General features: G+C 47.5%; 1 protein-coding gene, 2 long non-coding RNA genes and 2 pseudogenes across 4 annotated transcripts; 2 read left to right on the top strand and 3 right to left on the bottom strand.

The window, feature by feature from the left end:
- Window positions 1-28804: 28804 nt before the first annotated feature.
- LOC146859529 (uncharacterized) lies at window positions 28805-32490 on the bottom strand. The gene is made up of 2 exons (XR_014979782.1): window positions 29984-32490; window positions 28805-29273 (listed from the first exon to the last, which is right to left on the bottom strand). It is a non-coding gene; the product is annotated as an uncharacterized LOC146859529 (long non-coding RNA).
- Window positions 32491-200459: 167969 nt separating this feature from the next.
- On the top strand, window positions 200460-201892 carry LOC146859528 (proliferation-associated protein 2G4 pseudogene; annotated as a pseudogene).
- A 22002-nt stretch (window positions 201893-223894) lies between these two features.
- On the bottom strand, window positions 223895-915998 carry LOC146859526 (CD5 antigen-like). Of its 2 annotated transcripts, XM_085650237.1 has the most exons (7): window positions 915931-915998; window positions 854828-855197; window positions 770478-770795; window positions 692673-692987; window positions 561466-561786; window positions 513059-513091; window positions 223895-224680 (listed from the first exon to the last, which is right to left on the bottom strand). In XM_085650237.1, the coding sequence occupies exons 3-7, from the start codon at window positions 770689-770691 to the stop codon at window positions 224157-224159; spliced, it is 1407 nt and encodes a 468-aa protein (XP_085506363.1). In that variant the 5' UTR covers window positions 770692-770795; window positions 854828-855197; window positions 915931-915998; the 3' UTR covers window positions 223895-224156. The 2 variants fall into 2 exon arrangements, with proteins under 2 accessions (XP_085506363.1, XP_085506362.1); XM_085650236.1 differs by lacking the exon at window positions 854828-855197 and having other exon boundaries at window positions 915931-915993.
- On the top strand, window positions 459385-460380 carry LOC146859527 (uncharacterized; annotated as a pseudogene).
- A 168858-nt stretch (window positions 915999-1084856) lies between the features above and the next one.
- LOC146859525 (uncharacterized) lies at window positions 1084857-1086846 on the bottom strand. The gene is made up of 3 exons (XR_014979781.1): window positions 1086726-1086846; window positions 1086521-1086627; window positions 1084857-1085865 (listed from the first exon to the last, which is right to left on the bottom strand). It is a non-coding gene; the product is annotated as an uncharacterized LOC146859525 (long non-coding RNA).
- Between the last annotated feature and the right edge of the window lie 66587 nt (window positions 1086847-1153433).

The raw sequence follows: 1153433 nt of genomic DNA, 5'->3' as shown, positions 1-1153433 counted from the left end.
TGGTACTGTAGACCACATGCATCCAACTTCCGATGACAAGGAATGCAACACAACTACCGCACCTAAAGCAAGATCTCTCCACATGTAGGATCAGTACATGTCACCAGATATCCTAAAGCACATGACACCTATACATGTATAACATAAACAATGGCATGAAAAGTTTATTCTGAAATGGAAATTATCTATTTAAAGTTACAGTGACTGAACTATGTACAAGTCTGAAGGCCTTTGACCAGTCCATATATTTACATTTAAGGTGGGATTTGACAAGCAGGTCTGCCAACAAACTTGCCTATTAAACACTGCCTGTGATTACCTCCTCAGGAGGGTAGGCAAGCTAGGCACCTCAAGGTTTCCATATGGGAGGGACCAACTAGGGTTTGGCAGGAAATATATTTACGTTTTTTTTGGCAGAGGGAGAGTGAGATGTGGGAGGCGGGGTTTGGGTTTGGGTGGGGTGGACTTTGCCTTGGAAGGGACCTTCTTCTTCCTGGGGACTGGATTTTCTCCTTCTCTTTCTGTGGGCGGGTTTTTAAGTGGTGGGTCTGTTTGTGTTACTATATGGGATTGGGATGCTAAAGGCAGGCCTGGGTGGGGGCGTGGAAGGGAAGTTTCCAACAGGACAAAGTCCAACACACAAGAGGAAATGGGCTTGGGCGGAAGGTCTGTGATGTGGGTGCATGTGTGTTGGGTGGGGGATGGTGGTGGAGATGGCTGTCTGGGTTCATGTGTGGTGGGTTGCGGACAGGGGTGGGGATGGCTGTTGTGTGCTATATGTGTCTGTCTGAGTGCATACATGGACAGGTATGTGTGTGCTTTGGACAAGTACAGGCATAGGTGTTTGGATTGGGGATGGGTAAGAAGAAGGATGTGTGGGTGAAGGCTGGGGTGGGTATAATGCTGCTGTTGTTGAGGAGGCCAGAGCCTGATGTCATCCCTGTAGGGTACATATAACACTATGACTGCCACCCAGGTAGGCAGCCATCTGAGCATGTTAGCTGTCCAGACCCTGAATAAAATTCAAAAGTGCAGTCTGTCCAACAGAGATGTGTTTCAGGAGGTCAATGGCTACCTTAACAAGGGCAGCTGGGGGCACAGGCGCAGGGACAGAGGTGTGTGGAGATGAGGGGACACCTCTCCTCTTGAGAGGGCAGGCCAAGAACTGGTTCGTAAGCGGCAGGGGGCCAGTGGCCACCACCAGGGAGTAGCCACTGGACCCCAACTCAAAGGATGTGGACATGTCATCTGTGTCCCCTGTGGCACTCCCATTACCCTCTTATCACTGGGTCCGTCTGTATCAGAGTCCCGAACAGACCCACTTGGGCCTGCTGCTTTCTCAGAATCCAGGGTCCTCTCTCCTCCACTTGACTGGGTGGATACTGAAATGACAAGAGAACTTGGTTGGATGCAACATAGTTGACAGACAGGAGGTAAACCTAAGCAAACATTTAACAAACCTACTTGCATGTATCCTTAGATCTACTTGAACAGAGTCATTGGCAACATGCCTATCTGGAGCACCTGCATGTAGGGCCCATGAGTCAGAACAATGCACAGTCTGCCACAGGTTACCTTTATCTAAATCATTTTGAATAAAGTTTGTGAGGCTTACTTCAGGTAACGCCTTCAAACTCCATAATAAGCAATATGTACAATGTTACTTCAACTAGCATGGACATACGTACCACTGTATACATACACAATCCTAAGCGAATGAATGTGCTGATTTTTAAGGGTGGGCAACAAATTCCGTTCCGCACACAGTGTAGGAGAGTAGGATCTGCTTCACATGGGTACCCCCACTTTTTGCTGGTGTTTCACTGTTTTTCGACTTTAGTCTGGCTTTGGCCCTGCTAATCAGGACCACAGCCTAGCTGCTTCCTCTCTAAAATGGTTTCCATGTACATTAGGTACATATCTAATTGGATTCTGGAGTGCCTTATAAGCCCCTATTATATGGTATACTATGTACCTAGGGCATAGGTACCTCAGAGGCCTACCAGGGGCTGCAGCATGTATTATGCCACCCCTGGGAAGCACTCCAAAATGACACCACAGGTCTGCTACTGCAATCTGGGTAAGGGTGTGCTTACACCCCTTACTGTGGTATAGGCTACCTATATCACTACCTTATACAGACACATATAAACCTATAAGTCACTCCTATGGCAGGCCTTGACAATCCTGAAGGCAGAGTGCTTGGTTTTATGTGAGAGGGTGCCCAAGCATGACCTGAGACCCTCTGCAGCATTTGGAAATACTTCCTTATGGCTGCTCTGTGATACAGCCATACCATATACTCTTAAGTGGATTATAACCTCGCGGTAAATGCCAACTTTGGAATGGCTGCATCAAAACATGTCGTGTTTGGTGTCAAACGCTTTTGAATACTACCCCCCCCCCGCCAGTCCTGGCGGCGGGGGTAGCATTCCACCCTTCTAGAGGGAGAGACATGTTCACACTGGTTTAACCCGGTTAAAACCTTTCAAAGCCCTGGCATCACAAAATGGATGCCACTGCCACAGACATGGTTCTGGCCTCCTGCTGCTGGGGAAAAATCCGGCAGGGGAGGCCTGGACAATAGGTTTCCTGTCACAGGGAGGTGTAACCACCTCCCCAGACAGGCTGATGTGTATTGGGGCAGTGTGGGTGCATTCAGTGAATGCTTTTGAGACACTGCCTGGGGCACACAAGGTGTCCCTGTGCATAGCCCGGTTCAAACAGGTTGCAGGGGCACAGAGCCCCTGCTCTGTGTGAAACTGGACAAAGGGGAAGGGGTGTAACCACCCCCACCCCAGGCCCACCCATAGGTGGAGCCTTAGAGGTAGTCCATCCGCTAAACTTAGTATAAGTATAGGAATCCCTTCCCTAGGACTTTAGATTACCCTGGACGAACCTCTGAAACATATATCCTGGACCTTCGACTTTCTATCACGACTAGAAGATGGAAGAAATCTCCCCTGGGGTCAATGAGTGACTCCCCTGCTTGGCAGGCACCAAAGAAGCAACTGACTGGTCTACATTACTGAAGCTCCCGCTAGACACCGAAGTCTCTGCATCACCAGAGATAAATTTCAAGCCTTCTCAGAGGCTACCCTGAGTCCACAGCAAAGCTGAGGCCCGTGGCTATCTTGGGTAACGTGGAACCATGACCCCTGGATACCGTAAACTTTTGCAGCAACAGCACCTTCATGGTCATCCTCTAAGTTGTGCTTTGGGCTCCTAGTAGCCCCAGCCTTGAACACCTCCTGCACTGAAGATTGTTGGCCTCCACTCTAAGAGTGACCCGTGGGTCAGCTCCAAGTGCGACCGCTTGAGGCACCTTCGCGATCACTAGCCTGTTGGGTAGCAGGTCTCCATGAAGGCAAATCCACTTCTACTTGTACTTTTCTGGTTGCTCCAGACTTGTGCTTACTTACCCTTGCTGGGTGAGTCCATCAGACCTTGCTTGTCTGCACCGCAGTCCTTTCTCTGATTTCCTGGGACTTGCCGTTGCCAAGGCTTGTTGGGTCCTTTCTGGTCGCTGACACTGCAGCACTCAACAGACTTCATGGGACACCCCGGCCAACCCGCCTGACATACACCGCCGCCACCCTCATCGCACTCAACACCGGCCGAATCCCAGGATGCTACCAAGCCACCCCACGACGCTCCCACGGACCCTTCAGCTGCCACGCCTGCAAGTTCACCTGCATCCGGACCTGCCCGGCACCAGCACCTGCCAAGCCGAACACCAGCAGCTACCACCTCAAGTGCATCCTGCTCAACACCCGCTCCGTCCGCAGACACGCCATCGAACTCTGGAACCTCCTAGACACCAGAGCCCCTGACGTCGCCTTCCTCACGGAGACCTGGATGAACGCCTCTTCAGCGCCCGACATCGCCATCGCCATCCCAGAGGGCTACAAGATCACCCGGAGGGACCGCACCGCCAACCAGATGGGAGGAGGCATCGCCATCATCCACAGGAACACCATCCGTATCACGACTAGCACCGACAACACCCTAACCACCGCCGAACACCTGCATTTCCAGATCCACACCGACCCGAAGACCACCCTCAGAGGCACCCTGATCTACCGACCCCCGGGACCACGCACTCAATTCAGCGAGGACATCGCCGACTTCGTCAGCCCGCATGCCCTCCCCTCCGCTGACTACATCCTCCTGGGGGACCTCAACTTCCACCTGGAGAACAACAACGACCGCAACACCAGCACCCTGCTCGACAACCTCGCCAACCTTGGACTCAAGCAACTGGTGAGCACCCCCACCCACCTCGCCGGACACACACTAGACGCCGTCTTCTCATCCAGCAAAGACATCGCCTTCAGCCACGCCACAGAACTCCACTGGACGGACCACAGCTGCGTCCACTTCACCTTCGAAAGAACGACGATCCACCACCACCAGCAACAGGTTGCCCGTAGAAGCTGGAACAAGATCACCGTCGACCAGCTCGCCGCCTCCCTGAGCCAGCACCCTCCTGCCAGCTCAGCGAACCCCAGCCAGGCCGCCGAAAACCTCACGAAGTGGATCAGCAACTGCGCGGACGAACTCGCCCCTCTGAGGACCCCGCCCAGCAGACCCGGCAGCAAGAAAGCCCCATGGTTCACCGACGAACTCAAGAGCTCCAAGAAGAACTGCCGAGCCCTCGAGAAAGTCTGGAGAAAGGAACCTACACCGGACAACATGACCACCCTCAAGCTCGCCACCCGGAAGCACCACCAACTGATCCGCGCCGCCAAGAAAACTGCATTCAAGGACCGGCTGGACGACAACGCACACAACTGCAAGGAACTCTTCAACATCGTGAAAGAGCTCTCCAACCCTAACGCCGGAAACAACGACATCACCCCTTCGCAAGACCTCTGCAACTCCCTCGCCTCCTACTTGCACAACAAGATCGCGGACATACACAACAGCTTCAGCACTCAACTGACGCACGCCACGACCACAGCAACGCCGCCCACCACCACCCTCCGAACCTGGACTCCGATCAGCACCGAAGACACCGTCCGCATGATGAACTCCGTCCACTCCGGATCTCCGACCGACCCCTGCCCTCACCACATCTTCAACAAGGCCGACGCTGTCATCGCACCCCACCTGCGGGACATTATCAACACCTCCTTCAACACCGCCACCTTCCCCAAGAGCTGGAAGCACGCCGAACTCAGCGCTCTACTCAAGAAACCTACAGCAGACCCCACCGAACTCAAGAATTACCGCCCCATCTCGCTACTCCCGTTTCCAGCCAAAGTCATCGAGAAGACCGTCAACAAACAGCTGGCCGCCTTCCTCGAGACGAACGGATCCCTCGACCCCTCACAGTCCGGCTTCCGAGCCAACCACAGCACCAAGACCGTCCTCATCGCCGCCACCGACGACATCCGAGCCCTGATGGACAACGGAGAAACAGCGGCCCTCATCCTCTTAGACCTCTCCGCGGCCTTCGACACTGTCTGCCACCGCACCCTAGTGCAGCGCCTCAGCAATGTCGGAATCCAGGAGAAGGCACTGGAATGGATCGTCTCCTTCCTCGACAGAAGAACACAGAGAGTCCACCTACCACCGTACAAGTCAGAGGCCACCGAAGTCATCTGCGGCGTCCCTCAAGGATCCTCGCTGAGCCCTACCCTCTTCAACGTCTACATGAGCCCCCTCGCGGCCATCGCACGCCAACACAACCTCAACATAATCTCCTACGCCGACGACACCCAGCTGATCCTCTCCCTGACCAACGACCCCGCCACCGCCAGAGCCAACCTGCACGAAGGGATGAAGGATGTAGCCGAGTGGATGACGACCAGCCGCCTGAAACTGAACTCAGACAAGACGGAGGTCCTCATCCTGGGCTCCTCGCCCACCGCCTGGGATGACTCCTGGTGGCCCCCCGCCCTGGGCACCGCACCCAAACCGACGAACCACGCACGCAACCTGGGCTTCATCCTGGACTCCTCCCTCTCCATGACCAGACAAGTCAACGCCGTCTCCTCGTCGTGCTTCAACATCCTGCGCATGCTACGGAAGATCTTCTGGTGGATCCCCACGGAGACCAGGAAGACCGTCACCCAGGCCCTCGTCACCAGCCGACTGGACTACGGCAACGCCCTCTACGCCGGAACCACCGCCAAGCTCCAGAAGAGACTCCAGCGGATCCAGAACACCTCAGCCAGACTCATCCTCGACATCCCACGAAACAGCCACATCTCCGGACACCTGAGAGACCTGCATTGGCTCCCCGTCAACAAAAGAATCACCTTCCGTCTCCTCACCCACGCACACAAAGCCCTACATGATCAAGGCCCGAGCTACCTCAACAACCGAATCAACTTCTACGCTCCCAAACGCCACCTCCGATCAGCCAGCCACGCCCTCGCCGCCGTCCCACGCATCCGTAGAGCGACAACAGGAGGAAGGTCCTTCTCCTACCTGGCCGCCAAGACCTGGAACTCCCTCCCGGCCGACCTGCGCCTGACCCAAGACCACCTCTCCTTCAGGAAGAAGCTCAAGACCTGGCTGTTCGAGCAGTAACAGCACCCCCCCCCCCTCCCCCCCTTAGCGCCTTGAGACCCTACGGGTGAGTAGTGCGCTCTATAAATGTCTTTGATTGATTGATTGATTGATTGACACCTTGAATCCAACTCGTGGACTTTGTCAACAACTCCTGGACATCGTGGCTGAAGAGTCAAGACACTCGACAACTCACCTGAAGCCCCCGACATCTGTGGGCATTGGTACATCCTGCCCTATGTCACTGGCAAGTGACCCAGACTCTGTCCCCTCTGCTTTCAGGTTCCTTACATCCTAGATCCAGGCTTTTATCTCTCCGGACACTTCTCCTCTTCTCGGCAGCAGCAGTTCTTTGCAGGCTTCCATTGGAATCGACGACGCGCCCCGACACCAAAAGACACCTATGCACCCGGCTTCCCTGGGTGAGGTAACTCAAGTACTCCGGTACTCTCGAGGGTGCTAGCCCTAGAACTGTGTTTGGTCCTAGTTCGATTAGAAGTGTCTCTAATCTTTAAAATTCCAACTGCGACATTCCCCATAGAAAGTAATAGGAACCCGCGGTTGTGTTTCCACACTGCATACGGCTCCCGTGGGTCCCCGACGTCCCTACCTTGGGTGGTTCCTTGGGGTCCCAGCGATTCTAGCGGTGATAGGCACCTTGCCTATCTCAGTTGTGGTTCGTATACCACTATTTTAGTATATGGTTTGGTACGCCCCTAGGGCCCAAACGTGTATTTGTGCTTTTACTGATGCTTAAACACTTTTAACTGAAGTACTTCGAACTCCAGTCTCATAAAGAGACTAGAGGGGTGTGATTTATCTTAAATACATATATTTTGAATATATACCTGGTGTGGTTGTCTTTTCTTTTTATCATTCAAGAAATTATAGACTGGTAAAACAAGCTGCTTTACATTCCTTCAAGACTTAGCCTGAAGGCTGCTCTCAATAGCTACCTCTAGGACTACTTTCACATAAGGTTGTCTTTAACCTATCACCATAAGGGGTTGTTTGGACTGATACAAGGTGCCCACTAGAACTAGTGGACAGCATATATCAGGAAACCTTCTCACACGCGGAACTTGCAAAATTTCGGCATTTTCGCATTCTGCGCTGAACTCAAAAATTTCGAAAATTCCGCGATCCACGGCGGAAAGGAAATTTGCAGGGCAGGATTCATTCTGTCACAATGCTCCTGTCACTAAACCTCAACAGGAAGCACTTACAGATATAAATAAAGCAGGTGCCCGAGTTGAAGCTCAAATTCTAGAACGTATTAATCTGCCATTCGTGAGCGTGGTGGCGGCTAAGCAGATGTCAGTTCTCCCCATTTCCACTCTGAAATGTTAGCTGTAATCCTTGACGGTGGTCTTTGCATCCTTGATTAACTCGAGCGCAATCCTCGTGTAAATCATGTGACAAGGCGGTTCCTTCTCCTTGTCTGCCTCAGAGACCCTGCTCTGATCCTTTATAAACAAGAGGCATGTGAACTGGCCTAGAAGCCCCACCCGTTTGGCCCCACACACACTAGCGGTGTGCAACGTCTTCCCACTCTTTCCCCACTATGATGGACCGCTCACTCAAAGCACCCCGGCGCCCATCCGCACGGTGGCAAAGTTACAGGCACACATGGTCACTGGAGACAACTCTTCTGGCCCTTTACGCAGCTGTAGTGTAGGAAACGGACTATGCATTTACCCAACGACGTAGCACTTACTGATTAGCCAGGAGAAAGTACTCCAGTTGAGTAGAGGTATTGCACAAAACGGTGGCATCTTCTTGGATAAACAAGCAGGGAAAGATTCATTCTGGCACGATGCTCCTGTCACAAAAATTAAACCTCATCAGGAAGCACTTACAGATAAAAATAAAGCAGGTGCCCGAGTTGAAGCTCAAATTCAGTAACGCATTAATCAGCCGAAAATCTCTGTGACCCACGCACATGTTTCCATACACCCCTGTCTCTGAAGTGACCTGACATGTTTGCTCATCACCAGGCACATTTGGAATAGTGAAGTACATAGATGGAAGCATATGTACAGGCAGGGAATCTGTTGGCTTCAATTGTGTATATAATAACAGAACAAGGGCACGTTGCAAAAGCCAAGCAGCCCTACACATGAAGATGCTCAGATACAGGGTTTACCTTGGCTCACGTTGCAACTAGTTTTGTCCGATATTTCCTGTAAGAAAGAATATGCGGCCAGGATATATCCGGCATTAGCAGAAAAGTACTCACCCACTCCCAGCTAATGTTGGGCACTCAACTGCCCATCTAGCTCTGGGTAGGCCACCACCAGGATATGGCCTTTCAGGGGACTCATGGTGCGGTGTGCGCCCCTACTGCATGGTGATGCTTGAGATGGGCGTTGACCTGGATGGATACAACAGTGAAAGCGATTGGGTGGTCAAGCAAGACAGTGTACAACTATGTAGCTATCATGGTTGTGATAGTGATCTGACGTGTCCACGTGGCACCGGGGTGTGCTTTTATCTGTGGATTGCTTTGATGGCCATGCACATAGACATGGGTACATCTCCAACCTTTCAATCTAATGTAATGATGGATATTTGGCAGTTTGGCACATATCTGCCTTGTTAAGGCCCTTTTAGTCCACATAACCACATGCATGGTGCTGATTTTGCATGCCACTGACTTTGGATATGGTGCAAGTTTTACTATTGGTGTGTAGTGTGTGCAGCTGTGGTACAGATACTCAACATCCCACACAGTCCTGACATTGATGATGCTGTCAACACCTAACTTATGTGTTAGTACTTAAAATGTTATACTAACGGGCATGTGTTAGGCAAGAGACATGTTGATTGACAGACTGCTGTCCTGCGACCATCATTCAAATCCGTCTTGCTCCTCTGGCGAGCCTTAGAGCTGGCCATACAGGGGAAGGACCTCTACAGCTAGGATTTCAAGCTCCTCCATAGTGAAGGCAGGGGCCCTCCCACCTCTTTGGATTGGCATTTTGCTCCCAGAGGTGACACACAGCAGCTGATGGCTAATAGGTATTGACAACAGTAATGTAAGAAGGCAAGTGTGTTTGAATTGAAACCATGGAGTACTTGAATGGCACAGACATGGTCAAGCGCGTATACGCACACAGCCATTGGACCACTGCAGTCACAATCCCCAACCTTATCCTATGGGAGAGACCACCGTGGAATCCACCGCCAGATGCACTATCATCAACCGCTGGCAGTAGAAGGCTCCAGTTGTCATTTTTGCCATGTAAAGCTGCCGCCATGTTAGCGGTTATGTGAAGTGTATCCCAAATAGCACTTCATTTCTTTTTTTTGATGTGCGACGCTAAATGGTCTGCAACATCACAGCAACATGTGCTCGATGAGGCCTTTACAATGTGTAGGCAGTAAACACATCATGTCCCCAGCAAATTGGCTTCTGTGTACACCTGTCTTGTGCACATCTGTCAGATGTCGGCTGCAATATGTGGCAGAACTTGTGCACGGATACATGTAATTGACGGACGTGTATTGACTTGGATATGAAGCTGCACAGACTTAGGTTACATGCCTGTGAATGTCAGCTTGTGAATCACTGGTGGTTCAATTAAGTCAAACTGTCATGATGTCACATGTTTTGTCCTTCTTGTAGCTACAACTGTACTGTCACAGGACATTTCTCTCACAGCTTACATATATGTAGGGCAGCTACCTCACATCACTATACATGTTGCTTCTGTCTCTCACCTAGGTACCCTAGGAGAAGGAGATGTCAGCGCTTTTCCGGCCATTCTCAGACCAACAGACCATGCAGGATTGGCACGTCATTCATCGGCAGTCAAAAATGGACCTGACTAGTCAGCTGAATCCAGACTTTTTACAGGACCTCAACAACCCACACAATATCCCAGCACTTGTTAATGTCATGGCTGTCTTGCTTTTTTTCGCCACGGGTTCTTTACAATTCACTGTTGCCACATTTGGTGAGATGTCACACACAATGTTCAGCAATATCCTTGCAGAAGTGCTAGCAGCTTTGTTCAAACATGTAGGCAGCCATATCCAGTTTCCAAACGTGAGGATTTGGCCACTGCGAAGGGGGAAATCTTTGGCTTGGTCACATCCCAAATGTTAGTGGACCCATTGATGGCACACATATAGGCTTGGTCCCACCAGGGGTGGGAGGCAAACTCCGCTCCACCGGTGGAGTTTGCAAAGTTTGCGAAGTTTAGCAAAACTCTGTCACCTGCCGGTGGAGCGTAGTTTACTGGCGTGCTCAGCGCGAATCACCTCTAATTTGGTGCTCAGAGTCTGCTTCTCTCCTCTGTCACCTGAGAACCATCGGCGACCCCCACATGCCACCCAAATAGACCCTCCGCGATGCAAATTCAGCATGGATATAGGGCTCACCCTGCTGTGAGTGGGAGGGATATTATTGAGTTAGGCAGAGAAGCAATTTAGTCAGAGGTACTCCCACATTAGTACCACTAACAATCCTATCTAACTTTAGGGGGTGAAGTACCTGTCATCCTTCTCAACGCTCATCCCGAATCCGATCCCAGGCTCAGAATCATTTCCTGCTCCTCTGAATCTCCGTTCAGCTCCAGTAACCACGAGCATGGACATGGAATGCAGACTCAGGAATGGGTCATCATAGTGGAGTGAGAATCATGTAAATAGAGAGTGGTCAAGTACAGCTTTCACAGCAGCGAAAAAACTTAAATATATTTCCTGCAATGTTGCCTACTTAGGTGGTGGGTAGGTGTAGGGTAGGGGTGAATTACGGGTATGGGTAGGAGTAGGAAGGGCAAGTCCTTTCCCTCTTTCAATGTTCCTGTGGGCACCAGTCAGTCCCTGCGCCTACGGTAATGACATTGATGGAGCAGGGTTTTTTCTTTAAAACCGAAAACCTGTTTCATTTTCGCATGTTATAACTAAAAGTACTACTGATTAATTATTAATTATTAAAAGTTTGTCAAGTGTTGTCTAACCAACCTTATTAACAAGAGAATTACATGTGGGAACGCTATTGCATGGCTGAAATAATAAGTGAACTAAGTTGGTGAGCAAAACTGACAGAAATCGATGTTGCTTAAGTGATGTTATTGTGTTTGCGCTTATAATTAATATGCATTAATGGCTTTTGATGTCGCAAATGGCTAGATAAATACACACACATAAGGGTATTAGCTGGGGAATAACACTGTATAATCATTTCCGTGCAGTAATTTTGTTTTATGTTTATTTTCACTTAAGTTGTCAAGTGTGGCCTACCACAAGATGGCTACCACCCGCAGCCTGCATTCGAGTAGATGGAAATTTTACAAAATGCTTCGTTCTGTCTGTGACCTTGCACCTCCGATGAACTGAAAAGCCATGAGCATGATGACAAGTCCAGGAAATCTGCCAAGTGCCCCTGGAAGATGGAGATGTTGCAATTTTGAAATATTGACTTCATGAACTTATAGTGATCCCACCATTTGATACAAATTCACCCAGTAGAGACATCCGTAGATGTATCGAATTAGTCATGAAAATTCAATTTTTCCTATTCATTATTTGGGACAATCTATGTGCGAGAAAATCTCGTACAATATCAAAAATGTACCAAGATGACATTATTTCCGCCATTCATCCGTTCTGAACAAAGAATTGTAACTTTATAGAATGTAAGTTTTAGTATAAATAATAGTAGGCTAGAGAGGTCTAGTGCCACTTCTTCCCGAGCTGATGATCCGAGGTCCCTATGCTGACGGAGAGGACGATGACTCTACATGACGGCAGGAAACTTTAATTCTTCTACAGAGGACCGGTTCTGACTTAGGATCTGACTTTTAGACAGAATAGGTAAATATGAGAGAAATGAATTTGCATTTAATTGGCTTTTCTTATAATATTAGATAAATGAACATTCTGTTTGAATCTCTGTCTCGGGTGGTTGTTTCTGGTCATGTTTATTGAATTTATTTGTGTATTCTTTGAAATGTTTTTCGCTAGATTTAAAAGCAACTAGCTGGTCGCATTGACCTCAAAGTACAGGCAGATCGGATAGGTATTAAAAGGTGTGTTTCCCTTTATACATGGCATGGATAAGAGTGGTAGGATGACTGTTGGTGTAATGGGCCCCACCAGCGTGTGATGTGTGTGTGCGTGTGCGACTGAGAGATCACTCCGTCCGTGAAAGCAGAGGGGATTCGGAAGCTCTGATCTGCACCAACATCAGTAAACAAGCTGTCTCCGTGGCAGCAGCAAGCTGAGCTGGACGACCAAAGTGGAGTCTGGAGAGCCGAGGTGCCAGGCCGGCGAGGGAACAGGTAAGATGAGGGAAGCAAACAAAAAATGGAATATTGGAGGATGCAGGGGCACAGTCTTCTCTTTAAAAAGTGTACATACATTGTACAACTGAATCATTCAGATAGATACCCTTTACCAGCCATGGGGTGGCCGAACAATATACTCCAACAGCTCGCTGAACTCTGCAGAATTTTATGGAGTTTTTCAGCAACTCTGTGGAATTTCATGGAGTGGAACTCGGCAGGCTCCACCCACCAAGAGGTCCCACCACACGACTGTGAACAGGTGTACAGAAATAGGAAGCACTATCATTCAACGAACATGCAAGTTGTCTGCCTGGCAGATTTGTACATCTCCCACGTCTGTGCTAAGTTCTCAGGATCAGCACAGAATGGCTTCGTACTGCAGAACAGCAGAATTCCACAACTGATGTCACATCTCCGACTGGAGAAGCATGGCTTGTAGGTAAGTGTGAAGTCCTTCAGCTCTGTCTTGTAAAACGTGAAGTAAGGTATTCTGAGTCCATGAGATTACATGTTGGACTTCTATCTTTGTCACATCTAGATGACTCAGTGTATCCCACTGCTCATGACTTTTGACCCCGCTTAGAAATCCCACAATGCCTGGGGAAGTCCACTTCCAAGAGGCCCATAGCAGGACACATTAGCCAATGGAGCGGGCTTTTAGGCTCCTGAAAGACAGATTCCAATGCTTGGACAAAAGTGGTGGATCCCTCATCTACTCACCACGGAATGTGTGTCAGATCACAGTGGCCGGTTGCATACTGCACAACATTGCCCTATGACGCATCACCCCTCTCCTTGATGAGGAGGCAGGCTGCGGAGCACCAGCAGGTGGGACCTCGGAATGCCAAGTGGAGACAATGAAAGTGATGGAGATGAAGGTGAAGATTCCCAACAGTACCTGATCCAGAACTACTTCTTCCAATAGCAGGTATGTTGTGAGATGTGATGATGGGACAAAAAGAGCACTGATGTGATGATGTGACGAGATACATCCAGTGTGTAGTGAGTGTGACTATGTGGGTTATGGGACACATGGCAGATTGTGTATTTTATTGAGGTATCCATCAAAGCACTTGGTACTATTGTGTTGTGCTGGGTTGACCATCATTGCTAAATGTGCATTCAGTCAATGGTATGCATGCTGTACTGATGTCTCTGTGTTGTTCAGTTTTAGGTGTCTGCAGCATGTCGTTTTCACTTAGACATTTCAGAGTTGTGACTTCAGTATGTATGTGGTGCAGTTAAGATGCATGAAGTAGACATGGACTAATCCTGGGAGCAGAGTCTCCTAGAGGCTGGCAGTACAAATCTGCTACCAAGACGGCAGGAACAGCAGTTGGATGTCTGGACCCTGACTTCTTATGTACATCTATTTCCAGGTATTTTGGTTGCTCAGGTATATGTGTGCTAACATGTGACATTACAAGTGTTGGTGTTATGGCAAAAGCATGCCATCCTGCCTTTTCTATAAATGATTCGTCATTATCTATGACCTAGATGAAGCAGTTGCTGTGCTTCCGCATTGTTGGCTGGGGGTGCTTGTGAGAAATCACTGATATTGTTTTTTGTGATTCCACCTTATGCTGCGTACAGTGGATTAAAGAGAGCCTGTGGTCCAAGAATGTGGTCCTGACATGTGACTGTGACAACCAGTGTATGTAATTGTATAACCGGGAGCATCTGTCCTTCATTTGAAAGACCTGGCCACCTTCCACCTTCATTTAGTCATGGCAGATATTCTAATGACAGGCAGACATCCCTTGTCTGCAATTGTGTAGACTGTAGCATTTGTCTCTTATTTAACAGACCTGGCCAACATCCACCTTCCTCCAGGAGTGACATGTATTTTAAGGGCAGGCAGACATCCCTTGCCTGTAATTGTATAGCCTGGTGTATCTGTCCTTCATTTGCAAGACCTGGCCATCTTCCTCCGTCCTCCAGAGGTGGCAGATATTCTATGGGCCGGCAGACATCCCTTGTCTGTAATTGTATTGCCTGGAACATCTGTCTATCATGTACAAGAGCTGCCTCCTTCGATATTACTCCAGAGGTGGCAGATATTATATGGGCAGGAAGAAATCCCTTTTCTGTAATTGCATAGACTGGAGCATCTATCCTTCATTTGCAAGACCGGCCACCTTCCGCATTCCTCCAGAGGTGACAGTTATTCTATGGGCAGGCAGACATACCACATCTGTAATTGTATAGCCTGCAAATGTTGCTCTTTATTTGCAAGACATAGCTACCTTCCACCATCCTCCAGAGGTGGGAGATATTCTAATGGCAGGCAGACATCCCCTGTCTGTAATTGTATAGCCCTTAGCATCTGTCCTTCATTTGCAAGACCTGGCAACCTTCCACCTTCCTCGGGTAGTGGCATATATTCTATGGGCAGGAAGACACCCCTTGTCTGTAATTGTATAGACTGGAATATCGAGCCTTCATTTGCAATACCTAACACCATCCATCTTTCTCCAAAGGTGGTAGATATTCTATGGGCAGGAGGACAACTCTTGTCTGTAATTGTATATCCTGGAGCATCTATCCTTCATTTGCAAGACCTGACCACATTCCGCATTGCTCCAGAGGTGGTAGATTTTCTGATTGCAGGCAGATATCTCTTATTTGTAATTTTATATCCCGGAGCATCTGTCCAATAATTGCAAGGCATGGCCACCTTCCGCCTTCCTCCTGGATTGGCAGATATTCTATGGGCTGGCAGACAACCCTTATCTGTAATTGTATAGATTAGAGCATCTGTCCTTTATTCGAATTACATCACCGTACTCCACCTTCCTCCTTCCTCCAGAGGTGTCAGATCCTATAATGGCTGGCGGAAATCCCTAGTGTGTAATTGTACAGCCTGGAGCATTTGTCCTTCATTTACAAGACATGGCCACCTTCTGCATTCCTCCAGAGGAGGCAGATATTCTATGGGCAGACAGACATCCCATGTCTGTAATTGTATAGCCTGGAATATATGTCCTTCATTTTCAAGACATGGCCACTTTCCTCCTTCCACCTTCCACCACTGGTGGCAGACATTCTTTGGGCAGGCAGACATTCCTTGCCTTTCATTTATATCCTGGTCATCTGTCCTTCATTTGCAAGACCTGGCCACCTTCCACCTAACTCAAGAGTTGGCAGATATTCTATGGGCAGGCAGACATACCTTAGCTGTAATTTTAAAGCCTGAAGCATCTGTCCCTCACATACCAGACCTGGCCACTTTCCTCCACAGGTGACAGGTATTCCAAAGGCAGGCAGACATCCCTTGCCTGTAATTGTATAGCTTAGAGCATCTGTCCTTCAGTTGAAAGAAATGGCCGCATTCCTCAATCCACCGCCCTCTAGAGATGGCAGATTTTCTAATGGCAGGCAGACATCCCTTGTCTGTAATTGTGTAGCATGGAACGTCTGTCCCTCTTTTACCAGACCTGGCACCTTCCACCTACCTCCAGAGTTAACAGATATTCTACGGACAGGCAGACTTCCCTTGTCTGCAATTGTATAACCTGAAGCATCTGTCCGTCATTTACAACACCTGGCCATCTTCCTCCTTCCTCCAGAGGTGTCATATATTTTATGGGCAGGCAGACATCCCTTTTCTGTAATTGTATTGCCTAGAACATCTGTACTTCATTTACAAGACCTGCCACCATCCATCTTTCTCCAGAGATGGCAGATATAATATTGGTAGGAAGACATCCCTTGTCTGTATGTGTATAGCCTGGAGGATCAGTCCTTCATTTGCAAATCCTGGTCACCTTCCACCTTCCTCCACAGGTGGCAGGTATTCTAATAGCAGGCAGGCATCCCTTGTCTGTAATTGTAAAGCATGCAGCATCTGTCCTCCATTTGCAAGACCTGTCCACCTTCCACCTTCCGCCAGGAGTGACATGTATTCTATGGACAGGGAGACATCCCTTGTCTGTAATTGTATAGCATAGAACATCTGTCTTTTATTTGCAAGACATGGCCACATTCACTTTCCTCCAGAGGTAATGTTGCAGGGATTCTTCTCATGCACAGAACTATGCGCAGGAAAACAAGACCTCAATGAATTGTGGTGTACCAAAAAACACACCTCAGTACCCAGAACCCCTATCAGACTAGCATCAGTGTCTCATTCATTCTCCCTATCATCTCGAAGCTCCAATGAATAGACAACCCAGAACAAGCGACTTAGAGTACTCTCAGGAATGGTGGGAATCAGAAACACCTTTTCGTTATTATTATCATATCAGTCCACAACAAAAGTAATCAGAGACACTGTAAAGTTTAAAATGTTTATTTTCAACTACGTGCCCTAAGGAGCAGTACTTTGGCTAACGTAAGCAGACAAATGATTAAAAAAAAAACATCAGCATTGTTACAATACCATAGAAAACGAAGGGAGAAATAATATTACAAATGATTGTGGAAAACGATCACCCTCACTTCGCTAGTAAGCTAGTTTTATGAAACTAATAGAAGGTCTCTAGGCTTGAATGGGGAACCCCATACCGTAAATATCAGCTTTGGTCAATCACATCACACGATCAGCTCTGCTCTGTGTCTGGAAAAGGTTTTCTCCAAGTGTCTGAATCATGCATGAAAATGCCATATTAAAGGCAACCAAATTTAAGATATTTTCAGCTGTGTGAGTGTTATAGCTAGAGCGTGGGCCGATCAACCTGAATTCAAAAGCATACATTGTTATTTGACCTTGACGGCTTCTGCACACAGTGTTCAGACTAAGGTCGCAGTGCACATCTAGGGATGCGAACAACAGACCGTTCTCATGTGAAGAAAAAGCAAGCAAGCAGTTTTTCTTGTAATAACAGCTACCTGCAGTGTCGTGTGCAAAAGCAGCAAAGTGGCAAGATGGTGTTTTACATCTAAGGTGCTTATGCTAACATAGCAATGTGTGTACATAGAAGCCCTTCTCCACTACACCCTCCCTTGATCGGACCACAAAAAAAATAGAGAAGCAATGTAGGAACACAGAGTTCAAGTTCGATTGAGACAGAACCAAGTTCATGTATTGTCAATCCATATAATGGTAGTGACAGTTCGAAAAATGTATTGGGAAAAGGAAAAAAACTGAAACATCTCTCAGGGGCATGACACATCCCAATGTGGAGTAAAAAGAAAAAGAAAAAATCTGGATTAGGACGTGCGGAAGATGGACAACTGCCAATTTAATCCATCAACATGTAGGCAAGAGGAAGTCATTATAATGTTCTGTAAAAGATTCAGCCATCCAGTCAGGTAAAGTAAATGAACAGACATGTTCTTTGATAACCGGAGCCTCTAGCACAATCAGAGGACAACTTGCGTGTTCTTCAAGATAACTTCTTGCCATGAAGTCATATGCTGCCGCATATATATCCCAATTCCCTAGGACTCCATGTGCCGCTTCACAGACCATAATCCCGATGCCAGAACAGTCCAACTCATGAGCCACCAAGGGACTCATTAGTCGATCATAACCCGGGGCAGGAGACACCGTGTTCAAGAGGCACAAATCCAGAGCCCATTCAAATGGGCAATCTAGGCAATGGAAAACAGGTTGCAGGCAAGTAAAGTAAGAGAACCGGAAGGATAATCCATAAACTACGCTTAAAGTGGCCAGTGGTAATGTTCCATAGTATTCAATAAGGGTGGGCGTAGTTCGCGAAGTAGCACTTCGCGAAGCTACGCAAAGTGAAGTTCGCACTACGCGAGCTACGCGTAGCACTTCGCGAACTGCGTAGTAACATGTTCGCACTGTGCAAGATGTTGTTTTCAATGATTGCACAGTGCAGACAAGCAACCGGCACTGTGCAATCATTGAAAATGGCATCTTGCACAGTGCGAGCTGTAGTTTTCTGCTGCTCGAGTAGATATTTACTCGAGCGGCAGCTTTCTCAACGCGAACTGGTAGTTTCTCATCGCGAGCAGTCGCGAGCATACGCGACCCCTCGCAATGAGAAACCTGACCTCCTCGCGTTGGGAATCTCGCCGGGAGGTTTATTTTCCATGCTCGCGATCGCGAACAAGGAAAAAGTCTCGCTGGGATGTCATTTTGCTTGCTCGCGGTCGCCAACTTGACGTTGAGGACCGCGAACAAGCAAAAAATGACCGCAGCACTACGCAGCACTACGCTACGCGTGTTCGCACTGTGCTACGTGCAGTTCGCGTAGTGCGAAGTAGCGCGAACTTCGCAAACTACGCGAGCGTAGCGTAGTGCTTCGCCCAGGCCTAGTATTCAAGCATCCGGTTGGGCAGCTGAAACAGCCGCGGCGGGTTGTCATGTGATACAGATCGTGCAGCCATTGCGGAGCAAACAAACCAACAGGAGCACACCAGCAGTCAGGGCGAAAATCAACGGTAGCCCACCGAAGACGCTGGAAAAAATAGAATGAAAAAATGCCGGTATCACACCAAATATTGTTTGGAAGAAGGTCACGAAGCCGAAGCCCACAACTTTGAAAATATGCACCAAGCCAGTTGTTGACGAGGCATTGAATATAGTATGAATCAGAGCACAGAAATGAAGGGGGAGATCAGTATTTAAAAGCGTATGCACCTCGGTGCGGGTGTTTGCCATGTGAAGGACGAATGTTTCACAGGAGGAAGTCAGACCGACTTCTTTTTGAGACAATAGAGCCCTTATTCTGAGTCAGTTACAATGCACGGAATCCCCACTAGCATCCCGCAGCATGCCTCATTATTTAAAAGCAAATAGCTTCTGTTAGCTAATAATGTAAAAGTGGGTATAATTGCTGGCACAGGATTTCCCTTTAGAATGAAAGCTAAATTTGGTGCCTGAACGTTGCAGGCGCCATGAAATTGGATGTTCCTACAGACTACTGAGTGATCAGGTGTGGAAGTACATTCTTCTCCTTTTAAATAAACTTCTTTACCCTCTCTCATGCACCTGTATGTAAATAGGAGCGACCAACTTCATGCAGGAAGGCAGTACCCAACGGTTCATATCTGCCTAGGGCATAATGTTTCATACATGAACTGAACTTAAACAATGGAAATGGCAAGGTGATTAAACCGTGGATAAGCCAAACAGCTGAGTTTGATTCGGCCACTGAGAAAGGTAAAGGTTCCAACTTTTCAATATGCAGTAATGAGTAAATTGCATCTTTCATGGACATAAACTGTTGTTTTGCAGTCAGATTAAATGGCAGGTGTAAAGATGATGTACTCAGGTAGTCCCAGGGAACTTTTCCAGCCTTCAATGTTTGTAAAGTCCAAGCAAACTGCATTATAGAACGCAATTGATTTTGACCATGGTATAAAAAGACATGTCATCCTGTACAATATCCACAACAGATGAAACTATATTATCTAATGTGTAAATTCTGGAAGAAAGGGTGTTAAAGCTATTATCGATGACAGCTAGCACTTTTTCCAAATTTGCTTGATCAATAGCCCTTAATCTGGAAGCAGCTTCAATTTGAGATCATTTCCAAACTTCGTTATAAACAGCATACACCCATCTTTTGGACCTGCCGCCCACAGGACCCCTGACAAAATCATTCAAATCTACTCATTTAATTTCGATAAATGAAGTTTAACAGATGCCAAGGTGGAATGTTGCAGCCAGTTCCCACATAACTTCCCGACATAATAGGTAGTAACAGAATGGGAAGATTCAAATCAGGGGTCCACTCTAACCTGTGTATAGCCAGGGTATAGACCCAGAAAACGATGTTGACAGGAATTTGAGCTCTTCTGCCATATCAACAACCCTTCAGGGTCTAGGTTGGAAATGTTGAAGGATTTATTAGTAATGAATGACTGCAAAGCATTAAGGGACAGATCTGTGTGATTATTCCATTTCGGATAAGCGCCCAGATCAGGAATATAGGGGAAATTCATCTTTTTAGAAGTAGCCAATCCAAAGCAGGTGGTTTGAAAAATGGTGGAATTCAAAAACAACATGTGGTTTTGGATAAGGCAAGCACAATGTAGAGGTTCTGTTCCTTGTACCTGCCACGCTTTCAAACCCCAAACAGATTTAAGATCAATGGTATCTTTCCACAGCTCATAGCCCCCTATAACCAATTCATTCATAAAGGACTTGGAATACAATAATTTAGTGTGGGTCAGTCTACCTTTGGAAGCTGACTCAGCAGCCACTTTAAAATAAAAGGCTTCAGGTTCAGAAACACTGAAACCAGTAAAATATGTACATTTATTCACTAGAGATTTGGAGCTGCCTTCAATGGGCGCAGGGCAATGTTCCCATTGTGTATAATTGACAACATTTCTAAATGTATTCGCTTTATGCAGGAATTGATTGCCATAGTGTTGGTAGCAAAACAACTCCCCATAATTAGCCGTGTCAAAATACAAATCTTCATCAAATCTGCATCAAAAGCAGCATAATATTTCAAATCAGAAAAAAGAGCCTCTACGGCCTGGTCATCCCAATCAGAGCGGATGTTTTGTTTAACAACATCCCGCACAGAAACACGAAGTACATTGTGGACATTAATCACCTCTGTGGGACCATGAATTTGAAATTTAACAGCATCCCAGACAATCCCATCTGACACAGGCCAGGCAGTAATATTCACAAAAGTCTGGTCCCTCTTCATGATGTGAGATGAGGAGTGGGGAGCCAAAGTTCCATCAATTAATCTAATTGTAGATCTTTCGATGAGATAGTGTCCATTCACTAGACGAAAAAATACAACTACAAATCCAATAGACATAAACAAAAAACAGTTATGAGCACCAGCCAAATGTAAGTCCAAGGGGGAATTAAAAAATATCTTTTAAACCAAAGAGCAAAAATAGAAATTTTTGATGGGGCATTGGAAGTCAAAGAGTTAGTGTCAAATGAAAAATGTGACTGATCAACTGCACTTGAATGTGAACCAGGCAACGACACATCTGTGGGATCAGTATACTCAGTATCTTCAAGTGGACCACCAGGCGGTGGAGGCAATAAAGGAGTAGTAACTGTATGCATCTCGATGGCAATGTCAGGTCTGTTGGTAGGTGCCGGAGCCAAAACAGAATTTCTCAGCATTGCTGGACAAGAGACCGCTGGAGTCATACTAAGAAGAATAGGCTACTCGCTGTAGTTTGCCATTGTCAATGGAGATGTACCTGTTATCCTTGCGACCAGGAAGTGGAAGTAAAATGACTGTTCTTGTACCCTGCACGCCAAGCACTGGTACTGGAGCACGATAAGAGGGGCCAAACTCTTTCTTGTTCTTTACCTTCTCACGGACCAGGTTACCAGCTCGAGGTAGTCAGCCAACTACCGGAATCTGAAGCGCAGCATCAGTTGTGGGGGGCACGTTTTCCTTTGCAAGACTGTCTCCTGTCTCTTGTAAATTCTGTAATACAGCACAGTGATCATCTATGTCAAAGGGTGCGGCTGACACCGCCATGTCTAGACCGTCAAGGTCCGGGACAAACATCTTTATGCCAAAGAGCATTTCGTATGGGGTCCGCCCACCAGGGGACCTTCTAGGGCAATTATTAAGTGCACGTTGAACGCTATTTAGATGGGCCAACCAGTTCCTGCCAGTATCTAAAACTCTAGCTGTTAGGGATTGCTTTAAGTCACGGTTCATTCGCTCCACAACACTATTGCTCTCTGGATGGTATGGAGACGAAAATTTGACTTGGACCCCCAAAGATCTCATGGCTTCTTTGTACGCCTTAGAGGCGAACACAGGACCTTGGTCAGAATGAAGGGTACCACATCCAAAAATTCCCACAATGACACGCAAATCCCTGATGACAGTTCGAGCATCAGCACTCCGTTGTGGCCAGACCCAAAGAAACTGTGTGCACGAATCCACTGCAACCAAGATCTACTTATACGCAGTATCAGAGGAGAAAGGAATGCAGTGATCTAAATAAACACACCCAAGTGGTTTATTAGATATGTACAACTGTGTTTGAGGTGGGCGCACAGCAGTGGAAGGTTTTATCTGCTGGCAGATGTCACAATTAAGAACATAAGTACGAGTCTGTTTATACAATCCGTGCTACCAGTAACGTTGTTGTTAGAGAGTAACAGTCGCTGAAACGCTGGCATGGGCTGAAGCCATACCTTCGTGAGCTGCTGTTATCAAAGAAAGTCTGCAGTCCGAGTTGGGAATCAGTCTGTCACCAACGTTGTTAATTCTCACATAGGGAACTTTATCAGGACTTAAATGATAAGAATATTTAGAAGGGAAACTTCTAGGGTAATCACTTACCTTCTCTGTTGCAGCAATAGCTGCCAAGATGACGTCATCAATCTTACTTTTGGATCTTGTAACTGCTGCTGCTAGATATGTTTAAGGCGTTGGAACTAATCTATATCAACAGTAAATGGAAGGACAACTTCAATTATTTCTTCACAAGGAGGTACACTCTCTGGATTTAATCATATATTGATCAATACCATTGACAGAAAACACGTTTGATTTAAACACCCACTTTTTTACGTATTCACATGTAAAAAATAATAATACAGACACTTTTTATGTTTCACTATACATATACATACAAAAAATAATAAATCCAAAGAAATTATAAGTCACCAAACACTACAAAGGAGGAACATAACCTCTATTCCTTATTTCCCTGCTAGGGATTGTGGATGCTCACACTTTTTTATAGGAGCATTCAATTTTTTCAGAAAACCCTAATACAAAGTACTATGAGGAAATAACTCTATCCCCTGAACAATTGAATTAGTACTTCTTAATCTATTTACACATCATTTTAATTTGTAAGGGGCTTCCTCAATTCCTAAAGTCGACGCGTTTCAACCCAACTTGCTTTGGGCCTCATCAAGACTAGAGTATATAAGGAATAAACCTGGGTACTGCAGGGGCACAGGGCTCATGCTCCTATGCCCACATCACTGGCATAGGGCACCCAGCTAGAAGGGTGGCTGATGTATGCCAGGGCAGTGTAGGTGGTGGGCATGGCACACAGGGATGTGTGCCATGTCGACTCTTTGTTTTGTCTTGTAGCCAGACACTGTGTGTGTGTGTTAGGGTTCAGGGCCTCTAACGGTGGCAAAATGAGTGCTGCAGCCCTTAGAGGCCTTTCCTGGTCACAAGGCCCTGGGTACATAGGGTACCATTTACCAGGGGCTGACATGTGGCCAGGGTTTGTCAATTTGGGTTTGAGGTTTTTAGGGAAGGAACATAGGCCCTGGGCACCTGATTGGCAGGAGCCCAGGGCACACTCAGTAAAAGTACATTCACCAATTCAGTAAAAAGTGGGGGCATACCATGCAAGAAAGATGGCACTTTCTCACACGTGTACCTTAGGCAAGGTATATATCGTCAGAAGGCGTGGGTGTTCGGAATTGAGGTATTCAAACTCCTTTTCTGAGAGGAAGCCGACCTCCTTCCCCTCTTCCGTGCTCAATATTATCTTTCTTCGGACTCCATCTGTAGGGTCGCTATTGGCAGTGGTGTAACTTATACCATCTCGGAGTTGCGAGTATATTTCCGTTTGATAGTCCTGGGTGGTCTGCACCACAATTGCTCCCCCCTTGTATGCCGGTTTGATTACAATGTTTTTATTCTCCTTCAACGTGTTCAGTGATTCACGTTCCCCTTTCATGATGTTATATTTCACATAGCTTATGGTTGAACATGCTCACATGACATCTCGAAGGACCACACTCTCAAAGGTTAAGATCTTGTGTGGCATCATGTGTGCCGGCGGCATGAAGGTCGATGGTGGTCACATTCCAGTGTTCAATGTGGAGGATATCGGCAGTGAATGTCTGAAGAAATGTCTTTAACGAACTTTCCTGAAAAAGTGGTGTAGTTCTGATTTCACATTAAAGCGTTTGGGATGCGATGTTGGTACAAATGAAAGTCCCTTGCTGAGGATGCTGGTTTCGTTAGCAGATAATGAGTGGGAGGATAGGTTGCTGATAGGGCTTTCCTGTTGGTTTATCATCTGTATGTTCTCCTCCAGATGAGTTACCATCTCTATGTTCTCCGGGTGTTGATTTCCCTGTGATTCTCTGGTTGGAAGCGGACTTATTTGGAGTTTTGTCCTTCTCGACGTCCCATTTCCCAATTCTGCTGGTTCTGTCCTCCGCGTCCACCTCTGTTCCAGTTGTATCCTCAACCCCTGGGGGGTCTCCAGTGGGTATCCTCTAAAAAAGGTTGACCGACTGTTTGATGGCAGTGTGGTGGTTGGTACCATGAATCCTGGTATTGATGGCTGCTGCTGGGGCCTGCTTGCTCACTGTCACTGCTGGTGCTATATGATGAATCAGAGAAATTAGTGAACCTACGGTTGCCTCTATAGCCTCCTCTGCCTCTGTAGAAAAAACGACCTTGATTATTTTGTTTGAAGTAATCTTCCTGTAGGTAAGGGTATGTTATCTTTTTGTCATAGTAGCGGACGTCTTTAGCGAGTTTATCAAGTTTCTTCGCATGAGTATTGATGTCGAATTCCTTAATGGTCTTTTCTAGTAGCTCAAGTGCTTCCTTTGCTTTGGCCTGGGAAGAGTCACCATTTATTTCTCTTTTGAGGTCACTGATTGCTTTCATCAATTTCTCCACTTACTCAAGTGCTGTTTTCACTCCCAACACCATCCAATGGCGTGAACAATTGTTTGCCACAAAACTTAACCCTTCCTTGAATTTGGGGTAGTCTATGAAGATTGCAGGTTCATTACGGACCTGTAAGCCCGTTGGTATGATGTTCGCTTGGAGATATTTGGTTAAGAGATGTCCGTGGAGGCGAGTTCGGATAAGTTTTTTCTCTAGGCGCTCTAGTTTATTTATTTTCTCATTTAAAGAGAAATCAATGTTGGGAGTATTGGATGATAGAAAAGATGCCCCAGATTCACCTTGTACTAATCTGGTGATGCATTCCTCGGTGTAAGAGAGTGTTTCCCTATCTGACATGGTATGTCTCACTAATTTAAAGTAAAGAACGGAACCCTCGCAAGTGTGCACTTGCTCTGAGAGTGTTGAGTTTCAATGGGGTGTCCCACACATGACAGTAATCTCCTTTCTTTTTTAAACATACACAATTTCACACGCTCCCAAAACAACCTCTTTCCCAACTACCCTTAAACAGCAAACCTTCAGGATCTTTCATATCATCCCTTGACGTCTGCCAGCACCTTTCTGATTGGACAGCCATATTTGAGCCCCCTAGCAACATCAAGCTGCTGCACGCGCACCACGCTGTCATTACCTTTTAAGCGTGAGCTTTGGCAACCGCATGCATCTCTGAGCCCATCGGCCGTGTAGGAGGTAAGCGCTTCATAAGCAATCTTCAACAACTATCTTTGACATGCTTTATGCAAGGTGATACGCGCCGATGTGAAAATACTTGATAAGGGATTTATTTTTGATACCCACAGCAACAGTGATGTTTTGATTAGGCACGCTTAGTGCCCCTTGATGTCTCACTCTCAGCACTAATGAATTTATTAACCCCATCACTTAATTCTTGGCAGCCACCGCCCGGAGCCTATTAGCGGTACGCGAGTCACACGCTCCTACAGCGGCACGCACCAATTGCCGATTTTTCATATTAATAAGGGCCCGCGTTTAGCAGACGCCACTGTGATCGTGTCGACAACAGGCGTTTCTTCTTTCTTGATACGCTTTTAATGATCTTCGTCACCATTTCTTTTCCCAAATAATTTTTTAACACATAGATAGTGCCCCTCAGATGTGTTTTATTAAGTTCTCGATGGTATATTAAATGGTCATAGGGATGCGTAGGCAACCAACTTGCACTACCTCGAGTTAGGCACCAGTGTTTTCACAGGAACACGAGGAGCACCCATGACATCCCCTGCCGGCACGAGTGAGGCACTCCCGTTTTTAATCTGTTTCACTGTACTCGCTGAGTTGTTTGTTGTTCAGCCCATTTTGGTGTGTATTTCCTCCGTGTATCAGATTGTAAGCGGATTAAGTTCCTCATGACATCACCTGCAGGCCCGAGCTCACGAGTGAGGCACTCCCTTTCTTAATCTGTTTCACTGTACTCGCTGAGTTGTTAATTGATGAGCCCTTTTGGTCTGTGTTTCCTCCATGTATCAGATTGCAAATGGATTAAGTTCCTTGGTTATCTTCTGTCTGATGCTCGCCTGTTCTATTTCCTCCGTGAACAAGATCTAATGTGGATTAACAGGCACATGCATCAAATAGAAAAATTGCGAGTTCCTAATTGCGATTTTTATGGAGTCGCAAATAAAGACTCACAAAACGCGATGCACCAAAAAACTTGCGAGGAAATAAAGAATCGCTATAAATCGCAAATATAATAGCGATTCCGGCAATTGCGAACTCGCTAATAGCGATTTCGCTATTTGCGAAATCGCATTTATCGAAGTCGCATTTTGTTGCATCCTGATGACATCACAACCAGGAAGTGAGCAGCTCCAGCCTCATTTCCAGTGTACAGTCTCAGGGAGAGGAGGGAGCTGGCTCTGGGAGCTGAACAGGAGTGGGACAGAGACATTAGAAAAACTTCCTCAACCAAATGGAAGCCTCACAAACAGCAGAGGAGAGCCAAACAGGCAGGAAGCGCAAAATAAAGTTTGCAGAAAAAGAAATTGACACCCTCATTGAGGGAGTAGTCCACAGCCATGATAAGCTGTTTGGAAAGGCATCATTAAAAGTGGCAGAGCAGGAGAAAAGGAAAATCTGGCTCCGGACCTAAAACAGGGTCAATGCCATTGGGGTGACACACCGCACCATTGAAGAGCTGAAAAAACGATGGTACGACTTGCGCAGTCGGGCTAAGGTGCGCATTGCTGACCGGCTCAAGGAGGCAAAAAAGACAGGAGGGGGAACACCAACAGACACTGGGAACACTCCCATGGAGGAATTGGTGGAATCCACTATCCAGCCAGAAGCTGTTGTAGGTGTGACCCAGCTTGACACGTTGTGAGGATCGGTATGGCGGGGGGAGTGGTTCGCCTAGTATATCAACACAGGGACCCACTGATGAGGTAATGAATCGGATTTTTATTAGCTCAATAAGCGTCCTTCTGTTAAGATTCTGTATGCGGTCTGTTGCTCCAGGGGTCAATGTCCGGTTTGGGTTCCTCTGTAGGGATCGTCTCTCCGTCCGGTTCTGCCGTAGGGACCGTCTCCGCCTCCTCCGTCCGTGACCCAGGGAAGAGATACAGAGGGATACAAAGGTGAGTAGGGTTGTAGGGACCAAGGGCGCTTTGAGGGGAAAAGGGGTTGTGAGGGATCACCGGGGACTACCACCAACTCGTGCGACTCGTGCAACTCAGGTGAGGTAAGGAGGTGAACGTAGGCAGAGAAGGCTGGAAGGGTTGAGCGTGGTTGACCCACAGAAAAAAAGAATCCTCAACACTCCCCGTACTCCCGTGACCTCCCTCGTTCTCATTCACTTCGACCCTCCCCGTACTTGTGACAGACTCAAGATACGATCACGTACCTTTCCCAGCCACGCTCCTCCAGGAACGTGGCGGGGCGAGTAGCGTATCCGTTGGCCTCCTGGCTCCGTCGGCGCCGTCTCTCGGATTCCGCACTCTCCTTCAGTCGTCTCTCCTTCTCCACTGCTCACTCGATCCTGCTCCGTCTCCTTCTCTCGGCTCTCCTCACGTCCTCCGGCTTTCGCGCCCTTCTTCTCTTCCGGGTTCGTTTTACCAGGTCCCGAGCTCTCTGATTGGATGACGTGGTCTGTCGTATAGACAGTCGGCTCCTCCCCACGGGGTTCTCTGGTGGAATTAAAGGGCCCGTACCAGTCCTGTGGCCAAGGCGTAAAGGAACAATCAGCCCTCCGTTCAGGTTGGGTGTCAGAAGCCGTGCCCCCAGTGGTGCCCCCGTGACACACGTCAGGAGCAGCAAACACATCTGAAGGTAAGATGAATGCATGTTACCATTATCCCAAAATTTAAAGGTAGAACATGACCACAGTACAGCCCAAGTGCACACTTTGAACATCCAGTACACAATGTATTCATTAGGGGAGGCGCATTATGGGAGATGTAGTCAGGTCAAGCAGTTACAATGACAAATCTCAGAGGAACAACCCAAAATAGTTTAATAGATTATAAATTCATTAACAAAGTCAAAAATGTATTACTGTGACATTTTGATCACAGACATTAAATAATGCAGTTTTGCACTGTTTCACCTCACAGATGCTCAACGTGTAGAAGCTGTGGATAGCGATTCCCCAGACATGCAGGACACCAGCGCAGGTGAACATATGGACACACCCGTGGTGCAAATAAATCCATCACGTGCCACAAACTCACGCAGGGCAACTGTCCCATCCCTAGTCACCATGGAGTGTGATGATGAGCCTGATGCAACACCAGGTGCCAGCCATGGACAGCCCACTTCCATCCAACAACCACAACCACAGGTCCCCAGAACCAATATCAGAGTCCGGCGTAGAAGAGGAAGAGCACTCAGGACACAGCAGCAGGAACAACCAATTGATGTCTGGGGTGGTCTTGAGGGACAGATGCTCCGTATGCAGCGCCTGCAGACAAAAAACACACGTGCAGTGCAATTCCAAATAGGCAAGATGGCAAGCAACATAGCAGTACTATCTGAAAGTGTGCAGCAACTGAGCAAGGTGATGCAGGAGGGAAATGTATCCCCGAAGAGACAGCATCGTCAACTAATGCTGCACCTGAAAATGTTTGCGAAATCAAACAATAGGCTGGCCACGACAACTGCACTGCTGGCACGTAGGTCTGTGACCATGCAAACTGAAATGTGCCATTGGAGCGGGGATGTGGCTAAAGCACTGGACCAGGTGACCAATGCAGTAGAATTGCTTAATGCTTCCACAATTGCGGCAAACATTTCCACGCCGGAAGAGGGTAGTGAGGGTGCCTCAAGCCTAAGTAGTTTGCCAATTCCAGTCGGCACTGCAGGAAGACGCAACACACGCAGCAGTACCCCCGCCGCTTCCAACATTGGGGCTGACCATGCTGGCTCTGACAAGCGTCTGTGTGTTCGTGGTAGAAAGCGCTAGACTGGCATGTACAAGTACATTCCACTATGGTGACGTAACCATTGTTGGGATCTGACTTTTTACTGAAATACAAGTACATTTTCAGTTGCAAACCTCTTATGTCCATTACACTGGTAAGATTAAAAGTGTGCTTCAACACTCATGACATTTTTATTTAATTAAAGATTACTTTGATTGCAATATAATGTTTCTGTGTCATCATTACTCACCTCAGAAATAATTTTGTGTGATGTCCAATCTTCTCCTACGACCTTCTGCTGCGTTTGCCCCTTGTGCTGCATGGTGGTGTGGCACTTGCTGGTTCCCATCCTCCGAATCGCTGTCAGACATCTCGATTTCTATTCCTCCCTTTGTCGCAATATTGTGCAGCAATGCATATGCTGCTACTATCTTGCAGCATTGTTCAGGGTTGTACTGCAGTGCTCCACCGGTCTTTTGGAGACATCTGAATCGGATCTTCAGCAGGCCAAATGTGCGCTCTATGATGTTCCTTGTAGAGATATGTGCTGCATTGTACCTCTGTTGATTGGCAGTTGTGGGATTGAGGTAAGGCGTCATGAGGTAATTACGCAAGGCGTATTCGCTGTCACCTACATGTAAGGAAGGAAAGGGTCAGTGGCAGTTTGACATTGACATATGTACAATGACTGTGAGAAACAATTACACATATTTACCAAGCAGATGTCCCTCTCCAAATTCTCCCCTGACAAGACGGGTGTGTATGCCACTTTGCCTGAAAATATAAGAACCATGTGCACTCTCGGGAAATTGCGCAACTATGTCAGTGATGATGTTTTTGGCATTGCAAACAACCTGAAAATTGAGGGAATGGTAACTTTTCCTATTTCTATATAAATATTCCTGTGCTGCAGGGGGACATATTGCCACGTGGGTGCAATCAATACAACCCAAAACATGTGGGAAGCGAGCTATCTGGTAGGGAACTTGATGTGAGACCCGATCAAGGCCATCATGCTTTGAATATTCTTGAAAGTGCGCTTTGTGACACACCTCCCGCTACAGCAATGACCCCCTGAAAACTGCCTGATGCCAGTAGGTGTAGGCAACATAGGACCTGCACATGCGTTGGGATAGCATTGGTCCTACGTGTCTGTCGTTGCAGAATGGGGTCCAATTGATTGATTAGATCATGGATCATTGCTGCATTGAGCCTATACTTATCGTATATCTCATCCTCTTGCTGTCCTAGCAAAGTTATGCGGACTCTGAAAATGCGCTCATTTATTCGCCTCCGTCTCTGTCCGGCAGCCTGCAGCCTCATCCTCCTCGCCATCAGGTAAATCCCTGCCATTGTGAAAAGTCCTAGCTCATTCTGGCTGTGTTTAAATGGGTTTTATTTGGTTTTCAGCTGTCTCTGATTAGCACACATGATTACCACCTGGTTGGGATCCTTCTTATTTAGCTCTCGCAAAATTTTGATTTCCATGGAAATCGCAATTTGCGATTTTTTATGCATACATTTTGCGATTCTTTGTTTGCGTATCGCAATTTGGAAGACGCTACTACCGAATCGCAATTTTAATCGCAGATTTTTTGCGAATCCTTATTTTTGCGAAAAGTTGGGTTTTCGCAAATATACAGTTGATGCATTTCTACACGGTATTTTGCGATCGCAAACGGCCAATTTTTGCGATTTGCACCGTTTGCGATCGCAAAAAGGTTTGATGCATGTGCCTGTAAATCCCTAACTGCGATTGATTTATCCTCAGCAGTTCCTTTTCCAGAGTAAGCGTTACATTGAGTGTCATATCTGAACTTAATGGAGCTTGAGATTAGGATCATTGAATGTACTCACATGTGTTTTCCCTCTGACTTTAACAGCTACGTATGAGCCATTCGCGTTCTTGAACGTACAGCACCGTCACACAGCTGTTACCCCAAGTAGGTAATATTTACCATACAAAACATTTTTAAGTGCCAATCCCCTTCTATTTAAAGTTTTGTCTCCCACACACACCTTTCGATTATTCACAGGTGCTCTTCATGACCTTGTCCTGATGAAGACCCCACCGTGAGGACTAATCTACCCTCTACCACAGGGGTCGAAACGTAGACAGCCCAAACTTCAACACAAACTCTAAAGACAAATTTGTAAAATAATCATGTTCATTAGAGTTATGTATTTATCCAGGAACAATTGACCTGTGTTAGGCCGGAAAGGTCCTATACTATGTACAAATGATGTATATATGTCACAATATACTTTCCTTGTCCTTCACTCACATATCCAGCACCCTCTACCCACTTCTCTTCCCTTTTTCCTAAATCACCAAGAGCACTGTAAATATTTTGCATCACAATGTACTGGCGCAACTGCGTTGCCACAAATTAAATGCTTTGAATTTGAATCGCATTTGAATGCCCTTGGAAATACTATTAAATTTGATTAAGGCATCAAGCAACTATAAAGTATTGATTGCGCTTTTCTATTTTTGTTTGTTCGTAAGAAATTATTACCACAACCATTGCTTATTGTACTGAGATGTTCCAGTTAACACGTTATTTGAGCTGCTGTTTGTCCTGTGCCACAATAATGACTCCAGAGCTTCACTAGCTGAGAAAGTAAACTCCAGTATCTGTGTGAGTCTAATGTACCTTCCAACGACGCAAGAAACTGTCCCGGACCGTACAGCATCCTATGTACATTTCAAGAGCTGAGATCAGATGCTGCGAACACCTCAACTCCATGGACTTGAATCATGAGAATATCTTGGAATGTGTTCATTGCAGCTGCTGCCTCTTGCTTGATTTACATTGGTTATGAGCACGAGACCCGTGGACTGATGTAGGACATGTCTGAAGTCCTTTATCTAGAGCTCTATAGAAGGGAGTGAGTTCTCCATGCGAGGAGGAGACCCTCTTCCCATCTGATGAAGGTGAATCTATTTTAGACTGACTAGAACCTTACTGAGTTCTTGGCTGTACTTTGAGTGATTATAATCCTTATTGGTTTAACATTGATAGCCCAGCTTATGCATTTCTATATTTAATTTACTGAGTAAACCTTAAAACGAAGATCCTCGTCTGTCGTCATTTATCTGAAATGCTTTGCTCTTCCCTTCTGCGCCTTCACTTGTCGCTTTACTAAGAAAGGCGGGTCCAGCAGGGAGCACCAGTGTCTGTAAGGGACTACACTCCTCCAGATCTTGTGTCAGCGTGTTCAGGAGGGCGAACCAATGAATGGGTTCACACGCTATCAATTGCAAACTCAACATACTAGCAAACATTCGCGTTCAGGAGGGCGAACCAATGTATGGGTTCACTTCACACGCTGACAATAGCAAACTCAACATACTAGCCAACATTCGCGTTCAGGAGAGCGAACCAATGTATGGGTTCACACTCTGACAATAGCAAACTCAACATACTAGCAAACATTTACGATCAGGAGGGCGAACCAATGTATGGGTTCACACGCTAACAATAGCAAACTCAACATACTAGCCAACATTCGCGTTCAGGAGGGTGAACCAATGTATGGGTTCACACGCTGACAATAGCAAACTCAACATACTAGCAAACATTCACTTTCAGGAGGGCGAACCAATGTATGGGTTCACATGCTGACAATAGCAAACTCAACATACTAGCAAACATTCGCGTTCAGGAGGGCGAACCAATGTATGGGTTCACACGCTGACAATAGCAAACTCAACATACTAGCAAACATTCGCTTTCAGGAGGGCGAACCAATGTATGGGTTCACATGCTGACAATAGCAAACTCAACATACTAGCCAACATTCGTTTTCAGGAGGGTGAACCAATGTATGGGTTCACACGCTGACAATAGCAAGCTCAACATACTAGCAAACATTCGCGTTCAGGAGGGCGAACCAATGTATGGGTTCACACGCTGACAATAGCAAACTCAACATACTAGCAAACATTCACTTTCAGGAGGGCGAACCAATGTATGGGTTCACACGCTGACAATAGCAAACTCAACATACTAGCAAACATTCGCGTTCAGGAGGGCGAACCAATGTATGGGTTCACAGGCTGACAATAGCAAACTCAACATACTAGCAAACATTTTAGCCATATGACAGACTATCGCGATCACTGATCTTCTGCATAAAGATCAGAGTGGCTTCACGCCAGATCGATCAACCTAACACAACATTTGTAGACTTTGCAATCCAATAACAGGGCCCGACCAACTTCAGGAACACTTGGTAATACTGCAAACTGACTTCAGTAAGAAGCATCCACCAGTCTCTCCTGATACCTGTTTTCACTATTGAAAACTTTAGGCTTTGGGCCTATATACCTTGCATACATCAAGCTCCTATATACCTTACCATGATCCCGTGTCAAAGTTGGGGGATCACTTTCTTGCTCTTTCCCACTTCTGAGAGGTACAAGGCAGGGATGTCCACTATGGCTCTTTTTATTGGCATTGGCTGTGGAGCTCTGAGCACACCAGATCAGGACAAATATGCATATAAAGGGCTTTGTATGGTTGGAGGCCCCTGAGGACAAGTTTCCTTTTATGTAGACGACCTCCTCCTAGATGTGGAAGAACGGGACCAGCCTGGACCGGTAATAATGGAGACTCAGGGCACCTTTGGAGATTACTCTGGACTTAGAATTCATTGAAGCCAAACATGGCTCTTCCCACTGGGGCTGGGAACCAACAAAGACTGGGGCTTGAATCCCGGATTGTTCCTTGCAGTAGGTGTTTGGATGAAGCCTCACTTCTTAAATAGGAGGTTTCCTTATTTAGGGGACCTTCCATTATGTGGTCACTGGAATGATGGCCGGAGACACTAGGAGGGCCTCCAACCCTGAAGGAAGGTACCAGCAACCCAGGGGTACAGGGGGGTCATTGTTTCACCTTGTCAGATTCGACTAATGCATATGAAAATACATCCTTTGCTACCTGAGGAGAGAGCAACGTCAGTAGTCTTTGTGGGAATTGTATCCAAATTAGAGGACTGCAACTCACAGTCTTCAGCATTCGCAAAGAAAGCAATTCTGAGCCTTCAACAGATCCAAACTGTGGCCATCAGAGATCTGCTTAATCTGCCCACAGTTTGCAGCACAGCAGAGAATGTTCAATTCTTACAGTGTTTTCTGGAGCAGAAACAGATTCAGTTTACAGTTCTCCACTTCTGTCACAGAGCATGATGAGGTAAGGGGCCAGGAGAAGGTCAGATGAGATTGCTCTAATCATAACTTCTGTTCACCAGGGAGAGAACCTGGCAATGATTCTGAGCGTTCATCATGTGAGGCAGGATGGTAAATCCTTTTCATACTTTGTATTGAAATTATGGACTTCATATGTAGCCACCTCCATGCTGAAGAGAATCACAACAGATTCCATGAGGTGCTAGCAACGCGCCTGTTCATCTAACATGCCTTTATTGATAGCTGCTGCACCATATAAATGCTCATTCATTCACTCATTTATTCAATAGGGTCATAAATTGTTCAAGATAAACTCAGGGGCAGATTTACAATAAAGTGACGCATCTGTGAAGATGCGTCACTTTCTCTGCACCACTTTGAGAAACCCTTGCGCCACTATGGATGCGCCATATTTATAATACGGCGCACCATGGCGCAAGGATTCACAGATGCGTCAGAAATTCTGACGCATCTGTTGACGCAAAAGTCACGCATTGCTGGAGTTGTGTCGCAAGCACGACGCAACTACAGCAATGCAGGGAGATGCCTATCCTCATTGTGCTGCGTCACTCCTTACGCCTGCTTCAAGCAGGCGCAAGAATTTGACGCAGTGGCGTCCTAAAAGTGGAGCAGTGAAATATTGTAGATTTCACTGCGTCACTTCTACGAGGCTTTTTTGCGTAGGAACGCCCACCCTGCATACATTATACCTGACGCAGGTATAATGTGACGCAGGGCTTTACAACGTGACTCATCTCCCTAGATGCGTCACATAGTAAATGGCCGCATTTTTACGCTGCTGCTGCCTCACAAAAAGTGACGCAACTGCGGCGCAAAAATGACAAAAGGGGCTTGTAAATCTGCCCCTCAGTCTCTAGAGAGGGGCATGGAGGGGATTGTTTTGGCCGTCCTACTAGTCACTAGGTATATCAGCGGAGTTAGTCCCATGGAGAAAAAGTGGCATTTTTCTTGTTGTCTGTAAAAGATATTAGCTATGGCCCACCTCTAAATACAAGTTTGGGGAACAGGCACATCTGCAAGTTTATGGTGGTTGTCCCGCTTCCACTAAAGACTAAGGGGCATATAAGCAACAACCGGCGATAATTATCGCTAAGCGCACTTAGCGCTAGGATAATTATCGCCCGCTAGTGTGGATTTTTATCGCTGAGATAGCGTGCTATTAGCAACGCTTATCTCAAAAGCGATAAAAATCCCAGCGCTAACTGCCAAACGTGTGATTATCACTGGAAACCAGCGATAATCCCACGAAGTTTGGCGATTGCTTGCTGATAGGGCCTCACATACTTAGCCATGATATCCACCTTCCATAGGATATCATGGCTAAGTAAGTTTCAAAGCCGGCGTAAGGAAAGTAGCGATAACAGTGGTTATCGCTACTTTTCCTGTCGCTATGCTGCTTTGCGTGAGGCTTGATGATAGGAGAAATGTCGCTTAGCAACATTTCTCCCGTTATCCTGGGGAGGAACGCCCACTTTGCATCTCATTAGAGATGCAAAGATGGGCGTTAAGGGAAATGGAGATAAGGCAAGGTTTCACGCGATAGCGTGACCTTGCAGATAAGGCGATAAAATTATCGCCGCTTTTTGTCCGAAAACGGACGAAAAAGCGGCGAGAATTTTTGAAATATGGAGGAAAAAAAACAAAAAGAACACTATCACTATTATCATTAATAAAAAGCATTTCTGTGCACGAATCCCAGCCAAAATTCAATAACTTCACTTGTGAGTTTGGCACTTTCTGCCACAAGAGGAGGATCTCAGATTTCAAAACAAGATTTGGTCAAATATCTCACCTTCACTGTGCAAAATACCTCTGTGTGATTACCTCCATTTGTTTACTGATGGTTTTGGTTTTTAGACTCTGTGCTCTGGCACTCTGCTAAAAAGGCTCCAGGGCATGTGCTCTGACCCTTGAACCATGCTGACATTGGCTATGCTCCTATTTGGAATGTTTAACTTGCCTATAAGTCCCTAGTATATGAGACAAAGTGTACCCAGGGCTTGTAAGACAAATGTCACTTGTGGACTACAGCACGCATTGTGCCACCACTATAGTGAAATGCAAAGCACAGCCGGTCACCGGTAACCTGGCTGAACAGGTTTAAATTCCAAATTCAACCTGTTGAACTAACTCCTTTTGATGGGCCTAACTCTCCTTATGAACAGAAATAAGCCACCCCTAAGTAGGTCTTAATTAGGCAGAGTGCATGGAATTTAAAAAGACGATGTGTAAAGGTTTAATGCAAAATATATTTTTCAAGTGACAAACCCCCAAAAGCTACTTTCATTGTAGCAGGGTGAGCTATTCTATAAGAAACCATTGGGATATTGTAAGGTAAATTAAGTTATCTCAGCCTAGGAAACAACTTCGAAGTTCATTCTTGAACTTTCAAAAATGTTTCGTTCAAATCTAATTCAGTGGTAAAGTTTGGCGTTTACAAAATAATTTACAAAAGATGTTTTCCTAAAGTCAACTTCAACCTGCCTAAATCTATTAGAAGGTCATTTGCATCACCCAGGAGCTGAGTAGCTCTTTGGTGACGTGTGAATTGTTCTCAGAACTGAGACAAAGGCATTGGGAGTGGGGATGTGTTTTGTTCCTTTGACAGGATGGCTATCTTGCCAGTGCCCATGAACATAATTATCTTCAAAGAGGTCTACCCTGTCACAGGTAGATGTAGCTTACTCCTGGACCTGCCACCTCTGTTGTCCTGTTAGCCAGGCAGTCATGAATCCCAGTGGGAGAGGAGCCGATCCCAGAACCAGCTTTGAGTGACCACAAACAGACCCCAAGAGCTCTGCACAGGGTAAGACAGGTTCTGCTATGTTGGGTTTATGAAGAGAGGGGCACTGTAGAAGTGTGTGCAGTAGGGCACACTGGAACGGCTTCCAAAGTGGAATGAGGCACTCCTTGCACCCTCTTCAGAACACTACTGGACCTGTGGACGGCAGAAGAAGGACTGCAACTGCTGAAATGACCTGTGAGGAGAACTCTGAGGGCTGGACCAGCTCACATTTGGACCCAGTAAAAAGACATGGTCTCCAAGGATCAGTTGGCTTACCTCCTGTTGAGCTACAGGGACTCAAAATCTGCAAGGAGTCCACTTTGCTGAAAGTGTCCAGGCTAACACTTTCAAGTGGACCAGCCCTGGATGGACACTGAAGGTGGATTCTATTGGTGTGCATTTTGACCCCAAAGTACTGTTCTTGAGGTACAAGAACCCTTGGCTGGTGTCACAATGTAGTCTTCTTGCATACATCAAAAACCTAGAACTTCAAAACTTTTTTTCAGAATTTATGATAGTTGCCAAAAGTACCACGAGGGTGCATCACCAGTGGGCCTGACTTAGCAGTTGTTTCCTCTACGGCCTTCTTTGCTGCAGTGAATCTCACTCAGTGTGTCCGACACATAATAGCTTCTAACAACTTATATCCAAGCATTGCCCTGCTGAGGAAATCCGACTTCCAGAAAAAAGTTTAATGCAGAAGGTAGAAATCTTCACTAGGTCTGACAAAGAGCACCATCCTATTTGCCTGAACGGCTTCATGGTTGTGAATTACGGACTTTTTTCGCTCTGAGATTTTCCAAACGACTTTTACAGCTTCACCAAGACCTCATCCTTCATCAACGCATCACCGATGAGCTTGCCTTCAGATCCAGTCTGCAGCCTTTCCCCACTGAGGACCCAACCTTCTTCAAAATGTTTGAAGTCCGAAGGTAATCCTTTCACTGTGACCAACCTGGTCCTCGCATCTGACCCACACTCAATCGCGTTCAGCCTCAACCCTTAGCCGTGACATGGTCGATCAAAAACTGCTGTCCACTCTTGATGCTTTGTCAGTTTTGAGGATATTTGTATTTAAAACTTTGAAAATTCATATTTCCATTGTCTTTATTGGATTTTTGTCATATTTAAATCCTTTTGTTTATTAAAGTATTTGTATAAATTGGATGTGATTTGATTGTGTTTTTTGCTTTTTAATTGTTTTGGTATTTCAAATTGCTTAACACATTTTCCTAAGTTAAACCTTTCTGATCTGTACCAGAGAGAAAGATACTTTTATTTGACTTTATTAAAATCATGAAAGGGTGGAACAAACCGCCATGATCTGTACAATGCAACACAATTAATCTAGATTCAAATTACAATAACACTATTCTACATGATGTAATTGATTCTAAGGACCTCCTGCATGGGAGTGCTTGGGCTATTAGAAAAACAAAATACTGGGGTGAACTCAACAAGTCTGCGGGTAGAATGCAGTTCATCTGTTATTCTTTTCTTGTTGTTTTGCCGCTAAGTTAAAAAATGTATTGCTTCACAAGACAGTTGAACAGAGGGACCACCAAGACATTTTATGACTACCGCTCTGCAGGTCCTTGTTTGTTCTCTCATAATTGGCCGTAAGAGGATCTTCCTCATGTTTTGTCGAACCGGACAGATGCACAGTAGGTGCAATATTGACTCTTCTTCATTGCCACAAAGGTGGCAAGCCGTAGTCGACCAGGTCCGTTCTGTACCATTGCTACAGGGGTTGAGGTGAGGTTTAAATTACTGAGACCTTTAGTGACTGAAGAGGAATAGTGCCATTATTACTTGTGGTGGACCACCCCCCACTCTAATAATCCTCATTCTCACACTCATGAAGTAGAGTTATCTGTATCCTGACTCCTATATCGCCATGCTGTATCTCCCCTTGCTATGACAGTGCCTCTTGTCTGTGATCCCCAAAAATCTGCGTCACCATGAAGGTTTCTATATCCCAATTTCTTTCCATATATGAAATGAACAAGCATTTGTTAAGCGCAGGGCTACCCAAGGGCATCCCAGTGCTGAGAGCGGCAAGTAGTGGGAAGCTAGCCGGTTTAGGGGAATAGCCAGGTTTTTAACAATTTACGGAAGGCGAGATGGTTGGGTTTCTTTTGTACACAAAGAGGGAGGGTGTTCCACAGCTTGGCTGTGTTGTAGAACAGATGTTATGTTATGTTAGAACTATATTTCTTGAGCGCACGGCTACCCAGAACGGGTGTCCCGGCGCTTTGGCAGAGAGTCCTGAACACAACCAAGAAAAACCCAGCGGCAGAAACACTGTAGGCCCACTGGTTAGGCGGAGAAGAGGAGCGTCTTGAGCTCCTTTCTAAAGGCCAGAAGATTGTTAGCCTTGCGGAGTGACAGAGGGAGCTCATTCCACAAACTGGCCGCCATAAACTGGAAAGACCGGCCTCCCATCCGCACGCGTTTGATCACTGGTACCTCCACTTTAGCCAGGTCAGCCGATCTCAAACTCCTCCGGGGAACGTAGAGAGCAATCCGCTTCCTGAGGTAAGCTGGGCCAATGCAGTGGAGGGCTTTAAACGCCAACGTGAGGACCTTGAAACTAATTCTGCTAGGGACCCCCACTTCTTGCTTTCGTAATCCTCGGAACAGTAGCAAGGTGCAGATCATCTGAGCAGAGGCATCTGTTAGCATGGTAGGGCCGAGCAATAGAGTGATTGATGGCTGGAAATGAACTCTCTCCCTGATAGGGAGCCAGTCAAGAGACTTCAGAGTGGGTTTTGTTGATTGATATTTCGGGACATCCATAAGGATTCTGGCTGCCCAATTTTGTACAGTCTGAAGTTTTGAAAGGGTTTCACATGGGGCCCCTAAGTAAAGGGCATTCCCATAGTCAAGATGCGCCAAAATAAGAGCCTGGACGATAAGTTTCCTTGCTCATGAAGGAAATAGGGGAAGGACTTTACGAAGCATCTGTAGGATGCCATATCATGAGGCTGCCACATTACGTGCCTGGACCTTGAAAGTAAAATCATGGTCAAGCCAGATACCCAGGCTTTTTATCTAGGTCCTGGGAGTCGAGGCTGGGCCCAGAGCAGCCGGCCACATTGTATTCAGGTCAGAGGGGGACCGATTCCCAAGAATCATGATTTCAGTTTTTTCCTCGTTCAATTTCAGGAAGGAGTCATTCATCCATTTGGCTACCTCTTCCAAGCATGGACTAAGGCTGGAAGGAGAGTTATCAGCATGGTTGAGGCCCACCACAAGTTGCGTGTCGTCTGCATAGGTCACTATGTTAACCTCAAATGGAAGCACAATTCCGCTAACGGGCGCATATAAATGTTAAATAGGTGGAACTCAGGGATGATCACTGAGGCACTCCGCAGCCGAGTGGCACCTGTTTTGAGGCTACATCAGCCTCGAAGACCTGGAAAGATGTATCGCCCAGGAAGGATTGTAGTCATGCTAGTGCAGCCACGGGCACTCCCAATTTTCTGAGTCTATGGACCAGGATTTGGTAGTTGACCGCGTTGAAGGCTGCACTGAATTCGAAGAGAAAGACCACAGTGGTACCTCCGGCATTCAGGATTTTTTTAGACTCTTGAACAACTGAGAGCAGGGCCGTTTCTGTTCCTTGAAGAGGACGGAATCCTATCTGCGAAAGATGAAGGAGACTATGCGTCTCTAGGAAGGTGGACAGTACAGAATTAACTTATTTCTCTGCTATTTTGCTGATCTCTGGAAGTGAAATGGGACGATAATTTCCCATGGAGTCCAGGTCAAGGCTGTTTTTCTTTAAGAGTGCCTTCATCATGGCTTCTTTCCAAGGTGGAGGAACCACTCCGGAAGCAAGTGAGGCATTGATCAGCTCCAGAATTATAGTGGAAACGGTGCCTGCAACTTGTTTTAAGATTTTCAGAGGTGCCGGGTCTTTGGGAAACCCGCTTTTCACCTGGGATGAAATACTACCAAATGTCTCACGGTCCAAATAAGGTTCAGTACTGTTAGGACTAATATCCAGTATTTGGGTCTCTGTCAGAGAAAAAGAGGTATAGATAGTTTGAATTTTGTTAAGAAAAAAGTCTGCTAGTTTGTCACAGCGTGAGCCTGAAGTGTCGGAGATCATTGGGGGAATGGGGATTTTGAGCAGTGACTTTGCAAAGCGAAAGAGCTTGCGCTCAAAATTAGCTGCCAACGAGATTTTGTCATCATAGTACGCAGCCTGGGCTGATTTAATTTCCACTTTGTATAGTTTGATAGCGTCCCTATATTTCAATTTTTTGTCGGGGGACAAGTCCTTCCTCCAAATTCTTTCGAGCTTCTTACAAGTTTTTTTTAAGGCCCGAAGGGGCATATTATCAATTCCTGATGATAACTGCTTGTTATCGACGTATTATCAACATGTCGGTAACAGGGGATAGTGTCAGGGAACGGCGTAGAAAACTCCTGCTATCTTCTTAGCGATGGCGATAGGTATTTAGGCGATACCTAGTGATCGCCACGTAAGCGACTCGAAAGGTGCCGCTAACACGGCGATAAACCCATGATATTATGCCCCCAATTGATATCTTCAAGAGGATCGGACGTTACATCATTTCTTTTCCAGTTGTGAGTACTCTTTATGAGCATTGAGCCAGGGTCAATTCCGAACCTATAAGTCAAAGGTGTCAATAATTAATATATCGTGGAAGATCATATGGTATAAGACTGCATCGAATGGTTTAGTCATTTTGGCAATAGATGCAAGATGTCTGGTTGACATTTAAAACCTCCATATGCAATTCCACTATATTGTTTTTCTCTTTGCAGTGGATGTCCAGAGAGGGTTGGAGGAGTGTGCTGCTCCCATGAGAATTCCTGACAGTAACCGAGAGCCAATAGGAATGCTTGGAGACTGCGTCATTCTCCAGGGGGCAGAGAGGCCTGACGTTGGGGTACAGTGTGAGGTACAGTAACGCCTGTGGAAGATGACTGAAGGGCTTGGTTAGGCAGAAGAAGCGTGTTGCGCGGTCGTGCATGGGAAGAGACGTTCTCATAGTGAGGCTTGTGGTGAGGAGAGTGAAGCAGGTGCATTAAGTAAACAAGCATTCGAAAGTGAACAAGTGGGCTTCTGCATGATAGCTATTGTGTGACCGAATGAATGAATATTGATACAAAATGCCAAAAGAAAGAGCATGTTTATTGGAGCAGTGACACTGCACAGCGGTGCATTTTCTCGGTGAAAGCGTGAGCAGCACCACGGGAAGTAAGTTCCATGCAGAAGAGATGAACATAGGTACAGTTCTTTGTAACATAAGTATTTGTAAAGCGCACGTTCACGCAAATAACAGATGTTTATTGTTACACAACTCGATGGTACTCTTTTTATCGACCTCTGAAGGATGCAACGCTGAGTTGTTTGCCGGGATGTGAACCTGTGACCGTGATGTCAAATACAGGCCCCTACAGTGGACTCATAAGTCCACTAAGCCACCAGACCCGGCAGTATGGACCCTCCGAGTGCATTCACCCTGCGACATAGAATCGCAGTTCACCTCAGCTGTTCCTGTGTCACAGCAAAATCTTGGCAGATTCCTTATTTTTCACAAATAAGTGGAGTAATGGACTGTGGGGTGACTGCATATGAAATGCAAAAGTATCTGCAGATTAAGACAACTCCAGGGCCACAATAAGTGATAGCTTCCCACGCAAGCAGATCTTTCCTTCAAGGCAATACGAGGTGCGAGGCAGCTTTAGGAAAGCCTGTAGCTACTTATCTCTCTAGCTTACAGTACATGAGTTGTGTGCATGCCTGTGCTATAAACCAAATAAGTCATTGTGTCTTTTAGTTGTATGTGGGAAGGGCCCTCGAGAGAATGTGCCAATCAGTCTTATCCCCAGGTGACAGCGTTAGCAGCCGTGTGTCCATAACCTATATGACCTTTAGTAAATAAGTCATGAGGCTCAGGTTCTTAGGCAAAACCATAGACTCCCGCTGGAGTATGATGATGTGCACCATGGGGAACTTTGAGGCCCATTTTGGAAGCTTTAGAGCAGAGGTCTTCAAACTTTTGGATGCCGAGACCCCCCTGTCAAAATTTTCAGGTGTGAGGACCCCCTCCTGACAAAAATGTCTAAACTTGTAGGCAGGGCTACTGGAATTATGAGGTAGATGAGGACCAAATTACACGACAGGTTTGACTAAATTGTGTGGGAAGAAAATGTAAATAATATTATGTGATGCAGCGTATTTTGGGATAGCATTGCTTCATTATTTTGACATTTTTTACACACAGTAACACTGAGGAAAGATTTCACCAAATCAGTACCAGTTTATAACCAAAATACAGCAATTAACATCAGAAAGATGTCAAGTCAACATTTGTGAAGGGCCTTCCACTCCGCAGAAATACGTGCTGCCACATTGGAAGGTCACCTGGCCCTGGCCATGAGCAGCAGTGTACCTTAAAACCCTGGCGGTCTTGTGCAGAGTTAAGCAGTTTACCCATGCTGCTTTCCTCTCACCCCCTCCCTTCCATCCCTCTCTTCTCTCTCGTCTCCCAACCCAGGATCCCTCTCTCACTTTGCAGGCCATTTTCTTTCACCCCTTTTTACAACTTCTGAACTCTCCCCATGCAACCTCTCACTTCACCTTTAATCACCCCTTGCCTTTCTGTATTTTCACTGTCCTTATCTCTAACAGACTCCCGCATTTATCTCATCGTCTCTTTGGCCCCATCACCTCTCGTGCCCCGCAGCACTTCTCATTCACCTCAAGTCTCTCCATTCAAATTTGTGTCTATTTGTATCTTACACCTCTCCAGTCCCCCCATTAATCTTTCACACCTCCCCTTTGTTCTTCCACAGCTTCTTGAACCAACGTCCCTCTCCCCTGTTACCTCAGCACCAGTGCCTAATTTGAGCAGGTGGTTTCTGGTGCGCTGCACTGGCACCTAACTGTGCGCACTGGCACTATGACCATCTGCCACATGGTGGCTCTGTCTGTGTAATTTAGAGATGAGCATAACAGCTGTTTATTAATTCAATACACATTAAAAACGATAAACTCCTGACACCCATGCCGTTCTCATAGCTTTGGGGGCTTGAAATAGTCTGAGTAGTCACACGTGTACAAGTGTTATGGTTGGTAGTTGCATAGGTATTGTCATTGGCCACGCAGGCCAGGCAATGGGTGGGTGGTTAAAGTTGCAGTGACCGACTGGTGAGGGCCCTGGAACATGTTTTATTACAAATGAATCACTGCTCAGCACCCACCCCAGTACTCCCTCTCTTCCCCTATCGCTGCTGTCCCTCACCCATGTGGCATCAAATTATCTTTCTAGGTCACAGATCATCTCTCAGCTTACTTCTCTCAAAGTTTAACAGTAGCCCTCACCTTTTGCTCACACTCACTTCTTGAGTGTCCGCACTTCCCTTCGGCACTTCACATTTCTCCTCATCCCTGACGTCTTCACTCGAATTCTCTCACTCCTTTGCCGTCCTCTCTCATCCTCTCATCTCTCCTCATGGAGCACACGGGTAGGACCGGTATGCTCCTCTCGGCCTGTACCACAATGCTTATTGTTCCCTAATTCAGGAAGGCATGAATTGTCTGTCTCACTTTTTTGGTGCAGGCCGCGCAGTTATGGAACTTGCACCCTCCTTTGATTTGCTCCACTTGCTCCTTGCCTGACTTTTGCGTTGCAGTTGAGTCACTTTTTTGACGCAACAGTGACGCAAACAATGCGGCCTATTTACAACGTGACGCATCTAGGGAGATGCGTCACGTTGTAAAGCCCTGCGTCACATTATACCTGCGCCAGGAATAATGTATGCAGGGTGGGTGTTTCCACGCAGGAAGGACTCGTAAAAGTGGCTCAGTGAAATCTACAAGATTTCACTGCACCACTTTTAGGACACCACTGCGTCAAAACCTTACGCCTGCTTCAAGCAGGCGTAAGTAGTGACGCAGTGTAGTGAGAATAGGCCTCAGCACGCATTGCTACAGTTGCATCGTGCTCCATCAATGTGTGACTTTTCCGCCAACAGATGCGTCAGAATTTCTGACGCATCTGTCAATCCTTGCGCCATAGTGCGCCGTATTGTAAATACAGCGCATCTATGGTGGCGCAAGGGTTTCTAAGGGTGGCGCAGGGAAAGTGACGCATCTGTACAGATCCTCAGTGCTTTAGAAATTTTTACAACTCCAGCACATCCACAGGACCAAATTCTCACGAGTTGGAGTGCTGAGATGCAATGGGACTTGTACATAATGTTTTTATAAGATGAATTATTCGTATAATAGAAATTGGCAAAAGTGGAAAACACTTTGTGTACAGAAAAAAACCTTTTAAGATATATGAAGCCCAGGGAATTAGATGAAAGGTGGAATATTAGTGCTTTACAAATGCACATATAAATTGTTTCATTAAGGGACAACTTGCTTATGTGCTGTTTTCAGCCCAGCAGTATCAATAAACACCATGTAAAATAAGTGTTACTGCACACGATCCCGGCTGAAACAGCCCTCTCTTTAATGACCTCAGATAAAGGAAAATCTGTGCAATCCCTCCGTGATTTGCTCACGAGACTTGAAGTCTGTATGAACATTTATTCACTTATTTGTACAGCGCTTTTCCACCCTTCCGTCACTTCTGAGCGCTAGAGCGTTAAACGATTTTTTGTTCTTGGTTAATTTCATTTGTTGTTGAACTGTGACATTCTTAACTTCCTGGAGTTTTATTCACAGCTGAGTTTCGTAGAACTGTTTAAATGTAAGGAATAGGCAGAGTGGCAGCCCAGGGGGTACTGGAACAAGAAAGAAAACGAATTCTCAGTAAGCTGTTTACAAAGGCATGTAAATATACAAATGGTCTTTAACGACCTGTCAAAAACTCGGGCGTGTCGGAGATAAGACTCCAGACACTGCCCAGCCGAGCCCACAGCTACAGCAGCCCGGGCTAAGACACACAACGTGAGGAGGGGGGCTGTAGCCCTTGTGGTTCCATGGGCCTGGGCAGAAGTGTGACTGGGAATGCGCGACCCCCTTTGTATCACTTCACGCCCCCCTGAGGGTCATGCCCCACAGTTTGAAGACCCCTGCTTTAGAGCCGAGCATGGCAGGTGTTGTTGTTTGGTGTCTACAACACGACAATCCTTTGCTGGGGGTCGGTGTGGGGGGATAGGAGGCTGCGGCCTGAGGAGCCTGGAAGGTGGACATGCGAGATACAACAGTAGGCTGTATGAGAATCTCATGAAGGTACTTGTGAGCCACTTAATGAGGTTGATGGTAAAATCTTCATGTGGAGAAAGTCATCCATGAAATTTAATAGGAGACAGGCTAGGATTAATTGGCTTTTGCACAGTTGAAATCCAACTTCAAAGGAGAGCCCGATCGGCCTTTTAACAGCTCTAAAATGTTAAAACATTTCCCTGCTTTTATCTCCAATTGCGTAAATCTGATTGTGTTATCTGTAGTTCTCTTTTATTTGATTCCTGGCAAATATATCTAAATGAATGTTTAAAGTCGGGTCATGTCTCCATTCTGTGGCCTTCCTGGATTGTTGGCTTTGGCAAGGAAGAGAGCGGCATATTATCAAGGACTGGCGATACCTATCGCCAACGCCAGTTAGCGCTAGTATTTTTATCGCCGTCTAACCCTGAAAACTATCACCATGTTAGTGGCGTATTACCAAGCCGTTGCTACATGGCGATAGTACCAGGGAACGGCGGTGAAAACTGCTGCTAACATGAGCGCTATGGGGATAGGAAATCCTGCGTTAACCGACAATCCCTAGCGATAGGCCCATTATTGGCAGTAAAGTGCCGCTAACGCGGCAATAAATACCAGATAACATGCCCCCTTGTGAACATAGTCAGTGCACTTGCACGCCAGGGACCACCGCTGGGAATTAAGGACCTGCGCCAGTCGAAGGAGGGACACCCCTGTGAACTGGAAGAGGCGACGCGTGGTCAATAATTCATGATTGGCATGTCATTGTATTGCATGTTGGGGGCAGGGCACTGCAGTGAGGGGTGCTAGCGTGGGCGCGTGAGTGCCCATTGTAGCCTCTAGTGTGCGTGGGCCACACCAATAGAAGCATACACAAACAACCACAACATGCACTCGTGAACACGCAAATGACACAAGAGCACACACACATCACCGCACACACACACTCATACAAGACAGGAGCATGCCTACTCGCACATGTGCAGCACAAGAGCACACACACACATAACATCATTTTGTCACACACATACAAGACAGAAGTATGCATACTCACAAAACCAGAGTACAGTAATATATACACACCTAAATACATCCACACACATGCACTCATAGAAGACATAAGCACGTATAATACACAGCACAGGAACACGCAAACCCTAACATTGACAGTAGCATGGTAAACACACTCAGGCCCAAAAAAAAATAGGCATGTACATACAAACAGGTGCACAGGTATGTGCAGTCATTCCCTCACTCTAACATCCAGGCCAGATTGATGCGCATACACACAATACATGCATGCATGCCGACACTGCACCAGAAGGGCTCACAAAAAGCACAGGTACACACACCCCAGCACAGATTAAGGTGCACACCGAAGGTGGTAACACTCACTAAAACACTAGCCCGCACATGCAGTTCATCGAGTCACAGAGTCAAATATACACATGCACCGAACAAACACAAGCAAACCAGAGAGGTACCCTGCATGCCATCCTTGGGGCTGCCACCTTTGGTCCTTGTCACACCCATGCCCCGGGAGCTCGTCTCGTTCACTACACTAATTTACGGTGGAAAAAGTAGCCACCCCAGGGCTGATGTTCGTGTGTTGGCTATTTTTGTTTGTTTTATTGGTGATTCCTATCCCTTTGGAGAAGGTGAAGAGAAGCTGTGCGCCACTTCCTGTGTGGGAAAGGAATGAGGGTGGAGTCTCCGGTAGTAGGTGCAGTTCCTTGGCTTCTGACGTGGACATGGTTCACGGCGATGTTGCACATACCTGCCTCTCTGCGCGAACTGCAGGAGATGGATGCATAAATCATGCCCTACGCCAGCCAGAGATTGCCATAGGAACGCCAGGCCTCCGGGAGCGGGTGCCTCTAACCCCACCCACCTCAGAGGGCTGACCTGTGCATCTACCCACAGGGCCGACCAACGGATGGGGGAGGGAGCACCCCCGGCCAGTCCACTGATGGCCATGCAGCACCGACAGCCCTATCAGGGCCAGATCGTTTCAGTTGTAACACGAACAGATCATGTTCAAAAACGGTCACATCATTTAGAACCTACAGCCCGGGACCGACGTGGCAACGGAGGCAGTCTTTTCATTACAGGGCATGCTCATTTTGAGGCTGTGGCAGCGGAAATGCCGATGAGAGGGCGGGCGTCGGCCCTTGCATGGGCATGATTCACGATCTCGATTGCCTAAGCTTGCACTCAACACGTTTAGGGGTATGTCTCAGCAGCACTGCAGAGTCCCTGGGGCAGGCTTGTTGGTGCCCCTCTCCTGGGCTACCCTCCCAGGCTGGCCAGTGCCACCTCAAAGACTACAGTGCAGGCTCTCTGGTGCCCCCAAACACGGCAGCCTCTCCAGACCACCATGTGTCCCATCATGAACTACACACCTACGTTCACGTGCACCTCCCACCTCGCCTTCCCCCCAGGGGATCAAGCGCAATGTACCCTCCCAGGTTACACGATGCCCCCTCATGGGATACCTACACAGGTTGACCTGTGACCCCTGGAGGACTGAATACGGAGGCTCTGCAGTGCCCTTCTTGGGGGTTCCTTTCCCAGCCATCGCTGGGCCGACCTCAACATCTGCACCTCCCTAGGTGCTCTTGGACAAGCCGTCCAGGCTTCAAAGTGTGCCCCTCATGGCCTTCAGGATTCCCAGTTCTACCCTCATGTGATGCCCTTCATGCCCCCAGGTTCCACCCATAATGGCTGTTCCCCAGGGTGCCCTCCTCATGGACGGACCTTCCAGGTTGCCCTCGTCATGGGCTGCCTTCCCAGGTTTCCGGGTGCCCTATAAAGGGCCGGCCTTGAAGGATGCCCGGTGGTCTCTCGTGGGCTCACTACCCAGGTGCTCAGATGGGCTGACCTCCAGGGTTTACAGGTACCCTCCCTGGTTGCCCAGTGCTCTCTCACGGACCTCCTTTTCAGAGTGCTCTGCCTCCTCAAGGACAGCAATGCAAGGCACCTGTTTCCCTCCCACCCATGATCTCCCATCCACCCCTCAAGGGCCCCCCGTCCTAGGCTCCCAGAGGGCCCTTATGAGCTCCCTTCCCTGAATGCCTGGTGTTGCTTCCGCACCCCCCTTCTAGGGGTTTCCTTCCAGGCTGAACTGTGCACATGCTCTTACTGCCTGCCTCTGTGCCCCTCGGGACAGACTTGCCCCTTTCATACTGGCTGGTGCTTCTTCATAATGCCCTTCCATGCTCAAGGCTGCCTGACATCAAGCCGTTCACCCAGGCCAACCCCCCGCCTTCCCTTATCAAAGGTTTCCATCTCACCACCTCATAGTCAGCCCTGAAGGACCGCCCAGTGCACACACCCTTCATGGATGGCCAACTCAACACTGGAGGACACTCGACGGCACCTGTCCCTTATCACCCAGACTAACCGCAGAGTCACCCGATGCCCTCCCACCTGGCTGCCCTCTCAGCTGTCCAGCCCCCCCCAGCACTTCTCAATGCCGGCCGCTGTGCGCCCATGCACAGCGGGCGTACCACTCATGTGCCAAAGGCCATACGAAGTGCGACGCATGCCATGACATTGCATTCCATTCCAATGCGTACTAATACTAGGAACATTGCAACAGTAGAGTAGGTAAGGCATAGTGAAGACATAAATATCACTGTTCCCACTTCAGTGAGTGCAACCCAAAACTTACCTTTGCACCCCAAACCTGACCATGTACCCTGGAATTACTTTTTGAGCCACCAAAACACACCCAAAATTCATATTTGACCCCAAAATTCAACCCAATTTTTCATATTTGACCCCAAAATTCAACCCCATTTTTGATAATTTACCCCAAAAAACACCCAATTTTTCATATTTTACCCCCAAAACACCCCATTTTCATATTTTATCGCCATAAAAATGCAAATGTTCAAATTTTACCCCAAAACCAATACACACATGAGTAACTTTAATCACCCCATTACTGACCTGCAATGCGTTGTGATCAAATACGATGTTAAAGCACCTGTGTTGTCGGAATTGCATTGTTAACGATGTACTACCAGCTTTGTAATAGTCGTCTCCCTTGCCAAAGGCAACCCATAGGCTACGACGTTTGCGTCCATCTGCCCCTGGACCATGCTCAGCACCAAGGAGCATTCCTCTTGGACACTCCACCGCTACAACGCCAGCACCCTCGTCGCCATCAACAATGGACACCACCTCACCTGTCAGGACCAACCTCTGCTCCATGCCGGACATCGCCTTCACCGTCACTGTTGGCTGCAGTATCACCCGCAAGGAGCACCCAACCGTCAAGGAGGAGGTATTGACTGACATTGCACTCTAATGTACCAAGGGTGACCATGGACCATGTCAACTCCCAGATGCGGCACCCTCATGTGTAGGCACCCAGGGCCATGGCCCCCCATTCTCAAATGCCATTGTAGACCTCATTGCACCCCAGGGTCTCTCATCCACTAACAACATCCGACTCTGTGTACTCAAGTTCCACCTGGACAACCCCAGTGACCAGAGCACCACCCCCTCCTTTGGAGGCTCACCAACATCAGAAGCAAGCAGCAAGTCACCTCAACAGGCCACATAGCAGCACACACAGTCGGGCACATCACCTCCGCCAGCGGGTACTTCAACTACAGCGACAACACCAGACTCTCCTGGACCGACCATCATTGGTAACATCACATCTTCACCTTGCCCACCGGACGCCACCGCCATCATCGCACCCCCTCGCAGCTGGATCAAGCCCACCCTAAGAACGTCTCGTTAACTCCCTCCGCACCAACACTCCACCAATGCTTCCAAACGATGACACCGCAGCGCGCAACCACCACCAATGGATTTCCAACAGCGCCGACATTAGGGCACCACTCCTGAACAGCACTGCGTCAGTACCTTCCGCCTGCCTAATGGCAGGCGTGAGGGTGAGGCAGTGCCACAGGGAAAGGCTGGCCCCATACATTGCTGGAGTTGCATCATGGTTGTGACACGACTGCAGCAATGCTTGACTTTAGCACCAGAAGATACATCAGGATTCCTGACGTATCTTTCATTACTTTGCATCGTGGAGCACTGTCCAGTGTTTTACAACGCATCCATGTTGTTGCAAGAAGCGCGTAGTGAGAAGTGTTGCAACGCTGTCTTGTCGCAGCGCAGTTTTCATGAATGTGGCACAGGAATGCGCACTATCTTATTTATTGTGTACATTCCTGCACTGTAGTTTTGTCACAGGGCAGCGCTGCAACATTGCTTGCAGCGCAGGCCAGAGCCAAAACCTGCAGAGATATGGGCCCAAGTTTTATCACCATTTTTAAGACCAGCTATTTTCTGGTCTTAAGTAACTGGCTCTAACTGCAGTTAGAGCCAGTTTTTTGGATCTTCAGAATTTCAAGGAGCCCCTTGATAATATGGAGTAGTGGTGTTTGCATGCCTTTGTGCACGGGAACGCCTACTTTGCTTGTCATTAGTGATAAAAATCACTAACATGCTTTGAGAAAAAAAAATGGGCCGCTATCGCCCCAAAACGCATGCTAAGGCCTGTTAGCTGCAGCTTGCTAATAGGGCGATAACATTTTTGCCGCTTTAACGGCAAAACATTGCAGCTAAAGCGCAGATAGGCCCTTGATAAAATGCCCCTTTGTATCCATTTATTAAAGTTCTCATTAGCTGTTACAGCATCAGAATTGGGCGCAGGATTTGATTTTTCTAGTTCTAAAATCAATTGTTCTATTGAAAGTTTGGACCAGGGACGTGACCTTATGCTGATAGGTTTAGTGTAGGACACTGCAGAGTTGGGGGTCCAAAGACCTTGGATGAGAAAATTGTCGGACCATGGTACAGGGATGGGGTTCCCTCCTGCAGGGTCTTCCAGAATGGAGAAAATAGAGTCCAACAAGTGCCCTTTTGTATGAGTAGGATTGGCAACTTTTTGCAGAAAATGATAGGCTGCGAGTTCATTTGTGATCTCCGCTGAGGGATCATTGAAATGGAGAATAAAGTCTCGCAATAAAGTAAAATTAGCGGAGGTGCGGGCTAAGTTGGCGACCAGGTCGGGCATGGATTATCCACATTGGCCCAAGGACCCGGGAGGTTGGTAAATTAGGATACCTGACAGGGTGAGCATAGGTGTAAAACCTATGGTGAAAGCAAGGTTCGCACAGTCTGGTAAAGGGCTTCCAGCTATACGACAGATGAGGTGTTTTTTATGAATAATAACTATCCCATCACCTTTCCCTGAAGTCCGATCAAGCCTCTGGATGGAATAGCCCAAGGGAAGAGCCTGGAGAAGATCGGGTTCCGACCCTGGGTTGAGCCAGGTTTCAGTCAAGAACAGAACCTCCGACTCTTCTTCTTCCAAAAGAATACAGATTTCCACCATTTCCACCGCATGCTTTGGCTGTGACCTGCAATTAAGCAGGAACATTTTATGAATTAACGTGTGGGGCCCAAGACAGGTTAAAGGGGCATTGCATACACTCAGTAGAACTGGTGGCAGGATGAATGGAGTTTTGGCAGTTCCCGTGGTGGCCCATTTAAGTGAAGCAGCTCTTCTGCTTTGTAATCCAACCGTTTGGAAATGATAGATGCAGGGCTTCTAGCCCCTGGTCCCGGCCATACGCAGACGGGCGCAGACGGGCGTGGACGGGCGCGGACGGGCTTGCCTTTAGCGTGCCTTCGGCGCGCCAGCGGCTGGTCCGCTGCGCGTCCGTTGCAGCATTTCCCTTAAATGAGAATTCAGCCCCCGGAAGTGAGGATCTGATGGGAGGGGCCATGTCCCACCGCAACAATCGGCTGTTAAAGCAGCGGCGGACCAGGGACCGGTTTCTGAAAAGTGCGCGGGCTGGGGTAAAAAGGTGACTAAGTTAAAATGCCCTGACAGCGAGGCTTGAATTATTGAAAGTCATTTAAAATAGTGCAATACAATTGTTAAAAACTGGTGCTTAAATCAAGGTACTGGTTTCAAAGTTTGACACACGCTGCTGCATATAGACTCAGAAAATGGCCAGACCCACAGTCAACAAAAATGCTAACAAATTATTAAAGACAGGGGTGTCTTGGCTGAAACAAAAAAGGTAATTAAGTGTTCTAGACTGCTATAAATATAATAGTTGATTACAGCGGATGTATGAAATCTGTAATTTTTAAATGTTCATTATTATTGTGAAAGGAGTTTGTGGCACAAGGCCACCTTGAAACTACACTACACCCATCTACTTGTTATGAACAGTTTGTCTCCATCCTCATTATCCGAAGCAACCTACAAGGATGAGAGGACATGATCCACATCTACCTCTGTGGCCTCAGACCAGTTAGGTAGGACACAGTCTGCTCCACATGGTGTCTGGTGAAGGGGAGAGGGACTGATGCCAGCTTTCTCTCCTTTGGAATGTTCTTCTTTCAGCCACTGTGTTGGCAGTACAATGTAGGATGAAAGCTTGTAAACTATAAGCTCGGTAGCTGATGCCTCTAGTAGTAAGGATATAGCCAGTTCAACAATGAAGACGAGTGGGGATGCGCTTGTTCTTGGGTGACACTTTCCCCTCTGGAATTGTGGACAATAGTGGCTTTATATATCAATCAATCAATCAAGGCATTTGTATAGCGCGCTACTCACCCGGAGGGTCTCAAGGCGCTAGGGGAGGGGGGGTCCGCTACTGCTCGAACAGCCAGGTCTTGAGTTGCTTCCTGAAGGCGAGGTGGTCTTGGGTCAGGCGGAGGTGGGTGGGGAGGGAGTTCCACATCTTGGCGGCCAGGTAGGAGAAGGATCTTCCTCCCGTTGTGGCTCTTTGGATGTGGGGGACGGCGGCGAGGACGTGACTGGTCGATCGGAGCTGGCGTGTGGGAGTGTAGAAGTTGAGGCGGTCGTTGAGGTATCTTGGGCCTTGGTTGTGGAGGGCTTTGTGTGCATGGGTGAGGAGTCGGAACGTGATTCTCTTGTTGACGGGGAGCCAGTCAACAAGATATAAGTATAAGTACTTATGGGCTATGTTAGAGAACAGGAGGTTTCATTTGGTGTTAAGAGGCACCTAAAACTATACAGCCCTGCAAAATACTCCTGTCTGGGTCAGATCACACAACGTTTTTGATTTCTGTTAAACATGTGGAGGATGGTAGGGCAAAGCTTGCTACATATATATTCTTCCACCACATTATAAAAGTAGATTTCTGAAGGAAGTAATATGTTTCTAGATTATTTGTGCATATTTATTATGTTTTGTTGTTGTAATGGGTGCCTTCTGTTGTTTTTGTGTGATTTGTAATAGTGTTGTATTATTGACTGTAGTGCCACATTGGGTTTGACTGGTTTTTGATGCTCCCTTTTACTTTTTGCAGTGTTTGCTTTGTGCTTTATTATTGTGTATATGCTCTATAATTACTAGGCCTGGGCGTAGTTCGCGAATACGCAAAGTGAAGTTCGCACTACGCGAGCTACGCGTAGCACTTCGCGAACTGCGTAGTACCTTGTTCGCACTGTGCCAGATGTCGTTTTCAATGATTGCACAGTGCGGACAAGCAACCGGCACTGTGCAATCATCGAAAATGGCATCTTGCACAGTGCGAGCTGTAGTTTTCTGCTGCTCGAGTAGATTTTTACTCGAGCTTCAGCTTTCTCTACGCGAAATGGTAGTTTCTCATCGCGAGGGGCGCGAGCATACGCGACCACTCGCAATGAGAAACCTGACCTCCTCGCGTAGGGAATCTCGCCGGGAGGTTTATTTTCCATGCTCGCGATCGCCAACTTGAAGTTGCTGATCGCGAACAAGGAAAAAGTCTCGCCGGGATGTCATTTTGCTTGCTCGCGGTCGCCAACTTGACGTTGAGGACCGCGAGCAAGCAGAAAATGACCGCAGCACTACGCAACACTACGCTACGCGTGTTCGCACTGTGCTACGTGCAGTTCGCGTAGTGCGAAGTAGCGCGAACTTCGCAAACTACGCGAGCGTAGCGTAGTGCTTTGCCCAGGCTTAATAATTACTCTATAGATATCATCAAATGCTGCTACACATGTAGCCAACAATTGCACATTCTCTTTTTTTTCCAGTGGAATACAAATATTCACCAATTTCTAAGGTGATACAATGCCCACAGTCCATCTCCTCAACTTTGTAAGACACCAGGGAGCCCAGTGCTGTGGGATGGCACAAAACATGATTGGCACTATTTGTGGTCCTTGATGGTTAGTGAAGAAAGTTCTTGGTGCAAACAGTTTTTCCTTTGTATTATCAAAGCAGCTTCCTGGAGGTTTTATTATGTGACATATTTGTTTGTGGCATTTTGTTGTGGTGATGATATGTTAAATCATCTTTTTGTGCTGTTGGGGTTTTGTGCTGTTTTATTGCAGTGTGATGTTGTACTGTAGTTGTTTTGTTATATTTGACCTGTTCTGGTGCATCCTATTATGCTTTAATTGTCATCTGAAATTACTTTGTACATGTTATTGCTTATGTTCTGTTGTTTACTTTAGATATGCCAACAAATACTGCTACATTTCCATCTAAAAGCGGCAAATGCCTTTAAAGTTGCAGTGACAATTAACCATGTACCCTGTTTCTGGTGCTAAACGGCGCTGGTCCGGCTCCAGTACTTAAGACAAGCTTTCAGCCCAAAACTGTGGCAAAGACTGTGGAATAAATCAGCGCTTGCGGTGCTCAGTTTGGGATGTGCCTCATAAAGTGAACACTGGACTTGATAAATTAAAATTGTCATAGTATTGTGCTGACTGGTGGCCTACGTTCAAGAGCTCCAGAAGAGAGCCAGAGTTTAGCGTAAATCTTTATAGAGTTTAAACATGTGGATATCTAGGTCATTGGCCATCAAAGAATTACAAGATTAGTGAGATAATCATACATAGGAAATCACTATTAAATCACTAATGAGTTCAACAATAATCCTAAATAAGGCTAGCATGGTGTGTTGTATGCCGAGACCCTTGCCCCCACTAACCTCCATCTCCTTCAACCCCCAACTTCAGAAGTTACAGCACCCCCCAACTCATCACCAAGTTGTAGTCACCGGAAGTACAGTTCTAAGATTCCCCCTACAAAAGACAATCAAAAATGCCCACGGCTCTCCAACAGGGGTGAAACACTGACAGATGCACCCCACAGAGCGCGCTCTGTACACGCCTCTCTTTTGCCTTGTAGGCAAGGTGAGTAGAGTTCATGTTACGAATGAGCTGGCTTATCATATAGATGGGCCTGAGCCTTTGATGCCACTGAAAGAGTGGGGGGCAGGTTGCACTTTTACAAATAAAAGTGGTCAGTTTGGCAACCCCTATACATTGCAATATAATTTGCCATTCCTGTTTCCGCAGTATCCGTAAATCACCCCATTGCAAGCCCAGTAGCAACGTTTCTACTGTGAAAGGTATGTGAAACCCCAAGATGTCCCTGAGCCTGTGTGCCACTTGTTCCCAGAATGGCCGAACCATAGGGACGGGCCCACCAAACGTGCAGTGCCTCTCGAAGTGGCCCACGTCCCATCCAGTACCTCCGGACACGATGCAATACATGTAGTGAAGTCGGGGCGGTGTGTAACCCCGCCCAAACCATATATTCTAATGTTTTCCGTGCACAGGACCGAGGCATAAAAAGAGTGACTATCCCTTCTATACCTACTCATTTGTTAGCTGGTGTCTGTTTCCCCAGGGCTCATATCCTTTCCTTGTTGTATTTCCAGGTAGCAGGTAAATCCTTCACTAAAAGCAGCCTTAGAGACCAGGAACTATATCCACAAGCATGGGGAATAGGTAGTCAAAAGCCGGTTTGTGCCCGAGGGGCCACAGTATGGCTGACGGGGCTGGTGAGCCAATGCTGAGGCTGAGCAGAACGAAGTTGCTCATCTCCAGAGGCCACAGTTGATCTTATGCTGAAGGAAGGTCTTGGGGCTGTTGGAAAAGCATTTCCTTTTCTACGGGGGCAGATGGCTGATGGATGATATATTCATTGACACCATATCTATATCTTTCTTTACCTTTTTTTCACACAACCTTAAGATTTGGGCATACATTTCTCACTTTCTCTTTTCTGTTTTGATCATGAAAGTTACTGATGATGACAACGTGAGCCAACTGGTGGGTACCAACCAGTAGCTCCTTCGGTGATGCTTACGTGAGGTACTTTCTGACCTCTCAAACCTTTTTTCTTCTCTATTTTTGATGTTAGTCTGTGTGTAGTGGGTTGACAAACTTTAAATGTTTAGAACGCAGAACACTCGGATTTGGGCATGGCTGTTAAATAAGCGGAGCCTGACCTGGGGCTAGATAGAGTGCAAAACTGGCCCTTTTCTTGAAATATAAATCACATTGAAAGTTTGTAGTGTTCTAAGTATTCAGGTCATTTGTGTATGGGTAGTTTATTTTATACCTGGACGCCTTTTCAAAGGACTGAAGAAGAGCTAAAGTTAATGGGAGAGATGTGTCATCTGCATATAGTGAGATTTTAAATTCCTGTGCCTCGAAAGTGCTTCCAGTCTTCCGAATCGGATTGTTGTTTAAAACAAGCCAATGGTTTTATAAAGAGAGTGAAAAGATACCCCTGTCTGGTGCCCCTGAGGAGCACTAATGGCACAAAGGTCTGTCCAATCCAAGAGAGTCTCACTTTCAGCTGTGAACACTTGAAGAAGCTCATTATCAAAAGGATGACCCAAAATCCATCTTCAATAGAGCGAGACGTAGAAAAGACCAGTCCACCTGGTTGAATTCCTTTTCAGAATCGAGAGACAAAATGACTAATGGGACTTTCTTAAAGTAGAATTTCTCAACAGGGTGGACTGAATCTCAAAAATATCATGAGTCTAGCATGCCTGAATTAAACCACTCTGATCTGGATGTACCAAGGATGGGAGCATATGTATGAGGGGGGTAGCTAGAATGTTAGTATACAATTTAGAAATTATATTAAACAACACAATGGGGCAATAGGATGGGCAGAGCTTAGTGTTATTGCCCGCCTTCGAGGACTGCCATAAGTGCTTCCTCCGTAGTAGACCTAATTAAGTCCAATGCAACAAAATGATTGGAGAGGGAGGCTAGTTTTGGAACCAATTGTATGCAGATATTTTACACAATTGAGACGTGAGCCTGTCTAGTCCAAGGTCCTTTGCTAATTTTAAGGATTCTCTCGGCTGGTTGTAGTTCCCTAGAACCCCTACCCGACTAGCATCAGTGCCTCATTCGTTCTCCGTACTATATCGAAGCTACCAATGATTAGACAACCTAGAACAAGCGACTTAGAATACTCTCAGGAATGGTGGGAATCAAGAACACCTTTTCGTTATTAGTCTCATATCAGTCCACAATGTGAGTAATCAGGGACATGGAAATGTTTAAAATGTTTATTTTTAACTACGTGCTCTAAGATTAGAAATAATACCATCAACATTGTTACAATTCCATAAAACAAAAAGGGAGAAATCATATTATAATGATAATGGAAACAGGTCCTATAATACCTTGTGTACCACCCTCCCCTGGCCAATAAGCTAGTTTTATAATAATACTAGAAGGTCTCTAGGCTTGAATGGGGTACCCCATACCTCCAAGATCAACTTAGGTGAATCACATCACAGGATCAGCACTGCTCTCTGTGTCTGGAAAGGTTTTCTCCAAGAGTGCCAGCATCATGCATGCAATGCAATATTAAAGGCACCCAACTTTCAGATATTTGCAGCTGTGTGCTTGTTGTGTCTAGAGCGTGGGCCGATCAAGCTGAATTCAACAGCATACATTGTTATTTGACCTTGGCGGTTTCTGCACACAGTGTTCAGTCTAAGATTGCGGTTCACGTCTAGAGATGTGAAAAACAGACCGTTCTCATGTGAAGAAAAAGAAAGCAAGCAGTTTTACTTATAATAACAGCTACCTGTAGTGTCGTGTACAGAAGCAGCAAAGTGGCAAGATGGTGTTAACATCTAAAACGCATATGCTAACATAGCAATGTGTGCAGGCAAAACCCTGTCTCCACTACAAATCCTTCTGATGTCCACTGCCTGCTTCTGCCCATGATGGTGTTGCTCAAAAGAACATAGTTGAATCGAGACTGTGGCAAGTGTGCATGAAATTAGAATGTATAGCCTGGAATGGAGAGGAGCAGCTTACGCCACACATCTCTTAGACCAAGATTTGTTAGGGCATGCGTTCAGATGCTTCAACAAAGCCCCTGTCTGGGACGGCCCCCTTCTCTATTCTTGGGCAGATTCCAAGTAGCATTCCAGTCTCCCGCCAGGATTATGTCTCCAGTGTAGCCTTCAACAGGTCTACCAGGAACTGCGGAAAATAAGCATCCTGGTCCGTATTAGGGCTTCGCATTTCTTAAAATGTGATTTCCTATAGGAAATCACAATTTAGGAAGTGCAAATCATTTCCTATTTCGCCGATAGGTGGGCATGCACTGGTATTTCCTATCTGCAGTTCCCTCAGAGCGATTCCTAATCTGCAGGAATCGATATTAGGGAATCACACATTGTGTACATATCCTTTTGCATTTCTTAAATAGCGATTCCTATGGAGTTGCTATTTAGGAAATGCAAATGGGAACCTTAGTACATCCGACCATTTGAATCAAATCCACGTGTCGTAAATGCAAATGAGTGTCAAAAGTTGATGTGTTAAAGGGAAGGCAACTTTAGTTAAGAACCATGTACATGTAAATTGACACTATTTCCTTCCAGGTCTAACTCAAGAACATGACAGTCCCAGAGCCTGAGTGAGCATCCTGTGAGGCGGAAGGTTGTCCTATGATTGCTTGTCCTCTGGCTCTCTCTTCACACATGTAAGAGCCAAGCTGGGTCAAGGCACGGTGTGATGGGGAAAAAGGACCGCAGCAGCTGGCTCTCCCACCAGCAAAAAGCGAATGTCTGGTAGGCAGGAGCCAACCTGACTGCGCAGGCTTAGAAACCCACGCAAACTTTTGAGGAAGCATGCGAGTGCCCTATAAGTGCAGTAGGAGCACCCACTAGAGGCCTAAAAGGGAGTGGCCACACTAACTCGTTGCTCTGGGTGAGAGGAGTTGGGCTAATGGCTGGGGCGGTCGACCTCAAATCTGGGGAACTTGGTTCAAGTCTCGGCAATGACGCTGAATGTCCTGTGATTTGGGCAAATCACTTAATCTCCCCGTACCTAACAAAAATGAATGTGTCCTCATGTAATGCAACTGGTGCTATGTAAAGTGCTCTGATACCCGATTCGGGTCAAGTTTGTGCTATATAAAACTCTATAAAGAATACATTTTAAAAATCTGCTTTTTTATTAAGCAGCTCTCCTTGTTGTATTAGGAACTCAGAGGAATATTGTTGCTTTACAGGTTATGGCTTGCTGTTGCACAAACGGTTCAAGCTGCCTCCAGCAAAGGATCACCAGGGTAAATTAAGGGCCTCATTTATATTTTGGGGGATGGGTTACGCCCTCAGAATTGTGAGCGATATTCCATCCACCGACATATAAATTCCATTATATTCCATTGGGTTTATATTTTGGCAGATGGGATATCCAACAGCATACTGATGGAGTAACCTGTCCACCGACATATAAACCAGGCCCTTAATGGATTACTTGACCTTTGTGACTGTTTTTGCTGTACGCTGCAGGGAAAGTGGTTTATTATAGGGTGCGGTTTATGTCACCACACCATGTAATTACTCACTACTTGTGGTGGGTTCAGTGAGACTCATTTGTGAAACCTAATCTCAACCCAGTCTCATGTTGATGCCCCACTTGTGAGAGTTTGCCCGAGGGCTAACTGCAATTTTCTAACTTTGCAGACTCATAGGGGGTGTTACCTTTAGGTGGGAGCACCCAGTAATGGATTAATGCTCACTTCTGACATGTGCTGTGTCCTGCACATCATGAACTCAGAGCTTGGAACACAGCTTCTCAGGTTCTGTGGTGAATAATTCGGGTACCAATAAACTAAGTAATAGTAAACAACACCTAGAATTAGAGACTGTATGGGATGAAGCATTATATAAGTGCTTTAAACTAGGGGTGGGCGGAATTTGCGGAATTGCGTTACGCAAATCTCCGCGAAACGGTAAAAAATCTCCGCGAACACGCAGAAATTCCGCGAACACGCGGAATTGCTTGTTCGCGATGCTTTTTTCCTGTTCACAATTGCTGTTTGCGTGCTCGGGGAGAAATATCTCGCGAACATGCATTTTGAGATCGCGAACAAGCAAAAATTTCGCGAAATCGCGGAAAGCAGACTTTTTAGCAATTTCGCGTTCTCCGCGGAACGCGAAATTACGCAAATTCCGCAAATTCCGCGAGCGGAACGGAATTTACCGCCCAGGCCTACTTTAAACAAAGGAATTATTAATGGATGCCAAACCCATAATCAGCTCAACCCAATTTAGGGGCATATTCACTTCATTATCGGCACTTCATCGCAGCTAAAGTTGTGATAAATTTACCCCCCCATTCACAAGCTGGTGCTAACAGCCCATATCACCAGTTTACCTGTGATAGCAGCCGCAAAAAACATCGCCACAGAGGACCCCCGCAACTATCCCTAATGAGATGCAGAGTGGGCGTTCCCATGCCAAAAGCCACGACAACATCACACCTCAACATTCTCAACAACTAGACAGATCGGCGATAAAAACACAAAACAGGCGATAAGCCGCATTAGCACCAGGAATTCCACACCCGCTCTGACCTGTTGTAAAGTCAGACGGCAGCCAGCACCACAAAAGAGAGACCATTTCAGGGCCACATCGGAAGGGCAACAGATGCCATGGAGCCACCCATCATGTAGCCCGGACACCCAAGAGGGCCACAACACCCACTCACACCACCCCAGGACCACAACCCACACCCAGAACACCCCCGTGAACCACCACAGACGCAGCGCTGACAAAGACAGCAGATGTAGGAGAGTAGGATCTGCTTCACATGGGTACCCCCACTTTTTGCTGGTGTTTCACTGTTTTTCGATCTTAGTCTGGCTGTGGCCCTGCTAATCAGGACCACAGCCTAGCTGCTTCCTCTCTAAAATGGTTTGCATGTACATTAGGTACATATCTAATTGGATTATGGAGTGCCTTATAAGCCCCTAGTATATGGTATACTATTTACCTAGGGCATAGGTACCTCAGAGGCCTACCAGGGGCTGCAGCATGTATTATGCCACCCCTGGGAAGCACTCCAAAATGGCACCACAGGTCTGCTACTGCAGACTGGGTAAGGGTTTATGAATACAAATTTATGCAAGCCGCAAATTCCCCTAAAGAAATTTTTAAAATTGCTAGGACCCTCACTAAACTTCCTAAAAAAATCTCCTAGATTGGTTGACCCTATCGCACATTGTAATACGCTAGCAGACTTTTTCTATAATAAAATTCAAATAATCTATTAGGCTTTCTCACCCTCTTATACCATGAGTGCCACGACTAGCTCAGTGGAACTCATGGTAAAATCCTTCCCTCTTTTAGAACAATTCCCCCATGTTGACCTCCCCGGTTAAGGTCCATTATGGCTCATATAAGATCCGGCTCCCCACTGACTCTGCCCCCCACCCAAGCACTTACCCTGGTGTCTGATACTATCGGCCAGATAATGCTGAATCTGCTTAACTCTTCCATCTCCACTGGGACAGTCCCTTCGGCACGGAAAGGAGCTATAGTGAAAGCTTTACTGAAAAAACCTAATCTGGACCGGGACACCCTGGCCAATTATCGCCCCATCTCCCTACTACCGTGGACAAGCAAGATATTAGAAAGGCATGTGAACAACACCTTGGTATCCTTCCTAGAAGACAATGGTATACTACATCCTTCCCAGACTGGGTTTCGCCCGCAAATGGGTACTTCTAGCAGTAACTGAGAAATCAAAAGGATCCTAGACCAAGGGGGAAATGCCGCTATTATCCTCCTTGACCTCAGCGCTGCATTTGATACAGTCAATCACGCCACACTATGCAATAGACTCATGAGTGTGGGTGTGTCGGGTATGGCAGCTCAGTGGCTGCGATCCTTTCTTACTGGCTGCTCTTTGAGGGTTTTCGAGGGAGACACTGTATCCACCCAGTATCCCCTCCATTGTGGGGTCCCTCAAGGCTCCGCTCTGAGCCCCACCCTAGTCAACATATATTTGAAACCTCTGGCAGAAATTGTCCATCCATTTGGCATAAAAATTGTTTCATACGCAGATGATACTCAGCTCGTGGTAGCTCTTAACAATCTGAAAGGATCATCTAACACCTTAGCGAGCTGTTTACAAGAGGTTGCCAAGTGGATGGATCAATCATGCCTTAAATTGAATGGGGATAAGACGGAGCTTATGTTGCTGGGCAACTCTCCTGTTTTTGACCCGATATCCCTATGGCCAGTCTGCCTAGGCCCTGCTCCTATACCCAAAGATCAAATCAAGAGCCTTGGCATCTGGATTGATCAGTCACTCTCATTCAGTTATCAGGCAACTAAACTCTCGTTCATTTGTTTTGGACTTTTGAGAATGCTCTATAAGGTTCTTCCCCTTCTGCCCCCCCCTGCCAGAAGAATTATGGTCCAGGCATTGATACTTTCCCGGACGGACTATGGAAATGCTCTCTACTTAGGAGCACCCCAGTACACCATCAATAGACTCCAGGTAATTCAGAATTGTGCGGCTCTCAGACTTCTTCAGATCCCGCGGTGGAAGTCTGCAAAACAAGCACTAGAAAGCCTGCACTGGTTACCTATTAAGCAAAGGATTCAGTTTAAGGCTATGTGTCTTTCTCACGAGGCCTTCTGGAAGAAGGGTCCGGTTATTCTTCAGTCACTCATCACGACTTACCACCCAAAAAGAGATCTTCGCTCATCCGAATCTTTCCTTGCATTTAAACCCAGAATTAAAAAAAACAGATGCGGTGGTCGTTCTTTTTCTTATAATGGTGCCATAAGATGGAATGCCCTCCCTCTTCAACTACGCAAGGAACCCAACCTTGTTTCTTTCCACAGGCTCCTGAAAACCTGGCTGTTCTAAGTCCTCTCCTGCCTCTGTTACTCTGTCCCTTCGTCCACAGCGCTGGGAGGCATACGGGTAGCCAATGCGCTTTACAAATCCCATTTCAATTCAATTTCAATTCAATTCTATGGCAGGCCTTGACAATCCTGAAGGCAGAGTGCTTGGTTTTGTGTGAGAGGGTGCCCAAGCATGAGCTGAGCCCCTATGCAGATTTCAGAAACACTTCTTTATGGCTGTTCTGTGATACAGCCTCACCATATACTCTTAAGTGCATTATAACCTCGCAGTAAATGCTAACTTTAGAATGGCTGCATCAAAACATGTCGTGCTTGGTGTCAAACACTTTGGAAAACTACCCCCCGCCAATTCTGGCAGTGGGGGTAGCATTCCACCCTCCTAGATGGGAGAGACATGTTCACACTTGCTAAACCCGGTAGGACTTTCATGAGCCCTGGCATCACAAAATGGATGCCTCTGCCACAGACACAGGTCTGGCCTCCTGCTGCTGACCGAAACTCAGGCAGGAGAGGCCTGGACAATAGGTTTCCTGTCGAGGGGAGGTGTAACCACCTCCCCAGACAGGCTGATGTGTATTGGGCCTGGGCGGGAGCACTCTCTGGTGCTTTGAAGTCCTGCACTGGGGGTACACTTGGTGTCCCTGTGTATATTCCAGTTCAAACCAGTTGCAGGGGCTGCCTGACCCTGCTCTGGTGCGAAACTGGACAAAGGAAATGGGTGTAACCACCCCTCTTTCCAAGCCCACCCATGGGCGGGGCCTTAGAGTTAGTCCATCCCCTAAACTTACTATAAGTATAGGAATCCAGTTACTAGGACATTAGATTACCTTGGACAAAACTCTGCAACATATACCCTGGACCTTCGACTTTCTATCACGACTAGAAGATGGAAGAAATCTCCCTTGGGGTCAAGGAGTGACTCCCCTGCTTGACAGGCACCAAAGAAGCAACTGACCAGTCTACATCGCTGAAGCTCCCACCGGACGTCGAAGTGTTTGAATCATCAGAGGTGGATTTCCAGACTTCCCCGAGGCTACCCTGAGCCCCAGCAAATCTGAGGCTCATTGCTATCGTGGGTGACGTGGAACCGTGACCCCTGGACACAATAATCTTCTGCAGCAACACTATCTTCCTGGACGTCCTCGAAGTTGTGCTTTGGGCTCTAAGTAGTCCCAGCCTTGAGCACCTCCTGCACCTAAGATAGTTGGCCTTCACTCCACGAGTGACCCGTGGGCCAGCTTCAAGTGCGACAGCTTGAGGCTCCTTCGCGATCACTAGCCTGTTGGCTAGCAGGTCACCACAAAGGCAACTCTTTTTCTGCTTGAGCATTCCTGGTTGCTCCAGACGTGCCCTTACTTACCCTTGCTGGGTGAGTCCCTCAGACCTTGCTGGTCTGCACCGCAGTACTTTCTCTGAATTCCAGTGACTTGCCGTTGCCAATGCTTGTTGGGTCCATTCTGGTCATCGACACCGCAGCACTTGACAGACTTCGTGGGACAGCTCGAATCTGGCTCATGGACTTTGTCGATGCCTCCTGGAACTCGTGGCTGAAGAGCCAAGACACCCATCAACTCACCTGAAGCACCCGACATCTGTGGGCATTGGTCCATCCTGCCCTAGGTCACTGGCAAGTGACCCAGACTCTGTCCCCTCTGCTTTCAGGTTCCTTACATCCTAGATCCAGGCTTAGATCTCTCCAAACACTTCTCTTCTTCACGGCAGCAGCAGTTCTTTGCAGGCTTCCATTGGAATCGATGACGTGACCCGACACCAAAAGATACCTATGCACCCGGCTTCCCTGGGTGAGGTAACTCGAGTACTTCGGTGCTCTCTTGGGTGCTAGCCCTAGAACTACCTAAGTCCCAAAGGGTTTGGTCCTGACTCGATTAGAAGTGTCCCTAATCTTTACATTTCCAACCGCGACATTGTCCATAGAAGATAACGGGTGGTTCCTTGGGGTCCCAGCGATTCTAGAGGCAATAGGCCTAGTGTCTATTCCAGTTGTGGTTCTTATACCACTTTTTAGTTCTCGCCTGACCCAGCGCATGCGCTGGTCTGGCGAGACTTATTGAGAGGGCTCCAAAAAGTGCTACCAGGCCAGCCTAGAGCTACAGTGCATGTGCGCGGGCGCGCGCGCCGCTTTTACCGCAATTACTTTCACTTTCGCGGCCGTTGTTTGATCGCGATTACTTTCACTTTCCCGCCCACACGGCGACTTCTTTTTCTTGCTAATCGCGGCACCCGCGCTTTACTTTTAACATTAAAAGTAAAGCACCGATGCCGCGATTAGAAAGAAAAAAATGCTACCGCCAGCCACAGCTTTAACAGGTTTCCTGTAAGTGTGATCTGGCTGTACCCATGTATAATGGCCCCTTATTGTTGTGGGATAACTGTGCTTGTAGATTTGCTATATAGTAACTACTTTGTTGTAAAAACAAACTCATTGCACAGTCACCGAGTAATAGCTCACCTTCCATTGCATTAACATATTTACAGCTGCATTGACTACAGTTAGTGCGTCACTGTCCATGCATGTCTTTGTCTCGCTGAAACGCACGTGTGAACAATGTCTTAGGCAGGTTAGTGCGAAAATGGAAAAGCAGTCTGCAGAGTTTGAAAATGTTTTCAAGTACATGTCATGCCAGGTGGAATCATGAGTCTGGGTATTTAGTGCATTCGGCTGCCTTTCTTTAACACCTGCGACCATATGATGCGTTGCAGCAATCGCACCAAAACTAATGTTCGTTGCATTGTGCAATATGAAAACCAAACGTCCTCTAGGTTCTTTTGTTTTTTTGCTTGTGAATGTATTGCTTGTTGAGTTGGTTTGAGAGCATGTTAAGCTGCAGCCCTTCACTCAAGTGCAGTATCCCTCACAATCCCCTCCAGTGTAAAACCAGTACTTTTGCCTTTCGACTGCTTGTACATTCAGTCCTTGGCCTCTCTACTGAGGCACTCAATATGGGGGAAATTTTTGTCCATTGTGGTGGAGTTTAGGTTTGAAATATGCATAGTGCCAAGGGGACGAACCCATCTGACTTTGGATACTACAAACATGGTTCTCCTAGCTCTCAGGTGTGTGTAGATCTTAATAAAAGCTTACCAGCCTCTCTAGCCACAAATACTGTGTATAAATTCTATAGAACAATTATAGATGGCTGCATGAATGTCCCATGACATACTGTTTCACAGCATGACACATTTATAATAACTGTTCAGAACTCACGTTTTTAATCCTCACTGATGAGTGAGAGCAGAATAACTCAGGTTGTGAATACTTCATACCTCTGAGGTGGCACCCCCCAGTTTTGGCTGCCTGAAGCCACCAGTGTTATAATATGAGCTCTCTGATGTAACAACTTCTCCTCCTGGCAGTGCAAATTGCAGATGTCCGTTCCACTGAGGTAGATGGTAGAGACAAATAGGGAGGCCTATAAATTCATCATATGTGACCTACTATGCTGGGTGGTAACGGTCCATGCTTGTACTCTTAATTTGATCTATGTTTTGTGATACAATGAATTCTATTGCACTGTATTGTGTATCTTGTATGTCACAATGTTTATGCATCCTTTATCATATGGTAATTCAAATGCCGATAACCTTTTAGAACAGAAAGGGAGGCCTATACTTAATAGAGTATGCAGTGGGATTTTCATGCGAGGATACCCAATCCGGGCACTTATTTGTAACAAAGGCCTCCTTTCCAACAACTCTGTAGCTTATAATATCCTAATGCTTCAGCAGTCAATGACAAACAATGTGTTACTCTCTGCTTTTATTGGCAGATGCTGCTTAAAACTATTTAAATTCTGATTACACTATGAAATTGTAAACATATCTGAAACTATCTGGTGTAAACATTAAGAATTATCCAAATTGTGTCACAATTAAACAAAAATAGCATTTCCTTGCCCTTGCCCCAATTGTCTCATTATCCCTGCCCTGCAGCAGTTCATATTTTTTCCATCAGGTAAACCACAAAAATTTGGGCCACCTGAATCTCGAGCTGCAGACTTTAAGATTTCTTTGCTGCTGCTGTGCCTTGGCTGAAACCTTACACTTGATAGCCAGGTTAAATGGAATGCAGTTTCATATTGCAATAACCTTTGCTATGGAATGGTTGTGAAATTAGACTGAATCAGTCCAATTATTTTCCCAAAATTATTTAACCTGAAAAATCGTATGGCACTGAAGAGTACACTTGGCTTTACCACGCCCTCTAGGTAGGTCTGAGCTTTTAAAAGCTCTTTTCTAGTCTTATAAAGACTTTTAGGTACATCTAGGCTAAACATGTATGTCACCATTTGGGGTGCATCTGCGGTTAAAATCTACTGTGACACCTCACCTATTGATCATTTTTGCTTTTAACTATGGAAAAAGATCATGCAGCACTTTAAATACTCTTGAAATATCACCAGTCCTAAAAATATGCATAAGTGACAAGTCAAATAGGCATAATTTCTAATTACGCCCTTTTGGCTGGTGCTATCATCCCATAATGTTTGTGTAAGTTACCAGATCTTTAGCTGCCACAAAACACTTAACCATAGTATGGTCCTCCAGAATAATGTCAAGAAACACAACCAACCACAACCAACCACACAACCACACACACACAAATAACCACACACACACACACACACAACACACAACCACAAACAGTTTTTTGGGCTGTCAGCATAAATACGCTGTCACCAAACACGATGAACATCTCGGGAAAGTTTGGGAAGTCACCCCAAACTTTGAAACCACTTGCTGTTGCAGTGTGTGTGCTGTACACATTGCAATACCTTGACACAGCAGACTGTTGCAAGGAATGCTTTGAGCCTCGGAGGCTGACAGACTTCAGCCTGTGCATTAGTTCAGCCAGACTTGGCGCTGCATGTAAACAGGGTGCCCACTTTCCAGCATGAAGTGAGACATTGTGATCGGGGCTGGAGATGCTATTTAGCAATCTGCTTAGAAGATTCATTTATGCATTAAACATAAAGGAGCACTGGCAACGCTGATAAAATGGATTTCATTTTGATTAGTGACTAAAACTTTAAAAAACCCTTCAGTACTGAAACAAGTGCAATAGGTCTTGCATTTGCAAAAGTTTAAGCTATTAGCATTCTTCATGACAATGCCTTTTTATCTATTTTATAAAACAAACACATAAATAAATGCCATTATCATTTACAATGCCAATAGCTAGTGTTGCATTATTATTAGCAATGCTAACTGCTCACACTTTTATAATGCAAGACCTATTGCATTGCAAATGCTTGTTTGGTATATGGTTGGTACGCCCCTAGGGCCCAAATGTGTATTTGTGCTATTACTGATGATTGCTATCTTGTAAACTAAGTACTTTAAACTCCAGTCTCATAAAGAGACTAGAGGGGTGTGTTTTTCTTAAATACATATATTTTGAATATATACCTGGTGGACAGCATATATCAGGCCACCTTCTCACATTGGTGGCAACGGTGGGATTCCAGCATGCTATTGTTTTTACCAGATAATCCCAATTGAATTGATCAACTGAAAACCACTAAAGGTACCTGAGGCACATATAATATCAAGTTTAGCTACAGTAAGTTCTATTGAACTTAGTGTTGTGTGTTAAGGGATAGCACACCCTTTCTACAACTCAAGAGAGTTTAGTAGGCCACACTACTGTAGGTAGTGCAATACACCACACCACATTAGTAATGTCTAACCAGCCAGGAACCACTGAGTACCTACCTGGAACCAGTAAGCTGCTTCCCTATAAATATGCGGATCTCTCCTTTGCTCAGCTTAGGGCCTTATGTTCCATTAGGAAGCTGAAGACAGGCAAAAGTCAATCCACCCAGCATCTCATAAAGATACTGAAACTGGATGATATCACAGGGAGGAGAAGCAGTGAAACCTGCTGACTGCTGATATTGTATCTCTTTACTCACCTTCAATTGTCTCCTTTCTAGAGGTGGTCAATGTACTCAATATCTGCTCCCTTCTCTCCCACTGGCCACGGGTGGTGCTGATGAGATATTGAATCTCTTTACTGACCTTTGAGTGTCTCCCTTCTAGAAGTGGTCACTGTACTCAATATCTCTTCCCTTCTCTCCCACCTGCCACAGGTGGTGCCGATGAGATATTGAATCTCTTTACTGACCTTTGAATGTCTCCTTTCTAGAAGTGGTCACTGTACCCAATATCTGTTCCCTTCTCTCCCACTGGCCACAGGTGGTGCCGATGAGATCCGCTTGGTCAATGCTGGTGATGCCTGCAATGGGAGAGTGGAGGTCAGGCATGGGAAGCGATGGGGGACGGTCTGCGATTCTCACTGGGATATGAAGGACTCTTAGGTGGTCTGTAGAGATCTTGGATGTGGATCAGCTTTAAGAGCACTAAGTGGCAATGAAGTGTTTGGAGCAGGATCGAACCGAGTGTGGCTGAGTCGGATTCGATGCACAGGAGCAGAGGCGTCCTTCTTCGACTGTCCTCATGAAGCGTGGGGACATAATGCCTGTCACATCAGAAGTGATGCTGGAGTGCAAAGAGGAACAAATAAGTTATGAAAGCTAACATCATGAAAGGTACAAATGTAGTAATGTTGCGGTTGCTGAAGGATTGGACAGCGGTAATTGGGTACGGTGGGTCTGTGATGATCACTCATCTGCAAGTCTATCACGTGGGGATTAACAACAATAAGGGTATCCCAGAGTGTGATGCAGGATGACTCATTGACAGTGCCAGACAATCACAGTGCCTGTGTCTCTCTTCCACACTGTAGCATCATGGTAAGGAATTAACATAGAATAGAAATGTCAACACTTCTACTGGACCTTGCCTCAGAGTAGTCAGCAGAGCTTCCAGAGCTTCCGGAATCAATAAACATCTACCTTCAATCAGGTATTGGCTACTTTTGGTGAAACTCATAAGTCTCGGAAAGAAGGTTTGGGGCCCTGAAAGATCAGCCCTGGGCATCCGTGCTTCCCGTGATTTGGGCTGGTGATGGTCGGAGCAATAGGGAAGTTAAGAAACAGACCGCGGTGAGGAGAACGTAGAGAGTTGTGACGGTATTTTATGTAACTGGGTTATAATTTTTAGGGTTTTTTTCATTTCCTTGTTTAAATGTATTTTATTTAAAATCTGGTTTATATAATGGCTGAGGAAGTTGAGAGCCTTTACAAGCTACAGTTTTTATAGACCTACGTCCATGTGGTGTGTACCTTCTACTTATGGACTGAATAAACTACATCAAACTCAACTCGGCTACGTCTACTATGTCTCCTGAACACGTGGGGTCAGCCCATCACATGTTTTTGTTTCTTTTTTGTCCAGGATGGTTTATTGTAGATATCTAGATGAGCCCCACCAGGAGCAGCCAGCATGCTGCTCCGCCCCATCACAACTGTGGCTTCTTGACAGACACCCAACATTCCGTAGTGCATCATCATTGGAACATTCTACTGGCAAGGCATGCGGTGGAAATGGCATACACAAGAATGCATAGTAAACTAGAATACTACAGTCCATTTATAAGGGTTTTCTAGGACCGTACGTAACTTCAATTATGCCAGAGTAATTGGAATAATTATTGTACACCAGGGCACGTAATTTGGTGGAAAACAATCCTACACTGAGAGCGCATTTATCGAGCACGGCTGACCACTTGGGCTCTGTTAGACCTGGCACCTTGGCGTGAGTTTCCCTTCCACTTTTTGATGGTGTGCCTCTATTGTTTTGCTGGTGTTGTCCGCTCAGGGCACTGCGCCACGGCTAATCCGTGCCGCAGTGCAAGTGCTCCCTAGGTAAAGTGTACCTGAAATTGATGTTCATGATTGGTTTATTGGATTCACTGTCAGTCCCCAGTAAAGTGCACCAGGGGTGCCAGGGCTTGTGAATGCCAATGCTGCTGGTGGGCTTGCAGCGCTGGTTGCGCCACCCACAGAAAGCGGCCGTGTAAAATGTGTCTAGGGTCTGCCACCGCCGACCCTGTGCGCGGTCTGGGACCGTCGCGCTGACTGCGCAAGTGCCCCCACTTGCCAGTCCCTAAACCTTCCCTTACCTACATATTATCCACCCCTCTGGTAGGCCCAAGGGCAGGGTGCATTGTAGGCATAAGGTAGGACCTGCCCTGATGTGTGTGGCATGTCTTAGTAGTGAATTACAGCCATTCTCGTTCTTCACTATTGAAGGCTACCGGCTCTCCATAGGCCAGAATGGGCTGCTGGGATCACGCCAACGCTGTGACCCCAGTGGACTCATAGAGCATGGTAGAATTTCAAGTTTAGTATGCCTGAACTCAGAATATTAAAATACTTCTTGTAGTCAAGTTTATTTTAATATCCTGGGTTTGTAAATACTACTTTTAGAAAGTTAGTATTTACTGACCTGGCCATTTCAGTCCGCCTCTGCTGTGTGTGTGTGTTCTGCCTAGCAACAGTAAGGAGCAGGGTTGGGGAATCCCCAGAGACAGGTTGGCTGCCAGGTGGTGGGTAGAGAGATGACACCAGGATGGGTGGGAGGAATACACCTTGACTCTTGAATAGACCTGTGCTCTGCCACCACAAAGCCGGCGCCGCCCCCTGTGGAGCGGCTGATGTCTCTGCCCTGCTACTGAAAGGAAAGAGCAGGGTCACCATAACAAAGTGCTCCAGAACTGGACTGAGCCAGGCCCAGGCCCCCTGGCGCTAAAGAACAAAAGAATCACGGTATAAAAGTAGGAGCCTGGCTCCTAAGAAATCAGAATCCTGTTTTACCACAAAGAACCTCTGCCCGACTAGAAGGAGAAGGAGACGCTGGAGGAGCTGGCCTGCTGCTTGCCTTGCTGAGAAAGGAGAGGAAGAGACTACTGAAAAGACTTTGCTGCTTTGTGCTTTAAACATTCTCCAAGGGCTTGATCTGAGCTTGCCCCCTGAACTGAACCCCAGGACCAGTGGGTTCTCTGTGCTTTTGCTCGTCCTCCGATTCGAGCCGTGTGTGCATCCCGCTGGAAAGAGACTGCGACCCTCAACGCCCCTCCTAGGGTCTTGACACTCAGGAGCTCGCCTGCCGCAACCCCGTGAGAGCCCCGCTCCGTCCGGAGCCGCTCTCTGTCCCCGGGCTAGGCCGCCTGCACCCCTGTCACCGCCTGCAACTGGAGCGCGCTGAACGCGCTATCACCCCTCCCGCCGGAAACCGTCCGACGACTGTGATCTACGCCGGGTCATCCAGCTGCACTGATTGTGCCCTGTGACCCCGCTTCGCTATCCCCGGACATCTCAGGCCGCGCCGCCCCCGCTGTGGAGACCCCCCTGCACCGCCGTGCTGAGGGTCGCTGGCCGCGCCTGCCTACCTGCCCACACCCGCTGATCGAGGACCCAAGACCACTTCCCAAGCTGAGAGTCGCACCGACCTGTGCCGACTCTCCACGTCACGAAAGAAGTTCCAGTATCGGGCTCGGGGCCCGCAACGCCTTATTTCCCCGTTCGCAGGAGCCGATCTCTGTGAGTACTGGAACCACAAGTAACATTTGCTAGAGACTACAAAGTATCCATTTGAAACTACGAACAAAGAACATTTGCCTGCTTTATAACCTGGTGGCATAGCGAAAACGTTATTGGTCTTGTGATCAGTCTGCTGAGATATATATACCTATTTTTACATAAAGAAGCATATTTTTCTACATACCCAAGTCTGGTGTCCGTTTCTGGGGGGGATTGATGTATTTACTGTGTGTTTGATTGTAAGTGCTTAACCAACAACGCCTGAGGAATCGCCTTGGCTGCTCACGCCACGCACCTAGAGGGTGAGCAAGGGTCATTCAAAAGGGGTTATCCTGCGCCCTGACGTAGAGGAGAGGGTTCCTGCTTGACACAAGGGCAACCTTGCACCAACCAGAGACCCCCAAGTCTAACATTGTTGGCAGCGGCTGGGATTTCGGATTTGCATTTATAATTGACGTACAGTGAATTATTAATCACCAGATAGTGAGAGCAGACCAAGTAACGCAGCCACAGGTTTTCATTTGGAACTTTGTTGAGATATCTGCCATTACTGCAACCATGCCTGGCTCACTCTCTGCTGGAAGAGCACTCTCTGTGATTTCTGGAATGGATGAGGTGGATTGGGAGAGACTGGAAGGTTACACAGCGGAGCAATTGAAAGGCTACAGTGTAAAATTCAGAGTTCCCCATGCTGGATTCAGGAAGAAGAACCAGTACACCAGGGCGTTGAGAGCCTGGAAGGAGTCAAGAGACCCACGGAATGCGGGGGACATCGTTCCACCCGACAACCTTGAGGAGCCCAGCAGAGTCCGGTCGCCAGAGGAGCTGGCAGACAGGGCAGCCGACAGGGCGCATGCAATGGAGATGGCAAAGTTGGCAGGACAAATGGAAATGGAAAAGCAGAAGTTGGCCCTGGAGGCACAACAACGCCAAATGGATCATGATATAAGATTGAAGGAGTTGGAGCTGAAGGCGAAAAGTTTGGACACCGCTCCCTCTGGTGGCAGCACTCCACCGGTGTGTCAGGTGCCCCACAATGCTTACCTCTGCCTGTGGAGCAAGTCCGCAGAGACGACAGGAGCGCCCACCCCTGTACCCACCTGACCCGTGTGGACAGTAGAACCCAGCAAGGATGAGATGGACGCAGGGAAGGGAGCCAGAATGAAAGCAGGGGGTTGAGGTGAAGGGTGTCTCGGAGCCAACTGAAAGACAAAGAGACCCAGATCAGTGAAGGACCCAACTCCCGCGTTGCAAGATACGCCAAACACACACAGAAAAGCCCTGTTCCCAACCTAGAACTCACCAGTGGCTGCAACTATTGAACCCTGAATACAGCTTCAAGGAAGGTTCAGTTGTGACGAGATGGCAGCGTTAGGCTCTCAAGAACTAAAGGAATAGCGCTCCTGCGCGTCAGTTCCACGTGTCTGGGCTTAACAAAATACTGGCATCCCTGGAAAGCAAATAGTGGAAACCCAAGGAGAACGAACAAGAACAAAATAACCCTAAGCGCTCCTGCGCGGATTTACCAAAATCATCTTCAAGCGCGTCAGCGCGGACAAGATGCAAATGAACCATAAAACGCTCCTGCGCTTTCAAGATCAACCAACCCTAAGCGCTCCTGCGCGGATCTAACAAAATCATCAAAAGGCGCTCTTGCGCGGTCAAAATCAATAACTCTAAGCGCTCCTGCGCGGATCTAACAAAATCATCAAAAGGCGCTCTTGCGCGGTCAAAATCAATAACTCTAAGCGCTCCTGCGCGGATCTAACAAAATCATCAAAAGGCGCTCCTGCGCGGTCAAAATCAATAACCTCTAAGCGCTCCTGCGCGGATCTACTTCTGATCACCCATAACGCAGCCGCGTTACGGTGACTCCACCAGAATTGAACGAAAGTACCTTATTGTTTCCCAGAGGGATTACGAAGACCACAGCGGGGCTCCAGTCCGGAAGGCACAGCCCGCTTCCAAGGTCTTCCGTGCAGCAGAAACAGCGTCTCGTGTCGTTCAGCACATCTAGCGAAATCCGAAGCACAGAGCCGGCGGGAAACGCGGTGTTTAAGCGTTTCCCCCGGAAGTGCTTCCGTGAACTGCTATGCTTGTCTAAAGACTAGACCGTGACTCATCTCCCAGCCGGAAGTGAGTCTCTCGGCCGTTTCTGTGTGTGGTAGCGGGGAAGCGGGGGAGCGGGGAAAACGGCAGGCGCCGTGAACATGACAGTACCCCCCCCCCAAAACAGGTCCCCCCTCAACCCCGCCAGAACCTTAAATGGGGGATACAGGACGAGGACTGAGCGGATGGCTCAGATGAAAGGCACGAACCAGTATGGGAGCATGGCGAACATGGGACAATGGCTCCCAAGAACGCTCGTTCGGCCCGTACCCCTTCCAGTCAACCAGGTAGAAGAGCTTACCCTTAGTACGACGAGAACCCAGAATGGCCTTGACCTCATACTCGACATGGTCCTCCACCACCACCGGAGAAGGAGGAGAGGGAAGAGAGTCACCAGAACGGACCGGTTGCAGCAGCGAGACATGGAAGACCGGGTGAATCTTCATGTGTGGAGGGAGTGAGAGTCTTACAGCCACGGGATTAACCACCCGCTCGACCTCAAACGGACCCACAAAACGGGGCAACAGTTTCTTGGGACCGTGCACATTGAGGTGCCGAATGGACAGCCACACCCGATCACCCACACCGTACTTGGGCTCCTTCTGTCTGTGTGCATCGGCCTGAGCTTTGTAGGTGTCCTTAGCCTTGGCCAATTCAAAACGGGCTTGTTGCCAGATGCGGCGCAAGGATTCGTGATATGACCGGACTGTGGGTAACCTGCTGTCGGGGGGACCCTCCCATGCGGAGGTGCGGGGATGACGGCCATGAAGACAAAAGAAAGGAGACATTCCAATGGCCGAATGTTTACTGTTGTTATAGGCGTACTCCGCCATCCATAACACCTCGGACCATTCCTTTTCAACCATAAGCAGTAAACAACGGAGGTACTGCTCCATGGTGTGGTTGGTTCTTTCGGCCTGACCGTCGGTCTGAGGGTGGTACGCCGAGGACAGGCGCACGTCCAGTTCGAGGATCCTGCATACTTCCTTCCAGAAGCGGGAGATGAATTGCGATCCCCGGTCCGTGATCACCACCGATGGAACTCCATGGAGGCGAACCACATCGTGTACAAAGATCAAAGCCAGTTCCGCAGCCGTGGGTAGTTTCACCAAAGGCACGAAATGAGCCATCTTGGAGAGATGATCCACTATGGTGAGAATGGTGGTGTGCCCCGTCTTGGTGAGAGGGAGTTCCACCACGAAGTCCATGGAAATGGTGTGCCACGGATACGGTGGCACCGGGATGGGACGTAGAAGACCCCTAGGAGGCTCGGATTTGTTCTTCCCTAAGAGACAGATGGTGCAGCTCGCCACATAGTTCTTGGTATCCGTCACCAGCGATGGCCACCAAAACTGTCGTTGTACGAGCTCAAGCGTCTTGTGGTACCCCGGATGGCCGGATAGAACATGGTCATGGCACAGGCAGACTGCCTTTTGCTGACTGGTCAACCCCGGTAAATACAATTGTTGTCCATGGAACAGCAACCCATCTACGCACGTTACCCCTCCTTGTCCGTCCGCCAGAACCTCCAGGTCGGACTGCTTCGTGTCTTTTTGTACCTGAAGCATGAAGTCTGAGGATGCTACAACGCCCTGGAAGCGTGTCTCAGCGATGATGGGGACAGGCTCGGTGTTTTCTGCCTCCTCGTCGGATTCTCCTAGCCGTGATAGGGCATCGGCCTTGGCGTTGTCCTTCCCAGGTCGAAATGTGATCACGAAATTGTATTCATTAAAGAATAGAGTCCATCGAAGCTGTCGGGCGGTAAGGGCACGGGCTGACCTCAGGAATTGGAGATTCCTGTGGTCCGTGTAGATGGTAACCGTGTGCTTAGCGTCTTTCAGGAAGTGGCGCCATTCCTCGAATGCGGTCTTGATAGCGAGAAGTTCTCTGTCAGACACGGTGTAGTTGCGTTCGGCTGGTTGCAGTTTCTTGGAGTAGAAAGCCACCGGATGCAGCTGTCCTGTGCTAGTACTCCTTTGAGATAACACCCCTCCAATGGCGTGTTCAGATGCGTCTGCCTCTACAATGAAGGGCTGTTCTGTGTCTGGGTGCACCAGGACCGGGGCTATGGTAAAACGCCTCTTTAGTTCCTGAAAAGCGTCGTCTGCTGTCTGATTCCACTCAAACCGTACTCCTTTCCGCAACAAGCGGGTGATAGGAGCTACCATCCCGGAGAATCCGGTGATGAATCTCCGGTAGTAGTTGGCAAACCCCAGGAACCGTTGAACCCCTTTTACGGACTCCGGAGGAGGCCAGGACAGAATGGCGTCCACCTTCTTGCTGTCCATTTGTATGCCTGCCGGAGTGATGATGTGACCCAGAAACTCCACCGAGGTAACGTGAAAAACGCTCTTTTCCAGTTTCACGTACAAGCGATGTTTACTCAGCTGTCGTAGGATGGAACGCACATGCTGCACGTGTTCGGTGATGGATTGCGAATATATCAAGATGTCGTCTATGTAGACGATACAGAAGACGTCTAGGTAGTCCCGTAACACCTCGTCTATAAAGAACTGAAACGCCGCGGGGGCGTTACAGAGTCCGAAAGGCATGACCTGGTATTCGAACAGACCGAATTTCGTCCGAAAGGCGGTCTTCCATTCGTCACCCTTTCGGACTCTGACGAGATGGTAAGCCCCACGGAGGTCGAGCTTGGTGTATACGGAGGCGTTCTTTACCTGATCCAGAAGGTTGGTGATTAACGGCAGGGGGTAACGGTTTTTTACGGTGATGGCGTTCATAGCTCGAAAGTCTATGCAGGTCCTCAGATCACCTTCCTTCTTAGATACGAAGAAAAGAGGAGAGGAAACCGGAGACCTGGAATGACGTATAAAGCTGTTGTCCAGATACTCATCCAAATAGGAGCGAAGGTGGATGTTCTCCTTTTCCGTGAGCGAATAAATTCTGCTACAAGGCAAGGTGGAGCCTGGAACGAGGTCTATACGGCAGTCGAACGACCGATGCGGTGGCAAGGTGTTAGCCCCCTTCTTGTCGAACACCTCGGCTAGGTCCTGGTAGTCCTCTGGTATGGCTGGTGTAGTTACCTGGGAGACTATCCCCATTCCTCGGAGAGGAAGCGATTGTGCTTGTATAGCATGACTCCCCAGGAGATCGTCCTTCGCATAACAGGTTTCACTGCAGTATTCCGAATTCAGGTGTACTATTCTCGACACCCAGTCGATATGGGGATTGTGTTTCACCAACCATGGTAATCCCAATATCACCTTGAATTGAGGGGCATCGATAACATCAAAGCTGATTGATTCGGCGTGGTGATTAACAAAAGACATGATCAGGCTCTCTGTTTGATGCCGGATAGGACCGGAGGTGAGATCCGTACCATCAACAGCCTTGACGGTTTCAGGTTGGTCTTTTGGCACTGTAGCCATGCCCAGGGCACAGGAAAAAGCAGTATCGATAAAACTGCCTGTAGCACCGGAGTCTAACATAGCTGTCACCTGCCAGGTCCTGCCCGCCTGGTTCCGTAAGGACACTTCCATTCCTACGTGGTGACTGCCGTCAAAAACCGCAGGGATCGCCAAGGTGCAAGTCGAAGAACCCAGAGGACGGATCCCCTTGTCTACTGGGTGTTTTCGTTTCCCGCCTTGTCCGTCTTGGTGATGGGCAATGCGAAAGGTCTTCTGCCCCGGGGTTTCGTTGGCTTCACCGGGCATTCTCTAACGAAGTGGCCGCTTTTCCCGCAGTACAGGCATTGATTCTGCCTCCTTCGCCTTTCCCTTTCTTGACTTGTTAAGGGCCCTCTGATGCCCCCGATCTGCATTGGTTCGGTTGTCTCGCCTTGGGAAGCGGAAGCAGGGTCCTCTCTGGCTTTTTCTACACTTTTGTCCCCGAAGGATAAGAAACGGTTTTCACTGCCTTTCCCTTTCTCGGTCCTTCGTTCCTGTAATCGGAAATTCATTTTCACCACTAGATCGATGAAAGGACCTATCTCCTCCGGTGGGTTGGGTAATTGCGCTATGAGATCCTTCAGATCATCGCGCAATCCTCGATAGAACACAGACACCTTTTTGTCTTCAGGCCAATGGGATTCGATAACAAGCCTGCTGAACGTGGTGATATAATGAAGGAGGTCCTGGCTGCCTTGCTTGAGGTTGAGCAGCTCGTTGTCCGCTGCTTGCACAAAGGTGTGACGAGCGAACATACGCCGCATGGACTCCTGAAAGGTGGGCAAGTGGTGTAGCATGGGATCGTCGTTTTCTACCAACGCAATAGACCACTGGGCGGCGTCTCCGCCCATGTAGGACAGGATGTAAGCCACCTTGGCTGCGTCGTCAGGAAAAGCCGTGTGTCTGGCCATGAAATGCAGGTGGCATTGGTGCATGAAAATACCATACTTGGTACTGTCCCCATAGAAGCGTTCAGGTGGTGCCAACTGGACTGAATGAGGGGCGATGACTTGGATGGCTGTATTCGGAGTGGTGGCAGCGGAGGACCCCCCAAAGGTAAAAATAGGTTGTCTCAAAAGACCCTCCTGACTGACCCTGGGGCTCGGGTTGGTTCCCCAAGGACTGGTGACTCCAGCTGACATCTGGCCCTGTAGGGCGGTTATGTCATGGCGCAGACTGTGGTTCTCTGCCTGCATGGCAGCCAGCATGACTGCGATGTCTTGTAAGGTAACCTCCGGGTCGCCCATGTCGTCTAGGTGGACTGATAAACGTGGGCTTCGGATTCTGTCAGGTGCCCCACAATGCTTACCTCTGCCTGTGGAGCAAGTCCGCAGAGACGACAGGAGCGCCCACCCCTGTACCCACCTGACCCGTGTGGACAGTAGAACCCAGCAAGGATGAGATGGACGCAGGGAAGGGAGCCAGAATGAAAGCAGGGGGTTGAGGTGAAGGGTGTCTCGGAGCCAACTGAAAGACAAAGAGACCCAGATCAGTGAAGGACCCAACTCCCGCGTTGCAAGATACGCCAAACACACACAGAAAAGCCCTGTTCCCAACCTAGAACTCACCAGTGGCTGCAACTATTGAACCCTGAATACAGCTTCAAGGAAGGTTCAGTTGTGACGAGATGGCAGCGTTAGGCTCTCAAGAACTAAAGGAATAGCGCTCCTGCGCGTCAGTTCCACGTGTCTGGGCTTAACAAAATACTGGCATCCCTGGAAAGCAAATAGTGGAAACCCAAGGAGAACGAACAAGAACAAAATAACCCTAAGCGCTCCTGCGCGGATTTACCAAAATCATCTTCAAGCGCGTCAGCGCGGACAAGATGCAAATGAACCATAAAACGCTCCTGCGCTTTCAAGATCAACCAACCCTAAGCGCTCCTGCGCGGATCTAACAAAATCATCAAAAGGCGCTCTTGCGCGGTCAAAATCAATAACTCTAAGCGCTCCTGCGCGGATCTAACAAAATCATCAAAAGGCGCTCTTGCGCGGTCAAAATCAATAACTCTAAGCGCTCCTGCGCGGATCTAACAAAATCATCAAAAGGCGCTCCTGCGCGGTCAAAATCAATAACCTCTAAGCGCTCCTGCGCGGATCTACTTCTGATCACCCATAACGCAGCCGCGTTACGGTGACTCCACCAGAATTGAACGAAAGTACCTTATTGTTTCCCAGAGGGATTACGAAGACCACAGCGGGGCTCCAGTCCGGAAGGCACAGCCCGCTTCCAAGGTCTTCCGTGCAGCAGAAACAGCGTCTCGTGTCGTTCAGCACATCTAGCGAAATCCGAAGCACAGAGCCGGCGGGAAACGCGGTGTTTAAGCGTTTCCCCCGGAAGTGCTTCCGTGAACTGCTATGCTTGTCTAAAGACTAGACCGTGACTCATCTCCCAGCCGGAAGTGAGTCTCTCGGCCGTTTCTGTGTGTGGTAGCGGGGAAGCGGGGGAGCGGGGAAAACGGCAGGCGCCGTGAACATGACACGGTGCAGGTAGAGTCCAAGGTGTACATCCCCAAAGATGTAGTAAAGGAGTATTTTAGAAAGGATGACATAGGGCAGTGGTTTAGAGCCTACGAGGTGGCCATGTCTTCACACCGGGTCCCTGAGAAAGACTGGGGAGCGGGGTTGTGGGGAAGGTTCCTTGCTGAAGGGCGTGACACACTGTTAGATTTACCCTTAGATCTCCAAGCCTCATACCCCCATATGAAGGAAGCTTTAATGACCAGGTATGGGTTAACTCCTGAGCTATATAGACAGAGGTTCAGGGAGACTAAGAAGATCCCTGAGAGTACGTATGTGGAGTATGTAACCTTTTTCTGCAGAGCACTGGATGGTTGGGTGAAGGGTAGCAAAGTGAATGATTATCAAGGGCTGCTTGATTTAATTGCATGGGAGCACTTGTCCAGTCAATGTTTTCCTGAGCTGCGCCAGCACCTGATTGATAGCAAGCTGTCCAACCCGAGGAAGCTTGCTGAGGAGGCGGACCGCTGGCTCAGCACCAGGGTCCACAAGGGTCAAGTGGGAGACTCCGCCAAAGGTGGGCAGGGTCCCCAGCAGAAGAGTGGGGGGACAGGGGTAAACAGAAAGGGTTCCAAAAAGGCCCCCAAAGTAATCCCCAAGGGAACCAGCAGAAGGGTTCTCAGCCTCCCCCACCCCCGCAGCAGAACGGGGCCCCGACAGGTAGACCTGTTCCAAAGGGGCCCTTCAATTGTTATAAGTGTGGTGACCCGGGTCACATTGCCTCTGATCCTAAGTGTCGCCTGTTTGGTAAGACCGCACCCACTGGTGCTCCACCCCGGCAAGTAGCTAATATTAACTTTGGGGAGGAGGTAGCAGTCCAGGAGGGTGGGGGTCCCGGGCAGATGACCCTAGTCTCGCTAGGAGACAGTGAGATGGTCCCTGAAACCTACTTGCCCTCTAACACTAAGAAATATGGGCAAGTAGTGACCATCAATGGAAAGAAGGTTGAGGCTCTTAGAGATACAGGAGCCAGCGTGACCTCGGTGAGGCAACACCTGGTGTCTCAAGAGCAAATTGTACCCAATTCCTACTGTAGGGTTGTCAATGCTGACAACATAGAGAGTCGTTGTCCAATGACTCAAGTTCCCTTTGAGTGGGGGGAGGTCTCTGGTACTCTACAAGTCGCTGTGAGAACTGACATGCCTGTAGACTGTCTGCTAGGGAACGACCTGGAGAGCTCCCCTTGGGAAAAGGTGGAGAAGACCACGCATCTGAGGATGGTGGGTCTGCCCGACTGGGCGTGCGTGACCACCCGGTCCATGGCAGCCAGTAGGGGTGTTGAGAGGGTCCTGGAGCCTGAGGGAGAGGTCCAGGAACCGGCCTTAGGGAGAAGGCGCAGGAGGCGCGGGAAACCGGCCCCCGAAGTTCCCACGGCCCAGGAGGAAGCAGACCCTGAGGGGGATGCTCTGGAGCCTACCGGGGAACAGATTGCCGAACTGGGAGACCTGCCTGAGCTGACCCATTGGCAGCAAGAAGGAGGCCCCTCCAGGGAGGAATTCTGCAGGGAGCAGAAAGAATGCCCTTCTCTCGTGGGTATGCGGCAGCAGGCTGCAGACCAGGCCAATGGTGTTCAGGCCAAAACACACTACGTGTACTGGGAGAGTGACCTCCTGTATTCCGAGCCTAAGGCTGCTGAACCTGGGTCAGCCCGTGTGCTGGTGGTACCCCAGAAGTTCAGAACCTTCCTACTGGGGCTGGCTCATGATGTGCCGTTAGCAGGACATTTGGGGATGGACAAGACCTATGACAGGCTTGTCACCCACTTTTACTGGCCCCAAATGCACAAGAATTCAGATTCCTACTGCAGAACCTGTCAGACTTGCCAGGCAAGTGGTAAGAGCGGAGGGAAGCACAAGGCTCCTCTGCAACCTTTCCCTGTGGTCGGTACGCCATTCCAGCGAGTGGGTATTGATATTGTGGGGCCTCTGGACCCCAAGACAGCCCCGGGCAACAGGTTCATCCTGGTCTTGGTGGACCATGCCACCCGGTACCCTGAAGCCATCCCTCTGAGGACAGTGACGGCCCCCGTGGTGGGACTGGCACTGATGGGAATTTTCTCCCGAGTGGGATTCCCTCTAGAGCGACAGGGGGACCAATTTCATATCCACATATATGAAATCCCTGTGGAAGGAGTGTGGGGTAACTTACAAGTTCACCACTCCTTACCACCCCCAAGGAAATGGGTTGGTTGAGAGATTCAACCGAACCCTCAAAGGCATGATCATGGGCCTGGACGGTCCAATGAGGCGTAAGTGGGACGTCCTCTTGCCATGCCTGCTCTTCGCTTACCGAGAGGTGCCACAGAAGTCTCTAGGATTCAGCCCCTTTGAGCTTCTGTATGGTCACCCGGTAAGAGGACCTCTGAGTTTGGTAAAGGAAGGCTGGGAGCAATCTCCCAGGAAACCTCCCCAGAATGTATACAGTTACATGCTGGCCTTCCGAAACCAGACTCGGCGTTTCAGGCAACTTGCTGAGGCAAATCTGGAAGCCAGCCAGGAGGAGATGAAGCGGTGGTACGACCGGAATGCCACTCTGGTAGAGCTGTGGTAAATAAAATACCGGACTGAATTTCATACGGAATCTTAAAATAAAGTAAAATAGCTCAAAATAACAAGAGGCAGAATCCGTGGTATAAGAGGTTTTCTAAATGGGCTTTATTCCATTCAAAATGGCCGACTCGAGTCGCGGCCTTCAGGTTCCGTCACCACGAGGGTTCAGGAAGTGAAGTACAATACTTTATTGATAGACATGTATTTTTATAATAAGTGCATTACAATGAAACGAATGTAGAAGGCGTAACATTTGATAAGAAGAGTGACAAAATAGGCACGTAATCGAAACTAGGCGTAATAAGGAATAAAAGAAACATGATTGGTTAGGATTATCAGACATAGGTGGATCTATAAGATAATACTTGGCATAGATGCGCGCGCAGCAGCATGACGTGTAATTGACGTGCAACTAGGGGTGAAGGGGACTTGACATTTAGCTCTACATGTGGAGACGAGAAGTCTGGGGGGTCAAGTCAACCTAATCCCAAATCATATCTAACATCCTATGTTTAAAGAACTATGTTATCCACAAGGAAGGACTCTCGGACAGAATCTAGTCTATACTGACTGTGTGCGTGTACAAGCGTCTAAGTGTCTATATGAGATGCAAGGGGCAGAAACTTTCCATGGCAACAGGGCTATGAATTACTTGCATGAAGACAGAGAAGCCTGGCCTTTTGCTTGGTAACTGGAAGAATGTTTACTTAAACTACTAGGCAGGAATGCATCGGCTGAGGGGGAAGCAGATAATTCGAAGGTGAAATACAACTTCTTGGCAGGCAGGCGAAAACTGGCCGAGGCAGGCACCGTTAGCTGCACAGGGAGTAGGACAAAGTTCATGGATACAGATGCGAGCTCAAGCTGAAGCTGTCAAAGACAGAGAGCAGGGAAAGGCTTTGAGGACAGAATCGGGCCTACTTGCCTGAACTGTAAAAATGGAGTAACTTAGCCATATAAAGTCGGTGGCCTTTCATACTTAGGAATCGAATATCCAGCCCATCGATGGCGGATCTGACAGAGAACATGTCGACGGTAGACACACATATGTTTGCGTCTTAGAAACTGGAACAGGAGGGAACATACATGTACTTGTAACATGCATATAGAACCGTTGGGGTCCAAGATAGGGGACATAACTGATCAGGAAAATCCACATTTCCACATTCCCTCCTTGTCCCCTTCTTGCCCTTCAAGAGACATCAATCTTCATTATTCCATCGATTTGCTCATGGAGCATCATTTCTTCTTCCTTCTTCTTCCGGCATTCTGAACGAGAACTGTGATATGGAATGCATGATGTGGCACACAGACCACAAATCGCTGGTCCACATTGCAGGCATAAACAACAACTGAAAAGCATAAGAAGGCCAATACCTAGGAAGGATAAAACTCTCCATCCCCAGGCTGATATCACACTCCAAAACCACCCGGACCACGTCCAAGTGCCTGGATTCTCGTGTATCTGGCTTACAATCTTATGAAGGCGTGTTATAGCTTTATATACAGATGGCGAATTTTCTGGTATGAATATGCAGCAGCTGGATCCGATGACCCTGCAAGCTCCGCCCCTATCGGCCAGGATGACGTCAAGGACAAGACGATTCTGGAGAACAACAATTCTCATCGCTGATTGTTCCTCTGTCAGATTGCCTAGGGCGGCTATAGTCTCGTTTACTACAGCTTCAAGAGTCTTGGTGAGTCTACGTATCAGCTTACTATTTGATATTGTACCTATATAGGGAAAGATGCCTTTATTGAAATCTACATACTTGTCCCATGCCGTCTCAGTATAATCGACAACTGGGAGATCTCTACGCTCTCTTTTGTGTACTAAATGAACATTTCGATAATAATCAGGAGGAGCTAGGAAAACAGGTGGCAAAAGGAATGCTATGTAACAGGTACCATCCCAATCTAGAGGCAGACGCATATATGCCGTCTGACCACATATAAAGTAAGAATGGCGAGAGGCTCTAAATGAAGATTTACCTTGATCACTATATTCTACGGTAGTAACGCATTGGCTATGGCCCATATGTATGGAACCAACTTTTCTTACACATAATTCACCCTTAACTGGAAATACTGACATAGTGGGCAGAATTAGTTCAACTTCGGATTTGACTTTCAAAATCATAAGATTAGGCGTAAAATTACCTAATTTATACACTTCATTTTCTAAATCAGTTCCTGTTCTACTGGGGTGACCCTCCTTATTAGGGTGACAGACTTTGAATAAAACTAGATTCAGATTTCCCCATATCCAGTGTTGTTGATAAACTGCTGTGTCTGGGTCTATGGAATTTAATAAACTAAACCATGCTCCACAGGAGCCATTGTGTGTGAACGGATGTGGAAAGAAAGGCAGAACTCCTTTGTTATTCTGATAAGGAGGGAGTCGGCCACACACCCAACAATTGGTGGCTTTACTAGTCTGATGGGAATGATGTAACATACTAATGAATGTGTTATTGCGCAGCGCAAGTCTATAGGACAACTCATGTGGGGGTAGGTCACTAAAAGAATGTTCATCAGTTATATTGAAAGCACGTTTAGAAACAGGATAATACATATGCAACAATATACTTGCAGTAACTATTAAAAACTCAAGGAAAACAAAATTAATAAAGTCACAATACAGTGGTTACGCAGTAATTTACAATAAGCATGTCGTTTCATTATGATTCTGGACTCTACGTGATTCAGATCTAAGGGATACATGTCGGGACAGATTCAACCGCTTCACCTTGGAGAGGACTTAAACAATCAAATCGTCCGACAGCTTGGATCTGGACCTGAGTTTCTGCTTATAGAGTTCGGTGCTACTGGCCTCAGCCAAGGGTAGCTTTGAGTCAATGGGGGAAGACACACGGGAAGTACTGTTTGTGTCAGGAGGAAGTCCATGAAATTTCTTTACATGGCTGGAATGCACCCATCCTTTTCTTCCTTCGATCTTCACAGCTGTTCTGGTCGTCAGCAGGACCAACTTAGGAAGCCTCCACCTTGGCTCCAGTTGGGTTTTCCGATCAAAATTTCTGATGAGAACATAATCACCGGGAATTACATCATGAGGTTTCACCTCGGTGTTGTCGGGAAAAGCTGCGACTACCTGTGAACGACAAGATTGTAGTGCAGACATCAAGGAAGCCAGGTAATCTGTCAGCATATTACAGTCAACATCAGTTATTTTACGGGGTATAGGCGTCCCCCACATATTCGGTGGTCTACCAAAGATCACTTCATAAGGGGATAGCCCTGTTCGAGAGTGTGCTACCATTCTCATGTAGAATAGCGCAACTGGTAAGGCTACTATCCAGTCCACACCTTTTTCCTGACATATTTTAGACAATCTGATTTTTAAAAGTTGATTATGTCGTTCCACGAGACCTGCTGCCTCGGGGTGTCGGACACAGTGGAATTTCCACTGATATCCTAACAAAAGTGAGACATGTTTCATTAATTCGGATGAGAAAGGCTGGCCGTTATCTGAATATACAACACGTGGTAAACCGTACCGTGGGAAGAATTCTCGAACTAGCTGCTTGGCAGTAGTCGGGGCAGTGTAATCTGATACGGGATACGCCTCTGTCCAACGGGAGAGAGCGCAGACAACTACGAGAACATATTTGAATCCTCGACAACGTTCCATCTGAATATAATCCATCTGGAGGACTTCAAAAGGATGGTCAGGAGGCTGAAATCCACCCTGCTCTACGGGAACACTCTTTCCTGGATTAAACTGACAACATATCATACAGGTACGAACTTTTTGTTTAGCTGCTGCTCGTAAATGTTTGTTGAACCAAATGTGCTGAATGCTGTCTAGCATAGCCTTCTCTCCTAAATGTGCTGGACTGTGAACTGTAGCTATAATGGCTTGAACCATGGAATCAGGGAGAAACCATACAGATTTCTCCTTCGTCATCCATCCTTGATCTGTCTGGATCCCTCCTAGTTCAGTCCACTTCTTTATTTCTTCTGCTGTGGCATGTGTCTGTATGTCAATTACGTCAAGTGTGGGATCCTTAATTGTCATACACTGTGTTGGTGTCTGAACTATTGGCTTTGTCATGTCTAATGTGCGATTCTGAGCAGTCTGTTTAGCTGTTCTGTCAGCTAAATCATTGCCTTGAGAAATGGTATCAGTAACCTTCGTGTGTGCTTTACATTTCATAATCGATATAGCAGTGGGTAGATGTATTGCGTCTAACAAAGCATGAATGAGGGGTCCGTGCTGAATGTGGGCACCATGGGAGGTTAAATAACCTCTCTCTCGCCACAGCACGCCGAAGTCGTGTACAACTCCGAATGCATAACGTGAGTCAGTGTATACATTAACTTTCTTATTTGTGGCTTGAATACAGGCTTGTGTTAGAGCAATAAGTTCTGCTGCTTGGGCTGACAAAGTATCTATACAACTTGTCTCAATAACTTCAGTGTCTGTTGTGACTGCATACGCGGCCACTAAGTCTCCTGTACTTGCTCTCATGCACGATCCGTCTACATACAACGTCAGGTCTGGATCTAACAACGGAACGTCTGTCAAGTCTTGTCTAGGTTTCGTCTTTATTTCAATGATTTCAACACAATCATGAGCTAGTGGGTCTGTTCCAATTACAGGTAATAGTGTAGCAGGATTCAATGTATTACACCGTCGGATCTCTATGTGTGGTTGAAACAATGTCAGTTCATAACCGGTAAGTCTTGCTATGGTCAAGTGTTGTGTTTGTGTTCGGTTCACAAGAACCTCTACTGCATGTGGTACTTGTACTGTCAATGGGTGTCCTAATACTATGGCATCGCTTTGTCTGATTGCTAAAGCTGTCGCTGCCACTGATTTCAGGCATGCAGGCAAAGCCTGAGCTACGGGATCTAATGTACTGGAAAAATAAGCACATGGCTTGCGTGATCCTGCTTGATCCTGAGTGAGTACTGACAAGGCAGTACCTTCGCGTTCTGTAACAAAGAGTGTAAAATGTTTGCTATAACATGGTGTTGCTAAAACAGGTGCTTGACATAAAGCTTCCTTTAGGCTTTCAAAAGCTTGTGTATGTTCCTGAGTCCAAGGGAGAACAGTCGATGTGGCTGCCTCCTGTGTGGTTAACTGAATGAGTGGTTTTGCTAGAAATGCGTACTGAGGGATCCACTGCCTACAATATGAAGTGAGGCCTATGAAAGCTCGCACCTCCTTTTGTGTCTGGGGTATTGACATGTTAGCAATTAACTGGATGCGATCTGGTGTAAGCTGCCTTCCCTCCTTGGACAGCGAGTGACCAAGATAAATAACTCGCTGAACACAGAATTGCAGCTTAGAAGGGGACACCTTGTGCCCCTTGTCGGCTAGGAAATGTAAAACTGTCAGAGAAGCCTTTTCACATTCTGGCTCGCTTCTCGCGGTGATCAGCAGATCATCGACATATTGAAGCAGTGCAGTATTGACTGGCATGTGGATACTGTCAAGTTCTCGTTTCAGTGCTTGGCTGTAGATGCTGGGGCTTTCTGTGAATCCTTGGGGAGCGCGTGAGAATTTAAAGCTGCGCCCATTTAAACTGAATCCGAACAAGTATTGGCTTTCCGGATCTATTGGGACGCTGAAAAAGGCATTCTTGAGATCAATTACAGTAAAGAATGTTGCTTCGGAATCAATTGCTGTTAACAATGATGATATATCAGGGACCACAGGAAATTGTGGTACAATACACTTGTTTAGTTCACGCAAATCAATAACCAATCGGTATACTGGTGGAGCAGTAGGATCAGTTCGTTTAAGAATCGGAATTATCGGTGAATTACATATATTGGAGTCTGTTTCTACAACTACTCCCTGGGCAATTAGCTCATCAATGATTTTCAACAAAGCCACTACAGCATCATGCGGTAACTTGTATTGTCGCATTCGTGGTAGTACCACTCCTGCTTTCAATGTGACTCGATAGGGTGTAATGTTCATGCAGCCAACATCCGTAGGGCCTTGTGCCCATAGATGTACTGGTAAAGTCTGTAGTCGGGGATCCATGTCTCTAGACACATAGTGACCTTTAAAATCACGCAAAAACAACCTTACTCCTTCCGGAGAACAACATATTATGGCTCCTAGTGCTTTCAGAGTTTTAATTCCTAACAGATTTTCTGGGCATGATTTAGTAAGCAATAAATCTGTAGTTCGTGTCAAAGGTCCTATCGTAAGTGGTAGAGGCTGTGATACTTCATTAACAATAGGTTTTCCTGAAAAACCAAGGGAAACATTTTGAGAGCCTGAGAGGGGTGCCCCTGGAACTTCACTACGTTTTATGGTTGTTCGACTTGCCCCTGTATCGAGTAAGAATTTTCTATCTTGACCTAATAATTCACTATGTACATAAGGTCCTTCTTGATCTACAGGAATCTCGATAAGCGGTAAGTCAACTTCCCTCTCTAGGCTGGTTCATGCGTAACGCTGATACTCAGGGTATTCATACTGTGCAGTCTGATACATTTGTCGTGTTGTGGTTTGTGTGGCAGTAGCAGGCAACGGTGGTGCAGCTGGCACAAACTGTATGGGTTGCTGTGAGGCTGGCATGGACTGTTGCTGAACTGGCATGGACTGTCCATGCTGCATAGCTCCTTGTTCATTCTGATCTTGTCTAACTAATCGTGGTCTCTCCTTTGCAATACCTGTAGCTATATTACGTTTCAGGACTGGACAATCGTGTACATAATGGCCTAGTTGTTTACAGTAATTGCAGGTTCCTTTTACAGGAACTGCAGAATCACCAGAATGTGTCACACCCTTTTTGTGACCATCTGCTGGTACTGTCTGAGAAACTAGCATTTTCATTTTTGTATCCTTCATGCGTCTATGCTCGTGTTCTTGTTCATCCCTAATTCTATTGTGATGATACTGTAACATTTGTAGCATTTGCGACGGAGTGTTACTTTGCCAGGTACTCTCGAATTTCAATATTCTATTCTTCACTGGGGGCAATGCATTTTCCACTAATTTTGTCACAAATAGATGTGGATATGAGTCACTACTTGCCTTTATACCACTATTTATACCAAAACATTTTTCAAATCGAGCATAATAATCGCTTGTGTCTTCATCTTGCTTTTGTTTGCAGGCTGTGATTGCACCCCAATCTTCCTTTTTTGTAGTTAATAAACGTGGCAGTACCTGTACTAGTAAACCTGGTAACAGTTTAACTTTATCCCCGAGCCCCGAACCTGCAGTTCGGCCCCTTTCTTCCTCTGCTAATGCTGTCCAGTCTATCTTTTGGTCTCCTACTTCCCACTCTTTTTCTTTCAGTTTTTCATAAATGCCAGCAGGCAAAAGCACCTTTAATATCGTCATAATATCAGGAAAGGTGTACTCTCCCATCAGTAACATGTCTTTAATTTCTCGGTGGAAACCCGCTGGGTCCTTGTCGTGACTAGGTACTACTTTCTTCATTTCTAATAATTCCATTTTTGATATGGGTGTGTAAACAAATACACGGTGAAACTCATTGTCTTCGCCTTTTATTGGGTGCACTTCTCGTAAAGGATTTTGTCTATCCATATAGTACGGTGCTCTTTCTCTGCGGGGCAGGGAGAGAGAATCTGGATTTACAAAAAGGACATATTGTTTACGTGACACTAATATTTCTTTAATTAGCTTGTTACTAGAACCTCTCCATCTGTTTGTGAGTAGTTCCGTTAATATATCAGGTAAAGGACCAGGGTCAGCATGTTGGCACTTATATAATATGAGGAGTTGCTGAATCATATAGATTCCAGCTAAGCGTTGTTCATCTGTACTGAGATTAAAAAACGTGTGTGCTACGGTCTCATCACCGTATTTTTCAGGACTGTCAATCCAGTGAACGGCTGATCTGGCTAATTCTTGCTCATCCATGGAATCGAGGAGGTGGTAACCCCTTCGTTCTCGTAGTATTTTATCTGCGGCTTGAAACAAATGTTCAGGAGATTTCAGATTTATTACAGGCGTCGGATACGTTCTGCTATTATTTGGGCATACAGAATGTATTGGATCAGGAAAACATCTAGCATTATCACAGGATCTTCCTCTGCCTACATAGGCTATGGTCTCTGACTGTCTTGCGGAATTCCCTGATTCGGACACTTCATCTTGCTCAAACTCGTCTGTTCCCGATCTTTCTTCATGAATACGCTCTATTTCTTTACGGATTTTTCGGCACATGGCTATTATACAATTTTGTTTATCGTGTCTCCCTTCTGATATATTCTGACTCCATCTTGTAAGAATAAGCATTGCATTCGGGTCTACCCCCGGACGATCTTGATTTCTGATCACACAGTTTATGAGGAAACGTAACAGTTCCCCCTGTATCTCTACTTTCTGGAATTCCATAGCTCTGTTAATACATCCTGGATCTCGTCCTGTTTGAACAAAATGATATATGTTATCTAGATGCGTAGTCATCCCTGGTAACCTCGCTAAATACTCTGCGGCTCGCCTGATACGTAATGATGCCAGGACCATTTCGTCCTCTTTACCGACCACGGGGTCATATCTACAATTTACAAGGAGTTCCTTAAGCGTACGTTCACTTACGAATTTTGGTGTACGTGAATGTGCTGACTCTTGAAAGACAAGTTTATTTATTCTAGGTGGTGTAAAAGTACTGCTAGCACCTCCCGTGGCCCTATCTGGGGCGTCGGGTGTGAATGGGTTCGTTGAACGTGACACAGCAACTATGGGTGTCGATACCCCTGTAGAGTCGACTGCGGAGACAGATGCGGAAACAGATGTGCTTGCCGAAGCTTGTGTCGGGACTTGCTGTTGCACGGGGACAGATACCTGATCCTGACGTTGAACCCCTCCGCCAGACGGTCTATGTGGTGCGGCGTTAGCATACTCGGGAGCTGCGTCGTCTAGATATGAGGAAAGAAAAACATCTTCTGCGGTTCTGGGATGCCCTTTTGGATGTACCTTAATTGGAAATAATGGGGGTGGCAAGTCTTTTGGTATTTCTGTAACAGCTTTAGGTAGTCCTTCGGCTAGAAGGGGATACATACCATTCATAAGAGCATTTCTTTGTCTATTTACTTGTTCTGATTTCACTCGGATACCTTCCTCAATTAATAGATTTTCTTGAACTTTATTTGAACTTTCTTTACTCCTCTCTTCTTGTCTACGTGCTTTTTCTGTTCGTCTATGAGATTCTTTACGCCATAACTCAACAGCGTCTTTCTGTGACTGTCTGACCTTTCTTTTCCATAACTCTTCCTCCACTTTCATGATGCATTCTGCATCCCAGGTTCCCGCTACGGGCCACCTTTGACTTTCCGGCAATCCCTTGGTATAATCTACCCATAGATCAAGAAACAATATGGCATCTAAGCCATGTTTATGGTACATAAAATGCCCTGGAGTGTCCCTAGGAGGAATAGGAACTGCTTCTTCAAGCACCCCTTTTCTGGTAGTAATCTGTCTTAACTTCGAGAAGAGCGGCATATTTACAACTGATCTGATACTTACTCTTGAATTTTCTTAATACGACAAACACAATAAATGAACAGTGAACAATGAACAGTCATTCATACTACAATATTTTGAACACTTTAAACATTAAACATTAAACATTTTAACAATGATCGACAATGATGACAGTCTGCCTAACTAATCACCACGCTGAATTCTTGACAATAACTGAATACTTCGGAATACTTGATATACTGCTAAACAGTACATATACACTGCTAAACAGTGCAGACCGGATTTGTGTACCCAAATCCGTCTTGACCGGCACAACCTATGTGCGCGTCAACACGCCTCCCCGGCGATGGTACTCACCGAGTAGCTCCTTGAAACGAAAGGCCTCAGAGAATGGACAGGACTCGATGACTGCGGACAGCGGACCTTCTGGACATCGGGATTTCGGAAAACCTGGTGGGCCTCTGTATACCTCGGATCTTGCTCTCTCAGCTAGGCTCTGGTCGGGATACTTCGCACTTCTCACCGCCTCGTCTGGGTTGATCGCAGCCTCAGTCGCCCCCGCTTGACCGGAGGGAGCTTACAGGAAATCCTGCTGGTACGCGTTTATGGTCCGTCCAGCTGTGGCAGGAGACCGGGCCTGCAACGCACCGCCGGCGCGTGAGATGAGAAAGTGTCCCTGTTCGGGCGCCATTATGTGGTAAATAAAATACCGGACTGAATTTCATACGGAATCTTAAAATAAAGTAAAATAGCTCAAAATAACAAGAGGCAGAATCCGTGGTATAAGAGGTTTTCTAAATGGGCTTTATTCCATTCAAAATGGCCGACTCGAGTCGCGGCCTTCAGGTTCCGTCACCACGAGGGTTCAGGAAGTGAAGTACAATACTTTATTGATAGACATGTATTTTTATAATAAGTGCATTACAATGAAACGAATGTAGAAGGCGTAACATTTGATAAGAAGAGTGACAAAATAGGCACGTAATCGAAACTAGGCGTAATAAGGAATAAAAGAAACATGATTGGTTAGGATTATCAGACATAGGTGGATCTATAAGATAATACTTGGCATAGATGCGCGCGCAGCAGCATGACGTGTAATTGACGTGCAACTAGGGGTGAAGGGGACTTGACATTTAGCTCTACATGTGGAGACGAGAAGTCTGGGGGGTCAAGTCAACCTAATCCCAAATCATATCTAACATCCTATGTTTAAAGAACTATGTTATCCACAAGGAAGGACTCTCGGACAGAATCTAGTCTATACTGACTGTGTGCGTGTACAAGCGTCTAAGTGTCTATATGAGATGCAAGGGGCAGAAACTTTCCATGGCAACAGGGCTATGAATTACTTGCATGAAGACAGAGAAGCCTGGCCTTTTGCTTGGTAACTGGAAGAATGTTTACTTAAACTACTAGGCAGGAATGCATCGGCTGAGGGGGAAGCAGATAATTCGAAGGTGAAATACAACTTCTTGGCAGGCAGGCGAAAACTGGCCGAGGCAGGCACCGTTAGCTGCACAGGGAGTAGGACAAAGTTCATGGATACAGATGCGAGCTCAAGCTGAAGCTGTCAAAGACAGAGAGCAGGGAAAGGCTTTGAGGACAGAATCGGGCCTACTTGCCTGAACTGTAAAAATGGAGTAACTTAGCCATATAAAGTCGGTGGCCTTTCATACTTAGGAATCGAATATCCAGCCCATCGATGGCGGATCTGACAGAGAACATGTCGACGGTAGACACACATATGTTTGCGTCTTAGAAACTGGAACTGGAGGGAACATACATGTACTTGTAACATGCATATAGAACCGTTGGGGTCCAAGATAGGGGACATAACTGATCAGGAAAATCCACATTTCCACAGAGCTTCAACCTGGACAAAAGGTGTGGGTCTTGGCCCCAGTGGAGCCTTGTGCACTTCAGGATAAGTGGACAGGTCCATTTGAGGTTGTGGAGCGCAAAAGTTGTATCACCTACTTGGTGGACATGCAGTCTCCCAGGAACCCTTTGAGGGTCCTACATGTTAACCGCCTTAAGCCCCACTTAGAGAGGACCGAAGTGGGCATGCTGCTGGCCACTGATGATGGAATGGAAGAGGAGACCGAGCCTCTACCTGACCTCTTAGTGGCCTCTGAGAAAGATGGGTCAGTGGATGGAGTTAACCTCTCACCCACCCTGACGCCCGAACAACAGGAAGATTGCCGCCACTTGCTGGGGCAGTTTTCCGATAGGTTCTCCCTGGTTCCTGGTGTCACAGATTGGTGCGTCCATGATGTGGACACAGGAGACAGCTTACCCGTGAAGCACAAGGCTTACAGGGTAACTGACAGGGTCAGAGCTTGCATCAAGGAGGAGGTCTCCAAAATGCTTGCGCTAGGGGTGGTTGAGTCCTCCAGCAGTCCTTGGTCCAGCCCCGTGGTCTTGGTCCCCAAAGCTGCTGCGCCGGGAGCCACACCTGAACTCCGGTTCTGTGTGGACTACAGAGGACTCAATTCAGTAACGAAGACGGACGCGCACCCCATCCCCAGAGCTGATGAGCTCATTGATCGGCTGGGGGCTGCCCGGTTCCTCAGCACGTTTGATTTAACGTCTGGGTACTGGCAGATCGCCTTGACCGATGGGGCCAAAGAGAGGTCAGCATTCTCTACACCAGATGGGCACTTCCAGTTCCGAGTCATGCCATTTGGGATGAAGAATGCCCCTGCCACCTTTCAGAGGTTGGTCAACCAGGTACTGGTTGGGCTGGATGCGTTCAGTGCCGCCTACCTGGATGACATCGCAGTGTTCAGTGCCACCTGGCCCGAACACCTGCGCCACCTCTGGGAAGTGTTGATGGCTCTGCGCCGAGCAGGCCTCACGATCAAGGCAAGGAAGTGCCAGATCGGGCAGGGTTCCGTGGTGTACTTGGGACACCAAGTGGGGAGTGGCAAGGTGGCACCCTTGCAACCCAAAATTGAGACCATCCTGGCTTGGGAACCCCCCAAGACGCAGACCGCAGTGAGGGCCTTCCTGGGGCTCACTGGGTACTACAGGAGGTTTGTCAAGGGCTATGGAACGATTGTTGCCCCCTTGACAGAGCTGACTTCCAAGAAGCAGCCCAGGAACGTGATTTGGACTGACACCTGTCAGAAAGCTTTCGACACCCTGAAGACTGCCATGTGCACGGCGCCCGTGCTCTTGGCCCCTGACTTCTCCAAGGAATTCCTAGTGCAGACAGACGCTTCAGAGCATGGTGTAGGGGCTGTTCTCTCACAGATGACTGAGGAGGGCTGGGACCAACCCGTAGCCGTTATCAGTAGGAGGTTACTTCCACGGGAAAGTAGGTGGAGTGCAATTGAGCGAGAAGCATTTGCTGTGGTCTGGGCGCTGAAGAAGCTAAGACCCTACTTGTTTGGGTCTCACTTCCGGGTTCAGACGGACCACAGGCCCCTCAGATGGTTGATGCAAATGAGGGGTGAGAACCCGAAGCTGTTGAGGTGGTCCATCTCCCTACAGGGTATGGACTTTACGGTGGAACACCGTCCTGGTACAGATCACGCCAACGCTGACGGTCTGTCCAGGTATTTCCGCCTTAGTGACGAGGAACCCCCTGGGCAAGGGTAGTTCTCCCCACATTTCAGCTGGAGGGGACACGTGTTAGACCTGGCACCTTGGCGTGAGTTTCCCTTCCACTTTTTGATGGTGTGCCTCGATTGTTTTGCTGGTGTTGTCCGCTCAGGGCACTGCGCCACGGCTAATCCGTGCCGCAGTGCAAATGCTCCCTAGGTAAAGTGTACCTGAAATTGATGTTCATGATTGGTTTATTGGATTCACTGTCAGTCCCCAGTAAAGTGCACCAGGGGTGCCAGGGCTTGCGAATGCCAATGCTGCTGGTGGGCTTGCAGCGCTGGTTGCGCCACCCACAGAAAGCGGCCGTGTAAAATGTGTCTAGGGTCTGCCACCGCCGACCCTGTGCGCGGTCTGGGACCGTCGCGCTGACTGCGCAAGTGCCCCCACTTGCCAGTCCCTAAACCTTCCCTTACCTACATATTAGCCACCCCTCTGGTAGGCCCAAGGGCAGGGTGCATTGTAGGCATAAGGTAGGACCTGCCCTGATGTGTGTGGCATGTCTTAGTAGTGAATTACAGCCATTCTCGTTCTTCACTATTGAAGGCTACCGGCTCTCCATAGGCCAGAATGGGCTGCTGGGATCACGCCAACGCTGTGACCCCAGTGGACTCATAGAGCATGGTAGAATGTCAAGTTTAGTATGCCTGAACTCAGAATATTAAAATACTTCTTGTAGTCAAGTTTATTTTAATATCCTGGGTTTGTAAATACTACTTTTAGAAAGTTAGTATTTACTGACCTGGCCATTTCAGTCCGCCTCTGCTGTGTGTGTGTGTTCTGCCTAGCAACAGTAAGGAGCAGGGTTGGGGAATCCCCAGAGACAGGTTGGCTGCCAGGTGGTGGGTAGAGAGATGACACCAGGATGGGTGGGAGGAGTACACCTTGACTCTTGAATAGACCTGTGCTCTGCCACCACAAAGCCGGCGCCGCCCCCTGTGGAGCGGCTGATGTCTCTGCCCTGCTACTGAAAGGAAAGAGCAGGGTCACCATAACAAAGTGCTCCAGAACTGGACTGAGCCAGGCCCAGGCCCCCTGGCGCTAAAGAACAAAAGAATCACGGTATAAAAGTAGGAGCCTGGCTCCTAAGAAATCAGAATCCTGTTTTACCACAAAGAACCTCTGCCCGACTAGAAGGAGAAGGAGACGCTGGAGGAGCTGGCCTGCTGCTTGCCTTGCTGAGAAAGGAGAGGAAGAGACTACTGAAAAGACTTTGCTGCTTTGTGCTTTAAACATTTTCCAAGGGCTTGATCTGAGCTTGCCCCCTGAACTGAACCCCAGGACCAGTGGGTTCTCTGTGCTTTTGCTCGTCCTCCGATTCGAGCCGTGTGTGCATCCCGCTGGAAAGAGACTGCGCCCCTCAACGCCCCTCCTAGGGTCGTGACACTCAGGAGCTCGCCTGCCGCAACCCCGTGAGAGCCCCGCTCCGTCCGGAGCCGCTCTCTGTCCCCGGGCTAGGCCGCCTGCACCCCTGTCACCGCCTGCAACTGGAGTGCGCTGAACGCGCTATCACCCCTCCCGCCGGAAACCGTCCGACGACTGTGATCTACGCCGGGTCATCCAGCTGCACTGACTGTGCCCTGTGACCCCGCTTCGCTATCCCCGGACATCTCAGGCCGCGCCGCCCCCGCTGTGGAGACCCCCCTGCACCGCCGTGCTGAGGGTCGCTGGCCGCGCCTGCCTACCTGCCCACACCCGCTGATCGAGGACCCAAGACCACTTCCCAAGCTGAGAGTCGCACCGACCTGTGCCGACTCTCCACGTCACGAAAGAAGTTCCAGTATCGGGCTCGGGGCCCGCAACGCCTTATTTCCCCGTTCGCAGGAGCCGATCTCTGTGAGTACTGAAACCACAAGTAACATTTGCGAGAGACTACAAAGTATCCATTTGAAACTACGAACAAAGAACATTTGCCTGCTTTATAACCTGGTGGCATAGCGAAAATTTTATTGGTCTTGTGATCAGTCTGCTGAGATATATATACCTATTTTTACATAAAGAAGCGTATTTTTCTACATACCCAAGTCTGGTGTCCGTTTCTGGGGGGGATTGATGTATTTACTGTGTGTGTGATTGTAAGTGCTTAACCAACAACGCCTGAGGAATCGCCTTGGCTGCTCACGCCACGCACCTAGAGGGTGAGCAAGGGTCATTCAAAAGGGGTTATCCTGTGCCCTGACGTAGAGGAGAGGGTTCCTGCTTGACACAAGGGCAACCTTGCGCCAACCAGAGACCCCCAAGTCTAACAGGCTCGTTCTTCATATTCGACTGCATATAGCTCTCTTTAGAAATACGAAATACATCCTCACATCCATTCTAGATGCAAGGGTGTATGTTGCTCTAATAAAATAATGCTAAAAACAGGAGCAAGTCTGGGAAATCCTACTATAAGAGCACATTTAGTGAGTGGCTGCCAGCGCTCACTATTCATGTTCTGTTGCATTTAGCACAGAAAATCCCCCCTAACATCCAAAATGGACACAAAGGGGCTTTTTGTGGCAGGAAATAGTGCTAAGTGTTGTATCACTCATCGTGCGCAATTACGCGTAATCTCATTGAATTCCTAGGTCATTCTTTTTGATTCCGCCACTCAGAGGTACGGGAGTTACGCCGACCCATGTTTTTATAATTCTAGAGGCCTAAGTCCCAGCTCCCACTGACTTTCGACTTGTCTAAGGCCTTTCTCTGGCTGTCTGCTGAGAGTCCCTAACATGCTGGTCTCTCCCTCTCTGTCTACCCTCACTCCTCTCTCACTCACTCCTTCACACTCTCACTTTTACTTGTACTTTGCCTTTTTTGTTCTTTGGTGTTTGCCATCTGTGTCTGTTTGTCATCTGTGCCCATTTGTCTTTTCTGCTTCAGCTCTTGTCCTCTTTTGTGCTTCTTCTGCTTGAGTGTCCATTTGTCCTTGGTGCCTGTTTTATTGCTTAGCCCAGCATTTGCAGCCATTTTTAGGTCTCGCCTGACCCAGCGCATGCGCTGGTCTGGCGAGACTTTTTGTGAGGGCTCCAAAAAGTGCTACCAGGCCAGCCTAGAGCTACAGTGCATGTATGCGGGCGCGCGCCGTGCTTGATCGCGATAACTTTCGCGGCCGCACTGCCGCTTTGATGTGCTTGTTTCGTCTCGCCTGACCCAGCGCATGCGCTGGTCTGGCGAGACTTATTGAGAGGGCTCCAAAAAGTGCTACCAGGCCAGCCTAGAGCTACAGTGCATGTGCGCGGGCGACGTGCTTTACCGCGATTACTTTCGGTTTCGCGGCCGCACGCCCGCTTTGATGTTTGATCGTGATCACGATCACTTTCACTTTCGCGGCTGCACGGCTGCTTTGCATAGCCAATAGGTCTCGCTTTTGGGACCTTATAAGTATTTAGTTATGCAATCGTTGCATGGCTAAACACTTAATAGGTCCCAAAGGCGAGACCTTTTGGCTATGCCAATGCTTGTTGATACTGCAGCTTGTCTGAAATTTTCCAGCACGTTTTCTCAGTGCAGTGGCGCAACCTTCTCGCCCAGAGGCCACAAGGTCGAATTCATCCTGGGAGTACGTCAAATTTTGGCGACTGCCAACAAAATCTTTTGAAAAACTTCACAGGTTTTCGGTTCTTCCGAAACGAATTATGTTTGGTGTTATGAGAGTGAGGGAGAGAGATGGGTAGGCCTTCTTCAGCTGTTAGCGCATATTGCAGTGAGCGATAACATTCTGCTCTATGCACTGACAAAGTTAATAGACTGGTAGTTATAGACAACATATTGGCTTTGTCAACACTTGTTTTTTACATTTTTTACAAAATGTCAAAAATGAGGATTTCTTTAAACCAGTACTTTAGTCTTGCTGACCTGTAGAGGAAACAGAAGAGTGTTTAACTCGCTGAGCCATCCGAAAGGCTAGTTTGTTGTGGATGCGTGCACTAGGTCGCCTCCCTTTGGTTTCAGTGCTGACCTTTTGTTGATGTTTCCATTCTCCGCACAACCCCCTCAAGAGAACAGGAGACTTCTCAGGAGGCCCTCCCCACTCGAAGGCCTGCCCTGGAAATAGCCTCATTTCCCAAGCATTTGTGAGCGTCTGTGCATATCTGACCCAGACAGCGCCCTTTTTTGCTGCAACAGCTTATCTGGTGCTAAATTAAACTGAATGTTGATGTTGTATAGTGAATTATGAACCTTGAAATTGAAATACCGACAGTTGTTTGTCGTAGAGCCAAGTGCTGGCTTCCATGGTGCAGCAGGTGCAGCGACACCGGAACACAGAGGCCTGAGGAGCCAGCTGAACCAGCTTCTTGCAGCATTTCCCTGTTCAGAGGAGACCCAGGGGTCCAATTCCTTCCCTGCTCGAAGTCTCAAGAGACGCCGCCTGCGCCCGAGCGCAGATAAGAGTAGAGACTGCAGGGAGTAAATCCCGCCGAAGGGATGAAAGGCTGGTTTGTTGTGGATGCGTGCCTTTGGTTTCAGTGCTGACCATTGGTTGATAAGAGTAGAGACTGCAGGGAAGTAAACCCCGCCGAAGGGATGAAAGGCGGGTTTGTTGTGGATGCGTGCATTTGGTTTCAGTACTGACCATTGGTTGATAAGAGTAAAGACTGCAGGGAAGTAAATCCCGCCGAAGGGATGAAAGGCTGGTTTGTTGTGGATGCGTGCCTTTGGTTTCAGTGCTGACCATTGGTTGATAAGAGTAGAGACTGCAGGGAAGTAAATCCCGCCGAAGGGATGAAAGGCTGGTTTGTTGTGGATGCGTGCCTTTGGTTTCAGTGCTGACCATTGGTTGATAAGAGTAGAGACTGCAGGGAAGTAAATCCCGCCGAAGGGATGAAAGGCTGGTTTGTTGTGGATGCGTGCCTTTGGTTTCAGTGCTGACCATTGGTTGATAAGAGTAGAGACTGCAGGGAGTAAATCCCGCCGAAGGGATGAAAGGCTGGTTTGTTGTGGATGCGTGCCTTTGGTTTCAGTGCTGACCATTGGTTGATAAGTGTAGAGACTGCAGGGAGTAAACCCCGCCGAAGGGATGAAAGGCTGGTTTGTTGTGGATGCGTGCCTTTGGTTTCAGTGCTGACCATTGGTTGATAAGAGTAGAGACTGCAGGAAGTAAACCCCGCCGAAGGGATGAAAGGCTGGTTTGTTGTGGATGCGTGCCTTTGGTTTCAGTGCTGACCATTGGTTGATAAGAGTAGAGACTGCAGGAAGTAAACCCCGCCGAAGGGATGAAAGGCTGGTTTGTTGTGGATGCGTGCCTTTGGTTTCAGTGCTGACCATTGGTTGATAAGAGTAGAGACTGCAGGGAAGTAAACCCCGCCGAAGGGATGAAAGGCTGGTTTGTTGTGGATGCGTGCCTTTGGTTTCAGTGCTGACCATTGGTTGATAAGAGTAGAGACTGCAGGGAGTAAACCCCGCCGAAGGGATGAAAGGCTGGTTTGTTGTTGATGCGTGCCTTTGGTTTCAGTGCTGACCATTGGTTGATAAGAGTAAAGACTGCAGGGAGTAAACCCCACCGAAGGGATGAAAGGCTGGTTTGTTGTGGATGCGTGCCTTTGGTTTCAGTGCTGACCATTGGTTGATAAGAGTAGAGACTGCAGGGAGTAAATCCCGCCGAAGGGATGAAAGGCTGGTTTGTTGTGGATGCGTGCCTTTGGTTTCAGTGCTGACCATTGGTTGATAAGAGTAGAGACTGCAGGAAGTAAACCCCGCCGAAGGGATGAAAGGCTGGTTTGTTGTGGATGCGTGCCTTTGGTTTCAGTGCTGACCATTGGTTGATAAGAGTAGAGACTGCAGGGAAGTAAATCCCGCCGAAGGGATGAAAGGCTGGTTTGTTGTGGATGCGTGCCTTTGGTTTCAGTGCTGACCATTGGTTGATAAGAGTAGAGACTGCAGGGAAGTAAACCCCGCTGAAGGGATGAAAGGCTGGTTTGTTGTGGATGCGTGCCTTTGGTTTCAGTGCTGACCATTGGTTGATAAGAGTAGAGACTGCAGGGAGTAAACCCCGCCGAAGGGATGAAAGGCTGGTTTGTTGTGGATGCGTGCCTTTGGTTTCAGTGCTGACCATTGGTTGATAAGAGTAGAGACTGCAGGGAAGTAAATCCCGCCGAAGGGATGAAAGGCTGGTTTGTTGTGGATGCGTGCCTTTGGTTTCAGTGCTGACCATTGGTTGATAAGAGTAAAGACTGCAGGGAAGTAAACCCCGCCGAAGGGATGAAAGGCTGGTTTGTTGTGGATGCGTGCCTTTGGTTTCAGTGCTGACCATTGGTTGATAAGAGTAGAGACTGCAGGGAAGTAAATCCCGCCGAAGAGATGAAAGGCTGGTTTGTTGTGGATGCATGCCTTTGGTTTCAGTGCTGACCATTGGTTGATAAGAGTAGAGACTGCAGGGAAGTAAACCCCGCCGAAGGGATGAAAGGCTGGTTTGTTGTGGATGCGTGCCTTTGGTTTCAGTGCTGACCATTGGTTGATAAGAGTAGAGACTGCAGGGAAGTAAACCCCGCCGAAGGGATGAAAGGCGGGTTTGTTGTGGATGCGTGCCTTTGGTTTCAGTGCTGACCATTGGTTGATAAGAGTAGAGACTGCAGGGAGTAAACTCCGCCGAAGGGATGAAAGGCTGGTTTGTTGTGGATGCGTGCCTTTGGTTTCAGTGCTGACCATTGGTTGATAAGAGTAGAGACTGCAGGAAGTAAACCCCGCCGAAGGGATGAAAGGCTGGTTTGTTGTGGATGCGTGCCTTTGGTTTCAGTGCTGACCATTGGTTGATAAGAGTAGAGACTGCAGGGAGTAAACCCCGCCGAAGGGATGAAAGGCTGGTTTGTTGTGGATGCGTGCCTTTGGTTTCAGTGCTGACTATTGGTTGATAAGAGTAGAGACTGCAGGGAGTAAATCCCGCCGAAGGGATGAAAGGCTGGTTTGTTGTGGATGCGTGCCTTTGGTTTCAGTGCTGACCATTGGTTGATAAGAGTAGAGACTGCAGGGAAGTAAATCCCGCCGAAGGGATGAAAGGCTGGTTTGTTGTGGATGCGTGCCTTTGGTTTCAGTGCTGACCATTGGTTGATAAGAGTAAAGACTGCAGGGAGTAAATCCCGCCGAAGGGATGAAAGGCTGGTTTGTTGTGGATGCGTGCCTTTGGTTTCAGTGCTGACCATTGGTTGATAAGAGTAAAGACTGCAGGGAAGTAAACCCCGCCAAAGGGATGAAAGGCTGGTTTGTTGTGGATGCGTGCCTTTGGTTTCAGTGCTGACCATTGGTTGATAAGAGTAAAGACTGCAGGGAGTAAATCCCGCCGAAGGGATGAAAGGCTGGTTTGTTGTGGATGCGTGCCTTTGGTTTCAGTGCTGACCATTGGTTGATAAGAGTAAAGACTGCAGGGAGTAAATCCCGCCGAAGGGATGAAAGGCTGGTTTGTTGTGGATGCGCGCCTTTGGTTTCAGTGCTGACCATTGGTTGATAAGAGTAAAGACTGCAGGGAAGTAAACCCCGCCGAAGGGATGAAAGGCGGGTTTGTTGTGGATGCGTGCCTTTGGTTTCAGTGCTGACCATTGGTTGATAAGAGTAAAGACTGCAGGGAAGTAAACCCCGCCAAAGGGATGAAAGGCTGGTTTGTTGTGGATGCGTGCCTTTGGTTTCAGTGCTGACCATTGGTTGATAAGAGTAAAGACTGCAGGGAGTAAATCCCGCCGAAGGGATGAAAGGCTGGTTTGTTGTGGATGCGTGCCTTTGGTTTCAGTGCTGACCATTGGTTGATAAGAGTAAAGACTGCAGGGAGTAAATCCCGCCGAAGGGATGAAAGGCTGGTTTGTTGTGGATGCGCGCCTTTGGTTTCAGTGCTGACCATTGGTTGATAAGAGTAAAGACTGCAGGGAAGTAAACCCCGCCGAAGGGATGAAAGGCGGGTTTGTTGTGGATGCGTGCCTTTGGTTTCAGTGCTGACCATTGGTTGATAAGAGTAAAGACTGCAGGGAAGTAAACCCCGCCGAAGGGATGAAAGGCTGGTTTGTTGTGGATGCGTGCCTTTGGTTTCAGTGCTGACCATTGGTTGATAAGAGTAAAGACTGCAGGGAAGTAAACCCCGCCGAAGGGATGAAAGGCGGGTTTGTTGTGGATGCGTGCCTTTGGTTTCAGTGCTGACCATTGGTTGATAAGAGTAGAGACTGCAGGGAGTAAACCCCGCCGAAGGGATGAAAGGCTGGTTTGTTGTGGATGCGTGCCTTTGGTTTCAGTGCTGACCATTGGTTGATAAGAGTAGAGACTGCAGGGAAGTAAATCCCGCCGAAGGGATGAAAGGCTGGTTTGTTGTGGATGCGTGCCTTTGGTTTCAGTGCTGACCATTGGTTGATAAGAGTAGAGACTGCAGGGAGTAAACCCCGCCGAAGGGATGAAAGGCTGGTTTGTTGTGGATGCGTGCCTTTGGTTTCAGTGCTGACCATTGGTTGATAAGAGTAAAGACTGCAGGGAGTAAACCCCGCCGAAGGGATGAAAGGCTGGTTTGTTGTGGATGCGTGCCTTTGGTTTCAGTGCTGACCATTGGTTGATAAGAGTAGAGACTGCAGGGAAGTAAACCCCGCCGAAGGGATGAAAGGCGGGTTTGTTGTGGATGCGTGCCTTTGGTTTCAGTGCTGACCATTGGTTGATAAGAGTAGAGACTGCAGGGAGTAAACCCCGCCGAAGGGATGAAAGGCTGGTTTGTTGTGGATGCGTGCCTTTGGTTTCAGTGCTGACCATTGGTTGATAAGAGTAGAGACTGCAGGGAAGTAAACCCCGCCGAAGGGATGAAAGGCTGGTTTGTTGAGGATGCGTGCCTTTGGTTTCAGTGCTGACCATTGGTTGATAAGAGTAGAGACTGCAGGGAGTAAATCCCGCCGAAGGGATGAAAGGCTGGTTTGTTGTGGATGCGTGCCTTTGGTTTCAGTGCTGACCATTGGTTGATAAGAGTAAAGACTGCAGGGAAATGACTCCGTCCTCCATTTTGGACAATAAGCTGTGACGGCAGATCCCGCCGAAGGGATGAAAGCCAATGGGAACGGGGTTTACATGTGCAAAACCACACGTTCTTTCAATGAAGGCGTGTTGTATTTTCTTATCTGAAGTTTGGTAAAGACATTTAAGTGCTACAATCTGGAGGTGCTGAATCCAGACTTCATTGTAAACGTGTATTCTGCTTGTTTAGTGAGGAAGTCAGCCACTGAGTTGGGGGCATATTTACAACGTGGCGATAAAAAGTTATCGCCGCGTTTTCAGCCGAAAAGCGGCGATAATTCTATCGCCTAATTAGCAAGGCCACGCTAACGCGTGAAACCTTGCTTTAGCGTCAGGATTCCTAACGCCCAGCTTTGCATCTCTAATGAGATGCAAAGTGGGCGTTCCTGACCTAACATGACAGGAGAAATGTCGCTAAGCGACATTTCTCCTATCATCAAGCCCCACGCTATGAAGCATAGCATCAGGAAAAGTAGCGAAAACCCCTGTTATCGCTACTTTCCTTACGCCTGCTTCAGGACTGACTTAGCCATGATATCCCATGGAAGGTGGATATCATGGCTAAGTTTGTGAGTCCCTATCAGCAAGCTAACACCACATTGCGTGAGATTATAGCTGGGCTTCCAGTGATAATCTCACGTTAGGCAGTTAGCGTGAGGATTTTTATCGCTGAGGAGATAAGCGTTGCTAATAGCACACTATCTCAGCGATAAAAATCCATGTTACCCAGCGATAACTATCCTCACGCTAAGAGCGCTGAGCGATAATTATCGCCGGGGGTTGCTGATATGCCCCTTGGTAGTTTGAAGAGACGTCCTTTGTAGTAGATAGCATTAGTTAGAAGTTCTGTATTTTCTGTCTAGAGCACCCTTCTACAACTGATGGGGTTTGATGATCCGCAGTTTGGAAATATTGTGCTGGACGGATTTATATAGCTCACATGTTGTCATCTGTATATCCTCCTAGACCGTCCTCTCCTGATTTCGCGGAGTCCGTCACAGACCAGAGTTTGTTTAGGTTTTTGAGGTGTAACATAATTTGTGAATTTATGGTGCTGCTATCGTTTATAACAATGGTGTTTTAATATGTATGTTGGCTTATCAAATTTAGAGTGGGCGGCTAGGCGATATCGGAGTTACATGCTTAGCCGTTTTACCCGATATGTGGTAATATGTGTGGGCTATCTGAAGGTAGAGGTGGTATTGAACTTCAGGTAGTAATGAAGAGGGATTCTCCCTGAAGGCTTGCACAGAGGGAGTCTGTAAGGGAGTGCGTTGCAGAGTCCGGGGTCAGGTGGAGGTAGTAATGAAGAGGGATTCTCTCTGAAGTCTCGCACAGAGGGAGCCTGTAAGGGAGTGCGCTGCAGAGTCCAGGGTCAGGTGGAGGTAGTAATGAAGAGGGATTCTCCTTGAAGACTCGCACAGAGGGAGCCTATAAGGGAGTGCGCTGCAGAGTCCGGGGTCCGGTGGAGGTAGTAATGAAGAGGGATTCTCCCTGAAGGCTCGCACAGAGGGAGCCTGTAAGGGAGTGCGCTGCAGAGTCCAGGGTCAGGTGGAGGTAGTAAGGAAGAGGGATTCTCCCTGAAGACTTGAACAGCTGGAGCCTGTAAGGGAGTGCGCTGCAGAGTCAGGGGTCAGGTGGAGGTAGTAATGAAGAGGGATTCTCCCTGAAGGCTCGCACAGAGGGAGCCTGTAAGGGAGTGCGTTGCATATTCCGGGGTCAGGTCTAGGTCGTAATGAAGAGGGATTCTCCCTGATGCTCACACAGAGGGAGCCTGCAAGGGAGTGAGCTGCAGAGTCAGGGGTCAGGTGGAGGTAGTAATGAAGAGGGATTCTCCCTGAAGGCTCGCACAGAGGGAGCCTGTAAGGGAGTGCGCTGCAGAGTCCGGGGTAAGGTGGAGGTAGTAATGAAGAGGGATTCTCCCTGAAGGCTCGCACAGAGGGAGCCTGTGAGGGAGTGCGTTGCAGAGTCTGGGGTCCGGTGGAGGTAGTAATGAAGAAGGATTCTCCCTGAGGCTCACACAGAGGGAGCCTGTAAGGGAGTGCGCTGCGGAGTCCGGGGTCAGGTGGAGGTAGTAATGAAGAGGGTTTCTCTCTGAAGGCTTGCACAGAGGGAGCCTGTGAGGGAGTGCGCTGCAGAGTCCGGGGTCAGGTGGAGGTAGTAATGAAGAGGGATTCTCCCTGAGGCTCGCACAGAGGGAGCCTGTAAGGGAGTGCGTTGCAGACTCCGGGGTCAGGTGGAGGTAGTAATGAATAGCGATTCTCCCTGAAGGCTTGCACAGAGGAAGCCTGTAAGGGAGTGCGCTGCAGAGTCCAGGGTCAGGTGGAGGTAGTAATGAAGAGGGATTCTCCCTGAAGACTCGCACAGCGGGAGCCTGTAAGGGAGTGCGCTGCAGAGTCCGGGGTCAGGTGGAGGTAGTAATGAAGAGGGATTCTCCCTGAAGGCTGGCACAGAGGGAGCCTGCAGAGTCCTGGGTCAGGTGGAGGTAGTAATGAAGAGGGTTTCTCCCTGTAGGCTGGCACAGAGGGAGCCCGAGAAGTGTCACTTGCCTGATACTGCCACCTCAGAAACCTCCTCTTCCCATCAAAGGAACATTACATGGGAAAAACACTTTTTGAGAGTGATAATATTTAGAAAGAGATTTGGAAAAGTGTGTGTTTTACTGGGCCTTGTAAGACTAAGAAGAGATAAAGGAGGGCCCTGAAGCAGGCCTGCCCAGACATATATGCGACAAATCGAGCTCGCAGTGGCCTACTCCCTGGATTGAAGTGCCTGCAGCACCGGCCAATGACCAAGATGATGATGAAGATCAACAAGGTGGCCCACACACCACTGCCAATGCTGCTGGAATTGCCCGAAGGGACAGGATAATAAACAATTATTTCACTTGAGCACATCACATTGTGACTGAGAAAAACAAATACATGTATATGGAAAATTGCCTCAAGAACTGTTTGTGACAATAAACAAACTCAACACACATACCCTGTCTGCAAGTTACTTTCCTGCATCAGTATATCACTATGAAATGTTACCATTGTACAATAATTGCAAGTAAGAGTCCAAAATGACAATCCTGGTGTGTATGTTTCAGCATCACAGAGAGTTAACAGGGTGTCAATCGTGCACAACTTGACTATACAAGGAGTAAAATCTGGCACACAATTCATCAATGGTTGTGTCAAATAGCATGCAAAGCATGATTCACAGGTTGTACTTATCATTAAAAATGGAAGCTTCATGTGTTTGTAAGTGCCAAATAATGAATTTCACGGTTAATTCTGTGTTAAAGTTTCTGGACAAATCTGAAAATTGGGCATGGAATGTTGATCAAATCTGAGAAGTGGGTGTTGAATGGGGCTCAATTCGGAAAAATGGGTCCTAAAATGGGTGAAAATGTTAAATTTGGGTGTGAAATGGTGCCAAGCATGAAAATATATCTCTGCATGCAACCAAGACATTGAATGAGCCACCAGCAGAGCTCACATGCACACCATCTCTGGACACCTTCAGGAAGACCGTCAAGACCGGTCTCTACTTTGAACAAATCAGCTCATTGGCAGTATGACCCAACAGACAAGATGAACTATCTGACCATCTCCCTGCATCCCGTGGTGGACAAAGTCACTGAGAGACACATAAACACCCAGATGACTGGCTACATTGAAGAGAACTCCATCATGGAAAACTCCCAGTCTTGTTTGGGTATCAATGCTTAAATATGCATGCCACTTGACCTGTGTCACATTGTGGACAACACATCCTACTACACCTCTATGCAGCCACAAACACCCTCTCACACACCACACACCACATGCCAGACACCACCACAGGGGGATACAAGGAAAAGCCCTCTCCTGGAGTACAACATGGAGCGTCACTAACACACACGTTTTGCAATATGCACATGTCCCCACTCACTGCCATTGCTAGACAGCACGGGGTAAGCATATCATCCCACACAGACAACACACAGCACATCCTCACCATCAAGAACAATGCAGAAGACACAAAAGCCAGCTCCCAGGAATGAATGTCGGAACTAGCAGATTGGATGTCACACCTCGGAATAAAGATCAACTGTGAGAAGACTGACCTCCTCATCTCTGCTCCATCCACATCCGCATGGGACAACCTCTGGTGGTTGACAGCCCTTGTGAGCCCGCCCTCACTGACAGAGCATGCACGCAAGTTTGGCATCATCCCAAGTACAACATCATCCTGCCCAGCAAGATCTACTCCATTGCATGCTACAGCTGCCTACAGACCGAACCTAATCCATCACAACGTATAAACCCAGGAAGTATAACAATTGGCCAAAACACACTCATCCACAGCAGACTGGACTACTGCAACAAAATCTAGGCAGGGAGATACAAAACGCCACTACACAAGTTATAACACAGCATGAAAGCGGCAGACACACCTGTCTTCAGAAACCCACATCCCAAACACAAGAGGCAACACATACAGAACATCCAATGTAGCGCCAACAAGGAGAAAGTAAGCCGCTAACTACTCACACACACATTCAATTCACTACACATCATCAGCCACAAAGACATCCACAACAGGGTCAACCTCAACATCCTCAAGAGGAACAGCTGCTCTTTCAACCTTGCCCTTGCAGACTCGACCGGGATCGGCAAATCACAAGGCAGAGGGAGAGCTGCCCCCTATGCCTCAAGCAAAGCCATGGATAAGATGAAAGTCAAATTCACACAATCTCACACCCAGCATGCTAACATGCGGAACAACAAGACATGTCTATTTGGATGAGTTGGAGCTGCACTCCTACTCCCCCACAGCGCTTTGGGAGCCGCACGTGTGAGTAGGGCACATTATGCCCACCCTTATTGTCGGATTTATATGCACACATACTCATCACCTACAGACCACCCCAGGGAAGAACTACCCTTACAATTCACATCCCTTTTTGAAATGAATGTCTGTGAAATTACACAAAGATGTGGGGATGAGTAATGTCACATGCCATTTTGGGTGTTGACTGTCTTGGAACATAAAAGGTAGTCTGTGTATACCCCTGAGGATGTGTTGGCTATGGAACAACAATTCCCATTCTCTTGTGTGCAGTGGGATACACAGTACCTGGGCCTACAACTTGCCCCGACTCTTGCCTGTACTGAAGTACTGGGTATTTTAAGCCGAGCGGTGCAGGGGAACACACCCTATGACTTCGGGGTTCTTCCTGTTTCAGACCTACAGAAACACAGAGTCTTCTGGGTGAAGTCAAAGATCAGTTTATTGGCTGCAGACCAATTACAGGTATCCTAGAAGTACAACAGCGTGTATGTTCTCAGGAGACTGCTGAAAATCACAGAAACGGGCTTCTTCTTAAATACAGAATATCCTGCTTCTGGCATACATTCCTAGTTTTATGATATGGTCATTCACCTGTATACATTACAAACGAAAAGGCAGAGTCATGATGACCATCCCACATTCCAGTTAAGCCAGCCCGTAATTATTTACCCAGCAAGGCTCAGATCCCACATCAGATATCGATAGGCCCCAATAAACATGAGCATCTCCTGTTTTGGGAAACAAGCCATAAAGCAGGAACAGTCAGGTGTGAAAGAGATTAGCTGGAGGCTTGTGTAGGATGAAAAGACTTTATGGTGTGTCAAGCCCTGATGCTAATCACAGGTGGCCAGAGGACGGGGAACTCGTGAGACCAGTTTGACCTGGGGCGGCGGAGCCAAGCTGCCCAGGTCACAGAAAAGTCAAAGAAAGGCACATGTGCTCTAAAAGGCCCGTTTTCGCTTCATGTTATATAGCCTATGTGAGGGCAACCATAAGATGGCCACCGCTACAAAATGGAACCCACGTAGTGATGTGAAATAGCGTATACACAGTGCATTCATAGCTAAAACGTTACAAAAAGCACTTGTACATACCGCATTAACCATTCGCGGTTCACTATTACCGGGATAGATAGGGGTAGGGCCCTGCCTCCTACGCGGTCCCAAATTCTAAAGTACGACAGACCCTCCTTTTGCCCTTACATAGGCAATAACTATACTCATTTCAATCCGAGTCTAGGTCAATATTCACGAAGTCATGGAGATGTTGCTGTAGCATCATCCTATTACTTAGCTCGTCCCTCGATACAGGTTTCCTTACACATAATGTAGCACAGAGGCCACATATCGCAGGAGCACACTGTACGCACAGACAGAACAGGAAAAGGATGGCTAAGATCATTCCAATGACCATCAGAACTTTCCAACCCCAGGCAGATATCAGTTCCCAGAACCACCCCACCAGTGACCAATCTCCTTTATCCACGTGTATGGACTCAGATATTTTATGTAGTTTGGAGATGGCTTGATAAACTGTTGGAGCGTTGTCTGGTATGAAAATGCAACAACTGGATTGGATAACATTACATACCCCACCATGGTCTGCAAGTATGACGTCTAGAACCATGCGGTTCTGCAAAGTCATGAGGCGATCCGCTTGGAGCTCAGCTGTCAAATTACCAAGGGCACCAGCCGTAACATTAACAGTGGATTCAACCACACGAGTCAGCTGTCTCAGGTTCCTACTATTGACCATAGGTCCCCAAAACGGCAGGAAACCCAAAAAGAAATCTCCCGCTTCCTGACCGGCAGTATCCTCCTTACTAATCACGCCTCTCACAACTCTGGTCTTGTGATAGTCGGAGGCGGCAGTAAATGTTGGCGGTAGCAGATTTGCAATATAACATGTGCCCGAGAAGTCAGGGGGCAACCATGTATATGCTCGATCATTGCAGATAAAATATGTACCCTTGGCAGCCAAAAACGCAGGGGAAAACTGTGACGGAAAAGTGTACGTTTCAGTACAGTCACTTCTTCCCAGTTGAGCTCTAGGATTCTGACCATTACCTTGCAAACAGAACCGACCTATGTGGGGTACGACCCAGATTGGGGATGAGATTTTCCGCTGTCTTTCACCTAGACTGATACTATACCCAGTCGCGTTCCACCCTACATAAGCTCTCAGCTCTTCTTTGGGAATGGATGAGTATGCATCGATATCTCTGCTCATATCGGCAACTCCTTTAATTAAAGCTTTATTATTGGTGCTAGGTCTGATGGAACGCGGTTGTCGCGGGGAGTAGGCATCTAGTGCATAGAGAAACATGGTCTGGAATGCCCATGACGATCCATTGTAACTATACCGCAGCACCAGATAGGGAATACCCTTATTAATGGTATGTGGCATTAAACCACACACCCAACAATTGGTTGTATTCATGACTAGTTGGTGCTGGTGCAGGAGCTGAATAAACAAGTTGTTTACAAATTCAGACCGTCTAGCTTGTTCATGTTCAGGCAGAGGGTGAAAAGAGTGTGAGGAGATAGTAGGAGGAGGTATAGGCTGTCCAGTGGGTGCAATGGGCTCTTGAGAGGAGAAGAATACAAATCCTACAGTAAACACTACCATACTACATAATACGAACAGGCATAAAAATACAAAACGTTTGCTCTTCATTATTTTACACATTCTTGTTTTAAAGTTCATTTCCTCAGTGAGTCTCTCCATCTTAAAAAACTCCATCCTCTAATTGTGCCGCTCGCGGCGGGTGAGTATCTTCTGCTAAGGAGTACGCCTGTCAGTCCAGGGAACGCCCTAGACCAACCAGAACCGTTGACCTAACGTCTTCGGCCTGTACCCCAAAGTCTTGGCACCGCGACCCTGCGGCTGAACCCGGATGGTGGTTCGAAAAACAAAAAATCAAGAAAGTCCTTCAGATGGGAGAGCTCTGGTTATCAAAAATAAAAAGGTAAAAGAAAAAGAATATTTATTTGTCCATAGGCCTTGTTCTTAGATTGTAATGGAGACGGCCAGGTACTGTTTGATCTTGGAACAAGAGTCCAGGCTCTGTGGTGTCCAATCGAATTGACGGTGGCACAGCTTCTTGCAAAATATCGTCACTCTCCTGTGCTGAAGTTGTGCCTTTTATGCGTGCATCACTGAACGGCACAAAACGAGGTACAGTGTCTGTTTCAGAGTCAGCGATACCCTCCTGGACCCACTGGTCATACGGCAGAGGCAAAGGGATCCTCTTCACATGGGCGCCGTGGATCCAGTTCCTTTTCCCCTTTACTCGAACAGCTGATCTTGTAGACAGTAGCACGAGATGAGGGCCAATCCAGCGGTGCTCATCATTGGTTTTCCGCTGGAAGTTTTTGATGAGCACCCGCGTGCCAGGGTCAATGGGGTGTCCTGGAGCCTCAGAGGCCGGGGGGAAAGTATCGTGCACCTGTTGGTGTAAAACACGCAGTTTAACCATCAAATCATACAAGTAATCAAGCAGTACTGGGTGTTCGATTTCACTGAATTTCGTCGGTCTTGGCACACCCCATACATTGGCCGGGCGGCCAAAAACGACCTCGTAGGGACTAAGTCCCACCCGTGAATGCACGGTAATTCTGGTGGACAGGAGTGCTAAAGGCAGAGCATTAGGCCATTTAAGACCTGAGCTTGCTTGTATTTTGGCCAGTTTGAGTTTTAGAGCGCCATTGTAGCGCTCCACTAATCCAGCTGATTGGGGGTGATTTGCAGCGTGAAATTTCTGCCTTATACCTAGTCCCTCACACACATTCTTCATCACTTGGCCCACAAACTCACTCCCATTATCACTCCACATCATTCTTGGCATTCCAAACCTAGGGAAAAATTCCTTCACAAGGGCTTTGGCTGTGGATAGAGCAGTGTTATCTTTTAGAGGATAGGCCTCTATACATTTTGAGAAAGCGCAAACAACCACCAATACATATTTCAGGTTGTTGCACCTTTCCATGTGGATAAAATCTAGCTGCAAAACTTCAAATGGATATGATGGAGGCGCAAAATGACCAGCTGGAGTTGGGGTTCCCCTACCAGGGTTGTACTTCAAGCATACCATACAATTCTTGACCACATTCTCTGCACACTTAGGAATTCCAGCATTCTGCCATACTGGAGCCAACAACTTACAGATTCCTTTCGTACTGATATGTGCCATTCCATGTGCCATAGTAACCACTGGAAGCACATATGCATCAGGTAACAACCATCGCCTATGTTCTGACAAATCAATCCAACAACCATTCTCATCCAACTTACCCATACTTTCTCTCCACTTGCTTAACTCTTTCTCTGTGGCTTCGGCTTGAAGGGACTTTACACTCTCTATTGTGTTTTCACACATTCCCATATCACCAACCCATCTGGCAGGGCCTGCAACATACATTCGAGTCTTTACATCTTTTGCTGTTTCTTTCGCGACTTCATCAGCAAACGCATTACCACGACCAACATCATCAGTGATTTTCTTGTGCGCACTGCATTTCATAATCGCAACTTGTAACGGTAGGGTCAGTGACTCAAGGAGATCATTCACCAACTTGCCATTCTGAATCTTAGCTCCATGCGGTCAGGAACCCACGTTCCTTCCATAATCGCCCAAAACTATGAGCCACGCCAAAGGCGTACTGGCTATCCGTATATATGTTCACTTTCATTCCTTCAGACAACACGCATGCTCTCGTAAGGGCAATCAATTCTGCTGCTTGAGCCGAATTTTGTGGCACACGCGCAGTTTCCACAATCGTGTGCAAAGTCGTGATAGCATATGCAGCAGTCATATCACCATTTGGAAGCTTGAAACACGAACCATCCACCCATAAAGTACCATCACACTCCGTCAGGGGAGTATCTTTAAGATCTACTCTTCCTTTCGTCTCTTCTTCTGTTCTGTACAGACAATCATGTTGCTCTATCTCATCTAGGTCTGCTGGAATTGGTAATAGTGTAGCTGGATTCAACGTGTTGCATCTCTTTATGTGTATATGATTTGCTAACAGTGTCAGCTCATAACCAGATAATCGCGCACTAGTTAAGTGTTGTGTCTTGGTCCTGTTTAACAATGTGTCCACAGCATGTGGAACCATAACAATCAATGTGTTATCCATCACTAGGCCAGCAGACTGTCGAATAGACATAGCTGCGGCGGCTGTGGCTCTCAGACAACTTGGCAATGCCCTCGCTACCGGATCCAAGGTTGACGAAAAATATGCGCATGGACGCGGTCTGTCGCCAAAAGGCTGTGTTAACACTGATAATGCGCAACCATCTTTCTCATGAACATACAATGTAAAAGGCTTGCTGTAGTCAGGAATACCCAACACAGGAGCTGAACACAATGCATTACGCAATTCCAAAAAACTTTTCTGGCACTCTTCAGACCATGGGATAGGATTCGGTGTGTCTTTGCATGTTAATGCTAACAAAGGTTTTGCCAACAAGGAAAAATTGGGAATCCAATGCCTACAGTATGAAGTAATGCCTAAGAAAGCACGGACTTCTCTCTGTGTTCTTGGCACACTCAACTGTGCAATGGCTTGAATTCTTTCTGGGGTCAGTTTCCTTCCCTCCTTCGATAAGAGATGACCTAAGTAGGTCACTTCTTGTCGACAATATTGCAGCTTTGAGAGAGATACTTTGTGATGGAAGGCAGACAAATGACGCAACAATGACAAGGTAGCGTTTTTGCAAATCTTTTCGGTATCCGCGGCGATTAGTAAATCGTCGACGTACTGAATGAGGATGGCGCCACTGGGTAAAACCAGTGCATCAAGCTGTGCTTTTAAAGCCTGACTGTATATTGATGGACTTTCACAGTAGCCCTGGGGAGCGCGTTTAAAGCGGAAGCTGCGACCTCCTAAACTAAAGACAAAAATTTCTCTGCTCTCCTCTGCAATTGGGATGCTAAAGAAAGCATTCTTTAGATCGATTACTGAGAACCATGCAGCGGAGGCTGGAATCATGGTTAACAAGGCAGTTATATCAGGGACAACTGGAAACTGTGGTACAACAATCTTATTAACCTCTCTAAGATCAATCACAAATCTGTAAACAGGTGGCTGTGAAGGGTCCGTTCGTTTTAAGACAGGTAACACAGGACTATTGCAAACGTTGCCTCTTGTCTCTTCAATTACACCCTTTTTAATCAAATCACCGACAATTGCTAACAATGCTTTCTGACCTTCATTGGAGATCTTGTACTGGGGAATACGTGGCAATCTGACATTGGCTTTTAAAGTGACCACGTATGGCGGTATTTCCAAAAGACCCACATCATTGGGACCAGTAGCCCAAAGGACATCCGGAAGGGATGACAATTCAGGTGGCATTGCATTTTTAGACAAATACATTGGGGAAATCACTTTCTTGCCTAATGTAAGTTGTACTCCTGAGGGAGAACAATATAGCGTTGCATGCAATCTTTTTAGCAAATATAAGCCTAGCAAATTTTCACCACAACCTGTTGTTAGGATGAGGGCTGCTTTTAGCTCACAAGGTCCAACAGAAAGTGACATAGGACTAGAAATCGGGTTCCTAACTGGGGCACCAGAAAAACCTACTGAGACATTCATTTCGCCAGACAAAGGCGCGCCAGGGAGTTTTAAATGCATGATTGAACTCTTTGCAGCACCAGTATCCAGCAGAAAGGGCTCCGTTACATTTGCTGTAGTTACTTTAACATAAGGTCCGCTCTGATCCACTGGCACTGAAACAACTCCCTCTCTCTGTCTACGGCGGTCCTAGTAATCATCATCTTCTACATTGTCGTCTTCTGCATAATAATCATTATTGTAGTACTGAGCTGTATTGCCAGTCGCATTGGCTTGCTGATCAAAGCTATTTATGGTATTTTGAGGCGGAAGAGGACGCGCGTTCTGGGGAGCATTTCCACGCCCTCTGCCTCTAGGAGCTTGCTGACCACCTCTACCTCTTGCGCCATACGCATTACTGTTACACTGCATTAATTTAGGGCAACTATATTTAAAATGACCTTCCTCTTTGCAATATGAACATTGGTTGGGACCTACAGGGATTCGTGGTTGATAATACCCGTTCATTTGCTGATTATTCTGAAACTGTTGGGGCTGCTGATACATACCTTGTGTTTGCCTATAATTACCCTGTCCTCCACGTGGTGGATAAGCCTGCTGCAAGAGGACCTTTGTTTTTAGTTCTTCTGTTTTCTTATCTGTTCTATCCTTCTCATCTTTGTCTCTATTCTCATAATACTGTGCAGTAGCCAGTATTTGCGCTGAAGAGGAAACAACCCAAGAACTTTCTGAGTCTTTTAATTTCTTACACAACTCGGGAAGTAGATTCTGCACAAATTTATCAACAAATAACCGTTGGCCACCTTCAGTGCTCATGTCTTGACCACTGTGGTCGATAAACGTTTCTTCAAACCTGGTGAAGAAATCGGACACTGTCTCATCTTTCTTCTGCTTACATGCGGATAGTTTATCCCAATTTACGTGCATCGCAGGCATTATAGTTTTCATGTAGGTAATAATTCGACCAGGGAGCTCTGCTACCAAAGGCTCAGGTTTTGCACCACCAACTTGTCTAGCGTCTGCAGCAACGATATTAGCCCATGTACCCCCTAGCTCTGCAGCATGATCCGTATTACGGATGGATCCCCATAAAGGCTGCGGGACCACATTCCCAAACAGCATATCTATGTCAGCCAGATTCATGACACATGATTCTGCAGTTTGGGATAACTCCTTATAATATCCTGTAGGGTTCTTACGGGGATCAGGCAATGTCTGTATAAGCGCTATTACTTCAGATCGTTTCCAAGGGACATGCACCCAAACACGCTGAAAATGTGCTGGGACAGCTGGATTAGCATTCAAATCAGCAGGTCTCCACACTGGAGGAACCTCACGCATCGGATATTGGCGCGCTTTTACCTTCTTCCCCACAGGGAAATCTTGTGTAAACAACGGCTGTTGACAATCATCATTCCTCAAGGATAATAAGATTGCAACTGCTCTATTGACATCGGGGCCCACAATCGTACCTTTTCCAAAATCGAATCTCACTTGACACAACTCCTGCGGGCTTGGATCTCTACCATGATCATCCAATTCTTCACAGAGAATTTCACACATTTTCTCGAACACATACCTCTGTTTCGGGGCATCCCATTGATGAAACACGTCAACAACTGATTCCACATCATAGCATGAAGGGAAACCAATCCACCTACGCGCCAGATGATCTAACACCTCTTTCTCGTCAGAATCAGGCAGCTGACTGCGCAATTGCTTACGCTGTAAGGCAGGAGTCGCACCAGATGACCCAAAGAGAGGCGACATTAGACTAGTAACTACATTAGCTGGTCGTTGTCGTGCTGAAGGAGAAGTTGAGGCAAAAACGGGGGGATAGACAGAGGGAAGAAAAACAGATTCAGATGCAGGTACCTGGGTAGTGTAAGAAGGAGCGCCAGGGGAAGCCGCTGGCGTGCTAGGCAAAGTCGCAAAAAGCGCGGGGGTAACAGGTAGCAAAACTGGCGGCCCTTGAGAGGGCTGCACTGCAGGGATAGGAGCCAGCTGAGGAGGAGCTGGCGGCTGCGGGAAGACTTGCGGCATATTTACTGGAGGCTGCGCATTCACAAGCTGTGGAGGTGCGGTGGCATTTTGAGCATACGGGGGTGGCGAACTTAATAAATGGGAAATTAGGGAATCTTTCTCATTCTCTTTTGTCTCATCTTGCACAAGGGGTGACAAACAGGGTAACATTTATCAATCCCTAGTTTGCGCTGTCTATGTAACTGTTCCTTCATTTGTTCCTCCTCATTATCTTTAAATTGCACAGCTGCTTGCATTACTGACATACCTCTCTCTCTCTTATTTCTTTTCGCTAGCTTAATTTCCTTCTGTTTGGCTTCCTTTCGAAATAGGCGGAAAGAATCAAACATCGCCGGCCGGGCTTTCTTTTTAAACAATTTAACTTCCAAATTATCTAAGATATCTGTATCGAAACTACCATTTTGGGGCCATTTTAAAACACCGTCCTTTCTGGTGTATCGGATCCATATTTCATTATATGCAGTGGGGCCCACGCCATGTTTTACATAAAGCTCATAAGTTGGAGTTCCAATTGGAGGAACCGGACATGAATCCTCTAACTGGAAATCCCTTCCACAACCAAAACAAAACAATCTACAAAATACACTAGAACCAGGCATCTTCGCTCACTAGTCTAGTTTCAAACGTCAAAGGATTATCGAATACGATAGTCTCGTGAATACACGAGTCCTCTGGCTTTGGGACTTGCAAGCACCAAATCAAAATGATCCCGAAGGATACCAAATTCAAACTAGGAGACGCTCCACTTATACTTAACTGAATATTGATGATCGATGGCGTCACCAGAAGACTCTCTCGATTGTTTCGCTCTACCAAAAAATCGTCAAGGGTCCAAAACAGGGCGATTAATCAGGGCAGCAGTCCTTCGTAGCCGTCGGGACGCGGAGAACCTCGCAGAAAAGACTGGGTGAAGTCAAAGATCAGTTTATTGGCTGCAGACCAATTACAGGTATCCTAGAAGTACAACAGCGTTTATGTTCTCAGGAGACTGCTGAAAATCACAGAAACGGGCTTCTTCTTAAATACAGAATATCCTGCTTCTGGCATACATTCCTAGTTTTATGATATGGTCATTCACCTGTATACATTACAAATGAAAAGGCAGAGTCATGATGACCATCCCACATTCCAGTTAAGCAAGCCCGTAATTATTTACCCAGCAAGGCTCAGATCCCACATCAGATATCGATAGGCCCCAATAAACACGAGCATCTCCTGTTTTGGGAAACAAGCCATAAAACAGGAACAGACAGGTGAGAAAGAGATTAGCTGGAGGCTTGTGTGGGATAAAAAGACTTTATGGGGTGTCAAGCCCTGATGCTAATCACAGGTGGCCGTAGGACGGGGAGCTCGTGAGACCGGACTGACCTGGGGCAGCGGAGCCAAGCTGCCCAGGTCACAGAGAGGTCAAAGAAAGGCACATGTGCTCTAAAAGGCCCGTTTTCGCTTCATGCTATATAGCCTATGTGAGGGCAACCATAAGATGGCCACCGCTACAAAATGGAACCCACGTAGTGATGTGAAATAGCGTATACACAGTGCATTCATAGCTAAAACGTTACAAAAAGCACTTGTACATACCGCATTAACCATTCGCGGTTCACTATTACCGGGATAGATAGGGGTAGGGCCCTGCCTCCTACGCGGTCCCAAATTCTAAAGTACGACAGTACAGCGAAGCTCAAATATCCAACACTGTTGGATGAGACAGATAAGGCACTGGACGCCGGCTCAAAACTGAGCCTCACATGGTTTCGAGGCATAGCGAGAGGGTAAATGTTGAGTCTTCCACGCATTTCCAAAGTATGTCAATTTGGACACATGGTGCACTCACACAATTGCAAGCTATCATAACTAAGTCTGTCAGGGAGGGCAAACGGACTTGCCTCCCACATGTGCAGCTTACATGGCCGAAAATTAAAGGCTGCCTGGGATTGCCCCTCATTGGTGGCTACTAACAAGCCACATGCCTCTGATATATAGTTGAATGGAATAGGCTGCTATGGGAGAAGCAATGGAACTTCATGGCCCAGTCTGTGGTGGGCAAAAACATCTGAATCTAACTGTGGCTAGCCCATAAGTACTGGCCCTGGGGCTTGTACTCTTTGCCGGTTAGGGCGCCCACACACAAGGTCTTGGACAGGCTGGCAGTATGGAAGGGGTGGGCCTCTTTCCCCTGGATCAGGAATCAGCGATATTCTATTGCTGGCAAAAACAGGGCTGCAAGAGCATAGGGTCTATCTTTGATCTAGAAGGGCTTGTGCCATGTCTGCAGCCCATACAGGATTATGATTTTCCCATTGCTTTTGTGTATTCATACTGCCAAATAACACACTGGGTCACGGGACTCGACGTTGGTTACGTCACATGCAAAGTGGTCAGCGCGTAAGGAGGACAAACATTCCCTCATATCTGAGCTGTACGAAATGCTCATCACCACTCTGAGTGGTCAGTGCACAAAAGTGCAGGTTTTGATGGATATGTAGCTGCCGAGGCCAACATGAGCCAATGAATGGGAACGTATCCTGTATTGCGCACACCACACTGTGCACAGTGTAGCGGGGGCTGGAACCCCTACAAGGTTTGCTCTCATTGTTGTCACATATCTGTGCAACTACATGTCTGGTATAACAGCCAGCCAGATTGCTGCTGTCAGGGATGCAGGATGACTGGTACCCTTGTGCACTTACTCTGGCATTGTCCAAAATTGTAGAGATATTGCGGTTAGTCCTTAGATAACATAGATACAGCGCGCAACATAGCAATGCCCGGCACACCGGAGCACACTCTCCTTGGCCTCTCACATCCGAAGGCCTTCTCACTAACATCCCTCAGGGCTAGGCAAATAGTCACAGCTTTGCTGGTGGACAGGCCGGTTATCCTAGCACAGTGGGGGACAATGGCAGTTCCAGGGCTCCTGTTCTGGTTACAATGTCTAAGGAACCTATTAGCTCTTGAGCCCCTGTCTCGGGCTGCAGAGGGAAGGGTGAGAGAGTTTGTCCACTCCGTGTTTCCCCTTTGTGACTTCATTGTCGAGAGATATGAGGGAAGTCACATGCCCAAAATACTTGCAGGTCTGACGCATACCAAAGATGGGGCAATCATCCTCCGCCGGTCACACAGTGGAGTGACGAGGGGGCTCCTTTACACACATATTGTGTATGCTTACTCTCATCTAGGTAGGCTGAAATTGGGGTTGTGGGAGGCTTATTGGGGAGGGGTGTCTTTTTGCCCTTTTTTATGATTGTTCCACTTCTCTGTTTTACATGGTTATTCTTTGGAAAATGGAAGACGCTCCTAGTGGCTTCTTTGCTCTTCCGGTATGCGTCCGGCCTCCGGGTGGCGGCTTAAACGCTGTGTAAATGCACACAATGCGTGCACGTCCGACATCCGGATGTAGCGCGCAAGCTTGGTTGCCAACATTAGCCTGCCTTCCTATAAAAATAGGTAACACTCAAATGGAATCGGCCGTCATTGTGCAAACCTATCTTCACATTCTATTATTGTGCAGTGACCAGAGTATTGGCCTGAATGTCCATTATTGGCATATAAATTCCAGGATGTGAGATCCTCATCGCAAACACGACGATATATCTCCTGCGCATTTAAAGGCACATGGTTGGACACACTCCCCAAAACGGTATCAGCATCAGGCCAGTAGCAGCCTCTTAGCATGAAGAAACCCATTGAAAGCTATGAAACATGCCGCATACACATTACAGTAAGCATATTGACATTAGCGGGTCCTTAGTGTGCAGATTCTGGTCGCATGTATGCTGCATGATTATATTAGCTGCCCCTTAGAGTGCAGATTTTGATTGCTTTTCATTAAACTGTATGCATACACATTACAGTAAGCATATTGACATTAGCGGGTCCTTGGAGTGCAGATTCTGGTCGCATGTATGCTGCATGATTCCATTAGCTGCCCCTTAGCGTGCAGATTTGCGATTCCTTAAATGCTTACGCCAAATTAATGAAACCCAAAAATAGCGAGTCATCATTAGTGCGATGCGAAAAAGGCTCATACATCCAGTTTTGAGATTGTGTATTTGCAAACGCTGTTTTCTTGCGAATCGCAGTGTTTGTGAATACAAAATCGCTTGATACATATGTCCCAATGTCGTACTTTAGAATTTGGGACCGCGTAGGAGGCAGGGCCCTACCCCTGTCTATCCCGGTATTAGTGAACCGCGAATGGTTAATGCGGTATGTACAAGTGCTTTGTGTAACGTTTTAGCTATGAATGCACTGTGTATACGCTATTATATATCACTACGTGGGTTCCATCTTAGAGCGGTGGCCATCTTATGGTTGCCCTCACATAGGCTACATATCATGAAGCAAATACGGGCCTTTTAGAGCACATGTGCTTTCCTTTGACTTTTCTGTGACCTGGGCAGCTTGACTCCGCTGCCCCAGGTCAAACTGGTCTCACAAGCTCCCCGTCCTCCGGCCACCTGTGATTAGCATCAGGGCTTGACACACCATAAAGTCTTTTCATCCTACACGAGCCTCCAGCTAATCTCTTTCACACCTGACTGTTCCTGCTTTATGGCTTGTTTCCCAAAGAGGAGATGCTCATGTTTATTGGGGCCTATCGATATCTGATGTGGGATCTGAGCCTTGCTGGTTAAATAATTGCGGGCTGGCCTAACTGGAATGTGGGATGGTCATCATGACTCTGCCTTTTTGTTTGAAATGTATACATTTGAATGACCATGCCATAAAACAAGGAATGTATGCCTGAAGCAGGATATTTTGTATTTAAGGAGAAGCCCGTTTCTGTGATTTTTAGCAGTCTCCTGAGAACATACACGCTGTTGTACTTCTAGGATACCTGTAATTGGTCTGCAGCCAATAAACTGATCTTTTACTTCACCCAGAAGACTCTGTGTTTCTGTTGGTCTGAAACAGGAAGAACCCAAAGTCATAGGGTGTGTTCCCCTGCACCGCTGGGCTTAAAATTCCCAGTACTTCAGTTGGCGCCCAACTCGGCGCGATTTCAGCGGTACCGGTCCAAGCCAGAGGTTTGTGAGGAGCTTCGTGTGGAAATTCTGGAGGAAGGCCGCCACTTCATCGACCCCTGCATGTCGACGTGGTCCGAAAGTCTTTTCTGCGAGGTTCTCCACGTCCCGACGGCTACGAAGGACTGCTGCCCTGATTAATCGCCCTGTTTTGGACCCTTGACGATTTTGGTAGAGTGAAACAACCGAGAGAGTCTTCTGGTGACGCCGTTGATCATCAATATTCAGTTAAGTATAAGTAGAGCGTCTCCCAGTTTGAATTTGGTATCCTTCGGGATAATTTTGATTTGGAGTTTGCAAACCCCAAAGCCAGAGGACTCGTGTATTCACGAGACTATCGTAATCGATAATCCTTTGAAGTTGGGAACTAGACTAGTGAGCGAAGATGCCTGGTGCTAGTGTATTTGGTAATTGGTTTTGTTTAAGTTGTAGAAGGGTTTTCCAGTTAGAGGATTCATGTCCGGTTCCTCCAATTGGAACTCCAACTTATGAGCTTTATGTAAAACATGGCGTGGGCCCCACTGCATATAATGAAGTATGGATCCGATACACCAGAAGGGACGGTGTTTTAAAATGGCCCCAAAATGGTAGTTTCGATACAGATATCTTAGATAATTTGGAGGTTAAATTGTTTAAAAAGAAAGCCCGGCCGGCGATGTTTGATTCTTTCCGCATATGGCGAAAGGAAGCCAAACAGAAGGAAATTAAGCTAGCAAAGAGGAATAAGAGAGAAAGAGGTATGTCAGTGATGCAAGCAGCTGTGCAATTTAAAGATAATGAGGAGGAACAAATGAAGGAACAGTTACATAGACAGCGCAAACTAGGGATTGATAAATGTTACCCTGTTTTGTCACCCCTTGTGCAAGATGAGACAAAAGAGAAAGAGAAAGATTCCCTAATGTCCCATTTGCTAAGTTCGCCACCCCCATATGCGCAAAATGCCACAGCACCTCCACAGCTTGTAAATGCGCAGCCTCCAGTAAATGTGCCGCAAGCCTTCCCACAGCCGCCAGCTCCTCCTCAGCTGGCTCCTATCCCTGTAGTGCAGCCCTCTCAAGGGTCGCCAGTTTTGTTACCTGTTACCCCCGCGCTTCCTGCGACTTTGCCTAGCACGCCAGCGGTTTCCGCTGGCGCTCCTTCTTACACTACCCAGGTACCTGTATCTGAATCTGTTTTTCTTCCCTCTGTCTATCCCCCCGTTTTCGCCTCAACTTCTCCTTCAGCACGACAACGACTAGCTAATGTAGTTACTAGTTTAATGTCGCCTCTCTTTGGGTCATCTAGTGCGACTCCTGGCTTACAGCGTAAGCAATTACACAGTCAGCTGCCTGGTCCCGACGAGAAAGAGGTGTTAGATCATCTGACGCGTAGGTGGATTGGTTTCCCTTTTCTTTATAATGTGGAATCAGTTGTTACCGTTTTCACCAATGGGATGCCCCAACACAGAGGTATGTCTTTGACAAAATGTGTGAATTCCTCTGTGAGGAATTGGAGGATAATGGTGCAAACCAAACCCACAGGAATTGTGTCGAGTGCGATTTGATTTTGAAAAAGGTACAATTGTGGGTCCCAATGTAGATAAAGCAGTTGCGACTTTACTGTCCTTCAGAAATGGCGATTGTCAGCAATCATTGTTCGAACAGGAACTCCCTGTGGGGAAAAAGGTAAAAGCGCGCCAATATCCGATGCGTGAGGTTCCTCCAGTATGGAGACCTGCTGATTTAAATGCTAATCCAGCTGTCCCAGCTCATTTTCAGCGTGTTTGGGTACATGTTCCATGGAAGCGATCTGAGGTCTTAGCGCTTAAACAGACATTGCCTGACCCCCGTAAAAACCCTACCGGTTATTATAAGGAGTTATCACAAACTGCAGAATCATGTGTAATGAATTTGGCTGACATAGATATGTTGTTTGGGAATGTTGTTCCACAGCCTTTATGGGGATCCATTCGTAATGTAGATCACGCTGCAGAATTGGGTAACACATGGGCTAATATCATTGCTGCAGATGCTGGCCAAGTTGGTGGCGCGAAACCTGATCCTTTGGTAGCAGAACTCCCTGGTCGAATTATTACCTACATGAAAACTATAATGCCTGCGATGCGCGTAAATTGGGATAAACTATCCGCATGTAAGCAGAAGAAAGATGAGACAGTGTCCGATTTCTTTACCAGGTTTGAAGAAACGTTTATCGACCACAGTGGTCAAGACATGAGCACTGAAGGTGGCCAACGGTTATTTGTTGATAAATTTGTGCAGAATCTACTTCCCGAGTTGTGTAAGAAATTAAAAGACTCAGAAAGTTCTTGGGCTGTTTCCTCTTCAGCACAAATACTGGCTACTGCACAGTATTATGAAAATAGAGACAAAGATGAGAAGGATAGAACAGATAAGAAAACGAAAGAACTGAAAACCAAGGTCCTCTTGCAGCAGGCTTATCCACCACGTGGAGGACAGAATAATTATAGGCAAACACAAGGTATCTATGAGCAGCCCCAACAATTTCAGAATAATCAGCAAATGAATGGGTATTATCAACCACGAATCCCTGTAGGTCCCAACCAATGTTCATATTGCAAAGAGGAAGGTCATTTTAAATATAGTTGCCCTAAATTGATGCAGCGTAACAGTAATGCGTATGGCGCAAGAGGTGGAGGTGGTCAGCAAGCTCCTAGAGGCAGAGGGCGTGGAAATGCTCCCCAGAACGCGCGTCCTCTTCCGCCTCAAAATACCATAAATAGCTTTGATCAGCAAGCCAATGCGTCTGGTAATACAGCTCAGTACTACAATAATGATTATTACGCAGAAGATGACAATGTAGAAGATAATGATTACTAGGACAGCCGTAGACAGAGAGAGGGAGTTGTTTCAGTGCCAGTGGATCAGAGCGGACCCTATGTTAAAGTAACTACAGCAAATGTAACGGAGCCCTTTTTGCTAGACACTTGTGCTGCAAAGAGTTCAATCATGCATTCAAAACTCCCTGGCGCGCCTTTGTCTGGCGAAATAAATGTCTCAGTAGGTTTTTCCGGTGCCCCACTTAGGAACCCGATTTCTAGTCCTATGTCACTTTCTGTTGGACCTTGTGAGCTAAAAGCACCCCTCACCCTAACAACAGGTTGTGGTGAAAATTTGCTAGGATTAGATTTGCTAAAAAGATTGCATGCAACGCTATATTGTTCTCCCTCAGGAGTACAACTTACATTAGGCAAGAAAGTGATTTCCCCGATGTATTTGTCTAAAAATGCAATGCCACCTGAATTGTCATCCCTTCCGGATGTCCTTTGGGCTACTGGTCCCAATGATGTGGGTCTTTTGGAAATACCGCCATACGTGGTCACTTTAAAAGCCAATGTCAGATTGCCATGTATTCCCCAGTACAAGATCTCCAATGAAGGTCAGAAAGCATTCTTAGCAATTGTCAGTGATTTGATTAAAAAGGGTGTAATTGAAGAGACAAGAGGCAACGTTTGCAATAGTCCTGTTTTACCTGTCTTAAAACGAACGGACCCTTCACAGCCACCTGTTTACAGATTTGTGATTGATCTTAGAGAGGTTAATAAGATTGTTGTGCCACAGTTTCCAGTTGTCCCTGATATAACTGCCTTGTTAACCATGATTCCAGCCTCCGCTGCATGGTTCTCAGTGATCGATTTAAAGAATGCCTTCTTTAGCATCCCAATTGCAGAGGAGAGCAGAGACATTTTTGGTTTTAGTTTAGGAGGCCGAAGCTTCCGCTTTAAACGCGCTCCCCAGGGCTAGTGTAAAAGCCCATCAATATACAGTCAGGCTTTAAAAGCGCAGCTTGATGCACTTGTTTTACCTAGTGGCGCTATCCTTATTCAGTATGTTGACGATTTACTAATCGCCGCGGATACTGAAAAGATTTGCAAACACGCTACCTTGTCATTGTTGCGTCATTTGTCTGCCTTCCATCACAAAGTGTCTCTCTCAAAGCTGCAATATTATCGACAAGAAGTGACCTACTTAGGTCATCTCTTATCGAAGGAGGGAAGGAAACTGACCCCAGAAAGAATTCAAGCCATTGCACAGTTGAGTGTGCCAAGAACACAGAGAGAAGTGCGTGCTTTCTTGGGCATTACTTCATACTGTAGGCATTGGATTCCTAATTTTTCCTTGTTGGCAAAACCTTTGTTAGCATTAACATGCAAAGACACACCGAATCCTATTCCATGGTCTGAAGAGTGTCAGAAAAGTTTTTTGGAATTGCGCAATGCATTGTGTTCAGCTCCTTTGTTGGGTACCCCTGTGACTGGGGGTGAGTGTTTTGCCATTGTGCAACATTCCGTCCATCATCTTGTGTGTTTTGCTGTTCACCCTATGTGGGAAGGGTATGCCCAGACGTGGGTCCCGTGCTCACTACGCCACTGGAGTCAAGCTATCCTGGCTGATGACGGCTGATAGCCAGAAACCGGTCCTAGGATGCTTGATTCCGGTCCAGGGAAGACATGGCTTGGCAGTTCGGGCTGGACTGTTCCCATGAGGCACAGGGTCAAGACTGATTTGCATATGGCCATGTCTGAACTGGGGTGGTGTGGTGAGCAAAATAACGATGGATTAAACCCAGATCTGTGACTGGGGGTGAGTGTTTTGCCATTGTGCAACATTCCGTCCATCATCTTGTGTGTTTTGCTGTTCACCCTATGTGGGAAGGGTATGCCCAGACGTGGGTCCCGTGCTCACTACGCCACTGGAGTCAAGCTATCCTGGCTGATGACGGCTGATAGCCAGAAACCGGTCCTAGGATGCTTGATTCCGGTCCAGGGAAGACATGGCTTGGCAGTTCGGGCTGGACTGTTCCCATGAGGCACAGGGTCAAGACTGATTTGCATATGGCCATGTCTGAACTGGGGTGGTGTGGTGAGCAAAATAACGATGGATTAAACCCAGATCTGTGACTGGGGGTGAGTGTTTTGCCATTGTGCAACATTCCGTCCATCATCTTGTGTGTTTTGGGTACCCCTGACTACAGCAAGCCTTTTACATTGTATGTTCATGAGAAAGATGGTTGCGCATTATCAGTGTTAACACAGCCTTTTGGCGACAGACCACGTCCATGCGCATATTTTTCGTCAACCTTGGACCCGGTAGCGAGGGCATTGCCAAGTTGTCTGAGAGCCACAGCCGCTGCAGCTATGTCTATTCGACAGTCTGCTGGCCTAGTGATGGATCATACATTGATTGTTATGGTTCCACATGCTGTGGACACATTGTTAAACAGGACCAAGACACAACACTTAACTAGTGCGCGATTATCTGGTTATGAGCTGACACTGTTAGCAAATCATATACACATAAAGAGATGCAACACGTTGAATCCAGCTACACTATTACCAATCCCAGCAGACCTAGATGAGATTGAGCAACATGATTGTCTGTTCAGAACGGAAGAAGAGACGAAAGGAAGAGTAGATCTTAAAGATACTCCCCTGACTGAGTGTGATGGTACTTTATGGGTGGATGGTTCGTGTTTCAAGCTTCCAAATGGTGATAAGACTGCTGCATATGCTATCACGACTTTGCACACGATTGTGGAAACTGCACGTGTGCCACAAAATTCGGCTCAAGCAGCAGAATTGATTGCCCTTACGAGAGCATGCGTGTTGTCTGAAGGAATGAAAGTGAACATATATACGGATAGCCAGTACGCCTTTAGCGTGGCTCATAGTTTTGGGCGATTGTGGAAGGAACGTGGGTTCCTGACTTCGCATGGAGCTAAGATTCAGAATGGCAAGTTGGTGAATGATCTTCTTGAGTCACTGACCCTACCGTTACAAGTTGCGATTATGAAATGCAGTGCGCACAAGAAAATCACTGATGATGTTGGTCGTGGTAATGCGTTTGCTGATGAAGTCGCGAAAGAAACAGCAAAAGATGTGAAGACTCGAATGTATGTTGCAGGCCCTGCCAGATGGGTTGGTGATGTTGGAATGTGTGAAAACACAATAGAGAGTGTAAAGTCCTTCAAGCTGAAGCCACAGAGAAAGAGTTGAGCAAGTGGAGAGAAAGTATGGGTAAGTTGGATGAGAATGGTTGTTGGATTGATCTGTCAGAACATAGGCGATGGTTGTTACCTGATGCATATGTGCTTCCAGTGGTTACTATGGCACATGGAATGGCACATATCAGTACGAAAGGAATCTGTAAGTTGTTGGCTCCAGTATGGCAGAATGCTGGAATTCCCAAGTGTGCAGAGAATGTGGTCAAGAATTGCATGGTATGCTTGAAGTACAACCCTGGTAGGGGAACCCCAACTCCAGCTGGTCATTTTGCGCCTCCATCATATCCATTTGAAGTTTTGCAGCTAGATTTTATCCACATGGAAAGATGCAACAACCTGAAATATGTATTGGTGGTTGTTTGCGCTTTCTCAAAATGGATAGAGGCCTATCCCCTAAAAGACAACACTGCTCTATCCACAGCCAAAGCCCTTGTGAAGGATTTTTTCCCTAGGTTTGGAATGCCAAGAATGGTGTGGAGTGATAATAGGAGTGAGTTTGTGGGCCAAGTGATGAAGAATGTGTGTGAGGGAGTAGGGATAAAGCAGAAATTCCACGCTGCAAATCACCCCCAATCAGCTGGATTAGTAGAGCGCTACAATGGCGCTCTAAAACTCAAGCTGGCCAAAATCCAAGCGAGCTCAGGTCTTAAATGGCCTGACGCTCTGCCTCTAGCACTCCTGTCCACCAGAATGACCGTGCATTCACGAGTGGGACTTAGTCCCTACGAGGTCGTTTTTGGCCGCCCGGCCAATGTATGGTGTGTGCCAAGACCAACAAAATTCAGTGAAATCGAACATCCAGTACTGCTTGATTACTTGTATGAATTGACGGCTAAATTACGTGTTTTACACCAACAGGTGTACGATACTCTTCCCTAGGCCTCTGAGGCTCCAGGACACCCTATCGACCCTGGCACGTGGGTCTTGGTGAAAAATTTTCAGCGCAAAAGCAACGATGAGCCTCGTTGGATCGGCCCTCATCTCGTACTTCTATCTACAAGATCAGCTGTTCGAGTAAAGGGGAAGAAGAACTGGATCCACGACGCCCACGTGAAAAGGATCCCTTTGCCTCTGCCGTATGACCAGTGGGTCCAGGAGGGTATCGCAGACTCTGAAACAGACACTGTACCTCGTTTTGTGCCGTTCAGTGATGCACGCATAAAAGGCACAACTTCAGCACAGGAAAGTGACGATATTTTGCAAGAAGCTGTGCCACCGTCAATTCGATTGGACACTACAGAGCCTGAACTCTTGTTTCAAGATCAGACAGTACCTGGCCGTTTTCATTATAATCTAAGACCAAGGCCTATGGACAAATAAATATTCTTTTTCCTTATCCTTTTTATTTTTTGATACCATAGCTCTCCCATCTGAAGGACTTTCTTGATTTTTGTTTTTCGAACCACCATCCGGGTTCTGCCGCAGGGTCGCGGTGCCAAGACTTTGGGGTACAGGCCAAAGACGTTAGGTCGACGGTTCTGGTTGGTCTAGGGCGTTCCCTGGACTGACAGGCGTACTCCTTAGCAGAAGATACTCACCCGCCGCGAGCGGCACGATTAGAGGATGGAGTTTTTCAAGATGGAGAGACCCGCTGAGGAAATGAACTTTCAAGCAAAAATGTGTAAAATAATGAAGAGCAAACGTTTTGTATTTTTATGCCTGTTTTTATTGTGTAGTATGATAGTGTTTACTGTAGGATTTGTATTCCTCTCCTCTCCTCTCAAGAGCCCATTGCACCCACTGTACAGCCTATACCTCCCCCTACTGTCTCCTCACATTCTTTTCACCCTCTGCCTGAACATGAACAAGCTAGACGGTCTGAATTTGTAAACAACTCGTTTATTCAGCTCCTGCACCAGCACCAACTAGTCATGAATACAACCAATTGCTGGGTGTGTGGTTTAATGCCACATACCATTAATAAGGGTATTCCCTATCTAGTGCTGCCGTTTAGTTACAATGGATCGTCATGGGCATTCCAGACCATGTTACTCTTTGCACTAGATGCGTACTCCCCGCGACAACCGCGTTCCATCAGACCTAGCACCAATAACAAAGCTTTAATGAAAGGAGTTGCCGATATGAGCAGAGATATCGACGCATACTCATCTATTCCCAAAGAAGAGTTGAGAGCTTATGTAGGTTGGAACGCGACGGGGTATAGTATTAGTCTGGGTGAAAGACAGCGAAAAATCTCATCCCCAATCTGGGTCGTACCCCACATAGGTCGGTTCTGTTTGCAAGGTAATGGTCAGAATCCTAGAGCTCAACTGGGAAGAAGTGACTGTACTGAAACGTACACTTTTCCGTCACAGTTTTCCCCTGCGTTTTTGGCTGCCAAGGGTACATATTTTATCTGCAATGACCGAGCATATACATGGTTGCCCCCTGATTTCTCGGGGGCACGTTATATTGCAAACCTGCTACCGCCAACATTTACTGCCGCCTCTGACTATCACAAGACCAGAGTTGTGAGGGGCGTGATTAGTAAGGAGGATACTGCCGGTCAGGAAGCGGGAGACTTCTTTTTGGGTTTCCTGCCATTTTGGGGACCTATGGTCAATAGTAGGAACCTGAGACAACTGACTCGTGTGGTTGAATCCACTGTTAATGTTACGGCTGGTGCCCTTGGTAATTTGACAGCTGAGCTCCAAGCGGATCGCCTCATGACTTTGCAGAACCGCATGGTTCTAGACGTCATACTTGCAGACCGCGGTGGGGTATGTAAGGTTATCCAATCTAGTTGTTGCATTTTCATACCAGACAACGCTCCAACAGTTTATCAAGCCATCTCCAAACTACATAAAATATCTGAGTCCATACACGTGGATAAAGGAGATTGGTCACTGGTGGGGTGGTTCTGGGAACTGATATCTGCCTGGGGTTGGAAAGTTCTGATGGTCATTGGAATGATCTTAGCCATCCTTTTCCTGTTCTGTCTGTGCATACAGTGTGCTCCTGCGATATGTGGCCTCTGTGCTACATTATGTGTAAGGAAACCTGTATCGAGGGACGAGCTAAGTAATAGGATGATGCTACAGCAACATCTCCATGACTTCATGAATATTGACCTAGACTCGGATTGATGTGAGTATAGTTATTGCCTATGTAAGGGCAAAAGGAGGGTCTGTCGTACTTTAGAATTTGGGACCGCTGTCTATCCCGGTATTAGCGAACCGCGAATGGTTAATGCGGTATGTACAAGTGCTTTGTGTAACGTTTTAGCTATGAATGCACTGTGTATACGTTATTATACATCACTACGTGGGTTCCATCTTAGAGCGGTGGCCATCTTATGGTTGCCCTCACATAGGCTACATATCATGAAGCAAATACGGGCCTTTTAGAGCACATGTGCTTTCCTTTGACTTTTCTGTGACCTGGGCAGCTTGGCTCCGCTGCCTCAGGTCAGTCCGGTCTCACAAGCTCCCCGTCCTTCGGCCACCTGTGATTAGCATCAGGGCTTGACACACCATAAAGTCTTTTCATCCTACACGAGCCTCCAGCTAATCTCTTTCACACCTGACTGTTCCTGCTTTATGGCTTGTTTTCCAAACAGGAGATGTTCATGTTTATTGGGGCCTATCGATATCTGATGTGGGATCTGAGCCTTGCTGGGTAAATAATTGCGGGCTGGCCTAACTGGAATGTGGGATGGTCATCATGACTCTGCCTTTTCGTTTAAAATGTATACATTTGAATGACCATGCCATAAAACAAGGAATGTATGCCTGAAGCAGGATATTTTGTATTTAAGGAGAAGCCCGTTTCTGTGATTTTTAGCAGTCTCCTGAGAACATACACGCTGTTGTACTTCTAGGATACCTGTAATTGGTCTGCAGCCAATAAACTGATGTTTGACTTCACCCAGAAGACTCTGGTGCCGATCACGATCCTGTAAAAACCGGGTACGAACCGTCGGACGGAGCATATTCTCCGTCCGACGCGTACCCGGTCGTCAAAATTTACAAACAAGGAATTACGATTCGCACGGAACACCATTTCCGTACGATTCGTAAAAAAGCCCGACCGAACAAAATAAACCTACCAATGCGATCCGGGAAAGGGCCGACCTGACGTCGGGACGCTCGCAGCCTGCCATTCACGAACCAGGAATCACGATTCGCACCGACGTCATCCCGCACGGTGAATATTTTCCGGCTGCCAAAAACTGCCGGGAAATCAGGACGACGCGAACAAGGACCACCAGTACGCGACGGACAGACAGGACGCCGCGAACAAGGAGGACCAGTACACGACAGGACGACGCGAACAAGGAGTACCAGTACGCGACGGACAGACAGCACGACGTGAACAAGGAGGACCAGTACGCGACAGGACGACGCGAACAAGGAGGACCAGTACGCGACGGACAGACATGGACCCGAACCAACGTGTCATCCCGGCCCTCATAGCAGTCCACCTCCTCTACAGGTTCCGACGCAGACGCCGCAGAAGGTCAGAACAACTAAGGGAGGGGGGAAAGTGGGGGGGGTGGGGGTGGCAGGACCATGGCAGGCCACAAAACCCCCACCAAAGTCACACACCACACATGCCCAGGACATACCTGACACCCATGCCCTGGTCACTACGAGGGGGTGGGGGCGTGTCCAGCGAAGCCAGCGACCGCCACAACGGAAGTCCGTCACCACGCGAACCGGCAACACAACCAGACCGGTACGTCCCGTACCCACGCCTCAAGAGCGTGGGTACGAGACGTACGACGCCCACACCCACGTCACCCCAACAATGGCGGGACGGATCGTACCCACGTGGCAAAGGCCTGGGTACGGCCCGCACAAGCATCACATAGCATGGGGACGGATATGTACGGACCCTACCCCAACCCGTGTACATATGGAGCGTACACCCACCCCACCAGTGTAAGTACGACTCGTACCCTCACCCGCGGACGTACGGACCGCACCCCCACCCCAACATTGTAAGTACGACTCGTACCCTCACCCGCGGACGTACGGACCGTACCCCCACCACACCAGTGTAAGTACGACTCGTACCCTCACCCGCGTATGCATGGAGCCTACCCCCACCCCAACAGTATAAGTACGACTCGTACCCTCACCCGCGTATGCATGGAGCCTACCCCCACCCCAACAGTGTAAGTACGACTCGTACCCTCACCCGCGTATGCATGGAGCCTACCCCCACCCCAACATTGTAAGTACGACTCGTACCCTCACCCGCGGACGTACGGACCGTACCCCCACCCCAACATTGTAAGTACGACTCGTACCCTCACCCGCGTATGCATGGAGCCTACCCCCACCCCAACAGTGTAAGTACGACTCGTACCCTCACCCGCGTATGCATGGAGCCAACCCCCACCCCAATAGTGTAAGTACGACTCGTACCCTCACCCGCGTATGCATGGAGCCTACCCCCACCCCAACATTGTAAGTACGACTCGTACCCTCACCCGCGGACGTACGGACCGTACCCCCACCCCAACATTGTAAGTACGACTCGTACCCTCACCCGCGTATGCATGGAGCCTACCCCCACCCCAACAGTGTAAGTACGACTCGTACCCTCACCCGCGTATGCATGGAGCCAACCCCCACCCCAACAGTGTAAGTACGACTCGTACCCTCACCCGCGGACGTACGGACCGTACCCCCACCCCAACATTGTAAGTACGACTCGTACCCTCACCCGCGTATGCATGGAGCCTACCCCCACCCCAACAGTGTAAGTACGACTCGTACCCTCACCCGCGTATGCATGGAGCCAACCCCCACCCCAACAGTGTAAGTACGACTCATACCCTCACCCGCGTATGCATGGAGCCTAACCCCACCCCAACATTGTAAGTATGACTCGTACCCTCACCCGCGGACGTACGGACCGTACCCCCACCCCAACATTGTAAGTACGACTCGTACCCTCACCCGCGTATGCATGGAGCCTACCCCCACCCCAACAGTGTAAGTACGACTCGTACCCTCACCCGCGTATGCATGGAGCCAACCCCCACCCCAACAGTGTAAGTACGACTCGTACCCTCACCCGCGGACGTACGGACCGTACCCCCACCCCAACATTGTAAGTACGACTCGTACCCTCACCCGCGTATGCATGGAGCCTACCCCCACCGTGTATTTTCCAAGCGTACATATCCAGAAATAGTAGGTGTGTGTGCAGAGTCCTCCCAGCAGTGCCCTGAGACAGGAGGGGTGTGTGCCTATCACTCCCAGCAGTGCCCTGAGACAGGAGGGGTGGGTGTGGAGTCCTCCCAGCAGTGCCCTGAGACAGGAGGGGTGTGTGCCTATCACTCCCAGCAGTGCCCTGAGACAGGAGGGGTGTGTGCCTATCACTCCCAGCAGTGCCCTGAGACAGGAGGGGTGTGTGCCTATCACTCCCAGCAGTGCCCTGAGACAGGAGGGGTGGGTGTGGAGTCCTCACAGCAGTGCCCTGAGACAGGAGGGGTGGGTGCCTATCACTAACAGCAGTGCCCTGAGACAGGAGGGGTGCAACACATGTGTGTGAGGCTGGAAGTACACACATGCATACTGCCTACAAGGGAAAATGTCCCCATGAACTCATGTCAACAGACTCCACACACAAGTACAGTGATCACCAAGGATGCCACGAATGTTGCAGGTGGAGACATGGCCCTGCATGCATGGCCAAAGTAGAAGGGCTCCGTCACACACACAGCTCATGTAGACACAGCTCTGCGCTAAACATTGGGAACACCCTGCAGGGAAGATATCAGGGTACACAGAGGAAGGAATACACCCTGGGACAATTGCACCATGCATCAACTGCTTACATGAACAAAGAAACTTAGCTAACACCTTGTGATGGCACACAGATCCCATGGTCCCCCAAATGAGCAGCACACTACTACATATCCCACACACCCAACACATAAACACCACCCAAAACCATGTAGCAGCCCCACCAACACCAATACCAGCATAGCAGTAGTGTTATAATGAAAAAAAAATTAAGCTTTATTCAGCATGAGCACAATGTCCGTGGATCGCAGGCAGTTCAATATTCACAAAGCCCATAGGGCAGTCAATGAGTCTCAGCTGGATGGGGGACACAGTGGGATGCGTGTCCCCTACCTTGCCTGCACAGTTACATGCCATCGTCTTCCACAGGGGTGAGGGCATCATGGGGAAGGAAGCAACAGGCACCGCAGGGACATCAGGGCAAAGGGGAGGCGTTGTGGGTGCAGGGATGGAGGACTCCACCACAGGGGGTGGGGCAGGGCCAAAGGCGGAGGCCAGGATGGCACTACACACCTTTGCAAGGTCCTCCAGGGATTTCCCTGCACCCGAAGGATCCACAGGCCCCAAGGAGGGGGGGGGTCAGAGGGATGGGTCGCAGCGCCACCGGGGGAGGGTGTAGACAGGGGGGGAGAATCAACCACCCTGACCGAGGACTTCCTTGACCGCTTGCGTGGTGGTGTCACTGTGGGGCTCAGGGACAGAGCGGCCATGAAGGAGTCCTTGGGGGAGATGTGGCCAGGAGAGCTGAGGGGAGGGGATTTGGAGGGAGTGGACTGGGTGGAATGCGGACTCCCACTATGGCTGCGTGTCACACGTTTGCCCCCCGACCCAGTGGGTGTGCCTACCTCACCCTGTGTGTGCGTGTCAGGAGGAGTGCGGTGGACCTTCCCTGCTGGTGTGGTGCCTATGTCTGTTGATGTGGGTGCATGCCGACGTCTGGGTGTACGTGGGACAGGCATGGAAGTGGGAAGTGTGGATGGGGCAGGGGTAGGTGGGGGGAGGTCGCGCTGCAGGAGACCCACTGCTGCAGTCAGTGTGGAGTCTATGGACCTCAGCAAGTTGCGTTGGTCAGCCTGCGATGAATGAATGCCCTCCAAGTATGCCTCGATGTTGGTGAGGGTTTGGCCGTGGGCATGGAGGACATTAAGGATCGCAGCCTGACCAACCTGCAGTTGCCGCTGGATGTCCACAGACTCAGCATTGGCGGCAGCAGTGGAGACAGGGGCAGGGGGTGCGGTGCCTGGCATGAAGGAGACATGCGGTGACCGGGCACGCTGGGAAGGGACACGAGCAAGTGGGAGGCGGCTGATGGGAACTGAGGGGGCGGTGCGAGGTGTTGTTCCGCTGTCAGCTGCTGGTGCAGCCACCGCCCACTCGGAGACATCCTCCTCGGACCTGTCAGCTTCGTATTCTGACGTGCCAGTCGACAGGTCCTCGGCCGCACTATCCTCCACCTCTGTCCCACTCGATGTGCCAGCCCTGATGTCACGGCTGGCACTGGTGCTCGGTCCCTCCGCCTTGTCTGTGTCCATGTCTCCCTCTGTGTCCCCCGACGATGCTGTGGGCAGGGTGGAGAGACAGAAATTAATCAGACACCTGTACACATCTGTCACATGAGTCCAATCTACATAGGTAACATTGCATAGCCTGAAAAGGAAGATCACTAACATCTACTAAACAAGGTACCGATGTAGGGCATGAAACACACAGTTGGTTGAGCCACCATGCCACTGAAATACCATGGAGAGCATGAGACAATAGCTAAAGACAGGAAACGGAGTCTGACATAGCACCCAGGCCCTTGGGACAATCCAGCACTGCATCTGCACCACACAGCGTTGGCGAAAATACCGATGACCAGGGACCATATCCATGAACTTGAGACACATGCTGCATAGGTAATGCTGAAAACATGCCCAACATGACTCGGTCACTGCACCTTGCGTGTGTGTCCAGACAAACATCACACACTGGCCAGACCCAGCAAGTAGAAATCAGGATTTGACATATAGGCTTTGCCCGCCCCAGCCACCCCCTACACGAGGCAAATAGTTGAGACACAGGTGGCACCAACATCTCATAGTCTGGGTGATAAACACAGGGGCAGGCAAAATGCAAGATTGGACGCCAAACAGCCAAGGTGCGCCTGTACAAATAATGAGGTACCAGTGCCCATCCTCAGATGAGTATAACAAGACACACAGGCACTAGCAACTGTGAGTATGAAGAAGGACATTCAGGTCAGGCTGCACAGTGGACACCTGTACAAAATAGCACGTCTATATACATGGTGCCAGGGGACCATGGCACAGAGCACAACCTACGCTGTAGACACTGAGAGTGTCCACGTTCATGATGACACATACAACACCGATGAAAAGGTGCCCCAGGGGACAGTAGTGGCCACGCAACTCCATGCTCCTGAATGGTAATGACTGCAACACACGCCACCATCCCTGCACTATGCGTATCGCACACTCATGCACATCATGTCACAGGCCACTACATAGGACATGCGCGCTGTAAGGCATGACACATGAGAGACCAACTCCCATGTCTGGACTCAGCATCAGTGCCAACTGACATGGAACCCACATGCAGTGAACTTGACAGGGCACAGCCAAGGTCCCAAAACCTGTTACACACCACCCCCACACATGATGCTACAGGCATAGGTCTCGTGGACAAAGCGCCAGCCTACATTACCTTGTGAAGGAGTGACTACACACAGACCAGGGAACACATTGCAAGGAGGGGAAGGGTAGCAGGGGCGCAGCGCTATACTGGGGCAAACTGGATCTGCACAGCACCTTTAAACCCTGGCAGTGAATTCATGCTACTGTGCCCTTACAAATGCCGGTGACAAACAACAAACACACATGTACCTACCCCCTTCCGGCTGCTGCTTCACCTGTAAGCGCCTATCCAAGTCTGGAAAGACCACCGGCAGCACACGCCTGTGGAGGTGGTTCAGATGGCGGCGGCCGCGGTTCTTGTGGCTCACAGGTGAGTCCCCCAGCAGGACCCGTGCAATCCTCCGCGTCCAGCACCGGATATCCTGCCAGCGTTTCCTCACCTGGGACATGCTCCGCCTCCGACCATCCACACCCCTCACGGCACTGACGGCGGTCAGCCAGATCTGCTCCTTGGCAGTGACACCACATCAATACACCAGCCACATGTCACAGAGAGACATTTGATAACAAATTAGCTGGTAACAACAAGGCATGTCATGCAGCCAACGCATTGCACCTTTGTCATAGGGACATGATCCTCTTTTGAGGGAAAAAGCAGTACGTGCCATAGTGGGTACACAGGTAGAATGATGGCAATGTGACAATCAATTATCAAGGCTCACACTGTGCATCACACCCACCCCTCCTGTCTCAGGGCACTGCTGTGAGGACTCCACACCCACCCCTCCTGTCTCAGGGCACTGCTGGTAGTGATAGGCACCCACCCCTCCTGTCTCAGGGCACTGCTGGGAGGACTCCACACCCACCCCTCCTGTCTCAGGGCACTGCTGTTAGTGATAGGCACTCACCCCTCCTGTCTCAGGGCACTGCTGGTAGTGATAGGCACCCACCCCTCCTGTCTCAGGGCACTGCTGTTAGTGATAGGCACACACCCCTCCTGTCTCAGGGCACTGCTGGTAGTGATAGGAACCCACCCCTCCTGTGTCTGGGCACTGCTGGGAGGACTCCACACCCACCCCTCCTGTCTCAGGGCACTGCTGGTAGTGATAGGCACCCACCCCTCCTGTCTCAGGGCACTGCTGTTAGTGATAGGCACACACCCCTCCTGTCTCAGGGCACTGCTGGTAGTGATAGGCACCCACCCCTCCTGTCTCAGGGCACTGCTGGGAGGACTCCACACCCACCCCTCCTGTCTCAGGGCACTGCTGGTAGTGATAGGCACACACCCCTCCTGTCTCAGGGCACTGCTGGGAGACATCAGGCATCCCCCCCCCTGGGACCCCCCCAACAGTACATGGCATGTGTGTCACACCAGGACACAATGCCAGAAGTCACAGTCACAACATAGGGACAGTCTGTGCCAGTGGCCTATGCACTCACCTGATACCCTGGTCGCCCATACAGCATGGGGTACTGTGGGAGGATCACATCCAGCAATGCCATGTTCTCCTCCAGGGTGAATGGCTGTGACCTCTCCACAGCCCTTGACATGGTTCCAGGGAATCAGTAGCAGCAGCTGGGTCGACGAATTCAAAGATGTGCAGGCAAGTACTCCCTCATGGGACCTGGCTGCCTTATATGTGCCTTTCTGCCCTGTCTCATGCACAGGAGTACAGAGTGATTGGTCACTCACATTTGCATCCTTCAAACCTAGCAGTCTGTGTGTACTCTATCGGTTTCATTCTCCTGCATGATGTCAGCTCCACAAACACATTGCAACAAAGTATTTTAATTCCAACTGACTACTGCTGTTCACCTTCCAGAAGAAATTCGAATTTTGAACTTGGTCTCCATGACAACCAGCATGCATGTAGGCCTTAATACTTGTCCCTCATGTGTCACGATGGCTACACATACGGCAGCACTCCCATAGTGATATGGGAACGTACACAGGCCCTCTTCGCAGCAGTACAGCGGTTTTCACACATCACAGTGGTGACAGGCGGCACACAGGTAGGGATAGGGCGGACATAATTGTCCATGGATGGAAATACTTGTCCATGGATGGACATACTTGTCCATGAATGGACATACTCGTCCATTAATTGACATCAAGGCATCGTCTGTGCATTACTACATGTGTGGGGCACAGGTGTGACGGCCTGTGATGTGGAACATTACTCCTGAGTGGAGAAGGCACCAGATGTATGATGAGATGTCTACAGATGTACTGTGTGATGGTGCAATGTGTGGCAGGCATGGCCTTGACTCCTTTGACATGTGTGCATGTCGTACTGCACACTTTGGGTGAGCGTCACTGGCATGGCACGGACACCAACACACGGAAGTGTCCCCTGATGCCCGGTACAGGGGTTATGACACCTGACTTGTCACTACCCACGGTGCACAATGTGACTATGTCATGTATGTGTGGGGGCTTCCCATCAGGTTGATGTTGGAGCACCCTCAAAAGCTGCAGCCGTTGCAGCAACCAACATGTGTCTGTGTGTAGATTGTCATTGCACACTGTTCCGCACACCATGTCACATGTGGTATCGGATGTGAGGTGCACATGTATGCATGGGACACGGAGTAGCGTGACAAGGACATGTCAGCATCCTCACAAGGTATGTGTGGTGTGTCATGACATGTGCACCTTCATGGCAAGGTGTGTGGGCTGGCCTAGTGTAATGTCATGTGACCTGTGGCTCCAGTGTTCCGCTACCAATCTCTGCAATCGGCATCCTACTGCTGCTGATGTGTGGGCGTATGTCACTCCTGTGTTGCGTCTGGCTGTTCACTTGCACTGGGACACAGCTATTCCCATGGCGTGGCATGGGGAGGTTCTCAATCTCCATGTGTAGCTGGGTCTTTGAAGGAGTGTCACCTTGCATCCATACGTGTCCTGGCCATGTAGCACATACCTGACTCCCTATGTAGCATGTGTGTATTGACAGATTAACATGTGCTCAGTACACATGAGTTGTTGTCGTAGTGCACTCACTCTTCCTTGTCACTTCAAATTACTGCAGAGCGCCGCCTCTTGCCCGAAGAATTCCAGACTTGGCTGCCATGCAGGAGAATGACAGCATCCGGCTCTACCGCTTCACCCAACCGTTGATTCTGGAGTTGACGGCGAGACTGGCACCACACCTGCAACCGCAGCACAGGTATCACACAGCACTGACACCCCAGCTGAAGGTAATGGCTGCCCTACACTTTCTTGCCACGGGTAACTTTCAAAATACCATAGCTCATGTTGGTGGCATGTCCCAGAGCACGTTCAGTGGTGTGCTGCATGATTTCTTAGAGGCCATGTTGATTCACCTGGATGACTTCATCAAGTTCCCAACCCCTGAACAGATGACTGAGGTCAAGCGTGGATTCTATGCCCTGGGAGGGATGCCCCATGTCATTGGGTCCATAGATGGGACATATGTAGCTTTGGTACCACCACACGCACGGGAGGTGGCGTACCGCAATCGGAAGCACTACCACTCCATCAATGCCCTTGTGGTGTGTCTGTCCAACATGGTGATTTCACATGTCTGTGCTCGTTTTCCAGGATCAGCACACGATGCCTACATCATGAGGTGTAGCGGGATGCCTGATATGATGATGCAGCTGCGCAACGAACGGGCATGTGTTGTTGGTGGGTACAGTCTGTCTGTCCTGTATTCAGTATAGCCTACCAGCACGACCGCATCACCACTTCTAACGATGACCATGTGCTTTCCATGTAGGGGACGCTGGCTATCCCAACATGCCGTGGCTGCTCACACCTCTCCGCAACCCCATCACGCCGGCCCAGCTCCGCTACAACACCGCCCATGGCCGGACAAGGCGAGTGATAGAGAGGACGTTTGGCATGCTGAAGAGCCGATTCAGGTGCCTCCACAAGACCGGCGGTGCACTCCCATATGCCCCGGCGAAGGTCTGCAAGATCTTCATGGTCTGCTGCATGCTGCACAACATGGCAGTTGAAAGAGCAGTGCCACTCATCCTGAATCAACATGACGAGGACCATCCACCCGTGGAGGACGAAGGGCTTGGCAATGGGGCTAGTGATGTGGAGGATGTGGAGCCGCAAGAGGACATCCGGACTTGGCTCATACGCGACTTCTTTGCATAGTGGTGAGTACCAGTGTCTGAGTGTGCACGCATTGGTCCCCGTGTGGCATGCGTTGTGATGTGTGTCTCCACCTGCATGTATGGCACGTGAGTCAGAGGTGTGTGTGGGTGTGTCACTGGAGTGATGGTGCCAGTGATGGTTGTACTTCCTCAGTCATAATTGTGACCTAGCATGTTGTCATCCATACATGTGTCGAGTAAATGCACATGCAAGTGGCTGTGCTTTTTGTGGCTGACTTCTTGTTTGTCTCTCTTCCCCAGGTACCTGCGCATGCCGTCTGCTGGTTGCATTGTTGTGGCACTGCTATTCCTCATGGACATGACATCGTGGGCTGACTCAGCGTTACAGGCACGGACACGTTTGGAAGTCTCCATGGGGTAAGGGATGCATCTGGGGTGTATTGGGTGTGGCAGTTGTTCACGATGTGTGCACACTGCCCCTGTCGGTGTTTGGTTCCTCTGCAGCCATGTTGCATCCCCATGGGACACGACATGCAGCTGTGTACACCTGAATAGATGGTCTGCCTGGTTGACAGTCATCAGTGATGGGATAGGGGATTGTGATGATGGCATCAATGTGTGTGACACTGCCCTCGGACACATTCGGTTAGCATTGGCTTGACATGGTGTGGGACTTCGACATCCGCGGATCTATGGTGTATGGCAGGCTCTCCGTGTGCAGCTGTGGGTATTTAGCTGTTAGCCGACGCTTGTGTGCCAGTTCCATGGCGAACACGCATCTGTGTTGCTGAAGGGGGGTGCCAGTGTTGGACCCACATGTTACTCCACATGATGTGTTCATGTGTACTTCGAGTTGCCTCTGCAATCCCGAATACATGACTAATAAAGGTGTCCCTATGCCTCCAAGGTGCCTCTTCTCAGTCAATGCTGGTGTGTTGCCACGGTGCATCCTGCTTGTCTGGCATGGTATTCCCTGATTGTGGCTATGTGTCAATGTGTCGAGTGGCAAGATGCAAGCTGTGTGTGTGGGCTGAGACTGTGTATTGGGCATGATGTCCATGACTGTGTGGGTATTGTGACATGTGCCATCCCCATGCATCCAACGTTGGCCAGGCCCCCATTCTCTGCATCCACCGGACTCAAGCTTGCAGGGCATGTTTCTGCCACCTGTCTACACATACCTGGGTGCCCCCCAGGACACTGGACTGGATCCCTGACCTCTGCGCATGACTGTTGCTGTACTCAAGGTTGTTCGGTAACCCCCTCAGCTGGTTGGGCCCATCACGGGTGTGTATGGTGCTCCATGTCTGTCTTGCCTAATACACTGTGACCCATGTGTCCTGTGCCAGACTCAGGCCCCAGGGTGTGGGTGGTTGAAGACAAAAGATGACTCAGGCATGTTTTGACTTTACAAGACACATGTTAGGTAATAATGCTACCAGCAGGCATCTACTCTTCATAGTGTGATTTATTATTGGGGGGGGGGGGACAACAAAGTGAGTGTCTTTCCGGGAATTTGGAATCCAAAGTTCAGTAGGGGAGTTGGTGTCCTTGCCATTGGATGTCCTCAGAGTCCATGCCACAGTCTTTGTCAACATTGGTCAGCCAGTGACCAGCAGGGCCATGTGGCAGAGAATGTCTCTTGATGCTGTGATGCTGTTGCTCCAGTGGGCCAGGTGCCAGGCCAGGTGTCCTGGGAGATGGTGATGTAGCGCCGACCCTCACGGTCCTTTCCGTGGATGACCCGGCCTCCTGCGGGGAACCTCAGCAGCAGGCCGTGACGACATCTGGGATGCTCCGTCGGATGTTTCCTCCTCCTCCTCCTGATCCCTCCCTGTGGGTGGTGATGTTCTCCGCCTTCTGGCACAGGGAGGGTCGGCCATGTTGTCGGCCATCCGACGGAGTGTAGCGTGAATCCCCTGGAATGCCGTCACTTGCTCAGCCTGTCTGTCCACCATCCTCCGTTGGTGTACCAGTAGACAGGCATGTAGCTCCGCATGTTGCTGGGCCTGCTGGGTCTTTATCTCATCGAGGCTCCCCTTGATCTCATTGAGGGTGGACACAACCTGGGCCATGCCCGTGGTGTCCTGCCGGTATGAGTCCAGGATGTTACGGACATGGGAAAATACCGGATCCCCAGCCAACTGGTCAGGCTCGCGCCTCCGCCGTCCTCCACTCCCACCACCCCTGCCCACTTGCGCCTGGCCTGCCCTTGTGGACACATCGGGTCTCCGGGACCCCTGAGGGGTGGCATTGGCGTTGTCGCCTGTCTCCTCCTGGGTGCCCGGGACACCGTGTCCCTCCTGGCCAGCCTGGCTCCCTCCCTCTCTGTCCCCCTCTCCCTCCCTCTCTGTCCCCCTCTCCCTCCCTCTCTGTCCCCCTCTCCCTCTCTCTCTGTCCCCCTCTCCCTCCCTCTGTGTGTCAGCCTCCTCCCTCTGTCCGTCTCCCTGTGTCTCCCTCCCTCTCTGTCCCCCTCTCCCTCCCTCTCTGTCCCCCTCTCCCTCCCTCTGTGTGTCACCCTCTGTCACCTCAGCCCAGCTTCCTGGGCACACACTGTTAGCAGATCTTTGAATGGCCCTTGGCTTGTTGCTGTGAGTTTGTTTCTGATCTCCAGACACCTATTGGGTGTAGTGTGTGTCTCTGGGCTGCTGCTGTGGTGGTGTGTGCTGCCACTTTTTCACAGTGTTGGCTGTTCATTAGCTGCTGTCATGTGCAAGAACGTGCCGTCACCCCCATGTGTTGATGCAAGGCGTCCGCCATTTGCTGGCAAGTCATTCCTGTGTTGGGACACACTGTTTGTCTGGCTGTGGCCTAGGCCATATGGGCAGAGGGCATTGTTGTCTGCTTCTGAGTTGCACTATGTGATTTTTGGGGCCCAGCCTCCCGCCATCCGGGTTACCGTGTCATGTGTTGGTGTCTTCTGTGGCCTGTGACTTGACATTGTCCAGCTGGGTGCATGGGGCATGGTGGCAGCAGTGGCATGTGCGTGCTCATGGAGTGTGGTTGAGTCATGCGATGGCTTGTGGTGGTTGCGTGCCTGTTAGTGATTTTGGTTGTGGATGCCGTTCCCCCCATGTGAGGTGCGTTGTTTGTGTACTCACCCGGGTCTCGGAGTCCTTCTAATCCTTCGACTGCCTCCACCGGCAGTATGGCCATCACCCTCTCCTCCCAGGGCTGGTACTGTACGGGTCTGCGGGAGGGCCCTCCTCTGGTGGCGTTGGCCTGGTCGTGTTCTTCCTGCCTCTTGGCTCTGACCCTCCTCCGCAGATCGTACCACCTGTTCTGGCATTCCTGCCTGGTCCTTCTGGTGTCCGCAACAGCATTCACAGCATCGACGATGGTCTGCCACATGGCTGGTTTTGCTGCCAGGCTGGTGTTTCTGACCAATGTTCCAAAGATCTGTGGCTCGACTCTGAGGATTTGATCAACAAGGACCTCCAACTCTCGGTTACTGAACTTTGGATTCTTGGTAGTGGGCATGGTGAGGGGTGTGGGTGGGGATGGTGGGGGGGGTGTGTGGATGTGGGGGGGGGTGTGTGGATGGTTGTGGGTGTGTGTGTGTGAATGTGATGAGGGGGTGTTTGTGAGGGTGGTTGTGTGAAGGTGTGCAAGTGTAAGGTGTGGTGTAGCTTGTAGTATGGTTCTGTGGTGTCTGGCAGCAGTGAGTCTGTTGCAAAGGCTCATGGTTTGTGTGTGTGGGCCCTTTTTATTGGTCCATTGGTGGGTGTGGCAGTGTTTGAAGTTTGGGTGGGTGTGTTATAAGTAGTGGTGGTGTTTTGGGCCTCTGTTTGTCTTTGGCAGTTGCAGGTCAGTGAAGGTGTATTTGTTGTGTTTGTTGGCCATGTTTAGTGGCTTTGTGCCATTCGAATGGTGTATTCTTGTGTTGTTTTGTTTTGTCCTGGTTGTGTACGTGCGTTTTGAGTGTGTGTACGGTGTGTACATGGGCCATTTGGTTGTACGGTGCTGTCCTTGTGTGTGGGTTGGTACGACTCGTACATGCGGTTGTGATGTTGGGGCCTGGGGTGCGCTCCATACTTAGGAGGTTGTGTTGGGGGTAGGACCGGAACGTACTGGGGTGTACATAGACGGTGGTGCGACACGTACTGGGGTGGGGGTAGGACTCGAACGTACTGGGGTGTACATAGACGGTGGTACGACACGTACAGGGGTGGGGGTACGACTCGAACGTACAGGGGTGGGGGTAGGACTCAAACGTACTGGGGTGTACATAGACGGTGGTGCGACACGTACTGGGGTGGGGGTAGGACTCGAACGTACTGGGGTGTACATAGACGGTGGTACGACACGTACAGGGGTGGGGGTACGACTCGAACGTACAGGGGTGGGGGTAGGACTCGAACGTACTGGGGTGTACATAGACGGTGGTGCGACACGTACTGGGGTGGGGGTACGACTCGAACGTACAGGGGTGGGGGTACGACTCGAACGTACAGGGGTGGGGGTACGACTCGAACGTACTGGGGTGTACATAGACGGTGGTACGACACGTACTGGGGTGGGGGTACGACTGGAACGTACTGGGGTGTGGGTACACGGGGGTGTGACACTTACAGGGGTGGGGGTACGACTGGAACGTACTGGGGTGTACTTAGACGGTGGTACGACACGTACTGGGGTGGGGGTACGACTGGAACGTACTGGGGTGTGGGTACACGGGGGTGTGACACGTACAGGGGTGGGGGTACGACTCAAACGTACTGGGGTGGGGGTACGACTCGAACGTACAGGGGTGGGGGTATGACTCGAACGTACTGGGGTGTACATAGACGGTGGTACGACACGTACTGGGGTGGGGGTACGACTCGAACGTACAGGGGTGGGGGTAGGACTCGAACGTACTGGGGTGTGGGTACACTGTTGTGCGACACGTACAGGGGTGGGGGTACGACTCGAACGTACTGGGGTGTACATAGACGGTGGTACGACACGTACTGGGGTGGGGGTACGACTCGAACGTACTGGGGTGTACATAGACGGTGGTGCGACACATACAGGGGTGGGGGTAGGACTCAAACGTACTGGGGTGTACATAGACGGTGGTGCGACACATACAGGGGTGGGGGTAGGACTCGAACGTACTGGGGTGTACATAGACGGTGGTACGACACGTACTGGGGTGGGGGTACGACTCGAACGTACTGGGGTGTACATAGACGGTGGTGCGACACGTACAGGGGTGGGGGTAGTACTCGAACGTACTGGGGTGTACATAGACGGTGGTACGACACGTACTGGGGTGGGGGTACGACTCGAACGTACAGGGGTGGGGGTACAACTCGAACGTACTGGGGTGTAGGTACACGGGGGTATGACACGTACAGGGGTGGGGGTACGACTGGAACATACTGGGGTGTGGGTACACGGTGGTGCGACACGTACAGGGGGGGTAGGACTCGAACGTACTGGGGTGTACCTAGACGGGTGGGGGTGTACATACACGGGGGGTACGTGTCGGACGTACGGGGGCTGGGGGGAGTGTTGGGCGCGTATGCGGGCACATGTCTCCATGGTTGCTATGGGAGTTCGGTGCGGACGGTGTTTTTTCCATACGGTTGTAACCTCGGACGCACGGGATGGATCGTGATTCCTCGGTCGGACTTGAGTTTTCACGTTTGTAAGGTAAATCGTCCGAGGACGTGTCGGACACATTTTCCGACCCGAGGACGTGTGGGGAATGATTCCCAATGCGGTTCGTATGGACTTTTTACCATGCGAATCGTGATTGCCAGTTCGTACGGCACTTGTACGATTCGTACGGTAAAAAGACCGGATACAAGTCGCACGGGGTAATTTTTTACCGGATCGTGATCGGCACCTCTGTGTTTCTGTAGGTCTGAAACAGGAAGAACCCGAAGTCATAGGGTGTGTTCCCCTGCACCGCTGGGCTTAAAATTCCCAGTACTTCACCAAGGTGTTTTAATGCTGTCCCAAGACCGTGATACTGTAACAACGTGGTTAATGCAATGCAACTTGCGATAAATATTTGCGCATGATGTCCTTGACCTTAGATTTACATGACACACTCTTCCCACTACAGTGTGTGCAACAGTACGGAAGGTGTTGGAATAGTCTAGAAAAATACACATTATTGATGTGCGCCATGCAGTGCAAGGTGGAGTGACGATTGGCGTTGCAATGACCGCGTAGAGTAACTGTGCCACTGGCAATACCACATAGGAATGGACAGCCGCGGTGTCAAACATCCCAAAAAACACATGCCTTATATGAGCGAATACTCAGCAGGAAGGGTTGCAGGGGCATGGTGGTGTTTGCATGTTGAAGTATATCAAGGGGTATGTCTGTCGAAGAGCATTGTTCAGAGTTAGTGCTTGGAGATGGGGAGCAACGTTGCCTGCCAGAGGTGTAGCGGAAGTGTGCCACAGGCCATATCTGCAAGGTAGGAAAAGGAGCAGACTCACAATCAGGTCCCTCTGGGGCGGAGAACATGGCATAGGCCAGCTGGTTGGATCGTCGGGTCCCTTGATGTGCCATGGAAATAGAGTTCGATGTTAAGGTATGTTTGCCCAGTGTTGTGGATGGCTGTGTGATCCTGGGTGCTCATCTTGAATGTGACTCTCGCTTTGATGTGGAGACAGTGGAGTGTGCGCAGGTGGTGGGAGGTGTGACAGGGTCCTGGCAGTGTGATGATCAGTCCTGTGGTTGCATTTGAAATGTCCTGCAGCTTGCGGTTGTGGTTCATGTTAAATATCTCATGGACAGTGTTGCTGTAGTAGGGTGAGCTATTGCACAGGGCATGAGTGAGTGTCTATGTGTGTCTGAGTAGGAGTCATTTGAGTGTCTGACATAGGAGGCAGAGTGTGTGGAAGTACGATGATGAGACCAGATAGATCTTGCGATTATCTTGGACATCGGAGTCCATGATGGATTACATGTCGCATGCTTGGGCCGTGTTGGGGTTTGTGTCCCACATGCCGTGTGAGGAGCCAGTGTAATTATATGCGTGGATGTTTTGGTGCATGATGGGTACTTTTCGTTTGTTTTTGCACACTTGTATGCAGCTCTTTGACATTCATCTAGGAAGCTCTGCCATGGATTTGCAATACTTTTGTTTGCTCTAGTTGTGTGGGCTGGATGTGTCGAGGAGGAGTTGGCAGTCATATGCCTATGATACAGTGTTCAGTCCATAGCTAATCACGATTGTGGCGTGCGGAGACATGTAGATGTGAAAGATTGTAGGGCTGAATGAGGATCTCTGGGGGACTCCACGGCTGGTTGCTGGAGGCTTCAAGACAAAAGAGGGGTGTCTGACCCACACGTATGTACATTGAGGAAGGAGCAGATCCAGTTGAGGGCCTTGTCTTGGATCCCTTTATTGTGGAGTCTGCATATTGGTGGCCTTTGTGAGACACTGCTGAAAGCCGCTGCGATTGGTCAAGGATGATGAGTAAAATGGTTTATTTGCGCTCCGTGTGGATGAGGTGCCTTGATATTGGGTGAAATAACTCAGATGTGCATCTCGGCCAGCAGTTTTATTTTGGCTGTGCAGCCTCTGCTTCCACATGTTTGTGTGTGGATGCCATTCAAAGTAGGCCCAGTCATGTCGCCAACATGAAGTCAACACCACAGGGATGTAGCATTGTTTGTCACTGTAACAACTCACATGGTGAATATGCCACGTTTGCTGGGGTTTTATAACAACACATATTTGCGTTTGTCCTCTCACAGATGGACGCCAACCGATCACCCAGGGGGACATTGACGGTTTCCGGGACCCACACGCCACTGGTGAGTAGTGACAAGAAATATTGGCATGTTGCGTGGTCATGAGTGTCTGTGCCAAATACAGCACGTTGTTGATTAGCAGTATGGATGTGTATCGCTTCTCAATTGCCTATGATGTGCAGAGGTATTCAGCCTTTCCGTACTGTGTCTAATATGGTAGTGTAAAGGAGTACAATGCATCTCATTCAGAGTTGTGAGTTTGTCCATCAACAGTTATTGATACACGTGTCAATGTATGTGCCTATTTCCGAGCTAATAATGCTGCCAACTAGGCATTTACACTGCAGTTGTGTTGGCAATAGGCCACTAGCATTTACTCCCATGTTCATTTGCGCAGCCTAAGCAAGATGGCACACTTACATGTGGTTGACATCGTCCAAGGGGCGTGCAGTGGGTGTAGCGTCGTGCACAATGAGGCAGTGCTATTATGTCCGTACAAGGTCAGACATCTTGGCACAGTGATACCTAAGGTATGCTGCATAGCACAGAAGCAGAAGTGGCAGCGTGTAGCTCAGATCCAATATTGTCAATGGTGTGTTACACAAACACATTCCATAGATGTGTACGTCAATTGAGAATTGATATTTGTGCACTGCAATGGTGTTGACAGGCTATGTCCGTGTAGACATACCAGGCTGGAATCAGGATCATGTGTACCAACTCATCTGACACAATTGGTGATATCACTTAACACACATTTCATAGCCATGCATTAGCTCTGCATCATTTTATGTCACATAGATGAGCTAATCAGGACTGCGGCAACAAGATCTGTGTGTACACATTAGCCATAACAATTACTCAATCCTAATGACCCCAGGGTGCCATCACAATGTGTAATCCATTGTAACAGTTTGCGTAGTTGAAGCATGCGTGCTCATCTCTACTATGGAGTGCGATTGGGGGTTACAACACATGCATGACTGGCAGTTGTGGGTCAATGATGTATCCCCCTTGCAGTGGATGACTATCACTAATTGCATAGTAATGGTGGAGTGAGTAAGTGCTTAAGTCCGCATTCATACCCTAAACATGTTTCCATGTGTGCGGCATGATACTGCACACAGTTCCTGGGGGACACACATGGCTGCACATGTGCATTTTAATTCTGATGCAGCTGTCTGTCACAGGCTGGGAGAGGGTTGAGCTGTGCACGTAGGGGTTATGCCTCCCGAATGAAGTCAATTGTACAGGTCACACACAGCCCAGTTGTCCAAAGGTGCTATGTTTGTAGCGTATCCTTAGCTTTCAGTTGTGTCAGTGCATGTCCCATGCCATGCACTGTCATGTCAGTCTCAACAGCATGTAGTTATTTAATCATGCGTAGACATTGTGTTTAACAGGTCAGTCCTTGACTTAACATGTTGTTTTCCACTTGTGATACAGATATCATGTTGTACGGTTACATAGTGTAGGGGAAAGAAAACTGACATAGATTTTTATTCTCTCTCAGACAACATGACACCTGAGGAACAGCACCGGTTCCAGGTCGCCAAGGACCGGTACCTCCATGTGCGGAAGGTATACAAGGGTTACCCGTTGATGGCACGGAGGTACCGGGCTGAGAGGAGGGCAGGAACCTGGCCGTTGCTGCCAGAATGTATCGCCACTGGCCGCGGCTCTACACCATCCACCTCAGATGTCGTTGTGGGTTCCCGAGATGTCGATCCCCTGCTGCCACACCCGTACCAGTGCCAGGCCAGCATGCACGGGCACCAGCCCCCGCACCAGCACCGGCACCAGCCCCCGCAACAGCACCAGCACCAGCACCGGCACCAGTACCGGCCCCCATGGACCCTGGAGTGGCACAGATAATGAGGATTCTCCAGGGCCACACTACCCTCCTACAGGACCTCCGCCATGAGTTCCTCTACTTGAACAGGCAGATCCACAAGATCAGGGCCCACCTCGGACTGCCCTGAACACTGCCCCAGTTCTCACCCCCCCTCTTCTCCCTTCCCACACTGTCCCCCTTTTATTATTATGTTGTGTGATGTCCTACTTGTATGTGTTGTTTAGCATAGTTTTAGTGTAGGCTTAGTTAGGGTTAGTTTTAGAGTGGTTTTACTAATTGTATTTTATAGGATTTGGGGATAGGTTTCATTTATCTGTGGGTGGGGGGTTGATGTATTTATTCTTTTTCTGTGTTTGTAAATAGTTAGTTAGATAGTTTTAGGTAGAATTCATATTTGTACGTAGGTTAGGGCTAGAGTTAGGGAAATAGATTAGTGTAGCTTATCATTTTATATATATAGATATGTCTTTGTTTAATAAATCTTGTTAACCATAGATTCCTGCTTGCACTTATATCATGACTGATGCGGGGAGTGGGTCTTGCCCCATCGTGTGCAAATCAAACCATCTTTGGAGTAATCATTGTGTGTGTAACTATGGTCGTGACCTGTCACTCAGCAGGATGGATTGAGCCCAGATACCTTAGATGTGAGCACAATGACCTTACATGTCTGATAGATTAGCAATTATGGTTTACGGCCTACTCTGGTGACAGTTCATTGTGACCTCCAACATCTCACATGTTCCTGGCCATGGCCAATCGATCTCCATTCCATGCATGCTGTTGGTCATTTGTGGGTCCATTGTTGATGTCACATGGCACAACAGTGTCAGTGAGTCACATGAGTGATATGAGTCTGAGTAATGAGTTTGGAATAGAGGTCACTCACAGGTGTCTTGGAGTATTAGCACTGTCCGGAATACAGACTTAACTTCTAGTTTCTTGCTTTTGTGACACACTTACTCATTACAGTAATGCCTTGGGACCTGATGTTGGTTTGCAGATACACAGTTGTGCTGCACACAAGTGGTGACATGCTGCATTGCTCCCTGTACCAACAGTGCCATAGCCACTCATCCCAGCTGTTACTATCGCATTGGCTCATAGTGATGACACCCTTGTAATCTTGCCACTGATGCAGACTATATGCTGAGAGCAGTTCAAATGACATCCGTGGACACATTGGCCAATATGTGTGCACTTCATGGCAGTGCTCAGAAGTAGCTTTTGCATAGGTTTTGCACAGGTAGGAGCTGACTGACTCAATGCACTTTGGAATCAGTAAGTATTGTGGACTCAACTTCAGTGTGGCTTAGTTTGTAGTTCCATATATGTATGTTAGACCTGTGCCCTTGGGTCTCCTCAGCAATGTGAATCTGTTGTGAACACCTAGAGATGTGACATGCAATGTGCTACATCACAACAATCTTTGGCCAACACGTCCCGTGTTTGGCTATATGCCAGGAGATTATGCTTTGCTATCATTCTTTGCGACACTACTTGTGTCCTGCAACAGACTTGTACATGTTATCACAGATGCATATTGTTAGAAAGTGGCTAGGTATATACTGTCCCCAAATAGGTACGGTGTGCACAGAGTCCACAGTCACCAGAGTTTGTGCAGAGGTTAAAGCTAGATATGACCTTACTTTATGAAGTGTCACCTTGGTTAAGCAGTAAGGCAGTATCAGAGGACAGTGTAAAGCCTTTGTTGTACACACTCAGTCAGCAAGTGGTCTCACACACTCAATAACTGAACTCAAGGCCACTGTTTTTGATAGAAAAACATATGGTTGTTTTATTTTGTAACCAACAATAGGTATCAACAGATACTTACTCAGATTGCGAGGCTTTAGTTACATACTTTGGCAATGTGCCATTGACTTTGGTAGGTAATGGTTACAAGTTGTTGCAATAGGCAACACAAAATCAAACACAATAATATATTGAGCTCAATGTGAGTTTGAAGTGATTTGCTAATGATTACTTCCAGGATAACTTTTGTAAGTCATGGCCTGGATCCTATATTCAGTCCTGAGCAAGGTCTTGGAAACATGTGAGTATATCCGTTGTAGTTGCTTGTGTGATTTTCCTGAAATAATTTGCAATTACTAAACTTGACCCTAAGAAGAAATTTGACAGAGTAACTGCCAATGATTTCCTATGGAAGAAAATAGTGTGATTGGTAAGTACGGTTGTGAGTGGTTTTCAGGGTCAGTGCTGGGCAACAAGATCCAGCATTGGGATCTCTCCGAATAGCAGTTGAGTTGTTCCATTTCTGTTAGTTGATTGTTTTTAAGCTAAACCTTTAACTTTTAGAATCAGAGCATCCAGGCGGCTGCAGCAAAATTGGCACTATCCCGAGGGCGAAGATCCTCTACTACCCTCGCTTTGGCCGATTTACACTGTTACCTATACACCAGAGGATCCTTTTTAAATCCTTATGCACGGTCTTTAAGGCAATGCATGGGATGGGCCCCCGACCACTTCAAAACAAATTTAAGTGGTATGAACCCACTCGGTCCCTTCGATCCTCTTCTTCTAATCTTATTGGCATACCAAGGATCAGGAAAGCCACCTGTGGGGGCAGAGCCTTTAGCATTACGGCAGCTCATCTGTGGAATAGACTTCCTATTGACATCAGGAAAACAGATGAACTGATGGCTTTCCGGAAAAAGGTGAAAACATGGCTTTTCCCTAAAATCTAACCACTAAGTTTCATAAGATATCCCTTTGCCACTGATGCACAGCGTTTCTTTTCAGCTATACGTACACAGCGCCAGGATGCCCGTAGGGTTGCAGAGCGCTTTACAAATGCCATACATTAATAAATAAATAATCTCAACACTTACAAGGAATTTCTTATGAAACCAATCAATGTTACCCTATGGAATACATTTGGGTTATTGGCTTTTTGGTAAGTACTCGACTGGCAGAGTTAAGGTTCTGGGCACAGACTCAAGGTTCCCCCAGACTCAGGTTTGTACAGTTGTTACACCCTCTGTGGGACTGTGTCGGACGGGGGCAGAGTGAGTTTTGCACAATGTTATCCCATAGGAGGCAGGGGGTCCTTGGTTATTGGCTGCTGACTAGCAGGCCACACGGCTGTGGGAGCTGGGGTCCTGGTCACTTGCTCAGGGCAAATGTGGGAAGTAGGTAGAAGTAGAAGTTACACTGCTAGGTCCACTCGGGCAGGTGGGTGCAGGGGACCTTTGACCCTTTGTGCGCTCAATGGATTGCAATGGGAAAGCTTCTGGGCAAACCAAGGCTGCAAGCTCGGGGTCGCAGTTTCCTCATGTGCCCCCACCACTTTGTGAGTTCAATTGGGTATTTGGAGGGTGGGTATGTCCCCAGGAGTCAGGCACAGGGGGCCACAGTGCGCCGGGTCCTGGGGTGACTTTTGGTCTTGGTAAATCTTACCCTCTGTTGATTGTGGCCGGGGGGGGGGGGTCCCTGGTTCTGAGGCTGCAGGCGTCATAATGAGCATCGCGGTGAGACCTTGGTGGCCAGATTCGGGGTCACAGTTGCCGGGGGGGACGTCATCGGTGTCTGTGTCCACTCTGACACAGAACAGACTTGTCCAGTCTAGGGTGTGCAGGCTTTGCAGTTCCGTGATGATGCCAGGGGTTAGAAACTTGCTTTGAGCAGAGCTACTGCTCGTGGGCCTCCCATATGATCAGAGTCACAAGGTAGCCAGGTCCGCAGGGGTTTGTGAGGTTGCTGGCCACAAGTGGGTCTGGGCTGTGGCAGGAACAGTTTCAAGGGTCGACAGGCCGGTAGGGCTGGGGCCAAAGCAGTTGGTGTCTTCCTCTTCTTATCAGCTGCACGGTAGTTTCTTTCTTCTTGCTCTTCCTTGCTTTTTCTAAATCAGGCAAAGCAAGCTTCAGGGTGCCTCTAAATACAATGTTTATTTGCGTTTCAGGTAGGTACAGGGCAGGGACCAATGGGTCCCTGCCCTGGGGTGGATACACACACTATCCTGCCACTCACCTGTGGGAGTGGGCAAGTAGCCTAGTCCTGATTGTGCAGGGCTTCACATCTTCAAGATGGAGAGCGCACGGAGATGGGCTTCACCTCGCCTCCCCCGCCTGAGGGTTGGTGTGGGCAGGCTGGAACATACCCTGTCCTTATTTTGTGTTTTCGGCCAGTCTTCCAGCAAGAGTGGGTGTCAGAACGGGGTGTTGGGGGCAGTTTTCTGTGTACAGCCCGTGGCCTGTAGAAGCTCACTGAATCTGCATGCCTTTGAAGGTTCCCCCTGGCCATCCTGGGGGAGGAGACCTAGCACCCCGCCCAGCATGTGCATTATTGCAGGCCCAGGGGAGCGGGGGCTGTACACCCTGGGCTCCAGCAACATGTCTGATGTGTGGCAGCCTAGGCAGCCTCCCAACCAGACGTGGATTGTAGGTTAGTTGTCCACGGTTTGACAATTGTGAATGTTAGTGTTAGACCCGGCCCTCGTAACATAGCCAGACCTGACCCCTGCACCTCACACCAGCCCCGAGCCCACGGCCTAGCCGATCCTTCCCACCAGAACACACACACCCGACCCGGACTTCCCCGTCCGTGGCCTTCATCCTTTCGGCCACACCATGTCCGCGTGCCCACTTCATGCACCAAGATGGCCGCCCGGCCCCAGCGCGACCCTGGCCTAGAGGCGCCACTCCGGCTGGAGGACATCGCGCTCCCCTTGGGATGAGAAAGGGAGGAGCAGTTTCCATCACACCTCTGCGCTTCCCTGGGAAGGTGGGTTTCGATCGACCCGCCGGCCTCCCCGATGGCTGGCTCCATGCCCGCTGGGTGTCTGGGACTCCTCCCGACCCGGCCCTGAAAGGATCAAAGGACAATGGCAGGAAACCCCCAACAAGCGACCCCCAGGTGACAAGACCCCTGCCTGCACAGACTCCGGACATCAAAGAGGAGTCGCCCTATAACAAGGGGTGCTCTGGGACTGTCCAGCAGATTCGCCTTGAAAACATCTGAGCCCTGTGTGGTAAATAATTTTCCTTTACCGGGACTGAATTTGATACAGAAACATAATAAAATAGCTCAATAAAATGAGAGGCAGAATCCGTGGTATTAGAGGTTCGGAATGGGCTTTATTCCAGTAATCGATTATAATCGGATGCTTCAAGTTCCATCACCCCGGAGGTTCAGGAAGTGAAGTACACACATTATTGATATGAAATGACTTTTATAATACATACATTACAATGAAGCGAATGCAATAGGCGTAATAATTGATAAGGAAAATGACGAGTTGTCTGCGTAACCGAAAATGGGTGGAACAAGGAGTAAAAAGGAACATAATTGGTTGTGATGTCACCTATAGGTGGATCTATAAGATAATACTTGGCATAGATGCGCGCGCAGCAGCATGACGTGTAACTAGGGGGGTGAAGGGGACTTGACATTTAGCTCTACATGTGGAGACAAGAAGTCTGAGGGGTCAAGTCAACCTAATCCCAAATCATATCTAACATCCTATGTTTAAAGAACTATGTTATCCATAAAGAAGGACTCTCGGACAGAATCTATTCTATACTGACTGTGCGTGCGTGTACAAGCGTCTAGGTGTCTACACTAAATGCGAGGGCAGGAATCTTCCATAGTAACAGGACTATGAATTACTTGCATGAGGGCAGAGAAGCCGGGCCCTTTGCTTGGTAACTGGAAGAATGTTTACTTAAACTACTAGGCAGGAATGCATCGGCTGAGGGGGAAGCAGATAACTCGAAGGTGAAATACAGTTCTTGGCAGAGAATAGGCTGATGTCAGGCTGTGAGCCGCGCAGAGAATGAGACAAAGTTCATGGTCACAGATGCAGGCTCAGACTGGAGCTTTCAGAGGCAGAAGGCAAGAAGAGTTTTGATGACAGAATCAGGGCCTACTTGCCTGGACTGTAAAATGGCATAAGTGAGCCATATAAAGCCGATAGCCTTTCATACTTAGGAATGGAATATCCGGCCTATTCATGGCGGATCTGACAGAGGACATGTTGACGGTGGACGCACATGTGTTTGCGTCTTTATAACTGGAACTGGAGGGAACATACATGTACTTGTGACATGCACATAGAACCGTTGGGGTCCAAGATAGGGGACATAACTGACCAGAAAAATCCATATTTCCACATTCCCTCCTTGTCCCCTACTTGCCCGTTAAGAGATATCAATCTTCATTAATCCATTGATCTGTTCATATAGCATCATTTGTTCTTCTTTCTTCTTCCGGGATCTTGAATGAAATCTTGGTGGTGGAATACACGATGTGGCACACAGACCACAAATCGCTGGTCCACATTGTAGACATAGACAGCAACTGAATAGTATGAGAAGGCCAATACCTAGGAAGGATAGAACTCTCCATCCCCAGGCTGATATCACACTCCAAAACCAACTGGACCAAGTCCAAGTGCCTGGGTTCTGGTGTATCTGGCTTACAATCTTGTGAAGGCGAGTTATAGCTTTATATACAGATGGCGAATTCTCTGGTATGAATACGCAGCAGCTGGATCCGATGACCCTACAAGCTCCGCCTCTATCAGCCAAGATGACGTCAAGGACAAGACGATTTTGAAGCACAACAATCCGCATAGCAGACTGCTCTTCTGTTAAATTGCCTAAGGCGGAAATAGTTTCATTCACTACTGCTTCAAGGGTTCTAGTTAATCTACGTATCAGCTTACTATTGGTAACTGTACCTATATAGGGAAAGATGCCTTTATTGAAATCTACATACTTGTCCCATGCCGTCTCAGTATAATCGACAATTGGGAGATCTCTCCGCTCTCTATTGTGTACTAAATGAATATTTCTATAATAATCAGGAGGAGCTAGGAAAACAGGTGGCAAAAGGAATGCAATGTAGCAGGTACCATCCCAATCTAGAGGTAGACGCATATATGCAGTCTGACCACATATAAAGTAGGAGTGGCGATAAGCTCTGAATGAAGATTTGCCTTGATCACTGAATTCTACTGTAGTAGTACACTTACTATGGCCCATATGTATGGAACCAACCTTTCTTACACACAATTCACCCTTCGCTGGGAATACTGACATGGTGGGTAAGACTAGTTCAACTTCGGATACGACATTTAGAATCATGAGATTAGGTGTAAAATTACCTAATCCATATACTTCATTTTCTAGATCAGTTCCTGTTCTTTTGGGGCGACCCTCCTTGTCAGGATAGCAGACCTTGAGTAAAACTAGGTTCAGGTTTCCCCATACCCACTGATCTTGGTAAACTGCTATGTCTGAGTCTATGGAATTGATTAAACTAAACCATGCTCCACAGGAGCCATTATGTGTAAATGGGTGCGGAAAGAAAGGCAAGACTCCTTCATAATTCTGATAGGGAGGGAGCCGGCCACACACCCAACAATTAGTGGCATTACTAGTCTGATGGGAATGATGTAACATACTAATGAAAGTGTTATTGCGCAGCGCAAGTCTATAAGACAATTCATGCGGAGGTAAGTCACTAAAAGAATGTTCTGCAATAAAATTGTGAACATTTCTGGCAATAGGGTAATATATGTGCAACAACATACTTGTAATAATTATTAAAAGACTTAAGGAAAACAAAATTAATAATGTCACTATACAATGGCTACGCAGTGATTTACAATACGCCTGTCGTTTCATCATTTTTCGCGACTGTCCATGATTCAGGTCTAGAGGATACATGTCAGAGACAGGTTCAACCGCTTCACCTAGGAGAGGACTTAAACAATCAAACCGTCTGACGTTCTAGGCCTCAACTTAACTTTGTAAAGTTCTGTTTCAGTCTTTTCAACCAAAGGAAGTTTTGAATCAGTCTGTGAGGGAGTGCAGGGCACAATGTCTATATCCGAGGATTGTCCATGAAATTTCTTGATATGACTTGAATGAATCCAACCCTTGCGGCCCTCGATCTTCACGGCTGTTCTTGTGGTCAGCAGAACCAACTTGGGTGTCTTCCACCTGGGCTCCAGCTGAGTCTTTCGGTCGAAATTTCTCACAAATACAATATCACCCGGAACTACGTCATGGGGTTTCACCTCAGTGTTGTCGGGAAATGCTGCAGCTACCTGTGAACGACAAGATTGTAGTGCAGACATCAAGGAAGCCAAGTAATCTGTCAGCATATTACAGTCAATATCAGTTATTTTGCGTGGTATAGGCGTCCCCCACATATTTGGTGGTCTACCGAAGATCACCTCATACGGGGATAGCCCTGTTCTAGAGTGTGCTACCATTCTCATGTAAAAAAGTGCAACTGGTAATGCTACTATCCAGTCGACCCCTTTCTCTCTGCATATTTTGGACAGTCTGATTTTCAGTATCTGATTATGTCTTTCTACGAGACCTGCTGCCTCGGGGTGTCGAACACAGTGGAATTTCCACTGATATCCTAGCAGAAGTGAAACATGTTTCATTAATTCGGATGAGAACGGCTGGCCGTTATCTGAGTAGACAACACGTGGTAAACCGTATCGTGGGAAGAATTCTCGAACCAACTGTTTGGCAGTAGTCGGGGCAGTGTAATCTGAAACCGGGTATGCCTCCGTCCAACGGGACAGAGCGCAGACAACTACAAGAACATATTTGAATCCTCGACATTGTTCCATCTGGATATAATCCATCTGGAGGACTTCAAAAGGGTGATCAGGAGGATGAAATCCACCCTGTTCTACGGGAACACTTTTTCCTGGGTTGAACTGGCAACAGATCATACAGGTACGGACTTTTTGTTTGGCTGCTGCTCGTAAATGTTTATTGAACCAAATGTGTTGAATGCTGTCTAGCATAGCTTTTTCTCCTAGATGTGCTGGACTATGTATAGTGTTAACTATAACTTGGACCATTGAATCAGGAAGGAACCATACAGACTTTTCTTTCATCATCCATCCTTGGTCCGTTTGGATCCCTCCTAATTCAGTCCATTTCTTTATTTCGTCTGGTGTAGCATGTGTCTGTATGTCAATTACGTCAAGAGTAGGATCTTTAACTGTCATACAATGTGTCGGCATCGGGACTATTGTCTTTGTCATGTCGGGAGTTTGAGTTTGAGCAGTCTGTTTAGCTGTTCTGTCGGCTAAATCATTGCCTTGAGAAATGATATCAGTAACTTTCGTATGAGCTTTACATTTCATAATTGATATTGCAGTAGGTAGATGTATTGCATCTAATAAGGCATGAATGAGGGGTCCGTGCTGAATGTGGGCACCGTGGGAAGTTAAATAACCTCTCTCTCGCCACAGCACGCCGAAGTCATGTACAACTCCGAATGCATAACGTGAATCAGTGTATATGTTGACTTTTTTACTTGTGGCTTGAATACAGGCTTGTGTCAGAGCGATGAGCTCTGCGGCTTGAGCTGACAAAGTATTAATACGATTAGTTTCAATGACTTCTGTATCTGTTGTGACTGCATAAGCAGCCACTAACTCTCCTGTATTTGTTCTCATACATGAACCATCTACATACAACGTCAGGTCTGGATCTGACAATGGGACATCTGTCAAGTCTTGTCTGGGTTTTGTCGTTATAGTAATAACTTCAATACAGTCATGAGCTAGTGGGTCTGTTCCGGTTACTGGCAAAAGTGTGGCAGGATTCAATGTGTTACAGCGTCTGATTTCTATATGTGGCTGAAACAATGTAAGTTCATACCCTGTAAGTCGTGCTATAGTCAAGTGTTGTGTTTGCGTTCTATTCACAAGGACTTCTACTGTGTGTGGTACTTGAACTGTCAATGGATGTCCTAACACTATGGCATCGCTTTGTCTAATTGCTAAAGCTGTCGCTGCTACTGATTTTAGGCATGCAGGCAAAGCCTGAGCTACGGGATCTAATGTACTAGAAAAATAAGCACATGGTTTGTGTGCTCCTGCTTGTTCCTGTGTGAGTACTGACAAAGCAGTACCTTCGCGTTCTGTAACAAAGAGTGTAAACTGTTTTCTGTAACATGGCGTTGCTAAAACAGGTGCTTGACATAAAGCTTTCTTTAGGCTTTCAAAAGCTTGTGTATGTTCCTGAGTCCAAGGGAGAACAGTCGATGTGGCTGCCTCCTGGGTTGTCAACTGAATGAGTGGTTTTGCTAGAAATGCATATTGCGGGATCCACTGTCTACAGTATGAAGTGAGGCCTATGAAAGCCCGCACCTCCTTTTGTGTCTTGGGTATTGGCATGTTAGCTATTAACTGAATGCGGTCTGGTGTAAGCTGCCTTCCCTCCTTGGACAGCGAGTGTCCAAGATAAACAACTCGCTGGACACAGAATTGCAGCTTAGAAGGGGACACCTTGTGTCCCTTTTCGGCTAGAAATTTTAAAACTGTCAGTGATGCTTTTTCACATTCTGGTTCGCTTCTTGCGGTGATCAGCAAATCATCGACGTATTGGAGCAGAGCAGTGTTAACTGGCATGTGGATACTATCTAGTTCTCGTTTCAGTGCTTGGCTATAGATGCTGGGGCTTTCTGTAAATCCTTGAGGTGCGCGTGAGAATTTAAAGCTACGTCCATTTAAACTAAATCCGAATAAATATTGGCTTTCCGGATCTATTGGGACGCTGAAAAAGGCATTCTTGAGATCGATTACAGTAAAGAATGTCGCTTCGGAATCAATAGCTGTCAGTAATGACGAGATATCTGGGACCACAGGGAATTGTGGCACAATGCATTTGTTTAACTCGCGCAGATCAATAACCAATCGATAGACTGGCGGGGCCTTTGGATCTGTTCGTTTAAGAATCGGGATTATTGGTGAATTACATACATTGGAGTCTGTTTCTACAACCACTCCTTGGGCAATGAGCTCGTCAATGATTTGCAGTAAAGCCACTACAGCATCTGGTGGTAACTTGTATTGTCGCATTCGTGGTAGTACCACTCCTGCCTTTAATGTGACTCGATATGGTGTGATATTCATGCGTCCAACATCAGTAGGGCCTTGTGCCCATAGATGTGTAGGTAATGTCTGTAGTCGGGGATCCATGTCTCTAGACACATAATGACCTTTAAAATCACGTAAAAACAATCGTACTCCTTCCGGAGAACAACATATTATGGCTCCTAGAGCTTTCAACGTTTTTATTCCTAGCAAGTTTTCTGGACATGATTTAGTAAGCAATAAATCTGTAGTTCGGGTCAGAGGTCCTATCGTAAGTGGCAGAGGTTGTGACACTTCATTAACAATAGGTTTTCCTGAAAAACCAAGGGAAATATTTTGTGAGCCTGAGAGGGGTGCCCCTGGAACTTCACTACGTTTTATAGTTGTTCGACTTGCCCCTGTATCGAGTAAAAATTTTCTATCTTGACCTAATAATTCACTGTGTACATAAGGTCCTTCTTGATCTACAGGTATCTCGATAAGGGGTAAGTCAACTTCCCTCTCTAGGCTAGTTCATGCGTAACGCTGATACTCAGGGTATTCATACTGTGCGGTCTGATACATTTGTCGTGTTGTTATCTGTGTGGCAGCAACAGGCAATGGTGGTGCAGCTGGCACAAACTGTATTGGCTGTTGTGCGGCTGGCATGGCCTGGGCATGCTGCGGAGCTCCTTGTTCATTCTGATCTTGTCTAAATGGCCGTGATCTTTCTTGTGTTTTACCTATGCTGATATTATGTTTTAAAACTGGACAATCGTGTACGTAATGACCTGGCTTTTTACAATAATTACATGTCCCTTTTACAGGTCCTGCTGAATCGGAATGTGTCATACCCTTTTTATGCCCTTCAGCTGGAACTGTCTGGGAAACTAACATTTTCATTTTCGTGTCTTTCATGCGTCTGTGTTCATGTTCTTGTTCTTCTCTAATTCTATTGTGATGGTACTGTAACATTTGTAACATTTGTGATGGAGTGTTACCTTGCCAGGTACTCTCGAATTTTAATACTCTATTCTTTACTGGGGGCAGGGCATTTTCTACTAATTTTGTTACAAACAGATGTGGGTATGATTCGCTACTTGCTTTTATGCCACTATTTATACCAAAACATTTTTCAAATCGGGCATAGTAATCACTAGTGTCTTCATCTTGCTTCTGTTTACAGGCTGAAATTGTACCCCAATCTTCCTTTTTCGTAGTTAATAAACGTGGCAGTACCTGTACTAATAAACCTGGTAGTGCTTTAGTTTTATCCCCAAGTCCTGCTCCTGCAGTTCGGGCCTTTTCTTCTGCTTCTAACACTGACCATTCTATCTTTTGGTCTCCTACCTCCCACTCTTTTTCCTTGAGTTTCTCATAAATGCCAGCAGGCATCAATACCTTTAATATTGTCATAATGTCGGGATAGGTGTACTCTCCCATGAGTAACATGTCTTTAATTTCTCGGTGAAAACCCGCTGGGTCTTTGTCATGACTGGGTACCACTTTCTTCATTTGTAACAATTCTATTTTCGATATGGGCGTATATACAAATACACGTTTGAACTCGTTGTCCTCGCCTTTTATTGGGTGCACTTCTCGTAAGGGATTCTGTCTATCCATGTGATACGTAGTTCTTTCCTTGACGGGCAATGAGACACGGTCTGAACATACAAAAAGAATATACTGCTTTCTTGATTCTAGAATTTCTTTAATTAATTTAGTACCTGAACCTCTCCATTTATTCATAAGTAATTCAGTCAGTATGTCAGGTAAGGGACCAGGGTCCGAATGCTGACTCCGATATAGTATAATGAGTTGTTGAATCATATAAATCCCAGCTAACCTCTGTTCATCCGGGGTAAGATTCAAAAATGTGCGTACTACTGTATCATCACTATATTTTCCGGGACTGTCCACCCAATGGACAGCTGCCCTGGCTAAATCTTGTTCATCCATGGAATCGAGAAAATGATAACCCCTTCGTTCTCGGAGTAGTTTGTCGGCTGTTTGGAACGAATGCTCGTTAGACCTTATATGGACTATGGGTGTTGGGAAACCCCTGTTATTGTCTGGACATATCGGGCGTATCGGGTCAATGAGACATCTCGTACTAGTATAAGATCTTCTTTTACCTACATAGGCTATAGTTTCTGACTGTCCTGTGGGCGGTCCTGACCCTTCTTCCTCGCTTTGTTCGAACTCGTCTACCTCTAATCTTTCTTCGTGTAGGCGTTCTATTTCTTTACGGATCTTTCGGCACATGGCTATTATACAATTTTGTTTATCATGTCTCCCTTCTGATATATTCTGGCTCCATCTTGTAAGAATTTTCATTGCTTCCGGGTCTACCCCCGGTCGGTCTTGATTTCTGATCACGCAGTTTATGAGGAAACGTAACAGTTCCCCCTGTATCTCTACTTTCTGGTATTCCATAGCTCTGTTAATACATTCTGGATCTCGCCCTGTTTGGACAAAATGGTATATATTATCTAGATGCGCAGTCATTCCTGGTAACTTCCCTAAATACACTGCGGCTCGTCTGATACGCAATGATGCCAGGGTCATTTCGTCCTCTTTACCGGGCACCGGATCATATCTGCAATCTATAAGAAGTTCCTTAAGCGCACGGGCACTTATGAGTTTGGGTGTACGCGAATGTGCTGACTCTTGAAAAGTAAGTTTATTTATTCTGGGTGGCGTAGAAAAGATATTAGTAGCACCTCCCGTGGCCCCATCTGGGGTGTCGGGTGTGAAAGGATTCGTCGAACGTGACACAGCAACTACAGGTGTGGACACAGCCATAGAAGTAGCTGTAGGAGCGGATACAGAAACAGATGTGCCAGCCAGAACTTGTGACTCGATTTGTTGCTGTAGGGATACGGGTGCTGGATCTTGGCGTTGGACCTCCCTGGTATGCGGTCTACGCGGGGCGGAATTAGCATATTCGGGAGCTGCGTCATCTAAATATGAGGAAAGAAAAACGTCTTCTGCTGTTCTAGGATGCCCCTTAGGATGTACCTTTATTGGGAACAATGGTGTTGGCAAGTCTTTCGGTATTTCTGGAGTAGCCTTAGGTAATCCTTCGGCCAGAAGGGGATACATACCATTCATAAGGGCATTTCTTTGTCTGTCTACTTGTTCTGATTTCACTCGGATACCTTCCTCAATTAATACATTCTCTCGAACTTTATTTGAACTTTCTTTATTCTTTTCTTCCTGTCTACGTGCTTTTTCTGTGCGTCTATGAGATTCTTTACGCCATAACTCAACGGCGTCTTTCTGTGATTGTCTGACTTTCCTTTTCCATAACTCTTCTTCTACTTTCATGATGCACTCTGCATCCCAGGTTCCCGCTGTGGGCCACCTCTGACTTTCTGGTAATCCCTTGGTGTAGTCTACCCATAAATCAAGAAATAATATGGCATCTAGGCCATGTTTATGATACATAAAGTGCCCTGGAGTGTCCCTAGGAGGAATAGGAACGGCTTCTTCGAGAACCCCTTTTCTGGTAGTGATCTGTCTTAATTTCGAAAAGAGCGGCATATTGAGAACTGACCCTATACTTGACTTTGACCAACTGACCTAATACTTGGTTTTGAACAGACTTAATACAATAAACACGATAACGAACAGTCATTCATACCACGATATTCAGAACATACTTAAACACATTAAACATTAAACATTAAACCTTTAACTGAAACAACAATGATGATCGTCTGCATAACTAATCACCAAGCTTAATTCTTGACAATAACTAGATACTTCGGAATACTTGATATACTGCTAAACAGTACAGATACACTGCTAAAACAGTGCAGACCGGATTTGTGTACCCAAACCCGTCTTGACCGGCACAACCTATGTGCACGTCAGAAATGCCTCCCCAGCAATGGTACTCACCGGGTAGCTTCGGAAACGGAAGGCCTCAGTAACTTGAACTTGAACCGGACTGGACTCGACTCGACTCGTCGGACACTGGGCTTGACTTCGGACTGGTGGGTCTCTGTGTACCTCGGATCTTGCTCTCTCAGCTAGGCTCTGGTCGGGATACTTCGCACTTCTCACCGCCTCGTCTGGGTGTTGATCGCAGTCTCAGTCGCCCCCGCTTGACCGGAGGGAGATACAGGAAATCCTGCTGGTACGCGTTATTGTCCGTCCAGCTGTGGCAGGAGACCGGGCCTGCAACGCACCGCCGGCACGTGAGATGAGAAAGTGTCCCTATTCGGGCGCCATTCATGTGGTAAATAATTTTCCTTTACCGGGACTGAATTTGATACAGAAACATAATAAAATAGCTCAATAAAATGAGAGGCAGAATCCGTGGTATTAGAGGTTCGGAATGGGCTTTATTCCAGTAATCGATTATAATCGGATGCTTCAAGTTCCATCACCCCGGAGGTTCAGGAAGTGAAGTACACACATTATTGATATGAAATGACTTTTATAATACATACATTACAATGAAGCGAATGCAATAGGCGTAATAATTGATAAGGAAAATGACGAGTTGTCTGCGTAACCGAAAATGGGTGGAACAAGGAGTAAAAAGGAACATAATTGGTTGTGATGTCACCTATAGGTGGATCTATAAGATAATACTTGGCATAGATGCGCGCGCAGCAGCATGACGTGTAACTAGGGGGGTGAAGGGGACTTGACATTTAGCTCTACATGTGGAGACAAGAAGTCTGAGGGGTCAAGTCAACCTAATCCCAAATCATATCTAACATCCTATGTTTAAAGAACTATGTTATCCATAAAGAAGGACTCTCGGACAGAATCTATTCTATACTGACTGTGCGTGCGTGTACAAGCGTCTAGGTGTCTACACTAAATGCGAGGGCAGGAATCTTCCATAGTAACAGGACTATGAATTACTTGCATGAGGGCAGAGAAGCCGGGCCCTTTGCTTGGTAACTGGAAGAATGTTTACTTAAACTACTAGGCAGGAATGCATCGGCTGAGGGGGAAGCAGATAACTCGAAGGTGAAATACAGTTCTTGGCAGAGAATAGGCTGATGTCAGGCTGTGAGCCGCGCAGAGAATGAGACAAAGTTCATGGTCACAGATGCAGGCTCAGACTGGAGCTTTCAGAGGCAGAAGGCAAGAAGAGTTTTGATGACAGAATCAGGGCCTACTTGCCTGGACTGTAAAATGGCATAAGTGAGCCATATAAAGCCGGTAGCCTTTCATACTTAGGAATGGAATATCCGGCCTATTCATGGCGGATCTGACAGAGGACATGTTGACGGTGGACGCACATGTGTTTGCGTCTTTATAACTGGAACTGGAGGGAACATACATGTACTTGTGACATGCACATAGAACCGTTGGGGTCCAAGATAGGGGACATAACTGACCAGAAAAATCCATATTTCCACACCTGCTGAGTGACTCGCGGCTCCCTGAAGATCGTAAGACCTCCGAACTTGTGCTTCAGCCCTGCTGAGTGACTCGCGGCTCCCCGAAGATCGTAAGACCTCCGAACTTGTACCTGAGCCCTGCTGAGTGACTCGCGGCTCCCACAGACTCTCTTGGTCCCGCCGGACCCCACGACGACAAGCGTATCCCCCAGCTCGAGGATTGTGAGCTGTGCGCCGGGTACGGTCCTGCATCTGATCCCTATCCCCAGAGACTGTCCCGCTACCTCCTAACCCCCCTCCGAGACTTTGTGAGCCCGCGCTCCACTTGTATATATTTGCCTTGCCGATCATAAAGATCCTACAACTCCGATCTGATAAAGATTGATTCTTAAGAACTCTCGGTGTGGTGTCTCTTTGTCGTGTGGTGCCGAGTGTACGATCCTAGATACGAGGTTCCTCCCCTGAGGAGTCTCCCGCCAGTGCCCGGCTACGATACTTTGAGGGTGGGTCTCAGGACAGTCAGGGCCCCCTCCGGGCCCCTCTGAGGTCGCCTTCTAACATTGGTGGCAAGCGACGGGATTCGGGCCCATAAATCTAGAGATCGTACCGTGAACGGCTGACGCACTACCGACGTGGTTCTCACAGAAAACGACACCAGTACCGTGTTCCAGGTGGAACAGCTGGAAGAGTACACACACAAAGAACTGAAGCAATTCTGTAAGGAACTCAAAATCGCTACCACTGGTCTCAACACCAAAGAAGATATGCAAAAGGCACTGAAAGCTTGGGTGGATTCTAGAGCCTCCCGCCCAGAAGGAGCGGTGGAGCCCCACGACGAAGCTGGACCTTCCCAAGGAGAACGCAGCAGCAACCAGGTGCGAGGCTTCGTACCAGACGGGGGCCTATCCCCGGAGGAACTCGCAGACAGAGAAAGAAGTCGCCATCACGAACTCGAATTAGCCAAACTCAAAATTGAGGGCGAGTTGAAATTAGCCGAGAAAAAGCTAGCGGTGGAACAGCTGCGAGTGCAGGGAGAACTAGAAGAGAAGAAACTCCAACGGGAACACGAAGGAAGGAGACTTCAACTGGAACATGAACACAGCTTAAAGGAAATGGAGCTGAAAGCAAAAAGCGAAGAAGCGCGGCCCCCGGGGAACCGAGAGGCAGCCTCCCCGGCGGAGCAGAAGGTCCACATCCCCAAGGATGTGGTCAAAGAATATTACAAAAACGATGACATTCAACAGTGGTTCCGGGCCTACGAGGTCGCCATGACCTCCCATTGGGTCCCGCAGAAGGATTGGGGGGCCGGGTTGTGGGGACGATTCCTGAGCGAAGGGAGAGACACCCTGCTCGACCTACCAACCTCCATGCAGACCTCCTATGACCACATGAAAGCGGCCCTCCTCACAAGGTACGGATGTACCGCCAACGGTTCCGGGACTGCAGGAAGATCCCGGGTACCACCTGGGTGGAGTATGTGAATTTCTTCAGCCGCGCCTTCGATGGGTGGATCAAGGGCAGCAAGGTAACCACCCTGGAAGAACTAACAGACCTTTTGTTGTGGGAACACCTGGCTGCGAACTGCTTTGTGGAACTGCGCCAGCATCTGCTCGACAGCAAGCTCACGGATCCGAGAAAGCTGGCCATCGAGGCGGATCGCTGGACCAACACCCGGGTCTCCCGGGGCCCTGTGGGAGAGTACCCCCGAGCCAGTCAGGGACCACCCCCCCAGAGAGGGGGGGAAACCAGGGAGGGCAGAGAGAGTCCCAGTCTAGTCCCCCGAAGTCCCAACCTCCGCCTTTCCCGGCACCCCCACCAGCGGTATCTGGCCCCCCCCTGAGACGGGAGCACCGGGTGACCATCACTTGTTTCCGTTGTCAGAAGCCCGGGCATTACGCCAACGACCCTGAATGCCCCATGGCCCCACACACCACCCAGGCAGCACCCCCGCTAGACAGATAGCCACTGTAGCACTGGGGGAGGAGGTTGAGGAGACCGAAGAGTGGGAACCCGCAGCCATGGCCCTAGTATCCTTAGGAGATCGAGAAATGGTCCCGGGAAGCCTCCTGCCCTCCAACACGAAGAAATATGGGCAGCTCGTAACGATCAATGGCCACCAAGTAGAAGCCCTCCGTGACACCGGGGCCAGCATCACCGGTGTCCTCAGTCATTTAGTCCACGAAGACCAGGTCCTCCCCAACGTCTTTTGCCCGGTCATTTCCGCCGACAACACGGAAAGCCTGTGTAAGGTAGCCCTGGTGCCTTTTGAGTGGGGAGGGGTGGTCGGTAAACTGAAAGTCGCAGTGAGAACCTCCCAGCCAGTCGACTGTCTCCTGGGGAACGACCTGGAAAGTTCCCCCTGGAAACAAGTCGAGCGCAAGACCCACCTAGGGATGATGGGCCTCCCTGAGTGGGTGTGCGCCACCACCCGATCCATGGCGGCCCGACTGACCCCCCTGAGGGAAGTCGATGACGCCCCGACCACTGAAGATAGGATGGTCCCTGCCGAGGGTCCCCACATCCCCCCACAAGAAGGGTCGGTCGCCAGTAACGAACCCCCGCCTTCCGACTCCGCCCAGGTCACCGAGTTAGGCGATCTGCCCGAATTGGCCCAGTGGCGCCACGAGGGGGGCCCCTCCCGAGAGGAGTTCTGCCGAGAGCAGGCTACCTGTCATTCCCTGGTCGGGCCCCGGCAACAGGCAGAGGCCCAGGCCGCAGGCGACCAGACTGGAACGCACCGGGTGTATTGGGAGAATGACCTTTTGTACAGCGAGCAGAAGTCGGTGGAGCTAGGGTCCGGCCCGGTGCTGGTGGTACCCCTACGCTTCCGAAACCTCCTCCTGGGCCTGGCCCACGACGTTCCCCTCGCAGGCCACTTGGGCCAGGACAAAACCTACAGTCGCCTCGTGACTCACTTCTACTGGCCCAGAATGAAAGCAGATGTAGAAACCCACTGCAAGTCCTGACCCACGTGCCAGGCCAGTGGGAAGAGCGGAGGAAAGCGCAAGGCTCCCCTCCAACCCTTCCCTGTCGTCAGTACCCCTTTTGAGCGGGTCGGGATCGACATCGTGGGGCCTCTGGACCCCCCAACCTCCCAAGGGCACCGTTTTATCCTCGTCCTGGTGTATCATGCCACCCGATACCCTGAAGCCATCCCCCTGCGCACCGTCACAGCCCCCGTGGTGGACCGGGCGTTGATGGGAATCTTCTCCCGCATGGGTTTTCCCCGCGAGGTCGTGAGCGATCGCGGTACCAACTTCATCTCCCGATACATGAAGTCCTTATGGCAACAATGCGGGGTGTCCTATAAATTCACCACCCCGTACCACCCCCAAGGAAACGGCCTGGTAGAGCGGTTTAACCGGACTCTGAAGGGGATGATCGCGGGCTTGGAAGAGCCCCTCCGGCGTAAGTGGAACGTCCTGCTCCCCTGCCTCCTATTCGCCTACCGAGAAGTTCCCCAGAAATCCTTGGGGTTTAGCCCCTTTGAGTTACTCTACGGACACCCCGTCAGGGGGCCCCTCAGCCTGGTCAAGGAAGGGTGGGAGGCGGTGCCCCGAGGCCCCCCCCGGAATGTGTTCCGTTACGTCTTGACCCTCCGAAACCAGACTAGGAGGTTCCGAGAGATGGCCGACCAGCGCTTCATCTCCTCCTGGCTCGCCTTTGGCCTGGAGGCGAGCCAGGAGGAGATGAAGCGCTGGTACGACCAGAACGCCACTCTGGTCGAGTTTCAGCCGGGCCAGCAGGTATGGGTCATGGCCCCCTTGAAACCCTGCGCCCTCCAGGATAAATGGACCGGGCCCTTCAAAGTGGTTGAGCGGAAGAGCCAGGTCACGTACTTGGTGGACGTCCAGTCATCCCGGGACCCCCTCCGGGTCCTCCACGTGAACCGCCTCAAGCCCCACTTTGTGCGGACGGAGCTGAGCCTCCTACTGGCCACTGATGACGGGTCCGAGGAGGAGTCGGATCCTCTCCCTTATCACCTGTGCACCAAAGAGAAGGACGGCTCCGTAGAGGGAGTGAACCTCTCCCCATCCCTCACTCCCCAGCAACGTGAGGATTGCCGCCAGCTCCTAGGGCAGTTTTCCGACCTCTTCTCCCTGGTCCCCAAAGTCACCGACTGGTGTGTCCATGACGTGGATACCGGGGACAGCCCACCGGTGAGACACCGAGCCTACCGAGTCCCTGATCGGGTTCGGTCCTGTATTCAAGCCGAGGTCTCGAAGATGTTGACCCTAGGAGTGATCGAACCCTCAGACAGCCCCTGGGCCAGCCCCGTGGTCCTGGTCGCAAAAGCAGCTGCCCCCGGTGTCGCCCCAGAACTCCGCTTCTGCGTGGACTACCGGGGACTCAATGAAGTCACCCGAGCCGATGCCTACCCCATTCCCTGAGCCGACGAGCTCATTGACCGGCTCGGGGCTGCTCGGTTCCTCAGCACCTTCGATCTCACCTGCGGCTACTGGCAAATTGCGCTCACAGAAGGAGCCAAGGAGCGGTCCGCCTTCTCCACCCCGGATGGGCACTATCGCTTTCGCGTGATGCCCTTCGGGATGAAAAATGCCCCGGCCACCTTCCAGCGACTGGTAAATAGAGTCCTGGCCGGGCTGGAAAAATTCAGTGCTGCATATCTCGACGATATCGCAGTTTTTAGCTCTGAATGGAGTGAGCACCTCCAGCACCTCCGGAGGGTGCTGACTGCCCTGCACCAGGCAGGCCTCACCGTGAAAGCCAGCAAGTGCCAGATTGGGCAAGGTTCGGTAACCTACCTGGGGCACCAGGTCGGAAGCGGGCAGGTCGCCCCTCTACAGCCCAAAATCGATGCCATCCTAGCCTGGGAACCACCCACTACCCAAACGGAGGTCCGAGCCTTTCTGGGCCTCACGGGCAACTACCGGAGATTCATCCGGAATTACGGCAGACTGGTCGGTCCCCTCATGGGACTCACGTCCAAGAAACAGCCCAAGAAAGTGCAGTGGTCCCCTGCCTGCCAAGAGGCGTTCGATGCCCTGAAAACGGCCATGTGCACTGCCCCCGTCCTCCAGGCCCCCGACTACTCCAAGGTGTTTGTGGTACAAACTGATGCCTCCGAGCATGGCATCGGGGCAGTCCTCTCCCAGGTGAATGACCAAGGCCTAGACCAGCCCGTAGCCTTCCTCAGCCGAAGGCTGTTGCCCAGGGAACAGAGATGGAGCACCATCGAGCGCGAGGCGTTCGCCGTAGTCTGGGCCCTCAAGAAGTTACGCCCTTACCTGTTCGGCACCCATTTCAAGGTCCAAACCGACCATCGCCCCTTGCGATGGCTCATGCAGATGCGAGGAGAAAACCCCAAGCTTCTGCGGTGGTCAATCTCCCTCCAGGGGATGGATTTCACCGTGGAACATCGCCCTGGTACGGACCACGCCAACGCCGATGGCCTCTCCCGGTTCTTCCGCCTCAGCGAAGAGAACCCCCAAGAGGATGGGTAGTTCTCTCCGGCTTTCAGCTGGGGGGGACGCGTGTTAGACCCGGCCCTCGTAACATAGCCAGACCTGACCCCTGCACCTCTCACCAGCCCCGAGCCCACGGCCTAGCCGATCCTTCCCACCAGAACAAACACACCCGACCCGGACTTCCCCGTCCGTGGCCTTCATCCTTTCGGCCACACCATGTCCGCGTGCCCACTTCATGCACCAAGATGGCCGCCCGGCCCCAGCGCGACCCTGGCCTAGAGGCGCCACTCCGGCTGGAGGACATCGCGCTCCCCTTGGGATGAGAAAGGGAGGAGCAGTTTCCATCACACCTCTGCGCTTCCCTGGGAAGGTGGGTTTCGATCGACCCGCCGGCCTCCCCGAGGGCTGGCTCCACGCCCGCTGGGTGTCTGGGACTCCTCCCGACCCGGCCCTGAAAGGATCAAAGGACAATGGCAGGAAACCCCCAACAAGCGACCCCCAGGTGACAAGACCCCTGCCTGCACAGACTCCGGACATCAAAGAGGAGTCGCCCTAAAACAAGGGGTGCTCTGGGACTGTCCGGCAGATTCGCCTTGGAAACATCTGAGCCCTGCTGAGTGACTCGCGGCTCCCTGAAGATCGTAAGACCTCCGAACTTGTACCTGAGCCCTGCTGAGTGACTCGCGGCTCCCACAGACTCTCTTGGTCCTGCCGGACCCCACGACGACAAGCGTATCCCCCAGCTCGAGGATTGTGAGCTGTGCACCGGGTACGGTCCTGCATCTGATCCCTATCCCCAGAGACTGTCCCGCTACCTCCTAACCCCCCTCCGAGACTTTGTGAGCCTGCGCTCCACTTGTATATATTTGCCTTGCCGATCATAAAGATCCTACAACTCCGATCTGATAAAGATTGATTCTTAAGAACTCTCGGTGTGGTGTCTCTTTGTCGTGTGGTGCCGAGTGTACGATCCTAGATACGAGGTTCCTCCCCTGAGGAGTCTCCCGCCAGTGCCCGGCTACGATACTTTGAGGGTGGGTCACAGGACAGTCAGGGCCCCCTCCGGGCCCCTCTGAGGTCGCCTTCTAACAGTTAGTGTTTAGGGAAGGAACATAGGCCCTGGGCACCTGATTGGCAGGAGTCCAGGACACACTCAGTCAAAGTCCATTCAGCAGTCACTCAACAAGTGGGTGAATAGTAATACCATGCATGAAAGATTGTAATTTCTCACACATATGTCATACATGTTGTGTGATCAGAATTGGGATATTGCTAGTTGTGCCTTCGGAACAATGTTGTCAGTCCAATTTTGGCCGTGTAATCTTGTGGGGCACTCTGTGGCCCTTCTTCACTATCTGACTCCGGTTGTCTCATCTTTGCCGTCATTACAAGTGTTATTTATTTTGCAACACTGTGCCCCCTTCTGATGGGTTTAGTTGTATTGCTCATTTACATTTCTTAGCCTGTATTTGGACACGTGTTTTTCAAACCGCCTCCGCTCTCCCTTCCCGCCACAGTTTCCCCTGCTGAGCTGCACAGCAACACGCACTTTCGTAACACCCACATGCCAGGCTGATCTGCCCACCTCCCCTTCCACTTGCGTACATCCACGCCGGGTCCGCGCAAAGTGCAGGAACATCCTGGGTCCGCAACGCAACTACACACGTTGCCACTACGATGCTAGCACACTCAACGCCCTCAACATAGGACAAACCCAACATCTGCTTCCTGCCCAGAACAGAACGCACACAAGGACACATCTCCAGCCGGAACTGCATTGTCACCAGCATTGAATCTGCAAATCCACCCACTGCGGTGTAAGCAAACTACCTCAGATGCATTGTCCCCAACACCTGCCACAGATGCCAACACACAAGTGAACTCTAGGACTTACTCAACTCAACCTCCCCAGACATGGTCTCCATGACAGTAACCTAATTGTACCCCTCCTCAGAACACTAACTCGCCATAGCCATCCTGTGCAGCTACAAGATTAACCACAGGGACCGCACCAACGGAGTAGGACTATGAATTGACATCGTCAACAGGAACACTCGCAAAGTCTCAAACAAGCACGACAACATCCTAATCAACGCCAGACACATGCACATCCAGATCCACAACAATCCAAAAACAACCCTCAGAGTAACCCGCGTCTATATAGCCTCCAGACCCCGAACACAGTTCTGCATCTCCATCACCAACTTTGTCGGTACACACGCCCTCACATCCACAGACTGCATCCTTCATGTAGAGCTGAACTTCCACCTCGTGTACATTGATGGCACCGTATCCACCACCCTGACCGACACCCTGGCCACCCTCGGGCTCATACAACTTGTCATAACACCCATCCACCACAACAGCCACACGCTTGACCACATATTATCTGCAAGCACCCATGTCTACTCCAACCACCCAGCCAACCTCCACTGGAACAACCATCAACGCAGCAAATTTGCATTCCATGAAGACACCACGCACCACCACACCCAACAGATCCACTGGCACTGCTGGAGCACAGTCACAGAAGCACAGCTAACCATCAACCTTGCCTGGAGCACAAGCACCAACACTCACTCCAGTGCCCAGAACGTCAGACAAGGGATAGGCAACAGCGCAAACCCACTTGCCCAGATTTAGACATACTCCAACAGACACATCAGCAAGTAAGCCAGCTGGTTCAATGCAGAACAGCAGGCCTCAATGCCGCCCTGCCGTGAGCTAGTGAAGAAAGACACCATCAACTCCACAGATACGCAATTGGGCCTCCTTCAAAGACCGCATTGCCAACAACTCACACACCAGCTAAATGCTCTTCAACCTAGTGACAGAACTCTCCAAATCCAGCTCCAACAACAACACCATCCCACCTTTGCAAGACCTGTGCAACTCCTTAGTTACTTTTGTCCATCGCAAGGGTGCAGCCATCCATGACAGCTACAACGCCACGACTGCCATGACTAGCACTGAGACCTCCATCACCACGGATCCCATACACGCCAAGCCCCTGCTCTCCTGGACCAACGTAAACAACACAAACACAATGCACATCTGGTACTACATCCACTATGGATCAACATCAGGCACATGCCCACCCCACATCTGCTCCAAATCCAGCCCCACCATTGCACCCTATTTCCAGATGAGCATCAACATCTCCCTCATAAATTCAACATTGACGTAGAGCTGGAAGCACGCCGATATCAACCCCTTACTCCACAAACAAAAGACTGACCCCAAGGACCGCCTTTTGCTTACGTCCCATCTCCCTGCTACCATTCGTGTGAGGTGTCATTGCAAAGACCATCAACAGACAACTGACCCACTAACTCTATGGGAACAGCATCCAGGATCCGTCCCATTTGCGCTTCAGCGGCAACTCCTGCAGCACACTGAACACATCTCCGCCACCAATGACATAATGCCACGGATGGACAACAGTGAAAGAGCAGCACTCATTGACCAGTACCTGTGATTTGACTTCAACACTGTCTTGCACTGCACACTATGCACACGCATACATGACAACGAGATCCGAGACAAGGCTTGTGACTGGACAAACTCCTTCCTCTACGGCAAAACCCAGTCCACCCTCCTCCACCCTTCCTGCTCAGAGTCCACAGTAATCTTCTGCGGATTACCCCAGGGCTCATCCCTCACACAACTTTGCTCTACATGCATATGTCACCACTTGCCTATGTTACCCAACTGCCCAACCTCAATATCATCTCCTACGAGAACATCAGCCAGCTGATCTTCTCCCTCACCATGGCCACCCTCACTTACACAACCATACACCATGTAGGACTGTAAGACGTTGCTGAGTGGACGAAGGACTGCCAACAGGAGATAAACATCAGACAAGACAGAAATGCTCATCCTCAAATCCACCCCCTACGCATGAGGCGGTGAGCAGTCTATATATCGAATTTTTAATATCGAGGGACATAAATATCGAGTCAAAAATATCGAATGTACAAAATATCGAAATAGATAATATCGATGTGAAAAATATCGTTTTTTTTTTTACTTGTATGTCGATGTAAGTAATATCGTTAGTAATAATATCGACAAGTGAAAATATCGTCATTGTGTGTTTAGTAAATATTTTGAAGTTGTTAGTATAAATAGTTAAAATGTATATAATATGAGAAATATTTATATTGTTTTAGGGGCGGGATGTTGGGTTATAGGGGATAAGGGTGGGGAGTGTTTTAAAAAAGTTAATTAATGTTTTTAATATATTGTAAAATTTAATTAGTAAATTTTATTTAAAATGTGAAATGTATATTTAATTTTAGGAGCGGGATGTTGGTTTATAGGAGATAAGGGTGGGAAGTGTTTTAAAAATGTTTATATATTGTTTAAATTAAAAAAAAAATAATTTAGAAATTGTAAATTAAATTTAGAATTTTACAAATAATTTTAGGAGCGTGATGTTGGTTTATAGGGGATAAGGGTGGGAAGTGTTTAAAAAATGTTTATATAGTTGTTAATTTTTTATTAAAATTATTTAGAAATTGTAAAATAAATTTCGAATTTTACAAATATTTTTAGGAGCTGGATGTTGGTTTATAGGGGATAAGGGTGGGAAGTGTTTTACAAATGTTTATATATTGTTTAAATTTTGTAAAAATGTATTTAGAAATTGTAAATTAAATTTTGAATTTTACAAATAATTTTAGGAGCGGGATGTTGGTTTATAGGGGATAAGGGTGGGAAGTGTTTAAAAATGTTTATATATTTGTTAATTTTTTATAAAAATTATTTAGAAATTGTAAATTAAATTTAGAATTTTACAAATAATTTTAGGAGCGGAATGTTGGGTTATAGGGGATAAGGGTGGGAAGTTAATTAAAAATGTTTATATATTTTTTAATTTAAAAAAAAAATTATTTAGAAAATTTAAATATAATTTAGAATTTTACAAATCCCATAATTTAATATAGATTTGAGTCAGAATAGTACATTAATTAAGTTCAGTGTCCAGCACTTATCTTAATTAAATATAGACTGGAGTGGGAATAGTACATTTATTCAGTTCATTGTTCAGCACCTACTGTAATTTAATATAGTTTGGAGTGAGAATAGTAAATTAATTAAGTTCAGTGTCCAGCACTTATCTTAATTAAATATAGACTGGAGTGGGAATAGTAAATTAATTCAGTTCAGTGTCCAGCACATACAATAATTAAATATAGGTTGGAGTGAGAATAGGACATTAATTAAGTTCAGTGTCCAGCACTTATTTTAATTTAATATAGACTGGAGTGGGAATAGTAAATTAATTTAGATCAGTGTCCAGCACCTACCCTAATTTAATATAGGTTGGAGTGAGAATAGTAAATTAATTAAGTTCAGTGTCCAGCAGTTATCTTAATTAAATATAGAGTGGAGTGGGAATAGTAAATTAATTAGGTTCAGTGTCCAGCACCTACTCTAATTTAATATAGGTTGGAGTGAGAAGAGTAAATTAATTATGTTCAGTGTCCAGCACTTATCTTAATTAAATATAGACTAGAGTGGGAATAGTAAATTAATTAAGTTCAGTGTCCAGCATCTACCCTAATTAAATATAGATTGGAGTGAGAATAGTAAATTAATTAAGTTCAGTGTCCAGCACTTATCTTAATTAAATATAGATTGGAGTGGGAATAGTACATTAATTAAGTTCTGTGTCCAGCACATACTCTCATAAAATATAGGTTGGAGTGAGAATAGTACATTAATTAAGTTCAGTGTCCAGCACTTATCTTAATTAAATATAGACTGGAGTGGGAATAGTTAATTAATTAAGTTCAGTGTCCAGCACCTACTCTAATGTAATATAGGTTGGAGTGAGAATAGTAAATTAATTAAGTTCAGTGTCCAGCACTTATCTTAATTAAATATAGAGTGGAGTGGGAATAGTAAATTAATTCAGTTCAGTGTCCAGCACATACTCTAATTAAATATAGGTTGGAGTGAGAATAGTACATTTATTAAGTTCAGTGTCCAGCACTTATCTTAATTTAATATAGACTGGAGTGGGAATAGTAAATTATTTTAGTTCAGTGTCCAGCACCTACCCTAATTTAATATAGGTTGGAGTGAGAATAGTAAATTAATTAAGTTCAGTGTCCAGCAGTTATCTTAATTAAATATAGACTAGAGTGGGAATAGTAAATTAATTAAGTTCAGTGTCCAGCATCTACCCTAATTAAATATAGATTGGAGTGAGAATAGTAAATTAATTAAGTTCAGTGTCCAGCACTTATCTTAATTAAATATAGATTGGAGTGGGAATAGTAAATTAATTAAGTTCTGTGTCCAGCACATACTCTAATTAAATATAGGTTGGAGTGAGAATAGTAAATTAATTAAGTTCAGTGTCCAGCACTTATCTTATTTAAATATAGACTGGAGTGGGAATAGTTAATTAATTAAGTTCAGTGTCCAGCACCTACTCTAATGTAATATAGGTTGGAGTGAGAATAGTAAATTAATTAAGTTCAGTGTCCAGCACTTATCTTAATTAAATATAGACTGGAGTGGGAATAGTAAATTAATTCAGTTCAGTGTCCAGCACATACTCTAATTAAATATAGGTTGGAGTGAGAATAGTAAATGTATTAAGTTCAGTGTCCAGCACTTATCTTAATTTAATATAGACTGGAGTGGGAATAGTAAATTATTTACGTTCAGTGTCCAGCAGCTACTCTAATTTAATATAGGTTGGAGTGAGAATAGTAAATTAATTTAGTTCAGTGTCCAGCAGTTATCTGAATTAAATATTGACTGGAGTGGGAATAGTAAATTAATTAAGTTCAGTGTCCAGCACATACTCTAATTAAATATAGGTTGGAGTGAGAATAGTAAATTAATTAAGTTCAGTGTCCAGCACTTATCTTAATTAAATATAGACTGAAGTGGAAATTATTAATTAATTAAGTTCAGTGTCCAGCATATACTCTAATTAAATATAGTTTGGAGTGAGAATAGTAAATTTATTAAGTTCAGTGTCCAGCAGTTACCTTAATTTAATATAGACTGGAGTGGGAATAGTAAATTAATTAAGTTCAGTGCCCAGCAGCTATTCTAATTTAATATAGGTTGGAGTGACAATTGTAAATTAATTAAGTTCAGTGTCCAGCACTTATCTTAATTAAATATAGACTGGAGTGGGAATAGTAAATAAATTTAGTTCAGTGTCCAGCAGCTACCCTAATTTTATATAGGTTGGAGTGAGAATTGTAAATTAATTAAGTTCAGTGTCCAGCAACTACCCTAATTAAATATAAATTGGAGTGAGAATAGTAAATTAATTAAGTTCAGTGTCCAGCACTTATCTTAATTAAATATATATTGGAGTGGGAATAGTAAATTAATTAAGTTCAGTGTCCAGCACATACTCTAATTAAATATAGGTTGGAGTGAGAATAGTAAATTAATTAAGTTTAGTGTCCAGCACTTATCTTAATGAAATATAGACTGGAGTGGGAATAGTAAACAAATTTAGTTCAGTGTCCAGCAGCTACCCTAATTTTATATAGGTTGGAGTGAGAATAGTAAATTAATTAAGTTCAGTGTTCAGCAGTTATCTTAATTAAATATAGACTGGAGTGGGAATAGTAAATTAATTAAGTTCAGTGTCTAGCAGCTATTCTAATTTTATATAGGTTGGAGTGAGACTAGTAAATTTATTAAGTTAAGTGTCCAGCACCTACTCTAATTTAATATAGGTTGGAGTGAGAATAGTTAATTAATTATGTTCAGTGTCCTGCACTTATTTTAATTAAATATAGACTGGAGTGGGAATAGTAAATTAATTAAGTTCAGTGTCCAGCAACTACCCTAATTAAATATAAATTGAAGTGAGAATAGTAAATTAATTAAGTTCAGTGTCCAGCACTTATCTTAATTAAATATAGATTGGAGTGGGAATAGTAAATTAATTAAGTTCAGTGTCCAGCACATACTCTAATTAAATATAGGTTGGAGTGAGAATAGTAAATAATTAAGTTCAGTCTGTAGTGGGAGTAGCATGTTAATTAAGTTTGGTAAATAGCAAATATTAGAATTAAATATAGAATTGAATAGGAACAGTTAAATTAATTTGTTTTAATTTACTAAAAATCTGTAGATTTTAGTTTTGGTTGGATAAAAGATAGAAGTTATATCAGAATGCAAATTCCAATTTTTTTTATAAAATAGTAGAAAGGAAAATAAGATTTGTTTTATAGTTGTTGGAATGTATATTCATTAGAGAGAAAATATTGTTTATTATTACGCATATTCTAATAATTAAATCATTGAAATAAACATGTAATAAAATAATTAATATTTAACATTTGTATTATAGTCATAATTTTTTTATAATGGATATATATTTGTTTAATGTATATTTTGGACATGAATATATGAACACACAAAATAATTAAAAATAAAAAAATATGATTTTTATATCTGTTTAATATTTTTAAATTTATATTGTGTACTCTCAAAATTTTTAGACTTTATTTGAATTTATAAGAAATTGTATGTTTTGAAATATATGATTAACATATTTTAATTATTAATATTTATATTACATAATTAATATTGAAATTGTTTACATTTTAGAATATGTATTTTTTTATTTTTTTTTGGTATGTTGTAGATACAATATATTAATTATATCATATTCATCAATTTATTTTGGTAATATATACAGTTTTATTATTATATTAATAAAAATATTTTATTTATTATATTTATTTTTATACGTTAAATAATTTTCACATAGATAAAAAAAATAGGTATTCTTTTTGAGTATTTTATTCTAATGTTTTACTAATTTTTAAAGTAATGTGTAATGTTAAATAAATAGTTAGGGCATTTATTGGTATTTTTTTAGTTGTTATGTTTGTTTGGGTCTTTTATTTTGTAACCGCTCGCTGTTGTTTTGGGTTATTTTGGTCGAATCCAGGTCGCGGTTGGGAGCTGTTTCGCGTTTGAGAAGGTAAGAGTTATTTTCTTTATTATTAAATAGTTTTAAGTGTTTTGTGGAAGTAGTAATGTTGTAATAAGTGTGTATGGATTGATGTTTTAGAAGTTAGGGTGTTAGTAATAGTTTGTATACGGTTTTATAATTTACGTTGTGTTCCGTGTTTGTGGCTTTGTTAGTGTTTTGTTATTTCGGTGTGTTAAAGTTTTATAGTGTTTGAATAACGTTTGTAGTGATGTGTTTAGGTGCCTTATGTGTGTTTGTGTGTGGGTGGGAATGTTTGTTTCTCTTTTGTAGGTTTTACGGAGATGATATTTTCGTCGGTTTCAAACACCTTATTTTTTTTAAAGGAAGTGTGTATTAGTTGTGTTTACTAATCTTTATTTTACACTTCCTTTATTGTTCGGGTTTCCAGGAGCGGTTATTTACCTTTTAATATTTTTCGGGATTTTTATGGTTAATGGATAGTCGTTTTTTTGCGTACACGTTGTTTTCGATAAACAGTTGTATTTTTACATTTTATTTGGATTTTTTTTTGATACCTATGGATTTTGAACTATCTGGATTTATTTGGAAGGAATGTTATTATCCCATTGGAGCAACTACACAGGTAAGTTCATTTAAATATTTTAATTGTTGGTGGCCAAACCGTATATATTTAATATTGTTGTTGTGTACTTGGTTTGTTTAATTATGTTGTCTAAATATATGTCGATGTAATTGATTTATATATTTTAGACCACATAATTAAATATGTGATATAATAAAGTGGTTTATTTATGTTGTGATAGTTGTTTTAGTAGAATTGTGGGTTAATATTTAGGAAAGGGTTTAGAAGAGAGTTTGAGCTATTATATTTAAGTACTCAAGTCCTCTTGTGGATGGGTATAGCTGTACCTGTTGTTGTAGGTAATTATACATTTGAGTAGTTTGTCTAGATTGTTTTGGTTTTAATTGTAGGACAGATTGTTGCATTCTTAATTCTTGGAAACTTTGTTCCTTTTGTATGGCAATTAGTAGTTTTTGTAGTGTTGGAGTTGTTCTCCCAGTAGAAGTTAGGAATGCATTATGCCAGCCCTCGACGGCGTTGTTAGTTTTGGCTTGTTGGTTGAGTGTACTTACATATACATTCCACCAAGGTATTTGGAACTTGGGCTGACGTCTATGGCCTGATCTGTGTAGTCTCCCCACCCAGGTATCCTCAAAATAATCTAAGAGGGGAGATAACTTTACTTCATTTTGTTTGTAGAATGGACTTTCTAATAAAAGATTGTAATGTTCTGCAACATCTAGGGCTGTTAGAAGTTTTATTTGATGTGCAAAACTTATGTTAGTGGCATATTCTACACTTAGTGAAGATTTTTGTAAATGTCTCCATATACATTGGTTTAGATGGAAGTAACATCCTTGGATAGCTGTATGGGGGTACAGTTTTAGAATGCAATTTATCATGGCTTGCTCAAAGTCTATGATAATTCTTTGAGGGTAAAATCATTTGATTCTTGTTTTAGTTTTCCTAGCATTTCATTATATGTCGTGTTTTGTTTGTTAGGTAATAGTGCATAAATTAAAGGTATGGAAGTGTTGTGATATTGACCGTGTATTGTGTAAAGCTGGTAGAATGGTTTTGGGCATATTGTAAAGGTGCCATCCATCATCCATGTTTGGCATTGTTGCAGTTTAGTTATATTGTTTGCAGTAGCAAACATTATGATTCTTTTTTCTGTGCTTTTGTTATCAAAAAAAAATAAAAGGTTCATTATTGTGGGTGATAGTTAATTCTGGTGGAATGATGATCTCTTGAAAAGTTTTAGGGGATGGTATAGTTGTCGTGGTTGCTTTTTTGGTCCTAGCAATAGTTCTTTTTATAGAAGCAATTGATGGTAATTGGCCTCTTGCTTCTTTGGGCACTCTAGGTAATAGTTCTTTTAGGATTACACTTGTAGCAGTTTGTGAACCAGTGCTTAATTCTTTGATATTTTCAAGGGTTGATCTGACTTCTATTTCAGAGAGATTGGGTGGATGGTTATGCTCTCTTGTATATAGTACAGTTGTTTCTCTTGTTGTTGCTCGTCCGTAGCATTTGTTAGAATAATATTTAGAACACTTCCAGTTCACTTTTCGGTCCGTCTGCTTTTCTTGGGTGTATGTGTAACCCATGTAACACAATAGGAATTTTCCTTTCTGCGAAGTTATAAATTGGGCTTCTTCTGTCATCGTGATGTGTTAGAAATCTGGAAAAAATGTATATGAAAATATATGCAATAGTACTTTATATATTTAAATGAAAATAGCAAAAAAGCATTTTTTTTATATATACTTACCAAGGGTTTTTGGTTGTATTTGAATGAAGATGTTGTTTAGTTGATGTAGTCTCTGAAAGTTAAAGAACATATATTGTTTTGGTTGGTTTAGTTTTTTAAGTGGGGTGGTATTGCTGTTTGGTATAGACTATATTTTTTTTGTTGAAACGTATTTTATTGTTTTACAAATCAACAACTCAAAAAACCTTCCCCCGCCTTCACCTGTCCCGGAAGTACCACACATTTATCATCAAGACAAATTATTCAGGAGAAGGAACAACCTTGCCACCCAGTTCTCTACCCCCCCCCCTCCCCCACCACATGTCAATGTATCCCCGTCCCCTACCCCTCTTACTATGTGCTCCTCCTCCCTAATAAATAAGATGCAGTAGCCCAACCTCTCCCTAAGCAAACAGAGCCTTCCCTCATGCCCAGTGGTATAGACTATAGGTGTTAATTTATACAGGTTTTTTAAAACTTAAAAAAGAGAACATGGATTTGTTTAGGGGTTTAGGATGTTTTGGGGTTTGAGTAGGATTTAATTAATATTTTATAAAGTATTTTGATAGTATACTTACTTTTTAGTGAGTCTTTTCTGGCAATCTTCAATATTTTCTTTAGCTGTTTGGAGTAATATCTGTAGTGGAAACATAAAGAGATGGAATATATCAGTTAGTTATTTATTTGAGTAAAGATAAATTAGTGTTTTAGTTTAATTTGGCAGTTTAGTTAGAAAAGAATATTTACTTACGTTTTTAGAATAGTAGTAGGATGTAGGTTTCTTCTGTTTAGCAGAGTTTCTTCTTCGTTCAATGCTTTGGTTTAAGGCACAGTAGAAGACTTGTTTTAATTGGTTTATATAGTGGTTTTAAATTGTTTCTTGAATGTTATTGGTTGTTTTCTGTATGTGGCCTTTCTATTGGATGGTTTGAATTTTTTTAGTTAATTGGTTTCCTTTTATGGAAAATGCTAAGTAACAGTATATTTAGTTTTAAAGGAGGAGAGTTTTAAATCATTATATATAAAAAGATTGTTTATAATGTGTAGTAATTTTTTTTAAATGTGTTCAAAATGCAAATGTGATAATTATTTCAGTGTTTTTTTATTATGTTGTTAAATATTGAGATCGCTATAAATGTTATGTTTATGTTTAAGTAGAATCTCATTTGAAAATGTATGTTTTCGGAAAAAATTGTCTTTATGTTGTTTAAAGTATTGGTTTTATTAGTATTAGAATTGTCGATATATTTAAAAAAAACGATATTATTGATGTCTATATTTTGGTTATCGATATTTGTGACATGTGTCATATTTATTTACTCATGTCGATATTTAGTATTGCGATATTTATGTGTGCGATTTTTGTGTGATCGATATAATTGTATTACGATATTGTAGTGTCGATATTAGTGTAGTTTTTTAAATAAGTATACAATGTCGATATTTTTGATGTCGATATATTTGATGCGATATTTGTGTAGTTCGATAATGTGTCTGTCGATAATATGTCAGAGATCCGCATGAGGCACCTCCTGGTGTGCGGCTGCCCTGGGAACAGATCCAGCACCAACCACCCACGCATGCACCATGGGGTTCAACATCAACTCTACTCTCTCCATGCCAAAGCCGGAAAACGCCATCTCGTCCTCCTGCTTCATCGCCCTCCAGTTGCTTGTCAAGTTCAACAGGTGGATTACCACCAAGACATGGAGTACAGTCACACAGGCACTCTGCAGCAGCAAGTTGGAATACGGTAACATCCTCTATGCAGGAGCCTCGACCAAACTCTAATTACAACTTAGACGCATTAAAAACACCTCTGCATGCCTGGTCCTCAACATCCCTCGCCAACAGCACATCACACCCCACCTGTGAGACCTGCACTGGCTCACCGCCAACAAGTGTCTCACCTCCACGCGCAAGAACCACGCACACAAGCCACTCCACAACACAGGACATGCATACCTCAACAGACGACTCAGCTTCTGCACCCCAATCCAGCAGGTCTGCTACGCTGACATTGCAATTGCCACAGTCCCACGCATCTGGACAGCTAACTCCTGCAGGAGATCATTATGCCACCTCAACACAAAAAACTGGAACACTCTCCCCACCCTCCTGCAGCAGGCACAGCACATGCAGACATTAATGTGGCTCCTCAAGAACGGGTTTTCCAAGCAGTGGCAGACTCCCACCCACCCCGCTCCTTGAGACACTCAGGGGTTAGTGGTGCACTTTAAAGATGTTGTCATAGGAAAATTATCTAGATTTCTTTTGCACATACATGGCCATCTCACTGCCTATCTGTTTCAGGTGACACATGTACATTGATTGAATTAGCCTTGCTGGACCTTCTTGTGAATTCATAGCCCCTTACTTATTACCTAAGATAAATACTTGATTGTTCATGGACACACACACCTGTGTGATTAAAGTGCATTTATTTACAAACCAAAGAGGTTTTGCATTGACCAGAACTTGACCATAGGACATGGGATTGGCAGTCCATTGCGAGCGACAGAGCCAGGGGAGGAGGCGGATTTAGCAGTTCCAGCGCCATTGTCAATGAACAAGAGGAGATTTGCTGTGGGTCAATGTGTGGTCCACGCTGGGTGTTGATGGATGTCGGCAGACAGTGGGAGAGGAAGGGCAGTGAAATGTTGTTGTGTACAAACCGACAGGCCTTTGTACATCACTGCTAGCTGGACTTGCGCATCACCATGGTGGCAGTTTCATCCTCAGATTCGTCCGATGATGTGTCGTGTGTCTCACATGTGGGCGGTGGTATGGTGGGAGCAGCACTGTGAGGCACAGACACATCAGGGTGTGGAACTGAGGATGTGGATGCGCAAGCAGCAGGTCACAAGACCGTGGGGAGGTAAATCTGTCATGTGAAGAAGCATGGCCTGCCATATCTGTTCCAGATTGCGCTGGTATTGAGCCGTGGCAGCCATCTGTTGGAGCTCCCTCCGCTCCCTGGACTTCATTACCCCTGTCAGTCGGGATAATGCAGCAGAGACACTATCCTGCCGGGAAAGTGTATCCACTCTCCGGATCAGGACCCCAGCAAGGTCATCCAGGGAGCGTTGGATGTGATTGAGGGAGGTGTGGATGTCTGGCAGCCTCGCAAAGTTGTTTTCAAGGCGATTCAGACACCCCCTGAGCTCCTCAAAGTTGGCTGCCAGGCTTTCCATGCCCACCCGCACAAAGTCCTGTATCTCCCGTTGGACCTCCAGCACCATGGTTTGAAAGGCTGCATATGTGTTGGCTGGGTCCTGGGAGGCAGCTGTGGTTGGAGGTGCTTGCTGCTGGGTGGTTTGTGCAGGGGGTGGGCTGGGCGCAATGCTGGTGGGTAGCCCTGCTACTGGAGTTGGTGTTGCGAAGGAATCGAGGAGACGCTCAAACTCGTCCATATTGATAGTTGGTGTTTGGGACGAGTCATCGTGATGGAGTGGGTCTTCCCGCTGTCCAGGAGGTGTTGTTGCTCCCTCTGAAATTTTCATGAGAGATACAGTTTAACAGTGGTATCCATGTATGGGCATGCATTATTTGACTTAACAATCAGACTGAGGGAGACTGTACATGATAGATATTTTGTACAATATGCAGGCTAGTTACTGGATGGTGATTATTGCAGAGACATCACAGATGTGTGTGTGTATTTGTACGTTGTAATATCACTAGTTGCCTAGGTGAGAAATGTGTCTTGACAGTGTCTACACACAAATGCTACCTCTTGTGTCTTGGTTTGTGTTATGTGACTGATGCAGTCCGCAACACCTATTAGGCAATGTTGATGTACTCCGATTAGTATGTGTGTACACCGCATTGTGTGATGGTGGCACCTGCTGCCTTTGTTTATCTGCCCCTTGTCCCTTTCATGAAATGGGCCTTTGACTTCTGTGTATGGAAAATGCAGACATGTGTAAATCTGTGTGGATGGTGTATCCTTGTCAGAGTAGTGACACTTGTGCATAGTAGGTCATCAAGTGTCTTGTTCACATCAGGGGTTGTGTGTACATACGTTTGTGCCAGGGTGTGACATGCTCCCTTGAGGATGAGTTCTACACTCCCCAACATCAGTGAGGTGTCCTGCACCATGTGAATCTCTTTGTCCTGCAGGCATGCTATCCATCATGCCCTATCACATGCCTTATCAGTGTGGCTAAAGGAGTTGCAGCTTTGCAGGGGCTTGCACATGTGCATGTGTTTAGTGTGCTATTGGTGATGCGTGATGAGTGCCCACTTTTGGCACATTGGCAATGGGAGCCTACTTGGGGGCATGTTATCATGGACGTCCATGGTATTATCTGCTCTTTAGCAGCAGGAAACTTCCGCTACAAGCGGCAAAGATGTCCTTGGAAATGTGCCACATAGAATTCCAGGAGAAGCACATGTTCTGGTGTGAACATGGGCTTTGATTAGAATTCTCTGCTGCATGTTATCAGGCACTTTATCACCGCTTTGGTGTCTGTTTCATGCCGCTGAAGTGGCGATAATTTAAAGAACTTCCTTGATTATATATGCCGTGTTGTTCTACAAAGCTGCACTGTGTAGAACACATGTGCCTTTAAGTTGCTTTGGCTCCTTGAAATTTGTGCTGTGTGCATTGCGTCATGTTTAATCTTGCTTCCTGCACTTCTTTTGGATTACCCTTTCAGAGTATGGTGCAGCATGTATGGCAAATGTTGTTGCTATCTGAGCAGACAGTGTCCACACCCATTACCCACAGATGTTGTCCCACATGTGGAGTGTGTGTGGCAGTGGTGGGCCGTATTGTGCATCATACCAGGTGCAAAGATTCTAGACTCTGCATGAGCGGTTTGATTTTCGAAGGGGGGACTACATACTCCATGCAGCGATCACAGCGGATATTCGTGCGCATTGTAAAGGGGACCAAGCATGACCTGAGCTTTCTTTAGGGTGCCAATACATATTGACAGCAGCTGTAAAGTTTAAGGAAGTCACATGCTTGTACATGCGCATGGGTCTCATGGAGCTGCCCCCTTTGGACAAACTGAATTGAAATGGGAGGTAGATGTAGTTCGAGAGATCCCGGAAAGGGCTTGTGCAGAGATTGTAGAGTAAGCATGGAGGTGCAGCAGGCACACCCGCTTTCAAAGGCTTATTTTAAATGTTTTACATTGCCTTACCTCACACCGGCAGAAAGTCAATGCATGTTTCTACACTAACTCATAGGCATGCACAAGGGTTCAGGGAGAGGGGGCAAACTTTCCTCACATGATTTGGGGGTGACCACTTTAGGCAACTTATTGGACCATAGTGATAACAGTATTGAAGGTTTTGACAGACAGGGAGATTGATCTGTCGTAGGGGGCTTGTATCCTACATTGCTTCCCACACACGGCTCAAAGTGGGCTTGCCGCAAGTTTATGGATAGGGTATTATTATTGGCCATGAGGGGATATTACGATGCACTGGAAGGCAAGTGGGGCCACGAGTTTAGATCAATGGGAGTGCCAGTTCACCAAATGGGCAGAGTGTGATGGGATAGTTAGACTACTACTGGTCAAGGGTACAGTGGGCAAGGGATCACTTGATGCGGCTAGGGCATGGGACCATTTCTTTGGACCATTTGTGGGCGAAGACAGTGAGTGCGATGTCAACACTGAGCCAGGTGAGCTGGTACCAGGCTAGTGCCTTTATAGCGCGTAGATGTGACCATTCCACACCATTGTAGACATGCATGATGGGTAAATCTAAAGCGGCAGCCTGTATATTGTTTTTTTAGTGTTTAGCTTGTGGATAACACAGATTACCACAGATTATGCACTGGTAAGGCTATCAAGGAGTACAGAGCAACATGGGTAGTGACATGCCTTGAGGGATTGTGAAATAGACTTTCGTATGGATTAGTGCTGGTGATGTTGGTTTATATGGCCTGTGTTGTTAATTATTTGTTATGCCCCTTTTTACATGGTTCTTAATATTGAAGGTAGTAGAGGAGACATGTCATAGTAACAAGCCAAGGATCCTATGCTCAGAAAAATGAACACCATAGTGAGTGGAGAGGGACTAGGGGACATATTATCAGGATCAGCGTTAAAATTATTGCGGCTTTAGCGGCAGGTAACTGCCACTATAGCAGCGGTGTTGGGCTTGATGGTCGGCCCTTGTGAATTCCCATAGGAGTCCTTGTTCTGGTGTGAACATGGCCTTCTCTGGGAATTCCCAGGGGCATATTATGAAGCCCATTGCCGCCACTCTAGTGGCAGTTTCCTGCCGCTAAGGCTGCAATGATTTAACGCTGATCTTGGTAATATGTCCCTAGGTTTGCACAATTGTTAGATCTGAAGATCTAGCTTACGCAGACATGAGGTTTTTAAATTTTTGCTAGTGAAAATAGCACATACCATGCGTTGACGTGGGGCGGGAGAGGGTGGTGGGTATTATGGACAGGTATATGTGTGCATGCAGGTGAGTTGCCTTTGGATGACTGAATGGCTTTCATGTTGCGCCCCACATTGCATTTTGCAATGGAGAGCACACAACTAAGGGCCAAATTATCAGGGACGGCATTACAGATTATAGGCACTTGAGCAGCAGAGAAATGCCGCTTAAGCGGCGATCATGGCCTTGATAATATGCCCTAGGGAATTCCAATAGAAGTCCATGGTCTGGTGTGACCATGGGCATGTATTGGAATTCTCCGGGCATTTTTTAAGGGCCATTATTGCCGCTTTAGTGGCAGTTTTCTGCCGCTCAAGCAGCTATTTTTTTAACTCCGTCCTTGGTAATATGCCCCATAATCCGTATTTTTGGTGTGACATTGCATGTGTTGTCGGTATGCAGAGTGACTCATTACTTTCTCATCTTGCTGTACACAGTGCTGCCTATCATGTACAGTTAAGGGGGCACTTTGGTAGAACAGGCATGAGGTTGTCACAATGTCCCCCTTACCTCATCACCACACTTATCCAAATCTTCTTCAGAAGTCCGCAACTCCCATGTGCCAAAATGAGTATGCAGCGTGAATGTGACTGGCTTAGCACACCTGCAACATTGCACATGTGTCTGGCTCGTGTGCAAGGTTGTGTGTGGCCCTCCAAGTCACCCTTGTTGGCCATGCACATCTTTGCACTCAAGTCAGCCACATGTGCTATTTTGCAGGTGTGCTGTTCTTGCTGTTGGCATGCTTACACGTGCGCGTGATCAGTCACATTCACACTGCATACTCATTTTGACACCTGTGAGTTGCGGCCTTGTGGAGATGATTTGGATATAGGTTGTGATGGTGATAGGTGTGCATTTTGTGAGCATTGTGCGTCTCTACGTGATGTGGCATTTTGGTATGTGATGTGGCACTTATTTTGTGGTCTGATGATGTAGCTAGACTGTGTTTTTCTGAGGTTTCAGTGCACATTTGGATGTCAGTGTGTCCGTCAAAGTGAGTCTAGTAATGTTTATGTGTGTCCATGCCACCATGCACAGGGCTATCTGGGACCTGAAACACAGTAATTGTGGGTATGCAATGCTATTTATTATACATGTGTGCCATTGTGGCCATCCACCCCCGTCCACCCACTCCATAGTTTGTACTCACCCTGTGGTTGTGTCTGTTGACCTGCAGCAGTGTCCTGACCCGGCACTCCAACCACCATCTCCTCTGTGATGACTTGCGCCACCAGTTCCTCCTGCTCATCCAGCTCCAGCTGCGGCATGGGGCTACCACCTCCGGTGGCCATGGCTGCCGTCTGGTTGGCGGCCATCTTCTCCTTGGTGTTCTTCTTGCTGTCGTTCCAGCGTTTTTTCACCTCCTCCACGGTCCTCCTCTTCCTCTCTCCCACAGCATTGACCTTAGCTGTGATCTCCTCCCAGATGTGTTTCTTTCTGGACAATGGCACTGTCTTCCTTATGAACAGCTCCTTCTGGTGTTCAGCCACCAGGCTATATAGGACCTGATTCTCCTGGTGGCTGAACCTGGGGTTCCTCCACCTCTTTTCCTTCCCCTGGCTCTCTCCCTGCTCCTCCTGGCTGGCTGTGGGGTTCGCTGTGGTCTCTGCGCTTGGCCCTGCTTCCTCCATGTCTCTGGTCACTGGAATCCAATTTTTTTGTTTTTGCCTGCTTGGGGGCCTTTTATAGTGCATTATCCCGCTTGCTGCGTGCAAAATGCAGGCCTGTTGTCAATTGTCAGGCTGATTTTTTAGATAAATTGCTTATCTCTACATTTCGCGGCTTAGCGTGCGTTTTTTCATTGCCGGTGCTAAGATTTTATCGTCATCCCTAAGCGCCGGAACTGATTGTTATCGCTGGCTAGCGGCGCCTTGTTAATACGTCGCTACGGCGGCGATAAACAAAGGACTTCGCCGGCGATAACATTTTTCCTGCTAACAGCGCTTAGCGATAATTATCGCAATTTCTTGTTGATATGCCTCATATTTTGCAACCGCATCCTCTTTTTCTACGGTTCGGAGAATGTAGCGACTCCCTATGCATTGAGCTGTGCTGTGAGATCTGCTTCTCCCTGCATTCCCATGTGACATGTGACCACAATAGCATCTCCCTGATGTCATTAGAACACGTTGCTTTGTTCCTTACAAACAAGCATGTCAGGCGGTCCGGCTTCCTTGCTCCTGGTAATATGTGGACTCCCCTGGGACGACAGACGGGTGAGAAGCATGGTAACACATGTTGTATAATGATTTTATGCAAGATACTTTTGTTTCCATGAGTTCGGACTTTGATGGGAACTTTTGCCCGCATTTTCCCTCCCAGTCGATGCGCAGGCATGGCATTGTAAACAATGAAGTTATTTTGCATATAATGGCATGGATATCGTGTTTTCTACTATGCGGTATTGGTGTTTCATTAATATTCTGATTTTAATGGTAATGTTAGCCCGCTTATGCCTTGACTTTACGTGTGGACATGCCATTGTGAACCATGTCACAATAAGTGATCTTACATTAAACAGTAATGGGCCACTTCTAGAAAACACCCAGGATTGTATGTTGGGGACTATAGCCTGCTTGAGCTACATCAGATGATTTTTACGTGGCCTTTTAAATCATGTTGTGCATAACACTACTAGCACAAAGTAGCCGCTGGGCTTGTTAAAAAGGAAAACACAGTTACAAAATAGAGGCTGATTATGAGTTTGGCGGTGCTGAGCCTGCTTTGCGCAGGCACAGCACCGCCAAAGCAGTGCATGGCCCGCCCGCCAGATTCCGATTACAACTCATGTCTGGCGGGTTTTTCTTTTGCCGTTCCCACGGCAGAGCCCTGAAAATGCACACTGCAATGGGAATGCAAAAGAAGTTCCAGAACAGCATGGAGTATGAAGTCCATGCCATGCTAGAACTTGAGGTGCATGAAAACAAGGGGACATATGTTGTGCCGCAGAATGCATCCCCATCGCAGCATAGGCATGGGGACCCTGTAGGGCCCCATTGGTTTACCCACCACCAGCATTTTCATGGCAGACTCACCACCATGAAAAGGCTGGCGGTGGGGAAACTCGAAATATGCTCGGAGACTGTGGGGGTACCGCTTTGCATATTGGATACGCCTGTCCGCTGCACCACCACAAGGGAACAGTGGTTCCCTGGCACAGGCGGTGAAGCCATGGCAGTCCAAATGGCCGCCTTAGAATAGGGCAGCCACAGAACCACCACCGCAAGTGTGGCTGTCAAAAACCACTAGGCTATTAATCGGGCCATTAATTCAGATAAACTCTTGGTTTGTCCATCTATTTGGTTAACAAGTTGAAGTATATAGTTTTTTGTGGTACTGAAATTGGTTTCTTTTGAAATTGTAGCATGAGCCCTGAACCTCCTGCCAGGGTCACCATGAGAGAAGGCGGCAAGACTCAACTGGTGGGGGTAAGACCTACCATTTTTTGATTAATTAATATCCAACAGTATGCATATATCACTCATGATGAGTTTGATAATTTTTACACTTTTGTGAAATGTATCTTTTCCAATAAGGTACTCTAAATGCCTTTTATTTTAACAAATAGTTCTAAACCTGTGTTTATATAACTGGTTGGTTTGACTATATTCTATTCTATTACCGGTCTGGGAAAAGTGCATTTCCTCACATTTTTGGTGACCACTGTTTTCTATATTCTGTATATGTTTATTCATTTGCACTAATTAGAGCGTTGATAGTGCACAGAAGAGTGATTTAAGTCTTGGTGAATGCCTCAACCCTTTAAACAAGGGTAACTTGTATGAAGAAACATGTTAACCATAGATCATAGTACAATCAGGGTTTAAGAATCCTTCCCCTGAGCACTCGCTCTTGTGTATTTTTAATCCTATCCCCACCAGATAAAATAAAGTCAAATATATTTTTGCAAGAATAGTTTTAATTGCACCTTGTTCACCTCTTTTATCTTTTTTTCACAGTCTGTGCCACTGACTTACACTGACTTACATTCTACACTCATATAGGAAATCAGAATGACCTAAGAGCTCCCACTAATTTAATTAGGAGTTGTAGCCCCCACCACAAATCTATTGGGTGTGAGGAGGACCTTTGAACGGGCAGTGGTATTGAGCTAGGTGAGACAGCACCACTCAGGAAAATCGCACTTATATTAATAGATGCTAAATTCTTGACGGTTCTGTAAGGTGAGGAGAACCACCACCCTCCCCCAAAATTGTGGCAGAGGCCACTGAATACACAAAGGAAATCCTCAGCACACGTCTGTAGTGTCTCTAATCAATTATCTGCACATTGTATGCATAAATGTTAACACAGTATTGTGAGTTCATTTTATTTCTTTCTTTATTCTTATGGTTTTTCTTCAGCCAACATGTGTTTTGTCGCATACACTGGGACTGGAAACCCATGCCTGTAAGGGCCAAGACATATTAGTAAGCCAAATTACAAGGGGTGAAAAAGTGACATCCTTGATCACCTGCTGATTGGTGATGGAGGAAATCATTTGCGACGACAAAGTGAAAGAGCTAAATACCAATCTATGACCGTATGTTGGTTAAAAAACTGTGATGACACTTATCTGACATTAATTAAAGAACAGCCTAACATAACTACTGTAGATTGTCAGATGCAAGCACAAAAACACAAAAACTGACAATAGGTGATGGAAGAGTGATCAATATGTCCACCTTAAAGCCCAAAGTCATGTGTATGTGAGAACGCATTTCAAATACCTCTACAATCTTTGGTATATATTCCTCTGTGAAATTAAAAAGAACTATCATTAGGACACACTCTTAATATACATGCCTACTTCCATTACTGAATCTGACACGCAGATGGAAAACCTACTTCTTGTGGTGATAATTCCAAACCACAATGGGTAAAATATCTGTCCTCTGCGTTAAAATATGTTCATCATTCAGGAAGGGTCTCTGTCTGACCAATCCACGAGCTCTGAATATATATATATATGTCTGGGGATGTAATAATGTATAAACTTCTCCAAAGACAATGCTCGTATCTGTCATTAGGTAAGATCCATATGGTACTGAAATGCACATATATCAATTTTTGAGCCAGAAATCACTAGGCCCCATGTGCGCAACACCACCTTATTCATCCCAATAACTAAAGGGAGTGTAATAAACTCGCTACCATAACACACCATCCAGCCACAACCTCTATGTGGTCATGCTTGCTTGTTCAAAACGCGAACGCGTGTCCCCGCTCTGCATATCCATAACATTGTCAGAGTTGCAACACGTGCGCTAACGTATCTCACTGTTTCTGACATCTCAGAGAGTGTCAACCATCACCACTATCTGACTCAACATCCAAGATTTAGCCAATGGAACCGTATACGCCCCATTGAGATCACAACACATATCCATATATCAACTTCGGCACTTGTGCGCAACGCCACCTTGTGAATCCCAATCACTAAAGGGAGTATAATAAACCCGCTATCATAACACACCATCCAGCCGCAACCTCTATAAAGTCATGCTTACTTATTCAAAATGCGTGTCCCTGCTTTACATACCCATTATATTGTCAGGTTTGCAGCACGTGCGCTCACGTATCAAACTATTCTTAACATCTCAGAAAATATCCACCGTCACCACTATCCGAATCAGTCGTCCGAGACTTAGCTAATGGAACCATATATGTCCCATCAAGATCCCAACACAAATCCATATGTAATGCACCCAATAGGCACCAAGATATTTAAAAGATGCCTTCATAACACATGCCAAATTTGTTTTTGTACATCGCACAAGTATACTATCTCAAACTACCCGCATAGTCCTTCAAAGTTTAACAATGTATCTACAATCAATTATCCCTTACCGTAAGGACAGCTCCATCATCCACGTAGCCCAAAACATGCCTCTCAAGTGCGAGAACACAGAGGAAATGAGTGTTACCTCCTTTATACAATCTCTCACAGTTGGGAGTCATCAAAATAGAAAAGGGACACATATTGTCTCTAAAACGGGTGCCATCTTGAAATTCCAAATAAGCAAAAAATCTTCAAAATCATCACGCAACTTCACCGATTCAAAGTTCTTACAATGCTATTTGACCCAAACTATGTCATATAGTTACACTACTTATATTCTTCTGTATACAGTGCAAATGTTCAGCAAATTAATAGTGATTAAGAAAGTACCAAAATGGGCCCCATCTTGAAACGTGTTTCACCGTGTTTATGGTATGCTTCCCAATAATTGAGGAGGCAAACATCACCCTTTAAGTGTATGAAAGAGTGTGAGTTCACTTTCAAAATTCATCAAGATGGTGTGACAAAACATCTAAATCAAGTGTTGGTTGTGATATATTAACACTACATTTTTCCATCCCCTAAATACTTTCAATTAGATTTAGGTTCCTATATTTTTTATATAAGAAAAATATAACCGAAAAGTAGACATAATGATTTTTAACAGAAGAGAAAAAAAGTGTTCAACTTGAGTTAAGAAAATGGGCAACCGAAAATCATTTATTGTATTACATACTTATGATAACTATTATCCACACAGAAAATGCAGTAATGGGCATTTCATCTTCTCAAAAAATAATGCTGCTGCTGATCCACATTTAACGCAATCTCCATAGTATAATAATCAAATTGCAACCATCCTGTGCCATCGCGCGTTGCTCGCTGAAGATGTCGGGGGACGATGAGCCGCAGGAGCAGACCATCTCCAAGGACCTGGTGGTGACCAAGTACAAGATGGGCGGCGACATCGCCAACCGGGTGCTCCGGACTGTAATTGATGCCGCCACTTGTGGGTGCTCGGTCCTGAGTCTTTGTGAGAAGGGTGATGCTCTGATCATGGAGGAGACCGGTAAAAGCTTCAAAAAGGAGAAGGAAATGAAAAAGGATATTGCTTTCCCAACCAGTATATCTGTAATCACTGTGTCTGCCACTTCTCTCCCTTGAAGAGTGACCAAGAATATTTACTCAAGGAAGGTGACTTGGTCAAAATTGATCTGGGAGTCCACGTGGATGGCTTTATTGCCAATGTTTCCCACAGCTTCGTTGTGGGTGCCACAAAGGAAACTCCAATTATTGGACGCAAAGCTGATGTTCTGAAGGCAGCACACTTATGTGCAGAGGCTGCATTGCGTTTGGTGAAACCAGGGAACCATAACTCTCAGGTAACCGAGGCCTGGAATAAAATTGCTCAGTTGTTTAACTGTTCCGCTGTTGAAGGGATGTTGTCACATCAGCTGAAGCAGCATGTGATCGATGGCGAGAAAACGATCATCCAAAACCCAACCGACCAGCAAAAGAAGGACCATGAAATGGCTGAGTTTGAGGTGCATGAAGTTTATGCCATAGATGTCCTTGTTAGCACTGGAGAGGGAAAGCCAAAGGATGCTGGGCAGAGGACCACCATATACAAAAGGGATCCTTCCAAGCAATACGGTTTGAAGATGAAAACCTCCTGTGCCTTCTTCAGTGAGGTTGAACGATGATTTGATGCAATGCCGTTTACTCTCAGGGCGTTTGAGGATGAGAAGAAAGTCAGAATGGGTGTGGTTGAATGTGCCAAACACGAACTGGTGCCGCCCTTTAATGTCCTTTATGAGAAGGAAGGGGAGTTTGTGGCACAGTTCAAGTTCACGGTGCTGCTGATGGCTAATGGCCCTATGAGGATCACCAGCGGCCCACTGGAGCCTGAATTATATAAGTCTGAACTGGATGTGCAGGATATTGAGCTGAAGGCACTATTGCTGAGTTCCGCAAGCTGGAAAACCTAGAAAAAGAAAAAATAGAAGGCCTCCAAGAATTCAGAAAATGCCACCAGTGGAGATGCCGAAGAGATTGAAACCACTGACTGAGGCCCTTCCCAATTTCCTCACTCCAATTTGCCAGTGGTTTTGTAGTATTTGCATCCACCCTGTCCCTCTTTCTCCCCTTTCACGAAGAAACAACAAAGGGGGCCTGTTTTGTCGTATGAGCTTCGGACTTCCCACTGCGTACAGTCGGCATCTGTGGACAATGAGGGAGGTGGCTCTACTCCAGACTATTTAAAAACACGAATTAATAAAAAAAGCAGTCTAAAACTGCTCTCTTCTTAAAAAAAAAAAAATCAAATTGCAACAACGGCGGACCTTTCTTGCCGCACCTCACACCAGTTCAAATTATTGTAATGAACGTGCAATCAACCCCAACACCAGCCGTTGAGAGGCGTCGCTGTGTTCCAGATCAAAAGAGATTATGAATAGATGGGGGTGCACAGTTCAGAGAGTCCAAGGGATAAGTAGTTGTAGAAAAATAACTTCTTTATTTTATCTTTAAAGAGTTCATCTGGTATAAAAATGTCCAGACAACGCGTTTCATTCCCCCATAGGGAACTTCATCAGGGCTGCAACATGACAAGACAACATATATATTACATTCAAATCATGAGACACAGGATTTACACGACAAACAAATGTATCAAAATTGTATCAAAACACTATCTCCAACAGACCATCACAAAAAGAAAAACAAACATCCAACATTTGACTAATACATATAAAATTACATATAAGGCCACAAATCAACACTTAATATAAATATCAACAATTATATATACAAAAAGAGCAACCTGAAGGTCTATTAATACATCATATTTATAGAACAGAAAGTACACTTTCAGTTTTTTTTTATTTGAAAAAACACACTCCACATACCAAAATTGCAACAATCCCAAATTATGTAATCCAGAAATGTAATGCATACTTTGAACAAATATCATCAGCCAACAGGTGAGTCGATCATATTCTAAGTTTATAATTGTTCAATTCTATGTATTAGAATAGAAGATATAAAACTGACTCAAAACTTGTAAATAGTCCCAAATCATAATATCGTATACCTATAGTCAATAATCATACCATAACAAATGGACATTAACTTGTAAATGGATGGAAGCATACCTTTTATTTTCAAATTTTGAGTCACTGTGTAGTTTCCAAAACATTCATAGGGTGCAGTGTATTGCACTTGAACCCATAAATCCTGTTGAGAAATGTGATATCTAATATTATACCTTATTAGTCAAGAATTAATATCTGACGCATCTTCAAAATTGGTATTTCTCCAATAATCAAAACAACATCACACAACATTCGTATTTTAGAAAAAGAATAAAAGCGAATTGTACGCGGAATTGGGTACATATAAAAAAGAGAGACAATATCAGAGACAGTAGTATATTATCAGAAAGGAACTATTATTTTTTTTTAGGAAAATAAAGAGCAATGTAAGGGCCCCAACAGATAATCATCATGAGTGCAGATTTTGTCAAGATAACCAACGCTCACACCTTCACCGTGCAAGGTGATGCGGTGAGAATTGTGAGGGCAATTGTCAATTGAAAGACCCTCTATAATATATCACCTGCCAAAGACTACAACTCCCATCATCCACTGTGCCAAGAATATCAATGATGTGTAAAACAGAAACGCACTCTCAGCTTTTCTCCTTTGTGCTGCCACTATAATATTTGACTAACAGTGGAAGAGGTAAATCACCCCGCACGGGAACACACATAAGAAAATGGAAATATCTCAATTCCAAACACTCACATATTCACTAAGAGAACCAAGCCACAATGTTTATAACGAAAAGGGTGAATCTGATGTTATATTCCGTTTCATTGATGTATTTGAAAAAATCCATCAGTTTATCTGTCGTGCCTGTCCAAATCATGAGGCAATCATCGATGTACCCGATCCAATACAGGATAGAGTCATTCCATTCGGCTCCCATCAGATCCCAGATTCTTATCTCTTTGAACGAACCCATGAACAGGTTGGCATAAAAAGGAGAAAATCTGGACCCTATGGCAACCCCCTGTTTCTGCCTGTACCACTTTTCTTTGAACAAAACAACATTATTGTCCAAAATAATCTCAATCATACTGATCAGCATCTCTGTGTGGTTCCATGCGCTAGCCGAACTAGTGTTGATTATCTTTCTGATGGCACGCAAACCAATCTCTCTTCTAATGCTTGTGCACAATGCCGTAACATCTAGGGTAACCAAAGTCATGTTTTCTTCCCAATTCAGGTCTGTCAGTATCCCTAGAATATGTTTTGTGTCTCAGATGTACGAAGGTGTCAAGAATTCCTGTCATACAAGGGAAACACGCCCTTATGTAAACAGGAGAGCTGTTACATAACTCAAGGGAAACACGCCCTTATGTAAACAGGAGAGCTGTTACATAACTCAAGGGAAACACGCCCTTATGTAAACAGGAGAGCTGTTACATAACTCAAGGAAAACACGCCCTATAAAGGGAGGAACCGGGAGGTACAAGGCTGTCGGATATTGTGTTTACACCGACGTACCTGCTTCGTGAAGAGCAGTGTTCCGGAGTGGTGCTCCAGTAAGGCAAGAACGGAGGTAGGTCGAGTCGTTACTCCCTGGGCCGTGTCTTGCCCCATCGTCATCGGGTAGACTCAAAGTATTCAATATACATCTCTTAAGATAAAAATGGACACCATATTTAGACGGTCAGATTCTTGTAACACCGTAAGCTATCAGAGGATCTTGAATTGACGCCATCACTGGCAGTAGTAGGCGGCAGAAGAAGGAAGGTACTGTGAAAAATAAAAGCCATAATCTCATCGACAATGAGGGGAGTGTACTAAAACCAAGGATCGCGCAGAATATAAAAAATGTAAAAAATAACCCTCATATAACTTTTTTACTCAGCAATAATTCATGAATTTAGTATATGTAGCCACACAGCAAGATATATAAGGATTTCTGGGAAAGTCACCTCATATAATTTTAATTCTAAGAAACTTGAGGCGGTCTAAAGGTTTTAACGTAATTAACATATTCTGGCACAGGGTTTACTGGTAGACCAATGGGACGTGATCCATGTAAAAAGCCATAAATTTTTTCGAATGCTGTACATACACCATACCAATGTATAATGACACAATATCCCTGAAGCCAGGGGGGCATGGCAATTACTCCAGGCCTGTATATTAGAAATTTTTGAGGAAATAGTGCATTTCATGATTGGTATTGAAGCCTTTAGTAATGCTACGAAGTTTACAGATCCATTTTGCTTCACATTGCCTGAGCCGCAACTCTCGATCACCACCTCTTGCCATCCTTTCTGCATGCTCAATAGCATGGAACCAAAAGTTGGCCTGACCATCATGTCCTTTCTCTAAAAAGCAACGTTTTCCAATTGCTCTTCCCCAATTTATCTGTCATTTAATGGTTTAATTTGATGGCCTTTTGATTAAGTTCCATGTTGAGGAGTCACCCTTTTCGTTATAAACATTGTGGCTTGGTTCTCTTAGCGAATATATGAGTGTTTAGAATTGAGACATTTCCCGTGAGGGGCGATTTACTTCTTCCACTGTTAGTCAAATATTATAGTGGCAGCACAAAGAAGAAAAGCCGCCAGTGCGTTTCTGTTTGACACATCATTGATATTCTTGGCACAGTGGATGATGGGAGTTGTAGTCTTTGGCAGGTGATGTATTATAGAGGGTCTTTCAATTGACAATTGCCCTCACAATTCTCACCGCATCACCTTGCACGGTGAAGGTGTGAGCGTTGCTAATCTTGACAAAATCTGCACTCATGATGATTATCTCTTGGGGCCCTTACATTGCTCTTTATTTTCCTAAAAATAAAAAAGTGACAATGCTCACGTGAATAAGGTGTGAGCCTCCTTTTAATAGTTCCTTTCTGATAATATACTACTGTCTCTGATATTGTCCCTCTTTTATATGTACCCAATTCCGCGCACAATTCGCTTTTATTCTTTATCTAAAATATGAACGTTGTTAATATCCCCTTGTTTTACCGCTCTAATGTGTTCCCCTATTCTTTCACGTAATGTCCTCATGCTGCTGCCCACATATCTTTTGTTACACCTGCACTCGATAATGTATACAACAAGTTTATATTGGAAACAATCCTGTACGTTTGGTCTCCTGGGCCCTTAAAATGTGTCTATTTACTACAGGTCCACTTACATGCACTGCCATAAAATCCTATTGTACGTTGTGTAATCAACTCTCTTTCGTCCAAACCCTAGGATAACTAGGGATCAGTAAATTTCTCAGTACGACTCCTCATCTATAAGTAAAGTCTGGTCTGTCTGAAATCGCATCGCTGAGCGATTTGTCTGCTCTGAGAATGTGCCAATGCTTGTTGAGACTACGTACTAACACGCCTGACCAGGCGTTATAACCAGTCCCCATACGTATCTTCTCATTTTTATTGCTAGGTTTGGTGCGTTCCCTTAAAGTGTCCTGTCTCTTTACACTATTATTTCTCTGTTCAGTTTTCCTAAGTGTATTTTTGCCATACCCCTTTCTCTGGAAGCGGGCCAACACACCTTTCTTACTTTCCTCAAATTCCGGATCTTGGCTGTAATTTTGTATAACCCTGATTAGTTCTCCAAAGGGAAAATACCTAATTTGGTGAGCAGGATGAGCAATGGACGCATGCAACAGTGCATTTCACTCTGTCTTTTTACGAAACAATCTACTTTGGATCTTATTCTCCTTGATATAAAGTTCAACATCTAAAAATGAGATCTTGCTTGTGCTAAACTCAAAGGTGAATCTGATGTTATATTCCTTTTCATTGATGTATTTGAAAAAAATCCATGAGTTTATCTGTCGTGCCAGTCCAAATCATGAGGCAATCATCGATGTACCTGATCCAATACAGGATAGAGTCATTCCATTCGGCTCCCATCAGACCCCAGATTCGTGTCTCTTTGAACCAACCCATGAACAGGTTGGCATAAAAAAGAGAAAATCTAGAGCCCATGGCAACCCCCTCTTTCTGCCTGTACCACTTTTCTTTGAACAAAACAACATTATTGTCCAAAATATTCTCAATCATACTGATCAGCATCTCTGTGTGGTTCCATGCGCTGCCGAACTAGTGTTGAGTATCTTTCTGATGGCACGCAAACCAATCTCTCTTCAAATACTTGTTTACAACGCCGTAACATCTAGGGTAACCAAAGTCATGTTTTCTTCCCAATTCAGGTCTGTCAGTATCCCTAGAATATGTGTCGCGGATGTACGAAGGCAAGTTCTTAAACATTGGTTTCAGAAATGTGTCCACATATTCCGATACTCTTTTGATCGGCCCATCATTACCAGATGTGATGGGTCTCTCAGGAGGAGAAGAAAGGTATTTGTGTATCTTGGGAAGCGTGTAAATGCAAACAGAACCTAGGACGGTCAACTCTCAAGTAAGCCAGCTCATTGTCATCCAGCAAACCCAACCAAGGCCATTGTCTCAAATGTCTGTTTATGTGGTCTGTCAGAGCTCACATTGGATTGGTTGTAAGAGGCTCATAACATCCCTGATCACTCAATTGCGAGAGGATGTCAAGTTCATAGTCAGTACGTTGCATAATAACTTTGTTCCCCCTTATCTGCCTCATGTATCGTGATGCTCTGATCACTCATAAGGTTCTTTAGCACTTCACGTTCTCTATGTGTCAAGTTGTCTCTCATACTACCTGTATGTTTCCTTTTGTCCACATGTTTGTCAAGGTCTAAGAGCACCAGTTTATGAAAGATATGTATATTATTACCTGTTAAGAGAGTCAGTGTCCATTTTGACTTTTCCTTCAAGTTACTGGTGATACTCAGATCGCTAACTATGTGCAGATCTCGCATGATCATATCCGAGGTCACGACCTTGTCTTCACAATCAGTCAGTGATACCAACAGTCTGGTGTCCAATACATCCTGTGTCAAAAGTGCACTGGAGGCAAAGACCCTATGACTTGGTTATAACATTTGATTGTCAAGATTCATCATTTGGAAATGTTTCTTAATTTGCATCCGTCTACCAAATTTATTTAGATCCATTTTCAGATACACAAATATCACCAATACTGTTAGGGCAAAAACTCGTCCCCTTCATCAGAACAGATGGAACATCATCTGAAAAACATTTGCCAGTGAAATTCACCACATTTATGTCATCTATTTCTTCTGGTTCTGCTCTTCACCCAGAGCCCCCTCTCTTTATCCTCCTTGTTTTGCCATCGGTACTGGGCGCTTATTCTCTCTGTTGCCTTTCTTTATTCTCTGAACCTCTTGTAAAAAAGGATTCTCGCTATTAGGTGCATTGTTAGAACCCTCCCCCCATCTGACTCACTGCCACTGGCCTTAACAGAATCAATCCAATGACGTGGAACTTGAACTGATTGTCCTTCCTTAGGTCTCTGCTGATTGTCTTTAGGCACTAAGTGATCGCACTTTTAGCGAAAGTGAAGATCCTGCCGTTTAGATAATCTTGCTCATCTCTCCTTAGTTTCCTGGTTTTTCTCTGTTTAATGTCAGATAGATGACGATGCATCACGTCATTAGACATTGCAAAATTATTTTCGGTTGCCTCCACCAAATTCAACTGTTTGATCTCCTGTTCTAATAAATCTATATCTTTCTGTAATTGTGCGACCTTCCTCTCACAATTTTTAATGAGAATCCCTATTAATCGGTTGGAATTCTCTGTTAGTTCCTTCTCCCAGGCGATTAAATGGTCCGCTTCGAGGTCATCATAAGTGGGTATTATTTGTGACCTTAATCCCCTGGGAATTCTCTTCACCTTTATGTATTGTTTTGAAGTGGCAGAGGCCCACCACTTGGACATTTCACTCTTCCTCATCCTCTTCAACCTAATGAATTTCTCCCCTAGAACCTCTTCTCTAAGAGGTTGTCCACCCTGTGCTGACGAAGTTGTGGCATTGCTACCTGACAAATTATTAAAAGGATCCTCTGCCTCTCTGTCCCTGTTCATCCTTTCACTTGTAAAGGTTGTCATCGTGACTCCTGGGCTGCCAACTATAGGACTTAATGACCTTTGAATGGGCAGTGGTATTGAGCTAGGTGAGAGGGCGGCACTCAGGAATATCGCACATATATTAATAGATCCTAAATTCTGGATGGTGCTGTAAGGTGAGGAGAACCACCAACCTCCCCCAAAATTGTGGCAGAGGCTACTGAATACACACAGGAAATCCTCAGCATACGTTTGTAGTGTCTCTAAACAATTATCTTCACATTGTATGCATAAATAATAACACAGTATTGTGAGTTTCTTGTATTTCTTTCTTTATTCTTATAGTTTTTCTTCAGCCGACATGTGATTTGTCGCATACACTGGCAAATCGTCCTGTGACTTTCTCTAGGCTGTATAAACACAAGCAAAAGACCGATCTAACACCATACATATACTGGTGTACATTATCACATTAGAAGTTCCCCATATCACGAGGTATAATTATTAGGCCTGGGCGTAGTTAGCGAAGTAGCACTTCGCGAAGCTACGCAAAGTGAAGTTCGCACTACGCGAGCTACGCGTAGCACTTCGCGAACTGCGTAGTACCTTGTTCGCACTGTGCCAGATGTTGTTTTCAATGATTGCACAGTGCGGACAAGCAACCGGCACTGTGCAATCATTGAAAATGGCATCTTGCACAGTGCGAGCTGTAGTTTTCTGCTGCTCGAGTAGATTTTTACTCGAGCTTCAGCTTTCTCAACGCGAACTGGTAGTTTCTCATCGCGAGCGGTCGCGAGCATACGCGACCACTCGCAATGAGAAACCTGACCTCCTCGCGTTGGGAATCTCGCCGGGAGGTTTATTTTCCATGCTCACGATCGCCAACTTGAAGTTGCTGATCGCGAACAAGGAAAAAGTCTCGCCGGGATGTCATTTTGCTTGCTCGCGGTCGCCAACTTGACGTTGAGGACCGCGAGCAAGCAAAAAATGACCGCAGCACTACGCAACACTACGCTACGCGTGTTCGCACTGTGCTACGTGCAGTTCGCGTAGTGCGAAGTAGTGCGAACTTCGCAAACTACGCGAGCGTAGCGTAGTGCTTCGCCCAGGCTTAATAATTATACACCTCTAAGGAGAAGCATGTAATAAACACGCACAAGGTAGAACAAATGAACATGAAACCCATGCCAATAAGGGGCCAGACATAAAAGTGAGGAGGAACCTTATGATGAAGCATTCCACCTATTGGTGGGTGAGGGTTTTCATCCTAAAAATAAATATTTCCCGTACATCTTACGATACATACCAACACTTTAGGTATTTTCCAGACCTCGATATTTTGTTGAGTTTTTAAGTTTTTGTGTTGGGAGAGAATACTCACTGATCTTTAAACCTCCTCTGGCCCTCTCTTTTGTGTGGCATTAAACTTTGTAGTATACATGGAGGGAAAACTGCCTTAGAGTACAGTTTCCCTACCCTTTTACTTACAGAGAACAGTGTAGTATCAAAACGGCGTGTAACCTGTGCAAGAAAATCAAATCTGCAAGTTCAAAAAGATATCTGTACAACCTCCTCTCATAAACAATACTACACAACCAAATCCATTGCATGAAATATATACATCAGCACCCCTTTTCACTACTCCTCAAAAACAAAACATATCACACATACCAGCAACTCTCTTCTAACCGCCTCTCATCCATCCACAACCCCTGACTCATACACCTTCCACCCTAAACACACACAAACAATATAAGCAACGTGCCACACCACACAACTTCGCTTCCCCATGTCTACTGCAGAACAATTTTACACCATCACTAAAGTTGACGACATCTCCAAAAAGAATTGTGAGGCTCTTCTAACAAGATGCAATCCTACACCGTCTTCCTCCTGTAACTTCCTGCTCCTTTACAGACCTCCACCTAGCAAGGCGACATTCCCAGATGCACTTCTAGACACAGTTTCAAACCTGATAACAATACACTCCAACCTATGCGTTCTGGGTGACCTCAACATTTGGTTTGACAAACCCAATATGACCCATCCAAAACCAATAATCACTGGCCTAGACGCACTGAACCTGCATCAGATTGTCCACAAATCCTCACACACCGCTGGACATATCCTAGATGTCATGCCACATGGTCAGACCAACACTTGCTTGCTTTCCAACATAAAACAGCACTAAGCGACTTACGTTAAACTACCTTACATCCATCCACCTATCGGCCGTGGAACAAACTCAATTTGGAACACTTAGAAACACAACTAACATCAAGTACAAATCTGCAAACAATACATTCTGTTCAAAATCTATATGAGTGGCTACAGGAAGCTTTTGACATCCTGATATCACTCAAAACCACACAACAGAACAAGAAAAAAGTGCCTTGGAGAAACATAGAAATAAAAGACATACAACAACAAATTAGAAAGCTGCAATGTACCTGGCTGAAAACAAATGCCAAACAAGACAAACTTCACCTACAGAAAATTAACAGATTATACAAGTCAACTATCAAAAAAGCTAAGAAAAGGTACTATTCAGACAGAATACAAAATGCTAAATATGCAAATAAAGAATTCTATAAAATACTCAATGACTTTCACAAACCAAATTGCCTAGAAGGAACTCATCCTGTTACTCAAGATGTCACAGACAAACTGGCAAATCATTACACAGACAAAGCAGACACATTGGACTCTTACTTAAAACAAAAACAAAGCACCAGCACTAACCCTTGTACAAAAAAACAATCCAAGAATACACTAACCAAGCCTCTCCCTTCCTTCCAACACATCTCACACGATAAATTTATGGACCTGGTCAAAGCAAGCAGGCCTACAAGCAGCCCTTCTGAACCCTGTCCACCACAAACTTTCAAGACAATTCTTTTAACAACCTCTGCTGCCACTCCGGTAAGAAGAATCACCAACAATTCCTTAACTACCAGAATATTTCCAGAAAAACTCAAAATATCACACATACGCCCTTTACTGAAGAAAACAAACTTGGACCCGCTGAACCCTGACAACTACAGACCCATTACAAATGGACCTTTCCTGGGCAAACTGATAGAAAGAGCAGTGTTTGCCCAGATGTCACAATTCATTGAAGAGAATGACATACTTTCAGACTTCCAAACAGGATTCCGTCCGGGAAGAGGCACAGAACCTGCCCCCTTTGCCATCTGGGATGATCTGAAGAATACAGTTGACAGCAATGGGGTTGCTGCCCTACTCCTCTTGGACCTCTCAGCTGCCTTTGACACGGTTGACCATGACACTCTGACACAAAGATTCTATGAAGCTGGCAGAGAGGGAACTGCTCTACACTGGATCACGTCCTACCTTCGAAACAGAACTAATGTCACCCATACCCCACCTTTCTCGTCCAGACCATACTCCACAAAAGCAGGGTTCCTCAAGGTTCTATCATCTCACCCATGCTTCCCAACATCTACATGAAGTCATTACCAGTACTGATCAATCAATTTCACCTCACGTGCTATAACTATGCAGATGACACACAAATACTCCTTCAACTGGAATGCCCCAAAGACATTGGAAAATCCCCAATTTTCAGTTGTCTCAGAGCTGTGGATCAGTGGATGACTTAGAGCAATCACAAATTGAATGCTTCAAAAATGGAAATACTCATGTGTGGTGACTGGAAACAATACAACCCACTTGCCACATGGCCTAATGAACTGAGATCACCGCCTAAAGTATCGAAGGAAGTAAGAAACCTTGGAATGACCATGGACTCCAAGCTGTTGATGAATGCCCAAGTGGACAAACTAGCAAGATCAAGCTTTGTAACTATAAAAACGCTGCGACGAATTTTCCCTCATTTGGGATTTCCACAAAAGGTCCAAGCTATCATCTCCCTTGTTGTGACCAAACTCGATTACGCCAACAGCCTCTACCACGGATCAACTTTAACGACCATGAAAAGACTACAACGGATTCAGAACTCGACTGCCAGACTACTCTTGCATATCAAACCGCGAGACCACATCTCACATGCCTTGAAAGCCCTGCATTTGTTACCGTTTGCCAGAAGATCCACGTTCAAGCTGCTTTGTATCACCCACAATGCAATACATGGAATGGGACCGCTCTTCATCAGGAATAAAATCACCAAGCACATTCAACTTAGGAACCTCCGCTCTAAAGGGGCATCTCGCCTCAAAATCCTAAGATACAAGAAAAAAACCATGGGTGGCACATCCTTCTCTGTTCAAGCAGCTAAACTATGGAACTCTTTACCCCCAACATATTATCCACTAACAACCACCTTCTCCTCAGAAAACTACTCAAGAATTGGCTCTTCCCCACATAAGCACCATACACAAGCAGAAATTGACAGCATATCCTTCTGTATATAAGCATTTGTTTTCTCTTTAGATATGTCCGTATCTTTGTGTATTGCTTTGCATAAACATGTATAATAATTATGTTGTTGAGAAAAAAAAAATACAATAAATAAATAAAAATCATCTTTGGTCTACATGTACTTACTTCCAATGTGCATCTATGTACCGACCATGTACTTGGATCTGTGTGTCTGTTACTTTTCTCCTGAAAAAGCATATCCAATGCACTACCCTATTTCTCATCCTGTGCCTCTATCAATATCTCTAATATACATATATGTACCTCCTTTATGGATCTCTATACTTTCAATGTTCTTATGGATCTATATATTTATCACTTTCTTCTAATTTTGCATTTCAAGTGCACTACCCTATTTCTCAGCCTATACTTCTATCAATATATCTTCTAGCGCAACCTTTTGACTCATCTCAAACTTCTTTCTACTACTCTTTCCAGTGCACTACCCTATCTCTCACCCTATACATCTAGCAATATATCCTTTACAACCACTCTCTCATATATCCCAAACCCCATACCACTACTATAATCCCCAAAATAACCCTTTCTAGACTCTCTCCTCCTCTACCCCTCCTTGCATCATCTGACACCTCTTTTACTATACCGATCTTCCAAAACAAACCTTTCTAAACTCTTCCCTCTGACTCCTCTCCTCCAAAACTCCTTTTTACTCATCCAAAAGCCTCCTCCTACTGCTATGACCTCAAAAAAAAATCCTTCACTCTTCTTTCCCTCCACTATCCTTTTCAATCAAAATAACAGACTAACATGTTTGCCTCTCAAATTCCATATTTCACTATACTAATTCACCACTAATCCTTTAAAGCATCTCAACACCCCATCAGGGTGACAAGCGCTATATAAATGCAAACCTTTTACCCTTTTCTACCCATCCTCAACCCTTCTCAATCCAAATAACTAACTAACATATCCACCACTAAAATTACTTTCATGTTCCACCATACTAATTCAACACTAATCCTTATAGGTTCCAGAGTAGCGTGCTACTCGCCAAAACCCCATCAGGGGCAGCAAGCGCTATTTTAAATACAAACCTCCTTACCTCTTCTATCCCGCCACCTACCCTTCTTTACCCAAATAACTGAATAACATATCCACCACTCAAATTACTTCATATTTCACTATACTAATTTTCAACACTAATCCTCTATGGGTCCTGGAGTAGTGTGCTGCTCTCCGAAAATGCGCTTCAACGCCTTGTCAGGGGTAGTAAGTGCAATAAAAATGCAATTACAATACAATACAATACAACTAAAGGGTCATCCAGAATTGTCATATCTCTCTGGCTCAGCTCAGGATCAGAGCCCAGGTCTTTTGTCAACCAGCTGTACCAGGCCAACTACATTTCACCCCAACAGCAGGAACAAAGGCCTCCCACACAAAGGATCCAAATAACATTGCTTCACACAGCTCCTGAGGAGGAAAGGGGGTAGGGCTGAAGTCTGCATCAATCAATCAAATGTCACATTCTACCAGAGATTGGGCTTGCCTAAGCCCACTGAGCAAAGGAAGGAGCCCAGATCTCTAGACCAAACACAGGAGGGCTCTCTCCTTTGAAGATTTAGTGAGAAGGGTCCTGGCAGTGATGTCAGCGAGGGGTGAAGCTTAGACCTCCAGAGGAGATTTGACTAGTGACCCTGGATGACGCCATTTTGAACTGTCCCAGCATGTTGTGCAGGAGGGTTGGGACAGGGGTGGAGAGGTAATGTTGCACCCTAGGATTGGTCGGGAGTGAGCGACTGCTGGAACCTTCTGTAGGAGAGTAGGGTCTGCAATCCTATGATCACCCAGATTTTTTGCTTTTGCTTCATTGGTTTACGACTTTCCCTGGCTGTGGGCCTGCCAATCAGACCCACAGCCTAGCTGTTCTCTCTCGAAATTAACACACATGTACATTAGGTGCATCCACTAATTGGAACTGGGCCGCCTTGTCATTCCCTGTCTCAGCATACCACAGGTATCCAGGGCATCGGTGTACCCAGGGCCTACCAGGGGCTGCAGCATGTATTATGCCACCCCTGGATGGCCGCCCCAAATCTGACACAACTGGCTGCACGACAGCTGGGGCAAAGTGGTGTAATCACCCGTTGCTGTAGGTGTAGTATTCCTACACCTAACCCTAAAATGGACACATGGACTCCTATCAGTCACTCCTATGGCAGGCCTTATCAATCCTGAAGGCAGAGTGCAGGGAATCATGTGGGACGGTGCTCTGGCGCGAGCTGAGCCCGTCGACGGCTTGCGGAACCAAGTCCTAATAGCCGTTCCATGGTGACGCGGGCCAACTACTTTTAATGCATTATAATCCTTGCGGTTATTTGCTAACTTTGGCCTCGCATCACCTACACATGTCGAGTAAGGTGTCATACGAATAGGAATACGAACCCCTCGCCAGTCCTGGCGACGGGGTTAGCATTCCCCCCTTTTAGAGGGGCACGACATGGAAGTAACTTTGAACCCCGGTTAAAGTTGACTCAAGCCTCAGCATCACAAGATGGATGCTGCCACCAGACACAAGTCTGACCTCCTGCTGCTGGGAGACCTTCCAGCGAGGGGAGCTTGGACAAAGGGTTTCCTGTCGAGGGCGGTGTTAGCACCATCCCAGACAGGGTTTGTGTATCCCAGGTAGGCAGGGCTGAAAGGAAGGTGATTGCAAGTGGCACCCTGGTGCTCACTGTGCATAGCCCGGCTCAAACCAGTTTCGGGGGCAACCCTGCCCCTGAGCCGGGGCGAAGCCGGACAAAGGATAGGGGTGTCACCACCCCCCTCCTGGCTCCACCCATAGGTAGGACCTAGTCACGGGCCAGCCCCGTTTCGTAGAATAAAGGTAGGAGCGAGTCCCCTTCCCAAATTGGATAATTCTGAATCTTGAACTACTTTCCACGAAAGGAACTCTTGACTATTTCTGAAGACTCTCCCTTGTGGCTAAGGAGTAGCCATCCTGCACCAGCAGGCACCACCTAAGCGCTTGCGGTTTGCTGTAAGTCTCTCCTACGGATCAAGACTGCCCAGCTCAACGAGACCCGAGTTCCCTGCCATCTCTGACCTTTTACCTACATCATCAGCCCAGCTGAGAGTCGTAGGTGTGACGAGACCTGCGGGACCGGCCATCTTCAGAACCTGCACGACGCTTATCTAGCACGCCCACCGAGGGACCCTCGAGTGAGTGCACCTAGGGTTTGAGAAGCCCTAACCCTGAGCAGCTCCAGCACCGAAGTCTGCCTCCCCAGCATCCACGAGATCTGCGTGGGGGCCCTTCCGCTCCTTGCTGTTCACCGCGTTGTCCGACCACTTGCCGACCGGCTTGTGGCCCTCTTCACGACACACCACGATTGTTTCATCACTAGTCTGGTGGCTCTTGCTCCCCTTCAACAGAGGAGTACCACGGACCCTCCTGGTCCACTCCAGACGCCATCTTGACTCCACCGCGTGGGCTTGCCACTGCCTGGACCTGCTGCCCCACTCCTGGGCCCAGCATCATCGACAGCAGACACCTGCGTGGGACAGCTCGCCCTCCATCCTGGTCGCCGCCGCGCCTCCTGGTCCGAGGAACAGCCGAGTCCGACGTCATCCACTCACCTGGTCGAGGTGACTTCAGCCGGTACCCTCCTGGTGCCCACACGATCGCTGGCTAGCGGTTGAGAACTGAGTCCCCTCTGCTTTCAGGTTTCCTTCATCCCCGATCCAGGCTTGGATCTCGCTGAACATCGTCACTGGTCGCCTGCCAGCAACTTCTTCTTTCAGGCTCCTGAGACTACAACGAGGACTCCCGACATCTTGCCGAACCTCCCGCAGCCGCAGCCTCTGGGCTAGGTAACTCGAGCATTTCGGTGCTCCATCGCAGGTTCGCTCTACAAGTGTCCAGTTCCTTTTTCGTTTAGTCCCACTGATCGGATCACTCCGAAATCAGTAACTCCAGACTCTAACCATTCGCATTTCACTGTTAGTGTATATGGTTTCTCGTGCCCCTCGGGCATTTGTGTAAATTGTGCAACTTGAAGTATTTTCGTAAGAGTTTTGTAGTGTGCTTAGCTCCCTGACTCATAAAGAGCCAGGGTAGTCTTGTTATAAATAAATATCCTTTATTTTCATAACAACTTGTGTGGTGTCCTTTCACGTGGTGTTCAAGGGGTAAATGTGGTGGTAAAACAGCTGGCTTAACACGCCCTCTAGAGTTTAGCCTAAGACTGCTCGTATCCACGCTACTAGGATAGCTGGTCTACAAGGTTGACTTACAACCAATCATCAATAAGGGTCGTTTGGAATGATACACAGTGATCACTAGAATAGTGAGCACTACATATCAGGCCAACTTCTCACACCTTCCACTCCACTTTGAAACCTTTTACACAAGGAGGACGTTCTTCCTCACTTGGTATTTTTCTGGGGCCACGGACTGCCCAGTCGGCTCCAGGCAACAGTTGAGTGAGGGAGAGGCCCCCCTTACACTCCCTGAGGACCAGTTTGTGTAAATCCTGGGACTGATGAGCACAGAAACAAAGATAAGGAGGAAGACTGGTGCAGGGAGTCAAGAGAGTCAGTTCTCAGTACCGCTTTGGGAGGTGAGGATGTCTGATGTAACTGCCTCGGGTGGCTAGAGCTCACCACCAGGAGTAAAATGTGTTCAGGATCGTCATTGATCGTCCCAAGGTGGCCAAGTTATCGCATCCTCAAGTTTGGCAACCTTTGACCTTTTTCACTGAGGAGCGCTTGGGGCTCTACTGCCATTTTTAAACTTTCCACGTGGGGTGGGTCAGGGCCCAGGAATTGTTACAGCAAACAAATGGACGGAATGCCAACAAATCAAACATTTTCCCCCAGTCAAAAGATCTAGGGTAAATCCATTGTTCTTTTTCTCACTACGCCACCCCAGTTTGGACCCAGCCATATGCAAATCTTTAATACTTTACTCGATAGATATTTATCATAAAAGTACAAACATGCAAAGTACATAAAAACAATCCATCCATAGTACTGCAATTACATCCAGAACAGCAAATAGCGAAAAAAGGGAGAAAAAATAAAAACAGAATTTAAAACAATGCTTTCTTCATTCATGAGAATTTATATATTACCCAGCAGCCTAGAGCGGATTAATCAGGCACCCGCGAGGTATTTAGCAACCCCACTGATGGTATACATAGAAACAGTATTGGTTACAATAATACGCAGGGCTGATCTGTGATCCCTTACTCCCAGCTCCCTGCATACAGGTTTCAACCATTTAGCCCTAACGAACTTGTAGGCAGAACAAGCAAATAAAAAATGGCCAAGGGATTCCTCTGGACATTGGCAACCCGGGCAATTTAGATCAAGCCCCCCCTTGGCCTTCCACCTTACCAAAACATTTTTAAGGGGAAGAGTGCCATATCTTAGTTTCAAGAACAAAGTTCTATCTCTAGGTAGTTGGATAAAATCTAAAAAGGGTTCCAACTTCATAGATGGTTTATGGTCAAGAAAGTTCATCGTTAAAGTTCCCAGGTTTAAGTTATTGTTAACCTTGGCCTCAACCCAGTCCCAGTATAATTTCTTTACAATTTGTTTTGCAGGGGGGACTTGTGTGGCCCAGGACTCCCCCAGGCCCATTAATACTACCAGTTTCTTAAGGTTTTTGAGCCACTTTATTTGGCGAGAAACATTTAGGGATATTAACTCGTCCAACACTCGAGCATATCCGGCTAATTCCTGGGTTCCTCTAAGGCGCACCCAAAATAACAGTGGCCTTAGTTGAACTTTGTCCGAGATTGATTTTTTACCCATATCAAAAAATAATGGTAACAGAGGGGTTGAAACTGGAAGTGAGACTAGATCTCTGATAAACTTATTTTCTGCAGTTGCCAGGACCTTAGTGTTTTCAGCACCCCATAATTCGGAGCCATAGACTGCCGAGGCTAAAGCCTTCCCTTCATGGACTACCAAGGCAGGGACTACCAGTCTACTAATAGAGAGGCGCTGATTCTTTAGTATGGCACCGGAGACCCTTTTGAGGTTTAGTACCATTTTTGATATATGGGAATCTCAGCTCATGTTGTTGGACAACCTAACCCCTAGATAATCAAATTCAATCACCACCTCTAAAGGGGACCCATACAAAGTAAGACAAACATTCCTAACCTTTCTATTTGGAGATAAAACCATTAACTTTGTCTTCGAAGTGTTGACCGTTAACCCACGGTCGTTACAGAAGAGGGAGAAGCGGTCAAGCAATTTTTGGAGACCCTTGGGGGTCTTGGACATCAGGAGGGTATCGTCCGCAAAAAGAAGTGTGGGGGTTTTCTCCCCGGCAAGGAAGGGGGCATCCGCAGGGTCCTCCCTCAAATGGTCCACCACCCCATTTATAAAGAGGGAGAACAGTGTCGGAGCCATCACACATCCCTGCCGCACCCCCCTGTTGACTGATACCCTTCCTGTCAATTGGCCCTGGCGCCCCCAACGTATCCTTGCGTAGTTATCCTCATGGAGTTTGATAACAAATTGCAGCAGGGAACTAGGAAACCCAATGGCTAATAAAACCTCCCATAGCTTGGCGCGTGGGATAATATCAAACGCGGTTTTCAGATCTATGAAAGCCAAGTAAAGACAACCCTTAATAATTAATACTGACTTCCAATAGACCGCGCAAAACCGGAAGACTTGATCCATTGCACCAACATTCCGCCTAAACCCAGCCTGGAAATGGGTTAGAATATCATTATCCATTAGCCATGTCTCAACTCGATTTATAATGACCCTGCCAACTACCTTTTGAATGGTGTCAATTAAACTAATTGGTCTGTAGTTGGCAGGGTCCTCTCTATCACCTTTCTTATAAATCGTGATCACCTCCACCCCTTTCCATGATTCCGGGACGGGATGACCTCGCTGGATGAGATTCATTAGATTTGCTATATAGTCTGCCCAAATTTGGGGGTCATGAAGTAGAAGATCCCCGGGCAGGCCATCTGGACCAGCCGCTTTGCCTGGAAGGATATTTAAAATAGCGACCTTGACTTCTCGCGGGGAGAATACGTTTTCATTACTAGGCAACTCCAAACTAAGGTTGCACTTATTGCACACTGCTAATGGCAATGGAGGGACTTGATCGCCTTCCTCACAATACAATTTTAAAAAATGAGCGTGCCATTGCTGTTCATTAATATGATTTAAAATGGGGTAAACTCCCCTACGGTCTAATGCATTGATCAATTTCCAGAAAATAGTAGAATTCTTCCCGCTGGCAGCGATCTTAAGCTGCTGCCAATGCTCCTCCTCCCAATTTTTCTTGGCTGAGGCTATTGAACTACGGTACTCCTTTCTAGCCAGTTTCACTGCTATTGGGTCCTTCAATTTTATCGCCAAACCAATGGCTTTCCTCTTTTTCCTACATTCCACTGTATACCACGCGTTCACCTTTAGGGGTCTAAGATCCGCTGGGGGTTCCCTTGGGTGTTTTTGAGGAAATACTTTCCTATTTTATCTGTGACATTTTGGTACTGGCCAAATAATTTGAGCCCCAGAGAGTGAACCTCTCCCAGATCCACCGCTGCGAGGCTGGAGGTTTCTGCTTTAACTAAGTCCCCAATACTATTAATTTTCCCCTCTTCACATTTTACCACGTCCCATCTAAATTTCCGGTTACAATTAGAGGGCAGGACATCCTTGGTGATCAGCTCCAACCCCCCGCTCTTACTAATCCCATTAATCCCATTAGCCCAGTTGATTCCCATACATAATGGGTTATGATCACTATCTGAAGACTGCCTGACCTCCATATCTGCTAAACTAGTCCATGAATGAACATCTAAAAAGATGTAATCGATACGTGATGGGCAGCCTATAATATGCAAATCAGTCTTGACCCTGTGCCCCAATGGAAGAGTCCAGACCAAACTGCGAGGTCAGTTCCTCCCTGGACCGGAAACAAGTATCTTGGGACCGGTTTAAGGGTATTTCGCCCTTCATCAGCCAGGCTAGTTTGAATCCAGTGGCACAGTGAGCATGTCACCCATGTCTTGACATACCCATCCCACTTACGGCGAAAGGTGTTACAGCAAATTGGAGTCAAAATCTACAAGTTCTACCAAGCCCTAACTATGACCTTTGAGATTTGGGGATGCTCAGTTCTCCTAAGTTACTATTCACGTACAATTGTCAGACAACATTAATTCCAGAGACTATTCACCTGATTTTGTCGGCTTTATCCTGAGCAATTTTTCCTCCTCTTTTTTCTAACAATGGGTGCCTCTGTCTTTTTTGGAAGTCTCTTTGCTCTTCTATCTGTAAGTACAATACTACACTGCCTGAATGTAACACTTTGACACTATGAGCCTAATTACAATGTCGGAGGCTTTCAGACCGGCATTATAGGTTCAAAGTCCCACAGCTGTCATTATAATACATTATAATACATTTAAACCGGCTGGGGAATCCGACACAGTTCCGACGACCTCAAGGAGCCCGTCGGCCAGTCGGCAAGGCCTCATAATCCATTAAGGACAGCGTCTCTGCAGTTCGGATTATGATGGTACTTTCCAACAGCATGGAACTGCTGTCGGAAAGTGTCTTTGGATGGTGCAATTACAATGGGATTCAGCTAAGTGAACTGGGGCAAGGTCCGTCCATCCCAACTTATAATCTCCCTAAAGCCTACGGTAAATGGATATCACTCATGACGCCTGTGGCCCATCGGTGTAGGAGTGCGTAGCCAGCACTGCCTTTGTCTGTGCTCTCTTCACCAGGTGCACAGTAAGAGTGATAGGTAGCGACGTGCAGCCCTCGCTAAACCCTAAGCAGAACCATACAAAAGACCAATGAAATGGCAATATGTTGGTAAAGAGGGCAACCTCTGTACTCCTTGACTGAGAGCTGAAACCAAAGGATGTTTGATGGATGCTGATGGGGTGAGCTCCTCCCCTCTCTCGCACTGAGGGTAAATCAATGGATGTTTGATGGATGCTGATGGGATGAGCTCTTCCCCTCTCTCGCACTGAGGGTAAATCAATGGATGTTTGATGGATGCTGATGGGGTGAGCTCTTCCCCTCTTTCGCACTGAGGGTAAAACAATGGATGTTTGATAGATGCTGATGGGGTGAGCTCTTCCCATCTCTGAGGGTGAATCAATGGATGTTTGATGGATGCTGATGGGGTGAGCTCTTCCTCTCTCTCGCACTGAGGGTAAATCAATGGATGTTTGATAGATGCTGATGGGGTGAGCTCTTCCCATCTCTGAGGGTGAATCAATGGATGTTTGATGGATGCTGATGGGATGAGCTCTTCCCCTCTCTGAGGGTGAATCAATGGATGTTTGATGGATGCTGATGGGGTGAGCTCGTCCCCTCTCTGAGGGTGAATCAATGGATGTTTGATGGATGCTGATGGGATAAGCTCTTCCCCTCTTTGAGGGTAAATCAATGGATGTTTGATGGATGCTGATGGGATGAGCTCTTCCCCTCTCTCGCACTGAGGGTAAATCAATGGATGTTTGATGGATGCTGATGGGATGAGCTCTTCCCCTCTCTCGCACTGAGGGTAAATCAATGGATGTTTGATGGATGCTGATGGGATGAGCTCTTCCCCTCTCTCACACTGAGGGTAAATCAATGGATGTTTGATGGATGCTGATGGGATGAGCTCTTCCCCTCTCTTGCACTGAGGATAAATCAATGGATGTTTGATGGATGCTGATGGGGTGAGCTTTTCCCCTCTCTCGCACTGAGGGCAAATCAATGGATGTTTGATAGATGCCGATGGGGTGAGCTCTTCCCATCTCTGAGGGTGAATCAATGGATGTTTGATGGATGCTGATGGGGTGAGCTCTTCCTCTCTCTCGCACTGAGGGTTAATCAATGGATGTTTGATAGATGCTGATGGGGTGAGCTCTTCCCATCTCTGAGGGTGAATCAATGGATGTTTGATGGATGCTGATGGGGTGAGCTCTTCCCCTCTCTGAGGGTGAATCAATGGATGTTTGATGGATGCTGATGGGATGAGCTCTTCCCCTCTCTGAGGGTAAATCAATGGATGTTTGATGGATGCTGATGGGATGAGCTCTTGCCCTCTCTTGCACTGAAGGTAAATCAATGGATGTTTGATGGATGCTGATGGGGTGAGCTCTTCCCCTCTCTCGCACTGAGGGTAAATCAATGGATGTTTGATGGATGCTGATGGGGTGAGCTCTTCCCCTCTCTGAGGGTAAATCAATGGATGTTTGTTGGATGCTGATGGGGTGAGCTCTTCCTCTCTGTCGCACTGAGGGTAAACCAATGGATGTTTGATGGATGCTGATGGGGTGAGCTCTTCCCCTCTCTCGTACTGAGGGTAAATCAATGGATGTTTGATGGATGCTGATGGGGTGAGCTCTTCCCCTCTCTTGCACTGAGGGTAAATCAATGGATGTTTGATGGATGCTGATGGGATGAGCTCTTCCCCTCTCTGAGGGTGTGCACTCGCTCAAATAGATAAACCCATCTCATCCATAAGGGCTCAGTGATGTGAAGCACGGACTCATCCAGAACATTCCAGAGCCGGGACGGGAGGCACAGCTATTGGCATCATTTGAAGATTTTAGCACCTACGTCATTGCAGGGCTCACTCCCAAAACAGTGCTGTCTAGTGGGCAGGATCTTGGTAGCTGGTCTCATGTGACTGCCAACATGAGAAGGGGATTCTATCTCTCAACTAAATTGAAGTTTCTACAAGTACAAATCGCGGAAGCCACTTTGTCCTGCAGGTTACAGACCCGACTATGCAGCAGGTGTTTGACCCAGGTCACTGTTCTACCACCTTAAATTTTAGTGTTGGGCATAAAATTAAGAGATCTGTAGGACTGAAAGTGAGAGGCCTGAGAATACTGGTGGTGAGGCGCGAGTAATGTGAACAGACTTGCAAGCCCTGTAAACTGGCACATTATTTATTTTAAAGATTCAAGTGGCAGAAAAAAATATATGTTAATTGTATACATTGTTTCATGCACTTCCAGCAGGTACCAGCAAACACGAGCTATTCAAATCCAAAATCCTGTGTCTTTACAAATGGAAACTGCTGCCTTGAAATACATCAACCAGTTCGGAACATGATTTTCAGCTTTTCTTCTGCTAAGGAAGTAAATTATAGAAAGAATCAAAGATATACATTGACAAGCCTGCCCCTCTACAATTTAATTCAGCTCAATAGCTGAAGGATAGTAGATACAAACAAGAGGGAAGACCTTCTCTTTGAAGGTGGCTGTGTAGGTGAAAAGGTGCTCCTGGGTCTTAGCCTTGTAGAAGGACACCAGACCCCCCTCGAAGTCTAGGTAAACTCCAATGGGACTTACTAATGGCAGGTGTCTCGCAAGGGTAAAAGGCAAGGTGTGAATTGTAAAAGGGACTAAACTGCGCTGCAAAACCCAGGAGCCATTCCCAGGCTCCATTAGGTATTTACTTATAGTAGCAGACTCCGTGGCCACCCCTATGCGCCAAAATAAGTAAACGTCAGGTTTAACAATATGAGTGGGCACCGTCAGCTCCCAGTAATGCTTCCCAGAGGTGAAGCCCACAGTTCCTCTGGCACAACCCACACGCACACTTGTCTCATCATTCTTGGTAATATGTTTTATACTAGTGCGGCTCACGACTAGCTTCCCATCTGCGGAGATGTTGAGTGAAGGATCAGCTGTGTTCGGATCCAGGAACAGAGATTCTGAGGAGGAAAAGAAAAGAGAAGGTTAATATACATCAGTCAGTCTGTCCAGCTCTCAGCTCCTCCTGTCTTATCTCTCTTCACCAGTCGAAGCCCAACAGCTTCTTTCTGTCATCCATACTTTCATCTCTCCACAATCCCTTCAGTATGTCCATCTGCAAACCCGTCTGCCCAACTCTCTTACTTCTTTGCTGCAGTTCAAATTAAAGAGATGCTTTTGAAGGACGTGTGTCCTGAAAGACCACCAGTGAGATGACAATGCGATCTGGACTTGTCCTCAGTCATGTCCTTGAAGACAATGGGCCTCATGTATGGGATTTGGGCATAGGTCTACATAGTAAGGTGCCTTTCTGTGCTGCCATACTTCAGAGTGAAAGGCAGGAATGTACAGTATTTTTGCAATACAGTGCATTCCTGTCCTTTCTCCCTGCACTGGCGCCATTTCATCAGCCTAGCGCCATTGTAGGCACCCATACACCATGGTGCAAGGGAGCCTGCATCGCATGCAGGGTTGTTTAGGTGCAGGAAGAGGCACTTTTCTGTGCAAAAACAATCCTACAAACCGTTTTCCTCTTTCTATGTGTACTGCACTATGAAGCACACATGAAGAAAATACGAGCAGAAATGAACATACTTCTCGTTACTCCTTACCTCTGGAGGCGTACGGAATTGGACTTGCCACTTCCCCAGGTTTATATGGTTTTCTAAATTTGGGGAAGTGTCAAAGTCTATAGGTCTTGCGTGGGAATTTTCCCCACAACTCCCATAGAACGCCTCCCGGCCGCAGAGTAACACAACACAACAATTTGCGCTGCATCACCGTACTCATGATTTATGAGGCCTCTCAAAGTGACCCAGGGCAGCTTTGCATGGCTTCATAAATCTGACTCAAAGCCTTCCATCACGCATGTGCCACTTTACATGGCGCAAAAGAGATCATTACACAGCCCCAACCTATCTCCAGTTATCCTGTGATCAAATGTGTCACTCTGCTGTTTTCCTTGTTCAGAAACAAACTTTGTCTCTTTCACGTCAACAATGAGTTATCAAGAGATCTCTGGGCACGTCCATCCTGGGCCACCTCACTACTATCTCGGCTTGGCTTCACAAAGACTTCAGAATAGGAACAAAGACTGTAGAAACTAGCAGGATGAATATGTCTAGAATTTCAGAAACAAACTATTTTGAAACCACTGCTGAAAGGTCTCCATTGGTTCTTGTGGAGGACAAATATTGTAAAGTCGATTAGGGGTGTAGGTCTACACCTAGTAATATTAACACAATAGGTCAATTTATGCTCAATTTAAACCTGAGCTCAACCCCCACTAGATGTACCATAGAGCAGGCACGCTTACATTTGGAGAACTGTGTATTAACAGTACAGAAAGAGTTGAAAACACACCACAGTAAAAATCCCAGTCCAATTTATCAAAATAGAGAACATGTTAATGAGCAAATAGACACAAAGGTGCCGATTCGGATCCTGGAAAAACCGGGTACGAACCGTCGGTCGGAGGGTTTTCTCCGTCCGACTCGTACCCGGTTGTAAAACTTTACAAACATGCAAGTACGATTCGCACGGAAACACTATTTCCGTACGATTCGTACAAAACACCAACCGAGGAAAATAAACATACAAATGACATCCGAAAAAGCGCCGACGTGACGTCGGGACGCATGCAGCCTGCGTTCCACGAACCAGGAAGTACGATTCGCACCGACGTCACCCCGCACGGAGAATATTTTCCGGCAGCCAAAAACTGCTGTGAAATCAGGACGACGCGCACAAGGAGCACCTGTACGCGACGGACAGACATGGACCCGAACCTACGTGTCATCCCGGCCCTCATAGCAGTATGTATGGACCGTACCCTCACCCGCGTATGTATGGAGCGTACCCCCACCCCAACAGTGTATGTACGGACCGTACCCCCACCCATGTATGTATGGAGCGTACCCCAACAGTGTATGTATGGACCGTACCCTCACCCGCGTATGTATGGAGCGTACCCCCACCCCAACCATGTATGTACGGACCATACCCCCACCCGTGTATGTATGGAGCGTACCCCCACCCCAACAGTGTATGTACGGACCGTACCCTCACCCACGTATGTATGGAGCGTACCCCCACCCCAACAGTGTATGTACGGACCGTACCCTCACCCGCGTATGTATGGAGCGTACCCTCACCCCAACCGTGTATGTACGGACCGTACCCCCACCCGTGTATGTATGGAGCGTACCCCCACCCCAACAGTGTATGTACGGACCGTACCCTCACCCACGTATGTATGGCGCGTACATGGCCAGACGCAGGAGGGGTGTGTGCAGAGTCCTCCCAGCAGTGCCCAGAGGCAGGAGGGGTGGGTGCCTATCACTCCCAGCAGTGCCCAGACACAGGAGGGGTGTGTGCAGAGTCCTCCCAGCAGTGCCCAGACGCAGGAGGGGTGGGTGCCTATCACTCCCAGCCGTGCCCAGACACAGGAGGGGTGGGTGCCTATCACTCCCAGCAGTGCCCAGACACAGGAGGGGTGTGTGCAGAGTCCTCCCTACAGTGCCCAGACGCAGGAGGGGTGGGTGCCTATCACTCCCAGCAGTGCCCAGACACAGGAGGGGTGGGTGCCTATCACTCCCAGCAGTGCCCAGACATAGGAGGGGTGTGTGCAGAGTCCTCCCAGCAGTGCCCAGACGCAGGAGGGGTGGGTGCCTATCACTCCCAGCAGTGCCCAGACGCAGGAGGGGTGGGTGTAGTGTCCTCCCAGCAGTGCCCAGACGCAGGAGGGGTGGGTGTAGTGTCCGCCCAGCAGTGCCCAGACACAGGAGGGGTGGGTGTAGAGTCCTCCCAGCAGTGCCCAGACACAGGAGGGGTGTGTGCAGAGTCCTCCCAGCAGTGCCCAGATGCAGGAGGGGTGGGTGCCTATCACTCCCAGCAGTGCCCAGACGCAGGAGGGGTGGGTGTAGTGTCCTCCCAGCAGTGCCCAGACACAGGAGGGGTGGGTGTAGAGTCCTCCCAGCAGTGCCCAGACGCAGGAGAGGTGGGTGTAGAGTCCTCCCAGCAGTGCCCAGACACAGGAGGGGTGGGTGTAGAGTCCTCCCAGCAGTGCCCAGGCACAGGAGGGGTGTGTGCAGAGTCCTCCCAGCAGTGCCCAGACGCAGGAGGGGTGGGTGCCTATCACTCCCAGCAGTGCCCAGACGCAGGAGGGGTGGGTGTAGTGTCCTCCCAGCAGTGCCCAGACGCAGGAGGGGTGGGTGTAGTGTCCTCCCAGCAGTGCCCAGACACAGGAGGGGTAGGTGTAGAGTCCTCCCAGCAGTGCCCAGACACAGGAGGGGTGTGTGCAGAGTCCTCCCAGCAGTGCCCAGACACAGGAGGGGTGGGTGTAGAGTCCTCCCAGCAGTGCCCAGACACAGGAGGGGTGGGTGTAGAGTCCTCCCTGCAGTGCCCAGACACAGGAGGGGTGTGTGCAGAGTCCTCCCAGCAGTGCCCAGACACAGGAGGGGTGGGTGCAGAGTCCTCCCAGCAGTGCCCAGACACAGGAGAGGGTGGGTGTAGAGTCCTCCCAGCAGTGCCCAGACGCAGGAGGGGTGGGTGCCTATCACTCCCAGCAGTGCCCAGACGCAGGAGGGGTGGGTGTAGTGTCCTCCCAGCAGTGCCCAGACACAGGAGGTGTGGGTGTAGAGTCCTCCCAGCAGTGCCCAGACACAGGAGGGGTGTGTGCAGAGTCCTCACAGCAGTGCCCAGACGCAGGAGGGGTGGGTGCCTATCACTCCCAGCAGTGCCCAGACACAGGAGGGGTGGGTGTAGTGTCCTCCCAGCAGTGCCCAGACGCAGGAGGGGTGGGTGTAGTGTCCTCCCAGCAGTGCCCAGACACAGGAGGGGTAGGTGTAGAGTCCTCCCAGCAGTGCCCAGACACAGGAGGGGTGTGTGCGGAGTCCTCCCAGCAGTGCCCAGACGCAGGAGGGGTGGGTGCCTATCACTCCCAGCAGCGCCCAGACACAGGAGGGGTGGGTGTAGAGTCCTCCCAGCAGTGCCCAGATACAGGAGGGGTGGGTGTAGAGTCCTCCCAGCAGTGCCCATGGAACGCAAAGGGTGGAGTACCCACAGATACAATGCCCACAAATGTCAGTCAGGTGCACAAAGACCCTGCAGTACATGTACCACATGTGTGCAAGGCTGGGAGTACACACATGCATAGCGCCTAAAAGAGAACATGTCCACATGAAGTCATGTCAACAGTCTACATACACAAGTACAGTGACCACCAAGGATGCCACGAATGATGCAGGTGGAGACATCGCTCAGCATGCATGTGCAAAGTTGAAGGAGTCCGTCACACACCCAGCTGATGTAGACAAAGCTCAGCACCACATATTGGAAACACCCTGCAGGGAAGATGTCAGGTTACACAGAGGAAGGAACACACCTTGGGACGATGTCACCATGCAGTAACTGCTTACATGAACAAAGTAATTTAGCCAACAGCTTGTGATGGCACACAGATATCAGGGTCCACCCTATGACCAGCACAAGACTACATTTCCCACACACCCAACACATTATCACCACCCAAAATCATGGAGCAGGTCCACCAACAACAATACCAGATAAACAGTAGTGTTCCATGGAAAAAACAAATAGCTTTATTCAGCAGGATGTAAGTAATAATCATCATAAATGTCAATATATACAAGGCCCATAGGGCAGTCCATGACTCAAATCCGGATGGGGGACACAGTGGGACGTGTGTCCCCTAGCTTGCCTGCACAGTCAGACTCCTTTGTCTTCCACAGGGGGGGGGGCATCATGTTGGGGGGAAGGACCAGGCACCGCAGGGACAGGAGGAGCAAGGGTAGGTGTTGTGGGTGCAGGGACGGACGACTCCAACACAGGGGGTGGGGCAGCGCCAAAAGTGGATTGGAGCACGGCGCTGCACACTACTGCCAGGTCGCCCAGCGTCTCCCCTGCACCCGAAGGAACCACAGGCCCCAAGGAGGGGGGGGGTCACAGGGATAGGTCGCAGCGCTACCCGGGGAGGGTGTGGACAGGGGGGGACTCAACCACCCTGACCGGGGACTCCTTTGACTGCTTGCGGGGTGGTGTCACTGTGGGGCTCAGGGATAGAGCGGCCATGAAGGAGTCTTTGCTGGATTTGTGGCCAGGAGAGCTGAGGGGAGTGGATTTGGAGGGAGTGGATTTTGCAGAATGCGGACTCCCACTCTGGAAGCATGTCTTACGTTTGCCCCCCGACCCAGTGGGTGTGCCTACTTCACCCTGTGTGTGCGTGCCAGGAGGTGTGCGCTTGTCCTTCCCTGCTGGTGTGGTGCCTGTGTCTGGTAGGGTGTGTGCATGCTGACGTCTGGGTGTACGTGGGACAGGCATGGGAGTGGGAAGTGTGGATGGGGCATGGGTAGGGGGTGGGACGAAGTGCTGCAGGAGACCCACTGCTGCAGTCAGTGTCGAGTCAATAGACCGCAGCAAGTTGCGTTGGTCAGCCTGCGATGCTGAAATGCCCTCCAAGTATGCCTCCATGTTGTTGATCACGCGGCTGTGGCCATGGAGGACATTAAGCATCGCAGCCTGACCAACCTGCAACTGCCGCAGGATGTCCACAGACTCGGCATTGGCGGCAGCAGTGGAGACAGGGGAAGGGGGTGCGGTGCCTGGCAGGAAGGATCCACGTGGTGACCTAGCACACCGGGAAGGGACACGAGCAAGTGGGAGGCCGGTGATGGCAATGGAGGGGGCGGGGAGAGGTGTTGTGCTGCTGTCAGCTGTTGGAGCTGCCTCCGTCCCCTCGGAGAGTTCAGCCTCGGACCCGTCAGCTTCATATTCTGTGGTGGCAGTGGACAGGTCCTCCGGCTCACTCCCCTCGGCCTCAGTTCCACTCGATGTGCCAGCTAAGATGTCACTGCTGGCACTGGTGCTCGGTCCCTCCGCACGGTCCGTGCCGGTGTCTCAATCCATGTCCCCCGACGATGCTGTGGGCAAGGTGAATAAACAGGAATTAATCAGACACCTGTATACATATGTCACATGAGTCAAATCTACATAGGTTACAGTGCATAGCCTGAAAAGAAAGATGAGTAACATCTACAATACAAGGTACATATATAGGCCCTGCAACACACAGTTGGTTCACCCACCATGCCACTGAGAAACTATGGAGAGCATGACACATTTGCAAATGACATGATATGGATTTGGACAGAGGAGCCAGACTCTGGGGACAATCCAGCACTGCATCTGCACCACACAGCGTTGCCGTAACTAGGGATGAGCAGGGACCATCTCCATGAACTTGAGGCACATGCTGCAAAGGTAATACTTAAAGACATGCCCAACATGAATGGGTCACTGCATTTTGAGTGTATGTCCAGACAAACATCACACACTGGCCAGACCGAGCAATGAGATTTCAGGTGTCGACATGTAGGCCTTGCCCGCACCAACCACCCCCTACATGAGACAATTTGATGAGACACAGGAAGCACTTGCATCTCTTAGTCTGGGAGAAATACACATGGGCTGCAAGAAACCCATATTGGACCCAAAATACCCCATGTGCGCCTGTACAACGATCTCATTTACAAATGTCCATCATCAGATAATTGTAACAAGACACACAGGCACTGGCCACCGTGAGTATGAACGAGGAAAATTAGGTCAGGCTGTACAGTGGACACTTGTAGAACACGTTACGTAAATATACATGGTGCCAGGGGACAATGGCACAGAGCACATCCTATGCTGTAGACACTGAGAGTGTCCACATATTGTGATGACACACCTGATACCTAGCAAAATATGCCCCATGGGACAGTAGTGGCCACAATATTCCATGGTCCTGAATGGTAATGACTGCAACACAGGCCACCATCCCTGCACTCTGCGTATCGCACACTCATGCACATCATGTCACAGGCCACAACATAGGACATGCTTGCTGTAAGGCATTACACTTCAGAGACATACTCCTATGTCTGGACATCAGTGCCAATTGACATGGACCCCACAAGTACTGAACTGGACAGGGCACAGGCAAGGTCCCAAAAGCTGTTACACACCACCCCCACACATGATGCTGTAAGCATTGGTCACGTGGATAAACTGCCAGCCCAGATGACCTTGTGAAAGAGTGACTACACACAGACCAGGGAACACATGGCAAGGAGGGGAAGGGAGGAAGGATAGCACCGCTATACTGTGGGTGACAGGACCTGCACCACACATGTAAACACAGGCAGTGTATCCATGCAACTGCGCACTTACAAATGCTGGTGACACACAACAAACACACATGTACCTACCCCCTTCCTGCTGCTGCTTCTCCCGTAAGCGCCTGTCCATGTCAGGAAAGACCACCGCTAGCACATGCTTGTGGATGTGGGTCAGACGGCGACGCCCATGGTTCTTAGGGCCCACAGTTGAGTCCCCCAGCAGGACCCGTGCGATCCTCCGCGTCCAGCACCGGATATCCTGCCAGCGTTTTCTCACCTGGGCCAGGCGCCGCTTGCGACCATCCGTCCTCCTCACGGCACTGACGGTGTCCCTCCAGATCTGCTCCTTGGCAGAGGCGCCTACCTGTGGGGTTGAAAAAGTGAGACTACATCAATACACCTGCCACATGTCACAGAGACACACATTAGAACAATTTTGCTGGTTTCAACAAGGCATAGTATGCAGCCAAAGCATTGCACCTTTGTCATAGGGACATTTTGCTCTGTGTAAGGGCAAATGCACCACGTGCCATTGAAAGTACACAGGTGGCATGAGGGGTACGACACAATAAATGATCCAGACTCACACTGTGCATCAGAAGGTACACCAGGATTATGTTCAGCACCTCAAAGCAGTCACATGCCACAGGCCACTGACGCTACCTCAGCAGAGTACACAGAAACACACAGGCACAGGATATTCACCTGCCATTGCCAACTGCAGCTACAAACCTCACTCTGCACATGTGCCACTAGACGGGGGGGGGCTCACAGGTGTGGGGCTGGCTCTGCACGTCAGACACACAGCACTGCTCCCTGCTCACATCAGATGGGCAGGGTATATCCATCCCTCATGCAGCTGGGGTGCTACACTCCACATATGCACCCACCCACATGACAGGGGACTTACACACACACCGATGTCCAGGGTACAAACACATCATGTGGACACTCTCAGCACAGGTACACTGAACAAACACACATCTGTGGGTACAGTCACCTGTCACACTGAGGTGACCACAGAGTCACATGAGGACTGTAGAAGCTACAGTCCCAGGAGGATTAGACAGGCAGAATGTGGCATGCACCATGCAGTTATTGTCACAGTAAACACAATGCAAGTGAGGACGGCAGACATGCACCACGGCATGCTCTGGCTGGGAGACATTAGGCATTCCCCCCCTGGGACCCACCCTACAGTACAATGCATGTGTGTCACACCTGGACACAATGCCAGAAGTCACAGTCACAAAAAAGGGCCACAGTCTGTGCTAGTGGACTCAGCACTCACCTGAAACCCTGGTCGGCCATACAGCATGGGGTACTGTGGGAGGATGACATCCAGCAATGCCACATTCTCCTCCAGGGTGAAAGGCTGGGCCCTCTCCACAGACCTTGACATGGTGCCAGGGAATCACGAGCAGCAGCAGTGTTGTGGAATCAAAAGATGTGCAGGCAAGTGCTCTCTCATGGGACCTGGCTGCCTTATATCTGCCTTGCTGGCCTGTTTCATGCACAGGAGTACAGAGTGATTGGTCACTCACATTTGCATCCTATGTTTCCTCCAATCCATTTAAACCTACCCCTGTGAGGGGGTTAGATTTTTTTAGAATTCAGCATGATGTCATTTCAACAACAACTTTGCAACAAAGTAGATTATTTCAAACCGACTTTTGCAGGCCACCTCATGCAACAAATTCAAAATTTAAACTCGGTCTCCATGGCAACCAGCATACATCTCTGGCTTCATACTTGTCCCTCATGTGTCCCCTATGTAATTTGGAGATTCACACACAGGTACGGTACGTTCCGGGGCCCTAGGGCACCCCAAATGCATAGCAACGGGCCGTACAGGCGTGTGTACGGTCCGTATCACTATGGGTACGCATACGCTAGCAAACCCATAGTGATACGGACCATACACACGCGTGTACGCTCAGTATCACTATGGGTGTGCTCGCGTATGCGTACCCATAGTGATACGGACCGTACACACGCGTGTACGCTCACTATCACTATGGGTGTGCTCGCGTATGCATACCCATAGTGATACGGACCGTACACACGTGTGTACGCTCACTATCACTATGGGTGTGCTCGCGTATGCGTACCCATAGTGATACGGACCGTACACACGCGTGTACGCTCACTATCACTATGGGTGTGCTCGCGTATGCGTACCCATAGTGATACGGACCGTACACACGCGTGTACGCTCACTATCACTATGGGTAGGCCTACGGCAGCACTCCCATAGTGATAGGGGACGTACACATGCCCTCAGAGCGAATGTACGGTGCCTTTCACACATAACAGTGGTGACAGGCAGCACACAGAAGGGAATAGAGCTGACATACTTGTCCATGGATGGACATCAAGGCATTGTCTGTGCAGTACTACATGTGTGGGGCACAGGTGTGAAAGGCTGTGATGTGGCACATTACTCCTGAGTTGTGAAGGCAATAGATGTATGATGTGATGTGTACAGATGTTATGTGTGATGGTGCACTATGTGCCAGACATGCCCTTCACTCCTTTGACATGTGTGCATGTCGTACAGAACACTTGAGATAAGCGTCACTGGCATGGCACAGTCAACAACACACGCAAGTGTCCCCTGATGCCCGCTACAGGGGTTACCACACCTGACATGTGACTACCCACGTTGCACGATGTGACTATGTCATGTATGTGTGGTGTGTTCCCATTAGCTTGATGCTGGTGTTCCCTCAAATGCATCTGCAGTTGCTGCAACCAACATGTGTCTGTGTGTAGATGGCCATGGCACACTGTTATGCACACCAGGCCACATGTGGTATCGGATGTAAGGTGTGTATGTATGCATGGGACACGGAGTAGCGTAACAAGGACCTGTCTGCATACTCTCAATGTATGTGTGATCAGTCATGACATGTACACCTTCATGGCAAGGTGTGTGGGCTGTCCTAGTGTTATGTCATGTGACCTGTGGCTCTAGTGTTCCGCTACCTGTCTCTGCAATCAACATCCTACATCTGCTGATATGTTGATGTATGTCACGCTTGTATTGCATCTGGCTGTTCACTTACACTGGGACACAGCTAGTCCCATGCCATGGGATGTGGAGGTTCACAATCCCCGTGTGTAGCTGGGTCTTGGTAGGAGTGTCACCTGGCAGCCATACGTGTCCAGGGCATGTAGCACATACCTGACTCCGTATGTAGCATATGTGTATTGACAGATTAACATGTGCTCAGTACATATAAATTGTTATTGTGGTGCACTCACTCTTCCTTGTCACTTCCAAATTACTGCAGAGCGCCGCCTCTTCCCCGACCAATTCCGGACTTGGCTGACATGCGGGAGAATGACTGTATACGCTGCTACCGCTTCCCCCAACCGTTGATTGAGGAGTTGACGGCAAGGCTGGCACCACACCTGCAACCGCTGCACAGGTATCCTACGGCACTGACATCCAAGCTGAAGGTAATGGCAGCCCTACATTTTTTTGCCACGGGTACCTTTCAATATACCATAGCTCATGTTGGTGGCATGTCCCAGACCATGTTCAGCCGTGTGCTGCATGATTTTTTAGAGGCCATGTTGCTTCACCTGGATGAGTTTATCCATTTCCCAACTCCTGAACAGTTGACAGGTGTCAAGCGTGGATTCTATGCCCTGGGAGGGATGCCCCATGTCATTGGGTCCATAGATGGGATACATGTGGCTTTGGTACCACCACAGGCACAGGAGGTAGCGTACAGGAATCGCAAGCACTACCACTCCATCAATGCCCTTGTGGTGTGTCTGTTCAACATGGTGATTTCACATGTCTGTGCTCGTTTTCCAGGATCAGCACACGATGCCTACATCATGAGGCGTAGCAGGGTGCCTGAAATGATGACGCAGCTGCGCAACGAACGAGCATGTGTTGTTGGTGGGTACACTCTGTCTGTCCTGTATTTTGCGTAGACTTCCTGCCCGACTGCTTCTCCTGTCCTACTTTTGTCCATGTGGTTTCCATGTAGGGGACGCTGGCTATCCCAACATGCCATGGCTGATCACACCTCTCCGCAACCCCAGCACGCCAGCCCAGCTCCGCTACAACACCGCCCATGGCCGGACAAGGCGAGTGATAGAGAGGACATTTCGCCTCCTGAAGAGCCGATTCAGGTGCCTACACAAGACCGGCGGCGCACTCCCATATGCCCCGGTGAAGGTCTGCAAAATCTTCATGGTCTGCTGCATGCTGCACAACATGGCAGTTGAGAAAGCTGGGCCACTCATCCTGGATCAAGATGATCAGGACCATCCACCCGTGGAGGACGAAGGGCTTGGCAATGGGGCTAGTGATGTGGAGGATGTGGAGCCGCAAGAGGACATCCGGAGTCGGCTCATACGCGACTTCTTTGCTTAGTGGTGAGTACCAGTGCCTGAGTGTGCACGCATTGGTCCTTGTGTGGCATGTCTTGCAATGTGTGTGTCCATCTGCATGTATGCCACGTGAGTCAGAGGTGTGTGTGGATGTGTCACTCGAGTGATGGTGCCAGTGATGAGTGTATTTCCGCAGTCATAATTGTGACCTAGCATGTTGTCATCCTTATATGTGTCGAGTACATGCACATGCAAGTGGATGAGCTTTTTGTGGCTGACTTCTTGTGTGTCTCTCATCCCCAGGTACTTGCGCATGTCGTCTGCTGGTTGCATTGTTGTGGCACTGCTATTCCTCATGGACACGTCATCGTGTGCTGACTCATCGTTACACGCACGGACAAGTTTGGAAGTCTCCTTAGGGTAAGGGATGCATCAGGGGTGTATTGGGTGTGGCAGTTGTTTACGATGTGTGCACACTGCCCCTGTCGATGTTTGGTTCCTCTGCAGACAAGTCGCATCACCATGGGACACATGACATGTAGCTGGATTCACCTGAATAGATGGTCAGACTTGTTGACAGTCATCTGTAATGGGATAGTGGATTGTGATGAAGGCATCAATGTGTGTAACACTGCCCTCGGACACATACGGTTTGCATTGGCTTGACATGGTGTGGGACGTCCACATCAGAGGATCAATGGTGTATGGCAGCCTCTCCGTGAGCAGCAGGGGGTGTTTAGCTGTTACCCGACACTTGTGTGCCAGTTCCATGGATATCAAGCATTTGCGGTGCAGAAGGGGGGTGCCAGTGTTGGACCCACATGTTACTCCACATGACCTGTGTATGTGTACTCCGAGTTGCCTCTGCATTCCGGAATACATGACTAATAAAGGTGTCCCTATGCCTCCAAGGTGCCTCTTCTCAGTCAATGCTGGTGTGTTGCCACGGTGCATACCGCATGTCTGGCATGGTTCTCAGTGATAGTGGCTATGTGTCTATGTGTAGAGTAGAAAGATGCAAGCTGTTTGTCTGGGATTAGACTCTGTATTGTGCATGATGTTCATGACTGTGTGGGTATTGTGACATGTGCCATCCCCATGCATCCAACATTGGCCAGGCCACCATTCTCTGCATCCACCTGACTCAAGCTTGCAGGACATAGTTCTGCCACTTGTCTACACATACCTGGGTGCCCCCCAGGACACTCCACATGATCCCTGACCTCTGCGCATGACTGTTGCTGTACTCAATATGTCTGTCGGCACGGTTGTGCGGCCACCCCCTCAGCTGGTTGGGCCCATCACGGGTGTGTATGGTGCTCCATGTCTGTCTTGCCTAATACATTGTGACCCATGTGTGTCCTGTGCCAGACTCAGGCCCCAGGGTATGGATGGTTAAAGTCATATGAGAACTCAGGCATGGTTAGACTTTACAAGACACATGTAATGTAATAATGCAAAATGTAGGCATCATCTCTTGATCGTGTAAGTTTTTATTTGTGTTGGGGTACGTGTTGGGGGGGGGTATGACAAGAGGGGCTTTCCGGGTGTGTGGAATCCAAAGTTCACTGGGGGAGTTGGTATCCTTGCCATTGGAAATCATCAGAGTCCATGCCACAGTGTTTGTCAACATTGGTCAGACAGTGACCAGCAAGTCCATGTGGCAGAGAATGTCATTTGCTGCTGTGCTGCTGTTGGGCCAGAGGGCCAGGTGCCAGGCCAGGTGTCCTGGGAGATGGCGCTGTTGCGCCGACCCTCACGGTCTTTTCCGTGAAAGACCCGCCCTCCTGCAGGAACCCTCAGAAGCAGGCCGTGACGATGCTTGGGATGCTCCGTCGGATGTATCCTCCTCCTCCTGATCCCTCCCTGTGGGTGGTGATGTTCTTCGCCTGGTGGCACAGGGAGGGTTGCCCATGTTGTCGGCTATCCGACGGAGTGAACGGTTAATTCCAGTGAGCACCGTCACAAGCTCAGCCTGTCTCTCCTCCATCCGTCCTTGGTGTCGCTGTTGACAGGCATGTTGCTCCGCATGTTGCTGGGCCTGCTGGGTCTTGATCTCCTCAAGGGTCCCCTTCATCTCGTTGAGGGTGGACACAACCTGGCTCATGCCCGTGGTGTCCTGCCGGTATGTGTCCAGGATGTTTCTTACATGGGAATATACCGGTTCCGCAGCCAACTGGTCAGGCTCGCACCTCCGCCGCCCTCCACTCCCACCACCCCTGCCCACTTGCGCCTGGCCTGCCCTTGTGGGCACATCGGGTCCCCGGGACCCCTGAGGGGTGGCATTTGCGTTGTCGCCTGCCTCCTCCTGGGTGCCCGGTACACCGTGTCCCTCCTGGTCAGCCTAGCTGCGTTGTGGTGGTGGGGCAGGGATCCTGGGTGTCTCCTGGGATGTGGCAGGAGTGGGGGTGGTGGTTGGCCCAGTTGTACCTGACGCAGGTGCTGCAGGTGGTTGGACACCAGAGGGGCCAGGTTGGTCGGGGTCGTCCACAGAGTGGTGAGAGTCGTCGCTGCCGGTGGGATCGTCAACCCGCAGAGACAGGTCCTGTGAGTCTTCCCCCCCAGTGTTGGGGGTGATCCACGACATTGACCTGTGTGTGAGAGAGACAATGTTATTTTTGTTCCATGCAACATCCATGTTTCATTCGTTTCAAAGTTGGCACTTTTCCTCTGGGTATTTGGATATGTCTTGCATTCCACTCACAGTGCACTTGTGCATGGGTATGTCCCTTGGCCACAGCTTTTGAGACTTTACCTATGTGTGACACAGTCTTACGTGCTGCGTCAATTGTGACTGCAGTCAGCAGTGGAGTGAGCAGGTGTGGCGAGCCATGCATTGGCGCCTTCCGTGTTGCACTGTACGTGGGCAAATGGAGTTGTTCCACACACTTATATAATGCAGGTAGCTGGCGTTGTGCTCGTGCACAGGTTGACACATGGCCCAGTGTTTTGCCATGGAGAAGAGAGGGGGATTCAGGCACTGGCCACCCTTGTCTACATGCACGCAGTCCACCTGCTGACGAGCAGACATTCCCACACCACCCAAGGCTGAATTGGTCTCCCTGTGTCTCCCTTTCTCACTCCCTCTCTGTCCCCCTCTCCCTCCCTCCCTGTGTCAGCCTCCTCCCTCTGTCCGTCTCCCTGTGTCTCCCTCCCTCTCTCTCCCCCTCTCCCTCCCTCTGTGTGTCACCCTCTGTCACCTCAGCCCAGCTTCCTAGGCACACACTGTTTGCAGATCTTTGAATGGCCCTTGGCTTGTTCATGTGAGTTTGTTTCTGATCTCCAGGCACCCATTGGGTGTAGTGTCTGTGTCTGCGCTGCTGCTGTGGTGGTGTGTGCTGCCACTCTTTCACAGTGTTGGCTGTTCATTAGCTGCTGTCATGTGCAAAAAGTGCCTTCACCCCCATGTCTTCATGCAAGGCGTCTGCCATTTGCAGGCAAGTCTTTCCTGTGTGGGGACACACTGTTTGTCTGGCTGTGACCTAGGCCATATGGGCTGAGGGCATTGTTGTCTGCTTCTGAGTTGCACTATGTGATTTTTGAGGCCCACACTCCCGCCATCCGGGTTACCGTGTCTTGTGTTGGTGTTTTCTGTGGCCTGTGACTTGGCATTGTCTAGCTGGGTGCATGGGGCATGGTGGCGCTTGTGGCATGTGCGTGTTTATGGAGTGTGGTTGAGTCATGCGATAGCTTTGGGGTGATTGCGTGCATGATTGTGAGTTTGGTGGTGGATGACGTTACCCCCATGTGAGGTGAGTTGTTTGTGTACTCACCAGGCTCTCGGAGTCCTTCTACTCCCTCCACTCCCACCAGCGGCAGCGTGGCCATCACCTTCTCCTCCCAGGGATGGTATTGTATGCGTCTGCGGGGCGGCCCTCCTCCAGTGGTGTTGGCCTGGTTGTGGTCGTCGGTCATTTTGCGGCGGACCATCCTCCGCAGATCGTACCACCTGGATTGGCATTCATGCCTGGTCCTTCTGGTGGACCCAACAGCATTCACAGCATCGACAATCGTCTGCCACATGGCTGATATTTCGGAAATGCTGGTCTGTCTGACCAATGTTCCAAAGAGGTGTGGCTCGACTCTGATGATTTCGTCGACAAGGACCTCCAACTCTCGGCTAGTGAACTTTGGATTCTTGTTAGTGGGCATGGTGAGGAGTGTGGGTGTGGATGGTTGTGGGGGTTGGGGGGTGTGGGTGTGGATGGTTGTGGGTGTGTGGGTGTGGTTGTGCAGGTGTGTTTGTGAATGTGATGAGGGGGTGTTTGTGAAGGTGGTTGTGTGAAGGTATGCAGGTGTAAGGTGTAGTGGAGGTTGTAGTATGGTGCAGTTGTTTCTCTGTGTGGTCTGGGAGCAGTGGGTCTGTTGCAAAGGATCATGGTTTGTGTGTGTTGGGCCTTTTTATTGGTCCATTGGTGGGTGTGGCTGTGTTTGAAATTTGGGTGGGTGTGTTATAAGGAGTGGTTGTGTTTTGGGCCTCTGTTTGGGAGTTTGGCAATTGCAGGTAAGTGAATAGGTTGTATTTGTGCTTGTTGGACATGTTTTGTGGCTTTGTGCGATTCGAATGGAGTCTTCTTGTGTTGTTTTGCTTTGTCCTGGTTGTGTACGTGTGTTTTTAGCGTCTGTATGGTGCGTACATCGGCCATTTTGTTGTACAGTGCTGTCCTTGTCTCTGGCTTGGTACGACTCGTACATGCGCGATGTTGGGTGAGGGTGCTGGTGTTGGGGCCTGGAGTGTGCTCCGTACTTAGACTGGTGGGGTGTGTGTTCGCTCCGTACATACACGGGTGGGGGTACGGTCTGTACATACACTGTTGGGGTGGGGGTACGCTCCATACATACGCGGGTGGGGGTACGGTTCATACATACACTGGTGTACATACACGGGTGGGGATACGGTCCGTACATACACTGTTGGGGTGGGGGTACGCTCCATACATACGCGGGTGGGGGTACGGTCCATACATACACTGTTGGGGTGGGGGTGCGCTCCATACATACGCGGGTGGGGGTACGGTTCGTACATATACTGTTGGGGTGGGGGTACGCTCCATACATACGCGGGTGGGGTACGGTCCGTACATTCACTGTTGGGGTGGGGGTACGCTCCATACATATGCGGGTGGGGGTAAGGTCCGTACATACACTGTTGGGGTGGGGGTACGCTCCATACATACGCGGGTGGGGGTACGGTTCGTACATACACTGGTGTACATACACGGGTGGGGGTACGGTCCATACATCCACTGTTGGGGTGGGGGTACGCTCCATACATACGCGGGTGGGGGTACGGTCCATACATCCACTGTTGGGGTAGGGGTGCGCTCCAGTCATAGGCGGCTGGGGGTACGGTTCGTACATACACTGGTGTACATACGCGGGTGGGGGTACGGTCCGTACATACACTGTTGGGGTAGGGGTACGCTCCATACATACGCGGCTGGGGGTACGGTCCGTACATCCACTGTTGGGGTGGGGGTACGCTCCATACATACACGGGTGGTGGTACGGGCCGTACGTACACGGGTGTATATACACGGGTGGGTGTACGGTCCGTACGTACGGGGGTGTACATGCACGGGTGGAGGTTCGGCGCGTACATATGAGGGCTGGGGGGATGGTTCGGCGCGTACATACGGGGGATGGGGGGTGTTCGGCGCGTATGCGGGCACATGTCTCAATGGTTGCTATGGGAGTTCGGTGCGGACGGTGTTTTTTCCATACGGTTGTAACATCGGAAGCACGGGATGGATCGTACTTGCGCGGTCGGACTTCACTTTTCACATTTGTACGGTAAATCGTCCGGGGACGTGTCGGACACATTTTCCGACCCGAGGACGTGTGGGGAATTATTCCCAATGCGATTCGTATGGACTTTTTCCCATGCGAATCGTACTTGGCAGTTTGTACGGCACTTGTACGATTCGTACGGTAAAAAGACCGGATACGAGTCGTACGGGGAAATTTTTTCCAGGATCCGAATCGGCACCAAAATGTACAAACATATGATGTAGGAAACTGTAGATACAATTTTGTAATATTTTATTTGTTTCTGGTGCCAAAAAATGTACAGCACCACCCATAGATATTTGATTGTGCAAGACCGGGTCCAAGTCAATAGTTACGTCCAACAGGGACGGAGCGTAGGACGGATACAAGGAAGCGAGCAGTCTAGTCGAAAATGTAACTTTCTAATTCAGTCTAATGAATGGAAGGCAAAGAATCTCAGCAGAAGAAGGCAGCAGGCTATGAGCGAAATGGGTTTCATGAAGTCAGATAGCGATCAGAAAAAGTTACGGTGAAGCCATTTGCTTTTGGCAGGAGGGCTAAGAGCCGCAGAAATTCAAAATCCACTCCAAAGAAAGGTCACTCAAAGGCTGGATATTTTTGGTGCCTGCTGCTGGTGAAGATTTCTAACTGTGTACTTCACATCATTTGCAGAAGTTAAGCTTCGTTCAGTGAAGCAAACCAGCAAGCTGAATCCGTCCAGCAGTAGCCTCTGGTTCCTTTTATAATTGTTTTGAAAATGTTTTCAACTGTTCAGCTTTGTAGATCGTGATGGGGGGGGCACGTCCAATATTTGCCAGCCTAGGGTCCAGGAAGTTTTGGATACCACTTGAGGGGTTAGAACTCAATCTACTAGTAGCCACCAGCAAGAAACAGGGCAAATCCAGTTGATACTGGTCAGCTGGATTTAGCAGAAACTTGGCCTCTATGCAGCTTTTTTTGCTCCTCAAGGATAACAGGAGGTTAGCCAAGTAGCCCTTGAAGATCACTCATCAGTCCTGGAAACAAGTGACAACAGGCCAAGCCCTTGGGGTTACAGTGGGTACAGACCACTTTCTGAAGTCCAGATTTCAACAGGTGTCTTTCTTCTTTTGTCTTCTACGGGTCCAGAGATGTTCTGAAGAGGGTACCCAGAGTGTTGAGACAGAATATCAGGTGACATTCATTTTGTGTCAAGAATATCGTGATAGCAAAAGTCACACAATTGATGGATGGAATGCAGAACAAATCAAAACATGCACCCCCAGTCATTCATTTCATTTCATAAGGCTTTATTCGGAGCTTAAAACACAAGTCCATAAAAGCAAAACAAATACACATCAGATACATCAAACAATACATGGTTAAAATGTAGACAGGTTACATGATTTAAGAATATAAATAATTAAAAGAGCATACCAGGCCTTACTTTAATAGCTAATAGGAGGAAGGTTGCAGTGAAAAAGCATACATCAGGATAAGGTTTAAAAAGCAGCTTCATAGCATCTTTTCTATTCCTTACTCCATATTTTAAAAAGATGGGTTTGAGATAGGCTCGACGGTAATTATCATAAAGGTTACATGACAAAAGAAAGTGCATGGTGCTTTGAGCTGATACGTTATCGCATGGGCATGGGCCTACCGGGTGTTTTTTAACACACGGGTAAGCCACCAGATGATGAACTATCCCAAACCTTAATCTGGTGATAACGTACCTATGAGAGGGTCGAGTGACTAGACTCAGATATGACTGAAAACCCTCATCTTCGCAAAATCTACTATAAAACACACATGTACTTAAATTACTACTAATTCTTTCCCTTTGCTCTAGCATAAAATTCGTAAAAACTGATTTCATCACATTTTTAGACAGACTGGAGGAGGCGTTACAGTCGTCTTTAAGACTAATACCATAAATCTCGAAGTAACAGTTAATGACATATTTAATCCAAGGAATTTTCATATGGCCATCAATGGAGAGACAATCTCCAATAATTGCTCTGCTTAGGGAGGTCTCTTCTTTTAACCATACAGAACGCCACAACATTAAGGGCCTTAGTGCCAGTAAATCTGAGAGGTGGGAGATACCTAGTTCTCTATGAGCCAAATCATTTGTGGCAGATTTAGGCAGACACAACAACCTTTTTAGAAAGAGGTTTTCCTCTACTTGCAGGTTCCCTGTCTTGGTATGCCCCCACACTCCGGCTCCATAAAGGGCCACAGATAAGCATCTCATTTGAAAGATCGTCAACATATCTTTGATCCGTTTATCTCCAATGTTTGTAGCGAATTTGAACACCCCATGCGAGCTTTTCGCCATCCTAGCCTGGACATTATTAATCTCACTAGTCCAGCTGCCTGATTTAGAAAAGGTGATGCCAAGATAATTAAAAGATTCCACTGTTGACACCTTATGACCTTCTAAAAAGTAAGCATGAGGTTTTTTACATACCGCCCCGCACTCCATAATGAAGGTTTTAGTCTTGTTGATCAGCAGCTTTCTATCGTTGATGAACAGCAGGAACCTGTCCATGAGACGCTGTAGGCCAATAGGGGTCCTAGACAAGATTACAGCGTCGTCCGCGTAGAGGAGTACGGGGACGCTGAGGTCTTTAATTTTTGGTGCGTCAGCCGCAATCTCCTTTAGAACTGCGTCCACTTTATTAATAAAAAGAATAAAAAGCAAAGGGGCAAGCACACACCCTTGCCTAATTCCCCGTCTAACCCTAAACTTGGGGGTACACTCCCCGGCCTGGCCATAGCGGACACTAGAGTTTAATTTAGCATAAAGTCTCGCTAGAAAGTAAACAATTGCCTCTGGAGCCCCCGTTTCCAATAGCGTGGTCCATAGGATACTGTGATCCACCATATCAAAGGCACTACTCAAGTCTGCGAAGCAGAGATAGAGAGATCCTTTTTTTGCCTTGGTATATTTACCTACGATTAAATCAAGGTTGAGGCATTGTTCTAATGTTCCTCTGCCCCGCCTGAAGCCGTATTGGGAATCAGCAAGGATATTATTGGACTCAGCCCATTCTTCTAACCTGACCATAAGTACCCGGCTCATGACTTTCACCGAGGAGTCCAGGAGGGATATTGGGCGGTAATTCTTTGCATCCCCCCTGTCTCCTTTCTTGAAAATCGGTACGATAATGGATTCTTCCCAGGTGTGTGGAACCCCGGAACGTACGGCAGTATTAAAAACTTTAGTAAGCAGTGGGCCCCATAATTCAGGTACTGTTTTGTATACATCAATAGGAACCCCATCAGGTCCCTGGGCCTTCCCACCCTTGCTGGATTTAATACTATCCCACACTTCGGCAATAGTAATGTCCAAGGATATAACAGGCCATCTGTCATCATGGGATTCTCCGGTTCTAGTCGAATCAAAAATTTGGGAGAAATGGGTGACCCAGCTCTCCGAACTAACATTTGCTGTTAATTCTGGGATCTTTTCATCCTTCAAAAAAGGGCTATTTACTGTTGCCCAGAATAGAGAAGAATCCGCTGTAGAGGCTGCTTGATCCAATTTTTCCCAAGCCTCTTGTCTTAGTTCAGTTTTCCTAGACTTGACAGCCGTCTGATAAGTCCCTCGTAATTCCCTGATGGTTCCGATATCTCTCTTCTTATCTGACAATGCTATTTTGAGTCTTTTAAGTGCGATAGTGCAGGCATGGTCAAACCATCCCTTGGGCTGGTGTTTCGTACCCTTATGCGATACAGTGAAGTTGCTGTTTATAATTAAATTAAGATTGGTAAAAGTATGCAGGATTTCAGCATTTCCCTCCTCACATTCTAATATAGTAACTATTTCTGTAAGGCATTTTGTCACAATGGCATTGGACTGGATGTCCGCTTTATTGCCTTTCCATCTAATACGAATACCATTAGGGCGGTGGGGCTCAATATTGGTAATAATACATGGGGCAGACACAGGTCGTTCCTTCCATAAAGTTAACTCGGCAGTGATACAGTTGTGGTCGCTAATCATATTATCTACAACCACAGGGGTAGAACACCTTGGAGCAATACCAGATGATAAACAGATAAAATCAATCACTGTATTGGCGTTCCTTCCCGTATAAGTGGGTACAACTTCGCCTGAGTTATTAGTCTGATTAGCCAATATTTCCATGTCATATGTTGTTAAGATTTTGTTCAAAAAATTACCATATGAATTGTGAGGGAAATGGAGGACACCATCCCCCCAACAATCAATAAAGCCGCATACCCTTTGGGTGGCAAGAGGACACACCATTGTATTAAAGTCTCCCACCCAGATGATATCAAAAGCAATATCAAATGTAGTTACTATATCTTCCATAGCAGATTCTAATGCAAGTACAACCTGGTACCTTGAATTGTCGAAGACATTGTTATAAAAATTAATTAAAAGCATATTCCTGTCCTGCTCCTGTTGAAGCCATAAAATCTGGGAATGTGTACCAACCAACACATGTTTTTTGACTTTGACAGGTATATCTACAGCAATCATAACCAATAACCCACCCTTAGCTCTACCCGATGATGAGGCCTCAGCTGGTAGGTTATAAGAAACAAAGCCATTGTAATTGATTGGGTCAACACACCAGGTTTCCTGAAAACATAACATGTTAAAAGTGTTAATAAATTCAACCCATCCTGGACAGATGACCTTAGAAGAATGTCCAGCAATGTTCCAACTAGCAATCGAACAGACACTCTGCCTCCGGGATCTAAAGCGGGAAGGGGGGCTGATAGAATCAGAAGGGGTGGGACTGCAGGGCTGGTCACCGGACAAAGGGGCACAGTTCTCTCCTTCACAGTGGCCAAACTTCCCACCGGTAATAACAGTCCCACTGGCATCCACTGAGTCTGGTACCCTCACTGCGTCAATCCCTCCCCTACCTCCCATGATATTAGCCACAATATTTGACTCAAACCAATCTGGTCCCAGTCAATCATTCCCATCTAGTCCGCTCAATGCTTCAAATCGGTTTGCCGTGGTAAAGATAGGACCAGGGGGAACATACTTATCTCTTTCCCTCGCCCCAGTATATACAGTGTTTGGACGGGTATTATGGTGCCTATAAAAATACCCTAGAGGCCGAAGGGATATCCCTTGGTCCAATGAGGGGGAGGATTGCGCTCTTAACAGAGCTGTGGAAGCAAGGTGGGGGTTACGGAAATTAACTATAATACAGTCACCCCCACAAATCTTACACGAGCTCCCAATCCAATCAACTCTTCTAGTACTTATGCTATCCTTTGCCAAGGCTACTGGAAAGCCGCATTCCCAGTGCAGCCAATCCACAGTTTTATTTTTCAAAGAAACATGGGTTTCACTATGGTTACGGCCAGTTTCTTTAACTTGTGGGACATTGGTAAGAACCGCCACGAACGGGGCGCAAGCTGGGGGCAGGTCGGGCCTAGAGGTACCTATATTTTTTACGCCAGGACCAGGGGTATATGACAATCCTTGTTGATCCGGAGTCGGCAGAGAATCGTTGGCATTTCTACTTTCATTAACTTGTACGCCTAATGAGGTCTTAGGGGGGTTGGCCGCTGGATTAACTAGCTCAGAGGCCTGTCGGAGTGCATGGCTGTTTACTGGGGTTTCAGCAATCGCTTGAATTCCAGTGCTTGCTTTAAGATGGGATTCTAACAGACCTCCCAGTCTAGCCACCTCAGTAATTGCCATATCTAATTTATTCATTAAAGGTTTGATTAGTAAATCAAACTTGGCGTCAATCATGCTGATTAGAAGATCCAACTGACCGCTTTCAATAATGACCGGATTACTATCTATCACAGTGGGAGGGGTTTGGGTAGAATTCACGGTTAGAGGATCAATTCTTTTAGGTAATGCTCGCCCCCCCCTCCTAGAATGCACAGTCTTATTGTAAGTCTTATTATGTGACCGGCTGGAACGTAATATTCTTTGCGATGTGGTAGCCGCTGTAGTAGCAGTCGAAGAGTCTGCTGTACACGTTAGGTCCTCAGGAGGTAGGTCAACTAAGTCGGTGTCATCTGCGGGGGCAACCACACTAAGATCTACCGAATCATGGATCTGATCATGATCATTGAGCTCATGGTTGACATTAACATTGTCTATGGCAGATAAATGAGAAGGAGGGTTGATATCTAAAAGAATAGGGTCGATAACCTCCACCCGCCCCAATGATTTTCTCCGCTCTTGATTTATTTTATCAACCATCTTCACCAAATAATTGTCCATGGTTGATTTGGTCGAGGAAGGTTTAGCTTTAGACATGGGGTACTCCAACACCACACTACTACGGATCAATAGATATGATAAACAATTATTCCCCTGACAATTCTCTCGCCTTCCCCTCAGTCCACAATGACCTGTTACCAGGTAGTGCCACAGAATGTCAAGGGGAAGATGTAGACCTGCCGCTAATATTAGTAACAGTACCTTCGCACAGTGTCCCAGTGTCCGTGTCGCGGCACTTCAGGGGGGTGGCCCAGCCCAGCCTCTTCTGGCCTCTGACAGCCACAGACGGCCCGCCCTCTGCCCGGGCTCAGCCCGGCATCGCCCGCGCGCGTCCCGCGACGCGGAGGGAGCCTCTGTATTTATGGCGCCTCCGGGCGCGGAGCAAGCCGGAAGGAAGTCCTGGCCGGTACTAGGTATGCCGGGAGCTGTAGTTCCCCCCCACTGCAGCCAGCGTTTACGAGTGGCGGCGAGGGGAACCAACAGCGTGTGCGTCCCGTCCCTGGTGGTCCAGCGGTGTCCAGCGTCTGCAAGAAGGTAAGTCCCCCACTCTGCCGAGGGAGCCTCTGTATTTATGGCGCCCCTCTGTATTTATGGCGCCAGTCAAGAGATGTTGGTTAAATCCATCATTCTTTTGCTCACCACACCAGCCCAGTTAAGACCTGCCATATGCAAATCAGTCTTGACCCTGTGCCTCATAAGAACAGTCCAGCCCGAACTGTTCAAGAATATTGTGATAGCATAATATCGAGGTAAGTAATATCGATGTCAAGAATAGAGAAAATAGATTTAGTTTGAAATATCTACATTAAAAATATTAATGTTAAAATTATATTTTTTTTAGAAATGGTATTTAATATGTTGTAAGTGTTCTTTATTTTATTGTAATCATTTTTTTAGTAATTGCTAGTGTTGTATATTAATTATAATGTTAATAATAATATAATTTTTTGTAAAATACATTTTTTTGTAGCAGGATGTTGGGTTTATGCGGGGTAAGGGTGGGGAGTAGTTTAAAAAAAATTGAATTAAATGTATCATTTTAAAATTATTTTATATGTAAATTTAAGAATGTTAACAGTTTTAGGAGCGGCAAATTGGGTAATTTCCTGTTGCGGGCACTAGGCTTACCCCTCACAAGTGAGGTACTATTTTTCTCGGAAGACTTTGAGGAATTGGGGTGGGTGGAATTTTGTGAATCCACGCAGATCCCAGAACTTTGCACCACAGAAATGTGAGGAAAATATGTTTTTTTTAAACTAAGTTTGAGGTTTGCAAGGGATTCTGGATAACAGAACCTGGTGAGAGGCACCCAAGTCACCCCATCCTGGATTCCCCTTCGTGTCTAGCTTTAAAAAATGTTTAGGTTTGCTAGGTGAATGCACTGATGCAGACCTCAGCTGTGACTTTACTTACAGTAACGGGGCTGAATGATGACACACACTACTCTCAATCTCATAACATTAATATGGATGAAGATGTCTTAGTTTCACTGACTTACAACTTTGTGCAGACTGCAGACAGACAAGTAGCGTCTGTGCAGTAGTGCAACGATGCAGAGCTTAGCAGCTGTAACTTTACTTACAGTACAGGCTAAATGATGAATGATGGACGACAAAGGTATGGAAGCTGATATGTATGATGGAATAGCCAGAGGAGATGGGCTAATGATAGATAGGCAGTGAGTGAGTCTTTAAACTCTGGAACCGGTCACGTGAGACTGACTGTGGGGGAGTGATTCATTTGCAGTGAACAATCAGAAAGTAATTAATTGGACGGCGTGCTGTCGGCGATTGCTTGGATTTAGTTTGTTACCAAAAATAGTGAGCTGTGTTAAGGGGCTAACAATGTTTCCAAGAAACTTCCAGAGATTTGTTCACAACATGCTGTCACAACAATTTGATTGCATGTTGTTCTAATCCGAGAATTATGTTTATCCCAGCTATTCAACTGTTGCCTGTTTACGGGGGTCAATACTTGTTTTCTGAGTGCTCTTGCAGGCCTTATGCATTCACTGGAAGAACATATTATGGTATGGGCTCAGGTTTAAAGGTTTCTGTCAGGAATACTATGCTTACTCTTTGTAGCCTGAGACAAGCATTTGCCTTCATTAAATAAAAGTGCATTTGGCACATGTAGGGCCCGATTCACAGAACTAACTTAAGACAAAATCCTAAACTTACTACCATTTTGGTATTCACAGAAGGCACTTACTCATTTTGGTATTCACAGAAGGCCCTTACTCATTTCGGTATTCACAGAAGTTAGGAGTCCTAACTTTAGGACTCCTAAATGCCTTCTGTGAATACCAAAAGTCTTAAAATCAGGATATTTCGCAGTTTAGTAGTAGTATAGTTAGGACTCCTAACTTTAGGACTCCTAAATGCCTTCTGTGAATACAGAAAGTCTTAAAATTAGGCTGTTTCTCTGTTTAGTAGTAGTACAGTTAAGAGTCCTAACTTTAGGACTCCTAAACTGAGAAACATTCTAATTTTAAGACTTTCGGTATTCACAGAAGGCATTTAGGAGTCCTAAAGTTAGGACTACTAACTTCTGTGAATACCGAAGTGAGTAATTGTCTTCTGTGAATACCAAAATGAGTAAGTGCCTTCTGTGAATACGAAAATGGTAGTAAGTTTAGGATTTTGTCTTAAGTTAGTTCTGTGAATCGGGCCCTAAGTTTGACACCAGAACAACATTAAAATTAGTATATAAGCCTAAATTCCAATTTAGTTCAATCGAAAACAACTTAACAACTACAAAGTCAGAAGTAAATCTGGTGTAGCGATCAGGCAGTATTAAAAAAAAATTACTTGTGTGTTTTGCAGTAAGTCTTGTTGGAGGGATTATGCTCAGGAACAGAACTATGCTTGGGACCATAGGACATAGGTATGTAGGGACTGAGTCACCATACCACCTCCTTATCCTTGATCCACAGTCCGACTAGATATAGTGTCTCACTTGCCCTCCTACTCATATTCAGAGGATCAAATACCACCAGCATCTACATATAAAATACCACTGGCAGCTATCACAGTTGATGCAACCAAGGCCTTTGACCGGGTAAACTAGCTTTACCTGCAAAAAATCTTAAGGCTATCCAATTTAGGGGAGAATTTATATAGGGCAATAGAATTATTGTATAAAAACCCTACAGCTAAAGTATTAGTAAATGGAAATATCTCAAGAGTTTTTAATATATATCGGGGGACGAGGCAAGGGTGTCTGTTATCTCCCCTCCTTTTCAATTTATACATTGAACCCCTAGCGGAGAAGATACGAAAACATGACAGTATACTCCCTTTTAAATTTCGGTGCTAGGAGAAAAAAGTAGGACTATACGATGATGACTGAGTGGTATATACCTCAGAGCTCACCACAGCATTACCGGTAGTGTATGAGCTGGCATCACAGTTTGGGCGGATATCAGGATATGAGATTAATGACAGCAAAACGATCATAATGACTTGGAACATCAACTCACTAAGTTTACTTTCTTATTTCAGAATATGCCCATGGTTTTTAAGGAAGAATAGCTCAGAAAAGTTCAGTCAAAAACTACCAGCTTTATTTGGGCCTCAAAAGGTGCTCGAATTTTGTGGAAAAAAACAAGAGGAGTAAAGAATCTATTTCAACGATTTGTTCATTAGTAGAGCTTTAACTTCCCTTTTGAAGGCAAGTGTAGAGGGAATCAGTCTTGTATCCACTGGAAGGGCGATCCAGATTCTCGGGCGATGCCAGAGAATGTTCGATGGTAGGTTTTAAGGTTCTTAAATTTCTTTGGCTTGAGCAGCAGTATGCTAGGGCTCCTTGTGGACTTGGAGCCACCAGAAAGTTCCATCTTTTTTGTCAGGTAGAGTGGGGTGTTGAAGTGTAGTGCCCTATGGGTCAAACAATTGGTCTTTAGTTGTATCCTTGCCTCAACGGGAAGCCAATTGAGCGATTTCATTTCCGGCGAGATGTGGTTGGTCTTCTTAGAACCCGTGATGAGTCTAGTAGCAGCATTCAGAGATGCTCTGATAGGGGCTAAACTGAGTATCGACAGTCCGCATTGAGTAGCACTGCCGTATTGTAGTCTAGAGATGACAAGGGCTTGCACCGCTGATTTAAGGTCATCTTGGGGAAGGTAGGGTTTGAGTTTTCTTAGGATGCAAAGTTGGAAGTTAGCTTCTTTGGTCGATGATCTGATGTGGTCTTGCATGTTTAGGTTTTTGTCTAGCACAACTCTCAGTGATTTAGTGGAGTTAATGATGTGTGGTGAGCTGTTGAGTGCGGTGAGGTTACAGAGATATTTCACCACAGTGGTGGTTTGCCTAACGGGTGCAATGAGGAGGAATTCTGTCTTGAGGGCATTTAATTTGCGATGGTTGGAGGTTAGCCAGTTTAGGGTTTTTAGGAGGGTTCTGTTGAGAGATTTGATGTAATCGGGAGGAAGAGATTTTCATGTAGAGTTGAGTGTCATGCGCATACATGTGATATTGGATGTTGGAGGCTTTAAAAATTACAGTCAATGGCTCAAGGAAAAGGTTAAAGAGTGTGGGGGAGAGTGAGGAACCTTGGGAGACACCAAGTGTGCAGGGACTAGGGTTGGATAAAGACTGGTTGGATTTGACTCTTTGTGCTCTGTTGTTGAGGAAAGAGGAAGACCATTTAAGGACCGTGCCTGAGAGCCCCATCCTTCGTTCTAAGAGGTAGAGTAGATTGTCATGTTTCGAAAGCAGATGAGTGATCGAGCAGAATTAAAAGACAGGCTTCATTTTGGTCAAGTAAAGTGACAGCGTTGTCCACTATGTGAGTGATGGCCGTTTCGGTGCTGTGGCCGGTACGGAAGCCCGATTGGAATAGGTCGAGAAGCTGGAATTGCTTAATGTGTTTGCGTAGTTGTTCCTGAACACATTTCTGCAGAATTTTTGCCAGGGTGGGTATGTTTGTGATTGGTGGGTAGTTGTTCAGGTCAGCAGGGTCAGCCGAGGGTTTTTTGAGACTAGGAGCACTAGGCCGGCCTTCAGGCAGTCCGGGATCTCACCTTGAAGAAGTACGGCGTTGATGATCTTGGACCAGAGCGGTGCTAGCGAACCTATCATTTCTATGAAGAAGTCGGGGTGGTGGGGGTCTTTGAAGTGATTAGAGGGTTTAAGGGTTGAGAGGATATTAAGGATGGTAATGTCATTGAGGGGAGTAAATTGGCTCTATGAGGCATTGTTTTTGAGGGAGAGACCATGAGGCGAGGACGAGGGTGTGGAGACAGAGGAGTCAAGAGAGGGTGAGAGATTGAGTGCAGCAGACCTAAGATCTGATTCAATTTTATTTGTCTTTACAAGGAAGAATTCCGCAACCGCTTCGCAGTTTGGTTGCGGGTGAGAGAGGTGCTGAGATTGGGTAGAGGTGTTGTTGGATTGTGATTTAATGAGCTCAAAAAGTCGTTTTGGGCAATTTTTGGCTTTGTCAAGCTGGTATTTGAAGAAGTTGGCTTTCATCATTCTAATGAGTTTGTTGTATCTACTCCTTTTGAGTCTTAGTGATTTTAGAAGCTCCGTGGAGGGAGTGGATCTCCAATTGCATTCAGCTAGTCTTAGCCTGCGTCTGTCCGCATTTAGTCTGTCATTGAACCAAGGTTTGGAGTCTTTTATGGGAATTCTTTATAGTTGAAGGGGGGCCGTATCATTCAAGGCAGATAGCATGCGTTGTTATAATGTTCAGTGAGGTCGTGAACATTGTTCATGTTTGCAGGCGTCAGAAGGGAGAAATTACAGCGCTCTATGAGCTCATTAATGCTTATGTTATGGAGCGATCTTTTCCAGTGTTTTAGTTTTAGTGGTTGTGCACTTTTGTGGTTCCAGCTTTCAAGTATCAGGAAGTTGATATATTGACGGTCAGACCAGTCACAGGGTAGAATGGATTTGAGATGAATGGAGTTGGGGTTGGAGATGATTAGATCCATGGTCTGAGGGGAATGTCAGCCCAGGTTGGAGGAGATGGGTGCCATGATTTGTTCAATTAGATAGAGGTTATCAGTTGGGGGTGGGAGAAGATGTGAAGGCTGCATAGGCGTCTGTGTGTGCTAGTGATATCTATGCATAGGTATTCACAGGTGAGAGATTAGCTGAGGGGGACTGTTTTGTTGTTAGAGAGTTGCAGATGATAAAGGCTATGCCACCTCCTGTTTTCTTAATTCGGTTGAGTCTGATAATGTTGTGAATTGGGGGGACTAATAGGTCAAGGATAGGGCCAGAGGAGTCACTGAGCTAAGTTTCTGTGAGGATAAGGAGGTCCAGTTCTTGGGCAAGGATGAGATCAGCAAGGTCTGTGGCATGTTTCACCGCTGATCTGCAGTTAAGTAACATGCATTTCAGGTGTGCTTTGTGCATGGTGTCTGTGAGAGTGGGCTGTGTAGTGGGGATCTGCATGAGGTTATTAATGTTTATGGAGTTGGCATTGAGTCTGGGGGCTCTATAAGGGTTGGCTGTGATGCTTTGGATAGGTTCCACATTACCAGGTTTAGGGAATGTCGACCTAGGGGCATTTAGTGGGGTGGTTTGTGAGGATCTAGCAGGGACTGAGATGGCCGAATGAGGAGAGGTGTACTCAAGAGGGAGGAGAGAATATCAAGTTCTGAAAATGGATTATTGGATCTAGCAGGTCTAGATGGGGCGTTAGGGTAGGGAGGGGTATTCCTAATCTGGGCAGGGGGTTTCGGCTGGATCATATGCGGGATCTCATGTGATGTCAAGATGGAAGAAAGATGAGGGATCTCAAGTGTGGACATGTTGTAAGAGAGATCAAGGGCTAGCTCTTCGGTGGACTTAAGGAGTTTTTGGATGACAGTTTTGAGAGTTAGAAGTTCCTGGTTTATTTTCTTGAACTTAGAAGCAGGATCTGAGTGTGGATAATGGGTCACGTGGAGGGGAGGCGGAGGCTTGTTCAGTGGGGAGGGCGGAGGGGAGACCAGGGAAGGTGAACAGGAGAGAAGGGGGAAATCCGCTAGTTGAGAGTTCCATCACCGATGTATGGGCGCACAAGGGGAGTGGGTGATGGAAGGGAGGTTAGGGGACGGGAGTTTGCAAGAGTTCCTGTTGGAAGCCCGCTGTCGAGTGAGGGAGTTATATAGGCAAGGGCTAGTGGGAGAGGGGGTGGTGTAAGTGTCGGAGAGGTGGACGGAGCGAGAGATAACAAATGCTCCTTGATTACTGGCAAAAGTCTGGTCAGGTCGTGGCACAGTGGGTGAGTTAGGGGAGCTTGGGGATGGAGAAGCTGTGGTCCTGTGTGTGTTGATCAGGGTAGGAGAGGCATTACTCAGGTTGTGGTCCATTAACGGTGGATCAGGGACCTCCAGAGACGGGGTAAGGGGAAGTCCATACCTAGATTGAATAACGGATTCGCTAGTAACCAAAGATTTTTTAAAGAGGGCAAATCTGTCATTAGAGCTCACAGGTTGCGATCCGTGGGCTGAATTAGTATAGTCCCATTGTTGTAGATGGATATAGTTGCATTTGCTCTAAAGGTAGGAGACTTTGTAGTCAAAAGTCGCAGACCGTCAGGGAATTTTGTGGCCGAGGTGATTCTGAGTACGGAGGGGAACGTCAATCTCCACTGAGCTCTTCTTTTAATGTAGAAAATCAGGTCACTCATAATAGTACCTATTTTTGGACAGAGGTAGGGGTCAGAGATAAGGGTTTCTGGGTTGGCTTTAAGCAGTCTATGTTTCAGAGTTTTAGTCACATTTTTGGAGAGATTGGTTGGACTTTTTAAGTCTGGAGTCCATACTGCGTAAGGGTGGTCGTGGAGGAGAGAGCTTAGTAAACGAGGGAGGAATGAGCAGGAGTCCACAGAGTGATCCACACGGGGTTGTGTCTTCATGGTGCTATCAGTTCTAGAGAGAGAACAGAATTATTGGGGAATTGGAGTCAAGCAATCGACCCAGTTATTATAGTGAGGAGCGGGGTTGGCCGTTTACACCTCTTATTATCCGGGATCCTCCTATTGGAGAGATCAGGTCTATGCTGGATGGTGGTCATGTGCTAGGTCCCATTACAGTGTTCTGTATAGTGTGGTTCTGGGGTCATGAGTCAGGTCAGCTATAGCACTAATGAGCATGTGGCGGCCCTTTTGGAGAGAGGGTACTTGAATAGTAGCGCCAGGACACCTCTTGTGGTAATCGCGCGCTATACAAATTACGTTAACATAACATAACATAGTGGTAGTGGGGTCAAACAAGCTACCAGTTAATTAGGAAAAACGCATGGGTCGACCATTAAGAGAAGGTGTGGTGCTGAGGTCATGAGTCAGGTCAGCTATAGAACTAATGAGCAGGGGGTGGCCATTTTGGAGAGAGGGTACTTGAATAGTGGTAGTGGGGTTGTTGGAGCCGGCCTCTTGGCGTGGTCTTGTTCCCCCTCGCCAAGCCGCACGAGGTCCCCTGCACCTCGGGGCTCCTCCATTTTGGATTGTACGTGACTCTGCGCACCAGCCTACGTGACCCCGCTCAACCCGGCCTCGGCCCCAGCAAGCCCCGACATCAAGGCACCAACTACTGGCCAGGGGGTACCACGTGAACACTTCCCCACTCCCGGCGGAGGGCAGTATCGATGGGACCCCCAACTGTCCTCCCACACCTAGGTGCGATCGCCCCACAGCTCTCCTGGGCCTGGCGCCTCTCCTGCTGAGCATATGGCCGCTCCCGACCCGGCCTCTCCGCCCCCCCGGGCGCAAGGGTCCGGACATCAAAGGGCTCCAGACCTATATCTGGGGCGACCCTGCAACAGGACAGCAGTTGTATCCCAGAGTCAAGAGCCCTGCTGATCGGATCGCAGCTGACCCTACGGAGAAAGACTCATCCTGGAACCACGCTCTGAGCCCTGATGCCTACGTAGCGGCTCCACCATGCTTAAAGACCTTCACGAACCCTTGGGGCCCTGCTGACGCTGTCGCGGCCCGACCTTGTTGAACTTGCCATCAGAGCCCGGCTGACCTCGTCGCGGCTCGACCGAAGCGGACCTACCACCAGAGCCCTGCTGACTGTGTCGCGGCTCGACCCAAGCGGAACTACAACCCGAGCCCTGCAGACCCCGTCGTGGCTCTCCACGTCCGAGCTGCTTTGAGACCAGCACCTGCCGCTCCGGTCCCCGGAGCCACCTTCGGCCTAACGCAAGGTCTGGCGCAGAGCCTCCCCGTACCAGGCTGGTACTAAGACTCTCCCGCTACCCTGTCCCTACAAAGACATTGAGACTCTTTCTGGATCTCTTGATCCCCCTGTAAATATTTCGAATGTGCTACTATTGATAAAGTACCTAGATAAGCAACTGATACAGAGTCCTGTGTGGTGGTGTTACTGGGCCTAGTACGATCATAGGAGAAAGACCTCTCCTAGGAGGCTTCTCAGCGGCGCTCGGCTATAACTTTGCGGTAGGAAGGTGCCCCGGAGTGGGCCCCCTGACTCCCCGGTGGTCCTCCCTCCAACATTTGGTGGCCAGCGACGGGATCCGAGTCAGACACAATCGTACAGGCAAGTAACGCACCCGCTGCCTAACCAGACGGAAAAAGAAAGAGAACCATGAGCAGCCAAGAAACAACCGTGTCGCAACCTTCCAGCAAGAAAGGTTGGAAGAATACACCCACAAAGAATTGAAACAATTCTGCAAGGACAAAGGGATCCCAACCACAGGATTGGGCACCAAGGAAGAAATGCAGAAAGCCCTGAAAGCCTGGGCAGAATCTGAGGCCACTCCACCCCAAGGCGAAGGGACCTCAGCCCGGGACGAAAACCTGCCGCCGACCATGACCCCGGCAGATGGGGGACGAAGCATCCCGGAAGCTGGCCTATCCCACGAAGAAATGCGAGAAAGGGAGAGGGTCCGGACACACGAATTGGAAATCGCACGACTCCGGCTGGACGGTGAACTCCTGCTGGCGGAGAAAAAGTTGGCCTTGGAGCAACTACGGCTGCAGGAGGAAATCGAAGAAAAGAAATGGCATCGAGAACTAGAAGAGAAACGGCTAACCCTCGAGCACGAGAGGGGCCTCAAGGAACTCGAACTGAAATCCAAAACGGGGGAGACCAGCACCCCCGGATCCTGGGACGCTCTGCCACTGACCGAGCCAAAGGTTCATATCCCCAAGGATGTCGTCAAGGAGTACTATAAAAACGACGACATCCAGCAATGGTTCCGAGCATACGAGGTAGCCATGACCTCCCATCGGGTACCCCGGAAGGATTGGGGTGCCGGCCTATGGGGGAGGTTCCTCAGCAAGGGCCGGGATACCCTGCTGCAACTCCCCGACGCGGTGATGACCTCGTACGACCACATGAAAGAGGCCCTACTCACCCGCTATGGACTATCAGCCGAGATGTACCGGCAGCGCTTCCGGGACTGCAAGAAGCTCCCCGGTACCACATGGGTCGAATACGTGGACTTCTTCAGCAGAGCCTTTGAAGGGTGGATAAGAGGGAGCAAGGTCACCTCGTACAATGAACTGTTCGACCTCATTGTCTGGGAGCACCTCGCCAACAACTGCTTTGTTGAACTAAGGCAACACCTCCTTGACAGCAAACTGACCGAGCCCCGGAAGCTCGCCGCCGAAGCCGACCGATGGGTCAACACCCGGGTCCCCCGGAACCCCGTGGGGGACTACCAACGGAGTACCACGGGACCTCCTCGCCAGCGGGGCGGAGGAGGGGGGTCCCACCGCAGTCGAGAATTCCCGGCCGGACCGCCCAGAAGCCCGCCACGAGGCCAAGCCGCCAACCACACGTCCCCGACCATGGGCCGAAGGGGGACCCCCATCGCCAGGCCTGGACCCCGACCAACAGTGACCTGCTTCGGCTGCCAACAGACAGGCCACTATGCGAGCGACCCGGCCTGCCCCGTGAACCGACGAAACGGGACCGCTGGGCCCCCTCCCCGACAAATAGCCGCCGCAGCCCTGGGGGAAGGAGAAGAAGAGGAGGAAAGCCGCGACGTCGGGTCCCCCGAGTGGGAACCGGCTGCCATGTCACTCGTATGCCTGGGCACCCGAGAAATGGTGCCCCGAGCCCCAATCCCGAGCAACACCCAGAAGTACCAGCAGTGGGTCACCATCAATGGGCAACGGGCCGAAGCCCTCCGTGACACTGGGGCCAGTGTGACCGCTGTCCGCTGCCACCTGGTGACCCCCGAACAGATCCTGCCGCATGTCCTATGCCCTGTCCGGACCGCGGACAACACCGAAAGCATGTGCCGGATGGCCCGGATCCCCTTCGAGTGGGGAGGAGTGTCAGGCACCCTGAAAGTAACTGTCCGCGACGACGCTCCAGTGGACTGCCTCCTGGGGAACGACCTGGAGAGCTCCCCCTGGGCCCAGGTGGAGCGCCGAGAGCATCTGGGGATGCTAGGGCTGCCCGAATGGGCCTGCGCCACCACCCGGTCCATGACCGCCCAACCAGCCGCTGCAGCGGCCGCCGTCGAGCCTGCGGGTCCAGAACTGCCACCCTCCTCCGGCACGGAGGAGCCTGACGATGAGGCCGGGCCATCCGAACTTTCCCCCGACGAGGCCGCCTCCCTCAGCGAGATCCCCGAGCTGGCCCAGTGGCGCCACGACGGGGGCCCCACCCGCGAACAGTTCCAACAAGAACAGAAGGCCTGCCCGTCCCTCGAGGGGGCCCGACAGCAAGTGGCCGCCCAGGCCACGGGGGATCCCACGGGAACCCACTGGATCTATTGGGACAATGACTTGTTATATAGCGAACAGAAAGTCGCCGAACTAGGAGCCGGCCGTGTGTTGGTGGTTCCCCTCCGATTCCGAGAGTTCCTCCTGAACCTGGCGCATGACGTGCCCCTCGCCGGACACCTCGGGCGAGACAAGACCTACAGCCGCTTGGTGACCCATTTTTATTGGCCCCGAATGCGAAGAGACGTGGACCACCACTGCCGGTCCTGCCAGACCTGCCAAGCCAGCGGGAAGACTGGGGGTCGAGTCAAGGCCCCCCTCCAACCATTTCCAGCCATCCACACCCCGTTCGAACGGGTAGGGATCGACATCGTGGGGCCCCTCGACCCCCGAACCGCCCTGGGCCACCGCTTCATCCTGGTACTGGTCGACCACGCCACCTGATACCCAGAGGCCATCCCCCTCCGAACTGTGACAGCTCCAGTGGTGGGCCGGGCCCTGATGGGCATCTTCTCCAGGGTGGGGTTCCCCCGAGAAGTGGTGAGCGACAGGGGTACGAACTTCATCTCAAAATACATGAGATCCCTCTGGCAACAATGTGGGGTCACCTACAAGTTCACCACCCCTTACCACCACAGGGGAACGGACTCGTCGAGCGGTTCAACAGAACCTTGAAAGGAATAATCAAGGGCCTGGAAGAGCCCCTCAGGAGGAGATGGGACGTCCTGCTGCCATGCCTCCTGTTCACCTATCGAGAGGTTCCACAGAAATCCCTGGGCTTCAGCCCCTTCGAACTGTTGTATGGGCACCCCGTCCGAGGGCCCCTCAGCCTGGTCAAAGAGGGCTGGGAGGCGAGCGTCCAAGATGCCCCCCCCCGATGTCTACAGGTACCTCTTGACCCTGCGGAACCAGACTCGGAAGTTCCGGGCCCTGGCAAAAGCCAACCTCGAAGCCAGCCAAGAAGACATGAAACGCTGGTATGACGAAAATGCCTCGACCATCGAGTTCGAGCCGGGCCAGCAAGTCTGGGTCATGTCGCCCGTGGACCCCTGCACCCTTCAGGACAGATGGACCGGGCCCTTCAAGGTGGTTGAGAAGAAGAGCCCCGTCACCTACTTGGTCGACATGGAGTCCCCAAGGAACCCCCTCCGGGTCCTACACGCCAACCGGCTCAAGCCCCACTTTGCCCGAACCGAACTAAGCCTGCTGCTGGCTACCGACAATGGGGGCGAAAGCGACTCCGAGCCCCTACCCGACCCCCTGGGGTCCTCGGACCAAGACGGCTCCCTGGAGGGCGTCAAACTCTCCACCACCCTGACCCCAGAACAGCGCCATGACTGCCGGCAGCTGCTGCAACCCTTCGCTGCCCTCTTCTCTCTCACGCCCGGGGTGACCCCCTGGTGTGTCCACGACGTGGATACCAGGGACAGCCCCCCTGTGCGACACCGCGCCTACAGAGTGCCCGACCGGGTCCGAGCCTGCATACAAACGGAGGTCTCCAAGATGCTCGCCCTCGGAGTCATCGAGCCATCCGACAGCCCGTGGGCCAGCCCTATGGTCTTGGTGCCGAAGGCCGCCGCCCCGGCACCCCCCCCGGAACTCAGATTTTGTGTGGACTACAGGGGCCTAAACGCAGTCACCAAGACCGATGCCCACCCCCTGCCACGGGCAGACGAGCTGATCGACCTCTTAGGGGCCGCCCGCTACCTAAGCACTTTTGATCTCACCGCTGGGTACTGGCAGATCAGGCTCACCCCCGGCGCACAGGAACGATCCGCCTTCTCCACCCCCGATGGGCACTACCACTTTCGGGTGATGCCCTTCGGTATGAAGAACGCCCCAGCGACCTTCCAGAAACTGGTGAACAAGGTCCTGGCCGGACTAGAAGCCTTCAGCGCGGCCTACTTAGACGACATTGCAGTCTTCAGCAACCACTGGGCCGCGCACCTAGGACACCTCAGAGAAGTCCTGGCCGCCCTCCAAAGGGCTGGGCTCACGATTAAGGCCAGCAAGTGCCAGATCGGTCAAGGATCAGTGACCTATCTGGGCCATCAGGTGGGGAGTGGCCAGGTGGCGCCCCTCCAGTTGAAGGTCGATGCCATCCAGGCGTGGGAACCCCCCGCCACCCAAACAGCTGTCCGGGCCTTCTTAGGCCTCACAGGCTACTACCGGCGATTTATCAAAGACTATGGCAGTATTGTGGGCCCCCTCACGGAGCTCACTTCCAAAAAGCAGCCCAAGACGGTGCACTGGACACCCCGCTGTCAGACCGCTTTTGAAACCCTCAAGGCGGCAATGTGCGCTTCCCCTGTACTACAGGCCCCTGACTACGGCAAGGAATTCGTGGTTCAGACAGGTGCCTCGGAGTACGGGGTTGGGGCAGTCCTCTCCCAGATGGACACCGAGGGCCTCGACAGACCTGTGGCCTTCATCAGCCGCCGACTGCTACCCCGAGAACAGAGGTGGAGCACCATCGAGCGGGAGGCCTTCGCCGTGGTATGGGCTCTCAAAAAGCTCCGGCCCTACCTTTTCGGCACCCACTTCCGAGTCCAGACTGACCACCGGCCCCTGCGGTGGCTAATGCAGATGCGGGGCGAGAACCCCAAATTGTTGCGATTGTCCATCTCGCTGCAAGGGATGGACTTCACCGTAGAGCACCGGCCCGGCAACGACCACGCCAATGCCGACGGCCTATCCAGATTCTTCCGCCTCGGCGAGGAGAACCCCCAAGGAGATGGGTGACTTTCCCTGCCTTCAGCTGGGGGGGACGCTTGTTGGAGCCGGCCTCGTGGCGTGGTCCTGTTCCCCCTCGCCAAGCCGCACGAGGTCCCCTGCACCTCGGGGCTCCTCCATTTTGAATTGTACGTGACTCTGCGCACCAGCCTACGTGACCCCGCTCAACCCGGCCTCGGCCCCAGCAAGCCCCGACATCAAGGCACCAACAACTGGCCAGGGGGTACCACGTGAACACTTCCCCACTCCCGGCGGAGGGCAGTATCGATGGGACCCCCAACCGTCCTCCCACACCTAGGTGCGATCACCCCACAGCTCTCCTGGGCCTGGCGCCTCTCCTGCTGAGCATATGGCCGCTCCCGACCCGGCCTTTCCGCCCCCCGGGTGCAAGTGTCCGGACATCAAAGGGCTCCAGACCTATATCTGGGGCGACCCTGCAACAGGACAGCAGTTGTATCCCGGAGTCAAGAGCCCTGCTGATCGGATCGCGGCTGACCCTACGGAGAAAGACTCATCCTGGAACCACGCTCTGAGCCCTGCTGCCTACGTCGCGGCTCCACCGTGCTTAAAGACCTTCACGAACCCTTGGGGCCCTGCTGACGCTGTCGCGGCCCGACCTTGTTGAACTTGCCATCAGAGCCCGGCTGACCTCGTCGCGGCTCGACCGAAGCGGACCTACCACCGGAGCCCTGCTGACTGTGTCGCGGCTCGACCCAAGCGGAACTACCACCCGAGCCCTGCAGACCCCGTCGCGGCTCTCCACGTCCGAGCTGCTTTGAGACCAGCACATGCCGCTCCGGTCCCCGGAGCCACCTTCGGCCTAACGCAAGGTCTGGCGCAGAGCCTCCCCGTACCAGGCTGGTACTAAGACTGTCCCGCTACCCTGTCCCTACAAAGACATTGAGACTCTTTCTGGATCTCTCGATCCCCCTGTAAATATTTCGAATGTGCTACTATTGATAAAGTACCTAGATAAGCAACTGATACGGAGTCCTGTGTGGTGGTGTTACTGGGCCTAGTACGATCATAGGAGAAAGACCTCTCCTAGGAGGCTTCTCAGCGGCGCTCGGCTATAACTTTGCGGTAGGAAGGTGCCCCGGACTGGGCCCCCTGACTCCCCGGTGGTCCTCCCTCCAACAGGGGTCAAACAATCTACCAGTTAATCAAGATGAGCGCAGGGGGCAGCCATTTTAGAGAGAGGGAGGAATCCTTAATAGAAGACAGGGTCATGCACTCGACCCAGATGTTCCAGAGAGGCAGGGCGGCCATTTTAGAGATTTCAATAATGTAAGGAGACGGGGACCAGAAGCCCTTCATGGTGCACTTACCCCAACCTCAGCGAGAAAAGGGTAATTTCGAGGATGTGGCCAATAATATCAAATCCTTGGAGCAAGAATAGACAGCTCTCGGTGTCGGAGATGCAAGATCAATGATTCTTTCAGTAGCAGAAGGCGGGAGTGATCGTGGGCACCATAGTCTCAATGCAGATGCCCAGGGCCCCACAGCACCTCTCAGTAGTGGCCCGAAGCATGCCCGGGGGCTGGGGGCTCAAGGAAGCATAGTTATACCGGAGTGGTGGTAGTAGTGGGCGGGGTCATCGGTGGGCACAGTGCTGTCTTTGTGACCCAGGGAATAAACATGGGAAGGGGCTGGGGGCTCAGAGCGACCAAAATATTGAGAAAACACTCTCTGCCCAGGCTGAGGCTGGACGTTTGCATAATGACATCATTAATGCAGTTGACCTTTGTGCCCCTAGAGTAGTAAATAAATCTAGCAGGTGTTGGAAGGCGGACCCCGAGGAGTCGGCGAGACTACTCAGGGGGGCCCCCCCACACTGTACGAAGTAGCCGAGCGCTGCAGAGAAGCCTCCTGAGAGACCCTTCTCCTATCATGTACGAGCACAGTAACACCACCACACAGGACTCAAGGAGGTTGTCTCAAGACGAGCAATTCTTTATCAGCACTTAAAGGTTACGGGATCAATATTTACACGAAAGGGGATCGAGGGATCCACCAAAAGTCTCAGTGTCTCTTTAGAAGGGAAGGGGTAGCGGGACAGTCTTTGGCAGGAGCTCGGTACGAGGGTACCCGGGGCCCAGTTCTTATCCTCAAGCTGGAGGACCTCCGGATCTCGGAGGGGTCGAGCCGCGACGGCGTCAGCAGGGCTCTGGCGTTCAGTTCGTGGAGAGCCGCGATCAGGTCAGCAGGGCTCTCAAGATGGTTTCTGCTCAGCTCGAGCCGCGACGTCGTCAGCAGGGCTCCGAGGGAGGTTTCAGCGAGGTTGGGCCGCGACAGCGTCAGCAGGGCCCCGATGTTCCGGGGGGTTTCAAGGTTTCAACAAGAAGGAGCCGCGACGCAGTCTGCAGGGCTCGTGGTAGTTCAAGCAAGAGTTCTTCTCCGTAGGGTCGGCCGCGATTCGATCAGCAGGGCTCTCGACTCCGGGATACAACTGCCGGTCTGTGGCGGGGTCGCCCCAGATATAGGTCTGGAGCCCTTTGATGTCCGGACCCTTGCGCCCGGGGGGGGCGGAGAGGCCGGGTGGAGGTGGCCAGACGCCCAGCAGGAGAGGCGCCCGGCCCAAGAGAGCTGGAGGCCGATCGTACCTCGGTGTGTGGGGGCGGTTGGGGGTCCCATCAATACCGCCCTCCGCCAGGGCGATGAGGTGTTCACGTGACACCCCCTGGCCAGTTCTTGGTGCATCAATGTCTGGGCCTTGCTGGGGCCGAGGCCGGGTTGAGCGGAGTCATGAGGGCTGGCGTGCAGGGTCACGTGGCAGGTGACAAAATGGCGGAGCCTCGAGGTGTAGGTGACCTCGTGCGGCCCGCACGGGTAGCTCGTGGAGGCTAGGGCGAGGAACGGGCCCAATACCCGGGAAGTCAGGACCACGCCACGAGGCCGGGTCCAACAGGCGTCCCCCCCAGCCGAAGGCGGAGAGAGTCACCCATCTCCTTGGGGATTCTCCTCGTCAAGGTGGAAGAAGCGGGACAGGCCGTCCGCGTTGGCGTGGTCATTGCCGGGTCGGTGTTCAACTGAAAAGTCCATCCCTTGCAGGGCAATGGACCACCGCAGCAGCTTGGGATTCTCGCCTCTCATTTGCATTAACCACCGCAAGGGCCGGTGGTCGGTCTGGACCCGAAAGTGGGTACCGAAGAGATAGGGCCGGAGCTTCTTAAGGGCCCACACTACGGCGAAGGCCTCGCGCTCGATGGTGCTCCATCGTTGCTCCCGGGGCAGCAGCCGTCGGCTGATGAAGGCCACCGGGCGGTCGAGTCCCTTCTCATCAACCTGAGACAGGACGGACCCGATCCCATATTCGGAGGCGTCTGTCTGCACGATGAACTCCTTACTGTAGTCAGGGGCCTGGAGTACAGGGGCAGTGCACATCGCTGCCTTGAGAGTTTCGAAAGCTGACTGGCAGCGAGGAGTCCAGTGCACCTTCTTGGGTTGTTTCTTAGAGGTGAGCTCTGTGAGAGGCCCAACAATGCTCCCATAGTCCCGGATGAACCGCCGGTAGTATCCAGTGAGGCCCAGGAAGGCCCGCACAGCGGTCTGGGTAGTGGGGGGTTCCCATGCCTGGATGGCATCGACTTTTGGCTGGAGAGGGGCCACCTGACCGCTTCCCACTTGATGGCCCAGGTAGGTCACAGATCCTTGGCCGATCTGGCATTTGCTGGCCTTGATCGTGAGCCCGGCCCGCTGGAGGGCGGCCAGGACGGCTTTGAGGTGAAGGAGGTGCTCAGCCCAGTGGTTGCTGTACACGGCAATGTCATCCAAGTAGGCCGCGCTGAAGGCCTCGAGCCCGGCCAAAACCTTGTTTACAAGTCTCTGAAAAGTGGCCGGGGCGTTCTTCATGCCGAAGGGCATCACCCGAAAGTCGTAATGCCCATCAGGGGTAGAAAAGGCGGATCTTTCTCGGGCGCCGGGGGTGAGCTGGATCTGCCAGTACCCGGCGGTGAGGTCCAGCGTGCTCAGGTAGCGGGCGGCCCCCAAGCGGTCGATGAGTTCGTCGGCCCGGGGTATAGGATGGGCGTCCGTCTTGGTCACCGCATTCAGGGCTCGGTAGTCTACGCAGAATCGTAACTCCGGAGGGTGGCCGGGGGCTGCGGCCTTTGTCCTTGCAGAACTGTTTCAGTTCCTTGTGCGTATATTCCTCCAACCGTTCGGGCTGGAACTCCATGGTCGCGTTATTTTCCTGGTTGCTCATGATTTCTGTTTGTCTGGATGGGTAGCTAGTGGGTACTGGCTGGTACGTACTGCGTTCGGCTCGGATCCCGTCGCTGGCCACCAAATGTTGGAAGGCGGACCCCGAGGAGTCGGCGAGACTACTCAGGGGGGCCCCCCACACTGTACGAAGTAGCCGAGCGCTGCAGAGAAGCCTCCTGAGAGATCCTTCTCCTATCATGTACGAGCACAGTAACACCACCACACAGGACTCAAGGAGGTTGTCTCAAGACGAGCAATTCTTTATCAGCACTTAAAGGTTACGGGATCAATATTTACACGAAAGGGGATCGAGGGATCCACCAAAAGTCTCAGTGTCTCTTTAGAAGGGAAGGGGTAGCGGGACAGTCTTTGGCAGGAGCTCGGTACGAGGGTACCCGGGGCCCAGTTCTTATCCTCAAGCTGGAGGACCTCCGGATCTCGGAGGGGTCGAGCCGCGACGGCGTCAGCAGGGCTCTGGCGTTCAGTTCGTGGAGAGCCGCGATCAGGTCAGCAGGGCTCTCAAGATGGTTTCTGCTCAGCTCGAGCCGCGACGTCGTCAGCAGGGCTCCGAGGGAGGTTTCAGCGAGGTTGGGCCGCGACAGCGTCAGCAGGGCCCCGATGTTCCGGGGGGTTTCAAGGTTTCAACAAGAAGGAGCCGCGACGCAGTCTGCAGGGCTCGTGGTAGTTCAAGCAAGAGTTCTTCTCCGTAGGGTCGGCCGCGATTCGATCAGCAGGGCTCTCGACTCCGGGATACAACTGCCGGTCTGTGGCGGGGTCGCCCCAGATATAGGTCTGGAGCCCTTTGATGTCCGGACCCTTGCGCCCGGGGGGGGCGGAGAGGCCGGGTGGAGGTGGCCAGACGCCCAGCAGGAGAGGCGCCCGGCCCAAGAGAGCTGGAGGCTGATCGCACCTCGGTGTGTGGGGGCGGTTGGGGGTCCCATCGATACCGCCCTCCGCCAGGGCGATGAGGTGTTCACGTGACACCCCCTGGCCAGTTCTTGGTGCCTCAATGTCTGGGCCTTGCTGGGGCCGAGGCCGGGTTGAGCGGAGTCATGAGGGCTGGCGTGCAGGGTCACGTGGCAGGTGACAAAATGGCGGAGCCTCGAGGTGTAGGTGACCTCGTGCGGCCCGCACGGGTAGCTCGTGGAGGCTAGGGCGAGGAACGGGCCCAATTCCCGGGAAGTCAGGACCACGCCACGAGGCCGGGTCCAACAGCAGGGAAATGAAATTTGAGAAATGGTATTGTTTAGAGCTAAAATTACAAAAAAGGAGATGTAAAACCCTAGAACACAAGTTTAGACTATCAAAAGAAAACAATGATAGACTGCTCTACAAAGAGGATTTAAAAATCTATCATAATGCCCTTCAAAGCGCAAAAAAATCTCTATTATGCAAAAAGAATTGAAGATAATTGTAACTCTTCTAAAGAACTATATAAAATAGTGAAAGAACTCTTTAAACCAGCTGGTATGACCCACACTATGACCCCTTCTGATGATAATTGCGAGATAATCACAACTTCCTCTTTGATAAAGTCACTAAAATGTACTACTCCTTCAATAGACTATTCACTGTCCATAAATCAGATAGCAAGACATCAGCACCACACCCCAAAGCACAGGCTGATTTAGGCCACCGGCCCCTTTCAGAAGAAGAAGTTACAAAAGCTCTGATGGAGGTTAAAGCAGGATCTCCATTCGGCCTCAGCTTATTTTCTCAAAACGTGCCTCTGTCCTAAGCCCACATGTCACTCGCATTTTTAATAAATCTCTAGACTCAGCATCCTTCCCGGACATATGGAAAGAAACCATAGTATTCCCATTATTTAAAAAAGCTGGTCTAGAACTTGGCAACCCTGCTAGTTACCGGACGATCTCTCAATTACCGTACCTGTCCAAGGTGTTGAAAAAACTGTTGAACAAGCAATTGGTAAACTTCCTTGAAACTAATGAATTACTAGACCCTTCCCAGACCGGCTTTAGAGCTAATAACAAAACAGAACCGACTCTACTTGCAGTATCAGATAACATCAGGACATTGATAGATCAAGGGAAAGCCGCTGCACTGATCCTTCTGGAGCTAACAGCGGCTTTCGATACTGTTTCCCATGACCACCTGCTACATATTCTGTACAAAAAAGGAATATATTCAAAAGCCCTTCAGCGGTTCACCTCTTTTTTATCCAATAGAAGACAAAAAATCCAAATGGGCCACCACTCTTCAAGCTCACAAACTATCAAGCATGGAGTACCACAGGGGTCCTCTTTGAGCCCCACTCTCTTTAACATCTATGTCTCCTCCCTGGCAGAAAGCAGTAGGAAATGGGGTTTCAATAGTTGCTCTTAGGCTGCTAATTGCCTTTGAAGACAGGCATGAAAATACCAAACACAACCTAATCAACTGTCTTACAGAAACAGCAACTTGGATGATGGAACACAGCCTGAAACTAAGCGCAGAAAAGTCTGAGATCTCACTTTTAGGTGGAGCACACTTAGGTGCCGATCACGATCCTGTAAAAACCGGGTACGAACCGTCGGACGGAGCATATTCTCCGTCCGACGCGTACCCGGTCGTCAAAATCTACCAACATGGAATTACGATTCGCACGGGAACACCATTTCCGTACGAATCGTAAAAAAGCCCGACCGAACAAAATAAACCTACAAATGCGATCCGGGAAAGCGCCGACCTGACGTCGGGACGCTCGCAGCCTGCCATTCACGAACCAGGAATTACGATTCGCACCGATGTCATCCCGCACGGCGAATATTTTCCGGCTGCCAAAAACTGCCGGGAAATCAGGACGACGCGAACAAGGACCACCAGTACGCGACGGACAGACAGGACGACGCCAACAAGGAGGACCAGTACGCAACAGGACGACGCGATCAAGGAGTACCAGTACGCGACGGACAGACAGGACGACGCGATCAAGGAGGACCAGTACGCGACGGATAGACAGGACGACGCGAACAAGGAGGACCCGTACGCGACGGACAGACATGGACCCGAACCTACGTGTCATCCCGGCCCTCATAGCAGTCGACCTCCTCTACAGGTTCCGACGCAGATGCCGCAGAAGGTCAGAATAACTAAGGGAGGGGGGAAAGTGGGGTGGGGTGGGGGTGGCAGGACCAGGGCAGGCCACAAAACCCCCACCAAAGTCACACAGCACACATGCCCAGGACATACCTGACTCCCATGCCCTGGTCACTACGAGGGGGTGGGGGCGTGTCCAGCTAAGCCAGCGACCGCCACAACGGAAGTCCGTCACCACGCGAACCTGCAACACAACCAGACCGGTACGTCCCGTACCCATGCCTGAAGAGCGTGGGTACGAGACGTACCACGCCCACACCCATGTCACCCCAACAATGGCGGGACGGCTGTACCCACGTGGCAAAGGCCTGGGTACGGGCCGCACAAGCATCACATAGCGTGGGGACGGATATGTATGGACCCTACCCCCACCCGCGTACGAATGGAGCGTACCCCCAACCCAACAGTGTAAGTACGACACGTACCCCCACCCGCGTACGTATGGAGCGTACCCCCACCCCAACAGTGTAAGTACGACACGTACCCCCACCCGCGTACAAATGGAGCGTACCCCCACCACAACAGTGTAAGTACGACTCGTACCCTCACCCGCGGACGTACGGACCGTACCCCCACCCCCACCAGTGTAAGTACGACACGTACCCCCACCCCCGTAGGCATGGAGCCTACCCCCACCCCACCAGTGCAAGTACGACTCGTACCCTCACCCGCCGACGTACGGACCGTACCCCCACCCCCGTAGGCATGGAGCCCACCCCCACCCCATCAGTGTAAGTACGACTCGTACCCTCACCCGCGGACGTACGGACCGTATCCCCACCCCCGTATGCATGGAGCGTACCCCCACCCCACCAATGTAAGTACGACTCGTACCCTCACCCGCGGACGTACGGACCGTACCCCCACCCCCACCAGTGTAAGAACGACACGTACCCCCACCCCCGTAGGCATGGAGCGTACCCCCACCCCACCAGTGTAAGTACGACTCGTACCCTCACCCGCGGACGTACGGACCGTACCCCCACCCCACCAGTGTAAGTACGACTCGTACCCTCACCCGCGGACGTACGGACCGTACCCCCACCCCCACCAGTGTAAGTACGACACGTACCCCCACCCCCGTAGGCATGGAGCCCACCCCCACCCCACCAGTGTAAGTACGACTCGTACCCTCACCCCGTATGCATGGAGCGTACCCCCACCCCACCAGTGTAAGTACGACTCGTACCCTCACCTCGAATGCATGGAGCGTACCCCCACCGTGAATGTTCCAAGCGTACATATCCAGAAATAGGAGGTGTGTGTGCAGAGTCCTCCCAGCAGTGCCCTGAGACAGGAGGTGTGTGTGCCTAACACTCCCAGCAGTGCCCTGAGACAGGAGGTGTGTGTGGCTAACACTCCCAGCAGTGCCCTGAGACAGGAGGGGTGGGTGCCTAACACTCCCAGCAGTGCCCTGAGACAGGAGGGGTGGGTGCCTAACACTCCCAGCAGTGCCCTGAGACAGGAGGTTTGTGTGCCTTACACTCCCAGCAGTGCCCTGAGACAGGAGGGGTGGGTGCCTAACACTCCCAGCAGTGCCCTGAGACAGGAGGGGTGGGTGCAGAGTCCTCCCAGCAGTGCCCTGAGACAAGAGGGGTGGGGGCCTAACACTCCCAGCAGTGCCCTGAGACAGGAGGGGTGGGTGCAGAGTCCTCCCAGCAGTGCCCAGAGACAGGAAGGGTGTGTGCAGAGTCCTCCCAGCAGTGCCCTGAGACAGGAGGGGTGGGTGCCTAACACTCCCAGCAGTGCCCTGAGACAGGAGGGGTGGGTGCAGAGTCCTCCCAGCAGTGCCCTGAGACAGGAGGTGTGTGTGCAGAGTCCTCCCAGCAGTGCCCTGAGACAGGAGGGGTGGGTGCCTAACACTCCCAGCAGTGCCCTGAGACAGGAGGGGTGGGTGCAGAGTCCTCCCAGCAGTGCCCTGAGACAGGAGGGGTGGGTGCCTAACACTCCCAGCAGTGTCCTGAGACAGGAGGGGTGGGTGCAGAGTCCTCCCAGCAGTGCCCTGAGATAGGAGGGGTGGGTGCAGAGTCCTCCCAGCAGTGCCCAGAAACAGGAGGGGTGGGCGCAGAGTCCTCCCAGCAGTGCCCTGAGACAGGAGGGGTGTAACACATGTGTGTGAGGCTAGAAGTACACACATGCATACTGCCTACAAGGGAACATGTCCCCATGAACTCATGTCAACAGACTCCATACACATGTACAGTGATCACCAAGGATGTCACGAATGTTGCAGGTGGAGACATGGCCCTGCATGCATGGCCAAAGTAGAAGGGCTCCGTCACACACACAGCTCATGTAGACACAGCTCTGCGCTAAATATTGGGAACACCCTGCAGGGAGGATATCAGAGTACACAGAGGGAGGAATACACCCTGGGACAATTGCACCATGCAGTAACTGCTTACATGAACAAAGAAAGTTAGCTAACACCTTGTGATGGCACACAGATCCCAGGGTCCGCCCAATGAGCAGCCCACTACTACATTTCCCACACACCCAACACATAAACACCACCCAAAACCATGTCGCAGCCCCACCAACACCAATACCAGCATAGCAGTAGTGTCAGAATGAAAAAAAAAGTAAAGCTTTATTCAGCATGATCACAGTGTCCGTGGATCGCAGGCAGTTAAATATTCACAAAGCCCATAGGGCAGTCAATAAGTCTCAGCTGGATAGGGGACACAGTTTGATGCGTGTCCCCTAGCTTGCCTGCACAGTTACATGCCGTCGTCTTCCACAGGGGTGAGGGCATCGGGGGGGGGGGGAAGCACCAGGCACCGCAGGGACATCAGGGCAAAGGGTAGGCGTTGTGGGTGCAGGGATGGAGGACTCCACCACAGGGGGTGGGGCAGGGCCAAACGCGGAGGCCAGGATGGCACTACACACCTTTGCAAGGTCCTCCAGGGATTCCCCTGCACCCGAAGGATCCACAGGCCCCAAGGAGGGGGGGGGGTCAGAGGGATGGGTCGCAGCGCCACTGGGGGAGGGTGTAGACAGGGGGGGGAATCAAGCACCCTGACCGGGGACCTCCTTGACCGCTTGCGGGGTGGTGTCACTGTGGGGCTCAGGGACAGAGCGGCCATGAAGGAGTCTTTGGGGGAGAGGTGGCCAGGAGAGCTGAGGGGAGGGGATTTGGAGGGAGTGGACTGGGTGGAATGCGGACTCCCACTCTGGCTGCGTGTCACACGTTTGCCCCCCGACCCAGTGGGTGTGCCTACCTCACCCTGTGTGTGCGTGTCAGGAGGAGTGCGGTGGACCTTCCCTGCTGGTGTGGTGCCTGTGTCTGTTGATGTGGGTGCATGCCGACGTCTGGGTGTACGTGGGACAGGCATGGGAGTGGGAAGTGTGGGTGGGGCAGGTGTAGGTGGTGGGAGGTCGCGCTGCAGGAGACCCACTGCTGCAGTCAGTGTCGAGTCTATCGACCGAAGCAAGCTGCGTTGGTCAGCCTGCGATGAATGAATGCCCTCCAAGTATGCCTCGATGTTGTTGAGGGTCTGGCCGTGGGCATGGAGGACATTAAGGATCGCAGCCTGACCAACCTGCAGCTGCCGCTGGATGTCCACAGACTCAGCATAGGCGGCAGCAGTGGAGACAGGGGCAGGGGGCGCGGTGCCTGGCATGAAGGAGACATGCGGTGACCGGGCATGCTGGGAAGGGACACGAGCAAGTGGGAGGCGGCTGATGGGAACGGAGGGGGCGGTGCAAGGTGTTGTTCCGCTGTCAGCTGCTGGTGCAGCCTCCGCCCACTCGGAGACATCCTCCTCGGACCTGTCAGCTTCGTATTCTGACGTGCCAGTCGACAGGTCCTCGGCCACACTCTCCTCCGCCTCTGTCCCAATCGATGTGCCAGCCACGATGTCACGGCTGGCACTGGTGCTCGGTCCCTCCGCCTGGTCTGTGTCCATGTCTCCCTTTGTGTCCCCCGACGATGCTGTGGGCAGGGTGGAGAGACAGAAATTAATCAGACACCTGTACACATCTGTCACATGAGTCCAATCTACATAGGTTACATTGCATAGCCTGAAAAGGAAGATCCCTAACATCTACTAAACAAGGTACCGATGTAGGGCATGAAACACACAGTTGGTTGAGCCACCATGCCACTGAAATACCATGGAGAGCATGAGACAATAGCAAATGACAGGAAACGGAGTCTGACATAGCACCCAGGCCATGGGGACAATCCAGCACTGCATCTGCACCACACAGCGTTGGCGAAAATAGGGATGACCTGGGACCATATCCATGAACTTGAGACACATGCTGCATAGGTAATGCTGAAAACATGCCCAACATGACTGGGTCACTGCACCTTGAGTGTATGTCCAGACAAACATCACACACTGCCCAGACCCAGCAAGTAGAAATCAGGATTTGAGATATAGGCTTTGCCCGCCCCAACCACCCCCTACACGAGGCAAATTGTTGAGACACAGGTGGCACCAACATCTCATAGTCTGGGTGATAAACACAGGGGCAGGCAAAATGCAAGATTGGACGCCAGACACCCAAGGTGCGCCTGTACAAATAATGAGGTACCAGTGCCCATCCTCAGATGAGTATAACAAGACACACAGGCACTGGCAACTGTGAGTATGAAGAAGGACATTCAGGTCAGGATGCACAGTGGACACCTGTACTACATTTCACGTCTATATACATGGTGCCAGGGGACAATGGCACAGAGCACAACCTACGCTGTAGACAGTGAGAGTGTCCACGTTTTGGGATGACACATACAACACCGAGGAAAAGGTGCCGCAGGGGACAGTAGTGGCCACACAACTCCATGCTCCTGAATGGTAATGACTGCAACACACGCCACCATCCCTGCACTATGCGTATCGCACACTCATGCACCGCATGTCACAGGCCACTACATAGGACATGCGCGCAGTAGGGCATGACACTTGAGAGACTAACTCCCATGTCTGGACTCAGCATCAGTGCCAACTGACATGGAACCCACATGCAGTGAACTGGACAGGGCACAGGCAAGGTCCCAAAACCAGTTACACACCACCCCCACACATGATGCTACAGGCATAGTTCTCGTGGACAAAGCGCCAGTGTTAGAGTCGGGGGTCTCTGGTTGGCGCAAGGTTGCCCTTGTGTCAAGCAGGAACCCTCTCCTCTACGTCAGGGCGCAGGATAACCCCTCGTGAATGACCCTTGCTCACCCTCTAGGTGCGTGGCGTGAGCAGCCAAGGTGATTCCTCAGGCGTTGTTGGTTAAGCACTTATAATCATACACACAGTAAGTACATCAATCCCCCCAGAAACGGACACCAGACTTGGATATATATAAAAATACGTTTCTTTATGTAAAAATAGGGTATATATCTCTCAGCAGACTTATCACAAGACCAATAACGTTTTCGCTAGGCCATCAGGTTATACAGCAGGTAAATGTTCTTGGTTCGTAGTTTCAAATGGATAGTTCGTAGTCTCTTTACTTGTAGTTCCAGTACTCACGAGATCGGTTCCTGCGAACGGGGAAATAAGGCGTTGCGGGCCCCGAGCCCGATACTGGAACTTCCTTCGTGATGTGGAGAGTCGGCTCAGGTCGGGGCGACTCTCAGCTTGGGAAGTGTTCTTGGGTCCTCAATCAGCAGGTGTGGGCACGTAGGCAGGCGCGGCCAGCGACCCTTTAGCACGGCGGTGCAGGAGGGTCTCCACAGCGGGGGCGGCGCGGCCTGAGATGTCCGGGGATAGCGAAGCGGGGTCACAGGGCACGGTCAGTGCAGCTGGATGACCCGGCGTGGATCACAGTCGTCGGACGGCTTCCGGCAGGAGGGGTGATAGCGCGTTCAGCGCACTCCAATGGCAGGCGGTGACAGGGGTGCAGGCGGCCTGGCCTGGGGACAGAGAGCGGCTCCGGACGGAGCGGGGCTCTCACGGGATTGCGGCAGGCGAGCTCCTGAGTGTCACGGCCCTAGGAGGGGCGATGAGGGGCGCAGTCTCTTTTCCAGCGGGATGCCCACACGGCTCGAATTGGAGGATGAGCAAGAAGCACAGAGAACCCACTGTTCCTGGGGTTCAGTTCAGGGGGCAAGCTCAGATCAAGCCCTTGGAGAATGTTCAAGCACAAAGTAGCAAAGTCTTTTCAGTAAGTCTCTTCCTCTCCTTTCTCAGCAAGGCAGGCAGCAGGCCAGCTCCTCCAGCGTCTCCTTCTCCTTCTAGTCGGGCAGAGGTTCTTTGTGGTAAACAGGATTCTGATTTCTTAGGAGCCAGGCTCCTACTTTTATACCATGATTCTTTTGTTCTTTAGCGCCAGGGGGCCTAGGCCTGGCTCAGTCCAGTTCTGGAGCACTTTGTTATGGTGACTCTGCTCTTTCCTTTCAGCAGCAGGGCAGAGACATCAGCCACCCCACAGGGGGTGGCGCCGGCTTTGTGGTGGCAGAGCACAGGTCTATTCAAGAGTCAAGGTGTACTCCTCCCACCCATCCAGGTGTCACCTCTCTACCCACCACCTGGCAGCCAACCTGTCTCTGGGGATTCCCCAACCCTGCTCCTTACTGTTGCCAGGCAGAACACATACACACAGCAGAGGCGGACTGAGATGGTCAGGTCAGTAAATACTAACTTTCTAAAAGTAGTATTTACAAACCCAGGATATTAAAATAAACTTGACTACAAGAAGTATTTTATTATTCTGAGTTCAGGCATACTAAACTTGACACTTCTACCATGCTCTCTGAGTCCACTGAGGTCACAGCGTTGGCGTGATCCCGGCAGCCCATTCTGGCCTATGGAGAGCAGGTAGCCTTCAATAGTGAAAAACGACAAGGGCTGTAATTCACTACTAAGACATGCCACACACACAGGGCATGTCCTACCTTATGCCTACAATGCACCCTGCCCTTGGGCCTACCAGAGGGGTGGCTAATATGTAGGTAAGGGAAGGTTTAGGGACTGGCAAGTGGGGGCACTTGCGCAGTCCGCGCGACGGTCCCGGACCGCGCACAGGGTCTGCGGTGGCAGGCCCTAGACACACTTTACAAGGCCGCTTCCGTGGGTGGCGCAACCAGCGCTGCAAGCCCACCAGCAGCATTGGCATTCACAAGCCCTGGCACCCTCGGTGCACTTTGCTGGGGACTGACAGTGAATCCAATAAACCAATCATGGACATCAATTACAGGTACATTTTACTTTGGGAGCACTTGCACTGCGGCACAGATTAGCCGTGGCGCAGTGCCCTGAGCGGACAACACCAGCAAAACAGTCGAGGCACACCATCAAAAAGTGGAAGGGAAACTCACGCCAAGGTGCCAGGTCTAACACGTGTCCCCTCCAGCTGAAATGTGGGGAGAACTACCCTTGCCCAGGGGGTTCCTCGTCACTAAGGCGGAAATACCTGGACAGACCGTCAGCGTTGGCGTGATCTGTACCAGGACGGTGTTCCACCGTAAAGTCCATACCCTGTAGGGAGATGGACCACCTCAACAGCTTCGGGTTCTCACCCCTCATTTGCATCAACCATCTGAGGGGCCTGTGGTCCGTCTGAACCCGGAAGTGAGACCCAAACAAGTAGGGTCTTAGCTTCTTCAGCGCCCAGACCACAGCAAATGCTTCTCGCTCAATTGCACTCCACCTACTTTCCCATGGAAGTAACCTCCTACTGATGAAGGCTACGGGTTGGTCCCAGCCCTCCTCAGTCATCTGTGAGAGAACAGCCCCTACACCATGCTCTGAAGCGTCTGTCTGGACTAGGAATTCCCTGGAGAAGTCAGGGGCCAAGAGCACGGGCGCCGTGCACATGGCAGTCTTCAGGGTGTCGAAAGCTTTCTGACAGGTGTCAGTCCAAATCACGTTCCTGGGCTGCTTCTTCGAAGTCAGCTCTGTCAAGGGGGCAACGATCGTTCCATAGCCCTTGACAAACCTCCTGTAGTACCCAGTGAGCCCCAGGAAGGCCCTCACTGCGGTCTGCGTCTTGGGGGGTTCCCAAGCCAGGATGGTTTCAATTTTGGGTTGCAAGGGTGCCACCTTGCCACTCCCCACTTGGTGTCCCAAGTACACCACGGAACCCTGCCCGATCTGGCACTTGCTTGCCTTGATCGTGAGGCCTGCTCGGCGCAGCGCCATCAACACTTCCCAGAGGTGGCGCAGGTGTTCAGGCCAGGTGGCACTGAACACTGCGATGTCATCCAGGTAGGCGGCACTGAACGCATCCAGCCCAACCAGTACCTGGTTGACCAACCTCTGAAAGGTGGCAGGGGCATTCTTCATCCCAAATGGCATGACTCGGAACTGGAAGTGCCCATCTGGTGTAGAGAATGCTGACCTCTCTTTGGCCCCGTCGGTCAAGGCGATCTGCCAGTACCCAGACGTTAAATCAAACGTACTGAGGAACCGGGCAGCCCCCAGCCGATCAATGAGCTCATCAGCTCTGGGGATGGGGTGTGCGTCAGTCTTCGTGACTGAATTGAGTCCTCTGTAGTCCACACAGAACCGGAGTTCAGGTGTGGCTCCCGGTGCAGCAGCCTTTGGGACCAAGACCACGGGGCTGGACCAAGGACTGCTGGAGGACTCAACCACCCCTAGCGCAAGCATTTTGGAGACCTCCTCCTTGATGCAAGCTCTGACCCTGTCAGTTACCCTGTAAGCCTTGTGCTTCACAGGTAAGCTGTCTCCTGTGTCCACATCATGGACGCACCAATCTGTGACACCAGGAACCAGGGAGAATCGGTCGGAAAATTGTCCCAGCAAGTGGCGGCAGTCTTCCTGTTGTTCGGGCGTCAGGGTGGGTGAGAGGTTAACTCCATCCACTGACCCATCTTTCTCAGAGGCCACTAAGAGGTCAGGAAGAGGCTCGGTCTCCTCTTCCATTCCATCATCAGTGGCCAGCAGCATGCCCACTTCGGTCCTCTCTAAGTGGGGCTTAAGGCGGTTAACATGTAGGACCCTCAAAGGGTTCCTGGGAGTCTGCATGTCCACCAAGTAGGTGATAGGACTTTTGCGCTCCACAACCTCAAATGGACCTGTCCACTTATCCTGAAGTGCACACGGCTCCACTGGGGCCAAGACCCACACCTTTTGTCCAGGTTGAAGCTCTACCAGAGTGGCATTCCGGTCGTACCACCGCTTCATCTCTTCCTGGCTGGCTTCCAGATTTGCCTCAGCAAGTTGCCTGAAACGCCGAGTCTGGTTTCGGAAGGCCAGCATGTAACTATATACATTCTGGGGAGGTTTCCTGGGAGATTGCTCCCAGCCTTCCTTTACCAAACTCAGAGGTCCTCTTACCGGGTGGCCATACAGAAGCTCAAAGGGGCTGAACCCTAGAGACTTCTGCGGCACCTCTCGGTAAGCGAAGAGCAGGCATGGCAAGAGGACGTCCCACTTACGCCTCATTGGACCGTCCAGGCCCATGATCATGCCTTTGAGGGTTCGGTTGAATCTCTCAACCAACCCATTTCCTTGGGGATGGTAAGGAGTGGTGAACTTGTAAGTTACCCCACACTCCTTCCACAGGGATTTCATATATGTGGATATGAAATTGGTCCCCCTGTCGCTCACCACCTCTAGAGGGAATCCCACTCGGGAGAAAATTCCCATCAGTGCCCGTCCCACCACGGGGGCCGTCACTGTCCTCAGAGGGATGGCTTCAGGGTACCGGGTGGCATGGTCCACCAAGACCAGGATGAACCTGTTGCCCAGGGCTGTCTTGGGGTCCAGAGGCCCCACAATGTCAATACCCACTCGTTGGAATGGCGTACCGACCACAGGGAAAGGTTGCAGAGGAGCCTTATGCTTCCCTCCGCTCTTACCACTTGCCTGGCAAGTCTGACAGGTTCTGCAGTAGGAATCTGAATTCTTATGCATTTGGGGCCAGTAAAAGTGGGTGACAAGCCTGTCATAGGTCTTGTCCATCCCCAAATGTCCTGCTAAAGGCACATCGTGAGCCAGCCCCAGTAGGAAGGTTCTGAACTTCTGGGGTACCACCAGCACACGGGCTGACCCAGGTTCAGCAGCCTTAGGCTCGGAATACAGGAGGTCACTCTCCCAGTACACATAATGTGTTTTGGCCTGAACACCATTGGCCTGGTCTGCAGCCTGCTGCCGCATACCCACGAGAGAAGGGCATTCTTTCTGCTCCCTGCAGAATTCCTCCCTGGAGGGACCTCCTTCTTGCTGCCAATGGGTCAGCTCAGGCAAGTCTCCCAGTTCGGCAATCTGTTCCCCGGTAGGCTCCAGAGCATCCCCCTCAGGGTCTACTTCCTCCTGGGCCGTGGGAACTTCGGGGGCCGGTTTCCCGCGCCTCCTGCGCCTTCTCCCTAAGGCCGGTTCCTGGACCTCTCCCTCAGGCTCCAGGACCCTCCCAACACCCCTACTGGCTGCCATGGACCGGGTGGTCACGCACGCCCAGTCGGGTAGACCCACCATCCTCAGATGCGTGGTCTTCTCCACCTTTTCCCAAGGGGAACTCTCCAGGTCGTTCCCTAGCAGACAGTCTACAGGCATGTCAGTTCTCACAGCGACTTGTAGAGTACCAGAGACCCCCCCCCACTCAAAGGGAACTTGAGCCATTGGACAACGACTCTCCACGTTGTCAGCATTGACAACCCTACAGTAGGCATTGGGTACAATTTGCTCTTGAGACACCAGGTGTTGCCTCACCGAGGTCACGCTGGCTCCTGTATCTATAAGAGCCTCAACCTTCTTTCCATTGATGGTCACCACTTGCCCATATTTCTTAGTGTTAGAGGGCAGGTAGGTTACAGGGACCATCTCACTGTCTCCTAGCGAGACTAGGGTCATCTGCCCGGGACCCCCACCCTCCTGGACTGCTACTTCCTCCCCAAAGTTAACACTAGCTACTTGCCGGGGTGGAGCACCAGTGGGTGCGGTCTTACCAAACAGGCGACACTTCGGATCAGAGGCAATGTGACCCGGGTCACCACACTTATAACAATTGAAGGGCCCCTTTGGAACAGGTCTACCTGTCGGGGCCCCGTTCTGCTGCGGGGGTGGGGGAGGCTGAGAACCCTTCTGCTGGTTCCCTTGGGAATTACTTTGGGGGCCTTTTTGGAACCCCTTCTGTTTACCCTTGTCCCCCCCACTCTTCTGCTGGGGACCCTGCCCACCTTTGGCGGAGTCTCCCACTTGACCCTTGTGGACCCTGGTGCTGAGCCAGCGGTCCGCCTCCTCAGCAAGCTTCCTCGGGTTGGACAGCTTGCTATCAATCAGGTGCTGGCGTAGCTCAGGAAAACATTGACTGGACAAGTGCTCCCATGCAATTAAATCAAGCAGCCCTTGATAATCATTCACTTTGCTACCCTTCACCCAACCATCCAGCGCTCTGCAGAAAAAGGTCACATATTCCACATACGTACTCTCAGGGATCTTCTTGGTCTCCCTGAACCTCTGTCTATATAGCTCCGGAGTTAACCCATACCTGGTCATTAAAGCTTCCTTCATATGGGGGTATGAGGTTTGGAGATCTAAGGGTAAATCTAACAGTGTGTCACGCCCTTCAGCAAGGAACCTTCCCCACAGCCCCGCTCCCCAGTCTTTCTCAGGGACCCGGTGTGAGGACATGGCCACCTCGTAGGCTCTAAACCACTGCCCTATGTCATCCTTTCTAAAATACTCCTTTACTACGTCTTTGGGGATGTACACCTTGGACTCTACCTGCGCTGGTGGAGTGCTGCCACCAGAAGGAGCGGTGTCCAAACTTTTCGCCTTCAGCTCCAACTCCTTCAATCTGATATCATGATCCATTTGGCGTTGTTGTGCCTCCAGGGCCAACTTCTGCTTTTCCATTTCCATTTGTCCTGCCAACTTTGCCATCTCCATTGCATGCGCCCTGTCGGCTGCCCTGTCTGCCAGCTCCTCTGGCGACCGGACTCTGCTGGGTTCCTCAAGGTTGTCGGGTGGAACGATGTCCCCCGCATTCCGTAGGTCTCGTGACTCCTTCCAGGCTCTCAACGCCTTGGTGTACTGGGGCTTCCTCTTGCATCCAGCATGGGGGACTCTGAATTGTACACTGTAGCCTTTCAATTGCTCCATCGTGTAGCCTTCCAGTCTCTCCCAATCCACCTCATCTATTCCAGAAATCACAGAGAGTGCTCTTCCAGCGGAGTGCGAGCCAGGCATGGTTGCAGTAATGGCAGATGTCTCAACAAAGTTCAACAATTACAAACCTGTGGCTGCGTTATTTGGTCTGCTCTCACTATCTGGCGATTAATAATTCACTGTATGCAAATTACAAGTGCAAATCCGAAATCCCACCGCTGCCAACAATGTTAGAGTCGGGGGTCTCTGGTTGGCGCAAGGTTGCCCTTGTGTCAAGCAGGAACCCTCTCCTCTACGTCAGGGCACAGGATAACCCCTCGTGAATGACCCTTGCTCACCCTCTAGGTGCGTGGCGTGAGCAGCCAAGGCGATTCCTCAGGCGTTGTTGGTTAAGCACTTATAATCATACACACAGTAAGTACATCAATCCCCCCAGAAACGGACACCAGACTTGGATATATATAAAAATACGTTTCTTTATGTAAAAATAGGGTATATATCTCTCAGCAGACTTATCACAAGACCAATAACGTTTTCGCTAGGCCATCAGGTTATACAGCAGGTAAATGTTCTTGGTTCGTAGTTTCAAATGGATAGTTCGTAGTCTCTTTACTTGTAGTTCCAGTACTCACGAGATCGGTTCCTGCGAACGGGGAAATAAGGCGTTGCGGGCCCCGAGCCCGATACTGGAACTTCCTTCGTGATGTGGAGAGTCGGCACAGGTCGGGGCGACTCTCAGCTTGGGAAGTGTTCTTGGGTCCTCAATCAGCAGGTGTGGGCACGTAGGCAGGCGCGGCCAGCGACCCTTTAGCACGGCGGTGCAGGAGGGTCTCCACAGCGGGGGCGGCGCGGCCTGAGATGTCCGGGGATAGCGAAGCGGGGTCACAGGGCACGGTCAGTGCAGCTGGATGACCCGGCGTGGATCACAGTCGTTGGACGGCTTCCGGCAGGAGGGGTGATAGCGCGTTCAGCGCACTCCAATGGCAGGCGGTGACAGGGGTGCAGGCGGCCTGGCCCGGGGACAGAGAGCGGCTCCGGACGGAGCGGGGCTCTCACGGGATTGCGGCAGGCGAGCTCCTGAGTGTCACGGCCCTAGGAGGGGCGATGAGGGGCGCAGTCTCTTTTCCAGCGGGATGCCCACACGGCTCGAATTGGAGGATGAGCAAGAAGCACAGAGAACCCACTGTTCCTGGGGTTCAGTTCAGGGGGCAAGCTCAGATCAAGCCCTTGGAGAATGTTCAAGCACAAAGTAGCAAAGTCTTTTCAGTAAGTCTCTTCCTCTCCTTTCTCAGCAAGGCAGGCAGCAGGCCAGCTCCTCCAGCGTCTCCTTCTCCTTCTAGTCGGGCAGAGGTTCTTTGTGGTAAACAGGATTCTGATTTCTTAGGAGCCAGGCTCCTACTTTTATACCATGATTCTTTTGTTCTTTAGCGCCAGGGGGCCTAGGCCTGGCTCAGTCCAGTTCTGGAGCACTTTGTTATGGTGACTCTGCTCTTTCCTTTCAGCAGCAGGGCAGAGACATCAGCCGCCCCACAGGGGGTGGCGCCGGCTTTGTGGTGGCAGAGCACAGGTCTATTCAAGAGTCAAGGTGTACTCCTCCCACCCATCCAGGTGTCACCTCTCTACCCACCACCTGGCAGCCAACCTGTCTCTGGGGATTCCCCAACCCTGCTCCTTACTGTTGCCAGGCAGAACACATACACACAGCAGAGGCGGACTGAGATGGTCAGGTCAGTAAATACTAACTTTCTAAAAGTAGTATTTACAAACCCAGGATATTAAAATAAACTTGACTACAAGAAGTATTTTATTATTCTGAGTTCAGGCATACTAAACTTGACACTTCTACCATGCTCTCTGAGTCCACTGAGGTCACAGCGTTGGCGTGATCCCGGCAGCCCATTCTGGCCTATGGAGAGCAGGTAGCCTTCAATAGTGAAAAACGACAAGGGCTGTAATTCACTACTAAGACATGCCACACACACAGGGCATGTCCTACCTTATGCCTACAATGCACCCTGCCCTTGGGCCTACCAGAGGGGTGGCTAATATGTAGGTAAGGGAAGGTTTAGGGACTGGCAAGTGGGGGCACTTGCGCAGTCCGCGCGACGGTCCCGGACCGCGCACAGGGTCTGCGGTGGCAGGCCCTAGACACACTTTACAAGGCCGCTTCCGTGGGTGGCGCAACCAGCGCTGCAAGCCCACCAGCAGCATTGGCATTCACAAGCCCTGGCACCCTCGGTGCACTTTGCTGGGGACTGACAGTGAATCCAATAAACCAATCATGGACATCAATTACAGGTACATTTTACTTTGGGAGCACTTGCACTGCGGCACAGATTAGCCGTGGCGCAGTGCCCTGAGCGGACAACACCAGCAAAACAGTCGAGGCACACCATCAAAAAGTGGAAGGGAAACTCACGCCAAGGTGCCAGGTCTAACAGCCAGCCTACATTACCTTGTGAAGGAGTGACTACACACAGACCAGGGAACACATTGCAAGGAGGGGAAGGGTGGCAGGAGCGCAGCGCTATACTGGGGCAAACTGGATCTGCACAGCACCTTTAAACCCTGGCAGTGAATTCATGCTACTGTGCCCTTACAAATGCCGGTGACACACAACAAACACACATGTACCTACCCCCTTCCGGCTGCTGCATCTCCTGTAAGCGCCTCTCCAAGTCTGGAAAGACCACCGGCAGCACACGCCTGTGGAGGTGGCTCAGACGGCGGTGCCCGCGGTTCTTGTGGCTCACAGGTGAGTCCCCCAGCAGGACCCGTGCGATCCTCCGCGTCCAGCACCGGATATCCTGCCAGCGTTTCCTCACCTGGGACAGGCTCCGCCTCCGACCATCCACACCCCTCACGGCACTGACGGCGGTCAGCCAGATCTGCTCCTTGGCAGTGGCGCCTACCTGTGAGGAAGAACAAGTGACACCACATCAATACACCAGCCACATGTCACAGAGAGACATATGGGAAAAAATTAGCTGGTTACAACAAGGCATGTCATGCAGCCAACGCATTGCACCTTTGTCATAGGGACATGATCCTCTGGGGAGGGAAGAAGCAGTACGTGCCATTGTAGGTACACAGGTGGAATGATGGCAATGTCACAATCAATGATCAAGGCTCACACTGTGCATCACACCCACCCCTCCTGGCTCAGGGCACTGCTGGGTGGACTCTGCACACACCCCTCCTGTCTCTTGGCACTGCTGGGAGGACTCTGCACACACCCCTCCTGTCTCTGGGCACTGCTGGGAGGACTCTGCACCCACCCCTCCTGTCTCAGGGCACTGCTGGGAGTGTTAGGCACCCACCCCTCCTGTCTCAGGGCACTGCTGGGAGTGTTAGGCACCCACCCCTCCTGTCTCAGGGCACTGCTGGGAGGACTCTGCACCCACCCCTCCTGTCTCAGGGCACTGCTGGGAGGACTCTGCACCCACCCCTCCTGTCTCAGGGCACTGCTGGGAGTGTTAGGCACCCACCCCTCCTGTCTCAGGGCACTGCTGGGAGTGTTAGGCACCCACCCCTCCTGTCTTAGGGCACTGCTGGGAGGACTCTGCACCCACCCCTCCTGTCTCAGAGCACTGCTGGGAGGACTCTGCACCCACCCCTCCTGTCTCAGGGCACTGCTGGGAGTGTTAGGCACCCACCCCTCCTGTCTCAGGGCACTGCTGGGAGTGTTAGGCACCCACCCCTCCTGTCTCAGGGCACTGCTGGGAGGACTCTGCACCCACCCCTCCTGCCTCTGGGCACTGCTGGGAGTGATAGGCACACACCCCTCCTGTCTCAGGGCACTGCTGGGAGTGTTAGGCACCCACCCCTCCTGTCTCAGGGCACTGCTGGGAGGACTCTGCTCCCACCCCTCCTGCCTCTGGGCACTGCTGGGAGTGATAGGCACACACCCCTCCTGTCTCAGGGCACTGCTGGGAGGACTCTGCACACACACCTCCTGTGTCTGGCCAGCACCTCAAAGCAGTCACATGCCACAGACCACTGACGCCACCTCAGCAGAGTACACAGACACAGGACATTCACCTGCCATTGCCAAATGCAGATACAAACCTCACTGCACATGTGCCACTAGATCGGGGGGGCTCACAGGTGTGGGGCTGGCTCTGCACGTCAGACACACAGCACTGCTCCCTGCTCACATGAGATGTGCAGGGCATATCCAGGCCTCATGCATCTGGGGTGGTCCACTACACATATGCACCCACACAAATGACATTGGACTTACACACACAGATGTCCAGGGGACGAACACATCATGTGGACACTCTCAGCATAGGTACAGTGGACAAACACACATCTGTAGGTACAGTCACCTGTCACACTGGGGTAACCACAGAATCACAGGAGGACTGTAGTAGCTCCATACCCTGGAGGATTAGACAGGCACAATGTGTAATGCCACATGCAGTGAATGTCACAGTAAACACAATGCAAGTGAGGAGAGCAGACATGCACAACAGCATGCTCTGGCTGGGAGACATCAGGCATCCCCCCCCTGGGACCCCCCCTACAGTACACAGCATGTGTGTCACACCAGGACACAATGCCAGAAGTCACAGTCACAACAAAGGGACAGTTTGTGCCAGTGGCCTATGCACTCACCTGATACCCTGGTCGCCCATACAGAAGGGGGTACTGTGGGAGGATCACATCCAGCAATGCCAGGTTCTCCTCCAGGGTGAATGGCTGTGACCTCTCCACAGCCCTTGACATGGTTCCAGGGAATCAGTAGCAGCAGCTGGGTCGACGAATTCAAAGATGTGCAGGCAAGTTCTCCCTCATGGGACCTGGCTGCCTTATATCTGCCTTTCTGCCCTGTCTCATGCACAGGAGTACAGAGTGATTGGTCACTCACATTTGCATCCTATGTTTCCACCAATCTCTTCAAACCTAGCAGTCTGTGTGTACTCTATCGGTTTCATTCTCCTGCATGATGTCAGCCCCCCAAACACATTGCAACAAAGTAGATTAATTCCAACTGACTTCTGCTGTGCACCTTCCAGAACAAATTCAAATTTTGAACTTGGTCTCCATGACAACCAGCATGCATGTAGGCCTTAATACTTGTCCCTCATGTGTCCCCTATGTAATTTGGAGCTTCACACACAGGTACGGTGCGTTCCGGGGCCCTAGGGCACCCCAAATGCATATCAACGGCCCGTACAGGCGTGTGTACGCTCCGTACCACTATGGGTGTTCTCGCGTATGCGTACTCATGGTGGTACGGAGCGTACACACGCCTGTACGCTCACTATCACTATGAGTACGCATACGCGAGAACACCCATAGTGATAGTGAACGTACGCACGTGTGTACGGTCCGTACCACTATGGGTGTGCTCGCGTATGCGTACCCATAGTGATAGTGAGCGTACAGGCGTGTGTACGCTCCGTACCACCATGAGTACGCATACGCGAGGCCACCCATAGTGATAGGGAGCGTACAGGCGTGTGTACGGCCCGTACCACTACGAGTACGCATACGCGAGGCCACCCTTAGTGATAGGGAGCATACAGGCGTGTGTACGGCCCTGCCACTATGGGTGGCCTCGCGTATGCGTACTCATGGTGGTACGGAGCGTACACACGCCTGTACGCTCACTATCACTATGGGTACGCATACGCGAGCACACCCATAATCAGGTGCTGGCGTAGCTCAGGAAAACATTGACTGGACAAGTGCTCCCATGCAATTAAATCAAGCAGCCCTTGATAATCATTCACTTTGCTACCCTTCACCCAACCATCCAGCGCTCTGCAGAAAAAGGTCACATATTCCACATACGTACTCTCAGGGATCTTCTTGGTCTCCCTGAACCTCTGTCTATATAGCTCCGGAGTTAACCCATACCTGGTCATTAAAGCTTCCTTCATATGGGGGTATGAGGTTTGGAGATCTAAGGGTAAATCTAACAGTGTGTCACGCCCTTCAGCAAGGAACCTTCCCCACAGCCCCGCTCCCCAGTCTTTCTCAGGGACCCGGTGTGAGGACATGGCCACCTCGTAGGCTCTAAACCACTGCCCTATGTCATCCTTTCTAAAATACTCCTTTACTACGTCTTTGGGGATGTACACCTTGGACTCTACCTGCGCTGGTGGAGTGCTGCCACCAGAAGGAGCGGTGTCCAAACTTTTCGCCTTCAGCTCCAACTCCTTCAATCTGATATCATGATCCATTTGGCGTTGTTGTGCCTCCAGGGCCAACTTCTGCTTTTCCATTTCCATTTGTCCTGCCAACTTTGCCATCTCCATTGCATGCGCCCTGTCGGCTGCCCTGTCTGCCAGCTCCTCTGGCGACCGGACTCTGCTGGGTTCCTCAAGGTTGTCGGGTGGAACGATGTCCCCCGCATTCCGTAGGTCTCGTGACTCCTTCCAGGCTCTCAACGCCTTGGTGTACTGGGGCTTCCTCTTGCATCCAGCATGGGGGACTCTGAATTGTACACTGTAGCCTTTCAATTGCTCCATCGTGTAGCCTTCCAGTCTCTCCCAATCCACCTCATCTATTCCAGAAATCACAGAGAGTGCTCTTCCAGCGGAGTGCGAGCCAGGCATGGTTGCAGTAATGGCAGATGTCTCAACAAAGTTCAACAATTACAAACCTGTGGCTGCGTTATTTGGTCTGCTCTCACTATCTGGCGATTAATAATTCACTGTATGCAAATTACAAGTGCAAATCCGAAATCCCACCGCTGCCAACAATGTTAGAGTCGGGGGTCTCTGGTTGGCGCAAGGTTGCCCTTGTGTCAAGCAGGAACCCTCTCCTCTACGTCAGGGCGCAGGATAACCCCTCGTGAATGACCCTTGCTCACCCTCTAGGTGCGTGGCGTGAGCAGCCAAGGCGATTCCTCAGGCGTTGTTGGTTAAGCACTTATAATCATACACACAGTAAGTACATCAATCCCCCCAGAAACGGACACCAGACTTGGATATATATAAAAATACGTTTCTTTATGTAAAAATAGGGTATATATCTCTCAGCAGACTTATCACAAGACCAATAACGTTTTCGCTAGGCCATCAGGTTATACAGCAGGTAAATGTTCTTGGTTCATAGTTTCAAATGGATAGTTCGTAGTCTCTTTACTTGTAGTTCCAGTACTCACGAGATCGGTTCCTGCGAACGGGGAAATAAGGCGTTGCGGGCCACAGTCGTCGGACGGCTTCCGGCAGGAGGGGTGATAGCGCGTTCAGCGCACTCCAATGGCAGGCGGTGACAGGGGTGCAGGCGGCCTGGCCCGGGGACAGAGAGCGGCTCCGGACGGAGCGGGGCTCTCACGGGATTGCGGCAGGCGAGCTCCTGAGTGTCACGGCCCTAGGAGGGGCGATGAGGGGCGCAGTCTCTTTTCCAGCGGGATGCCCACACGGCTCGAATTGGAGGATGAGCAAGAAGCACAGAGAACCCACTGTTCCTGGGGTTCAGTTCAGGGGGCAAGCTCAGATCAAGCCCTTGGAGAATGTTCAAGCACAAAGTAGCAAAGTCTTTTCAGTAAGTCTCTTCCTCTCCTTTCTCAGCAAGGCAGGCAGCAGGCCAGCTCCTCCAGCGTCTCCTTCTCCTTCTAGTCGGGCAGAGGTTCTTTGTGGTAAACAGGATTCTGATTTCTTAGGAGCCAGGCTCCTACTTTTATACCATGATTCTTTTGTTCTTTAGCGCCAGGGGGCCTAGGCCTGGCTCAGTCCAGTTCTGGAGCACTTTGTTATGGTGACTCTGCTCTTTCCTTTCAGCAGCAGGGCAGAGACATCAGCCGCCCCACAGGGGGTGGCGCCGGCTTTGTGGTGGCAGAGCACAGGTCTATTCAAGAGTCAAGGTGTACTCCTCCCACCCATCCAGGTGTCACCTCTCTACCCACCACCTGGCAGCCAACCTGTCTCTGGGGATTCCCCAACCCTGCTCCTTACTGTTGCCAGGCAGAACACATACACACAGCAGAGGCGGACTGAGATGGTCAGGTCAGTAAATACTAACTTTCTAAAAGTAGTATTTACAAACCCAGGATATTAAAATAAACTTGACTACAAGAAGTATTTTATTATTCTGAGTTCAGGCATACTAAACTTGACACTTCTACCATGCTCTCTGAGTCCACTGAGGTCACAGCGTTGGCGTGATCCCGGCAGCCCATTCTGGCCTATGGAGAGCAGGTAGCCTTCAATAGTGAAAAACGACAAGGGCTGTAATTCACTACTAAGACATGCCACACACACAGGGCATGTCCTACCTTATGCCTACAATGCACCCTGCCCTTGGGCCTACCAGAGGGGTGGCTAATATGTAGGTAAGGGAAGGTTTAGGGACTGGCAAGTGGGGGCACTTGCGCAGTCCGCGCGACGGTCCCGGACCGCGCACAGGGTCTGCGGTGGCAGGCCCTAGACACACTTTACAAGGCCGCTTCCGTGGGTGGCGCAACCAGCGCTGCAAGCCCACCAGCAGCATTGGCATTCACAAGCCCTGGCACCCTCGGTGCACTTTGCTGGGGACTGACAGTGAATCCAATAAACCAATCATGGACATCAATTACAGGTACATTTTACTTTGGGAGCACTTGCACTGCGGCACAGATTAGCCGTGGCGCAGTGCCCTGAGCGGACAACACCAGCAAAACAGTCGAGGCACACCATCAAAAAGTGGAAGGGAAACTCACGCCAAGGTGCCAGGTCTAACAGCCAGCCTACATTACCTTGTGAAGGAGTGACTACACACAGACCAGGGAACACATTGCAAGGAGGGGAAGGGTGGCAGGAGCGCAGCGCTATACTGGGGCAAACTGGATCTGCACAGCACCTTTAAACCCTGGCAGTGAATTCATGCTACTGTGCCCTTACAAATGCCGGTGACACACAACAAACACACATGTACCTACCCCCTTCCGGCTGCTGCATCTCCTGTAAGCGCCTCTCCAAGTCTGGAAAGACCACCGGCAGCACACGCCTGTGGAGGTGGCTCAGACGGCGGTGCCCGCGGTTCTTGTGGCTCACAGGTGAGTCCCCCAGCAGGACCCGTGCGATCCTCCGCGTCCAGCACCGGATATCCTGCCAGCGTTTCCTCACCTGGGACAGGCTCCGCCTCCGACCATCCACACCCCTCACGGCACTGACGGCGGTCAGCCAGATCTGCTCCTTGGCAGTGGCGCCTACCTGTGAGGAAGAACAAGTGACACCACATCAATACACCAGCCACATGTCACATAGAGACATATGGGAAAAAATTAGCTGGTTACAACAAGGCATGTCATGCAGCCAACGCATTGCACCTTTGTCATAGGGACATGATCCTCTGGGGAGGGAAGAAGCAGTACGTGCCATTGTAGGTACACAGGTGGAATGATGGCAATGTCACAATCAATGATCAAGGCTCACACTGTGCATCACACCCACCCCTCCTGGCTCAGGGCACTGCTGGGTGGACTCTGCACACACCCCTCCTGTCTCTTGGCACTGCTGGGAGGACTCTGCACACACCCCTCCTGTCTCTGGGCACTGCTGGGAGGACTCTGCACCCACCCCTCCTGTCTCAGGGCACTGCTGGGAGTGTTAGGCACCCACCCCTCCTGTCTCAGGGCACTGCTGGGAGTGTTAGGCACCCACCCCTCCTGTCTCAGGGCACTGCTGGGAGGACTCTGCACCCACCCCTCCTGTCTCAGGGCACTGCTGGGAGGACTCTGCACCCACCCCTCCTGTCTCAGGGCACTGCTGGGAGTGTTAGGCACCCACCCCTCCTGTCTCAGGGCACTGCTGGGAGTGTTAGGCACCCACCCCTCCTGTCTTAGGGCACTGCTGGGAGGACTCTGCACCCACCCCTCCTGTCTCAGAGCACTGCTGGGAGGACTCTGCACCCACCCCTCCTGTCTCAGGGCACTGCTGGGAGTGTTAGGCACCCACCCCTCCTGTCTCAGGGCACTGCTGGGAGTGTTAGGCACCCACCCCTCCTGTCTCAGGGCACTGCTGGGAGTGTTAGGCACCCACCCCTCCTGTCTCAGGGCACTGCTGGGAGTGTTAGGCACCCACCCCTCCTGTCTCAGGGCACTGCTGGGAGGACTCTGCACCCACCCCTCCTGCCTCTGGGCACTGCTGGGAGTGATAGGCACACACCCCTCCTGTCTCAGGGCACTGCTGGGAGTGTTAGGCACCCACCCCTCCTGTCTCAGGGCACTGCTGGGAGGACTCTGCTCCCACCCCTCCTGCCTCTGGGCACTGCTGGGAGTGATAGGCACACACCCCTCCTGTCTCAGGGCACTGCTGGGAGGACTCTGCACACACACCTCCTGTGTCTGGCCAGCACCTCAAAGCAGTCACATGCCACAGGCCACTGACGCCACCTCAGCAGAGTACACAGACACAGGACATTCACCTGCCATTGCCAAATGCAGATACAAACCTCACTGCACATGTGCCACTAGATCGGGGGGGCTCACAGGTGTGGGGCTGGCTCTGCACGTCAGACACACAGCACTGCTCCCTGCTCACATGAGATGTGCAGGGCATATCCAGGCCTCATGCATCTGGGGTGGTCCACTACACATATGCACCCACACAAATGACATTGGACTTACACACACAGATGTCCAGGGGACGAACACATCATGTGGACACTCTCAGCATAGGTACAGTGGACAAACACACATCTGTAGGTACAGTCACCTGTCACACTGGGGTAACCACAGAATCACAGGAGGACTGTAGTAGCTCCATACCCTGGAGGATTAGACAGGCACAATGTGTAATGCCACATGCAGTGAATGTCACAGTAAACACAATGCAAGTGAGGAGAGCAGACATGCACAACAGCATGCTCTGGCTGGGAGACATCAGGCATCCCCCCCCTGGGACCCCCCCTACAGTACACAGCATGTGTGTCACACCAGGACACAATGCCAGAAGTCACAGTCACAACAAAGGGACAGTCTGTGCCAGTGGCCTATGCACTCACCTGATACCCTGGTCGCCCATACAGAAGGGGGTACTGTGGGAGGATCACATCCAGCAATGCCAGGTTCTCCTCCAGGGTGAATGGCTGTGACCTCTCCACAGCCCTTGACATGGTTCCAGGGAATCAGTAGCAGCAGCTGGGTCGACGAATTCAAAGATGTGCAGGCAAGTTCTCCCTCATGGGACCTGGCTGCCTTATATCTGCCTTTCTGCCCTGTCTCATGCACAGGAGTACAGAGTGATTGGTCACTCACATTTGCATCCTATGTTTCCACCAATCTCTTCAAACCTAGCAGTCTGTGTGTACTCTATCGGTTTCATTCTCCTGCATGATGTCAGCCCCCCAAACACATTGCAACAAAGTAGATTAATTCCAACTGACTTCTGCTGTGCACCTTCCAGAACAAATTCAAATTTTGAACTTGGTCTCCATGACAACCAGCATGCATGTAGGCCTTAATACTTGTCCCTCATGTGTCCCCTATGTAATTTGGAGCTTCACACACAGGTACGGTGCGTTCCGGGGCCCTAGGGCACCCCAAATGCATATCAACGGCCCGTACAGGCGTGTGTACGCTCCGTACCACTATGGGTGTTCTCGCGTATGCGTACTCATGGTGGTACGGAGCGTACACACGCCTGTACGCTCACTATCACTATGAGTACGCATACGCGAGAACACCCATAGTGATAGTGAACGTACGCACGTGTGTACGGTCCGTACCACTATGGGTGTGCTCGCGTATGCGTACCCATAGTGATAGTGAGCGTACAGGCGTGTGTACGCTCCGTACCACCATGAGTACGCATACGCGAGGCCACCCATAGTGATAGGGAGCGTACAGGCGTGTGTACGGCCCGTACCACTACGAGTACGCATACGCGAGGCCACCCTTAGTGATAGGGAGCATACAGGCGTGTGTACGGCCCTGCCACTATGGGTGGCCTCGCGTATGCGTACTCATGGTGGTACGGAGCGTACACACGCCTGTACGCTCACTATCACTATGGGTACGCATACGCGAGCACACCCATAGTGGTACGGACCGTACACACGCCTGTACGCTCCCTATCACTATGGGTGGCCTCGCGTATGCGTACTCAGGGTGGTACGGAGCGTACACACGCCTGTACGCTCACTATCACTATGGGTACGCATACGCGAGCACACCCATAGTGGTACGGACCGTACACACGCCTGTACGCTCCCTATCACTATGGGTGGCCTCGCGTATGCGTACTCGTAGTGGTACGGGCCGTACACATGCCTGTACACTCGCCATCACGATGGGTACACATACGGCAGCACTCCCATAGTGAAATGGTAACGTACACAGGCCCTCTTCGCAGCAGTACAGTGGTTTTCACACATCACAGTGGTGACAGGCGGCACACAGGTAGGGATAGGGCGGACATACTTGTCCATGGATGGACATACTTGTCCATGGATGGACATACTTGTCCATGAATGGACATACTTGTCCATTAATTGACATTGAGGCATCGTCTGTGCATTACTACATGTGTGGGGCACAGGTGTGACGGCCTGTGATGTGGAACATGACCCCTGAGTGGAGAAGGCACCAGATGTATGATGAGATGTGTACATATGTAAAGTGTGACGGTGCAATGTGTGCCAGGCATGCCCTTGACTCCTTTGACATGTGTGCATGTCGTACTGCACACTTGGCATGAGCGTCACTGGCATGGCACAGACACCAACTCACGGAAGTGTCCCCTGAGGCCCGGTACAGGGGTTACCACACCTGACATGTCACTACCCACGGTGCACGATGTGACTATGTCATGTATGTGTGGGGGGTTCACATTAGGTAGATGTTTGAGCTCCCTCAAAAGCTGCAGCCGTTGCAGCAACCAACATGTGTCTGTGTGTAGATGGCCATGGCACACTGTTCCGCACACCAGGCCACATGTGGTATCGGATGTGAGGTGCACATGTATGCATGGGACACGGAGTAGCGTGACAAGGACATGTCTGCATCCTCACAATGAATGTGTGGTGAGTCATGACATGTGCACCTTCATGGCAAGGTGTGTGGGCTGTCCTAGTGTGATGTCATGTGACCTGTGGCTCTAGTGTTCCGCTACCAGTCTCTGCAATCGGCATCCTACTTCTGCTGATGTGTGGGGGTATGTCACTCCTGTCTTGCGTCTGGCTGTTCACTTGCACTGGGACACAGCTATTCCCATGGCGTGGCATGGGGAGGTTCTCAATATCCGTGTGTAGCTGGGTCTTGGTAGGAGTGTCACCTTGCATCCATACGTGTCCTGGGCATGTAGCACATACCTGACTCCCTATGTAGCATATGTGTATTGACAGATTAACATGTGCTCAGTACATATGATTTGTTGTCGTAGTGTACTCACTCTTCCTTGTCACTTCCAAATTACTGCAGAGCGCCGCCTCTTGCCCGACCAATTCCGGACTTGGCTGCCATGCAGGAGAATGACAGCATCCGGCTCTACCGCTTCCCCCAACCGTTGATTCTGGAGTTGACGGCGAGACTGGCAGCACACCTGCAACCGCAGCACAGGTATCCTACGGCACTGACACCCCAGCTGAAGGTAATGGCTGCCCTACATTTTCTTGCCACGGGTACCTTTCAATATACCATAGCTAATGTTGGTGGCATGTCCCAGAGCATGTTCTGCCGTGTGCTGCATGATTTCTTAGAGGCCATGTTGATTCACCTGGATGACTTCATCAAGTTCCCAACCCCTGAACAGATGACTGCGGTCAAGCGTGGATTCTATGCCCTGGGAGGGATGCCCCATGTCATTGGGTCCATAGATGGGACACATGTAGCTTTGGTACCACCACACGCACGGGAGGTGGCGTACCGCAATCGAAAGCACTACCACTCCATTAATGCCCTTGTGGTGTGTCAGGCCAACATGGTGATTTCACATGTCTGTGCTCGTTTTCCAGGATCAGCACACGATGCCTACATCATGAGGCGTAGCAGGATGCCTGAAATGATGATGCAGCTGCGCAACGAACGGGCATGTGTTGTTGGTGGGTACAGTCTGTCTGTCCTGTATTTTGCATAGCCTACCAGCACGACCGCTTCACCAGTGCTAACGATGTCCATGTGCTTCCCATGTAGGGGACGCTGGCTATCCCAACATGCCTTGGCTGCTCACACCTCTCCGCAACCCCATCACGCCGGCCCAGCTCCGCTACAACACCGCACATGGTCGGACAAGGCGAGTGATCGAGAGGACGTTTGGCCTGCTGAAGAGCCGTTTCAGGTGCCTACACAAGACCGGCGGCGCACTCCCATATGCCCCGGCGAAGGTCTGCAAGATATTCATGGTCTGCTGCATGCTGCACAACATGGCAGTTGAAAGAGCTGTGCCACTCATCCTGAATCAACATGACGAGGACCATCCACCCGTGGAGGACGAAGGGCTTGGCAATGGGGCTAGTGATGTGGAGGATGTGGAGCCACAAGAGGACATCCGGACTCGGCTCATACGCGACTTCTTTGCTTAGTGGTGAGTACCAGTGTCTGAGTGTGCACGCATTGGTCCCCGTGTGGCATGTGTTGTGATGTGTGTGTCCACCTGCATGTATGGCACGTGAGTCAGAGGTGTGTGTGGGTGTGTCACTGGAGTGATGGTGGCAGTGATGGTTGTATTTCCCCAGTCATAATTGTGACCTAGCATGTTGTCATCCATACATGTGTCGAGTAAATGCACATGCAAGTGGCTGTGCTTTTTGTGGCTGACTACTTGTGTGTCTCTCTTCCCCAGGTACTTGCGCATGCCGTCTGCTGCTTGCATTGTTGTGGCACTGCTATTCCTCATGGACATGACATCGTGGGCTGACTCAGCATTACAGGCACGGACACGTTTGGAAGTCTCCATAGGGTAAGGGATGCATCTGGGGTGTATTGGGTGTGGCAGTTGTTCACGATGTATGCACACTGCCCCTGTCGATGTTAGGTTCCTCTGCAGCCATGTAGCCTCACCATGGGACATGACATGCAGCTGTGTACACCTGAATAGATGGTCTGCCTGGTTGACAGTCATCAGTGATGGGATAGGGGATTGTGATGATGGCATCAATGTGTGTGACACTGCCCTCGGACACATACGGTTAGCATTGGCTTGACATGGTGTGGGACTTCCACATCAGCGGATCTATGGTGTATGGCAGTCTCTCCGTGAGCAGCTGTGGGTGTTTAGCTGTTAGCCGACGCTTGTGTGCCAGTTCCATGGCGAACACGCTTTTGTGCTGCAGAAGGGGGGTGCCAGTGTTGGACCCACATGTTACTCCACATGATGTGTTCATGTGTACTTCAAGTTGCCTCTGCAATCCCGAAAACATGACTAATAAAGGTGTCCCTATGCCTCCAAGGTGCCTCTTCTCAGTCAATGCTGGTGTGTTGCCACGGTGCATCCAGCATGTCTGGCATGGTATTCCCTGATTGTGGCTATGTGTCAATGTTAGACCTGGCACCTTGGCGTGAGTTTCCCTTCCACTTTTTGCTGATGTGCCTCATTGTGTTTTGTTGGTGTTAGCTGCTCAGAGCACTGTGACACTGCTGATCAGTGCCACAGTGCAAGTGCTCCCTTTTAAAACTATATACATTGATTGGTGTCCATGATTGAGTCATTTGGTTTACTGTCAGCCCCTAGTAAAGTGCACCAGGAGTGCCAGGGCTTGTAAATACAAATACCGCTGGTGGGCCTGCAGCACTGGTTGTGCCACCCACAGAAGCGGCCTAGTAAAATATGTCTAGGGTCTGCCACTGCAGAACCTGCGCGCAGTCTGGTACTGTCGCGCTGACTGTGCAAGTGCCCCCACTTGCCAGTCCCTAAACCTTCCCTTAACTACATATTAGTCACCCCTCTGGTAGGCCCAAGGGCAGGGTGCATTGTAGGCATAAGGTAGGACATGCCCTGATGTGTGTGGCATGTCTTAATAGTGAATTACAGCCATTTTCGTTTTTCACTATTGAAGGCTACCTGCTCTCCATAGGCCAGAATGGGCTGCTGGAGTCACTACACGCTGTGACCCCAGTGGACTCATAGAGCATGGTAGAAAGTCATGTTTAGTATGCCTGAACTCAGAATAATAAAATACTTCTTTTAGTAAAGTTTATTTTAATATCCTGTGTTTGTAAATACTACTTTTAGAAAGTTAGTATTTACTGATCTGGCCATTCAGTCCGCCTCTGCGCTGTGTGTGTGTGTTCTGCCTAGCAACAGTAAGGAGCAGGGCTGGGGAATTCCAGGGGACAGGTTGGCTGCCAGGTGGTGGGTAGGGAGATTACACTAGGATGGGTGGGAGGAGTACACCCTGACTCTTGAATAGACCTGTGCTCTGCCAGCACAAAGCCGGCGCCGCCCCCTGTGGAGCGGCTGATGTCTCTGCCCTGCTGCTGAAAGGAAAGTGCAGAGTCACCATAACAAAGTGCTCCAGAACTGGACTGAGCCAGGCCCAGGCCCCCTGGCGCTAAAGAACAAAAGAATTGTGCTATAAAAGTAGGAGCCTGGCTCCTAAGAAATTAGATCCTGTTTACACAACGACGAACCTCTGCCCGAAGAGAAGGACCTGGGAAAGCTGAAGGAGGACTACTGTCTCTGACCTGTGAGACTGGCCTGCAGTGGGTGCCTTGCTGCAAGAAGGAGAGGAAAAGACTTAAAGAAAAGACTTTGCATCAACTTGTGCTGAAACTATCTCCAAGGGCTTGCTAGAGAACTTGCCTCCTGAACTGCGCCCCAGGAACAGTGGGCGCTACCCCCCCCTTTTTGAGGAAGAAGAGACTGCCGTGGGTGATTTTGCACTGCTGACTCTGGAGAACCTGTTGCCTTGATCTCCCTAAACAACGCAACCATCTGCCGCTGGAAGTAACTGTAAACATCGTGAGGGCCACCAGCCTAAACAAAGTGAGCAACTACCCCCGTGAGCCGTCGCTCGCAAAGTGAGGAGGAGATCCCTGTCTAAACATTGAGCTCTGCGACCCACGGGCCGCAGAAATCACCGTGAGGATTTGGGCACTGTTCGCCCCATCTGGAGAAAGCTGAGAGCGCGCTGCGCTGAAACCTCGCCCCCAGGCTGCCCCTCCTACCTCTACCCTCGCTGGTGTGCTGTGCGCCAAGAAGTGCCCCCACGAAGCATCCGTGTCCACGGAGGAGCCGGGACCGAGACGCGACGCGGGACACTCGAGAGCGACGTCCACAGACTGCCGCGAACATTTGCCCCCAGGAAATAAGGTACTGTGCCGATCGCGGTAAAAGTACGAGCCGCACTTGCTTTGGGCCGTACTTTCCTTGTACATGCTGGGTTCGAGCCGTACTGCCAGGTGACCCGTACTGGCCTTGCAACGTACTGGCTGTGGAAATATCCTGGGTTTGAGACGTACTGTGCCTGAGCCGTACCGCTGTTCGCACCGTACATTTGCACCGTACATTTGCACCATAGTGAGAAGTACCGCTGTTCGCACCGTACTGCCTTGAACCTACTGCCCTTGTAAACTAAGTTGGTTCGCACCGTACTCAGCCGAGTTCGCACCGTACCGGTGCTTCCCTTTATGTACGGAGCGTCCCTGGCAGTCTGAACCGTACTACATTGGAAATCATTGCCGGTGCTCACGCGAGAAGCGTGAGACTCGGCAAGCGTACTCCGGCTCACGCGAGAAGCGTGGGAAACGGCAAGGCCCTGTAAAAACCTTGCCAAGGGCACCCCAAAGGCGCTACGAAGTGCCCAGAAGATCTAAGAAACCTATTTTAAAGAGAACTGTGCCATTTTTACAACTGTGGACTGCCCGTAAAGCATTTTGAGAGTAACTGGATTATTTTACCAAGAGAACTGTATTTATGCAACCTGCCTGAAAGAAAACCTTTTATATAAAGAATTATATTTTGGATATAAATACAGCCTTGTGTCTTTGTGTGGTGGGGTGGTGATTATTGTGTGGGACAACTTGAACGCTTAACCTATATGCCCTCTGGAAATTTAGCCTGACTGCTCGCGCCACGTTACCTAGAGGGTGAGCAGGGGTTATTTTTAAAGAGGTGATCCTTTGCCCTGACTTAGAGGAAAGGGTCCCTGCTTGTCGCAAGTGCATACCTGCGCCAACCAGAGACCCCGGATTCTAACATTGGTGGCAGCGGTGCGGATTTACGGATTTGCGTTCTTGGTGTCTGCGCAGTGATCGCTAACCATTGCACAGTAGACGGTCCAGTAGCTTAAGCCACAGAACTTTGCCATTTAATTTCGCCTGCCAAGAAAAGGTCCCTTGCGTTGAAGCCATGCCGGGCTCAACCAGCACAGCATCTGAAGCCTCTGGGATGGAATTGGAATGGGATGCATCAGAGCTGGACAACTACACAAAGGTCCAACTCAAGTACTTTTGCATGAAGTTCAAGGTTCCACATGCAGGATGCAGAAACAAAGCGGATCTCTACAAGGCGCTGAAAGCCTGGATAGAATCAAGGGGTGCAGCTGATGAAATTGTACCTGGATTTGTGCCAGTGGAGCCAGCAGAGAGCATCCACAGCTTTGGCAGAGACCTGTCGCCAGGAGAGCTGGCAGACAGACGGGCTGCAAGAGAACAAGAAGTCACTTTGGCGAAACTAAAAATGGCTCTGGAAGAAAAGAAAATAGCTCTGGAAGAGAGAAAGGCTCTGATGGAGCACGACGCCAGAATGAGGGAACTGGCGATAAAAGAAAAAAGTTTGGAGAACACTCCCTCTGGTGGCAGCGCAACGCCGGTGCAGGTAGAGTCAAGGGTGTACATCCCAAAAGATGTAGTTAAAGAGTTCTTCAGGAATGATGACATAGGGCAATGGTTCCGGGCCTATGAGATAGCCATGTCCTCCCACCGGGTCCCTGAGAAAGACTGGGGAGCGGGGTTGTGGGGACGGTTCCTCAGTGAGGGGCGGGACACACTTTTAGATTTGCCCTTTGACATGCAGAATTCTTACCCCCACATGAAAGAAGCTTTGATGACCAGATATGGGCTAACTCCTGAAATGTATAGACAGAGGTTCAGGGGGTGTACCAAGATTGCGGGGGGTACGTATGTGGAGTATGTAACCTTTTTCTGCAGAGCACTGGATGGCTGGGTGAAGGGTAGCAAAGTTAATGATTACCAAGGTCTCTTTGATTTAATTGCATGGGAGCACTTGTCGCTTAATTGTTTTCCTGAGCTACGCCAACACCTGATAGATAGCAAGCTGACTAACCCTAGGAAGCTTGCTGAGGAGGCGGACCGCTGGCTCAGCACCAGGGTCCACAAGGGTCCCGTGGGAGACTCGGCCAAAGGTGGGCAGGATCCCCAGCAGAAGAGTGGGGGGGACAGGGGAAAACAGAAAGGGTTCCAAAAAGGCCCCCAAAGTAATACCCAAGGGAACCAGCAGAAAGGTTCTCAGCCTCCCCCACCCCCGAAGCAGACAGGGGCCCGACAGGTAAACCTGTTCCCAAGGGGCCCCCTCAATGTTATAAATGTGGCGAACTAGGTCACTTTGCCAGTGATCCCAAGTGTCGCCAATATGTGAAACCTGCACCCACTGGTGCTCCACCCAGGCAAGTGGCTACAGTAGCCTTTGGGGAGGAGGTAGAAGTCCAAGGTGGGTGGGACCCCGTCCAGATGACCTTAGTCTCACTAGGAGACAGTGAGATGGTCCCCCAAGCCAACTTGCCCTCTAACACTAAGAAATATGGGCAAGTGGTGACCGTCAATGGGAAGAAGGTAGAGGCTCTTAGAGACACAGGAGCCAGCGTGACTGCAGTGCGGCAGCACCTGGTATCTCAAGAGCAAGTCGTACCCCATGCCTATTGTCGGGTTGTCAATGCTGACAACACGGAGAGTCATTGTCCAATGGCTCAAGTTCCCTTTGAGTGGGGGGGGGTCTCTGGTACTCTGCAAGTCGCTGTGAGAACTGCCATGCCTGTAGACTGTCTCCTAGGGAATGACTTGGAGAGCTCCCCTTGGGAAAAGGTGGAGAAGACAGCTCACCTACGGATGGTGGGCTTGCCTGATTGGGCGTGCGTGACCACCCGGTCAATGGCAGCCAGTAGGGGTGTTGAAGGGACCCTGGAGCCTGAGGGAGAGGCCCAGGAACCGGCCTTAGAGAGAGGGCAAGGGAGGCACGGGAGACCGGCTCCTGAAGTTCCCACGGCCCAGGAGGAAGCAGACCTTGAGGGGGATGCCCTGGAGCCTACAGGGGAACAGATAGCCGAACTGGGGGACCTGCCTGAGCTGACCCATTGGCAGCAAGAAGGAGGCCCCTCCAGGGAGGAATTCTGCAGGGAGCAGAAAGAGTGCCCCTCTCTAGAGGGTATGCGGCAGCAGGCTGCAGCCCAGGCCAATGGTGATCAGTCCGGAACTCACTTGATCTACTGGGAGAACGACCTCCTATACTCAGAGCCTAAGGTTGCTGAACCTGGGTCAGCCCGTGCGCTGGTGGTACCCCAGAAGTTCAGAACCTTCCTACTGGGGCTGGCTCACGACGTGCCATTAGCAGGGCATTTGGGGCAGGACAAGACCTTTGAAAGGCTTGTCACCCACTTCTATTGGCCCCGAATGCGCAGGAGTTCTGATACTCACTGCAGGACATGCCAGACTTGCCAGGCAAGTGGCAAGAGTGGAAGGAAGCTGAAAGCTCCACTCCAACCTTTCACTGTGGTCAGTACCCCATTCCAGCGAGTGGGGATTGACATTGTGGGGCCACTGGACCCCAAGACAGCCATGGGCAACAGGTTTATCCTGGTCTTGGTGGACCATGCCACCCGGTACCCTGAAGCCATCCCTCTGAGGACAGTGACGGCCCCCGTGTTGGGACGAGCACTGATTTTGAATTTTCTCACGAGTAGGATTCCCTCTAGAGGTGGTGTCCGATAGGGGGACCAATTTCATATCGAAATATATGAAATCCCTTTGGCAAGAATGTGGTGTGACATACAAGTTCACCACCCCTTACCATCCACAAGGAAACGGGTTGGTTGAGCGATTCAACCGAACCCTAAAGGGCATGATCATGGGCCTTGAAGGACCAATGAGGCGTAAGTGGGACGTCCTCTTACCATGCCTTCTCTTTGCGTACCGTGAGGTGCCACAGAAGTCTCTGGGGTTCAGTCCCTTTGAGCTTCTGTATGGCCACCCTGTACGTGGACCTCTGAGTCTGGTCAAGGAAGGCTGGGAGCAATCTCCCAGGAAACCTCCCCAGAATGTATTTAGTTACATGCTGGCCTTCAGGAACCAGACTAGGCGTTTCAGGCAACTTGCTGAGGCAAATCTGGAAGCCAGCCAGGAGGAAATGAAGCGGTGGTACGACCAGAATGCCACTCTGGTTGAGCTTCAACCTGGTCAAAAGGTATGGGTCCTTGCCCCTGTGGAGCCTTGTGCACTCCAGGACAAGTGGACAGGACCCTTTGAGATTGTGGAGCGCAAGAGTTCTGTCACCTACTTGGTGAACTTGCAGTCTCCTAGGAACCCCTTAAGGGTCCTACATGTCAATCGCCTCAAGCCCCACTTGGAGAGGTCCGAAGTGGGCATGCTCTTGGCCACCGATGATGGGACGGAGGAGGAGTCAGAACCTCTTCCTGACCTCTTGGTAGCCTCAGAGCAGGACGGGTCAGTGGATGGAGTTAACCTCTCACCCACCCTGACCCCTGAGCAACAGGAGGACTGCCGCCAGCTGCTGGGGCAGTTTCCTGACCTGTTCTCCCTGGTTCCTGGTTTCACAGATTGGTGCGTCCATGATGTGGATACAGGAGACAGCTTACCTGTGAAGCACAAGGCTTACAGGGTAACTGACAGGGTCAGAGCCTGCATTAAAGAGGAGGTCTCAAAGATGCTTGCTCTTGGGGTGGTTGAGTCCTCCAGCAGTCCTTGGGCCAGCCCAGTGGTCTTGGTCCCAAAGGCTGCAGCGCCGGGTGCCACACCCGAACTCCGGTTCTGTGTGGACTACAGAGGACTCAATTCAGTCACGAAGACTGACGCGCACCCCATCCCCAGAGCTGATGAGCTCATCGATCGGTTAGGGGCTGCCCGGTACCTCAGCACGTTTGATCTAACGTCTGGGTACTGGCAGATCGCCTTAACTGATGGGGCCAAAGAGAGGTCTGCATTCTCCACACCAGATGGGCATTTCCAGTTCCGTGTCATGCCATTTGGGATGAAGAATGCCCCTGCCACCTTCCAGAGGTTGGTCAACCAGGTGTTGGCTGGACTGACCGAGTTCAGCGCAGCATACCTGGATGACATCGCAGTGTTCAGCGGCACATGGGAAGAACACCTGCAACATCTCTGGGAAGTGTTGATGGCCCTGCGCAAGGCAGGCCTCACGATCAAGGCAAGCAAGTGTCAGATCGGGCAGGGGTCCGTGGTGTACTTGGGACACCAGGTGGGGAGCGGCCAGGTGGCGCCCCTACAACCCAAGATAGAAACCATCCTGGCTTGGGAACCCCCAAAGACCCAGACGGAGGTGAGGGCCTTTTTAGGACTCACTGGGTACTACAGGAGGTTTGTCAAGGGGTATGGCAGCATCGTTGCCCCCTTGACAGAGCTGACTTCGAAGAAGCAGCCCAGAAAAGTGATATGGACTGACACCTGTCAGAAGGCCTTTGACACCCTGAAAACTGCCATGTGCACGGCGCCCGTGCTCTTGGCTCCTGACTTCTCCAAACAATTCCTAGTGCAGACAGACGCATCAGAGCATGGTGTAGGGGCTGTTCTCTCACAGATGACTGAGGAGGGCTGGGACCAACCTGTAGCCTTTATTAGTAGAAGGTTACTTCCACGGGAACAAAGGTGGAGTGCGATAGAGCGGGAAGCATTTGCTGTGGTCTGGGCGCTGAAGAAGCTAAGACCCTACTTGTTTGGGTCTCACTTCCGGGTTCAGACCGACCACAGGCCCCTCAGATGGTTGATGCAAATGAGGGGTGAAAACCCAAAACTGTTGAGGTGGTCCATCTCCCTACAGGGTATGGACTTTACGGTGGAGCATCGCCCTGGCACAGATCACGCCAATGCTGACGGTCTGTCCAGGTTTTTCCGCCTTAGTGAAGAGGAACTCCCTGGGGTAGGGTAGTTCTCCCCACATTTCAGCTGGAGGGGACACGTGTTAGACCTGGCACCTTGGCGTGAGTTTCCCTTCCACTTTTTGCTGATGTGCCTCATTGTGTTTTGTTGGTGTTAGCTGCTCAGAGCACTGTGACACTGCTGATCAGTGCCACAGTGCAAGTGCTCCCTTTTAAAACTATATACATTGATTGGTGTCCATGATTGAGTCATTTGGTTTACTGTCAGCCCCTAGTAAAGTGCACCAGGAGTGCCAGGGCTTGTAAATACAAATACCGCTGGTGGGCCTGCAGCACTGGTTGTGCCACCCACAGAAGCGGCCTAGTAAAATATGTCTAGGGTCTGCCACTGCAGAACCTGCGCGCAGTCTGGTACTGTCGCGCTGACTGTGCAAGTGCCCCCACTTGCCAGTCCCTAAACCTTCCCTTAACTACATATTAGTCACCCCTCTGGTAGGCCCAAGGGCAGGGTGCATTGTAGGCATAAGGTAGGACATGCCCTGATGTGTGTGGCATGTCTTAATAGTGAATTACAGCCATTTTCGTTTTTCACTATTGAAGGCTACCTGCTCTCCATAGGCCAGAATGGGCTGCTGGAGTCACTACACGCTGTGACCCCAGTGGACTCATAGAGCATGGTAGAAAGTCATGTTTAGTATGCCTGAACTCAGAATAATAAAATACTTCTTTTAGTAAAGTTTATTTTAATATCCTGTGTTTGTAAATACTACCTTTAGAAAGTTAGTATTTACTGATCTGGCCATTCAGTCCGCCTCTGCGCTGTGTGTGTGTGTTCTGCCTAGCAACAGTAAGGAGCAGGGCTGGGGAATTCCAGGGGACAGGTTGGCTGCCAGGTGGTGGGTAGGGAGATTACACTAGGATGGGTGGGAGGAGTACACCTTGACTCTTGAATAGACCTGTGCTCTGCCAGCACAAAGCCGGCGCCGCCCCCTGTGGAGCGGCTGATATCTCTGCCCTGCTGCTGAAAGGAAAGTGCAGAGTCACCATAACAAAGTGCTCCAGAACTGGACTGAGCCAGGCCCAGGCCCCCTGGCGCTAAAGAACAAAAGAATTGTGCTATAAAAGTAGGAGCCTGGCTCCTAAGAAATTAGATCCTGTTTACACAACGACGAACCTCTGCCCGAAGAGAAGGACCTGGGAAAGCTGAAGGAGGACTACTGTCTCTGACCTGTGAGACTGGCCTGCAGTGGGTGCCTTGCTGCAAGAAGGAGAGGAAAAGACTTAAAGAAAAGACTTTGCATCAACTTGTGCTGAAACTATCTCCAAGGGCTTGCTAGAGAACTTGCCTCCTGAACTGCGCCCCAGGAACAGTGGGCGCTACCCCCCCCTTTTTGAGGAAGAAGAGACTGCCGTGGGTGATTTTGCACTGCTGACTCTGGAGAACCTGTTGCCTTGATCTCCCTAAACAACGCGACCATCTGCCGCTGGAAGTAACTGTAAACATCGTGAGGGCCACCAGCCTAAACAAAGTGAGCAACTACCCCCGTGAGCCGTCGCTCGCAAAGTGAGGAGGAGATCCCTGTCTAAACATTGAGCTCTGCGACCCACGGGCCGCAGAAATCACCGTGAGGATTTGGGCACTGTTCGCCCCATCTGGAGAAAGCTGAGAGCGCGCTGCGCTGAAACCTCGCCCCCAGGCTGCCCCTCCTGCCTCTACCCTCGCTGGTGTGCTGTGCGCCAAGAAGTGCCCCCACGAAGCATCCGTGTCCACGGAGGAGCCGGGACCGAGACGCGACGCGGGACACTCGAGAGCGACGTCCACAGACTGCCGCGAACATTTGCCCCCAGGAAATAAGGTACTGTGCCGATCGCGGTAAAAGTACGAGCCGCACTTGCTTTGGGCCGTACTTTCCTTGTACATGCTGGGTTCGAGCCGTACTGCCAGGTGACCCGTACTGGCCTTGCAACGTACTGGCTGTGGAAATATCCTGGGTTTGAGACGTACTGTGCCTGAGCCGTACCGCTGTTCGCACCGTACATTTGCACCGTACATTTGCACCATAGTGAGAAGTACCGCTGTTCGCACCGTACTGCCTTGAACCTACTGCCCTTGTAAACTAAGTTGGTTCGCACCGTACTCAGCCGAGTTCGCACCGTACCGGTGCTTCCCTTTATGTACGGAGCGTCCCTGGCAGTCTGAACCGTACTACATTGGAAATCATTGCCGGTGCTCACGCGAGAAGCGTGAGACTCGGCAAGCGTACTCCGGCTCACGCGAGAAGCGTGGGAAACGGCAAGGCCCTGTAAAAACCTTGCCAAGGGCACCCCAAAGGCGCTACGAAGTGCCCAGAAGATCTAAGAAACCTATTTTAAAGAGAACTGTGCCATTTTTACAACTGTGGACTGCCCGTAAAGCATTTTGAGAGTAACTGGATTATTTTACCAAGAGAACTGTATTTATGCAACCTGCCTGAAAGAAAACCTTTTATATAAAGAATTATATTTTGGATATAAATACAGCCTTGTGTCTTTGTGTGGTGGGGTGGTGATTATTGTGTGGGACAACTTGAACGCTTAACCTATATGCCCTCTGGAAATTTAGCCTGACTGCTCGCGCCACGTTACCTAGAGGGTGAGCAGGGGTTATTTTTAAAGAGGTGATCCTTTGCCCTGACTTAGAGGAAAGGGTCCCTGCTTGTCGCAAGTGCATACCTGCGCCAACCAGAGACCCCGGATTCTAACAGTCAATGTGTCGAGTAGCAAGATGCAAGCTGTGTGTGTGGGCTGAGACTGTGTATTGGGCATGATGTCCATGACTGTGTGGGTATTGTGACATGTGCCATCCCCATGCATCCAACGTTGGCCAGGACCCCATTCTCTGCATCCACCGGACTCAAGCTTGCAGGACATGGTTCTGCCACCTGTCTACACATACCTGGATGCCCCCAGGACACTGGTCTGGATCCCTGACCTCTGCGCATGACTGTTGCTGTACTTAATGTGTCTGTCTGCACGGTTGTTCGGCCACCCCCTCAGCTGGTTGGGCCCATCACGGGTGTGTATGGTGCTCCATGTCTGTCTTGCCTAATACACTGTGACCCATGTGTCCTGTGCCAGACTCAGGCCCCAGGGTGTGGATGGTTGAAGACAAAAGATGACTCAGGCATGTTTAGACTTTACAAGACACATGTTAGGTAATAATGCAACCAGCAGGCTTCTACTCTTCATAGTGTGATTTATTATTGGGGGGGGGGGACAAAGTGAGGGGCTTTCCGGGAGTTTGGAATCCAAAGTTCAGTAGGGGAGTTGGTGTCCTTGCCATTTGAAATCCTCAGAGTCCATGCCACAACATTGGTCAGCCAGTGACCAGCAGGGCCATGTGGCAGAGAATGTCTCTTGATGCTGTGATGCTGTTGCTCCAGTGGGCCAGGTGCCAGGCCAGGTGTCCTGGGAGATGGTGATGTAGCGCAGACCCTCACGGTCCTTTCCGTGGACGACCCGGCCTCCTGCGGGGACCCTCAGCAGCAAGCCGTGACGACGTCTGGGATGCTCCATCGGATGTTTCCTCCTCCTCCTCCTGATCCCTCCCTGTGGGTGGTGATGTTCTTCGCCTTCTGGCACAGGGAGGGTCGGCCATGTTGTCGGCCATCTGACGGAGTGTATCGTGAATCCCCTGGAACGCCGTCACTTGCTCAGCCTGTCTGTCCTCCATCCTCTGTTGGTGTCGCAGTAGACAGGCATGTTGCTCCGCATGTTGCTGGGCCTGCTGGGTCTTTATCTCATCGAGGGTCCCCTTGATCTCATTGAGGGTGGACACAACCTGGGCCATGCCTGTGGTGTCCTGCCGGTATGTGTCCATGATGTTTCGGACATGTGCAAATACCGGTTCTCCAGCCAACTGGTCAGGCTCGCGCCTCCGCCGTCCTCCACTCCCACCACCCCTGCCCACTTGCACCTGGCCTGCCCTTGTGGGTACATCGGGTCTCCGGGACCCCTGAGGGGTGGCATTGGCGTTGTCGCCTGCCTCCTCCTGGGTGCCCGGGACACCGTGTCCCTCCTGGCCAGCCTGGCTGCTTTGTGGTGGTGGGGCAGGGATCCTGGGTGTCTCCTGGGATGTGGCAGGAGTGGGGGTGGTGGTTGGCACAGTTGTACCTGACGCAGGTGCTGCAGGTTGTTGGACACCAGAGGGGCCAGGTCGGTCGGGGTCGTCCACAGAGTGGTGAGAGTGGTCGCTGCCGGTGGGATCGGGCTCCCGCAGATCCGGGTCCTGTGAGTCTTCCCCCCCAGTGTTGGGGGGTGAACCACGACGTTGACCTGTGTGTGAGAGAGACAATGTTAATTTTGGTCCATGCACCATCCATGTTTCATCTGTTTCAAAGTTGGGACATTTCCTATTGGAATTGGGATCTGTCTTGCATTCCACTCACAGTGCACTTGTGCATGGGTGTGTCCCTTGGGCACCACTTTGGCCCCTTTAACTATGTGTGGCACGGTCTTACTTGCTGCGTCAAGTGTGACTGCAGTCAGCAGTGGATTGGGCAGGTGTGGCGAGCCATGCATTGGCGCCTTCTGTGTAGCACTGTACATGTGCACATGGAGTGGATCCACACACTTATATGATGCAGGTAGCTGTCGTTGTGCTCGTGAACAGGTTGTGACATGGCCCTGTGTCTTGCCATGGTGAAGAGGGGGGGTTCTGGGACTGGCCACCCTTGTCTACATGCACGCAGTCTACCTGCTGACGAGCAGACATTCGCACACGCCACACGGCTGATTTGCTCTCCCTGTGTCTCCCTCCCTCTCTGTCCCCCTCTCCCTCCCTCTCTGTCCCCCTCTCCCTCCCTCCCTGTGTCTCCCTCCCTCTCTGTCCCCCTCTCCCTCCCTCTCTGTCCCCCTCTCCCTCCCTCTGTGTGTCAGCCTCCTCCCTCTGTCCGTGTCCCTGTGTCTCCCTCCCTCTCTGTCCCCCTCTCCCTCCCTCTCTGTCCCCCTCTCCCTCCCTCTCTGTCCCCCTCTCCCTCCCTCCGTGTGTCAGCCTCCTCCCTCTGTCCGTGTCCCTGTGTCTCCCACCCTCTCTGTCCCCCTCTCCCTCCCTCTGTGTCCCCCTCTCCCTCCCTCTGTGTGGCACCCTCTGTCACCTCAGGCCAGCTTCCTGGGCACACACTGTTAGCAGATCTTTGAATGGCCCTCGGCTTGTTGAAGTGAGTTTGTTTCTGATCTCCAGGCACCCATTGGGTGTAGTGTCTGTGTGTGCGCTGCTGCTGTGGTGGTGTGTGCTGCCACTCTTTCACAGTGTTGGCTGTTCATTAGCTGCTGTCATGTGCAAAACAGTGCCTTCACCCCCATGTGTTGATGCAAGGCGTCCGCCATTTGCTGGCGAGTCTTTCCTGTGTTGGGACACACTGTTTGTCTGGCAGTGACCTAGGCCATATGGGCAGAGGGCATTGTTGTCTGCTTCGGAGGTGCACTATGTGATTTTTGGGGCCCACCCTCCCGCCATCCGGGTTACCGTGTCATGTGTTGGTGTCTTCTGTGGCCTGTGACTTGACATTGTCCAGCTGGGTGCATGGGGCATGGTGGCAGCAGTGGCATGTGCGTGCTCATGGAGTGTGGTTGAGTCATGTGATGGCTTGGGGTGGTTGCGTGCCTGTTAGTGATTTTGGTTGTGGATGCCGTTCCCCCCATGTGAGGTGCTTTGTTTGTGTACTCACCCGGGTCTCGGAGTCCTTCTAATCCTTCGACTGCCTCCACCGGCAGTATGGCCATCACCCTCTCCTCCCAGGGCTGGTAGTGTACGGGTCTGCGGGAGGGCCCTCCTCCGGTGGCGTTGGCCTGGTCGTGTTCCTCTTGCCTCTTGGCTCGGACCCTCCTCCGCAGATCGTACCACCTGTTCTGGCATTCCTGCCTGGTCCTTCTGGTGTCCGCAACAGCATTCACAGCATCGACGATGGTCTGCCACATGGCTGTTTTAGCTGCCATGCTGGTGTTTCTGACCAATGTTCCAAAGAGCTGTGGCTCGACTCTGAGGATTTCATCGACAAGAACCTCCAACTCTCGGTTACTGAACTTTGGATTCTTGTTAGTGGGCATGGTGAGGGGTGTGGATGGTGGGGGGTGTGTGTGGATGGTTGTGGGTGTGTGGGTGTGGTTGTGCAGGTGTGTGTGTGTGTGAATGTGATGAGGGGGTGTTTGTGAAGGTGGTTGTGTGAAGGTGTGCAAGTGTAAGGTGTGGTGAAGCTTGTTGTAAGGTGCTGTAAGTTGTCTGCGGTGTCTGGCAGCAGTGAGTCTGTTGCAAAGGCTCATGGTTTGTGTGTGTGGGCCCTTTTTATTGGTCCATTGGTGGGTGTGGCTGTGTTTGAAGTTTGGGTGGGTGTGTTATAAGGAGTGGTGGTGTTTAGGGCCTCTGTTTGTTTTTGGCAGTTGCAGGTCAGTGAATGTGTGTTTTATGAGTGTTTGTTGGCCATGTTTAGTGGCTTTGTGCCATTCGAATAGTGTATTCTTGTGTTGTATTGTTTTGTCCTGGTTGTGTACGTGCGTTTTGAGCGTGTGTACGGTGTGTAGATGGTCCATTTGGTTGTACGGTGCTGTCCTTGTGTGTGGCTTGGCACGACTCGTACATGCGGTTGTGATGTTGGGGCATGGGGTGCGCTCCGTACTTAGGAGGTTGTGGTGGGGGTGCGACTGGAACGTACTGGGGTGTACTTAGACGGTGGTACGACGCGTACAAGGGTGGGGGTACGACTGGAACGTACTGGGGTGTGGGTACTCAGGGGTGTGACACGTACAGGGGTGGGGGTACGACTCGAACGTACTGAGGTGTACTTAGACGGTGTTACGACACATACTGGGGTGGGGGTACGACTGGAACGTACTGGGGTGTGGGTACACGGGGGTGTGACACGTACAGGGGTGGGGGTACGACTGGAACGTACTGGGGTGTACTTAGACAGTGGTACGACACGTACTGGGGTGGGGGTACGACTGGAACGTACTGGGGTGTGGGTACACGGGGGTGTGACACGTACAGGGGTGGGGGTAGGACTCGAACGTACTGGGGTGTACTTAGACGGTGGTATGACGCGTACAAGGGTGGGGGTATGACTGGAACGTACTGGGGTGTGGGTACTCGGGGGTGTGACACGTACAGGGGTGGGGGTACGACTCGAACGTACTGAGGTGTACTTAGACGGTGTTACGACACGTACTGGGGTGGGGGTACGACTGGAACGTACTGGGGTGTGGGTACACGGGGGTGTGACACGTACAGGGGTGGGGGTACGACTGGAACGTACTGGGGTGTACTTAGACGGTGGTACGACACGTACTGGGGTGGGGGTACGACTGGAACGTACTGGGGTGTGGGTACACGGGGGTGTGACACGTACAGGGGTGGGGGTAGGACTCGAACGTACTGGGGTGTACTTAGACGGTGGTACGACGCGTATAAGGGTGGGGGTACGACTGGAACGTACTGGGGTGTGGGTACTCGGGGGTGTGACACGTACAGGGGTGGGGGTACGACTCGAACGTACTGGAGTGTACTTAGACGGTGTTACGACACGTACTGGGGTGGGGGTACGACTGGAATGTACTGGGGTGTGGGTACACGGGGGTGTGACACGTACAGGGGTGGGGGTACGACTGGAACATACTGGGGTGTACTTAGACGGTGGTACGACACGTACTGGGGTGGGGGTACGACTGGAATGTACTGGGGTGTGGGTACACGGGGGTGTGACACGTACAGGGGTGGGGGTAGGACTCGAACGTACTGGGGTGTACTTAGACAGTGGTACGATGCGTACAAGGGTGGGGGTACGACTGGAACGTACTGGGGTGTGGGTACTCAGGGGTGTGACACGTACAGGGGTGGGGGTACGACTCGAACGTACTGGGGTGTACTTAGACGGTGTTACGACACGTACTGGGGTGGGGGTACGACTGGAACGTACTGGGGTGTGGGTACACGGGGGTGTGACACTTACAGGGGTGGGGGTACGACTGGAACATACTGGGGTGTACTTAGACGGTGGTACGACACGTACTGGGGTGGGGGTACGACTGGAACGTACTGGGGTGTGGGTACACAGGGGTGTGACACGTACAGGGGTGGGGGTAGTACTCGAACGTACTGGGGTGTACTTAGACGGTGGTACGACGCGTACAAGGGTGGGGGTATGACTGGAACGTACTGGGGTGTGGGTACTCGGGGGTGTGACACGTACAGGGGTGGGGGTATGACTCGAACGTACTGGGGTGTACTTAGATGGTGTTACGACACGTACTGGGGTGGGGGTACGACTGGAACGTACTGGGGTGTGGGTACATGGGGGTGTGACACGTACAGGGGTGGGGGTACGACTGGAACGTACTGGGGTGTACTTAGACGGTGGTACGACACGTACTGGGGTGGGGGTACGACTGGAACGTACTGGGGTGTGGGTACACGGGGGTGTGACACGTACAGGGGTGGGGGTAGGACTCGAACGTACTGGGGTGTACTTAGACGGTGGTACGACACGTACAAGGGTGGGGGTACGACTGGAACGTACTGGGGTGTGGGTACACGGGGGTGTGACACGTACAGGGGTGGGGGTAGGACTCGAACGTACTGGGGTGTACTTAGACGGTGGTACGACGCGTACAAGGGTGGGGGTATGACTGGAACGTACTGGGGTGTGGGTTCTCGGGGGTGTGACACGTACAGGGGTGGGGGTACGACTCGAACGTACTGGGGTGTACTTAGACGGTGTAACGACACGTACTGGGGTGGGGGTACGACTGGAACGTACTGGGGTGTGGGTACACGGGGGTGTGACACGTACAGGGGTGGGGGTACGACTGGAACGTACTGGGGTGTACTTAGACGGTGGTACGACACGTACTGGGGTGGGGGTACGACTGGAGCGTACTGGGGTGTGGGTACACGGGGGTGTGACACGTACAGGGGTGGGGGTAGGACTCAAACGTACTGGGGTGTACTTAGACGGTGGTACGACACGTACAAGGGTGGGGGTACGACTGGAACGTACTGGGGTGTGGGTACTCGGGGGTGTGACACGTACAGGGGTGGGGGTACGACTCGAACGTACTGGGGTGTACTTAGACGGTGTTACGACACGTACTGGGGTGGGGGTACGACTGGAACGTACTGGGGTGTGGGTACACGGGGGTGTGACACCTACAGGGGTGGGGGTATGACTGGAACATACTGGGGTGTACTTAGACGGTGGTACGACACGTACTGGGGTGGGGGTACGACTGGAACGTACTGGGGTGTGGGTACACGGGGGTGTGACACGTACAGGGGTGAGGGTAGGACTCGAACGTACTGGGGTGTACTTAGACGGTGGTACGACGCGTACAAGGGTGGGGGTATGACTGGAACGTACTGGGGTGTGGGTACTCGGGGGTGTGACACGTACAGGGGTGGGAGTACGACTCAAACGTACTGGGGTGTACTTAGACGGTGTTACGACACGTACTGGGGTGGGGGTACGACTGGAACGTACTGGGGTGTGGGTACACGGGGGTGTGACACGTACAGGGGTGGGGGTATGACTGGAACGTACTGGGGTGTACTTAGACGGTGGTACGACACGTACTGGGGTGGGGGTACGACTGGAACGTACTGGGGTGTGGGTACACGGGGGTGTGACACGTACAGGGGTGGGGGTACGACTGGAACGTACTGGGGTGTACTTAGACGGTGGTACGACGCGTACAAGGGTGGGGGTACGACTGGAACGTACTGGGGTGTGGGTACTCGGGGGTGTGACACGTACAGGTGTGGGGGTACGACTCGAACGTACTGGGGTGTACTTAGACGGTGTTACGACACGTACTGGGGTGGGGGTACGACTGGAACGTATTGGGGTGTGGGTACACGGGGGTGTGACACGTACAGGGGTGGGGGTACGACTGGAATGTACTGGGGTGTACTTAGACGGTGGTACGACACGTACTGGGGTGGGGGTACGACTGGAATGTACTGGGGTGTGGGTACACGGGGGTGTGACACGTACAGGGGTGGGGGTAGGACTCGAACGTACTGGGGTGTACTTAGACGGTGGTACGACGCGTACAAGGGTGGGGGTATGACTGGAACGTACTGGGGTGTGGGTACTCGGGGGTGTGACACGTACAGGGGTGGGGGTACGACTCGAACGTACTGGGGTGTACTTAGATGGTGGTACAACACGTACTGGGGTGGGGGTACGACTGGAACGTACTGGGGTGTGGGTACACGGGGGTGTGACACGTACAGGGGTGGGGGTACGACTCAAACGTACTGGGGTGTACATACATGGGTGGGGGTTCGACACGTACACGGGTGTACATACGGGGGGGTGTACATTAACGGGGTGTACGACTCGAACGTAAGGGTGCTGGGGGGAGTGTTTGGCGCGTATGTGGGCACATATCTCCATGGTTGCAATGGGAGTTCGGTTCGGACGGTGTTTTTACCATACGGTTGTGAGTTCGGACGCACGGGTAGGATCGTGATTCCTCGGTCGGACTTGACTTTTCACATTTGTACGGTAAATCGTCCGAGGACGTGTCGGACACATTTTCCGACCCGAGGACGTGTGGGGATTTATTCCCGAGGCGGTTCGTATGGACTTTTTACCATGCGAATCGTGATTGCCAGTTTGTACGGCACTTGTCGGATTCGTACGATAAAAAGACCGGATACGAGTCGGATGGGCCTTTTTTTTACCGGATCGTGATCGGCACCTCAATCTAGGACAACACCTGGTGGCCCCAGGCACTGGGGGCTGCCCCAGAACCCAAGCGAGTGGCAAAGAAATTGGGCATTCTCATCAATAATGCTCTAACAATGCAAGACCAAATTTGAGCACTATGTGGAAAGAGCTTCGCTCTGTTGAAACTATTGCATTTACTCTTTTCATGGATTTCCTTAAACTGTAGAAAATGGATTACTCAGTCGCTACTTTCTAGCAGACTAGATTATGGGAACGCGCTCTATGTGGGCATGTCTGACTACCTTTTCTACCGATTAAAGGTGGTCCAGAATACTGCTGCTAGATTGATCTGCAACAAAAGCAAGTACATCTCAGCATCTGAAATTCTGAAAGAATTACACAGGCTGCCCATTTGCCAAAAGTTCAAACTCCTGTGCTACGCTCACAGAGCACTACATAAAACGGGCCCTCGAATCGTAGGAGATAACATTTAATTTTATATGCCCACACAAAATCTGGGATCCAGAGTAACTTTTTTAACATGCGAAGCTTGATAAAAACAAGTACTCAGCAATGCATGGACTTGGGACCTCATAGAGAGGGCACTATTGATGTTGATGCCACAGTTTTTTAATGTGGTTTGGGCTGAGAGGGGGGATAACTCCACAGGCCACCAATGCCCCAGTTGCTCATGGAAGGCAGGCCAAAAAAGACAATCTCTGATTGGTCAGGGTTTAATTTAAGCTGGTTTGCCTTGAGCCAATTAAACACCTTTGTGAGACAAGATCTGATTCCATCCCCATCAAACTCTGAACCCCTGTCGCAGGTAAAGATCAGCTGCGTATTGCACCACATAAGATTATCTTAGTGCCAAAAAGAGTCTGGCCAAGGATGGAGCCCCGAGGGACTCCTACTTTCACACAGGGCATGCGGGACTCAAAAGGGGCATCCATATTTCCTAGTTTCAATTCTCCAGGAAGGATGCTCTCCATGCTAGTGCAGCACCCCCAATGCCTATGTTCCTCAGTCTATCGAGAAGTCTCTCATGTGGGACCATTTTGAACGCTGACGACATGTCAAGTAATAAGAGGATAGCTCTGCCCCCCCCCAGTTAAGCTGTTCTTTAAAGTGCTCCATCACTTCCAACAGAGCTATCTCAGTGCTGTAATTGGCCCTAAAGCCAGATTGAGTTATATGCAGTAGATTGTGAATTTCTGTATAATCCTAGAGTACCTTAGAGAGAGCCAGGAGGAGGGAGATAGGCCTTTGGTTTGCAGGAACTTTCGAGTCCTAGGACAATTTTTTACGGAGCGGCAGCATTTTTGCCTGCTTCCAAATGGACAGCACAATGCTGGTGGAGAGGGAAGTGTTTGTCACCTTAGTCACAGTGGGGTTTATAATGGGGGCTAAAAATGCTAACAATTTAGCAGGACATGCATCGACCGGAGACCCAGACTTAAGGCCCTTGAGATATGTAAGAGATTTGTCAAGTTGCACAGCCAGGAATTGTAATACTGCCGGAGGTTGCTGGGGACCAGATTCTCTGCCCAGTATCTGATGTGGGGTCAGGACCTCCCCTGTATCTAAGGAAAAAGACTGTTGGATCATGATAATCGGATTGTGGAGGGATAGGGCAACCTGGCTGGTCCATTCAGCCGAGTGAGAAGATTCCTAAGCTGCCGCCTTCGGGGAGGTGAACGACTTCACTATGCTAAAGATCTACTTGCCCTTATTAATAGCGATTTCAATCTTAGCCTGCAGATCCTGCTCAACTTAACTCCACTCACCAGAGATGGCTCACTCAGGACCATTGAGAGCATCCACTCCGGAGCCCCAACGGACCTTTGCCCAAATCACATCTTCCATAGTGCAGCCACCTCCATAGCTCCGAGCTTTGCCGCACCATAAACTGCTCCATCAAGATTGCCACCTTCCACGATGACTGGAGACACTCTGAGATCAACCCATCAGCTGACCCAACAGACCTCAAGAACTTCCGGTCCATTTTCCAGCTTCTCGTCCCAGCTAAGGTAATTGAGAAGGCCATCAATGCCCAACTCTCTGAGTTCATTGAAGGGAACCACATCCTGGACATCTCCCAATCCGGCTTCCGAAGCAACCACAGCACCGAGATTGCACTCATCCTGGGACCCACCCCCTCAGCCTGGGATGACTCCTGGTGGCCTACCGCACTGGGAAGCCCCGACACCCCCATGGACCATGCACATAACCTCGGGATGATAATGGACTCCTCTCTCACAATGAATTTCCTGATCAACACTGTATCCTCATCTTGCTTCCACACACTCCCCACAGTATCCAGAAAGACGGTCACCCATGCACTCATCACCATCAGACTCGACTACGGCAACACATTCTAAGCTGGCATCACCCAGAAACTCTTCAGGAAACTACAGAACGTTCAAAACGCCACAGCCAGACTGGTCCTCAAAATCCCCCACCGCAGCCTCATTACTACATACCTTTGAGAACTACACTGGATTCCAGGCAACATAAAAATCACCTTCAAGCTCCTCACATGTGCCAACAAAGTTCTCTACGATGCAGGATCAGCATATCTTAACTACACCCTCTCATGCCACTTACCCGCCAGACATCTTTGCTTCACCCAACTGGCCCTCGCAACCGTCCCATGGATCCACAAGCCCAAAACCAGAGGAAGATCCTTCTCCCACCTCACCACCAAGACCTGGAACAGCCTGCCTCCCCACCTCAGGCAATCCCTGTTTGTGACCCAATTCAGGAAGGATCTCAAGACCTGGCTCTTCGACAGAACTCCTATGCCCAAGCAAATCAGCACCCCCCTCAGCACCTTGAGACACTCATGGGTGAGTATCCACGCTATATAAACCCCCAATTGACTGTTTGATAGTTTTCCTACCCATTAGTCTTCGAAATAGTCCATTAGGGGAGTTAATTTTGTTTCCTTTGCTTGGTAAAAGGGACTTTCTATTAGTAGGTTGTAGTGGTTTGCTACTTCAGCGATGAGGATGTAGGCTAGGGCTAATAATTTGTTTTACTTGATATGCAAAATTACTATTTGCTGCATATTCTCCACTTAAGGTAGACTTGTGTAGATTGCGTCATATACTTTAGTTAAAGTGATAGTAGCATCCTTGTATTGCTGTGTGGGGATACATTTTTAAAACTGCTTTTATCTTTGCATGCTCAAAGTCTATTATAATTTTTGGGGGTAGTAATCATTAGTTTGTTCTTTAATTTGTGTTAGGAGCTCTATGTAAGTCATACATTTTGTATTAGATAGTAATGCGCATATAAAATCTATATTGTTGTTGTGGTTTAGGACATATTTTAAATATTCCATCCAGGTTTCGCATTGTCCCAGTTTTTGTACATTAGCAGGTGTGGCAAAGACAATCATTCTTTTTTCATGACTTTTGTTGTCATAAAGGAGGAACTATTCTTTTTTGTGTGTAATTGTCAATTCAGGTAGGATTCTACTTCTCTAAATGTTTTTGGGGCTGCCGGTGTTTGGGAGGTGGATTTTTTGTTTTGTGCTATTTGGCATTTTAGTATTGGTCATGACAGGCAACTGACCAGTTACGTGCTCTGGGACATTGGTTAAGATATCTCTTAATGTTTTCTAAAATATCTCTGACTTCTATTTCAGTGACGTTGGGGGTGGTTATGTTCTTTTACATTTATCACTGTAGTTTCCCTGGTTGTTGCCCTCCCATTGCAGGAATTAGAGTAGTATTTGGTACATTTCCAATGAATATGGTTAGATAATGTTCATTCCTGGCTGTAAGTGTGGTCTGTGTAACAGAGCAAAAGTTTCTTTTTTTGAGATGATATGAATTTAGCCACTTCTGTCATTTTCTGAGCTATATAGAAGCATAAATTAATAAACATAATGGCTATATTTTCACTGTTACATTTGTATTACTTAAAACACTTACATATAAGCTGTGTTTGTATTTTCTTCATTTTCTTTTAAGTCCTCTGTTGTTTTTTGCTGCTTTAATGTTCTGAGTGAAATGTTATTAAAGTTGAGTTTAGTTAAGGATAGTTAGTATTGAGTTGCTTTTCTTTTTACGTTTATTTGAAATAATACTCACTATTTTGGGTGGATACTTCTGTTTCTTTATTGTAGTTTGAATATTTGCAGTCGGTGAGGGCTGTAGAAAAGAGGAAAAAAATCAGAAACCATTTATTTGTTTAATTTGTTAGGGCATTTAGCATTTAAGATTATTTAGCTACATTTTAAAATTAATTAGCAGTCATACTTATTTTGTTTTATAGATTAATAGTTTATTTTCTTGTTTCAGTAATATGCCCAGTTTGTTTTCTCTGTTGTATTTCTTTTTGGTCAGATTTGTTAATTTAAGGTGTTTAAATCTGTAGAAAAGTGTAAACAAATGGGCATACATTTATTTATTTTATTTGGCATGTTTTACTGCTTTTAAGTTTAGTCAGAGTATTTTTTAGAAATATTAGGTGTACTTACTTTGCATCAGGTTGTTTAAGTGTAAAAGTTTTGAAGGTCTTCAGTTGTGGCAGCAATTCAGCAGCGTTTTGTCCTTCTCCAATCTTTGCAGGTTGTGAGGCAATTTTTTGTTAATTAATTGGCTTCTTTTATACTTGTTTTAATTAGTTGAATGTTTCTATTGGTTTTTGTTGTTTATGCTTTTATTTCATTGGTTGTTATAGCTTCTTTTTAATTAATTTGGCAGTTATGTGTGTAGTTAGAAAACACATTTATATGTGAGAAGCTGGGATTCAAGCCTGCATTTTTTTACCACATAAATCTTTATGTTGATTAATTGAAAACCCAACACTAATACTAGGCACATATCATACAAGCTTAGAATCAGTAAGTTCTACTGAACTTAGGGTTGGGTAAGTCATGGATATAGCACATCCTTTCTCTAACCTCAGAGAGTTTAGTTCCCACTAGGTTAGGTAGGTTAAAAACCACACCACACTTCGGGCCCGATTCCGATGTAGGAAGGCCTCTGAATCAGCTTGGCTTTCCCGGATTCGATTCATAACCCTAGTTTCTGACCAAATTGTACACAGATCCAGAAAACCAAGTACGATGCAAAGATCGGGTACGCATCGACCAAATGGTTCTCGAACCAGATCCTGTCCGTATGACTCATTTGTAGCTGAATCGTGCGGCGCAATGGAGCCTGATTCCGACTAAGCGAGTATGATGCACGATTCGGACAGCTGCATCGACTCGGTCTAAGCGAGATGAAACAGCTATTGGAATCGGACTTCGATGGGCATAGCAGGCCCCCATTAACCTGGGGCCCTCCAAATCTGTCATGGGGAGTGCCCATGGGTACCCCCCAATCCCAGCATGCACAGTGTGGCACCACAAGATGTACGCTTTTCCCCACCCACCCCTTTTTGCTATGGGAGCCTGTGTATGCGTACGGTATACAGGCTCCCATAGACTTCAATGGGAGTCAGAGCAAACCGAGTCAATGCTGGCTCAGCCTCCGTATCTTTAGTGAGGCATGTTTCGGTTAGGAAGAGGATATCAGGTACCTCATCCTGGATTAAATCATAGACCTCAGCAAAGTGTTTTATGAGCGAGCAACAGTTTAGACTGAGAAATTTAAAAGTGGACGGGGAGAAGGGTTAGAGGTTACAGATACAATGGTTCTGATGGAGACCAGGTCGTCCCATGAATAGGGCTGTCTTTGGGGGTACAGACCAGCAGCATGTCTTGCGTCAGGCGTCATCCAGGCGCGGGCAAGCGCAGACGGGCTTGCCTTTGGCGCACCGGTGGAGCGTCAGCGGCGCGTCCGCGCTATGGCCGGCTTAAAGTTGCTGGGGAGCACAACTGGCTCCTCCCAGTCTAGCTCCTGATTGGTTGGAGACCGCCAATCTGTGCTGTACCTGGCCGTAACGGGAAGCGGGAAGTGAGGTTAGCACACAACAGCTAAAATATTATTAGACCCCGTAAATGATAAAATCATTCAAATGCAGGCAAGAAGCAGCAGAGAAGTGGCAGGTAAGTGTCAACTATTAGCATTGAAGTCTGCGCATCCGAGCTATGGCCGGCAAAAAGTAGACATGGGGCACAACAGGCTCCTCCCGGTCTAGCTCCTGATTGGTTGGAGACTGCCAATCAGCGCTGTGCAAGGCCGTAACGGGATGCAGGAAGTGAAGTTAACACACAACAGCTAAAAAAGACCCCGTAAATGATAAAAAAATTTAAATGCAGGCGAGAAGCAGCAGAGAAGGGGCAGGTATGGTTCAACTATTAGCAATGAAGTCTCAGTGGGCAGCTATCTTGTGGCTCACCTTTGCTGACAAAGGTAGAGATAAGTTCCTCACTGTTAGAGAAGAAGATGCTGATAATTATTCAGTTTTGAACAGTGCTCTCATTGGTGGGTTTGGCTTAACCACTGAACAATATCTCATTAAGTTCAGAGACACTCAGAAGACACAGACTCAGGACAGGGTAGATTTTGTATATAGTGCCATTAAGGTTTCATGGCAGCAAAGTGCTTGACTACCACGGATTATACAGTTTGATTATGGGAAGCAGATCCTTAATATTTGTCAGAACCATCTTTTGCATCAATACCTGGTGGACTCAAATCTGACTTCTCCCCAAGAATTGGAAAAGAAGGACGATAAATGGGTCAGAACCAAAGTGAAGCAGATAAATCAGAACAGTGGTGGTGACCAGAAGAATCACAGGATAAGTGTTGGTATAAGAAAGAGTCTTCTCAAGGGCCCCAAAAACCTGCATCGGGGGGGGGGGGGGACACAATCCGCCAAGAAAGGCAAAAAGAATCCTTGGTGCTATATCTGAAAGGTAAAGACCCATTGGACAAAGGATACTGATTGACCAAAGGCCAAGGAAACGACTACTACCACTTTCCCTAAGGCAACTGCACCCCCTAGCTCCAGTACAAGTGGTAGTACTGCAACCAACGGACTAGTAGGGTTAACCTTGGGTTCTGAGATGGGTTAGTCAGGACTCCAGATCAGGCAGTTTTAGTCTGTGATGGTGGCATAGATCTTGCCACCTTACTTGTCAGTCCCAGTAGTCTGGGCAAGTACAGGCAATGGCCTTTAATTAGTGGAAAAAAGGCTATGAACTACAGGGACACAGGGGCCAGTGTCACAATGGTGACAGAGAAAAATGTGTCTCCTGACCGGTTCATACTTGGACAAATGTACCAAGTGACTAGTACTAACTATGTAAGGACTGACCATTAATTGGCAGTTGTGAATCTCAGCTGGGGAGGGGTAAGTGGACCTAAAAAGGTTGTGGTATCTTCAGACCTACCTGTAGATTGTTTGTTGGGCAATGATTTGGAAACTTCAGGATGGTCTGAAGTAGAGTTCACGACTCTGCAAGTCACAAGCCAAACATCTCTCCACTGAACAGGCCTTGGATCCTCGTACAATGGACCAGGTGCCTTCCAAGAGAAGGAGCAGGAGGGGAAAGGCTGGGCCTTGCCCCCAGACTCAGAGTGGGGATCAGTCTCTTGATGGAGATGATCTTAGCCTCTGTGAAGGAACGGATAAACTTGAGCCAGATCAGGTTGAATTTTTGTGGCAGGAGGCCCTTCCAGAGCAGATTTAAGTTTGGAGCAGCAAACCTGTCCCTCTCCTGAGCCCCTCAGATAGCAGGCTGCTGCTGAGGCTGCTGGGAATGCCAGTGCGTCAGTGCGTCCCATAGGATCTACTGCGATGATAGACGTATTTACTCAGAGGGTAGAGACTCCAAGCCGGGTACCACCAGGAGGTTGGTTATACCCCAGAAGTTTAGAGGTTTCCTACTCACCCTTGCACATGACATTCCCCTGGTAGGATACTTAGGGCAAAGCAAGACTAGGGACAGGCTTGTCCCTCACTTTTACTGGCCCCATATGTCTGAGGACACACAGGAGTTTTGTTACTCCTGCGCCACTTGCCAAGCCAGTGGCAAGTCAGGTGACATCACAAAGGCCCCCTAATTCCACTACCAATGGTTGGGGTTCCCTTTGAGAGGGTTGGGATTCATATAATGGGTCGCACGAACCCTCCTAAAGCATCTGGGCACAACTGTGTCCCAGTAGTGGTGGACCATGCCTCTAGATACCCAGAAGCTATTCGAGGGCCCTCTTAGGACTTTTTTACAGAGTGGGCTTCCCTAAGGAGGTCTTAACTGACAGAGGTACAAACCTCATGTCAAGTTATATAACTGCAATGTGGAAAGAGTGTGGAGTTAATTACAAATTCACCACACCCTACCATTCTCAATGCAAGGGGTTAGTTGAAAGATTCAACAAGACCCTAAAGGGTATGATCATGGGCCTTCCAGAAAAGCTTTGGTGAAAATTGGATGTCCTTCTACCCTGCCTTCTCTTTGCTTACAGCAAGGTCCTTCAGAAGGGGTCGACTATAGCCCTTTTGAACTTCTGTTTGGGTATCCAGTTAGGAGACCCTAGTTCTGGTTAAGGAGGGATGGGAGTTACCTCTCAAACCTCCCAAACAGGAAGTAGTGGACTATGTACTTGGTCTGCGCTCCCGCATGGCTGTACACAGAAGAAGGCAAGCAAACTTCTAGAGGGCAGCCACGAATCGCAAAAAGCTTCGCATGACCAAAAGGCTGTCCTGACTGTTGACCAGCCAGGTCAGAAGGTGCGGTTGTTGGAGCCTGAGGCCCTAGCAGCTCTCCAGGACAAATGGAGTGGACCCCTCACCATACTTGAACAAAAGGGTGAGGTAGTCTACCTGGTGGACTTTGGCCCTACCAGAAGTCCCCATAGGGGACTTCATGTGAACAGGCTAAATCCTTTTGTTGACAGGGCTGACATGGGCTTGCTCATGGCAACTGATGAGGGACAGGAGGAAGAGAGTGACCCTCTCCCTGATCTCTTCTCACAGAACCCTGATGATTGATCAGTATATGGAGTGGCCTTGACAGGCAGGCTCTCTGATCAACAGCAGATCGATTGCAGGAAGGTCATCAATCAATTCAGGCATATGTTTCTCTGACGCCCAGTCAAACTACCTAATGTACCCATGAAGTGGACACAGGTGAGAGTCTACCTGTTAAGAATAACATTTACGGGCAGCCTGATAATGTCAGAAATTGCATCAGGACAGAGGTCCAAAAGATTCTGGAATTAGGAGTAATTGAGCCCTCCGATAGCCCTTGGGCTAGCCCAGTAGTCCTAGTACCTAAACCTCACACCAAGGGTGGAAAAAGAGAGATGAGGTTTTGTGTAGACTACAGGGGCCTCAATGCACTCACTAGGACTGATGTTCACCTAATTCCTAGGGTAGATGAGCTTATTGATAGTTTGGCCTCAACCAAGTTTCTAAGCACATTTGACCTGACTGCTGGCTACTGGCAAATCAGACTAGCTGAAGGTGCCAAACCAAACACAGCATTTTCTACCCCTAGTGGGCATTATCAATTTATTATAATGCCCTTTGGCTTGAAGAGTGCACCTGCCATATTCCAAAGGTTTGTGAACACAGTTCTCACAGGCCTGGAAGCCTATAGTGCAGCATATCTAGATGATGTAGCTGTCTTTAGCTCCATCCAGGAAGACCACCTGATCCACCTGAATAATGTTCTGGAGGCTCTGCAGAAAGTAGGCCTCACTATCAAGGTAACTAAGTGCCAGATAGGGCAGAGCAAGGTTTTGTACCTGGGCAACCTTGTAGGTGGAGGCCAGGTTCAACCACTTGAGAGCAAAACCCAGACCATAATGGAATGGATTACTCCAACTACTTAGACTCAGATCAGAACTTTCTTGGGCCTGACTGGGTATTAAAGAAGATTTGTAAAAGGTTATGGATCCAATATGACGCCATTGAATGACCTTACTTCCACGAAAATGCCCAAAAAGATTCAGTGGACAGATAGCTGTCAAAAGGCATTTGGCTGCAAAGTCCTGATTACTCTAAAATGTTAATTGTGCAAACAGATGCATCTGAGGTGGGGGTAGGGTCTGTGTCGTCACACCTTTATACAGAGGGCCAGGATCAGCCAGTAGCTTTTATCACAGAAGGTTGACCCCAGAGAGAAACGTTGGTCAGCTATTGAGAGGGAGGCCTTTGCTGCGGTCTGGGCCCTGACGAAGTTGAGGCCATACTTGTTTGGCACTCACTTCATTGTTCAGACAGACCATAAGCCCCTCTTAAGGCTTAAACAGATGAAGGGTGAAAACCCCAAACTTTTGAGACGGTCCATTTCCCTACAGGGGATGGATTGTGCAGTGGAACATAGACCTGGGAGTAACCATGCCAATGAGGATGGACTCTCCAGATATTTCCACTTAGAAAATGAAGAATCAAGTGGGCAAGGTTAGTCTCATCTGCTTATGTTTGGGGGTGGTTGTGTAGGAAAGTAGGATCTGCTTCTATGGTTACCTCCACTTTTTGCCTGGTGCTAAGCTGTTATTGACTGTCTGACTGGGATTCTGCTAATCAGGAACCCAGTCTATCTGCTTTCTCTGTACATTATTATATTCAGTACTTAGGTACACCCCAGATTGGATACTGGGGTACCCTTATCAGTCCCTAGGATATGTTACTAAAGTACCCAGGGCATAGGTACACCAGAGGTCCCCCATGGGCTTAAGCATGCATTATGCCACCCATGGGAGACCATTTAAGATGGAACTAGATGGTTGCCATTGCAGCCCATGTAAGTTGGTGCTAGCACCACTTACTAAAGATATAGGTTTCCTATATCTTGGATTCCTGCACTTAAAACCTATAAGTCACCCCTCTAGCACGCATCTGCAATCCTGAAAGTAGGGTGCTTGGTTCTAAGTGAGAAGGTGCCCCTGCATGAGCAGGACACCCCTACAGCCTACAGAGTCCATTCTCTCAGGTTGTCAGTGAAGCAGCCATATATTATATGGAGAGCACCACGTAATTACGCGATGACCATCTTGAAAGTGGCTGCAACGTATTCTATCATGTTTGGTATGAAACATGTTGGAATCATGATTCCAAACACTGGGAGAGCCCTCCGTTAGGCTCTCAGTGTTACCGGTGACAGCCTTCCAGTCCTGTGGTGAGCAAAAGAATGATGGATTTCACCCAGATCTATTGACTTGGGGAGAATGTTTGATTTGCTCTGTTTTCCGTCCATCATCTGTGTGTCTTTTGCTCTTTCGCACTATGAGCGTTGAGTATGCCCAGACGTGGGTCCCGGGCTCACTATGCCACTAGATTCAAGCTAGCCTTCGGTCTGGATTGTTCGCATGAGACAAAGGATCAAGACTGATTTGCATACGGCTTGGTCTAAATTGCGGTAGCATGGTGAGTAAAAGAACAATGGATTTAACCCAGATCCATTGTCTGAAGGTAAATGTTTGATTTGCTCTGCATTCCATCCATCATCTGTGTGTCTTTTGCTTTCTAGCCCTAAGAGTGCCGGGTATGCCCAGATGTGGGTCCCGGGCTCACTGTGCCACTGGATTCAAGTTAGCCTGGCTGATGAGGGGTGATGCCCCAAAACCGGTTCCAGGATGCTTGTTTTCGTTCCAGGGAGGACTTGGTTTGGCAGTTCGGTCTGGACTGTTTCCATGAGACACAGGGTCAAGACAGATTTGCATATGGCTGGGTCTAAACTGGGGTGGCATGGTGAGCAAAAGAAAAATGGATTTAACCCAGATCTATCGACTGGGGGGAACGTTTGATTTGCTCTGCATCATCTGTGTGTCTTTTTCTTTCTAGTCCCGGACAGCACAACATTGTTGATGCTGACCAGAGACACATTTCTGCCCTCCTGCTGCTGATCCAAGCTTGAGCAGGGGAAGGCAGACCAATAGGTATCTTATCACAGGGAGGTGTGACCACCTTCCAGACAGGATTTAGGTTATTGGGGCTGGGTGGGAGCGCTTGCCAGTGCCACCAAGGCTTCATCAGGGGCACATTTGGTTTCCCTGTGCATAGTCCAGTTTAAACCAGTCTTGGGAGCCATTGGCTCCCACTCTGTTGCGGAACTGGACAAAGGACATCGGAGTAACCTCCCCCCTGTCCAGACCCTCCCCTTGGAGGGTCCCCTGAATTGTCCAAACACTTTCTTAGGGTACTTAAGGGCTAACCTGAGTGTAGTTCCCTAGATTCATTATGGGACAAGATTCAGATCAGACACCACTTCTTCTTTTGTCGTCTGTGCACTTTGGACTTTGCTGGACTTTGCTTGGGCTCGACTTTGTCTTTACTTCCAGTCTGCTGCATAATCTGTGCCTGTGCATGATACAGGAACCTTCCAAAGCTTGTGAAGCATCACAGATACCTGAATAAATCTCCCTTGAAGTGAAGGAGTCACTTCCCTGGATTCGCAGGCACCGCAACTAAGTTGACCGGTCTGCTCGTCCTGGGCTCCTCAGGACTCCAAAAGGTTCTGCAACACAAATGGTGGTTTTCCACAGCTCTAGAGTCCTGACCTGCCATCTCACCAAGTTTGAGGCCAGTATCCCTTGCGGGGGCTGCAATAACCGAACCCCTGTGCACTGTATCCACTTGCAATTGCAAAGGTTTGTTAGCTTCCTTCCAGCTAGATCTTTGGGCTCCAAATAGCCCCAACCAAAAGTACCTCCAGAGACCAAAGTCTTTGTCCACATCACATCATGTGCACCGTGGCCTGCATCTTTTGATGAGCTGCTGGAGGTCTTCTTGTGACTCAAGTGCCTCTGGGCTGTGGGTCCTTTTGAGGGTCCCCTTTGTTTCTTTTGGGCTCCCTTGATTGCTTGGAGCCTTGTCTGAACCTCCTGCATGTGGTGAGTCCCCTTGACCTTTCCGGTCCCGACGTTGAACCTTCTTCAGCTTCTGCATTGGTTTCATTTGCCAAGGCTTGTTGGTGCTCGCGACAGACATCGACCCCTCAGCACTCAACATCCTTCATGGGACAGCTTGTGCATGGCTCCGGGTCTTCCTCAGCATCGCCTGGTCCTCACAGCTGCAGAGTCAAGTTCCTTGTCTACCATCCTGCAACACCCGACATCGGAGGACATTCATCTTCTAAGTCTCCTGGTTACTCCTGAGTGACATAGACTCTGTCCCCTCTGCTTGTAGGTACCTCTCAACATGAATCAATCTTTGTATTCTACCAGACACTTTCTCCTTCCTCCACAGCGGCACTTTCCTGAAGTCCTCCTTTGGGTTCGATGGCAGTTTCTGACACCACTTCTGATGTTTGCACCTAGCTTCCTTGTTGTAGGTAATGTGGGTACTAGGGTATCCACGGATGGGGTGGCTCACCAACATTCTGTTTTCCACAGGGTTTCTTCAGGGTCCACTGGAAAGGGTCCTTAATCCTTATAAATCCAACCACGACTTACACGTGGAAGTGTACGGATCAGTTGTTCATGTTCACACATACTCTCCATGGGTTCCCTATCTACTTACCTTGGGTAGTTTTGTGGGTCCCCAGCAATTCTGCATCCTCTCGACTTTGTCCTAACTCGAGTCGTGGTTCTTATACCACCAAGTCCCTAATATCATCTGAGGAATTCTCCTCCTTTTTCGCTGACAAAGCCAAAGCCTTCGAAAATTAACTTAGTGCCGCCACATACTCTCTACTCCTTCCTGACCTGCCTCCTCCCCCTGCGCTGCCCCCACAGACTTCACCTAAAAATCAAGCACTCTGGACTGATTTCAAACTCTATGACGAAGACTCCGTCTCTAAAATCCTATCGACCTTAAACCCGAACAACCATTTTAATGACCCTCTCCCCCCCAACTGCCTAACGGCCGCCGCCCGGTTCATTATTCCTAGCTGGACTGTAATAATTAACGCCTCTCTGCGGCAGGGATCCATTCCTGACTTCTGAAACCCGGCCAAGTTCTACCCATTTGGAAAAAGCCATTGCTGGATCCAGCTTCCCCCGACAACTTCAGACCTATCGCCAACAGCCCTCTCTTAGCTAAAGTGTTGGAGAAATGTGTACAACAGCAACTAAGTCAACACATCAACAACTTCCACCTACTTGATGACTTCTAATCTGGATTCAGACCCGTGCACAGCACCGAAACAATCATGCTCCACATTGTTGATGATGCTGTCCAAGCACTCGACCAAGGGAAAACCTGCCTCCTAATCCTCCTAAATCTATCCTCAGCCTTCGACATGGTCAACCATGTAAAACTACTCAAACGCCTCAAACTCAGGATGGGATTGGATGACTCTGTTCTAGTATGGTTTAGGTCCTTCCTTCAAAACCGATCACAGAGATTCCTAATCAACGGCAACCTATCGGCTCCCTCTCCGGTCACGATTGGAGTCCCTAAAGGACCAACCATGTCCCCTACCCTCTTCATCCTTTTCCTTGAACCTCTTGTCAAAGTTCTACGCACATTAAATATCTCCTACCACATGTATGCTGACAACACTCAGATCTACATCAAAACCTCATCCCTCGAGGAGATTCTCTCAATGAATAAGGCCCTGAAAGTGACTGTCCAATGGCTCGCCTCCAATCAACTCAAACTCAATGCAAAGAAAACCTAATTTCTCCTAATTTCCCCCAAAAAACCAATCCCGAGATGCAGACATGGATTAAGGATATCACAGCCTTAGATTGCCCACCGACCATTGTGGACTCAGCCAAATCTCTGGGAATTACCGTGGACAGCAATTTGAACATGCGGGACCACATCAACGCGATAGCCAAATCAGCCAGGTTCCACCTGAGCTACCTTAGGAAACTGAAACCCTTCCTCGACACTGCCAACCTAAAAATGGCCGTCCAAGCACTTGTCATCTCCAGACTGGAATATGGCTGCTCTACCCTCTCGGTTTTACCTAAGATCTCCCTGGCACCTTTAAAAGCCTGCCTCAACACTGTCACCAGACTTCTTACCAGCTCAAGAAAATTCAACCACATTTCTCCACACCTGAAAGCTTTGAACTGACTTCCTCTTGAGGCTAGAATACAGCTTAAACTGGCCTGCATCACACACAAGGGCTTATACTCAAACCCCCTGCTTATCTTGCACAGAAACTTGTGGTATCCAGAGGAATCAGAAACTCCCGATCCGCCAGAGACCTCCTGCTACAACCTGCACGCTTCTGGAAAAAAAAAAAAATTAGAATCGGGCTTCCTCTGGAGCCGCTCCAAGAATATGGAACTCTCTCCCGCCCGCCATCAGAACAATCCCTTCTCTGGCACGCTTCAAAAAGGAGGCCAAAACCTTCCTTATGGGTAAATTCCTTGGTAAAATGTTGCCTCCAACCAGCACAGAGACCCTGATCAACTCCCGACTAGCGCCTCCCCTCGGATTACCTAGTCACCTCTCCTAGAAACCTGGGGACTTGTCTCGAGTAACTATAAAATGCAAACTTTATATACGTGTCCTCTATCCTTTATATATCCTGCACCCTGCCCCTCTTTACCTTTAGTATATTTTTGTGATTCCAAGCCTATTGTACATTTCTATGATTCCTGTAAAGCGCTCTGATACCCTAACGGGTTAAGTTCGCATTTTATAAAACCCAAAAATAAATAAATAAAAAACGTATTAGTATGTGATTTGCTCCCCCCGCTGGGGTCCACTGTGTATTTTGTGCTATTTACTGTGTTTCTGTGCAAAGTATTGTGTGCATTGTGCATATCTTCGGGTAGGAGATATTTCTATGTGTTAGAGAGTATTATATAATAAATACATATTTTTATAAAGTTACGTTTATGAAGTGGCTTCGTGGATGGAACACTCTTGCCTCAAGCTGAATGGCAAAAAAACAGAGCTGATGCTCCTAGGTAATACTTTCGGATTAGACCTCAAACACATCTGGCCCAATTGGCTGGGGCCTGTCCTGATTCCAAAGTCCAAGATAGAAAGCCTGGGCATCTGCCTGGACAGTGCCCTTAATTTCGATGACCAAACACTAAGAGTAGCTGGAGCCTGTTTTGGCGCTATTAGACTACTTCGCAAGGTTCTCTCCCTCCTTCCAATGAGTGCAAGGAGGACCCTGATACAGGCCCTGCTCCTATCATGCTTGGACTACGGAAACTGTGTCTACCTTGGAGCACCCAAAGCAACTTTAAGGAAAGTCCAAGTTGCACAGAACTGTGCTGTTAGACTATTGCTGGGGGTGCCAAACCGGCCCTGAAGATGCTTCACTGGCTACCTGTCTCTGAAAGAGCTACATTTACGGCTCTATGCATAGCCCATAAGGCCTTTTGGGGTATCGGCACGGCTATCAACAAACCTCTCATTACCCCTACCATCCCGCAAAATGCCTCCCCTCAACTAGTCTCCATCTAGCAGAGGGCTTATATTCCAATTCTTTTAGAGAAACCATGGATATTTCTATACCCTTAGCAATTTTGGAATGTCTGACAGAATATCGACGGACAGAAAATCGACCTACAAAAATATCGACACATAAATATCGATGACAAGAATATCGAGATCCTATCTACAACATGGTAAGTACAAAAATATCGAAAATAAAATATAGAATGTCAAAAACATCGTTATTAAAAATATAAAGTATTTTTTAGTTAAAAAAAATATGTAAAATAAACCAAATAATACTTATAAATAAAATAAACATAATTAAATATATGTTATAATGTTTAAAATTAATAATTAATATATATAATGTAATAAAACATTAATTAAACATATACATATACTATATATTGTATATACTTACTTAATAATAAATTTTAATAATTGTTTTAATAACCTATAACTTGTTACAAATTATTATAAATTACAAATACATCATACACATAAAACAATAACATGAATAAAAATTAAATAATTATATATAACACATTTAAAAAATTACATTTAATTTGAATATTGTTAAAATTAATTATATATTACATTAGCTAAAATAATAAAAAAAATATTAAATAGCACCATAAAACTACTACTCCAGCTCCAAAAAAAAACAGTAAAGAAAATGTTGGATAGCGTAGAGCTAAAATTTACTATTTCCACTCCAGGGAGTGTAACAATAGGGAAAGTGTTGGATAGCGTAGGGGTAAAAATTACTATTCCCACTTCAGAGAGTGCAACAGTAGGGAAAGTGTTGGATAGCGGAGGGGTAAAAATTACTATTCCAACTCCAGAGAGTGCAACAGTAGGGAAAGTGTTGGATAGCGTAGGGGTAAAAATTACTATTCCAACTCCACAGAGTGCAACAGTAGGGAAAGTGTTGGATAGCGTAGGGGTAAAAATTACTAATCCCACTCCAGAGAGTGCAACAGTAGGGAAAGTGTTGGATAGCGTAGGGGTAAAAATTACTATTCCCACTCCAGAGAGTGCAACAGTAGGGAAAGTGTTGGATAGCGTAGGGGTAAAAATTACTATTCCAACTCCAGAGAGTGCAACAGTAGGGAAAGTGTTGGATAGCGTAGGGGTAAAAATTACTATTCCCACTCCAGAGAGTGCAACAGTAGGGAAAGTGTTGGATAGTGTAGGGGTAAAAATTACTATTCCAACTCCACAGAGTGCAACAGTAGGGAAAGTGTTGGATAGCGACGGGGTAAAAATTACTATTCCAACTCCAAAGAGTGCAACAGAAGGGAAAGTGTTGGATAGCGTAGGGGTAAAAATTACAATTCCAACTCCAGAGAATGCAACAGTACGGAAAGTGTTGGATAGCGTAGGGATAACATTTACTATTCCAACTCCAGAGGGTGCAACAGTAGGGAAAGTGTTGGATAGCGTAGAAGTTAAAAATAACATAGTTATAAATAAAATAATTATTTAAAATAATTAGTGATTTAATTATTAAATAACTCAAAATTATTTACAAATACCAATAAATAATTATTACAAACATAACTACCAATGAATAATTAATTAACAATACATTAATAATAAATACCAATAAATAATAATTAATAAATATTATTTACCAAATAATAAATATTAAACGATAAAATATTTTTCATAACCAAAAACATCTGAATTATTAAAAAGTAAATACCAATTAAAATATATTTAACCATTTAAAAAAAATATATACCGCAAAATAATAAATATGAAACATTAATTACCAATTTAAAAATATTGAACTATTAAATATTTTTCATACGCCAAAATAATGAATATTACACATTCATTACCAATTAATAATTACTTATTAATATATTAATCAGAAATATCAATGCATAATATTTAATTATATTTAATTCAAAATTAATGATTAATCAACAATTAATTATTTTTCATAACCAAAATATTATAATTTAAAATATTTACCAATTAATAATTATCGTCCAATTAATTAATTATCAATACCCAACAACTAATTTAATAATTACTTAATTAGATTTCAATTACTTCCAACACTATTCCCCTATAAACGCACGACACACTCCACTAATAAAATAATACACTTAACATAATTATCAATTAATCAACTAATTAAAACTAATTGCCAATTAATAAAAATTAATTACCAATTAATACTTAATTAACAATAATATAATTATCAATACCAATAAATGAAAATAAATTATTAATTAATTACAATTAAATTACTTCCCACCCTATTCCCCTATAAACCCACAACCCGCTACAGAACTTAAACGCAAAAATTTATTAATATCAATTTATAATTCCTAAAAATGTATAATTAATTCCATATAATTAAATTACTTCCCACCCTATTCCCCTATAAACCCACAACCCGCTACAGAACTTAAACGCAAAAAATAATTAAAATTAATTTATAATTCCTAAAAATGTATAATTAATTCCATATAATTAAATTACTTCCCACCCTATTCCCCTATAAACCCACAACCCGCTACGGTACTAAAACACAAAATTGACTTAAAAAACCATTGTTAACATATAAAAATGTTATACATATATGTTAAAACCAGTAGAACACTTAACTAAAAACATATAACACATACATATTAAATACATAATAAAATACATAACAATAATATACATATCGATATTAGTAACATCAATATTAGTAAAATCGATATATTTGATGTCGATATTACTAACTTCGATATTACTAACATCGATATTAAAATACTTACCTTAGGATCGATATTCTGTCCATAGATATTATTGACATCGATATTCTGTCCCTTCGATATTTAAAACTCGATATTTGTGTAGGTAGATATTTTAGTTTCGATATTTTGGCTGCTCACCGCAATTTTGATAGTCTCCTTTAAGGACGGATTGCTCATAACTAAAAGCTTTTGCCTTATTTGTTTTTCTGTGCACTGACAGACAAATTGGTCATGAATCAACTGATCAGTGAATCCCTCAAACTGACATAAAGCAGCTAACCTCCTTAGAACTGAAATGTATGCGTCTACATCTTCACCCTCACTTTGTTTTCACTTGAAAAACGTATACCAAAGAACTATGAGACTAGGTTGTTTGTCGAATCTATTTTAAATTTTCAGAATAGTCTCTTGGTACTCGTCCTCACCCTCAGTTTGTGGGATATCCGGTAGATGGACCTCCCCTCAAAACCAAGTGAATGAAGCAGCAAGCATTTTTTCCTTTCCAAACAAACTCTAGGGTGCCGATCACGATCCGGTAAAAACCGGGTACGAACCGTCGGACGGAGCATAATCTCCGTCCGACGCGTACCCGGTCGTCAATTTTTACAAACAAGGAATCACGATTCGCACGGGTACACCATTACCGTACGAATCGTAAAAAAGCCCGACCGAACCAAAAAACACCAACCAATGCGATCCGGGAAAGCGCCGACCTGACGTCGGGACGCTCGCAGCCAGCCATTCACGACCCAGGAATCACGATTCGCACCGACGTCACCCCGCACGGTGAATATTTTGCGGCAGCCAAAAACTGCCGGGAAATCAGGACGACGCGAACAAGGACCACCAGTACGCGACGGACAGACGACGACGCGAACAAGGAGGACCAGTACGTGACGGACACACAGGACGACGCCACCAAGGAGGACCCGTACGCGACAGGACGACGCGATCAAGGAGGACCCGTACGCGACAGGACGACGCGAGCAAGGAGTACCAGTACGCGACGGACAGACATGGACCCGAACCTACGAGTCATCCCTGCCCTCATAGCAGTCCACCTCCTCTACAGGTTACGACGCAGATGCCGCAGAAGGTCAGAATAACTAAGGGAGGGGGGAAAGTGGGGTGGGGTGGGGGTGGCAGGACCAGGGCAGGCCACAAAACAACCACATAAGTCACACACCACACATGGCCTGGACATACCTGACTCCCATGCCCTGGTCACCACGAGGGGGTGGGGGCGTGTCCTGATAAGCCAGCGACCGCCACAACGGAAGTCCGTCACCACGCGAACCGGCAACACAACCAGACAGGTACATCCCGTACCCACGCCTGAAGAGCGTGGGTACGAGTCGGACCACGCCCACACACGTCACCCCAACAATGGCGGGACGGATCGCACCCACTTGGCAAAGGCCTGGGTACGGGCCGCACAAGCATCACATAGCGTGGGCACGGATATGTACGGACCCTACCCCCACCCCGTATGCAAGGAGCGTACCCCCCACCCCAACAGTGAAAGTACGACCCGTACCCCCACCCGCGTATGCATGGAGCGTACCCCCCAGCCCAACAGTGAAAGTACGACCCGTACCCCCACCCGCGTATGCATGGAGCGCACCCCCCATGCCAACAGTGTAAGTACGACTCGAACCCTCACCCGCGTATGCAAGGAGCGTACCCCCCAGCCCAACAGTGTAAGTACGACCCATACCCCCACCCGCGTATGCATGGAGCTAAACCCCCCACCCCAACAGTGTAAGTACGACTCGAACCCTCACCCGCGTATGCAAGGAGCGTACCCCCCACCCCAACAGTGTAAGTACGACCCGTACCCCCGCCCGCGTATGCATGGAGCGTACCCCCCACCCCAACAGTGTAAGTACGACCCGTACCCCCACCCGCGTATGCATAGAGCGTACCCCCCACCCCAACAGTGTAAGTACGACTCGAACCCTCACCCGCGTATGCATGGAGCGTACCCCCCACCCCAACAGTGTAAGTACGACACGTACCCTCACCCGCGGACATACGGACCGTACCCCCACCCCACCAGTGTAAGTACGAAACGTACCCCCACCCGTGCATGCACAGAGCGTACCCCCACCCCAACAGTGTAAGTACGACACGTACCCCCACCCGCGTATGCACGGAGCGTACCCCCACCCCACCAGTGTAAGTACGACCAGTACCCTCACCCGCGAATGCATTGAGCGTACCCCCACCGTGTATGTTCCAAGCGTACATATCCTGAAATCGGAGGTGTGTGTGCAGAGTCCACCCAGCAGTGCCCTGAGACAGGAGGGGTGGGTGCCTATCACTCCCAGCATTGCCCTGAGACAGGAGTGGTGTGTGCAGAGTCCTCCCAGCAGTGCCCTGAGACAGGAGGGGTGGGTGTGGAGTCCTCCCAGCAGTGCCCTGAGACAGGAGGGGTGGGTGCAGAGTCCTCCCAGCAGTGCCCTGAGACAGGAGGGGTGGGTGCCTATCACTCCCAGCAGTGCCCTGAGACAGGAGGGGTGGGTGTGGAGTCCTCCCAGCAGTGCCCTGAGACAGGAGGGGTGGGTGTGGAGTCCTCCCAGCAGTGCCCTGAGACAGGAGGGGTGGGTGCAGAGTCCTCCCAGCAGTGCCCTGAGACAGGAGGGGTGGGTGCCTATCACTCCCAGCAGTGCCCTGAGACAGGAGGGGTGGGTGTGGAGTCCTCCCAGCAGTGCCCTGAGACAGGAGGGGTGGGTGTGGAGTCCTCCCAGCAGTGCCCTGAGACAGGAGGGGTGGGTGCCTATCACTCCCAGCAGTGCCCTGAGACAGGAGGGGTGGGTGTGGAGTCCTCCCAGCAGTGCCCTGAGACAGGAGGGGTGGGTGTGGAGTCCTCCCAGCAGTGCCCTGAGACAGGAGGGGTGGGTGCAGAGTCCTCCCAGCAGTGCCCTGAGACAGGAGGGGTGGGTGCCTATCACTCCCAGCAGTGCCCTGAGACAGGAGGGGTGGGTGTGGAGTCCTCCCAGCAGTGCCCTGAGACAGGAGGGGTGGGTGCAGAGTCCTCCCAGCAGTGCCCTGAGACAGGAGGGGTGGGTGCCTATCACTCCCAGCAGTGCCCTGAGACAGGAGGGGTGGGTGTGGAGTCCTCCCAGCAGTGCCCTGAGACAGGAGGGGTGGGTGTGGAGTCCTCCCAGCAGTGCCCTGAGACAGGAGGGGTGGGTGCAGAGTCCTCCCAGCAGTGCCCTGAGACAGAAGGGGTGGGTGCCTATCACTCCCAGCAGTGCCCTGAGACAGGAGGGGTGGGTGTGGAGTCCTCCCAGCAGTGCCCTGAGACAGGAGGGGTGGGTGTGGAGTCCTCCCAGCAGTGCCCTGAGACAGGAGGGGTGGGTGCCTATCACTCCCAGCAGTGCCCTGAGACAGGAGGGGTGGGTGTGGAGTCCTCCCAGCAGTGCCCTGAGACAGGAGGGGTGGGTGCCTATCACTAACAGCAGTGCCCTGAGACAGGAGGGGTGTAACACATGTGTGTGAGGCCAGAATTATCCACATGCATACTGGCTACAAGGGAACATGTCCCCATGAACTCATGTCAACAGACTCCACACACAAGTACAGTGATCACCAAGGATGCCACGATTGTTGCAGGTGGAGACATGGCCCTGCATGCATGGCCAAAGTAGAAGGGCTCCGTCACACACACAGCTCATGTAGACACAGCTCTGCGCTAAACATTGGGAACACCCTGCAGGGAAGAAAGCTGGGTACACAGAGGAAGGAATACACCCTGGGACAAGTGCACCATGCAGTAACTGCTTACATGAACAAAGAAAGTTAGCCAACACCTTGTGATGGCACACAGATCACAGGGTCCCACCAATGAGCAGTACACTACTACATATCCCACACACCCAAACCCTTACACACCACCCAAAACCATGTAGCAGCCCCACCAACACCAACACCAGCATAGCAGTAGTGTGATAATGAAAACAAAATTAAGCTTTATTCAGCATGAGCACAATGTCCGTGGATCGCAGGCAGTTCAATCTTCACAAAGCCCATAGGGCAGTCAATGATTCTCAGCTGGATGGGGGACACAGTGGGATGCGTGTCCCCTACCTTGCCTGCACAGTCAAATGGCATCGTCTTCCACACTGGTGAGGGCATCAGGGGGGGGGAAGCAACAGGCACCGCAGGGACATCAGGGCAAAGGGGCGGCGTTGTGGGTGCAGGGATGGAGGACTCCACCACAGGGGGTGGGTCAGTGCCAAAGGCGGAGGCCAGGATGGCACTACACACCTTTGCAAGGTCCTCCAGGGAGTCCCCTGCACCCGAAGGGACCTCAGGCCCCAAGGAGGGGGGGGGTCAGAGGGATGGGTCGCAGCGCCACCGGGGGAGGGTGGAGACAGGGGGGGAGACTCAACCACCCTGACCGGGGACCTCCTTGACCGCTTGCGTGGTGGTGTAACTGTGGGGCTCAGGGACAGAGCGGCCATGAAGGAGTCCTTGGGGGAGATGTGGCCAGGAGAGCTGAGGGGAGGGGATTTGGAGGGAGTGGACTGGGTGGAATGCGGACTCCCACTATGGCTGCATGTCACACGTTTGCCCCCCGACCCAGTGGGTGTGCCTACCTCACCCTGTGTGTGCGTGTCAGGAGGAGTGCGGTGGACCTTCCCTGCTGGTGTGGTGCCCGTGTCCGTTGATGTGGGTGCATGCCGACGTCTGGGTGTACGTGGGACAGGCATGGGAGTGGGAAGTGTGGATGGGGCAGGGGTAGGTGGGGGGAGGTCGCGCTGCAGGAGACCCACTGCTGCAGTCAGTGTGGAGTCTATGGACCTCAGCAAGTTGCGTTGGTCAGCCTGCGATGAATGAATGCCCTCCAAGAAAGCCTCGATGTTGGTGAGGGTTTTGCCGTGGGCATGGAGGACATTAAGGATCGCAGCCTGACCAACCTGCAGTTGCCGCTGGATGTCCACAGACTCTGCATTGGCGGCAGCAGTGGAGACAGGGGCAGGGGGTGCGGTGCCTGGCAGGAAGGAGACATGCTGTGACCGGGCACGCTGGGAAGGGACACGAGCAAGTGGGAGGCGGCTGGTGGAAACTGAGGGGGCGGTGCGAGGTGTTGTTCCGCTGTCAGCTGCTGGTGCAGCCTCCGCCCACTCGGAGACATCCTCCTCGGACCTGTCAGCTTCGTAGTCTGATGTGCCAGTCGACAGGTCCTCGGCCACACTCTCCTCCGCCTCTGTCCCACTCGATGTGCCAGACCCGATGTCATGGCTGGCACTGGTGCTCGGTCCCTCCGCCTGGTCTGTGTCCATGTCTCCCTCTGTGTCCCCCGACGATGCTGTGGGCAGGGTGGAGAGACAGAAATTAATCAGACACCTGTACACATCTGTCACATGAGTCCAATCTACATAGGTAACATTGCATGGCCTGAAAAGGAAGATCCCTAACATCTACTGAACAGGGTACCGATGTAGGGCATGAAACACACAGTTGGTTGAGCCACCATGCCACTGAAATACCATGGAGAGCATGAGACAATAGCTAAACACAGGAAACGGAGTCTGACATAGCACCCAGGCCCTGGGGACAATCCAGCACTGCATCTGCACCACACAGCGTTGGCGAAAATACCGATGACCAGGGAGCATATCCATGAACTTGAGACACATGCTGCATAGGTAATGCTGAAAACATGCACAACATGACTCGGTCACTGCACATTGCGTGTGTGTCCAGACACATCACACACTGCCCAGACCCAGCAAGTGGAAATCAGGAGTTAACACATAGGCATTGCCCGCCCCAACAAGACCCTACACGAGGCAAATTGTTGTGACACAGGTGGCACCAACATCTCATAGTCTGGGTGATACACACAGGGGCAGGCAAAAAGCAAGATTCGACGCCAAACAGCCAAGGTGCGCCTGTACAAATAATGAGGTACCAGTGCCCATCCTCAGATGAGTATAAAAAGACACACAGGCACTGGCAACTGTGAGTATGAAGAAGGACAATCAGGTCAGGCTGCACAGTGGACACCTGTACAAAATAGCACGTCTATATACATGGTGACAGGGGACAATGGCACAGAGCACAACCTACGCTGTGGACACTGAGATTGGCCACGTTTATGATGACACATACACCACTGAGGAAAAGGTGCCCCAGGGGACAGTAGTGGGCACGCAACTACATGCTACTGAATGGTAATGACTGCAACACACGTCACCATCCCTGCACTATGTGTATCGCACACTCATGCACATCATGTCACAGGCCACTACATAGGACATGCGCGCTGTAAGGCATGACACATGAGAGACCAACTCCCATGTCTGGAGTCAGCATCAGTGCCAACTGACATGGAACCCACATGCAGTGAACTTGACAGTGCACAGGCAAGGTCCCACAACCTGTTACACACCACCCCCACACATGATGCTACAGTCATTGTTCTCGTGGACAAAGCGCCAGCCTACATTACCTTGTGAAGGAGTGACTACACACAGACCAGGGAACACATTGCAAGGAGGGGAAGGGTGGCAGGGGCACAGCGCTATATTGGGGCAAACAGGATCTGCACAGCACCTTTAAACCCTGCCAGTGAATTCATGCTACTGTGCCCTTACAAATGCCGGTGACACACAACAAACACACATGTACCTACCCCCTTCCGGCTGCTGCATCGCCTGTAAGCGCCTCTCCAGGTCTGGAAAGACCACCGGCAGCACACGCCTGTGGAGGTGGCTCAGACGGCGGCGGCCGCGGTTCTTGTGGCTCTCAGGTGAGTCCCCCAGCAGGAGCCATGCAATCCTCCGCGTCCAGCACCGGATATCCTGCCAGCGTTTCCTCACCTGGGGCAGGCTCCGCCTCCGACCATCCACACCCCTCACGGCACTGACGGCGGTCAGCCAGATCTGCTCCTTGGCAGTGGCGCCTACCTGTGAGGAGGAACAAGTGACACCACATCAATACACCAGCCACATGTCACAGAGAGACATATGGGTACAAATTAGCTGGTTACAACAAGGCATGTCATGCAGCCAACACATTGCACCTTTGTCATAGGGACATCATCCCCTGGTGAGGGCAAAAGCAGTACGTGCCACAGTGGGTACACAGGTGGAATGATGGCAATGTCACAATCAATGATCAAGGCTCACACTGTGCATCACACCCACCCCTCCTGTCTCAGGGCACTGCTGTGAGTGATAGGCCCCCACCCCTCCTGTCTCAGGGCACTGCTGTGAGTGATAGGCCCCCACCCCTCCTGTCTCAGGGCACTGCTGTGAGTGATAGGCCCCCACCCCTCCTGTCTCAGGGCACTGCTGGGAGGACTCTGCACACACCCCTCCTGTCTCAGGGCACTGCTGGGAGACATCAGGCACCCCCCCCCGGGACCCCCCCGACAGTACATGGCATGTGTGTTACACCTGGACGCAATGGCAGAAGTCACAGTCACAACATAGGGACAGTCTGTGGCAGTGGCCTATGCACTCACCTGATACCCTGGTCGCCCATACAGCATGGAGTACTGTGGGAGGATCACATCCAGCAGAGCCATGTTCTCCTCCAGGGTGAATGGCTGTGTCCTCTCCACAGCCCTTGACATGGTTCCAGGGAATCAGTAGCAGCAGCTGGGTCGACGAATGCAAAGATGTGCAGGCAAGTGCTCCCTCATGGGACCTGGCTGCCTTATATGTGCCCTTCTGCCCAGTCTCATGCACAGGAGTACAGAGTGATTGGTCACTCACATTTGCATCCTATGTTTCCACCAATCCCTTCAAACCTAGCAGTCTGTGGGTTCTCTATCGGTTTCATTCTCCTGCATGATGTCAGCCCCACAAACACATTGCAACAAAGTAGAAGAATTCCAACTGACTTCTGCTGTGCACCTTCCAGAACAATTTCGAAATTTGAACTTGGTCTCCATGACAACCAGCATGCATGTAGGCCTTAATACTTGTCCCCTATGTAATTTGGAGCATCACACACAGGTACGGTGCGTTTCGGGGACCTAGGGCACCCCAAATGCATGGCAACGGCCCGTACATGCATGCCTACGTTCACTATCACTATGGGTCTGCACGCGTATGCATACTCGTAGTGGTACGGACCGTACACACGCATCTACGCTCACTATCACTATGGGTCTGCACGCGTATGCGTACCCGTAGTGGTACGGACCGTACACTCGCATCTACGCTCACTATCACTACGAGTACGCATACGCGTGCCGACCCATAGTGATAGTGAGCGTAGATGCGTGTGTACGGTCCGTACCACTAAGAGTACGCATACGCGTGCAGACCCATAGTGATAGTGAGCGTAGATGCGTGTGTACGGTCCGTACCACTACGAGTACGCATACGCGTGCAGACCCATAGTGATAGTGAGCGTAGATGCGTGTGTACGGTCCGTACCACTACGGGTACGCATACGCGTGCAGACCCATAGTGATAGTGAGCGTACATGCGAGTGTACGGTCCGTACCACTATGGGTCTGCACGCGTATGCGTACTCGTAGTGGTACGGACCGTACACACGCATCTACGCTCACTATCACTATGGGTCTGCACGCGTATGCGTACCCGTAGTGGTACGGACCGTACACTCGCATCTACGCTCACTATCACTATGAGTACGCATATGCGTGCCGACCCATAGTGATAGTGAGCGTAGATGCGTGTGTACGGTCCGTACCACTACGAGTACGCATACGCGTGCAGACCCATAGTGATAGTGAGCGTAGATGCGTGTGTACGGTCCGTACCACTATGGGTCTGCACGCGTATGCGTAGTCGTAGTGCTACGGACCGTACAAATGCCTGTACGCTCGCCATCACGATGGGTACACATACGGCAGCACTCCCACAGTGATTTGGGAACATGCACAGGCCCTCTCAGCAGCAGTACGGCGGTTTTTACACATCACTGTGGTGATAGGCGACACACAGGTAGGAATAAGGCGGACATACTTGTCCATGGATGGACATACTTGTCCAGGAATGGACATCAAGGCATCGTCTGTGCATTACTACATGTGTGGGGCACAGGTGTCACAGGCTGTGATGTGGAACATGCCTCCTGAGTGGAGAAGGCACCAGATGTATGATGAGATGTGTACAGGTGTACTGTGTGAGGGTGCAATGTGTGCCAGGCATGCCCTTGACTCCTTTGACATGTGTGCATGTGGGACTTGGGGTGAGCGTCACTGGCATGGCACGGACACCAACACACGGAAGTGTCCCCTGATGCCCGGTACAGGGGTCATGACACATGACTTGTCACTACCCACAGTGCACAATGTGACTATGTCATATATGTGTCCGGGATTTACATCAGGTTGATGTTGTAGCACCCTCAAAAGCTGCAGCCGTTGCAGCAACCAACATGTGGCTGTGTGTAGATTGTCATTGCACACTGTTCCGCACACCATGCCACATGTGTTATTGGATGTGAGGTGCACATGTATGCATGGGACACGGAGTAGCGTGACAAGGCCATGTCAGCATCCTCACAAGGAATGTGTGGTGAGTCATGACATGTGCACCTTCATGGCAAGGTGTGTGGGCTGGACTAGTGTAATGTCATGTGACCTGTGGCTCCAGTGTTCCGCTACCAGTCTCTGCAATCGGCATCCCACTTCTGCTGATGTGTGGGTGTATGTCACTCCTGTCTTGCGTCGGGCTGTGCACTTGCACTGGGACACAGCTATGTCCATAGCGTGGCATGGGGAGGTTCTCAATCACCGTGTGTAGCTGGGTCTTGGAAGGAGTGTCACCTTGCATCCATACGTGTCCTGGGCATGTATCACATACCTGACTCCCTATGTAGCATGTGTGTAATGCCAGATTTACATGTGCTCAGTAGACATGAGTTGTTCTCGTAGTGCACTCACTCTTCCTTGTCACTTCCAAATTACTGCAGAGCGCCGCCTCTTGCCCGAAGAATTCCAGACTTGGCTACCATGCAAGAGAATGACAGGATCCGGCTCTACCGCTTCACCCAACCGTTGATTCTGGAGCTGACGGCGAGACTGGCACCACACCTGCAACCGCAGCACAGGTATCCTACGGCACTGACACCCCAGCTGAAGGTAATGGCTGCCCTACATTTTCTTGCCACGGGTACCTTCCAAAATACCATAGCTCATGTTGGTGGCATGTCCCAGAGCATGTTCAGCGGTGTGCTGCATGATTTCTTGGAGGCCATGTTGATTCACCTGGATGACTTCATCAAGTTCCCAACCCCTGAACAGATGACTGAGGTCAAGCGTGGATTCTATGCCCTGGGAGGGATGCCCCATGTCATTGGGTCCATAGATGGGACACATGTAGGTTTGGTACCACCACACGCACGGGAGGTGGCGTACCGCAATCGGAAGCACTACCACTCCATCAATGCCCTTGTGGTGTGTCTGTCCAATATGGTGATTTCACATGTCTGTGCTCGTTTCCCAGGGTCAGCACATGATGCCTACATCATGAGGCGTAGCGGGATGCCTGATATGATGATGCAGCTGCGCAACGAACGGGCATGTGTTGTTGGTGGGTACAGTCTGTCTGTCCTGTATTCTGTATAGCCGACCAGCACGACCGCTTCACCAGTTCTAACGGTGTCCATGTGCTTCCCATGTAGGGGACGCTGGCTATCCCAACATGCCTTGGCTGCTGACACCTCTCCGCAACCCCATCACGCCGGCCCAGCTCCGCTATAACACCGCCCATGGCCGGACAAGGCGAGTGATAGAGAGGACGTTTGGCATGCTGAAGAGCTGATTCCGGTGCCTCCACAAGACCGGCGGTGCACTCCCTTATGCCCCGGCGAAGGTCTGCAAGATCTTCATGGTCTGCTGCATGCTGCACAACATGGCAGTTGAAAGAGCTGTGCCACTCATCCTGAATCAACATGACGAGGACCATCCACCCGTGGAGGACGAAGGGCTTGGCAATGGGGCTAGTGATGTGGAGGATGTGGAGCCGCAAGAGGACATCCGGACTCGGCTCATACGCGACTTCTTTGCTTAGTGGTGAGTACCAGGGTCTGAGTGTGCACGCATTGGTCCCCGTGTGGCATGCGTTGTGATGTGTGTCTCCACCTGCATGTATGGCACGTGGGTCAGAGGTGTGTGTGGGTGTGTCACTGGAGTGATGGTGGCAGTGATGGTAGTATTTCCCCAGTCATAATTGTGACCTAGCATGTTGTCATCCATACATGTGTCGAGTAAATGCACATGCAAGTGGCTGTGCTTTTTGTGGCTGACTTCTTGTGTGTCTCTCTTCCCCAGGTACCTGCGCATGCCGTTTGCTGGTTACATTGTTGTGGCACTGCTATTCCTCATGGACATGACATCGTGGGCTGACTCAGCGTTACAGGCACGGACACGTTTGGAAGTCTCCATGGGGTAAGGGATGCATCTGGGGTGTATTGGGTGTGGCAGTTGTTCACGATGTGTGCACACTGCCCCGGTCGGGGTTTGGTTCCTCTGCAGTCATGTGGCATCCCCATGGGACACGACATGCAGCTGGGTACACCTGAATAGATGGGCTGCCTGGTTGTCAGTCATCAGTGATGGGATAGTGGATTGTGATGATGGCATCAATGTGTGTGACACTGCCCGCGGACACATACGGTTAACATTGTCTTGACATGGCGTGGGACTTCCACATCAGCGGATCTATGGTGTATGTCAGGCTCTCCGTGTGCAGCTGTGGGTTTTAGCTGTTAGCCGACACTTGTGTGCCAGTTCCATGGCTATCACGCATTTGTGCTGCAGAAGGGGGGTGCCAGTGTTGGACCCACATGTTACTCCACATGATGTGTTCATGTGTACTTCAAGTTGCCTCTGCAATCCCACAAACATGACTAATAAAGGTGTCCCTATGCCTCCAAGGTGCCTCTTCTCAGTCAATGCTGGTGTGTTGGCACGGTGCATCCTGCATGTCTGGCATGGTATTCCCTGATTGTGGCTATGTGTCAATGTGTCGAGTGGCAAGATGCAAGCTGTGTGTGTGTGCTGAGACTGTGTATTGGGCATGATGTCCATGACTGTGTGGGTATTGTGACATGTGCCATCCCCATGCATCCAACGTTGTCCATGACCCCATTCTCTGCATCCACCGGACTCAAGCTTGCAGGACATGGTTCTGCCACCTGTCTACACATACCTGGGTGCCCCCCAGGACACTGGCCAGGATCCCTGACCTCTGCGCATGACTGTTGCTGTACTCAATGTGTCTGTCAGCACGGTTGTTCGGCCACCTCCTCAGCTGGTTCTGCCCATCACGGGTGTGTATGGTGCTCCATGTCTGTCTTGCCTAATAAACTGTGACCCATGTGTCCTGTGCCAGACTCAGGCCCCAGGGTGTGGATGGTTGAAGTGAACAGATGACTCAGGCATGTTTAGACTGTACAAGACACATGTTAGGTAATAATGCTACCAGCAGGCATCTACTCTTAATAGTGTGATTTATTATTGGGGGGGGGACAAAGTGAGGGGCTTTCCGGGATTAGGGAATCCAAAGTTCAGTAGGGGAGTTGGTGTCCTTGCCATTGGAAATCCTCAGAGTCCATGCCACAGTCTTTGTCAACATTGGTCAGCCAGTGACCAGCAGGGCCATGTGGCAGAGAATGTCTCTTGATGCTGTGATGCTGTTGCTCCAGTGGGCCAGGTGCCAGGCCAGGTGTCCTGGGAGATGGTGATGTAGCAGCCACCCTCACGGTCCTTTCCGTGGACGACCCGGCTTCCTGCGGGGAACCTCAGCAGCAGGCCGTGACGACGTCTGGGATGCTCCGTCGGATGTTTCCTCCTCCTCCTCCTGATCCCTCCCTGTGGGTGGTGATGTTCTCCGCCTTCTGGCACAGGGAGGGTCGGCCATGGTGTCGGCCATCCGACGGAGTGTAGCGTGAATCCCCTGGAACGCCGTCACTTGCTCAGCCTGTCTGTCCTCCATCCTCCGTTGGTGTACCTGTAGACAGGCTATTAGCTCCGCATGTTGCTGGGCCTGCTGGACCTTGATCCCCTCGAGGACGGACACGACCTGGGCCATGCCCGTGGTGTCCTGCCGGTATGAGTCCAGGATGTTACGGACATGGGAAAATACCGGATCCCCAGCCAACTGGTCAGGCTCGCGCCTCCGCCGTCCTCCACTCCCACCACCCCTGCCCACTTGCGTCTGGCCTGCACTTGTGGGCACATCGGGTCTCCGGGACCCCTGAGGGGTGGCATTGGCGTTGTCGCCTGCCTCCTCCTGGGTGCCCGGGACACCGTGTCCCTCCTGGCGAGCCTGGCTGCATTGTGATGTTGGGGCAGGGATCCTGGGTGTCTCCTGGGATGTGGCAGGAGTGGGGGTGGTGGTTGGCACGGTTGTACCTGACGCAGGTGCTGCAGGTGGTTGGACACCAGAGGGGCCAGGTCGGTCGGGGTCGTCCGCAGAGTGGTGAGAGTGGTCGCTGCCGGTGGGATCGGTCTCCTGCAGATCCGGGTCCTGTGAGTGTTCCCCCCCAGTGTTGGGGGGTGCAGCATGACGTTGACCTGTGTGTGAGAGAGAAAATGTTAATTTTGGTCCATGCAACATCCATGTTTCATCCGTTTCAAAGTTGGCACATTTCCTCTTGGAATTAGGATCTGTCTTGCATTCCACTCACAGTGCACTTGTGCATGGGTGTGTCCCTTGGGCACCAATTTGGCCCCTTTAACTATGTGTGGCACAGTCTTACTTGCTGCGTCAAGTGTGACTGCAGTCAGCAGTGGAGTGTGCAGGTGTGGCGAGCCATGCATTTGCGCCTTCCTTGTAGCACTGTACATGTGCACATGGAGTGGATCCACACACTTATATGATGCAGGTGGCTGTCCTTGCTCGTGTACAGGTTGTGACATGGCCCTGCGTTTTGCCATGATGAAGAGGGGGGGTTCTGGCACTGGCCACCCTTGTCTACATGCACGCAGTCCACCTGCTGACGAGCAGACATTCCCGCACACCAAAGGACTGATTTGCTATCCCTGTGTCTCCCTCCTTCTCTGTCCCCCTCTCCCTCCCTCTCTGTCCCCCTCTCCCTCCCTCTCTGTCCCCCTCTCCCTCCCTCTCTGTCCCCCTCTCCCTCCCTCTGTGTGTCAGCCTCCTCCCTCTGTCCGTCTTCCTGTGTCTCCCTCCCTCTCTGTCCCCCTCTCCCTCCCTCTCTGTCCCCCTCTCCCTCCCTCTCTGTCCCCCTCTCCCTCCCTCTCAGTCCCCCTCTCCCTCCCTCCGTGTGTCACCCTCTGTCACCTTGGCCCAGCTTCCTGGGCACACACTGTTAGCAGATCTTTGAGTGGCCCTTGGCCTGTTGATGTGAGTTTGTTTCTGATCTCCAGGCACCCATTTTGTCTGCTGTGTGTCTGTGCGCTGCTGCTGTGGTGGTGTGTGCTGCCACTCTTTCACAATGTTGGCTGTTCATTAGCTGCTGTCATGTGCAAAACAGTGCCTTCACCCCCATGTGTTGATGCAAGGCGTCCGCCATTTGCTGGCAAGTCATTCCTGTGTTGGGACACAGTGTTTGTCTGGCTGTGACCTAGGCCATATGGGCAGAGGGCATTGTTGTCTGCTTTGGAGTCGCACTATGTGATTTTTGGTGCCCAGCCTCCCGCCATCCGGGTTACCGTGTCATGTGTTGTTTTCTTCTGTGGCCTGTGACTTGCCATTGTCCAGCTGGGTGCATGGGGCATGGTGGCAGCAGTGGCATGTGCCTGCTCATGGAGTGTGGTTGAGTCATGCGATGGCTTGTGGTGGTTGCGTGCCTGTTAGTAATTTTGGTTGTGGTTGCAGTTCCCCCCATGTGAGGTGCGTTGTTTGTGTACTCACCCGGGTCTTGGAGTCCTTCTACTCCTTCAACTGCCTCCACCGGCAGTATGGCCATCACCCTCTCCTCCCAGGGATGGTACTGTACGGCTTTGCGGGAGGGCCCTCCTCCGGTGGCGTTGGCCTGGTCGTGTTCCTCCTGCCTCTTGGCTCTGACCCTCCTCCGCAGATCGTACCACCTGTTCTGGCAATCCTGCTTGGTCCTCCTGGTGTCCGCAACAGCATTCACAGCATCGACGATGGTCTGCCACATGGCTGTTTTGGCTGCCTGGCTGGTGCTTCTGACCAATGTTCCAAAGATCTGTGGCTCGACTCTGAGGATTTGATCAACAAGGACCTCCAACTCTTGGTGACTGAACTTTGGATTCTTGGTAGTGGGCATGGTGAGGGGTGTGGGTGGGGATGGTGTGGGTGTGTGGGGTGTGTGGATGTTGGGGGGGGGGGGTGTGGATGGTTGTGTGTGTGTGTGAATGTGATGAGAGGGTGTTTGTGAGGGTGGTCGTGTGAAGGTGTGCAAGTGTAAGGTGTGGTGTAGCTTGTAGTCTGGTTCTGTGGTGTCTGGCAGCAGTGAGTCTGTTGCAAAGGCTCATGGTTTGTGTGTGTGGGCCCTTTTTATTGGTCCATGGGTGGGTGTGGCAGTTTTTGAATTTTGGGTGGGTGTGTTATAAGGAGTGGTGGTGTATTGGGCCTCTGTTTGTTTTTGGCAGTTGCAGGTCAGTGATTGTGTTATTTTAGTGGTTGTTGGCCATGTTTAGTGGCTGTGTGCCTTTCGAATGGTGTATTCTTGTGTTGTTTTATTTTGTCCTGGTTGTGTACGTGCGTTTTGAGCGTGTGTACGGTGTGTACATGGGCCATTTGGTTGTACGATTATGTCCTTGTGTGTGGCTTTGTACGACTCGTACATGCGGTTGTGATGTTGGGGCATGGGGTGCGCTTTGTACTTAGGAGGTTGTGTTGGGGGTGCGCCAGGAACTACTGGGGTGTAGGTTCACGGTGGTACGACACGTACTGGGGTGGGGGTAGGACTGGAACGTACTGGGGTGTAGGTACACGGGGGGTATGACACGTACTGGGGTGGGGGTGGGGCTCGAACGTACTGGGGTGTACATAGACGGTGGTACGACACGTACAGGGGTGGGGGGGTGTACATTGACGGTGGTACGACACGTACAGGGGTGGGGGGGTGTACATTGACGGTGGTACGACACATACAGGGGGGGTGGTGTACATTGACGGTGGTACGACACGTACTGGGGTGGGGGTACGACTGGAACGTACTGGGGTGTAGGTACACGGGGGGTATGACACGTACTGGGGTGGGGGTGGGGCTCGAACGTACTGGGGTGTACATAGACGGTGGTACGACACGTACAGGGGTGGGGGGGTGTACATTGACGGTGGTACGACACGTACAGGGGTGGGGGGGTGTACATTGACGGTGGTACGACACGTACAGGGGGGGTGTACATTGACGGTGGTACGACACGTACTGGGGTGGGGGTACGACTGGAACGTACTGGGGTGTAGGTACACGGGGGTATGACACGTACTGGGGTGGGGGTGGGGCTCGAACGTACTGGGGTGTACATAGACGGTGGTACGACACGTACAGGGGTGGGGGGGTGTACATTGACGGTGGTACGACACGTACAGGGGGGGGTGTACATTGACGGTGGTACGACACGTACTGGGGTGGGGGTACGACTGGAACGTACTGGGGTGTAGGTACACGGGGGTATGACATGTACTGGGGTGGGGGTACGACTGGAACGTACTGGGGTGTACATGGACGGTGGTACGACACATACTGGGGTGGGGGTACGACTGGAACGTACTGGGGTGTACCTAGACGGGTGGGGGTATACATATACGGGGGGTACGTGTCGGACGTACGGGGGCTGGGGGGAGTGTTGGGCGCGTATGCGGGCACATGTCTCCATGGTTGCTATAGGTGTTCGGTGCGGACGGTGTTTTTTCCATGCGGTTGTAGGCTCGGACGCACGGGATGGATCGTGATTCCTCGGTCGGACTTGGATTTTTACGTTTGTACGGTAAATCGTCCGAGGACGTGTCGGACACATTTTCCGACCCGAGGACGTGTGGGGAATGATTCCCAGTGCGGTTCGTATGGACTTTTTACCATGCGAATCGTGATTGCCAGTTCGTACGGCACTTGTACGATTCGTACGGTAAAAAGACCCGATACGAGTCGCACAGGGACATTTTTTACCGGATCGTGATCGGCACCTAGATGTCCCTATGGCTCCCAAATAAGTCTCAAAAGCATCTAACCACACTTCCATCTTACTGGTGGTTCTCCTGGATTGTCTAGAATGATGGTGGCGGTGTCACAGCATGCATAGTACACATAAGCAAAAAAAAAAGCGAACTGGAAAAGGGTAAAAGGCAAAACTCTTTACAGGTGATGGAATTATTAGAGAGTGACTAACTGTGGTCCACTGTGTTCAAGAAGTAAAGTGAGTCAATAGTCGTTAGAACTATGTGTTAGAAAAAACAAATATTAGGTGTGCGGATCACCGTGGCCCGCAATACTAGTTTTGAGAGAAAGAAGAAAAAGAAATATACAAAGAGGCACAAAAAAGTAAAGAAAAACTGTACTATGATGTGGTAAAAGTACAAAACCTTGGCAGATTGACCAACAAATATGGCCTCCGAAATAGCATTAAAATGAAAATGTAAAGTGGAGTTCAAAGTGTGCACATCACTGACATGCAGAACTGGATCTGTCAACATAAGTGTGCACATCACTGACATGCTGGATGATAGGAAGGTTGCCAAGAAAGAGATGAGCAGCGTGAGGAAACTGCTGATGAAGTTACAATGTAGTCCGATAGAGTGTGCACATCACTAATGTGCTGCCCAAACATAAATGGCCGCTGGGATTGGAATTACCAGAAGAGAATGTAGCAGACGTGAAAACGTCAATGTCTTGAGCAATGCTGGAGCGCAGAGTAAGGCACGAGGCAGCTAAAGATGTTGTGAGTGGTGCTCGAGTGCAGAGCGAAGCACGAGGTAGCAAGCGATGACGTGAGTGAAACTTGAGCCCCAAGCGAAGCACGAGGAGCACCACCATGGGACACCCAATAGCATAGAAAATAAACAGAGGTACATGAAGGTATGGCCAAACTCAATCTGGGGTTGCAGAGGAGTCACAGTCTCTCCCGCGGGCTCCCGCAGGAAGAATAGTTTAATTGAGACGGTGCGTGAGGTCACCCAGGGGCTTCGTGCTGCAAAAATAGGAGGAAGGTGTCTACACAAGATCTCTCACTTGGAAGTGAGGAAGCAGTTGTAGATGAAATTGAGTGAGCTCAGATTGTCGCGTTGTCGCAGGAAATGTAGAGACGCCGAAGCAGGCTTCTGGTTGCTATGGGATGAACCGAAGAAAACAGCACACCGAAGGATCGTCCATTCAGTGGTCCATGTCCTGCTTCTAATATTAAAATGAACCGTGAAGAGTTGTCCATTCTCATCCGCTTTTCTTTTTCAACCATAGTCCTCCAATTCTCCTTTTAGAGCTTTTCTTGCACAGTTACTGCTTCAAATTGACACTAACCATATTAGCAGTGCAGCCATATTCATCCATTCGGGTAAAACTTTACTTGGAATACTTCCCTGTCCAGCGATCGTAATTTGTCATGTGGAGCATTTATTGTTCAGCCCTTTTCGAGACACATCAGCCGTGAAGAGTTACCTATCTGTTCCGCTTTGCAGTTTCCAAATACAGTCTTCAAATACAACTTTGAGAAAATTCCACGTCTAGCACACGTAAGAGAGCATGTCGCATTAGCGGTCTAGTTGTTTCGAGACACATGTGCATCCTCACTTCACTCACATCGGGTGACACATGCACACGGCGCGTTTCACCTTATGTTCCCGCTCCAGTGCTCTAGTGTGAAGGTGTTCTCAATCTCCTCTCCCAGCCCGCCCAACTTAGTGTATATATACCTATGCATCAGGCACAATGACATTCATCACTATCCAGTGGATGCCGAAACAGGTTGATCAGCGGAGGAGCTCTGAGACAAAAGTAAGAACATTCCATGTTTTACTATTGATAAGTGGTTAACGCTGTTATCACTTCTCTTCCTTGCGCTGACTTGATTTTCATCCACGCTTAATTTTTCCTTCCTTTCTTTCAAAAACCTCTTCTCATAGAGTACCTAATAGGAGCTCTTCCCGCCCTGGATACGATTGACATGGAATTCTCGTGAAATTACGTAATTACATACAGTAGCTTACTATTTCTGTCTTGTGCTGACCGATCGCCATATATTACAGAGTTTTCAGTCTCACGCGGTATTGGCGGCAGTATTTAAACGCCCTTAGAATACGAGTGTGGTTTTGCAATCCCTCACCCCTCCTTGTTTATTATTAGCAAACGTGGGTCTACCAAGCGCACACATGTTGCCTGCTCTCACTACGGCAGTGGTCTATTGATGCCGCATGTAGTCATGACCTGCGCACTCCACCAGCATGTTCACCGGCTTTACGAGCATGCAATGATTCCAATAACAATTGTGAATGATTTAATGAATGTTGTTACATGTTTGAGTGACACTGGCTGTGAATATAACCACAGGGGGAATAACCAAGGGGATAAAACTGTAATTTACACATCATGTTTTCTATGTTACATGTTGTATTGTTTTGTCAATTTTTTCTCCCTCCAGGATATATATATTTTTTTACTATCGCTGAATCTCAAAGGTCAGTTGAACTTCGTGTGGTAAGCACACCTTAGAGAGTGTGTATATTTGCACTACACACGTAGATTATTTTTACCACTCACTTCTTCACTCTTGCACATTATTCACTTATTTAATAGGTCCTGAAGAAAGCTACAACATTTTTTTCAACCAATAAAGTATCATATAGTGAGTTTCCCATAGGTATTTTTAATATTCACCACTTTCACTACTTCATCACACATAAAACAAACCAAAACCCTCTCCACTGTAATCAGGTGTCGCAGCACAGTTGGGTAGCATTCGGCTACCCAACTGGGAACCCAATGATGACGCATGACACCAACCAGGTTGGTGTGTGAGGTTCTTTTGAACAACCTCTGTGATGTTTTGACACCATACTTCAACATTATACATTCAGAAATAATGTCATTCAAAACAGAAGAAGGAAAACTTGCTGTGGCTGGATGTAAAGGATGAATGGTGAAACATAACAAAGGAAATTTAATCAACCATCAAAAAGCTAAGCTGCAAAAATGCAGACATAAAACTGTTTTTGTAATTAGCCTTGTTACAGTTGTTTAAGCCATGGCAAACTGAAAATGAGCTACTTGGAGAATTTGACTGTTATGAAGACTCATTCAATGCTGTCAAAGACAGCATTGATTGCTCTGTGTTTCCAGTGTATCTTCAAATGTTGAGAGAATAGATTGAACAAGAAGAAACAATTTCTGATGAAAATAGCAAGAGAGAGTTCTCATAATAGTCAAAGTTCAGCACCTGGAAGTAAAGATCCTCGTGGACAGCCAATCATTGAAAATGAAGCTGCATTAGTTATGAATAAGGTGGAGAATGAAATGAAGCAAGAAAGAGAGGAAACTGTGGATCTAGAACTACTAACACAGCAATTGAATGCATATTAGAAAGACAATTTTGATGATATGAAAGGTAAAGTAGAACATGGATGTCTGCATGAGAATAAAAAGTGTTCATGTTGTACATATAAACCAGTTCTATTGTAGGCCTGGGCGAAAATGTCGTTCCGTTCGCAGAAATTGCGATAATTTGACATTTTCGCGTTCCGCGGAAAGCGCGAAAATGTCAAAATTTCCGCATTCCGCAGCTTACCGATAATTTGGTTCTTGCTCGCGCTGTAAAATATTACATTCTCGCGCGCGCGCGATCGCCTTACCTGAATCCCTGCGTTCGCCGACAAGTTTTCTTGATCCGGTCGCGTTCTCCATGAGATGTTGTATTGTTTTTAGCCATTTGCGCTGTCTCGTGACAGTTCGCGCCCGCAGTGACGTCATGCGTCGCGCGATCACGTCTTTCTTCTCGCGATCATGCACCGCGAGACAACTGAAAACAAGATGGCCGTGCCCGCGAGCAACCACATGGGTAAGTTGGCGAGCCGCAACAAAGCAGAAAATCTCGCGAACATGCCGGAAAAAAACTTCTGCATCTTCGCGATATTTCAGCGTGTTTGCGATAATTTTTAACATTTTCGCGATAATTTGCAAAAGTGGATTTCGCTAATTCCGCCCACCCCTATTCTATTGTACATAAGTGGTCAAGCTGGAACTGGAAAAAGCTTCTTGGTTAAAGTACTGACAAATTACCTACAGAAGAGAACAGATTCCAATTTGTCGCCTGTAGTCACAACACCAACAGAGGTAGCTGCTCATAATGTTAAAGGAGTTACCCTTCATCAATTATTATTGCTGCCTGTTGAACATGACAACAAATTATAATACAAAAAAGTATCTGCTGATGCTTGTCATGAAGTGGTAAGAGTATTAAAGAAATTAAAGCTACTAATTATTGATGAAGTCAGCATGGTGTCTAACCTAATGCTAGCCTTTACACCTTTAAGAATGCAGCAAATAATAAAAACTGACTACGATGTAATATTTGAAGGAAAACACTTAATAGTCTTTGGAGAACTGCTACAACTAACTCCCCTAAAAGGACAACCTGTATTCTCAAATCTTCTACATAATGAAACAAGGAATTCACTAGGAAGTATTGGAAATGTAAACATTTGGGAAAACTTTCAATACAAGGAGTTAATCCAAAATATGCGCCAAGCATCAGATATTCATTATGCAGATATACTAAAGGACATGAGAGTGGGAGTCCTCACAAAAGAGGGAAAGACAGTATTACAAACCAGCCTCATCAAAAATTTGTATCCAAGTAATGTTTCAGCTGCTGAAGTAATGTATAATTTTAGTAAGGAAGAGAAGTCTATTGTTTGTTTGATGCCAACTCTTGGGGAGTGTAGAAAATTCAATGAACAGTTATTGCAACTGGAAAAAGAAGAGATACTCAAAATTAGAGAAAATGATAAAATAGAACATTGAGGAGTTACAGTACTACTAACAGAAAAACTGCGATCAAAATTAAATAGTTTTAAAAGGTCTGTATCAAAAACTGCAGGATTAGAAAAACAGTTATGTATCTGTAAAAATTGTCATGTAATCTTACGTCATGATTTAAATGTTGAAGAAGGGTTATTGACTGGTGCAATGGGTAAAGTTATGAAATCTATTAATTATCATAACAGAAATGATGTCGAATACTTAGTCATATACTTTAATGATATTGCTGAAGTTAAGCAGATTGATAGATGTGTTGTACGTTCCTACTTGTGAAAGACTTGTATGTCCAGAGAAAGCAGTTCCTAGTGTCTTTAGCGCATGCAATAGCTATTCACAAAACACAATCGTTGTTAATATTGGCAGTAATGTATTCAAAGAAGGAATGTCATATGTTGCTTTGTCACTAATTAGAACATTGTCTGTTTTAGTTATGCTTGATTTTGATGAGAAGAAAGTAAGTGCTGATGTGAGCTGTGTAAGGGAGTATAATTGGTTAAGAGCTCAATATACTAATCTATGAACCATTATCCTGTGATTTTAGAAGAGTTAATGTGTCCAAAGCAGAAAATTTGAAAGCAGAATATCGAAGTTGACAGAAAGATAAACAAATCAAAAACAACAAGAAGGAGAGAAAAGAAAACTACAGCACAATGAGGATAAAGATGGGTATCATTTTGATAATAAATCTGGAGTGAACTGTTATGCTAATGTAGTGTCAAATGCAGTCTGCCAGTCGCCTCATTTCACAAATTACATTAAAGAAAACATAGATAAAAGAATGTCTCCACAACTGAGTAGTGTACTTGAAGAATTAAGAAGTGACAGAAGTATTATACACTCTGCTACTGGAATAAGAAAACTCATGATGACTGCCCTGGATCAGTAGTGTTCTCTCAAATTTTCAGCAGGATGCTCACACATTTGTCATGGTAATGCTAAGACTATTAGATGAAGAGGATGTGAATATCAGTGAATTCTTTTGTTTAACTTATACATGGACTCATAACTGTGAAGATTGTGAATGTAGGTCTAGCACTGAAATCAATTCAGAATGATTCCTCTACTTGACATTACCAGATTGTAAAGCTGTGCCCTTTGGAAATATAACTGCAAATGCCCATCAATATATGACCTGTCCAAACTACAAATCAGAACTTAGGTCAACATTGTTTCTACAAATGTATGGAAAATATGTCATAGTCATGCTGCAACAATTCAGAGTGGATGGAATTAAATTAGAAACTAAAATTACAAACTTTAAAGCTACAAATATTTTCATCTAAAAAAAAACTTTCACAATACAACAATCATATTTTATGAAGGAGTTAATAAAGCCTCTGGAAACTAGGCAATATATTTAAGATGTCAAACAGAATGGACAGAGTGCATTGACACACAAGTGACATTCAAATCAATACAACCTAGAAAGATACCAAACTCATATGTGCTATTTCTAGAACCAAAGGTCTAAGGAGAATGTAGGATAAGAAAATGTGGTATCGGATTGACATATATATGGATTATGTGTTTCTGAGACATTATTCGGCCTATTAGGGGTATTGTCTACAGCAAGCTGTTAGAAATAAAAGACTCTTTTTAACTACAGGAAAGGAATTTTTTTAACATTTGAGGACTACATTGTATTACTACAGATAAAAAGTAAATGGAGGTACTATAATACCAGTAGCCTTAAGTTGCATGTGAAAAGTATCTTCAACACCAAAAAAAATCCCCTTTTGTTTCTGCTGCAGAAACTTCTATATACTGCTATGTGTTATGTTTTTCGTACATGGACTAAGAACATTTTAACATCACTTGGCCTAGCAGGGAGGATGTTTACAAAAGGATATCCAAAAATGAAGACTGCTTCTTTTTATAATTGTTGGACATTTTGTTCCAGATATAACAATATCAGAAACAGTTTTTTTCAGTAAGGTAGTAACCTATCAGCAAGGAAGCAAGTTAAAAAAACTTGTAATGAGTGCAGTGAACAGTATGACATAGTTGTAATGATGTGCTGAAAGCAGTAAAAATCAGTAAAACATTTGTCTATGTTGAACTAAAGTTTTGGTTTAAAAGGATGTTGTTTGGTTGCCTAATGTTCAAAATGAAATTGTAATACATTTTTGTCTGTTTATATTTTTTCACAGTAGTTGGAAGTCAGGATATCTTAGTTACATATGTCAAATCACTAATCTTGTGATGATCAATTCATCACTACTCATATACTCATCCCATTACCAAGGTAGTACATTTCCACTCATCCAACCATCTAGTAACTACTGAGGTAGTCGGCCAATCACTCAGGTACTGCACTTGCATTCATCCAATCTCCCAGCCACTACTCAGGCACTCATCCAATCACCCAGGCGGTACGTATAGAGTCATGTGTTCAAACACTCACTACTAATACAGTGATTGAATTACCTGGTCACTACACTTATAGTCTTTCAATCATGCAGGCACTCTACTTGTACTCATTCTTTCATCAAGGCAGTACACTTGCAGTCTTTCAATCACCCAGGCACTACTCATGCACAAATCCATTCACTCAGACACCACTCAAGCACTCATGCATTTACTCATTCTCGACCAATGCACTTATCCAATGACCCAGGCATTACCCTTGCACTCATCCATTCACTGATCTTCAACCCATGGACTCATTCAATCACCCAGGGATTACTCATGCACTGATCCATTCACTCAGGCACTACTCATACAGTTATCCGTTCACACAGGCACTAAATGTGTAGTGATCCATTCAATCAATAACTGCCCATGCACTCATCCAGTCACCAAGGTACTGTCTATGCACTCATCCAATCACCCAGAAACTACCCTTACACTCATCCATTCACCCAGGCAATACCCATGCTCTCATCAATTCATCCCAGCAGTACCCATGCACTCATCCAATCACCCAGTCACTACCCAATCACACACAAAATCACCCAGACAGTACCCTTGCACTCATTCATTCACTCAGACACTACCCATGCACTCATCCAATCACTCAGGCACTACCCTGTACTCATCCATTCAATGAGGTGGTACCCATGCACTCATACAATCACCCAGGTGCTACTCATGCACTCATCCAGTCACCCAGGCAGTAGCCATGCACTCATCCAATCCCTCAGGCACTACCCATGCACTCATCCAATCACCCAGGCACTATCAATGCACTCACCCAATTACCAAGGCACTATCTATGCACTCATCCAATCACACAGAAACTAACCTTGCATTAATCCATTCACAAAGGCACTACCCATGCACTCATGAAATCACCCAGACACTACCCTTGCACTCATTCATTCACTCACACATTATCCATGCACTCATTAAATCCCCCCAACAGTACCTATGCACTAATCCAATTACCCAGTCACTACCCATTCACTCATTAAATCACCCAGACACTACCCTTGCACTCATTCATTCACTCAGACAAAACCCATGCACTCAACTAATCACCCAGACAATACCCTTGCACTCATCCATTTACTCAGGCACTACCCATGCATTCATCAATTCACACAAGCAGCACCCATTCACTCAATCAATCACCCACTCACTACTGATCCACTCAATCATTTACTCAGACACTACCCATGCACTCATCCAATCACCCAGGCTCTACCCTTGCACTCATCCATTCAATCAGGTGCTACCCATGCACTCATCCAATCACCCAGGTGCTACTGTGGTAAATATTTCATTACCGGTACTATTTTTTATGCGGTAAAGTCTAGTAAGAATAACTCAGTAAATATAAGAGGCAGAATCCGTGGTATTAGAGGTTCTAAAAGGCTTTATTCCTCTACAAAGGAATTACAGTTCGAACTGTAGGCTTCAAATTCCATCACCACGAAGGTTCAGGAAGGGAAGGCAATACATTATTGACAAGTAATGATATTTATATGAAAAGTATTACATTAAGACAGATGCAGGAGGCGTAACAGCTGATAACACAGATAATGATATACATACGTAATGGAAAAAGGCGTAAACATAGGCGTAACTAGAAACGTCATTAAACATGATGTCACAAGTGGGTGGATCCATAAGAGAATCCTGCAATGTCAGCAGAAAATATTTGGCAGAGATGCACGCGCAGCCGCATGACGTGTGATTGACGTGCAACTAGAGGGTGAAGGGGACTTGACATTTAGCTCTACATGTGGAGACAGAAGTCTGAGGGGTCATGTCAACCTAATCCCAAATCATATCTAACATCTTATGTTTAAAGAACTGTATTATCCAAAAGGAAAGGTCTCTCGGACGGAATCTATTCTATACTGACTGTTAGTGCGTGTACAAGCGTCTAAGTGTCTACATGAGATGCGAGGGGGCAGGAATCTTCCATGGTAACAGGGGCTATGAATTACTTGCATGAGGACAGTGAGGCCTGGCCCTTTGCACGGTAGCTGGAAGAATGTTTACCTAAACTACTAGACAGGAATGCATCGGATGAGGAGCGGAGCAGATAATCTTGAAGGTGAAATACAGTTTTTGGCAGGCAACAGGCTGGATCAGGCACCGTTAGCCGCGCAGGGAGTAGGACAAAGTTCAGGGATACAGATGCAGGTTCGGACTGGAGCTGTCAGAGGCAGAAGGCAGGAAAAGTCTTGATGGCAGAATTCAGGGCCTACTCGCCTGAATCTGTAAAATGTGGAAAGTGAACCACATAAAGTCGGTGGCCTTTCATACTTAGGAATGGAATATCTGACCCATTCATGGCGGATCTGAAAGAGGACATGTTGACGGTGGACGCACATGTATTTGCGTCTTCATAACTGGAACTGGAGGGAACATACATGTACTTATAGCATGCACATGGAGCCGTTGGGGTCTACGATAGGGGACATAACTGATCACAAATTCATATTTCCTCATTCCCTCCTTGTCCCCTACGGACCCTCAGGAGATATCGATCTTCATCAATCCATCGATCTGTTCATATAGCATCATTTATTCTTCTTTCTTCTTCCGGAATCTTGAACGAAAACTTGGATGCGGGATACACGATGTGGCACACAGACCACAAATCGCTGGCCCACATTGTAGACATAAGCAGCAACTGAATAGTATGAGAAAGCCAATACCTAGGAAGGATAGGATCCTCCATCCCCAGGCTGACAACACGCTCCAGAACCAACCGGACCAAGTCCAGGTGCCTGGACTCTGGTGTATCTGGCTTATAATCTTATGAAGGCGAGTTATGGCTTTATATACTGACGGCGAGTTTTCTGGTATGAAAACACAGCAACTTGATCCGATGACCCTACAAGCTCCGCCCCTATCGGCCAGGATGACGTCAAGGACAAGACGATTTTGAAGCACAACAATCCGCATAGCAGACTGCTCTTCTGTTAAATTGCCTAAGGCGGAAGTAGTCTCGTTCACTACTGCTTCAAGGGTTCTAGTTAATCTACGTATCAGCTTACTATTAGTGACTGTACCTATATAGGGAAAGAAACCTTTATTGAAATCTGTGTATTGCTCCCATGCCGTTTCAGTGTAATCGACAATCGGGAGATCTCTCTGCTGTCTATTGTGTACTAAATGGGTATTTCTGTGATAATCAGGAGGGGCTAGGAAAACAGGTGGCAGAAGGAATGCTATGTAACAGGTACCATCCCAATCTAGAGGTAGACGTATATATGCGGTCTGGCCACATATGAAGTAGGAATGACGGGAAGCTCTAAATGTAGACTTGCCTTGATCATTGAATTTTATTACAGTGTTGCATTTACTATGGCCCATGTGTATGGAACCATTCTTTCTTACACATGATTCCCCTTTAACTGGGAATACTGACATAGCGGGCAAGATTGGCGTAGCTTCGGATTCAACATTCAGAATCAGGAGGTTAAGTGTAAAATTACCTAATCCATATACTTCATTTTCTAGATCAGTTCCTGTTCTTTTGGGAAGTCCCTCCTTGTTAGGGTAGCAGACTTTAAGCAAAACTAGGTTCAGGTTTCCCCATACCCAGTTGTCTTGATAAACTACTGAATTTGAATCTAGAGAATTGATCAAACTAAACCATGCTCCACAGGAGCCATTGTGTGTAAACGGATACGGAAAGAGGGGCAAAACTCCCTTATAGTTCTGATAGGGAGGGAGTCGGCCACATATCCAACAATTGGTAGCATTGCTGGTCTGATGGGAATGATGTAACATACTAATGAAAGTGTTGTTGCGCAGCGCAAATCTATAAGACAACTCATGCGGAGGTAATTCGCTAAAAGAATGTTCTGCAGTAACATTGTAAGCATGCTTAGAAATAGGGTAATACATATGTAACAATACACTAGAAATGATGATCAGAAAACTTAGAAAAAACAAAATTAATAATGTAACTGTGCAGTGACTACGAAGCGATTTACAGTACGCGTGTTTTTTAAGCTTTATCTGTCTATTTCTCTCTCTATTTCGGTCTAGAGGATACATGTCAGAGACAAATTCAACCGATTCACCTTGGAGAGGACTTAAACAATCAAATTGTCTGACTTGCTAGACCTTAATTTCAGTTTATAAAGTTCATTTTTTGTCTGTTCAACCGAGGGGAGCTTTGAGTCTGTCTGTGAGGGAATGCAGGGCTGAGTGTTCACATCGGACGGTATTCCATAAAATTTCTTGATATGACTCGAGTGTAACCACCCTTTACGTCCCTCAACCTTCACGGCTGTCCTTGTCGTCAGCAAGACGAGTTTGGGCGATTTCCACCTGGGCTCCAGCTGGGTCTTCCGGTCGAAGTTCCTCACAAGAACCAGATCACCTGGAACCACGTCATGGGGCTTCACCTCAGTGTTATCGGGAAAAGCTGCAGCTACCTGTGAACGACAAGATTGTAGTGCAGACATCAAGGAAGCCAGGTAATCTGTCAGCATATTACAGTCAACATCAGTGATTTTACGAGGTATAGGCGTCCCCCACATATTTGGTGGTCTATCGAAGATCACCTCGTACGGGGATAGCCCTGTTCGAGAATGTGCTACCATTCTCATGTAAAAGAGCGCAACTGGTAAGGCTACTATCCAATCGACACCTTTTTCTCTACATATTTTGGACAATCTGATTTTCAGAGTTTGATTATGACGTTCCACAAGACCTGCTGCCTCGGGATGTCGAACACAGTGGAATTTCCATTGGTAACCTAACAGAAGTGAAACGTGTTTCATTAGTTCGGATGAGAATGGCTGGCCGTTATCTGAGTATACAACACGTGGTAAACCGAATCGTGGGAAGAATTCTCGAACTAGCTGTTTGGCAGTAGTCGGGGCAGTGTAATCTGAAACCGGGTAGGCTTCTATCCAACGGGAAAGAGCACAGACAACTACGAGAACATATTTGAATCCTCGACATCGTTCCATCTGGATATAATCCATCTGGAGGACTTCAAAAGCATGATCGGGAGGTTGAAATCCACCCTGCTCTACGGGGATGCTTTTACCTGGATTATACTGACAACATATCATACAGGTACGTACTTTCTGTTTGGCTGCTGCTCGCAAGTGTTTGTTGAACCAAATGTGTTGAATACTGTCTAGCATAGCTTTTTCTCCTAGGTGCGCTGGACTATGTATTGTGTTAATGATGACTTGAACCATGGAGTCGGGAAGAAACCATATAGATTTTTCCTTCATCATCCATCCTTGATCCGTTTGGATCCCTCCTAATTCAGTCCATTTCTTTATTTCTTCTGGTGTAGCATGTGTCTGTATGTCAATTACATCAAGGGCGGGATCCTTAACTGTCATGCAATGTGTTGGTGTCGAAACTATTGTCTTTGTCGTGTCAGTTGTATGAGTCTGGTTCTGAGCAGTCTGTTTAGCTGTTCTGTCAGCTAGGTCATTACCCTGAGAAATGATATCGGTAACTTTTGTATGAGCTTTGCATTTCATAATCGATATTGCAGTAGGTAGATGAATCGCGTCTAATAGAGCTTGAATGAGGGGTCCGTGTTGGATGTGGGCACCGTGAGAAGTTAAATAACCTCTCTCTCGCCACAGCACGCCGAAGTCATGGACGACTCCGAATGCATAACGTGAATCTGTGTATATGTTGACTTTCTTATTTTTGGCTTGAATACAGGCTTGTGTCAGAGCGATGAGCTCTGCTGCTTGAGCTGACAAAGTGTTAATACAATTTGTTTCAATGACTCCAGTGTCTGTTGTGACTGCGTAAGCGGCCACTAACTCTCCTGTACTTGTTCTCATACATGAACCATCTACATACAATGTCAGGTCTGGATCTGATAAAGGGATGTCTGTCAAGTCTTGTCTGGGTTTCGTCGTGATGGTGATGACTTCAATACAATCATGTGCTAATGGATCTGTTCCGTTTACTGGCAAAAGTGTGGCAGGATTTAACGTATTACAACGTCTGATTTCTATATGTGGCTGAAACAATGTTAATTCATAACCGGTGAGTCTCGCTATAGTCAAGTGTTGTGTTTGTGTGCGGTTCAAGAGAACCTCTACTGCGTGTGGTATTTGTACTGTCAATTGGTGTCCTAACACTATGGCATCGCTTTGTCTGATTGCTAAAGCTGTTGCTGCCACCGATTTCAGGCACGCAGGAAGAGCCTGAGCTACTGGATCTAATGTACTAGAGAAATAAGCACATGGTTTGTGTGATCCTGCTTGTTCCTGAGTGAGTACTGACAAAGCAGTACCTTCGCGTTCTGTAACAAAGAGTGTAAACTGTTTACTGTAACATGGTGTTGCTAAAACAGGTGCTTGACATAAAGCTTTCTTTAAGCTTTCAAAGGCATGTGTATGTTCTTGAGTCCAAGGGAGGACAGTCGATGTGGCTGCCTCCTGTGTTGTCAACTGGATGAGTGGTTTTGCTAGAAATGCATATTGAGGGATCCACTGCCTACAGTATGAAGTGAGACCTATAAAAGCCCGCACCTCCTTTTGTGTCTTGGGTGGTGGCATGTTAGCGATTAACTGGATGCGATCAGGTGTAAGCTGTCTTCCCTCCTTGGACAGCGAGTGCCCAAGGTAAAACAACTTGCTGGACACAGAATTGCAGCTTAGAAGGGGACACCTTGTGCCCCTTGTCGGCCAGAAATCTTAAAACCGTCAGTGACGCTTTTTCACATTCAGGTTCGCTTCGGGCGGTGATCAGCAGATCATCGACATATTGAAGCAAGGCAGTGTTAACTGGCATGTGGATACTGTCAAGTTCTCGTTTCAGTGCTTGGCTATAGATGCTGGGGCTTTCTGTAAATCCTTGAGGTGCGCGTGTGAATTTAAAACTTCGTCCATTCAAACTGAATCCGAACAAATATTGACTTTCCGGATCTATTGGGACGCTAAAGAAAGCATTCTTGAGATCAATTACAGTGAAGAACGTTGCTTCTGAGTCAATAGCTGTTAGTAATGAAGAGATATCTGGGACCACAGGGTATTGTGGTACAATACATTTATTTAATTCGCGCAGATCAATAACCAATCGATATACTGGTGATGCTTTTGGATCCGTTCTCTTAAGAATCGGAATTATCGGGGAATTACATACATTGGAGTCGGTTTCTACAACCACTCCTTGTGCAATGAGCTCGTCAATGATTTGCAGTAAAGCCACAACAGCATCTGGTGGTAACTTGTATTGTCGCATTCGTGGTAGTACCACTCCTGTTTTTAGTGTGACTCGATATGGTGTAATGTTCATGCAACCAACATCAGTCGGGCCTTGTGCCCATAAATGTGTAGGTAAATTCTGCAGCCGGTGATCCATGTCTCTAGACACGTAGTGACCTTTGAAGTCACGTAAAAATAATCGTACTCCTTCCGGAGAACAACATATTATAGCTCCTAGAGCTTTCAATGTTTTTATACCTAACAAGTTTTCTGGACATGATTTAGTAAGCAATAAATCTGTAGTACGTGTTAATGGACCAACCGTAAGTGGAAGGGGTTGCGTTACTTCATTAATGATAGGCTTTCCTGAGAATCCAAGGGAAATATTCTGTGAGCCTGAGAGGGGTGCCCCTGGAACTTCACTGCATCGTATAGTTGTTCTGCTTGCCCCTGTATCAAGTAAAAACTTTCTGTCTTCCCCTAATAGTTCACTATGTACATAAGGTCCCTCTTGATCTACAGGAACCTCGATAAGGGGTAAGCCAACTTCCCTCTCTAGGCTATTTCATGTGTATCGCTGGTAATCGGGATAGTCATTTTGTGCATACTGGTACATCTGTTGCGTTGTTGCTTGTGTGGCAGCAATAGGCTGCGCTTGTGGTGGTGCTACGGTCTGTTGTGGAGCTGCCTGTTGCGGAGCTGGCTGTTGCGGAGCTGGCCTAGATTGTGCATGCTGAGGGATTTGTTGTTGATTCTGATCCTGTCTATGTGGACGTGGTCTTTCCTGGGTTCTACCTGTGGCAATATTATGTTTCAAGACTGGACAATCGTGTATATAATGACCTTGTTGTTTACAATAGTTGCATGTCCCTTTCGTCGGACCTGCGGAATCACCTTTTTTATGACCATCAGCTGGAACTGACTGGGCAACAAGCATTTTCATTTTCGTATCTTTCATACGTCTTTGTTCATGTTCTTGTTCTTCTCTAATTCTATTGTGGTGATATTGTAACATCTGTAACATCTGTGACGGGGTGTTACCTTGCCAGGTACTCTCAAATTTCAATACTCTATTCTTAACTTGCGGCAGGGAATTTTCAACTAATTTTGTCACAAATAGATGTGGATATGACTCGCTACTTGCTTTTATGCCACTATTGATACCAAAACATTTTTCAAATCGGGAATAGAAATCACTAGTGTCTTCATCTTGCTTTTGTTTACAGGCTGAGATTGCACCCCAGTCCTCCTTTTTCGTAGTTAATAAACGTGGCAGTACCTGTACTAGTAATCCTGGTAGTGCTGTAGTCTTTTCCCCAAGCCCTGATCCTGCAGCTCGGGCCTTTTCTTCGTTTTCTAATGCTGTCCAGTCTATCTTTTGGTCTCCCACCTCCCATTCCTTTTCTTTGAGTTTCTCGTAAACACCGGCAGGCATTAACACTTTCAATATTTTCATGATGTCGGGGTAGGTATACTCTCCCATGAGTAACATGTCTTTTATCTCACGGTGGAAACCTGCTGGATCCTTGTCATGGCTGGGTACTACTTTCTTCATTTCTAATAATTCAATTTTAGTTATAGGCGTGTACACAAACACGCGTGTAAAGTTATTATCTTCACCTCTGATTGGGTGTACTTCGCGTAACGGATTCTGTCTATCTATGTGATATATTTTTCTTCCCATAGTGGGAATTGGAACGTGTTCTGGGTATGCGAAAACTATATACTGGTTTCGAAATTCTAGAATTTCTTTAATCAAATCAGTACCTGAACCTCTCCATTTATTCGTGAGTAATTCGGTCAATATGTCAGGTAAGGGTCCAGGATCGGAGTGTTGGCTTTTATATAATATAAGGAGGTGTTGAATCATGTATATACTAGCTAAACGCTGTTCGTCTGGGGCAAGGTTCAGAAACGTGTGTGCTAGTGCATCATCACTGTATTTGCTGGGACTGTCAGCCCATTGTACTGCTGACCTGGCTAATTCTTGTTCATCCATGGAATCGATCATATGGTACCCCCTTCGATCTCGGAGTAATTTATCAGCGGCTTGGAATAAGTGTTCAGGGGACATTGTATTTAACATAGGGGTTTGAAAATGTCTGTTACATTCTGGACGTATCGGACGTATCGGATCATTAAAGCCTCTAGTATTATTATGGGGTCTTCCTCTACCTACGTAAGCTATCGTATCTAATTGTTCTGGTTCTTGCTCCTCCTCTCCCTCTGATTCAATTCTGTCTGCTTCTCGTCTTTCTTTATGTATTCGTTCTATTTCCTTGCGGATCTTTCGATACATGGCGATTATACACGCCTGTCTATCATGTTTCTCGTCTGATATGTTCTGACCCCATTTGGCAAGTTTTTGCATGGTATCATGATCTGCCTCAGGCCTGTCTTGGTTCCTGATCACGCAGTTTATGAAAAAACGTAGTAGTTGTCTTTGTACATCCACTTTCTGGTATTCCATAGCTTCGTTAATACTTTCTGGGCCTCGCCCTGTTTGGACAAAGTGATATATATTGTCTAGGTGTTCAACCATTCCTGGTATCGTCATTAAATACAATGTAGCTCGTCGTATACGTAGTGATGATAGTAGCAATCTGTCCTGTTTACCTGGCACTGGATCGTATCTACAATCCACAAGATGTTCTTTAAACATGTCGGATGTCGCTAGTTGGGGTGTACGTTGGAGTGCTAAATCTCTAAGGGTCTGTTTATTTCGCGGCGGTGTGGCAAACATGTCTGTCGTACCTCCTGTAGCACCATCTGAGGTGCTGGGCAAGAAAGGATTCGTTGGACGTAAGATAGAAATCGTAGATGCGGGAAAAACAGTAGAAACGGACGGACCTGTGGGAATGGGCGTAGGAGTTTGTTGTTGCGGGGATACAGACGGATGATCTTGACGTTGAACACCATCGTCATGCGGTGTGTGTGGTGTGGCATTAGCATATTCGGGAGCTACGTCATCTAAATAGGAGGAAAGGAAAACATCCTTTGCTGTTTTGGAATGTGCTTTTATCGGGAGCAATGGAGGTGGCAAGTCTTTTGGTATTTCCGGGGTAGCCTTAAGTAACCCTTCGGCCAGAAGAGGATACATACCATTCATAAGGGTATGTCTTTGTCTATCTACTTGTTCTGATTTTACTTTGGTACCTTCCTCAATTAATACATTTTCTCGGGTTTTATTCGAATTCTCCCTACCTTTCTCTTCTTGTCTGAGCGCTTTTTCGGTACGTCTATATGATTCTTTAAGCCATAATTCAATGGCATCTTTCTGTGACTGTCTAGCTTTCTTTTTCCATAATTCTTCTTCTACTCTCATGATGCAATCTGCATCCCAGGTCCCCGCTGCGGGCCACCTCTGACTTTCTGGCAACTCTTTGGTGTAGTCCACCCATAAATCAAGAAATAACACGGCATCTAGGCCATGCTTATGATACATAAAGTATCCCGGAGTGTCCCTAGGTGGAATGGGAACAGCTTCTTCGAGTACCCCTTTTCTGGTTTTGATCTGTCTTAGTTTTGAAAAGAGCGGCATTTTTAGACCTTATTACTTGAACACACTTAATACAATAAACACAATAATGAACAATCATTCACACCACAATATGTAGAACGTATTAAAACATTTAACATTTAACAGTTAATGAACGATGATAATTAATAGAAAACTAGTTACTGACATAATACTGATACTAGATAATACTGAATTATATGCAAGACATACTAGATATACTGCTAAACAGTATAGATACACTGCTGAAACAGTGCAGACCGGATTTGTGTACCCAAACTCGTCTTGACCGGCACAACCTATGTGCACGTTTAAATGCCTCCCCGGCAATGGTACTCACCGGGTAGCGCGGAACGGAAGGCCTCGGAACTGAACTGAAACTGGACCGGACTGGACTCGACTCGACTGGACTCGGAACTTCGGAACCTGGTGGGCCTCTGTATACCTCGGATCTTGCTCTCTCAGCTAGGCTCTGGTCGGGATACTTCGCACTTCTCACCGCCTCGTCTGGGTGTTGATCGCAGCCTCAGTCGCCCCCGCTTGGCCGGAGGGAGATACAGGAAATCCTGCGGGTACGCGTTTTTGTCCGTTCAGCTGTGGCAGGAGACCGGGCCTGCAACGCACCTCCGGCGCGTGAGATGAGAAAGTGTCCCTGTTCGGGCGCCAATTTATGTGGTAAATATTTCATTACCGGTACTATTTTTTATGCGGTAAAGTCTAGTAAGAATAACTCAGTAAATATAAGAGGCAGAATCCGTGGTATTAGAGGTTCTAAAAGGCTTTATTCCTCTACAAAGGAATTACAGTTCGAACTGTAGGCTTCAAATTCCATCACCACGAAGGTTCAGGAAGGGAAGGCAATACATTATTGACAAGTAATGATATTTATATGAAAAGTATTACATTAAGACAGATGCAGGAGGCGTAACAGCTGATAACACAGATAATGATATACATACGTAATGGAAAAAGGCGTAAACATAGGCGTAACTAGAAACGTCATTAAACATGATGTCACAAGTGGGTGGATCCATAAGAGAATCCTGCAATGTCAGCAGAAAATATTTGGCAGAGATGCACGCGCAGCCGCATGACGTGTGATTGACGTGCAACTAGAGGGTGAAGGGGACTTGACATTTAGCTCTACATGTGGAGACAGAAGTCTGAGGGGTCATGTCAACCTAATCCCAAATCATATCTAACATCTTATGTTTAATGAACTGTATTATCCAAAAGGAAAGGTCTCTCAGACGGAATCTATTCTATACTGACTGTTAGTGCGTGTACAAGCGTCTAAGTGTCTACATGACATGCGAGGGGGCAGGAATCTTCCATGGTAACAGGGGCTATGAATTACTTGCATGAGGACAGTGAGGCCTGGCCCTTTGCACGGTAGCTGGAAGAATGTTTACCTAAACTACTAGACAGGAATGCATCGGATGAGGAGTGGAGCAGATAATCTTGAAGGTGAAATACAGTTTTTGGCAGGCAACAGGCTGGATCAGGCACCGTTAGCCGCGCAGGGAGTAGGACAAAGTTCAGGGATACAGATGCAGGTTCGGACTGGAGCTGTCAGAGGCAGAAGGCAGGAAAAGGCTTGATGGCAGAATTCAGGGCCTACTCGCCTGAATCTGTAAAATGTGGAAAGTGAACCACATAAAGTCGGTGGCCTTTCATACTTAGGAATGGAATATCTGACCCATTCATGGCGGATCTGAAAGAGGACATGTTGACGGTGGACGCACATGTATTTGCGTCTTCATAACTGGAACTGGAGGGAACATACATGTACTTATAGCATGCACATGGAGCCGTTGGGGTCTACGATAGGGGACATAACTGATCACAAATTCATATTTCCTCACTACTCATGCTCTCATCCAGTCACCCAGAAAGTCGCCATGCACTCATCCAATCCCTCATGCACTACCCATTTACTCATCCAATCACCCAGGCACTATCCATGCACTCACCCAATCACCCAGGCATTATCTGTGCACTCATCCAATTACACAGAAACTACCCTTGCACTCATCCATTCATGCAGGCACTACCCATGCACTCATGAAATCACCCATACACTACCCTTGCACTCATTCATTCACTCAGACACTATCCGTCATCTCATGCCATCACCCAGGCACTACACTTGCACTCATCCATTTACTCAGGCACTACCCATGCACTCATCAATTTACATCAGAAACAACCCTTGCACTCATCCATTCACTCAGGCACTACCCTTGTATTCATAAAGTCACCCAGAACCTACCCTAGCACTCATTCATTCATTCAGACACTACACATGCACTCACCCAATAACCCAGGAACTACCCTTGCACTCAACCATTTACTCAGGCACTACCGGTGCACTCAGCAATTTATCCCAGAAACTACCCTTGCACTCATCCATTCACTCAGGCACTACCCATGCACTCATCAATTCACCCCAGCAGTGCCCATGCACTCATCAATTCACCATGGCAGTACCCATGCACTCATCCAATTACCCAGTCACTAAACTTGCACTCATTCATTCACTCAGACACTACGCATGCACTCATCCAATCACACAGGCAGAACCCTTGCACACATCCATTCAATGAGGTGCTACCCATGCACTCATCCAATCACCCAGGTGCTACTCATACACTCATTCAGTCACTCAGACAGTAGTGATGTACTCATCCAATCACTCAGGCGCTACCCATGCACTCATCCAATCACCCAGTCACTATCCATGCACTCACTCAATCACCCAGGCACTACCCTTGTACTTATTCATTCACTCAGACACTATCCATTCACTCATAAAATCACCCCAGCAGTACCCAAACACTCATCAAATCACACCAGCAGTACCCAAGCACTCATCAAATCACTGTTAGAAGGCGACCTCAGAGGAGACAGGGAGCACCTTGAGACCTACCCTCGGGGTATCGTAGTCGGGCACTGGCGGGAGACTCCTCAGGGGAAGAGTCTCGTATCTAGGATCGTACACACTGCACCACACGACAAAGAGACACCACACTGTATGTTCTTGGGAACAGATCTTTATCTAATCAGCTTCGTAGGATCTTTATGATCAACAAGGTGGATATTTACAAATAGAGCACGGGCTCAAAGAGTCTCGGTAGGGATGGGGGTAGCGGGACAGTCTTTGGGGATCCAGATCAATGCAGGGACGTACCCGGCGCACAGCTCACAATCCTCGAGTTGGGGGATACGCTGTGGTCATTGGGGTCCAGCCGGACCGAGGGAGTCTTTAGGAGCCGCGAGTCACTCAGCAGGGCTCAAGCACAAGGTCGGAGGTCTTACGATCTTCAGCGGAGCCGCGAGTCACTCAGCAGGGCTCAAGCACAAGGTCGGAGGTCTTACGATCTTCAGGGGAGCCGCGAGTCACTCAGCAGGGCTCAAGCACAAGGTCGGAGGTCTTACGATCTTCAGGGGAGCCGCGAGTCACTCAGCAGGGCGCAAGCACAAGGTCGGAGGTCTTACGATCTTCAGGGGAGCCGCGAGTCACTCAGCAGGGCTCAGGTGTTACAAGGTAGCAAGGCAGCCGCGACCACGTCAGCAGGGCTCTCGTCATTCCAGAGTCGAATCTGCCGGATAGTCCCAGAGCACCCCTTGTTATAGGTCAACCCCTCTTTGATGTCCGGAGTCTGTGTAGGCAGGGGTCTTAGCACCTGGGGGTTGCTCGTTGGAGCTTCCTGCCATGTCGTCCTTTGATCCTTTCAGGGTCGGATCGGGAGGAGTCCTAGACACACAGCAGGCGTGGAGCCAGCCCTCAGGGAGGCCGGAGGGCCGATCGAAACCCATCTCCCAAGGGGAGGTCAGAGGTGCGATGGAAACTGCTCCTCCCTCTCTCACTCCGTGGGAGCGCGATGTCCTCCAGCCGGGGTGGCGCCTCTAGGCCTGGGTTGCGCTGGAGCCGGGTAGCCATTGTAGGTGCATGAAGTGGGCACGCGGGCTCTGTGGTGCTGGGAAGATGGAGGGCACGGACGGGGAAGTCCGGGTCGGGTGTGTGTGGGTTCTGGCGGGAAGGACCGGCTAGGCCATGTACTCGGGGGCTGAATGAGGTGCACGGGTCAGGGTCTGTGGCTAGGGGTCAGGGATGGCCATGCCACAAGGCCGGGTCTAACAATCACCCAGTCACTACCCATTCAATCATAAAATCACCTTTGCTAGAGTTAGGTTTGGATTAAATGGAGAACTCACGCACCCTTTTGGAGTTGAGAAAGTAAGGCAGGGATGCGTATTAGCTCCAACTCTTTTCTCCCTTTTTTTAAATGGGCTGGTGGAGGAGATTTTGGCCCTAAAGGATATAGATGCACCTAGGCTGGCGGGTAGAAAAATACCTGCATTAATGTTTGCAGACGATACCCTGCTCCTGTCCAGGACTCCCATGGGACTGGTTAGAATCCTGGATGGTTTTGCTTCATTTTGCAGGAAAAGGAACTTAGTCATTAATGTGAATAAGACCAAATATATGGTCTTGAACGCAGACATTACAAACCGCCCCGCACCTAAACTGGATGGTCTCCACCTTGAGCGGGTAAACATCTTCGATTATTTGGGCTTGACCCTCAACAATAAGATGAACTGGGGCCCCCAGATTTCAAAAGTGAACTTGAAATTTGTACAGATAACCAGGGGAATTTTAAAAATGTACAAAAATAGCCCATTAAAGTTGATTAGCCCACTAGTGGAGATATACAAAGCACAGGCGAGGGGCTTGGTGGCCTATGGTTCTGAACTTTGGGGCCATAACACAGTCCCGATTTTAACTAAGTCAGAAATTCAATTTATTAGACAATTACTGGCACTCCCCATGAGCACTCCTATGCAACCGCTCAGGATGGACCTGGGTATTCAACCCATTGCAGACCTGGTCTCTTCAAGACCGGTAATGTATTGGCGCCGACTATGGACCACTCCCGAACTTGCAAACTTTAGGGAGGAATTAAGAACTATTCTGTTGATTCCAAAGGCAGGTGCCATTCCCTGGTTAGCATTTGTAAAAAAATCACTGAGGGCAATCGGAAGAGAAGATCTCTGGCTAACACCTGAGGAGTCATGCCCTTCTCTTTCAAAAAAGTCTCTGGCAAAAATCCTAGAGGAATATAATCTGACCCAGGTTTTTCGATCAGTGAATAGCCCTAACATGACCTCGGTATTCCTTGAGGTCAAAAATGGTTACAGCTTTGAGCCTGCACTAGATTTGATCCACCCGGTTATTGCCAAGAAACTATTTATACAATTTAGGCATGGCTCTCTCCCTCTCTTCTCGAGAACAAACAACCGGGCTGGATTTAGCAGACAGCCCTGCCCTGGGTGTGGTATTCTCGAAGAATCGGAGGTTCATGTAATTTTCTTTTGTGTAGCCTATAAAATCCCCCGTAGAAAATGGATAATCCAGCTTGCAAAAAATATGGGGGCTAGGAACTACAGAGACCTCTTTAGGTTATTGAAGTACGATCCCTCTCCCTTATTTGTCACGGTGATTGCCAAATTTTTATTTTCAATGTGGCTAATCAGAAGACGATTATTATTGTATTAAAGTAAATCCAGCGGCACTACTCATCTTAAATATTGTGCTCTTTTTTATGTGCTTGCTCGTATGTCTTAAATTGTATTCCTTTTAGTATTTCTGAAACATCTTTTTACATTTTTTGTACTTGTTTTATTGAGTTTTATTGTGCATTATGAACTTTTATGGCTGATAGCCCAAATAAAGTTTTCTGACTGACTGACTGACATAAAATCACCCAAACACTACCCTTGCATCATTCATTCACTCAGACACTATCTATGCACTCATCCAATCACCCAGGCACTACCTTCACACTCATCCATTTACTCAGGCACTACCTATGCACTCATCAATTCACCCCAGCAGTACCCATGACTCATCCAACCACCCAGTCACTACCCTTGCACTCATCCATTCACCCAGACACTACCCATGCACTCACACAATCACCCAGGAACTACCCTTGCACTCATCTAATCACCGAGGTGCTACTCATGCACTCATTCAATCAGTCAGGCAGTAGCCATGTACTCATCCAATCCCTCAGGCACTACCCATGCACTCATCCAATCACCCAGTCACTATCCATGCACTCACCCAATCACCCAGGCACTACCCTTGCACTTATCCATTCACTGAGGCACTACTCATGCACTCATCTAATCACCCAGGCACTGCCCATGCACTTATCCAATCACCCAGGCACTATCCATGCACTCACCCAATAACCCAGGCAGTACCCTTGCACTTATCTATTCACTGAGGCACTACCCATGCACTCGTCCATTAAATGAGGTGCTACCCATGCACTCATCCAATCACCCAGGCACTACCCATGCACTCATCTATTCAATGAGGTGCTACCCATGCACTCATCCAGTCACCCAGGTGCTACGCATGCACTCATCCAGTCACCGAGGCTGCAGCCATGCACTCATCCAATGCCTCAGACACTTCCCATGCACTCATTCAATCACACAGGCACTATCAATGCACTCACCCAATTACCCTGGCACTATTGATGCACTCATCCAATCACACAGAAAATACCCTTGCACTCATCCATTCATGCAGGCACTACCCATGCACTCATGAAATCACACAGACATTACACTTGCACTCATTAATTCACTCAGACACTATCCAGGCACTCATCAAATCACCACAGTAGTACCCAAGCACTCCTCAAATCACCCTGTCACTACCCATTCAATCATGAAATCACACAGACACTAACCTTGCACTCATTCATTCACTTGGACACTACCCATGCACTCATCCAATCACCCAGGCACTACCCTTCCACTCATCCATTGACTCTGGCACTACCCATGCACTCATCAATTCACCCCAGCATTGCCCATAAACTCATCCAATCACCCACTCATCCATTTACTTAGACACTACCCATGCACTCATCCAATCACAGAGGCACTACCCTTGCACTCATCCATTCAATATGGTGCTACCCATGCACTCATCCAATCACATAGTTGCTATGTGTGCACTCATCCAGTCACCCAAGCAGTACCCATGCACTCATCCAATCCTACATGCACTACCCATGCACTCATCCAATCACCCAGGGACTATCCATGCCCTCACCCAATCACCCAGGCACTATCTATGCACTCATCCAATCACACAGAAACTACACTTCCACTCATCCATTCATGCAGGCACTAACCATGCACTCATGATATCACCCAGGTACTACCCTTACACTCATTCATTCACTTAGACACTATCCCTGCACTCATCCCATCACCCAGGCACTACCCTTGCACTCATCCATTTACTCAGGCACTACCCATCCACTCATCAATTTACCCCAGAAACTACACTTGCACACATCCATTCACTCAGGCAACACCCAGGCACTTATGAAATCACCTAGACACGACCTGTGCACTCATTCATTCACGCAGACACTCCCCCTGCACTCATCAATTTACTCAGGCATTGCCCATCCACTCATCAATTTATTCAGGCATTGCCCATCCACTCATCAATTTACCCCAGAAACAACCCTTGCACTCATCCATTCACTTAGGCAATACCCAGGCACTTATGAAATCACCCAGACACTACCCTTCCACTCATTCATTCATTCACTCAGACACTACCCATGCACTCATCCAATCACCCAGGCACTACCCTTGCACTCATCCATTCAAACAGGTGCTACCCATGCACTCATCCAATCACCCAGGTGCTACTCATGCACTCATCCAGTCACCCAGGCAGCAGCCATGCACTCATACAATCCCTCAGGCACTACCCATGCACTCACCCAATTACCCAGGCACTATTGATACACTCATCCACTCACACAGAAACTACCCTTGCACTCATCAATTCATGCAGGCACTACCCATGTACTCATCCATTCAATGAGGTGCTACCCATGCACTCATCCAATCACCCAGCTGCTATGCATGCACTCATCCAATCACCCATGCACTATCCATGCACTTGCCCAATCACCGAGGCACTATCTCTGCACTCATCCAATTACACAGAAACTACCCTTGCACTCATCCATTTATGCAGGCACTACCCATGCACTCATGAAGTCACCCAGACACTACCCTTGTACTAATTCATTCACTCAGACACTATCCATGAACTCATGCCATCACCCAGGCACTACTCTTGCACTCACACATTTGCTCAGGCACTACCCATGCACTTATCAATTTACCCCCGAGAAACTACCCTTGCACTCATCCATTCACTCAGGCACTACCCATGCACTCATAAAGTCACCCAGACACTACCCTTGTACCCATTCATTCAGTCAGACACTATACATGCACTCATCCAATAACCAAGGAACTACCCATGCACTCAACCATTTACTCAGGCACTACCCATGCACTCATCAATTCACCCCAGCAGTACCCATGCACTCATCCACTGACCCACTCAGTACCCATCCACTCATCCATTTACTCAGACACTACCCATGCACTCATCCAATCACCCAGGCACAATCCTTGCACTCATCCACTCAATGAGGTGCTAAACATGCACTCATCCAGCCACCCATGTGCTACTCATGCACTCATCCAGTCACCAAGGCAGTAGCCATGCACTCATCCAATCCCTCAGGCACAAACCCTGTACTCTCCCAATCACCCAGGCACTATCTATGCACTCATCCAATCACACAGAAAGTACCCTTGCACTCATCGCTTAACGCAGGCCCTACCCATGCACTCATGAAATCACCCAGACACCACCCTTGCACTCATTCATTCACTCAGACACTATCCATGCACTCATCCCATAACCCAGGCATTACACTTGCACTCACCCATTTTCTCAGGCACTACCCATGCACTCATCAATATATCCCAGAACCTACCCTTGCACTCATCCATTCACTCAGGCACTACCCATGCACTCATTAATTCTACCCAGCAGTGCCCATGCACTCATTCAATCACCCAGTCACTAGACATTCACTCATCCATTTACTCAGACACTACCCATGCACTCATCAATTCACCCTAGCAGTACCCAAGCAACATCCAATCCCTCAGTCACTACCCTTGCACTCATCCATTCACTCAGTCACTACCCATGCAGTCACTACCTATGCACTCATCCAATCATCCAGGCACTACCCTTCCACTCATCCATTTACTCAGGCTCTACCCATGCACTCATCAGTTCACCCCAGCATTACCCATACACTCATCCAATCCCCCACTCATCCATTTACTTAGACACTACCCATTCACTCATCCAATCACCGAGGCACTACCCTTGCACTCATCCATTCAATGAGGTGCTACCCATGCACTCATCCAATCACCCAGGTGCTACTCGTGCACTCATCCAGTCACCCAAGCAGTAGCCATGCACTCATCCAATCCCTCAGGCACTACCCATGCACTCATCCAATCACCCAGGCACTATCCATGCACTCACTCAATCACCCAGGTACTATCTATGCACTCATCCAATCACACAGAAACTACACTTCCACTCATCCATTCATGCAGGCACTATCCATGCACTCATGAAATCACCCGGGGTATTACCTTTGCACTCATTCAATTACTCAGACACTATCCCTGCACTCATTCCATCACCCAGGCACTAACCATTCACTCATCCATTTATTCAGACACTACCCAAGCACTCATCCAATCACCCAGGCACTACCCTTGCACTCATCAAATCACCAAGGTGCTACTCATGCACACATTCAATCAGTCAGGCAGTAGCCATCTACTCATCCAATCCCTCAGGCACTACCCATGCACTCATCCAATCACCAAGTCACTATCCATGCACTCACCCAATCACCCAGGCACTACCCTTGTACTTATCCGTTCACTGAGTCACTATTCATGCACTCATCCAATCACCAAGGCACTACACATGCATCCATTCAATGATGTGCTACCCATGCACTCATCCAATCACGCAGGTGCTACTCATGCACTCATCCAGTCACCCAGGCAATAGCCATGCACTCATCCAATCCCTCAGGCACTACCCATGCACTCATCCAATCACCCAGGCACTATTCATGCACTCACCCAATTACCCAGGCACAATTGATGCACTCATCCAATCACACAGAAACTAGCCTTGCACTCATCCATTCACACAGGCACTAACCATGCACTATTGAAATCACCCAGACACTACCCTTGCACTCATTCATTCAATCATACACTATCCAGGCACTCATCAAATCACCACAGCAGTACCTAAGCACTCATCAAATCACCCAGTCACTACCCATTCGATCATAAAATCACCATGACACTACCCTTGCAATCATTCTTTCACGTGGACACTACCCATGCACTCATCTAATCACACAGGCACTACCCTTGCACTCATCCATTTACTCAGACACTACCCATGCACTCATCAATTCACCCTAGCATTACCCATGAACTCATCCAATCACCCACTCACTACCCATGCACTCATCCATTTACTTAGACACTACCCATGCACTCATTCAATCACTGAGGCACTTCCCTTGCACTCATCCATTCAATGAGGTGCTACCCATGCACTCATCCATTCACCCAGGTGCTACTCGTGCACTCATCCAATCACCCATGCAGTAGCCATGAATTCATCCAATCCCTCAGGCACTACCTATGCACTCATCCAATCACCCAGGCACTATCTATGCAATCACCCAATCACACAGGCACTATCTATGCACTCATCCAATCACACAGAGACTACCCTTGCACTCATCCATTCATGCAGGCACTAACCATGCACTCATGAAATCACTCAGGCACTACCCTTGCACTCATGCATTCACTCAGACACTATCCATGCACTCATCCCATCACCCAGGCACTACCCTTGCACTCATCCATTTACTCAGGCACTATCCAGACCCTCATCAATTCACCCTCACATCCAATTACCCAGAGACACCATTGCACTCATTCAATCACGTATGCACTGTCATTGTACTCATCCATTCACTCATGTACCACCCTTGCACTCATTCATTTACTTAGGCACTATCCATGCACCCATGCAATCACCGAGGCTACCCATGTACTCATCCAATCACCCAGGCACTACCCATGCACTCATCCAATCAAACAGGCACTATGCATGCACTCACTCAATCACCCAAGAACTCCCATGCACTCACTCAATTAACCATTGCCTTACTTTGCACTCATCCAATTACACAGGCTCTACCCATTCACTCATCCAATCACCCAGTCACTCCCCTTGCACTCATTCATTCACTCAGACACTACTCATGCACTAATCCAATCACCCAGGCACTACCTTTGCACTCATCCATTTATTCAGGCACTACCCATAGACTCATCAATTTATCCCAGCAGTAACCATGCACTCATCCATTCACCCAGTCACTACCCTTGCACTCATCCATTCAGTCAGACACTACACTTGCACTCATCCAATCACCCAGGCACTAACCATGCACTCACCCAATCACCCAGACACTATCTATGCACACATCCAATCCTACAGAAACTACCCTTGCACTCATCCATTCACGCAGGCACTACCCATGCACTCATGAAATCACCCCGATACTACCCTTGCACTCATTCATTCACTGAGACACTATCCATGCACTGATCTCATCACTCTTGCACTACCCTTGCACTCATCCATTTACTCAAGCACTACCCATCCACTCATCAATTTTTCCCAGAAACTACCCTTCCACTCATCCATTCACTCAGGCAATACCCAGGCACTTATGAAATCACCCAGACACTACCCGTGCACTCATTCATTCACTCAGACACTACCCTTGCACTCATCCATTTACTCAGACACTACCCATGCACTCATCAATTTAACCCAGCAGTACCCATGTGTTAGAAGGGCTAGCCCCAGGGGAGGACAGAATATGTACTTGGCTACCCTGCGCCCACCCTTCCGGGAGAAATAGCCAAGCACTGGTCGGAGACCCTCTTCAGGACTGGGTCTCACACCTAGGATCGTACACGCTGATTCAGCACCAGGCAACACAGAGACACCACACCGTAGATTCTGGAATACGTATGCTTTATCTAGCAATATCAGGATCTTTATGATCCGCAGGAGTATGTACAAGTAGAGCAAGGGCTCACAAAGTCTTGGTTGGGGTAGGGGTAGCGGGACAGTCTTAGGATCTGGGTCAATGCGGAAGCGTATCCGGCGCACAGCTCTCAATCCTCGAGCCGGGGGATACGAGATGATCTTTGGGGTCCAGCCGGACCGGAATGTCTCTTGAGTGTGTCCGCTCTGTAGGACTCGAGTCCGGGTGTCGGAGGTCGGACAACCTTCCAGGAGCCGCGAGTCACTCAGCAGGGCTCAGAGTTCTCTAGGGTGTAAGGTGAGCCGTGACCACGTCAGCAGGGCTAGGGTGTCGTAAGGCAGAAGTCCGTCTCTGCCAGGTAGAGCCGCGACGCTGTCTGCAGGGCTCACCAAGGTTCCAAGAATTCCGTAGGGTGTTGTAGGGATGTTCTTCAGCCGCGACCACGTCTGCAGGGCTCGTTCGTTCCAGGATTCAACTGCCGAGGGTCCCAGGGCGCCCCTTGTTATAGGTTGACTCCTCTTTGATGTCCGGAGTCCTCACGGGCCGGGGTCTTAGCGCCTGGGGGTCATTTGTTGGGGGTTCCTGCCACACGGCCCTTTGATCCTTTCGAAGCGGGGTCGGGAGGGATCCCAGACATGCAGCAGGTGTGGAGCCAGCCCTCAGGGTGGCCGGAGGGCCGATCGAAACCATCTCTTGGGAGGAGGCCAGGTGTGAATGAAAACTACTCCTCCCTCTCCTGCTCACCAGGAGCTCTCTCTCCCCCTAGCCGGCATGGCGCGACTAGGCCGGGGTTGTGCGTGGGTCGAGGCGGCCATCGGGGGTGCTGGGCCGGGTACTGGAGGCCGCGAGGCCGATCGAATGCGAAGGGTGCCCGGTGTCGGGAAGATGGAGGGGAGGACAGGGGTAACCCCGGGTTCTGGGTCGGGGAGGCTACGCTAGTCAGTGTAGTGTGGGGTGTAGGGGGTAGCCTGGTGTCACTACGGGTCTGAATGGGCCACGCCACGAGGCCGGGTCCAACACGCGTCCCCCCCAGCTGAAGGCCGGAGAGAACTACCCATCTTCTTGGGGGTTCTCTTCGCTGAGGCGGAAGAACCTGGAGAGGCTGTCAGCGTTGGCGTGGTCGTTGCCAGGGCGATGCTCTACTGTGAAGTCCATCCCCTGGAGGGAGATGGACCAGCGTAGCAATTTGGGGTTCTCCCCCCTCATCTGCATGAGCCACCGTAAGGGTCGATGATCCGTCTGGACTCGGAAGTGGGTTCCGAAGAGGTAGGGTCGCAGTTTCTTTAGAGCCCAGACTACGGCGAACGCCTTGCATTCAATGGTGCACCATCGTTGCTCTCGGGGCAGTAGCCTTCGGCTAATGAAGGCCACGGGCTGATCTACGCCCTTCTCATTGAGCTGGGAGAGGACGGCTCAAATGCCGTGCTCGGAAGCATCCGTTTGGACCACAAACTCTTTGGAGTAATCGGGGGCTTGGAGCACAGGGGCTGTACACATGGCGAGTTTCAGGGCGTCGAACACCTCCTGGCAGGCAGGGGTCCACTTACCTTTTTAGGTTGTCTTTTGGACGTCCGTGAGAGGTCCTACGAGGCTGCCGTAACCTTGAATGAACCTCCAGTAGTAACCAGTGAGGCCCAGAAAGGCTCGGACTTCGGTTTGGGTGTTTGGTGGCTCCCAGGCCAGGATGGCGTCAATCTTAGGTTGGAGAGGGGAGACCTGCCTGCTGCCAACCTGGTGCCCCAGGTAGACCACTGATCCTTGCCCAATCTGGCATTTGCTGGCCTTCACTGTGAGGCCGGTTTGGCGCAGGGCCCCCAAGACCCTCCGGAGGTGCTGGAGGTGCTCACCCCATTCGGAACTGAATACCGCAATATCGTCCAGATAGGCGGCGCTGAATTCTTCCAGCCCGGCCAGGACCCTATTCACCAGTCGCTGAAAGGTGGCCGGGGCATTTTTCATCCCGAATGACATCACTCGGAAGCGATAGTGCCCATCCGGGGTGGAGAAGGCGGACCGCTCCTTGGCGCCCTCCGTGAGTGCAATCTGCCAGTATCCGCAGGTCAAATCGAAGGTGCTGAGAAACTGAGCAGACCCAAGGCGGTCATTGAGCTCATCTGCGCGGGGGAGAGGGTGAGCGTCTGTGCGGGTGACCGCATTGAGCTCCCGGTAGTCCACGCAGAACCGTAGTTCGGGGGCAACACCAGGGACAGCTGCTTTCGGGACCAGTACCACGGGGCTGGCCCAAGGACTGTCGGTGGGCTCGATCACCCCGAGAGATAGCATCTTTGATACCTCTGCCTGGATGCAGGCCCGGAATCAGTCGGGGACGCGGTAGGCTCGGTGCCGTACTGGTGGGCTGTCTCCTGTGTCCACGTCGTGGACGCACCAGTCGGTGAGCTTGGGGACGAGGGAGAACAGGTCGGAGAACTGGCCCAAGAGCCAGCGGCAGTCCTCGTGTTGTCGGGGTGTGAGGGAGGGGGAGAGGATCACCCCCTCCACGGAGCCATCTATTTCTTTGGCCCGCAGGAGGTCAGGAAGAGGCTCCGTTTCCTCTTCCGCCCCGTCGTCTGTGGCCAGGAGCAAGCTCAACTTCGTCCGCACAAAGTGAGGCTTGAGGCGGTTCACGTGGAGGACCCGAAGGGGGTTCCGAGGGGACTGGACGTCCACCACGTAGGTCACCTGACTTTTTCGCTCGATCACCTTGAAGGGCCCGGTCCATTTGTCTTGGAGGGCGCACGGCTTCACGGGGGCCATCACCCAGACCTGCTGCCCGGGCTGAAACTCGACCAGCGTGGCGTTCTGGTCGTACCAGCACTTCATTTCTTCCTGACTCGCCTCGAGGTTGGCCTCGGCCAGCTCTCGGAACTTCCGAGTCTGGTTCCTGAGAGTCAACAGGTACCGGAACACGTCCTGTGGGGGGTTCCGGGGTGCCGTCTCCCATCCCTCTTTGACCAAGCTCAGGGGGCCTCGGACTGGGTGCCCATACAGCAACTCAAATGGGCTGAACCCCAAGGACTTCTGGGGGACTTCCCGGTAGGCGAACAGGAGGCAGGGGAGGAGGACGTCCCACTTATGCCGCAGGGGCTCCTCGAGACCCATGATCATTCCCTTCAGAGTCCTGTTAAACCGCTCCACTAGACCATTGCCTTGGGGATGGTAAGGGGTAGTGAATTTATACGAGACTCCACACTGTTGCCACAGGGATCTCATATATCTGGAGATAAAATTGGTTCCCCCGGTCGCTCACGACCTCTCGGGGGAACCCTACCCGGGAGAAGATCCCCATTAAGGCCTGGCCCACCACGGGGGCCGTGACGGTGCGGAGGGGGATGGCCTCCGGGTATCAGGTGGCATGGTCCACTAGGACGAGGATAAAGCGGTGACCCTGGGTGGTCTTGGGATCCAGGGGCCCCACGATCTCAATTCCGACCCGCTCAAAGGGGGTACTGACGACTGTGAAGGGCTGGAGGGGGGCCTTTCGCTTCCCTCCACTTTTACCTCTGCCTTGGCACGTGGGGCAGGACTTGCAGTGGGCCTCTACGTGGGCTCGCATTTTTGGCCAATAAAAGTGCGTTACTAGGCGATGGTAGGTCTTGTCCTGGCCCAGGTGGCTAGCCAGGGGTACATCATGGGCCAAGCCCAGGAGGAAGTCTCGGAAGCGTAGGGGTACCACCAGGACCCGGGCTGACCCTAGCTCGGCAGCCCGCTGCTCGCTATACAGGAGGTCATTCTCCCAATACAATAAGTGGGTTCCCGTTTGGTCGCCCGCGGCTTGGGCGGCGGCCTGCTGCCGGGGTCCGACCAGGGAAGGACAGGTCGCTTGTTCTCTGCAGAACTCCTCTCGGGAGGGGCCCCCTTCATGGCGCCACTGGGCCAACTCGGGCAGCTCACCTAACTCTGTGATCTGCCCGTGGTCGGGGGGGAGCGGACCCGTCGTCGGCGGGGGGCTCTTCTCCTGGGGATAGGGTGTGAGGTTCAACAGGATCATCCCCGGGTTGGGCCACGGAGGAGGTGATGGGGGTTTCGTCTTTGACTCCCCCGCGGGGGGGTAGTCGGGCCGCCATGGATCGGGTGTTTGCGCACACCCATTCTGGTAGACCCATCATCCCGAGGTGGGTCTTGCTCTCAACCTGTCTCCAGGGGGAACTTTCCAGGTCGTTTCCCAGGAGACAGTCCATGGGTTGTGCGGTTCGGAGAGCCACCCGCAAGGTTCCGGTTACTCCCCCCCATTCGAATGGTACCAAGGCCACCTTACACAGACTCTCAGTGTTGTCGGAAGCTATCACAGGGCAAAAGACATTGGGGATGATCTGGTCCGCTTGGACTAAGTGGCTGAGGACACCAGTGATGCTCGCCCCGGTGTCGCGAAGGGCCTCCACTGGGTGGCCGTTGACCTTTACAATCTGGCGGTACTTCTTCGTGTTTGTGGGTAGGGGGGCCCCGGGAATCATATCTCGATCTCCTAGAGAGACTAGGGCCATAGCTGCAGGTTCCCATCCCTCGGGGTCCTCAAACTCCTCCCCTAGGGTCACGGTGGCCAGGTGTCGGGCTGGGGGAGTTGTCGTGGGGGGTTTCAGGGCCATGGAGCACTGAGGGTCGCTGGTGTAATGCCCTAGCCGTTGACAGCGGAAACATGTGATATTCACCCGGGGTCCTAGTCTGCCGGTGGCGGCACTGCCTGGCGGAGGAGCTGGGAACCCCGGGGGTGGGTTCCTCGGAGGGCTACGCGGGGGCCCGGATGGGAACTCCCTCGGTTTCCCTTGATTCCCCCCCCTCTCTGACGGGGAGGTCCTTACTGGCTGCGGGTGCAGTCTCCTACGGGGTTCCGGGGGACCCGGGTGTTTACCCAGCGATCTGCTTCGACGGCCAGCTTCCACTGGGTCTGTGAGTTTGCTGTCGAGTAGGTGCTCGCGTAGTTCTACAAAACAGTTTGTGGACAAGTGTTCCCAGGCAATGAGGTCGGTCAACTCTTCGAAGGTGGTTGTAGGGATGTTCTTCAGCCGCGACCACGTCAGCAGGGCTCGTTCGTTCCAGGATTCAACTGCCGAGGGTCCCAGGGCGCCCCTGGTTATAGGTCGACTCCTCTTTGATGTCCGGAGTCCTCACGGGCCGGGGTCTTAGCACCTGGGGGTTATTTGTTGGGGGTTCCTGCCACGCGGCCCTTTGATCCTTTCAAAGCGGGGTCGGGAGGGATCCCAGACACGCAGCAGGCATGGAGCCAGCCCTTAGGGTGGCCGGAGGGCCGATCGAAATCATCTCTTGGGAGGAGGCCAGGTGTGAATGAAAACTACTCCTCCCTCTCCTGCTCACCAGGAGCTCTCTCTCCCCCCAGCTGGCACGGCGCGACTAGGCCGGGGTTGTGCGTGGGTCGAGGCAGCCATCGGGGGTGCTGGGCCGGGTACTGGAGGCCGCGAGGCCGATAGAATGGGAAGGGTGCCTGGTGTCGGGAAGATGGAGGGGAGGACAGGGGTAACCCCGGGTTCTGGGTCGGGGAGGCTACGCTAGTCAGTGTAGTGTGGGGTGTAGGGGGTAGCCTGGTGTCACTACGGGTCTGAATGGGCCACGCCACGAGGCCGGGTCCAACACCATGCACTCATCCACTCACCCACTCACTACACATCCACTCATCCATTCAATCAGGTGCTACCCATGCACTCATCCAATCACCCAGGTGCTACTCATGCACTCATCCAGTCTACCAGGCAGTAGCCATGCACTCATCCAATCCCTCATGCATTCCCCATGCACTCATCCAATCACCCAGGCCCTATCCATGCACTCACCCTATAACCCAGGCATTATCTCTGCACTCATCCAATTACACAGAAACTACCCTTGCAGTCATCCATTCATGCAGGCACTACCCATGCACTCATGAAATCACCCAGACACTACCCTTGCACTCATTCATTCACTCAGACACTATCCCTGAACTCATGCCATCACTCCGACACAAACCTTGCACTCATCCATTTACTCAGGCACTACCCATGCACTTATCAATTTATCCATGAGAAACTACCCTTGCACTCATCCATTCACACTGGCACTACCCATGGACTCAGAAAGTCACCCAGACACTACCCTTGCACTCATTCATTCAGTCAGACACTACACATGCACTCATCCAAAAACCAAGAAACTACCCTTGCACTCAACCATTTACTCAGGTACTACCCATGCACTCATCAATTCACCCCAGCAGTACCCATGCAATCATCCACTCATCCACTTAGTACCCATCCACTCATCCATTTATTCAGACACTACCCATGCACTCATCCAATCACCCAGGCACTATCCTTGCACTCATCCATTCAATGAGCTGCTAAACATGCACTCATCCAGCTACCCAGGTGCTACTCATGCACTCATCAAGTCACCCAGGCAGTAGCCATGCACTCATCCAATCCCTCAGGCACAACCCATGCACTCACCCAATCACCCAGGCAATATCTATGCACTCATCCAATTACACAGAAAGTACCCTTGTACTCATTGATTAACACAGGCACTACCCATGCACTCATTCATTCACTCCGACACTATCCATGCACTCATCCCATCACCCAGGCACTACACTTGCACTCATCCATTTTCTCAGGCACTACCCATGCACTCCTCAATTTACCCCAGAAACTACCCTTGCACTCATCCTTTCACTCAGGCACTTCCCATGCACTCATCAATTCGCACCAGCAGTGCCCATGCACTCATCCAATCACCCAGTCACTACATCTTCACTCATCCATTTACTCAGGCACTACCCATGCGCTCTGCAATTCACCCTGGCAGTACCCATGCAACATCCAATCACCCAGTCTCTACCCTTGCACTCATCTATTCACTCAGTCACTACCCATGCACTCATCCAATCACACAGGCACTACCCTTGCACTCATCCATTCACTCAGACACTACCCATGCACTCATCCAATTACCCAGGCACTACTCTCGCACTCATCCATTTACTCAGGCACTATATATGCACTCACCAATTCACACCAGCAGTACCCATGCACTCATCCAATCACCCAGTCACTACCCTTTCACTCATCCATTCACTCAGATACTACTCATGCACTCATACAATCAACCAGGTGCTACTCATGCACTCACCCAATCACCCAGGCACTACCCTTGCACTTATCCATTCACTGAGGCAATACCCATGCACTCATCCTGTCACCCATGCACTACCCATGCACTCATCCAATCACCCAGGCACTACCCATGCACTCAAACATTTACCCAGGCACTATCCATGCTTTCACCCAATCACCCAGGCACTATCCCAGCTCTTGCCCAATCACCTAGGCTTTACCCTGGCACTTATCCAATTACCCAGAGACACCATTGCACTCATTCAATCACTTATGCACTGCCATTGCACTCATCCATTCACTCATGTACCACCCTTGCACTCATTCATTTACTTAGGCACTATTCATGTACTCATCTAATCACCCAGGCACTACCCATGCACCCATGCAATCACCCAGGCACTACACATGCAATCACCGAATCACCCAGGAACTACTTTTGCACTTATCCATTCACTGAGGACCTACTCATGCACTCATCTAATCACCCAGGCACTGCCCATGCTTTTATCCAATAAACCAGCCACTATCCATGCACTCACCCAATAACCCAGATAGTACTCTTGCACTTATAAATTCACTGAGGCACTACCCATGCACTCATCCATTCAATGAGGTGCTACCCATGCACTCATGGAATCACCCAGGCACTACCCATGCGCTCATCCATTCAATGAGGTGCTACCCATGCACTCATCCAATCACCCAGGTGCTACGCATGCAATCATCCAGTCACCCAGGCCGCAGCCATGCACTCATCCAATCCCTCAAGCACTACCCATGTACTCATCCAATCACCCAGGCACTATTCATGCACTCACCCAATTACACAGGCACTATTGATGCACTCATCCAATCACACAGAAACCACCCTTGCACTTACCCATTCACACAGGCACTACCCATGCAATCATGAAATCACCCAGACACTGCCCTTGCACTCATTCATTCACTCAGACACTACCTAGGCACTCTTCAAATCACCCCAGCAGTACCCAAGCACTCATCAAATCACCCAGTCACTACCCATTCAATCATGAAGTCACCCAGACACTAACCTTGTACTCATTCATTCACTTGGACACTACCCATGCACTCATCCAATCACCCAGGCACTACCCTTCCACTCATCCATTTACTCAGGCACTACCAATGCACTCATCAATTCACCCCAGCATTACCCATACACTCATCCAATCAACCCCTCATTCCTTTACTTAGACACTACCCATGCACTCATCCAATCACCGAGGCACTACCCTTGCACTCATCTATTCAATGAGGTGCTACCCATGCACTCATCCAATCACCCAGGTGCTACTTTTGCACTCATCCAGTCACCCAAGCAGAAGCCATGCACTCATCCAATCCCTCAGGTACTATCCATGCACTCATCCAATCACCCAGGCACTATCCATGCACTCACTCAATCACCCAGGCACTATCTATGCACTCATCCAATCACACAGAAACTACACTTCAACTCATCCATTCATGCAGGCACTACCCATGCACTCATGAAATCAGCCAAGTACTACCCTTGCACTCATTCATTTACTCAGACACTATCCCTGCACTAATTTCGTCACCCAGACACTACCCATCCACTCATCCATTTACTCGGACACTACCAATGCACTCATCCAATCACCCAGGCACCTGCCTTAAACTCATCCAATCATCGAGGTGCTACTCATACACACATTCAATCAGTCAGGCAGTAGCCATGTGCTCATCCAATGCCTCAGGCACTACCCATGCACTCATCCAATCACCAAGTCACTATCCATGCACTCACCCAATCACCCAGGCACTACCCTTGTACTTATCCATTCACTAAGGCACTATTCATGTACTCATCTAATCACCCAGGCACTGCCCATGCACATATCCAATCACCCAGGCACTATCCATGCACTCACCCAATAAACCAGGAAGTACCCTTGCACTTATCTATTTACTGAGGCACTACCCATGCACTCATCCATTCAATGAGGTACTACCCATGCACTCATCCAATCACCCAGGCACTACCCATGCACTCATCCATTCAATGAGGTGCTACCTATGCACTCATCCAATCACCCAGGTGCTACTCATGCACACATCCAGTCACCCAGGCAGTAGCCATGCACTCATCCAATGCCTCAGGCACTACCCATGCACTCATTCAATCATCCAGGCACTATCCATGCACTCACCCAATTACCCAGGTACTATCTATGCACTAATCAAATCACACAGAAACTACCCTTGCACTCATCCATTCACGCAGGCACTACCCATGCACTCATGAAATCACCCAGACACTACCCTTGCACTCATTCATTCATTCAGACACTATCCAGGCACTCATTAAATCACCCCAGCAGTACCCAAGCACTCATCAAATCACCCAGTCACTACCCATTCAATCATGAAATCACACTGACACTACCCTTGCACTCATTCATTCACTTGGATACTACTCATGCATTCATACAATCACCCAGGCACTACCCTTGCACTCATCCATTTACTCAGGCACTACCCATGCCCTCATCAATTCACCCTCGCAGTACTCATGCACTCATTCAATCACGCAGTCACTACCCTTGCACTAATTCATTCACTCAGACACTACCCATGCACTCATCCAATTACCCTAGCATTACCCATGTACTCATCCAATCACCTACTCACTACTCATGCACTCATCCATTTACTTAGACACTACCCATTCACTCATCCAATCACTGAGGCACTACCCTTGCACTAATCCATTCAATGAGGTGCTACCCATGCACTCATCCATTCACCCATGTGCTACTCAGTACTCATGCACTCATCCAGTCACCCAAGCAGTAGCCGTGAACTCAACCAATCCCTCAGGCACTACCTATGCACTCATCCAATCACCCAGGCAGTATCCATGCAATCACACAATCACCCAGGCACAATCTATGCACTCATCCAATCACACAGAAACTACCCTTGTACTCATCCATTCATCCAAGCACTACCCTTGCACTCATTAATTCACTCAGGCACTATCAATGCACTCATCCCATCACCCAGGCACTACCCTTGCATTCATCCATTTACTCAGGCACTACATATGGACTCATCAATTCACACCAGCAGTAACCAGGCACTCATCCAATCACCCAGTCACTACTGTTGCACTCATTGATTCACTCAGACATTACCCATGCACTCATCCAATCACCCAGGTACTTCACATGCACTCATCCAATCAACCAGGTGATACTCATGCATTCACCCAATCCCCCAGGCAAAATCCTTGCACTTATCCATTCACTGAGGCACAATCCATGCACTCATCTAATCACCCAGATACTGCCCATGCACTCATCCAATCATCCATGCACTATCCATGCAGTCACCCAATTACCCAGGCACTAACTTTGCACTTTTCCATTCACTGAGGTACTACCCATGCACTCATCCTATCACCCATGCACTGCCCATGCATTCATCCAATCACCCAGGCACTACCCATGCACTCAAACAATTACCCAGGCATTATCCATGCTTTCACCCAATCACCCAGGCACTATCCTTGCACTTGCCCAATCACCCGGGCTTTACCCTGGCACTTACCCAATTACCCAGATACACCATTGCAATCATTCAATCACTTATGCACTGCCATTGCACTAATCCATTCACTCATGAACCACCCTTGCACTCGTTCATTTACTTAGGCACTATCCATGCACTCATCTAATCACCCAGGCACTATCCATGCACCCATGCAATCACCCAGGCACTATACATGCACTCATCCAATCACCCAGGCACTATCCATGCACTCATCCAATCAACCAGGCACTATGCATGCACTCACTCAATAACCCAAGAACTATCCATGCACTCACTCAATTAACCATTGCATTACCTTGCACTCATCCAATTACCCAGGCTCTACCCGTTCACTCATCCAATCACCCAGTCACTCCCCTTGCACTCATTCATTCACTCAGACACTACCCATGCACTACTCCAATCACCCAGGCACTACCTTTGCACTCATCCGTTTATTCAGGCACTATCCATGCACTCATCAATTTATCCCAGCAGTAACCATGCACTCATCCAATCACCCAGTCACTACCCTTGCACTCATAAATTCAGTCAGACACTACACATGCACTCATCCAATCACCCAGGTACTAACCATGCACTCACCCAATCACCCAGGCACTATCTATGTACTCATCCAATCCTACAGAAACTACCCTTGCACTCATCCATTCATGCAGGCACTACCCATGCACTCATGAAATCACCCCGACACTACCCTTGCACTCATTCATTCACTCAGACACTGTCCATGCACTCATCCCATCACCCTTGCACTACCCTTGCACTCATCAATTTATCCCAGAAACTTCCTTTGCACTCATCCGTTCACTCAGACACTGCCTGTGCACTCATCCCATCACCCAGGAACTACCCTTGCACTCTTCCATTTACTTAGGCACTACCCATGCACTCATCAATTCACCCCAGCAGTACCTGTGCTCTCATCCAATCACCCAGTCACTACCCATTCACTCATCCATTTACTCAGGCACTACCCATGCACTCATCATTTCACCCTGGCAGTACCCATGCACTCATTCAATCACCCAGTCACTACCCTTGCACTCATTCAGTCACTCAGACACTACCCATGCCCTCATCCAATCACCCAGTCATTACCCTCGCACTCAATCATTTACTCAGGCTCTACCTATGCACTCATCAATTCACCGAGGCACTACCCTTGCACTCATCCATTCAATGAGGTGCTACCCATGCACTCATCTATTCACCCAAGTGCTACTCGTGCACTCATCCGGTTACCCAAGCAGTAGCCATGAACTCATCCAATCCCTCAGGCACTACCTATGCACTCATCCAATCACCAAGGCACTATCTATGCACTCATCCAATCACACAAAAACTACCCTTGCACTCATCCATTCATGTAGGCACTACCCATGCACTCATGAATTTACCCAGGCACTACCCTTGCACTCATTCATTCACTCAGACACTATCCATGCACTCATCCCATCAACCAAGCATTTCCCTTGCACTCATCCATTTACTCAGGCACTACCCATGCACTCATCAATTCACCCCAGCACTACCCATGCACTCATCCAATCACCCAGTCACTACCCATTAATTTATCCATTTACTCCGGCACTACCCATGCCCTCATCAATTCACCCTCGCAGTACCCATGCACTCATTCAATCACGCAGTCACTACCCTTGCACTAATTCATTCACTCAGACACTACCCATGCACTCATCCAATTACCCTAGCATTACCCATGTACTCATCCAATCACCTACTCACTACTCATGCACTCATCCATTTACTTAGACACTCCCCATTCACTCATCCAATCACTGAGGCACTACCCTTGCACTAATCCATTCAATGAGGTGCTACCCATGCACTCATCCATTCACCCATGTGCTACTCATGCACTCATCCAGTCACCCAAGCAGTAGCCGTGAACTCAACCAATCCCTCAGGCACTACCTATGCACTCATCCAATCACCCAGGCAGTATCCATGCAATCACAGAATCACCCAGGCACAATCTATGCACTCATCCAATCACACAGAAACTACCCTTGTACTCATCCATTCATCCAAGCACTACCCTTGCACTCAATAATTCACTCAGACACTATCAATGCACTCATCCCATCACCCAGGCACTACCCTTGCATTCATCCATTTACTCAGGCACTACATATGGACTCATCAATTCACACCAGCAGTAACCAGGCACTCATCCAATCACCCAGTCACTACCGTTGCACTCATTGATTCACTCAGACATTACCCATGCACTCATCCAATCACCCAGGTACTTCACATGCACTCATCCAATCAACCAGGTGATACTCATGCATTCACCCAATCCCCCAGGCACAATCCTTGCACTTATCCATTCACTGAGGCACAATCCATGCACTCATCTAATCACCCAGATACTGCCCATGCACTCATCCAATCATCCATGCACTATCCATGCAGTCACCCAATTACCCAGGCACTAACTTTGCACTTTTCCATTCACTGAGGTACTACCCATGCACTCATCCTATCACCCATGCACTGCCCATGCATTCATCCAATCACCCAGGCACTACCCATGCACTCAAACAATTACCCAGGCATTATCCATGCTTTTACCCAATCACCCAGGCACTATCCTTGCACTTGCCCAATCACCCAGGCTTTACCCTGGCACTTACCCAATTACCCAGATACACCATTGCAATCATTCAATCACTTATGCACTGCCATTGCACTAATCCATTCACTCATGAACCACCCTTGCACTCGTTCATTTACTTAGGCACTATCCATGCACTCATCTAATCACCCAGGCACTATCCATGCACCCATGCAATCACCCAGGCACTATACATGCACTCATCCAATCACCCAGGCACTATCCATGCACTCATCCAATCAACCAGGCACTATGCATGCACTCACTCAATAACCCAAGAACTATCCATGCACTCACTCAATTAACCATTGCATTACCTTGCACTCATCCAATTACCCAGGCTCTACCCGTTCACTCATCCAATCACCCAGTCACTCCCCTTGCACTCATTCATTCACTCAGACACTACCCATGCACTACTCCAATCACCCAGGCACTACCTTTGCACTCATCCGTTTATTCAGGCACTATCCATGCACTCATCAATTTATCCCAGCAGTAACCATGCACTCATCCAATCACCCAGTCACTACCCTTGCACTCATAAATTCAGTCAGACACTACACATGCACTCATCCAATCACCCAGGTACTAACCATGCACTCACCCAATCACCCAGGCACTATCTATGTACTCATCCAATCCTACAGAAACTACCCTTGCACTCATCCATTCATGCAGGCACTACCCATGCACTCATGAAATCACCCCAACACTACCCTTGCACTCATTCATTCACTCAGACACTGTCCATGCACTCATCCCATCACCCTTGCACTACCCTTGCACTCATCAATTTATCCCAGAAACTTCCTTTGCACTCATCCGTTCACTCAGACACTGCCTGTGCACTCATCCCATCACCCAGGAACTACCCTTGCACTCTTCCATTTACTTAGGCACTATCCATGCACTCATCAATTCACCCCAGCAGCACCTGTGCTCTCATCCAATCACCCAGTCACTACCCATTCACTCATCCATTTACTCAGGCACTACCCATGCACTCATCATTTCATCCTGGCAGTACCCATGCACTCATTCAATCACCCAGTCACTACCCTTGCACTCATTCAGTCACTCAGACACTACCCATGCCCTCATCCAATCACCCAGTCATTACCCTCGCACTCAATCATTTACTCAGGCTCTACCTATGCACTCATCAATTCACCGAGGCACTACCCTTGCACTCATCCATTCAATGAGGTGCTACCCATGCACTCATCTATTCACCCAAGTGCTACTCGTGCACTCATCCGGTTACCCAAGCAGTAGCCATGAACTCATCCAATCCCTCAGGCACTACCTATGCACTCATCCAATCACCAAGGCACTATCTATGCACTCATCCAATCACACAAAAACTACCCTTGCACTCATCCATTCATGTAGGCACTACCCATGCACTCATGAATTTACCCAGGCACTACCCTTGCACTCATTCATTCACTCAGACACTATCCATGCACTCATCCCATCAACCAAGCATTTCTCTTGCACTCATCCATTTACTCAGGCACTACCCATGCACTCATCAATTCACCCCAGCACTACCCATGCACTCATCCAATCACCCAGTCACTACCCATTCATTTATCCATTTACTCCGGCACTACCCATGCCCTCATCAATTCACCCTCGCAGTACCCATGCACTCATTCAATCACGCAGTCACTACCCTTGCACTCATTCATTCACTCAGACACTACCCATGCACTCATCCAATTATCCAGGCACTATCCTCACACTCATCCATTTACTCAGGCACTACATATGCACTCATCTATTCACACCAGCAGTACCCATGCACTCATCCAATCACCCAGTCACTATCCTTGCACTCATCCATTCACTCAGATACTACTCATGCACTCATCCAATCACCCAGGCACTACCCATGCACTCATCCAATCAACCAGGTGCTACTTATGCACTCACCCAATCACCCATGCACTACCCCTGCACTTATCCATTCACTGAGGCACTATCCATGCACTCATCTAATCACCCAGATACTGCCCTTGCACTCATCCAATCATACAAGCACTATCCATGCAGTTACCCAATAAACCAGGGACTACCTTTGCACTTTTCCATTCACTGAGGCACTACCCATGCACTCATCCTATCACTCATGTACTACCCATGCACTCATCCAATCACCCATGTACTACCCATGCACTCAAACAATTACCCAGGCACTATCCATGCTGTCACCCAATCACCCAGGTACTATCCTTGCATTTGCCCAATCACCCAGGTTTTACCCTGGCACTTATCCAATTACCCAGAGACACCATTGCACTCATTCAATCACTTATGCACTGCCATTGCACTCATCCATTCACTAATGTACCACCCTTGCACTCATTCATTTACTTAGGCACTATCCATGCACTCATCTAATCACCCAGGCACTATCCATGCACCCATGCAATCACCCAGGCACTACACATGCACTCATCCAATCACCCAGGTACTATCAATGCACTCATCCAATCAACCAGGCACTACGCATGCACTCACTCAATCACCCAAGAACTATCCATGCACTCACTCAATTAACCATTGCATTACCTTGCACACATCCAATTACCCAGGCTCTACCCATTCATTCATCCAATCACCCAGTCACTCCCCTTGCACTCATTTATTTCCTCAGACTGTTGGAAGGCGGACCCCGAGGAGTCGGCGAGACCACCAAGGGGGGCCCTCACACTGTACGAAGTAGCCGAGCGCTGCCGAGAAGTCTCCTGAGAGATCCTTCTCCTATCACGTACTAGCACAGTAAAACCACCACACAGGACTCAAGGAAGTTGTCTCAAGACAAGCAATTCTTTATCAGCAATAAAAAGGTTACGAGGTCAATATTTACACGAAGGGATCGAGGGATCCACCAAAAGTCTCAGTGTCTCTTTGGAAGGGTAGGGGTAGCGGGACAGTCTTTGGCAGTTGTGCGGTACGAGGGTACCTGGGGCCCAGTTCTTATCCTCAGCTGGAGGACCTCCGGATCTCGGAGGGGTCGAGCCGCGACGGCGTCAGCAGGGCTCCGGCGTACAGTACGTGGAGAGCCGCGATCCAATCAGCAGGGCTCTCAAGATGGTTTCTGCTCAGCTCGAGCCGCGACGTCGTCAGCAGGGCTCCGAGGGAGGTTTCAGCGAGGTTGGGCCGCGACAGCGTCAGCAGGGCTCCGATGTTCCAGGTGGCTTCAAAAGTGTTCACAAGAAGGAGCCGCGATGCAGTCAGCAGGGCTCGTGATGGTTCCGACAAGAGTTCTTCTCCGTAGGGTCAGCCGCGATTCAATCAGCAGGGCTCTCGACTCCGGGATATAACTGCCGATCTGTGGCGGGGTCGCCCCAGATATAGGTCTGGAGCCCTTTGATGTCCGGACCCAGGCGCCCGGGGGGGGCGGAGAGGCCGGGTGGAGGTGGCCAGACGCCCAGCAGGAGAGGCGCCAGGCCCAAGGGAGTTGCAGGGCGATCACACCTCGAGAGGGGAGGACAGTTGGGGGTCCCATCGATACTGTCCTCCGCCGGGGGCGATGAATGGTTCCTGCGGCACCCCCTGGCCAGTTCGTGGTGCCTCGATGTCGGGGCTTCGCTGGGGTCGAGGCCGGGTTGAGCGGGGTCACGCTGGCTGGTGCACAGAGTCACGTGGATGCCAACAAGATGGCGGAGCCACGAGGGGTATGCGACCTCGTGCAGCTCAGGATGAAGGGCCTCGGTGCAGTTCAGAAGGGTGGCCCATGAAGGCCGGGGCGGGGAACGGGCACAATCCACGGGGTTAAGGACCACGCCACGAGGCCGGGTCCAACAGGCGTCCCCCCCAGCCGAAGGCATGGAGAGTCACCCATCTCCTTGGGTATTCTCCTCGTCAAGGCGGAAGAAGCGGGACAGGCCGTCGGCGTTGGCGTGGTCATTGCCGGGCCGGTGTTCAACGTCAAAGTCCATCCCTTGTAGCGAGATGGACCACCGCAGCAGCTTGGGGTTCTCGCCCCGCATTTGCATTAACCACCGCAGGGGCCGGTGGTCGGTCTGGACCCGGAAGTGGGTACCGAAGAGGTAGGGCCGGAGCTTCTTGAGGGCCCACACTACAGCGAAGGCCTCACGCTCGATGGTGCTCCATCGTTGCTCCCGGGGCAGTAGTCGTTGGCTGATGAAGGCCACTGGTCGGTCAAGCCCCTTTTCATCGGCTTGGGACAGGACGGCCCCGATCCCATACTCGGAGGCGTCCGTCTGCACCACGAACTCCTTATTGTAGTCAGGGGCCTGCAGCACTGGGGCCGTACACATTGCTGTCTTTAGGGTGTCGAAGGCTGCTTGGCAGCGGGGTGTCCAGTGCACCTTCTTGGGCTGCTTTTTGGACGTTAGCTCTGTGAGGGGGCCAACAATGCTCCCATAGTCCCGGATAAACCGCCGGTAGTATCCGGTGAGACCCAGGAAGGCCCGGACAGCGGTCTGGGTAGTGGGGGGTTCCCAGGCCTGGATGGCATCTATTTTCGGTTGGAGAGGGGCCACCTGCCCGCTCCCCACTTGATGGCCCAGGTAGGTCATGGATCCGTGGCCGATCTGGCATTTGCTGGCCTTGATTGTGAGCCCGGCCCGCTGGAGGGCGGCAAGGACGGCTTTAATGTGAAGGAGGTGCTCTGCCCAGTGGTTGCTGTAGACGGCAATGTCATCTAGGTAGGCCGCGCTGAAGGCCTCAAGCCCGGCCAAAACCTTGTTCACCAGTCTTTGGAAAGTGGCCGGGGCGTTCTTCATTCCGAAGGGCATCACCCGAAAGTGGTAATGCCCATCCTGGGTCGAAAAGGCGGATCTTTCTTGGGCGCCGGGGGTGAGCTGGATTTGCCAGTACCCGGCGGTGAGGTCCAGCGTGCTCAAGTAGCGAGCGGCCCCTAGGCGGTCGATGAGTTCGTCGGCCCGGGGTATAGGGTGGGCGTCCGTCTTGGTCACTGCATTCAGGGCTCGGTAGTCCACGCAGAATCGTAACTCTGGGGGGTGGCCGGGAGCTGCGGCCTTTGGCACCAGGACGACAGGGCTGGCCCATGGGCTGTCGGAGGGTTCGATGACCCCCAGGGCCAGCATCTTCGTTACTTCGGCCTGGATGCATGCCCGCACTCGGTCGGGTACCCGGTAGGCTCTGTGTCGCACGGGGGGGCTCTCCCCGGTGTCGACGTCGTGGACGCACCAGTGGGTCACCCCCGGGGTGAGGGAGAAGAGGGCTGCGTAGTCCCGCAGCAGTTGCTGGCAGTCGTTGCGCTGTTCCGGAGTCAGGGAAGAGGCGAGTTGGACCCCTTCGATCGATCCATCATGGACGTTGGACTGCAAGAGGTCGGGCAGGGGCTCGGAGTCGTCCTTGCCCCCCTCATCGGTCGCCAGTAGCAGGCTCAGTTCGGTCCGGGCAAAGTGGGGTTTTAGCCTGTTAGCATGTAGGACCCGGAGGGGGTTCCGGGGGGACTCCAGGTCGACCAGGTAGGTGACGGGACTTTTCTTCTCCACTACCTTGAAGGGCCCGGTCCACTTGTCCTGGAGGGCGCCGGGTTCAACCGGGGCCATGACCCATACTTTCTGACCTGGCTCGAATTCTATGGTAGAGGAGTTCCGATCGTACCACCGCTTCATGTCCTCCTGGCTGGCCTCGAGGTTGGCTTCGGCCATGGCTCGGAACTTGCAGGTCTGGTTTCGGAGGGTCAGGAGGTATCGGTAGACGTCAGGAGGGGCGCCTTGGGGCTTCATTTCCCAGCCCTTCTTGACCAGGCTGAGCGGTCCGCGGACCGGGTGTCCATACAATAGTTCAAACGGGCTGAACCCCAGGGACTTCTGCGGGACCTCCCGATAGGCAAACAGGAGGCACGGCAGCAGGACATCCCATCTCCGCCGGAGGGGCTCTTCCAGGCCCTGGATCATTCCCTTTAATGTTCTGTTGAACCGCTCAACCAGTCCGTTCCCCTGCGGGTGATAGGGGGTTGTGAACTTGTATGTGACCCCGCACTGCTGCCACAGGGACCGCATGTATCTGGAAATAAAGTTCGTGCCTCTGTCGCTCACCACTTCGTGGGGAAATCCCACTCGGGAGAAGATCCCCATTAAGGCCCGGTGTTGGACCCGGCCTCGTAGAATGGCCCTCCGTGCCCCCGCACCACCGAAACCTGGTACCTACAGCCCAAGCACCCGGCCCAGCCGAACCTCCCCACCAGGACACACGCACCGACCCGGACATCCCCGTCCCTGGCCTCTCTCTTTTCGGCCACCCCGGGCCCGCGTGCCCACTTCAGGCACCAAGATGGCCACCCGGCCCCAGCGCGACCCGGGCCTAGAGGCGCCACTCCGGCTGGAGGACATCACGCTTCCAGGGGATGAGAGAGGGAGGAGCAGTTTCTATCGCACCTCTGAACTCCCCCGGGACGATGGGTTTCGATCGGCCCTCCGGCCTCCCTGAGGGCTGGCTCCACGCCTGCTGGGTGTCTGGGACTCCTCCCGACCCGGCCCTGAAAGGATCAAAAGACTATAGCAGGAAATCCCGACAAGCGACCCCCAGGGGACAAGACCCCTGCCGGCACAGACTCCGGACATCAAAGAGGGGTCGAACTATAACAAGGGGTGCTCTGGGGCTGTCCGGCAGATTCGACCCTGGAACAACGAGAGCCTGCTGACGTGGTCGCGGCTCCTGGAACTGGAACTCACCTGAGCCCTGCTGAGTGACTCGCGGCTCCCTGAAGATCGTAAGACCTCCGAACTTGTACCTGAGCCCTGCTGAGTGACTCGCGGCTCCCTGAAGATCGTAAGACCTCCGAACTTGTACCTGAGCCCTGCTGAGTGACTCGCGGCTCCCTGAAGATCGTAAGACCTCCGAACTTGTACCTGAGCCCTGCTGAGTGACTCGCGGCTCCCTGAAGATCGTAAGACCTCCGAACTTGTACCTGAGCCCTGCTGAGTGACTCGCGGCTCCCTGAAGATCGTAAGACCTCCGAACTTGTACCTGAGCCCTGTTGAGTGACTCGCGGCTCCCCCAGATTCTCACGGTCCCGCTGGACCCCAACGCCGACCACGTATCCCCCAGCTCGAGGATTGTGAGCTGTGCGCCGGATACGTCCCTGCTTTGAACCTTTACCAGAGACAGTCCCGCTACCCCCTACCTTTCCGAGACTCTTGAACCCGTGCTCACCTTGTACATATTTGCAGTGATACCTGTTGGATAAAGCTTTGTCTGAGAATACCCAGTGTGGTCTCTCTGTGTCGTGTGGTGCCAGAAGTACGATCCTAGTTGCGAGATTCCTCCCCCGGGGGAAGCTCCCGCCAGTGCCCGGCTACGATACTTTGAAGGTGGGTCTCAGGGTAGTCAGGACCCCTTTCCGGGCTCCTCTGAGGTCGCCGTCTAACATTGGTGGCAAGCGACGGGATTCGGGCCCATCACCTAGAGATCGTACAGTAAACAACGGACGCACGACCAACAAGATGGCAGAAGGAAGCGCCACGAGCTCCGCAGAAACCAACGCCAACAGAGTGTTCCAGGTGGAGCATCTGGAAGAATACACACACAAAGAGCTAAAACAGTTTTGCAAAGAACTTAAAATCGCTACCACTGGCCTCAACACTAAGGAAGACTTGCAGAAAGCACTGAAAACTTGGGTGGAGACCGGGGCCTCCCGCCCGGAAGGCACGGGGGAACGCCCCGACGAAGCCGAACCCCCCCAAAGTGAAAGCAGTAGCAATCAGGTGCGAGGCATCGTACCAGACGGGGGCCTATCCCCGGAAGAGCTCGCGGACAGAGAGAGAAGCCGCAGTCATGAACTCGAGTTAGCCAAACTCAAAATCGAGGGCGAATTGAAGTTAGCGGAGAAAAAGCTAGCAGTAGAGCAAATGCGTGTACAAGGCGAACTGGAAGAAAAGAAGCTCCAACGGGAGCACGAAGGAAGAAAGCTCCAACTGGAGCACGAACGGAGCTTAAAGGAACTCGAGCTCAAGGCCCGAAATGAGGACGGGAGGCCCTCGGGGAACCGAGAGACGGCCCCCCCAGCGGAACAGAAGGTCCACATCCCCAAGGATGTGGTCAAAGAATATTATAAAAACGATGACATTCAGCAATGGTTTCGGGCCTACGAGGTCGCCATGACCTCCCATCGGATTCCACAGAAGGACTGGGGGGCGGGGTTGTGGGGACGGTTTCTGAGCGAAGGAAGGGACACCCTGCTCGACCTACCCCTCTCCCTGCAGACCTCCTACAGCCACATGAAAGAGGCTCTCCTCACAAGATACGGCCTCACCCCAGAAATGTACCGCCAACGGTTCCGGGACTGCAGGAAGATCCCGGGCACCACCTGGGTGGAGTATGTAAACTTTTTTAGTCGGGCCTTCGATGGGTGGGTCAAGGGCAGCAAGGTCACCACCCTGGCCGAACTCACTGACCTCATGTTATGGGAACATCTGGCTGCGAACTGCTTCGTAGAGCTACGTCAACATCTGCTGGATAGCAAGCTCACAGATCCCCGGAAGCTGGCCGTGCAGGCCGACCGCTGGACCAACACCCGGGTCTCCCGGGGCATGGTAGGAGAGTACCCCCGAACCAGTCAGGGACCACCCCGCCAGAGAGGGGGAGGGAACCAGAGAGGGCCGAGGGAGTCCCAGCCTAGCCCCCCGAAGACACCACCTCCACCTTACCCGGCGCCCCCCCCACCAGTGACAGGGCCCCCTGGGAGACGGGGACACCGGGTGACCGTCACATGTTTTCGCTGCCAGAAACCCGGGCACTACGCCAATGACCCAGAGTGCCCCATGGCCACCCAAGTCACCCCTGCGAGACAGATAGCCAACGTAGCCCTGGGGGAGGAGGTTGAGGAAGCCGAGGAGTGGGAACCCGCCGCTATGGCCCTGGTATCCCTGGGAGATAGGGAAATGATCCCTGGTAGCCTCCTACCCTCCAACACACAGAAATATGGGCAGCTCGTCAAGATCAATGGCCACCAGGTAGAGGCCCTGCGGGACACCGGGGCCAGTATCACCGGTGTCCTCAGGCACCTAGTTCCTGAGGAGCAGATCCTCCCCAATGTCTTTTGCCCCGTAATATCTGCCGACAATAGGGAAAGTATGTGTCAGGTGGCCCTGGTGCCATTTGAGTGGGGAGGGGTGATAGGTAAACTCAAGGTGGCCGTAAGAACCTCCCAGCCGGTCGACTGCCTCTTAGGGAACGACCTGGAGAGTTCTCCCTGGAAGCACGTAGAGCGCAAGGCCCACTTAGGAATGATGGGACTCCCCGAGTGGGTGTGTGCCACCACCCGATCTATGACAGCCCGACTCACTCCCCGGAGAGAAGTCGAGAGCACCCCGGTCGAAGTAGCCAGCACCGTCCCCGCCGAGGGTCCTCCCGTTCCCCCATCGGAAGGGTCCATCGCCAGCGACGAACCCGCACCATCCGACCCCGCCCCGGTCCCCGAGTTGGGGGATCTACCCGAGTTGGCCCATTGGCGCCACGAGGGCGGGCCCACCCGAGAAGAATTTTGCCGGGAGCAAGCCACCTGTCCTTCCCTGGTCGGGCTGCGGCGCCAGGCCGAGGGCCAAGCCGCAGGTGACCAGACCGGAACGCACCGAATCTATTGGGAGAATAACGTCCTGTATAGTGAGCAGAAATCAGTGGAGCTGGGATCCGGACGGGTACTGGTGGTACCTCTCCGCTTCCGGGATTTCCTCCTGGGCTTAGCCCACGATGTCCCCCTCGCCGGTCACCTGGGTCAGGACAAGACCTACAGCCGTCTCGTGACCCATTTTTATTGGCCTAAGATGAAAGCAGCGGTAGAGGCCCACTGCAAGTCCTGCCCCACGTGCCAAGCCAGTGGGAAGAGTGGGGGGAAGCGCAAGGCTCCCCTCCAACCCTTCCCGGTCGTCAGTACCCCCTTCGAACGAGTCGGGATCGACATCGTGGGGCCACTGGACCCCCCCACCTCCCAAGGTCACCGTTTCATCTTGGTCCTAGTGGACCACGCCACCCGCTACCCAGAGGCTATTCCCCTACGCACCATTACGGCCCCCGTGGTGGGCCGGGCCCTGATGGGGATCTTCTCCAGGGTGGGTTTCCCCCGCGAGGTCGTGAGCGATCGCGGCACTAATTTTATATCCAGGTATATGACGTCCCTGTGGCAACAATGTGGGGTGTCCTATAAGTTCACCACCCCGTACCATCCCCAAGGGAACGGCCTAGTAGAGAGGTTTAATAGGACTTTGAAAGGGATGATCGCTGGCCTAGAAGAGCCCCTCCGGCGTAAGTGGGACGTCCTGCTCCCCTGCCTCTTGTTCGCTTACCGGGAGGTCCCCCAGAAGTCCTTAGGGTTCAGCCCGTTTGAATTACTCTATGGGCACCCCGTCCGAGGTCCCCTCAGTTTAGTTAAGGAAGGGTGGGAGGCAGCACCCCAGACCACCCCCCGAGATGTGTTCCAATATGTCCTGGCCCTCCGGAACCAGACCAGGAGGTTCCGGGAACTGGCCGAGGCCAACCTGGAGGCGAGTCAAGAAGAAATGAAGCGCTGGTACGACCAGAATGCTACTCTGGTCGAGTTCCAGCCGGGCCAGCAGGTGTGGGTCATGGCCCCCGTGAAGCCTGGCGCTCTCCAGGACCGATGGACTGGGCCCTACAAAGTGGTCGAGAGGAAGAGCCAAGTCACCTACTTGGTGGACGTCCAGTCACCTCGGGATCCCCTCCGGGTCCTGCACGTGAACCGCCTCAAGCCTCACTTCCAGCGGACAGAACTGAGCCTCCTGCTGGCCACCGATGACGGGGCCGAAGATGAGTCGGATCCCCTCCCGGACCTCCTGTGTGTCAAGGAGCAGGATGGCTCCGTGGAAGGAGTGAACCTCTCCCCAGCCCTCACTGCCCAGCAACAAGCGGACTGCCGCCAGCTCCTAAGACAATTTTCTGACCTCTTCTCCCTGACCCCCCGGGTCACCAACTGGTGTGTTCATGATGTGGACACCGGGGACAGCCCGCCGGTGAGACACCGAGCCTACCGGGTTCCTGACCGGGTCCGGTCCTGCATTCAAGCGGAAGTCTTGAAGATGTTGACCCTGGGGGTGATCGAGCCCTCTGACAGTCCCTGGGCCAGCCCCGTGGTCCTGGTCCCGAAGGCAGCGGCCCCCGGTGCCGCCCCCGAGCTCCGATTCTGCGTGGACTACCGGGGGCTCAACGACGTTACCCGAGCCGATGCCCACCCCATTCCACGAGCCGACGAACTCATTGACCGACTAGGGGCAGCCCGGTTCCTCAGCACATTCGACCTCACCTGCGGATACTGGCAGATTGCGCTCACCGAAGGGGCCAAAGAGCGGTCCGCTTTCTCCACCCCCGATGGGCACTACCGCTTCCGCGTAATGCCCTTTGGGATGAAAAATGCCCCGGCCACTTTCCAGCGACTGGTGAATAGGGTCCTGGCCGGGCTAGAACAGTTCAGCGCGGCATACCTGGACGACATCGCTGTCTTCAGTTCAGAGTGGAGTGAGCACCTCCAGCACCTCCGAAGGGTGCTAATCGCCCTGCGCCAGGCAGGCCTCACAGTAAAAGCCAGCAAGTGCCAGATCGGGCAAGGATCCGTGGTCTACTTGGGGCACCAGGTCGGGAGTGGCCAGGTCGCCCCTCTACAGCCAAAGATCGACGCCATCCTGGCCTGGGAACCACCCATCACCCAGACGGAGGTCCGAGCCTTTCTGGGACTCACGGGCTACTACCGAAGATTCATTCGGGGGTATGGCAGCCTTGTCGGCCCTCTCACAGAACTCACGTCTAAAAAACAGCCAAAAAAAGTGCAGTGGACGGCTGCCTGCCAGGAAGCTTTCGATGCCCTAAAAAGGGCCATGTGTACTGCCCCCGTCCTCCAGGCTCCCGACTACGCCAAGGAGTTCATAGTCCAGACCGATGCCTCCGAGCATGGCATTGGGGCCGTCCTGTCCCAAGTAAATGACCAAGGCCTAGACCAGCCCGTCGCCTTCCTCAGTCGGCGGCTGTTGCCCCGAGAACAAAGATGGAGCACCATAGAGCGCGAGGCCTTTGCCGTGGTCTGGGCACTCAAAAAGCTACGACCCTACCTGTTTGGCACCCATTTCAGAGTCCAAACTGACCATCGGCCCTTACGTTGGCTCATGCAGATGCGAGGAGAAAATCCCAAGCTACTGCGGTGGTCAATCTCCCTCCAGGGGATGGATTTCACCGTGGAACACCGCCCTGGTACGGACCACGCCAATGCTGACGGCCTCTCCCGGTTCTTCCGCCTCAGCGAAGAGAACCCCCCAAGCTGATGGGCAGTTCTCTCCGGCTTTCAGCTGGGGGGGACGCGTGTTGGACCCGGCCTCGTAGAATGGCCCTCCGTGCCCCCGCACCACCGAAACCTGGTACCTACAGCCCAAGCACCCGGCCCAGCCGAACCTCCCCACCAGGACACACGCACCGACCCGGACATCCCCGTCCCTGGCCTCTCTCCTTTCGGCCACCCCGGGCCCGCGTGCCCACTTCAGGCACCAAGATGGCCGCCCGGCCCCAGCGCGACCCGGGCCTAGAGGCGCCACTCCGGCTGGAGGACATCACGCTTCCAGGGGATGAGAGAGGGAGGAGCAGTTTCTATCGCACCTCTGAACTCCCCCGGGACGATGGGTTTCGATCGGCCCTCCGGCCTCCCTGAGGGCTGGCTCCACGCCTGCTGGGTGTCTGGGACTCCTCCCGACCCGGCCCTGAAAGGATCAAAAGACTATAGCAGGAAATCCCGACAAGCGACCCCCAGGGGACAAGACCCCTGCCGGCACAGACTCCGGACATCAAAGAGGGGTCGAACTATAACAAGGGGTGCTCTGGGGCTGTCCGGCAGATTCGACGCTGGAACAACGAGAGCCTGCTGACGTGGTCGCGGCTCCTGGAACTGGAACTCACCTGAGCCCTGCTGAGTGACTCGCGGCTCCCTGAAGATCGTAAGACCTCCGAACTTGTACCTGAGCCCTGCTGAGTGACTCGCGGCTCCCTGAAGATCGTAAGACCTCCGAACTTGTACCTGAGCCCTGCTGAGTGACTCGCGGCTCCCTGAAGATCGTAAGACCTCCGAACTTGTACCTGAGCCCTGCTGAGTGACTCGCGGCTCCCTGAAGATCGTAAGACCTCCGAACTTGTACCTGAGCCCTGCTGAGTGACTCGCGGCTCCCTGAAGATCGTAAGACCTCCGAACTTGTACCTGAGCCCTGCTGAGTGACTCGCGGCTCCCCCAGATTCTCACGGTCCCGCTGGACCCCAACGCCGACCACGTATCCCCCAGCTCGAGGATTGTGAGCTGTGCGCCGGATACGTCCCTGCTTTGAACCTTTACCAGAGACAGTCCCGCTACCCCCTACCTTTCCGAGACTCTTGAACCCGTGCTCACCTTGTACATATTTGCAGTGATACCTGTTGGATAAAGCTTTGTCTGAGAATACCCAGTGTGGTCTCTCTGTGTCGTGTGGTGCCAGAAGTACGATCCTAGTTGCGAGATTCCTCCCCCGGGGGAAGCTCCCGCCAGTGCCCGGCTACGATACTTTGAAGGTGGGTCTCAGGGTAGTCAGGACCCCTTTCCGGGCTCCTCTGAGGTCGCCGTCTAACACCCAGCCTACCACGGGGGCCGTTATAGTTCTTAGCGGGACCGCCTCCGGGTACCTGGTGGCGTGGTCCACGAGGACCAGGATGAAGCGGTGGCCCAGGGCGGTCTGGGGGTCCAGGGGCCCCACGATATCGATTCCGACCCGTTCGAACGGGGTGCTGAAGGCTGGAAAGGGTTGGAGGGGGGCCTTGACCCGACCCCCCGTCTTCCCGCTGGCTTGGCAGGTCTGGCAGGACCGGCAGTGGTTGTCCACGTCTCTCCGCATCCGGGGCCAGTAGAAGTGGGTCACCAGACGGCTGTACGTTTTGTCTTGCCCCAAGTGTCCGGCGAGGGGCACATCATGTGCCAGGTTGAGCAGGAACTCCCGGAAGCGGAGGGGGACCACCAACACTCGGCTGGCCCCGAGTTCTGCCACTTTTTGCTCACTGTATAGCAGGCCCTCGGCCCAGTAGACCCAGTGGGTGCCGGTCTGGTCCCCGTTGGTTTGGGCGGACGCTTGTTGGCGGACCCCTTCGAGAGTGGGGCAGGACTGCTGCTCTTGTTGGAACTGCTCCCGGGTGGGGCCCCCTTCGTGTCGCCATTGTGTCAGCTCTGGTAGGGCGCACGGGGAAGCCATCTCTTCGGGGGAGGATTCACTAGGTCCAGGGTCGGTGTCTGCCTCCTCCTCGCTGCTGGCGGGAGGGGGTGCGAGCCCCTCGGGCTGGGCGGCCCCGGAGGCCGAGGATGAGCGGGGGGCCCGGGCGGTCATGGACCGGGTGATGGCGCAGGCCCAGTCAGATAGTCCCAGCATTCGGAGGTGCTCTCGTCGCTCTACTTGAGCCCAGGGGGAACTCTCCAAGTCGTTCCCCAGGAGGCAGTCGACAGGGGCGTCGTCGCGTACCGTCACCTTCAGCAGGCCCGTCACCCCTCCCCACTCGAAGGGGACCAGGGCCATCTGGCACAGGCTTTCACTGTTGTCGGCCGTCCGGACGGGGCACAGCACATTCGGTAGAATCTGATCAGGGGTCACCAGGTGGCAGCGGACAGCGGTGACACTGGCGCCGGTGTCACGAAGGGCTTTGGCCCGTTGTCCATTGACCGTGACCTGCTGCCGGTACTTCTGGGTGTTGCTTGGGATGGGGGTGCAGGGTACCATTTCTCGGCTACCCAGGCAGACCAGGGACATGGCTGCCGGCTCCCATTCAGTGGTCCCTCGGTCGAGGGTCTCCTCTTCCTCTTCTCCTTCTCCCAGGGCGGCGGCCGCCAGCTGTCGGGGCGGGGGCCCGCCGGACCCGTTTCTTCGGTTCAGGGGGCAGACCGGATCGCTGGCATAGTGTCCGGTTTGTTGGCAGCCGTAGCACGTTACTGGTGGCCGTGGTCCGGGTCTGGCCGGGGGCGCCCCCCTTTGGGCTAGGCTCGGGGAGAGTTGTTGCTGCGGTGGCCCTCGAGGGGGGCTCCTGGGGGCCCCGGCGGGAGGGTCTCGGTTCCTGTTCGGCCCTCCCCCTCCACCGCGTTGGCGGGGAGGTCCGGCGGGGTTCCTCTGGTACTCCCCCATTGAGTTCCGGGGGACCCGGGAGTTGACCCATCGATCGGCCTCGACGGCGAGTTTTCGCGGGTCAGTCATTTTGCTGTCGAGGAGGTGCTGTCTCAGTTCCACGAAGCAATTGTTGGAGAGATGTTCCCACACGATGAGGTCGACCAGCTGCCCGTAGGTGGTTACTTTGCTACCTTTGATCCACCCTTCTAGGGCCCGACTGAAAAAGTCCACATATTACACCCAGGTGGTACCCGGGATTTTCTTGCAGTCTCTGAGCCGCTGGCGGTACATTTCCGCGGTTAGCCCGTAGCGGGTGAGCAGGGCCTCCTTCATGTGATCGTAGGAGGTCATCACCTCCTCCGGCAGCTGGAGCAGTGTGTCTCGACCCTCACTCAGGAACCGCCCCCACAGGCCCGCGCCCCAGTCTTTTCGGGGCACCCGATGAGAGGCCATGGCCACCTCGTAGGCCTTGAACCATTGTTGGATGTCGTCATTCTTGTAGTACTCCTTGACGACCTCTTTCGGGATATGTACCTTGGTCTCGGAAGGCGGTAGAGTGTCTCTAGTACTGGGGGCGTCGGTCCCTCCGTTCTTGGCCTTGATTTCGAGCTCCTTGAGACTGCGCTCGTGCTCAAGGGTCAGTTTCTTTTCCTCCAACTCCCGGTGTCGTCTCTTCTCCTCTATCTCCTCTTGAAGCCGTAGCTTCTTTAGGGCCAGTTTTTTTTCCGCCACCTGGAGTTCGCCGTCCAGCCGCAGTCGTGCGAGCTCTAGCTCGTGGTTCCGGACCTTCTCCCGCTCTCGTATTTCTTCTTCAGAGAGGCCGGTTCATAGGCTCTTTCTTCCTCCGGTTGCCGGAGTCAGTGCGGTTGATGTGGTCTCAGTCAGGGGCAAGGGACCTTCTTCCTGGGAGGGGCCTGCCCCGGCCTCCAGCCATGACCTCAGAGCTTTCTGCATCTCCTCTTTGGTCCCTAGGCCGGTGGTTGCAATGCCTTTGTCTTTGCAGAACTGTTTTAACTCTTTGTGCGTATATTCTTCCAGCCGTTCGGGCTGGAACTCCATTGTCGCGTTGTTTTCCTGGCTGCTCATGATTACTGTTCGTTTGGATGGGTAGCTAGTGGGTACTGGCTGGTACGTACTGCGTTCGGCTCGGATCCCGTCGCTGGCCACCAAATGTTGGAAGGCGGACCCCGAGGAGTCGGCGAGACCACCAAGGGGGGCCCTCACACTGTACGAAGTAGCCGAGCGCTGCCGAGAAGTCTCCTGAGAGATCCTTCTCCTATCACGTACTAGCACAGTAACACCACCACACAGGACTCAAGGAGGTTGTCTCAAGACAAGCAATTCTTTATCAGCAATAAAAAGGTTACGAGGTCAATATTTACACGAAGGGATCGAGGGATCCACCAAAAGTCTCAGTGTCTCTTTGGAAGGGTAGGGGTAGCGGGACAGTCTTTGGCAGTTGTGCGGTACGAGGGTACCTGGGGCCCAGTTCTTATCCTCAGCTGGAGGACCTCCGGATCTCGGAGGGGTCAAGCCGCGACGGCGTCAGCAGGGCTCCGGCGTACAGTTCGTGGAGAGCCGCGATCCAATCAGCAGGGCTCTCAAGATGGTTTCTGCTCAGCTCGAGCCGCGACGTCGTCAGCAGGGCTCCGAGGGAGGTTTCAGCGAGGTTGGGCCGCGACAGCATCAGCAGGGCTCCGATGTTCCAGGTGGCTTCAAAAGTGTTCACAAGAAGGAGCCGCGACGCAGTCAGCACGGCTCGTGATGGTTCCGACAAGAGTTCTTCTCCGTAGGGTCAGCCGCGATTCAATCAGCAGGGCTCTCGACTCCGGGATACAACTGCCGATCTGTGGCGGGGTCGCCCCAGATATAGGTCTGGAGCCCTTTGATGTCCGGACCCAGGCGCCCGGGGGGGGCGGAGAGGCCGGGTGGAGGTGGCCAGACGCCCAGCAGGAGAGGCGCCAGGCCCAAGGGAGTTGCAGGGCGATCACACCTCGAGAGGGGAGGACAGTTGGGGGTCCCATCGATACTGTCCTCCGCCGGGGGCGATGAATGGTTCCTGCGGCACCCCCTGGCCAGTTCGTGGTGTCTCGATGTCGGGGCTTCGCTGGGGTCGAGGCCGGGTTGAGCGGGGTCGCGCTGGCTGGTGCACAGAGTCACGTGGATGCCAACAAGATGGCGGAGCCACGAGGGGTATGCGACCTCGTGCAGCTCAGGATGAAGGGCCTCGGTGCAGTTCAGAAGGGTGGCCCGTGAAGGCCGGGGCGGGGAACGGGCACAATCCACGGGGTTAAGGACCACGCCACGAGGCCGGGTCCAACACAGACACTACCCATGCACTCATCCAATCACCCACTCACTACCCATGCACTCATCCAATGACCGAGGCACTACCCTTGCACTCATCCATTCAATGAGGTGCTACCCATGCACTCATCTATTCACCCAGGTGCTACTCATGCACTCATCCAGTTACCCAAGCAGTAGCCATGAACTCATCCAATCCCTCAGGCACTACCTATGCACTCATCCAATCATCCAGGCACTATCCTTGCAATCACCCAATCACCCAGGCACTATCTATGCACTCATCCAATCACACAAAAACTACCCTTGCACTCATCCATTCATGCAGGCACTACCCATGCACTCATGAATTGACCCAGGCACTACCCTTGCACCCATTCATTCACTCAGACACTTTCCTTGCACTAATCCCATCACCCAGGCACTTCCCTTGCACTCATCCATTTACTCAGGCACTACCCATGCACTCATCAATTCACCCCAGCAGTTCCCATGCACTCATTCAATCACCCCGTCACTACCCATTCACTCATTCATTTACTCCGGCACTACCCATGCCCTCATCAATTCACCCTTGCAGTACCCATGCACTCATTCAATCATGCAGTCACTACCCTTGCACTCATTCATTCACTCAGACACAACCCATGCACTCATCCAATTACCCAGGCACTTCCCTCGCACTCATCCATTTACTAAGGCACTACATATGCACTCATCAATTCACACCAGCAGTACCCATCCACTCATCCAATCACCCAGTCACTACCCTTGCACTCATCCATTCACCAAGATACTACTCATGCACTCATCCAATCACCCAGGTGCTACTCATACACTCATTCAGTCACTCAGGCAGTAGCCATGTACTCATCCAATCCCTCAGGCACTACTCATGCACTCATTAATTTATCCCAGCAGTACCTATGCTCTCATCCAATCTCCCAGTCACTACCCATTCACACATCCATATACTCAGGCACTACCCATGCACTCACCAATTCACCATGGCAGTACCCATGCACTCATTCAATCACCCCGTCACTACCCTTGCACTCATTCATTCACTCAGACACTACCCATGCACTCATCCAATCACCCAATCACTACCCTCACACTCATCCATTTACTCAGGCTCTACCTATGCTCTCATCAATTCACCCAGCAGTACCCATGCACTCATCCAATCATCCATACTCTACCCTTGCACTGATCCATTCACTCAGACACTATCCATGCACTCTTCCAATCACCCAGGCACTACCCTTGCACTCATCCATTCACTCAGACACTACCCATGCACTCTTCCAATCTCCCAGGCACTATCCTTGCACTGATCTATTCAATGAGGTGCTACCCATTCACTCATCCAATCACCTGGGTGCTACTCAGGCACTCATTCAGTCACTCAGACAGTAGCCATGTACTCATCTAATACCTCAGGTTCTACTCATGCGCTCATCCAATCACCCAGTCACTATCCATGCACTCACCCAATCACCCAGGCACTACCCTTGCATTTATCAATTCACTGATGCACTATCCATGCACTCACTCAATCACCCAAGAACTATCCATGCACACACTCAATTAACCATTGCATTACCTTGCACTCATCCAATTACCCAGGTTTTACCCATTCACTCATCCAATCACCCAGTCACTCCCCTTGCACTCATTCATTTACTCAGACACAACCCATGCACTCATCCAATCACCCACTCACTACCCATGCACTCATCCATTTACTTAGACACTACCCATGCACTCATCCAATCACAGAGGCACTACCCTTGCACTCATCCATTCAATGAGGTGCTACCCATGCACTCATATATTCACCAAGGTGCTACTCATGCACTCATCCAGTTACCCAAGCAGTAGCCATGAACTCATCCAATCCCCCAGGCACTACCTATGCACATATCCAATCACCCAGGCACTATCCATGCAATCATCCATTTACTTAGACACTACCCATGCACTCATCCAATCACAGAGGCACTACCCTTGCACTCATCCATTCAATGAGGTGCTACCCATGCACTCATCTATTCACCAAGGTGCTACTCATGCACTCATCCAATTACCCAGGTTTTACCCATTCACTCATCCAATCACCCAGTCACTCCCCTTGCACTCATTCATGTACTGAGACACAACCCATGCACTCATCCAATCACCCACTCACTACCCATGCACTCATCCATTTACTTAGACACTACCCATGCACTCATCCAATCACAGAGGCACTACCCTTGCACTCATCCATTCAATGAGGTGCTACCCATGCACTCATCTATTCACCAAGGTGCTACTCATGCACTCATCCAGTTACCCAAGCAGTAGCCATGAACTCATCCAATCCCCCAGGCACTATCTATGCACTCATCCAATCACACAAAAACAACCCTTGCACTCATCCATTCATGCAGGCACTACCCATGCACTCATGAATTCACACAGGCACTACCCTTGCACTCATTCATTCACTCAGACACTATCCATGCACTCATCCCATCACCCAGGCACTACCCTTGCACTCATCCATTTACTCAGGCACTACCCATGCCCTCATCAATTCACCCTTGCAGTGCCCATGCACTCATTCAATCATGCAGTCACTACCCTTGCACTCATTCATTCACTCAGACACTACCCATGCACTTATTAATTTATCCCCGAGAAACTACCATTGCACTCATTCATTCACTCAGGCACTACCATGCACTCATCCAATCACCCAGTCACTACCCTCACACTCATTCATTTACTCAGGCTCTACCTATGCACTCATCCAGTCTCTACCCTTTCACTCATCCATTCACTCAGACACTACCCATGCACTCTTCTAATCACCCAGGCACTACCCTTGCACTCATCCATTCGCTCAGACACTACCCATGCACTCTTCCAATCTCCCAGGCACTACCCTTGCACTGATCTATTCAATGAGGTGCTACCCATTCACTCATCCAATCACCTGGGTGCTACTCAGGCACTCATTCAGTCACTCAGACAGTAGCCATGTACTCATCTAATCACTCAGGTTCTACCCATGCGCTCATCCAATCACCCAGTCACTCTCCATGCACTTACCCAATCACCCAAGAACTATCCATGCACACACTCAATTAACCATTGCATTACCTTGCACTCATCCAATTACCCAGGTTCTACCCATTCACTCATCCAATCACCCAGTCACTCCCCTTGCACTCATTCATTTACTCAGACACAACCCATGCACTCATCCAATCACCCACTCACTACCCATGCACTCATCCATTTACTTAGACACTACCCATGCACTCATCCAATCACCGAGGCACTACCCTTGCACTCATCCATTCAATGAGGTGCTACCCATGCACTCATCTATTCACCCAGGTGCTACTCATGCACTCATCCAGTTACCCAAGCAGTAGCCATGAACTCATCCAATCCCCCTGGCACTACCTATGCACACATCCAATCACCCAGGCATTATCCATGCAATCACCCAATCACCCAGGCACTATCTATGCACCCATCCAATCACACAAAAACTACCCTTGCACTCATCCATTCATGCAGGCACTACCCATGCACTCATGAATTCACAAAGGCACTACCCTTGCACTCATTCATTCACTCAGACACTATCCATGCACTCATCCCATCATCCAGGTACTTCCCTTGCACTCATCCATTTACTCAGGTACTACCCATGCACTCATCAATTCATCCCAGCAGTTACCATGCACTCATCCAATCACCCAGTCACTACCCATTCACTCATCCATTTACTCCGGCACTACCCATGCCCTCATCAATTCACCCTCGCAGTACCCATGCACTCATTCAATCATGCAGTCACTACCCTTGCACTCATTCATTCACTCAGACACTACCCATGCACTCATCTATTTACCCAGGCACTACCCTCGCACTCATCCATTTACTCAGGCACTACATATGCACTCATCAATTCACACCAGCAGTACCCATCCACTCATCCAATCACCCAGTCACTACCCTTGCACTTATCCATTCACTCAGATACTACCCATGCACTCATCCAATCACCAAGGTGCTGCTCATACACTCATTCAGTCACTTAGGCAGTGGCCATGTACTCATCCAATCCCTCAGGCACTACCCATTCACGCATCCATTTACACAGGCACTACCCATGCACTCATCAATTCACCCTGGCAGTACCCATGCACTCATTAAATCACCCAGTCACTGCCCTTGCACTCATTCATTCACCCAGACACTACCCATGCACTCATCCAATCACCCAGTCACTACCCTCACACTCATCCATTTACTCAGGCTCTACCTATGCTCTCATCAATTCACCCAGCAGTACCCATGCACTCATCCAATCATCCAGTCACTACCCGTGCAATCATCCATTCACTCAGACTCTACCCATGCACTCTTCCAATCACTCAGGCACTACCCTTGCACTCGCTCCATTCACTCAGACACTACCCATGCACTCTTCCAATCACCCAGGCACTTCCCTTGCACTCATCCCTTCAATGAGGTACTACCCATTCACTCATCCAATCACCTGGGTGCTACCTATGCACTCATTCAGTGACTCAGACAATAGCCATGTACTCATCTAATCCCTCAGGATCTACCCATGCGCTCATCCAATCACCCAGTCACTATCCATGCACTCACCCAATCACCCAGGCACTACCCTTGCATTTATCCATTCACTGAGGCACTATCCATGCACTCATCTAATCACCCAGACACTGCCCATGCAATAATCCAATCACCCAGGCACTCTCAATGCACTCACCCAATAACCCAGGCACTACCCTTGCACTTATCCATTTACTGAGGCACTACCCATGCACTCATCAATATCAACCAGGCACTACCCATGTACTCATCCAATCAGCCAGGTACTACCCATGCACTCAATCAATTACCCAGGCACTATCAATGTGTTCACCCAATCACCCAGGCACTATCCATGCACTTGCCAAATCACCCAGGCTTTACCCTGGCACTTATCCAATTACCCAGAATTTACATTGCACTCATTCAATCACTTATGCATTGCCCTTGCACTCATCCATTCACTCAGGTACCATCCTTACACACATTCATTCACTCAGGCACTATCCATGCACTCATCTAATCACCCATGTACTCATGCAGTCACCCAAGCACTACTCATGCACTCATCCAATCAATCAGGCACTATGCATGCACTCAACCAATCACCCAAGAACTATCCATGCACTCACTCAATTAACCATTGCAGTACCTTGCACTCATCCAATTACCCAGGCTCCACCCATGCACTCATCCAATCACCCACTCACTACCCATGCACTCATCCTTTTACTTAGACACTATCCATGCACTCATCCAATCACTGAGGCACTACCCTTGCACTCATCCATTCAATGAGGTGCTACCCATGCACTCATCTATTCACCCAGTTGCTACTCATGCACTCATCCAGTTACCCACGCAGTAGCCATGAACTCATCCAATCCCCCAGGCACTACCTATGCACACATCCAATCACCCAGGCACTATCCATGCAATCACCCAATCACCCAGGCACTATCTATGCACTCATCCAATCACACAAAAACTACCCTTGCACTCATCCATTCATGCAGGCACTACCCATGCACTCATGAATTCACAAAGGCACTACCCTTGCACTCATTCATTCACTCAGACACTATCCATGCACTCATCCCATCACCCAGGCACTTCCCTTGCACTCAACCATTTACTCAGGCACTACCCATGCACTCATCAATTCATCCCAGCAGTTACCATGCACTCATCCAATCACCCAGTCACTACCCATTCACACATCCATTTACTCCGGCACTACCCATGTCCTCATCAATTCACCCTTGCAGTACCCATGCACTCATTCAATCATGCAGTCACTACCCTTGCACTCATTCATTCAGTCAGACACTACCCATGCACTCATCTAATCACCCAGGCACTACCCTTGCATTTATCCATTCACTGAGGCACTATCCATGCACTCATCTAATCACCCAGACACTGCCCATGCAATAATCCAATCACCCAGGCACTCTCAATGCACTCACCCAATAACCCAGGCACTACCCTTGCACTTATCCATTTACTGAGGCACTACCCATGCACTCATCAATATCAACCAGGCACTACCCATGTACTCATCCAATCAGCCAGGCACTACCCATGCACTCAATCAATTACCCAGGCACTATCAATGTGTTCACCCAATCACCCAGGCACTATCCATGCACTTGCCAAATCACCCAGGCTTTACCCTGGCACTTATCCAATTACCCAGAATTTACATTGCACTCATTCAATCACTTATGCATTGCCCTTGCACTCATCCATTCACTCAGGTACCATCCTTACACACATTCATTCACTCAGGCACTATCCATGCACTCATCTAATCACCCATGTACTCATGCAGTCACCCAAGCACTACCCATGCACTCATCCAATCAATCAGGCACTATGCATGCACTCAACCAATCACCCAAGAACTATCCATGCACTCACTCAATTAACCATTGCAGTACCTTGCACTCATCCAATTACCCAGGCTCCACCCATGCACTCATCCAATCACCCACTCACTACCCATGCACTCATCCTTTTACTTAGACACTACCCATGCACTCATCCAATCACTGAGGCACTACCCTTGCACTCATCCATTCAATGAGGTGCTACCCATGCACTCATCTATTCACCCAGTTGCTACTCATGCACTCATCCAGTTACCCACGCAGTAGCCATGAACTCATCCAATCCCCCAGGCACTACATATGCACACATCCAATCACCCAGGCACTATCCATGCAATCACCCAATCACCCAGGCACTATCTATGCACTCATCCAATCACACAAAAACTACCCTTGCACTCATCCATTCATGCAGGCACTACCCATGCACTCATGAATTCACAAAGGCACTACCCTTGCACTCATTCATTCACTCAGACACTATCCATGCACTCATCCCATCACCCAGGCACTTCCCTTGCACTCAACCATTTACTCAGGCACTACCCATGCACTCATCAATTCATCCCAGCAGTTACCATGCACTCATCCAATCACCCAGTCACTACCCATTCACACATCCATTTACTCCGGCACTACCCATGCCCTCATCAATTCACCCTTGCAGTACCCATGCACTCATTCAATCATGCAGTCACTACCCTTGCACTCATTCATTCAGTCAGACACTACCCATGCACTCATCTAATTACCCAGGCACTACCCTCGCACTCATCCATTTACTCAGGCACTACATATGCACTCATCAATTCACACCAGCAGTACCCATCCACTCATCCAATCACCCAGTCACTACCCTTGCACTTATCCATTCACTCAGATACTACTCATGCACTCATCAAATCACCCAGGTACTCCCATACACTCATCCATTCAATGAGGTGCTACCCATGCACTCATCCAATCACCCAGGTGCTGTTCATACACTCATTCAGTCACTCAGGTAGTAGCCATGTACTCATCCAATCCCTCAGGCACTACCCATGCACTCATCAATTTACCCCAGCAGTACCTATGCTCTCATCCAATCACCCAGTCACTACCCATTCACGCATCCATTTACTCAGGCACTACCCATGCACTCATCCAATCACCCAGTCACTACCCTCACACTCATCCATTTACTCAGGCTCTATCTATGCTCTCATCAATTCACCCAGCAGTACCCATGCACTCATCCAATCATCCAGTCACTACCCTTGCAATCATCCATTCACTCAGACACTACCCATGCACTCTTCCAATTCCCCAGACACTACCTTTGCACTCATCCATTCACTCGGACACTACCCATGCACTCTTCCAATCACCCAGGCACTACCCTTGCACTCATCCATTCAATGAGGTACTACCCATTCACTCATCCAATCACCTGGGTGCTACCCATGCACTCATTCAATCACTCAGACAGTAGCCATGTACTCATCTAATCCCTCAGGTTCTACCCATGCGCTCATCCAATCACCCAGTCACTATCCATGCACTCACCCAATCACCCAGGCACTACCCTTGCATTTATCCATTCACTGAGGCACTATCCATGCACTCATCTAATCACCCAGACACTGCCCATGCAATAATCCAATCACCCAGGCACTCTCCATGCACTCACCCAATAACCCAGGCACTACCCTTGCACTTATCCATTTACTGAGGCACTACCCATGCACTCATCCTATCAACCAGGCACTACCCATGTACTCATCCAATCAGCCAGGTACTACCCATGCACTCAATCAATTACCCAGGCACTATCAATGTGTTCACCCAATCACCCAGGCACTATCCATGCACTTGCCGAATCACCCAGGCTTTACCCTAGCACTTATCCAATTACCCAGAATTTACATTGCACTCATTCAATCACTTATGCACTGCCCTTGCACTCATCCATTCACTCCGGTACCATCCTTACACACATTCATTCACTCAGGCACTATCCATGCACTCATCTAATCACCCATGTACTCATGCAGTCACCCAAGCACTACCCATGCACTCATCCAATCAACCAGGCACTATGCATGCACTCAACCAATCACCCAAGAACTAACCATGCACTCACTCAATTAACCATTGCAGTACCTTGCACTCATCCAATTACCCAGGCTCTACCCATGCACTCACCCAATCACCCAGCCACTACTCTTGCACATATCCAATTATTCAGGCACTACCAATTAACTCATTAATTTATCCCAGCAGTAACCATGCACTCATCAAATTACCCAGGCTCTACCCATGCACTCACCCAATCACCCAGCCACTACTCTTGCACATATCCAATTATTCAAGCACTACCAATTAACTCATTAATTTATCCCAGCAGTAACCATGCACTCATCAAATCACCCAGTCACTACCCTTGCACTCAGCCATTCACTTAGACACTGCCCATGCACTCATCCAATCACCCAGGTATTACCCTTGCACTCATCCATTCAATGAGGCGCTACTCATGCACTCATCTAATCACCCTGGTGCTATTCACGCACTCATCAAGCCCCCCAAGCAGTACCCATGTACTCATCCAATCATTCAGGAACTACCCATGCACTCATCCAATCACCCAGGCACTAGCCCTGCACTCACCCAATCACCCAGGCACTACCCTTGCACGTATCCATTCACTGAGGCACTATCCATGCACACACCCAATAACCCAGGTACTACCCTTGTGCTCATCCATTCACTGAGGCACTACCCATGCACTCATCCAATCAACCAGGCACTAGCCATGCTCTTATCCAATCACCCAGGCAGTATCAATACACTGACTCACTAAGTTTGTCAGCACACAATAAAAGGATAATAGTCACATATGGAAGATCTCACAATATATTGCCCTCACGCTAGAGCTATATGTTTCTGGTTGGTCACTTATTGATGTAAGAAGCATGGTTCTCACCTGAACTCACGGTGCATGCCATATACCATAGCCTGTGATAGCACCTCCCACGTAGAGAAATCATAAATTCAACACCAACCCTGGGAGCACATTTGTTTGTAGTATCAACAAATGTTTGCAAACGTCTTGAGATAACAGCTGAACTAATGTAAATTTATCATATCAATTTGTACCTAGCCGTGAACAAGTCGCATGTACAATAATACTAGAGGCGACGAAACACGTGTTGGCTTGGGAACCACTGTGAAGACTACAAACTCACTATGAAAACTTGAATATTAAATTGAAGAAAGAAACGGAGATTCACTTGTTGTGTTACATGTTTTAATTAACGCATTAATATTTGTAAACGCTAATTCTGCGTGTGCTTAGGTACCTTTGTTGTTGACTTTTGTGGCTCTGATCACAATCCTTTTGGGAGGTTAGTGGTTCTCCCTTACCCTTGAGCACCGCCACTGATTCAGGACGTCACTAATATTAGGTGTACTCACTACAAGCGCCTAGTCTCTATTGAAAATACCACTGCCTAGTCTAAAACTGTATAACAGGATAGAAGGCTGCTGTAGTGCACCATGAATTCTTTTGAGAATATATTAAGCAGTAGAGCTAAAGAAGCAGATGACCTTTTCAACAGTAGGGACGACAATCCCTCGACCTCTTCAGCCAACCCAGGGGCTGCATCTCGACCAAATGAGGGCCTCAAGAGTAAATTCCAACGCCTGGAAAGGCTACGGAAAAATGAGGCTTCTAAATGGTGGGACGGAGCCACCCTACGGCAATATATTAAAATAAAACAAATACCTAGGGGGCTCCGCTCTCAAATCCTACCCACATATGATGACCTAGATCCAGATCTATTAGCAGCGTGGGAACAAGAACTAACGGAAAATTCCAACAAACTAATGGGGATTTTAATCGAGAATTGTGACAGGAAAACTGCGAAATTACAGAAAGAGATAGAAACCCTAGAGGCAGAGATTAAATTACTCAACCTCACAGAAGCTACCGAAAAAAACTATAACATTTTGAATGACATCTTAAAATATCATATCTCTGAGATTAAAACACGCAAAACCAAAAAACTCAAGAGAGATGAGGCAGATTACCGTAATGGTAGGATCTTCACCTTTGCCACCAAATATGATCATCTTGTATCCAAGGATGATCTTACTAAACCCAAAACGACAACCTCTGTTAGCTCTAGTAACACCTCACTTGACACACCAGTAACAAGTGGATCAGAACAGGGTGACACTCGAACCGAACCCTCAGACTCAGAGAATCGTTTTTTACGAGAGGTGTTGCGCATCAAGAAAGGGAACAGGGAACAGACCAAACGCCCCCTAGCAAACGCAAAACCAGGAGAGGGAAAAGAGGAGGTAGAAAAAGAAGAGAAGTCAGGAATGAAAACAAGGTCCTGGAACAGGAAGAAATAGATACTGTAAGCATAATTAATCTATCGAACAAAACATTGACAAATGATGATGTAGCACTCCTCAAAAAAGGCCTTAATTTTTGTCCTAGAAGTCACGGGAATGTGGTGGATGTGAAAATAGATTTGTATAAATTTATTAGAAAAATGAAGATCAAAAAGCATTTCATGTTTAATAATGAAGTCAATAAAAGAAATACTGTCGATCGACAATCATATCCGTTGAGTGAGATAACGATTCAGGAGATCATTGACACTAGACTACTTCTCTCACTAACAGATTGTGAGGATGAAATTACAACTGCAGATATTGTCATGCGAGATCTGAATGTGTTAAGTGATGCATGAGTGGAGAGTGGTCTAAAAGAGAAGTCAAAATGGACACCTACTTTACAGAGTGGCAATAGTATAGATATTTTTTACAAACTTGTCACCAATGATCTGGACAAACATGATCTTAAGAAACATACACCACGCCTTAAGAATGATAACTTGACACATGGAGAGAGACGAGCACTCAAAGAATTAAGAACTGATGATAGCATTATCATAAAGGAGGCGGACAAAGGGGGCAACATCGTTATTATGTCTAATTCAGACTATGAGAACCAAATTCTCTCACAATTGGGAGACTTGGATTGTTATGAACACATCACTGCTAATCCTATTTGGAAGCTTACAGACCACATTAACAAACACCTTAAACAGTGGTATGGCATGGGTATTCTGGATGATGACGAGTATAGCTATTTACAAGTGAACAAACCTAGATTCCCCTGCATATATACACTCCCAAAAATCCATAAGAATTTACCCTTCCCTCCTGGCAGACCCATCATTTCGGGGATAGAAGGTCCCACAGAAAGACTGTCGGAATACGTTGACATCTTCCTGAAACCACTGGTTTATAACCTTCCGTCATTTATACGAGACACCAAACATATTCTAGGTCTCTTGACGGATATCACATGGGGGCCTGACATGACACTTGTTACACTAGATGTTACAGCACTTTACACAAGCATCAAAAGAGAATGTGGACTGAAAGCCATTAGAAAAATCCTCAGCACTAGATCTGCCAGCACATGGGAACATACAGAGATGCTCATTACCATGATAGAACTCATCCTTGACAACAATGTTTTTCTCTTTAAAGATAAGTGGTACCGTCAGAAACAGGGAGTTGCCATGGGCTCCAGATTCTCTCCTTCGTACGCCAATCTGTTCATGGGCTGGTTTGAGGAGGAGTGGATCTGGGGCCATCATGGATCGGAATGGACAGAGTTCATTCTTTTCTGGGGCAGGTATATTGACGACTGCCTGATGATTTGGACAGGAGACGACATTGAACTGATGAGATTTGTGGAACACCTTAATGACAATACATGGAACATCAGGTTTACACATGAGCATAGTAAGGTGAAGGTGACATTTCTAGATACGGAACTGTATATTGAAAACAATCAGATCAATAGCAGATTGTATCGTAAAGAAACAGCGTGCAATGCAATACTACATGCATCCAGCGCGCACCCCAAGCACCAGATTAATGCTATTCCCTATGGGGAATTTGTCAGAGCTAGACGCAATTGCAGTGTAGATTCGGACTTCACAAAATGTACTGCAGAAATGACCAGACGCTTTAAGTCTAGAGGTTATAACACGAAAACCATTAAGAAAGCTGAGTCTAGGATCATGAGGATCAAAAGAGCAACGACCTTAAGGGATAACACCAGTAGGAGGAAAGAGGAGAACAAAGTCAGGTTCATTACAAATTTTGACAACCTCTCTGACACTCTGGTAAAGAGTCTGAACAGACATTGGCATATCCTCAAGAAAGATGAGACAATGGCGGGGGTGATAGACGACAAACCTGAGATTACCTATAGAAAAGGGACTTGTCTCAGAAGTCTCCTTAGCCCAAGCTATCCCACACCTCCGATCAACAAAAACTGGCTGTCTACATACATGGTGGGCTTCCACAAGTGCGGCCATTGCTCAGCCTGTAAATGGGCATACAGCAATAAATTGGAACATATGGGTCCTAATGACAGATGCTACAAGATTCTCACAAATATCAACTGTAACACGAGTTTTGTTGTTTACATCATCGAGTGTAGATGTAACAGAAAATATGTGGGGAGCACGATACGTCCCTTACGTGTCAGGATAGGCGAACACATGAGGGCTGTTAAGCAGGGAGACCGCAGATATCCCATCGCAACGCACATCCTTGACTGCCAGTCTCAGGGTACACATAAAGACTTTTTATTCTATGGTATAGAACAGACAATGAGGAACCCCAGAGGGGGGAACAGAGAACTGACACTTCGCAGGAATGAAGCATCCTGGATTCTGAAATTGCGTACGACTGATATAGGGATGAATGTCGATGATGAAATGCATTACTTCCTTGGAAAATGATAATGAAAATAAGGATAGGATCTCATATGTTAACATAGCGACACATCATTACCTGTCATGTATACACAGTTGTCCAGCCTATATGACAATTATGCAAGTCATGTACGTATGCGGATCAATATGTATAAATGTAATTCTACAATGTTTTAAGATGTCACTCACCTTTGCACCATAACTATTGACGAATATAATTTTTAAGTCACCACCCTCCTTTCACAAGCGGTATGCATAATCTCCAACATACAGAATAATTCTCAATTTCCTAGACAGACAAAAAATCTCTCAGGGCCCATGTATTCCCATTATGAGCAGATAACTAAGGTTCTTGTCTCAATTTAACAGACAAAACCTGCATGTTGACAACAAACATATTGCCTGTCAGCTCCTATTCATGTTTATGCTGACTACCTATGACGCAAACTTAATATACTATACGTAACTGTCCTCGCCGATTCTCATAATATGCTCTCCGTGCTTACTAGATCTTACCCGTTCGAAGATGGCCGCCACTTCGTAGTATTAAGAGAACCTAATACGTCACGTTCTTTCTAAATAAGTAACTGGTTTGGCGTCAGAGATTTGGATATCGCCTGCACATTACTGTTAATATTTACCTTTAATATATATAACTAACCCTAACCCGATGAATACACACACATTTGATCGAACGCCGTGCGTAATTTCCCGGTATCTTTGAGCGCATATACACGCGACTCTTATTAATTTGAAACTAGCAACAGGACTGTTGTTAATTATTTTGTACCCCACAATATACGGTGGGCATTATGCTAAGTAACAGCCTTAAAGATGGCGCCCACTTTGACGATGATATAGCAATAAATACACATGACAGATGGTCACGTGACCTTCAATCACGAGTTATAAACAAGCCGCGCGAACAGTACCGGCAACTCGAATTGGAGCCAGACGCGGTTGGGGGCATTTGCAGACAACGGACACATTCTCCTCTACTCGGAGGTAAGAGAGACACCACGAATGCTGAGGACAAACATAGTTGTATCTTTTCCACCGTCCCCTTTATGGGGCTTCTGCTCACTGTTGTTCAGACTAAGAGTTCCTCATTCGGAACCCTTCATTTTTCTTGTTGATCCTTAGATGGGAACCTCACACAAATACTGAGGACCGCTACGGATGAAATACGCCTTCCTAACAAGGACTGGGCCCCCCCCGTCGATTGACTGTATGACCTGGAATTATCGTCATACATAAAGTATGTTCTTTTCGGCACAATGCCCGCAATGAGCATAATTACATTGTATTACTTGTTATGTTCCACCTCGTGGTCACTAACAATTACATGTACAATTTCTTTCCTTTGTACCCTCGTTCTACAGTGATTGTTAAAATACAGTGTTCAGGTCAGTTTTTCCGCTCCGCACTGAACAAATAACACTGTTACTTAGATGTTCTCACATTACCCTATAACTAGACACCCACCTACGCACCACCCTTTCCAGAATTGGATTCTGCATACCGCATGACTCACTAAGTTTGTCAGCACACAATAAAAGGATAATAGTCACATATGGAAGATCTCACAATATATTGCCCTCACGCTAGAGCTATATGTTTCTGGTTGGTCACTTATTGATGTAAGAAGAATGGTTCTCACCTGAACTCACGGTGCATGCCATATACCATAGCCTGTGATAGCACCTCCCACGTAGAGAAATCATAAATTCAACACCAACCCTGGGAGCACATTTGTTTGTAGTATCAACAAATGTTTGCAAACGTCTTGAGATAACAGCTGAACTAATGTAAATTTATCATATCAATTTGTACCTAGCCGTGAACAAGTCGCATGTACAATAATACTAGAGGCGACGAAACACGTGTTGGCTTGGGAACCACTGTGAAGACTACAAACTCACTATGAAAACTTGAATATTAAATTGAAGAAAGAAACGGAGATTCACTTGTTGTGTTACATGTTTTAATTAACGCATTAATATTTGTAAACGCTAATTCTGCGTGTGCTTAGGTACCTTTGTTGTTGACTTTTGTGGCTCTGATCACAATCCTTTTGGGAGGTTAGTGGTTCTCCCTTACCCTTGAGCACCGCCACTGATTCAGGACGTCACTAATATTAGGTGTACTCACTACAAGCGCCTAGTCTCTATTGAAAATACCACTGCCTAGTCTAAAACTCAATACACTTACCCAATCACCGAAGAACTATCTATGCACTCACCCATCACCCAGGCAGTACACTTGCACTCATCCAATTTCCCAGGCTTTACCCATGCACTCATCCAATCATTCTGTTACTACTTATGCACTCATAGATTCACTCAGGAAACACTGCTGCACTCATTGTACTATCCATGTACCAGATATGCACTCATTCAATCATCCATACACCAATCATACACTCATTCCAACATATATACACACTTTATCTTTTTTTAACTGTAAAAGGCGGTTCCAAAAGGAGCCTTTTTTTGCAGTTGATTTTTTTGTGTGTTTTTGTGAAGTTATATATTTTTTTCTTCTTTTAATAATAACAAAAATGGCAACTGGGACAAGAATAATTAAAAAACATGCACTGAAAAATGTGCAAAAAATAAAAAAGAGGGAAAAGAATTAGCATGTATGATGTTTTGCAGCATTACAATTAGCTGTTACACACTGCTCACCAGCACTTACAACAACACTTCAGTCCTTGCAGTACGTGGCCCCTTGAAAACTCTCAAGTCATATTTGTTTTAGTAGGATCACTGACAGACTATCGACTATCAAAATATCGAGCTGCCAGAATATCGCTTACAAAATATAGAACATCAGAATATCGAATTCCTATCTACAAACAGGTAAGTACAAAAATATTGAATACTGAATATTATTGTAACTAATATAGTTTGTGAAATAATGAATATGATTAAGTAAAACATACTTAAAAATACGTAAATAACCTTAAAATTAATAAATGATTAATGTAACATAAAAAAATAAACATGCATTTTTATTTTTTAATACATATATGTTTTAACTTAATAATATTAAAATAATATTCAATATTTTTAGTGTTCGATAGAGGGAGGGTAACATTTACTTTTCCCACTCCAGTGAGTGCAACAGTAGGGAAAGCGTTGGATAGCGGGAGGGTAAAAATTGCTATTCTCACTCCAGTTAGTGCAAAAGTAAGGAAACCGTTGGGTAGCTGGAGGGTAAAAATTACTATTCCCACTCCAGTGAGTGCAACAGTAGGGAAAGTGTTGGATAGCGTTGGGGTAAAAATTACTATTCCCACTCCAGAGAGTGCAACAGTAGGGAAAGTGTTAGATAGCGTAGGGGTAAAAATTACTATTGCCACTCTAGAGAGTGCAACAGTAGGGAAAGTGTTGGATAGCGTAGGGGTAAAAATTACTTTTCCAACTCCAGTGAGTGCAACAGTAGGGAAAGTGTTGGACAGCGTAGGGGTAAAAATTACTTTTCACACTCCAGAGAGTGCAACAGTAGGGAAAGTGTTGGACCGTGTAGGGGTAAAAATTACTATTCACACTCCAGTGAGTGCAACAGAAGGGAAAGTGTTGCACAGCATATGGGTAAAAATTACTATTCCCACTCCAGAGAGTGCAACAGTAGGGAATGTGTTGGATAGCGTAGGGGTAAAAATCACTATTCCCACTCCAGTGAGTGCAATAGTAGGGAAAGTAATGATTTAATAATTAAATACAAATACATTAATTCTCATTACCAATAAAAAATTGCTTTAAATTAATGAACAATTACAACATATGTAATAATTATTTCCAACACATATTGTTTATTAAAAATCAATTACCTATTAATAATTAATAAAAAAATTAATTTTCAATACCAAATATTTATGTTATAAAAAAATTACCAATCAATAATTATTTTACAGTAAATGAATTATCATTGCACACACATAATTTCAATAATTACTTAATTACAATTCAACTATTTCCCACCCTATTCCCCTATAAGCCCACAACCCGCTCCGAATAATAAATTAATACAATTAATGTAATTATCAATTAACCAATTAATACAAATTAATGACCAATTAATACAAATTAATGACCAATTAATAAACAATAAATTAATTATCTGTACCGATACATAAAAATAAATATTTACCCACAACCCGCTACAGAACTAAAACACAAAATTATATTACAAATAATTAATAATTCCTAAAAATTTATATTTAATTTACTATAAATAAATTACTTCCCACCCTATTTCCCTATAAACCCACAACCCGCTACGGAATTAAACTACGCAAAAATGAAATAACATAAAATTCATTACTTTAAAGAAATTCAAACATACATTACAAAAATAATACATACTTTTGACACATATACTAACACTGAAAACCCTATAATTTTTAAAATATTTTTAACAACTATATTATGACTGTCGATATTTCTAACTTCGATATTATGAAAATCAATATTTCTTACCTGAATTTCGATATTCTTCACAACTATAGTTTTGCAATTCGATATTCTGTCCATTCTATATTAAAAACTCGATATTCTGTCCAGTCGATATTGATTTTTTCGATATTGTGACTGGTTACCGTTTTAGTAGTCTGCACCTCAGAAGGAACTTTCTGGCCGGAAATTGTTGCTGTTGCCACTGATGTAGATGGTCCTCCAGCTTCCCTCTGCTTGATCACCGGTTGGAGATGTTTTCTATTATAGGTTTTAAGATGATATAACATGGACGTCATCTCCAGTGAATATTTTCTGTTTGTCCCTTTAGAGAGGGTCTTGTCGCAGATTGTGCATTGCACTAGTTTTGCAGCAGTTTTAGATTCCCCAGATGGGATTTTGAAAAATTCTCATGCTACACCGGCTCTCTATTGTGGAGGTTCCTCTTCTTCTCATCTCCAGTCTCCACCTCCTCCACATCCTGGTCTTGTTGTTGTTGCTGCTGACCCCCAACTCCTTCCTGTGTTGCCACTTTTAATGAATTAAAAGGGCACAATCTCTCCACAGTGAGGTCGACCTACCTGCTCAGAAAAAAGTTCTATGAAAGAAGATTCAAGAAGGAGGAGTTAGTGTGAATTTTGTTATATCCTGGCTTTGTTGTCATGCATGCAATCTCTTGCTTTGCCAGTGGAATGTTCATCCAATGATGTGTTACGGAATGTTGGGAGCCAGAGATGTCAGTTGAGAAGGGCTGAGCACCATCATGGCTGCTCCTGGTGGGGTTTTTGTATGGATCTTGTATTGGATTTAACTAGATGACTTGTAACTATCTACAAATAAACACCTAAAGATCCTCTACAAGTCTGGACTAAGTCACTACAAACTTCCTATTGATTTTGCTGAAAAGTATATTATCCAATCATATTCCTTGCTATTCCGGGCATGTGATATTCGCGCTGACCGACATATTCGCAGTTACTGCACAAAAGTGGAAATACAAAATACAAGTTTAAAGTAGTTTTCTTTAAAAATGGAAAGAAAAGCAAAGCTTTCAAAACTATAATAGTGAACAGTTATACTGAAACTTGTTCACAATACCTCTATTTATATGTTTCAGAGGTGTTGAAAAACACGTGGTATCCGCAATTATCAACATCATCGTGACTTCCTCAGTCTTCGCGAAAACGGAAAATAGTGTTTGAAGATGATTTTTCTGGAAACTCACTACAAAAATATGAGTTTGAAAAGTACACTAATCAAAGTCTACTGTTCAATGTCTATATATACGTTTTACACTTTGTACACAATATGCGCTATTCGTGACTACCAATGTCACTGTGATGATGTCAGTAGTCGTGAATATGACATTTTTTTGTAAAGTTGGTTTTCTCCTAAATTGATCACAGAAAGAAAAGTTAAAATAACATGTGAAATACATTTGCTGATCACAGATTCTCCACAGTAAATGCGACAATGTTGTGTTGACAATGTACTTTCTGATAAACACATACAAAATCAAACAATGAGTGGTATATAATATAATATACAATATACAATAATAGAAGGAAAATATGAAAATCTTAGAGGCTCACTTAAAAAAAGATGGATGTTACAATTAAGAAATAGAATTTAAAAACACCTTAGAAATTAAGTGAAAAAACAAAGCTTAAAGGGATGTAATCTTTAGGAATTAGCTTTTAAAAACCATAGAAATTCACAGAAAAACCAAAGGTTACAGGGACTTTATAGTTAGCAAATAGAATTTAAAAAAACCTTAGAAATTCACTGAAAAAAAAGAAGGATGTTATAGTTAGGCACAAAACCAGAGAAATTCAGCAGGTATAGCTAGCTGAGCTAACTATAACTCGCACCCCCGCAATGCACTGCTTATGACCTCACACATTATATCACTCATGACATGGTCAGTGACATCACAGATGACATATCGAATGACATCACTGATGACATCATCCACAGAATCTCTGACACAACCACTCACACCCCAATATAACCTTTCATACACCCATTCCAAATTCCACACTAGCATTTTCCAAACCATTGAAACACCCATAGCAGTACTTACACATCTACTCACTGATTCATAGGTCTATACACACATCTACTCAGTTATCCATACAGCCACTCATATACCAACTCACTCACTAATACAGCCACTGATATATCTACTCACACACTGTCAGTCACCCATAGAGCAACTCACACACCTACTCAGTCACTTATAGAGTGAATTAAACAGCCACTTACTTACCCACACAGTTATACACACACCAACTCACTTATATATACAGGTACTAACTTATACTTACTCACCCATACAGTCACTCACACAAGCACACACTCAACTATACAGCTGCCATCAATATCCCTTAATCACACATGCAGTCATTCAAATACTCCAACACTCACCTATACTGCCTTTCACATATACAGTTACTCACCCATATACCACTGACACATCCATTCACTCACCAACACACCCATACACATACTCAGTAACCTATACAGTCCTTCAATTTCACATTCACTAACCCATGCAGCCACTGACTCACTCATCCATGTAAGCAGTCACACACCCTCTCACCTAACCAAACAGACACTCATACAGGTACTCAGACAGATAATCAATCACCCATTCAGCTCCTCACATATCCACTCACCAACCCATACAGCCACTCAGATAGCAACTGACAGATTGATAGAGACATTCGCACAACCTAGTCACTCACCCATATATTCACTGAGAAACCTAATCACTCACTTATGCAGTCAGTCATGCACCCACTGAATCATCCATCCAGGCACCTATAGACCCACTGATTCGCCAATACACCCTGGTATAGATATTTAACATTCATGAACTTTTTAAAACACTAATCATCTTGGTCAAGGAACCGACCGACACTCGGTCGCACTCCTATACTTTACATTGGGAGCATGCATTCCGGCCAGAATTCATGCTTCCATTTTGAAATTTGAGATAAAGCTCATTCTTGCACCCCGTGGCAGGCACTGTGCATGCCACAAGGTGCAGGGAACAAAACAGGGGGGAATCATAGGTGCCCCCTCGGCCTCCAGTCAGAGGCTGCACACCAGAAGAAGCTCTTCTGGTGGACCCCAAAATCGAATTCCAACAGCCTTTCTGTATCGGAAAGGCCGGCACAGAAAGGCTGTGTAAACCCAACATCATATTCGAAAGGGCAGAAAGAGATTACTGGGCGCAATCCAACTGGCGGATTGGCTCTCTGAGCCCGTCGGAAGACAGTGGGAATGACCGTTCACACTCCTTTCTGACCGACTCCATCGTAATGGAGTGGTTGGAAAGGAATCTGACCAGCATATAACGATGTGGTCGGAACAGCTCTGACCGACAGTCGGAGTCGATTCTGACCGCATCATAATTAGGCCCTTAGAGTCACTGGATGATGTCAGCAGTGATGTAATTTGAGACATCATCAGTAATGGCTCTGACCGTGTCATAAGTGATGTAATATGTGAGGTCATTAGCAGTGCATTGTGGGGGCATGAGTTATAGTAGCTCAGCTAATTATAACTGCTGAATTTCACTGGTTTTGTGTGTGTGAAATCTGACACGGTAAAAAGTAACTCTCTTGGAACAAATGTAATTTCCAACTACCATACGCTTCCACTTGAAACTTCAAACCATCCACTTCCTCAAAGATCTTGCATTCCCCACAAATGGTCCCCAAAAAACATTTATAAACACATTAATAAAAAACTATAATGAGTGTAAAAACCTTTTTTATTAAAAAAAAAATTCTGAAAGAATATAATAAAATAGACACAACAAAAATATGATAATAGGTCACAAATAAAGAGTACAATACACAGGAGACAGTAGACATGTGAAAACTATCAAATCATCATAATGTAGTTATTTCAAGTAGATCAATCGATTTCATAAAGATCTATCAATAAATTACGAGATTAGATATGGAAAGTCCCTTGAATATAACCTAAAAGCAGCAAAAAGGGCGTTGACGCGTTTTGGTGACACTAGATTAATCAAAGACCACCTTCATCAGGACTAGAATAACAACTGTCTCTCCTAGTACTACAATTGCTGGTGCAAAATCTTGTCATCTAATTGAAACATAAATATAATAATGACAACCACTTAATTTTGCACAAATCTCTTTAAAAACATTTTTTATATAAAACAGTTGCAAAACCATAACATCTGTTTTATTCCCTCTAAATGAGAAGTAACACATTAATAATGTGAGAACATGATTGTTAATAAGGGTCCACAGTTATCATTCACACCGTGCAGAAAGAACACCACTCATACTGGCAACCGTGCTCCTAATGTGTGTGAAATCTGAGCCTAACTATAATGTCCCTGTAACCTTTGTTTTTTACCAGTGAATATATATAAATATTGATATTAGGGTTTAAGGTGGGAATGGGCTCTGGGTGGCAAGGCATTTTTTGGGATTTTGGGTGGGCATGGGTTATTGAGTGACAATGACATTTTTCGATTTAGGGTGGTTATGGATTTTTGGTGGAAAAGGATTTTTTAGGGTTTAGGGTGGGTATGGGTGTTTGGATAGCAAGGGAATTTTTAGGGTTTAGGGTGGGATTGGGTTTTGCATGGTAATGAATTTTGTAGATGTTAGCGTTTGTGTAGGTTTTTGAGTGGCAAAGGATTGTTGGGGATTTTAGGGTAGATATAGGTTTTAGGGTGGCAAAGGAATTTATAGGGTTTAGGGTGGGTATTGATTTTTGGGTGGCAAGGGAATTTTTAGGGTTTACGGTGGGTATGGGTATTTGGGTAGTAAGGGATTTTTTAGGGTTTAGCGTGGGTATGGGTATATGGGTGGTAATGAATCATTTAGGGTTTAGCGTTTTTGGCCGGTAAGGTATTTTTTAGGGTTTAGGGTGTGTATGTGTTTTTGGGTGGCAAATGAATTTTTATGGTTTTGGGTGGTCATGGGTTTTTGGGTACTGTGGTAGGGTTTAGGGTGGGCATGGGTTTTGGGCAGCAAGAGAATTTTTAGGGTTTAGGGTGGGTATGCATTTTTGGGTGGCAAAGGTATTTTTAGGCTTTAGTATGGCTACAGGTTTTTGGGTGGTAAGAGATTTTTATAGTTGGGTACGGGTTTGTGGGTGGCAAGGGATTTTTTAGGATTTTGGGTGGGTTTGGGTTTTTGGGTGGCAATGAACTTTTTAGGGTTTAGGGTGGGCATGGGTTTTAAGGAGGAGGGGATTTCTTATGGTTTAGAGTAGTTATGGGATTTTGGGTGGCAAGGGAATATTAAGGGTTTGGGGAGTTTGTGGGTATTTGGGTGATAAGGGTTTTTTAAGGTTTAGGGTGGGTATGAGTTTTATGGATGGCAAGGTCATTTTTAGGGTATAGCGTGGGAATGAGTTTTAAGGTGGCAAGGGAATTTTTAGTGTTTTTAGTGTTTAGGGTGAGTCTAGGTTTTTAGGTGGTAAGGGATTTTTTAGGGCTTAGGGTGGGTATGGGTTTTTGGGTGATAAGCGAATGTTGAACATTTAGGGGCTCTTTAGGATGGCGGTCGGAAAACCACCCGACTGCTATGGAAGCGGAAAACAACCGCCCGTCTGTACCATGGGAAAACCGGCAGCCAAATTAGGATCAGTCGCTAAAAAATACTGACCGTGGCGGAACGGGGCCAAGAAAAAACGCCCGTAGAGGGCAGTGAGTGCCAAAATCCATCCGCTGCTGTCGGATACGTGGCAGAAAAACACCCACCCGCTGCAAGCACAGCGGAGACACCGCACGGGAAATTAGGATATCCCCAAGGGTCCCGCGCTACGTACCGCTGTTTCCGACCACCGCGGTCGCACACTGGATTGAATGGGAGAGCCGGCGGAAGAGCTGCAGCACAGCCACCGCTGCAGACGATCCGTGAAAAACATGGCGTATGAAGCCAAAAACCCACAATAAGGCTAAAAAGTGCACACAGCAAACTAGCCATACCCCCCAAATACACAAAACACACCCCAATGACACAACCACAAAAAGAAAAATACATCTCCCCGGACAACAAACACACCACACCTGACAGCAATACCCCAATTGGACACACCCACATAGCTGAGTACAAAACCATCCCCTTCCCTGACCCCAATCCTTTGCAATACTCCAGAACAGAAGGGACACACACCCCACATTAAAGGAGAGGCAAAGAACACAACATCACTAGCCACACCACATACAGCACCACCACCACTTCCACACCTGCACCACTAACCCCCCTGCACATCACACACCATACACACCACAAAAACACCCACCACTCACACTCCTGCACCCACAACCACTTTGCACATCACATACCATGGCAACGCAGAAAATGCCCAAATTCACTGAGAGTCAGTTGAATGTTATAGCAAATGAGATATTCAGATTGGAAACACAACTGTTTGGTACCCTGGTCCAACAGACACCATTAGCCACAAGGACACAAATGTGGGCAAGGATAGTCGAAAGGGTCAATGCAGTAGGGACCACCCCAAGATACAAACAGGAGACATGAAGCGGTGGCATGATTTGAAGAGGGTTGACAAAGAGAGGAGAAGCAAGAACCGCAAACCGGCTCAGAGGACTGGCGGGGGCCCTCCCATTCCACCAAAACCATTCACACCATGGGAGGAGAAGGTGCTTGCCATACTGCAGCCAGAGAGTCTCACAGGAGTAGCCGGGGGAGTGGAGGCTGGTAAGTACAAACAAATGACTAGCACAACACTGATATATACTGTCTTGCACAACTAAAAAAATACACCACCTAGGACAAATTCCATCCATCTGCACCACACACTCACAAAAACATGTCTCACAGATCCAACATTCACTCACTCCCATTCATCCCAAACGTCGCTAGCAACATTACCCTGGGGGCATGTGTACAGGCAGACAGCACTACAACTCACACCAGGCCCCCTAGTCCCACAGTTTCAGTAAGATGGAGCCCTCCCCCACCCCACCTAGAAGCATGTGTCAGCCATTACATTACACTCATCAAACTAACAGGTAGGTGGCCATCTTCTGTGGGAGGGTGTTTGTGGGTGGGAGGCCGACACTACTACTCCCACCATGCCCACTGTCCCACATCTCAGCAAAAATGAGCCCTCCCCCACCCCACCCAGAAGCAGTTGGAAGCCATTGCAGTACACCAAACAAGCTTACAGGTAGGTAGCCATCTTCACATTGAGGGTGTTTGTGGGTGGGAGTCCTGTACCACTTCTCCCACTATGCCTCCTGCCCCCTACCGCAGCAGGATGGAACCCTCCATCCACCCCACCCAGAAGCATGTGTCAGCCATTACATTACCTTCATCAAACATAGAGGCAGGTAGCCATCTTCCCTGGGAGGGTGTTTGTGCGTGGGAGGTCTGCACTACTACTCCTATCATGCCCCCTGTCCCACACCTCACCAAAATGGAGCCCTCCCCCACGCCACCCAGAAGCAGTTGGAAGCCATTGCAGTACACCAAACAAACTTACAGGTAGGTAGACATATGATTCTGGCCTGTGACCCCACTGAGGAGGATGTAAGCTGCCACCACGCACACACACATGTGTGACATAACAAACCCAAATGTGGGCACATTACAGGTAAGTAGCCAGTACGTGCACCCACACATTCATCAGAAATTAAATTGTGCCATATGACAACACCAGCCCTTTCATTGCACAAATATGCACACCGACCCCATTGCCAAGCACAGTGTGCACACAGGTAAGCTAAGGAAAATGGCACAGCTACCAAAGTGTGACACACCAAAGCACAAGTAGAAGAAAGTCAGGTCACAATCATCCACAGCACCTATTTACATGTGCATCGCCATGGGGCAAGTGCAAAAAGGACCATTCTAAAAATACGAAAGCTTGTGTGGTGGTGCAAATCAAGATATGCTCATGACAGGACAAAGGTATGCAGGAGATGACAATGGCCAGTCCATGGCCAGATTTGACGCCTGCCAGGTCAGACAAATCAACAATGAGTCCTCAATTAAAAACATGTTGTGCCAGGCCCTAGATGGCAACAAGGCCCTGTAATCATTAATTGTGCACGGGTTGCGTGGTATGCCTTCACACCTCAGACAAGTAATGCATGTACCACTGAATCATGCCAGGAAGCACAGTAGTGCACATAGGAAACAATGTGATCAGTCAATTGTGCAGTGTACAAAAAGTGAATGACACACAGCTAACACAAAGCTTGCCAGGTGCACTACAATTACCATTTCCCACCTGACCCACAGGTGACCAAGAACTCACTGCAGAGGACAACACCAGCATTCTGCAGAGCCAGTCTCCCCCCCGGTACATGGACTCTCGGATGTTAACTCCTGGGATTCCATGGACGATGAGCTCGAAGCCAGCCATCTGGTGTGCCAGGGAGCAACAGGTCCCAGGACCCCATTGTCCCCCCCACCACATCTTTGGCAACAACAACTCCACAGCAGACCCCTGATGTCATGGCCTGTGCGGCTATTGCCAATACCACCACCACCACCAGTGCTGCCTGCAACAAACTCCCTGTCCCAGAAGATGACCAGCACACACCACCGATGGAGGAGGGCAGGGAGAGTATGCGGGTGCCCACACTGGTGAGGCAACAGGTCCGTGGCAGCAGGGCAGGTGGGAGGGGCAGGGTCACCCACGGACACCAGGAGGCTGGGACTCAATCCCTGGAACATATCATCAGAGTCCTGGGCGCATAAGAACAGGCCCAGGGACGAACGGGCCTGTCGGACGAACTGTTGCATGAGCTCATCCTGCTGATGAGGTCCATCGACACATGCATGGGACAAATCGTGGACCTCTTGGGCCAGCAAGTGGCGGCACTGAGGGACAGGCATGCACCACAAACAACACCTCCACCTCCCTCTGGTGGGCCTCACGAAGACAGTTCAACATACTCTTATGCGCCCACAGATAGGTGTGAGTCCTCAGACCCCACTGGCCCTGCAGCAGGGCCCCTTCCTGCAAAACGACGAAGGGGCCATCCTAAGAATACCCTGGGAGTATCTGGAGGCAAAACACCTGCCAGATGCCAGTCACGGAGCCAGTCATGATGGCAACCCTCTTCACCACTGCATTGACTTTTTGGACTGTCCTTCCCCACACTGCCTTGTGAATGGCATCTGTCTGTTGGACTGAGTCACCACATCAATGTGGTGACTACTCGATTATTTTATCTACCACAACTGTTAACTCACTGCCTCCCCCATGGAAATGTACACTGCCCCTCGCATCTCAGCATAGCAAATAAAATATCCTTACACACATGTTGTTGTGTCTGCCCCGTCTTTATTGCAGGATGCACAGCCTTCACCATGATTGTTAGAAGGCGACCTCAGAGGAGACAGGGAGCACCCTGAGACCTACCCTCGAGGTATCGTAGCCGGGCACTGGCGGGAGACTCCTCAGGGGAAGAGCCTCATATCTAGGATCGTACACACTGCACCACACGACAAAGAGACACCACACTGTATGTTCTTGGGAACAGATCTTTATCTAGTCAGCTCCGTAGGATCTTTATGATCAACAAGGTGGATATTTACAAATAGAGCACGGGCTCAAAAGAGTCTCGGTAGAGATAGGGGGTAGCGGGACAGTCTTTGGGGATCCGGATCAATGCAGGGACGTGCCCGGCGCACAGCTCACAATCCTCGAGTTGGGGGATACGCTGTGGTCATTGGGGTCCAGCCGGACCGAGGGAGTCTTTAGAAGCGGCGAGTCGCTCAGCAGGGCTCAAGCACAAGGTCGGAGGTCTTACGATCTTCAGGGGAGCCGCGAGTCACTCAGCAGGGCTCAGGTGTTCCAAGGTTGCAAGGGAGCCGCGACCACGTCAGCAGGGCTCTCGTCGTTCCAGAGTCGAATCTGCCGGATAGTCCCAGAGCACCCCTTGTTATAGGTCAACCCCTCTTTGATGTCCGGAGTCTGTGTAGGCAGGGGTCTTAGTACCTGGGGGTCGCTCGTTGGAGCTTCCTGCCATGTCGCCCTTTGATCCTTTCAGGGTCGGGTTGGGAGGAGTCCCAGACACACAGCAGGCGTGGAGCCAGCCCTCAGGGAGGCCGGAGGGCCGATCGAAACCCATCTCCCAAGGGGAAGTCAGAGGTGTGATGGAAACTGCTCCTCCCTTTCTCACTCCGTGGGAGCGCGATGTCCTCCAGCCGGGGCGGCGCCTCTAGGCCTGGGTTGCGCTGGAGCCGGGCGGCCATTGTAGGTGCATGAAGTGGGCACGCGAGCTCTGTGGTGCTGGGAAGATGGAGGGCACGGACGGGGAAGTCCGGGTCGGGTGTGTGTGGGTTCTGGCGGGAAGGACCGGCTAGGCCGTGTACTCGGGGGCTGAATGAGGTGCACGGGTCAGGGTGTGTGGCTAGGGGTCAGGGATGGCCACGCCACAAGGCCGGGTCTAACAATGATCATAATGTACTGGGAGCATGGGCTGTATGTAGGCAAGGAGAAGTCGAAGGCACCTAGGGAAACACAACAGAACTACTTTTATTTGTCTGGGTGTGGCATCACGCAACCCCTACCATCAGGATAAACCAACATGCACACGTCGCAATGGGAAACAAGTGTTAACATACACGTCCTTTAGATGTTCCCAAATGACCTTTCCCAGAAACATTGCTAAACACTGCTGGGTCTACAACTGGCTGCTGTTACAATTCTCACATGCCACTTCACGACGAAAGCAATATCAGCTGACAATGGGTATGTTGCACATTGTCACCCACCTTCAAGTGAAGTAGCGGGTGATGAGCTGTCCATGCAGGTCAACACCTTCCTCCTCTCCACTGTCCTCATCACTGGACACGGGTTGGTTTGCAGGCTGGGGCCTTGGGTCCTCACCATCACCAAGGAGCATGGGAATCTCCTTGCGAATGGCTAGGTTGTGGAGCATGCAGCATGCCACTACAATCTGACACACCTTCCCGGGAGAGTATGCCAGTGCACTTCCGGTCTTGTCCAGGCAGCGGAAATGTGACTTGAGCAGACTAAACATACTCTCCACCACACGACATGTCCTCCCATGTGCCTCATTGTAGCGTACGTCTGCTGGGGTCCTGGGATTCCTCAGTGGGCTCAGCAACCAGGGATGGTTGGGATATGCAGAGTCACCTAGGTATGAAAAACACAAATAGACATTGCAATGTCGCTGAGGCTGAGGACAGCAGCTCACACACCCAGCACGCAATACGACTAGGCATACTCACCCACAATCCATGCATGCTCGGGAAGCAGATTAGCCATCAGCTGGGGCAAAATGCTGTTCCGCAGCATGTAGGAGTCATGGGCTGTGTCAGGAAATTTGGCACACACATGGGAGATGATCATATCTGCCAGGCACACCAACCACCTGCACATTTATGGAGTGGTAATGCTTGCAATTCCCGTAAATGTGCTCACTTGCCTGGGGTGGCACAAGACCGACATGGGTGCAATCAATGGCACCTACGACATTGGGGATGTGTCCAAGGGGATAGAAGTCTCCCTTCACAGCTGGCAATTCAGCACCCCTGGGGAAATGGATGTATCTGTCCTTGTATATCATCATGGCGGACAGTACATCACGCAGCACCATGCTGAACATCGGTTGTGACATCCCACCAGCGCTGGCCACTGTCTCCTGGAATGATCCAGTGGCAAAAAAATGCAGGGTCACCATGACCTTGTCAGTAGGGGTGAAAGCTGTTGGATATGCCCTGCGAGGCTGCAGGTGGGGCTCCAACAGGTCACAAAGGGTTTTCAGGGTGGCTTGATCCAGCCGGCATTTCCGGATTATCACAACGTCCTCCATGTCCTCCAGCACCGTCAAGTGATGAATCAGATTTGGCCTCCTCCTATTTGAGATGAAAGTGGACACATGTCAATGCAATACATCATGAGATGGGCACAGCATCTCACGTTCTGGATGGCACAACGACAACAATGGCTGCCATCAAAATTGAGTTACAGACCAGCTTACATGTGGGAACACCTTCAGCTACACAAAGGGCACACCTGTCAACTTACACAAAACAAGTAGCTCAAATTGCACCTTGGACAATGTGAATGCACATAGGGATATGGCCACATTTCACATGGGTATGCCTGGGAGTATAACATCCAGCACATGTGTAACAAATCAACCCCACAGTCTCCTACATAGCTGCTGTACCTGTCACACCTTCAAGCGTCATCTCAACATGGCACACCTCCACTACACAATGACCACAGTCGGCGCAGAAATGGCAAATGTGTGCATGAGTGGACAGAAGAGGCCATGCAAAAAGGATCATCATACATTGAGCCAAGCATTGCTGTGATTGTCAATGCACCTCAACACTTTGACATGTGTATACATTGTAGAGCCAAGGACAACACTGTCCTGCATACCCGAACATCAAATCCATTATTGACATGTTACGGAGTACAGGCTAATAAACAACTGCACATACACAAACATGGCATGCGTAGTCACCAGTGGAGTAAATGGGATATTGGCATTGTGTGCACAATGATGATGTGCCATTGACTATGTGGGCACTGTGCACTGTGGATGTTTGCCAGATGGCCATTGCCATTGTATGGCACCCAAATCGCGGTAGCTACCGCCTGTCCTCAGCGGTGTGTCACCAGCACCCCCATTCACACAAGTGAGGTAGTGATAGGCATGAAGACATGGGTAAATGGTGGTTGCAATGCTCCGCCATCCATGTCGTGGTAGCTACCGCCTGGCCCCGGCGGTGTGTCACCAGCACCCCCCCTTCACACAAGTGTGGTAGTAATAGGCATGTAGGCCTGGGTAAATGGCGGTTGCAATGCACCGCCATCCATGCTGCGGTAGCTCCTGCCTGTCCCTAGCGGTGCATTACCAGCACTCCCCATTTACACAAGTGCGGTAGTGATAGGCATGGACACATGCCCAAATGGCGGTTGGCATGGTCTGCTGCCCAAATCGCGGTGCCTCATGTGAATGTATGGCACCCAAATCGCGGTAGCTACCACCTGTCCCCAGCAGTGTGACCAGCACCCCCCCATTCACACAAGTGTGGTAGTGATAGGCATGTAGACATGGGTAAATGGCGGTAGCAATGCACCACCATCCATGTTACGGCAGCTACCGCCTGGCCCCGGCGGTGTGTCACCGCAATGGAACTTGCCCTAGAGCCAATGGGAACCTTGATAGCGGTGACATGATGCAATTTTGAAGATCACGGTAGGCGTGCTCCGCCACCGCGGAGGCGGCCATTGGATGCATTTGAAAGAGGCAGACCTGGACCATCAATTGCTGCAGCTTGGCACCTTAGAAATGACCCCAGGGGGCAATTTATATGTGGGAGGGAGCCTCACATTTCCACTGCTCCTAGAGCCTGCTGCCTGAGACCCCTCACCTGCTGCTACCTCCAGGGACTGCTGCCTGAGACCCCTCACCTGCTGCTGCCTCCAGGGACAGCTGCCTGAGACCCCTCACCTGCTGCTGCGTCCTGGGACTGCTGCCTGAGACCTCTCACCTGCTGCTTCCTCCAGGGACTACTGCTGCCTCCAGGGACTGCTGCCAGAGACCCCTCACCTGCTGCTGCTTCCTGGGACAGCTGCCTGAGACCCCTCACCTGGTGCTGCCTCCTGGGACTGCTGCCTGAGACCCCTCACCTGCTGCTGCCTCCAGGGACTGCTGCCAGAGACCCCTCACCTGCTGCTGCCTCCAGGGACTGATGCCAGAGACCCCTCACCTGCTGCTGCCTCCTGGGACTGGTGCCAGAGACCCCTCACCTGCTGCTGCCTCCAGGGACTGCTGCCAGAGACCCCTCACTTGCTGCTGCCTCCTGGGACTGCTGCCTGAGACCCCTCACCTGCTGCTGCCTCCAGGGACTGCTGCCAGAGACCCCTCACCTGCTGCTGCCTCCAGGGACTGCTGCCAGAGCTCCCTCACCTGCTGTTGACTCCAGGGACTGGTGCCAGAGACCCCTCACCTGCTGATGCCTCCTGGGACTGCTGCCAGAGACCTCTCACTTGCTGCTGCCTCCAGGGGCTGCTGCCAGAGACCCTTCACTTGCTGCTGCCTCCTGGGACTGCTGCCTGAGACCTCTCACCTGCTGCTGACTCCAGGGACTGTTGCAAGAGATCCCTCACCTGCTGCTGACTCCAGGGACTGCTGTCAGAGACCCCTCACCTGCTGCTGCCTCCATGGACTGCTGCCTTGGGACCCTCACCACCAAAATCCCCTGCTGTTGTCTCACGTCCACAGTGATCGCAAGGAAAGCGAAGATCCGTGCCAGTCCCTTCACGAGCGAGGAGGTGGAGGTCCTGGTGGACGAGGTGCTCACACAGTACCCAAGTCTATATGGTGTTCCAAATGTCATGGTAAGTCCTCAACAGGGGGGAGGGCAGGGGGTGCATACATGTAGTTGGACTGATGCAGTATTTGTCTGGGAGTGTGGGGTTGTGTCATGCACTGCCTGACATGCTGTCTCCAGGGGGAGGGTGTGTGTACCCAATGCGATACCAAAGAGGATGATGGACAGAGCGTTAGAGCAAAAATAAACACTCACCCCCAGTCAACTGATCTGGGTTTAATCGATCATCATTCTTTAGCTCACTCCACCACCCCAGTTCAGACATGGCCATATGCAAATCAGTCTGACCCTGTGCCTCAATGGAACAGTCCAGCCCGAACTGCCAAACCATGTCTTCCCTAGACCGGAAACAAGCATCCTGGGACCGGTTGTAACAAGGCACAGGGTCAAGACTGATTTGCATATGGCTGGGTTCAAACTGGAATGGCATGGTGAGCAAAAAAACGATGGATTTAGGCCCAGATCTCTGTACTGGGGTGAATATATGACATTGTTCTGCATTCTGTCCATCAATTGTTGTTTTTGCAGGTTTGCCTGCCTGCACATGGACGTATGAGTGACCTGTGTTGTGTTGTCAGCCATACAATGATGCAGAAGGTTGTTCATGCAGGAGTCAGGACAGTGATTGTTTGGCTGACTGGCTGTGTGTGCCCTTGTAGTCCATCTCAGTGTGAGCCCAACTGGCCAGCACAGTCCCCACCAACAAAGACAAGGACACATCACTTCAGCCACAGAGTATTACATCAGTCTTTTCACGTTGCACTCCAGCTATGGTCCATCTCAGCACTGTAGATTGCACACACTGTGAAGAGGATTTTGGATTCATGAGATTATGTCTCTCAATGTGACATCCATGACACAGTCATCTATTCACAGGGCAGGGACATTGAGGGCTGTGCAGTCTTGGACACAGTAAGTCTACCCCCAAACACATTTTTACATGTGATGTATGTGTTGCTCAAGCCAAAAATGGACTGGAGATGTGGGCAGGCTACATAGGTTTTTCAGTGCTGGGATCCTGCATGTGTGTGAGATGTGCAGGGACTGTGTTCCCCCACACACCTCTATGCTTTTACATCAGGTTTTCTCATGCAGGTGTACCATGTGAGATGTACTCTAGTCTCCGTCAGACATATAGTTGCAGCTCAAGGTACACCAGCATAAGGCCTTGTGGAGGGCCATCGCAACGAAGGTGCAAGCTCTGGGGGTGTCAAACCTTCCACAAGAGATGGGACGACATCAGCCTGCTGGCAAAGAATGTGGCAGAGATGACCTTGAGGATGCTTCCTCGCACTGGGCGTTTGGCACGGCGCAGCATGACACCACTAATGGGGTGCATCTTGGCAGTGACACAGCCTGAGCTGGATAAACGTTTGAAGGAGCATAAGCAGCAAGCCAGGGGTGAGCATTTGCGGAGACTGACTTTGGCTGGGAGTGACTGCATGTGTACAGAGCCTGTGCCAGCGCTGGCATATGTGATGTTGGTAGTGTGATGCTATGGCATGTAAGTGGCTGCTGGGCTAGGTGCCGGTGGCATGCATTTGCCCGAACTGTACTTACAAAGATGGTTTGGATGCTGTGCATTCACATTACATTCTGAGTTGTGCTTTTCAGGTTTCTTCTGCATTGGGGTAGTCTTTGGAATCCATGGGAGGGAACGATAGTGTACCCAATCTGACTGTGCCTTCATCAATGCATCCATTGCATGCACCCAGATTGGGGAGGCCTACACATCTGACAACAATGTGCACCATTCTATTGTCCCCAAAGTACAACATGGTGGGTGGCATGGTCTAATGTCCATTGTGGACTGTCATGTTGTAGTCTGTGTCTGTGTTGTCCCCTCCTGTTCCAGCCAGATTGGTCATTGGCAGCAAGTTGTGTGCCAAGGGTACACCTAGGAAGGACTCCAAGGCAGATTCCCCCACCACCTCGACTCCCATTCCAAGCCCTGTAAAGCAGGGGCCGGAGGGCACTGTAGGGGTGACACCTAGTAAGCAGGGGAAGGGGGAAGAGGCGAAGCCAGGCAAAGCGTTCTGCTGGGTCCAGCACATCACCAGAGGTGGTGCCAGTGCCTGCACCTGATGCTGTTTTGGTGGTGAGTGTGCCTGTTGTGCCCACACCACTTACCATTGATCCAGAGTCAGTCAAGCCATTTAGGATCCCCAAGAAGTGGAAAGGCACCCCTCCACAATCTCCCAGCCACAGCGTGTCTCCTGTCTGCATGACTCCACCTCCATGTGCCACTACACCACCTGGTTCAAGTAGCCCTCCAGCTTGCCAAACAACTGATAGCTCTACCTCAGCTGTTCCACTCTCTCCCCGGTCAAGTGCCCCATCAGTCCCCGAGACACAGCCAGCTCCCAGTCCGCCTGACAGCCAAGTCTGAGTGTTAGTCAGCCTCACACACCTGTCTCTCACACAGGTTGGCCTGTATGGCCCATTGTTACCCCCTGACTGTGTTGCTGACCATGGAAAGGTACAGTCGCGCACATTCCCTGTGCAGTCTCTCCTGGACATACTCTGCACTTCTTTTTTGCCACTGGCCTTGTTGCTCTTTGCTGTGTTCAAGTTTTCCCTGTGCAGGGTTTAAGAAGTCACCTGCATCAGCTACACCATAAAGGAAAATAAAAAGCCTACCATTGTCAGCATGCTTAGGTCGGAGGGGCAGAACGAACGCAACCACCCAACAGCACGTTTGTACAATGTGAAGCTGGATACAATGTTAGCGCTGGACCTTCTCCCTTTTTCTTTTGTGGAAGGGGTGGGTTTCCTTGAATTTGTGTCAGCCATCTGCCCTAACTGGAAGGTTCCCAGCCGGTCCTATTTCGCCAGAGTTGCTGTTCCAGCACTACATCACTATGTGCTGGAATTGGTTGGACAAGCTTTGCAGCAGAGTGCTGTTCACAATATCCACCTGACAACAGACATGTGGACCAGTTGCCAAGGCACTGATTACATGTGCATCACTGCACACTGGATCTCTTTTGTGCGGGTTAGAGAAAAGATATCTGAAGCAGGTGTTGTTGACACTGCTGAGATTTTTCATGCTACTCGGAAACATGCAACTGGGGCCATGTTCGCCATGGAGAAATCTCATACTGCTGCAAATATTTTGGAAGAGTTTAACAGCAAGGTCTTTGAATGGCTGTGCCCAAGAGGCCTTAACATTGGTTTTGTTGCCACGGAAAATGACAGTAATGTACTTAAGGCCATGGAGGATGGTGGCTATTTCAGGGTCCCGTGTTTGCCGCACTGCATTAACATCATTGTTCAAGACTTTCTGAAAAAAAAAGCCATAGTCAGCAACTTACTGACCACCTACAAAAGAATATGCACACATTTCAGCCAATCTTTTAAAGCACGGAAGAAGCGGAGGATCATTCAACGTGAGTATAGAATGCCAGTCAAGACACTCATCCAGGAGGTGGCAACACGTTTGAACTCAGCTTATTACATGCTTGACCTTCAGTTTGAGCAGTACAGAACAATCAATGAATATGTCATGCAAAGAGGGGATGCTACTGTGAAAGGTATGACCCATCAGATGGACCAATGGTGCCTAGTTAAATGCCTGACTGAGATGCTTCTCCCTTTTGAGGTCTTCACACGTCAAGTCAGCAAGGAGGACTGTACTATGGGCCAAGCTATCCCATTGTTACACATGCTAGAGCAACAGCTGAAGGAGGTGTCTGAAGTGCACAAATGTGTAGAGGAAAAAAAAGAAGCATATGAGTTGGTGGAGAGCTTATCCTGTCGCTTAATTCAAAATAAAAGGGTACAAACAAGCATAGTAACAGAAAAACATTTCATTTGTACCACAATTCTGGATCCACGGTACAAATCGGCACTGAATAGTCAGACATTAATTCCTTTTACTGAAATGGATGTTTCCCGGTACAAAACAGGGATAGCTGAGGCAGCCAGTGACTTTGAAAATGAACGGCTGGTAATTAAAGGCCCGCTACTCAAACCCACAACAAGTACTGCAGCAGGGCATCCAGAGTCAAGTTCCACTTCAAAGCCTGAGGGCCATGCATTTGGCTCAAAGCAGTCACCAACACTATCGACAACAGCAATAACAGGAACATCAGCCCCTGTAAAATCGGCACAGGCTTGGTATTTACAGCATGGGGCTTGCTAAGTCCAGAGCTGATGCAAAGACAAAAGAGGCCAGGCAAAGTGTAGCACCTCTGAACATTGAGCGCATGGTCCAGGCCTATCTGAATGACCCACCAGAGGTCTACATTGATCAAAACCCATTGCGATATTGGTATGGGAAAAGGCACCAATGGCCAGTGCTCAATAGGCTTTTGATGAACTATCTGGCCTACCCTGTCGCAAGTGTCTCTTCTGAACTTGTTTTCAGTGCTGCTGGTGCCATTATAACAGTGAAAAGGACCAGTCTCTCGCCCAAAAACGTGGAAAGGTTAACCATGATCAAAATGAATCAGCACTTTAAACCACAAAATTACACAATACATGAATCAACGCAGGAAGATGAGGACAGCGGCTTAGGTGAGACAGAATTAGTGTGTTAGATGATTACCTACTTTTGGCTGAACCCCCAGAGTTTGAGGACGAGCTATACTTCCCTGACAAATAGGCTTAAACTTCTTACTTTCTTCCTTCCTTATTTACCTTTATTTGTGTGTGTCTGTCTTTCTGGTTCGAAACTTGGAATCACAAGAAATCCATCAACACTGTTGGACCCGGCCTCGTGGCGTGGTCTTAACCCTCTTGGATTGTGCTCGTCCCCCGCACCGGCCTACACGGGCCGCCCTCTCAGGCCGCCAGGGACCCCTCCTCCCGTCGAGGCCCCCTTTGGATTGTACCCGTTTTCCTACACCCGCCTCAGCGGCCCCCTTTTCCAGGCCGCACAGGGACCCCTCATCCCTTCGGGGTCCCCCCCATGCTTGCTCCACGCACCAGCCCACGCAGCCCGGCTCCCTCCGGCCTCGGCCCCAGCGAAGCCCCGACATCGAGGCACCAAGATCTGGCCAGGGGGCACCGCATGGCCACTTCACCACTCCCCGAGGAGGAGAGTTTCGATGGGACCCCCGCCGTCCCTCAACGCCTAGGTGCGATCATCCTCCGGCCTCCCCGGGCCTGGCGCCTCTCCCGCTGGCCGTCTGGCCTCTCCCAGCCCAGCCTCTCCGCCCCCCAGGCGCAAGGGTCCGGACATCAAAGGGCTCCAGACCTATATCTGGGGCAACCCCGCAATGGGACAGTAGTTGTATCCCGGAGTCAAGAGCCCTGCTGATGGAATCGCGGCTGACCCTACGGAGAAGAACTCTTGCTTGACACTATACCACGAGCCCTGCTGACTGCGTCGCGGCTCCACCTTATTGAGACAAGGAACCTCACGGAACATCGGGGCCCTGCTGACGCTGTCGCGGCCCAACCTCGCTGAAACCTCCCCCAGAGTCCTGCTGACGTCGGCGCGGCTCGAGCTGAACTGAAACACCTTAAGAGCCCTGTGACCTAGTCGCGGCTCCAGCTCCACAAACTGATCGCCAGAGCCCTGCTGACGTCGTCGCGGCTCGAGCTGAACCGAAACACCTTAAGAGCCCTGCTGACCTAGTCGCGGCTCCAGCTCCACGAACTGATCGCCAGAGCCCTGCTGACGCCGTCGCGGCTCGACCCCTCCGAGACCCGGAGTCCCCCCAGCTTGAGGATCAAGAACTGGGCCTAAGGTACCCTCGTACCCCGCTGCTACTAAAGACTGTCCCGCTACCCCGTCCCTATCAAAGACTTTGAGACTCTTGCGGATCCCTCGATCCCCCCTTGTATATATCGATAACCGTAACTTCCTAAATGCTGATAAAGAATTGCTCGTCTTGATAAACATCCTCGAGTCCTGTGTGGTGGTGTTACTGTGCTAGTACGGTGTAGGAGAAGGACCTCTCCTAGGAGGCTTCTCAGCAGCGCTCGGCTACTTCGTACAGTGTGGGGGCCCCCCTGGGTGGTCTCTCCGACTCCCCCGAGGTCCGCCTTCCAACAAACACCGTCTTCTAGTCTTTTTCTTGCCATGTTGGAGGTGCAGCTGTCTGCATACTGAAGTCCTCTACTCCGAGTCCTGCTCCTCCATCCTCCTGACTTACCCTAAATCCATTTCCCTAAAGCCAGATGATGATTGGATGTAGAATAATAATAGTACAAGCAAGAAAATGTTGCCTCGTCGAGTCCCTCCAAAAGAAGTGGAACATGATGACCACTATAGCTATCCTCCTTTCTGAGCCGGGAGAGGCTGTCCCTTAACTTAAGATGAGAAGGAACAGGTAATGAATGATGGCATGTAGTATTGTTGTTGTTTGTTGTGCATGAAGTGAATTGTTTGTGTACTATTATTATTTAATCTACACACTGAAAGTAACTCAAGTCAATGTTTCCCTTCTTGTTGTCTAATAACAAAATTGTACTTCTACTGCAGGCCGATCCATTGCATTTTGAATATGGAATGTGGACTCACTCTGTACACTGCACACTTAGTTGGACAACACCATTATGATGACCACAGTGAGTTTGCAGTCACTCAGTAGGATCGGAGATGATTGATGGAATAAGTCAGGGCATTTCATGAATGGCATAAAAGGTAAATAAGTCAACAACAACCACACCAGACCTACATGTCTGTGTAGTGGTGGAGTCGAGTTGAGTTTAGTGGTATGACTGACAGTGGTGCATTTATTTAGTCACTTAATTTGTAATATGCTCTGTTGCTGTAGATGTGCTTTGTCTGCCTCTGTCAAAAAAGGTACGCTAAATGGAGGTTTGGTCACGGCCTGGTGCCATGGCCCTGCTCTGTTCTGTTGTTGTTGTTGCAGGTTAATGCTGGAAACAGAGTAGACATGATGTATCCATGCGGCCACTGAAAGTGTTCTTGTTGCACTCCACCATAATTTATGCATTTTTAGGTCTCGCGTGTGGCAGCGCATGCGCTGCATGCGCTGTCTCAGCGAGACTTAAAGTAATTTATATATTGGCTTCACCTCCGTGTAATTTCTCCTGCCCCTCGTGATTGGTTTAAGTTTAGCATTGCTGTTGTTTTCTTGATTTCTGTTGGCTGTTGGCCCTATTGTCACTTCTGTGTAGTCCCGAGGCAGCGGCGCCTAACTACAGTTTTCTTCCGCTTCTGCTCGCACTTAATTGCCTGCAGTGTGCCATCTGGTTGGGGGAGGGGTGCCTACTCTCCCTCGTTCCGGCCGCTTGTCTTTGCAGCCTACTGTTTCTTTGTATCAGAAGATACTTCACTTCCATTCAGCCTGCCTTTGATTCTTACCTCGTGGATGCGTGTTTCCTTTCACTTTGTCCTACCTTTTAACTTATATTGGGCAAACTGCAGGTTTGTTCTTTGCTTCCTGCCGCAATTACATATTCACTGCTGAAGCCACACAGGAGGCTGCTCAGAGGATTTACAGTGCAAAACCTCTCGTATTATTCAAAATAGCCAGCTATTTACATTGCAAATGCACATTTTTATTTCATTTCAAAGTATGCCAGTATTAGCATAAACAAAGAAATTATTTTCACGAAGAAAAGGGTGCAGTACCACAGTCTGTCCCTAGGTGTCCCTGGTCCTGCACCCTTTCCTTCGCGAAAGACATTTCTTTGCGTACTGGTGGCATACTTTGAAATGGAAACCAGCTATTGACATTGCAAATGCTAATTTTTATTTCATTTCAAAGTATGCCAGGATTAGCATAAACAAAGAAATTATTTTCACAAAGAAAAGGGTGCCATACCACAGGCTGTCCCTAGGTGTCCCTGGTCCTGCACCCTTTCCTTCGCCAAAGAAATTTCATTGCGTACTGCTGGCATACTTTGAAATGGAAACCAGCTATTGACATTGCAAATGCTAATTTTTATTTCATTTCAAAGTATGCCAGTATTAGCATAAACAAAGAAATTATTTTCACGAAGAAAAGGGTGCAGTACCACAGGCTGTCCCTAGGTGTCCCTGGTCCTGTACCCTTTCCTTCGTGAAAGAAATTTCTTTGCGTACTGCTGGCATACTTTGAAATGGAAAACAACTAATTAGCATCTGCAACGCCAATCGCTCACATTTACACAATGCTTCATTTAGGATTCATCTCCACCGAGGGAGCATGTCTTTCTCTCCACTAATTAACCTCTGGAGTTCCATTATTTTACGATTATTTCCCATTGTCTGCATGTTGGGATCTCTGATCACACAAGCCATCCATCTGCTCCCTATGTTTGCGGTTTCCTTTTCTTCCCTGGATTATCTAAACGTATTTGATCATAACCGCTAATCCTAAAAAAAAAAAAAATTCCTTTCACGAAGAAATGGTCGCAGTACCACAGGCTGTTACTAGGTGTCCCTGGTCCTGCACCCTTCCTTCGTGAAAGAAATATCTTTGTGTATTATGCTACTGCTGGCATAATTTGAAACTGAAAACAAGCATTTGCAATGCAAAAGGTCTCGCAATTACCCTAGTTTGAGCTATTGGCATTGTAAATCACAATGCCCTTTATTTATGTTTTGGTTTTTGAAACATAAATGAAACACAATGCCATTTACAATACCAATAGCTTAAACTTGCATAAATGCGAGACCTATTGCATTGCAAATGCTTGTTTCTCCTTGATTTTTCAATACCCCTTTTGTTTTTCCATCTACAATTACAGGCCGGCCCTTACCCTGTGCTATACTGGGAAAAACAACTCACACTTACCTTACCAATCCCCATCCACCAGGCAGGCAGTGGCGTCACCCAAGATTGATGGATGGAGCGTCCATGGAAGGGAGGACCAAAAGGAATGCCGAGATGCAACTCCCTTATTCGACCAGGATAACACCTTACAGTAACAGTAACAACATTCATCATCTTTTAAATATTTTGATACATTTTTTCTCTTCAATCATTACGACGGTGTGTTGTTGTTATTATGTTTGCTCTCTACTTCTAATTCAACCCTACAGCAATTTTTTAATTTTCGTTGCTATCTTTAAAAGTAAGGCCGGTACAACAGAACAGAAACTGTATGTAATTTGGGTCTCTCTGAGGGCAGACAGGCAAGACACATTGCATAATGTACTGCTGCCCTGTACTGTCTAATTGTCCAGTAGTAGTTAGTAAGTACTACTTATCATTAACCATCAAGTTATAAATATCATCATCATGCATGCATTTCCTTTTTCTCCCTTAACAGATTTATGGATATAGTCGTCTGCCAAGATTGAGTTTTGTTGTTTGTCCATGTTTAGTGTTTTTCTTTGTCAAATCTTTTCCTAAACCCCACTTCCCAACCATTCATCAAACCCTAACCCTCTTCCCCGGGCTGTGTGATTTATAGAGGTGTGACTAAATGAAATGTACACCAATAATTGATCACACGCTTGCTGGGGCGGATGTGGAGAAAGCAACACTAATTCATTTTCAAGGCAGGGCGAAGATCTTCTTCTGCTTGCCCACCCATCATCAGTATATTTGCAAGGTAATTTTTTGTTTCCAAAGGAACCTAATCCATCATCATTAATTGCCGGCTTCTATTTGATTTGTCATCCTTCCACACAGCACTAACGGTTACGCTTGTGTCGAGTGTAGGCCGAGTCGAGTGACTCGACACAGCTACAGTTTGTAACTTGTTGTACTAGACTATCCCTGCCACCATTATGTTTTATTTTATTCTGGCATATTATTGTTTGGCAGTAAGCTCTGTACTGTACTTCGTTCTACTATTCCTCCCACAGTCTCTCTCAGGCGACTGACTGTCTCATTTTATTTTTTTGCAAATGCTACTTCCAGTGTCTACTACTACTACCACCACAACCATGGGATGTTGGGAAACCAAACCATCATCACCATGCAGCCATCGCTGTGCCTAAGTTAAACATCAAGCACTGGTAAGAGAAAAAGTTTGGGGAGGCATAATTATGAATGGAAATGTTTTCATTAATTCACACACCCCTTGAGTCCAGTTGCAGAATGCATAGACTAGGAGGAGAGACTGACAGTACTATTAGGAGAAATCACTCAGTGAGGGGTTCTGCATCTATCTGTTTGTGTCTTACAAAGTCAGCCAATTATTAAAATAAAACACTGGCTGTGGCCCTGCAGCAGCAAGGAAACAGTGTGATGTAAAACAGTAACCCCACCCACAAAACATTAACAACATCGTATGTAAAGTATAAATATAATTTAATCCCTTAATAAAAATAAACTATGTAAAAAATCCCACAACAACACCTGACCCACCCCTCTCCCCAACCCCAACCAATGTCCGAAACGAAAAAGTCCAACCAATTGTTTATGTCCATAATAAACCCGATTCCCACCCACTAAAAGAAGCAATAAAAAAAAGGTCAATCAAACAGGGTCTCAAGTTCTCAACTCATCGGCGGGCTCGCCTCTCTATGTTCCTACCATGAGGAGGGTGGTTCTTCCACCACTGTTCAGTTATCATGATTGATATCGCCTTTTGTCTTTTATAGACTTATAGTTGTAACAATTATTATTGTTTTAATCTTATGCATTTTGTTGTGGTGCTGGCTCGTATACTGCATTATAGAACAACGTGTCATTTGAAAATAAACCTTTTGAACTTACTTAGACTCTGTGGTATTTGGTGTGAACTTACACGAGTGAGTGAGCGAAAGGGTGTGCATTGCTTCCACGACTGACAGGTCAGGAGTGTTATGTTCTGGGTTGTCTGTTCATTGGGTATCTTGGGGGGGTTCGGGGAGCTCATGAGACACTATAGCTAGTCGGTCAAGGGATTGTGGTAGGTTCTGACTGAGGTGTAAGGAAGGTCCAACCTCCCATCAACAATGTCCTATTTTCTTGTGCAAAGTTCTGTATGGCAGAATCCCTACAACAGTAGTAGTATGTCCTATCCTATCAAAAATAGTAGTAAAATCTGGTTGGGCATTTTGTTGGTGGGAATTGTCGAAAGCCTCAAGATTAATAAGACTAGAAGAGGACAACCCAAAGGACTGGACTCAGTGGCTAGAGCTATTGGTGAATCTGAGTTTTAAAACGTTTTAAAAATAGAGAGAGGCCAACTGGGCAAGCTTAGCTACAGGCAGACTAATATAGTAGTAATACAGAGAGTCAGAGCAGAAGCAGTTAGAGGCAGGGATAACTAGAATTTAGAAACAGATAGTCTAGATTGAAGAAGATTTTGTAAAAAATAGAATTAGGAAATTGAGATAATGATTAGGCAAAAATAAGGTGCAGTAAAAGTTAGGGAAATATAATTATTAATATTAATCACTGAAAAACTTACTGGGGCCAGCAGCGGAGCCCTCGGTAGAGGAGCCATCCTGGCCCTGGGAGGCATCTTGTTGTCCCGCTGACTCTGACCCCGTCTTCTTTCCGAGATGCTGATCATGTAAGATTTAATAAAGAAAGAGACAAACATTAATGAATGGTGTGAAACAAATAAAATATTTTTAAAAATGCTCAAAAAACATTTTTGTAAACAACAATTGCAATAAAATTGACCTATCTAATCTGATCGACTAGTAGTATTGCGGGATTCACGGACCGTCTATTTATTATTTATGAACACTAATCCAGTGTTCCATTCTGATTCCAGAATACTAACTAAGCCTAAGTACCACTTGACCTAGCACACCAATTCCAGTCGGGCCAATTGTTCACTAAGTCTGCATTTCCATTTATTTTAGCCCTCAAAAATGCATAGATGGAGGACGCATGCATAAATTTTTGCATACACCAAAGTGTTGGTTGGTTGCTGCTGATGGTCTGCTAGTGATAAGCCTATTACCACTCACTAAACAAACTACAAAAGGTTCTGCTAAGGACTGGGGTAAGCAGCACTCAGCAGCACGTGACGTGACAGAGGATGCGTCACGCAGACCACTTAAATATTACTAATTAAAACTATAAGTAACTAAACCTATCAATCCACCACTATCTCTTCTTAGTGGCAGGAGGACAAAGGAAGGACTAGAGTCTCTCTATCAATACCTACATTAAGTTCTCTAATGTAAACTCTTACATAATCAGGCCAAGCGAGCGCAAAGTTGCAAACAAGTAAGATCAGTAGCGCCGAGCACCTGTGTCATGACAATCACAGAAGATTTTTAAACATAATTTACCTGCAAATTAAGCAGCAGCATTCTTGCTGTTCGGAAAAATATATATTCGCAATTTATAACATAGAGCAGTAGAACACAAAGTAGTAATATTAAATAGCTACTCACCAAGCCCCGGGACCTCCACTCCTAGCAGGTCCAGCAGGTCTTGCCCCGATCCAGGATATATGTGCGTTAGCTGATTATTGGTGCGCCGGACTCCAGAGCAGCAAAACACTGCCCGGCGCACTTTTCCTCACCACTGCCGATGCTCCCGGAACCCGGGCCCAGGCCTGCCGCCTGCTGCCAAGGTTAAGGAGACGTGGCGCTGGACAAAAACAACAAGTGCGGCCACCTCCACTTCACTAAATAAGGCCCGTGGCTTCACCCCATGTGGGTGCGGAAGGCGGTTGCGGCTGCTGCTGCGAGCAGCCTTGCCCTTCCTCTTGCCCTTGGCCATGGTTCTGGGACTCGCCGGGGGCCGCGGAAAAGAAAAGGGAGGAATTAGAAAAGTAAGTAAAATAAATGAAAAAGCAAGTTATAAAAAAAGAGTGAAAAAGTACAAGAAAAAGTCACAATAAGTAGAAAAAAAACTCAAAATATAGAATCAGGAAAATAGAGAGATATATAATAAATAAATAAGATTAAAAAAAGTGTACAGAAACAAAGGATTGCAAAGATAGAGGGGGGATAGAAAAGCAGGCCTAGAACCATACCAATAGAGTGAAAAACATGATGGCCACGCCCATTGCGACCGCATGTGCAAGTTTGCGCTATATTTCCCCCCGAGCACGCAAAAAGCGTCGCAAACACGTAATATGCGCTCCCGAATGGGAAATACTCATCGGGAACTGGCCGGAGCATGCAATACGCGACAAGATAGCCGCGCCCATTAGTGACTGCATGGGCAAGTTAGCAATATATTTCCCCACGAGCATGCAAAACACATCGAGAACGGACGGGAAAAGCAATTCCGCGTGTTCGCAGAATTTTCACCTGCTCGCACAGATATTTTACTGCTTAGCGGAATTTTACATAACGCGACTACATAAATTCCGCCCACCCCCAAGTGGTAAGGTATTTTTTTCTGGTTTAGTTTGGGTATGGGTTTTTGGGTGGCAAGGGAATTTTTGGGGGGTTTTGGTGGTTATGGGTGTTTAGGAGGTAAGATATTTTTTAGGGTTTAGGGTGGGTATGAGTTTTTAGGTGCAAAGTGAATTTTTTGTGTTGAGAGTGGGCATTGGTTTTTGGGTGGCAAGGGATTTTTTTTTAAGGTTAGGGTGGGTATGGGTTTTTGGATGGTAAGGGATTTGTTTGGTGTTAGGGTGGCAAAGAGTTTAGCGTGGGTATTGGTTATTGGGTGTCATAGAAATGTTTAGGGTTTAGGGTGGTTATGGGTCTTTGGGTGACAAGGAATTTGTTAGGGTTTAGGATGGCAAGGGGACTTTACTATAAGACTGGAGGCTCATATGACGCAGTCTTTTCTTGCTGTTTATAAATAGCAGCCAATAAAAAAAGAAACTACATTACCCAAAACATCTGATAGAGGAAACTACAAAGATGACCTCATATTAGAACAATCCATAGAACTAGTTTAGTCAAATAATGAAGCCTGATAGAATACAGCAAATCCTCTTCTCTTGCTGCTAGCGGTCGAGATAAGTATATTTTCTCTGCCATTACCATGGAATTCCTTTTATTCTCATATTACACGTGTTCATTATTTATTATTGTGCCTCATGGCTGTCCCTTTACCTTTTGTTTGCTGCTAGCACACTCTTGTAAAGCTTTCCCTTCAGCGCTTGCGCCTTATTTGTTCAGGCGTCCGTTAATTCACTGCATTCTGCGGCATGAGAGCTCGTTAGCCCGCTGTCTCCTACGCTGCTCAAATCTCGTTCCTTATTGTGCAGCCACGTCCGTCTCCCTCAGATGCTTTGGCAGCCTCCCCTTGTCACGCAGCAACTCCTCTCACATGCATCTTTGCCCAAACCACTCACCTGGCTTTCTTTCTGGGTTTTTAACCCTCTGATTGCCGATTTTTACTGACAGTGCGACTATTAATTGTTTAATTTATTTTCTTTGCCCATTTTTTTTTATTTATTATGTCTGAGGAAGAAGCCTCCCAGGGACTTAAAGATAATTTAAAATCCTTTATCAAGGATTCTGTCCAGCAAGCTGTTGCTGTTTGCATGTTAGATGTTTCAAAATCCTTCGCAGCATCTCTGTCTAAAATGCTTTCTTCCTCTGAAACACCTTCTAAAGAAGGTAAGAAACATGCAGCCACCTCTGGTGTCTCTCAAAAAGGCGTTTCTCTTACTGCAGTTCCTCCCACCTGAGATGTTTTTTTCGTGGCTCCTTTCCTCTCCCGTACTTGTTACCCACCTCAAAGACACTGATGACGATGACGATGATGTCATCATTAATAATAATTTAGATGGATTTTCTAATCCTGCATCATATGGTCCTCCGGGGAAAAGGCGTAACATTTCTCCTCCTTACAGTGGTGCTGCTCACCCAGTGTCTGATGATTTGCTTGATCATCTTGGCAAACCTATGTTCGATCCCGCCCTCATCCACCAGCCCAACTCTACCAAGTGGTTTCCCTCGGAGCATGTGGCTATTTCCTTTTACCTTTTCCACACTCTTGACAGGTTATCTTATAATAAATTATATACTGAGTGCCTACGTCCCTCCCTTCCTAATAATGTCACCTCCACTCCTGTTATTGATCCCAATATGCTCATGCTTTTCACCAAATTTGACAAAGACCTCAAGAAGGGTGTTGACAGGGCCCGGTCCAATTGTCAAGACCATCTTTTGGATGTTGTGGGTCCTCACCAGGATTTCAGATTTAGATGAAGAAGCAAAAATGAAAGGCACTCAGGTGGATCCTGACACTTTATCTAACTGGGCTCAAAGGGACATTTGCATTCTGGGTAACGCCAATGCCCACATTTCTCAGGAAAGGAGAAAAAGTCTTCTTTTGAAGATTGATCCAAAACTCAGCAGTCTATCCACCAGAGAATAGGGTCCTCTGGCTAATGGCCTTTTATTTGGAGACTCCTTCATGAAGGAACCAGGCAAATATTGTTCAACTTTTGCCATAATCGACAGGGCCCAGCTATCACTAAAGACAATTTTCTCTCCTCAGGTTTTCGCCAGGGTCGGCAAAAGCAGGTGTCACTTTGCTGGACGATTCAACACAAGAGGTCAATCCCTCTCCAGAGGTTCCTTTGACCATCAGTCCCAGGTTGATACCTACACTGGGTTAAATTTTTATCCCTGCCGCTCCAGAGGCTTCCACTCCAGGGGATACAGGAATAAAGGAGACCAATATTCAGGTAAGCCTTTCGAATTCTGGCCTTCCTCCCGTAGGAGGCAGAGTAGCATCTTGTCTACATGCTTGGTTCTCTCTAACTTCAAATGCAAGGCTATCCTATAGAGTAATATCAAAAAGCAATCCAATCCCATCCTTCTCTTCCTCTTCTTTTTTCTCAACAATAATTGCTCCTAATTCAAGACGATGTCACATCTCTGCTAAACCAGCAGGCTATAAAACAGAAAGTGTTCGATCCAACAGGTTTTCTTAGCACCATCTTTTTGGTTCAGAAGAAAAACAAAAAAGTTTTCCTAGTCTTCGATTTAAAGGGTTTCAACAATTTTGTTGTCTATCATTATTTCAAGATGAAGACCATTATTCATCTCAGAGATATCCTTCTCCAGGACGATTGAATGGTCAGGTTGGATCCACAGGATGCTTACCTCTCTATTTTGATTTATTCTTCTCACAGGAAATTTCCTCATTTCCAGAGTCCAAAGATGAAGTTCTTTGGTTGCTGACCCACTTAGAAGCTTGGAACGGGAGAACAATTTTCTCTGCCACCCATATCCTGTCTTAGAATATGATACACGTCAGACAGGATGGGGTGCAAAATGTGGTCAATTCTCGACTGGAGGTACATGATCTTCTCTGGAGTCATTCTGGCACTTAAACAGTTTAGAGATGCTTGCAGGTTCCTTTGTCATCCAGTCATTTACAAAAGACAAAGCAAAATGTGTGATTCTATTACGCATGAACAATCTGACAGCGGTACGATACATAAATCATATGGGTGGAACATGGTCCAAGATTTTGGCGGATCTTGCCAAACGTCTTTGGGAATATTGTCTTCAACGTCAATTTTCAGTCAACAGTCTATCTCCCAGGAAATCTGAATGCTGTGGCAGATTGGTATTCTAGACATGTACACGACTCGAGCGATTGGCAACTTAATCCTTCAGTATTCAATTGTCTTACTTACATCTTTGGTACTATGTCAATAGATCTTTTTGCTTCCTGGCTCAACTCCCAACTCTCTGTCTTTTTCAGTTGAGACCAGATCCACAAGCTCTTGCAACAGACCGCTTTCTTCAATCTTGGCCCCTTTGTCTTCTCTATGCCTTCCCTCCTTTTTCTCTAATTGCTCGAGTTCTAGCTCAAGCTCAAGCTCAAGCTCGCAGACAACATCCTTCTCTAGTTCTAATAACCTCCTTTTCGCATGCTCATCCCTGGTTTCCAACTCTGTTAGAATTGCAACTAGTTTGGTTTCCTCATTTTCCCAATCTCTTACTCAACACTCAGGGTCTTCAACACAGAATGATTCTGCAGGGATCCCTCTTTCTCATCGCTTGGAGAATTTTGGATCTTCCTGGAGAACATCAGGAATTTCACAATAAGCTATCCTCCTCATCCAACAATCTTGGACCCCTGGCACGTCCAGGCTCTATAAATTAGTCTGGTTGGCCTGGAATAGCTGGTGTTTGGACAGGAATTCAGATCCCGTTTCAGCGGATGTAACTCTTGTGGTCAATTGTATTGCCTCTCATGCTTCGCAAAGAAAAGCCTATAGCACAATCAACATCCATAGGTCCGCCAATTCTGCTGAGCATATCGAGTTGATGGAAGACCCATCGGAAAACACCCTTTGGTTTGCCATCTGTTAAAGGAAGTATGTTATGTAAATCCTCCTTAACAGGACTTTATGGGATGTCAAATCGGTATTGAATTTGTTTGTTGCGTGGCAAGATAATATGTCTCTTTCTCTCAAGCAGTTATCCACAAAATATATTGTGTTTAATATCTCTGAAACATGTTTCAGATGTTAGTGCGCTGGATGTGTTCTTTTTTCAATATTCTCCTCATGGTGTTACTTTTCAGGTTCATAGATGTACCAAGACCAATTTATCTACAGTTCATTACCCCTGTTTCCCTTCACAGCCTAAACTATGCATTGGAAATTGCCTAAAATCATACGTTTCACGAACTGCAGATTTGAGGTCATCCTCTTCTACTCAGTTATTAATCTCTTATCAGAAACCTTATCAGCCTGCTTCTTCCCCGTCTTTAGCGCTCAGGATTAGGTGGATCATGTCCTTGGCTAGAATTGATATTTCTTCTTTTGGTGCCATTTCGGCCAGAGGAGCCATGGCTTCTCGGGCCTTCTGAGCCGGTGCAGGTTTGCACAACAACCTCAAATCTGCAGATTGGTCCAACGTTAATACATTCAAGACCCTTTTTTGTAAACTTATTGCTCATATATCTGATTCAGTTGTTGCATTGCTTTGAACAAGCATAATGTGAGCCTCTAGCCTTGTAATAAAATGGAGATTTTCCTAGCCTTGGTGTCAGAAAGGCTAGATTTTATTAAAGACACAGATTCTTTACTACTACTGATAATAGGATGCGCCCGCCAGTATGGGCCTTTAACATTGCGGGTGGAGCTGCTGTCTGCAGCCCCGCACACAAAGTGAAAGGTGCGTGCATAGCATTTCCCTGAACTATGTAGCAGGCACCATGTGGTGCCTGCCACTTGGTGAATGGAAATGTGGGGGGGTACCATGTGTACCCCCCAAGTGCACCTCACATCCCCCCACAACAAGGGGGGCCGGCAACGGGCCCCCGTTTCAAAAGACTGCAAGTCTGATTTTTCGATGCATCATGATCGGGTGGTGCCTGCTATGCACCACCACCTTTTTATGCATCCTGCACTGTTCGCCAGGCAATCAGAACGATTGCTGGCGGTGGACGGTCTTTGCATCTGCGGCGGACGCTGTCAGGTTCCCACCGCCATCGTAATATGGCGGTAGTAAAAATCTGTTCCTTCCGCATCCTTAGTGTGGATATGGGTTTTAGGTTGTAAGGGATTTCTTAGGGTTTAGGGTGGGTATGGGTTTTTGGGTGGCAAGAGAATTTTTTTGTATCTAAATACTAAAAATTCTCTTGCCACTCAAAAACCCTAAGGTGGGTTTATTTTTGGATGAGAAGGGATATTTTAGGGTTTTGGGGGGGTGTGGTTTTTTTGTGGCATGTCACTTTTTAAGGTTTAGGGTGGGTATGGGTTTTTGGGTGACACGTTATTTTTAATGTTTAGTGTGGGTGTGGATTTTTGGGGAGCAAGATACATTTATGGTTTTGGGTGGGTATGGGTTTTTGGGTCATAATGGATTTTTCATGGTTTAGGAGTTTGTGTGTGCTTTTGGGTGGTAAGGTATTTTTTAGGGTTCAGGTTTTTTAGGTTTTTGGGTGGCTATGGGTTTTTGGGTGGTAAGATAGAGTTTTGGGTGGGTATGAGTTTTTGGGTGATATGAGAATTTTTAGGGTTTAAGGGGGGGTATGGATTTTTGGGTGGTAAGGTATTTTTTAGGATTAAGGGTGGGTATTGTTTTTTGTGTAATAAGGGCTTTTTAAGGATTTTAGGAGAGAATGGGGTTTTGGTTGGCAAGGTATTTTTTAGGGTTTAGGGTGGGTATGTGTCTTTGGGTGGTAAGGTATTGTTTAGGGTGGGTATTAGGTTTTGTGTGATAAGGGCGTTTTAAGGATTTGGAAGGGAATGGGGTTTTGGGTGGTAAGGTATTTTTTAGGGTTCAGGTTTTTTAGGATTTGGGTGGCTATTGTTTTTTGGGTGGTAAGGTAGAGTTTTGGGTGGGTATGAGTTTTTGAGTGATATGAGAATTTTTAGGGTTTAAGGGTATGGTTTTTTGGATGGCAAGGGAATTTTTAGGATTTCTGGTGGGTATGAGTTTTTGGGTGGTAGGGGATATTCTAAGTTTTAGGGTGGGTATGGGTTTTGGGTAGCAAAGGAACCTTTAGGGTTTAGGGTGGGTGTGGGATTTTTGGGGCAATGGAAATTTTATATTTTAGGGTGGGTATGGATTTTAGGGTGATGAGAATTTTTTAGGGTTTGGGGTTGGTGTGTGTTTTTGGCTGGTAATGTATTTTTTAGGGTTTAGTGTCTGTATGGGTTTTTGGGTGGCAAGGGCTTTTTATGGTTTAGGATGGTTATGCGTTTTTGGGTGGTAAGGTATTTCGTAGGGCTTAGGATGGTTTTTTGGGTGGCAAGAGATGTTTTAGGATTCAGAGTTGGTATGGGTTTTTAGGTGGTAATGTATTTTTTAGGGTTTAGGATGGGTATGGGTTATTGTGTGCCAATGGAATTTTTAGGGTGGGTATGTGGTTTTGCGTAGTAAGGGATTTTTTAGGGTTTAGCATTTGTATGGGTTTTTGGGTGGCAAGGGATTTTTTAGGGTTTAGGGTGGGTATAGATTTTTAGGTGCCAATGAATTATTTAAGGTTTAGGGTGTGTATGGGTTTTTGGGTGGCAAGGGAATTTTTAGGGTTCAGGGTCGATATGAGTTTTTAGGTGGCAAGGGAATTTTAAAGATTTAGGGTAGGTATAGGTTTTTGGGTGGTAATGGATTTTATAGTGTTAAGGGTGGGTATGGGTTTTGGGTGGCAAGGGAATTTTTAGCATTTAGGGTGGGTGTGGGCTTTTCGGTGGCAAGTGATTTTTTTTGGTTTAGTGTGGGTATGGGTTTTTGGGTGGGAAGGGAATTTGTAAGGTTTAGGGTGGGTGTGGAGTTTTGTTGGGCGAGGGAAATGTTACGGTTTCTGTTGGGTATGGGTTTTTGGGTGATATGGGCATTTTTAGGGTTTACGGTGGGTGGGTGCTTTTAAGTGGTATGGTATTTTTTGGGTTTTCGGTTGGTGTTTGTTTTTGGGTGGCATGTCAATTTTTAAGGTATAGGGTGGGTGAGGATTTTTTGGGGAGCAAGAGAAATCTATGGTTTTGGGTGGGTATGGGTTTTTGGGTCATAAATACATTTTCAGGGTTTAGGGTTATGTGTGTGCTTTTGGGTGGTGAAGTATTTTTTAGGGTTTAGGGTGTGTATAGGTTTTTGATTGGCAAGGGAATTGTTAGTGTTTGGGGTGGGTATGGGTTTTTGGGTGGCAAGGAAAATTTCAGGGTTTAGGGTGGGTATGGGTTTTTGGGTAGTAAGGTATTTTTAGGGTGGGTATGGTTTTTTGTGTGATAAGGGCTTTTTTAGGATTTTGTGAGGTTTAGGATTTTTGGGTCGCAAGGGATTTTTTAGGGTTTGGGGTCCGTATGGGTTTATTGGTGGCACAGGAATTTTTAGGATTTAGAGTGTGTATGGTTTTTTTTGGGTGGTAGGAAATTTGTAGGATTTAGGGTGGGTATGGGTTTTTAGGTGGTAGGGGATTTTCTAGGTTTTAGGGTGGGTATGGGTTTTGGGTAACAAAGGAACCTTTAGGGTTTAGGCTGGGTGTGGGATTTTGGGGGCAATGGAAATGTTATGGTTCAGGGTGGGTATGGGATTTTGGGTGATAAGTCATTTTTAGGGTTTAGGGTGGGTGTGTGTTTTTGGCTGGTAATGTATTTTTTAGGGTTTATTGGCTGTATGGGTTTTTAGGTGGCAAGGGACTTTTTAGGGATTTTGATGGTTATGCGTTTTTGGGTGGTAAGGTATTTCTTAGGGTTTAGGATGGGGTTTTGGGTGGCATGGGATGTTTTAGGATTTAAGGTTGCTATGGGTTTTTAGGTGGTAATATTCTTTAGTGTTTAGGGTGGGTATACGTTTTTGAGTGGTAAGGGTTTTTTAAGGGTTTCTGGTGGGTACGGGTTTTTGGGTGGCAAGGGAATTTTTAGGGTTTAGGGTAGGTATGGGTTGTTGTGTGGCAATGGCATTTTTATGGTTTGGGGTGGGTATGTGGTTTTGGGGTGGTAAGGGATTTTTTAGTTTTTAGGGTGGGTGTGGGTTTTGAGTAGCAAGGGAACCTTTAGGGTGGGTATGGATTTTTAGGTGGCAATGGATTTTTTAGGGTGTGTATGGGTGTTGGGTGGCAAGGGAATTTTTAAGATTCAGGGTGGGTATAGCTTTTTGGATGGTAGGGGACATTTTAGTGTTTAGGGTTGGTATGGGATTTTTGGTGGCAAGGGATTTTTTAGGGTTTAGGGTGGGTATGTGTTTTTGGGTGGCAAGGGAATTTTTAAGGTTTAGGATGGGTGTGGAGGTTTGTTGGGCAAGGGAAATTTTCCAATTTCAGGTGGCTATGGGTTTTTGGGTGATATGGGAATTTTTAGGGTTCAGGGTGGGTTTGAGCTTTTAGGTGGTAAGGTATTTTTTTCGGGTTTACGCTGAGTATGGTTTTTTGGATTGCAAGGGAATTTTTGGGGGTTTTGGTGGTTATATGTTTTTGGGTGGTAAGATATATTTTAGAGATTAGGGTTTGTGGGTGGAAAGTAAATTTCTCAGGTTTAGGGTCAGTATTGGTTTTTGAGTGGCAAATGATTTTTTTTAAGGTTAAGGAGGGTATGGTTTTTGGGTGGCAAGGGAATTTTTAGGGTTTAGAATGGTATGGGATTTTTTAGTGTTTAGGGTGGTTATGGATTTGTGAGTGGTATGGGATTTTTTTAGGCTTAAAGTATGTATAGGTTTTGGGTAGCAAGAGAACTTTTAGGGTTTAGGGTCAGTATGTGTTTTTGGATGGCAATTGATTTTTTAGGGTTTAGGGAAGATATGGATTTTTGGTTGGCAAGTGAATTTCTTGGGTTTAGGGTCAGCCTTTTTTATGGGATTGCAAGTGATTTTTTTAAGGTCAAGGAGGGTATGGGGTTTTAGGTGATAAGGGATTTGTTTGGGGTTAGAGTGGCAAAGAAATGTGGAGGGTATAACGTTGGTATGGGTTTTTGGGTGGGAAGGGAATTTTCAGGGTTTAGGGTGGGTATGTGGTTTTGGGTGGTAAAGGATTTTTTAGGTTTTAGGTTGAGTGTGGGTTTTGAGTGGCAAGGGATCCTTTAGGTTTAGGGTGGGTATGTGTTTTGTGTAGTAATGGATTTTTTAGTGTTTAGCGTTTGTATGGGTTTTTGGGTGGCAAGGATTTTTTTAGGGTTTAGAGTGGATATGGAGTTTTGGTTGACAATGGATTTTTTAGGGTTTAGGGTGTATATGGGTTTTTGGGTGGTAAGGGAATTTTTAAGATTTAGGGTGGGTATAGGTTTTTGGGTGGTAAGGGATTTTTTAGGGTTTACGGTGGGTATGGGTTTTTGGGTGGCAAGGGAACTTTCAGCATTTAGGGTGGGTGTGGGTCTTTCAGTGATAAGGGATTTTTTAGGGATTAGGGTGGGTATAGGTTTTTGGGTGGCAAGGAAATTTTTAAGGTTTAGGATGGGTGTGGAGTTTTGTTGGGCAAGGGAAATTTTACGATTTTGGGTGGGCATTGGTTTTTGGGTGATATGGTAATTTTTAGGGTTTAGGATGGGTGTGTGCTTTTAGGTTGTAAGGTATTTTTTCGGGTTTAGGGTTTTTGGGTTGGAAGGGAATTTTTTGGGTTTTTGTTGGTTATAGGTTTTTGGATTGTAAGATATGTTTTAGGGTTTATGGTTTGTGGGTGGCAAATGGATTTCTCGGGTTTAGGGTTGGATATTGGTTTTTGGGTGGCAAGTGATTTTTTAAGGTTAAGGGTTTTTGGGTGGCAACGGAATTTTCAGGGTTTAGAGTGTGAGAAGTTGGCCTGGTATATGCTGTGCACTAATTATAGTGGGCAACCTATACCAGTCCAAACAACCCCTTATTCGTTATAGGTTAAAGACAACCTTTATTGAAGGCTATCCTAGTGATAGCTATGGAGAGCAGCCTTCAGTCTAAGTCTTGAAGGAATGTAAAGCAGCTTGTTTTAGCAGTCTATAATCTCTTGAATGGCTCAATGAAAGACAATCACACTAGGTATATATATGAAATATATTTATTTATTTATAACACACCCTTCTAGTCTCTTTATGAGGCTAGAGATCAAAACACATAAGTTACACTTCAAATATGACAGTAATAAGCACAAATACACGTCAGGCCTTAGGAACGAGCCAAACCATATACTAAAATAGTGGTATAAGAACCACGACTTGACAAGACACAAGGCCTAGAGCCTGTAGAATCGATGGGACTCCAAGGAACCACCCAAGGTAGTAACACAGGGGACCCACGGGGGGTGTGTGCAGTGTGAGAACACAGCCGCGAGCTCCCGTTAGCTTCTATGGGGAAAGTCGCGGTTAGATTTTTAATGATTAGGGACACTTAGAATCAACTAGGACCAAACCCTTTGGGACTTAGGAAGTTCCAGGGCCAACACCCACAGGAGCACTGGAGTACTTGTGTTACCTCACCCAGGGAAGCCGGGTGCATTGGTGTCAAATGGTGTCGGGTCGCGTCATCGATTTCAATGGGAACTGGAAAAGAAGTGCTGATGCCAGGAAGATGAGAAGTGTCTGAAGAGAACCAAGCCTGGCTAGAAGATGAGACGAACCTGAAAGCAGAGTGGACAGAGTCTGGGTCTCTAGCCAGTGACCAGGAAGGGGATAAGCAGATGCATACCGATGTCGGGTGATTTCAGATGAAAAAGGTGAAGCTTGACTTTTCAGCCACGAGGACCAGGAGGTGGAGGGGATGACCAGGAGCTGGTTTCGAGCTGTACCATGAAGGATGTCAAGTGCTGCAGCTTCGGTGCCCAGATTGGACACAACAAGCCTTGGCAACAGGAACCCACGCAGAAACGAGAAAGATGCTTTGGTGCAGACTAGCAAGATCTGTGGGACTCACCACTTGATTGGGAGTCAGGGCATATCTGGAGCAAACAGAAAAGCTCAAGGAAAAGCAAAGTTACCCCCTCAGGGACCCACCAGTCAACGGATCAGGAATCACAAATGGACCTCAAGAGGAAATACAAAATTGCGGCCCACGGGTCACTCGGGGTGACTAGGCTGACAATCTTCAATGGATCTGCTGCATGAGGTGGGGGCTACAAGTAACCCCAAGCACCACTTCAATAGACATCGAAAAGTCAATGCACTTGCAAAAGAGCCCGGTGACCAGGAGTTCCGGTTCCACACTACTCACGAGGGCTGTGGGTCCCAGCTTTGCTGGAGACTCGGGTTGGCTTCTGAGATGTCAGTAGATCCTTTTCCTGTGCTTGAAATACTTCAGAGTCCAGCGGGAGCTTTGGAAATGCAGAATGGCAAATTGCTTTGTTGGTGTCTGCCAAGCAGGGAGTCACTCCTTGACCCCAAGGGAGATTTCTTCAGTCCTCTAGTCTTAAGTAGAGCGTTGAAGTTCCAGGATTCAGCTTCAGAGTTTCATCCAGGGATATCTAAAGTTCTGGTTACAGAGGATCCCTACTTAAACCTAAGGAAGGGGTTGGACTAGCTCTGGGGACCCACCTATTGGAGGGTTTGGAAAGAGGAGTGGCTACACCCATTTCATTTGTCCAGTTTCGTGCCAGAGCAGGGGCTGGAAGCCCCTGAACCGGTTTGAGCTGGACTATGCACAGGGACACCAAATGTGCCCCCAGTGCAGGACTTCAAAGCACTCTGAGAGTGCTCCCACCCAGAGCCAATACACATCAGCCTGTCTGGGAGGTGGTTACACCTCCCTGTGACAGGAAACCTATTGTCCAGGCCTCCCCTGCCGGAGTTTTGGTCAGCAGCAGGAGGCCAGACTTGTGTCTGTGGCTGCAGCATCCATTTTGTGATGCCAGGGCTCTGTTAGATTTCTACCGGGTATACCAGTGCTGCCATGTCTCTCCTTCTAGAAGGTTGGGATCATATCCTTTAACAACGAGGGGGACAAGTGGGCTATTAAAGGTCCTACATACATGCCCATAATAATCAAAACAAAAAGAGGGTATGTAGTTCCTTGTAAGAGTCTTAAGTAGAGAGGGAGCCAGGAAAACTATTACTAAGGACGTCGTCCACTGGTGTTACAGGGGGATGGGGAAATTCCCTTATTTGGAACTAGGGCCCTCACACACCCAGCCATCTAGGTGTCATGCTTCATCATTGGGCCTGCTCCTCGTCGGGTCACTGCACACACTTATTCACCACATTTATCCACACTGGGCCCCTCACCCCCACTACACCATACGGCGTGGAACAAAAGATCATATCCTCACATCAAGAACTGATGTAGGGGTATGATTCCAAGGTGTTTGACACCAAACAAGACATGTTTCCGTGCAGCCAGTCCAAAGTTAGCATTAACCGTTTAAAATAGAATGCACTTAAGATTATATGGTCAGGCTGCATCACTGACAACCTCGTAGAAGAGATTTCGAGGGCTGCAGAGGGGTTCAGCTCATGCCTGGGCACCCTCTCACATATAACCAAGCACTCTGCCTTCAAGATTGTTAAGGCCTGCCATGGGAGTGACTGATAGGTTTGTATGTGCAGTGATAGGTGAGGTAAAGTTAACGTTTACCTCAGTAAGGGGTGCATGCACCACCTTACCCAGGCTGCAGTAGCAGACCCATGGTGTCATTTTGGGTGGCTTTCCAGGGGTGGCATAATACATGCTTCAGCCCCTGTAGGCCTCTGGGGTACCTATGCCCTGGGTACATAGTATACCATATACTAGGGACTCACAAGGGTACCTCAGGATCCAATCTGTGGTGTACCTAAAGTACATGCAATCAATTTAGAGGGGAAGCAGCTAGGCTCGGGCCCTGAATAGCAGGGTCCCAGCCAGTCTAAAGTTGAAAAACAGTTAAACACCAGCAAAAAGTCGGGGTAAACATGTGAAGCAGATCCTACTCTCCTCCATAGAGTGGCAATGGAATTTTAGGGTTTAGGGTGGGTATGGGTTTTTGAGTGGTATGGGATTGGTTAGGTTTAAAGTATGTATAGGTTTTGGACAGCAAGGGAACTTTTAGGGTTGAGGGTCGGTATGTGTTTTTGGATGGAAATTGATTTTTTAGGGTTTAGGGAGGGTATTGATTTTTGGTTGGCAAGTGAATTTCTTCGGTTTTGGGTCGGTACTGGTTTTTGGGTGACAAGTGATTTTTTTAAGGTTAATAATGGTATGGGTTTTTAGGTGATAAGGGATTTGTTTGGGGTTAGGGTGGCAAAGACATTTGTAGGGTACAGCATTTGTATGGGATTTTGGGTTGCAATGGAATTTTTAGGCTTTAGAGTGGCAAGGTAATTTTTAGCGTTTAGGGTGGGTATGGGTTTTTTGAGTGGTAAGGAATTTTTTAGGTTGAAGGTATTGATGGGTTTTGGGTAGCAAGAGAACTTTTAGGGTTTAGGGCTGGTATGTGTAATTTGGTGGCAATGGATTTTATAGGGTTTAGGGAAGTTATGTATTTTTGGGTGGCAAGGGAATTTTTAGGGTGGGTATTTGTTTTTGGCTGGTAATTATTTTTTTCAGGATTAGCGTTTGTATGGGTTTTTGTGTGGCAATTACTTTTTTAGTATTTTGGGTGGGTATGTTTTTGAGGTGGTATGGGATTTCTTACTGTTTAGGGCGGGTATGTGTTTTTGGGTGACAAGGGAACATTTAGGGTTCAGGGTGGGTATATGTTTTTGGGTGGTACGGGATTTTTTATGGTTTAGGGAGGAAATGGGTTTTTGAGTGGCAAGTGAATTTTCAACATTTAGGGTGGGTCTGGATTTTTCAATGGCAAGGGATTTTTTAGGGTTTAGGGTGAGTATGTGTTTTTGAGTGGTAAGGGCATTTTTTAGGGTTTAGGGTGGGTATGGGATTTTGGGTGGCAGGTGAATTTTTATGGGTTTAGTGTGGTTATGGGTATTTGGGTTGCAAGGGATTTGTTAGGGTTTAGGGTGGCAAGGGATTTTCTAGGGTTTAAGGTGGGTATGGGTTTTTGATTGGCAAGGGCATTTTTAGGGTTTTTTGACTTTCGTATACCTTTTGCGCTGTTTGAAGAATCTGAACAAAATGTTTCCCAAAAAGTGTGCTCTGATTCTAGCTGTGCATGGAAAGTCTTAGGGGCATAGAAAAAGACAGAGGTAAAAAGAAGTGAGTTTCTCAAGTAATTACCTAGAGTGTTTAGACACTCCTGCAGGCCGAACTGCTGAACAGAATTATAAAAAATTTGGGAGAAAGGTAGATTTTGGTCCGGAGATCAAGCTCTTTCTTATTTGGTGTAAATCTGGTCAGTAGTTTTAAAGATATTAAAGGAAACCAAATTTGTATATCTGGGCATCTGTAGTAATTTTGTAGTACTTTAGTATATATGTTTAAAAATAATTAACTTTTAGAAAACACTAACAATCACTGATGATGTCATCAGTGAAGTCATGAGTAATGTCACTGACCATGTCTTGAGTGATGTATTATGTGAGGTCATAAGCAGTGCATTGCAGGGGCGTGAGTTAAACTGTTAATTTCTCTGGTTTTGGATTAGTCAAACCTGAGGCTAACACTAACATCTCTGTAACCTTTGTTTTTTTCTGTGAATTTCTAAGTTTTTATTAAATGCTAATTCCTAACTATAATGTCCCTATAACCTTTGTTTTTTTCAGGGAATGTCTGTTGTTTTGTACCTAGAAGTCATGTTTGCCGAGTGGTGCAGAATGGGGGCTGGGCCTCTAACCAGCTATCAGGAATTGTACTGTGTAGGACTTACAGGAGGTAACAGGAGGGTTTCTTGGCCCCCAAGGCCCCTCAAGAGTAAAGTGGACTTCATCCCCCTACCAGTAGTGCAGCATGAGCCGTGTTTGCAGAGTGGTGGAGAAAGGGAACGTGGCCTCCGAAGACCACTTAGCAATCCCTCTGTATGGGACTTATTGGAGGTAACAACATATTGGAGGCACTCCGCAGAGCTTGCGGAGTACGGAAAACTCTGCTTCTCGTAGTGCAGCAGAGTTCTTTCCCCGCTCGCGATCGCGAACTTACAGTAAATGGTAAGTTTGCTAGCACGAGCTGCTGCTCGGGTAGAATTTGTACCTGAGTGGCAGGAATACCAGTGCGAACTACAGTTCGCACTGCACTCCACCACTTGTGGAACTCCGGGGAGTTTTTTTGTAACTTCGCCCAGGCCTGGCTAAGACCAGATTGGAGGCCTGCCCCCTTTCTCCACCACTCTGCAATCGTGCCTCCTGGTGCACTACTAGTAGGGGGATGAAGTATTTAATTTTATGGGGATAGTCTTTATTTTGTTTCATTTTTTGACCATATGTTTTTTGCCACTACCTTCTATTTTGTGGTCTAATCTTCTAATTTTTAGTGTAATTTCCCAAATGCAGGTTGCTGGAAGCTGCTGCTCTTTGTTGGAACAGGCAAGTGTTTTTTTAAAGGTTTGTTTAGGGTTTTGAGGTTGGGGGATGTAGGGAGGAGTTATAGAGGTTATTTTTAGCATTGTTTGTAGGATTTTTGTACATTTAGTTCTAGTAATTGTAGTGTTTGTCACTAACTTGTCGATATCTTATGTCATATTGCTTTTCGATGATTAAGGGTAATGTATATGTTGTTTTTGGTTTTACTGTTTTTGGCGGGTGGGTATTCTGTTTTAGTTTGCAGGTTTCCTTTGATGAACGTGTCCAATTTTATTTGGATTTTGCTTTTTTCAACATAAATCAGTTTGGGTTTCTAGTAAATCAAAATATTTTACTTCAATTTCCTTTCTTTTTCAGGTTTTTAGGACTGTTTTTCAAATACATTTTCTGTTCTTTTTTGTGGTTCCTTGATACTTTGGATTGCTTTGAGGGGTCCCTATTGGATTTTATTTATTTATTTGTTTGTTTATTTTTGGCTTTTTGGAAATTATTTTCCAGTGTTTGGTGGATTATACTTTTTGACTACTTGGATATGGACCATGATATGCAGCTACAGAACAGTAAGTGGTAGTTAATTTCTCTGATTTTAGCGGGATATGGGATATTGTTGATATTAGTTTTATGTGATTGCTATTTTGATATATTCATTGTATGTGTTGTATTTATTTTTTATGCTGAATGGGACTTGTTGCTTAAGTTTTATGGTTGGTGATGTTTAGGTTTTTATATAAATAGTATACTTATTATTTTATAATATCAGGCTTAGTTAAACTTTATTATTGATATTCAAAAATCTTGGTTTTGTTGTATTTTTTTATAGGTTAGTATTTGCTTTATAATAGACTTTTGGCTATCACTTCTAAGTGGTCTACTCCTATGTTTTTTATGAAGAGTTTTACTTAGGTTTATTGTGTGTTACTGATTGTTCCATTCATAGTTGTTTGTAGTTTTTTTTCTTATTGTAGGGTTTCCATAAATATATAGGGGCAGATTTATGTTCCCAGGTGCATTGTGGCGCAAGGACAAGCAGATGGCACATTGCTGGAGTTGCGGCGCAACCACGACGCAGCTCCAGCAAGGCTCGGGGTGCCCCTATCCCTAACATGCTGCGTCAATCCTTACGCCTGCTTCAAGCAGGTGCAGGGATTTGATGCAACATGGCCGGAAAAGTAAAATCTTGTAGATTTGACTCAGCCACTTTTCGGAGGCGTTCCTGCGCCGGAACGCCCCCCCTGTGCAGGTACGCCCACATGTGGCGCATGCTTTACAACGTGACGCATCTCCCTAGATGCGTCACGTTGTAAATAGCCCGCAGCATGGCGCTGGCTTTGCGCCGCCGCTGCGTCACAAAAGTGATGCAACGGCGGCGCAAATCTGGTGTAAGGGGCTTGTAAATTTGCCCCATAAAGTGTAGGCCGGGGTCTGATTAGTGTGGTTTGGAAGGTATTGTGCCATCTTTCCACTGCATTGTTTAATTTGACTTCCTGTGCCAAGGTGCTGTCATAGCCATTCCTCTGTGCTATTTGGAAATTGAGTTGGCCTATGTGTTCAGAGACGTTTAGGACCTAATTTAGAACTTGGCGATATTACAGTCATCCCGCTGTGGTGGTAGTTCCAAGTACTCAAGTTGACGGATTTCCACCAGCCATATTTAGTTGTGCCATCAACAGACTGGTTCCCGCCACATCTGAGGTCTTCTCTGCTGGCTACCAGTACTCCGCCGCCGTGAACCCAGTGGTGTTGCTCAGATCTAGTTTAGATGTTCTTGTTGTGCTGGCGGAGTCATGACAGAATGAGGCCAGGGTGGTGTGAAGACAAGTGAGTACTACTTATCATTATCACACTACACCTCTATGTTGGCACTCTATCAATATGTATAGGTAGGTAATGTTTAATGCCCTTTTTCTTACATATAACATTGCATATCAACAGCATATACGCACTGTTGAATGTACACCCACAGGCACCACAAGTACAACACCCACCACAACCAAATAAATATTTTTTTAAGTGTCAGTACGGGAAGTTTTAAGATGAATACACATAAACAAATTGCATGTGACAGTACCATAAACAGACCTGAGGCTAATGCAAATGTCAAAACATGTTTCACATTGAGACAAGTGACACAGAAGTCTAGCTTAGGTTCCGGCGACCACGGGGTGACTAAGCGTTGTGGAGAGGTAGCAGCACAGGAAGGACCGGGAAAGAGGGGTACAAGATGGAAACTGAAATGGGAACCCGAAAAAAGGTACTTTTTCACCACTTTCCTTTGTTTCTGCCCAACTGATTTTGGAGGTGTCCCCACCACAGTTGCCTCAACATCGTAATTGGCTCGGTGGGATTCTTGGCGAGACCCCCTCCAACAGCCGCTTCAGCCTCTGCTGCCATCAACACAGGAGGGAGATCATGGTGGCGTTGCTGGGACTCTGACGGTCTTCCTGCCATTGACATGCAATCATCTAAATACAGCAGACGGCCTGCCAAGCCAGCGGGAATGCGATGGTGGGACCAAATCTGCCAACATCTAAATCAGGCCCTTAGTCTCCTAACCCAAGTGTGTTCAAAATATTCCATGAGGGGCTCAGTTTGCATCATTTTGTTGTTAGTGAGGAGTTCATTAGTGAAATGTAGAGGTTAGCTCCCTGTGTGACAGGGACATGGGCTGGTGTTTGCACTGTATTGATTGTCTGCTCTTTGTGTAGATTGTTGCAGATGTTTTCATCTGCTTTGATTGCAATGATAGGTACAGCCTTGAATGGCTGTGTGTTGGTGGACTTTTAAAATGGTTTGATTCATAGCTTGTCTAATTTTATTTTTGAAGGTAGTAGTTGTTTGTTTTATGTTTAATGTGATTTAAGAGTTTGTAGTATGTTCTACTTGTTTTACTTTGTAATAGAGAATATACAAAAGGTATAATTGACTTGCAATATACACGATGTATGGTGTACATCTGAGTGGATGGTTTGGGACATATTTTGAAGATCCTGTCCCTCATCCAAGTTTGATAATGGCTTAGTTTTAGTAAGTTATCTGTTGTAGATAATATTAGGATTAGTTTCTCATTCATGCATGCATGCATTACAGTCATATGTAGGGCATTTCCAATTTATAGTTTCCATCGATGTGCATTATTGGTTGTACGTGTAGCCCATGTGACATAATAATTGCTTTCCTTTTGTGATGTGATATATATCTGCTCTTTCTGCCATTATGTTTTCAAACATTGTAATTGTATAATGTTTAAAAGATGTATTATTTACATTTCAAATTATAACAGGTTTTCTTTTTTATACTTACATGTCTGTGTGTTATATTGCTGTGCATACCTATATTACAAGGTTCACATGTTCATAAACAAAAGCTGCATTTCTGTGTTGTGTCTGGGTGTGAGTGCCTGACCAGAACAAAATAACAAGGAGCATTGTTGCTTGACCTTGTCTGCTGTTCAGACTAAATCCCAGAAAAGAACAGAACAAGAAAACAACTGCAGGCTCTGTGTGTAAATATAATGTGACACAAAAGCAAAGGTGTTTATATAGTAACATCTGCAAAGCTAATGCAGCCTGTGTCGTGCACAGTTAGCCTAACATAGGGAAAACCACAATAGGCACTGTAGGAAGACTCTGGCGAACTAACCCATCCACAGCCATCCTAGATCAGCTCAGGCAAGAGCTCAGAAATTATAAAAAACACACATCACAAAAGAAAAAAGACCTTCTTCCGCAATACTCTAGAAAAGGCTAAAAAAAAACCTAAATAGCTTTTCAATATCATCAAACAACAAACCTCCAAACCACCCCAAAAAAGCCCTCAGATTGACCTGGGTCGGCCCTATATCTATCCCTCCTCATCCCACAAAACATTGTATCCTCTCCTTGAAAGATGTGACTGCTTGTGACACATCTGCGGCCCCTGGGTGCTTGCAATGTATCCTTCAGGCAGTCGTGGTCTTTGCTGGGGCTATTACTCTGTCACCCACCTGAAAGTACGTAGATTCTTTGATCACCTCTCCGACTTTGCAACTATAGCTGGTGGGTTTTGAAGGAGCTTCCCCATTAAGACTCTGCATTGGGTGATCCCTGACCTTGACAGTTTCCTGATCGCCTACGATCTGGATTGCAGCTTTGTTGCTGGTGGATCCAAATGGCTCGCCGCTGTGCTTCTGGCCCTTGGGCCCCTGTTGATGTGTGAGGGGTTGCCTCTTTATTTCCACACTTGCCAATGGGCAGCTCTTTGCTACGTCATGTAAGTGACCTAGGAGACAAGACACATATGCTTGCTAAGAGCTCTAATACCAAACTGGAGGATCCGGAAGACCCAGTGACAAAATAATTTCTAAAAGGTCTTTGCACCTTACTTTGAGATGACTTACAAGCAGTTAAAGGATATCTCTCAGCTGATCTTTGTGAAGTTTGCAGGTACCTAGAGGAGGGCGGCGACAAGGTGAGCTTGAAGAGCTTGACTCGTCCCGTGATGAAGAAGGAGAATGACTACAACAAGAAGTTCTCAGTCTGAAGTACCAACACCGCGATCTCCAGGCTCACGCTGAAGATCTAGAAAATCACTCTAGGTGAAGCCATATCTGCATCAAAGCAGTCCCCACTTTAGCTGAAGGTTCTGCTCTGAGAGAATATGTTGAGGCTCTCTTCTGGGACAACTTGGGCAAACCGGACAATACTGAAATTAAAATGGACCGAGATCACCACGTGGACCTGCTCTGACCAGATGAAGCACTGCTTGGGATGAAAGAGACTATCCTTCGTAAGGCACGGGAGGCCCATCTCTTTCAGTTTTGAGGTCATGCTCACGTGCTATACCAAGATCTGGCAAGCTCAGAAATGCAGAGACTTCCACCCTGACACTGCCAACCTTAGAGAGGCTGGCATATCATATTCTTGGGAGTACCCTTTCTGGATCATTTTTCGCAATGAGGGCAAATTGTATCAACTCAGATCTCTAACTGAGGCATGCAGTGTCCTTGGTTTTACTGCTTTCCTGGATGTTCCTCATCACACCGCCTCACAAGAACGCCCAAATTGTAAATGGTCCCGCTGGTGTCAGGTTGGCAACTCCAGCGCACAAATGAAACCAGACCCTGGTACTATGGCTCAACACCTGAAGACAGAGGGGCACTGACAAATCCGACACACCCTGACCTATTTGTATTTTCTTCCACATGATAGTACCAGGTTTGGTAGGAAGGCATTTTGCTGGTTGGGATGGGGGCGTTTAGCGCCTTCACTTGAGTGATAACCTGCTGTCTCTTTCCTTGGGAATCACCCGCTTGAGTGATAACCTGCCGTCTCTTTCTTTGGGAATCACCCGCTTGAGTGATAACCTGCTGTTTCTTTACTTGGGAATTACCCACTTGAGTAATAACCTGCTGTCTCTTTCCTTGGGAATCACCCGCTTGAGTGATAACCTGCTGTCTCTTTCCTTGGGAATCACCCGCTTGAGTGATAACCTGCTGTTTCTTTACTTGGGAATCACCCGCTTGAGTGATAACCTGCTGTCTCTTTCCTTGGGAATCACCCGCTTGAGTGATAACCTGCTGTTTTTTTCCTTGGGAATCACCCGCTTGAGTGATAACCTGCTGTCTCTTTCCTTGGGAATCACCCGCTTGAGTGATAACCTGCTGTCTCTTTCCTTGGGAATCACCCGCTTGAGTGATAACCTGCTGTTTCTTTACTTGGGAATCACCCACTTGAGTAATAACCTGCTGTCTCTTTCCTTGGGAATCACCCGCTTGAGTGATAACCTGCTGTCTCTTTCCTTGGGAATCACCCGCTTGAGTGATAACCTGCTGTTTCTTTACTTGGGAATCACCCGCTTGAGTGATAACCTGCTGTCTCTTTCCTTGGGAATCACCCGCTTGAGTGATAACCTGCTGTTTTTTTCCTTGGGAATCACCCGATTGAGTGATAACCTGCTGTCTCATTCCTTGGGAATCACCCGCTTAAGTGATAACCTGCTGGTTAAATCCTTGGGAATCACCCGCTTGAGTGATAACCTGCTATCTCTTTACTTGGGAATCACCCGCTTGAGTGATAACCTGCTGTCTCTTTCCTTGGGAATCACCCACTTGAGTGATAACCTGCTGTCTCTTTCCTTGGGAATCACCCGCTTGAGTGATAACCTTCTATTTCTTTACTTGGGAATCACCCGCTTGAGTGATAACCTGCTGTCTCTTTCCTTGGGAATCAGCCGCTTGAGTGATAACCTGCTGTCTCTTTCCTTGGGAATCACCCTCTTGAGTTATAATCTGCTGTCTCTTTCCTTGGGAGTCACCCGCTTGAGTGATAACCTGCTGTCTCTTTCCTTGGGATTGTCCGCTCCTGTGACCATGGTTAGTGCTCCCTGCCTGTATCAGGCTTATGTTCGTGACTATTCACACTGACATGATGGAATTTTTCTATTGTTCTTTATATATTTTGTATGTTCTTGTTTGACAATTTGTTTGACAGGGGTTTTCCTTTTTCTTTTGCTCCTCCATGCGATCCAGGCTCTCTCTTCTTGGGAGACACCAGTTCTCACAGCCCTTGTCCCCCTGATCACATTCCAGACCCTTAAAATAACCATCCTCAACGCGTGGGTCCTTGACATTCCCATTAAATGGTCTGCTGCGCGTTCACTTCTGGAACAGTCCGGTAGTGATATTGGTCTCAGGAGAGACACCTATTCTCAAAGATACACCTTGAATGCACTCCTGGCGCTTCCCACACCAAATGTGTTCTTCGGGCCTCATCAAGAAGGGAGGGGCGGCCATCCTGTTCTCCCGTGGATTTAAAGGGGAGATTCTAGATACTGTTGCTGAAGTCAAGGGCCGTCTTCTTGCTGTTCGACTTACACTGGGTACTTTTCATTTTACTCTAGTAAACATTTATGCACATAATGAATCCCAAGAACCCTTCATCCTGAATTCCCTGTTCTCAGGTCCCCGGATTCCACCATCCTGATCTGTGGTGACCTGAACTTAGTAATGGACATTGACCTACACCGCTCTTTGCATTGCTCTGACCAATCAGAGCTTTTTCTGCATCAGGATTTCAAAATGACTGGCACCATCTCCACCCACTGTCTAGAAATTACACTTTTTATTCAGCTGCCCATAAAATCTAAGCATGCATAGATTATTTCCTTGAAACCCCAACTCTCATGTCCTTATTTTAGAGACGGTTATTGCCCCCTGATCGCGGTCAGATCTTGCCCACCTCTCCATATCTTTCCAAATCAATACGACTCAATCACGGTTCTCTCACTGACATCTCAGAGATTCTTAGCTGCAGTCCCCAGCGACAGTAGACTCTCTTCGCTTTCGTATCACCAGACCAATGATACTGGTGAGGTTCCTTTATCCTCTGTTTGGAAGGCCCTGAAAATTGTAGTTCAAAGAGAACTTATCACACTCTCAGCGGCCGAGAACCAGAAATGCTGAGATAAGTGACTACTCATAGAAAAATTGGTCTCTGAATTAGAGGTCATTCAAGAGCATACATCGGGAAATGGTATAATCCAAAGCTCTGTTTTTAATATCAAATCATGGCCTTCGGTGGTCATATAATAAAAAATACAAGATTTGTAAAAAATATTATTGTTTACAGGTGCTTGTGGAAGACAATTTCTATGGACTGGAATTTTGAGAATGCTAAAGTGATTCTGGTATTTTACTGACCTCTACTGGTCATTTTCTATCAAGAACGTTAAATAGAGGTAGTTGAATAAGCAGAACGCAGTTCTGGTATTTTACTGACCTCTACTGGTCGTTTTCTATTATGACAGTCAAATATAGACATTGAACAGGAAACAAAAGTCCCTAAGTGAAAGCAGACAAGTCCTAGGGCTGATCTCCAAAGCCCACAAAGTATATACACATATACGTATATACTAAAGTAGATACAAGAGGTCTTGAATGCTCGACTTGATGCCCCATCACTAAATCTGAACGGGAACATAAATGGGATATGGTAATCATCCACAAAATGCTATGGCCTTGATAGACTGCCCATCCAAAGCGATGGCAAACCCTAAAGAACTGATGAAAGCCAATGGCTTAGGGGCCAGATACAAATCCTACCATCTGTGTACTCCTTATTGTACTTTATTTAAAGAATTGAGGACATGAGGCTTTCCGAACAGCTAAAGCCATCTGAGCCACATCTAAACTGAAGAGATATAATTACATTGAGACTTCATATTATTCCAGTGATTCTCACATATCACATATTCACCTGCTGGATTTGTGAGCACCCAGTCCACTTGCCTTCTGGAAACGACTTCTGAGTTCCACCTGGCATATCACTAAGCAGGCCACATCATCTTACCTATTTAATGTAAAGCCAGTCGTCTTGTTCTGTATCTCTGAGAAGTGCTCTTTGGGGTAGGTTTGTTCTGTCAAATAACCTAAATAAATGCCATGGTCATCAGGAGTCTTATGCTCTCTAGAGCCTGGTATTTCCATGCCTATGCAGATGTCTTTCCTGGCTACAAAGGAAGTTAAGCCGGTGGAGACTGGGTTGTGGGAACATTTGGATTCCAGGTCCTCAAGTTTAGGATCAGTCCTGCAGAGGTTTGGAATGAATGGCTGTGCTGGTCTCAGGCCCACATGCTGCCACCTGCACTGTCTGGAAGGCATCTTTCTGCTGCAGGGATAGACCTCTCTGGGCAAACGACAACCCTTTTATTCTGAAAGGTCTCAATTTTCTCCGTCCCCATCTCTCGCGGGGACTCCTTGAAGCATACCACCAAGAAGACTAGTTATAATTTCTGCTGGAGTGCATCACATTGAAAGAGAAACCATACCATTCGAATGCAGTAGTGCCTCTTGCAGCAAAGTATGCTGCCTTCATATATCTGTTTGTCCTTCCTGTAGTGGCAACTTGGGAAACGGGGATTGAGCCCTATGCATCCATATTCTCTGACTGAATTTCAGCGGCATGTTTGCTTACTTGTTGATCTGTGACATGCTGCACAACTCTCAGTATTGTATGTGCGAGATAGAGGACGCAACGTGCTAGTGCCACCAACTTTAAGGGACTATTCGCTACAGACATTTGGCAATGCTCCTGAAACTCTGTGAACTTTGCAAGGACCAGCTGAAACTGAAAACAGTGCTGGAAGTACAAAAAAATGTTACATTGATTTTTTTTAAAGGCTGTATCTAGCATAATGCAATGCTGGGATGGCTGGTGTTGCACGTCAAGTACAGTCACATTTGAAAAAATGTTGTTGATGGTTGTCCGAGGCAGTGGCATGCACTAAGCTGCTGTAACTATTAGAATGCAGCTATTTATAGGGCAACATTCCAAACACTTCCTACTTTGAAAGAACATTGGGGCATATTATCAAGACAAGCAATACAATTATCGCCGCTTTAGCGGCAGAGAACTGCAGCTGAAACGGCGATAATGGGCTTGATAATATGCTCTATGGAATTCCAATTGAAGTCCATGTTAGATTGGGGGGGGGTCTGGAGGGAACGTTCGTCAACCTAAACAAATGATGACAAGCTGTTTATTTATCCCAGCTAAAACCATGAAAGAGCTTTCATTGCTCCGGAAAGAACCACACACTTTGGTTGCTATCAGCTGCAATCTTTTAATAAAGGGACCCTCTATAAATAAGGACTTAAATTAGCAACTTCCCTCATTTTTGTTTGCTTTTTGCCCTAAAATAAGAGCTAGTCTTTTCAGGTTTGTTTCTGATATACCAAATACTGATAATAATAACCTTTTCAGATATTCTATCCATCCTCTCAAAAGTTATGATGTCTGTTAAAAACATTCCGCTCTCTACCTTAAGTTTAAGGTTGACATGTTATTTTTATTCTAGAAAAGACTTATTAAACACATTTGTCTGTATGCTTCCTGCAGTGGAGGAACTGTTTATGACACTGCTCAAGGCCTACGCCTGAGGAGGGAAGCAGGTACAACTCTAGCCAAAGAGATGGCGATGAGTGCCAGAGAAACTACACCAAGCTGCAAAGTATTCGCTCTAGAGCACTGCTCAGCATTGACTCTTCACGACACAATTATATGCGTTTCTGTACTATTTAACTGTTCTAGGTCTCTCCAGCCCAGAGGAAGGCCCGTTGTTTTGACATCAGCGTTGAAACAGGATTATTGCCATTTCTTAAAAATGCCATAGCGCACACTAAATAGCAGTTTCTATCTAAAGACTACAGTAATTTTTTTCCAAATAGAACCAAGCCTCTTCAAAATCTAGCGACCCCAGCGTAACCCTCCAGGTGACCTCCCAGATTGCCACAGTCTCACTTCCCAGTAACAAAAGTCTAACACCCAGTGAATGCTGAGTCTCACTCCCACACACCCCACAGTGACAGATGTACGAGCACCCTTGCTCTGCTTCCAAAAAACCCACACTCTCTCAATCAGTGATCTTATAGTTTCATCTCTACTAATGCTATTGGTTCACTCTCTGGTAGTAATTTGATCGTCCCAGCCCTCAGTTAATAACTTTCAATCAATTTCCCCAGTGTTCACAGTCTCACCCACTGGTAACAAAGTATCACACCCACTGATCAAGGTCTCATTCCCTCCCACCCCAGTGACAAGTGACCGTGGTCTACCTCAATCAGTGGGAATCCCATCCACCAAACTGACCACAGATTGTTGTTCTTACACCTGTATGGTCAAAGTCCCACCCACTCCATGACCCTGGGATTTTGAGTTTTCGTCAGTGGCTATATTCTCACTTCACAAAACCCCCCAAAATATCTCCCGGATAAACACAAAATTGTACTCCAGATTACCACTGCCGCACTCCCTAAATGGGCGTAGACCAACCACTCAGTGACCATAAAGTCTTACAACCATCCCTGGCAAGTGATGCATAAAGTATCCCCCCACGGCCAAACTTTCATTTGCCCACCCACTTACTGCTGCCGTCAGACCCTCAATCATCCAGCATCACTTGCTGTTCACTCTACAGTATAATAACCCAAAGTGACCCCATTCCCCTCTTTGCAGCCTCACCCCCACACTCACCCACAGCTCGCTGCCCCAGTTCATAGTCGCTCCTGGCTAAACTGGAGGAGCGCTTCCCCGAGAATGACGTGCGCGGGTGCTCTGAAGATAACGACCTCCCGCTTCACGTGGGGGTCGGCTGCTCACCACAATTTTCAGACTAAATCAGGGAGACAAGAAGTGATTCCAGGGAAGAGTCACAGAGCAGGCAGGAACAGGCCCAGCCTACAGCCCGAAGCCATGTCCATAACCGATGACCAGCCCTGCCCATTTGTCAAATCACGGCCCCTGTAGTACTGGGCCCCACCCACCAACTAGACATCTCAGCAGGGCACGCTCATTTCATATCGACCCTCCCACATAGAGAAGGTAACGTCAAACTCCGCCACTTAGTCCCAAAACCACAACAAGCATTTGCAATGCAATAGGACTCGCATTTACGCAACACCTATTGCATTGGAAACTGGTGTGCAGGCGGGAAGGCACGAATGGGAGTGGGGGTTCTAGGGGGGTGCTGAGAAGTTACAGACTGCGGGAGAGGGTGGGGGGGACAGGGAAGCAAATAGTGTTCAGAGTAAAGGGGCCAGTAACCATGGAAGGATACAAATGACGACATGGCCGTCATGAGGAGAGACTAACAAGCCTAAAACCAATCAGAAGGCAGCATTTAGGACCTAAGCCAATGAAGAAGATGGGCAGAGAGTGGGCGGAGCTTCCACAGAGCTTCCACGCTATACCGAATACTGCATGCCTCGCAAAGCATGCAGCGCATGCGCTGCAACGCTAGACTCGACCTAAACATTACTATACTCCCCCGCATTTTATATATTTTCCAGGCGCTTTCCTTGACCACTCCTCCTAAAGCTCTGTGAACCTTGCAATTAGAGATATATAACTTCTTGTGCAATGGCAAAAGATATAATCTCCATCAAGGGCCACTTCATCATCAGAAAAAGGACGAGCGCCTAGCGGTACCAATGGTGCTTCCATATTGTCAGGGGGGACTACTCTGTTTCCTGGTGGAATGGAGCCACCCAATTTCTGAAAAACATTAAGGATCAAGCAGTTGCAGGCCCTAATATCTGGAAAGAGGTCTGGTTAGCATGTAAGCACAGAGCCTAGGGCATATACTCTTCCCCGATCACTAGCTCCATGCTCAAAGTATGGCATTCGGTGGCGGTGTGATTTGACGTCACTTCATTTCCGTCATGGATGAAACCAGTTTGAGATAATCTGAATTTCCCTCCACGGCTGGCACCGGGAATGTTTCAACAGTGACATCAAGGGGGTTGCAAATGAATGGGATCTCTCTTTGACTAGAATGGGCTTATGCCCTTTAATCAATTATAAGCTGACTACTCTCTTACAATGGCGGAGCATACTCAATAATTAAAGCTGAGGCACTGGGTGACCTCCTCTGAATATCAGACGGGTGAGGGCATCCTCTGACCCCTTTCGAGCAAAGGCTAGTGCTGTAAAAAGATGATAAACATCTCTTATTTTTTCACAGAGTTCACCATACAGCAAACAATAAGGCCAGAAGTGAATCTGCTTACAAGATCACCTCTAACTGGTATCTAACACCGTATTGTATTTATAGATGGGACTCAGGGTATTCTGGGAATTGTTCATGGGGGTGTGGAAGTCCAGGGACTCTCCTACATCTTTTATGGCATGACTCGAAATGTACTAAATTTTGGGACAAAATTCTCTCTGATGCTGACATTGCTTTTCACACCTCCATCCCTAGATTATCTGCATACACTTTCTTAGGTCTGCCGAACCCTCAGACCTTTCCATTACGTTCCCTTCAGGGTAGTCAGATGGCACTGGTCCTAGGTGCTGCCCCCAGGTGTTGGTACCAAACTTCTCAGCACATTAAACCCACACTGATGCCAGTGTGGTATTTAATTAAAAATGCACACAGAGGGCATCTTAGAAAAGCCCCCTGAATAATGACCTACCACTAGTGTCCAGGCTAAGTGGCTGCTTTCAGCTGCCATCACCAGACATGTTTCTGGACCCCTCGGTAGAGAGTCTGCCGCTCTCGGGGGACTGAAACATTGCAAATAGGTGCCACAGCTCCTCCCCCAGGATGGGCAGGGTCCACGAAGGGGAAGCTTCAAAGGCTTGTCACCTTTGTGAGCTTCCCCTGGCCACTTGCTGATTTCAGCTTCTGGTCCCCACTGGTTCTGACCCCCACTTTGGGTGGGAGAACCGGTGGGAAAAACAAGTGAGAAAGAGAGGTGTGCCCACCTCTGCCAACTCCACCTCTCAGGTGGGGAGGCGAGGTGAAGCTCAACTCTCAGTCCCTGCCATCTTTTAGATGGGGGACACATCAAACCAGGGAAAAGCTTATGTACCCCTTCCACTGGAAGGTGGCATAATAGGGGGTATACCCACCCCAGAGAAGTGACCCATTGGTCCCAACCTTTTTACTTACCTGTAACACCCCTAAATCTAGTATTAAGGGGCACCCCTTAACCATGCTTCCTTAGGCAAGAACCAACTACAAGAAAAGAAGAGAAGGACCAAACAGCCATGCCAAAGCAAACAAGATGGAGATGCCCACTGACTTGGCGCCAGCCCTACCGGTCTGTCTCCACCTTGAACCTGGTCCTGAGAAATCCCGGTGTGTCCTGCAGGCAGCAACCTCGAAAACCATGGAGGACCTGCCTGCCTTCAACCAAGACTGTGTCACCCGTGAACACCGGATTTGTTCATCAACAACCTCTGGCCCCGGCTGAACAACTGGAAATCCGCACGACTCTGCACCCGCCATCTACGGCAGGACCTCGAGTGGGAAAATACAAGTAGGAGGTCTCCCCGGTGATCCTGACCCGAGATCTGGTGACCCCTGACCTGCCTCAAGCCTCCAGCCACCGCCTACAGCCTCAAACCAGATGGTCTCCCCAACAGCGACCAGGAGCTGGTAAGAACATCCTACCCTAAAAGGCACCCCTGCACCCGACGCCCCACGGCCTTGGGTGGCCCAACCAACAGTGCATAACCTACCTCCAACAACCCAACTTACCTCTCCAAGTGGTCGCACCCAGAAGACCTTCGTCCCCGAGACTGAAGTTCTTCTGCAAAGCTACAGGGCTTCCGACGCCAAAGCAGCACACTGCACCCGGCCGCCCCAGTGTCGCCGAGTGTGCAACTTTTGTGCTGGCCTAAACACCCATTTGCCCTGAGCTTAAGTCCAGGAGCTTTGCTCCCACAACCCAGTGGCCTGCTCGTCAGCAGCCACCAACCTGAGGCCCCCAATCACCCATTGGATAACATTGGGCCTCAGCACTCTGCACCCAGCCGCCCTAGTGCCGCTGAGGGTGTAACAGGAGTGCATCCTTCACCCTGAGGGATTCCTGAGTCTAACCTCAGAATACCAACTCCCACAACAGAGTACTTACCTTTAAATCAATAACACTTTTTCCTCCATAGGATAACATTGACTGTTTTTCTATGAAAAGTTTCTAAGTGTGAAGTTGGAAAACCTAAAGAAATTCTTTAAAATTGTACTTACTAACCAACACTCTTTTACTTACCTGTTTACAGGAAATGTCCAAGTGCAGTATCTAGGCATACTGCACTGTGTAAGAAAAGTAATCTCAAAAGTAACTTACCTGTAATTTTGATAAAAATCCTATTCAAAGTATATGAACTGTATCCTGAAAAGCATTGCATTATCAGTAACACTATTGTGATCAAATCAAAGTACATTTACCATTGCAATTCAAACTGTGTTTCAACTGTATATTTAATGCAAAGTATTTATCACTTACCTGTGCCAGGCTTGTTTGGTTCCATACAAAACCAATTGGTCTGAAGTCTTTGAGTGTGTAAATTCATTTGCTGACTGAGTGTGTACAGCAAATGCTTAACACTGTCCTCTGATAAAGCCTTACTGCTCGACCACACTACCACAAATAGAGAGTAAGGTGCTATATAACTTTACCTCTGCCTACCTTTGGGGTGCCACTGGACTCTGTGCACACTATACCTCACTTTCGTGTAGTATACACAGAGCCAGCTTCCTACACCACGGAGTAGCCCCAGGAAGACCCATATCACGGGCACAGCATTGCATGCATCCTTCACTATCTTTAGCATCCTGTATCCCTTGCAACAGTACCACTAAATTGAAATGTATTCCGACATCCAGGGGGTGATGTGTATTTCACAGATATTCTTGTTTTTTTTCCTCTGTTGAGGAAATCTAAGCATGCGTGCTGTATGTGTCTAATAATCTCCTATTCAACCCCCGAGGGGATGGACTGTAACAGAAATAACACCAATGGCAACACATTCATCTTGATAGATGCTATGTGCCCCTGTCATGAAAGCACATCACTAAGGCAACTTTGTAAATTCCTCTAAATCTCCCACACCATTGTTAGGAAGGTTGCAATGTGGACCCACAAGTATTTAATGGTTACTCTTACTACTTTGAAAGGGGAGTGTTCTTGTTCCCAACGCCAGACATCGGTTACTAAGATAAGACCAAAGCATTTAGACTTGACCACATTCAGCTTAAATCTTTGCACCTCATATAGGCTTGTCAGCCTTTCAGAAGGGGGTCTAGAGAGACTCTTGGGCCGGTCAGTAATCCTGATCCCTCACAAAGCCTTGTAAGTCTTTCAGAAGGAGGGTCTAGGGAGGCTCTTGGGCTGGTTGGTAATTTTGATCCATCACAGAGGCTTGTAAGTATTTTCAAAGGGGGGTCTAGGCAGGCTTTTAGCCTGGTCAGAAATCTGCATCCTTCACAAAGTCTTATAAGTCTTTCGGAAGGAGGGTCTAGGCAGGCTCTTGGAATGGTCAGTAATCCTGATCCCTCACAAAGGCTCATAAGTCTTTCGGAAGGGGGGTCTAGGGAGGCTCCTGGTCTGGTAGATAATCCTGATCCTTCACAAAGGCTTGTGAGTCTTTCGGAAGGGAAGTCTAGGTAGGATCATGGGCTGGTCGGTAGTCCTGATCCCTCCCATAGCTCGTAAGTCTTTCAGAAGGAGGGATCTAGGAAGATTCTTGGGCTGATCAGAAATTCTGATTACTCATAAAGACTTGTAAGTCTTTCGGAAGGGGGTCCAGGGAGGCTCTTTGGCCTGTCGGTAAACCTGATACCACACAAAGGCGTGTAAGTCTTTTGGATGGCTGGTCTAGGGAGGCTCTTGGGCTGGTCGGTAAACCTGATCCCACACAAAGGCATGTAAGTCTTTTGGAAGGGGGTCAAGGGAGGGCCTTGGGCTGGGTGGAAATCCTCAACCGTCAAAAAGCCTCATACATTTTACAGTAGGGGTATAGGTAGGATCCTGGGCCAGTCGGCAATCCTCATCAGTCACAAAGGCTCGCAAGTCTTGTGGAAGGGGGTCCAGGGAGGATCTTGGGCCGGTCAGCAATCCTCATCCCTGACAAAGGCTCCTACATCTTTTGGAAGGGGGTCAAATGAGGCTCTCTGTCCAGTCAGCAATTCTCACCCCCCACAAAGGTGGGTTCCAATGTCTTTTAGAATCGTGTCTCAGGAAGCTCTCAGACCGGTCGGCAATCCTATTCTCCCACAAAGGCTCCTATGACTTTAGGAAGGTGGTGTAGGGAGGCTCTCGGGCCAGTCAGCATTCTTCTTTCCTCGCAAAGGTGTGTATGTATATTGAAAGGGGGTCTAGGGAGGCTCTCGGGCCATGCGGTAATCTTGATCTACCCCAAAGACTCGTTTGTCTTTCATATGGAGTCTAGGGAGTTTTTTGGGCGAGTTGATAATCCTCATTCCGCACAAAGGATCAAATGTTTTTCCAAAGGAGGTCTCAGGAGGCTTTTGGGCCAGTCTGCAATTCTCATCCACCACAAAGGCTCAAATGTCTTTTGGAAGGGGGTCTAGGAAAGCTCTCAGGCCAGTTAGCAATCCTCATCCTGCACAAAGGCTTCTACATCTTTCGGAAGGGGGTCTAGGGAGGCTCTCGGGCGGGTCAGCAATCCTAATCCCCCACAAAGTCTCCTATGTCTTTTCGGAACGGGGTCCATGGAGTATCTCGGGTGGGTCAGCAATCCTAATCCCCCACAAAGTCTCATATGTTTTTTGGAAAGGGATCTAGGGAGGCTCTCAAGCTGGTCAGCAATCCAGACCCCTTGCAAAGGCTTGTCATTCTTTTGGAAGGGGGGTCCAGGGAGGCTCTGGTGCTTGTAGATAACCTGATCCCTCATAAAAGCTCATTGGTCTTTCTTAAGGGGGGGTCTAGGGAGAATGTTGGGCTGGTCGGTAACCCTGATCCCTCACAAAGGCTTGTAAAACGTTTGGAAGGGGGGTCTCAGGAGGATCTTGGGCTGGTCAGAAATCCTGACCACTCACAAAGGATCCTCAGACTTTCATAAGGGGGTCTGGGGAGGCTTTTGGGCTGGTCAGTAATGTCAGTAATCCCTCACAAAGGGTTGTAAACTTTTGGAAGGGGGGTCTAGGGAGGCTCTTGGGCTGGTCGGTAATCCTGATCCATCACAAAGGCTCACGTGTCTTTCGGAAGGGCTGTCCAGGGAGGCTCTTGGGCTGGTCAATAATCCTGACCCCTCAGAAAGGCTTGTCATTCTTTCAGAAGTGGGGTCGAGTGAGGCTCTTAGGCTGGTCGGAAATCTGATCCCTCACAAAGGCTTGTCATTCTTTAGGAAAGGGGGGGTCAAGGGAGGTTCTTGGGCTGGTAGGTAACCTGATCCCACACAAAGGTTTGTTAGTTTTTTGAAAGGGGGGTCCAGGAAAGCTCTTGGGCTAGTTGGTAATAGTGGTCCCTCACAAAGGCTTGTCAGTCTTTCTGAAGGGGGGTCCAGGAATGCTCTTGGGCTGCTCGGTAATCCTGGGCCTTCACATAGGCTCGTGCAACTTTTGGAAGGGGGGTTCAGGAAGACACTTGGGCTGGTTGGTAATCCTGACCCCTAACAAAGGCTTGTACATCTTTCAGAAGGGGACTCCAGGGAGGTTCTTTGGCTGGTCGGCAATCCTGATCACTAACAAAGGCTCGTCGGTCTTTCAGAGCAGGGTCCAGGGAGGCTCTTGGGCTGGTCCTTAATCCTGAACCCTTGCAATGGCTCCTCAGTCTTTCAGAAGGGTGGTCCAGGGAGGCTCTTGGGCTGGTTGGTAATCTTGACTGCTCACAAAGGTTTGACAGTCTTTCAGAAGGGGGGTCGGGGGAAGCTCTTGGACTGGTCAGTAATCCTGACCCCTCACAAAGGCTTGTCATGATTTTGGAAGTGGGTTCCATGGAGGCTCTTGGGCTGGTCAGTAATCCTGATCCCTCATAAAGGTTTGTCAGTCTTTTGAAAGGGGGGTCCAGGTAGGCCCTTGGGATGTTCGGTAATCCTGTTCCCTCACAAAGGCTCAGAAGTATTTTGGAAGGGGGTCCAGGGAGGCTCTTGGGCTGGTCGGCAATCCTCACAAAGGCTTGTAATTCTTTTGGAACGCTGGTCTATGGAGGATCTTGGGCCAGTCGATAAACCTGATCCCTCACAAAGGCTTGCACGTCTATCAGGAGTAGGGTACAGGGAGGGTCTTGGGCTGGGCAGCAATCTGAATCCCTCAAAAAGGCTCAAAGATTTTCAATAGGGGGGTCTAGGGAGGCTCTTGGGTAGGGCGGCAATACTCATCCCTCACAAAGGCACCCAAGTCATTCAGAAGGGGGTCTAGGAAGGCTCTTGGTCAGGTCAGCAATCCTCATTCCTGACAAAGACTTCAACATCTTTTGGAATTGGGTTTAGGGAAGCTCTCAGGCCGGTCGGCAATCCTCATCTCTCACAAAGGCTTGTAATTCTTTTGGAACGCTGGTCTATGGAGGATCTTGGGCCAGTCGATAAACCTTATCCCTCACAAAGGCTTGTACGTCTATCAGGAGTAGGGTACAGGGAGGGTCTTGGGCCGGGCAGGAATCTGAATCCCTCAAAAAGGCTCAAAGATTTTCAATAGGGGGTCTAGGGAGGCTCTTGGGTAGGGCGGCAATACTCATCCCTCACAAAGGCACCCAAGTGATTCAGAAGGGGGTCTAGGGAGGATCTTGGGCCGGTCGGCAATCCTCATACCCCACAAAGCCTTGTATGTCTTTCGGAAGGGAGTCTAGGAAGGCTCTTTGTCAGGTCAGCAATACTCATTCCTGACAAAGGCTTCTATATTTTTCGGACAGGGGTCAAGGGAGGCTCTAAGGCCAGTCGGCACTGTAATACACCACAATGGCTCCTTCATCTTTTGGAATTGGGTCTAGTGAAGCTCTCAGGCCGGTCGGCAATCCTAATCCCCCACAAAGGCTCCAATGTTTTTAGCAAGGGGGTTTAGGGAGGCTCTTGGGCCAGTCGGCAATCCTCATTCCCCACAAAGACTCAAATGTCTTTGGAAGGGGGTCTAGAGAGGCTCACAGGCTGGACAGCAATTCTTTTCCCCCACAAAGGGTTGTACGTATTTTGGAAGGAGGTCTAGGGAGGCTCTCGGGCCGTTCGGTAATCCTGATCCCCCACAAAGGCTCATAAGTCTTTCAGAAGGGGGTCTAGGGAGGGTTTTGGGTGGATTGATAATCCTCATTCCCCACAAAGGCTCAAATGTTTTTTGGAATGAGGTCTAGGGAGGCTTATGGGCCGGTCTGCAATTCTCATTCCCCACAAAGGCTCAAACGTCTTTAGAAGGGGGTCTAGGGAAGCTCTCTGGCTGGTTGGCAATCCTCATCCCCCACAAAGGCTCTTACATCTTTCAGAAGGGGGTCTAGGGAGGCTCTCGGCGGGTCGGAAATCCTAATCCCCCACAAAGTCTCCTATGGCTTTTGGACTGGGATCTAGGAAGGCTCTTGGGCTGGTCGGCAATCCTGACCCCTCAAAAAGGCTTGTCATTCTTTTGGAAGGGGGGTCCAGGAAGGCTCTTGGGTTGGTTGGAAATCCTGACCACTCACAAAGGAACATCAGTCTTTCGTAAGGGGGTCTAGGGAGGCTTTTGGGCTGATCGGTAATGTCAATAATCCTGATCCCTCACAAAGGTTCATAAAAATTTGGGGAGGGGGGTCTAGGGAGGATATTGGGCTGGTCGGCAATCCTGATCCCTCACAAAGGCTTGTCATTCTTTTGGAAGGGAACTCCAGTGAGGCTCTTAGGCTGGTCGGAAATCGTGACCACTCACAAAGGCTTGTCATTCTTTCAGAAGGGGGGTCAAGGGAGGCTCTTGGGTTGGAAGGTAACCTGATCCCTCACAAAGGTTTGCCAGTCTTTCGGAAGGGGGGTCCAAGGATGCTCTTGGGCTGGTCAGAAATCCTGATCCCTCACAAACGCCTGCATGTCTTTCAAAAGGGAGGTCCAGGGAGGCTCTTGAGCTGGTCGGCAATCCTGATCACTCAGAAAGGTTTGTCATTTTTCAGAAGGGGGGTCAAGGGAGGCTCTTAGGCTGGTAGATAACCTGATCCCATACAAAGGTTCATCAGTCTTTCAGAAGTGGGGTCCAGGAAGGTTTCTGGGCTTGTGGGTAATACTCTTCCCTCACAAAGGTTCATTAGACTTTTGAAAGGGGGTCCAAGGAGGCTCTTGGGATAGTTGGTAATCCTAGTCCCTCACAAAGGCTCATACGACTTTTGGAAGGGCGGTCCAGGAAGACTTGGGCTGGTCGGTAATTCTGACCCCTCACAGAGGCTTGTACGTCGTTCAGAAGGGGAGCCAATGGAGGCTCTTGGGCTGGTCGGCAATCCTGATCACTAACAAAGGGTCATCAGTCTTTAGGAGGGTGTCCAGGGAGGCTCTTGGGCTGGTCAGCAATCCTTATCCCTCGCAATGGCTCCTCAGTCTTTTGGAATGGTGGTGCAGGGAGGCTCTTGGGCTGGTCGATAATCTCAACCCCTACCAAAGGTTTGTCAGTATTTCAGAAGGAGGGTCCGGGGAAGCTGACCACTCACAAAGGAACATCAGTCTTTCGTAATGGGGGTCAAGGAAGGCTTTTGGGCTGATCGGTAATGTCAATAATGCTGATCCCTCACAAAGGCTCATAAACATTTTAGAAGGGGGGTCTAGGGAGGATATTGGGCTGGTCGGTAATCCTGATCCCTCACAAAGACTTGTCATTCTTTTGGAAGGGAAGTCCAGGGAAGCTCTTAGGCTGGTCGGAAATCGTGACCACTCACAAAGGCTTGTCATTCTTTCAGAAGGGGGGTCAAGGGAGGCTCTTGGGCTGGAAGGTAATCTCATCCCTCACAAAGGTTTGTCAGTCATTCAGAAGGGGTGTCCAGGGATGCTCTTGGGCTGGTCAGAAATCCTGATCCCTCACAAACGATTGCATGTCTTTCGAAAGGGAGGTCCAGGGAGGCTCTTGAGCTGGTCGGCAATCCTGATCACTCAGAAAAGCTTGTCAGTCTTTCAGAATGGGGGTCGAGGGAGGCTCTTGGGCTGTTCGGAAATCCTGAGCACTCACAAAGGTTTGTCATTCTTTCAGAAGGGGGGTCAAGGGAGGCTCTTGGGCTGGTAGGCAACCTGATCCCACACAAAGGTTCTTCAGTCTTTCAGAAGTGGGGTCCAGGAAGGTTCCTGGGCTTGTCGATAATACTCTTCCTCACAAAGGTTCATTAGTCTTTAGGAAGGGGGTCCAAGGAGGCTCTTGGGATGGTTGGTAATCCTAGTCCCTCACAAAGGCTCATACGACTTTTGGAAGGGGGGTCCAGGAAGACTCTTGGGCTGGTCGGTAATTCTGACCCCTCACAAAGGCTTGTACATCTTTCAGAAGGGGAGCCCATGGAGGCTCTTGGGCTGGTCGGCAATCCTGATCACTAACAAAGGGTCATCCGTCTTTTGGAAGGGTGGTGCAGGGAGGCTCTTGGGCTGGTTGATAATCTCAACCCCTACCAAAGGTTTGTCAGTATTTCAGAAGGAGGGTCCGGGGAAGCTCTAGGGCTGGTAGGTAATCATGACCCCTCACAAAGGCTTGTCAGTCTTTTGGAAGGGGGGTCCAAGGAAGCTCTTGGGCTGGTAGGTAATCCCGATCCCTCACAAAGGCTTGTTAGTCTTTTGGAAGGGGGGTCCATGGAGGCTCTTGGGCTGGTCAGTAATCTTATCCCTCACAAAGGCTTGTCAGTCTTTTGGAAGGGGGCTCCAGGAAGTCCTTGGGCTGGTCGGTAATCCTGATCACTCACCAAGGCTCGGAAGTATTTCAGAATGGGGTCCAGGGAGGCTCTAGGGCTAGTCGGCAATCCTCATCCCACATAAAGGCTCGGAAGTCTTTTGGAAGGTTTGTTTAGGCAGGCTTTTGGGCGGGTCGGTAAACCTGTTCCCTAACAAAGGCTCGTATGTCTTTCAGAAGGGGGGTCCAGAGAGGGTCTTGGGCTGGGCGGCAATACTCAACCCTCAAAAAGGTTATTTTTCAGTAGGGGGTCTAGGGATGCTCTAGGGCCAGTCAGCAAACCTCATCCCTCACAAAGGCTTGCAAGTCTTTCAGAAGGGGGGCTAGGGAAGATCTTAGGCTGGTCAGCAATACTCATCCCTTACAAAGGTCCCTAGGACTTTTGGAAGGGGGTCTAAGGAGGCTCTTGGGCCGGTCTGCAATCCTAATCCCCCACAAAGGCTCCTACATCTTTCAGAAAGACATCTAGGGAGAAACTTGGTCCAGTCGGCAACAATCACCCATGACAAAGGCTCCTACAACTTTTGGGAGGGGTTCAAGCGAGGCTCTTTGGACAGTCAGCAATTCTCATCCCCCACAAAGGCTCCTACTTCATTCAGAATTGGGTCTAGGAAAGCTCTCAGGCAGGTCAGCAATCCTAATCCCCCCACAAATGTTCCTATGTCTTTAGGAATGGGGTGTAGGGAGGCACTCGGGCCGGTCAGCAATCCTAATCCCTCACAAAGGCGTGTACTTCTTTTGGAAGAGGGTCTAGGCAGGCTCTTGGGCTGGTCGGCAATACTAATCCCCACAAAGGCTCCTACATCTTTCAGAAGGGGTCTAGGGAGGCTCTCGGGCTGGTCCCAACCACCATGACAAAATATACAAGTACTCACCCAGCCTGCACACAGCGCAACTCCCGATCCCACTAGCAAATACTAAGATAAACTATCATGTATATTCCTCAACACCTGCTCACTCAGCTAACACACCACTGAAATATTTTACATCCTGCACAACAATGCCCTGCACATCATCTTCCTTACGGAAACGTGGCTTACCACCAAGTCAGCACCCAACATTGCCACAGCCATCCAGGCAGGATACAAGATTACACAACAGGACTGCCAACACAAACCTGGAGGAGAAAGCACGATAATCTAAAAAAACCCATACATTTTATCACAGAGAACGCAGCCGTCTTCCTGGAGTAGCCGGATTGAAAACTGAATCTTGGCAACTTACACCACGAACAGAACCCTCATTTACTGGGCGCCTAGACCACAAGTTGCCTTTGGTGACAACATCACAGATTTTGTTGACCCCCCTTCTATCGAATCCGAAGCCTACATTCTACTAGGAGACCTCAACTTCTACCTGGAAGACCAGAACGTTCCCAGCTCAACCAAACTTCCTGAAAGCCTAGGAATCTGTGCACTAACCATGGCACCAAACCCACACACTCCTCCAGACACATCCTCCCCCCATCTTCACCACCTTTAAGTCTATCAAAATCACTACAACCTTGTCTCTCACCTGGACTGACTATGCCATCTTCCACCTCCAAATCAACATCCCACGCCAAACAAAATCCACTACTACCAGCCTGGCCTGATGCAGCTAGAGCAGCATCGTGGACTGCAATTAGTCCCACACTCTGGAACTTACCTAGCCCAACTCCAGCAGGGACCTAAAGAGTGACATTCAAACAGCTTGACTCCTGGATCACAGCGAGCCAATTTCCTGGCACCCCATAAACACAACAAAAGAGAACGCAGATGCAGGCTAGCTGGTACACTGAGAAACTAAGCTCAACCCAACAACACGTCAAACAACTGAAAAGGAAATGAAGAATGAACCACAAAGAAACTGACAAGGGCACTTACAGAGCAGCAATGAGACACTACCACCAGCTGATCAAGGAAACCAAGAAGAATGACCTAGCTGAGCACTTAGATAACAGCTCAAATAGCTGAAAAGAGTTTAGCTGAGCACATAGATAACAACTTGAATAGCTGCAAAAGAAATCTCTGTGACCTTCAAAACCTCTCCACCACAACTTCCACCATAAAAAGCATTACAGCATCACAAGACCAATGCAATAACCAATCAGAATGTTTCAGCCACAAAATCAACCATCAACCAATCCATTTCAGGCTCACCTCCATCTTACCAATTAAAAATCATGGAAACACACTGACAAGTGAAACAGTCAGGATGGAAGAAACAGCCAACATCATGGGAACCATCTACTTTAGGACACTGACGGACGGCTGGCTCCACTACCGCTACAAATAGGTGCAACCCCAATCGGTGAAATATTCATCTGTATCCTAACCACCTTCATAACCAACTCAATGTTCACAGAGGCCTGAAAACACACAGCGGTTAAAGCATTTGAAAAGACTCCTTCGTCAGACTCCACACAGCCAGCAAACTACTGCCCAATCTCCGTATAATCCTACTCAGCCAAGGTCATGAACAAAGCCATCAACAAGCAACTCGCCTTCTACCTTAACACACACCAACTCCTAGACACCATTCAATTAGGTTTTTGGCCCAATCATAGCACAAGACTGCCCTCATTGCAGCAGCAGATGACATCAGTATAATCCAAAAACTGTAAACCTCATCCTGCTCGACCTCTTAGCGGCCTTCAACACAGTCCTCCACTCCAGATGAGAAGACTACATAAAATAGGCATCCAAGGACCCGCCCTCTATTGGATCTGCTTTTTCCACACAGGAAGAACACAAACAACACAAAACGTCAGTATACCACCCTACAGGTTGGAACCCAAGAACCTCATCTGTCTGAGCTTCCTCATCACCTCTTGAGTTCTGTAAGAAGCTGGAGACTTGGTTTTTTGAACAATCTCACCTGGGAGACAGCTGCCTACCCACCTGAAAAGCACCTGGATACCCTCACAGGTGATTAGCATGCTATACAAATAGACATAACATAACACAACTTAATAAAACATCATGTCTTTATATGTATCGCTGCAAGCCGTCTTCGTCAACAGATTTGACATGTGAATCATCAGCCGTAAGTTTATTTTAATTTTCTCCGTTCACCCATAAGCAGCCTGTGGCCTGTATGCTTTCTTTACCCACCACAGGATCTTTACAATCCAGGGGTCCCTTCACACCTGGCAGTTCTTTGTCTGCCAAATTCACACTTATAGTCCTCCTCCTCTTTTAGATTTGTGATTTCTGCCTTTTCTTTTCAGCCCTTATTTGTAACTGAACTGCTTGGAATATTTACGATTCCATTGATGGTAATTTTTAGCCTCAAAGCTCTTCTTAATATGTCCATTTGGAACTCAAATCTTTTCGGGGATTCATCCACAGCCTGGCCCTCCATCACAGTCTTGTTAGTCTGGGCGGATACATTTTTTGGTGCACACTTAGACAAAAACATGGATCTAAATAGCCTGGAATACAAATTTAAACATCACTTATAAATCTTAACCAACGGTAACTCGTAATACTTTATTATTGCAGGTTTGCATACCTCTATCAAAGTCCAGAAGTTCTCTCATATAATATCCCTCACGAGAGTGCAGGACTTTAAATAGCATATCAGATCTTTGTTCCTGTCCACTTAACAGTTTTATTGCAACAATTAAACACCTTATATCACTTTGCTAGCAAAAAGCTTGTTATCATAGTGCCGCAGTTGGCATATTTCTTATTTCAAACTGTTGCATTCTTTCTTTTCTTCCTTTTGTATACTGGTTACGTCACGCTTTAAGTATTCCATGTGCATGCATTTTTTATCTGGTACTTACTGTTCTAGAACTGCTTAATGGCAGATTGTTATACTTGCTTACTCTGGCTGGTTTGTACTGTGACTCTCTCTTTAAAATCTTTGTAAACTCACCTACCTGGCATCCATCGATCCTTACAAGTGGCGATGAGTGGAGAATACTACTGCTGCCACTTCATCTTCAGCGGCACAGGTGCGGTCTTGTCTTCTGGACCCAGTTGTTTTTTTTCAGGGCTTCGATGCCCAATCAGAGCTTTGGAGCTTTATCCGAACTTCTGCCTTCAATAGTGGTTACTTCTTTGAAGATCCAGTGTTCCTCTGATATTCCTTGCCCTTTTTGTGTATTTTTGGGCACTTTTGTTGTATCTCGACAGCAGTTGCATGGCTGTGAAGACGCTCTCTTGCAATGCTGCTACCTTGTAAACCCAGGCTGTGTTTGTGACGACGCTGTCCAGCTAAGCTCTCATCTTGGAAATCTAGGCTGTGACGACACGCCATAGCAACATGTGTGTGACGCTACTATGTTTGGAAACTCAATAACGTGACGTGCGTTTCGGCCACAGTGCTCTTACAATCACACTTAGGCGTCATCATGCCGGCGGCCATATTGGATTGGGCTGCCTAAACAAGTTGACTTCGACACTGAAAAGAAGTACAGCAGCCACTGGTAAATACTTTGCTTAATATGTCCCATCAAGGCAGCTCCCATGCAGCAACTGCCACAACAGTTCAATCTGTGTCCCACGCAGGGAACCAACAACCAGGAATCATTCCAACATTCCAATGCAGATCCACAACACCCCCCCTTCCTTCACAATATAACAAAGAAAAAAAAATGAAACAAATATAACTAACAGTGCAACTCAACATAATCAATACATAACCTACTCATGAAACTTAACCCCTTCAATGCACATGATGGAGCGGTTCCTTCATACGCGTCGGTTGCGCTGTGCGCATGACGAAACCGCTCCGCGCCACGCTGAAGGGGTTAATAGGGGCAGCTCTTACCCTGGAAGGAAAACTCCTGGAAGTGGTGCGATCTAGACAAAACACCCTTTCTGGAAGGGAATTCATTAGCAGAAGACTAACCAGAATGAACAGGAGTCGCACTAGCAGTAGAGGAACCTGAAATAGAGCGACCTGATTGAGAAGGAGAAGTGTAACCAGAATGAACAGGAGTCGCACTAGCAGTAGAGGAACCTGAAATAGAGCGACCTGAATGAGAAGGAGAAGCGTAACCAGAATGAACAGGAGTCGCACTAGCAGTAGAGGAACCTGAAATAGAGCGACCTGAATGAGCAGGAGAAGCGTAACCAGAATGAACAGGAGTCGCACTAGCAGTAGAGGAACCTGAAATAGAGCGACCTGAATGAGCAGGAGAAGCGTAACCAGAATGAACAGGAGTTGCACTAGCAGTAGAGGAACCTGAAATAGAGCGACCTGAATGAGCAGGAGAAGCGTAACCAGAATGAACAGGAGTCGCACTAGCAGTAGAGGAACCTGAAATAGAGCGACCTGAATGAGCAGGAGAAGCGTAACCAGAATGAACAGGAGTCGCACTAGCAGTAGAGGAACCTGAAATAGAGCAACCTGAATGAGCAGGAGACGTGTAACCAGAATGAACAGGAGTCGCATCAGCAGTAGAGGAACCTGAAGGAGCAGGAGTAGCATTGGTAGCAGCATGAGCAGAAGCATGATCAAAATGAACACCCAACTTCCCTCCAACGTACACAATCTTGGATTGGGGAATGACGGAAATGGCACATTTATTCCATATTTTCCCATTCTCTAACAACACCACACAGTCCTTCACCTCTTTCACTTTTGCCGGAGCTGAGAACCAGGAAGTCCCTTTGTGAACAAAACCGGGCTTCTTGATACTCACCCAATCACCAACACAAACAGGAGAAACTTTCCTAGAAGCAGTAGCATACTTTGATTGTACAGTTGCTCTCACATCCGCTACTTTGCCAAGTTTATGCTGATCAACCTCTTTCCTAGACATCCAATCTTTGTTTAACTTGGAACCAGCAACCCTCCCCCTGAGAAGAGCGAAGGGTGAAATGCCGGTACTGATATGAGGGGTAGTCCTGACTGCCCACAGCATGTCAGCAATGGCCATTCTCCGGTGCAAACCGTTTACCAAAGCCAATTGCAATTGATCTTTGATAACACAATTCATGCGTTCAACAAGACCATTGCTGCGGGGGTGATAAAGAGAAGTTAAAAAGTGTTTGATGCCATGTTCCCTAAGAAAATGTTGCATTTCGAAGGAAACCAACTGGGTGCCATTATCAGTCACCAGTTCCTCTGGAAACCCTTCATGGAGGTACACTTCTTTGAAAGAATTAATGACGGATGAGGAATTAACACACTCCACAAACTTCACCTCAGGCCACTTGGATATGTAGTTCACCAAGACTAGTGCATACAAGGGAGAACTCCCAGTGATACCAAAAGGACCCACAATGTCAAAAGCTAGTTTGCACCAAGGTGAATCCTTCACAACAATGGGGTCAATAGGAGAGGGATGAGTTACCTGTGACTGGTCACTCAAAACACATGCGCAACAGTCCCTAACATAATGCTCAATGGATCTGTCCAACCCGGGCCACCAAAGATCCTCTCTGACTCTGCGTTTCACGGCACGAATACCAAGATGACCTATGGGGGCAGGTCTAGAATACTCTTGTGCATGCATACCAGAACAACCAAAAGAGCAGCCCTATGTAATATTCCTTCCGCCATGGACAACTCTTTGCAAACTCTTTAAAAGGAATAAGTTCAGAGGAAAAATTCTTGTTGATGGGCCAACCATTAACCAGATAGTCAACAACCATCTTAACTTCGTTGTCTTCAGATAGAGCCTGTAACTGCTCACACTCAGAAAGTGCACCCTTCACAGTATCTACCCACAGCACACACAATGTTGAGATCTTCCTCGGGAAATTCGCTGACATTTTCAACAAGGGGTAACCAGGATAAACAGTCAGCTATGCTGTTTTTAGCACCTGCCACATACATCAAACGATAATTAACTTCCTGTAATCTGTATTGCCATTTAGCTATCCGTGGTGTGGTACGGTCGCCACCCTTTTTGGTAAAAAGGTCAACTAGGGGCTTGTGATCGGTAATAAGAACAAATTCATTCCCCCACAGAAAATGTTGAAAATACTGAACACCCCACCATACGGCTAATGCCTCTTTTGCAATGGTGGAGTCAGTGCTCTCAGCACCTCGAAGAGTCCTGGAGGCAAATGCAATGGTTTCATTGCAACCATCCCTTCTCTTTTGCATAAGAACAGCACCCAACCCCACATTGGTGGCGTCGGTAGAGACAATGCACAGGTCATTACTGTTACATATTTTCAGGGGGCGTGCCAGCACAATTTTCTTTTTGAGAAGTTTAAACTGAGCATCACATTTGTGTCACCACACAAACCTGGCATTTTTCTCACGCAAACTGGAGGTTTTATTTATCATCAAAATTGCCCACAAATTTGGCATAGTACTCCACTAACCCTAGAAAGGAGTGAAGTTGATCTTTATTTCTAGGTGCCGGTACATTTTGAATGGCATCTAAAATTTTCACCTCAGGTTCCACTCCATTAAAGGAAATGGAGTGACGCAGATAATCCACACTCTCCAGAAAAAACTTACATTTGTCCCTCCTTAAAGTCAGGCCATGCAACTTTACAGTATCCAGAACGTGTTTGACTCTGCAGTCATGCTCTAACTCAGTTTGTGCATAGACGAGGATATCGTGTTGATAAAAAACAACTCCCACAGTGTTTTTGAATAAGTTGCCCATGATGCGCTGAAACACTGCAGAAGCTGAAGCCAATCCAAAGAGCATGCGTTTGTAACGGAAAGGTCCTTCTTGTGTCACGAAGGAGGTAAGGTGTCTGAAGTCTTTGCTTAGCTCAACTTGGTGAGAAGCTGAGGAAATGTCAAATGTAGAAACATACCTGGCTCCATCTAATGTTGCCAACATTTCCTTTATGTTGTGCAATGATCAGTGATCCACCCAAATGTTGGCTTTGAGATCACTCAAGTCCACACACATCCTAAGCGATTTGTCAGCCTTGCGTGCTAAAACTATAAGGGCTAACCATTCAGACCCCTCAATGGGCTCAATTATGTCCATGACACACAAACGTTCCAGTTCACGCTTAAGTTCAGCATGCAGACTCGTGGGTACCTTGCGCACCTTATGTATAACTGCCTTGGCACCATTTTTAAAGATAATGCGGGCTCATAAGTAGGGGTGGGCGGAATTTGCGAAATCCACTTTCGCAAATTATCGCGAAAATGTTTAAAATTATCGCAAACAAGCGGAAATATCGCGAAGATGCGGAAGTTTTTTTACCACATGTTCGCGAGATTTTCTGCATGGTTGCGGCTCGCCAACTTACCAATGTGGTTGCTCGCGGGCGCGGCCATCTTGTTTTCAGTTGTCTCACGGTGCATGATCGCGAGAAGAAAGATGTGATCGCGCGACGCATGATGTCACTGCGGGCGCGAACTGTCGTGAGAGCTTATGGTTAAAATATTAAATGGCAAGCCGCTGCCAACCCTAACTTATGACTGCAAAGTTTTTTGTGGCAAAGCGGCAAATTTTATGGACATGATTATAGCTAATATTTATAGGCAGGTCTTTCATCTTGCAAAATATTCTTCACCTTCCCAAATCTGCTCGGAATTTGGTGTAAAAGGCCAGATGGTTTGCAAATTTAAAGTATGTTTCCTTTTAAGCTAAAGGCTGCTGACTCCAATTCCCAGGACTACTCAAGCTGGACGGAAAAAGCCACTGAGAATAGAACATCTTCCTTTGGGAAATATTTGGACGCAGCGTTAGATTCATTCAATTAAGAGATTTGTGGGCTATGCCCGTTTCATTTCAAGAATTCAAAAAAATAATTTAAAAAGTCATGCAACCGCTGTCAAGAACACGGGGCAAGAATCTTTTATCTAAACTCTGCTATGCATGGATGATTTTTAATTATTATACAGTTAATAACAGGCTACCTTACTTGTGTGCCATTCAATCTTTTTAAAAAGAAAGTATATGCACTTTAAATTCGTAAGTCTGCCAATGCATGACTTGGCTCCACCATTGATGAGATCCAAGCCTCGCAGGGTCTGTAGGCGATGACATTCAGCGACGGAGACTACTATTCACAACATGCGCATTTGTTCCCGTCTACTAGTTGAACGGAGATCCTTGTTGATGAAATAGTTTAACAAACGGGGTATTCTCTCCTGTAGAGAGGCAACCACTGGGTACTTGGACCCTAACAATATGCACTTACATATCCCCTTTACAAAGTTTTTGATACTGGTGGAGAAAAGATCAGCGAAGGACAAAAACTTGCACACTTAATTTGGTCACACAGTCAACTATAACACATTAATGGGATTATAACTAGGTTCTTTTTTAGCCTCGTCTTTGATCATGTCTTTTTAAGTGATTATTGATTTACTGCATCAATTAATATTATTTCAAATAACTGTTTTCAACGTTTTTATCAGCCATACATGATGAAATGTTCTGTTAGGTATTGTTGTCTGTTGCTGCTATATTAGTGATCAATGACCTGATTTTTAGATTCTTAATCAACCAGTTTGTAATGGTTTTAATGACCATACAAAATAAAGTATTTCATTCAATATTCAATTCAATAAACTTTATTCAGTTTTATAAATAAAACCATAAAAGTCATACAAACAACAATAAAACAACGTCCAGGTTACAGAATCACAAATAAGATACGTCCCAGATAATCTAAACACAAGTTAAAAAGTACATGAGTTGCAATAAAAAGATTAATTGCGGATTGTCCTAAGTCTGACGGCAACCCGAAAAAAGTTAACAGTATACTGAACAGTGTCACTAGAAAGGAGTTGTAAAAAGATAAAAGCTGGTCTCACCCTCCTAAAACCCATTTTTTTAGGATGGGAATAATAAATAACGTTCTAGGAACAGCATAAAAAGTACCAAATATTAAAACTTGCATCATGTCCTGAGGAGACTCTCTGTCGCAGCCACAGGGCATGAGGCACCAACCTCTGTGGGAGCCACGGGGATGAGCCAAAAGATAGTGAAAATGGTCGAGCCAAAACGTCGTCAATAAAAAACGATTGTAAATACTTTTGAGCCCTAAAAGATATGGCTCAGTGGTTGGCAGTGTTTTCAACACAATGTACTTACGCACGCTAGGCTTACACAGCTCTTTTTCCTCTCTTTCACAGTGGCACCTTCTTAAGAAGCACTATTTGGCCAAAACAAGGTCCCTCTTACATGTGCACTTGGGTTCGGTAAATAGATTAGCTGGGCCTAGCCTCGAGAGGCGGACTCTTATGTATTGTAGCCACCCAATGCGCACAACATGGTCGAGAGATAGACAATCCCATAGGATGTGGTTGCTAAGTGAGTTCTCTTGCTTAGCCCAGATCTTAAGCCACAATGCCAAGGGACGGAAGGCCAGTTAATCTGAGAGGAAAGACATGGCAGGGGAGGCTGGAAAGCTGAGCGCTTCATTCTCTAGAAACCTCTCCCACTTCAAAGAAGGCACTGGGTTTATATATTGAACTTCAGGCTCCACCTCTTCAGTACATGTCTGATCCTGTGGAAGACTTGGCCAAGAAGAAGGATTGATGTGCTGCTGAAAGGACTACCACTAGGCTGGGCTGCTCCCCTGCTGGACCACTGCCTTACTGCTCTGCTGACCTCCTGCCTGAATGAGAAGTACTGGACCTGCACCTTAAACTCACAACATTCTTGTCACCCTTTCTCTGCCCACCATTGCGCTTTCTCCAAGCTCCTGACAGGTAACGTAAAAAGAATTATATTTTCATTTCGTCCCAGTACATGACAATAGACCCGATTCTGGCCTCAATAGAAGTCAATGGGAGAAATCCACCCTCCTCATCTCCCACTTCCCCTTCTGAAATGTTGGCGTGTGTGAGTTAATAAAATGCTCAACCAAGGGAGCAGTCAGGACTTTGCATCCGATGCGACTCCTATGCTGTCAAATGCAAATGTAAACCTTCTGAGTAGTCTGGCCAATGTATAGTTTGCCACAAAGGCAGGTGATCACATACACTACATTATCAATACTGCAGTTAGAAAACCTCTGGGGTGATACTCGGACATTACCATGTATAATCATCTTGGTTTCATTAATAAGTGGCAGATGCTGCAGGGCCCAGATTTTAACTCTCTAACAAAGGGGGGAGGGCCCCAGATGTCACTAAGAGTGGGTGGTAAGAAAGGCAGAACAGACCAAATGATCTTTAAGATTCCTGTATTTTTTCAACACAAACATAGGAGAGTCAATGCAAGGTCACCAGCTGCCAACACCTTTGAGTATTTCTTAACCCTTTAACTGCTGAGGCATTTTCACACCAGTGCTGATCCCTTTTGGCTATTTCGGGTAGTTTAAACTTAGGCCTCCATAACGTTTTTCCCATAAGGCATCCATGCCAAATTTGTGTTATTTTGTCAAACATCCTGGGGATTAAAAGGGAATCCAGGGTTTGTAGATTCCCCTGGAGGGTACCAAGAAATAGCCAAAATATAGCTACGTTCGTAGTTGTCTTAGGAAAAATAGGAAAAAAGTGCTCTGCAAAAAAGTCTGTTTTTTCCCCAAAAATGGCATAAATTAAGGATTTGCTGTGCTAAAGTCATCATCTTACCAGCTTTCAAGGATATGCAGATCGAACAAAAAAAAAAGAAATTGTCACAGTTTTGGCATTTCTCAAAGAGGAAGCCCATTTTTCCAAACTACTTTGAAACCAATGGGTGATCCCGGAAAGCTATTGATTTCTGAAGAGAAGAAACAATTCTGAATTTAGAAGGGGGCCAACTCCGTAGCTCCCTCGATGCTTTCCCCGAGAAACTTACTGTTGAAATAAATAAATATTGAAAATGAGTAGGAAAAGCACCCATTTATGGCAACATTTTCTTTCTGTCACTTGACACAATGGTCGATTTACAAAAGCAATAAACCATTTTTCTCGCGAGACCGTCCTGATTGTGGTGATTTATGGTGTTTTCTTGTTGTCCAGATCCAACAACTGAGCCCCACCTTACAGTGATCTTTCATTGCGCGCTGAGAATAGAGCAACGCATATGGAAAAATATTAAGAGTGAAAAATGGGTATCAAAGAAATCTACGTATTTCTGAAATGTGCAGCAAATACTATGCATGGAAGAAGTGGGTATTTGTACATCTCTGAATTTTTGGTTACCCATACTGGCATATGATTAAGAGGGCATTTTTCAAAATGTCTTATTTCTCACACACCAGCTTATCTTTTGCCCAATTACATTTGGGTAGAAGTTGTGCCTGTAGGAGAGTAGGATATGCTTCTTATAGTTACCCCCACTTTTTGCTGATGTTTCACTGTTTTTCGACTTTAGTCTGGCTGGGGCCCTGCTAAACAGGACCCCAGTCTAGCTGCTTCCTCTCTAAATTGATTACAAGTACTTTAGGTACACTCCAGATTGGATCCTGGGGTACCCTTATAAGTCCCTAGTATATGGTACACTATATACCAAGGGCATAGTTACCCAAGATGCCTACCAGGGGCTGCAGCATGTATTATGTCACCCCTGGGAAACCTTCCAAAATAACACAACAGGACTATTACAGCAGCCGATGTAAGGTGGTGCATGCACCCCTTACTGAGATATAGGTTCACTATATCTCACCTATCACTGCACATATAAACCTATCAGTCACCCATATGGCGGCCTTACCAATCCTGAAGGCAGGGTGCTGGGTTTTATGTGAGAGGGAGCCCATGCATGAGTAGAGCCCCTCTGCAGCCTTCGTATCCTTTATTCCGGGGATGTTTGTGATGCAGCCAAAACCATGTACTCTTAAGTGCATTATAACCGAACAGTTAATGCTAACATTGGACTGGCTGCATGGGAACATGTTGTGTCTCGTGTCAAACACCTTGGGATCATACCCCCACATCAGTAACTGGAGTGGGAGTATGGTCCCACCTTTCTAGAGGGAGAAACATTATTGCACTGGTATCACCCGGTACCACCTTAACAGAGCCCTGGCATCACAAAATGGATGCTGCTGCCACAGACACTGGTCTGACCTCCTGCTGCTGGATGAAACTCTGGCAGTGGAGGCCTGGACAATAGGTTTCCTGTCACAGGGAGGTGTAACCACCTCCCAGACAGGCTTTAGTGTATTGGGGCTTGGTGGAAGCACTCTCAGAGGGCTTTGAAGTCTGCCCTGGGGGCACATTTGGTGTCCCTGTGCATAGTCCAGCTCAAACCGGCTCAAAACTTTGAGGTTTGCAATGGCGTCTGTCATAAGGGCCAGTAAAAATAGGACAATGCGCCACACAGCATGATCCCTGATACCCAAGGGAGATGCATAATTGTTGGTTGTTTTTGCAACCCACTAATTTCGATGAGACACTTTTTCATTAGAACAACACAATAAAAAATTCATTCACTCACTCAATGCATAGACATCAACCGTCAAGCTGGCTTTTGCAGGTAATGCTAGAGATGTCGACGGGGCTGGGGAAATTTGAAAATTGGAGGAATCTTTACTCCCTAAAGGGTAAGGAACCCTTAACTCCATAGCCCCTAAAGAGTAAAAACACATTTGACCAATTGTTATCTTGGCATATCTCTTAGCTCTTTAGTACTGATTTGAATCACATACATTATGAAAGGCTCCCAGAGCTGTTTCAGGATGGAATGTAGGGACAGTGTTAATTCTCCTCCAGTCACCAATGACAACAGACTGTGAACCTACATAAAGGCCATAACCCAACTAGTAGCTCAAGAGAAAAAAGTATTGCCCAGCTGCTTCCGCACCTGCATACTCTGCCCTCTGTTTGCAACAACACCCCAGTTTCCTGGATTTTGATGTTGGTGACAATCTTTTGGAGGTGGGTGAGGACTGTCTCAAATCCCTCAAAGGCACTCTCAATGTAGCTCATTACTTCTCTCTATTTCCCTCACATTTCATCCACATTTGCTGGCATTTGTCACCCAAGTAGCTTGTGTTCCTCACCCATTATGTACTGCAATGTATAGGTAAATGTTCCCACACTCTGCTGTTTTTATGTGAACTGCACACGTGCATATGGAACAGGTGGAGGCTTGAGATTGCATATATTTGGCATTTTCTACTACTATTTGCAGGACTACAAATATACTACATGATGTGGTATCTGATTCAGGACCTATGTGCAGTCTTGCACTCCCATTTGCCCTATCTCTCTCTGTGCGGAGTGCTCCATCCGAAGTGTGGAGTCTATGACCCAAGAGCGGAGACTCCAGGGCCCAGATTCTCAAAGGTTTAGTGATGGGTTAGAGTTACTTTTTTAATGCTAACCCTTTGCTAAACCTTTCTGGGGATTAACAAACCAATGCTAATTGGTTGTAGCATTTGTTTGTTTTGAAAACTAACGTCAAGGGAGCATTACATGGGTAGTGCATGGGCGTTCCCATGCAACCACCCATGCTTTTTGACGCTAAACCCTGTCTGCTAACATTAGTAGACAGGATTTAGTGGCAAAAATTAACGCCGCTGAAAAGCATGTGTTAAAAGACAAAATGTTTTAATTTTTCCTTTATTTTCCAACTTTGCATGCGTATTGCACTGTGCAGCACACATACAAAGTAGGAAAAGCTTTGAAGTGTGTATCCTTTCAGTACAAAACCCATGCTGGACTCTGGCACCCACCCTAGCACTAAGCTTTGTGCCTGGTGCACGGCAGCATACATTAGCACGGCACTAAGGAAAGGGGAGGAGAGTGCCATATCTCTGTGAATATGGTGCTCTCCTGCTCTCTCCCTGTCACGCAACGCAGCACAGCGCAGCCTCTCGGGAGGCGGCGCTGCATTCCAGTTTTCAGAATATGGGCCCAAGTCTCCGCCACGAGTGGGGAGACTCAGCAGTCATAAAGATACTACTCGTAAATACCTTTGTGATGACCAAAAAGTAGTAAAGTTACAACAAATTGTTAGTTTACCTTTGTGAATCAGGAGCAAAAATAACCTGATCCCAATTATAAAAACAGGTTGTACTTTTATCTTTCAATAAAATTCTTAACAGCAAAAATCCACAGGGGTATTTGGAGACATGAATTTTCAAGGAAATGATTAATCATTGCATTTATTTCTCAGATGCAGTAAGTCCTTGAAATGGACCAAGATCGCTGTAAAAATGCTGAGCTTTAATAAAGCTTTAAACTACCATGCAATCACACCTGCCATAACGTCTGGATGCACAGTTACCTTGCCAGCACGTTTAGGGTCTCTAAATCCATCATGGATCAGGTCACAAAGGGCCATAAGGTCTGGATGCACTGTTACCTTCCCAGCACGCTTGAGGTCACTAAACCCATCATGGTTCTGGTCGCAGAGGGCCATAAGGTCTGGATGCACAGTTACCTTCCCAGCACGCTTGGGGTCTCTAAATCCATCATGGTTCTGGTGGCAGAGGGCCATAAGGTCTGGATGCACAGTTACCTTCCCAGCACGCTTGGGGTCACTAAATCCATCATGGTTCTGGTCGCAGAGGGCCATAAGGTCTGGATGCACAGTTACCTTCCCAGCACGCTTGGGGTCGCTAGATCCATCATGGATCAGGTCACAGAGGCCATAAGGTCTGGATCCACAGTTACCTTGCCAGCACGTTTAGGGTCTCTAAATACATCATGGATCAGGTCACAAAGGGCCATAAGGTCTGGATGCACAGTTACCATCCCAGCAGGCTTGGGGTCGCTAGATCCATAATGGTTCTGGTCGCAGAGGGCCATAAGGTCTGGATCCACAGTTACCTTGCCAGCACGTTTAGGGTCTCTAAATACATCATGGATCAGGTCACAAAGGGCCATGAGGTCTGGATGCACAGTTACCATCCCAGCACGCTTTGGGTCACTAAATCCATCATGGTTCTGGTCGCAGAGGGCCATAAGGTCTGGATGCACAGTTACCTTCCCAGCACGCTTGGGGTCACTAAATCCATCATGGTTCTGGTCGCAGAGGGCCATAAGGGCTGGATGCACAGCTACCATCCCAGCACGCTTGGGGTCACTAAATCCATCATGGTTCTGGTCGCAGAGGGCCATAAGGTCTGGATGCACTGTTACCATCCCAGCACGCTTGGGGTCTCTAAATCCATCATGGTTCTGGTCGCAGAGGGCCATAAGGTCTGGATGCACAGTTACCCTGCCATCAAATCAGTCTCCAGTTGAGGTCCAGGCTCTACGGGTGAACTACCATAGCCTTTATTGGACTGATCCTAATGCAAGGGATGGAGGATCCTGAAGATGCTCAAGGATCCTGAGGATGCTGAGCTGGTGACAAGGGGAATCATAGGAGTGGTCCTGATGCAAGGGATACCGGATGCTGAAGATGCTCAAGGATACTGAGGATGCTGAGCTGATGAGAGGGATTATCTTGGGGCCACTGATCAGTCCACAAACACAGTGATAAGATCTCAGCCACAGGGTTCGATGTCTGGGTGAAGCCCAGACAAAAAACTGTTGCCACTGGTCTACTGGTCTCCACTTACAGCGCATCCAGTGGTTCCCTTTAACTAATGGTAACATCCTTGCTGTGTGAGCACACTGCATTCCGATGACTCTCCCAGGTATATCATACTCGGGTGCAACTTCTGAGCGGTTGAGACTCTGTCTCCCAAGCTAAACGTCGGCACTCAATGGTGATCAGGCGTCTTTGGCTACCAACTCACAAAGGCAGGCTTCTTCAGCTTCTGTGGCCTTGTACAAATAACTGGGCGTCAGCCAACTGACTCTTGGAGTCACATCTCCAGTCTGGGCCTTGGGGATGACTTTTGTTTGCGTAGGGCATCACAGGCACGGTTCTCTCTTTGCTCTCCCAGGGAGCAGCAGGTGCAGCTCAGTCTTTTGTACAGTCTCTCTTTGCCGGGTCCCAGGAACAGCAGAGCAGTCCTTCTTTGTTCCTTCCTCTAGTACAGATGTGATCCAAGGTCTGGGTGCCACTTTTAAGCCCAGTTTGTCCCTTTGAGGGATGCAGCAATGACCGGCCAATAGGCTATTGGGTCACCTCCCACCTAGTGATGACTTCCTGTGAAGTGTGGCGTGTGGCTAGCTCAAAATGCAACATTCTGTCCAGTCTAAGCATGTCAGAACCCCTATCTATTTGTGTGGCCTTCCCTAGCCCATCCCAAAGATGTGACTATCTGGAAGCCCAAAGAAAAGCAGTTTAGCAGTGGCTTCTCTCAGCCTGTCCCTGATGCCCCTGATGCCACTCTGTCTGCAAGGAACAAAAGAGAATCCCCTCTTGCTTGTTTCTCATCAAAGGTTGCTTTCCCTTTGAAGTTCAACTTTTGGGCTCACACCCTGTTTGGCCTTCCTGCCAGGGAGAGGTCACACCTCCTCCAATGTCAGGTCCCATGTATTTCTTCCTGAGAGTCATTCATAGCTCCCCCCAGGAGGGCAGAAGCTGTCTTGTGCCCGGCAACCATAAATGGTCACTGGATAATGGAGGGCAACAAAGTAACAACTTTCTAGAGTTGCTATATGTGCAAACGTTATATCGAATTCGAATTGAGCATCATGTCAGATTTAATGTAGCAATTATTTTGATGTCTGGAAGTATCAATTTTAGTAGTCCTATGCAGGAGTTAGCACTGTTGGGTTGTCAGCTGTGACCCTGCACTCCCCAATGTGGCTACTAGCTTTTCCACAGCAAAATGCCAATTTGTAAAAACAACAATTTATTAAAACATGTTGAGTTAGCAGAGTGAAACTGTCCTACCCGTCTGCAGTGATTGGTTCGGAGACATACATTTGCCTCATCAGGGTGACAAAAGAACTGCTGCAGCCCATGAGGGATACCTTAACTCACAGACCCTGAGTTCAGTTGGTACCATATGCTAGGTACTTATAAGTAAGTTAACATATGCCAGTGGTGGTAGAGCTTCTCAGACAAAGACCTCACTGGCACTGAGTACACCTCACTCACCAGAGCCAAAAACCATCAGCATCAGTTCAAAACATTGGGGGTGATCATGCAAAAAGAGGTATTTCCCTACATGATATATATGAAATACATACACAAAGATCCTAATTAAAATACATGCTATATGAATTACATGTCTAATTATCTGCATACATTGTTAAAAATGCATTACCTTTGTAGATCTGGGGGCGCAATTTCCGATTCTCTGTAAAAAAAAAACAATTGAAGATAAGATCATTGATCTTTGTTTTAAATAGAAATAAAACTCCAAACAACAAATTGTACTACTACAGACTACATCAGAAGCGGTATCACAGTGTGGTGAGACATGGAGGATACAGGCATACTGTCTGTGTTGAGACGTTCCCAAGTTTGCACCACCAATTAAGCAAGTTTGATGGTGAAAAGGAGCTTGTTCCTGAGTCTCAATCTATAAACAGAGAAAAGGCTCTGAGGGGATTCAGCCCCAGAGAAAGTATCCCTAGCTGTAAGCAGGTCCCAGGGGAATCAGGTGCTTGTAAGTACAGTTGCCCTCATTCACCCGAAGGTGACATGCTTCATCATAGGGCGATGCTGCTCGCCAGGGCGGCGCTGCAATGCCTGGCGGGCCCCACAAGAGGGTTCTTTGTCAGAGATCTGTTAATAAATATGCCAATTGAGCACCTTAGAACAAGGAATGGTGTGTCCTACAATTTGAGAAGACCGGTGAATGGTGTGAAGATAAAATCAACTGTCAACCAGATGCCAACAAAATATTTAATGTGATATCCCCGGTAGATTTTGAGCTTAAAAAAGAAGGCAGAGACACTTAGGATACTATGGTCTGTGTCTCTTCAAGCGAGAGTGTAAATCTGTCACCTATAGACTGGCTAGCAAGCTCTGGTCTAAGTTATAGGTCAACATATTTCATCCCCAAGGTAGTCGTGGAGCGATCTAGGGCTATTTTGTCAGAACCAACAGTATATGATGTGACCTAATCTTCTCAGTAGAGTGAGGCGCTCTTTAACTCAAATGCGTGGGTGATAAGGTGCTGGCTGACATCTTATCACAACTTTCGAGCACTGTACTAATAAAGCACTTAGTTTAGGATAACCTGCATAAAAATAAAATGAAAAGTGGATATATAAATGCACAAGATCAAAAATATCTGGTGAAAGTGTCATTAAAAATCAAACATGAGCACACACAACCCCCCTCAATCTACCACTAGTAAAAGAGGTGTGTGCTGCCCCAACATAACCCATTCTGCCAAAGTGGTCGATGCAAACATGCGCATAGGTAAAGTCTACGGGTCGAGGATCCCAAGGTGTGAGAAAGGTGGATACAGAATCCCCTCGGAACAGTATATGGTATTTGACTTTGGTTGTTTGGTGGTGAGTGTATTCTGGACCGGTCCTCTTTTTTGATAGATACAGAGAAAGCCTGTTGATGTCCGTTTTCTCTGTAAGACTTTTGGATTTTCTGTCTGATCAGGAATGACCTCCTCGTAGTTCATTCGAATCTGTAAACGGATCACTGACATAATATCGACTACAAAAATATAGACTTACAAAAATATCGATGCCAAAATATAGAATACCAAAATATCGACTCCCTATCTCCAAACAGGAAAGTACAAAAATATAGAATCCAAAATATCGTTGTAAATAATATAATTAGTCAAAATATATATTTTTTTAAATGTTTTAAAAGTAATGTAAAATTAATGAAATAATACATATAATTAACTGACACATACTTAAAAATACTTAAATAACATTAAAATTAATAAATAATTAATGTAAGTAAAAAAAAAAAAATAATACATATATATTAACGTAATATTTATTAAAAATATTCAATATTTTCTGCGTGGGATAGCGGGCGGGTAAAATTTACTATTACCACTCCAGTAAGTGCAATAGTAGGGAAAGCGTTGGATGGCGGGAGGGTAAAAATTACTATTCCCACTCCAAAGAGTGCAATAATAGAGAAATCATTGGATAGCGTAGGGGTAAAAATTACTATTCCCACTCCAGAGAGTGCAACAGTAGAGAAAGCATTGGATAGCGGGAGTGTAAAATTTACTATTCCCACTCCAGTGAGTGCAACAGTAGGGAAAGCGTTGGATAGCGTAGGGGTAAAAATTACTATTCCCACTCCAGAGAGTGCAACAGTAGGGAAAGCATTGGATAGCGTAGGGGTAAAAATGACTATTCCCACTCCAGAGAGTGCAACAGTAGGGAAAGTGTTGGATAGCGGGAGAGTAAAATTGACTATTCCCACTCCAGTGAGTACAACAGTAGGGAATGCGTTGGATAGCGTAGGGGTAAAAATTACTATTCCCACTCCAGTGAGTGCAACAGTACGGAAAGCATTGGATAGCGTAGGGGTAAAAATTACTATTCCCACTCCAGAAAGTGCAACAGTAGAGAAAGCGTTGGATAGCGGAAGGGTAAAAATTACTATTCCCACTCCAAAGAGTGCAACAGTAGGGAAAGCGTTGGATAGCGGTAGGGTAAAAATTACTATTCCCACTCCAGAGAGTGCAATAATAGGGAAAGCATTGGATAGAGTAGGGGTAAAAATTACTATTCCCACTCAAGTAAGTGCTAAAGTAGGGAAAATAATAAATTAATATTTTTTTATAAAATAATTATTTATTAATATCAAAACAAGTATTACAATTAATTACCAATCACACAAGATTTAATAATTGATTATTTATAAATACCAATACATTTGTGTTTAATTAATTACCTATTAATAATTAATTAACAACCAATTGTTTTTCAATAACAAACATTAATAAATGCTAATAATACCAATTAATAATTAATTAATAATATATTGATTAACGATATACACAAATTATTTAAATAATTAATTTTTGACAATTATATTACTTCCCACCATATTCCTCTATAAACACACTACCCGCTACAAATATTAAATTAATACAATTAACATAATTATCAATTAAACAATTAATACAAATTAATTACCAATTAATACAAATTATTTACCAATTAATAATTAATCAACAACCAATCAATTTTCAATATTAATTAATAATTAACTAATAACAATTAAATTACTTCCCACCCTATTCCCCTATAAACCCACAACCCGCTACAGAAGTAAAACGCAAAATTAAATTAAAAATAATTAATAATTTCTATAAATTATTATTTAATGTACTATAATTAAATTACTTCCCACCCTACTCCCCTATAAACCCACAACCCGCTACGGAATTGAATTACACAAAAATAAAATAACATAAAATTCATTACTTTAAAAATATTCTAACATACATTACAATATTAATACATACTTTTAACACATATACTAACACTTAAAACACTATAAAAAATTCGATATTTTTAACAACTTTCAGCCTCATGCATCAAGCCAAAATCCAGTCGGTAAAATACCGATTCGCTAATAGCTCCCGGTATTGAGTTAAAAATACCCAATCCCAATGCATCAACCCAAAAGCAAAAATCGCTATTTAAGGAATCCTTAAATAGCGATTCCTTAAATAGCGATAGCATTTAAGGAATCCCAAATTGAGACTCCTTAATTTAAGTAATCTCAATTTGGGATTCCTTAAATGCAATGCATGAAAGTTAAAAAATTAGCGAATTCGCTAATAGGGGGAGCAAATTACCATGAAGATGAACTGCATGATAATTTGCTAAAAGTTTGAAAAATGCACTTTTGTGCATTTTTCAAAGTTTCATGTTGCGCACACACATGCCCTTAAAGCATGTGTGTGTGCAACATATGTGCACATATCAATTTCAGGGGTGCAATAGGGTGTCATTTTGACACCCTTGCACCCTTGAAATTGCATGAGCAATTTGCGAGAACCTACTGGTACTCGCTATTTGCTCATGCAATCTCCAATTCATTCCTATGGGCCTGGAGGTCCATAGGAATGTTTGGGATGGCATTCCTTAATTGCTACTCGCAATTTGCTAGTAGCAATTAAGGAAAGTTAAGGAATCGCTATTTGAATAGCGATTACTACATGCATAGCCTTTTGCTATTCCTTATTAGCGATTCCTTATTTTTCGCTAATAAGGAATCGCAAATGGCATTGTTGATGCATGTGCCCCTATATTATGACTGTCGATATTACTTACTTCTATATTATTGTAATCGATATTTCTTACCTGTTTTTCGATATTCTTCACCACTATATTTTTGCAATTCGATATTCTATCCATTCTATATTAAAAACTCGATATTCTGTCCACTCGATATTTTTTTTCTCGATATTATGTCTATTTACCCTGTAAACATTGAGTTAGAGGCCAGATAGCAGGGTTTACTTGAATGGAGAGTACTCAAGACCAAACTACAGACTGTGAAATGGATTCTGTCAGGGAGAGGGACCCAATGCAGTTCTTCCATTGTAAGGGAGTTTCTCTCAAAGTCTATTGGCTAAACAATATTTATGCTACTGACTGAAGAAAAGCTTTGCTTGGTGTAAATTAGGGCCAGTAAGTACTGTGTTGCATCCGTCAATGTATGATAAGGCGAGTGCATGAAATGTGGGGCACAAAATTTGAGGAAGAGAAAAAGGCTGGATTCTGCAGGACAGTGTGGGCTGGATCACTTCTCTTTGGCCTTTCCTTGATACGGTCTTTGAGGACAGAGCTCAGTGGCAAAGACCAAAACTTTAGGTCTTTGTCTGAGTTTCGATTACCTTTTTGCCAACGTTCAGGTCCCAATAATGCCAGATCTTAACATGCAGTGGTGTCAGCTAACATGACATTAAGGCATTTTTAAAGTCCACCATTGTTAAACATTCAAGTCAACTTAGATTATGTGGAAAGCTGTAACTAGATTATTTTGTGACTACAATATAGTTCAAATGGACAACTGGGTATGCTGATCCAAGGAAATATATTATGTGCCAGATTTACAAAGGGCCTCTGCATTCATGGTGAATGCCCCTCAGGAGTGGGTGAGTCTCTGCACTTGGGACTGAATCTCAGCAATGAGAATTCTCAAATTTGACATACAAGAAAAGAAAAGAAGTTAGGTCAGGGAAAGGATCGTCTTGCCGTTTTCCTAAACTCGGTTAAGAAGGATAAAATAGCAAAGCTTCCACTTGAAAGAAACCAAATCCAAGCCACCTGTATATAAAACTGGAAATTATTCTAAAAAAAAAATCGCTAATATGAATTAATGTATATGTCCATCCAACACCAAAAATGAAATGCAAAACAATCCAAGAAAGAATTTTTGCAATAGTCCAGATACAGCATAATAGCTCCTCTTTGTTCAGTAAGGACCTAATGGAGAAGAAAAATGCAATCCATAGGATAGCCAGAAAACAAAAAAGAATCCCCAAGACGATTCTGAAGGAAAGTTGGTATCAATTCGTAATGGCTCTTTCCAGATGGACAAACAGAAAGCCAAGCAGAGCTAACTGAAATATATCATCCCAGGGCAGTCGACAAGAGGATAGCAACAAATATTGCATAAGTATTACCTCCTGAGAGGATAAATGAGTCATTATTACTTACCACAATACGACAAGGGAAGGCATGACAGTGCACTCGGCCAAATTCTCTTCCAGCTGCACCTTTTTGAAAGCAAAGGGCAACTGTGAGGAAAGTGGTGTATTACATGGTGCAGTTGTGTGACGCCACCATGTAATATACTCACAATACTATCTTGAGTCTAGTCAGGCTCATTTGTAAAACTATAGCTCAACCCCGAGTAGCTGTGACTATGAACATTAAGGCTTCAACAAAAAAACAAGTGCAAAGAATTTGGAAGTACCAGAATAACCACTTGAGAAAGTCACACAACACATATTTTTATGAATTTGTAGAAAGTAAACATTAAGAAAAACTACCAGAGACATAGATTTTTAAGTAAAACATAAATGACTGCTTTTCACTCAATTATCAGCAAGCATTGGCAACTACTGCAGTTAGCAGATACTTTGCATCACTTGTTAAAGAGTTGTGTTTGGGTACCGTGGCCCACTTTGGATGACCAACTCCAGCAGAAAACAAGCCAAGGTGACAAGTGAGGAGTAGTCGGACAGTTACCTGTCACCGGAGCCTTTTCAAGTCCAGTTCCAGCTCAAATGAAGAATCTCTGTAGACATGAATGGAATAGTTCTGATGCAAGGAATATAAGATGCTGAAGATGCTGTATGATGCTGAGGATAATGTGTAATCAACAGTGATCTACCTGGTGCTACTCCTCGGTCCACAATCAGTGTGGAGTGACGTTCCCCACAGGGCTTGATGTCACTCAAAGTCCTGGTCAGGGCAGCAAATGTTCAGTTGTCACTGGACTACTGGTTTCTGGTCACAGCGAGCCCAGCAGTTCCTTTTGATGGTGGCGAGTGTCCTTCTTGGGCAACCAAACTTCACTCAAATGACTCTCCTGGGACCAGCAGACGTAGGTTTAACTTTTGATTGTTGGGTCTTGGTCTTGCAGGCTGCTCGTCAATAGTCAGGGTGGTCGAGTGATTGTGGTTACTGACTTGCCAGGTGGGCTTCTTCAGCTTGTTATTGTCCTGCAGTGGGAACACAAAGTCAGCAAACTGACTCCTTGAGTCTCCTCTTCTGCCAGGTCCAGGTAACAGCACTGCAGTCCTTCATCAGTCCTCTTCCAAGTCCAGATGTGATCTGAGGCCTGGGTGCTAGGGGTGCCATATTAATGACCAGAAAATGCCCTTTGGGGATGAGGTGGTTACTAGCCAAAAGGCAACCTGGTCCCTTTCCTCCTGATGATGACTTCCTGCAATGTGTGGGAACTAGCTATCCCAGAGTGCACTTTTTTTGCCCACTCCCAAGATGGCCTAATACTTCTCTTAACCCCTTCAGTGCCCGCCCCTTTCCCCGCCCAGTGCCGGCCGTTGCATTAGCGGGCGGGGTCTATGACGAGCTGGACTCGTCATGGGCACAGCGCCACCGCGGCCCATGACGAGTCCAGCTCGTCATGGGCACTGAAGGGGTTAATGTGTGGAGCTTTGCAGCCCACCCAAGAGGTATGACTAAGTGTGGTCTACAGACCAATGGAAAAACTGTTTAGGCCACTTGGCACCAATCTCTGTCCCTGATGCTAACCTGTCTATCAGGACAAAAGATCAGCACCTCTTGTGTCTACCATTTGCCCTTCAAATGTGGCTACCCTTATAATCTTACCCTGTGACTCTTCTTGCCAGGGAGAGGTCATACCCCCTCCAAACGTAGGACTCTATTGTGGCTCCCCTTGGAAGTCACTCTTCACCACACCCCCAGGACAGCGAAGGACTGTCTTCTGGCCAGCATCTGCAAATGGCCACTGGGAAAACTTTGGGCAACAGAATGGCAACATTCTAAAAGTTGCTTTTATGTGGAAGTTACATTAAATTCAACCTGGACATCAAGTTGGGTTTAAGGTAACGATTTGTTTCATACCTCGGTGTACCAAACTTAGCAGTCTAATTCACAATTTAGCACAGCTAATGTGTCAGCGTGTAACTCTGCACTCGCTAATGGGGTAACAAGCCTTTCCACAGTAAAAATGATGAATACATGTTCTATCTTTTAATTTACAGCACCCTGCCCTGGGATTTTTTAGAAGCCTACCTTAGGGGGATTTATATATATTATAAAAAGGAAGTCTGGGATTTGTCATTAATTTAAATGGCAAGGTTGGGTTATCAGTTTCAAGCTGCTCTCTCAGCCTGCAGGTGCAGGCTAGGGGGGCATGTTTTAACTTGCTGCTCTCAGGGTGGCACAAAAAGTGCTGCAGCCCAGGAGAGACTCCTTAACTTACATGCACTGGCTACCCTTGGTAAGTTAACTTATGTCTATTGGATTTAAGCCAACCAAACATACACTTTAGGGCTCAGAGCATTGGCACTAAGTTCTGGTTTGCAGTCCTCTGTGCACTCTCACAGTCAAAAAACCAGCAGTATCAGTCCAACACTTTCGGGTGGTCATGCAAAATGAGACCTTTCCGTACAGTAAGACAAGGCAAAGGCATCTAGTTCTCTCCTTAACTCTTTAACTACTGAAGAACAACGCAGGTAATACAAAAAACCTAGAAACTATTTATTAAAAAGGAGACCAAAAGAACCTAGCAAACTGTAAGCTTAACACCTGGTTAGATATTGAGGCAAAACATTTTAAAAAGTGCATTTTACAAGATCCGGATGGTCGGGTTGAAAAACAATCTCTGAACCCGTTTGTTCAGACCGCCTTTCGTCATGACTCAGTTGCAGAGCTCACTATACTAGTGGGAAAACTCATTGGAACAAAGTCATCATTACACTCAAAATTTAGAGATTTCAAAGCGGCCTTTGACAAGGTCCAGCATAATATTTTGTGGTAAAAACTGCAACAATGCAATATTCCGGTACCACTGCTGAATGCCATTCAGATAGCCTACATGATGATAGCTGGTACAACACTGACCTCAAGAAATCCAAGAGAGCTTGTAAACAGCTTTAAAGGAAATGGAAAATCACCAGAGGAACCACCAAAATAAACACCTACAAGGCCGTACTTAGATAATATCACCATTCAGTCAAAAAGACCCTGAACCTGAGAATCAAATCTAGCTCCAACCGTGGCAAGGGACTTTTTTCCATTGTCAAGAAATTAACCAACCCAACAGCTGCGACCAACGCCATCACACATACAGAAGAACTCTGCTTCAACCTCTCTGACTTCTTCCACGAAAAAGTCCCCAAGGTCTATAGCAACTTTGAACCCCAGCCACCCCTCAACGACTTGCCCAGCCTGCTAACCTCTTTGACCAAAGACCTCCAACTGACAGCATGGAACCCTCTATCTATCGAGGACACTGCAGCAATAAAGGAGACAGTCAACTCAGGGGTGCCTACAGAACCCTGCCTCCACCATGACTGCAACCTGGGAAGAGCCATGAACAGCACTGCACTCACTTCAGTCATTAACACCTCCCTCAAGACAGTCACTTTCCCTGATAGCCGGAAACATGACAATGTCACCACCATCCTTGAAAACCTTCAGCCGACTCTGATGTACTCAGTAATTAGCGAACCATCTTGCAGCTCCCCTTCCCAGCCAAAGTCATTGAGAAGAACATCAACAACTCTCTCATAACCTAGAACACCACAAGCTCTGTACGACTCACGATCAGGAATTGAAAACAATCACAGCACTGAACCAGTCCTCATTCCTGCCACAGATAACATCCACATCATTCTCTGCCATAGAGAGACCGCCACCCTCATCCTCCTCAACCTCTCCGCCGCTTTCAACACCATCTTCCACCACACTTTCAATGGTAGACTACACACAGCAGTAATACAAGTAGGGGTGGGTAGAGCTTGTGGAGTTTCACTCCAAGGAATTCCAAGGAGTTACATGAAAACTCAGCAAGATTCTTCAGAGTTCCGCAAACGGGCAGAAATTGGCACATCTCGCTACTGGCAATGATTTTTAGTTCAGGGAGCTTGTTCCACACAGCAAAATCAGTGAGAATGAACCACTTGGCACACCAGAGGGTGCTGCTTCTTTACTGCAGCTCGAGTAGATTTTCCACTGAAGCAGCAGCTTTCTCACCGCAAACAGTCGCGACTGCTCGCATTGAGGAAATATTGTCAGGTGCCCTCCCAGCGGCTGGAAATCATGCTAGGGAATGCCAGTTCTCACTCGCACTCGCCAACTTACCACTGGCAAACCACGCATGAGAAAAAACTCTGCCTTACAGCAGTTGGCTGAGTTTTGCCATAACTCAGGGTTATAATTGTAATGCGGAGTGGCCAAAACTCTGTGAACTCCAATGGCGGAGTAGAATTTATTGCCCACCCCTAAATACCAGGACCAGAACTCAAATGGATAGCTTCCATCCTCTCCGGAAGAACGCAACAAGTCAGACTCACGCCGTTCGCATCAGAACCCAATGACCTCATCTATGGAGTCCGACAGGGATTGTCACTCAGCCCCACACTTTTCAACTTGTGCATGGCTTCTCTGGCAAACATCATCAGATCCAAAGGAACCAACATCATTTCCTTTGCTGATGACACCCAGCACATTTTTCCCTCACAGATGAATAAGGACACCACCAATGCAAGCTTCAAGCAATGCATGACCAGCGTGGCTAATTTGATGGAATAAAATGGCCTCAAGCTCAATACGAACAAAATTGAAGTGCTGATCTTTGGGAATAACAGCTCACCTTGGGACTCCACCTGGCTGCCCGCCAAACTTGGACCCACACCCTCCCCAACAAACCATGCTTGGAACCTAGTTCTCAGCCTGGATACATTACTCACGATAAAGACCCATCTCAACCCCGTCGCCTCCTCATGCATCCACATCCTCTGCATGCTATGTAAAATCTTCAAGTGACTCCCAGATTTTTAATAATATCTTTAATGGAGCTTGTAAATCAGCTTCCACATCTATCCCTTGAGCATTCCTTCAATCTTAACATTCTTTTGGAACTGATGACATCATACATTGGATATCAGACATTTCATCATGCAGTCCCTAATCACAAGAAGAGTAGACTATGGCAATACACTCTGCCCAGCCTTACTACACACCTACACTCACCTAGTCAGTGCCAAGATATTCTCATGGGTGAAAATCAGCACTCTACAAATCCATATTACATTATCATTTTGCATGCAGTCGAAAAATGTCAAGAAAAATATGGACTTTTAATGGGCTGAAACAGGGTTGTATATTAGCCCTCGCCTTATTTAATATTTACATTGTGGCTCTCTATGATGTGATCGACAAGTCACAAGTAGACACACCCGAACTGGCTATTCATTAGTCAAGACCTGCCGATCCTGCAATGTGCAGATGATACAATCTTACTCTATAAAACCCCTGCAGGTCTATAAAGATCATTAAATCACATAATTTCTTACTGTGACCCAAGTAAACTAGAAATTAACAATGAGGAAACAAAACCCAAAATACCTTCATAAGAAAAAATAGAAACCGCTCATGAATATAAATACTTGGGCTTATTGTTTGAATATCGAGGCACCGTCAAACCTCACAGAAACTCACTAACCCAAAAGGCAACTTTCCTTGCTCTGGCATTCGAATTGATATAAACAAAACCATCAATTCCCTGCATGCTCCACTCTTCATCAGGGATGAACCAAACTCTCCCAACAATAACACATAGCCTTGCTGCCCTACCTTCATCAGTAGCCGGACACGTTGATCATTTAAAAATATGTAAAATGTATAGACACGTTTTTAGACTTTACGAATTTGGCCAAGTCACAAACCAGGTTTGAATTTTCAATAAACTAGTTGAATATTATTCAAGATTTTGTTTCCAGTAAATAAATGCATTAAATAAGATTGAGTAATGATAATACATTAGTTCAGCTCATTTGGAAAGACATCAACACAAATCATAATGAACATAGAAATCAGTGGAGGTTTATTCTAATCACCGATTGGAATTAACTGTTCTTAGAGGATGCATGGTCATTTCAAATGAACCTCCTATTATTTCAGAAACTGGCAAATAAAAACTGAAAACACATTTCCGTTGACCAAGATAAAAGCTCATTCAGTTACCAGTCACTTGAATGGACTATAAAGCCCTTATTACAAAGGAGATACAAAATCTAGATTCTCCTTTCTCATTAGAATTCAATTTTAAATTCTAAAAATATCACTTTGGCAATTTTGGACCGTGTCTCTCCATGGACACCACAATTTAGAGACAAAAATTGCCAACTGTATGGTTAACATGAAGAATTACTTTTGCACGTTCTTTGCACTTTGTCTGACTCTTAAAAATTCTAAAACCAAGTTTTCTAATCTTGAACATACAAACCTATAATCAACTGCAGTTGCTCCCTATCAGGGGCTTCAGGGTGCAGCCACCCTGCCTCCTTTGAGGCCCCGGTGCATTTATCAGAGTAGCAGTGTTAATGACTTCACACACGCGTTCAGGACACTGCATAACATAGGGCCAGCATATCTGAATAGCCGTCTTCACTTCCACCAATCCACCAGACCCTGTCGTCAGCCTCACAACCTCTCGCACATACACCCTGTTTCCTCAAAAGTAGAATGTGAGGCCTAGATTTCTCCACATCGCACCTTGCTACGACCTCTCTCTTCACTTCAGGGCCTCCTCCTCCCTTCTTGAATCCTGCAAGAGGCTGAAGATCTGTGTAGTATGTCAATGTACTGACATACATTTAATCTGCCTTATGTTATTATTAGATGTCAGGTTAGGAATGTTAGTGGTGTCATCTGTGATGTCACCGTATTCTATGTGAGAAGATTTGGAAGTAAACTTGTTCAGTTGCTGTTGATGCCTGCTGCTGCATGGATGGGATCTCTATGGAATAAACCTAAGATGAAACAGCCTTCCTGTGTCCTGATGTCATTTAACAGGACTGCTTCACTGGCGTAGTCGGCAGGATGCCCATGTGAGATCTCAACACAGAAGTCTGGTGAGAAATTTCTTCATTTAAAGAGAACAGGTATTTTACCTATAAGAGCCCAATTTACATAGATCTAGAATAAGACCTTTCTCCTCAAATTTCTCTGAAGTGATTGTTAATACTAAGGAACTTTACCAGAATTTAATTTCAGCAAGATTTGGTTATCAAATTTCATTTTAACAAGGATTTGGAGCTTCACCACATATGTATTAAAGTTTGAGTAAATACATTTCCGATACGGTCTCATCCTTTAATTTTGATAGAAGTTCCTCATGCCTCATGCCTCAGACTTAATTTGTAAATAATATTTCTACTTGAGAATGGTTTAAGAACATTTAAGTACGTTTAGGATTGTCGTGGAGAACATCGACATCTTGGAATTAGTGCTGTTTTAAAACTAACTTCCTGATTTTCAAAAACATAATTTCTATGCTTGCTGATGACTTAATTTGAAGAAGTCGATTATCGGTAACTTTGACAAAACCTTGGGGCTTTGGCGTCATTGATAACATTCAGTAACATTAGCTACTCCTTGTGTTTTTGCGCCTTTGATTGATGACTCAGCGCTTGGAATTTGATTTGCAGCTCGTATAGCGCTTAATAGTTGTTTTATAATTGTCAATCACATTGAAAAAGGCATCGAGTTTCTTCGTGAGACTGCATATAATTTGAAAGTTGATATTGCTTCAAAATTAAACACCAACGTCTCTTTGTTGTCGTTACGAACGAGGAATAGAACTTCTTCATATGTTGCGTCAGGAACCTTCTTCTTCCGACAATCACAGTGAACGTCATCTTGCTGCAGTCACGCGTCTGGTCGGAGGGGCAAGACGTTTTTGACCACCTACCAGACTTATCACTTGAAGAAGCGAATGGGCTCAACGACTATGAAATATGCATCAAAAAACGAGATAATCATTACTTGCCAAAGGTAAGCACTATTTTAGAAAGGTATACGTTCGCTAAGAGGATGCAAGGTGATGAGGAAACGGTGGAATGTTATGTAACTATTTTAAGGAAATGTGCTTCTTCTTGTAAATTCGATGGCTTAACTGATGAACGTATACGTGATCAGTTCATGTTTGGATGCAATATGGAGAAAGTCAGGGAAGAATTATGGTCACGTGATGAGCCTACCCTAGATGAGGTTCTCGTTGTAGCCAAAAGGATTGAACATTCGATGAAATGTGTTGCAGTTTTGAAGAAAGATTCCATGAAAGAGTTCAAGGTTCAAGAAATTAAGAACAAAGGTAAAGTGAGTTATAGATCTAAAGATAGGAGTTACAAAGGAGCCTCATGAAAAATGGACCAATAGTAAGTGTTTCAGGTGCGGTAAAATGGGACATTTGGCTAATAATATAAAGTGTCCAGCTTTAGGTTTAACATGTCCTAAATGCAAAAGGAAAGGTCCCTTTGCCTCAATGTGTAAGAGTAAGATGATATTCAAGGTTAAAGAAGTTGATGTTAATGATTGTGAATACGATGAATTCAACTCCGAAGATTAAGAATGTGGTCAGATAGTTGTACAGGTGGTAAGTGGAGAAAAGAAGAAGAATTGTCCATATGATGAAATCTTAGTTGAAGGAGCAAAAACTAGAGTTTTATTTGGTTCAGGAGCGAAAATTACAATTGTTTCATGTGGATTTTATATGAATAATTTGAAAGGTAAAGGTAAACTTTTGAAGCCAGACATAAGGCCATTGGCTTATGGGGGAGAGCCTATCAAACTTCATGGGTATTTCACAGGTCTGATCGAGTACAAAAAAAAATTTGTTACAGGTAAAACGTATGTATCAATAAAAGGTGATAGCATCATCCGTTGGATCCATCAAGGTGACCTTGGAGTCTTCCTTGACCCCAATGCTGATCCTCCCATTCAACTAAGAAGTGACATAAATTCTATTATGAAAAGAGAAAGTGGGGATTTGGTTGATGATCTTAAGAAAGAGTATCCCAATGTTTTCAATACAAATCTGGGGTGTCTCAAAGGATACAAGCATAAAATTATACTTAAAGAAGATGCTACTCCTGTATGTTGCAAAGTGAGGAATGTTCCTCTTTCAGTAAGGGAGGATATGCAAAAAGAAATTGAAAAATTAAAAGATTGGGGAATCATAGAAGAGGTTCAAGGGACAGAATGGTTGGCTCCGGTAGTGGCAGCACGCAAACCCAATGGGGATTTGAGACTCTGCATTGACTTGAGACAATTAAACAAATGTGTAGTGATCGACAAATATTGTAAAGTACTTTGCTAATTGCGCAGCAAATATGAGATACTTAAGAAAGGTGTGGATTTCAAATGGACTGAATGTTGGGAAAAGGAGTTCATTGATATCAAAGTGAAACTTAACGCAGCACCTTCTCTTGCTAGTTTTAACCCTATGATCAAACCCATACTCATCACTGATGCAAGTGAAAAGGGTCTGGGAGCTGTTTTGCAACAGAAGGATTCCTATGGGATGCAAACCATTATGTGTTGGTCACGAAGTCTCAAAGATCCTGAAACTAGATATTCAGTTGTGGAACGAGAGTCCCTTGCAGTATTTTGGGCTATAAAAAAATTAAAAAAGTTCCTTTGGGGTGTTGATTTCGAAGTGAGAACTGATCATAAGCCCCTGGTGGAGATATTTAGTAAAAAGGGCCTCGATGCCACATCCAGCAAAATAACAAAGTGGGTGATAGGGCCACAAGATTAAAATGTCATGGTAAAATACATACCAGGAGTTGAAAATAACGTAGCAGATGTGCTGTCACGTCTTTCACCCAACACTTTGTCTGATGAAAATGATTGGGAGGATTCTGATGAATTGGTTTGTATCATTGATCAACAGATCATTAGTGAAAAAAGATGGTGTGAGGAAATGGCATTGGATGTGGTTCTAAATGAAGTTTTAGATCTGATTAAGAAGGGTTGGAACACCAACAAGGAAGGATCTGACTTGGGCCTCCCACACAAGTGAGGCACCATTTTTACCAGGAGACCTGGGGAAACGCTGGGTGGTGGGACATTTGTGTGAGCCCGGTGATGCCACAACTTTCCCACACAAAAATGTGTGAAAAAAGTGATTTTTTCAGCTAACATTGAGGTTTGCAGGGGATTCTGGGTAGGAAAACGTTAGGGGAACCACGCAAGCCATACCTCGCTGGACTTGTCTAGCTTTCAGAAATGTGTGGGTTTGGTAGTTTTCCCTATGTGCCGGCTGCGCTAGGGCCCAAAATGCACAGGTAGGCACATTGCTAAAAACAACTCCGTGCCTAGATGGCTTTCTGCCACCAGGGGGGTATCGCGGGGGAGGGGGTTGTCCTGATATGCCCCCAAGGGGGGCAGAAACACTGTGGCTATTTTTTTGGGGGGTGGGGGCATTGGTATGCCCATTCTGGGCAGCCCCCACCCCCACGCATAAAAAAAGCCAGCGTAATCGTTGGTGTCTAGATTGAGGGCAACTCCCCTATCTGCCCCCCAGGGGGCAGAAAGTCCACTAGACGCCAGGGAGTTTTTTGGGCAAATTGTAATTAGGGTGGGGGCTGCCCAAAATGGGAATGACAATGCCCCACCCTAATTAAAATTTGCCTAAAAAAATCCCTGGCATCTAGTGGGCTTTTTGCCCCCCCTCCCGGGGGGGGCAGATTGGGGGCTACTGCCCCATCTGTCCCCCAGGGGGGGCAGGATGGCTGTAATTTTTTCAGGGAGGGGGTGGGGGCATGGACATGCCCATTTTGGGCAACCCCCACCCTAATTCAAATTTACCACAAAAAACTCAAGCAAGATGACACAGTACCCACAAACTGTGGGGCCAGAGAGAAATGGAATATAGAGATAGATGAGCCACTCGGGGATAAAGACTGGGTCTCTTGCTGCTCTATCACGAGACTGTTGACAGCAAATTGTAATCTGCGCATCATCCACTTTAAGTTTTTTCTGCATCTATACTATATTTCGAAACAGTTGAAGAGGCATGGGTTGAGAGAATCAAACAATTGTACAAGATGTCAAATGCAGGATGCTGATTTAATGCACTTAGCTTGGAGTTGTGGGAGGGTACATGCATTCTGGGTGCAAGTCACAAAAAGGCACATGCATCAACGTTTTTTGCGAGCGCAAATGGTGCGATTCACAAAAATCATCCGTTTGTGCCCGCAAAAAGGCCTGTTGCGATGCATTAAAGTGTCAGGCACTCGCAATTTAAGAAATCGCAATTTGTTGCGATTTCTTAAATTGCGATTGTATTGAAATTTCTTAAATGCAATCCATGTACCCCTTAGAAATAGCGAATTTGCTATTTGGGGCCGCAAAATACAGTTACTCTGGTCTGTATTTTGCAAAAAAATGAAAAATGCACTAAAGTGCATTCTTCAAGGTTTCTGGTTAAACACACACATGCCCTTGGGGCATGTGTGTGCGCAACATGGGTGCACATCACAATTTCAGGGGTGCAACAGGGTGTCAATTTGACACCTTTGCAGCCTTGAAATTGCATGCACAATTTGCGAGTACCTATTGGTACTCGCAAATTGCGCATGGAATCTCCCATTATTCCTAAGGGCCTGTAGGCCCATAGGAATGAATGGGAAGCTATTCCTTAATTGCGACTCGCAATTTGCGAGATGCAATTAAGGAATGTTTAGGAATCGCTATTTTAATAGTGATACCTACAGGCATAGGTTTTTGAGAGTCCTTAATTGCGATTCCTTAATATTCGCTTTTCTTGATGCATGTGCCTGAAAGTCCCATTCTGAAATGGTTTTGGAAGCAGTGGAATGCACACCACAAATGTGCCTACTAGGGCTAGCTGGACGCTTGCAACCACAGACAAGGCGGTTGGTTCTTATTGCTTTGCTAATAGCTAAGAGGAATATGGCTAATTGTTGGGATAGTAAAAAGGTGCCAGGGCAAGAAAAATGGTTTGAAGATCTTGTATATTGCAGATGCCAGTCGGCATGCTATGCTGAAGAGCTCCCTATGTCATCTAGGCCTAATGACTAATGGGCCCCTCTGGCGACTTACTTACTTTCTGTGAATGAGAGATACTATGTCGGACAAATGAAAAAATTGGGCAGAAATTTGTAATCTATAAATGTGTTGAAATGTGTGCTCGGTGGATGAAGAACTGGTATATTATATAATCTGGAATAATATTGTTCTACGCTGTGATGAACATGCCTTGTATGTTTCATTAAGTTGGACTGTTATAACTGTATATGAGCAAAATTAATAAAGAAACAAATGTTTACCTTAAACCTTGGGCTCCTCACACCTTAACTAGTAAAGTCTGAAAACACTGGGGCAGTGGTGTGAAAGGGGTTAAATACATGTAAAATATTTACCTAAAGCCCTGGGCTCATCACAACTTGTATAATGAAGACTGAAAACTCTGGGGTGGTGGTGGGAGAGGGGTTACATACATGTGCAATATTTATCTTATACCCTGGGCTCCTTACACCTTGCATAATTAAGACTGAGAACGCTGGTGCGATGGTGGGGGAGGGATTACCTTCACTTGTAATTTTAATGTTAAACCATGTGCTCCTCACACCTGTCATAATGAAGACTGAGAACACTAGATCAGTGATTGGGGAGAGGTTACCTACATGTGTAATAGTTATCTTAAATCCTGGGTTCCTCACTCCTTGCAGAATCAACACTTGAAACATTATGGCAGTGGTGGTAAGGGTTACTTCATGTGGAATATTCATCTTAAACCCTTGGGTACTCACACCTTGCATAATAAAGACTGAAAACACTTTGGCGGTGGTGGGGGAAGGATTACATACATGTTTCATATTGACCTTAAACACTGGGGTCCTCCCACCTTGCATAATGAGGACTGAGATCACTGGGGTGGTGGTGGGAGAGGAGTTACATACATTTGTAATATTTACCTTAAACTCTGGGCTCCTCACACATTCTATAATGAAGACTGCGAACACTGTGGTGGTGGTAGGGGAGGGTTTACTGACATGTGTAATATTTATATTAAACCCTGGCCTCCCCACACCTTGTACAATGAAGATTACGTTCACTTGGCGGTGTTGGGAGAGGGATTACCCACATGTCAAATATTTATCAAAAACCCTGGGCTCCTCACACCTTGCATAATGAATACTGAAAACACTGGAATGATGGTGGGGAAGGGATACCTACATGCACAATATTTATCTTAAACCCTGTCTACTCACACCTTGCATATTGAAGACTAAGGTCAATGGGGCCGTGGTGGGGGAGGGGTTACCTACATATCAAATATTTGCCTTAAACCCTGGGCTTCTCACAGTTTACATAAATGAAGACTGATGACGCTGGGTTGTGGAGGGAGAGGGGTTACCTACGTTTATATTATTTACCTTAAACCATTTGCTCCTCACACCTTCCCTAATGAAGGTTGAGAACACTGGGGCAGTGGTGTGGAAGCGCTACCTACATGTGTTATGTTTACCTTAAACCTTGAGCTCTTCACACCTTCACTAATGAAGACTGAAAAAAATGGGGCAGTGGTGTGAGAGGGGTTAAATACTTTTGTAATATTTACCTAAATCCCCGTGCTCCTCACAACTTGCATAATGAAGGCTGAGAACTCTGGGGCTGTGGTGGGAGAGGGGTTACATACATGTGTAATATTTATCTTATACCCTGAGCTCCTTACACCTTGCATAATTAAGACTGAGAATGCCGGGGTGGTGGTGGGGGAGCGATTGCCTACATGTATAATTTTAATGTTAAGCCAAGGGCTCCCCAGACCTGGCAAAATGCAGACTGAGAACACTAGTGATTGGGAAGAGGCTACCTACATGTGCAGTAGTATTTTAAACCCCGGGCTTCTCACTCCTTGCAAAATGAAGACTGTGGACACTGTGGCAGTGGTAAGAAGAGTCACTGTAGGAGAGTAGGATCCGCTTCACATGGGTACCCCCACTTTTTGCTGGTGCTTCACTGTTTTTCGACCTTAGTCTGGCTGTGGCCCTGCTAATCAGGACCAAAGCCTAGCTGTTTCCTCTCTAAAATGGTTTCCATGTACATTAGGTACTTATCAAATTGGATTCTGTAGTGCCTTATAAGCCCCTAGTATATGGTATACTATGTACCTAGGGCATAGGTATCTCAGAGGCCTACCAGGGGCTGCAGCATATATTATGCCACCCCTGGGAAGCACTCCAAAATGGCACCACAGGTCTGATACTGCAGCCTGGGTAAGGGTGTGCTTGCACCCCCTACCGTGGTATAGGCTACCTATATCCACACCTATATACAGACACATATAAACCTATAAGCCACTCCTATGGCAGGCCTTGACAATCCTGAAGGCAGAGTGCTTGGTTTCATGTGAGAGGGGGCCCAAGCATGAGCTGAGCCCCTCTGCAGCTTTTGGAAATACTTCCTTATGGCTGTTCTGTGATACATCATCATTATCGGGGAGACTTTTTTTGCCCCAAAACCAATGGCACAGCTGAAACTGACAGTGCACTTGTTCTGTCTCGCATCTTTTTTTCAATGTACTCCTTACCATATACTCTTAAGTGCATTATAACCTTGCGGTAAATGTTAACTTTGAGATGGCTGCATCAAAACATGTTGTGTTTGGTGTCAAACGCTTTGGAATACTACCCCCGCCCCGCCAATTTTGGTGGCGGGGCAGCATTCCACCCTTCTAGATGGAGAGACATGTTCACACTGGCTAAACCCGGTAGGACTTTCCTGAGCCCTGTCATCACAAAATGGATGCCTCTGCCACAGACACAGGTCTGGCCTCCTGCTGCTGACCGAAACTCCGCCAGGGGAGGCCTGGACAATAGGTTTCCTGTTGAGGGGAGGTGTCCCCACCTCTCCAGACAGGCCAATGTGTATTGGGGCTGGGCGGGAGCACTCTCTGGTGCTTTGAAGCCCTGCACTGGGGGCACACTTGGTGCCCCTGTGCATACTCCAGTTCAAACAGGTTGCAGGGGCTACCTGCCCCTGCTCTGGCGTGAAACTGGACAAAGGAAATGGGTGTAACCACCCCTCTTTCCAAGCCCACCCATAGGTGGGGCCTTAGAGTTAATCCATCCCCTAAACTTACTATAAGTCTACGAATCCAGCCCCTAGGACTTTAGATTACCCTGGACGAAACTCTGCTACATATATCCTGGACCTTCAACGTTCTATCCTGACTAGAAGACTGAAGAAATCTCCCTTGGGGTCAAGGAGGCACCAAAGAGGCAACTGACAGGTCTGCATCGCTGAAGCTCCCACCGGACGCGGAAGTCTTTGCATCACCAGAGGTAGATTTTCAGACTTCCCCGAGGCTACCCTGAGTTCACAGCAAAGATGAGGCCCGTGGCTATCATGGGTGATGTGGAACCATGACCCCTGGACACTGGGAGCTTTTGCAGCAACACTATCTTCCTGGTCCTCCTCGAATTTGTTCTTTTGGCTTTGAGTAGCCCCAGCCTTGAGCATCTCCTGCACCGAAGTTTGTTGGCCTCCACTCCACGAGTGACCCGTGGGCCAGCTTCAAGTGCGACCACTCAAGGCTCCTTCATGAACACTAGTCTGTTGGCTAGCAGGTCCCCAAGAAGGCAACTCCTTTTCTGTTTGGGCTTTCCTGATTGCTCCAGATGTGCCCTTACTTACCCTTGCTGGGTGAGTCCCTCAGACCTTGCTGGTCTGCACCGCAGTCCTTTCTCTGAATTCCAGTGACTTGCAGTTGCCAAGGCTTGTTGGGTCCATTCTGGTCGCCGACACTGCAGCACTCGACAGACTTTGTGAAACAGCTCGAATCCGGCTCGTGGACTTCATCGACACCTCCTAGACCTCGTGGCTGAAGAGTCAAGACACCCATCAACTTACCTGAAGCAACCGGCATCTGTGGGCATTGGTCCATCCTGCCCTAGGTCACTGGAAAGTGACCCAGACTCTGTCCCCTCTGCTTCCAGCTTCCTTCCATCCTAGATCCAGGCTTGGATCTCTCCGGACACTTCTCGTCTTCACGGCAGCAGCAGTTCTTTGCAGGCTCCCATTGAAATCGACGACGTGACCCGACACCAAAAGACACCTATGCACCCGGCTTCCCTGGGTGAGGTAACTCGGGTACTCCGGTGCTCTCGTGAGTGCTAGCCCTAGAACTTCTTAAGAGCAAAGGGTCTCCATAGGTACCACTAGGATAGCTTTCAATAAAGGTTGTCTTTAACCTATCAGCATAAGGGGTTGTTCTGACTGATACAAGATGCCCACTAGAACTAGTGGACAGCATATATCAGGCCACCTTCTCACATTGGTGTACAGCGTGTGGGATTCCAGCTTGCTATTGTTTTACCAGATAATTTCAATTGAATTGATCAACTGAAAACCACTAAAGGTACCTGAGGTACATATAATATCAAGTTTAGCTACAGTAAGTTCTACTGAACTTAGAGTTGTGTGTTAAGGGATAGCACACCCTTTCTACAACTCAAGAGAGTTTAGTAGGCCACACTAGTGTAGGTACTGCAATTCACCACACCACATTAGTATTGTCTAACCAGCCAGGAACCAGTTGGTCCCTACCAGGAACCAGTGAGCTCCTTCCCTATAAATATGAGGATCTCACCTTTGCTCAGCTTAGGGCCAATTTATTTTATTTATTTATTTTGAAGGTTTTATATAGCTCTGGCTAGACCCAGAGGTATCAGAGCGCTTTACAAGATAAGGATAGTATAAGGCACATAGGGTATAAAAGCATATGAAAGGTAGTGCAACAGAAATTTGAATTATACAAAGTACAAACAACATGAGCATTATACAAAACCAGATAAATAAACAGGGGCAGGAGCTATACATTTAAGTAATTAGGTAAATGGTGAACAGGAGAACAGGGTAGATAATTACTGAACAAATATAGTATGATAGATAAGAAATCATGAGTAGGACACAGGTTAGGAACCCCAATAATAATTGAGGAGGTGGGTTTTGAGGTCTTTTTTGAAACTAGAATAGGAGGGATTACAGCGCAGGTTTTTTGGGAGGGCATTCCAGATAATAGGGACATTGCCAGAGAAGGAGCGAGACTGTGTATATTTCTTTTTATGCAGAGGTGGGATTAGGAGTAGGGTGTTGGTGCTTCTCAGAGGTCGAGTGGAGACCGCAGTGTGGAGTTTCTTTGAGAGGTAATGCGAGTGTTTTGGTGGAGGACTTTATAAGTAATGCAGGCGGTTTTGTAGGCAGATCTTCCTTCGATAGGGAGCCATTTAAGGGATTTGAGAGCCGCGGATAAATGATCGAAGCATTTGTAGTCCGTGATGAGCCTGGCAGCAAGGTTGAGCACAGCTTTGATTGGAGCTAGGGGTACCTTGGGGATTCCATTAAGGATGGCATTACCATAATCAATACGTGACAGAACAAGCGACTGAACTACGAGTTTGAAATCATCGGTGGGTATGAATGGTTTGATTTTCTTGAGGTGACGGAGAGTGAAGACGGCTCCTTTAGCAGAGTTTTTGATGTGAACATTAAGGGTTAGGGTGTTGTCGATAGTGATGCCAAGAGATTTGACGGAGTTGGACAGGGTGAGTGAGCAATTGAGTGCATTGAGGTCAGGGATCCATGATTGAATGGGTAGAGGGTTATTTTTGGGGGAGAAGAAAATGATTTCCGTTTTGTTAGGGTTGACTTTGAGATGATTGGAAAGGAACCAGGTTTGGATCTTGGTAAGGGTGTTGTTCAGGTGTAAGATGTCAGCATGAGTTTTAATCTTGTAATAGATTTGGGTGGTATCGGCGTAGAGGTGGTAATTTATGCCTGCTTGGTTAATAATGAGGGTGAGGGGTTCCATAAAGAGGTTAAAGAGGGAGGGAGAGAGAATACATCCTTGGGGGACTCCAAGGGAGACAGGAGTGGGGGTAGAGAGACAATTTTGAATTTTGATTTGCTGAGTTCGGTGTTGTAGATAAGAGATGAACCATTTGTAGGCGGTGCCATTAAGGCCGAAACGGGTCCTTAGCACATTAAGTAGGGCTGAATGGTTGACTGTATCGAATGCTGCGAAGAGATCAAGAAGTATAAGAAGGCAGGTCTCGCCATTGTCAAGTGATTGATGGATGTCATCTATGACATTGAGCATTGCCGTTTCGGTGCTGCAGACTTTTCTGAATCCAGATTGAAAGGGGTCGAGAAGGTTAAAATTTTCTATGTGTGTGTCTAGTTGTAGTTGGACACATTTTTCAAGTACCTTTGAGAGAAGGGGGAGGTTAGTGATGGGGCGGAGATTATTTAGGTCATTGGGGTCAGCATTGGGGTTTTTGTTTATAGGTGAGATTTGACCAAGCTGAAGGGAGGAGGGGACACAGCCAGTGGAGAGAGAGGTGTTGATGATTTTGGTCCAGAATGGGGTGATGATGTGCTTAAGGGCAGGGACAAGGTTGGAGGGTATTGGGTCTTTTGTGTGGGAGGACAGTTTTATATTGCCAATTAAAATTGAGGACTTCAAGCTCAGTGACTGGGAGAAAGTTGAGCAAGGAGGCATTGTTCTTAGGTTGAGATTTAGGGGAGTTGGTTGCTGTAGATGTGGAAGGTGAGAGGCCTGTGGAGTGTTGTGGGGGAATGGAAATGGGTGGGTGAGGAGGCTCGCTGGGGAGCGGTAGGATAGAGGGCAGAGGAGAGAGAGTGTCATCTGGAAGGGGGGATGTGGGGTAGGCATTAGAGGTGAGGACAAGATTGGATTGGAAGTTTGAAGATAGTTGTGTGGGAAGGAAGGATTGGTCAATTTTGGCAATTTTTTCCGAGAAGAAGTGGGCAATTTCTTCACATCTGTCTGATGAGGCTGTCATATTAGGAGGTGTAGGGGAAGTTTGGTTTCGGATGAATTTGAAGAGTTCCCTGGGTCTGTTTTTGGCACGGTCAAGTTTAATGCGGAAGAAGGATGCCTTTTCCTTGAGGATGTGTTTTTTGTAAGTGGATCTAGCATGTCTGAGAAGTGCAAGATGAGAGGGTGAGGGATGGTGTCTCCAGGGTCTTTCCGACAGTCTGAGTGCCCATCTCTCATTATTTATCTCAGTATTAAACCAAGAGTTTGAGGGGGTGTTTCTTAGGTTTTGAGTTTAGGCGGGGCTAGTTGGTCAAGAATATCAGTAACAGTATTGTTAAATAGTTCAGTGAGCTCATTCGCATTTTGGGAGGGGGGAATGAGAAGAAGTTGAGCTTGGAGTTTCGATTGTAGAACACCTGGGGGGATGCCTTTTAGGTTTCTGGTCAATTTCTTAGGTCTGGTAGTTTTAGGGGCGGGAGGTTTGCTGAGGTAGCAATGGTGAACAGTATAAGGTGATGGTCGGACTAGTCAGTGGGGATGATATTGGTAACGGAGGTCAGATCATCGTTGGACAGAATGACGTCAAGTATGTGACAGGAATGTCGCCGCTCCGAACCAAAGATGGTGTCTAGAGAACACGCATGCGCGGAGGAGTCAGGCAGGAATAAAAGCCTGGTTTCCCCCGGAAGAAGCGCTTTGCGTACTGAATTCTGAAGCCCCGTATACCAAAAGCTCATCCGCTTCCTGTTTGGATTCCGTGTCCTGTGTTTCTCCTTGTCTCTTCCCTGTTTGCCCGTTGTGCCATCGACTGCCGTTGGACCTCACCGCTGTCCTTTTCAACCCCGTAATCGTAGGGCTGTATAGGATATCCCGGCGGCATTATCAGAGAGGGAGGGATTCCGCTGTGGTGTTGTGGCGTGAGAGCTTACTTTCCGCCTACCGATTGGATCTGTGGTTAGCTCGTTCGCTGACCCAGCGTCCCGCCGGTGGGTCGGGCTGGAGGCTCTGCGTTTAACTACCCGGACGGATTTCCACTGCCCTTGGCTCCTGCAATTCGAATGCCGCTTGCCTTTGTCTCCTGAACTCCAATTTCCCCGCTCCATTTCTCCTGGAACTATGGCTACCTACTCAGTCTTTTGACTCCTGAGCGCACTGCCTGAGCCCTTGGTTTCGCGTCATATCGTCATTAGCCACTCTCTACGGTGTTTCTCATTCAGTCACTGCGACCCAACTGTGAGTACACCGGACATCAGATGAAATCAAGGAACACCTGAACTCCGGTAACATTTGAAGGTCGCTCTTTTCCTTTATTTTTATTCCGTTTGTAATTGTGCTGCTTCAACTGCTGCTAGCTCTATATATGGACTGTAGAATCCTGATATCCTGACTTTAAGAGTGCAGCGTGATATGTTAGCTGGGAGGAATTAATGCCTCCTGGGTGGCCCATTTTATATGTTCCCTATACCAGAACAGGAAGAAGGGAGATATAAGCTACCTGACAGTGAAGCGACTGAAGGCAGAGACTGTGCAAGACATTCATCCCTTTTTTTTCTTCCCTTGTTTTGTTTCCCTTCTTCCCCTAATCACCTCTATAGTATAGAGTCTGATATGCTTAGGTGGTGGTTGAGGGAAGTTGTGGACATTGTCATCAGTTCCTGGGCGCCTCTGCAGAAACACAGGTGAGACACATCACCGTCCAAGGAATCTGACAGTATGGATCCTTTAGTGTGAGTTGGCGATTGGCAGAGTTGTTTGAGTTCATTTATTTCAAGAAGTGTAGTGAGGAGGGAGATGGTGGGGTCATTGGTATCATTCCAATGGAGGTTGAGATCCCCAAGAAAGAGATTTTTTGAGTTGGATAATGCTGATTGCACCAGTAGATCAGATAAGTCCTCAATGAAGGGCTGTGGTGGTCCCGGGGGGCGATAGATGTCGTGTAGATGAATTGGGAGGGAGTTTTGAGTTAACAGTTCTGCTTCCAGGTATTCGCATGAGGAGTAGCCTGGGTTAGTGATAAGGAAAATCTGAAGTTCCTTTTTGAAGATAATGGCTAGCCCTCCCCCAACTCTGTTAGGTCTGTCTTTTCTAAGAACTGAGTATACCGGGTGGGAGAGAAGGTTAAGTATGCTCGTTGAGTGGTCATTTAGCCATGTTTCAGTGAGGAATGCAATATCAATGGATTCACTCAGGATGGTTTCCGAGAGTTCCGTGGCGTGTAGGACCGCGGAGCGACAGTTAACTAGCATGCATTTCAGTGGTCTGGGGTTGGGTATGGAGGGTGGGCAAGATTGGATCAGCGAAAGTTGGGGTGGTGGTCTGGGGGAAGCGGGCGAGGAGGGGGTTCTATTTGTCCCTATGATAACAGGGATAGGGCCATAAGGGAGTGGAGGGTTGGTGGTTGGCAGATTAGGAAGGTAGGAGTTACAAAGGTCGGCGAGGTCGGATGGGATAGATGGTTCGAGGTGCGGAGAGGTCTATGCTTACGGCATCGGAGAGGGAGTGATCTCCAAAGGTTGTGTTTGTTATTAGTGATGTTTGAGGGAGGGAGGATGGTGGTTTTATGGTGAGGAAGGGATCTGGTGCTGTGTATGAAGAAGTCTTTTCTGAGTCGGGCAAATTAAGTAGTTAAATTAGATAGCTCACACTCAATTTTTTGTAGGATCTGGGCAATTGAGGAGAGGGAGGTATCGGGAGTGCATGGTCTGAGTTATTTGCAGAGGGTGGACTAATGGGTGAGGGGGGAGATGTGGTAGATGGTGTGGGGTGAGCGGTGACTGGGCTGGGAGGAGTGAGGGGTTCGGAAGTTAAAGTAGGTAGGGCGAGTACAGTGTTGTGTATGCTCGGGGTATTCCGGGTACAGGGAAGGAATGACGGGGCGTAGGAGATGGGAGGAGAGTGTGTGTTTGAGTTTGAGTTTGAAATTACTTGTAAAGCGCACGTCTACCAGCGGTTTCTTGGCGCTATAGTTAACAAAGTCCTGGGCTAGAAGAGAGGGGTAGCTGCTAGCGAATTATTCAAAAGACTTCATGAACAGGAAGGTCTTGAGGTGTTTACGGAATTGCGGGTACAAAGTAATAGAGCGAAGTTCAAGGGAAAGGGAATTCCAAAGGGTCGGAGCAAGGGAGGCAAATTTTGAACCTCCCCATTTCTTTCTCCGATAGCGTGGGATGTGGAGGAGGGACTGGGAGGACGAACGTAGTTCCCTGGTGGGAACATATGGAATGATCTCGGAAGAGATGAACGCCGGTGTCAGGCCAAGTCGGGCCAAGAAGGTGATGGAGGCGAGCTTAAATTGGACCCTAGCTCGCACCGGGAGCCAATGTAAAGATTTCAGAAGAGGGGTGGAGTGGTGGAATTTAGGGAGTTTGAAGGCCAGGCGGGCCGCCTGGTTTTGTATCTACTGTAGGCGTCGCAGGCTATATGCGGGGATACCAGCATACAGGGCGTTGCCGTAATCCAGGCGGGACACCACCATGGCCAGGATGATGAGCTTAAGGGCGGGGAAAGTGAAGAAACGGGACACCCTACGTATAGTACGCAGTGAGAGGAAAGAAGAAGATACCACAGAGCTAACCTGGGAGTGAAGGGTGAGTTGAGAATTGATTTTTATACCTAGTGTTTTGACAGAGGAAGAGGGTACAGGAGAGGGGCCAAGGGAGGGGGGCCAGAAAAGAGGAGACCAGGGGCTGGATGAACCACCCGTCAACACCAGCTCGGTCTTGTCGGGATTGAGTTTGAGGTGATTGCGGTTCATCCAGTCCCTGATATGAAGCATGACCGATTGAAAGCTTTGAACAGAAGAGGGGGAAGAAGATAGATTGAAAACAAGCTGGAGGTCATCCGCATAATTAAATACGGCGACCTCCATCTGTTGAAGGGAAAAAATAAGAGGGGCGACATACAGATTGAACAAAAGGGGGGAAAGGGAAGAGCCCTGGGGGACCCCGCACTGAACTTTCCGGAGGTCCGCTGTGAAATCACCCAGGCGGACAGCCTGGGAGCGGTCCCTCAGGAAGGAGGAGAGCCAGACCAGGGCAGTCCCCCCGATCCCCGCCGCCCTGACACGGGAAAGCAAGATGGTGTGGTCCACCGTATCAAAGGCGGCTGAGAGATCGAGGAGCACTAGGGCCTGGCGCTGATTAGTATCCATACCCTCCCTGAGGTTGTCCAGGACCGAGATGACAACGGACTCCGTGGAGTGTGCGGGGCGGAAGCCAGCCTGGCGAGGGGCAAGAGCTCCATGCATCTCCACAAAGGTGCTCAGAGCGCAGGTGACATGGCGCTCGAGCACCTTAGCCAAAAATGGCAGGAGGGAGATGGGGCGGAAATTGGCAGGGACAGAAGGGTCTGCCCCAGGTTTTTTCAGAATAGGCACAATGACCGCGGACTTCAAGGGGTTTGGAACTACACCTTGAGCAAGAGAGCTGTTGAGGAGATGAAGGGGGGGGTCAGGGCAGGTAACAAAGATATGGCGAAGAATGTGAGCAGGACAAGGGTCAAGCGGAGAACCAGATTTGACCTGGGGAACTAGGGAGATCAGAGATTCCCTAGTGATGGAGGGAAAGGTGATGAGTTCACCCTTGGGAGGGGGACATTGGGGGTCAACAAAGGAGGGGGAGGGGGGAGGGATGTTGGCCTTAATGGTAGCGATTTTATGAATAAAATAGTTATTGAGGGAGTGACAGAGTTCTTCGGACGGGGCAGGCTTAAGAGTGGTTCTGTCCGAGAATGCCAGATTGTGGATGATCGTGAATATCTCCTTAGACTGGTTTTCCGCGGCAAAAATTTTGGAGGAAAAATAAGATGTTTTAGCCTCCAAGATGTCTTTTTTATACTGGGTAAGGATGGTGGTATACTCCAGTTTTAGAGAGGAGCAATAGTTTCTCCTCCATGCCCGCTCCGCCCGGCGTACTTTTAGTTTGGTGGCCTTAAGCTCTTCATTAAACCACCGATTGGCGTCCTTCTCACGCTTGGAGGAGATGCGCTTGAGCGGGGCGACGGAATCGCGGCCGAAGGAGAGCCACTGGTCTATGGCCTTAACCTGAGAAGGAGTGGAAAGGCTCTGCAAGGAAGGGAGGGAGGAGGTAAGAAGGGAGGAGAGATTTTCCAGATTGACTCGGCCCCATGATCGAACCCAGGTGTTTTTAGGGCGGGGGGGCTTAGCTGGGGGTTGGATAGGAAGGGAAAAAGAAATCAAGTGGTGGTCAGACCAGGAGCAAGGCGAGATGGAGAGAGATTCCACAAGGCAGTTCAGGGACCAGATCTGGTCAAGCGTATGACCCTTGATGTGGGTGGGGGAGTGAACATAGGATGTGAAGTTGAGGGATTGGAGGGTATCGGAAAATTCCTTGGAGGAAGGACATTCAGCAGGGTCAGAGGGCCAGAAATTAAAGTCGCCAAGAAGCAAAATAGAGGAATTATTGACTGTGATTGTGGCCAAAACATCCAAGAAGTCAGGGAGAAACTGTAAAGGGGTTAGAGGGGGACGATAAATGAGAAAACAGGTAAGAGGGGGGGAGGTGGAAGTAGTGCGGATCGCCAGATATTCGGTGGTCGCGATGTCCGGCAGAGATAGAGTTTGGTCTGGGGATAGGGAGTGGTCGTGATTAGTTGCAGATGGAGGCCTACTGTGTGAGGGGGGAGATAGGGTAGTAGGTATGGAGTGATGGTTGGCGGAGCTGTTAAGTGAGAGTGGACGGGTTAGGTTATACAAGGGGCAGAAATCTTCAGGTGATGTGGTCAGAGGGGATAAAAGGGTATGAAGCGAGTGAGAAACGAATATATTGGTGTGATGGGGATGTGTAATTATTGAGGGTTGGGGTGAGGGTGTGTGAGGGAGATGGCTGTTTATTGGGGGTTGAGGTGCGGGGTTAGGGGGTTGGGTAGGTAGCGCCTGCGGGGGGCGGGTAGAGAGGAAGGGGAGGAGCAGAGAGTGTATGGGATTGGTAGGAATAGGGGGGTGAGGAGTTGTGATAGGTGGTTGTGGGGAAAAGACGGTGGGGTAAGTGAGTGGTTGGGTCAGGGAGAGGGAGGTTTGGGGGACAGGAGGAGGGCGGGTCATGAGAAGGGAATGATAAGTAGGTGACAGGAGTTTGGGGCTACCGTTATTCAAGGAGGGGTCAGAGGAGTAAGGGTGAAGGGGGTTAGGGGGAGAGAGGGAGATAAGTGGGGGATGAGAAGTAGGTAATTGGGGATGGGGGTAGTCGTTATCAATAGGGGGGTCCAGGGAGGGAGATGGTGAGGACAATTTTTGGAGATTGAGAGTGGATGTAGAGTGGAGGGGGAGGGGGAAGGAAGAGGTTTGAGGGGCAATGTTCATTTGGGGAGGAGGAGTGTTAGGCGCTAAGTGGTTAAGGAGGAGAGACATAGTTCTAAATTGGTGTTCAAAGATAGAAAGGTGGGATGGCGAGGCTTGTATGAGGATGTTACCTGTTTTAAAGATGGAGATATCAATATCACCATGAGAGGCAGGGGAGGGAGCGGTGGATATTTTAAATCCATATGGTATATTGGTTGATTTAGAGATAGGGAGGTGTTGGAGGAAGATGCTCTTCCATTTAGAAGGGCGTTTGGAGTAGAAGATGTAGTTGGTAATAATGGGGGAGGTGAGGCTGAGGTAGTTATCAACAATGAGTGTTTCAGGGTTGCGGATGAGGAGTTTATGTTTGAAATTTTTCCTTGCGTGTTTGGAGAGATTTGGGGGGTAGAGAATGGTCCAGGAGTTGGGGCCGTGTTTAGAGAGGGTATGGTCCTGAGGGTGATGGACAGTGCTGTGAAGGGGCATGTTGGGTGGACGTGAGACAGAGTAAAGAGAAGGAAGTTAAAGGAGATGGGGGTAGGGGAGGAGAGGAGAGGGGGTACTGTGAGAGTGTGGGGTCGAAAAAATCAGGGGCAAGATAAGGAGGTAATGTTAAGCAAGAGAGGAATAAAAACAGGAGCAGATTCGATAGCAAAACAAATTACATCACTGATGTTCAGTAGGGTAGAAAAGGTAAAACAAGCACGATAGATATGATGAATCAAGCAAGGGGGCAAATAAGCGAGGAAATACAGTCAGGACCAGATAAGATAGTAAAAGCAGATTACAGTGCTAATATGGATCACATTAAATAGGTAAACAAACAAGATAAAATAGGGGAGTAAGATAAACAAGGGAGGAATTAAAAATCAAGAGCAGATTAGGTAGCAAAACAGATTATCTCGTCAAAATTAGGGGTGGGCGGAATGTCCGAAATTCACTTTCGCAAATTATCGTGAAAATGTTAAAAATCTCCGCAAACACGCGGAACTATCGCAAAGTTTTTTTCCTGCCCGTTCGCGGTATTTTCTGCATGGTCGCGGCTCGCCAACTTACCCATGTGGTTGCTCGCGGGTGCGGCCATCTTGTTTTCAGTTGTCTCGCGGTGCATGATCGCGAGAAGAAAGACGTGATCGCGCGACAAATGACGTCACTACGGGCGCGAGACAGCGCAAATGGCTACCAACAATCCAACATCTCATGGAGAACGCGACCGGATCGGGAAAACTTGTCGGCGGACGCGGGGATTCAGGTAAGGCAATCACGCGCACGCGAGAATGTATTATTTTACAGTGCGAGTGTTAGAAGGCGACCTCAGAGGGGCCCGGAGGGGGCCCTGACTATCCTGAGACCCACCCTCGAGGTATCGTAGCCGGCCACTGGCGGGAGACTCCTCAGGAGAGGACTCTCGTATCTAGGATCGTACACTTGGCACCACACGACAGAGGGACACCACCCAGGGAGTTCTTAAGAGCAAATCTTTATCAGATCGGAGTGGTAGGATCTTTATGATCAGCAAGGCAAACATATACAAGTAGAGCGTGGGCTCACAGAGTCTTGGAGGGGGTAGGAGGTAGCGGGACAGTCTTTGGGGATATGGATCAAATGCAGGAGCGTACCCGGCGCACAGCTCACAATCCTCGAGCTGGGGGGATACGCTTGTCGTCGTGGGGTCCGGCGGGACCAAGAGAGTCTGTGGGAGCCGCGAGTCACTCAGCAGGGCTCAGATACAAGTTCGGTGGTCTTACGATCTTCGGGGAGCCGCGAGTCACTCAGCAGGGCTCAAGCACAAGTTCGGAGGTCTTACGATCTTCAGGGAGCCGCGAGTCACTCAGCAGGGCTCAAGCACAAGTTGGGAGGTCTTACGATCTTCAGGGAGCCGCGAGTCACTCAGCAGGGCTCAAGCACAAGTTCGGAGGTCTTACGATCTTCAGGGAGCCGCGAGTCACTCAGCAGGGCTCAGGTGTTTCCAAGGCGAATCTGCCGGACAGTCCCAGAGCACCCCTTGTTATAGGGCGACTCCTCTTTGATGTCCGGAGTCTGTGCAGGCAGGGGTCTTGTCACCTGGGGGTCGCTTGTTGGGGTTTCCTGCCATTGTCCTTTGATCCTTCCAGGGCCGGGTCGGGAGGAGTCCCAGACACCCAGCAGGCGTGGAGCCAGCCCTCGGGGAGGCCGGCAAGTCGATCAAAACCCACCTTCCCAGGGAAGCGCAGAGGTGTGATAGAGACTGCTCCTCCCTCTCTCATCCCAAGGGGAGCGCGATGTCCTCCAGCCGGAGTGGCGCCTCTAGGCCAGGGTCGCGCTGGGGCCGGGCAGCCATCTTGGTGCATGAAGTGGGCACGCGGGCCCGGTGTGGCCGAAGGGAGGAAGGCCACGGACGGGGAAGTCCGGGTTGTGTGCGTGTGAGTTCTGGTGGGAAGAATCGGCTGAGCCGTGGGTTTGGGGGCTGGTGTGAGGTGCAGGGGTCAGGTCTAGCTATGTTACGAGGGCCGGGTCTAACACGCGTCCCCCCCAGCTGAAAGCCGGAGAGAACTACCCATCCTCTTGGGGGTTCTCTTCGCTGAGGCGGAAGAACCGGGAGAGGCCATCGGCATTGGCGTGGTCAGTCCCAGGGCGATGTTCCACGGTGAAATCCATCCCCTGGAGGGAGATTGACCGCCGCAGTAGCTTGGGGTTTTCTCCTTGCATCTGCATGAGCCATCGCAAGGGGTGATGGTCGGTTTGGACCTTGAAATGGGTGCCGAACAGGTAAGGGCGTAGTTTCTTGAGGGCCCAGACTACGGCGAATGCCTCGCGCTCGATGGTGCTCCATCTCTGTTCCCTGGGCAATAGCCTTCGGCTGAGGAAGGCTACGGGCTGGTCTAGGCCTTGGTCATTTACCTGAGAGAGGACTGCCCCGATGCCATGCTCGGAGGCATCAGTTTGTACCACAAACTCTTTGGAGTAGTCGGGGGCCTGGAGGACGGGGGCAGTACACATGGCCGCTTTCAGGGCCTCGAACGCCTCTTGGCAGGCAGGGGACCACTGCACCTTCTTGGGCTGCTTTTTGGACGTGAGTCCCGTGAGGGGACCGACCAGGCTGCCGTAATTCCGGATGAATCTCCGGTAGTAGCCCGTGAGGCCCAGAAAGGCTCGGACCTCTGTTTGGGTAGTGGGGGGTTCCCAGGCTAGGATGGCGTCGATTTTGGGCTGTAGAGGGGCGACCTGCCCGCTTCCGACCTGGTGCCCCAGGTAGGTTACCGAACCTTGCCCAATCTGGCACTTGCTGGCTTTCACGGTGAGGCCTGCCTGGTGCAGGGCGGTCAGCACCCTCCGAAGGTGCTGGAGGTGCTCACTCCACTCAGAGCTAAAAACCGCGATATCGTCGAGATATGCAGCACTGAATTTTTCCAGCCCGGCCAGGACTCTATTTACCAGTCGCTGGAAGGTGGCCGGGGCATTTTTCATCCCGAAGGGCATCACGCGAAAGCGATAGTGCCCATCCGGGGTGGAGAAGGCGGACCGCTCCTTGGCTCCTTCTGTGAGCGCAATTTGCCAGTAGCCGCAGGTGAGATCGAAGGTGCTGAGGAACCGAGCAGCCCCGAGCCGGTCAATGAGCTCGTCGGCTCGGGGAATGGGGTGGGCATCGGCTCGGGTGACTTCATTGAGTCCCCGGTAGTCCACGCAGAAGGGGAGTTCTGGTGCGACCCCGGGGGCAGCTGATTTTGGGACCAGGACCACGGGGCTGGCCCAGGGGCTGTCTGAGGGTTCGATCACGCCTAGGGTCAACATTTTCGAGACTTCGGCTTGGATACAGGACCGGACCCGATCAGGGACTCGGTAGGCCCGGTGTCTCACTGGCGGGCTGTCCCCGGTATCCACGTCATAGACACACCAGTCGGTGACCTTAGGGACCAGGGAGAAGAGGTCCGAAAACTGCCCTAGGAGCTGGCGGCAATCCTCACGTTGCTGGGGAGTGAGAGACGGGGAGAGGTTCACTCCCTCTACGGAGCCGTCCTTCTCCTTGGTGCACAGGAGATCAGGGAGAGGATCTGACTCCTCCTCGGACCCGTCATCAGTGGCCAGTAGGAGGCTCAGCTCCGTTCGCACAAAGTGGGGCTTGAGGCGGTTCACGTGGAGGACCCGGAGGGGGTCCCGGGGGGACTGGACGTCCACCAAGTACGTGACCTGGCTCTTCCGCTCAACCACTTTGAAGGGTCCGGTCCATTTATCCTGGAGGGCGCAGGGATTCATGGGGGCCATGACCCATACCTGCTGGCCTGGCTGAAACTCGACCAGAGTGGCGTTCTGGTCGTACCAGCGCTTCATCTCCTCCTGACTCACCTCCAGGTTGGCCTCGGCCATCTCTCTGAACCTCCTAGTCTGATTTCGGAGGGTCAGGACGTAACGGAACACATCCCGGGGGGGGCTCGGGGCGCCGCCTCCCAGCCTTCCTTGACCAGGCTGCGGGGCCCCCGGACGGGGTGCCCGTAGAGTAACTCAAAGGGGCCGAACCCCAAGGATTTCTGGGGAACTTCGCGGTAGGCGAATAGGAGGCAGGGGAGCAGGATGTTCCACTTACGCCGGAGGGGCTCTTCCAGGCCCGCGATCATCCCCTTCAGAGTCCGGTTAAACCGCTCTACCAGGCCGTTTCCTTGGGGGTGGTACGGGGTGGTGAACTTATAGGACACCCCGCATTGTTGCCATATGGACTTCATGTATCGGGAGATAAAGTTGGTACCGCAATCGCTCACGACCTCGCGGGGAAAACCCATGCGGGAGAAGATTCCCATCAACGCCCGGCCCACCACGGGGGCTGTGACGGTGCGCAGGGGGATGGCCTCAGGGTAACGGGTGGCATGGTCCACCAGGACGAGGATGAACCGGTGCCCTTGGGAAGTTGGGGGGTCCAGAGGTCCTACAATGTCGATCCCAACCCGCTCAAAAGGGGTACTGACGACAGGGAAGGGTTGGAGGGGAGCCTTGCGCTTCCCTCCGCTCTTCCCACTGGCCTGGCACATGGGACAGGACTTGCAGTGGGCTTCTACATCTGCTTTCATTCTGGGCCAGTAGAAGTGAGTCACGAGGCGACTGTACGTTTTGTCCTGGCCCAAGTGGCCTGCGAGGGGAACGTCGTGGGCCAAGCCCAGGAGGAGTTTTCGGAAGCGTAGGGGTACCACCAGCACCCGGCCGGACCCTAGCTCCACCGACTTCTGTTCGCTGTACAAAAGGTCATTCTCCCAATACACCCGGTGCGTCCCCATCTGGTCACCTGCGGCCTGGGCCTCTGCCTGTTGCCAGGGCCCGACCAGGGAGGGACAGGCAGCCTGCTCTCGGCAGAACTCCTCTCGGGAGGGTCCCCCCTCGTGGCGCCACTGGGCTAATTCGGGCAGATCGCCTAACTCAGTGACTTGGGTGGAGTCGGAAGGCGGGGGTTCGTCACTGGTGATCGACCCTTCTGGTGGGGGGATGTGGGGACCCTCGGCCGGGACCATCCTATCTTCAGGGGTCGGGGCGTCGTCGACTTCCCTCAGGGGGGTCAGTCGAGCCGCCATGGATCGAGTGGTGGCGCACACCCACTCAGGGAGGCCCATCATCCCTAGGTGGGTCTTGCGCTCGACTTGTCTCCAGGGGGAACTTTCCAGGTCGTTCCCCAGGAGACAGTCGACTGGTTGGGAGGTTCTCACTGCGACCTTCAGTTTACCGACCACCCCTCCCCACTCAAAGGGCACCAGGGCTACCTTACATAGGCTTTCTGTGTTGTCGGCGGAAATGACAGGGCAAAATACGTTGGGGAGGACCTGGTCTTCGGGGACTAAATGGCTGAGGACACCGGTGATGCTGGCCCCAGTGTCACGGAGGGCTTCTACTTGGTGGCCATTGATTGTTACGAGCTGCCCATATTTCTTTGTGTTGGAGGGCAGGAGGCTCCCAGGGACCATCTCTCTATCTCCTAAGGATACTAGGGCCATGGCTGCGGGTTCCCACTCCTCGGCCTCCTCAACCTCCTCCCCCAGTGCTACATTGGCTATCTGTCTAGCGGGGGGTGCTGCCTGGGTGGTGCGTGGGGCTATGGGGCATTCAGGGTCGTTGGCGTAATGCCCGGGCTTCTGGCAACGGAAACAAGTGATGGTTACCCGGTGCCCCCGTCTCAGGGGGGGGCCGGATACAGCTGGTGGGGGTGCCGGGAAAGGTGGAGGTTGGGACTTCGGGGGACTAGCCTGGGACTCTCTCGGCCCTCCCTGGTTTCCCCCCCCTCTCTGGCGGGGTGGTCCCTGACTGGCTCGGGGGTACTCTCCTACAGGGCCCCGGGAGACCCGGGTGTTGGTCCAGCGATCCGCTTCGACAGCCAGCTTTCTCGGATCCGTGAGCTTGCTGTCGAGCAGATGCTGGCGTAGTTCCACAAAGCAGTTCGCAGCCAGGTGTTCCCACAACATAAGGTCTGTTAGTTCTTCCAGGGTGGTTACCTTGCTGCCCTTGATCCACCCATCGAAGGCGCGGCTGAAGAAATTCACATATTCCACCCAGGTGGTACCCGGGATCTTCCTGCAGTCCCGGAACCGCTGGCGGTACATCTCCGGGGTAAGGCCGTACCTTGTGAGGAGGGCCGCTTTCATGTGGTCATAGGAGGTCTGCATGGAGGTGGGTAGGTCGAGCAGGGTGTCTCTCCCTTCGCTCAGGAATCGTCCCCACAACCCAGCCCCCCAATCCTTCTGCGGGACCCGATGGGAGGTCATGGCGACCTCGTAGGCCCGGAACCACTGTTGAATGTCATCATTTTTGTAATATTCTTTGACCACATCCTTGGGGATGTGGACCTTCTGCTCCGCCGGGGCGGCCAGCCTCTCGGTTCCCCGGGGGCCGCGCTTCTTCGCTTCTTGCTTTTAGCTCTATCTCCTTCAAGCTGCGTTCATGTTCCAGTTGAAGTCTCCTTCCCTCGTGTTCTCGTTGGAGTTTCTTCTCTTCTAGTTCTCCTTGTACTCGCATCTGTTCTACTGCTAGCTTTTTCTCGGCTAATTTCAACTCGCCCTCAATTTTGAGCTTGGCCAATTCGAGCTCGTGATGGCGACTTCTTTCTCTGTCTGCGAGTTCCTCCGGAGATAGGCCTCCGTCTGGTACGAAGCCTCGCACCTGGTTGCTGCTGCGTTCTTCTTGGGAGGGTCCAGCTTCGTCGTGGGGCTCCCCCGCTCCTTCTGGGCGGGAGGCTCCAGAATCCACCCAAGCTTCCAGTGATTTTTGCATATCTTCTTTGGTGTTGACACCAGTGGTAGCGATTTTGCGTTCCTTACAGAATTGCTTTAGTTCTTTGTGTGTGTACTCTTCCAGCTGTTCCACCTGGAACACGGTACTGGTGTCGTTTTCTGTGAGAACCACGGCATTTCCTTCTGCCATCTTTGTCGGTAGTGCGTCAGCCGTTCACGGTACGATCTCTAGATTATGGGCCCGAATCCCGTCGCTTGCCACCAATGTTAGAAGGCGACCTCAGAGGGGCCCGGAGGGGGCCCTGACTATCCTGAGACCCACCCTCGAGGTATCGTAGCCGGCCACTGGTGGGAGACTCCTCAGGAGAGGACTCTCGTATCTAGGATCGTACACTTGGCACCACACGACAGAGGGACACCACCCAGGGAGTTCTTAAGAGCAAATCTTTATCAGATCGGAGTGGTAGGATCTTTATGATCAGCAAGGCAAACATATACAAGTAGAGCGTGGGCTCACAGAGTCTTGGAGGGGGGTAGGAGGTAGCGGGACAGTCTTTGGGGATATGGATCAAATGCAGGAGCGTACCCGGCGCACAGCTCACAATCCTCGAGCTGGGGGGATACGCTTGTCGTCGTGGGGTCCGGCGGGACCAAGAGAGTCTGTGGGAGCCGCGAGTCACTCAGCAGGGCTCAGATACAAGTTCGGTGGTCTTACGATCTTCGGGGAGCCGCGAGTCACTCAGCAGGGCTCAAGCACAAGTTCGGCGGTCTTACGATCTTCAGGGAGCCGCGAGTCACTCAGCAGGGCTCAAGCACAAGTTCGGAGGTCTTACGATCTTCAGGGAGCCGCGAGTCACTCATCAGGGCTCAAGCACAAGTTCGGAGGTCTTACGATCTTCAGGGAGCCGCGAGTCACTCAGCAGGGCTCAGGTGTTTCCAAGGCGAATCTGCCGGACAGTCCCAGAACACCCCTTGTTATAGGGCGACTCCTCTTTGATGTCCGGAGTCTGTGCAGGCAGGGGTCTTGTCACCTGGGGGTCGCTTGTTGGGGTTTCCTGCCATTGTCCTTTGATCCTTCCAGGGCCGGGTCGGGAGGAGTCCCAGACACCCAGCAGGCGTGGAGCCAGCCCTCGGGGAGGCCGGCAGGTTGATCGAAACCCACCTTCCCAGGGAAGCGCAGAGGTGTGATAGAGACTGCTCCTCCCTCTCTCATCCCAAGGGGAGCGCGATGTCCTCCAGCCGGAGTGGCGCCTCTAGGCCAGGGTCGCGCTGGGGCCGGGCGGCCATCTTGGTGCATGAAGTGGGCACGCGGGCCCGGTGTGGCCGAAGGGAGGAAGGCCACGGACGGGGAAGTCCGGGTTGTGTGCGTGTGAGTTCTGGTGGGAAGGATCGGCTAGGCCGTGGGTTTGGGGGCTGGTGTGAGGTGCAGGGGTCAGGTCTAGCTATGTTACGAGGGCCGGGTCTAACAGCGAGCAAGAAACCCAGGCCTAGTAAAAATTAGGGGTGGGCGGAATTTGCGAAATTCACTTTCGCAAATTATCGCGAAAATGTTAAAAATCTCCGCAAACAGGCGGAAATATCGCGAAGATGCAGAAGTTTTTTTCCCGCCCGTTCGCGGTATTTTCTGCATGGTCGCGGCTCGCCAACTTACCCATGTGGTTGCTCGCGGGTGCGGCCATCTTGTTTTCAGTTGTCTCGCGGTGCATGATCGCGAGAAGAAACACGTGATCGCGCTACAAATGACGTCACTGCGGGCGCGAACTGTCGCGAGACAGCGCAAATGGCTACCAACAATCCAACATCTCATGGAGAACGCGACCGGATCGGGAAAACTTGTCGGCGAACGCGGGGATTCAGGTAAGGCGATCGCGCGCACGCGAGAATGTATTATTTTACAGCGCGAGCAAGAAAAAAATTATCGCTAAGCTGCGGAATGCGGAAATTTTGACATTTTCGCGCTTTCCGTAAAAGTAAAAATGGAGCAAATTAGATAGGTAAACAAACACAATTAGATAGGTAAACAAACACAAACCTCAAAAAGCAAAAGATAAAATCCAAAAACAATAGTCTGTGGGGGAGCAATTATATTATATTATAATATTATATCATATTTTAGCAATATGAAGCAAGTAGCTTGGTTTGATAGGCGCGATTTCCATGGCGATCCCAAACCTCCGGGGCCAAACCATTCAATAAACATAGAAAAACAGGATGAGGAAGAAAACATTGGCTGATGTCCAGTCGGCCCCTCTGCTCACCTTTTCTGCACCACACAGGGCGTCAACCTGAAATCGCCTGACCGGTGCCATTTTGAAGATAGGCAACATCAAACAGTAGGGACAGAAAAATCAGTGCCCACTTCATCATCTGTGTGAGTCTTTCATGCTCAAAGGTGAGTTTAACTTGTTTTGTATCATGATGTCGCAATCAGACTTACAGAGGCCCTGCAGACACAGCTGGGCGCACCAGGCGCAACCATGTTTTAATCCGAATCAGAACTCAATCCTGTGTAGGTATAGCACTCAACGTTCACTCCGAAGCACAGTAGGGTCACCAGACAGCCAGCAAGGGCCCAAGGGTGCACACTGCTAGGGCTGGCTTGATCTGGTGTGACCTACAGTGCACCGGTGCCCGTGGTCATGGTGGTGTTTTCTTTTGCCAGGAGGGCTCTCACTCATTTGTCAGGAGAGAGCACTAGGGTTAGCGCCCTTCCATTTCTGGTGCTCTGCAGCAGTTTCATGAACTTCTTGGAGTTTCTTTTGGCTCAAATGGCTGTAATTTCTGATGTTAAGAAGTTTCCCTCGTCTTCATTGCATGATTTTTGCTCGCGAGAAAGTGTCATTCATAGTCGCTGAAATGTCACTCATAATTTCAGTGAAATTATGGAAATGTCACAAATGGCAATCTGAAACTTTGCCAGCTATGCGCTGGTGTTAAGTATAGTATCAACAATGATCCTTTATTATGTTCCATTAGGAAGCTGAAGACAGGCAAAAGTCCATCCACCCAGCATCTCATAAACATACTGAAACTGGATGATATCACAGGGCCTAGTGCGCCTGATGATTTAGACAGTGTGGGTGGGGCAGCACCTGAGGGTGGCTCTAGGGGTGGAATCTCCCCTGACCCTAACTCTAATACTGACCAGACTGGTGACAATGACCAGACTCTGGTGAACACAGACCACCAGGATGAGGATGAGGAGGATGACAATAATGCCACTTCCTTTATTTCTCTTGGTAGGCCTGACAACAGGGCTAGAAGGGATAGATCTCTGTCAAGGGGATCTATCCAGTCTAACTCTTCTATAGGAACCTCTGTTTCTTCTCACAGAGGGAGGGAAACCTCCCAGGAGAGGAGAGAGAGACTGCTGAAGTATGAGCAAGACAAGTTCAACCTCAGAAAGCAACAGATGGCCTTTAGATGGGGAAGCCCTGGAGCTCTACAGAGCTTGTAAAAAGGAGGGAGTAGAGTCCCTTGGTGGCAGCAATTTCCCTAGAGATAGCGAGAGGTCTTATGACCATAGAAACCTAAGTAAGATTGTCCCTCCCTACCAGAGTGGGGATGACATCCACAAATAGATAACTACCTTGGAGAGGGCCTGTAAATACAGAAGGTCCCTCAAGGTCAGTGGGCAACAATGCTATGGCTCTCCTTTGCAGACAAAGGTAGAGACAAGCTCCTCACTGTAAGAGAAGAGGATGCTGATGACTACAAAGTCTTGAAAAGTGCACAGATAGATGGGTTTGGCCAAAACACTGAACAATACAGGTTAAAGTTCAGCGACACCCAAAAGGCACACAATCAGGACTGGGTTGACTTTGTTGACTGTGCTGCTAAGGCTCTGGAAGGTTGGTTATTGGGCAGTAAAGTGTGCAACTTCATACGATTGTACAATCTGATAATGAGGGAACAGATTCTTAATAACTGTCAAAATCAGTTGATGCACCAGTACCTGGTAGACTCGGATCTGACCTCTCCCCAAGAATTGGGAAAGAAGGCAGACAAATAGGTCAGAACCAAGGTGAGGCAGAAGGTACAGAACCAAGGTGGTGACCCAAAGAAGCAAGATTCCAAAAGCTCTGACAAGGGTGGGGACAAGCGTAAAAAACAGAAGTCTTCTCAAGGGCCCCAAAAATCTTCTTCAGGTGGGGATTCACAGTCAGGAAAGGTTAAAGGCCAAAAGAAACCTTGGTGCAAGATCTGTAAACAGAAGACTCACTGGACTAGTGACTGCACCAAGGCCAAAGAAAATACTCCAGCCCCCACCAATGCCCCTAAGGCACCTGCTCCCCAGTGCATTTGCAATTGATAGTGGGAATACACAGAATAAGGGTGTGGTAGGGTTGACCCTGGGTTCTGAGATGGACTCTGGCCTAGTCAGAGTACCAACTCAGGCTGTGCTTATCAGTGATGGGGGCATGGATATGTCCCCCTTTGTGAGTCCCAGTAACTTGGGGAAATACAGACAGCAGCCTTTAATTAATGGAGTAGAAGCTTGGGCATTCAGGGACAAAGAAGCAAGTGTCACAATGGTGACAACAGATCTTGTGGATCCTGGGCAGATTATACTTGGTGAAATGTACCAAGTGACCAATGCTAGCAATGTCAGAACAGACCATTCTCTGGCAGTTGTTAACTTCTCCTGGGGAGGGGTAACTGGCCTTAGGAAGATTGTGGTAAGTGCAGACCTATCAGTACAGTGCTTGCTTGGCAATGATCTAGAAACTGCAGCTTGGGCTGAAGTGGAGCTCAGGACACATGCAGAAATGTTAGGGATCCATGCACATGTCTTTGCTGTGACCAGGTCATAGGCAAAAATGTCAAAAGCTGGACAGGCCCTGGATTCTGGAATAATGGACCAGGTGCCTCACAAGAGGAGGAGGAGTAGGGTTAAGGCAGAGTCTTCCCGTCTCAGGATGCTGATCAGTCTCCTCAGGGAGATGATCTTGCGCCTGAAGAAGGATCTGTCCCAGAGGAGCTTGAACCTGACCAGGTTGAGTTCTTGGGGACAGGGGGCCTTCCAGGTCTGATGTGAGCCAGGAGCAGAAAACCTACACCTCTCTTGAAACCCTCAGACAGCAAGCTGCTGATGAGGCTGCTGGGAATGCTAGTGGTACCCATAAAGTTTATTGGGATGATGGACTCCTGTACTCAGAGAGTAGGGACCCCAAGCCTGGTGCATCCAGGAGGTTTGGTATACCTCTGAAGTATATGGGTTTCCTATTGACCCTAGCCCATGATATTCCCCTAGCAGGACACCTAGACCAGAACAAGACTTGGGACAGAATTGTTCCTCACTTTCACTGGCCCCACATGTCTGAAGACACAAAGGAGTTTTGTTGTTCCTCTGTAACCTGCCAAGCCAGTGGCAAAGCAGGTGGCACTACAAAAGCCCATCTGATGCCACTACCTGTGGTGAGGGTGCCCTTTGAAAGGTTAGGGATCGACATTGTGGGTCTCATGGATCCCCAAACAGCATCTGGGCACAGATTTATACTGGTGGTAGTGGATCATGCCACCAGGTATCCAGAAGCAATTCCCCTAAGGACCACTACAGCACCTGCAGTGGCAAGAGCTCTCTTGAGTGTGTTCTAAAGAGTAGGCTTTACTAAGGAGGTAGTGTCTGACAGGGGTGAAAACTTCATGTCTAGTTACTTGACTGCTATGTGATAGGAGTGTGGAGTGAACTACAAGTTCACCACACCCTATCACCCACAATGCAATGGTTTATTTGAGAGATTCAACAAAACCCTAAAGGGCATGATCAAAGGACTCCCAGAGAAGCTTAGGCGAAAATGGGACCTGCTCTTGCCCTCCCTTTTATTTGCATACAGGGAGGTGGTTCAAAAGGGGGTTGGCTACAGCCCATTTGAACTTTTGTTTGGACACTCTGTCAGGGGTCCATTGTGTTTAGTGAAGGAAGGATAGGAGTTACCTCTCAAGCCCCCAAAGCAAGACATAGTGGACTATGTACTTGGTCTCCGCTCCAGGATGGCTGAGTACATGAAAAATGCAAAAAAAAACATTGAGGCTAGCCAGGAACTGCAAAAAGCCTGGCATGACCAAAAGGCTGTACTGACTGTTTACCAGCCAGGATAGAAAGTGTGGGTGTTGGAGCCTGTGTCCCCAGCAGCTCTCCAGGACAAGTGGAGTGGACCCCACACTATTGTTGAACAGAAGGGAGAGGTAACTTATTTGGTAGACCTAGGAACTCCCAGGAGTCCCCATAGGTTTCTCTTCAGAATACATTAGTATATCATTAAATTAAATCATAAAACGGATATCAAATAGATGAGCAGATAGGTCGGCTTGAAGGTAGAAATAGAATCAGAATAAAAATCACAATCAGGGATCATAATCCATGATCAGCATTGTTAGTTAACTTAGACCGAAATGGGCAGTGATTTCATTTACATAGTTTCTTTGTTTGTTTCAAACAAAAAATAAAAAAGTAGATTGGAATTTTATTAATCTAGGACCCCCCATATAGATCTGTATATTAGGAGAGCCCGAGCTGCCCTAGTCCTAGCCAGAGCTTTCTCTCTTTCTCCGATTTCTCTGAGAGCTTACCACCATTCCATCTCTGTAGGAGGTTTGGTAGAAATCCATGCTCTAGCGATTACTAAGCGTGCAGTAACAATCATTATAGAAAGTAAGGGGGAATTCTGTCATACACAATCTTCCTTATAACCTAGCATCCGTTCTGCCGTTGACAATCTTATATCCATCGTAAATCTACCTGATATTGTCACCAAAATCTTATCCGAAAACTCTTTCAACAAGGGGCAGAGCACGAACATATGGATAATATCTGCTGCGTGTTGGCCACATTAAGGGCAGTTCTGGCATGAGCCTTCATGGGGGGTAGAGCTTGAAACCCCAGTTAGAGACCATCGAGCAATTTTTTCGGGTGCATAATAGAGACAACATAGTGTGCGAAATTGCTGGGGCTGAGGATTAGTAGAGTGTACTGAGCGAGAGATATAATCAAAAGCCAACTTTAACCTATCCCTTGTAATAGCCTCCCCCAGATTCTCACTCCATTTACTCCATCAACTCGATTTTCACAGAGAATTCGATATGCCCTACTGATGGTAGCCTTTAAATTCTGGCCATAAATTAGTTCCCACATAGTGTCCTCTTTAACCAACCGTATTCCCAGACTCCTAACCAAATGATCTTTAATTTGCAAGTACTTAAAAAAAAAGGTTTGTGGGATATTATATGTTATAGAGAGATTCTCAAATGACTTCAGGCCGTTGCAATCAAACAGTTGTCCCAGTGAATGTACCCCATATTTAGCCCACTGAAAGGTAATACTATCATGGTATATTCCGGGGAACATTGGATTACCCCAGAGAGGAAATCTACTATGGATTACAGGAAGAAAGAGTCTGGATTCAAAAATGTTCCAAATATATACCAAATCCCGTATCGTCTTAAACTTAACACGCTTAAAATAATTAGGATCATGAATGCGATAAAGAAATAATTTGCTTTCGGCACCTAAAATCAGCCAATGCCAATATTGCACCAATTCAGGATGTAAGAAGCTCCGTAGACGGTCTACAAAAGCCGAGAGATAATAATATTTAAAATCAGGTAAATCTAGCCCTCCCTGATTAAAAGGGAATTTCATTAATGCTACAGCCCTTCTAGCCTTCCGGTATCCCCAAATAAAGCTACTAAAAATTCCATCCAGTTTTTTAAAGAAAGCATTCGGAATACATAATGGAATTGATCTAAACAAATAAAGAAATTTAGGAAGAATATTCATTTTGATAAGATTACATCTGCCCAAGATGCTCAGAGATAGCTTATGCCAAGCTTTTAATTATTTTTCAATTTTATTTAATAAAAAAACATAATTCAGCGCTTGTATAAGTTTAATATTAGCAGAAATTTGGACCCCTAGATAGGTAGCCTTCGTACAGACGCCTTCAATCTGATCATGCGATTGAAAATTAAGCAAAACCTGGGTTTTGCTACGATTGAGCTTATAGCCAGAGAGTTGGCCAAACTTTTTTGCTTCCAGAGTTATTTGTTCTAAAGCCTCCTTAGGCTTGATAGTAACCATAGCGATATTGTCGGCATATGCCATCAGTTTAAGGAGGCGGTGCTCGATGCTCAGTGGGGAGATTGCTTTATTAGCCAGTAGTGTTCTAATGAATGACTCAATATAGAGAGCAAATAAAAGAGGTGAGAGAGGGCAACCCTGCCTCATGCCGCGCCTTACAGAGAAATAGTTAGTGTTGATAATACAATAAAGCAATTTTGCCTTCGGATCTTTATACATAGCTGTTATCAATTTTAGTCCCCATAGGGTTCTCAATGTCAACAGGCTAAAGCCATATCTGGACAGGGCTGACATGGGCTTGCTCATGGCAACTGATGAGGGACAGGAGGAAGAGAGTGACCCACTCCCTGACCTCCTCTCACAGAACCCTGATGATGGGTCCGTTGTTGGTGTAGCCATGGCAGGCCGCCTCACTGCCCAGCAACAAGCTGATTGCAGACAGGTGCTCAATCAGTACAGACACATGTTCTCACTGACTCCAAGTCAGACTACCTGGTGCACTCATGAAGTGGACACTGGGGACAGTCTGCCTATTAAAAATAAGATTTATAGGCAACCTGACCATGTCAGGGACTGTATCAGGACAGAAGTCCAGAAAATGTTGGATTTAGGTGTTGTTGAACCCTCAGATAGCCCTTGGGCTAGTCCAGTGGTCCTTGTTCCAAAACCTCACACCAGTGGTGGAAAAAGATAGATGAGGTTTTGTGTGGACTACAGGGTTCTCAATGCAGTCACTAGGACTACTGCCCATCCAATACCAAGGGCAGATGAGCTTATAGATACTCTGGCCTCAGCCAAGTACCTTAGCACATTTGACTTGACAGTTGGCTACTGGCAGAGCAGACTAGCTCATGATGCAAAGCCAAAAACAGCATTTTCTAGCCCTAGCGGGCACTATCAATTTATGTTAATGCCCTTTGGTTTGAAGAATGCACCTGCCACTTTCCGAAGGTTGGTGAATACAGTTCTCACAGGGCTGGAAGCCTTTAGTGCAGCATATCTAGATGATATTGCTGTCTTTAGCTCCACCTGGAAGGATCACCTGGTCCACCTAAGGAATGTTTTGGAGGCCCTGCAAAAAGCAGGCTAAACTGTCAAGGCTACTAAGTGCCAGATAGGGCAGATTCAGGTTGTGTACTTGGGCCACCTTGTAGGTGGAGGCCAGGTTCAACCATTGCAGAGCAAAATCCAGACCATAATGGACTGGGTTGCTCCCACTACCCAGACTCAGCTGAGAGCCTTCATAGGCCTGACTGGGTACTATAGGAGATTTGTCAAACGGTATGGATCAATAGTGACACCCTTGAATGACTTAACTTCTAAGAAAATGCCCAAAAAGGTTCATTGGACAGCTAGCTGTCAAAAGGCATTTGAATGCTTGAAGCAGGCCATGTGTACTGCTCCCATTCTGCAGAGTCCTGACTACTCCAAAAAGTTCATTGTTCAAACTGATGCATCTGAAATGGGGGTTGGGGCTGTACTGTCACAATTGAATGAAGAAGGTCAGGATCAGCCAGTAACTTTCATAAGCAGAAGGCTGACCCCTAGAGTGAAAAGTTGGTCAGTCATTGAGAGAGAGGCCTTTGCTGTGGTTTGGGCTCTGAAGAAATTGAGGCCATTCTTCTTTGGTACTCACTTCCTTGTTCAGACAGACCATAAGCCCCTCTTATGGCTAAAACAAATGAAGGTTGAAAACCCCAATCTGCTTAGGTGGTCCATTTCCCTACAGGGGATGGACTTTACTGTGGAACATAGACCTGGGAGTAACCATGCCAACGCAGATGGACTCTCTAGGAATTTCCACTTAGAACATGAACACTCAACTGGTCAAGGCTAGTTTGATGTCCTTGCGTTTAGGGGGGGGGGGTTGTGTAGGAGAGTAGGATCTGCTTCACATGGGTATCCCCTCTTTTTGCTGGTGTTTCACTGTTTTTTTACCTTAGTCTGGCTGTGGCCCTGCTAATCAGGACCACAGCCTAGTTGCTTCCTCTCTAAAATGGTTTCCATGTACATTAGGTACATATATAATTGCATTCTGGAGTGCCTTATAAGCCCCTAGTATATGGTATACTATGTACCTAGGGCATAGGTACCTCAGAGGCCTATCAGGGGCTGCAGCATATATTATGCCACCCCTGGAAAGCACTCCAAAATGGCACCAGAGATCTGCTACTGCAGCCTGGGTAAGGGTGTGCTTGCACCCCTTACCGTGGTATAGGCTACCTATATCAACACCTATAGACAGACACACATAAACCTATAAGCCACTCCTATGGCAGGCTTTGACAATCCTGAAGCCAGAGTGCTTGGTGTTATATGAGAGGGTGCCCAAGCATGAGCTGAGCCCCTCTGCAGCTTTCGGAAATACTTCCTTATGGCTGTTCTGTGATACAGCCATACCATATACTCTTAAGTGCATTATAACCTCGTGGTAAATGCTAACTTTGAGATGGCTGCATCAAAACATGTTGTGTTTGGTGTCAAACGCTTTGGAATACTACCCCCCCCCCCGCCAGTTCTGTCGGCGGGGGTAGCATTCCACCCTTCTAGAGGGAGAGACATGTTAACACTGGCTAAACCCGGTAGGACTTTCCTGAGTCCTGGCATCACAAAATGGATGTCTCTGCCACAATCAATGAGTCATCCTGCATCACACTCTGGGATACCCAAATGGTTGTGAATCACCAAGTGATAGACCTGGAGATGAGGTATCACCATATACCCACTGCACCCAATTAGCTCTGTCCAATTCTTCAGCAATCACAACATTACTACATTCTTATCGTTCATGATATTAGTTTTCATAACTGAATATTTCCCTTTGTGCTCCTTTCTCTCACCTGAACATTGCACTCCAGCATCCCTTCTGATGTGACAGGGATTATGTCCCCACGCATCATGAGGACAGTCGAAGAAGGACGCCTCTGCTCCTGTGCATCGAATCCGACTCAGCCAAACTCGGTGCCATCCTGCTCCAAACACTTCATTGCCACTTAGTGCATATAAAGCTGATCCGCATCCAAGATGTCTACAGACCACCTCAGCGTCCTTCTTATCCCAGTGAATATCGCAGACCGTCCCCCATCGCTTCCCATGCCTGACCTCCACTCTCCCTTTGCAGGCATCACCAGCATTGACCAAGCGGATCTCATCGGCACCACCTGTGACCAGTTGAGAGAATGGAACAGATATTGAGTACATTGACCACCTCCAGAAGGGAAACATTCAAAGGTGAGTAAAGAGGTACAATATCTCATCAGCACCACCTGTGGCCAGTGGGAGACAAGGGAACGGATATTAAGTACATTGACCACCTCTAGAAGGGAGACATTTAAAGGTGAGTAAAGAGGTACAATATCTCATCAGCACCACCTGTGACCAGTGGAAGAGAAGGGAACAGATATTGAGTACATTGACCACCTCTAGAAAGGAGACAATTGAAGGTGAGTAAAGAGATACAATATCAGCAGTCAGCAGGTTTCACTGCTTCTCCTCCCTGAGCTCACAGATGGACAAACAGATCTGAGAAGCTGAGCATTGTCTCTGTAAATCCTGAATTCATATACCTAATATGATCTAGCAATAGTCTTTAAATAAATAATGCCATTCGAGATTCTAGCATATTAGCAGAAGCTCACCATTAAATACATAAGTATATTAATTGTGTGCAAATAGACTGTTGATATTACATGATGCAACATTAGTTACTAGTGTTTCACAATCATGTGCATCTGCAAAAAAAAATCAGTTCCATGGGAGTTTTTAGAAGCATACCTTTAACAACATTAGAGTCTATCTTAGAAGAACGTTAAACAATTAGACTATAGAATTGTACAGTGTATGACTCCACTTCTTAGGGCCCAATTTAGATTTTGGCAGGTGGAGTGAAGGCGGTCAGGGTGGTATGTCCGGCAACACTTATCCCACCCAATTTAAAGTTCACTGTCGGCCATGAGGGAACTCTATGGGTTTGTATGAACCACTATCTCAACGTTTTATACAAAGTTATTTAGAGTGGGAGTTTGCTTTGGCAAAGTGAAAATGAATAGCCCCAACACCAGTGGAGTTTCCTCCCATGGTGGAAGGATATTTTTTTTTTTTTTTTTTATTTTAACATTCCCTCAACTCCAGGATATTCATGGATTTGGTAGACAGTATAAAGACATCTGACTACCCATTCTAAATAGGGTAGAATGGCTTACCGCTGACGCTCCATATTCTCTCTGGCCTTCGGAGGAAGGTTTACGCTGAATGGGTACATTTTGCTCTATCGGTGTAAACCTGGTGGTCCGCCAGACTTTAAACTGGGTGAGCTGACTGAGTGTTAGGCAGCCAAGGTACTCTGTTACTGTTGCCCTTAATGATTCCTTTGTTTATAGCATTTCATCCCATCCATTCTTTCATTCTAGGTGTTGTAATTACCAAGGTTTACAATGACTTAGTTTATTTGTACTCAAATTATTGACCGCAGAACCTGAGATGCTGAGTTCCAAGCTCTGAGCTCATGATGTGCAGGACACAGCAGATGTCAGAGGTGAGCATGAATCCATTACTGGGTGCTTCCACCTAAAGATAACACTCGCTATGAGTCTACAAAGGTAGAACATTGCAATTAGCCCTTGTACAAGCCCTTACCAGTGGGACAAGAACATTAGGCCTGGTTGGGCGAAGGTTTTACAACCAGACCTCAATGGACCCAATACAGGTAGTGACTTTATTACACGGTGAGGTCACACAACCACACTATATATAGAAAAACGCCTTAAAGCAAAGCAAGCTCCCAAAGGTCAAGTAATCCATTGAGGGCCTGGTTTATATGTTGGTGGGCAGGTTACTTCATCACAACGTTGAAGGATATGTCATCTGCAGAAATATAAATCCCATGGAATATAATTGAATGCATGTTTCCGCCGACGGGATATCCATCCCCGTTGTGACATAGTACCCTGAATGCTGCAATATCAATCAGGCCCTTATTGCACCCGAGTGCACCCGAGTGAGCCCATTCTGGAGGCACCTCGAACAGTTTGTGCAGCAGCAAGCCATAACCCCTAAAATACAATATTCCCCTCAGCTTCTAATACAACAAGGAGAGCTGCTTGATAACCAGGCAGATCAACAAGCTGTGTCTACTATAACCATATTAATTCAACACAGAATACAAGCTCTTCTATTACAATGTAATTTACTCATACATCTATTTTAAATGTTATCAGAAACATGCACTTATGATAGCTTTCAATTGACCATCCCAATGAAGGTTTACAACATTGAACATATCAGAGTCTCACATCTCATTTCAGCAACCTTTCGAGGACCTAACAGCTAGGATCCAGGCACCGAAAGCATGCCCGAAAAAGCACCAGTTCCTAAAATACTTTCTTCAGATTAAAACTTCTCCGATGGTCACTCCTGCAGAGCCCAGGATCCTTAGGGTGGCCACTCCCATTTAGAGCTCTTGGGGCACTGGAGTCCAATGTGCATTAATTTGTAAGCACCTGACCCTAATGTGGCATTTTAAATCAGCTGCTCGAGGCGGGTTCATTCTTCTTTTTCTCCATCTTTCTGTTGTGCCACTAGTGGGCTTTATTCTTACCAGGAGTGGGTGCTCCTACTGCACTTATAGGGCACCCGCATGCTTCCTCCAAAGACTGCATGGGTTCCTATGCCTGCGCAGTCAAGTTGGCTCCTACCTACCAGGCATTTGCTCTTTTGCTGGTGGGGGCCAGCTGCTGGGGTCCTTCCTCCCCCCGTCCCAAGTCTCCTTCTCCCAGCATGGCTCTTTCATTTATGAAGAGAGAGCCAGGGGACAAGCAATCATGGGGCAACCATCTGCCTCACAGGATTCTCACTCAGGCTCTGAGGCTACTAGGACTGTGGCAACAATTAGCTCCTCCCACCTGGGGCAAAAATGAATCATTCGAGCAACACTCTGCTTGTGGATGGAGGGCCGCCCTAGGCACTAGCCTTGCCTGTTGGCGAACATGTCATTCACTGTGATGGGCCTGGCTTCTACTAGTTTCTGTTGGATATTGTTCCTCCTCTCGGGAATACTTTGAGAGGGGAAGTTTGGAGCATTGTGCACTCTTTCTGTGCTGGAGTCCTGAGATGCTGCACACTCATGGATGCACTTAATAAACATTGAGAACTGGGGCACATTTCTGCAGTCCAGCAACCTGGAAAAGGCCACCTAAAAGTGGTATGATTATTATAATTAGAGATCTTAGGCCCTGTTGGGCCTTTTCTTATTGGATTCATTTGCGTTTTTCCTCAGGTATGTGCTCCAGCCAGTATATTATCAATGTAGGGCCTTCTGGTTTCTAATTTAGTGCTGATTCCTTTACTGGGCTCATTTCCACACCTAGCCTTTTCATAGAGGTACAGAAGTGTCTGTCCCAATATGTCTGCCTGACATTTGAAAAACTCAATAGGGAGGACATTGAGGTCTGAAAAATTCTGATTTGAAATCTGGGAGATAGCTTTCGCCACTTCATCCGGTGAGATGGATTTACCAATATTAGATGCTTGGTCAGGAGTACGTCATGCATATCGGACGTCTGTTACGCAGCTATGTCTGCCATCCCATTGATACAGGTGATGAATTTCTATATAATGTTACATAGGAATGAGCGATGGTCTCCACTATGCCAGCTGGTCCCTGATGGAGGATGCCATACCAATTCTCAATTTTAACTATATGTGTGAACTTCTCATTACTTTGTCTTAATTAGTGCAATAATTTCCCAGTTTTATTTCCGTGCTCATAATAGTAACATTGAGAGGCCTTCACAATATCTTGGACTAATCAAATAAATGTGTTTGGGTTCAAGCGTGACTTAATATGTAATTTATAAGAACTGTGTTGCAGGACAATGGGGGCGGGTAGGTGAGACCACAGAGTATTAAACGCCGACAAGTGTTCCTCAAATTGACAGGGACCCTCCATCTTGCCTCTGGATGATTACTTTGCCTCTCTTGAGGTAGAACCATAGGCCAGCAAGCATTTAGGGGTAGACCGGTGTACATTGTTAGGTCATCCCTTGATAAAAGGGAGACCTGAAGCCCAAGATAGGGGCATACATTTATTGTTTTTTTGATCCTGATGAAGTGCCGCCTGATCCTTGGGCTGTCGAGGCACGAAACATGTTGACCACACTTCACTAGCAGCTATCCTGGTACTTGATGACTACATGATAGCATCACTGTTTGTATCTAGTCCTGGTACCCTTCTCCTATAAAGATTTGTTTTTAGGATACTAGAGCCTATTTTAGTCACCACTCATTCACACCACTAGTTTCACTGTTACTTAGGTTCCTTACTTGCACTCATCGATACGACATTTATCGGATAAAAAGATCTCTGACAAAGATCCCCCAGGCCCATCAGGCATTGCAGCGCCGCCCTGATAAGGAGCTGCCAATGATGAAGCATGACACCCTAACAGCTGTGTGACGGCACCAAGATCTGACCTTCAGGTCTTCCTGCGACAGGACTACCAGCCACTTGGATCAATGTTTGGTGACCATTTTGACCAAGGAGGAACTACCCCAACCTTGATAATTGTTGATATATCAGATCTATTCAGTTGATATTCACACTCTGCTTCGTGGAGAGAATTCTTAGAATATAGATTTTCTGTTATTTTTCTTTTTTTTGGAAGGCCAACTTCAAAACCACATCTCCCCCAATCCCGCTCCGTATGCCTTCCAGTTTGTCTCAGGAGACCTAACAGACCCCATGTTGATTCCTAATCAGTACCTCCTTCAGGATCTAGTCCTGTTTAGAAATCTGGCAGTCAAGCCATAGTCCCGGGGGGGGGGGGGGAGGCTGAAGCCCAAGGGCATGGTGCACTCGATCTATAATGAAACATTGTGGGAATTTGAGAATTTCTGTTTGTGTCAGACTGGTTACCAGCACACCGTCAGACAACCTGCTATGAACAATCCATGCAAAGGGAAGCAATCATAAGTCCCCCACCACCAATACAAACTTACATCCCGTTCACACAGAAAAGTGTTATCTGCAAGAAGTTGTAACTGATGACGGCATCCAAAGGGCTTGACCAAGTAGCCAGGCTGTGATCCAAGGAAACGATCCAAAGATTCAATAAACCCAAAAGTAATATAAGCGCGGAATTCACTCTCGTCCTTAGAGCGTGTGCTTGCCTCACTGTTAAGGTAGTAGTCAAGAATAAGGAAAAAATATAAGCCAAGCGTGTGATGTCTCATGCGTTACTCAATAAAGAGAAAAATGAGGCTGATGCAGAGAACGATGGCTTCTCATTCAAGCAAGCGTTCTGCTGCAGAAGGCACTAAAAAGGCTCCGACTCTGCTGGGCGACTGTGTTTCTAATTGCAGGTGCGTGCTCCGGACGGCGTTCCGGACCAGGAGCGGTTGAGTCCTTCAGCGGGAGGGAGTAGCGGCAGGATTACCACCATACTGGGCAGCGCTCCGGACCAGGAGCTATAGAGTCCATCAGCAGGAGAGAGCAGCGGCAGGATTACCACTATACTGGGCAGCACCCCGGACCAGGAGCGGTTGAGTCAGCAGCAGGATTATCACTATACTGGGCAGCGCTCCGGACCAGGAGATGGAGAGTCCGTCAGCAGGTGGGAGCAGCAGCAGGATTACCACTATACTGGGCAGCACCCCGGACCAGGAGCGGTTGAGTCCATCAGCAGGAGGGAGCAGCGGCAGGATTACCACTATACTGGGCAGCGCTCCGGCCCAGGAGCTGTAGAGTCCATCAGCAGGAGGAAGCAGCGGCAGGATTACCACTATACTGGGCAGCGTTTCGGACCAGGGGCTGTAGAGTCCGTCAGCAGGAGAGAGCAGCGTCAGGATTACCACTATGCTCGGCAGCGCTTCTGACCAGGAGCTGTAGAGTCTGTCAGCAGGAGGGAGCAGCAGCAGGATTACCACTATACTGGGCAGCGCTCCGGATCAGGAGCGGTTGAGTCCGTATCAGGGCCCCACAAGTACCTGCTTCTTGCGGAGTGTTCTCACAGGGACGACATGAGCTATCGCCCCCTCACCCACTCTATCCCACTTAGGAGTGATCAACAAGCTAGGATAGAAATGGAAGCGGGGAAGGTAGCCTAGGATGGTTGGTTGGTGTAGATGTAAGCAGCGGACGTCCCTCTAGTTCAGATGCCCTGGGCCCCAGCTGAATCGGGAAACAAGGGGACACCAGTTACCAACAATACAACAGTGGTATTCCATACACTAGTACACACTCATACGGGAGCCAATCAATACCTTATAAGGATGCAAAATATGAAGTGCGGTCAAAACAATCAGCGCTCCTGCGCTATCCACATGGAAAACGTAATATAAACAAGCGCATATGCGCGGTTGCACAGTACAGAAAGTTAGAGCTACTGCTCTCTTGCCAGAGCCAAAGTCAAAGTAAACAAGCGCTCCTGCGCAGGGTGGCTAAATGAAGGGGAAAGGAAAAACAACTAAGCCCCTGAGTTTGGGGGTTCAGCAACAAGGTGGTGTGCCGGGAATAGGGCTCTAACTGTCGGTACTCCCACAGCACCATAGGCTACTAGCAAGAATCGGAAATGAAAACGTGCCCTAACTGCAGCACTACACCTAGACTAGGGTGAGGCGCACTAGCGCGGGGGAAACCAAACAGGTAAGCAACAAGCGGCAAGTCTAGAACAAGGAGTAGCCCTCCAGTGCCATAGGTCCACCAAAACAGGAAGAGCTACAGGAACGGGTTACACAACCCGACTCGCTCCAGCGCGGATACGCAATTCCCAGGGGTACAATAGCCCGAATCGCTCCAGCGCGGTACTCACGCAATCCTTCGAAGTTGAAATGGCCCGACTCGCTCCAGCGCGGAACTCACACAATCCTTCAAAGTTCAAATGGCCCGACTCGCTCCAGCGCGGAACACACGCAATCCCCAGAAGCAGTCCTACCAAGGCGTAGCGCTCCAGCGCGGAAGTGGCTTGCAGGTTACAGGTAACAACACAGTCTAGAGGCGTCTGGTCTGGCGTCGATGCGAAGCACCGTACCCGGGGGAAGACACAGGTAATATGAGATTCCTGCCGGAAACGCCGCTGACGTCAGGGTGGTTCCGGCACGGAATACTAGACCGCTGGCCTTCGAGAAAACCGGAAGTGGGGGGAATCGCCTCCCGCAAGAGGCACCACGCATGCGCTCCAGGCACACAAGGACGCAAACGGGAAGGAACGGTGAGCCAGCATACACACCATGACAGCCCGTCAGCAGGAGAGAGAAGCAGCAGGATTACCACTATACTGGCCAGCACCCCAGACCAGGAGCTGCTGAGTCAGTCAGCAGGAGAGAGCAGCGGCAGGATTACCACTATGCTCTGCAGAGCTCTGAACCAGGAGCTGTAGAGTCCGTCAGCAGGAGGGAGCAGCGGCAGGATTACCACTATGCTCGGCAGCGCTCCGAACCAGGAGCTGTAGAGTCCGTCAGCAGGAGGGAGCAGCGGCAGGATTACCACTATGCTCTGCAGCGCTTCGGACCAGGAGCGGTTGAGTCCATCAGCAGGAGGGAGCAGCGGCAGGATTACCACTATACTGGGCAGCGCTCCAGACCAGGAGCTGTAGAATCCGTCAGCAGGAGAGAGCAGCGGCAGGATTACCAATATACTGGGCAGCGCTCCGGACCAGGAGCGGTTGAGTCCGTCAGCAGGAGGGAGCAGCGGCAGGATTACCACTGAACTGGGCAACGCTCTGGACCAGGAGCTGTAGAGTCCACCAGCAGGAGAGAGCAGCGGCAGGATTACCACTATGCTCAGCAGCGCTCCGGACCATAGAGCAGCTGATCTTAAGGGAAAGCATGACAGCACTCCGGACCACAGAGCGGCAGCAGCTTTCCCAACTTACACGGCAGAACAAAGCTTAGGCACTGTGGACCATCCGAGGTAAAAACCAAATATCCAAAATGTACGGCAGGAAACTTCAAGAGCAGAGCCAGAGTCCAACGGCTCTTAGAGATTGACCTGCTCTCTCCGGGGAAGGGACTTATATAGGCAACCCCAAACCCCGGAGAAGATGCGGTAGTTGCCCCCTGCATCTTGGATATTGTGGTTCTTTCCTTCATGCCTCAGTCATCACGCATTCACCCCGCCCTATGCCTCCCTGCTTTCTCAGGTGAAGCTGTTTTCCCTTCTCCCATGGAGGATCATGACTGTACCCTTCTGCAACGACCGCCATCCCAGCGGACATCCTAGTTTGGAAGGGTGAAGAGCATGGAAACGCCGGAGTAGATATGGGCAATCCAGGTTTTGAACCGGTTCCCATGTACGGTCTTTGGGCCAAAACCATTCCAATCCACGAGGTAGTAAACCCTTCCCCTCCTTCTCTTGGAATCTAGTATGCTTTGTACTCCGTATTCCAGTTCACCGCCCACTTTAACAGCTACAGGAGTGCTAGACAATAGCTTGTGTGGTGGGCACAGGCGCAAAAGGGAGAAATGATAAACAGGATGGATATGCCATGACAGCGGCAGATCCAGTTTCATGGCTACGGGATTGATGATTTTCACGATTGGGTATGGCCCCATATATTTAGGTTTTAGCTTGTCGGCTCCCTTTATTTAAATGCAGATTCTTAGTGGCTAACAAAACCTTTTCCCCCACCTGGTACATATGCTCTTTAGACCGTTTCTTGTCAGCAAAGTGCTCACTTGCTTCTTGGGCCTTGGCTAACAGATTATTTGCTTCTAGAAGTATTGCACAGAGATCCGCATGATGTTCTTAGGATAAAAGGATGTTTTGTTACCACTGGTCAGTCAAAGGGAAGCATTTTGGGATGATATCCATACAAACAATAGAATGGAGAACACCCCAACGTGGTGCGTTTTCCATTGTTGTAAGCAAATTCAGCAGTCTACAAAAGGGTACTTGATTTTGTTTCATGGAGCACTGAGAGACATTGTAAGTACTGTTCCAGTGCTTGGTTCAAACGCTCAGTATTTCCAGCGGTTTGCGGAGATAAGCAAGCACTGACTTTCATAGTTTTGCAGAGTTCTTGCCAGAATCGTGAAGTGAAATGAGTTTCTCTATCCGTTATAACCACCGATGGTACACCATGTGCCCTTACCACATGCTGAAAGAATACACCTGCTAAGATGGAGGACGTAGGTATCGACTTCATGGGAATGAAATGACCCATGTTGGTCAGATGCTCCACCAACACCAGTATCACTGAGTGTCCATTGCTAAGTGGCATCTCTACGATGAAGTCCATAGAGACAGTGTGCCATGGAGTGGGTTGAATAGGGATAGGACACAGAAGTCCAGCAGGTTTTGTATGACTGGGCTTTCATCAAGCCCTCCCAGCTACACTCTCCGATTTGTTGTCCAATCTTCAGGCATCAGTACATTCCTTGATGTATTGCTTAACGGCCTCTCACAACCCAGGCCACGAGAAATGTCTTTCTATGAGCACAATAGTTTTCTAAATACCCATGTGTCCTCCCAAGGTGGAACCGTGTGCCCGCTTAAAGACTTGTTCCTGTAGTCCTGCTTCAGGAGGTACAAAGCGTGGTGACGGTACAGCAGATCCTTTTACTTGCTTCTATTGGCTGGGTCTTCTGCCACCCAGTGCTGTTTGCCCAAAGCTGATAGACATACCTTTAGGTCTTCCAAAAAGTCTTCCTCAGAGATTAGGTCTATTTCTTTTTCCCGAAATGCAGCCTTATGTAAGATGTGAGGAGGTACTGCAGCAGGAGTTTCCTCTTCTATGAAGACAACTTCAGTTGTGGATAATGCGTCTGCTTTGCCATGTTGGGGCCCTGGTCCGTATTTAATGATCAAATCATAGTCCGCAAAGAAAAGGGACCAACGCAGCTGCTGTGACGTGAGAGCCCAGGCCATCTTCATAAACAACAAATTCCGGTGGTCTGCTTAGATCTCAACTGCATGCTTGGCACCGAGTAGATGGTGTCTCAGCTTTTCACATGCTCATTTTGTAGCCAGTAGCTGTAGGAAGGTGGAATCTGACTACATGGTTGCCCCCACTTTTTTCCTGGTGTTTTTCTGGTTTTTAACTTAGTTTGGCTGGGTCCTCCTATTCAGGACCCCAGGCTATCTGCATTCCCCTTACAATTGACCACCAGTACTTTAGGTACACTTCAGATTGGATTCTGGGGTACCCTTATAAGTCCCTAGTATATGGTACAACAGGACTGCTACAGCAGCCTGTGTAAGGTGGTACATGCACCCCTTACTGAGATATAGGTTCACTATATCTCTCCATATCACTGCACATATAAACCTATCAGTCACCCCTATGGTAGGCCTTACCAATCCTTAAGGCAGGGTGCTGGGTTTTTATGTGAGAGGGTGCCCATGCATGAGCAGAGCCCCTCTGCAGCCTTCGGAACCTTTATTCCAGGGTTGCTTGTGATGCAGCAAAAACCATATACTCTTAATTGCAGTATCACGAAACGTTTAATTCTATCTTTGGGATGGCTGCATAGAAACATGTCGTGTTTGGTGTCAAACACCTTGGAATCATACCCCCATACCAGTAACAGGTTTCCGTGGTCTTAGAGGTCGATCAGTACCCACAGCAAGTCTGAGGCCCGTATTCCTCATGGCGACCATGCAACCCGAACCCCTGGACACCGCATCACTTTGCAAAAGCATCAGCTTTTCAGCGACTCCAGCAGCTGAGCTTTGGTTTACTTGTAGCCCTGACCCCAATCAGCAATTCCACCAAAGATTGCCCGCCTACACTCCACAAGTGTTCTGTGAGCTGACCCTTTGTGTTTTCTCTCAAGGTCACTTCGCACGAACACTAGAAAGGGACGCCACACAAGTAGTTATAAAAAAATACGTATCTTTATATATAGACTTAATACAAGACCAATAACAGTAAAAATCCACAATACTAGAAAATAGGGTTACTCTTAAAATGCTGCAAAAATAGTTCAAGGTGTGCAAAGAGGAGTTCAGTTCAAGGCACTGGTCTCTGCGACCCTTTTACTCACAAGATACCTGTATTCTGTAGCAAAGCACCAAAAATGTTGCTAAGGAGTTGTAGCGATGATTTTTCTTACTCTAACCAGCGATGCGTTGAATCCTTGCCCCAAGGGAGGATGATGCGCTGGTTTGTGGGCAGGACAAAGCGACAAACTTCTGCACGCTAAGCCGGCGATGCGATAAAATCCTTGCCGCGAAGGGAGGATGATGCGCCGAGCCTGTTGCGTGTGCGATCTTGTTGCGATGACAGAAAATGGCGCTCCGCGAGGGAGCGATGATCCTGATGCGATGCGATGAAAATGGCGAACGCTCGGTATCCGCTCTGCGATGTCGTGAAGATATGAACTCGATGAGATGATCTTTGGGTTAGCAAGCATTTTCAGGCCCGCAGACAGGTGATGCAATGATCTTTGGTTAGCGAGCGCTTTCAGGCCCGCAGACAGCTGATGCGATGATCTTTGGTTAGCGAGCGCTTTCAGGCCCGCAAACATGCAATGCGATAATCTTCGGGTTAGCGAGCGTTTTCAGGCCCGCAGACAGGTGATGCGATGATCTCCGGTAGCGAGCACTCGACGGCAGCAGAGCGACGATTTTCCTTGCGCTCTCCAGCTGCAGCTGCTCGCAAACGGGTGTTAGCGACGATTTTCAGCACTCTCTTCTCCACAGTAGAACTAGAGGCCCTGGAACTCACAGAGACCTGCAGATAGAAATCCTCGCTGGGAGGAAACAGGAGGCTGTTGGTGGAGTCTGATGTGTCGGAGACTCCTGCAGGAGGCTAGCTCTCTTCTAGCCCTTGGGTGATTGTTGTAGCAAAAATAAAAGTTCCTTCAAAGTCCTTTTCTCCTTCTTCCAAGTCCAGTAGTAACCACTGCAGGCCAGTCCAAGAAAAAGCACACAAGCACAAGGACAGTCCTTCTCCTGCAGATTCCTTCAGTTACAGGGACAGAGGTTCTTCTTGTTGTCCAGGAGCAATACGAATTGTAAGGGTTTCAGCACAGATATGTATACCCCAAAAGTCTTTGTTCTCAGAAGCTACAAGTCACTGAACCCACCCAGAACCAGTTCTGCCCAGCCCTGGAGCACTTTGTTTACCAGGCTGCATCCTTCCTTTCAGAAAGAGGGGCTCTGCCATCAGACGCACAGTGGGAGGTGGAGCCAGCATTCACCTTGCCAGGCACAGCCCTATTCAGGTCCAGGAGCTATACCTCCCCATACTCCAATGCAGATCTCTCTATTCAACCCAGGTCTGACTCAGCCTGCCCTGTCCCTCCAAAACCAGACAGCCAATACGCATAACAGCAGAGCACACTGGAAGGCTTAGGCAAGAAAATGCCTACTTTCTAAAAGTGGTATTTTCAAACACAGAAATAAAAATAAACTTCACTAAAAGATGTATTTTAATATTCTGAGTTCAGGCATACTAAATTCGTTTTTCTACCATGTTCTTTGGGTCAGTTAGGACTATAGAATGTAATAGCCAAACCTCCCATTCTGGCCTATGAAGAACAGGTAGCCTTACAGTAGTGAAAAACGAAATTGGGTGTAATTCACTACCAGGACATGCTACACACATCAGAGCATGTCCTACCTTACACATGCAATGCACCCTACCATAGGGGTGGCTTACATGATGCCAAGAGAAGGTTCAGGGGTTGGGAAGTGGTTGCAATTCACAGACAAGATGGCAGTTGTGGACTGCACACAGACACTGCAGTGGCAGGTCTGAGACACCCTTTACAAGCTGCTTCTGTGGGTGGCGCAAACCAGCGCTGCAGGCCCACCAGCAGCATTTGGTTTACCAGCCCTGGCCACACACAGGCCACGCTACTGGGGACTAACAGGTAAACCAAATAAGCCAATCATGGATATACCAATTCACATTTCATCTATACACTTGCGCTGTGGCACTAAATGGCAGTGGCACAGCACCCAGAGCATCTATTACCAGCAAAAACAGAGGAGACACAGAGAAAAATGGAAGGGAGACTCACGCCAATGGTGCCAGGTCTAACAGTCTTCAAGACCTGAAGCGACCTCTGACCCTGTCACCAGGCAGGTCGCTCCCCCCATCTGCCACGCAGCCCCCTGTGGGTTGAACCTCCGTTGCCGCTTTTGCCGCCTGACTGCTCGCTCCCTTTTTTATTCTGTACCCCTGCTCTTGGCTTTCTGTGCCACTTTGTTTTTTTTCATTCTGTGCCCCTGTGTTTTACTTTATGTACCCCTGTGCTCTGTTGTCCCTCTCCCGCCGACTTTTCCCGCCGTTTTTTCCCCGGGTTTTCCCACGCCGCTGAGCCCCTGTGGCCCACCCCCTTCACTCCCATTGGCCGCCCCGCTCCCACCTGCTCCTCCCTCCCTCTGCCCTCATATGGAGGCCGCGAAGCGGCCGCACAGCGGCTGCGAGCAGGGGGCGCGCCGTTGGCGCTCCGAAGGTGCGCCTAAGGCAAGCCTGTCCGCCCGTCCGCGCCCGTCCGCGCCTGGACCACACCCAGCGCCAGAACCCCTGGACCCTGCACCACCCGCAACACCAGACTGCACTATGACGCAAGCACCCTCAACGGACTCAACACCAGACGAGACCACCCCTGCTACCGGGCCACCCCGAAACGCACCCAGGGGCCTTTCACCTGCCGGAACTGCAGATTCACCAGCATCCAACCCTCCACACCACCAGCCAGAGAACCCAACCACCTCTGCTGCATCCTCCTCAACACCCACTCCGCTCGCAAGCACGCCATCGAACTCTGGGACCTCCTAGACTCCACCGCCCCCGACGTCGCCTTCCTGATGGAGACCTGGCTGAACGCCACCTCAGCACCAGACATCGCCATAGCCATCCCACAGGGCTACAAGATCTCCCACAGAGACCGCACCAACGGAGTGGGAGGAGGAATCGCCATCATCCACAAAGACTCCATCAAATTCTAAAAGGAACACCGATGACACCCTCACCACCGCCGAGCACATGCACTTCCAGATCCACACCGACCCCAACACCACCCTCAGAGGAACTCTCACCTACACACCTCCCGGATCCCGCCCACAGTTCAGTGACACCATCGCCGACCTCATCAGCACCCACGCCCTCGCTTCCACGGACTACATCCTCCTCGGGGACCTGAACTTCCACCTCGAGAACAACAACGACGCCAACTCCATCGCCCTGATCGCCAACCTCGCCAACCTCAGACTCAAACAGCTCGTAACGACACCTACCCACGCCACTGGACACACGCTCGACCCCATCTTCTCCGCAAGCCCCCATGTCTCCTTCCACCACACCACCGAACCACACTGGACCGACCACAGATGCGTCCACTTCACCTTCAGAAAACCCACCACACACCACCGCACCCAACAGCTACCACGCTGCTGCTGGGGCAAGGTCACCGAGGACCAACTGACTACCGCCCTCGCCCTGAGACCACCCACCGACCCCACCGACCCAGACACCGCCGCGACCAACCTCACACAGTGGATCAACGACTGCGCCAACACCCTCGCCCCTATCAAGACCTCTACAACCAACCACACCAACAAGAAAGCCGCCTGGTTCACCGAGGACCTCCGGATCTCCAAGCACACCTGTCGGACGCTGGAGAAGAAATGGCTCCACGACCGAACACCAGACAACCACACAGCCCTCAAGAGCGCCACCCGCAGACACCACCAACTCATCAGGACCGCCAAGAAGACCGCCTTCAAGGACCGCCTAGACAACAACGCACACAACACCAAAGAGCTCTTCAGCATCGTGAAAGAACTCTAAAACCCCAGCTCCAACACCAACGACATCCCGCCATCTCAAGACCTGTGCGACTCCCTGGCCACCTTCTTCCACCGCAAGATCACCGACATCCACGACAGCTTCAACTCTGACCCCACGCACCCATCATCGAGTGCACCACCCCTGCGACTACCACTCGCACCAGTCGCCTGACCGTCTGGTCCAGCGTCAGCGACGAAGACACCATTAAAACCATGAACTCCATCCACTCCGGATCCCCATCGGACCCCTGCCCTCACCACGTCTTCAACAAAGCCAGCGCAACCATCGCGCCCCACCTCCGGAAAACAATCAACTGTTCCTTCAAGACAGCAACCTTCCCAGAAAGCTGGAAGCACGCCGAGATCAACACCCTTCTGAAGAAGCCCAAGGCGGACCCCAAGGACCTCAAGAACTTCCGGCCCATCTCCCTGCTCCCTTTCCCGGCAAAAGTGACCGAGAAGATTGTCAACAAACAGCTGACCCGCTACCTCGAAGTTAACAACATCCTGGACCCTTCCCAATCCGTTTTTCGCAGCAACCACAGCACCAAGACCGCCCTCATCGCCGCCACTGATGACATCCGGACCCTGATGGACAAAGGAGAAACAGACGCCCTCATCCTCCAGGACCTATCAGCAGCCTTTGACACGGTCTGCCACCGCACCCTATCAGCACGCCTCCATGATGCCGGTATCCAAGAGAAGGCCCTGGCCTGGACCACATCCTTCCTCTCCGGCAGAACCCAGAGCTTCCGCCTCCCACCCTTCCGCTCCAAAACCACCGAGATCATCTGCGGCGTCCCACAGGGATCCTCCCTCAGCCCGACGCTGTTCAATATCTACATGGCCCCCCTCGCCCACGTCGCACGACAACACAACCTCAACATCATCTCCCACGCCGACGACACCCAGCTGATCATATCCCTCACCGAAGATCCCCACACCGCCAAAGCTAACCTCCACAGAGGAATGAAGGCCGTAGCCGACTGGATGAAGGACAGCAGACTGAAGCTGAACTCAGACAAGACGGAGGTCCTCATTCTCGGACCCACCCCATCAGCCTGGGACGACACTTGGTGGCCCACGTCACTAGGCACAGCCCCGGAACCCACGGACCACGCACGCAACCTGGGGGTCATCCTCGACTCCACTCTCTCCATGACCAGGCAGGTCAACGCCGTCTCCGCGTCCTGCTTCAACACCCTCCGTATGCTCCACAGGATCTTCAAATGGATCCCCCTCAACACGAGAAAAACCGTCACCCAGGTCCTCATCACCAACAGACTTGACTACGGGAACGCCCTCTACTCAGGAACTACAAACAAGCTCCTGAGACGACTCCAACGCATCCAGAACGCCTCGGCCCGACTCATCCTCGACGTCCCCCGCCGCAGCCACATCACACTCCACCTGAGAGACCTGCACTGGCTCTCCGTCAACAAAAGGATCACCTTCAAGCTCCTGATCCATGCACACAAAGCACTGCTTAACACTGGACCCATCTACCTCAACAACCGACTCAGCTTCCACACCCCCACCCGAAGCCTCCGCTCAGCCAACCTCGCCCTCGCCACAATCCCCCACATCTGAAAAACCACCGCCGGCGGCAGATCCTTTTCCTACCTAGCCGCCAAGACCTGGAACACTCTCCCCACCATCCTACGACAGACCCAGGACCTGCTGGCCTTCAGAAGACTCCTCAAGACCTGGCTCTTCGACTAGTAGCACCCCCCCTCCCCAGCGCCTTGAGACCCTCTCGGGTATGTAGCGCGCTTTAAAAATGCAGTGATTGATGGATTGATTGAAGCCAGTGGCTCCTTTTCATCCAAGTATGACGATCTCAAATTCGCGTAATTGAGAAATATGGGTACAGCTAGGAAGCTGAAGACATAGAGGAGTGCAAACACTCAACGCCTCATGGAGGGTCTGCTGTTAGATGATCTCAGAAAGAACCCAGGGTCTGATGAGACAGGCAGTTTGGGTGGGGCAGCAGAAAAGGAAAGGCCAAGAGGTGACAACACTTACGACCTGGACTCTGATGCTGACCAGGAGGATCAAAATGACTCTAACCTGGAAAATACAATCCATCCTGAAGGTGAGGGAGAAGACCTTAGTGACCCTCTCTCTATCCCATCTGGAAGGGTTGGTGGTGTGCCAAGAAGATCCAGATCTCCTTCTCAGTAGTCTAATCATTCTGGTGCATCAGTAGGGACCTCTGTCTCTCATAGGACCTCTGCTCCTCTGAACAGGGAGTCCTCCTATGAGAGAAAATGCAGACTGCTTGAGTTTGAGAAAGCTAAGCTTAGGATCCAGAGAGAGCAGTTGGCATTAGATAGGGAATCCCTGGAGCTCCAGAGAGCTTTACAAAGATGGGAGCTAGAGCCCCATGATGGCAGCAACAATGGGGCATATCAGCAACACCCGGCGATAATTACCGCTCAGCGTTCTTAGCGTGAGGATAATTATCGCCGGGTAATGTGGATTTTTAGCACTGAGATAGCGTGCTATTAGCAACGCTTATCTCCTAAGCGATAAAAATCCTCACGCTAACTGCCTAAAGTGAGATTATCGCTGGAAACCCAGCGATAATATCACGTTAGCTTGCTGATAGGGACTCACAAACTTAGCCATGATATCCACCTTCCATAGGATATCATGGCTAAGTCAGTCCTGAAGCAGGCGTAAGGAAAGGAACGATAACAGGGGTTATCGCTACTTTTCCTGACTCTACGCTTCATAGTGTGTGGCTTGATGATAGGAGAAATGTCGCTTAGCGACATTTCTCCTGTCATGTTAGGTCAGGAACGCCCACTTTGCATCTCATTAGAGATGCAAAGATGGGCGCTAGGAATCCTGATGCTAAAGCAAGGTTGCACGCGTTAGCGTGGCCTTGCTAATTAGGGGATAAAAATATCGCCTCTTTTCGTCCGAAAACGGCTGCAAAAGCGGCGATAATTTTTTATCGGCATGTTGTAAATATGCCCCAATATCCCTAGCGGTAGAGTAAAGACTCATGACCATAAGAACTTGAGCAGAGTGGGGATGACATCCACAAATGGATAACTGCACTGGAAAGGGCCTGTAAAGTACAAAGGGTCCCTCAGGAGCAGTGGGCAGCAATCTCGTGGCTCTCCTTTGCAGACAAAGGTAGGGACAAGCTCCTCACTGTTAGAGAAGAGGATGCTGACAATTACAAAGTCTTGGGGGCATATTTACAAGCTGGCGATAAAAGATTATCGCCACTTTTGCGGCCGTTTTCGGCCGAAAAGCAGCGATAATTTCATCACCTAATTAGCAAGGACACGCTAATGCGTCAAACCTTGCTTTAGCGTGGGGATTCCTAACGCCCAGCTTTGCATCTCTAATGAGATGCAAAGTGGGCGTTCCTGACCTAACATGACAGGAGAAATGTCGCTAAGCGACATTTCTCCTATCATCAAGCCCCACGCTATGAAGCATAGCGGCAGGAAAAGTAGCGATAACCCATGTTATCGTTCCTTTCCTTACGCCTGCTTCAGGACTGACTTAGCCATGATATCCTATGGAAGGTGGATATCATTTATTTATTTAGAAAATTTTATAGAGCGCGAACAAGATCCTTGCGGATATCAGAGCGCTTTACATAACAACTGGATGTAAGTAGAACAAAACAAAATATGCAGGTAAACAATCATATAAACGCATAGTTAGTACAAATATAGTAGGAGGATTAAAGCATGGTGCTGTCTATTATAACAGGAAACAAGAGAACTCAGGTCTGAGGAGAAAGAGCTCATGTAAATGTTGCCAAGAGAAACGCTTTGACTTCTTTTTTGAAAGAGGCGGAGCAGGCGTTCCGTCTGGTTTCGGGGGGCAGAGTGTTCCAAATTTTGGGCGCCATCCCTGAGAAGGATCGATTATAGGTTTTCTTTTTGTTGAACCTTTGGGGTTTCAGTAGAAGGTTTTTAGCACTCCTGGAAGACCTTAGACCCCCAGAGATTGTCAGTTTCTGCGCGAGGTAGCTGGGAGAGCTGTGGTGTAAGGCTTTATGAGTCATGCATGCCACTTTTAGGTGGATTCTAGCTTCAAAAGGAAGCCAGTTAAAGGATTTTAAGTCCGGGGTCATGTGTGCAGTTCTTTTCGAGCCAGTGATGAGTCTAGCTGCAGCGTTGATGGTAGCTCTTAAGGGTGCTGTTGCAGCTTTTGGTAGGCCACACAAGGAGACACTTCCGTAATCAACACAAGGGATAACTAGCGCTTGTACTGCCAACTTGAGGTCCTCGACTGGCAGGAAGGGTTTCAGTTTCCTTAGGGTACTTATCTGGAAGTTAGCTCTCTTAGTAGCGTTACTGATGTGTTTTTGCATCATGAGGTTGTTGTCGAGAGTGATCCCCAAGGATTTTGCTGAGTCCACGATAGTTGGTTGTACGTTGAACGCGGTGAGCTGTTTGATCAAATCATGCATTAAAGGGATCTTGGCCGGGGGTGCTATGAGGAGGAATTCAGTTTTTAGTGCGTTCAGTTTAAGGTGGTTTTCTGATAGCCAAGATTGGGTGATCTTGAGTGTGGAGTTGAGCATATTAATGTCTTCTATGGAGTTGATCTTGAGGTATAGTTGTGTGTCGTCCGCATACATATGAAATTGAACATTGGATGTTTGCAGGATTTCAGTGAGCGGTTAAATAAGGACGGTGAGAGTGCGGACCCTTGCGGCACCCCAAGAGATACAGGGGAGGCATTGGAGAGCGCGTTGTTAACCTTGAATTTTTGTGTACGGTTATGCAGGAAGGATGCAATCCATTTTAGCACTGTGCCAGACAGACCCATCCTATGCTCCAGGAGATCTAATAGTTTCTGGTGTTTGACCGTATCAAAGGCTGATGAGAGGTCTAGTAAGATGAGTAAGCACGAACCATTCTGGTCAAGGATTTGTAGCGCGTCATCAAGAATGTGTGTCATGGCCGATTCAGTGCTGTGACCAGCTCTGAAGCCTGAGGTCAAAGTGATCTATGTGATTGGTCAGTTGTCGGTGTACACATTTTTCCAGCAATTTGGCCAAGGTGGGGATATTGGAAATGGGACGGTAGTTGTTGAGGTCGGTAGGGTCAGCAGTGAGTTTCTTTAGGATAGGTGAGACTTGGCCTACTTTGAGGGAGTCCGGGATGCAGCCTTGTTGGAGTGAGCTGTTAATGATTTTGGTCCAGAGTGGAAGAAGCCAAGGTGAGAGGGCTTTGACTGCATTAGCCGGGAGAGGGTCAGTGAAGTGATGGGCCGGTTTCAGGTTGTTGAGAATCTTGCCTAGGGCGTCTTCAGTGTACGTCTCAAAGGAAGACCAGGCTGCCTCATTTTTTGGGCAGGCCTTAGGGGGGGAATGGCATGTGATGGGTGTAAGTAAGGGGGTGGTTACCGTATGAGGGGCAGTGTGTAGTGCTCTGTCATTAAGGAGATCCTTTATGATGTTGTCAGTCTTCAGATTGAAGAAGGTGGAGAATTCTTGACAATTAGGATGTGGGCGAGCTAGGTCTCGAGCCCGTTGGGGAGCTTCCTTGGATTGATTTTTGACAAGTTCGAAGAGTTTTTTTGGCCGGTTCTTAGCTTGGTCTAATTGGTGGCTGAAGAAGTCAGCTTTAGTGCGCTTAATTTTTTTGTAGTATGCATTTCTCTATTTCCTAAGGAGTTTGAGGTGGAGAGCCGATGGGACAGCTCTCCAATTGTGTTCTGCGGACCTGAGGACTCGTCTGTTCTCATTAAGTAGAGCGTGTTACCAGGGCTTGGAATCTTTAATGGGAGCTCTCTTAAGTTGCAGGGGGGCTGCCTCATTAATTATCGAGGTCATAGCGTTGAGATAGTGATTTGTGAGAACATGGACGTCTGAGGTGTTTACAGGGGGCTGGAGCAGGTTATAACTGGAGGCAGGGAGTGAGTTGGGGTTGATTTTTTTCAAGTCTCTTTTCCAGATCTTTGGTTTTGTGGGTTGCGATGAGTTGAGTTTAACCCCTTGTGTGCCCATGACGAGCTGGACTCGTCATGGGCCGCGGTTGCCCTGTGCCCATGACGAGTCCAGCTCGTCATGAACCCCGCCCGCTAATGCAACGGCTGGCACAGGGCAGGGAAAGGGCGTGGCACACAAGGGGTTAAAGGTTTCTTTGATGTGAAAGGCAATAATGTGATGGTCCGACCAGTCGCATGGTTGGATCGAATCCACCTGGATGACGTCAGCTTTGGAGATAATGAGATCAAGGGTTGATCCTTTGTTGTGTGTCGGACTACTACAGGATTGGATGAGGGCTAGATCATCCAAGAAGTTTTTGAAGCTGTTGACCCCGGAGTCATTAATGTCATTCCAATGGAGATTGAAGACACCTAGGAATATTTGGGTGTTTTGACGCCCGTTGTTAGAGGAGATCAAATTCATGAGGTGTTCGGTGAAGAGGAGGTTGTCTCCTGGGGGATGGTAGATGATGTGGAGTGAGCATACCGGTTTGCCCTTACAGTAGATGTTTAGGCATAAGTATTCGCAGGATGGGAAAAAGGGCGAGATGGCTCTGTTTATGGTGATGCTGCTGCAATCTATACAAGCTATGCCGCCCCCTATCTTGTCCGATCTATCAAGTCTAATGAGGTCGTAGTTAGGTGGTACGAGGATGTCGTGGAACGGAGTGGATGAATCTGTTAACCAGGTTTCAGTAAGAAATAGGATGTCAAGCTCCTGGGAGATGATGAGGTCAGCTATGTCGGCAGCATGTCTGGAGGCTGATCGGCAGTTTAGAAGAGTGCATTTCAGATGGGGTGCAGTGAGGGAAGAAGAGGGGTCTTGAGGGACAAGGATTCTTCTAAGGTTATTACCACAGACTCCTCTGTTGTTGTGTGTGGTGGGTCTGCCAGGGTTGAGGGGGATAGTCGGAATGGTTGTCTGAGAGGACGGAAGGGAGTTGGGGACGGAAGGTTCGTAAGAGTGCAGAAGAGAGAGGAGATCGCTCTCCGAAAGCAGATTGGAGGTGCGCATAGGGCGTGTACGAGCTTTGTGGGAAGGAACTGTTTTCCAACAGGGAGGGTGCATTTTGGAGGCAGGTGGAATGAGGTCCAGGTGCTCGTGTGATTTATAGAACTTTGATGACGTGAAGCGCAATGAATGTCTCGACAGCATCACCTTGAACGAATGTAGCTCCGCTTTAATTTGGTGCAAGGCGATCATAATTTCGTTTAATCTAGGATCTGATGCGGATGAATGAGAGGTGGGGGGGTGTGTTGTGCCTGAGGGAGGCTGAGTGGGGGGATGTAAAGTTGTGGATGGAGCCTGTTGTACAGGAATGGGGAAAGGATGGTGGGTGGCTTGTTCAGAAAGAAGAGTAGTATCCGAAAGGGGGTGAGGTGAGACAATATTATCATGCAGTCTCTGTGGAGGAGGTAAACAGCGTTGTCAGATGAGGCCGGGTCTTGCGATAGGGAGGTGGCGGAAGAGAACGTGTCAGCGGGATATAAATTGTGAGGGGGAGAGGAGCGGAGGGCTTCAGAGGAATCGGTTCCTCATCAAAGGGGGGCACATAGGTTGATGCAGTCGTGCTGGGCAGTAGTAGGGTTAGTGGGTCAGGTGCAGTGCCGGGGGGTGTGTGGATGGGAGGGGTGCACGGGGGGGAGAGCTGTAAGGCAAAGGTGTCAGTGGGGACTGGGGCGTGAGTGGGGGAGGGGAGTTGAACGAGCCAGGCGTTGAAGGTGAGGTTAAGTGCTGAGTGTGGGAGAGGGGTGTAGGTTGAGTGTGGGAGAGAGGGGTAGGTTGAGTGGGGGAGGGACTGGAGCCAAGCAGAGAAGGGGAAATATTGTAAGTAAGGATGGGGGGGTTAATCCAGTGTGAGTTGCCACGGGGGCGGGTTGAGAAGGCAGCTGTGATATAGACACCAGGTTTTTAATGATGGGGAAGATGGTATCTAAGAGATTAAGATTATGATCTGAGGCCTGAATGAGGATGGTGCCGTTATTGTAGATGGTGATGGTTGCTGTCGCATGAAATAGTTGGGAGGGGGAAGTAACGAAGGCTGTTCCATGTGCGGTTTTCCGTGTAGAGGAGATCGTGAGAGAGGCTAGGAATGCTTTTCTCCATAGGGCTCTTTGTTTAGTGTGGAAAATGAAGTCTGTGGTAGTGACTCCAGTATGAGGTGAGAAATAAGGGTCCGCGAAGAGCGTTTCAGGGTGAAGTTTAATAAAATTATGCTTGAAGCGTTTGGCTGATTGTTTAGATAGGTTAGGGGGATAAATGATGCTGTAGGTGTGTGTACCTGCACGCTCCATGATGTCCACCCCAAGCAGAGTGACGTACAGAAGGAGGGAGGCAAGATGGGAGGGGAGAAGCCTGAAAACAGAGGTGAGGTCAAAGAGGAAAAGGGCTGAGTTTGTAAGTCCCTATCAGCAAGCTAACGCCACACTACTTGAGATTATCGCTGGGTTTCCAGCAATAATCTCATGTTAGGCAGTTAGCGCTAGGATTTTTATTGCTGAGGAGATAAGCGTTGCTAATAGCACGCTATCTCAGCGATAAAAATCCACGTTACCCGGCGATAATTATCCTCACGCTAAGAGCGCTGAGGGATAATTATCGCCGGTTGTTGCTGATATGCCCCTTGAAGAGTGCACTGATTGATGGGTTTGGCTTAACCACTGAACAGTACAAGTTGAAGTTCAGAGATACCCAAAAGGCACAGACTAAAGACTGGGTTGACTTTGTAGATTGAGTTACTAAGGCTCTGGAAGGTTGGATACATGGCAGAAAAGTGCATGACTTTTTAGGATTGTACAATTTGATTACGAGGGAGCAGATCCTTAATAATTGTGAAAAACTGTTTTTACACCAGTACCTGGTGGACTCTGATCTGACCTCTCCCCAAGAATTGGGAAAGAAGGCAGACAAATGGATCAGAACCAGGGTGAGGCCTAAGAATCAGGGGGGTGACCAGAAGAAAGATTCTTCCAAGACCCAAGAGAAAGGTGGGGATAATCAATCAATCAATCACGAAATTTGTAGAGCGCGCTACGTACCTGAGCGGGTCTCAAGGCGCTGGGGGGAAGGGGGGCTGCTACTGCTCGAAGAGCCAGGTCTTGAGGTGCTTCCTGAAGGAAAGGTGGTCCTGGGTCAGTCGAAGGTGGGTGGAGAGGGAGTTCCACGTCTTGGCGGCCAGGTAGGAGAAGGATCTTCCTCCGGTGGTGGTTCTTCGAATCCGTGGGACGGTGGCAAGGGCGAGGCTGGCGGAGCGGAGCTGGCGGGATGGCGAGTAGAATGTAAGGCGGTTGTTGAGGTATTTGGGGCCAATGTCGTGGAGAGCTTTGTGTGCATGGGTGAGGAGCCTGAACGTGATCCTCTTGCTGACGGGGAGCCAGTGCAGGTCTCTCAGGTGGGCGGAGATGTGGGAGTGACGGTGGATGTCCAGGATGAGTCATGCAGATGCGTTCTGTATGCGCTGGAGTCTTTTCTGTAGTTTGGCTGTGGTTCCAGCGTAGAGAGCGTTCCCGTAGTCCAGCTGGCTGGTGACGAGGGCCTGGGTGACCACCTTTCTGGTTTCGGTGGGGATCCATCGGAAGATCTTTCGGGGCATGCGAAGGGTGTTGAAGCATGAGGATGAGACTGCGTTGACTTGCTTGGTCATCGTGAGGGAGGAGTCAAGGATGAAGCCCAGGTTGCGTGCGTGGTCTGTGGGCTTGGGGGCGGGGCCCAGGGCAGGGGGCCACCAGAAGTCGTCCCAGGTGGAGAGGGTTGGTCCGAGGATCAGGACCTCCGTCTTGTCTGAGTTCAGTTTCAGACGGCTGAGCTTCATCCATTCCGCGACGTCTTTCATTCCTTCCTGGAGGCTGGTTTTGGCGGTGGCGGGGTCTTTGGTGAGGGAGAGGATCAGCTGGGTGTTGTCAGCGTAGGAGATGATGTTGAGGATGTGGTTGTGAGCGATGGCTGCGAGGGGGCTCATGTAGACATTGAAGAGGGTGGGGCTGAGCGAGGAGCCCTGGGGTACGCCGCAGATGATCTTGGTGGCCGCGGCGCGAAAGGGCGGGAGACGGACTCTCTGTGTTCTGTCGGAGAGGAAGGATGTGATCCATTCCAGGGCCTTTCCTTGGATCCCGGCGTGGTGAAGGCGGGTTGTTAGGGTGCGGTGGCAGACTGTTTCGAATGCGGCTGATAGGTCGAGGAGGATGAGGGCGGCAGTTTCCCCGTTGTCGAGCCGGGTCCTGATGTCGTCGGTGGCTGCCATGAGGGCGGTCTCAGTGCTGTGGTTCGCTCGGAAACCGGACTGCGATGAGTCGAGGGAGTTGTTCGTATCGAGGAAGGCGGTCAGTTGCTTGTTGACGGTCTTCTCGATGACTTTTGCGGGGAACGGGAGGAGCGAGATGGGCCGGATGTTCTTGAGGTCTGTGGGGTCCGCGGTGGGTTTCTTCAGGAGGGCGCTGATCTCTGTGTGCTTCCAGCTCTGCGGGAAGGTGGCGGATGCGAAAGAGTTGTTGATGATGTTCCGGAGTTGGGGTGTGATGATGGAGTCGGATTTGTTGAATATGTGGTGGGGGCAGGGGTCGGCAGGGGAGCCAGAGTGGATGGTGTTCATCATGTGGGTGGTGTCTTCAGTGCTGACGGGGTCCAGGCGCAGAGGGTGGTGGTGGGGGGCATTGGTGCGGTGGTGGGGTACGTGGGCTGGGTGCCAAAGCGGTCGTGAATATCGACAATCTTGCGGTGGAAGAACGTGGCGAGTGAGTTGCAGAGGTCTTGCGAAGGCGTGATGTTGTTGCTGCTGGCGCTGGGGTTGGAGAGCTCTTTAACGATGTTGAAGAGTTCCTTGTTGTTGTGGGTGTTGTTGTCCAGTCGTTCACTGAACGATGTCCTTTTGGTTGCGTGGATCAGCTGGTGGTGTTTTCGGGTGGCGTTCTTGAGGGCAGTCAGGTTGTCTGCCGTCTGTTCGTGGCGCCAGGCTTTCTCGAGGGTACGGCAGGATTTCTTTGAGTCTTTGAGGTCGTCGGTGAACCAAGGGGCTTTCCTGCTGCCAGGTTTGCTCCGAGGGTTCTTCAGTGGTGCCAGGTTGTCGGCGCAGTTGGATATCCACTGTGCGAGGTTGCGGGCTGCGTCATTGGTGTCTGAAGTATAGGTAGGGGGTTTTTGGCTGAGGGCAGTGGTAAGCTGGTTGGTGGTGATCTTGCTCCAGCATCTTCGGGGAGACTGTTGCGCGTGGTGGTGAGTCGTGGTCCTTCTGTAGTTGAAATGGACGCAGCTGTGGTCAGTCCAGTGTAGTCCGGTAGAGTGGCTGTAGGTGACGAGGTTGCTGGAGGAGAAGACGGGGTCAAGCGTGTGGCCGGCGTAGTGGGTGGGGGTGTCTACCAGTTGCTTGAGTCCGAGGTTGGCGAGGTTGTCTAGCAGGGTGGTGGAGTTGTTATCATTGTTGTTCTCCAGGTGGAAGTTCAGGTCCCCTAGGAGGATGTAGTCAGAGGAGGCGAGGGCATGCGGGCTGAAGAAGTCTGCGATGGCTTTGCTGATTTGTGTGCGTGGCCCGGGGGTCTGTAAATAAGGGTACCTCAGAGGGTGGTCTTGGGGTCGGTGTGTATCTGGAAGTGAAGGTGTTCGGCGGCAGTGAGGGTGTCCTCGGAGTTGGTCGTGATGCGGATGGTGTTCTTGTAGACGATGGCGATGCCTCCTCCGGTTTGGTTGGTGCTTCCGGGTGATCTTGTAGCCGTCCGGGATGGCTATGGCGAGGAGGCGTTCATCCAGTTTTCCGTGAGGAAGGCGACGTCTGGTACTGTTGTGTCGAGGAGGTCCCAGAGTTCGACGGCGTGCTTGTGGACGGAGCGGGTGTTGAGCAGGATGAACTTGAGGTGTTTGTTGTTGGCGCCTGGTCTGGGGTGCGCGGTGCAGGTTCGGAGGCAGGTGAATTTGCAGGCTTGGCAGGTGAAGGGTCCGTGGGTGCGTTTCGGGGTGGCTTGATGGCAGGCGGGTATTCGGCCGGCATTGAGTGCGTGGAGGGCGGCGATGTCGTATCTCAGGCGGGGCTTCTGGTTCCTGTGGGGGCCAGGGGTTCTGGTGCTGTACGCGGTCCAGGCGCGGATGGGCACAGACGGGCTTGCCTGTGGCGCGCCTTCGGCGCGCCAGCGGCGCACCCGCTGCGCGCGTCCGCTTCACGGCCTCCATAAGAAGGGCAGTGGGAGGGAGGAGAAGCTGGGAGGCGGGAGCGGGGCGGCGAATGGGCTCGCAGGGGGGCGGGGCCGCAGGGACGCAGCAGTGGGAGAATGCGAGAATGTGAGGGAGGGGAGCGGGAGGGGGGATACAGAAGGCAAAAACAGAGGGCAGGGGTACAATTAAGGGCAGCAGCAAGTGGGGAACAAAGGCACAAATACAGTGGATAGAGGTACAATATTACGGTAATACAGCAAAAAGCAAAAAGAGACACAATATTATGGTAATACAGCAAAAAGCAAAAAGAGACGCACAATACAGTATAAGTGTACCGGTGGCACGAGGGCAGGAAGCGGCAGAGCAGGCAGCGGGGCAGGCACAGGCCGCGTCACAGGAGGACCGTGAGGCGGCAGAGGAGGTCAGGGGGGGGGGCGGCAGAGGGGGGGTGACCTACCTGAACTCAGGGTCAAGGGATACATCAAAAGATGAGTCCACTACAGGGCCCCAAAAGTCCTCTTCTGGGGGTGGGCCCCAAACTCCTTCCTCCCCTGAAAAGAAACCATATTTCCATGTTTGTGAAAAACCTGGCCACTGGAAAACTGATCCCAGTTGCCCTAGGGTTGGCAATAAAGAAAAAATTCCTCCTACCAATACTACCACTTCTCCTGGTACTACCAGTAATAATCCCCCAGGTGGTTGTAGTGCACCCAAAAAAGTGAGGTGCATTCTCATGGGGAACAGAGGAATACCTTAATTTAGAGAGGTCCCCCTCACAGGCATCCTCAGTCTGTGACGGGGGCATGGGATTTGCCACTTTTACTATGAGTCCCAATACTTTGGGCTAGTTTAGACGGGAGCCCCCAATCAATGGTCAGAATGTGTTGGCATTCAGGGACACAGGGTCTAGTGTCACCATGGTGACAGGGAAACTAGTCCCCCCTCAACAGCTTTTACCTGAGTTCAAGTACCAGGTGACCATCATTGATGGTATCAGAACAGATCATCCCATGGCCATAATCAATCTCAGCTGGGGAGGGGTCACTGGCCCAAAGAGAGTGGCTGTGTCCCCAAACTTGCCTGTAGATTGCCTGTTGGGCAATGATCTGGAAAATTCAGCCTGGACTGAAGTTGAATACCAGGCCCATTTAAGAATGTTAGACCTCCCTGAGAGAGTTGGTGGGGCTGTGATGGAGCCCCACCAACCCAGCCCAACCCCATGGACATTTTTGAGTGATGGAGCCTGAAAGAATGGCCCACTCTCCTCCACAAGAGGGCACAAGGGATAAAGGGAAATCTTCCTTTGCCCCAGACTATAGGTAAAGATCAGCCCCAGAGGTAGTGAGGCCTGTCATGGCAAATCCCCTGATGGCAGGGGACCCTTTCAAGGTGGTACCCGGTCTGGAGCAGGTAACCTGCCCCTCTCTACCCTGCCTCAGTCAGCCCAGGTCTGCAGAGGTCATGGAGGTCAGTGGACCCCACAGGGCCCCGTGTCCAGAGGAACCCTTCCATCAGCATATTAGGGGAACCGAGTCTGGTAGCCCTAGCCAGATGAAAATTCCTCAACACACTCAGTGATCCCCCTTACCTTTGTGTAGGGACCTCCCCCAGATGAACTCTGTTGGGCAAAGGCAAACCTGGGACCAAAAGGTTCCAAACCAACCATGTCCCCCCAGTGCTCCAACCAAAGGGACCCAACCCCCAGCTGTAAACAGCCAAAGGTTGACCCTTAGGGCCAGATACAACTCAGTCATGGAAGGAAAGGCCTCTATGGTGACCAGAGATCTGAGGAAGCTGAGACCAACATTATTAGGGCCTCACTTCTCTACACAGCCACCCCACCTGCCTTTTACTTTGCCAAAACAAACTACAGGTAGTAACTCCAAATGGTAGAGATCATCCCATACCCTTGGGGTTAGGGATTGCTTTGTGGACCATACAACAGGGGATAACCATGCTAGTGCAGGTTCTTCCTTATATGGCCACTTAGTCAATAAAGGCTCAACTGGCCAAGGTTAGCCTTCTCTCCTTTCATTTGGTGGGGGGGCGTTATGTAGGAAGGTGGAATCTGACTACATGGTTGCCCCAACTTTTTTCCTAGTTTTGCTTGTTTTCAAATTAGTTTGGCTGGGGTCCTGCTATTCAGAACCCCAGCCTATCTGATATCCCCTTAAAATTGACTACCAGTACTTTAGGTACGCTCCAGATTGGTTTCTGGGGTACCCTTATATGTCCCGAGTATATGGTATACTATATACCCAGGGCATAAGTATCCCAGAGGCCTACCAGGGGCTGCAGCATGTATTATGCCACCCCTGGGAAGCCTTCAAAAATGACACAACAGGACTACAGGACTGCTACAGCAGCATGTGTAAGGTGGTGCATGAAGGTTCACTATAGCTCTCCATATCACTGCACATATAAACCTATCAGTCACCCCTATGGCAGGCCTTACCAATCCTTAAGGCAGGGTTTATGTGAGAGGGTGCCCATGCATGAGTAGAGCCCCTCTGCAGCCTTCGGAACCTTTATTCCAGGGTTGTTTGTGATGCAGGCAAAACCATATACTCTTAAGTGCATTATAACCAAACAGTTAATGCTAACGTTGGGATGGCTGCATGGAAACATGTTGTGTTTGGTGTCAAACCTTGGAATCATACCCCCTTACCAGTAACAAGTGTGGGAGTATGATCGCACCATTCTAGATGGAGAAACATAATTGCACCGGTATACCCGGTACCAACTTAACAGAGCCCTGGCATCACAAAATGGATGCTGCAGCCAGAGACAGGAGTCTGCCCTCCTGCTGCTGGATGAAACTCTGGCAGGGAAGGCCTGGACAATAGGTTTCTTGTCACAGACAGGCTTTATTGTATTGGGGAAGGGTGGGTGTACTCAAAGAGTGCTTTGAAGTCTGCCCTGGGGGCACATTTGGTGTCCTTGTGCATAGTCCAGCTCAAACCGGTTGCGGGGGCTACCAGCCCCTACTTTGGTGTGAAACTGGACAAAGGAAATGGGTGTAGCCACCCCTCTTTCCTGACCCTCCCATAGGTGGGTCCCTAGAGTTTGTCCCACCCCTTCCTTGGTTATAAGATAGGATCCCCTGGCTACAGGACTTTAGATTACACCTGGACGAAACTCCAATACAGAATCCTGGAACTTCGACAATCTACATTGAACTAGATGACTGAAGAATCTCCCTTGGAGTAAAGGAGTTACTCCCCTGCAAGGATGGCACAAAAGACGCATCTGACTGGTGTGCATCGCCAAAGCTCCTGAGGACTTCGAATAACTTTACAACACAGTAGGTGGGTTTCTGTAGTCTTAGAGGTCGATCAGTGCCCAAAGCAAGTCTGAGGCCCGTATCCCTCGTGGAGAGAGTACAACACGAACCGCTGGACACCGCATCACTTTGCAGAAGCATCTGCTTTCCAGCGACTCCAGCAGCTGAGCTTTGGTTTACTTGTAGCCCTGACTCCAAGCAGCAATTCCACCGAAGATTGCCTGCCTACACTCCACAAGTGTTCTGTGAGCTGGCCCTTTGTGTTTTCTCTCAAGGTCCCTTCGCGATCCCTGGTCCATCGACTGGTGGGTGCCTGTGAAGGCAACTTTAATTCTAATTGGGCTTACCTGGTTGCTTTAGATACGCCCTGACTCCCATTGCTTGGGGAGTCCCTAGGACCTTGCTGGTCCTCACCGAAGCATCTTTTCTCTTCCTGTGTGGGTTGCTGTTGTCAAGACTTGTTGGGTTCAATCCGAGCACGGACACCGCAGCACTTTGTGGGACAGCTTGAATCCAGCTTCTACTCATCGACGACGCCTCCTGGTCCTCGTGGCTGCAGAGTCAAGCTTCACCTCTTCACAACTAAAACACCCAACATCAGTGGGCATTTGTCTATCGTGCCATTGGTCACTGGCAAGTGACCCAGGCTCTGTCCCCTCTGCTTTCAGGTTCTTCTGATCTTTGATCCAGGCTTGGATAACGCCAGACACTTCTCGTCTTCCCGGGAGCAGCACTTTTCAGCAGATTGCCATTGAAATCAACGACGATTCCCGACACCATTTGACACCTATGCACACTGCTTCCCTGGGTGAGGTAGGTACTCCGGTGCTCCCATGGGTGTTTGCTCTAGAACCACCTAAGTCTAAAGGGATTTGCTCAAAGTCCTCTCCTTAGTGTCCTAGACTCCCAAAATTCCAACTGCGACTTTCCCCATAGAATAGAATGGGAGCTAGCGGCTGTGTTCTCACACTGCACGCGTCCCCCGTGGGTCCCCTCTGTCATTACCTTGGGTGGTTCCTTGGGGTCCCAGAGATTTTACGTGCTCTCGGCACTGTGTCTATTTAAGTCTTGGTTCTTATACCACTTTTTTAATATATGGTTTGGTCCCTCTGTTGAAAATTAAAACAGCGATATGATTAAGCATTCACTGAAGACATGAATTCTCTTTAGTTAAAGTGTGTTTCTTGTGTTGACTAATGTCCGGACTCCATTTTGTATTGTCATGTCTCCACGTGCTTTGCACGAGAAGAGTCCTACCTTTTCGCTAGTTGCTCTTGTAATCTGCCTAGTAACAGTCTATAAATAGCACCTTTGTCCGTCTTGCGCATGTCCAGACTTGACCACATCTGTTATCAGTTAGTCCTTGTTTGACCATGTTTTCGCGGGCTCAGGAAATTGTTAACTCCGCCCACATATTGATCCTGTATCGAAAATGTCCATAAATGGTAATGAATTTTGCTCTATGTTGTATCCACCCACTTATGAGCCCCTCTATTGTGTATAAAAGGGGACCACGTACGCAAGTTCTGTGTGCTACTCTATGCAATACTGAAGAGTGTTGTGTAGGTTGTAGGACCACCCTTAAGGGTTAATAAACTCTGTCTTTGTATTTGCAGTTTCCGTGCCAACTTCCTTCTAGCTTTTGTTACAGGAGAGCGAACCCTTGTATTCTGCAGGCCTAGCTGGGGCCTGTACTCATCAATTGGCGCCCGTCACGTGGGGCTCATCGGCGACTCGGATGCTCGAAGGACTGGTCGTGACGAAGGTGAGGAATTTGGCCGGGGAAGTGATCACTGCCAGCGGCGTCTTTTAGTCCTGACATCCCGAGGTTTTCTTCCTTCCCTTCCGAGCTGACCATCTGGGTGGCGCCGGTCCTCGACTGAGACCTCTTCTGTCGGTTTGCCGTGTGACAGCCGTTTGGGTGAATTTTGGAACTTGGCAGTTGGAATCTGGACACTCTTGATTGGTAAGAACCGTTGTACGGTACTTGCTCCGAGTTTTGAAGCCTGGGTTGGCTATTTGAGTTTGATTTGTGATGACCGGTATTATTTTGTATTGATTATTGTGAGAATATATGCGTTGCAACACATATAGGCAGGTAATGTGGAGATATTTCTCCGGAGTTGTTTAAATTTGAACGGCGCAAACTTTAAGTGCCATTTTTGATAATACTGCATATTTTGCATTATTTTTGAGCATGCCTGCTTTGAGCGCACTCCGTAAGTGGTGCTGCTGTTTTGGAAACCGGTTAAATCTCGAGGAATCTGCTCCAGCCCCCCCAGAGGGGACTCCTAATAGGGATATGTATGTGAAGCATGGTCTTTCCTCTATAATGTACAGCACAGTATGGAGGAAATATACCAAAAAGGATCCTGAGTTACGATGGCCTTTGTATGGATCGTTTGATATGCGTAAGATTGAGTTTGTGGAACAGTGTATGTGTAAACGGCGTGCTCGGCAAGATATGTTTGAATGTGTACGGTTATGGGTGAAGGAAGTGCGTGAGCGAGAGAAACGTGAGAAAGCGCTGATTGATAAAGAGCAACGGAAAAATGATCATGTGAGAGCACAGGAAGCGAAGCGTCGGGAGAAAAGAGAACTGGCGGAGAGACAAGAGAAAGAGCGTAGGTTGCAAGTCTCGGGTCAATATGCTGTCCGCCAGCCACTTTATCCTGTCCTTACTAATCTCGAAGATGATTTTCATTTATTAGATCGCTCTCTGCCCCCTTATGTTGGCGCGTCTGCCCCGAGGTCACAGGATTCTGGATCGGTTTTGGATAAGGTAGACACGCGGTCCATGTTATCAACTGAGCGTATGGGTGAGCTTCGGAAAATTTCTCTTTGTGCGCTTAAGGGCAAGCTATCTCTTACTGAATTATTGGCATTTTTGGATAGTTGGCAGGATAGAGAAAAGTTATATTTTGTTGAAACTTTTTCTGATGTAGTGATTACTGTCTTTCGGAAATATTCTGATGTTTTTGAGCCCGATGATATAGTATTAGATTCTAAAGCATTACGTAACGGTGTCTTTTCTCCCTCTAAGGTACCCGATGCGGTCCGACGGCTGTTTGCATTGCGGGACGCGGCGTTTGAACTTAAAGAGAGAGCACGCCAAAAGACAGGGGAGAAGGAGCAATCGGATTCACACGTCGGCGGAAAACAATCATCTATCTCCCATTCAGATAAGAGCGAACAAGTGCATGCTAAACCAATGCGAGGGCCGGCACCTTTGTATGTTCCTCCTAAAGGAGCAGGAACTAGTCCAGACATGTCTTCCCCCGATGCTAGGGGATATTTTGTGTATAATTGGGTTTATACTCCCTGGCATAGAACTGATGTTATGGCATTAAAGAATGCATTGCCTGACCCCCGCAAGAATCCAGCGGCCTTTTACGAAGAGGTCGAAGGGGCCTTGAATTCTTGTACCATGACCTTAGCGGATATAGACTTGTTCTTTGGGCTTATTTTACCACCGGATATGTGGCGATCTCTGCGGAGGGTGGATGATCAAGCCGCTTTTAAGGCCAAATGGTCTGAGATTGAGGATGAGGATAGGGAGAGAAAGCCCGTGGAAAAACCGCCCCAGCTTATTTTAGATCTCCCTGCTGCTATCTTGACTAAGTTGAAAACGATTATCCCCCCTAAAAAGATTGACTGGAATATGTTAGCCTCGTGTAAACAGAAGGTTGATGAATCAGTTTCAGACTTCTTTACGCGCTTTGAGGAAACATTTCATGATTTCAGAGGTCAGTCGCTTACGGATGATACGGGTTAACACCTTTGTGTTGATAAATATGTGGCAAATTTATTACCGGGAATAGCAGCTCGATTAAAGGTGAGTGAAAGTTCTTGGTCCACCTCGTCTCCGGCATCCCTCCTGACTATGGCTCAGTATGATGAGCGTCAGGAACAAGAAGCGAAGGGGAATGAGGAGAAGAAATCGAAAGATTTGAAAACTAAGGTGATGCTAGCACAAGTGTATGGTCCGCCTCGTCGGGGTGTCGAAAGAGATAGAGGAGGATTCTATGGTCCCCCTTCGGGTCGGTCAGATATTAATAGAAATCAATGTGCGTATTGTAAACAGTTGGGTCATTGGGCCAGGGATTGTCCGGTACTATATGCACCCCGTCAGGGACCGTCGAGAGGTAGAGGGGGCTTTTCGAATTTTAGATGGAACTCCAATGATCATGCTCGCTTTGAGCCTACCGTGCAGCAACGAGATAGACCTAATGTATTTGATTGGCAAAATCAGTATCAAATGTCTGGGAATGACCGTTTTGGGTACCATGATTCGCAGCATGCGTAGGATTGCGTTGGATGGGGGTTGGAATCAGTTGAAGTGCCGGTTGATCAGAGGGGTCCTTATGTTTCAGCAAATGTTCTGGGTTCTACTGATCAGTTCCTAGTTGATACAGGAGCTACTTGCAGTGCGCTGTCCAAACAATTAGTTCTGAGGGCTCCCCCATCTGGCTTAATGGTTACATCGGTAGGGTTTGATGGTACACTCTCTCGAAGCCCTCTATCCCGACCCCTTGCATTTCGTGTTGAACAACTTTCTGCACCTTGTCCGTTTTTGCTTGCCCCGAACACGCCTGACAACATTATGGGTCTTGATATGCTTAAGCACTTCAGAGCTACGATCCGCTGCTCCCCTACTGGAGTACGTGTGATATTAAACGATAATCACCCTATGGCAGAACGGATGTGTGTGGTTGCAGAGGATACTGTATTAGCTTCTCTCCCTCGTACTTTGTGGGCCACTTTGGATACTGATGTGGGACAGATGGTGATTCCGCCTGTCCACATTAGTGTCCAGAAGGGTGCGGTGTTACCGCGCCTCCCTCAGTATCGTATTTCCCAGAAGGGGGAGGAGGCACTCATACAGATTGTGCAGGATTTGATTAAGGTGGGAGTAGTGAAGGAAGTTCCCTACAACGTCTGCAACAGTCCTATTTTACCCATTTTGAAGAAAGATACCGATACTAGGGTTTATCGTTTTATCGTTGACTTAAGGGAAGTGAATAAGATAGTGATACCTCAGTATCCAGTGGTTTCTGATATCACGACGTTACTTACTCTGGTCCCACCAACGGCGACAACATTTTCAGTTATCGATTTGAAAAATGCTTTCTTTTCGATTCCTATTCATCCTGATAGCCGGTACCTCTTCGGCTTTACGTTGAATAATAGGTCTTATAGATTTTGTAGAGTCCCTCAGGGTTATACAGAGAGTCCTAGTATTTACAGTCAAGCATTGAAAAGACAATTGGATTCCTTTGTTCTGCCTGATGGTGTCGCCCTTATACAATATGTCGACGACATCTTGTTGGCGGCCGACACTCCTGAGCTGTGTGAGAAGTGTACGTTATCCTTGCTTTCCTTTTTGGCGTCCCACAATCACAAAGTGTCAAGGAAGAAATTGCAATTCTGTAGACCAAAGGTGACTTATTTGGGTCACCTTTTGTCTAAGGAGGGGCGTGCACTCACACCAGATCGTATTCAAGCAATTTTGGACACGCCAGTACCTTCCACACAGAAGGACGTGCATGCATTTTTGGGTCTTGCTTCTTTTTGTAGGCAATGGATATTGGGGTTCTCACACATAGCTAAGCCATTGTTAGCACTTTTGACAAAAGATACCCCAATTCCTCTTCCCTGGTCAAATGAGTGTGAAATTGCCTTTCGCAATTGCGACAAGCCCTTTGTTCAGCACCAGTGTTAGGGACCCCTGATTATACGAAGCCCTTTACATTGTATGTACATGAGAAAGATGGATGTGCATTATCAGTTTTAGTGCAGATGCACGGCGACAAGCAGCGCCCTTGTGCATATTTTTCGGCTGTACTTGATCCTGTTGCCCGAGCATTGCCTGGTTGTTTTCGCTCGGTTGTAGCGACAGCTGTGTCAATACGCCAAAGCGAGGGAATTGTGTTATCTCATAAGCTGTTGGTATTAGTTCCCCATGCAGTTGATGCCCTGCTTAACCAGACAAAGACACAGCATTTGACCAGTGCTCGTTTAACGGGATATGAGTTGACGCTTTTGGCTCCTCATATTACGTTAAAGAGGTGTGCAACGTTAAATCCAGCCACATTTTTGCCGTTTCCGGAAACTCAGTCTGAAGCACGAAAAGCACATGACTTGTGACTGAGGAACAGACAAAGGGTCGTATTGATCTCCAGGACACGCCCTTTACAGATGTAGATGGAGAACTGTGGGTGGACGGATCATGCCTGAAGCTACCAGATGGTACGACTTCAGCAGCGTATGCAATTACCACATTACAAACAATAGTGGAGACAGCATGCATACCGCAGAAATCAGCTCAGGCAGCGGAACTGATAGCATTAACACGAGCATGTGAGCTCAGTACAGGATTGTGTGTGAATGTTTATACAGATAGCCACTATGCCTTCGGAGTAGCGCACGATTTTGGCCTACTCTGGAAGGAGAGAGGGTTCCTAACGTCACATGGAACACAGATAATGTATGGGGAGTTAGTTCATAACCTTTTGACTGCATTAACATATCCAAAGAAGATTGCTATAGTTAAATGTAGTGCCCATAAAAAGGTGGTTGATAAAGTTGGAGAAGGGAATGCTTTTGTAAACCGGGTGGCACGAGAGACGGAGATGCAGCCTGGCTCTACTGTAATGTATGTTGTAAAGTCACAGGCAGAAAGATGGCACGATGCTAGGAGAGAAGTGCTGGAGATACAGAGGACCGCTTCCGATAAGGAACGGGAGCATTGGTCCAATGATGGAGAATTAGATGACGAATGGTGTTGGAGAAGTAAGCAGATGGATAAATGGAAGTTACCCACAGCTTTTGTACAACCTATGGTTCAGATGGCACATGGACTAGCGCATGTCGGAGCTTCCGCAATTGTCAAATTACTCACACGAGTTTGGGAGCATCCGGAGATCGCTAGTACGGCAAAGAGGGTAGTGCAGACCTGCATGATTTGCCTGAGGTACAACCCCGGAAAGGGTACACGAGCTCCAGCAGGAGGATTTGCAACACCCACTGCACCCTTTGAGGTTTTGCAGATGGATTACATTCAGCTTGAGCGCTGTAACAATCTGAAGTATGTTCTAGTAGTGGTTTGTGCCTTCAGTAAATGGGTTGAGGCATACCCTACAAAAGACAATACTGCAATGACTACAGCTAAGATGCTATTGAAGGAGTTCTTCCCTCGATACGGTGTTTGTAGATTGTTGTGGAGTGATAACGGACCTCATTTTATAGCAGACGTTATCAAGTATGTCCTGAAAGGACTGGGAATTACCCAGAAATTTCATGCAGTGTTTCACCCTCAGTCTGCGGGATTGGTTGAGAAATATAACGGTACTTTGAAGCTTAAGATCGCTAAGATCCAAGCTTCGACTTCTTTGACTTGGCCAGACGCTTTACCGCTGGCATTATTGTCAATTAGATCAATACCTCATTCTCGGACCGGTCTCACACCCTATGAGATCGTGTTTGGACGCTCAATGAATATTTGGGGTCCACCGAAACCGAAGTCAGTGTATGATGTACCTTGTGTAATGATGAATGATTATCTGGCACAGTTAACGGATAATTTGGTTTCTATTCATCAACAGGTTCGAGAAGCGCTCCCTGATCGGTCCACAGGTGAAGGACATAACCTCCGGCCTGGAGACCATGTTATGATCAAGGTGTTTGAAAGGACGAACAGTCTGGAGCCGAGATGGGTTGGTCCTGAGCAAGTCTTGCTCGCAACGAGGACAGCTGTGCGAGTCTCCAATCGGAAGAACTGGATCCACTCCTTGCACTGTCGTAAAGTGCCACCTGGATTAGTGGAGCCTGCTGTATTGACCGACCATCGAGAAATCTTGACTGCAGAGAAAGGCTGTGCTGTGGAACCGAACGACACTGAGGAGCTCTTCCCGGACCAAGCGATTCCTGGAGGAGGAAGATATCATCTCAGACCGAGGAAGTGATTTCTTTCTGTATCAGGACGTTGTCAGAACGGCCCTTAGGTTAGTGAAACGGAGAGCCAATGAGGCAAGGGGGGGGATCAGCCCTGCATTAGTGTAGTGACATCCGTCTTGGCCCGCTGGTGAAGAAATCAACGGCTGCCTAAGGGGAAGAGTTCTGACAACCTTTTAGTTTCAGGAAGATATTGACTTTTACTATAAAATGGAGAAGAAGAAGATTTTTTGTGCGACAAGCTTTATTATCATTGTAGCCATTGTTGGTATAACCACGTGGTTTGTTGAGGATGTGACTCCTGCCCGTGAGTTGCTTGTTTTGACTACTCCAGTGCCTGAGGAGCACTACTTTTATACCCTTCCGTATCAAGAACTGAAGCATCGTCAGTCTTATTTGAATAATACTTTCATCCAGATGTTGCATCATACCCATGTTGCCACAAATGCTACGAACTGTTGGATATGTGGTATGATGCCAGCTCATCAGAAGAAAGGAGGAACGCCGTTCATACCTCTTCCTTTCTCTCATAATGGCTCTTGTAGAGCATGGTACACTTTGCTTTTTGCCACTCGGAAACCTACAGTGGGACGACTGCTTTTTAGACTTAACAGGGAATGTCATCAAGACAAAGAAGGCTATCCACAAGCGAATGGGAGAATATGGGAGTGGGAAGAATATCGACCAGACAATGAATCAATCCCCTATATCTTCACGAACACCAGAGACACTGCTGGGAATGAACAATTTGTTAATCAAGTGGCACAAGCTCAAGCGGACTTGTGTGTTCAGAGTGTGGGTCATATTCCTGTTGGTGTTAGTGACTGTATTATTGTGTGGAATATAGATGGATTAAATAATAGTACTTTCTTAGCTTCCCATAATACATATTTCGTATGTGGGAATAAGGGTTATTATCGCTTACCAGCCGGCTGGTCCGGAGTATGTTATGTAGCGTTCTTATTACCCCCTGTATTCTTAGCGCCTGCATCCTATCATAAAGATTTGAAGTTATTGAACAATGTAACTGTAAATAGGTATAAACGTACTCTATCTATTGATGTGTTGATCAAACTGACACTAGCTTACAGCAGTATGTTGATTTTAACTTAGGATTGTTTTTCTTTGTTGGAGCTGCCCTAAATAGTAGGAAGGTTCGGCGATTAACAAGAGTTGTAGAGGCTGTAACGAATCAAGCTGCTGCTGCTCTTGGGAATCTTACGGAAGAATTACAAATCACTAGAATTGTTGTGTTACAGAATCGTATGGTATTAGATGTTATGTTAGCAGACAGAGGTGGAGCATGTAGAATTATCGGAAGTAGTTTTTGTGTATTTATTCCTGACCACACGCCATCAGTCTATAACGCTATTAATAAATTGCATAAAATCGCAGCTGAGATTCATACAGAAAATGGCACTTGAACCTTTTCTGGATGGTTTTGGGCATTGATCACTACATGGGGATGGAAAGTTTTAACTGGTCTCTGTATTATTGTAGCAGTTCTGTTTTCCTGTTGCATCTGTGTTCAGTGTGGTCCTTTACTCTGTTCTTTATGTGTGTCATTCTGTATTCCTGATAAGAAAGCTATTGCCAATGTCACCTATCAGAAACATTTAAACAAAGAGGTGGAAGAGATGATGAAAATTGACGTATAGGATGATTATCCCAACAAGCCGAATGTCTTCAGTAAATGCTGAAAGGGTCGTCTGTTGAAAATTAAAACAGCGATATGATTCAGCATTCACTGAAGACATGAATTCTCTTTAGTTAAAATGTGTTTCTTGTGTTGACTAATGTCCGGACTCCATTTTGTATTGTCATGTCTCCACGTGCTTTGCACGAGAAGAGTCCTACCTTTTCGCTAGTTGCTCTTGTAATCTGCCTAGTAACAGTCTATAAATAGCTCCTTTGTCCGTCTGGCGCATGTCCAGACTTGACCACATCTGTTATCAGTTAGTCCTTGTTTGACCATGTTTTCGCGGGCTCAGGAAATTGTTAACTCCGCCCACATATTGATCCTGTATCGAAAATGTCCATAAATGGTAATGAATTTTGCTCTATGTTGTATCCATCCACTTATGAGCCCCTCTATTGTGTATAAAAGGGGACCACGTACGCAAGTTCTGTGTGCTACTCTATGCAATACTGAAGAGTGTTGTGTAGGTTGTAGGACCACCCTTAAGGGTTAATAAACTCTGTCTTTGTATTTGCAGTTTCCGTGCCAACTTCCTTCTAGCTTTTGTTACAGGAGAGCGAACCCTTGTATTCTGCGGGCCTAGCTGGGGCCTGTACTCATCACCTCCATGGGGCCAAGTGTATATTGTGCTATTTATTGTCGTTTTAAGAACTGTATTATTGTGTATCTTGGACTCTAATCACATGAGAGATTAGTAGTGAGAGTTTAAAAATAAATAGATATATTTTATAAATACCTTGTGTGGTTCTCCGTTCATTTAGTTATTCAAGAGGTTATAATATGGTAAACCAAGCTGCTTTACACTCCTTCAAGACTTAGCCTGAAGGGTGCTCTCCATGGCTACCACTAGGATAGCTTTCAATAAAGGTTGTCTTTAAACCTATTCATCAATAAGGGTTGTTTGGACTGGTACAAGGTGCCCACTATAACTAGTGGACAGCACATACCAGGCCAACTTCTCACATTGGTAGCAGCGGCGGGATTCAAGCTTGCTATTGCTTAACCAGATAATCTCTTTGAGTGACTAACTGAAAACCACTATAGGTACATAGGTACATATAAATTAGGTCTATAATACAATAAGTTCTACTGAACTTGGAGTTGGGTTAGCAAAGGGACCAGCGCACCTCTTTTCCTCAACTAAAGAGAGTCTAGTAGCTCCTACTAGGTTAGGTAGGTGCAAAACCTCACTACTCTAGTATGTCTTCAAGACCTGAAGCAGGTAGCTCTTTGTCATCCAAGTAGGACCATCTCACATTCATGGAATTGAGAAATATGGGTAAAGCTAGGAAGTTGAAGGCAGGGAGGAGTGTAAACACTCAACGCCTCATGGAGGCTCTGCTGTTAGTTGATTTCAGAAAGACCCCAGGGTCTGATGGGGCAGGCAGGTTGGGTGGGGCAGCAGAAGAGGAAAGGCCAAGAGGTGACAACACCTATGACCTGGACTCTGATGCTGATCAGGAGGATCAAAATGACTCAAACCTGGAAAATACAATCTATCCTGAAGGTGAGGGAGAAGGCCTCAGTGACCCTCACTTTATCCCATCTGGAAGGGTTGGTGGTGTGCCAAAAAGATAAAGATCTTCTTCTGAGGAGTCATTCTGGTGCGTCTGTAGGGACCTCTGTCTCTCATAGGACCTCTGCTCCTCAGAACAGGGAGTCCTCCTATGAGAGAAAATGTAGACTGCTTGAGTTTGCGACAGCTAAGCTTAGGATCAAGAAAGAGCAGTTGGCACTAGATTCGGAATCCCTGGAGCTCCAGAGAGCTTCACAAAGATAGGGGTTAGAGCCCCATGGTGGCAGCACAATATCCCTAGCGGTAGAGTAAACTCATGAATATTGGAACTTGAGCAAGATTTTCACTCCCTACCGGAGTAGGGATGTTATCCACAAATGGATAACTGAACTGAAAAGGGACTTTAAAGTACAGAGGGTCCCTCAGGAGCAATGGGCACCAATCTCGTGGCTCTCCTTTACAGACAAAGGTAGGGACAAGCTCCTCACTGTTAGAGAAGAGAATGCTGACAATTACAAAATCTTGAAGAGTTGAGAGATACCCAAAAGGCACAGACTCAAGACTGGGTTGACTTTGTAGATTGTGCTACTAAGGCTCTGGAAGGTTGGATACATTGCAGCAAAGTGCATGACTTTTTAGGATTGTAAAATTTGATTATGAGGGAGCAGACCCTTAATAATTATCAAAAACAGTTTTAACACCAGTACCTGGTGGACTCTGATCTGACCTCTCCCCAAGAATTGGAAAAGAAGGCAGACAAATGGGTCAGAAGCAGAGTAAAGCCCAAGAATAAGGGGGTGGCCAGTAGAAAGATTCTTCCAAGACCCAAGAGAAAGGTGAGGATAAATCAAAAGATAAGTCCACTACAGGGCCCCCAAAGTCCTCTTCTGGGGGTGGGTCCCAAACTCCTTCCTCCCCTGAAAAGAAACCATATTGCCATGTTTGTAAAAAGCCTGGCCACTGGAAAACTGAACCCAGTTGCAATAGAGTTGACAATAAAGAAAATATTCCTCCTACAAATACTACCACTCCTCCCGGTACTACCAGTAGTAATCCCCCAGGTGGTGGTAGTGCACCCAAAAACTAGGTGCATTGTCATGGGGAACAGAGGTGGACCATAATTTATACATGTCCCCCTCACAGGCATCCTCAGTCTGTGATGGTGGCATGGGATTTGTCACTTGTACTATGAGTCCCAATACTTTGGGCAAGTACAGACAGGAGCCCCTAATCAATGGTCAGAAGGTGTTGGCATTCAGGGACACAGGGGCTAGTGTCACCATGGTGACAGGGAAACTAGTCCCCCCCATCAGCTTTTACCTGAGTTCAAGTACCAGTTGACCAACATTGATGGCAGCAGAACAGACCATCCAATGGCCATAGTCAATCTCAGCTGGGTAGAGGTCACTGGCCCAAAGAGAGTGGCTGTGTCCTGATACTTGCCTGTAGATTGCCTGTTGGGCAATGATATGGAAATTTCAGCCTGGGCTGAAGTTGAATACCAGGACCATTTAAGAATGTTAGGCCTCCCTGAGAGAGTTAGTGGGGCTGTGATGGCCACAGCCCAACCCGATGGACATTTTTGAGTGATGGAGCCTGAAAGAATGGCTCACTCTCCTCCACAAGAGAGCACAAGGGATGAAGGAACATCTTCTTTGCCCCAGACTATAGGTAAAGGTCAGCCTTCTGTTGTAAATTGCAACTTCGATGTGATTAAGCATTTACTAAAGACATGAATTCTCCTCCCTTACACATGTTCCTTTTGTTATGTTGACTGAAGTCTGGACTCCATTTTGTACTGTCATGTCTCCACGTGCTCAACACGAGGAGAGTCTTATCTTTGTGTTAGTTGCTCTTGTAATCTGCCTAGTAACAGTCTATAAATAGTTCCTTTGTCCGTCTGGCGCATGCCCAGACTTGACCACATCTGTTATCAGTTAGTCCTTGCTTGACCATGTTTTCGCGGGCTTAAGGAGTATGCCAGCTCCGCCCACATATCGCTCTTGTATTGCAAATGTCCATAAAAGGTAACATTCCTCGTCTCATGTCGTGCCCTCCCACTTATGAGCCCCTCTGTTGTGTATAAAAGGGGACCGTGTATGCAAGTTCGGTGTGCTACTCTATGCAATACTGAAGGGTATTGTATGGATTGTAGGACCACCCTTAAGGGTTAATAAACCTTGTCTTTGTACTTTGCAGTTTCCGTGCCAACTTCCTTATAGATTCCATTGCAGGAGAGCGAACCCTTGTGTCCTGGGGGCCTAGCTGGGGCCTGTACTCATCAATTGGCGCCCGTCACGTGGGGCTCATCGGCGACTCAGATGCTCGAAGGATCGGTCGCGACGAAGGTGAGGAATTTGGCCAGGGATGTGATCACTGCCAGAGGCACTTTAGTCCTGGCATCCCGAGGTTTTTCTTCCTTCCCTTCCGAGCTGACCATCTGGGTGGCGCCGGTCCTCGACTGAGACCTCTTCTGTCGGTTCTGCCGTGACAGCCGTTTGGGCGAGTTTCGGAGCTTGGCAGTTGGAATCTGGACTCTTGATTGGTAAGAACCGTTGTACGGTACTTGCTCCGAGTTTTTGAAGCCTGGGTTGGCTATTTGAGTTTGATTTGCGATGACCGGTCATATCTTGTATTGATTATTGTGAGAATATATGCGTTGCAACACATATAGGCAGGTAATGTGGAGATATTTCTCCGGAACTGTGTAACTTTGACCAGCACAACGTTTAAGTGCCATTTTTTTGATAATACTGCATATTCTGCATTATTTTTGAGCATCCCTGCTTTTAGCGCACTCCGTAAGTGGTGCTGCTGTTTTGGAAACCGGTTAAACCTCGAGGAATCTGCTCCAGCTCCCCCAGAGGGGACTCCTAATAGGGATATGTATGTGAAGCATGGTCTTTCCTCCATAATGTACAGCACAGTATGGAGGAAATATACCAAGAAGGATCCTGAGTTACGGTGGCCGTTGTATGGGTCGTTTGATATACGTAAGATTGAGTATGTGGAACAGTGTATGTGTAAACGGCGTGCGCGGCAAGACATGTTTGAATGTGTGCGACTATGGGTGAAGGAAGTGCGTGAGCGAGAGAAACGCGAGAAAGCGCTGTTTGATAAAGAGCAACGGAAGAATGATCGTGTGAGAGCGCAGGAAGCAAAGCGTCGGGAGGAAAGAGAACAGACGGAGAAACAAGAGAAAGAACATAGGTTACAAGTCTCGGGTCAATATGCTGTTCGTCAGCCACTCTATCCTGTCCTTAATAATCATGACGATGATTTTTATTTATTAGATCGTTCTCCGCCTCCTTATGTCGGCGCGTCTGCCCCGAGGCCACAAGATTCTGGATCGGGTTCGAGTAAGGTAGACACGCGGTCCATGTTATCGGCTGAGCGAATGGGTGAGCTTCGGCAGGTTTCTTATCGTGCATGTAAGGGCAAGTTATCCCTTGATGAACTGTTGGCTTCTTGGGAGTCGTGGCAGGATAGAGAAAGGTTGTATTTTTTGGGACACTTTTCTGATGAAGTGATTGGTGCCTTTCGGAAATATTCCAGCGTCTTTGAACCTGACGATGTGGTATTGGATGCTAAAGCATTGCGTAATGGTGTTTTCTCTCCCTCTAAGGCGCCTGAAACAGTTCGGCGACTGTTTGCGTTGCGGGATGCGGCAGCAGACCTTAAAGAGAAAGCGCGCCAACATCTTGAGGAGGAAAGGCGGTCGGATTCGCGTACTGGAGGCGGCCATTCATCCATCTCTCAATCAGATAAGAGCGATCCAGTGCATGCTAAACCAATGCGCGAGGCGGCGCCTTTGTATGTTCCTCCTAAAGGAGCGGGGACTAGCTCGGATATTACCTCCGCCGATGCTAAGGGATATTTTGTGTATAATTGGGTTTATACTCCCTGGCACAGGGCTGACGTCATGGCATTAAAGAATGCGTTGCCTGATCCCCGCAAGAATCCAGCGGCCTTTTACGAAGAAGTCGAGGGGGCCTTGAATTCTTGTATTATGACCTTAGCGGATATAGATTTGTTCTTTGGGCTTATTCTACCACCTGATATGTGGCGATCCGTGCGGAAGGTAGATGATGTTGCCACTTTTAAGGCTCGATGGTCTGAACTTGAGGATGAGGATAGGGAGAGAAAGCCCTCGCAGAAACCACCTCAGATTATTTTAGATCTCCCCGCTGCTATTTTGACTAAGTTGAAGACCATCATTCCCCCTAAAAAGATTGACTGGAATATGCTAGCCTCGTGTAAGCAGAAAGCCGATGAATCAGTTGCAGATTTCTTTACGCGCTTTGAGGAGACGTTCCATGATTTTAGTGGTCAGTCTCTTACGGATGATACGGGTCGGCACCTTTTTGCTGACAAATATGTGGCGAATTTATTACCGGCAATTGCAGCTCGCCTCAAAGCGAGTGAAAGTTCTTGGTCCACTACGACCCCGACCGCCCTTCTGACTATAGCTCAGTACTATGAGCGCCAGGAGCTAGAAGCGAAGGGGCAGGAGGAAAAGAAATCGAAGGATTTTAAAACGAAGGTGATGTTAGCACAGGTATATGGTCCGCCCCGACGGGGTGTAAATAGAGGTAGGGGAGGATTTTATGGTCCTCCCTCGGGCCGATCTGATCTGAATAGGAATCAATGTGCGTATTGTAAGCAATCGGGGCACTGGGCCAGAGAATGCCCAGCGTTGCATGCTTCACGGCAGGGGCACGGTCAGGGACACACTCAGAGTGGCCCCAGAGGTAGAGGGGGTTTCTCGAATTTTAGAGGGAATTCTACTGATCACGCTCGTTTTGACCTTGCTGGGCAGCAACGAGATAGGTCTAATGTTTTTGATCGACAAAATCAGTATCAAGTGTCGGGAATTGACCGGTCTGGGTATCATGATTCTCAGCATGCATAGGAATGCGTTGGATGGGGGTTAGAATCAGTTGAGGTGCCAGTTGATCAGAGGGGTCCTTACGTATCAGCTGAGGTTTTGGGCTCCACTGATCAGTTTCTAGTGGACACAGGAGCGACTCGTAGTGCGCTGTCTAAACAATTGGTTCCGAGGGCTCCCCCATCTGGCTTAATGGTTACATCGGTAGGGTTTGATGGAACACTCTCCCGAAGCCCTCTTTCGCAGCCCCTTGCATTTCGGGTTAATTCCTTTTCTGCACCCTGTCCGTTTTTGTTAGCTCCAAGCACGCCGGATAATATTATGGGCCTTGATATGCTGAAGCACTTCAGAGCTACGATCCGGTGTTCCCCTGCTGGAGTGCGGGTGATATTGAATGACAATTACCCCCTGTCTGAACGGATGTGTGTGGCTACAGAAGATGCTGTGTTAGCTGCCCTCCCCCGTGCTCTGTGGGCCACTTCGGATACTGATGTGGGACAGATGGTGATTCCGCCTGTTCACATTAGTGTCCAGGAGGGGGCGGTGTTACCACGCCTTCCACAGTATCGTATTTCGCAGGAGGGGGAAGAGGCTCTTATACAGATTGTGCAGGATTTGATTAAGGTGGGAGTGGTGGAAGAAGTTCCCTATAAGGTTTGTAATAGCCCGATTCTACCCATTCTGAAAAAGGATACGGATGCTAAAGTCTACCGGTTTATCATTGATTTGAGAGAAGTAAACAAGATCGTGATACCCCAGTACCCAGTGGTTTCGGATATCACGACGTTGCTTACTTTGGTCCCACCTACGGCGACCACATTTTCTGTTATTGATTTGAAAAATGCCTTCTTTTCAATTCCCATTCATCCCGATAGTCGATACCTTTTTGGTTTCACTCTCAATAATAGGTCTTACCGATTTTGTAGAATTCCCCAGGGCTATACGGAAAGCCCTAGCATCTACAGTCAAGCCTTGAAAAGACAATTGGACTCCTTTGTTCTGCCCGAGGGTGTCGCCCTCATTCAATATGTCGATGACATCTTGCTGGCGGCTGACACCCCGGAATTGTGTGAAACGAGTACGTTGTCTTTGCTTTCCTTTTTGGCATCCCACAATCACAAGGTCTCTCGGAAAAAGTTGCAATTTTGTAGACCAAAGGTGACTTATCTAGGTCACCTTTTGTCTAAGGAGGGACGTGCACTCACACCAGACCGTGTTCAAGTGATTCTGGATACACCGACGCCGTCCACGCAGAAGGACGTGCGCGCATTTTTGGGTCTTGTTTCGTTTTGTAGGCAGTGGATATTAGGGTTTTCGTATATAGCCAAGCCATTGTTAGCCCTTTTGACAAAAGATACACCTATCCCGCTCCCCTGGACGAATGAGTGTGACACTGCCTTTCAGAAACTGCGACAGGCCCTCTGTTCAGCACCAGTATTAGGGACACCTGATTATACCAAGCCTTTTTCGTTGTATGTGCATGAGAAAGATGGATGTGCATTATCAGTTTTAGTGCAGATGCACGGCGATAAGCAGCGCCCTTGTGCATATTTTTCGGCTGTACTTGATCCTGTTGCCCGAGCATTGCCTGGTTGTTTTCGCTCGGTTGCGGCGACAGCTGTGTCAATACGCCAGAGCGAGGGAATTGTGTTATCTCATAAGCTGTTGGTATTAGTCCCCCATGCTGTTGATGCCCTGCTTAATCAGACAAAGACGCAGCATTTGACCAGTGCCCGTTTAACGGGATATGAGCTGACGCTTTTGGCTCCTCATATCACGTTGAAGAGGTGCGTGACGTTAAATCCTGCCACATTGTTGCCATACCCCGAGACTCGGTCTGAGGCACGAGAAGCACATGATTGTATCCTCATGACCGAGGAACAAACAAAGGGTCGTATTGATCTCCAGGATACGCCCTTTTCAGATGTAGATGGAGAACTGTGGGTGGATGGGTCATGCCTGAAGCTACCAGATGGTACGACTTCAGCAGCGTATGCGATTACCACATTGCAAACAATAGTGGAGACAGCACGCATACCACAGAAATCAGCTCAAGCAGCGGAACTGATAGCATTAACACGAGCATGTGAGCTCAGTACAGGATTGTGTATGAATGTTTATACAGATAGCCGCTATGCCTTCGGAGTAGCGCACGATTTCGGCCTGCTCTGGAAGGAAAGAGGGTTCTTAACATCGCATGGAGTACAAATAATGCATGGGGAGTTAGTTCATAATCTTTTAACTGCATTGACATATCCGAAGAAAATTGCTATCATTAAATGTAGCGCCCATAGGAAAGTAGTCGATAAAGTTGGAGAAGGGAATGCGTTAGCAGACCGAGTGGCGCGGGAGACTGCGATGCAGCCCGGTGCTACTGCCATGTATGTAGTAAAGTCGCAAGTAGAAAGATGGCATGATGCGAAGGAAGAAGTGCGAGAAATACAGAGGACCGCTTCTGATAAAGAACGGGAGCAATGGTCCAGTGAGGGAGAATTGGATGATGAGGGTTGCTGGAGAAATAAGCAGATGGATCGATGGAAATTACCCACAGCTTTTGTACAACCTATGGTTCAGATGGCACATGGGCTAGCACATGTTGGAGCTTCCGCAATTGTAAAATTGCTTACCCAAGTTTGGGAGCATCCAGAGATTGCTAGCACGGCAAAGAGAGTGGTGCAGACCTGTATGATCTGCTTGCGGTACAACCCAGGAAAGGGGACTCGGACCCCAGCAGGAGGATTCGTAACGCCTACTGCACCCTTTGAGGTGTTACAGATGGATTACATCCAGCTGGAGTAATAATTTGAAGTATGTTCTAGTAGTGGTGTGTGCCTTTAGCAAATGGGTTGAGGCATACCCCACGAAGGACAATACTGCAATGACTACCGCTAAGATGCTGTTGAAGGAGTTCTTCCCTCGATATGGCGTTTGTAGACTCCTGTGGAGTGATAACGGGCCCCACTTTATAGCGGACGTTATAAAGTATGTTCTGAAGGGTCTAGGCATCACCCAGAAGTTCCATGCAGTATTCCACCCTCAATCTGCAGGACTAGTCGAGAAGTATAATGGTACACTGAAGCTCAAGATCGCTAAAATTCAAGCTTCAACGTCTTTGACTTGGCCAGACGCTTTACCGCTGGCATTGTTGTCAATTAGGTCGGTACCGCACTCTCGAATCGGTCTTACACCATATGAGATTGTCTTTGGACGTCCAATGAATGTTTGGGGTCCGCCAAAACCTAAGACTGTGTATGATGTACCTTGCGTAATGATGAATGATTATTTGGCACAGTTAACGGATAACTTGGTTTCCATTCATCAACAGGTCCGGGAGGCGCTCCCTGATCGGTCCACCGGCGAAGGACATAGTCTCCGGCCTGGAGACTATGTCATGCTGAAAATCTTCGATAGGACGAACAGCCTGGAGCCGAGATGGGTGGGCCCTGAGCAAGTCTTGCTGGCAACAAGGACGGCTGTGCGAGTTTCCAACAGAAAGAATTGGATTCATTCCCTGCACTGCCGCAAAGTACCGCCCGGATTGGTGGAGCCCGCTGTACTGACCGATCAACGAGAGATTCTGACCACAGAGAAAGGCCGTGCTGTAGAATCGAACGACGCTGAGGAGCTCTTTCCGGACCACGCGACTCCTGGAGGAAGGCGATATCATCTGAGGCCAAGAAAGTGAATCCTTCAGTATCGGGACATGTTGTCAGAACGGCCTTTGGGTTAGTGAAACGGAGAGCCAGTGAGGCAAGGGGGGGGGATCAGCCCTGCATTAGTGTAGTGACACCCGTCTTGGCCCGTTGGTGAAGAAATCGACCGCTGCCCAAGGGGAAGAGTTCTGACAAACCTTTAGTTTCAGGAAGATATTGATTTTTTTATTTTTTGACATGGAGAAGAAGAAGATCCTCTGCGCAACAGGTTTTATGCTCACAGTAACTATTGTTGGGATAACCACATGGTTTGTGGAGAACGTGACTCCTGCCCGAGAGTTGCTTGTGTTGACCACTCCAGTGCCTGCGGAGCACTATTTCTATACCCTTCCATACCAAGAATTGAAGCATCGTCAGTCTTATTTGAATAACACTTTCATTCAGATGTTACATCATACCCATGTTGCCACCAATGCTACGAACTGTTGGATATGTGGTATGATGCCAGCTCATCAGAAGAAGGGAGGAACGCCATTTATACCTCTTCCTTTCTCTCATAATGGCTCTTGTAGAGAATGGTACACTTTGCTTTTTGCCACTCGGAAACCCACAGTGGGACGATTACTCTTCAGACTCAATAAAGAATGTCATCAGGATAAAGATGGATATCCGCAAGCGAATGGGACAATTTGGGAATGGGAAGAGTATCGACCAGACAATGAATCGATTCCATATGTTTTTACGAACACCAGAGACACTGTGGGAAGAGATAAATTTGTGATTCAAGTGGCACAAGCTCAAGCGGACCTGTGTGTCCAAAGTGTGGGTTATATTCCCGTCGGTGTTAGTGATTGTATTATCATATTAAACATCGATGGATTGAATAACAGTACTTTTTTAGCATCCCATAATACGTACTTCGTGTGTGGAACTAAGGGTTATTATCGTTTGCCAGCCGGTTGGTCTGGAGTATGTTATGTATCATTTTTGTTACCTCCTGTATTTCTGGCACCTGCATCCTATCATAAGGATTTAAAGTTGTTGAATAATGTGACTGTAAATAGGTATAAACGTACTTTATCAATTGATGATGTGGATCAAACTGACACCAGTTTACAGCAGTATATCGACTTCAATCTAGGATTGTTTTTCTTCGTTGGAGCTGCCCTAAATAGTAGGAAAATTCGAAGATTAACACGAGTGGTAGAGGCTGTGACAAACCAAACCGCTGCTGCTCTTGGGAATCTTACGGAAGAATTACAGATTACCAGAATTGTTGCATTGCAGAATCGTATGGTGTTAGATGTTATGTTAGCTGATCGAGGTGGAGCTTGTAAAATTATCGGAAGTAGTTGCTGTGTGTTTATTCCTGACCACACACCTTCAGTCTACAATGCAATTAACAGGTTGCATAAAATTGCAGCTGAAATCCATACAGAAAATGGCACTTGGTCCTTTTCTGGAGGGTTTTGGGCATTGATCACTGCTTGGGGTTGGAAGGTTTTGACTGGTCTCTGCATAATTATAGCAGTTCTGTTTTCTTGCTGTATCTGTATTCAATGTGGTCCTTTGCTCTGTTCCGTATGTGCATCATTTTGTATCCCCGATAAGAAAGCTATTGCCAATGTCACTTATCAGAAACGTTTAGCTAAGGAAGTAGAAGAGATGATGATAATTGATATATATGATGATTATTCTAACAAGCCGGATGTCTTCAGTAAATGCTGAAAGGGTCGTCTGTTGTAAATTGCAACTTCGATGTGATTAAGCATTTACTAAAGACATGAATTCTCCTCCCTTACACATGTTCCTTTTGTTATGTTGACTGAAGTCTGGACTCCATTTTGTACTGTCATGTCTCCACGTGCTCAACACGAGGAGAGTCTTATCTTTGTGTTAGTTGCTCTTGTAATCTGCCTAGTAACAGTCTATAAATAGTTCCTTTGTCCGTCTGGCGCATGCCCAGACTTGACCACATCTGTTATCAGTTAGTCCTTGCTTGACCATGTTTTCGCGGGCTTAAGGAGTATGCCAGCTCCGCCCACATATCGATCTTGTATTGCAAATGTCCATAAAAGGTAACATTCCTCATCTCATGTCGTGCCCTCCCACTTATGAGCCCCTCTGTTGTGTATAAAAGGGGACCGTGTATGCAAGTTCGGTGTGCTACTCTATGCAATACTGAAGGGTATTGTATGGATTGTAGGACCACCCTTAAGGGTTAATAAACCTTGTCTTTGTACTTTGCAGTTTCCGTGCCAACTTCCTTATAGATTCCATTGCAGGAGAGCGAACCCTTGTGTCCTGCGGGCCTAGCTGGGGCCTGTACTCATCACTCCTCAGGGAACAGATCCTACCCCTAGTGAAGGAACTGCCGCAGAGTTAGTCAGGCTTGTCCTGGCAAAACCCCTGGTGGCAGGGGACCCTTCCAAGGTGATACCCTGTCTGGAGCAGGTAAGCTGCCCCTCTCTACCCTGCCTCAGTCATCCCAGGGCTGCAGAGGTCAGGGAGGTCAGTGGACCCCACAGGGTCCCCTGTCCAGAGGAACCCCCCATCGGTAGATTAGGGGCACCCAGTCTGGTAGCCCTAGCCATGTGAACATTCTTCAACACACTGAGGGATTCCCCTTACCTTTGTGTAGGGACCTCCCCCGTATGGACTCTGTTGGGCAAACCTGGGACCAAAAGTTTCGTAACCTACCATGTTCCTCCAGTGCTTCAACCAAAGGGACCCAACCCCCAGCTGTAAACAACCAAAGGTTGACCCATAGTGCCAGATACAACTCAGTCATGGAAAGAAAGGCCTCCATGGTGTCCAGTGATCTGAGGAAGCTGAGGCCAACTTTATTAGGGCCTCACTTCTCTACTCAGCCACCCCTCCAGCATTTTACTTTGCCAAAACACACTACAGGTAGTAACTCCAAATGGTCTAGATCATCCCATACCCTTGGGGTTAGGGATTGCTTAGTGGACCATAAGACAGTGGGTAACCATGCTAGCGCAGGTTCTTCCTTATATGGCCACTTAGTCAATAAAGGCTCAACTGGCCAATGTTAGCCTTATCTCCTTTTGTTTGGGGGGGGTTATGTATGAAGGTGGAATCTGACTACATGGTTGCCCCCACTTTTTTCCTACTTTTGCTGTTTTTCGACTTTAGTCTGGCTGGGGCCCTGCTAAACAGGACCCCAGCCTAGCTGCTTCCTCTCTAAATTGATTACAAGTACTTTAGGTACACTCCAGATTGGATCCTGGGGTACCCTTATAAGTCCCTAGTATATGGTACACTATATACCAAGGGCATAGGTACCCCAGCTGCCTACCAGGGGCTGCAGCATGTATTATGCCACCCCTGGGAAGCCTTCCAAAATGACACAACTGGACTGCTACAGCAGCCCTTGTAAGGTGGTGCATGCACCCCTTACTGAGATATAGGTTCACTATATGTAACGCCCTGAACGTCTCAGGATCGTTTAACAGACACGACAATGAGGACGCAACCACTAGTGAAGGGTTAGTTGTTTTAATGAAGGCAAATATAATACAAAGAATAAACAAAAGTTATAGTCACTGGAATCCTCCAGGCTAAGTACGTTACCAGCCCACAGCACGGATGGTCCTAACCGTCCTCTGCATATACGCCGGTCCCGGCGTATGCCAACAGAGGGCAGAAATGAAATGGCCGACAATGCCAATCGGTAGGCTGTGAGGGGCACGAAGAGTGTTGGGGAGAATCGAGGAGTCAGGGAGACACCCAGCCGGGGTCTCTACCTGAAGGGAGCAGCCGCTCAACCTCTTCCTCAGACTGCACCGGGACGCGGAGTCACCTCCTGGTGATGCGTCACCGATACCCCAATCACAAGCAAGAAGACTGAACCGAGAGCAGCCGCTCGATCGATCCTGTGGACTTCCGAGTCTGTAACGCGGCAAACACCTCCTGGTGTGCGTTACAGCTGGCAGTCCCTGTGTCTCTGGTCGGGCTGGGAGTTACGACTCCAACCAGCAAAAGCGCCACTGCGCTTGGACTCAGCCGAGTCAAAAAGCGAAGCTCAATGGTTGACCGGTAGAGCTTCCGGGTCCTTCACAGGTGACGATGGGGCAGGACACGGCCCAGGGAGTAACGACTCGACCTACCTCCGTTCTTGCCTTACTGGAGCACCACTCCGGAACACTGCTCTTCACGAAGCAGGTACGTCGGTGTGAACACAATATCCGACAGCGTTGTACCTCCCGGTTCCTCCCTTTATAGGGAGTGTTTTCCTTGAGTTATGTAACAGCTCTCCTGTTTACATAAGGGCGTGTTTCCTTGAGTTATGTAACAGCTCTCCTGTTTACATAAGGGCGTGTTTCCCTTGAGTTATGTAACAGCTCTCCTGTTTACATAAGGGCGTGTTTTCCTTGAGTTATGTAACAGCTCTCCTGTTTACATAAGGGCGTGTTTCCCTTGAGTTATGTAACAGCTCTCCTGTTTACATAACCTCTCAACCGCTAAGCATCCTGGGAGATGTAGTCCGTTTTCGCCGGTTACCGTTTTCCTCCCCTCGTATGACAGGAATTCTTGACACTATATCTCTCCATATCACTGCACATATAAACTTATCAGTCACCCCTATGGCAGGCCTTACCAATCCTAAAGGCAGGGTGCTGGGTGTTATGTGAGAGGGTGCCCATCCATGAGCAGAGCCCCTCTGCAGCCTTCGGAACCTTTATTCCGGGGTTGTTTTTGATGCAGCCAAAACCGTGTACTCTTAAGTGCATTATAACCAAACGGTTAATGCTAACTTTGGGATGGTTGCATGGAAACATGTTGTGTTTGGTGTCAAACACCTTGTACTAATACCCCCATACCAGTAACTGGTGTGGGAGTATGATCCCACCCTTCTAGAGGGAAAAACATGATTGCACCGGTATACCCGGTACCAACTTAACAGAGCCCTGGCATCACAAAATGGATGCTGCAGCCACAGACACGAGTCTGACCTCCTGCTGCTGGACGAACTTCCTATATTTAAGAAAAAACAAGGGAACCCTCAAGGTAGTTAAGGACCTTGGGTAACAGTTATGCAGAAAAACAATGGTCCTTAAACAATTTAAATAGTACAAAGATGAATATATATATATAGAGTCAATACTATATTCCGAGTGGTGGTTAGCCAAAATATCGAGTTTTAAATTTCGACCTACAATAATATCGTGTTTTTAATATCGTAGGTACAGAATATCGAAGTCAAGAATATCGATGGACAGAATATCGATCCCAAGGTAAGTAATATCGAAGTAAATAATATCGAAGTAATTAATATCGATGTAAGTAATATCGTAAGTAAAAATTTCGATGTCAATAATATCGATATTTATTTAGTGTAATGTCATTTAATATGTATTTTATTTGTATGTGAAAGATTATTGTAATGTATTTTAATACATTTAAAAATAAATGTTTAGAGATTTATAATTATTTTACATTTAATTTAGCGTTTTAGTATCAGAGCGGGTTGTGGGTTTATAGGGGAATAGGGTGGGAAGTAATTTAATTATAATTAATGAATTAATATGTATTGTTTAATTGGTATTTATGATTAATTAATTGGTAATTAATTAATAATTGGTAATTAATTGATTAATTAATTGTTAATTAATTATTAATTGTACAATTATTTTATTAATTGGTTAATTATATACATTATAATTAGTTTATTATTAATATTTATTTATTGTTAATTAATTAATTGTTAATTAGTAATTAATTGGTGATTTAATTTTATTAAGTGATTAATTGATAATTAAATTAATTATGTGAATTTTAATGTGTAGTGGGTTGTGGGTTTATAGGGGAATAGGGTGGGAAGTAATGTAATTATAATTAATGAATTAATATGTATTGTTTCATTGGTATTTATGATTAATTAATTTGTAATCAATTAATAATTGGTAATTAATGTGATTAATAGATTAATTAATGTTTAATTAATTATTAATTGTAAAATTACTTTATTATTTTGTTAATTATATAAATTATAATTAGTTTATTAATAATATTTCTTTATTGTTATAGTTAATTATTAATTGTTAATTAGTAATTAATTGGTGATTTAATTTTATTAAGTGATTAATTCATAATTAAATTAATTATGTGAATTTTTATGTGTAGTGTGTTGTGTGTTAAAGGGGGAATAGTGTGGGATGTAATTAAAATTTATTTATTTAAATATTTATTTTACATAATTGGTATTTAATAATATTTTTTTTTTTAAAACATTGTTAACATGCAATTTTTTTATAAGAAATTATTAAATTGGTTATAATGTTAATAGAATCACTATGCTATCTAGTGCTTTCCCAACTGTTTTACTATCTGGAGTGGGAATAGTAATTTTTACCCCTACGCTATCCAGCGCTTTCCCTACTGTTGCACTCTCTGGAGTTGGAATAGTAATTTTTACCCCTACGCTATCCAGCGCTTTCCCTACTGTTGCACTCTTTGGAGTTGGAATAGTAATTTTTACCCCTACGCTATCCAACCTTTTCTCTACTGTTGCACTGTCTGGAGTGGGAATAGTAATTTTTACCCTTACGCTATCCAACACTTTCCCTACTATTGCACTCTCTGGAGTGGGAATAGTAATTTTTACCCCTACGCTATCCAACGTTTTCCCTACTGTTGCACTCTCTGGAGTTGGAATAGTAATTTTTACCCTTACGCTATCCAACACTTTCCCTACTATTGCATTCTCTGGAGTGGGAATAGTAAATTTGACCCTTACGCTATCCAACACTTTCCCTACTATTGCACTCTCTGGAGTTGGAATAGTAATTTTTACCCCTACGCTATCCAATGTTTTCCCTACTGTTGCACTCTTTGGAGTTGGAATAGTTATTTTTACCCCTACGCTATCCAACGTTTTCTATACTGTTGCACTCTCTGGAGTGGGAATAGTAAATGTTACCCTTACGCTATCCAACACTTTCCCTACTATTGCACTCTCTGGAGTGGGAATAGTAAATTTTACGCTTACGCTATCCAACACTTTCCCTACTATTGCACTCTCTGGAGTTGGAATAGTAATTTTTACCCCTATGCTATCCAACGTTTTCCCTACTGTTGCACTCTTTGGAGTTGGAATAGTTATTTGTACCCCTACGCTATCCAACGTTTTCCCTACTGTTGCACTGTCTGGAGTGGGAATAGTAATTTTTACCCTTACGCTATCCAACACTTTCCCTACTATTGCACTCTCTGGAGTGGGAATAGTAATTTTTACCATTACGCTATCCAACATTTTCCCTACTATTGCACTCTCTGGAGTTGGAATAGTAATTTTTACCCCTACGCTATCCAACACTTTCCCTACTGTTGCACTCTTTGGAGTTGGAATAGTAATTTTTACTCCTACGCTATCCAATGTTTTCCCTACTGTTGCACTCTCGGGAGTTGGAATAGATATTTTTACCCCTACGCTATCCAACATTTTCCTTACTGTTGTTTTTGTTGAAGTTGGACTAGTAGTTTTATTGTGTCTGATATTAAATATGTTTTGTAATATTTTAGCTATTGTAATATATAATTAATAATAAAAATTATTCAAATTAAAATTATTGATTATTATTTGCTATATGTAATTATTTAATATTTATTAATGTTATTGTTTTATGTGTATAGATGTATTGGTAATTTAAATAAATATTTAATAATTTATATGTTATAGAAATTATTATTAAAAGTAATTATTAAGTAAGTGTATATATTATATATTATATATATGTTTAATTAAAGTTTCATTTAATTATATATATTTATTATAAATTTTACATATTATACAATATATTTAATTATGTTTCTTTGATTTATAAGTATTATTTGGTTTATTTTACATATATTTTTAAACTAAAAAAAACCCGATATTTTTGAATTACGATATTTTTGACATCGATATTAAATTATCGATATTTTTGTACTTACCATGTTGTAGATAGGATGTCGATATTCTTGACCACGATATTTTTGTTGCGATATTTTTGTAGGTCGAATTTTTGTCTTTCGAAATTATGTCATACAATCATTCCGAGTGTCCAGCCGGACAGACGATTTAATATAGGAATCAGAGAATAAACACATTTTCAAAACAAAATACTTGTGGGACACAGTCCTGTATCCAGAAGGGAAAATAACAATTACATAACACACAAGGACAATTCAGGCAAGACGTTTTGTAGCTTGTGAAGTATCAATTGTAACAAGCTTTGGACAACAGTCAATACACTTTTTTTAAAACAGAGGATTAATGTGCAAGCTGTTTTAAAGGGGTCGACGACGTTTCGATCCTTTCAAGAAAATAATAGGATCATCATCAGGACTACAATAATGTGCAAGCCTGATTCGAGAGAATTTGCCTTGGTCCGGGGGTCGGACACGTTTCCAAAGTCAAGAGCTCGAGAATAGCCCGAGATTGAGGATGTCGGAGCTCTGGAGCAAGAAGGATGGCGGAGGAATCCAGTGGATTAGCTTGAGTGAATCAGGGAATTAATTGGTTCCGGCGACGTGACGATGCACCAATAACCGCTGTGTTCGCAATCTTGCACATTACTCCACTGTGTTAAAAAGTGTATTGACTGTTGTCCAAAGCTTGTTACAATTGATACTTCACAAGCTACAAAACGTCTTGCCTGAATTGTCCTTGTGTGTTATGTAATTGTTATGTTCCCTTCGGGATACAGGACTGTGTCCCACAAGTATTTTGTTTTGAAAATTTGTTTATTCTCTGATTCCCATATTAAATCGTCTGTCCGGCTGGACACTCGGAATATAGTATTGACTCTAATCTATATTTATCTTTGTACTATTTAAGGACCATTGCTTTTCTGCATAGCTGGACGAACTTCCATCAGGGAAGGCCTGGACAATAGGTTTCCTGTCACAGGGAGGTGTGACCACCTCCCAGACAGGCTTTAGTGTGTTGGGGCTGGGTGGGGACACTCCAAGAGTGCTTTGACCTGGGGCCACATTTGGTGTCCCTGTGCATAGTCCAGCTCAAACCGGTTGCAGGGGCTACCAGTCCATGCTCTGGGGCGAATCTGGACAAAGGAAATGGGTGTAGCTGCCCCTCTTTCCTGACCCTCCCATAGGTGGGTCCCTAGAGTCGGTCCCACCCCTTCCTTGGGTATAAGATAGGAACCTCTGGCTACAGGACTTTAGCTGACACCTGGGCGAAACTCCAATACAGGATCCTGGAACTTCGATGATCTACATTGAAATAGATGACTGAAGAATCTCCCTTGGAGTAAAGGAGTTACTCCCCTCCAAGGCAGGCACCAAAGACGCATCTGACCCGTTTGCATCTCTTTAGCTCCTGAGGGCTCCGAAGAACTTTTCAACACAGAAGGTGGGTTTCTGTAGTCTTAGAGGTCGATCAGTGCCCACAGCAAGTCTGAGGCCCATATCCCTCATGGTGACAGTGCAACCCGAACCCCTGGACACCGCGTCACTTTGTAGAAGCATCAGCTTTCCATAGACTCCTGCAGCTGAGCTTTGGGTTACTTGTAGACTTGACCCCGAGCAGCAGTTCCACTGAGGATTGCCCACCTACACTCCACGAGTGTTCCGTGAGCTGGCCCTTTGTGTTTTCTCTCGAGGTCCCTTTGTGATCCCTGGTCCGTCAACTGGTGGGTCCCTGTGAAGGCCACTTTAATTCTAATTGGCCTTACCAGGTTGCTCCAGATGTGCCCTGAATCTCCATCACTTGGAGAGTCCCCAGGACCTTTCTGGTCCGCACCAAAGCATCTTTTCTCTTCCTGCATGGGTTGCTGTTGCCAAACATTGTTGAGTTCAATCCAAGCACCGACACTGCAGCACTCGAAATCCTTCATGGGACAGCTCGAATCCAGCTCCTGGTCATCATCAACACCTTCTGATCCTCATGTCTGCAGAGTCAAGCTTCACCTCTTCGCACTTGGAACACCCGACATCGATGGGCATTCTTCTATTGTGCCCCTGGTCACTGGCAAGTGACCCGGACTCTGTCCCCTCTGCTTTTAGGTTCTTCTGATCTTCGATCCAGGCTTCAATCACCCCGAACACTTCTCGTCTTCCCGGCAGCAGCACTGTGCAGCAGATCGCCATTGAAATCAACGATTCCCGACGCCATTTGACACTTATGCACCCGGCTTCCCTGGGTGAGGTAACTCGAGTACTCTGGTGATCCCGTGGGTGTTGGCCCTAGAACCCCCTAAGTCTAAAGGGGTTTGCTCAAAGTCCTCTCCTAAGTGTCCTTAACTTCTAAAATTCCAACCGCGACTTTCCACATAGAATAGAACGGGAGCTAGCGACTGTGTTCTCACACTGCACCCGTCCCCCGTGGGTCCCCTGTGTCACTACCTTGGGTGGTTCCTTGGGGTCCCAGCCATTCTACATGCTCTATGCCTTGTGTCTAGCCAAGTTGTGGTTCTTATACCACTTTCTTAATATATGGTTTGGTCCCCCTGGGTCCCAGTGTATATTGTGCTATTTATGATCGTTTTAGAACTGTATTATTGTGTATCGTGGACTCCAATGTCATAAAGAGATTAGTAGTGAGTGTTTATAAATAAATACATATATATTTTATATATACCTTGTGTGGTTCTCCTTTCATTTAGTTTTTCAAGAGGTTTTAATCTGGTAAACCAAGCTGCTTTACACTCCTTCAAGACTAAGCCTGAAAGTGCTCTCCATAGCTACCACTAGGATAGCTTTCAATAAAGGTTGTCTTTAAACCTATTCATCAATAAGGGTTGTTTGTACGGGTACAAGGTTCCCACTATAACTAGTGGACAGCATATACCAGGCCAACTTTTCACAGTAGCTCTTTATCAGAAATGCTATAGTTAATTTTACAGGGGGTGAGTTTTTTAGATTAAAAGTAGGCCTGGGCAAAATTTCCGTTCCGTTCGCGGAATTTGCGATAATTTGGCATTTCCGCGTTCCGCGGAGAGCGCGGAAATGTCACTATTTCCGCATTCCGCAGCTTTGCGATAATTTGGTTCTTGCTCGCGCTGTAAGATAATACATTCTCGCGCGCGTGCGATCGCCTTACCTGAATCCCCGCGTTCGCCGACAAGTTTTCCCGATCCGGTCGCGTTCTCCATGAGATGTTGTATTGTTTTAGCCATTTGCGCTGTCTCGCGACAGTTCGCGTCCGCAGTGACGTCATGCGTCGCGCGATCACGTCTTTTTTCTCGCGATCATGCACCGCGAGACAACTGAAAACAAGATGGCCGCGCCCGCAAGCAACCACATGGGTAAGTTGGTGACCTGCAACCATGCAGAAAATCTTGCGAACATGCCGGAAAAAAACTTCCGCATTTTCGCGATATTTCCGCTTGTTTGCGGAGATTTTTAACATTTTCGCGATAATTTGCGAAAGTCGCTTTCGCAAATTCCGCCCACCCCTAATTAAAAGCCCACAGAATTTAAGTGGCCTATCTCGGGATGTCTCTGTGATAGTATACCCCCCAAAGCATGGTATGAAGTGTTTGTTTCAAGTACAAATGGTATTCGAGCATCTGGATGTCATTCTATGGGCGCTTGGGTGAAACAGTATTTCAGCCTCTGGAAGGCTGCCTCTGCATGGTCCGTCCAAATGAAGGACTCCCCTTTTTTCAATAAGTGGGTGAGAGGTTGTATATTCTTAGAAAAGACCTCGATGAACCCCCTGTAGAAGTTGGCAAAGCATATAAAGCTCTGCAAGGCCTTGAAACTCAAAGAAGGCTTCCACTGTGTGATCGCATCCACCTTCCTGGTGTCCATCCGTATACCCTTGGCGTTTATGACATAACCCAGGAATTCTACATCAGAGGTATGGAACAAACACTTTTCCAATTTGGCATTCAATGAGTTCTTCTGCAGTCTCTCCAGTACAGTTCTTACGTGTGTCACATGCTCCGTTAGGTTGGAGGAGTAGATCAGGATGTTGTCAATGTGTAACATGAAAATAACGGCTAGAGTCCCTGAATTATCTCGTCTATGCAGTACCAAAAAGCCACGGAGAGTTACACAAGCCAAAGGGCATAACCTGGTAATTGAAGAGCCTGAATTTCATCGGCAATGTATTTTTCCACTCATATCCTTCTTTCATTCTCACGAGATGATAGGCACCACGGAGATCCAACTACGTAAAAACAGACAAACCCTTCATCTAACACTGGAATAAGAGTAATGGGGTACCGTTATTTTATGATGACTCTATTGATAGCTCTATAGTCAGTACAGATCCTCAAATTGCCTTCCTTGATCGGGATGAAGAAGAGAGGAGAGCAAGCAGGGGAAGACGAAGGACACATGAATCCATTTGCTAGGTTCTAATTGAGTATCCAGTTCCATCAAAGCATAAATACTACTACACCAGATTGTTGCTACTGGAGTCAGATTGATCTTGCAATCATACTCCCTGTGGGGAGGGAGGCGACTCGCTTCCTGTTTATCGAATACGGAGCGCTATCTGTTATTCTCGGGGGTAACAACATCACACAACCTAGCACCTGGTCTTCACATCCAACGGATAGGAGATGTGCTTGGAAATACGATGGTTTCAGCGGCACTGCTCGTTTTTTTGTACAATTCTCTCTGCAGAAAAGGGAACCCATCGTCACTGAACAACTGGCCCACCCTACCATAGGGTCATGCAGCATCATCACGGCATCCCCAGAATCAACCGGAAGTGCGGAGCGTGTATCAGGTCGAATTGTATACTTTCATAGAGCTCCTTTCCGAACTGCATGACTACAGGTTGTGTATGATACCTGGCGGGTCCAGTTGCTAATGCTGTTCTATCTACTGCCATCACAGGTTCGGGCATCTCTTTCTTTTGACAAGGCCCTCCAATGTCTTTAGTGCATGTCCTATTGATGGAATTACCCGTTGCCCCTGAATCCAACAAAGCTGGTATTTGCAATAATATTCCGTCCTTCAACCACAGAGACACGCATACATTTAAGTGTGGAACCGAATGTTGCATGGTGTTCACAATCACTGGAGAAACCTCTTTGTCCTTTTTCCCCCAAGCTAGGGATCTCATGCTGGCTTGAGGTCGCTAGTTTTCTGACTTTTCACTTCTGTCCCTGTAATACTACCTGAGTCTTGGACAGAGGTGCTCTTTCCGAAGACCTAACTTTGACCTTGCAATCTTTGATGAAGTGTCGTCCTTTCCCACAATAGAGACAGAGTTGGTGCTTACATCTCTTTTCTCTTTCCTCAACAGTGAAGTGTCCTCGTATTCCATGTTTTTTGCATGGTTTCTGCTCCTTCTGGAGCTTTTGTTACTTCTCCGGGAGCTGGACAACCTCAAGGAACGAAGTACTTGAAGTCACTTCGGCTTTTGTCAGTCTTCCTTTCCTGTATCCGATGATCGAGCTGTACGGTAAGTTCAATCAGTTCTTCACATTTGTGAGGCAGGTGAATCACTTGAGCAAGAACATCCTTTAAACTCCCATCGGAGCCCTTGATAATACAAAGTGGTTCTCTTTTCTTGTGGCCAATCCGTTTCCACCAAGAGGCGATTAAACGTGGTGATATATATAAGCAGGTCCTGAGATCCTTGTTTGAGATTTATCAATTTGCGATCTGAGGTTAGCAGATGCGATTTCCCATTGAATAGCTTGTGCATCTCTGTGCAGAAGTCGGTAAAGCTATGCTATATGGATTGTCTCTTTCCATCAGGGGTATCGCCTAACTGGCTGCATTCCCACCCAAGTAGGACATCAGAAAAGCAGTTTTGGACTTGTATTGGAGGAATATCATAGGTTTGCACAAAGAATGCAACCAACATTTACTGAGGCAGATTCCAAACTTTTTTGGATCTCCATAAAAATGTTTGGGGGCTGCCAAGGGAATTTATGGGCACTGGATAACTGCAATGGCTGCCGGCCCTCATGCCGATGATGGGGAAGAATATGGGTGCTAAAATACCTGTGGGAATGGGTGTTGATGGCCCTAAACGACCGCCTGTTTGCTGGTGTTGTTGTGGATGTAATGTCCATTCCATAATGTAAGACCCCCCACCATGCTCGGGCTTGCCCTTTCTAACTAGTCCGGCCACATCTCTCCATATAGAACCCATTTCTTTCCTGAGGTCCTGCTTCTTGGTTCAAAAAGCATTAACCTTCATCTGCATGGCAGACATAGTCTCTAGAATAGAGGTGAGGACTGCATTGACGTCCATCGCCCAGGCTGGGTATGCTACTCGGGCTTGTCAATCTGTCAGATTCAGATTGGTTACCAGCACACGAGCCACTAACCTTCAGTACCAGATCCAGCAGGGGGATGTACAGTTTCTCCTTGCACTACTCCCCAGGGAGCATATAATACCCTACCCTGCACAGTAGTATGCAAGGGAAAAGGGAAAGGGATAAAATAACAAAAGGTAGCGGTCCACCAAATCTGGGACTCTTTGGTCCTTTCCGTAAATAGGAGCAACCCTTCTTACTTGGAGTATCATGCAGCAATGGCGGTACCATGCATACAAAAGAAAGCACAGCCATTACTACCATCAGACAACCTGCTATGAACAATCAGTACAAAGGGAAGTAGTCATTAATCCCACCAAAACAAATTTACATGCCGTTCACACAGAAAGGCGTTATCTGAAAGCAGTTGTAACTAATGACATCACCCAATAGGGCTTGACCAAGTAGCTAAACTGTGATCCAAGGAAACTATCCAAAAGATACAAAGATCCCAAAAGTAATATAAGTTTTTGAGTGTGCGCGAGCCTCACTGTTACGGTAGTAGTCAAGAATAAGGAAAAAACATAAGCCAAGTGTGAGATGTCCCACATGTTACTAAATGAAGAGAAAAATTAGGCAGACGCAGAGAACAATGGCTTTTCATTCTCCGTAAAACAAGGCAAGTTCCCCCCAGTCACGGCTGAAATCCAAAGAGAAGTGTCTTCCCCTTCCAAACAAGTGTTCTGCAATGGAACGCACTAGAAAGTTTCCTACTCTGCGGAGCTGCTGGGTGACTCCGCTTCTATTTGCAGGCACATGCTCTGCTCGGCATGGTGCTCTGGACCAGAAGCGGTTGAGTCCGTTGGCAGGAGAGAGCAGAGACAGGATTACCACTATGCTGGGTGGCGCTCTGGACCACAGAGTGGTTGATCTCAAGAGAAAGCGGGAATGTGCTCCAGACCACAGAGCAGCAGCAGCATTCCAGGCTTACATGCCTGAACAAAGCTTTGCCACTGCGGACCATCCGAGGTGGAAACCAAATATCCAAAAGGTACGGCAGGAAACTTCAAATACAGAGCCAGAGTCCAACAGCTCTTAGTGATTGACAAGCACCTGCTCTCTCCGGGGAGGGGCTTATATAGGCAGCCCCAAACCCTGGAGAAGACATGGTGGTTGCCCTGTGCATCTTGGATCTTATGGTTCTTTCCTTTATGCCTCAGTCATCACCCATTCACACCGCCCTGCGCCTCCCTGCTTTCTTGGGTGAAGCGGTTTCCCCTTCCCATACTGAGGACCATAACAGTATGGCCACAATGGTTTCCAGACAATTAGTTAGGAAGCGTCTAAACTCAGTACCCTCTGCCCCCACAGGGAACCCGATAAAGCATAAATTGTTGTGGCAGGTGCATCGTTCAGCATCCTCTATGCACAGGGTCAAATCCTTGGATTTGTCTGTAATGCGAGTCATCATGGATCAGAGCTACCTGATGGTGTCCTCAAACTCAGAGATTCTTCCCTCAGCCTGCATCACCCAATCTACTGTGTTGCAAAGCGTTTGCCACAAAAAAGCAACTTCAACCCCTACCTCTCCCATATTTAGTTCAAGTGCCATTTTAGAATCTTGTAAAGCCTGATGGATGATTGATGTTGAGGCTTACTCGGGTAGTATCCCTTCATACTGCTTATGAACGGTTTCAGAAGTTGAGGTGAGGAGCTGAGTATATTTGGAAATTTTTCTATTTTAGGTCATCCTTGAGCTTTATTTTAAGTAGGAGGCATCTACCTAGAGTCAATGCTGCTAAGTAAGTATTAAGGAGAGAAGGGTGCCAGGCCTAATCAAGGGTGTAGTCAATGCCTCAGCCTGTCTACTGTAATTCTGGGGGGTGCACAGGCATCCAGGGCCTTTCTTTTCTACATCTCTCTGGAGCCACTTCCAAGGCATTGCACTGATCACCAGTCTGTGGTCGTAGACTTTCGTCTACGCCACTCCAGTATTCAGTGGCCCCACCAGGCCAGCCAGGCTCCGTCCACAGGGAAGTCTGCAATTCCACTATTGATTTGGCTCCCAGCAGTAGTGCTGTGGACAATTCCTCCCTGACTGGTTTTGGGAAGACCCCAGGGAACCTCACCTCAGAGGATTGTGTAAAATTGCAGGTGCCGAAGCCAGAGTGTTAGAAAAACATGTCCGCTAAGTGGGGCTGCTAAGCCATGCCCCAAATGATTATTCAAAGACAGCCTGGCTTCAAATGTCTGAAGGCCTCTTCTGACTAACGCCTGGTTATTCTTGTAACATGGTGTTTACTGTACCTTTCTCTGGCTCAAAAGATAATACATTTTACAACCTGATCCCTGTGACACTTTTTAGGAAACAGGAAGGAGTGAAAGAAGTCAGCTGCAGTTTGTCAATGTTTTATATCCCACATAATTTGAAACATCTTCTTGCATATTGCAGAAAATGACGGCAGCATTAAAACACAGTGGTGCTCATTATTAGAGGTGGGCGAAACATTCCGCCCGATGGAAGAGTTTGTGGAGTTTTGCCCCACTCTGAGTTCCGCATGGAACGCAGAGTTCCAGCAAAACTCTGCCACCCGCTGCATGGTGGAGTTTTTTGTCACGCGCGGCTCGCCAACGTTGTGTTTGCTAACAAGAATTTGCATCCCCTGGAGTTATTTTCAGGTATTAGACCGCCTCCCAGTGAGATTTCCCAATGTGGACGGTCACTGCATGTTACAACCGTTCACATTGAGAAAGCTGCTACTCGAGTAGAAAATTTACTCAAGCAGCAGAAATAAGCAGCACCCGTTGGCACGCCACGTGGGTCCATTTGTGCTGGATTTACAGTGCCTAACAAGCTCCAAATGCTAAAAATCAGCACAAGCAACACAACATGCTGAAATCCACCCTTCTCACTGAACTTCTCAGAATCCATCAGAGTTTTTAGGTACTTGATACTTGAGTTCTGCCCACCCCTACTCATTATGAAGCACACCGTATGTGAGGTGGCAGTGCGGAACCAAGTAAGTACAGCCCCAGTGCAGTATTTATCATGTGTGGTATTAGTTACTCATTCCAACTTCTACACCTCAGAATGAGGCATACTGTTGAGACAGAACATATTTCTTCATGCTCAGGGCTGAAGAAGTGTGAATTTTGCAAAATGCCCCCTACAAATCCTGCCAAATGCTACCTGACAAAATTTGTGCTGGGAAAAAATGCAGCATTTTCCCACAGTTAGAAATCCTAATCCAAGCACAAATTTCAAGACAATAATGTATAGCTCACATGTTAGCCAAATATTGAACGTGATCCATATTATAATTTTTTGGTACTTGCATAACGTCTCTCTGAGCACTACACTGAAATCCCTCACAATTGCACAATTGCTCTCCAAGTAACATTTAGAATTTTCTCAGCCCTGTGTCTTTAGTGAGTTGATTACTTTCAAAAGTGATCCAACACCATTGAGAACCACGGACTGCCCAAGGACCCCAGGGAAAGGTTGCATAAACATTTGTTCTATTGTTGAAAGGATCATGGCTGTTACTTGAGTTTATGACATATATGACCACTCTATCCTGACCTCACTGTCTTGACCACTCTTTCCTGACCGCACTATCCTAACCACTCTGTCCTGACTACCCTGTCCTGGCCACTCTGTGCTGACCATACTGTCCTGACCACTTTGTCCTGACCATTCTGTCCTGGCCACTCTGTTCTGACCACTCTGTCCTGATACCTCTGTCCTGGCCACACTTGCCTGAAGTGAAAAGTCCAATTTGAGGCTTCTGGTTACTTTTGAAACAGGCATACAACTTCAAAGTCAGCTATGTAGTACAAGTCAAGAATATTGAAAATAATATAAGGCATATGTGTCAAAGAATACATTTGCGATTCTCAAACAGCGATTTTTAGAGAATCCCTATTTGAGAATCGCAAAACGCTATATATGTAGGATTTGCAAATAATTTTGTGAATCCTACATAGTCCTTATTTGTGAATCGCAAATTGTGATTCACAATTAAGGAATACCTCCCCATTCATTCCTATGGGCCAAGAAGCCCATAGGAATGAATGGGAAGACATTGGGAATACATTCTCAATTTGCGATTCTCAATTAGAGAATCGCAAATTGAGACTACAATTTCAAGGGTGCTAGGGTGTCAAAAGGACACCCTGTTGCATCCCTGAAATGCGCATGTGTGCACATGTGGCACACATACACGCCCTACGGGCATGTATGTGTGCCACATAGCACTTTGAAAAATGCAGAAAAGTGAATTTTTCAAAGAAAACGAAAATTACCATCAACTTGAAGTTGGTGGTAATTTGCGATTTCTTAAGGAGAAATCACACAACTTGGGTGCTTTTTACATTGCATTTAAGGAATCGCAATTTGTTATTCCTTAAATGCTTTCGCAAAATAAGGAATCGCAAATTTTGCGATTCCCTATTCTGCGAGAGTCTTTTGGGATGATACATCCCAAAAGGCTTTTTTTCCGTTTGCGAAAGGGAAATAGGCTTCATACATATGCCCCATAGTCAATTATATTCAATCAATCAATCAATCAATGAATTTGTAAAGCGCGCTACTCACCCGTAGGGTCTCAAGGTGGTGGGGGAAGGGGGATCCGCTACTGCTCGAAGAGCCAGGTCTTGAGCTGTTTCCTGAAGGAGAGATGGTTCTGGGTCAGTTGTAGGTGGGAGGGGAGGGAGTTCCATGTCTTGGCCGCCAGGTAGGAGAAGGATCTTCCTCCGGCGGTGGTCTTGCGGATGCGCGTGTCGGTGGCGAGGGCGAGGCTGGCAGAGCAGAGGTGGCGGGTGGGTGTGTAGAATGTGAGGCGGTTGTTGAGGTATGTGGGTCCCATGTCGTGGAGAGCCTTGTGTGCGTGGGTGAGGAGTCTGAACGTGATCCTCTTGCTGATGGGGAGCCAGTGCAGGTCTCTCATCTGGGGAGAGATGTGGTTGAAGCGGGGGGTGTCCAGGATAAGTCGTGCAGAGGCGTTCTGTATGCGCTGGAGTCTTTTCTGTAGTTTGGCTGTGGTTCCAGCGTAGAGGGTGTTTCCGTAGTCCAGTCAGCTGGTGACGAGGGCCTGGGTGACCGTCTTCCTGGTGTCGGTGGGGATCCACCGGAAGATCTTTCGGAGCATGCGCAGGGTGTTGAAGCAGGATGACGAGACGGCTTTGACTTGCGCTGTGGGGAACCCGTGGTGAAATCACTGCAATGCCCTCATTACAACTGGGCAACTAGGTCCGATGGAGTCAGTTACAGCAACTGACCCCTTCAGAATTATAAGGTACTAACTTTCACCCTGAGTTGTGCGTTAAAAAGCAGCCAAAAGTTAAGAGTCAAAATCTGGTACAACACTTTGAAAACCAAACCCCGAATTACTGATTCCCTGGTAAGGGTCCAACTTATAACGGTCCAGATTTTCCCCGACCCCAGAGTTAATGGTAACTCAGAGGATGTGGCAATAATACGCCATTTTAGTGCATCCAGCTCTATGCCTGACAGTGTCAGGCTGTCACTGTGCTCAGTCTCTTCTGCCGCCTTCTCCGCAGAAGGGTCTCGGGCTGAATATCCACATACCAGAGGCTCCCTGAAGAATCAGTATGGGTACCTGCTGTGCTCCTTGTAGCTCAACCCACAAGTCCTTTACCCATGAATGTGGCTCCCTGTGGTCCTCATTTGGACCCTGCACACACCCTCTGTTGAGACTGTACATTTTACTTTTTATTTTTTACATCACAAACCCATCCCACACATCCCTGTGGCACCATACAGAGAAAATACACAATCAATTAAATCATGAAAGTGCTTATAACATGGTTACTTAAATTCATGCTCAAACTTGACAGATTTAAATATAATTCATTATATCAAAGTGTTTCCTCCAGTAAAGCACACACGAGAATCTTAAAGTGACAAGTGCTTCATAATAAGAGGAATACTACAATTTCCCATCTAAAAGTGATCCTAATAAAAAGGACATACTCATTAACCAGCCTCCCTTGCCTTAGAGATCAAAAAGTGGCATGTGCTTTTTTATCCACAGATAGACCAAAGGTGCTCTTTGTACATTTTGTTATTCCCCCCCTTTGCCAGGCGGAATATTTATCCTAATCGGTGAAACGCTCCCAAATACTCAATCCCTTTTTCCTGGATCGAGCTCCGTTCTTAGAAAAATCACTTTTTCCAGTTTGTACATCGAGCCAACCAAGCCAACCATTGCTGAAAGGAAGGAAGGTTGGCGTCCAGCCAGGCAGAGGCGACGCAAAGCCCGAAGATGGCTATGGCAAAAGCCCCCCCTCGTTTTGCCCAACAGAATTTTAGACCCCCAATAATATCACCAAAGGGGTTAATGTTAAATTCCCTGTTAAATTCAAAGATAATTTATCTCTGAAAAAGCCAGAGATATCCTCTTACACAGATGAAAGGGCCCCACAGGTGGCAAACATATGCACTATGTCTACTCCATGGAGAGAACATCGTGGGCATCGGATGCCTTTACCGCCTCTCCATTTAGCAATCCTATTCGGAGTGTAATATAAAAAAAACAGGTCTTATAAAACTGAGCCTGAAGATTTGTGGATAACAAATCGGAGAGTGTAGCTGGGAGGGCTTGATGAATGGTCATGTCAGTTATGCCTCATTTCAATTGGCATTTCCCTGAGTATTTTTGCTGATCATCATTCATCTGGCTAATGAGCAGGTTGTAGATTTTCCGGATTCATTGAGGTTGAATGACAATCAATTTTTTCAATAAGTTCACTTTTAGCAAAGCTAACTGCCCCCCCCCCCCACCCTTGTGTTGTAAAGACGTCCTGATCTGGAGATATTAAAACAAATCATTGTGTACTAAGAGTAAATTTTATTCTAAGGTCCCTAAATGGGATAATGTCCAATGAAGCAAAAATGACCCCACGTTTATTTATCCCTGCTTTGCCACATAGTGATCCCCAAAAATCTCCATTAAATTCTCATTATTTCTCATAAGGGTATAGAAATTCAATCTACCAATGCCTAGCAATCTGCAAACTGAGGTAAAGACATTGTAAGCTCCCGTAAGAGTCTTAAAATCTCACCCTTTTGTAATACCCCAGTTCCAATTGCCACCATAAACAGACCCAAGCTTCAGGCCAAATTAATAATTCAAAAGAAGAGGGAGAATCAGATATCTGTAAGTTGAGGCATTCTTGTAATAAAACGGAACACTGCTGCAAGGTGGTCGCCCAAAAATTTGTTTTAAATTGGGAGTGACAAACACTTCTGGGCCCAGAATCGGCCCAAATAAATTTGAGCAAAAAGGTCATCCAATTTCTTCATCCTTTGAAGTAAGAATTCTAATTGGATAGCCCTAAAAAAATATAACATTTTGGGAAAAAATATCATTTTAACCCCTTCCCCGCTCATGACGGAGCCGCTCCGTCATGAGCCACGGTTGCCGTGTGCTCATGACGGAGCGGTTCCGTCATGTCACGGCCGTTGGCGGCCGCTCCGCCTACGCGGCGCTGTTTCCCCGCCTGTGCGGGGGGACAACGCAACTGGGCGGAGTCATGACGGAACCGCTCCGTCATGAGCACAGCTCAACCGTGGCTCATGACGGAGTGGCTCCGTCATAAGCACAGCGCCACCGCGCTGCCCCCCCGCACCCCCCAGCGCTGCGGCGGAATTCCCGCCGCAGCGAAGGGGTTAATAACATTACATCTACCTACAAGAGAAAGGTGCAAATTATTCAACCTACACAGTGATCTCTGAGTCGTATTACACAAAGGGGCAAGATTTTCAACCACGAGCTGGTCGTATTGGCCAGTATATTCACCCCTAGATAGCCTTCATTATTCACCACTCTGGGTCTACCCAAGCTATTTTCTCATTAATAATAATTTGTGTTTTTATATTTGTTTAGGGAATACCTTGACACTTGCCCAAACCTTCGCGTCTTAATTGATAATTCTGGTTCTGGGGTAACCAACGCAATGCCATCAGCATAAGCCATGATTTTCATGTCATAGCTATCCATGTGTATTGGGAGAATAATCAGGTTATTTCTAGTCTTCTAATAAAAGGATCAATATACATCACGAAAAGCAAAGGAGAGCGGGGCATCCCTGCCGAGTCCTCTGTAAGATCTGAAATTGTTCAGTCATTTCCCCATTTATCTATACACTGGCAGTGGGTTTAATATATATGTAAGCTGAGTTGCATCAAACATAGAGATGGCTCTTCTTAGATGGTCTGTTGTACCTCTATCAGGTATAAACCCATGCTGCCATTTGGAGGCCAAATTGCTGATCACATGCGACAGGAGAGAACCTAATATTTTTTTATAGATTTTAGAGTCCCCATTAATTAAGGTAATCGGATGATACAAGCCAAGATCCTGAAAAGGTATATCCTTTTTAGGGAAGCAATGATTTTAGCAACCAACCAAGAATTAGGGGAGGGTACGCCTTTAAAAATTTTCTCAAACAGGGTTTTTATAACCTCCTTAAGTTGGCCCGAGAATATTATATAATTATATTAGAATAAGGATTCGGTGGGTATACAATCAGTGCCAGCTACCTTCCCTTCTGGAAGGCTGGTCTTTGCACCAAGAATATCCTACCAAAAGGGGGACTTTCAAGTAGCTCTTGTTCCTCCCAAGTCAATGGAGTCAGGAAAATTGAGTCAAGATACTCATCCATAGCCTTTTATATTAAGTGAGCGTCTCCATCTGCACTCTCTGAGAAAGGTGCCTTAAAGTACTTTTGAAAAGTGGCCCTTATCTTATCCCTAATGGACCATATCTCATTATTTGTTGTTTGCTGCCTTGCTCTTAGTGCTAAGTGCTAAGTGCTTGTTCTTAGTGCTAAGTAAAGCACTATTTTATCACTATATTTATAGGGTCTTTCTCTAAAAGCTGCCAGCTTGGACTCAGCTTTCTTGGCAAAAATGTCCCCAATTGCTGCTTTAACAGTCATCACCTCCATTTAGGCTATATCCACTCCACTCTCCTGCTGGACTGCAAATATGAGTTTCTCTTCTGCAAGAGCCATTTTCTTTTGACACTCCTGTAAAAAGCATTTTTCATTTTTTCCCGGCTTCAGAGACAACTGAAGGTTTTCACCCCGAATAAATTCCTTGAGTGTATCCCACAATACTCCTATTGGGGCAGCACCGACATTCCTGTCCAGTATTTCCGGGATCCACCCTTTCATATATTTACGATAATCCTCGTAATATAGCAAAGCTCGTTCAAAGCTCCATGCAGAAGCCCTCTTAGCAAACCCTTTTCCCTTAAACTCTAAAATTAGTGGGTTATGATCGGACAAAATTCGAGGGTGAAGCTCTATGTAAGCATCCTGCATTAAAGAAGGGGTAAAAGAAAGTAATCTATATGGGCATGAGACTGATTTGGAGCAGAATAATATGTATACCCATGCTCTGTTGGCTTCAAGCTGTGCCATAGAGCAATAAGCCCATGGTCACAACTTAGATTCCTAAGGGCTTGTAAAACATTTGTTTTTCTTCCGGTGTTTCTATGATGATCATCCATAACCCAATTGCAAGGTAAATTAATATTCAGATGTCCACAAATAACAATTGGCATAGGCCAAAGTTCTAACTCATTTGATATCCAATCGAAAACCCCTGGGTCATAAGCAATGCTACCGTACACTGAGCACAATGTAAGAGGCATATAAGCAAAATGCCGACATTCGGTAATGACCCACCATCCATGAGGATCCACCCAAGTCTGTTTAAATGGCATAAGATTGTTACATGCTAGAACTGCCACCCCCATATGCATACACTTTGAGATGTCCCCCAATTAGGGTATAACCCAGAGTTTTTAACTCATCCTTCTGCATTTCTTCAGTGTGAGTCTCTTGTAGGCAGAAAATATCCGCACACAATAGTCGCAACCCTTGAGAGACTCTTTGTCTTTTCTGAACATCATTTAGACCACAAATATTGAGGGTGGCAATCCGCAGCTTCCCCTTTCCTAACATTTGAAAGGGCCTAGTCCCCACCTCTTTGTCACACCTATATTCATAGCACGAGCGGTTTATCTTAACAACAAAAGAAAAAACTAACCATAAAGCACTTCAACTTAATCATACATCTTTCCCTGTGCGGACCCCTTCCCCCCCAACCCCAGCTCAAACCCCCAGGCCCTCCAAAAAGCAGCAATCAGGACCCACCTGAATGATGTGCGCCTGACTGGTAAGCCTACCACCAATCCGCCATGCCGATCCCCCCAAAAAATAAGCATTCCAATTCGTTTTTAGGTTCCCCAACCTGATTTTGATTCAGTCCTGCTTTCAGATATGCTCAAATCAGTTGGTTAGAGCTACCAGGTTTCATCTTAAGTTTGTTTAGATACTCTTGAGCTTTGACTTACGAGGTAAAGCTACGGGCAAAAATATTGAAAATAACTTTTAGCTTTGCCGGACTTTGAAGAAAAACTTTGGCACCTATCTGCTGGAATAGAGCAAAGAGTTGGTGTAAGCACCACCTACGTTCAACAGTAGCATGTGCAAAGTTGGGCCTGGCAAAAAAAGCCACCCCTTCATGTTCTTTCTTGGAGCTTGGTTGAGCTTGTCATATACAAATTCTCTTACCAAAGCGTTTCCGAAACAAACCAGCATTGCTCTAGGCCTCTCACCTTCATCTGACTGTCTTTTATTTAACATAAAGGGGCACTGTTGTGCACGTTGAATCTCAAAATCCAAGTCCAATTTGATTTAATCGGGGAACGCTCCATTAAAAATATTCACCATGAACTGCCTGACATTGCCGCCCTCTGCTCCTTCTGGGATCCAAGAAGTCGCAGGTTGTTCTGCCGCTGTCTATTTTCTTGATCCTTTAGCTTTCACATCAGTCATAAGGGCCCTTTGGGAGGTACTTTGACATTTCAATGCTTTAACTTCTACCTCAAGCCTCTCCCTCCAATCTTCAACAGAAGTTAAACATTCCACAATGTCTTTACATTTTTTATTCAACTTCCTTATTCCACCCTGCACTTTTTTGGCAGCAGCTCTAGCCTGACAGTTATAACTCTGTTCATCTTCCTGAAATTGCTTTATGGAGTGAAGAATAGGGGACAAAGAGGGTCCCCCATGTCAGTGCCAAACTTATTTTAACCTTCTTGACTGGGCTCTTTAATGGATGCACCCCATCTGGATAAGTTAGCTGTGTGGCGGAATAGTCCCATTTTAATTGGTGATTGGTCCCGTTGTGCTTTCCTTTTCGTTTATTCAATGATGATCTCTTGCATTGAGTTATGACCAAATCTTTCACTGTGAAACTGCTGTTTGAGTCTGAAGGCTTTTCTTCACATGAAGACAAATTTCCATCAATGGAGGATTCAGATCCATCGGTTAGTGAAAATCAAATTTCCCCCAGAGTCTTGGGAGAAGGAACCGCCCGTTGCCTTAGGCCCTAGGGGATGCTGAGCAAGGGGGTAGTACGATGATTAGCACCACAATCTGTTTCTTTTTGAGTTTCCAGTGTCGTGTCAAGGGGAGGGCAGTCACCTTGAACCACTTCCGTGATTTGCTTAGAGTCCTCCTGTGGTGCGGGCACCTGCCCACATATCAAAGAGCCCAGTTGCACTTCTTGTGTCTGCTGCAACAGCGATTCTGGCCCAGCTACGGGAATATTACTCAAAGGTTTTTTGTTGGGTGTAGTCCGAGCCTCTGCCCCACAGCCTGAAGGTTCAATAGAGACTATATCCCCTAAAGTATTGCCAAGTTTTTTCCCTTAGAGACTACAGAGCGAGAGGGGGAAACAAACTAGCGATAGAAGGCTGCCAACACCCCCCTTCAGCTTGCAGAGAGCCTTGGGGTATTCGCTGTACAGCTTTTTTTACCTGCTGTCTCTTTGTTCCCTTTGTTGAACATCTCCCGAGAGTTGGCTTCATGGGAGGATTCCGACGGAGCCATGGGGTCCGTTATGGAGGCGCCCGTGCCCCCAAAAGTCAGCAGAGCAGCTCGCATCTTGGCATTCTTCAAGCCTCGAGCTGCCATGGCCCTAGGTGAAAGTGCCCTGCCGAACTGCAGTGGCTTAGGCTCACAGGAAACCAAAAGACACAGTATTGAGGCTGCTGCAACCAAAAAGATCACTGTGGCCGATCCAGGACCGCCATGCCCGTATTCTGAGCCGAGGCATAGGTGATGACGTCCTCCGAGCGAGAGATGGCTCAGCGAGCATAAGAGGATTCAAATTCTGGGCGGCATCCCTCAGTTCGTAAAGCCGATCGCCGAGCTACCACGGCTTGGTAAGGATGGTAGGCGGAGAAACAAACTACTCAGGTGCCATCTTGCTCAAGAATCTGTAAACAAACTTGTTAACTTTCCATAGGAAGCATTCAAGGGAGTAGCCAAAAAATTTAAATATCTCCCACATTGAACCAAAGCTCTTACATCACTAAGCAAGTGAAGCAACTCATTGCAACTCTTCCCCAGAAGAGCTCTTTTGTCTCTGCCATCCAAGCAGCTATCCATTCATTCTTTCATCCTTCCACCCACCCACCTTTTCACCTTTACATTCTGCCATCCATTCATGCTTTCATCTATCATTTATTCTTTCCCCATTCCATCCATCCATCTGTCTGTACATCCATATACAAACCTATTCACCCATCTACACAGTTATCCATCCATCCATCCATCCATCCAACAATCCATCCACCCTTTAAGCCATCCATCCCTTCATCCTTCTTCCAGTCATTTATCCCTCTGACTACCCTTTCAGTTATCCATTCTTCCATCTAAACTTTCACTCATTGATCAATCCATCAACCCTTTTACTCATTCATCCTTTCTCTCCTCCATCCACTCACCCTTTCACTCCATCCATCGTCCATCCTCCATCCATTCATTCATCCTTTCATCCATCCAACCTTTCTCACATTCATTCACCCTTCCATCCACTCACCCTTTCATCCACTCATCCATCTATCCTTTCACTCTCTTATCTATCCTGCCACCCTTTGACACATCCATTCATTCACCCTTTCGCTCATCAATCCATCCATCGTGCATCCACCATCCATTTCACTCATCCACCCATTCCTTCATTCATCCGTCCTTACATCCATCCTTTCACACATCCATCCATCCACACTTTTACCCACCTACCCATCCATCCACCCTTTCATCTGCAAAGGAGTTCCCAAATTACAATTCCCTTTTTAGGTCTCGCCTAGCGTTGCAGTGCAAATGCATTGCCATCACTTTGCGAGGCATGCAGTATATACTTTAAAGTGGAAGCTTTGTGGAAGCTCCGCCCACTCTCTGCCCATTGGCTTTTGTCTTAAATGCTGCCTTCCGATTGGTTTGAGGCTTGTTAGTCCCTCCTCATTCATCATTTATATCCATCCACGGCTATTGGCCCCTTTACTCCTAACACTGTTTTCTTCCCTGTCTCCCCACCCCACCACCCCATTCCAAAGTCTGTGACTTCTCACCCTCCCCTGCCCCCACACTCCCGTTTGTGTTTTCTTGATTTCCGGCACTTCCGTTTTCTTCTTCATTATTGCCACCTTGAAATATGCGAGTTCAAGATGCGTGCTGTACAAAAACTTCTCGTGTTTAATGAACTAGATTTTAATGTTACTCTAAATAAAATAAGATTCTAGGCAACATTCGGGGTATGCATGGTAACTGACACCTCTTAGTTCACAACATTGTTGTCGGGCGGGAGGAGCGGCAGTGTTTTAACTCATGCTTAAAACAAGCACTTTTAATAACTTCCTCTCAATTCAGTGCTATAATCTTGTGTACTAAGGTGACGCGCTAAAGAAACGCAATTTTTTGAATTCTGAAGAGACATTATCACATATTTACATCATGTTTACTGTATGATTAACATGCCGATCATTTTCACGGCTCGCCCACTGGCCCGCATACGCTTGGCTCGTCTCCTGCTGGCTCTACCTGTTAATTAATATATTGGCTCGCGCACCTCTAACAAATAGAGATGAATGGATACATGACAATGAGCCCGGTAGATGGTAGAGAAATAGACTGGTGCAGACAAACAGACAAAGTCAGTCTCCATTGCCTCACGTCAGAATCATCACTTTCAATCACCTGGAAATCTGCCGGCAACTCCCACATGCCCCATCCTCATCCCCCTCACCTATTCTTAGCAGAAGCGGCAGAATCTGAGCTGTGCCCTGCTGGTGCAGAGGAGCACGGCAGAGTCTGTAGAAGCGCTGGGATCCATAGCCTCTCCGGGTGGGCACCTAAGCCTTCCGGGTGCCTTCACACTCAGGATAAATTAACACATTTTGTTTTGTGCTTTAGTCGCCCCTCTGTGAGCACTGTCTGGTATATGGAGCTCTGTGTTAATAAACACATTCAGAGAGGTGGTTGTGTACCAATAAACAACAGCCACAATACCGTACGTTTTGAACGTGTAGTTAAATACCTGCTCATCGAGTACCTCATTGGCTGATCATTCCATGGCACCACCAAAATTTGGATACATTTGGTCAACTGTAAAACACTCCCTTCTAAGGGTCTTTTAACAACTCAGGGCTTTGGGGTTAGGTAACCTACTTTGGATGCTGTGTAAATGAGTAAATACAAAAATTGATGCAGTGAAAATAAGCAACCAGTACTGTCTAAAACACTGGCATTTTGTTTAGTTAATGTAGATTTTCTCTTAGATGCAAGTAAAGTAATCTTAATTTCTTAATGACATCTGCACACTTTTAACTAATAGCACCGGGCAACCTTTGACAACTAGGCAATGAATGCATTTTCATGTATCCCCAAAGCCCTCCTATCCCCCGCCCCCTTGGCAAACTTCGTTGCCTCCCAGTGTTTGGGGGATAACCAAGACGCAGGAGAGTGAGTCAAACAGTCTAGAAAATGAAAGAGAAACCAGGATTCGGTCCCATGCTCCGATCCCGATCGAGTTGGTTAGTCTGTAAGCACTACTTTTAGTGAGTTTCGCATTAGTATAGCACCACGGTGTGCATGTGTGGAGACACTTCACCCATGAGGTACGTGCCAAGCAATTGTTGACACAATCCACCCTTTGCGTCTTATTCAATATATTTATTACAAAGTGCAGGACCTTTCCAAGGGATTTTGCACACTACATATATTCACTCCAAAAATGAAACATGTAGGTAAAAAACATTGCAATTTTCCACATCAATAGCTCTAACTCACAAATGCGAGACCTATTTGCATTGCAAATGCTTGTTTTTAGCTCGTACCCCCTTTTTAGCATTAATAGACTTCTCCAAATTCCCTATTGACAATGACCGGGCCAACCAGTGTGAAAATAACGGAGGAGCTGGATCAATCCAGGCAGAGGTTATACAGAGCCTGTAAACAGCCATTGGAAGAAAAATGAAGGCCCCACCTTCCCTTCTGCTAATAGAACCACAAATCCCCAGCAGGATGGTCGTGGGGTTTAGCAAAACGTCCTGTGCTACTACTTTACTTAAAAAGGCTTGTATTTGGGTGATGAAGGGCTCTAATTCTATACACAAAGCAAACATATGCACAGAGTCTGCACTATATTCAGCACATCGGGGACAGTACATACCGTTACCGGTCCCCCACTTGGCAATTCTGCTTGGCGTATAATAAAGGAAGAACAGGTTTTATAAAATTGTGCTTTTAAGTTGGCCGATAGACGGTCGCTCTCTGCTTATTGAAAGGCTATATGAAAGGTATTGTCTGAAATATCCAATTTCTGCTACCATTTGTTAGAAATTGAGGTCATCTCATCAGGCATAAGTCTATTTGGCAAAGAGTAGATGGACCCTAGCCGGGGAACTCAGGGTGCAGACAGTCTCTCTACGAGTTTGTGTTTCTCAAAACCAGAGGGCCCCCCGGCTTTCCATGAAAGAAAGTCCCTAATTGCATAATACTTATAAATCCCCATTCTGGCTCAGATTAAATCTTGTCTGAAGCTCTTGAAAGGCCAAGACCCCACTGGGCGAGTACAGGGCCCCTAGTGTTTGTATTCTCAAACTATACCAATTTTGGAAGTAAGAACTCTCAAAACTTCCAGGCAAATTGAATTTGGTATTAGTGGGGGTGTAATAATTAAGTCTACCCAGCCAAAGTAGTTTACGCATGGCCGTGAATACCTTAAAAGCTACGATAAGGGACTTAAATCTTACCCTCTTAAAGTACCCAAACTCTAATTGGCACCACAGACATCTTTAGCCTCGGAACCCAACAATAATTCAAATGGTGACGGGAGCGTTGTGTGGGAAGTAGAAAATTGATCTTGGAGCAATATGGCGCAACCTTGTAAAGCCGCAGCCTAATAATATCATCGCAAGTTTGGAATGGCCCAACCCCCTCTCAAGAGGAAGAGCAAGAAATGCAAGTGATCTTCTGGGCTGAGAATAAGTTCCAAGGAATTGGGAGAACAAGGGTCCAATTTCTGTAGAGCTTGCTTCGTAAACTCAAGAGGGATAGTTCTAAAACAGTAAAGAATTTTGGGGAAGAACATCAATTTGATAACGTTACAGCAGCCCACGATAGTCAAATATAAGTTGCTGAGTCTTTTTGGTATCTGCAGCAAGAGGCTCCAAGTTCTCGTTCACTATTAAACCGGTGTCTGCCAGGATATTATCCACTAGGTATTTGGCCTTTTTTACCACTCTATGATCAGCCCAATTGATCTGCCTATACATGACAATCTGGGTTTTTCCCTTGTTTAGCGAATACCCCGATATCTTCCCAAAATCCTGTGCTTCATGCTCTACGGCTTTAATGGCCCTCTCGGGATCGGGCGTGACGAAAGCAAAGTCGTGTGCATAGGCCATCATTTTAGTGTGCAGTCCGTGTCTGTTTATAGCCGGGATTTCTAAATTGTTAATGAGCTTTCTGATAAAAGGGTCTATGTATATAGCAAAGAGCAGCAGGGAGCAGGGACAGCCCTGTTGGGTCCCGCGAGTGATCTCAAATTGCTCGGTTTATTACCCATTTGTTAGAACCCTAGCGGTAGGGTTGAAGTAGAAACCTTTTATGGCTTGAATGGCATTAGGTCCAAAGTTCATCCTTTTCATGACGTGCCACAGAAACAGCCAGGAGACCCGATCAAATGCTTTTTTGGCTTCAAGTAGTATAAGCGCAATCGGGTCTCCTGAATTCTGTGCTGCGTCGAACAGGGAGATGGTTTTCTAAATATGATCGGTAATACCCCTCTCCGGAGTGAAACCGTGTTGCCATATGGATTCCGGATGTTCAATTTTGGTAGATAGTCGGGAGGTGAAAATGTTAGCATAGATTTTAAGGTCACCATTTATGAGTGTAATTGGGCGATACAAGCCCATTTCTAAGGGGGATTCGTTCTTTTTAAGGAAGATAATTTTCTTGGCTGTCGCCCAGGAAGCTGGAGTGGTGGCCCCATTAAAGATGTGACCCACCAAAGCTGTAGAAATTCAGCTAATCTGAGTGGAGAAAACTTTACAGAAGTCCACTGGGATGCTGTCAGTACCCACCGCCTTACCGTCTGGTAGGTTTGCCACGGCATTAGCTATTTCCTCCCAGGAGGGGGATCTTCTAATTGCCTACGGTCCTCTGTGTCCAGATGTGTTAATGACACTGCATCTAGATATTTATCTATCTCCTCATGTCTGATAGCTTGAGAATAAATACCTTCTTCAGTATATAATTGAGAGTAGAAGTCGCAAAAGGCCGCCCTGATCTCGTTAGGCTCGCTAGCGACATCCCCTGTGGGAGTCTGTATAGAGTGTATCCCGTTTGTAGTAAGATATTGCCTTGTCCTTACCGCTAGCTGGTGGCCGACTTGCTCACTGTATTTGTATATCTTTTCCTTTGCAGTGACCCATTTCGTGGCAGCTTTTCCTGCTAAGATTGAGTCAATTTCTGCCCTATAGATGGCTAATTCTAACTGGGCAGGTACGATGTCTGCCCCCTTCTGAACTGCGCAAATGAGTTTTTCTTCTGCTTGGCCCAGCTTTTTCTGGAGTTTAAAATCTGTTCCCTCTCAATTTTATTCTTTCTTAAGGATAACTGCAAGGTCTCCCCTCGAATACCTGCCTTCAGGGCGTCCCAAATGACCATAATTTGAGCTGATCCAGTATAGACTTCCAAAAAGTCCTGGATCCAGCCCTTCATGTGGTTTAGATATTTTACGTCGAGCAGTAGTGCTCTCTCGAAGCTCCAAGTTGAAGCTGGCTTGTGAAACGATGTGCCCTTTAGACTTAAGATCAAAGGGCTGTGATCTGACAAGATTTGTGGTAAGACATCTATCTTGCTTTCGTGAAGTAGAGAAGTTGATATCAGAAAATAATCCAATCTGGCAAAAGAATAATGTGGGGCTGAATAATAAGTGCATCCCGGCTGGTTCGGCTTGAGGTTGGACCAGACATCCATCAGCCTGTGTGTGTGCATTACATTTTCCAAGGCTTGAAAGACTTTGGGTTTCCTACCCATACATTTACAATGGCTGTTTGTTCCCCAATTGCTGGCTAAATTGATATTAAAATCCCCACAGATAATAACTGGGAGAGGCAAATGGACTAGCTCTTCGGAAATATAGTTGATTGCCCCAGGATCGTCCGCAGTACTCCCATAGATTGAACAGAGGGTGAAAGAGGATTCCATATTAAGCCGGCATTCTGCTAAAACCCACCTCCCTTGGGGATCAGATTTAATGCATGTGGACATAAAGAGCCAGGTCTTTAATGATTTTTGGAACTCTGGTAGTGAATCTGAGGTCAAGAGGTGTAGGGGAGGCCATTCCACATCTTTGCTACGATGAGGGAGCATCCACCGTTTCTGCATCAGTGGACATAGGGGGTGATTGCAAGCACAAGAGAGGCAGAGAAGAGGTGTCTGGTGGGCTGATGGAAGTTCAGGTGGTGGTTGTTGTAGGTGGGGCTGCAGTTGTGAAGGGCTTTGTATGCGTGGGTTAGTAGCTTGAACTGGCATCTCTTCTGTTTTGGATGCCAGTGGAGTTCCTTGAGGTGATGTGGGTTTGTTGGGGGAGGTCAAGGACGACTTTGGCTGCTGCGTTCTGTATGTTCTGAGTGACCACTGCGCCCTCGGCCTGGTCGCCCCCACACCTCCCGCCTGCTCCTTACCTGCTGAGCCTCCTGCTGCCTCCTGCTGCCTGAGCCACCACAGGGCCGCCGAGCGCCGCCCCAGCCGCCACAGGGCCGCCGAGCGGCGCCCCAGCCACCTCAGAGCTGCCGCCGAGCCCCCAGGTTTCCCGCCACTACCAACGAGACCCCGCCCCCCGCCCGCCGATTGGGTCCCGCGCTTCCCGCCTCCCCGCAGACCCTCCCTCCCGGCTCCCCTCTTATGACGCCCCCAGAGCGACCGCGCAGCGGACGCGCGCAACGGGAGCACCGATTGAGCGCTGAAGGTGCGCCAAAGGTAAGCCCGTCTGCGCCCGTCCGCGCCTGGACCGCGCCCAGCGCCAGAACCCCTGGCCCCCGCAGAGGCCACCCCACCCGCCGGACTTACGATGCCGCCACCCTCAACGCACTCAACACCGTCCGAACCCCCGGGTGCTACCGAGCCACTCCGAGACGCACCCACGGACCCTTCACCTGCCAGTCCTGCAAGTTCTCCTGCATCCGGACCTGCACTGCTTCAGCACCCACCAAACGGAACACCAGCAGCAACCACCTCAAGTGCATCCTGCTCAACACCCGCTCCGTCCACAGACACGCCGTTCAACTCTGGAACCTCCTCGACACCACAGCTCCTGACGTTGCCTTCCTCACGGAAACCTGGATGAACGACTCCTCAGCACCCGACATCGCCATCGCCATCCCAGAGGGCTACAAGATCATCCGGAGAGACCGCGACAACCAGACTGGAGGAGCCATCGCCATCATCCACAGGGACACCATCCGTATCTCAACCAACGCCTACGAAACCCTGACAACCGCCGAACACCTGCACTTCCAGATCCACACCGACCCCAAGACCACCCTCAGAGGCACCCTGATCTACCGACCCCCGGGACCACGCACTCAATTCAGCGAAGACATCGCCGACTTCATCAGCCCGCACGCCCTCCCCTCCGCTGACTACATCCTCCTCGGGGACATCAACTTCCACCTGGAGAACAACAACGACCGCAACACCACCACCCTGCTTGACAACCTCGCCACCCTCGGACTCAAGCAGCTGGTGACCACCCCCACCCACCTCGCCGGACACACACTCGACGCCGTCTTCTCAGCCAGCAAAGACATCTCCTTCAGCCACACCACTGGACTCCACTGGACGGACCACAGCTGCATCCACTTCACCTTCAAAAGAACCACGGTCCACCACCACCAGCAACAGGCTGCACGAAGAAGCTGGAACAAGATCACAGCCGAACAACTCGCCGCATCCCTGAGCCAGCACCCTCCCGCCAGCTCACCGAACCCCAGCCAAGCCGCCGACAACCTCACGAAATGGATCTCCACCTGCGCGGACGAGCTCGCCCCTCTGAGGACCCCGCCCAGCAGACCCGGAAGCAAGAAGGCCCCGTGGTTCACCGACGAACTCAAGAGCTCCAAGAAGAACTGCCGTGCCCTCGAGAAAGCCTGGAGAAGAGACCCAACGCCAGACAACATGACTACCCTCAAGCTCGCCACCCGAATGCACCATCAACTGATCCACGCCACCAAGAAAACACCATTCAAGGACCGGCTGGACAACAACGCACACAACAGCAAGAAACTCTTCAACATCGTCAGAGAGCTCTCCAACCCCAACGCCGGAACCAACGACATCACCCCATCGCAAGACCTCTGCAACTCCCTCGCCTCCTACTTCCACAACAAGATCGCTGACATACACAACAGCTTCAGAACACAACCAACGCTCCCCACGACCAAACCAACCACCACCCTCAACGCCTGGACACCGATCAACCTCGAAGACACCATCAGCACGATGAACTCCATCCACTCCGGATCCCGAACCGACCCCTGCCCTCACCACATCTTCAACAAGGCCGACGCTGTCATCGCACCCAACCTGCGGGACATCATCAACACCTCCCTCAACACCGCCACCGTCCCTGAGAGCTGGAAGCACGCCGAACTCAGCGCTCTACTAAAGAAACCAACGGCGGACCCCACCGAACTCAAGAACTACCGCCCCATCTCGCTCCTCCCGTTTCCAGCCAAAGTCATCGAGAAGACCGTCAACAAGCAACTGGCAGCCTTCCTCGAGACGACTGGTTCCCTCGACCCATCCCAGTCAGGCTTCCGGGCCAACCACAGCACCGAGACCACCCTCATCGCTGCCACCGACGACATCCGAACCCTGCTGGACAATGGAGAAACAGCGGCCCTCATCCTCCTGGACCTCTCCGCGGCATTCGACACTGTCTGCCACCGCACCCTAGTGCAGCGCCTCAGCAACGTCGGGATCGAGGAGAAGGCACTGGAATGGATCATCTCCTTCCTCACCGGAAGGACACAGAGAGTCCGCCTGCCCCCGTTCAGGTCAGAAGCCACGGAAGTCATCTGCGGCGTCCCTCAGGGCTCCTCGCTCAGCCCCACCCTCTTCAATGTCTACATGAGCCCCCTCGCGGCCATCGCACGCCAACACAACCTGAACATCATCTCCTACGCCGATGACACCCAGCTGATCCTCTCCCTGACCAACGACCCCGCCACCGCCAGAGCCAACCTACAAGGAGGGATGAAAAACGTGGCCGAGTGGATGACGACCAGCCGCCTGAAACTGAACACAGACAAGATGGAAGTCCTCATCCTGGGCTCCTCACCCTCCGCCTGGGACGACTCCTGGTGGCCCCCCGCCCTGGGCAACGCACTCAAACCGACAGACCACGCACGCAACCTGGGCTTCATCCTGGACTCCTCCCTCTCCATGACCAGACAAGTCAACGCCGTCTCCTCGTCCTGTTTCAACATCCTGCGCATGCTACGTAAGATCTTCCGGTGGATCCCCACCGAGACCAGGAAGACGGTCACCCAGGCCCTCGTCACCAGTCGACTGGACTACGGCAACGCCCTCTACGCCGGTACCACCGCCAAGCTCCAGAAGAGACTCCAGCGGATCCAGAACGCCTCGGCGAGACTCATCCTCGACGTCCCCAGACGAAGTCACGTCTCCAGACACCTGAGAGACCTGCACTGGCTCCCGATCAACAAAAGAATCACCTTCCAGCTCTTCACCCACGCGCACAAAGCCCTACACAACCAAGGCCCGACCTACCTCAACAGCCGCCTCAACTTCTACGCTCCCAAACGCCACCTCCGCTCGACCAGTCACGCCCTCGCCGCCGTCCCCCGCATCCACAGAGCGACAACAGGAGGAAGATCCTTCTCCCACCTGGCCGCCAAGACTTGGAACGCCCTCCCTCCCGACCTACGCCTGACCCAAGACCACCTCTCCTTCAGGAAGAAGCTCAAGACCTGGTTGTTCGAGCAGTAGCGGGCCCCCCCCACCCCCCAAGCGCCTTGAGACCCTCCGGGTGAGTAGTGCGCGTTATAAATGCCTATGATTGATTGATTGATTGATTGAAGTCTATGAAGGAGGTGATCTGCAATTCCAAAGTAGAGCGCTTTACCGTAGTCCAGTCAGCTGGTGATGATGACTTGAGTGATGGTTCGTCTTGAGCTCTGTGGAAGCCATTTGAAGATTTTGTGCTGCATTCGCAGGATGAAGAAGCAAGAGGAGGAGACTTCATTGACCTGGAATGTCATGGTAAGCTTGCTGTCCAGTATGATGAGGAGATTTCTGGCGTAGAAAACAAAACAATGTGTCCAGGTAGGCTATTGGTCATGAGTTTGGTAGGCACCTTAGCCCAATAATTGAAAGGCATCGAAGCTTTATTCAGCTTAATTTATAGCATTTTTTACAAAAGACAATCAAACTCAGTTATGTATGTCTTAGAGTGGACAACACTTGGTTAGAATACCATCATACATAACTCATTTTGTACACATACTCAAAACAAATCAATAACACAACAAGTGTAACAGTGGTACACAACATTAAAGAGCAATTATTATATATCATACAAATAACAAATAGAAACACAAGACGATGGACCAGTCCTAACTGTGAAAGTGAACACTAGGCGGACAATATCTCTTCTCAGGCTATTGCCTGCTGTCCTGCCTGTGAATGAGAGAAGGGATTACATTCAATAGCATTTAGCTTTTGTAGAACTCGAGCAACGGAAGGCAAAGGACTCTCTTCCGGATGTAATAGAAATCGCTTAAATGTGATCCACAGGCACGAGGAACAAGTTGTGTTCACAGAGCCCAGAAAGGTGGATACAAGAAGAAATAGAGGGACGCTCAGACAGCTTCAAAGGTACAAAGCAGTGCTATTTCCACACGCCAGTGAGTGTACCCTGCACTGTCTTGCTAAATACAGCACGCTTGCACTTTCTCTTTTGAGGAACTCGAGTAAACCGCACAAACAATTAATATACAGACAGTCTGCCCAAACTATATTCTGCCTGGTAAGAATAAGCACTTATAAAGTCTAATAAAGGATACAACCCAAATCTAGAGGCTGCCCAGATGAGGCCGTAGGTTTCATACAGCAACACTGAGTTCATATGGGTTCCATTGGTATAATTGCCAGGCTTGGTGTCCATATAAAATTCTTGTAGCAATTTTCTGTGAAGTAATTACATTTCTTGATTGCACTTCAAAGTCCATAATTTAAACCTCTTTTTTCAGATCTTGAATATTTGTCCTGTAAGGTATTATTCCGTGTAGTCTTCTGCTTGGGGAGAAGAATAGTAATATTGGGGCATTGTGGTGTAAAGAGCACTGTGAACAATTGAATTGTTGGTTGACTGGGGTGTGAGTCCTGTCAAGTAAGTAACAGGCACACTCCTTTGCAGGGTGAACCACGAAAAGTCACTAATTAACTTGTGCTTAACCCTGTCAAGCAGTCAGGCAAGTTAAGCAGTCAGGCTTAACTTAGAGCAAATGTGTAAAATGTTAATGCAGCACACAAACAGTAATAAACTGAAAACACAACGCAAGAAAAATCACAAACCAACTTACAAAAATAGACTATATTTTGATAAATTATTTGACACCAAAACAACAAAAATCCAATGAGTAAAGCCAGAGATACTAGTTTATGAATAATTAAGTTAAAATAGTGCAAAAAAAGGGGTTTTCTTCTCTCGTTCGACCGGGAAAAAGTCAAAAGTTCAGGCTGACCGCGATAGAGCACAGGCCGGCTACAGGGAGAAGGCTAGGCCCGCTGAGCAAAAGCACATTAGTCTGGGTTGCGTCAACGTTGTAGGTCCTTTCGACGAGGATGAAGGATGCAGCCAAAGCAATGCATCAATGTCAAAGCAATGCGTTGGTGTTGAACCTCACAGTGGCAGTGATGCACTGGTCCTGATCTGTTCAGCAGTAATGATGCATCAGCTCCAATGAACGCAGGTGCTGTGATGCGGAGTTCTCCTCGTCGTCATCAAGGATACCTTCAATGGAGATGTGAAGATGTAGAGCCGGGAAGAGCGTCAAGCAGAGGTGGTTCCAAAGGCGATGCATCGGATTGAGCCACGCAACAGCGGCGATGCGCTGGTTCTGGTCAACCACCAGGGGAAATGTGCAAGTTCCAATCCACGCAACGGCACAATGTGCCGGTTCATGAGAGAATGTGTGGGTTTGGCTGAAGTAGACACCTTGCAAAAAGAAAAGATGATGGACTGGATGCGAAGCAAATCAAACATTCACCCTCATTCACAGATCTGGGTTAAATCCATTGTTCTTTTGCTCGCCATGTCATTCCAGTTTGAACTCAGCCAATAGAAAATCAATCTTCAACCTGCTCCCCAAAAGAAACGTCCAGCCCGAACTGCCATGCCAGGTGCTTTCTGGACCATAACCAAGCATTCTGGGACTGGATTTGGGATATCCCCCCTCATCAGCCAAGCTAACTTGAATCCAGTGGCATAGCAGGCACAGCACCCATGACGGGGCATTCCCTTCCTACTTAAGGTAACAAATGCAAAGAAGAACAGATGATGGACTGAGTTCTGAATAAATCAAGCATTCAACCCAGTCACAGATCTGGGTTAAATCCATCATTGACTTGCTCTAGATGCCATTTCAATTCAGAGGCAACCAAATGCAAATCAGTCTTCACCCTGCTCCCCATGGGAACAGTCAAGCATGAAATGCCAGGCCAGGTCCTCCCTGGACCAGAATCAAGCATCCTGGAACTGGTTTTGGGGTATCACCCCTCATCAGCCAGGCTAGCTTGAATACAGTGGCAAAGTGAGCACGGGACCCATGTTTGGGCATAACCTTCCCACTTAGGGTACAAAAGCAAACAGAACAGATGATAGACGGAATGCTAAACCAATCAAACATTCAACCTCAGTCACAGATCTGGGTTAAATCCATTGTTTTGGATAGGACCGGTTTCAACAAGACCAACATCTGGGCATCCTCGTCTCACTTGAGGTGACAAATGCAAAAAGTATAATTAATGGACTGTTTCCATGGGGAGCAGAGTCAAGACTGATTTGCATATCGCTGGTTCCAAACTGGAATGGCATGGTGAGCAAAACACAATGGATTTAGACTCAGATCTTTGTACTGAGGGTGAATGTTTGACATTGTTCAGCATTCGATCGATCAATTATTTATTTTGCGACTTTTTAAAAGTGGCATTTTCGAAATGTCAACAATCAATCTGAGTTTGCCATTAAAGATGATTTATCATTTCAATTCCATACATACTAAACATTATGGATTTACCTCCTCTCAATTAGGAATTACAGTATATTAAATGTAATAAGGAATCCCCAATATTTATTTTCATTGGAGGGGAAAGTCTCACAATAGTGAAACATTAATGTATCAGTTTTTCACTACCAGGACGTGCAAAACCTAAATGTACATGTTCTACCTTTTACATACACAGACAGCATCCAGCCCTATTAGCTACCTAGGGCCTACCTTAGGGTGACTTATATGTAATAAAAGGGGTGTTTAAGGCTTGTGGGGATTTTAAATGCCAAGTCGACATGGCATTGTGATACCACCTTCATGCTGCAATGTCAGGCATGGGACAAGTTTTACAGACCTAACTATGTGGGTGGCACAACAGGCACTGCAGGCCCACTTATAATATTTAATTTGCAGGCCCTGGGTATATGGTATACCAGTCTACAAGGGACTAATAAGTAAATTAAATGTGCCAATTAGGTATATGCCAATCAAACCATGTTTATTTGGAGTGAGTTCAAGAACTTTAGCACTGGTCATCACTGGCCAACAAAAACAAATTCAGAAAACAGGGGAGGAAAAAGCCAAAATGTTTGGGAGTGACCCTACAGAAAGGGACATTTCCAGCAAACCATGTGTGAGATTTTTCCCTGACAGAATGACTCTGAGACCCATCAACATCGAGTTGGCTGAAACAGAGTATTATGTTTTGTCTGAGACAAAAGGAACTACCTCATCAGAGTATCATACAGGGGCCCCTGGCAAGGAGTGCATCAACATCTTGGGCAGCATTTAGAGGACTGTCAATCGATGACCTTAGCACAGGTGCAATTTAGCCATCGCCTCATACTTTCACATTAATGGCTGGTTTTGGGTGCTAACACATCCTCAGCTTTGTGTCCATGTGTTCTGTATGCAGCAATTAATTCTGGACCAATATAATTCAAATCATTTAGCATTGGTCTTGCATTTTAATTTTGGATCCAATCTTTTAGAATAGCTGAACCTGAAGGCTTTGATACTGGCCCAGGAACGGGACCGGGATGAGGAAGTGGTCATGGGATTTCTTCTTACAATTACTGCTGGACGACTCACTGTGATGCTGGGAGGGTAGAAAGTGTGAATTTGTTTTGTGTTAATGTTCATGGAAAGGGACTGTGAAGAGGGAGGCCTGGACTTGGAGTAATGAGCATTACTGATAATTATCTGGTGCATACATTCCTTCACACTGAACCCTCAGACCCAGCTGCCATTGCTGTAGACTTGTCAAGTGAAATGTCAGCCAACAATTTTGAAAGCTGTTCAATTGCCACTATAAGATCCACACAGTCCGTACCTTTCCGGAAGGCTACTGATAACTAATAAAAATCTCTTATCCTGGACTGCACCACATAAATGGGTTAGTATCGCCTTTAAAGCCAAATTATCAGCAGAAAAAAGCCTTTTCCAAAGCTGGAACTACCTTCTTATCTGTGGCCTCAGTTGAAGCACAATCCCCAGGAGTCAGTGTTGTCCCAATGAAGGTTGACAGAATGGCGTCCACCTTAATGGAAGGAGGTAATGCATCATCTGATTGTTCCACCATGTGCAATTCCTGCAGGAACTTTGGAATTGAACACTTGTCCAATTCCTTCCATTTAGACGACCAGATCCCTGATCTTGCAGTGGAAAGGCATTGTGGGAGAGACCGACCTAACATAATGCAGGAGCTAAACTCCTTCCTCCCCTTCCACTTTGAACAGAGGGAAACCCACATTTCTTCTCCAATGAGCCATGATGTCAGCCATCTCCTCTGTTCAAATGTGCACACACACACACACACACACACACACACGCACACACACACGTCACCATCCTTGTGGGGACTATGTGTGAACACCTGCCTTGTGGGGACTAACCTTTCCCAATGGATTAAAAAAATGGCAATAACAGAAATATGTTCAGATAAAATTCATAAAACAGGATCCTGCTTCAAATTTGCAAATATATTGTTTTTTAATCGTGCGCACAGAACCATCCTTGTGGGGTCTTGAACATGGGTTACCATCCTCGTGGGGACTTACTCAATAATTATCATTTGTTATTGAATGCCTTCATAAACAAATGGCTAAATATAATTTTTCAATGCTGTACTTAAATTACATGATAGTTTAGTCATATATTAATAGCTCATTGTGTCCTACGAGCACACAGAGCATGGACTGTGATGATAATTAATTTCTCAGCAGAAGCCTATAGCATATGAAGTCCCTGCAAAGAGATTTACAGATATTTAGCCTGTTACTGAATGCTCACAAACGTTCAGGAATAAGGAAACAACACAACGTTAAGATAAGTTAGAGGCCAAACATCCTGCAATGTGGTCGGATAGGAAAGTCAAGTTGAGATTACCTTGGCCCTTTTCATCAACCTCACCACTAGGCATCATTTACTTTGCATGTTCTGCGATGATAGGCCCCAAAGATGTTGTATGTTACTATAGCAATGTTCTACAGCTGGCAGAGAGAGTATGTGATGATAATAATTTTTAAGCCACTGCCGAGATAGGGCGTGATTATTTTAAAATTGTGTTTCAATGTAGTCACTCCCAAGTTCCTATAGGCATAGTGTGTGTTTATATTTATGTTCAAGTCCTGCCTAGATTATTTGTGGTTATGCTAATGCTTAAGTCCCCAATGAGGTGATATTTGATGCTAGTTATGTTTTAGTCACATGAGATAGTTTGTCATTATAGGGATGCCAGGTTCTCGCACAGATGGTGTGTGATTATAGACATGTTGAAATCCTCCAAAACAGTGTCCGATTATCATCATGTTTGATTATAGTCAGGTTCAGGTCCCTCTACAGATAGTTTACAATGACAGTCATGCTGCAGTTCATGCAAATATTGAGTGTTATTCAAGAGGTGGCCAGGTCCCCATAGAGATAGTGTGTGATTATTGGCATGTTCAAGTCCCCACAGTGATAGTGTGAGATTATTGGCATGTTCAAGTCCCCGCAGAGATAGTGTGTGTTTATTGGCATGTTGAAGTCCCCGCAGAGACATGGTGTGATTGTCATGCTGAAGTCACCGCAGAGATAGTGTGCGATTATTCGCATGTTCAAGTCCCCGTAGAGATAGTGTATGACTGTCATGCTGAAGTCCCCGCAGAGATAGTGCGTGATTATTGGCATGTTCAAGTCCCAATAGAGATAGTGTATAATTATTGGCATGCTCAAGTCCCCGCAGAGATAGTGTGTGATTATTGGCATGTTCAAGACCCTGCAGAGATAGTGTATGATTGTTGGCATGTTCAAGTCCCCGCAGAGATAGTGTGTGATTATTGGCATGTTCCATTCCCCATAGAGATAGTGTGTGACTGTCATGCTGAAGTCCCCGCAGAGATAGTGTGCGATTATTGTCATATTCAAGTCCCTGCAGAGATAGTGTGCGATTATTGTCATGTTCAAGTCCCCGTAGAGATAGTGTGTGATTGTCATGCTGAAGTCCCCGCATAGATAGTGCGTGATTATTGGCATGTTCGGGTTTCCGCAGAGATAGTGTGTCATAATTATATTCAAGTCCCCACATAGAAAATGTTATAATAGTCATATACAAGCCCCTGTAGAGATAGGATACAATGATAGTCATACTGAGGTTCATGTAGAAATAGTGTTTCATTACATTAATGCTCAGGTCCCCACAAATAAAGCGTTTAATTATACTCATCTTGAAGACCATATTGAGATAGTGTGTGGTTATATTCATGTTGAAGGTCCCTCAAATATATTGTGTGATTATAGTTATGTTCAAAATCCCACAGAGATGGTGAGTGATCATAGTTACGTTCAAGTCCCCACACAGAGAGTGTTATAATAGTGATGCTCAGGTCCCTGTAGTGATGGCAGGTTATTATAGTCATACCCAGTTGCTTGCACAGATTATAGTCTTGCTCAAGTCCTGCAGGGATTGTTGTGTTGTATGATTATTGTGAAGCCTAGGCCCCCATGGAGATAATGTGTGATAATAGGGATGCCCACATCCCCACAACAATAGTGACTGAAGACCTGCAGCGAAAGTGTGTGACAACTGTCAAGAACAAGTCTCTCTATAGAAAAAGTATATGAGAGACACGCTCATGTCCCTGCAGAGATAGTGTGTGATGATAATAATGTTCAAATTCCGACAAAGCAGAAGTGTAATTAAATTGATGCCGAGGTCCTAACAGAGACACTGTGTGATTATACACATGGCAAGGTCACCAGTGAGATAGTGTGTGATGATAGCCATGATCAATTCCTCAAGAAGATAGTGTGTGATGAATTATATTGATGTCCAGATCCCCACAGAGATAGTGTGTGATTGTAGGAATGCCCAGCTCCCCACAGAGATAGTGTGTGATTGTAGGAATGTCCAGCTCCCCACAGAGATAGTGTGTGATTTTGAGGATGTCTAGGTCCTCACTGAGATGGTGTGTGAGAATGGTGTTACCAGGTTCCCCACAGAGAAAGTGTGTGAATATTGGCAGGTGCAGTGCCCTGCTGCAAAGATAGCACGTGATTGTTTATATTGATGCCCAGGTCCAAACAAAGATAGTGTGTGATTATTGTGATGGCCAGGTCCCCACAGAGATAGTGTGTGATTGTAGGTATGCCCAGGTTCCCACAGAGATAGTGTGTGATTATGTTGATGGCCAGGTTTCCACAGAGACAGTATGTGATAATAAGGATGCCAGGTCCCCACAGAGATAGTGTGATAATATAGTAATGTTCAAGTCCCCACAGATATTGTATGTGATAATAGGGATACCCAGGTCCCCACAGAGATAGTGTGTGATTATAGGGATGGCAAGGTTTCCACAGAGATAGTGTGTGATTATATTGTTGGTTAAGTTTCCACAGAGATAGTGTGTGATTATAAGGATGCCAAGTCCCTACAAAGATAGTGTGTGACTATAGGGATAACAGGTCCCTACAGAGATAGTGTGTGATTACATAAATGCCAGGTTTCCACAGAGATAGTGTGGTATTATAGGGATGCTAAGGTCCCCAGAGAGAAGGTGTGTGATTATATGGATGTCACGGTCCCCACCCTGATAGTGTGTGATCATAGTCAAACTCAAGTCTCCACAATAATGTGTGCAATGATGCTATGTTGAAGATACCAAACAGATTATATTAGTCAGATGGATCTGTACACTCATGTATTCACTTGAAAGATGAGTGTTTGACCTCCCACTCACAGCTGGAATCCTGGTGTTTCCACTCAGCTCAACTTATAATTACTTGAGGTAACTATAACTGGTTTTATTTTTTTAATGTAAAGTAAAATATAATTACAAGTCCTAATGTCCCTTTAACCTTGTTTTTACATATATTTATGTGTGTGTATATGTGTGTTAGAAATTGGGTTCCTGGTTGACTGGGGTCAGGCAGCAATCAATCCTAGTCCACATGCGTAATGAAACTTGAGGGGGCCCCCCTGCAAGGTACATGGAGGGGCCCCACTCCTGAATTACTCCAGAGCTCCCAGGCCAGAGTACTGTGCTGAGGGGATTGCATGCAGCTCAGGGCCCCCCTGCAGCTCGGGGGTCCCCGCCCCACCGGGGTTACGGGCGCCTGTGTTACGCCACTGTCCTCATCAGGGTAAGCCATCAAGGTAACTTAAAAGTAGTCTTTGCTCATCGTCTGGTAGCTTAGCAGAGAGCGGTCAGGTGTAACTTAAGAGGCAATGTGTAATCCATTTGTGCAACACTTCAAACAATAACATAGTGTAAACACCACAAAATAATGAAACAAGACCAAAATGACAAAAATCCAATAAATATACCATGAGATATGAATTTTAAAAGAATGAACTGCAAAATATCATCAGCACCTATTTGGCATATCTGGGCGCACCGGACCAGGACACTGTCAAAGCTGAGGCTGACCGCGACGGAGCACAGGCCGGATACAGGGACCCCCTTAGGCCCACTGAACAAAAGTACTTTGATCCCAGTTGTGACAACGAAGATGAGGGGTGCAGCCAAGCAATGCATCAGTGTTGATCCTGCAGTCGAGGTGATGCATCCATTTTCTCCACCCAGCACAGGCGATGCATCAGTTCTGTAAACAATGCACCATTTTGGAAGTGTGATGTTCCAAAGGCGATGCACTGGGTTTCTCCAGGCTGCTGCAATCTTTTCCATGCAGTGGCGTCAATGCAGTGGATCTGACAGCGAAGCGCTGGTTCCGAGTGCAATGCACTGGTCGTGTTCCCGCAACAGTGGCGATGTCCGGATTCTGCTCTCTCAGCAAAGGATGCTTGGGTTCTCCTGGAGCAGTCCCGTATGCCCACTTCCAATGATTCAATTGGAGCAGGATAGTTGGAATTCTTTTATGTCCCTGAACCTTCAGTTGAGCAGGCTAGTCAGCTACCCCTTGGAGTCACTCTGGGTCGAATTTGTGTTGCTCCAATATTTAGCACCTAGGCAACAGAGAGTAGCAGGGCACACAGCAAGGCAGAAGTTCTTTCAGAGTAGCAGCCCAGCAGAGTAGCAGTCCTTCAGCACACCAGTTCATCTTCTTACAGAGTGGTTACAGGTCCAGAAGTGTAATGAGTGGGTGGTGTCAGAGGTCCAGTACTTATACCCAGTTGTGTGTTTGAAGTTGGGCAGACTTCAAAGAAGGGTCTTTGAAGTGCACAGAGGTCTTCCCTTCCTGCTCTGTCTCCAGACTCAGTATGGGGGATATGCAGCCCTTTGTGTGTGGAGAGGACACAGCCTATTCAGGTGTAAGTATGAGACTGTGTCCAGCACCTTCCTTCCATCCACCCAGGAAGACCCATTCAGTCATACCTAAGCTCCCTTTGTGTGTGGGTATCTAGAGGGAGTACACAAAGCCCAGCAGTCATGCAACCCATACACTGATCAAAGACAGGCAGCAGACACCAAATGGCTAAGTGCAGAAAAATGCCTCTCTAAAAGGAGCATTTTCAAAATACTAACAATAAATCCAACTTTAAAGAGGATTTATCATTGCCATTCCATCGGTACTAAGCAGAGCCAGATAAACAAAGTCTCCCCCGCCTACATCCTCTCCTCCACCTGCTTTGTAAGATCTTCGAATGGCTCCCTGTACCCACCAGATGTACCATCACACAAGTCCTCATCACCAGCCGCCTGGACTATGGCAACACTCTTTATGCCGGAATCACATCACACCTCCTTAAGAGACTTTAGACCATCCAGAACTCAGCAGCTAGACTCATCCTCAACCTCTCCAGACAGACTCACATCACCCCCACCTGAAGAAACTCTACTGGCTCCCTGTACACAAGAGATGCCAATTCAAGATCCTGACTCATGCCTACAAAGCCCTTTCCAACCAAGGACCAGCATACATCAACCACCGCCTGAGCTTCAACCGCCCCTCAAGACTATTGTACTCTGCCTCTCTCTCCGCCACCACACCCCTGCATCAGCTGCAGCAACAGTGGAATTCGTTCCTTCTCCTACCTCACAACAAAATCCTGGAACAGACTCCCCATTTACCTGAGGACATATCACTCCCTCCCTCCAGGAATTCAGAAGGGGATTCCAGACCTCGCTCTTCCACTGAAATCCCAAGCAGACTGGATCTAACACTTGGAACCCTCACAGGTGATTAGCATGCTCTGCAAATCCATGATTGATTGACAAATCAACCTTCTCTCTATTAGGAATTACAGCTTATGAGGGGGCGTGGCTTGACGCCCAAGGAGTATGGACGCGTCTCCGTGAGGCTCCCGGTCCCGGAGCGGAGGAGTGCAACTTCGCGATGATTTTTGGGGAAGCGGCTGGCAGCATTTAGCATCGGAACTGCTCCTGCATCGCGCACAATGTTTTTCGAACAGATTTGAGACGATTTACTTTACCTTTGTCAGGTAATTAGTGTCTGCTCGTCTCAGCAGCAGCGCGGCCGCCATTTTGATTTTCGGCGGAATGACTTCTCCTTTCACGAGCTTTTACCACAAAGCGGCCTAGAGACATAATTCCAGTGGCAATCGATATCCCCTCTACTCATGATGTCCGCAAGACCGTTTCTCCTGGCTTTTTTCTGTTGCTGTCTTTGTTTTTACCTCAGCCTGCATGGATGCTAGCAGTGGCCGCCATTTTAGGTGATGATTCACCCCATTACTTTCTCCTGGTATGTCTCTGCTGCCCAATTCTAGACAGGCGCTGGCTGAGTCTGCACAGTCTTGCTTGGAGCCCACGAAGATTTCTCGCTGTTACTCTCCATGACCACTTCTTTGGTGGATTGTGGTTTCTGGTAACCTTATTGGCAAATAATTTCTGGTCTGCTCTCTTCGTCCTCGCCTCCACCCTGCTTGCTGACTCACGACCAGCTACTGTGTACCATAGCCGGTGGTTTCTTCTTTTTTCCTTTTTTTTGTGGCGTGCCTTGTTACTTGCCCTGCTAGTTGATGGGTAGGACACGGGGTGCTCATACCAGTCCGTCCCTGCCGCCGCGTTCTTTTATCAAAATCTCTACTTTATTCTCACAACTCTCCAAGCTGGAAGATTCGCAGTTATCTGAGGAAGAGGTCAAGCATTCGATGATGGATCCTGCACCTGCTACAACTGCCAAGTCGAACGTGAAGAGGCTAAAAAAAGACCCTCCCTCGCCTCCCAAAGCATCCTCGGACATCTCCATGGAACTTTTGCTACATGAGATAAGGGCTCTTAGACCCTTTATGGAGGAAACAAATTCCACATTACAAGCTCTCTCTGACAAATTGGGGCAACTCGATACAAGGCTTACAGCGGTTGAGCATGGTGTTGCCACTCTCAGCGACACTACTAAAACTGTTCCTGTCATGCACTCGCAAATTGCCACCCTGCAGAAACAGGTCGAAGACCTTGAAAACCGCAACCGGAGGAACAACCTCCGCATTTTTGGCCTGGGGGAGGGACTTCAAGGGAGTGACCCCATTGCGTTCTTTAAGACTTTCCTCCCTAAAGTCCTTCACTTGTCAGACGGAACTATGCTCAACATCCAGCGAGCCCACAGGCTAGGGCGCGCTCCTTCTGCTGGTTCCTCTCCCCAGCGACCGAGGGGTGTCATTATCTACTTCTTAGAGTACACGGATCTGCTAAAGGTGTTGGCGGCAGCCAAAGCTCTTCAGCGTGTCACATGGTCAGGCTCCACGTTATTTTTTGCGCAGGATTACTCTAAGGCCACTGCTGACAGACGCAAAGCTTTCCTGAATCTTCGACCTGATCTTCGTTCTATGGGGGCCAGATTTGGCCTCTTTCACCCTTGTCTTTTCAAGGTCACGTACAATAATAGGACTACGACTTACGAAGATCCTGGGCGCCTGCAGAGCTTTATTGATTCACACAGGATGGATGCCACCACCTCTGCGGAAGCATCCTCCTCACATGTTGCTTAATCGTTACTCAATATTTTTGCCTTTCTATCATTCTTCCTGCTCCACAGTCTCTCCATTCGCTAGGCGAAGTTGTTTCCATTTTATTTTATATAATAGTGCTAGTTTTTTGTGCCGATTTCCACTGCATTAATGGTTTTGCATTGTTACAGTATTGTTCTTCAATGTTTTTTTTAGGCTCGTACTTTCCTGATACCTTTTTTTTCACAGTTGCTTCTTGAGATTAATTCTTGTCATATGTTCTTGTTTCACAGTTATGATGTCTTCTCATACGGTCCTCCCCGTTCCCCATCGGATCCTCCCTGGACGTGTGTCTGCTCCATGTGGTTTCACCCACCCTCCCACCCATTCTCTCCTTTTGTAGGTATGTTTTACATTGTGTTTTGCGTCCTCTCTATTGTAATGTTTTTGTTTTGGTGTTTTGCTCTTTTATGCGTATCTCATTGCCTTTATGGTATCCCTACTGCTCCGATTTCCTCTCTCTTACTTATCTTTATCCTCTTCTTAATCCTTGCTTTGTCTTTTTCTTCTGTCCCTCTCTTTAATCAGAAGATCTCTTTTGTGCCATGCATTTTTTCCATTTTCTACGGATTTTGTACTGCATCGACTTTATGCTTTCTAATTGCATTCTGTTTTACTTATGATTGCTCATGTCTTTGAAACTAGTTACATGGAACGTTAGGGGTTTACATTCTCCCATTAAACGGCAAAGGATCCTGACCCATCTGGCCAAATTAAATGCGGACATTGTCTTTTTGCAAGAGACTCACCTCTCCGCTGATGAATCGTTAAAGCTGAAAAGGGGCTGGGTGGGGGAGGTCTTTTTCTCTCCTGGGGATGGCAAACGGAATGGTGTGATGATTCTTTGCCGTAAATCTCTCCCACTTACATTATTGTGTCAGAATTCAGATGGTAACGGACGATGGTTAAATGTCAAATTGTCCTTTAAAGGGGTTCCTGTATCTTTGTTCAATGTATACGCCCCAACCTGCGATGAACCATCTTTTTGGTCCACCTTAGCTGCTCAGATTGCCCTTGGTTTGGAAGATAATTTTATTTTTGCTGGTGATTGTAATCAGGTTTTTGACCCCTTTATTGATAGAAACTCCAAGGTACCTTATATCCCCAACAGACCCCAGAAATCATTTGTGCGAGTTATCTCCCAGCACCAACTCTTTGACGCCTGGCGTCTCTGTAATCCAACCACCAGGGAGTACACTTTTTATTCCCCCTCACATCACACCCAATCGAGAATTGACTACATTTTTGTTTCTCATTCTATCTCACAAACCCTTACACATGCAGAAATTGGCCCTATTTTGTTATCAGATCATGCCCCTGTGTCAATTGGACTCGAAATTCTCCCTCGAGCCACAGGTCCTAAGAGGTGGCGCTTTAACAATACCCTCCTTCTGGACCCGAAATTTACCGCTGCTTTTACTACTTTTTTTGAAGAGTTTTTTGTGTTTAATACTGACCAATCCATGCCCTTCTCCACCATTTGGGATGCTTTCAAGGCCTCAGCGAGAGATTTCGTGATTGGCTTTGTTGCAAAGAGGCGGAAACTTTCCCGCAAATTTACTGCTGACCTTTTATGGGACATCAAAGCACTGGAACACTCCTTTTACACTTCGCATTCGAGCCAATCCCTCACGGCCCTCATTAACGCCAAATTAGCATTTAACAAGAAATCTATGGAGGATGCTTCTTTGTACTTATTAAAGTCCAGTGCTAAATTTTATGGGGGCAAAAACAAGGCAGGAAAGATACTAGCTAACTACCTGAAAGTTAAACAAAACAGACTTAATATCGAGTCTATCTATGATGAATGCCTGGATTTAAAATTTAAAGATTCGGATATTCTGAATGAATTCTCCCTATTTTATAAATCCCTATATACCTCGGAATCGCAGCCCTCTGATGACTCTCTTTCCCAGTTTTTTTCAACACTTCAGACTCCTCCCTGTCATCAGTCGGATCTCACTCTCCTGGAGTCCGATCTAACGCACCAAGAATTGTCAGCGGCACTCCAGCTGCTTAAGAAAGATAAGGCGCCGGGGCCTGATGGCTTCACAGTAGAGTTCTTTCAACACTTTTCTAAGCTCCTGTTACCTAAGTTGCATTCCCTTATAGCTTCCTTCAGCACACTGGGTTGTTCTTCAGGTTCTTTTTCGGAAGCACACATATGTTTGATACCGAAGGAAGGGAAAGATCATAGACACTGCAAAAATTACAGGCCTATTTCTTTAGTTAATATAGATTATAAGATTTTCTCAAAAGCCTTAGCCATACGTCTTGACTCCTACTTGCCTGACTTACTAGAAGCGGAACAATCGGGCTTTGGTAAAGGCAGATTTATCACAGACAATACTAGACTTCTCTTTGATGTCTTGACCAAATCCTCGTCCTTGAAGCACCCCCTAGCGGCAATAGCGCTTGATGCCGAGAAGGCGTTTGATAGGGTTGAATGGAAGTACTTGTTTTATACTCTTCGTTGGTTTGGCTTCGGTCCCAAGTTTGTGTCCTTGATTTCTCTCCTTTATTCCAACCCGCGTGCGGCTATTTGTGCCAATGGTCTGATTTCCTCATATTTTGATTTGGGCAGGGGAGTTCGTCAGGGCTGTCCTCTCTCTCCTTTTCTTTTTAATTTAGCTTTGGAGCCCTTTCTCTCTAAGCTTCGTCAGAATCCAAATTTATTCGGCTTTCAATCAACGAACATTCACCTTAAATTAGCTGCCTATGCAGATGACATTTTACTTTTTATGTCCAACCCTAGTGTTTCTGTTCCTGCCTTTTTGATGGATGTACAAGCATATTCTAACATCTCTGGCTACAAATTGAATAGCGATAAATGTGAGATTCTCCCCCTGACCAAGTACACATTTAAAGCAGATTTCAGCGCCTCAAATTTTACGTGGAGCCCCTCTCATATTAGATATTTAGGCATGTATATCACTCCCTCAATATCTGACACAGTAGCGCTATGTTTAAACAAATGTCTACAAAAAATCACTGACTTAACGGCCAGGTGGCATCCACTGTACTTATCGTGGTGGGGCCGGCTAGACACCATAAAGATGATGCTTGCACCCATTGTACTATACACCATATCCAACATTCCAGTCCCCATTACGGCCAAATTCTTTAAAAAAATTAATTCCGCCCTCTCTTCCTTCTTGTGGAATTCAAAACGACCTCGTATGTCATTAGCTAAGTTAATTCGCCCAAAAGCTGAGGGAGGAGTTAATTTTCCTGATTTTCAGGTTTATCAAAAAGCTTTCCTTCTACGACAAGCCTCACTTTGGTTGCTCGACCCCTCGGAGAATTGCCCTCTATGGCTTAGGATAGAGCGTCTTTTCCTCTCTCCTTTCTCCTTCTCTGAATACCTTTCATTTTCACGCAAACCGCAGGCGGTGTCCTCTCCTATAATTAAACTGACTTCCAAGCTCCTGCTGTCCTCTCCTTCCCCTCCCCCAGATTCGATTGACCACTTCCTAAATTCAACAATCTGGCATAATAAAGACTTGGTTGTTCGTGGCAAACCATTCTTTTGGAAGACCTGGCGTCAAAAGGGTTTAATATGGATACACCAGCTTTTCTCAGATTCAAAGTTTATGTCCTTTCACTTACTCAAACAGCGTTTTGACTTGCCTGCCTCATTCACGCATAAATATCCTTTACTCAAGTCGGCTGTGATGGATAGGTTTGATCACCTATCTGCTTCGCCTCAGGTCCCCACTTCCCAGACTTCTCCCTCACAACTCCCCTCCCTACTTAAGTCTAAACCCTCGGCTTCTAGCATATATAAACACTTACAAGGAGCAGACGTTCCTAGACAGAAATCTAAGGTGGAGGAAGCTTGGGAGCGCGATTTTCAACTTTCATGGCCACTTTCTCTTTGGAATAATATCTGGCTCAAGTTGCGTAAATCCTCCAGGGCAGCAAACCTCACACAAACGCTATTTTTTGTGTACAATCGTATTTTACTTACACCAAGTGCTTTGAGCAGAAGATTCGCATCTACTCCAGATACGTGCTGGTCATGTTCGTCCCCAAACGCTGACATATTTCATGCGCTGTTTCTATGCCCACTTGTGCAAAGCTTTTGGGAGCGAGTTTGGTCCCAAATAAATTTAATTTTTGACACTGCATTTCCCTTTTCTATCCCTCATATTTTCTTGGGGAGTCTCTCACCATGCTGGGAGAATGTCCCAGGTAATATTAAAATTGTTGATTTGTTGTTAGCGGCTGCGTTTCAGCAGATCACGGTTAATTGGAAGGACTCTACTAAAATCTCTTATAAGGCGTGGTGGTATGTAATTTGACATAATCACAGGCTAGACACCTCCTTTGTATATCCAGTGCAGTTGGCAACGAAACGTCTGGACCTGTGGTCCCCTGTTACACTGTACCTCGATTTGTGTGCCAAAAAATCCTCTCAGCTAAAGCCGTCCCAACCAGAGGTCTTGAAGCCCCCATGAACCCCTTATGCGTTCCCAGATTTATTTCCAAATTTTTAACACTGTTTTGAGTCATTTTCTTTGCATCGCTAGCATATCTTCTACTCATGAGTTTGTCTTTTTATTTTTAAGCAGTATAAGTCTATTGTAATGTGATGGCATGAAATTATCGTTTTCTTTTTGTTCTATGTCAATGGATTACCTTGATATGTATTTATTGTTATTGCTTACAATATGGATACCTTTATTTGTTTCAATAAAATTTTTCTTTCAAACTTAAAAGGAATTACAGCTTATTAAATGTAATCAGGAATCCTCAATTTTATCCTATGAGAGAGGTAGGCCTTACAGTAGTGAAAAATGATTTTGGAGGTTTTTGACAACCAGGACATATAAAACTCAAAATCATATCTCCTACCTTTTAATTACATAGCACCCTGCCCTATGGGCTACCTAGGGACTACCTTAGAGGTGACATATATAACAAATGGGGTGATTAAGGCTTGGCATGGAGTTTTAAATGCCAAGCGAACATGGCCGTGTAACACTGCCTGCAGGCTGCAAGAACAGGCCTGGGACTAGGTTTAAAGGGCTACTAGGTGGGTGGCACAATCAGTGCTGCAAGCCCACTGGTAGCATTTCATTTACAGGCCCTGTGTATTTGGTATACCACTTTACCAGTAATTTACAAGTATATCAAACATGCCAATTAGGTATATATCAAATACACATGTTTAGGGGCTGGAGCACAATCACTTTTGCATTGGTTAGCAGTGGTAAAGAGCACAGAGTCCAAAGTCTAACAAAAACCAATTCAGCAAAATTGGAGGTAAGCAGGCAAACTCCTTGGGGGAAGACCACCCCAAGGCTTTCAGGTCTAACACGTGCCCCTCCCAGTTGACAGTGGAGAGAGTTACCTAAACTCCTGGACGTTCCCTTCACTAAGATGGAATATTCCTGAGAGACCATAATTATTGGTATGGTCTCTCCAGGTCAGTGTTCCACAGTAAAGTCCATTCCCTGTAGCGAAAATTCCCTCATTAGTGGCATTTCCAGCACTAGAGATTTCGTCAGCAGGGCGGCGCTAGAGGGCGCCAAGCAAGATGGCCGCACTTCTGTTGCAGCTCGGCCGATCTCTCATGCGCCTAAAATCCGCCTAATATTGCAGCATCGAAGCCTGTAAACGGCTGTCCCTCATCGCGCTAGCACCCTGCAACCTGCCGAGGAATCCTGGGTATCTGCTGGCAGCGTGACGGCTGAAAATTCGATTTTCGTGTTCTGCCTGATGAGCGACAAGATGGCAGCCGCTGCAGCCTGACGAAAATTCTCCCCACCGCAACAACTCTACGCGCAGCTGGCGAGCGGTTAATCTGCCGGTGACGATCCTGCCGATCAGAGGGTGCTGGACCGATCGCCAGTGTGGCCCGAGAACCGAGGTGTGGACTACTCACTTTCAAAACCAGGGGCCTTCAGCGGAGCGCGCCAGACAGCCGAGTCCTGGGGCTGCTGCCACTGCTGCAGTGCACATTCGCTGTGTTTGCGCCTGAGGACTGGAAGGCTGGTGAAGCCGACTGCAGGCAGTGGTGAGTGGGGAGTGTCTGGGCTCCTAGTCCTCAGCTGTGGTGGTGGGTGAGGGATGGAGCATATGGCAGCACTCGGCATGCTGCAGCCTGTCAGTGTGGCTGAGCCGGTGTGGCGCTCGTGTCTCCCTGTATGCCCTGCAATGGCATCCATATTCCAGATAGATCTGGGAGGTCTCCCCCTCATGGTGTGCTCAAGCTGATTTCTCTTCGGTCTCCCCATACCATCCAGGCCAGGTACCCTCTGGGCCTTCTGTGTGGCTGAAGGTGCATCTAGTGGTGCATTGACTCTGGAGGTGTAGCAGTTCTGATACACACAGCAGCTGTACCCTGTAGGCGGCATTGTGGATGGGCTGCTCTGCGTTGGATCGCCTCTCAGGGCTGATAATTCCCATGCCTGGTGCATGTTGGATATCACCTGGGACTGATTCACTGTTGAGCATGATAAATCTGAGTTGCACAGAGAGATGTTGTGCCCCAGAGAGTGTGTCATTGTGCCTGCGGTGTGCCACGACTATAACTGCTGGCTGCGGGGCTCGAGCCTCAGGGACGCGGCGGCAGAGAAGTGGGACTCCCCTTCATTTTGTCAGCAGCAGACATGGGCAGAACTGACAAGACGCAGCCTCGCCTCACGTTTGAGGTGTGCAAATCCACTAAATCGCAGCAAAAGGCAGCCTCTGAGGCAGAGGCCCAGGGTGAGGGCCCCCCACGCAGGAAGCAACTCTGCTCACCATGCAGAAGAGTCTCCAATCCATTGAAGGGACTATGGCGGTGGTGAACCACAGGTTGGACCATATGTCATCCCAGCTCGAGAAGCAGAATGCAAGGATGGGGGAACTTGAGCAGCGCGTCTCCACAACCAAAGATGGCCTCGGCGAGGTGACGGACAAGGCACTCCACATGGAAAAAGTCTCAGCGTTCATCCAAGCAAAAAAGGAAGATTTGGAGGCGAGGTCGCACCGCAACAACATCCGTGTCACAGGCCTTCCTGAATCTACCAACACAGGCAGGACGGAGACCTTTTTCGAGTCCCTGGTCAAGGACATATTTGGCCCTGAAAATCTCTCTCCGATGTTTATAGGGGAGCGTGCCCGTCGCTCGCTGGCTGCAAGACCTGTTCCTGGCACCCCGCCTCGCCCTATAATCGCCCGCCCACTAACTATCAGGACCGCAAAGCCATCTAGAGGCTCGCGAGAGAAAAGGGCATGATTTTTTATGTTAGTTCTTTGTTTAATATGGTCGTTCAGTTGTACATATTGTCTTCTTGGTTATATATAAAGTAACAAAAATGCTTATAGCACTGTTTATAATAACTTTTAAATGCTTATAACTAGGGGTGGGCGGAATTTGCGGAATTAACCTTCGCAAATTATCGCGAGAATGTTTAAAATTATCGCAAACAAGCAGAAATATCGCAAAGATGCGGAAGTTTTTTTCCGGCATGTTCGCGAGATTTTCTGCATGGTTGCGGGTCGCCAACTTACCCATGTGGTTGCTTGCGGGCGCGGCCATCTTGTTTTGAGTTGTTCTCGCGGTGCATGATCGCGAGAAGAAAGACGTGATCGCGCGACGCATGACGTCACTGCGGGCGCGAACTGTCGCGAGACAGCGCAAATGGCTAAAAACAATACAACATCTCATGGAGAACGCGACCGGATCAAGAAAACTTGTCGGCGAACGCAGGGATTCAGGTAAGGCGATCGCGCGCGCGCGAGAATGTATCATTTTACAGCGCGAGCAAGAAACAAATTATCGCCAAGCTGCGGAAACCGGAATTTTTGACATTTTCGCGCTCTCCGCGGAACGCAAAAATGTCAAATTATCGCAATTTCCGCGAACGGAACGAAATTTTTGCCCAGGCCTACTTATAACACTTTTTTATAATAACTTTTCAACATGCTGCACAGCAGCTATGCTGCTCTAAAACACAGCTTAAAGACATTGGGAAAGACAAAAGCTCTGGCTAAACAGAAGGTCCCAAAGGTGAGGCCCATTGGCTATGCCAATACTGGTTTGAAATAGCAGCAACCTTTTGCAGGTAGGATTTGATTAATTTAAAAAAATGTACCTCCCTTCAAAAAGACCCAAAAAAGAAGATGTGAGGATTTGAAATACTCAAGGAAAAATAATGGCTAGAAGCTGAAATATGAATTTAAAACTAAAGAAAGCATTGGTGATTTCTAATAAAACAAAACAAGGATCGGTGTTAAACTTTCTGCACGCCTGTGCATGTGAAGTCACTGTGCTGTTCCGTTCATTAAATGCTGTTGTACAAGGTGCTTAGCACTTATTAAATCACGAGGGCGCCTTAGCTACTGGCCTTTTTATTTCCTAGCGCGAACTTGACCCAAGGGCATTACATCGCTGGGCTGTGTTTTTTCTTCTAAGACACCAAGAGAATTAATACATTTTCCATAATCACGGGAGGTTTAGCAAACCCTGGGACTCAAACCCGGATTCCAATGTCCAAAGTCGGCTGCTGGAGCCTTTATAGGAATGCTACTGCTCACCATTTACTGCACTTGAAAACAATACTTTTTACGCGTTTTTCATGAGCTTGGACAAACGTGTTTGCTATAATCACTGATACGCATCTATTCTGTGAGCAGAGACAAAAAAACGCTTTGCCCAGATCTTCAGCCTTTCAGCGAGTCGCACCCACTGCTCCTGGCCTCCTGCTCTGTCTGCTCACGTAGCCAAGGTGTGTGTATTGGCTGCAGGAGGGCCCATCCCCCCATCTCCGACAGTCACGGCCAGCAGGTATCAGCCAAGTTGATTACTTGGCCTTTGTTATGCAGACATGTGAATCTGCACATCTTTGGCTGACCATGGAAACGTCCTGAGCCCTTTCTGTATAACTTTGGCTGACCTTTACATCTTTGGCTGACCATGGAAACCTCTTGAGCCCTTTCTTTACACCTTTGGCTGACCATGGAAACGTCCTGAGCCCTTTCTTTACACCTTTGGCTGACCATGGAAACGTCCTGAGCCCTTTCTTTACACCTTTGGCTGACCATGGAAACGTACTGAGCCCTTTCTTTACATCTTTGGCTGACCACGGAAACGTCCTGAGCCCTTTCTTTACACCTTTGGCTGACCATGGAAACGTCCTGAGCCCTGTCTTTACACCTTTGTCTGACCATGGAAACGTCCTGAGCCCTTTCTTTACACCTTTGGCTGACCATGGAAACGTCCTGAGCCCTTTCTTTACACCTTTGGCTGACCATGGAAACGTCCTGAGCCCTTTCTTTACACCTTTGGCTGACCATGGAAACGTCCTGAGCCCTTTCTTTACACCTTTGTCTGACCATGGAAACGTCCTGAGCCCTTTCTTTACACCTTTGGCTGACCATGGAAATGTCCTGAGCCCTTTCTTTACACCTTTGGCTGACCATGGAAACGTCCTGAGCCCTTTCTGTACACCTTTGTCTGACCATGGAAACGTCCTGAGCCCTTTCTTTACACCTTTGGCTGACCATGGAAACGTCCTGAGCCCTTCCTTTATGCCTTTGGCTGACCATGGAAATGTCCTGAGCCCTTTCTTTTTCTTTGCACAGGAAGGCTGGGCAGAGCCTTTGGAATTCTTTTAACAGGTATCGAAAGAATCATGCAATTTTAAACTAAATGTCAGCAAAACACCCGAATATCATGATATATTTAGAGGCACATGTCAATCATTTGCAGAGAATAATAATAACGCAACATTAGAAGGGTCCGATATTTTTAAGCCCTTCTCAGATTGTAAATTTACAGTTCTTTGATATCTTGGTTATTTTTTCAATAGCTTTTTATATTTAACTATGGTTTTGTACAGGTTGTTTCTTTAATTGCGACAATTACATTGCACGATAGAAATGCAAATAAACGAAGACTCTGTTTAAATAGTGATTTTTCTCTGTTCGAGGCCAGTGTATCGTCACTGTCACTACCTTCGGGTTTTGTCCACCCTTTTAACAAGTGGTTTTCTCATCTTTTCCGTTGCAAGGACACTTAGGGATGGATTTTCAAACATTTTGTTGCTGGCTAGCATCACAAAAGTGACGCTAACCAGCACAAAATGTCTTTTTTCAAATGTACTTTAAAGCGTAAAAGTTGTTTTGTGCTGGAAAATACCCTAAAAGTAGCACAAAGCAGCGCGAAACACTGTTTCAAGGGGGCATTACATGGGTGGTAAATGGGCATTCCTGTGCTACCATCCATGTCTTTTGACGCAAAACCCTATCCACAAAGAATTGTAGACAGGGTTTTGCGCAGAAAGTTAACGCCACTCCAAGAGAGCCGCTAACAAAAGAAATGTGTAGCCTGGTATGTTGTATAGGAAGGGTATCCTTCCCATACAAAACCTATGCTAGACTCACGCGCACCCCCTGGAACTATGGCACTAAAGTGCGTGCGTGGCACTCAGTAGCTGAAATCAGTACTGGCACTAGGGAGAGGGGAGGAATCAGCCATATCTCCAGGGCTTTAAGTGGGCCGGGTCTCACCGGTGCTGAGCAACAAGCAGTTTTTTAAGGGGGGCCTCGAAACGGGTCTCTATCGGTCTCTGTTTTGTGCCCTGGCACAGGCGGTCTGTTTTTCCTGGACTGCAGTGACAGCAGCACATCGATGTGCGCGTGCTCGAACTGCTCACTTCTCACTAGTGGAAAGTTACGGCATGATGTCATGTCACGTGAGCGTTCTAGGGGAAGGGAAATCCTTTAAAGAGAGTCATTTTCTCTCCGGATTTCCCTTTTCTTTTTGAAACTCGGGAGCAGCAACATTGTTGTTGTGTCACCAGTGCTTTAAGTGGAAGGTTTTTCAATGTCATATACAAGTCGTAGTTGCTGCTTATTTATCTTATGTAACTAACAACCATTGACAAAGCCAATAGTCCCAACTTGTTGTAGGTGCGATGTTACTTGTTGCATCATATATCTGGCTGCAATGACAGAAACAGCAAAATACAAGTGGGTGCTACACTATGCTAAGCACAGATTTGAAGCTTAAGTCTTTTAGGCCACACCCTTAATTACAGTGGCCCCACCCCTTTAAGGGACCCCCGCAGTTATTTCATCCCACTTCAAGCCCTGCATATCTCTGAAGATATTGTGCTCTCCTTCTCCCTCCCTGTCACGCAACGGAGCACAGCCTCTTTGGGTGCTGCATTGCATGAATTCTTTTAAAATCTGCCATTAGGGATAGATTTTCAAACATTTTGTTGTGGGTTAGCATCACAAAAGTGGCCTAACCTGCATAAAATGTTTTTTTTCAAATGTACTTTAAAGCGTAAAAGTTGTTTTGTGCTGGAAAATACCCTAAAAGTAGCGCAAAGCAGCGCGAAACACTGTCTCCCCAGCGCCTAGAGACCCTTACGGGTGATTGTTCACGCTTTACAAATGTTGAATATTATAATGAGGCATTCAGCTCTTCCATCATGAGCCAGGAATCTAACATTTCTCTGTTCACCCATGAGGCAAGGAAGATTCATTTTGCCTAGATTATGTTAATGATTAATGATTTGTGGGGTGATTGGTGCAAATTCAGTGGCTGAAAAGTCTTGAAAACCCTAATTACGGGCAGGTGACTGTACTTTAAGCCTGGGCAAAGCACTACGCTACGCTCGTGTAGTTTGTGAAGTTTGCGCTACTTCGCACTACGCGAAGTGCACGTAGCACAGTGCAAACACGCGTAGCGTAGTGTTGCGTAGTGCAGCGGTCATTTTTTGCTTGCTCGCGATCCTCAACGTCAAGTTGCGACCGCGAGCAAGCAAAATGACATCCAGGCGAGACTTTTTCCTCGTTCGCGATCAGCAACATCAAGTTGGCGATCGCAAGCGTGGAAAATAAACCCCCCGGCGAGATTCTCAACGCGAGGAGGTCATGTTTCTCATTGCAAGTGGTCGCGTATGCTCGCGACCGCTCGCGATGAGAAACTACCAGTCCGCGTTGAGAAAGCTGCTGCTCGAGTAAAAATCTACTCGAGCAGCAGAAAACTACAGCTCGCACTGTGCAAGATGCTGTTTTCAATGATTGCACAGTGCCGTTTGCTTGTCCGCACTGTGCAATCATTGAAAACGACATCTTGCACAGTGCGAACAGGGTACTACGCAGTTCGCGAAGTGCTACGCGTAGCTCGCGTAGTGCGAAGTACACTTTGCGTAGCTTCACGTAGTGCTACTTCGCGAACTACGCCCAGGGTTACTGTACTTACAATTGTTTAATTGCCATACATTGAGTTGACCTGTAGAGTTAAGAATAATAAACCTATAATTTCCTATATATGCTTGACCTTTGATATTTCTGTCCATATTTGTGCTTCAATATTAAGATAGGACAATATGTAATTATAACATTTTTGTATCCTGCCCTATTACTTTTCATGTCAAAATGTACACAGCTCCTCTTTAAGAATTGATTGGAAGGCGCAATCCCCCAGGGCCTCAACTCGGAGTCATCATCTGGGTACATTAGGTTAAATGGGAATGACACAGTCCTGCCGAATTCTCCATTCCAACACACTAGTCAGGTTTCTCCCTACTAATAAAAACCCGGTCAATCCTTGTAGATGATCTCTGTGGTTCAGAATAAAAACAGCATGTACCACCTCCTGTGTTTTGCAGGATGAGGAACTTTAAAATTTACCCCATCCCGCTTAAACAACATTATGGCGCTGTTGCCCTCACTCAGGCACCTTAGACACTTATAGCGTTTCTTTCGTATTTTTCGTTGTTATACATCTAACACGACCTCTCTGTTGCTGGGGAGCCAAGCCCATCCTGCACCCCGTGAACCTTGGCTCGAAGCAGCCAATTCCTTATATAACCATCTATTGACCCTTGGTGACTGTTCTCCGGCCCCTACAGATGTTTTACGAATTATCATCCCCAGCACGCACACGCGCCCTGTCGTAAAGTGATTTAGCTAAGGAATGACTAAACCACCTGACCTGTCGGGTCGGATAGGGAACACGACCTTAGGGAAGGAATTTGTATTGCCCATTATTCAGTATCTTGTACAAAGAATGTGTTCTCGTGGATGATTTGTATTTTTATTACACAAGAAGGGGGGTGTTGCTTTAGGGGATTCTAGCGCTACAAAAGATTGTGAGCCACAGATTGAAGTGGCAGTCTCCTAAGAACCTACTTACGATGTACTTCTGGGACAACTGTACCTAGCTGCAGCTAAATAAATTGAAGTTCCCATGCTGACAGAGTGTTCCGTGTCTCTGTAATTTTGAAGGCGAACTCAGAAGATTTCAGGCGTACCCTGCGCCGCCGGGCCTGACAAAGCCTGGTTCTTCAAATGGTGCCCTCTGTGAGGCGGCTTCAGAGGTCGTGGGTCCAGCCCGAGGATCGTGAGGAGCCCCGCAAGGAAATTCCGGAGGACGCGCACCACGTGATCGACCCCTGCATGTCGTAAGTGGACCGAAGGTTTTTACAGCGTGGCTTCTCCTCTCTAACGGCTGCGAAGACCTGCTGCCCTGACTGCCGCCACGCTTTGGCCCTCTTGGTTTTGGTATGGTGAGACATTAGAACGGACCTCTGTTGGCGTGGGACTCATCTGGATAAGTTAAGTATAGTGGCCACTCCTTTGTCTTTGTTTTGTTTTGTTCGACTTTTGCAAAAGCCGAAACCGCGGTGTGTGTACAGTTTGTGTACCGTAAAGTGACTAATTAATCCCCCTTGAAGTTTGTAAGAAAACTAGTGTGCTAACGATGCCTGGTTTTAATAAGTTTAGTACTTGGTTTGGTTTTGGTTGCAATAGGGATTCCCGACTGGAGGACTCTTGTCCAATTCCTCCGGCCGGAACTCCTACGTATGAAGTATACTCTAAACTCCATAGTGTTTAATGAGGCATGGGTTCGCTATACCAGGAAAGATGGTGTTTTACGGTGGCCGAAGAACGGCAGTTATGAGCTCGATATCTTAGATAATTTGGAAAACGCCCTGTTTAAAAGAAAAGCCCGGCCGGCTATGTTTGACTCCTTTCGCTTATGGCGCAAGGAGGCCAGACAGAAAGAAATGAAACAAGCTAAAAAAAATAGGAGAAATATGACTATTGTACAAGCTGCTCAGCAATTTAAAAATGACGAGACCGATCGTGCGATTGAGATTCTAGATAGGCAACATCGTATGGCGGTCGATAGATGTTATCCAGTGTTGCCGACTCCCCCTGTAGAGAAAAGTGTGGAGCTTGAGAAGGACCCTTTAATGTCTCATCTGTTGAGGCTACCCCCGCCCTACGCGCAGGGTACTAATGTACCTCCCGTATTACCGCCTCCCCCGAGAGTGAATGCACCCTTACTGTTAGTGCCTGCCCCACCTGTTGTTCCACCCGTCACTCCACAATTGGTTCCCGCACCCACATTACGACCTATTCCGGCATTACCGAGTTCTCCCTTCCCGTCGGCTCCCTTCGTAGATGCTACTCCCTCTCCAGCTCCGCTTAATATAAATGCTACCGCCTCACCTGCTCCGCCTAATATAATGTCTCCTGTCCTCATGACGAATTCTCCCTCCGCTCGGAAACGGATGATCGATACCGTTTCTGGCCTTTTTTGTCCCTATCTTTGGGGCTTTGCAAACTACTCCCGCTCTTCCTCGCAGGCAAACTCATAGTCAACTCCCCGGTCCAGACGAACGGGGAGTGCTAGACCTCCTTGCCCGACGGTGGGTCATGAACGGCTCGCAGTATAATTTGCAAGACATTATGCTCACCTTTCACCAGTGGGAAGCACCTACGCAAAGATACGTTTTTTATGTTATGTGCAATGTTTTGAGTCAAGAATGGGAAGATATGGGATTGAGGCCAGTTCCCCAGGGCCTGCTAGATGTACAGGCCGAGTTTGATAAAGGATTAATTGTGGACGCTGAGGTCGAGGATGCGGTAGGGACGATCGTCACGTTCAGAAAGATGTTTGCTTGCCGTTCTTTCCCAAAACGCAATTCCTAAGTTAGGCGAAAATTAAAACACTATCCTATGAGAGAGGTTCCCCCAGTGTGGAGAGAGGAAGTCGCAGCTCAGGGTGGTAATCCTCTTATACCTGCTCACTTCCAATGTGTGTGGGTACACGTTCCCTGGAAACGATCTGAGGTACTGGCCCTTAAACAGTCTTTACCGGACCCCCGTAAAAATCCTGCTGGGTACTACAAAGAGCTGTCCCAAACTGTTGATGCATGTGTTATGAATTTGGCCAATATAGACATGCTAATGGGTAATGTGGTCCCGCAACCATTATGGGCTAGGATTCGGAAGGAGGACCATCCCGCGGAATTGGGGGGTAATTGGGCTGCCATACTTGCCGCGGACAGACTCCAAGTGGGTGGTGCCAAACCTGAGCCTTTAATTACAGAACTCCCAGCCAGGATCATTGCCTTACTGAAAACAATGATGCCCCCTCTGCGAGTTAATTGGGATAAGTTAGCAGCTTGTAAGCAGAAAGCGGATGAAAATGTCTCTGATTTCTTCACTCGTTTCGAGGAGACGTTTACCGACCATAGTGGTCAGGATATGAGCACGGAAGGTGGCCAACGACTGTTTGTAGATAAATTTGTGTCTAATTTGGTTCTGGAAATATCTAATAAATTAAAGAATTCCGAAAGTGCGTGGGCTGTATCGTCTTCTGCCCAGATATTGGCCACTGCCCAGTATTATGAAAATAGGGATAAAGAGGAGAAAGAGAAACTTGATAAAAAGAGGAAAGAGCTGAAAACGAAAGTTCTCTTGCAGCAAGCTTATCCTCCTCGCCCTGCCCAACAGGAATATCAGCCGCCTCCACAATTTCAGAGACAGTTGCAGAGGCCTGGGCCTTTGGTTCTCCGACCACCACTGGGCCAGAATCAATGCGCCTACTGTAAAGAGGAAGGCCATTTAAAGTATAATTGCCCGGTTTTGTTACAACATACGGGTAGCACCCCCGGATCACGAGGCCGGGGTGGTTACCAGTCAACACCCAGGGGTAGAGGACGGGGTACACCGCCTAATAACCAAAGTTCCATGACCCCTGGAAACTCCACGAATTATTTTGATCAGCACAATGTTCAGTCTACCAACTATTACAATGATGATTACTATACTGAGGATGGGAGCCAGAATGGCCAATCTAGCTAGGACAGCCTTGGACAAAGTAAGGGAGTAGTATCAGTTCCAGTGGACCAGAACGGGCCTTATGTTGATGTGATAGCACTAGGTGTTACAGAGCCATTCCTATTAGACACTGGTGCGACCAAGAGCTCTATGATTCACTCTAAACTCCCTGGGGCATCTTTGTCTGGCTGTACAAATGTTTCTGTGGGTTTTTCTGGTGCCCTAGTTCAAAACCCAGTTTCACGCCCTTTGCCCATTTCGATAGGTCCTTACAAATTGGAGGCCCCGCTTCTTCTAACAACTGGTTATGGTGAAAATTTGTTGGGTTTGGATTTGTTGAAGAGATTGTATGCGACATTGCACTGCTCCCCTTCCGGGGTACGTCTTACCCTAGGTAAGAAACTGACGTCACCGATGTATTTGTCTAAAGACCAGCTCCCTCCTGAATTACAGTCTCTTCCCGCCACCCTCTGGGCTACCGGCCCAAATGATGTGGGCCTCTTACAAATTCCGCCCTATATTGTAACGATTAAGCCTAATGTTAAATTTCCTCGCATCCCACAGTATAAAATTTCCAGTGACGGCGAAAAGGCTCTTTTGACTATAGTTCATGATTTGGTACAGAATGGTGTGGTCGAAGAGACTAGGGGAAATGTATGCAATAGCCCTGTTCTACCTGTTTTTAAACGGACCGACCCCTCCCAGCCACCTGTTTATTGGTTTGTGATTGATCTCAGAGAAGTTAATAAGATTGTAGTGCCTCAATTCCCTGTTGTCCCAGACATTAATGCCATATTGACAATGATACCTGCCTCAGCTTCCTGGTTTTCTGACATTGACCTCAAAAATGCGTTCTTCAGCATACCTATTGCTGAGGAAAGTAGGGATATTTTTGGCTTCTCCTTAGCAGGCCGAAGCTTCCGGTTCAAGAGAGCTCCTCAAGGGTATTGCGAGAGCCCCTCTATTTACAGTCAAGCATTAAAATTACAACTCGACTCTATGCCTTTACCGCTAGGCTTTACCTAGCTGTTTGAGAGCAGCAGTTTCCATTCGCCAGTCTGCCGGATTGGTATTAGATAATACCCTCATTGTCATGGTGCCGCATGCGGTAGACACCCTCCTAAACAGAACCAAGACGCAACACCTTACGAGTGCCCGCCTTTCGGGGTACGAACTGACACTCTTGGCTAGCCACATACACATTAAACGATGTAATGTCCTGAACCCGGCAACATTGTTGCCAATTCCAGTAGAAAATAGTACACCAGAGCAACATGATTGTTTCCTCCGTACGGAGGAAGAGACAAGAGGCAGAATTGATTTGAAGGATACTCCACTCTCGGACCCGGATGGAACCCTGTGGGTGGACGGTTCCTGTTTTAAGTTTCCCAATGGCGAAACAACCGCAGCCTATGCAGTTACTACCTTGTACACTGTTGTAGAAACAGCACGGATTATGCATAATTCAGCCCAGGCAGCTGAATTGATAGCACTGACTAGAGCATGTGTGTTGGCTGAAGGAAAAAGGGTGAATGTGTTTACTGACAGTCAGTATGCGTTTGGAGTGGCCCATAGTTTTGGGCGCCTGTGGAAGGAAAGAGGGTTTCTCACGTCCCATGGCACTAAGATACAGCATGGCCAATTAGTAAAGGACCTCCTTGAATCGCTTACCTTGCCCACTCAGATAGCAATTGTGAAGTGTAGCACACATAGGAAGATCACTGATGATGTAGGTCAAGGAAATGCGTTTGCAGACCAGATAGCAAAAGAGACAGCTAAGGACACCACTAGTCGCATGTATGTTATGGACTCTGCTAGATGGGTTGCACAAGGTGGGATGTGTGAGAATACTGTGGACAGTGTGAAAATGATCCAGGCAGAAGCCACAGAGAAAGAATTAAGTACGTGGAAAGAAAGTATGGGAAGGTTGGATGTGACAGGGTGCTGGACAGATTTGTCAGCGCATCAACGCTGGTTGTTACCAGATGCTTATGTGCTACCAATAGTGACCATGGCACATGGTCCAGCCCACATCAGCGCAAAAGGAATATGCAAACTTCTGACCCCAGTATGGCAGAATGTGGGGAAACTTAAATGTGCAGACAATCTGGTTAAGCACCGTATTGTATGTTTGATGCATAATCCAGGAAAGGGAACAGCAACACCAACAGGCCACTTTGCTCCCCCAACGTACCCTTTTGAGGTGTTGCAAATAGATTACATTCACATGGAACGATCTAACAATCTGAAGTACGTTCTTGTTATAGTATGTGCCTTCTCCCGAAGGATAGAGGCCTATCCCCTGAAAGATAATACTGCTTTATCCACGGCAAAAGTCCTTCTGAAGGAGTTTCTGCCGAGATTTGGGTTACCCAGAATTATTTGGAGTGACAACGGGAGTGAATTTGTGGGTCAGATCATGCAGAAAGTATGTGCTGGCCTTGGCATTAAACAAAAGTTCCACGCAGCATACCATCCTCAGTCAGCAGGTTTGGTGGAATGCTATAATGGCACTCTCAAGCTTAAGCTTGCCAAAATTCAAGCCAGCACGGGTCTGGCTTGGCCTGATGCTTTGCCCTTGGCTCTCTTATCAACCAGAACAACCACCCATTCCCGTATGGGGCTTAGTCCCAACGAGATTGTGTTTGGGCACCCGGCAAATGTTTTGGGAGTCCCAAGGCCAACGAAATACTCCGAGATAGAGCATCCATTGTTAATTGATTATTTGCATGATCTCACAACTAAGGTACGTGTCCTTCACCAACAGGTACAAGATACTTTGCCTCAGGCTTCAACGGATCCTGGTCATACCATACGGCCAGGAGACTGGGTCTGTATTAAAAACTTCCAGCGGTCAAAGAATTTGGAACCTCGCTGGAGAGAACCTTGCCAAGTACTTCTAGCAACGCGTACTGCAGCAAAGGTCGTCGGCAAAAAGAACTGGGTACATGGGGTACATTGCAAGAAAGTGCCCCTTCCTTTGCCTTATGATCAATGGGTTCGTAACTCAATTGGCGATTCTGAAAACGAAAAGATAACAAGATTTGAACTGTTTAGCGATGCACACCTAGACTCTGCCAAGCCACAGAAAAACTACGGCGAGGTCTTACAAACAACTGTACCATCGTCATCAAAATTGGACACTACTGAACCACATCTCCTTTTCCAAGAGCAAACTGTACCTGGTTCCCAAAGATACAATTTGAGGGCCAGACTGAATAGAAATACCTCAAAAGTACCTCATTGACTTTGTTTGTTTTTATCGGATTTCCACCTGTTGCAGGGCCGTGACTGAAGTCTCAGACTTGTGACCCAAGTTGTGGCACTAGACCTGTGGGACTTGTAGGAAAGTAAACAAAACTACAGACAATCACAGCTGAGCGAAGCAACCTCCCATCACGGGCAACCTTTAGAGATGGAAATGACTGTTAAAGAAGGAATGAACAAAACACGAACAATGAACACGAAGCGTTGTAAATTATTGCATAATCATTTTGTAGTAGTCTTAATAGTATTGATTGTAATATGTATTATATTGTCTTGCATAGGATGGGGTTTACATGCACTTTTTACGCAGCCTGTTGCCAACATCACCATTGAGATGCATACATTTGTCACTCTACCACCTCATGTTGAGTCAAGAAGGGGCGAATTCCGTAACAACACATTTGTTTCTATGCTACACCAACATCAATTGGCGACTAATGCGACAAACTGTTGGGTTTGTGGCCTCCTGCCAAGTTCAGTGCACATTGGAATGCCATATATTACCCTTCCTTTTTCATTTAATGGTTCTTGTAGTGCATTGTGGGAACTGAGTGCCAGTTGGGTATTTTCTGGAGATGGTGATACCCAAGACGTAAGGAGCTTGGGAGTACATATGTATCACTTATGCTGGTGGGACAGGAAAAGAGTATATGGGACGAGTAGTGAGAAATCAGAATATGCTGATCGTCAAACCAGATCTACAGACTTGTACTTCCTGCCCTCCAATAAAACATCTCGGAAGGGTCAGACTTTTCTAGTGGTACCCGGACAAGCCCCATTCTGTATTAGGAAAGGGGGGTCAGAGTATAAGGGTACAAGCAACTGCCAACATATTGTGACATTCAATGGGACAGACTGGCCTCGCATGGTTCCCTCACGTAATACATACTTTGTATGTGGGAATAAGGCTTATACTTCTCTACCTGGTAGCTGGAGAGGCACTTGTTATATCGCTTGGTTGTTGCCCCCTACATACATAGCTGATGCCAAACACCATTTACAGAAAAGAGGGGTGACATCTGACCAGGATACGTCAGGACAGGAAGCCGGGGACGTCTTGAAAGGACTCCTCCCATTCTGGGGCCCAATAGCCAACAGTAGGGACATAAGGCAACTAATTCGAGTTGTAGAAGCCACTATCAATGAAACAGCTGGAGCTTTGAGTAATCTCACTGCAGAACTCGTTGCTGACCGCCTCGTCACGCTTCAGAACAGAATGGTACTAGACATTATTCTTGCTGACCGTGGGGGCGCATGCAAATTGATCGGATCAAGTTGCTGCATTTATATCCCAGACCACGCCCCTACAGTATACCAAGCCATCTCTAAACTGCATAAGATCGCCGAGTCCGTCCATCAGGATGAAGGAAACTGGTCTTTGATAGGATGGTTTGGGGACATACTGTCTATATGGGGATGGAAGGTTCTTACCTTTGTCGGAGCGATTTTGGCTATTATCTTCTCATGTTGCCTTTGCCTACAATGTGGTCCCAAAAATGCTTATAGCACTGTTTATAATAACTTTTAAATGCTTATAACATATTTTATAATAACTTTTCAACTTGCTGCACAGCAGCTATGCTGCTCTAAAACATAGCTTAAAGACATTGGGAAAGACAAAAGCTCTGGCTAAACATAAGGTCCCAAAGGTGAGGCCTATTGGCTATGCCAATGCTTGTTGGAAATAGCAGCAACTTTTTGCAAGTAGTAATTTGATTAATTTAAAAAAAATATACCCCCCTTCAAAAAGACCCAAAAAAGAAGATGTGAGAGTTTGAAATACTCAAAGGAAAAATAATGGCTAGTAGCTGAAATATGAATTTAAAACTAAAGAAAGCATTTGTGCTTTCAAATAAAACAAAACAAGGATTGGTGTTAAACTTTCTGCACGCCTGAGCATGTGAAGTCACTGTCCTGTTCCGTTCATTAAATGCTGTTGTACAAGGTGCTTAGCACTTATTAAATCATGAGGGTGCCTTAGCCACTGGCATATTTATTTTCTAGTGCAAACTTGACCCAAGGGCATTACATCGCTGGGCTGTGTTTTTTCTTCTAAGACACCAAGGGGCCTATTTACAAGCAGGCAAAAAAAAATTATCGCCGCTTTTGCAGCCATTTTCGGCCGAAAAGCGTCGATAATTTTATTGCTAAATTAGCAAGGTCACGCTACTGCGTGAAACCTTGCTTTAGCGTCAGGGTTCCTAACGCCCAGCTTTGTTTCTCTAATGAGATGCAAAGAGGGCATTCCTGACCTGACATGATAGGAGAAATGTCTCTAAGCGACATTTCTCCTATGATCAAGCCCCACGTTATGAAGCATAGCGTCAAGAAAAGTAGCGATAACACGGCTAAGTTTGTCAGTCCCTATCAACAAGCTAACATGAGATTATCGCTGGGTTTCCAGCGATAATCTCACGTTAGACAGTTAGCGTGAGGATTTTTATCGCTTTTGAGATAAGCGTTGCTAATAGCACGCTATCTCAGCGATAAAAATCCACGCTAGCCGGCGATAATTATCCTAGCGCTAAGTGCGCTTAGCGATAATTATCGCCGGTTGTTGTAGATATGCCCCCAAGAGAATTAATACATTTTCCATAATCACGGGAGGTTTAGCAAACCCTGGGACTCAAACCAGGATTCCAATGTCCACAGTAGGCTGCTGTTGCCTTTATAGGAATGTTACTGCTCACCATTTACTGAACTTCAAAACAATACTTTTTACGAGTTTTTCGTGAGCTTGGACAAACGTGTTTGCTATAATCACTGACACGCATCTATTCTATGAGCAGAGACAAAACAACGCTTTGACCAGATCTTCAGCCTTTCAGCGAGTCGCACCCACTGCTCCTGGCCTCCTGCTCTGTCTGCTCACGTAGCCAAGGTGTGTGTATTGGCTGCAGGAGGGCCCATCCCCCCATCTCCGACAGTCACGGCCAGCAGGTATCAGCCAAGTTGATTACTTGGCCTTTGTTATGCAGACATGTGAACCTTCACATCTTTGGCTGACCATGGAAACGTCCTGAGCCCTTTCTTTACATCTTTGGCTGACCATGGAAACATCCTGAGCCCTTTCTTTACACCTTTCGCTGACCATGGAAACGTCCTGAGCCCTTTCTGTACATCTTTGGCTGACCATGGAAACGTCCTGAGCCCTTTCTGTACATCTTTGGCTGACCATGGAAACGTCCTGAGCCCTTTCTTTGCACCTTTGGCTGACCATGGAAACGTCCTGAGCCCTTTCTGTACATCTTTGGCTGACAATGGAAACGTCCTGAGCCCTTTCTGTACATCTTTGGCTGACCATGGAAACGTCCTGAGCCCTTTCTTTGCACCTTTGGCTGACCATGGAAACGTCCTGAGCCCTTTCTGTACATCTTTGGCTGACAATGGAAACGTCCTGAGCCCTTTCTTTGCACCTTTGGCTGACCATGGAAACGTCCTGAGCCCTTTCTGTACATCTTTGGCTGACCATGGAAACATCCTGAGACCTTTCTTTACACCTTTGGCTGACCATGGAAACGTCCTGAGCCCTTTCTTTACACCTTTGGCTGACCATGGAAACGTCCTGAGCCCTTTCTTTACACCTTTGCCTGACCATGGAAACGTCCTGAGCCCTTTCTGTACATCTTTGGCTGACCATGGAAAAGTCCTGAGCCCTTTCTTTACACCTTTGGCTGACCATGGAAACGTCCTGAGCCCTTTCTGTACATCTTTGGCTGACCATGGAAATGTCCTGAGACCTTTCTTTACACCTTTGGCTGACCAAGGAAACGGCCTGAGCCCTTTCTTTACACCTTTGTCTGACCATGGAAATGTCCTGAGCCCTTTCTTTACACCTTTGTCTGACCATGGAAACGTCCTGAGCCCTTTCTATACACCTTTGGCTGACCATGGAAACATCCTGAGCCATTTCTTTACACCTTTGGCTGACCATGGAGACGTCCTGAGCCCTTTCTTTGCATCTTTGGCTGACAATGGAAACGTCCTGTGCCCTTTCTGTCCATCTTTGGCTGACCATGGAAACGTCCTGAGCCCTTTCTTTACATCTTTGGCTGACCATGGAAACGTCCTAAGCCCTTTCTTTACATCTTTGGCTGACCATGCAAACGTCCTGAGCCCTTTCTTTACATCTTTGGCTGACCATGGAAACGTCCTAAGCCCTTTCTTTACATCTTTGGCTGACCATGCAAACGTCCTGAGCCCTTTCTTTACATCTTTGGCTGACTATGGAAACGTCCTGAGCCCTTTCTTTACACCTTTGGCTGACCATGGAAACGTACTGAGCCCTTTCTTTACATCTTTGGCTGACCATGGAAACGTCCTGAGCCCTTTCTTTACACCTTTGGCTGACCATGGAAACGTCCTGAGCCCTTTCTTTACACCTTTGTCTGACCATGGAAACGTCCTGAGCCCTTTCTTTACACCTTTGGCTGACCATGGAAATGTCCTGAGCCCTTTCTTTACACCTTTGGCTGACCATGGAAACGTCCTGAGCCCTTTCTTTACACCTTTGGCTGACCATGGAAACGTCCTAAGCCCTTTCTTTACACCTTTGTCTGACCATGGAAACGTCCTGAGCCCTTTCTTTACACCTTTGGCTGACCATGGAAACGTCCTGAGCCCTTTCTTTACACCTTTGGCTGACCATGGAAACGTCCTGAGCCCTTTCTTTACACCTTTGGCTGACCATGGAAACGTCCTGAGCCCTTTCTTTACGCCTTTGGCTGACCATGGAAACGTCCTGAGCCCTTCCTTTATGCCTTTGGCTGACCATGGAAACGTCCTGAGCCCTTTCTTTTTCTTTGCACAGGAAGGCTGGGCGGAGCCTTTGGAATTCTTTTAACAGGTATCGAAAGAATCATGCAATTTTAAACTAAATGTCAGCAAAACACCCGAATATCATGATATATTTAGAGGCACATGTCAATCATTTGCAGAGAATAATAATAACGCAACATTATAAGGGTCCGATATTTTTAAGCCCTTCTCAGATTGTAAATTTACAGTTCTTTGATATCTTGGTTATTTTTTCAATAGCTTTTTATCTTTAACTATGGTTTTGTACAGGTTGTTTCTTTAATTGCGACAATTACATTGCACGATAGAAATCCAAATAAATGAAAACTCTCATTTAGAGGCCAGTGTATCGTCACTATCACTACATTCGGTTTTTGTCTACCCTTTTAACAAGTGGTTTTCTCATCTTTTCTGTTGCAAGGACACTTAGGGATGGATTTTCAAACATTTTGTTGCTGGCTAGCATCACAAAAGTGACGCTAACCAGCACAAAATGTCTTTTTTCAAATGTACTTTAAAGCGTAAAAGTTGTTTTGTGCTGGAAAATACCCTAAAAGTAGCACAAAGCAGCGCGAAACACTGTTTCAAGGGGGCATTACATGGGTGGTAAATGGGCATTCCTGTGCTACCATCCATGTCTTTTGACGCAAAACCCTATCCACAAAGAATTGTAGACAGGGTTTTGCGCAGAAAGTTAACGCCACTCCAAGAGAGCCGCTAACAAAAGAAATGTCTAGCCTGGTATGTTGTATAGGAAGGGTATCCTTCCCATACAAAACCTATGCTAGACTCACGCGCACCCCCTGGAACTATGGCACTAAAGTGCGTGCGTGGCACTCAGTAGCTGAAATCAGTACTGGCACTAGGGAGAGGGGAGGAATCAGCCATATCTCCAGGGCTTTAAGTGGGCCGGGTCTTACCGGTGCTGAGCAACAAGCAGTTTTCTAAGGGGGGCCTCGAAACGGGTCTCTATCGGTCTCTGTTTTGTGCCCTGGCACAGGCGGTCTGTTTTTCCTGGACTGCAGTGAAAGCAGCACATCGATGTGTGCGTGCTTGAACTGCTCACTTCTCACTAGTGGAAAGTTACGGCATGACGTCATGCCATGTGAGCGTGGTAGGGGAAGGGAAATCCTTTAAAGAGAGTCATTTTCTCTCCGGATTTCCCTTTTCTTTTTGAAACTCGGGAGCAGCAACATTGTCGTTGTGTCACCAGGGCTTTAAGTGGAAGGTTTTTCAATGTCATATACAAGTCATAGTTGCTGCTTATTTATCTTATGCAACTAACAACCATTGACAAAGCCAATAGTCCCGACTTGTTGTAGGTGCAATGTTACTTGTTGCATCATATATCTCACTGCAATGACAGAAACAGCAAAATACAAGTTGGGCGCTACACTATGTTAAGCACAGATTTGAAGCTTAAGTCTTTTAGGCCACGCCCTTAATTACAGTGGCCCTGCCCCCTGCCCCAGCAGTTATTTCATCCCACTTCAAGCCCTGCATATCTCTGAAGATATTGTGTTCTCCTTCTCCCTCCCTGTCACGCAACAGAGCACAGCCTCTTTGGGTGCTGCATTGCGTGTATTTTTAAAAAATCTGCCATTAGGGATAGATTTTCAAACATTTTGCACTGGTTTAGCATCACAAAAGTGACACTAACCAGCAAAAAAAGTTTTGGGGGAAAGTTACTTTCCAGCGCAAAACTTAGCGTCAAGGGGGCTTTACATGGGTGGTACATGGGCATTCCCATGTAACCATCCATGCCTTTTGACGCAAAGCCCTATACACAAAGAAGTATAGACAGAGGTTTGCACCAAAAGCTAACGCCACTTCAGAGGAGGCGCTAACAGGAGAATTAATTTTATTTTTCCTTCCTTTTCCGACGTTGCATGCCTGCTGTACTGTGCAGCGTACCTACATATGCATGGTATTGTGTACAGGAAGGGTACCCTTTCAATAAAAAACCTACGCTAGACACAGGCGCACACCCTAGCGCTATGACGCTAAGGTATGTGTGTGGTGCTCAGCAGCTGAAATCAGCACCAGTGCTAGGGAGAGGGTGGAGAGAGCCATATCTCAGAAGATATGGTTCTCTCCTGCTTCCTCCCTGTCATGCAACGCAGCACAGCCTCTTTGGGTGCTGCGTTGCCTATATGTTTTAAAAATTTGCTCCTTTGGGCTAAATTTTCAAACATGTTGGGCTGGATTACCATCACAAAAGTGATGCTAACCAGCACAAAAGTTTTTGGGGGTAATTTACTTTCCTCTGCAAAACTTGGTATGTGCTGGAAAGTACCCTAAAAGTGGCGCAAATCCACGAGAAGCACTACTTAGCTTCACTTAGCACCAACGGGGCGTTACATAGGTTGTATTCCCATACAACCACCTATGTCTTTTGATGCAAAACCCTATCTACAAATAATTGCAGACAGGGTTTTGCGCTAAAAGTTGACACCACCTCAAAGGAGGCGCTAACAGGAGAAATGTTTTTATTTCTTCTTTTCCGACATTGCATACGTGCTGCACTGTGCAGCACACATACAATTGGGAAAAACATTTAGACTTGTCTAGGCATGGTGTTTTGTACAGGAAGGATACCATTCCTGTATAAAACGTATGCTAGACTCATGCACACACCCTAGCGCTATGGCGCTGAGGTGTGTGCTTGGCACTCGGCAGCTAAAATCAGTGCCGGCGCTAAGGAGAGGGGAGGAAATAGCCATATAAAAGATATGGAGATCTCCTGCTCCCTCCCTGTCACGCAACGTACTGCAACCTCTTTGGGTGCGCCGCTTCATTACATGTATTTTTTTTAAATCTGCCCCATAGGGTATATTTTCTTCTGGACCAGTTCATATGCACTTTGGGGATTGGCTGCCAGTAGAGAATCTTCAAGTGGAAATAAGCCTGCCACAGGAATGGTACGGCGTGGCAGTTCTGCTGCTGCATCAGGCGCAGCTCCAGGATTCTACATCTAAGAAGGCTGTGAAGAAGCCTGGGCGGGCCATGAAGGTACATGGGGGAAGCTAGAAAAATTAACCAAATTATTTTGAGATCGCTGTTTAGACTCTGACAAAATTTTTCTAAAATATACATGTCTAAGAAAGAAAAGTAACATTTGTTTACTAATGTTCAATCTAGTGGGTTGATCTGTGGTCATGCCCCGGACCCATTTTTCTGTCTTCGACTTAGAACTACCTTCTAACGGGAGCTTGCATTCTCCGGTGAAAGACTATTTTTAGGCATATTTAATTAGGGAAGAGGTGTGGCACCGCGGCCAGGGCGACTGACTTCGGAATCTGGGGATCATGGTTTGATCCCCGGCGCCGGCGGCAGATTAGCCCAGCACCATGTGACTCTGGGCAATAGCTTGCTTAATCTTACCGACGGACCCCAGCGCCTAGAGACCCTTACGGGTGATTGTTGGCGCTTTACAAATGTTGATTATTATAATGAGGCATTCAGCTCTTCCATCTTGAGCCAGGAATCTAACATTTCTCTGTTCACCCATGAGGCAAGGAAGATTGATTTTTCCTAGATAATCTTAATGATTAATGATTTTTGGGGTGAATGGTGCAAATTCAGTGTCTGAAAAGTCTTGAAAACCCTGATTATGGGCAGGTGACTGTACTTATAATTGTTTAATTGCCATACATTTAGCTGAACTGTAGAGTTAAGAAAAATAAACCTATAATTTCCTATATATGCTTGACCTTTGATATTTCTGTCCATATTTGTGCTTCAATATTAAGATAGGACAATATGTAATTATAACATTTTAGTGTCCTACCCTATTACTTTTCATGTAAAAATGCACACTCAGCTCCTCTTTAAGAATTGATTGGAAGGCGCAATCCCCCAGGGCCTCAACTCGGAGTCATCATCTGGGTACATTCGGTTAAATGGGAATGACACAGTCCTGCCCGAATTCTCCATTCCAACACACTAGTCAGGTTTCTCCCTACTAATAAAAACCCGGTCAATCCTTGTAGATGATCTCTGTGGTTCAGAGTAAAAACAGCATGTACCACCTCTTGGGGTTTGCAGGAGATAAACATTGACTAGATCAATCTGCACAGGCATGTCTCGTAATTGTTTCACTAACCAAGTGTGAGCATTCTTCATTGGAGGGGTCCGATCCTGAACCTTTCCTGTCATGCCATTGAAGTAACCGGCCCAAATTGCTAGAATAAGTATAGAAGGTTTCACAACATCGGTGCCTATGGATTCAATAAACACGTTTTCTTCCATCTTTGATTAGATTGGGTAGGAGGCCAAGTAGAGTCGTCTATGAATGTTTTCAGTTTCTTCTGGCTCTAAGTGCATTTCTTGCAGAAAAAATATTTTAACATTCCTATGCTTCTTGAGTGAGAATACTGTATCTTTTTGTGCAATTATTCAGTCTATGGACTTTTTCAAGTCGTGTGTTTAAACTTTCCTGTAAAAGTAAGTAATACAGAAGATTTCATCTGGACCCTACAACGAAGTAACAGATTTATCTGGATTGCAATCCCTCCCCAGGTCCTAGCATCATCCAGCCTGTTGTCACTTCATGTGTCACACCACAAATACAATCTTCTCCATGCTCACGTGCTGAGATTGTTGATATAGTGTTTGCCTGGATACCAAGGTTGGCGAGACACTCTGATACAAGGTGAAGGTGCATCACAATCCATTGCTGAGGGAGGGGACTTAGCACCCAACCGGCAAGTAGATCATTTGGTAACCTGTTGCTGTATGAAGGTCTTCATCGATGCTGGTGATCTTGTTTCTTGTTTGTGAAGAATGAGGACAGCTGGGTGCCTAGGTCTTGAGAGGAGGTTACATTGGTGCAGCTTGCTGCCGAAGTGGTGAAGCATTTACCTATGGGAAAGATTCCCTTGTCTTGTTGGAGTTGCTTTCGATGAGGTCGGTGGCCATGGAGCGTTCTGTGGTTCTGATTGGTTGATAGTAGCATCTGAGGACGGATTTGCCGATGCTCTTTCAAGTGTCATCCTGCCTTCATGTTTTTTGCAGTGGCATTTGGTGAGCCTGAGCTCTTATGTTTTCCAGCTTGCTTGTCGTCTTGTTGTTATGGCTTTGAGAGGCACCAGGGTATCTGCGCAGGCGGTGATCTAGGTGTTGAAGTTAGTGATAGATTTGGGAAGTTTGCTTTTGTGTCAAGGCTGGTGGTGTAGGAGTCCGTAGAGCAAGATGTTTCTGAGATCTTGTGATGGGCTTGTGTCAGAACCCCAATAAGAGGGCCATGGGGCAAGCAGGGGTTACCGGGGCTAACCAAGGTGGTTGGGCCATTTTCTCCTGCTGTCCTGGGGCCCACCCTACTATGGATCCCACTCAGCTGGGTCATATGCCTCCTTCTTCACCTGACTCTAAATTGGTAAGATAGCCGGAGCAGTCAACGTTACCTCGGAGGGAATTGTAGATATAGATTAGTAGACATGACAATTACCTTGATGTGCACGCAGCGCCCACAATAAATTAATGTCCAAATATTATTTTTTTATGAAAGAAGTATTTTAATTCTAATTCTACACATGCAAAGTTATGATGATAAAAAGATCTAGTCACTACTTATAAACATCACAGGGTATGCTGCCACTACTACACTTGTGCTGTTTACCTACTGTTGAAGACAGAAGCCTTCCACCACTATATGAATAGTGCTTTAAGAGCCCCTCCCGGTCCAACATGAGTGCAGACCATGAGACAGGCCTATGTTCTGGCGCACATACATGATCCATGTTTGGCTATGACATAAAAGTCAGCATTAGGAGTACAGACAATAATACAGTTGGATACTCAGGGCAGGGGTACACGTCTTTACCAAGGAGAGGGCTTATTCTTCCCAACAGCTTGTCTACTGGGGGTTTGCTGAAGCTGGCGAAGATGGGGTCTAGTTGTTATCTGACAGCATGTGTGGGGTCCACTCACTGAGAGAGTCCGAGGTTGGACAGGCCCTTGAGGATGTTGCCTGTGCTGAAATCAGTGAGGTCCTCAAGTTGGTTGTTAACGTCACCAAGTAAAATAAAGGCACTTGAGTCAAGAATCATGGAGGTGGCAACATTTGCAATGGTGCCACTGAAGCTGGCGCTTGGTTGGGAAGGCGGTAGATAACAGTGCCACCCAGGATGTAGTTCACAATGATGAGGAGTTTGAAGTTGAAGTGTTCCATGTTGCTGGTGGTGGCTCTCCAAGGTGGGTGAGAATTGGATGGATTCTTTGAAGATAACAGTGATTCCGCCGGTCTGTTTGTCTTGTCCTGAGATCTTGTATCCAGGGGGACTGCCATGGCAATAACGTGAGCAGACGATGAAGTTAAAAAGGTTTTGTCTGAAAGAGACGGTCTGGTGAGTGCTTGTGTAACAGATCCCACATTTCGTTGGTGTGTTTAGCGAGGGAGCAAATGTTGAAAAGTTTGAAGGATATGGAGCGGTGTGGTGTGGTGTAGTAAGGGGGGTCAGGTATGTTTGGGCGTGTGTTGAGTATGTTGGGTTTGTGAGGTGTGAGGGAGGAGTGAGATGGGTGTGGGAGAGTGTATGTGAAATGGCAGATGGTGCAGCAGAATGCACCTTCAGTGTTGGGTGGCGAAGCTCAGCAGCCGCACTGGTAGATATGACCAGGGCTCAGGCGTGGTGAGGTGGGGTGGCGATGGGGGGAGGAGGGAGGGAGGAAGGTTAGGGATCCTTGGCTTTGACATGCTTTTGGCACAGCACGTCTGCGTTACAGCCTCCATTACGTGAAGACAGTTTGACAGGAAGCCAATCATGTCACTTCATGTGCAGGTGGATGATGGGAAATTACTTGCATCGCTCTCTGTCTGTCCCCCTTACCCTGTTAACCGTTTACCTCTATGATTCAGTCACTGTCTTGACCCTTTTCCTTCAGACGGCGCTATAATATCCTGTACCGATAACTACTCCATTTCCGATTGTGGTCTGGAGTATGGTCAGAATATCACTATTCAAGTTGTGTCCTGTTTCCCTTTCTATTGTTGTTGATGTTACATGTACAGCATGCTGGATTTCGCTTTCTTAGGTTGGATAACATTTACATGCCTATAATGCTTTATCACTAATTATCCCACATCACCCATCACCACAATAAGCGTTGCTGTTTGTTATTTCTGTACCGCTCCCTCAGACTCTCTCCTCATATTTGTATCCTTCCCTCAGTGCCCCAAAAACAGCAACCTTACCTTTAATAACAGCTCTACAAATGCTCAGAACCTCAACAAACATTGTTTTTATCATTTAAACGTGTGCCCAGGACTCGGCTTTTCAGTAACTTGTGTGGGTTTACATCCACATACTTATACGGGGGTTATAGGGTATTTCCTCCGAACCTGGTAGCACCGTGCAATACACACACTACAACCACCATACGCACACACAGCAAATCGCCACTCTTCCTGGCATATCCAAAACCCTACTTCCAGACAAATCTAGCAGCTATGTGCAGAATGCTGTTCAGTAGTGCCAAATCTGTGTGTTGATGCTGGCAAGCGAGTGCTCTGTTTATTCTGTGCAGAAATGAGAGTCGGTGCCACAGTGCCGGTGTCAGGGTGTCTGCTGCCTCTAAGTTCGATGCGAATCTGTGAGTTTTCAGAGGGTTAGCCAGTCTAGAACTTACATCTGTAGTTATTGCAGTCAGAGTATATTGCTTGTTGCAATCTTTCACTTTGCATCTAGCCTCAAATATGTGTTTACAGTGTACGTTCATTACATTTCTTGAGAAAAGATAACTTTATTTCACTTGGTTTCCATTCCTTACCTGTGCAGGTCACCCCAGCGTCCCTTCCGGTAGGACAGGTATTGTGTTCCCAGCCTTGTTGTGGACACTTCCATAGAGCAACCTCATCTCCGCTGCATTGGACATTACTCATGATAACAGGCAGAGAACTCTTTCCGAATGTTGGATTGTACTCATGTTCTTCCGCTGAAATACATCCGAGCTGTCTGCAGACGACTGAAGCTTCATTCAGATCCCAGGAATCATCACACACCGTCCCCCACACACCATTGTGCCTGACCTCCACTCTTCCAGAGCAGAGAGAGGCGCCGTTCACCAACCGGACCTCATCAGGACCTGGAAACAGCATAAGTGGACAGATATCAAGCAAGAGTCGCAAAATCAGGTAATGTGTCAACATTATAAATATGTTTGAAAGGTTCATGGTTCTTTATTTTTGCAGGATTAATCAAAATCATTGCAAATCATTAGATAAAACACTACATGTACAATGGGAAAATATCAATACAAATGTCAAACAAAAGTAACATAGGCCCAGTCTCTTTGTGGTTCATTGTAAACAGATGAATAAATAGAGCAAAAACAGCTGCAAAATGTAATAAAATTTACAGTCTATTCAAGCTCAGTTGAATTATAACTAAATAGTAAGAGTGTGGCATCCCATAATGATAGTAAGAGTGTAGATCCCTCAGTGATAGTAAGAGTGAGGCATCCCACAATGATAGTAAGAATGAAGCATCCCACAGTGATAGTAATAATGTGGCATCCCACAATGTTAGTAAGAGTGCGGCATCACACAATGATAGTAAGAGTGCGGCATCCCACAATGTTAGTAAGAATGTGGCATCCCCCAATGATAGTAAGTGTGTGGCATCCCACAATGTTAGTAAGAGTGCGGCATCGCATAATGATAGTAAGAGTGAGGCATCCCACAATGATAGTAAGAATGTGGCATCCCACAATGATAGTAAGAGTGCGGCATCCTAGAATGACAGTAAGAGTGCGGCATCCCACAATGATAGTGAGAGTGTGGCATCCCACAATGTTAGTAAGAGTGCGGCATCACACAATGATAGTAAGAGTGTGGCATCCCATAATGATAGTAAGAGTGAAGCATCCCATAATGATACTAAGAATGTAGATCCCTCAATGATAGTAAGAGTGTGGCATCCCACAATGTTAGTAAGAGTGCAGCATCGCATAATGATAGTAAGAGTGAGGCATCCCACAATGATAGTAAGAATGTGGCATCCCACAATGATAGTAAGAGTGCGGCATCCTAGAATGACAGTAAGAGTGCGGCATCCCACAAAGATCGTGAGAGTGTGGCATCCCACAATGTTAGTAAGAGTGCGGCATCACACAATGATAGTAAGAGTGCGGCATCCCACAATGATAGTAAGAGTGCGGCATCCCACAATGATAGTAAGAATGTGGCATCCCACGATGTTAGTAAGAGTGCGGCATCACACAATGGTAGTAAGAGTGTGGCATCCCACAATGTTAGTAAGAGTGCGGCATCACACAATGATAGTAAGAGTGTGGCATCCCATAATGATAGTAAGAGTGTGGCATCCCACAATGATAGTAAGAGTGCAGCATCCTAGAATGACAGTAAGAGTGCAGCATCCCACAATAATAGTAAGAGTGCATCATCCCACAATGATAGTAAGAGTGCATCATCCCACAATGATAGTAAGAGTGTGGCATCCCATAATGATTGTAAGAGTGTGGCATCCCACAATGATAGTAAGAGTGTAGCATCCCACAATGATCAATCAATCAATCAATCATAGGCATTTATAAAGCTCACTACTCACCCGGAGGGTCTCAAGGCGCTAGGGGGGGGGTCCGCTACTGCTCGAACAACCAGGTCTTGAGCTTCTTCCTGAAGGAGAGGTGGTCTTGGGTCAGGCGTAGGTCGGTCGGGAGGGCGTTCCAAGTCTTGGCGGCCAGGTGGGAGAAGGATCTTCCTCCTGTTGTCGCTCTGTGGATGCGGGGGACGGCTGCGAGGGCGTGACTGGTCGAGCGGAGGTGGCGTTTGGGAGCGTAGAAGTTGAGGCGGCTGTTGAGGTAGGTCGGGCCTTGGTTGTGTAGGGCTTTGTGTGCGTGGGTGAGGAGCCGGAAGGTGATTCTTTTGTTGATCGGGAGCCAGTGCAGGTCTCTCAGGTGTTTGGAGATGTGAGTTCGTCTGGGGACGTCGAGGATGAGTCTCGCCGAGGCGTTCTGGATCCGCTGGAGTCTCTTCTGGAGCTTGGCGGTGGTACCGGCGTAGAGGGCGTTGCCGTAGTCCAATCGACTGGTGACGAGGGCCTGGGTGACCGTCTTCCTGGTCTCGGTGGGGATCCACCGGAAGATCTTACGTAGCATGCGCAGGATGTTGAAACAGGACGAGGAGACGGCGTTGACTTGTCTGGTCATGGAGAGGGAGGAGTCCAGGATGAAGCCCAGGTTGCGTGCGTGGTCTGTCGGTTTGGGTGCGTTGCCCAGGGCGGGGGACCACCAGGAGTCATCCCAGGCGGAGGGTGAGGAGCCCAGGATGAGGACTTCCGTCTTGTCTGTGTTCAGTTTCAGGCGGCTGGTCGTCCTCCACTCGGCCACGTTTTTCATCCCTTCGTGTAGGTTGGCTCTGGCGGTGGCGGGTCGTTGGTCAGGGAGAGGATCAGCTGGGTGTCATCGGCGTAGGAGATGATGTTCAGGTTGTGTTGGCGTGCGATGGCCGCGAGGGGGCTCATGTAGACATTGAAGAGGGTGGGGCTGAGCGAGGAGCCCTGAGGGACGCCGCAGATGACTTCCGTGGCTTCTGATCTGAACGGGGGCAGGCGGACTCTCTGTGTCCTTCCGGTGAGGAAGGAGATGATCCAATCCAGTGCCTTCTCCTGGATTCCGACATTGTTGAGGCGCTGCACTAGGGTGCAGTGGCAGACAGTGTCGAATGCCGCGGAGAGGTCTAGGAGGATGAGGGCCGCTGTTTCTCCGTTGTCCAGCAGGGTTCGGATGTCGTCGGTGGCAGCGATGAGGGCGGTCTCGGTGCTGTGGTTGGCCCGGAAGCCTGACTGGGAAGGGTCGAGGGAACCGGTCATCTCGAGGAAGGCTGCCAGTTGCTTGTTGATGGTCTTCTCGATGACTTTGGCTGGAAACGGGAGGAGCGAGATGGGGCGGTAGTTCTTGAGTTCGGTGGGGTCCGCCGTTGGTTTCTTTAGTAGAGCGTTGAGTTCGGCGTGCTTCCAGCTCTCAGGGAAGGTGGCGGTGTCGAGGGAGGTGTTGATGATGTCCCGCAGGTGGGGTGCGATGACAGCGTCGGCCTTGTTGAAGATGTGGTGAGGGCAGGGGTCGGTTGGGGATCCGGAGTGGATGGAGTTCATCGTGCTGATGGTGTCTTCGAGGTTGATCGGTGTCCAGGCGTTGAGGGTGGTGGTGGGGGGCGTTGGTTTGGTCGTGGGGAGCGTTGGTTGTGTTCTGAAGCTGTTGTGTATGTCAGCGATCTTGTTGTGGAAGTAGGAGGCGAGGGAGTTGCAGAGGTCTTGCGATGGGGTGATGTCGTTGGTTCCGGCGTTGGGGTTGGAGAGCTCTGACGATGTTGAAGAGTTCCTTGCTGTTGTGTGCGTTGTTGTCCAGCCGGTCCTTGAATGCTGTTTTCTTGGTGGCGTGGATCAGTTGATGGTGCATTCGGGTGGCGAGCTTGAGGGTAGTCATGTTGTCCGGCGTTGGGTCTCTTCTCCAGGCTTTCTCGATGGCTCGGCAGTTCTTCTTGGAACTCTTGAGTTCGTCGGTGAACCACGGGGCCTTCTTGCTTCCGGGTCTGCTGGGCGGGGTCCTCAGAGGGGCGAGCTCGTCCGCGCATCTGGAGATCCATTTCGTGAGGTTGTCGGCGGCTTGGCTGGGGTTCGGTGAGCTGGCGGGAGGGTGCTGGCTCAGGGATGCGGCGAGTTGTTCGGCTGTGATCTTGTTCCAGCTTCTTCGTGCAGCCTGTTGCTGGTGGTGGTGGACCGTGGTTCTTTTGAAGGTGAAGTGGATGCAGCTGTGGTCCGTCCAGTGGAGTCCAGTGGCGTGGCTGAAGGAGATGTCTTTGCTGGACGAGAAGACGGCGTCGAGTGTGTGTCCGGCGAGGTGGGTGGGGTTGGTCACCAGCTGCTTGAGTCCGAGGGTGGCGAGGTTGTCAAGCAGGGTGGTGGTGTTGCGGTCGTTGTTGTTCTCCAGGTGGAAGTTGATGTCCCCGAGGAGGATGTAGTCAGCAGAGGGGAGGGCGTTCGGGCTGATGAAGTCGGCGATGTCTTCGCTGAATTGAGTGCGTGGTCCCGGGGGTCGGAAGATCAGGGTGCCTCTGAGGGTGGTCTTGGGGTCGGTGTGGATCTGGAAGTGCAGGTGTTCGGCGGTTGTCAGGGTGTTGTCGGCGTTGGTCGAGATACGGATGGTGTCCCTGTGGATGATGGCGATGCCTCCTCCAGTCTGGTTGTCGCGGTCTCTCCGGATGATCTTGTAGCCCTCTGGGATGGCGATGGCGATGTCGGGCGCTGAGGAGTCGTTCATCCAGGTTTCTGTGAGGAAGGCAACGTCAGGAGCTGTGGTGTCGAGGAGGTTCCAGAGTTGAACGGCGTGTCTGTGGTCGGAGCGGGTGTTGAGCAGGATGCACTTGAGGTGGTTGCTGCTGGTGTTCGGCTTGGCGGGTGCTGGTGTGGGGCGGGTCCGGATGCAGGTGAAGAGTGCGGCATCCCACAATGATAGTAAGAGTGTAGCATACCACAATGATAGTAAGAGTGAAGCATCCCACAATGATAGTAAGAGTGTGGCATCCCACAATGATAGTAAGAGTGAAGCATCCCACAAGGATAGTAAGAGTGCGGCATCCCACAATGATAGTAAGAGTGTGGCATCCCACAATGATAGTAAGAGTGAAGCATCCCACAAGGATAGTAAGAGTGCGACATCCCAAAATGACAGTTAGAGTGCGGCATCGAACAAGGATAGTAAGAGTGCGGCATCCCACAATGATAGTAAGAGTGCAGCATCCCCTCAATGATAGTAAGAGTGAAGCATCCCACAATGATAGTAAGAGTGCGGCATCCCAGAGTGATAGTAAGAGTGCAGCATCCCACAATGATTGTAGGAGTGCAACATCCCACAATGATAGTAAGAGTGCGGCATCCCACAATGATAGAAAAGAGTGCGACATCCCAAAATGACAGTAAGAGTGCGGCATCAAACAAGGATAGTAAGAGTGCGTCATCCCACAATGATAGTAAGAGTGCAGCATCCCCTCAATGATAGTAAGAGTGAAGCATCCCATAATGATAGTAAGAATGTAGATCCCTCAATGATAGTAAGAGTGTGCTATCCCACAATGATAGTAAGAGTGTGGCATCCCATAATGATAGTAAGAGTGTAGATCCCTCAGTGATAGTAAGAGTGAGGCATCCCACAATGATAGTAAGAGTGCGGCATCCCACAGTGATAGTAAGAGTGTGGCATCCCACAGTGATAGTAAGAGTGCGGCATCCCACAATGATAGTGAGAGTGCTGCATCCCACAATGATAGTAAGAGTGCGGCATCCCACAGTGATAGTGAGAGTGTGGCATCCCACAATGATAGTAAGAGTGCAGCATCCCACAGTGATAGTAAGAGTGCAACATCCCACAGTGATAGTAAGAGTGCAGCATCCCACAACGATAGTAAGAGTGTAGCATCCCCTCAATGATAGTGAGAGTGCGGCATCCCACAATGATAGTAAGAGTGCAGCATCCCACAGTGATAGTAAGATTGCGACATCCCACAATGATAGTAAGAGTGCAGCATCCCCTCAATGATAGTGAGAGTGCGGCATCCCACAATGATAGTAAGAGTGCAGCATCCCACAGTGATAGTAAGAGTGTGGCATCCCACAATGATAGTAAGAGTGCGGCATCACACAGTAATAGTAAGAGTGTGGCATCCCACAATGATAGTAAGAGTGCAGCATCCCACAGTGATAGTAAGAGTGCGGCATCCCACAGTGATAGTTAGAGTGCAGCATCCCCTCAATGATAGTAAGAGTGAAGCATCCCACAATGATAGTAAGAGTGCGGCATCCCAGAGTGATAGTAAGAGTGCAGCATCCCACAATGATTGTAAGAGTGCAACATCCCACAATGATAGTAAGAGTGAAGCATCCCACAAGGATAGAAAAGAGTGCGACATCCCAAAATGACAGTAAGAGTGCGGCAACAAACAAGGATAGTAAGAGTGCGTCATCCCACAATGATAGTAAGAGTGCAGCATCCCCTCAATGATAGTAAGAGTGAAGCATCCCATAATGATAGTAAGAATGTAGATCCCTCAATGATAGTAAGAGTGTGCTATCCCAAAATGATAGTAAGAGTGTGGCATCCCATAATGATAGTAAGAGTGTAGATCCCTCAGTGATAGTAAGAGTGAGGCATCCCACAATGATAGTAAGAGTGCGGCATCCCACAATGATAGTGAGAGTGTGGCATCCCACAATGATAGTAAGAGTGCAGCATCCCACAGTGATAGTAAGAGTGCGGCATCCCACAGTGATAGTAAGAGAGTGGCATCCCACAATGATAGTAAGAGTGCGGCATCCCACAACGATATTAAGAGCGAGGCAATGATAGTGAGCGTGCGGCATCCCACAGTGATAGTGAGAGTGCGACATCCCACAACGATATTAAGAGCGAGGCAATGATAGTGAGTGTGCGGCATCCCACAGTGATAGTGAGAGAGCAGCATCCCACAATGATAGTGAGAGTGCGGCATCCCACAACGATATTAAGAGCGAGGCAATGATAGTGAGAGAGCAGCATCCCACAATGATAGTAAGATTGCAGCATCCCATAATGATAGTGCAGCATCCCACAATGATAGTGAGAGGGAGGCACCCCACTTGGAGGTAAGATGCGCGGTAGGGTGAGGTGTAATCACACTGAATGGAAAGGGAAGAAGGGCTGTAGGTGGAGCTGTCATCCCACTGATTGGAAAGGGAATCAGCTGTGTAGCAGGAGCTGCAATCACACTGGATGTAAATGAAGGATGGCGTGTAGGTGCAGGTATAATCACACTGGATGGAAAGGGAAGAAGGGGGTAGGAGCAGGTGTAATCACACTGGATGAAAGGGAAGAAGGGGGTAGGAGGAGGTGTAATCACACTGGATGGAAAGGGAAGAAGGGCTGTAGGAGGAGGTGTAATCACACTGAATGGAAAGGGAAGAAGGGTGCAGGAGGAGGTGTGTGCAAAAATCTTCCTTTTTGCCCTAATCGCTCCCACATTTTGCTTGATACTGGTGGTAACTGACTCTGACTGTGCATGGGCTCTGCTTACCAGCCCCAGGGCCAGGGCTCTGGTTATAAGGCATATGGTAATTAGGTAAATTACAATTGGTGCTGGCAGATAGGTTTAGAGCCCAGTAGACTGAAGTGACCTGGTTCCATAGATTGATGTGACACAGCAGACGTAGCCAGGATAGATCTTAAGTATATTTATTAAGTTAATTAAGTCCATAGAATAGACCCACCAGGAGCAGCCTGCTAGCTGCTCAGCCCATCCTCTCAACTGTCTCACACCAACCTCCAACATTCCAGTCACGTCAACATTCCACATGGAACTCTCACACTGGCTGAGCATCTAGTTACAAGATACAGGCGACAGTAATAACCTTACATGAAGATACTACAATATCTCCCTTCTTTACAATTGAAAATAAACCAACAATATTCAAAGTTCAAAACAACTATACACAAAATCTAAACAAGAGATAAATAGTCCAAAACCCAAGGGTAAGATGAATAAACTATACCACGAAAGGGAACCAGACTATAACACGAAAGAAAAAGGATAAGAAAAGGATGACAAAATAAGAATGAACTATCACCATCCTCCTCTTATAATAAGACACCAAAGAGAACATTAAACTCACACACTATCACCAACCTCCTCTTTTAATAAGACACGAAAAGAACGTTAAACTCCCAAACAGAAATTGAGTAGACACCACAAAAGATACTTATATAAAAACGCAGAGAATCACAATAGAAAACAACTACAATTACTCTAGAAATTGAAGAAATATACAGGAAGAATGACTATCAGAACAAATATACAATGGGTGGACCTCACCCATCACTAAAACGTAGGTGGGAAAACACCCCCTAAACTCTGAGTATATGGGTCTAACACCCAGATGTACATAAACATAAATGGGACTAAGACCCAACCCAAACATGACCAAGGCGGGACTCACACCCCCTTTAAGTTTAGTAAAAAGGACAAATACCCATTACTAATAACATAGGTAGGACTCTCACCCCCTAAAACCAAGTAAACGGGACAAACACCCATTACAATGACCTAGGTGGGACTAACACCCCTAAACACAAAAAATATGGGAGTAACACCCATTAAGAATGACCTAGGTGGGACTGACACCCCCTAAACACGAAGTATATGGGACTAACACCCATTAACCATAAGCTAGGTGGGACTAACACCCCCTAAACACTATATTCAAGGGACAAACTCCCATTAACCAATTTAATAGGTGGGACTAACACCCCCTATAGCCCGACAAGTGAGTCACAGCATGACTAACAGACAGAATAGTAGACAACGTGCAGCATAGAGTGACTGATACACACCACACGACCAACACAATAAAAAATGTGGTACTAAATCAGAACACCAACATAAGTATGCAAAAACATTCTCACTAGTAGTGCAATAATAAACTGTGACCCGCCGGTGAGCGATATCTCACCCGAGTAGTGTGACACTGGGTACACTCACATATATTTAAATAATAAAACCATAACATGTTAAATGACCATAGTCATAGGTGTGCCTGTCACTTGTGAAAATAGACAGACGTGCAACAGTTCTTGGTGACAATCCAGATGAAAGAACTCCGAACTGAGACACTGTCAGTTGACAAATATAAGCGCTTGAAAGTAACCAGAGACTTGGCAGCATAACAAAAACACTTTGCAGAAGATCCAAAATGCTGTGCAGAAGACATCATGCCCACCAAGTAAGAAAACGAGCCAGGACACTTAGGTAACAAAAGAAACTCACCACATGACTCCCTGAAATGTTCATCCCCAACCAACTCAAAACACATGAAATACGAAGAAACCTGGAAGTCTACTCCGCTACAGATGACGGTTGGGCTCAGGACGATCCTCACATTTCGACTCTGGTACTGGTTTCAAAAACCTTATTTATCGCGAACAACGTGGTTAAATATTACAGAAAAGAAGTTACAGAAATTTCTTTTCTGTAAGCCAAAGTCCAGCCTTCCAGCTGCCATCTTCTGATTGGCCCCCCTCTGCCAGGCGAAGCCAAACTTTCTTAGGGCCTCATGTAGGTAGCCAAATACCGGTCGGTAACGGCCGATTTACGGTAAATATGCCGTTACCGACCGGTATTCAGACAAGTGAGATGTAGGAGTCCAAAAACGACTTTTCGGTAAATATGAGGCGGTAAATACCGAATCATATTTACCGAATTCTAAAATACCGAATCAGAGTTACCGAATACATACTTAACGAATCGGTAAATATGAAGTGGTAAATATGAAGTGGTAAAAATTATAATGACATGTAGGAGCACTCGGTAATTAAGAAATCCAAGAAAATCGGTAAATAAGAGTCGGTAATTAACACGGATTGAAAGCAGGTGGTAACCATCAACAGTGCATATTAGCAATCCCAAAATGCAACAGCGTGGACAACATGGCCGCTATGTATGTCATTGCAAGGCGCCTACGTCTACAGGCAGCAGGACTGAGGGTTTGGCGACGGGAGGAACGCATCTACAAACAGAAAGTTGTCTGCTGCAATAATGTTCTTTTTCCACCCCCGCATGGGCGGCTGGATGTTTCCATCTGGCCGTCGATTCCAACCTTGACAGCAGAGTCCAACAAGTTGTGCAGAATAAGAGCGCTATTGTCCCAAAAAGAGGTGCCTTTGACTTCCTCTCGTGAAACATTTGTCCTTCACGTTGCTAATTCGCGCACTGAGGTACAGGCGCTTCTGAATACTGACCTCCCCCTGCATTTCGGCTCTTTGATCCATACTATTTTCAATGCCTCGTCCACGACCGGCCTGGCTCATTTTTTTAAACTTGTGGGCTCGGGTCTCGTGACCTCTTTCCAAACTATTTTTTGTGTGATTCCGGCATTTCTTCATTCACTTTTCTCGAGCATCTTTGGAGGTGTCCCGCTGCTTCTGGCGCTAGTGGCAGGTGTGCTGCTTTTCCTTTTTGTACTCCGGAATGGCTGCTCCTTCTGTGCCACACGAGCACCTGTCCCGTCTGCATCTTCTTCGTGATAGGATGCTTGACTTTTATGGTACTTTGCCATTGGCGACTTTGAGCCTGGCTTATGGATTATCCTTCAGGTATTCCTACTTCACCTGCGTACAACCTGTATTTCACTGCCTGGATTGTCCCTTTGAATGGCCTCTGGATTTGTGCTTGACCAACATGGTGTCTCCGGTGCCGGATTTCGATCGACTGATGAGGCCCTTAGTGTCTCACGAGTTGGCCTGTTCTGGTGTCCGGATTATGGCCTGTGGTGCGGCGCATGGTATCCTGGGTAATTGGGACATCTCAGCGGCCGCCAACGACTTCTTGGCTATGAGCTATTTGGAGGAACATTCCGGGTGCCCTCTGATTGTGCTAGAGGCTCCGATGGTTGGAGAACACGTATGTTCCTTTTCTTTACTTAATTGGATGGCTGAGACTTTCAGTGGCCCTGCTAACGATTTTTTGTTGGAAGCAGTGGCCACATATGCTGCCTATACATTCATGGATTAACTGGACTGTCGTCCATTGCGCCTGTGCTACTGGACAGCACCCTGGCGCAACATTTATTTCTTTTATTTCTCATTTTTCTCTTCCTGATGGTCGGTTTGAGGTTTATTATATACTTGCATTTTTTTTAAGAATTCTATGCTGCTATTTTTTGTAGTTTCGGACTTTGGCGCAGCATTGGTTACGCCTTGTTCTGCTCTGACGAAACTGAACTCTGCGTTCTCTCTTTTCTTGCCTATTGAATGGTGCTTCGATCAAGGGGGCGTGTAGTGAGTTCTCCCTGAATACGTACATACATTGTTAAGTTAGCATAACCACGTTAAATGTTAGAAAGCCATCTTTTGGTCGTTGCACACGACACTGCGTTTACATGTTATTTCTTAAATAAACTGCTGACTCGAGACTTGCTTCACACGAGAGCAATCTGTTGTTACCATCCCAAGCTCTGCGCAGCGACCTTGGTCTGTACATGGTGTGACGAACAGTCTGGAATATTACACAATGCATGTTTTCCACTCTAGGTTGATCGACCCACTGTTTAGCCATAACACACGCGCAGCTGCAAATACCTGAAAGTTGGTGCTTTTAATATCACAGACATCATGTTCATGATTCAGACCGAAGACGAGCCTTCCTGCGAGAAGACTCCTGATGCTCCTGTGATGTGATTTCACTAAGCTGATCTTTGAGGTATGGGGTCCCCTATTCAAGCCTAGGAGACCTTCTATTAGCATGATAATAATATTGGCTTCTTAGTAAAGGGAAGGTGGTAGTATCCTCGGTATTTTCCGATTCGGTAAATACCACCTCGGTATTTTCCGATTCGGTAAATACCACCTCGGTATTTACCGATTCGGTGAATTCCGATTCGTGATTACCGAATGTTACCGAATCGGTAACTGTTACCGAATTTTTACCTACATATAACTTACCGATTCTAATTTACCGATTCGGTACGGCTCGGTATTTAAGAAACGGTAAAATTTATTTACCTACATGAGGCCCTTAATGAGGTGTGAAGTGGCCCACTAGTGAGACAAAGGATTTCCTGTGGGTGGAGAACTGCAGCTGCAGAAGCACAAGGCAAGATGGGGGTGCAGTGGCCAAACTGGTATTAAAATGAAGAATAACGCTATATGACAACACAAGCTCACCCCCACCTCCTGCCTCCCCAGCCACGCAGGAACCCCTGTATTTAGATTAATGAAGGGACAGGAAGGGGTGTGTCAAAGAATCTTAGCCACACCAGTTGTCGTACTTTAATATTTGGAACCGCGTAGGGGACAGGGCCCGACCCCTGTCTATCTTGGTATTAGCAAACCGCAAATGGTAAATGCGGCATGTACAAGTGCTTTATATATCGTTCTAGCTATGAATGCACTGTGTACACGTTATTCTGATTCACTACGCGGGTTCCATTTTGGAAGCAGTGGCCATCTTGTCATTGCCCTCACATAGGCTATAATGGAGTAAATACGGGCCTCACAGTACATGGGCTTCTCTTTTGACTTCTCTGTGACCTGGGCCGCTGGCTCTGCTGCCCCAGGTCAAACCGGTCTCACGAGCTCCCCTTCCTCCGTCCACCTGTGATTAGCATCAGGGCTTGACCCGTCATAAAACCCTTTCATTCTATACAATCCCCCGGCTAATCTCTTCCACACCTGCTTGTTCCTGCTTTATGACTTGTCTCCCAAAACAGGAGATGCTCATGTTTATTGGGGGGCCTATTGATATCCGATGTGGGATCTGAACCTTACTGTGTAAATCATTGTGGGCTGGCCGAACTGGAATGTGGGATGGTCATCATGACTCTGCCTTTTCTTTTGAAATGTACACTTGTTTATTACCGTATTATAAAACCTAGGAATGTATGCTTGAGGCAGAAAAAAGCGTATTTAAGGTGAAGTCCGTTTCTATGATTTTCAGCAGTCTCCTGAGAACATACACGCTGTTGTACTTCTAGGATACCTGTAATTGGTCTGCAGCCAATAAATGAATCTTTGACTTCACCCAGAAGACTCTGTGTTTCTGTAGGTCTGGAACAGGGTGAACCCAGAAGTCATAGGGTGTGTGCCCCTGCACCGCTGGGTCTAAAATACCCAGTACTTCAGTTTGGCGCCCAACTCGGGACGATTTCAGCGGTACCAGTCCAAGCCAGAGGTTCGTGAGGAGCTTCGTGTGGAAATTCCGGAGGAAGGCCGCCACTTCATCGACCCCTGCATGTCGACGTGGTCCGAAAGTCTTTTCTGCGAGGTTCTCCGCGTCCCGACGGCTACGAAGGACTGCTGCCCTGATTAATCGACCTGTTTTGGACCCTTGACGAGTTTGAGAGAGCGAAACAATCGAGAGAGTCTTCTGGTGACGCCATCGATCAGCAATATTCAGTTAAGTATAAGTGGAGCGTCTCCCATTTGTTTGGTATCCCTCGGGATCGTTTGATTTGGTAATTTGGAGTTTGCAAACGCCAAAGCCAGAGGACTCGTGTATTCACGAGACTATCGTAATCGATAATCCTTTGACGTTTGGATCTAGACTAGTGAGCAAAGATGCCTGGTTCTAGAATATTTGGTAGATTATTCTGTTTGGGTTGTGGAAAAGATTTCCAGCTGGAGGAATCATGCCCGGTTCCTCCGGTTGGAACTCCAACTTATGAGCTCTATGTAAAACATGGCGTAGGCCCCATTGCATATAACGAAGTGTGGATCCACTACACCAGGAAAGATGGTGTTTTAAAATGGCCCCAAAATGGTAGTTTTGATACCGATATTTTAGATAATCTGGAAATTAAATTGTTTAAGAAAAAAGCCCGGCCGGCGATGTTTGACTCTTTCCGCTTATGGCGAAAGGAAGCCAAACAAAAGGAAATTAAGCTAGCGAAAAAGAATAAGAGAGAGAAAGGTATGACAGTAATGCAAGCAGCTGTACAATTTAAAGACAATGAAGAGGAGCAGATGAGTGAGCAATTGCATAGGCAGCGCAAGTTAGGGATTGACAAATGTTACCCAGCTTTACCACATTCTAAGCAGAATGAGTTAGAAGAAAAGGAGAAAGATCCCCTGATGTCACATTTGTTGAGTTCGCCACCCCCGTATGCTCAAAATGCCACGGCACCTCCCCAGCTTGTAAATATGCCACCTCCAGTGAATATACTGCAAGCCTTGCCGCAACCGCCAGTTGCTTTGCAGCCGGCTCTTATCCATGTAGCGCAGCCCTCTCAAGGACCGCCAGTTGTGCTTCCAACTGCCCCCGCACTTCCTGCGACTTTGCCTAATACAGCAGCTGCCTCCGCTGACACTCTTCCTTCCACCACTCCAGTACCTGTCTCTACATCCTCTTTTCTTCCCTCTGTGTATCCCCCTGTTTTTGCCTCAGCTTCTCCTTCAGCGCGACAGCGCTTAGCTAATGTGGTTACTACATTAATGTCGCCCCTCTTTGAGTCATCTGGTGCGACTCCTGGTTTACAGCGTAAGCAATTGCGTAGCCAATTGCCTAACCCTGACGAGAAAAAGGTAATAGATCTCTAATGAAGGGCAGAAAGCATTGTTAGACATTGTCAGCGACTTGATTAATAAGGGTGTGATTGAAGAGACAAGAGGCAACGTTTGCAATAGTCCGATTTTACCTGTCTTAAAACGAACGGATCCTTCACAGCCACCTGTTTACAGATTTGTGATTGATCTCAGAGAGGTTAATAAGATTGTTGTGCCACAGTTTCCGGTTGTCCCCGATATAACTGCCTTGTTAACGATGATTCCAGCCTCTGCTGCATGGTTTTCAGTGATTGATTTAAAGAATTCTTTCTTTAGTATCCCAATTGCAGAAGAGAGCAGAGACATTTTTGGTTTTAGTCTGGGAGGCCGAAGCTTCCGCTTCAAACGCGCTCCCCAGGGTTACTGTGAAAGTCCATCAATATATAGTCAAGCTTTAAAAGCGCAGCTTGATGCACTTGTTTTACCTAGTGGCGCTATCCTGATTCAGTACGTGGACGATTTACTGATCGCTGCGGATACTGAAAAGATTTGTAAATAAGCCACATTGTCACTGTTGCGCCCTTTATCCGCTTTCCATCACAAAGTGTCTCTCTCTAAGCTGCAATATTGTCGACAAGAAGTGACCTACTTAGGTCATCTCTTATCGAAGGAGGGAAGGAAACTGACCCCAGAAAGAATTCAAGCCATTGCACAGTTGAGTGTGCCAAAAACACAGAGAGAAGTGCGTGCTTTCTTGGGCATCACTTCATACTGTAGGCATTGGATCCCTAGTTTTTCTTTATTGGCAAAACCTTTAGTAGCCTTAACATGCAAAGACACACCGAATCCTATCCCATGGTCTGAAGAGTGCCAGAAAAGTTTTGTGGAATTGCGTAATGCATTATGTTCAGCACCTGTGTTGGGTACCCCTGACTACAGTAAGCCTTTTACATTGTATGTTCACGAGAAAGATGGTTGTGCGTTATCAGTGTTAACACAGCCTTTTGGCGACAGACCGCGCCCATGCGCATATTTTTCATCAACCTTGGACCCTGTAGCGAGGGCATTGCCAAGCTGTCTGAGAGCGACAGCTGCTGCAGCGATGTCTATCCGACAATCTGCTGGTTTGGTAATGGACAACACATTGATCGTTATGGTTCCACACGCAGTAGACACATTATTAAATAGGACCAAGACACAACACTTGACTAGTGCGCAATTATCAGGCTATGAGCTTACACTGTTAGCAAATCACATACACATAAAAAGATGCAATACGCTGAATCCAGCTACATTGTTGCCAATTCCAGCAGACTCAGATGAGATTGAGCAACATGATTGTCTGTTCAGAACAGAAGAAGAGACGAAAGGGAGAGTAGATCTAAAAGATAATCCCCTGACTGAGTGTGATGGCACTTTATGGGTAGATGGTTCATGTTTCAAGCTCCCTAATGGTGACACGACTGCTGCATATGCTATCACGACTTTGCACACGGTCGTGGAAACTGCACGAGTGCCACATAATTCGGCCCAAGCAGCAGAATTAATCGCCCTCACGAGAGCATGTGTGTTATCTGAAGGAATGAGAGTAAATATATACACAGATAGCCAGTACGCCTTTGGCGTGGCTCATAATTTTGGGCGACTGTGGAAGGAGCGTGGGTTCCTGACGTCGCATGGAGCTAAAATTCGGAATGGCAAGTTGGTGAATGATCTCCTTGAGTCACTGACCCTACCGTTGCAAGTTGCGATCATGAAATGCAGTGCGCACAGGAAAGTCACAGATGATGTTGGACGTGGGAATGCGTTTGCTGATGAGACCGCGAAAGAAACAACACAGAATGTGAAGACTAGAATGTATGTTGCAGGCCCCGCAAGATGGGTTAATGATGTGGGAATGTGTGAGAACACAATAGAGAGTGTGAAGTCGCTTCAAGCTGAAGCCACAGAGGAAGAGTTAAGCAAGTGGAGAGAAAGTATGGGTAAGTTGGATGAGAATGGTTGTTGGATTGATCTGACAGAACATAGGCGATGGTTGTTGCTTGATGCATATGTGCTTCCAGTGGTTACTATGGCACATGGAATGGCACATATCAGTACGAAAGGTATATGCAAGTTGTTGGCTCCAGTATGGCAGAATGCTGGGATTCCCAAGTGTGCAGAGAATGTGGTCAAGAATTGCATAGTATGCTTGAAGTACAACCCTGGTAGGGGAACCCCAACTCCAGCTGGTCACTTTGCACCCCCATCATGTCCATTTGAAGTTTTGCAGCTGCACTTTATTCACATGGAAAGATTCAACAACCTGAAATATGTACTGGTGGTTGTTTGTGCTTTCTCAAAATGGATAGAGGCTTATCCTCTGAAAGATAACACTGCCCTATCCACAGCCAAAGCCCTTGTGAAGGAATTTTTCCCTAGGTTTGGGATGCCAAGAATGGTGTGGTGTGATAATGGAAGTGAGTTTGTGGGTAAAGTGATGAAGAACGTATGTGAAGGGCTAGGGATAAAGCAGAAGTTCCATGCTGCAAATCACCCCCAATCAGCTGGACTAGTAGAACGCTACAATGGAGCCTTAAAGCTCAAGCTGGCCAAAATCCAGGCGAGCACCGGTCTTAAATGGCCTGACGCTCTGCCTTTAGCACTCCTGTCCACCAGAATGACCATACACTCACGAGTGGGACTTAGCCCTTACGAGGTTGTTTTTGGCCGTCCGGCCAACGTATGGGGTGTACCGAGGCCTACGAAGTTCAGTGAGATAGAGCATCCAGTACTGCTTGATTACCTGTATGATTTGACTGTTAAACTGCGTGTTCTGCACCAACAGGTACATGATACTCTCCCTCAAGCCTCTGAACCTCCTGGAAACCCTATCAACCCTGGTACGTGGGTGCTAGTCCGAAATTTCCAGCGCAAGAGCAACGACGAGCCTCGCTGGATCGGCCCTCATCTTGTTCTTCTTTCGACAAGATCAGCAGTGCGAGTAAAAGGGAAGAAACACTGGATCCATGGTACCCACTGCAAAGTAGTCCCCTTGCCTCTGCCATATGACCAGTGGGTCAAGGAGGGTATCGCCGACTCTGAGACAGACACTGTGCCTCGTTTTGTACCATTCAGTGACGCACGCCTAAAAGACACAGTTTCAGACCAAGAGAGTGACAATATTCTGCAGGAAGCTGTGCCACCACCAAATCGATTGGACACCACTGAGCCTGAACTTTTGTTTCAAGACCAAACAGCACCTGGCCGTCTCCGCTATAATTTGAGACCTAGGCCCATGGACAAATAAAGATTTCCTCACTATTTCCTTTTTAACATTTTTGCTCTCCCATCTGAAGGACTTTCTTGATTTTTGTTTTTTGAACCACCATCCGGGTTCTGCCGCAGGGTCGCGGTGCCAAGACTTTGGGGTACAGGCCGAAGACGCTAGGTCAACGGTTCTGGTGGGTCTAGGGCGTTTCCCTGGACTGACAGGCGTACTCCTTAGCAGAAGACACTCATCCGCCGCGAGCGGCCCGAGTAGAGGATGGAGTTTTTTAAGATGGAGAGACCGATTGAGGAAATGAACTTTAACGCAAGGATGTGTAGAATTGTAAAAAGTAAGGGCCTCATTTATGAGAAGTGACGCATCACTGCGTGAAAACAGTGATGTGTCACTTTTCACTGCGCCCTCCCTGCGACTCCAATGATGCGTCATATTTACAGTATGACGCATCATGTCGCAAGGAGTCACAGATACGTCAGTATTTCTGACGTATCTGTAGGCGCAAAAGTGACGCATTGCTGGAGTGTGTCACAAAAGTGACGCAACTCCAGCAATGTATCCTTTCACATGGGGTAAGCCCCATGTGAAAGGGCCTGCGTCAGTCTTACGCCTGCTGTGAGGCAGGCGCAAGATATTGACGCATTTGCACCCTAGAAGTGGCGCAGTGAAATCTCGTAGATTTCACTGCGTCACTTCTACGATGCTTACTTACGTGGGAACGCCCACCCTGCATACATTATACCTGACGCAGGTATAATGTAGCGCAGGGGTTTACAAAGTGACGCATCTAGGTAGATGCGTCACTTTGTAAATGTGGCGCATCATGGTGCATGTTTTATGCCACTGGTGCGTCACTAAAAGTGGCGCACCGGTGGCGCAAAAGTGACGCAGGGGCTCATAAATGAGCCCCCAGATGTTTTGTATTTTTGTGCCTTTTTACACTGTGTAGCATAATAATGTTTATTGTAGGATTTGTGTTTTTCTCCGCTCAAAAGCCCATTGCACCCACTCAACAGCCTATATCTCCTTCTACCGCCTCCTCTCACTCTTTTCACCCTTTGCCTGAGCACGAACAGACCAGACGATCAGAGTTCGTAAATAACTCGTTTATCCAACTTTTGCACCAGCACCAACTGGTAATGAATACGACCAATTGCTGGGTGTGCGGGTTAATGCCACATACCATTAACAAGGGTATTCCCTACCTAGTGCTGCCGTATAGTTACAATGGATCGTCATGGGCATTCCAGACCATGTTTCTCTATGCTCTAGATACATATTCCCCTCGCCAACCGCGTTCCATCAGACCTATCACCAATAATAAGGCTTTGATAAAAGGAGTTGCCGATATGAGTAGGGATATCGATGCATACTCATCCATTCCCAAAGAAGAGTTGAGACCTTATGTAGGATGGAACGCGACGGGGTATAGTATTAGTCTGGGTGAAAGACAGCGAAAAATCTCATCTCCAATCTGGGTCGTACCCCACATGGGTCGGTTCTGCTTACAAGGTAATGGTCAGAATCCTAGAGCTCAACTGGGAAGGAGTGACTGTACTGAAACGTACACCTTCCCGTCGCAGTTTTCCCCTGCGTTTTTGGCTGCCAAGGGCACATATTTCATCTGTAATGACCGAGCATATACATGGCTGCCCCCTGATTTCTCGGGCACATGTTATATTGCGAACTTGCTACCGCCGACATTTACTGCTGCCTCTGACTATCACAAGACCAGAGTTGTGAGAGGTGTGATTAGTAAGGAGGATACTGCCGGTCAGGAAGCGGGAGACTTCTTCTTAGGTTTCCTGCCGTTTTGGGGACCTATGGTCAATAGTAGGAACCTGAGACAACTGACTCGTGTGGTTGAATCCACTGTCAATGTAACGGCTGGTGCCATTAGTAATCTGACAGCTGAGCTCCAAGCGGATCGCCTTATGACTCTGCAGAACCGCATGGTTCTAGACGTTATTCTTGCAGACCGCGGTGGGGTATGCAAGGTCATCCAATCCAGTTGCTGCATTTTCATACCAGATAATGCTCCAACAGTGTATCAAGCCATCTCCAAACTCCATAAAATATCTGAATCCATACACGTGGATAAGGGAGATTGGTCACTGGTGGGGTGGTTCTGGGAATTGATATCTGCCTGGGGTTGGAAAGTTCTGATGGTCATTGGAATGATCTTAGCCATTCTTTTCCTGTTCTGTCTGTGCATACAGTGTGCTCCTGCGATATGTGGCGATATTCGGGACCGCGTAGGGGACAGGGCCCGACCCCTGTCTATCTTGGTATTAGCAAACCGCAAATGGTAAATGCGGCATGTACAAGTGCGTTATATATCGTTCTAGCTATGAATGCACTGTGTACACGTTATTCTGCTTCACTACGCGGGTTCCATTTTGGAAGCAGTGGCCATCTTGTCATTGCCCTCACATAGGCTATAATGGAGTAAATACTGGCCTCACAGTACATGGGCTTCTCTTTTGACTTCTCTGTGACCTGGGCAGCTGGCTCTGCTGCCCCAGGTCAAACCGGTCTCACGAGCTCCCCTTCCTCCGTCCACCTGTGATTAGCATCAGGGCTTGACCCGTCATAAAACCCTTTCATTCTATACAATCCCCCGGCTAATCTCTTCCACACCTGCTTGTTCCTGCTTTATGACTTGTTTCCCAAAACAGGAGATGCTCATGTTTATTGGGGGGTCTATTGACATCAAATGTGGGATCTGAACCTTACTGTGTAAATCATTGTGGGCTGGCCGAACTGGAATGTGGGATGGTCATCATGACTCCGCTTTTTCGTTTGTAATGTATACTTGTAATGGCCATATCGTAAACCAAGGAATGTGTACCTGGAGCATGATATTTCGTACTTAAGGAGAAGCCCGTTCCTATGATTTTCAGCAGTCTCCTGAGAACATACACGCTGTTGTACTTCTAGGATACCTGTAATTGGTCTGCAGCCAATAAATGAATCTTTGACTTCACCCAGAAGACTCTGTGTTTCTGTAGGTCTGGAACAGGGTGAACCCAGAAGTCATAGGGTGTGTGCCCCTGCACCGCTGGGACTAAAATACCCAGTACTTCACAGTGGGTTGGCATAGACAGATCTATCCCTTCAGGAGAAATGTTCTCCATCTTGGATTTTGGGAGAGAAGTGATTTTTGGGGCAAGGATATACCGAACTTTGGAGGAAGTGGTCATACCTGAGTGTGGCACCCTGCCTCCCATTGGTCAGGTTTGTCCCCCTGCTTAATACCCAGGAACACTGCATAAATATGGAAGAGCTGCCAAGCAACTCAGATCTAACGCCTGAAACAAGGAGAAGAAGGACTATCATGCTGGAAATGTGATCTGCACCTAAAGGACAGCACTCTGAAGGATTTCACCTGCTGCACAATCTGATACTACAGCCCTAAGGAATTTGTCCGGCTTCACAATGATTTAGGAGTGGACTCCCTCCGAACTACAGGTTAACAGAGCTCACCTGCATCATCTCCACCAAGAAGCCGCCATCCTGGAGTGCGTCCAGTGGACTTTTAAGGATTTTGAAAGGTGCATTGTGCGAATTGTAGTCACAACATTCCAAGGACCATCTCAGAGCTTCTAGACCACTGGATTGATGTTTTGGGCACTTTGAACCCTCAACAGCAATTTCAGGAAGAAGTTCCAGACGTTAATAAGTGACTGACCTGATGTTGATGGTAAAGCAGTCTACGTCGACCGGCAACCCTGCCTAGATGTCAGGTTCTCCCAATGAAAGTTCCGGAGCCCAAGACTTCCAGGAGCTGACCCTGGCCTCGCGGAGAATCAAGCCGACAACATTGACGCGGATCCGGCTTGAAGAAGAGTCTCGCTCCACGTTGAGGAAAAATCCGCCAGAAAAGTGTCTAAGTGCAAAGTTAAAGTTTTGACTGAGGCTCCCAGCTTAGTATATGTCACTAGGGCCCCCTTACGGTTGACATAAAACTGTGACTTTTTCCCAGTCAGTTGAGACTAGATGCCTCAATTTGGCTCTATTGGTTTTTGAAAACTGGAAAGCATTTATTATTTAAAAAATCATACCTCTGGTTCCCTTTATTAAATGTATGTTGTTTTGGTGTCTTTTTTTATAAATTGGTGTATTGTGTCTTACTTATTTAATGTATTGGTATCTTTTAAATGCTTTACACACTTGTCTCCTAAGCTGCACCTGCCTGCTCATTGCCAGCTACCAAGGGTTGAAAAAGGAAATCATATACTGAGACCTTGACTAACCCTTTTATTGTATTTGTAGCCTTATTATTAGTGGTAGGTCCCTACGTATCATTAACAATCAAACACTTTCCAATGAGGTGTAATCACAATGATTGAAAGGGAAGACGTCTTGTAGGAGGAGGTGTAATCGCACTGGACAGAAAGGGAAGATGTTCCATAGGAGATGTAATCACACTGGATAGAAAGATAAGAAGTGCTGTAGGAGAAGGTGTATTCACACTGGATGGGAAGATAAGACGTGCTGTAGGAGGAGAAGGTGTAATCACACTGGATGGAAAGAACATCAGTGCTGCAGGAGGAGGTGTAATCACACTGGATGGAAAGGGAAGAAGTGGTGCAGGAGGATGTCACTCCATCAAACAATCAGGTTTGTATAGCGCTGAAAATCACCCATGAGGGACTCAAGGCGCTGGAGTTGCTACCTGCTTCACTGTGCTCTGTTTATTCAAAAAGCCACGTAAGCAGTGAAAAATGACAAAAAGCAGGAAAAAGCAGTCAGAAAAGCGGGGTAAGAGGAAGGAGAAAGTAGTAAAAACAAGGGCGAATCAGGAGAAAGCACTCAGAAAAAGGGGGTAAGAAAGGAGAAAGCAATAATAAAAAGTGGCACAAGCAGAAGAAAGCACTCAGAAAACGGATAAAACTGGGAGAAAGCAGTAAAAAATAAGGCGCAAGCAGAAGAAAGTACTCAGAAGACCAGGGCAAAGGAAGGAGAAAGCAGTGAAAAACAAGGCAAAAACAGTATAACGAGGTAAAAGCAGGAGCAAGTACTCAGAAAAGTGAGTGAGAGGAAGGAGAAACAGTAACAAATGAGACAAAAGCATTTGGAAATATGGGGAAAAGAAGGAGAAAGCAGTAAAAAAAGGCAAGAGCAGGAGAAGACACTCAAAATAACAGGGGGAAAGGAAGGAGAAATTAGGGGAAAATGAGGGAAAAGTAGAAGTCACTCAGAGAAAGAGGGAGGAAGTAGAGCGGTGCAGCAGCACGGAGAGAGCTGTGCCTGGTGCAGGAGGATGTGTAATCACACTAGACGGAAAGAGAAGGAGCGGCAAAAGAGAAGATGTAATCACACTGGATGGACAGGGAGGAAGGGGTGCAGTAGGAGAAGATGTAATCACACTGGATGGACAGGGAGGAAGGGGTGCAGGAGGAGAAGATGTGATCACACTGGATGGACAGGGAGGAAGAGGTGCAGGAAGAGAAGATGTAATCACACTGGATGGACAGGGAGGAAGGGCTGCAGGAGGAGAAGATGTAATCACACTGGATGGACAGGGAGGAAGAGGTGTAAAAAGAGGTGTAATCTCACTGGATGGACAGGGACGAAGGGGTGCAGGAGGAGAAGATGTAATCACACTGGATGGACAGGGAGGAAGGGGTGCAGGAGGAGAAGATGTAATCACACTGGATGGACAGGGAGGAAGAGGTGTAAAAAGAGGTGTAATCACACTGGGTGGACAGGGAGGAAGGGGTGCAGGAAGAGAAGATGTAATCACACTGGATGGACAGGGAGGAAGGGGTGCAGGAAGAGAAGATGTAATCACACTGGATAGAATGTTAGAAAGGGGTTTAAGCAGAGGTGTAATCACACTGGATGGTGATGGAGCAGATAAAGCAACATTTGGTATACCTCCTCTATTTTGAATGTGAAAATTAATTATATAACCTTCTGATTATAATTTGCTAACGGAGTGCAGTGTGAGAGTAATTCAACCATATGCATACACCAATTATACGTGGGAAATTGCTATTTGCATGGCAAAATAACTCTATTAACTAAATTCTGTACGCATCTTAATAGTAGTACATGCGGTAATAGAAAATCGCATGATTTATGTTGCTTTTGTGACGTTTGCATTCTCGTGGAGGACACTTTTCTAAGGAACAAAATAGCATTCACATACGGATTCTGGAGCAAAACTTTAGCCTCCAAAAATGGATTTTACTCCACATTAACACACATCAAATTCATCACCAGTGTGGTTCTTTTACCTTTAACCCCTTGTGTGCCACGCCCTTTCCCTCCCCTGTGCCGGGCGTTACATTAGTGGGTGGGGTCCATGACGAGATAGTCTCGTCATGGGCACAGCGCAACCGTGCTCCATGATGAGACTATCTCGTCATGGGCATACAAGGGGTTAACCCACGCTATGTGATGAGATCTGTTAATCAAGCTGCTGCCCTCCACGGCTCCCACTCAGAGATCTTTCGATGGACGTCTGAGACCACTAAAATCACCACAAGGGTCGTCTGGATAAGTGCACGGTGCTTCACTTAAATAAGCGTGCACCCTCCTACAGCGCTTGTCCATCAAACCTAAAATCTGGAATGTCCGTCACCATTACCCCTTTTAATGGTACGCGGTTCGAAGGCCTCAGAAAGATGTCAGGTTACTCAGCCTTGCCAGCAGTCAAACCTCTGAATTGCAGGCACTTGTGAGTGACGTTTAACTCACTGAGGCACCATGTGTGCAGGAGCACAGGGGGAGGAGGCAGTTATGGTAATTCGCAACGGAGCTGCACAGCCCTTGCAGATGTGTGGGGTGACAAAGCAGACAAGATCCTTTTGTGAGTTCATTGGCGGTGTTCAATTTGCAAGTCTCAGGCTCGAATCCAAGGGGGGTTGGATCCACGTTTCAACCTTTCGAGGTCGACAAAATGTGCCCCTTCCGGTTGGTACCAGTGCTGGAAGAGAGCGAGACCCCGTTGGACCCTCGATCCGGCAGTAACATGGAGTGGGGACCCGGCTGGCTTCAGTGAATTCGCTCACTTTATCCCTGTGCATTTTGCCAAAACTGGAACACGTTCAGCAGCCGCCTGCAGGTGGCGATATTTTCATCACCTTAAACCCCTCCCTTAAGGGGGCCTCGGCAGTCCTTCTGGGGGCGCTCGCTCTGGCTTGGCTAGCTGGACCTTAACACGTCGGCGCCAGTGCCATGGAAGAAACACAGTCTCTTCATACCTGCTAAAGACATAATCCGGAGCTCTATAAGGCCTTACTACTGGCCTGAGGGGGCCCCCCGCACCGCAGGGTATGCGGGGGCCGTGTTACGCCCCTGTTTGGCTAGCTGGACCTTAACACGTCGGCGCCAGTGCCCTGGAAGAAACACAGTCTCTTCATACCTGCTAAAGACATAATCCGGAGCTCTATAAGGCCTTACTACTGGCCTGAGGGGGCCCCCCGCACCGCAGGGTATGCGGGGGCCGTGTTACGCCCCTGTTTGGCTAGCTGGACCTTAACACGTCGGCGCCAGTGCCATGGAAGAAACACAGTCTCTTCATACCTGCTAAAGACATAAACTATGATTTCGGGGGCAGAATAGTTTTCCAAGCCCTGTAAGAGATATGCATGAACTTTCAGAAGGCCAGACATATCCGCCTGAATGAGGGATTACACTTCTGACCATTTATATAGGACTCAGAGGCATACAGATATTTATATAGGACTCAGAGGCAAACAGATATTTATATAGGACTCGGAGGCATACAGACATTTATATAGGACTCAGAGGCATACAGATATTTATATAGGACTCAGAGGCATACAGATATTTATATAGGCCTTAGAGGCATACAGATATTTATATAAGACTCAGAGGCATACAGATATTTATATAGGACTCAGAGGCAAACAGATATTTATATAGGACTCGGAGGCATACAGACATTTATATAGGACTCAGAGGCATACAGATATTTATATAGGACTCAGAGGCAAACAGATATTTATATAGGCCTTAGAGGCATACAGATATTTATATAGGACTCAGTGGCATTCAGATATTTATATAGGACTCAGTGGCATACAGATATTTATATAGGACTCAGTGGCATTCAGATATTTATATAGGACTCAGTGGCATTCAGATATTTATATAGGACTCAGTGGCATTCAGATATTTATATAGGACTCAGTGTCATACAGATATTTATATAGGACTCAGTGGCATACAGATATTTATATAGGACTCAGTGGCATACAGATACTTGCACCGGAAGCAGGAGCCGTGTGTGCCATCTCCGTGAAATACACATATGTCCCTCGAATGCCACACGCTGTGCCTTGCAGCAGGCACATTAACCCTCTGTGCTACTTTAGGACTAGTCAGACCTGTGGTTCGACTGCACACACATCTCTCGAGCAAGTGCATGGTGTGCATCGCCCCATCTTAGCGTGTTATGTTCAGACAGCGCAACAATATGTGGAATAACTGAACAACAAGGTCTGTGTGATTGGCAGCTCTTGCCCACTGCTTCCGGCTCCACCCATCATGAGATTCTGATTTCAGCTCCTGTGTCAGCATCCCCCTGGGTGAATGATCATCTCCGGCCAGCTGCTGGCAGATGTTGGAGGGCGCCTCTGATTGGCTGGCCGGCGCCCGCCCCTATCAGTGAGAACCAAAGGGCAGCGGTAGACAGGCGCTGCACACATACATTACAGTAGGCAGGCGCTGCACACATACATTACAGTAGACAGGCACAGCACACATACATTACAGTAGACAGGCGCTGCACACATACATTACAGTAGACAGGCACAGCACACATACATTACAGTAGACAGGCACAGCACACATACATTACAATAGACAGGCACAGCACACATACATTACAGTAGACAGGCGCTGCACACATACATTACAGTAGGCAGGCGCTGCACACATACATTACAGTAGCCAGGCACAGCACACATACATTACAGTAGGCAGGCGCTGCACACATACATTACAGTAGCCAGGCACAGCACACATACATTACAGTAGACAGGCGCTGCACACATACATTACAATAGACAGGCCCCCCTTCCTGTACATAAACTATCTTTAAAAAAAAAGGACGTTTTGTGACTTCCATGAGTGTGCTGCATTAAGCAGCACTCATAGAAATGACAAAGGGGGACCTTCCTGTACATAAAAAAATCCTTCCCCTGCACTATGGTGCAAGGAGTCCTGGATTGGCGCTACACAGCTTAGTGTAGCACCAGTGCTGGGGAAACGCAAGGCTGCACCATATTGTTGTAAATATGGTGCAGCCTTGCGTTTCTGAAGTGGCGGAGAGAGGCGTTAAGCCGTGATGGCTAACGCCTCACTCCGCAACTACTGTTGTACATATGGCCCTATGTTTTACTGTGGCTTGGATATCAGATAAAACTGAAAGCATTTCAGAAAAGGATACAGGGGAAGGTGGCATGTGTGCTGTTATGTAGCATCGGGACTGTATCAGCTATATTTACTTATTTGTTAACCCCTCCCATCATTTTTTCCATTTCTTGTGACCTATCGCTGTGATTGTTTGTGTAAAACGTTCTGAAGAAAAAAAAGAGAAAGCGCGTGTATTCTTACGAGAAGTGGTCCAGTCTTGGTAGTTTTCATGTAGGTTTATTAGGTATCAAGTTGTATAATAGATGAGCCTCACCAGGAGCGGTCTGTATCTGCTCAGCCCATTCAGCAACCGACTAAATCATACCAACATTCTAATATAAACACATCCTGGCTGAGCAGCACACTACATCTTCTCCCTTCTTTGCAATGAGAAAGGAGACTTCAAAGATGTACAACAAAAGGTTACAATCAAAACCTAAGGTGAATAAATCTTGAAGTGATGTGATAAAGAATACATTTTAAAACACGTAATGAGATAATGATAAGTTTTAAAATGTCTAATGAATGTGTAATACATTTTGAACCTTTAAAAGAAAAGCACTGAAAAAAACACTGAAGAAAGAAGAATGAAAGCAAAGCATGTATCGAAAAGGAACACCACCCTTCCTCCCCCTTTCACGGAGACAACAGATGTGATGAAGACGAAGTTGCAAAGGGAAGAGTACTGTAAGGAAAAACAAGCAAAGAAATGAAGGAAGAAGTTTGCGCGGCAATGGAAGCGCAGAAACATGAATAAGAATCACCACCAGGGCACAGTGGTTGGCCAGACCACTGTGGAGATAGCGAGTAGAAAAGAACAGTAAGTGCAGAAGAAAGAAAGCGAAAAGCACTTTAAACATGTAAGGTGGTGTGAAAGGTACACCTAGCTGGATTTTGGAAAATGAATCCACTAGACAGTAGGAATATGTAAAATCACGTACAGGTACCATGTAAGGTGAAATTACAGACTGTCTTAGATCCCATGAACAGGGGATATGCAAGAAAAGTACCGCAATTAAACATAATGTAAGTAACAAATATTAATGTTATGCTATTGTGAAACATGCCTTTGGAAAATTCTCCTAGGAGCTTGGGAAGAAGGCACTGTAAAGCAACGTAAAGTAACATAATGTAAAATAAGCACTGTAGTATAAAGTACCTTGAACATTGAAAACCCCCAAAGGAAGTTGGGGTGAAGGGTGTGCGGAAGGGGCACACAGCACAATGTGCAACAAGAACATTTGAGACGGATTTGGAGGAGGACCACATAAATCAGTAAAATACAATGCACATAGAAATAAAATATGAAAATGCAAATAAAACCGTAAAAACACCATAAAATACACATTTTGAGAATGGAGAAAATTGCAGCTCTGCAAGATGTACAGAGCATAGCACATTAGAACTTAGAGACACTCTGCTAAGATGAGGTGTGTCAATGTCCTACGAAAATAATAAAATAAAATAAATGAGGTGATCACCGTGGTCTGGAAACTGCTGAAGAACTGTGCTAAGTTCCGGTGAAAAACGATGAAAAGGAATGTAATAGTACCTTGGTAGGAAGATTGACGAGATAAAATACTGGAGAAAGTGTAATTGTAGTGACTAAAACAAAGGAACCTTAAATTCCTTGTGGAGGTGCGGTGGTGGAAAATAACCGCTAGATGGCGCTGTTGTAAAAGTTAAAGTACAGTACTTCGAGAAAGGAAACTGCAGATCGAAGTGGTGTTGAAGGTTCCCAAAGAAGACGGAGTGTCTCAAAAACAAATGTGAACAGGCAGCAAGTTTAAAAAATAAAGAAATACAATGAAACAGTACCTGCGGAAAATCCATTAAGGCGCTCCGATGTCCTTGAAGAAATTCCATGCGACGGAAGAAGGCACAAAAGAGAACTGTGGTAAGATTGGATGGCAAACGCTTGTGGTTGGCAAAAAGAGAAGTATGCTGGAAGGTGCACATGAAGTGAAGAAAAGCACCAAACTCAAAATGGCGGCACGCAGGACGACGTCAGGCAGGGTGGCTCTCGGTAAGAATAGGCTCAACAATTGCTGAGGAGCCGTGATGACGCAGGGAAGGATCGTCACAGAGGGAGAAGACCTTGGATGGGAGGTGCAACCACAGAGGATCCGCACGACTACAGCTAGAGGTAAGGAGGTGCCTCGCGCCACTTTCAAATGTCGCGTGGCAAAAGACGGTAACAGTGCTGGAAAGTGGCATTTCGTCTGAAAAATGCGGGAAATTAAAAATAAGACTGACCTCCATTAGGTGACAGTGAGTGTCTGCTCACGCTGTAGTCGGTGCTAGAGAGTCAAATTGCTTGTAAAGTTCGCAGGGCTATAATGAAATGCCTGTAGCTGGGGCAGTTGTTAAGAAAAGGGAGGCAGCATAGAGGAAATTATGAGCTCCGATTACTTGAAGGTTACAAACACTGCATGTCAGGAACCAGGAATGTGAGGAACAAGCAAGCCGGAGCGGTGTGCAGGGGCAGACAGAAGGACACGTTGCTCCGAGCGAGTAGTCAGCCGAAAAACAAGCAGTGAATTGCCAGAGTTGGCATGCAGGCAGGAACTGGCATGCGGATAGGAACTGTAGGTAGACACTGGGAGGCAGCAGAATCTGCAGTAAGGAAGTGGCACATTGTAGTTGAGGGTGATCGGTGTCGCAGTAGCTGGCATGCAGACAGGAACTGGTGCTGGAGCAGGTATAATACTTTTTATTGAAATACCAGTCTATTTTCGTATGTTTATATTAAAAGTGCTACTGAATAATTATAATTATTAACTGTTTGGAGTATTTGACCAACCTTATTAACAGAAAGAATACACGTGGGAATGCATTTGCATGGCTAAAATAACAAGTGAACTAAGCCGGTATGCATATTAATGAAATAAACGTTGCTTATGTGAAGTTATTGTGATTTGCGCTTTAAATAAACATGCACTAATGGCTTTAGATGCTGCATATGCTTAGATAAATACACACACATATGGGTATTAGCAGGGGAATAACACTGTTTTAATTATTTACATGCATTAATTGCAATTTTGTGTTTCTGTGCTTAAGTTGACCTATGTGGCCTGTCACAAGATGGCCGCAGAATGAAGCCTAGCAGTACTAAATAAACTTCCCGAGTTATACAATGGAGAAAGGCGTTCACAATGACACCAGCTGTGTCCCCAGATTGACCCATCACGCCATGTCCATGAAGACTACTCTGGGAGGAGTGCCAGATGCCCCTGAACGTGAAGAAAATTGTATTATTATCAAACTCTGAAATAATGAACCGGACATGTACAGGACGAACTCGAAACATTTATCAGGGTCATGTCCTGTAGAAACAAAATTGTTACTATGAACTTCGCTATTCAGAACTTTGTAATTTGGAAATACATGGGAACTTTTGCGAATGTTGCTGTGAGATCCGGACTTCAATTTTAAACCCACCAATCAGAATCACGAGACTGGGGGAAAGAAACATTGTACAATACTTGTATTTGGTTGGACAATTGGGTGAAGTGCACGAAGGAGGACGGAGTTTTAGCTTTCCCAGAACATGGCTCATTTAATCTGGCCATATTAAGAAATCTGCGGGAACGAATGATGAGTCTAGAGCCTCGGCCTAGGCCGAAGCAATTTGAAGCGTTGACTGAGTGGGAAGATGAAATGCATGAATGGGAAAAACAAAGAAGCGGTGGTCGATATAGGTATATGTTTGGACGACAGTATGATCATGAAACTCATCATGATCGAAAGAGAAGGTGGCGAGATGCTAGTATGACTGAAGGATTGATTCCCGTAAGAACTGCAGGGGAGACTGAAGGGAAAAAGTTTGCAGAGAAGAAACATAATGTAGAAACCAGGAGATATGGGGCGAATGAGTCTGAGGACGATGTCTTAGATGACATGTTCTTCAAGAGTCCACCTCCGTATAGACGAGAACCAGAGGTCGGAACGCCAGTTACCCCAATGAGAGATACCCTGCGAATCATCAAAACAGAAGTCATGACACCTGAAGTGAAGAGAATTAATTCCCTTAGGGAAAGAGAGAAAGAAATGGAAAACAGGGCTGAGAGTGAAAACTCAATGGACTTAGCAAAAAACACACTAGAACTGACAGAGAAAATAAGAGAATTGACCAAAAATCTTGAAGCAGTTACAGTTCCTGTAACAATAGGTCCCGTTATGCCTATTTTTGAGAAGCAGAAAGAAAGCGAACATGGTCTAACAGTTCCGCATGTGAGCAATAGGCAGATTGTTCAGCCAGAGCAAACTCTAATGAGAACAAGAGAGAACCCGTGAAGACATACAATGTGTGAAGTTGAATTGAATATGCAGAATAATCAATTTTTTAATCCCGATTGCATAGAAAGGAACAGGATGACCGGAGGATCAATATTAGAACCCCAAAGAGTAACAGAACCAGTGAGTGTAGAGAAATCCACAGGAATAACCACTGATGAATTGAGTGAATGGCTGAACGGCTTGCAGGGAAAGGAAAGAGAATCTCAAACAATTGATGTGGCTAAATTACGCATGGTACTAGAAGAGCTAATAGTAGGAACGATTCCCACAGAGAAGCTGAAAAATTACCAGGATGAGGAGTTGCTATTCCTGTGCAAAAGCGTCACATGGAGAGCAAAGTACACACATGACAGGCTGGAAGAAATAGCGAGTGAAATGGGAATTGACATGGACAGGGTAAAAGCTTTACAGAAGCCTTACCGAGTGGATTTCACGGATAAAGATATTGAGAATATGAACACCACAGGTCGAATAAGGCATATTAAGGACATAATCACTTTGCTGAGAAAATGGGGAGATGTCGAGAAATGGAAAAGTAGGTGGCATAGAAAACGAGAGGATGCATCAGACAGAACTTTTCCAGAATTTCCTATGAGAGAAAAGGAGAAGGTAGTGACAGAATTTCCCATGAGAGAGATTCCAGGAGGGGTATATGTGCATGTCCCATGGACCAGACAGGATATTTTGTCATTTACAAATGACTTCCCTCGATTGAGAGAAAAGCCCGTCGAGTGGTACAGGCAGGTAGACAGATTTGTGAAGTTGTCAAACGTGCTGTGGATTGACCTGAATAGTCTGTTTGATATAATAGTACCAGCAGACTTGTGGGCAGAATGTAAAATAGTTATAGATTGGCCAACTAAAGAATACCCCAGAGATCCCAAAACAGGAGCACCAGATCCCGAGGTAATGAAGAAATATGAGCAGGTTATGGTATTCTTGAAAGACAAGGTACCTCCCAAAGAAACAGACTGGTTTAAATTAGACCCAACACATCAGGAAGTGAAAGAAACAGTCCATGCTTACTATGAAAGCCTAATACTGGCTTTCAAGCAGTTTAGTGGAGATGAACATCTGGGTGAAAAGGACCTAAGCCATTTTGTACATAGATTTGTATATGGTTTACGTCCTGAAATTAGTGAAATGATCAGACAGCACACCGTAGACTGGCAGAGCGAAAAGATCGATGAAATCCTGAGACATGCTAAATACTTTAGTGATGAGATTGAGGCAAAGCAAAGAAAGCTGAAAGAAAAGGCAATGTGGGCACAAGTGAAGGTTGCAGAAAGGCAGGAAGCCCAGTTAGTCGAACAAGCAAATAACCCAGAAAATAAATCGAGATTTGGCCCAGGAAAAGCGAAAGGCAATATAGAGCAGTAGAATCAGGTGCCAAAGCCGCCCTTGCCACACAGCAGAGGCACTCAGAAGTATAGCCAAGATTCGGGATTCTACAACAAAGAACAGGTAAACAAACCGCATCGCGCGAGCGCTGTGTCACAATATTGGCTGAGGAATGAGGAAAGTGATTCTGAGGAAGGATTCTGACGGTGCCAAGGGGAGGAAGAAGGGTGCGTGCTTGGCGCAACTCTAGAAATAGACCAGACAGGACATTTTGTAGATGGAAAGGTTAATGATGAAAACATTACTTTTCTAGTCGACACTGGTGCTACCCGATCAACTGTCAGGTCAGCTGATATAAAGAATCTTCCTCTCTCGGATGAAACAATCCAAGTAGTTGGTGTGTCTAACACACAGATCAAGACTTACCTTACTGGACCGGTAAAGGTCAGAATAGGGAAATTTTCAGACATGCACCGATTTGTGGTGTGTGACACCAGTCCTGTGAATTTGTTAGGTAGGGATTTGTTGTGCAAGATGAACTGCACCATTTTCTGTAGTTCAGATGGAATAGCTTTTGAGACACCAGTTGAGGATGTTCTGTATAAAATGACTATAGCTAACCGAGAGAATGATGTTGCTGAAACCTATGCTGTATTCAATCCTGATGAATTGCCCCCAGAATTAAAACAGACAGTGAAAGCAGCAGTCTGGGATTTTACTGGAGAAGATGTAGGCCTGATGAGAAATGTAGACCCAGTAAAAATCTCTGTAAAAGAAGGAGTAAGTTTCCCAAACATCCCACAATACAGACTGACACCCGAAATAATTGAAGGAGTAACACCTATAATTGAGAAAATGATCCAGCAGGGAGTGTTAAGGGAATTACTGAGCAGCCCATGTAATTCACCTATAATGGGACTGAAGAAACCTAATGGGAAGTTCAGAATAGTGCAGGATTTGAGAAAAATCAACAAAATTGTTGTCTCATGTGTTATATGAATACGTAAAGACAATGGATGTAAGGGATTGCTACGTCTGCATGCAATTACCTGCCTCTGTTTCAGAAGGAGTAACTTATCATCACCTTCCAGCTACGTATGGAATTACATGTAGTGTGCTAATTAGTATATTTTATCAATTAGAGAAATTAGACTATAATATGTCAAATGTAGATAACATTTTTGGGCAATTGCCTATGAATAAAGAACTGAATCCTGCTAAAGAAGCTAACGTTTTAGGTGAGATTTTTATAGAAACTACAGAATTAACATTAGAATACGTTTTTAGAAACAATTTAACATGCAGTTTGAAGGAAGAAGAGAAAACATTCCTAGACATGGTTGAGAGAAGAAGGTTAAACATGCACAAGAAAGCAGAAGGAAATAAAATGACTGAAACAATGTGGGACATTGAGAAAGAAAAGGAGCTGAAGAATGGAGCCAGTCCAGCAATGGCTATAGATGCACCACAGAAAGGCAAACTATGCATTACAAGGAAGAGATCCCAGTATGATTACTTTTTCATAGGGATTAGTGAGTGCCATGATACATACTTTATTGCAACCGGATGGAGAAGATCCAGTCTTTCCTGGATTGTATTATATTTGTGGGAATAAGGCTTACTATAGGTTGCCAGACCATTGGTATGGCACATGTTACGTTGGCTTAGTCTTTCCAAAAATCTTTCACATGGATAGAGTAGAAACCACTGGACAAACTAACCTACTAATGCGCAGTAGAAGAGAAACTTGGGCAGAAATTGTAGGTGACATTTTTGGAGCTTTGATACCAGCAGTGGGAATATCTTTGAAAGCATATAATATTCGAAAACTGTCAACTGTAGTGGATCGCTTGTCTACAAGCACCGCTGGAGGGTTTCTTTTGGTAAATACTGAAATCGTTGCCCTGCGTGCTATGGTAATGCAAAATCGACTAGCCCTTTTATTGGCAAAAGAGGGTGGAGTCTGTGGAATGCTGAAAGTTCAACATTGTTGCACTTACATTCCTGACGAAAGCAAAGATCTAAAAGTCTATATCAAAAATATTACTGAATTGCATGATGAAATAGTACCACTGGAAGCTGAAAATATCTGGACTACAGTTGCTAATAAAATGATTGCTATAAAGAATTTCATAGCTAAAATAGGTAGTACCATTTTTGGTAAAATATTATTTCCACTAACGTGTGTAATTTTCGCGTTATTAATTCTTAGAGTAGGATGTATGTGTTGTAGATATAGAAGAAATAAAAAGAAAATTAGACGAGAAAATATAAAAAAGAGAGAAAAGAAACCAGAAAGAGATCCACAAGAAATAGAATTAGAAGAATGGAGGGAAAGTATGTATATAGAAGCAAAAAGAGAAGATGAAGAGGAAACAAGATTATAACATCAGAGCGAGAAAACATTTTGAATTTCCGTAAAAGGGGAAAAATTGAAATTTTTTGGGTTTTGATTTTTGTGGTGATAAAATCACCAAAGGGGGGATTGCTGGAGCAGGTATAATACTTTTATTGAAATACCTATTCCATTTTCGTATGTTTATATTAAAAGTACTACTGAATAATTATAATTATTAACTGTTTGGAGTATTTGAAAATTAACCAACCTTATTAACAGAAAGAATACATGTGGGAATGCATTTGCATGGCTAAAATAACAAGTGAACTAAGCCGGTACGCATATTAATGAAATAAACATTGCTTATGTGAAGTTATTGTGATTTGCGCTTTAAATAAACATGCACTAATGGCTTTAGATGCTGCATATGGCTAGATAAATGCACATACATATGGGTATTAGCAGGGGAAAAACACTGTTTTAATTATTTACATGTATTAATTGCGATTTTTATTTCTTTGCTTAAGTTGACCATTGTGGCCTGTCACAAGATGGCCGCCGACTGAAGCCTAGCAGTACTAAATAAATTTCCCGAATTATACAATGGAGAAAGGCGTTCACAATGACACCAGCTCTGTCCCCAGATTGACCCATCACGCCATGTCCATGAAGACTACTCTGGGAGGAGTGCCAGATGCCCCTGAACGTGAAGAAAATTGTATTATTATCAAACTCTGAAATAATGAACCGGACATGTACAGGACGAACTCGAAACATTTATCAGGGTCATGTCCTGTTGAAACAAAATTGTTACTATGAACTTCGCTATTCAGAACTTGTTGACGGAGAGGACGGTGACTCTACATGACGGCACAAATTTCTGAGGCCCAGTTCTGACTTAGAAAACGACATTTAGCCAGAATAGGTAAATATGACAACGATGATATTGCATTTACTAGGCTTTACTTGCATTTGATTTAGATAAAAGAAATTAATGTTTGAATAAATGTGTCGGGTGATTATTTCCTTGGAATGATTAATGAATATGTTTAGATTATTAAGATTTTCATCAAACTTTATAACAACTAAATGATTCGATCGACCTATTTGATGGAAGGATTGTTAGGGTGATTTAGGGAAAGTGGTTCTTCCATCAAGGAAAAGCAGATTGGTTAAGAACTGATGGTTTTTCCCTTTTACAAGTGTAAAGACGATTACTCAAAGTAAAGCTCATAAGTTATTTATTCACATAAGGACAACGCACTCAACCCGGAGGCACAGAGCATACAGATAAACTGACGATCTAACAAACCGTCTAAACTGTCAACATCAGAATGTCCAGCTGTCAACATTCCAGCTGGTGGCTGCCGCGCGCAGGAGGGGAGGGGCGTGCGGGGAGAAGCAATTGGCTAAGGGGGGAAAGGTTAACTACACAACACAACAACAAGGCATGGACAGTTTGATAGAATGAATGTTGGTGTTAGGGGCCCCACCAGCGTATGATGTGTGTGTGTGCGTGTGTCTGTGAAATCATTCCGTCCGTGGAAGTAGAGGGGATTTGGAGAACCCGATCTGCACCACTGGCATGCGGACAGGAAACTATGGAAAGGAACTGGAAGGCAGCAGGATCCGTAGGTAGAAAGTGGCACTTTGGAGTTGAGGGCGACCGGTGGGGGGTCACTGGTGGGGCTCGTAGTGCCAGATAAGTTGAGCTGCTGCTTCTCGGTTTTTGTAACTTGAGGTAGCTTTATCTTGAGGTTTCTTGGAAGTTGAAGCGCAGGGTCTTTCCAAATCGTCGCCAAATGTAATGTTACGAGAAGTGGTCCAGTCTTGGTAGTTTTCATGTAGGTTTATTAGGTATCAAGTTGTATAATAGATGAGCCCCACCAGGAGCGGTCTGTATCTGCTCAGCCCATTTAGCAACTGACTAAATCATACCAACATTCTATCCTTCAACATTCTAATATAAACACATCCTGGCTGAGCAGCATACTACAGCGCGTTGCACAATTTATATTGGCAGTGAGACAGTCATTTCTCCGCGCTGTCACAGTGGTTTCCTGCATGTGGAGTGAATACAAGCGACTCACACTGCCATTTGAAATGCAAGTTGATAAAATTGTGACGCAGACTCCTGCTTGGTTTATCCACTGAAGAGACCTGTAAAAGAAAGCCGAAAGTCAGCAACCTAGAAATGTGCTGACATTGTGCTGCATTCTGTCCATCAATTTTTCTTTTCGCACTGCCTATCGGAACATGTTTTTGAGTCCAATTGGAATCCTATAACAAAACCAAGCCTTTCATTGTAGAATGGGGTGACATCACGGCGCACCCGAGCCAATGAAACGCGGTCTCATTGTGACGACCTTTGCTGTCACACACATGACAACATTGGTAAGAGATGACGTCATGAACCCTCTCATTATAAATGAAGCAGTTGAAAGTAATCAAGTAACGAGGCGCGTTCCTCTATCTCTCCTCACCAAAGGACAGGTGAGGAGGGAAATCCAAAAAGATGAAAACAAAGGAAGAGTCTCCGATGGCGCAGAGACAATTTTATAAAGAGAGTCCGAGCATGAAGGCTGCAGAATTGAGAGAAGGAAACAAGGCGAGGTAGGAGCTGGAACATCCAGACAAGAGCAGATGAGAAGTGTTCTGCAATGAGCACAAGTCTCTCACTGTGTGCAAGGAATGGAATAAATGCTAAACATGTAAAAGGCTGAGGTGTCACATGCAAATGAGCCTGTGTTTTGCTCAAATAGGAATAGACCAGCCTAAACTACCAGGCCTGGAACCCTACGATTGGGAGCACAAGCCACTCTAAACCAGATTCAATATCTTTGGGCTTCATTAACAGGGTTCAGCTTGAGCATTATAGCACAATGAACACAGAACCTAGGACTCGTCACACCTGTCGCTCTTTGGGTGTCGCACTGATGGGTGGAATGCCTGAATTAAACTCAGCTACTAAGAATCGCACATTCCAGGCCATCATTGTTTTCTGCCCACAATGCAACCTCAGCCAGCAATAAATGAATGAATCAGCGATTTGCAATCAGCCTTTGTCCTGCTCCAGTTTTGCATCACTGTAAATGACGTGTACTGCTCTGAACTCTGTGATATCCTTGTTATCAATCTCTGAAAGCTATAAGGCTGAGAGATACACCCCTACTGGAATCCAACATGTCTACAGGTTGTGCATTGACGTCTGCAGATGGCACAATAATTTTATATATTACGCTTGATAGCCAGCTGCCTATAATGTGCATTAAACAGAGTGGAACATTCTTTTGTTCTTGATATGAAAATGCAATATTTCATTTGTGCACTTTATGTTTAAATAGTGCTGCATAATATCAATGACTTTACGGCACCAAGAAAAAATAGGAGAAACACCATTAAAATGAAAGTTCTATTTTAATGCACAGAGCTAATTTTATAAAGATTTCAGAAGGCAGAATTCTTCTGGATTTAAACTCTCATTTGATGGGAGTTTGCCCTAGCTCTTTGGTTGGTGTTGTGTGCCCCTGCTAGTGTTTGCTGGTGAGTGTTGGGTGTCATAATGGTTGAGGCTTTGACCCCTTCCACCTCTCTACATTAAACAGCTGGGTCACAGCTCTTTATAATGGGCATTAAAACAACCAGTTTATATAACGATCGCATGGACAGAAAGGCAGCAGCAATTGTGGAAAGCAGTAAAAATCACGCAGAGGATTCCCGGCTGGCAGAAGGTGGCTCTGCTGAAGTAAGGATGGGGGTGGGCTTGCCCTATGCTGGTAGCACTGACTGTTCGCTGGGTAGGAGTGCTGCCATGGGTGCAGCGCCTCGGCCGGCGGAGGCTTCTGCTAGCACTAACCCTTCTCCGGGTAGGAGTGCCGCCACGGGTGCAGCGCCTCGGCCGGCGGAGGCTTCTGCTAGCACTAACCCTTCTCCGGGTAGGAGTGCTGCCATGGGTGCAGCGCCTCGGCCGGCGGAGGCTTCTGGCAGCACTAACCCTTCTCCGGGTAGGAGTGCTGCCGTGGGTGCAGGGCCTCGACCGGCGGAGGCTTCTGCAAGCACTGACCCTTCTCCTGGTAGGAGTGCTGCCATGGGTGCAGCGCCTCGGCCGTCAGAGGCTTCTGGGAGCACTGACCCTTCTCCGGGTAGGAGTGCTGCCATGGGTGCAGCGCCTCGGCCGGCGGAGGCTTCTCCTAGCACTGACCCTTCTCCGGGTAGGAGTGCTGCCATGGGTGCAGCGCCTTGGCCGGCGGAGGCTTCTCCTAGCACTGACCCTTCTCCGAGTAGATGTGCTGCCGTGGGTGCAGCGTCTCGGCCGGCGGAGGCTTCTGCTAGCACTGACCCTTCTCCGGGTAGGAGTGCTGCCGTGGGTGCAGCGCCTCGGCCGGCGGAGGCTTCTGGTAGCACTAACCCTTCTCCGGGTAGGAGCGCTGCCGTGGGTGCGGCGCTCGGCCGGCGGAGGATTCTGCTAGCACTGACCCTTCTCCGGGTAGGAGTGTTGCCATGGGTGCAGCGCCTCGGCCGGCGGAGGCTTCTGTTAGCACTAACTCTTCTCCGGGTAGGAGTGCTGCCATGGATGCAGCGCCTCGGCGGAGGCTTCTAGACAGACTCCTGTTTTTAGTTGTAAGCGGGAGGCAGCAGGTGCCCCCCCTGCAAGTACTCCTCGCATGGAGGGAACTTGGGCTCAATGTAGTCCAAACAACAACGTTTAAATGGGCACTATCTCTAGAAAGAAGAGAACCCGACCGCACTTTCTAAATAAATATCTCAGCGGCATTCAGATGAGGTGAGCGAACTTGCGTTCACGTTTACTTTCTCTGTATGCTTTAGATTCTCTTTTCAGAACGTTTAACCCGCGTTTGAAATGGAGACTAATGTTCTGAAAGAGAATCGCTCGCCTCTTCTGAATAGTGCTGGGTTATTTCTCTGCTAAATGCGGTGATATTTTCTGGATGGTTGAGCTGTTGTTGAACAGTCCCAGGTGATGAAGCTCACTCTCTCCCGTGATCAGGAGCAGAGGCGGCATAGAACCAGCGTGGTTTATTGTTGTGTAATACACTGCGCATGCTCAGAACATGAGACGCTACTCACACAAATACTCATTGCCAACAGCAGGTCTTACTGAGGGTTTGCCAGTCATTAGAGTACGTAAATGTCACATTATAGTAGTGCTGCCCAAATTTCAGCTAAAACACATCCCAGGTGATGGGAGTAACAAGAAGGACGTTACTGTGTTGGTGGGGGAAATAAAACATTTCAGAAGGCAAAGCGTGATTGTAAACTGACATGGATTCAAAATATTGATAGAGTTTAACGTGTACCACCGTATTGTACCCATCCAAGAAGATAAAGTGCAGCGCTCGTGAAACAGGCGCAGCGCTGAGTAAAAATATGTTAAAGTCTATTGAAAATAAAGAAGTGGTAGCTTTGTTTGCCTGACCCTAATATGGCAGCCAATTACGACACAACTTTTTTTGGCGTGCCCCATCTTAAAAAACAGACAGCGCCCTGAGAAACAACCATTTATTAAGTAAAAGCACCACTTTTGCTTTTCCTTGAAGTTACCGAAAAGTAGATACAACGGTGGCTCCTAAGAAGCTGCAGCTGTTGTCAAATGGCAGTAGGGGTGAGGGATGGGAAGGGAACACCAGCACTAGAGGGACTGCAAGACAAAACTTGAACAAGCCCAATCCTCTTTAAAAGAAAGCACAAAACAATACAAATATCTTACCAAAAAGAAGCCCAACTGCAGGTGGACACAAAAAGAGCAAAACATCGAAATAGATACAATCAACAAGCGGAAGACACAGTGAGGGAGGCAGCATTAACACAACTGTGGCATTATGAGGAGTTGGGAGAGAGGAATGCTATATCTACACGTATGCAGCTATGGCACCGAAGCTGAACACAGGCAAACATTCACAGACCAGGAATCCAAGAAAAAAAAGAGTCCCCCATAGAACACATAAAGGAACATAGCGGAATGAGATAGTACTTAGTCCATGCTGCATGGGAGGAACAGAAGGGAAAAAGGAGGGACAATGAGGCAGGGATGAACACTAGCAGGCAAGGATTTTCAAATGACACTGAAACAAACAAATCAAAAGAAAGGCGATGGCTTTAAGCCCACAAGACAAATTACAATAGGTCTCGAATGCTCGACCCCAAAATCATAGAGCAAAGTTTTCATGTATTGTAGATATTGTTATATTACACATTTCCAAACTCTGTTACAGGGATATGACGTAGTTGGCTCAGAATCATACAGTTTGTTTTTGTACCCAGTGAAAGGCCGGATTTAGAGGGCCGATGTCTGGACTCCAATATGAGTGATTCGTTCCCGACTGCCCAGCTGACCCAAACCCCACGATAATTTACTTACAGTACAATGACCGGCGACCATTCACTGAAAGGCATAGGAGGGATGTGCGGGAGACAAGCCGTGCTTTGAGGTGCTTCTGCGACTGCCGCCTAGAGTTTACTTACGTATCCTAAGTAAAGACGCCGCCATTTTAACAGTACCTTTGTCAGCCAAAGATAGACACCACTCAAAGATGTTCATCAATCACAGACAACTTTGTCCAGTTTGGGGTTGGTCACTAGGACATAAAAATAATTAACCCAATGTGTGAAGGCCATTAAAAGAGATACGGCGAGAGATTACTGGGTGTTCAGAGAGAATCAAGGCTGTGTGCTGTTCGAGAAGAAAGTGCAGGCCTTTCTCAGCAATGAGCACCGTAGCTACACATGAAGTGTCAGGACGATGGTTACTAGCTGTAATCTGTTGTGATGTGTGCACCCCCAACCCCCCTCTTTGTCTCTCTGCCCTGCTCTGGTGCTTTATATCTGTGTGTGCGCTTTATAAATCCTACTAAATACATAGAAACTACCCTAGTCCTTTGGGAATGCAGACACCACACACGCCTGCTGGGAGGGATTCCAGCCACGCACGAAGACACGTGCAGACATCTTGGGCACACCATTGTTAATGGATTTATATAACACCTACTGCCCCTGAAGAAGGGGCTTTGAAGAGCTTTAAGGCGTAGGCAGATGCTCACTGAACCTGACCTCTTGTCTTCTTCCAGAGACTCTGTGAATTTAAGAATAAGGGAAGGTGGCACTCTCTGCCATCTCATTATGGCTCGGATTGCTCAATCCTGAATTCCTTACCTACACTTTGGAGATATTATAGATGTGACCTCCAGAAACACCCCAGACGTGGTCACCAGGACTGAACAGAGTAGTGGAGATGAGGCTTCAAGGACTGGACAGAGAGTAGTGGAGATGAGGCTTCAAGGACTGGACAGAGAGTAGTGGAGATGAGGCTTCAAGGACATAGAGTAGTGGAGATGAGGCTTCCAGGACTGGACAGAGTAGTGGAGATGAGGCTTCCAGGACTGGACAGAGAGTAGTGGAGATGAGGCTTCCAGGACTGGACAGAGAGTAGTGGAGATGAGGCTTCAAGGACTGGACAGAGAGTAGTGGAGATGAGGCTTCCAGGACTGGACAGAGAGTAGTGGAGATGAGGCTTCCAGGACAGGACAGAGAGTCATGGAGATGAGGCTTCCAGGACTGGACAGAGACTAGTGGAGATGGGGCTTCCAGGACTGGACAGAGAGTCATGGAGGTGAGGCTTCCAGGACTGGACAAAGAGTAGTGGAGATGGGGCTTCAAGGAATGGACAGGGAGTAGTGGAGATGAGGCTGCAAGGACTGGACATAGAGTAGTGGAGATGAGGCTTCCAGGACTGGACAGAGAGTCGTGGAGATGAGGCTTCCAGGACAGAGAGTCGTGGAGATGAGGCTTCCAGGACTGGACAGAGAGTCATGTAGATGAGGCTTCCAGGACTGGACAGAGAGTAGTGGAGATGGGGCTTCAAGGACTGGACAGAGAGTAGTGGAGATGAGGCTTCCAGGACTGGACAGAGAGTAGTGGAGATGAGGCTTCCAGGACTGGACAGAGAGTCATGGAGATGAGGCTTCCCAGACTGGAGATGAGGCTTCCAGGACTGGACAGAGAGTAGTGGAGATGAGGCTTCAAGGACAGAGAGTCATGGAGATGATGCTTCCAGGACCGGACAGAGAGTAGTGGTTCCAGGACTGGACAGAGAGTCATGGAGATGAGGCTTCCAGGACTGGGCAGAGCGTCGTGAAGATGAGGCTTCCAGGACTGGACAGAGAGTAGTGGAGATGAGGCTTCCAGGACTGGAGATGAGGCTTCAAGGACTGGACAGAGAGTAGTGGAGATGAGGCTTCCAGGACTGGACAGAGAGTAGTGGAGATGAGGCTTCTAGGACTGGACAGAGAGTAGTGGAGATGAGGCTTCAAGGACAGAGTCGTGGAGATGAGGCTTCCAGGACTGGACAGAGTGTAGTGGAGATGAGGCTTCCAGGACCGGACAGAGTGCTCCATACGCTGTTTTTAGACTCACCAAAGTGCCCCAGGTCACCCTCTGAACTTGGCACAGTTCTCCTGTTGGTCCCCCAGAATTGTGCGCAGTACTCTACTTCAGACCTCGGGAACTCACACAGCACCTGTGATCTTTTGAAAAGGCAACTTCTCTTGTTGTTAGTGCTGCACAATAAATATACACACAGCGTTGCTCTCGAGAAGGACTCAGTGCTCAAACTGTGGCTTGACACTACATCCGAAATGGGCCCTCCAGGGCTTGGCAGTTGGCACCACACTCCTGGCGAGGCTTGGCACAACTGTACACAACAATAATCCAGGGGTGGCCCTCACAACACAACTGCAGGTGGCATCTTTCGGGTGGGCACAGTGAAGCTACCAGGCTCTCAGAGCTGGGCTCATTACTCCAGATGTGGTTTTTACAAGTGAACACGGTACTCGCGATGGTAGGGTAATTCAGTGCAAACTGCTCCCTCTACTCGTTTACGGCTGTAACCTCAGCGCTCAGGATTGACTCTGGCAGGATCAGATCTACATTTTATCCTCACAAGGTGGATTACACGTCTGCCATTGCCACTTTGAAAATCTGTGGCCACCGGTTTGAATCTCGGCAGGTTCACTCAGCCTTTCATCCTTCCGAGGGCGATTGAAGGAATACCATTGAGTTGGGTAACTATAATTATCTGTTATTCGGCGCTAAAACTCTCCAGTGGCCGAGCGAGCGCTGTAAAATTACACATGTGTTTTTTATTACCGTAGGAACCGGCACAAAAGCGCTTAGATGCAGATACACTCTGTGGAATGTGCTACGTTAATACACATTGCTGTGAATATATGAAACTACTTTCTTCCTCACAAAAGGTCCTATAAAAGCACTAGGGGCCTCGATGGGAGGAAGTAAAGTGCTAAATTGTAACAAACAGTATGATAAAGTACACATAGGAGCCCTTGGCTGTGAAAACACATCACACACAGCTAAGAAGTTTCACAGCCAAGAAGCTGACCTCCCTTTCACTGAAGGCGTCTTTCAAATGTGGCGCAGAAGAGGGTATTGTTTCTCTCTTTTATTTGCAGGCGGGAGGCAGCTGGTTTGTCAGAACACCTCCAAGTCCAAGAGAGCTGGGGCAGAGTCAGTCACAGGTGCTCCTACAGTCTGACTTCTGCACAGAGGTCCAGATGTCTTCCAAAATGAAAACACACAGAGTATTCGAATATAGATCAGGTTTTGGGGGATTAGGGGGGTGATTGCCTTTCATTTTTCCTGGCTATCCATGTGAGAAGGTGGCCTGATATATGCTGCCCACTAATTTTAGTGGGCACCTTGTATCAGTCCAAACAACCCGTTATGGTGAATGGTTAAAGACAACCTTATGTGAAAGCTATCCTAATGGTAGCTATGGAGAGCAGCCTTCAGGCTAAGTCTTGAAGGAATGTAAAGCAGCTTATTTTACCAGTCCATAATCTCTTGAATGATCAAATGAAAAGACAACTACACCAGGTATATATTCAAAAGATATGTATTTAAGGTTAAACACACCCCTCTAGTCTCTATATGAGACTGGAGTTTGAAATACTTAGTTTACAAGTGATCAAGCATCAGTAAAAGCACAACTACACGTTTGAGACCTAGGGGTGTACCAAACTATATACTAAAAAAATTGTATAAGAACCACGAATGGAATAGGCACTAGGCCTATTGCTTCTCGAATCACTGGGACCCCAAGGAACCACCCAAGGTTGTGACGCAGGGGACCCACGGGAACTGTATGCAGTGTGGAAACACAACCGCGGGTTCCTATTATCTTCGATGGGGAATGTCGCGGTTGGAATTTTAGAGATTAGGGACACTTCTAATCGAGTCAGGACCAAACCCTCTTGGACTTAGGTAGTTCTAGGGCTAGCACTAACGAGAGTACCAGAGTACTCGAGTTACCCCACCCAGGTGTCTTTTGGTGTCAGGTCGCGTCGTCGATTCCAATGGAAGCCTGCAAAGAACTGCTGCTGCTGTGAAGAGGAGAAGTGTCCAGAGAGATCCAAGCCTGGATCTAGGATGTAAGGAACCTGAAAGCAGAGGGGACAGACTCTGGGTCACTTGCCAGTAACCTAGGGCAGGATGGACCAATGCCCACAGATGTCGGGTGCTTCAGGTGAGTTGATGGGTGTCTTGACTCTTCAGCCACGAGGTCCAGGAGGCGTCGACAAAGTCCACGAGCCGGATTCGAGCTGTCCCATGAAGTTTGTCGAGTGCTGCGGTGTCGGTGACCAGAAAGGACCCAACAAGCCTTGACAACGACAAGTCACAGGAAGTCAGAGAAAGGACTGCAGTGCAGACCAGCAAGGTCTGATGGACTCACCCAGCAAGGGTAAGTAAGGGCAAGACTACAGCAAGCAGAAAAGCCCCAGCAGAAGTGGAGTTGCCTTCGTGGGGACCTGCTAGCCAATGGGCTACTAATCGCGAAGGAGCCTCGAGTGGTCGCACTTGGAGCTGGCCCACGGGTCACTCGTGGAGTGGAGGCCAACAATCTTCAGTGCAGGAGGTGCTCAAGGAAGGGGCTACTAAGAACCCAAAGCACAACTTCAAGGAGTACCAGGAAGATAGTGTTGCTGCAAAAGTTCATGGTGTCCAGGGGTCACGGTTCCACGTCACCCACGATAGCCACGGACCTCAGCTTTGCTGTGGAATCAGGGTAGCCTCACAGAAGTCTGAAAATCCACCTCTGGGGATGCAGAGACTTCGGCGTCCGGCGGGAGCTTCAGAATTGCAGACCGGTCAGTTGCTTCTTTGGTGCCTGCCAAGCAGGGGAGTCACTCCTTGACCCCAAGGGAGATTTCTTCCATCTTCTAGTCGTGATAGAAAGTTGAAGGTCCAGGATATATGTTGCAGTGGTTCGTCCAGGGTAATCTAAAGTCCTAGGGAATGGATTCCTAAACTTATACTAAGTTTAGGGGATGGACTAACTCTAAGACCCCACCTATGGGTGGGCCTGGGGTGGGGGTGGTTATACCCCTTCCCCTTTGTCCAGTTTCGTGGCAGAGCAGGGACTGAGTGCCCCTGCAACCAGTTTGAACTGGGCTATGCACAGGGACACCTCGTGTGCCCCAGGCAGTGTCTCAAAAGCATTCTCTGAATGCACCCACCCTGCCCCAATACACATCAGCCTGTCTGGGGAGGTGGTTACACCTCCCTGAGACAGGAAACCTATTGTCCAGGCCTCCCCTGCCAGAGATTCCCTCAGCAGCAGGAGGCCAGACCCTTGTCTGTGGCATCCATTTTGTGATGCCAGGGCTTTGGAAAGTTTTAACTGGGTTTAGCCAGTGTGAACATGTCTCTCCCTCTAGAAGGGTGGAATGCTACCCCCGCCACCAGAACTGGCGAGGGGTAGTATTTCAAAGAGTTTGACACCAAACACATCATGTTTTGATGCAGCCATCCCAAAGTTAGCATTTACCGGGAGGTTATAATGCACTTAATAGTATATGGTATGGCTGTATCATAGAACACCACTTTGCGATCCCCATCAAGCTGCACAGCCAATCGCAGAAAATGGGATGAATAATTTTGGATAAAATTGAGGATTAATAGAAAAAGTTGATTATGAATTTAATTCGTTGGATTCGTTGGCGATTGGCTGTGCAGCTTGATGGGGATCGCAAAGTGGTGCCCTCGTGTTCCTACTATGTTGCAGTGCAAGTGGACGGAGCGCAGAGCAAGCGAGCATGCCTACTAGGTTGAAACTGGAGAGTACATGACAAGGATTATAAGTAACAATTTGAGTAAGGAGGTGTGCATCTCACCACCAATTACTTTTCACTGTATCACAGAACAGCCATAAGGAAGTATTTCCGTAAGCTGCAGAGGGGCTCAGCTGATGCTTGGGCACTCTCTCACATAAAACCAAGCACCGTGCCTTCAGGATTGTCAAGGCCTGCCATAGGAGTGGCTTATAGGTTTATATGTGTCTGTATAAGGTAGTGATATAGGTAGCCTATTCCACAGTTAGGGGTGCAAGCACACCCTTACCCAGGCTGCAGTAGCAGACCTGTGGTGTAATTTTGGAGTGCTTCCCAGGGGTGGCATAATAAATGATGCAGCCCCTTTTAGGCCTCTGAGGTACCTATGCCCTAGGTACATAGTATACCATATACTAGGGGCTTATAAGGCATTCCAGAATCCAATTAGATATGTACCTAATGTACATGGAAACCATTTTAGAGAGGAAGCAGCTAGGCTGTGGTCCTGATTAGCAGGGCCACAGCCAGACTAAGGTCGAAAAACAGTGAAACACCAGCAAGAAGTGGGGGTACCCATGTGAAGCATATCCTACTCTCCTCGAATCCACAGAAAAAAAATTACTTATAAAGGAAAACAATTTACATTAGCCTACATAACTGATACATAGCCTGTCCCGTGGGCCTGTGCTGCACACCCTTAAGAGAACTTTCAGATTTTCTAATGACAGACAGCAGGCAATGGAAGGTAGAACCATTTGCCCACTATCACATGGTGTGTGTACGAGTGACTCCAGGATTGGAGATCAGAACACCTGATGCTCACTTCCCAGATGACGGTGTAATCAGCCGGTATCAGCTCCACAGTCTGTGTGAGAGTTGGGCTGCTGGGCACTCACCTTCAGCAGTTCCATTGACTCGGGTGGTTCCTTTCTCACCAGGAGCTGCGGATTCTGCCACTTGTCCCTTCGGTGGCCCCTGGGCTCCTGCCCGGTCCAGGAAGTGCGTGTTTGGAGCTGGCTGTGCTGCAGCTCTGTCTGCTCGTGAAAGTGCAGCAGACTTCCAAAGTCTGGGTCTAACAAGAGCCAGAGCTGGGCTTCCCCCTGTCCAAACCCAAACTCCCAAAAAGTTATTCCGAGAGGGAGGAGGAGGGTGGAACGGGCCAACGACAGATCATCACGCAGGACTGGGAACAGGAGAGGGAGGTCTGCGAAACACACACACCGGGCCCAGCTGGAGAGAACACCGCCACTGCAGAACCATTTAGGAGTGAAGATGTGAAACAGCATGCAGCCCTTAGCTTGCTTCTTCCTAGAAACAAGCATTTGCAATGCAATAGGACTCGCATTTACCCAAGACCTATTGCATTGGAAACGGGAGTGTGGGCGAGCAGGTGAGAAGCCATTAACAACGGGAGTACGGTGAGGCTGAGAAGGCACCGGCTGCGGGGGGGCACAGGAAGAATGTAGTGCTCGCAATCTACTGTGCAACACTTAAAGTAAACGGACCAGTAAACATGGAAGAATATAAATGACGACATGACAGTCATAAGTAGGGACTAACATGCCTAAAACCAATCGGAACGCAGAATTTAGCACCTAAGTCAATCAAAAAGATTGGCGAAGAGTGGGTGGAGCTTCCATGGAGCTTCCACTCCATACTGAATACTGCAAGCCTCGCTAAGCGAGCAGCACATGCACGCTGCCGCTATAGGCTCGACCTACAAATGGGGGAGAGGAAAGGAAAAAAAGGAAAAATTAGACAAAAGCAGGAGAAAGCACTAAGAAAATGAGGGAAGGTTGGAGAAAGCAATAAAAAAACAAGGCACAAGCAGAAGAAAGTACTTAGAAAAGCAAGGAAGAGGAAGGAAAAAGAGGTAAAAGACAAGGCAAAAGCAGGAGAAAGCACTTAGAAAAGCGGGGAATGGAAGGTGAAAGCAGTAAAACGAGACAAGAGGAGAAGAAAGTAGTCACAAAGGCAGAGGAGAGGGAGGGGAAGCAGTATAAAACGAGGCAATAGCAGGAGAAAGCACTCAGAAAAGCAGGGGAAAATGAAGGAGAAAGCAGTAAAATGAGGCACGAGAAGGGGAAAACACACAGCAAAGCAGGAGGAAATAAAGGAGAACGCAGTAAAATGAGGCAAAAGCATGGGAGAGCACTCAAAGAAACAGGGAGGGAGCACAGTGGTGCAGCGGCACAGGGAGAGCTGGCCCTAAGGCCTGCTCTGTGGGGTCACACTTTGGCTTCATTAAGTAGCTCATGGAAGGAGGCAGGGGCAATGAGAGGTGGCGGGCCCGGCTAGGCAGAAGGCGGGAAAACAGGGGGCAGGTGGGAGTAGCAGATGAGGAAAAATGAGGAGAAGCAGTGAAAGGTGAGGAAAAAGCAGGAGAAAGCACTCAGAAAAACAGGAGGAGAGGAAGGAGAAAGCAGTAAAAATGAGGCAACAGCAGCAGAAAGTACTCATAAAAACGCACTCATAAAAAAGCACTCAAAGCAGTTAAAAATGAAGCAAAAGGCTCTCAGAGAAATGGCGAGGAAGCAGAGCCCGCAAGAAATGCAAGAAATGCGCATGCGCGGGCGTCCGCGCATGCGCATTTGTCACAAGAAGTTGGAAAGGAGGAAGAGGGAGCCCCAGAGACTCCGCGCTTCAGGTAAGTCGCTTTACTTTATTTATTTAACACATGCTGGGTATTATTTAAAAGGAGGGTGGGCGGGAGGCGGGCGGCGCGTAGTGGGGCTACGCGAAGCGCGCGTGTGTGCGTAGATTTGGGCACACTACGCGCTGCTTCACGGAGCCCCACTACGCCCACTATGCCCACCCTTAGTCAGCATGCACGCTCTCGCATCCACGGACTAAACATTCTCCTTGGAGACCTGAACTTTCACCTCGGAAATGCCAACAACAGCAACTCCACCACCCTGCTTGACAACCGCGACAACCTTTGACTCAAACAGCTCATCACGACTCCCACCCACTCCGCCAGACACACGCTTGACCCCATCTTTTCCACCAGCAACAACGTCACCTTCAGCCACACCACCGAACTCCACTGGACCGACCCCTGCTGAGTCCACTTCACCTTCGAGAAACCCACCACACACCACCACCCACAACGGACCCCCCACCACAGCCGGACCAAGGTCACCGAAGACCAGCTAATCACTACCCTTGCCAGAAACCCACCAACGGACACCGACACTGCAGCCTCGAACCTCAGGCAATGGATCGACGACTGCGCCAACACGCTCGCCCTGATAAAGAAACCCGCAAACAGATGCACAGACAGAAAAGCCACCTAGTTCACCGCTGACCTCCAGGCATCCAAACAGGCCTGCCGAAGACTCGAGAAGAAGTTGCACCACTAACAGACACCAGACAACAACACAGCCCACAAGAACACCATCCGCAGGCACCACCAACTAATCGGAACCGCCTAAAGGACCTCCTTCAAGGAACGCATCGAAAACAATGCACACAACACGGTGAAGGAACTCTCCAACCCCAGTGCGAACTCCAATGACATCCGTCGCAAGACCTCTGCAACTCCCTAGCCACCTTCTTCCACCGCAAGATCGCAGACATCCACAACAGCTTTAACAACCAGACCTCCCTGACAGCCACACTGACTTCCTGCTGTCCTGGTCCCACAACAACGACACCATCAAAATCATGAACACCATCCACTCCGTCTCACCGTCCAACCCCTGCCCGCAGCACATCTTCAACAAAGCAAGCCCCATCATCGCACCCCACCTCCGGAAGATCATCAACACCTCCTTCGAGACCACCACATTCCCAGAGAGCTGGAAGCACGCCGAGATCAACACCCTACTCAAGAAACCCAAGGCAGTCCCTAAGGACCGCATGAACTTCAGGCCCATCTCCCCGCTCCCGTTCCCGGTGAAAGTCATTGAGAAGATTGTCAACATGCAAATGACACGCTTCCTCAAACAGAACAATGCATTGGACCCGTCTCAATCAAGATTTTGCAGCAACCACAGCACCGAAACTGTCCTCATTGCCGACACCGACGACGTCGGGACACTGCAAGACAATGGCGAAACCGTGGCCCTCATCCTCCTGCACCTGTCGGCTGCCTTTAACACCATCTGCCACCACACCCTCCACACACGCCTCCACAACGCAGGGATCGGCGACAAAGCTCTGGACTGGACCACCTCCTTCCTCACCGGCAGAACACAGAGTCTCCGCCTCCCCCCTTTGCGCTCGGAAGCCACCAAGATCATCTGCAGCGTTCCCCAAGGATCACCCCTCAGCCCGACACTCTTCAACGTCTACATGGCACCGCTCGCCAACATCGTCCGATCGCACGACCTCAACATTATCTCATACGCCAATGACATCCAGCTCATCCTCTCCATCATCAAGGACCCCACCACCGCCAAAACCAACCTCCACGAAGGATTGAAGGCCATCGCCGAATGGATGAAGAACAGCCGCCTGAAACTGATCTCAGACAAGACGGATGTCCTCATCCTTGGCCCCACACCCTCCACCTGGGATGACTCGCTATCAATGACCCAGCAAGTCAACACCGTTTCATCCTCCTGCTTCAACACCCTCCGCATGCTCTGCAAGATCTACAGATGGATCCCCACTGGAACATGGAAAAGACAGTCACCCAGGCCCTCGTCAGCAGCAGACTGGACTACGGCAACGCCCTCTACACAGGAACCACGGCCAAACTCCAGAAACAACTCCAACGCATACAGAACGCCTCAGCTCGCCTTATCCTTGACATCCCTGGCCACAGCCACATCACAGATCACCTGAGAGACCTGCACTGGCTTCCTGTCAAAAAGAAGATCACCTTCAAGCTCCTCACCCATGCCCCCAAGTCACTCCACAACACCAGACCAGCATACCTCAACAAACGTCTCACCTTCTACATCCCGAGCCGCCTGCTTAGCTCCGCTGACCTCGCCACCATCCAGCGCATCCAAAAAATGACCGCCGGTGGCATATCATTCTCCCACCTCACCGCCAAGACCTGGAACACCCTCCCCATCCACCTACAGCAGATCTAGGACCTACTGACCTTCAGGAGACTCCTCAAGACCTGGCTGTTCAAGCAGTGGCAGCGCCCCCTCCAGAGCCTTGAGACCCTAAAGGGTAAGTAGTGCCCTTTACACATTTATTTATTGATTGATTGATTGAAGGCGCATTATAAGAGGAGGTGTTATCACACTGGATTGAAAGGCCAGAAGCGTTGGAGGCGGATGGCAATCAATCTATCAGCAAAAAAAATGCGAGAGAAAGGAAAAAACAGTAAAAACTAGGCAATAGAAGTAGAAAGTAGTCAGAAAAACAGGCCAGGGAAGATGAAGGAGAACCCAGTAAAAATGATGACGAGGCAGGAGAAAGTACTCAGAAAACGAGGGAAAGGAAGGAGAAAGCAGTACAAAACAAGGCAAAGCAGGAGAAAGCACTCAGAGACATGGGAGAAAGAAAAGAGACAGCATTAAATCAGGCACACGCAGAAGATGGCCAAGCACAAAATAATGAGGTATGAGGCGATAGTGACTGCACCTATTATTTAGTGGGGTCAAAATCTATATTACTTTCTTAGGGTTCTAAGGGTCTGAGGTTCAATACCTCTAAACCTCCTAAAAAATCATAAACAAAGCACTATGATCCAGCACACCACATAATCATTATATGTAATACAATATTGTATATCGAAAAATATCAGTCCAATCAGCAGGTCTGGTTTCAAATTTCATTATTTAATTTTATTCTTTAAAATCTGCGTAGCCAACACGTTTCGTCCTTGCGGACTTCTTCAGGGCTACAAATAAGTATAAACACGAAACAATATATTTATAAACACGAACATAATTATATTTACAGTTCTATTTACATGCTAAAAGAGGCTGTTGTATACAATTATATACAATAAATATATACAAAAAGAAACAAAACAAGCTAACAGCCTATTTCTTACAACTTTGTTGCACAAATTATAATTTTAACAAAAAGAATGAGCATTATTTATTATCGACCTGCTGAATCAATGACAATCGAAATATCACATGTAGAAAAAAAGGTAATTTACATTCCTTCAGTAGTTACTGTATTACAATTCACTTGAACGGGGCAAGGAATTCTTTAGTGATGTGTCAAAAATAGAAAAACGTATGACAACAAACATACGTGAATATTTATATCATACACAAGGATTTTTTAGAAGTTTACAGAAGAAAGATAATCTTACCAAAACTGTGATAAGAAGATCTTTTCCATGTGTTCCCTCAATACTGAAGTTAGTGGTTAGCGCTCCTTTAGACAAAGATTTATGATACAACCTAAATGTATGGCATATATATATATATCCACTAATCTTGTAGCCTTACATTGCGTTTCCAAACTAAAGGAGGAGAGTCTTTTTATAAGTCAAAGCATGCTTTTGGGAGGAAAGGGGGCTCAATCTGATACTCAGTCGGTCAGTTGGGTATTTAGAATGGTTTTAAGATTACCATATAAAATAAATAGAGCATACCGTTTTAATTCCTCGAATTTGTGTAAAGCTCTCAATGAAAATTGTCCTGTTAGGAGCTAGGATTTATATCTATCTGCAGAATAAAGATAGAAAGGATAAAACTTGATAGCTTTTCTTCATTCTGCAAGAATAGGAGCCTTGACATTAATGCGCAATAAACCAACTGTATGCTATTTATTCCTAGTAAAACATCTCGCCCTAATCCTACCCTAAATGGTATCCAGCTAGAGAGGGTAGCAGTCTTCGATTACCTGGGGGTCACAGACGGAAACTTTTGGCTGGGGCCCACAGTTAGAAAAGGCAGGCCTAAGGTTAGCACAGATGTCAGGGGGATTAGCAAAACGTTATAGAAACTCCACATCTAGACAACCTGGCCCAGTGACCGAGATATATAAAGTCCAAATTCGAAGTGCCGTAATGTACGGGGCAGAAATTTGGGGACAGCGCCCTGTAGGTGGATTGGTTAAAACTGAGAACAAGTTTATAAGGCAGCTTTTGGGCCTGCCGCAAAGCATCCCCCTTATTCCCCTACGTATGGACCTTGGGACAAGACCCATAGTTGAGGATATCGGACTGCGACCTCTGACATTCTGGCATAGGCTATGGGCGACCTCCGAGCTAATAGCCCATCGGTCCGAACTTAAAGCGATCATGGGGCTCCCAGGGGTGGGCAAATTACCCTGGTTCACACATATCAAAGACCTGTGCTGTAGACTAGGCCGTCCGAATCTATGGACCCACAATGAGGAAGTGTCACCAACAATATCACGGCTCAAATTAGTCAAAATCCATAGACAATATAGACTGGCCAAAATCCAAGGGAGCACTAAACCAGGTCGCTTAACCTCTGACTTACTCAACTTTAAAGACCACTATTCATTTGAACCCTTCCTTGACGATGTACACCCGTTTATAGCAAAGAAACTTTATGTTCAATTTAGATTAGGTTGTTTGCCGGTCCATGCACACACAAAGAAGTGGTGAAAAGCCTCCCCTGCTAGCTGCCCTGCCTGCAATAGTCAATAAGAGACTCCCATCCATGTTTTTTTCTTTTGCCCAGAATATGATGTACCTAGGAGGCACTGGCTTTTACCAATATGTAGGCACCTGGTGTACAGACAGATATGCGAGGCATTTAGAGTCTTGAGTACTGACACTCACCCTCCGATTGTTTTCGCTGTGTCCTGTTTCCTAAACTCCATGTGGCACAGGCGCCACAAATTTTTAACTCCCCCCCCGCACATGACAATCGTTCCTTAGCCATTTCCTATTGTCTTGATCTAACCAATAAATTAAATACATTTTAATTATCTTTTTAAATCCTTTTACATCTTTTTAAATGTTAAGAATTGTGTTCACCCACTGCACATGGCTTTATCTTGTAACGGCCATTGGTGTTTTTATTGCTCTTTTGCCTTGTATGTATTTTATGTCTTTGCTTTTATGTTCTATAAGATCAAAATAAAGCTTGGAAATGGAAATGGAATGGGTTATTAGTTTTTTCTCTCTCTCTCATTTTCTTTTGATTACTGTGACTTTAAACTTACTAGATTGCATGTTTTTGTTCTTGACCTGCGAGGTGTCTTTTACACTTTTTACTTACTAGATTGCATATTGGTATTTTCACATTTATTTTCTAAATTCTTTGAATAAATAGTGGCACTCTAACTCAGTTCCTGCATTTCACACGTGCGTCTTGTTATTTTATATATCACATTTCTGCTTTAAATTATGTTGTAAAAATGACCCTTGAACACCAGGATGGAAGAAAACAAAAGAAAGTACAGAAAGAGATTACGACAGATCTGAAAAAGAGAACACAGCTTAATGAAGATAAGCATGTGACGGGAACAGCAGTGTAAACCGACATGTTTTTTCAGGACAACACTCTTAAACTCCGCTGAAGGCCCCAGATCGTGGGTCTTACCACTCTTCTCCTGTCAGACGTTTACCATTGTGCTCTCTGTAGCAGTGCATGGACCCCGCAAGTGTACACCTCTCAAACCCAGGCAAGTCCACTGCGTGCAAGGCGAAAGGAAATGCGAGGGCTCTGTTTCTCTAACACCACTCCCTCCACTAGCCCAAGGAGCCCAGGGAATGGGGTTACTCGAGAGTGGAGATTCAAAGTGAAATAGGTTGGAGTTGCAGCTACTTGCGGTCGCTCTGTGTGATCTTGCATGAATCCCTTTATCGTCTCCCCTCGCCTCATTCAGATGAGCTCTGTTTGTGTCAGTGATGCTGAGGACCTGACTCTCAGCAAGGTGGACTACAGGTGGGAGGACAAATGTCAGTGCCCCCACCCAACACTTTCTCAGCACAGATCCCCACCTGCATGTTCTGTTGCCATGGTGATGACCCCATGTTTCCTCATGTTCACTCTCAGGCATCTCTGTTTCAAGTGTCAGACAGATGTCCAACAAGCATTCTTCACTGCAAAACATGCATCGAAGAACAGGTAAGATGCAGTCCATCCAGACTGGTTTAAATGATAGGAACCAAGAAACACTCAGTTTTCGTAGGTGAGGTGTGCCCAGATATTGTACCATGCGCTCACTGTATTTATGCTCCAGAAGAGCTTTCGCCGTCTCGTTGGTGATTGGGCCATCCATAGCGTATCAGGTAAATCAGAATCAGGATTCCCGCTACGAGAAGCAGTGTTAGAGGTAAATCTCCAAAAATGCATACGAATACGGAGTGTATAAAATTTAGAATAACTCTGAGGGTTCTGAAAGGTGTTTAGAAATCCTGACCCTATGGTTTAAATAGGTCTACAATACCACTCATATCAGACATGTTAAAGATATGACCTACCATTTCTATGAAATGAAAGGGGCAGCTTGTACGTATAAGAGCTTGTATCTCAGTCAAGGTCCTTGTGATTTGAAGATCAAAGGTCTCTCGAGTGGAGGTTAAGGGTACAGTTTGCTGTAAAAGCATGGCTTTCAGTCTGCTCAATGTATCAAGTTGTATAAAAGAAACATTCAACGAAGGCGATAACAGCGCTTTCCTGACTGTACTTGTTGGTGGAAACAATACTTGCATACAGCAAGTAACCCTGGAGTTCACAGTGACCAGATAGGCAATGCCATAGCAACCTTGATCGTCCATCATCGAGTAACTCCCAATCGAGAGTAGCTCGAATACCGGCGTAATCACAGCAGCTGGAGTCCCTTTCATGTGGCAGGACAAGTTTGCTACTGAACCATTGCATGCTCCGTGTAACGACATGTCCTGGCACATGAGAGAACCGCTTAAGGCATTCTTGAAGTTCATACCACTAAGAAAAACTTCCCAATCCCCACTCTGGCAACATAATCTATATGGTTATTCTCAGGATTCCTTAATGTATTCGTGTCCCAATTTTTCATATTTTTCTACCTTCCTTTGCTCAAGGCAATATTGAAACTGAAAGGTCGTGACCGGTATAGTTATGTGGCCATGGATTAGCCATTCTGTTGATGGTGATTCTGCTATTGTGAATGGTAATCTATCCAGTTTTTCAATACGCAGCATTGTATATTTTGTTCTCCTTTGTGCAATTTCAACCTGTTTATCTGTTAGATTATATTCAGAAAACAGTGATACGCTGTTTATAAAACGCCAAGGCACATAGCCTGCATGCAAAGATTGCACCGTCCAGCTCAATAACATAATAGAACGGAACTGAGATTGCCCGTGTTGTAATATGGCCAAATCGTGTTCCAGTATGTCTATCGCTGAAGATACAATGTTGCCTAAGGAATATATCCTGGAGTTCAAAGTTGTTAACCCATTGTTCACTACAGCTAGTGTTTTTTCTAGATTATTCCGGTCTAGTTCCCGTATTCTCTAAGCAGTCTCTTGTTGTAATATTTTCCAGTTTTTATTATAGGCAGCATAAATGCCAGCATATATGAAATGTTTGACGTTGTTTGCTAGGTCCCTGTGAAAAATCCCTAAGATCCTTGTCTTGTGAGAGTAAAGATGAGTTGTGTTTCGCTTCTGTGAGTGTTGAGGTTTCTAGCCAATCAAGGCACAACTTCCCAACACTAAAGGATGTCACTACCCCTGGGTGTTCTCTTTGTACATAGCATGAATCTGGCCTATGGATACCGAATCCTTCGGTGACATTCAGGAATCGCTTTTGACATCTTTTCGTGTCTAAGGGCCAAACCAACCATTCTTTCCAGCTTGGTTCTGTTCTATTGCATTGTAGGATGTCATCTACTGTTCCCCCTTCATGTTTAGTAGTTGAATTTTGCCACCCCTGTAATGGTGTTGGAACCCGAGGTGTGTTCAGGTCCTTGTGCTTGGCTAGTCCAAGACAGGATGTCTGTTGCACAGTGTCATTCAGAAATATAATCTGCTGTGGAATGAGGCAAGCTCTAAATAGCGCTTCTGTTCCCTGGACTTGCCAGTCCCTAGAACCCCAGACTGATTTTAAGTCTATCTCGTCATTCCATAGGTCAAAACATTGTTCAGACAATCGGGTGATAAAGGAAGCAGAGTAAATCTGTTTGGTATTCGTCAACATAATTTTCAGTGCTGGTGTTGGTGTAACCCTATAATAATATGAGGCTGGGTAAGTGGTGTTATACCTTGATATATGTATATTTCTGTGCAAACGCCTGTGAACTACCTTTTGGTGGTGTAGGGCAATGTTCCCACTGGTGGTACTCAAACACATTTCTAGTTGAAATAGATTTGTGCAGGAACATTTCAGTATTAGGAAATGCAGCAGTTTACTCTAAAGCAGACAACATGTTATGAACAGTTTCAGTGTCCCAATCATCAGAAAAAGTACTGGAGGTAATGATATCACTCAATGAAATTTTAAATACATGATTATTTTGTAAAATTTCTGTCGGGCAAAATATATCAAAATCAGCCTTGTCCCATAATATGCCATTCGGTATAGGAACCTCTGTGATGTTCACTGATGACAAGTCTCATTGTTCACGATGTGATTATTGATGTGGCTTCAGGATGAGGTTCATCTTTTGGGCTGTGGAGCTTTGTCGAAGATATTGTCCATTAATAAGCATGCTAAAAGTTATTACTAAGCCTAGCCAGAAAAGAAAAAACAGTATCCCAGTAATAACCCAGAGTTCTACCCAAGGCAATACCAGGCATGTCTCTTTTAGAAAGTGCAGAAAGTTTATGACTTGTTGCTTGTGAGTTTGTTGGGCTGGCGTCATTTCTGGTTCACTTGGATCCAAGGAAAACATATCAAAGGTCATGAAATAGCCACAAGCAGTTTATTAATTTGTTGGAATTGCATCGGGATTTGTTGAAATCGCACTTTGCTCTTGACGAGGCATATTGATGTAAACATCTGTTGTAGGTTGAATTGCAACTTGGGTGTTAAGTTGAGTTTGATTTTGAAGTCAAACTTCGCATTCAAGAGGAGCGAGTTCCATAGCATTGTTGCATAGTCCTTCTCACCGTACAGGAGGCCCTTCAAATGTGAGGAGCCTTTCTGTTTGAGTTTCTCGGATTGTAGCGAGTGGAAGGCGTCTGCTACTCTGGAGTCCACGAGGCTTACTCCTTAGTATTGGCCACATAGTGTGGTTTGATTAAGTCAATTGAGACCGATCTTTTCCCCTTTTTCCTGGCAAGAGGCGGCAATAGAACAGTTCTTGTTCCGTGTACTGCTCGGACAGGTACAGCTGTTCTGTAGGAAGGTCCAAATTCTTTTTTGTTCGCTATTTTCTCTCTGACTTTTGGGATCTAGACAGTTCTTGCTGTTACAGCCTTGAATTCCCCAATGGTGGTCTGCTTTAGGTGGATGTTAATTTGTTGTGTCCTGGATTCATTTAGATCCTGTAAAACAGGCAAACGATCATGGATATCAAATGGTTTCTTATCTGCCACTGCACCTTCACAATCTAGATCAGGTACCCACATTCTCATCCCAAATAGGACCTCATATGGAGTGACACCCCCTAGAGAACTTCTTGGCTGATTATTGAGGGCTCTCTGAACCTCATACAGGTGTGTGACCCAACTACCGCCCTTGCCTAATACACTAGCAGTTAAAGATTGCTTTAAGTTACGTTTTTTTCCTCTCCACGACTGAATTTCCGTCAGGATAGTACGGAGAGGAGTACCGCAATGCTACGCCCATAATTTCCATGGCCTCTTGGTAAGCCAGAGAGCTTAACGTCGGGCCGCAGTCAGAATGAAACGTGCTAAGTGCATATGTGCCGATAAAGACTTGTTATATTTGTAAGCCAGATTGTAAGGGGCCGCAGTGGTCCAAATGCACACTTGCGAGAGGTTTGTCTGATTTTAATAATGGTGTCTGGGCTGGGCGTGTTATGGTGGATCCGTTCATCTGCTGGCAGATGTCACATTTCAAGACGTAGTTTGTTTTGTTAGACCTGGCCACCAATAGCGCTGTTTCAATAATGAAATAGTCGCAGTAACCCCTGTATGCGCAGAACCCAAACCCTTGTGTGCTGCCACAATCAAACCTCGTCTGCGATCCATATTTGGTATTACTCTATCCCCCACTCCAGGGATCTGAGCATATGGACTGTTGCTTGCATCTAACTTGTAGGAGTACTTGAGTGGAAATGTCTTTGGTACTGCTGTGCTGCCTTTGCGTGAAGCTATGACAGCTACCATAATCTCGCCGTCTATTCTCGTCTTTGTACGAGTGATTGCAGCTTTGAAAGCCGTGTGAACAGCCCCCTTTGCGGCTTCATCAGCCAATTAATTCCCTTCAACGTGAACGCCATTACGTTGATGACTCAGTGTATGGATCACATGAGCCCGTGGTAGTTTGTTTTTCAACTCTACTTCCTGATCCCATATCATTTTGTGCTTAATTGTGCCACCTTTTGCATCCTTGAACCCGTTTTGTTCCCAGTGGTATAGATATTCATTATACGACTGCACACAGTAAAAGGAATCACACACGATTAGTGTGGGAAATTCATGATCTGTATTTACGAGTGCCAGTATTCATTTTTAACTCTGCCAACTGTGCCATTCAGTCTCCTAGAGATTGCGTTTTAGCGCAACTCGGATGGAATTTTCCATCCGTCATGTGACCTTTAACAATAGCACATGCTGCGCTGTATTGTTGCTTACTCCCTATGGCCGGTTGAGCAGGTCCGTCAGCATAAATAATGTATTCATACTGATCGAGAGGCAAAATTTCAGTTGGTAGAGGATATTCTTGTTCGTATTGCAGAAATGCTTGTGTTTTTAAACTTGGATCAAATCTGTATTCAACATCCATTGCAGTAAGAGAATTAGCCCATTGTATCCATCTTTGATGTAAGGCTTTTGCATTTGGAATGCTATCTTTTGTAACTGCTTCTAAAGCCGGTACTAGGGTTACGACAATTATGTGTTTCCCCTGAGTCAGTGCTCTTTCTCTTGCTACAGCAGTCTGAACTGCTGTCAGTATTTTCTCTGTTGAAGTGAAACGCATTTGCGTACAGGTGTGATTCATATGCGATTGGTACTGTTTCTCCTTCATTGAAGGTTAAGTAGGTGTACCCGCATTGACCCGCAATGATGCGGATCGCCAAGTGGCGTGTGTTTATGCGGGTTTGTAAGTGTTTTGAAGCTATCATGTCTTCTTGGAGTGAACGTAGGATATTGGTGTGTTCCTCTGTCCAATGTCTGGCTGAAAAGTCAGGTTTTATTAGGTGGTTTTACTCTTTCTGCGTAACCCAAAATGTATCTTCTGCCAAAATGTAGGAATCCCAGTATGGTCTGTAAATGTTTTAAACATTTTGGAGGCTGGAGCAGAGCACGCTTTTCTAAAAAGTTAGCTGCCAGACTTTTCTCTTCACTTGACAGCTCATATCCCAAAAATAGGACATTGAGGTGGCAATTTTTGATTTTTTAAAGTACAATTTGTAGCCCTCAGTGGCGAATCCCATAATAATGGTGCTCACCCTGGTCAAGTGCCTCTCTAAGTTGTTGTCCGTCAGATAAATATCATCCACATAGGACAACACTTCTTTGTAAAATTTTTGAAGTAACCCTGTTACCCTTGTTAAAAAGACCCCCGGGCTGTCCTTGTACCCCTGGAGGAAACAACAATATTATCGCTGGGACACCAACGCGGAGAATGCGGTCAGATACCTGCTTTCAGGTGCTATATTTTGGCAGAAAAATCCATTTGAGATATCAACTGTTGTTTTTTTTTTTTTTCTGCACACTGTTATTCATTAACGCGGCACTTTGTGCATTTTCGACAGTGAATGTCTTTGTGCATGAGTTTGAGTGTCTGTAGTTTAAAACTAGATGATATGTATTGTCAGGTTTTGATAGGGGAAACAAAGGATTGTTCATTGGTGAGGTGCATGTTTCAATGACCCCTTGGTACTCAAGTAGATCTAAGATCTCCCTGACCTGTTTTTTAGCTTCTTGCTTTAGAAGGTATTGCCTCTGAGCATTTGGTGAAACTTTTAACAGGATCCCGTGGTTGGTTGAATCCTCATCCCATCCGGCATGATTTTTATACAATGCTGGTGCTAGAGCTACTGCCCACTCCTGTGTATATGTATGTTTAAGGGGAATGGGAACATGGTCGTAAAATGCAGGAAAAATTATACTTTCTCCCCTGGGGCACTCCAAAACAAATGCTAGCAGCCAAACTTGTTCTGCTAACAAGAAGTCATAACCAGATGACAGGTTCTTCCAAAAGAGACCTTTTATTTTCCTGGGCTTGTCCCCCTCCATCCGGAGTGTTATTTCATATAACTTATGTGGGACGCTGACCCTTTTGTCTGGTGTTTACACTGTGATGTAATCATTCAAGTCCGCTGTCACCAGAAATGTCTCCAGGTACCGGCGAGCTATTATTACTTCTACTGCACTGTCTAGCATCATCAGAGCCCATTCCCCACTCAGAAGTTGTGTCCTCAGAATTCTAGGCATGTCTGATTTCAGGCCTGCAACCTACTTCTTTTTAAACTGAGGTTTTGATTTCGGCTTTTCTTCTTTTTTTGAAGTAAAGTCTTGAACGCGCTGCTTGTCCCTGGACTGTGCATGCTTTTCTTTGTGTTCTGACTGTCCTGTCCTCTCTGAGTTTTTTGTCGAAACCCTGAAAGGAACAAGAGGAACGTGTATCAATATCCTGATACCTGTCATGTTTCCTAATATTATCTCTATTCCTAAGGTTATACCTCTTTTCAGAGGGCTCCTGTGGAGGAGACCTACCTCGGGACTGAGATCTGTTCTCCCACTTCTTTTTAGAAGAAGCCGGTGTCTGCTTGGAAGTGTCCTTTTCAGGACTGCCCATTAGTTGAGGTTTTAAAGCTTTCCCCTCAATCTGTTTCTGCCTAATTCTGCATATGCAGTTTCAATTATTCCGGGTAGTTCGTTCTCCTGTTCTAAGGGAGTGAACTCCCGTAGGCGTTGGTGGATTGCCACTGATGCTGCCTCTCCTTTAATATTCGCTAATAATATTGCTGATACCTGGGCATAATTACCTAGTAATTTCATCCCTAAGTTTAGAGCAGGCTCTGCCCTGTACGTATTCTGTATTTGTCTTAATACATCTGGTACTACAGCCAAGGATTGAATACCATGTGTTCTGGTATAAATGGCAGCAAAGACTGCACCCCAAGAGGTACAATCCTCGATTTGTGGTGTAATCCCCATGGGCAAGCAGATTATCAGTATTCTGTGTTTTTCAAATGGAGTAGTATTTTGGAATACTGCTTCCAACTGGGTTATTTTCTGTGCAACCCAAAAGGGATTTGTTCACGTTTCGTGGGCATTTTTCCCATTACCGTGTGTAACGTTTGTGGGGTAATTTAAGCAGCTGTGCTCTGTGTAGGACCTGCATTTGTTGTAATTACTGTTGCTGAGACCGCAAGTGCCCTCATGACAAATTGTGTCATGTTTCTGTAAAGTTTTATCAACTCTTTGTGTTGTAAGAGCAATTCATCATGTGGCATTGTGTCAATGTCAAAATGTGGTGCATAGGTCGCTAATATCGGCCATGTTGCTCTTGGTCTTCCTAACGGACCGAGTCTTGCTCTTCTTCTTGTGTGAGGTAGGGCGCCATTAAACTAGTAAAAATGTCCCTGGTAGTTAAGCGGAATTTCAATCTCCTCTAACAGAGTGTAGACCGCTGGTATGTCTTCATGTGTGGAATAATGAAAAGTTTTTGTTATTGCATTTGCTGCTGGGAATGTTACCCATAAATAGAATACCTTTGTCTGAAAATCTTTGTGTGCCTCTATCACGAATATTTCTATACCTCCTCTGGCTGTTAAACCATGTTTAAGTAGCTTGAGTGTGAGTGAATGCCTGCCATTGGGTGCAATATGTATTGCATTTACATCCTCCTCGTCTTCTGGGACGTGTAGTACAGAAACTGAATTATGATCATTGTCTTCAGTCATTGTTTTGCTGAATATGAAAACAACTTTCCTAAAGAAGTAAGATAAGGTGTTTTGCACAATTTTAGGAAAAAAGTGTCCCTCAAGCTTATTTAACCAGCAGCCAATAAATAGGAAGGGTGCCTACCCAGCTGTGGCGGAGTTTGTGCCCACCCACTCCAGATGCGTTTGTGAGTAGGGGTCTCTGAGAATACCGTTGACTGAACTACTCAGGTTCTACTGTTAAACAAGTACCTAACCAACATTGGTGGCGCTATGTAGTGTAGTTCCTATAGTGCCCATGCAGGATCTGAGCTGTGGGATTGCAGACTAACTCTGAGTCCCCCACCGCATAATAAGAATAATAATCCACATTTGTGAAGCGCAAACAATCACCCGTAAGGGTCTCTAGGTACTGGGGACCATCCGGAAGATTAAGCAAGCTAGAGTCACATGGTGCTGGGCTAATCTGCCGCCGGGGATCGAACCGTGATCCCCAGATTCCGGAGTCAGTCATCCTGGCCGTGGCACCACACCTCTTCCTAAGAGGCCATGTTAGCCTGTTTAGATTAGCTAGCTCACAGTACCACTAGAACCTCCTCTTATCGGGGAGATATTAGTTTCTGGCAACCTCAGAACATGACATCCCCGATTCCTCAGAATCGTGGAAACAATGTACTACTTTCCACTCAGTCACTCACGCTCACTTCGTTTCTGTCTCAGAGAGTTACATAGAAGAAACAGTCGGGCGTGTTACAAGGAGGATTTATTGCACAGTTTTTCTTCTAGTGTAAAATATATGTGCTGCTAAAATCGTGAGGCAGTAGAAGAGATATATGATCAGCAGTACAGTGAATATTAAAGGATAGTACAGTTCTACCATCTTGCAATAATCATGAATACATACTTTTTTTTTTTTCTTCTTATTGTCATCAAATGGGGCAAAAGATACATAGTATACAATAGACAAATAACTGTAAGTAATAAATATTGACTTTGCAATTAGATTAAACAAAGAATAAGAATCTGAAAGGAGCCAAGAGCATTTACAAAAGGAGGAGAAAATAAAAGGGAAGATTGGGTACATATAATTATGACCCAGACATTTCCAAACAATGACACAGCATACAAATATATATCAATAATATCTAAATAGCCACCTTGCTTGATTTTTATGGTGTCGCCACATCCATAGGCCCCCAAATTGCTCTAATTTTGACCATGGAGCGAACACCCCTAGCTTTAGCCAAGGTAGTTTCCAAACCCAATGTTTTCCTAATATTAGTCCACCATTCACCAATAGATGGTGGCGTCGATGAAACCCATGCCCGGGCAATAGCTAATCTAAAACAGTTAACGTGGAACACAATCCTAATTTGAGGTAGAGCACTTGGCCTATCTTCTGCCAATAAGTCTTTAATTCCGTACGCTCCATAAATATGTGAATAAGATTGGCCGCATATGTCCCACCTTTGGGGCATTTTGTCTTTCCCCCAGAGCAATTCCCTTCAGCCATCTAGCTATTCTTTCAGGTGTATAATAGAGCATGCAGATTGTATGAAAATGCTGCAATTGTAAGCTCACTGAATGGACTGAATCCCCTAAGTTGCCCAGGGCCTGTTTAATCGTGCCAGATGTTACATCTATATTCAATAATTGACTCCAGCGTGTTGCTAATTTTTCACATCCATCCAATTTAAAATTCGACAGATGTCTATACATGTTACCAATTAAAAACTTCAAAGTTTCCCCGTATAAGCAGTCCCAGATCGTCGAGTGAGTTATCAGATTCGACCCCAAGTTTTTTCCCAGGTAATCCTTGATCTGCATATAGTTAAAAAAGTAGTGAGCAGGTAATTTGTAACAAAGTCGTAAAACTTCAAATGACTCAATACCATTCATATCATACAAATCTTCTAAGCATATAACCTCATACTTAGACCAGGATTTACCCGCTGGGTCATGAAACACATCGGGGAACATAGGGTTCCCCCATAGTGGGAGCTTATTATGTATTAATGATAATTTGTTTCTGCCAGCCATAGCCCTCCATATATAAATACTGTCCGTAACTGTCTTGAATCTGACGTGTTTGAAATAGTTTGGGTCATTAGTACGATATAAAAATAAATGGCTATCGCCTCCTAAAATCAGCCGATAGAAAGAATTTTTTGGATCAATCCCGAAGAGTCTGCGAAAGCGTCCGGCAAAAGCAGCCCAAAAATACATTTTAAAGTCTGGTAGCCCAAGGCCACCTTGGTTGTAAGGAGATCTGAGCAGGCCAATCACCCTTCTGGGCTTCCTAAAGCCCCATATAAAGCTACTGAGTACCCCATATAGTTTTTAAAAAAAAATATTTGGGACACGTAAAGGAATAGACCTAAACAGGTATAAAAACGTAGGTAGTATTTTCATTTTAATTAAATTACATCTCCCTGGAAGCCCTATAGGAAGCTTGTGCCAGTGATTCAATAACTTGACGGTTTCATTCAGCGATGGGGTGTAATTTAGAGTAATCAGTTGATCTATTTTGGCTGAAATCTTAACTCCAAGGTATGTGGCTGTATTGCATACCCCCGTGATTGAAGATTCTGGTTTAAAATTGATAAGCACCTGTGTTTTATTACTATTTAGTTTATAACCAGATATAGAACCAAACTTATTTGCTGCTATTTCAACGGCTGAAACAGTTTCAGAAGGGTTGGTGGAAAAGATCGCGACATCGTCAGCATATGCCGTAATCATGAGTCTACTAGTAGCGGTCACTAACGGTTTTATATTTTTGCATGCTTGTAATGTGCGAATAAATGGCTCGATATAAAGAGCGAATAATAATGCGGAGAGGGGGCAGCCCTGTCTTGTTCCACAAGAGATATCGAATGAAATTGAGTATGAGCCTGAGTATATCAACGTAGCCTGAGGTTTGTAATATAAGGCTTGTACCCATCATCTAAACTGCCCACCACGGCCGAGTGTACTTAATGTAGCCCAGAGAAATTCCCATTCAACCTTGTCAAAGGCCTTTTCGGCATCTAAGAGGGTCATACCAAGACCCATCTTCTCTTTCTCATCATAATCGAAAGCCCCAATACCCATCTTAATGTGGGTGGTAGTGTCTCTGCCAAGTATAAACCCGTGGGTCTGTCTGATCCGCATTCTGTGTTTGGTTTACCTTTCTTAGGGAAAAATTCAATCTGGATCATATTACACAAATCCGGCGCCTTCCCGGTAAATGCAATGATGGATAACCATACTAAACGGTATGAGTAATGTATTTTTAAAAACCTTATGGAATTCTAAAGTTATTAGGGTAATGCCGATATAGCCAGTACTATCTCTTCCAGCAATAATGCACTATCTAATAAAGCTGCATCTGCCTCGTTCAGAGTTGAAAGGTTACACTCTGTAAGATATTGTGCCATATTGTCTTTATCAGGTATGATAGTAGAAGAATAGAGCTTCTGATAAAAAAGCGAAAACTGTTCCAAAATAGCTGAAGTGTCATTGTGTAGGATACGTGTATGATACCATCTGCTCCCTTTATAGCTTTTATCTTAGTTTGAGGCTTAGCCTCTGCTGTCTGATAAGCTAAAGTTTTGCCAATATGTTCTCCATTTTCATATTGCTCCATAAGGTGCCCATTGTAGTTGGCTGCTATTTTGTCTCTAAAAACCTTTTTAACCACTGCTCTTGCATCTACCAAAGTAAGCAATTGGTGATCCGGAATTCTCTGATCTTGTGCTACGGCATCCAGATGTTGTGCTTCAATATCACGTAAGGCTGTGAGTAGTGTCTCCATTTCATTCTTCCTTTGCTTATTTTGCTGCCATATATATTGCTGTGTGATGCCTCTAACAAAAGCTTTCATCGTGTCCCAGACTATCAGTGGAGACGCTGTGCCAGTATTTTCCCTAAAAAACACCTCAAGTTGTTGTGTGGTGTTAGAAATATACTCATTACCAGTGAGAAGGTGTCTAGGTAATGAAAATGGCGTAATCTTTTTATCTTCAACTGTAGCCATAAATGTTAATAAGATAGGATTACGGTCAGATGTCACCCTGGGGCATATTACCATATCTAAATCTAATATTAGGCTATCAGAGACCCAAGCCATGTCAATTCTTGAATATGTCTTATGTGGCGCGGAGTAGTATGTATAGCCTGGAAGAGCTGGATACTTTTGTCTCCAGGCATCTTTTAAAAATTGTAGTCTCACTATTTCTTGTATTGCTGCCCGGGTCTTGCACATTCTGCGAGTACCCCCCCTTCTCGTAGAATCAATATTGCAATCCACAGGGCAGTAGAAATCTCTCATAAGCAATCTTTCCCCATCCCAGTTTAGCAATTCCAGATTAAGGAAATCAAATATTGCGGGGTCATCTATATTTGGCCCATATATTGTGCATATTTCATATTTTTTACCTCGAATGTCTATCTGAACCACTATCCAGCGACCTCTCTGATCAGTCAGTCTTAGTTATTTTACACAAAACCTCTTATCTTTTAGTATAGCGACTCCTTTCATTGATATGGTTTGTATTGTACATGCTACTGTCTCATACCCCAGATGTTTTAACAAATGGCGATCCTTGTAAGCCAAATGAGTTTCGGTGATTAAAAATATGTGTGGTTGGTTAATTGGTTAATTCCTCCCAGACTAATTGCCGCTTATTGGCATTGTTAAGGTCAGCAATATTCCATATCATAAATTTAACCCTTGCCATCATTCCTTATCATCAAATCAACTTTATGTATAATTAGCATTTGAACTCTTGAAAAATATTTTAGAATACGTAATCTAGTAACTAGCCCCCTAACAAAACCTTGATATGCCCCAGTGATGACTTTTTCTTCCCCCTCTGCATACCTCCCAACTCTTCCACATCCCACCCTGTCCCAGAGAATCTCTGGGAACCCACCCCCACCCTGTCTCTTGAAGGAGAAGACCTTCCCTTTAACCTGTTGCCGCTGATTGGGCAACACAACAGAAACACATCCGCAACGGTGGCTACCCTTACACCCCCAAGAGCTGCTCTCAATGTGAAAACTATGTGTAAAAAGAGGAAGAATTGCCCTAACATAATTATACTAAATTATCTTTCATAGTTTCTAATAGCTGTAATACAAATCAGAAAGAAAATCGAAACCAAAATCTAAAAAAAAAAACAGTACCAATTCTATGTTTCTTAGAGCTAAGCACACAGAGCAATACCGCCTTACGGCCTTTTATACTAAGTCCTCTATTTTGTTACAGTGTGCCATTTTACAATCGCTAATTTAGCTTCTTGTTCATCAAAATTAGTGCGACCGTCTTCAAAAACCTTTAAACGTGCTGGTTCTTGAAGGTAAACTTGCGCCCCAAGAGACTTTAATGGATCTATTAATTGACGGAGTTGCCAGCATCTATCCATTGTTATTTTGCAGAGATCTGACCTGACAAAAAAAGTAATCGATTCGACTGTTATTGGAGAATTAGGACGGGCCTTCAGTGCTACCGCCTGTCTAAGCAAAAAATTGCCCCCAAAAATCTGAAAAGGGCAGGGATACCGAGCATCCAAATTACGCTGACCCATTGGCAATCTATGCACTCCTTGTAGTTGGGAATCCAATCCCAGTCAAATAAGTCCGGGAATGCCTTTTGTAATAGCTGTTCAAGGTATGCCCTGGGATCTACCCCTTCTGCTCCTTCTGGAAGGCCAAATAGTCCAGAGATTTTCCAAATCTTCTAGATTGAGATTAATAGTTGAGATCTCAGTGGCCTGTTTCTGCACCAAAGTATCTGTATGACTGGCCAATTGTTCAGTGTCTCCGACCCTCTGTTGAAGCTCTGATATATCCTCAGTAAGACCTCCAATTTTTACAGTCATTTTTTGCAATGTCTGTTGCATTATGTTATTGTCTGTTCTGACCTGTGTGTAACGATCTTGAGCTTCTGATCTGTGGTCTTTCAAAAACTATAATTTCAGGGCCAATGTAGGATCAGTACTCGTTAAAGTGTCAGTAGACAAATACGCTGCTGAAGGCTGGATTGATGGGTCCCTTATATCAGCAGAATGTGGTAGAAGCTTCTGAGATTGTTTTCCTATAGAAGGAGAAGGACCTATAGAAGGAGGGACCTGTTGGGAGCTCCCTCCATTCTCCATTTGATTTTCTCCGTTTTCTCTGCTTTGTCTAGGACACTCATTTACCGGGGAGGTCTCAGTTGGGCTATTGCCAGTTATTCGGGATACCATGCTCTTGACCCCTCCTTTTGCTTGTACCCATCGACGGAGGGGTCTGTCTTCCGCATTACTTTTCACACGTGTGAGCGGCACATTTTGCTGTACAATACTCTGCCGCAGATTGTCAGGCCCTTGAGGTATTTTGTTTTTTATTTTTTTAACCCCGGGAGGTGTTTTGTATATTTTAGTGCTAGTCTCTGCTACTGCCTCATTATCAGTGGGAGACGCCATCTCTTCCCACTCTTCCAAGGCAGATTCCGTGCCATCATTACTCACAGTCATCTGTACATCTCCCGAGCTCTCTGTGACATCTGAGCACCCTAGGGTACTGGCTGCAGAAAGTTTATCGTTAATTTCTATTAAAGATGCTGAGTTATCTGCTGCAGAGAGTTGGTTCACTAGTTCAACCGGATTTGCTAGCTCTGCCAGTATAGAAATAGATTGTCCACAGAGCACCTCTCTTTCCGCAATCTTCTCGGCTCTAACACCTTTGTTGCTACTTAATATCCCCGACTGGTAAAACTCCTTAGATGTATTGGAACAATCTGGAATGGCTTCCAATATTGTACCTGACAGCTCACTATCAGTCATTGTTTGGTTAGCAACCCCATTAATTAAAAGTTCAGCTACTTTTCCCGTTTGAAAAAGACGTAGAATCGGCTTACCGACTATCGGTGCATTGCTCTTGGCCTCTTTACAGCCGGTAACAATAGTGTCAGTATCTCCCCCTGTGGCGTCTGCAACAACTCGTCCAGCTCGTGTTCCTCTTGGAGCGTTTTTTGGTGGTGCCATTCCTCGATCATGATCAGAAACGAACACCGATGTCGGCGTCGGCGCTGTTAGGAGGAGTTGCCTCAGCCATCCGCATACCGGTCTGCGCCCAAGGAAGCCTCGGGAGGTCCAATATATGCCAACTGGTGAGTTGCTGATCCGTAATTATGCCATATAGAATTAGAGCACTGTTATCGGTCTGTTAGCAGTCTTATACATAAAAAAAATCATTAGGTGTAGGGAGCTCATCCGTGCGGTGGTACTCTGTGGCGGAGTCAGTCCGCCATCTTGCTCCAACGACCGTCCATTCAGCTTTTCCAAAGACCGCTGAAGCATCATGAATACATACCTGAATATAAAATGCATTTATAAAAGTGTGCGTACTCCTACGATGCATATCTAGATGTACCTAAGTGTACCTGGGAAGTGAGTAGGTGTGAAAGCCAAGAATCCCTCTAGGATTAGCCTAACCCCATTACCTGAATAGAGAGAGTGTGGGACCCCGTCCTGGTCTCGAGTTGGACACCCCGCAAGGGTTGTTTAGACCACTGTCAGCTGGAGCGACTGAATGCAGGAGCCTCAGCGTCTCTGGTCAGTGTGTTGGCATGGAAGTCTTGGTTCCCTCTGTCTAATGTTAGCAAAAGGTGCTGTATTTATACAGAAAGTATATAGAGTTCCTTTGTCTCTTGTCCCTTGTGTTAGCACTTGTTGGGTATGAGGATGAGATATGGGATGAACCGTGTATGTAGATGTTATGCAGGTGGATTGACGCCCCTGCCTGTTTTCCAAGAACCCTCATGAATGTTCATTCATACTGTATGAGCACATTGGAGATGTTATAGGAGGCCTTTGTTCGGGAAAAAACCCTCCTTCTGTACCCAGACCACAGACTAGATAAGGCTCAACCCTCAGAACTCGTTGTGTAGTATAGGGAACTAATGTAGGTGAAAGAGCATGCTTATATAAGGGCATCTAAGATCATGCCTATATTAGGGCATCTATATGAAATATAACACTGCAGACACTGGAGGCTCCCCAGATGCACCTTTCCATTAGACCACTCTGACGGCTTCTCCCTCAGTGCACCTGTTATCCATGGTGTCCCTACTCAGTAGATGTACACAAATTCACAGTGTGGACTGGTGCGGTCTTGTTACATTGTTAAACCCGTTCGCTGCGTGCGTCGGGCCAATGGCCGTCGCGAGCACTACCTCCGTAGTGCTGGGCACGTCCGTTGGCCGACACGGCCTCGCCCGCACACGGAAACGCCTGCACTGCGGCAGATTTTACGCCGTGGTTAACGGGTTAATGCATGTAGTTTTTACAGGTTCTAAGTTTAATTTCCCTATGACCATATAGCCGTACTGTTGAAAATATGATTCAGTGATTTATAATATGAGAAACCTGGAAAATATTCAATAAACAGACTCAAACAAAAAAATGAACCAATCACAATCCTTCCCTATGGTGTGCTTCCTGTTCCAAGCCTCTCACTAGAGTCTTGCAAATGTCTAGGAAGAATGTAAAAAAAAGAAAAGTACTTGCTTGATATGTTCCATAGAACAATACATAATTCATAGCTTAGTCAACATGTCTAATGTTCTTCTCTCTTCAAATTTATAGGAAAACACTGTAATTAACGTAATTCTAAATAAACAATCTTGCTAGTATGTAGTGAAAGCCAAACAGGAGGTACCGCTCCCTTGGAGTCCACGAAGGGGATTGCGCCTCCAGATCCAGCAAGCGTCTCGCGAGAGCCATCACTAAATCACTATTCTATTATAGACTGACATTAAATAATAAATGAAAACATGATAAAGAACTGTATATAATAGATCACAATGAAATTTAGAACTCTACAATCTCGCAAGTGTCCTGTGAGCATCTCACAAGAGTAATGACACCTTAAAAATAGATTGCTGGCAACATGTCTCGATATGAGAGATACAAGAACTGAGCAAATACACTATCTGTACTTAAATATTGAAAATGTATCTGTTTAATACTCATAGATATTTTAGAAACATTTTGCAAACTGAACTATATCCCGTTAGGTTACAATAAAAAAAAGCATTCTTTCAAAACAAGGTCTGCACACTTATAATATTATAAAGTCTTTCTATTGTATATAATCTCACTTAACAAATTGATTTACTTTTTTTTAAACTTAGAAATTCACAGAAAAAAACAAAGGTTAAAATAACAATATAGTTGGGGGTAATAAAAAGATCAGTTTTCAATTAAAAAAACACCTTAGCAATTCACTGGAAAAACAAAGGTGAAAAAGTAATGTTATATTTAGGTGAATTTCTCAGTGACATCATAAATGTTTTTAACTAAAATAAACCACAGAAACTCAGCAGTTATAGTTAGCAGCCCTATCTATAACATGCGAACCCCGCCATGCACTGCTTTGACCTCACATGACATCACTGATGATATGTTCTATGACACAATTTATGACATCACTGTCGATTTTTAATTCAAATTGTTAATGTTGTCACTGAGTAAATCACCTAACCATACCAATAGATGTAACTGGAGTGTATGAATAACAGGCTTTCTGTAAATAACTGGTCTTACTGGGTCACATTAGGTGCACACACATTATAGTTTGTGCACATTTCATAGAGTTCTCACATAGTTTTAATTGTTTCAGCATACTGTCACCTTCTCCATGGTCAGACCTTGGGAGTCCAAATGTTCCCAATAACCCAGGACAAGGGCATTACCATGGATTGTTTCGTTGAGGTCATGACATAACCAACCATGAAGTATGGAAATAATGAATCATCTGTGAACTTATAGACTGATATTCCCTAAACATTCCAAGAAAATGAATGTCCTAAAGGGATAAGAAGCAAAGACTGAAAGAGAGGGTTAAAAACAGACTGAAATAGCAGAGACGGAGAACAATCTTTCATGAAGCATAGATTATTTGAGCAGGTGTAGAACCTCTGTAGCAGCCGATTGTAACCTTACCTAGTAACTGAACATCACGGCAAACTGTTGTGTGTTTTTCCTTATTGCTGCTTTTTGGGCACTCTTATACAATTCATGTATTCATTCAATATACATTATATAAGTTTACCTTCGACACTGTAGAACTGTCCAGATGGATTGCCAAGTGCAAACTCAAGCTCAATGAAGACAAGACTGAGCTTATGATACTGGGTAATAACCTCAGTAAGAAAGTTCCAACTCCACTGCCTGATTGTCTAGAGGGACTCCACACTCTTAAAGGGGGAGAAAAAGAGTCTCGGAATGTGGCTAGACTCCAGTCTTGCCAAGGAGTGCACAGCAAAACAACTTGTGGCAGGCTGCTTTGGTATCCTTAGACTTTTAAGAAAGGTTCAAACCTGTTCCCTTTTTTAGCTAAAAAACTAATTGTCCAGGCCCTCAGCATCTCTTGCCTCTATTATGGCAAGGCTCTTTACCTTTGGTCACCTCAATATGTGACGATAAGGCTACAGACCACATAGAATACGCCTGCTTGGCTTCTTATGAATCTTCCTAAGCGATACCAAAGGGGATGATGGACGGAGCGTTTGAGCAAATCAAACACTCACCCCCAGTCAACTGATCTGGGTTTAATCTATGATCCTTATTTAGCTCACTCCACAACCCCAGTTCAGACATGGCCATATGCAAATTAGTCTGACCCTGTGCCTCATGGGAACAGTCCAGCCCGAACTGCCAAGCCATGTCTTCCCTGGACCGGAAACAAGCATCCTGGAACTGGTTTCGGGTTCATAACCCTCATCAGCCAGGCTATCTTGAATCTAGTGGCAACGTGAGCAAGGGACCCATGTCTGGGCACACCCTGCCAACTTAGAGCGAACAAAGCGATACCAAAGGGGATGATGGATGGCGCAGCAATGCATACTTCCAATAAAGGAGGGCAAGCATTAAACACCTGATCTAAAATGCTTATTTTAACACCGAATCCTGCCTGCTGTGGTGGCAGAATCTGCGCGTCTTCAATCCATTCTTGTAACTTCATCAAAACCTGTCCAGCAAAGACTTTTTGTAAATTGTTTATCAAGCTAATAGGCCTATAGTTAACCTGTGTCTCCCTTTTCCAACACAGGAATTATTTCTGTCAAGGATCACCCCCCCCCAGCTGAGATTGCATTTGACAACAGATTAACATATCAAGCCGAAAGCTTGGGTTCAGCTTTATAAAGGTCTCCCGGTGTGTAATCTGCTCCATGTACCTTTTGGGATTTTAAGCTGTTAACAGCTAAAAGGGTCTCCACCAAACTAAAAGAAATCTTAGTGCAAGGTCCGCAATCTAGTTAAATCCGGTCATAGCTGGGATCCTCCTCATTATAAGTTAAAGTAGGTTCCTCTTGCCTAACTGTTGAGTAAAGTGCCGGAAAATTTCCTAGCATTTATCAGGCGAAATATGCTATTGCCTTGAACTTTGATGCCCTATATTCCAGTGTGTAATAATTGACTAAAAAGTATGGTTGTCTCTGACTTTGAGAGCCTGGAACATGTCTTTCCACCTGTTATCTCCCCATTCTCTCTTGGCTTTGTCTAGCATTACCTTATACCTTTGACAGGAAGTCACAAATTCATCACAATGACATCCCCTGGCTGCTGTGTTCATAAACCTCTGGGCCTGCTCACATTCCTCTGAGAACGACTTAGGATCTTTCTTAGGGCACTTGAACTTGTTCTTATGTTCCCTATAAAAGATCTATTGAAAAAACATTTATGGATATTTAAAGATAATGAAAGGATCCACACTCTCAATGTCAACACCAGACATGAAATGTAAGAACAGATGATACGTTTCAGCTTGTGTTTTTGATCTGACATTACACTAGGCCAGGAGATCCTTCAGCAGTTATTATCTGTAATGGGTTCAGGAGCCATCGCAAGGTTAAATGGAGGTGATCTATTAAACTCTGTCCCTGATGAAATAGTAGAGAGGGGATAGTGATTACTATTGTCACGTTGTCAACCTTCAGGTCCCTTAATGATGACCATAACTTTACGTCTAGTAGGACGTAATCGATGGTACTGCTTTGTCCACCTCTCCTGAATGAAACTGCCCTATTTATATCAAGAGGAGTTTGTCCATTACATGCCCTCAGACTCCGGCCAACAACTACTGAGGCCACTTGTAGGGCAGTGATTATAAAGGAACGATGTGGGCTCCCTATCAGATTGGGGATCCGGCAGTATTCAGTCTCTTCTTCAGTTACCAAACTAATTGTTGAGGAGGGCTCAAAAGAAGTGTTAAAGTCACTTCCAACAAATATTTTAGCCACCTGTTGACATAATTCAATCAACTCATCCAGCATGGTCAAAACTGGTGAATCACAGTTGGTGGGCATTTGACGTGAACAAATGTTCAACAAGATCAAATACATGCCCCTTAAAAAATTAGTTTAATGCCCATTAGATCTAGAGAATCTATACTTAAGAGCTCTTGAATACAAGCAACATCATTTTTTACTAGGATCAGCAGACCCATTCTCTGCCCTGAATTTGTTGGAGGGATTGCTCTCACACTGCAGGCAGTAAATGCATCCCGGAATACCTTCTTGTTAGCCCAGGTGTCCTGAAAAAGCCATACATCATACATCCCCACAAAATCTATCCAGTCTTGGTCATCCAATTCGGCTTTTTCCCCAGTTACATTCCACGAGATCAAGGAAAGGTCAGTTCTGAACACTGGTGCCTGCTGAACAGGAGATTCAATTCTTTGTTCTCCATGGATGAATACACAAGGTTTAATTGTTGTTGTTTCAGAATGGGTCATCTTTATAGGGTCAGTAGTTGCAGAATTTACTGAAGAGACCATCTCTAAGCTGCCAGCTGCTAGCACAAGCTCTCTTTCATCCCTGTTTAGTTGTTCATAAGTAAATCTATTTCATGAAGATTGGAGAACCCTTCACTGACAGGCGAGGTTTGAGTACTTAAGGGCTCTGTCATAAAATTAATATGATCTGATCGCACCTTTGAACCTATTGTCTCTTGAATGTGTGTTGTTTTGGTGTGGTTCTAATTATTACATGTTACCCTACTATTCCAATTTTACATTTTTATTGCTTGGTGTTTTGACTTCACTACTCTTTTGGTGCTGCAGAAATACTTTGCTCCATGAACTATGCTAAGCCTCCCTACACTGTGCCATAGCAGCCAGGGGGCTGAGCTCAAAGTTAATTTAGTGACTTTGGGGGTTCAGTCTGATTAGGGTTGAGACTTTTCCTTGAGGTGGGCAGTCACCAACCCGGCGTTCTTGTGTGTGCTTCCTTGAGAGGAAATGTGTTCCAATAATTCAAAAACAAATACAATTTATTGTTGACTGTCTCTGTCAGGATTATTGATGATGATGGATTACCTGATACACATAATCTCCTGCTAAAATGTGGAGATGTGTGGGTTAAGTAAGATCTATTTGGCCGCATTTAAAGGTGGACCTACACAAAACTAACACAAGGAAGCCGAACGAGATACTGGCAGGTGTCTGGTTTGGGTTGAAAATGCTATGGTTGTGTGGATTCTGTGATACATTTTCTAACCACACAAAATGTTTAGGCTATGCCTCAAGAATGAGGACTTCATCCCAGTGTTAACAAACCTCTCTGCTATGATCTTTCCGAAAAGACCTCTAGTCTTGAAAAAACATCATCAAAATGTAATTTCACTATAACAGTGTGATCTGAAAATTCTGTAATGTCTACATTCCTCCCAACTTATACCTGGGTTCACAGCCTCTGGGTACACATCAGTCCTCTTCACCACCTTCTCTGTGACCAGCCTTCCTCCTCGAGCCTACTCTCCACATTGTAATGCTCTCCAGTGTAATGTGCAGCACTCTGTTACTTTGTTGTTAGGTTTGCTTTACAAGATGCAGATACATTGGTCACAGTTCATACCAGGAAGTGAGATCTCATAATATTGCTTGCTTCTTACCTGTGCAGCGCACTCCGGCGGACTTCGTGGTGTCGCAGTCCAGAGGTACCTCGTCACTGTAGGGACACTCTGAGAGCCTGCGTTCACTTCCCTTGCACTGTACATCTGTTATCTGTACTGCTTCATTAATATTTCTAATAAAGGAAGATCCGGTTGTTGCTGAAACTGGAACTCCACACCCCAGCTCTCTACAGACCACTGCAGCATCATTCATGTCCCACTGGTGGTTACACACTCTTCCCCATATATAGGTTTTAACCCGCAAAAACCCAACACAGGGATCCTTGGAATGCGTCAGTACAAGCCTGTCGAAGGGACCTGCAGAAACAGAAGAAATGCACATTGTTACATTCTGTAAACCCTGTCACTGCCTGGATATTTACAAACCCCTGTGCCAGAGTGTTTGCTAAAATATAAGCATTATAATTCTCCAAGCATGGGTGTACACATTACACCCATAAAACAGTACATTTTTCATTACATTCAGGGCTGCCTGCTGGCGTGTAAACCCCTCAATAATATGTCTTTGCACCCTTCAGTTTTCCTCACACAGGAACATATCTCTGTCCTGGCATGACCCAAATCAGAATTCGCCTGGATCCTCAGAGTGTGGTTTTTCATGTGTTTGAGCAGGAAGCCACACTAGACACCCGGGAATGTGTTTTTTAAATGAGGCAAGTTCATAGGAGACACCAGTGGGGTAACATTAGCTCCAAGGGGCCCCTCTGGCACTGTGTTCAGTCAGCGGACCCTTGGCCTGAGAGCACCTGACGGGTCTAGAGCATGGGGGGGCTTCACGTTACACCAACGGGGGAAAGCTGCGCTATTTTGGTTCCGGGGTCTGCCAAAACTGAGGGTACCTACCAACTGGAGACATTTCCACACACTTGGCAGAGTGGAATTGATGCGGATGGTGCTCACAGAAGCCAAACACGTTATGTTATACAGAATTCCTGTAATTCAAAACTACGTGTAAATATATCACACTTTCTTCACTTTTGAGTGACATAAAACTCCAGAAACTCAAGCAAATGCCTCCCATCAAATATTCCTTAGTTTTTCTGCTAAGAACATTGCCTGCATGTGTAAGAGGGCCTCTTGCATGAGGTAAGAATATGCCAAAATGATGACCATCTCAACACCACATTGAAGTATACTGACTTCACATTTTCACAGATTTGATCTTTTCCTGTGTGTTATGATACACCTGGATGTGCAGAAATGGACACTGGTTGGATAACTTCTCAGACTAAGAAAAAATCAAATCACCATTGAGCTCCTCATTGGGGCACAGATGTGGGTGTCTGTGACCCAGACATGAGTCCCTCTTGGTGAATTCACTCATAGAATTAGAAAACCATACATTAAATTACATATCATTTCCAATCTAAAAGCACCCGTCCCATGAGGGATATAGAGATTAAAGCCCTTGCTCCACTATATACCACAGTCTCCTTGTGTCAGTTCTCAGGATTCTCATTGTAAAGCTCTGTTGAGACCCCTCTGACAGGTGGCATAGTGGGCCAATCCATTTCCGGTGCACAGCAGAGTATGCGCTGCAGAAAAATAGCCCATGTTCCAACGTCTCACATTTGAGTTTGGATGCCGGACAGAAGGCTACTGGAGGGTTCAGTGCTGAAATGTTTAACCATTTATATCTAAAAAAAAGCTCAAGTTCTGAAATGTGTTTAGAGTTGTGGAATGTAGGCTCCATCATCGTTAGTTGCAGGAGTACAGTATATACAAGTATATGGCAATGCCTATATATTATCTACTGGCGGTCACCAGTAGATAGTTATAGTTAGGACCTATTTTCCATAGGAAATCCGCAACATTCTATCCCCAATAAGTCTGGCGCCGGTTGACGAATCTTTGCGAAATTTTCCAAACTTTTGGTCATCTCCGGTCCGCTCCTATCCTAAATGATTCGTGGTGATTCGTCAAGCGGGGGCTGAGAAAAAAGGGGGGTCCCAAAACGCGTTTTCCCCATGCAATTTCCCATAGGACCTGTTGATGCAGCTACAGCCCGAACTGCTCAAAGGAATTACACCAAATTTGGCAAAGAGATAGCCCTTGGTTCACACTTGTACCTTTTGGTTAAATGGTATAAATCTGTTCAGTAGCTCCTGAGATATTCAAAAGTAAAAAGATAGATATATCAAGGGCCGCGGATCCTCCCAAGCAAGAGCTTTATGCTAATTGGCAGCCAACACTCTGAATCAGGAAGCGTTGGCAGCCAAGAAAGCACAAAAAAAACACAAAAAGGCAAAAAGGGGGCAGGGTAGAAACACCCTGGACCCCTAGGCCTGCTCAGGGGATCCCACAAGGACCCCCAAGACGCCCAAAAAATGATTTATTTTTTAAAAATCGCGGTCCACTCCCGCATCCCGCTCCCGGAAAAAAAAATGAAGCGCGGACTCCTGCACTTCGTTTACCATTAGCCCCCAGGGGGACCAAGTCCCGGGGGCAATATTTTATAGTAATGGGGGCCCAGAGGGGCCCCCCAGTCCCGGGGACTGCCACCACCCGGAGCTTTTGTGAAATATGTGGGGGGGCTCTTAGCCCCCCGCCCGGGGGCCGCCACCCCCCGGGGCTTTGCAAAAAATGGGTGGGGGGCCTCAAAGGCCCCGCCAAGCCCGAGGACCGCCAACCCCTGAGGCTTTATTTACATATAAATTACGTATTTATGCATTAAGTATAATTACGTATAAATAAAATACCTGTGAGGGGGGCTCAAGCCCCCCACACGCCCCGGGGACCACCACCCCCCGGGGCTTTAAATTAAGTGGAAGGGGTCGTCGCGGCCCCCCCCTGGAGCCAATGATGGCCCTGGCAAATGCCACCCCCCAGGGCCGGCTCCTGCAGTGTCACGGGGTGCCCACCCCCGGGACACTATAGTTTGCAATGCCAGGGCAGGAGCCGTCGCAGCTCCCGCCCTGTCATTGCAAACTGCTTTGCTTCGTTGAAGCGAGAGCAGGGAAACAAAGCAGATTTGGGGAGCAACATGTCAGCTGCTCCTCATGTGAAAAAGCAATGCCAGTTCCCGCAGGAAGCTGGAGCCGGCTGGGACCGTGGGGGGAGTGGACTCTCCCACGGTCCCCAATGAGGTGACCAGGCCCCGGGGGATGGGGCTATTTGCGTGCGTGTGTTTCTGCCTTCTGTATTTAACCTTGATATTGTTTTTAACTGTTTCCCTCCTCGTGCGTGTGTCACTGCATTACTGTATTGAACCTTGATTTGTTTTAACTGTTTCCTTCCTCGTGCGTGTGTTTTTGCCTCTGAGTATATCGCTTCATTTCTGCTCAGCCCCCTGTGCCCGCCCCGCTCCCCGCTGCCGTCCATCGGCCACGCCCCCTTTCTGTTCTGTGCCCTCCCCGCTCCCGCCTCCCAGCTGCTCCTCCCTCCCTCCCACTTGGCCATAAATGGCGACCGCGCGGCGCAGGTGAGTGTGACCTGTTCTCAGGACACCCCCGTGCCGCACAGCCACCAGCTGTGTGTGTGCCCCTTGCCTCACTGCTGCCCGTAGCCTCGCTGTGACTGCCTCGGTGCTCCCCGCCCCTATGACGCATTTTGCGTGCGTGTGTTTCTGCCTTCTGTATTTAACCTTGATTTTGTTTTTAACTGTTTCCCTCCTCGTGCGTGTGTCACTGCATTACTGTATTGAACCTTGATTTGTTTTAACTGTTTCCTTCCTCGTGCGTGTGTTTTTGCCTCTGAGTATATCGCTTCATTTCTGCTCAGCCCCCTGTGCCCGCCCCGCTCCCCGCTTCCCGCCGCCGTCCATCGGCCACGCCCCCTTTCTGTTCTGTGCCCTCCCCGCCTCCCAGCTGCTCCTCCCTCCCTCCCACTTCGCCATAAATGGCGACCGCGCGTATGTGCAGAGGTCATGTGCAGCGGGCGCGCCGATTGTGCGCCAAAGGCGCGCCAAAGGTAAGCCCGTCTGCGCCCGTCCGCGTCTGGACCGCGCCCAGCGCCAGGACCCCTGGCCCCCACCGACACAAGACGACCCGACAGACCTACGACGCCGCCGCCCTCAACGCGCTCAAGGCCGGCCGGAACCCCGCCTGCTGCCGGGCCGCCCCGAAACGCTTCCACGGACCCTTCACCTGCACAACCTGCAAGTTCACCTGCCTCCGAACATGCACAGCGCCCGCCAAGCCAAACCCCAGCAACGACCTCAAATGCATCCTGCTCAACACCCGCTCCATCCACAGACACGCCGTCGAACTCTGGAACCTGCTCGACACTACTTCACCAGACGTCGCGTTCCTCACTGAAACTTGGATGAACGCCTCCTCTGCCCCTGACATCGCCATCGCCATCCCGGATGGATACAAGATCATCAGGAGGGACCGCGTCAACCAGACTGGGGGAGGCATCGCCATCGTCCACAAGAGCACCGTCCACATCACGACCGACGCCGACGACACCTACGCCGCCGCCGAACACCTCCACTTCCAGATTCACACCGACCCAAAGACGACCCTCAGAGGCACCCTCATCTACAGATCCCCGGGACCACGCACACAATTCAGCGAAGACATCGCAGACTTCATCAGCCCGCACGCCCTCCCCTCCGCCGACTACATCCTCCTAGGGGACCTCAACTTCTACCTGGAAAACAACAAGGACCGCAACACCATTACCCTGCTGGACAACCTCGCCAACCTCGGACTCAAGCAACTGGTCAACACCCCCACCCACTACGCCGGCCACACGCTTGACCCCGTCTTCTCATTCAGCAAGCACATCGCCTTCAGCCACTCCGCCGGACTTCACTGGACAGACCACAGCTGCGTCCACTTCAGCTTCAGAAAAACCACAACCCACCACCACCTGCAACAGGTTCCTCACAGAAGCTGGAGCAAGATCACTGCCGACCAGCTCACCTCCTCCCTCAGCCAGAACCCATCTGCGAGCACACCGGACCCCAACGAAGCAGCCCGCAACCTCGCGCAGTGGCTGACCACCTGCGCCGATGACCTTGCACCACTGAAGAACCCTCCCAGCAAACCCAGAAGCAATAAGGCCAACTGGTTCACCGACGAACTCAAGGACTCCAAGAAGACCTGCTGCACCCTTGAGAAAGCCTGGCTCCTCGACCGGACCACTAACAACATGACCACCCTCAAACACATGACCCGCAAGCACCACCAGCTCATCCGCACCACCAAGAAGAAATCACTGAAGGATCGACTGGACAAAAACGCCCATGACAGCAAGGAACTCTTCACCATCGTCAAGGAGTTCTCCAATCCCAGCACCGGCAACAACGACATCACCCCTTCACAAGATCTCTGCGACTCCCTCGCCTCATTCTTCCACCGCAAGATCACCGACATCCACAACAGCTTCAGCGCACCATCCCCACACCCAACCGTCGAACCAACGCACCCCACCGACACCCTCCGCACCTGGACCGCAGTGACCACCGAAGACACAGCCCGCACGATGAACACCATCCACTCTGGATCTCCGACTGACCCCTGCCCCCTCTACGTCTTCAACAAGGCCGACTCCAACATCACACCCCAACTCCGAGACGTCATCAACACCTCCTTCGACACCGCCACCTTCCCGGAGAGCTGAAAGCATGCCGAGCTCAGCGCCCTACTGAAGAAACCAACAGCGGACCCCACCGACCTCAAAAACTTCCGCCCCATCTCGCTCCTCCCTTTTCCTGCCAAAGTCATCGAGAAGATCGCCAACAGACAGCTTGCCGCCTTCCTCGAGACGAATGGATCCCTCGACCCCTCGCAGTCCGGTTTCAGATCCAACCACAGCACCGAGACTGCCCTCATCGCAGCCACCGACGACATCCGAGGCCTTCTCGACAATGGGGAAACAGCGGCACTCATCCTCCTGGACCTCTCCGCCGCGTTCGACACTGTCTGCCACCGCACCCTAGTCCAACGCCTCAGCAACACCGGCGTCCAAGAGAAGGAATTGAAGTGGATCACCTCGTTCCTCGCTGGAAGAACACATAGAGTCCGCCTCCCCCCGTTTCGCTCCGAGGCCACCGAAGTCATCTGCGGCATCCCGCAAGGATCATCACTCAGCCCCACCCTCTTCAACGTCTACATGAGACCCCTCGCAACCATCGCACGCCAACACAACCTCAACATCATCTCCTACGCCGACGACACCCAGCTGATCCTCTCCCTCACCAGAGACCCCGACACCGCTAGAACCAGCCTCCACGAAGGGAGGAAAGACGTCGCCAAGTGGATGAAGAACAGCCGCCTGAAACTGAACTCAGACAAGACGGAAGTCCTCATCCTTGGACCATCACCCTCCGCCTGGAACGACTCCTGGTGGCCCCCAGCCCTGGGCACCGCCCCCAAGCCGACAGACCACGCACGCAACCTGGGCTTCATCCTGGACTCCTCCCTCTCGATGACCAGACAAGTAAACGCCATCTCCTCCTCATGCTTCCACACCCTCCGCATGCTCCGCAAGATCTTCCGGTGGATCCCGATCGAAACCAGGAAGACGGTCACCCAGGCCCTCGTCACCAGCTGGCTGGACTACGGAAACACCCTCTACGCCGGAACCACAGCCAAACTACAGAAAAGACTACAACGCATCCAGAACGCCGCGGCCTGACTGATCCTGGACATCCCTCGACGCAGCCACATCTCCGGCCACCTGAGGAACCTGCACTGGCTCCCCGTCAACAAGAGGATCACGTTCAGGCTCCTCACCCACGCACACAAGTCTCTCCACAACCTGGGCCCCAAGTACCTCAACGATCGCCTGACCTTCCACACGCCCACCCGCCAGCTACGGTCCGCTATCCTCGCCCTCGCCGCCGTACCACGCATCCGAAGAGCCACCGCCGGAGGCAGATCCTTCTCCTACCTGGCGGCCAAGACATGGAACTCCCTCCCCATCCACCTTCGGCTGACCCAGGACCACCTCGCCTTCAGGAGACAACTCAACTTCCTGGCTGTTCGAGCAGTAGCGGCCCCCTTCCCCTAAGCGCCTTGAGACCCTTCCGGGTGAGTAGCGCGCTATGCAAGTGTTTTGATTGATTGATTGATTAGTGGCCCGGGGGGGGCCACGCAGCCCTCCTCCCCAAAATGTTAAAAAAAAAAAAAGTGCTGGCCCCGGAGGATGGGGTCCCCAGCGCCATAAGTGGCCATAGGAGGGGGGCAAGGTAGCCCCACTCCAAATGAAAATTATTTTTAAAAAAGGCCCATGCCCCAGGGCAGAGTAAGGCCTCAGGAGGGGGGCAACGCAGCCCCCCTCCACAGTTTTAAAATTAAAAAAAAAAATTAGGGGGCAGGCCCTGGGGGATGGGGTCCCCAGGGCCAAAAAATAAGAAAAAGAAGGGGGGCTACACAGAACCCCTTCTTAAAAAGATTTTTTCTTTTTTTTTTAAACAGGGCTGCGTTGGCGAGAGGTGTTCTGAGACCACGCCCCTTTTTGCAACTCTCTACAACGCAACGCAGCTAGTGGGCTAGTTGGACCCAAGGGACCCTCAGGATTCAAAGAGACTTAATCCCTCAACTTAAAACGTGCCACGGGGCGTGTTTGCACAGTGGTGAAGGTAGGGGGCGGGGCCTGAGGTGATATGTGTGCAAACACACCCTGTGGTACGTTTTAAGTTGGGGAATTAATTTCTCTTCAATCCTAAAGTCCCCTAGGGGCCAACTTGCCCACCAGGTACCTCCAGTAAGCGCCACAGAGTTGCGTTGCAGAGAGGTGTTAAAAGGGGCGTGGCCTCAGAACACCTCTCTGCAACGCAGCCCCCTGGCGCATACTGGAGGTTCCTGGTGGGATAGTTGGCCCCCAGGGGACCTCAGGATTGAAATGGAATTAATTCCCCAGCTTAAAACACGCCACAGGGCATGTTTGCAGACATGACACCTCAGGCCCCGCCCCCTTCCTGCACCATTGTGCAAACGTGCCCTGTGGCGCGTTTTAAGTTGAGGAATTAATTCCCCTTCAATCTTGAGGGTCCCTGGGGGCCAACTAGCCCACTAGGTACCTCCAGTATGCGCCAGGGAGCTGCATTGCAGAGAGGTGTTCAGAGGCCACGCCCCTTTTTACACCTCTCTGCAATGCAGAACTGTGGCGCTTACAGGAGGTACCTAGTGGGCTAGTTTGACCCTAGGGACCCTCAGGATTCAAGGGGACTTAATCTTCCAACTTAAAATGCGCCATGGGGCACGTTTACACACTGGTGAAGGGAGGGGACGGGGCTTGAGGTGATGTGTGCAAACACGCCCTGTGGTTCGATTTAAGTTGGGGGAAAAATTCCTCTTCAATCCTGAGGGACCCTGGGGGCCAAGTAGCCCACCAGGTGCTTCCAGGAAGTGCCAATGTGCTGCGTTGCATAGAGGTGGTGCAGGCCGTGCGCCTTTTTATATCTCTCTGCTACGCAGCTCTGTGGCGCTTACTGGATGTACCTAGTGGGCTAGTTGGTCTCTACAGACCCTCAAGATTGAAAGGGAATTTTTTCCCCAACTTAAAATGCGCCACAGGGTGTGTTTGCACAGTAGTGAAGGGAGGGGATGGTGTAGGAAAGTGGCTCTATATATACTGGACCAAAGTAAAATCAGCCGAACTACGAATTCCGATTTACTCACCTGTTATTAGGAGAGACCTCAGTGCTGCATGTTTGCGCCCAGTACTGATCCTGAAAAGTAATTCTAACTGTACTTACCAGTAACTTCAATTTCCTTCCATAGGATATAATTGCCTACTTTTTGCTGGAAAAGTTTCAAAGTGTCGATTTTTGAAACTTACAACTTGTATTTCCTTCCATAGCAATCCATTGTGTGGTTTTCAGCCGAAAAGTTTCTAAGTGTGGAATTTTGGAATTTACAAATATTAATCTAAAATCAGCCGAACTACGAATTCCGATTTACTCACCTGTTATCAAAGAGAACCCAGTGCTGCATCTATTAGCCCAGCACTGACCCTGAAAAGTAATTCTAAGCGTACTTACCAGTAACTTGTATTTCCTTCAATAGGAATCCATTGTGTGGTTTTCAGCAGAAAAGTTTCTTAGTGTCGATTTTTGGAACGTACAAAAATTCCTCTAAAATCAGCCGAACTACGAATTCCGATACACTCACCTGTTATCAGGAGAGACCTCAGTGCTGCATCTTAAAGCCCAGTACTGATCCTGAAAAGTAATTCTAACCGTACTTACCACTATCTTGAATTTCATTCCATAGGCTAACATTGACTGGTTTAACTTGGAAATTCGTCTAAGTGTGAAGTTTTGGAACTTACAAATTTTCCTCTAAAATCAGCCGAACTACGAATTCGGATTTAATCACATGTTATCAGGACAGACCTCGGTGCTGCATCTTTGAGCCCATTACTGATCTTGAAAAGTAATTCTAACCGCACTTACCAGTAACTTGAATTTCCTTCCATAGGATATCATTGCCTCCCACCCCTGTTCCTGTTTAACAGTACTTCCGTGAGTCATTGAGCTGACGAGCTCATGGATAAAGCACCCCCATGCTGTGAGAGGTACCTGACCTGAGAAAGATGTTTGGCAGCCTAATAAGCAAACACCAAATTTCAAAGACTGTAATCTCTACTGATGACGATCAAAGAACCAGAAACACGTGTCTAGAGATCAGCACTATCTGCGCCAACTGTGATGAAACACTCGAACACTCTTGAAGCAAGCAAGTAACCGAAACTGCATTTACCACAATGCCAGGGGGGGACCTTGCTGGGAGGTGAAGCGGTGTGCTCCCACTCCTGTTCCTGCTTAATAGTACTCCTGTGAGTCATTGAGCTGACAAGCTGGTGGATGAAGCACCTGCATGCCTGTGAGAGGTACCTGACCTGAAAAAGATGTTGGCAGCCTACTCAGCAAACCCCACATTTCAAAGACTGTAATCTCTTATGATGACGGTTAAAGAACCAGAACCACGTGTCTAGAGACCAACACTATGTATGTATGTATGTATGTATAGGTATTTTATATAGCACCGATGACCACTACGGGTATCTCAGCGCTGTAATCATACCGCTGAAGGAACCCTTCCTGGCTTTCCGTATAGAGTGTCCACTCCTGGGCACCCCCATGGTGAGGCCAGGCATCCCAGCGCTGTTGGGTCCTTTGTGGAGATTAAGCAAGCAATTGCCAAGAGTTGCAGCGTGGGACCCGAGATTAGAATAGGCACTGAGGCGAGAATATCCGGTCCGCGGAATTTATAGCCCGAGACCCTGCCGCGACGGGAATCGAACCCTGGTCCCGGTCTAGTGCTCTGCATCGAGGTCTGCCGCTCTAACCATTGAGCCACACTTCTCCACTATCTGCGCCAACTGTGGCGAAACACTCAACACTCTTGAAGCAAGCAAGTAACTGAAGCTGCATTTACCACAATGCCAGGGGTGAACCTTGCTGGGAGGTGAAACGGTATGCTCCCACCCCTGCTCCTGTTTAATAGTACTCCCATGAGTCATTGAGCTGACGAGCTTGAGGATGAAGCACCTGCATGCCTGTGAGAGGTACCTGACCTGAGAAAGATGTTGGCAGCCTACTCAGCAAACCCCACATTTGAAAGACTGTAATCTCTAATGATGACTGTTAAAGAACCAGAAAGTGTCTAGAGATCAGCACTATCTGCGCCAAATGTGGCGAAACACTGGAACACTCTTCAAGCAAGCAAGTAACTGAAACTGCAATTACCACAATGTCAGGGGCGAACCTTGCTGGGAGGTGAAATGGTGTGCTCCCACCCCTGTTCCTGTGTAATAATACTCCCGTGAGTCATTGAGCTGATGAGCTCGTGGATGAAGCACCCGCATGCCTTTTGAGAGGTAACTGACCTGAGAAAGATGTTGGAGCCTACTCAGCAAACCAGACATTTGAAAGACTGTAATCTCTACTGATGACGGTTAAAGAACCAGAAACACGTGTCTAGAGATCAGCACTATCTGCGCCAACTGTGGTGAAACACTCGAACACTCTTGAAGCAAGCAAGTAACTGAAACTGCAATTACCACAATGCCAGGGGCGAACCTTGCTGGGATGTGAAGCGGTGTGCTCCCTCCCCTGTTCTGGTTTAATAGTACTCCTGTGAGTCATTGAGCTGACAAGCTTGTGGATGAAGCACCCACTTGCCTGTGAGAGGTACCTGATCCGAGAAAGATGTTGGCAGCATACTCAGCAAACCCCACATTTGAAAGACTGTAATCACTACTGATGACGGTTAAAGAACGAGAAACACGTGTCTAGAGATCAACACTATCTGCGTCAACTGTGGCAAAAGACTCGAACACTCTTGAAGCAAGCAAGTAACTGAAACTACATTTACCACAATGCCAGGAGCGAACCTTGCTGGGAGGTGAAGCAGCGTCCTCCCACCCCTGTTCCTGTTTAATAGTTCTCCAGTGAGTCATTGAGCTGACGAGCTCGTGGATGAAGCACCTGCATGCCTGTCAGAGGTACCTGACCTGAGAAAGATGTTGGCAGCCTACAGCAAACCCAACATTTCAAAGACTTTAATATCTACTGATGACAGTTAAAGAACCAGAAACACGTGTCTAGAGATCAGAACTATCTGCGCCAACTGTGGCGAAACACTCGAACGCTCTTGAAGCAAGCAAGTAACTGAAACTGCATTTACCACAATGCCTGGGGCGAACCTTGCTGGGACGTGATTCAAGCAATTCACAAAAGGGGCATGGTTCTAACCAAGGAAGGAAGCCAAGCACCGGAAAATGGGCGTTGTCTGCCTTTATACCAGAAGTCAGCTGACCTGCATTTCAGAGCAGCATGGGTAAGCATACAGGGTGGTAGCCCTCACAATGCATGATGGGAGATGTAGTTTTGTGAGTGTTGGAAACAGATGGGAACGAGATACTGGAAGCTTGGTGGGTGATAGTTGTAGGAAGGTGGACTCTGACTATATGGTTGCCCCCAACTTTTTGCCTGGTATTTGAGTGGTTTTTGACTTGTCTGGCTGGGATCCTGCTATCCAGGACCCCAGCCTATCTGCTTCCTCCCTAAAACTAATGTGTGTACCCTAGGTACAAACCAATTGGATGCTGAGGATACCCTGGCAGTCCCTTGTAGATGGTACCCTAGGTAACCAGGGCATGGGTCCCTCAGTAGGCCTACCAGGGCTGCAGCACTTATTGTGCCACCCTGAGACAGCCATACAAAATGACACCACCAGACCACTACTGTAGTCTAGGTAAGGTGGTGCTAGCACCCCTTACAGGGATATAAGTACCCTATATCCCACCCCATTACAACACGTATACTCTCATAGGTCACCCCTATGGCAGGCCTTGGTAATCCTACAAGGCAGGGTGCTGAGGTATGTGTGAGGGGGGACCCCGACCTGAGTAGGGGCGCTCTGCAACCTTGTAAAATCATTGCTGGGTTGTTTGTAGTGTAGCCATTCCATAAACGGTTAACCGCATTATAAGTCTATGGCGATAACGCGATAACTTGAGAATGGCTACACAGAACCATATTGTGTTTGGTGTCAAACATGTAGGAATCATACCCCCAGTCCAGCCATGGGCATGAGGGTACGATTCCCCCGTGCTAGAGGGGCGATATGGGAAAAGCGGCAGAATTTAGACACCAATTTAAAAGTGCACACGTAGTACAAAATGCATGCTACCGGCCACCCACACGACTCTGGCTGCCTGCTGCTGGGGAAAATCCCAGCCTCGGCAGCTGGACATTAGGGCTCCTGTGGCAGGGAGGTGCCAGCACCTTCCCAGACAGGAGATGTGGATTGGAACAGGGTGGGTGCACCAAATGTCCTTTCAGATTTGCACGTAGGCAGCTCCAGCGCCTGCATTCTGCATACACCGCTTGGAACCGGTTCAGGGGCATCCTGCCCCTCGCCCAGGCGGGAAACACACAAAGGGGAGAGGGTGTAGCCACCCTTTCCTGCCTCACCACTCATTGGTGGACACTACTCTGGACACTCCCCTAATCTTGGGGATAAAGGTGAATAACGTGGCCCCAGAGCCTCAGATTAATCTTGGACTTCACAGACTTGACCTTCGATGAGCTGCTTCCCAGCTGACTGAAGAAATCTCCCTTGGGATAAAGGAGTTATCCCCCTGCTTGGCAGGCACCTGAAACACTGCAAGTGACGCAGTTGGAACTTTGCGGCTCCTGCGGACTTCGTCGACTTCCAGCGCCCTTGAGGTGGGTTTTCTGAGCATCCCAGAGGCCAGTGAGCGTGCTCAACAAGTTTGAGCACCGTGGACCACGTGGGTGCCGAGATACTCAATACCCCAGAACACCAGCCACCTCTTGCGTAGCACACGACCCTGACCAGTGGGGAAGTTGTGCTTTGGCCCGTTCACGAGCCAACCACTCTACAGCAATTGTGCCAAAGACCAGCACCCTAGCCCCCTCCGGTGGCCTGTGGGTGCCCTTTTACGCACTCCAAATTGCCGCCTCCCATGGTCCATTGTCACTCAACTTGTGGGCCCTAGCGGAGGTCAATCTCGAGAATCAAGAGTTCTTCTAGTTGCTCCAGGCCTGTTCTACAGTCTCTCCAAAGGAGACCTCTCAAAGACCTCGTGGGTCTGCACCGTAGCTGATTTGTGCATCTTGCATGGGTTGCGGTTGCCAAGGCTTAGTGGATCCAATCTGGACACTAACACTGCAGCGACCCTCATCCAATGTGGGACAGTCGCCCTCCAGAAGCTGGCTATCCTTGAAGCCTCCTGGAGCCCGTGGCTGCAGATCCAAGCTACACCTCTTTCCACCTGAAGCACCCGACATCGAAGAGCTCTTTCCTTTGAGCCTGCTGGTCACTTTGCCGTGACCCAGACTCTGTCCCCTCTGCTTTCAGGTTCTTCTCTACAAACTCTACATCTTCAACCTTCACGGCATCATCGACGCATTTGGCTAGCAGCAGTTTTGACTCTTTTTCCATTGAAAATCAGCCCGCGACCCGACATTGAAAACGACCTATGCACCCGGCTTCCCTGGGGCAGGTAACAGTGGTACCTCGGAACTCTCGTGGTAGTGGGCTCCTCAAAAGCTTAACTCTAAAGTTTTAACTTTGAACTCCTGCTAGAAGTGTCTTTAAACTGTTTATTTCAAACCGCGACATTCTCCATAGGCTATAATAGAGATCCCGATAGCAGCTATTTCCACTGCACGCGCCTCCCGCGGGTCCCCTTCCTCATAACCTGGGGTGGATTCTAAAAGGGCCAGCAATCCTAAATGCCCTAGGCATTGTCTCTAGAATTGTCGTGGTTCTTATACCACTTTTTTAGTATATGGTTTGGTCCCACCCTGGGGCCCAATGTTAACGGTGCAATTTATTGTATTTATCAGTGCTTGTTTGAATTGTAACTTTGCCTTAGCCCCATAAAGAGACTGTGGGATTCTGTTTAGAATAAATACATATATTTTATATATATACCTGTGTGGAATACTCTTTCATTTGGTCATTCAAGAGGTTATCTATGGTAAAACAATAAGCTTAACACTCCTTCAAGACTTAGTCTGAAGGCTGCTCTCCACAGCTACCACTAGGATAGCTTTCTTTAAAGGTTGTCTTTTAAACCTATCACCATAAGAGTCGAATTGGACTGGTGCAAGGTGGCCACTATAACTAGTGACCAGCATATGCCAGGCCAACTTCTCACAACAGTTCTCCCCCCTAACGGTCTACTCACTGGTCTAGGTTTAGAGGGGTGTAATGCATGGAATCCTCTCACTAATACTGGTGCATGAACATTCTCTGCAGGTTCCCAGGTTCTGTCTTCAGGGGAAAATCCCACCCAATCTACTAAGTATTGCAATTTTCCCTTGCATCTGCGAGAATCGATTATATGCCTCACTTCATACTCTAATTCCCCTTTGATGGTGACAGGGGGTGGGGGTGGCTCCGGACAAGAAGGAGAGACAAAAGGTTTGAGCAGAGAAGTGTGAAAGACAGGGTGTATTTGCATATCTGAAGGTAATTCAAGTTTCATTGCTACGGGGTTGATTACTTGTCATATTGGGTAAGGTCCCACATATCTTGGTTGTAATTTTCGAGGTCCAGGTAGTTTCATATTTTTGGTGGACACCCATACCTGATCTCCTGTTTTATAAACTGGCGCAGGGCGTCTCTGTTGGTCAGCGTTTGTTTTCATGTATTGCTTAGCCTCATACAGCTCATGTTTGGCTTGGTCCCATATGATGCTCCGTGACAGTGGGGACCTTTATCAATGTGGACGGGAGATGAAGAGGAAGGAACTTAGGATGACAGCCTGTAACAAAATAAAATGGAGAAACCTTGGAGCCAGAGTGCGTAGAATTATTATACGTGAACTCCGCCAATGGGAGGCCTTGGACCCAATCAGGGGTAGTGGTACTGATCAAACACCTCAGAAACTGCTCTAGAGACTGATTGGTTCTCTCGGTCTGACCATCTGTTTACGGATGGTAAGCCGAAGAGATGGTCTATGTGTAGACGGTTGCACAGGCCATGCCAAAACTTGGATACGAATTGAGGATCTCTGTCGGAGACAATTACAGAGGGCAAGCCATGCAATCTGGCTACATGTTCAATGAATATGTCTGTGAGCTCTTTGGCCTTAGGGAGTTTTTTTAGCGGAACAAAGTGAGCCATTTTAGATAACATATCTACAACCACCAGAATGGTTATAAACCCTTTACTAACTGGTAGGTCTGAGATAAAGTCCATACTGATAGAGGACCAAGGACAATCTGGGATTGGTAATGGTTGTAACAGGCCAGCGGGAGCACAATGTACTGATTTTTGCCGAGCACATGTGGAACAAGTCTGGACAAAACTGGTGACGTCCTGATTCATGCCCTTCCACCAAAACCATCTCTGCAAAGTTTGGAGTGTCTTTTCTCCCCCAGGATGAGCAGCCATGGGTAATGTGTGGCACCATTTCATGATTATATATCGTGCTTGGTCTGAGGGAAGAAACAGATGTTTTTCATGATAAAACAAACCGTTAACGATGGAGTTCAATGGGTCTGTCAACCAGTCCTTGTGATCCAGCTCGTGGAACTCCTGTTCTAGTAGTAACAAGAAGGAGTTAGAATCAATATCTAGTTGTTCACCGATCGCTATGATCCTATGCTCAGGGATAATAGGCACAGGGGTCTCTGTGATGTACCTGAAGTCTTCCCCCAATCGTGACAGAGCATCTGCTTTTCCTTGTCTAACTCCGGGACGAAAAGTTATAACAAAGTCATTTTCGCTAAAAAAGGAAACCCATCTCATCTGCCGAGGAGTAAGGGCTCTGGCAGACCTAAAAAATTGCAGATTTCTATGGTCAGAATCTTGTTGGCATATCAGTTTAAAATACATTACATGACAAGCAGGGTGCATGAGGGGAATTAAGAGGTAGTAGAAAGGGAGTGTAACATGGATTGGTAGAGACACTAAATGAGGGAAAGCACAATATTCTGTAAAATAAACAACATCTTTCAAGACTTTTAACACAGAGAGGATGAGAGTGTGTGTACAATTTTGTCTATGTTAAGGGAAACACTCCTGGTGACACCTTACCAAACCCAACTGAAATCAGCTGCACCCAACTATTTACCTCAAAATTCATTTATTAGGCGGGTGTAACAAGCACCCCTGTAATAATTATTTTCTCCTACTGATGGTGTTTCTGTTGCCAAACCTGCCGCAACTGCTGTGTCTCCTGCACTGGAGTGGGACTTTGTCCCCCAGTGTGCATCAGGCAAAGGAGGAGCTTTAGGGCACTGCAAAATGCCTCCAGCATCCCACAGCATGGGTTCTCCTAGTCACTGTCTCCCTGATGTCAAACGTGCCACAACTGCTGCGTCTCCTGCACTGGGGTGGACTACATCCACCATTCTGCATCAGGCAAAGGGAGGAACTCTGGGGCAGTGCAAAACACCTCCAGGATCCCGCAGCATGGATTCTCCAAGTGATGGTCTCCCTGCTGCCGAACTTGCTGCAACTTCTGTGTATCCTGCACTGGGGTGGGACTACATCCACCATTGTGCATCAGGCAAAGGGAGGAGCTTTGGGGCACTGCAAAACACCTCTAGCATCCCACAAAATGGGTTCTCCTACCGACAGTCTCCCTGCTGCAGAACTTGCAGCAATTGCTGTGTCTCCCACACTAGGGTTAGACTACATCCCCCAGTGTGCATCAGTCAAAGGGAGGAGCTCTGGGGCACTTCAAAACACATTCAGTATCCTGCAGCACTGGTTCACCTACTGATCGTCTACCTGCTGATGTACTTGATACAACTGCGGTGTCTCCTGCACTGGGTGGGACTAAGTCCCCCAGTGTGCTTCAGGCAAAGGAGGTCTGAGGCACTACAAAATGGCTCCAGTATCCCGCAGCACAGGACGCACATGGGACATGCATATGGCATGCCTGGGCACGCCTGAGCCAAGACCAGGCCAAGATGTGCCCGTCTTAGCCCATCATAGACCTGAGTAGGCTGGGCTGGGCCACGGTATTTTGCTCCAACTTAAACTTGACATACCCACATACATTTTATATTCCATCATCTGCCAATACAACTCCAGTGACTGTACAGCTTGGTAAAGGGGAAGAAATTATCGGGGGGGGGGCTCTCCACTACTCCAATAAAAAAAACACTTCGGTAGACTCTATGCTCAAGAGGGGACTAGGGATAGTTTCCTCTGAGATTGCTCTCTAACATATGAGATTATCTTTGAACACTGACTCTATAGCTCCCCTCTGTCTTGCCACTGGATCCATCTCTGAGCCCCAAGTAACCACTTTACTGCTAGAAGAAGTCCCCCACAAACCAACTCCTACTCTAAGATCTTCCAGCAAGTCCCACTCAAACAAATCAATGTTTATCGGACGGCAAACCTAATCCAACAGCATCTAACCCCAAAGCCAAAAAGGTAGCGCGGCCAAAACAGCGAAGGAAGAGAACAAAGGCTGCTATCTCTTCAACCTGCTCTATTGGGCTTCCAGTTACACCAAGTGATATAGCTCCACAACATATTGATCAGTCTCCTCGGCAGCATATGAAAATAGTAAGTGAGGCAGTTTTAGAGGTTTTTACAATTGCCATATTGAAGATAGTGGAAACATGTGTCCATTCCATTATTGACCAGATTATTGACCAGATTAACTTTGCTTCACCGACAAAGGACTTAAAGAATCTGATACCTCTAACTAAAGGAGTAAAATTTGATCCATCTCTAGCTAGCCCTGTAATTACTCAACTGCAACTGAATCAGACCAAATATCCCCCATTCCTCAAAATGCTCCTACTTCTAAAATTATTTCTGGTATTGGCTGACCTCAACAGGCTGAAGCCCGTAAACCTAAAATGGCCCTAGACCTTCCCCAACTCCCCCAGGAATGCACACCTTATTGTATAGTTTATAAAAATGTGCCAGTGCTGCCCACGGACTCTTTGGAAGATCAAGTGGCTCTGAAGAATAAGTGTGCCCATTGGATAAAAAACAACTCGAGATGCCCTCATGATATAGCCCTAGATGTTATATCAGCAAGAAGATCTCTGTGGCTTGGCATCCATCCAAAGGAATGTCCTGGGGACTGTGTCGTAGTTAATTTTAAATCTCCTGTGACTGTAGACATTCTCTTAAAGCGTCTTTCTAATTTTCTATCATTGTCCCACTGGGCTATTTTTACAAATTTACAGACCCCAGTCCCTTGTACCATGTCTTAACAAAGATTGTTATCAGCACAAAGGCCTCGCTTCTAACTCTGGGCAATCAATATTTAACATCCCTAGACACAATCCCTACGAACTCTTATCATACATGGACGTGCAAGATTGACTCACCAATGCCAAAGATGATATGGTTCCTACTGGGAGAGGAGGACGAATTACAAAAATGGGGTCTACAAGAGATGTAACCAATTTCCCCTCTTCACTAGTCCCGTACTGTTAGAAATGGGGGCTCTCTAGTTGGCAGAGGTAGGTACCTTTGTCCAAATAGGGACCCTTGCTTCTAGTCAGGGTAAGGGGGATACACACTCTAGATAAGCCCTGCTCACCCCCTTGGTAGCTTGGCATGAGCAGACAGGCTTATCCCAAAGACAATGTGTAAAGTATTTGTACCAACACTCACAGTAACACAGTGATACCACCACAAATAGACACCACACCCAAAAATAAAGTATCTTTATATAAACTTAACAAGACCAAAAAGACAAAAATCCAACATACAAATATTAAGAAAAATGACTTTCAAAAGGCTTTAGCAACTAAGTCCAAAGAAAACTATGGATGGCTGATGTCTTACATTGCGACAAATTTCACCAAGCCAGATGACAGACTATTGATGCGTCGATTCCTGAAACCTTCGTGGATGTGATGCGACAGTTCCACTGGACAAGGAGGAGCGGTGCATTGTGTCCGGTCTGTAGGGGGAAGCGATGTGTTGATTCTGAGATGACTCTGATCCGCAGGTGATGTGTCGGGGAAAACTTGCCGCATAGGGACAATGCATTGGTAAATGATGCGGCATCGTCGAGTGTCACTGCGTCAATTTCTTCAGCCGCGATCCCTCGATGCGTCGATTCTTGCAGCAGCGACAGGCGCTGCGTCTGTTTCAGCAGCGGTGGTGCGGGGAGATTCTTCTCGCACCACCGCATTGTGTCGGAGAACAGCAATGCATCGATTTTCTTGTTGTTGTGTTGCTTTCCAGCTCCCAGCAGCAGAAACATCCTCCAGAGGCCCCACACATTCACAGGCACTCCTGGCAGGTCAGAACTCCCAGCAAGGAAGTTCAGGGGAGCTGGGGGTGAAGTCTTTGCGTTCCTGAGACTTCAAAACAGGAGGCAAGCTCTACTCAAGCCCTTGGAGTCTTTCCTCAAGCAAGGAACCCAGCACACAGCAAAGTAATTTTCCTTTCTTTGGTAGAAACAGCAACTGTAAGCCAACCCCAGACACACAGCGAGGGCAGTACTTCTCCTCAGTTTCTCCAGCTCTTCTCCTTAACAAAGGTTCCTCTTGATTCCAGATGTAGTCTAAAGATCAGGGGTTTTAGGTCTAATACTTATACCCCAAAATGTCTTTGTTCTCTTTGTGCAAGGTTCTCTGAGCCCAGCCCAAACCAGTTCTGTCCTCTCCTGTGCAGCTGCCCCGCAGTAGGTGGGGACAGCATTGTGTAAGGCAGACAGGCCCTATTCAGGTGAAAGGGAAATCTCCTCCTACCACTCTACATGCAGAATGGGCCTATTCAGGTGCTAGTGAGAACTCCTCCCCTTACTCTGAATGCAGCCAAGATCCATTCATCCCAGCACTGATTCATTCAGGAAAGTCAGGACAAACATCACCCTCCCCCCCAGTGGCTGTCTGAGAGAGTGCACCTCCCCAGCCCCTGTCACTCCAAAACCAGACAGTCAATACACAAACAGGCAGAGGCACACAGAATGGTTAAACAAGAAAATACCTACTTTCTAAAAGTGGTATTTTCAAACATAGAATGTAAAAATCACCCTCACTAAAAGATGCATTTTAACATTCTGAGTTTGGGCATACTAAACTTAATTTCCTACCTTGTTCCCAGGGGCAGTTCTGTTTACATGATGTTATAAACATACTTCCCAATCTGTCCTAAGGGAACAGGTAGCATTGCAATAGTGAATTGGCAGTTATTCACCATCAGGACATGCAACTCACATCAGGGCATGTCCTACCTTTCACATTCACTGCACCCTGCCCACAGGGGTGCCTTGGGCCTAACATAGAGGTAACTAAAATATAAGAAAAAAGAAGGTTAGGGCCTGGCAAGTGGGTGCACTTGCTAAGTCGATTTGGCAGTTAACATCTGCATACAGACACTACAGTGGCAGGTCTGAGTTACATTTTCAGAGCTACTCATGTGGGTGGCACAATCAGTGCTGCCGGCCCACTAGTAGCATTTGATTTACCAGCCCTGGCACACCTAGTGCACTTTACTAGGGACTGATCATTAAGTCAAATATGCCAATCATGGCTAACCAATCATGTTCACAATTTACACAGTGAGCATATGCACTTTTAGCACTGATTAGCAGTGGTAAAGTGCCCAGAGTCCTAAAACCAACAACAACAGATCAGAAAAAAATAGGAGGCAGAGCAAAATGTTAGGGGATAACCCTGCAAAAAGGGCCAAGTCCATCAAGTACCCTCCCTTACTAGAAGAGGAACACAGGGGCAGATATACAAGTCCCCTGCGCCACCAGTAAGTCACTTTTTGTGAAGTACTGGAGGCGCATTTCACATCTCCATATTTACAAAGAAAGGAAAAGCCACTTTTTGTGACTTTTCCTCTCCTTGTAAATATGGCCCCTTCACACGCAGCACTTTGCGTGGAAGGGGCGTTCCATGGATGTTGCTGTGGGTGTTCCCATGCAACACCCATGGAATGAGACACATTTCCAGAGGAGGCGTAGCAAGGCGCAATGAGGAGAAATGTTTCTATTTCTCATCGTTTTTTCCTATTTCAAAACATGCTGCATTCTACTGCATGCATTGAAAGAGGAAAATGCCTCTAGTGATTGCCCCTTCCTGCACAAAAACATTCTTCCCATGAAGCAGGCATTATTGCACCATGGTGCAAGGGTGCCTGCACCGGCACATGGCTGTAGTTTGTGCACCAGCACAGGGGAGATCATAGGAATGCGATATATTATTGTAAATATGTTGCATTCCTGTTCTTCGGAAGTGCTGCAGCGTGGCGCAGCAAAAGGGCTTGCGTTGCCGTGCTGCGGCACTTCCTTGTGGATCTGCCCCACAGTATTGGACCATCCGGTTTAACTTTGGGAAACATGGCACTTGATGTTTTGGGAAACTCCTAACGAACAAATGACCAAATGAGGACTCCAGTACTTTGTGCATCTGCCTCCCTGTTGCCGATTCAAGCAGACCAGCCTTGTTCTCAATCTAAAGACCACCGCATCTATTTTCCTATTTCTCATTGTCCATGAGGAGGGATTTGGGGAGTTTGTGTACCCATTCTGTAGTCAACACAAATGAAATAATTGATATCTTATGCTGGAATATTGCAGGAATCAAATTCACCCTGTCTGCGCCAGATTGGATGGACTACATTGAAGCGTTCGATGTTTGTGTTTTCCTAAAAATATGGGCTATTGAGCCAGTCTATAAAGTGGGCGATACTTCATATTTTGTATCGGGTGAAGCATCTTCTCTTGGTCGGGCGTTAGGGGGTCGGTTGGTTTGAACAAAAATTCACCTAAATAGCAGAATTGATGTCTTAGATATTGTATCACCTGACATTCTGGGTCTAATAATCCATTACTCAGTTGGGCTTGCTTGAATATTTATAATGTCTATTGCAGGCAAAGGAATAGGGGCACAGAAACACCTACACTGGGTATTTTACAGCAATCTGTCTCTTTAATTGATCCTAAGCACCGGATTGTTATAAGAGGAGATCGCAACATACATTTTGAACCTGTGTATTGGCATGACATGTTTCTCGACGAAGAAGATGAGAGTTGGGCTATACCTGCCCTTAATGCTGAGCAATTTGTTCTGTGTACTGTGGCAGCAAAACAAGTAATCCAATTCACTGTAAAAAATAGGCTGAGAGCATGTAATGGAAGGTCTCCTTCTGATAAACAAGGAGCCCCCACTTTAAGGAAAGGACTATTTTTACCCAAAGTAGAGAATATTTTAATTAAAGTTTCAATGCAAATGGCCAGCAGGTATAGCAAACCAAGGCACTCCTGTTAAAGTTTATAAAGCCTTTCTTGAGGGTCTCACTAGGCTGGTGATCTCCTTGCCAAATAATTTGACCAAAGCCCCCTAACAAAAATCCTGGTCAGGTTTCATAGTGACACAAGCAATTTGTTTTGTACAAAAGGATGCTGTGATGCAAAAAAAGCATTGTTACCCTCATTAAAAAATAACAACTTACAGGAGGTTTGAGCATTAAGAGGGACATACAAGAAAACAACCAGAATGGGGAATAGAGCTAGGGAAGATATATGCTGGGTTGATTTATTGATGGCTGCTAAAATGGGGGCAATGCATTTTTTTGGAAAATAATTGCTAATGGGATTGCTAATGGATTCAAGCTAGCCTAGCTGATCAAGGTAGTTACACAGAAACCGGTCCCAGAAGGATTGTTTCCGGTTCAGGGAAGACCTGGCTTTGCAGTTCAGGCTGGACTGTTCCCAGAAGGCACACGGTCAAGACTTATTGGCATATAGCTGGGTGTGAACTCTGGGGGTGAAGTGAGCTAAAGAATGATGATGGATTCCACCCAGATCTGTTACTGGGGGTGAGTGTCTGAAATGTTTCAGCTCTTTGTACATCATCTTCTTGATGATAGATTCAACCCAGATCTGTGACTGGGGGTGCATGTCTAAAAAAAAGTTTCAGTGCTCCATCCATCATCTCCATGTGTTTGCTTTGCTCGCCCTAAGTTGGCAGGGTATGCCCAGACGTGGGTCCCTTGCTCGCTTTGTCACTGGATTCAAGCTAGCCTGGCTGATGAAGGGTGTTATACAGAAACTGGTCCCAGGATGCTTGTTTCTGGTTCAGAGAAGAACTTGCTTGGCAGTTCGGACTGGACTGTTCCCATAAGGCACAGAGTCAAGACTGATTTGCATATAGCTGGGTCTGAACTGAGGTGGAGAAGTGAGCTAAAGAATGATGATGGATTCAACTCAGCTCTGTGACTGGGGGTGAGTGTCTGAAAAGTTTCAGCACTCCGTCGATCATCTCCTTGTGTTTTCTTTGTTCGCCCTAAGTTGGCAGTGTAGTGTAGTTCCTGTATTCCTGTATTGTTCCAATGCTCAGCACATTGGAACAATATACACTATAGTTTTGACATAGGACTGAGGTCTATATGTCACTTTTGAGTACATTAAACTTAATTACTTGGGTGTGCCACCTAACTCAGAGGTCACTAGAAACTTCTCGAATAAACAAGAAGGAATTTGTTTCTGATAACCGCATAAACAGGACAACTTTGTTTCCCTTAGAATCGGAACAATCTCAGAATCGTGGAAACAATAGATAACAGTTTCACTCAGTCAATCGTGCATGCTTCATTTCTACAGAGACACACAGAAATAGATAGATGGGCGTTTCAATAAAAAGGGTTTATTGAACAGTCTTATTTCTCGTGCAAGATATATTACCTGCTACAATCGTAAGACAGAATGCAAAGTATAATACGTACAGCGTTAGCAGTAAGATAAAATTATACTGCAACAGCATGGTTTGTAGCTATGACTGTAGTGAGGGCTGCCCTTTACCTACATACATTGCTAAGTTAACATAACCGCGTTAGATGTTAGAAAGCCATCTTGCCACTTTTGCTGCTTTTGCACACGACACTGCAGTTACATGTTATTATTTGAAAACTGCTTGCTCGCCTTTTCTTCACATGGGAACTGTCTGTTGTTCACATCCCTAGCCGTGAGCTGCGACCTTGGTCAGAACATTGTGTAAAGAAACAGTCTGGGTTGCCAGACAATGCATGTTTTTGAGTTCAGGTTGATCGGCCCACTATTTAGCCATAACACGCACGCAGCTGCAAATACCTGAAGGTTGATTCCCTTTAATATTGCAGTCTGCATGCCTTACACACACATTCGGAAGAAGAGCTTTCCCAGGAGCAGAGAACACCCGATCCTGAGATGTGATCCACTAAGCTGGTCTTTACGGTATGGGGTTCCCCACTTATGCCTAGAGACCTTCTACTAGTCTAATAATGCTAGTTTACTAGTGAAAGGAAGGTGGCTGTATTCCACTGTCATTTATACAATGATTTCTCCTTTCATTTTCTATTGTATTGTAACAATGCTGATGGTTTTGGTTTTAATCATTTGCCTGCTTATGTTAGCCAAAGTACTGCATCTTAGGACACGTAGTTAATACAATAAACCTTTTAAACTTTACCGTGTCTCCGATTACTCTTGTTGCGGACTGATATGAGAATAATAACGAACAGGTATTTCTGATTGCCACCATTCCTGAGAGTACACTAAGTCACTTGTTCTGGGTTGTCTATACATTGGGACCGCCATCTAAATAACGGATAACGAATGGGACACTAAGGCTAGCCGGATTGGGGTTCTGGGTTCTGAGGTAAGTTTCTGGTACACCACAAGTCACTGAGGTCCTGGTTTCCTGCGCATAGTTCTGTGCATGAGCAGAATCCCCGCAACATGACAGATATTCATAAAAATACATACATAAATAACACAGGCTAAAATGTTAATACTCATCTGATGCTTCTAGCTAGTTCTACCCCAGTGTACCTAACCTAAGTGTAGTACGAGGTGAGAAGTAGGTGCTGTCTGTCTATAGTCTAGTTTAGCTATAGTTGCCAAGATTTGCCAAAAGTCCCTCTAGGTTCTAGTCCGCTCGATACCTTCGAATGAGTGAGGGTGGAATCTCTTTCCGAGTCTCGATCTCTAACATCCCGCAAGGGGAGTCAGAAAAACTGGAGCTGGATTCTCTGCGAGGAGGATGACAGCATGTGGTCAGTGCGTCAGGCGGGGAATTGACTTCCTTTCGAACTTGCCATGGTGAGCCGCGTCGTGCAAGTAGGCAGCCTAACCGTGGTTTCCCATGGTAAGTGAAGGTATATGTATACCTTGAATGTGTTTAGGAATGCCAGTATTGACGTAAAAGTCGGGCAGAATAACGTCATGAATGAACCCCTAAGGAATAGATGTTCATGCATAATAAATGAGTTCTTGGAGAAATCAATATCCAAGCAAGGGGAAGTCCTAAAGGCTTAAGAGTTTGGTTTTCCAAAAACTCGTTTTGACGTAGATGAACGGATGTAGGTGGCCATGCCTGTTTTTGGTTAGCATGGACAATGCCTAAATAAGGGTAGGATTTCTATGCCTAAATATGGGCAATGAGAATTGTGCCTATATAAGGACATAAATCGGGACACCTATATACGGTATCTAAATCGACACACAACACCCACTCCACTTTCGTATGAACGGCATTACTAAATTCTAAACATGGTAAACATATCTAAAATATAGCTACATATGGATGGCTAAAAACATGTCTAAAAACACATTGTGAAATGCATAAAAACTGTTGCCATGCATAAAAATGCATTGGTGCTGTACATATCAAAGAAATGTTTCATTCCAAGCATATATTTATATTGAATGCTAAACGAATTAACATACATATATAAAAAAAAACAGTGTGAAATGGCTCATAAATACAGAAGAAAAAAGGCCGAAACAATTTCATGTCAAGGTACAGAAATCAATTGTTCTTGACAAGATTACGTATTGTCTCCGAAAGTATATCAAAGAAATCTGTTCTCTATGAATAGTTCTACTATAAGCAGATTACTGTGCCATAAAAGGAACAATTCAAATTTGGAGAACATAAAAATTAATCAGAAGAAAAAGTTCCAAGTTTAGTCTTTGTTTTGAAAAAATGAGGGCCAAATTCAAAGTCTTCCTGGTACACTGTGTGCTGAATCAAAAGTCAGTGTATGAGGATGGAGAAAACATAAAATCTTCTAACCCTGTAGACAAAAAGTCGTCTACTGTTGTAGGTGAAAGTTGGATTACCTCGTTTAGAAGATTAACCGCACATAGGTGAGAAGCATCGCCTTCAGCATTGGACGCATCAGCAATGTTCGTATCGGATGTTACCTGCGTGCCTGTTGTTTCCTCTCGTACCTCAGCAGTAGCAATTTGCGTCTGTGACATCTCAATGAATGCCGTCATCAGAATTGGTAGCCGCTGGGGACAACACACAGCATGGGCCATTACTGGGTCCAGCAGAGTATCGATATCCGTAGGCATGACTGATGGGAGTGTTAGACAGATGTCCAGGACGCATTCTTCACCGCAAAGCAGGCAGCGTAGAACAGGTAAGATGCAACCTTGCCAGATTGGTCTGAATGACAGAAACCATGTGATATTCAATTCTCGTAGACCAGGTAAACCTAAAATTTGGACGATGCGCTCACGACACTTAATTTCCAATAGAGCTCTCTCTATGGTGCTGGGAGTGATGCTGGTGATTTTGCTTGCCATATCGTAGCAGTAGGAGCAAAAATAGGATCCCTGCAATGAGTGTTGAAAGGAGCGGCAGTCCGCCAAACACAGAGTGCACGAAGTTGGGAGCTATTCCGAGGACTGCTTGAAAAGGTGCTAACAGTCCTGAACACACGTTCTTAAATACACGTACAATACCGCTCGTATCAGACATGTTTAAGATACGGTCTAACATTTCTGAGAAATGTATAGGGCAGTTTGTATTCAAAAGGGCATGTATCTTGGCAGAAGTCCTTGCAACTTGTAGATCATAGGTTTCTTTGGCCGAGGTCAGTGCACAGTTTGTTGTAAAAGAATGGCTTTCATGGAGTGGTGTGGCTCACTGGTTAGAGGCAGCAGACCCGGAAGCAGAGGACGGCCCGGGACCAGGGTTCAATTCCCGACGTGGCAGGGTTGTGGACCAGGGCCAGCGGACTCGATAATTCTCGCCTCGGTGCCTACTCTAACCAGGGATCACTCTGGGCATTAGCTTGCCTCATTTCCACAACGACCCCCCACATTCGCTGGGGATGCCTGGTTTCACCTTGGAGATACCCAGGAGGGACCATCTCACAGGGATAGCCAGGACGGGTTCCCCAGCGGTCTACAGCGCCACGACGCCTCAGGGCAGCAGTGCGCTTTACAAGACACATACATTTACATTCTGCTTAGCGTATCAATTCGTATAGAAGAGATGTTCAGTGAAGGCCATAAAGGTGACTCCCTGACTGTCTCTGTATTTGTGGAAACAAGACTTGCATACAGAAAGTGACCCTGGATGTAACCGTTACTAGATATGGAATACCTGGCACCATGCCACAGCAGCTGTGATCATTCAACATGAGGTAACTTCCATTCAAAAGTAGTCCAAAAATTGGATTAATCACTGCAGCTGGTGAACCTTGCAGGAGACAGTATAAGTTTGCAGTGGAACCATCGCAGGTCCTGTGTAAATTAATACCCTGACAAAGGAGAGAACCGCTTAGTGTGTTTTCACAGTTTATACCGCTAAGACACATTTCACGCCCCCCACTCCAAAATCTATGCGTATAAGGTAAATCCCAAGATGCCTTGATGTATTCTTTATCCAACCATTCATATTTGCCTGCTGGTATATATTTTAGGCAATATTGAAAATGGAAAGTTGTAACAGGCAGATTAATTTTACCATGTATGATCGACTCAGTAGCTGGTTTTTCTGCCACCGTGAATGGTAATTTTTCCAGTTTTTCAATGCTCAGCACCGTGTAGTCTGTTCCCCTATGTGCCAGTTTGATCTGTTTATCAGTGAGATTGAATTCTGAAAACAGTGACGTAGAGTTGATTAAACGTCAAGGCTCATAGCCTGCATGCAAGTTTTGTAGTGTCCAGCCTAATTTCATTATAGAGCACAGTTGAAACTGACTATGTTGCAACATGACCAAGTCTTTTTCCATGATGTCTATGGCAGAAGACACAATGCTGTCCAATGAATATATTCTGGACGACAGAGTCGTTAACCCATTGTCTACTACGGAGAGAGATTTCTCTAAATTAATACAATCAATTTCTCATATTCGTTCTGCAGTCTCTGCTTGGGTAATCTTCCATATTTCATTAAAAGCAGCGTAGATACCATGTTATGTTATGTTATGTTATGTTATTTATATTTTTATAGCGCACAGCTGCCCCAGCAAAGGGGCGTCCTGGCGCTATGACAGACGCTACAACATAACACACAATAAAAGAAAAGGAAATTAACCAGACACGGGAAACAGTAACGTTTTAATCGCCTGCCTGAAGGCGAGCAGGTCTTCAAGAGCTCGGATGTGTACCGGAAGCGAGTTCCACAAACCTGCCGCGAGCACCCTAAAGGAGCGGCCACCCATTCTGCTCAATTTAAAGCGCGGACAGACCGCCAGGTGAAGCCCCTCCGATCTCAAGGATCTCAAAGGAACATAGGGCGTGAGTAGGTTAACAAGTGCCGGCGGCGAAGAAGATTTCAAAATTTTAAAGGTCAGGCACAGCGCTTTGAACTGAATTCGCTGTCTGACCGGGAGCCAATGTAAGGCTGCGATGGTACCAGACACTGAGCAATGTCTAGGGAGGCCCACAATGGCCCGAGCCGTGGCATTTTGCACCCTTTGGAGCCTAGAGGCCTCCTCTTGATTCACCCCTAACAGCAGTGAACTGCCGTAGTCCAGCCGAGATAGTATAGAGGCCTGGACCACAAGCTGTCTGGTAGGGGGATCAAAGTACTTTAAAACCGGCCTTATTCCCCGCAGAATGCCATAGCACGTGGCAGCCACCTTCTTAGTGTGGTCCTTGAAGGTGAGCGCAGAGTCCAACCAGATGCCTAAATTTCTCACTCCAGAAGCTGGAATGGGAGTGACACCCAACTCTGATGGCCACCACTGGTTACCCCATAGCTCAGCATGCTTCCCTAATACCAACACCTCTGTTTTGGTGGCATTTAACTGAAGGCAGTTGGTGCGAAGCCAGCTTGCTACTGCCAACAAACCCGCTCGAAATTTGGGGGCCTCCACCTCAGGGTCTCCACTAAGTGTCACCGCTAGCTGTGTGTCGTCCGCATATGAGGCCATCGTAAAACCCCACTGTTTAACGACACCAGCCAACGGTTTCACATAGAGGTTGAACATTGTAGGGCTCAACGAGGATCCCTGTGGTACCCCCAGCTCCAGGGGATAAGTGGCGGATTGGCCAGGTGGTATGGCCACTTTAAAAGAACGATCTGATAGAAAAGACCGAAACCACTGGAGAGCGAGATCAGTCACTCCCGCCTCCTGTAAGCGTTGGATCAGTATATGGTGGGACACAGTATCGAAGGCAGCGCTTAGATCTAATAGTAAAAGCGCTGCAGTGCGACCTGAGTCCAGAACCTGGCGAAGATGTTCCGTGATGTAAAGTAATGCCGTCTCGGTACTGTGTCCCGACCGGAAGCCGTTCTGACTGGAATCCAATATCTGGTTGCGAGCCAGATCCTCAGACAGAACAGAGTTGACGTGGGCTTCTGTTACTTTGGCAATCCAAGGCAGCAGGGATATGGGTCGATAATTCTCTGGCAGCCGGGGGTCAGAGTTGGCTTTTTTTAGTATAGGAGTAACCACTGCCTGTTTCCATGCCGTGGGTACCGTTCCGTTGGACAATGACATATTGATAAGATTCGATATGGGGTCACGACAGAGTGGGGAAAGTGTGTTGATAAAGGCTGGCTTTAACGGGTCCGAGGGAGAACCTGACTTGACCCTGAGGCTAAGCCTATCAAAGGTCTCAATAGTCAGTTCAGGTAGCATTGCAAGGGTCTCATATCCCAACGTATCGGGGACAGTAACCTCTCGGTTCTGGTGGAGTGTGTCAAAACTTTGGTAAATTGTTTCCACTTTCTCCACAAAAAAGGAGGCCAACTTATCACAGTGGGAATCTGTGCAAATCACCTCTGAGGTGGATCTGTTTTTCATAAGATCCTTCAGTATCTTAAAAATCAGTTTTGATGGATTAGGGCTGGTAGCAAATTCTTGAGCGTAAAATGCAGCTCGTGTTCTGCAAATAGCTCTATGGTAGAGCTTCAGCTCAGTAAAATACAGAGTTTTCAGAGCAGGGCTATAGGATCTTCTCCATTCCCTCTCTGTTTTTCGGCAAGCTTTTTTTAGTTCTGCGAGTGACTCATTATACCAAGGACTAGGTGTTTTAGTCCGGCCTTTCGACCACCGTAAAGGTATGAGAGAGTCCAAGGCATCGGTGATCCAGACGCAGAACTGTTGGTAACCTTGTTCAACGTTAATAAAGATGCTCAGAGGTTTCTGTTCCAGTATGCTATAAAACTCTTCAAGCCTAGGCTTGTGCCAAAGCCTTTTTAGAATAGGTCTGTCAACAGCTATAAAAGGCTTATCGTGGACCGGACAAAAGGCTTCTATAAGCAGATGATCAGTCCACCCCATCAGCCTCGGATCTGACAACCTTACCCCCTCAAGTGTGGAAAAAAAAGGGTCCAAAATATGGCCCCCTGAGTGGGTTGGAAGGGTGACGAGCTGAGTGAGTTGAAGAGCTTCGAGGTTCGCCAGCAGGGTGCTCACCGTAGTGGATGACCCATTATCAAAATGGATGTTAAGGTCCCCCACGATGTTGAAATTGGCACAACCGAGTGCTATAGGACCGATCATATCGGCCAGTGCGGACCTGAAGACAGAATCATTGCCCGGAGGACGGTAAATGAGCATACCACTGAAAGTGAATTGATGGGAAAAAGCAACTTTGAAAATAGCACTTTCACATGCAGGTAGTCCAGACGGTTTCCAATCAGCTGGAAAACAGGATTTGACTGCCATAGCAATACCACCTCCTCTTGTGGTCCTATTGGAAGTGAAGACGGTATAGTTCTGAGGGAATGCAAGATTCAATATGGCAGAATCCGAATCCTGAAGCCAGATTTCTGTCATTAGAAAGACATCGAGGTCCTCTTTCTCTAGCAAATCATAAATGGACAGGTGATGTTTTACCAGCGATCTAATGTTTAAACACCAAATACGAAGATCTCGAGATACAACACATGTTCGCGTGACAGGAATAGCATCTTCCAGGGAACGGATTTTAGTAGGGCTGTTAAGTGACCAGCCTTTGCAGGCACAGCTATAAGGGCCGACTAAAGGGTCCACAGGCTTACAGGCACTTCCTCTGGACATTCGCCTTATGGACAGCAGCTCGGACCGTGTGTAAAACACCATACCTGCCAGCATCGGCGAGACAACACCGCGACGAGAAACAGAGCCTGCCCCACCTCGCGCTGCCTCGACGATGCGGTTTTCTTGGTCCCAGCAAGAATTCCCTAAGGTCTGCGCCTTCTTTAAGTAAAGATAAGTGTTGTTTTACATCCTGAAGTGTAGCTTTCTGTAGCCAATCAAGGCAGAGTTTCCCTACACTGTATGTTGTTACTACCCCTGGATGCTGTCTTTGAACATAGCGTGGGTCTGGCCTATTGATAGTCAAACCCTGTGTTTTGTTCAGGAATCGATCTTGACAGTTGTTCGTGTCTGTGGGCCAGAGCAACCATTTCTTCCATTCTGGATCTGATATGTTGTGATGCAAAATATTATGTACGTCGACCTCCCCCTGTGTAGTGCTATTAATTGCAGGTATAGGTATGGTTGGTGTGTTCATGTCTTTGATCTTGGCTAACCCAAGGCAAGACGTTTGCTGGACAATGTCATTCAAAAACATAATTTGCTCAGGGATGATACAGGGTCTAATCAAAGCTTCTACCCCTGCACCTGCCAATCTTTTGTACCCCAGACAGATTTTGTCTGAAATGTTGTCTTTCCAAAAGTTGAAACCCTGTCTAGACAGTTGGGCAATAAAGGCTGCAGAATAAATCTGTTTCTTATTGGTCAACATCTTTTTTGTTCCTGTCTTGTTCATATTCTTAAAATAAAACGATTCTGGATTTGATAGGTTGAACCCTGAAAAATATGGAAATTTCATTGCAAACGTATTTGTGCTACCCTTTGGAGGTGTAGGGCAATGTTCCCATTGGTTATACATAAATACATTTCTAGGTGATGCAGTTTTATGCAAGAAATGATGACCATAATGGTTATAACAATACATTTGTTCATAGTCTGATGAACCCTCTAAATATTCATGCTTTGTGAATACTGCAGACATTTCTAGATCAGCCATCATGTTATTGACAGTCTCAAAGTCACAATCATCAGAAAAGGTACTAGAGGTAATAAAGTCACTTAATGAAATTTTAAATAAGTGTGGAAACTTCAAATGTTCCGACGGGCCAAAAATGACATATTCAGTTCTGTCCCAAACCATACCATCTGGTATAGGAACGGCTGTGATGTTCACTGCTGACAAGTCTCTTGCTTCACGATGGGATGATTTGTGTGGCTGGAGAAGTAAGTTCACTCTTTTACTTGCTGTGTCCATTTAAATATCTTCCATTTATCAGCATACCCAGAGTTATTACCAGAGCTAACCAAAGTAAAACGAAGAATATTCCCAAAACAATTCATATATTGTCTGAGCCCATTCTCCGTTCTTGAGGTGTGTTCTCAGAATCCTCGGCATGTCTGATCGTCAGACCTGCTACTTTCATGTTGGAGAATTGAGGTTTTGATTTGTGTTTCTGAAAGTGTTGATCGTCTTTGGACTTCACGCTTTCTTCTTTTTGATCTGACCGTCCTCTTCTTTCGGATGACTCTGACTATATCTGAAAGGTAGAAGATGAACGTGTATCTGTATCTTGATACCTGTCAGGTTTTCTCAAATTATCCATATTCCTGAGGTTATACCTCCTTTCAGAGGGCTCCTTTTGAGGAGACCTACCTTGGGATTGACAATCTTTCTCTTTTGAAAGTTGTTTGTTATTTTCCCACTTCTTTTTAGAAGAGGTAGGATTGTTTTTAGTAAAGGCCTTTTCAGGACTTTCAGACAGTTGTGGTTTAACTGTGTAATTCTATTAAATTTTGTATCTCATTAAGTAATTCTTCGTCAGACATTGCTTCAATGTCAGGATGAGGTGCGTAGCCGGCTAAAATCTGCCATGATGCTCCTGTTCTACCTAGTGGACCGAGCCTGGTAATGTGATTGTAATGTTTTAGGGCGCCTTTAAACCAGAGATCATGCTCCTAGTATGTGAGTGGAATTTCAATATCCTTGAAAGGAATCTATTCCTCAGGTGGTTCATCTTCTTTGTAGAAGTGAAACGTTTTAGTTACTGGATTTGATTCTGGGAGTACTATCCATGAATAGAATACCTCTGTCTGGTGAGATTCATGTGCTTCTATCACAAAAACTGCTCTACCACCTCTTGGTGTTAGGCCATGTTTTTATATGTTTTAGAGTGATGGCTCTCCATAAATTTGGAGCAAAGATTTTTGCATTTTCATCAGTTTCATTAAAACCTGTATAATCAAAAGCTGCTGCGATTTCGTCGGGTACAGCTCCATCGGTTCCGGTGTTATTATCCTTGTTTTGGGACATTGTTTAATGAAAATTGCAGAGCAAGTTTCAAGGGAACAAAGATAAGGTGCACAATTTTTTGGACACTGTATCCTTCAACGTTGAAAAAAACCAAACAGCTAATACATAGGACTTTCGTCATACTCAGCTATGGCGGATATTATCCCTACCCACTCCAGATGTCTTATGGAGTATTATGAGTTGGGGTCTCTGAGAAAAGCACGACTGAGTTACTTCAGTATCTAGCGTTAAATTAGTGCCTTACCAAACCGTTGGGTGCCATATAGTGTAGTTCCTATATTTCTGATAGGCTCTGCGCATTGGAATAACATACACTATAATTTTGACATAGGACTGAGGTTAGTATGTCACTATCGAGTACATTAAACTTAATTACTTGTGTGTGCCAGCTAACTCAGAGGTCACTAGAAACTTCTTGAATAAACAAGAAGGAATTAGTTTCTGACAACTGCATAAACATGACAACTTTGTTTCCCTTAGAATCGGAACAATCTCAGAATCGTGGAAACAATAGATAATAGTTTCACTCAGTCAATCGTGCATGCTTCGCTTCTACGGAGTTACACAGAAATAGATATACGGGCATTTCAATAAAAAGGGTTTATTGAACAGTCTTATTTCTTGTGCAAGAGATATGAACTGCCACAATCATAAGACAGAATGCGAAGTATAATACGTCCAGCGTTAGCAGTAAGATAAAATAATACTGCAACCGCGTGGTTTGCAGCTATGACAGATATCTGAGTGTTGCTGATTAATAGCCGACCAAAATGATGCTCATTATAGTTGTTTATTCATGTATCTGCCGATATGTACACAATAGCCGGTGTTATAAAAGGAAGGCCCGCGATCTGGCTGTGGCGCTGTGTTGATGGCTACTCCACCGCTAGTATCAGTCTATTTACGTTTTATGGATGGGGTATTCCAGTATGTTTCCTTTTTCAGGGTTTGTAGAGCTAGATGGTTACATTGTGCTTGCAGCCTGGCCACACTGCCGTTTGGCAGGTGTTTGCTGTCGTTCCTCCCTCCCAGAGGGTGATCTCCTATTTGTTTGTAGCTCTAAATAAGGTTTGGGGTAGATATTGGGATGGGGAGAGGTTTGTATTCTCAACCTAATTGGGAGATTGCACTGGGAGGGGGTGGGCAGGGGGGCTCCATGCGTATGAAACTAGCCAATGCACATGTATGGTCATGAAGAAGATTGTTTATTGTGATTGTATCGACACCAAGACCGAGCTCTGTGTTTTTACTCCAGTGTATTCTGACTGTCAGATCTTTGATCCATTTGTGAACTTCAATGCCAAAGAGACCAATGGGTGAGAAATATAGATTGCTAACATGGAAAATTAGAGGGCTAAACTCTCCTCAGAAAATCCGACATGTTTTTGCATATCTGAATCGCCATGTCACCCAGAACGCATTCCCACAAGAAACGCACCTGACCAAGGCCTCAGCAGCGAACATTGCGCTTAAATGGGTGGGTTTCAAGCTAGCCTCATCATACTCATCTTACGCCAGAGGGGTCATCATATTGGTCAAGAAGGGCGTCCCATTCACACCACACAAGACTCACATTGATGATGAAGGTAGATGCGCAATGGTTCTGGGTAAATTGGGAAATTCATTATTCACCCTCATACACATGTACGGTCCCATAGTAGATGAGCCACAAGTGTTTCAATGAATGTATGTCATACTAAGACAGTGGTCTGAGACAGTCATATTGTGGGGGGGGACCTTAACACGTATCTAGATTCAGCTCTCGAAAAATCTAACCCACAGAGCACTCAAACGCCTAAAGTGGCCCGGAGTATTAACCAGGCTAGGTTGGAATTCGGACTCGTGGATGTCTAGAGACTGCGTGATAGCACGGCAAAAGAGAGTACACAAGCCATGCCTGCACAGAACAGCTGGTCTAGGTTGGATTAGTGGCTCCTTAGCGAGGGCGCAGTGGAGTGGGTGACAGAGGGCACCAACTATCCACCTACGCTCTCTGATCACAATCCAGTGCAACTGACTCTACAAATCCCTACTTCAACACGTCGCCTGTTTACGTGGCGCTTCCGCTCGGAGGCGTTACTGGAACCTCTATAGAACAACACAATTCACAAAGCAATAGAAAACTACTTCCTGGACAATAAGGGCACTGTGGATAGTGCTACCACACTCTGGGAGGCGTTTAAGGTGACAATACGGGGAGTCTGAATGGGCACCACAGCCGGTATACTGAAGGATCCCAGAAGACAACTCACCAAAATAATAGAATAATAGAGACAACACTAAAAACCCTAAAAACCCTAGAGACACCTTACACAGATAACCCTACCCCAGACACACTATCAAGCATTCAAGCACTGGTTCAGGAAAATGACACGGCCGCGGATTCGGAAAATTGCTATGTTTCACGCTAACAGGGGGCCTGGAGGTACCGCGAGGGTGGCAGACCGGGCAGGATACTGGCTGGGAAATTTAAGGCACGTGAGGACCACTATCATATTGATAACATAACTGACTCTCAGGGTAGGGAACACTACGCTCCATTGGATAAAATATTTGGAACAGTTTAGAGAGTATTATGCCAATATGTATGTTTATCGGGGGGCAGGCCCAGACTCCATATCTCCTTGTGTTTGCTTTGTTCGCCCTAAGTTGGCAGTGTATGTCCAGACGTTGGTCCCTTACTCATTTTGCCACAGGATTCATGCTAGCTTTGCTGATGAAGGGTGTTACCCAGGAACCGGTCCCAGGATGCATGTTTCTGGTTCAGGGAAGTGCTGGCTTGACAGTTCGAGTTGTACTCTTCCTATGAGGCACACGGTCATGACTGATTTGCATATAGCTGTGTCTGAACTGAGGTGGTGACGTGAGCTAAAGAATGATGATGGATTCAACCCAGATCTGTGACTGGGGGTGAGTGTCTGAAAAGTTTCAGCTCTCCGTCCATCATCTCCTTGTGCTTGCTTTGTTCGCTATTAGAAATGAGGGTCTCTAGTTGGCAGAGGTAGGTACCTTTGTCCAAATAGGGACCCTTGCCTCTAGTCAGGGTAAGGGGGATATACACTTTAGATAATCCCTGCTCACCCCCATGGTAGCTTGGCACGAGCAGACCGACTTATCCCAAGGGCAATGTGTAAAGTATTTGTACCAACACTCACAGTAACAAAGTGAAACACCACAAATGGACACCACACCGGTTTTGAAAAATAAAGTATTTTTATCTAAATTGCAGAGAACCAAAATGACAAAAATCCAACATACATAGGAAAAGGTTTTCAGTAAAAATGTATGTTAAAGGTGCTGCCCAAAAAAAACTTGTAGGTTCTGTATTTCTTTCACAGGTGTTACCAAAATTAAACTTGTTGATTCTGTATGTCTTTGTGCGCAAGAGTACTTGGGTGAGACAGTAATTAAATTGGAGCAAGTTATAAGCCCAAACGGGGTATTACCAACACGGGCCACCCCGGCACCGACGGACGATGCCCCTGCTGTTTGGAGCCATTCAATACTCTTCCCAAGCTGACTCCATGGCCAGCGATCATGAAAGTGTGCCCCCAAATATGTGGTAACTAAAAGGGAGGCAAAGAACAGGCCCTGGTAGGTCAATCCCCCTATGTTCAAGTGCGAGCCATCGTGGTCACCAGGAGAGGAGGCCTCATTGTTTAACTGGCTGCCTGAGCAGCCCCTTGCAGCCCAGCAGCCTACCCCTGTCAGCGACACACGCAGCAGCTCAGGACTTCGGTCCAAGCGTTACGTTAACTGGGGGTTGCGGCTCCTTCTCTCATGGCTGACGTGCTGGCAGGCAGTCCCGGTGGCAGCAGCTGGTTGGTGCAGGGGAATCCCGGTTGCTAGGCAACCCCTTGTCTCCGCTCCATTTACAGCATTGCTCCTTTCATCGTAGCTGCAGACTGGCAGTCGACTCGGGTCTGTGGTGGTGAACTCAGATGAACAGCACTTAAAATAATCAGGACCTTTGGATATCACTGCAGGCTTTGTTGGAAGGTGGAATCTGACTGCATGGTTGCCCCCACTTTTTTCCTGGTGTTTTGATGGTTTTTGAATGAGTTTGGCTGGGAACCTGCTATTCAGGTCCCCAGCCTATCTGCTTTCCCTTATAAATGTATTCCCTGTACTATAGGTACACCACAGATTGGATCCTGAGGAGCCCTTGTGAGTCCCTAGTATATTGTTTATTGTATATTGTATACTATGTACCCAGGGCATAGGTACCCCAGAGGCCTACCAGGGGCTGAAGCATGTATTATGCCACCCCTGGAAAGCCACCCAAAATGACACCACAGATCTGCTACTGCAGCCTGGGTAAGGTGGTGCATGCACCCCTTATTGAGGTGGAGGTTCACTATACCTCACCTATCACTGCACAGTCACCCCTATGGCAGGCCTTATCAATCCTGAAGGCAGGGTGCAGGTGCCCAGGCATGAGCTGAGTCCCTCTGCAGCCTTTGGAATCTCTTCTCCGGGGTTGTCAGTGGTGCAGCCTGGCCATACACTCTTAAGTGCATTATAACCAAATGGTAAATGCTAACTTTGGACTGGCTGCACGGAAACATGTTGTGTTTGGTGTCAAACACATTGGAACCATACCCCCACACCAGTAACTGGTGTGGGAGTATGATCCCACCCTTCTAGAGGGAGAGACATGGCAGTACTGGGTTAACCGGTAGAAACTTAACAGAGCACTGGCATCACAAAATGGATGCTGCAGCCACAGACACGGGTCTGGTCTCCTGCTGCTGACTGAAACTCCGGCAAGGGAGGCCTGGACAATAGGTTTCCTGTCACAGGGAGGTGTAACCACCTCCCAGAGAGGCTTATGTGTATTGGGGCTGGGTGGGAACCCTCTCTGAGTGCGTTGAAGTCCTGCACTGGGGGCAAATTTGTTGCCTCTGTGCATTGTCCAGCTCAAACTGGTTCAGTGGCTTCCAGCCCCTGCTCTGGCATGAAACTAAACAAAGGAAATGGGTGTAGCCACCCCTCTTTCCAAACCCTCCCATAGGTGGGTCCCCAGAGCTAGTACAACTCCTTCCTTAGGTATAAGTAAGGAACCTCTGAAGCCAGAACTTTAGATATCCCTGGATGAAACTCTGAAGCTGAATCCTAGAACTTTGACGCTCTGCTAAATACCAGAGGACTGAAGAAATCTCCCTTGAGGTCATGGAGGGGCTCCCCTGCTTGGCAGGCACCAACAAAGCAATTTGCAAGTCTGCATTTATGAAGCTCCTGCTGGCCTCCGATGTATTTGCAGCCCAGGAAGATGATTTCCAGACATCACACAGGCCAACCCAAGTCCCCAGCAAAGCTGAAACCCGTAGCACTCGTGAGTAGCGTGGAACCGGAACTCCTGGTCACTGTGCACTTTTGCAAGTGCATTGACTTCTCGACGTCTCCTGAAGTTGTGCTTGGGCTGACTTGTAGCCCCCACCTCGAGCACTGAATCCACCAACGATTGTAGGCCTAGTCACCCCGAGTGACCTGTGGGCCACCATTTTGTGTTTCGTCTTGAGGTCCCTTCCCAATCCCTGGTCCGTTGACCGGTGGGTCCCTGAGGGGGTAACATTGAATTTCCTTGGGCTTGCCTGGTTGCTCCAGACTTGCCCCACCTCCCTACCAAGTGGTGAGTCCCACAGACCTTGCTGGTCTTCACCAAAGCATCTTTTTTGTTTCTGCATGGGTTGCTGTTGCCAAGGCTTGTTGTGTTCTATCTGGGCACCGATGCTGCAGCACTCAACATCCTTCGTGGGAAATCTCGAATCCTGCTCCTGGTCATCCTCGATGCTGCCTGGTCCTCATGGCTGAAGACTCAAGCTTCTCCTTCTTCTCCTGAAATCTCCCGACATCAGTGGGCATCTGACTAGCGCCTTCCTGGTCACTGGCTAGTGACCCAGACTCTGTCCCCTCTACTTTCAGGTTCCTCTCATCCTTGATCTAGGCTTGGATCCCTTCAGACACTTTGCATCTTCCCTGCAGCAGCACTTCTTCACCAGCTCCCATTGAAATCGATGACGCAACCCGACACCAAAAGACACCTATGCACCCGGCTTCCCTGGGTGAGGTAACACGAGTACTCTGGTGCTCCCGTGGGTGTTGACCCTAGAACTTCCTAAGTCCCAAAGGGTTTGGTCTTAGTTCATTTCTAAGTGTACCTAATCTTTTAAAATCTAACTGCGACTTTCCCCATTGAAGCTAACAGGAGCTCACGGCTGTGTTCACACACTGCACACAGCCCGCGTGGGTCCCCTGTGTCACTACCTTGGGTAGTTCCTTGGAGTCCCAGCGATTCTACAGGTTCTAAACCTCGTGTCTAGTTAAGTCGTGGTTCTTATACCACTATTTTAGTATATGATTTTGCTCGTCCCTAGGGCCTGACGTGTATTTGTGCTTATTACTGTGATATTTGAAGTTTAACAAATGTGTTTTGACCTCTAGTCTCATAAAGAGTCTAGGAGGGTGTGTTTAGAAATAAATACATATATTTTATATATATACCTGGTGTGGTTATCTTTCATTTAGGCACTCAAGAGATTATAGATTGGTAAAACAAGCTGCTTTACATTCCTTCAAGACTTAGCCTGATGGCTGCTCTCCATAGCTACCACTAGGAGAGCTTTCAATAAAGGTTGTCTTTAACCTATAACAAATAAGGGGTTGTTTGGACTGGTACAGGGTGCCCACTATAACTAGTGGACAGCATATACCAGGCCAACTTCTCACAGGCTATTAGGATTTTTCTCAATTTAGTGGTCCTAAGTCTAAATTTAGGACTACTAAATTGAGAAAAATCCTAATTTTAAGACTTTAGGTATTCACAGAAGGCATTTAGGAGTCCTAAAGTTAGGAGTCCTAACTATACTACTACTAAACTGAGAAAAATCCTAATTTTAAGACTTTCGGTATTCACAGAAGGCATTTAGGAGTCCTAAAGTTAGGACTCCTAACTTCTGTGAATACCGAAATGAGTAAGTGCCTTCTGTGAATACCAAAATGAGTAAGTGCCTTCTGTGAATACCAAAATGGTAGTAAGTTAAGGATTTTGTCTTAAGTTAGTTCTGTGAATCGGGCCCATTGTGAGGATCCTGTGTTTATCCACAGGAGAAGTATGTAGAAAAACAGCTTCAAGTTGCTTAACTTTTCAGCCAACCAAAAGGGAAATTCATCCCTCTTCTGCTGGTGCTTCCCCATCACTGAATTAATCATGATAGGATTTATAACCACGCCACCGTGCCCTGGTTGTTGAGCGGCAGCAGCCGAAGCCACCGGTATATTACAAGATAAATATTGTATGATACCTCTGTGTATATGAATTAACGATGTGTGTAAAACACGTAGCTTCCCGTGTGAAACACCAAGATAATTTGCATGTGGTGAAAATCCTGCCAAATTGGGCTATGTGAAACAGGGGGAGGAAGGTGCGCCATTGAACCATATGGTATGCTCCCAAGATGATAACGGAACTTCAAGTAAACGTTATTGACGATAAACTTGTGGAACCACACCACGTTCATATTCATGAAAGAAGTTATCGTTTCCATCAACCCCAGGAAACTTAACCCAGGAGTACAAAACTTTTAAGCGGAAAGCTGCATCTGCCTCTACCACAAATATAAAACTTGCTCCCACGACTGGGACTCCATATCTAGTAAAATGAGCAGTAACCGCGGCGCAGTTTGGCATAGCAATATTAATCGCCATTACTGAAACGATAGCGTAACACTGGGTCAAATAAGAAAAAAATGAACCCTTTTAAAATTCAAGCTTGAAAAACCTATAAAAACTCTAATGTAGGAGGTAAACCCCACTCACCATGGACGTCTCTGAAACTGGTGAGAGGGTATTGTGGACAAGCACAAGTGCTACTCAAGGTTCTCCTGTATATGTACCAGACCAAACGTTGGGCACCATGTTGCAGGGATTCTGCGCATATACAGAACTATGCGCAGGATTATGGAATCTTGAAGTATGGGGGCTAAGCCTTCCTACTACCTTAGTGCCCACGAGCCCAGTACGGACTAGCTAGAGCATCTCACTCGCTCTCCTGCACACTCATGAAGAAGCAAATGATTCGACACCCCAGAACACAACACTCCCAGATCTCTGAGGAATCGCAGTAAAAAGACACACTTTTTCGCTCACACTCTCATACATGTCCACAAAAAGATCTGCATGAGACAAAAATATAGTTTAAAATGTTTTACCGATTGCTCTGTAACATGCAGTATACGAGCCACAGCAAGCAGAAAAATGCATACAACTAATATAGTTAACATTGCAGCTAGACCATACATCATAAAGGGAGATGTCATTTTACAAAGACAACGGAGAAAGGAATATAGTGCCTAACCTCCCTCCCCTTGATAGGAATAAGTATTTTTAGATAATGGAAGATCTCTGGGCTTTGTCTGCAGACCCCATACCTTAGACTATTGATGGTATTTCTACATCGATTCTCGATCAAGGGGCGGTATACGATCTTGAGATTATAGCTCCTCTGTGCCTCTCTCTCCAGCACCACCACGAAAACCTGGTTGGCTGGGTAGGTGAAGTAGCGGGATACCCTGATGGCGCCGGACACCTTGTCCTCAGCCACCTGCACCCGCTCGATGGTCACGCGGTCGGCGTGCAGCACTATATAGCAGCTGGCCTCTATGCACTCCACCTGGATATTTACTACCCCGCAGAAGGAGATTGTTGGTGAGCGATTGAGTGGGTCTGACGTGCTGTGGAGGCTTGTGCTTGTGGTGGCGGAGGTTTGTGCTTGCGGCTCGATAGTAGTGAGCCGAGTGAGCCGAGTAGTGACCCGAGCGCGGGGTCTCCCGCAACCAGTCCGTGACCATCCAAAAGCCCCTGCAGCATATTTGAGAAACTTTACGGCAACGGCAGCAGTTACTAGGTACGGCTTGTGGTTAAAGGAGGGGAAAACCCGAGCCGTGCGAGGAACCTCCTGTGAATAATCATGAAATTAAATGAGGGAGGTCTGTAGCTGTTTTTCATTTATCTATATTGACCGTCATTGATATCTATATGACTGCCTGCTAGGGGTGGGCGGAATTTGCGGAAGTGCCTTTCGCAAAATATCGCAAAACGGCACAAAACCTCCGCGATCTCGCGATATTTCGCGTGATCGCGGAAATTAGTGCTTCCGGTTGGGGTTTGTGACAAGAGCATCGTGCCAGAATGAATCCTGCCCTGCATATTTACCCAAGAAGATGCCACCGTTTTGTGCAATACCTCTCTCCTGGCTAATCAGTAAGTGCTACCTCGTTGGGTAAATGTATAGGGCCTCATTTATGAAAAGTGACGCATCACTGCGTGAAAACAGTGATGCGCCACTTTTCACTGCGCCCTCCCTGCGACTCCAGTGATGCGTCATATTTACAGTATGACGCATCATGTCGCAAGGAGTCACAGATACGTCAGTATTTCTGACGTATCTGTAGGCGCAAAAGTGACGCATCGCTGGCGTGTGTCATAAAAGTGACGCAACTCCAGCAATGTGTCCTTTCACATGGGGCAAGCCCCATGTGAAAGGGCCTGCGTCAGTCTTACGCCTGCTGTGAGGCAGGCGCAAGAAATTGACGCATTTGCACACTAGAAGTGGCGCAGTGAAATCTCGTAGATTTCACTGCGTCACTTCTACGACCCTTTGTTGCGTCAAAACGCCCCCCTTGCATACATTATACCTGGCGCAGGTATAATGTGGCGCAGGGGTTTACAAAGTGACGCATCTACCTAGATGCGTCACTTTGTAAATATGGCGCAACATGGCGCATGTTTTCTGCCACTGGTGCGTCACAAAAAGTGACGCACCGGCGGCGCAAAAGTGACGCAGGGGCTCATAAATGAGCCCCATAGTACTTTTCCTACACTACAGCTACGTATAGGGCCAGAAGGTTTGTCTACAGTGACCATGTGTGTCTGTAACGTTGCCACGGCGCCGACGGCCCTGGGGTCCCTCGAGTCAGCTGTCCATCATAGTGGGGGAAATGGCGGGAAGACGTTGCCCACCGCTGGTGTGTGGGGCGGGGCCAAACGGACGGGGCTTCCATGCAGTTTACATGCCTCTTGTTTATAAAGGGTCAGAGCAGTGTCTCTGAGGCAGACAAGGAGAAGGAACCGCCTTGGCAAAGGAACTACTCGAGGATTGCGCTCGAGAAAATGAAGGATGCACGACCACCATCAAGGATTACAGCTATTATTTCAGGGTGAAAATTCTTAACCACGCTCACGAATTCTACACGAGGATTGCGCTCGAGAAAATGAAGGATGCAAGGACCACCATCAAGTATTGCAGCTAACATTTCAAGGTGGAAATGGGGATAAGGCACATCTGCTTAACCACGCTCACGAATTATACACGAGGATTGCGCTCGAGAAAATGAAGGATGCAAACACCACCGTCAAGTATTACAGCTAACATTTCAAGGTGGAAATGGGGAGAAGGCACATCTGCTAAGCCACCTCCAAGCTCACAAATTTTTTGGCTGATTAATGCGTTACTGAATTTGAGCTTCAACTCGAGCTCCTGCTTCATTTAATTTCCGTTCCCTCGCGGATCGCGGAAATGTCGACATTTTCGAGTTCCGCGCAGAACGCAATAATGTCGAATTGTCGCAATTTCCGCGAGCGGAACGGAAATTGTCACCCACCCCTACTGCCTGCCTGCCTTCCCATTGAAGCCTGTGCGTTAGAATCCTCAGTGTTCTACTAATTGAGTAATTACTGAACCTGCGTGAAAGTATTAAACATGCATTTCCAAGGCATCTCCCCTCTCTAATTTGGTGCAGGAACAGAGAGGAGGACTCTGCATATTTTATATTTTTATTTTTTTGAGACGGGGGGTACCGCGGGAACATCAAGGAGGACTCTATACTTTGTGCCTGTGCCGGCAATTGCAATTGTTCCCTGTGTGCATGGTATTATATTAGCTGGGGTTCGGGATTCATCACTAAGGTGGATGTGGTGATAAAGTTAATGATATGAAGGCGGAATAGACCGTGTGCAGACGTTGACCCAATATTGTCTTTGCAGGGATATATCTAGCAATGATACTGTGACAGATACACTGATATCAGCATATAATTACAATGTACAAATGTTATAAAATACTAAGGTATAACTGACCACAATACAAAACAAACAAGGTAAATCATCTAGAATGTGCTCAGGAAAGGAAAGATCACTGGGCCCTCCCACTAGACGAGCACGTAAAATGTTAGCACCTAAAGTGTTAAAAAAAGCTAAAGCACAGTTAAAAGGAGCAAGTCAAACTTTAATTTCTCCAATAACACGGATGTTCGAAAAATCTATAAAAATACCACAGAAATTAGATTTTATGAGAGACCCAACAGGAGCACTTATGTCAATGGAATCAAATTCAGAAGTAAAGCAATTACAGACACCGAATAAACCAACTAACACCCTGGAAAGAAATACACCAGTAGTTGGTATAGAGTGTGAGTGCGACTATGTTAGCAATACACAAAATAAGGACTTAGAGGGTCAAACAATCGAACAAAAAATGGATTTGGACAACCCAGTATTGCTACCTCAAACGGAAGAGAGGGACTCGGATACAGAAGGGATGGAAATACAGACAAAAGATCTACCACGGGTTGATAAGCCTATGAACCCTATGACTTCAGGGGACCCATTACCATTAGAAATTAAAGTTGAAATAAGGAAAACAAATGAACCAGCTAACGACTACACATTACACAGTAACCATGAGCTCAAATTTAATAATGATGACAAAGTCATGCAAGAAACACAATCCCCAATTATGGATACTATAAACATGGCATTGGTGACAAATACGCAATTAAGAAAGAGTGGAGAAATACATGTGGAATTGAGTCATAAAAATCAAGAGTGTGACACTCCTAACCAATCAATAAAAGCGTTTAACAAAAATAGGGGAGGCAATGAGCAAGTGGTAGTAAAAACTGAATATATCGATAAATGTAATAACTTGGTTAAAGCAAAAATTAAAACAGAAAACCAAGAACCTTGCAAAGATGGCATAAACACTCCTATTAGAAAAAATGAGGTACCTATTAATCAAAATGTTAAAACTGCAGGCAATCAAGATCTAGAATCTGTATGGGATATATTTTATCATACATCAATACTAACTCTAGAAGCATTGACATATCAGTCGAATAAAATGGACACCCAAATTGAAATACTTGGAGTCATGGCTAATGCAGTCGCCTGAAGTGATCACAAATTAGCTGAGTTAAATAACTTATTAAATAAAGCTAAAAAAGAAGCAGCCTCAAATTACTTCGACTTCACATGTGCACCTATAATAAACAAACTGGCAACTATTCCGGATGTAGTAAACATCATATTGGAAGATGTTAAAGACATTGTGCGAAAAAAATATGAAAATCAAAAAGAGGAGACATGTTGCATTGGAAAAAATTCATCGGCATCTGTAGTGGAAAAAAAAATGAAACAAATAGGTGACATAATAGATTCTAATGTCGTGAACAAACTAAACTCAGAAGCAATGCAGAGGAAACAACAAGAAATAAATAGCCTCGACTTTCCAGTACAGTTGAATGACATAGGAAAGGATAATAAAGACCTAATGGCCTTTGAAATAACAAAGAGACAAAGAAAAAAATTACGTAAAGATAGAAATTAGGCAAAAAAGAAAAATGCATCAAAAACATATTCCATACCGGAAACACCGGCCGATACGATAAAACAAGGGAAAAAAAAAGAAGTAGGAAAAAAAGATTGTGAGGTATCAGGGAGTCAGTCTGCAAAACTATTGGAAGAAAATGAAAAATATTATGATATATTTACAAAGTCTGGGAAACATCTTGCAGACTTAAAACCACTCCCTACAAATACAAATACAATTATACTAACGGAAAATACTGTTCAAAAAGGCAAAGTAGTGATATTAGAGGGGAGGAAATCCCAGGAAAAAAATGAAATATCTAGATTAAAAGGAAATGGTTGTGTACTAACAAAAGATCTTACTTGTGAAATCGAAAGCGATCCGATCAAAAAAACGAGATCTCTAACTTCCTTTGATCTTAAAACATCATTAATTAGCCAAAATGAAGAACAAAAGCAGGCTGCCCATGACCAAAATAATACACCAAGAGCACGTTGGAATCTGATACAACAACAAGATAGTCTACCTACAAATAAACAATGGATAGCGGAAACTGAGAATAACTCTACGATATCAAAAGAAACTAATGAAGATAAGAGGCATAAACATATAAGGGATGACCTAGTTATCATAAGAAATTGTCAAGGTAAACAAATTATATGTAAGGAAAATCAAGCTTGTGAGGGAAAAAAGAAATGAATGTCGACTCTGAAAAGACCTTCCCAAATTACTCTCACACCATTATTTGACTGACGTGGCAACCATGATACCTTGAATAGAGGAAATATCCTTCGACTTTTTAAATCTATACCATCATTGGAAAAAGTGACAACAGAAGATATTGATTGTGTAAGCTTTTTACAAAATCCTGATGGCAGACAACCAATAACATTGCTAACTGTAAATACTGATTCTATAGTGGACCAAATCTTGCAAGAACAGAAGTTTTTCACAGCTGGGGGATAAAAATCAGCCAACCAGCCCCAAAGGTGTATCCAGCTTCACTTATAATAGAAGAAAGTCCTATTAGAAGAAAGTCCTATGAAAAGACCAAACGGGATGAAAGACGAAAGATGAAAACTGTGATGATGAAAGTCCGTGGATCAAGGAAAAGATAAAAAGATAAAAGAAAATAAAGGAATAAATGAGAAATGGATCTTGACAGCTTTGCATGGTAATATCGAACAATGACAGAACAAATCACAAGATAAAACAGAAGAATTAAATACAATAGAGATATGTTCATGGAACATAAATGGTTTATGTAAAAAAATAAAAAATGCCCAAATAGAGTCACTAACAAATTGTTATCAAATTATATCATTGCAGGAAACCTGGAAAATGTATCCTTTTATGCTACAAGGATATAAAGGATATTTTGTTCCTACAAGAAGACATTACAAATTTGGACGCCCGTGTGGGGGCCAGGCAATATTCTTATTGATTGACCTGAAAGTTGAACATAGGCAGCTAGACACGAATAATTCTAACTTCCAAGCTGTGAAGTTGAACTATTTAATAAGTAAGAAAACAAATCAAAAACTCTAATATTAAATAATATATATATACCACCTAAACAGATATCAAGGAAGGAGACGTGTGCTGCTCTTACTATCTTCTTGTTGGACAAAATAATGGAAGACCCATCTGTAGATTTTATTGTTACAGCAGATTTTAATATAAATCTGTTAATACAATTCATATGGGACGACTTTATACAGTCCCAAAATCACCAATGGTTAATCCCAGAACAAGTACTTGATCCTTCAAAAAAAACTAAACTAAATATAATTGGGAGGAACTTCATGATGGACATGGAAGCATTGGGGCTAAGAATGTTAAACGGTAGATTTCAGTCTCATCAGTATAAATCAAGAATAGACTATACTATGGTATCTATAAATATCTTTGACAAAATTGCTTTTTACCAGCTAAAAAAGGTATTTGATAGCGACCATAGTCAACAAATAGTCCAAGTGAAATTGTTAGGCTCAAAATATCAAAATTACTTAAACATGCATGGACAGATCTGTACTGCTAACTATAGAAAACTTACATGGAAAACAAATAATATGGACAGTACAAAGAAAAAGGCACGAGAACTAATTAAAGAATGATTGAGCAATGGGAACATTTCACACAGAAAATAGTTGCACCGTATGATACCTTTTTTCGTGTTAAAAAAAATCATATGGTTCAAAGGGAAAAAAAGGATACTACCATCAATTTCCGACACACAATCAAAAAAATCAGACGGACCCGCAATAGACTTAGGAAACAGCTAAATAAGCTCCCAAATAATGAAGATATACAAATAAAACTTAAAAATGCCAACAATAAATTGAGGAAACTAATTTGGAACGAAAAAAACTAAGTCAACCAGGAATTGTGGGCAAAAATCTATGCCAGTAATCAAGCAAACTCAAGGGAGTTTTGGAAAGTGATTAATGGATTAACTAGGCCGAATAAATCTGTGGTTACATTTCTGGGCTATATATTTGACAAAGGTATTTAATGAAGTCGTACAAACGGGGCTGGTTCCAAAATCATGGAGAGGGTCTTTAATATCTCCTATTTTAAAAAAAGGAAATTGGCAAATACCAGAGAATTACCGTCTGATTACCCTTCAAGACACTGATGCAAAATTGTTTGCAGGGCTTTTACTATCCAGTTTGACAGACTGGGTAAAGGATAAAAGGATATTGCCCCCAAATCAAACAGGGTTTATAAAAGGCTTAGGAACCTCCACAAATATATAGATTTTATCTGTATTAATGGATAAGGCACTTTTTGCTAAACAGCCTTTGTATTTTTGCTTCGTCGACTTCAAATCGGCCTTTGATTGTGTGAACAGACATCGTCTGTGGAAAAAACTCAAAGATCAAGGCATTCCAAACTTACTATTGAGAATGATACAACTATTGTACACTGATACTTGGATCAGGGTAAGAATTGGTGACGGGCAAACATTAACCAACAAGATACTTACGACGGGAGGTCTAAAACAAGGGTGCGTTCTAGCACCACTGCTATTTAATCTATTTTTAGCAGACCTCTCAACTGCATTGAATGAGGTAAATGCACATCCCCCTAGATTAGCAGATAAACAAATATCTAATCTGCTGTACGCAGATGATGTTATTCTTATAAGTCACACCAAAGTTGGGTTGCAAAGGTTAATAGACCGTATATCAACGTATGCAAAACAAAATGATACGGTGATAAATGAAACAAAGACCAAAGTAATGGTAGTTACGAAAAACTACAAGGCTTAAAAATAAATATAAATGGATGCTGGAGGGAATTAGATTAGAACAAGTTGATTCCTACCGGTATCTTGGAGTTATATTTAATTATAGTGGAAATTTTCTTCCGCAAAAAAAAGAAATTACAAGAAAAGCTAATACTTTGATTGCTGCATTTAGGATTATTCAGAAATCAATAAGTGATTTGTTTTATTGCCCTTTACTAAAGATCATTTCAGCAAAGCTATTACCTACCCTGACATATGGCTGTGAGGTATTAAATGGGAAATATGCAGAGATTTTTAACAATGCAATTTCAAAAACGTATAAAATCTAATTTTGCCTGCCGAAAAATGCCACACAAGCACAGGTGAGGCTGGAATTTGGGATAAATAACCAGCTACTAGCAAGAAAAGGACAAGCTCTTAAAGTCTGGAATCGAATACAATACGACCAAGAAAATCAAATGTCCCAGCTATTATGGCAAGAAGTCAAATATAATAGGAAGCCTCAGGCTTGGGCTTACCTAAATAGAGCAAAGGAAGAATTTGGTGTAATATCGATTTGGGAGAATACTATTACCCAAGAAACCTTTAAAAAAACAATTAACAAACTTATTAATCATCTGTCGCTGATAAAAGACAAGGATATACTTGTAAAAAGAAAACATGCATGGCCGATCATAAATTGATTTATCAAAAAAGAAGTCCAAGGATATTTAGAAATACCATGGTCACAGAAAAACAAGAAAGTCTTTTATCAGAGCACGCTTTGGCTTATTGCCGGGTTTATTTCATTTACCCACATGGAAAAAGACAGAAGACAACATTGAATGTAGGCTATGTAAATGTGGGAAAGAGAACATTATACATTTACTATGTCTTTGCCCCAAATTAGAAACGGAAAGGAATTTTTTTTTAAAGAGACTATTTAATGACTGTGGACTAAGGACATGTAGGCAAGCAATGATGGCATGCCTAAATTCTAAAGATATATTTATGATCTCTGCTCTGTTGGAAAAAAACTAGAGGAGAAATATTTGATATTTTTTTTTTATTATATCCCAAACTATATCATATATTGTATTTAGAGACATGAAAGCAATTGTGAATATAGTGTTTTAATTATTTTATATTTGATGATATTTTAATCACTTTTTGTAAGATTTTAATTAATAAAACAAATAAAAATACACTTAAACTTAAACTTAAACTTAAACTTAAACATCGTAGGTGCGTGTTGCTCTCCTCCCTTGAAAGGTCCCTCTCCAAGTGTGTGTCACCTAACCATGTATCCCCATAATATCAAAAGTACGAGTCTCCAGAAGCAGCTGCTTTAGTATGTTTTGTCTAGGTGCCAGAGCCTGTTCAGAGTAGAATAACAAGGGGCTTTGTTTATCGACCTTGCTCACAATGTTCAGACTAAACTCCAGAAACAGGCAGAGAACGAACACAGCAGACAGGTCTCACGTGAAAGGCATAAACAGAGTATTGCAAAAATAAAGCCATGTAGTAATGTGCGCAAAAGCTGCATCATGGCTGCAGGGCTCATGCTAACTTAGTGATGTCGACAATGTCCCTATCGGCCATGTGACACCATAATGACTGGCATGTGACCTCTATATCTTGTAATGCTCTGGCTTATGTACCATTTCCTACAGGTTGATTTCAACCTAGATGTCTGTGTATCTCTATGTAATGTGTGTGTTTGTGTGTGTGTGTTGGATGCAAAGTGCTCTGACCCCTACATGGGTATGACTGGCGCTATTTAACTTATCAAAAACATCTGAAAGAGCATGGTTGTGGAAACTTGAGGGGCGTTGTTAAAAGGTGTTGTTGGTGAGGAAATCTTGGTGTGGCGGCTGCTGTTTTCATAATCATAAGTAGCACAGGTAGTGTTAATGTGTCCGTTGCAGAGAACGTATGCCTTGTAGTTCATAATGTAGGTAAAATGTAGGTAGATCAGAGGGTTACTGATTTCTGGTAGGGAGTCCCTTTTGTTACTTGTACTTCATAGGTTAAAATCCTAATGTAGAACAGGGTGCTAATACCTGCCACAAAGTGACATTACCCGTGTACAATTATTTGCAAACTGTGAATGTAGACACAGCATTATGTTAAACATGTATAACCGTTTTCTGTGATAAATGTAACAAGTGGTAATGTGTTGTTTACTAGAGTTATTTTTAAAGTAACTCTGTCTGCTCTACCCCACAGGATCTCCCAGAAATAACTGTGAGTGATAACGAAACGATCGCCTTTCAGCAAGGTATAGATACTTAGAGTTCTATAGTTCTTAGACATTTTATTAACCGCAGTGTCTGTGCAAAGCTGTTTTTCTAATTGTATTCTTATGTATGTGTGTCTCTACAGGTTATGACTCTAAAGTACAACTGGCCGTTGATGCTCTGCAGCAAATCCTGGAGGGTCAAGATGCAGCACACAACGTGCAACATAATCCTGCTGTTACAGGTAAACAAAAAGGACATTGCCATAAACGGTGTTTAATCATAAGGCCCTGATATTTCAAACCCCCATTGCTGACCTATAGGAGGGGTCCTCAGAGAGGCGGCTAAGGTATTGTATTATACTGTAAATGTGACTTTCTTTCCTTACAGTTCCCATAGAGGCAAACAAAGGGCAGTGGACTGGAGCAAGAGGCAGAACCATGAGCAAAAAATGAGATCCTAAAAAAGGAAGTCTTCAGGTTCTAAAGATGGACCTGTTACAAAGAAAGGAGAATATTGGTGTGTTTTTACAAAATACAGAGTCAAAAGAACCCTAATGCTTTTTTTCTCCCAACCAGAATGGGGCTTCATCATATAGTCCTGGGGTATAAAATATGTTGTAGAAGTTAGGCCTCAGTGGGAGAGGGCGGCTTGGGGGAGCTGTATACATCTGTACAGGGTCTTTATTTTTTTCTAATGTATATTTTTATGCCCACATCCTAGAAATGCGGCAAAAGGTCTCTAGAGAAAGTCCCAGTGAGGCTAAGAGGACGTCTACACCTGTAAAGGACACCACAAAGACCCTTCAAAACGTCCACACAACTTCCATTGTGAGCAGGCATGTGCGTCCGGACAAACCACGCTCAGACCCTGTATATATCAACCCTAGACCTAATACTGTTTTTAATGCATGCTCCACTTTACAAGTCAACCCTAATGCCCCAGAATATGAGTTTCTAGACCAGAAAACTGCACTAGGGACACATATCAACGATACTCCGTAGGCTGTCAGAAAGCTAAAATGGCAGCTGAACTCAAAGACCTTAGAACTGGAGAAGGAGTGAAGCGAGAACAGGCCAATGACGAATGCCTAGAGAGAGATAATGCAAAGGCCGGAAAGGTGTTTACAAGCTTGTCAATCAGCAGCGACAGACATAGAGGTTATGCCCATATGACTAGGCCTACAGCCTACAGTTTATCATTTATTAATAAAACTGGACTCAGGTGAAATATGTGAATGACTATAGCCCTTCGATTCTTTCGTGCCTCAAGAACAAAAAGCACCTAGAGCTCCTGAAACACAGTCTATACGATCCACCCCCTTGACAGAAAAATATAAATCAGCCCCTAATAGACAGCAAAACATAATTGTAGGAGAGAACCTCCCGAGATCCAGACATGTGATGCCCTCAAGGGGTAAAAGCTGAGAGACTCCAACATCCTGAGCACACAGAAGGGTCCGATGTACGGACTGTAACAGGAACAGCTGCGAGTATGGAGCTCACAAACACAGCCCGTACCTTTCAAATAGGCTGTGAGAGGCTGCCTAAAAATGGATGGGCCAGTAGGAAACAAAAGTAGAATAATAGCGCTAAGCAGCACAGGCTTTTAATAAGTAAATTTAAAAATGCGCTACACAGCAGCTTGAAAATACATCTGTGCATTGCCTAAGCCCACCCCCCTAAGGTGATTCCCCCGAGAGCTCACCAAAAAGCACGATTTTTCAAGCATGTTTTAGAAGCATTACAAGTTACAGACATACTGTAGGGAGATTAAACGCTACAGAGCCTTACAAAGAATTTAGGTTTGTTTGACCTAGAGTGCATACGGTGCTCTGATCTTGGGGTTTAAGCCATCCATCATGACGTGCAAATGCTTCTAGAAAGGTTGTTACACGATGTGGGGCCTAATGATTTCTTCCAACTACGCTTCCAGGGTAAGTGCATTGACAGCCCTTTGTTCACCAGACAAACACCCTGCAACATGTGTGACGCTGTGGAATTTCTAGAAAACCTCTCTAGTCTTTTATAAAGTAAGATGAAATGCCGTCTATGGCACCTTCAGAGTCATTGCCCTCATCGTACAAGGTCATGAGGGTGGTGTTTCCAGGCCTTTCAAGAGTGCACTTACAGTAAAATCATTGACAAGAAACAATTGTCTGCAGCCAGCATCATGGGGCTCCTGCTGGATTGCAGCGCCCCAGATGCTGTGATTTGTCTAGAGCGGATAAAGCTCCTGCAGGCTTGAAATACTGCCCGACTTCCTGGTTGACTTTGGGGACCTAGGTCTTTTTGAGAACGATTTTGTCAACACAGTGAAATTTCATTATCACAACCGTTCTTGGAAGTACTTTACAACTGGGGAGTGTGTGAAAAAACAGACCGAATATGTTCTCCACCATGAAAATCACTTTTAGTGTATCTTGTAAATTAAGAGATTTCTGGGAGCCAAGTGTAGGAGAGTAGGATCTGCTTCACATGGGTACCCCCTCTTTTTGCTGGTGTTTCACTGTTTTTCGACCTTAGTCTGGCTGATCAGGACCACAGCCTAGCTGCTTCCTCTCTAAAATGGTTTGCATGTACATTAGGTACATATCTAATTGGATTCTGGAGTGCCTTATAAGCCCCTAGTATATGGTATACTATGTACCTAGGGCATAGGTACCTCAGAGGCCTACTAGGGACTGAAGCATGTATTATGCCACCCCTGGGAAGCACTCCAAAATGGCACCACAGGTCTGCTACTGCAGCCTGGGTAAGGGTGTGCTTGCACCCCTTACCGTGGTATAGGCTACCTATATCCACATCCACATATATATATACAGACACGTATAAACCTAAAAGCCACTCCTATGCAGGCCTTGACAATCCTGAAGGCAGAGTCCTTGGTTTTGTGTGAGAGGGTGCCCAAGCGTGAGCTGAGCCCCTCCGCAGCTTTAAGAAATACTTCCTTATGGCTGTTCTGTGATACAGCCATAACATATACACTTAAGTGCATTATAACCTCACGGTAAATACTAACTTTGGAATGGCTGCATCAAAACATGTTGTGTTTGGTGTCAAACGCTTTGGAATACTACCCCCCCCACCAGTTCTGGGGGCGGAGGTAGCATTCCACCCTTCTAGAGGGAGAGACATGTTCACACTGGTCAAACCCGGTAGGACTTTCCTGAGCCCTGGCATCACAAAATGGATGCCTCTGCCACAGACACGGGTCTGGCCTCCTGCTGCTGACTGAAACTCTGGCAGGGGAGGCCTGGACAATAGGTTTCCTGTCGAAGGGAGGTGTAACCACCTCCCCAGACAGGCAGATGTGTATTGGGGCTGGGCGGGAGCACTCTCTGGTGCTTTGAAGTCCTGCACTGGGGTCACATTTGGTGTCCTTGTGCATAGTCCAGTTCAAACCGGTTGCAGGGGCTACCAGCCCCTGCTCTGGCGTGAAACTGGACAAAGGAAATGAGTGTAACCACCCCTCTTTCCAAACCCACCCATAGGTGGGGCCTTAGATTTAGTCCATCCCCTAAACTTGGTATAAGTATAGGAATCCAATCCCTGGGACTTTAGATTACCCTGGACGAAACTCTGCAACATATATCCTGGACCTTCGACTTTCTATCATGACTAGAAGATGGAAGAAATCTCCCTTGGGGTCAAGGAGTGACTCCCCTGCTTAGCAGGCACCAAAGAAACAACTGACCGGCCTGCATCGCTGAATCTCCCGCCGTACGCCAAAGTGTTTGCATCACCAGAGGTGGATTTCTAGACTTCCTCGAGGCTACCTTGAGTCCACAGCAAAGCTGAGGCCCATGGCTATCATGGGTGACGTGGAACCGTGACCCCTGGACGCCATGAATTTTTGCAGCAACACAATCTTCTTGGTACTCCTTGAAGTTGTGCTTTGGGTTCTGAGTAGCCCCTTCCTTGAGCACCTCCTGCACTGAAGATTGTTGGCCTCCACTACACGAGTGACCCGTGGGACAGCTTCAAGTGAGACCGCTTGAGGCTCCTTCGCGATCACTAGCCTGTTGGCTAGCAGGTCCCCACGAAGGCAACTCCTCTTCTACTTGGGCTTTCCTGGTTGCGCCAGACATGCCCTGACTTACCCTTGCTGGGTGAGTCCCTCAGACCTTGCTGTTCTGCACCGCAGTCCTTTCTCTGAATTCCAGTGACTTGCCGTTGCCAAGGCTTGTTGGGTCAATTCTGGCCGCCAACACTGCAGCACTCGACAGACTTTGTCGGAAAGCTTGAATACAGCTCATGGACTTTGTCGACGTCTCCTGGACCTTCTGGCTGAAGAGTCAAGACACCCATCAACTCACCTGAAGCACCCCGACATCTGTGGGCATTGGTCCACCCTGCCCTTGGTCACTGGCTAGTAACACAGACTCTGTCCCCTCTGCTTTCAGGTTCCTTCCTTCCTATATCCTGGCTTGGATCTCTTCGGACACTTCTCTTCACGGCAGCAGCAGTTCTTCGCAGGCTTCCATTGAAATCGACAGCGCGACCCGACACCAAAAGACAACTATGCACCCAGCTTCCCTGGGTGAGGTACCTTGAGTACTCTGGTGCTCCTGTGGGTGCTAGCCCTAGAACTTCTTAAGTTCAAAAGGGTTTGGTCCTGACCCGATTCTAAGTGTCCCTAATGTTTAAATTTCCAACCGCGACATTGCCCATAGAAGCTAACGGGAACCCGCAGTTGTGTTTACACACTGCATACAGTCCCTGTGGGTACCCTGTGTCACTACCTTGGGCGGTTCCTTTGGGTCCCAGCGATTCTACAGGCTCTAGGCCTTCTGCCTATCCCAGTTGTGGTTCTAATACCACTTTTTTGGTATATGGTTTGGTACACCCCTAGGGCCCAAACGTGTATTTGTGCTGTTACTGATAATTGCTAACTTGTAAACAAAGTACTTCTATCTCCAGTCTCATTAAAGAGACTAGAGGGGTGTGTTTTATCCTAAATACATATATTTTGAATACATAACTGGTGTAGTTGTCCTTTAATTTGATCATTCAAGAGATTATAGACTGGTAAAACTAGCTGCTTTACATTCCTTCAAGACTTAGCCTGAAGACTGCTCTCCATAGCTACCACTAGGAGAGCTTTCAATAAAGGAGGCGTTTTTTTTTTTTTTAAAAACCTTTATTGCACATAAAAACTCAATACAAACATGGGCCTACAACCACCAGGGCCGGCCGCTAATTATATACATGTTCAACAACGTCAAGGAAGCAATGGGCCCCCTGGGGCTCAGCCGAATTGACAAAGTATTGAGTGCACCTCAGAAGTTATCCGGATACATACATTTTAGAAATACAAACAAAAAAGGAAAAATAAAGTAACACCAAAAGACAAGGCGGAAACCATCGAAAAAGAGGCGTCTAACCACGGCTAGGGGACCACACAGTACCAACTCCACCCACGGGTGGTCAATGAGGATGATCAAGGGGGAAGTGGGGGTGACGGGAGAGCCACAACCATCTACAGGTGAAATGCAATAGTCCGGGAACCTCAGGATCAGGGGGACAAGGCAGCATCAGATGAGTCCACGAGGGGCGGTGTGCAGATGTTCCCACGGTACGCGTTCCACTGGCCCCAAATTCTACCCCACGCCCCCGGCTTACCCCGGGCCACATACACAGTCTTCTCTCTCCACATGCACCAGTCCATGTTCTCCTTCCATACTGACACGGTGGGAGGCCGCCGGGAACCCCAAAGCTGTGCGATGTCCCTCTTAGCAACCATGTTCCCAAGGGCCGCCCACCGAGTCTGAGCCGCATTATAATCATTAGGCTCCCACACGTTCAGCACACATCGGCGGACCTCAAGCAACAGGGCGACCCCAGTGACACATTCCATGACAGCATGCACCCGGCGCCAATACTCCGCAACCTTAAGGCACTCCCAGAGAACATGGAGAAAAGTGGCGCTGAGCCCACAGCCGCGCCTACAGAGCCCGTCTTCAGAGAAACCCATCACAACTAAACGAGGGCCCGTCACGTAAACACGGTGGAGAATTTTAAGCTGGACAAGACGGAGATGCGCGGGTATGGCCACCTCCTTAGGGAAGGACAGCGCAGACTGCCAGTCCGCGTCGTCCAGTTCCACCCCATCCCCGATCCACGCCTGTTAGACCTGGCACCATTGGCGTGAGTCTCCCTTCCATTTTTTCACTGTGTCTCCTCTGTTTTTGCTGGTTATAGATGCTTTGGGCGCTGTGCCGCCGCCATTCAGTGCCACAGCGCGAATGCTCCCTTTGTAAAGATGACATATGAATTGGTACATCCATGATTGGCTTATTCAGTTTACCTGTTAGTCCCTAGTAGCGTGGCCGGTGTGTGCCCAGGGCTGGTAAACCGAATGCTGCTGGTGGGCCTGCAGCACTGGTTTGTGCCACCCACAGAAGCAGCTTGTAAAGTGTGTCTCAGACCTGCCACTGCAGTGTCTGCGTGCAGTCCAGAACTGCCATCTTGGCTGTGAAGTGCCCCCGCTTCCCAGCCCCTAAAACCTTCCCTTGGCATCATGTAAGCCCCCCTTATGATAGGGCGCATTGTATGTGTAAGGTAGGACATGCCCTGTTGTATGTAGCATGTCCTAGTAGTGAATTACACCCAATTTCGTTTTTCACTACTGTAAGGCTACCTGTTCTCCATAGGCCAGAATGGGAGGTCTGGGCTATTACATCCTATAGTCCTAACTGACCCACAGAACATGGTAGAAAAACGAATCTAGTATGCCTGAGCTCAGAATATTAAAATACATCTTTTAGTGAAGGTTATTTTTATATTCTGTGTTTGAAACTACCACTTTTAGAGTATAGGTACTTTCTTGCCTAAGCCTTCCAGTTGCTCTGCTATTATGTGTATTGGCTGTCTGGTTTTGGAGGGACAGGGCAGGCTGAGTCAGACCTGGGTTGAATAGAGCGACCTGCCTAGGTGTGAGGGGAGGGGTAGCTCCTGCACTTGAATAGGGCTGTGCCTGGCAAGGTGAAAGCTGGCTCCACCTCCCACTGTGCGTCTGAGGCAGACCCCCTCTTTCTGAAAGGAAGGATGCAGCCTGATCAACAAGGTGCTCCAGGGCTGGGCAGAACTGGTTCTGGCTGGGTTCAGAGACTTGGGACCCCTAAGAACAAAGACTTTGGGGGTATAAATATTTGTGCACAAACCCCTACAATTTGTATTGCTCCTGGATAACAAGAAGAACCTCTGTCCGTGTGGCTACAGGAATCTGCAAGAGAAGGACTGTCCTTGTGCCTTGTGTGCTGTTTCTGGGACTGGCCTGCAGCTGCTACCACTGGACTTCAAGAAGAGGAAAAGAACTTTGATTGGACTTTTATTTTTGCTACAGCAATCACCCAAGGGCTAGAAGAGAGCTAGCCTCCTGCTGGAGTCTCAGGCACATCAGACTCCACCATCAGCCTCCTGTTTCCTCCCAGCGAGGATTACTATCTGCAGGTGAGGCCCCTGTGTGTTCCAGGGCCTCTATTTCTACTGCTGAGAAGAGAGCGCTGAAAATCGTCGCTAACCCCCGTTAGCGAGCCGCTGCAGCTGGTGAGCGTGAGGAAAATCGCCGCTCCACTGTCGCCGAGTGCTCGCTATCCCCAAGAAGATCGCATCATTCGTCAGCGGGCCCGAAAACGCCCGCTATCTGAAAAGCATCGCAACAGGATCATCGCAGCGCGGACGCGGAGCGTTCACCATTTTCCCCGCATCGAATCCGGATCGTCGCTCCCTCGCGGAGCGCCATCTTTGTCAACGCAGCAAGATCGCACACGCAACAGGCCCGGTGCATCATCCTCCCTTTGCGGCAAGGATTTTATCGCATCACTGGATCAAGCGTGAAGAAGTTTGTCGCTTTGTCCTGCCCGCAACCCAGCGCATCATCCTCCCTTGCGGTAAGGATTCAACGCATCGCTGGCTAGCGTGAGGAAATCTATCGCAACAACTCCTTAGCAACATTTTTGTTGCTTTGCTCCAGGAACCAGATACTTTGTGAGTAAAAGGGTCGCAGAGACCCCTGCCTTGAACTAAACATCATTTTGTGCATCCTGAACTAATTTTCCTTGCAGCATTTCTAAAGTAATTATATTTTTATAGTATTGTGGATTTTTACTGTTATTGGTCTTGTGATTAAGTCTATATAAAAATACCTATTTTTCATAACTACTTGAGTGGTGTCCATTTGTAGTGTTCCTCATTATATTACTGTGTATGGTCATAAATGCTTCACACACTGCCTCTGAGATAAGCCTAGCTGCTCGTGCTACGTTACCACAGGGTTGAGCAGGGGTTGTCAAAGGGTGTAGGCTGCTTACTCTGACTTAGGAAGAAGGGTCCCTACTTGGACAGTGGCCAGCCATTGCCAACTAGAGACCCCCATTTCTAACATTGGTGGTCAGCGGTGAGGATCTGGACTTGCATTTATGATTGCATACAGTAATTATAGTGTACACTACTAGTGAGTGCAGACCATAACATAACCACGTACGTTGTTGAGATTTTTTGATTCTATTTTTGATCGTTATTGCCAGTTATTGCCACAATGGGCAAGCCCAGATCCAATGCCTCTGAGGATCTCTCCTGGGAAGAAGAGAAATTAGACACCTACAATGCCAAGCAGCTCAAATGTTTTTGCAAACGCTTCACGGTCCCTATCACAGGTCTCACTAAGAGGGAAGAGTATTACAAGGCGCTGAAGGCCTGGTTAGAAGCCAGGGATGCCCCTAGGAATGAGGAAGGGCCTGTGGAGGGGGGAGAGAATGCAGGAGAGCAGCCGGAAGAAATTGTAGATTTGGTAGGGGATAAAGCAGTTTCCAGCCCGGGCACTAGCGTGTCCTCAAGGGGTCTGTCTCCAGAAGAGATGGAGGACAGGGAGAGAGATAGGCGGCATAATATGGAGATGGCTAAGCTCAAATTGGATGGTCAGAGAGACCTAGAGAATAAGAAGTTAGAAGTTGAGATAATGAAGATGAAATTTGAACATGAGAGAGTTTTGAGGGAGTTGGAGATTAAGGCCAAGAGTATTGAGATCTCCCCCTCTGGTGGCAGCATACCAGTAGTGCATACTGAGAGTAGAGTGTATATACCGAAAGAGGTTATTAAGGATTTTCATAAAAGTGAGGATATTGGGCAATGGTTTGCCGCTTATGAATTAGCCATGGTGTCCCACCGGGTCCCTGAGAAGGATTGGGGAGCGGGGTTGTGGGGACGGTTTGTGAGTGAGGGGAGGGATACCTTGTTGGACCTACCCCCAGAAAGTAGGATGATTTACGCCCACATGAAGGAAGCTTTGATTACCCGCTATGGTTTAACCCCTGAAATGTACAGGCAGAGATTTAGAACCTGCAAGAAGATAGAGGGTACCACGTGGGTTGAATATGTGTCTTTTTTTGGCAGAGCAATGGAGCGCTGGGTAAAAGGCAGCAAAGTAGAAACTTTTGAGCAACTGTATGACTTGATTGCATGGGAGCATTTTTCTAGTAACTGTTTTCCTGAGCTACGCCAGCATCTGATAGATTGCAAGCTGACTAACCCTAGGAAGCTTGCTGAGGAGGCGGACCGCTGAATGAGCACCCGGGTTCGCAAGGGTCCAGTGGGAGACTTTGCCAAAGGTGGGCAGGGTCCCCAACAGAGAGGTGGGGGGGACAGGGGTAAACCAAGGGAGTTCCACGAAGGGCCCCAAGATAATTCCCAAGGGAACCAGGCAGTGGTATCCCAGCCTCCCCCAGATAAGAAGCCAGTGCCTCCAACAGGTAATCCTGTTCCAAGGAGGCCCCCTACTTGTTTTAAGTGTGGCCAGGTGGGCCACAGATACTTTGACCCCCAGTGTCCCCAAAAGGATACTGCTGCACCACCCCGTGCACCGCCCCGCCAGCTTGCTAGTGTAGCCCTGGGGGAGGAGGAGATGGGTGCCCCAGGTGGGTGGGACCCCGTAGAGTTGACCCTTGTCTCACTAGGAGACTTTGAAATGGTTCCTAAGCCTGCACTGCCTGATAACACTAAAAAATACAGGCAGTGGGTAACCATCAATGGCCATAGAGTGGAGGCTCTGAGGGACACAGGAGCCAGTGTAACTGCTGTCAGCTCCCGGTTGGTGTCCAAAGAGCAAGTTGTGCCCCATGCATTCTACCCAGTAGTGTCGGCAGACAACACAGAGAGCCAATGTGAGGTGGCTCAGGTTCCCTTTGAGTGGGGGGGGGGTCTCAGGAACTCTTCAGGTGGCTGTGAGGCCCGCCATGCCTGTGGACTGTCTGTTGGGCAATGATTTAGAGAACTCACCGTGGGCTACAGTGGAGAGGAGAGCTCACTTGCAAATGTTGGGACTGCCTGAGTGGGCATGTCCTACCACTCGGTCCATGGCAGCCAAAGAGAGTGTTGAGAAAGACCTGGAGCCTGAGAATATGGCCCAGGTCCCTGCCTTAGAGGGAGGGGGCAGGGGGCGCGGGAAACCGGCCCCCTTGGTTCCCACGGCCCAGGAGGGAGCAGACCCTGAGGGGGATGCCCTGGAGCCTACTGGGGAGCAGAGTACCGACCTGGGGGACCTGCCTGAGCTGACCCAGTGGCAGCAGGAAGGGGGGCCCACCAGGGAGGAGTTTTGTGAACAGCAGAGAACTTGCCCCTCTCTTGAGGGTATGCGGCAACAGGCTGCAGCCCAGGCAGCAGGTGATATGTCCGGTTCACATCTGATTTATTGGGAGAACAGTCTCCTGTATAGCGAGCCTAAGGTTGCTGAGCCGGGGTCAGCCCGTGTGCTGGTGGTACCCGAGTGCTTCAGAACCTTCCTACTGGGGTTGGCTCATGACATTCCATTGGCAGGACATCTGGGGCAGACCAAGACCTTTGAAAGGCTGGTCACCCACTTTTATTGGCCCCAGATGCGCAAGAGTTCAGATACGTATTGTAGAACCTGTGAGACTTGCCGGGCAAGTGGGAAGAGTGGGGGGAAGATCAAAGCCCCACTCCAACCCTTCTCAGTTGTTAGCACCCCATTCGAGCGAGTGGGCATTGACATTGTGGGGCCTCTGGACCCCAAGACAGCCATGGGCAACAGGTACATCCTGGTCTTGGTGGACCATGCCACCCGGTACCCTGAAGCCATCCCGCTCAGGACAGTGACGGCCCCCGTGGTGGGACGTGCACTGATGGGGATCTTCTCCCGTGTGGGGTTCCCCAGAGAGGTGGTGAGCGACAGGGAGACCAACTTCATCTCCCAGTATATGAAGTCTCTGTGGAAGGAGTGTGGGGTGACTTACAAGTTCACCACTCCTTACCACCCCCAGGGTAACGGTCTGGTTGAGAGATTCAACCGGACCTTGAAGGGCATGATCATGGGCCTAGAGGAGCCCCTGAGGCGTAAGTGGGACGTCCTCTTGCCATGGCTGTTGTTTGCATACCGTGAAGTGCCACAGAAGTCCTTAGGGTTCAGCCCCTTTGAACTGCTCTATGGCCATCCGGTAAGAGGGCCTCTGAGTTTGGTCAAGGAAGGCTGAGAGCAATCTCCCAGGAAACCTCCCCAGGATGTGTTTAGCTACATCCTGGCCTTCAGGAACCAAACTCGGCGTTTCAGTAACATTGCTGAGGCAAATCTGGAAGCCAGCCAGGAGGAGATGAAACGTTGGCACGACCAGAATGCCACTCTGGTCAAGTTTCAACCTGGTCAAAAGGTTTGGGTACTGGCCCCAGTGGAGCCCTGTGCGCTCTAAGATAAGTGGACCGGTCCATTTGAGGTGGTGGAGCGAAAAAGTCAAGTTACCTATTTGGTGGACTTTAAATCTCCCAGGAACCCCCTGCGGGTCCCGCATGTGAATCGCCTAAATCCCCACTTTGCGAGGTCTGAAGTGGGCATGCTTCTTGCCACAGATGCAGGGATGGAGGAGGAGAGTGAGCCTCTTCCTGACCTCCTGTGTGCAGGAGAGAAGGATGGGTCAGTGGAGGGTGTGGTCCTCTCCACCACACTGACCCCAGAACAGCAGAGAGATTGCCACCAGCTGTTGGGGCAATTCCCAGATTTATTTTCCCTCGTACCTGGTGTCACTGACTGGTGCGTCCATGAGGTAGACACCGGGGACAGTCCTCCTGTCAAGCACAAGGCTTACAGGGTGACCGACAGGGTAAGGGCCTGCATTAAGGAGGAGGTCTCCAAAATGTTTGCCCTGGGGGTGATTGAGTCCTCTAGCAGCCCTTGGTCCAGCCCCGTGGTCTTGGTACCAAAGGCTGCAGCGCCTGGTGACACTCCAGAACTTAGGTTCTGTGTGGACTACCGAGGTCTCAATTCGGTCACGAGGACCGACGCGCACCCCATCCCCAGAGCTGATGAGCTCATAGATCGGTTGGGGGCTGCCCGGTACCTCAGCACGTTTGATCTGACGTCTGGGTACTGGCAGATCGCCTTAACTGATGGGGCAAAGGAGAGGTCCGCATTCTCCACCCCAGATGGGCACTACCAGTTTCGTGTGATGCCCTTTGGGATGAAGAATGCCCCTGCCACCTTTCAGAGGTTGGTCAACCAGGTGTTGGCTGGGCTGGAGGATTTCAGTGCCGTCTACCTGGACGACATTGCCGTATTTAGTTCCTCATGGGAGGACCACTTACGCCACCTCTGGGAAGTGTTGATGGCGCTGCGCAGAGCAGGCCTCACAATCAAGGCCAGTAAGTGCCAGATTGGGCAGGGTTCGGTGGTGTACTTAGGACACCAGGTAGGGAGTGGCCAGGTGGCCCCTCTACAGCCCAAGATTGAGACCATCCTGGCTTGGGAGCCCCCAAGGACCCAGACCCAGGTGAGGGCCTTCTTAGGACTCACGGGTTATTACAGGAGGTTTGTCAAGGGGTATGGCAGCATTGTTGCCCCCTTGACTGAGCTGACTTCCAAGAAGCAGCCCAAGATTGTGAACTGGACTGACACCTGTCAGAAAGCTTTTGATGCTCTCAAGACTGCCATGTGTACAGCACCCGTACTCCAGGCGCCCAACTTTGCTAAGGAATTTATTGTCCAGACAGACGCTTCAGAGCATGGGGTGGGGGCTGTTCTGTCACAGATGAATGAGGAGGGACTAGACCAACCTGTAGCCTTCATCAGTAGGAGGTTACTTCCACGGGAACAGAGGTGGAGTGCGATCGAGCGAGAGGCATTTGCTGTGGTCTGGGCGCTGAAGAAGCTGAGACCATACCTGTTTGGGACTCACTTCCGGGTTCAGACCGACCACAGGCCCCTCAGGTGGTTAATGCAGATGAGGGGTGAGAATCCCAAGTTGTTAAGGTGGTCCATTTCCCTACAGGGTATGGACTTTACGGTGGAACACCGCCCTGGTACAGAACACGCCAATGCTGATGGTCTGTCCAGATTTTTCCGCCTTAGTGATGAGAACCTCCCAGGGGATGGGTAGTTCTCCCCACATTTCAGCTGGAGGGGACGTGTGTTAGACCTGGCACCATTGGCGTGAGTCTCCCTTCCATTTTTTCGCTGTGTCTCCTCTGTTTTTGCTGGTTATAGATGCTCTGGGCGCTGTGCCGCCGCCATTCAGTGCCACAGCGCGAATGCTCCCTTTGTAAAGATGACATATGAATTGGTACATCCATGATTGGCTTATTCAGTTTACCTGTTAGTCCCTAGTAGCGTGGCCGGTGTGTGCCCAGGGCTGGTAAACCGAATGCTGCTGGTGGGCCTGCAGCACTGGTTTGTGCCACCCACAGAAGCAGCTTGTAAAGTGTGTCTCAGACCTGCCACTGCAGTGTCTGCGTGCAGTCCAGAACTGCCATCTTGGCTGTGAAGTGCCCCCGCTTCCCAGCCCCTAAAACCTTCCCTTGGCATCATGTAAGCCCCCCTTATGATAGGGCGCATTGTATGTGTAAGGTAGGACATGCCCTGTTGTATGTAGCATGTCCTAGTAGTGAATTACACCCAATTTCGTTTTTCACTACTGTAAGGCTACCTGTTCTCCATAGGCCAGAATGGGAGGTCTGGGCTATTACATCCTATAGTCCTAACTGACCCACAGAACATGGTAGAAAAACGAATCTAGTATGCCTGAGCTCAGAATATTAAAATACATCTTTTAGTGAAGGTTATTTTTATATTCTGTGTTTGAAACTACCACTTTTAGAGTATAGGTACTTTCTTGCCTAAGCGTTCCAGTTGCTCTGCTATTATGTGTATTGGCTGTCTGGTTTTGGAGGGACAGGGCAGGCTGAGTCAGACCTGGGTTGAATAGAGCGACCTGCCTAGGTGTGAGGGGAGGGGTAGCTCCTGCACTTGAATAGGGCTGTGCCTGGCAAGGTGAAAGCTGGCTCCACCTCCCACTGTGCGTCTGAGGCAGACCCCCTCTTTCTGAAAGGAAGGATGCAGCCTGATCAACAAGGTGCTCCAGGGCTGGGCAGAACTGGTTCTGGCTGGGTTCAGAGACTTGGGACCCCTAAGAACAAAGACTTTGGGGGTATAAATATTTGTGCACAAACCCCTACAATTTGTATTGCTCCTGGATAACAAGAAGAACCTCTGTCCGTGTGGCTACAGGAATCTGCAAGAGAAGGACTGTCCTTGTGCCTTGTGTGCTGTTTCTGGGACTGGCCTGCAGCTGCTACCACTGGACTTCAAGAAGAGGAAAAGAACTTTGATTGGACTTTTATTTTTGCAACAGCAATCACCCAAGGGCTAGAAGAGAGCTAGCCTCCTGCTGGAGTCTCAGGCACATCAGACTCCACCATCAGCCTCCTGTTTCCTCCCAGCGAGGATTACTATCTGCAGGTGAGGCCCCTGTGTGTTCCAGGGCCTCTACTTCTACTGCTGAGAAGAGAGCGCTGAAAATCGTCGCTAACCCCCGTTAGCGAGCCGCTGCAGCTGGTGAGCGTGAGGAAAATCGCCGCTCCGCTGTCGCTGAGTGCTCGCTATCCCCAAGAAGATCGCATCATTCGTCAGCGGGCCCGAAAACGCCCGCTATCTGAAAATCATCGCAACAGGATCATCGCAGCGCGGACGCGGAGCGTTCGCCATTTTCCCCGCATCGAATCCGGATCGTCGCTCCCTCGCGGAGCGCCATCTTTGTCAACGCAGCAAGATCGCACACGCAACAGGCCCGGTGCATCATCCTCCCTTTGTGGCAAGGATTTTATCGCATCACCGGATCAAGCGTGAAGAAGTTTGTCGCTTTGTCCTGCCCGCAACCCAGCGCATCATCCTCCCTTGCGGTAAGGATTCAACGCATCGCTGGCTAGCGTGAGGAAATCTATCGCAACAACTCCTTAGCGACATTTTTGTTGCTTTGCTCCAGGAACCAGATACTTTGTGAGTAAAAGGCTCGCAGAGACCCCTGCCTTGAACTAAACATCATTTTGTGCATCCTGAACTATTTTTCCTTGCAGCATTTCTAAAGTAATTATATTTTTATAGTATTGTGGATTTTTACTGTTATTGGTCTTGTGATTAAGTCTATATAAAAATACCTATTTTTCATAACTACTTGAGTGGTGTCCATTTGTAGTGTTCCTCATTATATTACTGTGTATGGTCATAAATGCTTCACACACTGCCTCTGAGATAAGCCTAGCTGCTCGTGCTACGTTACCACAGGGTTGAGCAGGGGTTGTCAAAGGGTGTAGGCTGCTTACTCTGACTTAGGAAGAAGGGTCCCTACTTGGACAGTGGCCAGCCATTGCCAACTAGAGACCCCCATTTCTAACAACGCCTCCCGCAGACGCACGAGGAGATTTGCCCGAATGTTTATTAGTTTTTTATAGATAAGGGAAATAGTACTGTCGGGCAGGAATAAAGGTTGTCTTTAACCATTCACCATAAGGGGTTGTTTGGACTGATACAAGGTGCCCACTAGAACTAGTGGACAGCATATATCAGGCCACCTTCTCACACCATATATGTGTGCGCCCATTGCGATCACATCTACAACACTCAGGCAAATCACCAGTGTGAAATGCACTGTAAGATGTGTCAAAGGGACGGCTGTGCCATAGACGCTGTCCAGAAGGTGAAATGTTGCACTTGTAAACTAATTTGTCGCTCGCAAACCTGCTTGAGCTTACACAACAGGGATGTTATGTGCATCCTTAAAAGAGATTATGTGGGGTGCAAGCACTTCATGGAACAAGATCACAAATGCAAAGGCATAGAATGCCCCAGGTGTCAGGCATCTTTTCAAGCTGGAAGACAACACCAGTGTTACATGGTTAAAGGACAACCAAAAGACCAAAACAGAAGACTGCATAGTGTTCGACATAAAGTGTACACAAGAGACAGGTGTACACAAATCTAAATATATTTGCGCTCACCATCTAACTTCCGATGACAACTGAGTATACCATGATGGCACATAACTCAAAAGCGTATGACACTTCCTTCATTTTGCAAAATGTGATTTGTGAAAAGATGGCCGTAGAACTTATTACCCCATACTCCAAACTGATGTTATGAACGGCCGGACCATTACAAATAATGTTCATAGATACCTTGAATTTTCTGCCCTTGAGCTTGAGCAAGCTGCCAAAAGCCTGTGGTTTACACCAGTGTAAAGGTTATTTCTCATACTTTTTTAACACCTGGGGAAATTAGAATTATATGGGCCCCATGCTGCTGCCACACAGCTATATTGTTAAGTATATGATGCCGGTGATGAAAGAGCCAAACACACAAGATGATGGATGGAATGTTGCACATTGGCAAAACATTCACCCCCAGTCACAGATTTGGGTTTAATCCATCGTTATTTTGCTCACCACGCCACCCCAGTTCAGACACGGCCATATGCAAATCAGTCTTGACCCTGTGCCTCATGGGAACAGTCCGGCCCGAACTGCCAAGTCATGTCTTCCCTGGACTGGAATCAAGCATCCTGGGATCGGTTACGGGGTTTCACCCCTCTTCAGCCAGGATAGCTTGTCTCCATTAGAGTAGTGAGCACGGGACCCACGTCTGGGCATACCCTTCCCACAAAGGGCGAACTGCAAAACAGAAGATTATGGACGGAATGTTGCACATTGGCAAAACATTCACCCCCAGTCACAGATCTGGGTTTAATCCATCGCTATTTTGCTCAGTATGCCACCCCAGTTCAGACACGGCCATATGCAAATCAGTCTTGACCCTGTGCCTCATGGGAACAGTCCGACCCTAACTGCCAAACCATGTCTTCCCTGGACCAGAATCAAGCATCCTAGGACCGGTTTCCAGGTTTCACCCCTCTTCAGCCAGGATAGCTTGTCTCCAGTGGCATAGTGAGCACGGGACCCAAGTATGGGCATACCCTTCCAACATTGGGCGAACAGCAAAACACACAAGATGATGGACGGATTGTTGCACATTGGCAAAACATTCACCCCCAGTCACAGATCTGACTTTAATCCATCGTTATTTTGCTCACCACGCTGCCCCAGTTCAGACACGGCCATGTACAAATCAGTCTTGTCCCTGTGCCTCATGGAAACAGTCCGGCCCCAACTACCAAGCCATGTCTTCCCTGGACAGGAATCAAGCATCCTAGGACTGGTTTCAAGGTTTCACCCCTCTTCACCCAGGATAGCTTGTCTCCAGTGGCATAGTGAGCACGGGACCGACGTCTGGGCATACCCTTCCCACATAGGGCAAACAGCAAAACACACAAGATGATGGACGGATTGTTGCACATTGGCAAAACATTCACCCTCAGTCACAGATCTGACTTTAATCCATCGTTATTTTGCTCACCAAGCCACCCCAGTTCAGACACGGCCAAATGCAATTCAGTCTTGACCCTGTGCCTCATGGGAACAGTCCGGCCCGAACTGCCGAGCCATGTCTTCCCTGGACCGGAATCCAGCATCCTAGGACCGGTTTCAGGGTTTCTCCCCTCTTCAGCCAGGATAGATTGTCTCCAGTGGCGTAGTGAGCACGGGACCCACATCTGGGCATACCCTTCCCACATAGGGCGAACAGCAAAACACACAAGATGATGGACAGAATGTTGGACATTGGCAAAACATTCACCCCCCAGTCACAGATCTCAGTTTAGTCCATCGTTATTTTGCTCACCACGCCACCCCAGTTCAGACATGGCCATATGCAAATCAGTCTTGACCCTGTGTCTCATGGTAACAGTCCAGCCCGAACTGCCAAGCCATGTCTTCTGTCAAGAATTCCTGTCATGCGAGGGGAGGAAAACGGTAACCAGCGAAAACGGACTACATCTCCCAGGATGCTTAGCGGTTGAGAGGTTATGTAAACAGGAGAGCTGTTACATAACTCAAGGAAAACACACCCTTATGTAAACAGGAGAGCTGTTACATAACTCAAGGAAAACACGCCCTTATGTAAACAGGAGAGCTGTTACATAACTCAAGGAAAACACGCCCTTATGTAAACAGGAGAGCTGTTACATAACTCAAGGAAAACACGCCCTTATGTAAACAGGAGAGCTGTTACATAACTCAAGGAAAACACGCCCTATAAAGGGAGGAACCGGGAGGTACAACGCTGTCGGATATTGTGTTTACACCGACGTACCTGCTTAGTGAAGAGCAGTGTTCCGGAGTGGTGCTCCAGTAAGGCAAGAACGGAGGTAAGTCGAGTCGTTACTCCCTGGGCCGTGTCTTGCCCCATCGTCACCTGTGAAGGACCCCGAAGCTCTACCGGATAACCATTGAGCTTCGCTTTTTGACTCGGCTGAGTCAAAGCGCAGTGGCGCTTTTGCTGGTTGGAGTCGTAACTCCCAGCCCGACCAGAGATACAGGGACTGCCAGCTGTAACGCACACCAGGAGGTGTTTGCCGCGTTACAGACTCGGAAGTCCACGGGATCGATCGAGCGGCTGCTCTCGGTTCAGTCTTCTTTGCTTGTGATTGGGGTATCGGTGACGCATCACCAGGAGGTGACTCCGCGTCCCGGTGCAGTCTGAGGAAGAGGTTGAGCGGCTGCTCCCTTCAGGTAGAGACCCCGGCTGGGTGTTTCCCTGACTCCTCGATTCTCCCCAACACTCTTCGTGCCCCTCACAGCCTACCGATTGGCATTGTCGGCCATTTCATTTCTGCCCTCTGTTGGCATACGCCGGGATCGGCGTATATGCAGAGGACGGTTAGGACCATCCGTGCTGTGGGCTGGTAACGTACTTAGCCTGGAGGATTCCAGTGACTATAACCTTTGTTTATTCCTTGTATTATTTTTGCCTTCATTAAAATAACTAAACCTTCACAAGTGGTTGCGTTCTCATTATCGTGTCTGTTAAACGATCCTGAGACGTTCAGGGCGTTACAAAATATCCGACCTTAATAACACTAACTGTCTCCCGGTCGATAACAGACATGGCAACACTTGATGATGTGCTGGCTGCTTTAGCGACCGTGCAAATTGAATTGGCTGCCTCCAGGCAAGAAACAGCCGATGTAAAAGCCAGACTGGATGCTATCCAATTGGACCCGCTCACGCCCAGCACCTCCCTCACGAACCAGACCCCTGCGGTAGTAGTGGAAATGCCGGTAGCCGTCCCCTTGGCAACACCAGAGAGGTACAGTGGGGATCCTAACACAGTGCAGGTATTCCTCACACAAGTGGCGCTACATTTATCGTGCAAACCAAGGGCGTTCCCCACGAGTCAGGCTCGTGTGGCTTTCCTTATATCCTATTTGGCTGGAAACGCGGCACAATGGGCCGTACCTCTGGTGAGCAGGGACGACCCCATCTTATGTGATTGGGGTGCTTTTCGCGAGGAATTCCTGAAGGTCTTCGACAGAAGGGCTGACTCGTACACGGCGGACCGTGAAATGCTTGAGTTGAGACAGGGATCCAACGACCTGGTGCAGTATCTCAACGCGTTCCGAAGGCTGGTTGCGGAAACCAAGTGGCCTGTTGCTAAACAGACGGCGCTCTTCCATCACGGGCTGTGCGATGAGCTCAAGGACGCCGTGGCTCATATTGACCCACAACCCAAGACATGTGAGGGCCTTATCAACCTGGTATTACGGCTGGAACATAGGCTAAGTGAAAGAAAGGGGGATCATGGGAGAAAAGGAAAATCCCTTCCATCCTATGTGACAGTGGGAAGTCCTGAAACTGCCACCGCATCCAAGGGAGAACCCATGGACATCGGCGCAATACGAGCGAGCCTCACAGCCACGGAGAAAGAGTTACGCCGCAAACAAGGATTGTGCCTATATTGTGGCAAAAAAGGCCACTACGTACGTGAATGCCCTGCCAAACCGAAGACGTCACGTTATCGGGCCAACCGGTCGGTAACAGCCGTGGTGGACGTACCGGCGGAAAACTAGAGGACTCCCAGACCAAAGAAGGGGCATCTCGGAGTCACTCATCCATCCCTTCACTTTCCAACTCGGTCACTAAGGGACAACGACACCTGTTTCTCACGGTGCACGTGGGAGTGCATGACCAGTGGATACCCGTTGTGGCCATGGTGGATTCAGGGGCCACTGGCATGTTTATGGACCACAACGAGGCATGCAGGCTAGGGCTAGTGCTTCTTCCCAAAGCTGTACCCGAAGACGTCTATGCTGTAGACGGAAGGCGATTGGTGACGGGGCCCATCGGGCAGCACACGGGGGTCCTTCCGATGAGATGTGGGAGGAACCATTTGGAACAAATCGATTTTAACATCATCCGAGCGCCCCAATATGGCGTCATATTGGGATTGCCGTGGCTACAGAAACACAACCCCTCTGTGGATTGGCCAACACATCGCATCGAACTGACGTCACCGTATTGCATCCTGCATTGTGGAATAAGAACAGAATCCCTTGACGCAGATGAGAGCGGGAGTCAGACGGTGGCTACAGCGGCAGAAAAAGATGTGGCTCTCCCCCAGGCTTATCACAGTTTTGAGGATGTATTTGATGAGGTGAAGGCGGAAGTGCTACCACCACATAGACAGTTTGACTGCCAGATCGACCTGGTGCCAGGGGCCAGCGTTCCCAGCGGCAGGCTGTATGCCCTGACGGAGCCTGAAAACGTGCATCTCCGGGGGTACCTGGATAAACTCCTCAAGCTAGGATTCATCCGCCCGTCCAAGTCTCCGGCCGCCTCGCCACTCTTCTTCATCCCGAAGGCTAATGGGGAGCTGAGAGCCTGTGTGGACTTTAGGGCATTGAATGCGATAACCGTAAAGAATCGGTACCCCTTGCCTCTCATCAGTGTACTTCTGGAACAGGTCAAGAAAGCTCGTATCTACACCAAGTTGGATTTGAAAGGGGCATACCATCTGGTGCGCATGAGGGACGGAGACGAGTGGAAGACCGCCTTTAAGACCAGGTTCGGCCTTTTTGAGTACCTCGTCATGCCGTTCGGTCTGTGCAACGCCCCGGCAGCCTTTCAGTACTTTTTGAATGAGGTATTCAGAGAGGAGTTGGATATCTACGTGGTCGTATATATCGACGACATCCTCATCTATTCGTCCAGTGTGGAGGAGCACGTACACCACGTCAAAGCTGTGCTCCAAAAGCTGAGGGAAAACATGCTGTTTTGTAAACTCAGAAAGTGTGACTTCCACGTCACATCCGTGGAATTCCTCGGAGTGATGCTGAGTCCAGAGGGACAGGAGATGGCAGAACGAAAGATCAAGGCGGTGAAAGAATGGCCGGTGCCCCAAAGCGTGAAGGACGTCCAAAGTTTCATTGGCTTCGCCAACTTTTACAGGCGGTTTATAGATGGATTTTCAGGATTGGTGGCCCCAATCACACAGCTACTGAGGAAGTCCAAGGAGTTTGTCTGGTCCCCTGAAGCGAACACAGCCTTTGAGGCCCTGAAAAGCGCCTTTGGTAAGGCGCCGGTGTTGGCTCACCCCGATCCGGATCTCCCCTACGTGGTGGAAGCGGACGCATCGGATGTGGCGCTGGGGGCTATCTTGTCCCAACGCAACCACGACACAGGGGTGCTTCATCCCGTTGCGTACATGTCCCGCAAACTCAACGACGCCGAACGCAACTACCATATTGCGGAGAAGGAGCTTCTCGCAATCAAGGACGCCTTCACCGAATGGAGGCATTGGTTGATGGGGGCAAGACATGTGGTATCGGTGTACACGGACCATCGGAACCTACAGTTCATGACGGCCACAAGACACCTTTCTCCCAGACAGCTGCGGTGGATGATCTTCTTTGCGGGGTTCAACTTCCGCATCACATATCGGCCGGGGACGGAAAACCGGAAGGCGGACGCCCTGTCCCGTCAATCTGCAGTTAAGGAACCATTGCCTGCGACCGAGCATTCCATCATTTCCCCGAGGATGGTATTGGGGGTTATCCAACCGGATACTTTCCTGAGGGGAATAAAGAGAGGGATCAGGTCATTCGCATGGCGGAGGTGGCTCCTCAGTCACAGAGAATGGCAGCTGAAGGACGGGATACCCCTGAAGGGCAGGTGCCTATTGATACCCACGCCTAGGCTAAGGAAACAAGCATTCATCTGGTGCCATGACTCTCCATGCGCAGGTCATTTGGGCTTTGAAAAAACGGTGGCTAGCATGGGACGGCATTTCTGGTGGCCAACCATGAGAGTGGATGTCAGGAGGTGGGGACAGGAGTGTCCTACGTGTGCTACCATGAAGGCCGACCATGGCCGAACCCAAGGGCTCTTACATCCACTTCCGACCCCGGATAGACCATGGGATAGCATATCACTGGACTTCGTGGTGGGCCTACCGGTAGACCAAGGGATGACGGCAATACTGGTGGTGGTGGATTATTTGACGAAAATGGGGCACTTCATCCCCTGCAAGAGAGTCCCTACGGCCGGGGAATTGGCGTCACTACTCCTAAAGAATGTGGTACGACTGCATGGATTACCTGGGGTGATCGTGTCGGACCGGGGGTCGCAGTTTACTGCGCAATTCTGGAAGACTTGGTGCACTGCGCTGCATGTTAAGACCGCCCTGTCCACCAGCTACCACCCTCAAACGGACGGCCAAACCGAGCGCCTGAACCAAACGCTCAAACAGTATCTGCGATGTTTTGTGGACCAGGGCAGGAAAGAATGGGTCGACTTGCTATGGGTTGCAGAGATAGCCTATAACAACGCCACTCACAGCTCCACACAGTCATCTCCGTTCTATAGCAACTATGGCCAACATCCCAGGTTCTTGCCATTTCTACATCCGTTCAGAGAGGACAGGATTCCCGCCACAGCGGACAGGGTGGCACACATAAAAGACACGTTGATGCGCTCAAGGGCTGTCCTAATAGAGGCCAAGAGAAGATACAAGGCTGCGGCAGACAGGAAGAGAAGGCCCGGGCCACTGTACCGCACTGGAGACTACGTCTGGATATCCACAAGAAACATGAGGTTTCGAAAGAACAGTGTGTTCCATCCCAAGTACATGGGCCCCTATCGAATTACCAAGTGTATGGGTCCCGTGAACGTGAAGGTGTGCTTGCCCCAGTCATTGCGGATACACCCTGTCTTTCATGTATCATTGCTCAAACCAGCACCCTCCAAGCCGTCTGGGACACCTAGGCCGGTATGCGTGGAGTCGGAGGTGGAGTATGAAGTGTCGGGCATACGGGCGTCCAAATGGCGCAGGGGGAAGCTGTGGTACCTGGTTGCCTGGAAAGGCTATGGCCCGGAGGAGCAGTCATGGGAACCGGCTGAAGGGGTTCATGCTCCGCGCTTGGTCTCCTTGTTCCATCGGCGTTTTCCTGCCAGCGCTGGACCCGTGGGGAGCCGCTGAGAGGGAGGATGTACTGTCAAGAATTCCTGTCATGCGAGGGGAGGAAAACGGTAACCAGCGAAAACGGACTACATCTCCCAGGATGCTTAGCGGTTGAGAGGTTATGTAAACAGGAGAGCTGTTACATAACTCAAGGAAAACACGCCCTTATGTAAACAGGAGAGCTGTTACATAACTCAAGGAAAACACGCCCTTATGTAAACAGGAGAGCTGTTACATAACTCAAGGAAAACACGCCCTTATGTAAACAGGAGAGCTGTTACATAACTCAAGGAAAACACGCCCTATAAAGGGAGGAACCGGGAGGTACAACGCTGTCGGATATTGTGTTTACACCGACGTACCTGCTTAGTGAAGAGCAGTGTTCCGGAGTGGTGCTCCAGTAAGGCAAGAACGGAGGTAAGTCGAGTCGTTACTCCCTGGGCCGTGTCTTGCCCCATCGTCACCTGTGAAGGACCCGGAAGCTCTACCGGATAACCATTGAGCTTCGCTTTTTGACTCGGCTGAGTCAAAGCGCAGTGGCGCTTTTGCTGGTTGGAGTCGTAACTCCCAGCCCGACCAGAGATACAGGGACTGCCAGCTGTAACGCACACCAGGAGGTGTTTGCCGCGTTACAGACTCGGAAGTCCACGGGATCGATCGAGCGGCTGCTCTCGGTTCAGTCTTCTTTGCTTGTGATTGGGGTATCGGTGACGCATCACCAGGAGGTGACTCCGCGTCCCGGTGCAGTCTGAGGAAGAGGTTGAGCGGCTGCTCCCTTCAGGTAGAGACCCCGGCTGGGTGTTTCCCTGACTCCTCGATTCTCCCCAACACTCTTCGTGCCCCTCACAGCCTACCGATTGGCATTGTCGGCCATTTCATTTCTGCCCTCTGTTGGCATACGCCGGGATCGGCGTATATGCAGAGGACGGTTAGGACCATCCGTGCTGTGGGCTGGTAACGTACTTAGCCTGGAGGATTCCAGTGACTATAACCTTTGTTTATTCCTTGTATTATTTTTGCCTTCATTAAAATAACTAAACCTTCACAAGTGGTTGCGTTCTCATTATCGTGTCTGTTAAACGATCCTGAGACGTTCAGGGCGTTACATCTTCCCTGGACTGGAATCAAGCATCCTAGGACCGGTTTCGGGGTTTCACCCCTCTTCAGCCAGGATAGCTTGTCTCCAGTGGTGTAGTGAGTACGGGACCCACGTCTGGGAATACCCTTCCCACATAGGGCGAACAGCAAAACACACAAGATGATGGACGGATTGTTGCACATTGGCAAAACATTCACCCCAGTCACAGATCTGACTTTAATCCATCGTTATTTTGCTCACCACGCTGCCCCAGTTCAGACACGGCCATGTACAAATCAGTCTTGTCCCTGTGCCTCATGGAAACAGTCCGGCCCGAACTACCAAGCCATGTCTTCCCTGGACCGGAATCAAGCATCCTAAGACTGGTTTCAAGGTTTCACCCCTCTTCACCCAGGATAGCTTGTCTCCAGTGGCACAGTGAGCACGGGACCGACGTCTGGGCATACCCTTCCCACATAGGGCAAACAGCAAAACACACAAGATGATGGACGGATTGTTGCACATTGGCAAAACATTCACCCTCAGTCACAGATCTGACTTTAATCCATCGTTATTTTGCTCACCAAGCCACCCCAGTTCAGACACGGCCAAATGCAATTCAGTCTTGACCTTGTGCCTCATGGGAACAGTCCGGCCCGAACTGCCGAGCCCTGTCTTCCCTGGATCGGAATCCAGCATCCTAGGACCGGTTTCAGGGTTTCTCCCCTCTTCAGCCAGGATAGATTGTCTCCAGTGGCGTAGTGAGCACGGGACCCACATCTGGGCATACCCTTCCCACATAGGGCGAACAGCAAAACACACAAGATGATGGACAAAATGTTGGACATTGGCAAAACATTCACCCCCCAGTCACAGATCTCGGTTTAGTCCATCGTTATTTTGCTCACCACGCCACCCCAGTTCAGACATGGCCATATGCAAATCAGTCTTGACCCTGTGTCTCATGGTAACAGTCCAGCCCGAACTGCCGAGCCATGTCTTCCCTGGACTGGAATCAAGCATCCTAGGACCGGTTTCGGGGTTTCACCCCTCTTCAGCCAGGATAGCTTGTCTCCAGTGGTGTAGTGAGTACGGGACCCACGTCTGGGCATACCCTTCCCACATAGGGCGAACAGCAAAACACACAAGATGATGGACCGAATGTTGTACATTGGCTAAACTTTCACCCCCAGTCACAGAGCTGGGTTTAATTTATCGTTATTTTGCTCACCACGCCACCCCAGTTCAGACACGGCCATATGCAAATCAGTCTTGACCCTGTGCCTCATGGGAACAGTCCGGCCCGAACTGCCAAGCCATGTCTTCCCTGGACCGTATTCAAGCATCCTAGGACCGGTTTCAGGGTTTCAAACCTCTTCACCCAGGATAGCTTGTCTCCAGTGGCATAGTGAGCACGGGACCCACATCTGGGCATACCATTCCCATATAGGGCGAACAGCAAAACGCACAAGATGATGGACGGAATGTTGCACATTGGAAAAAAAAATTACCCCCTAATCACAGATCTGGGTTTAATCCATCGTTATTTTGCTCACCACGCCACCCCAGTTCCGACATGGCCATATGCAAATCAGTCTTGACCCTGTGCCTCATGGGAACACTCCAGCCCTAACTGTCAAGCCATGTCTTCCCTGTACTGGAATCAAGCATCCTAGGACCAGTTTCGACGTTTCACCCCTCTTCAACCAGGATAGCTTGACTCCAGTGGCATAGTGAGCACGGGACCCACGTCTGGGCGTTCCCTTCCCACATAGGGCGAACAGCAAAACACACAAGATGATGGACGGAATGTTGCACATTTTCAAAAACGATGGATTAGGCCCTGATCTCTGTACTGGGATGAATGTATGACATTGTTCTGCATTGTTTCCATCAATAGTTCTTTTTGCATTTGTCACCCCGAGTGGGAAGGGTATGCTCAGACATGAGTCCCGTGCTCTCCATGCCATTGGAATCAAGCTATCCTGGCTGAAGCCAGGGAGGGAGGGAGGACCTGGCCTGGCAGTTTGGACTGGACTGTTCCCCTAGGGCACAGGGTCAAGACTGATTTGCATATGGCTGTGTCCAAACTAGAATGGCATGGTGAGCAAAAAAAACGACATATTTAGGCCTAGATCCCTGTACTGGGGTGAATGTATGACATTGTTCTGCATTCTGTCCATCAATAGTTCTTTTTGCATTTGTCACCCCGAGTGATGAAAGAGAGCTTTCTACAAGGGTATAATGAAAACCGCAAAAATAACTTTCACTTTCAAACAGAGTTGAAAGCTTATTGCCAGGATGTTGTAATAATCCTGCAAAAAGCCTGAAATCTCTTCAGATATGTTGTGATGGAGATGACTTAACAGGAAAAGAGTTTGAAACCCAACACCCCCAAATGACAAAATCCATAGAATACATAGACCCTTTTCAAAACATCGTGCTTGCTTCCATGTGTATGTCTATCTACAAACACATGTTTTTAATACCTGAAAGCATCTCTCTAGTATTGCCAGACCTGTGTAACCGTAACCAGAAACATTATTGAACCCCATCTATCCAATGGGTCATGTACGTGTCTGTCAAGGAAGCATACATATTCATTACACGCCTTACAGGGTGGTGAATATCGCATGAGTCCTTATTTCCTAGATGGGTAAGCTGTAATTAAGGGTGTGCCAACTGCCTTTGAATACAACACATGTTTTTACCACGGTTGTCCTTGTTGTTACAAACCCGACAAGTTTAACAGACCTTTTGATACCAAGTTGAACACCTACACAGACCTACTCTGATGAAGGCCCAATATGTTGAAAACTGTGGCTTTGTTACAAAATTCCTCTGGGAGCATTAGTGGTTACATATGCTAACATCCGACTTCGCTCTATCATTAACAGTCGAGAGTTGCCAGAACCTTTTAGAGCCCCTCAAAGCCTTATTGGGGGGTTGTACGAATGCTATACAGCTGCACAGGGTAATAGGAGAGGGTGAGAAAATACATTTCAATGATTTCACCGGTATGTATCCATTTGTGAACAGATGAACTTATACCCCTTAGGCCACCCGTCATCATATATAAGGACTTTACACTCATATCTGAATACTTTGGGTAGTTAAATGGCAAATCTACCCTCCAAGGTGGCTTCACTTTCCAGTACACCCATACCAAGTAGATGGGAAGCTAATGTTCCCCTATGTAGAACATGTGATGAAAGTAAAGAGCCTACCGAGTGTAGGCACACTGAAGAACAAAGGATGCTCACAGGGACCTAGTGTGGCATGGAGGTACAGGCAGCCTTAGTAAAAGGATACCGGCTGGAAGAGTACACAAAGTTTGGCATTTTGAGAGGACCGCAACCCAGCGCTTTTCTGAGTATATTAACTTGTTTCTCACAGACAAACAGGAGGCATCTGGGTATCCAGAATGGTGCACTAGCCAGGATGCAAGGCAAAAGTACATCGATGACTACTACGCTCACGAGGGTGTATGCTTACGGCCCCACCAGAAGACAGTAAGCCAAACTCTGTTTCGACTCCTTATGGGGAAATTTCACCCAGCATACAAACCTGTTAAACACGACCATAATCACAGATCCTGATGAATTGTTTAAGTACCTTTTTGCACCATTTTATGATGTGTCCAGCTACGAGTTTATCGATGATGAGACCACAGCTTTGAGTTGTAAATTCACAAAAGAGTGCACCACAACATGTAACAACATAAACATCTTCATAGCATGCTTCACAACCACTCACACATGTTTAGAGCTTTACAAGGTTATGGAAAAACTACAGGGCTGTTGTTTGTATCACACTACTTACTCAGTTATTTTTGTGCAAAAATTGGGGATAAAAACCCTTCACCAGGTGATTATCTCCACGATTTGACTAGCAAACTTGATAAGGATGCGTATATCATTGCACTCATCTTATCTAGGCCCAAAACATATTCTTACAAAATGATGAACAGCGCAGTATGTTTGAAAGTCAAAGGCATAACATTAAATGTTAACAACACCTTGAAAATCAATTTTGACATTCTAAAGGACATGGTGCATGAATACTCGGCAACGGGAGACCGTGAAAACGATAAACAATAGTCGTAATCAGCCTAGATTAGTCAGGTCCAAAAATTACAACATAGCCCTTACATATAACGTTATGCTTAGTGTTTGATAAAAGGGTCCTGACTGAGGACTACAAAACACTGCTGTATGGTTCTTAAAAGACATAAATGTGGAGGGCCCCGACTCTATGGACACCAGATCGCAACAATTGGCTCCTGCATTTTAGCAGGTCCCTGAAACTGTGGTAAAAGCTACTTTCTAAAGAAGCCCTTGGAAAATGCTCCCGGGAGTTTATCCCAAACCCTTAACAGTATTGTGTGGCTTTATTCTTGCTGGAAAGATCTTTATACTAAACAATCCCGAAGGTTACAACATATCAGGTTTATAGAAGGTATACCTAATAAACTCAATGACAATGCCTTGTTACCTACGAATCTTATAAAAAAGGTAATTGTAGACAACCTTATACGAGAAGGTGGGGATCATCGTGAGAAAGCTTTTTATCCAATATTCACACCACCACAATCTAAGCATTGCTACATTGTGCAGAACTTGTTTTACAACGGTAAGAACAGTCATTTTATAGCTCTCAAAACCCCATACTTTGTTTTATTTAAAAATCCCCATGTCAAACAGCAAATATCAATCATAACTAAACAGATGTACCCGGGAAACACCCAGTTTTTCATGGAAGCATTTAACGACTCTACCAAGTAACCCCATGACCACTTGCTGGTCCACTTAAAGGCCCAGAGACTATAAAAAGATGAGCTCAAGACTTTTCCTAACATTCACAATCTAGTACTTATAATATAAGGTGTTGTCTGGCTGTCTACGTCATAATTTAGTCCAACTAAAAATGCTGGTTACAGCCAGCCCCAATCAAACAAAGGCCAACCTGTGCGTGGCTTCAGACGATTTCAGAAATAGCCCTAAACACCCTAAACGGTAACGTCCCTAATCAGAGCACCAGTTACGGGGGCTGAAGAAGAAGCAACACCTTATCAAGAAGCTCAGTAATAAAAGGGCAACCCTCATTTCCAAGAGTGTAGGAACTGGGGTCACCAGTCCCCCAGGGGGTAGCTTGGCGTGAGCAGGCAGGCACCCGAAAGCTTAGGTGTAAAGTGACCATACAGCACACTCATCCACTGGAACAGGAAACGCACGCAATGACTGACACCACACCAGTGAATTTGAGTAAAAATCAAATAGCTTTTATCTAGATCAGAATCAGGGTAATCAATAATCACGGTATCTCTTTTTCATCAAAGCATTTCATCAAGGATAACATGTCATTGAATGGAATTAATCAACATTTCATTAGGCATGAATAAACCCTTTCGTCAGGCAGGAATAAACATTTCATTCAACCTGGGTAGCTTTAGCAAACAGTATTCCCTCAAGCAAAAATGACGAGTTCATGAAGCACAGATCAGCATTTCATGGAGCATGAGTCAATATGGCATTGGGCCGGATTATCCACTGTTCCTGGGCAAGTGGGGGCCAACAGGGCCCAACTACAGTCTCCCCCAGGGGAGGGGCGATCTCGGGGCCTCCCTCCAGCCTTCCGCCCTTCTCCCCGGGGGTTACCTTTTCCTTTGGCCTCCTCGGGGCCCTTGCGGCGGATTACAGGCAGGTTGGGGACTCACTCTCCTTGGAGCCCCTCCAGCCAGCAGTGCGGGCTTCCTGGCAGTGTCCGGGATCTGCGGGGGTTACACGGGGCCTCCGGCGGGTCTGGATTCAGCCGGGGAGCCCCGCTCTGGCAGGGAGCAGGTTCCGGGCCCTCCGATGGTCCCTGTGGCCCGGGAACCAATCACAGCCGGCCTCGAGGAATGCGCGCCTGTAGTCGCCAATGGCAGCGCATTCTGCGGGGCGTGGCTGCGAGGGCCAATGGGTTTGTGGCGGGGCGGAGACCGGGAGGACGCCCCGTCACGTGAGGCAAGATGGCGGCCTCCGGGCCTAGCACGCCCCACTCTGGATTCCGGCGGCCCTCTCCTGACTGAGGGCCGCCACAAGGGTCGATCAGCGGGCGGGCCCCCAGCAGAGGAAGCGCCCAGGTTGCGCCGGCGATGGCGGGTCCCCGTACACCTCAGCGGGCCCCGGGGATGTCAGCGGCACTCCGCCCACGGGGTGCTGGGCCGTGACGGTGAGTGCTCCAGCAGCGCCTCAGTAGGGGGGGAGGCTGCGAGACCAGGTCAGCAGTTCTGGCGATGCCGCCGGTAACCCAGCGCTTCTCCAGGCCCAGCGGGGGAGCGCTGAGAAGCAGCGCAGTGAGGTTCAGTTCTAGGCAGGACAGGCCACACGACAGTGGCAGTTCAGCAACGGGGACCCAAGTGGAGTCAGGGCACGCAGGGGTGTCACAGCGCCAATACCTGGTTGATCCCCCAGAAGTCCTATGGGAAGTTATAGGGTCTTCTCGGCGCTTGATGGTTCCTGGGCCCTTAGTAGATGATTTCTTGAGGGGGGGGGGAGTCAAGTTGGTGGCTGAAGGCAGGTTAGTCAGTCACTGCATATCGTCCCTGGGTTCCCCTCCGGCCGGGCCAGATCAGTGGGCTAGTCCAGTGTTCTTCACACAGCTTGGAAGGCAGCACCTAAGCCCTGTCACTCCCAGTGGTATAGGTCCCTGACTAGGCCCTACCACCTAAGTCTCCTGCGTAGGTTCCCCCAGGTCAGTGATGCCCCAACTGATTCCCTTATAAATGCCCAGGTCAGATGACCACTCTCTAAGGCTGCAAAAAGCAGACCCATCCCCTGTTCTAGAAGGTTCCAGGAGCTTCCCTATTCTAACTATGAGAGAAAAAGGCGGGTTGGTGTGGCAACAATGTTTAGTGTCCCAGCCAGCTCCTGGCAACTAGGGTGCTACTAAAAAGACCACTCCGCAGTAGCAGGGGCCTGTGGCAGCCATGTTGGAAGAAGAGAGCACCTGCACCTTAGCATTGATTAGCAATGGGAAGGCGCTCGGAGACCTAAGGCCAACGAAAAAGAGGGTTTAAAAAATGAGGCAAGGGCAAAAACACAGGGAAAGACCGCCCTAGGGCTGACAGGTCTAACAAAGAGGAAACTGGTAAAGCAGCCGGGTGGTGTTAAAGGTTCTTTGTTGGGCATAGCTATGCCAGCAATTACATGTATCCTATCCAGGCAGGGATGGAGCATGTCACGAAGATGTATCTAGTGCCTAGACAACAGTTGGACAGCTGGTACCATCTACGGATGACACCTGGGATATAAGGAAAAATTAGAAAATCCATCTGGATGCTGAGATGAAGGAAATTTTGAACAAGTGTGATCTAAATCCGTACGAGAAAGTGGGTCTTTACTTCAGCTCACTAAACAACTTTTTAAACTATTACAAGCAGTGAAATAACAAACAAAATAGACTAACTCTATATGGCCCGGACTCTGAACAGCAGCCATCAAACCCTGTAATGCCTCAACATCTGGCCACACCCACACCTCAAACAATCAATCAATCAGTACATTTGTAGAGTGCACTACTCACCCGTGAGGGTCTCAAGGCGCTGCGGGGGAGGGGTGCTACCAACGCTCGAACAGCCAGGTCTTGAGAAGCCTCCTGAAGGTTAGTAGGTCCTGGGTCTGCCGTAGGAGTATGGGGAGGGTGTTCAAGGTCTTGGCGGCGGGGTGGGAGAACGATCTGCCACCGGTGGTCGCTGTTCAGATGCGGGGGACGGTGGCGAGGGTGAGGTCGGCTGAGCAGAGCTGTCGGTTCGGGGTGTGGAAGGTGAGTCGTCCGTTGAGGTACGCTAGTCCGGTGTTGTGGATTGCCTTGTGTGTGTGGGTGAGGAGCTAGAAGGTAATCCTCTTGTTCACGGGAATCCAGTGCAGGTCTCGCAGATATCTTTATTGACAATCTGTTAAAAAATATAAGTCAGAGATACCGGGGGGCAGCACACATGCTGTGGAGTACATTTGTAGCTTCTAAAGGATTGTTCGGTCCCGTAGGTACCACCTAGTAAAAGGACTTCCGTACCCCCAATTCAATATCTCTCCAGAATGCAACGGATAACATGTGTGACTTATTCTTCCTATATTCCTATAGTAGATGATACTTGGACTGCAAAACTGATTGCAATTAACACCTCTAACTATTCAACCTGGTTCTGTCATCTTTTAAAGCATTTTAATTACGGTGGTGGTGCCAGAATAAAAATCAAAGTCTGAAGTCATGTTTTAAATTCCATAATTTTAGACAGTTGCCATTACACATATATACATTACATGGTGTTACAATTTTGACAAACTGTGTATTCCATGTTACCAAAGGCATTCAAATACACATTTATTACATTTCTAAATGTCATACCCTATGACATTTTACTAATAAAATATATACAGTGTTCCCCGCATGTGATGACTACCCTCATCTTGTTATATTCCCCCCCGGCAGCAGCTTTTTTTACATACCAAAATATAGGTTTTGTATAGATGCTATGTTCGGGAAACTCTGCTGAACTGTCAAACACTGTGACCTTGTCAATATCCATAAACAGGGCTACCCAGTGTGTTCCATCCTCTGTGTTCTGTGATCTGTGTTTAGGACAAGCATGTGGGATCTTTTTACCCCTATTTCCCCAGGTAACCTATCGCTTTGAAAAACCCCGAAAAAATATTTCCTAGCGTATATATGACAGCGTAAGAACTTCTGTATCTAAATCATGTCCATATCACCATTTTTTAAAGATAGTCAAATAAAATCAGCTGGGCGTGGTTGACCTGAATGACACCTTCAAATACAGAGATTACAACCATGTTCGCATTCACAGGCAATGGTTGACTAAGCTGTATTTCAGCTTTTAGAGTTCGGTTTTTGACAAAGTGATATGGTCCCCGTCTTTCATGTCAGGAGTCAGATCGAATACGAACAGTGTGTATCTGGACCCATATCCTTCTCGCGACATGACAACCCCACATTCCCGAAGTATTTCTCAGTTATCAAAACCAGACAAAGATACTCCCTGATAAAGTTTCAAAACTGGGTGTGTAGGGTTTTGCAGGAATCGCAGATTCCACATTGGCCAGAGCCGTGTAGTTAATGTCGTGAAATTGAAAGGGTTTGAGGCAAAGAGACCGCTAAAAGTGGTTTTGTCCACAAAACCGATGATAATAAGTTTGGGTAGTTGCCCCAGAAATAAAGTTTGCTTCTGGGTTAATCTGGTAACAGTGGGGATGCTGAATACCTTCAGAGCTACACTTTCAATGGGGCACTTGGTGTTCAATATTTGAAAAGCGTTGGCATGAGCTAGTCTGACACTCTGTGACACTTTAACTCTCTTTACAGACAGGCTTGCGGGGAGTGTATCCAGTTTATACTGTACCGTATCCACACCGAAGAGACGAGTCCTTGTTGTGGTTAAGTTTGATCTTAAGACAAATAGCATTGACGAGCAGTTTATCTTGAAAGAAGAGGTCTGAATGTATGTGCCCTCGGAGGACTGTCTGCGGCGAACCTTGCTCTTTTTACAAAACCTTGATAGTCCCTGTCGGGGAACAACCTTTACAACGCAACTTTTACAACGCACTACCTTTACAACGCATTTTTTACAACGCATAATCCATTACAACGCATGACATTACAACGCATGACACTACAACGCATTTTTAAAAACTACCTTTACAACGCATTCCATTACAACGCATACTACCATTACAACGCATACCATTACAACGCATAATATTACACTACACTATCCAACACTTACCCTACTGTTGCACCCCCTGGAGTTAGAATAGTAATTTTTACCCCTATACTATCCAACACTTACCCTACTGATGCACCCCCTGGAGTTAGAATAGTAATTTTTACCCCTATACTATCCAACACTTACCCTACTGATGCACCCCCTGGAGTTAGAATAGTAATTTTTACCCCTATACTATCCAACACTTACCCTACTGATGCACCCCCTGGAGTTAGAATAGTAATTTTTACCCCTATACTATCCAACACTTACCCTACTGATGCACCCCCTGGAGTTAGAATAGTAATTTTTACCCCTATACTATCCAACACTTACCCTACTGATGCACCCCCTGGAGTTAGAATAGTATTTTTTACCCCTATACTATCCAACACTTACCCTACTGATGCACCCCCTGGAGTTAGAATAGTAATTTTTACCCCTATACTATCCAACACTTACCCTACTGATGCACCCCCTGGAGTTAGAATAGTAATTTTTACCCCTATACTATCCAACACTTACCCTACTGATGCACCCCCAGGAGTTAGAATAGTAATTTTTACCCCTATACTATCCAACACTTACCCTACTGATGCACCCCCTGGAGTTAGAATAGTAATTTTTACCCCTATACTATCCAACACTTACCCTACTGTTGCACCCCCTGGAGTTAGAATAGTAATTTTTACCCCTATACTATCCAACACTTACCCTACTGTTGCACCCCCTGGAGTTAGAATAGTAATTTTTACCCCTATACTATCCAACACTTACCCTACTGTTGCACCCCCTGGAGTTAGAATAGTAATTTTTACCCCTATACTATCTAATACTTACCTTAAATGTAATTTAATATAATGCGTTGTAATGGTATGCGTTGTAAAGGTAGTATGCGTTGTAATGGCAATGCGTTGTAAAGGTATTTTTTAAAAATGCGTTGTAGTGTCATGCGTTGTAATGTCATGCGTTGTAATGGATTATGCGTTGTAAAAAATGCGTTGTAAGTGCATGCGTTGTAAAAGTGTGCGTTGTAACGTCATACATCCGTCCCTGTCCAGTTCCTTGTCTTCCAACTGCGCACATGTATCCTTGTAGAAGAGGCCGGCTGAAAGCTGCGTGTCAAGGGTATCACTACTGTACTTTAGATCAAACATGGTTGTGATGGGGTAAGTGATCATTTTAGCGGCTTTTTACGACACCACCATAAAAATGGGTCGCGGGTGGAGAATGTGGGGGGTCGCACAGGGAGTTCGTGCAGGAGACGGGATTCTTTTTTTTTTTTAAATAAACTTATCTTTATGCCAGCTGGGTCCAGCGTCTTCTTTGCTCCTGCCCGCCTGCTCTCCTGCCTCCGGCAGGAACAGGAAACAGGCAGCCAGGCTCCCTTCCCTTAGCCAATTACAATGCTGCAAGTAGCGTTGTGATTGGTGGGGATGCCACCCAGCCAGGGGCTTATGGGGAGGCCATGTTCCCCATGCAGGCTGTATTGCAGTCTGCATGAAGAATGGCAGAGAGCGCAAGGGCCAAATAAACAGACATTTTACACTCAGGAGTGGGCACACCTCTCCTCCCCTGCCCTGCTTGCAGAGCAGCCCCCAACCCACCCTGCCCACTCACCTGCAACCAGACATAAAATGGTAATAACTGAAAGTTATTACCATTTAATGTTTCTGCTTCTCACACTGAGAGAAAGCTGTGGGGCGACGCTCCTCCGCCCCAGTGGAGGAGCCGCCCTTGCTGCGTGGGTTGTGCCCTTGAAAGCACGGTGGCCCTCCATCTCTGGCCTGGTTGCTGTAATAGTCCCGTACATAGAATCGCCACCGTATGTTTTCACAACCACCATGATACCTTCTTAAAAGTCACTGTTGCTTCTCTGTCTTATATGAAGCTTAACAACAACTTTCCCATGTTTAAAGGACAGCAGGTCAGTTTGGTCGCCGTAGATGATGATTGAAATAGTGTCAAAAGCTTTTTTGAAATTACTGCATAGTCAGCCTCATTAAATTGAATATTTACCACTGTATATTTTATGCCCTTCACCTGGACCCGTCTTAACAACGGTGAATAACTATCACCGATCCTCTGTGCCTCTACAATATCACTAGAAAAGTTGAGTATAGAGAAGCCCCCGTTAATATCCGGGCACGTGGGATCCAGTTCGACCTGGCTTTTTATTTGTTGCACGGTACCTAAAACCCTTCTTAATTTATCAGCATAGCTAAACACGGTATTGCGATTTGGAGATTTAAGAAATACCATCCTTATAACGTTATTGAACATCAGATGAGTATTCGTATACATTCCAATGCTGACTATGGATGGGTAATAACTGGGTCGATAGCCGGCGTGTATGCTCAAAGGGTCCTGTTCGGGCTTAATGTTAAACTTGGGCTTGTTCGCTGTAAATGTTTTCCATGTTCTCGGGTACTGGATCTCTGTAGGGCTCTGTAGGGCTACCACCCAATCCTATTTCAGGTCCACAGGTTTAGCTATTTCATGGTGCAGGAAGATAATTTGGTTGACTGGGGACATGTCCTTAGAGGCGTTGGACGGTAGGGTAATATAAAAGGGAGCAGTCTCCATCTGGACCTGTGCGGTGAGACCGTCCTGTACTAACACACCTTGCAGGGAGCTAGCGGGTACCCAACTGTTAAATTACTCGGGCCATTCCCTCCTTTTGACAAATGGCTGTCTGTTATCCCCGCTACCTTTCCTTTTCAGAATCCTTTCAACCCTGTACACCCTGTACGGATGGTCAGGTACCTTTTGTAACTCTTCCTTGTAAAAGACACCCTATACTGCTTCTCCATTGTAGTCCTTTAACCTGTGAGTATACACTCCCTCTACAAGCTCCACACTATCCTCTATACATATCTCGTTGCTAAAAAACGCTTTCATCTTTGAAATCCTAACATGATGACCTTTTTGTTAACACAGGTTTCTTAACCCTTGCAGTGAAATGGCTCCCGTACACCATTCTCCAGACAATTAACAAATTATCCTGTGTTACCTCAACGTGGCCGTTTTGATGGTTCTGTGATAACTAGCATTATAAACATCTATAAAAGCCTGTAGAACATTGACGTATCAGTAGGTGTTGTAGGCCTTAAAATATCTCCACATCTTAGACTTTAAAGTTCTTTTAAAACATTCTATAGGAGCTGCTTTTACTTCTGTGTGCTTTACAAAATGAAGAACAGAGTGCTGCTTTAATAATTTCTGAACTGATTTGTTAAATAATTATTTTTCAGTGTCTATTTGTAGTTTTTGAGGGATTTTACCTTTCCCAAAGAAGGCTTAAAAAGCCTCTGTGATGCTTGCCCCTCTTTTATCACTTAGCACTTCTGCAAAGGCGTACTTGGACAAAACTTCTATGACTATTAATATATATCGAGCTCCGTTATTAAGCTTTGCTAAATCTTCAAGACTGATTACGTCCACCTGCCATTGATAATCTATTTACGCATTAACAATTGAAAGTCTCCTCTTATAACGCCTCCTGGTTTGTGGAGTGAATACGCCTCCTCCCCAGATAACCAAGTCTAAACCAGAACTTATTCACCGGTTCATTTTCAGCTAAGCCGTTCTAAACAAAGCTTAGGTACTTCCGAAGCTCCGGACCCCTCATTTATCGTAATAAAGCTTTCTTAACCCGGTTCCTGACATGTTATCAGCTGCCACAGCGTAAGGACATTTTATTAAAAATAAAGAATATTAGCAAAAATATAAGCAGGAAGTACTTTACATTTTCATAGTACAAGTCATATTGGCGTTGATATTGTTACAGATATGTGCTCCTTGGCTCTAAAAGTACCTTCCAACGCTGGCGATACATTTTCATCCAAGACATAACACATAGACATCTTGCGTAGTGACATGTTGGTGCGTGTCCTAAAAATCTGTAAGTGTGTAACATTAAATAAGTTAATTATTTTAAAACAGTCTTCGTGGGGCTAAAGACCCAATTCTTCTATTTTTATGATAAATATTGCAAATGCGACTTTCTACCAGTCTTTCTATCATCTTTCTATCAAATTACGTACACAACCCCATGCAACAGAGTTTTGAGCATGGTTCGCTGGAGTATCTGATCTCTTTGAGCGCCTGTGGTAAATATTTAAATTACCTGTACTATTTTTTATGCGGTAAAGTCTAGTAAGAATAACTCAGTCAAAATAAGAGGCAGAATCCGTGGTATTAGAGGTTCTGAAAAGGGATTTATTCCTTACAAAGGAATTATAGTTCGAACTAGGCAATCTTATTCCATCACCACGAAGGTTCAGGAAGGGATAGGCAATACATTATTGACAAGTAACAATATATATATGGAAAGTATTGCATTAAGACAGATGCAGGAGGCGTAACAGCTGATAATACAGATAAGAATACACACACGTAATGAAAATAGGCGTAAATACAGGCGTATACTAGAAACGTCACTTAAAATGATGTCACAAGTGGGTGGATCCATAAGAGAATCCTGCAGTGTCAGCAGAAATATTTGGCAGAGATGCGCGCGCAGCCGCATGACGTGTGATTGACGTACAACTAGAGGGTGAAGGGAACTTGACATTTAGCCCTACATGTGGAGACAGAAGTCTGGGGTGTCAGGACAACCTAGTCCTAAATCATATCTAATATCTTGTGTTGAAGGAACTATATTATCTGGAAGGAAAGGTCTTCTCGGACAGATCCTATTCTATACTGACTGTTAGTGCGTGTACAAGCGTCTATGTGTCTACATGCGATGCGAGGGGGCAGGAATCTTCCATAGTAACAGAGGCTATGAATTACTTGCATAAAGACAGCGAGGCCAAGCCCTTTGCTCGGTAGCTGGAAGGATGTTTACCTAAACTACTAGACAGGAATGCATTGGATGAGGAGCGGGGCAGATAACTTGAAGGCTGAATACAGTTTTTGGCAGGCAACAGGCCGCGTCAGGCACCGTTAGCCGCGCAGGGAGTAAGACAAAGTTCATGGACACGGATGCAGGTCCAAGCTGGAGCATTTCAGAGGCAGAAGCAGAAAAAGGCTTGATGGCAGAATTCAGGGCCTACTCGCCTGAACTATAAAACTAGAAAAGTGAACCACATAAAGTCGGTGGCCTTTCATACTTAGGAATGGAATATTCGACCCATTCATGGCGGATCTGAAAGAGGGCATGTTGACGTTGGACGCACATGTATTTGCGTCTTCATAGCTGGAACTGGAGGGAACATACATGTACTTATAGCATGTACATGGAGCCGTTGGGGTCTAAGATAGGGGACACAATTGACCATGAAAATTCATATTTCCTCATTCCCTCCTTGTCCCCTACGGACCCTCATGAAATATCCATCTTCATCAATTCATCAATCTGTTCATATAGCATCATTTGTTCTTCTTTCTTCTTCCGGGATCTTGAATGAAAATTTGAAGGCGGTATACACGATGTGGCACACAGACCACAAATCGCTGGCCCACATTGTAGACACAAGCAGCAGCTGAATAGTATGAGAAAGCCAATACCTAGGAAGGATAGGATCCTCCATCCCCAGGCTGACAACATGCTCCAGAACCAACCGGACCAAGTCCAGGTGCCTGGATTCTGGTGTATCTGGCTTACGATTTTATGAAGTCGAGTTATGGCTTTATATACTGACGGCGCGTTTTCTGGTATGAAAACACAGCAACTTGATCCGATGACCCTACAAGCTCCGCCCCTATCGGCCAGGATGACGTCAAGGACAAGACGATTTTGAAGAACAACAATCCGCATCGCAGACTGCTCCTCTGTTAAGTTGCCTAAGGCGGAAGTAGTTTCATTCACTACTGCTTCAAGGGTTCTAGTTAATCTACGTATCAGCTTACTATTAGTGACTGTACCTATGTAGGGAAAAAAACCTTTATTGAAATCTGTATATTGCTCCCATGCTGTTTCAGTGTAGTCGACAATCGGAAGATCTCTCTGCTGTCTATTGTGTACTAAATGGGTATTCCTATGGTAATCAGGCGGGGCTAGGAAAACAGGTGGCAGAAGGAATGCAATGTAACAGGTACCATCCCAATCTAGGGGTAGGCGTATGTATGCGGTGTGACCACAAATGAAGTAGGAATGACGAGAAGCTCTAAATGTAGACTTGCCTTTATCACTGAATTCTATTACAGTGGTACATTTACTATGGCCCATGTGTATTGAACCATTCTTTCTTACACATAATTCGCCTCTAACTGGAAATACTGACATAGCGGGCAAGATTGGTGTAGCTTCGGATTCAACATTCAGGATCATGAGATTAAGTGTAAAGTTACCTAGTCCGTATACTTCATTTTCTAGATCAGTTCCTGTTCTTTTGGGAAGTCCCTCCTTGTTAGGGTAGCAGACTTTAAGTAAAACTAGGTTCAGGTTTCCCCAAACCCAGTTGTCTTGATAAACTACTGAATTTGAATCTAGGGAATTAATCAAACTAAACCATGCTCCACAGGAGCCATTGTGTGTGAATGGATACGGAAAGAGGGGCAGAACTCCCTTGTATTTCTGATAGGGAGGGAGTCGGCCACATATCCAACAATTTGTAGCATTGCTGGTCTGATGAGAATGATGTAACATACTAATAAATGTGTTGTTGCGCAGCGCAAATCTATAGGACAACTCATGCGGAGGTAATTCGCTAAAAGAATGTTCGGCAGTAGCATTGAAAGCACGCTTGGAAATAGGGTAATACATGTGTAATAATATACTGAAAATAATAACCAGAAGACTTAGAAAAAACATAATTAACAATGTCACTATGCAGTGACTACGAAGTGATTTACAGTACGCCTGTTTCTTGAGCTGTTCCTGTCTAATTCTCTCTCTATTTCGGTCTAGAGGATACATGTCAGAGACAAATTCAACCGATTCACCTTGGAGAGGACTTAAACAATCAAATTGTCTGACTTGCTAGACCTTAGTTTCAGTTTATAGTTTTCACTCTCGGTCTTTTCAACCAGGGGTAGTTTTGAATCAGTCTGTGAGGGAATGCAGGGCTGAGGGTTCACGTCGGACGGTAGTCCATAAAATTTTTTGATGTGGCTCGAGTGCAACCACCCTTTACGTCCCTCAATCTTCACGGCTGTCCTTGTGGTCAATAAGACGAGCTTCGGCGACTGCCACCGAGGCTCCAGCTGGCTCCTCCTGTCAAAATTCCTCACAAACACGAGGTCCCCCGGAACCACGTCGTGGGGCTTCACCTCAGTGTTGTCGGGAAAAGCTGCAGCTACCTGTGAACGACAAGATTGTAGTGCAGACATCAAGGAAGCCAGGTAATCTGTCAGCATATTACAATCAACATCAGTTATTTTACGAGGTATAGGCGTCCCCCACATATTTGGTGGTCTACCGAAGATCACCTCATACGGGGATAGCCCTGTTCGAGAGTGTGCTACCATTCTCATGTAAAAGAGCGCAACTGGTAAAGCTACTATCCAGTCGACACCTTTTTCTCTACATACTTTGGACAGTCTAATTTTCAGAGTTTGATTATGTCGCTCCACGAGACCTGCTGCCTCGGGATGTCGGACACAGTGGAATTTCCATTGGTAGCCTAACAGAAGTGAAACATGTTTCATTAGCTCGGATGAGAACGGTTGGCCATTATCTGAGTACACGACACGGGGCAAACCATATCGTGGGAAGAATTCTCGAACTAACTGTTTGGCAGTAGTCGGGGCAGTGTAATCTGAGACGGGATACGCCTCTGTCCACCGGGAAAGAGCGCATACAACTACGAGGACATATTTGAATCCTCGACATCGTTCCATCTGGATATAATCCATCTGGAGGACTTCAAAAGGGTGATCGGGAGATTGAAATCCACCCTGTTCTACAGGTACGCTTTTTCCTGGATTGAACTGACAACAAATCATGCAGGTACGTACTTTCTGTTTAGCTGCTGCTCGCAAGTGTTTATTGAACCAAATGTGTTGAATGCTGTCTAGCATAGCTTTCTCTCCTAGGTGTGCTGGACTATGTATAGTGTTAATGATGACCTGAACCATTGAGTCGGGGAGAAACCATATAGATTTTCCCTTCGTCATCCATCCTTGATCCGTTTGGATCCCTCCTAATTCAGTCCATCTCTTTATTTCTTCTGGTGTAGCATGTGTCTGTATGTCAATTACATCAAGGGCGGGATCCTTAACTGTCATGCAGTGTGTTGGTGTCGGAACTATTGTCTTTGTCGTGCCAGTTGGATGAGTCTGATTCTGAGCAGTCTGTTTAGCTGTTCTGTCAGCTAGGTCGTTACCCTGAGAAATAATGTCAGTCACTTTTGTATGGGCTTTACACTTCATAATCGATATTGCAGTAGGCAGATGTATTGCATCTAACAGAGCTTGAATAAGGGGACCGTGCTGGATGTGGGCACCGTGAGAAGTTAAATAACCTCTCTCTCGCCAAAGTACGCCGAAGTCATGGACGACTCCGAATGCATAACGTGAATCTGTGTATATGTTGACTTTCTTATTTTTGGCTTGAATACAGGCTTGTGTCAGAGCGATGAGCTCTGCTGCTTGAGCTGACAAGGTATCGATACAATTTGTTTCAATAATTTCAGTGTCTGTTGTGACTGCATAAGCGGCCACTAATTCTCCTGTATTTGTTCTCATGCATGAACCATCTACATACAATGTCAGGTCTGGGTCTGATAATGGAATATCTGTCAAGTCTTGTCTGGGTTTCGTCGTAATAGTAATAACTTCAATACAATCATGTGCCAATGGGTCTGTTCCACTTAATGGCAAAAGTGTGGCAGGATTTAATGTACTACAACGTCGGATTACTATGTGTGGCTGGAACAAGGTTAATTCATAGCCCGTCAGTCTTGCTATAGTCAAGTGTTGTGTTTGGGTCCGGTTCAAGAGAACCTCTACTGCGTGTGGTACTTGTACTGTCAATTGATGTCCTAATACTATGGCATCGCTTTGTCTGATTGCTAAAGCTGTTGCTGCGACTGATTTCAGGCACGCAGGAAGAGCCTGAGCTACGGGGTCTAATGTACTAGAAAAATAATGACATGGCTTGTGTGATCCTGCTTGTTCCTGCGTGAGGACTGACAAAGCAGTACCTTCACGTTCTGTAACAAAAAGTGTAAAACGTTTGCTGTAACATGGCGTTGCTAAAACAGGTGCTTGGCATAAAGCTTTCTTTAAGCTTTCAAAAGCTTGCGTATGTTCCTGAGTCCAAGGGAGGACAGTCGATGTCGTTGCCTCCTGTGTTGTCAACTGAATGAGTGGTTTTGCTAGAAATGCATATTGAGGGATCCACTGCCTACAGTACGAAGTAAGGCCTATGAATGCCCGTACCTCCTTTTGTGTCTTGGGTGGCGGCATGTTAACAATTAACTGGATACGGTCGGGTGTAAGCTGTCTTCCCCCCTTGGACAGCAAGTGCCCAAGGTACACAACTTGCTGGACACAGAATTGTAGCTTTGAAGGGGACACTTTGTGCCCCTTGTCTGCTAAGAAATGTAAAACCGTCAGTGATGCTTTTTCACATTCAGGTTCGCTTCGGGCGGTGATCAGCAGATCATCGACATATTGAAGCAGGGCAGTGTTAGCTGGCATGTGGATACTGTCAAGTTCTCTTTTCAGTGCTTGGCTATAGATGCTGGGGCTTTCTGTGAATCCTTGAGGGGCGCGTGCGAATTTAAAACTTCGTCCATTTAAACTGAATCCGAACAAATATTGGCTTTCCGGATCGATTGGGACGCTAAAGAAAGCGTTCTTGAGATCAATTACAGTAAAGAACGTTGCTTCTGAATCTATGGCCGTTAATAATGAAGAGATATCTGGGACCACGGGGTATTGTGGTACAATGCATTTATTTAATTCTCGCAGATCAATAACTAATCGATATACTGGTGGTGCTTTTGGATCAGTTCGTTTAAGAATCGGAATTATCGGGGAATTACATACATTGGAGTCGGTTTCCACAACCACTCCTTGTGCAATGAACTCGTCAATGATTTGCAGTAAAGCCACAACAGCATCTGGCGGTAATTTGTATTGTCGCATTCGTAGTAGTACTACTCCTGTTTTGAATGTGACTCGATATGGTGTAATGTGCATACAACCTACATCAGTGGGGCCTTGTGCCCATAAATGTGCAGGTAGATTCTGTAACCGGTGATCCATGTCTCTAGACACGTAGTGACCTTTAAAGTCACGCAAAAATAATCGTACTCCTTCCGGAGAACAACATATTACAGCTCATCGAGCCTTCAATGTTTTTATACCTAACAAGTTTTCTGGACATGATTTCGTAAGTAATAGATCTGTAGTCCGTGTTAACGGACCGACTGTGAATGCAAGTGGTTGCGATACTTCGTTAACAGTAGGCTTTCCTGAGAAACCAAGGGAAATATTTCGTGAGCCTGAGAGGGGTACCCCTGGGACTTCGCTGTGACGGATAGTAGTTCTGCTTGCCCCTGTATCGAGTAGAAACTTTCTGTCTTTCCCTAATAACTGACTCTGTACATAAGGACCCTCTTGATCTACTGGAACCTCGATAAGGGGTAGGCCAACTTCCCTCTCTAGGCTATTTCATGTGTAGCGCTGATACTCTGGATAGTCATTTTGTGCATACTGGTACATCTGTTGTGTCGTGTTCTGTGTTGCAGCAATAGGCTGTGGCTGTTGTTGTGGTTGCTGTTGTGGTTGTGGCGCGGTCTGTTGTACGGCTGGCATAGGCTGTATATTCTGAGGTACTTGTTGTTGGATCTGATCCTGTCTCGGCGGACGTGGTCTCTCTTTCGTTATACCCGTAGAGATATTATGTTTCAGAACTGCGCAATCGTGAATATAATGACCTGGCTGTTTACAATAGTTGCATGTCCCTCTAACAGGACCTACTGAATCATTGGACTGTGTCGTACCCTTTTTATGACCGTCAGCTGGAACTGACTGGGCAACAAGCATTTTCATTTTCGTGTCTTTCATACGTCTTTGTTCATGTTCTTGTTCTTCTCTAATTCTATTGTGATGATATTGTAACATTTGTAACATCTGTGACGGTGTGTTACCTTGCCAGGTACTCTCGAATTTTAATACTCTACCTTTAACTTGGGGCAGGGAATTCTCAACTAATTTTGTCACAAACAGATGTGGGTATGACTCACTACTTGCTTTTATGCCACTATTAATACCAAAACATTTTTCAAATCGGGAATAGAAATCACTAGTATCTTCATCTCGTTTTTGCTTACAGGCTGAGATTGCACCCCAGTCTTCCTTTTTCGTAGTTAATAAACGTGGTAGTACCTGTACTAATAATCCTGGTAATGCTGTAGTCCTTTCCCCAAGCCCTGAACCTGCAGCTCGGGCCTTTTCTTCGTTTTCTAATGCTGTCCAATCTATCTTTTGGTCTCCCACCTCCCATTCCTTTTCTTTGAGTTTCTCGTAAATACCGGCAGGCAATAAAACTTTCAATATTTTCATAATGTCGGGATAAGTATACTCTCCCATGAGTAACATGTCTTTTATCTCACGGTGGAAACCTGCTGGGTCTTTGTCATGGCTAGGTACTACTTTCTTCATTTCTAATAATTCAATTTTAGTTATGGGCGCGTACACAAACACGCGTTTAAAAATATTGTCCTCACCTCTGATTGGGTGTACTTCGCGTAGGGGATTCTGTCTGTCTATGTGATACGTTTTTCTTTCCAACTTGGGGGGAACTGAAACATGTTCTGGGCATACAAAGACAATGTACTGGTGTCGATATTCTAGAATTTCTTTAATTAAATCAGTACCTGAACCTCTCCATTTATTCGTGAGTAATTCTATCAGTATATCAGGTAGGGGACCAGGATCGGAATGTTGGCTTCTATATAATATAACGAGGTGTTGTATCATGTATATACCTGCTAAACGCTGTTCGTCTGGGGTAAGGTTCAAAAACGTGTGGGCTAGCGCATCATCACTGTATTTTTCAGGACTGTCAGCCCATTGTACTGCTGACCTGGCTAATTCTTGTTCATCCATAGCATATGATACCCCCTTCGGTCTCGGAGTAATTTATCAGCAGCCTGGAATAAGTGTTCAGGGGACTTCGTATTCAACGTAGGGGCTTGAAAATGTCTGTTACATTCTGGACGTATCGGGTCATTAAAGTATCTGGTATTGTTACAAGGTCTTCCCCTACCTACATAGGCTATCGTTTCTAATTGTCCTGTGGGCATTTATGATTCTACCTCCTCCTCTCCCTCTGATTCAGTTTTGTCTGCCTCCAATCTGGCTTTATGTATTCGTTCTACTTCTCTGCGGATCTTTCGGCACATAGCTACTATACATGTCTGTTTATCATGTTTTCCCTCTGATATATTCTGACCCCATCGGGTAAGTACTTGCATTTCATCCTGGTCTACCTCGGACCTGTCTCTGTCTCTGATCAAGCAGTTTATGAAGAAACGTAACAGTTGTCTCTGTATATCCGCTTTCTGGTATTCCATGGCTTCGTCAATACTTTCAGGGCCTTGCCCTGTTTGGACAAAGCGATATATATTGTCTAAATGTTTAATCATTCCTGGTAGCGTCGATAAATATATTGAAGCTCGTCGTATACGTAGTGATGATAGCACCATTCTGTCATTTTTACCGGGCACTGGATCATATCTACAATCTACAAGATGTTCTTTAAACATGTCGGACGTTGCTATTTGGGGTGTACGTTGGTTTGCCAAATCTCTAAGAGACGATTTACTTCGTGATGGTGGCGTGGCAAAAATTGCTGTCGCACCTTCTGAGGTGCTAGGCACGAAAGGATTCGTGGGATGTAAGGTAGAGACTGTGGATGCAGGAAAAGCGGTGGAAACAGACGGACCTACTGGATTGTGCGGAGGAGTTTGTTGTTGCGGAGCTGGGGGCTGATGATCTCGGTGTTGAGCATCATCGACAGGTGGCGGGAGTGGTGGAACATTAGCATATTCGGGAGCTACATCGTCTAGATAGGAAGAAAGGAAAATATCTTTTGCGGTTTTGGGATGTGCTTTAATCGGGAGTAATGGGGGTGGCAAATCTTTCGGTATTTCCGGGGTGGCCTTAGGTAAACCTTCGGCCAAAAGAGGATACATACCATTCATAAGCGTGTTTCGTTGTCTGTCTACTTGTTCTGTTTTTACTCGGATACCTTCTTCAACTAATACGTTTTCTCGGGCTTTATTTGAGTTCTCCCTACTTTTCTCTTCCTGTCTGAGCGCTTTCTCTGTGCGCCTATGCGACTCTTTGCGCCATAACTCAATGGCATCTTTCTGTGACTGTCTGGCTTTCTTTTTCCATAATTCTTCTTCTACTCTCATGATGCAATCTGCATCCCATGTCCCAGCTGCGGGCCACCTCTGACTTTCTGCTAGATCCTTGGTGTAATCCACCCATAAGTCAAGATATAATACGGCATCTAGGCCATGTTTATGATACATAAAATACCCTGGAGTGTCCCTAGGTGGAATGGGAACAGCTTCTTCGAGTACTCCTTTTCTAGTTTTGATCTGTCTTAATTTTGAAAAGAACGGCATCTTTAAGCCTTGCTACTTGATTCTTACTCGAACTGGACTTGAACACAATTAATACAATAAACACAAAAGTGAACACTCATTCATACCACAATTTTTGAACACATTAAAATATTTAACATTTAACGAACAATGATAGTTAAGAGAAAACTATCTACTGACATAATACTAATACTAGATAATACTGAATTATATACATGAACATACTGGATATACTGCTAAACAGTACAGATACACTGCTAAAACAGTGCAGACCGGATCTGTGTACCCAAACCCGTCAGGACCGGCACAAACCAATGTGCACGTCTAACTGCCTCCCCAGCAATGGTACTCACCGGGTAGCACGGAACGGAAGGCCTCGGAACTGAACTGAACTGGACCGGACTGGACTCGACTCGACTCGGAAACTTCGGAACCTGGTGGGCCTCTGTATACCTCGGATCTTGCTCTCTCAGCTAGGCTCTGGTCGGGATACTTCGCACTTCTCACCGCCTCGTCTGGGTGTTGATCGCAGCCTCAGTCACCCCCGCTTGGCCGGAGGGAGATACAGGAAATCCTGCGGGTACGCGTTTTTGTCCGTTCAGCTGTGGCAGGGGACCGGGCCTGCAACGCACCTCCGGCGCGTGAGATGAGAAAGTGTCCCTGTTCGGGCGCCAATTTATGTGGTAAATATTTAAATTACCTGTACTATTTTTTATGCGGTAAAGTCTAGTAAGAATAACTCAGTCAAAATAAGAGGCAGAATCCGTGGTATTAGAGGTTCTGAAAAGGGATTTATTCCTTACAAAGGAATTATAGTTCGAACTAGGCAATCTTATTCCATCACCACGAAGGTTCAGGAAGGGATAGGCAATACATTATTGACAAGTAACAATATATATATGGAAAGTATTGCATTAAGACAGATGCAGGAGGCGTAACAGCTGATAATACAGATAAGAATACACACACGTAATGAAAATAGGCGTAAATACAGGCGTATACTAGAAACGTCACTTAAAATGATGTCACAAGTGGGTGGATCCATAAGAGAATCCTGCAGTGTCAGCAGAAATATTTGGCAGAGATGCGCGCGCAGCCGCATGACGTGTGATTGACGTACAACTAGAGGGTGAAGGGAACTTGACATTTAGCCCTACATGTGGAGACAGAAGTCTGGGGTGTCAGGACAACCTAGTCCTAAATCATATCTAATATCTTGTGTTGAAGGAACTATATTATCTGGAAGGAAAGGTCTTCTCGGACAGATCCTATTCTATACTGACTGTTAGTGCGTGTACAAGCGTCTATGTGTCTACATGCGATGCGAGGGGGCAGGAATCTTCCATAGTAACAGAGGCTATGAATTACTTGCATAAAGACAGCGAGGCCGAGCCCTTTGCTAGGTAGCTGGAAGGATGTTTACCTAAACTACTAGACAGGAATGCATTGGATGAGGAGCGGGGCAGATAACTTGAAGGCTGAATACAGTTTTTGGCAGGCAACAGGCCGCGTCAGGCACCGTTAGCCGCGCAGGGAGTAAGACAAAGTTCATGGACACGGATGCAGGTCCAAGCTGGAGCATTTCAGAGGCAGAAGCAGAAAAAGGCTTGATGGCAGAATTCAGGGCCTACTCGCCTGAACTATAAAACTAGAAAAGTGAACCACATAAAGTCGGTGGCCTTTCATACTTAGGAATGGAATATTCGACCCATTCATGGCGGATCTGAAAGAGGGCATGTTGACGTTGGACGCACATGTATTTGCGTCTTCATAGCTGGAACTGGAGGGAACATACATGTACTTATAGCATGTACATGGAGCCGTTGGGGTCTAAGATAGGGGACACAATTGACCATGAAAATTCATATTTCCTCACGCCGATGACAAGATCTTAATCATATCAGGCTGAACATATTTCTTTTCCTCGGATAGCCAATACACCACCCTAAACAGTGTATATAGCTTGTACGGGTCCAACAAACTACATATATGATGGATTGTTCTTGATCTGCATGAGTTGCACAAGCACTTGTGACCCTCCTGTTGAGGATCTGTAATTCTATGCCTGTAACAAAGGCTGTAATATTCATGTATGACACATGCGAGTACAACAGCAGCCGCAAAACCTTTAACAGGCAATATGGCATCATAGGGGATGCCTGGAGTTTCCATTTCAAAACTGACGTTCTAAGAGGCACAGACACATTTATAGAGAGACTCATTGTTTTGGCTTGTGGAACTTTCAGTCTGTTTTGAGCACCACAAGCAGTAAAAATGTATGTCATTAATTTTTAGATGGCTGCCCCCCTCCGCCCTGATTCTTTCTTGGTGAGGCTTTCTAAGATTCAAAAGAAGATAGAGAGACATTCAATTGGCTACAAAAAAAAATACTGCAGTACACGCATTAAGTGTCTATAATGTTTTTACTAACCTGGTCATTCTCACAACATTCAGCGACTGTTCTGAAAATCTTGAGAGTCGTACAGGTCCATTGAAGCATCACCGGCCTCAGAGATTGTGCCTGGTTGTTGCAAGGTGACCTCCTTAGGAACAGGCTCCTTCACAAACCCTATATCTTCATAGAGGGGTGAGTTAGAATGAACTATAGATTCTTCAACTTCTTCCATGTCAAAGAAATTGTTTACAGTATTTACGATGTTACTCGAGGCCTCATTGCAGCTGGTGTCAACCTTAATCGGGGATACCAGCTGAGACCAATCCTTGAGACTGAGTACTTCCATCCAATGGCAGAGGTCCTTGTGAAAGTATCTTCCTCTTGCACATTCTCGTCCAATACCACAGATGTTAGGCTATGATACTATCTATCAAGAGTGGCCTGGCTGCCAACCGATGTTGTCCTTTTGATGAGGGGGCTGTATCTCTTCATATTGATAAGTGTCTATCTTTCTGTAGACGGGCTCCTGGTTGCTGTTCATGTGGCTTAAGAGTGCCTAATATGCATTCTAATCACTCCAAAAAGAGGCGCACACCTCTGCATCACATTATGGCCACAGGTTCCCCATGGTTTCTGGTTCGCTGAGGTCTCCTGCATGGCTCTGCCCCTATGTGATCCCACCCCCAGGGACACATGACCCCTACGTCAGTTCCGGGGCGGTGCTCCCAGGGTACCAGAAGTCCCAGTCAATGATCATGTCACTTACAGGGTGGGACAACTGTCCCTTTTTGGATGATGAGTAAATGGTATCCCTTTCTACTACTCCAATCATACTGGTAAGGAAATTAGTGATTGAAGAAACAGTTTTAGCAATCTGAACTTTCTACCCCATAGGGTTAATTGATCTCCTCATACACATTTCATCCGCTATTCATGATCCCTCCAACAGCGACCACAGAGGTGCAGAATTCCTGAAGCACTGCAAAGAGCGGTGGCCCAGTCCAGCATCCCCCATGCTCTGATGTGCTCAGGTGGTCCTGCTCTTGGCCCGGTCTTTACCTAGGCCATGCCTGGGCATGTCCCGTATGCGTCCTGCATGTGGTCATCTGCTGCATACTAAATCCCACTCCTCCCATGGACCTGCCTTCTCTCCGGGGCACGGGGTTATGAATGATGAAGTGAGTCCTGGTGTAACTCCACTCACAATTTGTATGACTGTTCCTCCATCTGGCAGTTATGGGTGGAGGTGATGGCCATGCAAAGCCAGACATTGCCACTTCCCTCTCTGTTTTCTCTCCAGGCAATGCTACTGCATGACTTTGCTTGCACCCCAATGACATACCATGAGCACTGGTTCTGAACCAAGACTCTGACTATGGTGAAGCTGTGTTTCCTGCACATTGGTGCTCCCCAAATGCCTCTTCTCATGCAGAATGGCTCAATGCAATGTTTTGGAAAGCGTCCTCTGAGAAGATAATTTAACATCTTACTGACAAGCTCAATGTATATCAACAGTTTTGTGCCCCATTCATTCAGGTCGATGCTTGATGAGGCCGTGCCATGCCCGGCCCGCTCTGTACCTGGAATCATGCACACTCCACCTATGGGCGTATCTTCTCTCTACAGTCACCTTCCTCTCTGCCCCATCCTCAGCCTCCCTCTCTACCCTCCTTTAACCCCACTTCCCCTACTTTCTTCCTTCCCGTACCCCCTTCTCTCTTTTTTGTCTCCACCTGTGGTTTGGTGGTGGCCCCTTATCTATCTTTCACTGCATGTGCACTGCTGAGGTCCTACCTTCCCCCCTTTCTTCCATGGCCTTGGCCATCACCTTCCCACTCCCTTCAGTTCTATTTTGTGTCCCAGAGTAGTTAACACAGCAGGGGTCCCCCATCGGCCTCCTCCCTTCCTCTCCTTGGTCTTGTTTCTATTGTAGTTCGTCTTCTCTCATGCCACTGCTCAGTAGAGCCTGTATTCTCTATCTTATTATTTCTATGGTTCTCAATATGAAAATGAAAATAACGATTACAAAAAAAGGAACCTATTGTCCCAGAAGAATAAGCACGAGGCTGAGTAATGAATGAATTCTTTTATTTGTGTGGTTACCTAAAACCATTACAAATTATAACGTAAAAAAACTTTTGAAGATTGAAAAATAAAATATATGTGCAGGACATTCTTAACATCAGTTTTTCTTTTGTTTGTGTTTTTTGTGTGCTTATTTTATTTCAAATCTGCAACATAGGGATGGGATTTTAAGGCTAAAAGAGCCCTGGTGTGAGTCAGGTGTTCAGTGATGGCCAGACCTCCGGGACGGTGACCCTGACATGTTAGGGGCTGACAGGCAGCTTGCCGCACTCAGCCTGTGGAGACTTGTCCTTCAATGTTGTGCAGGTATAGTAAACACATTTCCCAAAGTTAACTATGTGCTTCACAATATATAGAGTGTAAAGCTGTTGGAAAGCCTCCTTTGCTGTGCGGGTGCCCAGTTGGAGAAGAATGGGTCTGAGATAGATTCTATGAACTAGCCGCAGGGCAGCAAAGTAAGATGTGTGCCAGGGACTTTCTTTTGTAGTTGCAGAGGCGACACTCCGTAATGCCCAGCCGTGCATTCCCTGTTGGATATAACTCTTTTAGGGGAAGCGGATGCAGTCTGGCTGTGAGGATCCGATGTAGAGCTTGTCTCCCTACGGGCTGCATGAGGTGGAGATTGTGGCTAAGTAGTATGTGAGGGAGACATTGAGTTTCATTAAAATCTCTGGCTGCCAAGGATTCCATGTCTAGACTGCGAGAACGTAAGCGTAGTTGCTTTTTTATTGTTGTTTTGATGATAGCATAGTTAAATATGCTAGGGTCCCATTTCTCTGTCGCAAGTTGCAGAAGATCTTTGGTTGTAGCAAGGCAGGCAGACCAAGGGTTACTTGGTTGTAGGAAAATGAATTTTATGATGGCCTTCATGGTGTTCTCCGGAGCCACAGTTGTTAGATAAAAGTATTTCGTCAGCACAGCCAGCTCTTCTAATTTGTGTTGGTTAAGATCGAATTTCAGGCAAATTAAGATGTTCGTAGTACAGGCTGGTAAACGAAATATCTTTTTAAATGCTGTGCAATGTATTTTTTCCAAGTCCTGCGTGAACCTCCCTGGATATGCCTGCTGCGTCTAGTTAAGGGACGGTAGTAAGTTAGCCCTCAGTACTCTTTGAATGGCCATAGTTGTTGGACTATCTAAGATGACGTATAATTTGCAGAGGGCATATGTGACCATCTTTCCTTATTAAGCAGATTGTGGAGGTGTGGAAATATGGATTTTTCTGATCAGTTATGTCCCCTATCTTGGACCCCAACGGTTTCATGTATAAATCACAAGTACATGTATGTTCCCTCCAGTTCCAGTTATGAAGACGCAAATACATGTGCGTCCACCGTTAACATGTCCTCTCTCAGATCCGCCATGAATGGGCCGGATATTCCATTCCTAAGTATGAAAGGCCACCGGCTTTATATGGTGCACTTATGCCATTGTACAAGTCCAGACAAGTAGGCCCTGATTCTGCCATCAAGCTTTTCTTTTCTTCTACCTCTGAAAGCTCCAGTCTGAGCCTGCATCTGTGACCATGAACTTTGTCTTATTCCCTGCGCGGCTCACGATGCCTGACATCAGCCTGTCGCCTGCCAAGAACTGTATTTCACCTTCGAAATTATCTGCTCCGCTCCCTGCCCAATGCATTCCTGTCTAGTAGTCTAAGTAAACATTCTTCCAGCTACCGAGCAAAGGCCCGGCTTCTCTGTCTTTATGCAAGTAATTCATAGCCCTATTATTATGGAAGACTTCTGCCCTCGCATCTAGTGTAGACACTTAGACGCTTGTACACGCACTAACAGTCAGTATAGTCAGTATAGAATAAGATTCTACTCTAAGAGACCTCTCTTTTGGATAACATAGTTCTTTAAACATAGGATGTTAGATATGATTTGGGATTAGGTTGACTTGACCCTCCAGACATCTGTCGCCACATGTAGAGTTAAATGTCAAATCCCCTTCACCCCCTAGTTGCACGTCAATCATACGTCATGCTGCTGCGCGCGCATTTCTGCCAAGTATTTCTGCTGACATTGCGAAATTCTTTCATGGAACCACCCTATTATGACATCATACCTGATGACGTTCTTTAGTTACACCCAGTTATGCCCACTTTTGCTACGCATGTATGTTTTATCTGTACTATCAATTGTTACGCCTCCTGCATTTGCTTCACTGTAATGCCTATTGTATAAAAGTAATTACTTATCAATAAAGTATGTACTTCACTTCCTGAACCTCCGTGGTGATGGAACCTGGAGTCAACGATTCGAATCGTCCATTGGAATAAAGCCCATTCCGAACCTCTAATATCACGGATTTTGCCTCTTATTTTACTGAGCTATATTTATTATTTTTCTGTATCAAATTAAGTCCCGGTAATTAAATTATTTACCACATGAATGGCGCCCGAATAGGGACACTTTCTCATCTCACGCGCCGGTGGTGCGTTGCAGGCCCGGTCTCCTGCCACAGCTGGACGGACAACAACGCGTACCAGCAGGATTTCCTGTATCTCCCTCCGGTCAAGCGGGGGCGACTGAGACTGCGATCAACACCCAGACGAGGCGGTGAGAAGTGCGAAGTATCCCGACCAGAGCCTAGCTGAGAGAGCAAGATCCGAGGTATACAGAGGCCCACCAAGTTCCGAAGTTTTCGAGTCGAGTCCAGTCCAGTTCAGTTCAGTTCCGTTCCGAGGCCTTCCGTTCCGAGCTACCCGGTGAGTACCATTACTGGGGAGGCGTTCTGACGTGCACATAGGTTGTGCCGGTCAAGACGGATTTGGGTACACAAATCCGGTCTGCACTGTTTTAGCAGTGTATATGTACTGTTTAGCAGTATATCGAGTATGTCTAGTATATGAAGTATGAATTATCTAGTTAGTATCGAGTATTATGCTTAGTGAACGGCCATCATTGTTGTTCATTAAATGTTAAATGTTAAATGTTTTAAATACGTTCTGCATATTGTGGTATGAATGACTGTTCATTTATTGTGCTTTGTATTAAGTGTGTTTAAGAATAAGTATCAGATCAGTTGTCGGTATGCCGCTCTTTTCGAAATTAAGACAGATCACAACTAGAAAAGGGGTACTCGAAGAAGCTGTTCCTATTCCTCCTAGGGACACTCCAGGGCACTTTATGTATCACAAACATGGCTTAGACGCCATATTATTTCTTGATTTATGGGTGGACTACACCAAGGAATTACCAGAAAGTCACAGGTGGCCCGCAGCTGGGACCTGGGATGCAGAGTGCATCGTGAAGGTAGAGGAAGAGTTATGGAAAAGGAAAGCTAGACAGTCACAGAAAGACGCCGTTGAATTATGGCGTAAAGAATCGTATAGACGTACAGAAAAAGCACGTAGACAGGAAGAGAAAAGTAAGGAAAATTCAAATAAAGTTCGAGAGAATCTATTAATTGAAGAAGGTACACGAGTAAAATCAGAACAAGTAGACAGACAAAGAAATGCCCTTATGAATGGTATGTATCCCCTTCTGGCCGAAGGATTACCTAAGGCTACTCCGGAGATACCAAAAGACTTGCCACCCCCATTGTTTCCGATAAAAACACATCCAAAGGGGCATCCCAGAACCGCAGAAGATGTTTTTCTTTCCTCATATTTAGATGACGCAGCTCCCGAGTATGCTAACCCCGCACCACATAGACCGTCTGCTGGGGGGGTTCAACGTCAAGACCATGAGTCTGTACCTTTGCAACAACAAATTCCGACACAAGTTCCGGCAAGCACATCTGTTTCTACATCTGTTCCCACGGCCCTTTCTACAGCTGTGTCCACACCCATAGTTGCTGTATCACGATCAACGAATCCTTTCGCGCCCAGTACCCCAGATGGGGCTACCGGAGGTGCTATCAACGATTTTTCTACGCCACCCAGAATAAATAAACTTACTTTTCAAGAATCAGCGCATCCACGTACGCCCAAACTCATAAATTCCCGCACTCTTAAGGAACTTCTTGTAGATTGTAGATATGACCCTGTGCCCGGCAAAGAGGACGAAATGGTCCTGGCATCATTACGTATCAGACGAGCTGCGATGTTTTTAGGGAAACTACCAGGAATGACTATGCATCTAGATAATATATATCATTTTGTCCAAACAGGGCGAGATTCTGAATGTATTAACAGAGCTATGGAATACCAGAAAGTGGAAATACAGGGGGAACTGTTACGTTTCCTCATAAATTGTGTGATCAGAAATCAAGACCGACCGGGGGTAAACCCGGGAGTAATGCAAATTCTTACGAGATGGAGCCAGAATATATCAGACGGGAAACATGATAAGCAAACATGTATAGTAGCTATGTGCCGAAAGATCAGAAAAGAAATAGAACGAATACATGAAGAGAGATTGGCAGTAGACGAGTTTGAACAAAACGAAGAGGGAGAATTAGAATTTCCCGCAAGACAGTCAGAAACTATAGCCTATGTAGGTAGAGGAAGATCTTGTAATAATACTAGATGTTTTACTGATCTGACACGTCCGATATGTCCAGATAATAACAGAACTTATCCAACACCTATAATAAATATGAGGTCTCCCGAACATTCGTTCCAAGCCGCTGACAAATTACTCCGAGAACGAAGGGGTTATCATTTACTCGATTCTGTGGATGAACAAGAATTAGCCAGGTCAGCCGTTCACTGGATTGACAGTCCCGGAAAATATGGTGATGAAACAGTAGCACACACGTTTTTGAACCTCAGCCCAGATGAACAGCGTTTAGCTGGGATTTATATGATTCAACAACTTCTTATCTTATATAAAAACAAACATTCCGATCCTGGTCCGTTACCTGATATATTAACTGAATTGCTCACGAATAGATGGAGAGGTTCAGGTACTAAGTTAATTAGAGAAATACTAGAATCCAGAAAGCAGTACATTCTTTTTGTATGCCCAGAACATGTCTCACTGCCCATCAAGGAAAGAACGCCGTATTACATAGATAGACAGAATCCCTTGCGAGAAGTGCACCCAATAAAAGGCGAAGACAATGAGTTTAAACGCGTATTTGTATATACGCCCATATCTAAAATAGAATTGTTAGAAATGAAGAAAGTAGTACCCAGTCATGACAAAGACCCAGCGGGTTTTCACCGAGAAATTAAAGACATGTTACTCATGGGAGAATATACCTATCCTGACATTATGACAATATTAAAGGTATTAATGCCTGCTGGCATTTATGAAAAACTTAAGGAAAAAGAGTGGGAAGTGGGAGACCAAAAGATAGACTGGACAGCATTAGAAGCAGAAGAAAAGGCCCGAACGCAGGAGCAGGGCTCGGGGATAAAGTTAAAGCACTACCAGGTTTACTAGTACAGGTACTGCCACGTTTATTAACCACGAAAAAGGAAGACTGGGGTGCAATATCAGCCTGTAAACAAAAGCAAGATGAAGACACTAGTGATTTTTATGCCCGATTCGAAAAATGTTTTGGTATAAATAGTGGTATAAAAGCAAGTAGCGAGTCATACCCACATCTGTTTGTGACAAAATTAGTTGAAAATTCCTTGCCTCAAGTGAAGAATAGAGTATTAAAATTCGAGAGTACCTGGCAAGGTAATACCCCATCACAAATGTTACAAATGTTACAGTACCATTACAATAGGATTAGAGAGGAACAAGAACATGAACAGAAACGCATGAAAGACACAAAAATGAAAATGCTAGTCTCCCAGACAGTTCCAGCTGAAGGTCATAAAAAGGGTACGACACAGTCCGGTGATTCAGCAGGACCTGTAAAAGGGACATGCAACTATTGTAAACAACCAGGTCATTACATACACGATTGCCCAGTCTTGAAGCGTAATATCGCCACAGGTAAAACACAAGAAAGACCACGGCCACCTAGACAGGATCAGAATGAACAAGGAGCTCCGCAGCATGCACAGGCCATGCCAGCTCCACAACAGTCTATACAGTTTGTGCCAGCTGCACCAGCGTTGCCTATTGCTGCCACACAAACCACGACACGACAGCTGTACCAGACCGCACAGTATGACTATCCTGATTATCAACGATACGCATGAACCAGCCTAGAGAGGGAAGTTGACTTACCCCTTATCGAGGTCCCTGTAGACCAAGAAGGACCTTATGTACATAGTGAACTATTAGGCCAAGATAGAAAATTTTTACTTGATACAGGGGCAAGTCGAACAACTATAAAACGTAGTGAAGTTCCAGGGGCACCCCTCTCAGGCTCACAGAATATTTCCCTTGGTTTTTCAGGAAAACCTATTGTTAATGAGGTATCACAGCCTCTTCCACTTACGATAGGACCCTTAACCCGAACTACAGATTTATTGCTTACTAAATCATGTCCAGAAAACCTGTTAGGTATAAAAACACTGAAAGCTCTAGGAGCTATAATATGTTGTTCTCCGGAAGGAGTAAGATTGTTTTTACGTGATTTCAAAGGTCACTATGTGTCTCGAGACATGGATCCCCGACTACAGACTTTACCTACACATTTATGGGCACAAGGCCCTACTGATGTGGGTTGCATGAATATTACACCATATCGAGTTACACTAAAGGCAGGAGTGGTACTACCACGAATGCGACAATACAAGTTACCACCAGAAGCTGTAGTGGCTTTACTACAAATTATTGACGAGCTCATTGTCCAAGGAGTGGTTGTGGAAACAGACTCCAATGTATGTAATTCCCCGATAATTCCGATTCTTAAACGAACAGATCCAAAGGCCCCGCCAGTATATCGATTGGTTATTGATCTGCGCGAATTGAACAAATGCATTGTGCCACAATACCCCGTAGTCCCAGACATTTCTTCATTGCTGACAGCCATTGATTCCGAAGCAACATTCTTTACTGTAATTGATCTCAAGAATGCCTTTTTCAGCGTCCCAATAGATCCGGAAAGCCAATACTTGTTCGGATTTAGTTTAAATGGACGTAGCTTTAAATTCACACGCGCACCTCAAGGATTCACAGAAAGCCCCAGCATCTATAGCCAAGCACTGAAACGAGAACTTGACAGTATCCACATGCCAGTCAACACTGCCCTGCTTCAATATGTCGATGATCTGCTGATCACCGCTAGAAACGAACCTGAATGTGAGAAAGCATCACTGACGGTATTACAATTTTTGGCCGAAAAGGGGCACAAGGTGTCCCCTTCCAAGCTGCAATTCTGTGTCCAGCGAGTTGTTTATCTTGGACACTCGCTGTCCAAGGAGGGAAGGCAGCTTACACCCGACCGCATTCAGCTAATAGCTAATATGCCAATACCCAAGACACAAAAGGAGGTGCGGGCGTTTATAGGCCTCACTTCATATTGTAGGCAGTGGATCCCTCAATATGCATTTTTAGCAAAACCACTCATTCAGTTGACAACACAGGAGGCGGCCACATCGACTGTCCTCCCGTGGACTCAGGAACACACACTAGCTTTTGAAAGCTTAAAGAAAGCTCTATGTCAAGCACCTGTTTTAGCAACACCATGTTACAGAAAACATTTTACACTCTTTGTTACAGAACGAGAAGGTACTGCCTTGTCAGTACTCACACAGGAACAAGCAGGATCACACAAACCATGTGCTTATTTTTCTAGTACATTAGATCCCGTAGCTCAGGCTTTGCCTGCATGCCTAAAATCAGTGGCAGCAACAGCTTTAGCAATCAGACAAAGCGATGCCATAGTATTAGGACATCCATTGACAGTACAAGTACCACATGCAGTAGAGGTTCTTTTGAACCGCACACAAACACAACACTTGACTATAGCACGACTCACCGGTTACGAATTAACATTGTTTCAGCCACATATAGAAATCAGACGTTGTAGTACATTGAATCCTGCCACACTGTTACCTGTAAATGGAACAGACCCACTTGCACATGATTGTATTGAAGTTACCACTATCACGACGAAACCCAGACAAGATTTGACAGACGTCCCATTGTCAGACCCAGACCTGACGTTGTATGTAGATGGTTCATGTATGAGAACAGGTACCGGAGAGTTAGTAGCCGCTTATGCAGTCACAACAGACACTGAAATCATTGAAACAAATTGTATAAATATCTTGTCCGCTCAAGCAGCAGAGCTCATGGCTCTGACACAAGCCTGTATGCAAGCCACAAATAAAAAAGTCAACATATACACTGATTCACGTTATGCATTCGGAGTTGACTTCGGCGTGCTGTGGCGAGAGAGAGGTTATTTAACTTCTCACGGTGCCCACATTCAGCACGGACCCCTCATTCATGCCTTATTAGATGCAATACATCTACCCACTGCAATATCAATTATGAAATGTAAAGCTCATACGAAAGTTACTGATATCATTTCTCAAGGCAATGATCTAGCTGACAGAACAGCTAAACAGACTGCTCAAACTCAAACATCCGACATGACAAAGACAATAGTCCAGACACCAACACATTGTATGACGATTAAGGATCCCGCTCTTGATGTAATTGACATACAGACACATGCTACACCAGACGAAATAAAGAAATGGACGGAATTAGGAGGGATCCAAACGGACCAGGGATGGATGACGAAGGAGAAATCTGTATGGTTTCTTCCTGACTCTATGGTCCAAGCTATCATAAATACAATACACAGTCCAGCACATCTAGGAGAGAAAGCTATGCTAGACAGCATTCAACATATTTGGTTCAACAAACATTTACGAGCAGCAGCTAAGCAAAAAGTCCGTACCTGTATGATATGTTGTCAGTTTAACCCAGGTAAAAGCATCCCCGTAGAGCAGGGTGGATTTCAGCCTCCTGATCACCCTTTTGAAGTCCTCCAGATCGCTTATATCCAGATGGAACGATGTCGAGGATTCAAATATGTTCTCGTAGTTGTCTGCGCTCTTTCCCGCTGGACCGAAGCTTACCCAGTATCAGATTACACTGCCCCGACCACTGCCAAGCAGCTAGTTCGAGAATTCTTCCCACGGTACGGTTTACCACGTGTTGTCTATTCAGATAACGGCCAGACGTTCTCATCCGAACTGATGAAACATGTTTCACTTCTGTTAGGATATCAGTGGAAGTTTCATTGTGTCCGACACCCCGAGGCAGCAGGTCTCGTGGAACGACATAATCAAACTTTGAAAATCAGATTGTCCAAAATATGTAGAGAGAAAGGTGTTGACTGGGTAGTAGCTTTACCAGTTGCACTCTTTTACATGAGAATGGTAGCACACTCTCGAACAGGGCTATCCCCTTATGAGGTGATCTTTGGAAGACCACCGAATATGTGGGGGACGCCTATACCCCGTAAAATAACTGATGTTGACTGTAATATGCTGACAGATTACTTGGCTTCCTTGATGTCTGCACTACAATCTTGTCGTTCACAGGTAGCTGCAGCCTTTCCTGACAACACTGAGGTGAAACCCCATGACGTAGTTCCGGGGGATCTCGTTTTAGTGAGGAACTTTGATCGGAAGACTCAGCTGGATCCTAGGTGGAAGTCGCCGCAATTGGTCCTGCTCACCACAAGGACAGCCGTGAAGATCGAGGGCAGAAAAGGCTGGGTACATTCAAGTCATATCAAGAAATTTCATGGACTACCATCGGATGTAAATGCCACACCTCGTGTGTCTTCACCCATTGACTCAAAGCTTCCTTTGGTTGAACTTAGTAGCCCGGAACAATATAAATTAAAACTCAGGTCTAATAAGTCAGACAATTTGATTGTTTAAGTCCTCTCCAAGGTGAAGCGGTTGAATTTGTCTCTGACATGTAAAATCGAAAAATGTTGAAACGACATGCGTACTGTAAATCACTGCGTAGTCATTGTATAGTGACGTTATTAATTTTGTTTTTCTTGAGTCTTATAATAATCACTGCAAGTATATTGTTGCACATATATTATCCTATTTCTAAACATGTCTATAATGTTACTGCTGAACACTCCTTTAGTGACCTACCCCCGCATGAATTGTCCTATAGATTTGCGCTGCGCAATAACACTTTCATTAGTATGTTACATCATTCCCATCAGACTAGTAATGCTACCAATTGTTGGATATGTGGTCGACTCCCTCCCTATCAGAATTATAAGGGAGTTCTGCCCCTCTTTCCATATCCGTTTACACACAATGGCTCCTGTGGAGCATGGTTTAGTTTAATCAATTCCTTAGATTCAAACACCGCAGTTTATCAAGACAATTGGGTATGGGGAAATCTGAACTTAGTTTTACTCAAAGTCTGCTACCCCGACAAGGAGGGTCGTCCCAAGAGAACAGGAACTGATCTAGAAAATGAAGTATATGGATTAGGTAATTTTACACTTAATCTCATGATCCTGAATGTCGAATCCGAAGTTGCACCAATTTTGCCTGCCATGTCAGTGTTCCCAGCTAAGGGTGAATTGTGTGTAAGAAAGAATGGTTCCATACATATGGGCCATAGTAGATGCACTACTGTAATAGAATTCAGTGATCAAGGCAAGTCTTCGTTTAGAGCTTCCCGCCATTCCTACTTCATATGTGGTCAGACTGCATATATGCGTCTGCCTCTAGATTGGGATGGTACCTGTTACATTGCATTTCTTTTGCCACCTGTTTTCCTAGCTCCTCCTGATTATCACAGAAATATTCATTTAGTACACAATAGAGAACGGAGAGATCTCCCAATTGTCGATTACACTGAGACGGCATGGGAGAAGTATGTAGATTTTAATAAAGGTCTCTTTCCCTATATAGGTACAGTTACCAATAGTAAGCTAATACGTAGATTAACTAGGACTCTTGAAGCCGTAGTGAATGAAACTATTTCCGCCCTAGGCAACTTGACAGAGGAGCAGTCTGCGATGAGGATTGTTGTTCTTCAAAATCGTCTTGTCCTTGACGTCATCCTGGCCGATAGGGGCGGAGCTTGTAGGGTCATCGGATCAAGTTGTTGCATTTTTCATACCAGAAAATTCGCCATCTGTATATAAAGCCATAACTCGCCTTCATAAGATTGTAAGCCAGATACATCAGAATCCAGGCACCTGGACTTGGTCCGGTTGGTTTTGGAGTGTATTATCTACCTTTGGATGGAAGGTCCTATCCTTCCTAGGTATTGGCTTTCTCATACTATTCAGTTGTTGTCTATGTCTACAATGTGGACCAGCGATCTGTGGTCTGTGTGCCACATCGTGTATTCCACCACCAAGATTTCGCTCGTTTCAGAAGAAAAAAGAAGAACAAATGATGTTATATGAACAGACCAATGGATTGATGAAGATTGATATCTCTTGACGGGCAAGTAGGGGACAAGGAGGGAATGTGGAAATATGGATTTTTCTGATCAGTTATGTCCCCTATCTTGGACCCCAACGGTTTCATGTATAAATCACAAGTACATGTATGTTCCCTCCAGTTCCAGTTATGAAGACGCAAATACATGTGCGTCCACCGTTAACATGTCCTCTCTCAGATCCGCCATGAATGGGCCGGATATTCCATTCCTAAGTATGAAAGGCCACCGGCTTTATATGGTGCACTTATGCCATTGTACAAGTCCAGACAAGTAGGCCCTGATTCTGCCATCAAGCTTTTCTTTTCTTCTACCTCTGAAAGCTCCAGTCTGAGCCTGCATCTGTGACCATGAACTTTGTCTTATTCCCTGCGCGGCTCACGATGCCTGATATCAGCCTGTCGCCTGCCAAGAACTGTATTTCACCTTCGAAATTATCTGCTCCGCTCCCTGCCCAATGCATTCCTGTCTAGTAGTCTAAGTAAACATTCTTCCAGCTACCGAGCAAAGGCCCGGCTTCTCTGTCTTTATGCAAGTAATTCATAGCCCTATTATTATGGAAGACTTCTGCCCTCGCATCTAGTGTAGACACTTAGACGCTTGTACACGCACTAACAGTCAGTATAGTCAGTATAGAATAAGATTCTACTCTAAGAGACCTCTCTTTTGGATAACATAGTTCTTTAAACATAGGATGTTAGATATGATTTGGGATTAGGTTGACTTGACCCTCCAGACATCTGTCGCCACATGTAGAGTTAAATGTCAAATCCCCTTCACCCCCTAGTTGCACGTCAATCATACGTCATGCTGCTGCGCGCGCATTTCTGCCAAGTATTTCTGCTGACATTGCGAAATTCTTTCATGGAACCACCCTATTATGACATCATACCTGATGACGTTCTTTAGTTACACCCAGTTATGCCCACTTTTGCTACGCATGTATGTTTTATCTGTACTATCAATTGTTACGCCTCCTGCATTTGCTTCACTGTAATGCCTATTGTATAAAAGTAATTACTTATCAATAAAGTATGTACTTCACTTCCTGAACCTCCGTGGTGATGGAACCTGGAGTCAACGATTCGAATCGTCCATTGGAATAAAGCCCATTCCGAACCTCTAATATCACGGATTTTGCCTCTTATTTTACTGAGCTATATTTATTATTTTTCTGTATCAAATTAAGTCCCGGTAATTAAATTATTTACCACAGAGGTGGGACTATGGCAGGCCCGTTTCTCTGAACCAGGCCCCAAGGTGGGTTATAGATTGGACACAGTCCAAAACCAGGGGACCCGACCTCCACTTTGCCTGTTTTTTCTTTGGGTAGTGGTCAAAAATAACTATTCTGGACTTGCTTAGGTTAGTGATCAGCTTGTTTTCGGCGTTATATTCAAAGAGGAGTGTAAGTGTTTTTTGAGGACCTATTTTGGTTTGGTTCAAAAGAACAAGGTTGTCAGCATATTGTATCAGCTGGATCTTTGTGTGGCCGATCTTAGGGGTAGCTAAAGTAAAAAATGTAAATGTAAATCCAGTATTTATAAAGCGCACAGCTACCCGTAGGCATCCCGGCGCTGGGGGCCTTCTGGAAGATTAAGCAAGCTATTTCCCAGAGTCACATGGTGCTGGACTGACCTGCCGCTGGTGCCAGGGATCGAACTGTGATCCACATCGTCCAACGCCAGTCGCCCTGGCCGCTGTGCCACACCTCTTCCCTTAGCTCTGTACAATGCTTTGCCCATATCTGCGGTGTACAAATGAAAAAGCATTAGTGCCAGGATGCATCCCTGCTTTAGCCCCCGATCTGCAGCAATTTTCTCCATGCAGACTCCCTGGAAAGTTTGACCCTTACCCAGGTTTGAGAATACAGCGATCTAATTGCTAGTAAAAATGATGGGCTGATGTTCCAGCGTACCAATTTCTGCCAGAGGATGTTGTGGTCAAGCCCATCGAAGGCTGCTAAGTAGTCAATGAAGCAGGCAAAGAGTGGAGGGGAGCAGTGGGGCACCACTTGTTGGGCTAAGTATGACAGGGCACTATCTCTGGTAGAACACCCTGGTCTGAACCCAGTCTGGTAAAAGGGCAAAAGACCTTCGGTACAAGCCCAGTCAACTAATTCCTGCAATAGTGTACTTGCGTAGGCCTTGCCCTCAATGTCCAACTGGGCAATCATCCAGTAGTTCCTAGGGTCGGTGTTTGGCCCTCTTTTGTATATTGGTTTCAGCAGTGAGCCCTTCCAAGCAGTGATGTCCTCCCGAAGCCTACATTATCCGTATAGCTGTGCAAGGTTATAGGACCAAAAGTCCATGTCCTCCCTGAAGAGGGAGCTGGCAGTCCATTGGGACAGGGTGCTCCATTATGCCGAATCATTTTTAGGGTGGCTTAGACTACTACCTTGCCTGGAACAGTTAGATCAACCGGGGATCTGGTGGGCTCTGCTGTGATGTTATCCATTCCCCCCATGGTACTGTGGAACTGTTTGGAGAAGGTACTTTCAAGTCGACAGTGTACATAGATTTCACATGAGCTACCAAAGTGTCCGTATTAAGTGGGTTCTCTCTGCTGGAAGTCCCATGGATTAGATTATTTAGATATTACCAGAATTCTTGGGACTTGCACAGAGCCAAAAGCGCAAAGATTTTCAGCCATTTTGCCTCTGTGGATTCACGTTTTGCCTTCCAAACCTGTTGAGAGTGGGACGTTGCTGATAATTTTGGTTGCTTTTTTGGCAGACTCCGACCCAGTTTTTTTATACTCCCTTCATTTGGTGTTTAGTTGTTTGGCACATTGCTTGATCGCTGGAACTTGACCCACGCAATGTGTTAAATTAGTTGTGATTCTGTAGGTGGTGCTTCCTCGGAACAACAAAGCTAGTTTGTATGCAAATTATTTTGGCCGGTCTGCCAGCCAGTCCATGACGATTTCCATGAGTCACATTTGTTCGCTCCTCGGAAGCACTGCATAAATTAGCCTATCTTTTCATAGCCTCTCACTAAATAAAATATATTCTATGGTAGTCTGTTGTAGTTAGGTGAATGGATTACCCCTGGCTTGGATGCTATGGCTTGGATGCTGTATATAAAGAATGAGTTGTTGCTAAATGATATGTTCGAAAAAGGGCACTAAATCTCCCAGTACCCCTGGAAGGGTTGCCATCAGATGACTGCACCCCTATATTGTGCATATTGAAGTCCACAAAACTGATGGGTTCCATTGATGCAAATTGTGTGAGCAGGGTTTCAATCTGTGTTCTCAGCCGAGTGAGCTTATCCTTGGAGCTCTGCCCGTGGGGATTATAGTATACATTGATTACAAGTATTGGTAATTGGATGTCTACTGTGTTGATGCCTTTCAGAGTACCAGCTAGGAACATGTCAGAGGGGTTCTTTATCTCTGTGAATTGTAGTTACAGGGCATGCTTAATGTATATGGAGATACCCCCGGAGGGTCTCCCAAATACATTTCCTTGGTTTCAGGTTTGAAGTATTCTGCATTGCCTGCTAATGGGATGGATGCGATTGCCCATGTTTCTTGAACCCAGGTTAAATCGGCCTCTTCAAGGAATGTGATCAATGATGGGCTTTGCAGAACCTTGATCATCCCAGCAACATTCCAAGTCATGATGCTTAATGGTTGGGGGCGAGCTGATGTGCATCTATGCTGCACAGACCCATTGCGTGGAGAGGACCTGAATTTTGATGGCCAAGGTGCCTTACTTGATGGGGGCCTGAAGTTGGTCGGCCAAGTTGGAGGCGACCCAGCCCCAATAGGCCGCATTTGGGGAGGGTGGAGCGCTAAAGGGGGAGATGGCTTGGAGAATGGAAGTGACCTGTCTCCCCCCGCTCAATGTGTATGTTTGAGGGGTAGCAAAAACGTCCTCCTACAAGGAAAAGACGGACTCACGTCAGCACTCTGTGTGGGCGCATTGGCGCTTTAAAGAGTCACAAACAAAAAAATAACAGTGTGTATGCATTTCACCATGTTATAGATAACAACTGAATTCAAGACATTCATTTAAACCCTTGGGGGGCACAGAATCAAGTAAATTAATCCAGAATAATTCTCGTTGGATTAAGAGCTTTACCTTTTGTTTGTTCCCGCTAATCATGTCTTTTATCGACCCCACGATATTCTTAGACTTTACCTATTTCCTGATTACGCGAATTGGAAAGAAATAACCTTCTGAACGCTTAGAGCATTCGCGAACATTATAGTATTCGGATTGGGTCTTTATTATTTCAATTCTATTACACTTCTAACACAGCACCTAAATCCTTTTCAGTTACAAGTTTTTTAGTATGCAATGCCACGTTCAACATGTGCAGAAGTGAGAAACTTTCTACCATTACTGAATTTGTGTTAGTTTACGGATATATCAACCACAACACCGTAATTATTTAAAAAAAAAATGATTTTTGTCATCAAGTGTTATTTCGTAGGAAATTTTCCCTGACGAAGGGTTTGACCTGAAATGCATCGGGGAGCTCAATGTTACTGGAAGTTACATATGTTACTTTAAACTTTGTTTGCTCAACATGAGATGTAAAATGTGAAGGAGCAACAGTTTTTTGAAGAACTTTATTAAAATTGCTAACATGCTACATATTTCACACACCTCGTTTGATCACGAGGTGGTTCTCACTAGCACCTTACCTGTTAACATTGGATAACATTTGAACATTGAATCACCACGGAGTGCGGTCAGTCTTTATTGATTTGCCTTTATATGTTGGAGGAGTGCCAGAATATTTGTTCTATTAAGAGTATCAAGGCTCCCCTTTGAAATGTACAATGGGGTCATGCTCATTTTTGCTGAGTAACCTCCACCTAGGGCCAGCGTATTTGACCTGAAGATGCAGTCATTATGGAAGGGCCTTTGTGTTGTTGGAATTTGGTCCGCATGGTTCAGCATAGACTGAGAAACTTTCGGGAGGCCTTGGAAGGCGCATTCAGTCCTTCAGTGCAATCTTGTAGGTTCTGTTCTCATGGAGGTGGCTTGGGCCTGTTGAGGCTGTGGTGTTGGCTTTCCATTGACGTTACACAGGATGTTTAGTAGATTTTTCTGTGCCAGTATCACTGTGGGTACGGATGGGACTTGGAGCCTTGGTTGAGGGCCAGGTGGTAACGATAATCCCGATCAAAGGGCCTCCCCCTAAGTCAGCCCCACCACACTGGCTTCCCTATCGTTGTTTGCAGTTAGGCTGGTGGGCGCGGGTGGGCAGTGCTGAGACAGAGTTGGATCAAGACCTGCTGTTGCAATGTTCCCAGGCATGCTACACCCTGTCTGTCTGGAAGTGCCCCTGAGGCAGACTCCACCTTTGATGGCAGATTGATTGTATGCGTAGTCGATGAGGCTGGTACTGATGGATGTTTAACATGGGGATTCTTGCAGAATATGGGGAAAAGAGATTGATTGTTTTCCAGTTTGATTGTCAATGCCTGAATTGCTGATTCTTTTTTTTGTTACAAGGCTGTTCAATTTCACTGGGGGGTTCATAATAGTAGTCTCTTAGCTTGCTTTTTTTTGCTTTTTAAGATGTTTCTTCTCCCTCCGCGTTGTTGGCGTGGCTGACTGAGATACTTTCAGCGAGATTATGATGCCTATGTTGTTGGGGGCAAGGTCCGCTGTGTGGTTGCTCCCTCCCGTCATTCCCTCTGGTTAGGAGCGGGGTAACGGCTGGGTTTCTGTTTTTAGTGATTGGTGGGGTTGGATTGATTCTATGTCTGCATCCCTGGCCACTACAGTATGGTCCTTTATGCTCTTCTCCAGGCTCGCAGGGTCTGAGTGTGTTCTGATGCTGAGGTTTAATTCCTCCACCAGCGAGGAAAGTACCGTCAAGAGCGATGACAGTTTGTCAATTAGAATAGGGCACAGATATTCAGGAGAGGGAGTTAGCAGGGTTGGATTGCTAATGGTTGCAGCCAACTTATCGATTTTCTTGGCCATCTCGCCCATTTTTGTTGCCATGACTTGGAGGGTGTCGATTTGTAGTTCGAGCTTCTCCGATTGCCATGTTAGCAGTCTAATGGGAAGTGCTGACTGACCTTAGCAGGTTGTCCTGCGCGCATGAAAGTTCAAACGACAGGAGCGATGGAGATCTGTGTAGGAAGTCACTTGACTCAGGCTCAAAGGATGAGCCTATGGGAATACATGATCCATCCTTACTCTTATGAATTATTGCGCCTTGTAACAATGCAGCGGTGTCCATTTCTTTTTTTGGGGTATGGAAGTTGTCAGCCGAAACTATTGGACTTTTACATGAACTACCGGTGTCATCCAATGACCCCCCGGCTGTTGCAGCGACCAGGTCCCTTTCCAGATTTGAATCATAGTTTAATGTGTGAGCGTCAAGTAGAGCTGGGGAGGCTCCAAGTTATGGCAAGACTGGGACCTTCTCTTCCTCCTCATAGGTGATGTAGATATGATGGACCGGTGGGATGACTCCATTCCCATTGATAGGAGGATCGGTCCTATTTCATCCTCGCCTGTCTGGATGATAGCCTTTGAGCGTGCCTCTTTTATGGCTGTGGAGGTTGTTGTGACTATGAAAGGTTTAGAGCCCTTGGGAGCCTCATCGTCCTTATGTATAAGTGTAGAGGTTCAGAACCCTTGGAAATCTTGTCGTCCACGTTTTCGGCATCCATGTTTGTCCACACTGGGCTGCTCTCTAAAGTGGGTTCTGTTTTGATGTTGGCAATCAACACTTTCTTTAGACATTACGGTGCCTGTAGCCGACCTCAGGAAGAAGGAAGGAGGAGGGGTGACAGCGGGACTGTGAGTTGGGATGTTATGTGGAGGGATGCTCAAGGGGCTTAAAGGGACGGACCAGAAGCTGTTAGGCGGGAGGATCATTAGAACATTTCCAAGATAAGGCAGGTCGGTAGGAGGGTAGCAATGTAAGACAGATGTACTGAGCAGCCCCTTCTGACCCTGTGGCACATCCCTTGCCCATACCCTTGCTGCTCCACACCCTGCCCACTCAGCACCTCAAGGTAGGTGCTAACGCTCACTGACCACCAATAGGAGGAAGGGTTCCCGGTTCCTGATCAAAGTCCTGGTCAAAGACCAGGCCCCAGGAGCAAGGGGGAACCAGCCTGCAAGTGTTGCATTAGATTCCAGGGTCAACGGGGGCAACAGGTCGTATGTCCCCCAGTCCATCCCTGTGTCCTTTCTCATAATTGCCTATTTTACGAGTGGCAGATGATGGTGGAAGGGGCCTGATAAAAGCCTTGTGGAAGGTGCAGAAACTAGGAGATGGCATTTCTGTGGTGGAAAGTTCTGGAATCTGCGTGGATCCACTAATTTCCACCCACCCCGCATTCCCCAAAGTCTTCCAAGAAAAATGGTACCTCACTTGTGTGGGTAGGCCTAGTGCCCGCGACAGGAAACAGCCCAAAACGCAACATGGACACACCACATTTTCACAGTGAAAACGGACCCGTTTTCTTGCAAAGTGCTTAGCTGTAGATTTTGAACCCTAGCTCTGCCGCACCTAGGGAAACCTAGCAAACCTATACATTTTTTAAAGTTAGACACCCAGGGGAATTTAGGATGGGGGAGTTGTCTGGCTCTCACCAAGTTCTGTTACCCAGAATACCTTGCAAACCTTACATTTTGTCAAAATAACACGTTTTCCTCAAATTTCTGTGGGGGAAAGTTATGGAATCTGCGTGAACCCACAAAATTCCACAGACCCCACATTTCCCAAAGCCTTCTGAGAAAAATGGTACCTCACTTGTGCGGGTCGGCCTAGTGCCCGCGACAGGAAACAGCCCAAAACGCAACGTGGACACACCTCATTTTCACAGTGTAAACTGACCCTTTTTTTGCAAAGTGTCTAGCTGTAGATTTTGAACCCTAGCTCTGCCGGCACCTAGGAAAACCTAGCAAACCTATACATATTTGAAAACTAGATAACCAGGGTAATTCATCATGGGGTGACTTGTCTGGCTCTCACCAGGTTCTGTTACCCAGAATACTTTGCAAACCTCAAAATGTGTCCAAAAAAACACATTTTCCTCACATTTCTGTGGTAGAAAGCTCTGGAATCTGCGTGGATCCACAAAATTCCACCCACCTCGCATTCCCCAAAGACTTTTGAGAAAAATGGTACCTCACTTGTGTGGGTGGGCCTAGTGCCCGCGACAGGAAACGGCACAAAACGCAATATGGAGACACCACATTTTCACAGTGAAAACTGACCCTTTATTTGCAAAGTGCCTAACTTTAGATTTTGAACCCTAACTCTGCCCTAACAAACCTAGCAAACCTATATACTTTTTTTAAACTAGACACTCAGGGGAATCCAGGATGGCTCTCAGCAGGTTTGTTACCCAGAATCCCTTGCAAACCTCAAACTTTGTAAAAAAAAGAAAAAACACATTTTCCTCATATTTCTGTGGTGGAAAGTTTTGGTATCTATGTAAATCCACAAATGTCCTACCACCCAGCGTTCCCCCAGGTCTCCAGATAAAAATGGTACCTCACTCATGCGGGTGCCCCAAGTACCCGTGATGGGCAAGGGCCCAAAGTGTATTGAGGAGACATCTAAATGGTCTATTACAAAACAACCTTGTTTTTTAAGGGGAGTCACCTGGGTTTTTGGTCCCAGGCTCAGCGGCCATCTTGGAAAATCTACCAAACCCACACATTTCAGAAAACTAGACACCTGAGGGTGTCCAGCAAGGTATGGCTTGTTTGGGTCCCCCAAACTTTTCCTACCCAGAACCCCCTGTAGACCTCAAATTTAGCTGAAAGAATCACTTTTTTCTCAGATTTCGGTTTGGGAAAGTTCTGAAATCTGCATGGATCCACAAATTTCCTACCACCCAGCATTCCCTCAGGTCTCCCAATATAAATGGTACCTCACTGCCATGGGTGGGTCAAGTACCCGCGACAGGCAAGTGGCAAAAACCTAATGAGGCAACATCAAAATTACCTATCACAAAACAACCTGGTTTTGCAAGGGGGGTGCCATGTGTTTTTGGCCCCTGGCACAGTGGCCATCTAGGGAAACCTACCATACCCACACATTTCTGAAATCTAGACAACTGGAGGAGTCTAGCAAGGTATCACTTGCTTGGGTACCCCAACATTTCCCTACCCAGAATCCCCTGCAAACCTCACATTTTGTTGAAAAAAACAATTTGTTCTCACATTTCTGTGTGGGAAAGTTGTCGGATCACAGGGCTGACACAAGTTTCCTACCACCCAGGATTTCGCCAGGTCTCCCAATAAAAATTGTACCTCACTTGTGTGGGTAGGCATAGTGGTTGCAACAGGAAATGGCCCAAATCATACTGTGTAGACTTCAAAATTACCTATAACTAAACTACCTGGTTTTGGGGGAAACCTGATTTTTTGGCCCCAGGCTCACCGCCATCTAGGGAAACCTACCAAACCCACTCATTTCTGAAAAATAGACACCCTGGGGAGTTCAATGAGGTATGGCTTGCATGGATTCCTCAACGTTTCCCTACCCAGATTCCCCTGCAAACCTCAAATTTAGCTGAAAAAATCACATTTTTCACACATTTCTGAGTAGGAAAGCTCTGGAATCTGTGTGGATCCACAAACTTCCTACCACCCAGCATTCCCCCAGGTCTCCCGATAAAAATGGTACCTCACTCGCGTGGGTGGGTCAAGTACCTGTGACAGGCAAGGGCCCAAAACCTATTGAGGCAGCATCAAAATTACCTATCTCAAAACAACCTGGTTTTGCAAGGGGCTCCCCTGGGTTTTTGGCCCCGGGTGTGGTACTTTAGAATTTGGGACCGCGTGGGAGGCAGGGTCCTACCCCTGTCTATCCCGGTATTAGCGAATCGCGAATGGTCAATGCGGTATGTACAAGTGCTTTGTATAACGTTTTAGCTATAAATGCACTGTGTATACGTTATTATACATTGACTTCGTGGGTTCCATCTTAGAGCGGTGGCCATCTTATGGTTGCCCTCACATAGGCTGCACATTACGAGCAAATACGGGCCTTTAGAACACATGTGCCTTCCTTTGACTTCTCTGTGACCTGGGCAGCTTGGCTCCGCTGCCCCCGGTCAGTCCGGTCTCACGAGCTCCCCGTCCTACGGCCACCTGTGATTAGCATCAGGGTTTGACACACCATAAAGCCTTTTCATCCCACACAAGCCTCCGGCTAATCTCTTTCACACCTGACTCTTCCTGCTTTATGGCTTGTTTTCCAAACAGGAGTTGTTCGTGTTTATTGGGGCCTGTTGATATCTGATGTGGGATCTGAGCCTCGCTGGGTAAATAATTGTGGGCTGGCTTAACTGGAATGTGGGATGGTCATCATGACTCTGCCTTTTCGTTTGTAATGAATACATGTATATGGCCATATCGTAAAACAAGGAATATGTGCCTGAAGCATGATATTTTGTATTTAAGGAGAAGCCCGTTTCTGTAACTTTAGCAGTCTCCTGAGAACATACATTGTGTTGTACTTCTCGGATACCTGTAATTGGTCTGCAGCCAATAAATCGATCTTTGACTTCACCTAGAAGACTCTGTGTTTCTGTAGGTCTGAAACAGGAAGAACCCGAAGTCTTAGGGTGTGTTCCCCTGCACCGCTGGGCTTAAAATTCCCAGTACTTCAGTTGGCGCCCAACGTAGGGCGATTTCAGCGGTACCGGTCCAAGCCAGAGGTTCGTGAGGAGCTTCGTGTGGAAATTCTGGAGGAAGGCCGCCACTTCATCGACCCCTGCATGTCGACGTGGTCCGAAAGTCTTTTCTGTGAGGTTCTCCGCGTCCCAACGGCTACGAAGGACTGCTGCCCTGATTAATTGCCCTGTTTTGGACCCTTGACGATTTTGGTAGAGCGAAACAATCGAGAAAGTCTTCTGGTGACGCCATCGATCATCGATATTCAGTTAAGTATAAGTGGAGCGTCTCCCAGTTTGTTTGGTATCCTTCGGGATTTTTGGTATCCTTCGGGATCATTTTTGATTTGGAGCTTGCAAGCGCCAAAGCCAGAGGACTCGTGTATTCACGAGACTATCGTAATCGATAATCCTTTGAAGTTTGAAACTAGACTAGTGAGCGAAGATGCCTGGTGCTAGTGTATTTGGAAGATTGTTTTGTTTGGGTTGTGGAAGGGATTTCCAGTTAGAGGATTCATGTCCGGTTCCTCCAATTCGAACTCCAACTTATGAGCTTTATGTAAAACATGGCGTGGGCCCCATTGCATATAATGAAGTATGGATCCGATACACCAGAAAGGACGGTGTTTTAAAATGGCCCCAAAATGGTAGTTTTGATACAGATATCTTAGATAATTTGGAAGTTAAATTGTTTAAAAAGAAAGCCCAACCGGCGATGTTTGATTCTTTCCGCCTATGGCGAAAGGAAGCCAAACAGAAGGAAATTAAGCTAGCGAAAAGGAATAAGAGAGAAAGAGGTATGTCAATGATGCAAGCAGCTGTGCAATTTAAAGATAACGAGGAGGAACAAATGAATGAGCAATTGCATAGACAGCGCAAACTGGGGATTGATAAATGTAACCCTGTTTTGTCACCCCTTGTGCAAGATGAGACAAAAGAGAAAGAGAAAGATTCCCTAATGTCCCATTTGCTAAGTTCGCCACCCCCGTATGCGCAGAATGCCACAGCGCCTCCACAGCTTGTGAATGTGCAGCCTCCAGTAAATATGCCGCAAGCCTTCCCACAGCCGCCAGCTCCTCTTCAGCTCGCTCCTATCCCTGCAGTGCAGCCCTCTCAAGGGCCGCCAGTTGTGTTACCTATTGCCCCCGCGCTTCCTGCGACTTTGCCTAGTATGTCAGCTGCCTCCCCTGGCGCTCCTTCTTGCACTACCCCGGTACCTGTATCTGAATCCGTTTTTCTTCCTTCTGTCTATCCCCCCGTTTTCGCCTCAACTTCTCCTTCAGCACGACAACGACTAGCTGATGTAGTTACTAGTTTAATGTCGCCTCGCTTTGGGTCATCTAGTGTGACCCCTGGTTTACAACGTAAGCAATTGCGTAGTCAGCTGCCTGGTCCTGACGAGAAAGAGGTGTTAGATCATCTGGCGCGTAGGTGGATTGGTTTCCCTTCACTCTATAATCTGGAATCAGTTGTTATCGTTTTCCACCAATGGGATGCCCCAACACAGAGGTATGTCTTTGACAAAATGTGTGAATTCCTCTGTGAGGAATTGGAGGATAATGGTTCAAACCCAAACCCACAGGAATTGTGTCGAGTACGATTTGATTTTGGAACAGGTACAATTGTGGGTCCCAATGTAGATAAAGCAGTTGCGACTTTACTGTCCTTCAGAAATGGCGATTGTCAGCAATCATTGTTCGAACAGGAATTCCCTGTGGGGAAGAAGGTAAAAACGCGCCAATATCCGATGCGTGAGGTTCCTCCAGTGTGGAGACCTGCTGATCCGAATGCTAATCCAGCTGTCCCAGCTCATTTTCAGCGTGTTTGGGTACATGTCCCATGGAAGCGATCCGATGTGTTAGCGCTTAAGCAGACATTGCCTGACCCCCGTAAAAACCCTACTTATTTATTTATTTATTTTATTTAAAATATTTATAAAGCGCGACTGTCACCTGGCAGGTATCCTGGCGCTGGTAGCTACTCCTGTGGTTTATTGACGGGGGTGAGCTGGGCTGGCCGAATTTTTATAGGGGTGGAGGAAAGAGCCATGTTTTGATTCGTTTCCTGAATGGGAGGAGATGAGAGATTTGGCGAATGTCGACAGGTAGACTGTTCCATAGCTTGGCTGCAGCTACTCTGAACGATCTTCCTCCCATCCTGGCCTTCTTACATCTGGGCACTCTCGCAAGGCAGGCAGATGTGGACCTGAGTGTTCTGGTGGGGGTGTACCAGGAGAACAGACGTTGAAGAGGTCTTGGTCCTACTCCATGTAGTGCCTTGAAGACCAGGCAGAGGGCCTTGAAGGCAATGCGTTGCCTCAAAGGCAGCCAATGCAGCTCGGCCAGTGCGGTGGTGGCCGAGGATCTCCTGGTCCATCCAAGAGCCAGTTTGGCTGCTGCCGACTGGACTCGTTGGAGTCTGTCCAGTAGTGTCGCAGGAGATTCAAGCAGCAGGGCGTTGCAGTAGTCAAGGCGACTGAGAATAGTACACCTGACTACTAGTGCTCTGGCGGAGGGTGGAAGTAGAGGCAAGACTTTGCGCAGTGAGCGCATAAGGCCAGAGCAAGTAGCGACTGTTCTTGAGACCTGCGTTTCCATGCTCAATTGATGGTTTAACATGACGCCCAGGTTGCGAACAGTGGTAACTGGTGGAGGGTTGTTGGAGTTTTCCGGGGGCCAGAACTCAGCGGGCAAAGGGCGGGGTATGCGACTCGCAGGGCAGAACATCACCTCGGTTTTCGAGGAGTTGAACTGAAGTGAGTTCCGGTGCAACCAGCTTGCCGTGTCTCGTAGACAGTCATGGAAGGCTTGCAAGGGGATGGAATCTTCGCCTTCCCAAGAGAGAAGGAGCTGGGTATCGTCCGCATAGTTTACTGTGGTCATGTTATGCGATTTGATTAACGTGACCAGAGGTTTTAAGTAAACATTAAAAAGAATCGGACTGATAGAGGAACCCTGGGGAACACCGTGAGGGACCGGGGAGAAGACCGATTGGAAAGGGGGGAGGGAAACGGCCTGTTTTCTGTCACTAAGGTAGGAGTGAAACCAGATCAGGGCCGTGCCGTCGATCCCTGCCTCTCTCAACCGCTCGAGCAGGATCCTATGATTGACAGTATCGAATGCGGCAGACAGGTCAAGTAAAATCAGGGCCACGGCTTGGCCCCTGTCTGCGCGCATTCGAAGCTCCTCCATGGCCGTGAGCACCGCGGTTTCAGTGCCATGGGCTGGGCGAAACCCAAATTGGAATTCGTCCAGAAAATGGTGCTGCTCGAGATGGGTTGAGAGGTATTTACTGACCCAGCGTTCGAGCACCTTCACCGGGAAAGGCAGGAGTGATATGGGGCGGAAATTGGACAGACAATCTGGGTTTAGCGTGGGTTTCTTTAGCAGCGGGGTTATAAGCGCTTGCTTCCAGGAGCGGGGAACGACGCCGCAGCTCAGGCATTGATTACAAATCATCCGGAGAGTGTGAAACAGTTCGTGCCCACAAGTTTTCCATATTTTCGGAGGCAGAGGGTCAAGGGGGGATCCGGAAGTGATGCCCTGTGCGACTATTTCAAATTCTGTTTGAGAAATAATAGGGAAAGCCAGTAGTTTATTCGTGGGAGGACAGGCTGACCTCAGAGATTCAGGAATAGTGGGGTTGATTTCAGGGAGGGTGGGAAGAGTGGATGACGGGGACGTTGCCAGATTATTGATGATAGTCTCAATTTTGTCAGTAAAAAACTGAGCGAGGCTATCACAAAGGGGCTGAGAAGGGGGGATGGGGTTTTTGACGCAGTCAGGGTGTAGGATATTGTCCAGAATCTGAAATATACTTTTTGGACTGTTGGCCGCATTGGTAATAGTGGAGCAGTAGTAGTTCGCTTTACTCTCTGCAATAGCGGACTTGTAGTCACGGAGTGCCTTCTTCCAGAGGGTTTTATTATTATTGCAGTATCCGTGTCTCCACTTTCTCTCAGCTTGTTTGCAGGCTGACTTGAGGGTTTTCAAAGAGTCGTTGTACCAGGGAGCCGGAGCTCTACCTTTCGGTTTACAGAGTTTAAGAGGGGCAGCAGAGTCCGCAAGGGAGGTGATTCTCGAGCTAAAGGATCTATAGTTATCTTCCACCGAATTGGTAATGGCGAAACTGTCCTCCACCTCGAAGATTCTGGTGGAGGTGCTGAGTTTTTCTAACGCTTTCCAGTTTCGGTACGAGAATTGTGGGGGCGGGTGAGATTTGGGTTTGCTTGTTGTGGCATTATTGATGTAGAGTTTAATGAGCGAGTGGTCTGTCCAGCTCATAGGCAGGATGTCGCCTACTTGGGTTAGACCCGGGCTCGAGAAGATAAGATCGAGTCGGTTGCCTGCAGAGTGAGTGGGGTCCTTTATCAGTTGTTGAAGGCCCACACTATCACAGGACAGCCGAAGGTTGTCTAGACCTGTGTCTAGGCTGCCGTTTGGCCAAAGGTTAAAGTCTCCTAGAAGTACTAGTTTACTGTGAGAGGTTGCCAAGTTGGTGATAGTCGTGAGGAGTGCTTGCTGTTGCGAGAGAGAAAAGGCCCCAGGTGGGCGGTAGCAAATGATTACCGTAAAGGTATCTCCTTGATGGCAGTTTATCGACAAACCAAAGAGCTCGATTCCGGGTGTCGGATCTATGTCTAAGGTGTTCGTTTGCCACGAGGCTTTGAAGATGACGCCAACTCCGCCACCGCGGCCTTTGGGTCTAGGAAGATGAAGAATATTGAAGTTTAGCGGACAAGCGGCTGCTAGGTCGGTCTCACAGTTTGCATGTGTCCAGGTCTCGGTTAGAAAAAGTACATCTAGATGGTGTGACTCGATAAGAAGATTAATTTCAGTGGCGTGCTTTGGTAAGGATCTTACGTTCAAGAGGCCTCCTACAATTAGGTCCTTGTGAGTGAAGTCAGTTAGGGGAGAGGCAGTCTCTTCGAAGGTGAGCTTACCTTCATGCGCATACCCTCGAAGGTCGATCAAAGCATCCCGAGTGTAGCCGGGGGATGATGGGCTGTACTGGACAGGGTTTGTGGCGCTAGGCGCGTCCTCGTCGCGGACGAGCGCAGACGAGCTTGCCTTAAGCGCGCCTTCGGCGCGCAATCGGCGTGCCCGCTGCGCTCGTCCGCTGCGCTTCCGATTTTGACACATAGTTTATAGTGGTGGCGGGTAGCGTAGGAGGGGGTGTGGCCAACAAGAGGTGGGCGTGGCTGTCGTCTCCCTTCGGCGGTCAATGGCGCCAAGAAACGAGTGGATTCTGAGTCCCAGCAGCTAATATTCAGCTGTTATGGGAGTCAGGAATTGTGCAAAGTCAGGCAAGTATTTTTAAAATCAATACAATACAACAAAGCAGGTTTTAAAAACGATACAACACCTCCCGGCTTTTCGCCTCAGGAGTAGCAGCAATGGAGCAGCGTTTGAGTGCAGCGCGCTCTATTTATGTCTGCGGAGGGGGCGTGGCCAACAAGAGGTGGGCGTGGCTGTCGTCTCCCTTCGGCGGTCAATGGCGCCAAGAAACAAGTGGATTCTGAGTACCAGCAGCTAATATTCAGCTGTTATGGGAGTCAGGAATTGTGCAAAGTCAGGCAAGTATTTTTAAAATCAATACAATACAACAAAGCAGGTTTTAAAAACGATACAACACCTCCCGGCTTTTCGCCTCAGGAGTAGCAGCAATGGAGCAGCGTTTGAGTGCAGCGCGCTCTATTTATGTCTGCGGAGGGGGCGTGGCCAACAAGAGGTGGGCGTGGCTGTCGTCTCCCTTCGGCGGTCAATGGCGCCAAGAAACGAGTGGATTCTGAGTCCCAGCAGCTAATATTCAGCTGTTATGGGAGTCAGGAATTGTGCAAAGTCAGGCAAGTATTTTTAAAATCAATACAATACACCAAAGCAGGTTTTAAAAACGATACAACACCTCCCGGCTTTTCGCCTCAGGAGTAGCAGCAATGGAGCAGCGTTTGAGTGCAGCGCGCTCTATTTATGTCTGCGGAGGGGGCGTGGCCAACAAGAGGTGGGCGTGGCTGTCGTCTCCCTTCGGCGGTCAATGGCGCCAAGAAACGAGTGGATTCTGAGTCCCAGCAGCTAATATTCAGCTGTTATGGGAGTCAGGAATTGTGCAAAGTCAGGCAAGTATTTTTAAAATCAATACAATACAACAAAGCAGGTTTTAAAAACGATACAACACCTCCCGGCTTTTCGCCTCAGGAGCAGCAGCAATGGAGCAGCGTTTGAGTGCAGCGCGCTCTATTTATGTCTGCGGAGTGGGCGTGGCCAACAAGAGGTGGGCGTGGCTGTCGTCTCCCTTCGGCGGTCAATGGCGCCAAGAAACGAGTGGATTCTGAGTCCCAGCAGCTAATATTCAGCTGTTATGGGAGTCAGGAATTGTGCAAAGTCAGGCAAGTATTATTAAAATCAATACAATACAACAAAGCAGGTTTTAAAAACGATACAACACCTCCCGGCTTTTCGCCTCAGGAGTAGCAGCAATGGAGCAGCGTTTGAGTGCAGCGCGCTCTAGTTATGTCTGCGGAGGGGGCGTGGCCAACAAGAGGTGGGCGTGGCTGTCGTCTCCCTTCGGCGGTCAATGGCGCCAAGAAACGAGTGGATTCTGAGTCCCAGCAGCTAATATTCAGCTGTTATGGGAGTCAGGAATTGTGCAAAGTCAGGCAAGTATTTTTAAAATCAATACAATACAACAAAGCAGGTTTTAAAAACGATACAACACCTCCCGGCTTTTCGTCTCAGGAGTAGCAGCAATGGAGCCTATAGGATATTATAAGGAGTTATCACAAACTGCAGAATCGTGTGTAATGAATCTGGCTGACATAGATATGTTGTTTGGGAATGTGGTTCCACAGCCTTTATGGGGATCCATTCGTAATGTAGATCACGCTGCAGAATTGGGTAACACATGGGCTAATATCATTGCTGCAGACGCTGGCCAAGTTGGTGGCGCGAAGCCTGACCCTTTAGTAGCAGAACTCCCTGGTAGAATTATTACATACATGAAAACTATAATGCCCGCGATGCGAGTAAATTGGGATAAACTGTCCGCATGTAAGCAGAAGAAAGATGAGACAGTGTCCGATTTCTTCACCAGGTTTGAAGAAACGTTTATCGACCACAGTGGTCAAGACATGAGTACTGAAGGTGGCCAACGGTTATTTGTGGATACATTTGTGCAGAATCTACTTCCCGAGTTGTGTAAGAAATTAAAAGATTCAGAAAGTTCTTGGGCTGTTTCCTCTTCAGCGCAAATACTGGCTACTGCACAGTATTATGAAAATAGAGATAAAGATGAGAAGGATAGAACAGATAAGAAAATGAAAGAACTGAAAACAAAGGTCCTTTTACAGCAGGCTTATCCGCCACGTGGAGGACAGAATAATTATAGGCAAACACAAGGTATCTATCAGCAGCCCCAACAATTTCAGAATAACCAGCAAATGAATGGGTATTATCAACCACGCATCCCTGTAGGTCCCAATCAATGATCATATTGCAGAGAGGAAGGTCATTTCAAGTATAGTTGTCCTAAATTAATGCAGCGTACTAGTAATGCGTATGGCGCAAGAGGTAGAGGTGGTCAACAAGCTCCTAGAGGTAGAGGGCGTGGAAATGTTCCCCAGAACGTGCGTCCTCTTCCGCCTCAAAATACGATAAATAGCTTTGATCAGCAAGCCAATGCAACTGGTAATACAGCTCAGTACTATAATAATGACTATTATGCAGAGGACGACAATGTGGAAGGTAATGATTACTAGGACAGCCGTAGACAGAGAGAGGGAGTTGTTTCAGTACCAGTGGATCAGAGTGGACCATATGTTAAAGTGACTACAGCGGGTGTAACAGAGCCCTTTCTGCTGGACACCGGTGCTACAAAGAGTTCAATCATGCATTCAAAACTCCCTGGCGCGCCTTTGTCTGGCGAAATGAATGTTTCAGTAGGTTTTTCTGGCGCCCCAGTTAGGAACCCGATTTCTAGTCCTATGTCATTTTCTGTTGGACCTTGCGAGTTAAAAACACCCCTCATCCTAACGACAGGTTGTGGTGAAAATCTGTTAGGATTAGATTTGCTAAAAAGATTGCATGCAACGCTATATTGTTCTCCCTCAGGAGTACAACTTACATTAGGTAAGAAAGTGATTTCCCCAATGTATTTGTCTAAGAATGCAATGCCACCTGAATTGTCATCCCTCCCGGATGTCCTTTGGGCTACTGGTCCCAATGATGTGGGTCTCTTGGAAATACCGCCATACGTGGTCACTTTAAAAGCCAATGTCAGATTGCCACGTATTCCCCAGTACAAGATCTCCAATGAAGGTCAGAAAGCATTGTTAGCAATTGTCAGTGATTTGATTAAAAAGGGTGTAATTGAAGAGACAAGAGGCAACGTTTGCAATAGTCCTGTTTTACCTGTCTTAAAACGAACGGACCCTTCACAGCCACCTGTTTACAGATTTGTGATTGATCTTAGAGAGGTTAATAAGATTGTTGTGCCACAGTTTCCAGTTGTCCCTGATATAACTGCCTTGTTAACTATGATTCCAGCCTCCGCTGCATGGTTCTCAGTGATCGATCTGAAGAATGCTTTCTTTAGCATCCCAATTGCAGAGGAGAGCAGAGACATTTTTGGCTTCAGTTTAGGAGGTCGAAGCTTCCGCTTTAAACGCGCTCCCCAGGGCTACTGTGAAAGTCCATCAATATACAGTCAGGCTTTGAAAGCGCAGCTTGATGCACTTGTTTTACCTAGTAGTGCTACCCTCATTCAGTATGTTGACGATTTGCTAATCGCCGCGGATACTGAAAAGATTTGTAAAGAAGCTACATTGTCATTGTTGCGTCATTTGTCTGCCTTCCATCACAAAGTGTCTCTCTCAAAGCTGCAATATTGTCGACAAGAAGTGACCTACTTAGGTCATCTCTTATCAAAGGAGGGAAGGAAACTGACCCCAGAAAGAATTCAAGCCATTGCACAGTTGAGTGTGCCTAGAACACAGAGAGAAGTGCGTGCTTTCTTGGGCATCACTTCATACTGTAGGCATTGGATACCAAATTTTTCTTTGCTGGTAAAACCTTTGTTAGCATTAACATGTAAAGACACACCGAATCCTATCCCATGGTCTGAAGAGTGTCAGAAAAGTTTTTGGGAATTGCGTAATGCATTATGTTCAGCTCCTGTGTTGGGTACCCCTGACTACAGCAAACCTTTTACGATGTATGTTCATGAAAAAGATGGTTGCACATTATCAGTGTTAACACAGCCTTTTGGCGACAGACCGCGTCCATGTGCATATTTTTCGTCAACCTTGGACACGGTAGCGAGGGCATTGCCAAGTTGTCTGAGAGCCACAGCCGCCGCAGCTATGTCTATTCTGCAGTCTGCTGGACTAGTAATGGATAATACATTGATTGTTATGGTTCCACATGCTGTGGACACATTGTTAAACAGGACCAAGACACAGCACTTAACTAGTGCGCGATTGTCAGGATATGAATTAACACTGTTAGCAAATCATATACACATAAAGAGATGCAACACGTTGAATCCAGCTACATTATTGCCGATTCCAGCAGACCTAGATGAGATTGAGCAACACGATTGTCTGTTCAGAACAGAAGAAGAGACAAAAGGGAGAATAGATCTTAAAGATACTCCCCTGACCGAGTGTGATGGTACCTTATGGGTGGATGGTTCGTGCTTCAAGCTTCCGAATGGTGATACGACTGCTGCATATGCTATCACGACTTTGCACACGATTGTGGAAACTGCATGTGTGCCACATAATTCGGCCCAAGCAGCAGAATTAATTGCCCTTACAAGAGCATGCGTGTTGTCTGAAGGAATGAAAGTGAACATATATACGGATAGCCAGTACACCTTTGGCGTGGCCCATAGTTTTGGGCGATTGTGGAAAGAACGTGGGTTCCTGACTTCGCATGGAGCTAAGATTCAGAATGGCAAGTTGGTGAATGATCTCCTTGAGTCGCTGACCCTACCGTTACAAGTTGCGATTATGAAATGCAGTGCGCACAAGAAAATCACTGATGATGTTGGTCGTGGTAATGCGTTTGCTGATGAAATCGTGAAAGAAACAGCAAAAGATGTGAAGACTCGAATGTATGTTGCAGGCCCTGCAAGATGGATTGGTGATGTTGGAATGTGTGAAAACACAATAGAGAGTGTGAAGTCCCTTCAAGCTGAAGCCACAGAGAAAGAGTTGAGCAAGTGGAGAGAAAGTACGGGTAAATTGGATGAGAATAGTTGTTGGATTGATCTGTCAGAACATAGGCGATGGTTGTTACCTGATGCATATGTGCTTCCAGTGGTTACTATGGCACATGGAATGGCACATATCAGTATGAAAGGAATCTGTAAGTTGTTGGCTCCAGTATGGCAGAATGCTGGAATTCCCAAGTGTGCAGAGAATGTGGTCAAGAATTGTATGGTATGTTTGAAATACAACCCTGGTAGAGGAACCCCAACTCCAGCTGGTCATTTTGCGCCTCCATCATATCCATTTGAAGTTTTGCAGCTAGATTTTATCCACATGGAAAGGTGCAACAACTTGAAATATGTATTGGTTGTTGTTTGCGCTTTTTCAAAATGGATAGAAGCATATCCCCTAAAAGACAACACTGCTTTATCCACAGCCAAAGCCCTTGTGAAGGAATTTTTTCCTAGGTTTGGAATGCCAAGAATGGTGTGGAGTGATAATGGGAGTGAATTTGTGGGTCGAGTGATGAAGAATGTGTGTGAGGGATTAGGGATTAAGCAAAAGTTTCACGCTGCAAATCACCCCCAATCAGCTGGATTAGTAGAGTGCTACAATGGCACTCTGAAGCTAAAGCTGGCCAAAATCCAGGCGAGCTCCGGTCTTAAATGGCCTGACGCTCTGCCTTTAGCACTCCTATCCACAAGAATGACTGTGCATTCACGAGTGGGACTTAGCCCATATAAAATAATTTTTGGCCGCCCGGCCAATGTATGGGGTGTGCCAAGACCGACGAAATTCAGCGAAATCGAACATCCAGTACTGCTTGATTATTTGTCTGAATTGACGGCTAAATTGCGTGTTTTACACCAACAGGTGCATGATACTCTCCCCCAGGCCTCTGAAGCTCCAGGACACCCTATTGACCCTGGCACGTAGGTGCTCATCAAGAACTTCCAGCGAAAGAGCAACGATGAGCCCCGTTGGATTGGCCCTCACCTCGTACTTCTGTCTACAAGATCAGCTGTTCGAGTAAAGGGGAAAAAGAACTGGATTCACGGCGCCCACATCAAGAGGATCCCTTTGCTTCTACCATATGACCAGTGGGTCCAGGAGGGTATCGCCGACTCTGAAACAGAAACTGTACCTCGTTTTGTACCATTCAGTGATGCACGCGTAAGAGGCACAACTTCAGCACAACAGAGTGACGATATTTTGCAAGAAGCTGTGCCACCGTCAATTCGATTGGACACTACAGAGCCTGAACTCTTGTTTCAAGATCAGACAGTACCTGGCCGTTTCCGCTATAACTTGAGACCAAGGCCTATGGACAAATAAATATTCTTTTTCCTTACCTTTTTGTTTTTGATATCACAGCTCTCCCATCTGAAGGACTTTCTTGATTTTTCTTTTTCGAACCACCATCCGGGTTCAGCCGCAGGGTCGCGGTGCCAAGACTTTGGGGTACAAGCCGAAGACGTTAGGTCAACGGTTCTGGTTGGTCTAGGGCGTTCCCTGGACCGACAGGCGTACTCCTTAGCAGAAGATACTCACCCGCCGCGAGCGGCACGATTAGAGGATGGAGTTTTTCAAGATGGAGAGACTCGCTGAGGAAATGAACTTTAAAACGAAAATGTGTAAAATAATGAAGAGCAAACGTTTTGTATTATTATGTCTGTTTATACTATGTAGTATGGTAGTGTTTACTGTAGGATTTGTATTCTTCTCCTCTCAAGAGCTCATTGCACCCACTGTACAGCCTATACCTCCTCCTACTGTCTCCTCACACTCTTTTCACCCTCTGCCTGAACATGAACAAGCTAGACGATCAGAGTTTGTAAACAACTCGTTTATTTAGCTCCTGCACCAGCACCAACTAGTCATGAATACAACCAATTGCTGGGTGTGCGGTTTAATGCCACATACCATTAATAAGGGTATTCCTTATCTAGTGCTGCCGTTTAGTTACAATGGATCGTCATGGGCATTCCAGACCATGTTTCTCTTTGCATTAGATGCCTACTCCCCGCGACAACCGCGTTCCATCAGACCTAGCACCAATAATAAAGCTTTAATGAAAGGAGTTGCCGATATGAGCAGAGATATCGACGCATACTCATCTATTCCTAAAGATGAATTGAGAGCTTATGTAGGGTGGAACGCGACGGGGTATAGTATTAGTCTGGGTGAAAGACAGCGAAAAATCTCATCCCCAATTTGGGGCGTACCCCACATAGGTCGGTTCTGTTTACAAGGTAATGGTCAGAATCCAAGAGCTCAACTGGGGAGAAGTGACTGTACTGAAACGTACACTTTTCCATCACAGTTTTCCCCTGCGTTTTTGGCTGCCAAGGGTACATATTTTGTCTGCAATGACCGAGCATATACATGGTTGCCCCCTGATTTCTCGGGCACATGCTATATTGCAAATCTGCTACCACCGACATTTACTGCCGCCTCTGACTATCACAAGACCAGAGTTGTGAGAGGCGTGATTAGTAAGGAGGATACTGCCGGTCAGGAAGCAGGAGACTTCTTTTTGGGTTTCCTGCCGTTTTGGGGACCTATGGTCAATAGTAGGAACCTGAGACAACTGACTCGTGTGGTTGAATCCACTGTTAATGTTACGGCTGGTGCCCTTGGTAATATGACAGCTGAGCTCCAAGCCGATCGCCTCATGACTTTGCAGAACCGCATGGTTCTAGACGTTATACTTGCAGACCGCGGTGGGGTATGTAAGGTTATCCAATCTAGTTGCTGCATTTTCATACCAGATAACGCTCCAACAGTTTATCAAGCCATCTCCAAACTGCATAAAATATCTGAATCCATACACGTGGATAAAGGAGATTGGTCACTGGTGGGGTGGTTCTGGGAACTGATATCTGCCTGGGGTTGGAAAATTCTGATGGTCATTGGAATGATATTAGCCATTCTTTTCCTGTTCTGTCTGTGCATACAGTGTGCTCCTGCGATATGTGGCCTCTGTGCTACATTATGTGTAAGGAAACCTGTATCGAGGGACGAGCTAAGTCATAGGATGATGCTACAGCAACATCTCCATGACTTCGTGAATATTGACCTAGACTCGGACTGATGTGAGTATAGTTATTGCCTATGTAAGGGCAAAAGGAGGGTCTGTGGTAATTTGGGACCGCGCGGGAGGCAGGGCCCTACCCCTGTCTATCCCGGTATTAGCGAACCGCGAATGGTCAATGCGGTATGTACAAGTGCTTTGTATAACGTTTTAGCTATAAATGCACTGTGTATACGTTATTATACATTGACTTCGTGGGTTCCATCTTAGAGCGGTGGCCAGCTTATGGTTGCCCTCACATAGGCTACACATTACGAGCAAATACGGGCCTTTAGAACACATGTGCCTTCCTTTGACTTCTCTGTGACCTGGGCAGCTTGGCTCCGCTGCCCCCGGTCAGTCCGGTCTCACGAGCTCCCCGTCCTACGGCCACCTGTGATTAGCATCACGGTTTGACACACCATAAAGCCTTTTCATCCCACAAAAGCCTCCGGCTAATCTCTTTCACACCTGACTCTTCCTGCTTTATGGCTTGTTTTCCAAACAGGAGATGTTCGTGTTTATTGGGGCCTGTTGATATCTGATGTGGGATCTGAGCCTCGCTGGGTAAATAATTGTGGGCTGGCTTAACTGGAATGTGGGATGGTCATCATGACTCTGCCTTTTCGTTTGTAATGAATACATGTATATGGCCATATCGTAAAACAAGGAATGTGTGCCTGAAGCATGATATTTTGTATTTAAGGAGAAGCCCGTTTCTGTAACTTTAGTAGTCTCCTGAGTACATACATTGTGTTGTACTTCTCGGATACCTGTAATTGGTCTGCAGCCAATAAATCGATCTTTGACTTCACCTAGAAGACTCTGTGTTTCTGTAGGTCTGAAACAGGAAGAACCCGAAGTCTTAGGGTGTGTTCCCCTGCACCGCTGGGCTTAAAATTCCCAGTACTTCACTAGCTCAGCCGCCTTTTAGGGAAACTTACCAAACCCACACATTTCTGAAAACTAGACACCTGGGGGAGTCCAACAACGTATGGCTCCCGTGGATCCCTCAAAGTTTCTCCTTCAAGTGCCAGTTCACGCAAACTGCCAGCCAAGGAACAGTCTATGCATACCGCCAGCCAAGCGCCAGTGCATGCACACTGCCAGCCAAGTGCCAGCCCACGCACACCGCCAGCCAAGGGCCAGTCCACGCACACCACCAGCTAAGCACCAGTCCATGCATACTGCCTGCCAAGCGCAAGTCCACACACACCTTATTGAAAAATGTTTAACACTAGGCCTACCCACACAAGTGAGGTACCATTTTTCTCAGAAGACTTAGGGGGATGCGGGGTGGGTGGAATTTAGAGGATTCACGCTGATCTCAGAACTTTCCAACACAGAAATGTGAGGAAAATGTTTTTTTTTTAACTAAGTTTGAGGTTTGCAAAGGATTCTGGGTAACAGAACCTGGTGAGAGACACACAAGTCCCCCCATCCTGGATTCCCCTTGGAGTCTAATTTTCAAAAATGGTTTCCCTATGTGCCGACTGCGCTAGGGCCCAAAATCCACAGATAGGCACATTGCTAAAAACAAGTCTGTGCCGAGTGGGCTTTATGCCGCCATGGGGGAGAATCGGAGCGGTTTACCCTGATATGCCCCTAAGGGGGGGCAGAAAGACTGTGGCTATTTTATGAGGGGGTGGGGGCATTGGTATGCACATTCTAGGCAGCCCAAATGCATAAAAAAAGCCAGTAGAATCGCTGGCACCTATTGTGCTTTCTGGGGGCGACCCCCAAGCAGGGGTCCAATGGCGAGGGGGACCATTGGAAAGGGTAAATTCTCCCCTATCCAATGATACGTCTCCCATCTTTCTACATGCTCAGGGGGCTGAGATAGCCCTCTAAGCACATAGAATGTGAAACTGAAATGAGCCTAAAGGTGTGCGCGCTGATCGTCATTTCATAGAAACCAGGGGGGTCTCAGGAGCTGGGGAAGCTCTTCCCCATCTCCCGAGGCTTTGGGGGAGAAAAAGAAATTCCTCTGGTGCCTGCACCAGAGGGATTTCCGGTGCCATGTGCCAGGATGGCCGGAAGTCGTCCTGTGCACACAAGCACTGTGGCGCACGACGGCTCCCGTCCACCATACACACAGAAAGGGTTAAATCAAGCAATAGCCAACCAATAAATATTTCTTACGTTGTGCCACAAACTAAGAGCCTCTAGGCCTGGTACTCTGGATAATCTTAACTGGCAAGAGATCAGAACTAGTACAAGTAACTCTTTGCAACTTTGGTTCCTGAACATGTCTTTAGATATATTTACCAGGCAAGGAATCTGTGGGACCAGGAGCTGGCTCAGTTAGTTTTAAAACACTGTTTCCATCAGCGCTCACAAGGTTAGCAAACTAGAGGACAAGAGCACGTTAGCACAGTGAAGGCATGCCTGGATGGTGCTAAACAGATACAATGCAAAGGTTCTTCAGGTATTTCTGAGAACAAGTTATTCAAATATGTTAAATTGAAGTTCATGCACCATCAATTTGGGTTTTTTCCAACCTTGGACATTTTTCCCAAGTGGCTCAGTTTGCCCATAGACTCCACCTGCAGGCTCTCCAATACCCGAAAGAACCCTTATGCATGTAGATTTTTTTGTGCACAGCACTTTACAGAGAATGCAGAGAGCTCTTGCACAGAACTTTTGATATTGTTAGTGTGCAGACTTGCAGACAGGCCATTCTGGTGTCTCTGAATCCCTTCAACATCCACTTGAACATGAGGCTGGTAAAGTTTTTATCCAAGCTCAGTGAAAAGCTCACATATAATGATCAATTGCATTAAATCATTTCAATGGTCAGAATATATTTATACTTTAATTTGAATGGTATTTATTTATATCGCACTTCATAATATGCACTACACGGCGAACTGTGATCTACCAAACATATTGTTGAAAACTTATCTGAGCTTAACAATATCTGATTAATTATAAACAAGCTCGAAAAGGAATTGCTACTAAAAAAAGTTATTATTTTTTTTGCTATTCATGAACTTCCATTTATTAGGAAGTTTAGGACTGCGGAAAATCTGCAGTCAGGGAGGAGGGGGGACATAAAGGATAGGACAGGCCTATATGTGTACGTGCAGAGTTCTCCACCCTGACTGCAGAATCTCCACATTTGTAAACTTACTGTTTAATTGAAGTATGTGAATAGCAAGAAGATAGTAACCTTACACAAAAGTACACCGAAGTGTAAATGTATCTTTGTGAATCAGACTCCAGCTACCTCTAATATTAAACTGAATTGAGAAATTGTTTAAGGTGTCTGGGTTCAAAATTAATTACCAAACATCTCACAGCATAGGAAGACCTGGCCCTTCTCTTACTACTCACATCCACTTTTAAAAACTTCGTCCCCTACTTGGGGGTCATTATCCCAGAACAAAGTTGAATTCTAATACAAGAACAATGGGGGATATTAACAACGAATCGCGGCAAACATCGCAAATCCCGCTTAGCGCGATTTGGAATATCGCTGCCTATCGCTGGTTTGCATCGCCGTGTTAGCGGCATATTTACAATGCCTTGCTCACAGCCGATGTACAAACCTGAGATAGACGGCGATATTCATCATTAGCGTGTTAAATCAAGCGATGATTTCACACGCTAATGAAAAGCTTGATAATAGGGGAGTGTGGACGCAACCAAAGAATCCACCTCCCATTCAAAACATGCCTAAGTCAAATTTTGACCAGGCGGCAGGCTCCGGCGTAAACCGCTGTTAGCGAGGGTTTCATAATCGCTTCGTGTTCCCGGGGCCACGTTGTAAATAACGTGATGTCCTGTTTGCGACCTTTTGTCGTGGTGTTACGGGAAGGTACGCCTACTGTGCATCTCATTAGCGATATATATCGCTAAGATGCGTGGCGTTACTAAAACGGCAGCTAACATGCGCTAATATATGTTAGCGCCGCCTTGTTAATAGGGCGATGGAATTATCACCGCTTTAGCGGCAAAAAGTTCTGCTAAAGCGGCGATAATGCCCTTGTAAATATGCCCCAAAGTTCCCCAGTAACTGGACATTCTCTTCAAGGCCCTGGCTTCCCCACGAGCCCTCTGCCCCTTGCATCTAAATTCTTCTACTCCTGCCCGGGATAGCAAGATACTACACAGCAGATGTCACCACTGTATACTTACAATTACGTCAGACTTTTCATAGGAAGTGAGTTTTTTTGCTAATAACTTTGATGTCACTTTGCAAATATTCATGAAGCTTTCCTGAACAAAGATCCCCCTCACCCCAGCTCCTTCCTCTGAAGGTTTCGGGGTGATCCATCACGCAGGGACCGAGTAAAAGGGGGGTCCCAAAATGCAATTTTCTCATGCACTTTCCTTAGGAAATGTTATACAGTGCCAAAGCCAAAAAGGCTGATCAGAAGTAAACCATAAAGCGTGCTTTTTGCGATTTGTTGTAAATCAGTTCAATAACATTGGAACAATCAAGGGTAAAAATGAATACATTTATTGAAAGCTGGGCTCAAGTAAAAAAAATCAACCCTCTTTATTGACTGAGGGGCTTTTTGGAGTGAACTCTCTGATTGTGCTTTACAAATACATATTATCAAATGTTACATATTAATTTAAAGCACCTAGACAACATTCTGGGCACCCTAGAAAATCATGTACACCAAGTGACAGCTGTGTTACCCCCTAAACCAACAGTCTTTATTCTGTAGATTAAATTGTGATGTGCATGTGATATAACTTGCTTGGTTCCAGTCCAGGGAGGACCTGGCTTGACAGTTCGGGCTGGACTGTTCCCATGAGGCACAGGGTCAAGACTGATTTGCATATGGCCAGGTCTAAACTGGAACGGCACGGTGAGCAAAAAAACGATGGATTTAGGCCCAGATCTCTGTACTGAATGTATGACATTGTTCTGCATTCTGTCCATCAACTGTTGCCTTTGCGTTAATGTGAAATAAAGCAAAATTCCTGTATTTTATGACCACAATAATATTACCCCCTCTGAAACAATCAAAAAGGCCTTTAACAAACAGCATCATTGCTTGTTGGGTTCATGATGCTTGCATGGATCAGGCTTTGCATTGAAGCTTGAATCTTGCCTTGTAAACCTCTGTCTGCAGAGGGCCTTAGCTGAGAGGTGCTCTCAGAAGGTATTAGAGTATTGTTTATACCAACAAGAAGACCTTGGCATATTGTGTGTAACAAAGAGGCAATGTAGGTGTGTGTGCTGACGGTGGCACACCTCAGACAGTGATGGGCCTGTAAATGGTTCTTGGCTTCTCTGGGACCACACCTCACAGACCCTCCCTCACACCAGCCATCTGGGCTCTCAGATGCTTATCTGTGCAGGTCCCATTGAATCTGCCCAGTCTCCTGATCTCTGGGAAACTCTAGGTAGCACTGGGCGTCCTCAGCTTTGTGTTCTGGTTTCATAATTCCCACAGCTATGAAGAAAGAGATACTCTGTGCAGACGTAATCCGTCCTTTAGCAGGAATGCACACGTTCTATATCTCTTTCTTTCTTTATTCCCATAAAATCTATTCCTTTTTCCTACATTCTTCTTCTAACTCTAGAATCTGCTCTCTCTCTCCCACTCTCTCTGTCTCTGTCACTTTCTTTCTCTCTCTCATTCTGCCCTCTGTCTCTCTCGCTCACTCTGTCCTCCCCCCTCTCTCTCTCCCCCCTCTCTCTCCTCCTCTCTCTCACTTTCCCAGAAATGGCTGTTCACAGCATGGAAAGATCAAATATCGTACAGAATAATCTTAATAAACAATAGTAGAAAAACACACACTCACCGATAGCAAAACAAGTACTGAGCACTTGAAGGTGGAACAAGACCTTCAGCAACATTTTCAAGATTCTGAAAATAGGAAAAGACAATTTAACATCAGTGTCACTTAGGTTCAAATGTTTCTTTGACTTACTCAGAGCACTTGAATATATCTTTACTTGTTACACTAGTATTTCCCTGGTAGATTATCTGTGGGTTCATTAAAGATCGCTCTTTCTGTTCCTGCTCACCCTGGATCTCTTACCTTGTCTTGGATCCCACCCTGTACCTAATTCTCTTCAGTACAGAATATACAGAGAAGGTGACAATCTAGAACCTGCATGAGGGTGAATGAAGCCCACTAGGGTACCCTGGCCATGTCAGGGCCTCTACCTCCTCAATCTGTAACCAGCATGAGGGTGACTGCGGCCCACTGGGGTACCCTGGCCATGTCCGGGCCTCTACCTCCTCAATCTAGGACCAGCGTGAGGGTGAATGAGGCCCACTTGGGTACCCTGGCCATGTCAGGGCCTCTACCTCCTCAATCTAGGACCAGCGTGAGGGTGAATGAGGCCCACTTGGGTACCCTGGCCATGTCAGGGCCTCTACCTCCTCAATCTAGGACCAGCATGAGGGTGAATGAGGCCCAGTAGGGTACCTTGGCCCTGTCAGGGCCTCTACCTCCTCAATATAGGACCGGCATGAGGGTGAATGGGGCCTACTGGGGTACCCTGGCCATGTCAGGGCCTCTACCACCTCAATCTAGGACCGGCATGAGGGTGAATGAGGCCCACTGGGGTACCCTGGCCACGTCAGGGCCTCTACCTCCTCAATCTAGGACCAGCATGATGGTGAATGATACTCACTGGGGTACCCTGGCCCTGTTAGGGCCTCTGTCTCCTCAATCTATGACCAGCATGAGGGTAAGTGAGGCCCACTAGGGTACCCTGGCCCTGTCAGGGCCTCTACCTCCTCAATCTAGGACCATCATGAGGGTGAATGAGGCCCACTGGGGTACCCTGGCCCTGTCAGGGCCTCTACCTCCTCAATCTAGGACCAGCGTGAGGGTGAATGAGGCCCACTTGGGTACCCTGGCCATGTCAGGGCCTCTACCTCCTCAATCTAGGACCATCATGAGGGTGAATAAGGCCCACTGGGGTACCCTGGCCATGTTAGGGCCTCTACCTCCTCAATCTAGGACCAGCATGAGGGTGAATGAGGCCCACTAGGGTACCCTGGCCCTGTCAGGGCCTCTACCTCCTCAATCTAGGACCAGCATGAGGGTGAATGAGGCCCACTAGGGTACCCTGGCCATGTCAGGGTCTCTGTCTCCTCAATCTAGAACCAGCATGAGGGTGAATGAGGCCCACTGGGGTACCCAGGCCATGTCAGGGCCTCTGTCTCCTCAATTTAGGTCTAATCTACAACATGCATTACATTGAATGAGTGACATTATAGCATTCTCCTGAATACTAACAAATCAGTATGAACAAATGTGTATTTTGAAACTGGTCAAAACATCCGGAAAGGACAGATCAGTATTTGGGATGAGAGACAGGTATTCGTGGATAACAAAACAGCTGTGGTTCAGAAACACTTTCTTTTGCAAAGGCATTGTTTTCATTTCCCTCTAACCTTTGCCCCTGTAGAGAGATTTGCACAACATTTTGTAATTTCCTAGCTTAGACAGCTAAAGTCTGGGTTGTATTATATGTGCAGATCCGCGCAGGAGGAAAACGTTGTAATTTCAGCTCTTGTAAGACATTTTGCTTGTGCCTACAACCTCTGAATAGATTTACACCCAACATGGAATGAAAGTAGAACGTTAATTAAAAAGGTTTGATTTTGTTGGTTTGGTGTTAATCAGTTCATTAAGTAAGTATGTTTAATGTATAGTTAATAGAAACCATTACAAAAAAAGTTCCACAAATGTAATTAAATCATCCCATCATAATTTGCAAACATTCTGATAAAACATCTGGATTAAAAAAATGAGTCTAATGCTGGTGCCTCGATGGCAGACAGTGTGCAAATGCAAAGAACGAACAGTCCATATTTGTTTAAAGTGCTTTGCCTTTCTGGACTCAGAAACAATGGTGTCTGTTGCTCATTGTTCTTTTCCAGCGTGCTGCATGAAGTGAATGCGCATTGCGCAAATTTATGTTATCTTTTTCCTTTTATAGAACTTTTAGTCTCTACCTGACCCTTGAGCCGGAGTGATACCCGCTGGAGGCCATCACATCCTCATTACATTTCCAATAAAGTGAGAGTGTGTTGTGCACTTGAAAGATCTCTTCTGTCTTACAACGCCATACAGAGCCATCTGAATCATAGGTTTTTCCAAGCCGATCATTTTCAAGTCTCAAAGATTTTGTTCCCTGGCAAGCTAGGGGTATTGAGGCTTGCCTGCAGGAGCGAAAACAAAGTTACACAAAGATTGGTTTGAGTGGCTTTCTTCTTTGTCCCAAGACAGCTGGGCAAGTGCCAAGGATGAGGGTAAAACTGGTGAAAAGTTTGTGTTCAGATATGCTCGGGGATTCAAGCTATGGTATGTGTTAACAACTGTCCAAGCATTTCGTCTTTGGCAAATGTTTCTTATCCTGTAGGAGAGACAAAAACTTTACTGAGAAATTACTAATTCGAAAGGAAGCTGCTGTGTCTTTGGGACTCCCCCATGCTTCTTTATCCTGAGGTCTTTAATTTCCGATCCTAAGTATCTCCCCAAGACATTTGAACTTTTCTTGTCATCTGCGCTTCAATTTACGACCAGCACAAGCTGTTCAGGAGCCACTCGCCGAAGCTCAAAATGTCCAACAAAACTTCCCAAAATCATTTTTCTTTGCATTTCCTGAATATTTAGGCTGAATTTCATCTGAATCTGCACTGGTGAAGATGATTGTGGCAGACTAAAGACGGCCTTGTAGGCACTCGTTTGCAGTAAATTCAGCCTGGCCACTTCCTTTCCATGCAGGATGTGCAGGCCATTTGCTCCTGTGGGAGCCCGTTGGGCTGCCATGATTGTTAACAGGTGATCATGCGAAGGGCAGTGAGTGCGCTTTCGCCCTCAGAGAAGTAAGATGGTGCTTAAAGGTCCTGTCCTGTTCCGTGTGTATATCCAGGTGCTTATTGAGGATAGCACCTCAACTCGATTTCCTCTAATGTGACTTAAACTTGGAGTCTCCAAGGCAGACTACTTTTGTCCCACTCAAACTTAATTCTAAGTCTTTTCTGCTCGTTATATCCTGCTGATGGATTGATGGACCTTTGGAGCCCTAGGTGTTTGACTCAGAATGACCATGTCCTCAGCATTTTGCAAGCACACGATTATCTCTTGCGCCGTTTGTGGTGGAAACCTCTCTGCTTCTGATAGGAAGTCGTTCAAGTTGGCCGGGTATGGCCGAAATAAACATGGGCTTAAAAAACACACCTTTGTTTCAAGCCATTATTTGCTTGGATTTTTGATTGACCCTGGTACCATTTCCAACTTCAAAAACTTTCCAAATTTCCATCATCTTTTCTGCTAAGATAGTAAGTGTGGACAAACTTATAGTGGCCCCCATACCTGACCCGAAGCATGTTTGTGTTTAAGGCTCTAAGATTTCTTTTTTGACCCAGGCTTCGAGATCATGCAGAAGCAGGAAGCATATAGTTCGGCTTCTATGTCTATTTATGCTATAATAACCCTGGGCATAGTTCGCGAAGTAGCACTACGCGAAGCTACGCAAAGTGCATTTCGCACTACGCGAGCTACGCGTAGCACTTCGCAAACTGCGTAGTACCCTGTTCGCACTGTGCAAGATGCCATTTTCAATGATTGCACAGTGCGGACAAGCATCCGGCACTGTGCAATCATTGAAAACGGCATCTTGCACAGTGCGAGCTGTAGTTTTCTGCTGCTCGAGTACATTTTTACTCGAGTGGCAGATTTCTCAACGCGGACTGGTAGTTTCTCATCGCATACGCGACCACTCGCAATGAGAAACCTGACCTCCTCGCGTTGAGAATCTCACCGGGATTTTTATTTTCCACGCTCGCGATCGGCGACTTGATGTTGTTGATCGCGAACAAGGAAAAAGTCTCGCCGGGGTGTCATTTTGCTTGCTCGCGGTCGCCAACTTGATGTTGAGGACCGCGAGCAAGCAAAAAATGACTGCTGTACTACGCAATGCTACCCTACGCATGTTTGCACTGTGCTACGTGCAATTCCCGTAGTGCAAAGTAGCGCAAACTACGTGAGCGTAGCGTAGTGCTTTGCCCAGGCTTAGCTACAAGCCTGTCATTGAGTGGAGATGACTGGCTGCCATTCTTCCGGATGGGGTGACAGGGATACTTTGTCTCTTCTCACTCATCGGTCGCCCAGCTGAAGTAGAGTACATTTCACAGATGTGGGCTTCCTGTGTCCCTTCAGTTGCCTTCAAAGTGATATTTCTAGCTTTAGGACACTTTGTGTCTTCTCAGTCATTGGTCTACTCGTTAGTGTGGATACATTTCACGGATGTGGGCTTCCTGTGTCCCTTCAGTTGCCTTCAATAGTGATATTTCTAGCTTTAGGACACTTTGTGTCTTCTCAGTCATCGGTCTACTCGTTAGTGTGGATACATTTCACAGATGTGGGCTTCCTGTGTCCCTTCAGTTGCCTTCAATAGTGATATTTCTAGCTTTAGGACACTTTGTGTCTTCTCAGTCATCGGTCTACTCGTTAGTGTGGATACATTTCACAGATGTGGGCTTCCTGTGTCCCTTCAGTTGCCTTCAATAGTGATATTTCTAGCTTTAGGACACTTTGTGTCTTCTCAGTCATCGATCTACTCGTCAGAGTGCAGTTCATTTCACAGATGTGGACATTCCTGTGTCCCGTCTGCTGACTTCTACAGTGATGTTGCCAATGTTAGGCCACATTGGCTCTTCTCATTGGCTGCATCACTTGTTGGTGTTGGCTCCTGTATCCTGTCATCTGCCTTTGGCAGTGATCTTCCTGGCCTTAGGATACTTTGGTTTTTCATCTCATCTGTCTGCTTGTTGATCCGTGCAGGAGCTTTTAAATTATTGGCATTTTAGAAAGCATTCATGTGTGCTGTAAAAAGTTAACAATTTAACTTGTGAGTCATGACTCTCAAATCGTGTCAATAACATTTTGAATTTATTGAGATATGTGCTTGGCTGCTTAGGAGCATTGAACATTTTTCTGGCCATCTTGAAACTGCTTGAAATTACTTGAAACACCGACTCATAAAATTGTCTCTGTGGAATAAAAATATTATACAGCCCTGGGTGGCCACTAATATAGGTGACTAATCCCAGGGCAGTGCTCAGACTTTCCCAACGGCGTAAAAACCACAAGGCACCTGGCAGAAAAATACTGTATGCCTTGGGAGTCAAAACACACTGTTCTGAAAAATTGTGAGTTTTACTTCTGAGTGTCTAAAAAGGTAAAATAAAATAAGTCAGACAAAATATATGTGTGAGATATAGTGATGTGTGCAGCTGGTGATAGCTACCCCAGTGCGGATCAGAGCCTGGCCATAGGTCAGCCTTACTCTGCCCCCACCTCACTGTGCACAGCCAAAGATAATGCACAGGCCCACCCCATTTAAAATGACCAGTTATGGTGATCAACGTCCACTAAACATGCCATAACATGTGCCAAGCAACATACTCAAGACAGTGTTTTTGTGCGTTCGAGCCTGCTCCCATTTGATGAATCTGCACAAAGCTTTCCCTAAAAACTCAATTTACCTCAGTTCCTTTTGGATATTTTTCTGGCTGATTAGCCAAGTGGGACTAAAAAAAAGGGGTACTCCCAAAACTTTGATGTCCTGTGGTAATTCCCATGGAAATATATGTTGAAAAAAAAGATCATCCCGTCAGCTTTTTCCATTGAAGGATTCGGGGTGATTCATCGAGCATGGATCTAGTAAAAGGGGGGTGCTAAAATGCTTTTTTCCCCGTCATAACTGTAGAAAAAGAGGCTGAACAGATTTACCCCAAATTTGGAAAAAAGTTAGAACTTTGCTAAGATTATATATATAATTTATGTATTTATAGAGTCTTTCAGACATCTCTGTTTATCCATTGGTCTGTTATTGTGTCATTCATATTCTTCCTCTGCCCACCAGCATACAGCATTGGAGAATGGGTCAGCCCACTTTAGCTACTGGTTAACGTCTTTGTGAGTGATTGCATTCTGCCTATTACAAAGCGCACAGCTTCACACAAAGTAGGCACCTTCAGGTCCAGGGACTACTATGACAGTGCGTGCTGTATGTAGCCAAAATATTGTTGGGAGCTCCCTCTATGAGCTCCTGAGTTCAGGGATCACCTTTGGGTGTATACCACTTGCATGCCCATGCCCGCGCCATCCTCCCAATGTCTGTGCTGGAACTGAACTAAACTGGTCGTAATTGTCCCTCGGGACTGCTTCTTGACTCCTGCTGCCCGCTACTGGCACTGTGCGGACTGGAGTCAGCTGTCCTGATCCTACCCCTGTTGGTGCTGGATCAGTGCTCTAGATTTTGTTGCCTTTGATCTGCCCTTTCATTCACCCGCGGTCTAGCGGCGACTGCGGTTTGACTCCCGCTGGTGGGATAGTGCGGTCCCGAGTCTGCCATCCGGATCCTAACCTGGATGACACTGTATTTGAATATTCGATTGTGGTGCCCAGGATCTGCCTGCTAATTCCCCCGCTGCCTCACGGCCCACCCCGGGCTGTGAGCAGCATGCTGACTGTGGTGGCTCGACTCTCTCTGAGCATGCTGACTGCGGTGGCTCGACTCTCTCTGTCTCTCTCTGTCTGAGCAGCATGCTGACTGTGGTGGCTCGACTCTCTCTGTCTGAGGAGTACGACTCTCTCTGGCTGAGGAGCATGCTGACTGTGGTGGCTCGACTCTCTCTGTCTGAGGAGTACGACTCTCTCTGGCTGAGGAGCATGCTGACTGTGGTGGCTCGAATCTCTCTGGCTGAGGAGCATGCAGACTGTGGTGGCTCGAATCTCCCTTTCTGCCGCAGATCCCACCAATGCTGGATTGAGGACTGAATGGCTTGGGAGAGGCTGCTGCTGCCTACAGAGGTGTGACCTCTCCGATGCGGAGCTGCATCTTGCTCCGCTTCTTCTGCAGCTGGTGAGGCTAGTTGGAGGGGCCTCGGTGAAGGTGGGGTTGCCCAATTGTTGCTTTCCTGTCAGCCCTACTGATGGCCCAATACAAGACACTCTGGCACTCGCCTCACGCCAGCTCCATTTGTTCTTTGTTGATATTTACTGCCGATGCTGCCGTGGCTCCCCCTGCTGTGAGCTTCACGCTTGCGACAGGCTGCAGCCAGATGGCCCTGCAGGATCCTCAGGCTCACATCATTTTCCCCTGAGTTTTTGTAAATGTCCAAATGTAAATGTCCAGTATTTGTAAAGCATGAAAAATTTCCAGAGGGTGTCAAGGCACTGGGGGCCGTCGGGAAGATTAAGAAGGCTATTGCCCAGAGACACATGGTGCTGGGCTGATCTGTGGCCGGCACCGAAGACCGAACCGTGAGTCCCTGGGTTCCAGAGTCATCCACCATGGCCTCTGCACCACACCTCTTGCCTTGTGTGGACTGCTTCTGCATGGCTCCATTTGTGCGCAGGGCCCTTTTTGTGTCTCCCGGCGCATGGCATCCCTGTTGTGATCCTAACTCAGTTAATATAAATAGATGAGGTGTACTCTCTTCCCCTGATCCTTACACTGTTTGAAATGAAAATGAAAGAGGACTGCTCAATCCTCCACAAATGGTGGCCATCTTGGACTGGTTAGTTTACCTTAACACTACTTTATTGAACACTTAGGATTCCCTTATGTCTTGTTTGTAATCCCATTTTCGTAATAGGACAATATTCCCTTCGGAAGCACATAAAGTCTGTTGATGAATCCGAGGCTCCTATCTTAATAGCCCGGTATAGATGGCCTCACATTGGATTAGTCAGCATTATTGAATATGATCACTCTAGGTGGTCAATAGGGACAGTTTGGTCACTTGCCTCGCCTTTCCCTCTTCTGTGTCCCTAGTCAACCCCCACAGCCCACTCGGACCCATTTGCTAGCTGTACTGGTCTCTGTCTGACCTCTAAGATTTATTTATCTGTGATGACCTCTTCACCAATCTCTATGCAGTTGTTCAGCCCTGGGAGATGCCTCAGTTTCTTCCCTGCCCCTTGACCTGGTCGAGGCCGTCACGTCCAGAGTGAAGCCTTTGCCTCAAACCTATACTCGCCACCTTGTCCACACCCTTCATAGGCGCTCCTCTAGCTTTTATATTGTATTCATAAGACGCCTCTCCTATCACTATCTGGTCCCATTACACAAGTTATTCACACTTTCTATGCAAATAGCTGAGTTTAGCTTTGACATGGACACAGAGCCCTCAAGCACCATCTCTCCTAATCTGGAGCCATCTGGCCAGAATGCTTTCACAATTAAATATCCCCCTAACCTATCAAACAAGCATTTGCAATGCAATCGGTCTCGCCTTTGGGGCCTTATAAGTATTTAGCCATGCAGCATATTGTCTGCAGCTGGGGCCAGTAGCAGTTCCACCGGGAGGTGAACATAACACACAAAGCTAGCTGCAGTATGATGGAGTTTTGAGTGAGGGAGGAAGTGCAGAGGTAAGGATCAAGATTGTTTACAGTCAGGCAGAATGTTCGTGGGGAGCAGAGCCTGTGCTCACTGAAGGGGTAGATCTTTGGACTGCACCAGGTCTGATGTTGGGAGGGTGCTAGTCCAAAAGACTCGCGTTTTATGAATTTTCCTTTTTATGCAAAACTCTGAGTCCAAGGCTCCTTGACGTTGTTTATTCAGTTTATCATTCATTTTGAAGTTAACACTTGAGGGTTGTTTCTTAATTTCTGAAGCGGACTTTACACACGGGTGATAGCTCGTTTGCACTACACCTGCTGACCTTATGACCGTGCAGAAATGCAACCACACTTCTCAAACGATGTCAAAGTGTTGAACACAAATTCAAGGATGCAGATACCTGAAATGGCATTGAGGCTTCTGAGTGCCATGCGTGTGTCTGTCTGTCTGAGGTGTTTATAAGTTGTTCTCCTGCTGTGCCTCAAAAAAATGAACAGGGAAGCAGGGAATTTTCTTGATTGAAGGGACAGGCCAGAGAGCAAACCACTGTTTGCACATATGTCCGAATTATAAATTTGTCAGTGAAGTTCAATGGTCGGGTTTTCATCTGACAAATTCAAGCAGGTCAAGCCTACAGAAATGTAATGGATGAAAAATACCCTATAGAAACTTGGACGTGAAGATTTGAGTGCCTTCAAGCACCAAAATCGAAGTGCGCTACTTTCGGGTCAGCATTCTTAATTTTCGTATTATATCCCATCCGATACATAAAGATTCACAGGGTATCATTATTTATAGAGCCGGTTTAAAAATAAAATGCGATTATTTATTCATTAATCGAGACATAGAATTCTTACTGTGTGCTATTTGATAATATCTGACCCAATCAATGCTTAACATACCAGTGAAACATGTAAAGATATATCAGTATTTCAGTAAGTAGTTTAAATAAAAATGACATTGTTTGGACGGCTGGAACGTGAACGACCACGTTAAAACGAAAACTCTGGACATAATTGTGCAAGGTGTCATCTCTGCGCTCACTTGAGAGGGTAAAACGTAGCAGTTCCCAAATTGCAAGCATGTCCCAACTCATTACTGCAAACCGAGATTTGAGGTAGCGTTGTGTGTGCTGGGCGACGCTGAGGGCTGCCCCAATCTAGAAATAGAAAAGACAAAAAAAATGCAAACACTAAAGCGAATACCGCGTCCAGTAAAACAAGCGCGTTCCTCACGCTAAAAGGAGGCAGCAGGGGGATGGGCGAGAGGAGGTGGCGAGTGACAGCATTTCACTTTGAAGAGCGAGCAGCGCCAGGAGCGATAATTGCTCCCATTTGGCGCCACACACTCCCGCAAGTGAATCTCTAGACGTGCACGCGTTGCGATTGAAGCCAATGGAACGTGTGAACGTTTTGGACTGAAAAGCCAAAGCGATCGCAAAAGGTCTTTTTGCCTATGCAGAGCATGCGCGCTGCGTAGGCGAGACCTAAAAACACTGCAAACAGCTTTAAACATAGACTACTTAAATCCCACCCTGAAACCCTTCTCTCAGATCTCTTCTTCTCCATTAAAAAAGGTGCTATTTTAAGTGATCTCATCTTTTATACACAACGGCATGCTCAATGGATGAAGGTCCTACACACACTGCTCCGGATCTCCACTTCCATGAAGACTCCACATGGTCTTAGAGTTACGGTGATTCCGTCTCCAGTCTTTAGAGCAGATACCACCATCTCCCCTTACAAAAATGGGACTATCCTTATCCAAGCCTCCGGTCATGTTTGACAATATTTTCCCCATCATTAAGAACACAGGGCCAGATGTATGATGCCCAAAATAGCACCTCGCAAATTGCGAGTATTTTGCAACTCGCAATTTGCGAGGCCCTATTTTGGATTTACAACAGTGTGTAACAGACTGTTAGCGATTCCAATGGGGTCTCAAATTGAGAGGCTCATGAATATTAATGAGCCTCTCGTAATTTGCGACCCCATTGGGAATGGCAGGCGCTCCCAGGTATGGTGGCCTGCTGGGCTCAGCAGACCACCATGTCTGGGACTGCTTTTAAATAAAGCAGGTTTCCTTAAAGAAAAACGGGATGCATTTAAAAAATAAATTACATGTTTTTGTTTCATTTTTTAAGGGCAGGCAGTGCTCCATGGGACCGCTGCCTGCCATTAACAAATATGTTTACCTGCATTTGCAAAGGGGAAGGGGTCCCCTGGCACCCCTTCCCTTTTGCAACCTCATTACCACCCTTTTTGGCGGTCGCAAAATATTTGTACATGGGATTGCGCTCGCTATTAGAAAGGGAACGCCCCTTCCTAATGGTGACTCGCAATTCCAAAATAGTCAGAAAATAATTGAGACCCGTTTGCGCATGCAAAAACCGTCGTACATCTGGCCCACAATGTCAAGCATTAAATCCTCCCCCTCCCTAGGAGCCACTAGTTCCTCAGAGAATTCCCAGACTCCTCAAAGTTTACCATCTCTCATCCTTGACACCTCTTGGCTCCCACTTAGGGACCACAATACACAATAGCAATTCTCCTTCTATCCCAGTTGGGAATGAGCCCCTCCAGTGCATCCACCATTCTAGAATGCATGTCCACCACTCCTCTAGAACACCAATCTCTGACTTGACACACTCCATAAATCACACCATCTCCCCAGATATTACCTTGACCTCCAAGCCCAGTACGGTAGACATTGGGAGTGAAACCAAGACCCTCCATATATCTAAATCGGCAGCAACCCCGATGTCTGATCATCTGAACTGGGCAAACAACTGGACAACAACCAATACCGCCTTCCTGCCAAGGGCTGCATCTCTCATCCTCCAATTTATTCCACAAACCTACCTTGCTTCCGAAGGTGCCCTTGGGTCAAGATCAGCCATACCCCTCTTCCCCTAACTCACCTTCCCATCCTAGCCCCCAGTCCCAAGGCCATGAATCCCGCCCCACCTTGCAGTCACAGGCTCTTCAAGGCGTTTTGATACCATCTTCCTCTAGTTTTCCCACTTAGCAGGGTCCCCTGCACCAAGCCTTGAAAACCCTCTCCCACACCTCATTGGAAGCTAGACTAGATGCCTCCAACAACTTAATGCAGAGGTTCAAAGTCTATTACATGTCACCACAGAGCTGTCCGTTAATCTGAAGCTAAGTGTGTCCACAAACAATAACCGCCTCAACCTTGTGCCCCCATCTAACTTGGGCACCATGCTTCCTGATCCCCCCCACCAGCTAGGTTGTCATCAAAAATGGCACCCTGTCCCATAGTTGGAAAACCGCTCCCCACCCTAATGACCCCTCGTGTCCCTCTAGATTTAAAGACCCACTGTCTGGCAAAAATATTAATTCCTGCCTACTCTCATATGATCCTTCACAATCCGCCACCTCTACTAACTTGCACCAAATAGAAGCAATCCTTTCGGACCCCTTCAGGGAATCTAGGGTAAACACCGGAGCCTTAAATGAGACCAAACTTACGAGGGTCACCTCTACTCTTTCTAGCACACTGGACACCATTCGAAAACTTAAATGCCTGCTTCTCAACTGCAGATTGGCAGTAAGACACGCTGCTGATATTGCTGACCTCATCCGTGCACATCCATGCACATGACCTTGATTTTGTAATGTTGACTGAATCCTGGCTAAGCAACTCATCTGCACCCATCCTGGAGATACTAGTTCCTCCTAACTACGATAACCTTAGGTTAGATTGATCTAGCAGACATGGTGGCGGCATCGCTTGTATACATCGTAGCAGTCTATCAGTCAAACAATCACTATCAGCTCTCCTGCCGTCTTGTGAATACCTGTGCATTGAGGTGGCTTATAGCAATAATCATCCATGCAAATTGCACACATTTTTCCACCCTCCATGAGACAATCTTCCCTTCATAGAACAGGTCATGAATATCATCACATCTAACGCACATCTGCATGGCACTCAGATCTTCTTGGGAGAGTTCAACCCCCACTGGAACAACATGAATGGTGTGGCTGTCAATAGCCTTAAATCCTTCCTGGCAGACCTTAACTTAATCCAAATCTGTTACAGCCCTACTCACATTAAAGGAGCTGCCTTAGATCTACCATCGGTTAGCTCAACTCCATTCACCTTGAATCTATTATTGATCCGATTGACTGACCACTACTGCATCACCTTCCTGATCTCAGATTCTTTGGGAGCTAACAGAGTTCTGCTTAACTACCCCAGACACTGGAAAAGATGTCTACGAAACATCAACTTGCATGATCTGACTGCTCTCTGTGATAACACGCTGCCTCCTCCAGGGGATATGTCCGACGTTCATGACCTTACGGACCACTATAACAGTTCCATGACAAGTGTCCTAGACCCGCTGGCGCCTCTGCAGCTAAAAAGACCGTCCTCCAAAGTCTCCAAGCCTTGGCACAACGATAGTCTAAATACTGAAAGACGGAATCTGAGACTAGCGGAAAGACTGTGGAGATCCTCTTCCTTCCTTGAACATCTCAATCAGCTGAGATATGTAAGAAATATCTATACCAAACCTATCAGATGCTATAAAGCCACCTACTTCAGAAAAAAATTAGAGCAAGCAAAAAAAGTCCAAAAAAGCTGTTCGAGCTCATCAAGCAATCAAACAGTCAACCTAACCTTTCCTCACTGTGTCTAGGTCTGCAGTCCAACTGTGAAGAATGTACGTACTTCTTCTCTGATAAGAATACTAAGATTGAAGCATAACTACGGTCAGCCTTGGAGCACCTTTCAATCGCACCTCCTAACACCTTCCTTCCTACTTGGTCGGATGACATCCTGCCCGGTCGGCTCTGTCCCCCCAAAAATAATGTTCTTGGAGCATTTTCAAAACTTTGGATGAAAGTACTATACACAAAACTCTAGCTACTCTGAAACCATCTTACCACTTCAACGACCCCTTGCCATCGAACTTCTTCATCAGAAGATCAGAGCCTCCTTACAACCACTCTCGACAAAGATTGTCAGTGGTTCACTTCCGCAAGGTGCTATCCCGGACGGCCTAAATCTGGGCAGGTTACCCTTATTCTAAAGAAACCATCTGCAGATCCCTCTGACCCAGACAACTTCCGCCCAATTTCTAAAATCCCCACATTGACAAAGCTCCTGGAAAAATGTGTGCATGTCCTGCTTTGTGACCACATTGATCAATTCCAACTCCTGGACCAATTTCAATCCGGTTTCCGCCAGGGTCTTAGCACAGAAACTGCTCTCACTCACATTGTGGATGACGAACTAAGATTGCTAGATCAAAACAAATCTTGCCTACTGATCCTCCTCGACCTCTCATCAGCTGTTGATACTGTTAAACACAACAACCTAATTGACCTCTTGGAACACAAGATGCGGCTTTCTGGGCTTGTACTAAACTGGTTCTCCTCATTTCTCCACAATAGAACCCAAAGCTTCAAGGTGAACCAGTCCCTGTCTCATCCCTCAACGGTCACCCTGGGGGTTCCACATGGATCTGCGCTCTCACCCACGCTCTTCAACCTGTTCATGGAGCCTTTGACAGAAATCCTGAAATCATCCAGCATTCACCATCACATGTATGCTGATGATACCCAACTATATCTGAAGATCTCCTCTCCTGAGGATATCAGGTCCCCACATCTCATTCTTACTGAAAACACAAAGCTGGCTGACACCGAACACCCTGAAGCACAACGCTCTTAAAACTGAATTCCTCCTATTTGCACCACCCAAGCAATCTCAAGTCATCGAATAATGGATGAGTCAACTAACAGCTCTTAACTGCACGCCACACATCATTGATTCCACAAGCTCATTGGGAATAAAGCTAGACAAGAGTCTGAACATGCAGAAGAATATTAGTACACTCACCAAAGGAACAAACTTCCAATTCAGCCTCCTGAGGAAAATAAAACCTTTCCTCCTTTCACATGACTTGAAGGTTGCGGTGCAAGCCCTAGTGAGCTCTAAGCTTGAGTATGGAAGCGTAAACCTGTGCGGCCTTCCTTGAGTGAATGCGGCCCTTCTCAGGGCTACCCTCATACTGCTGCGATGCTCGTAACGGGCTCGTAAAGAAACAATCATATCACAGCAGAGCTGATATCCCTAAATTGGCTCCCTTACGAAGCTAGGATACAATAAAAAATTGCATATATGGCACATAAAGCCATTAATTTCAATACCCCAATGTACCTTGCACAAAATTTGGAGCTCTCGGTTGGAGCTAGATCCTCAAGAAGTGCTGAAACCGCAAAAATTTAACCAAAGAAAATCTTATAATCAAGCCTTCTAGGGTATCGCCTGAGGATATGGAACGCCTTACCCCCTGAAGTCAGGTTGAATCCCTCTACTGTCCTTTTTGAAAAAGGATGTTAGATTTATACTGAAGTAGAAACTTTGACCATTGTAATGGGCCTTCCAAGTCGCTAGAGGACATCCTTGCTGGTCGGAATATATGAAGACTGTATTGCGGTTCTGTCGGTCCTATATTACCTAAGCCTAATTCCGCTTGCAACTGATATACTGTAAAGTGCTCTGATGCACCCTGTGACCATGTTCGGACTTTATCCTATACTTCCTTTCTCAAGGAAGTAAAAACATTATGGATGAAGAAACTTTTGTCTGGACTTTTTGCTTCCAATGCTCCCTAGGGCTCCGTGCTTTATGAAACCGTTAAGATTGTTTTTACTATGTTTGTTTGCTCTGTTTTTTAACCCTTGTATGCTTCCCTGATTACTGGAAAGGGTTCTGGTACCCCCGGTTGTCATGTTCTCGCTATAGAAAACTTTTAAAATGAATAAATAAACGTTCAGGTCGAGCATACAGCTCTTGCGCTGCAGGATGATCTGTTGTATGTACTTTGTGGGGTTTGACTCCTCCCATCGGTGCTGGTTGGGTGCTGTCTGTTTCATAAAAAAATGGTAGCCTCCAAAAGTTTTATGATTGGTGCATCTCCCACTGTTTCTGACAAGTTAACTCCCATGGAGTGTTGCTGCGGGAGCAAGCAGCGGCACAGACAGCGGCAGCTGCTGCGACAAGACCCAAGCTTTGCTCCAACAGCTCTTCTCTCTATGCCTAAGTATTTGTCTGGCAGAAACACCAGAGCTCATGTTTTGAGTCCCTGTTGGTTTCAGGCTGTAACATAATTTATAAACATCTCTCGGTAACGCGTCCACACAACGGGTGGTGCTGCAGAGCAATGCCTGGCATTAGCTGATTCCAGCACATGCAGTTCATTGAAAGGGCACCACGCAAGGCATCTGCCAGTCACACAAAAAGAAAATTATATCATTATCAGACATCCGCTGGTAAGCCAGAGCGCGATCATTAACCAAATGCTCCAGCCAATCAGAGCCAGGCATCCTCTACATTGGGATAATTGTTCATGAACTGTATATGAAACGTGAATGTGGTACTTCGATGCGCTTTGTGTTAAGGCACAAGCATCTGTTCTGCAACAAATGCTTACACACCCTGTGAACCGTACTTGAGCCCTGCCACTTCCATGTAAGCAGGTGCACCTGGGGCTGCAAGAGACATGCAGTATATGGGCTGTGATTCAAAAGACTGTGAGCTGGCAGGGAATGAACATGGCAAACATTCACTGTACACCAAACATCTCCTCCCTCGAGAGATGCAGCCCACGCAGAGTCAAAACAAACCTGTAAGCAAGATCATGTGACATTCTCGATGTTCTCAGTAGGTTACTTTCCCAAAATCTGGAAAAGTGCATCTATCCTGCCTCTGTTGAAAAAAACACTCTAGACTCTAAAGACCCAAATAATTTAAGGCCAATCTCTAGACTGCCTCTCCCAGCAAAAATAGTAGAAAAACTTATGAACTTACAACTAAGTAGGTTCCTGCTAGACTCACAGGCATTGGATCCCTCTCAATTCGGTTTCAGATCCGGGCATAGCACCGAGTCAGCCCTGATCAAGTCAACGGAAGAGATCAGGTCATCATTAGATCTAGGAGGTAAAGCTGTGATGATCATGTTGGATCTTTCCGTGGCCTTCGACAAGGTCCATCATGTCCTTTTGATGGACCGTCTGCTTGAGATTGGAATTCATGGTACAGCTTGGGACCTCCTTGAATCCTTTCTCTCCAATAGGATCCAAACTGTTGCTTTAGGGGATTTCTCCTCCAAACCATTCTCCCTACCTTGTGGAGTCCCTCAGGGCTCCTCCTTGAGCCCCACCCTTTTCAATACTTACGTATCATCTTTGGCTCCACTTATTGAATCATACGGCTTTTCGCTTACCTCCTACGCGGATGACACCCAAATCGTGGTGTCTTTAATGCCAGGGTCCTTGGGGCGAACAGCATCACGGCTCCAAGAGTGTATGTCAGCGGTGGGAAGTTGGATGGACCAGAACTGCCTCAGAGTAAACTCAGGCAAAACGAAAGTGGTGCTTTTCGGCAACAACCCCAGCTTCTGGACCCCGGCATGGTGGCCGGACTCTTTAGGCCTCCTGCCCACCCCCAAGAAAAATGCTGAAAATCTGGGTGTTTGGGTAGATTGCAAACTCAGCTTTAAAGACCAGATTAATGCGGTTGTCTCCTCCACCTCTTTTACGCTCAGAGTGTGCAGAAAAATAATGCCTTACCTCCCCAAAGATAGTATTCAAACAATCATCGCCACCTTAGCCCTGTCCAAATTGGACTACTGTAACAGGCTTTACCTCACGCTACAAGAAGGACTCATGCATAAACTGCAGATCCTCCAGAATGCAGCAGCTCGGCTGATTAATAATATACCTGAACATGCATCTATCTCAGCTGAGTTGACAAAGCTTCATTGGCTGCCCATTAGGAAAAGGACTCAATTTAAGGCTCTATGCCTGGTCCACAAGGCATTACATGGATAAGGCCCGAGTTTCTTAAGCAACAATTCTCCTGGTACCTGCCAAAAAGAGCACTACGCTCGTCAGAGGCTAAGCTGATTTCTGTACCCAGAGTCCACAAGGCTAGCTGGGGAGGAAAACGTTTTGTTGCATGCGCAGCTAAGACCTGGAATGGTATGCCGCTGCACCTTAGATCCACAACCAATCTACTTTCTTTTAGGAAGGCCTTGAAAATCTGGCTTTTCTCTGCCTGATCTTTATATTTGTTTCCTTTTTCATGGCCTCCTCATGACTTCACATAGCGCCAGGACGCCCTTGGGTAACAGCGCGTTCTAGAAATAAAAATAACATAACATAACATAACATTCTGTCCGACCCCTTGTTATTCGCAACACTGACCACAGGTAACGAGAACACACTTCAAGTCTGAGTTGCAAATCAGAGTCAAGTATCAAAGCAAGCCCACTGCAGCAATGTCATTCATTTTAATAACTTATGATAATAATAATAAAAGCAAGCCCACTGAAGCAATGTCATTCATTTTAATAACTTATAATAATAATAAAAGCAAGCCCACCGCAGCAATGTCATTCATTCTAATAACTTATGATAATAATAATAAAAGCAAGCCCACCGTGTCAAAAGCCACCCTGAGGCCAACCCAGCATGAGAAGAAGTGGCCACAGGGCCTGATCTGTTGCCATCGCCTCTGTGCAACCCACCATGAGAAGAAGTGGCCACAGGGCCTGGTCTGTTGCCATCGCCTCTGTCCAACCCATCATTAGAAGAAGAAGTGGCCACAGGGCCTGGTCCCTCTGTTGCCATCGCCTCTGTCCAACCCACCATGAGAAGAAGTGGCCACAGTGCCTGGTCTGTTGCCATCGCCTCTGTCCAACCCACCATTAGAAGAAGAAGTGGCCACAGGGCCTGGTCTGTTGCCATCGCCTCTGTCCAACCCACCATGAGAAGAAGTGGCCACAGGGCCTGGTCTGTTGCCATCGCCTCTGTCCAACCCACCATTAGAAGAAGAAGTGGCCACAGGGCCTGGTCTGTTGCCATCGCCTCTGTCCAACCCACCATTAGAAGAAGAAGTGGCCACAGGGCCTGGTCTGTTGCCATCGCCTCTGTCCAACCCACCATGAGAAGCAGTGGCCACAGGGCCTGGTCTGTTGCCATCGCCTCTGTCCAACGCACCATGAGAGGAAGTGGCTACAGGGCCTGGTCTGTTGCCATCACCTTTGTCCAACACACCATGTGCAGTCAACCCATTGTTCACATGGCCTTGCAGAGCCGGGGTTATCTGCCAGGCCTGGCCTATGGGCAGACCCTGTCTCCTACCCACCAAGGGCCGACAACCTGCATGGCGCACAGCTGCTCTGTATCCAACCTGCTGCAGGACGCTAATCCCTGCTGTTCATGGCCTTGAACACCAGGGCTTGCACACTCAGAAAGGCCTGTGGCCAGGCCCCCATCTCAACCCACAGAAGGCAGGCAACCCTGTTCCGCAGCCACCCAGTGCCCAACCTGCTGTTTGTGGCCAGCCGCCATCGCGGAGGCCTTTAATGGATTTGTCTACAGTGTCTAACCCCTGTGCACAGCCCCGGCATCCAACCTATCACGTGTGCCAATCCCTGCTGCACACACACCTTTGCTGACAAAACAGTGCTTTTTTGCATCTCACGTAATGCCGGCTGTGGAATTACAGTTTTTTCCCATTCATATATTTTTTGGGGAAGTTTTTGTTGATTTTTCCTCGCCTCTAGAGACCCCCAGCACTCTCTGGGGGGCCAACGCATGGCTTTGGAAGTTACCTTTCCATGGTGTGAGAATAATTTCAAGATGGAGGAAGGCATTGTTAGACCCCTTCTACAGACAGGTGCATTTGATAAAAAATGTCAGTGGCATTAACAGGATTGGTGATTTTCTGAATTGGGGTTAACAATGGAAAAAATATACAGAATGCTAACCCTTTCAAGCCAGCTTTGCGAGTTTTCCTCAAACTTTCATCTAAAAAACTATTGAATGGATTTACACCAATCCAGTGTAAGCACACTTTCGAGTAAAGCTCAACTTTCATGCCACGTTTTTCATAAATCCACTCAGCGGGCGCAAACAACATGTCCTATGGGAGCAAAAATGGGAAGCACATTTTTCAACAAACGTGACTTTTTCCCTGCGCAGATGTTCATAGAAACTGGCATGTCAGACATTAGCTGTCTATGCCAAATGATTTGCAGTTTTGGTGCCAATCCGTGAATGGGATCAAAAGTGAGAGGCAAAACAAAACAATGTCTTTTCACTGCCACCGTGAAAGCCATTATTGAACCCCATTTAAAGGTGCCCCTCTTGTCTAAGCCACTTGAAACTTGACATTTCTGCACTGGGTTCAACATGCGAACAGCCTGCGCATTCTTTAAAGAGCACCAAAGTTATTAGCACATGAAATTGTTGCACAGTACACATTACACAAATATATTCAACGAGAGTCACTATGGATGGAAGTGCGTCACAGCTGCCATCTCTGAGTTCATTTGTAGTATCTGTACAAAGCGATTCAAATAAGGCCTCGGAGGAGGGGCATGAATCTGCAGTAGGTTTCTATGAATGGGGTTTCATATACAGCAGACAAGTTCAGGAGAGATGGACCAGAAGCAACACAGAGCGCAGGAAGGAGGGCAAACTGAACATGGAGAAATCTCATAGGAAGGATAGCAGGAAAACACATGCCCTCTCATGGAGTGCTGATAGGAAAATAAAATAAATGTGATTCACTGAATGCAGCAACATAAGCAGCAGAAAGACTCGTCAACCAATCAGAACACTGTGAGAGCGAAATGCTCCTGGGTGGCACAAAAACAAGAATAAGGAGAAGAGCCAATGAATCAAGAGGAGACAGCTGAGATAGACAAGACTTTCAATCATGAAGAAGGGCACGGCCCTAGGGAGACTCTGTGTACACTGAGCAGAAGAGGTCCACCCAAGATCTAAACAGCAGAGCACAAAGCCACACATAAGAGATACTAGTGGGACACCAGCGGCATCAGTGCAAATCACAATAGAAACTCCCTGAAACCAGAAGAGGATGCCAGAGATAAAGACGCCAAGGCATCCTGCTGAGAGTTGTCATAAAATGCACAATATCCATTCTAACACGTGTCGGCCGCACACCACCGTGACAGGCCCTTCAGAATCTTGTGGTGCTTAGAACTAACAGCTGACTGAGCTGATAAGATTAAGAAGTGACAACAACCATAGATGTGATTTGATGACGTTTGTGAGTCAGGGATAGAAACACAGATTCTCTACATCTACCAGCCTATTGGACACCTTGTGAGGAAGGGGGGCCCTTGCAGCAGGGACTGTAGCTATGGTCCTGGAGTGGACTCCAGTATGGAAGTCAGGTAGAACTGGGCAGCATTTGACTGGCTCAGCAGGATTTACTGATGCATTTTGTAGGGGAGGGTTGATTATTGCTTCTTCAGGCTGGAGGGCGAGGGCCTGAGGTCAGGGATATGTTACCTCGCATAGTGACAAGGTGATGGAAGTCTGGAATTCACTTAAGACAAAGCCCTGGATGTGCTGCATCAGGTGGACAGTAGATGCCCTGCTTCTGGCTCCTCAGGGTGATGGTGTCACCTAATCACAGACATTTATAAATACCTGTACGCTGTGTAGGCTGTTCTTCGTGGCCCATCGGCTTGCGCTGCCTGCATAACTACCGATTTCCCTAGTCATGCACGGCCTCCGGTTTTTTAAGCGGGACCCCCGCCATGACCAGAAGACATTGCTTCGTTATACAATGGGAGGTAGTGTAGACAGCGCGGGGAGCCCTGCAACATGCAGTCAGGGCGAGCCCTCACCTCCATTCACTCACCAAATGAACACTCTCCAAGGAACACTCTCCCTACTGAGGAACGTCCAGCTCTCTGGTCGTGATCTCTGTGATGGAAGTGTGGTGTATGCACTTTCATCCCTGATGAAGTGCTGAGGGCCTGCTGTGGTGCTGCAGCATGCCTAGTCAGGGGGAACCCTCAGCTCCATCCACTCACAAGGAGAATACTCGCCAAGGATTACTCTCCCTACTGAGGAACGCCCAGCTCACTGCCGTGATCTCTGTGATGGAAGTGTGGTGTATGCACTTTCATCCCTGATGAAGTGCTGAGTGCCTGCCTTGGTGCTGCAGCATGCTGTCGGGGGAACCCTCACCTTCATCCACTCACCAGGTGAATACTCACCCAGGAACACTCTCCCTACTGAGGAAAGCCCAACTTTCTGCCGTGATCTCTGTGATGGAAGAGTGGTGTATGCACTTTCATCCCTGATGAAGTGCTGAGGGCCTGCTATGGTGCTGTATCATGCTGTCAGGGGGAACCGTCACCTCCTTCACTCACCAGGTAAATACTCGCCAAGGAACACTCTCCCTACTGAGGAAAGCCCAGCTCTCTGCCGTGATCTGTGTGATGGAAGTGTGGTGTATGCACTTTCATCTCTGATGAAGTGCTGAGGGCCTGCCATGGTGCTGCAGCATGCCTAGTCAGGGAAAGCCCTCACCTCCATCCACTCACAAGGTGAATACTCGCCAAGGAACACTCTCCCTACTGAGGAAAGCCCGACTCTCTGCTGTGATCTCTGTGATGGAAGTGTGGTGTATGCGGATGTATGATATTACAACGCGGGTTTTTACCACGCGTGCAGTTACATCGCATGCGTTACAACGCATGCGATGTTACAACGCTATGCCATTAGAACGCAAGTCTTTACATCGACTTGCGCTAGATGGCGTGCTGACCTTAAAAAAGTGTAATTTACTATTCCAACTCCAGTCCACTTAACAGTAGGGAAGGTGTTGGGATAGTAAACTACACTATTTGTAATGTTAGCACGTCATCTAGCGCAAGTCGATGTACAGACTTGCGTTCTAATGGCATAGCGTTGTAACATCGCATGCGTTGTAACGCATGCGATGTAACTGCACAGCGTGGTAATAACCGCGTTGTAATGGCTGTTTCCCGGTGTATGCACTTTCATCCCTGATGAAGTGCTGAGCACCTGATGTGGTGCTGCAGCATACCTAGTCAGGGAAAGCCCTCACCTCCATCCACTCACAAGGTGAATACTCGCCAAGGAACACTCTCCCTACTGAGGAAAGCCCGACTCTCTGCCGTGATCTCTTTGATGGAAGTGTGGTGTATGCACTTTCATCTCTGATGAAGTGCTGAGGGCCTCCTGTGGTGCTGCGGCCCACCTTGCATTCACTTTTGTTTTACAGAAACAAACCTCCCAGTGTTTGTAAAAAGAACAGAAGAGAAATGTCCATGTCCTTCAGGGAACTACTTCACTTGATTTAGACTTATAGCTTTAACGGATTGTGAAGCAAAGTTTTTTGCTAAATGTCTGCTGGCAGAGCTAACGGCCTGGGTTGATTCCAGTAAGCTACTTCCAAAGAATCAAACAGGGTTTATGAAAGGCATGGGGATGATTATTAACATTCAAATGTTAGTTCTCAAAATGGAAATGGCCAAGCGCCGTAGGATGAATCTTCATTTGTGTTTTATTGATTTTAGCTCGGCTTTCGACACTGTACACAGATATATTCTTTGGAACAAATTGTAGAAAATGGTTTGCTGAGAGCGATACAATTGTTGTATACCAATACTTGGACGAGAGTAAGGTTAGGACAGGGCACAGTACTGTTAAAAGAAATGATGATAAGGGACGGGTTGAAGCAAGGATGTGTTTTGGCCCCTACCCTATTTAACTTGTACTTAGCTGATATTTCATCAGGGCTTAATGATATTAATTCGCACTCCCTGACTGTGGCAGGTTTTAAGGTTTCGCATTTACTGTATGCCAATGATATTGTATTAATAAGTTACACAAAGGTGGGGTTACAGAGACTAATTAATGAAAGTGCTCATTATGCCTCTTCTCATGGGCTAAAGATTAACTTAAAAAAGACAAAAACAATGCTGGTGCCTAGGGGGTTGGCTACAAGACCAACATTTAGAATGGAAGGCTCTGTCTTAGAATCGGTTTCTGAGTATAGATATCTGGGTGTTGTAATAGATGCTAGGGGTACAGGGAACAATCAGTGCGCTGCACTACAGAGAAGAAATAACTCAGTACCTGCAGCATTTGCCACACTCCAGAATAATTTAAAAGGGCTTTCCCTCAATCCACTATTACAAGTCATGTCAGTTAAACATGTTTCATCTCTCGTATGTGGAATAGAGACTTTGAGAGGATGTGCTGATAACATCATAGACAAACTAGTGACGGGGACCTACAGACGCCTGTTTAATCTTCCTCGGCAGACTTCTCCAGCACAAATCCGACTTGAGTTTGGACTCAAAAGACAGAGCCTAAACAGCTTAGGAGCATATTAAAAAAAAATCTGCCATCAACTTAGAAGGGAGAATAACTCCTCGCTTATGACAGTGGTCTGGGAGGCAATTTGTGATAGTAAACATAAGCAGGCTCATGAATATTTTAAACTGGTGATAGACACGTATAAGGCGGACCAATTATGGGCTTTACCCCTCTCACAGGTGGCTTTTCATAAAGTTATAAATGGGTGCAGTAAACAATTGTCCTCACTATGGGATAAGGATGTATTGGCAAAGAGATCCCATGCGTGGACAGTTATTGCTTCGTACCATATGTTAAAAACTCAGAGCTACCTCGGAGACTTAAATAGCCAAAGGGCAAAGTTGAAGTTTATGAATCTCCGATTTGGAAATAGCCAATTTCTTGGAGATGCTCCTGCTTGGAAAATGATGAGCAGTGAGAGGACATGTCGCCTCCGTAACTACAAGAGCGAAGATATTTGTTGCATCCTTTGTAGCTGTCCTGCTCTAATAGATGAACGTAGGAGGCTGTTGAGGTCGGACTTTAATAGCCAAATGGTACAAACATGTCGACAAGTAGTAATAGCTAGTCTACAAGGAGAAAGTTTGCAGTTCACGGGCAGACTTTTGAAGTATATAGAAATAGTGGAGAAGAAACTAGTTAACTGTGGACAATGAGTATTGTTCGATATATTCTTGGGTTTTCATGAATTGATGAAAAGTACTTTTTAACATATGGTTTTTCAAATAAGGGTATGGTATTGATATGCATGAAATGTAAGAAGAATTTGTATAAAGGTGTTTTTAATTGTAAGTTTTTACTAACTGAACAATAAAAACATGTCATTTCATTTCATTACTTCCCTCGATGTCCCTCTCCCATCCCTGGCTACCAAGCAGTGAACGGCAGGAGGCCGCCTCCGAGCTCCAAGCAGGGCTGGGCTTTGCCTCTTTGGCCACGAGGGCCTGTGGAAAACAAGCTTCTGATCAGAGGCCTCTGTAGACAGGGGCACAGGGAGAGCTCAGCAGCAGGAAAGCATCAGCCCCCCCCTCCCCCAGACCCTCCATGGGGCAGTGACCGCAGGAGGCCGCCTCCGAGCTCCAAGCAGGGCTGGGCTTTGCCTCTTTGGCCACGAGGGCCCGTGGAAAACAAGCTTCTGATCAGAGGCCTCTGTAGACAGGGGCACAGGGAGAGCTCAGCAGCAGGAAAGCATCAGCCCCCCCCTCCCCCAGACCCTACATGGGGCTGTGAACTGCAGGTCCGACAGACCGGAAGCTGCTCAGACTCATGACGGAACACCCATTCCACTGTCCTCTGGCTGAGCCCCTTCCTCTGTGATGACCCTGGACTGAAGAGGGTCAGTTTGACCAATCATGCCCTCACGCTGCAGAAGCATAGCTGTTGCACTCACCTGTGCTTGTCGTCTCTGCTGCTCCCTGCTTCAGGCCAGCCCTACATAAGAGCCTCTGACGGCGCCCATTGGCTGCACAGCTTGAGCTGGGGCTCGTGGGGAGTAAACAAGACGCACCGTTGTCAGGCACGTGATCACGGGTCTCATTTCAGGGTAAACAATAAACCTGCGTCTGTCACAAACGCAAAGCATTTGTAAACCCAGGTGCTTGTCAGGTGAGGACGCCAGGCAGATGCTTGACTCTCCCTTGTGACACTCCAGGGGTAAACACCAATGGTCCTTTTTACAGACAACCTCTCACTGACTCAGACCTTTACAGACAGCCTCTCACTGACTCAGACCTTTACAGACAGCCTCTCACTGACTCAGACCTTTACAGACAGCCTCTCACTGACTCAGAACTTTGCATTCCATTGAGTTTATGAAGACAACATTTACAGCATTCGAGATTCAGGGCTGAAAACAGCCATGTAAGAGCAGGCTCTCTGGTGAATCTCTTCACCCATAAATGGAACATCTCTGTGCACATTTGTGAGTGGGGAACATTTCTGGACTTAATGTAAAATATTCTTGGAAACATTATTTAAAGAAGATGCAGTTTGGAACCAGGCAGGGTTGGACTACTTTTGTATTGTTTACAGAACTGTCTGTGCTAATCTCATTGAATTACAAGAAACATATAGATGAGAAGCAAACATTACACCACCTTAAACAAAAATACTGAGCATTGGCAAAGCCAAAAGGTCTGACATTTGTATTAGGCCTGTGCGGGATTTCGATGACGCCGAAGTAATCGTAGTAATTTCTGTAAATCTGTGCTACTCTTTGAAGCAGAATCCCCGATAATTATGCGATTACTCCTCCTCAAGTAATTAAGACAATTTGGGGGGAGGGTGCGACTGCAAGAACACATTCAGTGAGTGCGAGTGGGGGCTTGAGCTTGCTATACATGTTCTGCAGTATTTAGTGCTGTTTCTTAGCAAAAAATGAATCTGGATGCGAGGATACCTTGGGAGATATTCACAAGAACGTGTGATATCCACCGCAAAAGTAGCTTAACGCAACTCTTCACGTCGCAGTCTATCGCGGGAAAATAGCTCCATGTTACCGTGGTATTCACAACATGGCGGTACCATGCGATAAACCCACGATAACGCGTCAAGTGTCGGCGCTAAAATCAACGTGAGCCACAAAAGTACGAAACACCAACGCGAAAAATCATGCGATGACGCCAATTGCGATATTAAAAAATGCGAACACCAGCCATAGGCCTGAAAATCCCACGGATCACGCGGGAAAATGCACTACAAAAGCAACAAAAAACAAAAAGGGAGAAAAAAAGAAACTGCGTAGCACCATGGATGCACCCGGACCGACAGCAGAGGCCAACGCGAACCCCACAAGCCCCACAGACCACCAGCAAGGAACCACGGGGTTGGGGCAGGGCAAGAAGAAGAGGAAGAGGAAGACGGGGTGCAGTCGGCAGGAAAAGCATATAGGCGGCACAGAGGTGACTGAACACTACCATCAACTGAACACCAATCTGACAGACGTGAATGCAGTCGGAGTGTAGAGGACAATGGAGGAGGCCAAGATGCGTAGGCATGATGTGAAAACCCAAACCAAGCACAAATCCTCTGCCAACAGGAAGGCAGCAAAGGCGACAGGAGGTGGGAGTCTTGCGCCACAGAAGGAGCTGGAGGAAATTGAGGCCACAGTCATCAGTGTGGAGTTGGTGCAAGGAGTCGGGAGAACGGACACAGCACAATAGGACCTGACACAACATCAACAGGGTGAGCAACGACCAGCGACTGGGGGGACGGGGGGAGAAGGGCACAACGATGTGTAGCACACTGCACACCCACAATGACCCAGGATCATGGCACTGATCCCCGTGGCACACTGCAGCACACACACATAGCAATCACAGCACATTCCATGACAATGTGGTAGAAAGTGCAACACCGACACTGCAGAACAGAGTACACAACTGGGTCTGCCCATGACCAGAAACAGGCCAATCACATCTAACATAGCAGGAATGTGTGAGATGAGTCATGTAGTCCAAATGTTCACTGTCCCGCCTCAAATTCCAGCACCTCCCAAACAGTCACAATGTACATTGACATACAGTCCGCATGTAAACAATAACAATGCACCAACATACATGTCAACACAATGTCAACATGCATCTTTCCTTCACATTGCAGAGGGACACACAACACCTCCAGCACAGCAGACCAGAAAACCCGTCAGTGATGCTGGAGAGGACCACCACACCTCCGACACAGACGCCCCACAACAGCTCATGGACATCCTAGGCAACTCACCCCCAGGAGCAGGGCAGCCAAGCCACACAGAGGAGACCCTGGCCCCTGTGCAGACCACACAGCAGGAAGCACCCGCCACCACGGCTGGCTACCGACACTCCACCGAGGCACACATCGCATTCCAATGCCAGGTGTCAGAATGCCAAAGGGTGGTGGCCGAACAGGTGCGGGTGGGGTTTAGAGCCCATGGAAGCCAAACTGGACCACATACGTGGGTGTCTAAGTCCTATCAGGGACCACCTACACCCCACAAAGGAGACCCACACTGAGACAGAGACACATGTATTTGCACATGTCCTGTAATAAACCACACCCAGATCCCAGGAATCATCCATCACACACCCATGCCGGACCTCTGTACGAGGGCCCAGTCCACACCTCTTACGTATTGAGTGGGTGACGACAAACCTACATGTCCAAGGTCTTACCCGCTGCCGGCGGGGACATGGTTGCATCCACTGTCCACTGCAGTCAAAGGACCAGCAGTGCATGTGGACATGGATATGTCTGTGGTCTGCATACTGTGGTCTGTCCAGCACATCTCCACCACACTTGGCATTGTTGACATTCACATTCATGTGTCACTTGCCTCCGTTGCACATGCCTGGTTCCTACCACTCTCCACATTCCGCTATTGTGTGGCTGAGGTGCCATCCCGTTGATGGCTCATGTTCATGGCTAGCCCAGGTTGCCACAGTAAGTTGTGCTTTCGTGTCTGGTGTTTTTGCATATTGTTTGGCATGTTGTATGTTATTTTGTGATGTGTGCATTGCTAGAGTTGTGAGTTGCATGATTGTGGAGTTGAGGTGGTGTGTGTTGTGTTCATTTGGTACTTGCTGACGAGCAGTGTATTCCCATAAGTGCCATCCTGGAAGTGCTGGTTAATGTTGGACTGTCAGAAGATGTATGAATCATGCACACTGCCTGGGTAGTTGGATACGACATTGGTGGAGAGTCCCCAGTGGTCCACTGTTGCCTGCGGAATTATGTTATGTGTGTGGTTTCTGTTGCGGTAATTGTGTGCAGTGTCGGCAGGGGGTACAAGTAGGACATGTGTGCAGTCGATTGCACACAACACGTGCGGAAATCCAGATATGGCGTATAGTCCTTGCATGGTATCCAGCTGTTCCTGCGCATTGTGGGGGACATATGGGTACTCAGGTACCTGGCTGATGATGGCATCCAGGACAGGTGTGTGGTTCTTGGATGGGTCTGGCTGTGGGACTCCTCCGACTCTGGCGGCTGTTGTTTGGGAGGTCCCAGTGTCCAACAGGTGCAGCACAGCCAGCAGCTTTGACTGTGGAGGGATGTTGGTTGTCCACTGTGTTGGTACGTCAGTCTGTGGGCAATAAAGTTCAGGATGCGGAGGATGGTTGTCCTTTTGAGCCTGTAGTGGGCAATGACATACTCTGGTGTTAAGTCTGTGAGACTGGTGCGTTTCCTGAAGTTCCTCTGTCTTTGTCTTCCCTGCCTCGGTGGTGGTCCGGGGGGGTGTGTGTGGGGGGTGGCGGTCCTGGGGGTGGTGGAGGTGGGTGTTGTAGCCCTGTTGGGGCTCCGAGCTGCATGATGAGTAGCTTTATGGCATCAGTTGTTCTTCTGGTGTGGCTGTGGGTTGGGCTCCCTTTGATGGTGCAGCTTGTCGTCCGACTTTACACCAGGTCAGAGCAGGTGATAATTGCCTGCTGCTAACATGCCTTATCGCATGTTTTGTGATCTTATCACCGATCTGGCTGGTCGTTGAGAATGTTGAGGAGTGGTGTTTTCATGGCTTTTTGCTCGGAACGCCTACTCTGCATCTCATTAGCGATAGTTGCCGAGGTCGTCTGTGGCGATGTTTTTTGCGGATGCTTTCTCAGGAAAACTGGTGGTATTGGCTGTTAGCACCAGCTTGTGAATGGGGAGATAAACTTATCGCTGCTTTGGTTGCGCTAAAGTGCTGATAACTCGGCGATAGTTCCTTCAGAATTTGCGCTAAGAAAATAGCGCTAAATGATGGTAGTAAGTTGGGGGAAAATTATACCCTAAGAGCACATTTAGTGAGCGCGAGTGGCTACTCACAGTCGCTATTAGCATTTGTTTGCATTTAGTGCTGTTTCTTAGCGCACAACGCATCCTTGCATCTATTTTGGACATGAGGGTCCATTTGCACTAAGAAAATAGCGCTAAATGACGGTAGCAAGTTGGGGGAAATCCTACTGCACAAGCACATTTAGCGAGCGTGAGTGGCAGCCCGTGCTCTCTATTCATGCTCTGCTGCATTTAGTGCTTTTTCTTAGCACACAATGCATCCTCGCCTCCATTTTGTATGCAAGTGAGTGTTTTTGCAAAATGGAAATTGCACTAAATACAGAATTACAGATACATAATTCAAGCATAATCCCATTGAATTCTTAGGCAATTGGCATAATGATGCTACACAGAGTTACATGAGTTGCGCCCAACCCGAAAGTGTATGCCATGCTGATTGGGCATGCGCACGCCGTCCAAAGTCAAACCTATTGTACTGTAACCCAGACAACACCATCTGAAAAAGCATAGGAAATGTAAAACAGTGACATCACAGAGTTGGTCTTGTCGGCCTTGATATTATCAGCTTCTCTAATCCTGCCCAATTAAAATACGCGGTGGAATGGAACTGTGATACGGCTGTGTGATATGAAATTAGTATTATACAGCACTTTCCTCGGGTTCTTTGTTGGGGGGGCACTGCAGGATATGCATGAGAGGCTCCCTAGTATAGTTGTGACCGTCTTTAGTGTCTAGTATGGCCCATATCATAGATTCAAGGTGCCCTCAAGTTTCCTTCCCTCAGGCACAATATTCTCATAGCAGGCTGTCTGTAAATGCTTTACTGGCTCTGGGACCATGGCTGGGACCTTACTAGCTGCCTGCAGTTTGGGTGCCTTTTCAAGGAGGCTATATTACTTCAATCAAACACACTTGAGTTGTTACAAGAAGTTGTCTGACTGCCTGTTATTTCTGATCAGATGGACACATTCATGTGAGCGTGATCATTTCTTTGTGCCCCGCAGTCCCCATCTGCAGTCCTAGCCATAGGCACGTACATTACAGCTATGGACAGCATCGCTCCCGATGGGACCTGTTCCTCCACTGGTTAAATGGCGGATCTCTTCTTTTTAACGCTTCTTTTTTTTTTGTAAACAAACATTATTAGGTTTCACAAAGGTTACATGGAGGTATTATACCACAACTCTGCTGCTCAGGAGCATAGTCCTTAGTCAGCATGGCATACCATTAATGCAGCAAGTATCATACAGAGTAGTGGTCGGCCAGTACACGCAGGTAATTCAGCATTCACTCACAGTACCACTTCATTACAAGTATGCAGTCCCAGTTGTAGAACTCCCTTCCCACAGCTACCCCCCCTTCAACCCTTCCTCCCCCCCAGGCATGTCACTTACACTCAGGACATTAATGTACCGTACATTAGTTCCCCAGATTAAGGATGCCAGAATGGGGGAGTGTGAGAGATTGGGGCGTTGGAGATTTGCTCCATGCCCTCCTTAAGATCGAGCAGGGGCTGTTATCTGGGGTGGTGGCTGCCAGGTTCTTCTTGTGCGATAGTAAAACATGGGGCATTCTGGATCTACATTTGATTACACCCTTATCCCCCAGTTTTTAAAGGTCACAGTGACCTCGAGTACCAGATCGGCAGCTGCAGAGGATGACTATGTCATCTTGGTGGTCTCATTAGTTCGTCAAGGTGTAAAATATATATCAAATGCATTTAAGTTCCTTTGCAGACCGAATTCAGTTTGCTCAAGAATGACTAGTTCGTCTGCATACAGTAAACAGGACAAATGCTTCCCGTTTACCTTTGGGCTTGCGTCTCTTTCCGTCTTTAAAAGAGACGGCAAATCACCAAGGAAAATTGAAAAATTGTGCCAAAACACAGCCCTGTCTTAGGCCCTTATTGATTGCTATCTCTTGTGTCAAACCACCCATTGTGTCTTTGATGAGCAGTGCCCAGTTCTCACTACGCAACTCTTGGATGACTACTAGGAGTTCTTCAGAAATATTATATCTTTTTAGCGTCTCCCAAAGGCGCTCTCTATCTACTACATCAAATGCAGCCCGAAAGTCGACAAAACAGCATAAGTTACCTTGCTGTTCTACTGGCTTCCGAGCTACTGCCCATAAGGCAAAGCAATGGTCCAAGGTTGATGCCCCTCCTTAAACCCTCCTTGTTCCACAGGGACAATCGCATGTAGCTCGACCCAATCCTTCAATTTGCCTAAAATAATATTAGAAAACACTTTCTTACCAATATCTAATAGATTGATTAATCTATAATTCTTAGGATCCTTTCTGTCCCCTTTTTTATGCAGGGGTCTAATTACCGCTCCCCTCCATGATTTTTGGATAATACCTGAATCTAGAAAGGCGGTAAACATCTTAGATATAAATTGTGCCTACCAATTTGACTCTGTTTTAATTATAACCGCGGGTAAATTATCGGACCCTGCTGCTTGGGTTAAATTTACTTCCTAACAGTATCCTTCGCGTTTTCAATGGAGCATGAAGGTAATAGTTATTTTGCTGCCCGCCACATCCGGACTCTTTCCTCACTTAGTAGTGGCACATTACTGGCCATATATAATCAGCCTAAGTACTCCTCCCAGGATGCCTCGTCAACCACACAGCTCATGGTTCCCGGGGATCGACCCGCAGTGTCTTGCATCTTTTTCCAGGACCCTTTAACCCCTTCAGCGCTGGGTGAATTCCGCCGCGGTGCTGAAGGGTTCGAGCGCGGGCGGGCTCATGACGGAACGGTTCCGTCATGAGCACAGCCCAACCGTGGCTCATGACGGAACCGTTCCGTCATGAGCATGGAAGGGGTTAATGTTTTTTGTTTCCAATAGGGAGTCCCAGCATTTTTCTTTAAACCTCCTTTTCTTGGATCTCACTAACATTTTATATTCTTTCCTCAAACGTATTAAATTATTAAAATCCTCCTGATCATACCTCAGCCTCATATGTCTTTCTTCTTTCCTCAGTATCCTACTTTAGGTGGACTCTTTTTTTCTTAAGTCTGTCTTAAGTCTGTCTTAAGTCTGTCTTAAGTCTGTCTTAAGTCTGTCTTAAGTCTGTCTTAAGTCTGTCTTAAATCTGTCTTATGTTTGTCTTAAGTCTGTCTTAAGTCTGTCTTTAGTCTGTCTTAAGTTTGTCTTAAGACAAACTTAAGGCAAAATCCTAACTTCTGTGAATGCCAAAACTAGTAAGTTTAGGATTTTGTCTTAAGTTAGTTCTATGAATCAGCCCCAGAGACTGCAATCAGGTGCTGGGTATCACTGTTTGGACATGCCACTGACACCGGTGACAGACTACCTGCCAAAATAAACAGTACAGGTTATCTGCCCATTCCAGAGTTAGCATCAAGGGTGAGGTAGCTAAGATGCTGAAATTTGGGGTAATTGAGCCCTTTCATAGTCCATCGGCCAGCCCAGTGGTGCTGGTACCCAAACAGAATCCCCAGGGGGAAAAGAAGGAGTTAAGGTTCTGTGTAGACTACAGAGAATTGAATGCAGCCACTAAGACTAAGTACCTGAGAACACTTAATGTGACCTCAGACTACTGGCAGAATGCCCTCAGTGAAGGAGCAAAGGCAACTTTAGCATTATGCCCACCAGAGGGACATTACCAATTTAAAGTAATATCCTTTGCCCCAAATAATGTCCCTTCCGCCTTCCAAAGGTTAGTGAAAGGGGTCCTGTCTTGGCTGGAACAGTTTAGTGCAGCGTATATGTACAATATAGCTGTGTACAGTTCCACCTGGAGGGATCACCTGGCCAAACAGAAAGAAGTGCTTCAGGCCCTGCAACAGGCAGGCCTGACTATCAATGCCAGTAAGTGCCAACTAATTGTGTACCTAGGCCATCTTGTAGATGGAGGCCATGTATAACCTCTCCAGCCCAAACTGGAAACAAGTTTGGATTGGGCAGCTCCTACAACCCAGAAACAGGTCAGGGCATTCCTTGCTCTGGCTGGGTATTATAGAATATTTGATCAGAAGTATGGGACCATTGTGGCTCCCTGACAGAACTGTCTTCCAAAAGCAGCCCAAGAAAGTCAATGGGGCTCTAGAGTGGCAGAAGGCCTTTGATACTCTGAAAGATGCTATGTGTTCAGTACCAGTGTTACTTGCCCTTAACTACGCACATTAATGTGTGGTTCAGGCAGATGCTTCAGAACAAGGGCTTTGGGCAGTGTTGACACATGTACATAAAGAGGGCCTTGAATAGCCAGTTGCCTTTGTCAGTGAACAAAGAAGGAGTGCCATTGAGAGGGAAGCCTTTGCTGTGGTTTGGTCCCTAAAGAAGTTGAGGCCATACCTGTTTGACACTCACTTCTGTGTTCAAACTAACTACAGACCTCTCAGATGGCTCAAGCAGTGGTAGTCCCTACTTACTGAACTATTTACTTAAAGTCCAGGTTTGAGTTGATTTTTCTGCTTCTTGAGTAGAAAATATACTTGAAAAGCATCTCTCTGAGCGCAACAGCTTGTGAAAGTCTGTGTTAGAAAATGGCACCAGACGGCTTCCTAGCAATTTTTAATCTTACTAGGGGATCCCAAATCTCACTCATGTTCGCCAGCTCACTTGTTGGAGTCTCATGTTTTCTTGTTGCCATTGCATTGCTTCAATGAGAGTAAACTTTTGGCACATAACGAATGGCAGAATTTTGGCCAGGACGCCATACTAAAGAATAATGTGGAGTGAGCAAAATTCTGCCAATCCGGCAAGCAGAATGAAATGTTCCACCCACCTCTAGTCATAGCATGCTCTTTCTATGATGACCAAGTCTGTGGAGGACATTCTAGAACATTAATTACAGATTGTTTGAAATTAGGAAACTTGGTGGCCATCTTGGGTACCAGCATATAAAAGGATGTGTGTAGTGCACGCCCTTGCTTGGCAATCAGAATTATTTAGCAAGACCTGCACCTAGCATCTCTCCTTGAAACTTACCTGAAAACACCCAATGAATCCAGAGGATCCTCAACGTCCAGTTCTGTTTCCACCACAACGTTCCTGAGTTGCACGAAGGATCTGGACACCCTCTCAAGATAAAAAGAGATCAGAGAAGTGAAATTAGTTCCATTTGTAAGCACACATGTGCAAGATATTCGGCATTATGCAAGTGTTTCTAATTGCTCAGTTATCGGCAAAGACTCAAACTCAAGGCTTGGGAAAAAGAACCAGGATTTGAGGCTACTACAGGACAATTAACAGTGATGACGCAACAACTTGCAATACGTAAATTGAGACTCACATGAGACAAATCAGTAGTTGAAAAGGGTTAATGTATGCGTTTGAACATTTTTGTGTGCAAGCCCGATAGTCAATATACATTTTTTATTTTCTAAAATACCAGAAGCAGGTAACACCAAACACACATCTTCTGAGGCATAGTCCCAGGACTTGAGAGTGGAAGATGGCGCCAAGTTTAAGAACGTAAGCACAAGACATGTATCCCTGGTCCCCCCATTCCTCTTGGTGTTCTCTTGGAATGAGTGTTATTCTTCTCCTGGAGTTTACAGCTGGTCACAGGCTGTCAGTACGTCAGTGCATCGCTCCCGCCGAATTCGGAACAATGGGTTAGTCCATCTCTTATATCTTTTGAGAACCTGCTCTAGCAGTTTAGACCAATAGAATTGAAACCCTCCACTTGGGTTTAACATGTTGAATACTGTGAGAAATCAGGTTATTAGTTGTGAAGAATATGAATCCTGTGCAAGTGATATGTCTGCAATTGTCTTTTTACTGAGAACAAGTTCCCCATTCTAACACTTGACTCTCTCATGGTAGTAAAGCAGAGCAGTTCAAGACCTACTACGGGGAGGTGGTGTGGGCTAGTAATCTCAATTTACACCAACAACATTCAATAAGATATTGTCTAGTCAGTGCTTTTTCTTTTAAAAGGGAAAAAAAAATCGCACACACACCACTAAATGCTATCCATTAATTACCAAATACATATGTTAGGTGTGTGGACATCATTTGATGACACCCTTCAAATCGCCTGTTGATCAGCCAAGGGATCACCATATCAATATATATAAAGCAGACCTATTGGATTTGTTAAGTTGTCACCACATTAACAACAATAACCACATGTTGTACTTTAGCAATATACCACCTTTAAAGCTCAATAGTTATTCTGAATTTTTCAGGCTCTGCCTCTAAGTTAAAAGGTGTGAACGCCAGGGGTTGTTATCCATTTCTAGAGAGTAGGGCTTTTGAGAACGAAGAGCAAAACTTTTTGTAAGCAGTTTTCTCTGAGGAAAGAATTATCACGCTAAAGCTAAATGGAAGGAACATAGTAAGAAATGGACATATGAGAGAGTGAATTGTCTTACCCTGTTTTCTCAAAAGAAAGGTTTTTATTCAAGAGGAAGATTTGCCCGATTCCCTTTCTGGGAACTGATACCATATATTTTTTTTTATCAAAGATTGTGTAAATAAGGTAGATAAATGACTGATATGAAAGAAGGTGAGCTTTAGAGTAATAGTTGTTTGGAAATGTTAAGAATCTTATTTTCATCCTATGTAACTGTTGTTGTGGCTCTTATATAAGAAACACATTGAGAAGACCTTAAGAAGATTAGAAACAGAAAAACTTAGAAGGGCACCTTACTCTGGGGGAAGTCTCTCTTGTTCTCCCATTCCCTCCCATTCCCTCCTCTCCCTTGCTTCTGATGTGTTATTATTATGTGCACTTAGGAGTAGGGAAGAATTCGGACAAGTGTATCTGCTCCTGTGGAATCCTCTGGCACAGGTTGGTTCTCTCTGATAGACTGAAGTGCCCAAGAGATTTCATTCAACATGAGCAAGATGGCAGAGTGTATAGATTTCAATGCCTTAGCAGACCTTATAGACAATATTCAAAAACCATTATCCCACAGAGTTGAGTAAAGTAAAAGCTCAAGAGAAGAAATTAAAGATCACACAGTGAGTCTCAACAACTCATACAGAGACAAAATGATTTAATGGCGGGAACTTCACCCCAGGGTAGTGGGTTAACAAACAAACCATCTTCCACAACAGCATCCGCAATCTCTACTCAGGATATATACTCCATGGCCCCTATTATTTCACTGCCCCCTCTGAAGGTTTTAGCGGGGATCCTCACGAAGCACAGATTTTCTTGACAAAATGTTCCCTACACTTCCTTTGTAGACCAATCATTTTTGCATACGACCAATCAACTGTAGTGTTTTTATTGTCTTATTTGATTGGTAATGCAGCCTGGTCTATACCCTTGGCTTCCTGAAATGATCATATCTAGTATGAGGTTCAATACAGACTTCCTCTGGATAGTTGATCATGGGTCTGTATCTCTAGCCACAGGCAGCAAATTGTTAAATCTTGAACAATGGAATAGAGTTTTAATTTCTTACTTGACTCAGTTTAATAAGTTGATTGTGGAAAATGAGGGCCTCATTTACCTGCCCATAGTGGCCCTTGTGTGTTACTTCTCTTAACGCTCATGTGACACACTGGGCTGCCCATATTTACAAGGCCATGTAGAGTCACCCAGTTTGACTTTTCATGGCCTTCTAAATATGGGCCCCATTCACGCATTACGTTGCATGAAAGGGGTTCCGTGGGTGTTTATGTGAGCATTCCCAACATCCATGGAACATGACAGTCCCTGATTTACAACATTTTGAAAAGCTGGGAATGCATCAAAATCCTACAACGTGCAATGAGGAGAAATACTTGTTTTCTCCTCATTATTTCCTCTTTCTATGCATGCTTCATTCTGCAGAACGCATAGAAAGAGAAACATGCCACCACAGATTGTTTTTTGTGCAGGAAGGTGTCCCTTCCGGCACAAAAACAATCATTTCTGCAACTCAGGCACCCTTGCATCAATGGTGCCTGCGTTGGCGCATGGTGGCCAATTGTGTGCCAACTCAGGGGAAGCACACAGATGTGTTGTTTTGTTGTTAATACAACTCAGGGAAAGAAAAACTCCTCAGTGAAGGAAGTTGCCCTGATGAGAGTTCAACAGTAAACAACTCCCAAAAACAGCTAATCACTAACACCCTACAATCTACATTCCTACACATCACAGTTAAAAAAAATAAAAGCCAGAGAGCAGGAAACTCAAGGGTTTATCTGTCATGCTTGATTCTGGAGCCACCGGAATGTTTTGTCACATCCAAAATGCCAAAATTATTGATATATGTTGTATCACAAAGAAGGTAATTGAAGCAGGATGTGCTGTGGATGGGACTCATTCTCCCTCAGTCCCAACAACGTATGAGACAGAACCAATTGAGTTAATGGATAGCAATGGACACTGCAAAAAGATAAAATTCAACTTGAGCGATGCTCCTCAGTGTCAGTTCATTTTAGGACTGCCTTGGTTAACTGAACATCATCCAGAAATCGACCGGGGAAAAATAACTTTTCAGATGAACTTGTGCAATTGCGGGGTACACGGTGTTAGAAGGCAACCCCAGGGGAGTCAGGGAGGTTACCTGAACCCTCTGAGACCTACCCTCGGGGTATCGTAGCCGGGCACTGGCGGGAGACTCCTCAGGGGAAGAGTCTTGTATCTAGGATCGCACACACGGCACCACACGACAAAGAGACACCACACGGTAGGTTCTTGGGAACAGATCTTTATCTATTCAGTTTTATGATCACCCAGGTAGTTATGTACAAAATAGAGCTCAGGCACAGAGAGTCTCGGTAGGAAAGGGGGTAGCGGGACAGTCTTTGTGCGATCTGGATGGATGCAGGGGCGTACCCAACGCACAGCTCACAATCCTCGAGCCGGGGGATACGCTGCGGTCCCGCCGGACCAGAGGAGCCTTTAGGAGCCGCGAGTCACTCAGCGGGGCTCAAGCACAAGTTCGGAGGTCTTACGATCTTCAGGGGAGCCGCGAGTCACTCAGCAGGGCGCAGCACAACTTCGGAGGTCTTACGATCTTCAGGGGAGCCGCGAGTCACTCAGCAGGGCTCAGCACAAGTTCGGAGGTCTTACGTTCTTCAGGGGAGCCGCGAGTCACTCAGCAGGGCTCAGCACAAGTTCGGAGGTCTTACGATATTCAGGGGAGCCGCGAGTCACTCAGCAGGGCTCGGGTGTTCCACGTCATGGACACACCAGTCGGTGACTTTGGGGACGAGAGAGAATAAGTCAGGGAATTGCCCTAAGAGCTGGCGGCAGTCTTCGCGTTGCTGGGAAGTGAGGGATGGAGAGAGGTTCACTCCTTCCACGGAGCCATCCTTCTCCTCGGTCCAGAGGAGGTCAGGGAGGGTATCGGACTCCTCCTCGGCCCCGTCATTTGTGGCCAGCAGCAGACTCAGCTCCGTCCGCACAAAGTGGGGCTTGAGGCGGTTCACGTGAAGGACCCGAAGGGGGTCCCGAGGGGTCTGGACGTCCACCAAGTACGTGACCTGGCTCTTCCGCTCAACGACTTTGAAGGACCTGGTCCATTTATCCTGGAGGGCGCAAGGTTTCACAGGGGCCATGACCCATACCTGCTGGCCCGGTTGGAACTCGACCAGAGTGGCGTTCTGGTCGTACCAGCGTTTCATTTCTTCTTGGCTCGCCTCCAGGTTGGCCTCGGCCATTTCTTGAAACTTCCTAGTCTGGTTTCGGAGGGTCAGGACGTATCGGAACACATCTCGGGGGGGGGTCTCGGGGCGCCGCCTGCCACCCTTCCTTGACCAAGCTGAGGGGCCCCCGGACGGGGTGCCCATAGAGTAACTCAAAGGGGCTGAACCACAGGGATTTCTGGGGGACTTCCCGGTAGGTGAACAAAGGGCAGGGGAGCAGGACGTCCCACTTGCGCCGGAGGGGCTCTTCCAGGCCTGCGATCATCCCCTTCAGAGTCCGGTTAAACCGCTCTACTAGGCCATTCCCTTGGGGGTGGTACGGTATGGTGAACTTATAGGACACTCCACATTGTTGCCACAGGGACGTCATGTATTTAGAGATAAAGTTCGTCCCGCGGTCGCTTACGACCTCGCGGGGAAAACCCACATGGGAAAAGATCCCCATCAACGCCCGGCCCACCACGGGGGCGGTGATGGTGCGTAGGGGGATGGCCTCCGGGTATCGGGTGGCATGGTCCACTAGGACGAGGATGAAGCGGTGACCTTGGGAAGTCGGGGGGTCCAGGGGCCCCACAATGTCGATCCCTACCCGTTCGAACGGGGTATTGACGACCGGGAAGGGTTGGAGGGGAGCCTTGCGCTTTCCTCCACTTTTCCCACTAGCCTGGCACGTGGGACAGGACTTGCAGTGGGTTTCTACATCTGCTTTCATCTTCGGCCAGTAAAAGTGAGTCACTAGGCGACTGTATGTTTTGTCTTGGCCAAAGTGGCCTGCGAGGGGGACATCGTTTGCCAAGCCCAGGAGGAAGTCTCGGAAGCGTAGGGGTACCACCAGCACCCGGGCTGATCCTAGCTCCACCGACTTCTGCTCACTGTACAAAAGGTCATTTTCCCAATATAGCCGGTGTGTCCCAGACTGGTCGCCCGCGGCTTGGGCCTCTGCTTGCTGCCGGGGTCCGACCAGGGAGGGACAGGTAGCTTGTTCTTGGCAGAAATCCTCGCGGGAGGGGCCCCCCTCGTGGCGCCACTGGGCCAACTCGGGCAGAACTCTTAACTCTGTGATCTGTGCGGGGTCGGACGGTAGGGGTCCGTCGTTGGCAACAGATTCTTCATGTGGGGAGATGTGGGAGACCTCAGCTGGGACAATCCTGTCCTCTTTGGTAGGTGCGTCCGCGACTTCCCCCAGGGGGGGCAGTCGGGCCACCATAGATCGGGTGGTGGCGCACACCCACTCGGGGAGACCCATCATCCCTAGGTGGGCCTTGCGCTCGACTTGCTGCCAGGGGGAACTTTCCAGGTCGTTTCCCAGGAGACAGTCGACCGGCTGAGAGATTCTTATGGCTACTTTCAATTTACCGACCACTCTACCCCATTCAAAAGGCACCAGGGCTACCTGACAGAGACTCTCCGTGTTGTCAGCTGCAATTACAGGGCAAAATACATTGGGAAGGATCTGGTCTTTGTGGACTAAGTGGCTGAGAACACCGGTGATGCTCGCCCCGGTGTCACGGAGGGCCTCTACCTGTTGGCCATTGATTGTCACTAGCTGCCCATATTTCTTCGTGTTGGAGGGCAGGAGGCTCCCAGGGACCATTTCTCTGTCTCCTAATGATACCAAGGCCATGGCGGCGGGTTCCCATTCTACAGTCTCCTCAATCACCTCCCCTAGGGTTACGTTAGCTATCTGTCTGGCGGGAGGGGCTGTAGTGGGGACGCGCAGGGCCATGGGGCATTCAGGGTCATTGGCGTAATGCCCGGGCTTCTGGCAACGGAAACAAGTGATGGTCACCCGGTGCCCCCGTCTCACGGGTGGACCGGATACAGCGGGTGGGGGTGCCGGGAAGTGCAGAGGTTGGCTTTTCGGGGGACTGGACGGGGATTCCCTCTGCCCTCCCTGGTTCCCCCCCTCTCTGGCGAGGTGGTCCCTGACTGGCTTGGGGGTATTCTCCTACAGGGCCCCGGGAGACCCGGGTGTTGGTCCAGCGATCCGCCTCGACAGCCAGCTTCCTCGGATCCGTGAGCTTGCTGTCGAGCAGATGCTGGCGTAGCTCCACAAAGCAGTTCGCCGCCAGGTGTTCCCATAACATGAGGTCGGTTAGTTCGTTCAGGGTGGTGACTTTGCTGCCCTTAATCCACCCGTCGAATGCACGGCTGAAAAAGTTCACATACTCCACCCACGTGGTACCGGGGATCTTCTTGCAGTCCCGGAACCGCTGGCGGTACATCTCCGGGGTGAGGCCGTACCTTGTGAGGAGGGCCTCCTTCATGTGACTGTAGGAGGTCTGCATGGAGGATGGGAGGTCGAGCAGGGTGTCTCTCCCCTCGCTCAAAAATCGTCCCCACAACCCGGCCCCCCAATCTTTCTGCGGGACTCGGTGGGATGTCATGGCGACCTCGTAGGCCTTGAACCATTGTTGGATGTCATCGTTCTTGTAATATTCCTTGACCAGATCTTTGGGGATGTGGACCTTCTGTTCCGCCTGTGGTGGCGCCCCCGGTTCTCAGGGGGTCGATTTTCTTCGCTCCTTGACTTGAGCTCGATTTCTTTCAAGCTTCGTTCGTGCTCCAGTTGAAGTTTTCGTCCTTCGTGCTCTCGTTGGAGTTTCTTCTCTTCTAGTTTGCCTTGTACTCGCATCTGTTCCACTGCTAGCTTTTTCTCAGCTAATTTCAACTCGCCCTCAATTTTTAGTTTGGCCAGTTCGAGTTCATGATTGCGACTTCTCTCTCTGTCTGCGAGTTCTTCCGGGGATTGACCCCCGTCTGGTACGAAGCTTCGTACCTGGTTGCTGCTGCTTTCTCTTGGGGAGAGTCCAGCTTCGTCGTGGAGCTCCACCGCTCCTTCTGGGCGGTTGGCTCCGGACTCCACCCAAGCTTTCGGTGCCGTCTGCATATCTTCTTTGGTGTTGAGACCAGTGGTAGCGATTTTTAGTTCTCTGCAGAATTGCTTCAGTTCTTTGTGCGTGTACTCTTCCAGTTGTTCCGCCTGGAACACAGCGCTCGCGTTGGTTTCTGCAAGGCTCATGTCGTTTTCTTCTGCCGTTTTTGCCGGTGGTGCGTCCGCTGCTTATGGTACGATCTCTAGATGATGGGCCTGAATCCCGTCGCTTACCACCAATGTTAGAAGGCGACCCTAGGGGAGTCAGGGAGGTTACCTGAACCCTCTGAGACCTACCCTCGGGGTATCGTAGCCGGGCACTGGCGGTAGACTCCTCAGGGGAAGAGTCTCGTATCTAGGATCGCACACACGGCACCACACGACAAAGAGACACCACACGGTAGGTTCTTGGGAACAGATCTTTATCTATTCAGTTTTGTCAGATCTTTATGATCACCCAGGTAGTTATGTACAAAATAGAGCTCAGGCTCAGAGAGTCTCGGTAGGAAAGGGGGTAGCGGGACAGTCTTTGTGGGATCTGGATGGATGCAGGGGCGTACCCAACGCACAGCTCACAATCCTCGAGCCGGGGGATACGCTGCAGTCCAGCAGGACCAGAGGAGCCTTGAGGAGCCGCGAGTCACTCAGCGGGGCTCAAGCACAAGTTCGGAGGTCTTACGATCTTCAGGGGAGCCGCGAGTCACTCAGCAGGGCTCAGCACAAGTTCGGAGGTCTTACGATCTTCAGGGGAGCCGCGAGTCACTCAGCAGGGCTCAGCACAAGTTCGGAGGTCTTACGATCTTCAGGGGAGCCGCGAGTCACTCTGCAGGGCTCAGGTGTTCCAAGGTTGCCAGGGAGCCGCGACCACGTCTGCAGGGCTCTCGTAGTTCCAGAGTCGAATCTGCCAGATAGCCCTAGAGCACCCCTTGATATAGGTCAGCTCCTCTTTGATGTCCGTAGTCTGTGTAGGCAGGGGTCTTAGCACCTGGGGGTCGCTCGCTGGAGCTTCCTGCCATGTCGTCCTTTGATCCTTTCAGGGTCGGGTCGGGAGGAGTCCCAGACACCCAGCAGGTGTGGAGCCAGCCCTCAGGGAGGCCAGAGGGCTGATCGAAACCCATCTCCCGAGGGGAGGTCAGAGGTGTGATGGAAACTGCTCCTCCCTCTCTCACTCTATGGGAGCGCGATGTTCCCCAGCCGGGGTGGTGCCTCTAGGCCGGGGTTGTGCTGGGGCCGGGCGGCCATCGTAGGTGCAGGAAGTGGGCACGCGGGCCTGGTGGTGCTGGGAAGATGGAGGGCACGGACTTGGAAGTCCGGGTTGGGTGTGTCTGGGTCCTGGTGGGCAGGAACGGCTAGGCCGTTTACTGGGGACTGAATGAGGTGTGCGGGTCAGGGGGTGTGGCCAGGGGTCAGGGATGGCCATGCCACAAGGCCGGGTCTAATACGCGTCCCCTCCAGCTGAAAGCCGGAGAGAACTACCCATCTTCTTGGGGGTTCTCTTCGCTGAGGCGGAAGAACCGGGAGAGGCCGTCAGCGTTGGCATGGTCAGTACCAGGGCGGTGTTCCACGGTGAAATCCATCCCCTGGAGGGAGATTGTTGGACATGGCCCTTTTTGCAGGGTCATCCCTAAAGTTTTTGCCTTCCTCCTGTATTTTTTCTGACCTGTTGTTTGCTGTTTTATGACTCTGGGCACCTTACCACTGCTGACCAGTGCTAAGGTGCATATGCTCTCCCTATGTAAATTGTATATGTTGGTTGGATTCCATGATTGGATCGTTTGGTTTACTGTCAGACCCCAGTAAAGTGCGCCAGGAGCGCCAGGGCATGTAAATGCAAACACCGCTGGTGGGCTTGCAGCACTGGTTATGCCACCCACAGAAGCGGCCGGTAAAAAATGTCTAAGGTCTGCCATCGCAGAACCTGCGTGCAGTCTGGTACTGACATGCTGACTGGCAAGTGCCCACACTTGCCGGTCCCTAAACCTTCCCTTAACTTCATGTTAGTCACCCCTCTGGTAGGCCCACGGGCAGGGTGCGTTGTAAGCCTAAGGTAGCACAAGCCTGGATGCGTGGCATGTCCTAGTAGTGAATCACCGCCATCTTGTTGTTCACCACTGTAAGGCTACCCTGTTCTCATAGGCCAGTATGGGCGGCGAGGATTGTTACATCCTATGATCCTAGCCGACCCAGGGAACATGGTAGAAGATCGAGCTTAGTATGCCTGAACTCGGAATAATAAGGTACATCTTTTCCCAAGGTTTATTTTAATATTCCGCGTTTGCAAATGCCGCTTTTAGAAAGCTGGCCTTTGCTTGCCTAAACATTTCAGCCCGCCTCTGCGTGATGTGTATCTGATGTCTGGCTGGTGTGAGTGACAGGGCTGGGGGAACCCAGATGGGCAGGGCTAGGTAGCCTGGTGGTGAATAGGACGATCGACAGGTAGATGGGTGGGAGGAGTACTCCTAGGCTCTGAATAGGACAGTGCTCTGCCCCCACAATGCCGGCTCTGCCCCCTGTGGAGCGTCTGATGACTCTGCCCTGCACTCTGAAAGAAGAAGCCTGCCTCGCGTAAACAAAGTGCTCAGAAACCGGACTGGACTAGGCAAGGGCCCCCCTGGCCTGGGAGAACAAAAGATTTGCTGTATAAATGTAGGAGCCCTGCTCCTAAGAAACTAGATCCGCTTTTGACCAAGAAGAATCTCTGCCTGAGGAGGAGGCACCGGGAAAGCTGTAGGAGGAAGACTGTCCCTATCCTGGGGGATTGGCCTGTAGTGGTGACCTTGCTGCCAAAGGGGAGAAGAGAAACTGTTGCTGAAGACTTTACTTTATTTTTACTTTCGAGACTTGTGCTTTTCCAAAACGATCTCCAAGGGCTTGGAACTGAGCTTGCCCCCTGAACTGAGCCCCAGGACCATTGGGCTCTACCTGATCTTCACTCGCCTGCCGCTGGACTGTGGTGTCCTTTCCTTCGCCGGAGCTGTGACCCTCGTGCCCCAGTCCCTCCCTGAGCCGTGACCAGGACTGCTTAGCCGCCCCCGCCTTGGAAAGAGCCTCGCTCGATCGGAGCCGCTCCCCCTACGCTGTGCTGGGCTGCGCCTGTCACCTCTCTCGCTGGAGGCTCGCTGTGCACCTTCACCCTCCTGCCGGAATCGGCGTTTGTGAGCATCTCCAAGCCTCGGACGGCCCGGACGTAATCTGCGTGCCCGGCTGCCCCGCTTTGTTCACCCGCCACCTGCAACACCCCGCTCTTGTCGTGAGCCTGAAGATCAGACCCCCATCGTGAAGTGTGGGAGCCCCAGACGCCGCCTCGCCCTTCTGTCGAAGAGCCGCTGAAATCCCGCACCGCCTTCGCGTCAAGAAACAAGGTACTGTACTTACGAACTCGACCGCGAGCTCGCATCGGATCCAGGGTCCGCAACGTTCTGATTTCCCTGTCATCTGCCGTGTGCTTCCCGGACGCCGCCTCAGCACAAAGTGCGCTGAGGCCCACAGTTACGTTGTGCCCGCCTAAAGAACTTTCCGTAACAAAGAGAACTTTACCGTATTCCTAAGAATTGTGGCTCCATCAGTTTAACGTTACTGGGCCTTGTATTTGAATCTGCTGAATCTACATAAAAGCCTATTTTTATATACTTCCTAATTGGTGTCAGTTTGTGGTGCATGCAAGGGGTTTACTGTATGTGTAATTTCATTTGCTTAACCGTGTACGCCTGAGACTTAGCCTAGACTGCTCGCGCCACGCACCTAGAGGGTGAGAAGGGGTTATTTTGGGGAGTCATCCTTCGCCCTGACAAGAAGTAAAGGGTCCCTGCTTGTTGTGGGTACACACCTGCGTCAACCAGAGCCCCCTCATTTCTAACAGAGATTGACCACCGCAATAGTTTGGGGTTTTCCCCTCGCATCTGCATGAGCCATCGCAGGGGGCGATGGTCGGTTTGGACCTTGAAATTGGTGCCGAACAGATAGGGTCGTAGTTACTTGAGGGCCCAGACTACGGCGAACGCCTCGCGTTCAATGGTGCTCCACTTCTGTTCTCTGGGTAACAACCTTCAGCTGAGGAAGGCTACGGGCTGGTCTAGGCCTTGGTCATTCACCTGTGACAGGACTGCCCCAATGCCATGCTCGGAGGCATCAGTCTGTACCACAAACTCCTTGGAGTAGTCGGGGGCCTGGAGCACGGGGGCAGTACACATGGCCGCTTTCAGGGCATTGAACGCCTCTTGGCAGGCAGAGGTCCACTGCACCTTCTTGGGCTGTTTCTTGGACGTGAGTTCCGTGAGGGGACCGACCAGGCTGCCGTACCCCCTACTGAATCTTCGGTAGTAGCCGGTGAGGCCCAAAAAGGCTCGGACCTCCGTTTGTGTAGTGGGTGGATCCCGGGCTAGGATGGCGTCGATCTTAGGCTGCAGAGGGGCGACCTGCCCGTTTCCGACCTGGTGCCCGAGGTAGACCACCGAACCTTGCCCAATCTGACATATGCTGGCTTTTACGGTGAGACCTGCCTGGCGCAGGGCCGTTAGCACCCTCCGGAGGTGGTGGAGGTGCTCGCTCCATTCGGAACTGAAAACCGCGATATCGTCGAGATATGCGGCGCTGAACTTTCCCAGCCCGGCCAGGACTCTATTCACCAGTCGCTAGAAAGTGGCCGGGGCATTTTTCATCCCGAAGGGCATCACGCGAAAGCGATAGTGCCCATCCGGGGTGGAGAAGGCGGACCGCTCCTTGGCTCCTTCCGTGAGCGCAATTTGCCAGTATCTGCAGGTCAGATCGAATGTGCTGAGAAAACGAGCCGACCCGAGGCGGTCAATGAGCTCGTCTGCTCGGGAGATGGGGTGAGCGTCGGCTCGGGTTACTTCATTGAGTCCCCGGTAGTCCACACAGAATCGGAGTTCTGGGGCGACACAGGGGGCTGCTGCTTTCGGGACCAGTACCACGGGGCTGGCCCAGGGGCTGTCTGAGGGTTCGATCACCCCTAAGGTCAACATCTTCGAGACCTCGGCCTGGATGCAGGACCGGACTCGATCAGGTACTCGGTAGGCTCGTTGCTTCACCGGCGGGCTGTCTCCGGTGTCCACGTCATGGACACACCAGTCGGTGACTTTGGGGACGAGAGAGAATAAGTCAGGGAATTGCCCTAAGAGCTGGTGGCAGTCTTCGCGTTGCTGGTAAGTGAGGGATGGAGAGAGGTTCACTCCTTCCACGGAGCCATCCTTCTCCTCGGTCCAGAGGAGGTCAGGGAGGGGATCGGACTCCTCCTCGGCCCCGTCATCGGTGGACAGCAGCAGACTCAGCTCCGTCCGCACAAAGTGGGGCTTGAGGCGGTTCACGTGAAGGACCCGAAGAGGGTCCCGAGGGGTCTGGACGTCCACCAAGTACGTGACCTGGCTCTTCCGCTCAACGACTTTGAAGGACCCGGTCCATTTATCCTGGAGGGCGCAAGGTTTCATGGGGGCCATGACCCATACCTGCTGGCCCGGCTGGAACTCGACCAGAGTGGCGTTCTGGTCGTACCAGCGTTTCATTTCTTCTTGGCTCGCCTCCAGGTTGGCCTCGGCCATTTCTCGAAACTTCCTAGTCTGGTTTCTGAGGGTCAGGACGTATCGGAACACATCTCGGGGGGGGGGTCTCGGGGCGCCGCCTCCCACCCTTCCTTGACCAAGCTGAGGGGCCCCCTGATGGGGTGCCCATAGAGTAACTCAAAGGGGCTGAACCCCAGGGATTTCTGGGGGACTTCCCGGTAGGCGAACAAAAGGCAGGGGAGCAGGACGTCCCACTTGCGCCGGAGGGGCTCTTCCAGGCCTGCGATCATCCCCTTCAGAGTCCGGTTAAACCGCTCTACTAGGCCATTCCCTTGGGGGTGGTACGGTGTGGTGAACTTATAGGACACTCCACATTGTTGCCACAGGGACGTCATGTATTTAGAGATAAAGTTCATCCCGCGGTCGCTTACGACCTCGCGGGGAAAACCCACACGGGAAAAGATCCCCATCAATGCCCGGCCCACCACGGGGGCAGTGATGGTGCATAGGGGGATGGCCTCTGGGTATCGGGTGGCATGGGCCACTAGGACGAGGATGAAGCGGTGACCTTGGGAGGTCGGGGGGTCCAGGGGCCCCACGATGTCGATCCCTACCCGTTCGAACGGGGTATTGACGACCGGGAAGGGTTGGAGGGGAGCCTTGTGCTTTCCTCCACTTTTCCCACTAGCCTGGCACGTGGGACAGGACTTGCAGTGGGTTTCTACATCTGCTTTCATCTTCGGCCAGTAAAAGTGAGTCACTAGGCGACTGTATGTTTTGTCTTGGCCCAAGTGGCCTCCAAGGGGGACATCGTGGGCCAAGCCCAGGAGGAAGTCTCGGAAGCGTAGGGGTACCACCAGCACCCGGGCTGATCCTAGCTCCACCGACTTCTGCTCACTGTACAAAAGGTCATTTTCCCAATATAGCCGGTGTGTCCCAGACTGGTCGCCCGCGGCTTGGGCCTCTGCTTGCTGCCGGGGTCCGACCAGGGAGGGACAGGTAGCTTGCTCTTGGCAGAACTCCTCGCGGGAGGGGCCCCCCTCGTGGCGCCACTTGGCCAACTCGGGCAGAACTCTTAACTCTGTGATCTGTGCGGGGTCGGACGGTAGGGGTCCGTCGTTGGCAACAGATTCTTCATGTGGGGAGATGTGGGGGACCTCAGCTGGGACAATCCTGTCCTCTTTGGTAGGTGCGTCCTCGACTTCCCCCAGGGGGGGCAGTCGGGCCGCCATAGATCGGGTGGTGGCGCACACCCACTCGGGGAGACCCATCATCCCTAGGTGGGCCTTGCGCTCGACTTGCTGCCAGGGGGAACTTTCCAGGTCGTTTCCCAGGAGACAGTCGACTGGCTGAGAGATTCTTATGGCTACTTTCAATTTACCGACCACTCTACCCCATTCAAAAGGCACCAGGGCTACCTGACAGAGACTCTCCATGTTGTCAGCTGCAATTACAGGGCAAAATACATTGGGAAGGATCTGGTCTTTGTGGACTAAGTGGCTGAGGACACTGGTGATGCTCGCCCCGGTGTCACGGAGGGCCTCTACCTGTTGGCCATTGATTGTCACTAGCTGCCCATATTTCTTCGTGTTGGAGGGCAGGAGGCTCCCAGGGACCATTTCTCTGTCTCCTAATGATACCAAAGCCATGGCGTCGGGTTCCCATTCTACAGTCTCCTCAATCTCCTTCCGTAGGGCTACGTTAGCTATCTGTCTGGCGGGAGGGGCTGTAGTGGGGACGTGCAGGGCCATGGGGCATTCAGGGTCATTGGCGTAATGCCCGGGCTTCTGGCAACGGAAACAAGTGATGGTCACCCGGTGCCACCGTCTCACGGGTGGACCGGATACAGCAGGTGGGGCTGCCGGGAAGTGCGGAGGTTGGTTTTTCGGGGGACTGGACAGGGATTCCCTCTGCCCTCCCTGGTTCCCCCCCCTCTCTGGCGAGGTGGTCCCTGACTGGCTCGGGGGTATTCTCCAACAGGGCCCCGGGAGACCCGGGTGTTGGTCCAGCGATCCGCCTCGACAGCCAGCTTCCTCGGATCCGTGAGCTTGCTGTAGAGCAGATGCTGGCATAGCTCCACAAAGCAGTTCGCCGCCAGGTGTTCCCATAACATGAAGTTGGTTAGTTCGTCCAGGGTGGTGACTTTGCTGCCCTTAATCCACCCGTCGAATGCACGGCTGAAAAAGTTCACATACTCCACCCACGTGGTACTGGGGATCTTCTTGCAGTCCCAGAACCGCTGGCGGTACATCTCCGGGGTGAGGCCGTACATTGTGAGGAGGGCCTCCTTCATGTGACTGTAGGAGGTCTGCATGGAGGATGGGAGGTCGAGCAGGGTGTCTCTCCCCTCGCTCAAAAATCGTCCCCACAACCCGGCCCTCCAATCTTTCTGCGGGACTCGGTGGGAGGTCATGGCGACCTCGTAGGCCTTGAACCATTGTTGGATGTCATCGTTCTTGTAATATTCCTTGACCATATCTTTGGGGATGTGGACCTTCTGTTCCGCCTGTGGTGGCGCCCCCTGGTTCTCCGGGGGTCGATTTTCTTCGCTCCTTGACTTGAGCTCGATTTCTTTCAAGCTTCGTTCGTGCTCCAGTTGAAGTTTTCGTCCTTCGTGCTCTCGTTGGAGTTTCTTCTCTTCTAGTTCGCCTTGTACTCGCATCTGTTCCACTGCTAGCTTTTTCTCAGCTAATTTCAACTCGCCCTCAATTTTTAGTTTTGCCAGTTCGAGTTTCTGGTACGAAGCTTTGTACCTGGTTGCTGCTGCTTTCTCTTGGGGAGAGTCCAGCTTCATCGTGGAGCTCCACCGCTCCTTCTGGGCGGGGGGCTCCGGACTCCACCCAAGCTTTCAGTGCCTTCTGCATATCTTCTTTGGTGTTGAGACCAGTGGTAGCGATTTTTAGTTCTTTGCAGAATTGCTTCAGTTCTTTGTGCGTGTACTCTTCCAGTTGTTCCGCCTGGAACACAGCGCTCGCGTTGGTTTCTGCGAGGCTCATGTTGTTTTCTTCTGCCGTTTTTGCCGGTGGTGCGTCCGCTGCTTATGGTACGATCTCTAAATGATGGGCCCGAATCCCGTCGCTTGCCACCAATGTTAGAAGGCGACCCCAGGGGAGTCAGGGAGGTTACCTGAACCCTCTGAGACCTACCCTCGGGGTATCGTAGCCGGGCACTGGCGGGAGACTCCTCAGGGGAAGAGTCTCGTATCTAGGATCGCACACACGGCACCACACGACAAAGAGACACCACACGGTAGGTTCTTGGGAACAGATCTTTATCTATTCAGCTTCGTCAGATCTTTATGATCACCCAGGTAGTTATGTACAAAATAGAGCTCAGCCTCAGAGAGTCTCGGTAGGAAAGGGGGTAGCGGGACAGTCTTTGTGGGATCTGGATGGATGCAGGGGCGTACCCAACGCACAGCACACAATCCTCGAGCCGGGGCATATGCTGCGGTCCAGCCGGACCAGAGGAGCCTTTAGGAGCCGCGAGTCACTCAGCGGGGCTCAAGCACAAGTTTGGAGGTCTTACGATCTTCAGGGGAGCCGCGAGTCACTCAGCAGGGCTCAGCACAAGTTCGGAGGTCTTACAATCTTCAGGGGAGCCGCGAGTCACTCAGCAGGGCTCAGCACAAGTTCGGAGGTCTTACGATCTTCAGGGGAGCCGCGAGTCACTCAGCAGGGCTCAGCACAAGTTCGGAGGTCTTACGATCTTCAGGGGAGCCGCGAGTCACTCAGCAGGGCTCAGCACAAGTTCGGAGGTCTTACCACATTCAGGGGAGCCGCGAGTCACTCAGCAAGGCTCAGGTGTTCCAAGGTTGCCAGGGAGCCGCGACCACGTCAGCAGGGCTCTCGTCGTTCCAGAGTCCAATCTGCCAGATAGCCCCAGAGCACCCCTTGATATAGGTCAGCTCCTCTTTGCTGTCCGTAATCTGTGTAGGCAGGGGTCTTAGCACCTGGGGGTCGCTCGCTGGAGCTTCCTGCCATGTCGTCCTTTGATCCTTTCAGGGTCGGGTCGGGAGGAGTCCCAGACACCCAGCAGGCGTGGAGCCAGCCCTCAGCGAGGCCAGAGGGCCGATCGAAACCCATCTCCCGAGGGGAGGTCAGAGGTGTGATGGAAACTGCTCCTCCCTCTCTCACGCTATGGGAGCGCGATGTTCCCCAGCCGGGGTGGCGCCTCTAGGCCGGGGTTGTGCTGGGGCCGGGCGGCCATCGTACGTGCAGGAAGTGGGCACGCGGGCCCGGTGGTGCTGGGAAGATGGAGGGCACGGACAGGGAAGTCTGGGTTGGGTGTGTATATCCTGGTGGGCAGGACTGGCTAGGCCGTGTACTGGGGACTGAATGAGGTGTACGGGTCAGGGGGAGTGGCCAGGGGTCAGGGATGGCCATGCCACAAGGCCGGGTCTAACACACGGCTACCAATCTATGGATAAAGATCAAAAGACTTCTCAAGCCCAGATTCTAGTTACACAATTGAAAATGATTTCCACTTTAGAGAAAGCAGACGTCCCACTGGAGTATGATGACTTGGCAACAGTTTTTGATAAGGCAAAATGGAAAGGTTACCTTTTCGTAGGGCATATGACTGAAAAATTGAGATGGAGCCTGGAGCAAATCTACCCTGCAGTAGAATGTATGCACTCACTGAAAGAGAACACCTCGAGCAAAATCTTGCTAATGGATTTATACATCCCTCTCAAACTCCCATCACTTCACCCCTCTTCTTTGTCCCAAAGAAGAATGGAGAACTAAACTTATATTTACTACAGAGCCTTGAATTTAGGAACAGTTATAAATCGTTACCCCCTACCTCTGATCTCTGTGCTCTTAGATTAAGATAAAGAAGCTAAAATATATATGAAGTTGGATCTCTGTGGTGCTTACCATTTAATCTGGGTGGCAGAAGGTGATGAGTGGAAGACTGCTCTTCACATTACATTTGGGTTATGCAAATACCAAATGCCCTGTGGTTTTTGTAATGCTCCAGCCGCCTTCTAACGCTTTGTCAATGATATTTTGGGAAAGGTTTGTAGACAGAGTTGTTATTGTATATATAGACATCACCTTAATGTTTTCAAAAGAACTAAGTAAACATGTGCAATCGTGAAGGCCATTCTCATGAAATTGGTGGAAAACAACCTTTATGTCAAGTTAGAAAAGTGTGACTTGTGCATTTCTTGGATTCATCTTATCTGCTAAAATTCTACGGACTCAGCCAAGATCTAAGCAATTTTGAATTGGCCATCTCCTGAAGACATTAAAGAGGTACAGAGTTTCATCAGATTTTCAAACTTCTATCGTCACTTCATAAAGGAGTTTTCTAAAAGAATGACTTTGAAGCTGGTGCTTTAGATTTGGCGAACGGAGGAGTGGTATCACAATATCGTAAGAGTACTGTGTCACTACATCCTGTGGACCTCCAGTCTCGGAAACTACCTTCCCTCGAAGTGAACTACTCTAATGGCTGTAAAAGACGCCTTTCAGGAATGGCAGCATTACAACTTGGAGCTTGTCATGTAGTTACAGTGCTCATGGACTATAAAAACTTCCAATTGCTAAAATCTGCCCTAACCTTAACCCTAGACAATTGAGATGGCCATTATACTTTGCAGACTTTAACTTTAGAATCACCTATTGACCTGGCACAGCAAATGGAAAGGCAGAAACCTTTCCAATAATGGATACTCAACTAAAGACAGATAGAAAGGACATGGCTCCGATTATTTCTGCAGAAAGATTTGCTTGTGCCTTACAATTTCATGAATTTAATATGAAGGTACAAGAGTAAATGTCAGAGAAAGACATGCTTGAGTGGACAAAGGAAGATGCTGATAGAAAAAGTTGTGGAGAATCACCCTTATTTGAAAGAAACTCTATACTTACCCACTAAAGGAATGCAAGAGTGGGCTTTACGGATTTGTCATGATGATCAGCTGGTAGGTCACAAAGGAGGTTTGAATTCTACAGACCTGGTAAAGGGAAATCTTGGTAGCTTGCAATGAAACCTCAAATAAAATAACATGTTCAAACTTGTGATAGATGCCTCGGTGGTAAAGCTAGGGGGAACTTCTTCCACTCTCTACTGCAACATACCCTTGGCACACAGTCACATGGGATCTGATAGTAGATTTACCCTCTAGTAAGGGCTATAATACCATCCTAGTGTTTGTAGACTCCATCTAAAAATTGAGTCATTCAATTCCTCTTAAAAAGTTTCCTAGTGCTCCTCAACTAGCCCATCTCTTTCCCAGCACATTGTCAGGGCACATGGTATCCCAGTGGTTGTAATTTCTAATTGAGGAGCCCAGTTCACTTCACACTTTTGGAAAGCATTTATGAAAAGGCTTGGAATAGATTCTAGATACTCCACTAGTTATCACCCAGAAAATGATGGTCAAACTGAAAGAGTTAATCAGGAGCTTGAATAATACTTACGCCTATACCGATTACACCAAGATGCAGAGTGGCCATATTTATTTTGTACTGCAGAATTTGCATAAAACAATCCAATTCATGCTTCCATTGGTTATTTTCCTTTTCATTTAAAGTCTGACAGACACCCAAATGTTTTGGTGGGACAATTTTTTGACACAGTTACAGCAGTATATGATTTTAGCCAGCAAAATTCAGAAGGCATATCAATCAGCTAAATAAAACTTATCAAAGCTAAGGCCTCCTATGCTCGCAAAAAAAAGAAAAAAACCCAAACTATAGTATTGGAGAAAAGGTCTGGTTATCTACTCGACATTAACATTTAAAGGGATACAACATTTCAGCCTAGGTTTTTAGGCCCCATTAGAGTAGACAAATAATAAATCCAGTAACAGTAAAACTCAAGTTGCCCTTCCAAGTAAGAATCCATCCAGTGTTTCATGTTACTCTGTTAAAAAAAAAACCTCCAAACTTAAATGTGGGAGCTCCTCCAGATTCAGCTTGGTCGGGTTCCCCGACAGCATATAAAGTCAGAAGAATCTTAGATTCAAAATTCAAAAAGTGGAAAGGTTTGGGTCCTAAAGAAAGGTCTTGGGAAATCTCTCGGCATGTTTACACCCAACGATTAGTGAAGCAATGTCATCTCTTATTTCCCGCATCAGAAAGTGCTCACTAGAGATGAAGAACAGCTGGGGTTTATGACGATCTCTTGATCTCATGCTGCTTCACAAAAGATTGCGCCTGATGTTTTCACGCTCACACTCCACAAAAGACTAACTGAGTGTTCTAGTCCTGTTCTGCGCCTCGTTCTTGTCTCTACTTCTTGCATGCGTGCCCATAAGAATGGGCACTTTAAATGCCTTCTTTACTGAGGAGAGTAGCCTTTCTCAGTCTCTCTTACTCAGAGGGGGTTTTTGAATAGTCATTCTGAATTTTTCAGGATCTACCTCTAAGGTACAAGGTGTTCACAACAGGGGTTATTTCCCATTTCTAGAAAATAGAGGGGCATATTAAGGAACATATTGAGCGACATGAAAATTGCCTACCTCAAAACGACCTGGTTTTGCAATGGGGGTCACCTGGGTTTTTCGCCCGGTGCTCGGCGGCCACCTAGGGGAACCTACCAAACCCACACATTTCTGAAAACTAGACACCCGGGGGATTCCAGGGAAGTATGGCTTGCGTTGATCCCCCAACGTTTCCTTACCCAGAATGCCCTGCAAACCTCAAATTTTGCAGAAAAAATCACCTTTTTCACACATTTTTGTGTGGGAAAGTTGAGGCATCACCGGGCTGACACAAATTTCCTACCACCCAGCGTTCCCGCGGGTCTCCCGATAAAAACGGTGCCGCACTCGTGTGGGAGGCCCAAGTACCCGCGACAGGCAAGGCCCCAAAACGTATTGAGGCGACATGAAAATTGCCTACCTCAAAACGACCTGGTTTTGCAAGGGGGGTCACCTGGGTTTTTGGCCCGGTGCCCGGCGGCCACCTAGGGGAAACTACCAAACCCACACATTTCTGAAAACTAGACACCCGGGGGATTCCAGGGAGGTATGGCTTGCGTGGATCCCCCAAGGTTTCCTTACCCAGAATGCCCTGCAAACCTCAAATTTAGCTGAAAAAATCACCTTTTTCACACATTTTTGTGTGGGAAAGTTGAGGCATCACGGGGCAGACACATATTTCCTACCACCCAGCGTTCCCCCAGGTCTCCCAATAAAAACGGTGCCTCACTCGTGTGGGAGGCCCAAGTACCCGCGACAGGCAAGGGCCCAAAACGCATTGAGGCAACATGAAAATTGCCTACCTCAAAACGACCTGGTTTTGCAAGGGGGGTCACCTGGGTTTTTGGCCCGGTGCTCGGCGGCCACCTAGGGGAACCTACCAAACCCACACATTTCTGAAAACTAAACACCCGGGGGATTCCAGGGAGGTATGGCTTGCGTGGATCCCCCAACGTTTCCTTACCCAGAATGCCCTGCAAACCTCAAACTTAGCTGAAAAAATCACCTTTTTCACACATTTTTGTGTGGGAAAGTTGAGGCATCACCGGGCTGACACAAATTTCCTACCACCCAGCGTTCCCCCGGGTCTCCTGATAAAAACGGTGCCTCACTCGTGTGGGAGGCCCAAGTACCCGCGACAGGCAAGGGCCCAAAACGTATTGAGGCGACATGAAAATTGCCTACCTCAAAACGACCTGGTTTTGCAAGGGGGGTCACCTGGGTTTTTGGCCCGGTGCTCGGCGGCCACTTAGGGGACTGTTCTGCTTGGGTTTTCGGATCAGATAGAACCCGCTTATCAGAGCCTCACTAACCCAGCCAGAACGTTACCCCCTCCCTAGGGCCTATTTACAATAGTGCAACCACATATATCTACCACCTAAGGACAGGGAATTCCTACTATACATACCAAGACCTCTTATAATCGGCGGCCTCGCGATCCCATACGGATCCAGACCTCTCTGCCCATACGACAGTATCACAAGTGGCGGCCTCGCGATCCCATACGAATCCAGACCCCTCTACCCAGACGGCAGTCTCAGCACAATCGGCGGCCTCACGATCCCATACGAATCCAGACCTCTCTGCCCATACGACAGTATCACAAGTGGCGGCCTCGCGATCCCATACGAATCCAGACCTCTCTACCCAGACGGCAGTCTCAGCACAATCGGCGGCCTCGCGATCCCATACGAATCCAGACCTCTCTGCCCATACGACAGTATCACAAGTGGCGGCCTCGCGATCCCATACGAATCCAGACCTCTCTACCCAGACGGCAGTCTCAGCACAATCGGCGGCCTCGCGATCCCATACGAATCCAGACCTCTCTGCCCATACGACAGTATCACAAGTGGCGGCCTCGCGATCCCATACGAATCCAGACTTCTCTGCCCATACGACAGTATCACAAGTGGCGGCCTCGCGATCCCATACGAATCCAGACCTCTCTACCCAGACGGCAGTCTCAGCAAAATCGGCGGCCTCGCGATCCCATACGAATCCAGACCTCTCTGCTCATACGACAGTATCACAAGTGGCGGCCTCGCGATCCCATACGAATCCAGACCTCTCTGCCCATACGACAGTATCACAAGTGGCGGCCTCGCGATCCCATACGAATCCAGACCTCTCTACCCAGACGGCAGTCTCAGCACAATCGGCGGCCTCGCGATCCCATACGAATCCAGACCTCTCTGCCCATACGACAGTATCACAAGTGGCGGCCTCGCGATCCCATACGAATCCAGACCTCTCTACCCAGACGGCAGTCTCATACGACAGTTCATCCTATGATCACCATAACATACAAAAAGGGAATCAGTCTCACTATTCATCAGATCACACAAGGACTGCCAGTTCGAGCATAGCCTGTTCTCCGGTTCGAGGGGCTCCTCTTTCCCCTATTCAGTTACCACTTACCTGATCAGGGTTAACATCTGTTCATGTAGCCGCAGCTGACTAGAAGAATAGGCTACCCTCTCATACAAGAACACGCAGCACATGTTGGTTCACTACAAACTGGGTACTTTATTACTTATTACATACGCAATCACATAACATTACAATATAACACATAACCTGCAAAGAAAAGTGAAAGATTAAGTTGTGTACTCTAATAAGAAAGGGTCGACATCACCTTAGTAGTATGTAGCCTGCACTCAGTGGTCATCTAGGTTCCCTTCTCGTCTGTGCCTCGGCTCGCCTGGAAGTCACACCTCCGCAGTCACGGATACATGTCTGCACCACTATGCGCTGTTCTCTTCACCCTTCTCCGAGTCACTGGGACCTCTTCCTTATCGGCTACTCTCTCCTCTCTGGCTATTCTGCTAGGAGAGTATCTGTCTCTCGGTTCTTCTCCGCCTTCAAGATGGCGTCTGTCTTCCCTGGAATAAGTAGTAGCTTTACTGCTAACGGCTAGATGCCGCCTACGGACTGAACATGTAACTGCCTCAGACTTTCACTAATATAGAGGTGCGTTTCCTCATGGAAAATTCCGGCCCGTAACCTGCCGCCCACCAAATTCTTGTACCTCCCCGTACCAAGGACACGTTCCCAGCCGGCCGGCCTGATGTAGTGTCTTCGGCATGAAGAAAAATACAATCCTTCGATAAGGGCCGGCCTGAACCGGTTCTCTCCAAGCGAATAACACCTCATAACTAAAACATTACATTTGACCTAGAAGCATCCCAAGCTGCCGGAGCAGAAAGAAAGATGGAGTCTCTCCCGTTTGAGGCCTACCAGGCCTGAATTCAGCACGGCTCCATGAAATACCCTCACTACAGGACAGGTTATCCCTAATACTAACGAATCTATCCCCTAGGCTATGTGTGCAAGCCCTGATCTATGGGGAAGAGCACAGGATCATGTCGAAATGCCTAGTAAATAGGCTCCATTCACTACTCTAACCCTTAGACTTGAATGGTAAGAGACTGAAGTCACATTCAATCACCTTTCCTCACAAGAAGGCCGGGAAAATCGAGCAGAACAGGGACCCTACCAAACCCACACATTTCTGAAAACTAGACACCCGGGGGATTCCAGGGAGGTATGGCTTGCGTGGATCCCCCAACGTTTCCTTACCCAGAATGCCCTGCAAACCTCAAATTTAGCAAAAAAATCACCTTTTTTACACATTTTTGTGTGGGAAAGTTGAGGCATCACCGGGATGACACAAATTTCCTACCACCCAGCATTCCCCCGGGTCTCCCGATAAAAACGGTGCCTCACTCATGTGGGAGGCCCAAGTACCCGCGACAGGCAAGGGTCCAAAACTTAGTGCGCCTCAACAGGCGAGGGTCCTAAACGTAGTGCGCCTCACTACGTTTGTCGCGGGTACTTGGGCCTCGAACACGAGTGAGGCCCCGGAGACGCCGCGTTTCAGGTAAGTTTCTTTAATTTTGTATTTATTGTAAATGCGGGGGTTTGATTTAAAAGGAGGGCGGCCGGGAGGCGGGTGGCAGCGGCAGGCAGCTACACTTCGCCCTTGGTGTGCGTAGCGCTAGCCTGCTTCGCCTACTTCGAAAACTGCGAAGCAGGCAGCGCTACGTACACTACGTGGGCGAAGCGTAGTGTCTCGCCCAGGGTTAATCCTGATGCTCCTTTAGACGCGCCTAATGGGAACAAGGCATTGTGTCTTCTTAGGTATGGTTTATTCAAGCGTTCCATTCTGGTTTCACGAGGGGGCCCCATGGGGTTGCGATTCTAAATCACTGGAGGGTTCCCTACAAGCACTCTAAGATGTGGACATTCAGGGGAGTTACGTCTTTGTCAGGGGCACCATATACAAGGAGCAGGTGGTTTGGGGCTGTGTTTATGCCCCCGCTGCTTTCTTGGGCGCAGGTTGAGTGCCTTATGATCCTATGGGCGGATATACAGGATGGGTTGGCAATGATAGGTGGGGATTGGGACAACGTGATGGACATGGCCAAAGATAGATTGAGATGGGGGGGGGCATTCCAGTGTTCGTCAAACTACCAAACTACTCTCCCTGGTGATGGGATTGGGCTGGGCAGATCCCAGGCAGTGGCTACATGGTGAAGAGCAGGGCTGCACATATCTGTTGACGGTACATGAGTCATACTCCCGACTCGATTATATATCCATGCCCTAAGGTGCAGCTAGTGGGGTGAGGGCCGTAGAGATCCTCCCAAGAGGTTTGTCAGATCACTTTCCGGTCGTTCTTATGATACAGTCCAGCAAACTACTCCATCAACTGTGTCAGGGATCCTTGTACCCCAAGGTTTTTCCCAGTATACCGGGCCCTGATGGAAGGATTCTCAGGGATTCCTCTCTCATTGCAGAGATTTTTGAATTTTGCCGAATTATACACTCCTAAGGAACTCTTACAGGAAGGCACGCTACACCGCTTTATAGATGATTTACCTCCTTGGGCCCTCTCGGACGGTGCACGTGCAGAGCTGGATCTCTTGCTCACTGAGGAGGAGTTGAGAACAGTGCTGGGGGAATTGAATTCTGAAAAAGCACCGGGTCCCAATGGAGGGAGCGAGAGAACAAGGCTGCCTCCCGCGAGACTGGAGACACCCGGAAGTGGTCGTTTTTCATAAACCGGGCCGACCCCCAGACCAAAATGTCTCGTACCGTCCCATTTCATCGTTGCCTGTTGAAGCAAAAATCTTGGAAAATGTACTGGCCAATCCCCTTCAGTCACGTATAACCAGCTTGATCCATCACGACCAGGCCAGCTTTATGCCTCAAGTGCACATTGGCATAGCCACCATCCAGGGATTGGGAGAACAAGCTGCCCTCTTACTGGCAGATATGGATAGAGCGTTTGACTCCCTTAGCTGGGTATATCTGTTTGCAATTCTAGATCGCATGAATATGGGCCCATGCTTTTCTTCATTTTTAAAATTGCCATATACAGACCCTACGGCATCGGTGCGCATTGGGGGATCCACTTCCTTCACATTCTCCATTGGAAGGGGCACCCGCAAGGGGTGTCCCTTGTGACCATATCTTTTCACCTTGCAAATGGAGCCCCTGGCGCCGTGGGTGCGGATGGATGCACAGGTGGCAGGCTTTGAGTGGACACATGGGCTCTTGAACCGCATTGCATGATATGCCGATGATGTCTTATTTTTTTATGACGGACATCAATAAGACGGGACCGAGGCTGCTCCGTATCATGCAAATATTTGGGGAGTTCTCAGGTCTTTTCATGAATCCCCGTAAATCTACCCTGTGGGTACTTGGGGAAATGACAGGACTGGGGCCTTGGGCATCAGCAGTGCAGGTTACCACGGTGGGGGTGAAATATCTGGGAGTCTTCCGGTCGGATTCGCCATATTTCTCCTGGGACAGAAATATCATTCCGATATGGGCGCGGGTATGTGAGGAGTCAAAAGTCTGGTCCCACATGCCCCTCTCCATATATGGCAGATCGGCCATCTTTAAGATGGTATCGCTGCCATGTCTACTCTACCAATTGCAGAATCATCCATACCCAATCCTCCCTAAGTGGTTTTGCCAAGTTAATACGACATTGGGTCAATTTCTGTGGGCAGGGGGTGCATCCAGAGTTGCATTGCGGACCAACTTTCAATAGACGTACTGTGGGTGGTTGGCTACTTCGGATGAGCAATCGTACTATATGGCATCGCACCTGCTGATATTGAATGAATGGTAGTATGGGGATAGGTCAGACCACGCATATGCAGTGAAGTGATGATGCATGGGGACTCCACCCTTCATACCATATTGTATTTGGCACCCCTGCGTAACACTTTACCGCCAGCCGCAAGGGTGGTATTCCTGGTGTGGAAACATTCTCTCTGTAAGATGGGGTGGTGGGACAAGTTGACAGGGGAACACCCACTGTGGCATATTGGGCGATTGCCACAACTGGCTGCTTTACCCGGATTTCGCGGATGGTACAATATACGTATCTCTTCCTTAGGAGATGTGATGCAAGGATCTGTCCTGAAATCCTTTCAAGACCTCCAGCATGAATATCGGATGCCAAAAACCCAATTTTATAAATACCTCCAATTTAGGCATGCCATTTCCCCCAGCATTGCGGGGTTAGAAGCCCTCCCTGAATTTATCCCCATTGAAGCCAAGGTGTTTATGGGAGATCTACAAGACCATACAATTTCCAAAATGTATCAGTCCCTGGTGACAACTAGCTCTACTACGTTAGAGAAGCAATGGAGAGTGATCTTGGCCCATTGGATTGGAATGATTGGAAGGAGGCACTAGTCTCCCCTCAGGAGGCAGCGATTTCAACACGGCTACGTCTCATCCAATTTAAATACCTACACCGGGTGAACTATACCAGAGTAAGGCTGTGGAGGATGGGCTTAATGTCATCCCCGCTATGATTGCAATACAGTCTGGAGGAGGGATCACTCATACAGACGATTTGGCATTGTACAGTACTCATAAGATTCTTGCGAGGGGTTCTGACTTGTCTTGCAGAGGTATTGTGGTGGGAGCTCCCCTCCTCACCAAGATTGGTAGTCCAACGCATAATGGAGGGTATCGGGGGAAATATTTATAAAAGACATCTGATGTTGGGGCTCACATTGACTAAAGGTATATTGCAAGGCTGTGGAAAGCAACTGTCCCACCTTGGCTGTCAGCATGGAAGAATGGCCTTGACATTTGTATGGGATTGGAGATTCCAATATTTAAAGTCAGGGGACGCCGTCAAAAACATCCAAAGATCTGAAAGAGATGGGCGGACTATTGGGGACTTTACCTAGATTCAGTGCCCCAGCGGATGTCTCGATCCTAGGATAGTCGTACAGGCCTATAGTGTGAGGGACCAGCAACATAGCAATGGAATTAATTAGTTGGCATGGGTGTTGGGGTGGCACTCAAGACATAGTGGTGAAATAGTGCAGCTGGGGTTATAAGGTTTACGTTCTCTTGTTTTTTTTGTTTACGATTCTGAAAGTATATAACCTAAATATCAATGTCATTATCCAGCATTATATGCTATGGCAGATGTCTTCTGGGTTACAGAGCTCGGCATTGTGTTTGATATTTGACACAATAAATCTGTTTATAAAAAAAAGACTACGTAATACAAGCTAAGAACAGAGTCTGAAAAGATACACAAGAAGAACCCAATAATCCATATACGAGTTATGCATTTCTAAAGAAGCAAAAGAACATTATGTAGCTGTAATATAGAGGAGCTAGCCTAAAGATTGAATAAGGTAGATGCATGATTGATATGAAAGAGCGTGAGTTTTGAAATGTTTAGCTTATGTTAAGCATGTTATTGTCATCCATGTCGGTGTTGTTGTGGCTCTTAATAAAGAAACACTTTAAGATGACCCGAAGGAGTATAAAAATAGCTTTTCTCTTTTCATTCCCCCTCCTCCCTTTGCTTGTGCTTTGTACAGGATTGCAACTATTGTGTGCTTGTGGGAGTAGAGAGGAAATGGGGCAAGTACATGTGCTCCAGTGGAATCCACTGGCACAGGCTGCTTCTCTTTCAGCTAGTTATAGATAAATATTACAGGGGGGCTGCTGCACATTCTGTAGCCTTGCATAACAATGGAGCATAAGGTAAGTAGTGCCATTGCCCCTTTTTTGGGCGCCACATGCAGGCAGGAAATGCAGATTAGAGCAAGGGGGATTTATCGGGTGCTCCTCTAGGGAGTAGTGAATACAATTAAGTTAGCTGGCCCACTGTTGACTTTTCAAGTGGCCCACATTGGAAGGGTTATTCCTTCTTTAATTTTTTTTATTTAGATGTCACAGTCCCCCCTCCCATAGTGATGTTGCAATGACCCTAGGTTCCAGCCTGCCCCTGCGGTATCTTAAAGAAATGTGGTAAATGCTTAGAGCAACATTTTACTGGCCACATTTTGGACTTGATTTGCTTCTGGTAGCCAGGCCTAGCCGCCAGTAGCATTTTTAACAGGCCTCCTGGCCACCTAAGGTGCATCTTCTCCACGGAGCAGTTTTTTTTTCATGCCAGCCTTCTGCTCTGCCTGGCTCTTGGTGATCATCTACTGCTAGTGGAGGCAACCCGAGCAGCCCCTCCACAACCGGCCAGCTGAACACTTCCCTGCCTGACCTCACCGGGCCCCGCATCTGGCTGTCTCAAAGGACATCTGTGAAGGGCATTGGCGTCCGTGTATTTTAGTGAACATGTCATGAGGCTAGGTACATCTCTCCCCAAATAATGCCCAGAACATGTTTAACCACATACTACTAGGCATTGTCACAAACTCTGCCTATTGCCACTTGGCAGAGTTTACCGGTGTCTACCCTAATAGCAGCACAACTTTGCATGCTCGCAGCTCATTGATGTCACAGTAAAGTATTGTTTTGCCTGGTTTTGAGATGCTCATATGTTTTAGTGAAGTACATCTTGTTCTGTTCCCTGGTGAGTTCCTGAGCCGCACCCAAGAGGAGGTGGATGCAGCTCTGCAGGTGGTGAAGCTGGTTCCTGGAGTCCAACCATGCTTTGCCTCAGCTTCAGCCCTAGTGTGACCTCCTGGAGTACAGCCTGCTGGAACTGATGCCACACTGTAGGAGAGTGTGGACAGAGGCCTCAGGGACAGTGTTGTTGTCACCCCTGATTACTAATAGAAGATTACCTGTGCACACAATGAAGTTCAATTCACAACTGCAATTTTCCTGACAGTAGTGAGTGTTTGGTTGTTTGCCCTTTCATTGGAGCAGAGGAGTGCTGTAGTGTACACTATCTTGAAATGAAATCATAGATCTGTCACACCAGAAGTTACTTGGCTATGCACTGTAACATACTCTTTAAATAATTATGGCTTGTGCTGAACTTTCTTTTAAGATGCAGTCATGTTGTCAAGTGGCACATCCTGTACCTTTCAGCATGTGTTGTTTCCAGACAGAATATTGCATTCCTTTTCCCTAAGCTTAGCACTCTGTTGCATTTCAAAAGTTTGCTTAGTCTTCAAAGACAGGTTTTATTTCAAATCACAGCTGTAGCGCTCTGAATGACAAGCGCTCTGCAGATGCAGCAGCCTTTCAAACAAGGCTTTTGTACCCAGAATGGTCTGGATTGATATTTTTCAATTGTTAGTGCCGCAGGTCGTCACGCTAGAATGTTATTGTGCATTAGCGCTTGGAAGCACATGGTGTAGAGTGCAGGTCTAGTGAAGGTGTGCTGAATTAAATGAGCAAAACAGATAATAGGGGTGGGAGGAACGCTACGGAATCCTGCAGAGCTTTTATGTAACTCCACCGAGTTCTGCAGAGTGAACCTCCACTAGTTCTGCAGAGTGAACCTCCACGAGTTCTGCAGAGTGAACCTCCACGCAGAGTGAACCTCCTCAAGCTCTGCAGAGTGAACCTCCACTGAGTTCTGCAGAGTGAACCTCCACGAGTTCTGTAGAGTGAACCTCCACGAGTTCTGCAGAGTGAACCTCCACTGACTTCTGCAGAGTGAACCTCCACGAGTTCTGCAGAGTGAACCTCCACGCAGAGTGAACCTCCTCAAGCTCTGCAGAGTGAACCTCCACTGAGTTCTGCAGAGTGAACCTCCACGAGTTCTGTAGAGTGAACCTCCACGAGTTCTGCAGAGTGAACCTCCACTGAGTTCTGCAGAGTGAACCTCCATGAGTTCTGTAGAGTGAACCTCCACGAGTTCTGCAGAGTGAACCTCCACGAGTTCTGCAGAGTGAACCTCCACGAGTTCTGCAGAGTGAACCTCCACGAGTTCTGCAGAGTGAACCTCCACGGAGTACTGCAGAGTGAACCTCCACGAGTTCTGCAGAGTGAACCTCCACGAGTTCTGCAGCGTGAACCTCCACGAGTTCTGTAGAGTGAACCTCCACGAGTTCTGCAGAGTGAACCTCCACGAGTTCTGCAGAGTGAACCTCCACGAGTTCTGCAGAGTGGATCTCCACGGAGTACTGCAGAGTGAACCTCCACGAGTTCTGCAGAGTGAACCTCCACGAGTTCTGCAGAGTGAACCTCCACGAGTACTGGAGAGTGAACCTCCACAGAGTACTGCAGAGAGAACCTCCACGAGTTCTGTAGAGTGAACCTCCACGAGTTCTGCAGAGTGAACCTCCACGAGTACTGCAGAGTGAAACTCCACGAGTTCTGTAGAGTGAACCTCTACGAGTTCTGCAGAGTGAACCTCCACAAGTTCTGCAGAGTGAACCTCCACGAGTTCTGCAGAGTGAACCTCCACAAGTTCTGCAGAGTGAACCTCCATGAGTTCTGCAGAGTGAACCTCGATGGAGTACTGCAGAGTGAACCTCCACGAGTTCTACAGAGTGAACCTCCACGAGTTCTGCAGAGTGAACCTCCACGAGTTCTGTAGAGTGAACCTCCACGAGTTCTGCAGAGTGAACCTCCACGGAGTACTACAGAGTGAACCTCCATGAGTTCTGCAGAGTGAACCTCCTCGAGTTCCGCAGAGTGAACCTCCTCGAGCTCTGCAGAGTGAACCTCCAAGGGTTCTGCAGAGTGAACCTCCACGAGTTCTGCAGAGTGAACCTCCACGAGTTCTGCAAAGTGAACCTCCACGAGTTCTGCAGAGTGAACGTCCACGAGTTCTTCAGAGTGAACCTCCATGAGTTCTGCAGAGTGAACCTCCATGAGTTCTGCAGAGTGGAACCTCCAGAGTGGAACCTCCATGAGTTCTGTAGAGTAGAACCTCCATGAGTTCTGCAGAGTGGAACCTCCACGAGTTCTACAGAGTGGAACCTCCAGAGTGGAACCTCCACGAGTTCTACAGAGTGGAACCTCCACAAGTTCTGCAAAGTGAACCTCCACGAGTTCTGCAGAGTGAACCTCCACGGGTTCTGCAGAGTGTACCTCCACGGGTTCTGCAGAGAGAACCTCCATGAGTTCTGCAGAGTGAACCTCCACGAGTTCTGCAGAGTGAACCTCCACGCAGAGTGAACCTCCACGAGTTGTGCAGAGTGGAACCTCCACGAGTTCTGCAGAGTGGAACCTCCACGATGTTATTGTGCATTAGCGCTTGGAAGCACATGGTGTAGAGTGCAGGTCTAGTGAAGGCGTGCTGAATTAAATGAGCAAAACAGATAATAGGGGTGGGAGGAACGCTACAGAATCCTGCAGAGCTTTTATGTAACTCCACCGAGTTCTGCAGAGTGAACCTCCACGAGTTCTGCAGAGTGACCCTCCACGAGTTCTGCAGAGTGAACCTCCACGCAGAGTGAACCTCCTCAAGCTCTGCAGAGTGACCCTCCACTGAGTTCTGCAGAGTGAACCTCCATGAGTTCTGTAGAGTGAACCTCCACGAGTTCTGCAGAGTGAACCTCCACGAGTTCTGCAGAGTGAACCTCCACGAGTTCTGCAGAGTGAACCTCCACAGAGTACTGCAGAGTGAACCTCCACGAGTTCTGCAGAGTGAACCTCCACGAGTTCTGCAGCGTGAACCTCCACGAGTTCTGTAGGGTGAACCTCCACGAGTTCTGCAGAGTGAACCTCCACGAGTTCTGCAGAGTGGACCTCCATGGAGTACTGCAGAGTGAACCTCCACGAGTTCTGTAGAGTGAACCTCCACGAGTACTGCAGAGTGAACCTCCACAGAGTACTGCAGAGCGAACCTCCACGAGTTCTGTAGAGGGAACCTCCACGAGTTCTGCAGAGTGAACCTCCACGAGTACTGCAGAGTGAAACTCCACGAGTTCTGTAGAGTGAACCTCTACGAGTTCTGCAGAGTGAACCTCCACAAGTTCTGCAGAGTGAACCTCCACGAGTTCTGCAGAGTGAACCTCCACAAGTTCTGCAGAGTGAACCTCCATGAGTTCTGCAGAGTGAACCTCGATGGAGTACTGCAGAGTGAACCTCCACGAGTTCTACAGAGTGAACCTCCACGAGTTCTGCAGAGTGAACCTCCACGAGTTCTGTAGAGTGAACCTCCACAAGTTCTGCAGAGTGAACCTCCACAGAGTACTACAGAGTGAACCTCCACGCAGAGTGAACCTCCTCAAGCTATGCAGAGTGAACCTCCACTGAGTTCTGCAGAGTGAACCTCCATGAGTTCTGTAGAGTGAACCTCCATGAGTTCTGCAGAGTGAACCTCCTCGAGTTCTGCAGAGTGAACCTCCTCGAGCTCTGCAGAGTGAACCTCCAAGGGTTCTGCAGAGTGAACCTCCACGATTTCTGCAGAGTGAACCTCCACGAGTTCTGCAAAGTGAACCTCCACGAGTTCTGCAGAGTGAACGTCCACGAGTTCTTCAGAGTGATCCTCCATGAGTTCTGCAGAGTGAACCTCCATGAGTTCTGCAGAGTGGAACCTCCAGAGTGGAACCTCCATGAGTTCTGTAGAGTAGAACCTCCATGAGTTCTGCAGAGTGGAACCTCCACGAGTTCTGCAGAGTGGAACCTCCAGAGTGGAACCTCCACGAGTTCTACAGAGTGGAACCTCCACAAGTTCTGCAAAGTGAACCTCCACGAGTTCTGCAGAGTGAACCTCCACGGGTTCTGCAGAGTGTACCTCCACGGGTTCTGCAGAGGGAACCTCCATGAGTTCTGCAGAGTGAACCTCCACGAGTTCTGCAGAGTGAACCTCCACGCAGAGTGAACCTCCACGAGTTGTGCAGAGTGGAACCTCCACGAGTTCTGCAGAGTGGAACCTCCACGAGTTCTGCAGAGTGAACCTCCACAAACATGCTCGACTCTGCTCATGGCTCCCATTCCACAGCAAATGTCCTCTGATGTTTACATGTGAGCAGTGTCTCCATAGGTGCAATGTATCTACAGGCATGCAAAGAGTTCTGCAAAGTGATGGGAAGTTGGCCACCCTAGATGGCCCAGAGAGAGAAGAGCAAGCCATGTTTTCCTCTGCATACAGGATGCAGGCGCCCAACTTCCCGCAACCTCCTAATAAACTACTCATACAATGATCTAAGGGTGTGTTTGTTTATGGTGCAAGAAGGAAGAAAATCTGAATAGCTGATGAGCAGACTGTTAGCAGCAGCTGGGAACTACACTAACCAGAAAGCTCAGGATGAGGAGGGGCTGACAAATCACACCACAGTGTGCTATTTAAGCGCTCTTGTTTTCCCACATCTTGGGACACCATCAACAGCAGCTGGGGACCGCACTGTACAGAAGACCCTGGGTAAGGAGGAGTTACCACACCAACCTGTACCATCTCACCGGGTTAATAAATGGCTCTTGTCTTTCCACAACAGAGGCTGCCATCAGCGGCAGCTGGGGATACACTGCCCCCAAAGCCCAGGATAAAGAGGGGTTGCCACACCAAGCTGTACCACACACTTGTTAATAAATGACTCTTGTCTTTCCATGAAGCAGGACACAGCCAGTGACTGCCAGAGACCACACTGCCCACAAATCCCCGGAAAAGGAGGGACTGACATCAGGGCTCACCTTGCAATTAAATCTATTGTCTTGCCATGGTGCTGGGCATGTGTGGGACATGCCTGGGATAAGTCCGGGCCAAGACTGGGCCAAGACTGGGCCAAGATCGGGCCAAGAGCAGGTCTGTCTGTGCCCAACCGTGTCTAAATGAGGTTGGTCTGGGCCTTTCCTTTTGGTTCTGGATTTTTTAGGTTTTACTCAGCCCTTCAATTATTCGTGGATGAACTGTATTTATAGCAGTGTTCTCTGGTGTATTTATGAATATTTTGTTCATTTTTATTTATAGGAACTCTGCAGTGGTAGTACAATTATACTTATCTAAGACAGTATGGAGAAGAGAAACCTCTTAAGTACCATACCCTCTAGTGAACCCGGTAACTCAACCCAGGACTCCTCTATAAGGGCTATGGAAGTCATAATGAAGGAGATCGATTTAGGTGAGAAGCGCCCATCTCTAGTTCAATGAGAGCCCAGTTCCAGGTACTAACAATCGCCACAGCACTTGGGGAGTTTGGGGAGGAAGGATTCAGCCATGTGAACAAATACAACTCTAGCAGTTGTGGCCCAAATGCCATAAAGAAATAAAAATGAAATGACCATCTGGTTTAAACAACTGTCCCAAAGGGAGCTCTAGTGAGACACCTATGAAACATCTGCATGACCGTTCGAGCCAGTGCTCCAAGGGTGACCCTATCAATGCAACTGATAGCAAAGAGAAGGAAACAGTGGAGTCCTGCATGGTCTGCCCCTGGTGGGAAGACTCAATGGGCTGGAAGCAGCACTTGTTCTTCCAGTTCTCCAACAGGTGTTCCCCAAGCCCAAACTGATGGTACAGAGGCTGTGCCCCACCCTCGAAGAAATTCCAATAACTTAGGTGGACTTTCATCCTCAATCAAAAACACAGTTCATGGGACAGACCACAGTTCAATCAGCTCTTGTCCTCAGGGGTCTAGAACAGTTCTACCAGAAGCTAAGACACACAAATAAATACATTTTTGATTGAACAGGTAGAGGGAATTTGCGCCCTGGTCACCTATTTAATCTCCCCCAGAAAGTTTCCCATATGTGGTTGTACTGCCTATTGTCCCCCCTTATTGGAAAATGCAGAAAAATATTCAACTAAAACAAAGAATAAAACGAGTCGATGGATAGTTAAGAAAACACGTTTACAAGAATATACTCTTTGTTTGATGAGACAACTGGATTGGCCCCACTTTTGAACACATCTGGGGGGATAGTGTGGTTGATGTGGTTGATACATTTAAGTGTCCACATTTGACACACCAATTACTCTCAAATAATTCAGCAAATATTAATCTTGACACTACCATCAACCTGCTCTTTTTATGATAGGGACCTTATTCCTGTTGGTAATTCTCCATCCATTCCTATGGCTCCAAAGGCCTGATTGTTGTGGGTTTATTTATGCTTTGGTAGTTATGTATAATTATGTTCTACTTCTCATCACTGTTGTCAGGCTATGTCTTACATTCTATGTGGTCATGGCATAGCAACAGAATGCTGTGGAGTTGACAATATGATGTGGGCAGTGGGACTGCAACTGCTGTTTGGACTGGTGGTCTTTTACCTATGCTCTGTATTAAACTTCTTCATTCCTGAAGTGATCTCTGGACTCCTTATTTGGGATTGGTGAAAATCTCTACACTGCCGACGAGTTGACCTGCTTGGGGACAGGACTTGATGACCACCAGCCTCCCCATATACGAACCCATTGGATTACTTGATTGAATACTGGTAAATAATTCACTGGCCCTGCTGTGGTGAATGACAAGTGATTATTTCAACGTTGCGAGCCGATGACTTTGACGTGTTTCCAGAGAGAAGATATTCATGCTCCAATTGCGAGGATAACATTTATCAACCGTAACGCAAGCTGAGGCAGTGGATTGTGTGACTTGGAATTGAATTGGATTATTAGGCAGTCCGCCGACATTTTCGAGATGTGGCTCTGTTGCTCTGAGAGTGACTTGTAAGATATGTCAAGTTTAATTTTGGCATTTCTAATTACATCGCATTTTAATTTGGAGCCAGCGGTTGCAGTTTAAAAAAAAATCACTCTAAAGATTCTTACCGGGCTCGAGCACTGAGGGATGACGTGCTAGCTTCTTCCCGGCATCTTCGGAGTGACAATTCCGTGCTGTGAGCCACTCAGTGACATTCCAGGATTATCACGCAACGTGCCGCCATTTTGGATTTTACAAAGCACTTCAATTTTCACTCACGGAGCGGTGTTTTCGTCATGGGAATCGGAATTGTGTATCAGTGATACACACACTCTTGCCTGATGAAAATTGTTCACTCACGAAGCGGCGTTTTGTACATGGACATCGGAATTGTGTATCAGTGATACACACACTCGTGCCTGGTGAAAATTGGATCACAGTTTCAAGTACATTTGTAGGCTTGAGGCCATTATTTCTTGGCGGACATTTGATTAAGCCTTTACAGTACAAATTATTATTATTTTTTTTCTTTTGGGGTATGTTTTTGAAGGGTTTAGCTGAATTTTGGTTCGGTTTCCTGTTAGTGATATAGTTTGGTACAGTTATAGTTCCTTTGATTGTTGGTGTTTACCTTGGGATATCATTTTGTAGATATACTGCTACTAATCACATTGCCTGAAAATAATGGCTTCCACGGGGATGTCTCAACCGCTCCAATTTCTAACTGATGTGGGTGATCCTGCTTTGCCTTGGAAAAGGTGGAAACCATTGTTTGATTCTTACCTCTTAGCCATTGGGGGGGAGAGATTTTCAGCTGTGCGAAAACAAGCCACGCTCTTACATAACTTGGGAGTAGAGGGCAGGCATGTCTATGACAGTTTAGACGAGATTCCATTAGGGCGTGGAGAGGGTGAACCTGAGAATGTATACGACATGACTGTTTTGATGCTTGAGAACCATTTTGGTTCCAAAATTAATGTTGTGTTAGAGCGACATAAATTCTTCTCCAGGATCCAAGGCAAACAAGAGAAGATTACCAGTTATGTGGCTACATTAAAAACATTGGCTCGCACATGCGAATTTGAGCAGTTAACGGATTCCCTTATAAGGGATCAAATTGTTAGATGTACTAATGATCCGAGAGTTCAACAAAAATTGTTAGCCAAGAATCCTGATCTCAGAGACACGATGTATATTGTCGAGGGCATGGAAAATACTAATATGTGGGTACGGGAGATGAAAGTTGAAAAGGGTTATGACACTAGTAGTGATGACAAGGCTATTCATGAGATAAAAAGGAGTGAAGTTAGAAGGGATGACTCGAAGAATATGTTGAAAACAAGTCTTAGTGAGAATGATAAGAATGAGAAGAGGGTTCCTGGTCCAGAACAACCTCATCCTAGATTTAAGCCTTCTGATTCTGAACATTAAAATTTCAGACAAAGTAAGAGTGGTTTCAAGTGTTTCAGATGTGGGAGTGAAAATCACTCACCTAACAGTCCGAATTGTATTGCAAGGTCTGTTGTGTGCAATAAGTGTGGAAAGAGAGGGCACTATGCACGGGTGTGCCGTAATGGGAGGATTCATCCCGTACAACTAGTTGAGCAAGAAAAACATTTCATTTGTAGTATTAAGCATGATGGTATGGTTGATGGTGATGAACTAGTGATGCCTGAGTGCGAAGTGTTGATTGGTGGGCAGCAGTTTACTGTTCTTGCGGATTCGGGTTCACCTTACAGAATGGTTGGAGATGCTAATTGGGATGCGGTTTATGGTTTGGACAAGACTGGATTGTTACCCCCGGACATTAATCCAGTAGGATATGGGGGGGTTAGGATTGATGTTTTAGGATTTGTCATAAAAAGGATTCAGTTCAAGGATAGGGAGACAATGGGTAAGGTGTACGTGGCTAGGAGGGGAGATAATATTCTTGGGTGGAGGCACCAGAGGGACATGGGGATCAAGTTGGATCCCAATTCACCGCAAAAGATTCTGCTTATGTCTCCCAATTTGTCGTCGGATGTATGTTCACAGTTTCCGAAAGTTTTTTGTGAACAGTTAGGATTGTTGAAAGATTTTCAACATAAAATTATTCTAAAGGACAATGTTCAGCCTTTTGTTAGTAAGGTAAGGAAAGTTCCACATATGCTTATGGAACCTCTGGATGCAGAACTTAAGAAATTACTCGGGGCTGGTGTGATTGAAGAAATCGAGTGCTCTGAATGGTTGGCTCCCATAGTTTTGGCACCCAAGGATGGTGGGAAGGCGATTCGCATGTGTGTGGATTTGCGTGGGCTGAATAAGCATATTTGGATTGACAGACAGCCTCTACCAAATATTACTCAAACTCTTACATTAATCAAAGATGCCAGGTGTTTCAGTGTGATGGACTTATCCTCTGCGTATCATCAGATTTTGCTACATCCTGATTCCAGACATTTGACGTCGTTTGTAACGCCTTTGGGAGCTTTTAGATTTATTCGTATGCCCTTTGGATTGGCCTCTGCGGCGGCTTGCTTTCAAAGGGTTATGAATAAAGTTTTGGTTGGATTGCCTAAGGTATTGATGTTTCAAGATGACATTTTGGTATATGGGAAGGATACTCAAGATCATGATGAGGGGTTATGGAGAGTGCTTCAGCGATTGGAGGAAGTTGGTCTGGTGATTAAGAAGGAGAAATGCAAGTTTCGTGTCTCATCAGTGGATTATTTGTGGCACACTATTTCTGCGGATGGAATTAGTCCAAAACTAGATATTGTGGAAAGTATCGTGAAAGCTCCTACACCAGTTAGTAAGGACCAGGTACGTTCGTTCTTGGGGTTAGCTGAATTTTGTTCGAAGTTTATTCCTAACTTTGCTGGTGTTTCTTCTCCTCTTAGAGTTTTGCTTAAAAAGGGTACGTCATTCACGTGGTCAGATGAATGTTCATCAGCTTTCAGTTCTATTAAGGAGGTCATTAGTCAAATGCCCACTTTGGGACATTTTGACACAAAAAGAAAAACGATTTTGTCCACTGATGCAAGTATGTTTGGTTTGGGGGCAGTATTGTCTCAAGTGGTGGATGGAGAATCCAGGATAGTTGCGTTTGCCTCGAGATCACTCAGAGGGGCAGAAGAATGTTATTCAGTGATTGAGAGGGAGGCGTTGGCGGTTTACTGGGCTGTCCGTCACTTTAAATTTTATCTTTGGGGTTTGCCTGTTGTAGTGAGGACTGATCATCGTCCTTTGTGTCAGATTTTCTCATGTAGAGATATCGATAATGTCTCTCCCAGAATCAAGCGTTGGATTGAAGGACTGACAGAATTCAATTTTGTTGTTGAATATGTTCCTGGGTCAATGAATGTGGTTGCAGAATGTCTTTCGAGATTACCTTTGGATCAAACGGGTGTGGAGGTAGATAATTCTCTGGTTGGATGGGTACATGAATCAGCGGTGGAGTTGGATGAGTGGTCACTGGCCTCTCGAAATGATAATGAATTGGACATGTGTAAAAAATTCATTGTCGAAGGGTGGCCGGTGGAAAAGGATTTACCTGAGTGCATGAGGGGTTTTCCCAATGTAAAAGATGATTTGTGTGTCTTCGAGAAGGTGCTGAGGGGAAATCGTGTAATTCCTCCGTGTAAACTTAGGGAGAAAGTTATAAATTTAGACCATGAAGGTCATCTTGGGAGGAACTTGACCAAGGCTAGGGTACGAGAATGGTATTGGTGGCCATCTATGGATAGACAGGTAGAAGAGGTTGTGAAAGATTGTTTGGAATGTGCTAATAATGATAAAAGTAAAAAAACTTGTACTGCACCACCTTCACCTGTTGAAGTTCCCATTGAGCCATGGACCAAGTTAGGTTTGGATATTGCGGGTCCATTCGAGTCATTTGGCTATGATGAGCGCTATGTGCCTTTGCTTGTGGATTATACGTCCAAATGGGTTGTTACGAAGTGTGTACCTGTGGTGAATTCCAGAACTGTTGTGGAGTTTCTTTCAGATGAGTTTTCAAGGGAAAGAATTCCCAAACAGCTCATTACGGACAATGGAGTTCAGTTTGTCTCCCAAGAGATGAAAGGGTCTTTGAAAGAATTGTCCATTACACATCTTAGAACAGCTTTGTATTCTCCACAAGCAAATGGATTAGCGGAGAGAATGAATAGGATTGTGAAATCTTGTGCCCAGAGAGCTTTACAAACAAGATCTTCGCTAAAAAAAATGCTTAGAGAAACGTGGTGGGCTCACCGCAACACTCCTAATTGTGTGACTTCAGTCTCGCCTTTCTCTATTTTGAGAGAGAGGAAGCCACATGACAAATTGAGCCCAGCCTGGTTGAACTTAGATGTGGATGTACGAATGGATGATCAAGCTGTTTTGAGACGAAATTTATATCAAGACAGATACAAAAAAAACTTTGACTCACGGCATTCCTCTTTTCTCAAGGCTTGGAAAGTGGGTGATGAAGTATTGATCAAAAGGCCGGGTTTCCCGAGGAAAGGTCAATCACGTTTTACTGGTCCATTCACCATTGTGGAGATCAGGAAGAATGTGGTTGTTTTAGATTCTGGTGAAGTGTGGAGCATGTCACAGCTGGTTGAGTGGATACCCGGTTCTAATTCTGAAATTCAAAGCAGTGTTCCTATTGTTCCAGAATGGGATGGTCAACAAAGGTTGAGATTTAGACCATCTTGGCACAAGGATTATGAAATGTCAAGTTAGGCATGTCTTGGAACATGATGGCCAGTGCGGGTTGAGTTTAGGCCGGCTGGCACAGGGAGTGTGTAATGCTTTGTTAGGTATGTTTTTCATATTTATTGTACATGGGTGCTCTCCTTGTGGGGTTCCCGTTTGTTTGGGAGGGAGATGTGTTGTGGGTTAATTTATGCTTTGGTAGTTATGTATAATTATGTTCTACTTCTCATCACTGTTGTCAGGCTATGTCTTACAATCTATGTGGTCATGGCATAGCAACAGAATGCTGTGGAGTTGAGAATATGATGTGGGCAGTGGGACTGCAACTGCTGTTTGGACTGGTGGTCTTTTACCTATGCTCTGTATTAAACTTCTTCATTCCTGAAGTGATCTCTGGACTCCTTATTTGGGATTGGTGAAAATCTCTACACTGATCTATTAGAATTTGCACAGGTTACAGTCTCAAATCTCTTTTCCTTGCTTGCATAGTTGTATGAACTTGATTGATAGAGTCATAATACGAATAGACAGAAGGGGTCGCCATGAATCTCATGCCTCATTTACAAGAGGCCTGCGCCGCCCGGAGCATCAAGTTTAATGATGGTTCGGTGGTGCAGGCTTCTCCATCATATCTTGAGGCCTGCGCCGCCCTGATGGTCCGGTAGTGCAAGCTTCTCAATCATATCTTTGAGGCCTGCACTGCCCGGATGGTCCGGTAGTGCAGACTTCTCAATTATATCTTGAGGCCTGCGCCGCCCGGATTGTCCGGTAGTGCAAGCTTCTCAATCATATCTTGAAGCCTGCGCTGCCCGGATGGTCCGGTAGTGCAGGCTTCTCAATCACATCTTTGAGGCCTGTGCCGCCCGGATGGTCCAGTAGTGCAGGCTTCTCAATCATATCTTGAGACCTGCGCCACCTGGATGGTCCGATAATGCAGGCTGCTCAATCATATCTTGAGGCCTGTGCCACCCGGATGGTCCGGTAGTGCAGGCTTCTCAATCATAGCTTGAGGCCTGCGGCACCCGGATGGTCCGGTAGTGCAGGCTTCTCAATCATATCTTGAGGCCTGTGCCGCCCGGATGGTCCGGTAGTTCAGGCTTCTCAATCATATCTTAAGGCCTGCGGCGCCCAGATGGTCCGATAGTGCAGGCTTCTCAATCATATCTTAAGGCCTGCGGCACACGGATGGCCCGGCAGTGCAGGTTTCTCCATCATATCTTGAGGCCTGCGTCGCCCGGATGGTCCGGTAGTGCAGGCTTCTCAATCATATCTTGAGGCCTGCGCCGCAGGGATGGTCCGGTAGTGCAGGCTTCTCAATCAGATCTATAGGCCTGTTCCGCCCGGATGGTCCGGTAGTGCAGGCTTCTCAATCTCATCTTGAGGCCTCCGGCACCCGGATGGTCCGGTAGTGCAGGCTTCTCAATCATATTTTGAGGCCTGCGGCGCCCAGATGGTCCGGTAGTGCAGGCTTCTCAATCATATCTTGAGGCCTGCGCCATCCGGATGGTCTGGTAATGCAGGCTTCTCAATCATATCTTGAGACCTGCACCGCCCGGATGGTCCGGTAGTGCAGGCTTCTCAATCAGATCTAGAGGCCTGCTCCGCCCGGATGGTCCGGTAGTGCAGGCTTCTCAATCTCATCTTGAGGCCTGCGTCACCCAGATGGTCCGTTAGTGCAGGCTTCTCAATCATATCTTGAGTCCTGCGTCACCCGGATGGTCCGGTAGTGCAGGTTTCTCAATCATATCTTGAGGCTTGAGCCAACCAGATGGTCTGGTAGTGCAGGTTTCTCAATCATATCTTAAGGCCTGCGGCGCCCAGATGGTCCGATAGTGCAGGCTTCTCAATCATATCTTAAGGCCTGCGCCACCCGGATGGCCCGGTAGTGCAGGCTTCTCAATCATATCTTGAGGCCTGCGTCGCCCGGATGGTCCGGTAGTGCAGGCTTCTCAATCATATCTTGAGGCCTGCGCCGCAGGGATGGTCCGGTAGTGCAGGCTTCTCAATCAGATCTATAGGCCTGTTCCGCCCGGATGGTCCGGTAGTGCAGGCTTCTCAATCTCATCTTGAGGCCTCCGGCACCCGGATGGTCCGGTAGTGCAGGTTTCTCAATCATATCTTGAGGCCTGCGCTGCCCGGATGGTCCAGTAGTGCAGGCTTCTCAATCATATCTTTGAGGCCTGCGCTGCCCGGATGGTCCAGTAGTGCAGGCTTCTCAATCATATCTTGAGGCCTGTAAGCCATGGCTTTCCATGGCTTCGTAGATATGGAGTGAGCAATGCAGCACAAGTCACTGCAATAGGCAGGTGTGCCATGGGCGTTATGGTAAGTGTTCCAACGTAACAGCCATGGCATTTGACATTCCCAGATTTACAATATACTGTGAACCTAGGAATGCGTCTCAAGCACACACCTCTGCAGGGAAGGTGTAGGGAGGCACAATGATGAGAAATGACAAATATTTCTCTTTGTTTTCCTCTTTCTATGTTCGCTGCATTCAGCAGCACAGGGAAAGAGACAACTGCTTGCATTGATTGTTTTTGTGCAGGAAGGTGTACCTTCCTTCACAATACAATCTTCCCATAATGCACCTGTGTTGGCGCAAGGCGGCCATTTGAGAGTCCGTGTAGTAAAACTGGACAGGTATGCGCCGTGTCTTACAAAAACAACACATTCCTGCAGTTTTCTTCCTCACAGCGGGAAGGCTCGCGGCGCTGCCCTGCTCCAGAAAGAAGTCAGACGTCACTCTGGCTCTGACCAGCATTTTTCAATTCTTGGGGAATTTGTTGTCAAAATTGCTGTGCAGGATTATTTCTGGTTTTAAGTCAAAACATGCTATCATGGGGGGATTTAAATGCTAAGATTGTAACTAATGCTGCCCAGACCAATCCCTTCTAGATCTGGCATTGGGCAGATAGCGGGGGACTGAGCTTTAAAGATAATATGGCAGAGACATTAGAGGATGAGTCAAACCAAGGGTCGTTTTGTAGACTGGACAGGGCATGATCAGGACATGATTATTGGCTGTGGCTCATTCTCAGAGTGTGTGAAGGTGTTGTCTCAATCCGTAGTACTCTCAAAGGTAGTGGCATTGATCTTAACCCGAATGACCTATTTTTAATACAATCAGGCACAGATTGTCTGCTGAGACAGGATTTGAGAGCCTGGAGACCCCTGCCAAAGGGTGGAGACTGAGGTGGAGGGGGTCATGTTCCCGCCCCTGCTTGTTTCCATCATTAGAGCCACATGAATGGCTGCTAACTCTGGATTGCTCTCGCCAATTTATCATCGAAGCTTCATTTAAGTTTAATAATTCTACCAAGAGAGCTCAGTTCAAAGCAAGAAAAGACCTTCCTCACGCTGGTTCATGAAATAATGCAGAAGAGCTAAAACAATATGCTCTGGTGTGCTGTGAATGGTGTCTCTATGAATCAAGCCAATATTGTCAGATTTACAATACACTGACACATCTATAGAGATGCATCAGTTTCCCGAATTTAGCCTGCAACACGCTTGCACCACCGTGGATGCGCCGTATTTACAATATGGTGCAACTTGGCACAAGGATTGACAGATGCCTCAGAAATTCCGACGCATCTGAAAGCCCAAAAGACACGGACTGCTGCATTTGTGTCTCAAGCACGACGCAACTCCAGCCATGCATGTTGAGGCCTATACTTATTGTACTGCGTCACTCCTTACGCCTGCTTCAAGCAGGCCTAGGGTTTTGTTGCAGTGGCGTCCTAGAAGTTGCACAGTGAAACCTTGTAGATTTCAATGTGTCGCTTTTACGAGGCTTCTCTGTGTGGGAACGCCCACCCAGCATACATCATACCTGACGCAGATATATTATGTGACGCAGGGCTTTACAACGTGATACATCTCTCTAGTTACTTCAGGTTGTAAATTGGCTGCATTGTTTACGCCATTGTTGCATCACAAACGTGATGTAACAGCAGCGCAAAAGTGTTGCAAGGGTCTTGTAAATCTGCCCAAAAGATTCGAGTACCTTTTGAAAATTGTGAATGTCAAGAAAAGTGGTTGTGGTGACTCAACGTGCATGGTACCGTTATTAGTGCTGGAAGTTGGGTGCAACATTTTACTCATTTATTCTTTCGGTATGGACCGTAATAATGCTGTGCAGGCAGCTCATGACTTTTCTGCTGAACGTCCATTTCTCACTTGAAGAGGTTGTAGACAACATTAGAGCTAGACCATCTCACAAGGCCTGCAACCTTATGGGGTCCCTAAGGGCATTATAAATGAAATACCGAGTTCTCTGGACTATCATAACTAATGTTTTGAAAGCTGCCTTTTACACCGGTTTACCAGCTTCATGAAATGGAGCTACTACTGTTCGCATTTTTAAGAAGGGCAATAAAAAGGGACCTAAGTGCTATAGGCCGATCTCGTAACTTGATAGGACGAATGAAAAATCAGGTGCCGTTTGGATTTAGAGCAGGATTGGGGACTCAAGATCAATGCTCGTACTTGCAGCCAATCATTAAAATGTACGCTGTAGCCAGAAAAGGAAGTATATATACCTTCCTTTTTTTGATGTGAGTAGTGCCTTTGACTGCATCAACTGATCAAAGCTATGGGACATTTTGATACATATAGGCCTACCCAAACCTCTTGAGAATATTTCACAGGCACATCAAAGTAGGGTGACTGCTTCTGTGAGGCATAGCCCATGGAGGAGAGTACAAAACCAGTCAGGCTAGACAGAAGGGTTTGTTAAGGCCGTCTCTTTGCCCTCATATTATTTGATCAGTTTTTTTTAATTAAGGGTGGGCAGAACTTGAGATATTTCAGTCCGCGAAGTTATGAGGAGTCACCGAAAAACTCAACCAGACTCAGCGGAGTTCTGCGAGTGGCGGTTTTGACGTACGTCACTCTGCTCACGCTGACTTTTAGGACCGGAGCTGGACACACGCTGTAAAATCAGCACAAATGGCACCATGCGATGCCTCAAAAAGATGAGGCTTTTTCTGCCGCTTGAGTAGATTTTCTACTCAAGCGGCAGCTTTCTCAACACGAGGGATAACGACCTGCCCCCACCACCCTTGTTGAGAAATCTCAGAGGTCTGTGGTCTAATGCTTGATTTTCTCTCTCACGCTTACCAACTTACCATTGGCAAGACACACATGGAAAAGAACTCCACAATGCGGTGGTTGGCAGAGTTTTTCTGAAACTCTGTGCTCTAAGCAGAGTGAGGAAATGGGCAAAACCCTTCCAACACTGCCACTTCCTCACTGTTGTGTTAAACAATATCCGCACGGAGGTGGACCAGGGCCATACTACTCTTCTGGTCTTACTTGACCTTACGGCAGCCTTCTACACCCTATCCCCGGTGACTTTGATAGCCCGCCTGAGGGAGATTGGGGTGGAGGGATCGGCCCTGAGCCTTTTGGCTTCTTTTCTGGATCAGAGAGAACAGAGGGTCAAATTAGGCGAATTCTTATCCCCATCCCTGCCTGTTCAATGTGGGGTCCCACAGGGTTCGGCTCTCAGCCCTACCCTTTTCAATATCTATGTGGCCCCACTAGCCAAGCTAATAAGATCCTATGGGATGGTGGGGGTCTCTTATGCAGATGATACTCAGATTATGGTATCCCTCTCACACCCGGACGACTCCTCTGTTCTCAGCTTTAGAAACTGCATGGAGGCAGTCTCTAAATGGATGATACACAACTCCTTAAAGCTGAATGGGGATAAGACGGAGGTTCTTGTCTTTGGTGGTGGGAGTGACCTTTGGTCTGATAAGTGGTGGCCCCCTTCGCTGGGACTGTGCCCCTCTCCCACCTACTCAGCTCGTAATCTGGGGGTCCTGATTGATCCTTTGCTCTCTATGAACCTACAGGTAAACAGAACGGTGTCGACTTGCTGGGGTATCATCAAAATCTTAAGAAAAATAAAATATTACCTTGCTCCCTCTGCACGCAAACAAGTTGTAACAGCCCTGGTGTCCTCACGCCTTGACTATTGTAATGTGCTTTACTCTGGTCTAGATAAGGGTTTGGTTCAGCGACTGCAAACTGTTCAGAACGCGGCTGCCAAGTTTGTAACGGATGCCTCAAGGCTCTCGTCGGCTACTGCTGTCAGGAAGAGCCTTCATTGGCTCCCTATCTCGGCTAGGATCACTTTTAAGATCCTTAGTCTTACTTATAGCACACTTTCAGGCCAAGGAGAGAGATGAATCAAGGATCTTCTGGTTCCCTATGTCCCCGCCAGAAATTTGAGGTCCTCAGATAAGAATCTGCTACTGGTACCCCGTTTTAGGAGAACCAAGTGGGGAGGAAGGTCTTTTTCCTATTTGGCGCCTAAGCTTTGGAATGCTCTTCCCATGGAAATTAGAGCCCAATCATCAGTCCCCTTGTTTAGGAAGGCTTTAAAGACCTGGCTATTTGTTATGGCATATCCGTGAGCTGGCTTCTGTGTTTCTGATCATATTGATAGGCGCCTTGATGCCTTCGGGCTTAGTTTGCGCGATATAAATTGCCTCTCATTCAGGGGAGAGGGGTTTACCGCCCACCCCTGATACTAACAGGTTGAGTAATTTTCTAATTGCTAATGGAAATGACCTGTCAAAGGTGGGTCCCGGTTTGTTTCTGCAGTGCAATATGCAGATGATACTGTCTTAATTGCATGCGCCCCCAATAGTCTGAGAGAATTTGTTGATAATTTTGTTAAACGTATGTACAACATGGAACTTGAAACTAAAATCTCTAAAACCCTGTACATGGTCTGTGGTAACCAACGACATAAGGTTAGGCAAATCACTTTCAAGAGAAAACCTATTACGACAGTGAATGATTTCTCATATATGAGTGTGAACGTCGATGCCCCAGAGCTCCTGGATAACTTGCATCTCGCGCAGGTGTCTCCATCTTATTCAGTCTGTGAGGGCAGTCTTTGACTTAGTCAGAAAGCTGGGAAAGAAATGTGTGCTGCCTACACTCAACATTTAAAAACCCAAGCACATTCAGTTGTATCCTATGTGGAAGCCATCTTTTGAAAAAATGCCACAGGAGAAGAGTCGCTATTGCAGGCGCCATCCAGAACTACCACCGTCCAGCTCTCCTTACATTGAGGGTTCCATCAGGCTAGCAGCTCCTCCTTGGATTCTAATTTGACCAAATGAGCAGAGAAATTTCATCTGCAGGGTCGTCACTGAGCTGGGTCTTAAAATGATTGGCTAAAATATGCGAAGAAAAGTACGGAAGTCTTGGGTAGACCTGAATTGTCTCCTTCCCCATGTTTGATGGCCAAAGGAGATGTTGAAAATGATAGACATCTTTGTGTAGAGTCAACAGTGAGAGGAAGAACGCAGAAGTAACCCTTGTCAAGGACTATTGGGCTGGAATCCTGTTGAGATGTGTGAAGAAGACTCATTGCTAGCAAACATTCAGGGTCGGGTTCCATCAGGAGCCATCGGTGTTTCCCCGCTGCCATTGTGACCCTATATTAATCATCTGCCCTTGTGATGAGGTTTCTACTCAAACTTTGACACATTTTGAATTTTCCTAAATATCATGTGTTCCCTAAGTGTACATTTTTATTACCAATTTTAAAATTAAATGATTGTATCAGCACAAACCTGCACTCTATTTTAACACATGTTATCCAATGCCCTGACGTGTTCTGTGGTTGGTCGTTTTTTAAAGTGCCGTTCATATGCGCAACTCCATGAAGAGCTAAATATTTGTAATCTGAATGTTGGGCGTTTTATGGTCGTAAATATTAACCAATAGATTTTATGGTTCTGATATACCCCTGGAATAAAGTGATCTTTTATGAGTTTTTACATTTGATGTATTTGTATGATGTCATTGGTATTTTGGGACCTTATTGTCTTTTCATTTTATGGATCTTTCTAAAATTCGACATAAAGATTTGATTAATTAATTGATTTGATTGCTTGAGTGATAGATTAATTGATAGATTGATACTCATATCCTGCATGGATCATGCTCTCTGATGGGATTCTCCTGTGACTTGCCTTCAACACTCTGTGCCTGAGGTTGGTTTACAAACCAACAATGCACATAGCCTCATATTCACTTATTCCTGTACATTCTGTATTACTAAACAAAGCCCATCATTGTATCATCTTTTACACAAAGAGTCACAGGTTTATTAGGTTCTCAGATAGTAATTGGCACTACTTATTTCTTTCCAGAACCAGATGAGATCCGCTTGATGAATGGGATGTCCCCTTGCTCAGGAAGAGTTGAACTCAAACACAATGGTGTTTGGGGGTCAGTGTGTGACGACTCTTGGGGACACCAAGAGGCTTCGGTTGTCTGCAGACAACTGGGCTGTGCACTGGTGCAGGACTACATGTATAATTCCTCGTTTGGAAAGAGTTCTCTTCCAGCACTGATTAGCAACATTCAATGCCAGGGAGATGAGGCCACTCTCTGGAAGTGTGCACAGCGAGGATGGAACTTTAATACGTGTGCAACAGGACAGGATGCAGGAGTGACTTGTACTGGTAAGAAACACAAAGACAATGCAAATAAATATTTTACTCTTTCAGGACTAAAATGTATACCTGACTAATAAATGTAATAAAAAGGAAAAGGCTAGTAATGATGCATTGTGTGACTTGGTACTGTAAGCAGTAACACAGACCAGGCCTGTGCTAATGGTGAGAGGGTTCTGAATGGTTATCATAGTGCTGACAAGATGTATTCAATGATGAGTACACCATATAACAGGATCGTGGAGAACCACTATCCATCCTGGAGGGAGTGCAGGATGCAGTAAGACCATTCAGACCCACTATCCATCCTGGAGGGAGTGCAGGATACAGTAAGACCATTCAGACCCACTATCCATCCTGGAGGGAGTGCAGGATACAGTAAGATCATTCCGACCCACTATCGATCCTCGAGTCAGTGCAGGATACAGTAAGACGATTCAGACCCACTATCTATCCTCAAATGAGTGCGGCATACAGCAAGATCATTCAGACCCACTATCCATCCTCGAGTGAGTGCAGGATACAGTAAGATCATTCAGACCCACTATCCATCCTCGAGTGAGAGTAGGATACAGTAAGATCATTCAGACCCACTATCCATCCTCAAGTGAGTGCAGAATTCAGTAAGATAATTCAGACCCACTATCCATCCTCGAGTGAGTGTAGACTACAGTAAGATCATTCAGACGCACTATCCATCCTCGAGTGAGTGTAGGATTCAGCAAGATCATTCAGACCCATTATCCATCCTCGAGTGAGTGCAGGATACAGTAAGATCATTCCGACCCACAATCCACCCTCGAGTGAGCGCAGAATTCAGTAAGATAATTCAGACCCACTATCCATCCTTGAGTGAGTGTAGACTACAGTAAGATCATTCCGACCCACTATCGATCCTCGAGTCAGTGCAGGATACAGTAAGACCATTCAGACCCACTATCCATTCTCGAGTGAGTGCAGGATACAGTAAGACCATTCAGACCCACTATCCATCCTCAAATGAGTGCAGGATACAGCAAGATCATTCAGACCCACTATCCATCCTCGAGTGAGAGCAGGATACAGTAAGATCATTCAGACCCACTATCCATCCTCGAGTGAGAGTAGGATACAGTAAGATCATTCAGACCCACTATCCATCCTCAAGTGAGTGCAGAATTCAGTAAGATAATTCAGACCCACTATCCATCCTCAAGTGAGTGTAGACTACAGTAAGATCATTCAGACCCACTATCCATCCTCATGTGAGTGCAGAATTCAGTAAGATCATTCAGACCCACTATCCATCCTCAAGTGAGTGCAGAATTCAGTAAGATAATTCAGACCCACTATCCATCCTCGAGTGAGTGTAGACTACAGTAAGATCATTCAGACCCACTATCCATCCTCGAGTGAGTGTAGGAATCAGCAAGATCATTCAGACCCATTATCCATCCTCGAGTGAGTGTAGGATACAGTACGATCATTCCGACCCACTATCCATCCTCGAGTGAGTACAGGATACAGTAATCATTCACACCTACAATTCATCCTTAAGTGAGTGTAGGTTACAGTAAGATTATTCAGAGCACTATCCATCTTCGAGTGAGTGCAGGATGCAGTGAGATCTCCAAGTGCACGTAACAATTCATGAGTGAGTGCAGGATTTAGTAAGACTTCATTCACAGGTGAGTGCAAGTCGGCAAAATCAAATGGCTCAGATTTTGTATACACCTAAATGGACTTTGCCAGGAAGTCCTTTGCTAACTCTTTCCAATCTACCTAATTTAGATGTTTGTCTCTCTTTTTGATTCACTTATGGTTGATTGCTTTGCAAGAATTCTGGTTATGTACAGAGTTTGAAATACAGGATTATAAGGTATTTTGCGTCCAGCAGTTCCCCCTTTAAAGGGGAATGCCAAAGCATCTACATAGATTTTATTGAAAACAGTCATGGGGTGGCAGTCCACCGAAGTGCTTTTGTCTTTGAATTTTGCATTGATGATTTAGTGTTCAGATATAAACATCCATGATATACTTGTGCAATGCCTCGTTTGCAATATTTATTTTTCACCCACTTGTGACTTTAAGAATGACTTTTCAGTTTTTCAGAAATCCACCCTGAATGCAGAGAATTGGTTTCCAAATGCCATCCTGTTAATTGTAGGATAATTTAATGTTAACATCTCATCTAGCTATCAGAGGTGTAGCTTTTCTGAGCTCGATATGTTTAGACCCTGTACTTCTCAATATAAGGAGTGATAAGTGGGTGCCTCTATTACTCAAATATTCATTGGAATGAAATGTGGCATAAATCAATGGCAGGTTGAAAGGCCACCCATCTGAAGGTTTTTCATGCAGCGGGGAACTCTTAGGTCTCCATTAGATTGTGACTTTATACGTTACCTTGATTCGAAATCAATATCCAGTATGACATGAGGGTCAATTATCTGGAGTGATCATCTTCAATTAACAATTGGCCTTTGGTTGTTAAATGAACTACTAAAAATTGTTCCCCATTGTTCAGGATAATAAGATCTCATTTAAATAGGATTTGTGAAAATGATCAAGTTATGAATGAGAAATTAAGGATGCAAATTCAATCCATTAACTCATCTTCAGGCAATGCTAACAACCTTTTATTTGAGAACCTACTTGTAGAGTTTTGTAATGCGCTGGCTAAGCCTATACAGCCTTCTTTTAACACCTGATCACACTCATGTAAAGGAACAAAGAGAGGCCCAAGTCACACAACGATGGTGGTCTTTGCAGATCGCCTTCTCTAAGAGAAGTACCTGTGAATACTGGTTTATTATCGCAAAATGTTTGGATAGGGACCACACGAAAGAACCAAACCCATTGGATTAAAACCACTGGCGGCCACATATAGAGCAGCTGCATGCAGATAGTGGCAAATAATATTCTCTGTTGGAGCCGAAGTCTCCTCCTGCTGTAGTTTGGGAAGACAAACAAGTCGCATAAAGCACTAATGTAATCAAAGAGTTAAAAGATTTTTGGGTAGCGGGTCCGGGTAAAATCTGTTGGCATATTAGAATCCTGCCCCACTTCCCAGGAAATATATTTAAAACAAATATTTGATCTCTGTTTAAACTCTGGATGTAATCTAAATTTATGAAAGGTGTTAGAAATTGGGTTCCTGGTTGATTGGGGTATAAGCCCTGGTGAAGCATGAACCACAATCCTAGATTAAGGCAAAAGCATTCTCTTAAATTAACCTATGCTCACCCTCTGGTAGTTTGGCACAGAGCAGTCAGTCTTAACTTGGAAACAATGTATGATGCTTTTTTGTGGTATTTCAAAGAGTAAAACAGCAGAAACACTACACAAAAGGCTCCACACCAGATTAGAAAAGTAGAACTACATGTAATAAATAAAACAAGACCAAAACAACAAAAATCCACAAAGAATGTGAGACATTGATTTTTAACGTTTAAAGTTAAAAATACCACCAAAAAGAAACAAATTCTGTTGTGATATAAGTGGTCATGCCGGACCGGGCCAAAGTCAAACATTCAGGCTGACCATGATGGGGCACAGGCCAGCTACAGGGACCCAGTTTGGCCTGCTGAACAAACATAACGTAATCAAAGTTGCAGAGCGATGCGTAGAATCATATCTAAGATGCGTTACTTCGCTGAGGCAAATCATTGGTTCTGAGATGCGACAAGGCTGCTTTGCAAGGTCCTAATGCATCCACATCGAGATCTGTTTGGGGATGCGTCAATCCGCAGACGATGCAGCGGTTTCACTGGAGAAACACCTTAGGCCCACTTCCAAGGGTCCCAAACTGGGGTGGCACCAATTGGCAAGGCAGACTCACAGATGGCAGAGTCCAGATGCAGAAGTGGGTTATTTGGAAGTCATTTATGTCCCTGAGACACCAGATCAAGAGGCCAGCCACTCTGGGTTCAAGTGATGCAGGTCCAGTCCTCTCCACCAGGCAAGAGGGCAAAAGGCAGCAGGGCAGCACAGAAGGGCAGGAGTTTAGAAACAGAAGTCCAGCAGACTTGCAGTCTATTTAGCAGGACAGCAGTCCTTCTTCCTAGAAGAGTCTTCACCGGTCAAATGATACTGCAGTCATGGTGTCAGAGGTCCAGTACTTATACCCAGTTTGTCCTTTGAAGTGAGGAGACTTCAGACAGGCCTTTGAAGTTTACAGAGGTCCTGCTCTTCAGGGCCAGGCTCCAGTCTCACAACAGAGGGGTATGCAGCCCTTTGTGTGAGGACAGGAACAGCCTATTCATGTGTAAGTGAGCCTGGGTCCAGCTCCTCCCTTCCATTGTCCAAGGATGGCCCATCTGCTGGCCCACCTGCTGGGTTTGGATGTTGAGTCCCTGTGTACAAACATTCCTCAAAGCCTACGGGTTGTCATATTCCATATAGTTACCATAATATAGGCCTCAGTAACTTCATTACCCCTCACCTATATTCTACCCTACATTACACTTGTCACAGTTTACAGGGTCTGACCTTTTACCGAGACACGACTCAGCATTCAGAACACAGGTTCAAGATCTCATAATTATGCATGAGGATTTATGGAAGCACAGCAGGACGACCATCTCCTGTATAATATCTATGAATAAAGTTAACGCTGACGTCATCCTTAGGCCAACACAGTATTACAGCGAGGTAGGACCCCTGGGGAGACCTATGGGTATATATACATACATCTTGCTAATAGAGGACAGAGGAGATCGAGACTTCCCAGCAGACACACTGACCAGAGACACTGAGGTTCCTGCATGCAGACACTCCGGCTCGCAGTGGTCTAAACATCCCTCGTGGGGTGTCCAACTCGAGACCAGGGCAGGGTCCCAAAGTCTCTCACTTCAGGTAATGGGGTTGACTAAATCCTAGAGGGATTATTGTCTTAACACCTACACCCATGCTAGGTACACTTATGTACTTTTAGTTAGGGAAGGTATCGTAGGAGTATGCATCTTTTATCATGTGTTTTATATACTCGTATCTATTCATGACTAGTGTAAGATGGTAGAGCTAGACCATCCATTTACCTTCATGATACTGCTAATCATTTATATCTCATACTGCCTAACGGTTGTTGCAGCTCATCTATTCTACATCAGAACAACTGTTCAATGAATACTCACTGAAACACGCCCGGCCTGTCTATTCTGTGTATCTCTCAGAGAAAAACTAAGCAAGCACGAGTGAGTGAGCAAAAAGTAGTAGTACATTATTTCCACGGTCCTGAGAGATCAGGGTGGTCATGTTCGGTGGTTGTCAAGAACTTTTCTCTTCTTGGTAAGAGGAGATTCTAGTGGCACTGTCAGCTAGTTGGTACAAGAAAAGGCAACATACCCGGTGGGGTGTCCGGAATCAGTCTGACACCAATCCTACGGTGCATGCTGTCTAAACACACAGTTCCTGTATACTTTTTATAGGAGCTACACAACAGAGTGTTAGAGAATATCTTATTTGAAGAGGAGTGGACGTACCAGACCCCACAAGCCTTCATTGTGAACCTGGCTGAAATAGTCCTTACCAGGAATTTCTCTGAATTTGACGGCACATTATACATGAAGACCCACGGGATCTCTATCGGGAGCACATTCGCCCCTAGCCTAGCTGGACTCTATGTGGGCACATTGTACATGAAGACCCACGGGATCTCTATCGGGAGCACATTCGCCCCTAGTCTTGCAGGACCCTATGTGGGCACATTATACATGAAGACCCACGGGATCTCTATCAGGAGCACATTTGTCCCTAGTCTAGCAGGACTCTTTGTGGGCACATTATACATGAAGACCCACGGGATCTCTATCAGGAGCACATTTGCCCCTAGTCTAGCAGGACTCTATGTGGGCACATTATACATGAAGACCCACGGGATCTCTATCGGGAGCACATTCTCCCCTAGTCTAGCAGGACCCTATGTGGGCACATTATACATGAAGACCCACGGGATCTCTATCAGGAGCACATTTGCCCCTAGTCTAGCAGGACTCTATGTGGGCACATTATACATGAAGACCCACGGGATCTCTATCGGGAGCACATTCGCCCCTGGTCTAGCAGGACTCTATGTGGGCACATTATACATGAAGACCCACGGGATCTCTATCGGGAGCACATTTGTCCCTAGTCTAGCAGGACCCTATGTGGGCACATTATACATGAAGACCCACGGGATCTCTATCGGGAGCACATTCGCCCCTAGTCTAGCAGGACTCTATGTGGGCACATTATACATGAAGACCCACGGGATCTCTATCGGGAGCACATTTGTCCCTAGTCTAGCAGGACTCTATGTGGGCACATTATACATGAAGACCCACGGGATCTCTATCGGGAGCACATTTGTCCCTAGTCTAGCAGGACCCTATGTGGGCACATTATACATGAAGACCCACGGGATCTCTATCGGGAGCACATTCGCCCCTAGTCTAGCAGGACCCTATGTGGGCACATTATACATGAAGACCCACGGGATCTCTATCAGGAGCACATTCGCCCCTAGTCTAGCAGGACTCTATGTGGGCACATTATACATGAAGACCCACGGGATCTCTATCGGGAGCACATTCGCCCCTAGTCTAGCAGGACTCTATGTGGGCACATTATAGATGAAGACCCACGGGATCTCTATCGGGAGCACATTCGCCCCTAGTCTGGCAGGACTCTATGTGGGCACATTATACATGAAGACCCACGGGATCTCTATCGGGAGCACATTCGCCCCTAGTCTAGCAGGACTCTATGTGGGCACATTATACATGAAGACCCACGGGATCTCTATCGGGAGCACATTCGCCCCTAGTCTTGCAGGACTCTATGTGGGCGCATTATACATGAAGACCTACGGTATCACTATCGGGAGCACATTCGCCCCTAGTCTAGCAGGACTCTATGTGGGCACATTATACATGAAGACCCACGGGATCTCTATCGGGAGCACATTCGCCCCTAGTCTGGCAGGACTCTATGTGGGCACATTATACATGAAGACCCACGGGATCTCTATCAGGAGCACATTCGCCCCTAGTCTGGCAGGACTCTGTGTGGGCACATTATACATGAAGACCCACGGGATCTCTATCGGGAGCACATTCGCCCCTAGTCTAGCAGGACTCTATGTGGGCACATTCACCCCTAATCTAGCAGGACTCTATGTGGGCACATTTGAAAAGACCATGATTTACAACGCACACAATCCCTGGTCAAACAACATCAGACAGTGGCGCAAGTACATGGATGACGTGCTAGTGATTTGGAGGGGTGATGCACTTTCAGTCACCCAGTTCCTCGAATGGCTCAACAGCAGGAACCCCCTTCTTCATTTCACATCCACGGTTACAAGAGCTGAGTTATCATTCTTTGATTTGATCATTGAACCAAACGAAGGAAAACTTACAATCAGGGTCTACCATAAACCTAGAGATAAAAACTCACTACTGGCTTATGGTAGCTTCCATCCAAAATCCTTAAGGGACGACCTTCATGTGAGACATATCTTCAGACTCAGACATACCTGCACTGATAGAACCGCTTTCAAGGAAGAGGCTGACCTCCTTACGAAAAAACTCAAGCAGAGAGGATACCCTGAGCATAGCATCAAAAGAGCCAGTGAGGGAGCAGCCAATACTAACTGGGACAATCTCTTGGAAAGAGTTGAGAAACCATCCATGGATAAACCAGTGTGTGTCACTACCTTTAGTACAGCTTCACACCACATCAAACAAATGATGTTAAATATTAAATCACTGGCGCATACTGAATTTCAATGGTATAAATGTAGCCAAACCCCTTTTCTCATTTAATAGGAGCGCCAATCTGAGGGATATTCTGCTACATACGAGATCTAATGCATGTCTACCTAGGGTATTGGAGGCAAACAGTGGCTTGCCTCCACTCAAAGGACACTCGAGAAGTGGCTCATGTAAACACGAAAAAAAACAGAACCATTGATGTGGGCTTAACTTACCCATGGAAGCAGAGGACACACACACAAAGCAACTCTGAGTATTTCATCTATCTTATCACATGCCCCTGTAAAAAACAATACATTGGCACGACCAGCCGAAAAGTGAAGACACACATAATGGAACATAGAAGTACCATTAGGTGTCTAAAATCAAACACAAAACTGACTAGACGCCACTTTCTCTTCAATGCTACATGCGATGCCGTTACTTATGGAAATATAAGAAAAGTGGAGAGGCTATATATGTTTTCTCTCTCATCACAGTATTACGAAATAATTTTGGAACTTGGTATAGCTGTTACGCCTTGACCTTCCAAGGTCGTTCGGATCACGTTATAGCATTAGCCCTGAGGAAGTCTGCGGCCTACACCACATAAGACGAAACACGTGTTGGCGACTAGTACTGTTGTTGGAGAAGTTGATCTGAAATAATAGAAGATAAAGAAGACCTTCTCAATGTTGATTCATTAAGGACTCTGAATAATTGTGGATTAAGCCCAGGATATATTTATTTTGTATGACAAAACTGACTGTGCATTACTTGGAGAAACAACATTCTATTGATGACATAGCACAGACGGTAGTGGAGAAACCAAGATTAAACCCTAACGCAGGAGACAGAACGAGGGCCCTGGGGGAACAGAAATGGGTCACTAGGTGGGCCTGGATGGTGATATTCCATGACAAACACTCGATAGGTAGGCATATACAAGCGTGGGTATGTAACTTTTAGTATCATCTGTAGGCATACCAACTGTTCTACACCAAGCCCATGGTCATACTATGATGATTGCAAACATCCTGTAATAGGATGGACATATTCTCTGTGAGTCAGAAGATGCCTAGGCTGGTGTATACCTTTACATCCTTGTATAAAATCCCATCCATAACCATTCTGAGGTATTGACCAGACTATTTCCTACATACTGCTTGCAACATGCTTTATTCCACCTACCAAAGAGACCCGACACCATGACGAGGCTCCTTTTTAGCATCTTGGCAATGAGTCTTAAGTTCATGTTCAGAGTAAATGCGGAGTGTTCAACTGAGCCCTGTCTCAGGCTGGAAGTGACCGGACAGTCTTTCTTTTTTTTTTTAAAGATCATGCTTCTATATGCGTATTTTTAATTAGGACGAGAACGCAGTTTTATTATTATTATTGGTCACACATATAATCCTAGAAAGTAACGCACTAACGCAATATTGTTTCCTTTGAAAAGAAGGAAAGGGGCGCATTATAACAGAAATGTCCAGTTAGTCATCATGCTGGACACGCCATGATATGAACTGTGACGCCTGCCTTGTCACAGCCAATAGCCTCATCCTGTAACGGCATTTGAGCCGCAAGAATGAACAGGTCTTAAAAGTGGGAAACAAACGCCTTCACTTGGATCAAAATTCCACGTTAAGTGTCTTTAAGATTGAAAAGGAGGTCATTCGATGAAATGTGATCCTAGTCACATGGATTTAAGGAGAATGTCCTCATCCACCAGTAAATGTCACCATCCTTGCAGTCAGTGTTACAATCACAGAGCTGGACACGCTTCTGTGATGCCAAACCAGACGCCACTTAAAACAAGCATTGGCATAGCCAATAGGTCTCACTTTTGGGACATTATAAGTATTTAGTTATGCAGCAAAATATCCTTGGTGCAACATCAACTGTTGAGTGACTAAACACTTATAAGGTCCCAAAGGCGAGACCTATTGGCTATGCCAATGCTTGTTTAGTTAGTGCCATGGAGTAAGACCTCTACAGAAAAGAAAAGGGTTTTGGTCAAATACATTCTGCAAGCCATTTGGCATTTAAAAATGTAAAAGCCCCTGGTCCATGGTTTGGTTTTGGGAAAGTATTTTTGATCAATGAATCTTAGTCAAATGATGCCCTTTTGAAGTGTTTATGCAACAGAGCCATGGCTACACTTGGGATTAGCCCTCAGTTTAGGCATCTCCTCTTATGGCGTCAAGCTTCTAGGATCCTCTCACAAAACTCCCCTTTTCAGGGCTCCACACTGTGTCAAATGATTGCATGGAGCGTGGTGACCTCGAAGCAGTGAGGCTGATCAAGGCCCATCGGGCACGCAGCCAATCGTTTCTTGCCTCACTGTACTTCGACTTCCAGCTGCCGAATCCAGCGGGAGACTAGAGTACACCTAGGGATTACCATGTGTTGCCTTGTCTGATAGTGCGGGTCTCCTTCACTTATGACCTGCTTGCCTGCTGTGTGCCCACCCTATGGGCCGCACTTGAATGTTTCATAGCCAAGCGTTCTGAAGGAGACATCCTAGATCATCTGTTGGAGAGGACCGGGGAGATGATGACTCTTTGTTTCAATGTCCTGCAGAGCGAGAAACCACTCATCTTGCAACTAAGCAAGTGCCCTCTTGTTAGAAATGGCGATTTCTGGTTGGCTAGGGCTTGCGCCAAAGCCAGGCAGAAACCACCACTCTAGTCAGGGCTGGGGAGTTACACGCCAAAGATAACCCCTGCTCACCCCCTTGGTAGCTTGGCACGAGCAGTCAGGCTTATCCCTGAGGCGATGTGTAAAGCGTTTGCGCACGCACCCTGCAACAACACCCAAGGCCCACCACAAAGGAAACTCCACACAAGGTATTATATAAAAATAACCTTTGTATTACCAAAACACATTAGATAAAAACACACACTTTACAATGTGCCAACAGGCACGGGCAGAGTTTACAAGGGATTATATGTACAGGGGACAGGGCCACATGGACCACTGTCAGGAATTAGCACTTGTGGAAATTAGCACTTGGAACACAGGAATAATACTTTAGAACATAGCACATACAATCACTGTAGCACTAAAATGGAACATGTAGCACACAACCAGTAACTACTGGTAACAGGTAAGTACCACCTACGCAACCCTAACCACCTTAGGAAAATGTCACGCAGGGAACTAGGACCTCACTAGCACCACCTGTACTAGGAGTAAACAAACAACCACTTAAGTATCACAATACCTGTAGGGGTAATAGCACGTTACACATGATGCATCACATTCAGAGGTGTAGGGAAGGAAAACACATGATGCATAAGAACATTCAGCGGTGTAAAACAAGGCACATGACGCATAAAAACACATTCAGAGGTGCAGGAAAGGAACAATAGCGCAAAACTCACATTAGCCACCACCTGTGGCAGTCCCTAGGCCAACTGACCTTGAATGGGCAAGGACGCCCTGTGTCCAGCAAAGTCAGGGCGCGCCTGCGCAGGCTGCGCAAACCAGGGCGCACAAAGCACAACCTACACGTAGCAGTTGCCCACTAAGTGCTGGGCAACTGGAGAGAGGCTGGGGCACCACTGTGCCTTCTTAAACAAATATGGCAGGGGTTGGAGCCTCTGCTGGACTCTAAATCTGCGACACGTGTGGCCCCCTGAGCCTCGCAGGCTCTAAACAAGAAATGCCCCCTGAGCCTTGGAGCCTCAAGACAAGAAATGCCCCCTGAGCCTTCGTGGCTCTGCACAACTCTGTGGGGCAAGGTGGGAGTGGCCCGCTGCCATCTGGGGCCACTCAATCGCAAAAGAAATGCCCCCGTACGCGTTGGAGCGTGCACTGTGCTCTAAACAGATGTGCGCTCCTTCGTTGGAGCCTCACGGGGCTCGTGGAATAAATAATGCCCCTGAGCACGTTGCAGAGCCGAGCGCGGCTCTGAACTAACCAAGGCCCCCCGTCGTTGGAGCCTCGTGGGCTCTGTTAAACATGGCCCCCAACGTTGGAGTCCTTCTGATGGACTCAAAAAGAATAATGCCCCCAGACCTCGGAGTCCCACACGGGGGACCCTTTCACACTGCTGCCCCCGTCCAACGAGGCGCCCCGTACTTGGAGCGTCAGGCGCTCTGTCCCCACTCGGCCCCCACTCACCGGGACTGCTGCTCCGGTCTCAGCGGCGCTGCTCTCATTCGCTTTGTCTGCATGCGGGGCTTCCCTGTCCTCACGGGAGTCCCGCACTGCCAACGGCGGCCTCGGCCACAGCAACTCTTCACCCAGGGACTTTGGTTTTCTCGGCGGCCACCGCGGGGCTCTCCCCTGCATCTGGGAGCCCCGTGTCGCCATCGCTGCCGGCATTTCACTCGCGGGGCTTGCCTTCACTCTTGGAAGCCCCGCCCACAGGGACGCCGTCTCTCCTGCCTTCCGGGTCGCGCTGGGCAGCGGCCCGGAAGAGATTTCATTGCGGCTCCAGCCGCGGTGGTGACTTTGACAACGGGCACATCGCGGGGTGGGCACCCGCAACGTAAAAGAAATAAACGGGGTGGGCACCCGCAATAATCCAGAAGGCAAACACCAGCGGGGTGGGCACCCGCGCATATAACAGATGCGGCGATGCCGGGTGCACTCCAGCCTCGCAAAACAGCATTGATGCGGTGGCCATTGCGGGGTGGGCACCCGCCAGAACCCCACAATGAGGGGGAATCCCCACGCCAGGGATTCCCTTCACACGGGACAGAAGCGCTCCTCCTCAGCTGCAGGGAGCACCGCGCCATGAAAAGCGCTCCCAGGGAAAAAGTAGAACGCTCACAGGTGCCCAAGGCAGAACACAAAGTTCTCAGGGACAAAGAAGATAAGCACAAGGTCCCAATGGTTCCCCAGGCATTCAGGGGCAATGCAGGGCCCAGGGGCCAGCACACAGGGCCCTCCAGCAGGGAGGTAGCCCCCATGGCGGTCCCTCCTGGGCCCCAACAGCAGCAAGCCCCCCTCAGGCAGGATCCTAAGCAGAACAGTTTCTGTGGGGACACAGCCCCATTTTTATACAGTAAAACCCTTTGTTCTTGGTTCAGGGTGAGGGGGAAAAACAGTCGCAGCTGGTTGGGGAGCACCCTTGATGTGCTCAGCCCCTCACTCTATTCACTGGCAGGGCTAGGGTCATCAGTCGCACCACAGGGGGCGGAGCCAGCATTGTGTGGGGAAAACCCAGCCCTATTCAGGACCCAGGTGTACTCCTCCCACCCCCCATCTAGCTGCTGATCTCCCTATTCACCACTGGGTGACTCCTCCTGACTCTGGGGAATCCCTAGCCCATCACATGACCTCAGCCAGCCAATCACGCGACAAGGCACACATTTTACACTGCACACCGAAGTGCCCACTTCTAGAAGTGGCACTTCCATACTAGCTACACGCACGCCGCACGCATCATTGCGCAGCATTTAACTACACGAATCTGTACATACCAGACTCGACCATGCACACCCCACGCATCAGGAACTACTAGGGACACATACATTCCCCATGCATTCCTATGGGAGGGCAGGCCTATCTCACCACATGCACTCAGAGTGCGCACGCACTTTACCCTGGGACACAGGGAAAGTGCGCAGAAACCAAAAACCACTATCACCAAGTCACCAAGTCACCAATAAAATCAAAAAAGTTCAGGGGTGAACCTGCCAGAAGGGCCAAGTCCAACACAACCCCCTTCCAGCCAAAACGCAGGGCAGACCAATCACCACCGTGATGGACTTCCCTGCTTGGGGCGATAGAACACGGACGCGGGCCCGCAACTGCAGGGACACCCTCCGGTTCTACGCCACGGTGAACCCATGGAATTCCTTCTAAAACCACTGTCTGGACCAACTGGGCTACCCCACTGGTACTCCCAAGCTGTCCGCGGCCAAGACCAGGCCATAGGCCACCCAGGTGCCACTGGTCCTTGCCTAATCACAGAGTGGGGGGTAGTAACCCCTGGCACATAGCGTCCATTCTCCACTCTTCCTGTCTGCAAGACAGGACTAGACTGCCACTGGTTCTCCAGCCTAGGGTCTGCACCCTCAGGCGGACCAGGAGTCTCAGGGAAGGCTCTCCTCCCCCTACCTCTTCTCCTAGGGTTCCTCCTCCTCTGGCGAGGGGTACACCTAGAACGCCATTCCAACCCAGGGTTTAACCCCTCAGGTTGTTCCGGGGCCAGAGGTGGGCTCTCCCACCCTCTGCACCCCCTTCCAGAGCCCTGCTCCCTACCAACTGGGGCGGTACCTCTGGAAGAAGAACCGGTCGGGACGCTGGTTACAGACGTCCCACCCTTCAGGTCAGGCTGATCCTGAACCTGGCCTTCCAACCTTCGGCCTAGAACCTTTGGTGGAATAATCGCATGGCACTCCAGGACTTTGGGGGATTTACACTCCATCCCCCAGAGGCTATCAAATGACACATATGTCGAGCGACTGTCTGTCTGGCGCTGATCTCCCGTCCCCTGTCCACCCGACAGTGCGCGGAGATCCCCCAGAACAGAAGTGGTGTCCCCATGGTCACTACACGGGATCCTAGCCCAACTGGGAAGTCCCTGACCCACTGGCTCTTCCACTGGGGAACTCATCCCCCAATCACTCCTCACACTGGACTCCTGTACCCTCCCTACCGGAGCGGTACTGCCAGACTCTAGAACCACAGGAGCCCCGTTTACCGGCGCTCCAGGTCCTCTACTCACTAGGAGATCTTCCTCAAGTGGAGTAACAGGACAGCCTAGGTCCCCAACTTGGTGTTCCCTCATGAAACCATCCAAGTCCTGAGGCAGGGTTTCGTGCGTCTGGGGACCCTCGGTCACCCTCTCACTCCTGCTCCACTGAGCCAGGCAGGGAGCCCCTACACCCTCCTCGCTATCCTGGGACCTAGCTGGGCTACACTGAGCCTCTTCCACCACGCTGGGCTGGAAGCTACCTGAACCACTACTTTTGGATTCACTCCCTAATGCCTCTAGAGAACCTCTAGCACTTTCCCAGCGCTCTGCTTCATCCGCAAGCTCAAAGGGCTCAGACAATCCACACCCCAACAGGTGTTGGCGCAACCCCATCACACAACAACTGAGCAGGTGTTCTTTGAGAACCAGATTACACAGTTCATCAAAATCGGAAACTCCTATCCAAGCAAACAGGGCATTCTCACATCCATCCACAAACTCCTCCCAAGACTGGTGAGACAGTTTCCTACTGCCCCTGAATTTCAACCTTAACTCCTCCTCCTGGGACACAGGTACCAGACTGGGGGAACTGGGATTTCCTACACTGGAATCTATTTCGCTGCCACCACTGGACTCAACCCTCCCTGGGGAGCCCAGAAAATTAAAACTGCGCGCAGGGGATAGTCTACCCTCCAGGGCTGATTTCTCCCTGGTGAAGGCCCTCACAGCCTCCGCTATCCTCTCCTGCGCTAAGACCCTCTCGGTCTCCAACTTTTTCTCCTCCACATCCAGCTGTTGCTTCTCGACCTCCAGCTGCGCCATAGCCTGGGCATGCTCTGACCTGAGCTTTTCTAACGTCAGCTGGTGCTCCCTTTCTTTCCTCCTATGTTCCCACTCCTCTGGGGACAGGGAAAGGGATGAGGCGCTGCCTCCTACGCTGGACCCAGCAAGGGACTCCCTACCTATGGGGTCTTCACTCTCTACTGGCGTCCAGGTACTGTCATCCTCTTCCTCCTCTTCTGAATCTTCAGGGCTCCCCACAGACCCACCACCCTCCAGGTGTGAGGCCCGGGCCCTTTCGATACTGTGCTCAAGATCCCATGGACCCTTTTGCCATAGGACCAGGTGGTCCTGAAGTTCGTACAGAGTGTCGGACTGTCTCTCTGTACAGGACCTTTCTAACTCCTGCCTCTGGCGCCAAGCTAGCTCATAGGGATCACAAGCAGGCTCCATTCTGGCGGACGTTATGGTAAAAAGATTATACAGGGAACCTAGGGGTCTGAGCTTAACAGGAGCACACAATTCACAAAAAGATTCAGCCAGCTCTCTAACCCAGAGAACTCACACTCACTTGCCTAGTGCCACACACCATCCATCCACACACAACCCTCCCCTCGGACTGGTAAGGCAGTTTCTACCACCCCTGATTCCTCAAACTGACCACAAGTGACACAGGTACCAAAACTCTGGGCGCAGGGCGGGGGACAAATGTACTGGACACTATTACGCTGCCACTACTGGATCCCACCCTCTGGTGAATCCAGAAAACACAATGCACTTAGGGGGATGATCTACCCTCCCGAGCTAGGGACACCTACCAATTAAGTCCCCACTGTAGGCCAACCCAAGAAATAGCAAACAGCACAGGGGCAGTTACCTCCTCCAGCTTCCACTGCAGGCCAACCCAAGAAATCGCTGTCTGCACAAGGGCAGTTACCTCCTACAGTTTCTGGTTTCTGTCCTTGGCAGGACACTCAAAGTGCACAAGCAACACATTTCACTATGGGGCTGTGGGAAGAACAAGTCAACCCAGGCTTTTGGCAGGCTCTGCTACCTGTATACAAACTTTTGATAGCAGAAGTGGGCTGACAGGCAGGGAATAGGCAAAGCCAATCAATGTTCTCCAATCTATGCTCCTAACAGAGAAATATATAAACATGAAAAAAAGACTGCCTTTTCCAGCCCCTGAATATCCTAGGAGCGCAAATGAAGGTGTTGGCAGAAATAGACAACGTCATGCACTCATTGATTCATCCAGCTCATCGAAGCCACGGGGCCAGCGAAAAGCGCTTAAACACGAATACAAGGGGAGCCACTGAATAGGTTTCAAGCTTCCGGATTAACCCAGGAGCGCCTTGAAGCAGCGATCATTCATAGTGTTTAACAGCCATCAGTGCGGCTGCTTGGGAAGGTGCAGGCCTCCTGACTCGCACATTAAACATGCAGTTTCTGCTGCATTAACAGTTGGCAAAGAATAATGACTGCAGGCGCTGTATGTCTTCAGTGGGGAGGAGGAAACGAAAGAGGCGGCGTCTCACATCAAACACTACATTTAGCGCAAACATGGAAATGTAAGCAAGAACTGTGTGGCCCACGAGGCAGGCCTCGCGTCACTGTACATGATGTGCCTCTGGCCGTTCCATATGCGATTAGGGGAGGTGCTCCTGTCCTGCAATGCAGAAACCACTCTGGGTCCATCCACCCTTACAACGAGACTCTTGTGCAATATCTTAGAAGCAAGGAAGCCGCGTGCCTTGGCTGCGCACGCGCACAGGGCTGTTTGGGCTGCACCAAGGATACAAGGTTTTTTTCCTAATCTGCAAACTTGTTCAGTCCAGAGTTAAATTACTTGAAACAGCAAATGAGTCCCCTCACTGGACACCGGTGCTAATGCAATAAGCATTTTCTGCAGTTAGCTATTCAAATATGTTGTGGGACATGTTACATTGATTTTAGTCAAGCTACGAAATAAGAATCGCATTGTTGCATTGCTCGTTTTCTCACACTACATATTATAAGGCTACAAGAGTAATTCTGGCATATCATTTTAATAAATAATATGCTTGCGTCAAGTTGCTAGGTCACTACATGTGAGTAGTTGACTCCGAAGGCTCCGGTGCCTTTCAGGTTGTCACTGACTGGTATATTTAACCAGCTTGTACTGGCTGCATGAATTAATGATTAGAAATGCGTGGTGTCTGATGAACCCATAACGACTTTAATTAAATAATGCTCACATTAAATACTAGGAACCAAAACTTCCTGAATCGCAGCTGGGGCTGCTATATGCATCCTTGCAAGCGTTGCAGTGAGCGGTGCTCACTGGGAAATGGATTCCTTGGTCTTACCATAGCACAGAGAAACCTATATGGGAAAAATAATGTTTACCTACTTACAAACTGTATTCTATATTGATTGACTCGGTATATTTGATAGATGAGGACCAAGAGGAGGAGAGGCCTTTGAAGTCTGATTGTTTCATCCCTTAATTCCAATAGTTCAAGGTTTCCATTGATGTTAAACCCCGCACACAAGGCAATAGGAGGGGCACTAGGATTAGAGGGGGGGCAGGTCCCTGTTTGACGTCCACCACAGCTTGGACTTGTCCTGGACTATGAAATGAACAGAAGAGAAAAGAGTCCCAAAGAAAGCATGATACTGATGGAGCCAGCAAATGCCCCAAGTGCAGCCTTAAGGTAAAGCTCTAGATAAGGATCGTTTGAAAAGCATCAACAAAAATACAGGCAGGCCCGAGAAAGTGAGCTTCGGAGGAGAGACTCAGCAGCTACCAAAAGACAGAAAGTGCCTTGTATACTTCGAGTCATCCTGTATGTCGTGTGACCACAGACTGTTAGTGCGCAAAGTGGATCTTGTATCACTCCTATGTTGCATCCCACCCACCTCTTTGTGAAACATAAAGCAGAACAAGGTCATCGCTACCAAGCATGAAGACGAGGCTATCAGAACAAGCGGCCGCGAAAGTGAAAGTGATCGCGATCAAACATCAAAGCAGCCGCACGGCCGAAAGTGAAAGTAATGTGGTCAAGCGCGGCACGCGCGCCCGCGCACATGCACTGTAGCTCTAGGCTGGCCTGAAAGCACTTTTTGGAGCCCTCTCAATAAGTCTCGCCAGACCAGTGCATGCGCTGGGTCAGGCGAGACCTAAAAACAATGACACGATTAAAAGGAGTTTGGAAAGAGCACTCAGTGCTGTGGGAACCCACCACAGTTTGATCATACACATTTTCAGCGAGGGACAAAGAAACAATGCAGTATTTAGGCAGCCATTTGAATAAATAAGGCCAGATGGTGAATGTTACCATGGTGGCACGTCCATTAGTACACTTACTAATGATACGGCATGGTGGCGTCTGCTTCAAGGCGCTGCAACAGAGCGCCACCATTCTCACCACTGATACAGGGATCGGGAAGTGAGAACCACCTGTGCCCATCCCCATGAGGGCATATCAGAATATAATGGGAACTTGGCGCCATATCAGCAAGGCGAGGCGATAGAATTATCGCCGCTTTTGCTGCAGTTTTCGGCCAAAAAAGCGGCGATGATTTTATCACCTAATTAGTAAGCTCACACTAACGCATGAAAACTTGCGTTAGCGTAGGAATTCCCAACTCCCAGCTTTGCATCTTAAGCGACATTTCTCCTATCATCAAACCGCACTCTATGAAGCATAGCGGCAAGAAAAGTAGCGATGACCCCTGCTATTGATACTTATCACCGGTTGTTGCTGATATGCCCCTCTATTACGACCCCACAGGAGCAAAATGTATAGGCGCCATATTGAAAAGTGCACATCTAGCAATATGAAACCATCGTCATTTCTAGACGAGCATGTGTTGCAGTGTTCTGCACACAGTTCAGTTTAATTTATGGAAAAAACAGTGAATCTAAGGATTGTCGTATCTGATACATCACTACAAAAATAACGTGTATGAACATATATTAAAACATACAAATATCTCGATGTCAATGCATGCAAGTCCAACACCGTCAGTGGATGGCCAGATATCTCATTGTGTCAAAAGTATTTGGTTTGGTTTTACAAAATATACAATAAAAGATTCGTAAGTACTTAGGTACATCCCAGATTGGACAATGGCGTAACCTTATCAGTCCCTAGTATACGATACTAAGGTATCCAGGGCATAGGTACACATGGGATCCCCCATGGGATGAAGCATGCATTATGCCACCCATGAGAGAACACTCAATTTGTAACTACAGGCCTGTGTGAGCTAGTGCTAGTACCACTTACAAAAGATATAGGTTTACCTATATCTATAGTCACTGCACTTAAAAACTATAAGTCACCCCTAAAGCAGGCCTTTCAATCCTGAAGGCAGGGTGCTCATTTCTAAGTGAGAGGGTGCCCCTGTATGAGCAGGGAACACCTACAGCCTACGGAGTCCATTCTCCTGGGTTGTAAGTGAGACAGCCATATAACATATAGAGAGGCACCGCGTCATTACACGATGCCCATCTCTAAACTGACTGTAACAAACCCTGTATCACACCACCACACCATAAATGGTTGGGGATGTATGATTCAATGCACCGTAAAATCCTTTGGGAGGCCCTTGGTGCTCCTGTTACCAGTCTTCCAAATCTGGACAGCTATCTAGGGCTGGTGCCGGCCAAAGACATGTTTCTGCCCTTCTACTGCAGAGCCAAGCTCGGGCAGGGAAGGTAGAACAATAGGTATCCTGTCAGAGGGAGGTGTAACCACCTCCCAGACAGGGTTTAGTGTACTGCGTGACCCTGGGTGGAGTTCACAGAGTTGTAGTATTTGAAGCTACGCGAAGTGCAAAAATAACTCTGTTGCAGTACATGGAGCTTCACAAGCGGCGGAGTACGGTAGTAAAATGGCGTTTGTGGTGATTGCACAGTGCTGTTTGTGTTTCCGCACTGTGCAAACATTGTGAACAGCACCATGCACAGCGCAAGCTTACCTTTTTTTCTGCTCTAGTAGATTTTTACTGGAGCGGCAGCTTTCTCAACGCGAACGGGGAGTTTCTCAACACGAGCGGACGCGAGCATACGCGACCACTCGCAATGAGAAACCTAACCCCCTGCATTGAGAAATCTCATCGGGAGGTTTATTTTCCACGCTCGTGCTCGCCAAATTGATGTTGGCGATCGCAAACTAGGAAAAAGCTCGCTGGGAGGTGGATTTTCTTCGCACACGCTCGCCAACTTGAAGTTGGTGAATGCGAGCGAGGAAAAAAACTCTGCTCTGCTGCGCAAAGCGGAGTTTTCTGGAACTCCGCGACATCCACGTAACGCGGAGGGCGGGAAACTCTGCAAGCGGAGCGGAGTTCACAACCCAGGGTTAGTATTGGGGTAGGGTGGGGGTGCTTGCCAGCACCACAAAGTCTGCGTGCAGGGCACATTTGGTGCCCTCCATGCATAGTCCAGTTCAAACCAGTTCAGAGAGCTATTGGCTCCTGCTCTGGTGAACAACTGGAAAAAGGACAGGGGAGTATCCTCCCCTTTGTCCAGCCCTTCCTTAAGTAGAGACCCCTGAATCATCCTAACCCTTTCCTTAGGGTATTTAAGTGCTTACCTGTGAGTGGGTCCCAAGATTTGTTGGGAGACAAGATTCATTTCAAACTCCACTTCTTCTTCAACCATCTGGTCACTCTGGACTTCGCTCTGGACATTAAGGCTGCAACCAGGAAGACTCCTGCTGCTACTGATCTTGTCGTCCTGCTCGTCTGCTGCTCTGTCCATGCCTGTGAACCATACAGAAACCTACCAAGGTTGTGGGCATCTTAGAGGTGGGGGTTATTTACATCCCTCGAGGCCTGCCCTGTCCTCTCACCAACTTTAAGGCCAATATCCCTCATCGGAGCTGCAGGAACTGAACCCCTGTGCACCATGTTGACTTGCAGTTGCAAAGGCTTGTTTGCTTTCTTCCACCAAGATCTTCAGGTTCCCAGTAGCCCCAACCTCAAGCATCTCCAGTAACCTATATCTTCATCCTCACCACATCACTTACATTGTAGGCTTGCATCCTAGCCAAGCTGTTCTAGGTCCTCTAGCGATCCCAGTGCCTCCAACCTGCGTCTCGTCTTGAGGGTCATTTTCATATTCTTTGGGCTCCTCTGATTGCCCGGGGCCTACCCTGACACCCTGCTTGTGGTGAGTCTCCTGGACCTTGCTGGTCCAGACATTGAACCTTCTTCAACTTCCACATTGGTTGTAGCTTTCAATGCTTGTTGGTGCTCCTGCCAGACATGGACCCCTCATCTCTGGACATCCAACATGGGACAGCTTGTGTACAGCTCCTGGTCTTTCACAGTGTCACCTGGTCCACACAGCTGCAGTTCCAAGGGCACAGTCAGCTCTCCTGCAACACTTGACAGTGGTGGGCATTCGTCTTCTGTGCCACCTGGTCACTCCTGAGTGACATAAACTATGTCCCCTCTGCTTGCAAGTTCTTCACATCTCAAACCCACCTTTGGATTCCACCTGAAACTTTCACCTTCTCTAGCAATGGCATCTTCCTGAAGTTCTAATTTGAGTTTGACTGCGGTTTCCAGTGCCATTTCACAGGTATCCTGGTTCCTAAGGTATCCACTGGTGAGGTAGCTCTCCAACCTTCAGTCTTCTATGGGCTTTCTTCAGGATCCACTGGAAAGGATCCTTCTTCTTTAAAATTGCTACAGCGACCTTCCCATTGACTTGCATTGATCCCACTGTTGTGTTCCTATTTAGCACACAGCCTCCGTGGGCTCCCGGTTACTTACCTTGGGTGGTTCCTTGGGTACCCTGCACTCCTATGTCTTCTGAGTATAGTCTTGACTGAAGTCGTGGTTCGCATAACACTATCTTAGTATATGGTTTGGTCTCCCCCTGGCCACCACTGTGTATTTTGTGCTACTTACATGTTTCTATTGAAAAGTATCATGTGCATTGTGTATGTCTCCGGCTAGGAGATACCTGAATGTGTTAGTGAGAATTCAATAATAAATACATATTTTTATAAATACAGTGTGTGGTTCTTTTTCACTTTATCTTTACTATAAGATTGCATTCTGGTAAAATAAGATGCTTTACACTCCTTCTGGACTAAGCCTCAAGGATGCTCTCCACAGCTACCACTTGGAGAGCTTTCTAAGGATATCAAAGGCAGCTCCGCACAGGCATTTTCAAAATTATAAATGATAAATTATTAAATTTACCATAAGTTAGGATTTTAAATTAGGATTCCAGAGCCATCAGGCTTGGGGGGACAGGGGATCTATCTTTTCCCAAATAGAAAATACACTTATGAAATGCAATGAGTTTGTCCCAATGTTATCCTATGGAAGAGGGAGGCCTCGCGGTAGTGAAAAATTGCTATGTGAGTTTTTCTCTACCAAGGCATGTAAAACTTGAAAACTCCTTTGCCACATAGTCGCAACCATGCAGTGCCTTTGCAATGCAGTCTCAACAACAGATGCGTCTGTAAAACGCAAGTCTATACAACGACTTGCTTTTGGGAACTTGTTGTTTGACTGGTGTTGGATTTTAAGTCCAACACTTTTCCTTCTGTTGCTCAGACTGGAGCTGGATAAGTAACTTATACTGTTCCAAAGTCCAGCTCTTCCCTAAGGCAATCCATTGTAAGGGCGTGTGTGGTAAAGCAATGTATTGTGACGACTCATTCATGGTACTGACCGCCTTTACAACATGATCTCAACAACGAATGCATCGTTACCGCACAAGTCTTTACAACCGCTTGCTTTAGGGAACTTGTTGTTGGACTGGTCTTACAATTTAAGTCCAACACTTTTCCTTCTGTTGTGCAGATTGGAGTCAGAATAATAAATTATAGTATTCCAAAGTCCAGTACATCCCTAAAACAAGTCATTGTAGCGCCCTGCATGGTAAAGGAATGCGTGGCAATGACTCATTCATTGTATTGACTGCATTGTAAAGGCATGCTCGATAAAGGCATGAGTGGCTCCATCGTACAACTACTTAAAAGTACATGTCCTGCCTTTTAAATACATTAAGTCCTGCTCACTAGGTGATCCAGGCCCTACCAAAGGGGTGCCTTGAACGCATAAAAAGGGAGTGTTTAGGCCTGGCAAGAGATTTATCTTTCCAGGCCGACTTGGCAGTTTAAGCTGCAAACACAGGCTCTGCCATAGCAGGCCTGAGGCATTCTTAGGGGGCTACTTCAGTGGGGGGCACAATCAGTGCTGCAGGCCCACTGGCGGAATTGAATTTACAGGCCCTGGGCACACGGAGCATAATTTACTAGGGACTTCTAAGTACATTAAATATGTTGATAGGGGACAAACTCGTGTTACTATGTTTAGAGGAGAGAGCTCAAGCACTTTAGCAATAGTTAGAGGTGGTAAAGTGCCCAGAGTCCTAATACCAGCAAAAACCAGGTCAGGAAAAGGAGGGAGGCAAACAGCTGTCAGGTCTAACGGAAGGGAAGCGTTATTATTCCTTTATATACCAAGGGTGATAGGAATGATCCCAAAAGGTTATAGAGCGATCACCCTTTTGGATGCAATGGACACATTCAAAACATCTCCTCCTGATGGAGCAAGGTGATTTTAGGGAGGGCTGTTCTACAATCAGACTCTACACCTTTTAGCAATTTTGCATCGCTGATTAAGGACAACATTGTTAAAGAGCTTCAATGCTCACAATTGTCATTTAATAAACCGGATTAAACATAAAGGGACTCATCTTGAAGCTTCCTTGCTTTCTTTGTTTCTTGAAAATGCTACCTGAATATTGGCTCTGCACACTACAGTTAAAAAGTGCTTGTCGCCACATTAGTTATGAAGCACTTTTAAGAAAACACCGTAAAGAAAAAGGAAACTATCACCACAGGGAGACTGTTTACTTTTTTTTGCACTGTAGAGCCCTCTCCGTCACCCTGCTCTGAATATCAGTTAGGCCGGACCCCTCATAGAGAAGTCCGGGAAGGCCACAAAATAATTATCAAGAGGTATTTATAGCCCCCTCCTCACCCTCCCTTCTGTGGCAATTGCTTTAAAAAAATACAGAAAGCGAGAACCAGGGCTAGATTGGGAACCACTAACAGCCCTGGCAACGAAAGTTCATAATAGCAACCACCCTAACTTGAGCACATTGTTTCTGTTTTTCAAATCCAAGGCCAAAAGGTAGGTTTTACCGGCCATAGCACATTTTCAAGTACATGTGCTTTAAAGGCATCGTGCCTTATTACAAGTTTGGCGGTCCGACCGCCGCAATATGAGATGGTTGGTTTGCTTTTGTAAAGACCGCCTGCGAACCAACCACACCGCCAGCAAACTAGGCCCACGGCAGCCATAGAAAAGGTCAATGAGGCTATGGGAGGCTCGGACTGCCAGTGAAACCGCTGAACCAATTACGAGTTGCTTTACAGCTGGCATGACCATGGGGGTTAAACCACCACATCTGAGACAGCAGAAAGGGAGGTATATAAGGCCCAACCTCTACTCTACTAACCTCTACACTTCTGCTATCATGGAGCCCATCAGACACGTCGTGCCACTACTGTACCTGCTCAATCATGTCCAAAACCCACTCCGTCATGGACACTATCGGCATTAAGATATACAGCTACCAGTTTCCACAGAGTCCTCAGCAACACAATGCTCTACCATGGACCAAGCAAGGGAGTTGGGGTCCCTAAGTAATATACACATTTACAGGGACTCTGTCTGGGATTGTTTCATAAAAATAATCAAAAGTACATCTGTAGGAAGCCCTCCCGGGTCAAAACACTGGTACTGCACAGGCACACTGTATACAAATGGACATTTGCTTTCAAATTATATTCAGTGATAGTGAAGTGTGCATTATTTTGTATTCCAGAAGAGCACCTCCTCATCAGTATCACACCTATTAATCTCTGTCATGCATCTTTTGCCCTTTCTCGCTGTCTGCCATGTTACTACTGATGATCACTGTTCATGCAGCTTACCATTTATCAAACATTGGTAAAGTGAGATAGAAGTGACTACAACTACCATGAGGCCATGTCACTCCAACTCTAACCACGATGCTAGACTCCTTTTGCACCTTCTCACTTATCTGCCATGTTACTACTGATCTTCACTCTTCGTGCAGTCTTCCATTTCTCTAGTGCTGGTAAAGTGAGATTGAAGTGGCTACAACTACTAAGAGGCTATGAGGCCCTGTCACTCCAACTCTAACCAAGATGCTATAGTGAAAGAGACACACTCACAGTGTACACATCCCAGGTCCTGTTTTGACAACAGACTGTCTCTGCTAAAACTTCTCCTTATTGGACTCTCACACACTACCCACATCATTGGCAACACCAGTTAATGGGATTTCACAGAATTAGTGTGAAAACCATTCTAAGGGCACAATTGAAACACTATCTGCAGCATAATAATTAGGGGTGGGCGGAATTTGCGAAATCCACTTTAGCAAATTATCGCGAAAATGTTTAAAATTATCGCAAACAAGCGGAAATATCGCGAAGATGCGGAATTTTATTGCCCGCATGTTCGCGAGATTTTCTGCATGGTTGCGGATCGCCAACTTACCCATGTGGTTGCTCGCAGGCGTGGCCATCTTGTTTTGAGTTGTCTCGCGGTGCATGATCGCGAGAAGAAAGACGTGATCACGCGACGCATGATGTCACTGCGGGCGCGAACTGTCGCGAGACAGCGCAAATGGCTAAAAACAATCCAACATCTCATGGAGAACGCGACCGGATCAAGAAAACTTGTCGGCGAACGCAGGGATTCAGGTAAGGCGATCGCGCGCGCGCGAGAATGTATTATTTTACAGCGCGAGCAAGAAACAAATTATCGCCAAGCTGCGGAAAGCGGAAATTTTGACATTTTCGCGCTCTCCGCGGAATGCGAAAATGTCAAATTATCGCAATTTCCGCAAACGGAAGAAAATGTTTGCCCAGGCCTAATAATAATGCCTCTATCAGGGGGAACTCTAAAAGGCTGGGGCACATGACATTTTGCACATGTCTAATAAACTCCATGGTCACTGGACCTGGGAACTGAAGTACATGAGGGACAACCAATAGCAGAACCAGGTGCCGTGCATGTGTAGGCAATGGGTAGGTGTAACTTATGAAAGCAAACACAGCACTAACAGCATGTGGCACATATCTAGATGAAGTAGCTATAAGGTACACACTGCAAAATGGACACATGTCCATGCAGAACTTCACAAGGGTATAACAAGTTGACACCCTCCATGTGTGGATACACAAATATCGAGCTTCAAGATATCAAACACAGATCCAACCCACATCATAGGGAGAAGTGCAACCTAAATGACTTTGACAGTGGCCAGGCCAAGCTGTAATACTTACCATGTATTATGTAAATTCTGTTACGCTCGTGGATTTTGCTTTCCATGTGGAACGCGGAATTGCCCTAAATTCTGCATTCCGCGGCTTCGTGGAATTTTTTGCTTGTTAGCGTTCTCAAAATGTGTGTTCCTGAGATATATCTCCCCGAGCATGCAAACAGCGATCGCGAACAGGGAAAAAGCATCGCTAACAAGCAATTTTGCATGTTCGCAGAATTTTTGCTTGTTCGTGGAGATTTTGGAAAAATGAAGGGAGTATTCTGATTTGTTACTTACATTAATTTCTGTGGCAAATGAGAGGGAAAATGCACCACTACTGGTTTTTCCTTGTTGAGAGTGGTGCAGCACATTTATTGTGTGGGAAAGAAATTGATTTAAGAGTTTGTGATATTTTCCTATTCTACAACAGGATTTGCGAGGTTTAAAGTGTGTTATGTATGGTGTAGGGGTGCTTCAGTAATGGTAATTAAATGTTTCACTTTTAGATGAAATATTTATAAACTTTGAGAAGCGTTAGAGAAACATGAGGTTTAAAACATGTTACCAAATGTAGGAACCCATGTTGTACTCTATATAATTCTACAGCAATAATGATTGCAAAGAGGATGTACAAAATGGTAACTGTTTTTAAAACTATAAGGGTATTCTGTGAAATTTGAATGCTTAACTGGCACAATGTCTTAGGTTTGTTTGTAGTTCTCTGTGTTATTTGACACATGTGATACAGGTATTGATCATAATTTAAAAAATATTCAGTCTATCATACCAATAGACAAATATTGTCAGAGCTACTCTAGGATTCCATTTCACAAAAGTCCCAAAAGCACAGATGTCTGAGGTAAGCAGGGATCAAGAAACTAGTTGAGCACATCCCTTCATACCTGGCTCTCCTCTGTAATGAGTTGAAAGTGATTAATGGAGGGGTTTGAACAGACATTTAGAAAGCTTGCAGTGTGAAACTGAGGTAATGTTTCACCTATAAGCTTCTTTACAAATGTTGTCTAACCTCTAAAAGGCATACACACACTTAGTAAGGTGTTTAGAAATATGCTGAGACTCACAAGAGCAGTATGTACTAATGGTTGATTCTGTTGAGCAAGACAGAAATACTTTTAAATGTGTTCTTTTCATTCTGACCATTAGGATAATTAATGGTACATAGTCCACATTGAGTACCATAGAGGCACAAAACACACTTAGACTGATGCTATAGACTCTAAAAGTGAGCAATGTATTATCAGTCACATATCGTATAGCACACTACATATACAAATATATCAAAGCTCAATACAGTTCAACACCATAGATCAATACATACATAAATTAGTGCCATATAATCAACATAAACCAAACATTTAAAATTCACAATACACATAGAAGATGAAATTCTTTTTTCGTTTGGCATCCATACGAACAAATCATATAAATTAACACATATTGCCTTGTTATTGAGCACCGATATGTGAAGTGCTAATACGAGACATCTTATCTGTACGTTGACATTTTGATACCTATTCACAGAGTGTAAATGAAAACCATCTCCACGGGTCTTCTTCAGGACTAAGGATATATTTCAAGGTGACCTCTATGGTAAAAAAGGGGGGTATCAATATAGAGTATCAAAATATCAACAAGGTGAAACAGGAGAGATAGTCACACACCTCTCACAGCAGATAGTGAGGTGTGTGCTTGAAAGTGAAAGCTTACTCTGTCAAGTTTGAATGTTTGACTTCTATCACGTGTCAGGTATGTCTGACAGGTTTGGTGCAGCTAATGACCCTAACTTAAAAACCATGCAGTCTTTCATACTTCTGAATAAAATCCTGTCATAGGTACGTCAGCATTCAGTCCCTGAAGCATACATGTGTTATCTAGGCAGGCATCACAAAAGCACACAATCTCTCAGCTGCATATCTGCTTGTCCTGTAAAATAACCAGAAAGTGATTCATCCAGCTTCTTTTACAAGCATTTAGAGAGCATGCGGTGTGAAACAGAGGTAGTATAATATCTATACACTTCTTTACATGTTTCATATCACCCCTAAAATTCACAGACACACTTATTGAGGTGTTTACAAAGATGGTGAGACTCACAAGACTGACATGACAAGAGTCACTCTCTCATTTTGACATAAGAATGGCATGATGAGCAATGACTGTGTAGAGAAAAGTGAGTTTTAAAACATGGTGGGAAATGTATTAACCTGTATCCCACTGCCTATAAGTCTCTACAAAGGTACATTTCAAGTAAGCAGTAGATAGGGAAGTGAGTGTTTTAAATTGAAAGCGTACTGTCAAGTTTGAATGACTGACTGCCAAAATGTTTCATGTATGTGTCTACTTCTACATGTTGTCTGACATGTGTGGTGCAGCCGATGCCCCTAACTTAAAGCTGTGCAGTTTATTATACAGCTGCACAAACCTTGCCAAGGCTACTTCAGCATTCTGTCCCAGAACCAAAGATCTGTTAGTTAGCAAGTGTCACAGAAGAACTGACACTCTCAGTTGCATATTAGCTTGTCCTGTATAATGAGTACAAAGTGATCCATGCAGCTTCTACTACAAACATTTAGGGCCCGATTCACAGAACTAACTTAAGATAAAATCCTAAACTTACTACTTTTGGTATTCACAGAAGTTAGGATTTTGTCTTAAGTTTGTCTTAAGACAAACTTAAGACAGACTTAAGACAGACTTAAGAAAGACTTAAGACAAACTTAAGACAGACTTAAGACAGACTTAAGAAAGACTTAAGACAGACTTAAGAAAGACTTAAGACAAACTTAAGACAGACTTAAGTCAGACTTAAACTGGAGAAGTGTACCTTTCATTCCCAGGAAGTACCCTTTTTAGGTTTTTAGGGTTTGTAGTGTCTCCTTGGGGTCTTGCTATGGACCCCATCAAGATCTCCGCAGTTCTTTCCTGGCCGGCTCCTGTGGCTGTTAAAGGCCTGCAGAGTTTTTTGGGATTTGCCAATTTTTATCGGCGATTTATACGCGGCTTTACGGAATTGGCCAGTCCCCTCACCACACTCCTGAAAAAAGGAGTTCCGTATGTATGGTCTAAAGAGGCCGACGACTCCTTTAATCACATGAAACGGGCCTTCACGCGGGCCCCTGTCTTGCGTCATCCAGATCCCGCCTTGCCCTTTGTGGTGGAGGTGGACGCCTCTCAAGTGGCAGTGGGATGTGTCTTGAGTCAAGTGGATCCTAGCACAGGTCTCTGCCACCCGGTGGCCTATTACTCACATAAGCTCACACCTGCGGAATACAACTATGCGGTAGGAGACAAGGAGTTACTTGCAGTCAAAAAGGCCTTTGAGGAATGGAGGCAATATCTGTTGGGCGCTCGTTATCCTGCTGTGGTGTACACCGACCATCGTAATCTCCAGTACTTGAAGTCGGCCAAAGCTTTGTCTATGCGTCAACTGCGGTGGTCCCAATTTTTCAGTGAATATGAGTTGACTATACAATACAGGCCTGGACAACGAAATGGCAAGGCTGATGCCTTATCTCGACCGGGTTTCTTACAACCGGACGAGCCATCTGAGTCGCCTAATATAATTGCTAGAGACGTTATCATAGGAGGAGTGCTCTCTGAGACAGGATTCCAGAATCTAATCAGACAGAGTCAGTCCTCGGTAAACATGAAAGAACTAGTGGGCTCGCAAGAAACAACGATCGAAAAAGGATATGTTTGCGTTCAAGGTGGAGTGGTGTTACCAACCCTGGAATTACAAGACCAGGTTTTGAAGTGGTATCATGCACATCCCATGGCAGGCCATCCAGGGATCAAGAAAACTGTCAAGGCGATCCGGGAACGCTTTTGGTGGCCCAAAATGCTGGAAGATATAGAAACATATGTGAAAACCTGTCATGTTTGCGCTCAAACCAAGGTGTCCCGCCAAAATCCAGTGGGTCTGCTTTTACCACTGCCCACTCCTCCTGGTCCCTGGCACACGGTGTCGCTTGATTTTATTGTGGACTTACCCGTCACGGTGAAAAGGAACAATACTTTATTAGTGGTTGTTGATCTTTTTACTAAAACAGCTCACTTTGTCCTGTTGGGGGGGTTACCTACAGCTGCTGAGATGGCTTCAGTGTTTCTACGGCAAGTGGTTCGCCTCCATGGCTTCCCATCTGTCTTGATTTCGGACAGAGGGACCCAATTTGTGTCTCGATTCTGGAGAATTTTATGTGCCTTGCTACAGATAGATGTTCGGTTGTCTTCGAGTCACCATCCTCAGTCAGATGGTCAGACTGAGCGAGTCAATCAATGTTTTGAACAGTACATTCGAACTCAGGTCCTCCAATCCCCTACCGATTGGGATGAGTGGGTATGGGTAGCAGAAATAGCATACAACAACAGTCCACATTCCTCTATCTCTCACACGCCTTTCTTCTGTGCTTCAGGCTTTCACCCCAAGCTATTATCATCCGGAGTTCCCCTTACCAGTCCTACTCCGGCAGCTACAGATCTGGTTCGGCAATTACAGAACATACACAGAGAGGTTGGGGAGAACTTAGAACAGGTTAAAGTGCGGTATAAGGAGGGGGCAGACCTGCACAGATGCTTAGAACCCATTTAAACACCGGGGGATAAGGTGTGGCTTTCCACCAAATACATGACGCTGAGTGGTCCTCGCAAGTTTAATCCTAAATACATTGGTCCCTATAAAGTGCTGAAGGTGATCAATCCGGTGGCTCTCAAATTAGAACTTCCTACCACCTTTAAGATTCACCCCGTGTTTCATGTGTCTTTGGTCAAACCTGTTGTACCGGGTACCCGATTGCCCCACAAACCTGCTCCTATTACCCTTCAGGATTCGGAGGAATACGAGGTTGAGGCCATTATGGATTCACGCATTGTAGGGAGATCCCTTTAGTACCTCATTCATTGGAAAGGGTATGGGGTGGAATAACGCACGTGGGAACCAACTTGTAATGTACACGCTCCTCGTCTGGTTCGCCAATTTCACTTGAGACACCCAGAGAAACCCAAATGCTTGGGGGACCGTTGTGGGGGGAGTATACTGTCATGCCCCGGAGCCCTGCTCGGCGATCGCAAGAGTATAAAAGGAGCGTAAACGTTCCCGAACGCGCTTAGCGTTCTAGTTCTGGGCCCCATTTCCGTCCGCATCATTGTGCCTGACTTCCGTCTTTAGTTGCTTCCTGTTTCCGCTGTGCTGTCTCTTCGTCGGAGGACGAGCCTGTTTCCTTAGTGTTCGGTAACGCTGGTGTAGTTTGTCTCCGTTGGACTGTTTAGTCCCTTTTGTTGCCGAGTTTCCCTTCAGCTTCCTTCCCTCTCCATCGGGAAGTTCTCTGGTATATCGAAGCCGGAGTTCGTCTCGTAACTCCGCCCACCGGGTGTTTCACCCGGACTCTCGGCGCTACCACCCCGCCGAATAGAGCTCTGACACCACGCTCTGCATCTATAGGAAAAGAGGCATTTGCATTTTAGCCTCGCACCCATTCCCCTTTTGTTGTTTTTGTTCCTTATCTTACCCTTCCCTCTCTTGTTGATCTGACCCCGACCTCGCTGATTCTTGTGGGGGTTCCTCCTGATTTGTTATAAGTGGGAGATTACTTGGGAAGACTTGCGTGAACCACTTGGTTATATCGAATTTCCACAACTGAACCACGGTAACAGCGCTTTGCGCTGCCTTTTGTTTCTATTATTATAATCATATCTATGTGTGATAGTTACAGAACGTTTGTGAGGGCCTCTTGTGGTTACTACACCTCTGTGAATTACCCCTCAATTAGGTGCACTATCTATACCTGCAGCTGATATAAACCCTATACGACTCCCGGTCCACCGTAAATAGTGGGGGTAAGTGGTGAACGTCACACAGGCATGGCTTTTAGCGGGGACAATTAACGCCAGTCTGAATTTATATCTCTCTGTTGTACAGGATACTCTTCGAAGCTGGCCTATGTCTTTTACTGTTCGCCTAGAACTGGCAGTAGAATGCTGTAGTATTCATACGGAATTAGCAGAAGGGTATGTGTGACTAGGAGTTACAATTGAATATTGGAGAAGCCTCATCATTGCAAAGCTGAATTAACCCTTCTTTCCCTACAGTAGTATTCAGCCTCACCTGTACCAGACGTGGAGCCCTTGTCCTTCCTGAAGTATTCCCGCCTTCCCTTGTTTTGTTTTCCTGTTTTCCCCGGGGGTGCCATCCGTTACTCTAGAGTCTGATAGAGTCGGAAGGCCGCCGGGGAAGGCTGTGGTATTCTCTCCGGATTCCTGACGCTCCTGCGGAACCTCCTGGTATTCATTACAAATGGTGTGCACTGCATTCTGTTGCATATTGTTGAGGAGGTGGCCCATTGCCAGCTTTTGCGCCTAGAGCATTGGTGTCCAATGTTAGGCATGTGTGTAAATTCATATGGAGAGTTGGACCGCCCTTATCAGCTATCTGCACTTGGTTAATGTCACGTTTCTGCGCTCCCAAAGAGCGCCGCTCGCTGGTCATGCCGCGTACTTCCACAACAAGGCAAGTGCGTAAGACCTGAACTACATCTCACATAACACCTGGGAGAGGACGCGGTAGGCAAACGGGAACGGCAACTACAAAAGCCCCGCCTTCCCGTCCTCAGGTGCTTGTCAATTTGGACTAGCACGGACTACGATGGGAACGCCTTTCTGTTTCCCCCATTCGCACCGAGCACTCCTCGCCTCGCTAAAGCCGAGGTGCCGCGGGGGAGAGAAGCGCTGGGTGACCTCTGGATCTACAATCGACCGTGACGCATGAAGGGCGGTGCCCCCGCCCCCTGAGACTCCACGCTGAGATGAGGAGCAACGCCACAGGCTTTACCTGGATAGAACTAGCCTAAGAGTGCCCCGACTTCAGGGAATACCTTTTTATGATTTCATCAATTCTGCCTGCAGTAAGGCCGGGAGTCCCGGCAGGACACCGTCCAGAGACCCGTCGAGTTTGGCGGTGCGGTCAATGACGCATTAGTTTTCCTGGCTGGGCGTGATTTTTTCTTTTCCCTTAACCTCATGATAGGGGCTTCGTGGGGTTCCAAGGAAGGACCCTTACTGGACCAGCTACATCCGCTTCAGCGAACGCTTGGAGCCGCCTGAAAGGCTCGATGAGCATATCGCGACCGGAGTACCTGCGCGCTTGGAGCCAGTTGAAAGGCTCGGAGAGCGACGCTGGCCAACCCCTAGAGAAGTGATGTCTTGTCTCCGGAACGTCGTCGATGTAATTTACCACAAGGGCAACCACGACACCTAGGGCCTTCAAAGTAGGGGGGCTATAATCACCGTTCCTGGATCTACATGCTGGCAGGACTTCGCCCTGGGTCATGTGAGTGTTGCTGTTGGTTAGACACTGTGCCTCCCTTTTTGTTTGTGTGCTAGCATCGTGTACATGACTACCCTTCTCTGCTCTTCTCTTCCAGGGCACTTGAGGGACACGCTACTAGAGTGAGGCTTCAACTCTAGACGTTCTCATCTGAGGGTCCCGCCTTTACCTCCTTTCCCTGCGTTCTTCTGATCCCTTTTCCCTGTGGTGGTGTTCCCCACTGAGCACCTTCTGGAGGCTCGCGAGTGATTCCATCCAGGGGGAGAGGGTGACCGAGCAACCAGCATCGGCTTACGAGGTTAGTGTCTAACCTGTCTGCACCTGACAGATTGACAAGCCCACGGATACGTACAGCCTGAGTGATGGACTCGGTTACCGTTCTCACCACGAGCTTAGAGTCCTTAACCACCTTGCGGGGTTAGGTGGAAGCCTTTAGGGAGGAAACTTGGCTCTCAATCATGAGATGGGCACCATGCGACGGGAGGTGGCCGGCCTATCTCGTCAAAAGCCGGCCGGAACTACAGTCGGCTCCTACATAAAGGGATGGACCCTCCCTCACAGCACACGCTCACAACTGATTGGGGAGCACAGGCTTCTCTAGGGGGGCAAGGCACAGGGGTCTTCCCGCATACTTCCTTTTCCACACCTCCTCAGCCCGGTCCTTCTCCTGTACATGTCATACAACCCATGCAGCTGCCTCTCGCTCCTCCTGAACGGTTCTTCAGGGATCCGAAGAAGTTCGGCATCTTCATGGGACAATGCAGACTGCACTTCCTGTGCAAACCCACAGTGTTCCCTACGGATCAAGCAAAAACAGCCTTGTTCTGTCCTACTTAGGTGGAAACGCTGCTAGCTGGTCTTTCCCCCTGATAGAACGAGACGACCCGGTGTTGTATCACTTCCCAAACTTCTGCGTGGAGATGCGCAGGTTGTTCGATCGAAAAGCACATGTCAGGACTGTATCAAATACCTGTGTAAGGCTGCACAGGAGCAGAATGATGCTAAGTACCTATGCCCCTCCTAGAACTTCCCGCCAGGGATCAGCACTCCTTTGCAGGTAAGTTCCAAGGGGGGGAAAGGGAATTGGGACAAGAAGAGACAGCTCCAAAACACTGCCAAGCCTGCTTCGTCTTCTGCGCTCCTCTTCTTCTTTTTTCTTTTGGCTAAAACATTTATGCAAATTATAAGACTGAACCTTCACAAACTTACTGCATTTAAAATCTATAGAAAACTTGTCTTACCAGGATGGCGTTTTGGGCTTGCTACTCTTCATACTTCTCTTGTGCGTATTCTACACTAAGGGAAGTCTTCACTCTGTTCTTTTTCTTTTCTTTTACAGGCCTTCTCTTGTTCTGATTCTGCGCTGTTGAGAGGGGAGAAAATCAAGGTGAGTATGTCTCTTTTTATATAAATGAATGAGGTTCTATAGTCTCTCTCTTATTCCACTCACTAAAAGAGAACTGGTGAAGCCTGGAATGGTTGTCTCTGGATGATTGATTCTTTTGTCTGCCTTTACTGCAGAGCCAGGAGAAATGCTTCTCTGTATTGCCAACTGTCTTATTAAGTTTTATCAGGGAAGGAACTTGAGCCTAACACCCCTTTTATTGTCTTTTCTCTAAGAACCTAATGGGTGTTGCAGTGTTAATCATGCGCGAGCTCTCTCTAATATTTTCAAGGTTGCACGTGTTTATTTGCCTAGAGACGCGTTTTAATTTATCTTCCCTAAATCACTAACTTGAATTGAAAGCTTTCAGTGACAGCTTAACCTTTTGTGGCTTCGCAAGTTGCTTTGCGTGAGCCTGTATTTCTTCCTGACAGCGCTAATGCCAGGTTTCCTGTTACACGCAGCACGAAGCAATTACCAGTGTTAAGTTAAAATTAGTTCCGGTTGAATTCTTTTCAAGAACCCGTCAACGGAAGCCTCCATCTGACGAGTTCAGGGACCTTTTCAATGCACACTGTTTAAGTCGGGTTAACCGAGAGCCTTTGCATTATGCCAACATTTCTAACTAAATAATGAGTTAAACACCAAGGCTCCTTCAGGAAATTCTTCAGTCAAATGCAGCGTTCGAAAGAAGGAAACGCTCGCATTTAACTGCTGGAAGACAGGAAATGAAACTGAGGTAGCCAAATAAATGACTCAAGAAATTATTATTTCTCTATTTACATCGTATCTTGAAACATTTCGAGCTGCCTTTTATATTGTCATATGAACTCGGAATTTTCTCTCTCAGAAATATTATTTGACCAATAATATATATATTCAAACTAACCTGGTACTAGAAGTGTATGTTGACCGGCGAATTCTAACCCCGAGATTTCGCGTCTACCCTGACTATCTTCCACGACGCCATGAAAACAGGTGTTCTCCTTGTGATTTTCCTCAGTGAAGTGCACAGAGGAATGTTGAAGAACATTCCTCAGGCAGTTGATACTAAAAACACTAGACTGCTAAACAGCGGTGTGCTGTTGCAGTATCAGATTATTGGCAGCCATGTTGGAATTTCTGCGATGCCAGCATTTACTCCAACTAAAGAGGTCATTTGCTCTTGAATGGGTTTGTAACGAGAAAATAGTAGCCACAGTGGAGATAGAGGGAGGAAACCTCCCGTGATTCCTGACAGTACCCCCTCCCAACGGGGTTTCCTCCTGATGAGGTTTAGTAGGGAATTTGGTATGGAAGGCTTACATAAAACGAGGAGCATGGACATCAGTATTCTTTTCCCAGGAGCGTTCATCCGGACCATAACCCTTCCAGTCAATAAGATAAAAGAGGTCATTACGGATGAATTTTGAATCTAAAATCCGTTTGACTTCATACTCAGGCTCACCATGCAAGATGACAGGATCAGGAGGGGAAGACCTACGCAAACCTGGGTGGGTTGGTTTTAGTAGAGAGACATGAAAGACCGGATGAAATTTGGTGGAACCAGGGAGAGATAATCGATAGTGACAGGATTAATGACCTTCTCAATAGGATAAGGACCCATAAACCGGGGCTGGAATTTACGTGGACCCTTGAGTTTAAGGTTTTTGGTGCACAACCAGACTAAATCTCCCACATGAAGCTCAGGTGCCTGTTTTCGTTTACGATCAGCAAAGTGTTTGTAACGAGTCTTAGCAGTTGTTAAATTTTCTGTTACAGTGTGGTGAATCCTAGTAAACTGTTGGGCTATGTCTTCGACAGCAGGAGTGTTAGCATTGTCAAAGTTAACATAGGAATTAGGGTGTCTGCCTGAATTGATAAAGAAGGGTGAGTAACCTGTGGAGACATTGAGGGCGTTATTATAAGCATACTCAGCAGTCCATAAATGATCAGGCCAGTCGCCCTCCTCATCTAACAGATATAACCTAAGGTGTTGTTCAAGTTCTTGATTAACACGTTCAGTCTGACCATCAGTTTCTGGGTGAAAGCAAGTAGAATAACGATGATCAATATGAAGACCCTTGATATAAGCCTTCCAGAAATGTGAGAGAAACTGGGGGCCCCTATCCGAAATGAGTACTTTAGGGATGCCATGGAGACGAATGATGTGTTGGTTGAAAAGTAGTGCCAATTGTTTAGAAGTGGGTGTACCTTTGAAGGGTACAAAGTGTGCCATTTTACTGAAGGTGTCAACCACTACCAGGATGGTGTCATAACCCTGAGATGAAGGTAGATCAACAATCAAATCTAGGGAAACTGTGTGCCAAGGATATGGAGGGGTGGGCATGGGTTGTAATAAACCTTTTGGAGCTTGCCTATCTGATTTACCCCGTGCACAAAGTTCACAACTTAGGACATATTGACGAGCATCTCGACACATGAATGGCCACCAAAAACTTCGTTTGAGTAAATCTTCGGTTTTTAAAATGCCCTTGTGACCAGCCAGAGGGTTATCATGACATTCCTGCATTGCCTTTAGTCGGAGTTCCTTGGTGGGTAAATACAAGTGGAACCGTGGTAAGGAAGGCCATGGCGGATGGAGCGAAGTGGATCTTCAGAGGCCCAGGTTTCCATATCCCAATCCGATAATGAATCGCGAACAAGCTGCTGAAAAGGTTCCACTGCAATTATTCCGATGAATTTTTCTTCGGGTATGATTTGTTGATTGGCAATGACTGGTGTTTGATTTTCAGTATCCAATCTGGAAAGAACATCAGCCTTCCCGTTTTTTGAGCCTGGACGGAAGGTGATAACGAAATCAAAATCCGCGAAGTACAGAGACCAACGCAGCTGGCGTGGAGTGAGAGTGCGAGCAGAACGCAAAAACTTCAGATTGCGGTGGTCTGTAAACACCGTGACTGTGTGTTTAGCCCCCATTAAGTAATGCCTCCAATCTTTGAAGGCATCCTTAATAGCCAGGAGTTCCTTTTCAGTAATAATATTATATTTGCATTCCGCAGGGTTGAGTTTGCGTGAGCGAAAGGCCACTGGATGCAACTGCCCCGTATCTTTGTGCCTCTGAGAAAGTATTCCTCCAATGGCTAGATCCGAAGCATCCGTTTCCAAATAGAAGGGTTCTGAAGGATCCGCGTGGAGTAACACTGGTGCTGTGATAAAACTATTCTTCATCAACTGGAAAGCCTGTTCCGCCTCTTCAGACCATTGAAACGAAACACCTTTTTTCAAAAGACGAGTCAGAGGCAGAATTTTGGAAGAGAACCCATGAATGAATCTTCTGTAAAAATTGGAGAATCCAATAAAACTTTGAACTTCCCTGATACAGGTAGGAGATTTCCAGTCAGTTATTGCCCGCACCTTCTGCTCGTCCATTTGAACTCCATTAGGGGACAACACAAAGCCCAAAAACTCCACGGTATCGGTGTTGAATAGGCATTTCTCCAATTTTACGTAGAGCGAGTTCTCACGTAAACGTTGTAACACAGCTCTGACCTGGTCATGATGTTCTGCAGTTGAATGCGAATAGATCAGGATGTCGTCGATGTACACTATGACGCACCGATCAATGAATTCACTTAGTACATCGTTGATGAAATACTGGAAGGTGGCGGGTGCGTTACAGAGACCATACGGCATTACTAGGTACTCGTAAAGCCCGAATTTTGTCCTAAACGCGGTTTTCCACTCGTCGCCTTCTCGAAGTCTAATGAGATGGTACGCTCCTCGTAGATCCAGGCGAGTGTAGATTTTAGCTTCTTTCACTTGGTCAATCAGTACCGATATAAGAGGTAATGGTTATCGATTTTTTACTGTGATTCTATTTATGGCTCTAAAGTCAATGCAAGTCCTTAGATCTCCTCCCTTCTTCGGAACAAAAAAAAGGGGGGAAGAGACTGGGGACTGGGATGGCCTAATAAATCCGTTCTCCAAATTTTTAGTTAGATATTCTTTTAAATGGATGTTTTCCTTTTCAGTTAAGGCGTAAACTCTGCTGCAGGGCAAGTTTGCACCAGGCTCCAAATCTATTTTGCAGTCATAGGGCCTATGGGGTGGTAATGTTTCAGCCTTGATCTCATCGAAGACGTCTGCAAAATCTTGGTATACTTCTGGTATTTCCATAGTTTGGATCACACATACTGAACTGCCATTAGTGCATAACGGCGTAACTACTCCAGTCTCAGTAGGATTTGCCAAATCCTCAAAACAATGTCTTGTGCAATATTCAGAATTTAATTGAATTGTTCGGGCTCCCCAATCAATCAAAGGGTTATGTTCGGTTAACCATGGAAGTCCTAAAATTAATTGAAATTGGGGGGCGTCAATCAAGTTGAATTGCAATGTCTCTTGATGTCCTTCAATTGTGGTCATATGTACTAATTCTGTGTGACTAGTAATTGGTCCTGAAGTTAACTCTGTACCATCCACTGCGCGGACCTTTTCAACCTTCTCCTTTTTGACTGCTTGTAAACCAATTTGGCCAGCGAATTTATAGTCACAGAAGTTTCCTGTTGCTCCAGAATCCACCATGACGACTACTCCGTTCAAAATATTCCCTCTGAATTTTAGTGTCACTGTCATAATTAAATGGGGTGAAGAAACTTGTAAGGTGTTTGCCAATTGGTGCATTGTTGGAGTTGTAGCTTCATTCGCATCCACAGGTCCAACTCCGCTTACCTGTGGTGCCTCTAGTTTCCCTTCTCCTTTGTCGGCAACTTGGGTCTTTTTAGACAATTCTTGACGAAATGCCCGCTTCCACCACAGTACAGGCATAATTTGTTTAATCTTCTCTTTTCCTTTTCTTCTTTAGAGAGTGGGCCTCTAACTACTCCAATTTGCATAGGCTCTGTTCCTGAAGCATTTTCTGCCGACCGAGTTGACTCTGTTTTGGTTCGGTCAAAGCGAGGAATACTTGATCTAAACTCTCTTCTTCGTTCTCCCTTCCGTTCGCTTAGCCTATAGTCGATTTCCAATGTTAAATCCACCAATGCTGAGATATCGGTAGGACGATTTGGAATTTGCGATAAGGCGTCTTTCAACTCCTCTCGTAATCCCCTATAAAACACAGCTGCTCGTTTGTCTTCGGGCCAGTTGGTCTCCACTACAAGCTTATTAAACTGGGCTAGGTAGGCCACGAGTTCCCTGTTTCCCTGTCTTAACTCTAATAGTTCATTGTCCGAAGCCTGAGAAGCTGTTCTCCGGTCAAAAATTCGAAGGAATTCTTTTTTGAATTCATCCAGATTATATAGTATTGGGTCATCCTTAGTCACTAACGGCATTGACCATGAAGCTGCGTCCCCGCTAAGGTAGGATAAAATGAATGCTACTCTGGACTGAGCATCGGGAAAAATTGTGGGGCGGCACATAAAATGGAGCGAACATTGAGTTAAAAAAATTTGGGTCTTTTGTGGATCTCCATTAAATCTCTCTGGGGGAGCTAAAGGAATTACTGGGGACAAAGAGTGTATGACTTGTGTGGGGGCAAAGGATGAAGTACTAGGGTTGGGATTTTGGGTTCCAAAGGGTGTAGTATCTTGCCTAATTCCTAGACCTGAAGCTCCTGTCTTAAAAGTTATGATCTCTTGTCTTAAAGCCTTGTTGTCCTCTCTGACTGCCTCCAGATCCCTTTGTATATTACTCAAAATGTCACCTAGCCTTTTTAGATCTAAGCCTTCAGCCATTCTGCTCGGGTGCTAGTACCAACGTGGGCACTTCACTCTGTCAGGACTGTATCAAATACCTGTGTAAGGCTGCACAGGAGCAGAATGATGCTAAGTACCTATGCCCCTCCTAGAACTTCCCGCCAGGGATCAGCACTCCTTTGCAGGTAAGTTCCAAGGGGGGGAAAGGGAATTGGGACAAGAAGAGACAGCTCCAAAACACTGCCAAGCCTGCTTCGTCTTCTGCGCTCCTCTTCTTCTTTCTTTTGGCTAAAACATTTATGCAAATTATAAGACTGAACCTTCACAAACTTACTGCATTTCAAATCTATAGAAAACTTGTCTTACCAGGATGGGGTTTTGGGCTTGCTACTCTTCATACTTCTCTTGTGCGTATTCTACACTAAGGGAAGTCTTCACTCTGTTCTTTTTCTTTTCTTTTACAGGCCTTCTCTTGTTCTGATTCTGCGCAGTTGAGAGGGGAGAAAATCAAGGTGAGTATGTCTCTTTTTATATAAATGAATGAGGTTCTATAGTCTCTCTCTTATTCCACTCACTAAAAGAGAACTGGTGAAGCCTGGAATGGTTATCTCTGGATGATTGATTCTTTTGTCTGCCTTTACTGCAGAGCCAGGAGAAATGCTTCTCTGTATTGCCAACTGTCTTATTAAGTTTTATCAGGGAAGGAACTTGAGCCTAACACCCCTTTTATTGTCTTTTCTCTAAGAACCTAATGGGTGTTGCAGTGTTAATCATGCGCGAGCTCTCTCTAATATTTTCAAGGTTGCACGCGTTTATTTGCCTAGAGACGCGTTTTAATTTATCTTCCCTAAATCACTTAACTTGAATTGAAAGCTTTCAGTGACAGCTTAACCTTTTGTGGCTTCGCAAGTTGCTTTGCGTGAGCCTGTATTTCTTCCTGACAGCGCTAATGCCAGGTTTCCTGTTACACGCAGCACGAAGCAATTACCAGTGTTAAGTTAAAATTAGTTCCGGTTGAATTCTTTTCAAGAACCCGTCAACGGAAGCCTCCATCTGACGAGTTCAGGGACCTTTTGAATGCACACTGTTTAAGTCGGGTTAACCGAGAGCCTTTGCATTATGCCAACATTTCTAACTAAATAATGAGTTAAACACCAAGGCTCCTTCAGGAAATTCTTCAGTCAAATGCAGCGTTCGAAAGAAGGAAACGCTCGCATTTAACTGCTGGAAGACAGGAAATGAAACTGAGGTAGCCAAATAAATGACTCAAGAAATTATTATTTCTCTATTTACATCGTATCTTGAAACATTTCGAGCTGCCTTTTATATTGTCATATGAACTCGGAATTTTCTCTCTCAGAAATATTATTTGACCAATAATATATATATTCAAACTAACCTGGTACTAGAAGTGTATGTTGACCGGCGAATTCTAACCCCGAGATTTCGCGTCTACCCTGACTATCTTCCACGACGCCATGAAAACAGGTGTTCTCCTTGTGATTTTCCTCAGTGAAGTGCACAGAGGAATGTTGAAGAACATTCCTTAGGCAGTTGATACTAAAAACACTAGACTGCTAAACAGCGGTGTGCTGTTGCAGTATCGGATTATTGGCAGCCATGTTGGAATTTCTGCGATGCCAGCAATTACTCCAACTAAAGAGGTCATTTGCTCTTGAATGGGTTTGTAACGAGAAAATAGTAGCCACAGTGGAGATAGAGGGAGGAAACCTCCCGTGATTCCTGACAGCACATCAGCTGTCTCTGGACAAAGAACTCCTTTCTCTCAAGCAAGGCTCGCAGAACCAGCTCACTTACATAACCACCTTCAACAGGCTAGTGGTGGAGACCGATTGGCCAGTGGAGAAGAGGACATTGCTGTTCTACCAGGGTTTGAGAGGGGAGCTAAAGGACGTCCTAGCTCAGGTAGTACAGTTGCCGGCCACCTGTGATGAGCTTATCGATCTGATAGTCCAGCTCGACCAACGTCTCCAAGAAAGGAAGGGGGACAAACAACGATCAGACACTAGATTCCTTCCTTCGCGTCTTCGCCCAGCCCCCGAAGACCGAACGGCTTCGGTCGAGGGGGCCGAGTCCATGCAGATCGGTGGGATCATAGGGCCCCTCAGTCAAGCAGAATGAGAAAAACAGAGAAGCCAAAAGCTGTGCTTGTATTGCGGTAAACCTGGTCACTTCATCAAGGAATGCAAAAGCAGACTGAAGACAGCCAGTCAAGGGGGGTCAGGAACCAGGACTCTTTCGGTGGTGGACTACACCTCGGAGCATCAGGGAAACTGACACACTCAAAAAAGAAGGTGACCCCTTGTTTGAGGCCCACAGCAACCGAGGTCTCACCAGCAGTAGCCAACACTCTACAGTCTTCCGTCGCTCATATGAACATTTGTGTCATGTTGGACTTACCCTCTGAGGTGAAGGTGGTGGTTCATGCCCTGTTGGATTCTGGGGCAACGGGTAACTTCATTGGCCAACAGTACGCCCGAGAACTCCACATACCCTTTGAACAAAAGGAAACACCCGAAAAGTTGAAAGCCGTAGATGGCTCTGCTCTAACTTCCGGCCCAGTGCGTTTTCATACCAAACCGATTACGATGCAGATCGGAGGGAATCACTTCAAGGACATACAGTTCGATTTAATTGACGCTCCGCAGTTTAAGCTCATATTGGGGATGCCTTGGCTAACACTTCATGATCCCTTGGTGCGATGGGCAGCTCATATCGTGTCAGGCCCGAGCAAGACAAGCCATGTAGTACTCTTAGATCCAGGCTGTTGGGTGAAGCAAAATACAGGAGAAACCGATTTAAACCTCGCAGAGTAATATCTCTGCAAGTGATGACTAGATTATTTTGTAATCTTTTTGATTCAATTCGGCGGAATTCCAAGATGGCCGCTGGTAACGCCAGTTCAGAAGTTACAAGTCCCCGCTCTAGTGGTTCAATTGATATTCCTCTTCAGCTGAGTTCGCGCGCGCTCGCGCTGAGCTCATCGCACTTCAACGGAAGATTTCGGAGGAAAACAGTCGCGTATTAATTCGCGGCAGTTTTCTCTGTTCCTGAGGAAGACTTTCGGAGTTTCATTTCTGCGAGCTACAAGAGAATGAAACCGAGCTCATTGTTAAAGGAGTCACAGTAGGTACACTGTGACTAAAGGTCAGTCTCTTCGCGGAATTATGCTGAAGGAACATCTGGTATATTTTGGGGCTATGAATGTCAGCTGATCATCTTGAGTCCAGTCAGAGATATTTGTAGAAGAACTAAAGACTTTAGTTTCTGAGTCATTTAGACTACAGGAGAGTCGTCAATTTAGTAGTGTGTTGGCTACAGAATATTTTTGGAGAACATTGAAAAAAAGACATTTGCTAAGTCATTGAAGCAGAAGAAAGTGTAGAAGGCTGTGGTATTCCCAGCCTTTGCGGAGTGTACTAACGAAAGTAAAGAGCAGAGAATAAAACTGGAAGAAGAAACAGCGAGAATCCAGTAGTATATATGGTTATATATATATATATAAGTATACTTACCAACTACTCAACGAAGTACTGCATCTTATTTCCTGCACCATTCCAGAAAAGAAGAGAGTTATTATTTAAGGAATGCTAGTGGGAAGTTTCAGGTAACATTACTGGGTAGTAAAGATAACACACTATTTCTTCATTTCTTGGAGAGAGTTTAATAAGATTTCTTTCCCACAGAATTCTATAAGAAAGACGGTCAAATAAGAATATATAGAATTCCAGCCCACAGTAGAAACACAGGAGAGAGGCAAGCCAATAGAGAAGGACAGGTATTGAAGTTAATTTCTGGGTTGGAGAGGGAAATGTTGTAAAGGGCAATTGTTACATAACCCGTTTATCTTTTAGGAGACTATAGAAGTCAAGCAAGCCTCCAGTCCAACAGAAGCAGAAGCAGTCTCTGGCAGTCTCTCTTGTCATCCCAATTCCCCTTTCCCCCTCGTTGCTAGTTGTGAACTTAGTTCGCGGTAGCGGAGTAGGGGATCGAAGAGCTCTCATCTGTTCCTGCGGAATCTTAAGTTCTTGATCAGGTACTTGACATATCGTTTCTTTGACCTCTCCCTTTTGTCGGGAGCACTGCACCAAGAACAAGGAGAGGAGTCCCCATCCCGAGACAAGTCCTGCAGGGAAGCTCGCAAGTGCATGCGTTGATCGAGTGGTGTGTTGCTTATCGGCGTTACCCGCGGTGTATGAACAGTACAGAGCCGTCTTTGATAAACAAGAAGCAGTAAGGCTTCCCCCTCACAGGGACTACGATTGTGTTATCGAGCTAGAGGCCGGTGCCAGCATCCCCTGCAGTCAGGTATACACACTCACGGAGGACGAAACCACGTACCTGCAGCAATACTTAAAAGACATGCTGTCCTCTGGTTTTATAGGCCCCTCCTCCTCTCCTGCCTCCTCGCCGATCTTTTTTATAACGAAGAAGGAGGGTGGCTTGAGGTCTTGCATAGACTACAGGGCCAATAACAGAGCTACCGTGAAGAACAGGTACCCCCTACCCTTGATCCCTGTTCTCCTGGACCAATTGAAGACGGCCAAGGTCTTTACCAAACTGGACCTCTGGCGCGCATATCACCTGGTAAGAGAGCGGCGGGGAGATAAGTGGAAAACCGTTTTCCGAACGAAGTTCGGGTTGTACGAATACCGGGTGATGCCCTTTGGACTCTGCAATGCCCCTGCCGCATTCCAATTTTTAATGGACGAGGTCTTGAGGGGGGCTCTTGGACGTGTCTTGCATAGTGTATACAGACGATATCCTAATATATTCTGCCTCGATGGAGGAACACCTTCGTCATGTCTCTGCGGTGTTGGAACACCTGCAGTGATTCGCACTCTATGCTAAATTGGAAAAGTGCCTATTCCACGTCACAGAGGTGGAGTTCCTGAGTTACGTCATAGGCCCCGGAGGGGTATGTATGGACAACAAGAAAACGCGAGCTATCATTCAGTGGAAATCCCCCTCCAACGTGAAGGCGTTGCAGAGCTTTCTTGGCTTTGCAAATTTTTACCGGCAATTCATACAAAACTTTTCCCGCATGATACAACCCCTAACGCATCTGCTACAGAAAGGAGCGACCTTCCTCTGGACGGACTCCGCTGAACAGGCGTTCCAGACCGTAAAAAGTTGTTTCACGATGCCCCCTGTTTTGTGGCATCCTTACGCTTCTCGACCATTTGTATTGGAAATAGATGCCTCTCACTGTGCGATAGGGGGCATTCTGTCTCAATGCCAACCTGATACCAGCCAACTACACCCTATCGCCTTTTTCTCCAAAAAGCTGTCAGCCTGTGAGGTTAACTATAGTATAACGGAAAAGGAATTGCTAGCAATTTAGAAGGTGTGTGAGGAGTGGAGGCATCACCTGCTGGGAGCGTGTCATAATGTGGAGATCTTTACGGACCACCGGAACCTGCTTTTTCTGAAGACGGCTAGGGCCCTGACCCCCCGACAGCTCCGATGGTCGTTGTTCTTCTCCGACTATGACTTCGTGATCCGGTATCACCCAGAGCCACAAAACGGAAAGGCTGACGCCTTGTCAAGACTCCAGCTACCCCCCGAACTGAACGGGGTGCCCATTGAGGAGAGCCCTGTCATTCTGCAGAACGCCTCCTTTCTGGAAGGCCTACTGGCTGTGACAAGTACGAGTGACTTCATAGAAAAACTGAGAAACCAGACAGCGGTAGTGGACCCGCTCGCTTGGGTGGCGGAAAATCCACCATTTCGTTCCTCCTCGCAACATCTCCTGTATCACGAGAGGAGGTTGTTCCTGCCAACCGAGTCTCTACGGCAACGAGCCTTGCATTGGTTCCACGATTCCACAATAGGGGGTCATATGGGTGTGCGCAGGACAACCCAAGCTATGCAGCGCTACTTCTGGTGGACCACCTGGGGACCTGATACTGCAACCTACGTGTCGGGCTGTGCCGTTTGCGCACAGGGAAAGGTGCAACACAAGAAACCCAGCGGGAGGCTCCAGCACATTCCTGTTCCCCCATCTCACTGGCATACGCTGTCCATGGACTTCATCGTAGACATGCCGCCGAGCATGGGTTATAACACCATCCTGGTCGTAGTGGACCACTTAACCAAAATGGGTCACTTCGTAGCCATGAACAGATTACCCACTGCCGCCGCTCTGGCTCAAACGTTCCTGCAGCAAGTGGTGCGCTTGCATGGGATTCCGGCAGTTCTCATTACCGACAGAGCAACGCAATTCATGTCTCGATTCTGGTAGGCGTTGGGTAGCGTTCTGAAAATTGACGCCTGCCTTTCCACGAGCTACCACCCGCAGACAGATGGTAAAACGGAAGAGCTGAACCAAACACTGGAGCATTACCTCCGCTGTTTCACGCTGTTGCATGAGGAGGAATGGGGTAGGCTTTTGTGGTTAGCGGAGTTCGCGTACAACAACGCCGAGCACTCCTCCCTGGGGTGCTCGCCTTTTTACTGTTTGTTTGGACACCACCCGAACATGTTGCCGTTCGAGTGGCCAGTGCACACCAACCACCCTACCATACAAGAACACCACATACACCTCAGAACAATACTCCAAACAGCGAGAACACAACTAGCTACAGCACAAAAACATGACAAACACTATGCGGATAGAAAGAGGTCCCTAGAGCCTTCTTATAAAGTAGGGGCTAGGGTGTGGCTGAATTCCAAACATCTCAGGCTATAGGGTAATACTCGCCTACAACCCAAATACGTGGGGCCCTATCCCATAGTGAGCCTGGTTAACCCAGTAGCAAAGATATTAGCTCTCCCTTCCTCCTGGCGCGTCCACCCCGTGTTCCACGTGTCCCTGTTGAGGCCCTGTCTCCCTCATACCAGGCTCCTCTCTAGACCTCAGCCTACGGTGGTTGGTGACGGGTAGGAATATGAAGTTAAGAAGATACTCAATGCCAAACGCCTTAGGGGCAGGCTACACTACCTCATCGATTGGAAAGGGTTCGGGCCAGAGGACCGATCATGGGAACCAGTTGCCAATCTACACTGCCCTGGCCTGCTGCGGCGTTTTCACGCGGCCAACCCGACCAAACCTGGTGGCCCGTGGAGACGCTGGGCGCAAGGAGGGGGTTCTGTCACGTTTAGGCGCTCCCAAAGAGCGCCGCCCTCTGGTCATGCCACGTACTTGCACAACAAGGCAAGTGCGTAAGACCTGAACTACATCTCCCATAACACCTGGGAGAGGACGCGGTAGGAAAACGGGAACGGGAACTACAAAAGCCCCGCCTTCCTGTCCTCAGGTGCTTGTCAATTTGGACTAGTACGGACTACGAGGGGAACGCCTTTCCATTTCCCCCCATACGCACCGAGCACTCCTCGCCTCGCTCAAGCCGAGGTGCCGCGGGGGAGAGAAGCACTGGGTGACCTCTGGATCTTCAATCGACCGCGACGCATGAAGGGCGGTGCCCCCGCCCCCTGAGACTTCGCGCTGAGACGAGGAGCAACGCCACAGGCTTCACCTGGATAGAACTAGCCTAAGAGCGCCCCGACTTCAGGGAATACCTTTTTATGATTTCATCACTTCTGCCTGCAGTAAGGCCGGGAGTCCCGGCAGGACACCGTCCAGAGACCCGTTGAGTTCGGCAGTGTGGCCAATGACGCACTCGTTTTCCTGGCTGGGTGTGCCTTTTTCTTTTCCCTTAAACTCATGATAGGGGGTTCCTGGGGTTCCAAGGAAGGACCCTTACTGGACCAGCTCAATCCGCTTCAGCGAACGCTTGGAGCTGCTTGAACGGCTCAGAGAGCGTATCGCGACCGGAGCACCTGCACGCTTGGAGCCGGTTGAAAGACTTGGAGAGCGACGCTGGCCAACCCCTAGAGAAGTGATGTCTTGTCTCCAGAACGTCGTCGAGGTGATTTACCAAAAGAGCAACCCCGACACCTAGCGCCTTCAAAGTAGGGGGGCCATAATCAACGTCCCTGGATCTACATGCTGGCAGGACTTTGCCCTGAGTCATGTGAGTGTTGCTGTTGGTTAGACTGTGCCTCCCTTTTTGTTTGTGTGCTAGCATCATGTACATGACTACCCTTCTCTGCTCTTCTCTTCCAGGGCACTTGAGGGACGCGCTACTAGAGTGAGGCTTCAACTCTAGACGTGCTCATCTGAGGGTCCCGCCTTTACCTCCTTCCCCTGCGTTCTTCTGATCCCTTTCCCCTGTGGTGGTGTTCCCCGCTGATCGCCTTCTGGAGGCTCACGAGTGATTCAATGTAGGGGGAGAGGGTGACCGAGCAACCAGCATCGCTCCCGCTGTATCCGGCTTATGAGGTTAGTGTCTAACCTGTCTGCACCTGACAGTTAAGTTCTGTACTCTCTGCTGCTGTGTATTGGATGGCGAAGGTTATTAATGCAGGGTCAGTACAGTTCGGACCACAACGTCGATGTACATTCACGTAGGAGTCAGCGTCTAGATTTGTCCCTCCGGTCTTGCCCTCCTGGTACTGATCTACTCAGACATTCGTTAGGTGGTTCACAGCGTTGGAGCTCTATTGCTCCACTATGTTACTCAGAGTACCCCACTCTTGTTTCCACCAATTTGCAAGGTTGTCCCAGGTGGGAGGGAGGCGCTGTGGGTGACCCGGTGTGTATCAGCGAGCAGCAGCAGGCGCCATAGGACCATGGCGGCTGAAAATTACCGATTCTATGCTGCACTGTCGCCTATGTACATATGGAGCAGTTTCCCTGGTTCAGGTACAGGCTCACGCAGGTTGGTATGGGGTGCAGGGCTTACCTTATGCCATATTTCAGGTGCAGGACTCATTTCTTCTTGCCGCTGCTTTTGTAAGCTCAGCAGTCAGTTTGACCACAGACGTGGCAGCAGGATTTTCCTGGTTCCAGGCACTGATCAATGCATCTCCAGAACGCTGCCACCAGACGATTACTGGCTGCTTCTCAGCTGCGCCTCAGCACAAGCAGGACCAGTAGTAACTGCATTTTCAGGACTTTCCCCAGTTTCCACGAGGGGCTGCAGCCAGGAATAGCAGTTCTACTTACTGGATTCCCTGGAAGGGCAGGATCAGAACGCAGAGTGAACTCTGGGCCAAAGCGTTCATGCGAGGTAGGGCTGGTGTTGGGAAGAACACCGGGTGCGAAACGTAGGGTTTAGCGTGTTCAGCTTACCGGGATGAAGACTCCAGGCAGGTGTGTGTGGGTCCAGGAGCTGGGTCTCTCCGAGAGCAGAGCGAAGGTCGGAGCTGGCCACGGGTTGCCTCCAAGCAATAGTGCAGGGCCTAGCTGCCCATCCCACTACAGGCACAGTCCACTCTCTGCGCCTGGGCGTGGATGCAGGGGCCAGATTCCTCGAGGAGCAGGACGCAGTTTATAAGCGGACTCAGGCTGTCTCCAGTCATATGTGAACACTGTCAATCTTAACACTTCACAGCACTCCCGGATCTAATAATGTTTGCAGTCTCTGTAGTTTCCTTCCTGCAGTGTCTCCTGGCCTAGTTACAGTATATAGGCCTCCTGGGATGGGGATACTACGCCCGGTTGTCTGGAGGGCCTCATTGGCAGCAGCAGCGGTTTGACCCCAGCGGCGTCCGTGACATCAGGTCTCCCCCGTAGCGCCGTCCCAGCAGTTGTTGAAGTAGTTGAAGTGCAAGGGTTTCCCCGCTCGCGGTAAATACTTTAGGTGCCGCCTCTCCAGATCCCTCGTAGAATGGCTCACACTCCAGCAGCATCTCAGACGGTTGACCTCAGATGGGATCACGGTGGCGGCATGGCAAATATATTCGTGAGCAGGTCTCTTGTAGGCATAGGCGGCGCAGCAATAGTGTGTCTGACCACGCTTCACCTCTGCACTTGTAGTTGGGGGTCTCCTGGGCCTCACACACGTTGTCACCACCACCACAGGTCAGATCTGCGTTCCGGGGCTGCCCCACAGGCGTAGACACAGCAATGCTTGTATTGCAGGCAGATGTTGTCATTTTCTCGGCTGGAAGGGTTAGATTGCTTGGAACAATTAGGATAATTGAGGGATTAAGCGCGGAGCTCTATAGAGTCGCACCCACCTTAATGGCTCGCTGGCCACACACCCCGCAACCATTTGCCTTTGTTGTTTCAAGAATCATTTTGCCATGTGGCCAGGGGCCATTTTGTACAGTCGGTGTTCACCCAGGCCTGCATGTGTTCTTTTTTTTCAGGCCTCTTTCTAGTTGTTGTGACCATGTAGCTGGTGGCCATTTTGGGTAGCCAGCCAGTGTGCTTTCCTTATAGGCCTGCATTTCTTCTTTGATTGTGGCCATGCCCCTCTCGCTGGTTGTTGTTGTCCGACCATGTGGCTGGTGGCCATTTTCTGTAGCAAGCCAGTGTGCTCTCCCCATAGGCCTGTATTTCTTCTTTGTTTGTGGCCATGCCCCCTTTCTGGATGTTTTTGTTGTCTGACTATGTGGCCGGCAGCCATTTTGTGTAGCCAGCCAGTGTGCTTTTGCCATAGGCCTGCATCTCTTCTCTTTATTTCCCATGCCTCCTTGCTTGCTTTTTGACCATGTGGCTGGTCATGCCACCGGACATGCATACCTCAACAGACGACTCAGCCTCTGAACCCCAATCCAGCAGGTCCGGTACGCTGACATTGCAATTGCCACAGTCCCCCGCATCTGGACAGCTAACTCCTGCAGGAGTTCATTATACCACCTCAACGCAAATAACTGGAACACTCTCCCCACCCTCCTGCAGCAGGCACAGCACATGCTGACATTAATGTGACTCCTCAAGAACGGGTTTTCCAAGCAGTGGCAGACTCCCACCCACCCCCGCTCCTTGAGACACTCAGGGGTTAGTGGTGCACTTTAAAGATGTTGTCATAGGAAAATTATCTAGATTGCTTTTGCACATACACGGCCATCTCACTGCCTATCTGTGTCAGGTGACACATGTACATTGATTGATTTAGCCTTGCTGGACCTTCTTGTGAATTCACAACCCTTACTTATTACCTAAGTTAAATACTTGATTGTTCATGGACACACGCACCTGTGTGATTAAAGTGCATTTATTTACAAAAAAAGTGCTTTTGCATTGACCAGAACTTGACCATAGGACATGGGATTGGCAGTCCATTGCGAGCGACAGAGCCAGGGGAGGAGGCGGATTTAGCAGTGCCAGTGCCATTGTCAATGAACAAGAGGAGATCTGCTGTGGGTCAATGTGTGGGTCCATGCTGGGTGTTGATGGACCTCGGCAGACAGTGGGAGAGGAAGGGCAGTGAAATGTTGTTGTGTACAAACCGACAGGCCTTTGTACATCACTGCTAGCTGGACTTGCGCATCACCATGGCGGCAGTTTCAGCCTCACATTCGTCCGATGATGTGTCGTTTGTCTCACATGTGGGCAGTGGTATGGTGGGAGCAGCACTGTGAGGGACAGACACATCAGGGTGCGGAACTGAGGATGTGGATGCGCAAGCAGCAGATGTCCCTAGACCGTGGGGAGGTAAAGCTGTCATGTGGAGAAGCATGGCCTGCCATTAATGTTACAGATTAGGCTGGTGTTGAGCCGTGGCAGCCATCTGTTGGAGCTCCCTCCGCTCCCTGGACTCCATTACCCCTGCCAGTCGGGATAATGCAGCAGAGACACTGCTGGAGCTATCCTGCCGGGACAGTGTGTCCACTCTCCGGATCAGGACCCTAGCTATGTCATCCAGGGAGCGTTGGATGTGATTGAGGGAGGTGTGGATGTCTGGCAGCCTCGCAACGTTGTTTTCAAGGCGATTCAGACACCCCCTGAGCTCCTCAAAGTTGGCTACCAGGCCATCCAAGCCCACCCGCACAAAGTCCTGTGTCTCCCGTTGGACCTCCAGCACCATGGTTTGAAAGGCCGCACATGTGCAGGCTGGGTCCTGGGAGGCAGCTGTGGTTGGAGGTGCTTGCTGCTGGGTGGTTTGTGCAGAGGGTGGGCTGGGTGCAATGCTGGTGGGTAGCCCTGCTACTGGAGTTGGTGTTGCGAAGGAATCGAGGATACGCTCAAACTCATCCATATTGATAGTTGGTGTTTGAGACGAGTCATCGTGTTGGAGTGGGTCGTCCTGCTGTCCAGGAGGTGTTGTCGCTCCCTCTGAAATGTTCATGGGAGATACAGTTTAACAGTGGGATCCATGTAGGGGCATGCATAATTTGACTTAACAATCAGACTGAGGGAGACTGTACATGATAGATATTTTGTACAATATGCAGGCTACTTACTGGATGGTAATTATTTCAGAGACATCACAGATGTGTGTGTGTACTTGTACATTGTAATATCATTAGTTGCCTAGGTGAGAAATGTGTCTTGACAGTGGCTACACACAAATGCTACCTGTTGTGTCTTGGTTTGTATTATGTGACTGATGCAGTCCGCCACACCTATTAGGCAAAGTTGATGTACTCCGATTAGTATGTGTGTACACTGCATTGTGTGATGGTGCCACCTGCTGCCTTTGTTTAGCTGCCCCTTGTCCCTTTCATGAAATGGGCCTTTGACTTCTGTGGATGGACAATGCAGACATGTGTAAATCTGTGTGGATGGTGTATCCTTGTCAGAGTAGTGACACTTGTGCATAGTAGGTCATCAAGGGGCATATTATCAAGCCAGGCGATAAAATTATCGCCGCTTTAGCGTCAGAAAACTGCAGCTAAAACGGCGATGATGTGCTCGATAATATGCTCTATGGAATTCCAATAGAAGTCCATGTTAGATGCCCTTCACATCTAACATGGGCTTCAATTGGAATTCCATAGAGCATATTATCAAGCCCATTATCACCGTTTTTGCGGCAGTTTTCTGGCGCTAAAGCGGCGATACTTTTATCGCCTGGCTTGATAATATGCCCCCAAGTGTCTTGGTCACATCAGGGGTTGTGTGTACATAAGTTTGTGCAAGGGTGTGACATGCTCCCTTGAGGATGAGTTCTACACTCCGCAACATCAGTGAGGTCTCCTGCACCACGTGAATCTCTTTGTCCTGCAGGCATGCTATCCATCATGCCCTATCACATGCCTTATCAATGTGGCTCAAGGAGTTGCAGCTTTTCAGGGGCTTGCACATGTGCATGTGTTTAGTGTGCTATTGGTGATGTGTGATGAGTGCCCACTATTGGCACATTGGCAATGGGACCCTACTTGGGGGCATGTTATCATGGACGTCCATGGTGTTATCTGCGCTTTAGCAGCAGGAGACTTCCGCTACAAGCGGCAAAGATGTCCTTGGAAATGTGCCACATATAATTCCAGGAGAAGCACATGTTCTGGTGTGAACATGGGTGTTAGACCTGGCACCTTGGCGTGAGTCTCCCTTCCTCTTTTTGTCGCTGTGCCTCATGTGTTTTTATGGTGTTGGCCGCTCAGCGCGCTGTGCCACTGCCAACCAGTGTCGCGGTGCGAGTGCTCCCTATGTAAATTGTATATGTTGGTTGGATTCCATGATTGGATTGTTTGATTTACTGTCAGACCCCAGTAAAGTGCGCCGGGGGCGCCAGGGCATGTAAATGCGAACACCGCTGGTGGGCTTGCAGCACTGGTTGTGCCACCCACAGAAGCGGCCGGTAAAATATGTCTGAGGTCTGCCATCGCAGAACCTGCGTGCAGTCTGGTACTGACATGCTGACCGGCAAGTGCCCACACTTGCCAGTCCCTAAAACCTTCCCTTAGCTGCATGTTAGTCACCCCTCTGGTAGGCCCACGGGCAGGGTGCGTTGTAAGCCTAAGGTAGGACAAGCCTGGATGCGTGGCATGTCCTAGTAGTGAATTACCGCCATCTTGTTGTTCACTACTGCAAGGCTACCCTGTTCTCATAGGCCAGTATGGGCGGCCTGGATTATTACACCCTATGATCCTAACCGACCCAGGGAACATGGTAGAAGATCGAGTTTAGTATGCCTGAACTCGGAATAATAAGGTACATCTTTTCGCAAGGTTTATTTTAATATTCCGGGTTTGCAAATGCCGCTTTTAGAAAGTTGGCCTTTGCTTGCCTAAACCTTTCAGCCGCCTCTGCGTGATGTGTATCTGATGTCTGGCTGGTATGAGTGACAGGGCTGGGGGAACCCAGATGGGCAGGGCTAGGTAGCCTGGTAATGAATAGGACGATCGACAGGTAGATGGGTGGGAGGAGTGCTCCTAGGCTCTGAATAGGACAGTGCTCTGCTACCTCAATGCCGGCTCCGCCCCCTGTGGAGCGTCTGATGACTCTGCCCTGCACTCTGAAAGAAGAAGCCTGCATCGCGTAAACAAAGTGCTCAGAAACCGGACTGAACTAGGCAAGGGCCCCCCTGGCCTGGGAGAACAAAAGATTTGCTGTATAAATGGAGGAGCCCTGCTCCTGAGAAACTAGATCCGCTTTTGACCAAGAAGAATCTCTGCCTGAGGAGGAGGCACCGGGAAAGCTGTAGGAGGAAGACTGTCCCTATCCTGGGGGATTGGCCTGCAGTGGTGACCTTGCTGCCAAAGGGGAGAAGAGAACCTGTTGCTGAAGACTTTACTTTACTTTTACTTTCAAGACTTGTGCTTTTCCAAAACGATCTCCAAGGGCTTGGAACTGAGCTTGCCCCCTGAACTGAGCCCCAGGACCATTGGGCTCTACCTGATCTTCACTCGCCTGCTGCTGGACTGTGGTGTCCTTTCCCTCGCCGGAGCTGTGACCCTCGTGCCCAGTCCCTCCCTGAGCCGTGACCAGGACTGCTTAGCCGCCCCCGCCTTGGGAAGAGCCTCGCTCGATCGGAGCCGCTCCCCCTACGCTGTGCTGGGCTGCCCCGTCACCTCACACGTTGGAGGCTCGCTGTGCACCTTCACCCTCCCGCCGGAATCGGCGTTTGTGAGCATCTCCAAGCCTCGGACGGCCCGGACGTATCTGCGTGCCCGGCTGCCCCGCGTTGTTCACCCGCTACCTGCAACACCCCGCTCTTGTCGTGAGCCTGAAGATCAGACACCCTCGTGAAGTGTGGGAGCCCCGGACGCCGCCTCGCTCTTCTGTCGAAGAGCCGCTGAAATCCCGCACCCGCCTTTGCGTCAAGAAACAAGGTACTGTACTTACGAACTCGACCGCGAGCTCGCATCGGATCCAGGGTCCGCAACGTTCTTATTTCCCTGTCATCTGCTGTGTGCTCCCTGGGCGCTGCCTCAGCACGAAGTGCGCTGAGGCCTACAGTTACCTTGTGCCCGCCTAAAGAACTTTCCGTAAAACAAAGAGAACTTGACCGTATTTCCAAGAATTGTGGCCCCATCAGTTCAACGTTACTGGGCCTTGTATTTGAATCTGCTGAATCTACATAAAAGCTTATTTTTATATACTTCCTGATTGGTGTCCGTTTGTGGTGCATGCAGGGGGTTTACTGTATGTGTAATTGCATTTGCTTAACCGTGTACGCCTGAGACTTAGCCTAGACTGCTCGCGCCACTCACCTAGAGGGTGAGCAGGGGTTATTCTGGGGAGTCATCCTTCGCCCTGACAAGAAGTAAAGGGTCCCTGCTTGTTGTGGGTTCACACCTGCGTCAACCAGAGCCCCCTCATTTCTAACAATGGGCTTTGATTAGAATTCTCTGCTGCATGTTATCAGGCACATTATCACCGCTTTGGTGTCTGTTTCAGGCCGCTGAAGTGGCGATAATTTTAAGAACTTCCTTGATTATATACGCCATGTTGTTTCTACAAAGCTGCACTGTGTAGGACACATGTGCCTCTAAGTCACTTTGGCTCCTTGCGATTTGTGTTGTGTGCATTGCGTCTGTCATGTTTAATCTTGCTTCCTGCACTTCTTTTGGATTACCCTTTCAGAGTATGGTGCAGCATGTATGGCAAATGCTGTTGCTATCTGAGCAGGCAGTGTCCACACCCATTACCCACAGATTTTGTCCCACATGTGGAGTGTGTGTGGCAGTGGTGGGCTGTATTGTGCATCATACCAGGAGCAAACATTCTAGACTCTGCATGAGCGGTTTGATTTTCAAAGGGGGTACTACATACTCCATGCAGCGATCGCAGCGGATATTTGTGCGCATTGTAAGGGGGACCAAGCATGACCTGAGCTTACTTTAGGGTGCCAATACATATTGACAGCAGCTGTAAAGTTTAAGGCAGTCACATGCCTGTACATGCGTGTTAGAAATGAGGGGGCTCTGGTTGACGCAGGTGTGAACCCACAACAAGCAGGGACCCTTTACTTCTTGTCAGGGCGAAGGATGACTCCCCAGAATAACCCCTGCTCACCCTCTAGGTGCGTGGCGCGAGCAGTCTAGGCTAAGTCTCAGGCGTACACGGTGAAGCAAATGCAATTACACATACAGTAAACCCCTTGCATGCACCACAAACGGACACCAATCAGGTAGTATATAAAAATAAGCTTTTATGTAGTTTCAGCAGCGTTAAATACAAGGCCCAGTAACGTTGAACTGATGGGGCCACAATTCTTAGGAATACGGTAAAGTTCTCTTTGTACGGAAAGTTCTTTAGGCGGGCACCAGGTGACTGTAGGCCTCAGCGCACTCCGTGCTGAAGCGGCGACCGGGAAACACATGGCAGATGACAGGGAAATCAGAACGTTGCGGACCCTGGATCCGATGCGAGCTCGCGGTCGAGTTCGTAAGTACAGTACCTTGTTTCTTGACGCGAAGGTGGGTGCGGGATTTCAGCGGCTCTTCGACAGAAGAGCGAAGCGGCGTCCGGGGCTCCCACACTTCCCGATGGGTGTCTGATCTTCAGGCTCACGACAAGAGCGGGGTGTTGCAGGTGGCGGGTGAACAAAGCGGGGCAGCCGGGCACGCAGATGCGTCCGGGCCGTCCGAGGCTTGGAGATGCTCACAACGCCGATTCCGGCGGGAGGGTGAAGGTGCACAGCGAGCCTCCAGCGAGCGAGGTGACAGGGGCAGCCCAGCACAGCGTAGGGAGAGCGGCTCCGATCGAGCGAGGCTCTTCCCAAGGCGGGGGCGGCTAAGCGGGCCTGGTCACGGCTCAGGGAGGGACTGAGGCACGAGGGTCACAGCTCCGGCGAGGGAAAGGACTCCACAGTCCAGCGGCAGGCGAGTGAAGATCAGGTAGAGCCCAATGGTCCTGGGGCTCAGTTCAGGGGGCAAGCTCAGTTCCAAGCCCTTGGAGATCGTTTTGGAAAAGCACAAGTCTTGAAAGTAAAAGTAAAGTAAAGTCTTCAGCAACAGGTTCTCTTCTCCCCTTTGGCAGCAAGGTCACCACTGCAGGCCAATCCCCCAGGATAGGGACAGTCTTCCTCCTACAGCTTTCCCGGTGCCTCCTCCTCAGGCAGAGATTCTTCTTGGTCAAAAGCGGATCTAGTTTCTCAGGAGCAGGGCTCCTCCATTTATACAGCAAATCTTTTGTTCTCCCAGGCCAGGGGGGCCCTTGCCTAGTTCAGTCCGGTTTCTGAGCACTTTGTTTACGCGATGCAGGCTTCTTCTTTCAGAGTGCAGGGCAGAGTCCTCAGACGCTCCACAGGGGGCGGAGCCGGCATTGAGGTAGCAGAGCACTGTCCTATTCAGAGCCTAGGAGCACTCCTCCCACCCATCTACCTGTCGATCGTCCTATTCACCACCAGGCTACCTAGCCCTGCCCATCTGGGTTCCCCCAGCCCTGTCACTCACACCAGCCAGACATCAGATACACATCACGCAGAGGCGGCTGAAATGTTTAGGCAAGCAAAGGCCAGCTTTCTAAAAGCGACATTTGCAAACCCGGAATATTAAAATAAACCTTGTGAAAAGATGTACCTTATTATTCCGAGTTCAGGCATACTAAACTCGATCTTCTACCATGTTCCCTGGGTCGGTGAGGATCATAGGGTGTAACAATCCAAGCCGCCCATACTGGCCTATGAGAACAGGGTAGCCTTGCAGTAGTGAACAACAAAATGGCGGTCATTCACTACCAGGACATGCCACGCATCCAGGCTTGTCCTAACTTAGGCTCACAACGCACCCTGCCCGTGGGCCTACCAGAGGGGTGACTAACATGCAGCTAAGGGAAGGTTTCAGGGACCGGCAAGTGTGGGCACTTGCCAGTCAGCATGTCAGTACCAGACTGCACGCAGGTTCTGCGATGGCAGACCTTAGACATATTCTACCGGCCGCTTCTGTGGGTGGCACAACCCGTGCTGCAAGCCCACCAGCGGTGTTTGCCTTTACATGCCCTGGCGCTCCTGGCGCACTTTACTGGGGTCTGATAGTAAATCAAACAATCCAATCATGGAATCCAACCAACATATACAATTTACAAGGGAGCACTCGCACCGCGACACTGGTTGGCAGTGGCACAGCGCGCTGAGCGGCCAACACCATAAAATCACATGAGGCACAGCGACAAAAAGAGGAAGGGAGACTCACGCCAAGGTGCCAGGTCTAACAATGCGCATGGGTCTTGTGGAGCTGCCCCCTTTGGACAAACTGAATTGAAATGGGAGGTAGGTGTAGTTCGAGAGATCCCGGAAAGGGCTTGTGTAGAGATTGTGGAGTAAGCATGGAGGTGCAGAAGGCACACCCGCTTCCAAAGGCTTATTTAAAATGTTTTACATTGCCTTACCTCACACTGGCAGAAAGTCAATGCATGTTTCTACACTGACTCATGGGCATGCACAAGGGTTCAGGGAGAGGGGGCAAACTTTCCTCACATGATTTGGGGGTGATCACTTTAGGCAACTTATTGGACCATACTGATGACAGTATTGAAGGTGTTGACAGACAAGGAGGTTGATCTGTCGTAGGGGACTTGCATCCTACATTGATCCCATACACGGCTCAAAGTGTGCTTGCCGCAAGTTTATGGATAGGGTATTATTATTGGCCATGAGGGGATATTACGATGCACTGGAAGGCAAGGGGGGCCACGAGTTTATATCAATGGGAGTGCCAGTTCACCAAATGGGCAGAGTGTGATGGGATAGTTAGGCTACTACTGGTCAAGGGTACAGTGGGCAAGGGATCACTTGATGCGGCTAGGGCATGGGACCATTTATTTTGACCATTTGTGGACGAAGACAGCGAGTGCAATGTCAACACTGAGCCAGGTGAGCTGGTACCAGGCTAGTGCCTTTATAGCGCGTAGATGTGACCATTCTACACAATTGTAGACATGCATGATAGGTGAATCTCAAGTGGCAGCCTGTATATTGTGTTTTTGGTGTTTAGCTTCTGGATAACACATATTACCACAGATTACGCACTGGTAAGGCTATCAAGGAGTATAGAGCAACATGGGTAGTGACATGCCTTGAGGGATTGTGAAATAGACTTGTGATGTTGGTTTATATGCCCTGTGTTGTTAATTGATTCGTATGCCCCTTTTTACATGGTTCTTAATATTGATGGTAGTAGAGGAGACATGTCATTGTAACAAGCCAAGGATCCTATGCTCAGAAAAATGAACACCATAGTGAGTGGAGATGGACTAGGGGGCCATATTATCAGGATCAGCGTTAATATGATTTTGGCTTTAGCGGCAGGTAACTGCCACTATCACACCGGTGGTGGGCTTGATGGTCGGCCCTTGTGAATTCCCAAAGGAGTCCATGTTCTGGTGTGAACATGGCCTTCTCTGGGAATTCCCAGAGGCACATTATCAAGCCCATTGCCACCACTTTAGTGCCAGTTTCCTGCCGCTAAGGCAGCAATGATTTTAATGCTGATCTTTGTAATATGTCCCTAGGTTTGCACAATTGTTAGATTACGCAGACATGAGGATTTTTAAATTTTGCTAGTGAAAATAGTACATGCCATGTGTTGACGTGGGGCGGGAGAGGGTGGTGGGTGTTATGGACAGGCATATGTGTGCATGCAGGTGAGTTGCCTTTGGATGACTGAATGGCTTTCATGGTGCGCCCCACATTGCATTTTGCAAAGGAGAGCACACAACTAAGGGCCAAATTATCAGGGACAGCATTACAGATTATCGGCACTTGAGCAGCAGAGAACTGCCGCTTAAGCGGCGATCATGGCCTTGATAATATGCCCTAGGAAATTCCAATAGAAGTCCATGGTCTGGTGTGACCATGGGCTTGCATTGGAATTCTCCAGGGCATTTTTTAAGGGCCATTATCGCTGCTTTAGTGGCAGTTTTCTGCCGCTCAAGCGGCTATTATTTTAATGCCGTCCTTGGTAATATGCCCCATAATCCATATTTTTGGTGTGACATTGCATGTGTTGTCGGTATGCGGAGTGACTCATTACTTTCTCATCTTGCTGTACGCAGTGCTGCATAGCATGTACAGGCAAGGGGGCACTTTGGTAGTACAGGCATGCGGTTGTCACAATGTCCCCCTTGCCTCATCACCACACTTATCCAAATCTTCTTCAGAAGTCCGCAACTCCCATGTGCCAAAATGAGTATGCAGCGTGAATGTGACTGGTCACGTGCACGAGTAAGCATGCCAGTGACAGGCTCAGCACACCTGCAACATTTCACATGTGTCTGGCTCGTGTGCAAGGTTTTGTGTGGCCCTCCAAGTCACCCTTGTTGGCCACACACATCCTTGCACTCAAGTCAGCCACATGTGCTATTTTACAGGTGTGCTGTTCTTGCTGTTGGCATGCTTACAGGTGCGCGTGATCAGTCACATTCACACTGCATACTCATTTTGGCACATGTGAGTTGCGGCCTTGTGGAGATGATTTGGATATAGGTTGTGATGGTGCAAGGAGTGCATTTTGTGAGCATTGTGCGTCTCTACGTGATGTGGCCTTTTGGTATGTGATGTGGCACTTATTTTGTGGTCTGATGATGTAGCTAGACTGTGTTTTTCTGAGGTTTCAGTGCACATTTCGATGTTATGTACATTTATTACGCACGCAGATACTCAAAGAGTGTCCCGGCGCGGATGTCAGTGAGTTCGTCAAAGTGTGGCTAGCAATGTTTATGTGTGTCCATTCCACCATGCACAGGGCTATCTGGGACCTGAACCACAGTAATTGTGGGTATGCAATGCTATTTATTATACATGTGTGCCATTGTGGCCATCCACCCCCGTCCACCCACTCCATAGTGTGTACTCACCCTGTGGTTGTGTCGGTTGACCTGCAGCGGTGTCCCGACCCGGCACTTCAACCACCATCTCTCTGTTATGACTTGCGCCACCAGTTCCTCCTGCTCATCCAGCTCCAGCTGTTACCACCTCAGGTGGCCGTGGCTGCCCTCCGGTTGGCGGCCATCTTCTCCTTGGTATTCTTCTTGCTGTCGTTCCAGCGTTTTTTCACCTCCTCCACGGTCCTCCTCTTCCTCTGTCCCACAGCATTGACCTTACCTGTGATCTCCTCCCAGATATGTTTCTTTCTGGACAATGGCACTGTCTTCCTTATGAAGAGCTCCTGCTGGTGTTCAGCCACCAGGCCATACAGGACCTGATTCTCCTGGTGGCTGAACCTGGGGTTCCTCCTCCTCTTTTCCTTCCCCTGGCTCTCTCCCAGCTCCTCGTGGCTGGCTGTGGGGTTCGCTACGGTCTCTGCGCTTGGCCCTGCTTCCTCCATGTCTCTGGTCTGGTCTGGTCTCTGGTCACTGGAATCCATTTTTTTTTCCCTGCTTGGGGGCCTTTTATAGTGCATTTTCCCGCTTGCTGCGTGCAAAATGCAGGCCTGTTATCAATTGTCAGGCTGATTTTTTAGATAAATTGCTTATCTCTACTTTTCGTGGATTAGCGTGCGTTTTTTTTATCGCCGGCGCTAAGATTTTATCACCATCGCTAAGCGCCGGAACTGATTGTTAGCGGCGCCTTGTTAATACGTCGCTACGGCAGCGATAAACAAAGGACTTCGCCGGCGATAAAAATGTTCGCGCTTCCAGCACTTAGCGATAATTATCGCAATTTCTTGTTGATATGCCCCAGAGAGACATATTAAACAGAGATTGAGCTCCTGTCTGTAGTACCTCCAGAAAGAAAATGCACACTACTGGTATATTATATACCAGCCAGGGTCAGCCAATGAAAGGTGGGAGGAGATGGCTCTTGTTAAAGATGCTGTGGACAAAGTGGCACCCTCACACACACTTTCTTTGGCACTGTCCCAAAATCAATTCCTTTTGGACAGAAGTGTTAGCAGCCGTGGGCCAAATGCACGATGCTGAACTCCCCAGATTCCCTAGCTACATCCTTCTGGGCCTCCCAAATCCCCTTACATTCCCCTTAAGATCAGCCAAGGGGCACACCATTTTATTAACAATCGGGGCTGCCAAGCATCTTTTACTTTCTCGCTGGGGCTTGGATACATTCCCAATGAGACTGGACTGACTCCAAAAACTGTGGGGACTCTTAGAAAGTGAAAAATTGACAGCAGTAGTCACCCATACCCTATCACAATTTGGTACGGTGAGTGGACCATGTACACAATACCTTTCATGTGAATTTAGAGAACTGACTTGCCCAGCGTACCTGCGTGTCCTCCGCTTGACTCACTCAGACCATGTATCCACCTGAAATGGTATCGGCCATACTGCCCTCAGTTCGTCCTACATCCCCTCTTATTTTTTTCTTCCTTTCACGATTGATGTCTCATCTCGCTCAGATTGTCGATATAATTCACCCCTTCTTCTCACCCCTTTCCCCCCCTCAATGACTCCTTCATGTTTCCCTAATTGCCTTCCCAGGTATTACTCTTTTGCTCCCTCCCCACTGGCTGGTGGATGGAGGTGGGATGATTGTTGTACTCCGTTGTTGCAAAAATACTAATAAATATTCAAACCATAAAAAACAAAGGTTACAATAACGTTATAGTTAGGTGAAATGTTCAGTCACAACATAGTGTTTTGAACTCTAACAACCATTGCATTCACCAGTTACAGTTATCTCAACCAATCTTAACTCATGACCTAAGTAACTATAACTCGCCTCCCAACGTACACAATTTTCCCATCAGTAACTTCACTGCAACATTTGCAGGTATCTTATCGTTGATGTGATAGTAGATGTCATGAGAGATGTAATATGTGAGGCAATTAGCAGTGCATGGCGACGGCACAAGTCATTATTACCTTAGGGCATGAGTTATAGGTACTTGAGTTAACTATAACTGGTGAATTCATGTAGTTTCTAGAGTTTAAACCATTACATTGTTACTGAATATTTCACCTAACTAAAATGATACTTTAACCTTTTTTTTGCACTGAAATTCTAGGGTTTCTGTTAAAAATAAAGCAATATTTGATTGCAATACGTAAAACCAACCCCCAGCCAGTCCATGCGGCCAACCCCTCGAAATGCAGCCAACCCCATATAGCACAGGGCCTTGGCTGTGCGCTGTGGGTAGTTGACCACGGGGCCTGGCCCTGGGGACCCAATTCCCCAGGGCCCAAAGTGATGTTATTTGGGGAGGGGTCATGCGGGCCTTCTTCAAGCAAATTTCAGACACAGGTACACAATTGTTCGGGGTTAGGTTACAATTTCAGGTGAGGGAGGCATGTGGCTTACCTCCCAGGGTCGATGATGCACATAAGACCCCATCCCCCTGGGTACAGCATTATTACTTGGGAAAGGGGGCACAAGGCCGACTGGGTCATGTGAGTGTTGCTGTTGGTTAGACACTGTGCCTCCCTTTTCGTTTGTGTGCTAGCATCGTGTACATGACTACCCTTCTCTGCTCTTCTCTTCCAGGGCACTTGAGGGACACGCTACTAGAGTGAGGCTTCAACTCTAGACGTGCTCATCTGAGGGTCACGCCTTTACCTCCTTTCCCTGCATTCTTCTGATCCCTTTTCCCTGTGGTGGTGTTCCCCACTGAGCACCTTCTGGAGGCTCGCGAGTGATTCCATCCAGGGGGAGAGGGTGACCGAGCAACCAGCATCGCTCCCGCTGTATCCGGCTTACGAGGTTAGTGTCTAACCTGTCTGCACCTGACAGATTGACAAGCCCACGGATACGTACAGCCTGAGTGATGGACTCGGTTACTGTTCTCACCACAAGCTTAGAGTCCTTAACCACCTTGCGGGGGGAGGTGGAAGCCTTTAGGGAGGAGAACGTGGCTCTCAATCATGAGATGGACACCATGCGACTGGAGGTGGCCGGCCTATCTCGTCAAAAGCCGGCCGGAACAACAGTCGGCTCCTACATAAAGGGATGGACCCTCCCACCCCCTCCCTCACAGCACACGCTCACAACTGATTGAGGAGCACAGGCTTCTCTAGGGGGGCAAGGCACAGGGGTCTTCCCGCATACTTCCTTTTCCACACCTCCTCAGCCCGGTCCTTCTCCTGTACATGTCATTCAACCCATGCAGCTGCCTCTCGCTCCTCCTGAACGGTTCTTCAGGGATCCAAAGAAGTTTTGCATCTTCATGGGACAATGCAGACTGCACTTCCTGTGCAAACCCACAATGTTCCCTACGGATCAAGCAAAAACAGCCTTCGTTCTGTCCTACTTAGGTGGTAACGCTGCTAGCTGGTCTTTCCCCCTGATAGAACGAGACGACCCGGTGTTGTATCACTTCCCAAACTTCTGCGTGGAGATGCGCAGGTTGTTCGATCGAAAAGCACATCAGCTGTCTCTGGACAAAGAACTCCTTTCTCTCAAGCAAGGCTCGCAGAACCTGCTCACTTACATAACCAGCTTCAACAGGCTAGTGGTGGAGACCGATTGGCCAGTGGAGAAGAGGACATTGCTGTTCTACCAGGGTTTGAGAGGGGAGCTGAAGGACGTCCTAGCTCAGGTAGTACAGTTGCCGGCCACCTGTGATGAGCTTATCGATCTGATAGTCCAGCTCGACCAACGTCTCCAAGAAAGGAAGGGGGACAAACAACGATCAGACACTAGATTCCTTCCTTCGCGTCTTCGCCCAGCCCCCGAAGACCGAACGGCTTCGGTCGAGGGGGCCGAGTCCATGCAGATCGGTGGGATCAGAGGGCCCCTCAGTCAAGCAGAATGAGAAAAGCAGAGAAGCCAAAAGCTGTGCTTGTATTGCGGTAAACCTGGTCACTTCATCAAGGAATGCAAAAGCAGAGTGAAGACAGCCAGTCAAGGGGGGTCAGGAACCAGGACTCTTTCGGTGGTCGACTACACCTCGGAGCATCAGGGAAACTGACACACTCAAAAAAGAAGGTGACCCCTTGTTTGAGGCCCAAAGCAACCGAGGTCTCACCAGCAGTAGCCAACACTCTTCAGTCTTCCGTCGCTCATATGAACATTTGTGTCATGTTGGACTTACCCTCTGAGGTGAAGGTGGTGGTTCATGCCCTGTTGGATTCTGGGGCAACGGGTAACTTCATTGGCCAACAGTACGCCCGAGAACTCCACATAACCTTTGAACAAAAGGAAACACCCGAAAAGGTGAAAGCCGTAGATGGCTCTGCTCTAACTTCCGGCCCAGTGCGTTTTCATACCAAACCGATTACGATGCAGATCGGAGGGAATCACTTCAAGGACATACAGTTCGATTTAATTGACGCTCCGCAGTTTAAGCTCATATTGGGGATGCCTTGGCTAACGCTTCATGATCCCTTGGTGCGATGGGCAGCTCATATCGTGTCAGGCCCGAGCAAGACAAGCCATGTAGTACTCTTAGATCCAGGCTGTTGGGTGAAGCGGAATACAGGAGAAACCGATTTAAACCTCGCAGAGTAATATCTCTGCAAGTGATGACTAGATTATTTCATAATCTTTTTGATTCAATTCGGCGGAATTCCAAGATGGCCGCTGGTAACGCCAGTTCAGAAGTTACAAGTCCCCGCTCTAGTGGTTCAATTGATATTCCTCTTCAGCTGAGTTCGCGCGCGCTCACGCTGAGCTCATCGCACTTCAACGGTGATTTCTGAGGAAAACAGTCGCATATTAATTCGCGGCAGTTTTCTCTGTTCCTGAGGAAGACTTTCGGAGTTTCATTTCTGCGAGCTACAAGAGAATGAAACCGAGCTCATTGTTAAAGAAGTCACAGTAGGTACACTGTGACTAAAGGTCAGTCTCTTCGCGGAATTACGCGGGACGGAACATCTGGTATATTTTGGGGCTATGAATGTCAGCTGATCATCTTGAGTCCAGTCAGAGATATTTGTAGAAGGACTAAAGACTTTAGTTTCGGAGTCATTTAGACTACAGGAGAGTCGTCAATTTAGTAGTGTGTTGGCTACAGAATATTTTTGGAGAACATTAAAAAAAAGACATTTGCTAAGTCATTGAAGCAGAAGAAAGTGTAGAAGGCTGTGGTATTCCCAGCCTTTGTGGAGTGTACTAACGAAAGTAAAGAGCAGAGAATAAAACTGGAAGAAGAAACAGCGAGAATCCAGTAGTAGATATGGTTATATATATATATATATATATAAGTATACTTACCAACTACTCAACGAAGTACTGCATCTTATTTCCTGCACCATTCCTGAAAAGAAGAGAGTTATTATTTAAGGAATTCTAGTGGGAAGTTTCAGGTAACATTACTGGGTAGTAAAGATAACACACTATTTCTTCATTTCTTGGAGAGAGTTTAATAAGATTTCTTTCCCACAGAATTCTATAAGAAAGACGGTCAAATAAGAATATATAGAATTCCAGCCCACAGTAGAAACACAGGAGAGAGGCAAGCCAATAGAGAAGGACAGGTATTGATGTTAGTTTCTGGGTTGGAGAGGGAAATGTTGTAAAGGGCAATTGTTACATAACCCGTTTATCTTTTAGGAGACTATAGAAGTCAAGCAACCCTCCAGTCCAACAGAAGCAGAAGCAGTCTCTGGCAGTCTCTCTTGTCATCCCAATTCCCCTTTCCCCCTCTTTGCTAGTTGTGAACTTAGTTCGCGGTAGCGGAGTAGGGGATCGAGGAGCTCTCATCTGTTCCTGCGGAATCTTAAGTTCTTGATCAGGTACTTGACATATCGTTTCTTTGACCTCTCCCTTTTGTCGGGAGCACTGCACCAAGAACAAGGAGAGGAGTCCCCATCCCGAGACAAGTCCTGCAGGGAAGCTCGCAAGTGCGTGCGTTGATCGAGTGGTGTGTTGCTTTTCGGCGTTTCCTGCGGTGTATGAACAGTACAGACCCGTCTTTGATAAACAAGAAGCAGTAAGGCTTCCCCCTCACAGGGACTACGATTGTGTTATCGAGCTAGAGGCCGTGCCAGCATCCCCTGCAGTCGGGTATACACACTCACGGAGGACGAAACCACGTACCTGCAGCAATACTTAAAAGACATGCTGTCCTCTGGTTTTATAGGCCCCTCGTCCTCTCCTGCCTCCTCGCCGATCTTTTTTATAATGAAGAAGGAGGGCGGCTTGAGGGCTTGCATAGACTACAGGGCCATTAACAGAGCTACCGTGAAGAACAGGTACCCTCTACCCTTGATCCCTGTTCTCCTGGACCAATTGAAGACGGCCAAGGTCTTTACCAAACTGGACCTCTGGCGCGCATATCACCTGGTAAGAGAGCGGCGGGGAGATAAGTGGAAAACCGTTTTCGAACGAAGTTCGGGTTGTACGAATACCGGGTGATGCCCTTTGGACTCTGCAATGCCCCTGCCGCATTCCAATTTTTAATGGACGAGGTCTTGAGGGGGCTCTTGGACGAGTCTTGCATAGTGTATACAGACGATATCCTAATATATTCTGCCTCGATGGAGGAACACCTTCGTCATGTCTCTGCGGTGTTGGAGCACCTGCAGTGATTCGCACTCTATGCTAAATTGGAAAAGTGCCTATTCCACGTCACAGAGGTGGAGTTTCTGGGTTACGTCATAGGCCCCGGAGGGGTGTGTTTGGACAACAAGAAAACGCGAGCTATCATTCAGTGGAAATCCCCCTCCAACGTGAATGGCGTTGCAGAGCTTTCTTGGCTTTGCAAATTTTTACCGGCAATTCATACAAAACTTTTCCCGCATGATACAACCCCTAACGCATCTGCTACAGAAAGGAGCGACCTTCCTCTGCACGGACTCCGCTGAACAGGCGTTCCAGACCGTAAAAAGTTGTTTCACGAAGCCCCCTGTTTTGTGGGATCCTTACGCTTCTCGACCATTTGTATTGGAAACAGATGCTTCTCACTGTGCGATAGGGGGCATTCTGTCTCAATGCCAACCTGATAGCAGCCAACTACACCCTATCGCCTTTTTCTCCAAAAAGCTGTCAGCCTGTGAGGTCAACTATAGTATTACGGAAAAGGAATTGCTAGCAATTTAGAAGGGGTGTGAGGAGTGGAGGCATCACCTGCTGGGAGCATGTCATAATGTGGAGATCTTTACGGACCTCCAGAACCTGCTTTTTCTGAAGACGGCTAGGGCCCTGACCCCCCGACAGCTCCGATGGTCGTTGTTCTTCTCCAACTATGACTTCGTGATCCGGTTTCACCCAGAGCCACAAAACGAAAAGGCTGATGCCTTGTCAAGGCTCCAGCTACCCCCCAAAACTGAACGGGGCGCCCATTGAAGAGAACCCCGTCATTCTGCAGAACGCCTCCTTTCTGGAAGGCCTACTGGCTGCGACAAGTACGAGTGACTTCATAGAAAAACTGAGAAACCAGACAGTGGTAGTGGACCCGCTCGCTTGGGTGGCGGAAAACCCACCATGTCGTTCCTCCTCGCAACATCTCCTGTATCACGAGAGGAGGCTGTTCCTGCCAACCGAGTCTCTACGGCAACGAGCCTTGCATTGGGTCCACGATTCCACAATAGGGGGTCATATGGGTGTGCGCAAGACAACCCAAGCCATGCAGCGCTACTTCTTGTGGACCACCTGGGGACCTGATACTGCAACCTACTTGTCGGGCTGTGCCGTTTGCGCACAGGGAAAGGTGCAAAACAAGAAACCCAGCGGGAGGCTCCAGCACATTCTTGTTCCCCCATCTCACTGGCATACGCTGTCCATGGACTTCATCGTAGACATGCCGCCGAGCATGGGTTATAACACCATCCTGGTCGTAGTGGACCACTTAACCAAAATGGGTCACTTCGTAGCCATGAACAGATTACCCACTGCCGCCGCTCTGGCTCAAACGTTCCTGCAGCAAGTGGTGTGCTTGCATGGGATTCCAGCAGTTCTCATTACCGACAGAGGAACGCAATTCATGTCTCGATTCTGGTATGCGTTGGGTAGCGTTCTGAAAATTTACGCCTGCCTTTCCACGAGCTACCACCCGCAGACAGATGGTAAAACGGAAGAGCTGAACCAAACACTGGAGCAGTACCTCCGCTGTTTCACGCTGTTGCATGAGGAGGAATGGGGTAGGCTTTTGTGGTTAGCGGAGTTCGCGTACAACAACGCCGAGCACTCCTCCCTGGGGTGCTCGCCTTTTTACTGTTTGCTTGGACACCACCCGAACATGTTGCCGTTCGAGTGGCCAGTGCACACCAACCACCCTACCATACAAGAACACCACGTACACCTCAGAACAATACTCCAAACAGCGAGAACACAACTAGCTACAACACAAAAACATGACAAACACTATGCGGATAGAAAGAGGTCCCTAGAGCCTTCCTATAAAGTAGGGGATAGGGTGTGGCTGAATTCCAAACATCTCAGGCTATAGGGTAATACTCGCCTACAACCCAAATACGTGGGGCCCTATCCCATAGTGAGCCTGGTTAACCCAGTAGCAATGATATTAGCTCTCCCTTCCTCCTGGCACGTCCAGCCCGTGTTCCACGTGTCCCTGTTGCGGCCCTGTCTCCCTCATACCAGGCTCCTCTCTAGACCCCAGCCTACGGAGGTTGGTGACGGGGAAAAATATGAAGTTAAGAAGATACTCAATGCCAAACGCCTTAGGGGCAGGCTACACTACCTCATCGATTGGAAAGGGTACGGGACAGAGGACCGATCATGGGAACCAGTTGCCAATCTACACTGCCCTGGCCTGCTCTGGCGTTTTCACGCGGCCAACCCGACCAAACCTGGTGGCCCGTCGAGACGCTGGGCGCAAGGAGGGGGTTCTGTCACGTTTAGGCGCTCCCAAACGCAGCTCTCACTTGGGTCCTGTAGATTTCAATCGCTGGTCCCACTGGTTTGGAGACCGAGCCTCTGAATACTTGTGAGATTCCACCAGTGGTTTGGGCAAGTTTCAACACAGAGTTGGCAATTTGTCCCCCCCATCCAAAGTTTTCTTGCAGGATAATCCCCAGATAACTGAACGTTGTCACCCGCTCAAGGTATACGCCGTTCAAAACTGGGTTAGGCCGTGTATGCTTGGGGGGGTTGAGAATCATGAATTTAGTTTTAGCTAAATTGATCTCTAAGCCCCTTTCAGCGCAGAAATCCACAAAGCCATCCAAGATGCGCTGGATGCCAGTTGACGTTCGGGACAACAACAGAGTATCGTCAGCGAACATCAACGCTGGCACCAGGCCCGTAGCGAGTCTTGGCGCATCTGTATCCCTGATACCCTCCAGGTGTTTAATGAGCCCGTTAATGTATAAACAGAATAGCGTGGGTGCCAACACGCATCCTTGTCGGACTCCACGGTTTACGGGGAAGCGGGAGGACAGGTCGCCATGTTTTCCGCATCTGACCTGGGCGAAATTTTTCCTGTGGAGCCTGCTCAAAATGTCCAGAAGATACAAGGGGACATCTAGAGCCTGAAGCACCTTCCACAGTTTTTCTCGCGGTACCAGATCAAATGCCGACCTCGGATCAACAAAAATGAGGTAGAGGCTGCCACCCTCTAGATACATGGTCTTCCAGTAAATGATCTGAAGTCGAAAGATCTGGTCAACAGTGGAAATGCCTTCTCTGAAACCCGCTTGCAAAAGGCTTAGGATGCTGTTTTACGACTCCCAAGACTGTAATCTGTCCAGAATTATACGGCCGAACAGCTTCTGTGTGATGTCAATTAAGCTGATAGGCCTATAATTTGAAGGTTGTAAAGGACAGCCTTTCTTAAATATCGGAACGATTTCTGCACCAAGCCAAGACTCAGGAAGTTCCGCACCCGTCAGTATAGAGTTAAATAGAGCACAAAGGTAGTGGACCCAGATCTTTGGTTCAGAGCGGTAGAGGTCGCCAGGGATTTTGTCCAGTCCCGGCGCTTTGTTGGGTATCAGCAGGCGAATAGCCGATTCCACCTCCTTTGATGTTATTGCCAAAATGGCTTCTGCTTGAGAAGCAAGTCTAGTAGGGGAAGTGGTTATAGGTAATAAATTGTCATTAGGGTCGGAATAGAGGCCCCCATAGTGAACTTCCCATACCGCTTCGGATATATTTGGGAATGAGGTGGTACCAGGTGCTTTCCTGCCCGTACTAACAATGGTCCAAAAACCCTTAAAGTCTTTGGCCTGCAAGGTTAACCTCAGCTCCTCCCATGTCTCGGCCTCCCATGCCTTTCTAGCCCTTTCTAAAGTTTGTTTGTGCCTTGCCCTCAAAGATTTAATTCTGCTTTTGTCCAGGGCTTTAATTGCAAAGAGCAAATCGCTCTTTGATTTCCTGCACTCAGCAGAATACCACAGAGGCTTTTTGGGCAGATGGGGCCTCGCATTCTCCTGAGAGCAAAACACCTTCGAGAGTTTTTCCACTAACTGTAGGTGAATACCTGTGGGTCCAGTCACCTGTTCTGTGTTAATTCGATTTGAACCAACCTCAGACATTTCTTGAAGATGGGGTAGGGCGAGGCGATAGATCTCAGCCATTTTGTTTGTACTTGCAACAATGCGGGGCCATCTAACCCTTCGTCCATTGTTGCGCAAGATTAAAGGTTGCGCAAATGTAGGTGATAAGGTATTTTGACTAGTGCTAGTCCTGGTTTGAATGTGGCCACCAAAGCATTGTGATCACTGTCAGCACGTTCAATCACATTAAAATCCAGCACCATGTCCCATGATCGTGTTTGAATGAGAATATAATCGAGTATAGAGGTTTGTCCGATTCTATTAAAGGTGGCTCGACCAGGTCTGTCGGAGTCAAATCTCCCATTACATGCCCTCAAGGATAATGAGAGAGTAAGGGCCGAGATCTGAAGAACCAAAGGGGTCCAGGCCTTGACCATGGGGAGCATCGGATCGGGGATGTTCCGATGTTCGTTTTCGGCAGATGGATCATCTAGGACCGACACACTGAGTGGTTCATATTGGTAGTTAAAATCGCCGCCCACAATTATAGAGTATCCGGGATCCAAAGACAGGATAAATTTGTTTAGCTGCTCTATAACCGTGGATTCCCGACCACCCCGGAAGGTCTAGAGTAAACATTTAGGATAGCCAAATAGGTGTTCTTAGGCAGCTCAAGCAACACACATAGGATGTCATCAAGGTTGGTGTTGAGTTGTCTTGCCGAAGCGCCCAGGTGGAGACCCACCCAGTTAGTGAGGCCTCCGGAAGGTCTACCCTTACCACCAGTTACTGCTAGTGTGCTAAAAGATACAAAGCCTGCTCTTTGGAAATTTTCTAAGGCCCATGTCTCTTGCATTAGGCAGATATCAAAATTGTCAATAAAAGAGCCCCAGTCTTCACACATCAATTTGTTCTTGAGACCTGCCACATTCCAAGAGAGCAAGCAGAAACTCGACCTTAATTTGGTTGTTTTGGGAGGCTGGTCAGCAACGGGACTTGTGTTTAGTGGTAAGTTAATTAACCTACTCGGGGTTTCCTGCCCAATCCCATTTAGCAAGTCTACCAATTCTGTCCGCCCCCCCGAAACTGGATTGGGCTTCAGAGCACTACAGTTTGGACGTCAGTCCACCTGATCGAGGGTACAAAATCTGTTAGTGTGCTGGAAAGCTTCTAGCGGAGGTGGGCCGTGTCGGTCAAAGGTCTGAGTTCCATTAGTGAAACAAGGGGGGGTAGTCCAACCCTACCAATTCTCCTTCTGTCTACCCTCCCCCTGTAAGAGGCATCAATACCACAGTTCTGAGGTCCCGGATAAAAATAGGTGAGTGGAAGGGCTCTGATTGCTGTGTGGGAGCTAAAATAGGGACCTGACTGGAATGTGCAGATGTACCTAGCAGTGTTTGGATTCCTGAAGTTTATTACTACGCAATCACCCGGCATATCCTTTGGTCTGCTGCCTACCCAGTTTATCCTCCTTACGAATAATAACTCGCTTGTACATTGGTTCGGGAGCGGTTTGTTACAATTTAGCCAGTGCATGCATTTGTTCTTTAAGTCAAAGAAGGACTCCCTTGATCCATGGCTCAGGGAGGGGACACCGGCAAGGACCACCGCATACGGGGCAGATTCAGGAGGAAGGTTCAAGCGGGGTAGATTCGAGTCGGAAGAGGGCCCTAGCTGGATGCGTGGGGTGTGATCAGTGCCACTTGGCTCATTTAGCAAGATGCTAGTGGCAGGGGGCAACCCGCTCCTTGGATTCCCTGTTACAGATGGTGGGGGAAGAACACACGGGGCTCATTAGCCAGAGCCGGAACTTGGCTCGACGGAATGGGATGTTCTACTGTGTCTGCCACTGCATTAGATGAATTAAGAGCAGAATAAACAGTCTCAGCAGCATTTTCATTAGTTCCCCCTCTATCCTCTGACCCCATGGCCCTAGACAATAGAGACAGCATTGATTCCAGATTTAAGAGTCTGTTTTCCAGAGAATCAAGTCTATTGCAAATAGGGCGACAAGTCGCAGTTAATAACTGTTCCATTCTTAGCCAGTAGTCGTTATTCGGTGCAGAACCTTTTAAGACCTCAGAACCTCCAGCCGGCGAGTCAGCGTTGAGCACAGGCTCGAGAGTACCCGTGTTTTGCCGTTTCTGGGTTTTTGGTCTTTTGTTAGGCAGCACTGTGTAACCTCGCTTGCGTTTCGCCGCCTTTTCTGACGGCTTGGCAGAAGTAACGTCGGAACGTAGAGGTTGGCCAGATCTAGTTGTTCCTTCATTAGTCATAGATATACGAGCGTCAGAACCATAGGAGGCGCTTTGTTCGGACACAGACCAAACATTACTTGTTGCCGTTACAGCTACATTTTCCTGTTCACTCAGCAGTGGTACGCTAATAACGGGAGCTGGAGCAGACAAGGTTATAGCTACTGGTGACTTTACAAAAGCGATTCTACCCAGTGAGGAACGTTTGTTATGCTCAAGATCAAGAGAGAGTCTTTTCTCAGTGAGTTCAATTTCTTTCTGAAGGACAGACGCAGCTCTCGTGATGAAACTGTCCAGAGTCCCAACTACTCCTCCCCCACTAAGGGACTTACGACCCTTCTTCACACCAGCGGAGGCCATTGAATGGTATATGGGTGGGTCAAATGCACACCACCGTGCCGGTAGTAAATCACGTTAGCGACTAGACACAGCAACTCAAGAGTTAAAACAACTCACCGGCAGCTTTTGGTCTTACCCCATAACACGCAGCTCGTATAGGGAACCAAGGGGGGTGCCCCGTCCCGGCCTCTGACGGGCACAGACGGGCCCGCCCTTGTCCCGGGCTTCGCCCGTGCTGCGTTGTGCGCTGCGGAAATGCGTGGGCGGAAGTAGGAGGGTGCGCAGGGGGCGGGGTTTCGAGGAAGAGGCGGGCAGCGGGAAGGTGGAGGGCTGCTGGGCCTCGCAGTCCTCGGTCCAACACCAACTCCGGGCTTACGAGCGGCACCCCTGGTTCTTGCCCAAATCCACAGGAATGAAGAGGAGTCCCCCACGCTCGCAGAAGATAGTGCCACAAAGAGGTAGAAACACCACACAATCATAGACCACTCTCGTCTGAGAAACGGGGGGGGGAATTCAGGGAAAGACCACACCGCTTCATCACAGCCAGAAAAGACAGGTCACGACACGATGTAGAATATAAGGAGTTTGTAACAAAATTATAAGTCTCTCACTCCTTCCTAGAAGGGAAGAATTCAGAAGTTGCAATCACTCCTTGTAGACCACTCACGGTCCATGATTGGAATTCTCACGAGTGGAAAAAATTGCGAGAGTGTCCTGCACGCAATCGAAGATCCAAGGTTCTTTGCGGCGGGAAACCGGCAGCGGGGAAGTACTCTTTAAGCCAGTTCAGAGCTGGCATGTAATTGAAGATTCAAGGTTCTTTGCATCGGGAAACTGGCAGCGGGGAAATACTCCTTAAGCCGGTTCTGTGCCGGGACGCATTCGGAGTTCCAAAGTTCTTCGAGGCAGGAAGCTGGCAGCCGAGATCACCCTGCTCTGGCAAAGCCGAGTGAGACAGCAGCTCACTCGAGGTTTAAATACTCAAAGTCACCAGCGTTAGGCTTTGACGGGGAACAAAAACAGCTAGCCGCCGTAGAAGTTGTCAAAGAAAACAAGGTTCTGCAGCTGAAATCCATAGGCTGCCTTCAAGAGACCCAAAACGCGGAGCCGCAGCGTGACCTCCGTGGCTCCAAGAGAGAGAAACCAAACTGCTCCAGACGCGACGCCCACACCGCCGATCAACACCCGGAAGAGTATCAGAATCACTGGCTCCCAGATCTTCAGCAAGTAAAAAAAGGGTACAATTCCACCATCTTCTCCAAGCACCACTTCTGATGATGATGAAAGGGACCAGGCCTGGGCGGAGTTCGCTGAGTTGTGCTACGTGGAATTCCACTGAGTGACTAAAAATCTCCATCGTGCTACTTGGAGCTCCATGGGTGGACAGAGCTCCCCGTCGCGCCCGTTTTTTTTGCAAAACACAACGAGGATTACATTTTTGTTTTCCAAATTGTGCATAAATGACACCATAAGGATCACAAGGGGTCGGCCATCTTGTTTTTCTGCTTTGTTAATGGTGCTGGGCCTAATTTTCAATCTCTCTGTTGTCTTTGTAATCCTCCCCCTCTTAATTTATCAACTTCTTATTTCTATTTATTGTATGCTTCTCTGTCTTTGTCATTAAAGTTTTTTTTTTTAAATTGACTTTTTGTATTTGTTTTTATTTTTCCTCTTCCTTATTTCTTCTTTCCTTTCTTTTCTAGTCTTTACCCCACGCAGTGCCAATGCAGAGCATGGTAGGCCTCCTCCCAGGTGTGCAGCCCCGGTTGATCGTCAGCGAGGAGGAGGTGACGCACTAGTCTTTTTTTGCAGCACCGCCTCCCGGCCATGCTAGCAGGCCAGAAAGTGGATACCCCCTGCGGGAGTTTTGGTTGCACAGATGATAGGGAAAGTGATGCACTGCACTACAGGGAAAGGAACGGGCTATATAGATTGTATCTGGCACAATCAAAGTGTATAGCATATGCCAAACTTGACATCAAATCATGCACTTGCATGTGTGTGGGAGTCTTCATTCATTTACCTGTGTTTACACTCATTTTTTAATTGTGCATTCAAGGATTTTAAGAGCACCAGTAAGTTAAACTTTTAATCATATTTCTTGAATACATACATTTTTTTCTCTCTATGCTACATCAAATTGGCGAGTGTCTTGTTGTCACACTTTAGTGACTATGGCTACTAATGGTTTATTAAATCTTACTCCTCCTCAACCCTTTTTACCCTCTTCTGCAGACAATGCAGTGAAGTGGCAAGAGTGGAAAGAGTAATTTCTTAATTACATTTCCACCTTGTATGAAGACGATGATTTTACACCTTTTAAACAAAAGAAAATATTGCTTCATTCTTTAGGTCCTGCGGTGTTAAAGGTGTACAACCGCATTACTAAAAACACTTTTTGGTTGAAATGTCTTCTTATAAGCCTTGGTCGATTTGGGTGCATGTTATGCCCCAATTGTGTGTGTAGGTATTGACCGTTATAAATTCTTGCACAGGAAGCAGTCCAAGGATGAGACAGTGGAGGAGTATGTGTCCGACTTAAAGATTGTTGCTTTGACGTGCCGTTTTGGCACCTTGCATGACAAACTTATTAGAGATCAAATTGTTATGCATGCTGCTAATGGTTTTAGGTGATGATTTTTCCACATCTCGATTTTTCTCGAAAAGGTTTCACCAGGGAACCAATTCCTTTGTAAGGGTTTCAAGAAATTGAATTTCCAAATTAAGAACAATATGGCATTATGCAAGTTATACGTTTCCAAAGCTGGTCCTTCTGATTCAGGATGGTGGGACCAAGGAAAACTTTGTATTATTTTGGATACCAGTGGTATAGAACCACTTCTTGGAGTTTGTTTCGATTCGAGTCATGACACCAATGTATATAAATATTTTCCCAATGTGTTTTCGGATCAAGTGGATGCACTTAAAAGTTTCCAGCATAAAATTATTTTGAAGGAAGGTGCCACACCATGTATACACAAAGTCAGGAATATTCCCTAAGGGATCAGAGATAAAGTCTCAAAGAGCTGGATAAACTTCAGGTTGAAGGCATTATAGAAAGCTTAGAGTCGTCTGATTGGATCGCACCATTAGTGATAGTACGACAGGCCAATGGAAAAATGAGACTGTGTGTGGACCTTAGAGATGATAGATAAGAACATTCTGGTTGACCAATTTCTGCTCCCTAAGATAAGTGTGATGTCTATCAGCAAGAGAGCGAAATGCGTATCATCAGGTCCTTTTCACCATGATAGTTGGAGGTTAACTGCATTCATTACACCATTTGGATGTTTTCAATTTGTCGTGTACCCTTTGGTATGGCGACCATGGCTGCCATGTTCCACCAGTTAAAGTTCAAATTGTTTAAACATGTTAAGAAAGTAGTTTTCTTCCAGGATGACATCTTAGTCATGGGAATGCCGAGGAATACAACATGAAACTCAGGGAGGTTTTAGAAATCCTTAGTGAAAAGAGATTTACGGCGCAATATTCCAAGTGCAATTATCACTTAATTAGGCCATGAAATAATTGACAGAGGGGTGCAACCAAAGGCATCTTTAGTTGAGGCAATTAAAGAAGCTCCCGCACCTACCAGTAAGGATGAAATCAGAACTTTTTAAGGCATTGCAGAATTGTATTCTAAATTTGTCCTGAATTTTTCTAGTAAAACGTTTCTGATCAGACCTCTTTTGAAAGATAAATGTGCTTTCCATAGGTCTGAAGAATGTCAACAGGCATTTCAGATTGTGAAAAATGACATTAATGCTGCCCCAGCGTTACAGGGTTTTAATCCTGTTCTGAGGAGTATTGTCGCAACGGACGCCGACTGTAAAGGGTTAGACGCTGTTCTCACACATATTGATACAAGTGGAAACAAATGTGTTATCGCTTTTGCTTACCGCTCCATTAGCCCTACAAAAGTGAAGTATTTGGTTATTGAAAAGGAGGCACTTGCATGTGTGTGGGGTTTGAAACATTCCAGGTCTTACATCTGGGTTTGCATTTCACCCTTAGGAGCGATTACAAGTCCCTAACTAAAGTTCTTAGCACAAAGGGTTTGATCACTATTTCTCCTAGATTGGCTTGCATGTCCATCACACTTTGGACTATAATTATGATGTTTGTTATGTACCTGGAGAAAAGAACAAAACGGCAGATTATTTGAGCAGGGTACCTTTGGAAGTGACTAACCAACCCTTAGAGGAGTTTGAGAATTTTTGTGTAGCTAAAGTCACTGAAGGCATTATAGAAAATGAGTGGGTGGAAGCCACTGTAAAGGATGAAGGGCTGCAAAAGATTTGTAAATGGACTGGGGACGGTTGCCCATCCAAATGTGAGTTGAGTAGTGAATACAGACTTTTTGGAGAATTGAAACATCAATTGTCACTTGAGGAAGGAAAAGTCCTACATGCTGGATGAGGGATTCCTCCTGATTCCTTCAAAAATAAAATATGCAAATTATGTCAGTCATGAGGGACATTTGGGAACTGCATAGTACATAAAACTACCTCTTTTTATCATCCAGCATGAAACGAGGCAGTGGTACGCTTTAACAGAGTGGTAAAGAATACTGTTCAGGTGGCGAATGAAGCCATCTCTCATGGTTTTAGGAAGTGTGGTGCACTGTGTGTACCTTGCAATTCTACTGGACTTAGCTCATTTGAACTCATGAGAGGCAAGCTGCCAGGCACCAACGTAAGTGTGAGGTGGATGCATTGCTGTAGGAGAAATGAATGGACCCCTGCCACAGTCAAAGAAGGTGTGACAAAACCACAGCCCTGTTTCTTGCTTTCTGTCCCTGGATGGATGGTGAGGAGGGGTCATAAACACCTCTCTTGGTGATTATTTTGTGGCCTTCCTGGACTTCTCTGTTAGAGGACCGGCTTAATCGATTTGCAGAGCAGGGTGATGGAGAATGCTGTGCACTGCAAAAAAAGTAAACTGTCTCCCGTAGTGACCATTTTCAGTTTCTTAAAAGTGCACCATGACTAAAGTGACAGCATGCACAAGCACTTTCTAATTGTGCCATGCAGAGCCAAGAAACAAAGAAATCAAGGAAAATTCAAGATGAGTCCCTTTATGTTTATTGCAGCCTATTAGATAAAAATGTTTAGCATTGCGGCCCTTTAACAATTTGGTACTCAATTTGTGTTTTGCAAAATCGCTAAAAGATGGAGGGTCTGATTGTGGAACAGCCCTCCCTAAATTCACATCGCTCCATCAGGAGGTGATGTTTTTAATGTGTCTATTCTGAGGCTTTGTAGGCGACATTTGGCAAGGATTTATCTATTATGTCCAGAAGGGTGATCGGTCCATACCTTTTGGGATCATTCCTATCACCCTTGTTATATAAAGGAATAATAATTCCTTCCGTTAGACCTGACAGCTGTTTGCCTCCCTCCTTTTCCTGACCTGGTTTTTGCTGGTATTAGGACTCTGTGCACTTTACCACCTCTAACTATTGCTAAAGTGCTTGAGCTCTCTCCTCTAAACATAGAAATATTGGTTTATCCCCAATTGACATATTTAATGTACTTAGAAGTCCTAGTAAATTATGCTCCGTGTGCCTAGGGCCTGTAAATTCAATTCCGCCAGTGGGCCTGCAGCACTGATTGTGCCACCCACTTAAGTAGCCCCCTAAGAATGCCTCAGGCCTGCAATGGCAGCGCCCGTGTTTGCAGCTTAAACTGCCAAGTCGGCCTGGAAAGATAAATCTCTTGCCAGGCCTAAACACTCCCTTTTTATGCGTTCAAGGCACCCCTTTGGTAGGGCCTGGATAACTAGTGAGCAGGACTTAATGTATTTAAAAGGCAGGACATGTACGTTTAAGTAGTTGTACGATGGAGCCACTCATGCCTGTACCAAGCATGCCTTTACAATGCAGTCAATACAATGAATGAGTCATTGCCACGCATTCCTTTACCATGCAGGGCGCTACAATGACTTGTCTTAGGGATGTACTGGACTTTGGAATACTATAATTTATTTTTCTGACTCCAATCTGCACAACAGAATGGAAAGTGTTGGACTTAAATTGTAACACCAGTCCACCAACAAGTTCCCTAAAGCAAGCCGTTGTAAAGACTTGTGTAGTAAAGATGCATTCGTTGTTGAGATCATGTTGTAAAGGCACTGCATGGTTCCAACTGTGTGACAAAGTTTATTTTCCCTTTTAAGTTTTACATGTCCTGGTAGTGAAAAAAATCGCTAAGTGTTTTTTCACTACAGTAAGGTCTACCTCTCCCATGCGATAGCATTGGGATTACCTAATTACATTTTATAGGTGTAATTCCTAATTGGGAACAGATAGAACCCCTCCAAGCCTGGTGTCTCTGAAATACTAATTTGAAATCCTAACATATGGTATACTATACTATACTTTTCCCATCACAAGCTCCTCACATTCCTTGTTGATGGCCACATCAGCAACAACACCTAACCCTCACATCTCAACTTCACCGCTCATCGGAACCAACACATCATCTCAGCTGCGCCTCTAATCCTCCACACCAGCCTTCACATCAAAGCCCACTTCGACAGGATCCTCAACCTCGATGCATCAGGACCTCATATGGCAGCATGATCGTATCTCAGAACCGCTGATTCACCTCAGTGATGTGATGCAGCTTCAATCTGGATTCACGCATCGCTCCACAACTCGTATTAAGGTACTTTTGTTCAGCGGGCCTAACAAGGTCCCTGTAACTGGCCTGCACTCCATCACGGTCGGCCTGAACTTTTGACTTTCTGTCCGATCAGATACCCTTTAGTAGAGCTTTTTACTATTTTGTGCTATTTTCAACATAAAATTTGCAATCAATATCTCAAGTTCAACCTATTGGATTTTTTTTTTTTGTCTTGGTATATTTTTAAATTAAGTTCTAATTTTCTAATCTGGTGTGTAGTCTTTTTGTGTGGTTTTTCCTTTGTTTAACTGTTTGATGTGTTGCATACATTTTTTATACTTTATTTACAAATTAAGCCTGACTGCCCTGTGCCAAGATACCAGAGGGTGAGCACAGGATAAGTTACGATATTGCTTGTGCCTTCTCATAAGTGTGTTGTTAATGCTTGACTGGGGCATATACCCCGGTCAGCCTGGAACCTAGAACCCATGAGTTTAGATTAGATCCAGAGATTCTGAGAAGTTGGCCTGGTATATAATGGTCACTAGTTAAAGTGGCCACCTTGCACCAGTACAATTCGACTCTTATGGTAGATAGGTTTAAGACAACCTTTTTAAGAAAGATCTCCTAGTGGTAGCTGTGGAGAGCAGCCTTCAGGCAAAGTCTTTAGAGGAATGTAAAGCAGCTTGTTTTACCTTATAATCTCTTGAATTACTAAATGAAAGGACACCACACAGGTATATATATAAAATATATATGTATTTATTACTAGACACACTCTACTACTCGCTTTATGAGATTAGAAGTCAGAAACGTATGCACAAATCAACATTTCACAAGTTAAGCACAAATATGGCTGGGGTCCTAGGGGTGTACCAGACCATATACTAAAAAAGAGACTTAGAGATAACGACTTGAGAAGGGACAAGGCCTAGGACCTTCAGAAGCGCTGGGGCCTCACTAATCCACCCAAGGCAGGTAAGTAAAGGACCCACGGGAGACGCATGCAGTGTTAGAACACAGCCGTGGATCCCAATTGACTTCAATGGAGCAAGTCGCGATTGGAAATTTAGAGTATTAGGATACTTCGGGAGAGTCTACAAGCAAGTCACTTACAGGCTAAGAAGTTCTAGAGCCAACACCCACAGGAGCACTGTAGTGCTGGAGTTACCTCACCCAGGGAAGCCGGGTGCATTGGTGTCTTTTGTTGTCGGGTCGCGGCGTCGTTTTCAATGGGAGCCAAAGAAGACTTGCTGCTTGTGAAGACAGGAGAAGTGTACTGTGGTATCCAAGCCTGGATTCAGGAGAAAGAAGACCTGAAAGCAGAGGGGACAGTGTTCAAAGTCATTTGGCAGTGACCCGGGGCGAGGAAGCTGGATGCCCACAGTCGTCGGGTGATTTCAGGTGATCACGGGTGTCTTGACTCTTCAGCCACGAGGTCCAGGAGGCATCGACAACAACCAGGAGCTGGATTTGGTATGTCCCACAAAGTCTGCAGCTTACTGCGGTTTTGGTGACCAGATTGGAGCCAACAAGCCTAGGTAACAGCAAGTCTTGTGGAAAGTGTAAAAAGTCAGGGGTGCAGACCAGAAAGGTCTGAGGGACTCACCCAGCAACGGTAAGTCAGGGCAGGCCTGGAGCAATCAGGGAAGCCCTTTGGTTTTATAGAAACGTCTTCTTGGGACCCACAAGCCAGCCGGCAAGAGATTGCAAAGATGCCTTGGGAGGATTCACTCACCAGGAGTCCAGGGTCAATCGGGATGAGGTAGGCCTCTGATCTTCAGATAAAATCCTGCTGGAGGCTTGGACCACATGTGGTCCAATGCACAAGTTTGTAGAATGTCATGAAGGGGTTGCACTTGAAAATAGTGCCCGGTACCCAGGTATTGTGGTTCCTCGTCACTCGTGGGGTCCACTTGCCTCAGCGTCACTGAGGACTCACGTTGACCTTGGAGAAGTCAGGAAATCCACTTCCAGGGCTGCAGGGACTTCGGACTCCGGCGGGTGCGGGAAAGTTTGTGAACGTTGATTCAAAGTTTTCATGCCTGCCAAGCAGTGGAGTCACTCCTTGACTCCAAGGGAGATTCTTCAGCCTGCCTGAGGTAGTGGAACGTCGAAGGTCCAGTATTCTTCTTCAGAGCATCGTCCAGGGATATCTAGTTTGCAATGGCAAGTGTTCCCTAACTTAAACTGGAAGGAAGGGAGGGGCTAGCTCTATGACCCCTCCTATGGGAGGGTCAGGGGAGTGGGTGGCTACACCCACTTCCCTTTGTCCAGTTTTGTGCCAGAGCAGGGACAGGTAGCCCCTGAACCGGTTTGAGCTGGTATATGCACAGAGTAGCCTACTACTCCCCCAGTGCAGGACTTCAAAGCACTCTAGGAGTGCACCCACCCAGCCCCAATACACTAAACCCTGTCTGGGAGGTGACCACACCTCCCTGTGACAGGATGCTTATTGTTGGGTCTCCTCCACTGGGAGTTTCGGTCAGCAGCAGGAGGCAGCCCAGTGTCTGTGACCAGTGGCATCCATTTTGAGATGCCAGGGCTCTTCAGGATTCTACCGTGTTTCCACAGTGGGTACATGTCTATCCTTCTAGAAGGGTGGGATCATACTCCCACACCAGTTACTGGTGTGGGGGTATGATTCGAAAGCGTTTGACACCAAACACGACATGTTTTGATGCAGCCATCCCAGAGTTAGCATTTACCGCGAGGTTATAATGCACTTAAGAGTATATGGTTTAACCGCATCCACAAACAGCCACAGAGAATGGACTCTGAGAGCTGCAGAGGGGCCCTGCTCAGGCAGAGGCACCCGCTCACATGGAAACCAAGCACCCTGCCCTCAGTACTGATAGGGCCTGCCTTAGGGGTTTATATGTGTGTGTAGGTAGAGATATACAGCCTTATGTAGGTGGGCTGGCATTTACCACTTCATAAATACCGAATCATACCGATTCGGTATTTATGAAGTGGTAAATGCAATGTAGGTAATGAGTCGGTAAATATTACCGAATCGGAAAAATTCGGTAATTACCGAATCGGTATTTACCGATTCGGTAATGAGGCATACCTTCCCATTGATGGGAAGGTATGCCTCATTACCGAATCGGTAAATACCGAATCGGTAAATACCGATTCGGTAATGGGGGAGCACATGCAAGGGTGGCAGGGTGTCACATTGACACCCTGTTGCACCCCTGATTCGGCCATGTGTGCACATGTGGCGCACATACATGCCCTAAGGGCATGTATGTCTGCCACATTGCACACTTAAACGTGCACAAAAATGCTTTTTTTCACCTATTCGTCATTTACCACCAACCTTTAGTTGGTGGTAAATAACGAATCCCCACACCCACCACACACTCCCCCTACATCTCATTTCATGATTCGGTATTTACCGAATCGGTAAATTTACCGAATCGGTAATATTACCGATTCGGTAATTTTACCGATTCGGTAAATACCGAATCATGAAATTCTCCCCCTACATCTCAAAAGCCAAAATACCGGTCGGTAACGGTATAATTACCGAAAATCGGCCGTTACCGACCGGTATTTGGCTTCCTACATGAGGCCCTTAGTGATCTATATCTCAGTGAGGAGTGCTAGCACTACCTCACCCAGGCTGCAGTAGCAGGCCTGTGGTGTCAGATTTAGTCTGCGTCCCAGGGGTGACATAATACATGCTTCAGCCCCTGGTAGGTCTGTGAAGTACCTATACCCTTGGTACCTAGGGTACCATATACTAGGGGCTCATAAGGTACCACAGTATCCAATCACTAGTGCATCTAATATGCAGTCCAAGTTGTTTAGAGAGAACAGAGAGACTGGGGCCCTGATTAGCAGGGTCCCATCCAGACTATAGCCAGAAACCAGTGTAAACATCAGAAAAAAAGTGGGGGCAACATAATGTGCAGATCCTACTCTCCTACAGAGATCAAAGGTTTGTTTTAAATATATTGCCTGAGAATTGGGGAAAGATTCTAATATGCCAACAGAGATTTTGTCCTGACCCACTACCCGACAATTTTTCAACTCTTTGATTGCAGATCCACATATATACAGACACATATAAACCTATAAGTCACTCCTATGGCAGGCCTTGACAACCCTGAAGGCAGAGTGCTTGGTGTTGTGTGAGAGGGTGCCCAAGCATGAGCTGAGCCCCTCTGCAGCTTTCAGAAATAATTCCTTATGGCTGTTCTGTGATACACAAACGTCTGGTGGACTGTCACAAGTGTACTGGATGCTCAGGAAAGTATAACGTATTAATGTTTCAACTATCTGCAAAACTGAAGAAAAACTGAAACAGTTTCAATTGACAATATTTATCTGTAAATGATTGATCTCATATCCAGCAGATTGTTATTAATCATAAATTAAAAGCACTGTTGAAGTTTTGCGTGCATGTTACAATAAAAGAATCAATGACATTTGGATGTTGAAATACATCAATAAATCAAAACAATACAATTAAGCTAACAGAAAACATACTACGAAAGGTATCAAAGTTCTGCCCAATGCATTTCGGGATTGAAATGAATCCCTTCTTCAGGGGCATCTGAAAAGACAAATGAAAAAACATTTTGAAAGATGTCATCAATGATAAACTAAATTGAATTGTGGACGAACAGTAACAATGCTAAAGGTGCAGGGTCTGTGGCCGCGGCCAGAGTGAAATAGTTCCTGTACGCTTTCAGCCCATAGCAATGATCATCACAAAATGAAAAAATTGGAGAAAGCAAAGCGAAACTGGTGCACAAATTGAAATGGACGGGACGTGGGAATGAAAAGCATGCTTGACAAATACAACCAAGTGACTGCATGCCAAATATCGTGGCTAGTATAGAACGTTCTAGTGTTAAAAATCTGCGATGACTGCTTTAAGGGTACTTGCTGATGGAAAAGAGTTCAAATAGTTCCTGTTGGCTCTAGACTGTCTATGTGAGAGGAAACATGTACGTTGGCTGGGTCTCTATCATCAAAAATAAAGAAGTTGGATGAACTGGGTGCAAGAAGTGAAAAAACGAACGAAGAAAGCTGTGACTAGTGTGGAAAAAAACGTACTGCTGGTGAGAAAACTGCGGTAAAAAAACTCGGGAGCAACGAGGCGTGAAACAATTGAGAAAGACGCTGCTGGAGAAGAAAGGGAATATCAGTAGTGCCCAAAAGCGACCAAGAACTGCTGTGTAAATCGTATTACTAATGCAAGGTACCTGAAGCGTGTGAGCACGCTCGTTAATTCTCCAATGCGATTGAGACTTACAATAAGCATGGACAAAAAATTGAGGAAATGGCCAGGTGCTTGTGCGAAACTGACGTTCTGTGAAAAAAAGAGAAGAAAAAGGTGAAATGGTGTGCGGTAAAAATCACCGTTCACCAAAACTCTGATGTGACCTAAAACAGCGCAATAAAGCTTACCGGGGGTCTAATAAGGATAGTCCGTTCACTGTGCCTGAGCGCAGATCAGTGCATTGCTGAAGGAATGAGAAGAGCGTCGGCAATGATTGCCGGTAAATGGAGACACAGTCACGGTGCTTCGGCGTGTGACGTGAGACTAGTAAAACATAAAAGAGGGACTGAACAATATCAAACATAAGCGCCATCTTGAAATGGGGATGGAAAAATGTAAAATGAACTGTGAATCTGAATGTGAAAAAACGTGCGTTAATGAAAGTCACCCATGAGCAAGTATGCAAAGAAGAGAAAGGAGGAAAATAAAAATGGACAAAATAGTGGAAAGAGGAAAAAAATTGCAATTAGTGTTTGTTGCAAAATAAACAACTGTGACAACAGCGAAGGGGTGATAGTAAGATTATTAAATGCATGATAGAACGAACTGAAAAATTTATGGGGATAACTGCAAAATGGACAGGGTGAGTACACGAGGAGATAAACAATTGCTGCTGGTGTTGGTAAAAAGTGAAGACATGCTATAGCATTAAGGAAATGATAAGACGTGGTGTGAAAAAGATAAGGAATAAAGAGAACTGAGATGATTGCTAGGGACAAAGCCTACTTACAATCTGAGACAATTACAAAAAACATTGCATTTCAAGTTTGTCATTGAGTCCGCCTGGCAGTAACGTCTGTAGATACTTGGTCTACCACACTTCTCTTTGAGCTAATAAGCTGTCAGTATTGATTTCAGAATTAATCTAAATCATTTCGAGAATGGTGAATCTCAACTGGGCGATAGTGTGTTGATGTTCTAACCCATGTGCTACTAAATGTGACTTCAGGCTTTTGGTGCAAGTAGAGCTCTTATGTTCTGTAATTCTCAATTTTCCGAGACGTTTTTCCAACGTACAATAAGCCACACGGGCATTTAATGGTGTAGATGACATTATTGCTATTACAGTCACCATTATATCCTAATGATATTGATTTCCCTGAATGCGGATGATTGATGATATTACCTGTTATAACATTAGGCAATTGACGCAATTGAGACACTTGCGCGTGCCCTTAAATTGTTCTTTGTTTGCTGGAATGGTCTGTGACAACATATCTTTAATATTTTTGCTGCGTGTATACGCGAATAAGGGTTCATGAGCAAACAAACCATTAAAGTCAGGTTCATGTTTCAATAATTCCCATCTTGATTTATAATTTTACTGATTTTAGCTGAATTGGTGGAGAATGTGGAAACAAAAACATGCCGGTTTTGGCTTATTTTAGGTTTTGTAAATAACAACTTAGTGCGTTCCTTAGCTCGCGTTTTCGTGATAGCGTGTTCTAACACGCTATCTGGATATCCTCTCTTTTTAAATTTGTCACATTGCTCATTCAAGGCTGTTTCTAGCTGGTTGATGTCTGACACTATTCTCTTTATCCTAAGCAACTGCGAATAAGGAAGGTTGCGAATCAATGATGGGGAATGAAAACTCGAGAACAACAGTAGGTTGTTCCTGTCTGTGGGTTTGGAATTCACTGAGGTTGCTCGGAAATTAATGTTTTTAGTGATTAGTACATCCAGAAATGATAAATTGTCTTCATTGATATTGTATGTGAACTTGATGCGAGCGTGTTTCGTATTCAACTCATTAATTTGTATTTCCAGTAACTCCTAAGAGATTTTCCAAATCAGAAAGCTATCATCCATAAATCTGACATAAAATGCCAGATTGGAACTCCAAAGATGGTCATAAAAAATGTGGTTGTGTTCAAACTTTGACATAAATGTATTGGCATAAGATGGGGCGCCAGAAAAACCCATCGAAGTTCCGCTAGGGATACAGCCATACCATATACTCTTAAGTGCATTATAACCTCGCGGTAAATGCTAACTTTGGAATGGCTGCATCAAAACATGTCGTGTTTGGTGTCAAACATCTTGGAATACTACCCCCCCCACCTGTTCTGGCGGCCGGGGTAGTATTCTACCCTTCTAGAGGGAGAGACATGTTCACACTAGTCAAACGCGGTAGAACTTTCCTGAGCCCTGGCTTCACAAAATGGACGCCTCTGCCACAGACACGGGTCTGGCCTCCTGCTGCTGACCGAAACTCCGGCAGGGGAGGCCTGGACAATAGGTTTCCTGTCAAAGGGGGGTGTACCCACCTCCCCAGACAGGCAGATGTGTATTGGGGCTGGGCGGGAGCACTATCTGGTGCTTTGAAGTCCTGCACTGGGGGCACATTTGGTGTCCCTGTGCATAGTCCAGTTCAAACAGGTTGCAGGGGCTACCTGACCCTGCTCTGGCCCAAAACTGGAGAAAGGAAATGGGTGTAACCACCCCTCTTTCCAAACCCACCCATAGGTGGGGCCTTAGAGTTAGTCCATCCCCTAAACTTATTATAAGTATGGAAACCCAGTCCTTGTGACTTTAGATTAACCTGACTAGAAGACTGAAGAAATCTCCCTTGGGGTCAAGGAGTGACTCCCCTGCTTGGCAGGCACCAAGGAAGCAACTGACTGGTCTGCATCGCTGAAGCTCCCACCGGACACCGAAGTCTTTGCATCACCAGAGGTGGACTTCCAGACTTCCCCGAGGCTACCCTGCATCCACAGCAAAGCTGAGGCCCGTGGCTATTGTGGGTGACGTGGAACCGTGACCCCAGGACACCGTGATCTTTTGCAGCAACAGCATCTTCCTAGGATTCCTCAAAGTTCTGCTTTGGGCTCCGAGTAGCCCCAGCCTTGAACACCTCCTGCACCAAAGATTGCTGGCCTCCACTCCACGAGTGACCCATGGGCCAGTTTCAAGTGTGACCGCTTGAGGCTCCTTCGCGATCACTAGCCCGTTGGCTACCAGGTCCCCACGAAGGCAACTCCTCTTCTAGTTGGGCTTTCCTGGTTGCTCCAGACGTGCCCAAACTTACCCTCGCTGGATGAGTCCCTCAGACCTTGCTGGTCGGCACCGCAGTCCTTTCTCTGAATTCCAGTGACTTGCCGTTTCTAAGGCTTGTTGGGTCCAATCTGGTTGCCAATACCGCAGCACTTAACAGACAGATGTTGTTTTTCTGCCACTGTACATCGATGAGTATGGAAAATTGCAGGTGTGTACATTTCTTTGACATACAGCACATAAATGGTGTTCTACTTTCTATTCTTGACATAAGGGTGTGTGTAGGCAAAACAACCAGCCACCATTGCATCATTGGGGTGGCAGAGTGGGCTAAAGAACGGTGATGGATCAAACCCAGATCTGTTGACTGGGTGTGAGTGTTTGATTGGTTCTGATGCTCTGTCCATCACCAACCCCTTTTGTACCGCTTTGTTCGCCATAAGTTGGCAGGGTATGCTCAGACGTGAGTCCCTTGCTCACTTTGCCACTGGATTTAAGCAATCCTGGCTGAAGACGGCTGAAATGCCAGAAACCGGTCCTAGGAAGCTTTTTTCCAGTCGAGGAAAGGCATGGCTTGGCAGTTCGGGCTGGACTGTTCCCATGAGGCACAGGGTCAGACTGAATTGCATATGGCCATGTCTGAACTGGGGTGGCAGAGTGGGCTAAAGAACGGTGATGGATCAAACCCAGATCTGTTGACTGGGTGTGAGTGTTTGATTGGTTCTGATGCTCCGTCCATCACCACCCCCTTTTGTACCGCTTTGTTCACCATAAGTTGGCAGAGTATGCTCAGACGTGAATCCCTTGCTCACTTTGCCACTGGATTTAAGCAAGCCTGGCTGAAGACGGCTGAAATGCCAGAAACCGGTCCTAGGAAGCTTTTTTCCGGTCGAGGGAAGGCATGGCTTGGCAGTTCGGGCTGGACTGTTCCCATGAGGCACAGGGTCAGACTGATTTGCATATGGCCATGTCTGAACTGGGGTGGCAGAGTGGGCTAAAGAACGGTGATGGATCAAACCCAGATCTGTTGACTGGGTGTGAGTGTTTGATTGGTTCTGATGCTCCGTCCATCACCACCCCCTTTTGTACCGCTTTGTTTGCCATAAGTTGGCAGAGTATGCTCAGACATGAATCCCTTGCTCACTTTGCCACTGGATTTAAGCAAGCCTGGCTGAAGACGGCTGAAATGCCAGAAACCGGTCCTAGGAAGCTTTTTTCCGGTCCAGGGAAGGCATGGCTTGGCAGTTCGGGCTGGACTGTTCCCATGAGGTACAGGGTCAGACTGATTTGCATATGGCCATGTCTGAACTGGGGTGGCAGAGTGGGCTAAAGAACGGTGATGGATCAAACCCAGATCTGTTGACTGGGTGTGAGTGTTTGATTGGTTCTGATGCTCCGTCCATCACCACCTCCTTTTGTACCGCTTTGTTCGCCATAAGTTGGCAGGCTATGCTCAGACGTGAGTCCCTTGCTCACTTTGCCACTGGATTTAAGCAAGCCTGGCAGAAGACGGCTGAAATGCCAGAAACCGGTCCTAGGAAATGTTTTTCCGGTCCAGGGAAGGCAGGGCTTGGCAGTTCGGGCTGGACTGTTCCCATCAGGCACAGGGTCAGACTGATTTGCATATGGCCATGTCTGAACTGGGGTGGCAGAGTGGGCTAAAGAAGGGTGATGGATCAAACCCAGATCTGTTGACTGGGTGTGAGTGTTTGATTGGTTCTGATGCTCCGTCCATCACCACCCCCTTTTGTACCTGCTTTGTTCACCATAAGTTGGCAGGGTATGCTCAGACGTGAGTCCCTTGCTCACTTTGCCACTGAATTTAAGCAAGCCTGGCTGAAGACGGCTGAAATGCCAGAAGCCGGTTCTAGGAAGCTTTTTTCCGGTCCAGGGAAGGCATGGCTTGGCAGTTCGGGCTGGACTGTTCCCATGAGGCACAGGGTCAGACTGATTTGTATATGGCCATGTCTGAACTGGGGTGGCAGAGTGGGCTAAAGAACGGTGATGGATCAAACCCAGATCTGTTGACTGGGTGTGAGTGTTTGATTGGGTCTGATGCTCCGTCCATCACCACCCCCTTTTGTACCGCTTTGTTTGCCATAAGTTGGAAGGGTATGCTCAGACGTGAGTCCCTTGCTCACTTTGCCAGTGGATTTAAGCAAGCCAGGCTGAAGACGGCTGAAATGCCAGAAACCGGTCCTAGGAAGCTTTTTTCCGGTCGAGGGAAGGCATGGCTTGGCATTTCGGGCTGGACTGTTCCCATGAGGCACAGGGTCAGACTGATTTGCATATGGCCATGTCTGAACTGGGGTGGCAGAGTGGGCTAAAGAGCGGTGATGGATCAAACCCAGATCTGTTGACTGGGTTTGAGTGTTTGATTGGTTCTGATGCTCCGTCCATCCCCACCCCCTTTTGTACCGCTTTGATCGCCATAAGTTGGCAGGGTATGCTCAGACGTGAGTCCCTTGCTCACTTTGCCACTGGATTTAAGCAAGCCTGGCTGAAGACGGCTGAAATGCCAGAAACCGGTCCTAGGAAGCTTTTTTCCGGTCCAGGGAAGGCATGGCTTGGCAGTTCGGGCTGGACTGTTCCCATGAGGCACAGGGTCAGACTGATTTGCATATGGCCATGTCTGAACTGGGGTGGCAGAGTGGGCTAAAGAACGGTGATGGATCAAACCCAGATCTGTTGACTGGGTGTGAGTGTTTGATTGGTTCTGATGCTCCGTCCATCACCACCCCCTTTTGTACCGCTTTGTTCGCCATAAGTTGGCAGGGTATGCTCAGACGTGAGTCCCTTGCTCACTTTGCCACTGGATTTAAGCAAGCCTGGCTGAAGACGGCTGAAATGCCACAAACCGGTCCTAGGAAACGTTTATCCGGTCCAGGGAAGGCATGGCTTGGCAGTTCGGGCTGGACTGTTCCCATCAGGCACAGGGTCAGACTGATTTGCATATGGCCATGTCTGAACTGGGGTGGCAGAGTGGGATAAAGAAGGGTGATGGATCAAACCCAGATCTGTTGAATGGGTGTGAGTGTTTGATTGGTTCTGATGCTCCGTCCATCACCACCCCCTTTTGTACCGCTTTGTTCACCATAAGTTGGCTGGGTATGCTCAGACGTGAGTCCCTTGCTCACTTTGCCACTGAATTTAAGCAAGCCTGGCTGAAGACGGCTGAAATGCCAGAAGCCGGTTCTAGGAAGCTTTTTTCCGGTCCAGGGAAGGCATGGCTTGTCAGTTCGGGCTGGACTGTTCCCATGAGGCACAGGGTCAGACTGATTTGCATATGGCCATGTCTGAACTGGGGTGGCAGAGTGGGCTAAAGAACGGTGATGGATCAAACCCAGATCTGTTGACTGGGTGTGAGTGTTTGATTGGGTCTGATGCTCCGTCCATCACCACCCCCTTTTTTACCGCTTTGTTTGCCATAAGTTGGAAGGGTATGCTCAGACGTGAGTCCCTTGCTCACTTTGCCAGTGGATTTAAGCAAGCCTGGCTGAAGACGGCTGAAATGCCAGAAACCGGTCCTAGGAAGCTTTTTTCCGGTCCAGGGAAGGCATGGCTTGGCAGTTCGGGCTGGACTGTTCCCATGAGGCACAGGGTCAGACTGATTTGCATATGGCCATGTCTGAACTGGGGTGGAAGAGTGGGCTAAAGAGCTGTGATGGATCAAACCCAGATCTGTTGACTGGGTTTGAGTGTTTGATTGGTTCTGATGCTCCGTCCATCACCACCCCCTTTTGTACCGCTTTGTTCGCCATAAGTTGACAGGGTATGCTCAGACGTGAGTCCCTTGCTCACTTTGCCACTGGATTTAAGCAAGCCTGGCTGAAGACGGCTGAAATGCCAGAAACCGGTCCTTGGAAGCTTTTTTCCGGTCCAGGGAAGGCATGGCTTGGCAGTTCGGGTTGGACTGTTCCCATGAGGCACAGGGTCAGACTGATTTGCATATGGCCATGTCTGAACTGGGGTGGCAGAGTGGGCTAAAGAACGGTGATGGATCAAATCCAGATCTGTTGACTGGGTGTGAGTGTTTGATTGGTTCTGATGCTCCGTCCATCACCACCCCCTTTTGTACCGCTTTGTTCGCCATAAGTTGGCAGGGTATGCTTAGACGTGAATCCCTTGCTCACTTTGCCACTGGATTTAAGCAAGCCTGGCTGAAGACGGCTGAAATGCCAGAAACCGGTCCTGGGAAGCTTTTTTCCGGTCCAGGGAAGGCATGGCTTGGCAGTTCGGGCTGGACTGTTCCCATGAGGCACAGGGTCAGACTGATTTGCATATGGCCATGTCTGAGCTGGGGTGGCAGAGTGGGCTAAAGAACAGTGATGAATCAAACCCAGATCTGTTGACTGGGTGTGAGTGTTTGATTGGTTCTGATGCTCCGTCCATCACCACCCCCTTTTGTACCGCTTTGTTCGCCATAAGTTGGCAGGGTATGCTCAGACGTGAGTCCCTTGCTCACTTTGCCAGTGGATTTAAGCAAGCCTGGCTGAAGACGGCTGAAATGCCACAAACCGGTCCTAGGAAGCTTTTTTCCGGCCCAGGGAAGGCATGGCTTGGCAGTTCGGGCTGGACTGTTCCCATGAGGCACAGGGTCAGACTGATTTGTATTTGGCCATGTCTGAACTGGGGTGGCAGAGTGGGCTAAAGAACGGTGATGGATCAAACCCAGATCTGTTGACTGGGTGTGAGTGTTTGATTGGTTCTGATGCTCCGTCCATCACCACCCCCTTTTGTACCGCTTTGTTTATTTATATAAACAACCTTTGCTCCCATTTGACATATTGTCCTGTTGACACTCCAGGAATTGCCACAGACCAGGTTCCTGCACTTACATTCGTGGATGACGCGATCCTGTTAGACTGTACTCTAAAAGCTCTGCGGGAACTTGAGAACCATTTTGTGCTCTTCGTGAACAATTTAAATATGACAACTAATTACAGTAAATCCCAAATTATAACAATGGGTCCTGGGAAAAGTACTTCAAATAAACTCACTTGCAATGGGCAGTCTTTTTGGTTGTAAAGGAGTTTAGCTACCTGGGACTTATTTGTAACTCGGCTGGCATCTGGCACCCGCATGAGACTTCTTTTCAGTCCATCACATAAAGGTAGCATTTCTTCTTTGCTAAAAGTATACAATGCCCAATGTATCCCTGGTACAGTATACGGGGCAGGGGTCTGGGGTTACCATAAATCCTGTCCACTTTCGACCGAGATAAGTCGCATTTGTCGCAGGGTGGTACAGCTCTCCCTGACAGCTTCCACCTATGTTATCAACACTGAGCTCGACCGACAGTAGATCAATACAATCCACCTGGCTCCTTTGTTGCTCTGGATTGGCATCTGGGAAACCCCAAGCCAATCTAAGCAGGGATATCATTTTGTATTGTCTCGTGTTCGACAAGGGTTCAATCAATCAATCATTTGTAAAGCACACTACATACCCGCGAGGGTCTCAAGGCGCTGGGGGGGCTGCTACTGATCGATCAGCCAGGTCTTGAGTGTTCTCCTGAAGGTCAGCAGGTCTTGGGTCTGTTGTAGGCTCAGTGGGAGGGTGTTTCATGTTTTGGCGGCGAGGTGGGAGATGGATCTCCCGCCTGTGGTAGTTCTTCGGATGCACTGGACGGTGGCTAGTGAGAGGTCGGCGGAGCGTAGCTGGCGGTTGGGGATGTAGAAGGAGAGATGTCTGTTGAGGTAGGCAGGGCCGGTCTTGTGGAGTGCCTTGTGTGCGTTTTGCAATGTGTGCGTCAGCTCCCCCCATGACCTCTCTAGCAGCAAGCTCAGAGATTCGAAGACCCCCCTCGACATCAGTAAGTAAGACCAGACCAGTACAGAGAATGGTGCTTACAGAGCGTCTCACAGGCACGTCCAATAAAGGAGACGAAGAGCCACCCTTGACAACGCTAACTAAGACACCCGTCTCAGCGACCTTGTGCAAAACAGGCTCTAACAAAGCAGCCTCAAATCCTTATAGTGAACTCGTAGCCCCTCAGCAAAGACTACCTTCAGCTCAACGGAGAATGGATCACACTTTAAAAAAGACCGAGTCCCCCATCACTGTTACAGAGCATAACTTGGCTGCAGATAGCTCTCACCCCAAACTGTTGCTAACTCTTGAGTATACCTCTCAAGGCCCGCAGGACATCTTAAACCGAGGGAACATCCTCAGACTTTTTAAATCAATTCCAAAGCTACGCAACCTGGAATCTAATGACATAACTTCAATTGAATTTAAACTCTGCAATAGCAATCAAGCAACCGAAATAACACTAATACTTTAACATCCGAGGCAATAAGGAGCTGGTTCAATCAAAGGCAGATCAGATCAACAGTTAGGGCATTAAATTAACAACACCCAGTGTCCTACGGTATCCATCAATACTTGCAAATCCTCCAGTTCTCTCCAGCCATTCAGGAAATCTACCCTTTTCAATGCTAAAATTGGCTCGAAAGATTGAAACATAATCCCTCTTGGGCTAACAATATGCTCTTGGAACATCAATGGTTTTATCACAAAATGTCATCCTGTCAATACGCTGGAATTTATAAAAAAACATGACATCATATTTCTCCAGGAAACTTGGCCGGCGACAAGCATTCAAATAGAAGAATACCTGGAATATAGGTCTCCTGCCTCAAGACAGCACAAGTAAGGCAGACCTCGGGGTGGGCTTTCGATTTACGCTGCCTGTAAACTAAACTTAAACATCAACCAGCGAGAATTTGATGAAGACTGGATTATCGGCATCAGAGTCAGAAGCCTTAATTCGACAAGACAGCTGCTCTAGCTCAACGTATACATTTCCCCATAGGCCAGAGAGAAAAAGGCTAAATTGGATCGTCTGACCCAGATTGTGTCTAATTTAATAAGCGAACATAAAGCAAACCCTGTCTAATTTCAGGTGATTTCTAGACAAATCTCTTTCAAAACATTACAGAGAAGTATAATAATCTACATCCAGCAGTCCCATTACATTTAGTGGCCCAATCGAAACCTGCCGGTAGCGGGCTGAGCAAATTAGTAGGATATACAGTTCTACAACTTAACAGTGTGGGTTGCACTATACTGAATGGCCGTTGGATACTCCACCATCCTGGACAAGAACAAATGGCCGCACCCATTCATTTTTAGACTTCAGGCTAAGCAACAACGAAATGCTTCCCCTGATGGAACATTATTTAATCGCATCACTGGGAGAGAGTGATCACCGTCCTCAAATAATTAGCTTATCCCTCATTATATTAGGAAGAATCCTGCATTTCAAGCACCTTTGAAGTGCTGCTGGTCCCCAGAATTCCCATCCTAAAGAAACCCTGTACCACAGGAGGGTCAAAACATCATCGACTATTGAGAGCCCCAGCAAAATTTAAATTTGTTCATGAAATCTGAATCTACTGAATCTACTATACCCCAAAAGGGCTCCCCTTGTTTAACTACCAATATCCATTGTCACCATTCTTGTATAGCACTAAGCTTACTCCACTTTTTTGGTTATGGTCACCTCACTGGGGTCAGAAATCATGCCAAATTGTAGAAATGTATATAGTGTAGATACACAATTGAAATATTATATGTCTCGTTTTTGGAAAAACTGTTTAAGCAAAATAAATTATACTCACTTCGGCTGAAGTGGATGCAGTTCAAATAATTGGTCTGTGGGTTGCTGCTAAGAAAGTAATAGGCCTAATTGTATTGTGGTTTTATTTCTCATTTTTCTGGTTGTGTTTAAATCACACAAGATAAAATGATTCCTTCCCTGAAAGCAGATCAAATGAGTTCCTTGTGAATGTTGTTTTTTGCTTATTTAAAAATATTCAGTTCGCAAGGATATATGGGTCGCTCTTGTTTTTTGTGATAATAGCTTTTAAAAAGGAGAGTATTCAAAGATAGATGGTCAAAGTATTTAACAACTGCAAGTGCTGTAGAAGTGCTGTAGAAGTGCTGTAGAAGTGTTGTAGAAGAGCTGTAGAAGTGCTGTAGAAGTGCAGTAGAAGTGCTGTTAAAGTGCTGTAGAAGTGCTGCAAATGCTGTAGAAGTGCTGTAGAAGTGCTGTAGAAGTGTTGTAGAAGTCCTATAGAAATGCTGTAGAAGTGCTGTAGAAGTGCTGCAACTGCTGTAAAAGTGCTGTAGAAGTGCTGCAAGTGCTGTAGAAGTGCTGTAGAAGTGTTGTAAAAGTACTGTAGAAGTGCTGCAAGTGCTGTAGAAGTGCTGCAAATGCTGTAGAAGTGCTGTAGAAGTGCTGCAAGTGCTGTAGAAATGCTGTAGAAGTGCTGCAAGTGCTGTAAAAGTGCTGTAGAAGTGCTGCAAGTGCTGTAGAAGTGCTGTAGAAGTGTTGTAGAAGTGCTGTAGAAGTACTGTAGAAGTGCTGCAAGTGCTGTAGAAGTGCTGTAGAAGTGATGTAGAAGTGTTGTAGAAGTGCTGTAGAAGTGCTGTAGAAGTGCTGTAGAAGTGCTCTAAAAGTGCCGTAGAGCTTCTTGGCACCTATGTAATCAAGGTTAACAGGGGTTTAAGAAAGTGCATGCACGCGTATTTATAGTAAACACAAACAAAGCAAATATTGTAACAAAGATTGTTCAGAAAGGTGGTCACACGGAAAACATGTTGCGGAAACCCCCGGATTAAAACGTGGGTATGTAAAACACAGAAGATGCCCTACAGTATCAGCCCCAAACTGAAAAAGCTCAGATCACTCCCAATGAGTTAATTTGAGGCCCAGGTAAAAGACTGGCTGGGGAGAAGCAAGTAACCTATGATGGTGTAACACTGTACTTTTCATGCTCTCCAAGGCAAATCTTCTATCCTCGCAGAACTGGAGATACGAAGGCCTAACCAGCATTTTGTCTTCTTTCTTTAAGATGGCTGAAGGCAACAAAAAGAGAGATAAAAGCCCCAAGGCCTGCAAAATAAACGATAGGTAGCTCAGCCAGGGGATGGCAGCGACCCTTGACCCTACCTGGTAGGTCGCTCCCCCGCCGCACAGCACCGCCTGTGTATCTGCCGCTGCTGAGGAAGTTCGAGATAGGTTGGTTCTCACTGTATTGCCTGTACTGCTTTCCGTCTTTGTTGTGCCCGTAACTGCTGTTCTCTGTCCTCTCCACTGCCTGTTCTTGCTCTGTGCCCGTTTTTTTCCCTCTATTCCCCTCACTGTCCCCGTGTCTCTCTGCCCGGTTTTTGCCTCTGTTCCCCTCACTGCCCCGTGTCCCTCTGCCCGGTTTTGCTTTCTGTTCCCTCGTTGCCCCGGTAACCCTGTGCCCGTTGTGCCTGTTTTGCCTCCTCTTCCATTCGCTGCCCCATATTTCTGTAATCTTCTTTGCCTTCTGTAACACTCGTTGCCCCCTTACTTTGTGCCTTTTTGCCTTCTGTGCCCTTTGCCGTCCCGCTCCGCTCCCGCCGCTGCGCCCCCTGCGGCCCCACCCCCCTGGCTGCCCATTCGCTGCCCTGTCCCTCGGGCTGAGTGGTCGCTCCCCAGTGCCTCCCTGCTTCAGTCGGTATCGTTGCTTGGCTGCCTATCTGCTCATTTAAATCATTATTGCTGCCTGCTGTGTGCCTGGTTGCCGCGCTGAACAATTTGCATTTCTGTACTGCTAAAGCGCCGCTTTTTCAGCATTTGCGCATTTCCGCTGGGCTCCCCCCTCCGCCTCCATTTTGCCTGTGTTGTTGTTGTTGTTGTGCTCATCTCTAGCCCGCCCCGCCTCCCAGCTGAGACGCCCTCCCACTGACCAGAACAGCGCTCCAATACCTGAAAGCGCCGTGACTCGCTCCTGTCCCTCGGGCTGAGTGGTCGCTCCCCAGTGCCTCCCTGCTTCAGTCGGTATCGTTGCTTGGCTGCCTATCTGCTCATTTAAATCATTATTGCTGCCTGCTGTGTGCCTGGTTGCCGCGCTGAACAATTTGCATTTCTGTACTGCTAAAGCGCCGCTTTTTCAGCATTTGCGCATTTCCGCTGGGCTCCCCCCTCCGCCTCCATTTTGCCTGTGTTGTTGTTGTTGTTGTGCTCATCTCTAGCCCGCCCCGCCTCCCAGCTGAGACGCCCTCGCCCCTCCCCCTCCGCTATCCATATATGACAGTAGTTCCCGCGCGCAGCGTCCACGCGCAGCGTCCGCGCCCAACCCGCGCCGAAGGTGCGCCAAAGGTAAGCCCGTCTACGCCCGTCCGCGCCTGGACCGCGCCCAGCGCCAGTCCCCCTGCCCCTCGAGCTGCCCAGCCCTCCCGCATTACCTACGATGCCGCCTCCCTCCTAGCCCTCGACCCCGGTCGCGCCCCCAACTGCGTCCAAGCCGCTCCTGGACACACCCATGGACCTTTCTCTTGCTACTCCTGCAAATTCATCGGCACCGACAACATCTCCGCTACTACCACACCACAGATTCCCGACCCCAACCACCTACAATGCATCCTTCTCAACACCCGATCTGTCCACAGACACGCCATTGACCTATGGAATCTACTAGACACCATCTCTCCAGACGTCGCCTTCCTAACAGAAACATGGATGAATGCTTCCTCCGCCCCAGACATCACCATTGCCATCCCTGAAGAATATAAGATCACACGCAAGGACCGTACCAGCCACACAGGAGGAGGCATCGCCATCGTCCATAAGAAATCTATCCGCATCTCAACCAGCTCTGACGCCAACCTCGCCAACTCCGAACACCTTCACTTCCAGATCCACATCGACCCCAAGACCACACTCAGAGGCACCCTCCTCTACAGACCACCAGGACCCCGCGCAAAATTCAGTGAAGAAATCACGGACTTCATCACTCCACTCGCGCTCCCCTCCAAAGAATACATCCTTCTGGGAGACCTCAACTTTCACCTTGAAAAGATCAACGACCACAACACCACCACCCTCCTGGACAACCTCGCCAACCTCGGACTTAAACAACTGGTCACTTCCCCCACCCACATCGCAGGTCACACACTCGACCCCATCTTCTCCTCCAGCAATCATGTCTCCTTCAGCCACACTACGGATCTCCTCTGGACTGACCACAGCTGCGTTCACTTCACCTACAACAAGCCCAAACCCACCAACCACCTCCAACCGACTCTGCAAAGAAACTGGAACAAAATCACCTCCGACCAGATCTCCTCATCGCTCCTTCTAAACACCCCAGCCCACTCCTCGGACCCAAACCTAGCCGCCGCCAACTTCACCCGATGGCTATCCAACACCGCAGACACCTTAGCACCACTGAAAAAACGTCAAAGCAAACCTGGCAACAAGAAGGCCTCATGGTTCAACGATGATCTTAAGAAGTCCAAGAAACTCTGCCGCACCCTTGAAAAAGCATGGAAAAAAGACCCAACCACCAGCACCAAGGACGCCTTCAAAAACGCCACCCGCACTCACCACCAACTAATCCGAAAGGCCAAGAAAACAGCATTCAAGGACCGACTCGACAACAACGCCCACAACAGCAAGGAACTTTTCAACATCGTCAAGGAGTTCTCCAATCCCTCGGCCAACTCCAACGACATCACCGCCTCTCAAGCCCTCTGCGACTCCCTAGCCTCATTCTTCCACAACAAGATTGCAGACATCCACAACAGCTTCGACAACCAACCCGGGGCCCAACCCACCCAACCACATGCTGAACACTCTCCCCCCGCGAACACCCTTAACGACTGGAACCCAATCTCCACTGAGGACACCATCCGCCTAATGAACTCCATCCACTCAGGATCCCCCACAGACCCATGCCCTCACCACATCTTCAACAAAGCAGACTCCGTCATAGCACCGCACCTCCGAGACGTCATCAACTGCTCCTTCAACTCCGCCACCTTTCCGGAAACCTGGAAACACGCTGAACTCACCGCCCTTCTGAAAAAACCCACAGCGGACCCCACCGAACTCAAAAATTACCGCCCCATCTCGCTCCTTCCATTCCCGGCCAAAGTAATCGAGAAAGCTGTCAACAACCAGCTCACCGCTTTCCTCGAAGCCAACAAATCCCTCGACTCCTCACAATCTGGCTTCCGAGCAAAACACAGCACTGAGACCGCCCTTATCGCAGCAACAGACGACATTCGAACCCTACTGGACAATGGAGACACAGTCACCCTCATCCTCCTCGACCTCTCTGCTGCTTTCGACACAGTCTGCCACAGCACCCTGTTACAACGCCTCAATAACATCGGAATAAAAGGAAAAGCACTTGAATGGATCACCTCTTTCCTCACCGGAAGAACCCAGAGAGTCCGTCTTCCACCATTCAAGTCCGAGGCCACCGAAGTCATCTGTGGCGTACCACAAGGATCCTCTCTCAGCCCCACCCTCTTCAACGTATACATGAGCCCCCTCGCGACCATCGCCCGCCAACACAACCTCAACATCATCTCTTACGCGGATGACACTCAACTGATCCTTTCTCTCACCAAGGACCCCAGCACCGCCAAAACTAACCTACACGAAGGAATGAAAGAAGTTGCTGAATGGATGAAACATAGCCGTCTGAAACTGAACTCAGATAAAACAGAAGTCCTCATCCTAGGTACATCCCCCTCTGCATGGGACGACTCATGGTGGCCGGTAGCCCTTGGAAAAGCACCCATCCCGACAGACCACGCACGGAACCTAGGCGTTATCCTGGATTCTTCACTCTCAATGAACAGACAAGTCAGCGCCGTATCTTCATCTTGCTTCAACATTCTTCGCATGCTCAAAAAAACATTTAGATGGATCCCCACCGAAACCAGGAAAACAGTCACCCATGCTCTAGTCACGAGCCGACTGGACTACGGAAACACCCTCTACGCAGGCACTACCGCTAAACTCCAAAAGAAACTCCAACGAATCCAAAACGCCTCAGCCAGAATCATATTAGACATCCCACGCAACGAACACATCTCTGGTCACCTGAAAGACCTCCACTGGCTACCCGTCAATAAGAGAATCACTTTCCGACTGCTAACCCACGCACACAAATCACTCTACGACCTCGGACCAGAATGCCTCAACTCAAGACTGTCCTTCTACACCCCCTCCCGCCAATTACGTTCCTCCAGCCAAGCCCTCGCCACCGTACCTCGCATCAACAAGACCACCATGGGAGGCAGATCCTTCTCTTACCTGGCTGCTAAAACATGGAACTCACTCCCCACTCACCTTCGCCTTACCCAGAACCACCTAGCTTTCAGAAAGCAACTTAAAACGTGGATTTTTGACAAGTAATCCCCCCCCCCCCACCTCCTTAGCGCCTTGAGACCCTCTGGGTATGTAGTGCGCTTTATAAATTCTCTGACTTGACTTGACTTGACTAACCTCCCAGCTGCTCCTCCCTCCCACCTCCCCATGTATGGTGGCCGCTGGGCGCCCGTGCCGCTGGCACGCGGAAGGTGCGCCTAAGGGAAGCCCGTCTGCGCCCGTTCGCGCCTGGACCACGCCCAGCGCCAGAACCCCTGGTCGCTGCACTCACCACAAGTAACGCCGCCACTATGATGCCAGCACTCTGCATGCTCTCAACCCCGGACGGACCCACACCTGCTTCAAGGCCACCCCGAAACGCACACATGGTCCCTTCACCTCCCAGAACTGCAGCTACACCAGCCTCAGAACCAACAAACCACCCTCCAAAAAGACCTCAACCTCCTCCGGTGCATACTACTGAACACCCGCTCCGCACGCAAACATGCCGTCGAGCTCTGGGACCTGCTCGACTCAACATCCCCGGACGTCGCCTTCCTGACAGAGACGTGGATGAACAACTCCTCCGCACCCGACATCGCCATTGCCATCCTAGACGGCTACAAGATCACCCGTAGAGACTGCACCAACAGAGTCGGAGGGGGAATCGCCATCATCCACAAGAACAGCATCAGGGTCTCTACTAGCACTGACAACACTCTCAGCACCGCCGAACACATGCATTTCCATATCCACACAGACCCTAACTCCACCCTCAGAGGCACCCTCGTCTACTGACCCCGCGGACCCTGTCCCCAGTTCAGCGACTCCATCGCCAACTTCATCAGCACGCACACCCTGACCTCCACCAACTACATCCTCCTCGGAGACCTGAACTATCACCTTGAGAACAACAACAACAGCAACTCCACAACCCTGATCGATAACCTCGCCAACCTCGGACTGAGGCAACTCGTCACTACGCCCACCCACTCCGCCGGCCACACGCTCGACCCCGTCTTCTCCTCAAGCCTGCACGTCTCCTTCAACCACACCACTGAACTCCTCTGGACCGACCACCGCTGCATCCACTTCACCTTCCAGAAACCCACCACACACCACTGCACCCAACAGATCCCCCGCCGCTGCTGGAGCAAAATCACCGAAGATCAACTTCATGCAAACCTTGCCCAGCCCACCCACCTTACCCTCCAACACCGACGACGCTGCCCACAGCCTCAAACACTGGATCGAGGACTGCTCCAACACCCTTGCCCCGCTGAAGAAACCACCCCTACACCAGCAAGAGGGCCAGCTGGTTCACCCCAGAACTCCTAGCCTCCAAGAAAACATGCCAGAAGCTAGAGGTGAAACGGCACAGTGAACAGACCCCCGGACAGCCTCAAGGCACACAAGGACGCCATCCGCAACCACCACCACCTCATCAAGGCTGCCAAGAGGACCTTCTTCAAAGACCGCCTCGACAACAATGCCCACAATAGCAAGGAGCTCTTCAACATCGTGAAGGAACTCTCCAACCCCAGCTCCAACACCAACGACATCCCGCCGTTGCAAGCCCTGTGCGACTCCCTCACCACTTTCTTCCACCGCAAGATAGCAGACATCCACGACAGCTTCAACACCCAGACAGCCCCAACAGACAGCCACACAACAGGCCCTCCGCACACCATCAACCACAACCCCCTGCTACCCTGGGCCAGCATGAATGTCGATGACACCATCAAGACCATGAGCACAATCCACTCCGGCTCTCCGTCAGACCCATTCCCACACCACGTCTTCAACAAAGCAAGCAGCTCCATCGCTCCCCACCTACACAACTTCATCAACCTCTCCCTCGAGACCGCAACCTTCCCAGAGAGCTGGAAACATGCTGAGTTAAATGCCCTACTCAAAAAACCTAAGGCAAACCCAAGAGACCTCAAGAACTTCGGGCCCATCTCTCTGCTCCCCTCCCGGCCAAGGTCATCGAGAAAATCGTCAACAGACAGCTAACCCGATACCTCGAAGAAAACAGAATCCTGGACCCGTCCCAGTCAGGGTTCCGCAGCGACTACAGCATCAAGACTGCCCTCCTCGCTGCCACTGACGACATCAGAACCCTGCTGGACAACGGTGAGACCACAGCACTCATCCTCCTAGACCTCTCCGCCGCCTTCGACACTGTCTGCCACCGCACACTACGTACACATCTCCACGCCGCAGGGATCAGAGACAAGGCTCTGGAATAGACCACCTCCTTCCTCTCCGGCAGAGCCCACCTCCCCCCATTCCGTTCCAAAGCCTCTGAGATCATCTGAGGTGTACCCCAGGGATCCTCCCTCAGCCCGACACTGTTCAACATTGACATGGCCCTGCTCACACACGTCGCCCGACCGCACGACCTCAACATAATCTCCTATGCCGACAACACTCAACTGATCCTCTCCCTCACCAAGGACCCCATCACCACCAAAGCCAACCTCCACAAACGAATGAAGGCCGTCGCCGACTGGATGAAGATCAGCCGTCTGAAGCTGAACTCGGACAAGACGGAGGTACTCATCCTCGGCTCCAACCCTTCAGCCTGGGATGCCTCCTAGTGGCCGACGGCACTGGGGGCAGCCCCGACACCCACCGACCATGAACGCAACCTGGGAATCATCCTCGACTCAACTGACCAAGCAAGTCAACGCCATCTCCTCCTCCTGCTACAACACCCTCCGCATGCTCCGAAAGACCTACAGATGGATTCCGACAGATATAAGAAAGACAGTCACCCAGGCCCTCCTCAGCAGCAGACTCGACTACGGAAACGCCCTCTACGCGGGAGCCCCGACCAAGCTCATCAAACGACTACATTGCATTCAAAACGCCTCAGCACGACTGATCCCCGACATACCATGACACAGCCACATCACCCCCCACTTGAGAAACCTGTACTGGCTCCCAGTCAACAAGAGGATATCCTTCAAGCTCCTCATCCACGCACACAAAGCACTCCACAAGACCGGCCCAGCATACCTCAACAGACGGCTCTCCTTCTACATCCTCAACTGCCAGCTACGCTCTGCCGACCGCCACCGTACCGCGCATCCGAAAAACAACCACCAGCGGGAGATCCTTCTCCCACCTTACCGCCAAGACATGGAACACCCTTCCACTGAGCCTACGACAGACCCAAGACCTGCTGACCTTCAGGAGGATACTCAAGATATGGCTGTTCGTTCAGTAGCGCCCCCCACAGCGCCTTGAGACCCTCGCGGGTATGTAGTGCGCTTTACAAATGATTTATTGATTGATTGATTTATTCACAGATGTTAATGTATACCTAAAAGAATCAGAAGATAAACAGTATCTTCAGTCAGGTTTCATTTTGAGGGACAGTTCGACCTATCCTTTTATCTCCTGAGGAGACTGCTTAAATCACACAAACAGACAGATGTGGCACCAACTTTCTCCCTCCAAAAGAGGCCTCGCAGCGGACTTTACAGAGACTTCAGTTGATATTTACTGTGAACAGCTTCAGAACACATGGCATTTCCCTGGCAATTACGGGAGCAGCAGATTCCAGTTTCCAGTTACATGGCATTTCCACAGCCTCTTCAGAGCTCCTGGGCTGTGCTGGGAAAGGCCCTTGCCTCAGAGTGACGTGGAGATTGTGAGCTGCCATTTTGTAAAAACTTTGACAGAGCGAACACCGCAAGTAAATTACACTGGTAAAGCAGCCTGTGGGCCTTTAGCACAGTAGATCTTTTTATATCTCTCTGTTCATTCTGACACAGACTCTAGGGTAAAGTAAAATGACTCCAACTCCTAAGGTGCATGAATTTAACTAACTTATCCACCCCGGTTTCTTCTCATCCTGTCCCTGTTTCTTCTCACCCCCTCCTTGATTCTTCTCATCCCCTCCCTGTTTCTTCTTATCCCCTCCTTGATTCTTCTGATTCCCTCCCAGTTTCTTCTCATCCCCTCATTGTTTCTTCTCATCCTGTCACTGGTTCTTCTTCATCCCCTCTGAGTTTCTTCTCAACTTCTCCCTGTGTCTCCTCATCCCCTTCCTGATTCATGTATTTGCATACCTATTTCTTCTCATCCCCTCCTTCTTTCTTCTCATCCCCTCCCTGTTTCTTCTCATCTCTACCCTGGTTCTTCTCATCCCCTCTGTGTTTCTTTTAAATTTCTACCAGTGTCTGCTCATCCCCGTCCTGATTCTTCTATTTGCTTACTTGGTTCTTCTCATCCCCTCCTTGTTTCTTCTCAACCCGTCCCTGGTTCTTCTCATCCCCTACATGTTTCATTTTTATTCCCTCCCTTTTTCTTCTCATTCCTACCGTGGCTTTTCTCATCCAATCTCTGGTTCTTCTCATCCTGTAATTGGCTCTTCTTATCCCCTCCCTGTTTCTTCTCATCCTCTCCTCTTTCTTCTCATCCCTACGCCTCATGGGAACAGTCCAGCCCAAACTGCCAAGCCAGGTCCTCCCTGGATGGAAACAAGCATCCTAGGACCGGTTTCGGGGTTTCAACCCTCTTCAGCCAGGATAGCTTGATTCCAGTGGCATGGAGAGCACGGGACCCACGTCTGGGCAAACCCTTCCCACTCGGGGTGACAATTGCTAAAACAACAGTTAATGGACAGAATGCAGAACAATGTCATACATTCACCCCAGCCTTGCTGATGAGGGTTATGAACCCGAAACCGGTCCCAGGATGCTTGTTTCCGGTCCAGGGAAGACATGGCTTGGCAGTTCGGGCTGGACTGTTCCCATGAGGCACAGGGTCAGACTGATTTGCAAATGGCCATGTCTGAACTTGGGTGGTGGAGTGAGTTAAAGAATGATGATGGATTAAACCCAGATCAGTTGTGTGGTAAATATTTCATTACCGGTACTATTTTTTATGCGGTAAAGTCTAGTAAGAATAACTCAGTAAATATAAGAGGCAGAATCCGTGGTATTAGAGGTTCTAAAAGGCTTTATTCCTCTACAAAGGAAATACAATTCGAATTGCAGGCTTCACACTCCATCACCATGAGGGTTCAGGAAGGAAGGCAATACATTATTGACAGGTAATCACTTTTATAAGAAATACATTATAGTGCAGGAGGCGTAACAGTTGATAAGAGAGATAAAATATGCATACGTAACCAAAAAGGCGGACATATAGGCGTAACTTAGAAAACGTCATTATACATGATGTCACAAGTGGGTGGATCCATAAGAGAATCCTGCAATATCAGCAGAAATATTCGGCAGAGATGCGTGCGCAGCCGCATGACGTGTGATTGACGTGCAACTAGAGGGTGAAGGGGACTTGACATTTAGCTCTACATGTGGAGACAGAAGTCTGAGGGGTCATGTCAACCTAATCCCAAATCATATCTAATATCTTATGTTTAAAGAACTGTATTATCCAAAAGGAAAGGTCTCTCGGACGGAATCTATTCTATACTGACTGTTAGTGCGTGTACAAGCGTCTAAGTGTCTACATGAGATGCGAGGGGGCAGGAATCTTCCATGGTAACAGGGGCTATGAATTACTTGCACGAGGACAGTGAGGCCTGGCCCCTTGCACGGTAGCTGGAGGAATGTTTACCTAAACTACTAGACAGGAATGCATCGGATGAGGAGCGAAGCAGATAATCTTGAAGGTGAAATACAGTTTTTGGCAGGCAACAGGCTGGATCAGGCACCGTTAGCCGCGCAGGGAGTAGGACAAAGTTCATGGATACAGATGCAGGCTCGGACTGGAGCTTTCAGAGGCAGAAGGCAGGGAAAGGCTTGATGACAGAATTCAGGGCCTACTCGCCTGAATCTGTAAAATGTGGAAAGTGAACCACATAAAGTCGGTGGCCTTTCATACTTAGGAATGGAATATCTGACCCATTCATGGCGGATCTGAAAGAGGACATGTTGACGGTGGACGCACATGTATTTGCGTCTTCAAAACTGGAACTGGAGGGAACATACATGTACTTATAGCATGCACATGGAGCCGTTGGGGTCTACGATAGGGGACATAACTGATCACAAAATTCATATTTCCTCATTCCCTCCTTGTCCCCTACGGACCCTCAGGAGATATCGATCTTCATCAATCCATCGATCTGTTCATATAGCATCATTTGTTCTTCTTTCTTCTTCCGGGATTTTGAACGAAAACTTGGAGGTGGGATACACGATGTGGCACACAGGCCACAAATCGCTGGCCCACATTGTAGACATAAGCAGCAACTGAATAGTATGAGAAAGCCAATACCTAGGAAGGATAGGACCCTCCATCCCCAGGCGGACAACACGCTCCAGAACCAACCGGACCAAGTCCAGGTGCCTGGACTCTGGTGTATCTGGCTTATAATCTTATGAAGGCGGGTTATGGCTTTATATACTGACGGTGAATTTTCTGGTATGAAAATGCAGCAACTTGATCCGATGACCCTACAAGCTCCGCCCCTATCGGCCAGGATGACGTCAAGGACAAGACGATTTTGAAGCACAACAATCCGCATAGCAGACTGCTCTTCTGTTAAATTGCCTAAGGCGGAAGTAGTCTCGTTTACTACTGCTTCAAGGGTTCTAGTTAATCTACGTATCAGTTTACTATTAGTGACTGTTCCTATATAAGGAAAGAAACCTTTATTGAAATCTGTGTATTGCTCCCATGCTGTTTCAGTGTAATCGACAATCGGGAGATCTCTCTGCAGTCTATTGTGTACTAAATGGGTATTTCTGTGATAATCAGGAGGAGCTAGGAAAACAGGTGGCAGAAGGAATGCTATGTAACAGGTACCATCCCAGTCTAGAGGTAGACATATATATGCGGTTTGGCCACATATGAAGTAGGAATGACGGGAAGCTCTAAATGTAGATTTGCCTTGATCACTGAATTTTATTACAGTGGTGCATTTACTATGGCCCATGTGTATGGAACCATTCTTTCTTACACATAATTCCCCTTTAACTGGGAATACTGACATGGCGGGCAAGATTGGTGTGGCTTCGGATTCAACATTCAGGATCATGAGGTTAAGTGTAAAATTTCCTAATCCATATACTTCATTTTCTAGATCAGTTCCTGTTCTTTTGGGAAGTCCCTCCTTGTTAGGGTAGCAGACTTTAAGCAACACTAGGTTCAGGTTTCCCCATACCCAGTTGTCTTGATAAACTGCGGAATTTGAATCTAGGGAATTAATCAAACTAAACCATGCTCCACAGGAGCCATTGTGTGTGAACGGATACGGAAAGAGGGGCAAAACTCCCTTATAGTTCTGATAGGGAGGGAGTCGGCCACATATCCAACAATTTGTAGCATTGCTGGTCTGATGGGAATGATGTAACATACTAATGAATGTGTTGTTGCGCAGCGCAAATCTATAGGACAACTCATGCGGAGGTAATTCACTAAAAGAATGTTCAGCAGTAACATTGTAAGCACGTTTAGAAATAGGGTAATACATATGCAGCAATATACTAAAAATGATGATCAGAAGACTTAGAGAAAACAAAATTAATAATGTTACTGTGCAGTGACTACGAAGTGATTTACAATACGCATGCTTTTTAAACTGCATCTGTTGATTTCTTTCTCTATTCCGGTCTAGAGGATACATGTCAGAGACAAATTCAACCGATTCACCTTGGAGAGGACTTAAACAATCAAATTGTCTGACTTGCTAGATCTTAATTTCAGTTTATAAAGTTCCGTTTTCGTGGGTTCAACCAAGGGGAGCTTTGAGTCTGTCTGTGAGGAAATGCAGGGCTCAGTGTCCACACCGGACGGTAGTCCATAAAATTTCTTGATATGACTCGAGTGCAACCACCCTTTACGTCCCTCGATCTTCACGGCTGTCCTTGTGGTTAGTAGAACAAGTTTTGGCGATCTCCACCTAGGCTCCAGTTGGGTTTTCCGGTCGAAATTCCGCACTAGGACCATATCACCTGGAACCACGTCATGGGGCTTCACCTCAGTGTTATCGGGAAAAGCTGCAGCTACCTGTGAACGACAAGATTGTAGTGCAGACATCAAGGAAGCCAGGTAATCTGTCAGCATATTACAGTCAACATCAGTGATTTTGCGAGGTATAGGCGTCCCCCACATATTTGGTGGTCTACCGAAGATCACCTCGTACGGGGATAGCCCTGTTCGAGAATGTGCTACCATTCTCATGTAAAAGAGTGCAACTGGTAAGGCTACTATCCAATCGACACCTTTTTCTCTACATATTTTGGACAATCTAATTTTCAGAGTTTGATTATGGCGTTCCACGAGACCTGCTGCCTCAGGATGTCGGACACAGTGGAATTTCCATTGGTAGCCTAACAAAAGGGAAACATGTTTCATTAGTTCGGATGAGAATGGCTGGCCGTTATCTGAGTAGACAACACGTGGCAAACCATACCGTGGGAAGAATTCTCGAACTAACTGTTTGGCAGTAGTCGGGGCAGTGTAATCTGAAACCGGGTAGGCTTCTGTCCAACGGGAAAGAGCACAGACAACTACGAGAACATATTTGAATCCTCGACATCGTTCCATCTGGATATAATCCATCTGGAGGACTTCAAAAGCATGATCGGGAGGTTGAAATCCACCCTGCTCTACGGGGATGCTTTTACCTGGATTAAACTGACAACATATCATACAGGTATGTACTTTCTGTTTGGCTGCTGCTCGCAAGTGTTTGTTGAACCAAATGTGTTGAATACTGTCTAGCATAGCTTTTTCTCCTAGGTGCGCTGGACTATGTATTGTGTTAATGATGACTTGAACCATGGAATCGGGAAGAAACCATATAGATTTTTCCTTCGTCATCCATCCTTGATCCGTTTGGATCCCTCCTAATTCAGTCCATTTCTTTATTTCTTCTGGTGTAGCATGTGTCTGTATGTCAATTATATCAAGGGCGGGATCCTTAACTGTCATGCAATGTGTTGGTGTCGGAACTATTGTCTTTGTCGCGTCAGTTGTATGAGTCTGGTTCTGAGCAGTCTGTTTAGCTGTTCTGTCAGCTAGGTCATTACCCTGAGAAATGATATCGGTAACTTTTGTATGAGCTTTGCATTTCATAATCGATATTGCAGTAGGTAAATGAATCGCATCTAATAGGGCTTGAATGAGGGGTCCGTGTTGGATGTGGGCACCATGAGAAGTTAAATAACCTCTCTCTCGCCACAGCACGCCGAAGTCATGGACGACTCCGAATGCATAACGTGAATCTGTGTATATGTTGACTTTCTTATCTTTTGCTTGAGTACAGGCTTGTGTCAGAGCGATGAGCTCTGCTGCTTGAGCTGACAAAGTGTTAATACAATTTGTTTCAATGACTTCAGTGTCTGTTGTGACTGCGTAAGCGGCCACTAACTCTCCTGTACTTGTTCTCATACATGAACCGTCTACATACAATGTCAAGTCTGCATCTGATAAAGGGATATCTGTCAAGTCTTGTCTGGGTTTCGTCGTGATAGTAATGACTTCAATACAATCATGTGCTAATGGATCTGTTCCATTTACTGGCAAAAGCGTGGCAGGATTTAACGTATTACAACGTCTGATTTCTATGTGTGGTTGAAACAATGTTAATTCATAACCGGTGAGTCTCGCTATAGTCAAGTGTTGTGTTTGTGTGCGGTTCAAGAGAACCTCTACTGCGTGTGGTACTTGTACTGTCAATTGATGTCCTAACACTATGGCATCGCTTTGTCTGATTGCTAAAGCTGTTGCTGCCACTGATTTCAGGCACGCAGGAAGAGCCTGAGCTACTGGATCTAATGTACTAGAGAAATAAGCACATGGTTTGTGTGATCCTGCTTGTTCCTGAGTGAGTGCTGACAAGGCAGTACCTTCGCGTTCTGTAACAAATAGTGTAAACAGTTTATTGTAACATGGTGTTGCTAAAACAGGTGCTTGGCATAAAGCTTTCTTTAAGCTTTCAAAAGCATGTGTATGTTCTTGAGTCCAAGGGAGGACAGTCGGTGTGGCGGCCTCCTGTGTTGTCAACTGAATGAGTGGTTTTGCTAGAAATGCATATTGAGGGATCCACTGCCTACAGTATGAAGTGAGGCCTATAAAAGCCCGCACCCCCTTTTGTGTCTTGGGTGATGGCATGTTAGCAATTAACTGAATGCGGTCGGGTGTAAGCTGTCTTCCCTCCTTGGACAGCGAGTGCCCAAGGTAGACAACTCGCGGGACACAGAATTGCAGCTTAGAAGGGGACACCTTGTGCCCCTTGTCGGCCAGAAATTTTAAAACCGTCAGTGACGCTGTTTCACATTCAGGTTCGCTTCGGGCGGTGATCAACAGATCATCGACATATTGAAGCAAGGCAGTGTTGACTGGCATGTGGATACTGTCAAGTTCTCGTTTTAGTGCTTGGCTATAGATGCTGGGGCTTTCTGTAAATCCTTGAGGTGCGCGTGTGAATTTAAAACTTCGTCCATTTAAACTGAATCCGAACAGATATTGACTTTCCGGATCTATTGGGACGCTAAAGAAAGCATTCTTGAGATCAATTACAGTGAAGAACGTTGCTTCTGAATCAATAGCAGTTAGTAGTGAAGAGATATCTGGGACCACAGGGTATTGTGATACAATACATTTATTTAATTCGCGCAGGTCAATAACTAATCGATATACTGGTGGTGCTTTTGGATCCGTTCTTTTAAGAATCGGAATTATCGGGGAATTGCATATATTGGAGTCGGTTTCGACAACCACTCCTTGTGCAATGAGTTCGTCAATGATTTGCAGCAAAGCCGCAACAGCATCTGGTGGTAACCTATATTGTCGCATTCGTGGTAGTACTACTCCTGTTTTTAGTGTGACTCGATATGGTGTAATGTTCATGCAACCAATATCAGTGGGGCCTTGTGCCCATAAATGCGTAGGTAAACTCTGCAGCCGGTGATCCATGTCTCTGGACACGTAGTGACCTTTAAAATCACGTAAAAATAATCGTACTCCTTCCGGAGAACAACATATTATAGCTCCTAGAGCTTTCAATGTTTTTATACCTAACAAGTTTTCCGGACAGGATTTAGTAAGCAATAAATCTGTAGTACGTGTCAATGGACCAACCGTAAGTGGAAGAGGCTGTGTAACTTCATTAATGATAGGCTTTCCTGAGAATCCAAGGGAAATATTCTGTGAGCCTGAGAGGGGTGCCCCTGGAACTTCACTGCGTCGTATAGTTGTTCTGCTTGCCCCTGTATCAAGTAAAAACTTTCTGTCTTCCCCTAATAGTTCACTATGTACATAAGGTCCCTCTTGATCTACAGGAACCTCAATTAGGGGTAAGCCAACTTCCCTCTCTAGGCAATTTCATGTGTATCGTTGATAATCGGGATAATCTGCTTGTGCATACTGGTACATCTGTTGCGTTGTTGCTTGTGTGGCAGCAATAGGCTGCGCTGGTGGTGGTGCTACGTTCTGTTGTGGAGCTGCCTGTTGCGGAGCTAATTGTTGCGGAGCTGACCTATGTTGTGCATGCTGAGGAATTTGTTGTTGATTCTGATCCTGTCTAGGTGGACGTGGTCTTTCTTGTGTTCTACCTGTGGCAATATTATGTTTCAGGACTGGACAATCGTGTATGTAATGACCTTGTTGTTTACAATAGTTACATGTCCCTTTCGTTGGACCTGCGGAATCACCCTTTTGATGACCATCAGCTGGAACTGACTGAGCAACAAGCATTTTCATTTTTGTATCTTTCATACGTCTTTGTTCATGTTCTTGTTCTTCTCTAATTCTATTGTGGTGATATTGTAACATCTGTAACATCTGTGACGGGGTGTTACCCTGCCAGGTACTCTCAAATTTCAATACTCTATTCTTAACTTGCGGTAGGGAATTTTCAACTAATTTTGTCACAAACAGATGTGGATATGACTCGCTACTTGCTTTTATGCCACTATTTATACCAAAACATTTTTCAAATCGGGAATAGAAATCACTAGTGTCTTCATCTTGCTTTTGTTTACAGGCTGAGATTGCACCCCAGTCCTCCTTTTTCGTAGTTAATAAACGTGGTAGTACCTGCACTAATAATCCTGGTAATGCTGTAGTCTTTTCCCCAAGCCCTGCTCCTGCAGCTCGGGCCTTTTCTTCGTTTTCTAATGCTGTCCAATCTATCTTTTGGTCTCCCACCTCCCATTCCTTTTCCTTGAGTTTCTCGTAAACACCGGCAGGCATTAATACTTTTAATATTTTCATAATGTCGGGGTAGGTATACTCTCCCATGAGTAGCATGTCTTTTATCTCACGGTGGAAACCTGCTGGATCCTTGTCATGGCTGGGTACTACTTTCTTCATTTCTAATAATTCGATTTTAGTTATAGGCGTGTACACAAACACGCGTGTAAAGTTATTACCTTCACCTCTGATTGGGTGCACTTCGCGTAACGGATTCAGTCTATCTATGTGATACATTTTTCTTCCCATAGTGGGAACTGGGACGTGTTCTGGGCACACGAAAGTTATATACTGGTTTCGAAATTCTAGAATTTCTTTAATCAAATCAATACCTGACCCTCTCCATTTATTCGTGAGTGGTTCTATCAATATGTCAGGTAAGGGTCCTGGATCCGAGTGTTGGATTTTATATAATATAAGGAGGTGTTGAATCATGTATATACTAGCTAAACGCTGTTCGTATGGGGTAAGATTCAGAAACGTGTGTGCTAGTGCATCTTCACTGTATTTGTCGGGACAGTCGGCCCATTGTACTGCTGACCTGGCTAATTCTTGTTCATCCATGGAATCGAGCATATGGTACCCCCTTCGATCTCGGAGTAGGTTATCAGCGGCTTGAAATAGGTGTTCAGGGGACCTTGTATTTAACATAGGGGTTTAAAAATGTCTATTACATTCTGGACGTATCGGACATATCGGATCATTGAAGCCTCTAGTATTATTATGGGGTCTTCCTCTACCTACGTAAGCTATCGTTTCTATTTGTTCTGATTCTTGCTCCTCCTCTCCCTCTGATTCAATTCTGTCTGCTTCTCGTCTTTCTTTAGACGTGTTCTACTTCCTTGCGGATCTTTCGATACATGGCGATTATACACGCCTGTCTATCATGTTTCTCCTCTGATATGTTCTGACCCCATTTGGCAAGTTTTTGCATGGTATCATGATCTGCCCCAGGCCTGTCTTGGTTCCTGATCACGCAGTTTATGAAAAAACGTAGTAGTTGTCTTTGGACATCCACTTTCTGGTATTCCATAGCTTCGTTAATACTTTCTGGGCCTCGCCCTGTTTGGACAAAGTGATATATATTGTCTAGATGTTCAACCATTCCTGGTATCGTCATTAAATATAATGTAGCTCGTCGTATACGTAGTGATGATATTAGCAATCTGTCCTGTTTACCTGGCACTGGATCGTATCTACAATCCACAAGATGTTCTTTAAACATGTCGGATGTCACTAGTTGGGGTGTACGTTGGAGTGCTAAATCTCTAAGGGTCTGTTTATTTCGTGGCGGTGTGGCAAACATGTCTGTCGTACCTCCTGTAGCGCCATCTGAGGTGCTGGGCACGAAAGGATTCGTTGGGCGTAAGATAGAAATTGTAGATGCGGGAAAAACAGTAGAAACGGACGGACCTGTTGGAACTAGTGCCGGAGTTTGTTGCTGCGGAGATACAGACGGATGCTCTTGGTGTTGAACACCATCGGCAAGCGGTGTGTGTGGTATGGTATTAGCATACTCGGGAGCTACGTCATCTAAATAGGAGGAAAGGAAAACGTCCTTTGCTGTTTTAGGATGTGCTTTTATCGGGAGCAATGGAGGAGTCAAGTCTTTTGGTATTTCCGGGGTAGCCTTAGGTAATCCTTCGGCCAGAAGAGGATACATACCATTCATAAGAGTATTTCTTTGTCTATCTACTTGTTCTAATTTTTACTCGGGTACCTTCCTCTATTAATAAATTTTCTCGGGTTTTATTTGAATTCTCCCTACCTTTCTCTTCCTGTCTGAGCGCTTTTTCTGTACGTCTATATGATTCTTTACGCCATAATTCAATGGCATCTTTCTGTGACTGTCTGGCTTTCTTTTTCCATAATTCTTCTTCTACTCTCATGATGCAATCTGCATCCCAGGTCCCCGCTGCGGGCCATCTCTGACTTTCTGGTAAATCTTTGGTGTAGTCCACCCATAAATCAAGAAATAACACGGCATCTAAGCCATGTTTATGATACATAAAGTATCCTGGAGTATCCCTAGGTGGAATGGGAACAGCTTCTTCGAGTACCCCTTTTCTAGTTTTGATCTGTCTTAGTTTTGAAAAGAACGGCATTTTTGATCTGGTTACTTTATTTTAAACACACTTAATACAATAAACATAATAATGAACAATCATTCACACCACAATGTATAGAACGTATTAAAACATTTAACATTTAACATTTTAACGAGTAATGATGACTAATAGGAAACTAGTTACTGACATAATACTAACACTAAATAATACTTAATTATTTGCAAGACATACTAGATATACTGCTAAACAGTACAGATACACTGCTGAAACAGTGCAGACCGGATTTGTGTACCCAAACCCGTCTTGACCGGCACAGACTATGTGCACGTTTAAATGCCTCCCCGGCAATGGTACTCACCGGGTAGCGTGGAACGGAAGGCCTCGGAACTGAACTGAAACTGGACCGGACTGGACTCGACTCGACTGGACTCGGAACTTCGGAACCTGGTGGGCCTCTGTATACCTCGGATCTTGCTCTCTCAGCTAGGCTCTGGTCGGGATACTTCGCACTTCTCACCGCCTCGTCTGGGTGTTGATCGCAGCCTCAGTCACCCCCGCTTGGCCGGAGGGAGATATAGGAAATCCTGCGGGTGCGCGTTTTTGTCCGTTCAGCTGTGGCAGGAGACCGGGCCTGCAACGCACCTCCGGCGCGTGAGATGAGAAAGTGTCCCTGTTCGGGCGCCAATTTCTGTGGTAAATATTTCATTACCGGTACTATTTTTTATGCGGTAAAGTCTAGTAAGAATAACTCAGTAAATATAAGAGGCAGAATCCGTGGTATTAGAGGTTCTAAAAGGCTTTATTCCTCTACAAAGGAAATACAATTCGAATTGCAGGCTTCACACTCCATCACCATGAGGGTTCAGGAAGGAAGGCAATACATTATTGACAGGTAATCACTTTTATAAGAAATACATTATAGTGTAACAGATGCAGGAGGCGTAACAGTTGATAAGAGAGATAAAATATGCATACGTAACCAAAAAGGCGGACATATAGGCGTAACTTAGAAAACGTCATTATACATGATGTCACAAGTGGGTGGATCCATAAGAGAATCCTGCAATATCAGCAGAAATATTCGGCAGAGATGCGTGCGCAGCCGCATGACGTGTGATTGACGTGCAACTAGAGGGTGAAGGGGACTTGACATTTAGCTCTACATGTGGAGACAGAAGTCTGAGGGGTCATGTCAACCTAATCCCAAATCATATCTAATATCTTATGTTTAAAGAACTGTATTATCCAAAAGGAAAGGTCTCTCGGACGGAATCTATTCTATACTGACTGTTAGTGCGTGTACAAGCGTCTAAGTGTCTACATGAGATGCGAGGGGGCAGGAATCTTCCATGGTAACAGGGGCTATGAATTACTTGCACGAGGACAGTGAGGCCTGGCCCCTTGCACGGTAGCTGGAGGAATGTTTACCTAAACTACTAGACAGGAATGCATCGGATGAGGAGCGAAGCAGATAATCTTGAAGGTGAAATACAGTTTTTGGCAGGCAACAGGCTGGATCAGGCACCGTTAGCCGCGCAGGGAGTAGGACAAAGTTCATGGATACAGATGCAGGCTCGGACTGGAGCTTTCAGAGGCAGAAGGCAGGGAAAGGCTTGATGACAGAATTCAGGGCCTACTCGCCTGAATCTGTAAAATGTGGAAAGTGAACCACATAAAGTCGGTGGCCTTTCATACTTAGGAATGGAATATCTGACCCATTCATGGCGGATCTGAAAGAGGACATGTTGACGGTGGACGCACATGTATTTGCGTCTTCAAAACTGGAACTGGAGGGAACATACATGTACTTATAGCATGCACATGGAGCCGTTGGGGTCTACGATAGGGGACATAACTGATCACAAAATTCATATTTCCTCAGTTGACTGGGGGTGAGTGTTTGATTTGCTCAAACGCTCCATCCATCATCCCCTTTGGTATTGCTTTGTTCGTCCTAAGTTGGCAGGGTATGCCCAGACGTGGGTCCCTTGCTCACTTTGCCACTGGATTCAAAATAGCCTGGCTGATGAGGGTTATGATCCCGAAACTGGTCCCAGGATGCTTGTTTCCGGCCCAGGGAAGACATGGCTTGGCAGTTCGGGCTGGACTGTTCCCATAAGGCACAGGGTCAGACTGATTTGTATATGGCCGAGTCTGAACTGGGGTGGTGGAGTGAGCTAAAGAATGATGATGGATTAAACTCAGATCAGTTGACTGGGGGTGAGTGTTTGATTTGCTCAAACGCTCCATCCATCATCCCCTTTGGTATCGCTCTATTTATCTCCCCCCTGGTTCTTAGCATCCCCTCCTTGTTTCTTCTCATCCCATTCATGTTTCTTCTCATCCCTCCCTGGTTCTACTCATCGTGACACTGGTTCATCTCATCATCTCCCTTTTTCTTCCCATCCCCTCCTTGGTTTTTCTTGTCCTGTCCCTGTTTCTTCTCACCCCTCCCTGTTTCGTCTCATCCCCTCCCTGGTTCTTCTCATGCCATCCCTGGTACATCTCATCCCATCCCTGTTTCTTCTCATACTCTCCCTGTTTCTTCTCATCCCCTCCCTGGTTCTTCTCATCCCATCCCTGGTACTTCTCTTTGTGTCACTGATTCATCTCATCATCTCCCTTGTTCTTCCCATCCCCTCCCTGGTTCTTCTCATCTACAACCCTGGTTCTTCTCATCCCCTCCTTGTTATTTCTTATCCCTTCTCTGTTTCTTGTCATCCCCTTCCTGTTTTTTCTCATCTCCTCCCTGTTTCTTCTCATTCATTCATTATTTACTTTATTCGGTTTCATCAAGAGAAAAACCATAAAAGTATCAAACATCTTTAAAACATTACATTTTCCAGTGATAAGAAATTACATTAAATTATTGTTAAAAATCATCACAGTAAGTTATTATCATGTTAATAATTTTACATTCAGAGTTTTGCGGGTTTAAAAACGTATAACAGTGCTTTAAAATGCATCAGAGCTCAAGTTACAAATTAGTTCTATGTCGAATACAAAATTTCAAAAACCTTGCTATATTTATGGCTAAAAAATCTGATTCCAAAAATTGGAGAACCATAAAAGCAGGGCGACATTGGCAAAGGCCCATGCTTTTTAAAATCGGAATGAGCCAACGCTTTCTGGGTTCGGTATAAAATTTGCAAAAAAGGGTTAGGTGTAAGAGCGATTGTGGGGAGATACCATCACATGGACAATGGGTTAACTGCTTAGACCAATCATTTGTCTCTGGAAAAGTAACAAAGCGATGAAAGATGTTTAATCTGAATTGGGTCAGTAAAAATCTATCGAAACTGGATATCTTCCAAGTTAAGTAGGGCTGGATCCTCACAGTTGATTCAATTGACAATGAATGCTGAACAGAGATTTTATTTACTTCAGCAGTCAAGCGGAGACCAGCTAGGTGCATTAGACATTGATTCTTTAACATCTTCCTTGATATCCAAGCCATTTCATGGGGGTTGTGATAATAATTCTCCATACCCAAGTCGGATTAAAACTTCCTAACATACTGTAGCCACTGTATCTTCTGAGAGTGTTCTAGCTTAACACAATCTGTCACGACTGCTTGAGTAAGCGTTAACTTATTAGACGTCCAAAGACGGTGCCATAATAGAACTGGTTGCATCCCTATCATGTCAGAAATATAGGACACGCCCAGTTCTAAATGGCAGCTGAATGTGGAAGTACTTTGTGGTACTGCAAGTAGGAATCTTAAAAAAAACTGTTTTCTACTTTTTGTATCGATTCAGCCTGCACATACACCCAAACCCCTGCCCCATAGATGGCTGTGCTAACGCATTTCGCCTGGTAAATACGTAGCATCTCTTCCGAGGTCGTTTTCCAAGCCTCTGAGTAAATGCTACTAAGGCCATTGTAGCTTTTAGAAACTGCAGTTTTCTAACCTCAATAGCTCTTTTCCAAGTGCCCTTTTCATCTATTACAACTCCTAGGTAAGGATAAGTAGGAGTGTGGTCTACCCTGGAATTGCTTATATAGATGTCTTTTCCTTTTCCTAATTTATGACCAGAAGTCATAATGAAGGTCTTTTTATATTGATTTTTAGATCTAAATTCGACATGAATAAATTGTATCGATTTACAGAGCGCTGCAGTTCGAGGGGAGTGCGAGCAATAATAACGCGTCATCCGCATATAGGAGAGCGGAGATTGGACGATTCTGGACAAAGGGAAGGTCCTGACTCCCATCCAGCATGGCCAATTCCAGGCCGTTTGTATAAAGAGTAAAAAGGTAGGGGGCCAGGACACAACCCTGTCTTACTCCCCGCTCCACCTTAAAAGGAGCAGATAACTGGCCCCCCAGGCCATATCTCACCCTCGCAGTTGCATTTGAATACATTTCTCACAGATAGTTAACCAACACAGTATCGACCCCCATTGCTGTCAAGATGTCCCAGAGTTTTGCATGACCCACGCAGTCAAACGCTGCAGTGAGGTCTACATAAGCCGTATGCAGTCTTCCACCCTTCACATCTACATATTTGCTCCTAAGTAATGACAGGTTTAAAACCTGCTCGATGGTACCGAGGCCTTCCCTAAATCCATACTAGAGGTCAGATATGATGTTATTATCTTCCGTCCAGTGCTGTAGGCGTTCTAACAGAATACAGCCTACCACCTTTCCCAACTAGTCCAATAAGGAAATAGGGCGGTAGCACGTTGGACTATTGCGATCACCCTTTTTAAAAACCGGGACCAAGATGGACTCTGACCAAGAGGCCAAAAGACCAGCTTTTCCCGTGGCTTCTAGTACCCTGAGTAGTAATGGAGCCCATAGGTCCATTTTAAATGTATATAAATCCACGGGGACCCCGTCAGGGCCCGGGGCCTTTCCTCCTCTGCTGGCGTTCAAAGCTTGCTCAACTTCGGCGAGCGTAAAATCTAAGGCCAGTGAGCTCGGAGAAGGGCTTAGACTACTGATCCTTTTCCCAGGGGTGCTGTAGGTTTGGGTGGAATCCTCCGTTAGTCCAAATATCTGCGAGAAATGAACTATGCAATCAGATTCAGTGATTGTAACTTCTATGTTGCTGTTCTCCCTTCGGCCGGAGAGGAATGGGGTGTTTATGACTTCCCAAAACACTGTGCTGTCGTTAATTTTACAGCTGTTGTGTAAGGCGAACTATAGTTTCTCTTTTAATTCCTTCTTTCTCTGACGTAAAGTTTTATTATATGCTTTCGTTAGTTGGATAACCTCTGTCCTATCTCTATCGGATTTTTTAAGAGCTGCTTTAAGGGCAGAGTACGCTTTTGTACAGGATGAATTAAACCAGCTAGTCTTTTCTTTTCCCTTTAGATATAACAGTTAAGGCATCATTTACAGATTTAATTACTGCTTTGAAATTATCTACTATCTCCTGAGGGGTTGAACTCTCCGCCAAACATAAACTTATTGCAGGCATGGAAGTTCTGACAACCTTTTCTGTTATTAATTCAGGATCCGAACTGGCCCACTTTATAGCATAACCATTTAGTCTATTCATAGTAAGACTTTCCTCCCGGTACAAGGTTGTCGGCTTTGTTCTGCCTCGTGCCAGTTGCATGGTAACGGAGATCGGAAAGTGATCGCTAAATACGCAATCATGCGTTGTAAAATTAGTTATGAGATGTGAAGCCCTACTTGCCATGAAAATAAAATCTATGCAGCTGGAGGCTCCTCTACCATTGAAGGTTGGACTTAAGGAAACTGCGGGTGTTAACAATTCATTAGCAAAGGTCAGTTGGAGGAGTGAAATCGTCTCATTCATGCACGCCCCTACAAGGGAATGGGGAAAATGGGTAATATTACTATCTTGCACGTCCAAAAGGCCGCATGTAATGTTATTGTTTCTTTCGCGGAGAGATAAATTAAAATCACCACCCCATATAATGATGGAATTTTTCCTGTGATGGTTGTTAATGTAGTCTAGAAGGAAATGACGTATTTCCTTCAATATCTCCTCCAGTTTTATTTGCTGTAGATTATTATAAAAATTAACTACCACGATGTGGGCTGATTTATTTGTGGCTATTGAAATTATCTGATAATTCTCCTTGTTTTTCAGGGAGATTGTTTCTCTGACTTGAATTAAGTTTGATATATACCACTAAACCACCCTTCGCACGCCCGGATGCGGAAGTAAGTGCCGGGGAGAAAAATGTTTTATAGCCATTTAAATGGATTGGTTGTACTGCCCATGTCTCCTGAAAACACAAGATGTCGTGAGACCGCACACAACTTAACCACCCTTCTTTGTTGAACTTAGATCGCAGACCGGCATTATTCCAAAATGCAACACTAGTAGAGGCCCCTCTTAAAGCATTAATATCAGACTGGGGGGCTATGCTTAAACAGCTTCTTTCTTTTAGAGGTCTACTATTCGTTAAATACATCAAGACTAGATCGGAGTCATTTGTTACTTGGGGGCTTAATTGATATCACCTGTGACTGTACTTGTCTACAGGGAATTCTTGAGCCTGTGCAGAAGGGACCAGGATAGGGTTCGGGGGGGAATCAGAGGATTTTCCAATTGTACTACTTCCTGATCAATTGTTCGTCAATACTTTCTCTCTCAAGTAAAAGAGGAGCAGGTCCCAGAAAACGAGTTGGTTGTCAATCCACCTCCTCTAAAAATGACAGAAGCTCAAACCTATTCTGCGTTAGGATAGAGCTGTTTGTTTTCAGAATGGACTTAGGAACCGGCTTATAGAAAAAACCAAGAGGGAGAGACAAGATTACTGTAGGTATTATGGGTGATTCCTCCTTAACAGCTAGAAGAAAACGAACCATTCTGGGCGTCTTGAAGTTTATAACGATACAGTCACCCATCCTACTCTTCGACCATCAGAATTTGGTTTATGTTCTGAGGGTTAAAATGCTTATGTTTTACCAGCCAATCCACCACTTTATTACGGAGGGAGAACTAGGATTCTGTCAGTCCCTGTTTTAGAGGTGGAACCCCCGTTAGGACCAAGACATAGGGACAAGATGCAGGTGGCAAATTCAAGTTATCTGTAATGGATTGAGCCGTACCGTTTGTGGAATTAAGATTCATATTTTTCTGCCCCTGGTTATTGATATTCTCCATCCTAGCAGTGACCTTTAACTTAGTGCCCTCAGTTACGAGGTTTTGATTCTCTAATTGCAGTACCTTCGATAAACCAGACTGGAACTCTTGACTAGGTTCATTACAGTTATCCCTTTGAAATGAGGGAATGTTCGTAATAGTAGGAGTCGACTTGAAAGTTTCCACTCGAACTCTAATTGAATCAACGTCCTCTTTCAATTGAACCACCTTATTCCCAATACGAGCAAATCTTTCATCGAAGAGAGAAGTCAAGTGTGAAGTCATTTCACAAAGTTTTACTTCAAGAATGTTTTTTATAAGGCCTTCCATTTGATTCCTAAGATCTTGTAAAATTACTTTAGAATTGTTAGTGGGGGGACCTGACTGAACTTCAGGATAACTTAAGCTTTCATCTGTTTGAGTTTGTATCAAAGCTATTCCCAGTAAACTAGGGCCAGGGCCGGCTATTTCCTTTCCCTCTTTACCCTGCTTGCCTCCCTTCTGTTTTATTCCCATTGCTCGGCCTTTCTTTTGTTTGGTTTGTTCCCAAGTTTGGGGGCCTTTCCCTCTTGGAGTAGGGATATCAATCTCCTTATCTCGTGCATTAGGAGATTGTGGTAGTGGATTCGCAGAAGGTATTAGGGAAATGATTTTATTCATTGGTAGAGAACTATTATGTTCCTCCTCCCTGATCAGCGGAAATTGTGAAGGATCAAGTGAAAGTCTACGCTCTGTTAATTGGATCTCATGAATAAGGAGAGATTCTGCTCTTATCAGGAAAGCGTCCAGGGTACCCACGGTACTCTTACGTTTCTCCATTGATATTAGTTCTTTACAAGGATATCAACAGTTAATAAACGCTATATAACTGGACCTGCAGGTCAATTGCAACTGTTAACTTAAACAACAAATTTACTAGATAGGTCCAGGAGCTCTAACTGCGATGGTAAACAACCGACGTTATGTCTGTGTAACAAAGTTCTTGCCAGGCCTCTTGATAAATCAGCTCGTAGGAGACCGCCAAGGGACAGGGCCCCACCCTGCCTCTGTCTGCTCCTGACGTCCCCAGACGGGCCCGCCCTTGGCACAGGCTTCGCACGGCGCGCGCCCGCACATGTCCCACAAAGCGGGAGACGCGCTGTGCTTTATGCGCCTCCGGGCGAGTTAGGGTGACGGCAGCACCTCCTGGCAGCAAGGTATTATGGGGTCTGTAGTCCTCCCTACTCGCGGCAATGTACTTTCAGTGGTTCCCGCGAACCGGGAGCCGCGCTGTGCTTTATGCGCCTCCGGGCATGTTAGGGTGACGGCAGCACCTCCTGGCAGCAAGGTATTCTGGGGTCTGTAGTCCTCCCCACTCGCGGCAATGTACTTTCAGCGGCTGTTATTCAGTTTCCACATTCTGGGGGGGGATAAGGAGGGCTAGGCAGATAGCAGCCCCGGGATTCGCTCAGGATTGTGGTGACTTTCTTGTGGTAAATACTGCTAAAACAAAACGGTTTCCGCGGGTGGAAAGCAGCCCGCTGACCTTTCTTAGTGAAAGGCACCGCCCCCTGAACCGGAGACAAGCAGCCCTCCTCTTCCGCAGTAGCCCCCCTGTTCCGGTCCTGCCTCTGTAGATGGCTTCTCACAAAGGTATCAAGTGAAGTCGCAGCCAGCGGCGGGACTCTCCACGTTTCGATTCGAGTACAGCTCCTCAGCAGCAGGCGGCAGCTCTGCCAGATGGAAGGACATGCGGGGCAGACTCGTGCCAGCCTGAAGCAGGGAAGGGGCGGGGATCCTCCAGGTGCCCAGGACTCCCTCAGCTCACCCCTACCGTGCCACGTGCACCACTCCAGCACCGCTCATACTCCGGACCGGGAGCGAGCGTGCGAACCAGAAGGGTGATGGCGGCTGAATTAGCCCCACTCAGGCTTGGGCTCAAGCTCTGGCACAAGCCCCCCGAGCTCCGTGCTCTGTGCTTCTCTGCTCTGGTACCACGGACTCTTCCTCTTCCGCCCTCCGACCTTGACTGTTTCTTCTCATTCCATCCCTGTTTCTTCTCATTCCATCCCTGTTTCTTCTCATTCCATCCCTGTTTCTTCTCATTCCATCCCTGTTTCTTCTCATTCCATCCCTGTTTCTTCTCATCCTGTCGGTTATTCTTCCGAGCGTCCGGAGCAAGGGTGTGGCATGGGAACAAGGGTGCTGCATGGAACAAGGGTGTAGCATGAAACTAGGGTCTGGTATGGAGCAAGGGTGTTGCATTGAACAAAGTGTGGCATGGTTGCAAGGTTGTCGTCTATTACAAGGTTGTGGCAGGAAGAATATGCATTTTGAGGCCACAGAGTCAATCTAGGGATTCATTGAGATGCTGCTGCCTGTAACCACACCCAGAATTATTTCTGAGTCCCTGAGTGTAGGAAGAGAACCCATGTCTAAGGACCAGCATTCATGAGTCCAGAGGTGGAATCTATTATTCAGGATTACCACCTCTGTCTATTCAGCATTTCGTTTCAAATGTTTGTTTTGCATCAAACCCCATATGAAGCACATCACGTGCTGAAAGTTCTTTTTTGAGGAAGTTTTACTGTCAAAACAGGTCACCTACTAAGCGCCTCAGCATAGACACAGTGGTTCTGCTCGTTGTTAACATGGCCTCTGGATTTATTTTCTGCTATTAGAGTATTACTTTGGATTCGGTTGGACTCATATGATGTTGATTCTGTACTGGTAGACCAAACTTAATAAGAAAAGTATCTGATCATGACGTTCAGGTTACATCTAAAGTTTGGCCTTCAGTATCCCATCCACTTCGGACGATGGGGGCATTTGGAGTTTGCTTCTTCTCCTGAGGACCAAGGCACCGGTTTAGTTCCCTTAGTCATAACCTCCACCACCCTAGAAGATACCTGCCCGCCATGTTTAAAGATGGTTGCTTGCTTGGTGGAGGTCTCTGTGCTCAGAGGGGCACCCACCAGTGCTCTGTAGACTTGCTGAGCAGATACCATATTTCATGAGGCCGCTTAGCACAGTTTTGTGTTTCTCAAAGTCAAACTCTCTTAGTGGGAGTTCGTTTTGGAAAATAAAAAAAATAAAAACTAATGGCCTGACATGCTGGTCCAGCTGTGCATCCTTTATCCAATGGGAGCCTTGCTGCTATACTAAGTACAGCTCGTCATGCTAATGCCGGGCCTGGCATGCCTGAATCCTACTCTTCTACTTCATTATTGCATTTCATGATTTTAAATCCATATTGTACGTCTGCGACTGATGAATTTACAATCGGAGGAGTGTATTGTTACCGTGGCTCTTCAACTAGTCTAGGCCTTGGCTCGGCCCATGCTGTTTCTGCTTTCCAGCACCATACCATACCAGGGCACAGCATAGGACAACATAACAGAACACAACAAAACATAACCTAACATAACAGAGCATAAAATAACATAACATAGCATAGCATAGCATAACACAACATAACATAACATAACATGACATAACAGGCAGAGGCGGGAACAGCAAAGTTAGAGGTTTTAGGTGCATTCCTAGCGCTAAGGGGCTTATTTATGAAACGATGGAGCAGCACAGCAAGTCATCTTGCTGTGCTGTGCTGTGCCGTAGGGAAAGGGCAGGAATGCGCCATATTGAAGGGAATACTGTCCATGTCTGTCCTTTCCCTTGCGCTGGAGCCCTTTTGGCAGCCTAGCACCTATGCAGGCACTGTCTGTGTTGTATACAGGTTTGTTTTTGTGCAGGAAGGGGCACATTCCTGCATAAAAACAGTCCCCTGAGGCATATTTCTCTTTCTATGTGTGCTGCAGAATGTCTAGAAATATGATTATGTGTCTGGGGGATGTGTGTGCATATCATGGTGGGTGAATGGGTGTATATTTGAGAATGTTTTGCTATATGATGGAGGGTGGATGTATGGATATCGAATAGTGGCTATGCTGGTATGTGATTCTATTACAAGACTGGAGGCTTTGTGTTCTTCTAGGTCGAGCCTGGGAGAGCATGTGCTAGAGCATGCACTTTCGTTTGCCAGACTCATGTATGCAATAATGCGCTCAGAACTCACCCACAGCTTACCATTTATGTGCATTGCTGTTGCTGTCCAAGCATCACTTTTTTTTCTTCACATGGCGCATTTATGAAGTACAGATTAATTTTCTTTGATTACTGCCCCTTCGCTGGCCATATGCTGCTTGCGCTGGAAACCAGGTCAACACTAGCTGTGTCATAGCTCTTTTTTTCACCTTATTTAACTTACACCCAACCCCTCCCACTTTCTTCTCCCCTCTGTTTTTAGTTTAACTTATTGCCACCCTCTCCATATTTCTTTTCATCCTGTCCCTGGTTCTGCTCACCCTCTCTAACATTGATCTAAAAAGGACTATTAAGTGACCAGCTTAGGCCACTTTATATTGCTTTTTAAAGTCATCCCGTTAAAAATCAACATCACCCACCCCTCCTGTTCGCCAGGTCCATAAACCAGGCAAAAGCTTTTTAAATCAAACCCTTGACCAGAGTACTGCTGCTCCCAGAATTAATGCATACTCCATGAAGCATTATCATTGAGATATTTGCCCTTTCTCCATCCTTGTGCACCATCGCCTCATTCTCAAAGTGTATAATTAGATGCCCTCCAGAAATTTCATTCATGCAGTAGCTGATCCACTCAGGTGCCCCACCTTATGTATCTCAGAAATGTATAGCTGATTGATTGACAGGTGTCGATGAATACGTAATAGAACCAGAAGATGAACAGTATCTTTGGGCAGGTTTCATTTTGTGGGACAGTTTGGAATATCCTTTGATATTCTGAGGAGACTGTTTACATCACACCAGCAGACAGACGTGGCACCAGACAAGGCCTGCAGTGGTCTCTACAGAGACTTCAGTTCGTTTTTACTTTGAACAGCTTCACCACACATGGCACTTTACTGGCAATTCCTGAGGCAGCAGGTTCCAGTTTCCAGTTATGTGGCACTTCCAAAGCCTCTTCCGAGCTCTTGAATTGTGCTTTGAAAGGCCGCTGCCTGCAGAGTGACGGGGAGATTGCGAGCTGCCATTTTGTACAAACAGTGACAGAGCGAATGCCACAGGTAAATGACACTGGTCAAGCAGCTTGTGCATCTTTTAGAGCAGTAGATCTTTTTGGGAGCATTAAATAGTATTTTATACCTCTCTGTTCCTTACTAGTGTTAAGTAAAATTACTTGAGAGCATGTTTTTATTTAACTTATTCCCACCACTCCCTGATTCTTCTCATCTCATCCCTGTTTATTCTAATTCCCTCACTGTTTCTTCTCACCCCTCCTTGTTTCTTCTCATCCCCTCCTTGTTTCCTTTCATTCCCTCCTTGATTCTCCTTATCTCGTCCCTGTTTCTTCTCATCCCCATCCCTATTTCTTCTCATCCCCTCCTTATTTTTTTCAGCCCCTCCTTGTTCTTTTTATCCCCCCCTTGTTCTTTTCATCCCCTCCTTGTTTCTTCTCATCCCTTCCTGCTTTCTTCTAATCTCACCCTTGGTTCTTCTCGTTCCCTCCCTGGTTCTTCTCATCCCTTCCTGCTTTCTTCTCATCCCATCCCTGTTTCTTCTTAGCACATCCCTGTTTCTTCTCACCCCCTCCCCGTTTCTACTCACCCCCTCCTTGTTCTTTTCATCCCCTCCTTGTTTCTTCTCATCCCCTCCCTGTTTCTGCTAATCCCCTCCTTAGTTCTTGTCTTCCCTTCCCTGTTTCTTCTCATCTCCTCCCTGTTTCTTCTCATCCCTTCCGTTTATTCTCACCCCCTCCCAGTTTCTTCTCATTCCCTCCCTAATTCTGCTTATCTCATCTCTGTTTCTTCTTATCCCCTGCCTGTTTCTTCTCATCTCGTCCCTGGTTCTTCTCATCCCCTCCCTGTTTCTTCTCATTCCATCCCTGTTTCTGATCATCCCGGCCCTGGTTCTTCTCATCCCGGCCCTGGTTCTTCTCATCCCGGCCCTGGTTCTTCTCATCCCGGCCCTGGTTCTTCTCATCCCCTCCCTGTTTCTTCTCATCCCCTCCCTGTTTCTTCTCATCCCCTCCCTGTTTCTTCTCATCTTCTCCAGTCTTTGCTGACATATATACTAAAACTCATGGTATACCATCCTTAGCAGTGATACCAGATGTCCTAAGACAAATACAGAATAAGTACGGGGCAGAGCCTGCTCTAAACTGAGGGATGAAATTACTAGGTAATTATGCCCGGGTATCAGCAATATTATTAGCGAATATTAAAGGAGAGGCAGCATCAGTGGCAATCCACCAACGCCTACGGGAGTTCACTCCCTTAGAACAGGAGAACGAACTACCCGGAATAATTGAAACTGCATATGCAGAATTAGGCAGAAACAGTTTGAAGGGAAAGCTTTAAAACCTCAACTAATGGGCAGTCCTGAAAAGGACACTTCCAAGCAGACACCGGCTTCTTCTAAAAAGAAGTGGGACAATAAAAAATAACAAAAGTTCTAAAGACAACGGATCTCAGACTGGGAGTCTGAAAAGAGGTGTAACCTTAGGAATAGGGATAATATTAGGAAACCTGGCAGGTATCAGGATACTGATACACATTCCTCTCGTTCCTTTCAGGGTTCATCGAAAAACTCAGAGAGAGAAGGACAGTCAGAACATAAGGACGACCGCACAGAGTCCAGGGACAAGCAGCACGCTCAGGACTTTACTTCCAAAAAAGAAGAAAAGCCAAAATCAAAACCTCAGTTTAAAAAGAAGAAGGTTGCAGGCCTAAAAATCAGACATGCCCAGAATTTTGAGGACACAACTTCTGAATGGGGAAAGGGCTCTGATGATGCTAGACAGTGAGGCAGAAGTAACAATAGCTTGTCAGAACCTGAAGGAATTTCTGGTGACAGCGGACTTGAATGATTACGACACGGTGGAAACACCAGACTAAAGGGTGAGCGTCCCACATAGGTTAAATGAAATAACACTCAGGATGGAGGGGGACAAGCCCAGGAAAATAAAAGGTCTCTTTTGGAAGAACCTATCATCTAGTTATTACATCCTGTTAGCCGAACAAGATTGGCAACAAGCATTCATTATGAAGTGCACCAGGGGAAAAAGTATAATTTTTCCTGCATTTTCCGACCATGTTCCTGTTCACCTTAAATATACATATGCACAGGAGTGGGCAGTAGCCCAAGCTCCAGCATTCTACAAAATTCACGCTAGGTGGGATGAGGATTCAACCTACCACGTTATCCCGTTAAATGTTTCACCTAATGGTCAGAGGCAATATCCAATAAAGCAAGCAGATAAAAAACAGGTCAGGGAGATCTTAGATCAACTTGAATACCAAGGGGTCATTGAAAAATGTACTTCTTCAATGAACAATCCTTTGTTTCCCGTATCTGAACCCGATAATACATGTATGCCCAGACGTGGGTCCCGTGCTCTCCATGCCACTGGAGTCAACGTATTCTGGCTGATGAGGACTGAAAGCCCGAAACCGGTCCTAGGATGCTTGTTTCCAGTTCAGGGAGGACCTGGTTTGGCAGTTTGGGCTGGACTGTTCCCATGAGGCATAGGGTTAAGACTGATTTGCATATGGCTGGGTTCAAACTGTAACGGCATGGTGAGCAAAAAAACAATGGATTTAGGCCCAGATCTCTGTACTGGGGTGAACGTATGACATTGTTCTGCATTCTGTCCATCAACTGTTGTTTCTGCCTTTGTCACCCCGAGTGGGAAGGGTTTGCCCAGACGTGGGTCCCGTGCTCTCCATGCCACTGGAATCAAGCTATCCTGGCTGAAGAGGGGTGAAACCCTGAAACCGGTCCTAGGATGCTTGTTTCCATCCAGGGAGGACCTGGCTTGGCATTTCGGGCTGGACTGTTCCCATGAGGCACAGGGTCAAGACTGATTTGCATATGGCTGGGTTCAAACTGTAACGGGATGGTGAGAAAAAAAACAATGGATTTAGGCCCAGATCTCTGTACTGGGGTGAATGTATGACATTGTTCTGCATTCTGTCCGTTAACTGTTGTTTTTGGGTGATAAATAGAACCAGGGAGGGGATGAGAAGAAACAGGGACGTGGTGAGAAGAAACAGAGAGTGGATGAGAAGAAACAGGGAGGGGATGAGAAGAAACAGGGACAGAAAAGAAACAAGGAGGGGATGAGAAAAAACAGGGAGGGAATGAGAAGAAACAGGAGGGGATGAGAAGAAACAGGGAGGGGATGAGAAGAGCCAAGGACAGGATGAGAAGAACCAGGCAAGGGATGAGAAGAACCAGGGTAGAGATGAGAAGAAACAGGGAGGAAATAAAAATAAACATAGAAGGGATGAGAAGAACCAGAGACGGGATGAGAAGAAACAAGGAGGGGATGAGAATAACCGAGTACACGAAGAGAAGAATCAGGAATGGGATGAGAAGAAAAAGTGGAGAAGTTGAGAAGAAACACAGAGGGGAGGAGAAGAACCAGAGATAGGATGAGAATAAACACAGAGGAGATGAAAAGAAACAATGAGGGCATGAGAAGAACCAGGGACAGGATGAGAAGAACCAGGGTAGAGATGAGAAGAAACAGGGAGGGGATAAAAATAAACATGGAGGGGATGAGAAAACCAGGGATGGGATGAGAAGAAAGAAGGAGGGGATAAAAAGAACCAGGTATGCAAATAGAAGAATCAATAAGGTGAAGAGAAGACACAGGGAGAAGTTGAGATGAAACACGGAGGGGATGAAGAAGAACCAGGGATGTGATGAGAAGAAACACAGAGGAGATGAAAAGAAACAAGGATGTCATGTGAAGAACCAGTGACAGGATGAGAAGAAACAACGAGGAGATGAGAAGAACCAGGGATGTGGTGAGAAGAAACATAGAGGTGATGAGAAGAAACAGGGATGTGATGAGAAGAAACAGGGAGGGTATGAGAAGTATCATGGCGGGGATGAGAAGAAACAGGGACAGGATGAGAAGAAAAAGGGAGTGGATGAGAAGAACCATGGTCAGGGTGAGTAGAAACAAGGACAGGATGAGAAGAAAAAAGGAGGGGATGAGAAGAAACAGGGACAGGATGAGAAGAAAAAGATACGGGATGTGAAGAAATGGTGATGGATAAGTTAAATAAATTCATGCTCTCAAAGACTCCACCTTAGGAACTGAAGTCATTTTACTTTACACTAGTGTCTGTGTCAGAATGAACAGAGAGGTATAAAATACCATTTAATGCCCTCAAAAAGATCTACTGTGTTAAAAGCACACAAGCTACTTTACCAGTGTCATTTACTTGTGGCGTTCGTTCTGTCATTTTTTTAACAAAATGGCAGCTCGCAATCTCCACGTCACACTGAGGCAAGGGCCTTTCCCAGCACAGCCCAGGAGCTCTGAAGAGGCTGTGGAAGTGCCATGTAACTGGAAACTGGAACCTGCTGCCTCAGTAATTGCCAGGAAAGTGCCAAAATATCAACTGAAGTCTCTGTAGAGTCCGGTGTGAGGCCTTTTTGGGAGGGAGGAATTTGGTGCCACCTCTGTCTGCTTGTCTGATTTAAGCAGTCTCCTCAGGAGATGAAAGGATAGGTCGAACTGTCCTTCAAAATGAAACCTGACTGAAGATACTGTTTATCTTCTGATTCTATTAGGTATACATTAACACCTGTGAATAAATCATCTTATCACTGCTGAAATACAAAAGTAGGGGCACACCTGAGTGTAACACCTACTGCATTAATGAAAGGTCCAGAGGCATCTAAATATACACTCACAAGCAGAGCTTTCTTAGTGTCCAAAAATACAATTGTCTTAACCCCTTCGCCGCGGCAGGAATTCCGCTGCGGCGCTGGGGGGGTTTGGGGGCAGCGCGGTGGCGCTGTGCTCGTGACGGAACCACTCCGTCACGAGCCACGGTTGAGCTGTGCTCATGACGGAGTGGTTCCGTCACGTCTCCGCCCACTGCGCTAATCGCCCGCACAGGCGGGGAATTAGCGCCGCGTGGGCGGAGCGGCCGGCAACGGCTGTAGCATGACGGAACCACTCCGTCATGAGCACAGCGCAACCGTGGCTCATGACGGAGTGGTTCCGTCATGAGCGGGGAAGGGGTTAAAAAGAGAAACACTTCAAAGACTAAAGAGGAAGCATTAATAACCAGGGTGAACACAACTTCAGAAGAACAAGGGACAGGATAAGAAAAAAAGTGATGGGGTGAGAAGAATCAGGGAGGGAATGAGAAGAACCATGGACTGGATGAGAAGAACTAAGGATGGAATGAGAAGAAAAAGGGAGGGGATGAAAAGAAACAAGGAGGGGATGAGAAGAAACAGGGACGATATGAGAAGAAACAGGGAGAGGATGAGAAGGAACAAGGAGGGGATGAGAAGAAACACAGAGGGGATGAGAAGAAACAGGGAGGGGATAAGAAGAGCGAAGGACAGGATGAGAAGAACCAGGACGGGATGAGAAGAACCAGGGTAGGAATGAGAAGAAACAGGGAGGGAATAAAAAGAAACATGTAGGGGAAGAGAAGAACTAGGGACGGGATGAGAAGAAACAAGGAGGGAATGAAAAGAACCAAGGAGGGAGGGCATGAGAAGAACCAGGTACAGGATGGAAAGAACCAGGGTAGATATGAGAAGAAACAGGGAGGGGATCAAAAGAAACATGGAGGGGATGAGGATAACCAGGGATGGAATGAGAAAAAACAGGAGGTGGTGAGAAAAAACAGGGAAGGGATGAGAAGAAAGAGGAGAGGCTGAGAAAAAACAGGGAGGGGATAAGCAGACCCAATTACAGGATGAGAAAAACCAGAGATTGGATGAGAAAAGCCACGGTAGGAATGAGAAGAAAAAGGGAGGGAATAAAAATGTAGGGGGATGAGAAGAACCAGGGACAGGATGAGAAGAAACAAGGAGGGGATGAGAAGAACCAAGTAAGCAAATAGAAGAATCCAATCCAAACAGCTTTATTCGACAAAAGTCATAAAAGCGAAACAAAACAAGTACAGGTACAGAATACACAAATAAATTTAGCAGAAAGTCAGTATAAAAACGATACTGCTTAAAATATTTACAAGTTTTAAAAATGCATATGATAAAAAATCATTGGGTGTAACATACCGGACATCTGACTTTACTAACTGTTACACTTGGTTCTTATAATCCATGCCCACCCCAGGAATTTAGCAACAGCCACAACAATTACCGGGTCAGTGCAGGTGCGAAGAAGTCTTCCTGCTTCAGCACTCTGTCTAGTACCCAATAGTTGGCAAACGGGTTTCAACCATACACGCCTCGGGGCCAAATAGGCAGGGCATACAAAAAACATATGCGCTAATGTTTCCACCTGGGATTTGCAGAAGGAGCATAAATTACTTTTCTTAGGTTCCCACCGGGCTACAAATGAATTTAAGGGCAACGCTCCCACCCGCATCTGGAAAAATAATTTCCTATCTAAAACTTTGGTTACAAGGTCCCAGAAATGTTCTAACCTAGGGACAGATTTGATATTCATGAATTCGTCAGAAAGCGAAAGGGGTTTTGTTGCAAGAAATACCTTTGTGTTGGTCAACTCCCAATATTTCTCCTTCAAGAGAGCTTTAGATGGGAAAGTAGCTACCGTAGGGTTCTCCCAAAGATCGCTCAACCCCAGAGCCTCAAGGGATTTTCTAGTTTCATTAAACCAAGCAATCTTCCGGGAGCCCACCAGCGACATTATATCAAGAAAACCCTCTGCATACTGTGCCAACGCCGGAGTGGTCCATAGGCGACGCCAATAAAGGATAGGTCGAAGCCTGGCTACATCAGCTATAGAGTTCTTCCCAAGGTCATACCTTAAGGGAACTATAGGTGTGCTCTGCGGGAGAGAAGTCATACTACGCAGGAACTTGTTTTCGTACCCCCACAGTTCCGCACCATAAAGAGCCGAGCTCACTGCTTTAGCACTATAGACCTGTAACACAGGTCTAATAGGCTTCGAAGGAGACTTTTTAAATTCAGCGGCTAATACTCCAGCAAGCTGCCTATGTTTTAGAGTAGTCAGATCTCTCTGTAGCTTCCATGCAAAATTGTTTTGGATATTGACTCCAAGATAATTAAAAGCCTGCACTTGGTCTAGTGGATTATTGAACAAAACAAATTGATTTCTAAAAGATTTATGTGGCCTGAATACCATAAGCTTAGTTTTTTTAATATTGACCTCCAGGCCACGATCAACACAAAAGGACTCAAAAATATTTAATGAACGCTGAAGTCCGCCAGGTGTTTTAGCAATTAGAAGCGTGTCGTCAGCGAACATTAGAATAGGGACCTTTGTGTTGCCAAGAATGGGAGCATCAACGTGAGCTTTCAAAAGACGATCCGCTATGTCGTTGATATATAGGGAAAATAAAGTGGGGGCCATTGCACAACCTTGCCTGACACCTCTCTGGACCGGAAAATCCTCAGTCAACGTGCCCTGGCCACCCCATCTGATTCTAGCCGAATTATCTGCGTGAAGCCTCTGGATTAAGGACAACAATCCGCCATGAAGCCCCAGATCTTTTAGAGTCTGCCATAGTTTCGAACGAGGGACTAAGTCAAAGGCGGCCCTTAGGTCCACAAACACTGCATACAAGTTTCCCTTGCCCAAGACCACAGTCTTCCAATAAAGGAGGATAAAACGGAAGACTTGGTCAACAGTGCTAATGTGCTGGCGGAATCCTGCTTGAAATGGGGATAAAATATTATTTGACGCAATCCAGAGATGGACACGATTTAAAATCAGTCTACCAGTAATCTTCTGGATAGCGTCAATCAAGCTGATCGGCCGATAATTCTCAGGAAGCGAGCGGTCTCCCTTTTTGTACACCGGAATTATTTCCGCCACTTTCCATGAGCTTGGAATAGGGGCACCATGTGCCATCGCATTAGCAATCAGCTGTATATATCTCCCCCATTTTAGCTTGTCATACAGGAAGACATCCGCAGGAACACCGTCCGGGCCAGGAGCCTTGCCAGACGCCACTCCTACCAATGCTAGATCCACCTCAGAGATAGAAAAATTATCTTCTGGATTAAACAACTGGGGGGACCCATAGCTATCAGAAAGATCAGTAGAGGAAGCATACTGCGGTTTAAAATACTCCACCCACTTCTCTTGCGAGACATTGTTTTGGGGACACTCAGGCTGCGCACCAGAACCCCACTTTACAATGCTCCAGAATAATTTACTATCATTCCGAAGACTTGCTTCGAGGAGGTCCTCCCACTTTTTACCATCCCATTGGCGTTTAGCCTTAGCGACACAGCTCTTGTAGATGATTCTTCTGTGACTAACCAGGCTTACATCGCCACCCTTCAGGGCAGACCCAAGCGATAGCCTTGCCTCCCTGCATTCTTTATTATACCAAGAGGCTTGTTGGTTAACGCCTCTTGGTCCTGGTCTCACTTTTGTGAGGAAATAGGATTTCAGACTTGCAAATAAACTATCGTGCGCTGATGTTACATCCCTCAAGTTCCCCTCAGAGGCAAAAACTGACTCAATAACAATGATGGAACCATCCATCTCCTCAATAATTTTTTATAAGGTGGTAGGGTTCCCCATAAGTCCGGACCATCTCAAACGGCGCATGTCGTTAGATGACACCACCGCGGGAGGGGATAACTCCCTGGCCTCAACAGGACCACAGTCTACCTTCCACCATTTTTGTAATAAACAGAGAGGGTTGTGATCGCTCTCTGGAAGGGACACTATTTCCATATCAACAAGGGAGTGCCATAATTTCATATCAGCCAAAATATAATCAATTCGACTCCTACTCAGCCCGTTGTTAAATGTGCAGGCACCCTCACTATCGCTTGGCATCCTACCATTCAGAGCCCTCAGGCCCCTTTCCATACAAAGGGAATTAATCTGAATGGCAACTTCTGGCCATCTTGATATAGGGGACAACTCCAGGGGAGGGATACCCCAACATAACTCTTCACTATCCTGTGGGTCCCACTTATTATCGACAAGAGGTTCAAATGATACGTTAAAGTCACCTGCAACGATGATGAAGGTGTCAGCTGAATAAAGATCAAACAGGCGAAGTAGGTCATCAATGACCGAAGATTTTACACCTCTGGAGCCCCTTGCGTACACATTATATATGTCAATTATACCTAGTGAACCAAGATCTAACCTCAACAGTTGAATGTCTCTACTTCCCGTGTGGAAAAGCTTGGTGGTCAAACACAATTCGCTTCTTAACCAGATAGTTAAACCCCCTTATGGACGCCCATGGGATCCCTTGGTTGCCGGGATGTGAAAATTTAGGTAGCCCATACAAAAACGTGGTTCGAGAAGCCAAGTCTCCTGGAATATACAAATGTCCATTGAGTTAATAAAAACTACCCAATCGGAAATAGCTAGCTTGGAATTTAAATCAGCAATATTCCAAGAACAAAGAGAGCCACCAGCCAGAGGAAAACCGGCAATATCAGGGATGGTAAGTTGCGAATCTGCTAAAGGGCTAATGGCGGGTGGATCAAGCCCCTGACAGGATTCCGGGGCAGAGACAGAATGACTGCTACTGAAGGTTATAGCCACTTGGTGGACGGGTATAGAATAGGGGTCAATACAAGGGTCAGCCATAGTGGACTCCTGGTTCTCAGTGTCCCTCACCCTCTCACCCCTATCCCAAAAACCAGCAACCCCCTCATTGTATAGTCAGTCATTGATATCCAGGGATGAACCAACTACGTCCCTATCGCTGCATTGGCCACGCTTCGACCCCCCTAGATCATGCGAGGGGTAGCTTCGCAGTTGGATGAAGGAACCTTCTGGGGGACGAGTTCTAAACTCAAGAGAAAGAAGATTTTCGGCGAGGTAATTGCTTTTAAGAGTTAGTTCGATGCAATCAACAGAGACCCTGGATGAAGAAAGTCTAATAGCTCTGGAGATATCCTCCCTAATGACTGAACGACAGCCCCTCACATGTCTCAACCAGTGGATCGCCTTGTTAGTCAGCGACTCGGGAGACTCGGTGCCGCCGTGAGATGGCAGTTTGGGAACATTGGTCATATAAATTTTGTTGGAACAATCAACGGCGTGGCCCTTGGGTGGGACATTACGATCACCCCGGCCTACCAGGGACCCTTGTTCTAAAGTGTCAGGGTCACTTCCCACGCCCAGCCTCTTTGTACGACTTGTTCTGTCCTGCAAAGTACATTTGGTATTGACTATTGAGCGAACCAAAATGTGGTTTGTGTCGGCCTGAACAGCATTATTATAGGTAACATAACCTTTAGAGCGAGGATTAAAAAGTCCTGGCCTGTCAGCCTGCGTTCCTAAGGGTTTTTCTGGAGCTGGAGAGGGGTTAGGTATAATAATGCCAGAGGCGGGGCGTGGGACAGCAGAACACAACCCTGCTTTGCTAGACAAAGACTCTATCACTAATTTCAGTGTGCTGACTTCATCTCTCAACAAGTTAACCGTTTTTATAAGATCTAATAAAGGATTAACAGATAAGTCAATAGAATTACCTAAGGGGATTGTGGGGGAATACGACAAAGGTTCAGATGGAACCCCATTGGTAACAACCTGCTCATTCATCAAAGGAGAAAACCTGTTAAAGCAAGGAACAGCAGGAGCACTGCTCTGAGTATCAGCTGGAGCAAACAATGGAGGGCTATCCCCAACAATCGAACTCTCGGGCACATCCACTTTACTAACCCCTTTGGCAACTCTTGCAGTGGGCTTACAACGAAACATTTCCGGCACAATAAGTGCTGGCAGAGAGTTAACATGTCCAGAGTCAGCAGAAGATGGAACGGTGACCAGGGTATCGTCCGCCGGTGACTGGTCGGGTCCCAAAATGGCCTCACACTCCCCCACTAGGACACCAATACGTGACAAAGTCCCCTCCGGGTCGGGCTGTTTGCCAGCACGTCGCGGCTTCCTGATTTTCCGGACTTTAGGCAAAGAACTATTACCCCCTGTTCCCCCATAGCTCTCGGCTAGCTTTCTCTTGCCCATTCGGGAAGCAGTGGCAGCAACGTTGGAAATGTCAAAGGGGCACAACAGCAAGCAAGCACCACACAAGATATCAAATCACCTTAGATTGGAGAGCCACTCCTCAGAGGCTTTGCAGAATACAGCCAAGGGGGGTTGCCCAGCCCGGCCTCCTCCGGCCCCTGACAGCCTAAGACGGCCCGCCCTTTGCCCGGGCAGGGGAAGGGGATGAGCAGACACTGGTAGAAATTTAGAAGAAACACAGAGGGGATGAAGAAGAACCAGGGATCGGATGAGAAGAAACACAGAGGAGATTAAAAGAAACAAGGGGGGCATGAGAAGAACCAGGGACGGGGTGAAAAGAACAGTGTGGTATGAGAAAAACAAGGAGGGGTTGAAAATAACAGGGAGGGGATGAGAGGAGCCTTGGAGGTAATGAGAAGAAAAAAGGAGGGGATGAGAAGATACAAGAAGGGGATGAACGAAACATGGAGGGGGACGAGAAGAAAGAGGGAGGGAATGAGAGGAAACAAGGAGGGGATGAGAAACAGGGAGGGGATGAGAAGAACCAGAGTAGAGATGAGAAGAAACAGGGAGGGGATGAGAAGAAAGAAGGAGGGGATGAGAAGAAATAGGTATGCAAATACATGAATCAGGAAGGGGATGAGAAGACACAGGGAGAAGTTGAGAAGAAACTCAGAGGGGATGAAGAAGAACCAGTGACAGGATGAGAAGAAACAGTGAGGGGATGAGAAGAAACTGGGAGGGAATCAGAAGAATCAAGGAGGGGATAAGAAGAAACAGGGAGGGGATGAGAAGAATCAAGGAGGGGGTGAGAAGAAACAGGGACAGGATGAGAAGAAACCGGGGTGGATAAGTTAGTTAAATTCATGCACCTTAGGAGTTGGAGTCATTTTACTTTACCCTAGAGTCTGTGTCAGAATGAACAGAGAGATATAAAAAGATCTACTGTGCTAAAGGCCCACAAGCTGCTTTACCAGTGTAATTTACTTGCGGTGTTCGCTCTGTCATAGTTTTTACAAAATGTCAGCTCGCAATCTCCACGTCACTCTGAGGCAAGGGCCTTTCCCAGCACAGCCCAAGAGCTCTGAAGAGGCTGTGGAAATGCCATGTAACTGGAAACTGGAACCTGAAGTCTCTGTAAAGTCTGCTGCGAGGCCTCTTTTGGAGGGAGAAAGTTGGCGCCACATCTGTCTGTTTGTGTGATTTAAGCAGTCTCCTCAGGAGATAAAAGGATAGGTCGAACTGTCCCTCAAAATGAAACCTGACTGAAGATACTGTTTATCTTCTGATTCTTTTAGGTCTACATTAACATCTGTGAATAAATCAATCAATCAATCAATCATTTGTAAAGCGCACTACATACCCACGAGGGTCTCAAGGCGCTGTGGGGGGGCGCTACTGAACGAACAGCCATATCTTGAGTATCCTCCTGAAGGTCAGCAGGTCTTGGGTCTGTCGTAGGCTCAGTGGAAGGTTGTTCCATGTCTTGGCGGTAAGGTGGGAGAAGGATCTCCCGCCGGTGGTTGTTTTTCGGATGCGCGGGACGGTGGCGAGTGAGAGGTCGGCAGAGCGTAGCTGGCAGTTGAGGATGTAGAAGGAGAGCCGTCTGTTGAGGTAGGCTGGGCCGGTCTTGTGGAGTGCTTTGTGTGCGTGGATGAGGAGCTTGAAGGATATCCTCTTGTTGACTGGGAGCCAGTACAGGTTTCTCAAGTGGGGGGTGATGTGGCCTTGTCATGGTATGTCGGGGATCAGTCGTGCTGAGGCGTTTTGAATGCAATGTAGTCATTTGATGAGCTTGGTCGGGGCTCCCGCGTAGAGGGCGTTTCCGTAGTCGAGTCTGCTGCTGAGGAGGGCCTGGGTGACTGTCTTTCTTATATCCGTCGGAATCCATCTGTAGATCTTTCGGAGCATGCGGAGGGTTGTGGTAAATAAAATTCATTACCGGGACTTAATTTGATACGGAAACATAATAAAATAGCTCAGTAAAATGAGAGGCAGAATCCGTGGTATTAGAGGTTCGGAATGGGCTTTATTCCAATGATCGATTATAATCGGTTGCTCCAAGTTCCATCACCACGGAGGTTCAGGAAGTGAAGTACATACTTTATTGACAAGAAATGACTTTTATAGTACATACATTACAATGAAGCGAATACAGTAGGCGTAACAATTGATAAGGAAAATGACGATTCATATGCGTAACCGAAAATGGGTGTAATAAGGAGTAAAAAGGAACATAATTGGTTATGATGTCATATATAGGTGGATCTATAAGATAATACTTGGCATAGATGCGCGCGCAGCAGCATGACGTGTGATTGACGTGCAACTAGGGGGTGAAGGGGACTTGACATTTAGCTCTACATGTGGAGACGAAAAGTCTGGGGGGTCAAGTCAACCTAATCCCAAATCATATCTAACATCCTATGTTTAAAGAACTATGTTATCCACAAAAGAAGGACTCTCGGACAGAATCTATTCTATACTGACTGTGCGTGCGTGTACAAGCGTCTAAGTGTCTACACTAAATGCGAGGGGGTAGGAATATTCCATGGTAACAGGACTATGAATTACTTGCATAAAGACAGAGAAGCCGAGCCTTTGCTCGGTAGCTGGAAGAATGTTTACTTAAACTACTAGACAGGAATGCATCGGGCAGGGAACGGAGCAGATAACTCGAAGGTGAAATACAGTTTCTTGGCAGAGAATAGGCTGATGTCAGGCTTCGTGAGCCGCGCAGAGAATGAGACAAAGTTCATGGTCACAGATGCAGGCTCGGACTGGAGCTTCAGAGACAGAAAGCAAGAAAAGCTTGATGACAGAATCAGGGCCTACTTGCCTGGACTGTAAAATGGCATAAGTGAACCATATAAAGGCGGTGGCCTTTCGTACTTAGGAATGGAATATCCGGCCCATTCATGGCGGATCTGACAGAGGACATGTTGACGGTGGACGCACATGTGTTTGCGTCTTCATAACTGGAACTGGAGGAAACATACATGTACTTGTAATATGCACATAGAACCGTTGGGGTCCAAGATAGGGGACATAACTGACCAGAAAAATCCATATTTCCACATTCCCTCCTTGTCCCCTACTTGCCCGTCAAGAGATATCAATCTTCATTAATCCATTGATCTGTTCATATAGCATCATTTGTTCTTCTTTCTTCTTCCGGGATCTTGAATGAAAATCTTGATGTGGAATGCACGATGTGGCACACAGACCACAAATCGCTGGTCCACATTGCAGACATAGACAGCAACTGAATAGTATGAGAAGGCCAATACCTAGGAAGGATAGGACCTTCCATCCAAAGGTGGATAATATACTCCAAAACCAACCGGACCAAGTCCAGGTGCCTGGGTTCTGGTGTATCTGGCTTACAATCTTATGAAGGCGAGTTATGGCCTTATATACAGATGGCGAATTTTCTGGTATGAATACGCAGCAGCTTGATCCGATGACCCTACAAGCTCCGCCCCATCAGCCAGGATGACGTCAAGGACAAGACGATTTTGAAGCACAACAATCCGCATAGCAGACTGCTCTTCTGTTAAATTGCCTAAGGCGGAAATAGTTTCATTCACTACCGCTTCAAGGGTTCTAGTTAATCTACGTATCAGTTTACTATTAGTAACAGTACCTATATAGGGAAAGATGCCTTTATTGAAATCTGTGTATTTTTCCCATGCTGTTTCAGTGTAATCGACAATTGGGAGATCTCTCCGCTCTCTGTTGTGTATTAAATGAATATTTCTATAATAATCAGGAGGAGCTAGGAAAACAGGTGGCAAAAGGAATGCAATGTAGCAGGTACCATCCCAATCTAGAGGTAGACGCATATATGCAGTCTGACCACATATAAAGTAGGAGTGGCGATAAGCTCTAAATGAAGATTTGCCTTGATCACTGAATTCTACTGTAGTAGTGCATTTACTATGGCCCATATGTATAGAACCAACTTTTCTTACACACAATTCACCTTTCGCTGGGAATACTGACATGGTTGGTAAAACTAGTTCAACTTTGGATTCGACATTTAGAACCATGAGATTAGGAGTAAAGTTACCTAATCCATATACTTCATTTTCTAGATCAGTTCCTGTTCCTTTGGGGCGACCCTCCTTGTCAGGGTAACAGACTTTGAATAAAACTAGGTTCAGATTTCCCCATACCCACTGGTCTTGGTAAACGGCTGTATCTGAGTCTATGGAATTGATTAAACTAAACCATGCTCCACAGGAGCCATTATGTGTAAACGGATGTGGAAAGAAAGGCAGGACTCCTTCATAATTCTGATAGGGAGGGAGCCGGCCACACACCCAACAATTAGTTGCATTACTAGTCTGATGGGAATGATGTAACATACTAATGAAAGTGTTATTGCGCAGCGCAAGTCTATAAGACAATTCATGCGGGGGTAAGTCACTAAAAGAATGTTCAGCAGTAACATTGTAAACGTTTCTGGCAATAGGGTAATATATGTGCAACAATATACTTGCAGTAATTATTAAAAGACTTAAGAAAAACAAGATTAATAATGTCACTATGCAATGGCTACGCAGTGATTTACAATACGCCTGTCGTTTCATCATTTTTCGCGACTGTCCATGATTCAGGTCTAGGCGATACATGTCGGAGACAGATTCAACCGCTTCACCTAGGAGAGGACTTAAACAATCAAATCGTCCGACGGCCTAGGCCTTAATTTTAGTTTATAAAGTTCTTTACTGTCGGCCTCAGCCAGAGGTAGTTTTGAGTCAATTGGTGAGGACACACGAGGTGGGCTGTTTACATCTGAAGGAAGTCCATGAAATTTCTTGATATGACTTGAATGCACCCATCCTTTCCTGCCCTCGATCTTCACGGCTGTCCTTGTGGTCAGCAGGACCAGCTGGGGTGTCTTCCACCTGGGCTCCAGCTGAGTCTTTCGGTCGAAATTCCTCACAAGGACGAGGTCCCCCGGAACTACGTCATGGGGTTTCACCTCAGTGTTGTCGGGAAAGGCTGCAGCTACCTGTGAACGACAAGATTGTAGTGCAGACATCAAGGAAGCCAAGTAATCTGTCAGCATATTACAGTCAATATCAGTTATTTTGCGTGGTATAGGCGTCCCCCACATATTTGGTGGTCTGCCGAAGATCACCTCATACGGGGATAGCCCTGTTCGAGAGTGTGCTACTATTCTCATGTAGAAGAGTGCAACTGGTAGTGCTACTACCCAGTCGACACCTTTCTCCCTGCATATTTTGGACAATCTAATTTTCAGGGTCTGATTATGTCTTTCTACGAGACCTGCTGCCTCAGGGTGTCGGACACAGTGGAATTTCCACTGATAACCTAACAAAAGTGAAACATGTTTCATTAATTCGGATGAGAACGGCTGGCCGTTATCTGAGTGAACAACACGTGGTAAACCGTATCGTGGGAAGAATTCTCGAACCAACTGTTTGGCAGTAGTCGGGGCAGTGTAATCTGAAACCGGGTATGCCTCCGTCCAGCGGGACAGAGCGCAGACAACTACGAGAACATATTTGAATCCTCGACATCGTTCCATCTGGATATAATCCATCTGGAGTACTTCAAAAGGGTGATTAGGAGGATGAAATCCACCTTGTTCTACGGGAACACTTTTTCCTGGGTTGAACTGGCAACAGATCATACAGGTACGGACCTTTTGTTTGGCTGCTGCTCGTAAATGTTTATTGAACCAAATGTGTTGAATGCTGTCTAGCATAGCTTTTTCTCCTAGATGTGCTGGACTATGTATAGTGTTAACTATAACTTGGACCATTGAATCAGGAAGGAACCACACAGACTTTTCCTTCATAATCCATCCTTGATCCGTTTGGATCCCTCCTAATTCAGTCCATTTCTTTATTTCGTCTGGTGTAGCATGTGTCTGTATGTCAATTACGTCAAGGGTAGGATCTTTAACTGTCATACAATGTGTCGGCATCTGGACTATTGTCTTTGTCATGTCGGATGTTTGGGTTTGAGCAGTCTGTTTAGCTGTTCTGTCGGCTAGATCATTGCCTTGAGAAATGATATCAATAACCTTCGTATGAGCCTTACATTTCATAATTGATATTGCAGTAGGTAGATGTATTGCATCTAATAAGGCATGAATGAGGGGTCCGTGTTGAATGTGGGCACCGTGGGAAGTTAAATAACCTCTCTCTCGCCACAGCACGCCGAAGTCATGTACAACTCCGAATGCATAACGTGAATCAGTGTATATGTTGACTTTTTTATTTGTGGCTTGAATACAGGCTTGTGTCAGAGCAATAAGCTCTGCGGCTTGAGCTGACAAAGTATTTATACGATTAGTTTCAATGACTTCAGTATCTGTTGTGACTGCGTAAGCAGCCACCAACTCTCCTGTATTTGTTCTCATACATGAACCATCTACATACAATGTCAGGTCTGGGTCTGACAATGGGACATCGGTTAAGTCTTGTCTGGGTTTCGTCGTTATAGTAATAACTTCAATACAGTCATGGGCTAGTGGGTCTGTTCCGGTTACTGGCAAAAGTGTGGCAGGATTCAATGTGTTACAGCGTCTGATTTCTATGTGTGGCTGAAACAATGTAAGTTCGTACCCTGTAAGTCGTGCTATAGTCAAGTGTTGTGTTTGCGTTCTATTTACAAGAACCTCTACTGCATGTGGTACTTGAACTGTCAATGGATGTCCTAACACTATGGCATCGCTTTGTCTGATTGCTAAAGCTGTCGCTGCCACTGATTTCAGGCACGCAGGCAAAGCCTGAGCTACGGGATCTAATGTACTAGAAAAATAAGCACATGGTTTGTGTGCTCCTGCTTGTTCCTGTGTGAGTACTGACAAGGCAGTACCTTCGCGTTCTGTAACAAAGAGTGTAAACTGTTTTCTGTAACATGGCGTTGCTAAAACAGGTGCTTGACATAAAGCTTTCTTTAGGCTTTCAAAAGCTTGTGTATGTTCCTGAGTCCAAGGGAGAACAGTCGATGTGGCTGCCTCCTCTGTTGTCAACTGAATGAGTGGTTTTGCTAGAAATGCGTACTGAGGGATCCACTGCCTGCAATATGACGTGAGGCCTATGAAAGCCCGCACCTCCTTTTGTGTCTTGGGTATTGGCATGTTAGCTATTAACTGAATGCGGTCGGGTGTAAGCTGCCTTCCCTCCTTGGACAGCGAGTGTCCAAGATAAATAACTCGCTGGACACAGAATTGCAGCTTAGAAGGGGACACCTTGTGCCCCTTTTCGGCTAGAAATTGTAAAACTGTCAGTGATGCTTTTTCACATTCCGGTTCACTTCTCGCGGTGATCAACAGATCATCGACGTATTGAAGTAGAGCAGTGTTAACTGGCATGTGGATACTGTCGAGTTCTCGTTTCAGTGCTTGGCTATAGATGCTGGGGCTTTCTGTAAATCCTTGAGGTGCGCGTGAGAATTTAAAGCTACGTCCATTTAAACTGAATCCGAACAAATATTGGCTTTCTGGATCTATTGGGACGCTGAAAAAGGCATTCTTGAGATCGATTACAGTAAAGAATGTCGCTTCGGAATCAATAGCTGTCAGTAATGACGAGATATCAGGGACCACAGGGAATTGTGGCACAATGCACTTGTTTAATTCGCGCAGATCAATAACCAATCGATATACTGGCGGGGCCTTTGGATCTGTTCGTTTAAGAATCGGAATTATCGGTGAATTACATACATTGGAGTCTGTTTCTACAACTACTCCTTGGGTAATGAGCTCGTCAATGATTTGTAGTAAAGCCACTACAGCATCTGGGGGTAACTTGTATTGTCGCATTCGTGGTAGCACCACTCCTGCCTTTAATGTGACTCGATATGGTGTAATATTCATGCATCCAACATCAGTAGGGTCTTGTGCCCATAGATGTGTAGGTAAAGTCTGCAGTCGGGGATCCATGTCTCTAGACACATAATGACCTTTAAAATCACGTAAAAACAACCTTACTCCTTCCGGAGAACAACATATTATAGCTCCTAGAGCTTTCAGTGTTTTTATTCCTAACAGATTTTCTGGACATGATTTAGTAAGCAATAAATCGGTAGTTCGGGTCAAAGGTCCTATCGTAAGTGGAAGAGGTTGTGACACTTCATTAACAATAGGTTTTCCTGAAAAACCAAGGGAAATATTCTGTGAGCCTGAGAGGGGTGCCCCTGGAACTTCACTACGTTTTATGGTTGTTCGACTTGCCCCTGTATCGAGTAAAAATTTTCTGTCTTGGCCTAATAATTCACTATGTACATAAGGTCCTTCTTGATCTACAGGGATCTCGATAAGGGGTAAGTCAACTTCCCTCTCTAGGCTTGTTCATGCGTATCGCTGATAATCAGGATAGTCGTACTGTGCGGTCTGGTACAGTTGTCGTGTCGTGGTTTGTGTGGCAGCAACAGGCAGCGCTGGTGCAGCTGGCACAAACTGTATAGACTGTTGTGAAGCTGGCATGGACTGTGCATGCTGCGGAGCTCCTTGTTCATTCTGGTCCTGTCTAGGTGGCCGTGGTCTTTCTTGTGTTTTACCTATGGCGATATTATGTTTCAAAACTGGACAATCGTGTACGTAATGACCTGGCTTTTTACAATAATTGCATGTCCCTTTTACAGGTCCGGCTGAATCACCGGAATGTGTCATACCCTTTTTATGTCCTTCAGCTGGGACTGTCTGAGAAACTAACATTTTCATTTTCGTGTCTTTCATGCGTCTGTGTTCATGTTCTTGTTCCTCTCTAATTCTATTGTGATGGTACTGTAACATTTGTAACATTTGTGATGGAGTGTTACCTTGCCAGGTACTCTCGAATTTTAATACTCTATTCTTTACTTGGGGCAGAGCATTTTCTACTAATTTTGTTACAAACAGATGTGGGTATGATTCGCTACTTGCTTTTAGGCCACTATTTATACCAAAACATTTTTCAAATCGGGCATAGTAATCACTAGTGTCTTCATCTTGCTTCTGTTTACAGGCTGAAATTGTACCCCAATCTTCCTTTTTTGTAGTTAGTAAACGTGGCAGTACCTGTACTAATAAACCTGGTAGTGCTTTAGTTTTATCCCCGAGTCCTGCTCCTGCAGTTCGGGCCTTTTCTTCTGCTTCTAATACTTACCATTCTATCTTTTGGTCTCCTACCTCCCACTCTTTTTCCCTTAGTTTCTCATAAATGCCAGCAGGCATCAATACCTTTAATATTGTCATAATGTCGGGATAGGTATACTCTCCCATGAGTAACATGTCTTTAATTTCTCGGTGAAAACCCGCTGGATCTTTGTCATGATTGGGTACCACTTTCTTCATTTCTAATAATTCTATTTTTGATATGGGCGTATATACAAATACGCGCTTAAACTCGTTGTCCTCGCCCTTTATTGGGTGCACTTCTCGTAAGGGATTCTGTCTATCCATGTAATACGTGGTTCTTTCCTTGATGGGCAATGAGACACGGTCTGAACATACAAAAAGAATATACTGCTTTCTTGATTCTAGAATTTCTTTAATTAATTTAGTACCTGAACCTCTCCATCTATTCATAAGCAATTCAGTCAATATGTCAGGTAAGGGACCAGGGTCCGAATGCTGACTCTGATATAGTATAATGAGTTGTTGAATCATATAAATCCCAGCTAACCGCTGTTCATCTGGGGTGAGATTCAAAAATGCGCGTGCTACTGTATCATCACTATATTTTCCGGGACTGTCCACCCAACGGACAGCTGCCCTAGCTAAATCTTGTTCATCCATAGAATCGAGGAAATGATAACCCCTTCGTTCTCGGAGTAGTTTGTCGGCGGCTTGGAACGAATGCTCGTTAGACCTGATATTAATTATAGGTATTTGGAAATTCCTGTTATTATCTGGACATATCGGACGTATCGGGTCAATAGGACATCTATTACTATTACAAGATCTTCCTTTACCTACATAGGCTATGGTGTCTGACTGTCCTGCGGGCAGTCCTGATCCTTCCTCCTCGCTTTGTTCGAACTGGTCTACCGCTAATCTTTCTTCGTGTAGGCGTTCTATTTCTTTACGGATCTTTCGGCACATGGCTATTATACAATTTTGTTTATCATGTCTACCTTCTGATATATTCTGGCTCCATCTGGTAAGAATTTGCATTGCTTCCGGGTCTACCCCCGGTCGGTCTTCATTTCTGATCACACAATTTATGAGGAAACGTAACAGTTCCCCCTGTATCTCCACTTTCTGGTATTCCATAGCTCTGTTAATACATTCTGGATCTCGCCCTGTTTGAACAAAATGGTATATTTTATCTAGATGCGCAGTCATTCCTGGTAACTTCCCTAGATACACCGCGGCTCGTCTGATACGTAATGATGCCAGGGTCATTTCGTCCTCTTTGCCGGGCACAGGGTCATATCTGCAATCTATAAGAAGTTCCTTAAGCGTACGGGCATTTATGAGTTTGGGGGTACGTGAGTGTGCTGACTCTTGAAAAGTAAGTTTATTTATTCTGGGTGGCGTAGAAAAAATGTTGCTAGCACCTCCCGCAGCCCCATCTGGGGGGTCGGGTGTGAAAGGATTCGTTGAACGTGACACAGCAACTATAGGTGTGGACACAGCTATAGAAGCAGCTGTAGGAACAGATGTAGAAACAGATGTGCTTGCCGGAACTCGTTGCTGTAGAGATATGGGTACCGGATCTTGGCGTTGAACCTCCCTGACAGGCGGTCTATGTGGGGCGGAATTAGCATACTCGGGAGCTGCGTCATCTAAATATGAGGAAAGAAAAACATCTTCTGCGGTTCTAGGATGCCCCTTAGGATGTACCTTTATTGGAAATAATGGGGGCGGCAAGTCTTTCGGTGTTTCTGGAGTAGCTTTAGGTAATCCTTCGTCCAGAAGGGGATACATACCATTCATAAGGGCATTTCTTTGTCTGTCTACTTGTTCTGATTTCACTCGGATACCTTCCTCAATTAATAGATTTTCTCGAACTTTATTGGAATTCTCTTTACTCTTCTCCTCCTGTCTACGTGCTTTTTCTGTACGTCTATGAGATTCTTTACGCCATAACTCAACGGCATCTTTCTGTGACTGTCTGACTTTCCTTTTCCATAACTCTTCTTCTACTTTCATGATGCACTCTGCATCCCAGGTTCCCGCTGTGGGCCACCTCTGACTTTCTGGTAATTCCTTGGTGTAGTCCACCCATAAATCAAGAAATAATATAGCGTCTAAGCCATGTTTATGATACATGAAGTACCCTGGAGTGTCCCTAGGAGGAATAGGAACGGCTTCTTCGAGTACCCCTTTTCTTGTAGTGATCTGTCTTAGTTTCGAAAAGAACGGCATATTGAGAACTGATCTGATACTTGATCTTGAACACACTTAGTACAAAAGCACAATAATGAACAACCATTCACACCACAATATGCAGGACGTTTAACACATTAAACATTAAACATTAAACATTTTTTAACCTTTAAAATAACCAACAATGATGATCGTCTGCATAACTGATCACCAAGCATAATTCTTTGACAATAACTAGATACTTCGGAATACTTGATATACTGCTAAACAGTACATATACACTGCTAAAACAGTGCAGACCGGATTTGTGTACCCAAACCCGTCTTGACCAGCACAACCTATGTGCACGTCAGAAATGCCTCCCCAGTAATGGTACTCACCGGGTAGCTTCGGAAACGGAAGGCCTCGGAGACTGAACTTGGACCGGACTGGACTCGACTCGACTCGTTGGAAACTGGACTTGACTTCGAACTGGTGGGCCTCTGTATACCTCGGATCTTGCTCTCTCAACTAGGCTCTGGTCGGGATACTTCGCACTTCTCACCGCCTCGTCTGGGTGTTGATCGCAGCCTCAGTCGCGCCCGCTTGACCGGAGGGAGATACAGGAAATCCTGCTGGTACGCGTTATTGTCCGTCCAGCTGTGGCAGGAGACCGGGCCTGCAACTCACCGCCGGCGCGTGAGATGAGAAAGTGTCCCTATTCGGGCGCCATTCATGTGGTAAATAAAATTCATTACCGGGACTTAATTTGATACGGAAACATAATAAAATAGCTCAGTAAAATGAGAGGCAGAATCCGTGGTATTAGAGGTTCGGAATGGGCTTTATTCCAATGATCGATTATAATCGGTTGCTCCAAGTTCCATCACCACGGAGGTTCAGGAAGTGAAGTACATACTTTATTGACAAGAAATGACTTTTATAGTACATACATTACAATGAAGCGAATACAGTAGGCGTAACAATTGATAAGGAAAATGACGATTCATATGCGTAACCGAAAATGGGTGTAATAAGGAGTAAAAAGGAACATAATTGGTTATGATGTCATATATAGGTGGATCTATAAGATAATACTTGGCATAGATGCGCGCGCAGCAGCATGACGTGTGATTGACGTGCAACTAGGGGGTGAAGGGGACTTGACATTTAGCTCTACATGTGGAGACGAAAAGTCTGGGGGGTCAAGTCAACCTAATCCCAAATCATATCTAACATCCTATGTTTAAAGAACTATGTTATCCACAAAAGAAGGACTCTCGGACAGAATCTATTCTATACTGACTGTGCGTGCGTGTACAAGCGTCTAAGTGTCTACACTAAATGCGAGGGGGTAGGAATATTCCATGGTAACAGGACTATGAATTACTTGCATAAAGACAGAGAAGCCGAGCCTTTGCTCGGTAGCTGGAAGAATGTTTACTTAAACTACTAGACAGGAATGCATCGGGCAGGGAACGGAGCAGATAACTCGAAGGTGAAATACAGTTTCTTGGCAGAGAATAGGCTGATGTCAGGCTTCGTGAGCCGCGCAGAGAATGAGACAAAGTTCATGGTCACAGATGCAGGCTCGGACTGGAGCTTCAGAGACAGAAAGCAAGAAAAGCTTGATGACAGAATCAGGGCCTACTTGCCTGGACTGTAAAATGGCATAAGTGAACCATATAAAGGCGGTGGACTTTCGTACTTAGGAATGGAATATCCGGCCCATTCATGGCGGATCTGACAGAGGACATGTTGACGGTGGACGCACATGTGTTTGCGTCTTCATAACTGGAACTGGAGGAAACATACATGTACTTGTAATATGCACATAGAACCGTTGGGGTCCAAGATAGGGGACATAACTGACCAGAAAAATCCATATTTCCACAGGGTGTTGAAGCAGGAGGAGGAGACGGCGTTGACTTGCTTGGTCATTGAGAGAGTTGAGTCGAGGATGATTCCCAGGTTGCGTTCATGGTCGGTGGGTGTCGGGGCTGCCCCCAGTGCCGTCGACCACTAGGAGGCATCCCAGGCTGAAGGGTTGGAGCCGAGGATGAGTATCTCCGTCTTGTCCGAGTTCAGCTTCAGACGGCTGATCTTCATCCAGTCGGCGACGGCCTTCATTCCTTTGTGGAGGTTGG

Source organism: Triturus cristatus, chromosome 3_2 (assembly GCF_964204655.1).
Source record: "Triturus cristatus chromosome 3_2, aTriCri1.1, whole genome shotgun sequence".
Classification (NCBI taxonomy): Eukaryota; Metazoa; Chordata; class Amphibia; order Caudata; family Salamandridae; genus Triturus; species Triturus cristatus.
The sequence above is the reverse complement of the archived record's forward strand: the minus strand, read 5'-3'. Positions and strand labels throughout refer to the sequence as shown.

Coding starts and splice junctions, on each gene's coding strand:
- LOC146859526 (XM_085650236.1), bottom strand. CDS start 915,985: ATGTTGCTGAAGGTCTTGTTCCACCTTCAAGTGCTCAGTACTTGTTTT. Junction 770,796..915,930: donor CAGTACTTGTTTTGCTATCG/GTGAGTGTGTGT, acceptor CTGTTTCTGCAG/GTCCCTTCGACAGGCTTGTA. Junction 513,092..561,465: donor TGCTGGAGTGCAATGTTCAG/GTGAGAGAAAGG, acceptor TTTTTTTTACAG/AGAATCGGAAATTGCGCCCC.